This window comes from Nipponia nippon, unplaced genomic scaffold (genome assembly GCF_047370975.1).
Source record: "Nipponia nippon isolate SJK-2023a ecotype South Korea unplaced genomic scaffold, ASM4737097v1 scaffold_7, whole genome shotgun sequence".
Classification (NCBI taxonomy): domain Eukaryota; kingdom Metazoa; phylum Chordata; class Aves; order Pelecaniformes; family Threskiornithidae; genus Nipponia; species Nipponia nippon.
Genome location: NW_028262391.1, coordinates 31,812,146 through 32,922,076, shown reverse-complemented (window position 1 = coordinate 32,922,076; position 1,109,931 = coordinate 31,812,146). Strand labels below are relative to the sequence as shown.

Below are 1,109,931 nucleotides of genomic sequence, written 5' to 3'. Positions count from 1 at the left end.
CCATACCACATCTCTGTGGAGAGAAGGGCCGTGAGGCAGGCTCGGGGCCCGCCGGCCCCCAGCGAGGCCGGCGGAGGCGGCGGGAGGGCCCCGCTCCGAGCAGGCCCCGCGGCGGGGAGGGTACCTGGGAAGGTGGAGAGCGGGCTGGAGTAGGTGGTGGTGCCGTTGCCCACGCGGGGCACCAGGCGGAGGCTGAGGATCTGCTGCAGGAGCCCCCCGCCGCCGCCCGGCTCGCCGCCCTCCATCCCCTCACCGGCCCCGCCGCCGCCATCCGCCGGCTCCTCTTCCGCCCGCCCCCTTCCGCCCGCTCCAGCCAATGGGAAGCGCCGCTCGGTGACAAACAAGCCCCTCCGCCAACCGCCGCCCGCCAGGAAGGGTCCGGCCAGCCGGGCCCCGTCCCCACCCCCCGCGCTGCCATGGGAACGGCTGTCGGCCGCAAAGAATGCCGGGAGTCCCCCTCGCAAGGGAAGCCCCCTCGGGCGCGGGGCGGTGCTATTGGCCGAGGCTGGGGAGGCGCTCTAGCCCGCTGGCTGGCCTCTCGTCGTTGCTCCCCGTGCTTGGGGCCGCCTAGGAGGTGCAGCCGCCTCCCACCCCGATAGGGGGCGCCCCGGGACGGGCAGCGACGCTCTGGGCGGCGGCGGGCGCGCGTGAGGAGGAGGCGGCAGCGGCGGGCGTGAGGCGGCGGCGGCGGCGGCGGCGGCGGCGGCGGCGGCGGCGGCGGGGTTTGGCCGGGGCGGGCCGGCACCATGTCGGGCTCGGAGGAGTACTCCTCCGCCGAGGACGAGGACTACGTGCCCTCGGGTGAGCGGTGGCGGGCCGTGGGGGGGTGGGGGGGGTGGCGGTGGTCCCGGCGCTCACCGGCGCTCACCGGCTGTGCTTGCAGGTGCGGAGTACAGCGAGGACGACGTGAGCGAGCTGGTGCGGGAGGAGGCGGCGGACAGCCCGCGGCCGCCCCGCGGCAGGAGGAGCCCCCGCCGCCCCGCCAGCAGGTAGGGCCGCGGGCGGAGCCGCCCCCGGTTGGGCACAGACGCGGGTTCCCGGGGGGGCGAACCGACGTTGGCTCTGCCCAGCTGGGAGCCGCCTGCGCCGGTGCTCGTTCCGCCGGGCGCAGCGCTGAGGGACGGAGGAACGCTTTTCTTCGTTCGTTAAACAACGTCAGAGGCAGAGATCCTCAGGCTTGACAGACACCGAGCCTGGAAGCCCTCCCCAGGAGCTACTTATTTTCCTTTTGATAAGCCTTTTTAAGTACAGAACGCTTTTCAGTGCCGCATATATACAGTTTATTTAAAATTGGTTCCTGTCTTGGCCAAGTTCTCCTCCTCTCCTGGTTCCTACAACATCCCAGAGCCCATTGTGTACTTACAGATGCACACACGCACGTGCCAGTCTACTTCAGGGGCCTGCCTGCTTCAGTCTCACTGTGTTTTCTGAACAGCATCATCTTTTAATTAAGTAGCTTCATCCCCAAGATTAGGGGAAATCTCCCAGGTAGAATGTCTTAACGAGAATATGAAATATTGTGTTGCTTCACCCATGCTTACAGTTCAGCTCTGGAATAGTGTTGCAGTACCTCAGTATTTTTTTTTTTTTTTTTTGGCATCTGCTTCCAGGAAAAGGAAGAAAGGAGGCCTCTTGCTAGAGGCAGATGAGAAAGAGGAAGAAAAGGCTCAGCAGAATGAAGAGGAGGAAGAGGAAGTGGACAGTGTAGAGCAGGTGGAAAGAAACAGAGAAGAAGAAGAAAAAAGGAAAGAGGATGCTCTTTGGGCCAGTTTCCTTAGTGATGTGGGACAGAAACCCAAAGCAGGGGCTGCCACGCAAGTGACGCAAGCTAAGAAGGTAATAGTGGCCTGGGCCTTCACCCAGGATGTGTGGGAAGGGCCTGAAGCTTTAGAGCATGTGACGTTGGTTCTAGCTGGTACCTAATGTCTGTCAGAGTCGGGAAGAGGCTGGGTTCACCCCTGCCTCGTCTGCTTTGTAAGTCTGGAGCCCCACCATGGGGCAAACTGTAAGCTGCTGGTTTCCTTCTAACTGGGGAGGTCTGTGATCTGATGGTGCTGCTTTCGGAGCTCCTTGTCAGCATCTTGGAGGGTCTCACGGAGCCCTCTTGGCTTCTCTTCCTGGTCCTGGATTCTCCTTGTGATACAGGAGCAGCACAATGAGTTTCGGTCTGAGCTGTGCCCACAAGCACAGCTCTCCCCTGAGGCTTGTGCCTTTCCTGATGCTCAAAAAAAAAAAAGAAAGGGAGACCGTGTGTGTGAGTGGGGAAGCAGAAGAGACCTGTGCTGACATCTCTGCACCTTGCCCTTCGTCCTTGTACAGTGAGGGCATCTGGAAGATGCTGCATGTCGGGATGGACGTTTGTAACAAGAATGAATCTAGCTTTCCCTAGTTTCCTTTATAAGCTCCATTAACATGCTCTTGCTCTCTGTCTGCAGAGGTTTTCTGTAGAGAGAATTCTGTGTGTAATCAGCTATTTAAAAGGATTTGGTTCTTAATACAACCAAATGCATGTATTTGCCTTGCAAAGCGTTTCACACTGAAGGTGGTAGAAGGGAAGAAGGTACCAAAACTGACCCTCTGTTGCTAGAATTGTCTTTTTTTTTTTTTTTTTCTTTTTGAGTGGTCAGCCAAAAAAGTATTTTTTAACAAGAGTCTGGACTCTTGAATCAGCGACGCCTGGCGAGTACAGTTCTCCTCACTGTGTGAAGCTTCTTTCTACAACTGTTGGAAGGCTGCAGAACAAGTGTAGTTGTGTAACCTTTGTTTGTAACTTTTAGAAGAGTCCTTTCATCTGAACCCTCCTGCTTCTCTCCGACTTAGTTGTTACTGGCTGAACAGCTGAGATGGTTACAGGTAGAATTAGAGAGGAGGAGAGAGGAAAAGTTCTCTTCTGAGTGATTCTACTTTTATGGTTAGATTGCTAAAACATGAGCAGTCTTTGAAAGTTCATCAATAGTCTAGAATAATTTATGGAGAGATGCAGTTCTTCTGTTCCCTTTGTGAACTTCTTAATTTGGACTTAAAATGTCTGCTGGAAGATCTCTGCATTGTGTGGTTGATTTAGAGCCAGAATTTTCATTTTTATTTTGATTATTTATAGGGTCTGAGGGTTTTTTTTTATGTATGCTGTTAAAAGCTGTAGTTGTGACTGAGTAAATTAAGAGGCGTTGTTGACAGCTTAATAAAGATATTTCCCTCTCAAATTAAAGAGATGTTATTGACAAATAGCTTAATATCTTCAGGGTTCTTTATGAAGATCAGCCTTGCTTTTTCTGCTGATGGGTTTTGTTATTCTATATTCTTGAGTGAAAATAAACCTATTTCTGTATAATCCACCCTGGCAGCATTACTGCCTGGTGGTGCTTAGTTTGGGAGAACAGAGTCTTCAGGCTTTTGCTTGCTTTCTGAATCACAGCAGTTTATTCTCGCTCCTTCCTGCATTTAATTACAATTTCACTTCTCGTTTTGGGTCTGTTTTGATCCTTGAGCTCCAATGGGAGCCTGGAACAAAAGTGGGGAATTTCCTTCTGGTGGCAGGGGTGTTTGTTTCCTTTTTCTTGTCTGTGGGTGACTTGCTTTGACCAGCCAGCCCAAATCGCAGTGCTACCTGAGGTCTGCGTTGGGTCCTCGGCCCCTTGGAGTGATAATTTGGCTTGGCTCCACAAATGCATTGTTTTGTTTTCTCCTGCCTATGTTTCACAGGCTGAAGAAGAGAAGAGTGGGAAGAAGCTTCAGGAGAAACCAAAAGAGTCTGAGAAGCCAAAAGATTCAGGAAAAGTGACAATCACCAAAGTGTTTGATTTCGCTGGTGAGGAAGTCAGGTAAGCTGGCAGATGTGACGTGTCTACTGCGGGCTCGGAGCAAACTGGGTGCTGCTCTTCTGCTGGCAGGCTGGTGATGTGCTGTGAAGCACAGTGTATCTTCTCCTTTTTCCTTTATGCTTTTTTTAATCATCCTCAGGTGAGGCATGATATCAGACCTCAAGGAAAATGAGGCCAAGGTTTTTCTGCCTGAGGGCTGCGGAGTGTCCTTATATGCAGACCTCAGTCTTTGCTCGACTTCAAAATATGCCTGTAAATTCACTTAGGCTTCCCCATCTGGACAGTGTTAAAATGGTTGGCAGAGCTTCCCGGTGGCACTGCCACTGTGAAGGTTGAGACAGAGAGAACTGTTTATGGCCCCTCAAGGATGACAGTAATGCATTTAATTCCTCCAGTCTAGTCCAAGCCCTGTGCTGGGGGCTGTATATTTGCTGGCCCTTTCCCTGGTGATGTGCACAATCTACTACAACAAAGATCTACAGACAGTAAGAGGTGTTTTGCTGAATGGACTGATAGCGGGGTGCTTTTACCTTTGAAACTGCTGCAACACAGGTGATGGGCTAGGTAAAATCATTCTTTAGGCAGGGTTTGGCTTGCAAGATGCCTCTCGGGATGCGCTGCAAAAAGGGGCAGGTGTTTTATAAATGCATAAGACCAGAACTGAGGGGCCTGGGTGAACCCACTTGAAATCTGAATGCACTGTGACCTTGTGATCATTACCATGGTGTGTTTTTTTTTTTTTCATACCTGCTTTTGTCAGATTAGAATTTCACCTCTATTTTGTGTGACAGCAGAGGGCAGCAGTTCCCAACAATAACACCCACACTGCCTAAATCTGGAGGAGGAAGCAGAGAGCAGGGGCTTCCGCTGCTCTTGCTTTTCATGTCAGCACTGCTGCTGAGCTGTTTGAAAAATCTGAGAGCACCATGAGTCATAGTAGTGACTTCCCTATTTCCCTGCACAATCCAGGCTGTAGGAATACCCTTCATTCACTGATGAAACAGCAAAGAACTGTACCACTGCAGCTTTTCTGAGAGAGAGTATCTGTCATACCCTTTCCACAAAGGAAAGACTAAGGTTTGCCTGTGGACAGATAAAAATCTGTAGCAGAATTACAGACAGAAATTTTGTCATTTGATGCACACTCCTGTCCTCAGCCGCCAGCCTGTTTGTCCCCAATTTTCCTGTTGTTGGTTTTTTTTCTGGTTCAGATGCAATGTCCTACCAGATGAGAATGGATGAAGCTATAGGATCTTAGGGCTGTCATACAAAAGCCGTGTTGGGCTCTGACGTGTCATCAGATGGCATACGGCAGCACTGCGTTCCTGGTGCTTTGGGGTTGCATGAAATCGACGTGCAATCTTATTTGGAGTCTGGACGCGTCCACCTGTGTGTTGTGAGTGTCATGTCCTAACATGAGCATAGAAGTGTATCACTTAAAGGAGGGGGTTGATTTACAGGGAAGCTTGCCTTGTAGGCATACTTCAGAACATGAGTCTTCCACTTGTGGAAAGGAATTTTTTTTGTGTGCGATTTTTTTGTTAGTTAAGACTCGTTAAAGTAGGGAGCTAGTAAAAACGTCTGCCTTGAAGCTTTTTGTTTACGTGTCTCTATGAAAAGAAGCCCCAGATAATTATGATTTAAGCATAGAATTACAAAGGTGTTGGTCTGATTCTGGCATTCTAGATTTTGCGTGGTGGTTACAGATTAGCTTTACCAGTGCTGCTCTTGCTTTTGTTGGTAATATTAGTTGGAGGGGTTGGGGAAACTCTCTGTCCTTCAAAAAGTGGCTTGTCTTATGTGAACAGAATTTGTTCAGGGCTCCTAAGATGCTGAGTTTGTGCTTTTGACATCAGTATCTTATCTGTAGTTATTTTAATAGCTATAGCAAGTAAAGTTTCCAAGTTAGATAAAGGCATATTTTTCTGCACGAGTTGTTTTTCTAGTGTCCTTTGTACTGCTCAGTACTGATTGTTTCCCTTGGGGAACTGCAAAAGAATTAATACAAGTTTCTACTAATTTTTAATGAAATAGGCAAAAGCTGGAGCCTGGATGACAGTGAGACTGTAATCCTGCAAACCACTAAGGCTAGTGTTTTTCATTTACAGCAGCTGTTGTATCAACAGGTTACAGAGCCAGCAACAGAAAGTTTGCAGCGAGGTCTGGAGGACTGTTTTCTGCTCGTGCCAGAGTTATAACATGCTGCTTTCTTTAGCTCTTTGATAACAGCAAAATCCTTCAATGTTTTTTGCCCCCTTGATTTATGTGATAGTCAAAGCTGAAGCTTTTGTGTTGTTTGCTACATCTTGGATCTCTAAATGTTAACCACGCTGTTAGCTGTGGGTAGGATATAAGGAGTTATCACCGCTTACAGCTACTGGTACTTTCCTGTAACGGTGGTAGGTGAGGGCCAGAGGGCTGCTTTTTCTTTAGAAAGCCGGAGGTTGTCTTTGCACGACCCTAAGGTCTGCAAATGCTCTGAATACCAAATGCTGACTTCCTTGCCTGGGGAAGCAGCTGGCGAATTGTTGGTTACAAAGGCCAACACACGGTAGTTGTGTGTGTGCATTTCTAGACTGAAAGAACTGAAATGAGAGAGCTGTCTCTGTTGCTTTCCTTTCTAAATGGTTCGAGGCTACTTCTGAGTGTTGTTCTTTTGAAAGCTTGAGAAGAATGTAGATCAGTATTTAAGCACTGATAGATTCAGGGCACAAATTTCTACAGTCTGCTCACTGAAACTCTTAACAGAAGATCATTTAGCCCTGATCTCATGTTGCAGAACAATTTATTTTCTCCTGTAACAAGACAGTATAATCTCTCTTGCATGGTTGGAGTAGCAGAAGTCTCTTGACAGAAATCTGCAGCTATAGCTACAGGGCTGTAATAGAATAGTGAAAGACCTTCCTCTTTAAGCTGGCAACTCCCCTATAGGTTATTGTTGCACTTAATGTCCATTTTGATTAGTCTGTGCTTGTATCAGTTGCTAATGCTGAACTTTAGGTTCAGGGTATTACAGATTACCAAATAAAGAATTAAATTTGGTGGCTTTTAATTTTATAAAATACATGATTTAGTATTACCTTGTAAAACCAAAGCTGTTGAATCCTGGAACTAGAAACAATCTTTAACTGATTTCTGTGTTTTCCAGTTGTGGCTGTTCTGTCTGCTCTTCCTTCCTCCCTGGTGTTAAATAGATTAGGAGCAGCAGGTGACTGTCACCCAAAGGGCTGTAACTGTGGGCAGTGGGAGCAATTTGCAAAGACAGTTCAGCATCAAAATGGAAGTTCAAGTCATTTCTCACTGGCAGAGGAGATTGAAGCCCCTTTGAAGCTTCTGGTTTATGAACTTGCCTCACGATGCAGGACGTGCGGTTGCATTAATAGGGAATTGCATCCCTGGTGCCAGGGTTTATCTGTTGCAAAATGTAGTTGCTGTATGATGAGGCTTGTTTTCTCTTTGGCAGTCCAGACTACTTTGACCCTTGGCTTTCTTTAAGCTGCTGCTGTGCTCAGTGTATCAAAAATGGTTCTTCTGTGCTCCTTCCATGAAAGTCAACTTTGTGTCCATCTGGGAGTGCAGCAGAATGCAGCTCACGTACATGGAGCTGGCCCAGCCCCGTGTTGTCAATCGCAGTCAGCGTAACAGCGTGTGAGGGAAGAGCGAAGTCGGGTCATTGAATGCTAGCAGGAGTAGGTTCTAGTTTCAAACATCTTCTGTGTACCTTCATTTGGCCTGTGGGAGGCAAAATGAAGTTGAGAGGAGTAATGGTGTCCGGCTTGGGTGCTAATTCAAGAATAGGAGGCCTGTGTTCGACACCCTGCTTTGCTCATACATCACAAATTCCAAGTAAAGGACTCAAAACTAGAAGCTTCGTATTCCTGTGCATATGTGCTTTGTTCGTGTGGCTTAAATCCAGAGCTTTATGCACTCAGGTTATTCTTCTGGTGGGGATGCTTTCCTGGTATCGCAGAGTTGCTGTGCTGTACTGATAGTGTTGTGTTGTGCTGGCAAAACTGTGGCTTGTGCTGCTTCCGTGACCCTTGGCCACTTCCCCGTGTGCGTGAACAAAGCAGCCAAGCCAAAGCAAGGCTGTAGCAGGGCTCCACTCTCCATCTGTCACTGAGGAGAGCCCTGCTCTTTTCCTGAAATCTGGCAAGGCATTCCTGTCACGGTTCCCTTTACTTTCCCACAAGGCTGTCTTCTCCAGGAGTGCCAGTTTTGGGGCTCCAGAACGACTCCCAGCAGGCTGGGCGATGGCCTCAGACCTCTGCACTGTGGTCCCTTCCTGCCCAGTCCTCACCACTGGTAGGTAGCAAATAGCTAACTTCTCGGAGGCTTGGTGGCAAATAGCTAACTTCGTGGAGGCAATTGCTCCTGACCCCTGGAGGACTTGTGGGTTAGAATTTGCGTTAACCCTTGAGCCTTTTTCTTGAGTGTCTTCGCTGTGCTTGCATGCTCTGAACCTGTTTCTTTCAGCACTCTAACATGTTTAGGTTAGGTTAGACATTAGGAAAAACTTGTTCACTGAAAGGGTGGTCAAGCATTGGAACAGGCTGCCCAGGGAAGTGGTTGAGTCTCCATCCCTGGAGGTATTTAAAGAATGGATAGATGTGGTGCTCGAGGACATGGTATAGATGGACTTGGCAGTGATAGGTTAATGGTTGGACTCGATCTTAAGGGTCTTTTCCAACCTTGACGGTTCTATGATTCTATGTCTGGCAGGTGTTCCTGTGATGCGAGTAATTCTTGGCTTCTTGCCACATCTGGGGCCAGAATTGTCATGCAGGCTGCATGGCCACTGGCAGCATAGAATCATTAAGGTTGGAAAAGACCTTTAAAATCATTGAGTCCAACCGTTAACCTAGCACTGCCAAGTCCATCACTAAACCATGTCCCTAAGCACCACATCTACCTGTCTTTTAAATACCTCCAGGGATGGAGACTCAACCACTTCCCTGGGCAGCCTGTTCCAATGCCTGACTACCCTTTCGGTGAAGAACTATTTCCTAATATCCAACCTAAACTTCCCCTGGCGCAGCTTGAGGCGGCCGTATGCAGCTTGAGGCCGCATGCTGGGCCTGGATCCATGTTGAAATGTTTCAAAAGAGGTTTCGAGATCTCCTCTCCATGTCTGCAGTGTGAGCTCTCTTCTGCTGCCTAGATGCTGGGATAAGCGAGTGCAAAGATCCAGCTGGTACTTTCTTGCACGCTGCGTGTCTTTCTCCTGCTGAGCAGCTGATAAGTGCTGAAGGCATCATTCTTACTGCTATGTCAGAAATTGCCAGACCACAGAGCCCTGAACCTGAAGCATTTACAGCCAAGCAGCTGCGGGTTTACTGTGGGACCTTGCCTAACAGGTAAATGTTTGGCCAGTGAACTCTTTGGTTACTTTCATATTTGAAGGCTGAGCAGATGGGTGAGATTTTGCTGAGTTTGACTGAAGGTCATCTTTTCAGGTTGAGCTTGGTAATCTTTATCTGCTTCTGAAGTGCCTGTTTCCTGAGTAATTCAGGCTGCTTCTGAAAGTGTTCTTCAGTGTTTGCCTGATTAAAGCTTACTGTTGCTTTGAAACTCAGTGCTGGAATGCCCGTGTTTGGTGGGGCAGCAAGGCCTTTGCAGTGCTCTCACTGGGAGAGCTCTCAGCTTAAATTCCCAGCCGTGAAAATCATCTGACTTACGGTGGTCTTTTTTTCTTGCTCCAAGGGACAGATGATGACCCAATTCCATGGATATTGTTTGCTTTTTCAGATTGCTTTTAGGTGGATTTTAATAAGGCATTTAGTCCAGAGGTATATAGAAAGGAGCAGAAAGCTCTCTGATGTGTTCGAAGTCCTTGAAGGCTTTACAGATGTAAGAGGGAAAATCCTTAGCTTTCTTACAGAACTTTCTGTCCATGCATCTCAAAGCACTTTTTAAAGAAATGTTGTTATTCCCCATTTGGGAATATGAAAAGTGAGGCATGCTGGAGTTGATGACATCCACTGATTCACCGGGGCTCCTGGATCTCGTGGCTCAGGATCCCCAGGGATCCAAGCTTCACTCGTGCGTTGCATGTACCAGATCAAACTAGGAAGGGCCAGTGCCAAATGTACTGGACAATAAGCAGCGTCATGCTGAGTATGCGACTTGCTGCCGGATATAATGAATACTTAAAAGTTCACATAGTTTTGTAGAAGGAGCTGGGCAAACTCATGTCAGGAAAATTTGTCTGGGCTGTTATATGTGAGACATGAACTCCATCTCTGAATAAGGGGTCCCTGCCATTGACTCTTGTAGGAGACTGGATTTGTGACTTAGAATAGCCTCTGGTCTACCGCAATATGACTGCTTTTATTTGTGTGTCCACCGTGCTGTGAGGAAACAAGTTGTGCTGGCTGTGTGTGCTGAGCAGAGTTGAGAGGCAGCTTGTATTCTAGATTAGGGAAGATGATGGTTCACGGTGCAGCTGTTGCATTTTAAAAGCAAAATACAAAGCTTTAAAGAGGTACATAAAGTATCATCTCATTAATAACCAAATAGTTATAAACTTTAAATCATTGTAGTAATTACTGGGGTTTATACTGGCCGAGGTTGATATTTCATGTGCCACAGTGGAAGTGTGGGGTGAAAGAGAACCTGACTTTCATCTATTAATGTTTGTAAATGGTTATCATCTAGGATGTGCCTGGAAAAAAAACCTCATTACTCATTCCGTGTTGCTGCTTCACGGGTTTTCAGCCTACCTTAAGGATTCAAGAAAAAAAGATTATTCAGAGGAGGTCATTCTTAAGTTGGACCTTAAGTTGGATCAGTGAGTTTTGGTGGTGAAATTCATGACTTTTTGAGCAGGAGAAGCAAAGGTGAAGTGAGGTGTCTGAGGGCAGGTTCTTGTCAGGAGGCTTGGCTGTACTAATAAAAGCCCTTTCTCCGCCAATAGCGCGGATCTCCTTTGCACAAGAATGCCATTGACAGTGGGATTTGTGCGGACAGGGCCACAGGCCGTGTCCAAAGTGGTTTTTTTGGTGTCCCACGGAGTCCTCAAGGTCAACATAGCCTTTAACTTAGGCCTGGTTGAGTGGGGTGGTGAGGTCCGAGCCCAGTCTGTGGTGTTAGCTGGGCTGCTGGACTCCTCATCTTGGTGAGCTACTCAGGAGAGCAGTGCAGCGTGGGTTGAGGACTGATTTATTCCCTTGTGGCAAGGAGAAGTGCTGAGCTGTGCGCAGCAGAGCTGAGGTTATAATTCAGTTCTCTGCAGTTGTATAGTGCTGCTTCTTGGGGATTTCTTGATGGTGCCTCTCATTACTGAAATACTGTTTTTCTTTTTTTTAATCTTGGCTCATCTGTGTGCTTGTTGGATAGAGGAATGGCACCTGTGTGCTAGACTGCTCACTGTTTCTAACACCAGATCTGCAGTCCTCTTCCAGAGCTTCAGCCCCTTGATCCCGACCCTTTTCAGGAGAGGGCAGGTGGAAGTGGCTGCAGGAGAAGCAGATCAGACATCTGAGAAAAGCCCGAGCTTTCCAAAGTCCTTGTCCAGCCTCTGATTTCCTTCTCAGTGGCTGTGATGTCCTCTCTGCTCCTTACATGACAACTGAGACCAACCAAATGTGACAAAGTTAGGAAACAAAGGGGGTGTAAGCCAAGGAGTTTGAGAGACTACCACCTATTTTATTGCTTTGCTGTGAAGACAGTTACGGTAGCTGTCTGAGCAATAGCTGCTGCTTCTGCTTCTTCCTGGCAAGCATTGAGCAGGAGTGGGGAGAACGCTGAGGCCGATAGAGTTAATGTATTTCAAGGGGAAGGGGAAAAAAGAGCAGGGAATTTACTCCCACAAGTCTCAAGATCTAGAGCTGGCACAGAGAGCAATTTTAAAAATGTGTAATTGTCCATCTGTGTTCTTGCTCTGTGGTCTCAGCATGGCTCAGTCAGATGTGTTAGGCTAATTAGCACTGAGAGAACATGTAGTACCATTAACTCTCTCCTTACCGCATGATGCTTTTCAGGAAACTCGGCAGATGAATAATAGCAAGGGGTTGGCAGCACGCTCACACTTCTTGCTGGGTGTGAATCTTGGTCATTTGTTCATGTGCTCATGGCATTTTGCACAATGCCGAGTGAAGGACAGTTGCTTTTAAAATCAGAAGAAAGATCAGTAGTTCAGGTGTGCATCTCTTACTGATGATGTAGGTAGTGTGGTGCATGTCAGATCAAGGCTGATATGTGTGTGACACGTTCCATATGTGGTGTGGTTTTTTTTTTTTTTTTTTTTTTGCAAAAGCCTTTGCTGTATTGCTTATACATGTGAGTGAGAAGGCAGGTGAGCATTACCAGAGTCTGTGTCCCAAAGCCTTATATTTGGAAAGCCCTGCCTTTTTTCCCAGTGGATAGCAAGTGATGCATAGCTTCCACCAGATGAGGTAGACGGGTGTTGTCAGATTAGATATGGAAGGCAATGAGCTGAATGAAGAAGAAACCACTCATTGTATTTTGGTGTGCTTTTTGCAATGGCTTTGACTACAGTAGCAAGGAAGTGTTAGGAAAACTAAGACAAATTAATTTCAGTAGCCTCTTGAAAAGCCACTCCGAAGTCCAGCCTCTCTGAGGACTTTGTTTGTGTTGGTGACCTGTGATGCTAGATGTTCATATGGTTTTATCCTTAGTCCTCCTTGGCTAAGGCATTCTAGAGAAATGTATTCTAGCCACTTTCCAGTGACATATCTCTTCCTCAATGAGGCTTGCGCAGTGCAAAAACCTTGGCTTTTAAGATTTTTCCAGAAATTTAATCTGAGCAGTAGGAACATGGGGATGATGCCTTGGTACCATAAGACAAATCAAACCACCCAGAATTACATGGAATATCAATGTGACCGCTGTTTAGAGGTGGCAGTCTAAAAAGTGACAGGTTGCTTTTCTACAAACAAGCACCAAAATGCTGATCTTGGCATAATGGAGTGTAGGGCAGCAGCCTGTTCCTGTCCTTATGCTGTTGTTATTCTTAGAGGTCAGAGCATGCCTCGGTTATCCACAGCTTATATTGGCTTTTTCCAATTTAAAAAACAGCTATTGATTTTATTTTTTTTTGGAAGCCAGTAAGTGAAAATATGTTACCTTTCAAAAGATGCTTAAGAATGAAAGGGTCTCGGGGGCATGTTTTGATAACCTTTCCTCTGTGTGCATCCATTCCCTGATGCTTCAGAATTTCCTTGGGGAATCCTACCGTTGTACAACGCTGATTGGCACGACGGTGGCCCAGAGGTGAGGTCGTTAAGTGTGAGCAGGAGCTATGTTGTGTGCTGGTTCACTCGCTAGGCATTTGCCTTTCTCAAAGGCAGCTGCAGAAATTAAAACTTCATAAACAGTGTGACAAACCTAGCCAGAACTCTAAGCCAGAGCACTTGCTTCTAAAGTAAATCACGTTATGGTCTGCTTAATGTGCTTTGAGAAGGGGAATGGCCTAGCGAACAGCTCCTATTCAGGATTTTCATTAGTGGATGTGCAGATGAGGCTTCTGCTTAGATGGGGAAACTGAAGCACAGAGGGGCTGCGACTTGCAAAGCGTTACACAGTAGTGCCAGCTTTTTCCAGTGCGTTTTTTTTTTCCATGCTAACTCCTGTCTTCCTTTATGTTACCAGGCTTTTGAAAATCCCAAAGTGACTGAGCAGATGTCCACCTGAAAGTCATCTTATGCTTCTAATATGCCTTGATGCTTTTAAGGAACTAATTGACATGTGCTAGTTTCATTTGTGCATTTTTGCTGGTAATCAGTGTGATGAAAAAGAAGGCTCAGCTGGGATCTCCAAAGGTGGGAGGAGTCTCAAAGCATCTCCAAAATGATGGCTTGACCTCCGGATTAACTTGGGCATTTCTAGGGCTTTCAAACCTGTGGTATCTGGACGCTGCATCAGCTTTGGGAACTGGATGACCAACTGCGTTCTCCCATTTTCAGATTCTTCCAAGTGTTTTCTGCCCGTGTTGTGTGTAGTTAGTGTGGAAATACTTAAGAAAAAATCCCACCCTTCCCCAGTACGTAAGGGAGGAGACGTTGTTTCTGTACCTGGCTCTCAGACAATTTCCTGACTTTTAACAATCTGGAAACAGAAGGTGCTTAGTGACCTATTCAGGTCTCACAGGGGCACTTTTGCTATTAGCAAGAGGATCTTTTGTCCCTCTGTTCATGCCTTCATCGCAGGGGCCTCAGATCCAGTCCCAGCATTTTGCTGCTTGCCATGTTTCCCTTGCCTTCAAGCTGCTGTCTCATTCCTGACAGCTCCAGGCTCAGAAAGGGGCTTTTGATGTTTTGATGTCTGGCGAGATGCTGGCAGAGCCTGCTTTGCAGCCCTTGGGCCTGGGTTTCCCCTGCCGGAAAGTGCAGCTTGAGAGATGGATTTTATTTTTTTTTTTTTTTTTTTTGGTAACTAAGAGATTGTGAAGCAGGAGGGTTTCTGTGTTAGCCTGAAGGGAAGGCAAAGCTGCTCGCTGCCTTACTATCTCATTAACACATTACAAACCGAGTCAAACTTAGTCTGGCCTTTTCCCCATGGGGATGCTTCTGCTTTGTGGTGTGTGTTGGCTCCTGTTGTGATCTGTGTAACCTTTGTGCCCAGTGTTCATAGCTGTAAGTGAATCTTGAACTGCTGGCTCTTGAGACCTACGATACTCCCTTCCTCAGCAAGAGAAGAGATCTGTAATGCTAACACTGCACTGCTTTGCAGGAGTTGTGGGGTTGCGGGGATCTATCTTGCTTTCGGTGTACTTGCAAGTCGTGGTTAACAGGGTCAGAGGACTGTCACAGTCCCATGTACAGCAGCTCTATCTGTTCACCTGGATTGCTCAAATCAGAGGCGTGTTGAATAATTTAAAGTTAATTCTTTGGGGATGTACAAATAAAAGCAAAGGGATGCCTCAAAGACTGAAATGCAAACTGCATGTCGGGATTTTGGGCTGGCCAATGGAACAGTTATCCAAAGAAGCAAGCAGAGACCCGATGCTTGGAGATACCCACCCCAGTTTTAAGTAAGGCTCCAGTCAACAGGGAGGTGAAACCTTGTGCCCTGGCTGTGGGTCAGCTACTCCAGAGAGCCGTGTTTCATGTGCTCTACCTATTACAAGCCCCAGTGGGAGCTTGGTAGCTGGAGTGCCACTTCCCTTTGGATTTAGAGAGCCTCTTGCAGAAGCAGCAAGCAGAAGCCCAAAAGGGGCCTGACAGCCTGGACAGCATCCATGCAGCACTGTCCGTATGTTTTCTTTGTCTGTCACAGGGTCTTTGTCATACAGGAGATGATGGAAAATCAGTTGTTTCCTTCAAGGCTTATGAGGTTAGGATGTGGATGTCAAAGCACTTTTTATGCATTAGTGATGTTAAAATACGTTCATATCTGCTTGTTTTCAGATGAATTGGTTTGAGATGCAGCCTGGGCTGACTGCTTGGATAGCAGCACGCACCTGCTGCGAGGAGCAGCACCAGGCAGGCAGCTTGGCCCTTGCCTGACTCCAGGATAGCTCTGGTCAGATTTGTTTCTTTTTAAAAAACAGCCAGCAGCTTCTGTGCAGATAGGCAGCCCACAGAATTATCAGTCACTCCAGCCTGGTCTTGTCTGTGTTGCTTCAGGGAATAGGCTCAGTTTCCCAGGGAACAGCTTCTCCCACCTGGTTTGAAGAGGAAGGTTTAGAGAATGTTGGGGTTTTTTTCTGAAAGGGAGAAAACTAATGTTTTACTTTGAAATTAGAAGAGTAGTAGGGACCTATTAATTTTAGCTCTTTTTGCTTCACACCAGGTAATCCAGCATAAAATAAATACATACCCAGTGTGCAGGCAAACATGGCCTGGAGGTTCAGTTGTGCGAGGACTTAATCCTCTCCTGGAAGGTGCTGAACATGTGCGCTCCTGCAGCTTCACGATCTTGCAGGCTGGAGCACCTGCCTCTCGTACAGTGCATCTATCTGTGGAAGGCACCTAGAACATGGCAACTCAAGCACAGGAGTCCACCAAAAAATATTCAGACAAAATACTCCTCTTGGCTCAGAAGGGATTAGTTTTTTTACAAACCCTTGTAGATGAGTATTGCTTGCTGCTCAAGTGATCATTCCAGAAGGCTGGAGGACTACTTAATGAGGCTAGACACAGATGGGGAATATTGAAAAAGGATAATTAGCCTCATTTCCCACCCCCTTGGTCTGTGATTCCCCAGAGCGAACAACATTAAGATTGTGTGGAAAGTTTTATAATTGTCAGGCCTAAACTGGGGCAGGTTTCCCAAGTGAGGACAGCGTGTCCTGAGTACAAGTGGCAAAGAGCTGGTGTTTTCCAGAGCTTCCACTCTTGCTCTCCCGTTCTCAGCATGGAGGTCAGGGCAGATGATACCTTTGTGCTGCTGTGATTAGGGATCTTAACTATTTTCTTAGCTCCAAGTCTCCTTATGTCTAAATACCAACGTGTGCTTTCTCAGCCTCATGTGCATCAGGTGTTCTGATTAGGAGAATGCAGTTGTGTTGAGCCACCTGGGGGTAAGTTGGAGGGATTTTGGCACTTGGGATGCATAAGGTTGCTATTACACAGCAGACTATGGACAGATGCCCGCAAGCTGCCTTGATCCAGCTGTTTGTCTTTCCCAGCTTCCCCTATCCTGCCTCTGAGACCCTGCCTCCTTTTCCCCTCCTTGCAAGGATGTGGCTCTGCTGATGTGCTTCTGTAAGGGCTTGCAGGGCACCTTGCTGCTCACTGCTGAGCTGGGCACTTCCCTGACACAGTGTACCCTTGGCATCCCTTGTGCTAGTTCTGTTTCTTGCAAACAGGACTGGATTCAGCTGTGCTACAGTAGAGGCACCTGGCCACTACACTGGGGTGAGTCCTGGGAGGTGGCTGTTGTGCTGTGCCATGGTAGCAGGAGTGGGATGACATGATGGATTGGGACCCTCCTCTTCCCACCTAGTAACTCTGCACCTGGTGTAAAGACTAGAATGCAGGAGAAAAGCTGGTGTATTAGACTTGCTCTGCCACTGAACTGAAGCATGAAAATTTGTTTTTTAAGCCCCTTTTGCAGATTAGCTGGAGCTGTGTGAATGTGGTGCTCATTTTAGCCTGTATTCCTCCTTCCTTTTAGCTGCTTATGTGGCTAAGGGGACTGCTGGGAGCAGATCAAACACTTGTTCTTAAATTAGGATGCTACAGTTCAGTACTGTATATAAGTGCTCTGTGGAACAACTTCTGGGACAGCCCATGACAGCATGTGGGTTGTCTTCATGTGGTTTGGTGCCCAGCATATGTAACTGGGGCCTCTTCCATGCACATAGGTTGCGGCAGTTCAGTTAGTAAGCGTAAAGGGAAGGGTGACAAGTTCTTCAGTGGAAGTTGGAAGTAATGTACCCACAGCTGGGCATCAAAACAGCAGGCTGGGTGGGTATGGGTATGCGTAAATGCTTGGGTACCACTTTGAGCTTGGTTTAGAGATGAAGGGTCCTAAGGAGGACACCTGTAAGTGTTAGAGGCAATCTAGTGATCTAGTTTCTAGCATGTTTTCCATTAATAACTTTGAAATACGGAAGCCCTTTCTGTTTTACAGTTGCACAACTGTAAAAAACAGTCCAAAAAATTAATAACTGTTCTGTGTTTTGGAAGTCTTATTATGCAATTTAATAGCATAGCAGCATAATGAAATCTTTACGGGGAAGTGATGAGAGTGAGTGGTTTTGTATGTGAATTACAGGGTCTGCAAGTGGGCGAGACACTAGCTACTTGTTTTATTGCTGACAATATACTTATTTTCATGTTTATTCCTGGATTACAATGTGTGAATAGCATCCCAGTAAACAGTCAGGCAAATAGTTATTTATCAAGTATTTAAAAGTGAAAGGTCTTGTAATTTTCCTTAGTAATGACTGTGATTTCTTCCAGCTGGATTAATGGCTCCCGTTTCTCCCCATGAAGAACAAGAAGTGTTTTGGTTTCTACATGGAGAGTTATTGTCTCTCATAATAACACAGACCAGAGGATTTTTTTCCTTCCTGGCCTGGGATCTGGGAAAGGTTGAAACGTGCATAACCTGAATTAATACCTTGTAAAGCCCTTTAATATTCTTTCTTTTGTCATTCTTGTTGGGGTGGTGCAGGAGTCGCTGCTGGCATCAGCCCAGCCGCAGCCTGCCTCAGAGCTGCTTTTGTTTCAGTTTGAGGCAATCACTGGGTCTTGTGATGGAATCGCCTTGAAAGGTCACTTTTAATTACGTTTGACACATTCCTCTGTCCCCAGCTGTGCAGTCCTGGTGGAACAGGTTGCCCACAGCTTTGCAGCTCTGTTGCTACAGCAGGCAACTTCAAAAATATACTCTAGAGCAGCTGCTGGCGGGCCAAAGGGGGCAAAAAAAAATCTGAACAAAGTGTTATATCCTGTGCCCAGCCACTGCTGCTGGTACCCTGAGGTGGTGGAGGAAGCAAGTATCAAAGCCTAAGTAATCCCTTGGTAGCAACCTGTCTCGTGCCCCTGGATAGATAGCAAAGCAATTTTTTTGCTGCTGAATGGACCGTCATTGAAGGGCTGTGTCAGACTCTCCCTGTGCATTGTGTTGAGGGGCCTCAGCAGGTGAGGTTTCTCCTTTCTCGCCCTTTCTGGGATTGACCCTCTTCCTGCTCCGAGAGCTGTGACTTGTAGCGCCGGTCCAACCAACGGCATGCTAATTTTGTCAGATGGCAGGTTGGCAAATCCCTGGAGCCATTTTTCATGTGCATCTGAGCTTCATGCCTTCCTTTACCTCGACTGGTGGGATGGACATCAATCGGTTTTTGTCTCTGGGTTGGAGAAGGCTGAAGGTACTCATGAGGTTAAGACCACGGGGCCCTATGTTGAGATCGTAGCTCTGCCACAGGCTTTGAAGACCTGCTCCCCATTGTGCATGTCCAGATCCTGTAAGGTATTTAATTGCTGGATTCCTGTAGGTTCATGGGAGTTGAAGTGAGCTGTCATCTCTTAGCGCAACGAGCAGAGTTAATGGCAAGGCGTGCTTTCTGTGACCTCTGCTTCCTTCCCCAACCCCTGCCTCCTCTTGGTCCTACACTCTTCAAGTCCCAGAAGCGTGCAGGGTTTAACAGTTGGATCTAACCCAGGAGCAGGTCCTGTGGCTGTGCCAAGGCCCCCGCAGAGGTTGGTTGGTTGATTGTTGTTTTTTTTTTTTTCCCAGGGTATGTGGTTACTGTGCTATGCCTCTGAAATTCTTGAGTGCTTGGGGTCTGCCTGAAGCTTCTCACAGCGGCTCGCGTGCTTCCTGCGCACCGGGGGTGGACCCTGCTGGTGCGAGAGTGCAGGGGGTGACGGGAGGAGGGGGACCATGCCGGGAGCTAGTGCCGTAGCGTGCATGAGAAACGGTGCTGCTCCCCAGCTGGGCAGGGGACGGAACCGGCTCTTTGGATGCTGTGTTTAAAAATAAATAGGCTGTGTGATTGTATTTATCTGAACCTGGTGCTTGTGGCTGGGGGGGCTCTGTGGAGAGTTCTGGCCAATTGCTGCGTGAAGACACTGAGTTTATTCTGTCGAAGGAAATTCATGGACGTAGAGTAACCTTTGGCATACGACTGCTGCATGACATGACCGCCGTTGCCAAGGGCTGTGACTGGATGGTGTGTTTGGGATGTCCTAAATTGTGATGATGCTGTAGCAAGGCTTTTGTTCCTTCCTGAACTGCTTTTTCCCTTTTCCCACCCCACCCCTTTTCAATCTAATCAGCAAGCACTTCTAAATATTCATAATATGGGATTTTTACCTATCCGCATGACTGCCACCAGTTTGAAAAGCATGTGACAATGCAGGGGGGGAAACAGAGTTAATCTCCTGTACTGGCAGAACAAGGACGAGCAGGAGGTGTTCAGCACAAGAATTTATTCTTATTTCTGAACATGCCTTTTCCACTGTATTTGCTGTCTGGGGAGATGGAGGAAGAACAGTTTCCCTTCCCTAACCACTTCTTCAGATGCTGATTCACTGTCAGGACAGGGACGTGTGCGCACTGGTTCTGTACAAGTGGGATTTCAGGGCCTTGATGCCTCCGGGCTTAACAAGTAACTCCACAGCGCTTTCCTTGCTGCCACCCCAGCAGCAACCCAGCTGGGTTTGCAGGTCCTTGGGTTTCTCCATGTCCGTCAGCCGGTTTCTACGTGGAAGTTGCAGGGTCAGGTTGGTGGGTAGGAGGCAAGCAGCGATTATCCTGGCTTGTAACCAGGGCAGATCCTCTGACCAACGAGGCTTTCAGCCTCTCGTTGGCACATGCTCTGGACCAGGGATGAGCCTGCCCACCCTTGCTGGCAGCAGATGCAGCCAGAGGCCCAGGCTGCGGGAGGGTGGGATGGAAGACCATGCCTTCTGGGCTGGCCGAGCTGTGGGCCAGGCTGCCTCTGTGCCCACAGAGCTGCAGGGCCCCAGGGAGCAAAATTGTTAGCTTGGCAAACCGGGCCAACCTCATTAAGAGCTACCAAGAGCGTGAAAAGTGTGTTGCTGGAGGCAGGTCATTGTAAATGAGGAGGCTAAAGTAGCTGGGGTTTTCTAACAATTAATTATTGAGGGGTTTTCTAGAGATTCTTTCTCATGTTTGTAATTCATTCCCTGCTGTAGATGCTGTATTGATTTATAATTTTTTGAAGTTCAATATTTTGCACCCTTAGGGCCTCAAACAAAAATTAACTAGAAAATGAGAGCAAATTCTATGTTGTGCCTTGTCAGAGCTTTCTCTCCTGGTCCCCATCCCTGAAGCCAGTTTCCGTGCTCTGGTTTGGGTTGCAGATGTTGCCAAGCCCGTGTGCCGTGGGCTGCGAGATGTGGGTGGCGGAACAGCCGTGGCAGAAGAGCCGCCTCACTGACCAACAAATGAGGAAATCAAGAGCCCAATTAAGAGCCTGGAATTGCCCCCAGTGCCCTGAGCAGAGCATTCAGTAGCTGCTAGCGAGACAGGCCTGTTTGAATGAATAAGCATTCCTGTTCATTTGAAGGAAAAAAAAAAAAAATCCCCTCTTCCCCCAGCTCTAATTAGCTTCTCTTTCCTTTTTTGTGCCATGAATATAGAGGGTTTGTCACTGGAATGAAATCTTAACAAGATGTGTGTTCTTTAGCTTGCAGCCGATGGAGGGGATCTCTGTGCAGGTGGTATGGGGACTCCTGTACCTGTTTTCTGTGTTTCCTTGCCAGATATTTGGTTTTGCTGTTGTGAGTATGGCTCTTCCTTACCCTCTGGTTCATCTTTTTTCCTCCAACAGAGTGACTAAAGAAGTGGACTCAACCTCAAAAGAAGCTAAATCTTTTCTGAAGCAGCAAGAGAAATGGCAGTCAGCAGCTCCAGCTTCCCTCCCGACAGTCTCTGGGTGAGTATGTGGTTTCTCTGGCCAGGTACGGACCCTTAGTGAGAAAGATGGCGCTTGAGCCGATAATATAGGCTCTGTGGTATTTAAGCTACTGGGTATTTGTTTTCTGCAGGATTTCAGTGGGAGCAAGACTAGGCCTGGAAGGTCTGATGATTTGGCGGGGAGGGAAGTGGGGGAAGCAACCCATGAGTCTCAGTGACTCACTTTGTAGGTTTGGGCTCGAATATCTCAATCCTCATAAATCATTCATCCTAGTATGGAAATATTGTTTTGAATGTTTTGAGCAGCCTGATGAAACTGCAGGTAGCTGAGGAACATGCCTGAGATTGGCTGCAGTTCCTTTGAAAGGTGCTTCTCTGGACCAGAAAAAGCCACGAGAGGCTGGGCTGTGACTTCTTATAAACTTTGGGGGAGCATTTGAACGAGAGATGATTCTGCCTCTTTGATGTTCTCTAGTATTTCAGTGTGGATTTGTCACTTTCTGTTCCAGCTCTAGCACCTAATTCTGAGATTATCATAATGCTTGTCAAAGAGACAAAGAGGTCAGGTCCCCTGTGCATCTGACGTGCCGCTCTGTGGTTCTTGATGAGCTTGGGAGATCACCTGCTTCTCAGGAATAGAGGAGATGCTTCTGTGTTCCAACAATGATTTTTATTTAAGTCAGTCATTTGCATTTGTATTTGAAATACATAAGCTGCATATGATTTGGTCACATAGAAACAAGACCCATCAAATAAATACATTGTCCTTCCCATCTGCCGAAGAGCAATTCTCCAGTGTGAGTTAAGGCTGCCTTTCCCGGAGACAGGCTGTTATTCAGTTGCTGCAGCTGGATTGTCACTCATTTTTCCAGCTAAGTGTTGCATAGCTTGTAGTTAGATCAGGGTAGTGAAAGCATAGTATGTGTGCATGTGACTCTTGACAGCTGCTGTTCCCTGAGATGAATGAATGCATAGATGAGCATAGTCTTGTTGCTGTTGTTCACGTCGCACAAGGGCTTGTCCCTGCAGAGCTCATTAGTTGTAACCTAAGTGTTGTGTATGGGATTTTGTGCTGAAAAAACTTGCCTTGAGTTGGATTGGCATTCTGTCTTCAACCTGGCTGGCCACAGAGGTGGTTCAGGTGCCAGCTAGGGCAGCTCCTTGTCATGCACACTCCTGGTGGTCCCATGTCTTCAAACCTGCCTTCCAGTTCCCTCAGCAAACACCCTGCTGCTCTGAGTGCAGGCAGGTTTGGTAGCTCTCTGGGAAAGCACTATGGGCTGCTCACCTTCCTGCTCTGCTGGGATCTAATGTTTCCTCCTCTGTCTTACTGGCCCAGGAGAGGAGGTGGATGGCCAGCGGGCTTGCACAGCCTGGTCATTACCAAGGTGCATGGCTGCTTGTGCTGGAGCTCTAATCACTCAGGAGAAATAGCCAGAGCCCAGTTTGAGTTAACACTGCAGATAGAATCATAGAATTGTTAAGGTTGGAAAAGATCCTTAAGATCATCGAGTCCAACCATTAACCTAGCACTGCCAAGTCCACCACTAAACCATGTCCCTAAGCATATACTTAAGCAGATACTTGAAGTGAAGAATCCACATCAAGTATGGAAAAAATGGAATAAAAATAAATATAAGAAATAACAAGCTCAAGGACTCCTTTAACTTTCTTCCAATGTGATTATTTTGGAAGAAGCTTAATTAGGTCGTTGTTCAGCTTGCTGATCTGTGATGTCCTAATGACAGTTGCTTGCCCAGATATGAGGTGGCCTGGCTGCAGGGAAGGGAGGGGGAAAACCATCCCCGGCTTGTATGTCTTGCCTTCCTTCAGAGCAGCAAGCCTTAATGCAGTGCAGCCCCATGTTCCTTCCCTTTCACAATCATCTGGCGCAGAATATCCTGGTTTTGTGCAGTGATGCTATGGCAGTGGTACTTTGATCAATGTGTGGAACAGCCCAGCGCTCTTGAGGGTTTAGCAGCAGACTGTCTGGGGCAGCCTGGCCAGCGTGTGCCCTCTGGTCTGAGTGCTCCAGGGAGTTTTGTACCTTGGGATAGTGTCTGAGACTGATCCCTGAGACTGTCAGCGAACACGCTTGCCTTTGGGCTTAGGGGGGTGCTTCCAGCTGGGAAGTCAGCCAGGGTATTTTCAGGTGAGAAAATTACTAACAGGTTTGCAATGTTCCTTAAAGCCAGAGGTGAGTCTCTTCATGTTAAGAAAATTACAAAGGTCAAGTTTTAGACTTGGAGCCAAGCTATTGTCCAAGCCCCGCTCCTCTGGAGCGAAGAGCCACAAGCCTCGGTGACATGCCAGAGGAGCGCCTGGGGACCAACGGAGCCTGGCGTAGCCTGATGATTCTTTGCTGGTGCCCTTTAGCTACTTAAAATACAAGTTTTGGGGGAGAGGGTGTATTTCCCCCTTGTGCATTACAGGAGAGCCCCTGTCTGGGTCAGGATCACTAGAAGGCACTGAAAAATGTGTGATTCAGGATCTTAGACGTGCCTGTGGACACCCACTGTGCCGTGAGCTCTCAGCCCTCAGGAGCTTTGTCAGCTATTTTAAAAAAAAAAAAAAAAAGCCTTGCCCTGTGTGCAGGGGATTTGAGCAGCTAAGGGCAGCCTCTCCATCTGGCTTTTCTTTTTTCACCTTGCAAGCGGCTTGCATTATTTCTGGATGCAGCCAGCCTACCCTGCATTTATTTGATTTCCCTTCTCTAAACAGACAGAAGTAATCCAGGAAAGCAGCGGTCACAAAACCAAACATCCGGTTCCACATCTCCCCGCTACAAACTCTTGCAGCCTAACTGGTCCGGGGGAAGGGATGTTTGGGGCTGAAAGTGCATTTCCTGAATGTGTTTAACGTCCATACCGGATGTGCTATAAAAAGCTAGATTTGTGCTTGCGAGGGACACGGGGGTGGTTGGAGGAGAATAACTTAAACACTTGGCTGTAATTAAAGCCAGGAGTACAAAACAACCCACCCAGTTCTCTCGGCAGGCTTTGCTAGAAAGGTCAGAAGCCCTTGGTTCCCAGGGACACGATGGTTTCCCAGCCTTCCCATTATTCCCATCGTGTCCTCCCGTGACACCCAGCTAGGCAGTGGTCTGTTAGCAGTGAGTCTTGGTTTGTTGGAGGGTTTTTGGGTTGGTACTCTGTTCCAGCAGTGTTTCCGTAGCCACCCCTGGAGCTCCAAGAGCTGCTTTCTGCCACCTCCTCAGACCAGGCGGGACCCATGAGCTGGGTCCATCAGCTTCTGCGCTAGTAATCCTATTTTGCAACCACCATTTCATATTCAGAGGATGTTAAAGCAAATGAAATCCTCCATGCAGCTTACTGCAGAATGACTGTGTGCGTGTACTCGTGCACGTGTGACTTGAGACACACGGAGGGGGTTGAGCTACAGGCTGGGAAATACCTGCACAGACCTGAGCTCTTTGGGGTGAGTGGCTGCGATCTGCCCATCGATCCTTGACGCTTGTCAAAGCACAGCAGCGTCGCATAGGGAACAGCGCTGCTGTAGCAGTCCTGAAAATGAAAAAAACGTAGTTGGTGGATCTTATTTGAGATTCTCCTCTAGGCAGCTGTTTCTACAGGGCCTGAACAGGAGCCAGGAAGAAAAAGGGAGGTTTTTCACTGGCTTTGTTCTTGCCTTTGCTTATTACCAAAACCATTTGTAATTAAACGTGGACTTGCTCACTCAGCCCAGCTGTTGCTTTTCTGTTTGATCCTGCCTGAAATTACAGTGGTGGTTGCATGACCTCCTAGGCCTTTTCATGCCTTGTAGGCTGGTATAAACACATGGTAAAATTTGCCTTTGAAGCAAACAGGCACCACTCCCACAGAGTTCAGGAGGTGCGGTGCTTGCCGACCCCCGGGCTGAGTTTGGTCTGTGAGGGTTTGGACCTTGGTGCAAGACCCGTCAGGAAGAGGCACTGCAAGAAAGCTCTGACCCAGAGACACATACCTGCCCTGAACAAAGAAAGTAAGATAAACTCTAGCCTGTTCATAGTGGATGCTCTCCTCCCCTAGTCTACAGCAGAGCCGTTCACATGGACAGACCATTATATGGTGTGAAAAGCTTCAGGCCTTTGCTTTTGAAGTCATTTACTCTGCTGCATGCTAATGTTGGAGTAGAGGGACTTCAGTAGGAAGATATCTGTCCATGGCTTCTCTCCCACCTTCAATGTGCAGGAGGAGGAATATTGACAGTCTTTGTGGGAGGATATGGATGGTGGGAGAACCTGGATGCTGTTTGCAGCATCCTGACCTGTTACTGTGATTTCTAAGCTAACCTTCCCCTCAAGGCTGGTTACTCCTAGGAGCCGCTTCGCATCCAAAGCTTTTTCTTGTGAATAGATGGCCTTTCTGCATGAGTTGGCTGGAGCTAATTGGATCTCTTTGCTGTCATGACCAAAACTGGTTACTTGAGATCTTAAATGGACACTGGTGAGACGGGGACAAGGTCTCAGCTTCCGTAAACCTCAGATGGTCTAGAGCAAGTGTGGCAGCACTCACATGCCTCCAGGGAGCAATTTCATTTCACAGCAATCCCACGGGCTTTTTTCCTTCAGAAAGCAGGACTTTACAGTCCAATTTCAGCTCAGCATCAGCTGCAACCTAAAACTCTTGCGCATTTTGCTTGTATGGGCTGAACAAGGATGCAAATAAAGCAAGTAATCAAGACCTTTGGGGGAGCTGGAGGTGGGGTTTTTTTCAGTAGTCACTTAAGCAACTGAATAGCTCTGTTCTTGCTAGTGATTTCAGGGCTCCTCAGCTTTCTCCTGCACTTCCCTTACTGTGCTCCAGAGAGTGCTGTTCTCCCAGATGGAGAGATCCAGCCCCTTGCACCATAGCCAAATGTCTGGGTGTGAGTAGAACATGACATATTTTTCTGTGCACAGCAAGATGAACCAGCCAGGGGCAATATTCATGTGCCCTAGAGCTAGTTTTACTTACTTCCTATTCACACGCTTTGGTTGTGAAAGATTAAATGTGGTGGTAGCTGTTCCAAGTGAGTAATTTCTCTTCAGGTCTTAGATCCTTTGTTGGTTTTATTTTTGTTTTAATTATTCATTGTTAGTGTCTGTCTGCTGGTTTACGTGTATCCACTCCTTGAATCAACATGGTAATGAGGCTGGGTGATTTTTTTGGAGTATCTTGGTTTTACTTGCTAGGTGGACTGAAATTAATTACCCCATGGGGATCAGTGTGGAAAGGTGGTTGTATGTGCGGGGAAGGGGAGGTTTGTCATTAGGAAAAATGATGGCTGGTTCAGTATTGAAGAGAAGGGTTTCCATTAGCCATAGTAAATAAGATGCTGATTGCTGCACACTTGTAAAGCATGCCAAACAACCTTATCCTCTGAACATCTGCCTCCTCTTTTGAAGTCAGTGTGGACCGAGGCTTCCAGTGTCACATGAAATCAGACCCCTTGCAGAGCCCGCAGCAGTGAGGATGCCGATCTCTGGCTGGCGCACATTCAGCAGCAGCAAGGGCACTGACTTGGGCTTCACAGCCCCGCTGAGAAGCACAGTAAGTCAGGCTGTCCAAGCTGTGAGCCATGGCCACACCGCCATCGGATCCTCTGCTAGGGAGCTGACCACTACCTGCAGACAGGCTTATCCAGGGCTGCAGTCACCTCTGAGGCTTAACTGTGGGTGGGAGAGCTCTGCCATTTTGGGTCTTTGCCCCTTCTCCAAACAGTTCTTGCTCTTGAGCTTATGTTAAGCCTTTTCCGATAAGAAACGGAGCTCCGAGTGTGGGAAGTTTCGTACCCACTCTCCCAGACTCAAAGCAAAACATGCGCTAAACATCCTTCTTTTAAACTAGTCTCTCAGGAACAATCCTTTCTTGTTCTCAGGCTAAATGAGTCAATGCCTTCTACCCCAGCCTCTATTTTGCAATAGAAATGAATGAGATTTTTTAGCTTCATTCTGTGCTTTCCTGCAGCCATGCTAGCAAGCGTGTGGTTGCTTTTGCTTGCGGCAATGGCATCTTATTGGAAAGAAGTTTAGCAGTGCTTGTATGGCTCTGTGCCTTGCTTCAGTCCTCTGTCTTGATGTGGCTAAGCTGGATCCCCAGGCCGGACTAACTGGGATCAGCTGTTTCTTTTTTCTAGTCTGGTTGGAGGTTCAGCAGAATGGAATCTCAACTATTTGAGGACTTATACTCTCTAAAGCATCTGTCTTATAAAATACAAACAACCCCCCACCAGTCTGGGGCCTTTGATAATTCCCCAATGAAAGTTGTGGGGCAGTTTTCCCTTAGGGCAGTACAGGTTTTATGAGGCTTATTTTCATTTGCTTTCATCTCTTAGATCATGAGCATTTCTCTTTCTCCCTCTGTGAAAATTATTGAGGAAATTAACTGCTAATGGGGAACAAAGCCAGCTGTATTTTTATTCCAGACCCCTTGCAAGGTTGCAGAGGCAAACCTCTGTATCTTCCCATGTTAGACTTGGTCTGGTTCAAGTGAGAGGGGCAGCCTTACTTTATTGTTAAAGCCTGGGATTGGAGGTGGATGCTAAGAGCTCCTGTTCCCAGTTGTGCCATGGCTTGGGGGGGTGTTTACCAAGAATATTGTTTCCACTCCTGTCTTATTTTGCTTTTATAGTGCCTCCTTGCATATTAACTGAGCTGCACCATATCCCTTGAGTGTCTCCCCCATACCAGATGGTTGTGTTACATCCTTTTGCTTTCCCACACTCGTGTTCCTCCCTTTTTCTCACGTCAAGGAACAAGTTCAGCTGAATCATTCTTCATAAAATATGAACCAGCTAAATAAGGCTGGAGTGGCAGTCAAAGCAGAGTGATGCTCCATGCTTTCAGGCAGTCTTATTGCCCCAGGCTTTTCACATACTAGTGGCTTCATTCATGGAAAATCACATACTGGTGGCCTCATTCATGGAAAATCAGCACACCAATATTTTCCAGCACATTCGTTAGCCAAAACTTTGATCTGCACACTAGGTTGTCAGCTTCATGCAGGACTAGGCTTAGAAAACGGGCATGCCCAGGCTGGCTGGCTTGATACCAAGATGTGAAGTCAAGCAATTAGGGTTAGTTACTGACTAAAATGCTGGCTTTCTCCCCTCCTGTCTTAAAGGAGATGTTGGTGTCACTCTGAGCTCTTGAAGGGCACATGGTCTCTCTTCAGAGCTCCAACCTCTTTGGCTGGCAGCAGTCTCCGCAACTGCTCTTTTGTTTATTTCCAGAAAAACCCCAAGAGAGGCTGAGCAAGTGTCTGCCCCTGCCATGGGGATTTCCTCTGCCGGTTTCTGGCCATGAGGATGGTTAGCATGGCTGAGGTTCTCTTTGGCTATTGCTGTCCTGGTGTGGAGGTGACAGAGCCCCCCAGTTCTTGCACTCCCCTTACTTACTCCTGCCCAAAACCCTGAGCCTCAAGTGAACTGGTGCATGGGCTGAGCTGAAAGGGCACCTTAAACAAGCTCCAGACTGTCTCAAGCTCTCCAGGGTGCTCTAATCCGGTCTGCCAAGCCATGCAGTACTTTATTTCCCTATCTAAGGAGGTTCAAAGCCTTCCTGATGCGTTGGGTTACAGCCCAGTCGGCTTTGCCCCAGGGCCCTTGCCGTTGCGCTCTTCAGAGCGAGCGCAGTCCTTGGGGCGGTTGCTGTACCGAGGGACCCTCTGCGGAGGCAGATAACTGGTGTCGCGTTGGCAGCAGCCGCGCAGACGTCCCTCCGGGTGTGCGAGGACGTGTGTGAGATGCTCTTGTACCGGCTGAGACAGGGAGTGGAGGGAAGTGATTTATTTGAAGTTTCTGTTGACGACTGCTCGTTTTTCTGGAAAACCCAGGGGAAGATGCATTTTGTGCCCTCTCTTCTCTGTTCTCGTAGCATCTACTGTTAATTATCAGCAAATAATTGTGGATATATGAGTTTGATCCGACCTTGTGCCATAGCTTTTCATACTCTTTCAGGAACTCATACTTCAGCACTGTTGCTATAAGCCTCCAGCAGCCAGTGGACAATACAGACATCTGTTCATCGCCCGATTGCCTGGCTTGAGAACAATGATGGCATTTCTTGAAGTAACAAGTCCTGGGCATGTGCAGGGTTGGATTGTAGCATTATTTTTTTTTCCTTTAAGCTGCAGGCTTGAGAGCAGCAGACTGAGTTGCAGCACCCATGAGTGCAAGCGCAGAGGAAACTTGCACCTTTTGGAAAATACTTGCCAAAAGAAAGCAAATGGCTGTTCTTTAGGTGCTTGCCTGTTTTGCCTCGTGATTGAGTATGCATATGCTACACGTCGCTGGTGTATGTATGCTGTTAGGAGGTCAGTTGAGATGCTTGTTTGGCAGCAAGGAGGGGGTTAAAGCAAACTCGCAAAGGCTGGCTGGTTGCAGCTCGTGGCTTTCATAATGCAAAGCCGGTGGGAATTCAGCCGAAGGCTTCTTCTCCCCCTACCCCCCTTCCACGCTGCTAGAGGCAGGCTAACCTTCCTGACTCGTCAGGAGCTGCGTCCCTGCCAGTATGGCTCACACAAGGAAGCTCTGCAAAAAAACAGCAGAGGCGTAAGCACGTGAAAGATGAGATTATTAAACTTTCTTGGGAGAGCACTGAAGGAGTAATTTCCAGCACGGTCGTGCTGTTTCCTTACATGATGGCTGGTACGCAGCATGCCTGCCTCTTCATCTGTGACCTGCAGATTTCTCATTGCAGGACGGCTGAGGAAGCAGCTGGTATATACGATATCTCTAACTCTCTGGAGACTGGTATGCAGGGACGTCCTTGGCTTTGCCGTAGGCTTTGGATGATGCACAGCAAAGGCCAGAAAAACGCGAAGGTGGTTCAGCAGTGGTTTGCACAGCACCCAGCACACTGACCTGAGCTGCAGCCAGGAATGGTTCCTGCAATATACACCCTGCTACCACGGTCTCCATCTCACCACATAACACATATTTTGCATTAGAGAAGTGCTAAACAGACAGTGCAGCCCAGGGCCTTTTGCTGTGCAGCGTTCACTTTAAGGACAAGCACCATCATGGTATTTTTCCTAATGTGTAAAATCCCTTCTCCCTCCTTGCTGTTTGCAATAACCCTTTGGAAAGCTGGAAGGGCTCTCCGTTTCCTTTCCCACTCACACGCGTGCAGTTGCGAGCCTCGCCAGCACTGTTTGGCTGTTTGCGTTGGGGGGGGATTCTTTTTCTACTTTCCCAAGGCAAAGAAGAGCGTGCGGGATTTGTTTTGGTAACAAAACCACTTCTAGAGAATGACATGGCCTCTGCAAACAGATCAGTACAGAACAGGTCATGTGCTTTAGGCTGGCTCTGAAGACTGTGCAAGATAGCCGTCTCCTTCCTTGCTTTATGGTTTCATGGCCATTGCATTTAACAAGGACTCTTAAGAAACCTTTGAAGGAGTAGCATATCGTCAGCTTTACTAGTCCTACGGGACAGTCAAGATGCTTAGCAGCTTTCCCCTGGTGATTGTGGGATTGGGTTTTTATAGGGGTAGAATATCCATGCTCAGACAAATGGGTAGGGTTTTTCATACTAACTTTTCTTCAAAGCCTTTGGGAGTAAAAGTGTTGGTGAATATTAGTAAGAGGTTGTTGGTCATAGCTGTTGAGGGACACTACAGAGGTGACTGTCTTCAACTTCCTTTGTTACAAAGAAATGTCTCCTGGAAAAAAAATTGCCTTCTGCCTCCTTCCTTTAGCACTTGGCGAGCTGGATGGGAAGTAGGTAGCACTGCTGTTACAAGGAGTGCTTTCCCGTCTCTGTGTGGCACAGGAATCCCTCGGTCAGCTTTGATACCTTCCTGCTCCACGACCTGCCATGCTCATGTTGTGCCAGGTCAGTAGGTGCTCGTGCTGCGTTGTCCTTAGCTGCTGAAGTCGTCTTTAACGAGTATGGGACTCGGTGTCAGGTCTGGGGTAGCTTGGGAGGGACAGCATTGGCACCACAGACACCTGTAAACAAATAAATGAGTGTCGTCTTTGGCCATGGGATTTCTGGCCATGCTCTTCCTTTCGGAAGCAATGAGATCATGTTGACAGGACTGAGAATATGAACCCATGCAGGCTCTGCCACAGGTTGTGGAAAACCTTGAGTTCAGTGTCCTGGGGCTTCAAACCCAGGTGGAAATTGGCACATTCCCTATATATGTTCATCTTTGTGCCAGAGCTTCTGCTTTGCTTGATGTATGACAGGCTGGCAAGGGGAGTGGCTGGATATCAGCCATTGGAATCATGAAGTCTTCATTTTCTGTATCAAACTTACAAACCACGGGAGCCTGGGACGGTCCTGGAAACTCCCAAGTCATTCTCCATCTAAGTTTCCCAAAGCAAACCCTGCAGTTGTCTCTTCTCCCATTTGCAGTGCTTTTCCTCCCTCTTCCACACCTCCTGCGTTGCACTGTAGCATTGATTGCCAGTTAACATCTCCCACTTTGTGCTGCGTGTAACTTCACTACAGGGCACAACCCTGGACCAGAAGCCTGGCAAGGCAAGCTGGGTTGGCTTTCCAGCAATCCCATTCTCAGGGTGGTGGGGAAAGCTTTGAGGGTGCCTCTGCATTTGTTGTTGGTGAATTGGCTTCATGGTTTACAGCTAGGTATAGTACATGGGAGGAAAAAAACCCTTCACAATATGCAGATTTATTGCCACTCCCTGCTCTGTAGGACAGATGGCTTGTGGAAGAAGGTTTGAGCCCCTAGTGCCATTGGAAGCCCCAACAGCTTGGTACCTGGGGATTCAGTAGGGTGAATCCTAAACCCTGTTTATGCTGGGATGGAGACCTTAATCAGCTCATATACTTTTTAGCCAGTAAAAGTGCAAGGTCCCAAGTCACTCTGAAAGATTATTTGGAGTCAGATCCGTGCCTGAAATGAAAGGAGGGCTTTGAGTGCAGTCCAGTTTTGTCCACACTAGCAGACTAAACCATCACAAACTTCTCAGCCTGAAGCAGCTTTGGGCAGTATGTACAGCTGCATCGGGAACACGGCACTTTTACAAGCCCACCCTGGCCTCTTGCTGCTACTGGTTTTTTTTTGGTAGAGCAATGAAAAACTGCAAACCCTCAGTGCCCTTTCTTTGCCCAGAGCTGTGCTTTGCAGGAGAGACTCTAGCCTCAAGCATCATTCTCTAGAGAATTTGAGCCATAATAGTGGGTTTGTGATGTATGCTGAAGGTACCGATACTCTTACTGGAATAGGTGAAAAAGTTTGGGATCAACTGTCCTGTTTGTGTACCCCCCTGGAGATGCCCTTTGCCTGGTCCTCATCGCTGCGGTGTGCTTAAGTCTTCATCCTGACTGTTAAGCGGAGAAGTGAAGGCACCAGCTTGCCTGGGGTTACCCAGGAAGCCTGGCTGATGAAGTTTCCCAGATCTGAGGCTGATCCTAAGCTTCTGGATTGTCTTTCTTGTAGTACTTGCTTTCCACGTAGCCTTCATGTCTGCTGGGTTAAAAGCTGCTGCTTTTAAGTGAAAAGTCTGGTTGTACAAAGAAATAAGTTTTTAATAAAACAAAAAATCAAAAACCTCTGCCTGGATTGGACATGCCTAATGTAGCCGGCCTGCAAAATAGCTCCTTAGTCAACTACTTCCAGCTACAACCTCTGCCTGACTGCTAGAGCCGAAGGCCAGAAATGCTCATGAGTTCATCTGGCCTAAACTCCTGCATGGCACACTTCTCCCCAGCCACCCCTGTGCCAAACCAGCGGCCTTCGTTTCGCCTTTCTGGTAAAGGATTTTAGCTAATCTTGAGTTGAAGACCTCAATAAATGAAGAATCCTCTCCTTTCTCTGAGGCTAATTAACTGCGGCAGCTAATTGTTGAACAAATTGTTTGAAACAGTTACAAATACGCCAGAACTTCCCAGAATACAGCAAATTGCTTGAGCTCTGCTTTTGTGGGTTTTATTTGGATGTCACTAGGACACAGTTGTGTTTATGCCTCTTTAATTCAGAGGAGTCTGCTGCTGCCCCTCTTGCTCTCCAGCTCTCTGTAGGTGCCTGTCTCTGTATTTGAGGATGCACAGTGGCTGATTTATGACACTTACCAGCTTGACCAAGGGCAAAAACTCCAGAGCCGTATAGCTGTGAGTGATTCATCTTTCCTCCTCATACGTGGAGATGAATGTCAGGATGGATGTCAGCTGTCTGGCCGATGCATGAGTGAATCTCGTTTTGTGTGTGCACCTTGAGCCGAGAGGACACGCATGCATTTTTTTACTGTTTGTGATAAACCTGGAAGCACAGATTGTGTTGGAGGAAGAGCGCCTTTTGGTTTTAAATATTGATACCGATATAACAGGGCTGTGGCTGTGACAATCTGGGAGCCTTGAAGCATTAGCTCGGAGATTGTGCTGAATGCCGTGGGGAATTCAGTGTTGTGCAAAATAAAAGAAAGGGCTTTGCAAAGCGATAACATGCTTCAGATGCAGAAATAATGGACGAGGTCCTCTTGGGTCCACAGGCTGTGGACTTGCAGGGCTGAAAATGGGAAAGGAAAGATTCAGACTGAGTCTTAGGAAAAGGCCCCTGACAGAGTTTTTTTATTTACTTTGATTTGTGATGTAACTGAAAAGAAAGCAGCTGCCCAGAAACCCAGGCGCCTACAGATTGATTGCTGTGGAAGAAGAGGTGAAGACCCTGTTCCTTGGAAATGCTGGAGGCATGGCGAGTTGGATGTGGTAGGTCGTCATCATCTCTAGAGCCTCAGTTCAGAGAGTACCAAGTAGTTCTGCTGTGTGGTTCTTCATCAGCTAATCAAGTTGAACAGTCATCCAGAAGGCACGATAAGGGCTGAGAAACTTTTTAAACTAACTTTCAGCATTGTTCTCATTTCTCCGATCCTTTTAGGACTTCGAGCCACATGCAGAGTTAATAAGCAGTCAGAACACACTCGGCTTCTTGCGTGTGCAGTTGCCCCTTCCCCAGCAAGGGACCCATCAAGTGGCTTGTGAATATACTGTAACAGGGGCCCGCGGACCGCTGAGCTGGCTCCATGCAGAGTGTACCTGCTAATTCTTGGAGGGCTTACTAGCAAAGGCATTACTTTGTGCAAGCTGAGCTGTGCTGCTTCCAAATCCGAGTTGGCTTTGTGCCATGCTGTGCCTGGTCTAATAAGCTCTCTCCGAATGGGATTTGCTGGGTAGTGCCTGTCGAGGCACGCAGGCTGGCTGCGTAGCAGCGAGCAGAGGTCTGATGTTTTGTCTGGGCATTGCAGCCCCCCTTCCTCCCCTGCTGCTGTGAAGATGAGGAGCTGACTGTAGGATATTTTCTGCATCTCAACACCAGCTTTAATGTTAACTGGTTGTAATAAGTGTAGTCTACAACATAACCAGTAGTCGATGGTTATTTAATTTTTGCAGGCTGTTCCGGCTCTTGCTGGAAGAAATGTTCAAAATACAGGGGTAGCTGTTGATGAGGGTAGCAGAGAACATCACAGCACAGCTGGGACTCATCTGAGAAAGGTAAAGCTGTGCAGGAGAGGACTCAGCCTTTTGTCCTGTGCCTGCATCAGGTAGCGGCGCGGGAGCATGTTGTCATGAGTTAGTGTATGTGCCAGTTGCATACACTGCCCTGTAGAGTTTGAGCACCTTAGCATGTTTAGTTGGTAAAGGAAAAGCAAGCTTCTAAAACTTTAGGATAACTATCTTCATGTGAAAAAGCAAAGCACACTAAGAGGCTGTGGGGGACAGGGAGGGGGATGGCAACCCAGTCTCTTAATTCAACTGAAGTTCCACTCAGTGTGGAGAGAGTAAATGAGAGGAAGTGATTTTTCTCTGCCAAGTCCTTTATTTAAACATAAAAGCTTTTCCTGGCTATTTGCGAAAGATACTGTTAGCAGAGTGGTCCTGTGCATGACGCTTCATTCAGGCTGAGGCTCCACTGCAGCATCAGCCAGAAGATCTGGCCACTGACTGTTTTGTTGCCACTATTCCTCTCACATCCATGCTTGTTGGATCTTTTTGCTGAGCTATTTTGGTGCACTTAGCTGAAACTAGCCTGACTGCCAGCATCGCATGCTAAAAGAGCTCTGTAACAGCTGAGTGCTGTAGCCAGTGTCAGGGAAGAGGTGGATGGGATTTAAATTGTGGAGGAACTTCAGTCTTAAAGATCTTAATCTTTCCCAAATGAGCTTGTTGTCCTGAGGCAGGGAAGGTGCACCAAGGAAGGATCATTTTACACTTGAACTTTAATCTTTCCTTCCCTGCATGCTCTTGGGCAGTGCTAGAGACAAGGTCCTGGATTAGACACAGCCTTTGGACAACAGATGACTTGCAGTATCTCCTGTTCTGAAAGCTGCTCTATGTGCATGTATGTTAAGGTGACTATTAGGATAACATCATCCTTTGTTGCATAGAGTTGCAAGAAAAAAATATTTCATGTCCCAGCAGAGCATCACTGCAGTCATACGTGCAACTGCTAGTGCCCGGGGTCTTTGCAGTCATTGCTCACTTGGGCCTATGACATGGCGATATAATTTTCTTCAGCTTTTTAATTAAACAGAGGCTTGAATTTCATATATTTCTTTCCACATTTCTTCAAAGCTCTTATGTTCACCCTCTTGCCCCCACTTCAGCTTTCTCTGGTAGATTATAGCCTGGTGGAAAACATAGAGCACATTGTGAAGCCCAAAGCAAAAGCTGACTCAGCGATCCTTCCCATTTAGGCTGCCGCTGTTCATGGAACAGGAGGTTAGCCTTAAAATACTTCTGCCAAAAAATACTGCTGCTGTAATGGAACTGGTGCCCATTTTATTAGCTGTTGCTGTGTCCTTTAACTTAGTTTTTTAAATAATGTAGTCTACTAGTGCCTTAACACTCTGGGAAAGCGAGTTTCCTTTTCATATGCTGGAATAATTGTGATTTTTCTACAAGAAGCATTTGCCATCTCTTCTCCACATCTCTGGAGAAAGGCTCTGTCCTAGGCACAGCTCATGTCACTACTAACAGTGGCCCCTGTCCTTGAAGGATTTCAGCTCATGCAAACTGAAGTCCTGGGAGCTGTTCTATGGAAGTGAATGAGCCTTGCTTATAACATGAATGTCAGCACATGGGTATGTCTTTGCAGGCCCACCTGTGGTCCTATAGATCAGGTGTTTCTCCGTCCCTAGGGACATCTACAGGTTGCGCCCGGATCTGCAAAGAGCCACCTGCTTTCTGCTGGGGACCGTTTCAGCTCCTGGAAGCAGGATTGGTTCTGGAGCTGCCAAACCTAGTCCCTGCTAGGAGCATCCCCCCACCTCTTCCACACTGCATGGAGCTGGAGGGATGCATCGCTGCTCTTCTGTGCGTCCTCTCTTGAGGAGAGGAGGAATGGAGGGGGTGCTGGGTGGGTCCCTTTAGAGCAGGCACAGCGCAATACAGGAATAAAAAGCCTTCCTTATCATTCCCACCATCCTTACTACATGGAGCAGGTCTGTTCGTGACCAGATGGACACGTGAGCAGCTGGGTGTCAAGACCTGATCTGTGTGCATGAGCGTGATCTCGCTAATGTGTATGAAACTGGATGCAAACACGGCAGCAGTGCAGGACTAGCCAGTGTAGCGAGGTGCTGCTATAAAGAGAAAAGTGAATTTCATCAAGTTCCTGTGTTCTTCATAAAGCAATCAGTCACAATTTGGGGTGATATTCCATGGAGAAAGTGGGTTTTGAGGAGGGAGCTGGCCAGAGAGCAGTGCTTTGCATGACAGTGGTGGGAACGGTGGGCGTCTGTCATTCCCGGAAATATACTCAAGTGCCCTTTTTCCACCGGGGAATTAAAAAGTTATGCAGACTCGGCCTAGTTTCATTAATGGATTTAAAACAGGTTTTGGCAGAAGGCAGCCAAGCACATCAGGAATGGAACAGAAAATATTCTTCCCGAGTCCAAGAGCCTGGAAACTGCCTCTCACACCATCTAAAGCAAGTGACAAATACTGTTCTTGTTGTAATCTGACATCTTTCTCTTTTCTCCCTCCCCCACATCCATCGTGTGCGTGAGTGTATAGGCTATTTATTAGCAAATTTAAAGCCACAGGCACAAAACTATTGTGGAGTCACTCTAGGACTCCTGCACTGGAGGAGGAACATGTTGCATTAAAAGGTACTTACCAAAGCAGCTGAATTCAGTCTCTTGATTGCCTTGGCTACAGCTCCAGGTACTTATTCCTGTTTTTTCCTTTTAACCCTTATTCTCCAGTCTGATCTGCATTTTGACAGGCGATTATTATCGCTGAAAATGCTGACAGCTCTGGTAGTCTCAAGTGCCGCAGAAGTCCTGGTGCTAGTTGTAATGCACACAGGTTGTCTTTGAATATTTGGAAAGAAAGGCTGTAGAAAACTTACACGATATAAAGCTTGTCTGTGCTGGTGTGAGCGGGAGTGCTGAGCACTGCTCTGTTGGGGCAGGACCTACCCTGGTCCCACAGCACCCCTGAGACCACAGGGTGTCTTGGACCTCAATGGAGAGGTCCCCATTGAGGGGGACTTCCAGTCGTGAAATCTGGAGCAAAGTAAGGCCAACGACAACTAGACAACTCCTTCTGTAGGTGTTTTCGGCATTTCCCTGGCTCAGTCTTTAGTGCTGTTTTCTAACCCTCCAGGTTTGGGGTGACTGCTTCTCTCAGCTTGTCCTTCTCCCCGCTGGGCTTCCCCTGTGCCAGTGCGCACGCCTGGAGCCGTGACATCAGTGACCCCAGCTTCTGGGTTTGTTTTTCACAGCGGGTGCTTCTTACAAAATTTATCTCATTAGTAGGTAATCTGTGACTTGTCCGAGTCCAAAGGAGAAACTTGTCAGCGCCAGGCCCAAACTCAGGCTGTCAGTGTGCGAATGCCTTCCTCCTATACTGAAAAACTGTAGGGATGCTCAGATCGGTTGCTCAGGATGTCTCAATTAAGCTGTGTTCAAAGCTGGGATAACTCTACTGTACAGACTGCTGCAGTACTTCGAGAGCTGTTGATAGGAAGAAGAATATTCTACCACGATGGACGATGGGAGCCTGGAAGAAAGCCCCACCAAGGTTTGAACAACTCGTAAATACTAGGATTAAATGAATTTCATAAAAGGCCCTATCTTAACACCTTGATATTTGATAGAGACAAAATTCTTTGTGGCTGTAGCTGCAGTTTGGCAGGATCCTATCTCTTGCAACAGGGGTCACTACTTCCATACAATGCTAGAGCTGGTTTATCCTATTTTTACTATGAGTAGATGTAAGCTGCGAAAGTTGTTTTTCTAACGTGCTGTGACTCTGCTTGCTTCCCCAGCCTTAGACTCCATCTGTACACTTCAAAATAGTAGGAGGAAGAGGGCAGAGAAAGAACAAAGGCTTGTAATACGAATGGAAGGAAACTAGGGAAATTCAGGAGGAAATGGACAGTGAGAAATACAAAAAGATCCAGCTGCGCTGAATGCATGGGGCGTGAGTGCACAGGGATGCTTTCTGCTTGGCATTCAGAGCTCAAGACCTGCATTGTGGAACTGAACTTTCCTTTGAGTCAGTGACCTATTCAGACACCTAACAATGTCCATTATGTACAGTCAGCTTGTTTATGCCCAGTGCTGGGGTTTTTTACGTTTTTTTCACGTATAATAAAACAATATCGTACTCGCAAAGTGGCCAGGCCGAGCTAGATTTTGCTGTGTGAGCATTTGACCATCAGCTTTCAGCAAGCATCTTGTTACTTAAAGATTTAAGAACACAAACTATGATGACAAGATGCTGAAGGAGAACATCTGGTGATGAAAACACTGTTCTTGGTTGACTGATAGCAAATGTCTCTTTTCTTTGAAGGATGGGGGCAAAAAAAGAGGTAGCAAGAGGTGGGTCCTTGCCTCTGGAGTTGTAGAGATTAAATTGGCAGCCTGAAGGGGTAAGTCCAGAACAGCGCTGAGGCTTGGTGGCAGCATGGGACCAGCCTGCCAGCGATGCTCATACATCTCTGTGGGGCAAGAGCAGCAGAGAGGCGAAGCCTGGGATACTGGGGGAGAACATCTCCGCTGTGGAGAGGCAAGGGGTGTTGCTGCGGCCTGTGTCCTTGCTGCAGAATACGTGGGGCTGTCAGCCCATGTGAGAGCTCTGCTTAGATTTGTTCTACAGCTGCAGAGAAACCAGCTGTCCCAGGTTTAACGTACGAGGAGATCCCCCGAGAGGCTTTGTATGCTCTCTGCGGAGTTCAGGGCAGCAGCTGCAGAAGTGCCTAAGTGTGTGCCGCAGCAGAGAGATCCTCTGCGACCTTGGGCAGCCGAAGGTTTTAGTTCTGTTACTTGGAAACAGCTCCTACCTCTGCTACAAAATATAACGAGAGTTGTTGTCGGATCACGTGGCGGCTCTGATTAACGTGAGAGCCGAAGTACAGCTTTCGGGTTAGAAAGAATCCTGTACGATATGACTTGACCTTAGCCTGTTGTTTTCTGCACGAGGACGTCATTCTCAGTTGAGGGAGGTGCTCTTTAACCGAGCCCACCGAGAAGCAACTGTAAGCAGTGATTGAAAGAGCTGGAGCTAGAAATAAGGTATACGTTTTGTGGTGAGAGTAATTTGGGCATTGGAGCAAGTCTGTGCAGGCGATGGTGCTTTCTCCTATTTAAAGAGAGAGAGCATGTTGGCAACTTGCTTGTTCCGCCTTATGCCTTTGTTTAACCACCGCTCATTCAGTTAGAGCCACTTAGCAGCTTTTACGATGTTTCTTTAGGGAGAAAAAATGAATTCTATGCATTCAGGGAAACATCTGTCATCATTCGGAGCAGAAACTGTAGTTAATGTGGTCCCTGGAGCGTGTGGGAGAGCTCCAGTTCCTTACTGCCACTATGCAGTCGCTTCTCAGAGAACAGAGCTGGCTGTGAAAGGTGAAGAAGGTGGTTTAGCACCATTGCCCTACATCTAGAGAAATCAAACAGTGCCTCTTTGAAGCCTCAAACGTGTGTGCAGCACATGACGCACGAGGAGCGTTTTTATTCGTGTTTGTTCTAGGGAAATCATGTTGCTTTGTAAGCTGAGCCCTTTCAAGTGTCTTAAGTTTGTCACCCCGAAAGCTGGGCTTTAGCAGGCATTTCTGGAAGATGTCAGCCTGAGCTGTATTTTCCTGACTCGGATCGTTGCAGTAAGAACTGAGGAATGGAGCATTTAAATGAAAAAAAATAGAAGCTACAGTGCAACTAGATAATGTCAATCTTGTCACTGCTTTTAATATTCATTGCCAGGCACAGCAATCAAACTTTGTCAGTTTTAAGTTAAGCAACACTTAGTACTAGTCAGCTTCTGTCTATGTACATGAAAGGGATGACTGAGCCCGCAGCTGCTAAAAGCATCTCTCAATTACTTATATTTCACTAGGTATTTAAAGATTAGGTCGGGGCGTAGAGGATGAAAGGGTTTTTTTCTTTATCTTTTAATAAGAAACTTGTATTTGCAGATATGAAAAAGACCAAAGACTGAAGCGTCTAACATGCTCTTCTTTTCCCCCCTGCTTCCTCCGAGTGGGGTGGGGGTAGGGGAGCGTGCGGAGATCCTATGGGGAATAAAACCATGTGCCTTTTGGTCTGCTGCTTACCACAGCCCTGCCCCGGTTCCCAAAATTGATGGGTAAGGATGTGCCATGCTGGAGTTCTCATGACATAGCATTGCTTGCAATGCAAGAGACCGAGCAACGTACGTGGGAATTACATATGTGGGGCTCTGTACGTTTTAAACATCAACAACAAAGGGGAGGATGATCTCTTCTCTGTGCCTGTAATGCGAGAAGCTTTGAAAGATTCCTGTAGTCACTTGCTTTGGCTGTCTCCACTATCAAGCTCTTTTTGGGGAAAGGATGTCTTCATTAACTGTGTGGTGCTCCAGCCCTTAATCAAAAAATAACTGTCCCCGAGCTCTGCAGAAAATAATCTGGCAAAATCGGGGAGGACCAGATAAACATTGTCCTAAACAAAAAAAAAGGAAAGAAGCAGGGAAGAATAATTTGGAGGAGAGCTTCCAGCTGTTTATATTTTAAAATGTGGGAAGCGGGGAGAAGGGCATGGATCCCAGTGTAAAACAAACCCAGCAGCTCTCATGTCCCCTTTAAGGCAGGCACACATGGCAGCAACAAAGATGCTCCCCTTGCTGTAGCTGCATGATCATAGAAACGAGTAGCGTGCAGACTGCGTTCGCAGCAGCGTGCGTTCAGGAGAAGGGTGTGAACGGTTCCTTCTCAAGAGCAGCCTGAAACAGTATTTAATGTCCCCCTGCCAGCCGTTCGTCTTTATGCCGGTGGGTTGAAACAAGTGATGGAGTTGCTCCAAGGGAATTTGATAGTGAGCTGGTTGTGTCACATAACAGACTTAACTGATGTCTTGGGATGCTTGCTTTGTTAATAGCTTCACTGGACATAGAAAGCTCTGACTTGGTGACCAGTAGGCTTGGGGGTGTGGGGGGAGCTGGCACACCAGACCCAGCACCTTCTCTATCACCAGATGCACGTGGTGTGGGTGAGGAGGGTGTGAGGAGCTTCAGCCCAAACTAAGGCAGCGTGTCTGCAAGTGGAGGGTGGTCGAAGTGCCGAGCAGCCCAGGCACAGCGCTGCTTTGGGGACGCAGAGTCAGTCTGTGCATCCTGCTGCTGGCATGCTCCAAGCCAGCTTTGGGTTTTCCATGTGGCTCTGGGTGCAGCCACCCCGTGAGGGGTGAAGGCCTTGGGGAAACCCTGCAGTTGAAAGTACCCTTTATTATTTGTCTGATTTTTCATTTGGATTGTACACTACCTGTACGTGCGGCTTGGCTGAGAAAGCCTGGCCGTGCTGTGGAAGTGCCAGTAACTCAGCTGCGTGCCTAATCCAGATCAAGGATTTTTGTTACGGTGCCTCGATTCCTTTGCTTTTTTAGCTTATCCAGTTGTAACAGCCCCAGAGCCTGAAGGCAAGAAGTGCAAGGTGAAGAGATGATCCTGGTAGCTGGGTGTAGCTAGGAGCCAGTACACATCAGCTCTCCTCAGCCCTGCCTCCGAGTTAAGCTATGAGACTTGACTTCATCTCTCCGTCCCGCTGTTCTCTCCCCCAGCTCCCAGGGTGTGCCTCATTCACACCCGTGGAGGGCTGAGGGGTTGTGGCTGTCCTCTTCTGGAGTGCAGCGTTGTTCCTTGCAATGGTTTAACCCTGAGATCCAGGTCACCTTTCCTGGTATATACAGTACCACCTGTAACTTTGGTCCTTCTGCTCATGTGTTCGTGCCCCAGCAGTCCTTTGTTCCTCCTGTGTTTGAAAGAAGTGCTTGGTGCTTCACGCCTTCAGCTCAACCAAATGTGCAAGGTCAGGAAGCCAGCAGGGAAATTCTGCCTCAAACTCATACAGCAGAGGAACCAGGTAAAATAAACACTTGTCTTCTGAAGTGGTTATTTGGGATTGTACCGACGCAGACTTTCCCATCTGCTCTGTTCTCCACAGAGTTGAATGTGGCAGGGTCTGCTCAGGTAAGCACCCTGGGAGATGTTTCTGTAGGATTTTGCTATGAGAGAGGAGAAAACTGAAGGGGTTTTTTTGTTCATAAGAATCCCGCTTCTAAGCTGTGCCTTTAGGCATATATTTAAATAGCAAGGGCTGTCAGTTTTTCTTCCGTCAGAATTTATTCTTCGTGTTGCAAGCATTCAAGTGAGGGTATACTGTGAAAAATGATTGTCTCCAGTGCCAGCTTTGCTCCGCAGCCTTTTGCCATTCAGCATTGGCCTTGTTTAGCTCTGCTGCTGAAAAAGGGCGTTTAGGCAGTCTTGCTATGCTTTTGTTACCTCTGTGTGGAGTCCACCTGGCAATGATAAGAGGAGAAAGTAAGCTTTGATTTCTCCTTGCACGTTGTCACCAGGCTGGCTATCAGGCTTTGGGCATCTTTGTGTTCTCCCCACTCTTCAAGGCAGGAAAGTAAATCAGGATCCCCAGGGTAGGTTTCAACCTGCAGAGATGTTTGTGGTAACCCACAAGCTAGGAGGAACCCCAATTTGATGCGCAGACTTTTTCGTATTGCCTCTCTGCTGTGTCCATGAGTTGTTCGCGTTGCATCAGAGGAGTGTTTTCCCGAAATCTTTGGGGTTTCTGTTCTGTCAGTACTGCTGGGCCAGTGCTGACAGCTTTCGTACCCTGCTTTTGCTGCTTCTCAGAGGATTGCACTAGTAACCCTGTTTTTCTGCAGCATGACATTGCACCGCACCTCCTCCAGCACAGAGGATTTTAGAGGGTCGTTCACATGGTCCATGGTCACAACATGGTCCTTCAGAGTCCATGGACACTTTAAGCCTTTAGTCTCGCTGCTGAAACTCTTAGAAAAGGGCCTCAGTGAAGAGCACTGATGTGGTGGCATAAGCTTTTCCATCAGACTCTCCGGGCTGGGTTGTGGACAAGAGCTCTCCTCTACTCTTAACCAGCTAGCACAAGCCTCTTCTTGCAAATCCGGAGTCACACAGTGTCATGTTGGATTGATTGTGGGAGGGAGCGGTGCTAGCTTTGAATGAACCACCAAGTCTTAAAATATTTGGCAAATTTTCCTCCTAATGCTCAAGTCTTGGGGGAAAGCGATCAGGTAAGAACCTCAGCTTTCAAGCAAGGAAAAGAAAGTTTCTGCCTCTAATGGCTGGAAGGAAAGGACAGCCACTCTGGCTGGCTTAACTGAAGGCTTAGAAACTAGGAGGCAAATTAATACTGTTTCTGATTTTCTTATTTTTCTGCAATGTCTAGCAGAAGCTAACCTCGACTGGAGGGGGTGCGGAGGCTGACTCATGGCTTTTCAGCACTGGGGTTGGCGGCTCTAGAGAAGAGCTCCCATGTGCTCTTGGTTACACTGATGTCCATGTGCCTGTGAAATTTGGGTGTGTGCTCTGGTTCACAGCGCTGCTTGTTACCAAAATGTGGCTGGATGTAGGTGGCCTGCCCTCGTCCGTAATTAGGCTGGTGCTAAAACATCAACGCTATGCAAATCTGCCTTTAGTTAGCTGTTTCCTTTTCCCAGATGTGGGGTTTAGGTATTCAGATCCGCAAGGGGAGTCACTGTTGGAGGGCTGTAATTCACCCTGGTTTAATTACATGCTCGGAGACAAAGCTTTGTATTGAAAGAGTTGGGGTTTTTCTTTTGGCTTCTGAGTCCATCCAGTCCCCCTCTAGTCTAAAAAAAAATTGCTTATTATCAAGAATATTACTGTCCTGGTTGGGATAAAACTGCTGTGTGACTTTTAGATGCATCCCAGTCTTGCCAGTTAACTGTGGGCTGAATGAGCAGATCTGCCGGCTTGATTTAATAGCAGAAGCAGAGGAAAGCTGGTGGGGGTGCATATTTTTGTCTGCAGTGATCTGTAGCTCAGAGGAGCCCATGTCTGCTAATTGACTATTAAACGAGATTGCTTGCTGAGGTGCGCTGTCTTGCTGTTTCAATCCCTTAAGGAATAAGTCTCTGATCACCTGCACATAGGGCTCATAAATATAATCTGCCTAATGACTGGAGGGCTTGTATCTTCTGGTATTAAGGCGCCAATGTTTTGGGTTACAAACCAAACCTTTGGGGTGGGGGGTGGTTGGGTGGGGGCTTTTTTTCTGAAATGATAATGTTCCAAACAACAAAGGCTGCTTTTTAATCTTGAAGTGAGACTTGGAAGCAGCACAGAGTCAGTCAGTCTAGAGGTAAGTCTCTTTTAGCTCAAGATTTCTAGGATTGCACACGTGTTACCGCATGCCTGGACCACCGGTTAGACGCCTACCTGGCCACAGATCCTTTGTCCCAGTTGCTGTGCATGCAAATAATGTGTGTTTGCATGTGTTTACCCAGTTTGGAAAAAATCTGAGCCCTGAGGGATTCGAGCTTCCTTTTGTGTTATGAAACAGGCCACGCTGAGAGCCAGCTGAAGCAACGCTCACTGCCTGCTTTGCAGAGGCACTGTGGGCTCCGGGAGGGTTTTGGAGCCGATGTGCTCGGTGTTGGAGGAAGGACAGTTAGTCCAGTTGCTTAGGGAGGATTCCCACTGCCATTTGAAAGAGCATTGCTGACAGACTCCAGAGGGAATCCCAGCCCAGGCCTGAAAGATAGCGGCAGCTTGGGGTCTGAGTCAGAAAGGGCTGGGCGAAAGGAGGGGCTAGCTGTGAACAGAGGCAGGCTTGCTCTTTCCCTCTTGAAATCTTGCTCTGTTTTGTTCGGCTAGGCCAGCCCCTGGCACCGTCCTCCGCAAGTGTGGATGCAGGGGAGGAATGCTCCTTGTCCTGGGAGGCTCAGGGCACCCTCCCTGGGGTGTGGGGAGGGCACAGATTATTTGGATGCTTTCTGGTTCCGTTCTCCCCCACCCCATGATGTATATTAGGATATACATCATCCCAAAGGCTTACTATCGCGTAGCAATTGATGCAGTAGGCTAGAAAAGGGAAGGGGGACAAGACTCACACTTGCTCTGCTGCTTTAGAGTAGATGCTGCAGGAACAGTTGGTATTTCATTGCTGATATGAGCCTGGATGTGGGGAGAGAAGGGAGAACGTGGCTAATGCAGAACACCTGCCTCTGACAAATGCCCAAGCCACCGGAGACCCCACAGTAATTATGGAAATCACAAGCAGGTTTTCAGCCTTCCCAGAAATGTGCACTTCTAAATGCTAACCATCAAATGGCCTAAATTACTGATCCAGCAGATTAATCTATAAATTGAGGTGGGCTTAGAATAGCTGTTGGAGAACAGTGTTCAGTAAATGGCATCTAGTTCAGTGCTCTCCGTCTCTTGTTATTCTGACCTGACGAATAATGCGGCCTCTTGTTCGCGTTACACCAAAATACATTGTAGGAAGGGCACTTAAATGGGGTCTTTCTGACCTGTCACGCAGCATGTATCTCTGGGAGAGAGAGCTTCTGCGTGCAGCAATGCTGCAAACAAAGTAAGTGAGAGACTGTGGGTAATGAGTGGTGCCTAGAGCCTCAAAATCCAGCCTGCCTGGTTTCCCTGCCTATCTCTTCCTTTCTTGCTCCAGACACTTGTAATCAGAGAATATCGAAGGTTTGTTGTATTGCTCATAATAAAACCTCAAAGCAAGGATCAGCCGTGGGAGCAGTATATTCCTGTTGTAACCTGAAGTGCAAGTAACGCCGCTGCATGCTGCGCGTCCCACTGCGATGAGTCAAATTGCCACCTCTTTCTAAGGTGACATTACAGGATGTCTGTCTGCAGACTTGGCCTTTTATTTGGGAGGGGAGAGGAGGGAGGAGGTTTCCTTTGCAGCAGCAAGGGCAAAATAGGCTTTTAATAAAGCTTAAATTCTGCAGCTGCTGGCTAAGTTAAAAAAAGAAGTGCTGGCACTCTGTCCTCCTGGAGATGAGCCTTTTCCAGCTCTCTGCCATGACCCAGGGATGCGAGCCATCCCTTCTGGTCTTTTTTCCTTTGTGCCACTTTCTTGGATGAGAATAATGGGGGAGTTTCTTCCCTTGGCAAGGCTTTACCCTGCTTGGGCTTTTCTGCTCACGGAGATGGTTTAGGTTGGGAATGGAAGGAAGAGAGTCTCAGAAGGAGAAGAGTTGTAGCAGAGACATCCTGGAGGGGGCTGTCACTTTTTATTGGCTATAAATCGACTCTTCAAATCTCTGATTATAGATGCTGAAGAGAACTAGAAAGTCAAAAGCCAAGAGATAAGAAAAGGAGGAACAACTTTGTATATGATATGATAAACCTTTCCACCAAGGTGCACATGTGGATCAGCTGAGCACCGCTAGAGATCTGAGACCAGGCCTGCTGAAATGCCAGATTACAATGCAGATATGGACAAGAACACTTTATCCAAATATTACTGTGATTGAGGCAGATAAGGGAATTTTTTTGCTCCTGCAGAGTTTCCTGTTTTGTGCTGGTCTCCTGGGATGTTCAGCGTGACCTCCTTGCTATTTGCAGAGCCTGGTCCTGATGCTGGAGAGCCCTGTAGCGTGGTTTGCAGTCAGGAGGGTGCACAGCACGTGGCTGGTCCAGCTTCCTGACGAGCACAGGCTGGTTTAGGTGGACTTCAGTAAAGTGAAGTGTTATCCCTGCTTCTCCCCTGTTATCCCTACCTCTCTCCTCCCTTCAAATGTGTTTTTTCTCCCCCTTTGCTAACGGTAGCCTCTAAAATGCATCAGAATTGTTTGCAGGTAGATTCTCCAATGCAAACCACTAGAAACCACCAAATGTTTTGGAGCAGCTTAAGGCATCTGGTTTGACAAGAGAGGACTCTGAATAGACACGTAACTGGGTGCTCAGCATCATTCAGCACGCTGCAGTACGTGTGTCAGGGTATCCCAAGGTAGCTCCTAGGCAGAGCGCGATAGCCTTAACCCTTGGTGCCATTGTCACAGATGAAGTCAAAGAAAAAGAGGGGTTGTGCTTTGGGTGAGACTCGATCTCATCTCTCTCTTGTTGAGGAATGCTCTCCAGGAACCAAGAGTAGGTGGGATGGTGGAGGACCGGTCTCTAGCAGTGTGGGTCGTTGGGTACTGCGTGCTGTGAAGGCTTTCACCAGTCGTCTGGGACTTTCACCAAGAAACTGGTGCTGGGAGAACAGAATCTGAAGCAAAGAGACAGAGAAACTTTCACCAGGAGATCTGATGTGTAATTAAAAAACAACAAACAAACAAACAAAACCAGCTAGAGGGGGTGACAAGGTTTAAAGGATTGTTCAACAGGTCAGACCAAAGGGAATTTAGCTGGCCTGGGGCAGATCACAGAAACAGCTGAAAATTGGGCTGTGCAGAGACACAAAGGGGTAGAGCCAAGAAAAGTCTTGAATTGCCATGGCAAGGTGCAAAGGGCAGGGATTTCATAGGTTTGTAGTTGGAAGGTGAGAAGCGGCTGCTCGGGCACCCGGTCTGAGCTCCTGCCTTCGCTGGGGTCGTGGCGTTTCCCTGAGAGCTCCCTGCAAGCGCTTGCGGTTGAACTACAGCCTGCATTTTTGAAAGAGGCATCCATTCGCAATGGAAAGACTTAGAATTCGGGATCCACCACATCCTTTGGGAAGCTGTTCCCATGGTTAATGCGTTTACCGCGTAACTGTTACAGTTCCCTGAAGGAGTTTGAATCCTCAGCTGGCAGCCTGCCTGCCTTGCTCAGCGCTGCTGCATAGCTCTCTGCCTCCTGAGACAAAAGTCTTGCTACAAAAGGCCTGAATGACCTGCCCCGGGTCACGCAAGCTGTCTGGGAGAGCCAGGGACCTGAACCGGCTCACTCCAACCAAGAGTACAGGAGTGAGTTTTGTGAAGCGCTTGTCTGTTCATTCATCGGCAGCCTGCTGATCTTGTCTCCTCTCTGGATGATGTATGCCTTGCTGTTTTGCCCTCAGCAGCTGGTAGGTCACGCAGGATTTGAGAAAAGGCTCTGGCATCGTACCAAGCAGAGGCTGTGGGACGCTCACCAGTGAATTCCAGAGGCGATGTGTCATGAAAACCCCGGCCCTGCCAGCCCCCTCTGCACGGGAGCCCTGCTGGGTTGCGGTCCCCACGTTCAGTGGGAGCTGTGGCTTCCCAAGCAGCTTTTGGTAGGTGGACGTTAGCTGCAGAATCTGTTTGGGAGCCTGCTGCTTTGCGTGGGCAGAAGGGAAGCCTTGCTGTTACCCCTCTGCCTGCCTCCAGCTGGAAGGTGACAACTGAGCTTGTGGCTGGGAGAAGTCAGCTGTTTCCATGTTCTTCCTCTGGGGATTTGAAATCTATTTCCAGTGAGGTGGGTCTCTGGGAAGAGGAAGGGCAGCTCTTCTAAGTGGCTGCTGCCAAAGCTGGAAGGCACTCGAAGGTAGCCTTGCCAGCCTCAGGCATTCAAAACACTTCAGTCAAGCCCTGGAAAAAAAGCATGGGATAATCTTAGTTTCTCCTCTTACATGCATTTTGGGCTCTCTGCTCTGTCCGCTGGTCTGTTGCTGAGCTGCTTCTGCAGCCACCAGCCTTAGAAAGTTGTAGTTGAGAAGAAAAGCGTGTCCTTTCATCAGTTAACTTTTTATTGCCTGTTTTCTCATGGGTTGGACTTCAGGTTTTATATGGCAAACATCTTTAAAGCTTTTAGGGTATTCCCCTCATTTCCCTACCCCCTGAAATACCCTCTTTGATCTGGATCATTTGACCAGCTCTTAATCTGTGATGGAACAGTTTCATGGAAGGGAAGGTAATTGTGATGGATACCCTGGTGATGTTACCCTTCCCAAAAGCAATTAAATGTGATCAAACCCTCATTCTTGTTTTATGGCTGCTTGTAGCAGTGCCCAAATGTTTATTGTCCCCCACAGTCCCACATGCTGCCAGGCCAGGCTTTCCACTGGAAGATAATATATTAGATTCATGCTATTTATTAACTTGCGTGACACTGCAAAGCAACTGCTCCACTGGGCTCTCATTTGTTGCTCTTTGCAGCAATGCATTTGTGCTAGGGAGCCCTGACGCTCCTTCACCCTGATTTAATTTCCTGGGAACTTTCCCCTGACCTAGGCTGCTGAGCTTTGCAAACATTTGCCAGTGGAAGGCGGTGTATTTGTTTTAATCAGAACTATTCTTAAAGCTGTCAGATTAATTGCTAGGGGAGGAAGGAGGGTCCCTCCCTACTTCTGTCCTGGCTTTCTCTCCTCGTTTTGATCAAAGCCTGGCATTGATCTGATACAGTGGGAAGCTAATCGGGACTAAACGCTGGGGCCGTCTACAAATCACAGGGACCAAGCCAGGGACTCTGCATGGCCACGGGGGGACAGCGGGGGTTGTTTTCGCAAGGCTAGGGTGGCTGGGGTGTTAGATCCTCCTTGCATGGCACACCGCGCAGTAAAGAGTAACCTGGGAGTCGCACCAGCTGCTCTGCCATCCGCACTCATTCACTTTGAAATCCCTTTAGTGCTGGAACAATTCCATTAGCAGTACTTCTTAGGCGTGATTTGGAGTGGTTTCTCTGCCGATTAAAACCAAGGCCGCACACCAGTCTGGAGGGCTCGTCATAACCAAGACATTCCCCGCGTACCTCGGGGCTGCTTGCAACTGAAACCCCAAACAAAAGATCTGCTGTTAGACAAAGGAGGAAGGAGTGAGCCTCTGAGAGAGGAAGAATTTCTCCTCTGTTTGCCAGTAATTTTTTTCTAACTATTCTTTTTTTAAGGATTGGTCACCAATTAATCCGTGTCATTTTGCAGACAAAGCTGTCAACGTTTTTAAGGTTGCACGGTGAAATAACTTTAGTGCTGTTGGTTCTAGCAGCACTGAATGTTCTCAAATGCCTTTTAGGATAAAAATGGTCTGTGCTTGATCCCAGCCCAGAGTTGTGGTCGTTATTGTTTTATTTGAAACGTCTCAACTGAACCCAGTGAAGTCAGTGAAAGCTGCAAGTGTTTGAAAGTCAAGTCACACTTATTTCCATGGCTAAATATGGGCTTAATACAGGGTGTTACTCTAAAATGCTCCAGCGTGTGATCCAAGATGTCGCCCAGCAAGCGTGCTGTATGCCACAGCTACCGACTTGCAGTAGCTTCTGGCAGCTTTCAGGCCATCAGCCTGTTAGACGTGGGTACCAAAAGCATCATGCCTTCTCACTTTCAGTTTCTGCTCTTGCCTGCTGTTGGGGTGTGAGATGCCTCACAGCCACGTAAGAGTGTAAGCTTGCTGGCGGTTTGTGTGTGTGTGCATTTTTGCTGATTTCTGTGCATTGGATCAGAAATGAGAATAGTAGAGGCAGGGCACCTTCCCCCCCACACGCACGTACACAGTGCAGATGGTTACAGCTTTATAAAAGGCATTTCTTGCTACTTCTCAGTGGCAGCACTAAGATACCAAATTAAATGTAGCCCACCACCTTGGAGTGGGGTCAGTGTACTGGTTCTCTGCTGGTGTAGCAAAATCAGTTTGAAACTGGGACATTTATTATCCAAAAATGTTTACAGAACTTAAGAGCAACATAAAATATATATGAAGAGAATGCGTGATATTTTTCAATAAAAAGCATAAATGCAAGCAGTGCTTTGCAGGTTCAAATTAGTCCATGTGGGACCAGTTTTGGGAGTTCTGGTGCATGTACGTGGTCCTTCAGTGGCAGGAGCAGGTCTGTTTTGTATTGTGTGGATGCCTTGGGTGGAGGAGAGCTCATGTGAGGAGCTGCTGCAGCTTCCAGCTGGGAAGCATTTGGCCGCAGCTGCGGTGCTGTGCTGAGTTAACAGGGGTGTAGCTTTGGCTGCAGACCAAGCCCCGAGTTACAGGTCCTTACCCATCAGCCGAGCATCAGACAGGGCTGGTTAGTGCTGGGTTGGAATCGTTAACGTCTTCATAGTATCAAAAGTCATTTGAATGCTACAGCTCTTTCAATTAAGCTCCTGTTGAGCTCCATACGCAGATATTGTAACGTAATTGGCTGGCCCACTGCAAATACATTAGGAGAGTCTGCTACTGAAACAGCCTCTGTCTGTGCTCCGGGCTGGAGAGAAGCCAGAGCGAGCCGTGGTCTCCGCACAATGTCATACTGATTAGGAGGGTGCGAGATTTTGTTTTTGCTCAAATAGTTCTGCCAGTACAGCCCGGAGGGCAGCTGCAGTTACACTGGTACAGAGGGGCCTTATGCCACTCTGAATCGTCCCCAGCGCTCGGGGCAGGCAGTGATGCTGCTGGGAGCACCTTTATCCTGCAGTAACAGCCCGTGCATGGCGTGCGCTGCCCAGCTCCACAAGTGCAACTTTATTTTGTTGACAACCACCCCATAGCAACTCTGTCTCAGAGGCCCAAGGAAAATATTTTGCTTCCTCTGGCTGTTAGGAAGCGGGTTCTCCATGGCAGCAGTCCCTTCACAAAGGGTTCGGTCCTGAGCAGGAAACCCTGGTCCATTCCCTAATGAGCCCTTCCTGCTGATAAGGGGACCTGCAGGTCAGGGGCTCTGCCTCAGCCAGCCAGCTCCCCGAGAGCTGATGTGCTTGATCATCTCTTGATGAGCATGTCCTCCAAAGCCTGTAAAATGAGGCTCCAGCCCATGTTTCTCAACCAGGCCCTCCAGAGAGGTGGTGCAGACCTAGATGCTATGGGATGGGACCTGCTTGAGGAAAGGCCAGCTCCGGCAGAGCTGTGCACCTGTGTTACTGCTGCTGCTCTCCGCCGTTCCTGAGCCAAAGCATTCCATCTCTCCCCTGCTCAGCAAATTTGCCTCTTGGTGCACATGGAGACCCAACTCTGCTTTTATTCTTGGAATAACTATGTTCATGTGTGCACCATTACTGTGTATTTACACCTGGGTTTTTTCCCAGTTTGGGGAACAGACTGGAGAACAAAGGGGTACTACAGCTGTGCAGTCCTGTTTTGGAACAAGGCAGCCCTTAGGTCTGTTTTTCCAGCCCTGCACTTTGGAAAGGCCTATTGCAGCACAATTCATGGTGTGGAAGTGAGCATGAAGTATCTGTATATCTTGGAGAGTGCACCAGAAAAGAAGTCACTAACTGGGATCTCCGCTGGAGCCCCATGGCATGATGCTCTGCAAGCCCCTTCGCCACCTTTCGTGTCGGTTACGCTGTTCATAAGCTGGTACCGTGACGCTTATTTCCCTCCTGAAGGTGAGGTGCACTCTGCCAGAGCAAAGCAGCCTTCGCAACTTGTGAAGTCCCACAGAAACTCACTGTGCTGGATTAATAACAAATCCAGTGATAAAACAGTAGCTGCAATACTGCAGCGTTGCCCTTTGGCGGGCTGTTGCTCACTGCCGCTGGGAGGTGGGAGTGACATGTTTTTTCCCCTGTGACAAATCTCTGTTCCCCCACTGACTATATTTAGACACAAATACATCCAGAATCAGCTGTGCCCGTGGCAAGCTCTGCCACTGCCTGCAGCAGCCCTCACCAAGGCAGCATCACGCGTACATTCAGTCTGTCACATCTGCCCTTGCTTCTCCACGCTGATGGAAACCGCATCATCTCGGCCAGGGCTGCCAGGGTGTAGCAGTCCGGCTGTCCTTGCCTGGCAGTGTGTTTTATCTCCATCTTAAACTCTGTTGCCTGTAGACCCTGGCGGTAGGAAGGCAGGCAGGTGTGCGGGAAGGAGAGCTGTCACTCTTGCTTTTTGAGAGGTTACACCTTCTCTTCCGTATGTGTCTGACAGGTTGCTTATTTTAACAGTAGTTCTGCTTTGTGCTGTGATCCTGGATTACCTCCTCAGGCCAGCAGAGTCGGTGTCAAAGACTTCCTACAAGTGGAAAGAAGCTGTGAGCATCAGTGGTCATGTAGGGGTGTCGTGGTTTAACCCCAGCCAGCAACTGAGCACCACACAGCCTCCTGCTCACTTCCCCGCGGTGGGATGGGGGAGAGAATCAGAAGGGTAAAAGTGAGAAAACTCGTGGGTTGAGATAAAGACAGTTTAATAGGTAAAGCAAAAGCCCCACACGCAAGCAAAGCAAACCAAGGAATTCGTTCACTCCTTCCCATCGGCAGGCACGTCTTCAGCCATCCCCAGGAAAGCAGGGCTCCGTCACGTGTAACGGTTACTTGGGAAGACAAACGCCATCACTCCAAATGTCCCTCCCCCTTCCTTCTTCTTTCCACAGCTTTATATGCTAAGCATGTCGTCATATGGTGCGGGATATCCCTTTGGTCAGTTGGGGTCAGCTGTCCCAGCTGTGCCCCCTCCCAACTTCTTGTGCACCCCCAGCCTCCTCGCTGGTAGGGTGGGGTGAGGAGCAGAAAAGGCCTTGACTCTGTGTAAGCACTGCTCAGCAGTAACTAAAACATCCCTGTCTTATCAAGACTGTTTTCAGCGCAAATCCAAAACATAGCTCCATACTAGCTACTGTGAAGAAAATTAACTCTATCCCAGCCAAAACCAGCACAAGGGGTCTTCACTGTGAGACTGTCCTGGGGTGTTGGGGGACATGGGGTGGCATCAAAAACCAGGAGGGACCTGGGGCTCAGCTTAGCTCTTCAGATTTTGCTAGCTTGCATTGCAACAGCAGTGATGGCAAAGCAGCTTGGGGTTAACTTGGGTTGGCAAGCCTGAACAAAAGCCTGAGAAGAGTTAACTCACGCTGTTGGCTGGAGTTATAACCCACGTTTCCTTGTCGTCACTGTAAGTACTTCAGGCTGGCCCTGCTGCAGTCAGACCAGCCACCTTCTGCGGGGTAATTGTACTCAGGGTATTCTCACCGGGAGCTGCCGACTGCTCCTGTCAGCAAAGCCCTCCACGCAGTAGAAATAAATTTGCCTCAGTCTGTTGGCAGGATCGCAGGCAGGGTAATTGCATTTTGCCAGTGTACTTGAATCTCTTGCTACCTTTGGACGTAGCTGCTTGTGCTGCCTGCTCCGTTGTGCCCCGTGGGACCACCAAATGGGTTTTGCCTCAGTCGTGGCTGCTTTTCCATGGTGGTCTGGTGCACGTGGCTCTTCAGAGTGCAAGAAGCTTTATGATCCTCCCTACAAAGATACGGGTTTATAACCCTGCCTCAAAAATCACTGCTACTCCTAGAGCGTTTCAGGCAGGTTCTTTGGCTCGGTTTATGCGTGCTTTAGGGTATCTGCTACCAGCTCAGCATATGGAGAGGCACCGCTATCTGAGCTGGCAGCGAGCTCCTCGGCCTGCGGTGGGAGTCGGGCAGTCCTCTCCCTGCCAGCCTGCCCCGCGATTGCCCAGGCCTGGGCGCTGCCATCCAAACAGGATCATCACCACCCCGCCAGCGCTCCAGCAGCATCCACCCTGCTTTTATCTTCATTTCCTCCTCGCTTGCTTTTTTTTTTTTTTCCCCACCTGGGATTTAAATGTTTGTTTGTTTGGCATCAGGGAGGCTTTCTTGTTTGTTTTTTTAAATACCTGTTGTGACAGGCAGGGCTGAGAATGAGCTGGGCTGCTCTCCACATCCATCTGAGTGCCAGTTTAGGAAACGATGCCAAGTGGGAAAATAAAAAAAAGAAATGCAGTTGGGTTTGGCCTGGGAGATTTTTCTGTCCCTGGCTGGTTACACAGGGTGAGGAATGGGAAGAGCTGGTCGGTTTTAGGGTCTGAAGAGGAAGACCTGTTATCATTCTGGGGAAGGTTCCTGCAAGCTGGCAATACCAGGCACCGTCCTTCTGCTGCTGCCTGCTCCGTCCAGCCGGGCCACCCTGACCTTGAGGAGCAGATGGCACCACGCTTACCTTCCTGCCGTGTGCCCGTCTTCCTCCCCTCCAGTGTTCTCGTTCCTCTGTCGAGGAAGATGGTCTGGAGAGGCTGGGAGTGAACAGCAGAGCTGGTGCACGGGCCACCAGCCGGGTCTCTGCATACATCCTCCTCGCGCAATGTCTCTTACCCACCCATGCACGCTGTTGTTTGAAGGGAGGGCAGCGGGGCGGGTGGTGCGCTGGGCAGGAATCTTCCACTTCATTATAATGAAAGTATTTACTGGCTGCATCAGTTGCCCAGCTGTGGTTAGTTTGCATGAGAACCATTTCCTGCCGTTAAGGAAACTATTCAGCTTTACGGCAGTTTATGGCAGGAATAGATACTGCTATTTATGAAACCTTGTGCTCTTCCCTTTGCTGAGTGGCAGAGTTTCTCACCTGTGTCCCTGCTATCGAAGCGCTTGGGGTGACAGGAACAGCGCTGCCGTCACTGTGCTCCAAGGAAATATCGCAGGCTCCGGTGGGGAAGGGAGCTGGGAAGGAGAGGGGCTGCAGGAGAGCCAGGGCTTGATGATGAACATGGTACTTTCATGGCTGTGTGGCCTGAGACACCACCTTTCCGCACTCGGGGGCAGTTACTTGCCGGCATCCTATTCTGACAGTGGGATCTGTCGTGCTGCTCTACGTTGCCGGCAGCCAGCAGGGAAGCGGTTTGTGCTAGAGCTTATGTTTGAGTTGGGTTCTTCTGCTTGAAGATTTGCAAAGCTGTTCAGCTGTGCTGAAAGACCTGAGAGCAGATGCCTCCTGCTTGTCCTCTTGTGCCAGACAGCGTAAGGGCCCTTGCCCATTGCAATGGTCTTGTCATCTAACGCACCAAACTATCCATCCTGGTTCTGAACCTTCCTTGAGAGCGTCACCAGCCTTTTACAGGCTACACCTGGAATAGGTGTTAGGTTGTTAACCTGTGTACAGGTTACACCTGTAGGTGTAACCTGCCATTTTTAGTGGTAAATGGTAAAGGTGATTTCTTTGGTAATCTGTGTGCAAAGGCTGGGGCAGGAGATAGGGGTTCTTTCCTGGCCTCGCAAGATTTCCTTCTGATGAAATCATGTCATCTCCGAGAGTCACCAGCTGTTTTGGATGTATGCTGGAAGATGATAGAGTGCCCAGCACCAAATTGTCTCTGCTCTGGGAGGTGCAAAAGCCTGCAATGAGGCCAGAGAAGATGTCCCGCTCTGTTGTCTTGTCTCCTCCACCACGTAGCCACAGGGTGTGCAGGATGCCATGGTAGAATCAGCACCATCTAAAAAAATGTGCTGCTTGGTCCAAGTCTTGCAGCAGCCACTTTATCACAAGATCCTCATTGACAAAACAGGTTATTAGCCACTCTGTTTAGCAGGGGCTCGGGGGGCTGGATTTCATCAAGAGGGGAAAACCAAGCATCCTGCTCATGATTTGTGTACGTCAGTGACTGTCCTCTTAAGTGCGTTTGCTCACACTGTTTACCCAAAACGTGACATAACGAGAAGGGGGGTGGGGGAGTGTTGGGGTGTTAGCTAAGCATCAGTAACATCCTATTTTGTGTTCAGCATTTGCTTCTTATGAATTGAGCCCTTCTTAAAAGTATTGATAGAAGACAGAAGTAGGACCTTCCTGCTACACAAGTTGTTGTTATCCACAACAAGGAGGATGATACAAGGCGGATGGAGAAGCAGCTCAGGGTTTGCGGTCTGCACGCTCCCGCGGAGCCAGCAGAAACACAGCAGCAGAGGGTTTGTGATCCCCAAGGGTGGAGGCCAGGCTGGAGCTGGGGACACTGCTGGCTCCTTGATCAATATGTGAGTAGGTGTCCTTTGGGCACCCTTCGTTCATTGGAGTCAGACGGTATGAACTGTCAGAGCTCCTCCTGCAGTCTGACCCTCCTGGTCCCTGCCTGCTTCTGGCCATCAGCTTGATCTTGTTTGGCCAACTGGTGCTGGTTCAGCTGCTAAATTGTCTCTATTGGTATTTTAGAAAGATGGGAGGTACTTTCCCCAGTGTTACTCTTCAACAGCTGCGGCATGGGTGTTGTGAATAGGAGAGGCTGATTTGCGAAGACATCCGGGATCTGCCGTGTCGAGGGAAACGTGAGGGCAAGCAGGAGAAACAGCACAGAAGGACCAGTGCAAAGCTCTGCCTTCGGGTAGCAGTAATCATCTGCACCAATCGAGGAAGGAAATAACTGGCTTGGCAGCAGCAGAGCAGACAAAAATCTCAGTGAATCACAGGCTGACATGAGTCAACACTGTCACACGGTTGTGAAAAAGGAACACGTCATAGGAGGCCGTGTAAGGATTTGCATGCTTCACAAGGCATCTGAAGTATTCCTCCTGCTCCCGGTGCCGGTAAAGCCGTGGCTGGAGCCCTTTCTTTCCCGTTTTGGATGCTGCATTTCGAGGAAGATGTGGGCCAATAGCAGAGAGTCCGGAGAGAGCAACGGGAGTGGTCAGAGGGCTGGAAACCATGAGGAATGAGAAAAGCTTGAAAGGACCCGGGATTGTTTAGTCTAGGAAAGAGCAAGCTGAGCAGGAGGGGGATATGAAAAGCTTTCAAAGACATAAAAGGCTGCTGTGAAAAGTGAGGGAATGATCTGTTCTTAGTAGCTACTAGGAAGAAGATAACAAGTCATAAGCTGAGCGAGGAAATTTAGTCATTGGGGAAAACTTACATAAGTGAAAGGCTGATGAAGTACCAAAACCTCTAGTGCATGTGGGGTTGGTGTCAGAGGCCTTCAGAGCACCCATCCCTGGGTGGGTGCGGGAGGAACTCACCTTGCTTTGGCTGGCGGGATGCACTACGAGACCTTTGTAGCCCTGTTTTCCTATTGCTTGAAGATTATTTTATAAAGCTTGTGATGAAGTCTGCCTCTTTGGAGGCAGGCACACATTTCCCGGATGCTGCCGACCTTCATGTTACAAGACAGCAGGGATTACATGTGACAGTGCCACTTTATCATTGGTATAGCAGCAATTCTCCAAGCTCCCGGTCGAGCTACAGGCTCACACTGAGATGGGAAGAAGCCTCGTTGTTAAGGATGGGAATGCATGTTCGCCCGTGGTGGGACAGCAAGGGAGCCCTTGGCTTGCTGTTTGTCCCGGTGTGTGACAGTGCCAGGTGATGCCCAGGCATGTCCTTGCCCTGAAGACACCAGATGAGTGCAGGGGACTCCCCCCGCCAAGGCAGAGCTCACCAGCACGCTTATTTGCTGGTTTCTGAGCTGATTTGGGCCATGCTTTTTAATCATGGAAAGTAACAGTGTGTCTTGTCCTAAATAGGCGATTGTCCTGATTCTTGTCCCTGGGATCCATTATGTCTTAGCAAATTACTTTCTCTCTTTTAAATGCCTTGGTGATTAAAGATGCCACAGCAGATACCCTTAATGAGTACAAAAAGGGTAATAATTCCTCTTGTTGGCACTGAATGCAATTAATCAGGCCCCTTTACTTGCTTTTTAAACAGATGAGGCATTTAAGGCCATGCAAGTTTTTAATTGGACTTTAATGTCTCTCATTTACTTCATTTTGGCAGAAGCATAGGAATTCCCACCCCCAGGTTTGCTGTTGGATTTATTCAGGGTGATGAAAGGCTCAGCGCAGAGTGAAGACTCAGCAGCAGACTCGAACATGTCCTTCAGCCCGTGCCTGGCCCAGGCTTGGTCCTGCTGCAAACAGCCCAGAATTGTCCAGGCAGGAGCAGAGCCAGGTCATCCAGCCCAGGGCCTGCCTCCAGCATGGGGCTGACACTGGATATTAGCAGTATTTTTGGAGTAGTCATCAACATGAGGGTGCAACATAGCCTGCCCTCTTTGGTTAGGTTCCCTTGTCTTGAAGGGACCATTGACTTGGGAGTATTCTCGTGACTATCTGGAAGCCCTTGGTGGAGGTCCATGTTCATAACCTAGACTCTGTAGCTTCAAACATGGGGTGAGTTGTGTCTTTTAAGGGATATTCCTGAGATCCATGGCCAAGAGCAGATACAGAGGCCTTGAGCACTTACAGATGGATGTGTGCATGTAGAGGTTGTTAATTTATGCCAGGAATTCCCATGGGAGAAAAGATGTGTGACGAGCGACCTTCGCCTAGCCTGCAGCCCCTGCTCCCTGCTGTGAAGCCGGCACCGCCTCTGCTTCCACCTGGCCACGAATCATCTTGCTGTTGGTTCCCTTCGCTCATGGATATCCGCCACTGTGGTTCAGGGACAGCAGTTGCCTGTCAGCGTGTCCCAGTCTGTGTTTCGTGCAGGGATGTGTGCTGCAGCCCAGCCTGGCTGATTGGCCGCTGTCCTGACTCAGCTCTTCCCCACCGGCAGCTGACAGCCCAAGGTTCAGCCGAAAAGGCATCAGTCTCGACATGTGTGAGCCTGCCTCTGAGCCTGCTTGTCGCTCTGTGGGACAGGCATACTTCTAACACCCAGGAGAGATCCTGAAATGGCTTCAAGTGGGTTTTCCAGGTGCATGCTATGTCTTTTGCAGAGTCAGGCCTGTCTGCAGTACAGCTGTACAGTGGCTGTAAGCTCCCACCCACAGAAGGGCTGGTGGATGCAGGTGAGCTGTGAGTGCCCTTGGACAGGTGAGATGGCTCTTATGCCATTGGGGTTCTTTGCCCCAAAAAACATTTAGGAGACATGTAGGGACAAGGGACAACACCCTCCATTGCTGCCTCCCTGCTTCTCCCACTTCAAAGGTAGGCAGAATTGTAAGCACAAGTGAGTCTGGAACATTAAGCGTATTCAGAGAAATTGAATACCTTGTGTTAATTTAACCATCTTCTGCCTGTCAGGCTGGGGGGAGAGGAGCGTTGCCAGCTGGATCAGCCATAGCACTTCTCTAAGTCTGTCTCAGAGCATCTTTACTTTAAGTCCCTTGCTAAAACCCAAGGCCTCCCAGTGCAGCGTAAGGAACTGCCGTGCTCGAGCACCAGGCTCTGCCTTCCAGGCAGCTGCTCAGCAGGGACTGCCACAGGGGATGCTTGCCCAATATTTTGTTTGTTTTCACCTTCTTACTTGTCATGTCTCCTCTCCTCCCACTCCCTTGCAACCTGAACACGCATCTGATACTGGGTTGGGTGGTTGTGCAAGGCTCTCATGTAGTCCTGGATAGCCAGATGTGGGAACCAAATCTCTCCAGTTTTATCTTGAGCTGAGAACATCTTTGCACGTTTATCCCCCTTGCACCACTTTCCTGCTACTTGCAGATAAGGATACTCGGAGCCATCATGCCTTGAAAAGTAAGGGAGAATGGGAGGCCGAGCGAGAATCAGGGTTGTATTGTGTGATTGTGGTGTGAGAGCTGTAGACATCTTGATGAGACGTTCAGGGATAAAGGTGAATAAAAGAGCATCCAGCTTGCTCTGTGTCTCCGGAGAGTGAAAGTGGGGGCTGTTGGCACGTTCTCTAGCAGTGGGCAGGGACTGAAAGGAATAAGAGGGCCAGGTCCTAGGATATTTCTGCTCCGCTGGCTGGGCAGTATGAGGAGGGGCAGGCAGCTTTGTCCTGTGGCTACAGAGCCTGCCAAGATGCCCTTAATCCAGGGTTTGTAGCCCAAATATATTTGTGTCAGGAAGCTGCAACCCCAAGTGACCATGGCCAGCCATTCTTGCATTGAGAATCTTCTGGCTGAGGCATACAAACATGTCATTTTCTTTGATTTAATTCCATATAAACTGTGGAATTATTTTCCTTTAGAGGCTTGCAAATTATGGAAGCATAAACCATGCTAATGATCCGATAAGGACAGCTTTGGATGTGTTCCCAAGAACGGCTACCCCTGGGCAGGACGTGCTTGGAGAGAACTGACGGAGAGCAGTCTGCCACGCTCACCTGGCTGCCTTCCTTGGGCCCCCCCCTCCCCAAATTCCTCCATCTCTCAGGAACGAGAATCATTTCCTCTCTGGCTTCTTGCAGAGGCAAGGGCCCTGCAGATCTGAAGTTATCTCTGGAATGTGTGTAAACACCAAATTCAATGGGATGCTGTTTGCCCCCCTCTCCTGGGGGGTTAAGAAGGGGTTAACAGGAGTTTGTTTTACGGGTTCCTGGCCCTGAGAATTGTCTTCCTCGGAGGGTGACCCGGCTGACCTGAGTCCCTGTGTGTGCATTTCCCAGCATCAAGGGGAGATTCGGGGGCCCTGCCACGTGGGTGGAATTTTGGTCTTCTAAGAACAAGGCGATGAAAGACCAAGGTGGTCTTCCTGCTAAACAGGGACCTGGGAGATGGTGGAGGGTCGCAGTGCACGTGCACTGGGACTCAACGTGTCGCATGATGGTGTAACTAACAGGATTTAGGCAACCCTTGGACAGAAACAGATTTGAAATCAGGAGAAGGATGGGGGTTACACGCGGTTCTGGTGCCCCCATCTTCAAGGACTATTGAAACGTAAGCAGGGGGACAAAACTTTAGAAATGACGTAAAAGCTGGGACAAAATGCATTTTAATGAGAGGCATAAAGAGCTCCATCTGTTTGTCAAAAAAAAATAATTCAGATGTAAGTTCGTTATGGTGTAGGAGTACGTTACTAATGAGACTCACCTGGGCGCCAAAGTCTCTTCGATTTAGAATAAGCCGCGGCAACCAGAACCTAAAGCTAGACAAAATCAAGTTGAAAACAGGCGTGTTGATACCAAGGAAATGGTTAATTCCTAGATGTGTTGTCAGCACTGGTGACGCACTGAGGCTGGATCCCTTCCAGAAAACAACACTTTAAACAGAAGACAAAGAACTGGGCTTAGCACGGAGGTGATCAGTGGAATGACTTGGCCTGGTATATACAAGGGGTCAAACTAGATGATTTAATGATCTCTCTTGGCCTGAAAGCTTTCTGTTCTCTTAAGAAGATAAATGAAAAAGCCCTTTCACAAAAAGCGAGCACTTGAGATATGTGTGTAATGAACTCTGCTGCTTCCAGGGGAACGGCGGAGCAGGATCTGCAGGAAGCGTGACCTTGCTGCCTGCAGGCTGCCTGAAGTTGGTGGCCATCTGTTTAGTGGCAGTGGCTCACCACCATCAAGGCCACCTCTCTCACACGTGACATTTCTCAGCTCCATTTTTAACTGCTAACTGATGCTGTCTCCCTGCATTTAAGTAACGTTTGCTCCCTTACCTCTGTCAGGGTGAAGAGGCCAAGCGGTATGAGCAGCCTCCTGGGGAAGATTGGCTCCAAAAAGCAGAAGATGAGCACACTGGAGAAATCTAAACTGGACTGGGAGAACTTCAAGGAGGAGGAGGGGATTGTGGAGGAGCTGGCGATCCATAATCGAGGGAAAGATGGGTAAGAGGGACTTTACCTAGCAGTAGTCCAGCATTTCCCACCACTGCCTATACATATAGGAACCCCATCGCTTGCTACAGAGAGTTCAGCAAACCCATGGGATTTCTTAAGGATTTATCCTAGGGATATATAAAGCCAGTAGCTGCTCTAGGTATCACAGGGAGGCAGGTAAGCCTGCAAGCACCTATCGCTCTCCGTTAACAACCTCATGAGTTCTTCAAGTCCAGCTAAAGCAAAGCCTGGCTGTGCTTTATCTTCTCTCCTACTAGTGGCTCAGACGCAGCATGAACCGGTCTAATGCAGCGTGAACCCGTCTAATGCAGTGCTCCCATGAGGAAACACAATTGCCTTTGCACTGTTTTCTTTTTTTTTCTTTTTTTTTAAAAAAGTCTCAAATTGGGAGGTATGTTTTTTGTTCCGTTCTTCAAATGACATGTTGTAGCTGCGTCTGTCCTCCCTCCTCCTGCGTAAAGATGTATGCAAACCCAGAACAGCTGGCAAGGTGCGTTAAAGATTATGGCAGCACTGGGCGTTGATTGTGTGCATCAAGCAATGTTCACTCCAATGAAGTTAATGGAAGTATCGTAAAAGTAAATGGCGATGCTGTAAATAAAACAGAAAGTTAATAACATGCACTGCAGGGAAGGATAATAAGATCAGAAGCGGTATTTCCACTACAAGTGCTTTGCTAAGCTCTGGGAAAACGTAACCGGCTTAGTGGACAGCTCATAAAATGTATTTTTATCGTAAGCTGTTCTTTTACTCTGCGGGAAAAACTCAGAGCTTCTGCATTCCAACAGATTGGATTTTGTATTTCAAATAGGTATTTTATAACTGCTGGGTTTTTTCAGTTTGGTCTTGCACCCTTCCACAGTGCCCCTTCTCCGTCAGAGCTGCCCTGATCTGCTTTGGAACGCTTGCCCTTGAATCATAGAATCATAGAATGCTCTGGGATGGAAGGGACCTTTAAAGGTCATCTAGTCCATCCCCCCTGGAATTGGCAGGGCCATCTTCAACTAGATCAGGTTGCTCAGAGCCCCATCCAGCCTGTAAACAAGTAGAGCAATTCAGTAGGAGTGCTGGAGGGGGGCAGGTGTTCCTCCAAGATCCTTGAAATCCAAGGAGGTGAGTGATTTACATCGCGTACAGGTGTGGCAGAGCACGTGCGCACCAGATGATCGCCGATGCTGTCTGCGGCATGGCGAATGCTACAGCCAGAGTCCTGTATGCAAGGCTCTCCGTTGAAACGGCCCGTGCCAGGAGTCTGGAGACAGAGCCAGGCCATGTACCAGGCTCTGTCTGATGGAGGAAGAAGAGGAAGGTGAGTTTCTCCCATGAAGCCCTGTCAGGAGCTGCAGGCTGCTTTGGGAGAACCCAGCTCCAGGGAAGGGTCCTGTTTCTGTCTGTGGCACCTGGCTGGTTTGTCCTGATGGGATGTGGAGTGAGAATTCACCCTATGCAGATGTCTGAGTGGCTGCCAAGTGTGGTAACAGCTTTGGGCTTTCACTGCTCTGGGCTGGGCTGATGGTGGTAGTATCACCATTAAAATTTTGCCAGACCACCTCCTGCCAATTGCTGGGACACACTGTTTCTTTCCACAGTCAGTGGAATCAGCCTGAATTGGGATCCATCACTCTCAGCTGGACTGTACACACCCCAAACAGGCCAGGCTGCCCTGCATGAGCGTTTTGTGGCATCTCTTGCTTGTTCAAACCTAGTATGTCGACCTTTCTTGGACAGTGCTGTTTCCTACCCCATACAAGCAGGACAGCTCGCTCTTCACGCCTGGCAAACCTTTCAGGGATGCTAACGTAATGGTCCTTGAAGGCTGAAGAAGGAATCAGCACATCGAAAAGATGAGCAAAACAGAGCAATTTTAAGAGCATCTGTAAGCTTGGACAGCTTTCCGTTTTGCTGCCTGTCACATCCCAGAGTAGAAAATCCACTGGGCTATTGGCAAGTGATTTTTGTCATTAAACAAACAAGAAACATGAAGCCATGATAACTTTAGACACTCCTTACCAATCTGTTTGTGCTAGTCAGGCATGTAATGTGAGGGGATCAACCGAGCATCTGCTCACTGTGAATTACATCCACCTTCAAGGTAAAGGAAGGGAGAAGGGAGGAGCTGATGGACGCGCAGCCCACTGCATTTCTGCTTACAGGCCACCTGTAAGCGCCCGTGATGTGAAGCGTGCTGCACCGTTAGGAAGCAGCCAGCCTGCTCGGGGGGCAGATCACGCAGACACAGCTGCTGCCAGCTTCAGGTCGTTTTGCCTGTTGTCCCTTCCGCAGCTGCCTCTTCTCCTTTAATAATGTAGGCTCTGCTCACCCTTCAGCAGGCAATCATTTACACATCGCTATAAAAGTCGTAATGAGCAGTTGTTAACCCTTCAACCCAGGCAGGAGGGAGTGGGGCACTGCCTTTATCCCTGGTGCCGACGTGTGTTAGAAACCTCTGGTCCCTGCGTGTCCTGCTTTGTAATTAAAAACGTCTGCCTGACAAGGAAAGCCACAACTCGCTCCTGGAAGCACCTACCCAACACCACGCGTGCCTGTGCACTACGGAGATGGTCCATGTGTCTCGAGGAAGGCGGGAGGCATTTCTTTTTGCTCAGAAGGGAAGGCAGGCTGTATTTTTCTTTTTCGCAGTAACCTTGCAGAAGTCGCTGTTCACAGCCTGCAGCTCCCCACACCTTGGACCTCCCCGGCCCCTCTCCAGCAGCAACATGTGCTCGGCCAGCACGCTGGTGACCAGCTGAGCAATGGGGCCATGGCATCTTTCTGCTGCTGATGCCAGTTATCAGCCAGCTGCGGCGTGGCCCCAGGATTCCCGAGGCAGAGGGGACACGTGCCGCCCCATGGCTGTGTCCACCCTTGCCTCTGATTTTCTGCCCCTCGTATCACCAGCCCCAGACGGTGATTTGCATTTCCCCAGCAGCAGGATCTGGGCTTGTGCAGTCTGGTTGTGTCAGATCCTGAGGGCCTGTCCTGGATTTGACAGGAGGGGCTGAAGTAAGGAGCGGAGGCAGCTATCCCCTTTGCTGTCGATCTCTCTGATGTGCTTTATAAATGAAAATGTGTAGCGGCCTCTTAATTGGGCCACCTTTGTAGGGCAGGCCCAGTGGGGGAGCAGCCCTGCTCCGGGTGCACTGGGTGACTGATGGTGACTGGCGGAGGGGACAGGCAGCACCAGTGAAACCCTCCCCAGAGCGGTTTGCAGCTTCCCTCGTTAGCAGAGACAGCCTCTTCTCCCAACAAATTTACCTTCCTCTGCTGTGGATCACAGGTGCCCTGTTTCCACGCAGGCTGATAATTTACAGGAAGGTATTGATTCAGGTAGCAAAGGTTATTTAGACAAGCTCGGGACGGGTGTTTGTGCCTCGCTCGTGCACTTTGCACTGCTGTTTGGCAGCACCTTGCTGCTGGCTGCACGGAGCCAGGCTGGGAACGGAGACGGAGCCGCAGCTCAGGCGCAGGGTCCGGGGCACAGTGGGGCAGGGGGGCTTGCACTGACGCTGCAGACCTGCTGCTCCCCTGCTTGCGTCCTCCAGCCTCCGTGTGCAAGCAGTACAAGCCAGCCGGGCTTGTTCCCAGGCTGCCTGCCCCATAAACCCTGGTGCAGGCACAGGCCGTGCCTTGTGGGGTCTGCTCTGGCCCCTGCGGCGCTTTCCTGTGGCTGGCCAAGGACAACGCCAGGGGGTAATGTCACAGTTCCTCCTCCATGCAGAGCCACTGGCTGCGGCCGTGAGACCGCATTCCTGGTTCATGATCCGTATCGATCCCCCAGGAGCCAGTCCCTGCCCGCTGGAGAGGCACAGCAGCCATGGAGGAGGAGGAGGAAGGCACTGACCCCCTGCTGGGGCTGGGAGAAAGGAGTCGCAGAGGGGCTGAAGGAGTTTCAAATGCGGTAGCTTGGGCTGTTGCTGCCCAAGCAGTCGGGGTGTTCCCAGGTTAAACCCTGTCCCTCACCTTCCCGGCTGTGGTTGCGGCTGGTGTTTAGCAGCAGAGGGGGAGGAAAACCACACACCCAGCAATATGACACACTAATATACAACGTGACCCCCCCGACTTCCTTCCCGTGGCCTCTCCCAGCCCGGCCCCAGGAGCCGGTCACCTCCCTGCTTGCTGGGATGAAGGGAAGTGACACTCCCCTGCCCGCCTTTCCTGAGCCGGCGTGGGGAGGGGGCCTCGGTGCACGGCCCTCCTCTGACGGCGAGGGGCAGGGGGCCAGAAAAATACCTCCTCGCAGCCAGCACATCGTCTGCGTTACACCACGCTGGGCCCCTGCCCCTCGCAGCCGGCGGAGATGAGCTGACCCAGTTGTGTCAGCGCGAGATGGGCTCGGGCTGCGATGGGAATGGGGTGGCAGCAGGCATGCACAGGGCTGTTCATCGGCTCGGGGGGAGTCACTCGCTGAAATGAATTTGGATTAATTCATTTCCAATGACTGGGTGGGCAGGAGTGTCAGGGCCATCCCTTGCAGCAAGGGCAAAGGCCCTCTGGTCCTGGGAGCGCATTCAGCCCCGGTTCGACAGCTGTAGCATAAAGCAGAGACCTCATCACCAAAGGCAGCGCAGCCCCTCTGTCCTAGAGGGACCACTGCTGGTGGTGGGAGGGGGCTTCAACCTTCCCGTGCAGTTGGGTCTTCAGGCACCTTCGTGCATGCTGCCAGCCACCCGGGAGCCTGGAAAACCCACAGAGCCGGTGATGCTCATCTTCCCTGCAGCCTTTAGTCTTGCTTTCAAGCAGCAGGCTTCTCTGCTTAGCAGGCACGAGCTGTGGTGCAGGAAAAGCAGTGACCGGCAGAGAGAAGCCGAATGCAGTGGCTCATGCATCTTGCGCCAGTGCAGAGCGTAATGACCTTGTCATGACAGCAGAGTGTTTGCCACCCTGGAACAAATGCAAAACAATTGTGATGATTCAATTACAGCTCCTGTTTTGAATTGCAATTTCACTCCCTCTGTAGGTTAATTAGTAGCACAGCCCCGAGCTATCTGTGGCAAGGGTTTGCAGCAAAGTACATTAAAATTCAGCTGCATGCCATTAATGAGCGACAAGGTGCTTTTCCAGGCGCAGGCGTGCTTGCCTTCTTCCTTGCAGCGCTCAGGTGCCTCGCTGAAAGGGAGAAGTAAATACTCAGAGGTGGTTAGGAGCTGGTCGGTGGCTGGGAAACCCCTGGCCTGAATCCCTGAGCTGCTGCAGGCTTGCTGGGTGATGCTGTTTGCATCCCTGCTGCTCCCTGTGCCTGTTATCAGCTTGTATCTTGGGTCCTGCTGCTGTGGTTGGGTTTGAGATTCTTTGCTGGGGGGGTGCGTGGGCAGGGTCGCCTGGGCAGCCTCAGAGCTGCCTCTCCTGCTGAGGACCTGCCCTGAGCCCCTTCAAGTTGTTCAGGTTCATTTCTCAGCTGTTAGAGAAGAGCTGGAACCAGAAGCAGGTAGCCCATGGCTCCAGCCTACGGGGACCCTTCACCCCTGAGTTCCCCAGGAGACACCCATCAGGCTGAGGAGCAGTTCTGGTGTCTGTAGGAGATGCTCAGTGCAGTGATCAGCTCATGGGAAGAGAGCTTGTCCCTTCTGATCGGCTTTGCCCTGGGCTGGGGGCAGCACTGGCTGCTGCAGGCAGTGCTTACAGCCTCTGCCTCTCTGCCTCCCTGCAGGTACATCGAGAGGAAAGCATTCCTGGAGCGCGTGGATCACAGGCAGTTCGAAATCGAACGCGACATCAGACTGAGCAGGATGAAGCCCTGATGTGCTGGGGTGGCCGCGGGGGATCCTGCTCCCTTCTGTGCCAAGCGCTGGCTGGGGGCTGCCAGCCACCGCCAGACCACCAGGCACGGAAACTGTTCTCTACCCAAGACTCAGCCTGTATGTCTCAACGTACAGGTTTTTCCTTTTACTGTAATAGTTTGGGGAGGGTGTTTGTCAGTGGGCAGGGGGCACTTTGAGGGTTAAATGGTCCAGCAGGTGACAGAAGAGACCAGCATGATTCTGGCAGGCGGCTTTCCAAGGAGAAGAGATGGTAGCACCCATCCTTTGCCAACCTCGGGTGCTTCTGGCAGCAGGAGGAGCCCCCGAGGCTGGGAGGGTGCTGGAGCCTGGGTTAAGGCTCGGCTGGTGTATTTGGTTGAGAGAGGAGCTGCAGGAAGGTTTCGTGGCTGCTGTGCGTGTGCAAGCTGTGGGATTCGGGGCTGGAGCCCTTCTCCCTGCTCTGCCAGCCCCGCAGCGCTCCCTGCCCCTTCGTGCTGCGCTCCTGCCTGGGCAAAGCTGAGCTGTCTGTACTTGTGTGTGGGGTCTGATGATGCTGGGGGGGTTTAAGCAAGGTGATGAAGAAATCCTTCCTTGTTCACGCTGTCAAGAAGATGGGAGCTGCTGCAGCCGGCAGGACGGGCCAGGATCTGAGCGTTCACATGAATAAAGTATTCCATCCCGACACTCTTGCATGCCGACAGCATTGTTTGTGTGGGAAGCAGAGGACAAAGAAATGAAGGGTCACATAATGAGTGTCTGACTGCGATCATGAAAATCCCTGCTCAGAGGTGGCCGGTGTCTGCCTTGATAGCAGCCTGAGGGTCAGGGCAAGTGCTTGGATCGCTTTCCCTCTGCAGTACTGGGGGGTGATGGGGACAGCGTAGTCCTCCTGTAGCAGTGCTACAGGAGTAAGGAAACCCACCCAAGGCCTGGTCATGCAGGGACATTCAGCAAGTGAAGCTGCCTGGGAGGGCAGACTGAGGCGCCTGGGCGTGGAGCAGTAAGCCGGAGCTGGAGGCCAGCAATGCACCGTCATCTCGGCCATCCCTTCTACTCTGGCTGGCTGAGAGCAGCAGCTCCCGATGTTCGGCCTGTGCACTCCCTCGGAGCAGAGGTGCTCACCGGCCTTTCCTCACGGGGTGCTCTGAGCCCGCTCCGTGGGGCGGCCCGTGCCGGCGCTGCACCGGGGGGAAAGCGGCACAAGCCCCGTCCTTCCTGCTAACGGGGCGAGTGATGCCGCCGCTGCCGCTGGCCCCTTGCCTGCAGCTCTGAACATGGTCTCAGCTTTGGGCTCGCGTGTCAGCTGCTGAGTCAGCCCTTGCTCTGCGGCCGCGTTGCAGGATAGACGAGAACAAAACACCACGTGCTCTGGGGGAGCTGCAGCCTTTGGCACCCTGTTAGGTACAGAATCAGCTGTTACGGACCTGCTTAAACAAGCCTGAAATTGGACAGAAACAAAACAACGGGGGTGATGACATGTTTTCATCTCCAAACGCTTCCAAGCCAGTTGCTTTGGTTTTGGTTGCAAAAACAACTGGAGTCCCTGTCCGGGGCACTGTTGCAGGGAGGTTTCAGCTGGGGACTCCTGGCTGACAGCGAGCAGCCTCGGCTGCTGGGCTGGACCTCTGAGGGGGCTGCAGCGTAAGGCAGGTGCTGCTCCAGTAGCTGGGCTGCTGGCCCGCTTAGGGTGGTGCAGGACCATCTCTAGCCCCCTCTCTCCTCCCCATGTGCTGGGCTGGGGAGCCAGCTGCGTCCTGCCCTGCCTGCAGGGTCCCTCCCAGCAGGGACCCCAAGGCAACCCAGGGCTTGTTTTGCAGCAGATCCTCGCTGACGGCGAGATGCACGGGTGGCAGCTCAGCCAGGGCGGCCGCAAGCGGGGCTGGAGGGCTGGGCCCACTGTAAGCACTGAGCAGGCAGCAGGGGAAATGATTTGCCTTTTGCTGTGCTTTGCTCTGCTGGGGCTAAGAAGAGGAGGGGATATTGGGGATCTTCTCTGCCCTGTGTCCCCCCGTGACTGTGGTCCTGGGGCCTCGCACGCAGTGCGGAGGTAGGGAAGGGTCGTGTCACCCCCGCACCAGGCTGGGTCCCCGCAGCATCTGGCTCCCTGGGGGCTGCCAGCTGAAATCCTCGCTGTGGCACAGGCATCCCGGCTGCTGCTGGGTGCTGCCTGCGGTGTTGGGCCTCTGATGCGGCTGCGTTTTGGGGCTCATTCTGCTCCAGCAGCTCAACAGCATCTTGGGGTCTAGAAATGGAAGATAATGCTGTGTGTTGTTATAAGCAAGAGCTGAACAGAGATGCAACAGGGGAACCTTTGGAGATCCCGAAGGCCAGAGGCACCAAACCCAGCCCTGCTCTTAAAAGCCTTAAAGAGCTCCAGGCTGTGTCCACAGAGAGCTCTGCAGCAGCATCGGGCTCGTGGGGGATGGCTTTGGATTTACATGCACGCTAGCAGTGTGGTAGTAGGATCTGGCCAGCACAGCCTCCACTGGCACGCTGGTAAATTGGGAAAATTGGTGACCCCAGTGTAAGGGATCCTGCCTGCCAGCCCAGCACTGCTCTCCAAAAGCGCTCCAGCCTCTCTTCTCTGGGGTTTTTTCCTTCCCTTCAGCTGAGCAAATGTGGAAAATTTTGAAATCTTGGAAGCAACCTGACCTGCTGGAAAAGTGTGGTTTAACGGCAGTGGCCAAGAGCTTCGGCTCCCCTCTCTGCCGGGCTCCCCAGCTCGCGGCAGCATGGCGTGCCCAGCTCGGCTCGGAGGATGCCGGGCTGCGGTGCCAGCTCCCAGCCCGGCAAGCTGGGACGGGCTCGGAGGGACGGCCGGGAGGCAGCCTCCAGCCTGGGGCTGATTCCTGGCTTCCTCCGCACGCGCTCCCAAGTGTCCCGCGTTTTTGCTTGGTTGGATCATGTATTCCTCGCCTTTCTTTCCTGAAGATGAGGAGTGATTTACAGGTCTCCAGAAAACACAGCTTGGCTGCTTAGGAAGGAAAAAAGAAAAAGCCAAAACCTCACTCCACTTGCTATTTCCATCACCGAGCCGCCTTCCCACGAAGGGGGGTGGCCCCAGTACCCTCCAGCCCTCAGCATCCTCGCCGGCCCTGAGCTTTCTGGGGGGAGAAAAGCTCCCAGGAGATGCGGATCCCTCTTTCAAGACATCCCCACCTTGAACCCTCTTCTCTGGGAAGCTCATGTGGGTCAGGACCCACCCAGGGCATTTGCTTGGGATAATTTTGGCCCTGCAAGGAGTCCCTCATGGCCTGAGCATCACCTCACCCTGAGGAGCTCCCCCTTACCCAGCCGCCTGAAGGGGCCCCTTGTGCGGCTGGGCCCCGAACAAGGCAGCGATTGTGTCTGCGTGCCCCGACGGTCGGGGCTTCTGCTGCAGCGGCCGCATTCCGGAGCCGCGGCAAAACCGGCTGCGTCCAACCCGCACCCGTGGGCTTGCCTTCATGGGGCTGTTCGTGGGGTTTGGGGAGGCTGTTACAGGGCCGGGGGAATCACGGACGGGGAGGTAACATCGTGCGTTTAAAGCTGCTCCGGTGATAGGGATGTGGGAATAAACGACCGGCTCTCGACGTGGGAGGAGGTTGAGAGCTGGCTGCCCAGGGGGTGCATCCCGCGGGCCCCCGCTGGGCCATCCCAAGGACCGTGATGGGATTGGGGGCCAGCCAAGCCACCGTGGGGCAAAGTGTGACGCTGTGCCATGCCACAGGCGAGAGAAGGAGGGAGCAGAGCACGGGGCTGGCCCCGGAGCCATCTCCCTGCAGCCGGGGCAGCAGTTCTCCGCAGGGACCGGGGCCACGAGGAGCTGCTGCCCAGGAAGCGATGCTGAGGGCATCGCATCCTCTTCTCCAAGCTGCTGTTTTCAGCCTCTCCCATCTCTTTTCCTCGCAGCAATGTCCTGTCCAGCAGCGCAGCGGGGTTTCTGGCTGCGGTGGGTTCAGGGCTGATGGGGAGTAACGGGGCGGTTGCAGGTCTCCCACCCCATCCGAGTGAGGGTCCCCACCCCAGGTGGGTGCTGGCACTGGCGTTTGAAGTTCAGCTGGACGCGGTGGCACAGCCAGCCCTTCCCACTCCCAGCAGTGAGCCCCGGCCAGGGGCGAGGATCAGCGCCAGCCCTCGCCAGGGGATGAATGGGGAGATGAACAGAGCTGCTACTGTTGGGGCAGCCCGAGGTCTGCGCTCCGCCTCGGCTTTTCTGGAGATGAGGGGGTGCCCCGCCATCCTGCTCTCGGAAAGGCAAGCGGTCTCCCCCACCGTCTCCTCTCCACAGCTAAAAACCGACCCAGCGCCACGGAAAGGCATGGGGATAAATCCTTGTTGTGATCCTGTTGGGTCCCGTGATATTACAAGCCAAAAGAAATGTCCTCATTATTTCCAGAATATTGAAGTCTAATAAATCCCGTCCTGCCTTATAGGATTTATTTCTCCGTTCATTGCTAGGCGACTCAGTCCCGTGTAATCCTATTGCTGCTCCAGGAGGTGGGAGGCAGCTTTCCGAAGCGCGGACCTGGCGGGGCCGTGGGCAGGTGCTGCAGGCAGGAGCAGGCAGCCCCGTCCAGAGCCGCTGGTCCCTGCTGAGGATGGCTGCAGACCCACAAGTGTCGCAGTGCCACCCCCTTTCCCAGGATGTCCCGCTGTCCCGGAGCTGTGCCCCGGCATGGGCTCACCAAAACACATCCCATCTGATGGTTGGGGCACAGCTGAGCCCACAGAGCATTAATCGGCAATTAGCCAATTAACAGAGCATGGCATGGCACGGCACAGCCTGCTCCCCCGGTCCCATGGACACCCACCGTGCTCCCCCGAACCCCCCATTTGGGGCCCTCCAACACCTTCCCATGCCAGGACCCAGCGGGAAAAGCTGGGAAAAGCCGGGCCCAGCACAGATAGTCCCCTGCAGACGTGGCGGCAGCCTGCCCGGTGTGGAGCCGGCCGTGCCTGGCTCGCTGGACGTGGGGGGACTCCCCCGAAGACAATGACGGACACAGAATATGTCTGGAAATTTCACCAATGAAGTGCTTCCCATAGCAACCATTGCTGGGGCAACCTGCATCCTGAGCAGCATCCATCCCAAAACACCCAGTCCTGCATCCGCCAGAGCTGGTGAAGAGCCACGGTGCAGGACCGGTGGGGCCCTCGCCGTACCCCACCGCCAGCAGCACGGGGATGCTCCAGCTGCACCGACCCGGCTCTGAGCATCCCCAGCACCGCAGGGGCCCTGTAACGCTCCACTTTTGATCTTCTTTTTGGCATTTCATTTTCTTAGAGAAGGGAGACCTGTTGGTGCCTGTCGCCCCCCGGGCGCTTGGCTGCGGAAGCAGGGGACGCGGGAGCTGTTGCCAGCTCAGGGCGCTCAGCAGATGCAAGCAGCAATTTTGGCTCCGATGCACCAAAAATGGCCGGGATCGAGTACTGACAGGAGGTGCTTTGATCTCAGCATCGCCATGGGGAGGGGGAAAAATAAAATCCCTGCTGCTCTTAAGTACTGAAGCGGGAAGCTCGCAGCCCCTCGGTGCCCACCCAAAGCCGTGCGGTGGCAGGTTCACCCTGGGGACACCCCAGGGATCCCAGGAGAGACTCTCGCCACCGGCCGCACAGGCCCTCGCCGGGCTCAGGGTCTCCGAAGCAAACACACCGTGGCCTCGTGGGCTCGGCTGCGGTGGCGGGAGTGGGGCTGGGGAGCTCGGAGCCCATCCTGGGAATGCCTGCAGGGCTCAGCCCCTGCACTGTCACCGCTGCCACCGACAAGAGGAAACCGCAGTCTTTTCAGCCGCGCCTGCCAGGGTGGCTGCGGTTTGCGGGTGTGACCACAGTCCCTGCTGCTGGATATCTCCTACCCTCGGCTGTGCCTCAGTTTCCCTGTCCGCCAGCAACGCAGAGGGGAGCCTGCCTCTGAGCAGGGGACGGTGCAGGGAGGTCACTGGTGCCGGGGGTGGTGGCGGTGGGTCTCAGGGAGCCGAACAAACCCTGCTTTTTGGGGAAGGGCACATGTTTGCAACCTGGCCTCGACTCTGCCACCGCACGCTGGCGTGGTCTGAAGGTAGCCCCTGAGGGCGAGAGGAAATGCCGTGGCGGGGGAACGCGGGCCGGGAGGCACGTGCACGGGCAGAGGTGCATTCCTGGCCTGCCTCGGCACGCGCCGCTCGCTCGCCGGCCCCGTGGCTCTCACGCAGGCTCGCTCGCCGCCTGCTCGCGCGGGCGCCCACGTGGCCCTGGGCACGCTTCGTGTGCTGCCTCCACGTGCGTGTGCTTCGCTCGCTGTCTGGGCACCCCTGCCTCCTGTCTGCTCTGTCCACACTCACACACAGCCCCGTGCCCCCGCTGCTGGTGCACACCTGGCTCTTGCACACCACTGCGCCAGGCCATGCTCGCTTGGTGAGCAGCATGCGTGTCTGTGCAACTTGTGCACATCCACGGCTCACACACATCCCTGCCGCTTGCACGTATCCCACAGGCCGTGTGCTTCCATGTAGCTCACCCGTGTCCTGCAGCTCATGCACGCCCACACAGCTTGCGTGCCTGGTAGATCACGCAGGCCCACGCAGCTCACCACATCTTGCAGCTTGTGTGTGCCCGTGCAGCTCATGTGTCCTGCAGCTCATGCATGCCCGTGCAGCTTCCACGTCCCGCAGCTCATACATCTGTGCAACTCGCACACGTGCCTCCCACGAGCTCCCAGCTCGCAGGGAGCCCCGCTGCTGCCCTCCCAGCCTTCTCCCAGCTCCATGCAGATGCCGGCAGCACCGGAGCTGCGGGCGGGAACTGCGGCTCAGCGTGTGGCGGCATCAAGCCCGGGCTCGCCGGCCGTCGAGGTGCCTGCGGGCCACGTGGCCAGGCTGTTGGAACAGGCCGGGCAGGCAGCGTGCCAGCTGCCGTGGTGTGCCGTGCATGCTGGGGTATGCCATGGTGCGCCACGGTGTGCCGTGTGTGCCGTGGTGTGCCACGGCGTGCCATGGCGTGCCGCGGTGTGCCGCCGCCCCGGAGCAGCTCCCGGGCTGGGGCGGGATGTGGCGCCATGGGCAAACCAACGGGAGGGGAGAAGGGTTTAGAGCCGGGGGTCATTTCCGATGCCGCCCCCAGGTGGGACTGGGACCCCCCGCCCAGAACAGCCCCCATTACACACCCGCTGCACGCCTGTTGCACGCTTTCCACACACACCTCCCCCTGCTACACAGCCGTTACACACACACGTCTGTGCCCAAAGCCCATTACACGCCTGTAACGCACGCCCCTGCCTGCTACACCCCTGTAACGCCCCGTGACGCCCCAACACCCCCCTCGCACCCCCTGCCCGTCACACCCCGGTAACGCTCCTGTGTCCCCTGCCCGTTACACACCTACAACACCCCCGGTGCACCCCTGTTCCACACCCATCAGATGCCTGTTTACCCCCGTTATACCCCCAGTGCGCCCCCGTTACACTTTGCACATCCTTTGCACACCCGCTGCACACCTGTTACCCTTTGCATGCCTGTTACGCACCCGTTACACACCCTTTGCCCTTTGCACACCCTTTGAACGCCCACTACACGCCTGTTGCACGCCCAATACCCTTTGCACAGCCATTGCACACCCGTTACGCATCCTTTGCAGACCTGTTACACGCTGTTTATCCTTTGTACACGCGTTGCACACCCGTTATCCTTTGCACACCCTTTCCACACCCGCTGCGCACCCTTGACCCTTTGCACGCCCTTTGCACGCCCGTTGCGCACCCGCTGCCCTTTGCACACCCGTTACACACCCGTTACACGCCCTCCGCACGCCCGTTACACGCAGCGTACTCGTTGCACCCCCGTCGCACGGCCGCTGAACGCCCGTTGCCCTTCGCGCGCCCGCTACACGGCCTTGGCGCGCCCGCCGCGCGCTCTTCACCCCCGCACCCCCCGGCCCCGCTCCCGCTGGTGCCCCTGGCGGCCCCGCCCCCAGCCCCGCCCCGCCACGCCCCCGCCGGGCGGGCGCAGCCAATGGGGGCGGGCGGGGCGGCCGGGCCCGGGCGGGCCCCGCGCTGTGAGGAGCCCTGCGGCGCCGCCGCCGCCGCCACCGAGACCGGGACCGGGACCGCGCCGCCCGCCCGCCCCGCCGCCCCCGGCCCCCGGCCGACCGGCGCTAGGGCCGGAGCAGCCCCGCGGGAAGATGAACTACCTGGTGAGCGGGGGCCGGCCGGGGAGGGAGGGACCGGCGGGGGGCGGGGGGGGGGGAACGGGAACCTCCCGGCGGGGCCCGGGGACACGCGTGGGCCCCCCCAGGCAGGGCCCGGGGCCCCGGGGTGGCGGCCCACGGGGCCCCCCCGGCCTTTGCCCCGGGGTGGAGGAGGGGGAGGAGGAAGGCCGCGGCCCGGCCCCCCGGGCCCGGGCGGGGCCCCCCCCCCCCCCCCCCCCCGCAGGCCGAGCCCCCCGGCGTGACCTTGGCTTAGCCCCACCGAGGCCTCGCCCCGCGGCCCGGCGGCACCCCCGGGGGGACCCCGCCGGGGCCACAGGGCCTCCGCGGGCCGCCGGGCAGGCGGGGCGGGCGCCGGCAGCAGGCAGGGAAGCCCGGCGGCAGCAGGCAGCAGCGGGCGGCCGCAGCCGCCCTGCCCGGCCGCTGCGGGGAGGCGGGAGGGCCGGCGGGTCCGGTCCTGCCGTCCCGGGCGGTGGCGGGAGCCCACGGCAGGCCGCGGCCCGTCCCGCCGCCGCCATGGCACCGGTGAGCCGCGGCGGAGGGTCAGGAGCGGCGGCAGGTGCCCCCGGGCCGCGGCCCGGGCCAGGCGTCGTGGCGCGGCCCCTGCCCGCCACGGGGGCGGCCGGCAGCCCGCGCCGGAAGGGGCCGGGGCCCGGCGGCGGCCGGCGCGGGGATGGCTCCGGCCAGGGCCAGGGCCAGGGCCAGGGCTGACTCACCACCCTGGCACTTCCTCCCCGGTGGCGGCGGGAAGGGGAGGGAAGGGCAGCGGAGGGCCCCCCGAAACCGGGGAGGCGGAAGCGCCCGGCCCCTTCCTAGCACCACCTCCGGGAAGGACGCGTTGAACTCCGGGGGAAGGAAAAGGCGGCTGGAGTGAGGAGATCCCCGCTCGGCAAAGCCCCCGGCCCGCGGGGCTGCGTCCCGGCACCGGGCGCCGTCGTCCGCCGGGATGACTCCCCACCGGCCGGCGGGGCCCGTCTCACCGCCCTGGCGCGGGGCTCTCTTCCAGAACGTGCTGGCCAAGGCGCTGTACGACAACGTGGCCGAGTCCCCGGACGAGCTCTCCTTCCGCAAGGGCGACATCATGACGGTGCTGGAACGCAACACGCAGGGGCTGGATGGCTGGTGGCTCTGCTCGCTCCACGGCCGGCAGGGCATCGTCCCCGGGAACCGCCTCAAGATCCTGGTGGGGATGTACGACAAGAAGCAGCAGCAGCAGCAAGCGCCTGGCCCGGCGCAGGGGCAGGCACCACCGCAGCCGCCGGTGCCCCAGCCGGCTCTGCCTTACCACCACCAAGGGGGTTACACCCCACTGTCGCCCGCCTCGCAGTACACACCCATGCACCCTGCTTATGCCCCCCAAGGGGACAATGTCTACCTGATGCCGGTCCCCAGCAAGGGACAGCAGGGTCTCTACCCGGGCTCGGTGCCCACCGGACAGTTTCCGCCTGCCCCGGCTAAGCAGCCACCCGCCTACCCGAAACAGACGCCTCCTCACGCCTTCCCCAGCCCCGGCCAGGAGATCTACCAGGTGCCCCCCTCCCTGGGCCAAGCGGCAGAGGCATACCCCGGGGGCTCTGCCAGCCCCCCCCAGGACGTCTACCAGGTTCCTCCCTCAGCCGGTCAGGCTCAAGACATCTACCAGGTGCCCCCGTCATTGGACATGAGGAGCTGGGAAGGGCACAAGCCCCAGGGAAAGGTAGGATGGGGGTCCTGGGGGGGTGGCAGCGTGGTTGCGGGGTGCTCTGTGGTCCACGGTGCAAGGGCTGTGGGCTTGGGCTTACCTGCCTGCTGCTGTCTCTTGGAGCAGAAGGTCCTTGTGCTCATCGCGGGGGGTGTGGGGTGTGGACGTCCTTCCCCATGCCACTGGCAGGAGCAGGCACGGTAGGGGGGTCCCTGCGGTGGCTGGGGTGCCCAGGTTGATGTGGGCTACCTACCTCGGGGCACAGCGTTTGGCACTTGGGTCCCCTTGGTCTCTCACATGGGCTCTGCCAGTGTCACTGAGGGCACAGCAGCCGTGCCTGGGGTAGGCACGGGGTGCTGGTAACCCAAGAGCCGCTGAGAGATGCCCCTTGGCCGGACCCTGCAGCTATGGAGGTAGCTGTGGTTCCTGGCGCGGTGCTGAGATGTTTCCTCCCTCCTGGGGGCACAGGCAGGGGCAGGCAGCTGGTGCCAGCGTGCCCTGGCCACGCCAGGGAGCCTGCCAGTGCTTGCCGGTTGGGTTTGCTGGTGAGGCAAGGGTGACCTACCAATCTATCCCCAACATGGGGATCCCAGTGCTGGGCTCCTCCCGGCTCTGCCACTTCCCTGGCACGTCATCCGGGGGAAGAAGAGCGAGGTGCTTTCGGTATCTTGTTTTCCGGGAAGGCTGCTCTGACTCGCACCTCTGGGAAGCAGCCCGTGAGGGGGGGCAGCTGCCAAATCATGGCCAGGGCACGGGGAGCATCCTAAAAAGGAGCACCAGCCTGGCACCTCTGCTGGTTGCTCAGCCCTTCTTGCCCCCTGGTACCGGCTGGGCAGGGTGCCGCAACACTCTGGGTTTGGTTATTTGCCGCTCTTGTGTCACCACGGTATGGCGAGGTGGGCACCGAGCCATGGGCAGGGACCTACCAACGCCCTGTGGGCGTTGGCAGATCCCTGCCCACGGCTTGGTGCCTGAATCGGCTGGTCCGTTCTGCACGCCGCGGCCGTGCCGGCTGGGCTTTGTCTCTCGCCGAGACTCGCCGCTATAAATAACTGGTGATATCATCCCCCGTCGCTGCGAGAAGTGTGCACGCCCGGCCAGGGAGCGCCCTCCCGTGGGCACCGGCTTGCCCGGTGCTGGACAGTCTGGTACAGGATCCGGCACCCATCCTCTCTCTAGCCCCATCGCTGGGTTTTGGGGGGGCTGGCAGGGGGCAGGCTGGGGATGCTCGGCAGTGCCCACCTCTGCCCTTTCCCTCTTGCCAGGTGCTGGTGCCTACCCGCATGGGGCAAGCATACGTCTATGACTCCCCCAAGGGCGAGCAGGATGAGTACGATTTCCCTCGCCACCTCCTCTCCGCGGGCTCCCAGGAGATCTACGACGTGCCACCTGTCCGAGGGGGGGTCCCAAGCCAGTTCAGCCAGGAGGTGAGGCTGGGCAGGGGGCACGGAGGGGGGTCGTTGGCTCCATCCCCCAGTGCGGGAGATGCTCTGGCACAGCCTGGGATCCAAACCTGAGAAAATTATACCCAAAGCTGGGCACGTTATGGGCCTTGGGGCTTCTTCTGGTGCCTTCATCCTTCCCAACTGGTCCCTGGGAGGAGGTGGGTGCCCACGCTATCCCTGACACGCTGTCCTGCGTGTGTGTCCCCTCCAGGTTTACGACACGCCTCCCATGGCAGTGAAGGGTCCCAATGGGCAGGACCTAGGGCAGGAGATCTATGACGTGCCCCCCAGTGTGGAGAAGAACCCGCACCAAACTGTAAGTGCTGCTGGGAAGCTCCCAGCTTCTCCATATAAGACACATCTTGCAGTGGGAACAAACATTCACTGGAACAACCTCCTCAGGGGCATGGTGACGTCCCTGGCACTGGAGGCTTTCAAGATGTAAGGGGCAGGGTGCTAGATCGTCTCATCTAGGGGATGAGCTCAGACCAGATGATCTTTTGAGGTCCCTTCCAACCTGAGCTGCTCTCGGATTTTGTGATTCCTGTCCCAAAAGGGATGCGGGAGGCTGGGGGTGCTGTGGCAGGGCTGTGCCAGCCTCCCTGGGAACAGGGGTGCCCATGGGGTGCATGGCTCTGTCCTGGTGGGCACCCAAGCACTGTCTCGTGCACCCGGGGCTGGCACTTATGTGCGCCACAGCACGGCACAGCCTGCCTGCGTGTCCACACGTGACCCAGGCTGGCTCTCCTGGCGACGCTGACAGTGCCTGCTGTTGCCCTTGCAGGTGTACGACGTCCCCCCCTCAGTGAGCAAGGACGTGCCGGATGGCCCGGCACGGGAGGAGACCTACGACGTGCCCCCCGCCTTCGCCAAGCAGAAAACCTTCGACCCCTCACGCCACCCCCTCATCCTGGCCCAGCAGGAGCCCTACTTGCCAGAGGATGTCTATGACGTGCCACCAACGGCTGGGAAAGGTGCCCCTGAGCCGCCGCTCTCCCACGAGATCTACGACGTACCCCCCAGCCTCAAGAAGCTGGGGGGGTCGGCCTTCCCCTCCCAGGAGGTGTACGACGTGCCCCGGGACCTGCACGCCCTGGGCAAGGGCTCCCTGGACACAGAGGGCGAGTACATCTACGACGTCCCACCGCAAGTGGACCGCGAGGCCAAGGGCGCTGATGGCAAACGCCTCTCGGCCTCCAGCACGGGCAGCACCCGCAGCAACATCTCCACGTCCTCGCTGGATGTGGTGCCCGTGAAGGAGCCGGCCAAGGGAGCCAGCAAGGAGTTCTCCCTGGACTTGGATGCCGCCATGGAGATGCTGGCCAAGCTCCAGCACGGCGTCGGCGGTGCCGTCTCCTACCTCATGTCCTTCATCGGCGCCAACTGGCGCAGCCCTGAGCACATGGAGGCCAATGCCGCCAGCATCCGCGGGGCGGCCGAGGGCGTCCGGACGGCCCTGCGGGACCTGCTGGAGTTTGCCCGGGGGGCGGTGGGCAATGCCGCCCAGGCCTCCGACCGCTCCCTCTACACCAAGCTCAGCAAGCAGCTGCAGAAGATGGAGGAGGTCTACCAGGCCCTGGCACGGCATGGCCAAGCACTGGATGCTTGCCACTGGGCCCCGAGCGCCCTGGCTGGTGGCAAGCCAGGCACGGATGACTTGGAGCACTTCGTCATGCACTCGCGCGGCGTCCCCGATGACACCAAGCAGTTGGCCTCTTTCCTGCACGGCAACGCCTCCCTTCTCTTCAAACGGACAAAGCCGGCGGCGGAGAGCGGTGGCCACGGGCCCCCTCACCCCTCCGACAAGGCCAGCAGCATCCAGTCGCGGCCCCTGCCCTCCCCGCCCAAGCTGCTGGCCCAGGAGTCGCCTGATGGGCCCTACGAGAACAGTGAGAGTGGCTGGATGGAGGATTACGACTATGTCCACCTCCAGGTGGGCACGGGCAGGGGGGCTGCTCCCCACGGGTGGGTTTTGTGCCAGTGACTCTCCGGTACACAGGCATTGGGCAGCTCTGACTGTGGTGGTGCTTCTGCTACCCACATCTTGCTTTTACCCTCCGGCTTGAGGACTGTGGGAACCAGGGGTGTCCCAGGGCAGGCAGGGGCTTGCTCCCAGCAAGGCTGGTGTTGCTGACCCCCATGTCACACCCTTTCCTTCCCTGCAGGGCAAGGAGGAGTTTGAGAAGACCCAGAAGGAGCTGCTGGAGAAAGGCAACATCATCCGGCAGAGCAAGGACCAGCTGGAGCACCAGCAGGTAACGGAGCCAGGGCGGGCAAGCACCGCTGGGCGCAGCTCTTGGGGTGGGCAGGGGGCTTTGGGTCTTGCTCCCCTTGTACCCTCTGCTGCTGGTCTGGACCGCAGCCCCCTCTTGCTTGGTTGTCCCCGTGGTGGGTTCTGGCTTGCCTCCCATGCCAACACTGTGCCAGCAGAGAGCGGTATCGGCACCTTGCTCCTGGAGAGGAGCCTGGCACGGCTGTCCTGGGGCTGGCACTGTCCCTTGCTGTTCTCCCTGGGGCACAGCCATCACCCAGGGCCGGTGGCCATGGCCACCTGTGCTGGTGGCTCCAGGGAGGGGAGCGGGCACTGGCTCGATGGCCATCCTGCCTCACACCCATCCCTCCTGCAGCTGAAGCAGTTTGAGCGGCTGGAGCAGGAGGTGACACGCCCCATCGACAACGACCTGTCCAACTGGAGCCCCCCCCAGCACTACGGCCCAGCGCGGGGCAGCGGGGCCCTGTGTCCTGCCGACCGCCAGCTCCTCCTCTTCTACCTGGAGCAGTGCGAGGCCAACCTCACCACACTCACCAACGCCGTTGACGCCTTCTTCACCGCTGTCAGCACCAACCAACCCCCCAAGATCTTTGTGGCCCACAGCAAGTTCGTCATCCTCAGCGCCCACAAGCTCGTCTTCATCGGGGACACGCTGTCCCGCCAGGCCAAGGCCCAGGACGTCCAGCACAAGGTGATGCACTACAGCAACCTCCTCTGCGAGATGCTCAAAGAGATCGTGGTGACCACCAAGGCAGCTGCCCTCCACTATCCTTCTCCCGCTGCCTCTAAGGACATGGTGGAGCGCGTCAAGGACCTCGCTAACAGCACACAGCAGTTCAGGATGGTGCTGGGCCAGCTGGCGGCTATGTGATGGCCCTGGGCTGCTGTCCCCTCCCCGTGGCCCCCACCCTCTCCCCAGACACGCATCCCCCTCCATGAGACCCCTCTCTGCTCGGTGTAAGCGGACATGTACATAGAGACTCGCACGCTCACCGGGGGCCTGGGGCTCCGCTGGTAGAGGGGTGAGGGGCTGCGGCCATCATCCCCCTTCCCTCCGGCCAGAGGCCAGGATTGGTTTTGGAGCTGTGCCCATGATGGAGGAAAGCTGGGAGGTGAATTTGTGCCTGTGCCCATTCCCTCCGCAGTATCCTCTCTCTACAAAACTGGTGGGCGTTCCGAGCCAGGAGGCAGGATCCCTGTTGAATTGAGACAGGGCTGTGCCTGGCAATTTGGGGTGATGCTGTGGCTGCTCCCCTCTTGGGGGGGCTCCCGAGTGGTCTCCAGCGCATTTCAGTTGTGTGGAAGCTACTCCTCGCAGTAGGGCAGCCCGTGTTGGGGAGCAGCAGGGGAGGGATGGGATGTGCTGTCCCCCTGCACCAGGGGCAGTGGATAAGGGTGCCCAGGGGGGTAAGGGGTGACGGGGGGGCTGGGGGCAGGAAGGGTCTGACGTGTGCGTTCTCACGTCTCGGGTTTTGCTACCGGACCAGCTCTAACGGAAACGCAAACTGAAATTGGTGCCTTTTGAACACAGGGGAAGCTTCTGCTGGTTCCCGGAGCTACGGAGTCGCAGCCCCCCGAAACTCAGCCCCCTGCCCCCCAGCAGCATAAAGATTTACCTAGAAACCCTCCCAGCTCCTGGGTGTTTGCGTGTGCCTGCTGTGGGGAGAGACCCACTGGAGAGTCGCTGAGGTGTCCTGTCACCTCAAAAGACATCACAGCGCAGGGAGGGCGTGGGTGCAAAGGGGGTTGTTGGGGGTCCCTGACCCAAAGGGTCGGTCTGTCACCATGTCGACCTTGGTGTGGGGGGGGCCGTGGCGGTGCTCGGCACGTCCCAGAGGGCTCCCAGCCCTCCAGCACCGGCACTGCGGCTCTGGGGAAGCGGCTAAAGCGGGTCCCCCCCCGGTCCCCCTTCCCTGTGGGTGTCTGTGTGCGCCGCTTGGGACAGGGACGCCCTGGGCAGGGGCTGGGGTGTCCTGTCCCCCCCAAAGACAACGCGGCATGTGGAGGCTGCAGGTGCCAAGGGGTTTATTGGGGGGTTGGGGGAACAGGGCGGGTGGCAGCACAGGGCAGCGGGGCCCCCCCGGCCCTGACTCTGGGGGGCTGCCGTCCCCCTGCCGGCGAGGTGCCGGTGCCCCCCTCAGAGCACCTTGCCGGGGTTCATGAGGTTGTGGGGGTCCAGCGCGGCCTTGATGCGGCGCAGGGTGTCCAGCCCCTCCTGGCCCAGCTCCTCCAGCAGCAGCGCCCGCTTGCCCAGCCCCACGCCATGCTCCCCGGTGCAGGTGCCCCCCGCCGCCAGCGCCCGCCTGTGGGACGGGGGGGTCAGGGGATGGCACAGGGCCATCTGTCCCCCTGTCCTCATCCCCCCGGGGGGTCCCCATCCCCACCTGCCCAGGCGCTGGGTGAAGGCGTGGACGCGCCCGGCCTCGGCCGGGTCCTGGGCGTCGAAGACGAGGAGACAGTGGAAGTTGCCGTCGCCCACGTGTCCCACCATGGGGCCTGCGGGGCCGCGGGTCAGGCGGGGCGTGGCAGGCAGGACGGCAGCCCCCTAACCGCCCCCCGCGGCCCCGCTGACCGGTGAGGCCGGAGTCCTGCAGGTCCCGCTTGGTCTCCACCACCACGTCGGGCAGGCGGGAGATGGGCACGCAGACGTCCGTGGAGTAGCCCTGGGCCGGGCAGGGCAGAGCCGTGGCGGCCACAGCTCCATGGGGCGCTGCCGCCATCATCCCCGTCCCCGTGCCCGTCCTCACCTGGCAGCCGGGCCGCAGGGCCAGGGCGGCGTACCAGGCACTGTGGCGCATGGCCCAGAGCCGCCCGCGCTCCTCCGGCTCCTCCGCCCAGGCCGGGCTGGAGCCGCCGTTCAGCCTCACGATCTCCTCTGCCGGTGGCCGGGAGCCCTGCGATGGGGACGGGACCCGCAGCAGCCCCGGGCACCCGGCCCTTGCCCTGGGACCCCCAGTCCCCATCCTGGGCACCCATCCCTGCTCCCCCTGGCCCTGGGCATCCATCCCCATCCCCGAGCCCCCCCAGACCCTCAGTCCTCCAGTCCCCAGCTCTGGGCACCCATCCCTCGCCCTGCTGACCCCCCAGGTGCCCCACATCCCACTCTTGGGCACCTGTCCTTCACCCCAGGACACCTCCGATCCCCCCGTCCCCTGTCCCTGGGCGCCCATCCCTGGGTGCCCACCATGGCCCCCAGCCCCAGGCGCGCTGTCCCTGACCCCGGTCAGCCCCTCCCGGTGCCGGCGCCGTCCCTACCTGTCTGCTGCTGCTGCTCGGCCAGCCCCCGCCGGGAGCCGTGGAGCTCCAGGAGGAGCGTGGCCGCTGCCGGCAGCTCCAACCCGCTGAAGCGGCCGCAGGCACCCGCCATCACCTCGTCCAGGAACTCTGGGCAGGAGGAGGCCGCACTGAGCCCCGCCGCCGGCCCCCAGCCCCTTGACCCCACTGCCGGCCCCCTGCACCCACCGATGCGGGCCACGGGCACGGCTGCCTGCAGCACCTGGACGGTGCAGGCCACGGCTGCCCGCACGCTTGGGAAGGTGGCGGTGGTGACGGCGGCAGCCTCGGGCAGGGGGTGCAGGCGCAGCGTGGCCTGTGTCAGGAAGCCCAGGGTGCCCTCGGAGCCCACGAAGAGCGAGGTCAGGTCGTAGCCGGCCGCCCGCTTCCTGCGTGTGGCCAGTGAGCACGTGCCCGTGTGGCCCCTGCCCAGCCCAGCCCGGCCCCCCGGCGCCCACCTGGCCTGGCGCCCGGGACCGGCGGTGTGGAGCAGGCGCCCGTCCGGCAGCACCACGCGCAGGTTGAGTACGTTGGGCCGCATGGTGCCGTAGCGCACTGCGTTGGTGCCCGAGGCGCCCGTGGCCGCCATGCCGCACAGCGAGGCGTCCGCCCCGGGGTCTGCGGGCAGGGGACGTGCAGGGGACAGGGATGGGGACGCGACGGGTGGCTGGTGCGGGGACGGGGCCATGGGACGTCCCCATGCCGTGCCCGGACGGCACCCTGGGAGCCCGGCCCCACGGCAGCCCCAGTGCACCCCTGGGACCGTGGGGAGCCCAGAACCCTTGGGACTATGGGCAACCCCGTATCCCTGCGGCCATGGTACCCACTCCCCCATGGACACCCCTGGGACCACGACACTTCAGTGGGGACCCCCAGCACCCTTGGCACCACAGCACACCCGTGGGCATCCCCAGCACCTCTGGGACAACAGCATCCCCAGCCCCACGGGCATCCCAGCACCCCGGGACCATGGCACCCCCAGCCTCATCAGCGCCCCTGCTATACCCCTGGGACCACAGCACCCCTGGCCCCATGGGCACCCCAGCACCCCCAGTGCTCCCAGCACCCCAGCTCCACAGGCGTCCCCGCCACCCCCAGTGCCGCCACCCCCTGCCCTGGGCCCCCCGGCTGCTCCCCGGTGCCCACGGTACCGACGGGGAACCAGAGCCCGGTGCCACGCAGGTGGCTGTTGAGGGCCTTGCGGGTGACGCCGGGCTCCACCGCCACCGAGAAGTCCTCGAGGCTCAGCTCCGTGATGGCGTCCATGCGGCTCAGGTCGAAGCAGACGCCGCCCTGGCACGGGGGCACCGGAGGGGCTGGGCACGGCCGGGCACCGAGAGCCCCGGGCAGGGGCTGGGCACGGGGTGCCGAGGGGCCTGTACCTGCACGGCATTGACGCCACCCTCGAGGCCGGTGCCGGTGCCGAAGGGCACCATGGGGACGCGGCAGCGGTAGCAGAGCGCCGCCAGCTCCTGCACCTGCCCCACCGCCTGGGGCCACACCACGGCGTCCGGGGGAGCGCAGCTGGGGGACAGGGCGGTACCGCTGACCCACGGGCCTCCCCCTCCCCAGGACCCTTCCCCTCCCCACACCCTTTCCCTGCCCAGACCCTTTCCCTCTTCAGTACCTTCCCCCTCCCCAGGACCCTTCCCCTCCCCACACCCTTCCCCTCTCCATTGCGCTTCCCCAAACCAGGACCCTTCCCCAACCCAGTCCCTTCCCCTCCACAGACCCTTCCCCTATTCCATGATCCTTCCCCTCCGCAGACCCTTTCCCTCCCCAGGACCCTTGCCCTCCCCAGACCTTTCCCTTCTCCATTGCTCTTCCCCTCCCCAGGACCCTTCCCCTCCCCACAGCCTTCCCCTCTCCATTGCTCTTCCCCTCCCGGGCCCTGGGCACCCACGTGTGCATGGACTCATCGTGGCCGTGCTGCTCGCGCACCGCCATGGCCGTGGAGACATTGGGGCCCCCGACCACAGCCCTCAGGGCCTCCACGAAGTCGGGGGGCAGCGGGCGCTGTGGAGGGGGCGAGGGCCCCGTCAGGGCTGGGGCGGGAGGGAACCCACAGCCAAGGGCACAGGGCCACGCCGGCACCCCCGGCCCTCTGTGCCCTCCATCCCTCCGTGCCCCACGGGACCCCCGTGTCCCCGGCCAGCCCCACCTTGGAGCAGCAGCTCCGTCGCCCCAGGGCCACCCCCGGCCCCAGTACCCGCCGCAGAGCCATGGTGGGGACGGCCATGGTGGGGACGGCCATGGTGGGGACGGCCACAGCCAGGGCCAGGACGCTGCCCTCCCCGCCCTCCCCGCCCCATGGCCCTTCCCCTCCCCTCCGGCCGGCGGCACCGGCACCTTAAGGTGGCTCCGGCTGACAGGGCCGGGACAAGCGTCCCCTCCCAGCCGGGGGCCCTGTGTCCCCAACCCCCCTGCCGGGGGTCCCCACGCCCAGACCGCTGTCCCCACAGCTCACCCGCTGTCACCATACCTGCCCTTACTCCCCCCGCCTCGGGTCCACCTGGGTGTCCCCACACCTGAGTGGTGTCTCCACACCTGGCCATGGCCCCACACGCCCACCCAGGTGTCCCCACGCCAGGCCACGTGCCCCTGTGCCCGACCAGGTGTCCCCATGGGAGCCCACATGCTCCCACACCTGGCCTCGTGTCCCCACACCTGGTGCACAGCCGGGTGGCCCCGAGCCTGCTCAGGTGGCCCTGCACCTGGACACGTGCCCCTGCCTGGCTCAAGTGTCCCCAGGGGAGGCCGCATGGCCCCAGACCTCCTGCCCTCCTTGGCCACGGGTCCCCACGCCCAGCCAGGTGTCCCCTGCCTGCTCTGGTTCCCTGCGCTCAGCCATGTGTCCCCGCACCTGGCTGGGGTCCCTGCCCTCATGGGAGGCCATGTGTCCCCGTGCCTCCAGCCTTCCCAGCCAGCTGTCCCCATGCCCCCCAGCCTCACGTCCTCATGCCCGGCCACATGTCCCCACCAGCCAGGTGTCCCCATGCCTCCAGCCGTGACAGCCACGTGTCCCCATGCCCGGAGAAGCGTCCCCGCGACCACCGCGTGCCCGGCCGTGTGTCCCCCCACCGTCCGGCTGCCCCGCGCCCCCCTCCCGCCCGTCCCGGTGCCGCAGTGAGGAGGCAGCGCGGTGGGGGTGGGCAGCGCTTTATTGCCGGCCTCAGTTGGCCGCCAGGATGGAGTTGATCCAGTCGCGGAGCATGGTGACGCGGGCGTAGACACCGGGCACGTTGGGGTCGCAGGTGCTGCTGCCCCAGGAGACGATGCCCACCAGGGTCCAGGCGCCGTCCTTCTGGCACACCAGCGGGCCCCCGGAGTCTCCCTGCGGGCAGCGGGTGAGGGCAGGGTCTGGGGGCAAGGGGGGCGGGGGGCAGGGGGGGCCCGGGGGCACCTACCATGCAGGAGGAGGCGCCGTCAGCACCGGCGCACACCATCACGTCGGCGATGCGGTACCCCCAGTACTGCTTGCACTGCGCGTTGGTGAGCAGGGGCAGGGCCACCTGCTGCAGCACCGCCGGCGTGTCCGAGGCTGCGGGCGAGCGGGGCAGCGTCAGCGCCGGGGACGGGGACAGAAATGGGAATGGGGCCAGGGATTGGAAAGGGGATGGGGATTGGGATGTGGACAGGCATGAGGAGGAGGATGAGGACGAGGACTGGGATGGGGTGGAGAGGAGGACAGGAATGGGTCAGGATGGGGGCTGGGGACGTGGATGAGGAAGGGGACGGGGATGATGATGGGGTTGAGGATGGGGATGAGGATGGGTTGGGGACTGGGATGGGGCTGAGGATGAGGACAGGGATGAGGAAGGGGACAGGGATGAGGACAGGGATAGGGATGGGGATGGGGACAGGAAGGTGTGGTACCGTTGGGGTCAGTGAGCCCCCAGCCGGTGGTGACGCAGGTCATGCCCCCTGGGAAGTCGTCGGTGGCCTGGGGCAGGCAGACGGGGGACACGCGAGCCGACAGCCGTGCCGGAGTGGCCAGTTTGAGCAGGGTGATGTCGTCGCGGATGGTCAGCATGTTGAACTTGGGGTTCTTGAAGACCTGGAGCAGGCGGCACCGCTCCCAGTGCCCGCACCCTCGGCCAGGGTGTTAGGCACCGAGGACACCACAGGGACCAATGGCGACCGACGGCAACCAATGGGGACTGACGGGGATCCCGGGCAATGGCCCTGCGCGTCCCGGGCTGACGGGGTCCCTGGGGTGCAGATTCCAGCCCCTGGGGCACAGGGGAGCAGGGCCGCAGCGGGGACTCATGGGGACCCCAGGGAGCAGATGCCAAGTCCTGGGCTGATGGGGGCCCAGGCAGCAAACCCCAGCCCTGGGTGGCAGGGACACCCCAGGGACACCCTAGTGACCAAGGACACCAACAGGGACACCCCAGGGACACCCCAGGGACCAGGGACACCAACAGGGACTTGGAGGGACGCCGGGGGAGGCAAACTCCAAATCCCCATCTGAGGCGCACCCAGGGAGCAGGTGACAACCCCAGGCGCCAATGGGTGCCAGGGAGCAGAGAGCAGACCCCAAACCTCAGGACGACGGGTCCACCAACGAGCCCATGTCCCAGCTGGGGTTGCTGCTGGCCGGGGACCTTGGGGCTGCCCAGGGCCCGCTGTGGGGCAACCCCCAGCCCAGGGGCACTGGGGAGCAGGGACACCCCGGGTCACATCACCCGCAGGAACCGATGGGGACCCTGGCTTCCTGACCCCCATCCCTTGGGGGTCCTGGGGATGGGATCCTGACGCCTGGTGTGAGGGGGAGCAGGGACACCCCAGGGGACCCAAGCCAGGGATGCGGGGCACCATGGACACCCCAGGGGACCTGACCTTGAGGTTAAGGGGACACGGGACCCCCTGCAGACCCGACCCACAGGACAAGGGGGACCTGGAGCCACAGGGCTCCCCGTGGTGGCCGTGGGACCCCGCAGACACACAGCCCCCACACTGGCGGTACCTTCTCAATGGTCAGCCTCTGCTCGTCAGGGGAGGGCGCGTCCTGGTCGTACGCGCCCACCACCACGGTGTCGGTGGTCCTGGGCACAGGCAGGCGCTGAGCACCGGGCACAGGGATGGGGGGCCCTGGGGGCCCCGTGCCCGTGCCCAGCCCCGGGGGGTGGGTGGCAGATCCGGTGCCTACCTGACGCCGCAGTGGGCAGCGGTGACCACCCAGTTCTCGCTGATCAGCGACCCGCCGCAGAAGTGGAAGCCATTGTAGCGCTGGTGGGGAGAGCTGCTGTCAGCAACCGGCACTGCCGGCACCACCGCCGGGGTGCTCTGTGCCCGGCCCCCGCCCCGGCACCCAGCCCAGCACCCAGCCCTGCTGCGGGCACTCACCTGGAGGGACACCTGCCATGGCCAGGACCCTGGCACTGCCGGCTCCCCGTTGACAATGCGGTTGTAGCCGCGGATGACGGGCGTGATGGCGGGCACGCCACAGCCTGTGGGGCACAGGCAGCCGTGGGACGGGGGCTCTGGCCGCCCTGGCCCCATGCCCCCCACTGCCACCACCTCCCCAAGCCCCGAGCCCACCCCTCCGAGCCCCACAGCCCCACGCACTCTCCAGGGAGAGGGTGGCACGGGCAGAGCCCGCCAGCGCCAGGCAGCTCAGCAGCCACAGAAGAGCCATTGCCACTTGTGGAGACAGACCCTGCCTGGGGCTTGGCGCCTCTTATACCCGCTGCTGGGCATGGCTCCACCTCTGGCCTCGCTGCCGCGGCCTTGGGAGATAGCGTGGCACCCAGAACGGTGCCAGGACGGGGCCTGGGAGCACGGCACCTGGAGCCAGTGGCCTTGGCTTTAACATGCTCCTTGGTCCTGTTGCCTGCACTGGACACCAGTACTGAGTTCCCCAGTACATGAGAGACAGGGACATACTGGAGAGAGTCCAGGGAGATATGGAAGCGACAGGAGCATCTCTGATGGCAATAGAGGGAGGGTGCAGTAGGACAGAGGTACGCTCTTTCCACTGGTGACCAGGGCCAGGACCAGAGGCAATGGACCACCTAACAGGCAGGAGGGTTCCTCTGACTATCAGGAGACACATTTTCACTGTGGGGCGATCGAGCACTGGCACAGGTTGCCCATGGCAGCTGTGGAGTCTCCATCCATGGAGATACTCAGAAGCCACCTGGACACGGTCCCTGGCTGGGACCGTGGGACGGCACTGGTGGGGTCTAAGTGCTGGCTTTAATGTGTTCCTTGGCCTGGTGCATGGGTCAGTCTGTCACCGAGTCATGAGGTGGTTGAGGTTGGAAAGCACCTTGGAGCTCACTGGTCCTACCCCAGCAGGGCCACCCAGGGACCGTGTCCAGGTGGCTTCTGAGTATCTCCATGGATGGAGACTCCACAGCTGCCATGGGCAACCTGTGCCAGTGCTCGATCGCCCCACAGTGAAAATGTGTCTCCTGATAGTCAGAGGAACCCTCCTGCCTGTTAGGTGGTCCATTGCCTCTGGTCCTGGCCCTGGTCACCAGTGGAAAGAGCGTACCTCTGTCCTACTGCACCCTCCCTCTATTGCCATCAGAGATGCTCCTGTCGCTTCCATATCTCCCTGGACTCTCTCCAGTATGTCCCTGTCTCTCATGTACTGGGGAACTCAGTACTGGTGTCCAGTGCAGGCAACAGGACCAAGGAGCATGTTAAAGCCAAGGCCACTGGCTCCAGGTGCCGTGCTCCCAGGCCCCGTCCTGGCACCGTTCTGGGTGCCACGCTATCTCCCAAGGCCGCGGCAGCGAGGCCAGAGGTGGAGCCATGCCCAGCAGCGGGTATAAGAGGCGCCAAGCCCCAGGCAGGGTCTGTCTCCACAAGTGGCAATGGCTCTTCTGTGGCTGCTGAGCTGCCTGGCGCTGGCGGGCTCTGCCCGTGCCACCCTCTCCCTGGAGAGTGCGTGGGGCTGTGGGGCTCGGAGGGGTGGGCTCGGGGCTTGGGGAGGTGGTGGCAGTGGGGGGGCATGGGGCCAGGGCGGCCAGAGCCCCCGTCCCACGGCTGCCTGTGCCCCACAGGCTGTGGCGTGCCCGCCATCACGCCCGTCATCCGCGGCTACAACCGCATTGTCAACGGGGAGCCGGCAGTGCCAGGGTCCTGGCCATGGCAGGTGTCCCTCCAGGTGAGTGCCCGCAGCAGGGCTGGGTGCTGGGCTGGGTGCCGGGGCGGGGGCCGGGCACAGAGCACCCCGGCGGTGGTGCCGGCAGTGCCGGTTGCTGACAGCAGCTCTCCCCACCAGCGCTACAATGGCTTCCACTTCTGCGGCGGGTCGCTGATCAGCGAGAACTGGGTGGTCACCGCTGCCCACTGCGGCGTCAGGTAGGCACCGGATCTGCCACCCACCCCCCGGGGCTGGGCACGGGCACGGGGCCCCCAGGGCCCCCCCATCCCTGTGCCCGGTGCTCAGCGCCTGCCTGTGCCCAGGACCACCGACACCGTGGTGGTGGGCGCGTACGACCAGGACGCGCCCTCCCCTGACGAGCAGAGGCTGACCATTGAGAAGGTACCGCCAGTGTGGGGGCTGTGTGTCTGCGGGGTCCCACGGCCACCACGGGGAGCCCTGTGGCTCCAGGTCCCCCTTGTCCTGTGGGTCGGGTCTGCAGGGGGTCCCGTGTCCCCTTAACCTCAAGGTCAGGTCCCCTGGGGTGTCCATGGTGCCCCGCATCCCTGGCTTGGGTCCCCTGGGGTGTCCCTGCTCCCCCTCACACCAGGCGTCAGGATCCCATCCCCAGGACCCCCAAGGGATGGGGGTCAGGAAGCCAGGGTCCCCATCGGTTCCTGCGGGTGATGTGACCCGGGGTGTCCCTGCTCCCCAGTGCCCCTGGGCTGGGGGTTGCCCCACAGCGGGCCCTGGGCAGCCCCAAGGTCCCCGGCCAGCAGCAACCCCAGCTGGGACATGGGCTCGTTGGTGGACCCGTCGTCCTGAGGTTTGGGGTCTGCTCTCTGCTCCCTGGCACCCATTGGCGCCTGGGGTTGTCACCTGCTCCCTGGGTGCGCCTCAGATGGGGATTTGGAGTTTGCCTCCCCCGGCGTCCCTCCAAGTCCCTGTTGGTGTCCCTGGTCCCTGGGGTGTCCCTGGGGTGTCCCTGTTGGTGTCCTTGGTCACTAGGGTGTCCCTGGGGTGTCCCTGCCACCCAGGGCTGGGGTTTGCTGCCTGGGCCCCCATCAGCCCAGGACTTGGCATCTGCTCCCTGGGGTCCCCATGAGTCCCCGCTGCGGCCCTGCTCCCCTGTGCCCCAGGGGCTGGAATCTGCACCCCAGGGACCCCGTCAGCCCGGGACGCGCAGGGCCATTGCCCGGGATCCCCGTCAGTCCCCATTGGTTGCCGTCGGTCGCCATTGGTCCCTGTGGTGTCCTCGGTGCCTAACACCCTGGCCGAGGGTGCGGGCACTGGGAGCGGTGCCGCCTGCTCCAGGTCTTCAAGAACCCCAAGTTCAACATGCTGACCATCCGCGACGACATCACCCTGCTCAAACTGGCCACTCCGGCACGGCTGTCGGCTCGCGTGTCCCCCGTCTGCCTGCCCCAGGCCACCGACGACTTCCCAGGGGGCATGACCTGCGTCACCACCGGCTGGGGGCTCACTGACCCCAACGGTACCACACCTTCCTGTCCCCATCCCCATCCCTATCCCTGTCCTCATCCCTGTCCCCTTCCTCATCCCTGTCCTCATCCTCAGCCCCATCCCAGTCCCCAACCCATCCTCATCCCCATCCTCAACCCCATCATCATCCCCGTCCCCTTCCTCATCCACGTCCCCAGCCCCCATCCTGACCCATTCCTGTCCTCCTCTCCACCCCATCCCAGTCCTCGTCCTCATCCTCCTCCTCATGCCTGTCCACATCCCAATCCCCATCCCCTTTCCAATCCCTGGCCCCATTCCCATTTCTGTCCCCGTCCCCGGCGCTGACGCTGCCCCGCTCGCCCGCAGCCTCGGACACGCCGGCGGTGCTGCAGCAGGTGGCCCTGCCCCTGCTCACCAACGCGCAGTGCAAGCAGTACTGGGGGTACCGCATCGCCGACGTGATGGTGTGCGCCGGTGCTGACGGCGCCTCCTCCTGCATGGTAGGTGCCCCCGGGCCCCCCCTGCCCCCCGCCCCCCTTGCCCCCAGACCCTGCCCTCACCCGCTGCCCGCAGGGAGACTCCGGGGGCCCGCTGGTGTGCCAGAAGGACGGCGCCTGGACCCTGGTGGGCATCGTCTCCTGGGGCAGCAGCACCTGCGACCCCAACGTGCCCGGTGTCTACGCCCGCGTCACCATGCTCCGCGACTGGATCAACTCCATCCTGGCGGCCAACTGAGGCCGGCAATAAAGCGCTGCCCACCCCCACCGCGCTGCCTCCTCACTGCGGCACCGGGACGGGCGGGAGGGGGGCGCGGGGCAGCCGGACGGTGGGGGGACACACGGCCGGGCACGCGGTGGTCGCGGGGACGCTTCTCCGGGCATGGGGACACGTGGCTGTCACGGCTGGAGGCATGGGGACACCTGGCTGGTGGGGACATGTGGCCGGGCATGAGGACGTGAGGCTGGGGGGCATGGGGACAGCTGGCTGGGAAGGCTGGAGGCACGGGGACACATGGCCTCCCATGAGGGCAGGGACCCCAGCCAGGTGCGGGGACACATGGCTGAGCGCAGGGAACCAGAGCAGGCAGGGGACACCTGGCTGGGCGTGGGGACCCGTGGCCAAGGAGGGCAGGAGGTCTGGGGCCATGCGGCCTCCCCTGGGGACACTTGAGCCAGGCAGGGGCACGTGTCCAGGTGCAGGGCCACCTGAGCAGGCTCGGGGCCACCCGGCTGTGCACCAGGTGTGGGGACACGAGGCCAGGTGTGGGAGCATGTGGGCTCCCATGGGGACACCTGGTCGGGCACAGGGGCACGTGGCCTGGCGTGGGGACACCTGGGTGGGCGTGTGGGGCCATGGCCAGGTGTGGAGACACCACTCAGGTGTGGGGACACCCAGGTGGACCCGAGGCGGGGGGGGGAGTAAGGGCAGGTATGGTGACAGCGGGTGAGCTGTGGGGACAGCGGTCTGGGCGTGGGGACCCCCGGCAGGGGGGTTGGGGACACAGGGCCCCCGGCTGGGAGGGGACGCTTGTCCCGGCCCTGTCAGCCGGAGCCACCTTAAGGTGCCGGTGCCGCCGGCCGGAGGGGAGGGGAAGGGCCATGGGGCGGGGAGGGCGGGGAGGGCAGCGTCCTGGCCCTGGCTGTGGCCGTCCCCACCATGGCCGTCCCCACCATGGCCGTCCCCACCATGGCTCTGCGGCGGGTACTGGGGCCGGGGGTGGCCCTGGGGCGACGGAGCTGCTGCTCCAAGGTGGGGCTGGCCGGGGACACGGGGGTCCCGTGGGGCACGGAGGGATGGAGGGCACAGAGGGCCGGGGGTGCCGGCGTGGCCCTGTGCCCTTGGCTGTGGGTTCCCTCCCGCCCCAGCCCTGACGGGGCCCTCGCCCCCTCCACAGCGCCCGCTGCCCCCCGACTTCGTGGAGGCCCTGAGGGCTGTGGTCGGGGGCCCCAATGTCTCCACGGCCATGGCGGTGCGCGAGCAGCACGGCCACGATGAGTCCATGCACACGTGGGTGCCCAGGGCCCGGGAGGGGAAGAGCAATGGAGAGGGGAAGGCTGTGGGGAGGGGAAGGGTCCTGGGGAGGGGAAGAGCAATGGAGAAGGGAAAGGTCTGGGGAGGGCAAGGGTCCTGGGGAGGGAAAGGGTCTGCGGAGGGGAAGGATCATGGAATAGGGGAAGGGTCTGTGGAGGGGAAGGGACTGGGTTGGGGAAGGGTCCTGGTTTGGGGAAGCGCAATGGAGAGGGGAAGGGTGTGGGGAGGGGAAGGGTCCTGGGGAGGGGGAAGGTACTGAAGAGGGAAAGGGTCTGGGCAGGGAAAGGGTGTGGGGAGGGGAAGGGTCCTGGGGAGGGGGAGGCCCGTGGGTCAGCGGTACCGCCCTGTCCCCCAGCTGCGCTCCCCCGGACGCCGTGGTGTGGCCCCAGGCGGTGGGGCAGGTGCAGGAGCTGGCGGCGCTCTGCTACCGCTGCCGCGTCCCCATGGTGCCCTTCGGCACCGGCACCGGCCTCGAGGGTGGCGTCAATGCCGTGCAGGTACAGGCCCCTCGGCACCCCGTGCCCAGCCCCTGCCCGGGGCTCTCGGTGCCCGGCCGTGCCCAGCCCCTCCGGTGCCCCCGTGCCAGGGCGGCGTCTGCTTCGACCTGAGCCGCATGGACGCCATCACGGAGCTGAGCCTCGAGGACTTCTCGGTGGCGGTGGAGCCCGGCGTCACCCGCAAGGCCCTCAACAGCCACCTGCGTGGCACCGGGCTCTGGTTCCCCGTCGGTACCGTGGGCACCGGGGAGCAGCCGGGGGGGCCCAGGGCAGGGGGTGGCGGCACTGGGGGTGGCGGGGACGCCTGTGGAGCTGGGGTGCTGGGAGCACTGGGGGTGCTGGGGTGCCCATGGGGCCAGGGGTGCTGTGGTCCCAGGGGTATAGCAGGGGCGCTGATGAGGCTGGGGGTGCCATGGTCCCGGGGTGCTGGGATGCCCGTGGGGCTGGGGATGCTGTTGTCCCAGAGGTGCTGGGGATGCCCATGGGTGTGCTGTGGTGCCAAGGGTGCTGGGGGTCCCCACTGAAGTGTCGTGGTCCCAGGGGTGTCCATGGGGGAGTGGGTACCATGGCCGCAGGGATACGGGGTTGCCCATAGTCCCAAGGGTTCTGGGCTCCCCACGGTCCCAGGGGTGCACTGGGGCTGCCGTGGGGCCGGGCTCCCAGGGTGCCGTCCGGGCACGGCATGGGGACGTCCCACGGCCCCGTCCCCGCACCAGCCACCCGTCGCGTCCCCATCCCTGTCCCCTGCACGTCCCCTGCCCGCAGACCCCGGGGCGGACGCCTCGCTGTGCGGCATGGCGGCCACGGGCGCCTCGGGCACCAACGCAGTGCGCTACGGCACCATGCGGCCCAACGTACTCAACCTGCGCGTGGTGCTGCCGGACGGGCGCCTGCTCCACACCGCCGGTCCCGGGCGCCAGGCCAGGTGGGCGCCGGGGGCCGGGCTGGGCTGGGCAGGGGCCACACGGGCACGTGCTCACTGGCCACACGCAGGAAGCGGGCGGCCGGCTACGACCTGACCTCGCTCTTCGTGGGCTCCGAGGGCACCCTGGGCTTCCTGACACAGGCCACGCTGCGCCTGCACCCCCTGCCCGAGGCTGCCGCCGTCACCACCGCCACCTTCCCAAGCGTGCGGGCAGCCGTGGCCTGCACCGTCCAGGTGCTGCAGGCAGCCGTGCCCGTGGCCCGCATCGGTGGGTGCAGGGGGCCGGCAGTGGGGTCAAGGGGCTGGGGGCCGGCGGCGGGGCTCAGTGCGGCCTCCTCCTGCCCAGAGTTCCTGGACGAGGTGATGGCGGGTGCCTGCGGCCGCTTCAGCGGGTTGGAGCTGCCGGCAGCGGCCACGCTCCTCCTGGAGCTCCACGGCTCCCGGCGGGGGCTGGCCGAGCAGCAGCAGCAGACAGGTAGGGACGGCGCCGGCACCGGGAGGGGCTGACCGGGGTCAGGGACAGCGCGCCTGGGGCTGGGGGCCATGGTGGGCACCCAGGGATGGGCGCCCAGGGACAGGGGACGGGGGGATCGGAGGTGTCCTGGGGTGAAGGACAGGTGCCCAAGAGTGGGATGTGGGGCACCTGGGGGGTCAGCAGGGCGAGGGATGGGTGCCCAGAGCTGGGGACTGGAGGACTGAGGGTCTGGGGGGGCTCGGGGATGGGGATGGATGCCCAGGGCCAGGGGGAGCAGGGATGGGTGCCCAGGATGGGGACTGGGGGTCCCAGGGCAAGGGCCGGGTGCCCGGGGCTGCTGCGGGTCCCGTCCCCATCGCAGGGCTCCCGGCCACCGGCAGAGGAGATCGTGAGGCTGAACGGCGGCTCCAGCCCGGCCTGGGCGGAGGAGCCGGAGGAGCGCGGGCGGCTCTGGGCCATGCGCCACAGTGCCTGGTACGCCGCCCTGGCCCTGCGGCCCGGCTGCCAGGTGAGGACGGGCACGGGGACGGGGATGATGGCGGCAGCGCCCCATGGAGCTGTGGCCGCCACGGCTCTGCCCTGCCCGGCCCAGGGCTACTCCACGGACGTCTGTGTGCCCATCTCCCGCCTGCCCGACGTGGTGGTGGAGACCAAGCGGGACCTGCAGGACTCCGGCCTCACCGGTCAGCGGGGCCGCGGGGGGCGGTTAGGGGGCTGCCGTCCTGCCTGCCACGCCCCGCCTGACCCGCGGCCCCGCAGGCCCCATGGTGGGACACGTGGGCGACGGCAACTTCCACTGTCTCCTCGTCTTCGACGCCCAGGACCCGGCCGAGGCCGGGCGCGTCCACGCCTTCACCCAGCGCCTGGGCAGGTGGGGATGGGGACCCCCCGGGGGGATGAGGACAGGGGGACAGATGGCCCTGTGCCATCCCCTGACCCCCCCGTCCCACAGGCGGGCGCTGGCGGCGGGGGGCACCTGCACCGGGGAGCATGGCGTGGGGCTGGGCAAGCGGGCGCTGCTGCTGGAGGAGCTGGGCCAGGAGGGGCTGGACACCCTGCGCCGCATCAAGGCCGCGCTGGACCCCCACAACCTCATGAACCCCGGCAAGGTGCTCTGAGGGGGGCACCGGCACCTCGCCGGCAGGGGGACGGCAGCCCCCCAGAGTCAGGGCCGGGGGGGCCCCGCTGCCCTGTGCTGCCACCCGCCCTGTTCCCCCAACCCCCCAATAAACCCCTTGGCACCTGCAGCCTCCACATGCCGCGTTGTCTTTGGGGGGGACAGGACACCCCAGCCCCTGCCCAGGGCGTCCCTGTCCCAAGCGGCGCACACAGACACCCACAGGGCAGGGGGACCGGGGGGGACCCGCTTTAGCCGCTTCCCCAGAGCCGCAGTGCCGGTGCTGGAGGGCTGGGAGCCCTCTGGGACGTGCCGAGCACCGCCACGGCCACCCCCACGCCAAGGTGGATGCTGGGAAGGGGCATCAGTGTGGGCAGGGGGCTCCAGCACCCTGCAGGCATCACCTGCTTCAGCAAGAAAGCCAGTGAAATAAAATAACAGTGAATATTTTATTGAACATTGTTTTAATACCATATCAAAACACCTTGACTAATGAAGGAAGCTCCCCCCAAGCTCTGAATTCTTAGTTTTTTTCCCCCGTTTTTTTTAATATATAAATACAGAAAGGTTTCCCGCAGGGGCACGGCCACCGGCAGGGGAGGTCTCACCAACGAAAACGCGCCCGCCGTGCCGGGAGGGGATGGGGATGGGCTGGGGGGGGGTCACTGCCATGAAACGACTCCATCTTGGCACCTCCAGGAAAGCCACCCCCGTGGCCGGGGGCGTCCAGGAGTCCATTGGGGGTCTTCCCCCAAACCCTCCTCGAAAGGGTTCGACTCAAAGGTGATGGAAAGAAAGGGGGGGGGCAGTTTTGGCAAGAGGAGCCCGGCGGGGGGGCGGCGGGAGGGGGCGGCGGGGATGCTGCAGCTCTCCAGTCTCTGAGTGGTTATAGCTGAGTTAAAGAGTGACCAGTCTGTAAACATCACCGGGGCAGGGAAGCTCAAATCGAAGAACACGCCAGTCAACACGAAGCTTCAGTTGTGGTTGTTTTTTTTTTTTCTTTTTTTTTTGTCGATTTTCTCTTTTTTTTCTTCTTTTTTTTTCCTTTTTTTTTTTCTCGTTGTAAACACTTGAAAGATGGACCCCTGCGGCTCGGCAGGGGGGAGCAGTGGCCCCGCTCCTGGCATGGGGCAGAGTCCCCTTCTCACGCTGCTGGGGCCAGGGTGGAGATCTCCAAAAGGGAGACGGGAGAGAGGAGAAAATTCCCGTTTAGTCAGTGCAAAAACACGGAGCAGAGCCCCCGGGCGAGTCCGGGTGGGAGGTGGGGGGCTTGCCGGTGAGAAATGCCACATGCTCCGTTTGGCCGGCTGTCCCCCGGCAGCTTCCCCCTTCGTTTCGGGGAGAAAAGCCAAACATCATGGCAGGGTTTTGGCCGAGGGCATTCCCGGGGCCTCCCTGGCGGGCAGAGCTCTCCTGGTGACCAGTGGCTGTGGAGGGGAGAGCAGGTCACTCTGCTTTTCTCACACTGTCTTCTCCTGGATGTTCTTTTTTTTTTTTAAATCTTTTAAATTAAAAAAAAAAAAAACCAAAAAAACCCCCAAAACAACAAAACAAATAAAAATAATAAAATAAAATTAAAAAAATTCGCTGTTGTCCCAAGTGGATTCAAGTTTCTGGGTTTTATTTTTGTCTTCTTGAGGAATTTAAAGAAGTCAGCCCAAAACTCCAGGTGGGGTGGGGGGGATGGGGAGAGGAGGTACAGCAGGTATAGCAAGGTGCCCTGCAAAGGCAGAGAGAGACGATCCCAGGTGAGGAGCAGGAGCCACGGCCGCTCCACCCCACCCTCCTGGCCCAGGATTCAAACCCAGCATGAGTAAACTACATTCAAGCAGCCCGCGGCAGGCTCACCTTAGAGAGAAGTCAGCAAGCACGCCTGGCGGGTCAATCAGAAGGATGCTCCGGGCAAGATCTGTTCACTTCAAACCACGAGTCTATACAGCTGGAGAGAGGAGAGCGCATCACCACCATGCCGCTGAGCCTCGAGATGTCCCCGTCTGTCCCCCTGCCACCCGCCTGGCTGCGTCCCCTCACACAGGGCGGTACCTTTTGTGATAAATGCAGAGGCAGGGCAGCCTGGCTATCGTGTCCCCCTGCAGCAGCTCCTCCAGGCAGATCACGCACTCGCCAGCGTCCTTGGTCAGCACGTCATCTGGGAGGGGAGGAGAGGGCAGCGGTGAGACACAGTCCAACGCGGCATCCCCCTTCCCAGGATGGAGGGGAGCCCACAGCCACCTCTGCGGAGGCAGCTGGGATGGGGCAGCCGATCGGCAGCAGCGCCGGCAAATGCTGGCAGCAGGCTCAGGTGGAGGCACAGCGGGGAGATGGGGCTGGGGCGGCTGCAGCAAACACACCCCCTGCCCCTGGCTTCCAAAAACGCACCCCTGAGGAGGGGCGAGCGTCACTCTGTGTGAGTGGTCAGGACAGAGGATGGGAGATGCATGAGCTTGCAGACCAGTGCTCAGCCCAGTAAGCCTCACGGCCAGCGAGGATGGGAGGAAGGCAACGACCCTTCAGAGGGGCAGCCCAGGAGGACACACGTCCCCTGCCCGAGCCAGGCAGGACGCCCGACGAGGACGGCTCCCTCTGGCATGGCACACCGTGGTGAACAACATGGGGAAGGGGCTGTGTTACAAAGGGTCCTGCGGCAAAAGCAGTGGGGTTGAGCCATACTGGAGGAGCGGAGCGGAGCAGGGACCGTGAGTTGCACTGGTCTGCTGGAGCACAGCCCTCCTGGCAAGCCCAGCCGAGCCGCCTGCCCATGCAGCCTGCAGCAAGCGTCTCTCCAGCCTGCCCGGAGCCATCCCAAGCCGGCAGGACGCCGTGTCCCCCGCACAGCTGGCCGCTGGCCCTTACCGTTGTAGGAGAGGCGAGGTTTGCTCAGACACATGATAAAGTGCATTTCCATCTCGTCAGAAGCCACAGATTTGGAGCAAATGGGGCACTTGAAACCTGGAGGGAGAGCAGAGAGATGAGCCCTTAGCGAGGGGAGGAGGAGAAGAGCCCATCCCGCATCCCGGGGAGTCCCCGAGGCCATGGCAGGGCACGGCAGCGGGCAGCCCCTCACCTGCTGCCTGCATGGTGGCACACACCCCACGCAGCACCCGCCGGACACCCACTCATCCTCTGCCGGCCGCCAGCAGTGCTGGTGTGGGGGACAGCCACCGGACAGGGGACAGTCGCCCAAGCCGGTGCAGCGGTCTTCCCGTGCCCGCCGCGCAGAGGGCACAGAGAGTGTGCCAAGGCAGAGCACACGTGGCCATCAGCTGCTGCCAGGCCTTAAAGGGCGAGGAGCAGCCCGGGGCACACAGCTCCCTGCGGCTGGCAACTGCAGGGGCACGTCCCCGTTCCAGGACGGTGCTGTCCCTGCTGCCGTAGCTCAGCCCCACACAGCTGAGCCAGAAAAGCTGCAATGAAGGAGGTTTTTCTGTAGGGCCGCAGCAGAGGACGGGCAGGCTGGAGCCACGAGCCCAAATTGTTGCTTTCTCCAGCTTTTTGCAGGAGTGAGGTGGGTGCTAGCCCCTCCAATGCCAGCCAGCAGCCCCAGGAGCAGGGGGACCCTGCAGGCTGACGTCCCAGCTTGGCCTTGGTCCTGCCTTGCCACCCGGACCTGCCTGGTGACTTGGACTCTTGGATGAAGCTGGCTGTGATGTCCAGATCTGCTCCGCATCCTTGCTTGGGCATGAGGATGAGGCCTGGCTGGTGCCAGGGTATCACACCGGTGCCACCACCTGCTCGAGCCATGCAGACCACCATAGCATCATCCCCAGCGCCACCGAGTGAGGCTGCCCCAAACTCAGGTTTCCAAGCCCCAAACTCCTGGGGATCCAATCCCCAACCAGCCCTGCAGGTCACCCCCCCGGGACTTCCTGCCCTCCCACCACAGCCAGCTCGAGGCCGTGCAGTTTGTCACCGTCCAGCACAGCGGGGCTCAAGCCAATGCAGCCAAACATGTGCGTGCCACCACCACCACCATGGGTTTGCACCAGAATATCTAGCAATTCCCTGCCTGCAGAGAGGGAGAGGGTAATTTAAGGACCTGTCTTCTAAAAGCAGATCAGGTTTGACTGCAGTGCCGCTTAAGAGCTTTCTTCATATATATGCAAAGGCTGCTCAGGAAAGAAGAGAAAAGGAACATACGCAAATTACCTAAGGATGAATCAGGTTCTTGTTTGCCACCACGTGGACGTGGCGAGGGCATTTTTTTTGCTTCTTGGAAGGGAGAAAGTGCGGGTGGCTTTAATGGGAGGCAGCTCAGACCTTTGCCATGCAAACAGCCAGGATAACTGCTCAACACCTGAGCACCCTCTCATTAGCAGCGGTGATAAGTAGAGATTACTTCCCAGCTCCCTGGATGAAAGCATATGACAGGGATGCCCACTCCTGCCCCTCCGGAGGGAGGTTATTTCCCAGGAGGGCACAGCAAGCACAAGCATCATGGATTGCGGGGGATTGGCTCTAAGGGGACATGCTAAAACAAGGAGCCCTTGCGCCCAGGGGCCTCTCCAGCAGAGTGCCAGGCTGGCCCGCAGCGTGCCACCATAGGGACACATCTCTGCCCCAGACGGGCTGTGCTGCGGGGTCTCCGCTGCGAGTCTGGTCCCGTTTGCAGCAAGCCCCAGCTGAAAGGGCAGCGCTGGCAGCCGGAGCCTCGCGGGCAGCAGCACCGATCTGCCTTCTCCTCTCCAGCCTAATTTTACTCCTGACCGATTTATACCTTGTGGCAGCAGTGCCCATTAGCTGAAATAGTTGGGTTTTTTCTCCTCCCAAGTGTTTACCCGCCTGGTGTATTTATAGAGCGGGCTCGGATAGCCTCCCAGCCTGCCTTCTGCAAGACCCAACTAGCCTCCCCTTGCAAGAAACCTTCCCCGTCCCCTGGCTCCCCTGGCAGCCTGCCTGCCCCTGTCCCCAGCTGAACTGATCCTGCTTGAACGTGGACGGTCTGCCAGCACCGCGGGCGCCGGTCCCTACCAGGGAAGCTCTGGGGACCAGTTTCCAGCAGGGAGCCCCTGGCATGGGGCAGTTGCGAAGGGCTCCCTTTGGTAAAGGTGTTTTGGCTGCAAATGTGGTGTCAGGGCAAGCCATTTGCAGAGGTTAAGTACCGTCCTTGGTGCACTGCACGGGAAGACCTTGTCTCCTCTGTTCCCCCCTTTTTCTGTGCCAATGTGTTATTTTAAACAGCTGCCCCAGATCTGCCAGCTCCAGCAGCACCCAAAGGGATCCTATGAGACATGCAACCGGGGCAAAGGGAGAGGGCCCCGGATGAGACCGCCCAGCCCACAGCTGCCGGGGCACGAACGCCGGCTGCCAGCAAAGCAGCAGGAGCCAGAGAAAGAGCAGGGCCCTTTGCAGGCTCCGGTGAGTGGCTGTTGCCATCTCCAGGCCTCTTTGCTAGCTGGGGTAGTTTTAGCACGTTTATAAATAGCCAGCACAAACACTCGTCACACTCCTCAGTGCTCCCTGGGCAGCTGGCTGGGGGACAGGGACCCCCAGTGCTGCCGCAGCCCCGTGGCAAGGACGCGGGGGACGTTGCTCAGACAGAGGCGCCCGGGCTCAAACCCCAGCACGTGCGCGGCGTGCTCCAGCCACAGACGCTGGCTGCCACGCGGGTCCAGGGGCTGAGCCAAGCGCAGAAGCACACACACTTTCCTGGCTCTGCATTTCGCAAGATGGGGGGGGGGGGGGGGGGAACACAAAATTATGAAAATGCAATTGCATAAATTCCTGGGTCTGAGCGGGAGTGAGGAGCCAGCGTGGAAAGGCCCCCGGGGTGCGGGGTCGCCCTGCACCCCAGCTGTCAGCACAAATACTTGGCATTGCAAGAGCAGCTGCTGGCATCCCCCTCCACAGCAGGCACTGGGAGCCGTGGGGAGCCCACCGCCAGCAGGAAAGGGGAGGCAGAGAAGGGGGTCAGGCTCCCTCGTCCCTTCTCCAGGTGACCTTTGGGGGGAGGTGGTGGATGGAAAACCACTGAAGCCAGGGGACAGCCGGCACCCAACAGTGGCAGGCGCCAAGCCCAGTGTCTCGGAGCATCCCTCCGCAGTTCAGGCAGGCGCTGGGGCCCAGAGCCGGTTCCACACATGAAAGGGTCGCTCCCCACGCGGCCGGCCCCCTCCGGGCCATGGTATTTTCCACGTTCCCCGAAATCCCCGTTAATTTATCCTGCCTAAGCTGCCAGCCCGAGCGACACAGGAGATTACATTTTGACAGCTGCTCATGGAAAATTCAGCTCCCTCCCTCCTCCTCGAGCCCTTTCTGCCCTCCTCCCACATGCCTAAAAAAAAAATAATGAGAGAGAGGAAGGGCCCAGCTATTCCTCCTCGCCTGGGCCTCCCACGCCCACGGGGAGGCTCAAGGGATGCTCCGGGGAAAGGCCATGGACCCTTCCTCCCTCCCAAGGCGCCTGGGGCAGCTGGCAATGCTCCTGCCTGCGGTGTGTTAAACCTGAAGCTGCCACCATCTCCACAAGCAGAGATGTGCAGGCAGGCACCAGCTCTTGCCAGGAGCAAGCGAGGAAGAGGAGGGTGCTGTGGGAAGCGGGCTGGCCCAGAAAGGCAGGTTCAGATCCAGACCTGGACTCTTGTATCCTGCAGGAGAGTTTGAGAAAGCCAAGGGTTTTCCAGGGCTGTGAGACACACATTGCCAGGTGATCTCATCTCTCCGATGGCTTGGTCTAGAAACTGGGAGCAAGCAGTGCTGGTGCTCTCCAGGGGCTACTGCCTTCCGAGTATTTTTAGGAAGGTTACATCGTTAATTTTAGACAGCTGGGCAAAGCAGAGCTGGGAACCTCGGAAAGCCTCCACCAGGTCCTATGCTAACTGAAAAAGCTGTTACGGTGCCGAAAACACCACCACACAGGCTGCTGGGGCTTTGGTGGTGGCGGGAGGGTCAAGACATATTTCCAACCCATCTGTAAACATCTCAAATGCAGCTGCTTCTGAAGCTGGGATAGGAAATTCCCATCACTTGTGCCTACAGGTGATGACCACAGCAACCTTAACGGCTTGGGGAAGCCACCGAGCACTACAGTGGGGTCAACCACACCACATCCTGCTCTCCTCGGGGACGGGTGGGACAGCGTCCATGGGAGCCGCGACTCTGTCCCTGGCCGCAGGGGAAGGCACATACCATGTCTGCCTTCACTCGCCAAACCCTCCACTAGCTTGGTGTGCCTCCAGATGGACCACTTACAGGCTACGGTGCCACCAGGAGATGCAGCATTGCCCCAGCAGTAGGAAACCCTGGCTCTATTGCTAGCAGATAGCCGAAACGTGGTGAGCAACAGCTTCACCACTGTGCAGCACCTCCAGCGACAGGAGGAAGATGCTGGTGGGGGATGACGTGCCCTGAAGGCAGGGGGAAGCAGCAGCCCAGGCACAAGCAAGTGAGTGCAACCCCAGCAACCCGCCCCATAGCGAGTAGCATTCATCGAAGGGATCCCCAGCTGCCCAGGACCCTGCTACTGCAGTGGGATAAACCAGGAGCCCTGCGTGCCCGAGTGGCTACACAAACTCCCCAAAACACTCCCACCCCAGCAGGGGTCCCTCCCCTGGTTCCCAGCCACCCCACAGGACACCCTGATCACCAGGGAGCTCAGGGGTAAGCCCCAGGCTGCCTAATGTCCACGGGAGATCTGGAAACCTCAGCTGCACAGCCCATCTCCATGTCTCCAGAGAGCATCCTAGGCCTCCGGCCAAAGGAGCTGGCTTACACCAGGTGAGGATGCAGCCGAGCGCAAGATAAATGCAAGGAATATTTGGTCCAAGCACACAGCTGAAGCAGAGTCCTGGTGCCTCCTCCTTCCTGAGCAAACCCTGAGCATCCCACCTCCCCCCACAGCTTCCCTGACATCGCCAGCTGAACCAGCACCAGGTGGAAGCTGGAAGACATAGATCATCTTTAAAAAACCAAACCACTAGTGATTGAAGTGGAGGGCAAGACAGAAAGATCATGTATATGGGCCCAGTTGGTCAGTCTGAAGCAGAAACACGTGGGGTTGAGTAAGGAGAAAGGACGCCATGTCCTCCACTTCCCTTACCCACCGTGGGCTCCAGCACAGCCCCAGAAGGGAAGGGATCACACAGGAGTTTTCCTCCTTGCCAGCTGAGTGAAGGAAATCTGCAGAGCCAAGATATTCAGACCTTACATCCCCTGGAAAATAAATCCCCTACTGACTTAAAGCAGCCTTGTTGTTGGAAAGCGATGATTGCAGGACAGCACATTGGAGATGGCGTATGGGGTGCACAGAACACATCTCCAGCACTTGGGCATCACAGGGACCTGGTAGCTGAGGACCTCCACGGATGTCCTCTTCCAAGAGCATCACCTACTGTGGAAGCGACGTTCTGCTGGCCTCTGAGTGATGCAGTCAGCGATGCCACCTTGCACCAGGGCCAGGAGGCAGCTCGCAGCTGCACCAAGGACCCGTCCCATCAAGGACCACGCTCCCTCTGCCAGCAACATGCTTGCATTGAGTGCCTGGAGGCCGGGGTGCCCAGCAGGATCAGGCCCAAACCCCCTTCCCCTTGCAGGAGGAAACGGCATCAGCTGCAGGGGCAGATGCAGGAGCTGGAGCCCGACACAGCCCCGCTGCCTGCTACCCGGGCAGGACACAAGGCGCCGGGTGAACGCCGTGACGGTGGTTGGCTATTGTGCAGCACAAGGGCTGACACGAGCGGGGACACGTAGGCAGGAAGGAGTAAAGCACTTAAGCAGCCTCATTTACCGGCTCCAAAAAAGGGCCATATGAAACTCCCTCCTCCTGAGTCAAGGCTGCAGGGAGGTGGGGAAAGGGTGGAAACAAGACATCCCACCTTCCTGGGGGCGGAAGGGAGGCAGGGCTGGGGGACACCAGCAGGCCAGCCCCAGAGGACGAGCCAGGCAGCTGGGATGTGGCTGGGCCGAGATGTCCCTGGATGGCAGCTCTTGGCAAGAAACCCAACGGTGCAGGTTGCTGCCTCAGCAAAGGGACAGTTCTGCTCCATCCCCATCCCCATCCCATCCCACCGTTTCCTTGCTGATCAAGCCCGTTCAGATGGCTGAGCCGGAAGAAAACAAACTCTTGTAACGTGAAGCAGAACCCCAAAAAGAAGCCACTCCTGTGCAATATCTAAGAAAAGCTGTCCCTGGTTCATGGTGGCTCCTGGCAAAGCCCCCACGCCGCAGGTGTTTGCTGTCAGGTTGGCCACACACCAGCCAAGGGGTGGCAGGGACGTGCCACAGACCACAAAGCTGGCCAAGGCCAGCGCTGCTGTAATGCTCAAGGCAGCGGGTTTTGGAGACGCGTCTGCCCACTCCCACCCAACTCAAGCTGTGAAGAGGAGACGCAGCAGCAAGGAAAAGGCATTGGTGCTCCAGATTTGATGTGGGGAAGCCACTAGGGCCAGAGGGATGCAGGAGGGGCTGGGTGGCATCACGTCACAGCAGCCCAGGGCTGGCTTGCTGCAAGCCGGGAGGCAGAGATATTTTTTTTTCTAGCCAGCTGGTTTCTTACGGGGGTGGTGGGGAAGGACAGGAAGAAGCAGAACAGATTGCAATACCGGGTCTGAGGGAAGCTGGAGAGTTGGGAAGGGGCAGGAGACATGAGAGCAGGAACCCCACAAGGACATTTGCTCCAGAGCACCCAAAGCCATCAAGCCTCAGCAGACAGACACACCAAAGCCCTACAAGACACCTCCAGCACAGCCCGCGGACACCGAGAAGCAGGAAGACGAAGATGCCTGGCTATACGGTCACAGGATGTCCAGAGCCACCCTCCTTGCACACATATCCTCAGGGAAGACATGCAAACAGCCTCTGCACCCCAAGCATCCCCCCTGCCTGTTGCTGTTTGAGTATTGCCCTTTTCATGGCTGCAATTGCAATTTTTGAACAAAAATACCTATGCTGCAGGTAAAAAGCATCTCCCTCCTACAGCCCAGGCTATGCTGCAGGACCAGTTCCCCCAGATCTGGATGAGAAAGGCAACCTCCTGGGGTCACCCTACCTTCCAGCTAGTCCTAGTTTACTGCAGAAACACTCCCCCAGCTGCTGGGAACAGTCTTCATAAGGAAGAGCGTGTAGCCCAAAGCTAATTTTAGCATCCCGGAGAACAACAAAGTTAAGCAGAGGGGTCCTGGGTGACAGCCCAGCGAAGGCATTAACACCTTAGACTCCTGCCGTTGGGCTGCAAGGCTTGAATTTACTGAGTTACAAGCTCATTCAGGGCTCCTGCTAGTCGCAAAACCAGCCTGGGGCCATCTCATTGTGCAGAAGAGCTGCAGGGATGCCCCAGAGCTGTCTCCCCACCTCTCAAAGGATGCTTAGGGTTTCAAATTCACTGCCCAGAGAGGAGAGGGATCCTGCAGGCACGCCTGGGAATTTCCAAAGGGTTTGCCTGTGTGCCTGCTTTTTATCTCCCGAATATTTCTGGTGTGAAGGAGGAAGCCCAACCGCAAGCCCTGCTGCAGGCAGCAATCATCCGCAAGATGCACGGAGCCAACAGGGCAACGGAGGGGTCCCAGTGCTGAAATGAAGGAGCGCAGGGGATCCTCCAGCACCACAGCGGGATGCAGTGACTCGGAAATTGGAGCAGAAAGGGAGAGAGTTGGATGTTTCACCTCAGCAGGGGCTGGGAGTGAGCAGCGAGGCAACGTCACGAGGGGACCGGCGGGGTGAGTCACTTCTGACTAAGCCATCCGTTCGGGAGGCACCCACGGAGTCCCCACCGCCGGGCTCCAGCCGCTGCCAAGCTGCCAGAGGAACTCCCGCTTTCGGAAAGGCTTAAGCGCAAAAGCCTGACCTGAGCCACTCCCAAAGGCAACCAGATCTGACCCCGTGGGGTGAAGCAGCAGCTCCCTGGCTACCTCCCTCCTAACCCCCGGGATTTTCCAAAGCAGAAAACTCCTGCCTTGATGCTGCTGAGGCTCCGTCACACCTCAGCTGATCGCGCTGGGACGCTCCAGAGACACACGATGACATGCCCTGGCTTTGCGATGCTGGCAGAGGGAGCAGAGCCCACCACTGATCTCACCCACGTACCCGCTCCTCCCAGGAAGCAATCCCATCCGGCTCCTGGGATGGCTCCTCCCTGGGCATCCCACGGCTGCACCGCACAAACGGAGTGGTGGAGAGTCTCCCATGGCACTTTGTGCCCAGGCTATGGGACACATCATGTAGGTGGCAGGAGTTACTGGGGGTATGAGCCCCCCAGCCCCTGGGGTGTGTGGGAAGGACTGCTTTTCAGGGTAGAGAAAGAGCAATTTTTATGTAGCGGGCAGCAAACAGAGCACGAAAGGCACACGGAGCTACACCCACAGGCAGTGCATGGCTGTGAAATGCTTACGGCCAGTTAGCACTGGCTATTTCTGCAGGAAGAAAGACACTGTTGGAAAAAAACCCTAGGGAGGAGCACACTGCAGAGGAAGCCCTAACCTTACCTGCCCCCAGCTCCTTGCACGGTATGAAGAAATGCATGGCAGAGAGCATCTCCCTGCTCCCCAGGAGGGTCCGCAGCTGCCAAGGGATGCTCGGTGAATGCCCCAGGCTACAAGGACAGCAGGAATGGAAAAAGCGGGGTGCAGACCTGAAGGATGATCACCCACCTCTGCTGTGCATGGTGTGGGAGGGGGGGGATGCTTGACAGCACTGAGCTGCCCAGCCAGTGGCTGGGGATTTGGGAGATACCCCTGTGCTGGGAATGGGGCCACACCACATGACTCGCTCTCGCTCCGGAGCAGTCCTGCCCCATGCACTTCCCGGCTGCCTTTGCAGCATGGAGGTGGCTGGCAGACAGAGCCGGCTTTCTGCAGCTCCAGGAGCTGAACCTCTGAAACACAAAGCACAACGCCTCAGAGGAACAAACCCCTCGGCGAGCAGCAGGGTCTGCCCACGCCGGATCCTGCTAGCGGAGGCAGGAGGGGCTGCACACTGTGCCACAGGCAGGAACAACCCTGCCTGGCTGTCCCACCTTCTCTGCTCCTGCCTCCCCTTCAACACGTGCCACCCTTGAACACAGGAAGAGCCAAGCTGTCTCGTGGCCAGCGACCACTGGGAGCAAGAGGGGGATAGTGGGGCTGCAGATGACAAAAATCCCAGCTGTGGGATTTCAAGCTCTCTCTTCCCCAGGAGAAAGGAAAAACACCAAGGCAACACGCAGAGGAGCACAGCATATCCCCACTTCCGGAGCCTTGGGAAGCAGAGTCCCCCTGTGAAACACTCACCCAGGACACCCCCCAGGACCTGCTGCAGGGTGCTGTCTGCTTCATACCTGCATATGGGGAGCAAAGAAATCAAAGGTGTCTATAACCACCCTCAGATGGGTAAGATCCAGGCAAAGAGCAGACTTTAAGGGCTATGAAATCAACATTGCGATAAATAAGCAGATGGACAATAGCCTCAAAGCAGCAAGATCCAGGTGGGGATAACCTGAAATGCCGAGGCAGCTCAGGCAGGGTGCTCAGCCTCACCCCATCCTGCTCAGCACCAGCTTAACAGAAGGCTGGCCCCAAAACCGACCTCAACCCATACTGACCTGCAGATGGTAATTTAAGCCATCTGGCTAGAGATGAACCCCCCTGCGTTCTCCCCAGCTACAGACGTACAGGCCTTGGACGGACCGATGGATGGATTGAAAGGTGGATCTAATTCCCCTGCAGCACTTCCGACAAAATGCAGCTCCATTGCCTTGTAGGGAGAGCTCCCAAATGAATTACTGCAATTACGCCGGCTGCAGGAGAAACTGCGGGTTTTCCCTTGCTGGCGACAAAGACTTCTCCAAAACACAATCCCCAAAACGCCCACCACACCAAGCTGTAATGCAATCATCTGGGATGCACAGAGGGGAGCCTCCAACACCACCCTCAGGCCGCTGAGCCGTGATCAGAGAAACACACAGCCATGGCGAAAGCCGAGGGGAGAACGAAGCCAGCCGCCTTTCAAGGCAGCAACAGGCGAAGAAGCACGGAGGACATGGAAATGCCTTAATGCCAGCAGCCCCGGCCCAGGAGGAAACAAAATGCTAGGCAGGGATGTGGGACATGGGGAGCATCACTTGGTTCTCCTGCCTGACTGCTGCTTTCCTTCTCTTGCGTTGCAGGCAGCTGGCCTCTAAAAATACTCGCTGTTGTCACGCCGTCCTGCCTGCTAGGGCCAGGAAACAGCTCTGAGCAGCTTTCAGTTCAGTTCTTCATCTGTGTTGCCATGCCTCCCTCGCCTGGGCCTGTCCCAGCCCTGTTTCTGTGCCTGGTAGGCGACAGTCTCTCAGGAACTGTGGCCATAACCTGACACAGCCTCAACGAGCCGAGGGCGCTTGCTGGGAATATACAGCCCTGGGAAATTTCTGCTAGCATTGCTAAAACTAGCAAAAGGGTAAATGTTTCCACTGCATCTCTCCGCTCCTCTACAAAGCACCATAAGACCATTGCACTAGGCACACAGTCTCGTTTCCGCACCGCTGATGGGAGGCCCACAGCTGCACGAGCATGCATGAGTGCAGAGAGCCAGGAATTTCCCGAGCTAATTCAGCCCGCGCCCTCCCGAGCAGCACGACACCGCAGCTGTCCCAAGAGCTGACCTGCTGCCGACACCGGCCAGCGCAGCTCGGCTCCGCGAGGAAGGAGAGGAGAAAGGAGTCAGCTCCACCTCGGAGGTGCGCTGCAGCCTCTCCAATGGCGAGGCACCATCCCTCCTGGCAAAATACAACTTGTACCAAACACCTCCAGCTGCCCATAGACCCGCCACCAGGGCCTAGGGAAGGACGACGCCAGCACTGAGCGATGCATCTGCTCAAGCTCAGCCGGTCGTATGCAGCACAAACCCAGCTGTGCGCAGGCGCGGGGACCATGGTGGGGAGCACCGACGGACCGAGCCCCATGCCGGCAGCACAGAGATCAGCCACGAGGACCTGCCTGCTAGCTCCCCAGCTCTCCCTGCCACCCTCCTCAAACCCGAGGCTGTGCGGGACCCACAGTGGGCTGGAAAGCTAAACCACACCAAGAAAAAAGCAGCCCCAGCCGCAGGCACTCCCCTCCCCTGCCAACAGCCTGGCAGGGCAGGAAACCCGCCGGCAGCCGGGCTCTGCCCACGGGAAACGCTGCGCAGCGGCAGGAGAAGAGGCCCCAGGCCAGCAGGGCTTCCTGCAGCTGCACCTCCCGACAGCCTCCCACCAGAAAGCACCGAGCAAAAGCGTTTCGCCAAGCAGTGCCCGCAAGGGACAGCAGGAGCATCCCTGGGGGCAGACCCAAGCCCCCAGTGGGTTTGCCTGCATTTGAAAGCTGCCCGGTGGGACTGGGACTCTAAGGCCCAACTTTAACCACTCCTGCTGTATCTGAAATAAAAAATGGGTCTCCCTCTACAGAGAGAGGCTTGTTGTACCCCAATGCACAGCCATGCCAGAGCAGGTGGTTAAAACACTCTGCATCAAGGCCCGCTGCTTTACAGCATCACTTGGCTGCTTGTGTAAGTCACTCGCAAGCCCTTGTGGTTTCAACTTTCAAGGGAACGAGGAGAAAGCCAGCTCACATTTACTCAAACCCAAGTATTCGGCACATCTGGGGTTTTGGCATACCAGCACCAGAGGCAACGAGATGCACCTCGTGGTTGCCCACCAACCGGTTGGGGTGCCATGGGACTGGTTCCTGCAGAGGGAATTCATTCAGACAAAGAGCTCTTTGCTGCCTGCCTGATTTGTCACACAGGAGATTACATCGGAGGAAAAAAAAATCTCCCCCCCCCCCCCAAAGTGGGTTTTTCTCCCTCCCTGCATTTCTCTTGAAATTAATTTTCAGCATTTAGCAGCATTTTCCCATGACTCTCCGCGGTTCCCTTGGCTGGGCGCCAGCCCTGGTACCGCTCTTCCACCAAAGATGTCTGCATCTGATTGATCCTCCGGCCAGCGAACGAGAGAGGGAGAGAGGGAGAGAGGGAGAGAGGGAGAGAGGGAGAGAGGGAGAGAGGGAGAGAGGGAGAGAGGGAGAGAGGGAGAGAGGGAGAGAGGGAGAGAGGGAGAGAGGGAGAGAGGGAGAGAGGGAGAGAGGGAGAGAGGGAGAGAGAGGAAAGGAGCCCTAATAGCACATTAATAAATAAGAGAAGTCTTTACGGTTATTCCAGTCACTGGAACAAACATCTCAGCAAAACAAACCAGCATGGGATAAACTTACGTCACGGGCCGGGAAGACAATCCTGGCTGGGAAGTGGGTCAGCCCAGGGAGCACGAGAGCATCCTTCTCAGCATCTCTGGAGCGTACGTGTGCGCGGAGGGGGAGAGGGCGCCCAGCTCCCCTGCGCCCATTTATGCACAGGTTTAGAGAGGTTCGAGCCCAGCCAAGCCGGTTAGCACACACAGCAATTAGTGCCTCGCTCCTGGGCAAGGCGGCCAAGAGACTTCAGAGGGCACTGGAGCAGCAAGGCAGCGCGGTGAAAGCCTGCGCTAGCTCTCACTGTGGAGACTGAAGATAACCACCGCCGCTGGCTTCTCACGCACAACGCCAACGTTGGCACACTTAAACTTCATCTCCAGGCTGTGGGTCTGGTACGCATTAAAGCTGCCTTGAGTCTCCCATCTTCTGGTATTCAGTGCTTCGTTCTTCCAAGGCAGCTGCTGCCTCTTCCCCTGGCCCCGGGCATATGCTGTCCTGTGGCCAGCTCAGAGAAGGCAGAAGTGGAAGAGCAACACCTCCAGACCTGGAGAGGCCAACGGCTGAATCTCTCTGGCCTAGGGGGCCTTCAGGACCATTCCTGCACTGCTTCCCAAACGATATGCAGGCCTGACAATGCTGTGGGTGCCCGACCCAGTTGCCAGGCAGTCACCAGCACCAAACCCACAAAAAGATGGCTTGAGGATGGTCTCCTTTGGAAGTTTCCACTGACAAAAATAGATTCACAATGGCAAATTCCTGCAGACCTTGGGGTGCCCTTCCCCAGGCCTAGCCCCTGTAGAGGGGGGAGGGAAGCACGTATGATGTCTGCGTGTTGAAAAGTTGGTGGCAGGAAAGTCAGGGCTGAAAGTGGACTCCCTCCAGCAGCTCACTGACTAGCCAGCTAGAATTAAGCCTTCTGGTTTTGGTGTAGAGATTGCAATGGCAGGACTAGCTCAGGAGTGAAGATCACCAAGGACCGGCGAGAAAAGGCTCAGGACTCGAAGGTGTCGGAGCACAGCAAGGGTACACCACAGACCTGCCTCCTCCCCCGCTCGGCAGAGACCGGGGCTGCCCGACACAGGGGTTCACTCACACCTTCAGCTCGCCTTCCAACAAGCGATCCCTATTTCACTTCCCTTCCTCCAGAGCCAGATCAAAGAGCGCTTCCAGCTTGTTTCACTCTCTAACGCTGCCTGGAGGAGGACCCAGCCCAGCACCCTGGCTGCCATCTCCACGCCAGACACTCATCTGCCTCAGGCTGGGCCCTCCTGCTCCGGACAAGGCATTGCTGAGAACGAAGCAGCTCACTTGGCAAAGGAGACCTCCCAACCTTGCTGCTGCCAGCATCCAGGACAAACAGCTTGTTTGTCAGCGCACAGAAAGCCTGCAACATTCCTGATGGCTCTGCACAGAAGGATGAGCTAGGCATTTCCTTGGGCTAGCCAGCAGACAGGGAGATATGGATTTATTGGAGCTTCAAACACTCAAGGGCTTTGGGTGATGGGGGGGATTTCTAGATAAACTTTAAGCTACTTATAGCCTCTGCAAACTCCCCAAGATCCTCTGATGAAGACAAATAACACAAGTGATGCTAAGAGAACCACACAAAGCCAGAGACATGCAGCGTTAAACCACACGTCTCCTTTTTCTCCCTTCTTCCCACTAGTCTTGGCTTTGCCGAGAAGACCTAATGGTGACGAAGCTACAGGGACAAGGTCAAGTGCTACAAGCAAACTCCAAAGTTGCAAAAGATGTTTTGTCATCTTCCACCAGCATAGGCCAGGAAGCGGATCTCAGAAACCCTGGGCAGACAGGGAAATCCCAGAGCAGTTTCAGCTGGAGCAGTTATGTTGCTTGTGTGGATGGAGGATACACTTGGGAAAATCCCCCTCAGGAAACGGGATCCACTTACCCAGAGAGATGCTGTCCCCTTGGAGGGAGGGACAAGCTCCACCACAAAGGTCAGAGCCCCCTCGTCCACCCCGTTTGAAAGATGCATTTAGGCTTTGCTATTCATAAGAGCAGCAGCTCTCCTCTCCTGGCCCTGGAAGGGCAAGAGGCCATCAGTACGTAACTGCTCCTGCCATCGCCGCACCCCAGCAGCCATGGCAGAGCCCGGAGGGATTCGGCAGCGGGCTCTTCTTGCCGACCGTCACAACACACAGCACCCTACAGCGATGCTGCAGCGCATGCTGGCCCTGGGGACGACTTCACGACGCTGCAGGACGTACTGGGCCTGGGGACCACTTTGCAACTTCCCTCTGCACAGGTTTCCCAGCGCAGCCCTCCTCTCTCCCTCCCCGGGCACGCCTAGCTCTTCTGTAAGCCTTCAACTGCAGAGAGGTGAAGGAGTGACACCAGCCAGGGAACAGAGCTCAGGCCGCCCCAGCTCACTCCTCGGGATCCCTGCTGACGGGGCAGATGAGCCACAAAACAGCCGGAGAGGCACACAAAAGCAGCAGCATCATAGATAAAGGGAGCAGCGAGGCGCCAAGCCTATCTGCCTGCTCCTGTTATCGCGGACACGCTGCTGCAACGAGAGCGCCTTATCACCGGCATTGAGCCAGGGCTCCTCGCTGTCCCATGAGGTCCCTGCAGAGCACAAGTTGCACTTTGAGGCACCTAGCTCTTCCCCAAAACCCAAATACTCCTGGAAGAGCAAGCCCATGGACACAACCTTCCCCACGTGCCGAGACTGGCGCCATCCACGTCTCCAGCCTGTGCAGAGGCAGGAGGAAAGGGGCAGGCAGGGCAAGGATCCACTCTCCAGACCTGTCAGCCGCAGAGTTTGGGGGGCTCCTCTTCTCGCGGCAGTATAGCAACTCAGGTGGATCCCCAAGACCCCCAAGCACGCATCCTCCCGAGTGGGTTTGGTGCGTAGGCAGGTCCCCTCATCCCCACCCTCAAGTCATCCTGCGCAAGGAGCAGGGACAGTCACACACAGCAATGTCAAGGCTCCTCTCCATTTACCGGAGTGCTGCTGCTTCAGCACTTTCCAGTGGCTAATGGAGTGGCTCAGCGCTGCGAGAGGAGTGGGTCGATGGGGAGGCAGGGGGGAAGAAGCGAGTAGCTCCTGACTGCCCTGCTGTAGGTTCACCAGCTGCAATGGGAGATTAGCACGGAATTTTAGCAGTCTTGAGGTGGCTTACTTCCTCTTCCCCTCGGTCTCCAAATCTTCCATTAACCTCTTACGCTAAGAGGAAGAACACAAAAGTTTAATGAGCTCTGACAAGTTTTCAAAACAGTTTCTAAGCATCCTCCGCTCCTTTTGCTATTAATTAGCGATGAGGAAGAACCACCGCCAGGAGAGGCTTCAGCACGGACTGAATGGCTCTCGCTGCTGCCCGCGCATGCTTCGGCACAGCTCAAACGCTCTCGGAGGGCCGCAAAAGAGGCACCAGAGAAACCCAGTTCTTGCAGCACTTCCCACAGCTCACGCTGCAATCTTCCAAGGGCGCGGGGTTTAACTTCACAGCATTGCGCTAACTTGCATGAGCAGCCGGAAAAAGCTTAACTCCATTTTGCAGCTGGTTTATTTTTATAAACACGTTTTTGCCTCTCAGCATCGCAGTTTGAGAATTATCATTTAATGTAACCGATACTCTCTGACTGACCACCTCTACGTACAGATCAGCTGCGTGGTGTTTCCGTAACAAAACCCTCCTCGCTCCAGCGCCAGCCTCAGCGGAAGGCCCCGTGGCACTCATTCGCACAGAGGCTTGTGGAATACCTGGAAGGATGCTGCACCTTCGTTTCCTTCTGTGTTTAAAAGCCAGAGCAGCAGCACAGTCTGCGCAAGGTCACAGAGCAAGAAAGTTTGGAGAAACGCTCGGTCTCAACTCCGGCGCCACATGCCAGCCAGCCCTCTCCATCTGCTAGGGAGGACTGCAAGTGCCCGACTTATCCAGATCAATAGGAACAGGGCCCGGGGCGTTCTGCCACTGAGAATGCAACGTGAGACATACAGCTTCGATCTAACTGAGAAAAGCAGCCCCCGGAGACTGGGTAAAGGGGAAAAATCCCAAGATGGAAGTAGGAAAATGGGCCTCGCGAGCCTCGTTTTGCACTTTGTTCTTGTCCACTGGTTCAGTTTCAAGCCTTCCTGAAAATGAGGCATTGTCCCAAGGCGTATTATGAAATTCCCAGACCACGTCATGCAAGGAGAACATTTACAGCGTTTGCAAGGGGGCCGGGCGGGAGAGAAATCCCAGACTATTCCAGGAAACCCAAGGAGACATCCCTGAAATGACTTCCCCTCTAGCCAGGAGGGGAAGGGAGGACCTCCCACCTCGCTCCCTGTACCCAGCCAAAACTAGGTCAGTGACACAGCCCTGCTCGCAGCCGGAGCTCCTCTCCAGACACCAGGACACACGGAAGGGTCCAGCCGCAAGGGTTAGGATGGAGGCAACCTTGCCCCCTCCCTCGGCCTGGCAGGTTTCCTGCAAGAGAGCCCAGCCGGCTCCCCAGCCTTACTAAAGAGGCAGGCAGTTCCTCCTCTGCTTCCTCCATAACGGTGCCAGCTGGCTTGAATGAGAAAACCTGCTTCGGCCTCTCCCTGGCCCTTTATCAGACGAAACAAAGGAGAAAAATTCCCACACCTCGCTTTCAAAGGCTTCCTCTGCCCCTTCCCCAGTTTCTAAGGCATGGGAACCACCATACCTGACCGGCAGCCCCCAAACACCTTCAAAAGCAGAGCTCAGCATGGTCTTCAAAACCAAGGTCTGGAGCTACAGCACCCTCAGAACACTTTCCCCCAAGTCGAGGTGGGGGTGCCACATCCACTGCTTCGCAGCCCCGAGCCAAAACACTTCCCTTCTAGAAAGCCTCCTCTCCCCACAGCCCCTTCCTCCCTTGACCTTGACACAGACGCCGGCCCCGGTGCTCCCTCACCCACCCACCCGTCCACGCCGAGGAGGGGACGGGGGTCCTTCCTTCAGGCTTGACACAAGGGGTCTTGACCAGCCGCCCAAGCCGGGGCGACAGCCCCCCCCTGCCGGGTGAAGGGTGCCCACCGCCACCCCCGGGCCCGGGTAACCCGCCCGGGGAGGGGAAGCCGGGGGAAGGCTCCGGGGAGCCGCCACTCACCGCTGTGCGAGCTGAACCACCGCGGTGCGATGTGAAGGGGCAGCGCGTCGGCCAGCGAGGCCCTGGCGCCCAGGTACAGCATCCCGTCTCTATGGTGACCGCCTCCCGTCTCCTGGTAACCGTTGCCATGGGCGTACGTGGAGTCGGAGCCCGGACCGCCGCCGCCGCCGCCCGGGGCCCGCTCGGCCTCCCCCGCCGCCCGCGCCGCCGCCGCGTACAGCCCGAAGGGGACGGCTCCGGCCGCCGCGGGGTCCATGCCCATGCCGGCCACCGAGCTGACGGAGCGGCTGCGCAGCCCCATGGCGCCTCCGCCGCCGCCCGCCCGGTAATGGCCGAAGGGGGGCGGCCCCCCCCCGCCTCCTCCCGGCGGCGGCACGGCGCTGTCATCCGTCGACACCCCCGGGAAGGGGCCCCGCGAACGGGCCGCCGTGCTCTGCTTGCCCCCCATATGGGTACCGCCGGGCCGGAGGGAGCCGAGCGACAGCCCCCCGCGGGGAACGGGGCCGCGCCGCCCCCGCCGCCGCCGCTGGGAGGCGAGAGGGGGCGGAAGGAAGCGGGGGGGCGCGGGGAGCTACGGGCGAAAACCCATCCCCGCCCCAGGCATCCTCCCCCCGCCGGGCCCGCAGGGGCGAGGGCGCCCCGAGTCCGCCGCCGCCGCCGCCGTCACCGTCAGCCCGGGCGGGGGCCGCCGAGGGCCCCGGGGCCGGGGGGGGGGGGGGACGGGACGGCGGGGGAAGGGGGGGGGGGGGGGTGGACGGCGGCCGGGTCGCTCCGCCCGCCTGGCTCCTGCCCGGGGCGCGGCCGGCAGCCGGGCGACGATCAGCTGCGGCCCATGGGGCGGCGGGGGGCGGCGGGGGCGGCGCTGCCCCGCTCCGCTGCGCTGCGCCGGGCACGGCCTCGCTGCCGGCCGCCGCCAGCCGCCTGGTGCTCGGCGCCGCGCCGGAGACAATAGAGGCCGGCAGCACGCATGCTCCCGCCCCCGGCCCGCCGCCCTTAACCCCTGCGCTGCTGCCGGCCGCCGCGGCCCGGGCCTGCGCTCGCCGCCGCGGCCCGCAGGTCGCTGGGACGCCGCTCCCCGGGCGGGCGCTGCCCCGCGGAGCACGGGCCTCGACCCCCCCCTCCACACACACAGCCCGCTCCGCAAGGGCCTGCGGCGGGGCTGTAGCCGCCCGGAGGCCGCCGCAGCGAGCTCCTCCGGGGAGGCCGGGCCGACGCGGGCCCCGCTGCGCCGGGCGGGCCGGGAGGCCCCGCGGGCTCCCCGGGACACTCGGCCCCGGTGGGGCCGGGGGGGGGGCAGGACTACATTTCCCAGCTGCCCCCGCGCGGCGCCCTCCCACTGTGCGCAGGCGTGCGGCCGCCGGCTCCTCCCCTGCCCCGCCGGCGTCGGGGGTTGCTGGGGCGGCCCAAGATGGCGGCGCGCTGGAGCAGCGAGAATGTGGTGGTGGAGTTCCGCGACGCCCAGGTCGGGGGGGTGGGCGAGCTGCCGCCGCTGCTGCCGGGGGGCTGCCGCCCTGACCGGCCCTCGAGGGGGGGGGGGGGCCGCCCCGGGCGGGCCCGGCCGTGCCCGGCCGTGCCCGTGAGGAGCGGGAGGAGGACCTGGCCCGGGCGGGATCGGCGGCCCCGCGGGGCCTTTCGCCGGCTGTGGACGGGGCTGAGCCGGTCTCGGAGCCGTTTGCGCGGAGATAACGCCTCAATTCACGGGGCACTTTATTTATAGTCTTAATTAGAGCTTGGATTTCGCTTTTTGACTATATTAGTAGGCCTAGTAGAAGATACTGCCACTTCCCACGCATCTTTCCTCGTTTTTCCTCCGAGACCATCGTAGCTGCTTTCTCGGCCGCCATACAAATTGTTGAGTATTGTTCGATTAGCAGGAAAAGCGGGTTAGATTTTTTCATAAAGAGCTAAAAGGTCAGCTTTTGTTTTTGAAGTTGCTGGTCACAGTAGAACTCCCCTCAGAGTTTGCGTACGTCCTTTCCTAGAAGCTGTTCTAAGAAACGTGGTTTTTTAAGACGTTGGCAGTTGCTTAACAAAGCTGGATGTGGTGGGTGAACTATGAACCACTTCAGCAGGAAACGCAGAAAGGTTAAAAAAATAGTTCTGGAAACTCTCTCGTCTTCTAGTTTGTCCTCTTGTGCGGGAGCAACGTCAGCTCGGCATTCACCATTGCGAACAGGGGCATTGAATCCTCTGTGCTACGCCCAGCCTGCCCTCTGTAAACTAACAAGGTTTTTTGCCTTTATACCTTAAAAGCTTTGTATCGGTTGCGTTTTCCTCCTGGAAGAAATGTTAAAGCAGCCTTGTCTGCTATTGAAGATTTGTGCTCAGGTAATGAGATATGAAGGTATGTCTTCCTAAATCACAGATTCAAATTGCATCTGGCTCAGGAGATATGTGGCCTCATGATTTGATTGCTTATTCATAATGACTGGTGTGTGGGAACAGAGGGGGGAGAGAACAGGTGTTTCCATCCTCTTCTGCAGCAGTTGGCTTCAATCTCGCTGTTGTGCAGGCGTATACCTTAATAGAGAGGTTAACCACTGGTATTTTGGTCGCTTTGGTTTACTCTGGTGTGATCTTTCTAGAGCCGTTCTGACCTGCTTGCTCTCTCGTATGAAACCAGAGAGCTTCAGTGGCTGGGGCTGCTAGACTGCTGCTTCAGGTTAAACTCATTTATATATTCGTGCTTGAGCTTTTTTTAGGAGTCTGCACGAACATTTTTGCGGATGGGAAACCTGAGCTTGAGAAATTGAAACACCTTGGCTGTAATCATCCCATACCGGGCTTGAGCTCTGCCTGTAGGCCACACTGTCTCCAAAATCCCTACCCTAAAACCAACTGAAATGGAAACAAGAGTCAAAAGGGTGGGCAGCTGTTGCGTTTATAGCCCGTACATGTTTCCAAGCACTGCAGTTGTCTTGTTCACCATGCCAGAGTGTGTCGTGTGAAAACTACAGCACCCGACAATTCATAAAATCTTTGGCTAGTTTGGGGCCAGTATTGCCTACAAACGTCATCTTTCTGTACAAGCTGACAGAGGTGGCAGTCTCTGTACTCTTCTGATTTAGACGTGACCCACAGGCTCTTGTCAGGCTGTCCGTGCTATCAAAAGGAAAGTAAAGCTCACCATGTCCAACAGTGAAATAATACCATTTGTGGCAACTTGGCGTGTAGATGGGAAGTTAGCTATGCAGGGAACTGGTCTTTCTTGCGAAGAGTTTGCAGCCTTTGAAAACCAGTATAGCCTTGGCAAATTGAGTTGGTCCATTGCCTTTCAGGTGGAGAGTATGAAGCTAGATTCAAAACTAATGTAAGTTCAGACATGAAAAGGTGTTTTCCTTGGCTTGCCTAGCAGAAATCAAGTGAAATGCCAAAGTAGACGTTTGAAGTCTGAGAAGATGCTGCCTGGGCTGTGGGCTCAGAGCTGGTTTTCAAATGTGCGATACTCCTACCGTGCTTATTCACATAATTGTTACTCATAAACAGCAATTTTAGCTATCCTCATTGTTATTTTGGGATAAAAACTGCTTTCAGGTTGGCTTGTTCAGGTTCAACTCCCCCCTTCTGGAAGGTTGTGCTGACATATCAGTATACCAAGCACATTAAGTGACAGCTGTCTGGGTTTTTTTCCTGTTGCCTAAATAAGACTGTAGTGTTATAGGGAACTGTTTATTGCCATAAAACGACTTTCTTTGTGACCTACCAGAGCAGCAGCCTGACATGCGAAGCTTTTTACTTCATTCTAATTACTCATTACATTTTATGATGTGCCTGGAAAAACAGTTTACCAATGTTCGTTATTAAAAACAATTTGTAAGGATTTATGAGATCCTGCTGCCAACACCAGAAAAAATAAACTCGTATATGAAATTATCAATCACTTTAAATTGATGGGGTTTTTTCTGCCTTGAGGAAAGATAGCCACAGCTGTATGAAATATGTCGGCTGACTAGCTGTTCATCACATGAAAAAGTTCTGGTTCCAGGAATTGCTTTAGTGATCTCATTTTAATTCCTTGCAAGTGAAATGTGTATCATCTGGGAAAACTTCCTTCTCCTGCTTGCCTTTTTTATAAATTTAGTAACCCACTTTGTTGTTTTGCAAGGTGCTGTGAAATCTACGAAGCTGGAATTATTTCTTTACCATGTAGCGATTTTAAAACTGGCTTCTTATTTACAGTATTAGTTTTAGGACTAGGAAAACCTTGCCAGAAGACTGGATTTGCTACGTAGGAAAAAGCAATGAAAGCAGGTCATTCCTGGAACAGCAAAAGCGGTGGAACTCAGCATGGTTGGGGTATAGATGTAGGCCTGAGGTTTACTGCGGACTCCTGCTGAAACTCTGTTCCTGGCTGTGGTGTTTGTAGCTCTTTCCCATGTGGACTCTTGGTCTCTAGTGAAGAATGAGCCCGTGATGCTGTTTTTCCCTTAGCTGGGGTACATGCAAGCAGGGGGTGGGGCCCTGGTTGAAAAAAATAGGTTTTTGTGATGTTTATTCTCCTGCCAAATCTGATTGAAATGGAGTGGGATTGCCACATTGTCTGTCTGGTTTTAGCGATGCTTATAAGTAGTAGCTGTGGGACATCCTGAAGTCTTGTTACATTCACGCTGAGAGTACTTAGCAGAATCCTGAAGAGCAGCAGAGACATCCTGAGCCTTCAGAGAGGTAGCTTTGAAGATGACAGCAGTTAGTTTGAAGAATATGGGGCATATTCTGATTCTGTACTGTGGACGCTAAAAACTGCATTGAAGTCATATCCATGTTTATGGGCTGAACTGTTCAGCTTTCCAAGTAAAATTTTCCTTTATTCTCTTGGCAATTAAACGAGATGATTGGCCAATTCCATTCCGAACAAAAAGAGGGGAAGGCAATGTTCAAACAGTCCGGGTTTTTTTTTTTTCTTCTTATGGCATTTAAGTTTTCCCTTAGCCTTCTTTACAAGCAGTGCCAAAGTAAATTCTGATGTCTCTTAGCTATCTCTCATTTTTGGAGACCAGCCATACACAAGTGGTTGCACTTCTATCTCCCAGTACATATGTAATTAAATCTGGCCCTGCAATGGAAGAGAGAGAGACTGAGAAAGCTCCTGAGCAGGAGCAGAGGCTGATTAATATGGGTTATTAGAAACTGCTGATTGAAAGGCTGGAGCTGTGATTGCCATAGCAGGGAGAAGGGAGCAAGGTCTCAGTGCTTGTAATGGCGTCTGCCAGGTCTTGTCTTCAGTTTACTCTTAACAAAGATGTTTTCTGTGTGCTATCCTGCACCCCAAAATTAACTGCTGCACCCCGTCACCCATCTGTGGTTCTTTAAGGGGATGTTGCTTCTGCCATCCCTGACAGATATCAGCCTTGACTCTTACCGTAGCAGTCTAAGCCTTGAAGATGAGCTGACAGGTTTTCCTGAACTCCTCCCCAAAGCTGTGTGTTTGACTGAGAAGCTGACCTGAGAGGTATAATTTAATTTTGTTCTCTGTTTCTCTTTAACAGGCGACTGCGATGTCAGTGGATTGCCTGGGACAGCGCGCAGTACTCTCGGGGTGAGTGTGACAGTCCCCATTAGAAATGTTTGACAGTCATTTCCACAAGCCAAATCAGCAGCCTTCAGGCTGACCTCAATTGAAGGGCTGATGCATTGTTTCAGAAAGGTGCAGCTGAGTTCTGTTCAAGGCTTGATGAAGAGGATTCTGGGTCACATTTCCAGTAGGATACAGAGTGGAAAGCCGGCAACAACAGCACAATAAAATATAGGCTTTCCTGATGCACGCTTTCCCAAATCCACTTGTGGGAGGTGGAGCATCATGAAGTACTGTTTGGATTCTGCTTGAAATACAGATTAAATCATTTCCTTAAGACAAAATTTGCCCCAAATATTCCCATGGTGTATTTGGGCAGAGGAGCCAAGCTCTCTCACCTGCTCCTCTGCTGGTTCAGTGCAGAATGATATTCAACAAGAGCAGTAGGTGCCATAGACTCCAAGCTGCCAGAGCTCCCAGGAGGGCTTGGCATTGTGTAGCCACCTCCCCGGCAAGTCTTCAAACAGCTCACCAGTTGCCTGCCCAGCTGCTGCCTTTCAGTACTAACAGCTATTCCTGTCCCACTGTCAGTGACACAATTACCACACCAATTTGGATGTTCACTTGAAATTCAGGATCGTGTGGGTGCAGCTGACCTTTGGTCAGCCTTGGAGGAAACAGGTCCTTTGGTACAACTCAGAGGCCCGCTCGCTTCCATGTAAACCCTTAGTCCAGCAGCCCTGCGCAGGAATAACCAGCTTAGCAGCTGTTTTGGGTCTAGCTTGATGCCTCTTCCTCCTTACACCTGCCCAGTTTCACAGCTTGCTTATTGGGGCCAACAGAGAGCTAGGGACAGCCTGTCGGCAATTCAACATTGGGTCCACGGCCCTCTGCTTTTCAGGCTTTTCCTGCGTGCTCAGCAGCCATTCAGAGTTTGCCTCCTTTCTTTTAAAGCTGTGTCAGAGCCTCAGAGGGCTCAGGATCTTTGCTCTTCAGAGTAGGGTGCCCTGAGGACTTTGGTCTGGAAAGGCAGCAAAGATGTTCTTTGTGTTCCTTCTCTTGGGAAAATTCACAGCGCTCAGAGCAGCTTATGCTTGCTACGCAGCTGACATATGTGATGCTGGTGTGGTTAATTATATATGGTTCAATATGTTTTGGTGCTGGTCTTTCATTAGAGTTCAGCTGGCTCACGATTATTCCTGGGCGGTTTATTGTGCTTGTAAGATGAATCGCGTTGTGGAGGGAATGATACCTTGCCTAGCTTTGTGGGGAGTTGGCCACATCCAGCAGGATGTATAAGCTCAGGTTTAGCATCATGCAAATATAATATTTCTGCAGCATATAGGGTTAGCTCAGGTAAGCAATATAACCAGATCAGTGCAGTGCTGTGTCTACCCACATTAATAAGCTGCTGCAGCTGAGCTAGCTCTGTGCAGGTGTACTTGTACTGTCTGCGGAACCAAGCCCCCCAAACAGCGTGGTGCGGAAACACTCAGCCATGTAGAATCATATTGTGTTTGTCAAGGCTCATTAACTCTTGCTCAGAGCAACCTCTCCAGACTGGTGCTGGCTCCTGTGAAGCTATTGTGTTGCACCCCCAGCCCTGTGCCACCTTGGCTCTGCTGCTGCATTAGGCCAGCAAAGCGTATTTGGATGTGTTTGCACCATTTCCCAGTGCTTCCTTTTGTATCCCAGTTATCTGGGGTTTTCTGTGGCCTGAGCTACCCATTACATTTGCAAATCCTCTCTAATTTCAATGTGTCTTTTCATATATTTTTTTAAATGTAGCCCTTTTTGAAGTATGTGGTCAAATGTAGCGTTCTCAGGAATAGTGTTTTCATCTGTCTTGTCAAATGCTTCTCTTTTGTGGTCTCCTAGTCATAAGGCTGTGAGCTCCATGTGAGCTTGGGGTTTTGAGATCGGTCCTGTGCGATACAGCCTCTTTGTATCTGTGTGTCTTGCAGCCGCCGCTTCCTCTACATAGTCAACCTGGATGCACCAAATGAGGGTCATCGAAAGATCTCCCGACAGAGCAAGTGGGACATCGGGGCAGTGCAGTGGAACCCACACGACAGTTACGCATACTACTTTGCAGCTTCGGTAAGTTCACTCATTTAAAAGCTGTAGCTCATCATCTTCCCTGGTCTTTCACGGGTGGACTTCTGCAGACTTGGAAGGCTGTACGGAGCTGGCACAGGCATGCCCCTGCAAGTCACATTGCAAGATCAAGGCCTAACTCTGATTTACTGCCAGGGAGCTATTTGGCTTGATGGTTTTCAGTTATTGGTCAGTCAGTGTTGAATCTAGTTTTGCTTGCTTATCTTTTATAAAACGCCTTGCCAAATAAATCGGGCATCCATATGGTCCTTTTCTGGAAGAAAGGAGGGATGTGCTCTCTTTCTAACTTCCATTCTGTTATGAGATTTTGCACACTTATTGAATTTCTTGCTCTGTGCTGTTTTGTTTTCATGTCCCTGCCTTCCTGGTGGGATGTGGTGCACCAGGCAGTCTGTAAATAGCACAAGTCAATACTGGCTCACCACTGTAACAATCTAGGTTTGCAGGTGGGCAGGGACCAAGTCAGCAAGGAGTTCTTATTCGGCCTGTGGAGAAGTAAATAGGCTGATCTGAAGAAGCAGTAGTGGCCATCTGAGACTTGAGTGCGGTTTTTAGCTCTGATTTTTACTCGGTCTATCGTGCTCTTGTTCATCCAGAGCCCTGAGATTCTGCTAGCAGCAGTCTTAGCCATCAACCACAGTGCTGCAGCAACCAGCACTAGCTGGGCGCAGACTGTTCTCATGGCGAGGTGCCTTTGCTGCCATGTTGCATCTGCTTTTATAGCCTGAAAGTCCTGGAATAGCTGGGGCTAGAGAGGTTTTATCTAATTTTTTTTTGATAAAACACTTAGCTGAAGGTGGTTTCTGGGGATTTTTCTTCCTTTTGCTTCCTGGACTAGCTGCGATTGAAATTAAAGGCAGTCTTAAAAGTGGATCAGTGTTGTCAGTTAGGAGCCTTCGCCTATTTGCTCTCTGACATTCCCCAGCCTGTCTCCTCCCAGCTCTGGTACGTGACTGACATCTTAAAGGTGCCTTCAGCAGCTGTCCGCTTCTGAGCGGAGAGTTAGTAAGACTTACAAACAGGTGTCCTTCAGCGCCACTTCTGGATACAGTCTGTGAAAATCAAAACCAAATCAGGAAATGTGCTGTGCAGGCCACAAGTAGAGCAAGAAAACTTCTTTTCAAACACACTCTGAAGGCAATATCCAGTGATCAGTTAATGCTGATCTGAGCAGGACTCTGCTGCAAAGGGGAGCTGTGCCCATCTCGTCCGTCTGAGCACTCTTTTGCTGCCCTGAGCGGACACAGGAACCCATCTTGTTCCAGACTGAAACTAGGTGTAGCTGGCGTCAAACCTTGCTGCTCCTGTTTATAAATGAAGATGCTCTGGTGATTTAGACGTAGTTGCTGGCGCACGTCAGGTGAGGAATCCCCAAGATGAGATCAGGCAGCTTTTCCAGTTTGGGTCAGAAACACCTCCTTTCTAGCCATCTCACAGGTGGCTGGCATTTTGGTACTGATGCAGTACAGCCCTGTCCTAGGACTAGAATTTAGGCTGTCTTGTTTAGAAGTGCAAAGCGGATTTACAGCATGTGTCTTTGTGTCCCAGATCAGGTCTGGAAGCAGTGTGGATGTGTTTGAGGGCCATACCTAAGGGGGCAAAGATGCATTGGGAAGGTTAAATCAGCTTGGATTCAGCACTGTAAAGATGTGATTTGCTACTTCTGGACTCAAGCTGGCTGTCAGTCCCCCATGAGTTCGCTGTTGAGGTCATCATATGTTCAGGTATACCACACAAGTGTTGCAGATAGCCCTGAGGGTCTTATCCCTCTGCATCCCTGTGGATGGAAAGAGAGTGTAAAAGGCTACCATCCTGTTTGCCAACAGCTTCACCTGGTTTGCAGTGCTGTGAATTGGAAGTGGTGCAGGCAGAGGGGAAATCTGTCCTTGTGTTTGGATAAGGGCTTCTTATTTTTTTAGCTTCTTTCCAGAAGAGCTGAAACATGTCCTCTTGCTGTGCTTGGCTGTGTCTGCCCTCTGGCTCAAGCACATTTCTGAGGACTTCTAAGCTGTTTTTTCAGAAATGCCATTGTTTTCCATCCTAGATCCTTGTTATTTCTTTTGTGTGGTCACAAATGCTTGAACAAGAGGGTGACGAAATTGTTGGAAGCGTATACTGATACTTATCACAAGAAGCACATTTTTTAGAAGATCGTGCTGGGAGGAGCTGTCATTCTCTCACACCTGGTGCTACAGGCAACACTTTCCATGCGAGATGCCCCACTAAGAGTCTGAGAAACTTCTGGTGGTCCTTATCTTGTAGCCTCCACTCTGGGGTCCTGGACAAACCCCGTTGGGTAATTTCACTCTACCCCCTTAAATCCTTCTGTCAATGAGAAACATGCAAGGAGTTTTCCTTGCCCCGAGCTCTTGTGCAGCCCTGCTGTGAGCTATTAGAGAAATGTCATATATTATTGCTGAGTTGGGAGGAGACCTTCCATTTCAGGGAAGGCTGGAGTGTTTTATCCATCTGCAAGTTCAAATTCATATCAAGCAGCTTTGGGGTAAAAAAGACCAAAAACACCACCACAGAAATCTGTCACAAAAAATGTAAAATAAGTCTTTTCTCTATTATCTTTTCCCTCATCTACCTTGTTTCTCATCTGCCTTTCCATCATCCCTTGTTTGAAAACAAGGGGCTAATGAAGATCAAATTTTGAAGTCACGTTATTTCTGTTTTTGCAAAATCAACATGAATTTCCAGTCATGGCCCAAAACCCACAGTGCTTGGTGCTATATAGGCACCCAAAAAGGCAATTCCTGCCCCAGAAGGATTAGAGTTGGCCTGGGCTGAAGTGAACCTTGATTGAGGCAGAACATGAACTTAAAGCACAATAACTAGTTTCAAGTAACTTTGTGTGCGGCTGCATTTGGGGGAGGATTTATTCCTGGAATGAGTGAAGAAGCCCTAAATAATGTTGTCATTGATTCATCTGTTTTGCTCCTGTGGTTTACAGTTAGTGATAAGCACTTAAGGCTTTTTTTCCTGGGCTGGCAAGGATGGACGTACCCTTGAGGAGGTGACCTTGAAGCCATTAGACTGTATTGTTCGTGTTTGGCAATGGCCCTGATTATCCCAGAAAGGGACTGAGGGAGAGTTGAGGAGGACCAGTGGTGATCCATCATCCTCTTCACTGAAAACTCCACTTGTGCATCTGAACAGACTGGCAGGGTGTTCCTGCAGACAGAATTTGGCTGCCTGTTGCCTGCAGTTACAGCATGTTGTTAGGAAATGTAAGCTCTGAGAACATAATTTCATGGAAACATTTTGCAGTGTGAATTCCCCCCCCCCCCTTCTTGTTTATCTCCATTTTTAAGTGGGTGTAATTAAAGCATAAACTTTTGAGAGTCCTTGCAGCCTGTAGGTTCATCTTGGCTCTCCTGCTTTGGGCAAGGACTTTGCTAACCAGTGTGACTCACTGGTAACTGAGGTTGTTCAAAGAGAGGGGAACCTGGTCCTGACACATGGATTCTTGTCCTACCTTGTTCGCCTGACACTGTCTCCTTCCTTCCATCTAATTTCAGAGCAATCAGCGAGTTGACCTGTATAAGTGGAAGGAAGGTAATGGTGAAGTTTGCACGTCGCTGCAAGGACACACACGTGTGATCAGGTGAGGAGCAAGCGATGCTGTGGACTGCTGGGTGGAAAATAATGGCTTGTTTCATAGAAGGTGAATGTTTCGGTCCTGGCTCTGCTCAGGCTCTGCTCTGAGCCTGTTTTTACTCACTTTTCTGGACTGTACTGTCCGCCCCTCTGTCCTGCCTTTCCATTTGGGAATGACATCAGATGTGAAGCTGTTCACTCTCTCACTGCTCCCCCCACTATATCAACTTAGCCTTTGATGGCTCAAGTGTCATTGCCTTAGACTGCTGTCCTAGTAATGAACAGCAGCCATCATCTGGGAAGCAGATAGCAGCATGTTTGTTAAATTGAATCCCAGCCGTGTTTCTGTGTGATAGCAGCTTAATTAAAGCAGGTAATCCCAAAGATCAGGTTCACAGTGTGTTACAGTGGTACTGGGGAGATTTCTGCCTCCGGTTCTAGGGGTGTATTTTAGTGCTGGGCTGGAAATGCAGGGGAAGGACTGTTTTTACTCCAGCTCCTGACTGTGGAAAGTAATCACAGCCCTTGAAATGGCTGACTGGAGGCTGTTTGTGTCCCAGGTGCACCTGGTGAGCCCAACAGGAAGGCATCCCAGAGTGAGGGGTTGATGCCAAGAATGCGTGGTAACTGGGAACTCGCTGAGACAGTGTCCCTTTTTCTGTGGAGGAAAGAGCACACACACAATAGCTGTGAAGTTCAGGGCTAGGAGGATGCTTCACTGGAATTCACTTAGAAAGATTTCATTGCTTCTTGGAATTTACTTAGAGAAACGATTAAGATCTTACTTTTTACTTTAAAAGTTTCAGTAGATGTCATGGAGTGGTCATGAATTTGTCAGAGAAACGTACTGGGGGCTTGTGAGAAGTTGATGCAAACTGTGTGCGCTTTTCCCTGCTGACCTACTATGTTTTTGCATTTGCAGCGACTTGGACTGGGCGGTGTTTGAGCCAGACCTGCTGGTCACCAGTTCTGTTGACACATACATCTACATCTGGGACATCAAGTAAGAATCAGTATGTTTCTGCACTGCAGGGAAATAGTTGGACTTCGTTCCATAATTAGCAGCTTGCAGGGCAAAGCACGGTGCTGATGGGTGCTGCTCTTCAGCTGTGCTTGCAGGGCCTTCATCTGCTTCCCATAAGCTCAAAGATGACTTCGGTTCCCCTACTTTCAAGCCAGTTCAGAGTCAATGAAGGGCAGTAGAGTGGTACAGTTAAGCCACGGTCGTGGTCCTGATTGGAAAAAATACCAACTTCACTCACTCTTTCCTTGGGAGCTTTTCCTGGAGCCCAAGGGTGTTCCTCAACCTGGTGGGTTTTTTAGCGGAGTGAATGAGCACCATTTCATGATCCTGCAGCCATTTTCCACTAAATTCAGTGATTGCTGCTGGCTCTCCCTCAGTGGTGGGAAGACTGGTATTCAGCAACCTTTTCCTGATCGTGCCTTCCCTTGCTTCCTGATGCTTTCTATCATGAGTAATTTCAGGGTAACGGGTCTTTCCAAACCCGCTAATATTATAACCATGCATTTTATACCTGAGAAGCAAGGAGGTGGCACTGGGACTGCTGGGTTCTCTTGCTGGCTGTACAGCAACTCTTTATGACCCCCGGCAAGTCACTTTGTTCCTCTCTGCCTCCCTTGCTCAGTTATAATAGGAGGATAATTATATAACCCCACTGCACCAGGCTACCCTGAGGCTTGTTTAGCTCCTATGGAGCACTTAGATCCTTGGTTAAATGGTGCTTGAGAATGGCAATATATTATTAATGTGTAATTAAAAGACATAGAGAAACAATAACTGCTGGTTGTGTTTTCCTGTGATACTATCTTAGTGCCAAGCAAAAAATAGATTTCTCTGAAGGTTGTTATCAGAAGCCCTGCTTTAACTCTATTGTGCCCTTCTATCATTTTGTGTCTGCGTGTATCACTTGTCCAGAAATGCTTGCTTAGGCAGCCTCTGACTAGCCTCTGCATCCCACTTGTGCTTGTAAGGTCTCTGCACTTGCTGAGGCAGTGAGGTCCTGGGGCTGCTGGCCTCCAGCAAATGAACATCCTGCTGAAGCACCTGTCTCTAATGACACCCTAGGGAGGTAGCCCTGCGGTAAGGGTAGCTGGAAATTCCCCACTTAATTTTTCATACAAAATCACTTTTTGTTTAGGCAGAAATTCTTAGAAGAAGCGGTGCAGTCTGTTCCAGAAAATGTTCTGCTTTTCAGCAAACTCAAAAAGCTAAAGACAATATTCCTCCTTTTCACTGGCATTTTTCATGAAAGGGCAGGTGAATTCCTGAGGAGCAAGGTCAAAGAGCAAATTATTGCCTTGATCTGTGTCCTGGCTGCTAGGAGTTGTCATGGTGCCACACTGGCTTCTACCACCACAGAATTTGGGCTGTAGAGTCTGCACACAGCTGGGCTTATTTCCTACTAATTTTGTTTTTATATGCTAGACGTGAAGTCTTTGCTCTGAAGTCACTGCCCCATCTGCCTTGAATCAGGGTCTGCAAAGGCTTGACAAACACATCAGTGGCTTTTGTCAAGTTTTTCCACAGCTCTGTTTGTTCCTTTTAATCCTCCTGGGAAAGGCTGTTTTGTTGCTTCCTGCAGCAACACTTTGTGAGCCCAGTGTTTCCTTGCCTGCCCAGTTGCAACATGCCACACTTGGCACATGTTTCTCCTCCCTCTAGTCCCCTTCAGCTCAATCCTGTGTCCTAAACTTGCTGCTGTATGTGGTGGCAAGCTAGAATGGCTGTTGTCCTCCAGCTGGTCACCTCTTTCTTTATTCCATTTAATGTGGTGTATTTTGGTAAGCGGAAGGCATGTTAGCTCCCAAGAGGCAGCAATATAATTAGCCCTGGAATAGCAAGGAGCTCACTGGGGAGGCTGGACCTGCTGGGCTGTGCTGTGGGTACTCACATTAGCCATGCTGTGTTTCAGAGACACCAGGAAGCCTACAGTCTCCCTCTCTGCGGTCGGTAAGTATGACGTGTGTGTGTGATGTAGACATTAAACAAGCCTATTGTTGTATGCCCCTGCTGTTATTCCTCCCTCCCTTTGTGCTCCGAGGCTAAACGTGGCAGAGTGCAGAAATGCCACCACGTGTGATTGTCCTGTGTAGTAGCAGCCTGAGAAGAGGCTCCAGTTCACAGCTCCTTTCAGAGGAGCAGAGTGCAAGAAGGGATGTGGAGCCCTTGGAGGTTCCCAGGCACGGAGGGCAGTGGTGTGCTTGGACTGTCTGTCCTAAAATTGGTGGACAGCCACATGGCATTTGTGCCTTCTAGACATGAGTAGCTTCTTCCCTGCTAAACCACCCTCTTGCACTGCTTGTCCTGTGTTGTCTGTCTGCAATTTCTCCGTGTCCTTTTACGTTTGATTGAATCAGCTGAGAAACTAAATCGCACCCCAGGCAGTGGTGAATGCTGCTGACTGCCAGCCTGCCCCCTTACTTACTGAGGGGCTGGGTACATTAACTGGCTGTATCTGGTTCCCTGGGGTACCTTCAACGTGCAGGCAGCCGCAGCGGTGACATGAAGGTGCTCTCTTTGGGCTGCGCTTGCTCTGGAAAGGCACTTGTCATGGCCGTTGGCAGTGCGACTGTCCAGCCGCCTGTAATACCGCCTGTTGGCAGGTGCTGTATGTCAGTCCTCACCTGCTGCGTGTTGGAACTGGGCGAAGTACAGATGACGAGCAAAATGTCCTTCTCCTGAGTTACTGTCCCCAGTATTACAGCAATCCTCATAACACATAGCTCTTATGCTCTGCTGCTTAGATATCCTTAGGCTACACGTCTGCAGTGGCTCCCCCTTCCCTCCCAGCCAGCAAACGTCTCTATTGCAGCGATGCAAAAACCTTACTGAATCAGAAGCAGCGTTCGTTTCTGGTGCCTGGGGTGAGGTTTCACGGGTCAGCTGAGCCAGCCCAGCAGCTGCCTCCCCAGAAAGCCTCCTTCCTTCCATGCCCGATCCTGTTTAGTGCTGGTCCAGACGTTTGTGTACCCTTCAGTGAGTGGATCCACTCAATCAACTGGCAGCCTGTTTGCAGCTTTTTTTCCCCTGGACTAGCTTTTTGCCACGCTGTCAGGATGAATCTGCTCACCGTGCAGCAGGAGGTGGGTAGTGAAGGTAGGGCATAGCAGCAGGCTGAGATCTGTTTAGCTTTCTCATGGGCCTCACCTTTCTGATAGCTTAAAATGTTTTGAAAATACTGGCAGAATAAGAATGAACAGAACATGTATTTCTCTTGCAATGTCTGATCAATCCACATCAAATGAAGCTGTATTTTGCTTCTTATTAGAAATAATCAACCAACTTCTGATTTTAGGCCCTTGACTGAGTCCCTCGCGATATTGTATAATCATATCTGGACCATCATCCAGTTTCTTTACAATGCTATTGACGTCTGACTTCTGTGGTGTATTTCAACAGCTGGACCTTTTGATCCAGCCAGTGAGTCTACCTCCAGCTGGCTGGACACAAGGTCCACCTGCAGCGCAGCCTTCTCCTACACTTCCGTCTTAATAATAGATCAATAACACTGATTCCCTGTATAGCATAAGGTAGTATAGAGGGTGCTGAAGAGACAAATGAATCGATCCTTGAGCATCTGGAGGTAGCTTGAATGAAAACAGAAGGGATTTGGGAGAGGGGCAATGAACCTGCAGTTCTTGTCTGGAGGAAGTTGCTCCATCTGAGCTAATGGACCTGAGTATTTTACTCAGGTACAACCCGTGGCTAGAAATTGCAATGAAAATCTCTAAGCATGTGACTGGAACACCCTTGCTTTGAGGTCTTCAGGACACAAACACTAAGCTGAGGAATCGTGATTAAGTGATTTTCATGCCATCCTTCATGCTGGCTTCTGAGACATCTTTCCCCTGAACTGCCTTTCCTGTGCTAAGAAGAGCAGCTGTAAGCCCAGGTCAAGGGTCTGCTGTGCCATTTACTTTTTAATTGCTTGTTTTGACCTGCTCTGTTTGTGCTACAGCTGGAGCTTCCCAGGTGAAATGGAACAAGAAAAATGCCAACTGTTTAGCAACAAGCCATGATGGGGATGTCCGAATATGGGACAAAAGGGTGAGTTGAGGCTCTTTTGAGCAGCCCGTGCATATTCCCACTTAGCCAATACAGACAGCCCTCTGGTCACAGATAAATACTGAGAAAAATGTACTAATTTATCCCAAATCTCTCTTGTGGGTTGGTGTAAACTAGAGAGAATTGGGAGCCCGCGTGCCTCAAGAGAGCATGTAGATAGCCGCCTTCCCCAGAAACTGTGCCCATTAACATTTTGCTTTTGATCTAATAGTACTTAACTGGTTTACTGAGTATAAAGCATGGTTCAGGGCTGCACTTGGTGACTGGAATTTGCCACACCTTCCCAGGACCTTTCCTTCCACTGCTTTTGCTGAGGTGTTTGCCTTTCCCCAGCAGGAGGGTGTTCTACCTCTTGCCCTTGTTAAAGTGTTTCTTTTTATGACAAAGAACTAGACCAAATTTTAGGGGTCCTGTGCTCAGAAGGAAAATGTCTCTCCTTGCAGAAACCCAGCACTGCAGTAGAGTACTTGGCAGCTCATCTCTCTAAAATCCACGGTCTGGATTGGCATCCTGACAATGAGTATACGTTGGCCACTTCCAGCCAGGACAACTCTGTCAGGGTAAGTGTTGCTTCTGGGACTCCTGCTTGGGAGACGTCAGGATGGTGGAGCAGATCCCCTTCTACTACTACTGAAGTTTTGGGGAATGCTTACTATTGGCAAGATCTGGATCCTTATTTTTTTGTTTCTGGCAGCCTGTGTGTGTTGAGCCAGGAGCGCACTTACAGAACAGGCAGAGAAGTCATTGCAGGATGGGTGCACATATGTTTGCCACATATCTGTGGTGGTTTGGGCAGTACTGAAGCTGAAAACAACCGCCTCTGCCTGTTGCCAGCCTCAAGCTGATTACAGCAACTTGGGAGGAGACGTACTCCAGTCCCCGGGGTTCCCAAACTCATTTTGAATTGGATTATCAATAAGAGACTGCCTGCAAGCATTACTATGCAGGGCCTTTTACCTGGGGGGAAAGTGTGCTTTGTATGTCAGCCAAATGGAGTTCATTTACATTTAGCTAAGCTCTGAGGCAAATGTGTATTCTAGCAAAGCAAAAGGTTAGATTCTTCATTACAAAATTAGCAGTAACAGCAGGGTGGGCCTGCCTCCAGTCTGGACTGGCACATTGGCTGGGAGCCTGCAGGGTACCTTGTAGCTCTGAAAGCCCAAGCAGGCTGCCTGTCTCCCTGCTCTAATTACTCAAGCTATGATCACTGTGAATATGACCCCAAGTCACTCGTCGTCTAAGGGATGCTGCCAGATGCTGATAGCTTGCTATTTGTCCTTTGGGGCCATCTCTGCTGTTAATGAATGGGATTACTAATGAAGCTGTTGGCACCCTGGCATGTTTTTCGCTCTGTTATATCTGCAAGCCACATGGAAAACTGCAGCCTGAAAGTATAGCCAGCTGACTCCTGCCTTTGCTTGTGTTTTGGGGTTTTTTTTGAAGTTCTGGGATTACCGTCAGCCTCGGAAATACCTCAATATCCTTCCCTGCCAGGTTCCCGTCTGGAAGGCAAGATACACGGTGAGTGAGAAACTCCCACCAGCCCCACTTGTGCTGTGAGAGTGAATGCATAAAGAGACATTAAATAAAGAACAGCTGAAGGGCTTCTCACTAGTTCTACTGCTGGACATGATGAAGTTGATTTTAAAAATCCCTCTTGGTGCTTAAAAGGCCTAGAAAAACAATGTCCGCAATGGGGGCACTTGGGAAAAGGAATGACTAGTAGTGCGAGATCCCAGTCTTTGGCATTGTCCTCCTGGGGGGGAAAACCCCAAGTGCAGGTGGTTGGCTCTAGGAGCAGGAGGCTCAGAGGGTGGCTGCTGCTCTCACTGTCCTGTTTTTCCACTCGGCTCCAGTACTGGTACCTGTTGCACAGAGCAATGCAGCTGTCTTCTGCCCTCCCTCAGTGCCTCCTCTACTCCCAAGGTTTCCAAGTGTGCCACACTGGGCTCTTACAGCATATCAAATCCAAGAACTGTTGCCTTTTATAGAGCAAGCACCCAGCCATGTGAAGCTAAGGCTCTTAACGTCAGTCATACCCATTCTCTTCCCCAGACGTCTGAACATGGCTTGAAGCCAGTGCTGTGCCTTGAGTCTTTGATCCACTTCCCCCGTCCCCATGGTGGGGGGTGTGGGACTGGGTTCCAGTGTTCCTCTGAGCGTCGTGACCGTGAGCAGCTGGGGCTCAGTCCCCAGGCAGCAGTTCTTGCAGCTCCAGGCAAATTGCCATAAGGATCCCATGTGAAAAGTCAAGGGTGAAATCCCTTCGGCCTCACAGCTGAAAAGTGAGGAAGCAGCAGGAAGAAATGATTAATCTTAAGTGAGCTGCATTGAATATCTCAATGTACTACATCTTATCCCTTGTAAGACACTGGTTTTGCACAGCAATTGCCTTGGACCCTCCCAGTTTTAGGCCTGGTTCTGAGCTCCTTTGAAACCCACGCATTCTTGTTGGTGGGAAAAAGGGAGAAATTAGTGTGTGATAAAAGCAGCATGGGAGCATAATTCCCCAAGGCTAACCAGAAGGGCGTTTCTCTCTTAAGCCTTTCAGCAATGGGCTGGTGACAGTGATGGTCCCCCAGCTCCGGCGAGAGAACAGTCTCCTTCTCTGGAATGTCTTTGACTTGAACACGCCTGTCCACACGTTCGTGGGACATGATGATGTGGTGCTGGAGTTTCAGTGGAGGAAGCAGAAAGAAGGTGAGTTCAGGGCTGGATGTGCTCTCTCCCCTGTTCTGCAGCCATTGGTTAACCAGGGCTGTGGAGGCCTGGCTGCAATGCTTATGCTATCGCCGTCAATGCTTATGCTATCGCCGTTTGACTCTTGTCTTTCCTTGGAGTAGCTCCTAGCTGCTTTCCTGCCCGCCGCCCCCCCCCCCCCCCCCCAAGTTACAGCTGTTTTGTACTTGTTTTATGGCGCTGCCCCCAGAAGCATTGCCCTGTTGTTTCCATGCTAACAAAGCAACTCTACCGAACGCTGAGTGGGTCAGTGGTGACTCTAATTGCTTCCACTCTCCTGTGAGTCTATTTTTAAATGGATCTTTCAGAATAAATCGTACAAACTATTAGATGGGTGCGCGAGTGTAGGCACCCTCCCCCTGCTCAGAGCTGCAGGCTAAGCGGTTAACCCCTCACATCACTGCCTAGATCAGCAGCCTCCTGCATATCCCAGACCTCAGACCCAGCGAATCCACCTTATCTGTGTGCTGGCAAAGGCAGGGAAGGAAGAGCGTGGGATAGAGAGGCTGCTGTTAGAGTTCAATCCTGACTAAATTTTCTAGTGTAGGCAGCTAAATATAGGAGATTCCATATTAGAGGTTGGATAACCACACAGAGCACAGCTCTGTTTCCAGCACCTCAGCTGCCATCAAGAGAACAAGCATGTCTGGCTTTGATGTCACTTGTGGTACTGCTTTGCAGTGCTGTGTAAAAGTTCTGGTCCACCCCTCTGCCACCAGCTGCTGGGGCGATTCAGTTAAGTTACCTTCTTCTCTATACCTTGCTTTTCCTCTTTCAAAAAGGGGAGAGCGATGTAGAACTGTGTTAGGATCTGGAGGCGCAGTCTGAGATAGCTTGTGAATGAACAGTCAAGCAGGTTTGAACCATAGTTGTGTTCTTAGCTGAGTTAATAGAGATATATCCGAGGCTGGAAGTCATGCTCGTCTCCAGCAACACAGATCAATCATACAAGCATTCCAAGTCTGCTTCAATGTTGAGGCAACCAAGATAGCGCAAATCTCCTTCCACAGAGTCTGCTGTGCTGTATTTAGACAGCCCCTGTGCCTCAGCAGAGGGGTGTAGGAAGCAGCTGTGCAGCAGCAAATTCTTAAGCATAGCAGCTGTTTGACAAGGGAAACTTAAACTGTATCACAAGGTCTAAACATGGGCATAAATAAGTCTGTGTACCTTTATCTGTTGATAGATAGTATGTGGCTAGATGTATTTCATTACAACCTGAACTTGTCGTGGCATCATCGAAGTCTTTCAGAAGGAAGAAGGGGGAGGGTAGAACCAGCTTCTCTTAGCTTAGAAATGTTTTAGAACAACTGCATCTTGAAACAGATATGATGAACTAAAAGGTATTTTGACTTTACGGTTATCATAAAAATAGCTCTGTTTCTCAACTATATTATTTCTTCTATTTAAACAAGTATTGTACTAGATCTTGTTCATTCCTAGTTAGAAAACTTGCATCACATTCATTATACTTACTTTGTGCTTTTTCACCTGTAAATTATACCCCATTTAGAGGTGTGGTAACCATGGTGCAAGGAGACATAAAGGCTGATGCACCTAGGTCAGTGCAAAGCAGAACAGGTCTCACTCTGCCTTTCAGTTTAGTGCCTTATCCATTGGATCTCCCTGCTGGCTTGCTCAAATCTGTTTACACTAAATGCAGGGCTGAGATAGTCTCTGTTTTCAGCAGGGTCTATAAGTTGTTTCTGCCCTTTTTAGGTTCTAAAGACTACCAGCTGGTTACATGGTCCCGTGATCAGACTCTGCGGATGTGGCGGATTGACTCTCAGCTGCAGAGGGTACGTAAACACTTCTGCTCTTGAACTGGAGACAGTTTTCTTACAGGCTGCATTCACCTCCCTTTCCTTGCACTCCCAGTCACTCCTCTGACATCCTAGAGCTGCAGACACAGCAGCCAGCTGCTGCTTCACCTTCCTCTTCAGCTCCAGCCCAGAAACATCCCCAGGGAGACCTGTGATGAGGCCTCTCTGTGTCTGTGCCTCAAAAGCTTCTGTGGAAGTGCAAGGCTGCTTTGTTGTATAACAGTAAGTGTAGAAGTCGTTTGGGGAAGGTGGAGATCAGTTACTGCTTGCGTTGCCTCTGAAGATGCCACCTCTATGGCTGCAAGACTGTATGACTCTTTCTTGGCATTTCAGGTATCAGGTAAATGTAGGGATTGTGCCCTCCACTTCCTCCCCTTGTTTCCTTTGCCTCTTAGCCTGGTGCAGGCAGTGAGAATCCTGTCGTTCTGCTGTCTGGCAGCAGTTACAAATTGCTGATGCAATTACTAGAACAGCTGTGCTGGGTCAGACCAGAGGTTCATACGGCCATGATGGCCCATATTGCCCTTATCTCATCTTCAGCTGTGGATGTCTTGGAAGAGGATAAGAACAAGGCAAGTATGGAGTGATGCTTCTCTCAGATGCCCTCCCAGCCTCCTGCAGTTTGCAGCTTAGAGGCTCATTGAGTCTGGTGTGTTTGTATTTGACAGAGCTTGATGAGTTTCACTTCCATAGACTTGTTTTGTCTTTTCTTGGACCTGTGTGAATTTTTGTCATCTTAAACATTCTATGAACAAGGAGTTTCATGGCTTTTCTGCATGTTGTGTGGAAAAACAGCTCCATTTCATTCATTTATTTTGCAACCTGCTGGTTTCATTCCATTGAAGATGACATGAGCAGCCATTTTGTCTGTGCTACTCACTCCTCAGCTGCCTCCTTTTTCAAGTCTCAAAAGGTCTTGATTTACTTCATCCCTTGTACGAGAACTTTGATTGTCCTTCTGCCTTTCATGACCCTTTTTCAGTTCTAGTATATACTTTTTGGAATGGGGATCTGAACTTTGTCCTTTCCAAAGAATTCCCAGTACTCGTTTTGTTTTTTAAATTGTTGGGCATGAAAACAGCAGCTTAGTCTGGCCTCTACATCTTGTTCCCTCAGTCAGCTCGAACTTGCCATTTTTCCCCTGTATGCATTGCTTTATATTTATCTGAACTGAAGTTCATCTTTCATTTTAATATAGTTACTCCTGTAAGGTCCTTCTGTGATTGTTTGCAGTCAGCCACTCTTGTTACTACCCTGAATAACTTGGTGGCATCAGCAAACCTGGTCATGTTGCTATTCACCTCCTGTTCCAGGTTTTTAATGAATATGTTCAGAAGCATGTGTTCCCAGCACAGATCCTGCAGGAGTCCTGCAGGTCTGTAACAAACCTTCTCTGTGAAAAATGACCCTTTACTCCTACCTGATATATTTGTGAATATTTTATTTCTTTCCTGTCTTTAAACCAATTGTTCATGTCAGAGCCTTTACTTGTCCTCTGCTGACTCCCACTCTTTTGTCCTTGTCTGTGTCTGGATCAAACTACACACATGACGGCATGTTGCTGGTGACCAATGCTGTAATTTGCTACGTTGCGCCCGCATCCTTTCTCCTCCCTGTGTTTCTTCTCTTCATCTTCCCTGTTTTCTTGTGCTGAACTTAAAATACAAGTTTTCATGGTCTCTTTTTGATACAGGACCTAGAACACTAGGGCCCCTAGTATGTACCTGGGTCTCTAGATCCTACTGGAGTGTAAACATCAAAGGCAGAAAGTGTGTTACTATTATAGCTGATCTAAAAAAAATTAAACCAGTTTTGACAAATTAATTCAAGGAATTAAAGTCATATAAGCTTTAGTTTTGATTAAAGTAAAACCTCTGTTACTTAGACTGGCCCTGTCAATTAAGTGGCTTTGTAAATGAGCAGGAGATTTGGCCAGACTGTCTGAGGTGACAGAGCTGAGGATGCTGGGAAGTGGAAGATCGTCTGTCTCTGTCACAGAAACAATGCTGAGGTCTTAGTTATGACTGTTGCATGGACAGACCTACCTTGCAAATCCAGCTCCCTGGAGAAACGGGTTGTTTAGCGGTGGCTCTTTCCACGGTTTGGTTTCTGTTGTGCAGCATGTGGGTGTGTGTGTTCTTTTCAGCTGTGTGCTAACGATATCCTGGATGGAGTCGAGGACCTCATCGATGGGATTTCTCATCTGCCAGAGCCAGACAAGACCCTTCACCCCCAGGACTCTGAGCCCCAGCATAACTCTGGGCATGGGGATGAGGAAGGTGAGACAAGCGATGGCACTTCAAACACCAGCTCTCTGTGTTGGGAAGAAGATGCATCTTGGCATAAGAAAATAACATCGTAGGCAAAGCACAAACTGGTGCTGTTTCAAAGGTTAATGGATTTCCATCTGGGAGGAGGGAAAACACAGGGGTTTCTCGGGATGGTCCTCCCAAGTTTTATCTCCTCTAACACAATGGTGTCATTCTAGCTGTAAAACGGAGCTCTTCCTTGTCACTAATATCATTTAATTGCATTCTCTTTAGGTCATAGTTGTGGCCTGCTGCCAAAAATAAGGCAATCAGAAAGTCAGTTCTGGCTCTTAAGAAGGTAGCTCAGTTTAAGCTGAGAGATGAGCCCACAGAAGAGGGAAGCATCACTGTGTGAACTGATCTAACATGGGGATGCTTGCTGGCGTCTTCTCCCATCCACCAGAAGTAGTATGGAGAGAGCTCGTGAATTTTTGTTCATGTGTTGATGAGAGGTGGCTGAAGGCTGGCAGACCAGAGGGGGAAGGATGGTATCTCTGACTTCTGAGTACCAGATGGGAGGATGGGAGTGGGTCAGAGGCTTTAACTAAAAGCATTGCTTTGGCTTTATGGAAGAGAAGGCATACAAGAAGGGAATGCGAAGGAGGGCTTGTGTGGTTAAGGCTCTGGCCAGGTTAAACATTCAGGGTGTTAGTGTTTGAAGAGTGTAAGTACCAGAATAGAAAAGATTGCCGCAGCTGAGACCCATGGTGATGATGTGCACGCAAAAAAGCTATCTAAAGAGATTTCTGTGTCTAATATCGAGGGAGAAGAAATGGGTGTTGCCATGCCTTTGTGTCAGCTTGGGTTTAATTTCTCAGTTCCTTTCTGTATTGTAGCAGGGTGCTACGATGGATCCCCATGCGAGAGGCTTACTGGGAAGCAATTTGAGTCTCCCTTTGACTTGCCAACAAACTGGAGTGAAGGGGAGGAAGTGGTCTAATATCTGTCCTCTGAATAAGGGAGGCAGCTGTGAGGTCCCTTAGGGAAGGCATCTCTTTCTAACTGGAAGTTTCCTGCCCAGCAAATCCCAGTGAAGTTCTTCTCTGCTGCCTGTCCTGTGTGGCAGCAGAGCAAGTTTCTAAAAATTGTCAGCACCTCTGTCTACATGAGGGTTTTATAATAAGATAGAAAAAGCCCCGATTACGTGTGCTTACCACGAGCAGTACTGTGTGGGGAAGCACAGCCTCTCTTGCTCCAAATGGGAGCATGAAGTGTTCTCATTCCGGCTGCCTGACCTCTCTTTTTCCACAGGAGAGAGTTAACTCTTTCACTGTCCCTGATGAGGTCACGTTCATACGTCCTGTGTGGTTTCTGTGTGGGTCTGGCTTTGGTTCAGACTGTTGAGGTTTCCCTTGTGGCCACAGGGAATGAAAGTGGCTTTTCTGTAGCAGGGTAGATTTTGCTGCAAATACTGTGACTGCAGGATCAATGCGCAAGCAAGTCCCTGGGTAGGAATTTCGGTTCTTTCTAGCCTAAAAGCTTTGTGGACTGTTGATGTTTCACCCCGGAGGTGGCTGCATTTCAGCTGCAGACAAAGTCTCCATGTTACATTAGTAAAGCACTTTAGGGGATCTTTGAAGAGAACAGCGCTCTGCAGATAAATCAGAAAGCCTACCAGCTGTGTCTTCAGCGTACAGCTCTCCTCACTGGCTGCTGCCTATGAAGGATCTTTAGAAATCTAAACAAATATGTGGGCTTTTGGGGATTAGAAACTAATTGGAAGGGAACGGGAGGAGAAGACAAAGGGAGGGTACTGCCCATATTGGGAACCTCAGAGGTGGCTTTTCAGTAAGCTGTGTGGTGTCTTGAGCTAGAAATAATTATCTTCCCTGAGAGCCACTGATCTTCCTTTAATCCCTTTTTCAGATCCCTTTGTGAAGTATGCCTGAGCACTACAATAAAGTTGCAAACAGGAATGAGTAGCTAAGCGTCCTACCTATGCAAATTCAGCAACCCACTGGGCAGCAGTAACGCCAGATATATTTGTCCCAGCAGCAAAATCAGTAACTTTTAGGCAAATGCCTATAAAAGGACACCTTTTTGCATTTCTTGTCTTCTTTTTTTTTTTTTTTTTTTTTTTTTTTTTTTTTGCTAGGAATAGCCTGTGCAATATGATATTGCAAGCATGAGAATGACAGCTGAATAATCGGGACTTCCCTTGTGTCCTTGGAACCATCATCAAAAAATACATTTGGTCATCTTAGGAAGTGGTGCCACAGTGAAACCCCCTTCAGAAGGAGCTGCTCCTGCCCTAATGGGGGTACATAGCAAGATATGAGGCAAAAGCCAGGCACAACCACAGGCAGAGACCAATTCTTCTGAAACTAAGTCAAGTTTGCTATCTTAACCATAATTCCTTGTGTCCTGCAGCACTTGCCTGGCTGTTTAGATGTATTCTGGCCTTCAGGGGTTATTGTCCTCCTGAAAACTGTTGGAACCAGACAGCTAGACCCAGCATTTAGATGAGTCTTTAAAGACCGTTACAGCACTAAAGTGCTTTGAAACATTAAAGGCAAGTGGCTGCTATGAATTAATTAAGCCTCTACTAGGGCCAGAAATACCCTCTTCTCTCTCCCAAAGTCTTATTCTGCTTTGGAAGCATTCCCTGAAAGCCAAGAGTGGTGGGGTGTGAGTCCCAAAGACCAGAGCTCCTCCTGGAGACTGCTTTGGCAGCAGTTCTTTCCTGCTGAACTGAGAGGCTTCAGTTCAGCTGTTGGTGACTCTGGCAATACTGTTTAGGGAGGAAGGGGTCTCAAATGAGTAGAGACAGACCATTTAGGGCTGTAAGAGTACAGGCAGCTTCTGTAACCTTTCTGGGAAACCTGTGTGCAGACAGGTTTGTTTTTTTGAAGAGCAAGGCTCAGAAGCCTGCCTCTAAACAACAGCTGAGACCCTCCAGCTTGTAGGTCTTTGCCAGGTAAAACTCATACCTCTATGTGTCAGAAGAGCAGAGGAAAGCCTGCTGTCTTGGCTGCCTCCTGGCATCGTGTGCCAAAAGTCTGTCTATTATAGCTTGTCTCAACCTGTTCTCCATCTTTCCTGTCAGCCTTAAAACAAGATTTCCTGAACGACCCCCTGGTGGGAAAGAAAACAGACCAGCTGGGGCTGCCTCAGACACTGCAGCAGGAGTTTTCACTGATCAACGTGCAGATCCGAAATGTCAATGTGGAGGTAAAGAGTTTCCTTTTTCTGGCTTGTTAGGAGGGGATGTGGGCAGGCTGGCTCATCAGAGCTTTTTGAGGGGAACCTTTTTTGCTGCAGTCACTGCTGCCTGTAAACAAGGTTTATTTTGAGCTGTAGAGATCCTCTTGGCCAGGGGTAGTAAGAAAGAGGATAATCCCAGCCACTGTGAGTGAGGGAAGTATTTCGGCACAGTAAGTACACTGGCGCTGGTCCTGAGAAGGCTGGATGGTGTTTTCCTCTCTGCCTAGACTGCAGAGTGGAAAGTGACTTGTTCCACTGCATGCAGCTGATCGCATTTCAGCTGTTTCTGAACCTGATCTGATGAGCCCTCCCTATCCTGCACTCTCTCCCTCAGTTCTGGCATCTCCCTTGCACGCCAAACCGTCTTCTCTGCGTGGTGGAGAGGTGGCTGGAGGCACAGCGCTGTACTGGGACGGGAGGCTTGAGGCAGCTGCCTGTCTCCTTTCCCACCCCTGTGGTTTCACCGCTCATGGCATGATCCTGATGTAGTTTTCTGAGACAAAGCTGTATGATGTTAGATGGTGCCTGTTACTGCTGCACCAGGTCTGGAGCTTTCCATGGTCAGGTGAAGCGGGCTGGGGTGCAGTGGCTGTTGGGAGAAGAGCCTGATTCCTGGCGCAGCCAGGGCTGGCTGTGGTCTCCAGATGCTGGGATGCTGGGCTGGCACGAGCTGGCGCGAGCTGAGTCTGTCCCCATCTGCCTGGGGTTTTTTGCTGTCACTGTGTTCACTGCCCTTGAGAACAGCATGACTTCGTCTTATGGGTGTGCAGAGGAATCAGCCCCTCAGCATGAATTTAAGCCACTATAAGTTTAAAGGTCCTTGGAGATCTAACTACAGAGCAATTGCTTTTCCTTACACAGATGGATGCGGTGAGTCGTAGCTGTACGGTGTCAGTGCACTGTGGCAACCACAGAGTCAGGATGCTGGTGATGTTCCCTGTCCAGTATCCCAATAATGCTGCACCATCCTTCCAGTTCATCAACCCGACCTCAATCACGGCCTCCATGAAGGCAAAGCTGCTGAAGGTGTGTGAGGACTGTATGCTGTCTTTATAAATATACAAATTCTGGATGCTTGATGTCTAGCTTACTGGCACAATAAAACATCTGACCTTGCTGAAGACATAGTCAACAAGTCACGTTGAACTGATACATTGTGGACCTCCTAGGATGAGGTTTTTGTTGGGCTTGGAGCCTAGTATTGGCCTTTCTCCGCTGGTGCTTTTGAATATGTGTTCTTCACTGCTACTGTACTCCTGAGTGATGTGTATTGCCTGAGGATCCCTAACATCCTTCTCCTCATGCAGTTGCCCCCAACCCCAAAATGACCAGCTAAGCATCCAGCTGCAGAAAGATAATATTTTTGAGCTGGGAGGTTGCTTCCTGCTCTCCAGCACAAACTGTTTTAAAAATGAGGAGACTTTTTACACAGGCCCTGCTAATTCCAGACCAGGTGTTTGATCATCTGGTGTAGGAAGTCCTATTGCTGATTAAATCCTTTCCCTGGCAGCAGGTAGATGGATCAATTTGGGTTCCTTCCTGAAAGAAAACTGATTCCATTTGCCACAAACTGGTATGGAACGTATGGGCTACAGTAGTATAGCAGCCCAGATCCTGGCTCAGAGTGTGCCGAATCTAGGTGAACTGTCAGTGCTCTGATCAAAGCTCACAGTCGTTCCTCAAAGCAGACAGCACACCAGTGGGTCACTGTGGCTTCAGTGGATGTCTTTGGCCTGTCTGGATCCTGGCATCTTAGTTGTTCTGCAGACAAAAAAGGATGCAGGGAAGGTGTGGATGTAACCATGATTCAAGTTACATCTTTTATGTATTCCAGATATTGAAAGACACTTCTCTGCAGAAAGTTAAGCGGAACCAGAGCTGCCTGGAGCCCTGCCTGCGTCAGCTGGTCTCCTGGCTGGAGTCTGTTGTGGTATGGAAAACTGCGTGGGCTTTCTGCCCTAGTTTGTTGTCTTCTTCCTGTTCCCAGACTTCTGACTCTGCAGTGAGAGTCTGGCCTCATTAGACGTGTAAATAGACCCCTGTGACTGGCCGTTACATTTGTGTAAGCACTTCTGGTTAATGTTGAAGAAAACTGAGCAGATGATTAGATGTGTTTTGTTACCAAAAATCAGGCCCTGAAGGTTTGCTGCTTTGGGGAACTTTGCATGCTCACTGATAATTCGGGTTAGCAGGAATGACTGGGGGTAGGAGCATCTTAGTGGTGCATGGTAGCTTCCCAGCTTGGAGTATATCTCACTGAGTGCCAGGGCATGGTTATCATCTGTGCAAGAAGATAAGAGGCCTCCAGGAGCTGATGGATTCATTCTTGTCTGAAAGTTAGTGGCAGATGTCTTTACCTCCTCAGTTCTAGTCAAAGATCCTGCTAGTCCTATTCTAGGGTCTTTGTTTTCTTCCCTCATAAAAAGAAACTGTGAAAGTCTGTTTCTTCTGAAGCCTTGTGCTGAGGGAGGTTTTGTAGGGATGATACTGCAGATAAATCCAAGTCACACTCTGCCCGTAGCTGGGAGATCTGTGATACCTACTCAGCATCTCAGTGTCAGGTATTCGGTCTGTGTGTGGGTGAAGTGTACCGGAGTGGGTGTTTTTAGCATTCGGAAAAGATTGGAGAGTCTCCTCAGGTTTCTTTTCCAAGAGGCTTTGTTTATTCATCACAAATAAAGGGCTTTTTTTACATGGAAAGGCTTAATTCTGTTTGGTTTCAGCAGTAATGTTGTAAGAGTGGGAACTTTCTTCATTGTATGGAAATCTGATGACTCAAGCCAGGTGCTGCTGCCTTTAAAGAATTCCTTTAAACCTAAGCTGTAGCAGTCTTTTTCCAAATAAATGCAGATTTCTACCAAAATTCCTATGGATAGGCCTGAGGTCCCCCAGTATTTCACACCACCTACCCTTCCTCACTTCAAGACTCCCAACCTGCATTGGACCCCCCCACAGTTGTGTAGTATTCCTATTTAAGGAGACTTTGTCTCACTTGCATCACTGAGGTGTTGAGAGTCATATCCAGAGTCTGAAGGTCAGATTTCCCCACTGTTTCACCCCAAGTTAAACTCTGTATTTCAACACGGCTGTGGTGGGAGAGAAATCTCTGGACAAGCAGCCAGAGAAGCCCTTTCCTCAAAGGTAAATGTGCTTGCAAGTGCCTTTGCAGCCAGAGCAGTAACCATGCTCTGTGCTTGATCTGCTGTGGCTCAAAGAACAAGAACCTTCCATAAGGCTGCTTGGCACCGCGATGGCCAGTGCTCCAGCTGGGTTTCCTTCCTGTGGCAGCAGGAGTGTGACCTTGGGTAACTTCTGTTTCAGAACCAAGAGGACAGCACGTCCAGCAATCCCTACGCTTTGTCAAACTCCGTAACACCCCCCTTGCCCACGTTCGCCCGGGTCTCCAATGCCTATGGCTCCTACCAGGACTCTAACATCCCATTTCCACGGACCTCTGGAGCCAGGTTCTGTGGTGCAGGTTAGCCGCATCGCTGATATGTTACAACAGCTACCAGGGGAATGGTTCTTCTAATATCTTGGGGAACATTTGCCTCTGAACAAGACAAGGCTTTGGTCACTGCTGTGCAATGAGTAAGAAATGGTATTGAAGTAGAGAAGTTGTGATAAATTTTTAGATAATGAGACTAGTTAGCAACTGTTTGCAGTTGGTGTTGCATGCGGAATTTTAGGATTTGGAAATCCAGGTTGAAGAGATGGCCTTTGGTTTGTGGTATGCCAGAGGCATTGACAGACCTTTTACGGAAGACTGGGAATAGCTGTTTTCCTTGCCTAGTTCTCCCCTACCAGCATCAAACTGCTGGATATATTCTGGCTCTCAGTCTTCACAAAATTATTGTGATTTAGGATTGAACTTACCCCTTGCTGAAGCCACATTCTTGTTACTAACCACTCTTTTCTCATTCTGCACCCTTTCTGTTGTCCAAAATAGCTTTCCCAAGGTCATTGGGAAACTTCTCCTAGATGGGAGATGAGGTACAATCGCATCCAGGTTTCCAGGAGAATGTGTACAGTGCAAAGATCATCCTTAAAAACCAGGTTAAGGTCTGAATAAGAGCTGTTAAGTTTCACTGAGCTGTTTCAGATGCAAGCCTGCCTCCTCCAGACCTGACCGCATCCCGGTTCAAGCATGTTTTGAAAGCTGCTTTTCATATAGGGCTCGCTGAATTCCCAGCAAAAGTAAAACAGAGTAGTATTGCATTGAATAAGCTCAGTGAAACCTGCTAAGCCCTGAAACTCTTGCAAGAGTGGGTGGCTGAAGACACTTGAGATGCTAACAAATGGGGTAAGGCTTGTGAGAGTGTGCTTTGGAGTTGGCTTCAGATGGCTCGGGTTATCCTGTTGAAGAGGAGAGTCATACAAGCTGCAGTGGTTTCTCTGCATAGCCAAACATGACCTCACTTGCCTCTGGAGTATCAGTGCTTGACAAGTTCTGGTGAAGAGTTAAAACATGAGTATGTTTGCTCCTTTTCTTTTACTGTCTTTTCTCTAACATCTGTAAGCCACTTGAGATGGTGCTTTTAAAACAATAATCTCAACAAAACATGCTCTTTAATGGGTTTGCAGGGAGTGGATTTGGGTTGAGAAAATGTGGTTGTCTACTTGTAGTTTAGAAGTGCTCAGGGTAGCAGATAGGCACCCAGCCCCTTGACTCTGATACCTTAAATGACCAGGTTTCCCTGTGTAAACCACCCCTGGGTAATCTACTCCTCGTTGCATGATCTTTATGCCATGTCCTGTCTCTTCAGGGTACCTGGTGTATTTCACGAGACCCATGACCATGCACCGTGCAGTGTCCCCGACAGAGCCCACACCCAGGTGAGCACCCTGCGTCGCATTTGAGATGTGCTGCTGTCATGGGTAGGAAAGCAGGAGAATATCAGACCCTACACTGGAGCTACTGGCCTTCAGAAAGTACTGACCTTTAGTGTTAGCTGTGCCCTCCACACAGAGAGGCTGGTCCCTTATGTCACTCACCCCCAGCAGAGACCCCTTCCTTCAACACACCCGAAACGTTGCTAGCCGCTTGCATTAGTGGAGATGTCAGTGTGAGCCTCCAAGGCAATGTGGTGGGTGAAAGCTCCTGAAAGTGTATTCCCTTGTTTCTAGGTCCCTGTCAGCTTTATCAGCATACCATAGTGGCCTCATTACTCCAATGAAGATCCGCACAGAGACTCCAGGCAATCTGCGTTTATATAGCGGGAGTCCGACACGCAGCGAGAAGGAGCAGGTCTCCATTAGCTCCTTTTACTACAAAGAGAGGGTAAGTACCAGACCAGAAAGCCTTTCCTAACACTTCAGCTTTTGTGACCTGTATTCCTTTCATATAGCTGTGAGCATTGCTGGTAACAGAAGCTTCATATTCCTCTCAAGAAGGCATCCTTTTACAGGCAGCTCTGTAAAAATGTCACATGGATTTATCTCCTATTAGTAACTTCTTTACTGATCCTCTCTAGCATTTGACCTGTTTATTTTGATATCTCTCTACACTGACGATCACAGCTTCCTGTCTCCCTTTGCATTATATGGTGTTAAAATCTTAAACTTAAGAAGTTGTAGTCTCCAGATAAGTACGTATCGGCACCTCTGCTTTTCTCTGCACTCCATCGTGTATGTAACTGCAAAGGGTTGTGGCTCTCTGCAGCTTACTGACACCCTCTCCTAGATTATGGGTTATATTTGGGTTATTTCTATTACAGATGTCTCTTTCAGGGATATATGCCCCTTTGGACTGTTTCAAACAAAAATCATTGCTACATGATTCTCCAAAGATCTTCCAATCCACGTACTTCTGGTTTAGGTGTAGGTCTTGCTGTTGTTGCTGTTTACAAGTAAGGCTTTGGGGGAAAGTGGGATTGTTTCCTTCTGGGATATAGTGGGTGAGGAAGACCCGTTGGTAATTGTAGGGTGGCCATAGGGTAGTTTGGAAGCAGCTGAGGGCCTGGTGTGCCCAGAGCAGATGCTGTGGGAGTAATAAGCCGTGCAGCTTGCTCAGAAACGAACTCTCTGTGCTTCAGCAGGGGGTGAAGTGGCTTGCAAAAAATATGGTAAGCTTCCACCAAGAGCCTGAGAATTCAGGGCATTCAAGTAGTTTGCCCTCTGTCCATGCTGAGGGTGCTCATCTGCTGCAGCAATGGAGAGCTTCCAGGTACCCCAAGGAAAGCCAAGAGCTGTCTGCACTCTCCTGCAGTGGAACTTGGGAACTCCCATCCTGGGAGCAGAGGGAAGTCAGAGCCTTGAGTTCTCATCCTTCCTGGGCACTGAAAGAGGTCTTGATTTTCCAGTAGTGCTGGATGTGACAGCTGACCCCTCTGGGACTGTGTCCTGCTTATGTGATGTGAGTTAGTCATCACACCTACCAGCTGTGGGGCGAGCCTCTCTCCCCATTGCAAGCTTTGCCTCCATACAGACCCCTGAAGACTCTCAGAGTCCCCATTCTGGTTTTTGTCCATGCACAAACTTTTTTGATGAGAAGAGAAAACGGTGCTGCCTGGTACAAGAATTTTACAGCCTGTTCTAGTCTTTGCAGGAGAGTTTATTTAAAGAGCTACCTCTGTTCTCTGCAGCATGCTTGTCTCTGACACGCAGCTCTCTAAGATGACAGACAAGGCTAAAAATAACATGTGGAAGCAGCTTGGTGCAATTTCATGTGACCTGTCTCCCCAGCCCTTGTATTGATGGTGACAAGATTTTTGTCAGGGGGAAGAAAAGTCAAGAGAACAAAGCATGTGTGTAGCCATGTCTGCTGAAATACAGAGAAAATTCCTGTGTTCGCCTTCCCCCTGCCAAGCTATCTCCTCACTTGCTGGGTTGGAAGAAGTGTAAGGGCCCTAGCAGGGAGCTAGCTCAAATGTTCTTGCAGATTAAATAGTTTAAAAAAAGAAAACCAAAAACCTGTATCTCCCTTCAGCAAAGGTTTTCTGATTCTTCAGGAGTTGATATCATGACCTCTATTAGATCAATGCTACATATTTTTATGTCATTTCATTGTGAGGATTTTAAAAAGCCCAGACACTGAGTTTTATCTTAAATACAAATTGAAATTTTGTCTGTTAAACTCTCATGTCATGTAACTTCAGCCCCAAAACTGAATTTGTCAGCGATAACCAGGTATTTAAATCCCATGTAGCAAACACTGGCATCACTACCATTAGCAAACAAATGGAATTTGCCCATTGCTAGACAGGAAATATGTCATGTTCCCAGAAAGGCAGGGGAGCTGCTGAATCCAGCAGAGATCTCCTTAGTAAAGCAAAATGGAACTAAATCTGGCACTGAGCCTTTCTCTGCTCATTTAAATGTGTGTGTATATATACACACACACAGACACACACATATATCTTTCTGACTTTTTGTTCGCACATGCACACTCCTCCTTTCTTCCTCCCTCTTTTTCACTCCTCAGAAAAAACCCAGAATAGTAGTCAGCAGAAAGGAGAAGCTGTATCTATACCGTGGAAATGCCATCAGTGTTTCAAACCTGGATATCTCTTAAAGAAGGTGTCATGGCTGTGTTTTTCTCCCCCCAGTTAGAGGGTCATGCCAGTGGGGACCTGGGGACAGCTGTACACAGGGGTGGTGACAGCAGTGTCCTCATGCTTCCCATTAGGGAGTTTGGCAGGGCTTGGAAACTGCTGCTTCTCAGAACATCCCTGAGGCTTCGCCTGGTGCCCACCTGGTTGCAGACCTCTCAGACTCACAGCACGTGGGAGTGTAGGCTGGCAGCAGCGGCTGCCTACAGGAGAGCAGGACTTTGGGGGGAGACTGAGCTTAGTTTGCTACTTCTCCACTATACTGAATTTCCTTCAACTAACCCTTTTCTCCTTCTCTTGTGAGGCCTGGTGGAAGAACGTGTAGCACAAGGCTGCAGTGTCCTCCTCTCTCTTTCTGCGGGGCCCCGCAGCCAGCCTCACCCCTCAGCTCCCTGACTGCAGGGTTCTCCCAGCAGTGAGATGCAAGGGAAGGTAGAGGCTGAAGGCATGGCTGATGGTCCTGACTGCCTATCATCAGCTGGAAATAAATGTAAAATACATTGCACATGACACAAATTTTTATTGTGTTGACGCTTACTGAACTATAACAGAAAATTTTTTTCAAATGAGTGCACAGTAACGTGCTTTGAGAGATTCCATTTATTGTTGCTATAATACTGCATTGAGTACTTAATGAAATGTCTGCAAGTTTGTAATGAAAGCCTACTTTGGAGCTATTCTGCATAGTCAATCGGTGAATTTAATTGCTCACTCAACCTGAATGAGTTCCTCAACCCATAATGACAATTTCCACATGGCCCTGCCAAGTAGCAGGGTCTCTGCATCCCTTCTAATATCCTGACATGTGGCTTTTATTGTTTAAAATGAAAATGAACAGTTACAGCAGGTTCCAATGAATGAAGTCCTGGAGGATGCTGGATGTTAAAGGGATATCTGAGTAAGCAGGAGTGTTTATTTAGCTTCCTGCTGATTTCTGTGCCATGGCGCTGGACAGCTGTTTTAAAAATGATGCAGTTTGCACTTGGCTGCCTTCCTCTTCAGCCAAGAGGAGTAAAACTGGTTAGAGTAGGAGCCTGACATGTGGGGCGCCAGGGTGTTGTCCTCTGCTCTGCTGTCAGTTCATGGTATGAACAAGGCCACATGAAGTGGTTCAGTGCTTCTTGCAGTAGTACAACTCTGTGCAGAAGACTTTATTCAGATTTCTGGTTGCCGAAGTCTTCCACAGAGGCTGGTGGGGGGCACAGACACAGCAGCCCTTGCTTTGCCAGGGCCGTAGGTAATGTATAGTACAATTGTGTGTGGATGAAAGGGGGGATCGTGGTTTGCAACTGTTCGTTGTGTAACAGAACCATTGGGAACAGTATCTTTTACTCTGCTGGTTCAGGGCACTTTTCATTTCAGTTTATTTACCTTTGTCTTTAATTTTCTTGGTGTCTTTCTTCCCTTTTCTTGGGTATAACGTTTTCACATACAGATGTCTCCTCGCTCTGCCCGGCGACGTTGGTCCATACAAGCAATTAACGACTTCCCGGTACTGTGCGCTGTGCTAATACTGTCCTTGATATAACCCTGTCTTCTGCCTGAGGGCCCAAGAATAAAATGCCACCTGCCTGCCTTTGAGTAACCTGCACAGAGGTGGGGGACTTGCACTCCACACAGGGCCTAGGGCTTCAGTAAGAGTGAATGCACGTGTAAGTGGACAGGAGCAGACGCTGTTTGCAGGGTATAAATACTGACCTACAACATGCCTATGTTACCTGGCCTAGCAGTCAGGAAAGGATGCCGAGGGGTAGTCTGAAGCGTAAGACAAGATCAACCTCTAAGAAACAGAGAGTGCACTGCAGAGGAGCTGAATGATTATTATGCGTCATCAACCAACTGATGAGACTGACATTAGAGCACGTCAGTTTCTGAAAAAGATTAAGCCTTGCTGGAGAGGGAGGATCACTTAAGAGCTGTGGAAGAAACAAACTGGTTGAGTTGCTGACAATGATCTGTCATCTCATTAAAATGAGCTGCCTATTCTCGGTGCAATGCATCATAAAGTCTTATTTCCTGGAACAATAAATAGAACTTCTCCTTAATTTGTGATCTTCTCCCAGCCCCTGGAATCACACCACCCTGCATGCAGTTCGAGTGGTTGCACTTCCAGCCACCCTGGCAGGTACTCCCCCCGTCCCGGCACCTGCCTTTCCGAGACTACTCTGACAGTCGTTTTCCATTAGTCAGGTCCACGTGTCCCTCAGGCCTGAACATCATTCATGTGAACATCTTGATGATATCAGCGTTGCTCAAGCTGTGCTGTAAATTTGGGCAATTACTCTCTCATTGCTCATCTGCCAAGCATAGGCAAAGCTTAGAAAACTCCATTTCAATTTAAAGATGATCTCTTTAGGTCCGTTTTTCTTAATGTCTGTGTGAACAACTGTTTTTTCACAGCTGCTGTCCTTCATGCTGTTAATTCATAAGACACCAGGGAATAAAATAAAGTCCTGTAACACCTAATTTAACTTGGTATAATAAGATCAAGCCTTCCTAATTACAACAGCTCTAAGACTATACTAGCAAATAATAGGTGAAGGAAACCAGAAGTAATTTACTTGACTCCATCAAGGCTTTTTGCAAAGAGCTAATAAAGAGATGTGAGCAGTGGAGGCAAGAAATGAAGTTCTGTCTTGGATCAGGAACAGAGCAAAAGAAAGACAACCAAGCAAGGAACTTGCCAGCTTGTGGTGTGGTAAACTGTGGTGCACAAAGGGCCACGGTTTAATTCCCTTGTCACTGACTGGGAAGGAAGAGCAAGTAGTGATGTGAGAAAGTTATAATTTTGTGTAACATATACTTAAAAATGATACATGGATTAGTCCAAGCCTTGAAGGATTGATTGTATTTGTGGATAACCTTTGGAGGAGGCTAATCACGCTCTCTAAAGTGGGCAGTAGTGCCCAAGACGAAGACGCAGACATGCATGAAGAGAGGTGTGGATTATTTGTGCAGACCAGGTGCCTTCCTTCTGGAAGAAGAGCTCAGCATTGCTCGAGGTGCTCAGGGAAGCAAGATCTTAGCAAGTCTAGAAGAAGGAATTATTCCTCCTCCTTTCTAGCTAGTGACTAGCCTCCGCTTCAGAAATGCCAGTGCTTCAAGGCAGGTGCCAGCTATTAATTGATGGAAGCTATAAGGAAATACTCCTGCTGTGGGCCACTTGATTCAAAAGTGCCTCAGATTGTTTAGCCCCTTTGTGGAAGGTGCCCAGTACTGTGGGAGGTGCTGGAAATAGTAAATGTTGATTATTTTGAAGAGAAAATCCAGGCAGTGCTGCGTGACCTGCATGGGGGAGTTAATCTGTAGGCAGTTGTTCAGAATAAAGGAGCATAGCTTTCTGCAGGGAGGCAGCAATTTTAAAATTTTATGGAAAAAAAAAACGACATGAGAAGCAGCTTGAACCTGACTTTGAACAGGTTTAACTCTTTACTTTGTAAATGCCTTATTGCAGCTTAATCTTTGGCATCGTCTGTTCCCTTCTGTCCGCAACCTTTCCCTTTGCCCTACTAACACCAGTTTACGCCACGAACCCTGAAATTTTGTATATGCTTATGCGAAACAGGCACTTTACATTTTACGATGCTACTTACAGCACTGCCTGCCTCAGCAGGATCCAAAGACACACACACCCAACTGTTCAGCATCCTTTCCGAGCAGGCATGCAGCATTTTGTAACTACTTCTGCTGAGTATGCAGTGATGATGGTGGTTGCTACGAAGCAGTTGGTGGCTTATTCTTGGGCTATCTGTTTCTACATGTAACCCATTTACTGCCATCGTTATCACCTCAGATTGCAGCAAATTACAGCCTTGGGTATGGTAGTGCAGGTGCAGGCTGGCTTTTTTAGTCATTATTCAGTGCTGTTCCCCACTGTCACCTCCAACCCCATGATTTGTCATAAATGCTCTGGTTTCTTTCCTTCTGGTGCTCTGAGGAACTGATGAGTCTTAATTTACTATCACTGTAGCTATTTTCTTTCTTTTCTTCCTCTCCTTAAACTCTCAGGAGCAGCTGGGTAGATGGAGTTCTCCTTGGCATGGATTCTAGGCTGCAGAAAGAGCTAGAAATGTTGGGGGCAGCACAGCCGACCTGTGTCTTTGACCTTCAGCTGTCAATAGTTAGCTTGGTGCATGCATGTTGATTTCTGCTTCAGCTCCAACCGTTATGTACCCTGCTCCCCCTCGTGACCTGTGCTCCAGCCCCTAGGAAGAGACTGATTTTCTCTTCTATCCTAATGCCCGTGAGCCTTGATAACATCATAGTGGGAGCTTCTCCTGGGAGAACAGGTGAAGCAGAAGGGAGAGAGGAACCTTGTGGTGGACCTTGGCCAGACAGACCCAAGCTAGAGCTCTCCTTGCCTCTGGCAATCCCTGTTAAAAGTGCTCAAATACTGCCTGGCGGAGAGCTGCTCCTGTAATTAACGCCAGCAATTATTTGGTTCAAAGTAGAGCTGCTGTCAATGGTGATGAGCTTTACCTCATCCATGATGTTTCCCATACTTCTGATCATAGTTTTTTTCTAACACTTTGCTGCTGTAGCTGAGGCAAACCTGAGCTGCAAAAAACCAGACATTTTTAAAGGTGACTGTACATGTGGCTTTTATGATTTTCTTCTGTCACAGCTGGAGGGGCAGGAAGTAGTGGTCATGGAAGTGTAGTACTGGCGGGGCATATGGCCATCGACTGACTCTACTCCAGGAGCTGCACCAGTATAGCATTAGGGCTTCCCTTTTTGCCAGCAAATAAACAGTGCTAAGAGGAAGAAAACAGGACGATTTTGTTGTGAATCCAAGTTTTCAGGGGGTTCTGCTACATTTAGTGTTTTCATTTGTCTGGTGATATGCTAACAGCAAGCAGTGGGAACCATTCATGGGATCTCTTTTCCATTCTCATCCTCATTTGTTGTCATTCTCCTCCAAAAAAAAAAAAAGTGACTGAATTACCTGTGGAAAATGATACGTGTTGTCCATGTTTCTAGTCTTTGAAATGCCTGTTGGGAGGCTTCTTCAGTCTCTTGCAGAGGGCAGGAGCACGTTGAATCTGTTCCCGGTGACGGGGCAGAGAACCTGCCTCGGTCAGAGGGAACTCTCCTTGGCTGCGAGTCCTGGGGGCAGCTGGTTTACAGGCAGTCAGGAGGTGGCAAGTTGCTCTCCAAATTATCTGCCAAGCTCTAGAAGCCCTTGGTGATAGACCTGCAGAATGCGATTCTGCATCTGCAAGCGTGGGTTCAAATACCTGCTCAGACACAGCACAAATAACAGCTTTTGTTGTGAGAAGCCTGGTAGCCCTTCCAGGACAGTGCCTGAGCTCTTGCCCTGATGGCATGTTGTTGTGCTGGGGCTCCCAAGCTTTGCTCAAATATTGGTTTTGGCAGCATCAGCAGCTCCTCGCTGCACCTAGAAGACAGCATTTGGCTGCCCTGACAAGGAATGAGGTACAGGTGCGACTATTATTTGGGAACCTTGTTGTAATACAGGCCACATCCTTCAGCACGGGAAGGCTAGCTGTGTTTTTAGGTGTTATGAAAAGAGGTATAGTCTGCCCGACAGCAAGAGAACCAGAGCTGATCCAGACAGTGCCTTGATCAGGAGATGATGGACTGAAGAGAGTTTGGTCTCCCACCCGACCATGTTCTAGCCACTTTCCACTGCATAGCGCTTCTCAGCTTCAGAGTGATGCAGTAGATAAATACTGCAGGCAAATTCTGCTTGGATGAATTAGGACTTGAGGGGATGTGGCAGAGAACAGAACCATGCCCCAGTCAGCCAGCTTTTCCATAGGACTGAATGCTGACGGCTCTGTTTCCACCAGCGTTTGGCACCTCTGAATATTGGGCAGCGTGGCCACTCTGTTCTTCTTTGCTCTGGGGAGCGGTGGAAGATCAGGGGAACTGGTGATGCTCTGTCATGTAGGCATCCCTGGAAAAATTCACCTTCACCTCCTTGAAGTCTGAAACGCCACCTTCACTTACTGTCAAGCCTGTGCTTGAGCCTCTGAGCCTTGGTCACCCGGTGTCCAGAGTGACACTCGGGAGCAACATCCTTTTTGCTTCTTGTGGCACGTGCTAGTAGTATGCTCAGCATGGCAAGACCTCCTCAGCACGTTCACCTAAGCTTGGGCCAGGCAGGCAGTGAAGGAAGAATTAATTTCTTAAGGTTATTAGTTGTTTTGTTTTCTTTTTTTTTTTTTTTTTAAGGGCACTTTGTGTCTGTGATAAGCCTGCCCAGGTTCTCACAGGACTGCATGATCATGGTCAAAGGCAGTTTGGCACCCAGCCATCCCAGAGCTGGCCTGATATCCACAGTAGAGGTGACCCTGCTTGCAGGCCAAAGATTTGCTCTTCCTGTAGCCCAGCCCGCTCTTTAGGAGCACTGATGTGTTGCATGTGTGAGTGCTGCCTGCCTTGCAGAGCCATCAGCAAGCAGAGCCATCTTTTGCTGGCCCCTTCAAAGGGGCTGTTCTGCTTCGGATAGGGCGTAGGAAGTCCCACCACAAGTGCCTCAGGACACCCTCCATAACAGTATGACCAGGAGACACTTCTGCGTAGGAGCATGGACTCCGTGTGTCAGGGAGAGAACACGCCACAGGGGAGCAGCATTGCAAAGCGTCCTCCGCTGCACTTAGGAACCCTGCGTAGCAGCCAGTGCTTCTCTCGATAGAGCTCCAGTGCCTTCTGCCTGTCGTGCTGCCGCACAGCCTCCCATCCCTCCTCCTCACCCTCCTAGAGCGAGGAGCTGGAAGAGGCCAGGATACCAGCCAAATACTCTACGATGTTTCGTACAGCCAAGGTAGCTTTATGCAGCTTGGCGTTAAGATGGCCTCTGTGTCTATTACAGGGAGTATTTGGGAATCTTGGCTTCTTGGTTTTGTTCCCTTGTGTTGATTCCTCTCCTTTCTTTCCCCCCCCCCCCCCCCCCCCCTTATGTCCTGAGCCAGCTGTAAGTAGCTGTGAGCATGGTAGCTAAGGATCCTTGCTAGGAAAACTTGGGCCCTGCTTTATCATCTGCCAGTTGTTTGTTTAAAGCTGTTGATAAAGCAGGAGGTGGGAGCCCTGTCCTGGGGCTAAACAGGGGTGTACTCAAACACTGAAAGAAGAGACCAAAAGAGACAGTCTGGAGCTGTCAGCTTGCCCCGAAGCTAAGGGCAAGCAGAGGCTGCCTCCCACATGTCTCTGTGCTGATGTCAGCTGAAGTCAGCGGTGGTCTGTGTGCAGAGGGTTCCCAGACCAGACCTCTAATGAGAATGATAATTGAACCGTCCTCCTGCCAAACCTGCCCAGGTTTGATTGGCATCCCGATGCTGATTTGTTCTCTTATTGGCTTTCACAGGGGAACTCACAAAATACTTTTTGAGTGAGTTTGACCTTGAGCTCGCTGCCTTGACCTGCTTTTCACTTCCTACAGATGGAGATGCTTGTTCTCCTGGGCATGTCATGGATGTTTTCCAGGGTAACACAGAGCCTTCTGAAAGGCAGGTTTGGGTGCTGCTTGCATTATTCCTGACCCTAGTGCTTTGTTCCCTGGCCCGAGAATCTTTCTGTCCTCCTCCCCAGTAACACGTTGTCATTTGTTCTGCAGAAATCAAGGAGGTGGAAAAGCAAACGAGAAGGGACAGATGCCAACAATCGACCCATCAAAGCCGCCGGGAAAGTTATTATCCAAGATATTTCCTGCTTGCTGCCTGTCCACAAGCTGCTAGGAGAGCTCTACATGTGAGTATGGGCTGGCACCTTTTCCCAAATGAAAGCAGCCATCTTTGGCATTGCTGTGCTTTAATCCCGAAATCAGTCAGCAATGATCTCTGAATGCTTCCTTACCTTCTTCCTCTGTTCTTGCCTTGCTGCTTTTTTATGGTATCCCTCTCTGCCTCTGAGAGGGGACTTGTCTCCTATAAATCTGAAAAGTGTGATGGGGTATTGTACACAGAGTTTGAACCCGTGCTCCAGCATCATCACTGCAGGTTCAGGTTTTCGTCGGCTAAAGAGAGAAATTATCAGTACAAATTCTTTTTCAAATCTCATGTTAAACTCCACAATTAAATGCACAGGCTTAAAAATCCCAATAAATGCACATTCTCATACTATAAGACTGTTGTTAGCTCATAAGGCTTTTTAATTTCAGAAGTGTTTGGAGTGACCCATTAACTTGGAGGCTTGGTTGTACATGACAGTGTCAGTACAGCAAGTTCTTCTGCTTTAATGGAAAGGATGGAGAAGTTCTGTTTGGTTTGTTTGTTTTTTTTAAACAAGAAGGTTCTTTTTCCAAACTGTCTAATTCAGATAGTTACAAAATCTCTGTTCCTGAATTTTTGCTTCCTTAGCTTTGGTAATACTATCTGGTCCTTCACAGAATTCCCAGTCTGTGGACATTCAGGGAAGAAGCAGTCTTGCCTTCTTAAAGGAGGGTGAGGAAAAAAAGAGAGAAGAAATCTGCCTTCTCTCTTTTCTATATTATTAAAAAGAATGTTCTTTAAAAAGACCTGTTGGACCTTTCTTCTCTGGATATCTCATGTGTGAACAGCCTGACCCTTTTCCATTTGCTGTAAGATCTTAAGCAATAAAAGTGTCAAGTGTCTCAGGAAGATTTCTGATGATAAGCAGGAATGCCCATGTGGGTTTCCTCAGCCCACCTTGCCAGACTCTCGGAGACTTCCTGGTGGGTGCGTTATCCTACTGGGGAACAGGCTGAAGACCAGTCTGCTTCTCCACGGCGTACCGCTGTCTCCCTCCAGGTCAGTCAGAGCAGACCAACAGGCTGAATGGGAACAAGACCATGTAACTGATGACACCGGCTTCTAGGGACAAGAATGAATCTTGGCTTCGTGCTATCCTGGCACAAGTTTGGTCTGATATCTCCTTGGAAGCACTACATCTTAGGATCAGTCCCAGCTGGTTCGAAGCTGGACTTGATGTGCAGTGTGTTAGGGAAGATGAATAGTGGGAGTTGCCAGAAGGATGGCAGTCATCCCTGAATAACAGGGTAGGAAGGGATGAGATCCTGGCCATGCTTGCAGGCTTGTATTAATGTGGAAGTTCTGGGCTACTCACTGCTGCCAGTACCACTTTCCCCCATCCCTCCCTACCTTCGTAGGTAACGTGCCAACCAGAGCTGAGCTATCTCCTTTCTTTTTAGACTGAACGTGAATAATATCCAGGAGACTTGCCAGAAGAATGCTGCCTCAGCCTTGGCTGTGGGACGGAGGGATCTCGTACAGGTATTATGTTGAAACAGACCTCTTCCTCAGCGTGCTGTGCTACCCTCAAATGGCTTGTGCTGTCACCTTGGTACGCCAACAGCCACCAGGGTTCAGCAGTTGTTCCAGGGAGTCTCTGGTTGGTGAACCAAGGCCCGTGGAACAGCCACAGAGGTGGTCTCTACCTCATTGACTCTTGGCATCGAGAGAGTCCTTCCCAGGGCTGCAGGCAGATTGTGTTATGCCCTTTGCCAAACTGAGGGAAGCACATTTTTCAGGGAATTCCTGCAGGCAAAGCGAGGAATGCAGCCTACTTTTGAGTCAGCAAATGGAGTGACTGTGCACACAGTTGCCTAGCTGCTGTCAGCATTTTGATCGGTGATTTTGTCTTACTTATGTAATCGTTCCCATTGTTTGGTATTCATCTGCACTGGTGCTGGGTGCTAACTGCAGCTAGCTTCTCCCCGAGAGAGTCTGAGCCCTGGGACCCAGCCCTAGAACAGAGCTGGCCCTTACCTTCAGCTAGCAATAGGAGAAAAATGGCTATTTTGGCCCATCCTTTTCCATGTGATTAGTCCGTCGCAAGAGACAGAACATTTGACAGGACTCAGGAGTGCCTGAAAGAGATGGGAGCGGGCTGGCACTGCCAGAGGAGCCTGTGCACCTCTCCTGAGCATTTGGCTCTTCCTAGACCTGGGCAGGGAACATGCATAGGCTTACCTGATCCAAGCAGAAGCAAACTCAAGCTGTTGTCTTGCTTCTTGGTGGGTTCTGCTAGACCAGGAGAGAGAAGGTAGGTCTAGTTCCCCTTTGTCTGTGCTTCATCTTGCTGGCTGGTTTGTCCACATTGGACCAGAGCTTTGGTGGAATAACCTCAGCAGGATTTCTCTGAGATACCTCTGTTTCTTGCTTGTTTTTCCCTGTCCTATGTAACTCTAGCCTGTATTGCAGCTTGCCTTGTTCCTAGCAGACATGGAGGCTTGAGTTGCAGGTTACGTGTAAGATGTGCTCCATAGCAGTGTAGCAAGTGGTGTCTTTCCCATTTCCTTTCTGTGCTCTCTGGTACTCAGCCCTGTCCTTGTTTCAGTTTTTCTCCTGTTTCTTTCTCTCTAATTTCACAGTGAGCAGCTGTGGGACTACTGACAGGTCTGTTAGACTATAGACTGTTCTTCTTCAAAGTTTAACCCAAACTCAAAGCAAGTGAGACAGGGAAAGCTTCGGTTTTGTGTTACTCTATATTATTATTTGTGACACAGAGGCTGAAACTGTTCCCTGCTGCCGGTGGCGGTGGGGGGGTGGGGGGTGGGGAGGCTGGCAAGCTCCATTATTATCTGTCTGTGAGTGAATTTGTGCACACCTATGCCCTGGGAGTCTGGTTATTTCTAATTGTAGCTTTGATGCTTTTCCTTCCTGTTTACCAGGTTTGGTCACTGGCCATGGTAGCCACTGATCTCTGTCTTGGACCGAAGTCTGACCCAGATTTGGAGATACCTTGGGCACAACATCCATTTGGACGCCAATTACTGGAGTCCTTGTAGGTGTCTGAATGCTGGGGAGGGACTGGGGAATGGTTGCTGAAGCAGAGCCCTCTGTAACTATGTATGTTGTAGGGCACCATTTCGGACTTGGAATAGTGCCACGGCTTGCATTTTTTTTTTTCCTCTCTCAAGCCTGAGATGCATCAAGAAGGGAAGCTGCAAGTGTGTTTATGACATGGAGGAGGCAGCATTTGGCCTCCCATCTAGCACCCAAGTCTTCTTTGGCTAACGTTGAGCAATAGGCCAGGTGCAGGTGGAGCTCTGCTTTCCAGTGTGCCCACAATGCCTGACTTGGGATTTTGGTTTTCTGCTCCCCACCTCCTAAATGAGTGTGTTGCTGCAGCTGATTTGTCCACCTTCAGATTCGCTGTTGCCATGTAGCATTACTGGAAAATCATTCCAACTGGTCTCAAAGCCAAGTGTTAGCAACAGCTGTCCTCCTGCCAGTGAATCTGTTCAGGAGGGGACATAATTAGTAATTGATGTTATCTGTTGATATGCCCTATTTGGAGACACAGGATTTGTGTAGTGTACTTTGTATACTATTGCTTGACCTAGCTCTTTCTTGCTATGTGGCAGCAGTGGGAGGGGAGCATAGGTTGTTCTTCGTCGCTCTCAGAGCAATCCAGGAACTTCACGGCCATCCAGAAAACTTGTGTTGAGGTTTTGCCTTGAAATATAGATGCAACATGCTTGCCTGTAGAGGGTTTTGTCAAAAAGACATTGTGGCTGGGGGTGAGTCTAATGGCTCCAGCTTTACATCCAGTTAAAATCAGTTCTGTGGACCTTGTTCCTGAAGCTGCACAAACTCAGGATAATCAGGCCACGAGTACTGCTGGATTCCCAGAGCTCCTATCTTTCTCCCACCTGTTAGGCCACGAGTGTTTTCAGAAGGAGGACTTGGCTCCTCAAAGGTGTGATGGAAAAGACAACCCGGTCCTGCAGAGCGCACATGCCTCCCGTGGGCCGTAATGTCACCCAAACTGATTTATGCAACAAGCTCGAAATTAGTTGCCCTGGAGTCTCAATGCTTTTGCCACTGAAGTCTTCCCAGTCTCATACTGTCTGTCTTTTTCATTTCCCAGGCTGGCTCATTATTCGCAGCTCCACGATGTGCAGACCCTGGCCATGCTGTGCAGCGTGTTTGAAGCCCAATCCAGGCTACAGGGGTGCCCAAACTCCTACGGCCCCTTTCCTCAGCGTGCCTCCAACCTGGCCTCCCACAGCCGATATGTATGACCGCCGTTGCTTTCTTAGTTGTCTTGGATATCTTTGAACATCTCTCATGTAGATGACATGATTTCCTCTCCTTTCCCCCTCAACAGCCGAGCTTTACTTCCTCTGGTTCCTGTTCCAGCATGTCAGATCCTGGACTTGGCACTGGAGGCTGGAGCATAGGTACTGAGACCTGGGTAGTAATCAGAGGAATCTGCCTCCTTTCTGGCCTAGGTTTTGGATGGTGCCTGTGGTGGGGAAAGAAGGGAGTTAGTACAGGCTGTGATTGCAGAGGTGCTCTGCCAGAGCAGCTTTCCAGGGTTTGGCCAACGTGATGTGACCCCATGGCTGGAACTGAGCAGGGCTTGCAGTAACTGTGTCAATGCTCCAGCAGTCCTGCCCCTTCTGACTTCTGTAGCATGCTGCCAACTGGGAAAAACTGTTACAAACGCCCTAGACATACCGAGCTAGGCCCCTGGATCGCAGGTTAACCCAGAGCCAAGAGCTCCCACTGCTACCTTTTCCAGCTGGAGACAAGTAAAGAGAGGGACCAGTTTGTACCATTCTGTTTCCAGCCTGGCTATAGCAAACAGTAGGGGTGGCTGCCTCGATGCTGCCTTGATGCTGTAAGCTTTCCACAGCCCTAGCGCTTTGCACAGTTTGAGGCTGTTGTCCATGCCGACTACTCCTGATAATTTCCTTGTCCTTCGTGTGCCTGGAAATGGCTCCCAGGATTAGCTGCTCCATCACCTGCCCAGGGATCGAGGTGAGGCTGACCAGCCTGCGGTTCCCTGGGTCCTCCTTGTCCTTTTTGAAGACAGGAGTGACATTTGCTTTCCTCCAGTTCTCAGGCACTTCTCCCAATTGCCATGATCGTTCAGCGATTATCGAGAGTGGCCTCGCAGGGTCATCAGCCAGCTAATTCCACAGAGTTCAGGGGAAAAAGCAATGTTGTGCTTTCTCTTCCCACTGGAAAAACAGCAGCGGTTGGGAAGGCTCGGTTCTCGGTGGCATGAATACCCACGGGCCTAAGGACGTTTTCTGCTGACTGTGAAGGTGTCAAAGACAAGTCACTCTTAAGGGCTCCAGTGTCAGAGTTGAAGCTGTTGCCTGATTCCTAGTGATATACGTGGCCTTGGGGCAGCATCAGCCCTGTTAGCACCAAAGCTGTAACTTTTCAGTGCAATATCAAGGCATCTGTGACATGGGGAAGAGTGGAGAATGGGAGTTAATGGAGCTGATGTTGTCTTGTAGCAGTTATTAGCAGTCTTCTCCCTGCCCCCAGGGCAATACCTTACATACAGATGCCCCTTTACGTAACAGCAGCCCTGGTGATGAGAGTCCTCCCTGTCTAGGAAAGAGGAGCCCAGGCCTGCCAGGGATAACATTCCCAAGCAAACTCCGTGGGATTGATTCCCTGGATACTTTTTGTGTAAAGTGGAAGGCAAAAGGGATTCCTCCATGTTAGATTTCTCTGCCTGATGATCCCCATTCCCATCCTGTCACCAGAAGTGCAGTAGGAGCACTGGCAAGTAGAGGTTGGCACTTAGTTTTCTGAGTCAGGGCAGTGTTTGTAGGAATGCAGAAGGTGATACGACCATGTCTTAGAGAGAAAACTGGGGTGTGCGAATGTGTGGTCTTCCATGTCTCCTTCCCCACCCCGGTTTTGACGAGGTCGTGCTCATGAGTGCTGTGCTTTCTGAGGTATGCTCACAACCTTTTGATGCTTGCAGCAAACAAAGACACAGAGCAGGCCTCCACTCCCTGGTGTGAGTCTTCTCCGGATGACTTCCGCTATGGAAACCTAATGTATCCCGATCATCGGGAGCGTGAGAAAGACCAGCATGAGAAAAACAAAAGGTAGGTTATAGCGTGCCTTGGGAGTATTCAGGGATGCGTCACTCTGTGCCCAAGTCATCTGGAACTCTCTAGCCAGGTCTCTGTTGATGCTGTGAGCACTAGAAGGGAAGTAGCACACCTGCTTCTAGACCTTTTCATTCAGACAGTCGTTTGGAGAAGCTTCGTACTGCAGATCGACTCTGCTGGGGTGGCATATGATACATCTGTAAGTGGCCATGGTGGGGGCCCCAGAGGGTAGTCCACCCATTCATCACACCCTTGAGTGTAGAATAAGTGAAGGCCAGACCAGTTAGTGTTCAGCAGTGTTTCAGCAACACAGGGGAAGTAATCTGCTGCTCTTCTAGCAATGTGAGCTGGTTGCATAGCCGTCACTGGGAAGAGGATTGCAACCAGAGTCTCAGAGAGTCAATCAGGTGGATGACACTGCTCTGTGTTCCTCTAGGCTCCTGGATCCTGCCAATACTCAGCAATTTGATGACTTTAAGAAGTGCTATGGAGAAATCCTTTATCGCTGGGGCCTGCGAGAGAAGCGGGCTGAGGTTCTGAAGTTTGTCTCTTGTCCTCCTGATCCCCACAAAGGAATTGGTGAGTCCCTGCTTCGGTCTGCTCCGGCTGCCCAGGCAGACACAGCTCTGCCTCAGGGGCTTCGGAACATGCAGTGGGATGAAAAGCGTCCATTGGATCTGTCCAGAAGTTAGGTCTGCCAGCAAATGGTTTTAGCTTCTTCGCAGCTCTGGGTGGAGATGATGCTTGCAGATGTTGGTTCAAGGGATTTGTAGACTGTAAAGTCTCTCCGGCAAAGCTGGAAACACACATACTGCTACGCGAGCAATGTTCAGCTCTTTATGCTGATGGCTCTTCTTTATTCCCTCTGAATAAGAGCCCAGACATGCACTGTCCTAATCTCTGATTCTGGGCTGAAGTGTTCTTAGCTGCACGCGTAAAATTGCACAATCTCTTAACTGTGGGTGAGCTAGCCAAGAAACGGGCAAATAGAACGTTTCTCCCAAAATATTTTCAGCAGCATAGCTGCCCAGAACTGCCACGTAAGGACAGCTTCCATCTTCTCCCTAGGCCTCTGGGAAAAGATGCACTCTAACCTGGGAGGAGAGAAGCGGGTGAGAGATGCCAGAGAATCAGCGGTTGCTTGCTTAGCTCTTGTTACAGTCTCACCTTGTCACCAGCGTCTCCTCCTGGGGAGTAACTGGAGTGAAAATTGGTGACTCCGACCACTGCCATTGCCCCTCCGTGGATAATAGTCACAACACTGATATAGTACCCATCGAGCGTGCTCTGTGCTCTCTCCCTGATGAGAAACAAAGGCCGTTCTCATTTACTCTTAGCTACACTTCATAGTGATGTGAGGCAGACGAGACCGGCGGGAAGCCTTCACCTCCGCAGCATGTGTCAGCGTGTCCCGAGCTAGGAATCTGACGCATGTTCCCAGCCAACAGCAGTTTAGCTGTCAGGGGAATCGGTGGGCCAGTCTGTGCCCCGGCACGCTGGTTGCCCATGTCTTTGCTCCCATATGGAGACCAAACTAAGACCTCTATAAGTCACCATTCTCCCACCCTGAAGGAGATTTGAGGCAGATCTCTTGGGCATTGGGTTCAGGGGACTCATCTGTCAAACGGAGGGTGCTGTATGCAGGGCTTCTTTGTCCATGATTCTGCCAGCACTAATAGTCTTGCTCTCCGTTTCTTTCCTCCGGCCAGAGTTCGGCGTGTACTGCAGCCACTGCCGCAGCGAGGTGCGCGGCACCCAGTGCGCCATCTGCAAGGGCTTCACCTTCCAGTGCGCTATCTGCCACGTGGCAGTGCGAGGCTCCTCTAATTTCTGCCTGACCTGCGGACACGGAGGCCACACCAGCCATATGATGGAGTGGTTTCGCACCCAGGAGGTGTGTCCCACAGGCTGCGGATGCCACTGCCTGCTCGAGAGCACCTTCTGAGCAGTGGTGACAGCAGGGCACCCGTGAACTGGACTTAATGTTTAATTCCCGAACCATGTTGAATCAGCTCTGCTCCACAGTGTCTGGAGGAGATGCCATGGGGAGCTGAAGCAGGATGTCCTGGCGGTGCGCTGCAGTGATGTTTACAAGTGCTTCCAGTATTCCTACGCTTCCCAAGTTGCTTTCAGACTGATTTGACCAAACTCCCTGTGTCCATTGCTGGCGATGGATGCCAGACCAGAAAAATTGCACACTCCTGCAGAAGGGTGTGTGAATATTGGCTAGTCTCCATTGGGATGAGGAGGTGTTAAAAAGCTCCTTTGGAAAAGGCTCGCCTGGCAGAACCACGCTTGCTCCAGCTACGTAGTGTCTTTCCAGGTGCCTCCTTACAGGGGCTCAAAGTGAGCAAAATAGTTGTCTTTGCACAGTTAAGGCAGAAATAATTTGCAAACAACAGTGAGCTCTAAAGGCAAACTGTAAACTGCACTCGAAGAGCAAATAGTCCATGGGACTGTGACATGAGTTACTTTTGGAAGCCACAGGGTCCTTATCTTGAATGGCTGTTTACATCGTTTAGATTACCCCTTAAACCAAGAGAATGAAACTACGTTTTTCAGGATTACTTCCTAAGTAGCTTCCTACTCACTGGTCAGTACCTGCGGCTGGTGTGAGAAGCCCAGCCGTGTGCCCAAGGTCACTAGGATTAGTTGCTTTCTTCCAGCAGTTTTAGTACCATTATTCTTAAGGTGTCTCCATCTCCTGCTCGGACCGGGTGATAAAATGCACTTTAACTTGCCTGTCCCTGTCTTGTCAGTGACACGTCCTGGTGACTGGGAAAGGCATCTGCCTTTTGGATTTGGGATCCACGCAGTGTTTCCATGGATGGTGGCACCTGAGGGCGTTTCAGAAAGCCTTGGCTTCCTTACTGGGAAAACACAAGGACGCTTGCTCTGTGCAACTCCTTTTGGCTGTTTTCTCCAGGCTCTAGGGGGGGAATCAATGAATAATTTGAGATTTGCTGCCGGTGTGCTTGAGTGATGAGGCTCCTGAGCCGGAGAGGCAGCAATTTCTAGGGGAAAAGGGGTTTTGGAAGGGTGGTGGGATGCACGGAGGCAAAAGGTTTGTGCCTTTTCTCCTTGTGAAGCTTCAACTGGAGAATGTACCGGATCGATCCGTCTGCTTGGGGCTGCGGCTGCTGGGCCCTCCCATCCCGGGGACGCTGCTGGGCCCCTGCCTGCGTGGTCGTGTGCACACCCTGTGCCTCTCCAGAGCAGGCTTCAGCCTGAGCTTTGGTTTGGGGCAAATGTGTGGTCAGGGATGAGCGCGCTGGGGTTACCCCCCACCCCACGCTGGCGCTCATCCCTTCCTCCCACGCTTGCCTGCTCAGCAGGGCCACGTGCCGTGCCCGCTCCCAACCTTTGCGCTAACTCAGGCTGTGGGATCCTGCTGTGGAATAAACAGATGGTGTATCTTAAAACATTAAAACATTAAATTTATTTTTTTAAGTGCTGTTCTGATAGAACTTGGTGTTGCTGTGCTAGTTCTCCCACTGTGGGGAGCCCCTGGCAGCTCTCCCTCCCAGCGTGGCGGTCAGCATGGCACCCCCTGGCCCTCTCCCCGCACTCCAAAGTGGGGGTCCCCCTCCGGATACCTGTGCCCGGTGGCAGCAGAGACCTGCAGTAGCTGGGGGGCTCACCGGCTGCTGCTGGGCCCCCCAACCCTGGCTCTCGCAGCAGCTGCGTTTGTGCAGGGACGATGTGACAGCGTGTGGCACTGTGGTGCCATGCCAGCCTGGCAAGTGCCTGCAGGTCGTGATGCACCTCTTGCGAAAACGCAGCCGGGCGGTGTCTGAGCTGCTGGTGAACCAAACCCCGCATCCTGCAGTTTGGGAAGGCCCCGGGCACCGTCTGTGCCCCTGGCAAGCAGGCAGGCGCACCGGGGTCCTGCCCGGCGCTGCGGCGGGTGCTCCGGTGGGTGCTGCGCTGGCCCTCGGGCGAGGGTGTGCTCAGCCAGGAGCTGTGGGGAGAGGGCTCCCGGCCTCCGCCTTCCTACGTGACGGCCATTCAGCTCGGAAGTATTTTCATTTCCGTGCTTGAGTGCGCATTAGGTTGGAAGGGAAAGGAGACTTGTTATTTAAAGGCGACGGACTGTCAGATTGTGGTATTTATGTGTGTTATTACAGTTCATTACAGTCTATCTCCATAGGATCTGAATACCTCCAAGGTGGAGGGCGGCTGGCGCTTCAGAGGAAGGCGGAAAAGCACTTGCCATGGCTGTTCGTGCAACCCTGCACAGGTAGGTGGAATTTCTTCCCGGACGCTGCGAGCATTTGTCTCACACCCTGCAGCATGTGTGGTGGTTGCTTTGGGAGTGGTCTTGCTCAATGCAGAAGTGACTATTGCAAGGAAACAGGAATGCCTTATTCTCGCCTGCCTGCAGCCTGGCGAGAAGAGAAATGCGTTGCCTTCGCTGTGCTCGGCAGTCCCTGTCTGGAATAAATGATCAGAAATGGGGCGTGCTGCTGCACTGGTGACCCACACCAGCCCCTTCATCTGCTCTGCCCCCCAACTGCTTGTCCTCTTACCTGCCTGCTCTTTGGAATAACTTGGTAAAGTGCCAAAAGTTCCCAAATCTGGCCAAATCTCACTCTGAATTTCAGGCCTTAGAGAAGGGAGCAGGAGGGGGAGAGGAGGCAGACGCTGGTCGGGAAGCAGGTCTCAGCACAGAGTGTGCCAGCGCGCATCGAACCGGCTCCGGGGGCGTAAATCAAATAGAGCATCCAGCTGAAGGGCAGCGCCGTAGGCCACAGTCCGTCTTGTGTGCCGGGGAGGCGGGTGACCCCTTCGTGGTTTCTGCCAGTGCAGGAACTGGGGGGCATCGAACTAAACTGGCCGCTCGGTGCGAGGCAGGAGCGCGTGCTTCGCAGGCCGCGTGGGACGGGTGTGAAACCGCTGTCCTCGAGGCGTCAGTGGTGCCACGGGTTTGCCGGGCCTCCAGGAGCGACCGGGCACTTCCAGGGAGGGAAGATCCATCTCAGACCACCACCGCTGCTGCTGGCCAGAGAGCCCTGCCTGCGCATCCCCAACCGGCAGCGCTCGGCGATGGGGCCACCACACCTCCCGCCTGCTCTGGCACCCTTCTCTGCCCGTCGCTGCAGAGGAGGATGCCGAGCGCGGGGGGCCTTTGGCCCAGCCCCGAGCAGCTGCTTTGGCAAGACTCGCTTCACCTGCCTGCTGAGCGCATCCCCAGGGCTGCGAGCAGTGCATCCACTCTGGCTTTCCCAAGGATGGCTGGAGGAGAAGGTTCCCACGACAGCCCACGCTCTGCCCTCTGGGCCACCGTCAGCTTTTCTAAACCCTTTTTGGGCTCCGCAGAGCTAGCAGGGGTGTAACGAGTGTGGGGTGCCTTCCCCGTCCCCGCTGAGGCTCCTCATATATACAGAGAAGGAAGTTTAATCCCCTGTGATCAGTTTGGCAGAAAAACGAGGCATGATGGTATCGGAGGAGGTGCCAAGGGAAACCTTTCCCTGTGGCTGCGGCTCCTCCAAGTGTCTGTATCGGACCCCTCCTCCTCTGCGGAACAGCCCCATTAACCCTGCGTCCGCCTGTGCCAGCGCTGCAGGGCCTGATCCTGCCCAAAGCCCAGCGGCGCATTCCTGCTGTCTCCCTTGCACCGGCCCCAGCGTCTGTCCGTCTGTCTGGTGGGTAAACCAGTTCAGGAACTGATGAGCCAAAACCATTTGGCTGCTCTTGTTTCGGCCAGGCTGATCATCAGCTGGCTCCGCTCCCTGATGCTGCTCGCCCCGGGGGCCGGCACAGCACGGGGACGGTGGTGGGGACCGGTGGCCATCGGCAAAGCCCTCTGCAGCTGACTTGGTGCTGTTATGGCAGCGTCTGCCGTACAGCTGGGTCCAGCACCATCCCTCTCCCCCTGCCATCAGTGCTCGGTGCATCCCTGCTCCTGGGGGTGACGGGTCCCCCTGCTCCCCCATCTCCATCCTCACGGCAGAGCTGGGGGTCGCCCTGTCCACCCTGGGGACGCCCCTCTCCCTTGCGTGGGGGACAGAGCCCCCACCACGCAGCCCGGGAGCCGTCAGCACCCTGGAATGAGGGCAGGTGGGGTGTCAGCTCACAACAGGCTCGCTGATGTCCCCGAGCCCTGCCGTGGTGGAGCTGGGGACGGCAAACCCCGCGTGCTCGGGAGAGGACAGGAGCAGAGACCCACCGGCGCACCCAGCAGCTTTGCACCCTGTGCCGTGCTGGGGAACCCGGGGCTGGCGAAGGCCAGATCCCTCCCTGCCCTGAGCTGGGACCACGAGCGAGCCCCCAGTGTGGCCCTTTGCAGCGCAGAGTACCCAAGGGACCTGGACACCCCAAAACCCAGGCGTGAGGTGCATCCCCCCAGCTCCTGGGCCATCACCATGGCGCCCAGCCTGCCCTCCCTCACCCTCCTTGCCCGCGAGGGCTGATCGAGGCGTGGGTGGGAAGGGAAGGAAATGCCTTTCCCTGGTTTCGCCAGCCCCTATGGCTGCGGGGAGAGGCCGGGATAGACCGGGAAGCGCTGGGGCCTCTGCTTCCACCACCGCCGTGGCTGCGGGATGCCATGGCAGGGCTGGGCCACGAAGGACATCCTGGACCCACACCACTGGCAGGACCGGCCAAGGCGGCAGGGAGGTGGCACAGCTGGTGGGGACGGCGTGGTGGGGTCATGGCCGGGGGTCCCCTCTGCCTCCCCTAGCCACCCCACCATGGGGTGGTGGCCATTGCGCCCACCCCGGGCACGCTTGAGGTCTGGGGTGCCCACCCGGTTTGGCATGTGGGTGCAGTGGCCCCCGGCTGAACGCCCTGGCTCACCTGGATCCGCCTCTGTCCCCACCTCGCCCAAAAAACCTTAATCCCCACCCGGGAGCCACCCTGCCGCACTGGAGGGCTGAGCTCACCCACTGGGACCGGCGCCACCCCAGGCTGCGGAGGGCGTTGGGAAAGCCCCGCAGGAGAGCGGGGCATCCCACCCCCTGGCACCTCCTTTGGGGTCTCCTGGCAGCCTCTCGGGGCTCCTCCACCCTCCGGCCCCCCCACCTGGCCCCCAAAGGATGCTTTTGACCACCAACCCAAAAACCCCTCCATGGGACCCCTCTGCACCAAGGATGCACCACGGCAGCCCGAGCTGGGGACGTGCCCCCCCAAACCCTGCTGCTCCCATCGGGGTGGAAAATTAACCCATCCCCCCAAAAAAAAGGGACTTTTGCCCCCAAGCTGGTGGCGGGGTGATGCCGGGAGCCAGGTGGGGAGGTGGAGCCGATGCCAGCCACCATGGCGGGTTCGGCATCCGTCTTGATTAAAGGCCTCGCTTAATGCCGTGCCCGCCGGCACCCTGCAGCGCCCCAAAGCCGGGGGACCGGGGTGGGCTCCCCATTCCTGAGCTGGCAAACCCCACCTTAATCACCGGCTGCGGCCTGGCGCGACCGGCGACGCCAAAATTTGCCGGCACGTGGCCTGCCCCTGTGCTCAAAGGTGTCACCCCAAAGCACCCCCCCGCCCAATCCCAGCGTCTGCTTGGAGGGAAGCCTTTCCAAAAAAAATGGGGAGAAAAACTCCTCCTTTCTTCTTATCGCGATTTATTTGCCCGCAACTCACTGAGGGGGAGTTTGGGGCTGCAGTGCCGCCCGCCCAGGGTGATTGCATGTGGGAAATTTAATTAAACAGCGAAATAAATCTGCAAACAGCCGGGGGAGGGGGGACACGGATGGCCCCAGGGTCCCCCGCTCTCCGGGGGCTGGGGCTCCTTGGCCACTGGGGAGGTGCGGGGGGCACCCCCGGGGCTACCACCCTTCCCAGGGTGCCCCCCGCACCTCCCCAATTCCCCCCCAGCGGGGCACCTGAGGCGGGGCGGGGCCTCCCCCCCAAACCCCGCCCCTCCCCCGTCGCGACCCAACGGGCGGCGGGGGGGCGTGGCGTGGCCGGTCGGGATATGCATGTATGCAGATGAGCAGGTGCCGCCAGAGCGCGGCAGAGCGACAGCGGGCCGGGACGGGCCGGGCCGGGACGGGACGGGCAGGGCGGCGGGGCCGGCGGGGGCCATGGCGGCACCGCGCTCCTTCAGCGCGGCGGAGGTGCGGGCGCGCTGCCAGCAGGGCGCCTGCCTGGTCCGCTGCCGCCGCCGCCTCTACGACCTGAGCGGCTTCGTGCGGCTGCACCCGGGCGGGGAGCAGCTGCTGAGGCGGCGGGCCGGCACCGACGTGAGCGCCCAGCTGGACGGGCCGCCCCACCGGCACTCGGCCAACGCCCGCCGCTGGCTGGAGCAGTACTACGTGGGGGAGATGGAGCCCGGCGAGGAGCAGGTACGGCCGGTGCTCTGCGGGATGCCCCGGCTCCGGGCCGTGCGGGGTCTGCGGGGCTGTCCCGGCTCCGGGGTGCACAGAGTCTGTAGGGTGCTCCCGGGCCGGGCTGTGCGGGATCTGAGCAGTGCGGGGTCTGTAGAGCACCCCCAGTCCCGGGTGCGCGGGGTCCGAGCTGCACAAGGTCTCTAGGGCACCCCGGGGCCGGGCTGCGCGGGATCTGAGCCGTACAGGGTCTCTAGGGCACCCCGGGGCCGGGCTGCGCGGGATCTGAGCCGTACAGGGTCTCTAGGGCACCTCGGGTCCGGGCTGTGTGGGATCTGAGCCATACAGGGTCTATAGGGCACCCCGGGGCTGGGCTGTGGGGGATCTGAGCCGTGTACGGTCTATAGGGCACCCCGAGTCCAGACTGCGTGGGATCTGAGCCATACGTGGAGTCTTTGGGGTGCACATAGCGTATAGGTTGTATAGGGCACCCAGGTGCAGGTCTGAGCTGTATGGGACATGGTGTGTGTGTTGGGTTGGAGCTGCACGGGATGCTTGGGGTCCGGGCTGTGGAGCGTCTGGGGTGTATGGGGCATGTGGGGTGTATGGGGCAGAGGGTGTTTGAGGCTCCTGGGGTCCTGCTGGGTGGTGCCTGAGGTGTACAGGGTACAAAGGTCCCGGGTGTATGGGGCACACTGGTTCCGGGAGGTCTGTGGGGCCGTCAGCGTCTGTGGGACTGGGGTCTGTGGGGCCTGAGGTGCAGAGGATCCCGAGGCGCATAGGGTTCAGGCTCCTCAGGGCATGTGACAGAGCATGTCCCGGGAGCACAGAGCCTGGGATCTATGAGGTCCCACCCCATGGTGACATCCCACCCTGGCCGTGTCGGGAGGCAGGGCTCATGGGTGACCCTGGCGTGCCAGCACCGTGTGGAGGTGTTGGGTCTCCAAAGGGGTGTGAGAGGTGGGGACGTGCAGCTCGGTGTTGGCTTGTGGGGCCATGTGGCACGGGGCAGGTGATGGGACAGGGCACCCTTCCTGGTACTGCCAGTGCTCGGCCAGGGACCGGGGTGCTGGGTGCCGGGGCTTGCCAGCAATGAGTGGCCGCCGCTGGGGAGAGGAGCGCGGCCGCCTCCCTAACCGTCTGGGCGCGGGGCAAGGGTGGCCATGACTCAGCGCCGTCCTCGCCGTGCCAGCCCCGCGCTCAGCTGCTGCCCAGGCAGAAGGGAAAACACCCCAGGGAAGCACCGCTGCCAGGTGAACTTCCAGGAGGCAACGTGGCACCGGGCACTGCTGCCCCCGTTGCTGGCCCTCACCGGCGCTGGATGCTGGAGCAGTGGGCCCGGCCCAGCCCCTTTTGCCAGGCCAGTGGCCGCTTTCCCCTTGGGACATCCCAGCAGGGTCAGTGACCGGTCGGTCCCTCCGAGCTGGTTGTTTGCACTTGCTGGTTCTCCTCCCCGCGGCACAGCCTCGGCCCCGATCGGCGGCAGCGCCACAGACGGGGCTTTGTTCGGCCTCGGTGCGATGCCTGCTCTTTCCCCAGATCCCAGCGATGGCACCTCCTCTGTTGGGACACTCGTTGCTGCCGCCTCCTCGCAGGCGTGACGAGCCCGACGGGTTGGGGCGAAGGAAGGTACCGGACAAACGAGTTCTCATACCGCAGCCTGCGCCGAGGGGAATTGCCACCGTCCCAATGCAAATACACGGTGTGATAATGCCGGGGCGCTGGGAGATCAGACGCTACCTGGCACTAGATAAACCATCCCGGGTTGTAGCACAGGGGGAGGGGGGAAAAAGCTGCCTGCTGCACGGTGAGGCTGGCCGTGCTGCGTCCAGCATGCACCTGATGTGTGAGCTGCTCTGCTGGACTTGCTGCCCCCCAAAAATCCCCTTTGGAGGGAGATGGGAGGAGTCGACGCCCTCGGTGGCGCTTGGGTTCTTGCTTTGGCTGCTTTCGGGCAGGCATACCCCAAGCAGCGCTTTGAAGGAGGCATTGCCTGGCCCTGGTCTGGCTCCGGACCCCCACAGCTTTGCCGATGCCTCTCCTTGCCCCTCGGAGGTCCCAGGGCTGCACCATCCCCGTGCTGAGGGACGCAGGAGCCTGTGGTCCTGCGGGCATCCAGCATCCCCCCTGCTTATGCCCAGGGACTTTGAGGATTTTTGAAAGGGGGAAAAAAAATGTGTTAATGCAGGAGGGGTGAAGAGGAAGATGAGAGCCAGCCTTCACCCCCCCGGCACGTCTCTCCGCGCCCCTTCATGCGGCTCTCGGGAGCTCGGCTTGGCTCCATCCATCACCCAGCCCCATTTGGCCAAGGACAAATTAACCCCCAAAACTTTTTATCTATGCAAACAGAATTTATAGGGGAGATCAAAGCAAGAAGCAATAATTACCCAAACTAGACAGTGGATTTTAACAGCTTTGCTAGAGGGAAACTGGATCATCTAATTACCCCTCCAATTTAAGCAATGAGAGACTTTCATCACAGCCTCTTTGGGGTGCGTGATGTGGCCATGAGTCACGGCAAATCCCCTGTCCCTCTCGGGGCTGGTGTCCTCCCCTTCCTCTCGCCCGCATTGCTGCATGTCAGGCTTGTTCTGGCTCTCCGTCCGTCCCAGCCTGAGCTCCCTCGAACATAGGTGCTCGCACGTTATTTGGAGGTGTTGTAACAAGGAGAAGCTATTTTTTATTGTTATCATTAGAACCACTTAAATTCAACCTCCTTTTAATAGTCTTGCTGCACCCAGGGTTTAATGGGCTGAGACGCAGCCTCGTGGGGCTCTGCCAGCTGCTGCCTGGGAACTGTGATGCTGGTGGGATGGTGATGCTGGGAGCATGCCACCGTGGGTAGGGACCTCGCTTGGGCTCCCCGTGCCTTGTGGGGTGTCCTCGTGCTACATGCCTGAGCCCTGCATTGCCAACGCAGCTTGTCCCATGTGGATATCACAAATTTGAGCCAGGGGGAGGTTTCCAGCTCTTCCTCCTTCCTGCGTCCCAGGCACATCAGACCCCACGCCGGACCGTCCCTCCTGTCTGTACCTGCTCCTATCACAGCTGCATTTTGTTTTTCTTTTAACACCATGAGCCTTGATGCCGGGCAGCACCAGGGCGATGTAGCTGGCACAGGAGCGACGCCGAGCTCCCCCCAGCCCTGCCTGACCCATGCAGGGCAGTGGGATGCTCGGAGGCGGATGCCAGGTCACCCGGTCACCGCATTGCGCTGCGCCCTGGTTGTCTGGCCCCGCTGCTTCCCAGCAGGAGAGCCGGCACCTCCCCGGTGTTCCCACTCTCCGGGGCGGCGGTGCGGGAAGGCAGCGCTTTGTAGGCATTAACTTTTCCCTTCTTTACATCAGGCCTCTTGCGCATCTTTGCTGGCAGGACCTGTTTGCCTGGGGACGACTCAGATGCATCAGCATCACCCACGGGTGACGGGCAGAGCCTGGCGCTTGCAAAGACCCTCTCAGCCTCCTTCCAACCCGCCTTTATTTTGAGGAGGAGGACAGGCAGAAGCCTCAGCGCTGATCTGGGTGCTGGTGGGGATCAGTCCCCATGCAGCCCCTGTGCGGTTGGGGCAGGCAGGAGCATGCTACCGCTCTGGGGAGCCAGCCGGGGCACGCAGGCATGGCTCACACCCTGGTTGCGCCATGGCTGCCGGTCCTTTCGGTGCCAGCCCCAGGGTGAAGAAGAGGAGAGCTTTCCTCCTGCTCCCCAGCCGAGGAAGAGGAGGAGGAGGTGACTCAGGCGAGGCTGGGCGCTGGAAGGGAGCTGCCGTAGCACTCGGGGCAATGGTATCTCACTGGTGGCACCCGTCATCTCCAGCCCAGGTGCTGCCGGCGAGGTGGGGTCCGAGCCCCCCCGTACGCCTCCCTGACCTGGGAGGACGAGGAAGCCTCTGGCCACAACGTGGTGCTCGGGCATCCATGGCCAGGGGAGTTGGAGGTGTGTGGACATTTCGGAAAGGGGAGGAGAGGTGCCAGGGTGTTGCGTCAGCCTGCCTTTCTTAAGCATCCTTCCTGCTGCCGGAGAGGCTGCGGTGCAAGCGTTGAGGTAGAGAGCTCAGACTCATTTCTCAGGGGATGGAGAAGCCGCCTCTCTCTTAAAGCCAAATTTTCTTCCAAAGCACCTGCGGGGAAGAGGCAAAACTGTAACTTGACCATCCTCGGCTGGATTTCAAGGCATCCCACCTCCCCCAGGGTTTCAGGATGTCTGGCTGAAGGACGGAGCATACAAAGCTGAAAATAGTGGTGGGGAGCCTTGCAGAGGGAGGTGTGGTGGTCCACAGCGTCAGCTCGCACTGACGCTCTGCCTGCCTTAAAATTGATGCCTGCTCACGTCCAGCCTGGCTGGAAATATCCCCTGCACACTCCACTGGGGCGAGGGGCTGCCTCCGGGCTGGGTAGCGCAGCTCCTGTACCGGTGAGATGAGGCTTGAAACCTAGCTAGCCCGGGAAAGGGGATGCGAGCCCAGCTGGCAAGGAGTGCCCGCTGTCGGCAAACAGCACCCAGGCCCTGCCTCGGCATCACTGGTACAGCACGGAGTAAAGTCCTGCCTGCCCTGGCGAGGTGACTCCAGTCCTCCTGCATCCCAGCTCCTCCTGCGGCTGCTGGCGGGGCGGCGGTTATTCCAACAGGGATGCGATGCCCTCACATCCCGCAAGGGAATCGCATCCCTCTCAGAGCAGCGGAGACAGCATCCGTCGAGGAGCCCCGCTTGTGCCGCGGCTGCCAGGAGAAAACCCTTTCTCGCTGCAAGTGGCACAGCTGGAAACCCCGGCGGGCATTGCTGTGCTGGGGCTGCCAGGCCGTGCCGTACCCTGCTGCCAGGTTAATGGGTAACTCAAGCGGGAGAAAAGGCATGTTTGGCACGTCCTGCCTGGGGAGCTGGCAGGCTGCTGGCACTGCCGCTGAGGGCCATGGCCAGCTCAGGGCTTGCACGGGCACGCTGTGGCCTCGCCAAGCCCCCCGCTGGCGGCAGGGCCAGCTCTGGAGCTGGCAGGGCCACGAGAAGGAGGCCGGTGCTGGCAGCCGGCGATGCATTTGCTTCCAAACATCAGACAAGGCAGGTTCCTCCTGTTTCTCAGCCAAGCCTGGCAGCGGGACCGCAGCCTGGGCTTCATCCTGCCACTGCCGTACCAGCGGGTCCCCTGGGCCTCGGTGTGCCCTTTCTAGCCAAACCAAACCCCCACACCATCTTGCATAGCCTGTGGCGAAGATGCCTGGCCCAGCGCTGCCCTGCAAAGGGCACTTTGCCTTTTTCCCCGGGGCAAGCTCCCGCCTGCTGCATTTTTTCCACCCCGTGCCCAGCTCCCCGGCTCTGGCAGCCCAGCTTCCTTGGGGACTGAAATGCCAAGCTGGGGTTTTGCTGGAGAGCTGTGGGATGGGGAGGAGGGAGCCTGGCGCTGGCGTTGTGAGCACTAACCCAGCGATGCCCCTCGCTTTGCTGGCAGCAGCGCTGGCTCAGGCTGGTGCTTGCCAGGCTGCTGGCCTGCAGGAAGGTGAGCTGTGCTACAGCACTGCCCGTTTGCAAGGGGAAACGCTGGCCAAGGGCCCGGGAGCTTCCGCCTTGCAACGCCCGAGCACCGGCACCCAGTGCCCTCCTGGCAGCACGGTGGGGTGGCCTGAAAAGTGGGCTTGGGGGGAGGTTTCCGAAAAGACCCGAGCGCGCGATGGTCTGTGCATGGTTCAAAGGGCAGCACAGCTCGCCAGCAGCCCCATCCCTCAGGAACCTGCTCTGCAGGAACTGACTGACTTAAATTCATCAGATTTTTTTCCCTTATTTATTTAGCAGGCAGGAGCAAGCTCTGCCCGTGCCCCTGGGTGGCATGGCCACCACCATCCGCAACTGCATCTGCCACCGGTCTTTCACCACAGGGTTTTCCTTTTCTTTTTAGAGCCTCCCTGAGACGGTGGATGAGAAGGCGGTGGATGCTGCAGCCCAGACCTCAACGCGGATGGATCCCCGCTGTAAAACGGTGGACGTAGAGAAGGTAAGAGCCGGGGGTTTCTCCTGCATGGTGTTTGCCAGAGGGCTCCTGGGGGAGACCAGGTCTCCTCTTCCCCGCAGGAGCACTGGCTTTCTGCTGACCCTGGGAAGGGAGGGATGCCGGGAAGGAGCCGGTCCGGCTGCTCCTGCCCTTTCTCCTGGTGCAGACGACATCGCTTGCGCTTTATTGCCCAGGCGTGGCCACGCTGGGAGGCTCCTGCCATGGCAGCGTGGGCAGAGATGGCTTTCTCTGACAGCAGCTGTGCCCTTTGAGCGGGACGTGCTGCCAAGCCGCACCTTGCTTGCTTGGTTTATTTTTTTTTCTTGCTTTATTTATTTTTTTCATTTTTTCTTCTTGACTGAGCACTCATAATGAGCACTGAGGGATCCCCCGGCCCGGGCAGGGCGATCCCCGTGTGCGCTGGGTGCTCCCTGCCCTGCCAGCTCCTCTCCGAGCATGCCATGGGAGCAGGGGTTTGTCCCCAAGGTGCCTTTGGATGTCCCTGCCGTTCGCATCACCATCTGGCCGCCGTGCCTTGCACAGCCCCGGCTAGTCAGTGAGCGTGCTTTTATCTTGCAAAAGGATTTTTTTTTTTTGAGCAAGAGAACAGCTATCACCCACCCCTCTTCATATTTTGCTGCTGACCGCCTTTAAAAGTGAATCTGCCATCCCAAAGTGACCTTTTTACTCTAACTTTTCCCCTACCTCCCCGATGGAGGGTATCTCCATCCCCATCCATGCACCCGCTGTGGGCTGGGGTTGTTTCCCCTCCTGGTTGATCGCATCTGTCCCTGCCTGGAGCAGAGCCCCAGAAATGCCTGTGGCCAGCTTGGCTTCTTGCCCTGAAACGCCCCAAGCTGAGCTGTCGCCCCCCCCCCGCCTCCGCTGCCAAATGACCGCAGGCACAGCCCCGGGCGCTGGGTTGCCGCACCGGCGCCATGCGACAGCCGATGGGGAGCTGCCAAGCCCGGGGCTCAGCCGGGCGAGCACGGTTTCTGTCCCGGGGCAGGGGTGGGACTGAGAAACCACTTTATCTGGCCAGGCCAGCAGAAGACGCGGCCGGGGATGCTGAGCGGCAGCCAAGGCGGTGCTGCCGGTTGGGTCTCTCTATTTTCATCCCATGCAGACATGCGCACCCGCACAGGTCCCTCCTTGCTCTTGCAGCCATCTGAATGCAGCCATGTGCTGGAGCAGCAACGGGCGTTTGCATTCCCATCCTGTATCCCTGCTCCCCATCCCTTTCTGCTTTGCTCCCCGCTGCCAGAGCGCTCAAACGGCCGTGGCCGCCCTGCGTGTCCTCTCCGCAAGGAGAACAGCCCTTGGCCAGGGCAATGCCACGGTGACAGGCTCTGCGTCCTACCGGCGGCTCTCTGGCATGGCTAGCAAGCGGGGAGTATCGCTGCTCGCTATCTAATCTTGGCAGCTCCCAGCGAGGGAAAAGAGCCTCAGTTATCAGGGCCTGATGCTGAGCCAGGTCTGGGTACAGCTGCCTTCACCTTGAACCGCCGGCAGGTAGCCAGTGGCACGGGGGCGAGCTCAGCCCCGTGTTCGTGGGTAGATGGGACTGATGTGTGTCTGGCTCTGCTTGTCTGCCCCGCACTGGTGCTTGTGGGGAGCTCAAGGCTGCTTGGAGCAAGAAGCAGCTGCTTGTGGGGCATGGGAAGGGGTTTGCAGCCCGAAATCCCGCAGCTGCAGCACAGCTTTGTGCCCAGTACCGGGGCGGTGTGTGGGTCCCATGGGGTACAACCGCTGTCTGTTCCCTCAGGACCTGGTGGACTGGCAGAAGCCCTTGCTGTGGCAGGTGGGCTACTTGGGGGAGAAGTACGACGAGTGGGTGCACCAGCCCGTGGATCGGCCCATCCGCCTCTTCCACTCGGATCTCCTTGAGTCCCTCTCCAAGACAGCGTGGTGAGCCCCCGGGGGTCTGCGCCGTGCCCCGGCCGGTGCCTCCACAGGGAGGGGGGGATGGCTCGCCACCCGCGGGACGCTCCCTCAGGCATCTCCTTCTACCCCACAGGTACGTGGTGTTCATGGTGTGGGCCCCCGTGGTGCTCTATCTCAGCTGGGTCAGCTACACCTCCCTCGCCCAGGGCAACACCCGGCTCTTCTCCTCCTTCACCACAGGTACCAGCAGCAGCAAAGCCTTTCGGCTCGGCTCGCTGCCCCCGCTCTGGGTCCAGGGGCAGGACAGCCATGGGTGGGGGGGAGACCTCTGCATCCCTTCCGCATCCCTCCTTCCATGCATGCTCACCATGAGCCACATGCAAGAGCAGCGGGTGAGCCCCTGTCCCCGCGGCCACTGGCATGTCCCCTGCACGAAGCCGCCTGCGCTGCTTTAAAGCCTGAGCTCGCCCACCTCCATCCCCTCCTCTCACCCTCACAATTCGGTCCCCTGGGGGGATCAATGGAGGGAGGGAGCCCGCTGGCCCAGAGTGCAGCCCGCTCCCTCTTGCCTCCTTTCCCTCCATCCCCAAAACCGAGCCCCGCCAGCGCTGCGGCGTGTGCCACCCCCCGCCGACGCCCACCCCGGGTCGCGGCTGGATGCCGGTGCGGCGGGCGAACAAACCCGGCTCTCAGCGCCGCTGGCGTTGCACAGTGCGAGGCTTGTTTGCCCGAAGCGCCTGCCCTTGAATCTCCCACTGTCTGCTCCCCCGGGAATAACAAGCGTGGCCGGGGCAGGCTGTCTTCTTTGTTGTGCCTTTTTTTTTTTTTTTTGCTGGGTTCCCTATTTTTTTTGCAAGGTGCCACCCGGTGCCAGCAGTGCCCGGCCGTGGGGTGGAGCACCCACTGCACCGGCACCCCCCTCCACTCCTTGCAGCGTTCAGCACCTTGCTGCCAAGGGTTTTGTTCTGTTTTGTTTTTTTCTAAAAATGAACAGGTTTGGGGGGGATCGGAATTCTGCTAGCGAGGTCACAGAACTGGCAGCCAGCCCTGAAAGGAGGAGGTGGCTCAAAAATGCTCTGCGGGGGAAAGCGCCCAACAAACCTATTCTTTTTCCCAAAAAATAAAAAAAAAACCCAATGCCAGCAACACTGTTTAACTGTCGTGAGCGCTGCCTGTGCAGACAAGGTCCCTCCTGCCTTGTTCTGGAGGGTGAAGCAGCTTTGGAAGGATAGGGCTGTCCCCGGGGTGCGTGTCCAAGCCCTGATTGGCATCTGGGATGCAGGGGCAGTGAGGAGCTGACTGTTTCCGTAAAGAGTGTAAATTAATGGGAATCAGAGGAAAATGTGGTTTGGAGCGGTGCTTGGGAAGATAGCTCCCTGGGGAAGCTTGGGGAAGGAGGTGGATGAGAGGTGAGAGGGAGGGAGAGCTGAGCTTCACCTGGATGCCGATGGGAGGATGGTGATGGATAAGAGCACCCCTGCATCGCCTGCCCTGCTGACCGCTGCATGTCTCGTTGTGTAGAGTACTCCATCCCCGTCCACAAATACTACTTCCCCTTCATCTTCCTCCTGGGGATGTTCCTGTGGTCCCTGCTAGAGTACCTCATCCATCGCTTTGTCTTCCACATGAAGCCACCCGCTAGTAACTACTATCTCATCACCCTGCATTTCTTGCTGCATGGGCAGCATCACAAGGTGAGTCGCAGCTTACGCCTCCGCCGGCACCCGCCAGGCCGTGGGAACAGTGGCCTTTGCTCAGGCAGAGCCTGTTTGTGCGTGTTCGACGTGACTCGTGGTGTCTTCGCCCCAAGCAGGGCCCTTACCTAATACCAGCAAGGGCTGCAAGACGGGCTCAGAGGAGCTGGAGTTAAGCCTGTGAGCTCCAGTTGGGCAAGAGGAACACCAAAAAAGCCATGGGCTCCCTCTAGCTTCGCTGGAGGAAACGTCCCCGTGGAGCTCGGGGACCTGCCAGCCAAAGCCACTGGCTGCCTGGCCAGCTTGGCATGGGTGCCCGGCTGCTCTCACCACGGGGTACATCCTTTGGGGAGGGTTTCTGGGGGCTGCTTTGGTGTTGGCTTTTCCCAAATGGGCGTCCCCAGTGCTTGGCAGGGATGCGCTGGGGACATGGGGTGAGCTAGGAGCTGCCTGTCCCACTGTCCTTCTCTGCTTCCAGTCTCCCTTTGACAGTTCCCGCCTGGTCTTCCCTCCCGTGCCGGCCTCGCTGGTGATCGGCTTCTTCTACGGCGTCCTGCGGCTCCTGCTGCCCGAGGTGCTGGGGCTCTCGGTGTTCGTCGGGGGGCTCTGCGGCTACGTCATCTACGACATGATGCACTATTACCTCCACTACGGCTCGCCGAAAAAAGGCACCTACCTGTACGGGCTGAAGGCGTATCATGTCAAGCACCACTTTGAACACCAAAAAGCAGGTAGCGCTGCCTTTCCCACGCATGGTGACGGGAATGAGGGCTGTCAAAGCCCAGCCTTGCCTGCACGTGTGCAGCTGATGCTCTGAAACATTTGGCATTTGGGATTTGGGATGGGGAAACCCAAGCACTGCGCCGCTGGGGAAGCGGCGTACGAGGTGCTGCAGCCCCATGAGGCACATTTCTTGGCCCCCAAGTTGAGGATGGCGAGGCGCGGGGGCGAAGGCAGCAGTCCATCTCGCCGGCGGGCACCAGTGCCGCCCGGGGATGCCGGGGCGGAGGCAGAGCCCCCGCGGCGCCAGGATGTGGGTGCCCGTCCCCGCCCGGGGCAGCATCTCCTCCTGCCGGCAGGCGTTGGCGGGCGCAGGGTGAGGCCCCGGGGTTCCCCGGGTCCTCCCCGCACCTTCCCCAGCCTGGCACTTGCTCAACCTGCCCTTTGCCCTGTTTCCTAGGAGAAAACGCCCCATCCTGATAAGCTATCATCCATCGGGCTGTTAGCTGGCCCAGCCAGCTCCTTCTGCTCCCTCTGCTCTTCCTCCTCCCCCTCCCCTTGCCTTCCTCCCTCCCAGAAACATGGGCAATCCTCCCTCACCAGCCTCTCTGGAGGGACCGCCTGGCCCTGGCGCCTGTCGGCCATTGTCACCTTTGCACCCAGCTGGGTGACCTCCCATCCCAGCCACGTGCGCCTCGTGCTGCTGCCCATCTTGGCGACAGTGGCACCAGCTCGGTTAACGCCAAGCAAGCTGCGCCCTGTCCCTGGCGGCATCCCGGTGACAGCGGTGCCGCGGGCTGAGCACTCTCTCCCCTGCCCGCAGGCTTCGGCATCAGCACCCGCTTCTGGGATCACCCCTTCCGGACGCTCATCCCCGAGGAGACCTTCGAGAAAGAGGACTGACAGCCCCAATGCAGTGCCCGGCTGCTGGCTCCATCCCTCCTGGGCTGGGGCTGGCATCTCCCCCAGCCCTCGGCAAGGCTAGCAGGCCCCTGCCCCCTTCCGGGGGCTGCGCCACAGCGGTGGTCCCACACCGGAGCATCCCAGTGGTGCGCTGTGGTCCAGCTGTGGCACTACCAAGGAGGACAGGGGGGAGTGAGGATGCGGGAAAAGGGGAGGAGGAGGTTGAGGGGCTCCCTGGGTGGCTCCTGGCCCTTCCTCGCCGCCCTCCCTCTCCAGGCCACGGATGCATGGGCAGGTCTGCTGCCCGAGAGATGAAGTGCCCGATGCTGCCCTCCCTCCTCCGCCCTGGCACCTCGCCGGAGCCCCCCCAAGCCCCTGGCCCTCCCAGGGTGCCCCCTCCCCGGGGCGCCCAACATGCTGCAGTTAACCCCATCACTTAACTCGTGCCGAGGGGCTTCCGTATCCCGGGTCCTTCTCCTGGCCTCATCCCAGCACAGGGTTTTCTTGGCCTGCAGCCCTTGGGGTGGGGATCCTGCAGGTCTGGATTTTGCCTTTTTCTAACCAGTGAACTCGTGTATCTCTGCCAGATTTATCAAGTTCATGTTTTTTGTAGACATTGGCTACTTGAAACGCAAACTCCAATGAACAGAATTGCTATGAGATGCCTTTTTTTGCTGATCCTGTGATTTTTTTTTTTCTAATGTTTACTGCGGATATTTAAAGGTTTGGAATAAAGTTATATGTAAAACTGTAGACACTACAATTGTAAATAAACTGTATATTTTGAAAAATAAAGCCTTTTAAAAAGGGTCTGGCAAACATATCCATCGGGGCTGCTCCCATGTTTTCCCACCCTCGGTGCATCTCTTCCCAGGTGCCGATGGCCCTCGGTGCCACAGTACCTTGCGGTCACCTTTCTCGGCTCCCCACGCTGACGAAAGCCATACCGTCAACCACGGTGGTGGCAAGGGAGATGCTTTTTGCAGCAGGGAAAACACAGCAAACCCGCATGACCCCGAGATCTTGGTAAGCAGAAGCTGGTCGGGGCTACCGCTCACTTCTCCGAAGTTGGGCAACAGCATCACATGCTGCCCCGCATTTCCCAGCATCAGCCTGGCCCTCTGACGAAGCCAGCCACAAAGCTTCCTGCACTGCCGGCAGAGGTCAGGCACCATTTCCAGCACTTCCTTTGATGCTGGGGGGCTGCAGGGATGGGGAGGGGAGCGGAAGATCCTAAAGGACCAGCATCCTTCATGTGGGACAGGTGCCCGGTGGGGGAAGCTCAGCGGGGCACAGAGCTGATGCCGAGGGTGTTACGGTGCCCTGGGTGAGCCTTGCTGGAGCTGACGGCACAGCAGAAAGGGTTGGGGTGCTCAAAAGAGCAGCAAGTGTCAATATGGGGGGCACAGCACCCCCCAACCCCCTATTTCCTGCAGGCAATTCCTTCTTCCAGCTGGCAAAACCCAGCACGGGGGTGGGGGGGGGTGGGGGGATACAGCCCACCCGGCCACTTCCTCCGCCACTCCAAGCAGCTTTCTTAGAACAGTGAGCCAGGGTGGCCTGGGAAGCTGCGGCGGGTTGCACAATGCCCCTTCCGCTGCCCGCAGGAGCTGCAGCCAGGGAGGGCACCCTATAAACTCTCACTCGTCCTGCCGTGCCGCTCCAGTCTGCAGAGACAGCCGAGGCGGAGGCGAGCAAAGCGGGGCCAGATAAACCCAGCTGATTCTCTTAGCAAGCGGACAAGCTTCTTCCTTGGGGGCCGTGCTGGAGAGAGCCTGAAGAGGAAGAGAGAGTGGCTGCAGCTTGTTTCTGGGTGCGTTTCTGTCTCATTTCCAGCTGGTAGAGCTCGGCACCCCTCTCTCAGTGCTGGCTGCATCAACGGCACGGGTGGCTGCTGCTAGTTTCCCTGCAATTGGGGCAGTTTTCTGTCCCTGCTGCCTGGACGTGGGCTGGGGAACGGGAACCGTCCCTATGCTGAGCACATAGAAAGAGTTTGATTTAAAATCTTAAGCGGGCAATACAGGGCTACAGGGAGAAAGTATGGAGGAGTCGGGGACGCCGGGGCTGTGAAGGTGTGAAAGCTTTTATTAGATGGGTGATAACAGAGAGAGTGACGTTGGCTAGAAATGGAAATGGATCTTTATGGTCAAAAATGTAGGGTCTGAGGGCAGGAGCCTGGGGTGGCGCAGGTCCGGTGCCAGGAAGCACTGCTCTTTGGGTCATTGCTGACCCCGATGGTCTGTGTGTAAGCTCTCTCTGGATATGGCTAACACTAAATTAATTTACATAAATCAAGCCAAAGCACCTCTTGCTAATGCGGAGCGAGATGTGCCAATACTGCCGCTACCGATGTCTCTGTTTGTGAGTGCCCACTCCGGTCTGCACAAGCGGCCACGGGGCCAGGCGAAGCAGAGAAATCAAAGCAGCCAGAGGAGATACAAGGGGCTATAGGAGACCTGGAGAATGGTGTGCGATGTTAAGGCTGTTCCTTAGGGTGGAAGGCGTGGAAGAGCCGCATCCAGCTGATCCCTGAGTGGTGCCCGAGGCTCACCTCCACCAGACGCTGCCAGCCCGTGTCCCCAGCGGCCAAGCCCTTTGCTGCCAGCATGGACATTGTGGAGAAAGTCCTCTCTGTGGCCCAGGCCATCCATGCCCAATTCGAGCAGGTGAAGTGCTGTAAGCACCAGTGCCAGCGCCTCGTGGAGCGCATCCAGATCCTGCTGGAGCCCGTGAGGATCCTCAGGGCTCAGCTGCCGAAGCACATCTCCCACCATGAAGAAGAACTGTTGAGGAAGCTGCTCCGGGCACTGGGGGAAGCCCAGAAGCTGGTGATGAAATACAGCCAGACCAGCTGGATCCAGAAGTTCCTGAGAGCCCACAGTGCTGGCGAGGAGTTCGTCTGGGTGAATGAGAGCCTGGAGGACATTGCCCAGGGGCTCTCGCTGCTGCTGCAGGCAGAGCAGAAGCAGGCTTTCCTGCAGGCTTTCCAGACAAAGACTTGTCGCAGGCAGGATGCTGAGGACCTGAGGGACGACAGGGCTTTCTTGGACCAGGTGATTGCAAGTAAGTGTCTCTCCCTGAGACCGGCGGTTGGCACCTCTCCCCAGCTGCTGCCCAGAAGAGCCAAAGGGACATTTAAACCACGAGAAAAACTAACCGCATCAGTCCTGCACATTCATCCAGTGGCCCCACCCCTGCACATTTCTCTCCCCAGGTACTGAGGAGCCTGAAGACGTAGCCAGGGAGATCTACATCGACAGACAATGTATGGAGAGGAAGGTAGACTGGATGCAAAATGAGCTGAACAAAATCGTGCACGTGATGGACTGTAAGTCGGCGTTGCACCTCTAGGCACCCTGTGCACCGTGTCCTTTCACTCCGAGCCCTACCTAACGTGTCCCTTGTTCCCTCCCCGTGCATGGCGGGAGCAGGCTTGAAGAAGGTCAATGTTGGTAAAAGAGAAGACATCACCGAGATCGAGCGGGACCACCTCACCTTCTACAGACACCTGCAGGACACCGAGAGCTACGACCTCTACGAGGGCGAGTACCTCAAGTACCCCGTTGCCATCAAAACCTTCAAGAGGCCGCTGACCACTGACCCGGTGTGAGTTGTCCTGGGTGGGAGCAACACAGGGCAGCCAGGAGGGCAGGGTGGCACAGCACCATGTCATGCCTTATTCCGAGGATCTCACCATGCTGTCCCTTTCTGCAGGAAGGTGAGAGACATCTTCGAGAAGGAAATTCAGACCCTGAAGAAGTTTGAGTCTCCAAACATCCTGCGCATGTACGGGATCTGCATTGAGGAGAAAGGTAGGAGGTGTCGCATTAATGTCACCCTTTCCCTCCCCGGCCTGTCCCCAATGCTAGCTGGTGGCAGATGGTTTGTCGTGGTCCCCTCCCAAGAGGTGGCACAAGGTGGGATGCTCAAGGTTTTGCCTTGCAGATGGGAGCCCCTGCTTCTCCATTGTCATGGAGTACTGTAAGCACGGGACACTGCGGGACGTGCTGACCAAGCAACGGCACCTCTCCTGGGAGGTCCGCATTCGGATGGCCCTAGGAGCTGCCAGAGGCCTTTACAGGTGAGCTCCTGCCTAAATCAGTAAGTCCACCTGACAATCCACAAGCTGTGCGCAGCTTCCTGGTATCTCTCAGGAAGCAGCGGTATCCTGTTAGACACTGTTTCTACCACCTTGGGACAGCCTCCCGTGGGAGGCTGGTGAAGAGGTAGGCGGTGGATTTGGATGCAGTAGAACCCATCTCCCCTGGTCACTGGCCCCTCCCCTTGCTTCAAGCCTGCAAAGGCCTGGAAGGGAGAAATCCCCTTCCCCGCACCCACAGGGCAGCTTCAGGAGCGCCCTACAGCATGACTAGTTCTCCTTACGGGTCCTGCTTATCGTTATTTTGCCCACTGTGGCTCTTTCAGCAGCTGCTGGAAAGGTTGGCTTTGCAGGGTCAGTCCACCAAGACAGGCAGAGAGCTGCTGGCTTCTCTGGGTGCATGTCAGTCCATCCCCTACACAGCAGGAGGGAGCCCCGAGGTGCGTATGGGTCCATCACCGGCATGTGTTGCCCTTGGTTCTGTCCGGCTGCAGGTTGCACCAGACAGAGGAGAAGTCCCGACTCCATGGCTGCATCTGCAGTAGCAAGTTCCTGGTGGCCGGGGATTACTGTGTGAAGGTAAGGACCACGCTTGGAGAAGCTTTTGGGAGTTTTGCATGTTTTTGTGGATGTCTTCCTCCACCAACACCAAAGGGAATTGTGATGGTCCAGAATAGCACCTGGGGCAGAGTCATCTCTCCTGTCACCTTAGACACTTAGTATCTCTGTTAATCATTATCTCTGTTTTATCATCTGCAAAATGAGTGTTTCCGAGCCATCCACCCTGGGATGAGCTGAAGCTAGGGCAATTCACCTGCCTGCACCTATGGTTTTACTTGCAGAAAGAGCCACGTGCCGGGCAGCACACATGGCTGCATGCCAGCCTTTGCTGCCCAGGGTGCCTCGCTCCATTTTCTCCAGCTCGGGGCAGTCCTCAGCCGTGCCACAGGTTTCTGCAGACTGCATTTCTACCATTTCTCCTTCTCTCTCTCTCACTCTCAATCAGCTGTCGGGATTTGAGCTGTGTGAAACAGAGTCATCCATCAAGAGGAAAGTCACGAAGCACTGGAAACGAGTCGCTATGTTGGCTTATGTCGCCCCTGAGAACCTGAAAGACATCAACTATCCCTACAAGAGGCCCTGTGAAATATACAGGTGTGTTTGTCCCTCACGGGAGAGATGCCCGTAAGCAGGCAGATGTCTGGCATAGCTGTTGAGCTATGGAAGAAGGCCAGGTTTAATCGGACACATAAGCAGCCATTTGTGGTTGGCATAGCCTAAGAGTCCCCTCCATTAGGCAGGAGTAGAAGGTGGTAGGATCAATGCTGACACTCTTGCTTGTCTCCTTCCAGCTTCGGGATCGTGCTGTGGGAGATTGCGACCTCCAAAATCCCGTTTGAAGGTGAGACATCACAGGAGTCTCAACCCCTGCATAAAAGCCGCGTGGCCCGGTGCAGCTGCTTGCTGGCATTGCATGCTCCCTGCTCCTTCCCGGAGCATCCCATGGTGTGCGGGTCCCAGTGGCAGTGCCTGGTGTGCCTGGCTCTGCACGACAGCTTGATGACTTCTCCTGGGACTCCAATACAGTAAAGCATTTCAGTGGCATGCTTAAACCACAAACATGCAAGTAATTTTTGTCTCTATTTGATGTTCCTGTGCATTGAAGCATAAACACATCTCCTTGCTCCACTGGAGCACAATGGTGTCATGCCAAATACGGGGAGGTTCACTGCAGACACAGTTTGGGTGGCTTCTCTGCTGGTTTCTCCATGCCATCGGCTGCAGGAAGGCTCTTGGCATAGCTTCGCACTGCGTTTCCTCCCTAGCACCCTCCTGTGGCAGCAGAGCTCTGTCCTGACACTCCGGTTTGCATGTGTGTTGTCTAGGCTGCACTCCCCAGGAGATCATGGAGAAAATCTGCAACCGCCATTACCGGGACCCTGTTGGGGAAGATTGTCCTGCAGACCTGCGAAAAGTCATTGACCAGTGCCGGGCCTTTGACCCTTCCCAACGCCCTTCTGCTGAGGGTAAGCGTCCAGGACACCTGCTCCCCGCTCCACAGGCCCTTTGTATCCCTCAATCAGCTGCTTTGGGAGTCAGTTTGCCCCTTATTTTCTATATGAATTTGTTTGGCTTTGTGTTTTGGGATCACTCTTTGACCTACCTTCTTATGCTAACGAGTCCCCTAATACTAGACCTCTCTTTCTCCTGTGGTGTGATGGCTCACACAGTTAACATTTATCCATGTCTTGACAATACTCACCAGGCTGTTCATTTGGCATCACATAAGAGTAAGCTTTTTCTCTCAGACAAGTGCTGAACTGGGAGCAGGGGTGTGTGGGTTAATCCCCCCTCAGGTCCTGCAGATCCTGTAAGCTGGAGGAGCAGCCACAACACGGTGCAGGAATATTTCCTGCCTTGGGCTTTGAGCAATAAATTGCAATCTTGGGAATTGCTCCGCAGTGGGGAAGATTTCACTGTCTTTGAAGTTGGTCTGGGCCTGGTCAGATAAATAATCGGTCTCCATTGGAAGATTTAACAGAAACAGCAGGACAAGATAGAGGAACCTTTCTGGTGTGCTTAAAGGCACAGAGATTGTACTCTTCCCTCACTTTACCTCTCCAAGGGGAGAAAGCTTCCTTCAGACTCACCACCCCATCCTATGGAGATGGTTTCCATGCAAGAGATATGGAGACTGTGCTTAAGAAACCACTCAGCTCCTGCTGTGTGCCACGTTCTCTGTGCCTCCATCTCCCACCAGCAGCTCCCGCAGCAGACCCTGCTGCAGGGAATCACCCCGGCTGAAGTGAAAACAGCAAAAAAATAATCAGAAACGTTGGCAAAGCCGCACTGAGGATGCAGCATGTCTTTATTACTCTAAGCCAATGCCCAGCCATGCCTGTGTGGTGCTGAGCTGGAAGGATGTCTTCTCACAGCTGTTGCCAGGCATCTCTCTGTATACATGGCTGCTTTGGGCTGTACTCACCGGTGTCTGCTCGGGGCTGTCCCCCGCTAATGGCTGCCCAGTCGCACCGGCCTGAGGAGAGAGGGGCTTCATGTCCCGGTTGTTATCAGTGAGGGAAAGCTATCTTCTCATCAGGGGAAGAAAAAAAAAAAAGCCTACAACAGCTATTCTGGTTTGATTAATGCCATCCTTGTGTTTTGCAGAGATTGTGGACTTGCTGTCTGACCTGGAGAAAAGCAGAAACCAGGGGAGTTAACTGCAGAAAGCAGGGCTGGGTGACCGAAAGCAGCCAGGTGCCTCGGGAAGCAAACCAAGGGGAAGCAGCGGGCCTTCCTCCCGCAGGCTGAAGCACGCCACTCGCCCCTCTTCCCTGCCTTCGCAGAGACTGATCGTTCAATACACGTGTATTCGTTCCTCTATGCGAGACCTTCATGTCGCCTCTCCAAGGGGCCGTGCCTGGCTTCGTCTCGGAGGCGGCTGGCGGGTGAGGGCACCCTGCCACAGGCTCTGCCCTCGAAAGGCCCTCCCAGGGGACACAAGGGGAGGCCGGCAGCAACCCCGGCGGCTGGGGGGACCGGAGGGAGGCGACACGGCCAGCTTCTCCTCAGCCCCGCCGCTGCCCGCGGGGCGCGGGGGCCGGGCTCCCTCGGCGCTCCCTCAGGGCTCCCTCAGGGCGCGGCGGGCCCCGCCGCCATGGCAACGCCCCGCCCACCTCGACCCCTGTTTGAATCCCCTCGAGCTCCCGCTCATTTCGCCGCAGCGGCGGCTCCCCCAATGGAAACGCGCTCCCCGGCGCTTGCTCCGCCCTCTATGGCCGTCGGCCGTCTCACCGCCCAATCATCCGGGCGCTCCCTACGGCACTGTGACCAATCAGAGCAGGCTCTGCCTCCCCTGCCCTCGCCCCCGTCAACTCCGTTCCCTCGGATAGACGGACGGAGAGACTGTCCAATGAGAAGGCTGGCTGGCTCCGGCTCGCCCAATAGAAGCGGGCGCAGCGGTGGCGGCTGACCAGTAGGGCGGCGGGGGTGGGGCGGCGCGGAGGCCGAGCGGGGCGGTTGGGTCCGCCGGCAGGTGAGCGAGGCGCGGCGGGGACCGTTCCCCCGGCTCGGGTCGGTGCCCCCGGCCCGGCGTCCCCCGAGCACCGCGGGCGCGGCTGGGCCTCCGCGGCCGGCTGCTGGGGAGCGGTGCGGGGTCCTGCCGCGGCCTGGCCTCTCGGGGGAGGCCTGGGTGGTGGCGGGCCGCGGCCTGAGGGGCTGCGAGGCGCCCGCGGGGAGCTCGGGGACGGCGTCCCGAGTGCTTGGGGTGCCTGCGGCTGTCGGAGGAGAAATCTCCCCCCTCCCGCGGCGCTTATGGTTCTTAGTTAAAAATAAGCGAACCCTGTAAAAAGCCAAAAATAAACCCATGCTTGTGGAGCGTGTGCTTAATTTTGGGCGGCGTTTGGGTTTTTTTTTGGTTAACTTTATGTCAAAGCGGGTGCAGCATAATAGCTCCCGGAGGCGTAGAGCAGGGCCTCTGCACCTTACGCTGACGTCTTACATTAACGTCTTTTTTTTTTAAATTAAGATATATGTCGGTTTAGTTAACCCACAATGGTGACTGTATTTTTAAGTCTCAAAGTTGACTTATGGGGAAACTAAAGGGTCTGTTATGCTTATAGGTGGCAATTTTATCATGAAGGTGAGTTTAGTGCTAGAGAAGCTGTACTTGATCATTGAATATTATTACATCTTGACTGTATGACTGTTCTGGTGGGAGGTGGCGCTTTACATCTATTTTTGGCCTAACTTGGGCTGAATTGGTAATTAGGACAAGAATTATAAAGTGATTCATAAGTTGGAACTTCTTAAAAGGTCTATAAAAATATGTCAGCATTAGTACATCCCCCTCTAGTAATTCTTGTATACATTTTCTAGTTATCCTTTGTACTAAAAGCCTTTGTTCTGTTTGCACAGCACCTAGCCTAATAAGTTCTGGTGTGTGCTTTGGGCTCTTAAATAATGCTGAAGGTCTACAATTCCCAAGGCCTTTCAGGTTTATGATTGCCTAAGTATTTTTTGAGAATGTGAATGACCTTCAGCAGCTTGCAGAATTTAATCCGCACCTCCTCCAAAAAAGGACTTTTTTTTTTTTTTGGTGTGCCTATTTATTCAATTAATGAAATAATCTTGAACTTTTTTTGTGTTGTAAGATTGCCTGTAGAACAGGGTGACTAAAGTGTTCTAATTTGGTGGCTGACAGCAGCAAAATAATTAGCCACGCACAGGCTGTTGTCTCCTTCTGGTTTTCTTCCAAACCTCAGGTACTACTTCTATTTAGGAGGTAACCGGAAATCTTTGTCCCAAAGATGTTTGCAGGACAACCATCCTTAAATACTATATGTGAGGTTTTACTGCAAATTTCATGTTTATCTAGTCTCAGGCTGAATACGGATCCACAAGTGCTGATGCTGTAGGTAACTTGCTACCCATGACGTCTCAGTTGTGGGTTCTGCTGTGATACCCTTTCTGGCTTGGCATGGTGTTGGTGAATATAAAGTAACTGAAAGGCCTGTTAAGTGAGCTGTGGGAAAGGGTTGCAGTGATCTGTTACTGTAATGGAATTTTATTTGAAGAAACTTGAAAATAAACCCACCTCCCGAGAGCAATGTGACGGACAAAGGACTGCATTGTAGAGCTTGTTCCTGGCAGTATAAGTGGGTGTTAGTGCAGTGCTGCTCACCATGGAGAATCTCTAGAATATTTCCAAACTCTGTTCTCCAAGATCCACATGAATTTATTGGCCAGTAAATGATGCCAGCAAGAAATCCTTAATGTTCCATGTTCATCTAAAGGCTTACTTAAGATGATTTTGCAGTGTACCTTTGGTGCTAGCTGCTGTTGAGCCAGAGACTTTGAGTCGAGGCCTCTGGGAGGGTGCTGCATGCCATGCCAGCTCACATACTTGTATCAACTTGAGATGGGTTAGCTCTGCTGCGTGTCTAAGGCAAAAGTACAAATTGTCTCTCGAGTCTGAATTCTAAAGGCTTTTGTAGTCACTGACTGCTGCACCTGATTCTTGCCACTGTCAGGCTAGAAGCAGGGTGCAGATTTGCAAATGCTAGTTGTCGTCTTCAACTCTTTGCAGAAATGGCTCAAGAAGAGATGGAAGTTGATCTCCAGTCAGCGGCTGGTTACTCTCTAGAGAACTTCAGGATGCTTCCCGCAGAGCCCTCTGGTCACGCAGCGCTGTCGTCCCGTGCTCCGGTGCGCAGTGAAGGAGGAGGCAGCAGCGTTACAGTTCTTCCTGCTGATGACGCTGTGGTCATACCAAATGCTGGTACAACGAGGGAAGCAGCTGCTGAGCTTGACCCACAGTTGAATCCTGCCTCGGCTCTTGACGGACTGCAGAGGCTACAAGGGGCATTTGATCCGCATCGGGCATTGCCTGTGCCACGGGTCACGCAGCGTCAGCGAGTGAGGAGAGCTCACAGGCAACAGAGAATTGGTGGTTCCCAAAGGACTGTCAGTGCCAGGTAAAGCAGAAATGAAATTGGGTCTGAACTGCACTCTTACCAAGTCTGGCATCAGTTTAAAACTGCCTTGCTTCCTGGCTTATAGAGCCCAGCTTAGTCCAGGTGTGTGGCTGTGGCCAAATTCTGGGCAGCTCACATACCATTTAAGCTCAAAATGGCACAGAGCTTTCCGATCTCTTCTTTGCTCTTGTTAAGTGAATCCCCCCATTAATTATGTTGGCAGTGGTGGTATTGACTTCTGAGCCCTTCTATGCTTTCCATCTTGCTTGCAGAGCCTCTGCTTGCACCGTTCCTGCTGCTCTGCCAGATCCTTGTCGGTGCTCCCTGCAGCAGTGCTGACTCTCGGCAGTTCCAGCCAGCATTTAGCTCAGTGGAGCTTGTGCTCTGTTTTGCATTTTGTGTTTGATTTGGGCATTGCCTGATTAGGTTTTCTGGTGACAATTGCCGCAGAAACTTTCACAAACATGCAGACTAATATTTTTTTGTAGGTTTTTTTTTGTTACCTCCAGGCAAAGAAAGTAAAAATTCTGTGTTTAATACCATTTGTGATGGGTTTAAAGGATGATGAGTGAGGATGCTCCAGCCAGAAAGAAATCCCCATTTGTGCTTTGTTTGGTTTTTGTCTCATCTTTGTAGCTTTTGTAAATGCCAAGGGTGAAATTATAATTAACTAGAGCATTGCCTTTAAATTCAGTGAGACCAAGAACTCCTCTCCTCCCAGATGATTAAACATAACTCTACTGTTTGCCCTTGGATTGCGTGTGAAGGTCGCTATAGTTCTCGGGGCTAGAAGGCAACCTGTCAAACTTCTGCTTCGAATCTGAAGGATAATTGAGATGATAACTGAACTGACGGAGGGAGAGGGGAGGATGTTTCTGTCCAGGGATGACGTTCCAGTAGAAAAGAAGAAGGGAAAGTAGAAAGACTAGGCACAAAGTAGGCAATGGAATGAGCCTCATGCATCTAATATTACCAGTGGCTGGGGGAACCAGGTCTGAGTTAGTATTGGAGGTACCGATTAGGAGTTCCTTAGGCTATTACTGAACAATGCTTCTTTGTTTTTCTTCTCTTCCACCACCACCCCACCCCAAAAGAAGACAATATCATTGTTGTAATGAGAGAGATTTTCTTTGAGCTGAGCAAAATGAATGGTTGCTGTATGATACCGCTGATTGTTCATAAAGTGGGCAATTGTATGGGATTGCCCCCTCTTACCAGAGAAAGTCTGTCTTGATAGCTTTGATACCTTCCTATTGCAGTCAGAGCCTAGGAATTTTGCTGCAAACAAGCATGGAGAAACAGGCTGAGTCTTTAGTTTACCTGAAATAACTGTGGGCTTTATTTCTTGCTTTTCTGGACTCAGGGCAGCATTGGACAGTTACTTTCAACTCAGCAGGACCCAAGAGCCAGCTACGGGACCAGTTCCACGTCTGGAGCGCTCACATATTGCGAGGGACAGCCACGAACACAGCTCAGATGAAACAATAGAAGTGAACGACTCTGACAGCAGCACTTCTGCTGAGGAGGAGGAAGCCGTGGAGGCTGCAGCACCGCTGTTACCGTCAGCCCAGGAGACACCTCCAGCAGCTAGCTCAGGAGGTTTGTGCTATATTTGAGCTGTGTAGAGGCATTTCAGAAACTCATCTTGCTGCTTCAAAACTCAGTGGGGAAATCCTTTTGAGCTTCACAACAGACGGTGCGAAGAGAGCATTATGCCCACAGCTGATGGGAGCAGGTTGCTACCACAAGGCTTTCTGGCAAACAGTTCCTAAGAGCAGTAGCAGCAATGGGTGATTGCTGTTGTAATGTTAAATACAATCTTTTTGCTATTTGCAGGCTGCTGCTTGTAAATAATCCTGGAAATGTTCAGAATAACTTCAAATTTAGAGGTCATTACTTAGCACACTTCTGCTGTTCTATATTATCAAAAGGTATTATTGAAGACATCAAGTCACATCTCTGGAGATCAGCAGTGCTTTCAGTTTTCAGAGGAGGGTCTGATTCAATATTTTTTAATTATTTGCGATTTCAGTCTGCTTCAGCTTAGAGTTTTCTTTTCATTCCTGTAACTTCTTGTGACAGTTATCTGAAGAGGTAGAGATATTTAGGATGGTGGGCTTTTGGCTTGTCTTTTTCTTTACTCTGCTTTTTCTGGCTTGCAATCCATTATCCAAACTCATGTTCACAGGCTACCATGCACTTCAGTGATATTGTTTGTGATGAACATATGCAGTTTATGTAAGAGTGACAAATAGTTAACTTGCTATTCAAGGTTATTGATGCCCAGAGAATGAGAACAATTTTTTTTTTTTTTTTTTTACTTCAGTCTCTAAGGAATGTCCTTATGTGTCACTCTCTGCCCTTAGGTTTGGTTTTGATTGGCCAGCCCACTGTGACACCTTTTTTTGAGGGTATATTTATGAAGTGTCTTCTGAACAGATCCATTCTGCTTGCTCTGAGCTAGTCTTACACGTGACAGGAGCTCAAGCTGTTAAGTGCTGTCTAATATTGTGTGAACATATGCTCTCTGTTGGGTTTTCCGGAATCCCCTTGCCTTTTTTGCTTATATAAGCTGCTGGTTTCTGTTCAGCCCTGAACCATAGAGGCTGAAAACTTTATTGACATGAGCCAGGGTTAGGTGCTACCTCTCCACTGGATCGAGAACATCTGCCTCGAATACTAACCGTGACTAATAACTTTTCTTTTGTCAGGAGATGGGAGGAGACAAGGATTTCTGCTTCTTTTTTACTGTGCTAGTGGTGGTAATCCAAACATAGTGTTTCTGTGTGCCCATGCTTCAACAGAAGGGCTGACAGAGGCCCGCCACAAAAACATATGGCCCAGCAGAATCGATAGTTCAGATAACTACCAGCTGGAAAACTGCTTAAGTTGGGGTGAATGGACAGATAGCATACGGTAAATGCTTTCTTGGCACATGAAATATGCATGCTTAGATCCCTTGGCAAAATAACTGCTGCATATCGGTGTCTGTCTTTCTGCAGGCGTAATGATGCAGGGGTGTAATCTTGCATCAACCTAACTATAGACCTGTGTGCAGATATGCTTGTTTCCAGCAGGTCAGAAAATCCTGACAACAATGGCTGTCTTTAAAAGACCTCTCCTTTTTCACTGAAATTCTACTGCTTTCTATAAAAGAAAACATGAAGTTCTTTAGTGCTACTGTTGATGGCTAGAAGGGCTTACACACAGACTGCCTGAACTTCAGTAACCAGGACACCAATCTGATGTAACCTGTGCCATTGTTGCACTGCTTATCTTATGCCCCGATGATTTCAGATCAAGTCAAGGAGAACTCCTTTTCCCCGTTATGTATCAGTTCATTTAAGCAACGCTTTCTGTAGTTTCCAGTCAGGTCCAAGCAGAGCCACCTCAGGCTTTGTCTCAAGCTTCTGCAGAACATGGAAGTCATGAAGATGAAGAGGCTGAAGTCCAGCAAAAGCAGGTAAGGTGGCCTAAATGCTTTAGGAGACAGATTAAATATGGTAAATGCTGCATTTGTCTAAAAAAAGTTGTGTGGTTTGGGTTTTTTTTGTTTTTTTTTTTTTTTAATTTTTAATCCTAGAGAACTCCGCTGAAGAAACTGGAATCATCAGTTCCTGTTGCACTCCTGGATGAGGAAGAAGGGGATACCTGTGCAATCTGCTTTGAGCAGTGGACCAATGCTGGGGACCACCGTCTCTCGGCATTGCGGTGTGGGCACCTGTTTGGTTACACCTGCATTGAGAGGTGGCTCAAGGGACAGGCAGGGAAGTGCCCCCAGGTAAAATGGACATTTATGTGCACTGCAAAGGACTTGCTATCGCATAACTTCTGCTGCAGGTGTGAGCACCATAATTGTTAAAACTGCTTGCTGCATGAAGAATCCACCTTTGCCTGCTGTTAGAAATAACAAAAATCACCATTATTTTGATGTAACTAGGCCAGGAACAACTAGCACTGCTTTAAAGGGAGGATTCTGACTCGAATTTTTCTCCTGAAGTAGAGCATTTGTGAGTAGCAACTCAGAAGTCTGAGAGTTCCAGTGCTAAACCTGTGATTGGTTTTAGAACGCTGCAGTGTGGTCCTGGATTGTGGGAATGGCAGACAGATTCCTAGAAGCAATTAACTAAGCATAAAGAATACGTTATTGGACAAGAAATCTGAGAACTGTTTTCAGTCGGTTAATCTTCTGTTTTGAACTGTATCTGCTTTTGCAGCCTTTAAGCAGGTCAGGTTGTTTAGGTAGCTTGCAGAGAGTGAACTGAGAAACAAGTTGCATCCTTTAATGTCCATTTGCAAGTGGTAGATCTGCTTTTTAAGGTGCGCTTTTCGGTTTTGTTTCCATGGGTAATATTGATCTCTTTCACTTAGGTCTCCATTTCTCTGTGATGTGCTTCCATTCCTTATTCCTTTTCTCCAGAAAGGAATGTTGACAAAGCATAGGTCAACGAGTACATTTTAAATAGGATTCAGTTCTGCTGCTTTCCAAGAGGGTGGCTGGAAGCCCAGGATTTCCTTGGCTTTGTCATTTTGAGAGCTTCCATGGTCTTGCTTGACTTTGTGCAGGATTCCCCCCTCTCAACAGGAAACTTCATGTTGATGTGCACTGTGATTAAACCTAAAGAATCACTGTTGCCATAGCAAAGGCCCAAACCTTATTTTTCTTATCCCTGTCAATTCTGTGTAAGCTTTTCTTCACGCAGTCCAGGCCCAGACAGAATTCTCAGAGACCTTCCCAGCATCTTTGCTCTTTGGAATTTTGAGACTGCTTTCTTCTTGAACCCTAACAACTTGTAAGGGATGCTTGCTCCTTCTTCCAGTGATGTAATTACTGAAAGCTTCCTGGGAGAACTTCTTGCTCTGGAGAGAACCTTGCAGCTAAATAATCTTCCCTTCATTTTCAGTCGCTGTCCTTTGCAACTGGGCATTCTCTAATTGAATAGCACAGAGTTGCTGTGCGCGGTGCTCTGTGTACTAAGTGGCTTGAGTGCGAGTTGTTGTGAATTGCAGCATTCCTGATCCTGCCAGTGACAGCTGCTGGCTGCCAGGAAAGCCGTCTTAGCCACTTACTGCTCTGCAAGGCAGTGCCTCATGAAGGGAGGGGGGTTGTCTGATCTGAAACTGTTGCCTGTGATATCTTCATGCTACTAAATAATAGAGAAGTCTGCGTTTTAAGTGCACGTAGTAATTTAACATTCAGCAGAGGTTACTTCATCTGAGTATTTACTGCCTCTTTTCTGATCAACAAAGTATATTCGCAAAACAGCGAGCTTGCAGATGCTATAACTTCTTCCAAGTCCCAACTCAGGGAGGTATTATCCCTTCTTTTTAAGGTGAATCTAAAGTACTAAATGGTCACAGCCAGATGCACAAAACTATTGAAATATCTGACTCCCTGTGTATCACTGAAATCAGTGGGATGTCAGTGTTTCATACCGACACTGGAATGCTTTTATGGATTTGGACCTATAGGATTTGATCAAAGGAATATAGTATGTAAATTACAGAGTTGGGAGTATACTCAGGGGTTCCCAAATCCTTGTCTGTTGGCCAAGCAGCCAGTCTTGATGTTTTCAAAATAGAAGTTGGGCTGGTGTCTCGTTTTAGATCTTTTTTCTGCCCCTTTGTCTGATTTCCTGCTCCCCCCACCCCAGAACTTACCTGACCATGCTGCTTTGCTGGTGCTTTAGCAGAACAAATTTAGTGGGAAGCAAGGAGATGCATTATTAAAGGTGCACAGGATACACGACCTAAACTGTTGTAGCCCCAGTTAGAGCTCTGGTGTCTGTATGAGGGAGTGTCTTGCAAACACACTTGTATGTTTGTGGTTTTGTGGACTTGTTTTCAAGTAGACAACCCCTCCCTTCAAAGCTGGAAGGATTTCTCAAAGTAATGCCTAGCAACCTGTAGGGATGCATGGTTTGGATAGTTAAAATCTCGTAGATGAACGGAACTTGTCTTTTATTTCCAGTGCAATAAGAAAGCAAAACGTTCTGACATTGTGATCCTGTATGCTCGTACTTTGAAAGCGCTGGATACCAGTGAACAGGAACGCATGAAAAGGTATGGAGTCTCCATGTAAAGATACGACCTCGCTGACTGCGTGCTTTTGAAAGCTGCTGTCTGGCTTCTATTTCTTGCTTTAATTTCCTGTATTGTCTCAAGCAATTTGTGCATTTCCTTGGGGATTATCGTGAGTATGGCTGGCTTAACAAACCAAGGCCGTGCTGGGTTGCATGTGTCTTACCCGGAAGGAGAATTTTCTTTTGGAACAGAATTCTTGAGTTTGCGCTTTGCGGCACTGAAATAGCAAAAGCTATCTTGTGCTGTATCCTGAAATGTCATCACAGGAGAACGTGCAGAGTCGTTGCCAAAAAGCCATATATTGCTAATTCATCATTAGGTGAGAAAAGTGAAGCATAGTTAGAAATGCAAGGGGGCTGAATAGCTGACCTTTTCTGCATGCATTAAACAGAGCAATCTCTCATATGAATCACTTTCCATCTTGCTTTGTCAAACTCTTCATGTAGCTTTACTTACAAAAGGTCAGTAAGCATTACTATGACTCTACTTCCCCCTCCAACTTAAATGTAGACTTTTTATTGAAAAAGGGAAAAGCAGGTATGAAAATGGGGACTAATTTCTTTTCAATAAGATGCTGTCACAGATACTATTTTGAAATTAAAAGGCCGCAGATATCCGAGTTCTCCTGAATCTTGTAGTGAATAGAATTTAATTGAGGTCTTCTTCACATGTCTGTAACTATACTGCAGTCTTTCAACAGAAACCTCACTATCCTGGTAATTATTAATCAGAAATGATTGAGGAGTAACTGTCATGAAGGGAAAATTGCTCTTCTGTCTAGGTTGCCACTGCCTGATGGTGTTTGAACTGTACCTTTAGAAGGATCACGCTTTTTTCTTTTTTTTTTTTTACTGGATTGACACTGCAAAACAAATGACAAATAAGATTTTTTTTTTTTCTTTCAAAAGCACAGAAGGCATTTGGGTGTTTAAATCTTGTCATCCCTCATGGAGAGGTAGTTGTCTAACTGCTGCTTGTGTCTCAGAATCTTGCTGCAGCCCTTCCCCACTTGCCCTACACCTCCTCTGCCTCCTGGTTTTGTTGGGAGGCAGACAGCGGTGACTGCCTGTCAGTCCAGTTAAGTTGCTGGCAGTGGCTGCTTTGTGGCACACAGCCACGAGTGGAGGACAAATGTAAACACCGATGCGTGCATCGATATTGTTTGCACATAGCCTTGAATTAGGTTTAAGATCATGGGTTTTGTTCTTCACATTCAAAAAAGCCAGCCTTCCGGCTCTGGGTACTTGTGTAAAATTCTGAATGTGTTTGCGATGGTTAAATAAAGCATTTCACCTGTTTCTTCTGCAGCAAAAAAATTGTGTGAAGACACTATAGGGAAATAACAGAATTCTGTGCTTGGTAAACATGCAAGGCTAGGTCTGTATATTTAGAAGGTGCTTAGGCAAGCTAGATCTCCCTGCACCTGAACTACTGAAATAACTGGAATATTGCAGCTTTTGAAGTGCAGAATGCAGTGATCAACATTATAGACCAATTGTGCAGATAACTTTAAGGAATACTGGTGTTTCTTCCCACTCTTTAGCTATTCCTTCATATGTAAAGCATATGTGAAAGAGAAATTGAAGTATGTTATCAAAACTGCTGCTGCTAAATTGTGTGTATGCACTTTTAGGCTCGAGGTGAGGCAGTAAGTACGGCTTCTGTATGGGCATTCACAGAGAATTTGCCCATATCTGTCTATTTCTGATACAGCTGTATTTCCTGAAATACAAAATTAGTTACTAGTAGTAGAAACAAGCTTGAAGATCTTACTGTGTTATAACTTGCTGTATTACTGACATGGTATATTACATGGACATTGATGGTATAGAATTTGCTGAACTGTTTCTGTAGGGAAAAAAAACTTGATTTCTCTTTCACTTTCTTCTCTTAAATTAGCACATTTGGAGAGGGTGAGGAGAAAGGCTGATGCTTCTATGGAACAACACTTAAATGAGTCATTCAGTACAATTGCATAACCAAGAACACCTCGAGGTGAATGTACTGGATGAGTGTGGTACCAGATTTTACTGTCACTTTTGAATTTACCTGAACAGGACTTGTGTTGGGATGAAGTCTGGGGATAGGAGTGGACAGCCCAGAGAAGCATCCTCAGGAATGCCTAGTCGTGAGGATTGCTTTTCTTGCTTTTCTCTTTTTCCTCCAGCTCTTTGGAAAAGGAGCAGTTGTTGCGGAGACAGGCAGAGCTGGAATCTGCACAGAGCCGTCTCCAGTTGCAGGTTTTGACAGACGAATGCAGCAAACTCCGCAAGCAAGTTCAGGTGAGTCTCATGCTACTAATACACAGGGATTCCCTTTCTCTTCAGCCTGTTTTTTGTGTGTTCCCTTAGAGGAGAGAAGACAGTCTTCCAGTTTTAATAAGCAGCAAGATTTCGTAAACTGAACTGGTGAATCATCAGGAGTATCCTAAACATCCCAGGCTGGCATAATCATGTATGCTACATAACACTGACTTTTTTTTTGTGCTTCGAAGACTTGATGGAAATTGCAAGTACAGCTTAGCAGTAGAGTTTTTTGGCTGCTGATGTTGCAGGTTCTTCCTCAGTTTTTGTGGTGCCTGGAAAGGCCTGGTAATACAGCGCAAACTTATTCTCGTCGTCTTTCTCTTAGCTGCATCAAAATAAGCTTTGAAAATTTCTATAGTAAACCTGTAATGGGACCTATTATTACTAGTTAGTCAGGAGCCTTTGAGAAGTAGCTTGTGAAGAGGTACGGCTATTTGCAAAAACAAAAGAAAACAACAAAAAAACACCGGTGTTTTGGTTTTTGTTTGGTTTTTTTGTGTGTGTGTGAAGGTCAGGCAACATTCTACTTAAGCACCTTCTGGTACCATGAGACCTGGCCTGTCAGTAGGGTAGGCTGTATGCATGGGCTGAACAGCTGCTAAGAGGCACCTCTGTCCCCTTAGAATACAAATTACTGAAAATAAATGACTGGTTGCTAAATGACTGCTTCCTTTCTGGCTCATGCAATACCGTGATATTTTGTAACCTATCACAGCTGCTTCTGCAGGAATTTTACAAATTGTGGACTTAACTCACAGTTGGAAGCACCAGTGATCTGGCATGTTCTACCAGTGCTAGGTTTTCCAATAGCCTGTTTCACAGCCAGTTTGCTGCTACTTTTGTTGTGTGAAGTAGATGATATCTAATCTTTCACTGTCTAGTAACTGACTTAATTTTATGCTTTTCTCTACTTCTGGGTTTTCTTATAGCCTTGGCTATTCATGTCTGTACATTAAGCAACATCCTCTTTGCTGAAGTCTTCCTGTGTGACGTAAGATAAGGCTTTATAAATTGCTTGCCTAAATTCTTGCATGAAGCTGTATGCTCATCAGAGCTAATAAGAAAATTGGTCCACTTTAAACTTCAGCTTAAGAAAAATGTGAATAAGATAAAACTGCGTGTCCATAATGTCTTCCTGCAATTCTTTTGGTGTTAAATGATAGAGTATCCAGTCTAAGTGAATTGAAGCCACATGTTATAAAGATTAAGTACCCTGTGTCCTTTAAGCTCTGTTTCAGTATTTATACTGCATTCATCACTGTCCTGTAGTGGTTAATGTGAATGCTGGAAGCAATTTTAAGGTGCTTGTTTATACTATGAACAAAATGAAAGTAAAACAACTTGCTGGGGAGCACAAAATCAGCAGGAAGTCTGGAATAAGTCTTTAAGCTGTTTGGTTATATTTTGAGCATATGCCTAATGAGGTCCTTGTCTTATGAGAGGTCATCTAGTAAAGCAACTGCTTGCATCGAATCGTTTAGGTCGGAAGGGACCTTAGTTGGGTAAGTTCAGCGTTGGGCTGGGTTGCTCAGGGCGCTGTCATGCCAGGTGTTGAGTGTGTGCAAGCAGATTGCACGGCCTCGCTGGACACCTCATTGTTTGACACCTCATTCTTTCACCATCCTCATTGAGAGGTGTTTTTTTTTTTTTTTTTTTTTCCCTTAACATCTAATCTGAATTTGCCTTGTTACATCTTGGGTTTGTTGCCCTGGTCCTTTCAACAAGCAATGTAACTAATGGCACCAGAAAACATGTTTTATTGGCATACAAAGCTGTAAGGCAATATAGAAAACAAAGTGCTGTGGGATTACAAAAGAAATGCATGAAATGCCCATGCACTCAGGGGGACATTTGGTATGGCAAAGTTCAGTTGCATAGAACTTTATTGGAATAGTTATGATGTTTGTTGGTTGCATACAAACCTTGCTGTCTGAAGTCTTACGGAAAGCAAATGCCATCGGTTTCCCCCCCCGCCTCCCCCAAAAGTCATTGTGTGAACCCTTTTTTGTTTCTAATGCGCTTGAGAGCTGTGCCTCATCAGCAGTCATGTCACTAGTTATGACCTTTTTTAGGTTTGTATGCATTTTTCCCTGCTCTTGTCCATTAACAGTCTTGTCCATTGTACTTTGTTATTGAAGTATTTAAGATGAGTGAAGCTAGAAAAGTGATATTTTTTTAAGTCTTTAGCTATATGAAAATATATGAGGAAAGGAACTTGAAGTTGAGGGGAGAGAGGGTAGGTAACTAACTAAAACTCTGGCAGAAAGCTCTCAACAGTGTTTCTGTACGTAACCCTGCAGTGTGTGCTGTGCTGAGCTATATGCTGCATGGCAGGTTCAGACTTGCATTTTGAAAACAGTGCTACTGAAGCCTTACTTTTGCCTGAAGTTTTACCTTTATGAGGACAAAGAACATGGGAATCAGATGTGAGCTACTGCAGTACTCCTCCTGAATCTGCCAAAATCTTCAGTAAAAGCTAACAATAAGAAAACAATTTCTGGCTTCTGGCATTAATACCACTTGATCAACTGGGGTAGGAGATTCATTCTTGCAAGTGGGAAACAGTAGCTCTGTTTGCATATGGAGCAGTAAAGGGAGGACTGGCAGGGAAATGACAGGAGATTGCATGCTGCTGTGGAGAAGAAAGCAAGTGTAACTGTGAGCCTTGCAGAGGTCAATTTATATTGCTCGATGTATAGGGAAAGCTTTTTTTAAATAGGATTTTCAGAGCATCCAAAAAGAATTGGATGGCAAAATACCAATAAAAATTTGTGAACCTAACACCTTTAGAAAAATTCAGGCTAATGGTTTTATTACATAAGTCTTTCATCTTTGTATTCACCTCCAGTTGATGTCTGGGGAAGATCTAGAAGAAATAAGTAAAACCTGATATTTCATTCAGCTGTTACTTATAGTGAAGCCATTTAAAAATGCTCTGTGTCCCTTTGACTGAATCTGAACCACAGGAAGGTGGAAGGCGGAATGCCTGTAGTGCTGCACTGTAGATTGAGGTTGTACAGTCATGTGTTTATTAAATGCAAGGCTAGGGCTGTGTAGGGCAAGACAGCAGACATGACTTCTGTAAGATCTGTGGGAGCACAGCCAGAGGGTGGCAGTCACTCGATAACTGCCTTTGTCTTTAAAGCTTCATATCAGCTCTTAAGACTGTAACCTAATACTCAAAACTGTTCTGAATTTGTTGTAGCTGATGGTTTTCTTTTCCTATTCATTGTGCTTTCCTGCTTCTACTTCTCATGCATACTCCTTAGGAAGACTTCTGTATATCCTCTTCTTTCCCCAACCTGTGTGACTGTGTTTATCACCACAATGGCAAGCTGAAACCTAGGAGGCAGTCATAGCCTGTGCAGAGAGACGGGTGTGCCCTCCAACACCACGCGTCAGGAAAACTCTGCAAACACCTTAAAGGAAGGTACAGGCTTACACTACCAGAAGAGTGTTCTTTTGAGCACAATTTGTGGAATTTGTTCTGCAATGCAACATTTCTATTCACCTTGGTAATGTGTCTCCAGTAAGACTTCCTGATTCTGCTGCGTTTGTCCATTGTGTTTAAATGTAAACATTGTACTAATAGTCCTTGTGGTTTTAATTGCCTGGTTTCCTTTTTAATAACTTGTGTAAAAGTTGAACGTTGAGTGCAGGAGACAAGGAGAGTTTTATAAACTCCTGAGAGCAACAAATAATTTTAATCTCTTCTGACCCTCAGTGGTGGTAGTATCCTCCTGCCTTTCAGAAATAATGAGTTTATTAAATTTTTGATTAAAAGTCACTTTCTTCTAAGTTACCTGTGTTTTCACTGACAGCCGATTCTAAGCCCAAAGCTGTAGCTTCCATCATAAGCATCCCCCACACCTCTTCCTCCCCAGGTTGCTTTGTCTTTGCTTGCTCTAATGGGATCATCTTGAGTCTTCAGCTTTGATTTTTTTTTTTTTTAATTCCCTTGGGGAATTTGCAATCCACTTGATGCAAAACAGATCAGACCTCTGTACAATACCAGAACTGTTCTCCTCTTGAGCAGTTTCCAAAAGTTATAGGTCTTGATGATAACTATTAATGTAGAGCTTGATCTTTGATCTTGCCTCTTTGAGAACTGCTGCCTTTGCGTAGACATGAGTTAAGTGGTAGTGACTGGTTCAATATTGAAGCTAGCTTGCAATCTACTAATATATTCATAATATCACTCTTGTGGCCCTTAATTGTTTAAAAATTACATAGTATTTGAAGCATAATCTATGTCACTCAGACAACAGAAAGCAAGTAGCAATTTTCTTTATATACACTCCCTCTAATATCTCTGGGGTTCTGTACTGTCTGGTTTTGCCCTTGGATTACAAGAAGTTGGTCAACATGCTTTTTTGGGGAGCATTTTTAGTCGACTCACAATATGCCAGTGACTACTCGCATACCCACCTCGCCCCTAATGATCTCTGTGGAAAAAGGGCTTCTTAGAATACCTTGTGGCTGATGGAAGCTGTCCTTGGCTATGTCTCTGCTGAGCGTCCTTGATAATTCATCAGTTGAGGTGGAGGAAGAGGCAGGGAGGAGGTAGCAGAAAACAGGGATGGAGCTCTTGAGAGTTGTGTCGTTCCTGGAATTTGCTGCCCAGGGCTTACAAGAACAGCGTCATCTTCATTAAATAGACTGACTTGTTTCCTGCAACACCTTTTATATTGAAACTTGGGCTTTTATTTTTTTTATGGGGTATTCTGGAAATTCTGGAAAATGGTTCTAATTGACTTTCTCTTGTGGTTTAGCTGCATGTAATACTTGGCAGTTCATTCTTTTCTAAACAGCATTGATCTGGTAATAATTGTTACTGGCTTTTATGTGTTGCCCAAGAGCCCTCTGTCTCACAGGATCTAATACATACAATAACAGACTTTGAGTACATTCTGCCAGAACTTGCATAGCATTTTGAATGCTTTTGTTGCTCACTGTCATAGTCAGCGGACTTGCAAATCCAGCATTTCAGGAACAGCGTGGAAATTGGACCACATTCTCCCTCTTTATCCGAGAACAAGTACAGCTGGAGCATCTGGAACAGATAGCACAGTAGGTTCCATTGCCAGTGATGCATTAAACCTCTTTGGGTCTTTTTCTTTGCAGGAGCTGAAGGCTCTGGTGGCCCAGCACAATGTGAGTGCTTCTCAACAACCTGGCAGCTCCCGCAACTGCCTCCCAGGCAGCCTCCCCTCCAGCCAAAGTCAGCGCAAATACCACTTGGAAAAGGTTTTTGTGGTGTCTCAGACTGGGAACTGCAGAGTAATGGCGTACTGTGACTCGCTGAGTTGTCTTGTGGTATCACAGCCTTCTCCACAGTCTACTTTTATTCCTGGTAATTAAGCAAGTCAAAATTTAGGGGTTCATAGGTGAAAGTTACATGCATGTTCTACTTGTTCCCTGCTCCCCCTTCTCTTGCTTGACCTTCCCATGTGCCTTGTAAACTGGGAATACTCGTAAGACTCCCTGTAGTTCATCTGGCCCCTGCATTGGTAACTTCTGCCTAGTGAGGTGGCTTGTTTCCCCCATCACCTCTACAGCAGAATCCTGGCAGAGGGTCTCTGGCCCTACTGCTGAAGTGCCGCATCCACAAGAAGGTAAAAGGTGTGTCTGGTACTGCTTCCAAAGGTGGCCCTTCTGAAAGAACAAGGGGCCTGAGCACTAGGGCATGCGGAGAAGCTTCCAGTGCTTGAGTGAGAAACATTGCTCCCCAAATTGTAGGTGGATTGATCCACATGCAGCTGATTTGTCAGTACTCTTTAAAAAAAGAAAAGAAAAAACAAAAGCAAGAAACTTTTAATATGAATGATAGGAGCACTGTTTCCCAGTGAGGAAATAGGAAGCCAAGAAGTCATGGGCAGCCCTGTTTCTGTCGCACTGTTATGGCCAGGGGCAAGTGACCTGACATCTGGACCAGGGCCAACTTGCTTTTTCAATGAAATAGATGTAGCATTAGGAGTCTGAGAGAGTTTATTTGCGAAGTACTTCAGTGCTTTCTGAATGATGAAACTTACTTTATTTGGTTAATGGTTCGGAGACTAATATGCCTTACCTAGGCATAACAAAATTGTTTTCTGCATTCAACTGACCTTATTTTTCTGGCTTTTGGAACCAAGGAATGAATCTCTGAATGGAGGCTTTGTGGTGACTCTTGTAGCACACAGGTTAAGTTCACCTGTAAGCATTCTTTGTAGTGGCACTTGTTCTCTTAAATAGCCATGTAATCCTAGTGTGTGTGTTTTTATCTAAGCAAGAAGGTCTTTGAAGAAACTGGCTAAAGAGCAGCAGCCTCTTGTAACAACAATTCTAACACTGATATTGAGTTTGCTCTTGCTGGCTGGGATCATTAGGGATTTAGCCCTGTTGCTGTTTGAACTGAAGAATGATTTGTGGCAGTTCTTACCCAGAACAGCAAATAACTTTTATGTCTTCATCCCACCACAGGCTTCAGTACAGGCAATGTAGTTCTGGCATAGAATTGCTACTTCTACATGTATGCCGCTTCACGATAACCTGCTTTATCCTTCTTCTGTGACAGGTTGCGGTGTTAAGATGATGAGCGTGGCCAACCTGAAGAGCAGTCAGTACATCCCCATCCATAGTAAACAGATTCGGGGACTGGCTTTTGGCAGTCGAGCAGATGGCTTGCTGCTCTCTGCTGCTCTGGACAACACTCTCAAACTTACCAGGTGAGCCCTGCTGGGGAGAGCAACCTGTCCCAGTGGAGTTCTGCTACGTGCAAGAGACTGGATTGGATTTTGTTCTGTCTTGCTAAAATGTCTTGCAGCACTTGCTGTCTGCTTTCCAAAAGATGCTGCTAAGATGAGATCAGGTCTGCATATTCTTCCTGCATGTGGGAACTAACAAGAGGGGAAGACTTGTTCGTGCTTTCGGACCTTCTAGGTGGAGGTGTTACGGAGCTACCTGGCTGTGATTCTTTTCCCATGGAGAACTTGGTGGAAAACAAGTAATTCAGCACAGATTGGCCAAGTTGTGTTGAGAACATAAGTAGTGTAATGTATAGATGTGAAATTCACTGTCCACTTGGTTTTCTGTTACTGCAGGGAAATGTGAAGCATGGGAACTCGTATGGCCTAAAACAGAAACAAGGGGTGTTTAGGCTGGGCACTTTCTTCCCTGCACTAATGTTGGCTTCTCTGACTTTAAACTTCTTGTAGAGCATGGAATTAATCTGGGATGTGAAATGCGTAGATAGCGTTGTTGAGCACGTGCTAGAGGAACATAGGTTCTCTAGAGCTAGCGGAGACTTAAAGCAGCAGGTTGGAGGCTAATTATGCAGAGGCTGAGAGAAAACTGTGTCCAGTCCTGGTAGAATTTACAGCTATGAGTGTATTTTCTTGCTACTCTGCTGCTCTTCAATCTTAAGTGTAAGCTGTCTCAAAACTTTGTTGGCTCATTGATTCTTATTGAGCTATTAACACATTTATGCACGTCTGCCTGTCAGTTAGTATAGGGTTAGGCAGGATACGTGTCTGTTATATGACTGATTAGTCCCAATTCTTTCCCCTGAGTGAAGCAATGAAGAAAACTTAATCCTGCAGCAAAAATTTAAAGAATGTTGCTTTCCTGTTACTTTGAAATGTTTGCTAGACTAGTTAAAAGTAAACAAAACTGTCTCTGATGCTGAAGTCAGTGTGCCAGATTTCTAACCGATGAGGTTGATATTCTTTTCATGGTTTAATCTGGAGAGCAGCTTCTCATCACAGTATCTGCTCAGACACTTGACTCCCGTATCTGCCTCTCACTGCCTGGTTGGCTGCATTGGAACTTGTGATCCTCTTGCCTTTGTGCTTGATCCCAGAATGTCTTGGAGTTAAGTACTTGCTTCTGCAGCATCTTCATACTTCTTTCAGTTTCCCTCTGAAAGAAAAGCTCCCCTTTGGTCATCTTTCTTCTCTATTTACTGATTTCATAGTCATCCTAGCAAAAGAAATTATCTAAGATGTCCTTAAGTCTCCTATTCTGGCTTGCAAGTGTTTAAAACAGCACCATAACTTTGGGTTTTTTCCTGTTGCTTTGAACCAGTCACTGTTCTGATATCAAATTCCCTGTTAGTTTTTCCCCAGCCAGGTTTGTCTTTGTGGTTGTTCCCCTTGTACTTAACCTGGGAGCAATTACTTGCTTCTCTGGAGTTCTGAGCATAATCGCCTTCCCCAGGGAGAAACCCACGTCTTGTAAAGGATATCCAGAGTTACTTTGATACGTGCTGTCTTCTGTCTTCCACTGTTCTCAATGTGCTGAGCCTATGTTGACAACGCCGCCCTTTGGTGTCAGATTAGAATGTATTTGCAACTTCATATGCTATTCTGGGTTGTGCCCCTCTGTGTACTCCCCTCTTCTTCCTTCTACAAATTGAGTTTCTAAAGAACTAATGCTATAAATGGGCTTTTAACTGTCTTTACCCCACTCACTGTCTCACTCTTGCTTAAACTGGATTCTTTTGAGGCATAAGCACTGTTCCTCTCATGTAAAAAGAAGGGAATAATTAATGAGAGATGTAATCTGAAGAGATGAGCCCTGTGGTCTCAGGAATATGCGATATTACGGGATTACGCTAGAGTCACTTCTCCTAATTGTTTCCAGAAAAGTAACTTAGCTTTCTCTTTCCAGTAAGGCAGCCGAGACCCTGCTCTGAGATTTCCTTTCCCAGTCTCCAAAGATCAATCTGGAAAAAGAAGCATTGGCCTAGAAGAATTATAAATCACTTGACGATATTCAAGTGATTATTCTGTCTAGATTTTCCAGATGCATGTCTGGAGTAAAGGAGGAGTTAATTCAGAATTCAGTCTAAAGAGAGATGCTTCTGTCTAAAGACTTTAAAAAGCTAGAATTGCTTACCTTAATTATGCTATTTTCTCATCAGTAGATGCTTGTGCAATGGGCCAACACTTTGCTTTTCTTCTGCAGCTTGGCAACAAATACTGTGGTGCAGACATACAATGCTGGCCGTCCTGTCTGGAGCTGCTGCTGGTGTCTCGATGATACAAACTACATCTACGCCGGGTTGGTCAATGGCTCTATCATGATATATGATTTGAGAGACACAAACTCTCATGTCCAGGAACTAGTCCCTCAGAAGTCCAGGTATGGCATAGGATTTTTCATTCCTCTCAGCTTCACTAACATACAGTAAGCTGAAAATAGCTTCTTCCCTAAATCACACAGCAATTGTAATAGTTTAAATTGTTTTATATGATTCTCTTGTTCAAAAATTCAAATTTAGCACAGTTGTGAGAAGTCTCTCATAACTTAGTACGAGTGCTTGGCACCTGCATCTTTTTAAGGCACACAGTGGTTGGAAATAGACCCACTGGTCAAGCCTAAGCAGGAGAACTGAATTTGTTTTGGAGCTGGGTTTAGTATTTAATTTGGAAAGGACAAATTACAAAGAGGTGTGAGATGCTGGTACTTCCATCTCTTCTACTCAGGGAATCAAATGCTGATTTACATGCATCTGATGTGTGCTGTCTGATGCTTCTTTAAAACATAAAGCTCAGTAGTTAAGTTGAATTTCACTTATCCTTGACAAACCCATTGGGGTTCCTTGCTTGAAGGACCGTTTTGTAGCCTGCTTAGGCCTTTTCTTTGCAATGTGGTTGGAGAGACGGGAGCTCTGAGGCGGTGAGGCAGACTGCCAGCATGGCTGCAGCTGGCAGCACTGCCTCTTGCCAATTACACTTTCAGGTGCCCCATGGTATCGCTGTCCTATCTGCCCCGGATGGCCTCAGCGTCACTGCCTTATGGTGGAATATTAGCTGGGACCTTGGAAGGAGCCTGCTTTTGGGAACAGAAAGCTGGCAACTCCTACCGGCCTCATCACCTGCCACTGGAACCTGGAGGATGCATCGATATTCAAACAGAGATCAGCACACGGCACTGCCTCGCGACATACAGGCCTAGTACGTAACCGCGTGCATCTGCAATGTGCTTTTCATTGCCGTGCTGGCCTGCTGTTTGTTGAGCTCAACAGCAGCTTTGGTGCTGAGGGCACAGCAGAAATGTAATACCTGCCCTAGCCAGAGCAGTGAGCATCTGCACTTAGATAAGAACTGGGTGAGGGCAAAAGGAGGCAGCTGCAGGGTGGTGGTGCTTGTATTCCTACAGTTAAAACTCATCTGCAATTACGTTTTCCAAAGGTTACGTTTTTATTTCTGCCACGCAGGTAAAAATAACCCATGTGTGCGTTGTGTGATGATGGAACTGACTTGCAGCCCGCTGACAGAAGCCTCTGAAGATGTGGTGTGTTCTTCTAATCCGGTTCAGACTTTCAGTGCTGGGCCCACCTGCAAGTTGCTGACCAAGAATGCCATTTTTCAGAGCCCGGAGGAGGATGGCAGCGTCTTTGTGTGTGCTGGTGATGAGGCATCTAATTCTGCCCTGGTATCTCTCGTTCCTTTCAGTGTGGCGGAGGGTTTTATTGCAATTCTTAGGAGAGAAGCCTTGTCAGTCACAGCATCAGTGTGTTTTGGTGGGAACTGTCTTGTCACACACATTACCCTGTTGTACTTGCTATAGCAGGTGTAACTTTCTGATAGCGTGGGACGCTCAATATTAGCCAAGGCCTGTGGTCCACATCCATCAAAAGGAATGCAGGCAGCGAGCCCCTGATGTCCACCAGAGGAATGCAGTTGGGCACACTGGCACAACTGGGCACTGTAACTGGTGTAACGGGGACTTGGTGGGATAGCTAATGTAAGTGCTGTGAGGCATGGACGCAGGCTCTTCAGGAATGACAGGGAAGATGAGGAGAAGGGTTGCCCTTTGTATGAAAAAGCAGCTCAGATGCAGAGGGTGGACAAGAGGCTGCACAAGAGCTCATGAGCCAGGGTCAGAGGAGAGGGCAGTCAGGGTCTGTTAAAGACCATCCAAGCAGTGTGAAAGTAGAGAAGGGGTCCTGTAAGTAACTCAAGGGAAGTCTTTTCTCTAGAGAGAGGAAGCTCTGTTTTGGATGGGAGGGGTGAATCCTGCAGTCTCTGACCTTGTCTATCCCACAGCTATGGGATGCTGGAAGTGGCTCCTTGCTGCAGAAGCTGCAGGCTGACCTGCCTGTGCTGGGTATCTGCCCCTTGGAAGTGAACCAAACTCACCTCCTGGCTACTCTGACTGAGAAGACGGTGAAGATCTACAAGTGGCAGTGAGAGCGGTCCCTATGCCTGCTGCTACAGAGAGGCTTTCCAAATATGCTGCTGATTGACCCTACACAACCGCTCGGTCCCAGGCCCTGCTGTCCTGCCTGTGCTGCTTACAGGAGATGGGAACTGCCACAGCACCTTTCTGGCAGTAGGCAGGAACTGGGATGTGCCGGTGCCTGGAGCAATTCCTTTCTTCCGCCATCTTCCTTTTTAGGTCTGCCCTTATTTCTTCTTTGGTCAATTTTCTTCAGTGAAACTCTGCAAGCTGCCTCAGCACAGCAATAATTCTTGGACTGTCTCCAGCGTGTGTTGCTGCACTTTTTTCCAGTGTGAATACAGCTAGGGACTTGCAAATCTCTTCTATGAATCAACAAAGTAAGAGGAACTTGAAGACTTGAGACTCCCACTGCACTTTCTCGTGGAGTCCTGCTGTGATCACTGGGTGATGAAAAGGTGGCAATACTGGCATCTCGCTAGCGTTGCTGATACTCAGTGTAAAAGCAAGTCACTGCTTTAGGAAACATACTCCCATGTTCTTTTGAAGGTCTAGGGTCAGTTTGCAGTTACTCCCTGATGAGGACAGACCCTGTTTTGTGGCCATGGAGAGAACAGCCTTGGAAGAATCTACAGAGAACCTTTCTTTTGTGTTTTGTTTTGTTGATTTTTTTCATAAGCATATAATTTGCACTGTAATTCCTTAATTCTCTGCCCTCATTTCCTTCCCCTTCTCTCTTCTCTGCTTCACCTGCAAGCAAACTTGGACAGTTTGGTTGTGGAAAATGAAACTAGAGAAGTACAGGTAAAGAGGAGGAGATGATTCTTGTACTGTTGGCTGCTGAAGTCCATGGTGTCCTTCCTTAAAGACAGCAATGTACTGAAACGGGCAGTACCTTGGAAAAGAATACTGGCTGCTTTTCTTAAGTGGCATGGTTTGTTTTTTCTCCCCCCTCCCGTTTGAGGAACTGGTGGAAACTCAGGGATTTCATCAGCTTGCTTTCACTGACCCTTTGCCTTCCTTAAGTCATAGTTGCCGGCTCACCAGCCGGTCACAGCTAGCTTCCAGTTGTATTTGTGTGCAAATGTGCTGCAGACTTGCTGGTTTACGTAAATCTGAGCCCATCGGGTGGGATCAGAGGTCAGGAGATGTGTGCTGGCCAGGCGGGCTCTCAGCACCCTTACCATAAATATCCCGAGGGGTGTGAGAATGTTTATCTCCAGGTCAGATCATGAAAGAGGACTTAGGTTTCATTTTATGTTTAACGAAAGCAAACTCACAAGGATGTAGGAAGCTGCAAGGCAGTTCCCTGTGCTGGAAACTTACCCCTCGGCATGCCTCTGGCTGTGGTCAGCAGCATCCGTCCTGTTCGGATTGAGTGTGCCACCACTTAAACTGCCAGAACAATTTTATTTTCTGAAGTCGGGAGCTTGCACAGTATGATCCTGTTTGTCTTCCCCCTTAAAAATGAGATTAAGATCTCTGCTTAACTTTATATTTTTCTGTATAGTATTTTGTTCCTATATTTTTATATACTGTAAAAATAAAGCGTTTATAGTTATCAAATATAACTGGTGCTGCTGTACTTTAAAAATGTCTCGGTGATATACACTGCATATCTTGTGAACATAAACAAGCATTCCCATGTGCAGGTAAGGTTTCTCGTGCTTTCTATTACTTCTAAGTCATGCTGAGCTTCAGACTGAAATAATGGAGGCTTTTAGTGAATGAAGAGTCCTCACTGAACCGTGCTGCTCTGAGCAGGTGAGGGGAAAGGAAAGGGTTGGGCAAAGTCAGGCCGCGCACCTGCGACTTCCTTTTAAGTGGCAATAAATTAACTGGAAATAAATTCACTGACGTGAGACTTTTTGGCATTTTAACAATGATGAGGGTTAGTAGAAAGAATAACATTGTGAGAAGGCTTCCGGTAACACCAGTTAAAACCAGAAGGAGCAGGCTGCTCTCTGCCAACTTAGTGCAATGAGCTGCTTGTTCTCGGCCGTTTTGAGGCACCATTTATGCTCAGTCAACTCCAACCCCTTCTGCCCGCAAGAAATTTGGAAAAATTTAAACATGCACAGAAAAAGGAATTAAAAGGCCTCTCAGCTTTTGATTTTTTTTTTCTAGGTAGCACTTGTTTTCTACTTTATAGTGCCCTACAGGAATAAGAGGAACTTAAATGCTATTAAAATAATAATGGAAGATGACACTTCCATGTTCTCTCAGTTTTCAAATCCAGAGTTTAAGACAATTTTCAAAGATTTGAGATGTGAAGAACCTGGTAACACTGGTCACAGGTTTGCAGCAGGCTCCAGGAAAGAGCACCTAAATTGTGTGCAGAAAGCCATCAGCATCGAGGACTGAAAAAAGGTCAAATGTGTTAATTAAATATGTGTTCATCTCTCTCTGGAGTCAATGGGGCAGATTCTGGGATGGAAGGAAGGAAAAATCAGTGCCTGCACGATGCAGGGCAGCTGTCGTTAGAGGCTGAGCTGTCTCACTGGTGTTTTAGGCAATAAGCCACTGTGTGGCTATTTCTGCCTCTGTCTCTGGGAAGATCTTGTTATCGTGGAGCAGGGCGGCCCCTCGGCAATTCCTGTAGTAAATCTGATGTGAGGCGATAGGTAAAGCCAGGCAGCGCCGTGGCTCCTGCAGACTGGCCTCGCTCTTAGCAGCGCATAGGCATTTTTAAATTTTTTTTTCTTTCCAGAATGTTGCAGGGGAGCACCTTTCTGAATTTTAATTCTTGTAAAACCAGGCCTGAGGGACAGCACAGCACTGGCCAGACCTGGCTGTGGTGGCAGCTTGGCAGGAAAACCAGTTTGTAGCGACTCAGGGGTGAGATTTCAACAAATATAACAAGAAATGTTGCAGCTGACGAAAGGTAGTGCTAAAGAAGCGTGAGCACAGCTTGGTGTGCGGGCACGCAAGGCAGGACCTGCCAGCGCTTCCCTTGGCTCTGGCTGTGACTGCTGCTTCCCGGAGGGCGGGAAAGCGGCTATTTTATGTGTCCCGAACGAAACTGGATTAAAACCAGGCAATGCAGCAAGTGAAACAAGCAGCTTAATCTGAACCTTGTTACACTGACGTAGCCAGAGCATCCCAGTGGGATTTCATTTCGTTCTCCTTTTGGTTTGCAAGGGGAAGTGGCAAGATTTTCTGCTAATGCAGATTAGCAGATTTTCTACCAAGGCAGTAAAGTCCTTAACAGAGCTGGCTTTCCGCTGCTTTATGAAGGAGGGAGAATATGAGGAAAAGGAGTTCAGGGAGAAGGAACAGGAGAGGGGGGGAAACAAAGGAAGGAGCAAGCAAAAATTCGTTTTCTGTTGGATTTGCTTTGCACTGAATACCAGAACGAGTACATGTGAATGAAAGATTTCACTGCCGAGAGAGGTAGGGAGAAAGGAGCAAGGTGTCCCCTGCTGGGATGCACTTTCTATTAGCAAATCTGCAGTAAAGGCTTTCCCCAGCTCTAATGTGAATTAGTGGAGTGCTCAGACACCCTTTCAGTCTAGCTGCATCCCTAAACGTTGCGGAGTTGCCCGCGAAATTGCGCAGAAGGGCTCGCGGCACCTTGGCAGCGGGGCTGCCCCTCTGCTGAGCTGCTGTCATCCCCTGCGAGCACTCTCAGCCTGCGTGTTGGTGTAAACAGCCTCTGTTGCTTAAGATAATATTTATCATTGTTCGTTTGTGTTTGAGATAGATATTTAGAGATACTTCTGGGAAGGCAGAAATGCCTTGTGCTTGCATCACGTCTATTTGCTAAAGAAGATGGGCTTTGCTCAGATGGCAGCCAGAGCCGTGGGTGCTGCGGGTGGGTACCCATAGGAAACTCGTGCTCTGGTACTGGGGAGATCATTGATAAAGTCTTGGAGCCGTAGCAGCACCTTGAGAACACCAAGGGGACGTGGGACATTGCTCCCGTCCCGTCTCTTGCAAAATAGTGCTTCTAAGTAGCAAAAAAATAGATGAGTTTGGGGAACTATGCCCTAAAATGCTTATCTAATCCTTGGGACAAACTTAGCAGGTAACAGGCCCTGTCCAGCTTGTGCTGGTCAAGAGAAAAAACGCCTTGAACTAATTTTGGTGATTATTCCGCCCCGTGAAGTATAATTAATTTGAGGGTCCAGGGGGTTATCCTCTCATCAAGTCCAATTTGGTGCTTCCGCTAGCGGCAGAGGTCGCAGAAGGGGGAGCGAGCCCCCCGTGCTTCAGACAGCGTCAAGCTGGGAGCAGCACTGAGTTCTTGGGAAGGCAGAAGCAGGGTTGGGAGAGAACTGTGGCAGGCTGGAAGAAGGGTTGGAAAATTGCCCCCTTTTTTTTTTTTTTTTTTTTTTTAAAAAAAGTAGGTGCTAACTGCAACACAGAGCTGCATAAATACGGGGGGAACAACGGGCTCTGCAGTAACGACCCGGGGCTTCCGATGCTTTGTGAAGCAAAGATGTGTGAACAGCATTGCTCTTTTGTGAAAAACACAGATGTCACATCGGGCTGGATGAAGAGTTGTGCGTGAGAGGCACGAAGCTCCCCTTGCGCTTGACACTCCCAGGGTTATAGCTGGAATAGTCTCCTGTTTGTCCACAGCTTCCTCGGAAGCTAAATACTGCCACAGCCATCTGGTTATTTCCTAACGTGGATGAGCAACGGTGCTGCAGGACTCCGACCTACGAGAACAGCTGAAACAAAGCGGGGCTGAACCTGTGCATGTCATGCAAATACAAGACGAAATACCAGGCTAGCGTTGCTGCCTTAGCCATCAAGAAAAAGCGCTGGATGGTAGTGGTCACGAAGAACCTGACTAGGTTCTCTGCAACAGCGTTTGTTGGTGGGGATGATCACCAGTTGGGAAAGGCAGCGCTGAAGTTTTGGGGGACCCGTAGAGTCAGAGGGCGGCAGCTGAGCCAGTCTGCGTGCAAGGGAGAGGGCCTCAGCGCGCTGCGTGGAGGCTGAGCCGAGATTCAGAGCGGTGCCCGTGGCTGCATGGGAGCGAGCGGTCTGTATCCAATTAAAAATTGGAGCAGCTCCTCTGCATGGACCAAGGAAGAGCTTTTCTTCTCCCTGAAGCGGTGAGCTGGTGGGCAAGAACACTGCTGGGAAGGAGCAAGAGGCATCCCAGCAGCTCAGCTCACCCCTGCCTCCGTCTGCAAAGCTGGGGGCTGTATAAATGCGTTTTATTGCTTGCAGTGGTGAGGCTGAAATGTGCTGCCCGCCACAAAAGCAGACGACTGCAAGCACTTAATGCAGCACCCAGAGTCTGAGAGCCTTGCTAGTAAAATGCTTAAAATGTGGCAATAAGGGAATTTCCACCGAGGCTGTGCCGAGGGAGAGGGGCTGCCGTTGCAATGAGCCGCTGGGGTTACTGCGCGGGCAGAGATGTCGCTATGCGCAAAGAAATACCTCTTCCTTGTTTAACTTGCTGCGTGGACGTGGTGAGCATAGGGCTCTTTATGAAATGCTTATTTAATGGCAGATTACGCAGGATGGTAAAATCCAAGGTTGGGAGGTTTCCATTGAGCACAGGATGCTTGGCAGAAGGATGTGGGCTGCTCATCAAAAAATGAGTCTCCGGAGAGCTCCCAAGGGCGTGGGAAGGAGAAGGGAGCCATAACCCGGCTCCGCTGCTCCCCTCCATCCTTGTCCTGCGATGGATGGAGGAGCGGAGCCAGCTCTTGCACTGGGCTAGCTCTTCAAATAACTTCCACTAAGCCAAATGGGCTGCCAAGCACAGGCTGGATTTTGCTGGCTTTTGTTTTTAAGTGTCCCCAGCTGCATGGCTCCTGGGTGCCAGCACAAAGCCGCTTTCCTGAGCGCCGTGTCCCAGCATGACACTCGAACGCAAGAAGTGTGGGGACTTTGCCAGCTGACCCCCCCCTCCCTCTCCTGCCCTCATTTCAACTGGGACGAGGCGGCTGCAGGTTGGTGGCCGTGGTGGGCTCCAGCTTGCTCACAGGGCTCTGGTAGCTCCTGGTGTGGGTAAGACAGCTGGTGGCATCCCCAAAAGAAGGGCTTTGTCCAGGCAGGATGAGGCAGCCTGGGGCAGGATGGGAGCAGCCCTGCAGCTCTGCTTCACCCTGACTCACTGAGCCGGGCAGACCTGTGGAGTGCCCTGGCATCCAGGCAAAAGCTTCGGACTTTGGACCGATGCCAGCTTGTGCTGGGAAAACTGCTCCTGGTGTCAGCCAGGCAGAGGAACTGAGATGGGATCCTCCCCATCCCGTTTCCATCTGCTGTTGGAAGCAAAGCTGAGGTTTTGGGGCAAGCGCATTCCAGGAGGGTGCTGTCAGCTGGCCTGGTGAGATCCTGCTGGTGGGAGACTGGGAGGGCATGTGAAAAGCTGTGGTTGCTGAGCTGGTGGCGGACCTGTGCCCACTGCTGCTGCTGGCCCAACACCCGGACAGATATTTTTTTACTGTGAAATTCAGAGGTCTGGCTGCCGGGGCAGAAGGGGCTGCGGCATTACCAAAATGCTGCTCCAACGGGGGCTGTGCAGTTGCAGACACTGCTTTTAGATGATCCATCACCAAATTCAGCATCCAACTCCCCCCTATTACCCTAGGAGGAACTTGTAGATCCCATCTACAACGGGATCAGCCATTGCAGATCCTGCTTTGGGGACAAGATCTCTCTTACAGGAGTGCCCGTTTCTCGTCATCCTCATGAAGAAAGCCTGGAGCCACGATCGAGCATGACATGTCAAATCCCAGCCCTGAAACAGAGGGCCCTGCACTGAAAGGGCAGGAGGTGAAGCCAGCCCACCAAACCCTAAAACGAGCAGTGCCAAAATGACCCCCAAAATGTGATTTTTCTGCCCTTGCTTGGCTGCCTGCTCCCTAGAGACAGGTCGTGGGATTTATCCTGTCCCCTCCTGCCACCTGGGTGTCCCACCCCACGAGGGGCTGTGGGTGCATCCATGCATGGGCAGATCACCCCAGCCGGTAACTCAGCACCCAGCGTGGGGAAACCCCAGCACGGAGGTTGTCTGTGTCAGTGGGGTTTGCTGCCCATCTCTGGGACTATGCAACCCTTAATTGCATGATCCCATGCTGTTTTGTTAATGTGAGCCCTTGCCCATGCGCATCCTGGCTGGCTGGCAGGCAGTCACTATTCAGTATTTTGTGGTTTTTTCCACTATTTTATTCAAGTTTTTTTTTTTTCTTCAGCAGCTATTCAAAATTTTTTCTTCATTGTTCCATATGTGGCCCCAAGTTTTCTTTACTGTACACTAGTCCAACCCTCCTCTGAGGACCATTTCCTCATGGCCTTTCCTCCATCCTCCATCACCGGGGCAGCCAAGAGCTTCTCAGGCTTTTAATGACTCTCCCCAGCGTCCCTCTGAGGAGAACACTGCTGCGAGCTCCGTTTCACGGGTGGGAACTGAAAGATTTAGGGCAAAAACTTCTGGATGCCTGCTGTGGGAGGTGAGGGGCCGGGCTGTCTGCCCAGAGGCATGAGGGTGCCCGGGGCATGGCTCCTTGCGTCCTCTGCCACCGACGCAGTTTGACAAGTGCCGTCCTGCGTGGCTGACGGGCTGTGGGGGCCACTGTGGGGCTGTGACGGCGGCTGGGGGCCGTGGTGGCCGTTGGAGGCTGTAATGGCGGCCGGGGGCCGTGATGGCGCCTCGACCTCTCGAGGCGACGACGGGCGGGGCGGAGCCACGGGGTGCGCTGAGGGCGGGGCTAGGGAAAACCCCGCCCCTCGCCCGAAAGGGGCGTGGCGCGAGGAGGGGCGCGGCGCGGTGACGTCACCGGCGCGCTGATTTGCATACGGCGTGCGTGCCGCTGGGTGGGCGGGCGGTCGCGCCGGAGGTGGCGGATCCAAGATGGCGCCGTGCGGACGTGTCCGGAGCCGCTGCCCGGGCCCCGCGCTCCTCCTGCTCCTGGCGCTGGCGGCGCGGCCGGCGGCGGGCGGCCCTGCTGCCGCGGGCCCCGGCGGTGGTGCCGGCGGCCTGGCCTTAGCGGGGCAGGCGGTGGGGCCGGGCGCGGCGGGCCCGCGAGGTCCCCGCGGCGGCGGCGGCTCGGGCAGCGGGTGGAAGCTGTCGGAGGAGGCGGTGTGCCGGGAGGACGTGGTGCGGCTCTGCTCCAAGCACAGCTGGGCCAACAACCTCGCCGTCCTCGAGTGCCTGCAGGACGTCCGCGAGGTGAGGGCCGGGCGCCGAGCCGGGCCGGGCCTACCCGCGGCGGCGAACAAAGAGCGGGGCTCCGCGCCGCCCGCCGCCCGCGCCCCTCGGCCCCGCCGCCGCCGCTCCTCAGCGGAGCGAGCGCGGCCCGGGCCGCCCTTCCTTATTTACCTCAGGATTTTTGTCTGAAAAAGCGCCGTTTGCCTGCAGGCCGGCGCCGGCCGCGCTTCCCGCGCTGCTGCTCCTCCGCCGCTGCGGGGCTTCGTGTGAGGGGAGCGGGCCGGCTCGGGGAGCCGCCTGCGGGGCAGGGGCCCGGGAGAGGAGCCTCTCTCCTGCCGGCACCCCGCCTTATTTGTAGCCCTGCCGCCCTAGCAGCGCCCTCCTGGGAGGGAGAGGGCTCGGCGGGACGGCTTTGTTTTGGCTTTGGTGCCTCACAGGGTTGTTCGCTTTCGGAGGTGTGGGGAGAGCCCTGCCCGCCTGGTGCTGAGGAAGGGCGCCCTGCTGGAAGCAGCAGTGACCCGAGAAGGCGCCTTTTTTTTTTTTTTTTTTTTTTTTTTCAGGTTCAGATTCCCACCTTCACGTAGAGCTCAGCTGCAGAGGTGGTTGATTTCCAGTGCTCACTTATGCATGTACGAAACTAGATATATGCAATCTTTAGACCTGGCTTAGTTTATGTGGGGAGGCTGGCTAGGCAATGTTTTGTTCCCAAACATCTGTTGTGAGTGGTTTAAGTCTAACTCAAGAAAAAACTGAGTTGCCACCTCAGAGTCTTTTCTAGCCCCATCTTTTCATTCATTCCTTGGTGGTTCTTGCTCAGTTTGAAGAAGCCTTTGGGGGACGTATCTTTGGTGAGATGATTTGGTGTTGAGGGCTCTTTGGTTCTTGGCTTCTCTGCTGTGAAGTCCAGGAATGTCAGGCTGTGTGAGTTTTAATGGTGTTTTATCAAGTAGAAATGCAGTCGGGAAAAACCTGTGCTCGTTTCTCATCCGTTATTGCAGAGACAGCAGATGGCAGTGACTTAATGGTTACTCTCATCCAGGGGAGTCTTGAACCAGTAACTGTCAGTGATTACTTCCTGGCTTAAAATCCAAAAATAATGTCTATTTTTTTGTCTAACTTCATGTTTTAATTTTGGACAGGTAGTTTAGTAAGACACTCATGGCAGACTTTTTAAATGAGTCCTGATGCAATATCTATCACAGTTATAAAATGCTCTGATATTTACTCTATGAATAACTCGTTCTTTACTGTTTCTTCCACCTGTCTGGGAGCTTTTGGACCCCCTGGTAGGGAGGTACCCTCTCTGAGACAATCTCAGAAGCTGCGCTTACAGCTCGCAAGCTACCAGCCTGCCAAAAAGGCAAGCTCTTGTTGTTCCTTTCTTTACAGTTGTGTGGCCCCTCCCTTCTCTTCTCAGAGTTCCAGTGCTTATTGGTTTTCTGCCATTTTAGTGAGGTGGGCCTTTTTATCGTCTAGTTTATCAGCTTTCTGCTGGAATAGTTCTGTCATTTTACCAAGCTAAACACAGAGGAGGGATGAGGGCAGGGCTAGGGCACAGGGATGTGCAGGGAGAAGCAAAAGACAAAGGGATGCTTTGCATCACACTTTATTTGCAGCAAGTACAAGCCCTTATGTTGGCTCTGCATATCTCATGAGAACTCCACTGTCTTTCGAATGTTATGTCTTGCTTGTGGTTTTCCTTTTCCCCTTTCAAAGCCTGCCTTGATGTTTGCTGGCTGTTGGTCTTGTCTAGCTGTAATGCTGTCTGATATCCAGTGCTGAGGGTGAATTTTTCCTTGAGGTGACATCCCAGGCATCGATAGGACATCTTGGGGTCATTTTGGATTGAGTTTTCTCTCTGAAGGTGCCTGTTTGCAGCTTTGTCCTTATTTGTCTGTCAGCCTGTAAAGAGCACTGGCAGCTGGTCTTAGGCTCAACAGTTCGCCTGCCATAGCACAGATGTGATGGGCTGTATCCTGATGTAAAAATGACTTCCCAGAGTGCTGCTCTGAGAAATTAATTAAAATAACTGACTGCTGTCTATCCCTACTGTTTAACTCTTGATATTTAGACTCTGAGTAAAAGCTGTGAGTTGTAAACATTGGGTGGCACATTGGGTGATAGGGAATGGGGTCAGATGTTGTCTCAGACGTTTCCTTTGCATTGGAGGTGACAGCAGAGGAAATCAGTGACATATTAGCTGTTACCGTTGTTGATGTAACTTTGAATTTTGACCCTAGAGCATCTGACAGCTTGTTTGGACAATACCAGAAAAGTGACAATTAAATTTTAAAATGGGTGGGGAACTAGTCTAAGTCATACAAGCCCATTTCAAAAAAGTCGGGCTATAGTAAATGGAAGATTTGGGGGAGTTGCTGTATGTGTGGTAGCATCAGTGAGGACAGTATTTGGACACTGCTTCACTACAGGTAACAGGTAAGATTTTTAGATGCATTTTTCCATAGGTGTTTAAGATGAGCTTACTTTTCTCATAGAAATGTTCCTCTAGAGTGGAGGAGCTTTCAGTTTGAAACTAGGAGCATTGCTGTTAAGATTATCCATTGATTTTTCTTCTTAGTGTGATGCAGAAAGCTAGGGCACTTTTAAATTTGAATAACCACAGGAAACAACTACTTGAAACCTTCCTTTTGAGTCCATAAAGTATAGAGAAAAGAAAAGATGTGCTTGTTTTGCTAGCCAGTGTGAACGTGATCACATTATTTCAGTATCTGCTGATTTGTTAGTGCGGATGTCTTTAAAGTAAGTCCTCCCTTGCTTTTGCTGGGTAGTTCTCCTGTATCTAAAGAAACAGGAGTGTTGAGTCTGTGGTTGACTGGTACAGGAGCCTAGCTTGTAGGGTGAATGTTGAGAGAAGCTGTTTAACACAAATATTCAGTAAAGAATAGTTTGAAACAAAAGAAAACAGTAAAACAAAAAACCCAAACACAAACCCCAAAATCATAAATTTTAAAGTTTTGGTTTTGAGAGGTTACTTGTAGACTGTCAGTTTAAAGTGTTATCAACACAGATATTTAAGCACTGTATATTTTTAGAACTCTTTAAAAAAAAAAAAAATCAGACCTCTAGACTGATATCAAATACTTTACCACTGATTTTCCAAGTCAATGAAATGCTTAATTGATGTGCTGTAGAGTCGGCTTCTGCAGATGCAGAACTCTTCTGCATTTCAGGTTGTTCAACTGTTTGAAAGATAGAAATCAAGGGACAATTGTGCTTTTCTGCTCTCCTTTCATAGTAGAAGAAAGGGAAGGATGCTCCTTAATTGGAGGAGGTAGTGGTCAGAGCTAGTCAGCTTAAACATCTTTGACTATAATCAGAAAATAAGATCAAACACCTGTTTTGGTGCATTTTCCAGATGAATTAATTTCCTTCTAGTTAAAATTATTTGTGCACTGGATATGTTACTGTTTTGAGTCACTTAAATTTTGTCATCAATGTTTTAATTGTTATCCAAATAACTTTATGCCAAGATATAAAAAGAGTAGAACGGAGTGGTGTATACTTCTGTTTTTCAAAAATGTGTTTTAAAGTGGTTTTTTCTGAAATGATTCTGGTTGCTAGCCTGTTTCTAGAGAGACTTCAGAGCTTGCACTTCACTCAACACGGAGTGCAGCCTTTAAGCCCTTTTTTATGGGCTGCCTATTAAAGTAATTTTCATGGAGTTATAGTATAAATAAACCCACGAAATATTAATATATTTGCTAGGTAAAAAATTTTGCATGATTAATGATGATTTGCATTTAAAGCATGACTGAGCTGTTGAATTTGAGGTAGGAAACTTTAGCAGGTATGAAAATATCTTAACCAGTGTCGCTCTCTTATCTGGCTTATTAGTGGAGCATAATTTTACTGTTAAAACATACCTTAGATCTGATTAATCAGTGAATTATCTTGGTGTCATAATTGTTGAACTTTACTTGCATTGCACTTGTAAAGATTGTGTAATATTTACAGCATTATATCCGGCTATATAACGCTAATGCATTATAGGCTAAATAATTTTTCTGAGATCAAATGGTCGTGACTAAGTTGGGATTAGAGATCAAAGTTTTGGCCTCCTGCTACTTTCTTTATCCTGAATGCTTCCGTTTCTTTGGTAGCACCTTTATTGCAGGGACAGTATAATTGAGCCTGAATGCTCTGTTTTCTGGAAAAAATAAGGCTCTCTTAATGTTGAGGATTGGGTTAAGAACAAAACAAGTTAATCTTAAAGCTCTGTATTTTAAGAATAGTATTTTTCCTGTTATTTCAGGTGCGTAGTCAGTGTAAAAGGCCAGAAAAATCATTTGATGTGAGTTACAGACTAGGAAGCATGTAACATTTGGTGGATTGGGAACTGGCATGTTTCTTCCATATAAATGTTTTATTCCTCACTCTGTATGTACCTCATCTCCTTAAGTGGTCTGATAAAATAGTGCCAGTGAAATTACCTAAGTTTTAAAATTATAGATGGAAAAGGGAAACCAGATGGTAATGCATGCTTGGAGTCTGCATCTCTGGTGGTAATACTTTAGTTGTAGGAAAAGTCGTGTGTGCTCAGTCTGCTTTCTGCTTTCGTGGTAAAGGGATTGGAAATGTGAAGGCTCCCCTGAAGCTTTTTGGTTGCATTGAGGAGGATAAGTGTCATCTGTCATGGTAGCTCCCCTCTCCCCCCCCCCATCTCTGTAATTTATTGAGTTGAAGGGCGAAGGTTTTGTTTTGACTCAACATGCGACATTATCTCATATTTGAGCACTTACTTATGTTATTTCCATCTCTCACAGCTTTCCCATGCACAAGTGGAGGCTGGCATTTAAAGTGCCTTTTTTGAGATGTCTGGGCTGTGGCAGCAAATGACTGTTTACCTGTCCAGAGCTGTAAATAATTGAGGGCTGTGGATTAAACATAGCACGGGGGTGGGCTAGTTTTTAGGAAATGCAAATAGTGAAGACACTGTTTACTGAATTGGCCATCTCCTTTGGTGCTTGTAGTTTGTTTTTGTCCCACAAAACCTCCAGGCATTCTCCCTGGCTTTCAGGTGAGCTGTTTTGAATGGGAACTGCCTGTTTCTCAGGGTGGTAAGTACGTAGTTGTGGGATGGAGGCTGTTCTGGTTCTCTAATCATTACTATTGCAAAGGAGTAGGCAGTTAGTATTCCAATGATGCTCTTACAGTGCCTACAGCATTATCATCTGGTTCAGATATCGACACGCAAAGGGATTTTTTTTTTTAAAGGCAATGATCAGAAACGTGGAAAATGTACCTTAAGCCTTGCCAAGGGCCTTGCTTATGCTCTCCCTTGTTTCTAAGGCATATTGACCTGGTGATGATTCAAAGCCATCTGTACAGGGCACGGGAGTTTAAAAACTCTTACCTCCTTAAGAAAAGAAAAAAATAAAAAAAAAGGAGAATTCTTACCCATAGTTGAAGTTGAGCTAACTTAAGTAAGTGTTGCAATTTTAAGAGATAGAGTTAGTTATTGGGCTGTAACTGGATGCTAGACTCTGTATGAGTTGAAGCCTGTGCATCTCTATTAGAAATTTCCAGGTACCATTCTGTCTCAAACTGAATTTAACGAAGAATTTATAGTGGTTTGTGGCAGATGCAAATTAATTTGAATAGTCAAGCTGGTCCCTCCTGCTTCTAAAATTTATAAAACGGAAGATGGATCTATCAAAGTCAATGAAAGGGAATGGTTGGACCTAGGAGGAAGGGATTGAGATGATTAAGTTTTTTTGAAAAAAACATGAGCAACAACAAAAGAAAATGATGGAGACAAGGCTGGAACACAATCTGAAGCTTTTTTTCCTGAGGCTTGGCTTCTTAACTGAGGTTAGCCACACTTTTGTTCTGAAGTTCTTGTTTTTCCCTGTGTTCAGATAGCGTAAGCCCAATTTCCTCCTGGGTTTTATAGTTAAGTCTTAAAGTAAAATTCTAAATACACTTTAAAAGTCTGATTTGTGTTTGGGTTACTTACTTTGGCATCAGCCTTTGGCTTCATCTCAGGATGCAGCAGTATTTAAAAGTACCCTTTTCATCTTACTAAAGCCGCGTCTGAGCTGACTAGAGGGGAAGGTGGTCTCTCCTGCGAGGCCCTGGACTTCCTGTCCTGTGAACACAGCATTAGGCACAAGTTCTTAGTTCTTCATATCTGTAGTGATCTTAACAGTTGCTGCACTTCTGCTTATCTGAGAGAGTTATTTGTGGGTTTTTTGGGGTGTGGGGGGGTGTTTTTTTTTTTTTTTTTTAGTTTTATGCTGTTCTTGGCAGGCTGATACTTGTGGTAACTGGTTATGCATCAGTTTGGCCTGCGACATTTGGCTTAATAAAAGGGATTATCTTAGAGTCTGCGTCCTCTAGTGAGCTGGCGCTGCTGGCCTGCTGCAGCTCTGAATACCGAGGAGAACAGGAAGGGAAATGCAAGGGGAGAAGTAAAGTTTGATGCAGGCTGCGCAGTCTGAGCTTGGCTCAGGTTGAACTGAGAAAGCTGTGTCATGCAGAGGTCCAGTTGTGGGGAGGTGATTTACTGAGCCAAATAGCCGAATATGTTGAAAAGCAAAGACTCGGCCAGTTGTGACAGTAGACCGGTACAGCTAGATTGTGTTTTCCCTGCTTGCATCCTCTCCTCCCTCATACTGGAGGAAAGGAGATCTCTCTAGCTCTGGTGCTGCTTTGGGTTGTCACAGTTGGAACGGAATGATTCGAGGAAAGATTATTCTAGGCAAATTATGTGCTATCTTTATTTTCTATTATAGAGATAATGGCTAGATGTTCTTTATAGTGTAGCTTTCCTGCATGCGAGCACCACTTTCTCGGTGGACTCTGCTTGCTTTGGTCTTTGGAAACAAGTGTACGCTTACTTTTGAAAAAGCTTTGCAGTTATTCTTCCTAATAATAAACCCCAAAGAACTGGATGAATAAAAGGTCTAGATAATTGCCATTTTATTTGAAATCTTGCCTCAAAATAGTTTTTTTGATCTTCTTACTAATTTAGTTTTAAGGTCTGTGAAGTTGGTTGCTATGGTGCTAAAAAATTCCAGTTCTGTTGATCATTTTTTGTCATCATGGGATATTTTCAGTTTCTGGATGTTCAGTTTATCAGTATCCATAGCAGTGTGTTAGGTGAGGGGCAGAGATCGTCCCTTCCCCAGGTACCAGCTTGTAGTGTAATTGCAACCTCTCTTCATCAAGACAGTATATGAAAACCCATACTGTTCTACTCATGAGCAGAGGTAGCATTCATAAAAGCTGTGTCCTGGCGCGCTGCTGTCTGAACGTCTGCAGCTCCGAGCTGAGGAATTTCATTCAGGAGTTAGACGTGTGTCTGTTTGCCCCATGCTATCTTTTTTGGGGTGTAGTGCCTGAGTTTATTTTTTTTTTTCTTTAGATAAGCGTATCTTGTAGCTCTTAACAGCTTCATGAGCTTAGATTTCATGTGTTTGCATTAGAGTGCATTACTTGGTTGTAATGTCTAAAATTTTGCCTTAAGTCGAACTGTCCATTTGATGTCTTTATTATTGTCAGTGCTGTGGCTTAAGATTAATGGTACACATCCAAGATCTCTTTTGCCAGGTAACAACACAGGGACAAATGAATGTTAATCATGCAGAACAGGAATGTTTATTTGCTGCATTTGTTATTATTTGCGTCTTTGCCTGAAACAATGCATAATAACAGCTGAGGTGACAAAAAGGTAGTATTTAATGTAATAAGTATTCATGATTTCTCTACGTACCTGAAGTATTTTACTCTTTTGCAGTCAGTGGTAGAACTGTGTGCTCTTCTGTGAAAAACTTGTAGTTTCCTTATTTGATTCTCAGGATTTTTGAGTCTCTTCTAGAGAACACAGCTGGTTATGTTGATGTAATTAAGTACTTAGATGTAACAGGGTAGGTTAATAACAAATAGCTATTCCAGTCCTGCTATGCAAAATCATTCAGGCAAATGTGCCGTCTTTTGTTTAAAAAATAATGCCTAGTTTAATCTGGTGGCAAGTTTGCTGTCTAGATCTCTTGAATTTTAATAGGAAGCTCACCAGCCTTCATCATGCTCCTTAGTTTGCTAATTGAGACTTTCTTTTCTAACAGTGTCCTGTTAGTGTAGGGTAAAATACTTTCCACCAAGTGAACTGCAAAACAAACTTGGCGGAGCATGCGTTCTTTTAAATGTTGAAGTAATTGCCCTACAAAAAGTTTTGATAGAATTAAAAAAAAAAAACTACCCACAAAAAACCGCCTCAAAAAAACCCCTGCTTGGCTTGTAGACTTTAACAGTCCAGGCTTGATTTGAGCTGAGTCAACTTTTGTTACACTGTTCTCAGCTGAGTTGAAATAAGATCTGAAGAAGCTTACAGTAAGCTCTTTCATAAGCAAAAAATCAATTTGATAGTGTCAGTGTCTGTGTGGCCTACCTACGTATGCCATAAAATCGGAAAAACTAACCACCTTCAAGTAAAAGCACTGCAACACCACAGTTGTCATAACTGACGACATGAATTGTTCATGAGACTGCAATTCTTCAAGCGTGTTCATGGTGATGTAAACAAATCGATATTAATGTGATCCTCTTACTGTTGAAATCAGACAGGCTAGCCAAAATCTGGTCTCCATTGACAGAAGGTTCTGAGGAAATGCAGGTGGAGAGAACTGTTGACCGTGAGTTTTATTTGTCAAGCAGTTTGTATTGCTACTCTCGTATGACATTGTGTTGACCCTGCTGCTTTTTTTTGATGGTTACTTTTGAACTGGTGCTACGAGCACTGTATTTTCGGTGCTTCAATATTTGAGACATGTGAGGGGTGAGATGCTGGGTCTGTCACTGTAGCACAGCTATTCAAATTCATCTTACCTTACTGAAGTCTGTAGAGTCAATGCTGCGTAAGCAACAAGTATGCTGATGCAGTCTGTCTTGCTGCCAGTCTTCAAACCAAAGGTTCAGTCTGCTTTTCAGTAACGTAAGTATGTTGCAGGTGGCATCATTAAAGAAGTGTGGAAAAGTCTGTGTGTTATGGTTGGCAACCGGAACTGTGTTCTTAATGAGTAGTGTAGAACAACATACAGGAAAATCTTTTTAGTCGGCATGGAAATGGAGAAACTCAAGTGTGCTGCAAAGTGTGGTTTGAATGGGAGATTTCTTGTGGCAACCTTAGTGATCCATTTTTTCTGCTTAAAACAACGAGATGAAGTTTTTGCAAGTCCTGCTGAATCCCTGCCTGAAAAGCAGACATACCAGGTCAATGTTTACTGGAGGGAAGTACAGGTTAGAAAATACTTAACAGTAGTCGCTGCTGGAAAACACGGAGCTGTTTGAGTCACTATCTGCAGAAGAAGTCAAAGATCTTGTGAATGTAGTAACATCACTTACTTTTTTAACTGAAGGCTTCCAGGCAGTGATCAGCAGCTGTCTTCACTTACTTTGTTTCTGATTAGCCATATGAAGCAACTTTATATTTTAAAGCTGAAAAAGAAAAAGCTGAAACACCAGTTTATGGTGTAAGTCTTCCCTGCATTTTTATTAAACTGTATGCTGGAATGGGACTCCCATGGCAAATGCTTGTCCTGTCTCTAGGAATCCCAATGGTAACAGATAACAGCATCATCTGGGAAGGTGTGGTACTAGGGAACATACTTTTCCCTCAACTGAACCAGAGCTCTAAAGGTGTGTGCTCGTTCTAATGTTATTCTTAATAGCCTTAACTAGAAATATATGTACAAAATAGTAGTTGTAGGAGGGATGTGATTCTGCACTTCCCTCACAGAACACAAACAAAGCCTTGCTGTGTTTCATATTTTTGCTTTGTGACCTTTGCTTTAGCAGGCACTGAACATATGGTGAACCGTCACGGATAATACTCTCATCTCTGACTGCAGGCATAGCGGCAGTGTATAGGGCAGACTTACGTGCAATGATGCAGAGCTTGTTCTAGGTCAGGTGCTCGGCAGTGTGGCTTGAGCTTGTCCACATCAAACCCCTTTCACGTGCTTTGGGGCTACATTGGCTTCCTTTCTATGAGCAGCTCACTGGTAAGGCCTACACAAAGGGGAAAAGCATACAATAAGCCACAAACTACAGGGTTTTTTGTTTCCCTCCCCTCCTCCAGGCATTTTTGAACTCTTCCAACCTCCTGTTGTATAAAACCGTAGTCTAAACTTGTTCTGCTAGGGGAAGTACTGATGGAATTTAAATTCTTCTCTTTGTATATCAGCTCTTCGCAAAGTAATTTCCCCAAATACTTTCCTCCCTTGAGACATTCCAGTGAAATCCATCATGACTTTGCGATGCCCTCAAAGATTATTTAATAAATGTTGTCTTCTAATGTCTGTTGTACTCAGTAGGGTTCACAGTATCTTAAATTTAGAATACTGGCAAAAGGCATTTCCTGAGAACTTTCTAAGAATACCGGAGAGCTCAGGTAGGCTGTGTGGTGTTGGGATACAGTTGGGAGGAGTATTGAACTTGGATTTCTCTGTTGTGTAGTTAAAAGAGAAGGTGCTCCAGTCACTTTACCTGTTGATTGTTGGCTTACCACAGATGTATTATGCAGTGTGTTGTCTGAAGTGGCTTAGGGCCAATGGAAATGGGCAAAACCCTTCCTATAACTTAGAGTTGTGCTTCATTTATAACTTTAAATAACATGGCAGCATGTTGTTGCCATCTTAAAGTGATCTTTGGTCTGTTGGTAGATGGAGTTTGATCTCTGACTGTGATCACTTCTGCGTTACCTAGTGGGACCACTAATTTGGAATTGGGATTCTGTTTTGGAGATCAAAGTTTTGGCTTGGGGGGGGGGGGGGAAAGCCCCTCTGTGAACCTAATATTGAGCCATTCAAGTAGAATGGTAAAAAAAGATGTTAAGAGCAAGATAGCAGAGTAGCTTATAGCCGGTTAGATATTAAAATGTTTGAAAACCTCTGTATATCTTAAAAACTCTATTGCCTTAAGTTTAAGGCGGAGTATTATTTCATATACCTTGATTATTCTGATCTTAAATTGGCCCAGAAGAGTCTTTCCCAACTGAACTTTTGTTCTCAGGAACCATTTAAAATAAACTTGTGGAGGCTGGCTGATATTACAGTTCACTGCCTTGGGAACCATGTTGCTGAAAGTACTTCTGAACAGCCCTTTTGGGGTTTGGCATGGTTTTCCTTAAGTTCTTTGTATGTTGCATGCTTTTCATAGCATTAAAAGCTATAAAATGAAGTGAATCAAGAGGCCATCTTTGAAAGGTATCTAAAATAATGCCTCAGAGCTGTCAAAACATTGCAGATGAGTAAAATTTGGGTAGTGCGAGTACAGTGCTGTTTGTTTCCATATTTACAGAGCTCATTGTTTTGCCCTCTCTAAGTTCATCAGTTTGGGTCCTATCCCTTGGTAGCACTATTTTGGGTATGTTTTACTACATGATCAGACATGAATCCAGGACTTCAGTAGTGAGATTCCTTCTGTGTACACTGGTGAGTCTGAAACCGTATGGACAGGTGAGCCTCGTGGGTTGTCAGTAGATCAGCATCTTTATAGGAAGAGACTGGGAAAGATGGAGAGTTGAACAGCACAGCCACTTTCCCAGTCATGAAGCCACCTGGAAACAAAGGGAAGGACGACGACATCAGGGTTATCTTCTCTGCTTCTAGAAGCTGAGAGGATCCAGTCTCAGGCAGGCAGTGCTCTTTGCCACTATTTCCCGGCTGGGACTCTATGGGATACTAGAGCAGTAGGCTTGTGTTGAGCATCTGGGCATGTAGCCATCCTTAATAGTCAAGGCGGACACTCTTCTTGGTGGTGTGTTTTTTTTGTTTGTTTTGGGTTTTTTGTTGTGTTTTTTTAACATGGAATTTTTTATATCCCTTGTTATTCAAATATCAAACGAAAGCTATGCTAGCCAAATCATCTCAATTAAGTCCTTCCAGGGCAAGGTACAGGAACTATTATTCTAGCTTGCTCGTGTGTGGAAAGTACTTATTTTCCTAGAAATAGACTAATATTCCATGATACTGATAAAATCACAGATTTGGTCTGATGACAGCGAATACAGTAGCTGGAAAGAATGTTTGACTTCACAGAGAAGCAAATAAGAGTTTTCTATTAGAATCTCTTCTTGGATCGCATGGCATATTGCTGGGAGTTTGACCATGGAAGTATTTATCTTGAAGTTCCGATGTTTTTGGTTGGATGCGATAACAATAGAAAGATGCTGCCTTTTTCTGGAAGAGGTAGGTACATGATCAGGTGAATCTTCCAGAATAACAGTGACTTGGAAAGGACAGAAATCCTTTCTATCCTGGTGTTCCAGGTAGGGGTAGTTGTTAGTGGCCACCTTAGTAAAGCATATCTCGTGTCTTGTTCTGAGGACTGCTACAGCCCTGGTGCAAGGCGGAAAAGAACTTCTTCCATATCAGTTGCCATTCCTGTCATTACCCCCATGGATATGCCCTTAATTTGCAGCCTTGTCTGTTTTTTTTGTCTTACTGGGTTGCTGACATTTGTTCTTTTCCGTGTCTGGCTGTCCAAGCTGAAAAAGGTACTGTAAATCTGACAGGTATCCTGTAAATCTGAGAGGTATCAGAGGTTGATGACATCTTGGGCTGGACCTGGATGAGAACCCGTGTTATGATCCTGCGTCATTTTGGGAGCTGTGGTTAAAATAACTCTGCTTTGGTTTCCTCAGCTACGGTACTTGGCAACAGTAGAATAGTATACAGCCTGAAAGCGTGGGCAAAACAGTGAGTCTGTCTCGGTGCCTTGAACAGAGGTGAAGTTTGGGGTTTTTTGTTTTGTTTTGTTTTTTTCTTTTCGGCATTACATGTTCCATAACAGTTGAGCTTTGCCTGTATAATCTTGGGAATGAGTAGCATCTCTTAATGGTGAGCAAATGGCATTTTTTTTTTTTAAATTAGTCTCTCACCTGAATGAGAGAGAGCTATGTTTGTCCTTCCTTACAAAAAAAAAAAAAGAACACGTTTAACATTTACCAGCAAGACTTGCTGTATCAAAAGATAACAGTGCACTGGGCATAGATCTGAGTTACTTGGTGTTTCACATCCTTTCTTACTGTCTATTGCCAGCTCTAATCCATGGAAAGTGCTTTGTGAAAAATATGGAAGAGTTTCTTTTGCCTGTAGCATCTCAGTCTTAAAAACATTGTGTGGGATTGAAATGCTGCCTCATCCTTCTTCTGGAGCAAATCTGCGACTTGTTTTAGTCCAAAAGGAATTCTAGGACTACAAGAACAGCAACATGCTATTTCTGTACCAAAATGCCTGAGGCTCTTGACAAAGAGAAGTCTGGTCTGGAGTAGGATATTACTGCCCTGAAGAGCTTATTTGTTCTTAGATTTGATATTCACGTGCCTGGTAAATACTCAGGATTTGATTGCCCTAGGCAGTCATCCCGCATGAAAACTGGAACTCCTCCTTTTAATGCGACACAGACCCTGGGAGCAGCTGTGGAGGCGGGAAGGGCACAGGCGGCTTGTCCTCACATTCTCTAGACTATGTGTCTTGCAAAGTTTCTTGCACATATTTATGAAGTAGCATGTAATCTGCAACAAACTGTGGATCTGCTTGAGAACGTAAGAACCTGGGGTGCGTGTGTGGTGAATATCCTTCAAGACTTCGGGAATATTGCAGCGTTCCATCTTGCCCTTGGCCGTAGGACTGTGGACGCAGTTGGGTAGTTTTATCAATGAAACTTGCCGCTCGCTGTTGAGAAGAAAGTGCTCATTGAGGAAAACGCCAGATAAAAGTTATCAAAGTAACCCTTGCTCCCTGGAGAGCTGCCAGCGGACTGGAGAGGAAGGCCTATTGGTCACACTTGCATTTGAAAAACATGACATAACATACTATGAAGCAGTTTAGGATGAAGGGAGCAGGGCGACTGCACTTCTAGCCCTTCAGGCTTGCTTTGTGTTCAGAGCTTGGTTACTTGCATAGGGTGTGTGGGATCTAAATGTAAAATTAAGCTTAATAGCTTTATATCTTAGCATATGTCAGGCTTGTCCAAGCTTAACTAAATTGAGTGCAGAACTAAAATGATGCACATCTCTTATATGGATGTGTCATAGTTGACTGCTTGTTACCTATGTGATTGGGGCCTAATTTTTTATAAGGTGTGTGAATTTTTACAAAATGTCCTACTGAACCTAAGCTAAAATTTCCTTTCTGAAATGTTTAACAATTTTGAGTAATCTGTTGATTTTTTTTTTTAAAAGACTCCCCAGCTGACTTCATTTAGACTGACCATTTACTTAGTGTTGAGGTACCCATGTCCCAAATGGTGATTTTAGTGAGTGTTTCGAATAGTTTATGCTATAAATTTGGGGCAATGCTATAGCAGATAAGAGAGGCAGTGGCGCTGTCTGTGGAATGGCATGAAGGGGCACATTAGCCCATCTGACCGAGCAGCGAGGTCTACAGCAGGTGGGGAATATATGCTAGAGGTGTGTAAACAGCTACAGCTGAATCACTGTGTGAGGATTCAGGGTTTCCCTTTCCCCATAAGGGGAAACAGCTTTAGCTTGGATTTCTTTATTAGCAGTCTTTTTTCTTCTGTTTATGGCATAAGCTGGCCTGTCTGGTCACTCATTCAGAAATGTTCCAACATAACAGTTTCTGGACGAGGCAGTCAGCTCTCCTCCCCCGGGACTGAATTCTCTAGGTAAAGGGGTGTGTGTTCAGTATAGCTTTCAAGTACTGGATGCAGCTGTTGCACCCTAAGATCTTACTGCAGTGGATTTGCCTCCTTTGTTTCCAAGCTGTTTGGTTACAGAGCTTTTCTCTGTTCTAATGCTTGCTTTTGAAGAAGGGATAGTCTCGGGGATGTACTAGGCTGGTTTAGGGGAGGAGTGGATAGCATGTGTTTCAACTGATAGAAAATTTAGTTTGTTGTCTTTAACATTGCACACCATGGCATTCAATAATGACAGTAATAGTATGGGCTAATTATATGTACATTTATGCTTTTCCTCTCTGAACCAAGCATTTTGTTTATTGTGTGTCAGGGGAGGAGGATTAAAAGGTTCTAATGAACCTTTCCTGGAGTTTTTTTGTGCTTTTACAGATGCCTTGTTTGTAAGGTCAGCATTCCCTGGAGGCTTGCATGCCTCAGCTAACCCTTGATATCTAGCTCTTGTCCCAGTTTTTATACGATCTTTGCGATGTGTTAAAACCTCAGCAGAGTACTTCAAGGGAGAGCATGCTCTGAAAAGCCATGTGTCGCTTTATTCTGTCATGCTTTGTGATACTCCTAGGAAGAGTGTTTTCAGGAGAGGCTGACGGTTTGCTGGCCAGGTAAGGCTGCTTCAGGTGCTCAGTGCTCTGGTTAACAGTCTTGGAGCTGATGGGATAGAGAAAGATGCTCTAAAAGAGCATATTAGCATGAGCATCCATACATAGGGAGGTAAAACTGAGGCATGATATTATGGTTATGCACTGCATATTATTAATGTAAATCATGGTGATGGGTAATAGTTGGAGGTCTAGGCAATTGATGAAGTGAGCACTGATGTGACTCACAGAATAAGTTTCTAACAGTTGTCTGCTTTACTGCTAAAGGCAGTGGTGGCCAGGGAGGCTGAACAAAACATGGAGCAGTTCTTGTACAGGGTAAATGGGAGCTGTTTTCAGCGTGTTTGGCTGTAAATGGTGGTGCTTAGGAGTAGCTTTACGTGTTTCAGTGGTCCCTGCTCCAGATACACTCATCCTTGGAGAGACTTGGACAGTGTCAGCTTATCCAGGTAAAGCCTTGGTGGCTGAAGTTGTAAGTCAAGACCCTTTGGAGGAGCTTGATACTGAAGTCAGGAGAAGAAAATATTTCAGTTCCATGTAATAGAAATAGGGCAAAGACTTGATGAGGCCTTGATGGGAAAAGATGTCCATACTATGGGAAGCTGGGCTTAAGGGGGTTAAAATTGTGCACCTGTGGCACATGGCTGTGTAGATGAATTCAGATTAGATATCTAGGGAGGCTAATGGAAACATGTTTTAATGAACCCTGGCTAATTACTCTGTTAAGTTCTTGATCAGTCCCCAGGAGACCTCAAACTGCTTGCAGATCATTTTTTAAAAACCCTGCTCTCTATATATTTTAAATCTTCTGCATATAATCAAAACAACTGCAGGCACTTGGTTTGTAGAGTTCTCGTTCACCACAGCTTTATATATTTGGAGGCCATCTGTAAATTAAAGCTGAAAACTTAAGCACTTCCAAAAGTATTCATTGTGAATTTTTGATGGGAAGTGCAGATGAATAAATGGGCTTGAGAGAGCAGATAGGAGAGAACATGAGTTTTTAGAATAATCTTTTCTATAAGTGTATTGAAATGTAATGGGACAATTAGTTGTGTTGCTTTAATGTGGTCTGTTTTTTGCTTTGGGGTTGGAACCTGATTCGCATGCTTGGTGTAGCCCAGACAAGGCAGATGTATGTGGTTTTCTAAAAGAGGAAAGAGTTCTTGTAAATACTTGCTGGTGTATATATGTTCTTAGAGTGACCTATATAAGGACCGCCTCTTATGTTTTCTCCAGAATATTGTGTATGAATTTCAGTGGACTCAATATTAAATAAAAATGTTAGGCAGGCAGCCTTACCCTGAAGGGATAAAGTACTGTCTTTAAATTGGTTCATGTTAAGGAAGTTGGAATATGTTTAGTCTTTTCTGATTGAGCTAATAAGCAAAACTATTGCGTGTTCATAGTTCATCACTGTGTGTGTGTGCAAATGGATAATGAATGCAGAACCGAGACTAGGAAAGGTAACCCTTCAGCTGACAGCCTGCAACACCATCTTCTTGAGTTTTGTTTCATGAACTCTTTGCAGTATTCAGCAAGAAATGCCAAGTCTGTCAGACAGATGGCTTTTATTCTTGTGTATATTCAACCCATTGCAGCTTCTGGTCTCCGTTGGTAGCAGCACTGATTGTATCAATGGAAAAGTATCTGTGCAACCTGCTTTGACTTGCATAGCGAGGGAATGATGATGCATGTGAAGGCTTTAGGCAGCCCGTCAGATGCATTAATGCTGTGCCACTTGAAGGCTTGCCCTCTTCCTTTACCTCCATGGCAAAGGGGTATGAGAAGAAGCATGTCTTGTAAAAAGAAAGTTAGGAGCCTAGTGGTCTCATTAAGGGAATCTGAAGTAGAGCATTCTCTGTATAAATGAACATCAGGTGGTGCTAACTTAAAAACTCCCACAAACCCCAAGTTGTAGGTCTTGCCGAAGATTATAAACCCTCACTGACTCCCACTGAAATGATTTAGTGGTTAATGGGCCGACTGAACACTTTGCCCGGGAGCTTTTCAGAATTGAAACTGGGAGGCAGTTAAAGGAGCTGGTTCCCAAGGTATGAGCAGTCTGCTCAAAAGCTTTTTTATTAGACCCCAAAAATTTGTTAACTCTGGTAGAAGCCTTGAGAGGGATGTTGTCACTTGCAGCCAGAGAAACCAGAGCCCAGCTGGGTCTTGAACTTTGTAAGAGAGAAGTCCCTGGAGCAGGCAGTTAGCAAACAGGGTTAAGAGATGACATGGAAATCATGGGACTTTTTGAGGCAGAATCCAGCTCTTTCCTCTCTTACAGAAAACCGAACACACCCTTTCCATAAATTTGAGATCCTCTATCCTGTGCTATCTGAAAGAAGCAGTTGCGTAATGTTGTGTTAGCATACTGTTTCCTTGAAGTTTTCAGAAAGATAACAAGATTGAAAAATAGCCAACAAACTTTCTTCTCCATATTCCTTCAGAAATGAGTGGGAGAGTTGGAATTTTATGCTTTAGTGTAATTGTAGAGTTTGCTTTCCTTGCTTTCTTATCTTCCATTTAATGCTGTTGCTTTTGTGCCTAACTCTTGTCTGCTTTGTTTCATTGTTGATACAGCTCTTGTTTAAAAAAGGAAAAAATCCCTGTTATGTTATCAAGAGATTGTTCAAGCATGACTAGAGATAAAATTAACTAGCAAGTCAGTGCTGTGTGCTCTGAGGAGTGGCTTCAGATGATGGCTCACATTCCCGTACTAAAAATGACCTTAGGCAGTGATCTAAAAAGACAGAGGTGGGCAAGGGATATCAACTGGAGTGGAACTTTTCATCCAGTGGTGGATAGAAAAGGGCAAGATCTAAACAGCAGGTCAGTCGAAGATGGCTTTTTTTATATGCAGAAGTCTAACAAATAATTATTTGACAATTATCACTCTTCAGTGCTTTCCATGCTCATACAAGGCACAGCCGATCTGGCTTGCAGCCTTTACAGAGCCTTTACTGAACAGCGTCAGTAAACGATTGTAATCACAATGATTCTTTCCTGCAATCTTGTAGTTAGTCTCTGGCAAGAAGGTGGGGATCAAATATGGACAGGGTTTCTAACCACTGGGCTTACTGATTTTTTGTTGTTGTTGTTAATACCCTTTTCACCTAGGTTCTTCTGGTGCTGCTAAAGGAAAAGAAACTGCTGTACAGCTGTGGATCATATCAAAGCCTTCAAATATACTGGTAAATCTTTTGAGAATAGGCAAACACATTCTGTAGTTTTACTGCGGTGAATTCCTTGTGCAGATCCCATGTACTGGCTGAAGGATTTTTTCCCCTGTGTAATTTGGTGTCTGCTTGGATTTCCAGTGGCACAGCTGCACTGGTGAAAAATCGTGTGTCTGGTTGATGTCATCCTAAGAAACATGTAGAAAAAGCCATAGCCATTCAGACTCCCTAGGAGCAAAAGTGATGAGTTAACACAGTAATAGTACTGGGTTTTCATCCTTTACTGCTTAATTTTTTTGTAGTTCCCTGGCTAATAACATAATTGAATTTTAAGTTTTCCTCAACCTCTTAGGTACTTAAAACAAACGCTTTTTTTTTTTTTAATGGGTCAGCTACTGGCAATTGTATTCATTGATGTAAGTATTATTAAAGAGGCAACACAGCTGGTGGTCCACAGCTTGGTATATCGATGGTTGTGTTCAGAAATCTGCTTAATTCTGTGTTAAAATCGGATGTCTGGATGTGTTGCTGTACACAGACTCCTTTGTGGGCTGTCTGCAAGTAGTTCAAAAGCTGTTGCTTCTTAAAAATCAAAGAGAACCTTGCAGCCAGCTGAGCTGATATAAAATCCTTTTCTTGATCTCACAGAAGCTTTACATTCTCCTGCAAGGATATCCTGGACCACATCTTTGGAGCTTTAGTTCATTCAACTAGAATGTGTTTACATGAAATGCTTTCTTTGCTGTTGAAGGCTGTGCTATGGCTGGTTTCTGTGTGCTTAGTTATGACAGTTGAGCTGCTTGCAGGACTGAGCTGTGAACTGAATTACTGATTGAGCCGGAGGTCGCAGGGTAGATCCAAACCTTTGGTCAGCCATTAGCTTGAGCAGTGCAGCTCCTCAAACAGTTGCATTTGTGACGGCGTTCAGGGTGCCAGTGTGAACAGAGAGCTGGAGATTGATAGGGGATGTGTAAAGAGTGGAGCAGGGTGGATCCTTAAGCCCAGTTTGAACTGCCATGCTTCAGCTTGTTTGGTCTCCAGGGTGGCAGGCAAGATCTAGCAAGTCCCACAGGCGAAATGGTAAATGTGGGCAAGACTTCTTAAACTAGTCTCGCTCACTTAAGAGCGCCTGTTAAAGCATGAAAGATGTGCATGAAGTTTAACATCTGGAAGTCTTAAATCAAGTCCGTTGCCTATGACTTTGCAATAACAACAGAAAATTGAAAATACAATGTAGTGTTAAACAGAGGTATAGCCTTGTAATAGTATTGCTCTCTGTTTTCAGACCATGCAGTTATTGTCTAATGACTTCAAGTGATCAGTACTGGAGGTTCTGAAGAAAATGCAATGAATTCTCAAAAGTTGAGGTGCCCGTGAGTCCCATGTATGAGAAACAGCAGCAATAATTCAGTTTTATTAGACTTGGCAACATAAGACCCCTAAAACTAAGCTGAAGGGGCATTTGATTTAAGTATAATACTGTAAGTATTAGTGTATAAAAGAAGGTTCAAAGAGAAAGGATGCTACAGAATGCATTTCCAGGTAGTTAAAATGTGCGTAACACCCTCTTTGCCTCCTCCTCTCTTCTTAATCCTTCCATTGCCAGTGAATGTGACCAGCCAGTGCAACTGGATGAGCATGCAAACTTCAGAGCTGCACAAATTTAACCAGTCGCTAAGCTTTCTCTCTGGCATAGTTTACTTGTGCTTTCCTTTCAGACTTAATTCTGTTTAATTTTGTACTGTGGTAAAAGGAGACTTTCAGGTTAGACTCATTTGCCTTTATTTTCTCTACTGTTGCTCAGACTTGCTTATTTGTTTTGCAAGTCTCAAAAGATGTCTGATCTTAAACCAGTTTTAGTGATCTGAGATATGCATGTATTGAAATGGATGCTCTCGGTCAACAAAAGGAGCACCTTGATTTACAGTGAACTTTTGGGTGGCTCACAGACAGATGGAAATGTGCTTAAAAGGGATACAGACTTTATGGAAATGCTTCATTGTCCTTTCTAGTCAATACAGAAAGGTTGTCTGGTGCAATTTTCTGGTGACCTGTTTCTAATTAGCATGCAAATTAACTGCTTGATGCTGGAGATCAGGATTGCAAATACTAAGTGTTAATATGTGTTAGGCTGGGAAATCCCCGGCATCTGTTAAAGCTCCGGCACTGTCTACCTTGCGTTTGCTTCTGCCTGCAGAGTGGTTCCCTCCAGAGGAAGAGAGCTACTGCAACCTGCTATCAAATGGCTCCTTTGTCTCACTTTGAAGAGAACAGTTTTTAATTTTGTGGTGCTGATGCTTGTTGCCCCTCGTAGAGAGTCATTTGAGTGCATTTACAGCCTGGTTCACCAAAACTGGCTGTTGTGAAAATGGGCAAGATGAGCTACTTCAAATATGTCCCCGGAGGAATTTTAGTGTTTCATGAAGTAACTCATTTCTTCATACCAGTGTTACAAATGCCAACTAAATGAAGAAATTAGCATATTTATTAATGCTTGTCATCACTTAAAATTTAGTTTTTCATTAAATGCTGCTGTACAATTTATATTTAAAGTGGCTTTGATCTAACAGGTAGAGATGATTAATTTAGTAAAGGTCTGGTCAGAAAGTGAGGTTGTACCTTTGTCCTTGAGGCGTCTGCTTATTTTGATGTCACAAAACATCTTATCTTTCCTCTTCAGCATTTTTGTGCCAACATTCCCTGTTACCAATGACTGCAACAGCTGACTTAGTAACACATTTTGGTACAAGCTGTATAAGGTACAATAAAACCCCACTTGATTTTTTTGGATCATAGCTTGTTTCTAGTGCTGGCAATTAAGAGAGAGATCTTTTATGCAAACTGAGCAAATTTGAAATGGAAAAAATGAAGCAAATAAGTGCTCAAAAGCCCTTTTCTTCTCCAAACTGCAACTAAGACTTAAGCTTTGTAAGAGTATTATGTTGAAACATCGAACTGTCAACAAAACTGGGTCTATTTTAAAGTGGAGGAAAAATGACTTTTAGTTGTGTAAGTCGGTTCAAAGAGTTAATAACCAAATGGTTTGGTTGCAGACGGAGTCAGCTCTCTGCTCGCTTGGCTTCCCGAAGCACGTTTTCACTGGTCTCCTGCGAGCTGGCTCCAGTGAAGACAGTGGGAGTGTGTGTGGTCAGTCCTAAACTGCTCCCCCCTAAACGGCACTAAACTGGACCAGCAACGGGGGCTGGAAGTGAATTTGCCTGAAATTTTGTGCTAACTATGTTGGGGCAGTTTAGTAACAAAATTAGTTTTGTAAAAAATTTGTAGCTCAAAATAGCATGGAGGCTGTTAATGAGCCTAATTAAAAGGAAAGACCTCTGAAAAACTAGCATGAATGACTTAAATTCAGAGTGTTCTTGCATAGACTGTACTTCATTTTTTTCAGAAAATACTGTACCTATAAGAATTAAAGCATTTCAGCAAACCTGCCTATTGGTACCTTCCGTTACAGCGCTGCTGTGTAAAGCCTGAACGCCGCACACCCTTCTTGGCTCTCCTGTCTTTACAGTGTAAAGCCTCACTCTGCTAATCCTACTTCCACTGGAACTTTAAATAGAAGATGAGGAAGAAGGATCAAGTCTTCTGTTTGAATACTTGGTGGGTGAACTCTGATTTGCTTATCTCGAAGGGCAGTAAGAACTGGCCTCTAGCGATGAGCCCCACCTGCGTTAGTAAGATCTCGCTTGTTCTGACAAGGTTTCCCACTGCGCAGCAGAGCCATTGAAGGAGGCAGTCTTCCAGAAATGTGTGGGAAACTAGCTGGGTGTTTTAGGGGCTGTCTTACTGCAAAAAGTCAGCAAACTTAAGTGCCAAGTCTGTGCAATTGTCTGCTCTGGTTCTGAAGCGATGTGTAGGGAAATTTGCTATTCCAGATGTTTGATAGTTCCATGCAGAATCTCTTCCTCCAGTTCTGAAGTCGAACTGAGCACTCGTGATAACTTGGTGAGCTGAAAATAGCAGAGTTAGTGTTTGTCCCCTTAGACTGGACAAATCGTGTTGCACCCACCTCCCCCTTCCCTAAAAGCAAGCCACAATTAGTCTCTGTTTGCAGAAGCAATTTTTATTTATGTAGCTGCTGAGCTCTCATCCGCCTACTGCTGCGGATGCCATGTTCAGCAGGTTATCCTTGTTTGGCTTTTCTTTAGGAATGGGGAGGCTGGGATCAGTCAAGGACAGTTCACTGGAAAGCACGAGAGAAGAATATATGCTTTAATAATACGTTTTCTTCCCAGTTTTGCAAGAACAAGTGGAACAACTTAGTTTTCTGAAGGCTGTTGTCTTCTTGTGCAGTAACAGTTGGTTACTTGAGGACGTAGGACCGTCGTTGCTGAAAAGGGGTAGCATCACTTGTACTCTGAGAAGCAGCTTTGCAAGTTCAAATGGGCAGAAACCTTACATGTCTTAAATTACTTGCAAATGTGTGAATCTGTGGGAAACTACAGTGCTAGCGCTTGTGGTAACAAGCCTGGGAGCTTAGTCAGAGCAAAACAGCCTTTCTTGCTGCGGTTTGAGTTGGGTTTGGTGTACGGGCTCCCTTGTGGTTGGTTGTTGTATGTCTCTAACAACTTGGTGGTTGCCTGCAAAATGCTAGGTTTGCAAGTCTTGGGCTCTAAAATGCAATCACAAATATAACTGATAAGGATCAAATTAGCTTTTTTGCCTGTGCTTTTTTTTTTTTAGAGAAACATAGTGCATCTAGCACAGGAAGATGTGTGCAGTACGGCGAAGACTTTGGAATAAGTCCTGAGATTTCCTGATATTAATCTATAATTCACTCTCATTTCTCATCCAATTTGCCTGAAGAATTGGCAGCCACTCTGGCACAATGGGAATTTTTTTATTTATAAAAATGACTCCTTTGAGAGTCAGCCAAGCTGTTCTGTCAGCCCGCAAGCATAACTTCATCACAGATTTGTGCCTGCCTTTGGTTTCTTATGGTAAGAGCTGCTCCCAGGACTTCAGATTGATAATCTCATTGGTCCTGTAGAGAAGAGAATATACAGATTTTTTTGCTAGCTTCTGGCCTGCTCTCAGGTTGAGCTGGGCCTTGGGATTGGTTTTGAGGGAGCGGATCCATGATAGCTCTGGTTGACCTAAGTTAATGTTGCACTTATCCTGCGTCTTCCTTCCCCCCCAGCAGCACTGACCCTTGAGGCTGTTGTGAGACGCTTCAACTCAGTGGAAATCAAGAAACTAGCAGAAAACTCCTTACAGAAGTTCGTAAGGAAAAGCAGGGAAGGTGGTTTGAGTTTGTTTGGATTTTTTGGATTTTTTTTTTTTGCTTGCATGGTCAACTGATGCATGTTGTAATTCACCAGCTGTTCATCTGCTTCCTGAGTTGTGATAGACTTCACCTGAAGGACTTTGCTTAAGTACACCTAAAAAGTACCAAAACCCATTTGCTTTGTAATACAGGTACAAGCAAAGCTTGTTATCACTGAGAAGGGTTAGATGGACACTTAATTGTATCGCCCCTCTGTGCATCGTGGTAGTGATCCTTCTGTTGTTCTCTGCTAAACGCAGGTGACAGTGAAATGTCACTGCTTCAGCAGCTTGAGAGGTGTAAAGACGATAGGCTTGTCTAAGTGGGGATTCTTCGCAGTACAGTTACACTGCTGTAGTTACGCGTAATACTTCAGCGTTTTATTTTGGAGTTAATTGGTTTAGCTCATCCTTTTTCCAAGACAAACCGTAAACCAGAAGAAGTCTTCTTGTGCAGAAACAGGTTAAAACTAAAGTTATTCCACAGTATCTTCTCTGCTTGATCTCGGTGTTAAAGCTAGTTTGGTAATTTGCTAGATTATCCATTATAAAAAGATCCTTGTTAATCTGGTTGCCTTGGGTAATCTGGTAGACGCTGTGTTGTAGCTAGAAATGTAAACCTGAATTTACTAAATTCAATTTTGCGGGCTTCAGGAAGCCTGAAAATGTTGCTTTTGGAATGCCTGGCCTGTGATTAAATGAAAATTGTCTGAACATGGCGGTTCTTAATTTGCTCTAAGGCTTTTCTGTCCTTGCTTCTTGTTTTTGAGGGCAATGAGGATGGGGGTAATTGCTCTGCCCTCTAGATTGTCTGGGCAAAAAGCAGTGAACCACTTGTGTTGGTGCCAAGCCTAGCACTCACCGTGAGCTACATATTTTCAAAATGCAGCTGATGACAGCGCACACACCAAAAAGTACCTTGCTCTTGCTGTGTAAAGCCTGAGGTAGTATCAGTTGCTACCGTGCCAGGTATTTGCCTACACCTACCAGGGATGCTCCTGCCTCTCAGAGCATTACTTGGAAATATCTGACTGGTTTCTGGAGATCTGTTTGATGCATCTAATACCTCTGATATTATGGGTTTTATCTTTCACTGGAAACTATCATGGGACAATCAAATCTCCAGCCTATTCTCTACTTTGTATTGTATGGTAATCCTAAAATGCACAGATAAATTATTTGGTAACCTGGTGGGTAAATTTTTAATTTTTCTTTTTGTATGGAGATTGACAAGGTTTTTCACCTAGCAGAGTTAATTCTCACCCTGAGCAAGAACTCTTCAAGGCTAGCCAAAGACATTGTGGGAGACCAAAATAGGTGGTTTTGGTTGCAATGTTGACCTGTGCTTAAGGCATTCAGATCTCACCTTGTTGTTGCAAAAGTTGCACTGCCCCAACTTTTTTTTTTTTTTCTTATCATTCAGATAGAAATCTGCATGCAAGGAATTTAAACACTTGCACTGAGCAGAAAACTGCTTACCTGAGGGTACTGCTGTCAGCTTTTCCCCTAGATGTCCCCAGAAGTATGCCGCTGCCTTTTTGTGGACATGCAAACCACATCGTGTACCTGTGCCACTTGGATAAGAACAGATCAGACTTCTAAAGTCCTGTTCTCAAGTGTTATCTGCTGGGGAGAATAGGTTTGTTCTGCTTAGGGGTCAGGGCAAACCAATCTGCCCATGTTACCAGGTTCTGCAGCAAGGACTGTCTGGGCTTTAGCATACTGGAAGTAATCCTGAAAATGAGGTATTGTCTGTTGTGCATTTCTGTGCCTGCAGAGACCAGAGATTTATAACTTCATGTTTATTTCTTCAGCCACAGCTGGGCTTCAGATGGTAGGAAAACCTTGCTTTAGTGTGTAGCTTCAAATAGGGTAATAGTGCATAACTATATACAGACCACTGCCATTGACCAGAGGCTAGAAGAAAGTGTTTTCTGTCAAGTGGCAATTGTTGCCTATTAAATGCTTAAGCTCTGAAGGTCTCTTTTAGATATAATTGAAAATTCAAGTTATAGCACGGAGGAGGTGTAGTGCTGCCCATGTACTTGCCTGCAGCCCTTCCAGCCTGCCCTGGCTGGTGCAGGTGGCTGGCTTTTAGGTCTGTATTCCTGAGCCTTGTAATTGATTTTACTGTTTGTCAGAAATAATCAGGAGGAATAATAACCAGCTGTTTCTAGAGCAGTTGAATTGTTGATTAAATTCCTGTATTTTGACAGGTGAAAATTGTTCAGCAGTGATATTGGTGGTGGTACTGCACGGAGCGGTGTGCTGTGTGTTGGCACAGAGTTGTCTGCAGCGGAGGTGTAGCGTGGCTTATTGCTTTTCTTCCCTCTCCCTCCCTCCCCCGTTATTTTCTCCGTCGTTATTAGCAGAGGAGCTGTAGGTGTGCTCAGTCTTTAATTGCAGCTTGTCTTTATTCATAGCTTTTTAAGTAGGAGTTATGGAAACAGTCATTGGAAGGATTTGCGGGCAGGTGTCTGGCTCTCCTGCATACCAGTAAGACATCTTTCTACTAACATTGCTTTCCAGAAAGCTCTTCAAGCTCACTTTTAAAATCCAGCATCAAACATGTCTTTTTTTAAAGTTGCTCATCTGTGCAAAACTAGTCAGCTATAATTTCTTCATTTGGCTTAAGGGAAACTGTTACTGATCGGGCTGCTTACCGCGGTATCATTTTAAATCCTCTGAATTACCATTACGGTCAGAATTTTCAAGCAAAATGCTTGGCTTAACGGCTCTATATAGCTATTGAGCTGAGCAGTTCAAGCTGAAAAACCCTAGTGCTTTTTGGAAAGGAGCTCTCAAAAATACAAAATGCATTAAAAGCCAAGCTTCTGTGGCAGAGAAGACCAGTACCTATGGAGTAAGCATGCTGCAGCTCAATGCCCCAGGCTTCTCCTGGGAACAAGGTTAATTTAAACCCGTGTCTAACCTCGTGAGGAAGTGCAGAGTTTAAATAAGAAGATGTATGTACAGTTTTCTTTGTTTTAATCCTTTAATCAGTGTGGTCAACTGAAAAAAGGTACTTGGTTTGGTCCTGTAACAGGGCTTTTGTTTGCATTTTCTGAAGGCAAGCAGAATTTTTATTTGGTAGTTTGTTACTAATCCCATGGAAACCTTGCCTTAGCAGTGACTGTAAAGGCTTATTCATGTTGATTTTTCTGTTGAACAAAATCCAAGTGATTTTATCCAGGGTTAAAATAAACATTAGAGTTTGCTTTTCTTCCAGTTATATAAAGAAAACATTATGATTCATCCAGGTGAAAAGTTCTGTGGCTGTGTACAATACCACACTGGTCCTGTGCTTTTGAAGAAATTATACCCAAGCAAAGGAGGAAAAAAATGCATTTAAATGAGTTTGTGTTTTATATCTAGTCTCTTAAAATGACCCGTGGCTTGCATCTGCCTTTCCCCTGTATTCTGTACACAGATTCCTAAATAGCCCGAGCGCGCTGTGTGCCATGAATCAGGCCTGCCAGTGGGTTGATGACTCATTTCCTTATTGGTGCAGATGTGTATAGTAAATGTTTCTGGATAACTCTTTTCATATGAAATGCAGCTCCCCTGTGAGAAATGAGCAGACAGCAATCACTTTCATTCAGTGCGCACAAAAACTTGGTCTTGAGGAAAAGTTCAAATGGCTTTTCTTGCTGAAGGCCGCATGGTTAGCCTGTAGTGAAGGGTAAGTCTTAGAAACTGCTGTGTGATGGCTGCTTTAGGGTTTTTTGATTTTTTTTTTTTTTATCTTGCTTCTCTGTCAAGCTTAAAAACAAGCTGCCATTTATAGCAGCACAATTCTTTAGGTAAATACTGTAAGCATTTATTTAATCGAGTATGTCATACTTTTCAATAAGACTTCTTTTGAATGGCGTGCTCTACCTTTTGGCCAAGCAGGAATGAAGCACTACTGTATTTTTCACATCTGTAAAGGCATTAACACTGTAGGCTTGCTGAAAATCTGTTTCATACGCTTGCACATATAACATCTAGATGTACGTTGCTGAAGTATAGCAGAGATGAGGTAGTAAAGTAAAATAAAGTGCATTAGCCATGCCGCATCGCATGAGTCTCCAAGAAGAAAAATGGCATTTCTGATTTTGATGCTGGTGCTGAGGTCTGCGACTGAGCACTGCACCTAGCAGCTCCAGCGTGAGTCACTGTGCCCAGCTGCCTTTACTTGCCAAGACATTTATAACTTGGTTTAATGTTGTGATGTATAATCTGCCTGAATGCAGAATGCCTAACGATGTTGTGAATCAGCTGATTTCATCTTGTCTTTCTGGTCTTTTCCTTTTTCTTGGTCATGGCTCTCACGAAAGGAGAACCAGATGCTAGGGAAATCAATTTACCACAGCGATTTGTGTGGCTCCCAGGCAGATTGATTTAAATAAGCAAGAAGCTTAGATTTGAATAATTTCAGTCTTGCTTGAACACTCTAGTAATCTTTCTAGAGCTTTCTAGTCTGGTGATACTATTTTGCAGCTAATTTTAGCTTTTATTACTAAGCTTGGTATGTTTCCTGACTAAATTGATATGATCTGTAATTATTTAAATGCTTGCATCTTAATATTTCTATCTTTTTTTTAATAATGTTTAAAAATGGCAAGACATTATCTACTGAATTACTTTTCCATGCATCAAGTTGCTTTTGGATAGAAATGGAAGCTTAATTAAAATGCAGAAGATGAGTATTGTTAAAGTAGAACTGAAGTACTCAAATGCTGCATCAGAACAGTTGTTTTACATGGAAAAATTGTTAATACATTAGTCTAGCTTTCCTGGTCGTTATGACCTTTGAGACTTGAGAATAAGTGATTTTTTTTTTTCCCCCCTTTTTAATGATTAGGAAAAAAAATGATTTTTTTTTTTTTTCCCCAGTTCCTATTCAATGCCTCAGCTTCAAGATATTGAAGTGAATGCAGTTGTAATTGAGAACCTGTTTTGTCCGCGCGTGCGGAAAAGGCTTGTTTGTCGGAAGTCGGTGATGGGCTCCCAGAGGAGGAAAGGAAGGGTTTGCTGCGGCAGTGTGTTAGCAGGTTCCTGAGCTGTGTCTCGATGGCTTCAAGAGCAGAAGCACCCACCACGGGTCCCCTGTCACACAGCAGTCCTGTGACGTGATTTCACCAGTATCCTTGTGAATTTTGAATTTGGTGCATCTTGCCCAGTCTTGTTGCTTGATGGTACCATCCATCAGACGGACTCAGTGGTTGTTTCGGTGTGTGAGGGGAGGGGACTCGACTTCTGGCTGCTTGCGCTCTCTTGAATTTCTCCAGTTTCTTTATCAGAGGCTGGTGGTTGGTGCGTCTTCATGACTAAGGCTTTGGTTGGCTTATCCTGACCAGTGTTTTTTGGCTGACCCAGATTGCATTTAATCATAACTCATGTTTCTGAGGACAACTGCAAAACAGATAACTAGAGCTGTTTAATTGTGAGTGTAACAGGATGGATGCCCTACCTGGCCACCTTAACGAGAGGTTTGAAACTTGTTGTTGAGTGCCTTCTAAGGACTTTATGTCCTCAAAGTCTAAGGACTTCATTGTCCTTATGCCTAAAGGACATAAAATTGGTGGTAGATTGTAGTTAGCTGTTATTTGGGAAGCACAGCTCAATACTGCCTTCTGAAGCGCAGGGTAGTGTAGGGAGCAGGGGTTATTTTGGATGTGCATCTCATGGGCAGCCCTTCCCGTACGGGAGGGACTCGAAATGGAAGCAGGGTACCATGCTGTTCGTAGGACTCCCTGAACATAGCCTACAGACTTTTCCTGCTGAGTTCAGTGGGTGATGGTGAGAATCCAGCAAAACAGATCTCGTGGGGGAAAACTCATATGGCGCTGGAGCAGTCCTCTGGCCTGCCAAGGCCGTGTCCTAATTCTCTGTTGCAGAGTGATGCTGCTTGCGAGCTGCCGTTGTGGGCTGTGCTGTGGACCTTAATATGCGTTAACACTTTGTGCCTATTTGCATGTATTCCCACTGTGTACAAAGGCAGTGCTGTTCCTTAAGTGAATTTATAATAGCCTCTCTCTGTGACTTTTGCCTCTCTGGTGTAACGGGATGTGCTATTTTGAATAACCAGAAAGTTTTCAACAGAGAAGTTTCTTTGGAAGAATTGGAGAATGAATAATGTAGCAAGTCCAGCTTTTTTTCTGACATAGGCTGATCTCTTAAAGTATTTTAAAATCCAGACTTCTGGCCCTTGTAAGTGGTGTCAAGTCAAGAGCTTGTGTGCAGCACAGCTCTTCTCAGCTCCTGTGTTATGTTTGACATAATGAACGTACGTTGGAACATGTCCTAACAGTGTTTTAATTTCTGTCACCCTAGCACTGGGGAGCCTCAGGTCGCCATCGGGTTTTCCCGGCAGCTGTGCAGTACCTGCAGCTTTTTCACTGAGCTTGTGAGTGTTGTGATAAAGAAAGAGGGGATGGATGCAGCCGAGGAGAGGGTGGTGGCTGGGCATGGTTGTTGAGCATTTGTCATAGGTTTTTTTCATGTTTTGAATAGTACTGTGATAAAATTGACACAGGGAATGATAAAGTTGGTGATTGTGGTTAACGCTGAAATGGTTTATTTTAACAGCAGGGAGTTGCCCGCTCAGGGCTCTCATTCTTCACCTGCCTCTTACTGCAGGGACGAAGCGGGTGATGTGTTGGGGCCCCGCGGATGTTCTGAAGAAAATTCCAGTGTTTTGTTTCAAATCCAGCTGTTAGAAGTGGCTGAACGCTGCCTGTGCTAAGGCTGCTCTTGCTTTTGAGGGAGACTTCCCCATCGGACTTCATCTCTCAGGAAGGCAGCTGGACTGACAGCCGAGGTCTGGGAGACTTTGTGCTTTCAGGAAACCCCTTGCAGGGTCATAGCGCTGCAAAGCTGGCATGCGGGGTCCCGTGGTACATCGTGCCCCCTGCTTTGGCATTGCAAGGTAACAAAGGAGATGCTGAATATTGTGTGGGAATTCAGGAGGGCATAAGCCACGCGGAAAGCTAAAATAGTCCTTTTCTTGTAACAGCGAGGGACTAGTGGTGGTTGTTGTGCAAGACCTCTTGCAGGCCTGTTTATCCACGTGTAATGTCCAGCACTTTTTGAAAGTACTTATGTTAAATGTAATTGTGCCTCCATTGCTCTGATCTGAAGTACTGACAGCTGTGGTAGAGGTAACTCCAGGTTTATTTTGTCTGTATCCTCAAAAAATTGGGGCAGGTGGTGGTGGGGGGGAAGAGTAGAGCTCTCACCACTGTCCTGAAGGAAGGAAGGAAGACTTAAAAATAAAACGATTGTTCTTGTGGTTTGTGGTTAAGACTGAAGCGGCTTCTGTGAGGTATTTGATTTTTATTGCCTCTAAATAGGAGAGCTGGCAGGAGTTAAAAATAGCTGAGTCTGCTTCCCACCTGTTTGGATGCTCGTCTTATTTTGGTTCGGAGGTGGAATGTGTGAATGTAAATCATCAGGATTAAAGCAGCGCTGCTCGTGCCCGCCAAATGATGGGCAGGAGATGCTTATTGCGCCTCGGTGAGGACAGGCGCCTGATGGATGCGACACGTGCGCGGTGTTGAATGCAGAGCGGGAGGAAAATGCTCCTGGGGAAGGATCTTGGGGAGCACGTATGGCTTTCAGTGTGGAAAATTGGAGTCATGAGCCCACACATTGAATAACAAAGACAAACATGAATATCGGCTGGTTGAGCATTTAGAGCATTGTTCTCTGCTTATGCTGAATGAAGCAAGAGCCCTTGGTGGGGGAGCCTGGTAACGATTAGAGCTACTATCCAGCACATGAGCAATGGTAGGGTAATGAAGCTGCCTGCAAGTGGGGAATGTCGGAGCTTGATTGCTTTGCTTTGCAGCATTACACTTCATTAAGTTGTGGGAGCGGGGAGATGAGTAAGCAGTGTTTGCTCGGAAACCTGTGCTTGAGTGCTGCGCTTCTTGTGTGCCTTGGGACGCGGAGCTTTTGGTATGAACTTTTTCCTTAGCTTCTGTACGAAGCTAATTGAGAGAGGATTTCTTTAGTTCCGGGCCGTGTGTGTCCAAAACATTATTCTCTGAGGAGCAAAGCGTGGTTAGGACAGCATGCTCCTCTGGGGACACACAGGCTCTACCACGCCGTGTACAACCACCTTCTTTTGTGTAAAACTGAATCTTGCTTGTGAACTCTTCATGGCTTTTTGGAAGTTTTCTGTAAAGTTAAGCTCAGCCTGGGGTACTATAGAGTACGTACAGTCAAAGGATGCGAGGTCTCTGTATCGAGAATAAGTGATGAAATTTGACTTACTAAGAGATGCTGAACGTATTTGATAAAAGCTTTTTCATTAGCTGTTGCACTGGAATTATTTGTTGGGGCCTCCATTCCTTTCTTCACTCATTTCTCCTCTGTGTCCCCCAGCAGATGCTGTACAGTACTGCCGAAACCCGTGCTGTCAATTTTGCCTCTCTCCTGGAATACTCTCCAGTTATTCTGGGATGTTTCTGGTTGGAGTTAAGGCAGAGAGTCGTCCAGGAAGGTGGTTTGAGAGTTAGGTTGTCTCAGCGTAGCTTAAGTAGATGTATGGGCTGGCTGATGCTGCAGGTGGAGATGCCGCTGTGCTTTCCCAGTAATCTGACTGGTGCTGGTGGGACTCCTCCGTAAGCCCCCTTGTACTAGCCTGGCAGAAAACTGGAAAACGGTGAACAGCTTTTCTGTTGATTTGCTGAGTTTTGGACCCTGCCATGAGCTGGGGTCAGTGGCAGGGGTGAGGAAGACAGCAGACTCCCTGCACCTCAATCGGTGGGGTATCAGGCGGTTAAGCAGTCTGCTGTGGTTTCACCTGGCTCTTTCTAACAGCTCTCCTTCTCCTTTCCTCCTCTCTTGTGACACTACCAGCATCCTTGCATGCCTTTTGGTCTCTTAAGTTCTTTGCCAGCGTTGTGAGAGAGCTTTCCAGGAGCAAATCCTGAAACCTCCTGGCTGGATCTGCAGCTCAGTGTCGGTGCTATGCTTAGTAGCAGAGCTCTGTTGTGGAGGAGTGTTATAGGAAACATTGTATCTGGTAGCAGCGCTGCCAAACTTCTGTGGCAAATGCATAATTTCAGGGTCTGTCTTGCTCCGCAAGGCATCGGGACTGGCTGGAAAAGCCTCCAAGAGGTGGAAGAGAGGGGACTAAGGGAAGAACAAACAGAAACATTTGGGGCAAATTTGCTTTGATCATGCCGAGTGTTAGAACATGCTTTGATGTGTGGATCAGCGTTGAAAGGTCCCTGCTAAAAGGGCCTAAGGGCTTGAGAGTCCCCTGTGCAGGGAGGCAGAAGCAGCAGGGACAAGAATAGCTTGTGCAAGCGGGCTGTTCCGTGCAGAGCGTGGCTCCTCCAGCACCGAGCAGCTGTGCAGCCTCCCAGCACCCGCCTTGCAGCTCTGCACAGGAACAGCCAGCTGGGAGAAAGTGATCTGCTGGTAAGAAATAACCAGCAAAGATATTTGGCTTGTTAGGTGAATGGAATCTGTGCGTTTCCTTTAACTGTACCATGAGCCGTGGTCGCTTTCGGTGCATCAGAAATAAAACTTCAGCGTTTTCTGTTTTACTGCCTATGCATTTGCACAGGGAGGGATCTCTGCTGTAGAGGAAAGGCACGCAGCCTGCCAAAGACTTTGTTTCGTGTCAAGCAAATGTGAAACAAGCAAAACATGACAATTACTAAAATTCTATTGACTTCTTATCAAAGCTACATAGGAAAGGGTAAGACTTGCTGAACTTTCTTGGTGTTCGAAGCAGATACTGAGCACTGGATCTTCCAACTGTGAGTGGACAAGGCCCGCTTCATCCTTGGCTCATATTTCCCTGGCCGCTGGGCCAGAAGGACCCACAACATGTTGTGCCGGGGTTTTTTTGATCTTGCTTTGTGACATCTTTTCTGAATGAGCATACTTGTCTTAATGGTGTCATACCCATGGAAGATATAAAACGTTAGCATAGGTGGAAATGTTTGTGGAATCTAGAACTCAGTCAAAACAGTGAAAAACACAGTTGCAGAATTTGGTGTTTGGGGTGATTTGCTACTTGTGCTTTGTGTGTGTGTGCAGGGTGGCTAAAGAAATTGCTGCTGGTCCTGGTAATTTGACTTTCATAGGCAAAGTTCTGTGTATGTTTTGGAGGTGGTTGTTAGGTATTTGTGTATAACTTGTATTGTTAAGTTTGCGTAAACTAGGAGTGCCTAACTGATGTGGAAATAATTATTCAGTCAAATAAGTTGCAGTGTTGTAGATTTTGGTGCTCTGTTTGTAAGGGGGGGGGGAAATTGTTTATGTGAAATAAGCAAAGTCTATGGAAGCTAGGAGCTTGATAACTTTGGTCATGATACATGCACAGTACCGTGCTTCAAACTGGCTTTTTTCAAAGCATGAATGATAAGTGTAGAGTTTTTTTGCTGACATGACAAGACTGGGCTTGTTTTTAGTACTAACAATTCACTGTCATTAGAGACTATTTCAAGCTCAGCTTAACAAGTTTAACTTTTATTGCTTACTAAATGTGTAATTAAATTACGAAGTCTTCTCATCTGTTTTGAACTTAAATTATCACTCGTTTTAACTTTTTTATCACACATGACTCTTTCAGGATTGCAGGATGTGTGAAAACGGTTTACTGTAGCCATATGCTTGTTGGCACAGAACTCCAGGATGTTGCAGTAGGTTTGAAGCATGGGTGTTTGTGTGATGTGTGGTTTTTCTTCTTTTACAAAAGCTGTGTTGATTCTTGCCTAGACTACTGTATCTGGTCTTGTTTCCACAGACTGTTCTGCAGAATCATTTCTAGTGGCTGCCTTGGGAAGGGATCAGGTTTGCAGGAGGGTGGCTCCCCCAGATCTCTCCTTGATCCCTGCTTTGCTTCTATGCCTGTGCTGTTTTCTGGCGTCGTAAGTCTAACTAGCTTGATACCTGTGGATTGAACTGCCTTATTCCGAGTTTCCTGTCCCAGCTGGGTGTGTTCAGTACGAAGGGGATTGCTGTTATCTCTGGGAAGGACATAGCTAAGAAGAAATTTTCCCTTTATCAGCCTGATAGCCTCCTTGTTAGAAGCTCCTGGGTAAGCAGGCCTGCTCTACCATATCTCTACAGATATTAGTGATAAGTGTGTTTAGGTCAGAGTGGAAAACTTCAACACCGTGGCTAGGAACCATGAGCTGCCTGTACTGCGTATCCATATGCACTGTGCTCTGTAGTGTATCGTAGGTGTGACAGTACAATAAACTGGTGAACACCGCAGTCTGGCTGGACTTCTGCCTACCTTCTCTTTCACGGGAAGCTAGACGCTTTAATTAACATCCTTTCCTAATTGACTTGTTTGATCTTTTCGCAGTCTGTTCCTGAATTTAGGGAGAGAACATCTACTGGGTTCCTCCCATCCACAAGCTAGTTGCCTTTTTATTTTGCTCCATGCTGGTTCTCGGTGGTTTTCACTTGAGTGGGTCCAAGGTCCATTGTCTTCAATGCCTGAAGATTATTCGTAGTTAGTATTTGAGATATGCCTGGTCCTTACTTTTCAGCAAGTGCGCTGCTACTCTTGCCTTAAAAGAATAGTGGAAACATCTGCTGTCATCCCCTGTTCTGTCTAAGGAGACAATCCAGTCTGGGAATAAAGGCACTTGTGCGCTTGACTTCAGACTCTTCTATTTGCATGACATTTGCAAGGAAGCAAAGGAAAGGAAGGTCAAGCAGCTGCTGGTGATTAAAATAATCCCTGCAGAGACTTCTCTCAAGACCTTGAGTTTCATCCACAGTAGTTGATTAGGATTCTTACCTTGCTTTTCAGAATCCAATGGTGTGAATTATTTTTTTTATGATGTGACCAAGTAAGACCAAATCAAGTCTGTTTTATATACACAGCTGAAAGGGACTCTGACTCAAGCTGCGGGGGTGACAGTAATTGCACCCCAGGCAGTCTGCTCTTCACTAGATGGCGATGCATGGCACTGGTTCATGATATAGCTGTGACTAGGTAAGTGTTGCTGGCAACCAGCATGATGATGGGCCGTTTCTGAAGCTAAAACACCAATGCCTTTTGACTCCTTGAGTCTGCGTGGTGGTGGTGGGTTGCTCATTTGCTGTATAGTTTTGACGTAGTTTTACTGCTGCTGAAGCAGAGAGATTTAGAAAGGGATGACTGTTGTGGCTTGTTTCAGTGAGTTGAGATCTGGTGGATGAGAAAAGGCACTTTTAAACACAACGGTGTTGACGACCTCATAGTCTGGTGGTGATATGACTTCATACAAACCTTTGAATTTCTCTGTAGAGTTCACAATACTAACGCAGCATGATTTGTGTCTGTTGTATGTGGTTGAATGGAAGGAAATACTTTTTCAGGTTTTCTTATAGCTGGTACTTGTTCTAAACTCTGCTTTTCCTGGGAGGTAGGAAGTGGTGTTCATACTCTGGAATGTGAGTGTTAGTGCGTGAGGGAGTTGGGAGAGCTTTTTAGAGAACTGCAAAGGGAGGCAACATATTCCCACCGAAGCTGCTAAACAGCAAAAGCTTCTGTGAGCCCAGAGGCATATGTACTTTCTGTAAAGTCTGTTTTTAATTCTTCAATTAGGAGATGTAAGAGGAGTCCTTCTCCCTCGCTAATCAGTGGAACGTCCTGCTTGCCGTCAGCTTCCTCTCCTAAAATGCCTTGACTAGCGTGTGGTGCCAGTCTGGGCTGCTCTCCTCCTTCCCCCTGCCCTGAGGGTCTCTGAGCATCCGTGTTCCTCAAGCTCACCACGTGGGACTGACACAATGCAGCTTTTCTTGCTCCTCAGCTTCTTAGTGGTAATTAGAAACTTACCTTTTTTCATGACTCTTACTACACAAGCATATTGTTCTGAAACTGCTCTTGTTTGGAAGGTTTCTTGGGTGGATGTGGCAGATAGCGGGCCACAGGCTGTCTCCTTAAAAAGGCAGAACTGATGGGGAGATTTTTCTTCCCCTTCCTCAAACTCAGCCCTTCAGTTTGTCAGACACAAGATAAAAAAGATTATTTTTCTCCTTTTGCTTCACTTAAATTGGGAGAAGCAGGTCAGCATTTCCACTGAACCCACATCTCCTACACTTGCAATAGTAAGAGGGAAGAAGGATCACAGCTTTTAGCTAGCAGGTGGTCATCTTGTTCCACATTTAAAGGATTATTGGCTCGATCTTATGCTTTTGCATATTTAAGTACTGAACTGTGAATGTATGCAGTACTAAAGCTTAGTGAAGATCCCATTTAACTTCCATTACTCTTCTTGGAAGAATAAGGCTTGATTTCTCAGAGCTGAGGTTTGCTGCAGAGCGCATGGAAGGCTGGTATTTCAATGTGCAGTATTTTAATGTTGTGTATTTCAAGAAAAGCTTGTTTAAGCTTCGCAAGTCGGTGAGAACCAGTCTGTTATCTTCTTGGGCTTCATCTCCCAGAAAAAATGAGCTTTAATCTTTGGTGGATCTGAAGCAAAGGTTACTAGGTTGGAGGATGCAAAAATGACTGAAGCAAGCAAGAAGGGTTTTGGGAGAGTGCTCTCTGGCCCTTACAAATTCTTCTGCTTGCGGATATGTTAGTAAGTCCTGTCCTCTAGAGGAGAATTACAGTGCTAGCCTATATATTTTTATAAAGAAACTATCCTTGACTAAAGGACTGAGACAGCAACTTCAGTGGAGGGCATTTGGACTCTCAGCTTTTGAAATTAGCTTAGTCTAAAACCTCTGTCTGTTGCTGAGTGATTAGGATGGGTGCAGAAAATTAAGGGAAGACCACCTTGATAGTGTTGGTCTTAGAGGCTACTTTAAAGTAGTGTAATTTGGATGTCATCTTAGTATTCAGTTGTGAGAATCAGTTCTGCAGTCTGAGGGTAACAAGCAGGCATCTGGTAGCCTTTTAAAAAAAGTAGATATCCTAATTTTCAAATTTATGATTGCTTTGGGAGATAACGGTGTTAGACGGTGGCAGTCTGACCAAACTGCAATTAATTACTGCGATCCTGCAGGTACTGTTCTGTTTTTTATGTTTTAAGTGGAGATGTAATTTCTGCCACTTCCTGCTATACAAAATAAAAGTGCTTTAGTTAATAATGGCTGTAATTAAGGACTTGGAAACATTTCCCATGCTCTCTTTTTCCCATAAACTTGTATTCGTGCTCTCCGAAGCAGCCATGGTGAAAGTGTTGGCATAACGTGTTGTGCAGCAGCAAATGCTTGCACTGAAAAACTCTTTGGGATGTAGGCTGCTTGCTTCCAAAACTGATGAAATACTAGTTCTCTTATGTCAAATATCTGAGGTCAAACGTGTTAGTGTCAATGATGTGTTTAAGCTTTGAGTGGTTTTGAGTGTCTGTGACTCTTAGAGCATGTCTGGCATCTTAAGTATCAGTGGAAGCAGAGACTTTGTGAGTCAGGGTGGATTTTTCTGTGGGTATGATGGACAGGTGATTTCCATCCTGCGTTTGTGCAGTTTTGCTATGGAGATGAGATACGGATTTGTATGATTAACTTTATTCCAGGAGTTCTCCATTGTGAGAGCTACTCGGGCTGGAAGGAGGACAGGATGGTTTGCAGCCGGAGCGCTTTCCAGAGCAGCTCCCTGTGGAGTGTGGGTGTTTCTGACGAACGTGCTGGCTGGTCTGGTGGAGGCTGTGCGTTAGGACTTGTCAGCTGGATTGTCATGAGGACATAGCAGTACCTTCATTACTATAAAATAAAGAATATAGTGAATATTTTGAAACGATGTATGAATATTGGATGTTACCAGTTTCTCATGGTTGAAGGCGTAAATCTCAGGGCTGCTTTGAACTGGCCCCTTTATGTACAGCTGAAAGAAAAGACTTTGCTTCTCAAATGGGGAATACGAACACTTCGATCTGGGGGAGCGAAGCGAGCCCTACCTTTCTCCTTCAGTTGTCTGCATGAAACTTATTTTTCTTTAAAACTCTACTACTATATCTTTGTTTTCCCACAGGTGCTTTTTTGCCGCCTTAGTTTGGGCAATTGAGCCAAACACAAGCGCATTCATTATGTTTTTGCAGCATCTACATAAATGCTGCTGCTCTTGTGCCATTTACGTTCTGTAGAGTTAAGACAGCATTGTGTCTGAAGTACCTGTTATTTTGATCTTTTTGGTACTTAGATATCATCGCTCTTTTTATGCAGCTTTTAAAATTTCCTATTGCTTGTGTCAAATTGTGTCTTACAATGAAAATGAGTTGACAGTATGTTAGTTTCTATAAGTTTATACTCTTCTGTGTGTTAAATGCATCACATCAGTGGTGAACTGACACTCCTTTTTTTCTCCTTTCAGCCAGATAATGAAATCTCTTCAGACTGCAATCATGTAAGTATTGCTTTGTTTTATTCAGTCTCTGGCGATGGCATTTACACCTCATATCCCTTATCAACCTTAGGTATTTTGCATAGTTTGGTAGTTTGCAAAAGGCATTAATCAGGACATATTTGGGTTTCTGTACGGGCCTGTGGAGGAAGAACACAAGGCGACTTTTTTAACCCAGTGTGGCCACTGTGGTCTTATTGCAGACTTCAGAGTGGAACATATCTAAGAGCTTTATAAACTGTACTTCTGTATCAGAGGAGGATAGCAGACGTCTTTCCTATTTTATAGTTGGGGGGTGGTTCCCATGAGTTACTGGGAGCAATATGATGTGCTCCTTCTGGGAAAGATGTGAGCAGTACTGAATTTAAACTCTTAATTTCAGCTGTTGAAGCCTTCTGTATTACTTTCACAGCTGCTAAATTCTTAGACTCTCTTGGAAAATGCTGTGGGGGTGTGATATTTAGAGGCAGTTTGAACCACTTGACTGGTTTTAGAACAGATTTCCTCTCAGCACTGTGTTTAACAGTGAGCAAACTGTTAGCCAGTTTTCAGACTGTCAAGCTGACTCTTCAAATCCCGAGACTCTCAAAAAAAAAAAAAAACAAAACCAAAACTCAGAGCTAAGGTTGGTATTAGGTTTCCTTTGGTTTCTCTCATTTGCATTCTGCTGGAACACACCGTATCAAGATCCTTAATTGTTTGGTTAGCCCTGGACACACAGACAGACAAGTGCATGCCTCAATGACGGTCTTGGTTTCAGATGCTTGAGAAGCTGTATTTTGGTTTATTATTGGAAGATACATTCCAGAAATGAAACCCGGCCATGCTGTACAACTAGTAATTTCCAACTGTGTTTATAAATTAACCTTTAGCACTGGCGCTGCCTGACTTCAAGGCAGCTGTAATTCTCTGTTGTGCAGGGTTGGATCAGATGAAGGGCACATCATGTTTCTCTTTAAGTCTCTTTCTTTTTTTTAAAAAACAGAAAACTTCAGTAGTTAAAATATATCTACTTGACATTTAAATGTGCCAACAGAAATTACCTGAATGAAGAAGAGATTGAGAATTCTAGAAACCAAAGTTGGACCTTTCCTCTGCTGGATTAAATGACAGCCTCTCTGCCACAGGGCAGAGGTCAGGCTGCTGTGGATTATAGAAGCAGTTCAGGAATAGGAGGTGTGGGCAAAGTCTCATTTTTCCCAGGCAGAAACTGAAGGGGAGTGATCAAAAGCTAGACCAAAGAGGCGTCTCATGTCCAAATGTTTTCTTTGCCTTTCTCTGCAGTCTTTGGTAGTATGACTGCTGATCATCTCCTGGGAAAATACCGCCTAGCGCTAAAATCTGGCTTTTTTTTTTTTTTTTTTTTTAAGCTGCAGGTTTAACCTTCCTTCTCTCTGTGGGAAGGTTCTTTTGGAGAGCTTCTCATTTCGAGACTCTCCAAAGTTCGAGATTACAAATGCAGAGGTGTATTCTTGTGGTGTTGGACCTCATTCTTGTCCTTCTGATCCTGGCTGGGAGAGGTCTATAGCACTCCTTGCGAGGACAGGTTCCCTGTTCATTCACTTTTATCTATTAAACCTGTATATTTACAACTTCTTAACTCTGTCTGAAATACCATCATCTCCTTTTTTTTTTTTTTTAAACTTTTCAGAACTCCATGATATGAGGTGTGGAAGACAATGCAGCTGTGCTGATTCCATTTTTAGTTCTCTGTGCGTGCTTCCACCCTCTTGGAGAGGATGTAAAACTGCTTTCCTTGTGTACAAGGATGTTTCTGTGTTTTCTTAGCATGTTGTGTGTAATTGAAACTTCAAAATAAAGTTTGACCAAACTGTTTATCTTTTTGATATTAATTTGATTTTGTCACAAAGGCACAGTATTTGAAATGAATTTTTAAAACTATTTAATCTTTATGTTAACACCTATAAAATATTTAAATGCAACTTAAGTTCCTAGATAAAAACAGATGAGCTAATAAAGCTTTTCTCAGGCAACATCTCAGCTATTAATTTGCTGAGGTTTTGCTGTCTTACCCTGTGTTTTTACTTTACGGTGCCTCAGGAGGACATCTGGGATGTATATATATCTGCAGAGTGTGACTTGCCCAAGATTGATTCTTGCACACTGACCAAATGCATCTAGGCTCCTACGTGAGCTAATCTCTGTCTCCTAGAAGAACAGTCATCCTTACCGAGGCGTTTTGCAGTCTCACCTCTAATGTATCATTGTGCCTAGCAAGAGAGAGAACCTTTTATAGGTTTCAAATATACCTGCATCCAAAAAGTTGTCTGGTTGCAGCCTCTCACAGAAGGAAGAGAATAAGGGACCAGCTGCATTGTCCTCCTTCCTTTTTTACTAGGCTTTTATTAGGTTTTCAGCATGAAATCTGCTCATCATTTTTGTTAGATAGTTTACATCAGGCAGACAAGCCATGGCACAGAAAAGTGTGGTGGGCTAAAGATGTTGCTAAATATGCAGCAGGTAGCAAGTTGCAGCTTTCATTGTTTTATCCTTTCAGTTATGAAATTGTCTTCATTAGATATATTTCCTTTTAATGAGTCAGCTCATGACCTTATGGAGAGATTTTTAACAGTCTGAGTTTGTTCAAGGTGAGAAAATTATTGCAGAAAGGAAGAGATAAAATTGTTGTCAAGGACTTTGCATTGATTGTCGCACTATAGAAGGATGATGATACAGATTGGGAATAAAGGATGTTTCATTCTTTTCTGAAGCAAAATATTTGTCATTCTCCATGGGAAGCTTTTAAATCCCCTTTCTACAAATGCTCTCGCTATAGCTCTTGTGGAACTACAAGCTGAACCTGACTACAGATCCGAAGTTTGAATCCGTGGCCAGAGAAGTCTGCAAGTCCACTATTGCAGAGGTAAGCCAAAAGAAAGGCATGGCTGCTATTGGGGCACTAAAGATTTTTTTTCATTTCTTTGTGATAGTGAATTAGTGTACAAATAATGTTTTGGGTTTGGGGAAGTGCTAGTCTTATATGCCAAATTACTAGGTGTAATTAATTTGATCTCCTTGTGGAAGAAGCCAGTTTACTGGTCCCAGGCAAAGGAGCAGGGGAAAGAAATGATAAACTAACAACCCATCAGCTCTTACCTGACCTTCTGTCAGAAATCTGTTGTGGCTTGAATTTGTCCTCTCTTTATCAAGTGTTGGACAATTGTAGCAGTGTTGGTGTAGCAGGGAGTCCACTGAATTTAGCATAAGGCTATTTTTGGATTGTGTCTTGCTAGCAGAGAGGATAAGCACACAGACATCAAATGGTGAATCAACTTTTTTTTTTTCTTCGAGGCTCAAAGTTTGATTACTCCAAGGACTCTGTTAGGAATTTCTTCTTTTTAGGTTGTACTAGGAGTTAGTCCTCTGTATCTCAAGCATCAACACACCTCAGTCCAGCTTCAAAGATTACCTGATTAATCATTTCTTTCCTTGTGCTCATGCTAGAGCTCTTGAGGCTGTGTGCTCAGCCACACAGGAGCTGACTGAGCTGAGCTTTTTTTCCCTTTGGTTGGGGTAGTTGTCAGCTAGGCTTCTGGGGAAGCAGTGGAACCAAGGCTCTTCACAGTGGTACAGGCTTCAGCTGACTTAATTCAATCATTAAACTGTGCTGTGAAAAACATCATTTGTATATCCACCAGAATAACTTCACCTACCTATGAACTTGCTTTTTAAAAACAAATGCGGTTTGCTCTAGATGATGGCCTCTTTGTGGCTTTTAAAGTAGGTTTTCTTGAAAGACAATCAGTCACATTGTCTCTCCAACCCCAGTTTGCGTTGGCAGTTTAATAGGTCTAGCTTTCAGTGGTGCAGACTTGCTTCTTAGACAAAAGGAATATGTCAGTGCTCAGAGCAGGTTTAAGATGAGTGGTTCCCCAAGTCCTCACATTTTGATGGAACCACCTACGTGGTTCCTCATTCTTTACAATGTTTAAATTTGAGAGAAACACACAGAGATCTGGGAAGTTGAGGATGTCAACAGCAGCCTGGCTCCAAAAGTTTGGGAATTAGTAGTGTAGTTGAGGAGTACTCTGCTCCCCTTCGCAGCACTAGCTGAGTTGCGGTAAAAATAATGTTAGGGAGAAAACATTATTTAGTATAAGGAGAGATCAAGAAAATAGTTACTACAAGAATGCTAGAATATTTAACAGTGGAAGGAAAAGCTTGCATCAAAGGGTAACGTTGTGTTTGGAGTTCAGTAACTCCCAAAAGCAAACACTGCAAAATCCGACAAATCTCACTTTTTGCAATCATAGGGAACATTGTATTTTTCTGTTTTTATGTCATAGAGCTGCTGCAGAATTTTTACAACCAAGGCATTCTTGAAAATGCTCTTTTAACAGTCTGTTTAATTACCACTTTTGTACAGTGACAGTCTGGCATTGTTGTAAATGATGCCCTCTAAATCTGGTATACGATGTCTAAAAGCAGTGGGAAGAGCATAGCATTTTAGCTGTACATTAGCCACCAGTGTTCCTCTTGTAATTGTGGTGAATGATAACATGAACTGCTGGTATTTTGCCATTTGGTGAGTGGTTTTTATTTAAAGAAAAAAATTTGAATAAGTAACAATAATCTCATATGTTTGATCTTTTGATACTTAAAAATGAGGCAGGTGCATAAACTATTCCACTAATTTTTAAAAGTATTTCTAAAGCACTCTTTAAAACTAATGTACATAGTGGGAATATACTGCTAACAGACAGTATTAGCCTATTAATATTTTTCTTTAACTCACATTAACAGGTAGGTGTTTTCTTGCTGGTGACTGAGCTCTGATTTTAAATATTGCATTGTATTAAGAACAAAATATAACTAGAAGAATAATTTCTAGTAAAAGTCATTTGGGAATTGGTGACTGTCCCAACCGGGTACATTCTGAAAAGTCCCCCTTTCATTTTATCAGCTAAATATAGATTTAAATATCAACTTTCTTCTCAACTGTTGTGATTTTATAAGTTCTGGCAATAATTTTAATCTAGAATTATAGTTGGCTGCCAGATAATGGTGGTTGTTTCAGAAGTGGCCAGGCAATGACATGATTGCTTGGTCTTTTATGCAGTTCACTGGCTCAGGCCATGGAGCTCTGGGGCTGTTTCCAAAGCCAGGCTCTTCCAAAAACAGCGTGTTGCCATTGTGTGTTGGTTTGGCTTGCGGTACTTGAGCTGAAGTTGGGCCAAACCGAAGATGCAGCTTTCTCGGAGAAAGCTTACTCAACTCTCTCCCTTTCACCCTGCAATGAATCATACGTGTTTTCACTTCAAAACGTATTTTATGCCTTATCTATAACAATTACATTGACCTTAGTAACTATGTTTTTCTAATAGCTATATAGATTAAATACAAAATGTTCTACCAGCCTACGTCTGCTTTCAAATAATGGTATTTAAAATGTTGCATGTTTTATTTGTTATATAGAAAGTAATGGCCTCATAAGCTGAGGCAGAGAGAGATCTGCTTTATTCATCTAGTCTGACCTGTATGAGTCTGTTACAGGATGCCCTGAGTTAATTCTTGTTAGAATTAGAATATATCTTTCTAGAGATGGCTCTCCATTTTTAAGAATTTCCAGTATAAAGCTTCCAACTTGGTATTTGAGAGCTGATAAAATGGTTCCCTGCCTGTTCCCTTAGCGCTGCCCTTGCTTGGTGTCTGAACCTGCCTGGATTATTGATTGCCATGGATCTCCTTTTAGATTGATGAGTCCTTCAGTATTTGTACAGGAACAAATCTTTGATGTAATCAAGTCAATCCATGTATCTATTGCTTGAAAAACTGTCACCACTGAACTTTAGCGTCTGGCTGTCAAGCGTGCTTTCTGCATCATTATGGCTGCAGTTTTCAGCATACTCCTGAACAGGGGACACCAGAACCGGGCAAGTATTTCAACACGGGCTTCCCAGGGTTAAAAAGAGCCTGTGTAATCTCAGTACTCCTTGGAGCAAGGCATTGCACTGCTCGTATCGCAAGATTCCTTGGGGAGTGTCCTTAACTGATAGGTAACCATGTTTTCCACTTCCTTTGGAAAGATGCTGTCAAAACTGCCTGCATCTTTTACTTCCAAAGGTGATGGGTTTGGCCTTACTGTCTGTTTCTGTGAGCAGTGCAGGCTGTGATTTATACTGGGGACCTGTCTGTTCATGTACACTGCTTTTCCAGTCCCTGCACAGCTTTCAGCTTTTGTTAGCCGCGATTTTTATTTTTTTAGACCACTGAGTAAAATGGTTTAGTACCAATAATCAGTTCCTATAAGAGCCTGATAAAAATGAATTTGATGAGGATTTTCCTTTATAGTAATTTTCAGCTTCTAGCAAGTTATAAACAGTTCAATAAATATTGTGTTGACTTTTGAGTCAGTCTCACTTCTGGCCAAAATGTTATATTGTACGAGGTCAGGTGGCTAATGGGGGTCCAAGTATGATTTAGTGATGTTGTAATATGCTCAGTTTTCTAAATAAACGTTTGTCAAACTAGCATTTTTCCTACAAATCCACTTGATTGCAGGGGCTCAATGTGATTTTTATGAAAGATGATTATTAAGCAAGAGGGTTTATAATCCTCAAGGTCGCTGCATATGCTTTCTTCAGATACTGGCACACATGAGGGATTTCTCATTTCTGAAATATTTTCAAGTATTCTGACTTACTGAAAGTCAAACTAAAGCCTAGAGGGTTTTTTTGCCAGCAGATTTTGAAGCTACAGATGCAAGTTTCTTTGAGGATTTTTTTTTTTTAAAAAAGGTTAAATTCGGTAGCTGCAGCCACTATATTTTTATTCTTTTTTTTGTTTTGTTTTAAACAGATCAAGGAGTGTGCAGATGAACCAGTTGGTAAAGGCTTCTTGGTGTCATGTTTGGTGGATCACAGAGGCAACATAACTGAATACCAGTGCCATCAGTACATCACTAAAATGACAGCCATTATCTTCAGCGATTATCGGTTGATCTGTGGCTTCATGGATGACTGCAAGGCTGATATCAATCTCCTGAAATGTGGCAGCATTCGACCTGGAGAAAAGGTATCCAGAGAACATGTAAATTGTCAATAGGCTTGTAAAAGTCATTCAGTTAAGGAAACTTATGTGGAGACTCTGCAATAGTATACTTGCAACTGAGAAAATACATAGCATATCTCATCTGTCTGAAAAGGGTGATGTCCTGATTCTGTATAGTTCCTTTTTAATAAATATGCATTCGTTCCTCTATGAGAGACTGCTATTCAGAGACGACTTTCATTTGTCTTTCCTTACTGCACTACAGGTGATCTGGTAGTTAGTTGTCTTTTTGATCACGCTCTGTCAGGATTGACTCGATACGATGAATCCAAACAATAGATTTAAGCAGACCTATCGCTAGGCTTGTTTCACAGTCTGGTCGGGTCTGATGCAGGAAGGTTATCAAGGTGATGTGGCCTGTGCTTATAACCCTTTCTGCTTTCTCAGGCTGTAGTTGATAGACTGGATCAAGAGCTTTTGTCTGTTCGCTTCCCCTTTCCCCTGCCCACACAAAAATGGTTGAAGGGCACGTGGTACCTAGTGTCACATTTTAGTAGTACAGACTTACTAATACTGATTACAATTAGCAATTACGTAGTGCCGCAGGAATGAATGGCTTCTTTTATGGTAAGTTTTTATGTTTAGGGATAAAGTTAAAATTAGCCTATCAACTTTTTACAGTGCTTTTTAAATTATAGCTCTTACACTTCTAAGAATTAGTCTCTTAAATCAGCTATTAGTGAGGAGATATGTAACAAAAAATATCCACTTTTTTGGTAAAAAAAAAAAAGCTTTCCCAGATGTTTGAATTGTTAGCTGCTGTAAGCAGCTTCACATCCGTAATGTGTTAAATTGAAGTGCTAGTGTATTCCAGAAGACTTAGATGAACAAGAGAAAGCACAAAAATGAGGACTTGCTTTCAAGAATAAAATCAACCATAGAAGTGGGAGGTGCTTGCAGGTACCACAGGTTCAGACTAGTAGCAGTCGAGTAACTTGCTTTCTCCATAAAGTAACGGCTCTCTCTTAATACTGGACTGAAGGACATCATGAAGTGAGAAATTGCTTTTAACAATCAGTATGGAATCAGAAGTGTAATATGGGAGTCCTAGGTGTCAGGTCTGCATAATACCTGTGACTTGACCAAATTAAAATAAATTAAAATACTTATGGTAGCACTGAAGGATATAGTAGAGTGGATTTTGTGAGCATAAGCCACATCTCATCGAGCAGAAGTGAAACCGGTGCTGGCAGGCCTCTGTGCATAACCCACTGTGTTGGCTGCAGAGGTTAAGATAGGTGAAGGGTGAAGATGGCCAGGGTGGCTAACTAACTGTGCAAACTTTGGGTCACCAAGTTTCTGTGGCATAGCAAAGAGAGTCACGAACCAAACTTTTATGGGGCTTAGTGCAGTTTATGCATATTCCTCACTTTCTTGGTACCCAACCCAGAATATTTTGCCTTGGTTTGTGAAGGCATCGCAGCCTGTCATATGATGTCTTTTGTTATGCTGTCATCCTTGGCACTTAGAGCAATTGAAGTATTTTATACTGCTATGGAAACAGCTATAAATGGCTATGCAAGCATTTATTTTGTCGGTGTTCTGTTCCTTTTCTGCTTTGGAGAAGTCTCATCTAATTTACTCCCATCAGATGCTGGTTCAGGTTTTATTTCCATGCTGTAGCTTCTGAGAGTTGCCTGTAGAGAAACAGTCATTACCCTTTTGTGTGACTGAACGTAACTGTGAATTTAATAAATAGGACCCGGACACCTGAGGAGGAAGATGGGGGGGGGGGGAAGAGATTCATCTCTCTCTTTTTTTTTTTTTTTTTAATGGAAATAAGCACTGCTCACTAACTCCATCCACATCAGCCAGCTAGTAGATTGCAGTATGATAGCTTCATCATACTAACTGGGATAATCTGGCATTTTTAACTGTAAAAGGCACTTTAGTAGCTATTCTGGAATTACACAGCCTCTTGAAGCCCCTCTGTTAGCTAACTGCTTTCCTTTTCTATATTTCCTTTTTTTGTTTTAGCTTGCTTTCTACTTCCTAATTGAATTCTGTTCCTGCTGGGTTTGCTTCTGATGTGGTGTCTTCTGTGCTTTCTTTTCCATGTTTCTTGTTGGTTTTCTGCTCTTAAGAGCAATAAAGTTCAGCTTAGAAGTCTCGATCTGACTGTAGACTTCATTTTGCTGAATACAGCAGAAAGGCTGTAGATGTGTCAGTTGAAAGCATTAAGTTTTGTAGTATGCCTGTGTTGTGGAGTTGGTTTGGTTTTGTTTTGGTTTTTTTTCCCCTTCCAGATAATGCAGAAATATTTAATAGTAGTTTCAGTCACCTTTCCAGTCGGCTGTTGTGCTTTATAGCGAATTTGGTCTCCTGGCATTGAAAGCTTGCTTTGACTTCATGCAACAGGGATCTAATTTGAAATTCAAATTGGTAATTGCAATGGAGCTTTTCTTCTTGGGCTGCCTATCAGAATGAGCTGCTTTCCTGATCCCGGCAATGTCTGGGATTGTATCAAACTAGTGGGTAGTTTATAGTTGCCCGGGTGCTGGATTTAGCCATGCTGTCCAAACTGCAGTTGATTATTTGCCATAATGAAGGCTACATAAGTGTCAGTTGCACATCTGTTGCAGTGCTTTACCAGATAATAGTATTTTTCAGATTCCTAAAAAATGATACAGCAGGACCAGGGAGGTGATAGTGCCCCTGTACTCGGTACCGGTGAGGCCGCACCTCGAATACTGTGTTCAGTTTTGGGCCCCTCACTACAAGAAGGACATCGAGGTGCTGGAGCGTGTCCAAAGAAGGGCAACGAAGGTGGCGAAGGGTCTAGAGCACAAGCCCTATGAGGAGCAGCTGAGGGAGTTGGGGTGGTTTAGCCTGGAGAAGAGGAGGCTGAGGGGAGACCTTATTGCTCTCTACAGCTACGTGAAAGGAGGTTGTAGCGAGGTGGGGGTCGGTCTCTTCTCCCTAGTAACAAGCGATAGGATGAGAGGAAACGGCTTCAAGCTGAGCCAGGGGAGGTTTAGGTTGGATATTGGGAAAAACTTCTTCACTGAAAGGGGTTGTCAGGCATTGGAACAGGCTGCCCAGGGAAGTGGTTGAGTCCCCATCCCTGGAGGTATTTAAAAGACGGGTAGACGTGGTGCTTAGGGACATGGTTTAGTGGTGGACTTGGCAGTGTTAGGTTAATGGTTGGACTCGATGACCTCAAGGGTCTTTTCCAACCTTAACGATTCTGTGATTCTATACATTAGGACACTGTTGTTTTCTTGCCTTTTTTCACCCCTAAGTGCTTCGAGCACAGTTGCTCTCGCTCTTTCCCTAGTTTCATAGAAGTACTGGACACAGAGGGGAAATGAGGCTAAATGGGAAGACCTGATAACATTCAGCTCAATCTTTGTTTACTTAGTACGCTGCTATAATACTACACTATCTGCTGAAGTACTGGGAATTAACTGTCCCCATAACCCTGGTGTCCGGGTTAGCTGAGTGGAGTGCCAAACTGCAACTCGCCATAGATCTGGGTGATTTTCCATAGCCTGACTGCTGTGGCTCCAGCAAGTCAGCACGGCCGGTCAGTGCAAGGTGCTGGGCTGATAAGACAGGTTTTACCCTCCTGCCTGCTGCTCCTTTCGACTCTTGACTCTCTTCTGGTCACTTTTCTAGCTTTTCTCTGCAAGTCTGCAGCTAGAACAGTCACGAACTTGAGGTATGTCAGGTTTCAGACAGAATAAAGTCTCTTTTGGGGGAGCTTCTGAAAATGACAAAAAAAATAAACAAGAATTGCAAAGCCTGAACTGTAGTGGGGCGGTGGGGGTGGGAATCTCTGATGGAAAATGAATAGTAAGAACAAGGTTTTTAAAATTCTGTCTTGGCCAAAAGCCACGTGCCTGGAGTTTGCATTTTGGTCATAGGAATTAAAATCTAAAGTGTTGTGCTGAAGGGTGTTTGCTTGGGCATATTTAGAACTTAGTTCCATTTCTCTGTGGCTCAAAGTGCTGTAGGACAGTATTGGAAAGCTGCTTATATCCGTTGTGTATCTAAATGTATCCTTTCATAAAACTACTCAGTTTCAAGGCACTCTTTGCAACTTTCAGTTAAAATTCTCCATTTAAGATTGATAGCAGTGGTGAGGCAACAATTCCAAGAAATGAGTGTGGTTTTTAGATTTAATCTCTTGTATTTCAGTATGTTGCACTGGAGAAATGAGGCCTAGTCTCTGTCAGCCCCTGCAGCAGTTTTGGGAAGTCCGGACTTGTGGAGTGAACTTAGAGGTCTTCAACTCTAAGGTGGAGGTTTTCCGACAACAGGGTGCTGGATAGAGGAAAAGCTGCTTTGGGATTCATTCCACAGCAGCGCTGCAGCAGGCGTTTATACCCTTGTGTGCACTGGGCAGTCAGTGCTGGAGCAGAACTGGGAGAGCTCACACCATGGGATGCCAGCCTTCGGTTTTGGTGCCTCTGAAGCTGAGCTGGCCCCGCAGGACTGGTGGTATGTGGAGTGCAGGTGGGAACAGGCAGCTCTGCATGGCGTAGAGCCACAAAGTGATGCACGTACCACAAATGTGTGTCCAAGCTGTCCTTAGGACAAGCCTGTCAAACTTCTGATTGCCAGCTGCTTTAGAAAAAGATGGTTGAGTGCAGCTGTATGCATGTTTTGTTTCTCCCTCCAGTCTGTACTAAGAGATTGTGCAATCATAGAATCATAGAATCGTTTAGGTTGGAAAAGACCTTTAAGATCATTGAGTCCAACCGTTAACCTAGCACTGCCAAGTCCACCACTAAACCATGTCCCTAAGCACCACGTCTACCCGTCTTTTAAATACCTCCAGGGATGGGGACTCAACCACTTCCCTGGGCAGCCTGTTCCAATGCCTGACAACCCCTTTCGGTGAAGAAGTTTTTCCCAATATCCAACCTAAACCTCCCCTGGCTCAGCTTGAAGCCGTTTCCTCTCATCCTATCGCTTGTTACTAGGGAGAAGAGACCAACCCCCACCTCGCTACAACCTCCTTTCACGTAGTTGTAGAGAGCAATAAGGTCTCCCCTCAGCCTCCTCTTCTCCAGGCTAAACAACCCCAGCTCCCTCAGCTGTTCCTCATAAGACTTGTGCTCTAGACCCTTCACCAGCTTTGTTGCCCTCCTCTGGACACGCTCCAGCACCTCAATGTCCTTCTTGTAGTGAGGGGCCCAAAACTGAACACAGTACTCGAGGTGCGGCCTCACCAGTGCCGAGTACAGGGGGACGATCACTTCCCTGGTCCTGCTGGCCGCACTATTCCTGATGCAAGCCAGGATGCTGTTGGCTTTCTTGGCCACCTGGGCACACTGCTGGCTCATGTTCAGCTGGCTGTCAGCCAGCACCCCCAGGTCCTTTTCTGCTGGGCAGCTCTCCAGCCACTCCTCCCCCAGCCTGTAGCGTTGCATGGGGTTGTTGTGACCCAAGTGCAAGACCCGGCACTGAGCCTTGTTGGACCTCGTACAGTTGGCCCCGGCCCAACGATCCAGCCTGTCCAGATCCCTGTGTAGGGCCTTCCTACCCTCCGGCAGATCAGTACTCCCACCCAACTTGGTGCCATCTGCAAACTTACTGAGGGTGCACTTGATCCCGTCATCCAGATCGTTGATAAAGATATTAAACAGAACTGGCTCCAGTACTGAGCCCTGGGAAACACCAGTTGTGACCGGCCGCGAACTGGATTTAACTCTATTAGCCACAACTCTTTGGGCCCGGCCATCCAGACAGTTTTTAACCCAGCGCAGAGTGCACTTATCCAAGCCATGAGCAGCCAGTTTCTCCAGGCGAATGCTGTGGGAAACGGTGTCAAAGGCTTTACTGATGTCCAGCTAGACAACATCCACAGCCTTTCCCTCATCCACTAAGCGGGTCACCTTGTCATAGAAGGAGATCAGGTTAGTGAAGCAGGACCTCCCTTTCATAAACCCATGCTGCCTGGGCCTGATCCCCTGGTTGTCCCATATGTGCCACATGATGGCACTCGGGATGATCTGCTCCATAATCTTTCCCGGCACCAAGGTCAGGCTGACAGGCCTGTAGTTTCCCGGATCCTCCTTCCAGCCCTTCTTGTAGATGGGTGTCACATTTGCTAACCTCCAGCCGACTGGGACCTCCCCAGTTAGCCAGCACCTCTGCCAACTCCCTCAGTACCCTTGGGTGGATCCCATCCAGCCCCATAGACTTGTGCGTGTCGAAGTGGTGTAGCAGGTCACCATTTCCCCTTGGATTATGAGAGCTTCATTCTGCTCCCTGTCCCTGTCTTCCAGCTCAGGGGGCTGGGTACCCCGAGAACAACTGGTCTTGCTATTAAAGAGTGAGGCAAAGAAGGCGCTAAGTACCTCAGCCTTTTCCTTGTCCTCTGTCACTATGCTTCCCTCCACATCCAGTAAAGGATGAATATTCTCCTTAGCTCTCCTTTTGTTGCTAATGCATTTGTAGAAACATTTTTTGTTGTCTTCTATGGCAGTAGCCAGATTAAGTTCCAGCTGGGCTTTGGCCCTTCTAATCCTCCCCCTGCATAACCTCACGACATCCTTGTAGTCCTCCTGAGTTGCCTGCCCCTGCTTCCAAAGGTTGTAAACTCTGCTTTTATTCCCGAGTTCCAGCCAAAGCTCTCTGTTCAGCCAGGCCGGTCTTCTCTCCCGCCGGCTCGTCTTTTGGCACTTGGGAACAGCCTGCTCCTGTGCCTTTAAGATTTCCTTCTTGAAGAATGTCCAGCCTTCCTGGACTCCTTTGCCCCTCAGGACTGCCTCCCAAGGGACTCTGCCAACCAGGCCCCTAAACAGGCCAAAGTCTGCACCCCAGAAGCCCAAGGTAGCAGTTCTGCTGACCCCCCTCCCTACTTCTCCAAGAATCAAAAACTCTACCATTTTGTGATCGCTGTGCCCAAGACGGCCTCCAACCGTCACATCACCCACCAGGCCTTCTCTGCTCACAAACAAGAGGTCCAGCGGGTTCCTTCCCTAGCTGGCTCCCTCACCAGCTGTGTCAGGCAGTTCTCTTCCACACACTCCAGGAACCTCCTGCACTGTTTCCTCTCTGCTGTACTGTGTTCCCAGCAGGCATCTGGTAAGTTGAAGTCCCCCATGAGAACAAGGGCTAGCGACTGTGAGACTTCTCCCAGCTGCTTATAGAATATTTCGTCTGCCTCTTCATCCTGCTTGGGTGGTGTGTAACAGACTCCCACCATGATATCTGCCTTGTTGGCCTTCCGCCTGATTCTTACCCATAAACACTCAACCCTATCGTCACCATCATTAAGCTCTAGACAATCAAAACAGCCCCTAACATACAGGGCTACCCCACTGCCTCTCCTTCCTTGCCTAGGCCTTCTGAAGAGTTTGTAGCCATCCATTGCAGCACTCCAGTTCTGCGAGTCATCCCACCGTGTTTCTGTGATGGCAACTACGTCATAGTTTTCCTGCTGCACAACAGCTTCCTGCTCCTCCTGTTTGTTGCCTGTGCTGTGTGCATTGGCATAGATGCACTTCAGTTGGGCTATTGATCCTGCCACCTTTCTGGGGGGAGAAGCCCTCTTTCCTACATGAACAGTGTCAGGTGCTTCATAGTTTCTAACACATCCATGGCCCTTGTGTCTTTGCCGCCACGTGGCTCTCCATCCCCTGCCTCCACTGAGATGGCAGACCGAAGGACCTCACTAGCACGCCATCCCTCAAATGTTGGTGTACCACCCCCAGACTTACCGCTAGCAAGCCTGGTTTTACCCCTTTTCCCCCTTCCAATCTAGTTTAAAGCTCTTTCAATGAGCCCTGCCAACTCCTGTGCTAGGATCCTTTTCCCTCTTTGAGACAGGTGTACTCTGTCTGTTGCCAGCAGGCCTGGTGGTGTGTAAACTGACCTGTGATCAAAAAAACCCAAAATCTTGCTGGAGACACCAGGCTTGAAGGCAGGCGTTGATCTGCTGGCTCTTTCTGTGTCTTTCCTCATCATTCCCTGCAACTGGAAGGGTAGAGAAGAACACTACTTGTGCTCCTGATCCCTTAACCAGTCGTCCCAAGGCCCTGAAGTCTCTCTTGATTGCCCTTGGCCTTCTAGTTGCAACTTAAATCTTAAATATAGTAGATGTTAGCCTATAATTAAAGCTTGAAGTGATATTTCTCTAAACGACATTCATAAAGTCCCATCCATACTCTGTTTGGCCAGTAGCATGGCTGCCTTCATGCACTTCTGAAGAAATGAAGAGTTAGGACCTCCTTAAGCTGGCTTAACTGGTCAGCACTAGCACTCAGGGACCTGATCTCCTGAAAATGAACCCCGGATTAGGTCAGCAAATCTCCCAAACAGTGTCAAGTGGGCACAGGAACACTAATGGCACCACAAGAAGGCATGTAAATGCTTAGAGGTAGGAGGAAAGGGCAGGACTGCATCATTCAGGAGCCAGCTGTGTTGATTTGTGCGTGTTTCTATTTCTGTTAAGTCTGATGTATTTTAAAATTGCTCTAATAGAGGGCAGCAGAGTAGCCAGCACTGCAGGATGATCTACCCAAATGTAAAAATTGTGTTTGTGAAGTAATCCAATAAATTAGTCATTTCAAGTTGTGTCCCTGAAATGCAACAGTAAACATTCAGCATCCAGCATATGGAAATCCGCTTTCACTAGACTATTAAAAATAGGCTTACTTTCACATATAGTATGACTCTGGGAATCTAGACCCATGCTGCAAGGAACCAGGAAACTTCTGGTTTTCCTAGCAGGAAAAGCTTGCCTTGTGCTCTCCTTGCTGGCTTGCAAGGGAGGCTGCAGGTGAGTGGGAGTAATCTGGGTCTGCCTTGCCTCCCAGCTGCAGCCTTACCTGGGCTGGAGCAAAAAACTGCCAGAGGAGCTTAAAATGGTTGTTTTCAATCATTTACTCTTGCCAGCTCCTCAGTTGTAATTACTGTTTATGACTGACCACACGGATTTGCAGAACAGTGTTTGTGTTTGGCATGGTTGTGGATAAATGACAATTTTAAGTAATGTGGCGAACGTACTGCTAAGTAGTATTCCTCAGATCTCTTTTGGGTTCAGTCCTAAAGGGACTGTTGCTACATAATTATATTTCTTCAAAGATGCTGGTATCTGGCCAGCATGTGGAGTTGGCCAGTTCCCACTGAAAGAGGAAACCAAAATAAGGAGTTTTGGTGTGTGTGGATTTTGGGATTTTTGCCCCCTTTTTTTTTTTTTTTAAAGGGGAAAACTACCTTTAGCCCTCTTAAACAGATTATACTTCTGGGTTGTGTTTGCAACTTTGTAATTGACCAATTCTGCTTGTGCTCCAAGTGTAGTAGAGTTAAAACAGAAACCAAAGGCTGCCTGCCTGAGGAGACATGTCAGAACAAAAAGATTTTGAAGAGTTGCATAGCTTTGAATAGTCATGGTCATGTTTTATGGAGACTGCTCTCTTGCTCATGCTGCTGCAACAGCAATGGATGAGTCTGCTTGACAGAGCAAGCTGAAGGGATAGCTCCTACATGGTTACTGCAAACGCCAGGTTGAGCGATTCAGATGTATGCAAACATGCGTGCCTCATTGTACACTCCAGATAGTCTGCTACAAGGTTAGTAGTAATATCCTATCACAGCAGAGCAGCATAAATTATGGTGGTTTTCACAGGAAAATCTTGCAGAAGCCTTGAGAGATCTGCTCTGGAAGAATTCTTGTTTGTTAGACAGAGAAGAAATCAGATCTTCTACAGAGGTATAGAGGGGGTATGGTTCCCTTTCTAAACACGTAAAAAGAATGTAGGAAACTAAATGGAGCTTTGGTCAGCTTTGCCCTGCCTCTTCCGAGCTTTCATACAAAGCACAGGCTCTCTGCATTTATTGGCAGTCGCTGGTCATAGTCCAAAGTTGTCTTCAGGCTTGCAGGACAGTGGATGTGGCGTACAGTATTGGGCCAGACCTGCTTTGTCCGAGACTTCATCTGCTCTTGAATGCTTTGAATTTTTTTTAATTCTCTTAATGGAGGAATTAGCATTGAGAAGCCTACACTGGTCAAAGCTCCTTTGTGGCCTTTTTAGCATCACTAATTATCACCACCCAAACTGAAGGCTTGTCTCAGCATGGAGGAACTATGATTTTTCTCTCCTCCAAGTATGTTCTTAATGTGATGCTGTTGCTTGCTGTTGCCATGGTGCCAAGAGAGCTATGTCAGATTAAAGATAATTTGGCTGTTTTGGTAAACTGCTCTGAGCAGTGTGACTAGTGATAATCTCATTAGACACATTAAAACAAACCCAGAGCATTGGAGGAGGGGATTTCATGGTGACCATCAGCAGGATGGTGGTGTATAAGGTGTGTGGATAGTACAGATATTAACTGTTGCCTCCTCTGATTGTAAATGCAGTTTAGGCTGAACTTTTGGAAGTCTATATGTAGACAGTTTGTTGCTTAATTTATGTGGTGCTTATCCAGAATCACAGATCACTTGATGTAAGTGCTTGGTTACAGATGTTGTCTTGTTCTTCTCCTATAGGATGCCCACTCACAAGGAGAGGTGGTGGCATGCCTGGAAAAAGGCCTGGTAAAAGAGGCGGAGGAGACTGATCCTCGAATTCAGGTTTCTGATCAGTGTAAGAAAGCAATTCTTCGTGTAGCTGAACTCTCTTCGGATGACTTCCACTTGGACCGGCATCTCTACTTTGCATGCCGAGATGATAGAGAACGATTTTGTGAAAATGTGAGTAGTTTTCTCTTGCCTTCTCTTCTACAGTAATCCATTAAAAAAACCCAAAACCCCATTGGAAGAAGGAATGGAACAGTAGAGTGAAGCCTGGGTGAGATCGTGTAATACTGAAAACAGACACCTTGTAGCTGTCATTTTGCAATAAATCTGGTATTAAATTCAGTCACCCAACAAACAAGCATTATTTCCAGTGGGTTAACGAACTGAATTGGCATAAATGGTTTTATGGGCATCAGAGCTGGTGTGACAGGGAGTGGAACGACTCGAATGGGGAGGAGGCAGCAAAGGTGAGTGCTTCCTTCTGCAGTAGTAAGCCGTTGCACAAGGTAAGCCTGGTCTGACTCTACTCGCAGCACTCCTTATCTCTGGAGTGATGAACTGGAAAGCTGCATTGTTCAGTCTGAGTTAGCTTGTATCAGCTGAGTGTCTTCTCTCTAAAAGGGTGATGAATATGACCAGATTTTTTTTTAATGCAATAAAATTTAAAATATTTTTATAGTCTAGAAGCTATCACTGACATTTGAAATATTAACTTGAATATATTTCTAGTTTCTATCTCTAGATAAAACTCTAGGTGTAGTTTAGCCTGCTCGTTAAGCATTACAAGTCTTATCTTTAATGGTAAATGTTACTGTTCTGTTTCACAGACTCAGGCTGGGGAAGGCCGAGTCTACAAGTGCCTCTTTAATCACAAGTTTGAAGAATCAATGAGTGAAAAGGTAGGTATCTGTCTTAGTGAGACAAATCCTTAACACAGAAATCATCAGATCATTCATCAATCCAGGCTACGTTATTCTTTTCCAGTGTTGAGGAAAATCCATCATCTATGTGATTGGATAACCGCCTGCTTTAACAGATGCTTTTACTTTGATATGTTTGTGTTTGCAGCTACGTGCTGGTGGCTTGAATTAATTGTACTTAAGTTACAGCCTTTAAAATCAAGGATTTAAATAAATCAGAGCTTTTGGGTGGGTAATTTGGGAAGGTAGATATGGAGCTCAAGTGGTAGCACTGTGATTGAGTGTTTAAAGTAGAAGTTGCACCATGCTGGGGTAAGCCTTGGATAAATGCTGTCATAACATACAGATTAGAAACAAAATGCCCAAATGCCTCAGCACAGGAAGCTGTGTGTGTTTCAGTCTTGTTTTCAAGGCTATGAGTGTCTGACTTTGAAGCAGCAAATTCTGTGGGAAAGATGCACAGTTCAGTTACTGAAGTTTTCCTTATGTTTTTCCTGAAGATGTGGTTTTCAACAGCAACAAAAAAGTTGTTTTGGAAAGCCAGTCCTGAGAAGAGTTTGTATTGGTGTAGGTGTTTTGGGAAGGCAGCAATGCCTTCAGTGATTTTGGAAGCAGCATCATAGTGTTTGGGATTATATGGAATTATATCATCTGTCTGAAAGGATACGAAAATGGGTATCTGGAAAGCCCTCCTTGGAGAAGCTCTGCTGAAGGAGCCTGATTCAGAGGCCTGAAGGGATCAGACTCATTTTTCTTTTCTTTAAATGCGTTAGCTATCTGAAAGCTTGGTTCCAATTAACAAATTCAAAACTGAGAGTGTGATCCCTGAGGGCTTGAAACAAAGCTTCATTTTGTACAAGCGCATCACTGTAATGGACTGCTATTTTTGCTTACCCTGTTTTTGGTTGTACCGGGACAGTGGTGGTTTTTGAGGGATCTTGTCCGTGATCAGCTGTCTAAGATGAATGTAAGATGCTGAGAGGTTAGACAGAGCTGTAGCAGATGACTTGGCAGGGAGAGAGGGGTGGATGCTCTGAGGGCGCAGTTTGCAGGGCAGGAGGAACACAAAATCTCGTTCTCATTCTTGTAGCTGCCAAGGTTGGACCATCTGCAAAGTCACTAGGTTTGCAGAAGCTGTTACCCAGTAAAAAGTCCCTCCTTGCTGATGGCATTGGCTGCTGTGCACACATGTGTAGGCAACAGTAGCTGCCTAGTGGGTGGCTCTCTTTGTCTAATCCAAAACTGCTCGCCAGGCTGGGCTTCTTGGCTGTACCTGAACTTCCCCTGCTTTGGGGGATGAGGTATCTGCGAGCCTGTATCTCCCTGTGTCCAGAGCTTTAAGTCTGTCCAGTCTCAAGGTCCAAGTGGTGGCACAGAGATGGGAGCATGAAGGAGGGGTTGGGAATATCTTGGGGCAGGGCTTTGCAGGTCCTGGACTAGGTATGGAAGGAGGGGGAGAAAAGTCAAAAACCTGATGTAAGGAAGGGGAGAAGGCTATAGGGCTTCTCTGTTCCTTGTGCCGAGATTGCTCCCTCTTCTTCCCACCCTGCACATGCAGTTTTCCTTCCTTTCAAATAGGCTGAGAATGGACAAATTTGCCTGAGCTATTCTGAATTATCTGCTGCTCTTGGATTTAATTTTCATGTAATTTAAACCAAAAGTTACGAAGCGTAGCAGTGTTTTTACAGGTCCTTTTTTGGACGAAATTTAGAGGGTTGTTGTTGCAGCTGCTGGGTTCAGGTTTGGCTACAGTGCGTTCTCATGAACCTCACCAGTTGCGGAAAATGGCTAGAAATTCCCATGGTTGGACTGCTTTATCTACTGTCATCTGTTCGGCGCATTGCAGAACAAATCCAAAGAACACGCTATTCTGTAAATGCAACTGGAAAACATCGTTTCTTGAGGGCATGGGGTGAGTGTGTACCACAGCTGGGATAAATGTCAGCAACTGATCCTAGTTACCAAGAATGAGTCACGGTCTCAGCCATAGCTCTTCACAAAAAGCTGGATGAATGTGCAGTTTTAAAAAGTGCTCTGCAGAGAGCTGCTGCCTTTAAAACCCTTGATCTGTTGACCTCGGTGTGCATTGTTAACTGTGTGGTTTCTATGAGACAAATGAAATTTAACTGCAGTCCAGCTTAAACGCATGAATTTTAAAGCATCAGTCGTCTTTTGAAACGCAACTTGAAAACTTAACAGCAGCAGGTCTAGCTCTCTGCCACTAGTGCGCGGAAGCTCATACAGCCATCCCAATGTGTCTCCCGTAGTGTCGTGATGCGTTGACAACCCGCCAGAAACTGATTGCCCAAGACTACAAAGTCAGTTACTCGCTGGCAAAGTCCTGTAAAAGTGATCTGAAGAAGTACCGCTGTAATGTGGAGAACCTTCCCCGGTCTCGGGAAGCCAGGCTTTCCTATCTGTTGATGTGTTTAGAGTCTGCTGTGCACAGAGGTAAGTGGAGCTGAATCAAGAGATGGGACCTTGATGTTAAGTTTCTCTGGGACCTTCAGGTTCAGCGTGTATTTACAGTCCCCTTCCCCAAGTAACCTTTTCCAGACTTTGGTTCAGAGGCAAATTTCCTCATTGTAATGCTTTCATCACTGTTGTTTTGAAGATCAGAATAGCTGAGTAAAACCTCTGATGCTGACTCCTGTTGCGTAGGCAAGAAGTTTAAAATGCAAAATAGCAAATCCCACTTGGACTGATGATGTGTAATTGCAAATCCTTCTATTCACTGTGAATTCAAGCAGCTTTTTTCCTCCTTTATGTAGTAAGCATTAAATATGCTACTAGGTTAAAACATAGAATAGAGAACGTGTTTATCATCACTCAGGGAAAGCCAGGGATACTCAGTCCTCTGCCTCTTCTAAGTAACGTTCTTCCCTTGCAGTTCAGTAGCTTGGGTAAATGCCTTAATTTCTCTAACTCTAGTTTTTCCTATATAGAAGGAAGATAAGTGTGAGAATATTCTTTTTGTTCCTTTAAGTTAGTGTAAGCTGAAAACGTCATAACACCAGCAGCTGTCCCAAAGGCATTAGAAGGCCTTATGCAGCAGGACCATGCTAAAGGTTCTCTGTGAAATTGCCATAACATATAAAACAACACATTATATCCTCCATATCTGCACTGGAGAATTGTTTGTTTTCCCCTTGGCATGCAGTTGAGTGGTTTCTGATTCAGCAGCAGGGCTGCATGCTGCCGTGCCCCTGGCACGGGAGGGAAAGGCTGCCATAACACCATATGCAATCTGTGCATTTGTGAGTTTGAATAACTCATTGCTTCTGATTGATGTGGAAATGATGTGGGCTGTTTGTGGAAAAGTTGTGGGTTTTTTCCTTTCTCCCTGCAGTAAGGCAGGTGCTTTCCTGAATTACATGCAGAAAAGGTACTGTTCAGTTATTAACTTCCACAGTGGAACAGGTTCCGCAGTGTGTGGCTCATGCACAAAGCACAGCCTGGGAGGAACACTAATTATTCCACACACCTCCACGTGTCTGTATTATAATGCCTGGGAGCCCCTGTTGGGGTATAGGACCTCTGTTGCATGGGGCGTTTTACATATATGAATAGATTGTGATGGGGGCGAAGGGGAGGGTATAGCAAAAAAGACATGTTCCTTTTGATTAAAAAACCGAACAAACTGTCTACATGGGGACTGTAGGAAAGCTTATAGCAGATCTAAGCGTTGATTAAAGTTAGATTTCTGTGCAACTGCAGTTGTTTGGTAGACACTCCGTATATGCTCTTGGTAATATATTCTATTCTGTGTTTTGGTTTCCTGAGCAAGTATGTGCTATTGCTCTAGAAAACCTTTTCCTCAGAAAATGTTTAACTTGCTGTCTGGACAAATTCCTCCCCCAATTACATATCAAGTTGGTAAACTATCAGAGGTGACTTCTGTTTCTACAGTGGAAGAATGAGCCTTTGAGCATACAGGGAAGAGCTGACCTGTACCACAGAACTACACATCCACTGAGCGTTTTCAGCTGTTCTTCAAAACCACCTCCTGTAATGTGAAGTCCAAAATAAGATTCTCCTAATCTTTCAGGAATACCTTTTTTCAAATCCATGTGTTGAATCCATAGACTGGCTATTTTACAGGTTCAATTGAATTGCTGGGAGCTACCATAACAACTGGTTTAATCCGCAGCATGTCTGCTCTAGCACATTTGTTGCAATGTGGTGTTGTCCAGAGTGTGGACATCGTCCCTGTTCTTCCAACGTGATGGTAGCACAGGTCAGGAAGGGCCCTGCTAAGCATTAATACTAAATCACGTTGTCTTCTCTTGGCACAGGTCGACAAGTGAGCAGCGAGTGCCAGGGTGAAATGTTGGATTACCGGCGCATGCTAATGGAAGACTTCTCATTGAGCCCAGAAATCATCCTGAGCTGCCGAGGGGAGATTGAACACCACTGCTCAGGCCTGCATCGGAAGGGTCGCACCCTGCATTGCCTGATGAAAGTAGTACGGGGCGAAAAAGGAAACGTTGGGCTGAATTGTCAGCAGGCAGTAAGATGCTGTTCTATCACTTTGCTTCTGTGTTGGTCAGTTGGTAGAAGCACTGGTTTGTCTGTTAATGTTTTTCCTTGCGATGGAGATTCTTCTGAAGGCAGTCTGGCTCTGCTGGGTACCAGTGAATGCTGGAGGCAGTTGTCTAATTGTCATGGTACGAAGTGTAACTTGGTATCTAGCAGCACATTAGTAATGTTTTTTTTCCTCAAAAAACATATTTTGGATTGTTTTGCTTTGGATTTTGTATTGGATCTCCAGTAGTTCTTCTCCAGCAGCTCTCAAGTCATGGAATTCTCTCCTGGGTGCAAGATGTAGGGAAACTTGCTTTTTTATAAGTGTTAAAACATTCCCTCTCCTTCCCTTTTCCCCCTGTGCCCTGTCCTTGGAAATGCACTACATCTTCTCAAAGCACCTTTCCACTCAGTTTTATTTTTGCTATTTCATTCAGCTTAAACGATGGAAATGAAACTTCAGGGACAGGTAGGTACAACATACTGCTGCACGTCGTTGTAGTTGCAGCCACTGAAGGAAATGTCGTTCTTCTCCAAAATACCTCTTTAAAATGGGATGATTCTTTTGTGTTTTTTAAACTCCATTTTGACCCAGATGCATCCTGTTTGTAGTCTCTTTAAATTGAAAACAGTTTAATATTTGTTCAACTCATTAGTGCTTTTTAATGTAATACATTTTTGTACTTAATAACTGCTTTTAATGACCCATGAGCCTGGAAAAGTGACATCAATGCTACAAATGGCTAGGGAGTGTTAGTGCTGATGTAGGAATTTGGGGAGATGTACGCTCTTGACCTCCTGCAATATATGGAACCACTGTAGTCCATTTTCTGTGTAAATGTAGCTTAAAGCCTGAGCCCCAAATGTTGCCAGTTTGTGTACATTATCAAAGATAAATGAATATCTGTTAAATTTTTGTAAGGGATAGGATGCTTTTGTGATGAAGCTTATTTCTGCGTAAATACCAGGTGTACTGGTGCAGCAGCTGTACAGTTTGAGTCATTTCTGCGGTAAGCTGTAGTGCATGACTTATGCTTTGCAACATTAGTGTGAAAAACTTAATACTTGTTTCTGTTTAAATATGAAATTGAACTTGCTGCCTCAAACTTTATTATTTACAAGTTGTCGGAAGATCAGTTCATCTTGGGAATAACTTCCAGATCATGAAGTGCATGTTCAGAACAAGTCATAAGTTAAGGCAGGGGACCCCCAAAAGTGATATGAGATTTCAGACTTTTGGGGACAAAGAATGCCTGTAGAAATCTGTAGGGTTTTTTTCAGTTATTTTATACTTAAGCTTCTGCTTTATTTTTGTACAGTAAGTTGATGCAATGGCAGGGCTTGTCCGTGACTCCCCTTCAAGCTGAATGACCTGTGTTCTGTTCTCTGTGCAAAAGACAGCAGGAGCAAATTCAGTGTTGTTTTTATAAAATATGATTAGTTTGTCCATATTTTTATGGGCAAGAGGAAATAGATGATTGCAAGAACAGGATAAACATTCTAATGCTCTGGGTACCTGAGGACTGGCATGGTGCTATTACATAGCTGCCTATGACTTCTGAGGTACTAAATAATTTGTTGTTGATATTCTTGTATGTGAATGGTAATGGTTGTCTCAGCTGTCACTGGTTTTGTTCTGTTTTGATTTACTGTGTTAGAATGAGCTTCTTGCTTTTACCTTCTATGGTAAGTAAATTATCTTTGTAAGGAAGAAAATATTGCCTGAAACCCTTCCAGAAATTGTGCAGCTTGTGCAAGAGACTCAAACTCGCCTGTTGTATGAGATTGGCCCATATGACAGGCCGTGAAGAAGGCAAGTTAGAGGTCCAGCCCTTCATAGTAGCTGGAGCTACTTCATTTCCTTTTGGATACCTAGAGAGCACCTTTGACGTATGCTTCTGCTAAGCCACTGATGCTTTTCTGAAGCTGATTTCTCAGCTTCTTCATTGCCATGTGTCAGTATAGTTTGGTCTTTGAGACATGTGGATGGTCTCAAAGTGCTGCTTCAGTAAACTCATTCATGGGCGAAAGATTGACCTGTGTTGGAGTTTCCAAAAACTAGTAAGCAGACTGCATCAAAGAGCATGCCATGTTTTGTTTTGTTTTGTTTTTTTTGCCTACAATGTAATGTTGGTGAGATGTCCTATCACTTTGTACCTCCAGTAGCTCCTCATCTGCAGATAGGATGGCTGCTTCAGCCATCTCCTGCTTGCTTGCTTCCTGGCTACTGCTTGGTCCACATGGCTTCAGCCCAAGTCCAGCTAGACCAAAGCTGACTGTTGGTCCTTGCTTTCTGATGTTCTTGGGCAATTCTTATTTCAGGAACATGGTGCTGATGCTCTCAGATTGAACTTTGATGTGGCTATTGATGGTGAAACTACTGGTCTGTGGCATCTCCACCTTATCACCTGTGGAAACAGAGGAAAACAACATGGTTGATTTGGGGTTGTCCAAGCAGAGCTGGCTGCAGAGCTTTGGGCCCATTTCCAGACACTGTCTTTTCTATATGGAGTCAAAAACTTGTGCCCCCATGCTTTTAGTAGTGTCAGTAGCTAACACTGATACAGCACTTCAAGTTCTTGGCTAGCTCAAAGCAGTAGGACTAGTCCTGAAATTTTTCAGATGCAATTGCCTAGACAGTTTGCTTGAGGAAATTGGAACGGGAAGCATCTAATTTGGATCTGTTTTTACTTACTGTCCTGTCTGTCAAGGTTTGCTCTGATTCTGCTTGCCTTATGAAAGGAAGATGTTTGCCCATCTGCCAAAAACAACACAGAGAATCCCAAAACAACAAAACATAACCGAAGAACCTCCATGATTTTATTTTCCTGCAGGAGCATCTGCTCATACCCTTTCCTGCAGGAAGAATACGAGTGATTCTTTGTATTTAAAACTGTCAATGAAATGCATTCTCAAACCTTCTCAAACCCCGATTTCTTGATCTGAACGGTTTCATTTCTAGTGAGACACCTCAACCAGAATGATCTTGCATACGAGAGTCTGTGCTCATGATGAACCGTGCTGTTGTGCAAGAGGCATGCCCAGACCCAAACGTCTAAGAGCTGTGTGGTTTTTTTGTCTCTGTTTTGATCAGTGAACTTGCCAAAATGCCCAAGTTCTGTGAATGGTAGAGGAACAGTGGCTTTCTGTGTAATGTAAATCGTTCAGCCTAACTTCAAAAAAACTCCTGGGTGTTTGGTCAGCCTCATCTTGCCTAACTGTAGGCTTAAGTACTTTCCTCACCCCAGCATATCAGAGGTACGCTCTGGCAATGTGCCCTCTTAAGTGCTGTTTGTAGTTTGGCTTTGCTGTCTCAGAGCCCTCTGCCTGTTCTGAAGCAAAGGATAGGGCTCCTGTTATTTATACTATTGATGTATTTCTATAGGGGCATGCATTTTATTAAGGAAAAAAAACCACATCAGAATGAGATACTGTGTCAGGAGCCTGTCTTCCCATGTAAAACAAGCTGCTCTTTGCTTTGGGGAAGCATATACAGCTTGGATACATGCCAGTCATTAAATGGTCTTCTGCAAATATCATTGTTATGTTATTCGTCAAAGACGGAGATCCTCCATGTAGGGTCTGCGATGCTGTAGGTCATCAGACAGCAGATATACATGTCCCTTAATTGTGAGCATCGGCCCTTAAAACATCTCCAGCTGTACTGGCAGTGTCTAGCACCTATGGTGTTACTCAGTGGAAGGAATATTTTGTACTAGAGCTGCTGGGAAACTGTTTCTCAAATATGTGACTTTTATGTTGCTCTGGTCTCATCTTTGTTTTTTTCTGTTCAGTCCCTTGAGCAGGTAAAACTATAATCCTTGCTGAAAGGGCAGATGTTTCTGCTTTCAATTTCTAATACAACTAATAACTCGATAGTTAATTGTTAATTTAGTTCCACATCAGGATAAAAGTTCAGAGGATTACAAAGGTTATCCAGCTGCTTTTCAGCTGCAAGGGTTTGTTTTGGGAGTGAGGAAAATGCTATAAAACCTTCACTTTTATTACTGGTGCTAAATTACTCCCTCGCCTCTGCAGTCAGGGCAGCTGGCTCACCGCTGCATATCTTGCACGTGGTTGAGCATGGGGACTGGGAGTCCTGCAGTAGTGCCCAAAACAGGGCAGAGAATCTAGGAGGCGATCTGCTGCTTCTGAGCTGTCGTACCCAGGGCACTTTGGCCTCTTCCACTTGATAGCAACACAAATACCACTTAAACCGAGACCTAAGGAAGAAGCCTGCCTATATAATACCCTGGCCAGTTTATTTAATCTGTGGGTGTAAGGAAGTGTCAGGTTTGAGCTTTTATTCACCCATTTCTCCTTGAGGGAGTAGTTCCAGTAATCATATTTGATCCCTTTTTATACGTAAACATCTGACATGAAGCGAGCCCAGCACTTTATGTGCAGAGCATTGCCTGTCCATGCAGGCTGTATGTGTGCGTGCATGCCAGCAGAACGACCATATTCTTCGCCTTCTTGCATTGTCTTAAGAAGTTTGTAAAGGACTTGTCACTTCTGGCTTCTCCTGCTGATTACGGTTCAGCTCCATGTTATGAGCTGGATCCTGTACTGGCTTCTGTTTGGCCACTGTCAGTCGCATAAAATGTTTCTTTTTTTATTATAATTTTTTAGTGAAAACATCCCAAGAATTTTTGAATCAACACCTTGTGTCTGCTAGGTAGCGTTCTGAGCTGCCTGCAGCCCTTAGAAACTGAGGCTGGGCCTAATTAACTTTGACCAAGAGCGAGTTGCAGGAAATCCTGTGTTCCTCCCAGTGGTCTGTCCTCTTGGTTACAAGTTTCCTATTGGATAAATAGCGCTAGCTTCTATTTTCTCTAGTTCTCTGATGTTTTTTTCTTCTCTGTGTTTTGTGATGTTAGGGCTTTGCCCCTGAAAGTTTCCTGGATGGTGTTTAGGTGCAGACTTTGAAAGATGGAGGATAAGATTGTAACTGTGCTTTTGATTTAGTTGGGCTGGGGGACCAGTAATAAAAATCACTAGGTGTCAAGATGTTAGCAGTGTAGACCATTTGATGTTGGTGTGCAGTTGCCTTCTAAGCAAGCTCTCTTTTTTTTTTTTTTTCCCCTACAAATTTGTCAGCTAAAAATGTTTGCCTGTTGAGTGATGATACCAGTCTGCCCTATGTCAGTCTTTGGGAATTCACAGCTTGGTGGGAAATGCCATGGGGCCTGGGGGTCCTGGGCCGAGTTATGGCCCAGAAAGCTGCCCTTCTCCCCAAAACTATAGATTAAGTGAGACTCAGATTTACCCAAATTGTGGGGCTGTGAATGCTGGTCTTACAGTATACTGGGAACCCCAACAGCTTTCACTCCTGGCATCTTTGGTGTGGGAGAAATCGCTAGATGTTCACAATTTCCGAGCTGGACTCTGGCTGTAATGAGCAGGGTGGGGAGAGAGACTGTAAGGAACTTGGGGAGGCTATATATATATATCTATATATATATGAAAGGAAAAACAATACAATACAAATAATAAATTGTGTACTGTAGACCAAATTGTGGTTACCCTGGCTTCCAAAAGCTTGAGCAGGCTTACTTGAGGAAATGATACTTCGTGGGCCAGCAGAACAGGACGCTTTATCCTGTATTTCAGTGAAACTTTTGTGTCCTCTCCAGGCAATTAAAAAAATGTTTTTAAGGTTTCTTTGTAGTTAAGCAACTGGTCTTTAAACATTGATTTGGTTTTCAGTTCAGAACAGTAGATAGTCTTCATGGAAATGTGACAAATTTGTGCATTTGGTATCATCAGCCTTATGGGATGAGGATGGATCAAAAATACAATATTCAAATTTTACCATTTCTGTTTTGTAAATCAGTATATAACTGGTCCAGGTTTACAGTTGACTTTCAGTGTGCGACTGGCCTCACCCAATGTTACTGGGCTGCTTCATAAGGATATTTAGGGTTCAGCAGCACTGGACTCCCATGTCTGGTAATTGGGTTGGCAGCACAAGCACTTAAAATAAGTAACTGTAGAGCAGAGGTTGTACCTGGTAGTGTTGTTATTGACGTAGAATTGCCATGCTGAGCAGTTGCAAGCGCTCTCGTTTTGATCATTATAATTTGTTTTCTTGTCCACAATTTCTTTCTTCCAGCTTCAAACACTGATTCAAGAAACTGACCCTGGTGCAGATTACCGCATTGACCGAGCATTGAATGAGGCCTGTGAATCAGTGATACAGACTGCCTGCAAGCACATACGGTCTGGAGACCCAATGTAGGTGGCTCGCAATTACAACTGATTTTTGGTTTTGTTGGGCGTTCATGAAGGTTGTGTGGCTGACCAGTATAGATACTAAAACCTGTCCAGAAATGACAGACTCCAAACTAGCAATTCATACAGGGTTGGAGGTGTGAACCGAGCTCTGTCTTCATTCTTGCCATATAAGCAGGCTAGTATTTTTATAATAGGGCTGGTTTAGTGCTCGTGAAGGATGTAGCTATCTCGGTTGCTCAGATTAAATGTGTAATATTTGATGTGCTAATTTCTCTTACTACATAAGGCTTTAGCAATATCAGAAAGAAAAGTAACAAGCCTTGAAAGGCCAGTTAAGCAAACCCATACTGCAGAAACAAATGTCTCCTTTATCTTCAGGTCTGGTATATATTGTCTCCCGAGCCAGATTTTATATAAAATATTCCTTATGATTTTGTCGTATATTAGACTTGCTGGGGTAACTGAACCAATGGAATTTAAGAGGGTACAAATGTGGTATACAGTTGTTTTAGATGTAATCTTTTTGAAGGAAGAGAAAGATCTTCACTGTGTTTGAATGTCTTCTCTACGGTTCACTGGAAAGACTGATTTGGCAACACCAACTGTTACAAGGAAGCTCAGCATGATTATAACAGGCTGTTGCCTAACTTTTTTCTTCTGTTTGCAGGATTCTGTCTTGCCTGATGGAGCACTTGTATACTGAGAAGATGGTAGAGGACTGTGAACACAGGCTCCTAGAGCTCCAGTATTTTATATCTCGCGATTGGAAGTGAGTACTGTAAAACAAGATTTATCCTCACTTGATGCTTGTATTTAGTGTTTGTATGCATTAGCTGTTCCTTGTAAAACAGTATAGCTTATGCTTGTTCAAATGAGGACTTTTAAGCATGCCAGGTCTGTAAGGCATTAATGCCTGTCTAGAACAGTAGAAGCAAAAGCTGCTTAGAAAAATTAAGTGTGACGCCCACTTAAATCAGGTACTGACTTAGAAATGATGCAGCCCTAAAAGGCCTCTCAAGTTTGAGCTCTGAAATTCAATTAATCTTTAATTAAAAGAAGTCTCTCTGGCCATATTGAAGTCGGAGGTCACTTTCTGTGCAGGTGGCAGCCAGTTTTATCTGCTCCGAGTGCTACAATATGGGAGTTAAGAAAACCAAGCTACTAAGTATAACAAAGAGACACTGTGTGAGGGGCTCCCCGCTTCCATTTCTGCCTTTTTTCAAGTTCTCTAGGTGTGATTACAGCCTATAGAGCAGGTGTAATTCCCTTTGGAGCACTGCTTTTCCAACTTTCTCATCCAAAGATGGCAGTACTTTGTTTTAAATATATACAGAGCTGCTGTGTCTGTGTGGGTTAAGATGACGAGAGTATAAAATTGATAAACGTGACGAGTGAGGAAAGAATAAGTGTTTGGCTTCTCTTCTGGAGAAGATTGAGAGGTGAGGAAGTAGAGTGCATCAAATGGTGTTCCTTTAATAAGTGGAATAATTGTTCTCAGTGACCACAAGGAGTGTAAGGCAAGAAGTCATGGGCTTCAATTACTGCAAAGGGTATTCAAATCAAACATTAAGCAAATCTGACTATAGCTGTATCTATGGGCAGCATTGCAGGTAGTTAAGAGCTGACATGCTCTGTGAACCTTCTGCTTTTAAAATACAGGGGGCTTCATGGACCAGAGATATTCAGGCTTTGTGACTGTTTATTTAGTCATCTCGATAGCTGTCTCCATAGGTAGACAAGAATACTTTTAATTTTTTTCCTCCTCTTCCTGTTTCCCTTCATTGCTTGTTCTCCTGCCTGTGCCATGTTTCCAGCAGGTAATTTATTACTTGAGCCAAACTTAGGTGATTGGAGGAAGCAAGACTGAGTATTTGCATTTTGCTAGGAGTAAAGATAATTCTAATTAATATTGCAGGCTTGGCAACATTAGCTCGTCTTTCTTGTTTAACCACTGTTTCCTAAAACTGGCTTATAAAAACTGTTGTATTAACTGTGCACCTAGCATAGATGCACGGAGTAGAAATGGTTTTCTTACTACTTTTATCGTTATCTGTATAATTGTGTCCACTGATACCACTTGATGTTTGCCTTCTAAAGTGTTGTAGAAATCTGAAGTTTCCATTTTGGAAAGTTGGCAATATCTCACTTAGCTTTAATGTAATTAGATGTCATCTTAAGATATCTGCACTTGCAGTTTTCTTGTATGCAAAAGCAATGGATGCTGAGTCTTCAGTTAGCTGAAACCCAGAGCAGACAATAATTAATCTAACTCAGATTTTTATGAAACTGGTATTTCAAAATGGCAACAATACAAAGTACACATACTATACAAGCAAAACATGGCATGTACCTGCCTTTCTGCTGCTCAAGGACATCAAGGAGATGATTTCTCATGTGTCAGCATTTGGCTGGCATGTTGCAGAAGAGAACGGGAGGCGCTTCAAGAAGCGTTGAAGATTTAATCTGTAATTAAAGATCTTAGTGTATTTTTGCAACATTAGGGAGTTGATTCCAAATTGAGTGACAGGCATTTTGCTGCCTATTGGTTCCGTTGGTTAGACACTGCTGCTAAATCATGTGGTGGTGTATGGAACTTGAAGTAAAATTTTCTGCCTCAAAAACATTTCAGAATATGGAAAAACGTTAAAGGTTTGAATAAAGTGCTAGTGATAACTTTTCTGTTTGCAGACTGGATACAGTCCTTTACCGCAAGTGTCAGGGAGATGCCTCCCGTCTCTGCCATACACATGGCTGGAATGAGACTAGTGAGCTGATGCCTCCAGGGGCTGTTTTCTCTTGCTTGTACAGGCATGCATACCGCACAGAGGAGCAAGGAAGGAGGGTAAGTGCTAGAGTGCGACTACTGCTCTTTGATCTGTGATAGAAGGGTTGTACGTACGTTTGGAAGTTGGACACACGGTGTGAAAACTGTAAGAACTCACAAAAGCTACTTAAAAGCATTTACTGTAGGTGGTACTTGCACTGCTTCAGATGCCCAGCTCCTCCTCAAGTTGTGCCTTGAAAGGTCTATGTTGTTGTTCTGGTAAGGCAAACGTCAAGATGTGATAGTTGCCTGCAGGGGGAACTGTGTGCTGACAACAACTTATGTATATCTGTTTAGACACAGTGCAAGTCCTCCCCCCTGTCTTTCCAAAGAGGAATGTGATTCCTTGGAGATAGCTAGCATAGCTGCAAAATTGGTTTTATGCAAAAAGGGAGTTCCAAGCCCAGCTTTCCTAGGCTGTTTCTAATTAAGTTTTGATTTGAGTACAACTTCAGATTATACCCCATTAAATTCTTCCTATTGATATAAAGCATCCTTTCAGTTCTTTGGAGCATACCGTACTGGTAAACGTGCTTATGCTGTCTTTAAAGAAGACAGTAGGGATCTGACTTGCTGCCCTGCAATCTGGACATTCACCATAATCACATTTGTTTGGTTCAGAGCTACTCTTTTCAAGTTTGCTGCCCTCTTGTGCCAGTATCCAGACACTCCCTTGAAAGCAGCTGGGTAGTACTCGGTTCTGTTTCTTTTGGCACTGCAGTGTACATGGCCCCTAGGAGTTGGTGGGTCTACACAATGGCCTGGCTTAGAAATTAATTTCTACAGCTTGATTTAAAAGGCCTTTTGTGGCAGAGGTCAAGTATTGATTGAAAGCATCTCTCTTTTAGGAATAATTTTTTAAAATGCGGTTTCTTAGTCTGCTGAGTTGAGACTTTTTAATTCCATTTTATATTAGTGCTGACCGAAGAAATCAATAGCCAGCCTGCAAATAATCTATCAGAGAGAGAACAGGCTTTTAAATGTATTTTTCTTGTGGAAAGTAGGCTAAGGGACCAGCTGCCATCTTGAAATTTAGTATTTGAAAGCAAACTTATCAGAGGTTAGATCTGCACTTTTTTCCAGTGCTGTCCACAAATTGCTAGGTAACTTCCAGTGGTTTGGATTTTTAAATGTATGAAGTTTTGAGCTTTGACCGGTGCATTTTAGGTCTGACAAGCACCATGCCAGTATCCCTTGATTTTTCTACAGTTTGCTTCTTCCTCAGTCTTCGCAAATGCTGGCTCTAATGTGCTGCAGTGGAGATTGCTGGGAAGAAATTACAGCTGGACTATACTGCTTCATCCTGGGCTTCCCTCTTGGTGTTGAGGGCATGAGCTATTTTGACTTTCTTCTCCAGAAGCAGTCTGTAGCTTTGAATGAAGGGGGCAGTGCAGCAGATAATCTAGGGACCTGCTTTGACATCTCATTTCAAAAGCAAAGTGAAGGTTTAAGAGTATAAGATTCATTTCAGTGGAATGAAAGGAGCCTTCCTCCAAAATAAATGACAAAACTCTAAACTCTTTTGGAGCTTGGATTGCTTGTGGGGGCCCGAGCAGGCGCATGCTAAGCAGTACAGGACTTCTGTACTTTCTGGGATTGCTGATGGCATTTGTGGTCACTCTCAGTATGTCACCTGTCAGTATCTTGTTTGCGTTCTATGGATTTAGAGATCCCACATGCTAAATGCTCTTTACCCTCTTTGCAGCTATCGCGAGAGTGCAGAGCAGAGGTCCAGAGAATCCTCCATCAGCGTGCCATGGATGTGAAGCTGGACCCAGCCCTCCAGGACAAGTGCATGATTGACTTAGGGAAGTGGTGCAGTGAAAAAACGGAGACAGGGCAGGTACTGTACACAGTAACACCACTACGTCATTTGCAAAACTGAAGGGGTAGGAAGGGCAGAAAGGGGATAAAGGGACATCTTGTTAGCTGTCTCTTTATAGCTGAGGATATATTAAAAATGCATGCAGTTTGAAACATAATCTACACTAGGCTGAGAGATGGAGGGGGATATGAAGAAGCTTTGCACCTACTGCATGGCTTCAGTAGGTTCAAATGCGTAGTGGAATGAGAAGGTGGAAGGGGATACTTAACAAGAAGGACTTCAATGAAGCAACCACACCTCACCCTGAGTCTTATTTGTAATATTCTATTACAAGCTTGACATTTCCCACATAAACTTTATCCCATTTCCATTTGGCAAATACTGACATGCTTCCCGTGTTTATACAGAACTGGACTAACATCTGCTGCTACTTAACAAAGTTTCAACAAATACTTTCATGTTAAATTGCTGTGCCCTAGCACAGCTGTAGGGGAGGAGCCATTCTACAGCAGATGCAGTAGAGCATACACCGCTGTCTTTTTGAAGTGTCTATCATAGGTTGTAGATTGTGTAATTAACCTCTCATTAAGGTTATGCGAAGGACAAATTAAATGCGATATTCCAGAAGTGAAAGCACATCATACAGCTTTTGAGAACAAGCAGTAACATTCTAGACCAATGTTCTCAACCACTACTATGTATATGTGTTCTGGGAGTGCCAGCAGAGGGGTGGGATTAAATGAGACTTAAGACTTTACAAGGAGGAGGCCAGTTTTACATGTGGTGCAATATTTCAGGCCCAAATTTTCAACTTGGGTTCTTGGATCACACACTAAAATGTCTGTTTTTATAGGAGCTGGAATGCCTTCAGGACCATCTTGATGACTTGGTGTCTGATTGCAGAGACATAGTGGGAAACCTCACTGAGCTGGAGTCAGAGGTGAGCGGTTTTCAGCCTGGGATAAAGGGAAGAGTTGAGCCTGTCTAGTTAAGCTTGTCACTTTGACAGCGATGAAAAAAGGAGGTTAGAGTAGCTGCAGAAATGCAGCTCTGGCATCAAGCAGAGACCATCCATTTTACCCTGTACAATGTAAGTTTTCATGTGGGGTTCTCAAGGAAGAGAACTGAATAATGGTTCAAGATTTTAGGCTAGTGATGACATTTCTCCTGCTTAAAAAAAATTGTGGTACTGAAGCTAAGATTTCTTGAACAGTACCTTTAGTACAAGTCAGGATATGTCACGGGACTTCATTTTTTGGTCTTGCTTGCAAGTAGTTTTGAGTACTGTATTGCAACTTCCTTCCCACTGTCCCAAAATTTTTGCAAGAAATAACTGCCAGGTACATCATTAGAGGTTTTCAGTGATGTCAGCAGCTTTACTTATTTTATGAAACTGTGTATTTGACTGTCTTGCCCCAAATGGTTCCCTGTATCTCTTAAAATTTACATTGTGCCCTAGGGAAAGCTTCCTTCCAGTGGTTACAAAATGGTTTGCTCAGAACTATCATTAATCTTTAACTCCTGCCTAGGTGTAAGGTGATTTCTAGTGCTGGAGCATCCAGTTTGGAGGAGATTGGCTGAATTACCCAGGCAATGAGTTTCTGTGGAGACCAGGCTCTTCCCTTAAGCTGGAAGTCTTGTCTTGCATTTGCCACGTTGTTGGCAAGAGCGAACCCTGGGATTTCCAGAACTGAAGGGCAAAGCTGTCTAGATTGCATCTTTCAAAACCCTGTGAACTGGGTTGAGTTTAACTTGTAATCACAGAGTTTTTTCAGAGCCTTTTTTCTTGTCCATTCACTGTGAAAATGAAATATTACATGTTTTCTGCAGGACATTCAAATTGAAGCCTTGCTGATGAGAGCATGTGAGCCCATTATCCAGACATTCTGTCATGTGAGTACTCTGTAGTAGCATGAATATCTTTGGGGAAAAAACACTGTGTAGGAAAGGTTAGAGGTTTTTAGTATTAGTTCTTGGTGTACTTGGTACGCTTCAAAAGTAAATTTAGATGTAAGCAGTTACAAAAGTCTTTAATTAAAATTCTTAGTTCCATCTTAGTTCCATCTCGTTTGGGTGTTGTCAGAGCCCTACCATAAAAGCTAGAGTTTGAAGATGAAAATTGCCCTGTAACTGGAAAAAAATCACTCCTTACAGTGAGTTAAAAACTAAACTTTTTCCTTCCCCCTTGCCTGCAAGCAGTGTGTCTAGCCACTCTACTCTGTGCAGCTGCTCAGCATTGCTGAAATAACTTCTTACATTGCTCTTAGATTGAGTAGTTAAATAGCAATGAAGGCACCTAAGCTGTAATACTTCATGTAAGCATTGAGTCTCTGCAGTATGTTCTCCTGAGTCTAAAGTGTGCCTGAGATGATTCTTTTCTGAACTGTATCTATAAATACTTGTGTGGTACAAATCTCAGGTGGTCAGTTAATGGTGAGTGTAAGCTCACAATACAGTGTGGCACTGCAAGTTCCATTATTTCCCAGTCACAGTGGGCTAAAGGAGCATAAAAATCATGACTTGTAAGAGTAGCTCATTTTTAAGCCTTTCATCTGTTATTTCAGGAGGTTGCAGATAACCAGATTGATTCTGGGGACCTGATGGAGTGTCTAATACAGAACAAACACCAGAAGGAAATGAATGAAAAATGTGCAATCGGAGTTACTCATTTCCAGCTGGTAAGCAGTGCTTTTCTCTGCTATCAATGGAAGCTTGTTCTGTTTGTTGAGGGTGTTGACAGGAATTAGGTAATTATGAAACCCCTCCTTCTTTGAGATTGATTTCCCACTGTATTTCAAGTGCTCTTGTGAATTCAGACAGTTGTACTTGCATGCCTGGTCATAAATGGTCACTTCTGGAGATGATTTATTATCAGACCCTCCTCCCTTCCTGGCGTGTGGTAGATAGGGTCCCAAGTTCTTCAGCAGTGCAGTGTCCCCCTTGCTTCCACATTAGTAAGTTGTGGACAAAAGCATTTGCTGATTGTATGATTCAACAAGTGTTCTTTTGGGCAGCACTTTTCATTTTTTCCTCCAGGTGACCAAAGTTGTTTTTTTTTCTTATTTCTCTCTTGCAGGTTCAAATGAAAGATTTTAGGTTCTCATACAAGTTTAAAATGGCTTGCAAGGAGGATGTGCTGAAACTTTGCCCCAACATCAAAAAAAAGTATGTAGCACCTGACTAAACAGCAATCTGATTGTATAAATATGTAATAAAATTACAGGATATTTCATGATAGCACAGAAAATGCTGTACTTCATTTAACGGCTGATTGTTTTGTGTTTTTCCTTAGTGACTGCATTCTGCAGATGCTTAAGGTAGAGGCATTGCAGGCCTCTCTAAAATTTCTTCTGCTTTATTCTTGCATACAAGCCTGTCCTCTTTATTTTTCTTGCTCTGAAAATAGCTAATGATCACAATTAGTGGACTGCATGTCCCAAGATGTTTTATATCCTTGCTAGATTCATCGTCTTCTAAGATGCAGGCTACTGTTGTTCCAGTTGCTGATCTGGGAAAGGAAAATATCCCACTTGTTTTAGTTGGTTTGTTCGTTTCAGTATAAGGGTTTTTTAATGGCCTACTGCAATGATGTAAGGCTAAATTACACACAAGGTGAATCCTGTTTGTGGATAGCAAGACTATTTGCATTTTATGATATAAATGCCCTTCCCATAATGCAAAAGGATTGTTTGCAATGCCATGTGGGTATTTCACCGGCATCTATTTCTGAGATTAAGTAAGGCTTTTCTAAAGTGCTCACATAACTGAAGAGCAGAGGTCTTGCTGGGCAGGGGTGTGGTGGGATTTTGAATATCTTCCTGCCTGCTGATCTAGACTCTAGATAGCATCAGATTTGGGTTTTAATTGTGATCCAGTTACTCTACATAGAGCTGTACCCAGGCTACAAGTAAGCGTAGGTGCACACAGACTTCATGTTGTGTTTGGATTCTTGGGGTTAATTTCTCTGATGTGGTGATCCAACACCAATCTTGGCTGGTCTAAGCGAAGGGCATATGAGTAAAAAGCTGTTTTCTTTTCTGCAGGGTGGATGTAGTGATCTGTCTGAGCACAACTGTGCGCAATGATACTTTGCAGGACGCCAAGGAGCACAGGGTCTCTCTGAAGTGCCGCAAACAGCTGCGTGTTGAGGAGCTAGAGATGGTAAACATACATGAAACTCTTGATCTTCCTGCTCTTCTAGTAATGTCCTTGAATTAAAGCTTCCTGGTTTGTCCACCCTGGAAAAAAGGAAGCTCATTTGTAAGATGTATCTAATTTATTTTTTCTGCTGTTCTTACAACAAAAGGCTTAATTGCCCTTCACAGTGAAAGTAATGAATGTCTACTTTAACGCCTTAAATATAGTCCCGTGAAGGCTAAGGCAAGCTAAATGGTCACTGGAATTTCGGCTAGAATTGCTTATGTTTAGTGTTAGATAGCAATGTGCTACACATGCTGATATCCTTAAAGTCCTCTAGGAGGGAATAAAAGCTTCATTTACAGACTGAGGAAACAAGCCCAGATGAAGCAACTCAACTCCAGCTGCTCTAAGTTGCTCAGTGGATAAACAAGAGTAGTATTTGTTCTGGTAGGCAAGGCTGCCTTTCAACTTCCTGCTGCAGTGCTTGCAGCAATAAATTCATGAGGTCTTTGTCCAGTAGGTATTGTTTGAGTGTTAAAGCTTCACCTTAAGTAGGCTCATATCAGAAGATGCAGCACTCTTGCCTTTGTATGGCAGAATTCAAATGCTGGGCATCGCTAAAAGCAGGAAACTTCATTCACATCCTCCAGATCACCCAATATATGAGTGGTTATTAATATGTCCTTTTGCTTTCACATGAAAACATTTTGGCTGTCTTGGACATTTGTGTTGATGCCCTTATAGGAGGAGCAGTGGAAACAACTTGCCAGCTCTAAAATTCGGTTTAAACCCTTTCTTCAGTGTAAAAAGCCAGCTGATCCACTGCATGGATTTGCAAAGTTGATTTCCCACTAACACCACTTCTCACACCCAGGACCCTTAAATTCAAAGAAACTGACCTGCCTGTTGTGAGAGTTGCTTGCTTTTTGTGAGTAGAGGGCTCTAGTTAATAGATTAACAAAGTAAAATAGTCTTTAGAGTCCTACATAAAAGTTCATATTGTAATTTATCCTGCAGACCGAGGATATCAGACTTGAACCAGAACTGTATGAGGCTTGTAAAAGTGACATCAAGAATTACTGCCAAAACGTGCCCTATGGCAATGCTCAGGTAATGGATTTTATTAATAATTTACAATTTAATTCGTACTTTCATTTCAGAAAACATGAGTGCAGCGTTAGATTTTCATTTTGATACTACTGAAATATTTCGTTAGTATTTTGAGCATTTTTTTTTCCCCTATTGGTTCACAAGCATTAATATTGGGTAAATGCAATGATGTGAGCAGTTCATTCCTCACCTAATGCTAGTTTTAAGCTATTAGCAGCTGGCTCCTGCAAATGTTGCTAAAGATTTCTTAGGTGTAACGTCTGCAAGATGAGGTTTGGGGTTTTGGAGTAAGTCCAGGGGGCCCTCTTCATCTCATTAAATCTTTGTGAGAAGAGATGAGCTTAAAGCAAGTCCTGGAAATCAGCATTGGTAATGACTTTTCCCAATGCCTAGGTTTTATGAACTTAACTGCATAAATCAGGTGAAGAGAGCCATTAGGGGAACACATAGATGTGCATTTTGAGCAGCATATGACAGGATCGTATCAACAATGTCTCTGTTATAGTTGTAATACTGTGTTGTAGATTATTGAATGCCTGAAAGAAATCAAGAAGCAGTTGAGTACCCGGTGCCACCAGAAGGTGTTTAAACTGCAGGAGACAGAGATGATGGATCCAGAACTGGACTACACGCTCATGAGAGTTTGCAAGCAGATGATCAAGGTAATGGTAGTGTGCTGATTTAAGAGGGTGAGGTTGGGATATAAGAGCTCTGTTGGTTTTGAGCTTCCCATAAAAGCTTGTTTACAAGACTGCTGTGTTGTTTCAAAAGTATGATTGCTTTTTTTCAAAATAATCAGTTTCTTAACTCTGAATCAGGCTGAGATTTCTTCAGGGCTCTTCTCTTCCAAATATCTGATCAAAGCCTGTGCACTAATAAATTTCTTCCTAACTGCCAGCAGAATTGAGGAGGAAGTCTGTGCTGAGGCTTCTAATACAGTTTTCATCTAGTTGTTTTGGATTTGGATTGGCTTTTAGCAAAGGTGAAGAAATTATGATTACAGAGAGTAGTAACATCTTCAGTTCACTGCTGACCTGGTGCACACAGACTTTCATCAAACTGATAAAGCAGGCAAAGTCATGCAAAACTTAAAATTAGAAATGCTGGCTTAAAGTGGTACCACATGGAAAGCAGCAGTGAATGTTAATACAAGACACTCTTGCACAGTAGCCAGAATTGCAAGCCCTGAAACACTAGTATGTGTGGTCTGGATGCAGTGACCTGACTCCATATTGTGGCTGAAGCAGAACATCTTGAGAATTTATTGCTCTCCAGTACAGACTCATGCTTTTAAAAAAAGACCTGTAATCTCACCAAAATGGTGAGGATTAGAAGATGCAACAGCCTTACCTAACACCCACAGAATTAGTTTTAACAAAATAAATTAGTACCTTGGTCTGAATTTTGGGTAAGCTGTTTCACTTTTGACTGTCTAATTCAGGGCAGGAATGGGCAAATTAGTATCAGTGAACTGTTCTCTGCTTTCTTGTTCTGTACAGTCTTACTTTGTACTGACTGTTACTAGCGAAGTCTTTACCAGTTGCTTTGTCCAGCCAGCATTTATGCAGAACAGCAGTATGTGTAAAGATTCCCTTTCTAGTTTCTAAAATAAAGGAGAGCGAAAGTAGTTGGGTGTGAGACCTAATTTGGTGTGTATTTCTTGCAAAGCGTGCTGTAACTTAAGAATAGAAAATAAAGGCAAATTACTTTTGATACTGCCAACTCAAGCTGATGCCTAGAAGCCAGTCAAGACTGTACAGCTTAATGCTCACTCCATAAGCAGAGGTATTCGTGCCCATAATCAATTTAGAGAGTCGCACTGTTCTTTTTAATAGGAGGTGTTGGGGCTAGGGAGTGTGTCTGAATACCTCTGGGTTGGGCAGGTGGTTATTCTTTTCCATGAATATAGTTGGTTTTATTTTTTCAAGTGCTTAGTGATGGACCTTGGGGTTTGGGGTTTGTTTTTTCTTTTTGTAGCGGTTTTGTCCAGAGGCAGACTCAAAAAATATGTTGCAGTGTTTGAAACAAAACAAGAACAGTGAAGTGATGGATCCTAAATGCAAGCAAATGATTACCAAGCGTCAGATTACACAGAACACAGGTATCCTCTTCTGAAAAAAACTTAACTTGCCTGCCTGAGCTGTTGAGTGGTCTCCATGGTTGAAAGAATATTTGCTTTGTTTTATTCTCCTTCATGGTTGTCAGCGCACAGACTGACTTTATTCAGTCAGGTTATTGAGAGTCAGCATGCTTTATGGGATCCACTTTATCCTGAAGCTCTTACCTCACAAGTTAAAATTCTGTTGTCAAAAAATACTGGTTTTCCCCAAAATTAAATTTGTTGATGGTACAATGTCATCCAGGATATTTTTATCAAATTTCTTTTGGAGTGTTACATTCTGTAATCTGAAGAGATGCGTACTCTAGTGAAGTTCTGTCATCTTTCCTGGTTAGATTACCGCTTAAATCCAGTGCTCAGGAAGGCATGCAAAGCAGACATACCGAAATTCTGCCAAAATATCCTGAATAGGGCCAAGGATGATACAGAGTTGGAAGGACAAGTCATCTCATGCCTGAAGTTGAAATATGCAGACCAGGTGAGTAGAGCTGGTGCATGCAAATGAGAAACTGTGCAGGATTGTGCTGAGCAACAGTCACTGAATAACAAATGAAACTTGGGCCTGTGGTGTGTTCAATGTGTGTAACAGGCTGTACATAAACGAGTTTTTACGCTTCTATACAAGTATTACGGAATACACAGGTTGAAATTCAAGGTGATTGACTTACGAAAATAAAGGTCATTGAGTGGGTTAATGACTTTCTCCGCTTAATAGCGTCTCTCTCCAGACTGTGAGGACCAAATTCGAGTGATAATCCAGGAATCGGCTCTTGATTATCGGCTGGATCCCCAACTTCAGATGCACTGTTCTGAAGAGGTAGGGGAAGTCGCTCAGCGGCTACTTTTTCAGGATGAAAACTCCCTTCATGAAACAGATTTTGTTTCTTAAAACATGAACTATCCTGCTAATTAAACAAAAGCCCTCTTTGAACTGCTGCTAGCTAGTCAGGTTCTCTGCTTATGATTTTTGTCTGGTGTGCAAGAATTGCAGTTTCCTGTGCAGTGCTAACACAAAGTTAATTTTTTCATCTGGGATCTCATCAGTACTCGTGACTATGGAAAAATACTGCTTTCCTGTTGTAAAAAAATGTGTGCTGGTTCTCTGGTCTTGTCAGCTTTAACTGGCATACAGTCAGATTTGAGCTTTTAGTTTTGATAGCCGAATCAGCCTTGTCTCAAGTATTGCTTATTTCGTATCTTAACGTTATTTCTATGCTGTTCTCCTCCCTGCTTTCCTCTCAATACAGTACTATTGACTTCTTGCTGTTGGGTTTCAAAGGGTATGCATATTGCATGAGCCAGGTTGCATTTGGCTGTGGGGATTCGTGGTGGGGGGAAGTATCTTATTGTGTGTTCTCTAGCTGCACCCTGTGATGAACTAATATATTGAAATACAGATGTGCTAAAAGGCAGAATAATTGTTGTGAACTACTTATGTTAAAATACCTTTTTAAAAATAGATTTCCAGCTTGTGTGCGGAAGAAGCAGCAGCTCAGGAGCAGACTGGGCAGGTGGAAGAGTGTCTGAAAGTGAATCTGCTGAAAATAAAAACTGAAATGTGCAAGAAGGTAAAGGAAATAAGTTGAATGTGCTCTAAAAGGCATCCTGTCCCTGCAGAAGTCGGTTCTTTTTCCAGATCACAGCCCAGGCCATATTCTAGCTAGTATGAAGCCAGAGCTCTGCAAATTTCCTTACACATCTCAGTTCTGGCCTGCAGGGATTCAATTCAATTTCAATTTGCCAGTGAAAATTGTGCCGACAATGCCTCCTTTGGAATTCCAGGCTTCAATCCTTCCTTGCCAAAGTTTCTTGTTACTAATCTGTTTTCTGTTGCTGTCTCTGTTGCAGCCTGCCTGTGTGCTGGGTATGGCCTAGGCACTGGCTATGATCAAGGGCTGTATGAGTTGCCCCCGTGGCTATGGCACCTTATTTCAGTTCTAACTGAGTAACCCTGGCATATTGACTTTGTATTTTAGATTAATATGGGTATTTTATTGACCCTAACTGTGGTAATCCTTATAAAACAGGACATTTAATCCAGCCTAAGCCAGCATTCATAGCCTCATCCAGGGACAATGGTGTTTTTTCTCATGATCCTGGATTTAAAAAGATGGTGCACCTTTCAGAAACATTGAGCAGTATGAGTTTTGTTCTCTCTCGTTTTTTTGAGATGTACTTGTACTTTCTGCCTCCCCAGGAAGTGCTCAACATGCTGAAAGAAAGCAAAGCAGATATATTTGTTGACCCAGTGCTCCACACAGCCTGTGCCCTAGACATCAAACACCACTGTGCTGCCATTCCACCAGGAAGAGGACGCCGTAAGTGCTCATGCTTTACTCATATAACCTCAGTCCTGGGGGCCTTAATGCTGGTAAGAGAATGCAGCTTATCTTAAGGACCAGATCTTTCCACCAGTCCTTTACAGGTAATGAAGTGGAATGACTGCAGAGGTGGTAGATAACACTAGAAGATGGCTACCAAGAATCATAGAATCATTAAGGTTGGAAAGGACCTCTGAGTTCAAGTCCAACTGTTAACCTAACTGCCCGGTGCACCTCTAAACCATGTCCCTAAGCACCACATCCACACGTTTTTTGAATACTTCCAGGGACTGTGATTGCACCACTTCCCTGGGCAGTCTGTTCCAATGCCTAACCACTCTCTCTGGGAAGAAATTTTTCCTAGTATCTAATCTAAATCTCCCCTGACACAACTTGAGGCCATAACAAGTCCTTCCTTGTGTCCGAGGTGGGACCAGTTCTTCAATCCTGATATAATATCCTTGCAGCCTTATCTGCAATTTTAATAAGTATATTTTATATTCCATCATTCATATGATTACTGACAATAGTGTGTGATTCTGGATCCGTAACCCTTCTGCGATATCCCTCCTCAGTTAAATCCTGTTGAAAACGAGCTCTTAATACACATGGACTCATTTTTGCAGTGAGGTTTATCTCCCACCCTGTATCAGCTTCACGCAGGATACAGCTCCCAAGCTTACTTATGACAGTGTTATATCAGACTGCATCAAAAGCTTCCCTGGAACTAAACTGCTTCTGTTACAGAAGCAAATCAATTTGGTTTCACAAGATTCATTCTTAGCTAATCCCCTTGGTCCTTCTTTCTTTATGTCAGTCTTTGTCCAGGCTTCTTTGTTTTAGTATTTTTGACAGACAAAATTAAACTGAAGTCCTTTGGTCCTCTTTTTTCTTCTCTGCTTAAATATACCAGTTTTTCTTTTCCAATATTACAGAGGGTAGGTAATCTTCACTACATTTTCTAAGTTCACATAGCAGCTAAAGGCTTTGAGACTTCATCAACTGTTCCAAGTCCCCTAAGACTGAGTTCATCAAGTTCAGACCACTTGAAACATCATTTAAGTATTTCCTAACCCATACTTTTCCTGTTTGAGGTCAAGCTTTTGCACTTTGTTACTGCTGTTACGTTAGCTAGCTGGATAGTACATATGGCTGTTTAAGGAAAGCTAGTGGGGGGAAAAAGTTCTGAACTTTCCCATCTTTCTGAGTTTATCTGGCATTAAAAATAGCAGCCAAGTATTTTCCTGATCATTATCTTTTGTGCTGGTTACTGAATGCCTTTCTGAAATTCTGGATATCCTTTATTCCTGTTTTGTCATAATTCTTTTGATGTGTGTTCTGACATGTTTGCACTGAAGGTATGCAGAAATCTGTAGTTTAGAGAGGGATGTGCCTCTGAGTGTTTGAAATGACAATTGTGTTTAAAAAGTCTGGAGTCAGTTTAAAGTTTGTGGCCTGTTTGCTATGAACAAAATAACTCTTCAGTGCAAAGCAGAAAGCATCCAATTAGGGATTATTCAAGTAAGGCAGTACAAAGTATAAAATACAAAATTTTATGTCCGTGTCTTGTATGAGCATATAAAAGAGCTTATGAATTAGCCAAGGCACTCCATAGGCACCCAGAACATTGTGATCCCATTTCCTTTGCACAGGACTGTGCAAAAGCTCAGGAAGTTAAACCTTTCCAAAACATTTTGTTGATCAAAAGAAACTCCTAACAAGCCTAAGGAGATATACTGTGTTTTTTCCTGAGCTGAATTTGATCTTAGTTCTCTCTAAAGCATAGTGGCACAGAATTTAGAATACAGCTCACTGAAGGTGCAAATTTATAAGACTTATGAAATCTCATGTAAATCACATGAATTACATCTTGGATACGTACTGTAATTTCTTTTTGGAAGTCAAAATTCCTTGTACCTCAAATGTAATATTAATCATCAATCTTGGTGAAATTGCTAGCTTCAAGGGTACAACAGGGCTTTGTATACAGTCTGTCACGCTGGCTAGTCTGTTTAGAAAGCCGTGTAACTGTCAGCCTTTAGTAGAATTAGTGTCCCTTTTCAGCAGTCTTTCCATAGCATGTTGTTGAAGCCACTGTTTCTATTTTGTAACACCATCTTCTCCGCATTACAGAAATGTCATGCTTAATGGAAGCTCTGGAAGACAAGCGTGTGAGGTTGCAACCTGAATGCAAGAAACGCCTTAATGATCGTATTGAAATGTGGAGCTATGCTGCAAAGGTGAATATGTAAAGGATTTGAGTAAACTACTTCCTTTTTGTGCATTGGATCTTTCTGTTGCAAGCTATTCATGAAAAACTTCAACTGTAATGAAATTCTTGTCTCTGAAGTTTAACATTTTGATTTTGGTCCAGAAAAATTGAAATCGGGTCTCCTTTTTTGAACTTGTATATCTTATGCTCTCAGTGTCTGGGGTGCATCCTCAACAGTGCAGTATTAAACTGTCTTCTGTGCACACAGGACCTGGTCTCCTGTAGAGAAGGTCTGGGACAATGAAATAGGGTCAGCAGAACTTCCTGTTACAAAGCTGTCTCCTGAGCAGCAGTTCCTTCAGATGAATCATTGCAGGCCTGCTTGTTTGTGGTGCAGGCCAAGTCTGATGATGACAGGAGGCAATAGCAGTACCAGAGACTAAACCTGATAAATGCCGAGGCGGAGGGTCACATGGAAAGTACAGCTTGGCTCATTTATTCCCTTCTGACCTCCAGGTTGCCCCAGCGGAAGGCTTTTCTGACCTTGCCATGCAAGTTATGACCTCTCCGTCCAAGAACTACATACTGTCTGTGATCACGGTTGGCATCTGTGTACTCTTCCTGATCGGCCTGATGTGTGGACGCATCACCAAGCGGGTGACAAGAGAGCTCAAGGACAGGTAGAGCCTGGATTGCCTGCTGAAGAAAAGCCTGCCCAGTGCCCAGTTTTGTACAGCCCTCCTCTGTATAGTCTACCCACCCCCTCTTGTGAGAGGAGAATAAAAAAAAAAAAAAAAATTAGAACAGCAGCAGGTGTTGGCTCAGTTTTCCCATCCTGGATCTCATCCACAGCATCTTCATCCTATGAAAGTTTGTGTGCAACATTGGCAGCCCAGCCAGCAGCTTTTGTTACCCCTTTGTTAGCAGACTCTCGTTTACCTGCCTGTAGACAAGTCTCTATTGTACTGTTGGAACTGCCTTCACTCTCCAAATCAGACTGATATGACCTGCAGCTCAAGCCGTTTTTAAGTAAATTTTTAAAGAAAGACATACCGACTATATGATTTAGGTAATGGTTCATACTGAAATCTAGTCATCCTCTGTGGCTGGGTGAAATTGGGGCAGGAAATTAAAGGGTACATTGCATCTTACACCACAGTTGGCCTTGTTTTGGACATCTTGCTCATCTTATGTAAAGCATCTTCAGAGCATAGTCTTGGACATCCTAAGGACACCAGTCACTGGTGTCATCTTCTAGTGAATATCCTGCTTTTGTTACTGTGGATTTTTTTGGCTGAAAAGATGTCCTTTCTTCCTCTGCCACTCGCAAGATAGAATAAAATACTGACCAGGATCAAATAATCACGTGAGCTGTACAACTTGTATTTCAGTACATTAAAGACACGGTGTAGACGCAAGGCATATAGAGCCTGTCAGTAGTGTACAGCGCTGCTGTCAGCGGGCATTAAGTGCCCTGATCAGTTATGCGGTCAACTTTTTTAGTAGCGATGATGCAGTAAAATTCTAACACTCCTTTTGTTTTACCTTGCTGCTGCTAAGCTATTACCCTTCCAAATTAACTATCTACAGATGGTATTGACATGCTGGCAATATGGTGCTTTGTCAGCGATGCAGAAGGCGACTGAACACTCAACATGCTCTATCTGTAAAAGAGTTACTTGTGGGCTAGTGTAGTGGTTTGTGACTGGCCTGTCTGGGTCTTAATGGATTGAGTGGTAGCACTGAAGAGTGTTTTTCATTTCCACAACTACAATTGATAAGGGATAGCAACTGGCATTTTCTGGGATGTAGGACACAGGTGCTGGTCCAGAAGGCCAACCAGGAGTGGATGGGAGGATGATAGTGTTGTATGAAAGGCAGAAACATCTGGATCATTAAGGGAAGTAGCTTTCGTGTTGTTGCCATCAGCGTGTGTACTCACGCTGTATATAGTTGCACTCCCAGAATGCGATACTCATACCCGAGAGCCCAAAGAAGGTGTTTTAGAAAAGTTGCGCCAGTAGTTGTGGCCTCTTCTTACCATCACCTTTGTTCCTCAAGTACGAGGAGGCGTGGAGGTCATAAGCCACGTGCTTTGGCTGAAACATTGAGTGTGTTGGTGAAATCTAAAAGTGACTGCACAAGAGTCCATGTGTACAGTAGGGTATACTTTATTCGCCTTTTAGATGTGCTCACCTGCATGTGCTACAGTAAAAATCATGTGCCTGAAACTGCCCAACTTAGGCTGATGATGCTTGAACCATAACTTGGTTTTCCCACTTAGTGCACTGCTAGGTAAGACCTGACGCTTCCAGTTCTCCGCGTTGTTCTCTAGAAGAACAGCAGAGGTGGTTTTGAGACACTTCGGAGTGTGTACCAGCTGATTCCGATGATGCTGCGTGTATAGAATGGTGTATACAAAATACTGTGAGCTTTTGCTGCAACTGGAGCTTTTTGCAAACATACCTTCATCCCACTCTGAGGATGGACGGCAAACTATTAGTGATTTGGTTGTAGACTTACTATGCCAGTGAGTCTTTCACAAATGCTTCTGGTTTTATATCAAAGTATTATGAACACAAGACAAGCAGTAGAGAAGGTCTGAGCAATGAAGGTTCAGTGGAGAATTAGTGCATGGTAGGATTCCAGTTCAGTGGTTAGGCAGAACAGAAATTAAGCCTGAATTCTTTCTCTCATCCCTCTTCCCTGGTGCTAATGGAGCTTAACTGGCTCTCTGTCAATGTGAAGTGAAGCAGAAGAGGAACAGTTGATTGCGTCTCTTGAGGTAGCGCAGGTGTGTAACACCACAAATGTTATTTTGGAAATTATAAGTGTATATTGTTTCACTTGACAGAGTGCTGAAATTACTGCTGTAGAGATGGGTGTGTTCGCAGAGCTGCCGGCAAGGGAAGTGGGATCTTTGTGCAGCCTTGCTTGCTTGGCACCAGTCCTGCTTCTCAACATGTCTATCAGGCATAATTAAATTGCTATTGGAGGGCTTTTTTTAAACTGTTGTGACTTTTTTGAGAAGGCATTTTGTAACCTGATGAGCTTGAAAAGCCTAATTAGATGGTTTATTGTCTAGAAATAGCATCTTCCACTAAATTCCAAAAGACATTGCAGTGAAAATTGTAGGTTTGTAGCCATAGTTCTGAATGTAAACCCTGTTCAGCTCTGAAGGTGACTTTCTTTACTTTCAGATATAAGGCTTTCTGGGTTTCTTGCTTTTTAATTTAGAGAAGGTTAAGATGAGGGTGCCTGGAGTGCTGTGTTAGGAGTCTGTAGTCTATGGTGGTGTTAGTCTGTGGTCGGTGGTGTTTCTGACAGTGGTAGCAGGCTCACCTGGGAATTCGGTTTCAGTGCGAGTGCTCTGGGTTGGTGTTATAGGTATGTGTCTGGAGGCCCTCTGAAGCAAAGGTAGGATACTAAATAAGTTTCTGCATGATTCCCTCAGATGCCCTTTTTCACTGTAAGGACGCAGACCCACCTTTTAAAGGTATGACACTGGCAAAGGATCTAGGCCATTTTATCATTGAGCATCCTTATCTCTTAATGTTCTAAAATGGGGCCTCCTGCCACTGCTAGTGACGAAATTTCCTTTTTTCATGACTAAAAATCTACCAGTCCCAGTCTTGAAACATCCTCCTCCTTTTCATGTATACCTAGAAATCTAGAGGTCTCAAAAGCACAGAAGCCCACACAAGTACTCTTCCAAAAATAACCTGCTCGTGCTGTTGCCAACACAACCTCTTGCCTGCAGGTAACCATTTTCCCTTGCGGGGAAAGAAAGAAATTGTTGTAAGAAATACTGCTGTTGCCTTGAACTTGAGGAAGCCTTTGTAACTTCTCTGATCTAATTGAGGGTGCTAGGAATAGCTGCGATCAGCCAAGAGTGTTGGTGTGGCAAAACCTGGGGTAACCCTTCCTCTTCATGACCCTCGCCTCTTGGTGGAGAAGGCTGCCTTCCACAGAATGCGGTTCAGGAGGTGTTTTATTTGTTGTTTTTGGTGGTGTTTTGTTTTTTTTTTCCTTGTCATCACAAAACCTTCTCTTGGAGAGCTTATTCTAGACATGGTGATGCTGAGCTCCTGGGGTGTATGGCAGGGCTGGATGACCGGGACCTAGCAAGGCATGCAGCTCTCCATTTCCCTCCTGCTGCTGCAAGGGTTAACAGGTTATGTTTCCTAAATGATGGCACCTGTTTAGATGACAAGGGGAAGGGGGACTGTGCATGATGTGCACCTTGTTACTTCACTCCTGCTAGCCTGTTCATTCTTGTTGACCTTAATAAGCTTATTTATTGTTTACCTAGTGAGTCTATCAAGTCCTTTTGCTAAGTTTCAACTTGGGACTCTCCTGCCTCGCCTCTGTCATTCAGGCTGCTGGAGGAGCTCATCTGGGTAGGAGCAAACTTCCTGGCACTTCAGGTACCGTCCAGCGAGCTGATTGCCTGTATGTCTGTCACTGCAAAGGGCTGGAAAAGCCCTATTGAAGTTCAAATAATTCTGTAACAAAATTTAAGCATTTCACCCAGAATCTGACACTTAAAAATCCATGCAAATAGAATCAGTCTTGTTCTGAAAGAATCCACAGTAAGTGCATTGTATGAAAAATAATGGAGAGGAGCGAAATATCTCTTACGAACAGAATCTAACTGTGGGTAGGTACAGAGGGAAGAAATGTGACAAGCCAGAGGGATCACTCAAATCCCGTAATGTTGTAGAGGAATTGTGTTCAAGTTGGATGGTGACTTTCGTTAAAACACAACTTTATTATTTAGTTGAAAGAAGATTGTAGTACTTTTTTTTTTTTTTACTTTATCAGGTTTGGTTTTTTTTTTTTTTTTTAAAAAAAGGTAGTTTTGAGGTGTGTGTGAGTGCATAAGTGTGGTATAAAACCGGAACATTTCATCTAGCACTTCTGTCCCTATTTAAAATATAGCTCTGTGGACTCAAACAGCTGTAGTGTCGGTTTGTATAAAAGTACATTCTTAATTATGGGGCTTAAAATCTTCAAGGCAGCTCCCAGGTACTGATCTTTGTGCAGTCTCCCTGCTTGGAGGCCAAACCTGCCGGCTCACTTCCACTGGTGAATCGTGGTTAGAGGGGACCCAAATCATGCGCGTACGGGAAAGAATTTGGCTGGTGCCGCTCTTTGTCCTATACAGGTGGAGTCCTGCATTGTACCCACTCTGCCGAGTTCCCAAATGCTGCCTCTACGGGACAGGGGGGAGTAATAACATATTGCCTGCCACTCACTGGCCGAAGGCAGATTCCTGGTTTCTCCTTCCACAACACCCGAATTTCATTCCATAGCCGATGGAAAGCAAGTAGATCCCTTCCTGCGATCCCACCCCACCGCCCCCCTGTATTTACTGAGTAGCAGCGCTTGCGTAGCCCCCGGCTTGGGAAATACTGAACGTGGGGCAAAGGGGAAGGCGCGGCTGTCGCCCGCGGGCCCTGGTGCCGAGCGGAGGGGCGCGGGAGCCGTGGCCGGTGCCTGCGTCGGGCCGGGACACGCGCCGCAGAGACGGAGCGGGTTTTTCGGGGAGGCGAGGGGCTGCGTCCCCCTCGGGGTGGCCCTGCAGGCCTCCCCCCGCAGTGTACAAAACAGACCCAGCGGATTCCTGTTGTACAGCAGAAGCTGTTTGAACTTAGTCTCTTTTTTTTTTATTATTATTATTTTAAATGTGACATTAACGAGACTTTTTTTGTAAATTGTTTTCCCTTTCTGTGTATAAATCCTGGCCAGTCCTTGTTTTGGGTTTATTTTGTTACATGTTCATGCTGTGTAATTTTGAGATGTTACTGAGATTCTGAACATAATAATGTGCATTTTTTCTGTACAGATGAAATGGGAGAATTTAATAAAAAGAGTCTGCAGGTTTTCACTTGTTGTAGTTCATTCCCCCTGGGGGCGGGGACAGGGGCGGGGCATCGCTCGGCCGCCGCGCTGGGGATTGGCCGACGGGGCGGGTGACGCAGCGCGCAGGGGCGGCTGTCGCGCCGCGGCTGGCGGCCGTAAAGCGCGGAAGGTCAGTCAGGCCTCCCCCTGCCCCAGGTGAGCCGCCGCCGCCCCGCCGGCCCCGCCGCCCCGGCCCGCTCCCCCGGCCCGCTCCCTGCCCTCACCTCCCCTCCCAGCGGCCCCCAGCGCTCGGCCGCGGGCCTGCCCCGCTCCCCGGGCTCGGGGGCTCCGGGGGAGGCGAGCAGGCCACGGCGGCGGCTCCCCTGCCAGCCCGCCCCGACACCCTTCCCGTCAGGTTCGGCCGTGCCGCCTTCTCGATGCGGACCTGCGGCGTGTGGCAGACCGCGGCCAAGGGAAGCCACAAGCCCACAGCAGTAACCTGGGCACTGAATTCCCTCCTGGGCCAGCGGGCTGAGCTGCGGTATGGCGCTGCCGCAGCCGGGCGTCCCGTAGCGGTAACACTGACCTTCTCGGAGAGCCTGTCTCTAGTTCCTTGTGCTGGTTACTCTCATCACAGACTTTGTTTCCTTCCTCAGGTGAAGGCCTGACAACGTTGATGATCAAGCTTCTTTGCGCCCTATTAACCTTCGCCTTTATGAAAGATTTCAGAGCACGTTCTGTGCCTGCCGGCTTTCTCTAGTCCACCTGCTGTTGGTGCGAGAGCGTTCTCGCCGTTCTTTTCCAGCTTTCGTCTGGTTCTTTGCTTGTCGTCAGGTTACGCTGCCGGCAAAAACGAAGATGTAATGCTCTGTACCCATTGTACGATCTAAATTTAAATCTTAATAGCGAGACTGTTGTTTCAGGACTGAATCACTGCTCTCCTGTTTGTTTACTCATCAGCTTTCCCATGTCCACTTATACCCGGCGCACCATGGGATGTTTGCCGCTGCCAGCCTTGTATATAGTAAGATAAGTGGTAACATGATTCTCGTCTTTTCCTTCCTAGAAGGAGTGGTACTGAGTTAACGTCTGAATACATCTAGGTGGTGCTTTAAAGAAAACTGACAAATAGCTGCCGGGATGTTTCTCCGATTACTGTCAGATGTCCGGTGGCGGGCAGCTAACCCAAAATGGAGAAGGATGACCTGCTCCCGGCGAAGTACCTCAAGTACAGCAGAGCCTCACCCGGTTGCCTTGCCAGCACAGGCGCAGGTTGTCATCTGTGGTGGTGGAATCATGGGCACCTCCGTGGCGTATCACCTTTCCAAGATGGGTTGGAAGGATATAGTCTTACTTGAGCAGGGCAGGTAAGGATTTCTGGTAACAAAACCAAAGAAACAGGACTTATCTGTGTAGCAGCATCTGCTGTAATGTGTTATTTCTACCTCTTCACCTGGACTTGGACCCATGGAATGAGCTTATACTGAACATTAGTAACAACACTTAGGACTTCTTTCCAAGCACAGGGCAGACCTGCGAGGTGAAGGATATTCCTTGTGTGATTGCGATGGGTTAGCCTTGGTTAAGGGCCAAAGTCCCACACAGGCACTCGCTTTCCCTCCTCAGCAAGACAGGGAGATAGTAGGCTGAGAAAGATCAAGATAAAGACATGGAGATTGCTTACCAGTTACTGCCGTGGGCAAAACAGGCTTGCCTTAGGGAGAGTTAATTAAAATAATTAAAGAATTACTTTATTTCATGCCAGTTAGAATAGATTCAGGTAGTGAGAAACAAAAACCAAACATTAAAATACCACCTTTCCTTTCCCATGCTCGACTTTCCTCCTGTACTCCTGTACCCCCGCTCTGCCCCAAGAAGCGCAGGGGGTGAGTGGTGGGGGGATGATCAGTACTGGGCTCCGGCATGGGTTTTCCACGGGCTGCAGTTCCTGTCAGGAGAACTCTGCCCTGGCGTGGGTTTTCCACGGACCACAGTTCTTTCGGGAGATATACATCTGCTCTGGTGTAATCACAGGTAATCGTGTAAAACATAATGCAGCTGGCAAAGATGGACCATTTTAAGAGAACTAAAAATCTGTGTTAAGTCATCCAGTCCCTATTGACCATCTCTAGAAGTAGGATGTGATATGCATATGAAGTATTACACCACTAGCAAAGCTCAAAAGAGATTGCAGGAGATGCGGAGGTTATAAGCAGACATCACTAAAACATCACCCTGTAAGCTGGTTAAAGGCTCGGATTACCTAGTTTGTCTGTTGCAGGATTTAGCGCCTATCTGTAAAAAGGCCAAGGCCGTTACTGTTTGGCTGAATACAAGTCTTTGTGCGCTCCTCGGTGAGTTGGATCTGCTGTCCGTGGCAGAGTGCGTAGATCCTGTTGAAGATGGGCTGTGCGGCCCTTACCTGTTTAGATTTCTGTTTCGGAGGTGGATTCGTGGTGTTTTCGTTGAGCAATTCGGGGACCTTGGGCATGAGACAGTGCTAAGACTTTGGGGGTTTGAAGAGGTGTTTATCGCAGCAGCTTCTAACACTAAATAGGTGCTGGACTGAGAATATTTACCATCTAGCTTAGAGCTTCCCACTTGATGCTGCCTTCGAGAATAGTTAGCTGTGACTCCTTGACTTTGCATGGCTGGGAAGCAGGTAGCGTCAAGTTCTTTATAGTCGCAAAGAGAGGAAATTGGGTAGTCTCATCTGAGACCTTGTGAGTGGTGGCCTTCCGAGGGAGGTGAGCTGCTAGGCTTCATTTGTTCAGGAAACGTAATCTGTACTAGCCTGGAGTGGGGTATGAATACTCCGCTACAGATCTTCACTGAGGTAGGTGCTGTACAAGCTCAGTCCGTGTGTGTGCTCAAGGAAAAAGAAGAACATTGCATTAGCAGAAACATCTAATGTGAAGCACAGCATGGTGAGATCGTGCTTCAGCTGTTTCGGTTGTGATTGCGCAGAGGTGTAGCAAAAAGAATACTTTACTCAACTGATTCTTAGGTTGAATTTCTGAGAGAATATGGACACGCTAGGCCAAAAGCAGTCTTGTCAAAGGCTGGCATAGGCAAGTGGAAAAATGCAGGATTGCTTTAGCAGTGGGAGAGATGACTTAGAAGTATTGTGGAAGCAGGCTGTGAGAGAGATGCTGAAATCTAATTGTCTTGTCTTCACCTGTCTATGCCGCAGGGAGTTTTTAATAGGTTTCTGTCTCTACAGCAGCCCTTCACCAAATGGCTAGATGGACAGTGGTTTAAGGGCGGTTTAAAAAGGAACAAGAAATACGTGTACCTATCTATGGCAGTTGCTGCACAGTAAGAGGGACTTGTTCTTACTGTGAACTGCAAAGATGCAAGACTCAAATCCAAGTTAATTTTCATTTGAGGGAAATCTTGCTTTGGAGAAAGAAAGAATCAGGTAGGCAGGTCGACTTAAGCATAAGGTAATTTTTTTTTGAAGTGCTTTCTTTGAAAAATTTCAGTGTTCAGGACTAATTAAAGAGAAGTGGTTTTGGAATACAATGCGTTTTCAAAACTGAGCTAAAGGAGAAGCATTCTAGAGGTTGCATTATCCCTGCATCATCCAACTTACAGCTTTTGGTCTGCTGTGTCTGGGGGAGAGGTTGCTGTCTGGTTTGTGCTGTCAGCAGAACTGCTGGAGCAGCTGGACGGGGGCCGCTTGCCTCTCCACCTGTCAGCTAGATGCGGCCTTCTTTGCAACTTCTCCTGCAGGTTGGCCGCTGGTACCACTCGCTTCTGTGCTGGCATCGTGAGCACAGCCAGGCACGTGTCCATAGAGCTGAAGATGGCAGACTATTCAAACAAGCTCTACCAGCAGCTGGAACAAGAGACGGGAGTAAAAACAGGTACTAAAAATGTAATCATTGGGTAATCTGTGGGAAACTGAATCAAAGTAATGACACTGAAACTTGAATGTAATTTTACAGTGTCTTAAGAGTTGATGGTTCCTGTTCAAAAATGGTACATTTGGACTGCATCAGATGCAAAGGAATGTTAGTAATGTAACCAGAAGAGTGGGAAGAAGGGTGTCAGATGGGCAAACTGAAGGCAGACTACCTGCAAACTGTGATCGTTTTTTACGTTGTCTGTAATTTGGGCAAACATAGGTGAATTTTCACAAGGACACTAAAAAGTATATTGTACTGACTGGAGCAAATGGCCCATTTTCTGCACCGATTCACTTCTCAAAAAGAGAAGATTAACAGAAGCACTAAAGCATAGGCAAAGCAAGATATCTTACTCTAGTCTCACCCTGGAAATAACAAGAAAACCTGGTGTTGAAATTCTCTCCCTCCCTCCAAAATGCTCAGTCATGTACCTGATGGAAAGAACTTGGTCACTGAAAGTTTTCTGCTGACAAGGACTTGTGATGTATATCAGACTCAGCAGAGGTTAATAACTGTGCTTGTAATTAAGATTAGTATTGATCTATTGCAGGTAGCAGAGTCACAAAATATCTGCATTTAGTTGTTGAGGTTTTATTCTTCTGAGTAGCTATTAAATCACTTTTTTGCCAGTAACCTCTCTCTCTTTTAATAGGTACCATTTGTGAAGTGGAATATTTTTATAAACTTGAGTAAATGTAGTAGAAAGAGTTAGAATGCAAGTCAGATTGCGTTGACTAATGCAGTTTTTAATTACTAGCTGTTAAGTGTTTAAAGTTATTTGGGGATCTGGGATTTCCAGGGTCCTGAGTAGTGGAAGGAACAGGTCTGCAATTATATTAAAGCAATGGGTCTGAGATTAAAAGGAATTCAAGATCCTGTCCAAATCTGACTTGACTTTGGTCGTTGTCATAGGGTACGTGAAGACAGGCTCTGTTTCACTGGCTCAGACTCAGGATCGACTAATCTCCCTGAAACGCATTGCTTCATCACTGAAGTACGTATAAGCAGGAAATACAACTGATCCTAAGTTTGCACCAGCTCTCCTGCAAGACGAGTGATGGCATTTTTCTTATGTTCTGTGGCAGTGTAATGGGGATACCTTGTGAAATTATCACCCCGAAGCAAGTGGCACAGCTCCACCCACTGATCAACATCCATGACCTTGTGGGGGCCATGTATGTGCCAGAAGATGCACTCGTGTCATCCGCCAATGTGAGTCTGGCTCTGGCAACCGCTGCCTCACGGAATGGTATGAGGTTTTTTTATCTATAGAGTGCTCTCCTGCATGATAGTTACCTTCTTTCCAAAAAAGAAAATTATGTTCTGCATCTCTTTTGGTATTCTAACTGAGCACTGAAGACCAAAACTTGGGTTATTTCTATAAGGTTCGGATTCTTTAATATCTACTTTTCCTCAAAAAACAGGCTGAATTTTTTTTAACATACTGAGTCTTTACGGATCTGCTGTGATAGTTCAAGCACCAGTTTGTTGTCCTTACTGATAATATATTTCTCTGAATAAGCACACACTCTTTTATCATAAAAACAATCCTTCGTAGGACCTGACTCAAAATTACGTATCTAAAGAGTTTTAATTGCCTACAAATGAAAAGGTGTGATTCAGTCCTTGTGGAATATTTCATTGGGCCCATATGCTTTGGAAATGGGTTTGGAAGTGCAGTAATAAATGCTGTTTGCCCAGCACTTTGGCAAATTTGGAGTGGTCTAAACGTGGGAGAAAGGTTAGATACGATAACAGAGATGAAGCTCATTAAGGATAAAAGTCCCTCAGATTGGAAGAAGCTACTTGGGAAGATACCTCTCTTAGTTTCTTTTAGTCCAGCTTTTTTTGCATACTATTAATTGATTTTTTCACAAAATGACGGATTTCCCATAAAAGAACCAGTCTTGCCATCTGAAACTACAGACTTTGTTGCATAAAGGAATTGTAATGGAAAGAAATCCATAGCTGAGACTCTTTTTTTTTCATGTTGTTGATACTAGGGTCTATTTATCACCCAGATTGTCACATGGGAAAAAGTACTGTAACTCTTCACAGTCTCAGCCTTTAAATTATGCACAAATTGTATGCAGGACATTTTAGAAATAACAGGGTTTCACTTAAAAATTACTGGGTCAAGAATAGAAATTTTGTCTTAAAGAGAAAATAAGCATTTAGTTTGAGTTTAAGGGTTTAATGTTAGCAGCCTGACACATTAGAAAGAAAGTTTGTGGTATACTGACTTTCTTACGTCCTCTTCAGGTGTCCAGATTCATGAACGGACAAGTGTCAGTCATGTCTCAGTCCAGAAGGGTCGTGTGACTGGAGTCGAGACCGACAGAGGACAGATTCAATGCCAGTACTTTGTCAACTGTGCTGGCCAGGTTGAATTATTAAATTTTTTTCCTTCTTTTTTCCTTTGGTTAAGAACATGTGCACTTCCCTCAGGTTTTTTTTCTGTTTTCCGGGGGGGGGGCGGGTTGCCCTTTTTTTTTTTTTTTTACTGTTTGTGCTTTGGCTTAGTTTACTGGAGTAGATCAAAGTCATGTTATTCAGCTTCTCAGACCACCAGGGGTGTGAAGGAGGAAAGCAGTGCTTGCTGTTTGCTTGGCACCAAAGACTGGATGTTAACCTGCTGAGGAGCACCCTGCAGCTTGTTGGTACAGCTCTGCACATGATCTCTGTCCTGGGGGGTGCACCCTTCTGACAGGAAGAATTTTGCTTTGGCTCTTAGTGAGGCCGTTAAGTCTCTCTCTACCCTTCTCTCCCTCTCTCACACACACACTGAAAGTTCCTTTTTTGGTTGTTTTTCTTAGTGTCATGTCTTCTCCAGTCTGAAAATACATCTGACAATTGCTGTTTCTCAACTTGCAGCTGGCTGTCTTGTTAGTATGGAGTCTTAGCAGTACAGGCACCTAAATCCTGACTGTTCTGCTTCTAGAGGCTAAGCCTCGTGTTGACTTTGGTGTCCAAAAGCAAAATAAGCTTTTGTATTGCAAGTTGATTCTTCTTAGTCTTGAATCAAGGCCCCACTTTTCTAAATCTTATGTGAGGAACAGAAAAACAGTCTTTGTCCTAAACAGTTCAAATTCTAAGCAAAGAGAAAAAAATGTGTGTCTGTTTAAGATTTAGGGGACTGAACCAAATCTTATTTGGCCTTTTATGAAGCAAACCCACAGAGAGGACCTGTGCTTTTGTCCTGCCCTTTTTTTTCCCTTGGAGTTAGTTTTCTTCTTTTGCATTCTAACATGCACTTTTTTATTTCAGTGGGCCTATGAGTTGGGCCACTCTGGGGAGGAGCCAGTCAATATCCCACTCCATGCCTGCGAACACTTCTACCTCCTGACACATCCTTTGAAGGAACCTCTGGCAAGCAACTTACCAAGTAAGGATTTTTCAGCTTTATCTCACTTTTCTTGGTGAATTATATCTGCTATTCCAAGGCGATGCATAGTTTATGACATAAAGGCCAACTAAGGGCTATCAGTTCTCAGCTTATTTGGGATCGTGAAGTACCTTCTAGCTGAATTGCTCTGAATATCCTCTTTCAGTGGTAGAATCTCTTTTCTTACTCTCGGGAAAGCTTTCGCTGCAGAAATTGATTTTCAGAGTCGGTCATAGCAGGAGAATGATGTTGACTCTAGCTTGACTAGTAGGTGTGTCTGAGACTTGGATTTTGTTGCATTTGTGAGCTGGAGAGGGTGCTAGCCTCGGCACTATGTTTTCCTTGCAGGCTGCTGTCCCCAAATGGCCCATCTATTCCTTTCCTCCAACTGAAGCTAAGGCTTTACAATGGCATTTACATGTCTATGAGCTGTAGGGGCAACCAAAGCACTTGAGGTAATTGCTCCTCCCCCATGTTCTGGCTTTTGGATCTCTTAAAGAAAAGCCCTTGTGTTTGAAAACTGTGGTTGGGAAGTAGAAAGCTTTGCTTATTTACTCTTAGTCTTTACCAAGAGTTGCTGCTCCTAGTGAGTAATGTCTGTACTCTCCAGGGAATCCGGAGTCCCTGAGTGCTTTGCTTTTACTTGACTCAGTTTGTGTGTCGGGGTGTGTGTGTGTGTGTGTGCACGCGAGTGTGTATATATATTCACAGCTTTTCTGTACATGGGAAGAATTGCCATGGAACATGTCAGGTGGAGTATCATAAATGCTTCAAGTTGACACTACCACTGGAAGAAGCAATCCAGACCTGACTGCTTGTCCTCACCCCAGTGCTGCCCACCTTCTTTGTGCTGGTGGCCTGCAACAAACTGAATCAGTGGTGCATCCCCATTAAAATTAACTGTTCTTAATATAGGAAGAGAAAGAGGGGGAGGGCAGAACATCTCTTGGCGGAAGCTCTGGTCTTGGGTGCAGTTCCAGTGGAACTAAGCCAGTATAATAGCTTATTGGTGCCAGAAGGGATCAGACTCCCTCTTGTGTCCTCCCACTCCTGGTAACACTGCGCTGCTCTTGGCTTGGGTGCTCTTCAGGTTCAATTCAGTTGACTGTGCTGCCCAAAAGTTAACGTGCGTGGTTGTGGTGGGAGTTAATGCTGGCTTAGTAATCTAAACTGGCCCGCCAAGGCGTCACGTGAGAACCAGAATGGTGTGAAAGTGTGGGGCTGGGGGACCGAGACTGTCTCTTCTCAGGTCAGGGGGCCGCTAGCTTGGCCCAGCCTGTCACCAGACCCCATCGTTGGCGTTTGTGGAACAACGGCCTGAGATAGCTATCCCTTCTCTCAATTCCCTTCCCACCTCTTTTCTTTCCTCTGCAGCTATTGTAGACCCAGATGGCAGGATCTACATACGCAACTGGCAAGGTGGCATCCTCTCAGGAGGCTTTGAGAAAAACCCCAAACCTCTCTTCACGGAGGGACGGAACCAGCTGGAGATTCAGAACCTTCAAGAAGACTGGGATCATTTTGGTATGTTAAGGAGGAAAGATTCCCACAGCAATGTGGCTTCAGCAGAAGGCAGAGTTAGCAACAATGCAGGCTGTTGTTGACCAGCTAGCGTGTGTCTGCCTTTACCTGAAAGGTGTGGGAAAGATGAACGTTCTCTCAAATTCATTCTTCTCTTCATTTGTCAGTAATTTGCGTAAAACCCCTTTAGCAAGGACTACATTGATATCTGTGTAGTGTTTAAAAACACCCGCTAACCCTCAGTGTATATGAATGTCCTGTAGTGCAGCAAGGTACTACATAAACTTTCCAACGCTGCTCTTCCATTTAATTTGATTTTTGACTGTCAGTGCCACATGCTGCTCCTCTTGTGTCGCTGTAGATCAACACTGTTGACCTGCCATGTAGCTGTGGTATTTTGTTTCTGCAGCTCTCTTCAGTGGTGACTGCCAAGTGCATTTCCATCAGTGGCAGTTGCTTTGTGGACAGAACTTGGTATTGTTGCTTCCCTGACTTCATCCCACCATTGACAGTGGTGGTTTATTATATTCCAAATGTTCTGTCTTTCTCTTCCCATTTTATTTGATTCTATTTTTATATTCTCTATGTACTTTTACATGGAGGGCTCTTTCTGTAGGGAAGAACATAGCATGGTCTATGCGTTGCTTTCTTTTTTTTTTTTCCCCCCCCTCTTTTATGCCTGGTAAGTTTGTGTGTGCCCTCTCATCTTCAAATTTGCCTTTTTTTCAGGGATCCAGTTTTCCCTTGTGTCAGAGCTCTTTGCATCCCTTGTGAATGCACATGCCTCTGTCTGTGACTCTAGGCATGGATGGATTTTCACTGATTTCTTTCTGCAGTGGTAGTATGTTCTTCCAGCTGCTTCCCAGGTTAAACTGATTCATTTTACTTTCATTTCTGTGAGATACTGTATTGCTATCATAAAAGTTTAAACTCCAGGGAGTGGAGCAAGGATGGGGTGCAGTTTTGTGGTGGCACATGCTAAAGGTTTTTAGAGCTATAGATGCCTACAGACTTGCTTGAAGATCTTAGCTTCACTAATGAGTTGCTCGAGCTCTGCACCCACTTCCTTTTTGGTTTTCTAGGTACTGCTGAAATGAAAAGGCACTGCTTGCTGGCACCCACAAATTGCCCAAATTTTGGAGGAAACTGCATACTATGTTCCAGTATTACGCTTTTATCAGTTCAAACATACCAAACGGTTGAGCAGAGTCCGAGCTTACTCAGCCAATATTTGATCCTTTTCTAGGGCTGCAGTTGCTGTGGCTTGAGCTCTTGCATTACTGCTTTGATCTCTTTCGTTGGAACACCTTTTGGTTTTAAAATAGCCTGTACAGTTGCTTAAATGTTGGGCTGGATAAGCGAACAAATCTAACATGGATCCCTCTTTTTATCAATAAGAAAAAAAAACATCTGTACCTACAGGCTCTGACTCTGGAATTCTAATGCATGAGAGAGGGAAGAAAAGGCGCAGGTCAGAAAGACTTTCTGTTTGTAACTTCTTAGGTAATGTGAAATCTTATTATTTTACTGCTTGTGTGTAAAGCTGAGGAGTGTTATTAGTGCTGAATCTTGAGGGCTTTTATCTGGAGTGCTATGTAGAGGTAACTTCTGGGCAAGAAAAACAAAGTAGATAGCTTATCCCTTTATTAACACTCTCAAATGTCAGACTGTGAAGAATTGCCGAAGGACCTTTCCAGCGTGACTGGGCAATGAAGTGGCAAGGAAATTCAATGAGGATAAATGTGAAGTGACGCAAGTGCATGAGGCTGTGCGGGGATGGTCTTATTTTCACCATACAAAATGATGGGCTTTGAACTGACCTTGGGGTTGTTTTAGTTCTGTGAAGATATCAGCTCAGTAGCAGTCAAAGCAGAAGACAAGTTAGGAATTATTAGGAAAGGAGCAGAAAACACAATCATTATGCAACACTAAATTCTTGGTTTGCCAGATAGTGGTTGTTGTTCTAGGCTCCCTATCTCCAGAGGGTATCATATGACTGGAGAAGGCCTGGTGAAAGAGCAGCAAGAGGCTGATCAAAGCTTGGAACAATTTCCAAGCGAGGAATGACTGAGTGGGCTGGGAAAGAGATGACAGAAGGGAAATAAACAGAGGTCTATGAAATCTTGAATGAGATGGGCAGCATAGATGGGAATCTCCTGTTCACTGTCTTTTCTATTATGCCAACTGGGAGGCATCAAAAAAAGTTAATTGAGTGTGAATTTCGAAACAAAAGGAGGTGATTCCTCATACAACAAATACTAAATATGTGGAACTCCTTGTCAGCGCTTGTAGGATGTTTTCATGAGTTTGGGGACGACTGGTCAAGTACTTGGAAGAGAGGTTGATTTAGGAGCTACTAAATAGGGAAAACATATCAGGTTTTTAGGAAATCCTCTGAGCTGATGGTAAGTGGAGGCTGGCATAGTGTGTGGGACAAGTGTTATATAAATTTGCTTGTTCTTATTCCTCACTAGGTATCTATTTGATGTCTGTTCCTATTGTTTTCCGTAACAAAGCTGAACGCGCTCTTGCTCTGTTGAGAACAATAGTGGGCTCTTGATCTGGATCAGTATGGCTGCTTTTATGGTATGCTATGTGATCCATTTCGAGTAGTTTGATTCCAGCAGGTAAACGGTTTATCCTGCGACTGTATTGAAACACGGAAGCAGTTTCCATGTGTTCAGATAACAGCATGCCTCTGTCGTGCTGTCCAGTTTGAAGGTGAAGTAGCTGAAATGTGTCGAGACTGAAGGCTGTGACTTTTTGTCTTTTTCTGTTTGTCTCGGGTCCTAGAGCCGCTTCTGAGTGCCCTTCTGCGCAGGATGCCAGATTTGGAGGCTCTGCAGATCATGCAGTTAGTGAATTGCCCAGAGTCCTTCACACCAGATATGCGCTGCATCATGGGAGAGTCACCCACCGTGCGGGGCTACTTCGTTCTGGCTGGCATGAACTCAGCTGGTATCTCATATGGTGGGGGAGCAGGCAAGTAAGTGGTTTATCACTGTTATGTGTAAGTAAGGTTTTAACCAAGAAAAGAGACTGCTCAGGTGATCCTTCTGTGTAGAATGTTCTGGTCAGTATTTGTCACCTCCTCTCTGACAAAGACTCCTCTTTTGTTTCCAACTTGAGCGAAGGCGAGGAGCAGTTGCCATGTTCTGATTATGTTCTCCTGTGTGTATTCCAAACCTGTGTTGGACTCTCCTCCTGTCTGGCACACCTCTCCTCAGGCATCACATCTCAGTGATCCCTGCTGGGGATCAAGTAAGCTTCCTTAGAGCTAACTGGTCCGATTTTTTTATCTACCAGGAAGAGATAAAAGCTTAGCAAAGCATATATTCCCTCATCTTCTGTACTCCATGATCCCCTTTAATTTATTATTTGACTGAAGCCCTTAGGTCATTCGAGTTGACACAACAGTTAATTTCTCTGAACGCAGAATGAATCTGATGCAGATGAAGCACCACATATGTGATGCCAGCGCTGCCAGTACTGGTAAAAACTGTCCTCTGCTAGTGAGCTAGGGATGTAATTTGTTTCCCAGTAAAATCCAGTTCCTGTGTTAATGCAAATACTTTGACAGGCATATAAGTGTGATCCCAGCAGCAAGGTTGCTTGCATAATGATCATCACTCCCTCTGATTGCCATTTGGTTTTGGCAGCCCAGCATTCCTTCTGCCATACAGCCTTCTTAACAAGCTGCTCATTTTTCGTGGCAGGTGTTAGTATCTGCGTTTGTCTCCACTCCACTAGTTTCTGTCCATTGTCTAATAATTTAACTCACCAGCGAAGCAACTCATGATTTTTTTTCTTTGTCATATAAAATACAGAGAATCTTTGCAGTGAGGTTCTCTAAGAATCAAAATAGTTTCTGAAGGTAAAAGCACTATTTGTCCATTTGTTGCTACAGCCTCAAGATAAGCAGCTTAGCTTGCCAATGTAACTTTGAATGATCAGTCTCAAACCCCTTTGTTTTTCTGTTTACTGACTGTGAACAGATCCTTCTGCTCTGCTTTGGTCTGAGCTGCCTTTGTCCTTTAGCTCTGGAGCATGCCTTCCTCCTTCACTGCTAGAAGTGTAGCTAAACATAACTTGACTGGCACCTCGTGCTGAAATGAATGCTGTCACTGATGGTTTGTGGCTGAGCCTACACCAGGTACTGAAAAATGACAAAGCAATCAGCCTCCTAACTCCAACCTAAATGTACTCGGCACCTCCTTTTGTAGCGTAGCCCAAGGACTTGACACAGTGTCAGCCAGGCTACCTCTCCAGGCTCTGGCTTCATTTACCACCTGTCCTTAACTTCCTGCTACCCTGTGTGTTTCATCCTAGTGGGAAATCAGTAATTTGGAAATCTGGTGGATGGGTTTTATAAAGGGAAACCTTCCAGATTCTGCTAGTATTTAGAATACCATGTTAGCTCTCTTCTCTGTCCCTACTGCAAGAAATTCTCATGTCCAAATTGCCTTGCTTCTGACTTCAAAGCTAGACTCTTTCCCTTAAGACATTGGCCGATATCTCAGTCTTTCTTTACTTTTTCCATCAGGTACCTGGCAGAGTGGATGGTAAACGGGTATCCATCAGAAAACGTCTGGCCTCTGGATTTGAAGCGTTTTGGTGCCCTTCAGAGCAGTCGCACTTTCCTCCGTCACCGTGTGATGGAAGTAATGCGTAAGTGAGGTCTCTGCATTCAGTGCTGGTCAGGATGTCCAAGATTTTCCTCTTTGCTCTTTGCTGCACTCTCTCTCCTCTGTCATCCCTCTGAGAACCATTTTCCTTCTTCCTGGCCTCCTTTGTGGCAATACAGCCTCTTCCCAGAAGAAAAGAAAGAGGGTGGGGTTTTTTTGTGTTAGCAGTGTTCTTACTGACTTTTCTTAAAGGAATGCTGTTGGTGCCGTGCTCTCTCCTATTTCTGTGCTTTGCCTCTGGTATGGGGAAATTAGTGCATATCTTTGTAGGATTCCAGCCTAATAAAACAATACCAAGGTCTTAACTGGGAATATTACGCTGTCTCAAACATTGATATTCTTTGCACATCATTACAGTGTAGAAATACCGTCACTTCCAACTTAGGATTATGTGATCCAGTTATCTCGCATCATTCAGGAAGTCTTCATAGACACATTCTGCTTTCTCCTGTCAAAGTTTGCGATAAATACCTTGCAGAACAGATTTGAGATGTCATTGTTCCTGTGTAAAGCCATACTTAATTTCCTCCTATTGTCTGATTATCTGTCCTAAGACAATGTGGACAACTTCTTTACAAGTTTCAAACAGAAGCATGAAGTGTTCCACAAGTTGCAAAACAGGAACGATTATTTGAATACCAAGTCTAAACTAAAAACGTGTTTGGGTGAAAGCAGAGAAGTTGGGTAAACCTCTTAGCCCTGCTATATCCAGGAAATAAAAACCTTATGTTTTGACCTTCCTCCCAGAAAAATCACTTTATACTCTTTCTAGTACAAATCTTGATTCTGATAGCTACAGAATGGTTTTTACAAGATAAGTACTGTATTCAATTTCTGTGGTGTTATGTTCCCATTCTAATCTATTCTTCCCTCTACCCACTCTTGCAGGACTACCAGTACCTGATAATGGCAATAAAATCATTAAATCATTAGCTATGAGGCAAAACCAGTAGAAGTATTTAGTAAGAAGTATTCAGCTTATCTTTAATTTTAAGCAGTTTATGACCTACATAGAAGCTTAACATTTATAAAGAAGTATTTAAGCATCCTTGAGTTATTACTTCCGACTGGTAACCAGGGAGGATGCTAAACATTTATTAGGGTGACTTGTTCTCTAAATGAGAATATACTGTATTGGCTGAAAAGGTATAGGAGCCATTTGGAAAAGCTTCAATAATTAGAAAAGGCTGAGCTGCCAATATTTAAGAAGGTGAACTAGATGATCCTTGGTAGCTGTGGGCTGCCTACCCCAGCATTAGTATTGTCAAAACGATAAGTGTCTGATGTAGTGCACTGTCAGGGAAGAATCAGCTGTAACTAATGCTAGTCAACATGACTTCATGAAAAATAGAGAGTTCTTGTTATCTTGACAGTATCGTCATGAGACCATAAGTATCTATAAATATAGGCATTCTGTGCAAATATTGTTACTCTGATTTTGAGTAGATACCAATGGATCCAAACAGATTTGCCAATTTCCAAAAACGGAAAGGGAAGGTCAGAACTGTTTTGAGGGAATTTCATTAATGGTTCAGATATTAGTAAGTATGTTTATTGATAATCTGGAAGAAAATATTAGATAAAAATAATCACTTTGCCTAATAATGGATCTTTGTGACCATTGCAGCCCTCCTGTGTGATCTGAAGGTTCCCCGTTGGGACTTCCAGACTGGCAGGCAGCTGCGTACTTCACCACTGTATGACCGTCTGGATGCACAGGGAGCTAGATGGATGGAGAAGCACGGATTTGAGAGAGTCAAGTATTTTGTCCCACCTGGGAAAGGTGAGATCATATTTTCCTCTGCCTAGTGCATCCCTATTGGTCTATGTAAGATCTTAGTTCATCCAGTTTACGAATTGTCCCTTTGATTCTTCTTTGCATTAGATCTGCTGGATTTGGATCAGAGCAAAACCTTTTACAAACCAGACTGGTTTGATATTGTGGGTTCCGAAGTCAAGTGCTGTAAGGAAGCGGTTTGTGTCATTGACATGTCATCTTTTACCAAGTTTGAAATAAGCGTAAGTACCTAGGAAGTGACAAAGCATCAGCCTGGTAAACGTGGCCTTTAGTTTATTATTGACTGCTTTTGCAAAATTCAGTGTGTCCTATTGAGGATAGATAGAGGAAGTCAAGCTGCATGACCAAATTCAGGTCGTACCACAATATTTAGCATAGATTGCTTTTTGTCTGTTGAAGGTCCAGTTTATAGAAATACCAGCCTAGTCTATAAATAGAATTTGACCTCTGGCACTATGTCACCATTGTATCCTATTACGCTCGAGACATCAGTGTCACTATCATTACGAATTGAAAGAATTTGGGCCAGGATGTTGATGCGATCTTAAACTGCCCCAGCGGATTTGTACTGCTCAGGCAGCTTGTCTGACTTTTCTCTCCCTTTCAATTCGTGTAGTCCACAGGAGACCAGGCCCTGGAGAGTCTGCAGTACCTCTTCTCAAATGACCTGGATGTGCCAGTTGGGCATGTTGTGCATACAGGCATGCTTAATGAGAAAGGAGGTTATGAGAATGACTGCAGCATAGCACGATTGAGCAAACGCAGGTGGGTATGCAGACAGCATCTTTATCCATCCCCCTTTGGGTCTTAGCGCCTTTAAGAACCTCTTAATGGAGATGATAAACTTTTTCCACCCCTCTGTAAAGAAAAAAGTCAAGTCTTGGTTCTCCACTTATGTTCCTAATTCAGTAACCCAAATGAGAGGGAGCTCCTGAATTTACCAATATTGGGGAAAATATGCTTTTTCTGGGACTACAGATGAACACAGATTTCTACAAAACATTAGGCCTTCAGATGTTTAATTTCTCAATTGAAAGACAAATTGTTTTCAGCACTTTATTAGAGTTTATTAATTTAGGTAATCATTCAAAGTGCAAGCCAAACGGTTCCTCATTGGCTCCTGGCCAATCTCCTCATTGGAATTACATGCTGAAAATACTACTTTTTGATTATTTCAGCTTTCTTTGCAGTATGGGTACTGTAATTCTCAGCTCCGCAGTCTCTCATGGTTCTTTTTTGTGCTTTCTGGCGCAAACTGACATGATCACAGGTTCTCATCCTTAGACTCAACAGTTTGGACTCTCTTTGGCATTTAATAAAAAAGTCTTCTCATTTTTAAAAACTTCTTCATGGGCATGTCCCAGCTGAATGTTGGTTTTATTTCCCTGGACCGTTTTCTATGCGTGCTTTCACTGTATTGGTGTGAAAGCATTCTTTGCTGCTCTTTCAATTAGAAACAGCTTTTCTTTCTCTTCCTATTCTGTCTGCATTCATGTATTGCTTAGAAGTATTGTCCTTCTCTGTGTGAAACCAGTAGCTTTCCTCCTTGCCTAGTCATTTTTGCAGATGTTATCTCTGTCAATAATGTACTTTAACTCACAGTTTGTATGAAAGAGACTTACACAACAAGTAGCTCATTTTCACGTATCAAGTGGAGTTCTGTTTTTGGAAACTGTTAATAATAACCACCATTGTGTGTGAAAAGACTTTTGCTGAAACAAGAAATTGCTGTGTGAACCAAACACTCTTCTGATTGTCAGAGTAGACAGAATCACTGGTGGTGAAGAGCCGCGAATACCCTCTGCAAAATGATTGTGACTTTTGAGATACCCTGTGAACTTTCTGTGGAACTGCCTGTGTTCCCCTTCTAGTCACTTCTTGTCACCAGACTACTGCTAACGCTGGAAGGCTGGGATTTCTTGTCATGACAGATGTGATGGCGTTGATCCAGAGACTTTAGCTGTGGTTTTCGCAAACCAGCTTGTTTTGGTCTCCTGTTAGCTTGGAAGCTGCTGAATGGCTGCAGTAGTTCATGGACAAAGAATGAACTGAATCGTCTTGTGGCTGTCCATTCATTGTTTCTTGGTTTCAATTTTTCTGTTCCAGCTTCTTCATGATTTCCCCTACTGACCAACAAGTCCATTGCTGGGCCTGGCTGAAGAACCGCCTGCCCGATGACAGCAACCTGACCATGGAAGACGTGACCTGGAAGTACACCGGTAAGAAATCACTGAAAGCAGATTTCCTTATACAGCCTGAAATCACAAACGGTGTCTTGTGCTGCATGCCAGTTAATTGTTTAAGTGGTGGCTGGGTCTCCTTTCCAAACAGTTGCATGAAAACGGCAATTCAGAGACTTTCTTCTAGCAAGCCGTGAGCTGGCAGAAGCTTTCCTTTCCTGTGGACTGTCGGGAGAGGGAGTTTAATGATTCTTCCTCCGTTCTTAAGTGTAAATGTACCTATTAGTTCAATAAACACTAGACTTTAGAAATTGGGGCATGCGTATACATTAGTTAGACACTGGGCAAGACCTCTCCAGTCTCATCCTAATACTGTTATCTTCCCCTCTTTAGCTCTCAATTTGATCGGCCCCCGTGCTGTGGATGTCTTGTCAGAGTTGTCTTATGCCCCGATAACTCCAGAACACTTTCCCTCTCTCTTTTGCAAGGTGAGTGACTGTGCTTCCTTCGTCCTCACCCTGATAGGTTTTTCAAAGCATGTGTGGAAGGAGGGGAAGAATTATGTTTTGGGTAGTTAGAGGGGAATTTAGATTTACATACAGATTTACTACCATTACTGAGCTAGGTTGGTAATGTACTCACTAGGCTCACTTTAACTATTTCTCTTTGGGTTCTGCTTGCTAAATATATAGGTGAATACGGATTTGTTTTCAATATTCCACTCACTGTAGGCTTGGTGCTGTTTGATATCTTGGCATATTTCATATAATCAATTATGAAGCTGTCAGTCAGAGGGGCAGCTGGGATCGGTAACTCGGGAGTCATTGTCTCCTGTCACGTTAAAAGGCTGAGCAGATAGCTGCCGTTCAGCTTCTGTCTTGTATCTAGAATACAAGCCTTTCCTCACCTAGTTCCAAGGCTTATTGCCAAGTGTCATGAAATGATTAAGAAGTCTGGATAATGTGGATATACTATTTGAATTTTTAAATTTAAATTCTTCACAAGTATGTGCCGGTGGTGAACTGCAGTGAGGAAGGGGAGAAGGCTGGGCAGTGTGGTTTGCGTTATGCATTGTGCTCCTTCTGGATCTCTGTGCTGTGTTCCAGTTTGGATGATTTCACCCCCTCTGATTCTGCAGGAGATGAGCGTGGGCTATGCTAATGGCATCCGTGTCATGAGTATCACTCACACAGGAGAACCTGGATTCATGCTTTATATCCCCATAGAGGTAAGAGTACACTGTAGCCTTAGCTAATTAAAAGAGCTGGTTGCATGCATAATTGGAAACACTTTCCAAGTTGACTCAGGGTAATGAAATGTCTGGTCGGTACCATGGGAAAGCTGCCTGCAGGCACCAGGGGGAGTTTTGCTGCTTTGTATAGCATTCCAGTTGGGAAGACGTCGTGCTCTGGAGGCAGGGCACAGTAACATCCATGGTGGTGTGTCAGATGCTGTTGCTCTCTCCTGGTGTTTTTCTGCAGCTCTGTGTTTCACACTTCCTTTGCAGTATGCCCTTCACGTGTACAATGAGGTGATGAACATGGGACAGAAGTACGGGATTCGGAACGCCGGTTATTACGCGCTCCGCAGCCTGCGCATTGAGAAGTTCTTTGCATTCTGGGGCCAGGATCTGGATGCCTTTACCACTCCTATGGAGTGTGGACGCGAGTTCCAGGTCAAGCTGGAAAAGGTGCAGTGGAAAACTGAAATCACCTCCTGCAGCGGGATCTGCTATTGCCACAGGGGTGGGTGGGAGAGCAGTACTGAACGGAAAAGACTGCCATCCAAGTGGGTAGATATATCGGTTTTTTGATGGAGCTGTGTGCAGTGCGTAACGATAACCTATATTCTTGTACTTCATAAAGGTGCTAAAAATATCTAAAATATTCTGTCTTCCTCCTTCCTGGGCAGCATTCCTAGTGATCTGTGTAGTATCCTGCGTTGCTCATGTGTGCAGTGCTCAATATAGTGAGGGTGCTGTGTACCTTACAGGTGCTCAGAGTTCATGTTTCTCCCAGCTGTCTTCCCAGTCTGATGAAGCAAAAAGCCAGACTGTGCCCCAAGTGGCATTTAATGAAGTTAAATATGAGGATAGGTGCCAAGAAGAGGTGTTCTCTATTTTCACTAAAACAGGGGAGTTCTTCATTTTTATTGAAACATAGAACAGCATAGAGTTGTATCCTGCTTGTTGTGGTGGCAGGTGCCATCTCTGTCACTTGCTTGTTGCCTTCTTTCTCACATCTTTGCACAAGCCAAAAGAAATGCTTGTATCAAATAATTCAGAGAAGGGAATGTAGTGATTAGGGACAAAAATTTCATATGTTGTTACTGTTTCCCTCTGGTTTATAAAACATGGTAGACTTCTGGAACCAGAAAAATGGCAAAAACTAGAATGGTGGCATGTTTTCACTACAGTTAAAATTAGAATGAATTTTTTAAAGGCCCACCTCACAAATATTTTTGTGTCTTTTAACATCTGGAACAACAAACGTGACAGGAAAGCTTCTGTCTGAGCTGGGCTTCTTGCCTATAGAAGCAGCCTGTCTTGATAGGGCATGAGTTCCAAGCGCAAATTCACCTTGTGTCAGTAAGCGTGTCTGCTGAAACTCACTGCAGCTGCTACAGTTCATGTTCCTTTCACCATCTGATGCTTCCTTTTCTCCGCAGGGAATGCAGTTTGTTGGCCAGGAGGCACTGTTGGAACAGAAGCAGAACGGTGTGTACAAGCGCTTTATCATGTTCATTCTTGAGGACCATGACACAGATATGGACCTCTGGCCCTGGTGGGGGGAGCCCATTTTCCGCAATGGCCGCTACGTGGGCAAGACCACCAGCAGTGCCTACAGCTACACTCTGGAGCGCCACGTCTGCCTCGGCTTCGTGCAGCACTTTGATGAGAAGACGGGAGAAGAGCTGGTGGTAACAACTGACTTCATCAACCAGGGCGAGTATGAGATCGACATTGCTGGGCAGCGCTTCCAGGCCAAAGCCAAGCTCTACCCCTTCAGCTCCCTCTTCACGCACCGTCGCCGTAAGGATGAGGTGGAACTGAGTGGCTACCAAAGGGAGTAGTGCTGACTAGACCTGACCTGCTCCTTTTCCCAAGCTGGAGTCTTCTTCCACCATCTACCAGTCCTTTCTCCCCACCCCATATATTTCTTTCTTTTCCTTTCTTGTCTTGCAACTTTTAAACTTTTTCCAGTGTGTTACATTTTGTATATTTTAAAACTTTAATTCTCAAGCTTTCTCATCCTGTCTGTCTCCCTCCTTCAACCCTTTGCTCGCCAGGCTCCCCTGTGCCCCAGTGGATGAAGCACAGTCCTGATCATGCATCCCGACGTCCGTGGGAAGCCTGCATATAGGAGCGAACCCCACCAGAGGCCCTAGCCTTATGGTGATGGGAAGGGTTCGGGTGAACCCCTGAGGACTATGCCCTTCCCCTCTCCTCCAGCATAAGGCGTGGGACAGCAGGTATTTGCTGCCTGTAGTTCAGATGAACGCTGTGACTTCACCCTGCTTTCCGCGTATCACGTTGTAGAGGGGCCGGTGCGTCGATGCACACAGCAATAGAACGATCAGCTACCTCACTGGCACGAGACATAGCGTTGTGTGAGCAGCAGCCAAGAGACAGGTTTTGGTATAGTCCAGCCTGTCACTGCCCTCCTTTGTCCACCATTATTTTTCCCTAACAGGGAGTCAAGTAGATTTAATCATCAGATCATTGAGATGACAGTAGTGCTGGTAAGTTGGTTGTTGCTGGGACTGGATTTTTTGCGTGGGGTCACTAAAACTAAATGGCCTTCTGTATATATAATTGCAGATCAACATGTGTGTTTCACTTCTATAAAGGAATGGGATTTGTTTTTTTTATTAGCAAAAATACTGATTTCTAACAAGGACAGATGTTAGTGTTTAATGTTAATAGCAGTGTTGAAATGCTGTTTCAGCTGCACAGTATACAATCTGGAGATTTTCTTTCACTTCTGTTTGATTATGTGACTCAGGCTTGTCTGGCAAGGTTCATGCAGTGAACACAAGTTTCATGTAAAACTTGGGTTGGTTTGGGGAACTTGAGCAGCAGGAGGGGACAACATCTTGTGTTTTTAGCTGCCCCTGGTTATTTTGAAATTAGAGGAAAAGACTCAGCATTTGTCTCACCTGTGGTGCTGGCAGTATTGCAAGAAACACTGGGTTTTCTTCTGGTGGTAAGGAAGCATCTCGGCAGCTCCTGCCGGACTCAAGAAGTTGTCTTCTGTTTTTCTCCTCAAATCTGTTGCACTTTTTACTTCTCTGTCTTGGCAGTACCTCAGCTGAAGGGATTGAATAGAGGGAGCGTAGGGAGTGTGGCAGTGGGATTACAAATTGCTTTCCTTCAGCAAAGCTCTGCCATCATGCTCCTCATACAGATGCTTCAGACAGTGCAGCCGGGATTCACCCCTTCTTCAAGTGTCAAGATGCGCTGAATCAAACACTGATGGTAAACGGTAAAGAAGCGGGGGGGGGGATGCTGAATTGGATTGCACACATTTACATCTTCTTTTTCTTCTTCCCATTGTGAGCACAATCAAAAGCAAAGATTCTCGTTATTTACTTGAAAAAGATCTGTTAAACGTTTTCTCTGTTTTCCCTGCCTCTCCCACCCGCGTACTCCTCACGGTCTTTCTCCTCCAGCCTCGTTCTGTCTGGAGCTCAAACACAACCTTGCACTGATGTCTGCCCTGTCAGCCATCATGAACATTTTCTCTATGATACAGAACCTTTTTTGGGCACTTTCTTTTCCAGTTAAATGGCAAGCATCAGTAGTGTAAATATGAGCTCAAAACCTTGCCTGGTTCTTTTTTTAAGTTTGCTTTCTGCTGTTTTAGTTGCTTCAGGTCATGCCTTCGGTTGAGTCTTCGGTCTGCCAGTTCACGATCCAGATGTTCTCAGCATGCAAAAGTAGTTAGATGGCCCTAAGGCAGCGAAGATGAAAGTCCAAAACCTTTACACCTCAAAGCAGGTTGTCAGAGCAAGCTCCCCCATCCAGGGTGATACAGAAGCTGTGAAACCTAGGAGAGTCAGGAAAGGGTTGTAAGAGAATTAAGGATTTGAGCATGTGGTGTAGTAGGTTGAACGTAGATGTCACTTCTTTGAGCATGCTCTCCTTTGTGAGTGGTGAATTCCTTTGTAGTGTGTGACCTCTTCAGGGATTTCAAACTTACTTTCAAATTGACATGCAAAAATTCCCCAGTCTCTGAAACGTAGTGACCATAGTACGACAGCTTTTCGGGATCTCTCAGCTGAGATTACCCTGCATGGCTGTTGAAGGCGGAGATAGTCATTTATTCCAAATTCCCCTATTATTGCTCTGTGAATGAAAATTTTGCCTGATGTATCAGGATTAATTGTTTAAATGAAAGGTTCATAAGGCATCTAATAGCAGGTCGCTTCTTGCATCTCTTTCCCACATAGAGGGTTACTGCAATCCCACTATTCCCGTGCTGGATGTGCGTACCAAGGAGGACCTCTGCTCTACCAGCCTGCCACCTGGGAATACTGCACCAGGTCGCTCAAAAATATTTCTCCATCCTGTTGTCCCTCCATTGGTTTTATGGGATGTTGCTCTGCCTTCCTTAGCCAGGGAAACAGGCATTCGACCAAACAAAGTGTTTTATACGTGATCCTCAGGATGTATCTTAGAATAGCCCTTCCGATTAGAGTTTGTTGGCCATTTGTCATCACCGGTGAGGCATAATACTTCTTCAGGAGAAAACAAAGTATACAGCTGAGGTGAGCTAAAGTACTTAATCCAACTCCTGAAGAGAAATTTTAGCTCGAACCATTCAGTTTGTTCTCTGCAGAGTTAGAACTAGTTAAGACCAAACTGGAAAGTTAGCAGCATGCTGTCCTCTACCAACCACTCATTCCTGAAGTATCATTTAAGTTGCAGCCAGATTATATTCCTCCTTGTGATTATTTTTTCTTTTCCCTAATTTATAGGTGCCTGTTAGTTCCTCTGACAACTTTTGATACGGGCGTCTCTTCCCACAGCAGTTCTGACAATAAAATTGTGTTTTATGAGCTACTTTTGTCATTATGTCTGCTCAGGTTTACTTTATGTCTAGATCTATTGACTTTTCAGTACCAAAAATAGAGAGTGGAAATAATTTTCCATCATGCCAATAGACATAGCAACATTTTCTGTAATGTTACGTTTGCTGTTTGAGACTTAGAGATAGGTGGTCTGATAATTGTCAGTCTTGCAGCTCATTAACGCCTACTCTGGCTTTCCCTGCTATGAATTCTGATTCTTGTTTCATATCCAAACCTGTAGTCTTTGGCTGCTGTTCAAGCTTAGTCGATTTAATTTCTGGCACCTATTTTTAACCTTATAATGTTCAAGAATAGTTTGCCTTCACCAGCTTGAGTACCCGTCAAGGGGACAATTGGATAGCATGTTTTAAAATAGTGCTAGATACCGAGACCGAGGAAGGTCCTTCTAGTGTCATGTTTTCTTCCAGAGGTATTAAACGGTGATGTAAGACTCTAATCACTTTATCTGATGACTAAAAGTAGAGTGCCTAATAAAAGAACAAAATCAGTTCAGGAGTTACCACCTTCAGTACAACTTCAAATTAGAAAATTAGAAATTGGATCTTGGAAGCTGCTATGCCACAGTCAGCATCTAAGGTGTTAAATAACGTGAACTGTAAAATTATACATCACGATTCTCATCCTTAAAAATGCCTTAAAATGCTGTCTGCTGAGAAAGGCCGTTTGTTCTCATTCTGCGTGGTAAGACTATGAACGTTGGATGGGAAATACTGAAACAGCATCCCGCTCCTCTGCAGCGAGAGGGGTAACGGCCTCGTTCTGTGCCGAAGCAGCAGCAGCAGGTCTGCCCCGTGCACCTCATGCGTAGCAGTTGCAAGGGTGTTATCAGTTCTCTGAGTCTTGCTGTCCAGAATGGGAACAGTCCTGTAGATTTTGTTCATGCAGGCACCTTTGCAAGAGAAACACTTGAAGGGAAGCTAACTGGAATTTAGTATGAGAAAATAATTTCTCTTTTTGGATAAAATATTATAGGTTGAGCATAACCCATTTTAGAATAAACGTATTACCCATCAGTGACAAATGTTAAGGAGAGCGTGGCCCGTGGGGGATACGCCACTGTGGGTGGCGTGCACTTGGCACGTGTAGGCTTGTTTTTTCTTACCCCAGAAGACAAAATCTGAGTGGGTTTGCTAGCGTGGCAGTGGTGAATTCATCTGCATGTACAGCATTCCTGTACGCTGGAAGAGCTTGCTTGCCCCAGTGTTGTCTGTAGTGTAGGGAACCCATGTGGCAGCCTCTTCCATTAAATGATTTCTCCAGAGGTATTTACGTTGTCTTACCCTTGTTGCGTCCTTTCCTAACTTCTCGTGTTTTGTTAGTCCTTGAGTGAGTACTGAAAGGCTTGAGTAAAATTGGTGTTAGAGAAGAGGGACTTTATTGTTCATATTTAATGATCTGAGGATAAAATTAAATCAGTCTATTTAAGAATGATGTTTTCTGTTTCAGGAGGGTGTGTTATAGTGATTTTCACATCTGTCTTTGCCAGACTTAGTTTCTTCTTGTTTTCTCTGTGCTGACTTCAGTGTCCAGATTTGATGTGCCTTGTTGGACAGTTTCTTCTTATTTTGTGGCAAGGAGGGGAAGCTATGTGAAACTTGCACTGCATCTCCAAGTCTTGTTGTAAGCCCGGATTCCTCCTTTCTGCTGTTGCGTTCAAGGTGCCACCAGTTTTGTTCCTTTTCCTGCAACACCTCCAGCCTGTGCTGCTGTAGGACCTCTTGTGCGCAAGGTTCCTCTCCTGGCTCCACCATGTGCTTCATCATCTGGGCCAGGTTGGCTCTACATCTGTCTCTCTCCATTGATTTAAGCTCCTCAGCTTTCAGTTGGTGCAGATACCAACATCCGAAGCCTCAGGCGGGTTTGTGGCCGCTGTATATTGTATCGTTTAACTCTCCCTCTCCCTGTGCCAGGGTTTTCCCTCTCTCCTTAGTACTTCTCAATCTCTTTCCTCAGGCAGCTGAGCGCATTAGTTCCCTTTGCCCATCAGAGAGCGAGGCACGGCGAAATAAAAACAGGCAAGGGGATGGCAGAGCAGCTGAGCTGAGGTGGAAGGAAAGGTGTGATAGCGGTTTGATCCTTTGCCCGTTACTCAACCACTTAAGCCCAGCCTTGGAGAAATGATCAGCCCTGATTCCCAGCTCAGGGAGCATCTTCCTCTGCAGCCTCAGTGCTGGACACGTGCTGAGCCATAGCGATGGCTCTGGACAGAATCGGGACAGAGTTATTGAGGAAGCGAGAGCAGAGGTGGCACTCGCTTTCCAACACAGGTTTCCCTCTATCATTTCTTGTTCTGATGAAGGAAACCGTGCTGCACGGAAGAGGTGGGGAGCGTGTGCACCAGGTTGCTCCAAACACTTGTCTCTCTCTGGCACCTGCTTGCAAGCGGTGTCTAACTGCAAAGGTACAGCACTGACATCGGCGTGCTCGGGCTAACCTTGTCCTTCCAGCACACTGCAACCAAAATGGTTACATTTTGGGAAGAAATCTATAGAAACAAGGTAGATTCCATGTTTCGAGGGGGGGGGGGGAAGTTGCTTTCAAGGGCAGAAGTCATTCTGATTTCAAACAGAACGCTTAGCTGCTGATAACGTCCAGCAAAATGTTCACAACTTTCAGATTTGTCTTCCCAAATGATTTTATTATAATACTTGGTCAGGTTAATTTCTGCCCATTTGGGGATGCTTTTCTGTTTTAAACTACCTTTTCCTTAACTGATTGTTTGGGTTTTTATTAAAAACCAACCATTCAGTCAGGGAACAGGGCTTGGGGAAGGAGGGGTTAATGTCATCAGGTGACTTCATGCTGTCTCTAAAAAACATTTGAAAATTTTCTTTGCACTTTAAACTTTCCTTAAGCGTTATGATTGTAGCATGCTTCTAGCCCTCGGCAAGAGCAGTCTTTGCATTTGAGGGAGGAAAAACTTTAAATATTTGTAAATGCCTTAAAGCTTTAGATGAGGTGTTTGGGCACTGATTGTGCCTGCCATTTGATTTTCTTCCTGGAGAGCTGTGTGCCGAGTGTACAGAGCAGCCACAGAGGTCGGCAGATATTTTTGAGCAAGCACTGGGGATGGTGGACACTGCTGTTGCGGTATGCTGCTGGTCTGAGGCTGGAATTTGTATCGAGCTAAACTAAATGAGCTGGGAGCCCCCGTGCCTGTACAGCTGTCTGTGCTGATACCTTCCCTTTGTTTTCCCCAGAAATGAATTTATTCGGTATATCACTCATGCTATAATGGATTTTATTCTTTCTTTAAAGAAAGAAGCCTGGGCTGCTGCAGAGTACTTTGTGAGTGTCTCGTTGCATTAAAAGAAACAAAATTCTCTGCTTGAACGCTTCCCGGCTGTACCGGCTGACGTTTGCAGGCAGGAGTCAGGAGAAGCGGGAGCGGAGGGGATCTTCTGCTGCCCGTAATGTTTGTTGAGATGGCTCTGAGACTTCTCATCTCCCATTTGTCTCAAAGTTGTGCTGCTAGATTCCCAATGTCAGGCTGGCTTCTGAGTTACAGCACAAAACAAAGCGCTGCTTTGCAGGTGTGGCACGCTATGCTGATTTACTTAGTTAAGAGGTATCGCCTGTTTGGAATAAGGTATCTCCGTGAAGAGGATTGGTAAATTATAATGAAAGAGGCACTGGAGAAAGGTGTTCACATTAATATTTACTGTTGTCAATGCTGGTAACAGCTGATCTTCCCTCAGGGATGCTCGACACCTGCTACAAGCAGAGCAGATACTTGGGAGTTGTCAGCCATCCCAACTAGGGCATGATCCATTCTGTAGGCACGGAGAAAAATCCCGCGATCTTGCCTTTCACCGTGGCACCACTGAGATTTCTTCCACGCTACAAATAATTTTCCCTACTTTTCCCGTAGTGGGACAGGTTTCGCTTACACCTTTCTTCCAGTATAACTGGAGGCAGGTTGATGTCCCTGAAGTTGCTGGCGGGTTCTCCTGCACCTCATGGTCAGGCCTGCGGCAGGGCACATCCCTGCTTGATAGGTGCTTCTGCCAGAGAAGCGACCCAGCCTGCGCTTGGGGGGAAGGAGTATGCCTGTGCTGGGAGCGCAGTTGTTTCCAGACCGCCTGCCAGGCAGCTGACTGATAGTAAAGTTTCCTGCATCTTCGGGAAAAGCTGGGGAAAACCCTTTTTGGCCCAGATCAGCTCGGTGCTGCTGCTCCTCCTGAGACAACGTGCTTGCTTTCTGCCACTTTCTGCTCTGTTCCCAGCTGTGCACGCGTGACGGCTCCCGCCGTTGCCGGTTTTACGGGAGACCCGAGCTCTGTGGGAGAAGGGCTCCTCGCTTCTTGGACAGGTACCCAGTGCAGGTGTCCCGAGCAGAGACTGCCATCTTGTGAACTGCACCAGTACGTCCCTTCTCCACCATTGCTCCTGGTTATCAGGTGCACCAGTTTACTTGTTCAAAGCCCCGTCATGCTTTTATCAATCTCCCGAGACCAGATTTTAAAGGGCTGGGAGGACTTCTGAAGTGTGCTACTGCCAAAATTTTAAGAACAACTGAAGTTTGAACCCATAAAAACATTTTTCTAGTGCCTTATGCTCGTGAATGTTGTGCAGTGGATGTAGGTGGGGTGGGACAGAGCAAGGAGCAACCTCAGTAGCGTGGTTTCCCATCCACTACAGCCATCGCCCTCTCCCCTCGCAGGGTCTCGGCAAGCAGACGCCAACAGATCATCTCTGCAGCGCAGGGGGATTAAAAAATCCCTTTGAGATCTGGGGTTGTAGAAATGTTAAACTGTAAAACCTTGCACCGGGTGGTCTGCCTTGGAGAGGAGCAGTGGTCTCGCCTCTGCCGGTTTCGGATTCAAAGGGGTTTAGGAGAGACAAAGCTGCTCTGATTGCTAGACCGCGTGGCGGAGGACACAGACAGTTGTTCCCAAGCGCACAAGTTGGGGTGAGTTTGCTGCTCTCCGCTGAGGCCATGTTGTTATGTATGCTGTATTTATATCGTGCTTTATTTCATTTAATGTATTGGTTGGCTTCAATGTTGCTAGGTTTGTATATTAATAAAGAGGCGTTTTAACTACTCCCGAATTTGATGATTTGTTATGCAAGAGCCTTGTGTGTCTTTCAGGATCCAGACCCCGTGGTCATCTGGATGGATCCTGCAGGGATGCCGGGGCTGTTGCAGGGTCCAGCCTTTGGCGCTGGGAGCTGGAGCACGCCCTGGCTCTGCTGGGTCACCCCAGGGAAAGTCGCTTCCCCTGCCTGCGCCTCCTTTCAGAATTACATCCTCCAAGAGTTTGTCTGTCTCGTTCCCTGCGCCCGTGCAGGGGCTCAGGGCCATGGGCCGTGTGGGACCCGAGGATGGTCAGGAGGGCTGTATCAGACACGGACGCGGGGTCTGGGTGAGCAGAGCCATCACCTAACGGCAGGCCCTGGCCGGGGGGGCTGTGTCAGGGCTCTGCTGCTGGGCACCCAGGCCAGCGCGGGGCCGCGCTCAGCTCCTGCTCCAGTGGACGGGTGTCAATCGCAGCTGGCCCAGCTGTAGCCCAATGGAGAGCAGAGGAAACGGAGGAGGAGAGGGAGAGGATCAGGATCCTCCCTGGCCCCACAAACCCTCCCGCTCCCTTTCCTGACCCCACCGACACCTGGGCTTGGGTGCCGGCGCAGGCATAGCGGGCAGGGCTACCTGAAGGAAAACACAGAGCAGATCCGATGCATGGTTTTTATTGACTTTTTTTTAAAAAAAAAAAGTTGTTTTAAGACAGTTGTGTGCAGAAGTACCCATGTACACAGAGGCTACGGGCGAAGCTACCCGCCTGCTCCTAGCCCTAGGTCAGAGCACTGGCCTCTCCCTCTCCCGGCGGGGCGGGAGGCGATGGGTGCTCCATCAGGCACCGCGTGATGAAGACTACCTCTGCCGGGTGGGCAAGCCTGGGCACCTCCTCCCTGCCTGTCCCCTGCCCGTAGCCTCTGCCTACATCTCCTCTATGTACAGTACAGTGGTGCTCGTCGGCGCCGCGACCGCGGCCCCCTCCCCGCCGGACGTGCAGCGTGCTCCTCGTGCCTGTGGCCGGCAGCCGCTCTGCCAGAGAAACAGAAGTGGTCGCGAGTCCTAGCGGGACAGCTTTAAATAAAAAATAATAATAATAATAGTAATAATAATAATTAAAAAAAAAAGGCAGGGGGGAAGTTAGCCAAAAAAATACTGTCAGGGCAGCAAGGAGACGTGAGCGCGCCCTTTGCCGGATGCTGGCGCTGTGCTGCCGGTGGGTTTGGTACCGGGGTTTGGTACCTGGCGTCTCTGCTCGCCCCGTGATTGTCTGGCCTGGCCCTGCTCAGCTGGGACAGGAGCGGGTCCAGCCTCATCACGCTGGACTGGGCCTCCCCAGCCACCAGCGTGGTGGCCTGGCTGCATCCCTGTCTCCCCCAGCAGCACTTCCCAGCTGAGATCCAGCCCGGCGCCAGGAGGGAAGCAGGTGCGACTGCCAGATAAATCGGCCGAGCCCCTACCGCCGGTGCGGGAGCAGGCACAGCCCGGCATAGCCGACAGGAGATAGTCAAGGCACTCGTTGTTGTTCATGGTTTTTTGTTTGTTTTTTAAATTGTCTTCCCCTAAGAAAAAACCAACCTAGGAAGGTGGAGACCAGGGTTCCCTATAACCTGCCTCCGTGTCCCAGGGAGAGGAGCGGGGTTCAGGGCTGGCCCTGGCAGTCGCGGGTGGGTGGGCTGTTCTCACCGGGGCGGCACTGCTTCTACCAGAACGTGCCACAAAACGTGGTTTTAAAGCCCTGCGGACAGAAAAGACGAAGGTCCCAGCGCAGGGGGATGTTCAGTGCCTGCTCCAGGCAACCTGAACCCTCACGTTTCACGATTGCAGAGATAAACCTCACACAAAAAAAAAAAAAAAAAAAAAAAAAAAAAAAAAGAGAAGAAAACCCTGAAAAACAACCAAACTGAAGCAGAGAAACAGGTAAGAGGCTGCTACAGAAAAGCCAGATACAAAAGGGTAAAAAAAACCCCAAACTCAAAGCGCCAAAAAACCCTATGGTGATTGTTCCTCAAATAACTATTGCAACCAGGTGGTGCAGGCAGGGCTTCCCCGCACTGGGCTCCAGCCCCACAGCCCCTGCCCCAGTCTCACACCATGGGGCTTTGCCATCGGGCTGGGCACCCGCCGCCATCGCTGGCTGTGCAGACGGAGGGCCCCTCTCTGGGGGACCTTTTCCGTGATTGCCTTTTTCTTGAGCTTTCCAGCATCTCCTAAAAAAAAAAAACCCACCCGCCTGATTGACCCGAAGAAAGTGGTTTTAATTACACCTCTGGGGAGGCAGTTTCCTTCCCCATCCTGTGCCCGGGGCAGCCTGTCCAGCCCGAAAAGCCCCGGGTATCCCGAGGGCACCGGCTGTACCAGACTGATGTAAACCAAGCCCCACCCTCACAAACGGAGCAAAGACTTTGGGATTTCAGCTTCTCACCAGAGCTGTCTGTTTATAGCAACACAAAAGGCAAAGCACGGTTCATTCACCCACTAAAGCTATCTCTAATCTGTTTTTTCCCAGCCCAAAAGCGAAGGGAAATCTCATCTCCTTCCCTCCGGTGGGGCCGGACCTGCTGCCGCATCCCGCATCCCTTGAGGATCCTGCGAGGGAGCCCGGCTGGAGGGACCAGGCTGCCGCTCCTGCGGGTTTCTTAGCTGCCTTTTGCCCAGTCACCCCCGAAATCTGTCATACCCTTCCTCAATCTTCGGGTAGCGGAGTGGGGATGCCCGGCCCCCAAGCCAGGGTTCCTCTCCATCTCCCAGCCTGGCTGTGCCGGCAGCCGCCAGCCTGCAGCGGAGCATCGGCAATGGGCGGCTTCCCCCGGGGTTGCCGGCTCCCCACGATGGGTCCATGTGCTTGCGGCTGTGCCGAGACCTGCCTGTGTGCCGGGAGCCTTCCCCGGGGAAGTGACGGTGGCGGCTGCCCCAGGCAGGTAAAAAAAAAAAATACCAAAATAAAGGAAGAAAGAAGCAGCTGGTTCCACTGGCGAGGTTGCTCGGCCGCCATGTCTCCCTCAGCCTGGACGCGATGCTCGGGCGCTCCCCAAAGTCACCCGGCTTCGGGATTTGTATGTTTTTTTTTTTTTTTTTCTTGTCTTGTTTTAAAAAGAGCAGCATTTGGTTTGACTGTAAAGAGATGGGAGGCGGATGCCCCTGCCGCCCAGTCAGTTGCTGATTGTGTTTACAAATCCTTTCTCAGCTGGGTTTCTTAATAATAATAATAATAATAATAATAATAATAATAATAATAATAATAAAAAAGCAAAAAGTCTCCTTTAGCTCTGAACCTGATTGGCTGCTGGAGGCACCAAATATTGCCGGGGGCAGCTCCATCAGTGGCCCGGGGCCGTGCTGCCCACCCGGCGCTCATCGCCCGAAGCTGCCAGGGAGGCCCTCGCCCTCTGCCCCCGCGGGCAGCCGGGACCCAGCCGGCGCAGGGGAGCCGGAGGAGGCGCAGCCCTCAGTTCCCCCGGTAAACCTCGATCTTGCTGGTTTTGGCCAGCATGTCGATGATGTGCGCCTCGAAGTCAGCATCGTGCACCCCCGTCTTCCTGAACTCCCCAGCATAGCGGTTGTTCTCCCAGTAGTGGTGCCAGTTGCCCCGGCTGTCGGCGCCGAAGCCGAAGACGTTCACCTGCGGTGGGGAAGAGGGGGGTGAGCCAGCCCTGACCTCCCCGCCGGGCTGGGGACCCCCTCGGCCAAGCAATCGCCATGCTGCCAGGGGGATTTGGCACTGTGCCGAAGGTGTACATCCCCCTGCACAGCCTTTCTACTGTTCACGGGTGCCCATCACCGTGGTGTTAGGCAATGGGAGCAAGTGAAACTGCTGCAGTTGGACCCAAGGAAGCCACCTCCTTCCTTAACCCTGCAAAGTTTGGGATCCCAGCAAACCCATCCCATGCCAGCCAGGACCCCACAGCCCATCTGGGACCCCACAGCTCATCCAGGACCCAACAGCCCAGAGGAGGACCCTGAGGAGCCATCACCCACCTCGTCGCAGACATGGAGGGCGAAGAAGAGCACCAGCATGCCGGTGGAGGGGTAGCGCCCGTGGTGCTCTGTCCAGCGGTCGTGGATATACTTGAAGAAGGCAGGGTTGTAGATCTGCACCTGGGAGGACGGGCTGGGGTCAGCACCAGAGCCCTGGCCACGCTCCCTTTGGCTTCAGCACCCCGGGAAGATGGGGTGACGGGGGCCATGGCCAAACGGGTGCTCATTGCAGCGACTGGGACAACCCCCCCCCCCCCCCCTTACCTTTTCTTTGTCCACCCGCAGAAAAGGCTTCACGGGCGCGTATGTGCTGGGGAAAAAAAGCAGAGAAGCAGGTGAGCTCCCGGGGGTCCTGCACCCCCCAACCCCAGCCTGAGCTGCCAAGGGACCAGCACCGGGGGACGCTCCGGCAGGGAGGAACCGATGAATCCCCACTGCTCCCAGGGAAGCTGCCCCCGCAGCAGGCGAGCAGCCAGCCCGGTGCCACCAGTGCCTGCCGGGTACTTACAACCTGATCTGGCCGGTGGAGAGGGCACTGGCGATCCAGAGCAAGTCCAGGGTTTTGAAGGGCACCAGCACGAAGCTGACGTTGGCGGGCAGGTTCTTGGCACTCTCGGGGTACATGAAGTGGTGCGTGGTCCGACCGCCCACGTCACCCTCGAAACCCACCGTGGGGGCCTGGTTCATCCTGGGGAGAGAGCAGGGAAGGTGGCACTCCCTCTCCCAGCCACCCTGTCCCTTGCAGACAACACGGGCATCCCCCACCAGCTGTTGAATGGCACCGTGGAGCCGTTTCCCAGACTGCTGATGCTCAGGGTGCTGGGATGAGGTGAGGGTCCCCCCAGCCAGGCCTGGGGAGGCGGCAGGGCTGGACCTGCTCCCACCCATCCCAGGACCTGGCGGGGCCCACGATGGGCTCCTTGACTGAGCAACTGGGACCAGGCTGCGGCTGTGGCTGTGGCGTATGGCACAGGGATAACCCGCCTGGCATCTCCCGACTCACAGCAGACCCCCAAGAGATGCCGCTGTGGTGCACAGTGGGAGCTCAGCACCCACTGGTGCTGCCAGCATTGCCCCACGCCTCTGTGCTTGCCCATGGCAGGCAGCACCCCTGGCAGCGGTCCCCTGCCCTCACCGCATGACAAAGTCGTGCCCGTCTATCTCCGGCCCGTAACCAGAGCCACGCAGGTTGCCCGAGTTGCCGACCACGGCGCAGCGGCGGCAGTGGTGCGGGTCGCGGGAGCGGTAGGGATCCTCGCCCGGCACGATTTGGAAGAGCTTGCTCAGGACCTCATGGGTGTTGTGGGACTTGAACTGGGGCTGCAGCATCTGCAGGGTGGGAGAAGGAGGGTGGGGAGCATCAGCCAGCGGCCCCCTCCTCACGGGTGGAGGAGAAAGCTCTGTCCTCCCTGCCAGAGCATGCTGCTGGGGGACACATGGTGGGGGAGACCCATCCCCTCGCTCACCATCCACCACCTCTGGACGTCGGGTGGCAGGTCCATGTTCTCCTTGGTCCACACCGGGGAGATGGTGCCGTCGTAGCGCCCATCAAACCAGTTGGCAGCCCCGGCCTCCTCGGCCGGGCAGCGGCGGCAGGCGCAGCCCCGGGGGTACGGCCCCCCCTTGCTGAGCCGCTGCATGCCGGCGTAGCCGGGTACCAGCTTCACCCGGTGGATGCCGGCCAGCCCGCCAGGGTCCAGGTAGGCGATGCTGTGGTGGGAGTAGGTGAAGAGGAGGGACATGACGAAGATGAGCAGGAAGGCGGTCGAGAGGAAGCAGAAGCGCAACGAGCACTTCATGGTCAGCGGGCGGCTGAGCCGGGGAGGGCGCCCGCTCCGGCATAGGGCTCGGGCATAGGGCGCAGGATGGCGTCAGCCGGCCAGCGAGGCTCCCTGCGGGACCAAGAGCTTTAAATCACTGCCATGGTGGCGGGGGGACACAGAGCCCCTCCATGAGCCTCCACGTTCGGCTCCTACCTGCCGGGCTGCAGCTTTCCATCCGCGTGGTCCAGCCGTGGCGAGGGCCCCCGGCGACTCCACGGGCCGGGCAGAGAGCATCCGCTGCTGACCGCAGCGGCACAGGGGTCCGGCACAGCTCGGCACACCGACCTCAACCGCAGCACCGCGCCTCAGCGGCTCCTCCAGGTCCCGGCCCCGGCTGGCTCTTGGTTGCAATGGTGCTCATCGTCCCTGGGCTTTAGCTGATCTGCTGGCATGCTGCCCTCCACCGCTGGCTCAGGAACACGGCCATGACGATACCGGCCTGGAGTGGGAAGGAGGGCACAGCGGGTTAAGGGACGGCAATGCACAGGGCAGAGCTGTGGGCCTGCATCGAGCAGGAGGAGGGTGCTGGAGGGGGGGGAGAGCGAGGAGTTTGTTTATTCCCTGTTGAGCTTTGCAAAATGCCACCCAGCTCATCCCCAGCACGAGGCTGCGAGGCACAAGCCGTCCCCAAAGGGGACAAGCAGGCGTGGGGTGCAAAGACAGCCGAGATGCTGGCATCGCCTGTCCGTGCCCGCTCCTCACGAGTGGTGCCGGGGGAGCTCCCAGCAGCTCCCAGGCTGTGCCCTCCCTATCTCTGCCAGACAAAGGCTCAGCCATGAACTCGCCTCCAGAGCTGAACAAGCGGCTCCTTTCTGTAAGCTCAATCCTCCTTCTCTATCAAGCCACAAGCAGCCCCTCCAAAACCCTCTTCACCGGCTGCCACCGCCGCCAAGACAGCCGGGAAACAGCCGTTTTGCAGCCCGATGGGCGCCCCTGGTACTGACGCTGGCGGCTGTCCCCTCCCCGCGTGGCAGCGTCCCTCGGGGAAGGTCACCCGCTGGCTCGTGATCCCGGCGGGTAAAAATAGCCGGGGCAGAGGTGCTGGCGCCTGCGCCCGGGGAGGGACGGGAGGAGTGGCCAAGCCCCCCAAGCTGGGGGGAAACAAAGCCAGACCCCAGTCATCAGCCAAAAAAAAAAAAAAAAAAAAAAAAAGGCTGAAAATCCCCTTTTAACAGAGCCACTGAGCTGGGGCAGGATCCATCACCCTGGGGCTTTTTGGGGAGGGGGATGCCGGGGCAGGACCCCCCCTAAGGCCAAACCCTGCAGCGGCATCATCTCTGCTGCTCAGCCCTGGCCCCAATTAGGCCAGCGCCGAGGCCGGCAGTGCTAATTAGGAGCTGGCAGGCACTGGGATTCCTCTTTCCTACAAAAAAACATCCTCCAGAAAACACCGGCTTTCCTACTGCAGATGGAGGCTGCCAAGCCCCCCAAAAAGTTCCTTGCTGGGATGGGGGAGACCTAAGCATGGACCAAAAAATGCCCCCCCAGCCCATCACGCTGCCAGGCATGGCTGGCTCCTGCCCAAATCATTAACCCGCTGTCAAATATTTGTCTAAGCGGCAACAGCTTTTAAAGGAAAGAGCCAGAAAATGGGTGCACACCCCAGGCATGATCGTTGTCCAAGTCTTTTCCGCGGCTCAGGGGGGTTTTAATACGCCTACGCGGCACATGCACGGATGGCGAGCAACTGCAATGAGTTTCTTGGGTTGCTGCCAGCGGAAAAAAGCAGGGGTGGTTGTTAAAGGGAGGGTTTGCATCTAAGGGAGTTTGGGATAAACCCACTAAGAAGCCATAACCCCCCCAGATGCACAACACTGGAAGGTTTTGGAAGTAAAAGGCAATTTTGGACTCTTTTTAGCTGCAACGTGGCGGGGACGCCAAGCAGGATGGGCTGATCCCCCTTCCCCTGCTCCCGCCGCGCTCCGTCCCACGGGGCTTTTGAAAGGCTAAAGGAAATCGGCTATCACGTGCTCGTGGTATTTTTGTTCCCGGTGAAAGCGGGGAAAATCCCTTTCCGGCTCCCCAGCCCAGCCTGGGTCCTGCCTGCCTCATCCCGGCCCCACCGGCATCTGGAGCGCGTTTTGTAGGGCCCCATCCCAGGGCCTCCCAAAGCTGCCCCCGACCGCAGGCGGGGAAAAAAACATCCTCCAGCCCAGCTCACACGCGTTAAAGCATCCTTAAATACCAGTGGCTTATTTGAGTCATTGCTTTCCTAGCAGGGGCTGGCGGCTATTTCCATCTGTGCTGGTCCTTATAGACCCCAGCATCCATAGTATCCCAGCATTAACCATTCCCTCCCTGCTGGCTCCCGAAGTCAAAACCAACCTGCCTCCACCAAATAAAACCCCGCCGGCCAGGGGCATTGCAGGGGCTCTTTGCACCAGGTTTTGATGTTTCCTTCTTAAAATAACAGAGGATTTCAGGATTTCTTCCATGGTGAGAAAGCCCGGCTACTCAGCGATACCATTAAATACCCTCTGGTTCCCAGATTCATCTCCTGGTCTCCTTAATTGTCTCCTGAAGACCATGTCCTCATAGAATCAGAATCACAGAATCGTTTAGGTTGGAAAAGACCTTTAAGATCGTCAAGCCCAACTGTTAACCTGGTGCTGCCAAGTCCACCGCTAAACCATGTCCCTAAGCACCACATCTATATGTCTTTTAACTACTCATCAAACATGAGTTTCTCTTTGACTGCAAGAGATAATGAAGGAAGGCTATTAAAAGGTCCCGGCAAATCACTTTGCTGCTTTTACAGTTGGATGATTTCTCCGATCATATAATCTTTAATTTCAGGATGTATAATCTTTAATTTCAGGATGCAATGTGACAGCCCTGGGGCCTGGAGGATGCCTCCCCCTTCCCCATCGGCCATAATGCTTCCAGGCACATCCCTGCCTGGCTTTTTTACATCTTGTCGGCTTTGTTTGCTCAGTTCTAAGATATCCTGAGGTTGTTGACACCAATTTCCTTGCTGGTAAATGACAGGGTGGGCGTGGGAAGGAGCCGTCACCGGGAGATGGGATGTCACCCTGCTTGGGGCAGGGAGAGAAGGGGAGCAGAGGCTGCTCCTCCTGGGGATGCTGGGGCTGAAAATTCCCCCGGGAGTCCCCAGCAAACGCACCCCTGGGTGTCCGGGTGCCACCCGTCCCACGGCCCCCGTGCAGGGACACCACCTCTGCCACCGCCAAACCATTGACCAGGTGCCGGAGCAGCACCCGGCAGAAAGAAATGCCGTTCGGTGATTTGCCTTACCCAGCGGTGTCAGGCTAGGGTTCAGCGAGTGGGATTACTACAAAAATTCATAAAACTGCTCAGATTTGCTTTTTTCCATGGCCCAAGTGGCTGCCCAAGGTTGCGGCCCCCCCCAGGCGCTGCTTTAGCTGGGGAGCGTGCCGAAGAGCGCGCCCGCTCGCCTCCGCCGGGGCCGTCACCTCGAGTTAGCTCGCTGCTCCGCGGGGAACAGCGAGTGGGAATCTGCCAGGGGCAGCGCAGGAGGGAACGATGCTCCCGTCCTTCTGCATTACTTGGCTTCCAAAGCCAAACCGAGACCCGGCGAGAAAAGCACGGTTAATTAAAAAGGTCCATTCCTGCGTCGCCCATCCAGAGGGATCATATTTTCCCCTTGATTTTTTTTCCCCTCCCTGGAAGCGGGATGGGAGAGGGAACAAGGAGTGAATTCAGTGTTGGTGTAAGGATGCTTCTCCTTGCCATTAACCGATGCCATGAAGGATTGACAACCGGCAGTTGTCCAGGCACCAGGTATTAACAGCAGAAGCCAATTTCATGGGTTAAGCCATCGCCGCACCCTGACAGCAGCGAGGACCCGGTAACTTATTCTTCATCCTTTTAATTAATCATATTCTTATCAGCCAGCTCAATCAGCTAATGGAGCCAAGTTAATTGGGTTTCCCATGCTTTAAACCCTCCTCGCACCCCTGGCTGGTAACAGCAGCAATTTCAGCATTTCCTCGGGCCCAGCATCCGGAGGGGTTATTTCAGGCTCATCCCTCAGCACTGGGACAGGGCCAGGAAAGAGTGCGGGAGGCCAAATCCCCAGCGTGGAGCTGAGATGGAGCCAGTCACCACCGAGGCCATTTCCTATGGGATTTGGGAGTGCAGGACAGGTCCCAGCAGTGGGAAAGCTCAGAAAGGGATGCTCCCACCCTTGCCAGTGGATGGGGCTTGCAGAGACCGGTCCAGCAGCATCCCAAGCCCCTCGGCTCGACCGCAGCACAGCAGGGACCCCGTGGGCACCTGCCCCAGCCCGAACACCCTGCGCTGCCCGATGGGGCAATGCTGGGTGTGGGGGCTTTGGCTGCAGAGCCCATCTGGCCATCCTCCCCCCGCCAAAACACACAGTGGCAGAAGCAGCCGAGGTAGCCGTCCGCCCCCGCAGCTCACATGCACAGACTCATTGGGACAGGCGAGCCATGTGCACCAGCCCACACGGCTGATGCCCCCGTCCCCAAGAAGGGATGCTGCTCGGCCATCTGCCAGCGCCGCTTCCCCCGACTCTCCCAGCCCCCCGCAGCCCCCCAGCTCTCCCCAGGCTGCTGCAGGGAAAAAGGGACCCCCAGCCCCTGCGCCTGCGCTCCAGGGGTTTGATAAGCCCAAGGCCACGCTCGCTGCATGGCCTCGTTACACCCAGCTCCCTGTGCCGGGAGCAGCAGCCTCATCCCCAAGGCAGGACAGTAGAGGAGGGGAGGGGGACTCGCTGCTCAGCCTGATACAGAGGGGAGCCTGAACTCCTGCAGAGCTGGTCAGAGCCGAGGGGCAGACCCAGCCGTGCTGCCCTGCACCCCCAGGCACCCGTCCCAAAGCCCCCAGTTTGTACCAACTGCCCCACCTGCTAGGTACCACCGAGCTGGGTACCATCAAGCCACCAGATCGGGTACCACCAGGTCAGGTACCACTTGGGTTGGGTACCACCAAGCCACTGGGTTAGGTGCCAGTGGGTAGGGTACCACCGAACCACTGGGTCACGAACCACCAGGTAAAGTACCACCGAACCACCGAGTCGCATACCACCAAGTTGGGTACCACCGAGCCAATGGGTTGGGTGTGACCAGGTCAGGTACCACCGCATCAGGTACCACTGAGCTGGCTCCCATCAAGTGGCCACGCTTGAGGCCGGCTAGCAGGTGGGGTGCTGGCGAGCCTCTGGCGGAGCAGAAGATGCAGAGCCTGGGGCTCACCACCCCCTGCTGCCTCCTCCTCTCCCCCATCCTCCCCCCAGCTCCCCGTGCAAAGCCCCCGGGCCCTGCGGGGAGCCGGCCACCCGCTGCCAGCCACGTTTCCATCTCGTCCTCCCACGGCCGCAGGCTGGGGTCAGCGGGGTCTGCCTGGTCCGTGCCCCCCTCCCTCCCTTCCACAGCATGGCTGCACCCCATGAATACCCCCAAATTGGTCTCCCCCTGTCCTCAGCTGCCTGCAAGGACATGACCACACCGCAGGCAGCCATGCTCCCCGGCAAGGGCAGGGCCCCCGCTCACCCTCCATCACCGGCACGCAGCAAGCCGCTGGCAGCACCCGGAGCCTCCCCGCCGGTGGCTGCAGCTACCAGGAGAGAACCGCTTCCCCTCCACCACTGCGGCTCGTTTTACCAGCCCGCGCCCGTTAAGTTCACGCTCAATGCCTCACCGGGAAAATATGTGCAGGAGCACAGGACGGGTGGACGCCGCGCCGGGGAGGCGCCGCCGCCGCTGCTGGCCGTGGCCTTTTGCCCGGAGAAGGCAAGCAGGGGCCCAGGGCCCCCTGTGCCTTGCTGTCCCCCTCCCTGGGGCTCAGCAGCTCTGGGGATGGGAGGCAGTGGAAACCCAAAGGCTTTTGAGGGCTGGTTGATGGGTGCTGCGACCCAAAGCCCTCCCCTCTCTCCCCCAGGACACAGCTGAGCAGAGACCTGCAAACTCAGGGCATGCTGTGGGGCAGCCCAGTAAAACCGCTCTGCTTGTGGGCAGTGCTGAGAGGCCATTGAACTCGTTAAGAAAATTTTACCTACGGGATTTCATCACAGGGATGTTACAAAAGGCTCCCCAGCTGAAGGCTGTCGATCCCAGCACGGCTCAGTTACTGCCAGGGACTCCCATTAAAGATAAAACTAGAGCAGCTCCACTGGTGAGGGAACCCGACTTCTCTCCGCTAGCTGGGTCTCTGCTCAGACACTCAGGGAGAAGGGGGAGCATTTGCATTTCCTAATTATCCCAATTACCACTGCAGATCAAAAGTCCCTTGCCGGGGACATGGTGGCACCCGGAGCAAAGTGACTGCAGCTTGCTCTGGTTTCCCGAGAGCGACTGTTACAGGGGCTATTTTAGAGCCCCCATGCTGAACAATTCATCCAGTAAAAAAAAAAATAAAGATCCACATATCACACATGCATATATATATATATATATATATATATATATAAAATTCATTATATATATTCACCATTCATCCATGTGCATTTTTGGGATATCTCTGGGAACTTCACTGCAGACTTGGGACTCAAATCTCTTGTAGTCTCCGAAAAAGCTTTCAGGAGATGCCGACAGCAAAGAGTGATGCAGAGCCGAGAGATCCCCCGGAGCCCGACGCGGAGCCCAGCAGGGCAGGGAAAGGAGGTTCCCAGCCCCTCCTGCCGCATCCCAAGCTCCCGGGGACTGGCGGGCTCCAATAAATCACAGCTCATTGAGAAGCACCGAAGCCGGCCGAGCCGCTGGAGAGCAATTAGCAGTTTGCACTCTTGCAAGAATTAAATGCAACGGGAGGAGATGAAAGACATTAAGTTGCCGGGTCCTCGGCACGGGCCAAGAGCCGGCGGGGAAACCATTGCGCCCTCGGTGCCACCAGAGCCTTTTGCCAAAAAGCGGCAGTTTGGAGCTTGTTTGGGCATGAAAATTCAAGCCCGAGTCAGTTCCCCCAGCATGCGGCTGCCGAGGCTCTCCCTGCCTGCTCTCCCTGCCTGCCTGCCTCCCTCTCTGCCTGCCTGCCTGCCTCCAGTGCCGGCGAGGCGTGGGCGGGCGAGCGGAGCGCGTCTTGCCATTCCGGAGACCCGCCATGAGCTCCTCGGAGGAGAGGGAAATGCTTTTGACAGGCAGCTGCCGCACACAAACGGCAGCGGGGCCGCTGCTCGCTGCCAGATGGGGACAGACAGACAGACAGATAGGCACGCGCACAGCAGGGGGGGAAGGCAGCCAAGGCAGCCCACCCCAAGCTTCACCACTGCGGACATGACATCTGGCTCCAATAAAAGGGGAAGAAAAAGAAAAACCAGGCCCAAAGCTCTGAGCAACTTCCCGTCCCCGCTCACCGCCCTGGCCAGGATGTGGCCGGCGCTGCTGCTCAGGACGGCGCTGGATACAGGGGAGCCCCTGGCCCCGGTGGGGGACCCCCGGATCACGGGGGGCAAAACTGCCTCCACCAGCTCGGAGCCCACCCATCTTCCCGGAGGGAAGCTCAGCAAGTTTTTGGGGGTTGATGTTATTTGGTTTCACCCAGCCATGGTTTTTGCTCGCTCGCAGCCAGAGGGGACATGGCCTTTCCTCCAGTCTCTCACCCGCTGCCTGAGTGCCATCCTCCCCCCATGAAATCTTCCTGCTGGGATGGGGAGCCCTCGCTCCAGGGAAATACTCGGGAGCTTTGCAATAAATGCTCCGGCTTTGCGGCTGGAGCCTGAGCAAAATCTCACCTTGCCCCTGTGCCGGCAGCACCCAAGCCCCTGGCGTGCGCGGGGACCCTGCGCATCTCCAGTCCCTAAAAGCCGGGCTCCAGCACCGACACTGCTCCGGCAGCTGTGCCTTGGCCAGGGAAACACGCCACAACACCGGGACAGGCACACACACCAGTGGGTTGGATGCCAATCGGATCCCACGCCAACGCCTGTGCTGGCACCCCACTCACACAGATGCAGGCAAGGGACGTTTCCCTGCTCGGTGACAGTTTCCTACCCTGTCCCCAGGGATGCTCGTGCTGTGTTTGTGAAATCTTGGCTGCCACTACCCAGGCAAGGGACGCTGTGTGTCACACGGCTACATGTCACACCACTGCTGAGGGACCTTACACGCACACTGGCACCGGCGTGTGGCACTCCCGCTGGCACCCACGCCCCTGGGCACCCGCAGCCAGTGCTCCTGCCACGGTCCCTCTCTGGGGCCACCCCAGCTCCATCTCCAGCATCCCCCCGGGTCTGGGCCCCCCGGTAGCACCCCGAGGGCCATGGCTGGAGATGGGCAGCTCCCCCGGGCTGCGGGGTGCAGCCCCAGCCCCGGCACCCCTGCCAGGGGCCAGCGCATCCTCCCCGGGCAGCACCCTGGGGCTGCACCCCCGGGCGGTGGCTGCTGCATCCTCCCTGGGGCCAGCACCGCGGGCCAGCGCATTCTCCCTGGGACCAGCACCCCCGGACCGGGGCCAGCACCCGGGGCCAGCGCATCGTCCCGGGACCAGCACCCCGGGGCTGAATCCAATGCAGCCCGAGTGCACGCTCCCCGAGGCCAGCACCCAGCGCCGGGGCAGCTCCCGGCCAGCCTCCCCCGGCCGCAGCCCGCGATCCCCCCGCCCCGGGCCCGACCCCCCGAGCCGGGCCGTAGCCCCATGCCCGCCCCGGGCCCGCTCCCCGCCGCGGTACCTGGCTCGGCTCCGGCACGGCCCCGCCGCCGGGCGCACCCGGGCCCCGCCGCCGCCGCCGCCCCCCGCGCCGCGCCGCGCCCTCCGCGCCGTGCGGGGCCGTGCCGTGCCGTGCGGGGCGGGGGGCCGGGCCCGGCAGCCTGGGAGATGTAGTCCTCGGCCGCCCGGCCGGGGCTTGTGGGACTTGTAGGAGGCGAGCGGGGCCGCGCCGCGCCCACCCGGCGCACCGGCATCCCCGGCATCTCCCCCGGCACCCAGCCCGGCACCCACCCCGGGACATCGGCGTCCCCGGTGCCCACCGCGGGACCCACCCTGGCACATCGGCGCCCCCCGGTACCCACCGCGGGACCCACCCCGGCGCATCCCCGGTGCCCACCCCGGTACCCACCCCGGCGCACCGGCATCCCCGGTGCCCAACCCCGGTACCTACCCCGGTGCCCAACCCCGGTACCCAGCCCGGCGCATCGGCATCCCCGGTGCCCAACCCCGGTACCCAGCCCGACGCATCGGCATCCCCGATGCCCAGCCCCGGTACCCAGCCCAGCGCACCGGCATCCCCGTTACCCACCTCCGTACCCACCCTGGTACCCAATCCGGTACCCACCGCGGCACCCACCCCGGCACACCGGCACCCCGGCACGCCCCGGTACCCACCCCGATACCTTCCCTCCCTCGTAACCCCTTTACTGGTACCCAGCCGGTAGCCTCCCTCCTTGGTACCCCCCTCGCCGGTGCCCACCCGGTGCCCACCCCGGCACGCCGGCATGCCCGGTACCCACCCGGTCCCGCACCCCAGTGCCCATCCCGGTGCACCGGCATCCCCGGTACCCACCCCAGCCCTCACACCGGCGCACCGGCACCCCCCGGTGTCCACCCCGATACCCATCCCGGCACCTACGGGGCACCCACCAGCCGCCCGCCCCGGCGCCCACCCCAGCACCCACCGGGCGCCCACCCCAGCACCCACTGCCCGCACCCGGGCACCCCCACCCCGCTGCAGAGGCCCCTGCGAGGAGTCGGGCTGAGTCCGGGCGAGCTCGTGACAGGGATGGCCCGGGGCACTTAGGGGCGCCCGCCGTCGCCGGGACCATTTTGGGGCAGAGAAACGTCAACCCCCCCCCCATTCCGCCTTTGCAAGCCCCCCGGGGAGGGGGTGTGTGTATGTGCCTTTAAGCCGGCCGGGCCCGCCCGGCCGCGCAGTGCACGCTGGGAGATGCAGTCCCCCGCCGAGGAGCCTCCCGCAGCGCGTGCCGGGACGCTGGCGGCGGCTGGACTACATCTCCCGGCAGGCGCCGCGGCCGTCAGGCAGGGGAGGGGCGGGAGGGTCCGGCGGGACGATGGCGGCGGAGTGGAGCGTCCTCCTCCTCACTTGCCAGCGCGGCGGCTGCGTCTCCGCCTTCCAGCGAGGCAAGCGGCGGGGCTGGCGCTCCCCCTCTCCCCGCGGCGGGGCGGGGGGTGCCAGCCCTCAGCGCCGCCGGCCTCTCGCTTGGCAGAGCTGGAGGCCCGCCGGCTGAGGGGCGGCCTGGGCCCGCGCCCCCCCCCGCTGCTCCTGGCCGTGGAGGACCCCTGGGCCCGCCTGGGCAGCGGCGGCGCCACCCTCAACGCCTTGCTGGTGGCGGCCGAGCACCTCAGCGCCCGGGCGGGATGCACGGTGAGGGGCCTTCCGCTGGCTGGGGAGGGGGGAGCGGGGGGCAGCCTGTGGTGGGCCCGGGGGGGCTGCGCTCTCCCTGCTGAGTGTCCCCTGCTCCGCCCTCCCAGGTGGTGACCTCCGACGTCCTGCGGGAAGCCCGGATCCTCATCCTGCACATGGTGAGAGCCCACCTGCAGCCCAGCTTGTGACCCCTCCCTTGCACCGGAGCCGCCTCGCACCCCCTCCCTCCCTGTGACCCCCCGGCGTTCCCTGTCCCGCCAGGGCCGCGACTTCTCCTTCGACGACTGCGGCCGGGCCTTCACCTGCCTGCCCGCGGAGGAGCCCAGCGCCCCGGCCGAAGCACTGGTCTGCAACCTGGACAGTCTGCTGGGGACCATGACGCACCGGGTCTGTGTGGCCTCTGGGACAGTGCCCTGGGCTTGTGCCATGCAATGTGGGGTACCCTGGCATGGGGGTGGATTTGGCTCCTCCTGAAGCCTTTGGGGTGCCTTCAGCAGGCTCCCAGTAGGGCAGGAAGAGTGCTGAGTGCCCTACAAGGGCTGGGCCCCTCCCGTGCCATCCCTGGGCATGTGGCCCTTCTCTCAGCAGCTCTGCGTGGGCTCCCCGCCTGGCGTGTGGGTCTGCAGCACCGACATGCTCCTCACCGTGCCCTCGGCGCCAGGTGAGTGGGTGCCAGCCTCGCCTCCAGCACCTGCTTCAGCTTGGGACAGGGGTCGGAGCTTGCAGTAGCACAGACGGTTCAGCCTGTGCCGTGCCCCCACGAGGGTGTGGATTCTCGGGTGTTGCTGACCCTTCTGTGGTTGGGAGCATCCATTGTGCCTGCAGCAAGATGACTGAGGCTGGACACTGCTGTTACCACCTCTGCCGTGGGCCCAGTTTTCAGGCAGTTGTGCCCAGTGCAGGTATGTTCAGTGCCCCAGCGGGCACTGGTCTCTGTCCTTCTCCCCAGGGATTGACTGGGATGGTTTCCAGGGTGTCAGAGTGATTGCGGTGCCCGGGAGCCAAGCGTATGCCAGGAATCATGGGGTCTACCTTGCCGATGAACAGGTCAGGAGCAGCTCCCCCTTCAAGGGGCATCCCTTGGAGGTGCAGGGGTCCCCACCCCTTCGGTCTCTTGGGTGCCAGGGTCCCAGCCCTGCCACGGCTGTGTGGCTTGGGGTGCCCTGAAGAGCTCGTTGGGGTTGTCTCGCTCCCAGGGGCTAGTGCGCAACATCATCTACAAAGGCACAGAGGCCCAGATCCAGCAGTGTGCGGGGCCCGACGGCACCGTCCCACTGGTATGGCACAACTCAGGCGTCGGTGGCCCTGCCAGCCCCATTCCTCATGTCACCGTGGCCGTGGCCTCAGCCCCGCTGTGCTCTGGCAGGTCTGCGGGGTGGTTTTCTTCTCCTCAGATGCCGCCGAGCAGCTTCTGGCCACCCATGTTATTCCTCCTCTGGACGCCTGCACCTACATGGGGCTGGACTCGGGGGCACCACCCATCCAGGTGACAGCCCCTCTGTGGTGGACGGGACCCCTTGCCCCACGGGTGCCACTGTTGGGCATCTCTGTAGGGCCTGTTTGCCCCCGTGCTGCCAGGGCAGGAGATGTGGCAGGAGGGGAGCACCCAGCAGCAGGGTGGGGGTCAGGGTGGCTGCACTGGCCAGCCTGGCTGCACCCAACTGGTCCCTTCTTTCCCCAGCTCTCCCTCTTCTTCGACATCGTGCTGTCCATGGCAGGGGGGGTGACGAAGGAGGATTTTGTGAAGGGTGGCGGTGATGCCAGCGTGAGGAGCGCCCGCTCCATGCTGTGGACAGCTCTCCGTGCCTTCCCTCTTAGCATGGGTGAGTGATGCTGCAGTGGGTGCATGTGACAACCCAGCCCTGAGCCCTCTTCCCCTGTGTGGGGATTGATGGGGTGGTCAGGGCCTGGCACCTGGCTGTTTCTCCCCACAGCTGTGGGTCCCCAGGTCTTCTCTCCCTACCCCTTTGACTGGGGATGTTCAGCCTGGCTGCCCTTGGCTTACACGGGTGTCAGGTACACCCACATTTGTCGTCTGTGTGCTGACAGCTCTCCTGCTCCCCCACAGCCTGCATCCCCGATGCGTCCTATGACTACATGACCACCTCTGCAAGCGACCACATCCGCAGCCTGACACTCCTGCCTGGCTCTGCCAGCCACCTCCGCTTCTGCAAAACAGCCCATTCCCATGTGGACGTACGTCTTTCCATCCCCAGCCTTGCTCACACACAGTTTTTGGGGTTTGCTCTGGGCTGCGTGGCCGGACCCCGGTCCCACGTGCCTCTGTGTCCCCGGCAGCAGCCCTGTCTCCTGGAGGACGGCTCTTCAGTCACCAACTGCCTGCTGGAAGGAGCCGTGCGGCTGGCAGCTGGCAGTGTCATCCAGCACTGTCACCTCCAGGTACGTGGCAAGGGTGGGGGTAACCCCGAGTTCTCAGTGTACTGAATGGGCAGCAGGATGAGGTGGCCCTGGCTGGGATGGGGGACCCACAGCTGTGAGATCTGGGGTGTCCTTCCTCTTCCTGGCTGCCTTTTGGCTGGTGCTGGGGACCCTGGTGGCTGTCACCCTCCCTAGGAAAGGGGTGGAAGCTGTCCCTGCTGGGCTGTCCCTTCCTGGGGACCAGGGCAGACCCTCTCCTTGGGGGCTGTGTCATGGCTGTGAGTCCCGGAGGCTGTCACCTGGCCTGAATTGCTGCAGTGCATGTCCCTGCAGCCCCATGACAAAGCAAAGTGTGTCCCTCTGCCACCTGGCTCCTGCTGGCCCCAGCTTGTCTCCCGGGGTTGTTGTCCCCTTCCAAGGCTGGGGTCTGGCTGTGGTTTGGGGGCTGCTCTGGAGCTGGCAGTGCCACTGAGGGCCCCACTGCCTCTTCCGCAGGGTCCCCTGGAGATTGGTCCCGGCTGCCTTCTCTCAGGCCTCACCACGGGCTCCTCGCTGGCCCTGCAGGGCTGTCCCCTGCATGACGTCGTCCTGCAAGGCCACCACATCCGGCTGCGTGACCTGCCCTGCCGTGTGTTCACGCTCACCGGCCGCCTTGACAACTGGCAGGTACAGGGGCAGTGAGGCAGTGCAAGGCTCCCCGTGGAGCTGGGGCATAACCAGCCCCTCCATCTCCCTGCAGAGCCCTGCCGAAGAGGCCACCTACTTGAATGTGCCCTGGGCTGAGTTTTTCCATCGGACAGGCATACGGTAGGTGCCACGTGCCAGGATGGGACAGGAGACCCGGCTCCCCTGGGCGTGGCTGCAGTGGGAGGTGCCACCCCAACCCATCCTATGTCCCGCCTCCCCTCCTGGAAGGTGTCCTCAAGCCCTGGGGCGGTGCTGATGCGCTCTTCCTCCATCAGGGAAGGGGACCTTTGGGACGCTGAGATGCCGCGGAGGAGCCGCTGCTTGCTCAGTGCCCGGCTCTTCCCAGTGCTGCATGCCTGTGAGGCGCTGGGGCTGGAGGACGTGCTGTGGCTGCTGGACCCGGCGGCGCCGGCTGGCGAGCGGCTGGTGCGCTGGCGGGCAGCCTGGCGCATGTCCTGGCAGGAGCTGCTGCCCTGCCTGGACAAGGCAGCCGAGCTGGGTGCCCGCCGGGCCCTCTTCTTCCTGCAGGGCCAGCGCAAGGTGCGGCAGGTGCTGCTGGGGCGGCAGGACAGCAGCCTCCTGCCGCTCGCCCGCAGCGCCGTCCACGAGGGCTACCACGAGGCCGTGCTGGGCACGCTGGATGAGGGTGAGCTGGACTTGCACAAGCTCTGTCTCGTGCCTCTGGGTATTGGGGCTGTTTGGTGCTCCCCAGCCCCTCCGATAACCCCCCATTGCAAGAACCCATGGGGTGCACCCCCAGGGCATCCAGCAAGCCAGGGTGGGTGCAAGCCATGCGAGTCCCTCTCCCCTGGAGCTGGCTTATTGCAGAAGTGGGGCTGGTTTGGGGTGACCCGCAGCCTGGCTATGGCTTTGCAACCTCCTTTTGTTTTCTAGTTGCCTCCACGGCTGGCGACGCTGGCATCGCAGCCCGGGCACTCGCCTGCATTGCTGACGTCCTGGGCTGCATGGCACGAGGGGAAGGGGGCTTGCGGAGCGGGCCCGCTGCCAACAGGGAGTGGGCCTTGGCTTTCAGACGCCTGGAGAGCGGGGACATCGCCGGTGGTGTCCGGGAGCTGGCTGCTGAGCGGCAGAAGTGGATGAGCAGGTGAGGCTGGGGCTGGTGAGCAGCTGCTGCCCTGTCCCAGGCATTGGCACTCGTGGAACTGCAGCAGCGGGCTCAGCATCGCTCTTTTCCCAGTCCAGCTCTGCTGGTGAGAGCGGCTCGGCATTACGAGGGGGCCGAGCAGATCCTCCTCCGGCAGGCGGTGATGTCCTCGTGCCAGTTTGTCACCGTAGGGCAGGCGGAGCTGCCACCCTTGGGGCACTGGGTGCAGGTGGCATGTCCGGCTCGCCTGGACCTCTCTGGTGAGTGCAACCCCCAGCCAAACGATCCACGTCTCACCCCTGTGACACTGGGGGAAGAGAAGTCGGGGTGCCACGGGGAGCTGATGGTGAGCCTTGGCAGGCGGCTGGAGCGACACCCCCCCCATCACGTACGAGCACGGGGGGGCCGTGGTGGATGTGGCGGTGCTGGTGGATGGGTGCCGGCCCATCGGCGCCCGGGTGCGGCGCATTGGCGAGCCGGAGCTGCGCCTCATCAGCCTTGGCGGGACACTGCAGAGCGAAGTGGCGGTGGAGCTGGTGTGCCGGGAGCTGGAGCACTTGCAGGATTACTGCCAGCCACACGCGCCAGGTGAGGTGCCACCAGCCGCACGGCCTGGCTCCGTACCCCTGATGTCCCCTTGGTGTCCTGACCCCATGGTGGCAGGGTGACCCTTTTTGGGGATGATGGGGTGAGGGAGCAGGTAGCGCAGCAGGCACCAGCTTTGCTTTCTCCTCGTGTTTCCAGGAGCCTTGCTCAAAGCTGCCTTCATCTGCACCCAGGTTGTGCAGTTCCCTTCGCAGAAGCCCTTGCGGGCCCAGCTGATGGAGAGCTTTGGGGGTGGGTTTGAGGTGCACACCTGGTCCAAGCTGCCCCACGGGTCTGGCCTTGGTAAGTCTGCAGGGAAAGGGCTGGCTTGCTGCCAGCACCGGGAACGGGCATCCCCCTCGCCGCCCTGTAGCCGGGAGCCCCGGCTCTCACAGGCATGTGTGGTGCCTCGCTGCCCTGGCCCCGCCTGTGCTCCCTGCAGGCACCAGCAGCATCCTGGCAGGAGCAGTGATGGCATCGCTGTACCGGGCAACCGGGAAGGCTACCAGCACCGACTCCCTCATCCACGCCGTGCTGCACCTGGAGCAGAGGCTCACGACAGGTAGCGGCCGGGGGGAGCAGCCAGCCTGCGGGGTGGGGGGCCCGGCAGTGGCTGAGGACCCTCTGCCCTGCAGGCGGCGGCTGGCAGGACCAGGTGGGCGGGCTCGTGCCCGGCATCAAAATCGGGCGGTCGAAGGCCCAGCTGCCGCTCAGGGTGGAGGTGGAGAAGATCCCAGTGCCCGACGGTTTTACCCAGACCCTCAACAATCACTTGCTGCTGGTGTACACAGGGAAGACTCGCCTGGCCCGCAACCTGCTCCAGGTAATGCCTGGGTGCCGCAGGGTCTGGCCTCTGCTCCCTCCGCGGCCTTTGGTGCCTGTCCCCTTCACTGGCGCAGAGCTTTGCCACCCAGATGGGATCTGGCAGTGAAGGCTGTGGGTGCAGCGCTGCCTCCCCGGGTGCTGCTGGGTCCGGCTGGGTGGTGACAGGGACATTCTGGCCTCTTGCAGGATGTGGTGAGGAACTGGTACGCCAGGCTGCCCTCCGCTGTGCAGAATGCCGACGCGCTGGTGAGCAACGCCGAGGAGTGTGCCCAGGCCTTGAGGCAAGGTGTGAGCCCCCTTCCCTGGGCCAGGCCAGCCCTTTTAACTGCTGAAGAAACACAAACATCCCCGGGGAGTCTGTGCAGTCCTGGGGGGCAAAAGCTGGGGGGTTGCAGGCTCTTGCAGCTGCAGAAGCCTCAAATCCTCCTCCCATGCCTGGCATATTACTGGTAATGCCTGAAAATTGGCATATTACAGGCAGTGCCCCAAAATTCAGGCTTGAACAAAGACTTTGAGGAAGGGGGGATTAGACACGCCTAGTCTGGTTGATTATTTTCCAAGAGCCATCCGTGATGGGGCTGGGGGCCGTGCCTAGCCTGTGCAGTGGATTCGTTAGGCCTTTGGCTGCTGGGATGCTGCGGAGGGGAAGCCAGAGCATTAAAGCAAGCAAATTCTCCCCCTGTAGAGGATTAAAAATAAACAGCAACGTGACAGGGCTGGGTTTGCTTGCTCGGCAGGCAGGGCTGGGAGGAACTGGGTAGATGAGAAGGCAGAATTTAGCTTGGGCTGAGCAGGAGAGGCAGGGACAGGTTTCTGCCCCTTGGGCAAGAAATAGAGGCAAATAATTTCAGTATCCTCTCTCCTGCAGGTAACCTGCTGCTCATTGGCAAGTGTCTGGACCGCTACTGGCAGCAGAAGAAATGCATGGCCCCTGGGTGTGAGCCGCTGGCCGTCAGGCACATGATGGATGCTCTTCGGCCCTACGTCTACGGGCAGTGCTTGGCTGGGGCTGGCGGTGGCGGCTTCCTTTACATCTTAACCAAAGGCCCTCGGCAGAAAGAGGCTTTGTACCAAGTTCTAGCAAAAACCGAGGTGAGATCTGAGCTCCCAGGTGGTTCGCTGTTGCGGCGGCTTGCAGAAGCTCACTTTATATAGCACAAGCACTAGGAGTATCTTGCCCACCACGAGGGGGATGAGATTGCTTCTTGTCCCCTTAGCCCTCCCCGGGACCCTGGAAGTGAGAACAGGTCCCTTGCTGGCTCCTGCCCCAATCCTTTTTTTTTTTTTTTTTTTTTTTTCCCCCCTAGGGACTGGGCAACTTCAGCATCCACAGCATTGAAGTGGACATGGGTGGGTTTGCTGTGGAGGTCGTGGGATGTGATCCGAAGGACGGTGCTTGCCCCGGAGAGGACATGGCTGTGTGAAAGCCTTCAGCCCTGACCTGTTCCTGGCAGATATGCAGGGCAGGGGAGGGAGCAGCCAGCTGCCTTCCAACACAGGGAAATCCCCGCTGCTTTAGAGGCAGCTCCTTCAGCCAGCTCCAGCAGGTGCCTTAGGTTTTGATGTGGCCTTTTTGTGCTGCTACTTGCCCCAGAAGCTACGGAGGCTGGAGAAGCTGTGACAAGCTGGGCAGGCAAAACCATCCCCGGAGGGCGGCCTTGCTGGAAGGACAGTTTGCTAGGGCCTGCAGGCTGATTTGGGGTTTTCACAGTTCTCCAAAAGGAAAAGAATAGCATTTGTGATGCTGCTTCTAGCAGGAACCTTCCTGCTCTTCCAGCAGCAGGGGTCTGCGCTACCCCTTCGGCATGCAATGCTCCTGCACCAAGCATGCACCTGGGTGTAGAATCAAGTCCCTCTCCTGTGCTGAGAGACTATTCCTGCAGTGAGTTACTAGTCCCTGTGCTCTCTTTGAATAAAAAAGCTTGTTCCCAGCATGTGTTTATGCCCCTCTGTCCCCAGCAGGGCTCCTCCCTCCCTGCGGGACAGCAAGGGCCTGGCACTGCAGGGGCAAAGCTCTCCTGGGGCGGGCATGGCAGAACCTGTGCGCAGAGGCTGGACATCGCCCTCCACGGCCCTGGCTGACGGGGACAGCAGGGGAGCGCTGCCACAGGAGCGGGGTTTTGTCTTCGGGGTACTCGCGACGTGCCAATGCCAGCTGCGGGGGGCAAGAAGATCCTCTTGGTGCCGGCACAGGGTAGAAGAGGAGAAATGGTGCCTAGCTCTTCTCCCGCATCTCTCCAGCTTCCTCCGGGCCCACAGACACACGCCCCACCCGAGGGTGCTGCTCAGTCAGGCGAGGTTTATTTACAGAGTAGCTGTACAGGGCACAGCAAGCCAGCAGGGACACAGCCCCGCTTCCCACAGCGGCTTTCTAGGGATTTTCCAAACACCCTCCCCACAAGGAAATCACTCCTTTTCCCTTCTACAGAACGCTCCCCACCGCCACCAGGGCTCAGGATGTGTAGGACTCCAGTAGCTGACCCTTAAATTGGTGGCACAGAAGGAACACAACTGCGGCCAGCAGCACGGGCAGAGCGCACTCTGCAGACCCGTATTTGAACCACACTGTAACAGCCCCCAAATTCCCTGACCTGCAGCCTGCCACAGGGCAGCAGAATGAAGGGAGTCGGGAGCCAGTGCAAGCTTGTCCCTCAGACTAGCACCTGTTTTCAGAAATAGTGTCATGCTGCTCTCAAAATGAGAGATCCCTCTGCTGCCTTGTTTCTGCTCCCACAAAAGAATGGCGGCTCTTCTTCCCAAGCCGAGGAAAGCCCTTTGCTCCAAGGAACATGAGCAGAAGGGCAGACATCACCCCATCCCCACACCGTCTAACAGCCAGCCCCACGGCAGGACCTGGGCAGGCTCCAGAGCTGTGGCCTTCCTGCCGTTACCTCCTGCGCGGTGCTGACCCGAGCACCGACCAACTACAGGCGCAGCCGCTTGATATCCTCACTGCGGAAGTCAATTCGGAGAGCCAGCACCTGCCGGACCTCGGCGGGAGTAAGGCGCCAGGTGAGCGGGCCTGAGTTCGGGCCCCAGTAATCCAGGATCTCTGTCACCTGGAGAAAGAGGAGAGCTGCAGGAGACAAGTTGGCACCAACTGCTCTCGCATGGGAGTTCAAACTCCGGCTGTCGTCACGGTATTTCCTGCCATGAACCCCTGCAGGCAAATGCCCATCAGGCATGGGGCAACTTTTCCAGCTTCTCCATATCGCTTTCTACAACTGCCTGAAAGGAGGTTATAGTGAGGTGGAGATCGGTCTCTCCTCCCAAGTAACAAGCGATAGGACAAGAGGAAACAGCCTCAAGTTGGAGGTTTAGATTGGATATTAGGAAAAATTACTTCCCTGAAAGAGTAGTCAGGCGTTGGAACAGGCTGCCCAGGGAATTGGTTAAGTCCCCGTCCCTGGAGGTATTGAAAAGACGGGTAGATGTGGTGCTTAGGGACATGGTTTAGTGGTGGACTTGGCAGCGCTAGGTTAACAGTTGGACTTGATCTTAAAGGTCTTTTCCAACATGAACGATTCTATGATTCTATACCCCATAGGTGTGACAAGGTCTGGATGAGCCCAGTAAATCCATGTGCAGTCCAGCTGGGGCTCCCGCAATCCCCCAGTAAAAGCAGACAAAAAGTGTAGCTTACCCTTTCCAGATTGAGGATGGTGGCCATTTGGGAAAGACGGGCAAACTTGTCACGGATAGTCCAGGTGGTGACCGTGGTGAGATAGGCTATGAGAGACCTCAGCTCCTTGTCAAACTGCAGACCGCCAAGCTGTGGGGACGGCGGGAGCCCTGTTAACTCCCCAAGCAGGCCCAGGGGTTGTGCCAAACACACAATTAACAAAAGTCACAGGGGAGCAGGGGGAGATCTCTGAGCAGGAGGGTCCCAGTTAGACCATTTATTGCAGGTTAAACTGGCTTATGTTTAGACCCACCTTAAAGTCGTTCCCCCCCCCTTATTGATGCAAGCCCCTCCCAGCCCCATCACAAAATACACTTTCACGCTGTGTGTGCTAAGGCGAGGTCTCCCTGAGCTGGCCACCAGTGGTGGCAGAGCTTCTTTGAGGGCAATGTTTGCCTCTGCCCCATCCCTTAACTGAGGGTTTCCTGGTGGAAGGTTTGCAGTCAAGCCAGACTACAGGGTAGAGGACAGTGTTTTGCTTACCCTGCTGAAGGTGGATTTGAGCAGCACTTTCTCCAGTTCAATGGCTATGAGACTGGTCATAAGACCAGTGAGGGTATCGTAAATCACTGGAGAAAGTCCGGCCTGGAAGCAGAAACCTGTGTCATTCTTGTCAGGAACAACTGAGCAGAGGCCCACAAAACCCAAGCCTATGAGAGCTTTCACGTAAAGACCCATTACTTGCAGGCTCAGTGACTGGAGAGCACCACAGAAGTGAGCCAGGTCCATGGGGCTTGCAAGCAGGCTTTGAGAATTGCGGGAGAAGGGGGTGACTGGGTCTCTGAGCCCTGCAAGGCACCGGAGGACATCTCTGTCCACCATTCCCCTGAGCAGGGAAAGAGTTGGGAGATGCCACGTGGAGGTCTGGCCAAAGCCTGGCAGGCTGCCACATCCCTCTCTCTCTCACCTTGAACTCTGTCATCTGCTGTTCCAGATTGACGATGAACTGCTGGACCCAGGGATCGTTAGCTTCATAGTCACTGAACTCCTCCTGACATTGAAATACAAAAAAGGTTGTTTATGTGGCCTGCCGCGAACAGCACCAAATGGCCCAGAGGACAGGAAGGGAGGTCACTCCTGGAGCAGCACTGCACCCCTTGTTTCCTCAGGCTCCTCTCTAGCAAAATGCCCCTTTCCAGGCTGGCAGGCAGAGCAAGTTCTGGGTATTTTGCTGTTGCTCTGTGCCAAAGAAACAGTGGACAACTGAGGGGAACGAGACAGCAGTTGCTCTGACTGTGCTGCTGTGCAGAGGACGGAGAGTGCAGAAGTATGGCTGGAAGCAGAGAGCGCTGAGCCTTACCTCCTCGATGTTGTGGGAGACAGAGAGGAATAGGTTGATCCAGGGCTTCACCTGGGGTTTGATGGCTGTGCTGTTCAGCTCATTGAGACCTTCCTGAGGGGGACAGGAAGAAGAGAGGAGAGTGACTGAGCACAGCTAATGTCCAACGGCACACAGCCTTTACAGCCAGGCTGCCTTGATGCTGCCTCCCACCCTCATTGAAAGCAGGGGAAACCGACCCACAGATGTGCCCAAGAAACTGAACCCCAAAGTCCCAGATCCCACACTCTTCCAATGCTGGAGGGCTCTGAGGACACAATGACAAGAAGAGGAAGGACGTTGGCCCAGAAGCTGCCGTTGTGCTGACTTGCAGCCTGGTCTGAAGGGCTCGTGCTTCCCTCACCCCTGCCCAGACAGCTACAGAGGTTTCCTGGCAGGAGAGAGGCGTTCAGTTCACATCTCACCAGGGTAGGAAAGGACACAAACACCAGCCTTTCCACTCAGCACCATCCAGGAGGACACTGTGATTGGACTCAACTGATGCCTCCCGCCTCCAGTGCAGTTTAGCTCAGTAGGAGAAGCTAAAAGGAGGATAAAAGCTGGAACCACAGTTAGTTCCCTGAATTAATCATAACCCCAGCACACGCCATCTCCCCTGAAAAGCAGGTTGTCAGCAAAGGCTGTTCTATCCGCTTCGATGCTAGAGAGCTCTCTGCAAGCCCTCTCCTGCCAACCACCCCCATTTGGCTCAGCAAGATGTTAAGAAAGCTCACCCAGCGTGAAACTGTTCAGGTACCAATACTGCTTGGCATTTGATGGAAGTTTTTAACTAAAACTGGCATTTCTGAGTGGGCCCTGCTGACAATTGTCCTTTTCCAAGGCAAATTCAATGTGCGTGTGACTCAGGCAGTACAGGAGCTTGCTGCTCAGCCTCTTGATTGCTTTGCAGCCAGTTTTAATACTGCACTAGAGCTATACTGGAGAGTTTTACTCCTTACTGATGAGCTCTTTCGTTTCAATACTGACCACAAGCCTCAAGAGGGTTCGCTGGCAATTACTGGTCTGAAGGCATCTGGCTGCAATGAACTGCAAAGCCAAATGAAAAATAGTCTGGCCCCTCTGTGAAGTACAAAGCTGATGGCAAACCTGGTTCAAAATATTCTCTTTTGCTTGGTTTCGGTTTCTTTCCACAGGAGGTATTAGGTCTTCCTGCTCCTCTCCCTGCCAGAGACCACTGTGAAATTTTAGGGCAACAGGCCCCAGCATGCCACACAAGACAGTGGATTTAGCCAGAGCACCTTCTACCCCATGGTGGGGAGTATTTCCATTTGGGAAAAGAGAAACCTGAGAGAAGAGCAGCTCTTCTCTACCAAGAGCCCATCTTCAGTGTTACCTAGTGAGGCTCCGGACAACTTGACAACATGCTGTGCCACGAGGGAGAACGGAGGAGATGGAAAGGCTATTAATATTTCTTCTCCTGAAAATGCTGAACCAACTACAACTCTGTGCTGAGTGAAGACAAATGGAGCAACATTCCTTCTGGCTCTGCAGCTGCTTGCAGTGCGTTTTACGCAGCCGCCAGCTGGTGCGGCTGTGCAGACAGGCTCGATCTGTTGCCATGCCTCAGATTTACTCCCTCCTGCACCCCTACCCAGCACTCCCGAGTCAGACATGCTCCAGGCCTTGGGCTGAAATGATTCCTGCCTGAGCTCTCCCTGAAGACACCGGCCAGCCAGTGTTGGAGGCCAGCAGTAACTCAGCAAGACACTCACCTGCAGCAAGTCACGAAATTTGTTGGAGACAGCAGCCATGTCAGAGAGGCAGCTGTCAATCTTGGCCTGTGCTTGCTCACCCCCGAAGCCTTGGCTAAGCAGTTTGCTGCAGTCACTCTGCAGGGAAGAGATCCACGAGCAAGTTGCAAATTAATAACCCGGACAGTTTCTATCCCTTCATGTTGCTGAGCTCTGGCTGCCCAGCAGCACGCTTGCAGGCTAGGACAGGCGCCAAACTCTTGCTCCTGTGAAGGCACAGGCTGCTGGCTCCAGCTGGGGAGAGGAGAGCAAGAAAGGAAGCCAGGGGCTATCTAGCCCAGCACCAGAGAACCACAGCCTCTCAATGATGCTCGTTTTATTCCACTGGCTCCCGGCCTGTGCCAGGCTGGTCAAGCTGGAGGAACTGGTATTTCCAGCTGTAGCAGCTGGAGATTGCTCTGCCAGCTCAAAATTGCTTTCCTAAGGCTGGAGGGCAAAGACCTCAGGAATTTGGGCATAGCAAAGTCCAGATGGTTTACTTGACCCCCCCCCAAGGGAGGATATTACAAATTTGATTAAGGAAGAAACAGTAAAGAATCCAGACCGCACCTCCAAAGTCTTCTTTAGGGTCATGATGTTTTCGCTGCAGACTTCCACGTTGTTTAAGGTCACCTGGAAAAAAACAACAAAACAAACCAAAGTAGAATTCATTGGACTTTCCCAGCACCAAGTCCATATGTTTACTCCATGCCCTGTTCACAGTACAGGCTGAAATGCAAATATTGAAGGGACAGAGTTCCTACCGTGTGATCAAAGCATTGCAGATTCACAGAGCTGCATGAAGCTGAACTACAGTAACCGAGCATGTGTGCTGAACCTGCAGCTAGTACAAAGTTTGAGATAGTTTAATCCACTCCTTTTCCTCATCATTCTGTCCACGATGTTGCAGCAAAGCCCCACGTGTGGCTGACTGGCAGAAGACGCTGTACCCCTGACTTTCTGTGACAGTGTCACGAAGAACAACAGACCAGGAGTGGCTGGAGGTGATGGTTTATACGCTGTGTACGGAGAAGCACGGGAGGCAGGAAGGCATTCGTATCTAGGCAGGAGGAATCAGCACCCCTCCTGCCAGATAAGTATCTGTTCTTCACCAAACAGACTGTTCTCTACCTGCTGAAGCTGAACTAAATGTCAGTATAAGGCTGGGGTTTGTGCAGACAGGGAAATGAGGCAAGCTGACAGGTGAATGAGGAATTCCAGTGGGAGAACTGACATTTTAAGCACTTTGCTTCAAGAAACCTGTAACCAATAATTTAATGAAATGGAAGAGTTCAGTTCCTCCTGCTCCCTTTGTTGCCTTCTCCCCTTCTACAGTGAATGTCCCAAGGAGCCTCTTCAGCACTGGGTGCTCACAGCAACTTACAGAGAGGGAGACAAGTCAGGGTGAGCCAGCCCCTCTCCAGCGCTCTCAGGGTCTCTGCCCACAGGTCTGCTCAAACAGCAGGGCTGGCTGAGAGGAGAGAGCAAATCCAGAGTTGCTCTCCCAGTGAGGTGTTTTCCACAGTGCAAGCTCTATAGAGCATCCCACCATGGGGAAGAATGCATTACGCTGCAGAAGACGATGCAGTGGCCCTTCAAATGCTCTCCAAGGGGTCTCTAATGCTCACTGCCATGTTTGGCCTGCTCAGGCATGCAGAGAGTTACAGTGCTGCTGTGAGGAGAAGGCACCAGGAGGATCTTGCAGGCCAAGCAGAGCAGACAACCCTGCTCTAATGGAAACTCTCTGATCTGATAAGCAAGAATGAAGGAGCCCTGAGCTTGGGCCAGGAAAGTTTCTCATCTAGAGGAAGGTGTCGATGAGACACTCTCCCACCACCTTTCTGCAGAGCCTGTGAAGAACAGGACTGAGGGATGCCTCAAAAGAGCACAGACTCTTCCCCAGCCTGGAGGGAATCATCATTGCAACAGCCTAAGAGGCAGTCACAGGATCATACTTGGACAGGCCTGGGTGGAAGCCCTACAAACATGAGGCGAGGTAGAAGCATCTACCAGACATCCAAAGTCAGGCCAGCCACCACGCCTGAGCAGGTTTTCCGGTTCTCTGAACGTCTGATAGTCGCACCAATCTTGTTCCCAAGAGCTCTCCATTGTCTTTCCCCTCACCCCAACTCATTCTACATCAGAACAGCCACCAAACCCACCAGAAAGGACTGCTTGGCCTCGTCGGTGCTTTCAATGCCTTTGGTATCGAACTTGCCCTGCTGCAGGCTGCTGTGCATGATGTTCACGGCACTGGTCACCCCTCTCTGGAAGTCCTGGAAGGTTGTGGCTGGAAAGCCCTGCTTCAGCTTGTTGTACAGAACCTCCCTATGGGGCAAGCAGAATATACCAGGGCTTAGAGCAAATACTGCAAGCCACAGCAGAGTTGTGCTCTGTGACAGGGGACAGCACTCTGGCTGAGCTGTGACCTGAACAAGGTAAGTGGAACTTCACAGGGACAAAAGAGGGCAGGCAAATATCTCCTGAGAGCATCTAAAGGACACAAGGCTGAAAGAAAAACACAACCACCCGATTTCTGAGCTTTCCCAAAAATCTTGCCTGCAGCTGTCTGCTGTCTTCAGTCACAGTTCCCCACTCCCATGCTGGGATGAAAAACAGGAGCAGGACAATTTCTGCAGGCTCACCCCAAGTTCAAGTTACAAAGGAATCTCACAAGCAACCCAGAGAACAATTAGGGGTGACCGTGTACCATCAAGCAGGGTAGCACTCCAATGCTACGTGGTGACTCGGTCTCATAGGGGTTTTGGGCCATGAGGTCCCTTTTTCTGTTTGCCCTACAGGTGACCATCACTACTGTGAGAAAAGTCTGCCCAGCTCCAGCTTCCCACACCACACCTGACGCTGCTTCCTATGAACATCTTCCATGGGAGTGACAAACTTGAGGTTCAAAGGCAAAGAACACAAGGAAGACCATCTGACAGCAAACACTGTTTGCAGAACGTGAGGTGGAAGTAAGTTACAATGAACCTGGTGTATTTTCATTACCTGAAGTCAGACTCCAGCTCAGTGGTGGAGTGGTTGATCATGGCACAGAGACAGTCTATGCTGGAGCTGGACAGAGCACGCCCAATGCACTTCTTCACTATATAGAACACGTCATCCACCATGCTGGAGGTGAGCTGGCCCTTCTCGTAGCTGTCCATGGCAACAGCCTGCAAAGAAAGCTGTCTCAGTGCCCTGAGCTCAGCGAGCGAAGGTGCCCTCTCAGAGCAGTGCCATGAGCCCAAACTGCCAGCCTGCCCATTTCACCCTGAGCTGAACTGTACCATGTGTGGGCTGGCACCACACTTCCTAGTTTTCAGTAGCCCATAGACCTGGAAGATCTGGCTCTGGAAGATACTCAGGGGTATGTTTGGAGTCACAGTTCAGAAACAACCACTTGCTTTTCAAAGCCAAGGGAAACAAAAGATCTTCCCAACAGCTGCAGACCTGCCGCATACTCATCTCCCTCCCCAGGGATGCTCAGCAGAGGACTGTGGAGCACACGCAGAGGTCTCGGTTGCTAGCAGAGAGCACAGGCTATTCAAGCAGCGGTCTGAGCCCTACCTTGTTGACAGTCTCCCTCATGAAGTATTCCTCCATGGTGATGTAGTAGCCAATGAGCTCTTGCATGGTGCAGCTCAACAGACTGTTGTTGAGGAGCTTGTCCAGGTATTTTTGATGCTCTACAGAACACAAAAGAGAACCATCAGCAGGGACCAAGTGTCAGAAAGCAGTTCCACCTAATCCCCTTGCTGCCTATCTCATGGGCACCCAACGGACACACACCTGCAAAGCCCAACCCGGAGTAAATCACAGGCCTCAACTGTGGAGCTGAAATTGCTGAGCTGAATTTTGCAGGTGACAAAAGTGACTTCCAGAGATCCATGGAATACCAAAACCCTGAGCCTGTTTTCCCTGTGGCCTCCACCTTTAGGATCTGTGTCTGCAGTGACCAAAGGGCTCTCCCTCTCTTTGGGGACCTTGTTTATTGTGCTCCGCAGTCATTCCTAATGTTGGTTTCCCTGTTAGAGGGAACAACCAGTGCTGAAAACAGGTTTGGGGAGGCCAGGCTACACAATCCTCTTCCACAGAGTGCTCCCAAAGTGTCTTTGCAGATCCTGTGTTACTCTGCTCTGCCACTAACTCAGATATATCTCCACTTCTGGCTGCAAGGAGCGGAGAGTCTGCAAGTATTGGTATTCAAGGTGTTACCTTGCTTTACCTCCTCTGAGGCCATAGAGTCTCCCACCTCAAAATCAGATATTACTCGTCTCTTGATGAACCTCAAGTAGAGCTCACTGCGGGCATTCATCAGAGTGACTTCTGTTAAAATAGGGTCAAGTTCCCTGGAAGGAACACAGCAAGAATCAAGGCAGCAAGACTACAAAAGGAGAAGCACTAATTTAACTCAGTTAAGTAGTATGTTCTCTGTTCTCTTACTATGAGATCAATACTGCCCCTTTGCATCTGTGCTGTCAAGTGGCAGAGCTCAGCAGAATGACAGGTACGTGCAAAGAATGCACATACAGTCAAAATATCCTGAAAAAATCATTACAGAGAAGCTTCTTTTTTCTTCATGGGTTGAGAACAACCACATTAAAATCACAGCAGTAAGGACTGCAAGACTCTAAGCAACCTGATATAACTTCAAAATTAGCCCTGTTTTGAGTGGGAGGTTGGACTAGAGGCCTTCGGCAGTCCTTTCCTACCTCAGTTTTGCTATGATTCTGTGAGCCCTACACGGCCAGTGTCAGAAATGCCTGGTCCCTGCCATGTCCATAATATGTGCTTTTGTGCACAGATTCATGTGTTTCTCTGAAAATGATGAAGAATCTGTTTAAGCTCAACAACTCAGGAAACATGAGACCAAAAAAGCATGTGACAATGCAGAACACGGTGTTCAGATCGGTGATGACTATGAAAAAAAAGACTGTCACATCAGCAGCTTTGTCATCAGTGTGCACAAAAGAACTTTACAAATCCTGCTCAAAGCCTCACAACATGCAAGTGGGACAAGGAACCAGTATCTTTATTTTACAGATGAAAAAGCAAAAGGTCAGAAAACTCGGGATGCATGCGCAGTTACTCAGAGCAAATAGTAAGTGGATCTCTATATTAACGCTGAAATAATCAGTCATGCAGACTCACAGACAGATCTCACTTGAGACACGTAATTTTTTTTTTCAAGGCATGTTTAGAAGTTATGCAATGCCAAAAGGTCTGGGTGCACTTTCAAATGGCCTTACTTAAGGGCTATGCAAATACTTAAAAAGGAGGGAAATTGAAAGGAGGGAAATTGAAATATTCATTAGCAAGAAATGTTCCAGAGTTGCTGCAGCAGCAGTACAGATTAAATAACACCCAAAGATTTATTCCTGATTCTGTCACAAGTTATCTGCCCAGAGAGTTGCTCCATTTCATGAGCTCCGAGGACCATACTCTGACCACCAAAAGGTAGTGGGCACAGGCAATTAAAGTCTCAGTCCTTTGTGTGCAGTGATATTGCCAGCCCTCCAGCAATGTTTAGGGCCAAGGCTTAAAAGTAACGAGTAAGCAAAATAAAGCACCACCACAGAAGCTGCCTTTATAAAAGGGCAGTGAAGGGCACCTACCAATTGGATTTTATGCTTTAGTAGCCACAAAGCCTCTGGAAGACTGGGAGAGTTATCTAAATGCTAAGTAGTGTTAATAACAGCTGAAGAGTGGAAGGTTAGAGAGCAAAAGAAGGTTTTGTTTGTACCTTGGTTCAATCTTCTCTGCAGAAGAACTTCTCATCATGCTATTCTGAACTTGCTGGAACTACAATCACAAAAAAAGGGAGAGTCATCAAAGTCTTTGCTGATGACTTGGAGTTAACAGCCGCTTCTCCTGCTGTAGCCTAAGGAGGTGCTTAGTCAGGGGGGTGATAGGAATGCTTTGCAGGCAGCACTGCCAGCGAAGGGAACCGCATCAGTTCACCTCCTCCTCCAAGACAGAGCTCAGCCTGCCAGGAAGGGCGGTGGGATGGGAGCTCCAACAGAGGCAGCAAGGTATGTGATCATGAGACAGTTACAGCAGCCCTGCATCTAGCAGACAGAAGCAGGAACAAGACAGTGGGGAAGGTGTACTGAAAGCGCCCTACAGACCTGCAGAGCAAAGAATCCTGTGCCCTGGGTCCATTTAGCATGCTCCCAATGAATCCTTCTCTGCAACAGAAGGGATAGCTACAGGCTGGACCCCTCCAGCCATCAGTGCAAATAGGGAGTAAAGCAAGGTTTCTCTCAATACACAAGGTCAGACGTTGCCACCTCTATGGCAGCTGGAGCCCCACTGAGCTACATGGAGGCCGCAGCTGGCTGCGTCAGGCAGCATCACACCCCTCTTACCTGCCTGTGATAGTCCCTCTCTTTGATGAACTTGTCCACCACTTTCTCCACCTGCCGGTCGCACTCCACTTGCAGGTGCTTGATGAGGGTGTACAGCCTCCCTGGCCCGTAGTAGGTCTCCACAATGGGTTGGTGGGTCTCCACAATGCGAGCAATCCCTGCAGAGAGAGGGGAAGCACAAGAGAGAGACTCAAGCATGAGTTCCCAACCAGTCTGGACCCAGAGCAGAGCTACACAGGTCCACAGACAGGACCTAACAAGGGATCATTCTCTCCCCCGATAGGCAGTTTAGACTGTCCAGCCACTCTCTAGTGCCTCACTGGAGGCCTGCCATTACCACCCCTCATTCCATGGCATCTTTTCTCTGCATGACACATTCCATCTTCTCTGCTGTTTATTGCAAGGCTGCAGTGCAAATCTCCTGGAGCAGAAGCCATCTCTCTTCCTAACGAGAACTCCTGCCATGCGACGTGTGTCAGCTGCCCCCCTACCCAGCAAGATACAAGGTATGAAGCTTCCACGGGAGAAAGCTGCACGAGGTAAACCTGGCAGGGGACATAACTGCCATCCAAATCCAGCCTCAGCTTTCAGCATCTACCAGGTTACAGGAGAAGAGCAGTGCAATGAAAATCAGCCTAGGGAAAGCTCTGCTCTTATCTGTCAGGCAGATGCCCAAGAGAGCAAGTGTTAGTGAAGGCTGGACCTCCTTGGAGAAAAAGCTCATCTCCAAGGACATATCTATGCAAGATTGCTTTCTTCTCACAAATTCTCTACTCCAAGAGTTAGCAACGCTCCCCCTCTTTTGAGGCTACTGCCAGGAAAGTCTCGGCAGCTCTAAGGACCTTCAATAGCAGCAAGGATGTCAGACGGGGAGAGTGACTTGGCAGTGGTGCAGCCTGGAATTACAGCAGACTTAATAGAGAAGGCAGTTAATCACCATGGGATCACAATTACTGTCTTTGGCACCATTCCCACAGAGCATTTATATTCCCTTCTCTCCCTTCCCTCTCTGCTTTCAAACTCCTATGGTCCTCCTTGAAGATCCAGGCTTGGAGGCATCAACAGCTGCTCAGTCTTAAGGGATCCGATTAGTTTGTCTGGAGAGCTGCATGTCTGAAGAAACCTTCAGGGAATACCCATTTATTCTAAGGATGCAGAGAACAGGAAGAGCCTGATTCCTGGAGGAACCCAACAAATCCTTTGCAAATCCACTTTGTGCCTGCTCAAGCTGTACGTAGGAAAGCTTGCTTATTGTAATGTCCTCTCCTGGCTGGGAAAAACTTTATTAGTTGTGTCCCTGTCCCTCTAGCCTGACACTCCCATAGCTCAAAGGGGAAGGAAGCATTTTGTGATCTCCTGGAGCTAAAATTAAAAGCATTTAAATTGATGGACAATCTCATCATGGACTTTTTTCAATCCATCAGAAAAGAGGAAAGAAAGATTACCTTCGAAGAGAAGTGTCAGGGTGTCCGCAAAGATGACAGCAGCTCGGCGGTCACTCATGTCTGTCCCCATCACCAGCTGCAGGTTCTCTTCTGCTTTGTTGGCCACCTGCACGACAACAGGACTGGTCAGCTGGTAACACTCAAAGATATTCTTCGTCCCATAGGGTGGTCCTCTGTCCCCTGCCCTATAGAGCTTTTGCTGGCCTTCCCATTGCAGGAGCTACTGCTTTTGTTCCTCCTTTGAACACGGATTCTCTCCCCTCCTGTGGAAAACTCAAGGATCAAGGAGAGGCAGAAACTTGTTCTTCTCTTTCCAGGCTCCCTTGTATGAGCTTTAAGCAAGGACAAAGAGCAAGATACAGGAGAAGCCAGCCAGCCTGTGGGATCTGTATTCAGACACCAGAAAACCCATCCCAGGATGCAAAATGCAGGGAGAGAGATGAACTAAGGCCAGTGCTGGTTTCTAAGATTAATAAGCCAGAGCCAAGATCTCCTTCCACAACATCTGTTGACAGAGACTGGGTTTTGCTTTCCCCTAGGAGACCAGACAGGTCATGGTGTGTTTCACAGAACCTGTTACCTGCTTGCAGAGGTACTCCGAGAACTTGCTCAGCCCCTCCTCATGTAAGCGAAGCAGAGGAAAGATCTTGAAGAACCGTTCCACCTGGGGCAAATCTCCCTGCTTCATAGCTGTGTCAAATTTCTCTGTGACAATTGTCTTCAGGCGCTGTTCTGCTTCCTGCAGCAGCTTCAGGTTGGCATCAATTATGCCCCCTGATCAAAAGGACAGAAAAGAAAGGGAAAAGTGACAGCACAATGTTAGTATGGTATCAAGGGCTACTTTTTTCCCCAGGAGATCAACACTGTGCAGCCCTAGGGTGAGAAGGCAGAAGACACATTGGAATTCCCCTACAGGCAAAGAAAGATAGGTACATGTGTGAAGTACACAGAGCTAACGCTGTGGTCTTGCACGGAGGATGCGAACACATCAACCGGAACATTTCTTTTAGGGATCAGGCAATTTACTCCTTCGTTTCCAGTTGCTCTGCTTGGTAGCACACCGTAACACTGCAGCAGTTTTCCCTGACAGAGCCTTCTCCCGCACTTCTTTTGTCCTGCACGTTTTGTCCTTCACCTAGTCGGCACATGAAATGCCATTAAAGTCATGTGCCAGGAACTCTCCTTTCAATTAATGATAATTCAAACCTAATAACACTTCAAAAACGTTCATCTCTATGTTACTCTATAACATACTAAGATCTTTGGCTAGCATTAGATCTTCCATTTTGTCTATTGAGCTGAGTCTGTCTGCCATGGGAAATTGTGCAGCCTCTAGTTATCTACTGGAAAGGTGACTTATCAGCTTCTCCTCATGAACAGTACTTACCTTCCTTGCCCTGACGACTGAGCTCAATCACTGATTTGTCCAGAGACAGGTAGCGATGGATGTGAGCTGCTGCTTGTTCGTAATCTTCATTTCGCAGGGCTGTTTGAACTCCATCCATGCAGAACTTCAGGTCAAGGATGTCGTCAGCTCTCTGAATGGCCTGATAGAGCCGATTCTGCAAGAAAGGCAACCAGTAAGGCTTCCTGCTGAGGGCTAGACCAGGGAAAGAGAATTATGGAGACAGGAAGAAACAGACTGAAGCAATACTTCTCTACATGATAAACAACTATGTAAGCAGAAACCCAAACTACTTAAAAAGTCATAAGACCAATGACTCCAAAAGATGAGCAGTATTTACCTGTCAAAACTCAGACAGAACTCAGAGGCCATACTCCACTTTAATAAACAGGCAGAGACCAGAGACACAAATACACATCATCCATTTTGATTTAAGCAGTTGTGCTGGGCGCTGGGACTTGACATCTCTTAGCCTACCTCTGTACAAAGAATATGACAGCCCAGATTCCTGACTGCTCTTGGGTGACAATGACCATCTCCACTGTCCCCAGCGCTGCAACAGTTGACAAAACAGTGCTAACAAAGACTAACCGCAGCTTATTCACCATATTCTACCAGGAGCTGCATGGACAGAAGGGGATGCTGGAGAACCAGCTGCTATATGGAAAATCATACGCATTATTTACTCTTGTACCCTGCAATATCCAGGAGCCCAGCAAGATACCATTACTTAACAACACTAGAAAATGCTAAAAGAACAAAGCTGTTTCCAGCCCACCTGCCCACTGAAGAAAAGAGCACATTTCTCTGTTGTGCTGTGAGCACACGAGCAGACAGAATAAGGCCTGGCGGTGACAAGTCCCAAACACTTCCTCAGTCCAGTTACCTTGGCAAGGTCAAGCTGGCGGACCTTACTGCTGACGTTTTCGGCCAGGTTACAGGTGAAGGTGATCATCCCTGCTAACTGCTGGGCATCCCCCTCGATGAGCTGCAAATTAGGGCTGGAAACACAAGCGAATTGAACATAAGATGCAAATATTAAGTAGTCGGATGGTCTGCAACAGCAGGATGGTTCTCCCTCCAAACCCAAATGCTCCTGTCAGCAACGGTATCTCTCATCTCATGCCCCTCCTCCTTACAGGAGCAAAGCATCAAAATCAAACAGACTGCTTTGTAAGAGGCTGTGCAGACAAACGACTGTCTCGCTACCAGACAGGGCATGAATGAGCCACTGAGGCTTTATGATACTCTCCACTTCTGAAGCAGAAGGTGAAGTGCGTAAACTTGTGCTCCAAGCTTTGACCAGATGTGAGGCCGTGTTGGCTAACTTTCCAGACTGCCTGCACAAGCTCACCACGAAGAGGCAGTAATATTTGTCCACACCTGTAAACAGCCTGACACAGGACATCTGATCCAAGTATTGATGCTGAAACCTGACAATCTCTGGGGTGAGACCTTCAAAGAACTGCTCAGCCTATGCCAAAATGGATTGGTCTTGTCAGGGCACAGCAGTTCCCCCTGTTAGTGCTGCGGAGAAGAACCGGGTGCCTGGGGGTGAGGATCCAACTACTGTTCCCTACCACAAACTGATTTAAAGTCTGACATTTTCTGAGAATGAATGTCCTTCCTTTGCAACACTGAAACGAATTTTCACATCATGCAGTAAGCAGGGAGGTACTGAACAGCGCGCAGAAGCAGAAAGAAGGGGAGAGGGCAGGGATCGCTAACCCCATGCGATGAAGTGCAACCATCTTGTTCTCTATGGTGCTTTGCTGCTCCAGGAGGCCATCCAGCTCTTCCTGCACGACTTTCTGGAAGAAAAGGACAAAGGAAGTTTTGTGCGAATTCAGATCTCCTCTGGGCCAGCAACTTATCACAGACCCTACATCCAAGTCAAGGACATGCAGCTAGCAAGGCGTTAGTGCTTCCAAGAGCCCATATGACAATTAAACCCTTCCTAATCTCTCATTTTAATCCTGTAAATACTTACATCCACGCCATTTCGAAGCATCAGTTTTGCCAACCTCATCGCACAACTTTTAAGTCAGGTAACCCACAAACTCCTCCCCTGGCCGTGCTTTCAACGCCCGAGGACCCTGAATCCGCAGGCTGCTCACGATTCAGGGGCGCCAGTTCCGCGGAGGAGGCACCGTCCCCCCGCCGGGCCCGGGGGACGGCTGAGCCCCTATTTATTAACTCCGAAAAGGCTCCGCACGACTACGGGAGCCGTGACAGCGACGCACCCGCTCTCCTTGTCGCCACAGCAGCGCGCCGGAGGGGGGCTGGAGCAGCGAACACCTCCGGGGTGCCGCGTCCCGCGCCCCCCGGCCCGCCCCGCCGTAGCCGATCGCCCCACCGCCTGACGGGCCCGCCCCCCACACACCTCCTCCTCACACAGCCGGCTGTAGGCGGCCTCCAGGTCCGCCAGGTCGGTGAGCGACTGAATCCGCTCCATGGAGAGGGCGGAGGCGGCCGCGCCACCGCCCTCCCCCGCCGGCGTCCTCGGGCCCGGCGCCGTGGCCGCCGCCATCTTTGGGGTGCAGCTGACGCGGCCGATACAGCCGTGAGGCCCGTCGGGGCCGCCGATGGCGCTGCCTGAACGTTTGCGGCCGCTCGGCTCCGCCTGGCAGCGCGGGAGGCTCACGCTCCCCCGGCGCTCTACGCTAAAAGGTGGCTGTTTTTTTTTTTTTTTTTCCGGAGGCGCTTGGTAGGGGGAGCGGCTGCCATCGCCCCGTGATCATTCAGGCGCTGCTAAGGGCAGCCTCCCTCGCCACAGGGCGCGCGCGCGCCTGGCCTGGCAGAAAGCCCCTGCGAGGAGGCGCGGGAGGGTAGTACGCAGGCGCGGGGCTCATGGCGGAGCGGGCCGGAGGCGCGCCCGCCTAGGCAGGAGCAGCATCCGCCGCCATCCGCCTTCATCCGCACGGTAAGGGCAGCCCCGCCGCGCCGAGCCCGCCCAGTGGCGGCCCCTCGGCTGGGGGGCCGTGGCATGGGCCGCCATTTTCGCGGGGGGAGCGGCCACAGGCCCGAGCGCCGCGGGCTCCTCGGGGCCTGGGCCTGTGGGGGATGGCCGGGCTGGGCCTTGATCCGTGGCCCGTTCCCGGAGCCTGCGGCCATGCTCCCCGCAGGGCGTGGGGAGCCCGTCCGGGATGTGGGGCGGTGCTGGGCTGCGGGCCCTGGGAGGGCCTCGGCAAAGCTCGGAGCGCCTGAGGGCCGGTTCCCCCGGCCTGCGGCCTGCAGCACCCGTCGGAAGGAGTGCGGCGGCCTGTGCGCAGCTGGGGTTCTCTCCCGCGTTAGCCCCGGGGAAAGGAATCCGCTCTGGTGCTCGCTCCAGGGTGGTGTGGGTAGCTCGGCTCGTGTGAAATGAAGCGGCGAGAGCAGTGAGGTGCAACGGTGTTGCTGACTTCGGTTGGTTTCTGAACAACTAAAACCGTAAGAGGAGTAATTAGCTGGAAGTCCTGGTCAGTCATGCGGCAGTAAGGAGCTCAGCTGATGCTCGGCAGCCTGGTTATCTTTGGGAGAGCCTTTTGCTTCCTGGTATTCATAAATACGAAATAACGTGAGCTGGGTGGCAGTCAGTGCCTCGGGCGACAAAACACTTGGGCAAAAGGGTGATGGTTAGGTAGGGTGTGATAGTATGGAGGGACGGAAGGGGCTTGGAGTCATGACGTGTTATCTAAATTCCTGCTGAAAGACGTTAAGCACTGGTCTTTACCGAGGTGGATGGGCCACCTTTATTTAACCTGGAAAAGGATCATGTGTAATTTTGTATATGTTCAATAAATAAAGTGATATATGCAGACAAACAAGAGGGCAGCGGTTCTCTCTCTGTGCTGTATGGAAGACTTTGCTTTTACAAAGTATATATTTTTGTTCTACTTGTTGCAGATTCAGTGGAGCTACTATAAGGTGAAACGAACGTGTTGCCAGCATGTTTCTCTACAACCTGACATTGCAGCGTGCCACTGGCATTAGCTATGCTATCCATGGCAATTTCTCAGGTAATCGTCCCCTCCCTTAGTGCATCTTGGCTTGAGCTCTCTCGGATAGTAGAGGAAAAAAGGTGTTTGTTCTTTGTTTGGTTTGGTTGCTGGAGCTAGTCTGCTTCAGTATATTATTTTTTCTCTGGTATATTATTGTTTGCTCTTGTGTGTTATCTAAGCTATTGTAACTTGTGGAAAGATCAAGAGAAGTTTGGCTTGATTATGTGTAGATTTAACTTAGTATTTTGTTCACTTTCCTGGTCTGTTAAAAGATGCTCAAACAGTAGTGGCACCCAACGTGGTGAATAAGTTGCTTTGAATTCTTCTGTAGTAATCATAAAACTCTTTGGCATTTAGTAGTTGTGAAGTTTTATTTTCTTTCTTATGGTGCTTCTTGAAATTGCATGTTGTTGCTGACTCTTCTTCATGTTTTGGGTTCTTCAGGAACCAAACAACAAGAAATTGTTGTTTCCCGGGGCAAGATCCTGGAGTTACTCCGCCCCGATCCCAACACAGGGAAGGTTCACACCCTGCTGACTGTGGAAGTGTTCGGAGTCATTCGCTCCCTCATGGCCTTTAGGCTGACAGGTGGGACCAAAGACTATATCGTCGTGGGAAGCGATTCAGGGCGCATTGTTATTCTGGAGTACCAGCCCTCAAAGAATGTGTTTGAGAAGATTCATCAGGAAACCTTTGGCAAGAGTGGATGTCGCAGAATTGTTCCAGGCCAGTATTTGGCTGTAGACCCAAAGGGCCGTGCCGTCATGATCAGTAAGTCAGTCTGTCGGCTTGTTTTCTCCTTATTTTTTTTCTCCTGTCTCGGGGATATTTGTTTTGGAGTGAGTTTCTGCCAGGTATAATTGGAAGTATTTCTTCTCAGGCAGTTTGTTAGGCTATGAGACATGTCAAGGAGAATGCAGGCATTCAGAATAGTTCCTTGACACTGATGGAATTGCACAAATTAATTCTAACAGTGGGCCAAAACAATTTGGAAAGAGGCCAGCGTGCTTAGTGGTGCGCAGAGCCCTGAAGCGTGATATCTGGGAGAGAAGTTGGGATTGCAAGTGTCGGCGCTACAGCGTGCTCAGTCAGCTCCCATAGCCTGAAATGATGTTATGAATTCATGTCTCTTCTCTGAGATGTACTGTGGAGACAGCTAGATGCATTTCTGATCGGGCTTCGCAGGTAGAAAGACACTTGGATAATTTTTTTATAAGATTTACCATGAGGTGTCTTAGTTACTTGGGACATGAACTTTCTCGGTTTGCCGTAGCCAGCTTTGTGCGATGCTTTCTTGCATGCTGAGAGCGGGGACTTGCAATGATGGTGGTTTGACAGTGCCCCTTTGTCGTGGTTTAACCCCAGCTGGCAGCTAAGCCCCACGCAGCTGCTCGCTTACTCCCCCCCCGGTGGGATGGGAGAGAGATTCAGAAGAGTAAAAGTGAGAAAACTTGTGGGTTGAGGTAAAGATGTTTTGATAGGTAAAGCAAAAGCCGTGCACGCAAGCAAAGGAAAACAAGGAATTGATTCACTCCTTCCCATCAGCAGGCAGGTGTTCAGCCGTCTCCAGGAAAGCAGGGCTCTGTCATGTGTAACAGTTACTTGGGAAGACAAACGCCATCACTCCAAATGTCCCCCCCTTCCTTCTTCTTCCCTCAGCTTATATACTGGGCATGATGTCATGTGGTATGGCATAGCCCTTTGGCCAGTCTGGGTCAGCCGTCCTGGCTGTGCTCCCTCCCAGCCTCTTGTGCACCTGGCAGAGCATGGGAAGCTGAGAAGTCCCTGACTAGTGTAAGCACTACTTAGCAACAGCTAAAACATCAGTGTGTTATCAGCATTATTCTCATCCTAAATCCAAAACACAGCACTATATCAGCTACTAAGAAGAAAATTAACTCTATGCGTTCTGAAAGCAGGACACTCTTTATATTGGGAATACAATAAATGATATTGTCTCCTTTCTAACAAGTCTTGTTTTCGTGGGTGAGAAAGTAGCACAGTCACAGTTGTGCCATTCACATTGATAGTTAAGGGTGATAAGTGTTTGTTATGTTGGGGATGCTGTGTATCAGGCAAGAATACATTTTTTTAGTTAAAATATTTTTGAGGAAAGGTCTCTGCCAAATTGCTTTAAATGATGGAACATCTGGCTGTTTTTTTTTTTAATTTGTTTTTGCTTCCCTGCAGTCTGTCACCTCTCCTGTGGTGGAATGAGTGAGTAGAGCTGCCTGTAGCCGTTGTAGATTCAATGTTGGGCTGGATGGATGTAGCCTGAAGGGTCAGTCTTTGGCTTTAAAGAGCTGGAGTTGTCATTTGTGCTTGCGGCCTGAAACATTAAACATGAGACATTCGAAGTGAAATGGCGGCACAGAGATAAATACCAGTGGTGAACCTCAGCGGAAGTAACACTGACATGCTCTTGCAAAGTCTTACATTGATGCTGGACTGCAGGTGTGATCAGATTTGATCACAGGGTGATGTGCTTCAGGTGCTGTTGTCCTTTTCTTGCAGGTGCGATTGAAAAGCAGAAGCTGGTGTATATCTTGAACAGAGATGCTGCTGCTCGTCTCACCATTTCCTCCCCACTGGAAGCCCACAAGGCCAATACCTTGGTCTACCATGTGGTGGGAGTCGATGTGGGATTTGAAAACCCAATGTTTGCTTGTCTGGAAATGGATTACGAGGTGAGAAGAACTTGATCTCCCTTTGCTGTCTTTTGAGCTTTGTTGTTCCTCTTCTGTTCTTAATCTGTCTGTGGAGGTGGGGAATGTTGGCTGCTTCTGTCTTGGTAGTTCTTAAATTCTTGCTGTTCAAGTACAAAAGTGTGTATTTTCTTCCTCTGAACTTTATGTGCATCTTCCAGCAAGTCTTCTTTTGGACTTTCATTCTGATGTCATTCAAAGCTGTTTCCTGATGCATCATCATTGTTCTCCCCCTTTAATACCTTTCTTGAAAGACACCCTCACATGTTCTGTTTTTAGGAAGCAGACAATGATCCCACAGGCGAAGCAGCAGCCAACACACAACAGACATTGACATTTTATGAACTGGACTTGGGTTTGAACCACGTTGTTAGGAAATACAGTGAGCCCTTGGAAGAGCACGGCAACTTCCTTATAACAGGTACTGCCCACCTGGCCACAAATTAATTTTCCTGTGGATCTACTTGATTCCCATTCCCCAGGGAAACAGAATCAATACGCTTTACGTCTTAGGAGTTGTTTTGATGGTAGTCTGAGCCATTAGTGTAAATTAATTGACTTTGGAGTCAGGTGGTGAGTGGTGGTTCACACATGGAAATATGCCAGAATTCATAGAAAGAGCTGCGGTTTGGAGGTGCTCCTCATGTCTCTTCTTCTAGATGTATTCTGGGTATTGTCTGGATTCCGAAGCTGGGATATTAACTGAAATTAGCTGGTAGCAGATGCAAGAGCATATACTTTAGGTAATGCATAGGTGCTGTTGTACACTCTTGCACGGGATTCCAGCAGCTAATATGCATTCAAAAGGCAGTAGATGAATCCATGGGCTAAAAGCCCACTTGCAGGAATTGGATGCAAAGCTAACCTAACACCTTTGACCTGGGAAACCGCCGAAACGCTGCAGATTCTTCTCCAAGCCCAAAGGAAGCTAAGCTAGGAGAGCATCCTTGTACGCTTGCCCTGCTGTTGCATCTTCATAGGCAGCTGGCAGACAGCCAATATTGGGCTGGATCTGACCGCTACTACTATTTTGATTATATCTTTTGTTATGCTGGGATTTCAGTAGAAGCATTTTAAAAAACATAATCTAAAAATGAAAGGTATGTCAGAAAACCATCTGGAAGATTTTTTTTTTTTTTTTTTTTTTTTGATGGCAAGCAAACATGCGAGTAACCCAAGGGTTGTGTTTAACTGACAAGTTGCTAGTGTGGTATTTTGGGCATGTCATGGCTTTCTAGACAAGAATAAGCCATCAAGGATAAAACATAAGCAGTTTGTCTGAAGCTGCATCCTTCCTTTTTTTCCTTCCTGGCCCCCCAGTTCCATTTGCCCTGTTCTTACACCGATCTGGGAAGCTGTACTCAGTGTTTTGTCTTTCCCTTCAATATGAGTGGATTCATATATGCAGGGTGATACAGAGCAATGGAAACTATGTTGCTTTGAAGAAAACCAAAATAAATGTTCTGCTGGGAGGCAGATCTGTGATAAGGACTTTTCTCATAATGTTTCTTTTTTGTTTTTCAGTTCCTGGTGGTTCTGATGGACCTAGTGGGGTGCTGATCTGTTCTGAAAACTATATTACTTATAAAAACTTCGGTGACCAGCCTGACATCAGATGCCCAATTCCCAGGAGACGGGTGAGAATTTTGGGATTCCTGCCCTTTTTTTTTTTTTTTTTTAAGATTATCTTTGTCAGTGCTGAGTGAATGCTTGTCCAGAGGAGGGCCATAAAAATGATCAGAGGGATGGAACACCTCTGCTATGAGGAAAGGCTGAAAGAGCTGGGGCTGTTCAGGCTGGAGAAGAGAAGGCTGCAGGGAAACCTTATTGCAACCTTTCAGTACTTAAAGGGGGCTTATAAGAAAGATGGGGACAGACTTTCTGGCAGGGCCAGTAGCGATAGGACAAGGGGTAATGGTTTGAAACTAAAAGAGGGTAGATTCAGACTAGATATAAGGAAGAAATTCTTTACGATGAGGGTGGTGAAACACTGGAACGGGTTTCCCAGAGAGGTGGTAGACGCCCCATCCTTGGAAACATTGAAGGACAGGCTGGATGGGGCTCTGAGCAACCTGATCTAGTTGTAGATGTCCCTGCCAATTGTAGGGGGGTTGGACTAGATGACCTTTAAAGGTGCCTTCCATCCCAAAGCATTCTGTGATTCTATGATATTTGCCTTTCAAGGTTAAAGGCATAAGGGAGGTTTTAAAGTAAGAAAAAAGGAGTTAAAAGTGTGTTGGCTTATCGTCTGCCTTCCTGACTGCATGCTACCTGTGAGGGAAGATGGGGGTGGGCATAGCCTGAAGTGATGAGCTTGGTTCATGTCTCTTCTCTGAGATTTATGCTGGAGATACTCCAAAGACTCTGATCAGGCACCACAGTGGCAGTGCTGTCAACGTAAGATAGGATTACTTGAGATGTTGAGTCATGGTTGCTGTCGTGTACGCAGGTGAATTTGACAGCTGCTCTGTTGCATCTAAGGCTGCTTCCTCCTCCTTTGGTATTGCAAATCGCTGTGTGCTTTGACAGTGCTTTGAACACCTGCCAAGGTTCAGGTGCTCAAAACCAGCTGTGTGTGGGTTGCAAAACCAGCTGTGTGTGGGTTGCAGCCCTTGCCTCTGTGTTTGGCTTTGATGTGCGAGAGAGTTGTCTGGGGAGGAGGGCAAAAGAGATAGGAAGGGGGCATGCTTAGGCACAATGTCTTAAAAATTTATTTCCTTCTGTGGCAGAGATGTACTAAGGGTAACTATGGGTGTAACGGAGGGGATGTGCTTCATGTTAAAAGCCTCCTCACATACTGTCAGCTCTTAAGACACCTGTGAAATGGAAATACTTCAGTCAGTGAAATCGCATCTGCACTTGCCAGGTAATTCCACCAATGACCTCCACTTTCTTTCTTGACAGAATGACTTGGATGACCCAGAGAGAGGTATGATTTTTGTCTGCTCTGCTACACATAAGACCAAGTCCATGTTCTTCTTCCTGGCCCAGACAGAGCAGGGAGACATCTTCAAAATTACTCTGGAGACTGATGAAGACATGGTAAGCATCACGTGAAGAACAACAAAAGCATTCCTTGAGAAGAGCCCTTATGATTTTCTAAAGTGATAAATACGTAATATTGTGGGTTTAGCTGTGTAATGGCACGTGGTTTACGTGATTTGTAATGCAGTTATACCCGCAGTTTTAACTGGTGTTTACTCATGTAGAGACACAGCGCAAGGTTTGCAAAATCCCGAGAGAATTATGCTGCAGGGTCACTTGGGCATATTTAAAATGTTCTGCAGGCAGTCCTTTCTTCAAAAGCTGTATTTGAAGTGTGGTCCATGAACCTGCTAGAGGGTATTCCAGAAACTAATTCTGGGGAACTTCGTTTCTCTTGATCACAGTAGGTGCTGTCTATTTCATCTCTTAATTGAATATTTACATGCTGCAATCAGTCTTTTTGCAAATTGAGGTAGCTAGCTCGTTACACCTCTTCCATGAGTTGAAATAACAGGCTTGAAGTGGCTTGCTGCTGCTTGTCCTAGTATTTTGCAATGAAAAGATCTCAGTGAGTTGCAGTGAGTCAGTTGGGGTTTTTGAGTAAATGTTGAATGTTAGTTCCTTTTTCATCTACGCATGTCCAGCTTGGTACAAGGAATGATTGTATAGCATCTTTAAGTCTCAAGATTGCTCTTGGATGTTTCACCAGGAGCTATTGTGACCATATCAAATATAGAAATTTGCTCAGGACAGTTAATTGTTCACATATCGGGGAATGGCTGGTGTTCAGTGAAGCAAATTTCTTCTTTTTTCTAGACAGCTTGCTATTTTTGCAGCTCTTTTTTTCCAAACTGGCTCAGTGTTACCAAAACCAGAAAGTCTTAGAAGAAAACAGGCCGCCTGACTTGTGTGTTCAAAATAGTCTGCTGGATTTATAACCTGCTCTCCCAAACTACTGATGTGGTTGTGCCTGGCCTGCTCACTTGCTTCCTTTCTTTGGAGAGGATAGCTAGGCAGCCTTTTTTTTTTTTTTTTTTTTTTTTTTTTTTAATTAAATCACACATGTACAGCTCTAGTACTGTGCTAGCACAGTCACGTCTTCCTCTGCTTTCAGGTAACAGAGATTCGACTGAAGTACTTTGACACTGTTCCTGTTGCTGCTGCCATGTGTGTGCTGAAAACGGGGTTTCTCTTCGTGGCATCTGAATTTGGAAACCAGTGAGTAAACAATTTTATGTCAGCATTTTTCCCCTGAAACAGACTGTTTCTGTTCAGGACTGCAAACTGACCCTTGAACTTACTGAACATACAAAGACAACACCTCTGTTTTAACAGGTAAATTAATGCTTTGTTCGCATGGCTTGAGCAGAACAATTGGTTTAGACTATGACTGAATGGGGGAATTTTCTTGTTGTTTGAACCCTGATTAAATATTATCGTGCAGAGAACAAAAGATTACATGCTGTTGCAGTAGAATTTGGAAGAATTGAGCACTTGCAGTTCATATAGGGTCTATTATATATCCAGATGAATTATCTTTTAATTAGTTTGATAATTTTCATTGAACTTTTGTGTGTTAAGGCCCACTCAGAAGTAGATAGGGTTTGTTAACTGTGATCCTTTCCTTAATAGATGTGTACTTGAGGGCTTTCTCAATTCATGTTTGGCATTCTAGAATATTCTAAAGACTCAGAGAAGACTGCACACCTTTGAAGATGGCTTAACAGTGTCTAAGTGGGGGATTCACAGGAATGGAGATTTACACTTTTTTTTTCTGACTACATCTGCAGTCAGCCACCTGAGGGAGCTTCAGCCAGTTTACTAGAGTGAATCTGAATTGGATTCTGTAAACCAAGCTCTTGAGGAAGCCATATTCATTTGAGCTTTATTAAAACCAGGAAGTAAATCAATCTGTCTTTCTGGTTTTATATTCTTTCCTCTGAAGTTTAACTTGATTGTTGTGATATTTAGGCTCATAGAATGGAATAGGGAATGTGGTTAGAAATAGTGAGGTGAGAGTATTCCAATAAAGTGGATAACTGCGGAGTTGCAGCCTTAGCCATTGGCCTTGCTCCTGGCCTCAGCTGTCAGTTGGTGCTTTGGCTCTAACACAAGAATATCTGAAAGGCTCAAGGGTAAACAGAGAAAACACTGAAACTCTGGGATACCTTGCTGGTGACAGCTACAAACGAGAAGGTTTGGAGGAGGGAGGTTGTGGTGGATTTTTTTGTTTGTGGGTTTTTTTGTTTGGGTTGTTTTTGGTTTTTTTCCAGGCCTCTGGTTGTCTTTAAACATTTTGTCACCAAGAAGACAATCCTTAAGGCTGAATTCGAATAGCTGTATAATGTAGGGAAGGATTTCTCTCCTCCCTGCTGCTTGAGTATCTGGCAAAGCCTTACCTAGAGAAGGCTGCATGAGCTTTGCACTGAACATGCTCTTGCTTTCTGTCTCAAGTTACCTATACCAGATAGCTCACCTGGGTGACGATGATGAGGAGCCAGAGTTCTCTTCCGCCATGCCTCTTGAGGAAGGAGATACATTCTTTTTTCAGCCACGACCTCTCAAGAACCTGGTGCTGGTGGATGAGTTGGACAGTTTGTCTCCTATTCTGTGTTGTCAGGTACGTTGCCATCAGCAAGCTCCTATTCACCACATAAGTAAGTCTTTCTTATTTACAGAGGAATTGATCATAGATGCATGATTTTTTGTTTGCTTTTCTGTGGAGTATTTGTGTGTAAGCAGAGTCACCAAAGCTACATGATCCTAGGTTTCCAGAAATACTGTTGTATACTAAATGCCGATAGAAGAGAAAGTCTGCTGAATTCTCAGACAGCTGCCTAAGACCGGTACCTGGCCTGGCAGCCTTTGATTTCTGTGGTGACAAATATGTATCTGGACCCAGGGTGTCAGCCAGCAGTCCTGTGCTGCTCCTCTGTTGACCATCAGACCAGTTCTCTGCTCTGCAGTGAGTTTGGTTAAAATTTGACATTATTTCAGGGCAGCAGATGGTACACCCTATGGCATCTTCACTGTTTTCAGTGTCAGGAAAAAAAACATTCTTAAAACAGCTACATACGCCACACTACTGCTTTATTTTCTCTTCCTGTGGATATTGTTTGACACTATTTCTCCATGCAGATAGCTGATCTGGCCAATGAAGACACACCCCAGTTGTATGTGGCTTGTGGTCGGGGGCCCCGGTCGTCTCTGAGGGTTCTAAGACATGGACTTGAGGTAAGACTTCCAGCACTTCAGAAGAACAGCTTGAGAGGCAAGGACACTGGGAGAAAATCCTTGAAATAAGGGTGCTGAAATGAAGGGATTCTCCTTTTGATGTAGTCTGGAGAGCAACTTTCTCTAGGCTGGCTTCTTGGAAATAGAAGGGTTGTGCTGTTTGCTCTTACAGTCTCAAAGGCTTTTTCTTCAGTTGACTTCAACCACCTGCATTTTGTCTCTTATAATATTTGAGTGTATTGAGCTGGAACATTCCCGCTGTGTCTGCCAGCTGCTGATCTCTTTGCTGGGGGCGGGTGGCCTCGTTTTAACGCTGATCGTCCAGAGCTCTAATGTTGCCATATCGTTGCTGCATGTGTTCTACCCTGTAGCACATCTGGCACGGGGAGAGAGCATCAGAACAGGGAATTCATTAGCTTTCCTGCCCAGTTGTGGGAAAGCTTAAAAATTGCTGGTGGTTTGATGACGTACTGTAGTAAGTCTCAACATCTGTTTGCAAAAGAACCTTGTTCCTGTTTACTCCTAGGTATCTGAAATGGCTGTCTCGGAGCTGCCTGGTAACCCCAATGCTGTATGGACCGTGAGGAGACATGTTGAAGGTATGCAGTACTTTCCTAAAATGCAGGGAGGTGATGATGTTTTTTGATGTGTTTTGTTTGCTGTGTTTTTTCTCGTTTTGCTGTCCAAGGAAATAGGAAAGGTGCTGCATGATGGTTGTGTGCCATCCTCAAAAGTTATGTTTTGAATCAGCAACCACCTGTTTGTACTTAGAAGCCACCCTCTGGTCCCCTAGAGTTGTCACGTTTCCCTTTGACAAAGAAGCACCTGACTGCAGCTGCATCCATCACACGATATGCTGCATCAGCTGTACATTTGCAGCCTGAAGCTGCTGAACTTCTTATCCTTTCCCACTTCCCATAAGTTCTTGCTCCAAAATCAGCAGGCAATGATTATGCTTTTTGTTGGGAGCATACTCGCTATTCTTTATATGCGTGTTGACAGCTCCAGTAATCAGCTCTTTGTGAGAAAGTGGAATACAAATTATGGAACAAAGAAGATAAATCGGCAACAGTGTCTGTATTTTATTACTTCCCTCTATGCGTATCTGCAAAGAAAACAGTCTATTTGGGCTAGGACATGCTCCCTATTGAAAAACCCAGCAGAGTATAGAACACTGCTGATTCCAGGAAGATCAAGATTTGAAATTGGCAGAATATACTGGACTGTGGGTTTGGTTTGGTGTTTTTGTTTGTTTTTTTTTTCCTGATCTGAAATAATGTGTTTGCCTTATTAAAGTACAAAAGGAAATGCCCTTCCCTTGAGGGCAAGAACCGAGTTCCTCAGAAGCACTGAAAAAGCCTGAAATGAATCTGTTCTGGGTACTGACAGTCTCAGTGATTATTTCCAAGGCAGTGCTTTGTATAAATCTTGCAAAGACTTCCTGTAGGTTTATGCACTGGATATAGAAATGCCAATTGTTGCAGTGGAGACCTTAGCCTGCTCTGGTGATATGGTATCTTGTTTTTAAGTAATCATAGAGTAGCGTGTCTTCTGGGGAGCCAGTAACCCTGTGGGAATTTCAGACCTTGCTGTGAGATTTACCTTGCCCTCTGAGACCTGTCGTCAATTCCTGTGCTCATGTTCTGAGACTCCTGTACTGCCTAAGCAGCATGGAAGCAACTTTGAGCATGAAGTGCCTTCGTGTTCCCCAGAAATAAAAGGGTCAGAAGGAAAGTATTTCCACAGTTCATAGCAAAAATGTGCTTTTCTTAAAAGAGGCATTCCAGTTTGTTAGAGACAAACCTTTGCGCCTGCCTTCTGGAAAAGCAGTTGGTAACATTTGCTCCCTCTGAGAGATGGAGGCTTCTGACATTACCTTACAGTTTTAAAACCTTTTCTCTTGGGGTTCCAGAGGATGACTGACTTAATCAGGAGATGGAGGACCATTGCTAACCTACATGAAACAGACCAGTCTCACTGCCTCTTTTTTCCTCCTTCCAAATTCTCCAGGTTCCAGCATGAGGATCTTCTCGATGATTTCAGAAAGTCTGGAATCTGTAGCTGTTGTGAACCATGCGACTTCTTGAATACAGTTAAAAGCTATGTGAAACTGATCCCCAAGTTACAACTCTCTGAATTCAGAAACAGTTTTAGTGGGTTTTAATCAGAAAGACTGCAGAACCTTTTCAAACATGTATCTGATCTTGAAACTGCCCAAGTGCTGGTTTTTGAGTGTTCAGTTTGCAGTGTTGGGCTGCCTGGCTCTGCCTCGACGCCACAGCGTGCGCGTGCTGCAAGGCCTCTGTAAGACATGTACAGGTTTGCAGCCTTCAAAGCAATTACTAACCTTGGCTGGTACGTGGTGATACACACTACCAATACCAAGCCTCTTTTTTTCTTCCACAGGTGGCTGGTGGTGGAGGTGCTGATCACCACAGGTGTGTACCTACTGCTAGGGGCTACTGTACCATCCCACAGGTTAACCACAGAGAATCCCAAAATCATGGGGCAACTTTTATGCTAAGCTTTTCAGTAAATCAATTCTAGAAGCTGTTGTGTAGCTGGAGATTGTTGCCTTTGTAGTTCAGTCGCTGAGGAGTAGAAAGAACTCCCATTCCATCTTACAGTCTTTGAGGAACAAAATCATTGACTGTGTCTCTGCAGGATGGTCCATTCTCACTAAAATCAGAGGTGTGCGTTTCAGGGGCGTTTTCAGCTGCCTTCTAGACTGAGGGTTGGCTCCCAGCTGCTTTGTACAGACCTCCAAGAGAAAATGATTGAGTGTGCTTGAAGCACTTGTAGGTATTGCTGGCATGGGAATGCCCTGTGGTTATGGGATGCGTCTGCCCATCAGACAGAAGTGGATGGGATTTGGACCAAACCTTCTGTTGCGGTTAAATATCGAGGTCTGGGGAGCTAGATGGCTGTGTGCTTTGCTGTGGAGATAGACGTGAGCTGAGAGCTAACGGTCTTCATTCCCTACCTGGCACTCTTGTGTGAAAAGCAATGTGCAATGAGTCACAGCTGCGGAGTCTCCATGCAGTAGTAAACAGAAGCCCAGGAAAATGTGCTGTCATCCCATCAGTATCGTTTAAGTGAGAATAATCCTGAATTTTGTCACTGCTCATGTGTGTGTTCACCGAACTCTTCGGAGCTAGTGGTGACTACATTTGTATCGGTGCAAATTCAGATGTTGCGGAGCGTCAGAAAACTGTATCAGGCGTGGACTGGCATATAGGAATGGAATTCTCATGGACTAACTCAGACCGAATCCATGACAAATAACGAAAAGGACAGTAGTGTCGAGTTCGTGAACTGAAATGTGATGTTTTCATAACTGGTGGTGACGTGTGCAGGAAGCTGCAGAAAACTTGTAATGAAGGCACAGGAGAGTGAGTCCAGCTGTGGTTCTTCAGAGTCATTAAAATGTCTCTATTACTTGCTGAAAGGAGCTAACGGGAGCACTTAGCACAGTAATAAGCATCTCTAAAGTCTTGTGTCTGCGTACAAAATAATGTCTTATCTGTTCAAAACTCCGGGCAGCCTGATATTATGCTTGGGATTGTGCAGAGCTAAGTAGGTACCTTTTCATACTAAAATCTATAGACCTCTTCTTTTTCTAACTGAGAATGCTTCTCAGTGTGCCCCAGGGATTTAGTCCTCTTAATTTCAACTAGGCTGCTATATTTTCTAAACCAAGATTGTATTGTTTGAATCTAGATGAATGCGTCTTATTCACTGGCTTCATTCTGGTAAATCAAACCCTTTATTTCAGAAGCTCCAGCAGAGAGGCATTAAGCAACACTACTGGACTTCAAGCAAAAATGCACTTGTCACTATTATTGACACAGACCTAAAGGCACGCTCTAATATAACTGTAAGCCAGTGAAAAGAAAGAGCTAAAAAAGTATTAAGAGGTAGGAATGAGTTTTCGTTTAGAGTAGGACTAAAGGAATCTGTTTCACTTTCAAATGGGAGTTCTTTGTCCTGCTCCAAATCACATGGTTAAGCCTCCAGCTGGGACACAGTGGTTTATCATGAGAATGACATCCCCCAGGGAGGAAGGCAGCAGCTCTCAAGAAGTTTGGAAAGCAACGATGGTCTTTGAAATGGAATTTTTAGAACATCCTGTCTACAGGATATTTATGAATTAAATGCTTAGCCTGGGAACTGCTAGAATCTCCGTTTAAAGCAATCGAGGAATTCTTGTAGACTTCTGGTGTTTAAAAATTCATGCAAGTTTGTAGGAGAAGCTGCTATTTAGTGTAGAAAATAACCAGCATGTAACGGCGTATGTCTTACCGAACTCTTACCATCTGCTGTTAACGTTAGAGAAATTCTCCTGTTCAGCCAAGTGTTTAAATAGTTGGCGTTACTGATCGGTTTCTGTGTGCAGGTTCAGTTCTTGTTTTTTCACTTCCTCAAGTGGATCTGCTCCTGTTTGTGGGGTTCGGGAGCATGTTGGAGGTTATAGGCTGTGACCACATAATAGAGTAGTAATGGAGTTTATGCCACAGACCAGTGTTCAAATTGCTTTAATTATACAAAGCTTTTCAGTTTGGTCAGAGCTGTGGTCTGTATGCCAGATGTTGGAGAGAAGGATGTTTTTTTTTCACTTGCATATTTTCAGCTGTATGTAAGAACTTTTGTTATAAACGTGACACAGCAGGTTTGGCAATACCTCCCTCTGAACAGGGTGGATAAGAAAAGGATCAGTTCCCGAAGCATTTGTTTCAGTTAACCCCGTTCAGTTTCTTTAAGCTGCTGCGTGGTATTTGCTGGCATCCTGTATTCATCCCAGCGAGAATTCTCTATTTTCTTTTTCTACTTGGAGAGTCATTAGCCACTTCTCCATGTCTCTCACGTTTGCAAATTATGGAGAAACTCCACTCAAGGGCCAAAACTGTGACAGCTTTCTTAGACCCTCACCTCTGCTAATTGTCTTGTGCTGTGGTCTGTAAGTTTGAGCTTTGGGTTGAGTTGGGTTAAAATGGGGAATTTTTTCTTTTTCTTAAAAAGCACTTGCATGACAACAGCAGCAGAAGTGGAGTTGCGTCTCTGAGGCAATCTTATTTCTCCAAGGAGGCTCCTGGCTCCATTTCCCAACAGACTTCATTGTTTCTGTTGCTTTTGTTATTCTGTTTTAATGAGACTCTCTTCTGCCCCTCTTTAATGCCTACGACTTTCTGCAGAATGAAAATGGACAGCAGTAAAGTGGGGCATTCCTTTTAACCCAGTCCTACTACCCTTGTTTCCCACAAAGCTTCCCTATTTCCAAATGAGCTTTTAAGACTGTTTTGATTAGTGTAGCTCTTCTACATCCTAGCTACTGGACTCTCCCAAGCTGTCCCCTTTGGGAGAAGCCAGTACTGGAGATAATAGTTGCAATACTATCACTTATTCCAGTAGAAGTAAAGGTCAGTGTTTGTTTTGTTTTAAAAACGTAATTGTTTCTCATCTCAGGAGACTGTACGGGTGGCTAGTTGAGCTTCTGGCTGAGGGTAGAGCAGGCTAACCCTGAGGTCCTCTGCTGCAATGCACCCCGATGCAATGCACGCTTGACCAATGCACCTCTGCAGCCCTTTATTATGTGGACACTAGATAGAGATGTGATCCTGCAGCCTCCTGTTTGCAGCATCCATGGTGTGGTTTCTGCAGATGGGTTCCATGTGTTCGGGTTATTGGAGTAGAGCATTTGTTTTGACTTCATCTTGTGTTAAATCTGGATTCAGCTCCTTGTGTAGAGGTGGAGCAAGTGTCTTAAAGGCTTCTAGACCTTGTGCTGTCTTTGAAAAAAGGAGGCAGGAGTCTTGCTTGCCAGAATCCAGAGTATCGTGAATTGACTCTGTATCTGGATCATCATTTGATCCTTGGCTCCGTCTTGCATTGTTTGGAGTCTAGCCGTGGCTGGCTTTTGGGCAGTGTGTCCTAGAATGAACTTGCACAATACTGCTAGCAGATGTAATTATCACAGGAGTTCTGCTGAAAAGTAACTACTAGACATCTGTCAGTCTGCTAATTTTGCTGGGAAGCCTTGCATTTATTTAATCAGCACCCCTTTTTTCCCTGTCTCCCCTGACCAGATGAATTTGATGCCTATATCATTGTGTCCTTCGTAAATGCCACACTGGTGCTGTCTATCGGAGAGACTGTAGAAGAAGTGACTGACTCTGGATTCCTGGGCACTACACCCACCTTGTCCTGCTCTCTTCTTGGTGATGATGCTTTGGTACAGGTAATGGAAAGCTGCTTCTGACATGTCTGCTTATGTCTGCCACTCTCTGCTTGCTCCACGGCTGTGGTTTCTACAGTAGTGCAATATATATCATGTCTAAAGTTGTGGATTAGCAGAGAATGATGCTTGTTCAGCCTTCCCCTTTTTATGTCCTGCTAAGTGAAACTGGACCAGCTGAAGATGGTCCTAATCTCCTTCAGTGTGTGCTCAGTAGTTCCTTGCTGTGGTTCAAAGATGCAGTGCTTCCAGCTGGCGAGTGGCTTCGTGCTAGTTCAGCCTGTTGCATAGCTAGTAGATCACTGCTGCCAGGAGCGTTGCTTGCCTTTGGCTTTTTCTGTGTCAGAATCACCAGTGAGATGGGAGTTGTGAAGGGATGGTAAATACAGAATTAATATGACCTTTTTTCCTTCAGGTTTATCCAGATGGGATCCGGCACATCCGAGCAGATAAGAGGGTAAACGAATGGAAGACACCAGGGAAGAAAACAATTGTAAAATGTGCTGTGAACCAGAGACAAGTAGTGATAGCACTGACTGGAGGAGAACTGGTTTACTTTGAGATGGACCCGGTATGTGTGTTAATGTTGTGAATGAGTTTGGATGAGCAAGGCAGAGTATGGGGCATGCCAGAAATTGATCCTTGATCAGACCTGCAGCAAAGGATTCTGTAGTGAAGTGTCCTTTTAGAACGGATAGATTAGAGCCCTGCATATCTGGGCTGTGTCTGTCTGAGATGATTTAATGGCTAATTAAAGTCTCTGAAGCTCATAACTGAGGCTGGAAATTGTGTACTTACCCTACTCCTATTCTGGTTCTTGAAACTGTAGCTGAAATAAGGCTGTAAAGAAATGGTTAAAAAAAAAAACAAACAAAACACACAACCCAAATCACTGTCTTTTAAAAAAAAAAAAAAAAAGTGAGGGGGGGAGGTGTGAAGGGATGTTTCGGTGCTGATTTGTCCTGTTGGCTAGTTAATAAGTCTGTTGTGTTTTTCTTGCTCAGTCAGGTCAGCTGAATGAGTACACGGAGAGAAAGGAGATGTCGGCCGATGTAGTTTGCATGAGTCTGGCCAATGTTCCCCCTGGGGAGCAGCGCTCCCGGTTCCTTGCTGTTGGGCTGGTGGACAACACTGTCAGAATTATTTCCCTTGACCCTTCGGTGAGTAGCTGTTCTGTTTCTGCCTCTTCCCTTGGCTTGAAATGTTCAGAAGGGTACTCCAGAGGTGGGCTGTGTCTGTCCAAGCTGTCTTTCCGTACTCAGGTGGATGACCAGGAGCTTGCATGGCTTCTCTCCACTGGTTGGGAGGAAGCTAACCTGTAACCTTGATCCTAACCTGTAACAGATTCCCTTGTTTTATATAGGTTCACCCATGCCTGGAGGTTCAGCTAATGAGATATGAAAGCATTTTCTTCTTCCCCCTGCCCCATCTCACTGTTTATATCTGTACTAACAGTAGACTCATTCTGCAGGCAGGTCAGCAGCAAACCAGCACTATCATTCCTGCAACAGATGAGTTTTCAAAGGATGACTGAAGTAACATAAACTTTGCTCAGGTCTCTCCTTGCTAAATAACTGCAAACCGTGCGAGAACAGTTTGGAAGGATCGTTTATCTTTTCCAAACCGCAGGGCTGCTACCACTCCTGCTTGCCAAAATCCCCAGAGCCAGCATCTATTGTGACTTTTTTCTTTTTTTCTGTGCTGAATACTTCTTTATGGAGATTTAAAAGGACATCTTTAAGCTCCTTAGATGGAGCTTGAATCCTCTCTTGCAATGCCAAGCCTTGCTGACTGGTGTGGTACCTCTTTTCTGCCTCCCACAGGATTGCTTACAGCCGCTGAGTATGCAGGCCCTTCCTGCACAGCCCGAGTCGCTGTGCATTGTGGAGATGGGTGGCACAGAGAAGCAGGACGAGCTGGGGGAGAGGGGCTCCATTGGCTTTCTGTACCTGAACATTGGACTGCAGGTGAGAGGTGCCTGCCTGCTTCTGACAGGCATTTCTTGGTGAGCCTTCACTTGAAAGGTGGATTGCTAAAACAGCCTTGTCATCATGCAGTGCAACAACACAAAGCCTGACTGTTCCCTCTTTGTTACAACATGCTTAACAACTGTGACTGGGGAATTCACTGTGTGACTTAGTAGAGGTGCAAGTTTCTCTATACATTCCTAGGCTTGAGACTAGTCAAAAGACAGCGTGTTGTCCAAGACTTCCTGTAGGACAAATTGTGCTTTTCCCCTTCCAGAAAGAGGGCGCATGCTAAAAAAAAATTCTGGGTAAAATGTTAGGCAGTTCTTTAGAAAGTGCCTGTAGGCCAGAGTATCAAAGAAGTAACTGCCCACAACCACAGGCTCTGCTCTAATAACTCTGCTGTTGCACAGCTTTTTGTTGCATCCAGTACTGACTCTGTGATCTTTGACCAAAAAATGTTGTTTTGACAATTCAACATGTGGTAAAAATAACCAGAGCTGACTAGGTTCTTTTGCGTGCCTCGAGTTTGATGTCAGAATGCAAGCTCTTTTTAAACAGCATGAGTTTTTGGGTAAATGCTTTGTACCAAGAGGGATTAGGATCTGGAATCAGCCCTTGGGTTTTTCATGGCTTATGTAATGTACCAAACTTCTTGGTCTGTTTTTTGGCTTTTTTTGTTTGTTTGTGGGGGAAGGTTGGTTGGTTTGTTTGTTTTACAGTAATTCCTTTCTGCCCTGCAGGAGTGTGCAGGAGCTATGCTTTTTTTTATTAAGAGCCAATTTAGATACAGTGTGGTTGTAGAAGGCAGTTGTAAACAAGCACCTAATTCTTCAGAAATTGCCTCTCTGTTTCAAATAATGGCTCTAGCTAGTTATTTCTTATCTGTAATGTTGATCTAACTTTTTGGTTTGCTAATGTCAAGAACGGTGTGCTGCTGCGAACTGTCCTGGATCCTGTTACTGGCGATCTTTCTGATACCAGGACCAGATATCTTGGCTCACGGCCTGTGAAACTCTTCCGAGTCCGAATGCAAGGCCAAGAGGCGGTAAGTGAGGCGAGCTCTCAGAGGGGTGCAGATCCAGTCCCCAGGTGCAGCATTCCGGTTTTCCATATCGGTGGATAGGGTGGGGAAGCATCCTTGCAGCACAGCAGGACCCTCTGGGTAAGGGTGGGAAGTAGAATGACTTCATTATGGAGCTGCCTGGCTCGCAGCTTGCTCTTTCACAAACAGTCTTGTTCTTGTTGGTATTCCCCTTACTTCTTACGAAGTAATGTGTGGTGCTGCCCTGCGTTCTTTGAACTAGGACTCATCTGACCCATAGGCTGTTTGCAGTGTATGCAGAAAACTCTGAGCAGATTCTTGGGCTTAGAGTCACTGAAAAACCTCGTCTTGCCTGCCTCTGTGCACAGAGACAGAAAGAGCCCCGTGCAGAAATCTTACCACTTGACCGCTTGATGCGGTGGGTGGTTGTCTCCTGTGCATGTTGAGGATGGCTCAGCCGGGGGCTGGACGGCTGCCATGCATGGTTCAAGGAAAATATTTGCAGGGTTTGGCATAGAGGGAAGAATGTGTTTCATCAGAAGTGCCATTTCCAGGCCTTCTGATGTGGCACTGGGGAGATCAGCCACCCCCTGCTTGACTCATTTTTGGATAACACCTTCGGAGTTGAGAAATATTGCTGGTCAGCGTAGGGGGCTGGATCTGGGAATCTGAGCTCTGCTTTATGGTACACTGGGTGAATCTCTTCAACTTGCTTCTGCCAGCTGTAACATGGAGATGGGGTGCTTTGCAGCTCTAGCAGAGAATGCTTACAGAATAGTTGAGTGCTTTTCTACTTTGAGACCAGTCTTGGTTCCTTGTCTCACGATATGGGGAGAAAAAACATACTGCTTATGGCCAGTCAGTGATGGGCTTGGAGGAGCCTGTCAGTGTTTCAATGTAATTCCAGTTTTTGTTGCTCAGGCAGAAAGTAAGGTTGCACTGAAATGGATTTAGCCAAATGTATAAAGCTGAAGAGTTTAGAAGTCCATTTGCTTCCTTTGTTTCCCTTATTTTGATTGAAAATAGGCTACTGACTATTTTAAGTAAATTTCACTTCGAGTGCTACAGCATTTAGATTGTGACAAAGCAGGAAATATTTATTTTAAAAGGCCTGTTCCCTTTAGAACAGCCTATTGTTAAAAAAAAAAAAAGAGATATGAAAGTATTTGCTGATCTTGGCTTTTACAGACAACAGGTTTTATTACACCTCAGTTTGAGTGTTCATTGTCTTGATAGTGGTTGAAAGTTCCTTTTCCTGCCATACGCAATTTCTAGATAAAAGTGTCTCTTGAAAGCAAGCAGTATCTCTGAAGGTATGCTGTGAGCTGGGTGGAGTCCACCCACAAGAATGCAGTAGTTCTAGTGGGTAAGAGTCCAGCACTGTCCATCCATTCATATTGCAAGGAGTGAGCTTGCCTCCATCCCCACACCTAATAAATTTGTTGTCTGTCTTTCCTAGGTGCTGGCTATGTCAAGCCGTTCCTGGCTCAGTTATTCCTATCAGTCACGCTTCCACCTGACTCCCCTGTCTTATGAGACACTGGAGTTTGCATCTGGTTTTGCTTCCGAGCAGTGCCCAGAGGGCATTGTAGCCATCTCCACAAACACATTGAGGTAAGAACTGATGGAGGGAAAATGAATACTTCTGGGCCAGGATGCCAGGCAGAGGGAGGGGTGGTGAATTCTCACTAGACATTCAAAAAGAAAGAGCTAAAGTGTCTAACCTTAAGATTTAAGGGGTTTTTGAGGTTATTTGATTATGGATAATGATTTGATAGAAACACTTGGATGGATTTCAGAAAACAAGTACAATACAAGGATAGTTATGCTGTCAAAAAGAAATAGGGTGCACTTCTCTGATTTGTGTTTTCCAACTTTTTAAATAACAAATGTAATTCAAGTTATCCTTAAATTCTCTGATCCTTAGAGAGGAGGGAAGCTTTTAATAAATGTGAACCTGTTGTGTATTAGGATCTTGTGGTTTGTGATCTGAATTGGCTACTTTGCAGAAAATAAGGCACGTGATTGAAGAAACCAGAGGCATGACAGGGGTGTATTTGTTGCCTTTTTAAAGTTCAGCTTAAATATTAAAAAGATAAATGAAAATAATAGGGGAACACAAATTCAGGAGCTCTGCTTTATGCACTTGAACAGACGCTTTTTTCATATCTGTCCTCACTGAAATATTACAGCATTCACTGCTTTTAAAGGAGTCATTCTTTCTGGAGAGACTTGTGGTTTTCAGTCACCAAATGCCAGAAGAACTGGCATTTCAGCTGGCAAGTCGCAGGAAGAAAGACTTGGCATTGCATTTTTCATACTCTTTTAACTAAAGTGCCTCTGAGGAGCATTTGATTATGTGTCAAAGTCTGTGTCGCGTTTAGGTTCAGATGATGTGTTCCCCAAATGTGCGCTTTCCCTCTTCCCTGTGCTCTTTGTTCCTCTCGCGATAGACTTGCTTCAGCACCGCAGAAGCCTGTCCAAAGGGGACAGGCACTCGGAACACACCCTGGGTCAGTGAGAGCCCTCGAGTCAAGGAACATGCGCTGCAGAGGACGCCTGTCCCACAGCATAAGCACCCGTTTAGGATGCTAGTTTTGCCCTCCTCTCTGGAGCTGTTTGCTCTCTGGCCCGAGAAAGGTGCTGCTGGTCTCCAGCACTAGCCAGTTTCACAAACATAAAGCTCAACTCCAGTCGTGTTCTCTTGGACAGTTGCTTTCGGACCTTGTTTGACGCATATCACATCTTTGTCCCCCAGGATTTTGGCACTAGAGAAGCTGGGGGCAGTCTTCAACCAGGTTGCCTTCCCATTGCAGTACACACCCCGAAAATTTGTCATTCACCCAGAGAGCAACAATCTGATCATCATTGAGACAGACCACAACGCTTACACTGAGGCCACCAAGGCACAGAGGAAGCAGCAAATGGCCGAGGTAATTGGGGTGGGGGACAGGTACGCACATCCATTCCCCAGAGGTGACTTCTGCAGCTGGAAGTCCTCCCTGCTCACTAGTTTCCACCTGCCGTTGCCTGCAAGTTTTTGTGCCCTGTGTGAATGCAGGGACTGAAGGGAGCAAAGATATGCCTTGAAACACAAATTTCAGCAGAATACACTACTTCCCACTGCTCCTTTCTGTGCGTGTTGTTATGGCAGGTTTTAAGAACCGCGTACTGGAGGACAATACTGCTTGTGTAAGACCATTCTCTGGGTTTTCTGTAGCTGTTTGAGGAGCTCAGGGCAGGTGGAAGCTTTAGGATTCAGTGGCTTTCATGTCTTCACAGGCAGTACCTTGCCCTGGAATAACCTGGACTTAAGGGAAGGGGGGGGGGGGGGGGCTATATTTTATGCAGACCATCAGCATGTCTGGAAAGGACATCCACTGAGCTGTTCTTTTCTCCTGTCCTTTAATGTGCCTTAGGAAATGGTGGAGGCTGCGGGTGAAGATGAGAGGGAGTTGGCTGCAGAGATGGCTGCAGCCTTTCTGAATGAGAATCTTCCCGAGTCCATCTTTGGTGCTCCCAAGGCAGGGAATGGACAGTGGGCCTCTGTTATCAGGGTGATGAACCCCATCCAGGGAAATACGTTAGATCTGGTCCAGCTAGAGCAGAATGAAGCTGCCTTCAGGTAAGAAGCATTGCCAGATGCAGCAAGAATCTCTGCTTGTGATGAGTCTTATGTGTTTTTTTCCTTCTTTTGCTCAGCTGTTGCTGAGTTGAAATCCAGATGCAGCACGTTATCAAGAGACTGGCTTGAAATTCCAGAAGTGATTGCCATATGCTTAAAGCTTTTGTCTTGCCTTTCCGTCCCTTCCCACCCTGATCTGTCTGCATGTGACACTAAGAGCTGGTGCTCCAGATGTGCTTGCTGGACCCCAGTGCTTAAAGAACAACACGGGGATGTAAATGACAGATAAGAGCCGGGAACAAGAGAATGTGCTGCTATCTCTCACTTCCCCTTCTCATCCAGATAAACCGAGCATAGATTAAATGGACAGGAAGTGTTAGAGGGACTGGAGGGGAAGACCAACACAATAACCATGAAGAGCAAGTGCTTCAGCAGGTGAAGTGGAGTTAGGTCATGCTAAGTCCAAAAGGCTGGCTCTGTCCTGTTTTGTCCAGGATTCCCAACCTGGCTCAGCTAGGCACTGGGCAGGAAATAACACTGGAAGATGAGGAAAGCTATATGTACATGTCCAAACTGGAACAGCCTTTGAAAAACAGCTTCTAGTGGAGCTTTGCACATTGCTAGGCAGTGTCCAGCCTGTGAAAGCATAAAATTAGTGCTTTGGGCATCTGTGACGGCTAGAGCGCAACTCCCCCCACACTGGGGAGTGTGGAAGAATGGAGGAATCTGTGTTAAACTTTTCTGCAGGGAGGAAAAATGACCTCTGAAAATGTCAGTGTTGGAAGGGTGGGCTCCCAGATCTCTGCCTGGCTAGGTGCAAGTTGTGCTGTCAGGGAATCCAGTCCGTATGTGCAGCATTGGTTTGTGTCGTGATCATGCTGATCTCCTGGCACGTCTTGTCATCCCCAGCGTGGCTGTGTGCCGGTTCTCCAATACTGGCGATGAGTGGTATGTGCTAGTGGGAGTTGCCAAGGACCTGATTCTGAACCCACGCTCGGTTGCTGGGGGATTTGTCTACACGTACAAGCTGGTGAATAGTGGTGAGAAGCTGGAGTTTCTGCACAAGGTGAGAGGGATGAAAAGGCCTGTTTGGGTGACTGGGTCATTTACAGGCAGTATTGGAATAGCTGTTATTTCACTATATAGCTAATGCTATAGCAGTACTGCAGTACTCAATGAATCCTGGGCAAAATCATCACGCTGATATTACATGCTGGAAGCAGCCTCAGAGAAAATAAGTTGCCTCCTCCAAAATCACTTGGGACATCTTTTGCAGAGCTGAGAATTGAACACAGATCTCCCGAGAGTCCCAGTCCTTTGCCTTAGCTGTAGTCTAATTGGGTAAATGGGAAAGGAGCAGTGTTTTTCATGCACCCGTTAGGGAGGAGAGAGAAACAGCTCTCTTTTTTTCTTTTTGGAATATGAACTCGGAGAGCTGCTCTGAGCACTTGTTTACAAAGTGAATTCATACTTGGGTCACTTGAGCCCCGGTGCTAAGGCTCTCAGTCCTTGGCTGGCCACATGAAGCTGGTGTGAGCTGTCATCTTTCCTCTGATGCTGTTTTGGTTGTGTGTAGAAATGATTAGTCGCCTAGTGACCAGCTTGCTGGACAGGTCTCTGGGGCTTTAGCAAAGGTTTCAGGAGAACTCCGTTAAAACAAAATTCTGTTCTTCAAAACAAAATTCTGTTCTTCTTCCCACGTGCTTCCAGCATGGCCGAGATTTGAGCAGATGAGCACATGGAAAGGAATGGTGTGGCTTATTCACTTCCTACGGTCCTGATGCTATGAGTAGGTTCTGTCCTGGACCTTTTGTGGTGCCACTGCACACCCACTGGGAAGTTGACAGAGCTGATGATGTGAAATAACTTCTCTTAGCCAGTACAACCAAGCTGGTAACGCTGTAACTGGAAGCTCTCTACATGTTCGCATTCTCTGTTGTGGCTGATCCTTTTGGATTGATTAGTAGTGGGAGATTTTTCAGCCCTGCCTGAGTTACTGGAATTGTGGGCACACTGTAGTTGTTCAGATTGTAACGCTTCTTCAGTGGCAGCTTCAGAGCATCTATGGCAGATGGCCGAATTAGATTCATGCCTTTGTTTTAAAAACAGACAATCTGGATGGATTTTAGGCAAAGCACAAAATCTTGCTGTTGGGGATAAAGCAAAACTAAGAACCAAGGCAACGAGATCCTTGCCTCCCTTTGCTGCCTGCCCAGCATGGGGTTCTTACAGCAGTCCTACGCTTCAGTTAAGGCGCACTGCCAGCAGTGCGTTGTCTGTGTAGTGCCCAGAGCTCTGTTAGCACCACCTGTGGTGTGTGCTGCTGTCAAAAGGCCTACAGAGGACTGACCTTTACCCCCTCCTGTAGAAAAAGATTGTGATTAGCCTTTTGCGTTGAAAGCCTTGGCACAGGCCAACGAGCTTCAACCGAACCATTAGCTGAATCCATTCTGAAACTTGGTGTAAGGTTAGCTCTGTTAATGGGGGTCTCACAGTCATCATCTTCCCTCTCTAGACCCCTGTGGAGGAGGTTCCTGCAGCCATTGCTCCATTCCAAGGTAGAGTCTTAATTGGAGTTGGAAAGCTCTTGCGCGTTTATGACCTGGGCAAGAAGAAACTGCTTCGGAAGTGCGAGAATAAGGTACTGGCTTTTGTTCTTGACCAGGGCTGTTAACTTGCAGCGAGTGATGGTTTGCAGCTGCCACTCCAGCCCAAGTGTGTCTGTGCACTTGGACTTCAGAGCTGTGTCTGTGCCTTACTGGTGTGCATCTGGAGCAGTGTGGGCAGCTCTGGCTGGCCTGGGCTGTTGTGCTGCCCCTCTGCATCCCGAGCACGCATCTCTTTCCCGTTGCCGTGCACATAGTAGTGTTGCAGATTCCTTTTTGTACCAGCTCAACGCAGGCTGTTAAGGGATGTGTGCAGGAGTTTCACAGGCCTGTACAGACGGTGCCTTTGGCCATCTGCTGCAAATATGAAAGGTCTTACCCAGATACAAAACAACTGCTGGAAATGTTTCCTTAGGTTAACTGATCAGCAGGCTGGGGACGGAAGTTGGAGGATGCGTATGAGCACTGCTTCAGATCCCCAGAATCTTGAAAAGCGGTTTTTCTGCTTGAAGTAGATGATCCTTCTTGCTCAGCATCTCTGGTACTTCAGGAAAAGAAATTGCAGAGCATGGTTTTCTAACTCTTAATTGCCTGCTCCTCCCTCTCTCATGCAAGCTGCAGAACCTGTGCCAGTTGCTCATTACTGCACAAAGGAACTCCAGCAAGCTCACAGGCAGACTGGGAACTTGTAGGGGAACATTTTTTTTTGTGTTGGGTGTTTTTTGTTTTGATTTTGTTTTTTCCTAAAATGAGACTCGCATGAAGAATTGAAGCTTTCCTCCTTGGGTCTTTCATGGCCCCAGTAGTGAGGGGACACTGAAGCAATGCCTGCTTGCAGGAGTGTCCCTGCCATCTCAGTTCATAGGCTCACCAGCAGTGCTTGTTCTCTGGACATTACTCGTATTCAGCAGGCTGAGAATGATGCGTGGTGGCTGTTAGGTTGCAAGGACAGTGCATTTAGATTGGGGCTGTAGCATGCCAGAAATTAGAGGTAGTTTGGGAGGGTATGATGGGAAATGGGGAGCGAGCCATAGCTGACAGGGGGAAATAGTATTTCAGCTGGAGTAGGGTAGAGTTAATGGGATACACTTCCCTGTTTGAAACACTCAGGTTTGTCCTTTCTCTCTCAAAAGCACATTGCCAACTACATTTGTGGGATCCAAACCATTGGGCACAGAGTAATTGTTTCGGACGTTCAGGAGAGTTTCATCTGGGTGCGCTACAAAAGGAATGAGAACCAGCTGATCATCTTTGCTGATGACACTTATCCCCGGTGGGTCACTACAGCAACTCTCCTGGATTATGACACTGTGGCTGGAGCAGACAAGTTTGGCAACATCTGCGTGGTGAGTGTGCCTCGGAGAAGTTGGGGCTTTTTGGACACGACATATTTTTTTCCTTAAAACATCCATGATTTGTTTTGAAAGAATGAGAATCTGTGCTTAGCTGGAGACAACGCCCTGTACCATTCACTTGTTTTTACGGGGTGACTAGCTGTCGTCATAGCGGACGGCTGCAGCCTATCGGTTTAATTAAAGCAAACAAGTTAAAACGTCAGCAGGTCAAAAAACATATTTCTGAAGTATTCAATAACTTGTGTTGAAATTGCCTCAAAACTTGCCGTGAATAAGCCTTGAAATGAAGCTTCTGACTGTCGGAGGGCCCATGAGAGCTTGCATCAGGGTTATCACTCTTACTTTCCCTGACTAAACCTTGTTGCTGGCATTTAGCTTTCTCTGTCACTTCCTCTCGAAAGTTGGCTTTGTCGGTGCTGACACTTCCCCACTTGGCTGGATTTCAGCAGGGGAGGAGGAAAGAATAGATGATCTTTCTGCCAGAGCTTTGATCTCTTTCTGAAGCGTGCTTGGGTGCTTAGGAGTCCAGAGTTCAGCAAGTGTCAGACTCTGCGCCTGCAGGATTTGGCCAACGCACACAAATCAGTCCTCTTCGGTTTTCCTGCCCTGCATCCATCAAACTGTTTCCTTAGCAGGAACCACCTTCAAACCATTTTCACCATACCTCCCAGGGTGATCTGCAAGTGCTGGGCCAGGCAGAGGCCAGTCACGATGGTCCTGCCCATGTTTTTGAGTGAGAGGCCATCGGTCTTGCTGACCCGGTTGTCATTTAACTCTAAAGGCCTTGTTGGAGGGGCAAATGGATGGTTTTGCTGTAAGTGTGCAGTGATTCTTGTAGAGTCCACGAAAGCAGCCTTTCGAAGACCACAGGGATTCTCTGGAGATAATGTGCTGCTTCTCTGCAGCTTGTTGACTCTTTCTTCCTCTTTCAACACAGGTGAGATTGCCTCCCAACACCAATGATGAGGTAGATGAGGATCCCACAGGCAACAAAGCTCTCTGGGACAGGGGGCTTCTTAATGGAGCATCCCAGAAGGTAATGCTTCATGGGAAGCACGGGGTTATTGTGGGAAAAGAATACGCTGCTTTTCTGCGAAGTTCTCTGCGGTGTTGTCCCGGAGATGTATTGGCAGTTCTGCTCCTACACATCTACCGCGCTGTGGCTGATCGGTTTTCACTGTCACTGGGAGCCAAATTCAGTTTCTGAAATCACAGCCGGTGCCTGTTCACTGATGTTTGATTGAAGCAGCACACTCATTTTCTTTTCCTGCTTTCCCTCATTACTTGCATCCGTTTGTCCAGCTCAAGAGGGTAATTCAGCGGCATGCTGAGTTTTGCCATCTGGTCACAGGTGGAAGGCACTTCCTCTTTAGAGAGGTGTTTCAGAACTTAGCAGGTGGCTGAATTTATTCTGCTTTCCTCTCTCAAGCCTTTTGATGTTTTTATATAAGCTAAAGAAAAAAACTGCTTCTGTGGTTGACTTCCAGGCTGAAGTGATTATGAATTATCACGTGGGAGAGACGGTGCTTTCCTTACAGAAGACCACGCTGATCCCAGGAGGCTCTGAATCTCTTGTCTATACCACCTTATCCGGGGGGATAGGAATCTTGGTCCCTTTTACTTCCCACGAGGTAAGCAAGCCCCATGACTATGCTGCAGAGTCGCTGCTTTTCTGTGCGTTCATCCCCAGCCAGTATATGAACATGCTGCATCCCTTGGGGGTAACTCTAGGGCTTTGCAGTGCGTGAAATCCTGGGCTGCAGGAAAGCCTGCGGCTGTGGGACAGGCTCTGATGCAAAGGGGAAGAGAAGGAGCTTGTTAACTCCTCCTCCTACATTGAGAGCTTTTCTTGTTGCACTGCTGTTCTAAATCTGTCCATGCTCCAGAGGAGCTCTTGGGTGATTTAGTGTCTATGAGGAGAGGGATCCTTTGGCATGCGATCAGGCACTGATGCTTCAAGTCCTGAAGATGGTGTTCTCCTCTGTTTGCTGTGGCCTCCTGGAGCAGCAGATGCCGAGCCATTCGCTCTTTGAGCTAATGGCAGTGTTTCAGCCAGCGCAGGAGCACCTGGCTGATGGGTGTCGTCTTGCCTTGGCAAGTGGCATTGATGTGTAGCAAACTGTTCTCTTGTCGATTCTTAATCTCCCCAGGATCACGACTTCTTCCAGCATGTGGAAATGCACTTAAGGTCTGAGCACCCTCCTCTCTGTGGACGAGACCATCTCAGTTTCCGCTCCTACTACTTCCCGGTGAAGGTAGGTCTGAGTATTTAGGATCAGCTGGTCGTGGGGGTGTGGAGACTTGCTCTGGGACACAGAACTGCTTCGAGGCCTGGCAGAAGCAAGTCACGGTTGCCTTTCAGTGGGGAAGGCTGGGGCAATGTAAACCATAGCTGGTGTAGGGACTGTGGCAGGAACTGAAGCGCTCTTGAATAGCACTCTGTAAGGAGAGAGCAGTACTTGGCACTTAATACCGTGCCTGTTTTGGTTTCTCAACCCTTGTAATGAGCCTTCTGAGGGTTGGTCTTGAGACCCAAGCCCAGAAGTGATGTTGCTGCGCTTCTCTACTTGCCGCAGCATCTCCTTTTTCCATCAGGAGAAGCAGCGTTACGTAGCTGTTCGCGTGGCTAGGTCAAACTGGGTGTTGCCCGGGGGATATATTTTTTCCGCCACCATTGAAAAGGGAAATCTCATAAGAAACGGCTGTTCCTGCCTATTTCTGCTTTTGAGGAATTGTGTTTGAAGCTGTCGACTGCTAAATGCTGTGACCAGAAGGGTCCAGAGTAACTATGTGGTAACTACTACCGGAGTCACGCATGTAGTGTGCCGGAAAACTGTCCCAGCAGCTGAAGCTGTCCAAGCGCAGAGGGTGTTCTTGCTCCTCATGAGCTTGGGGCTGATTTGCAGCATGCACAGTCTCAGAGATGTTTCGCATCTGACTGAAGATGCCCTTCAGTCATCTTCTGCAGGCTTCCCAGCACAGTGCTTGGACCCAAGTCAGATCTGTCTTCCCTTCCCTTGTGTGATTCTTCAGCTGCACCCAGGCTTTTTGGGTTTCTCCTTTGTTAATCAAGCTGGCCAGTAATTAATTTGATGCGAACCGCTGCTATTCAGCAGATGAGGTCACCAAGCATGGTCTTGTTTCCAGGACAGGATTAAGAAGCTCCTGGGAACAAACTGTTTGTTGCCATTTTCCCCTGTTTAAGCAGGGTTCAGTGCCTCTGTGTTGTGTCGATTCAATGCTGCTCTTCTTGCCCCTCCAGAATGTGATCGATGGGGACCTGTGTGAGCAGTTCAACTCCATGGAGCCTAACAAACAGAAGAATGTGGCCGAAGAGCTGGACCGGACCCCACCTGAGGTGTCCAAGAAGCTGGAAGACATCCGCACGCGCTACGCTTTCTGAGCGGCAGCTCGCGGGAGCAGAGCTTCTCGCTGGGCTCCTATGGACGCTCTTCCAAGCACAGTCGGGAGGAGGAATGTGTGCGCTTTTTCCCTTTTTAAATATTGGTTTGCTCCCCTTGGTTTTTGTTTCAAAGTAATGTGACTCCAGTAAATGCAGTATCAGATATTAGGTCTCCCAACACATCCCGCTGCTTACACGAAGGCTCCTGACATTCTGGCGTCCAGCCAGAGAGATTTCCTCTGGGGAAGTGCCCGAGGGCAGGCGCAGCTGGCCCTCAGCCCCGACTCCTTGGCCCGCTTCTCCCTTTAGGCTGAGGGAGCCTGAGGGTGTCTTCTGCTGGCCTTGCAGAAAGCCCCGTAGGGCAGATCCAGCTGGGAGCCTTTGTAGGATCAAGTGGGTTTTGCAATTTCCCAGCTTTTTGGTAAAGAAAGCGGCTGTGGCGTGACTCGGGATTACCTGGCTCCTTCTGGTAGTTGGTGGCGAGGAGCTCTGGGCTTGTACCAGCCCTGGGAGCAGCCTGGCTGTGTGGAGGGCGTAGCTGTCACACTTGTCTTGAACGTTTTCTTCTGAATTGCAAGGGGTTTTTGGACTCACCATTTCTGACTGTTTTCCCTGTAAATAGAGTTTTGTACAATGTTGACTCTCTTGGGGGTGGGGAAGAGTGAGGCCTGAGTCTGGGACTTGATTTGTTTCATAATAACTTTGGCAAGAGCCGTGTCTCCAAGCTGTGACTGTGAGCAGCACATGAAGAATAAAAGCCTGGTTTTTTTTAACTAGCCTGACTCTGGGGCTCCTCTCCTTCGCAGCAGCTGTTGCTGACCTGGCGGGAGGAGTACAGAACGTGCACGCCCTTGACCCCGCGCCCTGCGTGGATGCCGGAGCTGTGCTGCGGCCCTGCAGGTGTTGGCCAGGATGCCAAGCCCCTCTCCGTCCCCCTTCCCTGCCTCCTCTGCCTGGAGCTGGCCCCGAGCCCGGCAGCGTGTCCTGCAGCCAGAGCTGCCGCTCTCCAGCGCTGGGACACACGCAAAGCGGGGTATGTGGAGAAAGGGTGGGAGGGAAGGGTCTCTTCCCCCAGCTACTGTTTCTCCAGCCCTTCCAGGGCATGGCTGCGGCTCAAGGCTCCTTCTCTTGCCCTGCGAAGCAGCTGCAGCTCCGGGAGGAGCAGCCGGCGTGGCAGGGGGAAGGTGTGGCTGCCCGCTCCCTGCCTGCGAAGGCCGGCGGCCGGAGTTCACCACGCAGCAGGTGCTTCCCTGGCTTACTCCTGTGAGTAGGTCTGCCTGCGCAGCCCAAGAGCTCCCTCGATGCGTGCATCCCCTGAAGGGGCCTGGCCTCCCCGCAGCCAGCGCTGCTCCCCGCCCGGGGCTGGGAAAAGCGGGTGGCCCCTGGCCCGCTGACGTGCTCGCATCAAGCGGCCTCCGACTTCCTCCTCTGGCGCGGGTGCGTGCGGGGTGAGGGTGAGCGCACGCCCTCCCCCCCCCGTCCTTTGCACCCTCCTCTCCGCTCTCCCGCTTCGCCTTGTTCTGAGCCTGCACCCTTTGGCTCCGATGTGGCACCCAGCCACCGCTGCTCGCCCCGCCCGTCCTCCGCCCGGAGGTGAAGGGCTTTGTGCTCCCTTCCCGCACCGTCCCAGGCACGGCTGCGTCTGGGGAGCGGTAAATACACGAGCCGAAGGCGGTGGGGTCGAGCCCGGGGCTTGTCTGGAGGAGCAGGTGGGCTGCCCTGGGAGCTGGCTGAGCCCCCAGGCCCCTTTTGCCTGTGGGGCTCCAAACTGGGGTCCCACCAGCCTCCCTGGGGAGAGGGGGGTTTCTCCCAACCCTGGCCCCCTGCAGCCGCAGGGTGCTGGGCTCCTGCTGACGCCTGGGAGCAAAGCTCCCGGGGCTGCGGGCTGTTTGCCTTGGGCTCGCACCAGTGGTGATTTCCAGCCCGGCGCAGCCAAGGCGGGCAAACAGCCTCCAGCACCCTGCTGCGCAGCTCCGCACTTTCCCTTCTCTTTCCTCGCCCCATCCCGGCTGCCAAGCTGATGACTACGTGGGCAGGGAATGCTATTAAATGGCTTCCTCTGATGCCTGCAGCAGATGCGGGCAAAATCCCTGCGGACACCTAGGTGAGGAGCTGGACCAGCTCCTTCCCCCGCTCGGAGCTGAGCATCTTGCGCCCAGCCCGGAGCCGGGAGGGCGGCGAGGGCTGTGCCCAGGAGCTGGCCGGGGCCGGGGGCAGCTTGGCAGGAGAGCGGCCCGGGCCCTGACTCCCTGCCAGGGGAATCCCAGCAGCTCTCCCCGCATGCAGAAGCGCATTCCTTCCCACGCGTTTCCCTGGGAGCGCTGACCCGCTCTTTGATAGCTGGTTTCTCTCACTGACCCCTTGGACACCCGGCAGCCCCGGGCGCAGAAGCAGCAGCTCTCCCAAGCGGCTTTTTTGGGGTGGCGGGGGGGAGGACAGTGTCCTGTCCCCACCGTCCCCTGCTGCTGGCAGGGGCTCAGCCCCAAAGCATCCTGAGAAACCAGCGTGGGCTTGGGCCAGAGGGAGCGGAGTCCTGCTGGCCCGGGGACAGCCAGGGATCCCCCAGCCCCCCTGCGACGGCTCTGGGCAGCCTCCCCTGCCCGCAGCGTGTGCCGGAAAACGCCGGGCTGACACTGCCCGTGGGTGCCCAGCCCAGCGAGCGCCCTGGGACACCCGCCCGTGGGTGCCCAGCGCCCTGGGGGTGCCGGTGCTGGGGGAGCTGAGCGCCCTGGGGAGCCTGTGGCTGGGCAGCGTGGTGAGCTGAGCACCCCGGGGTGGGTGTGGGCACCCAGCTGGGTGGGGTGAGCACCCCGGGGGCATGCTGCGGGGCGGGCCCAGCACCCTGAGGGGCAGGGGGCACGCAGCGTGGTGGGGTGAGCACCCCGGGGGCACCCAGCTGGGTTAGCTGGGCACCCAAGGGACACCCGGCTGGGCTATCTGCGTACCCTGTGGACACCCACCTGGGCTAGCTGGGCACCCTGGGGACACCCAGCTGGGGCAGTCGAGCACCCTGGGGCCACCCAGCCCAGGTAAGCTGAGCACCCTGGGGACACCCACCCAGGCTAGCTGAACACCCTGGGGACACCCGACGGGGTTAACTGAGCACCCCAGGGACACCGGGGCAGCCGAGCACCTCGGAGGCACCCAGCTGGGCTAGCTGAGCACCCTGGGGACACCTGACTGGGCTAGCTGAGCACCCTGGCGACGCCCAGCTGGGCTAGCTGAGCACCCCAGGGGCTCCCCTCTGGGGCAGCCGAGCACCCCAAAGAGCAAGGAGGGATCCAGGAGGGCTAGCCGGCACCGTGGGGACACCCGGCCGGGGCAGCCGAGCGCCCTGGGAACACCCACCTGGGTCAGCTGCGCACCCCGGGGCCACCCGGCCGGGGCAGCCGAGCACCCGCGGCGGGGCCGGGCCGGGCCGGGCCGGGCCGGGCCGTGCGGGGCGGTCGCTCGGTCCCCGCTCCCCGCCCGGCCCCGGCGGCCGCCCCGCCCGCTCCCCGCGCCGCCGCCCCCCGCCCGCCTCCCGGGGAAGCGCGGGCCCGGCCCCGCCGCCGCCGCCGCCACCCGCGGGGAGACGCGTCCCGCGCCCGGCGGCCCCGCGCGCCGCGCCAGGTGGGTCCGCGGGCGCCTCGCGCGTGGGGGCGCCTGGGGGCGGGTCCGCGCGTGGGCGGGGGGGGGCGCGGGGGCTGGTCACCCGCGGCCCCGCGTGGGGACACGGGGCGGGCCCCCCCCCCCACGCGTGGGGACACGGCACGGCTGCCTTCCCCTGGGACGCGGCGTGGGGGCACGGCGTGGCCCCCTTCACGCGGGGTGTGGGGACGCGGGAGGGGCCCCTTCTGTGCAGGGACGTGGGACAGGCCCTTCTGCGTGTGCCACGCCGTGCGGGGACGCAACACGCACCCCCCCCCCCCCCACGCGAAGTGGGGACGTGCTGTGGAGGGGACAGCACAGGGGCGCGCTGTGGTCCCCTTCCCGTGGGGTGATGGTATGGGGACGTGGCACGGCCCCCTTCGCATGGCCGTGGGGACACGACCCGACCCCCTCTGCATGGGGACCCCGCGTGGGGTGGCCTGGCCACTTCGCCAGCCCTGTCCCCCCACGCTCCTTGGCTGAGCTCCTGCTGAGGCCGGACAAACTCATTGCTGGGATAACAGTGCCGGGCCGGGACCCCACCCTGGAAATCCCCTGGGGGCAGCGTCAGGGGCAGCAGGGCAGAGGCACCCATGGCTCCACGGTCACCCACAGCCTTCCGGGTCCAGCCAGGGCTCCCGTGGGGCCGTCACTGTCCCCCAGCCCCCGGGGTGCGGAGCGGGTGCCCTCCCTGGGGGCTGCAGCCCGGGTGCCCGCCTGCCCTGGGGCTGCAGCCGGGGCTCTCTCCCCCCAGATCCCCTCTTGCAGTGCAGGGGGGGGCCCGCACCCCCCTGGAGCGCACCCGTACCGGCGCCCCGTGATGGCCCCGGGACCTGCTGCCTCCCCGCAGCCAGCTGGAGAGGAGAAGCCAGTGGGGACGGCTGGGGAGGGGGACTGACCCCCCATCCATGGCAGGGGGCAACCGTCCGGGGCTACCGGAGAGCAGCCCAGCGCCCGGGGCCTGCGCCCGTCCCTTGTCCCCCCGCCGCACGTGCCGCTGCCCAGGAGGCTCCCGGTGAGCTCTGGCCATGTAGGTGCAGCCTGGGGCCAACAGCCGCCATCAACATGCAGCCGGGCTACGCAGCCGTCCTGTGTGAGTACAGCTTGGGGACACGGGGGGATGGCCTCAGGGGTCACCCCAGTGGGTGTCCCCAGCGGGGGCTGACACCACTGGCTTTCGGCTGCTCAGGCGTCCTGGCCGTGCTGGGGCTGGAGGCCGCTGCGCCGGGCGAATGCGAGCTCACCCGCCTGCTCCAGGACAAGCTGCAGTACGAGATGCGCCTGCGGTACATGGTAACCCCCAGTTTTGGGGGGTGGGGGGGGACACGTGGCATTGCAGGGCCTGGGTTTGCTGCAGGGGGGGACACAGGAGGGCAGCACCCACAGTGACCGGGCGCTGGGAGGGGGGGGGTTTACAGGGGGCAACTTGTGCCAAACGGTGCCCAGAGCTGCTTCTGCTGGTGCATCTTTGGGGGTTGACCTTGTCAAAGGGCTTTTCCACTGGTTCCCTGGTGTCACGCCGAGGCTGGCAGGGATGTCCCTCTCACTTCGCTGCCAGTCCCTGTGCTCTTCTCCACCTTTCCAGAAACACTACTTCCCTATCGACTACATGGTCCAGGTCCAGTATGAAGAGGTGCTGAGGCCGTCCAACATCACCCGCCTGGTAAGACGGCGGCAGGGGATGGCCCCGTGACGGGGACGCTCTGGGGACCCGTGGGGACTGTGTGGGACTCACCCGGGGCACCCTCTCGCCCACAGCGCAACAGGACGGTGTCGGAGGCAGCACTGCGGTACCTTTGGTTCCACGTCAGCTCCCAGGCCGTGCTGCGGATCCGCGAGGTGCTGCCGGAGAAGCACCCGTCCTGGAAGTATACCCAGGAGCTGTGCCAGCTCTTTGACGCCCTGGGCAAGGAGTACAGCAAGTACCGGCAGGTGGGGAGATCCCGGGGCGCCCCTGGCACCCCAGCCCGTCCGCACGCTTGCACGCAGCCGTGCACACCCCTTGCAGGGATGCTGCGTGCACACGCAGCATGCAAGGACCCGGTACCTGTGTACACAGATATGCGTGTTGCGCGCTCACATGGCACACGCGCAGATGTGGGGGTGCACGAGCGGTACTTGCACCCCTGTGGTGTGCTGACATGCTATGAGGACACACACCCACGGGCATGCACAGCCCCCCTGTGTGTGGGTCTTGGGAGGGGTGGCATGGGCAGGGTGCTGGGGGCCAGAGGTTGGCACCTGGGTGTGGGGCCGTGGGGCAGCGCCAGGGGTTGCCCCACATCTGGCATTGGTGGTTCAGTGGTAGAATTCTCGCCTGCCACGCGGGAGGCCCGGGTTCGATTCCCGGCCAATGCAGCAGCTGCAGCTTTTGCACCCTGCTGTCATGGGGGGACCTTGGGGGCTGCCGAGGGGAGCCCAGAGGCCCTCCCTTGGGCACCGCCTGGCACCTGCATGGACCCCCGGGCTGGCATCGCGAGGGGAGCCCAGAGGCCCTCCCTTGGGCACCGCCTGGCACCTGCATGGACCCCCGGGCTGGCATCGCTGGTGGGCAGAGCAGAGCCAGGACCCTTTGGTGATGCCCGAGGGTCTGTGGTGGAGAGGTGCTGGGGGGCTTGGTGGCAGTGAGGGGGGCACTGGGTCGGTGGCCGTGAGTGCCCCTGGCTCAGGGGCAGTGGACGATATGGGGTCGGTGGCAGTGAGGGTCCCTGGCTCGGTTGTAACAGGGGCTGCTTGGGAGTGCGGGGTGCTGCTGCGCCCCGGAGACAGCTTCATCTGGGTGGCCTGTCACAGCTGGGTCTCCAGGGTGAGCCCAAAGTGTGGCTGGGTTGTTCTTTTGCTGTGGGGCAGTTTCTGCAGCCCCTCTGAGGAGAGCGTGAGCTTTGCTGTGTCTTCTCATCAGCGTGTTAACGCTGAAGGCTAATGACAACCCCCCCCTTGCTGGAGGTGATGACTGAGGAGCTCCCATGGCCTGATGCCCGTCATCAGAGCTGTCTGTCGGGGTCCCCTCACTTGGGGGGGTTCCCAGCCGGCAGTGCCTGTCCCTGTTTCTTCCCCCACACTGGGTGCGGGGCCGTGGGGGAGGGCTGGGGGCCACCCCACATCTGGCATTGGTGGTTCAGTGGTAGAATTCTCGCCTGCCACGCGGGAGGCCCGGGTTCGATTCCCGGCCAATGCAGCAGCTGCAGCTTTTTGCACCCCGGTGTCCCTGGGAGGACCTAGGGGGCTGCTGTGGTGCCCTTGGTGAGGGGGCCAGAGTTGCCTCCTTGGGCACCCCTGCACCGCTGTGTGCTGTGGCCCCTGTGTGGGTGCATGGACCCCCGGGCTGGCATTGCTGGTGGGCAGAGCAGAGCCAGGGCCCCTTGGTGATGCCCGAGGGTCTGTGGTGGGGAGGTGCTGGGGGGGCGTGGTGGCAGTGAGGGGGGCACTGGGTTGGTGGCAGTGAGTGCTCCTGGCTCAGGGCTGGTGATTGTCCATGGCTTGGTGGCCGTGAGTGTCCCTGGCTCAGTGGCAGTAAGTCACCCTGGCTTTCAGTGGCAGCGAGGGTCCCCGGCCCAGGGCAGTGGGGGGTGCTCGGGGCTGGGAGGTGCTGCTGCACCCCGGAGGCAGCTGCATTTGGGTGGTGGGTGGGGGTGGCCTGTCTCAGCTGGTCTCCAGGGTGAGCCCAAAGTGCGGCTGGGCTGTCCTGTGCTGTGGGATAGGTTCTACAGCCCCTTTGAGGCGAGTGTGAGCTTTGCTGTGTCTTCTCATCAGCGTGTTAACTCTGAAGGCTAATGACAACACCCCCCCCTTGCTGGAGGTGATGACTGAGGCACTCCCATGGCCTGATGCCCGTCATCAGAGCTGTCTGTCGGGGTCCCCTCACTTGGGGGGGTTCCCAGCCGGCAGTGCCTGTCCCTGTTTCTTCCCCCACACTGGGTGCGGGGCCGTGGGGGAGGGCTGGGGGCCACCCCACATCTGGCATTGGTGGTTCAGTGGTAGAATTCTCGCCTGCCACGCGGGAGGCCCGGGTTCGATTCCCGGCCAATGCAGCAGCCGCAGCTTTTGCACCCCGGTGTTCCCCCAGACGGACGTGGAGGCAGTGGTGGCCGACCTGGTGAAGCTGGTCCACAGCGGCAGTGTGGAGAAGCGGAGGAAGGCCGTGCGCCCCAAGGCACTGCTCGACAACTGCCTCAAGGTCATGAGGATGCTCTATGGCGTTCCCTGTGAGTGGGGACTGGGTCAGGACCTTAAGGGACAGAGGTGCCATGTGTGGGTGTCCTGTCCCACCCAATGACACCTGGCCCCTCTGCCCAGGTCGGTGGGAGTCCACCTAATGCCGCAGAAGACCCTTCGCTCGACGCCTTCTCCTTGCCCTGGGGCCCAGGATGCTGCCTCTGCTGTGCCTGCCCCCCCCAGCAGAGGCCCTTGGGGGTCCCCAAGGTGCAAAGGAGGACAAATGCCACCCCCTCCAGGACCAAACGCCACCCACTCCAGGACCCTGGGACTGTGCATGGTCCCATCTGAAATGGGCACCTTCTGCAGGGGTGTGGGCAGGGGGGCTCAGACGCAGCTCCCCATGGGCAGGCAGCTGCCGGCTGCCTGGGGGGGGGGGACGCTGCCCTGCCCTGCCCTGCCCGCAGCAGGGGTGAGGGTATTGCCCGGTTCCTCTCGGTTTGTATTTTTTCCTCAGCTTTCATTAAACACCAGGTAATTCTCTAGTGCTCAGCATTGCAGCTCAGCTTCCAACCAGGTCCCGGGAGCCTCCAACCTTTCCCGAAATAAAGGACCAGCAGAGAGAACCCCAGCTGCCTCCACTGCCTCCTCATTTGGGGTGTCACTCCCCTCCCTTGGCTTTGCAGGGAGATATTCGCCCCGATACAGGGACCCCCAGAGCTTGCCAAGCCACCTCTGTCAGCCCCGGCCACTTCCCCGGCAAGAAAACATCTGGATTTGTTTGTTGTGCTTGGCGACGCGGTGTGGGCGGCGTGCCGGAGGGGCCGGGTGCTGGCCGCCTGCCTCCCCACTTCCTGGCTTAGTTAATTATCTTAATCAGCTATTATAGCCCTTAATGGGTGTATGCCTTGCTGCGGGCTGCTTAGGATTACAAGTCTATGAGAGTGTGCAGGTAAGGCTATGGGCACTGCAGCATGAATGGATTAAATGTCTTCTTCCTCCTCCTCCTCCTCCTCTTCCTCCTCGTCCCCCTTTCATGCCTAGTGACGATTCATGTTTATATAAAGCCCACGCAGAACTCATATAAAGCCAACCAACTATGATCTGCCGCTCGATAAAGGGCTTTAATTCGAGGGCCCCCTCGCCCATCCCTGCTGGCTTTAACAAACAGCCCCCGGGTGGTCCAGGGCCCCACCTGGGGCTGCCCGAGCCCCTGGCACTGAGCTTCCACCTCCCGCTCCCTCACGTCAGGCGTGGGAACAGTCCCCCCTGTGCTCCTCCACCGTGGGAAAACTGAAGCTACCCTAGTAAAAATGACCCCGGCCGGGCTTCTCGGAGCATGCCCGTGGCAAACAGCTGGGCTCGAGGCGTGCCCAAGCCCTGCATTTCCAGCCCAAGTGCCACTTGAGATGTTGTGATATTTTTTTTTTTCTGGTCCTCTTTTGAGGGATGGCTTCAAAAGTGTCAACTGAGAGTGGCCACAGAAACACACTCACGTGATGAGGAATTGGACCCTGTTTGCAATATCTCGTGATATACTATGAGATGGGACAGATGGAGGGAGGGTCAGCCGAGGGCGAGGTGCTGAGGTCCCAAAAGCCATCCCCAGGGACACACTAGGGCTTGGGAGATGCTCCTGCTGTGAAACCCCCAGCTGCTGGAAAAGGAAGAGCCTTTGCTGGCCTTGAACCAGCAGAAAAAAAAAAAAATCCCATCGGCATCCTCAGGACAGGCATGGAAAGGCTGACTGCTTTCAGGGAGCCAGGTTCAGTGGGGTGAGAGCTGGGATCCGGTAAGGATGCCCCATGCCTGCAGTTTTGGGATGTCTGGGATCCCCCCAGGCCACCAGCCAGCATGGCTTATGGCCACAGAGTGGGGCCATATCCAGCCCTGCCCCTTGGGCAGTGTGAGGATGCCCGGGGGGATCCGTCAGTCCCAGAGGATGCCCTGGCAGGCCCTGGCACCAGGATACAGGACCACTCTTGGAGCATCCTTCCCTCTGCCACCCCGGCCCAACTTGGCGTCCCGGGGAGGGGGGCAGCACCGCCAGCTCTCACCCCCCAACCAGGGGGTCCCTGTTCTCACCCCACAGAACCAGAGTGAGCCTGGAAATGGCAATTAATTAACTTTACTGAGCTCAGCAGCTGCCATGGCCCGTCACTGCTCTCACCAGGGCAGGCTCTGCCCTCTCCAGTCCCAGAAGGTGCCATTGCTGGTGGCTGAGAGCTGGGCCAGCAGCTGCAGGACGCCCCGCACACTCTCCTCCATCGTCACCGGGCCCTGCCAGACTCAAGGACATGGGGAAAAAAAATTAGCCAAAACCCCTTCCTGGCACACCGAGCCCCAGCCCTGGGTGTGGTGGGATACCAGCTCTGGCTGGGGCAGGTTGGGAGAAGCTGGAGGTGCTCTAGCAGCCAAGGACTGCAGCTTTGCACAAATTAATTGTCCCTAATTTGGGTGCTATAGGGCTGGAGGTTAATTTTACAGTTCCTAATAAAAAGTGATTCATTTGTTTGCTCTGCAGGGTAAGCCCTGCCAGGCGATGCTGCAAGAGGCTGTCTCCAGCCTTGCCTGCCTCCCCTTGGCACATTCAGCGAAGACAACTTTGGGGCGCTGATGGCCTTGGGGTGTGTGGGGTACTGGGGAGGCTGTACCCGGGGTGCAGTCCTCTGCTGGTGCTGAGCATGGAGCCGGGGTGCCCTCTGCTGACATGGGATTGGGATGGGAAATGCAATAAAAAATAGGGAGGAAATTAGATGTTTTTGGGGGAGAGCCCAGAATTGGTCCTTTGCTGCAGTGACACAGAGCCCCTGAGACCAAAGGGCTGCATGGGGGCCTGAGGGTGCCCCCAGGAGGGGCTGCACCCAGGGATGGATGCCCCTGGGAAGGGATGTGCATGGGATGGGATGCCTGGGGCAAGGGATGCCCACAGGAAGGGATATCCCTGTGAATGGATGCCCCAGGAAGGGATGCCAGTGGGAAGGGATGCCCCCAGGTAAGGATGCCCTGGGAAGGGATGCCCATGGGACTTTGCCGAGCCAGGGTGGCTGTACACCTCCCGTCACTCACCGTCCCCTGTTCCAAGGGGGGTGTCACAAAGCCAGGGTCCACAGACACACAGAGGATCCCACTGCCCCCGTACTCCAGGGCCAGGCATTTGGTGAGCATGTTCAGAGCAGCCTGGGGGCACAACCACCACTGTCACAGGGTGGCACTGCCACAGCTTGAGATGGGGGTCCCCCAGAAGGTGACCTCCCCAAATGCGTCCCCATTCTCCTGGCATGGTACCTTGCTGCAGCGGTAGCAGACGTCCTGCCTCTCTCCCCAAGCCTCCACTGCCTCGATGGAGCCCAGGATGCTGGAGATGTTGACAATGGCGGCTCTGCTGCAGCTCATCCCACGCTGCCCTTCAGCCTCAGCTGCCTCCTTCAGCAGGGGCAGGAACGCCTGCAGGGGACAGGTGCTCAGGCATCGCCATCCTCCTCCCCCCCCCCCCCCCCCCCCCGCCCCAGCATTTGGGGCAGGAGGGGTGCATGTGGCCTCACCTGGCTTGTCTGCAGGGGCCCGATGGTGTTAGTGGTGTAGACGAGGGACATGTTCTCTGCCGTCTCGGTGTCCAGTGTGCTGCGGCGCATGGTGCCAGTGTTGTTGATCAGGAGGTTGAGGCCGGCGCTTCCCACCTCCTCCCGCACCTTCCCAACCGCTGCCTTAATGCTGTTGGGGTCTGTCACATCTGCAAGGGGACAGAAGGGCTTGGGGACAGGCTGGGGGGCCATGTTCCAGGCAAGATGCTCTAGGACATGATGGGAGGCAGTTCCCGGCCACTGAGCATCTTCCTGGTCCCAGCAGTGACCTGGTTGGGCTGAGCCAAACCGAGGGACCTGCCTGCTTCTGTGGCATTTCTCAGAGCCAGCCATGGGCACCATTAAATCCCGAGAAGCTTCATCCCCTTCCCACCCTGGCACCTACCTAGAGGCAGGACCACGACGTTGGGGCAGCCCAAAGCCACCTCGTTGACAGCCTACACAGAGAAAGGGGGGGTCAGGTGGAGGGGCTTGGCAGGGGGGTGGCCCTGTGCCATGCCGGGATGGGAACCAGGCTGTCCTGCATGCCATGGCTGACAGGTTTCGACAAGCCCCGATGGGAGAGATTCAGGGCGAGTCACTGCTTCTCTGCACCCGGCTGAGCCCTCAGCAGCTTCAAAGACCCTGGCAGCGATGCCTCCGGTGTGGGACCTCTGGCAACCTGCCCCCGGCACCCCCTGCCAGGCACTTATCATCTATGCCAAGACTAGCAAAAAAAATATATATATAAACATATGTATTTTTCCATGCCCATTCACAGTGAGGGATGCTGTCACTCAACCCCCCCCCCCCCCCGCCAAGCCAGGTGGGGATGGTGGCACCCCCAGGCTCTGCGTTTCCCAGCCCGTCCCGGGGCTGACCCTGCTGTCCCCCGCCCTGGCATCCTCCCTACCTTCCCCTGGGGGTCCAGGCAAGCGGCGAAGAGGTGCCGGGGCGGGCTGGGCTGCTCCAGCAAGCCCTTCAGCAGCCCCAGCCCGAGCCCCTCATCGCAGCCGGTCAGCAAGACGCTCCCCACGGCGAACCCCTCCATTCCCACTGCCTGCTGCAGCTGGTTGTGCTGCCCTGGCAAGGTTTGGCAATCCTGCTGATAATTCAGGAGGCGGCACCGCGGGTGCTGCCGGGATGGGTGGAGGTGTTGGGGGGGACACTGCCTGCACCCCCTTTCCTGGAGGGGATGGGGCAGAGGAATGCTCTTCTGCATCCTGGGGGTCACCCATCACCTTGGCAATGGGGATGTCTCCCCCCTCCCTGCATCCCACAGAACCCCCCCCCCCCCCAGCCATGGGCACCCCAAAGGGGTGATGGGGACCTTCCCACTTGTCCCCCATTATTGGGGTGACCCCAGGGTACCAGCACATCCATAGGACTGCAGGCGAGGCTATTAATTACAGTACAACCTTTATTAATACTGGAATCTTCACAGTGCATTCGTTACTTGTAGCAGTGACTATGAAAATTGGGGGGGAGGTGGGAAAGAGGGGAATTACCATAAAAAAAAAAATTTAAAAGAAAGAAGGGAATGAAAGAAAGAGAAAGAAACCTGGTGGAGGGGCGGGAAGGGGGGAAGCGGCGGCAGAGGCGGGAGCACGGAGGGGAAATAAATTAAAAAAAAAAAAAAAAAGGACCAAGTTAACAACAGCACCAGAAAAGTTACTTCAGTTGAAAGACAGGTTGTTTTTTTTTTTTTTCTTTTCCAAGGAATTTTTGTTTTCTGTACAAAATAAGAGAACCCCCCCCCCCCCCAAACCCAAACATTTGTCACTTGGCATCAGCGGTTCTGGGCAGGAGAAGGGGTGTTGGGGGGAACTAAATGGTTATTCCTAAGGGGAGGAAGGGGGGGCTGCGATGCGACAGACAGCGGGGCGGCAGGGGGGCTATGTACAGCGGGGGGGCCGGGGGGGGTTGTGCTTTCCTCCAGCCACTGGCAGAAATCAGCTGCTTCACTTTGCGGGGGGTCTGGGTGAAACCCCCCGTCGCCCAGACCCCCCCCCAGCAGAACCCGGCGCAGGGCCTGCAGGTACGGAGGGAGAGGGAGGGGGTTTGGGGGGGTTGGGGGGGTCCCCAGTGACCCCCAGGGGGGTCAAAGAGGAGGTTTGGCATCCTCAGCCACTACGTCCCTGTGTCCCCCCAAATTGGAGGGGGCTGTGCTGTCCCCCCGCTGTCCCCCCGCCATCCCCCCACCCTCTCACACATCCCCCCCGCAGCCCCTTCCCCGCTGCTCCTGACCCCCGAAATGGGGCTGAGCCGTGCTGGCCCCAAGCAGGCAGCTGGGGGGGGGCCGGGGAGTCCCCGCTCCTGATGCTGCTCCTGGCGTGGCCCTGCTGGCACCGTCCCCTCCTGCTGGGACTGGGGCCACCCGCCTGCGCCCGGGGAGGCAGAGGGGGAGAGAAGAGAGAGAGCAAAGAGAAACAGAGAGAGAAGAGGACAAGAGAAGGGGGGGAAGGAGAAGGAAAGGAAAAGAGAGGGAAAAAGGAAAGGAGAAAAAAGGAAAAAAGAAAGGAGGACAGAAAAGAGGAAAGGAAGAGAAAAAAAGAGGGAAAAGAAGAGAAGAAAAATAGAAGAATACGGGAAGAAAAAGGGAAGAAAAAGGAAAAGAACAGAAGAAAATAGAAGAAAAAGAGGAAAACAAGAGGAAAAGAAGAGAAGAAAAAGAGACGAATAAGAAAAGAATAAGAGAGGAATAAGAGAAAAGGAGAAAAAGAGAAAAAAGAAAAAAAGAAAAGGAGAAAAAGAGCAGAGAGAGAGCCAAAGAGAGAACAAGTGAAGGAAAGCTGTAAGGAAAGGGCCAGGAGGGGACGGAAGGAGGAGACAGAGGAACAGAAAGCGGGGGGCAGCGGGGAGGGGCGGGGGCAGCAGGTGCTGGCGGGTGGGGGCTCCCAGGGAGGCGCAGCGGCTGCCCCTGGGGCTCCGTTGGCCGCGGTGGGCGCGTCCCTGCTGGCGGGGCGTCATCACGATATCCGCGGGGCCGACCTGTCGTTGGTGACGGTCCTGCGCAGGCGCACTCCGCGCCGGATGGCCACCAGCATGTCTTCGGCCGGGGGGTCCATGGAGGCTGCCGGGGGGGGTGCGGGGGTCTCCTCGCTGGGGCCGGACCCCGCGAGGGCAGTGGGGAAGGGGAACTGGCCTTCCCCCAGGGCGTGGGCGCCAGCCACCAGCTCGCCAATCTTCTCCACCAAGCTGTGCCGGTTGGCGGCCAACTGTTGGTCCTCCTCTTCCTCGGCGGAGAGGTGCTGGCCAGCCCCGGGGTAGACGGAGATCTCCATGGCACCGCCGCCCCAGGCAGTGTTGGGAAGGCTCAGCCGCTTGGGCGAAGCTTTGGCAAAATCCAGGGGGTTCGGTGAGGTGTCGTCGGCGTAGAAGACGCACTCTTCGCTGCCCACCCGCGTGGGGCCGGTGTAGCCTGGGGAGTCGGGCACCGTGGGGGTCTTCACAGGGACGATGGGGGGTCGGATGGGGATGGGGCCGGCATTGGAGAGGGTACGGCGGACCGAGGGTTTGGTAGAGGGTGTGCGGCGGATGGTGGCTACCCCTGGGGTGGTGCCAGCCGGTAGGTTGGTGCCAGTGGGCAGCCCAGCGGTGGAGGCGGGACGCTTGGTCTGGATCATCCGCCGGTAGTTCTGGGCGATGTTGCTGTTGCGCGGGATGGTGGAGGACTTGTCAAAGTCGCTCTGGGGGTCACACTCCACGTCGCCATTCACTGAGTAGCAGTCGTAGTCGGAGCCTGGGGAGGGTGCAGCACCAGTCAGCGTGGATGGGTGGGCAGTGGGTGGCACAGCTGGCACTGCCAAGCCCAACCACCACCTTCACAATGCAGTCGCAGCCAGCCCCAACAACTGCTGTCACAGCGCGACCACAACCAAACGCAACCACTGTTGTCATTGCAACTCAGTCCCAACTGGCCCCAACCACTGTTGGCACAACATGCTCACCATCAAGCCCAACCATCATCAGAAGGCAACTACAAGCAAACGCAACCATCACATTGAGATCGCAGCCAAACCCAGCTGTCACCATTGCAATGTGATCACAACCAGCCCCTGCCATGACCATCACAACTGGCCTCAACCGTCACCACCACACGGTCATAGTCAAACCCAACCATCACTATCACAGCCACCCCAACCACTGCTGTCACAGCGTGATCACAGCCAAGCTCCATCACCATCATGTGCTCACAACTGGCTCAGCCATCACAACCCCAGCGCAACATGACTGTCCCTGTGGTTACTCAATCTCCAACCACCACCTCTGCTGCCATCACCCACCGTCTCCACCTGTACTCAACTGCTGTGCCCAAACACGTCACCACAAACCATCACCAACCACACCCTGCCGTGATGCTACCTGTTATTGCACTGCCTGGCACAACTGTAGCCATCAAGACCCAACTAACACTCAACTAACGCCCCAATAACCAGGAAGCCCCATGGTTACCGCGTGGCATGATGCTTGTGCTGCACACCAACCCCCCAACACACATCAAATCTTCACCCCACCAGCCCCTATGTGATGTGACCACAGCCTGACACTACAACACCTGGCACACACAGACATGCCCCAGGACCACCAAAGCCTCTGCTGTCCCCTTCCCCCCTCCGGGTGCCATTTTGGGTGGCCCCAGGTGCCTCTCGCTGCTGTGGGGGGGTACCTTGGGAAGGGATGGTGTCCTCAGAGCAGGAGGGGGTGGTGGTCTGTGTGCTGTAGCCGCTGGAGTACTGCAGCGAGTCCCGGCTGCTCTTCTGGTGCTCCAGGCTCAGCCCCCGCGTCAAGACCATGGCCAGGTCACTGGCGGCAGGGGACACCTCCTCCCCGTGCTGCAGGGATAAGGGGGCACCATCAGCACCCCAGCTCCTCTCCTCAGAGCCCCTCAAAAGCCCACCACCTCTGTGTTCTTCCCATCGGAGCTGGTACCTTGGCGGCAATTGTAGCCGGTGACATCCGGGGCCTGGGAGCATCCTCGCCACCGATGCCCGGGTACCCGCCAGCGGGTGAGCCCATCTCGGCTTCCCGCAGGTGCTCCACGCGGTCCTTGCGCCGCTGCAGGGTGGGGACCACTGGCTGGTCGTAGGGGCTGGCCTTGGACCAGTCCTGCAACAGGCAAGGCACAGGGTGATGCCGGGGACACCAGGGCCAGGAGCCAAAAGCGGGGCAGGGCAGGAGGGGACATGCACTGATGTTCCCTGAGCCATGGATGCTGCCCAGGATGCTCTGCCCCATGGGGAGCTGGGATGGGGGGATCTGGGGGCTGAATCCCATGAGGTGTGGGGGGGCCCATGTGTGAAACGCAGCCCTGGTGGGATGGGGGACAGCGCCAGGGTGGGGAGGAGAGGAAGAGGAGAGTGCTGCTGATGAAGGCTTCACATTTCTGCCACCTGCCCATGCCCCGGCGGCAGAGCAAGAACTAACCGAGGTGGGGGAGCTGCACTCGCTAACCGACTGGCAGGTTTCGGAGGCCTCCGAGGATGCCGAGCTGGAGGACTTCTGCCGTGCCGTGAGGCCAAGCCAGGAGCCAGAGCGGGAGAGAAGAGGTGGTTAGGAAGCACAGCCAGAGCCACAGCCCCAGGTTAGAGCAGCACCCACAGCTTCCCCCAACCCAGGCCCCCAGCGTGCCTCCCCCACGGTGGCCAATGCGGGAAGGCAAGCAGGATCCGACCCGGCAGCGGGGGCCACAGAGCTGGGGAGGCACCGGCCGGGTGAAGCTGGGATGCTCAGCCCCAACCTTTCCCCCTGCTCACCCCAAGCCCTGCAGAGCCAACAGTCATTTTGGGGAGCGGGGACAGTTCCCACAGCCACGGCGCTGGGATCCCCAGGGGCTCCCACCGGGTTGGTGATGCCAGGTTAGCGTGGGCAGGCAGTGCTGGCAGTGCCAGGCACCCGGCGGCACAGCCAGTGCGAGGGATCAGCAGCTCCTTGGGGGTGCTGGGGGGTCCCAGAGCATCCTCGGCACTGGGGAGGATGCAGGGTGAAGGGGAAGCCTTGCTCCATGCTGCCTGGTGGGCGACTGGCACAAACTGGATATTATGGGGCTGGGGTGATTGGGAAATACCCTGTTCCCCTGGCATGGGGCAGGGGAATACCTGTGCCACATTCCTGGGGAATGTCACAGATGGGGTTTCTCTGCCGTGTGGCCTATGGCGCAGGGCAGGCATCCCCCAATATTCCCAATATTTATCTCCGGTAATGCCAACACAGCTGGAAACACACCTAGGGCGGGGTCCCATCACCTCCGCACGGGACCCTTGTGTTGCATCCAGCAGTACCCACCCTTTCTACAGAAGGGGAAACTGAGGCACAGGGGTGAGTGGCGCTGACACTCCCCACCTCGTACCTGGCTGGTGATGTCCGAGGGCATGGGGGAAGGTGGTTTGGAGTAAGCGGCATCCTGGGAGATGAAGCCGGAGTCATGGGAGGAGACGCTGGAGAGGCGGGTGGCGGTGGCGGGGGGCTGTGCCAGGCTGCGGTAGCGATAGGTGGAACTGGGTGAGCAGGTCTGAGCCCCGCCGGGCCACGCCATGCCACCCTTGGCACTGCTAACGCTGCTGGGGGGGCGCCGGGGGGGACGGGGACACACCGGCGGGGAGGACAAAGGAAGGAAAAGAGAGTTTAAGATGGAGGTTCGGAGGCGGCAGGGTCCCTGGGCAGAAAGCCCAGCACCCTGCCCCACACCCCAGCCTGGGGAAACTGAGGCATGCAGTCCCTTCAGGGCACCCCTTTCCCTTCTGGTGTCCCCCAGTGGCAGGGGACAGCCTGGGGCACATGGCAAAGGTGACATGTTTGCCCCCAGCCCCCCCTGCACAGCTCACATCATCCCCGAAACCTGGAGGACGGGGCACGTGCTAGGCAATCATCCTGCCCCAATGGTCCCTCAGCCCCGACCCTGCACCCAAGACCAGGTCCTCTGCATTACCTGGGACCAGCTGGCTGTAAGGACACGTGGAGGTGGACATGCACCTTGTGAGCATCCCCAAGGGCCGTAAGCATCATTAGCCCCCCCGATGTTAATGAAGCAGGAGGGATTTCCCTCCCGGCAGTGGTCAGGCGTGGAGCCCACCCCACCATACCTGCACATGCTGGACTTGCGGGAGCTGGAGCTGCTGGGTGAGGATGGGGGGGTCTGGTAGGACCAGCTGTAGTCAGAGCCCTTCAGGTCCTTGATCACCTGCAGGAAGGATGGGGTTTAAGCCCCCCCGAAGAAGCTTGCCCCTTTCCCTGTCCCCCCCCGGTCCCTCCACTGACCTGCTCGCTGGCAGGGGGCAGCTTGTGGGGCTCTGCAGTGAGCACCACCAGGTCCTCGATGATGCCTTGCAGGTGGGTGATCTCTCCCAGCATGGTGAGTTCCCCGTTCTGTGGCCAGACAAGGGGGAGCATCAGCACCCATTGGGCAGCAGCAACCCCCCTACACCCCCTCCCCGGCCCCCCAGCACTCACCACCACGGGCTGCAGGAAGGTGATGAAGGTGCAGAAGCGACCCCGCTCCTCGATGAGGGCTTTGCGGACCGCCTGCTTCTCCGTCTCCTCCAGCAGCAGGTACATGTCGTTGACGTCCTGCAATGCGTTGTCCAGCTGGGGCTGCAGGTCCCCCTTCCCTGTGAGATGGGGTACCATCAGCACTGGGCTCCCCCGACATCCCCCCCCCCCCCCCCTCCAATCTGCAGGGGGACCCATGGCCAAGCCCAGGCCACCTCCAGGCTCTGGAGACATCACCCCATCTTCATGTCCCACGGGTGCCACAGGGTCCCCCCCATGCCCATATCCCAGGAGGGTCCAGGAGCACCCTTATCCAATGGCAGCCCCAGGGGTGGGGGGGCTCCTCGGCCACCCCATCCCTGGCACTTGGGACCAGGGGACCCACTGGGGTGCCACTGTGGTGGGGCTGGCATTGCCCCAGGATGAGGGGTGCAAGCTAAGCTAAGCTAAAAGCAGGGGTGAGGGGGGCACAGGGAGCGGATGGACAGACGGACAGACAGATGGAGGCGGCCCCGGCCCTGGGGAGACCGGGAAGGGGGAGCAGATGAGGAAGCAGAGAGGGGGCTGGGGGGGGGGGGCAGCGGTTCACTTACCAAGTAGCTCTACAGGAAGGATGTGGAGGGGAGGGAAGAGAGAAGGAGACAGAGAAAACGTGTGAAAAGAGGCTGAGGGCCGGGGCGCGCGCCCCTGCCTCTCACCACCCCCCCGGGCCAGCACCCCGACTTCTGCGGGGGGCAGCGGGACCCCCCTGGTGCCCACCATCCCTGTAGGCAGCCAGGGTGCCCCATCTGGGATGCCCCCCCCGCCAGGGGGTGCTGCGGAGGGGCTGGCAGGGGTACCCCCCCTCCCCAGGAGACCCCCCCCTCACCTTTGCGAGCCTTTTTCTGGAGTTTGAGGGTGTCAGAGGATTTTTTCTTGATCTCGTGGCGGGCTCGCTTGTACTCTGGGGGCACAGAAGTGCTGTCAGACGGGACCCCCCCCGCCGACTGGCACAGCCCCCCGGCACGGATCTGGCGCATCCCACCCGTACCTTTCGCGTGGTCCTTGTCGAGCTGGTTGGCAGTTTTCTTCCAGTCCTCAATCCTGTCCTGCAAAGGGTTTATCAGGCTCTCCATGAGGGCGCTGGAGCAGGGAGAGAGAGGCAGAGAGCATGGGAGAGCGCCGGAACCAGGGAGAGGGAGCTGAGCCCCCTACCCCAGGCCCAGCCAACATCCAGCTGAGGGCTGAGCCTGGCCAACTCGTGTCACCGATGCCCCAGGCCTGCTTACTTGGTGAACTGCCGGAGCTTAGCCTCAATGCTGCGGTGCCGCATGCACATGCGCGTCAGTGCGGAGCCGATGTCCCTCGTGGCACCTGGTGGGGAGTGAAACACTGGCAGGGGACACTCCTAGACCAGTCCCAGCCCAGTGTGTATACTGGGACCAGGCTGGCTTGTGGCGGGGACGACCAGTGGTGGGATGCTCTGGGCTTTGGGGACACTTTGGCTTGGGGGTGGCTCACTTTTTCCCCTGATAAACCCACTAAATAAATAAATCAACATCCACTAGCTGATACATAAAGCACTAAATATCCCTTCCCATGGCTTCAAAATGAAAACTTGCTTCTGTTTTTTTCCTGGTTTGTCTCAAATCCTGGCCCAGGGAAGGGGGGGGCGAGGTACCGTGCAGCTGGCCAGGCACGGACCGCGAAACTGGCCAGCCGAGAGCGAACGGCTTGGGGACCAGCTTCCCTCCCTGGCTCCATGCCAGGCAGCCGGCTGTGTCCCTCACCTCCAGGCATGATCCCCAGCGTATAAAAAGGGATTCAGAGCTCCCTGGGGGGGGCATATTGGCCAGCAACAGAAAGCAGGAGCGTCCCTTTTTGGTAAAACAGCTGTTAACTCTGAAGCCTAAGGATGGCCACATGGTGGCAGTGCTGCTGGCAAATCCCAGGAAAAGCAGCAATCCAAAATCCTTGGGAGCAAGCTAGGGAGTGATATTCTGCCTTTCTCTCCCCAAAAGAAGCCTCCAGAGACACCTCCCACCCTTTGCAGGAGTTTTGGGCACCCCACTGTTGCTACAGAAATGGGGGAGCCTGCAGGCCAAGGGCCTTCTCCTCCTGCGCTACGGTATTCTCCTAATCCTGCTCCTAATGCTCTTATCCCAGCTCCTGCTGCTCCTAATCCGATTCCCCCGCGTGCTCACGCGCTGCGTGCGAGGCTGCCAGCCAGCCCCCACCCAGTGCCCTGCCTCAGTTTCCCCACACCGCCACTCTGCCTCCCCACCCCCAGAAAAAAGCAGGAGTGTCCAGGGGTGTCCCCAAGATGCCACCACCCGGCGCAGCACTACAGGGTGGCCCCTGTGATGCTGACTCCTGTGGTGCCGGTCGCCTGCTGTCCCCAGCATCCCCCCCATGTCCCCTCCCTCGCTTTTGGTGCTGGAGGGGTGCTGAGGGAGCCCTAATCCTCCCGGTGTGGTGGGCTAGTGGGTTTGGAGGCAAAGCTGATCCCGGCTCAAGCTGCTGCTGCCTCCTCCTCCTCTTCCTCCTCCTCCTCCTCCTCCTCCCTACGCAGCTCCAGATGGCCTGGATGCCGCCAGTCTGCAAACCAGCCCAGGACCATCTGCTTGGCAGAAGCCAAGTGGTGGGAAGTGGCTCCTCACACCACCGAGCACCTGGAGAGGGTCTGGGGGTCCAGTCCCCCACCCCATAGCAGCATGGGCGCACCCCACCTGCAGCATCACCTCGCCGGCAGGTCGGGGTTCATCCCTGAAGCAGTCGAGTGTGGGCTCCTGCATCTCCCTCCATCTAATTCTCCTCCCCGGAGCCCCCTGGAGCAGCCAGGACCCCCCAGGCACCTCCCAGGTGGGTGCAGGGGACAAGGGGCACTGGGAGGGCAGCTCAGCCCCACATCTGGGTGCCTCCCAGGGGGCAGAAATGGGTGCAAGGGGACCACAGCACTGGGCTCCATCACCCCAAATCTCCCCACAAGCAAACTAGCCCCACCAGAAGATGCTGGCTAAGCACTCATGAGTGGTGAGGCGCAGCACCCACATGGGTGCCCACCCCACCCATTCCCCAGCCTCAGGCTGCACCCCATCTTTCCAACCCTGCTTCCCAGGGGATGCTCCAGCTCAGGGTGGACACATCTCCATGGATGGTGGAGTTTCTGCTTGAAGCCCACCCCAGCCACGTGGGCAGAGGACACCGCACAGGGGACACTCGCCAGCCATCCCCCTGCCCGGCCAAGCGCGGGGATGCCCTCCCCTGGGTGGGGAGGACCCTACCTCGGGTGTTGGTGGCCATGTCGGCCACTTTCTGGAAGGCATCCAGGAAGGCAACTGCGGCCAGCACTGTGGTCCTGGGGTGGAGAGAGTGAGGGGGGAGCTCAGTGGGCGCTGGGCACCCCAGGATGTGCCCGCGGGGAGGGGGGGTCCCTCGTTTCCCCCCCCAGCCACTCACCTGAGCTGGGAGTGCAGCTTCGTGGCCTTCGAGTTGAAATCCTCCCAGATGGGGTAGGAGCTCTGCAAGGAGGGAAGGTGACAGTGAGAGCCGGATCCCCTCACCCCACTGCGTCCCCTCCCTGGGCAGGGCAAATCCCCCCTTCACAGAGAGATGGGGCAGCTCAGTGGCTGAGCCTGGCTAGGTGTGGCTTCTCTGATGGCTAATAAAGGCTGAGCACAACCCCTTTCCTCTCCTGGGTTTTTCCCCTTCCAGTCTGGCCATGCAACCTTGTAGACCATAGAGACCCTGGGATTTTGGGTGATCGCTTCCTCTTCCTCAAAGGGGTGAAGGCAGCTTATGGGTTTGGAAATTTGAGGGGAGAAAAGAAGCTGGTGCACAGGCAAGCTTTGAGACCCTGGTCAGCAGCAGAGCGGAGCTTTCCAGCACCTATGGCCTCCCCCAAAGCAGCGATGGCCAAAACCACCACCATGGAGGGCTCCAGCCCTGCAGCAGGTAGCCCCAGTCCCCGGTTCCCTGGAGCCCACAAGGACCAATGGGGCAGGAGGGGAGCTCTGGGGTCCCCCGAGCCCTGAATGGGGTGGTCATGCGGGGACACAGACAGGTCACAGGTGCTGGGGAGGCCACCCTGGTGCCATCTCAGTAAGGCCACCCTGGTGCTATCCTGGCCAGGCCATCCTGATGCCATCTTGGTGAGGCCATCCCATCAAGACCAGTCCCAGTGCCCTCATGGTGAGGCCATCCCAGTGCTGTCTCAGTGTCACCGTCCCAATGAGGCCATCCCAGCTCTGTCCCAGCGAGGCCAGTCCCAGCAAGACCAGTCCCAGTGGTGCCTTGGAGAGGCCAGTCCCAGTAAGACCATCCTGGTGCCGTCCCAGCGAGGCCAGTCCCAGTAATGCCAGCTCCAGTGCCATCCCAGTAAGGCCGGTCCTGGTGCCATGCCAGCAAGGCTAATCCTGGTGCCACCATACGGTGGGGCCATCCCAGTGTCACCATCCCAGTGAGACCAGTCACAGTGTTGTCCTGGTGAGGTTAATCCTGGTGCCGTCTCAGCGAGGCCATCCCAGTGCCAGCCTGGCACGGCCAGTCCCAGTGCCACCGTCCCGGTGAGGCTATCCAGGTGCCACCATCCCGGTGAGGCCATCCTGGTGCCATCCCAGCAAGGCTGGTCCCAGTGCCACCATCCCAGCAAAGCTATCCCAGCGAGGCCAGTCCTGGTGCCACTATCCCAGCGAGGCCATGCTGGTGCTGCCATCCTGGCGAGGTCAGTCCCAGTGCTGTCGTCTCAGTCACACCATCCTGGTGCCATCCCGGTGCCACCATCTGATGGCAGTGCCGGAGGTCTGCAACCCCCCCTGGGGTGGCCACCAGGCTGGGACACGGGCACCAGAGCCAGCTTTGCAGGACATGGGTCACCGCACATCCCCATGAGCCCAGCTTGGTGGTACCTCTGGGGACAGGGTTTGCACCGAGGGGGCATGGGACCAGCCCAGTGTTGTTTTTCGGGGACCATGAAAGCCTCAATTTCCTCATGAGTCAGCAAAGAAGGGCTTTGAGGATGCCACTTCATGTGCCACTTGTGGCAGCGCCCTGGCTCACAGCTGTGAGTCCCCGGAGAATGCCATTGCTGGAGGGCAGGGCCACGTCCCAGCGCCACCTTCCCTCAGCCACCCCAGGCAGGGCGAGCGGAGGGTCCCCGCTAACGAGGGGGCAGGTTGTGATGCCCTCAGCCCCCCGCGATGCCAGGCAGGAGGAGGATGGGGACGAGGACAACGGGGACAAGGACATGCCAAGGTCACCCAGGGACGCCGAGCACACTGGAAGAGAGGCAACAGGAATGAAGCTAGCTTGGGGACGCCGCCAGCTTGGGGACTGCCACCAGGCTTCACTGTCCGAATCCTTCCCAAGGGAGGCCAAGGGGTGCCAAAAAGCCACCTGCCACCAAAATAAGGTCCCTTTGCACCTGTGCTCAGCACAAGGGTCCCGGCCATGGGACCCTGAGCACATCGCTGCCATTGAACGCTGTCACCTCTTTGGGCAGGGGATTATTTTTCCCAGTCCCCCAGTGCCCGTGCCAGGACACCCACGTGGCTGGGAGACGGGGACAGGGACAGGGATGATGCACCCTTAGGGGCCACCGGTGCTGGGCCGGGGCTGTGCAGGGTACGACCTGAGCATGGTGGGTTTTTTTTCTTCTTTTTTATTATTTTTTTCTCATCTTTCCCACCTATAAATGGCACAAAAATGAATCCAGCCCAGTTTCCTCAGACACACCGGCGTGCGACGCCACGGTGAGGGGCTCCTGGCCCAACCTTGTCCCGATGGGGCTGGGCACGCCACTGTGTGGCCGCGCTGACAGCAGCCAGGGAGATGATGGCTCCGGGCTGGCTCATCCCCTCCACAGCCTCAGTGGGGCAATGGGGAAACTGAGGCACGGGCTGCCCCCACCTCTATCTACCCTGGGGACGCGGGGCTCAGCCAGGCTGCCAGGAGGGGGTGGCTGGGGTGAAGGTGTTTGGGCACCCTTCCCCACCAGCCCTGGCCACCACCACCCTGGGGCTGGCATCTGGGGAAAGCGTGATTTTCTCCCCTGAGGGCTTTTCTCCCAGCCCCGAGCCAGAGTCCAGCCCCGCGGAGCCACCACCACCCCTCGAAGGGGTTAATCTCCTTCTCAGCAAGGCTTTTATTTTTTTTTTTATCCCCCCCTCTCCTGCTTTGGCAATGACAGCATTGTCTGGACTGGGCTGCAGCAAGAAGAGAGGAAGAGGAGGAGGAGGAGGAGGAGGAAGAGAGCTTTTGCCTCCCGAAAATGACTGGGGCTAAACCTGAACATCTAAACCTGAACACCAGGGACCAGCAGTGGGAATTTTGGCCCCCCGAGATGAAGAAACCTGTCTCGTCCCCTCCTCCCCGCTCAGCCCCCAGGCAAAAATGCACCCCAGCGTTTTTTTTTGTTTTGTTTTTTTTTTTAAATGAAAACAAACAAACATAAAAGGCTTTTTTTTTAAACATGGCCCCATCCTGCTCCCAGGGAGGGTGGAGGCAATGTCCCCTCCCCGGGCTGGGAAATGGGATCAAGGAGCCGGGGGAACCTTTTTGTTCCATTGGTGCAAACCCAAGCGGGTCCAGCAGAAATCCAAGCTGGGGAGCGGATGGTGGCGGGGGCAATGCCATGCCCCAAACGGGCGGCGATGCCCAATGCGGGGCCAGCGGTACCCGATGTGGGGCAGAGATGCCTGATCTGTGACACCCGACATGGGGCTCCGATACCCGGTGATGGACATGGGGCTGATATGGGGCTCCAATACGCAACGTGGGGCTCCGATACTCGGTGACGGGTACGGGGCTGATATGGGGCTCCAATACCGGGTGACGGATACGGGGCTGATATGGGGCTGTGATACCCAGCATGGGGTCCAATGCCCAAAGCAGGCCCCCGATGCCCAATATGGGGTTGACGTGGGGCTCTGGCACCCAGTGCCGGGCTCCGACACCCGATGTGGGGCTCTGACACCCGATGTGGGGCTGATGTGGGGCTCCACTACCCGACACGGGGCCGCGATACCCAGCTCGGGGCTGGACAGCGGAGCCCAGGTACCCGCCGCGGGGCTGATGCGGGAGCCCCGGTACCCGCCGCGGGGCCCGACGCCGGCCGGTCCGTGCCCGCAGCAGCGGGGGGAGCGCTGTCACGGCAGCGGAACGGCGTGGGGGGGTGTCCCTACCTTCATGTCGTTGATGATGGCTTGGAAGAGGCCACCGAGGGCTCCGCACTCCTTCTCCGCCGTCTCCATCGCGGCGCTGCGGCAGCCCGGGGCGGGCGGCGCCGCCGGGGGAGGCCGCGGCGGCGGCGGGCCAGGCTCAGCGGCGGCGGGGGGCGGGCGGCGCCCGGGCGGCGGCGGCGGCGGCTGCGGGGCGGCGGAGCGGCGGGGGGGCCGGGCGGGGCGCGGCGCGGTGCATCGCCCCCCCGCGGTCCCCGGGGGCTGAGCGGACCCGCCGCCCCCCTGGGCCGCCCCCCTGGGGTGGCGGAGCGGAGCGGGGAGCACGGAGCGGGGCGCGGAGCGGGGAGCGCGGAGTGGGGCGGCGGGGGCGGAGCGGGGCGGGGGCTGCGCGGCACATGCGCCGCCCGCCGCGGGGCCGGGGGGGGGGAGCCGGGGCTGGGGAGGGGGGGTGCTCGGGTGCCGGGGCCGGCGGCGGTCGGGGAGGCGCCGGGAGGTGCCGGGGAGCCGGTCCGGGCGCCCCAGGGCTGCGGCGGAGGGAGCCCCGGGGGATGGCTGGGGGGGCTGGGACTGGGGGGGCAGCGGCGGGGTTTGCTGCCAGGGCGGCGGAGGAACCCCGAGGGCTGCTTTTGGGGTGGTGGGTGGGGAGCCCCGGGATGCGGGGCCTGGGGGCCGTGCGCCCTGCTGCCCTGCGCTCAGGGATGCTGGGCCTGGGGTCAGCAGCGGGACTGCTCAGGGGCGGCCCCCGGGTCGCCGGAGGCGCTGGGGGGATGCACCTCCAGGCCAGGCTCTGTTCAGCCTCTCTCCAAGGGCTGTCTGACCCCCACTGTCTTCCTCACCTGGGGAAGGCGCGTGCCTAGGTGTGCTGCGGGCACCCACCTTGGCACAGGTTTTAAGTTTAACGCCCTCCGGGGTGATTATATGGCAGCTCTGAAACATCTTATGGCCATCCATGTCTGGAGAGCCATGGGAAACGCATGGCCTACCAGCAGATGAGCTGGCCCCATAGCCATCCCGAGGCCCCATCTCCAGCCTCCCGGGCTCTGGGGGGCTGGGCTGAGCCCCGACACACCAAGCTGCACCGAGCGGTGAAACGATGCTCAGCCGGGGTGAGGGGCTCATCCTGAGCCACCTATTCCCCCTCCTGCCAGAAAAGCAGCCCCAATCCCCCACCGGTGCTGCCCCGGCAGCACCATGCTGCTCTGGCCGGCACTGGTCAAGAGCCACCCATAAGGAAACGATTATGGCTCGACACTCCGGCAGCCAGCTGGAATTTCTCCCCATAAACCCCATCCCTCAGTGTGGAAAGAGGCTGCTCAGCGGCAGTGAGCCTGGCAAGAGCAACAGGCAGAGCCCTGGGACTGGCAGCAGCTCTGGCCCACGCCGGCCATGTCCTGGCAGGGTTTGGGGACAGGCAATAGGGACCCTCCCCAGCACCCCAAGCGGTTGGTGGGCTGGGGAAGCCACCGCTCACCCATCCTAAAGGGTTGGCTGTTAAAATTAACCCGCCATGACCGGGTTTGGAAAGCCCTTTCCCGGGAATGACAGGAATGTCTTTATCCTGGCCAAAGCAGCACTGGTGCGGGGCTGTTCGGGGAACCCGCTGCCAGAGCCCGGCTCTGCTGTAAACAGGCCAGGAGCCATAAAAACTCCATGAATTCCTCCAGCTCCTCTTTCGCCGGGATCAGGTGAGGGCCTGAAACGCGCCAGGGATGCAACGGTGACCCCCCGAACCGCAGCAGCCTGGCATGTGCCGGCGGTGATGGTCTCTTGGTGCTGCAGGACGGGGTGAAGGCAGTGCCGGCGGCTGCTCAGGGCCAGGAAAATGCCTGTCACCATGCTGTGGTTTCATGACCGTGGCCTGGAAGAATTTCGGCGGTGTGTTTTTTTTTTCCTGCTGCGAAGAGGAGCAGGCGGAGAAGCCCTGCTTGCTGGCGAGCCAACGTGGCAGGACTGGGCCAGCTCGGGGCACAGCGTTGAGCAAGATGCTCCATGCCATCCCGTGCCCTCACTAGGATTTTGGATCCACGAGGATGGGGAGCCCAGCTACCAGGAACGGCCTGCTCTGCATTGCTCGTTTATTTTACCGTGGGGAGCTTAACGTAGGAACAAAGAATTGAGTCTGGGGCTGGCTGCGATGGGGGTCTCCGCCACCCCTCGTGCCCCTGGTGCTGGCTGGGAGTTAAGGCTGTGCCGCCGTCCGTGCCAAGAGCTGGGGGCTCGGGGAGGGTGCGTCGACGCAGGGAGGGGACCGAGTGCCACGCACAGGAGTGTGAGTTCCCAGGCGAGATGCTGCCGGCAGCCTCCGGCGCGGCCTTGGATCTGGAGGGTGGAAGCCAGGGTGGCGAAAGGCAGCCGGCAGCCTCGCGTGCTTGTTTTCCAGGGCGGGAGGCCAGGGGTTGCTCCTGTCTTCCCTTCCCCTCCGGTCTTGCTGGCAGGAGGCTGGGTGCTCAGCTGACAGTCACGGGGAAGGCATTAGCAAAGCAAAGGGGAGTTTCCTTGCCCTACTGCAAGAGAAGATGAGGTGCTTTTCCCTGGCCCTCTCCTCCTACATCCCTTCCCCATGTCATCACATCACCCATGGGAGAAGCTGGGCACAGCCTGGGGGTCCCCCACCATCCGCACATACAGCAGGGAGGAAATCCAGCCCCGCGCCAAGCACTCGCCCATCTCCCTCTGCCATTAAACCCACCGCGTCCTCCGGCGGCCAGCAATCGGTGTCCCTGTCCCCTGGTCCGTGTCCCCTGGTCCCTGCCCCAGCAACCGTGCACACCCGTGGCTGCCACGGGGATGCTCAGAGGACCACCCGCCGGTCCAGCTGCTCTGCCCGCCCGGCTCGTTGGTGCCGCGCTTCCAGGTGCTTGTTTTGGACCTTCTCAAAGTGCTGGAGCAGCTCTGTGTAGTCGATGTTGGAGGCTGTCGTCCTCTTGAAGCTGGCGCTTGGTTTGGTGCTGTCCCTGCGGGGAGGGAGCAGAGAGTGAGGGCAGGAAGGGGCAGGAAATGCCTGTACGCTGGGCATCCATCGCAGGCAGCACCAAGGGCTTGTCCTGAAGAAGCTGAGCCCAGCACACCCTAGAGATGCTGGTGCCCCATTAAACACCCCCAAAACCCCTGTTTCCTTCCCCTAAAGGCATGAGACGGAGCCCAAGAAGTCCTGGCACAGGAGAGAGGGGACAAGGGACATCTGCCTCAGCACCCTGGCCCCACAGGGGAGGTTTAACCCCTCCAACATGGATGCTTCCCCCCCGTCCCAACCCATTCCGGCCAAAAGATGCAAGACTGGCCGGAAAGGATGCTGGTGCCACGTGCCTCAGTTTCCCTGCTTGGTTTTAGGAACAAGCAAAAAATATCTGGGTGCTTCGGTGTGGAGAAGGACTGGTGGCAGCGGAGACAGCCCCGGGGGATGAGCACCCATGGCTGGAGCCCTGGGTGCTCATCCCTCAGAGCTGTCCCCGCGCAATGGGAGGGGGACACCAGCCCATCAGGGGACATGGGGGAGCCCACAGGAGGATGGCAGGCGGCTCTTGCGTCCCTGGCGTCCCCCCAGGGAGGGGGCAGCTGGGGCTGGCCTGTTACGAAAGCCGGCTTCGGTGTTTGAAGGAATGTAGGTCAGAGTTAATCAGATGCTCACGCCGTCTGACAGCTCTGGTTGCTCGAAAAAAAACCCGCTGCCGGGGCCAAGGGAGGGGATAAAAGGGGGGAAGGAAGCACATACAGCCCCCCCATCTGCCCCCCCAACTAAAATCAGTGCCGGGTTGTGGGTATGAGCTCAGCGCTGGAGGCCACGAGGGATAAAAGCCAGCCCAGGGAAGCTGTTAAAAGCCAAGGAGTGGTGGCGGTGGGGGGTTAATTCAGAAACCTGCTCATCCTGGGAGCTCTTCTTTTTGTTCTCAGGGCTTTGCAAAGGACGACCCAGCTTTAACATCAACCCTCCCTGCTCGTTAGCTGAGGGCTGGAGAGGAAATCCCACCACCGGCATCTAACGAGCCAGGTGGGCTGCATCCCTGGGCAGGGAGCACGAGGATTTTGGCTGATCCCCAGGGAGAGGCCACCCTTGCACATCGCTGCTCATGGCTCCCTGAAGGCCAGGCATGGGGACGGAGAAGCAAGCCCCCCAGGCATGCACGGGTGACACAGGCTCCTTTCGGGTGCAAGGCTTGGGGGGGATGCTTTGGGAGCACCCCCGGCTGCCGGCATCTCTCTCTGTAAACCTCCTTTCCGGCTCTGCTTGTTTCCATAGCGACCCCACAAGTGAAATTTTCCATCCCGGATGCCAAATGCCTGTGGATGAGGCACAGCCCTCCCAGGGTTACCAAATATAGACACAAAACCCCCCCCGAGCCAATGTTCTCGGCCACGGGGCAAGGAGCAGCCGCGGCCGCAAAGGAACCGCAGGGCGAAAGAAGAGCACGGGGCTGAGCCTGGGATTGTGGGGATGCTCGGCTGCGGTGGGGACGGCTGGCCCAGCCCCGATGCTGGGGGTCTGTCCCCGTGGCACTTACGCTGTCTGCATGAGCTCAGGGTTGGGCACGCACTGCAGGCGGTGGGAGAGGAGCTGGAAGGCACTGCTCTGGGGCAGCAGCATCAGCAGGCCATAGAGAGCCTTGATCAGGTAGGGGTTGTTCTTCACATCCAGCAGCTGCAGGCGGAGATCTGGAAAAGGGGAGGAAGAAGATGGGGAGGTGGGTAAAATGCATTTTGCCTCCAGCCCCAATAGCAGGTTCCTCCCAACCCAGCTGATGGTCCTGGGGAGGCTGTAAGCCTCTGCCAGCCAACCTGAGGGGCACCTGCATGGCACCAGCAGCCTCTCCCGTTGCATTAACTCATCCATCTTCGTGTCCCACACATGCCAGAAGCACCTCTCCTCACCACAGCCCCCCGCTGCCAGCTAGGGAAGGGGGCAGACGGCTCCCCAGTCTCCCATCCCTGCTGCTGCTCATCCTCGAGCCTGTCCATGCTGTCTGCCTGAGGACACATGTGCAACATGAAATTGCTTCTCAGCTTCTGAGGGATTAGCAGAATTACCCGCCTTGGGGCATCACATGTCAGAAGGGCTGGGTGACACCCTCCTGGGGACTCTCTGGAGCAGAAGGGATCCTCTCCACTCGGCCCTGATGGTTACGTGTGCTGGGCCATGGCGTTGCTTGGCAGAGGGGAAACCACCTTCTTGCTCCATCCCTCGTGGTGTTCAGGGGTAGAAGGGCCTTCTGAAGCCCTACAGACACCTGAGGTCCCACCTGGGGCAGCCCAGGGGATGGGGCGAGAGGTCCCTGCCCCAGCAGCTCACCTCCTGGTTGGCACTAGCACCTCTGGTGTCTCTCTGCGAAAGGACTCATGCCCAGGGATGCTGCTCCATGGGGGGGGGCATGTCTGTCCCCCACGCCAAGACTTGGAGATTAAGGTGAGTGGGATCGGGAACCCTCAAGGAATCGTTCCCACCTTGCATGGTGCGAAGGAAAGTCATCCTCGGGATGAAGCACAGGGCACCACGGGAGGAAGCGTGACCACGGGCCAGCCCACATCTCCATTGCCTAGCTGCTCTAACCCTCTTCCCTCAAATATATGCCTCCAAATATTCCCCCAGGTATTCCCTGAAATAGCCCTGGACCTATACAGTCCCCTCCCGAAGTCCTTTTTGGGACATTTCCCAATGCCCCCAACGCCCAGCTCCATCTCCAGGGAGAAGGAACCCAGGGGCAGCTGAACACCATCACAAGAAACCCCCCCATGGTCACAGGTCACCCCGCCACATCCCCCCCTCCCCATCCCGGCTCCCACCGCCATGGCCCTGAGCCCCCAGCCAGGCCCTGGCTGCGTTACCCAATGCGGGGGACACATTCCTGGGGCTGGGGGGCCAGATCTGGAGAGAGAAGCATCTCTGGTTTTATGGGCTTATGCTCCTTTTCCAGAAAAAAACCCCACGTTTTTTCTTGCTAAGGGCCCCAGCAGCACCTGCGACACCATCCCGCATCTCCAAGGGTGGCACATGCGGCTCCCCGCAGCCGATACCCTACCCGTGCCCTGCCCGTGGCGATGCTCAGCATGGTCCAGGCCCACCCCATCCTTCCCCCATCCCTTTGTTTGGTGCCAGGTCCGCTCGCTCCCTTAACCTATATCTGGGGGGCGAGCAGCCCCCCCCCGGTGCTGCCAGTGCGCCTGGCCCTGGCGGGCAGCTCCAGCACTCGGCAAACCTCCCGGCAAGAAGTCTCATAACTTCTGCTCTATTTATTCGTGTGGCAGCTGCCGCTTGCGATGAAGGAGCAGGGAGGGGGACACGCTTGGGGTGGGGGAGCACCGCGCGCCGCCCCTGCCCCACACGGGGTTTCCTCCTTACATGTGAATATGGGGCACTCGATGAGCTGCACCAGCTTGTCCACCTCGGTGAGGAAATCCACGGTGACCTCCAGATCCCCACTGGATGCGGCCGTTAAGGACGTTCCCTTGGAAAAGGGTGGCCTGGCAGCAGCAGATGGCTCAGCCGGGTGATGCTCGGCGTGGACTGTGGCTCTGCCAAACCCTCCCTGCACCAGCAGCTCCCGCGGGAAGCAAGCAGGCAGGGAACGGGCAGGGCTGATACACAGGCAGGGCTGAAAGGTCTGCAGGGTGGCCAAGGGACGATGGAAGGAAACAGGATGAACAGGCAGGGATGGGGGAAAAGGCAGGCTGCCCAAAAAGCTGTCAGCTTGCCTAGCCAGAGAGCAGGCAGGTAGATGGTGCAAAGGAGGACGCTTGCTTTTACCCCCCTGGCCCACCAGGATGGCACGGAGGCGATGCCGAGCACTCTTGTCCCCCAGGAGAAATGCCGGCATGCACCGGGAAGAGAACCCGAGCGCGTTATTAAGCTTCTTCATATGGAAAGCTACTCAGGGAGGCTCGGGGTTTGCCAGCATATGAAAATAATCATTCTGCTCCAGGCAGACGGTGAGCTCACTGGGAACCGCACCGCACCGGGCGCTGCCTGCTCCTCATCAGGCCAGGAGGCCAAAGCCTTCACCTTCCTGGGAGGAAGAGGATGCTGAGGAGCTTCCCCTTGTGGGCAGGGTAAGGTCAGGTCTCAGCCGGTGCACGCTATTCTCTTTTTATGCCACAAAAAATAAGGATGACACAAGGGGAAGGGAGCTGGCGTGCGCCCAGCACAGGCTGCCCTGCCCTCTCATCGCAGGGACGCCGCCCTGGTAATGATGGGCTGCAGCCAGGAGGTTAGGCTGGCCCGCAGGGTGACCTTGGTGGCCACAGAGGGGCCAGGGGCCAGCCTGGGGAACTGGCCTCACAGAAAACTCCCAAAGGATACAATTTCTGGATGAGGTCGTAGGCATGCTTGTAGTTCTGGGTAAGGAAGCAGAGGGACACGGTTGTCACAGGGTTGTGACACCAGGACCGGTACAGGCAGCAGAAGAGGTTACGGCTTTCCTGGGGAAAGAGGAAGCCATTGGGGTCAGGTCACCAGTGGGATCAAGGATGTGGCACGGAGACCCCCACGTCCCCGACACGAACCCACCGGGCTGGCAAGTGCCACCCAGACACAAAGGGACATTTCTGGACCCACCAAGTCCACCTGGCACTGGCATGAGCCCAGCAGCCTCGGGAGATGGAGACCAGGTGGGTTTTGGGGTGGCAGTGTGACGGGGTGGCCCTTGGGGGTGCTGTGTCCACTGAGGGACAAGGGGCTGGAGGACGGTGGCTGTTGCGCCCAAGGTGACACCACTGCATAGCTGGCCTTCAGCATAAGGAGGAGGAGAAGACAGGAGATGTCACTGGTGCTGGTGGCAGCTGCTCGGCAAACCCCACAGACGCGTTCCTGGCAGGGACAGCTGAGGGACTGGGGGGCTCTGCTCCCGCTGTCACCTGTCCCCTGGCCCGTGTCGGGGCGGAGGGAGGGAGGGAGGCGGCAGCTGCTCGAGGGCTCGGGGAGCCTGTTCCCATCCCGGGGGAGAAAAGCAAGAGTTGGGCACGTGCTCCAAGCCCCCCTCAACTCCTGAAGAGAGGATGAATGAAGGGGCTGCCCCGGGCACCTGAGCTCCAGCCCTGGGACTTGCCAGGAGGAGACCGAGCAGCAAGACATGTCCCCAGGTCCCTGCTGATGCCATTATGTCCTCCTAAGCCTGCTCCCGCTGCCCATACCGGGGTCTTCAGGTCCTTCAGTTGGTTCCTCAGCTGGAAGAGCTCGGAGGAGGTCAGCAGGATGGTGTTTAGGGTATGGACCATGGTAGAGGCGAACTTGAGGTCCTCTTCCCGAAGCAGTATGTCTGCCATGGAGTGGAAGATGTTTTCTGCATTCAGAAGTAGACAAAGCTGCCTGCGTATCACAGAGGAGAGAAAGGATGGTTAACGAGCACAGCAGAGACCCTGACCTGAGCCTGTGCATCACCCTCTTCCTGCAGAGAGGACCAGGGATGACAGATACGGGCACACCAGAGGCTGGGCGAGTGTGGTGGCACCGGAGTGGAGCTGCTGCAGGGTAATACCAGGCTCTGCATTTGGAGGGTGCACCTATTCACACCACGGCAAGGCCAAAAAAAATAGCTGGGCTAAGACACATCCCTGGTCGTGCTGCTCTGGGACCTCGCCAGCACCCACCACTGTGGCTTGTTGCCACCTCAAGCCTCCCAGTGGCCTCCCTCGAGAGGTTTCAGCATAACTTTCCACCCTGACAACTGCAGGGAGCATGCAGCAGCGTGGTTACAGATGGCATGTGATGGTCCAGTCAGACCAGTATCCACCCAACACCAGGGAACTGGTAGGGAGCGAGCATGGCCACTGGGACAAACCACTCCCTCCTGGCACTGTACAACTTGGGAGCCCTGGAGCCTTTCCATCTACAGCCCCCCTTTCTTCCAGTAACCTGCCCTGTTGCTCTTTGAACTCCTCCACGCTCTGGCTCCCATAAGATCTGGTGCCGAGGGGCTCCGGAGCTCCAGCTGGTGAAGCTGGAAGATGCCTCTGCTCCGCCGTACACCCCACCGACAGCGCTCTCCCCAAAACACAGTGTAGCTGGCGCCGCGGCCCACGCCGATGTGCCTGGCCGGGCCCGGCGGGTCACGGCAGGAATGTCCTGCTTAACAAACCTTGAGGCATTCCCAAGGTTTTCAACATTTTAGACCAGAAACCAAAAACCAGATTTTTTTTTCTTTTTTTTTTCTTCTGCATTTGTTTGGATTTGGGGATTTCCTGTTTTTTCTCCAGCCTCCTGTGTTCTTGGGTCTTTGTCTGAGGAGACCTGAAACACTGCCCAGCACTGGCTCAGCTCTGTGGTGCCTGTATCGGGGAGACCTGGGGGAGCCCACCCAGCTCCCCAGCTTCTCCTGAAACTGGGATGCTCTCTGGGTCCCTGCATCTCTGCCATGGGCTGGTGGGGAACCTCGGCACCAGGGGAGATGCTGGCATCCCCCAGAGCATCTCTGCTTTCCCCCAACTCCTACCAAGCACTGTTCCCCACCAGATAATCTCAGCTGGCAACCAAATCCCCCTGGAGGCATCTCAGAAGGGTTTAGGAGGCAAAACAAGGAGCACCGACTTCAGTGGCTGGGCGAGAGGCATTTGCTAGCTGCTCAGTGCATCTCAGTTTGGCTGGGAGGTGGGAGGCACACCTGAACCCCCCCAGGGTCACATCTTCACCTCCTGGGGTGAGGAAGAGGAAGGAGGCAAGTTTCCAGATGTCCCTGCAGGGAAGGACTGGTGGAAGACTATATGGCTACAGAGAGACACCAAAGACCATAGCCTGGTGTGTTAAGGATGCAGGAGGTGGACGGGCAATGAAGAAATGGATTTTCCCTGCCAACACATGGAGGAAGAAACCCCCCATCTTCCTCCCAGTTCTGCCAAGCAACCCATCCCCTCCTCGCCCAGCCCCGGCTCCTCTCCATCGTCAGCTCCCGCATCCCGCATGGCCGCTGCCGGACAATGAGATGCTCTGTGTGGGCTTTTACATAACCCAACCCGGCGATTGCTCTGGACCCCATTAAAATGGAACGGGCCGCGATAAATAAGCTCATTTATCCCAATTATTCTTACGTAACCAGCTGCATTCATGGGGATGAAAACGCTTCCCCGATTTCTCGCCGCTTGGACGCGGGCTGGCTGGAGGAGGGAGAGCAATGGGAAAGCGAAGCATCAAGGGAGGGAAGGGGAAGGCAGAGGCTTTTAGTCCAGCCTGATGGAGCCAAAAGCAAATCAATAGCTCAGCATTGCAGGCAGGATCCGGTCATTGCCAGCTGCAGCAAAGCAAACCCAGCCTGGCTCCATCCTACCCTTCTCCAGTAAAAGGGGATAACTGGATGCCCCATCCATGGCGAGCTTCTTCCAGCAGTTGTGCCGGAGCAGGCACTGGCTACTTGGACCATGAAGCAGGATGATTTACTGTGCCCAAAGAGGGGATGGGTCCTCCAGGGAGAAACACCGGGACAGTTTCACCCCCAGTTGCAAGGTGCCCCTGGTGTGCTGGTACAGCTGGGGACTGGCTCTTCTGCACTGCTGCCAGCTGCTCGGGGCCAGCAAGGAGCCAGTGTTTTACACCTTCCAGGCAAAAAGGCTACAAAAAGAGCTCAAACAAGCTCAGCCAAACCAAAAACGGTGCCGGCAAGTGTCGAGGGCAATTCAGTAACCTCCGGAGCTGCCCTTGTCTGCCCACAGTAAGGATGCCAGTCGGGTCCCTTCTCCGACGCTCCTCTGTGGAAAAGGAGGCTCTTGCTTTCCATAAATAGGAGCTCTGACATTTGGCTGGCTAACGCTGCGCTCCCAGCAAGCGGGGGGCTGAACGCGAGCCGCTTTCTAATTTCAGGCCTGGTTTTGATTAGCAGGAAAGGGTTGGGTTTGTTCCCCCTCCTTTCGGTGGCACTGGGAAACTGGAAACCTTCAGGGTGTTAAAGGAGCAGCCGTGCAGATTCCATCCCCCTGAGCAGAAGCCATGTCACCCCCTGCCCCACCTGGGCACCGTACCCTCCAGCTGCCCCCAGGCAGGGGCTCTCCAGGAACCACCAGCAGAACGAGTTTGCCAGTGCTCAGCAGCCTCCCCCAATACAGCCAGAGACCCCAGACTCCCCCCTGAAGCCCCTTGGTTGGCAGATCCCAAAAGTGGTCCCCAAAGGAGGGGACAACTGGCCAACCATGCAGCTGCCAGCCTCCGTGACAGCAGCCAGCAGCTGAGCCCAACTGCCAGTGCCGGGCGGCCGCGGGTGGGACGGGAGGGGTCCCCCGGAGCCGATCCCTTGGGAGGCTTCAATGGCACGAGGGGAACGCGAGGCTGGCTGGGAGGAGGGAGGGGACAGGGCCGTACAGGGGACAGGTGGCTCCAAACGTTAGTTGGAGCAGCCGAGATGCAGTTGCGGAAGGGGACAGGGCAGAAAGGACAGCAAGCGGGAGCCATACCCCAGATACGTACACCCCAGACATATACACCCCATAAATATATATATATATACACACACAGCCCAGCTGCATGACTTAAAACCCCAGTTACTAATAGGGCTGGCTGTGGCTCACCCATCCATCCACCTGCACGCGCTTTGATGTGACAATGGAAGGAGCTGGCTAATCCCCCCCAAAGTGAGACGCCTCTCCCCAGGGCTCTCCCTACATCCTCGTGGGTGACGTACATCCCCTTGCCCATCCCCTTGCCCACAGGGACCCAGCGAGTCCCCAGGGACCTCCTGGTGGGGGAGAGGAGGGGAAGAAGAAGCGTCCCTGGGGAAACAGCAGCCACAGAGCATCACTGCACCGCATCGCCGAGACGTTAGGCAGCCGTCAGCGCAGGCACATGGCGGCAATAATGAAGTGCGGTATTTAGGCCATTAAAATTTAACTCCTTAAATTAAAAGGGTTATTCAAGCCTTTCCAACGGAGCCAAGGAATGTGGCTGTGGGCAGATGGGAGGCAGCGCCTGCCTGCAGCATGGCAATGGGGGACACCCCCTCTTGCCCATTGCCTCGGATGGGGCCAAGCCGCAGTGGGGGACCCAGGGGGTCACCTCCAGCCCCTGCCGTGGGGACGGGACAGCGCTCTGCCCTTCCCCTCACCTAAAGAACCCCTCGGCAAGCCGATGCTGACCAAGGGAAGAGCCAAGGAGGTCATCACCAGCTTTGCATCACCATGCCACCCTGGGGTCCCCCCCGCGTCCCTGAGCTGCACCCCAGCTGCACCCCATTAAGCACCACAGCCCACCCCGATACGGCGACCACTGAGCAATGTCAATCGCAAGAAATTCCCATCACAGTAATGACTGGTGGGGCGGGATGGGATGGCCTCTTACGAGGACAAGCCAAAAGCCCCAGGGCAGGGAGCTGCAGCGGGGCCGTGCGCCGGAGCCCAGGGGACGTCAGAGCAATGGGGCAGCTTCAGAGCCACATCTCCAATTAAGGGCAAGCCCTGGCGGCCCTCACAGCCCTCTTGCTTTGACAGCACGATGCCTGGAAACCCGGCTAATCTAAACATCATCGTCTCAGGGAGCTGTCGGAGCTCCCATCCCACCCGCTCGCCCCTTTAACCGCTTCAGCCCCATCCCCTGCCCAGATCCACCATGCAGGAACGGGGTGGAAAAGGGTCAGGGCAGCCCGATGCTTGCTCAAAGGAGGTAAAAGTCTGGTTTTCCATAAAATTACAAAAAAAAAAAAGATGAAATCCAGCCCCACTGTGGATGGAGACACTGTCTCCTCTGCTGGGACCTGCAGGGAGCCTCGGAGGGGGAGCGCTGCTGGCCCCCTTCCGTCACCCGGCCATGCTGAGCACTGTCCCACTGCGTTCAATTAAGCAGGTGCTTCTTCATTAAGCACCAGTGATTCGTTTTATTAGCCCTGGGCAGACACAGGGCCCCAGCAGGGAGAGGATTGTGTCTCGTTCCACTTCCAGCAACTGGGACAGAGCCGGAGTCAGGGAAGGAGCCAGGCGAGGCGGGGGGGAGCGATGCTCCAAGGGGCTCTGCCCCACTTTTCGGCTCACGGGGCCAGACCACTGCCTCTCCCATGGCTGCGAGGAGGGCAGAGCCCCTCCATCCTTCCTCCCCACCCTCCTGTTCCTCTGCTCCCTTCCCCTCTCCTCCCCAAGGCTTTCTGCCACCCTTCCTCCCCATGAGCTGCCCTGGCTTGACCCGCCTGCCTGGGGGACCTGCAGCCCCTGTGATGCCTGTGCCAGTACCCCTGAAATCTTCCTGCCGGGAAAAGCAGCATCCCTGGCCCGGCCCAGCAGCTGGAATCCTTTAGGAATTTGCAGAGGAAGCACAGATAAAATTAGGACGGAGGGGAGAGGGAAGAGAGAGAGCGGGAAGGCAGGAGGGTGCCGTTCACCCGTCCTTCCCCACCACGGCAGTGAAGTAAATCCCAGTCCTCCATTTTTCTCCCTGCCTTTGCTGAATCCAGGCTCCAGCTCCTCTGGGCAAGGGAAACCATGGCAACCCCAGCAGCTCCTGCTTTCGAAATTCATTTAATGTAAGGGACTGCGAAGGGTTTGGGAAGTTTAGGAGCAGTGGGGCTCCTTCTGCAGGAGGCGGGTCTGAGGAGAAGAGGGACCCTCTGCCTGCTCAATCTCCTCTCTCCCAGCCACCCGTTCCCATCTCAAAGCAAGCCTCTGCCAGCACATTTCCCTAATGAGCTCAGGTCCTCATCAACAGGCAAAGAGGACCCAGTGGAGTCTGTCTCCTGGTGATGGGCTTGCAGGCACCGAGATGGAGCAAGATACATGGTGGAGCATCAGCATCTGCTGGACGTGGGAAGCCATGAAGTACAACCTGGCCAAGTAGAGCCCAGAAGAGCATAGACAAGTCCTTGGGAAGGGCAACTCTGGAGCTGGGAGCCGTCATGGCTCACCCCAGGTGAGCAAAGAGCCAGCTCCAGCCAAGAAGACAACATGAGCAAAAGCTGGACTCACACCTCCTTCTTCATGTGGCTTTTGGACTCTTCGCGATGTCCTGATGTTCAGGTCCTGCTCTTTGAGACGTCAGGTCAACCAGGAAGGGGAGCGGGAAGGGTGGGGGCGTTTGGGGGAGACCTAGTTTAATGTGCAACAAAGCCTGAATTTTCTTTTCAACCTTGCCAGCCCCGGTTTCTCGGGATGGTTATCAAGTTCCCCCAGGAAACTTGGTGAAAGCCATGAACCAGAGATGTGCAGAACCTGGGAGAAGCCATGCGGACCTCAGGAAGCCAGAGACAAGCCCTATAATGCCTTTGCTTGAAAAGGGAAAGGTGCAGAGTGTTTCACTGCAAACAAGAAAACCCTCCCACAGAGCGTCTGCTCAGCAGAAGCCATCAGCGTGACAACTGCTGAAGGAGCCGTGGTGCCAGCTTGGCACTGGGCCGGGGCCGTCTCCTCCATAACGTGCTCCCCAGGGACCCTCAGCAGCCCCGGAGCAAGCAAGGGGAATCCCCGAGAGGAGCACGGTGCTGCTGTAAGCGCTCATCTCTGCTCCCCTCTGCAAACCAGAGCCCCTTTCCACAGGTGGGACAAGCAACGCCCAGCCAGGGGAAAGCCAGCAGCTCCCCGGACCCAACACTGCCAGGCTTTTGGAGACAGCAGCCAGGGCAAAAAGCCAACTCAGGGACATCGTGGGCCACCCATGCATGGGGACTTCCCAAGAGGTTCTTCCCACTGGATGGAAAATTTAGGACTGCCAAGTTGAAACCCAGGGGTCTCTATACAAGTCTGGTGAGCTCACAGAAACCAAACCTCTTGCATACTTATGCTGCCAGGCTCGATTCTAACAGCCAGGAGATGCTCACAGGATGGGGAAAGATGAAGAATCCCAGGGTGTGATTGCACGATCCCAATTTCCCGGGGAAAGCAGCCCAAATCCAGATGCCCTGAACACTCTCTGTACTTGGAGCCACTTGTTGCCCCAGGGGTGGCTTGGCGATGCTGTGCTGGGCACAGACGATGTACCAGTGGTTTGAGAACTGCCATGGACATGAGCAGAGCCATGCTCAAACCTTCTGCCCTTCAGTTGGTGAAACAGCATCTCAGTCCTGCAGAGCCTCAGCCCTTGGCTTCTGCTCCTCCTGATGCTCCCCTTGGACACGGGGACCGCCGGGAGGTCCCTGTCCCAGCTGGCAGGATGGCTTCCACACTGCCCACCCACCTACCAAAGCTGCAAGTCACCTCCTGGGCATGTCCACCTTGACTCGTGGTGAACCCAGCCTTGTCCCCACCCTGGACGTTGACTGCCTGGAAAACAGCGCCCTTCGAAGAGGTCACCTTCAGTTTATAAAGCAGATATCCAACACCTCCGGGCACTTACATGATCGGTGAAATACCCACAGCTCCATACTGAACAGGACCGAACAGGGAAACAGGACTGTACCAAGGAGAAGGAAGAGTTTCTTCAGACTTCTTCAGTTTCTTCTGATCATCTTCAGCACAGAAGATGATCAACCACTAATATCCTCTGGGATGGGCTAGAAGCTAAAAGATAACTAGATTTGGAAACTTAATGGTCCACTCAGCCCAAGGCATTGCCCAACTCTTACGCGTAACACAGATGAATGCGACAACTTCTCCAAGGGGAAGCCTGCATCCAGCACCAACCTCCAGCTGCCCAAGTTAGTGTGTCCCAGGAGCTTCCTTGAGGAAACCTTACAGTGACCTATGGATAAAGCTATCCTGCCCACAAGCATGCAGTCATCGAGGACCTGCAAAGCTTACAAGATGCTGTAGGAACATCTGAGCATCTACAGGAGGCTCACCTGGAAAACAGGCAGCTTTTCCCCTCTGAATCCTCCAGAAAAGCAAAAAAATATAACCCCCAAGACATTTCTTCTCCAACTTTTAAACCTGCTGACGACTCGACGGCAAAATGGACGGCAAATACAAGCCTCGCTCTGGACTCCTGGGGCTTCCAGCCCAGGCAGGAGGCACAGGCAGCAGCGTTACAGCATGGGCCTGGCAGGGCTGAAACCCTGGCTCCAGCCCACCTCCCCAGCTGAGGGGAACGACTCCCATTCAACCGAGCCCTCCAGAGACTGACCCCAGAGGGGAACTTACACCGCGCAGTGACATTTTCAGGCAAGCATCCTCTATTTTGAAGGGGAGGAAGGGTAGGGGCTGGCTGGGGAGGGGGGGGAGATGTGTAAAGCAGCAGCAGATCCTTCCTTTGAGACGTACACTTCCCTTTCAGGCTGACAGCTGTGGCCTAATTTTCAAGAAAACTGACAAGCGCCTTATTTCTCCCCCTATAATTTCTCTTTGCTGCAAATAAAATAGGTTAAAGGAGCGGGCGCAAAGCTGTGACAACAGGAGCCGGGAGAGGCTGATCCGGTTCAGGGTGCGCACAGCTTGCAGAGAGACGGGAGCCGTGGTCCCTGCGCTCGCCCTTCCCCTTTCTTCCCCATTGCTTTGCTTTAAGATGAAGAAGTAAAAGTGCTTTTGCACCTAGAAGCATGGCTGAGGAGCAGGTTGCTGTCCTAGAAGTGGATGAGCCTTTGTGTCCTCCCCATAGGGAAGGCAAATTTGGGAGAAGATGGTCCCGCTGGGCATCCCTAGACCTCTGAAAGCAGAGGGACAGGCTGGGAGGTGGAGTATGGCATGAATACGTTGTGGGTTTGAGGGTGAAGCTTTCCAGAAGGAAAGAAAAAAGGGACTGGAAAGGGGTGGCAGCATCTCATGGGTGGCAGCAGGCGGGGATCTGCCAGCTCGGCTCAGGGACGAGCGTGCCCCAGGGTGGGAGGTGAAGCTGCCTCGCCTCTTCTGCCAACATCTCAACTCGGACCCGCCACTGACTTTTCCCTCACTTTGCTTAAGCAAACTGGCTGTATTTTGCTCAACTGGCTCAAATCCGCATGCAGATGCACCCGAGGCAGTGCTAATTAATCCTCGTGTGACTTTGGGGAGAAGGGAGAGAAGGAGCAGGAGGAGTGGGGACACTTGAGCACAGCCTAGAGCTCAGGAAAGGAGGTCCCTGTGAGTAACTTGGCGATCTTGGCTGCACTCTGGACTCAAGACTGTCAGATAAAAAAATACCCCCCCTTATGCTGTGGTTTAGACGTCCCAGCTGCTATTTTGGCTTTACTGCTGGGCTTGCCTCTGTGTCTTGCTGCCTCTTGCTGCCTTTCAGCATTGTGGGGTGGATCCTGATGCCTGCCCTGCCTTTGGAGCTGGAATCCCTGGAGGGATCCCAAAGGGGGATGCAGCCTGAGGAGCCTTGCTCGCCCTAACCCTGCAAGGCCTGCAGATGTGCGAGAGGAGAGCAGCTGGATGCTCCCTGCAGTGCCAGCACCCCAAGAGCACCCGATGCTACAAGGGGATCCACTCCAGGCGCAGCCGAGCACCGAGAGCAGCTCACGTACCGAAGGGAAGGAGCACCAAAGGGAAGGAGCTCCAACCAGAGTGGATTTTGCATGGCTTCACGCTTTCAGCAGGGAGTTTAAAATGTCCCATCCCAGGACATCCCATCCCGGGATGTCCCATTCTGGGTGCAGAGCGCCTGGCTGGACCCACCAATGGGAGCTATGGAGCCTGCAGCTGGGGTGAGCGCTTCCTGGGGCAGCATCCAGCCTCGAGCATCTGCCTTTGATGGAAACCTGCAGCAAAGCGTGACTGTGGGAAGTGCTGGAGCATCCTCGCCCGCCTGCCTGCAATCGGTGGGTGGCGCGTGAGGAGGGAGGGCTGCGTGCCCGTCACCGGCGGAGAGCAATGTGCTGTGAGATGCTCGAAAGCAGCCAGGAATGGAAAAATCCCTTGATGAGAGCAGCAGGAGGCAAAACACTCAGCCCTGCCTTGAGGTTTTTAACTGAGTGTGCCCTGTGCCTTGGGGATAATCCCAGGCAAGATCCCCTGTAAGAGAGACAGGGGGAAAATTCTGTTATTCAACCTCTCCCAGACTCCCTGTCCTGGCTTTTGCCTCCATGGAGATGAATAAACTGAGATGACACATTTGCAGAGCAGGAGAAGGAAACACCATCAGAAGCCCCAAGCCCTGACCGATGGGATCAGATGGGTTAATTTAGCAGCTAACAGCCAAAATCACCCCCCTGGCCCGCACCAACCATCACCTCCTCACGCTGAAGGTTCTCATCCCATTGGGCACGCAAGGGAAATTTGGGAGACACCTTGGAAGCTGCTTGTGCTGAAGCCCTGCTCCAGGGAATGTGATTGTTAGCAAACATGGGAGCTGCGGGCTCCTCTCCCCGCCGCCCAGCCTACCTCTTCCCGGCTCTCCCCTTCCCCAGCCTGCTTTTCTGGCCCCGGTGATGTGCTCCTGCTGGGATGCCAGGGAAAGGGCTGGGACGGAGCAAATATCCCACCCTGGGGACCTGCCCTTTGAAGGAACTTGGCCATTTTGGGAGGATTTTCCTCCCCACGCACACTTCCCCTTCCTCCCCTCCACCCTCTCGCTGACCCGAATTAGTCCCAGCCCACTCCGGCGCTGCTGCTCGCATGTGGTTCCCATTTTTCTACAGGAAAACCCATCAAATCCTTCCAGGCAGCTCTGAGTATGGCTGGTCCTGGAGCAGCTTCAGCAGGTAGGAGAGCAAGCTCATTCCCAGGGGCTGGTCCCTCCCTCCAGCTCCTTCAGCCCCCATGGCTCAGTGGAGGCATCTCCTGTCCTTCCCTGGGGGGGTCCAGCCCCAGGAGGGGGCTGACAGGGGCTGGTCCAGCTCCTGCTATCCTAGCAGGCACATCCTTAGGCAGAGCAACCAGGCTTCTCCATCGCAAAGGTCACACCACTGATGGCTCCCAGTGCACTGCAACCCTAGATGCAACCTCTAGCATGGGGTTACGGAGGATATCAGAGAGCCCAGCATGATACCCCATAGCCTTGGTGAATTAAAACCTCATTAAGCACACACTCTCTTGGGCTTGTGGAGCCCACTGCATGATGTAAAATAGGCAATTTGAGAGCTGGGGCTTTTCGGAGGTACAGTGGGGTTGCCGGCTCCCACCCCAAATTCACATCAATGCCCAAGAGGAGCCTGTGCTCGGCTAGGGCAGTGGGAGACACATAAAAGCAGAGCCTGGATGTCCCCACACCACTAAAGCACCACTCTGGATCTCTGGCCATGGGGTTTCCCATGATCGGGTGGAGGCAGAACCAGGGAGAGGAGACTTTGGGGAGCGGGCAGGGGATAAAGGGAGGCACAGAGGAACGAGCTGGAGATTAGCAAGGAGAAGCCCGCAGACCTCAGTGCAGAGCCAGGAATGCTCACCACCCTTCTCCATCACCCTGTGCCTGGCCGGGGGCTTGGGCGGGTGGGAGCCCCACTTTCTGCTTTGCAAACGGGTGGAAAAAAATAAATAAAAAGCTTTCTCCAGTTCCTCCTTTCTGCAAGGCGCGAGGGGGGGATGGAGAGCGCACAGTTCATTAAAGCAGAAGGGCAGGCGGCCAGCGAGCATCCTGGCAGGCAGAGCAGTGTATTTTCGCAGGCTCACTGCCTCCTGACACAGAAGCTTCCCTTGTAGCACTCACAGCTGTTTGGATTTTACCCGAGTTCATATCACAGTTTATCAAAGGGGCTGCATTTTTTTTTCCTTCTTTTTTTTTTTTTTTTTTTTTTCACTTTGCTGAGTACAAGCCGAACGGTTCCCGCGAAAACAAACGCAGGTTTTGTTCTGCAATGCAGTGGCACAGAGGGTGGGAGAGAAGAAGAGGCGACACACGCTTCCCCCCCGGCCCCGAATCACTTGCTGGTGGAGGAATTTTTGGGGCACAGGTTTGGTGCTGAGAGCTGGAGGGGGCACGGTGGCATCAGCGCACCTGAATGAAGGAGGAGCAGTAGGGGATCCCACATCCCAGCCCTGGGAGCATCCAGCTCATTGGGAGGTATCGAGATGTTTGGCCAAGCAAACCTCGTGTCCAGGGGAGCCTGAGAACATCCAGGCCTGGGAGAAAAGGAGGATTTTGGTTAGCCCCAGCTCTTGAGCATCGCCTGGCAAGGGGCGGGTGATGGGCTGGGAGGTGGGACAGGCAAGCAGGAGGAAAGGATGAGGTTAAGGATGGGGTGGAGGGGCCAGGATGGGGCCAAGGGACAGCGAATCACTGCAGGATGGTGGCATCCTGGGGCTTCGGCATCCTCTTACCACCAAAGGAGACACACACCAGCTCCGTACAGGATCCTCAGCGTATCCCTCATTCTCTGAGCCTGCGGCTAACCCCCCCATCTCACTCCCTCCCCAGAGCCCTCCCCACTGGGATGCTGGCAGGCCGCCTTTCCCTTCCCAGCCCCCCCCAGACAGAGAGCATGGCCCTAGGAATGCTAGGCAGGCCAAGCAAAAAGCAATTTAACATGCTCCTCACTGCCTGCCTGCCAAGAGCATCGGATGTTTGTGCTCCGCAGGACATGCCGGCCTTCTGCGCTCCCCCGCTCTCTGATTCCCCATCCCAGTTAGCAGGTTCAAACCCACTTTGCTTCCCCTACTTTTTGGGGAGAAAGGGGTATCGCATGGTCAGCCCCAGCCTCTCTCAGAGGCAGAAAAGTCCCCTACCTGCCCCAAAAGAGGGGACTGGCCACCCCAGCCCCACTCTGAGGGCATCACCGTAAAGCCCTTCATGCACCCAATGTGACGTGCTGGTGTTTGTCCCCAGCTCTGCCCTCTTCACTATCCAGCTCTCCACTGGCCTGATCCTGGCAGGACTTTGAGACTTCAAGGAAAAAGCAGGATTTCCAGCCAGGTGAACTTTTCCCATCTGCAGGAGCCATAAACCTATGGCCCCATCACGAGACTCGGGATTTTCCAGCTCCCCAGCTCATGCCATAAATTGTCTGAATAACCTTATCTGCTCTAGCCTGCCTCTTCCAGAATGGATGGAGAATGAGCCCACCTTCCTGGCCACCCCCCACAGGGTTCAAGCATCCCCCAAAAAGCCAAGGACAATCCCCGGTCAAACGACCAAGCCCCACTGCATGCATCCCATGGGGTGTGGCTGAAAAGTCGCCCCAGGGCCCCTTCCACGCAGCTTAACCTCAGAAAATGCCCTGTGAGAAGGTGCTAGGCAGCGGGGAGTTTTATTTAACGGCTCTATAAAACAAGCTGAGACAAGCCTTGCACACAGGCCCCTGCCTGGGGAGCAAAGCGCTGACTCAGGCATCCTCTCGCGCCCCAGGGTGCCACTGCTCGGAGAGAAAATGCCTTCTCTGGGCTTAAAAGTTAAGCCCTGCACTTCAAAGCATCTGCACACAATGCGCATGAGGATGTCTCCAGCCACTCAATCATATCCTGTAGCCCAGAGGGTTCATTTGCCATCCTGGCAAGGTACATCAGCCATGAATGCCTGAGCTGCTCCATCTCAGAAAGTAGCAAAAAGCCAGCTGCTTTAGTGCTAGGCTCGGCTTAGTGAGCTAAACTAGCTCCTGGAGCTCAGACAGACCCCGGGGACAGCATGGGGGCTGCACAACCAGCCCTGGGGAGGGACAAGGTGGGAGAAGATGGCTCCTTCCCAGGGCAGCAAGCTGCTGGGGCAGCTAGCCCTATTCTCAAACCATGCTCTGAGCAGCAATGCTGATGCCCATGGGGTAGGGCTTAGCCTTTCACTTAATCCCCCCATCCCATAGCACTGGTACCAACAAGCAAGTGTTATATCCAGCCTGCAAACCTCGGTGCGGGCTGAAATGCTTGGTGCTGCTCCGCTGCCTGCCTCCTGACCAGCCGAGCCGCTTTCCCTCCGCAGGGTCCTTGCCCAGAGGATGGCTGCACCGCTCCAAGGAGCCATGTGATGCTTTGGAAGCTCCTCTGCATTTTTCTGCTGCTCCAAGCCATCGTTGGGAGGCCAGCAGCTGAATGTGGATATTTGCTTCTTGCTTAAGGGCTCAGTTGAGTCCAGGATGGCCACATGCCAGCTAGGGCAGATAGCTCCCAATTAGCGAGAAGGCTGGAAGGTCTCGGGTCTGCTCATCAAGGTGAGAGGTAACACTGAGCGACGGCTGACGCTCCTGCCTCCGACAACCTTCAGGAGCAACCTTTGAGCACAAACATGCCTGGCTCAAATGGAAAAGGCAGTGCCTTGAATTCTGAGTTTCGAAGGCGGAATAACTTTACTGGCTTCTAGCCTAAAAATGTCACAAATGACAGTGAGAGAGACTGACCCCCAAAGGAAACCCTTGTCTGCTGCAATGCAGGAAACTCATGCCAAGCCAAAAAAAAAATCCTTGGAAGAGACCACGGGAGCAGGTTTGTCACCTCTCCAGTTCCTCAGTGGGAGAGGAGTGGAAAGCGTGAGATGGCTTTTTTCCCCAGGAGACAGCAATGGGCAGGTGACCATCCTGGTTTGCTCCAGAGGACTCTGGGTGATTCATACCACTGGAGCCGCCTTGGCACATCCCTTCACAAGGAGGGTCCCTCTTCCAGGCACTCATGAGGCAACTCAGCAGCTTTGAAGAGCCTTTTCCTGGATGCTTCCCTTCCCTTCTCCTCCTGCCAGGGCTCAGCCTGGTGCGCGAGCTCCACCGCGGCCATAGGCTCTCTGACCTTGAGGCACCCTTGGGTGGTGGCACAGACGAGGCATCACACCATGGTTTGATCTGGTGATGCCATGCTGGATCCCACTGGGGAAGGCGGCAGATCAAGAAGGGCACCCCCAAGGGTGCTTCCTGGATGCACCAGCAGCACTGGCAGATGGACCATGTGCCAGTGCTGGGTTATCCCCCAGCCCGGTGGTCCCAGGCAAGGGAGAGGAAATGACCTGGGTCCTTCCGTATGAACGACAGAAGCTTTTGGAGCTGTTTGCCTGTTATTTTAAAGGCAGTTTGTGTTTCCATTTAGCTCCACCTTGTCTTCTCTGGCAAATCATCCGGAGATACCCAGGTTGGGACCGGGGTCACTGATGGTGAGACCACCCATCACAGCCCCCACCTCTGCGCGGGAGGGCTGTGGGTGCTTCTCCCACCCATCTCCCAATGGCGGGCAGGCACCGGAGCAGCTCTGCACATCTAGGGGACCACACGTCCCTACAGAGCAAGAGACCTTCCCACCTCCACGGGCTCCTGCAGAGATCTCTGCTCAAACTGTGCTCCCGCCCTCAAGCACACAATGTACCATAACCTCTGCTTCTGGAACTTCGAGGACGTGTCAGGAGAGAGACTAAAGTCCTTTCAGAGTCAGCAACTGGGCATGAACAAGCCTGAGCTGGGTTACAAAACAAACTACCTTTAACCGTAGACCCTCTGCCTGACCGCACGGACCTTTAAACTTGCCCACTGGCAATGTGGTGGTGAAAATTGCTGCGCTGTGCTTTAATAAAAAACCCTGTCCCCCATTTGCCTTTCCCCTGAGCACTCATTCTTTGACAGGAGATAATTGCCTAAACTTAACAGGTCTATTTTCCTTCCCTGCTTTGCCATTCCTGGGCCGGCCGGCAGCAGAAAGGGCAGCAGTGGTCCCAGAGGGGAGGGGAAGATGATGGATACAACGGGAGTAAAGGGCCTGTGCCAGCGGTGGGGGAGGACCACGCTTTAACACACACCATCCTGGTCTCTCAAGCATCCCCCTTGTGCTCTCCAGCCCAGGAGGAAACATCACCAGCATCTCCCAAGTCAAACATGAAGCTGGCTTCTCACCCCACTGTGTGAAGCAGCTGAGCTGGCTTGCGGACAGGGGAGGGATGTAACGTGGGAATACGCATACGGCTTCAATTGGAAAAGTGGCTAAAAATAGCACCACGGGGCTCCCACGTTCACTGGGTCTCTCCGGCAAAAGATCAATCTTTTCCGGAGAGTCCTGTAAAACTTTTCTGCTCCATTCCCATCCTGCTTTTTCTGGAGGCAGCAGAGATGTAGTTACCAGCACTTCAGCTGCCATCAGTAGGTTTCAGAGTTAATCACTAGTACCTGAAGGCATGGCTCACCCCTCCCAGAACCACTGCTTTGGCTCCAGACCTGCATCTACCCCACATGAGCCACAACGTGACTTGACAAAGGACAATCGTATTTTTTTTTGCTTTACCGGATTTTTTGGGGCATGAGTCACCGTAAAAGGCCCTGAGCTGCCGTGAGCCGGTCCCACTGTACCGCTGGCTGGCTGCTGGGAAAGCCAGCTCCGCCAGCTAAGGCTCATCCTGCCAGAGCCGGAGGGAAAAATTTGAGATGGCCACAATACCGGAGAGCTTTTAAATGGGACCCTGCCCAGGCTCGCTACTGCTCTAATTGCCCTGCTCCCTTAACGAGGAATAAGGCTGCTTCCCCTGCCAAGGGCTGCTTGAACCTGGGGCTGTGCAGACCAGGGAGAAGAGAGGGGACGCTATGAGTCGGGTATTTTCTCTGTCTTATTCTTAGATCCCCATACGATTAAACCCAGGATTTCCAGACTCCTATCAGAAGCAAGGAAACATATGCTTAGCTAGACTTTTTTTTTAGGGAAATGAAATGTATTACATTAAAATTTAATACAAGTGGAGGGAAACCTCCGAAATCCTTGCGCTGCAGCCCAAACACTGGCTGCAACCCTGCCCTGCTCACGTTTCATCTCATTTTTGCAACCTGCCATGCTTCATCTCGATGTTCATCGCTCACGGGATGAATCCAGCGGCAACTTTTCAGTGCACTCTCAGGCTGCCTGAAGACTTGGGCACAAACTGCTGCCCAAGCGGGTCAACTCAACACCCAGCTCGGCTTAGCAGATTTTGAGAGCTCTGCATGCTTTATTTTCCAGTCACAGTGATGGGACCTCCCCATCAGTACCTCATGCACCCCTCCACCTTCGGAGAGGCAGCTCTCTTCTCCCACGGGAGCATGGCTTGCATTTCATGCTCTTCCCATGTTAATTTTGATGTCAGCTCCCTGAAAGCAAGGGAGAAAAACCCAGGGTCCTGTCCCCTCCTCCCACCAACCTCCTCACCGATTTCTCCACCTCGCCTCAACCGTTAAGCTCATTATTTCCCAGCGAGCCGAGGAATTGGTGTCCCTTGCCCCAGATTTCATTGCATTAAAGATGATGCCCTGCCAGCTGCCACGACGCTTGGTTTTCCAGCCTCCGCTGCAGCTCCTTAAAAAGCCGAAACAAAAGCTACCAACTCTGAGCATTGAAACACACAGCTTTGGAGGACGAGGCTTTTGCTGGGCGAGCATCATGCTAAGCCAGGTGGAGGGATTCACTCGACTTGGCACCCTGAGCCCAAGCCTGTCTTCATGCTCTGGCTGGTCTAGTTGTTTCTTAACAAAACGGGTTCTGACAATGCTATTTAATAAGGAGCTACTTTGCCTCTGGGGATGGGAGCAAGAAATATGGTGCCTTGACATGTGAAAGGCAAGTCCCGTTTGCTCTAAAACCGTCTGCCAGCGAGCAAGGGAAGCTTGTAGAAATGGTTTTGGCTCCGAGGGAGCTTGGTGCTTGGGCTGCTCGACCCTGTCATCCCCAGCCCACCCTGCCCGGGGTTGCTCGGGGGCTTCGGTGAGGCTGGTAGGGTGCTCTGACCTGATGATGAAGGCTCCTCTGGTCTCCAGGAGTTTCCGTTCGCTGCTGAAGCGCTTGAGCAGATTGATCATGAACTTGTAGAAGTAGGAGTTCATGGTGGGGGTGGAGGGTGAGCACTCCAAGCTTTTCATACCTGGGGAGGCAGGGGAAGGGGAGAGCAAATTAGAGCTCTTGCCAAAGCAGTCTCGATTAGAGAGCAGACACCCAAAATATGGTCCCAGCACTTGGCAGAGGAGTGTTGGGGCATGAAAAGAAGATTTCCAAGCCTCATATAACTGCATCTGCTAAGTCCAAGCAGAGTCAGCCCTGCTGCAGCTCTCTCCATCCCAGAGGAAAGCGTCTTGTGATGGTCCCAGCCCCTGAAGCAGCACGTGGGGATGAAATGGGCTTTTTGGGAGATTGTCCCAGAGCCGTTCAGCTTCAGTAGCTGATAGTCGAAGGGTGCCCGAGGCTCTAGATTAATAGGCAATCCTGTCTCCGCAGATACGGCATGTACACTCATCCCAAAAACCAGATTGCTGGTGAGCTGAAGAGCCTTTAATCCAGCCCCACATGCCACAGATGCCCCGAGCCCAGCGTGCGCGTAGCGGCAGACACACACGTTCAGCCCTGGCTCACGGCATGGCCACCTGTTTACGCTCAGTGGCTGCAACAACAAGGGCTCTCCCTGCTGCAAGGCACCCACTTGGTAAGATGTGCTAACTCGGTCCGAGACTATTTGCAGAGTGGGTAGCCAGGGCAAAGGGGCCTCTCCCAGCTCAGGGTACGCAGAGAGCATTAGAAAAAATAACCCTTCAAACCCACAAGCTGGCAGGTAAAGATTGCTTTTCCCACAGTGAAGCTACAAGGGAGATGGTTTATTTAGCAGGACAGCAGTCAAAACAAATGTCTGGAGAGAGGGTTTTAAAGATGAGTTTGCAACAAGGGGAGTTCTCTCCCTTAATTTCTCCTATGGAAAGACTGTGTCTAAGGAGGGAAGCCGGCACACATGAGCGCCCCAAAGGTTATTCCCCCCATCCCAAGAACAGTCAGTATTTCCATCAGATCACTGAAGGAAACCTGAAGAGTTTGATTTATGTATGTTGTCTGCTTCTACCGAGACTCAGCAGAGCATGGAGCGGCCAATTAAAGACACAATCAAGCTGCCAAACCCCAGGAAAGCTGATGGAAAAGCCACTGGACTGTTTTCCACCCTGCCTGTCCTGGTGATATGCACAGATGCAGACATGGGCTCAGCCAGGGCAGGTTCCTTGGGCTTGAATTTAGCATCCAAGAGAACATACACAGCCAAAGAAAAAGGAAAATAAAATACGAGGTCATCTGGACCAGAACCTGGTGTCTCCTTCCTGCTGGAGCCATGTGTTCACCCTGCCTTGGTGCATCCGAAACCCCAAACCAGGCTTTGAAGCAGGCATCTCCCAGAGCACAAGTGTTCGCTGTAGCATCGTGTTTCCCCTCAGCTGCGGGGAAGATGATCTGGGCAAAAAAAATAGGATCTAGCTGAGCCTGACGCACTCCAAAACAAAGGTGCGTTTGTTCGAAGGCAGGGAGTACCCAGTGTGAAAATACAGCCGTGCCTCATGCATTGTCACTACAGCTGCTCAGCACTGCTCAAAAGTGGGTTGAAAAGAGACACGGTCCAGACAAAGCAACATGGAGCAGCTCTGCCTTCCCACCATGCTTGCCTGCAGCTCAGCCTCGCATTCCCCAGCCTGTAGGGCAGGCAGAGCCTCAAAAGCGAGCACTGGTTTTCTTTGTGGTGCCGAGGGTGGGAAGGGGAGGTGAAGAGCAGAAGAAAACCATCTTTCAAAGCTGCAAAAGTGATACTTTTTTGTCCGTTTTGTCAGCAGTCCCAAGACATACAAACCAGAGCTGCGCTGCAGCCCAAGAGCCAGCAGCAGGCAGGACATCACACCTTCATCCTTCACCAGCTAGTAACGCCCCAGCGCTGCAGCTTGTCCAGGGGAAGGTCTGACCTTGGAGTTTCTCCCTTCTCAAGACCCCAAAAACTGTCTCGCTGACCCCCACGGCGTCAAGGATGGCACTGCTGCCAGGGCTGGTCTCTCTCGGCAGGAGCGCAGGCAGCAACTCTTGCCCAGTGCCTGCAATGGCTCTGCTGTTCCTCCCTCCTCACGGCCAAACCAGCTTTGTACCCTACCACCGCCTCGCATGCCTTCCAGTGACAGCCCAAACCGTTACGCATCCTAAAACACAGCCCAAGGGAAAAACAGGAGGAGGCAGCAACTTTTCTGCTCCCTGAAAGGTCCAGCGCTCCTGTTGCTGGGGTGTCAGGAGCCATGTGGTTGGGAACGCTGGTGCAAGACAGACCAGCCAGAAGCACCCTCAGATCTCTGCTCCCGGGGTGGTGCAGCATTTCCCGCATCTCAGAGTGGAGACTTGTCCGGACCCGCTGGGTCAGCTGGGTGTCCAAAAGCCAGAATTGCCTCAGAGATCAGATCCCAGCTGCAATCTGCAGGATGATCAGCCTCCAGCCTCTGGTCCTGCCGTTTTCTTCCTTCAACTCGTTCCTGAACCTCTGACCCTCCTGCCCAGCCCGGAGGAAGCCAGGCAGTGGGTCAGGGAGCTGGGAGCAAGGAGGGGCCAGGACACAGACAGCAAAACAAGTCTTAGCCCTGGTTTTTTTAGGAGAGGAAAGCATGATGTGAGGGTCTGCATGCCCCAGGGAACAACTTCATCATCCTTTGCCTCTGGGAGCATCAAGACCGAACTCAAAAGGGATCATTTCTCCATCCCTTGCCCACCCAGTGCCCAGCAGCTATGCCTGTGTATCCCTAAGGAAAGTTTCCACCACGCTGTGCTGGAGCAGCCTTGCCAGTGCTCTCCAGGGATAACACCAGGGGTGAGAAACTAGCGTGTAGGAGTCTCCCAGGCTGCAAAAGGCTCAACCAAATTTCAGCTGGAGTTTAAAAGGGCAATACTTCTTCCAAGCAGGCAAAACATCTCTCTTGCAAAACCTCCCAGTCCTCCAAACTTCCTGTTTGCTCTGCGTTTACAGGATGTCTAGGAAGCGGCTGGCACCTCGTTTGCCATCGTCTAACCCTTCCCGGCATAGCCCGGTACTCAGCTCGTCGCCCCATGGGTTACGGCTCAGCTCAGCGGCATCCCCAGCTCGACAGAACCGTAGGAGCAGCTTGTCAAGTGTTTCTATGAAGCATGAGAGACAAGCAGAGAGAAGTGTTATGAAAACTGCGGCTTAATTAATTGAAGCTTGCACCTCTCCCCCTTCCCCCGAAGCGAGACTTTGCAGATCCGTAACCTGCCAGATCGGCTGTTAACGTACCCGGAGCGGGGCTGGTAGCACGTCACAGCTCTGCTGCCTTGGTTTTTTTTTTTATCTGGCATGGAGGAGGGAGCTGGAAGAAGAAAGATCCCTGCTCAGAGGAATGACGAAACTCAGCCCAGATATCAGCTATAATAGGAACAAATGGGAATTTGGGGCCCATGGGAACATCAGAGCAGTGAAACAAGTTGGTAGAAACAGCCTGCAAAAGGCAGGTGGGAATTGCAGCTCTGTGGCCGAAATGAGTCCGCACCAGCCAGCCAGCCTGAACTCTTCTCAATGACTCCTGCATGCTGGGATGCTGGGCTAACAAATCCTTTTCTGAGGCAAGCTTCACAGCCTGGGGTAGAGCCAAGGACATGAGTGGGCTTCCTGCACCACCTAAGCCGGCGCCAGCATCTGTATCCCGTTCCCCCCCCCGCCGCCATGGGTGCTAGCTCAAGTGGAGTGCGGCAAACGCCTGCCGAAACCCCAAGCACTCACCGGTGGTTCATGCCATTCCCATCACTCCCATGGCCACACTATAAATCAACTGAGACAGGCAATTAGGGATCTATATTAAGGCCCTTATAAATATATATTGTATAGCAGCCTGGAACATTCTGGCTGTCTGGCTGCTTGATCGGCTGAGCTGTCTCGAGACCTTCAGTGGCCAAGGTGTCCCAAGATTGCTCTGGGGGGGGCCTGGCAGACTCCGACACGAACTTGGCTTTTCCTACCTTGGCTGCAAAGTGCCAAACTTCACCCTGGCATAAATGCAACTTCCACTAATTTACCATAATTGGTTTCAAACTGGTCTTAATTAAAACCGGTGCAGACTTGCTTAACTCCATTTAAACCAAATTTAAATAAGATTGTACCAGAATTGATTCCTTTCCGAAGCAAGCTAAAGCTGGGTAAGCTGTTTAAAGAGTATCCACAAGGGCATTTGCGGCAGTTCAGCTAAAATGATTTACCGCAATCCCTAATTGAAGCAATTTCAGTTCGGATATAGGGAGGGCAAGCTAAGAGCTGGTGGGGCCGAGCATCCCTCGCACCCGAGCGCCTTCTCTGGGGCATCACATTTCCAGCTCAGCACAGAGAAAGATGCCCCTTGGCTCCTCTGGGAGCAGCCGGGATAAACCCGGCGGCAGCCGGAGCTGGTCCGTGAGCCTTCAACCGGGGCTTGGCTCAAGTGCCGGTGGCGTGGGAGTCGGCGCTGCCAGATGGTCCTCGGCGAAACCCCGGGCGGCGACGTGGGAATCTGCGCGGCCTCTCCCTCCGGCAGCCTTCCCCAGGATGTTTTGAATTTTAGCTTTTGCAAACATGGGGCAGTGAAGCCTCGTGGAGCAGGATAAAAATAGAGCCGTAAAAAAGGCAAATCCTCCCCCCGCCTCCAAAAAACCCGGCACAGGGCGTAGCTGGAAACAGATGCGAATGTGTCGGCAGCTCAGCTGGGCTCTGCAAAACCTCCGCTCTCCCCTCTCCAGAGCGCAGGATGCTGCTGAGGAAATAAAACCACCGAAATTATGGATTGCACAGCCACGGGCTGTGCTCAGCCTGCTTTTGCAGGGCTGCCCGGGCAGACGGATGCTTCTCCCTTGCCTACCTGGCTAAAGAGCTGTGGGTTTGCAATTCCTGAGACTTCAGCATCTCGCCAGAAAGGTGTCCCCAGACGGGTCAGGGTACGTATTTTGATGCCAAATGAGGCTTTTGCTGCACTGATCCTCTGGATCCCCCCACTCCCACACAACGTCTGTGCTTGTGCCTGCCTTGGAGGAAGGCAGCAGGCAACGAGACTGCCGACGGGTTTCCTAGGAAGGATGGGAGTCCACTACTAGCTTGTTTTTCTTTGTTAAGGTAAATCAATAAGCAAAAATTCAGCAGGGGTATAGCTCAGACAATGCAAAGGAGAAGAAAATACCCAGCAGAGCTGCAAAAATGGGAGCAGTTAAGCTTGCTGGTGAGTTTACAGCAGGCTGAGGCAACTGCAAGAGAAGGTGAAGTATACGGAAGATAACCTGCAAGCAGGAATGAGCAGCAGTGGGCTTTGCCAGGCCATTTCTGCACCAATATTCCTTGCAACATCTTGGGGAAACCGAGGCAGCCCAGTACAGTAACTACACAGGGGGTGTTTGGCTAGGAGTGATCTTACCTACACCACTGACTTCTCCTGCATCAGCCCCTACAGACCAGTAATCCTGGCTTTTGTTTGGGAATCCCCAACCTTTCCGGCCAGCCATGTGCTGTAACCGTCTCAGGAGGGATCTAAACCTGAAGGTATGCCAGGTGAGTTACGGCTATGGTCTGGATGGTCTCTCCTAGGGTTTTCCACAGCATCCCAGCACCACTGTTGCAGAGCATCCAGGAAAAAATTGAAATCACCCTTTTCTTCTAATTCCCCGCCTCTCCAAGAGGCAGAATAGCGTTTTTGAAAGTCAGCCCTCTTGCACAACTGGGAGTTCCTACTGCCTGTAGGGAAGGAGATGGCAGAGCCACCAACCATCAGGAACCAGAGCGCTGAGCTCGGAGCACTCAGGAGCAACAGGTCTCTCCTCTCTTGCTTGCTTGGCTCCTCTGCTCCCTGCTTTTGCACTCCTGATCCTGTGAAAGCTGTTGGAAACTGGCTCCTTCAAGAGCAAGCAGTCTGTTGTGCAACATCAGCTGTCTCCTTGCCTTCTGTGGAGAGGATGAGTATGGAGGGGTTTCCCTTTAATCCTTGCCAGTTTAGCAAATCTGAGCCATCTGACAACAGCCCAGCTTTTCTTTCCTACCTTTCATGGCCCCCCTGCACCCTACAGACTCTCGCCTGGTGCTTTCAGAGGCTGCCCTAACATTTTCCAGACCATTTGGAGGTGGGACCTTGTCCTACACTGCCATCTCTGCAGACCTATGATTACACAAATGAAGCGACAGACAACGTAAAGGGAGTAGTTTGGCTCACTGAGAACAAAATCCTTCAAAGAGTTGTCAATAGGAAACCCCTATCACAGGACATCACAAGTTCGGTCCAGGCTCTGGAGCACTGCATGTTCTCCAGTGGGGATACAGCAGGTCTGAACTCAAGACTATGTTTTCCAGGGACTTTTAGCAGCCTCCTCTGGAGTAATCTACTGACTCCTGGGATATCCAGACTGCTGGTGGAAACCAATGACCCGGGGTGTGTTAGCGCACCCATGTATGGAGTTAGCCTCCTGGTAAACATCCTATAGCATGAGGTGCTCAGAAGGTACGCCACCATCCCCGTGACCTCCGGCAGGAAGCCAGGCAGGAGAGACCAGACTGAGTCGGAGAGGAAAGTGCCTCCTGTGAAACAAAGGGTCGTAACCGCTTCTCCTTACAAAGCTGCAGAGAAAGGAAGGAAGAGATGTGTGCAAGAGCTACCCTGTATGAGGTGGCAGATGGCATCGGCATCCTTTTGGAGGGAGCTTTCCCCTCCCATGCAGAGCAGAGCTGGAGACTAGGCCGGAGGGCTTGCACCTATGCTATTATAGAATAGTTTGGGTTGGAAGGGACTTTTAAAGGTCATCTAGTCCAATCCCCCTGCAATGAGCAGGGACATCTTCATCTAGATCAGGTTGCTCAGAGCCTCGTCCAACCTGACCTTGAACGTTTCCAGGGATGGGGCCACCTCTCTGGGCAACTTGTGCCAGTGTTTTACCACCCTCATTGTAAAACATTTCTTCCTTATACCTAGTCTGAATCTGCCCTCTTTTAGTTTAAAACCATTACCCCTTATCCTGTTGCTACAGGCTCTATTAAAAAGTCTGTCCCCATCTTTCTCAAGTACTGAAAGGCTGCAATAAGGTCTCCCCAGAGCCTTCTCTTCTCAAGGCTGACCAACCCCAGTTCTCTCAGCCTTTCCTCACAGGAGAGGTGTTCCATCCCTCTGATCATCTTCGTTGCTCTCCTCTGGACCTGCTCCAACAGGTCCATGTTTTTTCTGTGCTGAGGACCCCAGAGCTGGACGCAGTACTGCAGATGGGGTCTCACCAGAGTGGAGTAGAGGGGCAGAGTCACCTCCCTCAACCTGCCGGCCTTGGTGACAACCACTCTTGGGTCATCTGCTACTTGTCCCAACTTCTACACAGTTGGCAAAACACTCTCAAAGCAAAGCAAGCAGATGGATTCCCATCGTACAAACCTGGTGGGTGCTTGCACCATCACCCCAAGGATCAGGGAGCTCTTGGGCACAGCCCTGCAGACCTTGTCCCTGAAAAGTGGGCAGAAGATAACCAAGGAGAGACTCACGGAGGTCAGCACCCAGCCACCCTCTCCCAGGGCAGCCGGAGCAGGTAGGGAGGAGAGATGTCGGGTCTCCCAGCCAGCACTGGGCTGGGCTGGCCCCGACTCATTGTGTTTGGAGAAGGCGTCGAGGGCAGCTGACCTTACGTAACTAGAGAACAAAGCAGCTAAATAAAAACTGGAGCTGGGAACGGGCTGCGGAAGTGGGACATGGCTTTCCTGACTAATCAACCAGCATCTGAAGGAAACCGAACTCAATGGCAGGGAAACAACTGCATAAACACATCCCGAGGGAAGAAAGGGAGTGAGAGGAAGCGGGGGGAAGACCATGGGGGCACTGGCCCCTTCCACCTCCCCTCCTGCCCTCGCCACTCAGGTGGCAAAGCCTGGAGGACAGGGATGGAGAGCACAGCATAGAAACCTGCTGCGAGCTCAAGGGTTTTAAGGGTGCCCATGCTCGTTTACCTGCAAAGCCACCAACTGCATGCTCAGACAGGCCTCAGAGGTAGGAGAGGAGCGGACCTGGGATGGCTCAGCCAGCGCAGCTCTCCTCCCACTGCCAGCTCTGATGGCGTCTCGGTCTAAAGAGTGATGAAGGGAATGGAGCGATTTAACCCCGGGGAGAAGCGCTGGTACCCTGCAGCCATCCCTCCAATGGTGCAATAGCATCCTACCACTGAGAAAGCGCTGTCCAAACCAGGGTGCGGTAGCCAGGGAGGTGTGCTTGGGGAACGCTCCCATACATCCCAGTACAAAACCAGTGACCCCAGAAGGGGTACACCCTCTCTTCAGTGCCAGCACCTCATGATTTTTGCCTGGGAAGGGCTGTACTCATAAATGCATCAGCCTGCAGGGCAGAGTTTGGGTTCACTCGCTCTCACTGTGCATCACTACCCTGGGACCACTCAGACATAGGGATTTCTACTAGCCACCCTCCCACTCCAAAAAAAAGTCCCGCCAAAACAACCCTCCAACGAAGAGTCTTTTCCAAGAGCCTCCGCTTTTCCAGGCGTAATCCAGGAGGGTCCTGGCCCACCTGTGACCCCTCATTCCCCAGGGAGCTGGAGCCCAGCAGCCGATCCACTCTCAGCCCTGGGTGGTCAGAGCCAGACAGGACTGGGGCCACGACCCTCCACGCTAAACGTCCGAGGCCAATGAATTGGCCTCTTTTCCCCTCCCCAAAAACCTCTGCCTTTGGGTGAAAGCCAACGACCCTGCAAAGCTCAGCCCCAAATAAATCTCCAAAGCAACAATTTTCTGGTGCATTACAAGGAAGAGGAAAGTAGGTGAGGAAGCCAGAGCCCGTTAGGACCTGTGTGGGGGCAAGTTGCCCCACACTGGGGCAACAGGAGCTCTGGCTCCAGCAGATCTGCTCAACGTGGGGAGAGCCAGACTCTTTTCAAACGTTACACTTGAATAAGCGAAGCCAAGTTGCTCTTCCAGATAGCTAACAGGGGCCACGGCAGCCGTTAGGATCCACGCCATCCAGCCTGCTATTTTTAGATCACCCACAAGGAAGGAAACCTCAGACAACCATCAGCGCGAGCTGAACTGCAGCTCCTCAGCTGCTTGGCCAGCACCACAAGAGCTGCTCCACCCAGGCAGTCTCGCTTCTGACACCAGGAGGATGGATGAGACTTGCAGAGGGCTGGGGGAGGTCGCCAGCATTGCAGCCCCCACCCCTCCATCGCAGAGCCTGGCTCCCGCTGCCAGTGTAAAACAGATAGATCTGCAAAAAAAACCCCACTCAAACAACCCAAAACCTGAGCTGGTTGCTGGTGCGGACCTTTCTAAGCCTGGGGAGCGGCGAGTGATCTGGGATCTTCAGAGAAAACAAAGCCCGGGGAGTGGAAAGCAAAGCCTCTCTCTCCGGCGGTGATTTTGCAAGGCCCCTGGCTGCATCCTGCGCAGGGAGAGGCAGCCTTGGCTCCATGTTCGGGTTGCAATCCAAAGCTGCTGTGAAACGTGCTTTTGGCTGGGACGACCTGGCCTGGGGAGTACAACAGGCAGGCCCTTAAATAGCAGCAGCGGAAGAGAAGGGGCAGCCAAGCAACTGCAAAGGGTGAGCTGCAGACAAGGGAAGGTGGAAAAAACTTCCTGATGTGCGAGGATGATTAATGAAAGGCTTTTTTTTTAATCCCCCAAGCCCCCAGAAAATAGGATTGTCCCTATTCATCTCTCTTCTGAGGTCCTACCTGACACTCAGAGCACCGTAGCAGTTCATAGTCAATGTGGGCAGCCTTCAGCAGGCAACATGGGCACAGACTGAACCCTCTGCAGATCCATCTGTGTTTTGGACACCCCGGCTTGCAGCCAGCATCCCATCCCTGAGCTGCTTTTAGAGGCTCTGAGAACTTTTACAAGGAGAGAAGAAGCTGGAACCCAAGGTCCCATAAAAAATCAGACAATAATGACCTCCCTCCACACTGGCCTCTGCAGCATCTTGCTGCTTAACAGTGTCCTAAATCCCCAAAACACAAGCTAGAGAAAAGCAATAAAAAAAAGACAGTCCCCTGGTCTGTGCCATGGCAGACTCAATCCCCAAGTGATGCCGGGTAGGGATGAATATATTGATTTATTACTGTGAGAGATGCTTCTCCTTCTGCCCGAGCAAAGCTGACTGGTGCCACTGAGCATCAGGGAGCCGGGAGTCGTGGAGCTGTGGCACTCACCGGAGGAGCTCAGCTGGCTGGCTCTGGCCGGGACGTGAAGCTCCACCGGGCCAGGTCGCACATCGGAGCTGTCGGAGGGACCATGACCCTCTGTCTGTCCTGCCGGAGAAGAAGCGATCTCGGCCAGCACTTCCAGGTCCTTCAGGATAACCTGCGGAGAGAGGGACGGCATGGGGTGAGCATGCACAGGGGCAGAGGCAGCTGGTGGGGTGAGCTTTCCTTTCCAAACCCATGGCCAGAGAGGGTCAGATGGGAAGCAAACACCAAATCCCAGCACATCAAGAACAGGGTAGGGAAAAGAGGGCTACCTATGAAGTTCGAAGTAGAAATTTCACATGATTGCAGAGGAGATGGGGCAGGAAAAAGAAAAGGGGAGAAAAAAAACAGTTTCTGCTCTGCGAGTCCCAAGGGAGCATGTGAAATTAAATCTCATTTATGCAACCAGGAGCAGGGCTTGCTTCTCCCTCTTCCCACTTTGGGGAGGTCTGGGTTTTGCTTCCCAACTCCCCTTCCTAACTGCAGATTTGGGACAACCCCAGCAAGAGCATGGGGATGCTCCTGGGCGCAAACATCAGTCTGCCTGCCTGGCCCCCTGTGTCCCCAGCTCGCCTCATTCAGGGTAGCATCTGAGAGCAGGCTACCTGCAGTCAGGACGACAAAGCAGAGCTGCCATTCGGATTTCATAGCTCTTGCCTTCCAGAAGTTGCCGAATTACTCTATATATAGCATTTCTGGAGAAGTTATTACAGGGTGGGTTTTTTTTCGTCCTCAACCCTTCTCATGTCTCAGGCTATTTTAGGTCCCCCTTCATTCAAATGTCCTTGGGTCTAGATGTTTCGTCAGCCGTCCTTGATGCTCCGAGTGTAGCAGGGCTGAGCGGAGCAGAAAAGCTGCCAAAAAGGGCCGATTGCCACGTCTAACCCATCAGCATCCAGCATAGCACATCCCCAATCACCCCTTGCCCACCAGTATAGCATCCCAGGCTTTCCATGTGTTCTCACAAGGCATCTTTTTGAGGAGCTACAGTTATATGGGAGTTTTAGCTTCTGAGCTACCAAAAAAAAATTAGAAAGAAATAAAAGCCAATTATGTCCTTTTTTGATCATGCAGAACTTGAAAATACGACCACTGAAAATCAGAAAGAGGAACCCCTGGGTTTCTCTGTATCTTGAGCTGGTTTTGGTTTTTTGGTTTGTTTTTTTGTTTTTTTTTTTTTTATTTTTGTAATTAGGGCTGATTTTTAAGCCCCCAGCAGTCTTTGAGCGGGCAGCGAGGTGTCCAGGCTTTGGTGCAGAGCTGGCTGTGGGGAAGCAGCCTGCCACGGGCACCATGAGGCCCCAGCACATTTGGGAGGACCCTGTGCCTATAAACATGATTAAGTCCCAGCCTGCGGCTCCCCTGGGTATGAAAAACCGTAACAACAACTTGTGCAATGAGGAGCTATGATGCTGCTGTCCCCGAAGAATATGGCACCTCCGTGATGCTGTCAAGGATGGGACCTCGTTGCCATCATGGGACATCACTGCCATCGCCAGCTTTCATCCTTTTCCAGGGAAGTGATGCTACGGTCCTTGGCAGAGGAAGAAGGTTCCTCCCTCTCTGCTGGTTTTGCAGGGCTTTTGAGCATCGGTGGCTCAGATAAAGCAATGTTGATGGTGTTTTGTTTCAAGTGGAGGATGCCCCTGAGCAGAGCTCACGACTCCTGGTCTCCTGAAGCCCTATGTAGATTCTCTGTTGGCTAATCACGCAGCTCAGCTTCACTTGCAGCCTTCGAGAAGGGAAAGGAACTAATTTGGGTCTCAAGCTCTCACAGCTGGGGAAACAACACCCACGGAGGTTTCCACATCTCATTGTCTTTGGCTAAAACTGGCAAAGAGATGCAGGGCTTGGCTACTGCGGCCGGCAGGCGGGTGAGAGACAGGACTCTTCTTCATGCTACTGATTTTGCTGAACCCAGCACACATGCTAACACAACCAGGATGACGTATCCTACCATGCCAAGGCCATATCAACACATAGCTGATGTACTGCATGAACCAGTCACCTGTGACTGCCACCCTGCTGCATTTACTGCTGCCACGATCCCCCCTAGAGCCCACACATCTAGCCGAACGCTTGGGCTATCATCCAGCGTAGACTTCACCAGCAGCTCCTGCAGCATCAGGAAACAGAACCAAGACCCTAGGCTGGGCAAAAATCATCCCTGCTGCCTCCCAAAGCATTTAGAGCCATGTCTTATCCTGTGAGGTTGGATCCTTGATCCATCCTCCCAGAGCTGTGTACTGAGCCCCATCTCTGAGATGTTGCTTGGGCTCGGGATGCTCCAGCCAGGCTCAGACCGATCAGAGCAGCAATTGGCACCACCGAGGGCATGGCTGGACCTCAAACTTTGGAGAGGTTAAGGGGTGTCACCCCAAGCCAGCTGTGTAGGTCACAGGCAGGAGGTGGAAAAAGGAGCGTAGGCTAGATTTTGCAATTGGAAAACATGGAGGAAATAAGAAGCAGGAGGGACGGCTGCAGAGCACCTGCAGGAAGAGGAGGAGTAGGCGGCTGCGAAGACCCGGGGTTCTCCAGCCGTGGGAAAGAGGCAGGGAGCTCTGGCTCCTGCTGCTTCTTCCCCGCATGCTCCGGAGTGGGTTCCCAGCCGGGGACGGAGGAAAGCCAGAAGTACTTGGTATGCGCTGCACATCCCTGCACTAAGCAAAGCTGGAGCCGTTGGCTGGCTTTGTGCAAGCGAGGAGGCTGTAAGAAAGCAATATCCTGCCATTGCCATGGCAACGGGCCGGCTGCGCCAGGAGCAAGCCGGTCCCATCCGTCAGGAGCCGAGCGACCATCAGACCCAACAGCGCTGGAACACAGGGACTGGAGCCATTCCCAGTTGCTGGGCGAGGGCACGATCCTGATGGCCAGCCTTGGAGGAGCAGCCACCGAGGACATTTTCCTGGCCCATAAGGGATTTCCATTAAGGTTTCCCAGTGGTGATGAGCTGTAGGGCAGTGTGCCCCTGCTCCAGGTGAACATGGGGCTGCTTAGCATGAACTGGAAGGAGCAGGGAAAGAAGCATCGTGATGGATGGGGAGACCCGACGAATGTTGCAAGCTGTTCCCAGCACGGGGATGAAGAGCAGGACGGAGGAGGTCGAGCTCTTTGCACAGCACAGCGATGAGGAGCAGGTTATCAGACAGTTATAAATAAGCTGTTATAAATAAATAAGCAGCTAATTCTCCTCCCTGGGAATAGGCAAGATTTCTCCCTGTATTGCCTCCAGAGCATGGACTTTGAGGGTACACAAAACTGTCGGTCTCTCTAGCTTCTCCAGATCTAGGTCAGGTTAATTTGCCTCTTGTTCTGGTTGAACAGAGGCGAGGCCAGCTCTGCTGTCGGTGGCGCGGGGAAAACCAGGGGAAAAGCAGCCCCCGAATGGCGCGTGGTGGATGGACGCTCCTCCTGCGTGCAAAGCATCACCTTGATGCTCCTGGGGAGGACTTTGCCTCTGGCCAAAGTGCTGGGCTGGCCCTGGCCCGTTGCACAGGAAGGAGAGGTAAGCCCAAATCCGCTGCAGACCCCTGGGGAGCGAGACTTAGCACCCTGCAGCACATGCTGACTACTAGGACACCAGGGCAGGCTGCAGCAACAGCTCCAGGGGTATACACGATGGCAAGGATAGGGACTGAGCTCCTGAAGATGCTGTCCTTGCTGGTATTTATGGAAAAGTTTTTAAAAAAAAAAAAAAGAAGTGCAAAGATTAAAATGCCTGCGCACAGCAGGGAGGTGCTCACGGGTGACCTCGGATGTCCCAGGGCAATGAAACGGGGCACGCGACACCAGGGACAAGGTTATTCTCACCAAGGAGAAGATGGGAATCCAGCTGAAGCAAGATGCCACCAAGACGGAGAACAGGAAGGTCAAGGGCTGCAAAGCACTTCTTCAAAAGGGACCAAGATCAGGGTGGCTGTGGAAAACCCCACAGCACTACCAGGATCAGCAAGGCAGTGGGGCGGAGGAGTGACCCGGTGGGGACCAGGAAAGCTGAGGATGCTGCTGTGTGCTTCCTCCTGCTCCACCACTCCAAAGCCGCCCCTCACTGCCACAGCGTGCACTGAGGCTTCCCCAGAGGCCTTCATTTATTTTATTTTTTTTTTCTCCCTCCAAACCTTTTAGCTGTAGCCAGGGAAGGGGAGGTGAGCATAGGAAGGCAGTCCCGGAGCTAAGAGCGGCCAGCAGCGAGGCTGGCCGAGCCCCAGACACACATAGTGTGAAAAGCAAACTTGCGTCCCCCCTGCCTCCACTAGCTTTAAAGACAAAAAGAAAAGAAAAACCACCATTAATCTTCCCACACCAATTTAACTGGACCTCTTTTCAGGTCCCCGGCACAGCAACTTTTATCCTCTGATCTTGCCAAGACCTTTTTTCTCCCCTTTATAGTCACCGGATTTCAGCCTGTGGCCGGGAGAGGATGGGGAGCAGAGGGAAGGCAGTGGGGCGGAGGGCTTCTCCTCTCCTCCCCAGGGTGAATCCTGCGAGGTCATACTAACACATTCTCGTGGCATGAGCAAATACAGCAGGCAGTGGAGGGGTCACTTGGTAATACGGCCATAACCACCTGAAACCAAGCTGCAACCTGAAAACTCCCTGTCCTCCCTCCTGCATTTGCAAATCCCCCATTCATCCCTGCTGTGGGCATGCGAGGGCCAGGCCTGCAGCACCCCGAGTGGCAGGAGCACAAGCACTGTCACAGCTCAGAGCCCCTCTTTAAATGTGTTTAATTAGCGTACAGGGAGCTTAACCCGCACACCACCTGATGCCAGTCACAGGGCAGGATGCCAATGAGGTATTTCTTCATGCATTAGAGGGAAGGGAAGGAGGCAGGACAGGTCCAGCCAGTGGGACCGGACTGGAGAAAGCTGGAGCTGCCCCGGAGCATCCCTGCAGGCCATGCTGCAGTGGGCTGAATACTTGCAACCCCTTCAAATTCAGCACCCAGAGTCCCAGCACTTATGACAGCCAAAGGGTTTGCTTTTATTTGCTACCCTGTCTCCCATCCAGCACCTCCCTCTGCACCCCAGGGAGCCAGGCACCCAAAGCCAAGTTCACCAAATCCTGCATCCTACACCTTCATCCCACCCTGGACCCACCCCGAACCAGCTCCCTGGGACAGGGATTGCCCGCACCTCCACAGCAAACAGGTTTTCTACGGTTTTAGTCTGCTCCGTGATTTCACCCCTGGTTTAACCCAGAAATGCTGCAAGCGCCTTCTGGAAACCGCCTTGAACCCAGACTGCCAGTTTACCACTGGCAGTATATGTTCAGTATACGTATAAACTGTATATGCATATATATATGCCAGCCATGCAATTATGGTCTGGAACTGGTGCTGAGCCAAGAAGCTCTCTGTGGATCATGCTCCCCCCAAGAAAACTTCCTATTCCTGCACAATGAAGTGCACAGATTATCTTTCAACCCAGTGCCCTTGCAATGCCTCGAGTCCTTGGAGAAAGCATCACCCCACCCTGCTTTAAGAGTTTTGCTTAGGGGCTGCTTCCACATATGGCAAGCTGGGCTGACCACATTTTCCACCATCCAACTGAAATTATATACCTCTCTCTATAACCCACCATATTAGTCCTAAGCTCATCCTCAGTGTAACTTCCCTCTTGAAAACTTACAGCCTCCCTGCCTCAGTACCTTGTAGCTTTGAGTCTCTCTCCAGAGAAGCTTTACCACAAAAAAAAAGAAAATAAAAGCCAGGCACACATACATTAGAATTCTCCTCTTCGCAGTCTTTAGTTTACACCCTCTGCTTTGCATGGGGTCACAATATTTTGGCGGTGGTGAATTAAAGGCTGGGAGCTGGAGCACAATGGCTCTAAAACCAACAGAGCAAAGCTCCAAACCAAACCACGCTAAGACAGCTATTCGCTTTGGCACAAGCCTTTGTTCAGGTTCATTGTACTGGGAATCGGGCGTGATGGGAGAAGTTTGCCAGGATTTAGCATGACAGCACAGCTCAGAGAGCAGGGCAGAGACCTGGGCTTCGAAACCCTGCGGTGCTGCAGCAGGACACGCAGGTGGGGTGTAGGAGTTAACAATAAAGGAGACAGATGAATATCAGTATACCACCATACCTGGGGTTCCTCTTCTCCTAGCTTAGTACTGGAAACCCAAGAGAGGGGCAAAATGTTTCAGCTTGTCATGGAGAAGTTGGCTTGAAGGTCACGCAGACATTCAAGTCCATCACTACCTCCACAGGCAGTGGTAGCCCAGGCTGAGCTAACCCTCTCTAGGGAAGGGTACCAACTCTTGTCCAGTGCTAGGAGGAGAATTCTAAGGATGCTCTAGGAGATACAGCTGCAAACAGCAAGCTAAGAAACCATTTGCATCTTCTTGCTGTATTCAAAGCCTTGCCTGGCCACTGCATAAACACAGGTAGGTTTTCACATTAGCAGAGTTGAGAGGAAGCTGGAGTCTATCCTGCTTCACATCAGACACCAGCTCCACCTCATGCGTCATTCCTGCATGAGTCAGACAAAAGTCCCAGCACAACTTCCAACCCCCAGCAAGATTGAGAGGAGCAGATAAGGAAACAGGAACACGTTTAGTCGTAAAGAAACAACTGCATTTTGGAGCTGGAGAAAGGAAAACAAAGCAAAGAAAGAAACCCAGCAGCATCACTGCTTCATGGTTTTCTGAGGTGCCCTCACTGCCTGTTGTGTCCAAATTAACTCAGCACCTGTGTCCAGCCGGGAAGGACCCAGGGAACCAAACAGCTACATCAGAAGCTGCCTTTGCACCACAAGCCTGCAGAGGGAGATGACCTGAAGAGCAGCTCTTCCTTTCAGCAGTGCCTTCCAGCAGCGGTGCTTTTAACCTGCGGGTGGAAAGGTCCAACCCACTGCTCCCAAAGGGCACTTGGGCTTTGACTTTTCACCTTTTCTAACACCAATTCTTCACCAGGTGTCAGGGCCGCAAGACTTGCACCAACAAAAGGAGCAGCTTGTGCAGAAAAACCCATTCCCAGCAGGATCCTGTTAGTCTTGGAGCTGTAACAAAGTTTTTAAGCACATCAAATTTTAACCAGGGCTTTTAAAGATTGCCTTCAAAACCAGGTCTCAAATGCGGGACGGAGCATCTCCCTGCCGGGGAAGCACGGGAACCGGCATGAGGCGACGCAGTGCAGCAGTACAGCATCTGACAGCCAGGAATCCTTGTATCCCAACTTGTCTACATATCAAAGGGAACTGCTTGCTTCAGCTTCACTCCAACTTCTCCGCACTGCCTTTGTGAATCTTAACGAGGTCTCTTGACCATTTCTTTACTGGTGCAGGAGAACTGGGTAGGAAGGGGAACAGGAGAGAAGGCAGAGATGACTCAGGACACCGTGGATGCAACATGAGATACTGGCCCCTGTTCAGCACGGTGGTGGTGCAACACCTTGTGCTACTTGAAGGATAAAAACGGGTGTGACAACTTAAAGGGCACAGATCTGGCTCCATCCAGCACGAGTCTCTCCTTGCTTTGGGCTTGTTTATTTATAGCAAGTGCAAAGAGAGACTCGGAGCAGCTCAGCAAGACCACACCTTAAAAATAAGGTGCCTGAGCACGGTCTTTCAGTCTGATGCAAAGCCCTGACTAGCACTAACCCTCCAAAGCCAGATTCTCCTTGGGTGATGAGCAAGCAAGAAACAACTGCTCCAGGACAGCTTCAGGGCACAACAGGAGAGCGACAGCTAGCCTCCAAACTGTGCATGGGGGCCAGGGGATCCGCAGGCACTGCAAAAGGATGTTCAGCCTTGCTGGGAAGAAAGATGGTACTGGCACTGCTGCCCAGTCAGGTTCCCTTGGGGAGGGCAGCATCACAGGATGAAGACAGCAAAAGAAACCCCTGAAGATGTGTGTACACCTTGTGCTACACCATACAACGTGTAGAGCCCTACCTGTAAAGGAAAGGGAGATGCTTTCTCATCAGAAAGCTGATGGGTTAGCTCACACAGGACCCCACACTAACCTGGTGATCCCCAGCCCATCAGCCAAGAGTTCCTGGGGATGCCAATCTACTCTAGGACAACACAAATGTGCATACAAATACTGTACTGAGCAGGGAGTAATGGCTAAGAGAGCACCTCATGTCCTCTCTTCTAATAGGCATTGACATTGCAGGTTAGCTAGCTCAATCTGACCTCATCATTCCCAAAAATGCCCAGCTCAAAAACCCCCTACTGTGTCGGTCATTTCTATTTCCTCTGCAGAGAGCAGCAAATCTGGTTGGGTGCCAGCTGATCAGTGGTGTTTAATGGATTGACTCGCCTATGGATTTCCTTAAAAAAAACCCTAAAACTCCAAACATTTAAATAAATAGAAGACAGGATTAAATAAATCAGCTTAAAATTACTTTTGAGCCATTCCCAGTTATGTCACATGGAGGAAATGCATCACCAGGGTCCTTTCTTCACTGCTTTTTTCAAATATTAATAAGCAGTGTAATTGCAACATGACTCACTGCAATCTCCTGCCAAGCTGGAGAGACTATCTGCAAGATGCAGGCTTTCTAGAGCGTTGCAAAGGCAGATGTGTGCTTGGGGACTCTTTTGGAAAGGTTTGCATTGTAAGCAGCAGGGTATGGAAAATGGCCAGGCAGTCGCTTGCCTTTGCAAGCGCAAGTCATTCCCTTGCTTGCTTATTCCCTTCTCTCCTCTCTTAACAACCCCCTCACACATGGGAGTTATTGCGGGATTGGGGTTTGATGCCCTGAGTGTCTAAGGCAAAGCAGATAGCGTGTGATTTTTATTCCACGAGGAAGGTCTGGCCCAAAAAACCAGCCAGGATCATTCGCAGCTCTGGGCAAGAGGTATCCAGCTGATGGTAGAAGTGCTACCAGTGCCTGGGCCAGCTGTGTGCTGAAGCTGCCAGCCTCCCACCCAAGCACTAGAAATGCTCCAGGGTGCAACGGAGAGGGGGAGAAGACGACAAAGATGCCAAAATTGAGATGACTGGAACTGGAGAAGAGGGGTGAGGAAGAAAGACAAGGAAATGGGAAAATGGTGGAGCACCTCAGGAAGGGAGCAGCCTTGGAAATGAAGAGCACTGCACTGGGAGGGCAAGATGCAGGCAGGAGAACGAAGGCAGAGCAAGCTGGCTAACATATTGCTGCCTGATTTTCTTTGCCCACTTCAAAGCTGAGTGGTTCCCCGCCAACCTGATGCCACTGGGCATCTACTGCAGCCCCACCAGGCAATGCTGGGTACTGCTTAACCACCTCACAACTTGGATTTTGCAGTGCCAGCTGGACACAATCCCCCTTGCATCTCTACAGAGCTGTTGCAAGGCACCCAAATTCCCACTCACCGAGGATCTGACCATGACCCAGACCCGTGGGAAAGAGATCAGCTCTGGGACCTGAGGCCCCAGCTGTCTTCCCAGGCAGGCAAAAAGGATTTTTAGGAGTTGACTTTGAAGGATCAACTCTCAGAGATGGAGAGTTTATGGTTTATACAGGCAGATGGTCCCAAACACACCAGCCTAACTGAGACAGCAGGGCTTTCAGCTGGGCAGCCACCTGCAGGCTCTGCATTGGGTCTTCTTCAGTTTAGCCAACAGGGTTAAACTCTTCAGTGCCAACACTGGCCAAGCCTCAGAAAATCATAGAATCGTCCACATCCCTAAGCACCATATCTACCCATCTTTTAAATATGTCCAGGGATGGGGTCTCAACCACTTCCTTAGGCAGCCTGTTCCAATGTTTGACTACCCTTTCGGTGGAGGAATTTTTCCTAATATCCAACCTATACTTCCCCGGTGCAACTTGAGGCCATTTCCTCTTGTCCTATTGCTTGTTACTTGGGAGAAGAGACTGACCTCCACCTCACTACAACCTCCTTTCAGGTAGTTATAGAGAGCAATAAGGTCTCCCCTCAGCCTCCTCTTCTCCAGACTAAACCACCCCAGCTCCCTCAGCTGCTCCTCATCAGACTTGTTCTCTAGATCCTTCACCAGCTTTGTTGCCCTTCTCTGGACACGCTCCAGCACATCGATGTCCTTCTTGTAGTGAGGGGCCCAAAACTGAACACAGTATTCAAGGTGAGGCCTCACCAGTGCCGAGTACAGGGGTACGATCACTTCCCCAGTCCTGCTGTCCACACTGTTTCTGATACAAGCCATGATGCTATTGGCCCTCTTGGCCACCCGGGCACACTGCTGGCTCATATTCAGCTGTCTGTCAACCAACACCTCCACGTCCTTTTCCACCAGACAGCTCTCCAGCCACTCTTCCCCAAGCCTGTAGCGTTGCATGGGGTTGTCATGACCCAAGTGCAGGACCTGGCACATCTGCAGCAGCTGCAGCACTTACCTCATCCGACTCATCTGAGAGGGTCCGCAGCAAGATGGGGAAGAGGCTGTCGGTGTGTCGGAACATCTAGAACCAGAAAGATGAACGGCATCAGTCCTACAGGCCCCTGCCAGAGGACCCCTCACCCCGGGGGAGGCTGCTGAAAGCTTCACAAGTGCTTGCCATCTGAGCTGGAGAGCTCTTCTTCCTTAAGCTACTGGGTATCCAGCAGCTAAAGCCTTCTCAGAAAAGGCAGGTGGATGCTTGGTTGCAAAGCTACTAAGATAATTACAGCCAATTCAAAGGCAAGGAGCAGGCTGGGAACAGACAAGCTCAGTCCCACGGAGGAAGCAGTAGGCTCACATGCCGAGTCCCTGACCTACCTTACGAGGAGTCTTGATGTACAAGTGGTAGAGCCATTTCAGGACTGCAATTCTGGTCATCATCCCAATGGATGTGTCATGAAGGTGGCAGTCCAGCACCTGCACTATTCCATCCAGGTTCAGGGTCACCTGGATCCTCTCTGAGCTGCATGGAAAGGAGAGAGGCTGGTTCAGTGCTGTAACGTCCAGCTCACTCCTCCCACAGTGGGGAGGTCTGCAATGCACCAGAGGCTGCATCAAACATCTTAGCTCAAACCTTAAGAAACCTCAACTATCCCCTTGGCCTGCTCCTGCCCCACTCAGCCTGGTCATCCACATTTCTTATTCTGTGCATCCAGATCTGCTCGTGGCAAACCCAAGAACTGTGCTCAAGTCTTCAAGAGTTATGACAACCAGGAAGCAAGCTCCAGGCTTGCAAGCCTGTGGGGTCACGGCAGGGCATGGCCAGGTTTGCCCATGTGGCATAGGTAGCTTCTGACTGGTGTTATGAGATGGGGAAGCACAATGAGAGATACAGCAGCACACCAAAAACTTGCTTTGGAAACAACAGAAATCTTCCAGGCTTCAAGGTCTACCACTTCCTCAAAACAGCTGGTATCTACACATGACAAGACACCACGCTAGATGAATCCAGTACCATGGCTGGGTTGAGAAACTGTTGTTATATTGCAGTCACCAGGTTTGGGGTTCAAAGACTAGAGACCCATAAAACGCATTCAGCCTCCAATTCAAGTTTTACTAGTTCAAACATCTCCAGAGAACATCAACCCACGTGTCTTCAAACTCCACTAGTTGGGGCCACCCAACCAGGTAAGGACATCCAGTTTCCGCTAATCCCAGCAGACTTGTGCTGAGGACTGCAGATGGTGCCCTGGCTGGCAGTGTTTTTGGGATGCAGCTCTCTGCTAAAAGGCTGCCTTGAGAACATCATCTTGTTTCCCAAAAGCCATCCCAAAAGACGAGGATAATTCTTGGTCATCAACCAGGGATGAAAGCAAATAACTCCCTTAGTTCACCAGGACATTGCTTCTTTATAACACTGACAGCCTGCAGACCCCTAGGTCTTACTATGGTGAAAAACTCCCCAGTTTTTCCCCAAATAGTTGAGACCTGCACTGGGACAGGAGACCTCAACGCAGAAGAGGTCATTTTACAGCATTTTTTTGTCCTGTTTGTGATCCTGAAGTCTACCTGATGACTTCCTATCTCCTCAACAGTAAGGACATGGGAAGTACCTGTCGCAGGAGACTAGGTTAAGGAGAGATGGTTGGAGCTGAGATGGTTGAAGCAGACCTCCAAAAGGTAGCTGCATTAAGGAGCTAAGTCACTCCTGTCCTACCCAAGCTACTGAATTATTGAAGGCTGGACCAGACTCTTGCCGATTTTTCTAACATGCACAGAGCTGCTCTGCATCTAGTTTAATAAGAAATCCTAAGGGGCAGATTTCTCATGGTATAATTTGCAAGTAGATCTGCGGCTTAATAGGATTTGATCTTCCCCAGGACACATGTCGTAAGGGCGAGACAAGGAGGCTGCGGCCCCTCACAGCCCTGCATATATCTGACTGCTTGATCTGCCTCACATAACAGATGCTGGGGTCTGCAAATTGCATTTCAAGTTGGACTAAGTTTCGCTTTGATGTTGCAAACAACCACCAAGGGCCAAATGCTCAGATGTGCAGAATCAAGGGGAAGGAGGGACCCAGAGCATGGGGAGTTTGGGAGAGGGGATGTTCAAGGGAACAGCATCCCAGGCGATGTAAGCCAGCCTGAACAGCCTGGAATCTGGTTTTCCTGCAAAACCAGCTCCCGCTGCAGCAGTGCAGCCTGCCACCCACCCGGCATGGGCCTCCCGATGGAAGAGGAGCATGAATCCTCAACCCGGTTACACTTCCATGCCAAAATACGCATCACCTGCGCAGGACAGGGTAAAAACCTCAGGATATTGCATGTTGTCAGAGGGAAGCAGCTGAAAGGATGGCACAGAGAAGCGGTGTATGAAGCCGGCTGGTTTGGAGGTGGCCTCGATGCTGTCACATCCACCAGCTCTGTGCTGCTGCGAGGCAGGCGGGGAGGACACAGGGTGATATCGTTAGAGGAGGACACTGGACTGCTGCCAGCAGAGCAACAAGCCATTTCCAGTCCGGCTTGTGCCAAAGTTGCTTGTGGAAACCTCTTCCCCAGTGATGCAGCACCCGCACGGGAGTGGGCTGTGAGCAGAGCCTGGGTGGCTCAAGTCAAAATCCACCGGAGCTGACCGCAGGAGGTGGCTGGCAGCGCTGGGCTCACCTCAAGCCAGCCAGACCCCAGCCATGCCATGTATCACTGCCCCATGGCTCCGCCAGGCTCAGCTCCTTCTAAAAGAGATGGTGGCTGGGCAAAGCTCCTTGCCAGCTATCCTCTCCCCACATCTGCTGAGATAAACCTTTTAGGGGAGTTGCCAGCGGAGAAGCAGCTTGTTTACTCAGCACAAAACTAGGGTACCATCCTGAAAGGCAAGAGGTTTGATGAACATGTGAAATTGGGCTAAAAATCTCCCACCAACCATGCTCCTCTGCCTCCAGTATGGAGCGGCACCACATTCCCGTGGCCTGCCGCCTTTCCAGGGTGGAAGGCAGCAGCCAAGCATGGCGACCGCTGCTGTGGCTGCAGCTCCGAAGCGGGCTCGCAGCTTGCCCTGGCTCTCCTTAATCCCCAGGCAGTGCAGAGCGGGAGCAGCGGTAATGGCATTGCGTTAATGCGATCCTCTGGGCCTGCCACGCCGGCTCCCAGCACCAGCATCTGCAGCAGGGCAGATGTCAGATGCAATCGCTTCCATCTAACCCACTACCCCAGATTCTCCTCCGGAGGATGAACGCAGCCCTGGCACCGCCTCTGTGGTTTGCCTGTAATGGCAAGAACATGTTTTTAGGGTGAATTGAGCAACGATGGGTGCTGTACCAGGCTCTCACCTCTGGATACTGGCACCCTTAGCTCAAGCTGAGTGGTGGGGCAGGTGACCCACCCCCCAGCATGTCCCCCCATCTCAGAAAGCATCCTCCAGCATGGGAACAGAACTCACTTTCCCACCGTGTTCAACCCACAGCAATGTTTTTCACCCCGTGTCCCTTATCAACTCATTTTCTCATTTCTCCTCTTTCTTCAAGGGCTTCTACCATCTCTTTCCTCAGCAGTCGCCTTTTCTCTGCCAATGCCTGAGCTGTCATCTCCCTCCTGGCCTCCTGCCTGGCCCAGCTGCTTTCCTGACCCCATTTTCAGACAAGGTTAAGGTCTAGGCCAGGCTCTAGCCTTTAAGTGGCCTTGCCAAGGGTGGAAATATCCAGGTTCTTTCATTGTGGTCCAAGTCACAAGGGCAGCTCCCATACGGGCTGGCAGCTGTGCTGCTCAATGGGCTCGAGCCAGCGGCCAGGAGGTAAATAGCTCCTCTCTGCTATTGGTCCCACAAGCTGTCGCTTTCTCATCCTCCATCACTCTCATTTCAGCGCTCTTGGCTTCCTTCTGCTTACTGTGGTTTCCAAGTACTGGAAGTGCCTGCAGCACCAGCACAAGCTCATCTCCCAGGAAAGCGATGAAGCTAAGGTCTAGGCAGAGGCATCCAGTCTAACAAGCTGTAGATCACTGCGACAAGGGCTGGGGCAGCATGCCCGAGGTCCCCCTCCTGCTCATCCACCCAACAGCGCAGTGGGAGCAGTGAAGGGAACCCATCTCCTTGCTCCAGGCTGGAGAGGAGGGCCAGGAGGAGCCTCCCCAAGAGGACACCCTGGACTTGAAAGCTGCAGCAAGGCAGACTCCACCAGACAAGCTGCTGGAGAATGGGACTCCAAGGCAAGCTTGGTGCTTGAGCTCAAAACAAGCCATCACGTTGCCTTCAGCCAACCATCCCCTGGGTGCTGCGGGGCACCCAGCACCATCCCTACCCTCCATCCAAGCGTTCACCACCTTGATGAGGTCCTCAGCTCACTGGCTGCACCCCCAAGGCATGTCGGGCTCTGGGCATGGCGTTACAGCAACTTCCAGCATGAGACAAGCAGCAGCAATTTTAGCTTTGTACTAAGCCCTAACTACCACCTTTAAAAGTCCAATTTAAATGCAGCCTTGGGCAGTTTAGCCACGTGGCAGCAAATTGCAGAGCAACAAGCAGCTTTACGTGTCCATGTACTGCTGAACACCACCCAAAACAAGAAGCCTTCTTTGCATCAGGAAGGACCACAAAAGCTCTTCTGGAGCCCCCGTGTCCCTTACCTAGTTTGGTGAGGGACTGTGGTCCCATCACCCTTGTCCAACTGCCATGCACCTAACCCAGGCAGCCCCGCTGACTGCTTGCTAGCCGTGCCTGACCATCCACCTGGCAGTATGGTTAGGAAGTTGTCTCAAACCGTCCAGGTCTTGTATTGAAACCCCGATGCAGTTACACGAGCCTAAAAGGCAGTCTCCAGTTGTTTTAGTCCAGCGATGCAGGACAGATGTCTGCATCTTCTCCTGCAGCAGCTCCGACTGATGGAAGGAAGCCCAGGCTCTGCTCCAGCTGCCACACTTCCACCTCCCCTTCCTGAGCTGTGCTCACACCAGCGATCGCAGCATCGGCGGGGTCAGCTAGGCCACAGGAAGGCTCCAGCGCCTCTGAAACACGGTTCTGGTCCACTTCCAATGACAGTTTTTGCAGAAGCTGGAAGCAGGGACCCCCACCTGCACGGGGAGCCCTGCAGTCCCTCCAGCCCTGCACAGCCAGGCTCTCCCGGGAGCCAGTTTCTGTCTCGGCACAGACACGGTCCCCATTTCCTAACAAATGCCACTAGGAAGCTGGCAATTACCCTGGAAGCATTTTGGATTGCCAACAGCACGTTTTAGGAGTGGGGGTGTATGCATGTCAGTTTGTGGCCATAGGAACGTGCCCAGCATCCGTCTATCGAGCATTCAGACCTCGTCATCTTCTTGGATGGCAACTTTATGGAAGACATCCCCTCTGCAGATGCCAGGCTGTGAGCTCCTCCACCCCTGCTGACCGAGGTCCTCCTCCTTTCGCCACTGCTGCAGTGCTATCCCTCTGCAGACGTCTGCGCGGGGAGGGCAGGAGAAGGGGGCGTGAGAGCTGGACGCCTGGCGCTGGGCCATGCTCCATCACTCGCTCGCCGGGGAAGACTGGGGGAAGCGGGGGGAGAACGAACAAAAACACAAGCAAAGAGTGACTTCATCTTAAAAGGCAGCTGCAACTTCCTCTGTTTGCAGGCTTTCCAGCTTTTCAAAGCAATGCAACAGTTTCCTGCGGTCTTGTCTTGACACCCAGTGGGCATTCAGCATGCAGGCAGCTGCCTGCTCCCTGGTGTGAATTACGGCTGCAACTGGCTACAGGTGCCAGCTCTCGCCTTCCTCCGGCTCCAGGGCTGAGCCAGACAGCCTGAGCAATAGGCGGAGCACCAGGCAGATGTCCAGGGCTCCTGTCTGCCACGTACAGCCCCCCAACCCCATGCCAGTCCCCCCCGACTGGTGCCATGGCAAAAATCTTTCAGGTCCCAACGCTGGGGTAGCAGAGAGGTCAAATAGGACGAGGAAACGGGCTTCGGGGCAGGTAAACCCCAGGATATACATCTCCTGATGTATAACCAGATAAACATCTGGTGTTTAACCCCCAGATAAACATCTCCTGTTAAAAGGGCTTAGGAGGGCTCGAGAACAAGTACCTCTGTAAAACCAGATCTCTTAGAGATGCGAAGGGTCTTGCCTGCTGTCCCAGATTGTTTTCCCAAGAACCTGGGGATCTGGCAGACCGCTTCAGCTTGAGCAGCTGTTCTCCTCCTGCCTTTCGGTGACACTGTGACCAAGTCATTCCAGCTCTCCCTGCTTCTGTCCCCCTTCAGTCTTCACTCCCCCTCTCCCCCAGGTACAAGCTCTTCAGCACAGAGATGCAGTTATCACTTGTCCTCCTGGACTTGGCACCTCTCCATTTCTGTTCCCTTCCCAATTTCAAGCCCTACGCACACCCACTTCTGCGACTGCTAAACTTCAAGGGCTGAGCACAGCCAGGATGCAGCAATCACAGGAAAGCCGGGGAAAACATTTTAACAGCCATAAAACAAAATCTAGGCACAAATGAAAAGAGCTGTACTTTCAAGAGAGGAAAAAATTAAGGGCATCATTAAGACCAGGGAGTAGCTGGGCTTTGCAGGAGTGCAAAAAAGGAATGGCAGGTACAGACCATCAGCCTGAAAAGCTGATGCTTGCGTTGCTCTGGGATGTGTTATGATGGGCATCACACATCAGCCTCGCTGGTAGGATGCATCCTATTTTAGGGACCACAACAACAAATAAATATATGCATCAGCACAATAAAAATGTTGGAAATCATGACCTCTGAGGAAAGGAACTGCAGGCAGCAGGAGGAAAGGAAAGATGCGTTATAAGAGCAGATGGATTTGTCCCCAAACTCACCGACAGCTGGATGGGAAGAGGCGTATTTGCAGGAGAGATGATTTAGATGAGATATTGGGAGAGATTGTGCCGGGCACGGAGCTGCTCTCTGCAGGTGTGGGGCTGACTAATGCCAGGCAAGGCTGGCAGGGGGACAGGCTGGCAGCAGGCGCTCGCCTCTCCGGCAGCTGGAGCTGGACGGCGCAGCCCCAGGTACAGCCTCACAGCACCGTACCGTGGTGGGCTGCCAGGACTGCAGATCAGAGGGCTGTGGTGCCCAGAAGCCAGGGTCAGCGCTCTCCAAGCTCTTCTGCCAGCCCCAGACGGTTCATGTACCACCTTCTCATGAGGTCTCTGCACCTCTGGCAGACCAGCACACCACTGTTTCGCTACCACCATTCCTCTACAAAGGCAGGAGGGAACCAAATGCCTCCTATTTTAGCCAAGCTAGAAGAGCCATAACCAAGCCAACCATCCATCTTCACCCTATCATTCAGCCAGAGTGCCCAACCATGGGTGCTTGAAGACAGGTGAGATGCAGAACTCCAAGTGCACAGACACTCACTGCCTCACCAGACCTCCCTGCGTGGCTTTGCAACGTCTCCTGGGGACGCAAAGACCTCAGTTTACCATAAAGTCAAGGTGTTTTGGTGCAAATGCATCAGAGTCAGGCAGTCAACTCCTAGAGCATCCCCAGTCATCCACCCCACTGTGGCTCAGGAGACCCCAACTGCTTTCCAGCCCAGACCATCCTTCCCTGAAGTTTTGTCAGCATCTGTCAGTCATTGTCTGTACCCCGAGAAGCCTTCCCTTCTTCTCAAGCCCCTCTGAAGCAACAAACAGACCGTACCTGGTTACTGTGAAGACACTGCTGTTGCTGAAGTTGGAGTCACCGGACGCATCCAGAGAGCCTGGGGACAGATAAAAAGGAGCTGCAGTTAGCGGGACAGCAGGAAAGGCACAGAGCAGGACTGAGAGGCTGGAGAGCTGCATGACCTTCTGCAAAGACATCACCAGCCATTGTTTGAGGGTCCGGGGACCCTGAGGATTCCTTCTGCCTGCAGTGAGCTTTCTACACTCCTTGTCAAGCTCTTCTCCACTGCCAGAGGTACTGGATGAAGCTGGTACAGGACTGCACTTACCCAGCAAAATGCAGGCTGCACAGCTTCAGACCTCTGCCCCAAACTGGGTCTCCCCCTCTGTAATGGAGATGCAGACACATCCTTCTGATGGTTTCAACCATTCCCAAAGAAGGAGCTCAGAACTTCAGAGCTGCCTTCCATCATCCAGATTTCAATGCCTAGAGATACCACACAAGCACAGGAAAGGCTGAATCCAACCCAGGACATCTCCACCCAGCCAGCTCTCCCACAGCATGACTCCATGTGGAAGCCAAGTGACCCAAACAGCTTTCCAACCTCTGCTCTGTGCTAAAATTGGGTCTTACAAGCACGGTGACAAAGCATGACAGGATGAACTTGACTCTTCATGCCCCCTGGTGCCAACTGCCTCTACTCACACACGCAGTGGCACCGCCACATCAGCACAACCAGGGAGCAGAGCTGAGAGTTTGTGATGCAAAAGCATCGCAGGTTTATCTGATCCTGCCTGCTTCAAGGTGCAATCCAACCCCAGAGGGGTAGGGATTAAAGCAATTAAACTTTCTGTTGATGTTTTAAAGCTCTTCTGCAATAGATTTTAATAAAAGGAGGTATTTTGGGGATAAATAAGAAATAAAAAAGAACATGTTTCGCTGCTGTGCTACAGCAGTACGTTTTTCCCCTCCAAAAAATGCTACTGCATTGGCCGGGAATCGAACCCGGGCCTCCCGCGTGGCAGGCGAGAATTCTACCACTGAACCACCAATGCTGCTCTATTTGTGGCCTGCACGCCCTGCCTGCCCACTCCTGCCCATCTCACAGGCTGCCACTCGCCTACTGCCCCACGCAGCTCCCTGCCTCCTCATCTTCGACCCGGCTGCTGTTGTACAATAAAACCCTTCAGCCTTTTAATTCTCACCTTCTCGCTCCCTCTCACGGCAGGATTTTCCAAAAGTCGCTTGCTAATGTGTTGCAGAAGAGCATTGGGCTGAACATGCAGCCCCAGAAGAATAAAATGGATTAGCCTATGTGATTTAAAAGTTACATGTATTTCACATGCCTGGACAACAAATATGTGCCAGAAGCAGCATCTAGTCATTCCAGGACAACAGCATCAAAGGGATGCTGGAAGGCTAAAGCCGCTGTTTTCAGGCATCAGTCTGCCAGGACCCTCTCTGTTTAGTTTCTGCTCACTTGAACACTCTTCCAGGCCTCCCATCACGCTTGCAACCTTTTGCCTTTTCTCTTCCGGAAATTTTAGGATGGGGACAATACCCGTTTGATGGTCTCAAGAGCACCATGAGTTTGGATAGGACCCAAAATTCTTCTCCTTTCTGTTCGCTACCCTTCCCCAACACAGACATCCTCCAAGCATGTGTTGATGCCCTCTGGGACTAAAACAGCTCTCTGAGCTCTCCTTTAGGTGATGGTATCTCCTCCCAAACCAGCCCCTGCAGGACAAGTGCGCTATTCCCTTCCTATGTTATGCAGCAGACACTAAACGTTTAACTATAAATTATGTTTTTCAGGTCAACTTAATGACTAAGTGAGGGGATGGGGATGCTCACCAGGGAACGCAGCACTACAGCATTGCTTGGGCTCCAGGCCGGATCAGTGACCACACTACACAGACAGTGCCGCTCTGTCTCAGCAGAGGATCATCTGTGAAACAGGACTCCAAGGCCCAAAGAAAGCACAGAGGTCCCATGTGCCCCGAGCTGCCCCAGGACACCAAACTAACTCAAGAACTTCTCTTGAGGACCTTGCCTTGACCCTCCTCACATCTCTAATGGCTCAAACCAATGGGGACTCACCGCTGGATGCTGCCTCTGGCTTGGAGAGGGACTCCTCTGAGGCAGGCTCTGCCAGTAGGGTCATTGACTGCTTGGCCTCATCCATTTCATCGTCCTCTGGGATGACCAGCTTCATCAGGCTCTGGTTGCACACATTCGCCACCTCCTTGATGTCTGAGTGGAGGCACTGTAAGGAACACGCAGTCCCACACGCGGCTAGGTGCCACATCTCACCAGCCACGGAGAAGCCACCGCAGCCCCACCAGGACTGCCCCAGACCAGCTATTGCAACCCCCCTCATGTCCAAAGGGCTGGTGTGGGTTTTAGCACGTGGTGGGAGGACTTCTCCTGGCCCTCTCCAGCTGTGCAGCTGGCCCTGTGCCCCAGGGGCAGGAAACAGGCGCTTCCCTCCGGGTTGCTGTAGCAGGAATGGGAGCAGCTCCAAGTTACAAGGATACTCTTCTTGCGATCATCATAGGAGAGACACGGCAGGACAGCGGTCAGGATCCCTGAGGAGTAAGGCAGCATCACCCGGCCAGCCAGCTGGATGAACTCCCTCATCCAGCACATGGCTGTCAGCTGGATCAGGTCATCTGGAAGACATGGGACAAGCAAAGGTGAGGGAAAGGACAGCACTGGCAGCCAAGCAAACTCCACAGGCTAAGGACTACCTGCAAGCAGAGAGCTGCCTCTGCTCCATCCAGACTCACAAGTCCAGAGAGACCCTAGTCTGGGACAGTTTAGTCCCAGAGGAGACAGATAAGACCTGAATCTGCAGTGAGGCTGAGATTAAACACAACCATTAGGTTTCGGAGTTAACCCAGTTCAACCCATAATCCAGGTTTCCTCATTTACAAGTCTTATGAAGAGCGGCTGAGGGAGCTGAGGTTGTTTAGCCTGGAGAAGAGAAGGCTGAGGGGAGACCTTATTGCTCTCTACAACTACCTGAAAGGAGGTTGTAGCGAGGTGGGGCTCGGTCTCTTCTCCCTAGTAACGAGTGACAGGACGAGAGGAAACGGCCTCAAGCTGCGCCAGGGGAGGTTTAGGTTAGACATTACGAAAAACTTCTTCACCAAAAGGGTGGTCAAGCATTGGAACAGGCTACCCAGGGAAGTGGTTGAGTCTCCATCCCTGGAGGTATTTAAAGAACGGATAGATGTGGTGCTCGAGGACATGGTAGAGATGGACGTGGCAGTGATAGGTTAACGGTTGGACTCGATCTTAAGGGTCTTTTCCAACCTTGACGATTCTATGATTCTATCCTGTCAAGCCTCCCAATGCATGTGTCCAAAGAAGGGCAACGAAGCTGGTGAAGGGTCTAGAGAACAAGTCTTACGAGGAGCGGCTGAGGGAGCTGGGGTTGTTTAGTCTGGAGAAGAGAAGGCTGAGGGGAGACCTTATCGCTCTCTACAACTACCTGAAAGGAGGTTGTAGCGAGGTGGGGGTCGGCCTCTTCTCTCAAGTAACAAGTGATAGGACGAGAGAAAACGGCCTCAAGCTGCACCAGGGGAAGTTTAGGTTGGATATTAGGAAGAAAAACTTCTTCACCGAAAGGGCAGTCAGGCAATGGAACAAGCTGCCCAGGGAAGTGGTTGAGTCTCCATCCCTGGAGGTATTTAAAAGGGTAGACGTGGTGCTCGAGGACATGGTTTCGTGGTGGACTTGGCAGTAATAGGTTAACGGTTGGACTTGATGATCTTAAGGGTCTTTTCCAACCTTAACGATTCTATGATTCTATACGGATATTTCCTCTGTCACACCCGTAGCAGCTGTGTGTCTGGGTCAAACATCACTCCTAGAGCTGGGGTTTTATTAACCTCCCCAAGTTCTGAAAAAGGAAGCACTGCTGAGGCAGTCAGCCAATGACAGGCCAGATTTTAGGCTTAAACAGTGTAAATTCATTGGGCATCCGTTTAATCAAGAGCAAGCAGTCTCAATCCATTTCTATTTTTCTGTCACACAAGAAACCCACTCCCATTCAGCAACGTTCAAAGAGAAGTTTAAGCTCGATGAGCACAGCTCAGGGACAAGATCCTTCTCAGGAAACACATCCAACTGCAGCTGTAACCCTCTGCCACTGCCTACGTGGCAGACCCGCAGGAGCTACAGTGCAGCGCTAACACAAAGCACCAGGCACATCATGTTTAACCGTCCTGCTGATGCAGCTAGTGCCATCAGAGGTTAAAATAAGTCCCTAAGGAGATCCTTCTAGATATGCTGGATATCCACAGGTGCCTTCCAGAGCCAGGTATTTTACCTTCAGGCGCCTCCACTTTGACAGGTTGCCAGACCTGTATTTGAGGCTGGGGGATCAGCAGTACAAGAGCAGTAGTTTCAACCATGGGACAGCTGCCTGTCCCTCACTTTCAGCAGGGTTTGCATACAAAATGGCAAAGAAAGGGCAAATGGGCAAGCTGGTGAACAGCCCACTGGAAAATTCCTGGCCTGAACCTATGGCTGGCACCGCAGACCCAGAGGTGGATGCTACAGCTCGGTCCTGCACACTCACCCGCTGCCTGGCAGTGGATCACCAGGATATTGGCCATTTCTGCAAACTTGACGCTGGAGGGGTTCTTCTTGATCTCCTTGAGGAACTCCCCGAGAGCCACCTCACACCTGCAGAGAGGCAGAGCAGCTGGTTAGCGCTCAGTTGCCTTGGACAGAGAAGTTACGGAGAAGTTATGGAGACCAGCCTCCTACATGCATGCATAGAAAGGATGCGGGTGGCATGGCACGCATGCCTCCGCGCAGGGGCAAGGCCAGGAAGGACGAGGCTGACAGGCTCGTCCTGCTCCAAGGCAGAGACCACACACAGCAGTGAGGATGGAGCCGATGGCTGCCCAGAGCCCCCTGCACCTTTCCACAACTCCCCTAACAGCCACACAGGCTCTGTTGAGATCGACGTGAGCCTGGGATGAGGAGCAGAGAGGGGAGCAGAGGGGCAGATGATACTTAAAGCTTTCAGTGCTTGTTCCGTGACATGTAGACACTGGGAAACAAAGAAGCAGGGAGGATCCAGTAGGGCTGGGCAGCGGGATAGACACAGGCCAGTTTCACCACTGACTTGTGCCCTACAAAACAGGTCCGGTAACTCTCTCCCAGAGTAAGGAGCCAGGATCGTCTGACCTTCCTGAGAACACCCAGCCACTCCTCTGCTTCAAAATGCCTCTCAGTCTTGAGACCAGCAATGGATCTGAAAAGCAAGCTCATGATGCCCACTCCTCTTCTGCACCCAGGAGATGCTGGGTTGGTGCTGTACCTTGCTGAGAGAGGCTCGGAAGCTGCAAAGCCTGTACACAGGGCTCATACCCCATCCCAGAAGCACACGTGAGCCTCTGCAGCTCTGATACTGGGCACAAGGGCTGAACCAAACCAGAACAGTTTGTGCCACAGCACAGACCACAGTGTCCTCCATGGCCACTCCAGCCACAACTTCCCCAAGCCGGGGAAGGGAGGCCCTTACCAAGGACACTTCAATCTGCTGACTGAGCCAGCCAGATTGCTCCATATCCCACCACGCACACGGGGTTTCACTGTAGTTATACAGAAGAGTTGCAAGCAAATGAAGATGGTGAGCAAGACACAGCCCTCGCACCCGGCCAGCCTCCACACTCACATTTTCCGTATCTCTTTGCTGTTGTCTCCCAGGATCTGGAAGAGCCCATCCAGGATTTCTGGCAGGTAATCCAAGAGGTTGATGTCAGGCACAGACTCTAAGACCAGGATCTAGCTCAGGGGAAGAAGAAGAAAGAAGAGAGCTGAGTTTTAGAGAAACTAACTAACATCACCAGCACAAATCTGGTGCGACACTGAGGAATTCAGAGCTGAGCTGTGTGGGATGGGGGGGAAGGACGAGAGGACAGCATGGAGTTGCACGTCTTGGAAAGAAGCTGGGCTAGCACAGGAGGCAAGCAATCAGCCTGCAGCATTGCTACATTTCCAATCACAGCTCCGTAACACAGAGCAGGGATCAGGAACGACTGCCAAGATGCATACAGGCAGACCTGGGATGGGAAACAGTATGGCTGAAAGAAAGGGCGCAGAGCCATGCATCTCTCCCCAGACCCCAGCCAAGCACTGAGAGCTCCTGCCTTGCACAGAAAGGAGAAAGCAAGTAGAGATACCTTGCCTCCTGGAGAGCAACATCCCTCCATCACCGCTGGGTGATGGAAAGCAGTCTAGCACTGTCCCCTGGGAGACTGTAACCTCTATACCATAGTGTATCTATTTATACAAGCAACACTTTGACCATATTTTCTGACTTGGTGTGCAAAGTACTGAACCAGGCTGGCAGAAAGTGCAGTATGATGTCCCTGTGACTGCAACAGTGAGGAGACAGGGAGCTGGCATTTTAAAGAAGCAGGTGAAAAACTCTGCTGGCTTAAAAAACCTGCCCAAGAAAATTCAAGTGCCTGAGTTCACACATTGCTGTGAACATCTGCTGTTTGCCCATGCACGGGATGCTGACGGATCATGGTATTTTGGAGTTAGGAAGGGCAGGCATGCGTGGGGCCATGTGTACCTACCCAGGATATGATGAACTGGCGGGCATACTGGTTGTTGGAGTAAATCCTCTCGCGCAGCAGTGGGATGAAGCCTACCAAGTCAAACTGGTTGCTCTCTGTCACGATGTCCTGCAGAGCCCAAGCAGAGGGTGTTAGGAGGGATGGCCGCCATCCCATGCCCGCGCAGCCACTCCTACCCGGCCTTTTTTAAAGCACATGACAGGAAAAATATGACAAGCAGTTGATGCATGGGTCTGCGGGTCAGGAGACCAGGGGAGAAGGAATCATGAGGTTTGTTTGGGCAATGAGCCAGTAATCCCCCTCAGGACTAATGCTGAGCAGAACCCAGAGAGGGAGGCTCCTGCCTGCTGTGTGCCGGCCTGGCTGAACAGGAGAAGGGTGGGAGCATCTCCAGTTCATGCCTCACGTGGTGTGTTGCACATGAGCAAGCACCTTTGATGTAATCACACGTGTCAGGGGTGGGAGAGTCCCCTGGCTTTCCTTTAAAGCTCTTCCTACATGCTTCGTGGATTTTGCTGCATGGCTAAGTCTCTTGCACCAGCGCAGCGGAGCAGATCTCCCAGCAGGAAGGTCTGCAGCAGGCGATGCAGAGATTGCATTAACTGCTCTGCTAATGAGGAGGAGCAGCGGGGCAGGACCTCGCAGGGAGCCACTTACCTCCAAGTAGCAAAAAAGGAACTGGGAGGTCTGCGTGAACAAAAGCCCGTTGGCAGGCAGAACAGGAACAGGAACCAAGCCCCCCACCCAAAGCAGCAGCCCTGCTTCTTGCAGAGCAGCTCCACTCACTGCTCTTTGCTAATTGCTTAGGCAAGAGAGGAAAAGCAGAGGAACAGCCCTTCTGCTGCCTGGGACGGGGCTGCAACCCTACTTGGACTAAAACCTTCCCTAGACACCCGACTCCCAAGACCTGTACACGCACGGCACTGTGATAACTACCAGCCCCTCAACCCAGCTGCCTGAGATCGCCACCTCAATCTAAGAGGCTACAGTCGGTGAGAGAAAGAAATGTTTTGACGGTAGCCACAGGACTGAGCTGGGATGGTTTTAGCAGCTGCAGCCTCAGCGACCAACACGTCCCCAGCCAGGACATGCCTGCAGCCTGCACCAAGCATTCCCCCTCAGCTGGAGGGTGAAAAATACCTTCAGAAGCCGATCGAGGAGCTCAGAGCCACTTTTGACGTTCGGGTCAGGATCAGCAGCCAGCTGCGAACAACAGAAACAAGAGCCATTGCAGCAGCAGGTCCCAGGTCTGCTCCCTGCTCTGCAGTGGAGCTCCCATCAGGCTCCCAGGACTGCTGCTCTCCTTTGGCATTACAGGGACAGACACAAAGAAGTCCCTTTACTCCTCATTAAGCTCCAACTAATTCTCCTGAGAGACTTCCTAAGGGGGATATCAAGCACCCATCGCTTCCCCAGCTATGCAGGTTTTCATGGGCCAGCAGCCACATTCTCAAGTAGCAGAGAAACACAAGTTTCCAGTGATAAGCTGCAAAGACAGGCATATGTAGACATGGTTTTGACCCTACAGACCCCACAAAGCCGTAGTGCTGCAGAGCCACCTTTGCCTGCAGCAGTTCTGTCAGCCTTATTTCCTAATACCACTCAACAAGGAACAGGAAAATACACTCTGGAGGTGAGGACAGAGAACAAGTGATAGTCAGTGGCCACTGTACTGCTGCAGAAACTGCTCATTCAGTCAGACCTGCCTGGGTCAAAACAAACCAGTTTACTTGGAAAGAAGACCTTGGACAACCTAGTTTGACCCAGAAAAGACAAGGACTAGAAAACAAGTCTTACCTCTTCAGTGTGGGAAATAAAAACAGGTGAGGGTTGATAGGAAGCTTCTTACCTTGCTGAGGCCGTCAAAGAGCACGTTGAAGTGTGGGAGGACGGAGCCCCTGGCCACCTTGACAATGTTATAGAGAGCCTCGCAAGCGTAGTACCGCAGCCGACTATCGGCATCATTGAAACACGTCAGCACCGGCTCAATCAGCTCCTTCAGGTAGAGCCCAGAGTCCTGGTGGACAGGAGGAGACTGTTTAGTTGAGGACCATACCACAGGGAGAGGGAAGAGACGGCGCTGCCCTAGAACATACTGCAAAAATTCAGGCCCATGATGGCTTAGTGCACCTATGCTAGACAGGACTTATTAATGAATTTTGAATTTTATTATTGAAATGATTGAATGTTATTATTCAGGTACAGTGACAGCCAACTGAGCAAGTTGAGAAATTGTTTCAAAGGAGTCTACACCAGCAACTGAAGCAATTAGTGCAGCTGTACTCGGCTGGTTTCGATTCCCAGGGACGTGAAAGAAGTTTGGGCAGCTATTCAAGTGCCCAAGTGCCTTTCCAAGCAAGAGGGTCTGTTTCTCACTGCATGCTGCTCATCTCTGCTGGAGACTGGCCCACAGAGAAATCCATCCCTGCCTCCCTTTGCCCTGCAGGCAGGAGTTGAGGCAGATCCCCAGCAAAGCCAGCAGTCACCAGCTCTTGCAGCAGTCAGCCATTGGCCAGGATTTATCCCCCTCTGCCAGCTGGTCTCTGCACAAACCCATCGAGGTTTCCAGGACCAGGGAGAACGTCCCAGACAGCGACAGACCAAGCCTACCTGCCGCTTCAGTTAAGCAAAGAAGCCCTTGGCCAGTTGAGCTACTCTTTGTAATGTCAGGAGTTGGGGACCACGGAGGAGATGGTGATACAGGCTTCACAAAAAGACAGACATTCAGCAGTCCCAAAAGTGCCTTCCTGCCCTCTTGTCTCCAGAAGCACCAACTCAACTGTGGTCTCAATTACCAGAAGAGGAGCAGCTTCAGCCTGTGCAGCTGCTTATGGGCAAGGAACTACCACAGCTGGTGAAGTTAAGCTGGACACACCTATTAGATGAAGTGATTGCAGGGCTCTGATTCCCAGGTGAGATTCATTTTACATGCTGAAGTTTGTCCTCCTGCACCATAGAAGAGCCATGCTAGGCTGGCTGTGACTCTGCCCACAAGCAAATATAGTCATTAATGAGGCTGCTCCCCAGCCCAAAAGATCAAGGATTCACCAGCACAGTAGGAGCTTCAGACAAACCCAGAGACAGAGGCAGGAGGCTGGCTTATTTTGAAGTTAAAAGCCCCTACTTTGGGGAAACAGGCCGGCATTTCCCAAGCGTCTAGCAAAGGAGATGGTAAGAAAATCAACAACATGCGAACTAGCAGATTAAGGAGTCGAACTCTGAGATTTATCAGTGCCCCTCAAGGCCATCTAAAGCAATTCTTCCATCCCCCAGAGCCAGCTGCACCAGCAGCTCTGGCAGCACAGAGCACCTGCCCCCACACTGTGCAGGAGGAGAAGGTGGGTTACGTGCCTGGGCCGAGGGCAGAGCAGAGCATTGTTCATCCTGGGGAGGAGGGTTTTGCAAAGAGATTCTGCATTTTAACAAGAGAACGAAGACAAGAGCGCTGCTCAGAAGCCCTTGGCCACCAGCGTAAAGGCAGTTAATGTAAAAGCCATCAGGCTTCAAAGCATCCGCTAAGACTGATTGTGACTCTCGTTAGAAGAGGAATAAATGAATTAAAATCCACCTTGTAGCTCTTCCAAAAAGCACAGCCTGCTCTTTCCAAGTCCTCTGCTTTCCTTGACGTACATCTTACTACGGACAAAAACAACTCCTTCCATTGCAGGCACTTTCAAAAACCAGCTGCATGGTTTGACTCAAAAGCCTGATGGAGCTGTGAGCCTGTAGAGTCCATGCTCCCCTCCATGGGGACCTGGATGCTTTAGCATAGCCCTGGGGGCAACTTACCGAGTTTGTTCTTGTTAACGAGAGGAAAGTTATAAAGACCTTAACTGGGACAGAAATCGGCCAACTTCCCATGCAAGGGGCATCAGCATAACACCTCCAGCACTGGACTGACTGACCCATGCATTCAGCAAGTAAAACTTCTGCCAATCCCAAAAGACAGCTGCTAGCTCAGGCTACCGCAGCTTGACACCTTATGCCACTTATTTACTTTGACTACGACTCTGCCACTGTTTGGCCTGTACCTTAGTCCTGCTTTCGAAAGGCCCTGCACACGCTGCTGGAGCCAGTTGAGCTAGGGGTAGGAGATGGAAGAGCTTCACCTCTTCTTGGCTCTGTTAACACAAACTAGTACTTGACCTGCTGAGTCTAGTCCAGCTGCTGGAGACAGAGGATGGACAGATGCACTTAAACCATGCCCAGGGAGCTGCCAAGATGCAACCCAGGCCAGAAAGTGCTCCCATGCCCAAGGGATGTGGCTGGATGCGATGGGAAGACTCAAACACAACCCAGCTGTATGCTGCAATGCAGGGAGGGAGCCGGGGAGCTGCGGGGCCACCAGCCCGAGTCTCCGCATCACGCTGACCCAGGAGGAGCTGCTGTTCTCCCACTGCAACCCACACAAGCCAAAATAAACCCACCTGCACCTACCTTGCCCAGGGCGATGGAGCAAGCAGCCAGACCAATGAGTCCCCCTTTCCGGCTGTGGGGGTGCTGGGAGAGCGCAAACTCCTGCGACAGGATCTGGATCACGTGTTTGATTTGAGATGTGTTGTTCTGAGCCACAAACTCTCGCACCAGCCTGGGGAGAGAAGAGGAAAGCACCCAAGAAGCTTTAGGTTCTGCCTGATACAAACGCTTGGGAGCTCGGCTCCCCACGGCCATCAGAAACAGGGATTTTTCAGCCATGACAAACGCCAAAGAAAGCAGTACCGAAACAAGGGACGCTCAAGGAACCCACAAGTGAAAGCAGAGCTCTCCCCTCCTCCCTGCTCACATGCAACAGCAGCTCGCTGCCCTCCTGTTGCTCCCAGCCTGCAGCCTCCTACACCATCCATGAACTCTCAGCCCAGGATGGACTCTCAAGGGCCACCTCACTAGGGCTGCATGTGTGCAGAGAAGTCACCGGGTCTTCAGACAAACACCCGCTCCAGCAAGACAGGTTACAAGGATCATTTACCCCGACACAGCACAAGAAGGCAGCAGAGAACTGCTCAGCACACACCAGGAGCGCTAGTGGCTCGGTAGGGAATTGTTGCCCACCAGACTCACGCCCAGCACCAGGATTTTGGACCTTTCCAGCCACCCATGCATTGCTTCAGCTGATATTCCATGTATCATATGTACTCTTATACAGCACAAACCTTAATAAAAAGCAGACGAGTTTTCCGTGCGCAATACCTGCTCCTCCTCAGAAACTTACAGCTCTTTACCCAGAGATATTTAACACATCAGCCGCACTTAAATGAAGAGACCTGTAACCCCGCTCCAGCCTATGCAACTACTTCAAGGTCCCAGGTCGCCCAACCAGCCCTTCAGCCCCAGCTCTCCCTGTGGCAGAGCCACTGGCCAGCCAGGGAGGCTGAGGCAGCTGTGCAGGCAGCTGTGCAGGCAGCTGCGCACGCAGATGTGCAAGCAGCTGGAGCATTGGTGGTTCAGTGGTAGAATTCTCGCCTGCCACGCGGGAGGCCCGGGTTCGATTCCCGGCCAATGCAGCACCCTTTTTTTGACTTCTATTCATAATGTGGACCTACGCATCTCAAGACCTCAGCCTGAAGAAGGACCTTTACCTTAATCTTCGATGAAGGTACAAAAGCTTCCACTGCGTAACTCCATACAGGTTTTTTTTTTTTTGGCACTATTTCCAATCTCGCGCTGCCCTCCCTAGACAGGTGCTGCCAGCCAGTCACCCGCTTTATAATCCAGGAAAATCATTATAGAAGATGTTTATGAACTTCTTCCCCCAAAAATAATTTATGCCAGCTTTGTTGTCACTCTGCTCTGAACAATGCAGTTGTCCCCTTTCTCCCTGGGGGCATCACACAGCCCCCCCTCGCTCTCCCTGCTCAGGAGACGAGTTCTCCAATAGCTACAGCCCAACCTGCTCTCACAAATGGCTGATTTAGAGCAAACAGCTCCAGTCCCACCCCAGCAGCAGGCTCCAGCAGGAGGAACACACCGAGCTCGAGCAGCACAGACCGACGGTGTGACCCTTTTACTGCCTGGATTTATTGAATGGAGCTTTGTTTGAACAGGAATAACTTTACAGACTTCCTCCAAGAGTTTAAAGGGCTCAAGATTTAACTAACGTGGCAAAAGGCACCCAACAGCAACTTGCAGCATCAGAGTCTGCAGGCAGCAGGAGCTGCTCCCACACCAGCAGCCAGAGGACAAGGAGGTACCTGAGCTGAGAGGCAGCAAGTCCCTCCTCGCTCGATGCCATAGACACAGGAGAGACAGCGCCGGTGCCATTCCGTGATGGCTTTAAGCTGATCTAAATCCGTGCCTCTGCAGAAAGGGGTGGCCCTTGCCTTTCTCCTCCTTATACCCTTCCCAAATTGGGTTTCCAGCTTGATCAGCTGAACTGGCTGATCCCAAATCAGACTTTGGTTGGCATAAGCCAAGCACAAAATCCTAATCCTGGGGCAGAGTGAGTCAGAGCAGAGCTGCTTAGATAAGGAGTATCATCCTGCACAGCAGCAAAGGGACAGTTACTAAAGCATCCCCATGGCTAGAGTTGTGAGGACAATGCAGCGCATCTGCCACAACCCACCCTTAAGAAACTGCTCCTGTGAAGAAAAGAGAAAATAAGCAAAAGATAAAGAGGTTGAACAGAAGAAGGGGCTCGATGCATCGGCTTTGTACCCGAGTAAACACTCACCCCAGCCCAAGAATCAGTTTTCCCTGCTGCCCAGGTACACCCTCCACATTTGAGGCACATGGTTCCCACCCTGCGTCCCTCCCGTGTACTCTGCTGAAGCCTGAGCAGAGCAGCTCCATCCCCATGTCACCAGCTGCCACTAGCGGCTGGCTGCTCCCCTTGTGGGCTCACCACAGCCACATCTCCCACCTGAAATTCACCCTCCAGCTTGGATCATCACTCCCAGCCCTGAGCTGGGCTGTCCTCTGAGGGGATGCTTCAGATCTCCTCCATGAGCTGAGCCCTCAGACAGTGCTTGGTGAGGACAGAGCCCTTTCCAGGCAGTGCTTGGCAAGGACACAGCCCTTCCCAGGCAAAGCCATGGACCAGAGCAGCACAAAGCACCCAGACCAATGCAGCCAGTGAGACGATGCACAGGGAACGTGTACAGGCAACACTAGAGGGGGCACAGCCATGCCAGCAGACACCCGCAGACCTTCGCCTGGGATGCTCTGAAAGGAAGGCCTGAGCTCTGCCGAAACAGCAGCGACAGAGGAAGAAGTAAAGGCAACACCCAAAGGCCAAGGGCAACAGCAGGTGCTTCCTACCTCTGCAGCCAGGATAAAGCATGGGACAAGCTCGGGTGAGACCTCAGGGGAGAGGTGGGACGGCACCACAAGGTGATGAACCCAGGCTGACGTGAGACAGGCCCTGGACGATGGGCACGGCCACCCCGGTGCCAACCTGCTGCCCAGCAAGATCCTCACGTCCCCCAGCCACGGTCAGGGCTGGGCACAGAGCTGGCTACCTCCACGAGCGTCGCAGAAGAGCAAGTGCTGCGCTTCTGACGAGTTTCTAAAGTTACGCTACTCACGTGTTTGTTTCATGCGGTGCTGCGCCATGGCACTGGGGACCCGCTGCCAGACCAGGCTTTCTGCGAGGGCCTCGCCAGCACGACTGCTGCCCCGGGACACACGCCCTGAACTACTGGGTCCCTGCTTATGCCCAGAAGCTGATGGGCTCGGGGATGAACCTCAGTGACCGGTGGTACGGGGATGGGAGACACGTAGCAGCTCCAGGGGAAAGCCCCTCCTGCCTGGGCACTGCCCAGGGCACTGTCCCCTGACAGGGTCATCATCCCGCCTCAGTCCCCTCCCGGGGCTCCCGGGCCTGCAGCCCTCCGGTGCCTCGGACCCCCGGGGCTGACCCCTTCCCCCGGACCCTCCGGGTGCCCCCGGGGATGATCCCCTCCCCCGAAGCCCCCAGCTCCCACCGGGCAGCCGTGCCAGTCCCCCCCCGCGGCCGGTTCCCCATCCGCCCCCCAGCATCCCGCGCCGGGTCCCGCCACCCCAGGGCCACAGGTGCCCCCAGAACCGCCCCCAGCCCTCCCCGGGGTACCGCGCCGGCCTCCACCCCCTCAGCCCCACTGCGCTGGGGTAGCCCGGAGCGGCACCGCCCCCGTTCCCCGGCAACCCCCGCCCCTCCCGCTGCTCACTTCTCGATCTCGAGGGCCGCCACCTTCCTCTTCTCGTACAGCTTGTCGTTCAGCGCCCGCACCACGCTGGGCGCCAGCGGCGCCAGGTCCCGCTCGGCGTTCATGGCCCCGCCGCTGCCCCGGACCCGCCGCCGCCGGCGGCCACGTGACCCGGCCCGGCCGGCCCGCCCACGTGACCCCTGGGCCACCCTCCGCAGCGCCCCCCCGCGGCGCGGAGGCCACCGGCTCGTTTATTCCAAGCAGAGGCTCAGACCTCTCCACCTTTAATTACCCCCTGAGTTAATTAACGAACGCCCACTGGGAGAAGCAGCTTCGTCCAGGGTGCCCCACAGGTCACTTGTGAGGGGGCAGACCCCTGAGGTAGTACACCCAGGAGACCCCCGCCCCGCTGCCACCGGCAGCCCGCGGGCAGGAGACCACCATCTTGCTGGTGACTGGGGCCGGGCCGCCCTCGAAGGAGACGGTGATGAAGGTGGTCTTCTTGGAGCGCAAGCTCTCAGGGCCCCTGACAGCGAAGGCCGGGTGCTCCACCGTGTACTGGAAGGCCGTGGGCTGCAGGAAGACGTTTTTGAAGGGTATGGAGGTGGTGCCGCCGGCCTTGATGGGGAAGGGGCCCTGGGGCTTGGGTGGGAGGGCGAGGCCAAAGAGGGGGATGCTGTACTCCCCGCCAAGCGGGGAGGAGAGCTGCAGCATGGCCCTGGCTTCGCCCAGCTGGCAGGGCTCATAGGTCACCTCCACGCTCATCTCCGAGCCCCTCAGGCTGCTGGCGGGGGCCACGCTGATGGTCTTCTCTGTCTGGAAGTCAGCAGAGTTTGTCTGCACAGGGGAAAGAAGAGACCATGGAGCGGGGGCTGGTCACAAAAGCAGAGCCAGTACCTCAGGAAGAAACCGATGGTTCCCTGTCATCATGCTGGCTGGGGTCCCTTTCCCTTGCCTGTCACTGCACCTGTCCCACCCAACATCATACCCCTGGTGAGTGCCCATGATGAATGGCCATAAGGACTGTCCAAACGTGCCAAGCAGGGACAACCCTGCACCCAAACCCCAAGAGACCTTACTGCCAGAGCTGGGGTTTAAGGTGGAAGTCCAGGCACCACGGAACCTGCAAAAGCAGCTCCAACAAGGGCAGCAGAGAGGGATCTGCAAGTGAGGACAGTCCAGCTGGGGATAAGCCCAGCGTTGATGGGAAGACCCCCAGGCCCACATGGCCACCCTGGCTATGCCAGGCCAAGCTAGAGGGGCAAGATCCCTTGACGGAGAGGGCTGATGCTGGCCAGATGAGCTGCCTCCCAGCAAGAGCCCAGGGCAGACTGGGGTCACCTGGAGGAGATACTCTGTCTTCTGCCGGGTGTAATTCATGATTTTGGTGGTGATGGTCTGACTAGAGCCCAGTGTGGTGCAGAAGTAGAGGGGCTTCTCCGGCCTGCTCGTGGTGGCTTTCAGGTCCAGGTTGTAGTAGAAAGAGCCCAAGTCACTGCTCTGGAGCACCAGGCGCCCAGTGCTCTCACCCATTTTCAGGGGCTGGTACTCAAAGACAAGATCGGCCTGGGAGGAATGAAAGGAAAAACCACTGGGTCAGGCAGAGAGGAGGAAGGCAGGGCCCAGGATGGGGGAAATTGGTCCCTGGTGTGCTCACGCAGTGCTGGAAGGCAGCCCAGCACCCTCCCTCACTTCAACTCCTCTCTGGGGTCAGAGCCCTGCTGCATGTGGGGGACAGTTCACCTGCGGGACCGTCCCCAGCAGCTGAGAGCCCTCCAGCACTATCCCAGAAGCTTCCCACCCTACAATGCCCCTACACTCCCTCAGGCCACACACCACCTCCTATCAATCCAGGCTGCAAACACCCTGCCAGTGGGGTGAGGCATGCCCTGCAGCCACTCTAAACTGAAAATACCCACATTAAATAAGGAGCATGTGGCACGAGGACCTGCCACGCAAGGCCTGATGGGAGCATATCAGAAGGGGTAGCATGGCAGACCACCAGCACAGGGTGATTCTCACTAGGAATATTCTCACACACTGCTTCCCCTCCAGATTATTAGCAGGTGGGAGCTGTCACCCTTGGAAAGCAGCCCCAGATGGTTCATGTAGGGCATCACCCTCACCTGCTCCCAGAAAGACTGCAGGGAGAGGAGAGCGTACTGGACGAGCTTTGCTCCTACCTCCGACTGTGCAGGAACAGTGAAATGTGGGGGAACATTGACGTCGGGCACTTTGCAATCTATGGCAAACGTCACTGGGACAGGCAGAGGGTTGTCCACCGTGACGGTGGAAGACATTCTCTGCCGAACAGCGGTGGTCATTTCAACAGTGCTGATGGGTCCCGAAGCAGTGGCCTTGAAAGTCACGATGTAGAACAAGTACTCCTTAGTCACCTCATTGAGGAAGGTCACCTGAATCAGAGAAAAAGGGAAGCGCTGGTCATTCTGCACATAAAAATATACCAGCTCTGCTAAGCCAGCCCAAAGAGTGCCCCAAGCTCAGCACCCTACTTCCAAGAACAGCTGTAAGCAGCTGCCTAGGAAGAGTGCAAGACTGGGGAAAGCATGTGTGGTATTTCCACTTCGTAGTCTCCTGATTGCCCATTGCTTCCAGCTCACCAATGTCCTGACCCACCTGTCCTTAGCAGCCCCCAGTGGGACCCTCACAGAGAGACCGACACATGAGTGGGGTGTGTGGAGAGGTGCCTGCTGTCCAGTACCCACCTAGGACACCTACAGTCCCACCGGTGGGCACGTGGAGGTATGTAAACAGGTGCGTAGCTTCTCAGTGAGCAAACGGCAACTTGAAGGGCCCTGCAGCCTGGTGTCCACACTTACCATTGTGCTAAAGACTCCTTCCTTGTAGGAGAGGAACGTGAGCTTGTAGTCCTTCTTGGCAGAGCCTGGCACATCAATGTATTCCAGACCCTGCAGCACAGAACTGCTTTCCACGTTTTCTGGTTTGAGTATGTCCACTACCACAAGGAACCTGTGGGTGAAGAGGATGCAGTGAAGGTCAACGGGAAGGACTCCCACAGGATACCCATCGTGTGGGGGTACATACAGCCTCTCTCATCCTCAATGCCTCAGGCAGAGGGAGCCAGCTCTCATCCATTTGGAGGAAAGCCCTCCGGGATGGGTCTGCATAGGCAGAACGTAGGTAGCGTGATCCCAGACACCTACAGCCAGAAATGGCCAAGGAGAGGAAAAAGCATGCAGGAAAGAGCTTCCAGGCAGTGGGAAGCCCTTCCTTGTGCTGCTGCAGGGATTGCTGATGAGACGAGACTTCCTGGGCCAGACTTACCTCTGTGGTCTGTTCAGCCAGTTGGAGACAGGGATGAGCTCAGTGTAGGAAGTCCTACACGGTACCTGCCGGAAAATGGTCCCTGAACACTTTGGGGCCTCAGCAGTCCCTTGCAGGAGGTAGTACAAGCCTGTTCCATCTGGCAGTGGGAAGAAGATGGAGCCCTAGAAGACAAGTAATAGGATAAGTGAGCTCTCCTGCTCTCTGTCTGGACTAGTTACTGGCTCTCGAGCACACCTGGACAGTCCCATGTCTCAGGCTGTCACCTGAGCAGCTTTGAGCAGGTTCAGCTAGCAATGCTGTGACCGCAGCCCTGTGTCCTGTGCAGGTGGATATGGCAATGTCATAGCCGCTCGGGCTGGCACAGCCACAGGACACAGAGGCAGCATGTCTGGGCAAAGCAAGGAAACACCAGCCCTACAGCAGAGCTGGTCTGACCATCCTAACACCCCTTTACTTGCCTTACTAACTTGGGCACATCAGCTGCCAGCCCTGTGCTCATGCAGGCACATCCATGGTAAGGGGGTGGCAGTCCCTGCTAAGCTCAATTGCCCCGGCAGTGCTGGAGCAGTGCCCCAGCATTATTGCTAAGAGAGCAGCCTGTAAGCTAACACGTCAGGGTCCCACCAGCCAGGGTGGGCCATGAAAAGCTCATACCCAGTACTCATTTCAGCTGCCAGTGGGTCACAGCCACCTGCCTGTGGCATCTCCTCTGCCTCCAGAGCAGCTGAAAACTGCAGGACTCTTCATGTAAGGCTGTACATTAAGGAGATACTGAACATATGCAACCCTACAGGGCACAGATCTGCTCTGCACCCTGGAGACTGAGCCCAGAAGTCTCTGGCTTCCACTCTTGCTCTGGCCTAAATTCTGGCGTGGTGTAAGATCAGCTGGAGAGGGACAAGGGGCAGGTGTCTGACGTCCACCTCCAGCACCCCAGAACTGTTCTGAACTGATCCCCGTGATTTAAGAGCTTGTCCCTGGTGTGTCTCAGAAATAGTCCCCATGGAAACAGAGGGGCCAGTCACCCCACCTGCCCAGCCTGAGACCTGCAGAAAGGGCTCTTTCCAAAGCTCCTACATTACTGAAGGTGATGTCAAGAGAGATCTTTGTGTCGTTTCCCACCTGACTGCTTGTGGCCAGGGGGGCAAGTGAGAAATGGCATGGCAGCTTCGCCCCTCTTGTTCCCTGCACACTGCAGAAGGACCCCAGCAGGGCAGTGCTCGCAGAAGTGGTGGTGTCCAGGGCTTGGGGAGCCTGTGCAGCCCATGGGGCTGAGCACAGGGGTCTCTGAGCCCCTCTGGGTTGCACAGGCAGGGACCAGGAGCTAGAGAGAACAAATTTCATTTCCCGGATGTTCGGACAACCTGGCTTTTTAGGTTAGCTGCTCCAATATGTTTAGTGGTCAGTCCAGACTTCCCACCTGAACTTTCCTTACACCTGGCTTCTAGCCACCAAGAAATCCCGCTTCCAACATGGGATCACAGGATAATTTCAGTTCATAGGGGACCTCTGAAGGTCATGTCATCCAACCTCCTGCCCAAAGCTGAGTAAGCTGTGAGGATCATGCTAGGAGAGTCAGCATGCTGGCACAGCTCACGTACCTGATGCTTCTTGTTCTCCAAACTCATGGTTAGGGGTTTGTAAGTGATCTTGTAGGGCTTGTTTTGTTGATTGGCCTCTAGATGGAAAAATTCAGGCCCTTTCCAGTGTTCCCCCTCAATGACAGGTTGCACAGTCCAGGCCTCATTGCTTGGGTTGGACAGGAGGATGGTCTGGCTGTGCTTCTCACGCACGTCGCATGCAAAAGTCAGTGTCTGCAACAGAGGAGCACAGAGGCTGCTTGGTCATACCAAGGAACCCTTTCCACTCTCACAGACTCGGACTAGCTCTATGCCAGACCCTGGGAGTAGCTTTTCCTTGTCATATGCAAAATTTCCATTTAAGCCATAGCTTTTGGAGTAAATCATGTTGTTCTTAGAGAAATGAGAAGAACAAGTCTTTTGCATGCTGGGTGAAGGGGGCTGCCACCTCCCAAGGAGGGGAGAAAGAAAATGGGGAGTACTGGAAGGAAATCTCTCCTGGGCAAGGACAAGACGTGCAGCCGCACAGCCCCTTTGTGGGCAGGCTGAAGAGCAGCTCCAGGCTCTCTTTTGGGAGCAAGAGCCAACACCCCCCCAGCTGCACCCTCCTGCAATGCCCATGAGGGCCAGGAGTCCTCCATGCTGCATCCCTGTGCCCCAGGAGCTGGATGCAGATGCCTTGTCCACTCCTAGTGCTGAATGTCCTCCCCTGCCCCAACAGGGAGGAAAAGTGTGGCTGTGGGTGCAAGACTGTGGGTATAGCTGGGTGGCTCTGTGGGAAGGGTCTCAGAAGAGCCCTGCAGGGTGTCCCCATGGCAAGGGTGTTGCAATGCAGAGCCAGGACAGCTGAGGTGCTCGCTGGAAGAGCAGCACCTTTAACAGGGGGAGGAAGGCAATTACAGGGCTCAGAAATTTTGGGAATCCTGCCCAGCAGTTTTCTTAGCTCTCTGGGATACCCAGGCAGGATGATAAGCAGGAGTGAGTCGATGCACGTAAATATCCTCCAGTCCCTGCCCTGGGAGAGATGTGGTGCAAATGGTGGGGTAAGAGGGGGACCCATCCTGCCTCTGCTCCGGTTACCTCTTTGGTCACAGGGGTCTCCATGCAGCATCCTGCCAGCGTAAGCCGGAGTGGCTCACTGCCCTGGATGAAGCACTGCAGGCCCTCGTACTGGATGACATGGCTCAGCTTAGAGGGGCGGAAGGTCACAACAAAGGCGACATCCATTCCTGGGGAGATGTAACCCTTTGTAGGGCTGATGGAGAAATCTGGCTTGAAGCTCTCAATGTCCCACTTAAACCTTGCGAAGGAAAGCACAAGGACAGGAAGAAAGGATTAGCAACAGCAAGGCTGCAAATGCAGTGTGCTGTTTCTAAGCCTCTTGTGGGCTTTTCCGCAGGATCTCAGGCATGATGCTGAGCCACCTGGCAATAAGGCTTCAGGTTGGGCAGGACTCAGCTGCACCCATCTATAAACAAGCTTTTGGTTGTATCCCCTGCTAACTTCCAGGGCCTGACTGCACAGCCTTGGCTGCACAACTCTCCACTGGGATGGAAAAGCAGAGGGGAACTATCTAGGCAAGATACAGCTCCATCCAACCCTCATCCAAGCTCTCAGCCCTCAGAGAGGACAGGGTTTTGCATTACTTGACTCCTATGTCGCCCATGTTCTGCATGATGATGCGCTGGGATGTGTAGCTCTGCTGCACCACTGCTCCAAAGCTGAGGTGTTCCTGGTCCAAGCTCACATGGATGCCCTGGCAGGAGCCCCGCACCATGAAGAGGGAGAGCACCAGGCCATTGCACTCCAACATCACTTCTTCGGTGAATGGCTGGATGCGGCACTTTGGGGAGAAGGTCACCTCCACTTTACAGCTATCTCCTTTGGGCTTCAGACTTAGTTCATTGGTGGGGTTCAAGCAGAGAACCTGCCCAAAGAAATGAGTGGAGACTACTTCATCTGGCAACTGAGCTGTGAATCCTCCATAGAGTCTTCCAGTTCTTGTTCTGTCCCCATCAACATTGCCCTAATCCTACTCATTCCCTGGTATGCATCCCTAGGTACCAAAGATATTTTCTTGTGATGTGTCCATTTGGCCATGGTGAGCTGGACTACATCTTCCCAAGTAATTTCACGTGAGCTCCAAGAGAGCTGTAACTCTTGGTCTTTAAAGATTACCTTTCCATATCTAATATATGTGGCCGCATCCTAACATATGTGTCTAAAACAGGTGAGAGGAATTGTACCTTCTCACATCTGGCTATTAAGGGAGTCCTGACACCTAGCTCAGATGAGGAATTCACGTTGCAAGTATCTGCTGGTGGAGCAGTCCCAGCACGGAGGACAGGACAGCATACAACTGTAATTAGCTACTACCTCCCACCCAGAGCAGCTCATAACTACTTGCAGGCATCCCTGTAGGCACACCAAAGTGCTCTCCAGTGAAGGAAGGGGTCTTACCCCAGCTTCTTGCAGCTCTGGTGTGGTTGACGTGAGACTGAGCTTAAAAGTGAGAGGGGCAGCACTGTTGTTTGCTATGGTGACAATCTTCTTCACCGTCTGTCCGATGGAGAGGGCTCCCAGCTTCACCACCTTTCCTTGTGGTTCCACAACATCAACCTGAGGCAGGAGGGATTAATATAAAGTGAAAGGAAAGAAGGAGAACAGGTTTTCTGCCACTCTTGTGGCAGAAAACTAAAATATGGTAGGCTGGGGAAGAGATGAGGAAAATGAGAGAGAAAGCCATGTTGGCTGTCTGCCACCTGGGTTTTTTTAGGATTTGGATTTCATCTCACCTTCATTTCCGTGCCTCTTCCTCGGACCTCAACAGTCTGCTGGTAAAGGCCATTGATTTCAAAAGGGATGAGCTCGTTGTAAGACGCAACCTCTCTGGGATAGAAAGTGATGGGCACCTCCACTGTCCCTCCTGGGCATAGGATGTACCCTGGGAAGTCCACCTCCAGGTGCGCGGTGCTGGTGAACAAGCAGTTCAAGCTGGCAGAAAGCACAGCAAAAGGGAGCAGAGGTGTCACAAGGCTGTCTGTGCTCAGACGACAACATCAGGGCTACTTAGGGCTCTCCTGTCTCCTCTCCCTGCATCCTCAGGATTTCACCCACAGGGGTCATGAGGACATGGAGCAGGCACGTGCTAAGCAAGGACCAAAGGAGTGTGTGGAGCAGGCCTACCTTATATCCTTGTCTGCCTTGTTTGTGATGACAAGGGTCTGACGGGCAGGTGGCATCCCAGCGTGGTAGATGAAGCAGGCTCCAAAGTTGAGTCTGGTAGTGGAGAAGTGGACAGTGGGCACTACCACGGTGGCAAGAAATACACAGGTAAATGTGGGACCCTTGCTGATCTGGTGAGGAGAAAGACAGTATGAGCCAGCTGAAGAGATGGGAACTACAACTGCAAACACCAGGGATGGCTGAGGAAGAGGATGGGGGACAGCTGGCTGCAGCAAGAATAAGGAAAAGTGGGTGCCAAAGGACCCCAGAATGGAAACAGAAGGTGGAAGGCTTGGGCTGAGAGGGAAAGGGTTTTTGGAGAGTGATGGCCCTGCTTTGTGCAGCCGAGTGCCAAGCAGTGTGGGCACATGCTGACAGGACCTTTCTGAGCTGTGGGACCTGACTCAGCAGGGGCCTGGCAAGGAGAAACAGCTCCATCTCCATGCACATCTAGGACCGCCCCCAAATTAGGGGCAGAAAGGGCCTGGGGGATATGTCCTGCCACAAAAGCGCTTCCCAAAGTGGTCCTGGATAAGCACTCATTAAAATATTCCATTCAGAAGCTGTCAGGCTCTTTATTTCAGCAGCAGGAGCCTCTTTGCCTCGTTCAGGCTCTTTAGTGATGGAGCTCACCCCTAGCTCTGGGCTCCTGCTGCCAAGCTGCTGCATAGGGAAGGCGAATGTCCCATATTAAACACTGGTGCCTCACCTGCAGTATAAGCTCTACGTCCTTTAAAGAGCACATCTTCTGTGGGTGAAAAGCCAGCTGGGTCTCTGCTTTCCCCTCTGCCCGCACAGCGCCCGTCTGAGGGGTGATGGTAAGGACCTGCTTACAGGCTGCGGGGCCACTCAGTTCCCACGAGAAGGTGAAGCTGAACTTGCTGTTATTGTGGATGCTGAAGATGCGCTTGATGTTCTCGTTTAGCTGTACCTGCGGGGAGAAGGTGGCGAGGACTAGGGGTTGGAGCACATGCAAAGCATCAGCTGGCCCAGCAAGTGCTCCTTCCTAATGTGCTCCTGCATCTATCACATTCAGCTAATGACCTGTGTGAAAGATCAATCTCCCTCCCTCTAGAGACCCATAAATGAAGAAAAATATTCCCTCTTGTTCAAATGTATCTGCAAAGCTCCTGGTTAAGGCCCAATCTTGCAGGGCTTTGTGGGGCAAATGGTTCAGGGAACCAGTGCTGCTCACCTCCTTGAAATCAATGACGTTGATCTCTCGTGCACTGAGCTCAGTGACACGGCCATCGCTGTCTTCACACCTGACAGAAACGTTCATGCTGTAGCCGGTGGCCTTGATATTCAAGGAGAGGGGCTGGGTCTTCCTCTTGACATCGCACTTGAGGTTGAAGACCACCTCTCCTTCTAGTGTTGGTGTGAAGAAGACTGTAACGGGAAGCCTGAGAAGAGAAGATCCTTTTTGCTCCGTTCACTGTCTCTTAGCTTTCTTGGCCCTACATTGCCTGCTCTACGGGAGCAATGGCTGTGGTGAGACCCCAGGCCTGGGAGAAACCAGGAGCAGCACCCTACCCTTCCAGGGTCTTCCACTGTGGAGCAAGCCCTGGTGAGAACTGTTTAGTGTATGATGAACCCACGCAATGAAATGGCAGAGGATACAACAACAAGGCAGCAAACCCTGAGCTAACGCTGACCTTACTGCCTTGCCCGTGTGCTACAGGGCAGCATTGGGTTGAGTCTCCACTTCTGTCCCAAACACAGAGGAGGACACTCATAGAGACCCCCAGTCTCTCCGATCTATATGACAAGGCTAACATCCTCTTTGCAAAAGGAATCATCCAGCTCCTGTGACAGCAGTACAACGTGGGTGCCACCAAACTGCCTTTTTGTAATTTTTGTGGGTAATTCCTGGGTAAGAGATTAAACACAACCAAACTACAGAGATTTAAGGAATTACCACTTCTCAGGTGAGCCACAGTAACTGATACAGGATGTTGTCTTATCTTGCACCCCATGGCAAGCCAAAATTCAGCATCTTACAAGCCACAGCAAAGCTGCCTGGAGCTAACGTGTTCTCCTGACACCCAGGCAGGCTATGAGTGGGCACAGGGACATCCTTGGTGGATCAGCAGATGAGCTAGTGACCTGTTACAGTGCTTGAACTCATGATCATGTCTGATTGCAAGTTATGGCTGCAGTTTACAAGAAAAGAGCATCCATTTTCTGGCAGGTGATCCTGCAAAACACAGCTAGTTGTGCAAGCCTGTTGCTGTCCTCCGTGATGGGATTAAATGCTGCCTGCAGTGCTGCTTGTGTGCTTTGCTGCTCTTGGTGGCTTCGCACAGACCATGTGTGGTGGGCTCCGTCACTAAAGGAACACAGGGAAGAGAGGAGACCTTGCATACTTAAGGCTGCTGGCTCAGGGGATCACAGGGTTAAAACCCCCAAATATGCTCTTATCATTAAAACTAGAAGATCCAAAGCCTGAATCTCTCCAGGAAGGGGGCCTAGGAGACTGGGGTAACCCCAACACAGCCACTTTATGGAGAAACCTGCAGTTTCGTGGTGTCCCCATTGGGAATGAATGAAAAAAGGCAGATGTATGCTATTGCTGAGAGTTACCTGCTGACTGTGGAGGGAAGAAAGCCTCAAAAGCAAAATGACAGTGCAACATTTGGCACGCAGGAGAGGGAACCTGGCCTGTGAGCCCTGTTACCTTGAAAGAGGAGCGACGGAGCCTTCCAGGGGCTCTATTTTCACGGAAGTGTTGTATCCCTCTGAGAAGAAAGAGCTTTCTCTGAAAGTAAAGCTGAAGGCTTCCTTCTCACTGTTGATCATATAGATAGTCTGGTGTACCTCATGCCCTGGGGAGAGGACGAAGCAGCCACTGAAAACCTTTTGTTCCTCTGGCCACCTGGCCACCACTGCCCATTGCACTCCTGCCTGCTGGCTGAGCCCAGCAGACAATTTGCAGCGAGGATCATTGCCTGCAGCGTGGCATGCTCAGAATGCCAACATGGAAACATGCTTCTGGCCCTCTGGGCTCCCCTGCATCACCCCCAAATCCCCTCTTGGAAACAGCCCCAACTACATGCCATGTCCCTGACACATGCCTTCCTCCCTTCCCCTTCCTCTCCCTCATACACTTGGATGCCAGGAGCTGGATGCTCTGCTCACAAGAGCCCATTCTCATTTCCAGCTTCCTCGTTGGAGCCTGCTGGAACAACAGGACTGCTGGACCTCTGGAGCAGTCCACATCTGAGCATGTAAGGTATAACCACGGTGCTCACCGATTAACAGCAAGTGGAAGTTCAGGTGGGATCTGTCCAGAGTCACTAGTGGGTCGGTGGTGTTGCCCACTAACAGGAACGGGACTGAAATGCTCTGCTCAGGGATTGTAAAGACCCAAAATGATTCTGTGATGTCCAGGTGCCGGGGGATGAATTCAAACTTCATCTGGGGGACAAAGAGGCAAATGAAGGAAAGTTGCTGCCCTCGGCAGGGTAAGGGGAGGGGAATGCAGGCTGTACCACCGACAAACCCCAGGAAGCTCCATCTTATATTGCTGCCAGCTCAGAGAGAGGCTGCTACGCTACTTACTTACAGCCCACCCAAAAGCATGGCGGACGTGGGTACAGTGTGAGAACAGGTTCATCTGCCAGTACATTTACACTGTAGTCAAATGTTTTCATCGTCTTGGCTAAAGCTCACAGTGAGATGGGACACCCAGCAAGTGTAGGCATAGCCGGTGTCAAATTGGCATACACGCATACTGGACCCACCTTCTTCATTTTCTGCACCCACCTCTGTTTTCTTCCCTGGCTGGATCTGACCTCTCTCTGTGAGGCAGAAGAAAGCCACCTGTTCTGGTGGGAATTCAGGGTCTTGGCAAGTCCACTGGAAGGAATACGCAGAACCAGTTGGGTTCATAACCACAAAGGTCCTGGGCACACAAAGCAAAAAGGACTACTAAGGTGGCGTTGGGACATTAATGACTCTGTCCTGTAGCAGACATCAGGCACTGCCAGTCCTGGACACCATCTGGAAGGAGTTGTTTGGTATACAGGAACAACGCTGGGAGCACAAACGTTTCACCTGCTTTCTAAGGGCCCCATTTGTTTCCCAGGTGGCTACAGACTAACAGCTATCGACAAAGAAATTAGCAAGGATATAGCCAAACTCTTGCATGCTAAAACGGTAAGATAAGTGAAAATGGTCAAGTCCAGTAAGAGTCCTTTGGAAGATGGTACTCTGCTGTGGTTGCAGCCTTCACCGACCATGTCTGACTGGTATCTCAAAGGAGCGAGAATGTCCCAAAGATGCTCTTCAAAGGGACAAAGGTTATACTGGCCACATTGCACAGGCCGGGGATACATAGTCCTCTCAGACTGACCCATACCTTACTGAAGAAAGGGACAAAGAACAGAAAATTGGCCAGCTGGTCTTCAGTGACCAGCTTGTTCCAGCCCCAAAAGAGACTGGTGGCCAAGTGTCAGGAGATCAGAGACAAGGTACAGATGTGCCTTGGGGCTTGGAAGAGTAGCTGGAGAGGTCTCTGGTTAAGGGGAGTGACCAGCAGACCATCAGCAGGAGAAGCCATGCCCACACCTACCTGCTGTTCCTGCTGTATACTCCAGTTGCCGCAAACTCAATCACTCTCGTGTTGAGATCTAACGTTGCCCCCTTTGGTCCCTGCAACTCTGGGTTGCGCCTTTTTGCAGTGATGTAGTCAGAGTCTTCCAGTTCAAAGTGGCAGTTCGGCATCAGGCTTCTCCCCCTCACAACCACCTCCGGGCCCTTCTGATTTGCCTTCAGGTTAGGAATACTAGGAAGAAAGGGACTGGTATTAGCCAGACTAATGTTTCCAGACAGCCAGCTGCTTGCCTGTCTTCTTGTACAGCACAGTGTTGCATCCTCTCTCCATACAAGCATTGAGCAGCAAATGAAACAGAATTGCACTCCCTGCCATGGAGGCAGCGGACGTAAAATGGCAGAAACATGACCAGTTATGTGTCTAGAAACCAACGGCAGCACACAGGTTTCTATGTAGATAAGGAGGCCGTGCTTGTCTGATATCCTTATAGCATGAGCTAGGGACTGGCTGGCCCCTTGACAGCCTTTCTGGATCTCTCGTTCCAGATTTTGCAGCCCTCCAGGAGCTTAATATTTCGTACAATGTATTTTCCCAGTGTCTCCATACCTCCTTCTACCAAGGCTGGATGATCATCTTTCTTTGCTCCTGTATGTTCATTGTTTCTGCTGCCTCTGCATGGCTGGCTGTCCCCAGGTCCGCGCTCCCACCCACCCCAATCAGAGGTATTACCACAACTATCCATCCGTAGCATGAGTTGAAAAGTGCCTGGACGTTTCCTACCTGCAGACCATACGGCTCTCAAAGTCCCCCACATACACCGGAGAGAACTTCATCTGGAAGAGCTGCTCCTGGCCGGCAGGGATGGTGCCGCTGCAGGGCTCGACAGCGAACAGCGAGGTGGCACTGACAGTGTTCAGAGATGATCTTAGGGAGGAAGAGACGTGCTCCAGAGCACGGCCCAGCTGGCTCGAACAACGGCTAGACTGCAGCTTCACGGAGGCACCAGAAGTGGAGGAGAGGAAATCCCCTGTGGTAAGGAAGAGGTTATCAGGACATCTTCTTTCAAGAAGGAAATACTCGGCTCCCAGCACCTCTGCCTCCTGCTGCAGGTGGACAGAAGGGGGCTGGGATGCACTTGGAGCATCCCTGGCCAAGTGCTTTCAGCAGAACTTCCCCCTGATGAGGAACAGGGAGGAGCGGTCAGGTTGCTTTTTGCTTCTGTGTTACTGCTTGCTAAACCGTAATCCCAGAAAGTCCTGGGGACAGGTGTGAAAGAGGGAGAAGTGAGGGTGGGGAACAGCAAATACAGTGAAAAAGCCCGGTGGAGACCCAGAGAACTGCTTGAATCAAAGCACACCACTGAACTTCACTGTACAAAATGCTCAGGGTGACAGCCAGGAAGGCTATGTCTGTTAGCAAATTAAATGGGCCCAGGACTGAAGCCAGCCACTTCACTCAATGCTCCTAAACTCTCCATCTCCATGACTGGGTAGCTTAGATACAAACTTCTTCTGCAAAACGGTTTCTGGCCAGCATTCATTCCCAAACAAAGTCCAGGAACTAACAGTAGAGATGACTTTTACAGCATCTGGGAACAATTCTGGGTGCTGTTTCACGTCCCAGTACAGCCAGCCTCAGCACTTAGCATTAAGGAGTATTAAGTCCTGCTCCCCTGTTGCCTACAGAACTGAATTTTTATTGTTGTGCCCGGTAGAGAGAAGGCTTTGGGAAACAGCGCTGCTCTGTCCTCCACACACTTTCTTTCCTTCCTTCCTTTTTGTCAGGCTTTCATAACCGATGACCAGATAGCTAACGGCACAGCCCAGCAGACTGGCTTCAGCACAAGTGAGCCCTGTGCCGGGGAAGAGCCAACACCAGGACCCACAGGGGAGGCAGTTAAACACATTCAGAGCATCAGGGACTTTGCTTGAGGTCTCCCATCTTGACCATCAGGCAAGCTGCCTGTGCTAGAAAATGCAAGGGTTGACAGCTCTCCTCACTCCTGTTCCTGATGAGACATACAGCCCTGTTTCCTTGCAGAACCACGCTGCTCCCAAGGAGACCATGCGCTCAGACAAACACATTACTGCAGGTCAATGAGTCACTGCCCCGCTGTTGAGCTTCGACAGCTGCTGTGAGCAGGGTTTCCACCTGCAGCAAACGCTCCTGTGCCTGAGCTAGGAGGGTTAATTTTAGACAATGACTTCGCATGTGCCCTGGATGGGGGAACTGCAGACAGTGACCGCAGGTCAGCTAACTCATTACAGCATCAATTTTCCCAGTCTCAGAGACTTCCCAAAGAGGTGCCCTGATGTCCCCCTTCCCAGTCCTGACCCACAACATGGCTCTCCCCTGATCCAGGCTCAGCTCCCGCGCAAAGCACAAATGTCAGAGCAAGCATAGGAGGGTACGAAAGGCAGAGAGGGGGCAAGGAGAAAGTCTCCAGCTGCAGCTGGGAAGATGCTGATGAAAGTGGACGACTGGACAGGGATGAAAAAGCAATTCATGTTTCGGGGTGAAGTGGCATGGTCTCCCCAGGCCCTCAGCTACCAACTGAAACATCCCGGGCACCCCCAGCTGCCACAGACAGCTAGTGCCTTACCATCCAGACTGGGCGGGAGCAGCTCCCCAGTACAGCTCACTGCCCTTTTGTCCTCCACAGCCGCCATCCAGGTGTATTCCAGGGCCACATTCCCTGTATTGGACAGCTGGAAACTGAAAAGTAAGGAGGAGGAATAAAAAGTACAATAAATACAAAACAAGTAAAGAAGTAACACTGTACAGTGCGCTCCTGGCACCCCTTTATGCTGAGTAGCATCTTCTTCCCCAGACAACTCTGCCATGTTTAAATCACTGCCCTAGGCTGCCCCAAGACAAAGTATTTCAAAGTTTGGAAGTTAAAGAGGGAGACTTAATCCAAGGGTCTTATTCTGGTCTTTATGTCTCAGTTTGACATTATTTTGGCTGCTGACTTGTCCACGAGCAGATGAGGACAGGCAACCTGCAATGAGAGCAAAACCATGGCCATTCTCAGAAGAAAGGCATGGCAGAATTGAAGCTCTTCTGGCACATCTTGGCAGGATGGCAGCCACCATCTCCTGCCTGGCTTTGTGTGCAGATATATGGGCCCCAGCACCCAGCCAGGGCTTCGAAAGGATGAAACAATAAACAATTTGTTTAAAGGGATGAACAGCAGGTGAGACTGAATGCGAAGCCCTAGAAGGGGCTCAGGTTCACATGTGGGAGATCTCCAGGTCCCGGCATGTGCCAGATTATGTGTGGAAGCTGAAACCTCAGACCCAGCAGGCAGCAGCATTCCCCTCCAAGGCTCATCAGCCTGTTAGAAATTAGAAGAAGTTTATTAAGTGGCTGAGCAATCAGCATGTCAGTGTAACCTCTGCTGGCACAGGACCATGAGTAGAAGGAAAAGCAGAGGCCACCGGAGAGCACAGCACAGCTCTGGGGAAGCAGACAGTGGGTCAGCCCTGGGCAAAGTCAGCTCCCACTTGCAGGTCCCTGCCTGGCCTCCAGCACTCACCTGAATGTCCTCGTCTGGAAGAGCAAGGTCTCCTTGAACTGAATCATGTCCGTATCCAGCTTGAACTCAGCATAGTCAACGACAGCACTGAGGCGAAGCTCCACCTCGCGGCTGCTCTTCTCCAGGACAGTGTGAGCTGGTTCTGGGTCCGTCTCGATCACCTCCAAACAGGAGAGGGAAGAATCACTGAGTAGAGCCCAGAAAGCCACACTGAGCACGGAGTCATTCAGCCTCCAAAATCAGCCATATTATAGGGGCTAGGAAGGACCATTCCCATTTATTTCCCTGGAAAGATGACAAAATTCGACCCTTCCACTATAGTATTTCTTTCTCCCTACTGATCAAAGCAATCACCACCACGACTGTGAATACACCCATGGGGACCATGGAGGGGTATCAGTCGCTGTGTTTCAATCCTGTAGAGTGTCTGTCCTTTTTCCTGGCCCCCTATAAATCCAGCAGGCCTCTAAATTAGGATTAAGTTCCCCTGCTGGAGCTCTGTGGAGGGAGAACCCCAAGAATGAACAAACCTAGAAAGCACCCTTTCCTTCTTATCTTAGGAAAAAGTGCTTTCCAGATGTGTGGGGCAACAGCCACGCTGGTGGGGGCTGGGGGTGGGCATTTTGGCACAGGAACAAACTCTTGGTTTACAGGTCTTACAATGGTTCAGAAACTAGGGAAGAACCATCACCCAAGATAAGTGTGTTTGGCAATAATGATACTAAAAGCAAGAGTTTCTGGAGATGATACTTGTCTGGACTCCTGCATGACTGCCATACAGTGCCTGGGCTACCCCATAATGAGATATCCTACATGATATAGAGACTACAACCAAAATCTCTGGTGTCAGTGTGGACAGAGCTCACCCACAACATGCTGGTGGGTAGCCAGCATACATAGAAGAGCGCTAGTGTTGCTCTCCACTTCAAAACAAGAGACAGAGTGCAGTGGATTTAACTCCTTGTTGGTGAAAAGGCACTGAATCAGATGAAGAGATTTTAACACCATAAAATGTGTTATCATAAAATGTGACCTCCCATTCAACACAGGCTGTAACACTTCAGCTTTTGGCAGAGAGCAATAGTTGCATGCGGCTAAATGTCTCTCGTCAAAAAGACTTCCCCATCCTATGTGAGCGTATCAGGTCATTGTGCATCCACCTCTCCCCTAAAATGCACTGCTGGTTAACCTCATGGATGCATTAAATGTCAGGAGGGAGCAGGAGCTGCTTAGCTAGCAGAAATGGCGGTCTGCTGCCATCGGCAGCTCACTTTGTGGAAGCTAGGTTAGCTTTTGCTACTGTGCTTCTTACCTTCTTCTTGACAGGCCACGTGGCTGCTGGGCCCCTCGTGGCATCCACCCACTTGACAGTGCGCAGGCGGTCATCCCAGTCGGTAACCTGCTCTGGTGGCAGCTGGAAGGCAATCCTAGCCACCTTACACTTCACAGGGTGCATTTTGAAGGCGACTGCGATGTCTGATTTCAAGGTCACTGTGATGTCCTTAGCACAGCCAGCATGGAGGTGTCCCACCTAGGGAGAACCAGAGAGCCAAGACCAAACTGGAATCACTGGCAAGGGCAGGACTGACAGCAAAGGGATCGATGCGGTGAGCAGCTGTGCCAGGAATCTGCATCTTGCTGCGTATTTATCTGAGGTTTGATAGAAAAAAGTACAAACAAAAGATGCCACCTCCCATAAACACGAAGCCTTTTCTGCAGGGCTGACAGCCCTGCCCCAGCAAAGCCAGAGATTGCATCTCCTACGTGGCACTGGAATGGGCTCTCACCAGTACATGGTGACTCCCTGCTAGCTTCCAGGAAACCGCTGGGCAGGGCTCGAACAGTGGGGAAAGGCAGAACTGTCCAAGCTCACCTGGGGGGAGAAGTGAAACGGGGTGCCTGCCAGCCACTCAAACCGCATCACCTCCACCCTGCTGCGATTGGTGATTGTGAAGGTCACGGGGTAGGGTGTCCCGACGTGACAGTCCCCAAACTGGATGTGATCCACTCTGGCAGCTGTTAATAATGAGAGCAAGTGATCTCAGTGTGTGGCGAGGTCCATCCGCCCCCTCACATGCACAGACACATGCATGTCCAACTCCCTCCCTCACTCCAAGCCTTCCTCCCTCTGGGAGACACAATTCCCCACCCTACCACTTTCAGAGATACACCCTGACACGTCCCTAAACACATGACTGTGTCTGTGCAGAATGACACCCAGCGCAGCATGCACTGCCTCTGTGCATACGGCAGCCATGCTCACAGACCACCAGGTCTGGTGGGTGACAGCACAGGGCTGGTTATACAGAGGACACAAATTATCATACATAGTCTTCATCTCCATAGTATCCCATGGGCTGGCAGACCTCCTTTTAGAGATACCCAGCTGAACGCTGGTATCTCTGACCCTTCCTTGCTAGCCTGCAAGCTTCTCCCTTGACAGAGGATCCCTTGTGTTCTCAAGCGTGGCTGCTCTGCAGGCTACAAAAGGCAACAGGCTAAGTCTGGACTACACCTGCGCTGGCACAGCATGAGCAGAAATGTGTCTTTTCCTGTTCCTTGCTCCATCTTGGCAGCCTCTCCTCTCTTACCCTCAATTATGTCTTCCTCCAGATTGCCCTCAGTGTTCTCACTGTCTGCCACTAGTCCACGGATGTTATCTAGCGTGAAGTCATCCTCGTAGCCTTCACCCACCAGCTGAATGTTGGTCTCTTCATAGGGGTTGTCCACCACTGACAGATGGATCTTCCCTTCCATGTGTTGGGCCAGGGTGGGTTTGAAAAGCACATCAAACTCTGCTAATTCCCCATGATGCAGGACCAGGGAAGCGGTGTGGGGCTTCCTCTCTGCACAGCAATGGAAATCAGAGGTAAGTGATACAGCCGTACAGAGGACATATTTCCATGGGGTATAAGAGGAATAAGAAGTTGAAACCCAGCTGTCTCTTCTTCCACCACTGGTTCCAGACCCTCCTCCTATATTCACAAGACTATGACACCAACATGCATATCACTGCTTAAGTGTCTTAACCTCAGGTTAACCCCCAGCTCTCACTCAAACTGCATCCAGCCAGCTCCTGCCATATGTAAAGCTGAGTCAAAGAGTGGTTTTGGCTTTTGTTGGCTGGCTGTGGGCTCAAGGGCTGCCTCCGTTCAGGCTGGTAACTCCCCACATGCAGCAGAGACCTCAGATGGTCCATTCAAGTGCTGATAGTTCCCCACAACTCAACCCACCAGGTCCAGAAGAACAGAAAAACTTCCTACAACTTGCTAGGAGGAAACTCTGCAAAGAGTCCACATGAAAAACTAGGGGTACAGAGAGCCCTAGGAAAGAAACTATGTCTAACATCTGGCTGCTGCTTGGCCAAGCCAAGAGCAGGGCACACATTTTCCCTCTGTGGATGACCACACTTGATGGTTAATGAATTTACCTTCTCCAGGAGAGTCCTCCTTCACGCCTGCAGCTTGGTAGATGCAGTGTGTGGTGGGCCTGGCTTTCAAGAAGAAAACTCCCCTTTCATCCAACAGGTCTATCATCAACTGAGAAAAGGGAACACAAAGCATGACCACACTGGTGTGGGTACAGGATGGCACGTGGATCGACACCATACTGCTGCTGGTCCAGCATGGGGAACCCAGCACACCCCCGCTTCAAACACAGCTCTTAGCACAAAGTTTAAGTGAAATCAGACAGAAAAAATAGTGTTCAGAGGCACTGGGATACAATTAAAATATAACCAAACAGGACAGAAAGAACTAAAAGTAATGAGCAGAATGTAATACAACTGAATTTAATTAAAATATAGTAAAATGTGATCAAATACAATCTAATGTAACTAGGACATCACACACCACATGAGAACCAAAGCGAGACAGGGGGAAAAATACCCCGCCAACTTTCTTGTGTTGTGTTGAACTTGAAAAGGATAGACTGGTCAGAAAATCACATTTCCAAGAGGAACACCCTTCCTGGAAAGTAGAAGTCAGTCATTTGCTTAAAAGGAATTTCTGAAACCCATTCCCATGCAGTTCACTGAGGCACAGAGTGGAAAGAGTAACCTGCACAAAACCCAAGGGTGGGTCAAGACTAGCGAAGACAGCAGCAGTGGTTGCAAAGGAGACAAAGGTGAAGGGCTGTTGGAACTTTCCTAGAGGGATCTGGCTGAGAAACCAGACTCTTCCCACTGGTTTGCCAAAGCGTCTTCCAGAAAGTCAGAGGGGATTATTCTCCTGCGAAGGAGTGGCTCTGAGCACAAGGAAAGGGTTTCATTTGGAATTCAATTGCACATGTAGAGTAGCAGTGCACCTGTGCATCTCTACCGTGTTTTCTGGCACTTTCCCTCCATGGCACAAGGACTTGTTCCCAGACCAGAGCATTCCCTGAGCAGGTCCTCACCTGGACAGGTACGATGCCACCGTTATGAAGGACCAGAGGGAGTTTTTCTGAATCACCCAGCAACAGCTTCTTGAAGAGGAGCAGAGGGTTCCCTCTCTTATTGTGAAGGACTGGGCGCAGGACTGTCACCCGAGGCAGATTCCCATCTCCACTGATATCGAAGGTCAGGCTTTGTGCTTTAATTGCTGCAGGGCTGCAGGAGAGGCAGAAGAGAAATCATTACGGCTGGCACTAACCCATTTCCCACTTGCCACGCAATGAAGTGAGTGCCACCCGCTGCGTTTTCCCTGGCTGGTGCTCCTGTACCCCATGACACAGCTCCCCCTCGCCCCTCTCCTCCCAGTCAGATCAGGGCCATTCATGAGAGGAATCCGCTCTGAAGAGCCAGAGCCTTCCAGAATAACAGTTAAAAATCATTTCACTTAATTGAATCATGCAGTACAGCAGGTAAATAATGAGGCAACAGATGAGACATGGCAAATTCACTGGCTGCAGTGATATGAGACATATGCGAAAAGCACAAGCACAGCATGAAAATAGTATAAAAGCAAGAAGGGAGAAGTAAATAATTAACACCGTCAGTAAAGATTATTTCCAAGGACATTAAACCAGGAATTGCTTATTAGGGCAGGAAGCTGACTTATCTTGTCCCAATTCAGTGACTAAAGGGTTGGGTAAGAGATCCAATCGCTCCTTAACATAAAATATCTTAATATACCCCAGGTAATCACATAGGATCATCTCATTTTAACATAAACAAGGAGGAAATAATGCATGCTGACTTGGTGGCACAGAAACCTCTTCATCTAGCCCTTTGTCCTTGGAAAGCCCCAGCTCAGCTGTTGCATATCTCCATTTCTTTCTGACTCAATAACTTCCAGTTGGCTACCTAATGCTGCACTGTCTTCATAGTCACTCATATAGGCTGAACTATGACCCTTATTTTTCTGCTCTGCTATATCTAGGAGTTACTGCCTCCTATATTATCTAATGCTAAGTACTCTGCCTAAGGATACTGAAAGCATTAGGGTTAGCAAGGGGTCTACATCCTCCCAGAGGAGAGGCAGCTATCGGAAAGATCCCCCCACCAAGATTTCACAGGGTGAGTTACCTCGCCTGGACATCAAGGGAAGCCTGAAAAGTGCACTGGTAGTTCTGCATTGTTTGCGGAGTGAAGGTCACCGTAGCAAAGGCGTGGGAGCAGCTGGGCACGCACATCCGAATGGGATCCACCTCGAAAATGTCGCTAATGTGGCTGTTAAGCTTGGGGGAACCCACAAAGTGGTGTTAGGAGAAAACATCCTTCAATATAATGCAGTCTTATTCATATATGCATCACGGGGAACAGCCCCAGGCAGCGTTTTCCTTCCTGCTTCCCTGGACAGGCTCCTTCCATCTCAGGGGGTGACTCCAAAGTGGTGCTGACCTTGCAAAGGGAGCTGCCATAAAGCCCAGGAGTGCAAAACCTTGCTCTGAGGGCTAGGCAGCCACCCCAGCATACATGGGAGGTAGGGACCGCATGGAAAACCCTGCAAATAATCTAGAACTGGCCTTTAAAGAGAAGGAAAAGACCAGGGAGCCTGAGGAAATGGTCTGCTTCAGTCCTGGCACATCAGTCCACTAAAAGGCCCCCTCTGAGTGTGCTTCCAACAGATATTCAGAAGGGTTCAGGTCTCCTACCAAAGACCCAGAGGGGTGAGCCAAAACCTGGCTTGAGACACGCTGAATTCAACCCAACTGTCACCCCAGCATTGCTGCTCTCCCCTGTAGTTTGACCTGCACTGAGCTGGACTAGTCCAGGCACGAGGAAGCAATGAATCTGGAGAACAAGGCAGGCTACCACACAGCCTTTACAGAGCAACAGTCACCTTGGCCTCTTGTTCTTACCTTACCAGGGATGGGTTTGATGGAGAGGACCATGTCACAGGGGACTTTGCCCACATTGCGGATCTTGAAGCGAGCTGTGGCCCGGTGCCCAACCAGAACATTCGTGAAGATGAACTTGTTCTCATCTGTGATGAACACGCCCTTGTCTTGCACTGTCTGTAGGATATGGCAGAGGTTGATGTTGCTGCAGATTCGATGTTCCTCGAAGATGGACTCTATGTCGTCAGCCACAAACGCTGAGAACAGACAAGAGGCAGGGCTGAGGATGGAGAAGCCTTCCTGCTGAATTTATCTGGACTCTGTTGGCCTCTCAGAAGGCTCGATAAGCCCCTTCTGCCCAGGTCACTGCAAAACCCAAGCTGGGTGGGGGAGTTGGCTGTGAACATGGAGCTCAGTCACCCTCAGTCTTAAAGGGTATTGCTTTCCTTTTGTTCCTCCCTGCATCCCTCCCAGGCTCTCCTCACTGGTGGACTTGAAAAGGACTGGAACCTCTGAGGATTTTCAGATGGGACTTTAGGGTCAGGGTGTCTCTCTGTCCCAGCAGTAAGTCTGGGTGCTGATCAGCAGCAGGTCTGGCCATGGGAACCTGTGGACGGGGCATACCTGGGAGGCAGGACTCAGCAAAGAGAGTATAGGGGATGCCAAGGGGGTTGTCCTTGGGGTCTCTGTCGCTGATATCGATGGACAGGTACTCCTTGCATGTCCCCAGTGGCTCTGCGTAGCAATCCACCGTGATCATCTGCTGGCCCCCAGGAGGGATGGAGCCAAAGCCAGGGTACACTGTGAACATGCCTAGAGTGAAGCGAGCCTGCAGAAAGAGTCCCGGGAGAAGCTGACGTCTAACAGCCTTACCTTGCGCATCCCCAGCAAGGAGTATGCCACTCCTTGGCCTCCAGCCAGGCCCAAGCCCCCAGTCCCAGGGCAGGGAGGGATGACTCTATGGCCCCAAGGCAGCCCCAGGATGACAGGAACAAGCTGAGAGGAGGTGTAGGCTTGTCCTGAGCGGCACAGAGAAAGGAGCTTGGGTGTAAAGGGTGAAGGTGGTAGCTGGGATCCTTTAACCTCCAGGGGTAAAACAGGAGAGCAGAAACAACTGTGAGAAGTGAGAGGAGAGGGGGCTGGGAAGACGAAAAAGCAAAGTCATCTGATATCTATGGACTGGGAGTTCAAACAAGGACGTTCTGCATCTGTGGTATTCATAGACCTATTTTGGCTAGCAGCTATTGAACACAGGACCTGCTCCCCTCTCTCGACCCCACAACTCCAGGTCTGAGCCAGAGCATGGCACTGTCAGTGGGACCAAGCAGCTCCTGCCTCTGCTTGTGGCTGGGAGGTGATGAACCTCCATCACGCAGACCACATCCCATCCCATGGTGATAAGCCCCCAGCCTGGGCACAGCAGTGTCCTCCCACACCACCTGCAGTGGCATGTGTTGGGGAGCAGGAGCCACCCACCTGCACAAAGGGGTTTGCATCCTTTTGCAGTGAGTGCTTGCTTTGCTTGACGGAGGGAGTCATTTTGCTTAAGTTTTCACTGTCGTGGGAGCGGGCAGATTTCACGTGATGTGCACTGAGAGGAGAAAGCAAAAAAACATCCATCATGCTGAGCTCCACCACCTTTCTCCGAGGCCAAAGCTGGCCTTCCTCCCCATGGACCTTCCTGCTCCTGATGGCTCCCAGAGGGCTGCCTGCAGCTCCTATTGCTCTAGCTTATAGATAGATCGGCTATATCACCAGCTTTGTCCTACACATGGGGATACTGAGGCATTTTTCTGCTCCCTGTTCACAAGCCAGTAACGCAAATGGACAATAACCCGTCACATACCAGCCATGCTGTGCTGCCTCCTCAGGCAGGAAGGGTGGTGTAGGTCTTCTCTCACCTTTTCCTTGGCAATACAGGTGCATCCTGGTCTGCTCGGTAGATGAAGAATTTAAAGTCGAGGATGCCTTTGTTCTCCAGTGTGAAGGTGCAGGTTTTCCTAGTGCCGTTCATCATGGCACCAAAGCTGATGAGCGAGGCAGGGTAAATGCTGTACTTGCTGAACACAGCTTTCGCTGACACCCTCACTGGGATGATGGCAATGGTCTCGCCTCCTTCACAGATGCTGGGCTCAATCACCTGCAACCGGAGGAGGGGCCAACCTCTATCTCTGTCCCCTGACCCCATCAGCCCACCCTCCCTGTTTAAACGCCTCCTTCAGAGCCAGATTTTCAGCTCCGCTTAGGAAGCATCACAAATGGTTTCTGAAAGACTTTGTTGTATATGTACGAGAGAGAATTCCCCAGCTAAAGCCTTCCTTCCAGAAGACGTGTCCTGTTTACGCTCCCAAGACGTGGTGTGCTAACACCGCCTGGTCCAGCAGCTCACCTGGCAGTGCAGGATGGGTTTGTCCTCAATATGCATTTCCATCTTGGGGTGGAAGAGCAGCTGGACCTGCACAGGGCGCTCGGAGACAGCCAGCATGCCCTTCTGTGGCTGGATGGTGAAGTGGGATGCCAAGTCGCGTATGTTGGTATCTGCAGTTTCCAGCTTGAAACTGGGGAGAAAGGGAAGGAACGAAGACCTCTGCAGTTAAAAGTACAGATGCCACCAGCACAGCCAGGACTTTGCATAAGACCATAAAAAAAATAAAAGGGAAAAGAGTCCAGCTCTGCTTGGGGAATCCCAGATCTTGACACAGAGTGCAGACAATCATGAGTGTTGCAAGCTAACCTTGACACTGATTTTTTTCATTCCCTCCTTTAAAGATTCTCATAAAGAGAAATGAGCTGACCCTCAAAGGAAGACAATTAATCTCAACAGTCCTCCTTCTGGTTCCTGCTGAGCTGTGAAGAACTGCTGGTGTGTGGCTGGATTCTCTATTAAAATATTTGAGATTGGAGAGCCCAGGTTTTGTATTTACCCAGACCATGAGGTAGTCAGCATGGGAACAGCTTCTAGCCATAGGCAGAAGGAGAATGCAGGCCTGGGCAGATGGTGGCACCATGCATTCACAGACCAGGCAGCTGGACCCACCTGTATGCAATCTCGTACTTCCCTTTGTTCTTCAGAGTCAGTACTTGCTTTGCATCATCCAGGACCTTAAGGATTCCAAAATCCACGCTGCCATCTGTACCTGCAGAAAACGCACAGAGTGAGGTAAGAGATGGTGAATATTTGTGAGCTGCTGCAGACTACACCAAGTGACAAGATACATATTTGGAGTTCTCGGGCGGCACAAACCCCTTGTCAGTAAGTGCCTGTTCTTGTAAGTTTTCTCTAGCTACTTTGCTGCCCTTTCTCTTCTTACTCAGAGAATATCTGCAGGGTTTAGCAGCTAAGGAGCTTGGTTTCCATTTCCTTGCTTCCAAACACAGATCCAACAATTTTATGTGATGAACCTTCAGGTTCACTCCTGAGCCTTCAGGAGTTTCCAACTGCTTGTTCACATCACGTTGTTTCAAAGCCCCCAGATCAATCTGCACATGAAGTGGCACACTTCAAAGTTCAGACGTGAGAAACTCAAGGCTGTCTGTGCCCTGACAGCGCTTCACTCCACGCAGTTTGCAGGATAGGTGCTTTATGTATCCATGCCACGCTTGCATGGTATCCCATCTTGTCCCAAGTGCTTTGGTTGCCTACTGCCAAGGCAATGCAATACACCCGGACTACTTTGTTTTGGAGGCATCCACTGACCTTTAGAAATGCTGATGCTCAGAGCAACATCATAGGCCTCCGCAAGGATTTGGATATTTTCAACCTGAACAATCCCCAGGACGTTTTCTGCATCTGAAACCTGAGGCAGCAAGAAACAAACACTGCTTAGACCATTCTCCTAAATTCTTTTGGTAGACTACATGAGAGTCCTTGTCTCTGCCAGCTGCTTCCACCACGGCCTCCCCTGCTTGACAAGCATTTGTGGACTCCCAAGCTTTCCTAACCTGTTCATCTCACAGGCTGACCCAGCGGGATTCTGCTGCAGTAAGAAACCCTGTCAGCGCAACTCTCCACTCCTACAGCAGCGAATGCTGCTGCTAAAGCACTCTGGGAGGCACAGTGATGTAAAAACAACCACAAGAAGTGTGAGGTGTCCCAGAGCAGGTGGCATTGACAATCAACCCTCTCCTCTTCAATCACCCAGCATCCTCACTGAAATTCAGCCCCTAAACCATGGGGAACAAAATCCCAGGGCAACAGCTTGCTGCTCTACGTTAAGAGCTCCAGATGGACTCCAGGATGGGTGCAGGGAGCACGCTGAAGTCTGGACAATCAAACAACAGCATTCAACCATGCACAGCAGCAAGGTGGTTGTAATATGGGCTCAGGACGCAGCCTCATAACCCAGGTGTAAGCCCCGCAGAGGCAACGGCTGGTTATCTGGGGTGATGTGGATGCTCAGGGATGCACCACGTGTTCTGTTGAACCCAGTTTGAGGCAGCAGAAGTTGGGGTCATCGCACCCTTATGTCCATCAGGCACATCTCTTCCTGACTTCACAATGTACTTGCCTCATGAAGCTCAGCTACAAGAGCACCCTAGTAGTCACTTAGGTTCCAAAACATTATCCTTCAGTGAGAGTTCCTTGCTGCTAAGGGCTTGCCCCCCGGCAATGCAGGTAGAAAGGAATCTCATGAAGGCTCATCCTTTTGTCCTCTTTGCAGGGTATTCTTTCAAGCACAGACTCCATCCCTAAAAGCACAGGGCTGATCACTCTGCCTTGCTCTGCCAGGGAGGGCACTGTCCCCCTCACCTCTAGTCGGATCATCTTCTTAATGCTTAGAGCCTTTGTGGCCTTGAAATACAGATGCACGCCAAACTCTGTGCAGGGACCAATGGTGCCCTTGTCTTGCGACACGGAGAAGTCCTCGCCAAGGTTTTCCAGCCCACTGAGCCTCCAGGCCACGGGCAGTGGGGTGCTGTTTCGCAGGACCAGGGTCTTGGTGTCCCTCCTGCAGAGACAGGAGGAGACTCAGCACCAGTTGCTCGACAGTCATGCTAGCCTTGCAATTGAATGCAACTTGGAGCAGCCCTATCCATGCATATGGAGCAGCCCTATCCATGCATATGAAACCATATTTAAATGTTTTCTCTATGTCACAAGCATGAGAGGTGAGGTCCTTGGGGCAGAGCTTGGTGTTAGAAGTGTATCCAACAGAAGGGAGATATGGAGGAGCAACCGGACTGTTCTCTGAACGAGCAGACAAGGTACAAATACATCAAAATGCCCATTGCTCAGCATTGCTGGAGGGCTATGGAGCTTGTGGCTGTTATAGGATAGCAAAGCCAGTGAGGAATGGCGAGCAAGAGACTGGGAGTTGCTGGAACAAAGAGGGATGCTAGCCCAGCCTCCAATCTGAGTGGTCGCACAGCCAGCAAGAGAAGCTGAAGGGCAACTTGCTGACAGCCTTCGTCCCTGGCAGAGCAGCTGTGGGACGACTGACCTGTGCAGAAGCAGCTTGTTGAAATGCACCTGCTTGGGGCTGACCCCCAGCTCCACCTGCACCCCCTGGCAGCACAGGCGGAAGACCACCGGCTCTGGGTTCTCCTGAATGCAGCAGACGAGGTTGTCTTCCACGAGGCCAGATGAAGTGGGGTACGCCCAAATGCTCAGCTCCTACCGCCGGCCCAGCAAAAAGAAATACAGAAGAGCATTCAGTGAGCAGGAGGAATGGCTCCTGGGCACTTCTACTGGCACCTGCCCTACCTGCTTGTCTCCTACCTGCTTCTCGTTAGGTTTCAGCCTCATGCTGGGAGGGTCTAAAAGGAATGTGTCCGCTTTGAGATCACGCTCGAAAAAGAAATGCACTTCTGCTTCCAAGGGGGTGACATTGAGGATGGTTATCTTCTCGCAGTTGCTGGGATAGTGCAGCGCCTTGTACCTGTCCACAAAAGGGGAAAAGGCTGCAGAGGAGAACCCAGGACCGTTGTCTTTATCACAGCACTGTGCCCTGGCAGTGGGAGGCTGCACTGGAAGACCACGGTCTAACAAGCAGGCTAAGAAAAACGATCACTTTCAGGGGCACATTGCATGATATGTGTGTTCATCCTTGCATTACTTTGATGTCTGCCCCTATACCTGGTGCCTCCATCCCAGAAGCGTGACGATGCACAGGCCGCTTAAATAGCGAGCGTTTTACAAAATATAAATTCAGAGGTGCCTGGAAAAATAAAAGTGCGCCAGGCACGTGGGTTCTTCCCCCTTCTTTGTTGGGTTTCCTTCCCTGCAGGGTATAAAGAAATGCTTTTGAAAAGAGGTTTTAAAAATAGTTTAACTTATCTTTGTCCAAAAAGTCATGAGATTGCCTTGTATTTCAGGGGTTAGCTCCAAGCCTCAGGGAGGGAAATAGAAAGGATTAATTCTGAAGAGGAATGCTAAATTTAACCAATGTGCGTCTCTCAGGAATGGAACAGAATTTGGAGTTAAAGGGTTAATAAAGCAAACAGAAGCCTGAGACCATTCATCAGCCTGGCTAAAGATCCTCTTTTGTTTTTTAAACTCTTTTGATTTAATTTCCTTGGGTTGTCAAAATACCACTAGGAAGACAAGAACTTAATTTCTAATATTAAAAAAAAAAAAAAAAAAAAGAGCAATGTTAGAAATATGCCAGCAGCCACAACGACAACTTTTTTAGGCAGACTTTATCCAGCAGTGAGGATCAGGAAAACATAAATCCCATTTTTATTCCTCTGCAGGTTCCCCCAGCGCACACACTGGCAGGTCAAATCATAAAGTCTTACTAATATTACAGATTAATGAATGGTTTACAAAACCATCAGCAGAATAATTGCTCATTCAGACTACCCATAGAGCTCAAAGCACTTTAAAAAAGCACCTTAAAGTTCATTTCATAGGTGGTGAAGCTGAGATGTGGAGGGGGGACACAAGTTGCCCCAAGTCACCTTCAGGCTGGAAGCAGCATGTGGCTCTGGCCACCAAGGCAGCCACCGGGTAGGAAGATCATCTCTATGTCTCCCCACCTCCTCCAAGACTCATGTGCCTGTTATCTGCTCAGGTTCACACATCTGTGGCCCTTCAGCCCTGTGTATCTGCCAGGTCTCTGCCTGGGCCTGCCCTGAATTGTGCCACTGGGACAGCATGTCTCCAAGCATGTCCATCAGAGCACAAGACCCTGGAGATCCCATCCCAACATCTCACTCGGAGCAGGCAGCACATCAGGATGCTCACTCGGGGCAGGGAGCACATACCAGTCTCTTGACTTCCCACACAGCAGCGGTCCAAAGTGGAATACACCTGTGTTCATGACATACTGCTTGAAGATGATGTCATCATCTGCCTTGCTCTTCCTCCAGTGAGGAAACACCAGCCTGGGGAGAGAAAACGGGGAATGAGGAGCTGTGAGATGCTCTGCATAGAAAACCTGGTCAGAAACCCATAACCATTATTGGTGGCTGAGGTACCAGTACTGGTTCCCAGCTCCAAGCATGGGAAAAGATGCTGGGCTGCTCAGGCAGCCCGCTCTGCCCAAGCCAGAAGGTCACAGGGTACAAGGGACAGCCCTGGCTTTCAGTTTAGGGGGAGGCAGTGTGGGACGCTCCCCAGCCTTACCGTGGGTCCTGGCTGATGGTGGGATACAGGCAGGTGCCCCTGCAGTGCAGCTGGTACAGACGGTTTGTCCCCAGGACCTCAAAATGCAGCGTTTGATCAAACTGGCCCACCACCGTGGAGCTGAAGTGGACTTTCAGTTCCACCTCGCCGTGGGCAGGTACTATCCACCGGCAGCTGCTCAGCCTGACAATTAAAGAAGAGGCTTCAGACATTGCTAACAAGCAAATGAGACAAGGAGGAGGGTCAAGGACTCGCCATCCCATGGAGGCACCAGCAGAGGGTCCCTGAGGAGCTGGGGATGATGGACCTCGTTTGGCGAGATGGCTGTGAAGAAGAGGGATCACCTCCTCCCTCACAGCTTACCTGACGGATCTCCCTGGGAATGGGTCCGTGTCCATGCCACTTTGGTCCACCCTGGGGGGCCATGGGGATGATCCTGTGCCTGGCTCCTGGAGACGTCTCCTGCCCCGGCCAGAGCCCCGCTTCTCCTTCACAGCCTCCCGGCTGCCCACAGCTTTCTCCTTCCTCGACCGGCCCCTGGTTGGGGTGACCTGCTGCTCTGACATCTTCACACCAAGGGGAGAGAGGAAAGAGAGAGAGGTGAGCCCTGTCCTAAGACATCCCTATCCTGGAAAGCAAGCTGTGGGTCTGTTAACAAACAGGAGGGAGAATAAATAAGTAACCAGCATCTACTGGTTTCATATCTGCCCAGGGAGTTGGTCTTCCTGGACTTTGTTTTGCCTACGACACCTCTCCTTGCCCAGGACCTTCTCCTTGCCCAGGACCCTCTCTTCAAGGGAAGTTGAAGGCCTTAGGTGATTTTCTTTCTCTCGTCTTACAGAACCACCCTATGTCTCAAGCAGAGCTGTCTCTTTTGGACAGACAAGAGAGATACCTGCAGACACAGGACCCTGTCATGTCTTCACTGCCCTTCCACAGTGACCCTTTTCCATCCTCCCCCGCCCCCATGCTCCCATCCAGCCTGGCCCCTGCCCTGGCACCTTCACTGTGGCCACAATGGGGGCATCCACAAGACTTTCGGTATCCTTCTTTTCATCTTCTGTAGTGGCACCTTCTGGCACAACAAAGACGAAGTGCTTGAGGGCTTCTCCTGCTTCAGGGGCCATCCGCTTCTCCGGGTAGTGGATCACAGAGTAAAAAGTGGTAGGGGGAACGGGAGGCCCTGAGGGACCCAGTCCTAGGCCATCCAGGATCTAAAGCATAAGAAAAAACCCTGTTTATAATCCCATCACCTTCATCCTCGCACTCCTTCCTTAAAGGCACTGAGCTTTTGGCAATGGTTTGTTTTTTTATTTATTTATATGGAGTTCAGTGCTTTTTTATGCCCAGTGGGGTGGGCAGGCTCCAGAGCAGTGCCAGGACCTACAAGTGGGACCTAGAGAGAAACCTCTCACTTGAGCAACTCAGCTGAAGGAAACAATGACCATGACCTGCCCTGCCCTGGGACCATTTTTAATGATTTACAGACTGGGAAACTCTCTGAACAGACAGGATGCTTGAACAGAGAGCATTCCCTCTTTCCACCCATCTAAGGGATGCTGAGAACCTCCCCAGCCACATGGCTGCTGCAGAGCCATTGTGGAACATCATCAGTGGCCTGGACAAGGCTCTGTGCCCTTGTCACCTGGCAGGACACAATGCACCAGGGCCCAGACTGTGGCACGCTCAGCATCTGAGCCTCGCAGGGCTTTACCTGCTCTGCTGATGGCAGCTTGCTGCTCTCCAAGATCTTCCTAGTCACATCATCTGAGCTCAGCACCTGGATGTCCAAGCAGGGCACTCCAACATCCTGGCCCCTGGCTGACCCTTCTTCTGCACCTTCCCCTTCCAGCTGAGATAACTTGGAGTCCTCAAGAGCCTTCAGTTTTTCTAGCTGCTCCTTCTCCAGGTGCTCTTTCTCTGCGCGCTCCTTCTCCAGCCTTTCCTGACGCTCCTTCTCTCGGTCCTTCCGGCTCCTGCGGCTGGGTAAATGCTGGCGCTGGTCTTCTGCTTGGTGCCACACCTCCTCTTGGTTCAGAGGGGACAGGAGGATACCCTGAACCCTGTCCCAGTATGACAAAATATGTGTGACATCCTTCTGCGATGCCTCGTAGATCTTAAACCTCAGGGCCAAGTCCTTCTCGCTGTCACTCAGGACCTCATTTTTGGCTTCCCCCTGTTCTGGGTCTGTGGGTTGCACAACCACCGCCGGGCAGGCTTCCGTCAGGGGAACCTTGCTTTGCTTTTTCTTATCTTCCTTATCACCTGCAACAGAGTCTGGGTGCTCCTTTACAGATCCCTTCTTGTCTACCCCTTCGGTGACATCTGACCGGTTGCTGATGGATGCATTGGTGTTGCTGTTGGATGTGTTCATATTCTGAGCAGGAGAAGCGGGGGAAAAAGCAGTGAGCATTTCAAAGCACCGACTCAAATGCTGTAAGACAGCGATGATCTTTGCAATAGCACCCCGAGCCTTGGCCGAGACCTGTGCTAGGTGCTCTACAAATCCCAACTCAGAATGCAGCTGGTACCCAGTTTAGCTCAACTGAAACCAAACTCCCTGGTGCCAGACTGATGAGGAGCCCTGTAAACCAGCTGAGAAACAGAACAGCTTCCCAAACCAAACAGGGAACTTAGGACACCTCCTTACTTCTGTGCAGTCCTCTGGGCTCATTTCTGGTGTGCTGAGCATCCCTGTGGCTGGCTGACTCTTTGGGAAGTCTAGTTGCTAATGAATACCTAAGGCCTAGCGATATCTCCTGCCAGACATGTAGGAAAAGACACCACAGCCCAGATGGATCATGTCTCAGAGGTGTAAGTCACATGGAGAGTGGGGAGAAACGCTGGACTAAAACTACCTAGGGCTTCACAGTGAATATATGGAGTTGCATGAAGCCATGACTCAAAGGCAGCACGATCCTGGAAGAGCAGTTCTCCTACAAACCCATGGGAAGACACCTCTGGTGAAGCAGCAGCATGATCCAACACCAGCTTCTGTTTCCCAGCACAGCCCTGCATGTTACTCATGGCCAGGTACTCATCCCCAGCACTGCATGTGGCTGCTGGCTTCTTGGGGAATGCCACAACTCAGCGGGAAGGTCCCCGGGCCTTTTACTCATCTCTATAAACACAACCACTCACCTGCCTGACTCCAGGCTGGCTTTTCTTCCCTGAAGCATTATCTTTGTCTTTTCCAAGCTCTCTCTTCCCCCGCTTCAACTTCTTCTTCAGCTCTTCTTCCTCCTTCAAGCGTTCTAGCTCCCGCTGGTGCTTTTCCTCAAGCTCTCGAGCCAGCTGCTCCATCTCCCTTCAGCAAGCCAAACAGAAAACATCCCTGAGAGTCACTACCAGAAGTTTGGGCTCGCTGCAATCCCAGCTGGTCCTGCACTTCATTCATTGACCCTGAGGCCAGGTAGAACCATTAGACCATCTCCATGGACTTCTCTCAACCTGGGGAGGCTGAGAATATCCAAACTAAGGAAAGGTGGGCAGGGACCTCCAGGGCCAGCCAAATCTAGGCTTTGCTGTCATAAGGTCTAAATTATGCTACTTCTCCAATAAGGTCCACCTGGGCACCTTCAGCACACTGCTGAAGACTGATCCACCATCTCTCTGCACTGAAGCCCTCTCTTGATTTCCCAGTGTAAACAAGCTTGCAAATCACTAACACCTACTTATCCCTGCACCAATACTTACTTGGCTTATCCAGCCCTTCTTCTCCCAGCTCCCTGCAGCCAGCATCTAAGCTGGAGGGCTCACCGCTAAAATGGAGAGATGATGTTCTCATCTCACCAGAGGAAAGTCCTTCCTCTGTTGGGAACCAGGGAGGTGGAACTGGCCATCTTTGTCCCGCTTGTAATAGACACTTTGGTCTTTGCTCTGTAACCCCTCTGAGCTGAACCAAGGTCTATGGAGCAGGGAAACCTTTCAGGGACACTATCCTGGGGAGTTACCCATGGAAGGCTTACAGACCTCTTCTTCCTCTCACGCTGGACTTGTCGTATATTGTTATTAAACTGAGTTTTCTGCTCCTCAGTGAGGGCATCATACTCATCCTCATCCATCTCCCAGAGACGTGCTTTCTCCCTCCTGGCAGCTTCTTCCCGCTCCCGTCCTTCAGCACAGACCAGAGGAGAAACCATTAGTGACTGCAAGCAGAGCTAACTGCTAACTAACAGGGTGAGCTGTGAGGATCCACAACTCTGTCCCAACCCAGCCTATCATCCTGCCAGGATATACTGGGGAGCTCAGATCCCTGCTCCAAAATTCAGATAATCCCCCAAACTATCACCAGTCAGCGAGTTCCCATGCCTTGGCTGGCTCACGTGCACCAGCATTGTGGACAGTTGGACGGTGGTTAGTTATTTAGCCACAGCAGTTTGCATTTGTGCCCAAGCTTTAATGTTAGAGACTACGGTAAGTCTTATAGCCTCAGCTCTGCTGTATTTTAAGCAACCATGAGCTGAGTGCTGGCTACACTGAGGCAGAAGGTAGAAGGATTAATAAAAACATTTCTTACAAGCTCTGCTGGTGATACAGATACACATGGATAAGGTTGAGGGCTTGAGAGAGAAGATTTGAGAGGTACCAAGATGAAGAGTCTTACCTTCCTGCTCTTTTGCAGCTGTCTCCCTGGCTTTCAAAGAAGCATAATCCTGGAACAGGTTCACAAAATAGATATGAGGCCGATATCTGACAGCTTTGAGCAGGCAGAGGAGAGCAGATGCAATGTTGCATGCAAAGAGGGTCTCCAGGCCATCAAACACCACTCCCTGGTAGCAGTCACTCAACTGCGAATCAAGTCAAAAAGGAAGAGAAAGTCAGCTATCGCATGCATTGGGCTCTCAGCTAGCCAGTAAACCCAAATGTCAAAGGACACCAGCCATCGTTGTTCCAAGTGCATCAGCTCAGACAAGCTCTGATGTTTCCCTGCGCCCTGCCAACTTATGGCACCTGCAGCTTCACCCGAGGATCCCTGCACGCAGCCCAGGACTCCTCCAACAGCAGATATAGACCTCCTCCTCTCCAAATCGTACCTCGTTGCCTGTCTCTCTGTAGCAGGAACATATCATTTGCCCCCACCAAACGTACCTGCAGCCTTTCAGAGAGGATGGCCACCAACAAGTCCTCAGGCAGCACGCAGCTCATAAAGCCCAGCTCTCCCGCTGTGCTGCCACTGATGCTCAGCCATCGCTGCGCAGGAACGCAGGGAAGGGGAGAGAGGAGATAAGAACTGGATGAGCCCTGCAATGTTGAACACGACAAGAAAAATAAACCATATTGGAAACCCCCAGACAATTCCAACAGCTGGACTTGGAGCTGGGGTTTCTCACTAGTGGGAGACTAGAACAAAACTCCAGCTCCTGGGCACATCCCTTGGCCAGCAGAGACCCAAGCTTGCAAGCCCCCAGTGCAGCATCCCACAGCTTTGCCCACTGCCTGCAGCCACGTTAGCCAGGACTGCACTTTGCCAACAAACCATTAAGACCCAGTAGTTCTGCCAGAGCACTGGGTTTTGTTCCCACCCCGAGTCACGCCCAGCCGGCTCTCTGCACCAGGCTGCGGGTGACACGGAGCCACCACTGTAAGCAGCCCCTTCACTTCTCAAAGGCAACAGAAAGGTCCCAAGCATTTAACCAGTGCAGATCATGCTTCACCTGGGAGCCTGTCAGATGCTGTTTCTGGGATTGGGATGCACGGCCATCTGTCTTCCTCTTGCCCACTGCGGCGCTCGCTCGGCCTCGGGAACTGATGGACTGCAGGCTGACTTTGTCCCCAGAGCTGGACTGGCTCACATCTGGGCTGCACTTGGCCTCGGCACTGAACTGCAGGCTGAGGGAGACATCTGCGTTTTGACCTGTGGAGGGGACAGATGGCTCAGCAGGGCTGGCGATGGGCACTGTGGGGAGCAAGCAGGCACCTTCCAGCCTAATAGGTACAGCCCTGCGCCCTGGTAGGGACACAGCACTCGTCCCCCAGCCTGCCGGGCACTAGCAGCACTGCTCTCCAGAAGCAGCTCCTTCCCTGCTTCTCTTATTAGCATGATAAAGCACGCCATCTGATACTGGATTTTAAAGCCAGAGAGTTTTTAATGCACAGCCCTGTGTCCCTCCTAACAAATGTGCACGCAGATAATACTGTTTGCATAGTAGCTCCCCTATGGATCAAGCCAAAGATGTGTCCTCCAGGACCATCGTTTCCATACCTTGCACCCATTTTGCCTTCTCACATGGAGACTGTAACACACAGCCCTGCCCCAGCTGCATCACCTATCTCCACTGGAGCTAAAGCCTCCACATGGGATAACCCCACCTGGGACCCAGGCCCCTCTTCCCTCCACCAGCCCCCAACCCAACCACGTTCAAAGCTGAGTGATGCAAAACTTCCCCACCAGAGCCAGGGTCTGGCCTCACCCTGCAGAGCTCAGGGCACCAGCTGCCCAATAAAGTTTCCTAAAAGTCTCCGGTCTCAGGTGGAGAACAGAACAACATGCACGAGCTGCATGACCTGACAGCGTGTATAGGAAAATCTCTGGAGAAAAGAGCTCATCTGCAGCATGTCTCTCATCTGAAACTCCCCTGGGAGGTTATTCTTCCCTTCCTCTCATGTTTGTGAAGCCACACTCAAAGTCAGTCTTCTAGTGCTTAATGAGCCACTTCAGAGGGCTTTTTCCTTGTTAAAATGGGCAGCAGTTCTGCCTAATGGCCATGAGGAGCAAGCTGGATTCAGCTTTGAGGAAACACATAAAGCTCTGAGAAAGATTACAGGTGTTCTTCACTGCTCCTAGGAAAAGGAAAATGTGCCGAGAAGCCCAGGGGCAGTAGAAGTGCCCCTGTCTGAGCCCTTAAAAGAGATATTTTATTTTTTTTTAATAACCAGAGATGCTTTATGAAATGGCTTTGCATTTCTACATGCCCGAGGGCTGTCAAACTTCTCTGGAGCAAGCAGAAGTGGATGGTCACGGTGGGCTTCTGAAGCGCAGCTCTGGGTTCAGCATTTCTCCTTACCAGCATCCTCTGTCTCCTTGTGGCTCTGCTCGATGGCAGCCCTGATGCACAGTTCCCGGGCGCGGAGCCCTGCTGAGCTGCTCCTGTCCGAGATGGCTTCTGTCACCATGGCATCAATGGACAAGCAGGCAGCACCGTAGTGTTTGGACAGGGCGACCGCTGCCGACGTCTTGCCTTGAGAGGGAGAAAGACTGCTTGGTGACACTTGCACATGAGGCATTTTCAGGGACAGGGTCTGGAAAGCCCCCAAACAGGATTTCAAAATTTCAAGGACAGTCGGAAAGCAAAGTGCTGCTTTAGGGAAAAGCACGAAGGGGGAGCTTGAGCATGGTTAGAAGCATTGTCCTCTAGAGCCAGGTGGATCATCTCCACCTCGTGTTCAGCTGAGGACTTCAGCCCCTGTAGTGACCTCAACCCTGGGCCAGGATTTTGAGCCCTGTCCCACCACCATTCAGACTGTTTGCTAGCTTGTGCTGGTCAGTGCTGTCTCAGGCAATGGCTGGGCACGGTCTGGGGGTCAGTATGGGATAGGGACTGCTCCCACAAGGCAACATGGACAAGAGGCAATGTGGTCCCATGAGGCAACGGGGACATGGCCACTCTGTTTGGGAGAATGAGAGCCTAGCTGTATGGATACAAGATCAGCCACGCCACTTGCACCAGCTAGGTGAAGGCCTGGGACTGTTTCATGTACCGGCAGAGCTGTAGCTTCCCTTGCTTCGCTTCAACTGATCAACAAAGCACCATGGTCCACCAGGATATCTCTCTTCTGCTTTCCCTGCCTCTTTGCAGCCAAGGACTGCGGCTCATGTACCTGTCAGGGGTGCCCCATGGACGATGATGACAATCCCTCTGCGATTTCGGGCTGCATGTCCTTCTGCAGAGATATCGATGCCAAGGTGGCGGGCGATGGCTCTATAGACAGGGCTGTCGTCCAGTTCTCCTGCAGCCTCCTTGCTGCTGCTGGTGCTTTGCCGATGCTCTGCTGTGCAGAACAGGATATAAAAGTCGGCCTCCTGCCTATCTGTGATCCTGGTCATCCTCCCCATCCCCTCAGATCCTGGGAGATGAGACTCTGCTGAAAGCAATGTCATGCCTGGGGTCTCCCCATGCCCTTCCTTCAGGCTTGTGCAGATCAGGATCTGCCCTAGACACTGGTAAAGGTTCCTGCTCAGATTACAGTAAATGGGGTGGCAGAAAGAGGAAAGAACGAGCGTCCAGCAATACCTAAAAGGACTGGGCCAAGTCTCCTTCCATGAACTGTCAACATGGTCCTCGGTCCTGCTGAGTAAGTCAGGGACATGCAGAACTGGGCATTTTACACAGTCCCAAGGGAGAGGCTCCATTTGGGGGCCAAGTGATTATCCAAAAGCTGGATGCTTTAGGAATATTACACCAGGAGATCTGCTGGGCTCTGAATTCACCATAACAGCATTTACAAAGAGCTCCCACCTTTGCCCTTAGAAGGTCACTGAAAGCCATCTTGGCTTGCAATGTCACATAGGACAGAGAGCACACTGCCCTGCCTAGGAAAGGGAACACCACCATCCTGATCCCAGCAGCTCCTGAGAGCAAAGGTGCTCATTTGGCAAAGCTGGGGAAAACCTCCCTGGCCTCTCACTTGTCCCTGCCCCAGACCCTTCTCAGGATCCTACAGACTTCATATCCAAGAGTGGATTCAGGGTCCACAGGAGCGAAGATGGCACCTGGCTACAGTGAAGTGATGGGTCTCCACTGAGGCCCTTTTGCCACAACAGACATAAAACAGGTGAAGAGCTTAGGGTTATTACCCATCCCGTGTCTTTTCTCAGCACTTTCCTCCTCCTCTTCTCCACATTCAGATTTAGAGTCCACCTTGTTGGACTGGCTTTCATCAAAAATGGAGGAGGGAACGATTGAGCTATAGGATGAGGTGGTGTGAACAATCCCAGCAGAGTGCTTTCCTCCTTGATCTGACAGAGACTGGACATCTTCAAAGTTTGCTGAGGAGGAAGGACAGGGGGAGGGAAGAAGAGGGTGAACATGGCCAGGCAATCTGCTCTTTGCCATTTGCCACTTTGCCTGGCCACATGCAAAAGACGGAAAATTTCCCAAGGACGGAAACTCCCAAGGCACTGAGAAGCCTGTCTAGGCTGTCTCTGCCCTCAGGGGAATTTTGAGCTTATGCTTTTGTTGCTGGGAAATAGCAAACATAAAATAGGTAGTGATATTAGACCTAGTTCTACTGGCTGAAGAACTCATCCAGTCTTACTCTTTGTGGTTGAGGGACACAAGGGGATATCCTGATTATTTCCCCGGTCCGTGGCAGGCAGATAGGAGCTTGCTTTGGCTGCACTCAGGGCTGCTGGAGGATGCGTGTTTACAAGCCACAGGTTTTCACCCTGGAATTCTTCCACCAAGCTGGGGAATGGGTGCCTACTAAAAGCATGGGCTTTTCATGGAGAATGAGGTCATGGAGAGTTCAGGGTAGGTGGGCTGGACTCCCTCCTGTGTCCACGCTCACGACAGCCAATGCCAAACCCTCACCGTTGTCCTGGCCTGCTGATTCCCCAGTCTTGGACTTTGCCTGCTCATCCTGCAGCCTTCTCTGCTCCTGACAGTACTCCAGCACCTCTGGGGGCAGCTTCTCACCCGGGGCACGTGGAGGCAGCAACAAGGTATTGTGGCAATCGTAGTCCTTTAGCATCCGTAGGATCTGTGCACATAGGGAAGAGAAGCCATATACAGGATGCGTTTCTTGACCTCCATCACATGAACAGACTCCCCAGCCAACGTATCTTCTCTCTCTTTCCTTCCTCCCAACAACACAGACTATCCAAGCCCCTCCACAGCCTGCCAGCAGAGCTGGCTAACCCTGACATGCCACCAGGCTTTGCCCTGGGGACTGCCTCCATCTCCCTGGCACATGCCTGGAAACGCTGGAGCACTGTGAAGCTACGGGAGCATGGACTAGACCTTCCCTCTCACCTGCTCTTCAGCAAGGTACTGCTGGTCAAACTCCAGTGAGTAAAACTCGATGGGGAACTCGCATGGGTTCTTCACCACCACTGTCCCCTCCACCCCACGGCTGTATGGCAGCAATGGTCCCAGCGCGAGCACTGAGGGGTTGAACTCCAGCTGTGGCTCCAGCCCATGCCCCAAGACCTGCAGTTGGAGGTGCTGGCTGCTCTGGCAAATGTTAATCTTCAGCTCATTTCTGTAGGACTTCTAAAAAGAGAGAAGTGCAGAAAGCTCCTCCATGAAGTCCCAGGTGACAAGGCCTCAAATTCAACCCTTGCCCCAAGGTCAGGGATGTTACCAGTACCTCTAAGGTGAATGGAAAACAGATATTAACTTATAGAAGGGGCTACAGCACATGCATGCTGGCTCTGAGTAACTGGGATGAATCCTGGTGTGAAGCATAACTGGATATTTGGGTATCCAATGGATCTAAAATGGACTAGCAAATGTTTTCACCAAGTCATGAGGGAGCTCATAAGAAAGGTCCTCATGGGTGGACTCAGCTCCCACAGGACTCAGGGGCTGCTTCACCTCCTTCTTCAGGGTTATGTTGCCCAGACACAGTCCTGCCACTGTTGTGTCAGGCAAACATCAGCTATATGAAAGAGGCAGATGAGCTCTCACTGATTAGAAATAAGGGTCTCCCTCTCCGCTCAGTGCTTGGCTCTGGTCAAAGCCAGAGACTAGACAGTTACATCTCTACTAGCAATTAAAATATCCCTGGGACCGTTCCTAGGCATGGAAGCACTTGTGTCCGTACAGTTACACACTGCCAGTTTCCAAGCCACGGTGGCCACATGCCTTTGGGAATGCTCCGTTGTTTATGCTGACTCCTGAACTGCTGGGAACGTGCAGGCAGGCTGGGCCAGAGCCACAGGGACCGCCGGCAGCACACCATTACAGGTGACCGTCCCTGCCGTGCCCAGGAAGGTGTCTGGTGGCTGTTTTGTCTGCTGGTAACAGCAGCAGGATTAGCCTAGACCAGCCCTTCCAGGGTTATCCCCTGTGAGCGTGACAGCTGCTCTGCACAAGGGTGTTGCAGCCTGCAAATACGCCCACACAGGGGGAAAGACGAGGGGAAACAGGCAGATTTCCCTCTACGTGCCGTGATGGAGCCACACCACAGTGCCCTGATGCTCTCCATGCAAGCTCCCCACTGGGATTTCAAAGCACCTCTCAGAAGAGTGTGCTGCAGGGGAAACTGAGGCACAGCAGGTACAGGGCTTGCAGAAAGCTCCATGTGGAGGTAGACCTCATCTCCTGCTCCCTGCACTGGGCTCTCATTACCACACTGCCCTGCCAGACCTCCTGGGTATGACACCTGCCAATCTCACCTCTTCCATGGGTGAAAACCTGACTCGCACATTGCATCGCTGTCCTGGAGCGAGGACTCCAGCCGAGGGCAGTGCCTCAAAGACACAGGGCTTGGCTTTCAACTCCTGAAGCAACTTCCGACGCATGCGCGCTGGCAAATGTTTGTCCACCTGAGCACAGAAACCAATCTTGTGAGGTCTCCTTGGTCTGTGAGGACAGACCCTCGGTTCCTGCAGTGCTCTGCAATACTGTCACAGTGCTGAGAGCACCCACATCCAAACCAGCCGTGGCCACCACTGGCCTGGAACTGAAGGGAAGACATATAGGCAGGGCAGGCAGATGGGGAGGCACTGTTCTCGGAGGAGGAGGAATGGCGTGAAGATGGCAGAGAAGTGAAGCATCAGCTAGTGAACAGGTTCAGGTGAAGCAGCCTTGCTTTGTACCCTCAAAAGCTTCCTCACACGAGCTGTAGCCCAAGTGCTCAGGCAGCCATAGGGCCAGAAAAGGAAAGAGGGGCAAAGAAAACCCAAACAAGAAGTCACGTGTTACACGTTGTCTGTGCTTTACCTTCTTAACAGGCTCATTCATGGTGATGAACCATTTACAGGGGACCTGGAGCTGATTGTGGAGCTGGACAGTTTCCTCCTGGCACTGCCCACACTGGACTGCAGAGAACTCCAGTCTGTCCCTGGAGAGGCAGAGGGACGGCACAGTCACGTTGGCACGGAGGCGGATGTGAAACGTGGGGCCTCCTGCTACCTAATGAAGGACAGAGCATTCAGCTGAGAGCCCAAGTGACATCTGCTGCTGTCCCCAACCTGCCACCTGCCCCAAAAGGTGGTGTGGGCAACAGGGAGGTGAAGGACCATGAGGTACCTTGATGGGCAGAAGCACATCCACCTCTCCCAGCGGCAGGTTGGCACTTTGTGGGTCAAAGCGCACTTCGAACGTCTCTGTCTCACAGTAGGGCAGGTGCTTCACGCGGTCCAGCTCCATGCTGAAACCTTGCACAGATGAAAATAAAGCAGCTGAGACACTCAAATGACATGAGATGTGTCACAAGCATGTTAAGGCCATAGCGGTGCCCTGGCTGGCAGCTCTGTGAAGGACCCCTTTGCATCTCCAGAGAAGCCTGCCACTCTTTCTCCCTTGTCACCACACAAGGAGAAAGTTTTCACTGCCAGAATCCAAGACCCATATGGTAAAAAGGAAACAGGTCAGCTGAGGAGCTCCAGCAATTACTTCATTAGGCATCCCAGGGAAGGATGCACAGGCCTCTCCAAAGAAGAATTTCCCACTATGATTCCCCCAAGCTGTGCTGTTTCCTGGAAAACAACTTAGAGGAGACACCTGATCCCTCCTTAGACACAGCAAGTCACCGTTTGATGGCACTGCAGCCTTACCTCAAGGCCTGTTTTGGAAGCCTATTTTGATACAACAGAGGACCTCACAGGCTGTTTTCTCAATAAAGGCTGAACAGAAGCTAAACAAAGCACCTCCAAACCAGAGGGTCCATCTGTTTGCAACACAAGCCCACAGGGTGCACAAAGAAACTCCGATAATGCTCATGGTACCCAAAAGCAGAAGATGCTGAGAGGTGACCAAGGTGATCAGCCCATCTAGCCCCTGCAGTGAAGTGTCAGGGCAGTCACAGGCAGGCCAGGTCTCTGGGCACTGCTGGCCAGGAGAACTCAGGCTCTAAAGCACCGAGCAGGGTGTACTAAGGAGGAAAAAGCTATACAAACAAGCACTCAGAAAAACTCCCCATGTCCAGTGGCTTAAGATAATCTGTCAGAGACAGCTCCTTCAAGCCCATGTGAAGTCTCTCCAGCACTGGTTACCTGTGTCACACAGGACCCGTCCATCGGTGTGGAAGGACACAGGGAACCGCCCAGTATTGGTGATCTTCACGATGTGTGTGTGGATGTTACCGAGAATGACGTAGCCAAAGTCCAGGACATATTCAGGCAGCTCAGCTCTGAAAGGAGGAGTAAGGAGAGTCCTTAAACCACAGCCTGGCTACGTTTCCAAGTGGATGGAAGATGTGAATAAAGTGGATATTTCTGTATTCGCTGCTGTAAAAACTCAATTCTAGCCAGTGAAACCCAAGGTCTGACCACCTACCTGGTAATAAGTCTTCGGTAAATCACAGGGAGTGTAGGTCCTAGGTTTTATTAGCTACCAATGGGACCTTAACATAAAATTAGTTTGCACTGCTCTGCAACCAGATCTGTCCCCAAAGGAGCACCAGTAATGCAGTAATCAACACCTACAAGATTCATGGGAAGGTTCTTTTCCAGAGCAATCCCACTCGGGAAAACACATGAATGATCTGTTTTGCAGAGCATCTTCTTCCTGAATCAGAGCCTACGGTGCCCATGCCTCATCATGAAGGAGCAAAAGGAAGGACCAAGTTACCTAGGTGAGCCCTGCAGTCCCACCAGCATCCAAGCCACTCCGTTTAGGGTTTCTCAAGCTAATACCTATGCAACTCCCTGCTCTTTTTGCTTAGCATGATCTGTTCGTTGGAAAAAAGACAACAGCTTTGAGTTGCCTCTTTCAGAGCTGGTCAGCAGGGATGGTATCCATGCTGTCTGGACGGGCTTGGTGGTCTGCACCGGACCCCCTCAGCTTTAAGAACAGCACCCATCATCTGTGGGGAGTTGAGCACCTCCAAAGCTCAGGGCGGCACTGTGGAGGTGAGGACACTCAACCGCTCACAGGGAGCATGTCAAAGCTATCAGGATCAGACCCCTTCTGAAGTCCCCAGCTATTCCCAGCTCTGCAGACACGAGGAGCTCTCAGGAGCATGGGTGCACCGCTGGGTGCTACCCTTGGGGTGCCTGGAGATAGGGTACGGGAGTCCCCACTAACTTGAGAAGCCTCCGACGAGCACGCTGGTCAAAGGCAGTGTCCTCTGGGGGACTGGAGGCGAGAGCTTTCTGCTGCTCCAGGGCGTGTTCCTCTATCAGCATCTGCTCCATCTGCATCTGCAGCCGAGTGTTGAACTGAGGAAAGCGAAGATGGTGGCTGGTTAGCAAAGGTCCTTCCCAAGGGCGAGGCTTGCCTCTGAAAGAGGATCCCACCCTGCTCTTGTTGAGAGGGGTGATGGGGTCCTCCTGCCTCGCTGCTCAGTGTCTGTGATAACTCCTGTTGTCTTAGCCAGGACCTTATTTGAAGGGAGATGAACTCCAGCATCTTCGCCTGCCCAGTCGCTGTTATAAAAGCTGATATGGCTGGACAAACAGATAGACAAGCCAGGAACCTTCCAGTGCTCTAAGTATTTGCCTGCCCCCAGCCACTGCCAAAGCGGCTTGGATAAAAGCTCTCTCCAAAAGGGAACCACGATAAAGTTGGTGCCTCTTAGAAATGACCACTGCCAGCACGGTCCCAGGGCACAGTCAGGCTGCTGCTAAACCTGGGAGGGCTTGGGCTGTGAGCAACAAACACCCCAGCAATGACCTGCATCTCCTTCAAAGAACCATAAATTCAATCACTTGAGCATGGCCTTCAGGATCTCTCCCTGGGGTTGTCAGAAAGCTGGTGCATCTCTGGAGGGACAACTACCAGAGGTAGGCAGCCCCTGGGTCAACGCTGAGCTGACACATTATCATGGCCAGGTATGGACAGGGAGGTCCCAAGTGCCAGCAGGGCACTAGGAAGCCTGCTGTGGGGTGCAAAGGGCTCAAGTGACACAGGGGGAGGGTGGCATGTGCCACACGGGACAGTAGCTGTTCTCACCATAGTGTCCAAGTCATCCGTGGGTGGCTCTGCAGCTGCAGCCTCCCCCAGAACAACTCCTTCATCTCTCTGGCTGTCTTCTTCCATGTTTTCTTTTGCCTCTTTGAGGATCTTCTCATATTTTTCATTCCCTGAAGGAAGAAAACATGCACAAATAGAAGCATGGGTGCAGTGCCATTCCCATTCAAGCTGGGAAGTCCCACTCCCCTGGCATTGGCCTCTCCCAGAAACAAACTCCTTGAGCAATCTATGGAAAGTGGATGTTGCTGCTCCTCTCTGAATCCTGATGTTCACTCCCACCCATCTTCCTCCCCACATAGAAGCATCTCATCCTCTGCAATGTGATGCAAATCCAACCCTGCCAAGATCCCTGCCAGCCTGCACTACAGCTTTCCCAAGCTTTTCTGTCTAGCCATCATCTTTCCAGGCCTCCAACAGATGTGCTGGCAAGCTCTGCAGGATGGTTCCTGGGACAAAACCCATATGGGGTCATCTGCTAGAGACTCAGGAAGCAACCAGAGGGTTGAGTGTCAGTCTGACAGCCCTGAAACCTGCAGGCTTGGTGGAGGTGGGTGTGAACTGCTCTATGGGCATATGACATGGGGGAAAAACCAGGGGACCTTCCTGGGGAGCAGACAGGCAGTGCTCACCTTTGATGTTCCTGGGCAGGTCCAAGTAGATTCTGGGAAAGCTCCCCTCTCCTTTCAGTGAGATTTCTTCTGGTTCCAGGTGACCCACTTGGATCTGGAAAGTCCTGCAGAAGACTCCAGGCACTCCTGGCAGGTAATAGACTTTCAGCACTTGCTCCTTGCCAGGCCCAATGTAACCCTGCAGAGCACAGGAGAGGAGGGAGGGAATGCAACCAAAGAGGGTTTGGTGGAGGGATGGCTCACAAGCTAGACACGCTGAGAAGATAAGGCAGGTTCTCAAAGATGAAAAAGATCAGACAACATCGCCTTCTAGCTTTCTTGTATCGAAAAGCTCAAGTCTCCTACACCAGGGTGCAGTATGTCCTTCAGAGGGCTTGTAGGGATGCACTCCCACAGCACAGACTGCCCTTTACTCAGCATGAGCACAGTTCTTCTGCTAACGTGAGCATGAGCCAGACTGAATAAATAAAAGCTCTTTTGCTAGCACTACGGAAGATGAGTGAAGTGCCCATGCTCTCAGCAGGGCCAGGAGCTCCCATCACAGCGCGTCAGTGGTTCCCAGGCTGGCGTCAAGGGGCCTGACCCCTTATTAATGACCCCAATCAAACATCTCCTGCCTGCGTGGTTACACCGAGGGCACACAAACCTATCCAGACTCATGGTGACCTGCAAACATACGTCTCTGGAAATGCTGGAGCACAGACTAGGACAAGATCCAGGGAAGCAGGTGTTGCTGGGAAGGGCATCTCCTCTCTGGGTTTCCAGAAGGGCTGTCCAAGCCCTGGGCCAGGCTCACGCCAGCCAGGTTGAGAGCAAATACAAGCAGACAGCAACAGGGCTCTGGGTGACAGAACACAGTAGCTCTTCTCAGCTCACCCTCTGCATGCTGGGCTGGACCCTTGACTCCCTGCTCCCCTCCACGCTGCAGGGAGAAGCTGCTGAGCAGGGACAGATCCTGCCACTTGGTCCCCTCAGCCCTTACTGCAGTGCACAACACAGCTGCAGCGAAAGCAAGCCCTGCCAAGCTGCCAGCAGCGATGATGCTGTTACAGCAACCAACTGTGTGGGTCCAAGCAGAGCTGTGTCTTCGGAAGCTCGCAGGAAGAGGGCATCAGTGTGTCATCCCTTGTAGGAGACAGGCATGAGGAAACGTGAAAGCCACTTGGCTTCCTCTTCCCATTGCAAAAAGGGACAAAGATAGAATGCTGCTTCAGCTCAAAGACATCCATGCAGGACTGAGAAGCTGGGATAGTGGGATGCTGCAAACTCCTCTTCTTGCTATTCCATCCCTGCTCCTCCCTGGCCCTCCTCACTGCCCCACAAAGCTGCTGCAGAGCAGCAAAGCTGGAGAAGCGAGGGACAGGTACGGGGGCTGCTACCATTTCTGGCAAAGGAGCTTCATGCCCAAGCAAGAGAGTATTTTAAGTCTCACCTGGTTAGTGCTGGCAGGCGGCAGGCAGGATTTGTTATGGGCAGAGACGAGGAGTAAATCCCGTCCGAACACGCAGCCTGGGTAAGGCGACCCTCAGGAGAGCTTGCACCGTCCAGCACCAGCACAACCAGAAAGCTCAGAAGCTGTGGTCCAGAGAGCTACCAAAGCGCTCGTGCCTCCCGCCGGTGGTTGCTAAATGATAGCAGAGCCACGCACCGGCAAAGGAGCCTATTAGGACTGCGCTTGCTTGACCTTCTCTGCCTCCCAGCAGCAATTGCTTACAGCCCTGTCTCTCCTGGCTGCTTTTGTGGGTTTTTTTTCTTGTCTTGTTTTGAAAACTTGTTTGTTTGTTTTTGTTTTTCCCCCGATAGCCCTCCTCTGGGCAGTCTGACACAGGGCCAGGGTTAATCACTTGTGCCATCTCTGTACTCACCGTGCTGGGCACAACCAGGGGCACGCCGGGCAGAGGGCTGTCTGCAGTGGCCACGCTGGGGCTTAGCACCACGTAGGTGAATCCCAGCTTCCCGCTGTTCTGCAGGGTGACCTCTGCTTCGGTGACTTCGTTAAACAGCTGAAGAGAAGACAGAGGAGCGGGAAGTTACAGACACAGGTCTGCTGGGAATCTTCTTCCTCTTTCATTGCTTTGAAAGCAAATGAACACAATGCAGAAGCAGGGACCGCAGAGGAGTACAGGCACTTGACTCTCCTGGGTTAACCTGGGGAACCCACAGCCACAGGGTACCTCTAGCCCTATGTAGGAACAGATATTTATGGCAGCACGCAGAGGTGCAATAACAACAACGTAAAAATCAGTAATAAATAAACCAGGGCATACAAGCCCTCTGCACTTTAAGGTGTCATCTAACAGCTAAATGAAACAAAGGAGGAAGCATCAAGACATTGCAGAAGAAAAGGCATCTGCATACAAGTATTTGCAGAGCTTGTGGTGACAGTAAGAGGGGAGGGAGACAGTGCAATGCATACAGGGCCAACAGCTGGAAATATCTGTGGGGTTTTTAACTGAAAAGAAGTAAAGCAGGGATCATTCTGGGACATTCTTTCCAGCTACAGTGACTGGAAGCCCAAGTTAACTTCATCCCTGGTTTATTCTGTTGATTAATCAAGAGCATTAAAAGGCAGCATATCTCTTTGGACCTCAGGCTTTAGGAGCAGATCAGTGGATGGATGGATCAGGGCATGTCCCTCTGGACATGATGGCTGGGATCCTGCCTGCCCCAGGAGGCAGCGTTAGTTACCTTGAAGAGAAGGAATTCCCAACTTTGCTGGGGGTGGAGATGGCCATTAAAAACCAGCTTGGATGCAGGACGTACCACTCAAAGGTTGTACTTCCAAGCCATACAGCCAACAAAGTAGCTGGGAAGGGGAGAGATCCCTAGACCTAGGTGGGCAGCAATGCACCAGTGATAGTTTCAAGGACCTCTGCCAAGAGGAGTGCGCAGTACCTGCAGCCCACAGTCAATCTCTCTGACGTCTAGGAGGTAGTTGATGAGCGAAGCCTCCCCACTCAGCGCGATCTCATAGGTCGGGCCTCCCTCCACCCTGCACAGTGCCATGACACGGGCAACGATGTTTGCATGGCCAAAGAAGGTGAATGTGACCCGCTGGCTCTCGCCTGGCTGCAGCACACCGTACAGCGGCAGGACATCAAAAACCTGGAGATAGGGGAGGAGAGATCAAGATGTCGAGCATCAAAATTGATGCAGAAGAGCCATGGCTTGGAGCAAAGAACAGACACGGCTGGAAGGCCTCTTCCTCAAACAGAGGCAAACTCATCCTAATCTCATCATGCAGCCATTACAGTTTCCAGTGGAGGAATCATGGGAAAAATCTTCTCCCATACTCACTAATTAACGCATTAATTAATACACTACATTAAAGTAATTTGGGAGGTCTCCTGGCAGCAAAAAATTCTCTCTGCTGCAGAACTTGATTTTAAAAACACCTTTTACTGCCTTTAGAAAAACACAAGACTCAGAGGTGAGAGCCCTTGGAGCTGGGGGGAGGGCTCCAGCCCAGCTCATCTGACTCCTGATGCTTTTTGCTCTCTCTCTGATTTACATGCTGCTCTCTCTCAAGATCCTCCAGCAAAAGCTACTGCAGAAACTTCCTATCGACCACTTCATTCGTAACAAGATGAATAATACCCTCCATAAGTGCTGCACAGGTAGTATCCTTGGTCAGCCCTACAACACGTCCCGCATGGCCTCTCCAATGACCAGTTGCTTCAGCAGTGCTGTGTAATGTGCTTGGAGGGGTGAGGCTGCTCTGTGAACAGCACTGAGGGCCACCAGTGCAAGTGAGGGCTACACTGGAAATGCAGAAGCAAGACAGATTCCCACTTACCTCCTCCACTCCCAAGGTGAGGGCCTCTGCCTCCATGAACTGCCTCCATTCCTTGATCCTCACCAGGCTCTGAGTCTCTGCAGCACCTTCCAGCTCCGCAGCAGTGGATGGTAGTGGCTGGAAAACAAGCACCATGGGCTGCAGTAAGCAGCTGGCTGGTCTGGGTGAGACCACTCTGCTGCAGGCTCCACCACCTCAAGCCAGGAGCAGCTGAGATGGGACCTGAGCGCAAATCAAGTAGGGGTACATCCATGCCATCAGCTGAGTGTGGGTCCAAGCCCATCCGTAGATGAGACACGGGCTCCATCTGCACTTCCTACGCGCAAGCTTGCATGAGGAAACTGGGTGCACCCAGCACTCAGTCCTGGCAGAGACCTCAAGGCATTTTGCACCCTCGTGACAGCCCGGCTTCACTCACTCCTGCCCAAGGAACACGCTGAGAACCCTGTGCCTGGACAGATTAGATTTTCTGTGACAAAAATAGGAATGTAGCTGCAAGTGAAACATATTAAAAACAGGAAAATAAGGACTTAGAAAATGCTCAGCACAACTGTCCTGTTTCAGATGGTGCTTAGGTTTTATCTTGTGCACTCATCAGTGCTGGAGACCTGAGGATCTTCACCAGGCTGTTCTTCTCCAATGGCACCTTCCTAAAGAAGGCAGCTGAAATGTTTTTCTGCCTGCAGCAGCTGAGAGCTGGTGTTTAACCTCAGAGGTGCCATCTTTCAAAAGGAACCTCGTTCCTGGGCTTCTGACCCCTATTTATAAACAAGGGCTTTGTGATTACTCTTGAAATTTAAGAATACCTGCTTCTTCACTAATATGAAGAAGTGTTTTGTGCTGTGGCCTTGACTTTAGCAGAATCTGCAAGAATATTTACAGGACATCCTTAGACCTAATCAGAGGCTACATCTCCCCAGTAGATAAAGCACTGGGGAAGAAAGAGTTTTCTCACATTTTGATGCTCTTTCTGTTGTCTCCACATTTTCAAACCTAGCAAAGCTTTGCCAAGCATATATTCCCAAAGATGCTAACACACATCTTTCCTAGACCTATGGTCTCCCACCTCCCTAGGGAGGTTATATGGATATTGCCTTGATACGGTGACATAAGCGGAAGATGAAACTGCAATCCAGATGTATCCTTTGAAGCAACTCTGGATCCTACTTGTATTTCCCTGGTTTATTTGTGCAAACATAGTAACAAAGCAGGAAACAAAGATGATTTCATGCTTCTATCCAAAAACGTTCAGCCACGCTATTCTTTATGTCTACAGGCTATCATCTCTCCTGATTCAGAAAAAAAGATGTAGAGTTATAATGTTAAAAATGCCGATATTTGGATGCCAGGAGGTACAATGCCTCTCCTTGAACTTAATGCCAACACTGGCACTTTCAGAACCCCTTGAGCTCTCTTACGTCCTTTTTTATTGCCCCAGGAGCAGCCTCTGTCCCACATGATGCAGAACAAGTTGCCAGCTCCCACTAGGATCAAGGTCAAGCTCCAAAGCAACGAGGTTCACCAGAAAGGTCAGCAGCTTAAAGGCCATTTTCAAAGCCAGGAGGAAAAGACAGTGCCTTTGTCTGCAAAGCTTTGTTTTATAAAAGACAGCTCTGTGGCCGTCACTGCAATACCAGGCCTCGGGGGAAGGCAGAGGTGTGAAAATGGGTGGCTCTAGCTGGGGTTGAGAAGATGGTACATGAAGATGAGTACTTGGCACAGCCTGATACAGGAAGAAAACTGGAAGCATTCACTTCATGATGCAGATAAAAGCCCCATTTGATGATGTAAAACAAACAAACAAACAAACAAAAAAATCCCAAACCCAACATAGGTCAGGAGAATCTGAGTGGGCTTCTCCAAGCAAAACTATCCTATTTCTCCCTCCCCAGAAGCCCAGTGCCCAGCCTACTCTCAGAGCACATGACAGCAGGGCAGCAAAAAGGGAGGCTGGCACGAGCATGGCTTTTCGGTGGCAAGCTGGGGAAGGCAGCGCAAGTGCTAGGTGTACAAGAAAATCTACCTTTGCTTCCAGGGAGTCACATGCATCTGCTGGCTCTTGGGCAGGATCCCCCGCTGATCCCAGGGCTTCAGCTGACTCCTCCACACCTCCATCGCTGGAGCTGCTCTCTGCAGATGCTGAGCCCTCCAGCCAGGCTCCCTCCTCCTTCGACAGTTGGGGTTTGATGAAAAATTTAGGTGCTGGAGGGCTGAACCTGGAAAATAATATAACTTTGATCACGGACCTGCAGTGGGAGGGAGGGAAGCCTGCACAAGCAGCTCCTCAGCAGGATGCGACCCGTGGCTGGGCACTGGTGGTATGAGCTCAGTGATGGGTCTGACCCAGCAGCTCTTGAACCAGGATGGAGCAGGTCAATGCTTGGGGCTGCCCAGGGACAACACGCCTTACTACTGTTATAGCAGCGGTGCAGGCAGCTGGCAACTGGTTGCAGAGATGAACGCCTTGTGGGGAGGCAAAAAGCACAGCAGGAAAGGAAAAGGCGGACAAATCATGCAAAAAGGTGAGACTGAGATGCAAAGGGGCAGATCCAAACAGCGATGAGCCAGGAGAGACCCACTAGTGCCCTCCTGAAAGCACCCACCACTGCGGACCGTGCCTTCCCCATCCAGAGGGCCAAAGTGAGAAATTTTGTAGCTCTACTAGATATTTATCCTGAATATTTCCCCTGACAATTACCCACAACCATAGGTCAGTATAAGCAAGCAGCGATGCTGGTGGCTTTCTCTAAGCGCGATCAGGCAGGATGGAGCCCGCAGCCTGCTGTGCCCTGACCGGACAGAGCCCAGCACGGCACAGGGGCACCCACGGAGCCCATCAGCCTCGCACACACAAGGCCACTAGCAACACGGAAAGACACGTCAAACAATTCCAGGCAGAGACTCACAGTTAAACAGCCCATTGATCCCTGATGAGCGCCAAAGCAGCAGCGATTAGTACTTCGGGGAGGGAAGTTTTGGTCATTTTTAATGAATATACAGCAAACATTGATGACGAGATTCAGCTCCCTGCTGTGCCGCAGGTATTCCCCGGTTGCAAAACAACAGCTCTAACTGCACCTCACTCTAAAAGGGCAGCAGCTCTGCTGAAACAAGGTTATAACCAAAGTGGTACTTACTGACGGCATCATTACCTCCCCAGCAGTTTCTAAACACAAACCATTTGAGGACCAATTTGGCAAATGATTCAGCAAAGCAGTTCAATAGTTTGACCAACATCTGTCAGTAAAAAGTATATGGTTTAACATTTTCAAACACCCCCAGGTGATTCAGATTATGCTCCCTGTTTTAAATCACAGCAGGTGCTCACAGTAACTCTGCTCGTATTTCTAACGCCCCATGGAGGGACACACGCAAACCATGCCTGCCTGTTGCCATGTCTATTTGCAAGTGCTCCCCATAGTCAAACAAGGCAGATTTTTTACAGCACACTGGATGCTTCATTCCCTGCTGGGAATTCTGTGCCTTTAATGATATGTTCCCAGATGAGTATTTAGCTTCATAGCTTATTATCTAAGGCTGGTTCTGGATTAGAGGCTCTACTCTTCATAACCCCCAAGAGACCCCACCTGACATGTCCTTCCTACAACCATATGCAAGAACAAGGCTTGGCCGAGGTGAGCTCCTCCGCAGTCCTCCCTCTGCCTGCTGCTGGGACCCCGAGCAAGACCTTAGCACTGTCCACATGGAAGAACAAACCAGGACTGGAGGGGATGAAGGCGTTCGCTTGTCCCTGCAGAGCATTGCCCATCTCCAGTCCGATCTGTGTGACCTCTGCTCCTCTCAGCCGAGGCACCTTAATATGTGTTGGGGTGCACCGATGGGTGACCGAACTGCTCAACACCTCCAGCAGCCGCTAACTTGGGCATCTGCATAAAGATGAAATAAATTGAGCTCAGCTGTGACAACGGTGCCTCTGGGCAGCCTGCAACTGAACACTGCTTCTCCAGGGTGATAAGGGAGATGCCTGCAGCATAGGGGTACAAATACCCAGTGCCAGGAGCATGCTGAAGCCCTCCAGCTATGCACCAGTCCATGCACCAGTTCAGCGCATGAGTCTGGCCATCATCACGGCGGCTGTCCCAAAACTGCTAGCTGCCATCCATCCCAGCAAGGAAATGAAAGCACGGCTCTTAGAGTTGCTTGTGATAAATACTGCGGGTTAATAACAACTCCTGAGAAGAAGTAAACCCCTGAGATGGAAAATCCATAATCATTTATTAAATTACCTTTAGTTTTATAGAATGGTTTGAGGCAACTTCACAGGACCGCGGTGCCTAGACAACAACAATATTTTTCACTCTAAAGTAGAAGCCCTCTGGGACCCGGTGCTGGGAGATGATGTGATTAGTGAGTCCTGCTGCAGAGAAGCACAAAGCACAGCGAGGGACTTTTTCCAGTGGGGCAAAGTCAAAATGAATAACAAGTGTAACGTGGAAAGGAAGGGAGTGAGGAACCCAAGGTGTCAATAGAAAGCTGGCCCCTGGGACAAGAAATCTTCCTGGCGCTGAAGGAAAGGGGTTTGTCTTAGAAAAGGAGAAAGAAGGGGAAGATAAGATGTTCAGTATCAGCCCAGGCTTCAGGCAGCTCTTTCTCTGATGTGAATCGGGACTTTCTGGGCATCTTCTAGCACCTTGAGGCCAAGGCTGTGAATGCAGGGAGTGAAGCCAAAGAGCAGAAAGCAGTTCCTCCACCTGCAGAGAGGACCCATCCCAAACCAGAGGGGCCAAAGGGCTGTAGAATTGCCTCCACCAGCACCATGGAGCTGACAGAAGGAGCCTCCTGACATAAGCAGGTCAGCCAGGAGTTGGAGGGGCTGAAAGCAAGGTGTTAACCCCTCTGGGTCTGTCCCACCCAACCCGGCCGCCCCTCAGATGAGGCAAAATGCATCCAGGAATTAACAGTGAGGATTTAATGGGAGCACAGGCAGATTGACATCAGGGAGAAAAGAGTCCTTCCTGCTAGGGCCGGGACAACCTTGTGCCAACCACCGTCCCCAACCTCTGAGACATTAGAAAAAAATACCTCAGCCTGCCTCCTGGTTTTTGAGCCTGCTAGGGACACAGCTTCACACCGCTTCCCACACCCGCCTCCCAAAATAGAGGAGCTAGAAATCACACCGCTTATGCAAACTACATGTGAAGATTCACACGGAGTGATGTGACCCCGCCGGCTCAGGCTATGCAAGAGCCAGCAACATCAGGATACTCACCCCAAAACTGTAACGGGAATGTCCAAGGTCCCTGCAGCCCCTGCCAGCATCAAGGACGTACCAGAAGCCACCACCCCTTCACATTAAATGCAAGAGTTTTAACAGTGCTGAGACTGCTTCCCTAGTGCATGGTACCCACACGCTACAGGCTTGGGGAAGAGTGGCTGGAGAGCTGCCCAGCAGAAAAGGACCTGGGGGTGTCGGTCGACAGCCAGATAAATATGAGCCAGCAGTGTGCCCAGGTGGCCAAGAAGGCCAATAGCATCCTGGCTTGTATCAGAAATAGTGTGGCCAGCAGGACTAGGGCAGCGATCATCCCCCTGTACTTGGCACTGGTGAGGCCGCATTTCGAATACTGTGTTCAGTTTTGGGTCCCTCACTACAAGAAGGACATCAAGGTGCTGGAGTGCGTCCAGAGAAGGGCAACAAAGCTGGTGAAGGGTCTAGAGAACAAGTCTGATGAGGAGCAGCTGAGGGAGTTGGGGTGGTTTAGTCTGGAGAAGAGGAGGCTGAGGGGAGACCTTACTGCTCTCTACAACTACCTGAAAGGAGGTTGTAGTGAGGTGGAGGTCAGTCTCTTCTCCCAAGTAACAAGCAATAGGACAAGAAGAAATGGGCTCAAGCTGCACCAGAGGAGGTTTATGTTGGATATTAGGAAAAATTTCTCCACCGATAGGGTTGTCAGGCACTGGAACAGGCTGCCCAGGGAAGTAGTTGAGTCCCCATCCCTGGAGGCATTTAAAAGACGGGCAGATGTGGTGCTTAGGGACATGGTTTAGTGGTGGACTTGGCAGTGCCAGGTTAAAAGTTGGACTTGATGATCTTAAAGGTCTTTTCAAACCTAAACAATTCTATGATTCTATTCTATGGTTCTATGCTGAGCACCCTTGCCCAGGCCTGCAAGGATGACCCACAGGTGTGCCCGTTAGGCACAGCCACAGCACCAGGTGAAAACAAGATTCCCAACAAACACAAGCTTTTTTCAGGTTATCACAGGGCAAAGCACCACAATGTGCCAATGAGGCATCTAAACAGGCTTAAAGGCCCCTACGATGCACTTTTATTTCTCTCTTAGGCCATCAGATACATATTAAACGGGCACCTTGGAGCAAGCCACAGACAGCTCAAGGATGTTTGCAATTGAAAGCAAAATAATATAATACAGGAGTAAACTGAAAACCTTCCCAGTGTACCATGTGGGGACACTGGGCTTGAGCTGGGCCACCTGGCCAGCAGCTGAGGAAGGCAGTGGTGATGGTTTGCCCTCATCAATAGTGACTATTAAACTGCATTTTGTCCAAATAGCCTGTTTCTTTGCTAGATGAATTCTTCTGCAAATCTAAGGTTTCTGTATTTACTGAACCACCCATTGAAATTCAGACCAGGCAGTGGGGACACAGAGAAGAGAAGCAACATGGCTGCAGTGAGACCCAACACCTCCAACTTCTGTCTCGCACACGCTGGAAATTATTAAGCTGGATTTGGTGTTCATCTGAATGCAGCGAGCGGTCCTGGGGACGTCCCACTGTGACCGAGTATTAATTAACTTGCAGTTAATATGCAGTTTTAACAGCCACTTACTTATATGAGTCAAAACAATGTCAGTTTTGGGAGATAAAGGAGAGTTTTGATTTCTTGTTTGAAAGTAGAAATTGTATAAGAATGGATGCAGGGATGCTACTACTGAAAAGAAATTAAGTATCCCATGTTCCTGGGGCAGCAACCAAAACTCTTCAGCATCTTCCAAGCAGGAGCCACAGGATTTGATTTTGGGGTGCACCGAGAGTCCTCGGCTCCTGCTGAAGCCCACAGACCTCAACTGTACCATCACTTTTGACAAGAAGAGTCAGAGGAGGGTCGGAGGCCCCTCAGGCTCCTTCTGACATCCCTCATGTCTCTCGCTGAGTATTTTCCACAGGGTATGGCTGGGCCGGTTTGGCAGGGTGCAGGTGCTGAAGTTCCTCAGCCACTCTGGTCCAACTTAAGCTGGATCAGGGTCAGCCACCACTGGCACTGCAGGCACAGTGGGTCTTCGTGGAGATCACCCTTCGGCAGCAGTACTTGCTTCTCTTAACAAGTTATAGCCCTGGAAGAAGTCTCCACTGACTTTACTGGAGTTATTCTGACTTGCACTGATTTTACAGACAGCAAAACATTACTCATTAAGTCCTCTCCTTCCTCATGCTTTGCACATCAGCCAGGTGATTTATAAGCATCAGGTGAGGCGGTAGGAAGCTCCCAATTCTCTATCAGACAGAGAAATGCTTCTCATTCAGACTCTGGCCAAAGGTCCCTCTGAACAAATCAGTAGCTCTAACGATAAATACAATTTATAGTCTTTGTTCAAAATTAAACAAGCCCCGACAGCTGTAATTTGGAGATGCTGTTTAAAGTAATCAGCACCAACTACAATCTTACCAGCGACTTCAAAAATTGGCTCTGCAAACAGATGACTGTATTCATTCCTGTAACTGATAGCAGGGGAGGTGAGACATGCTCCAGCCGTCTTTGTGGCAGGGATCTGGCCGTTCACCATTTTAAGGTGTCTTCATGGGGGCAAGTCTGAGAGCTTGGCAAACCACGAAGGGTACAGCTGCAAGGGTTAAAAATATTAGGAAGCAGTGGGGAGCTAAAGAACTGGTTGAGCATAACCAGCTGAGAGCAGCAGGCTGGTCCTGGGCATGTTAGGCAAGCAGAAGGCTCCCAGACATGGGAAGAGAGATATTCCCGATCCATTCTCTCCTTAGGGTGAAGGCTGCAGGAGACCAAAGCTGGATCTCAACAAGTTTGTGAAAGGGATGAACATGACACAGCCCAAGATGGTAGAGACCAGGCTCGGTGGGCTTGGCAGGCCAGCTTCACCCTACAAAAAGCAGCTCAAGCCTGAGCTGAGGCATCCTGGGGGTTGAGAACCAGTGTGTACCTGGGCTCCTCTGCCCACCAGCTAGCATCACTGTCCCCCCGCAGTGCCAAGAGCAGAGCGAGGAAAAGGAGGGAGATGAAATGATGGAGCACACCCTGAAGTCCTCACCTAGAAGGAAATGTCCCTGCTCATCTCGGTTGCTTCTGCTGAACCCCAGAAGGTGTCTCCACCAGTCCACACTGATGCAGGCTGCCTGGCACGTTCTGGGCAGGCAGCGATGCCACAGCCTGGCGAGCCCTCCCAGCAGGACTCTGCAGCAGATCACCGTGGGGAAAGGCAGGAGAAGGTAAAGCAGCAACGATAACGAACATAGAAGAAAAAACAAGCCAAAAAAAGCTTCCATTTAATATACCTCCTAGGGTCACATCCCAAAATAAATCAGACAGATGCTGAAGCTCCACTCAGCTGAGTACGTTGGCATCGCCATCCATCCCGTCTAGAAAGAGCAGGGCTCCTCACACAAGCAGAAATCACAGATTTAAGGCTGCGCATGGCTTTTACCCTATGTAAAAGGCTAGTTAACATTGCTGCTGAGTTATTATTAAAGGTCAGTCACATAGTACAACATAATTACCCCCTGCTTTACCAAGCACAAGACAGACATACTCCCAGGAACATGCTCACAGTCCGATGGCCCCACTGAGCTCCTGGGAATGGGGCAAGGGATGACCAGACAGAATTGGCCTGGTCCAGGCGACACTGGGGACAGCTGAGGACAAGTGTGAGGTGACAGAGGCAAGTGGGCAAGGGAGAGGGGACAGTTACCACCAAAGAGGAAACAAGCAAAGCAAGCTCACAGTTGGAAAGGTTTCCCGCAGAGGAGAAAGATGACTCTCCTGAGGGCAAAGCAGCTGAAAAGGCGGCATTAATTGAGTTAGGCGCTCTCAAAAATGCATGGCACGCCAGCTGGCCCAGAAGGACCCTTGGGGTTCCTGAAACCCCAGGGACTCCTGCCTCCCTCTGCTACGCAAAGCGGATGGTGGGGAATAAATAAATCCTTCTCGCACCATCTCACACCACTAATGCTGGGGTGGGCATTTCATTGCACTGCCCTGCTCTGTGCAGAGCCCCATTGCATCACCCTGTGAGCTGAAGTCCTCTCCAAGCTGCTGTGTCGTAGAGAGCTAAAGGTTTCCCCTCTCTTTGCCCCTGGCTGCCTCCCTCTCTGAGTCAGGAGATGTAGATTTATGGTGATACATCCTCAACATCCCTAAGTCCTCACCTGGGCTGTTTGAACACAGGGTCCATACTCTCTTAACCCAGTTGCTACTTGTTCTCTGAGTTGGCAAAGGCAATCCACCTGCTGCTGCGAGCAGCACAACCATCAATGCTCCTGCACAGCTACAAAGGCAGCAGTAACAGCAGTTCTTCACACTGTGGCTGTTTTCAGGGTTGAAGAGTTGGGCCAGCTGAGTGAGAGATGATTTTTTTTTTTTTTTTTTTTTTTAACAGAGTCTATCACAGCACAGGGCAGCTCCTCACCTACAGCACATGGGGCTGGTGGCCGTGGCAGTGCTCCCCTCCCAGCGCAGGGGGGGATCTCAGCACAGGCAGGCAGAGCTCTTGCACAAGGTGCCCTGTAAGAATCACTGGCAAAGAAACCATTGGGGGACCAAAAAATTGGCTTTGGCCCCTTGGCTTTTAGAAGAACAGCAGGCATTGCTTCTGCTCTGGGACAATCTCCTGCATCCTCTGCGATACAACAGGAAAACAGAGCCCTGGCACATGCCGAGCATATCCCACCCTTTCTGAAAAAGAAATATATTACGATGTCTTGGGAAATGATCTCCCTGACTGGTACCCTCCTTGTTTGCCTTAAACCAGCCAGTAAGCAGCAAAGGATCTGAAACCCACCCAAAACCCATGCTGTACATCCACCATCCCAATATCAGCCTCTTGAGGGGAAAGAGTGGCTGTACAGAAGGATGAGCACCAGTTTCACTGTCTTGTGAGAGTCCAGCCTCACAGAGGACAAAATCCCCATTCTCTGGAAGGGTTTTTGCTGCGAATCCCTGTCTCGGCAGCAACCAGCTCAGGGCTGAAGATGGGACCAGCAGGAGCACTGGGCTCTCCAACACCTCTGTACTAGGAAGTGCCTTGGACTAGAAGGAATCAGCACAAAAATCCCCAGTGCAGATTTATACCTGAAAACATGTGAAGATTTGACACATGGATTCAAATTTGGCTTGAGCCCCTGCTCCTAAATGTTTAAAGATTTCTCAGCTATGCTGTGAAGACAGGGATGCACCAGCAAAAAGCAGAGTGATACTAGAAGCGACACTCTTGGGCAGAGCGATGCCAGTGGGTTCAGATAGATTTTTCCCTTAAGGAAAGCTGTTTGATGGACAGCTTGCAAGAAGCAGGAAAAGAGTGAAAGGTAAGAAACAGCTAGAGAAATTAAGAGAAACAAGGTCTGGAAAATTATGTCACCTTACTCATCATTGCCACATGCAGTGACAGCAGGTCAGCAAATAAACAGGAGTAAATAGCCTATCCTGCCACCCAGATTTCATCTGACGGCTTCCCTACTCAGTGCTCTGCCAGAGAGACGAAGTGGAAGCGACAGCAGCGGTTCCCAAATCGATGCTTTCGCTCTGCCTCAGCCAGGCTATGATAGCGAGCTGTTCCCATGAACAAAAAAACAAAACAAAACAAAAAAATCAACATTTTGTTTCATAAACAGTAAAGCTCTGCGGAGACGAGCCTTGAGCAGCAGACCAGAGGGAATTAAAGCATGAGCCACCCAGGCAGCACAGGTGTAATGGCATTTATAGGGAGAAGGATGCTGTTTGCAATGCAAACATACCTCGGGTTCCCACTGTGTGCCTTGGGTAATGAAGATGTTCAGAAAGCAAAGAAAGAAGTCGGCTGCTCCCCAGGTTCACTAGCCGAATGTTGCTGGCAGAGCAAGATGTCACCTTCCAGCCAGTGTTTGCCGACCGGCTATAAAACCAGAAGGCAACCCCCATCCAACCGCAGCCTGGTCAGGGTGTGATGACACACGGACATCTCCCACGCTTTGTCCTGAGGGCACGGGACAAAGCCATGGAGACAGCTGCCTGACAGCACCTTGGGTGGGATGTGCAGTGCTTTTCACCCACACAACACTTTCTCCTTCGCCTCCCCTGCCCTCAATCCACTCCAACACCCTGGGGCTGCTCCCCAGTCCACCAAGGAGAATGAAAGCTGTCAGGTTCTGTCACCCTTGTGCAAAGGGGGAGGCTGAGCCTCAGAAAACCCAAGTGTAATAGTTAAAGTGATTTCCACGCAGCTGTTCTGGGCTCCAACCTCCATTGCGATGGCCCAGGTAAGAGTCCCCCAGATGTTCAACAGCGTAACCATTGGTCAGAAGCCCCAGGGCAGCAGAAGCTGTCTCAAACCTGCAGCTCCTCAGCAGGTGAGCTAGGAAAAAACAGTGTCTTGCCGGAAGGCAGAGAAGTGGAGGGTACATGGTGAGGGTCGCCATGCTGAAGGTGAAGGTAGAGAAGAGAAGCTTACAGACATGCTGCAAATGGGAAATCATCACCCCCCAACCTTCGTCCTGATAAAGCGTTGCCAACCCATACACAATATCCAGGTTTATGTCTCTAACAGACTTGGTAACAACATATGCTCACTTACTCCTGGCTCCAAACCCCTCCTTGGCACTGACTGTATTTACTTCTCATTCTGTCTGGGTGGAACAGGTAGCAGATTTCCCAATGTCTCCCTGGCTTCAGCTCCCCAGTGTGTCTGTCTGCGAGTACAGAGCCTCTCCGTAAGCTGTTCACGGCAGCCAGACTGCCACCCCAGAGGTGAAGCCTGGCCGGCACCCAGCCCTTACTCCAAGAGACTCCATCTCCGAGAAATAAGAGACCAAACTGCTTCTCTGCTGCTGCCAAACCACACGCACCCGAAGGACGCATTCAGTGGCACATTTCCATCACAACTCAGCCCTCCTTTTCTAAGTCACCTATGGCATTTAAGCAGAAAAAGTAGCACCCATGGGGCTACCAAAGCCCAAAATGTACTGCCCCAAGGAGCTGATAGCACTGGGGGGGTGAGGAAGGGGTATGCTCTACCGTCACTCATCTGAGACTCCCCAACGTCAGGGGCACGGTGGACGTACGCATTTCTAATGTATATTCTCACTACTGATGTTGCTACCTCTCCTCTCTGGTGGCTGACAGAGCACTGCTGTCACATTTTTGCCTTACACTGTTTTTCACTGTCTGCGTTTTCCATTTCTTCCTTGTTATAAAAACAACAAAGCAAAAAACCCATCAAACACAACACAGAATTGTTTTGTGGGTTTTTTTTTTGTCAGTAACAAGGCTGGGATCTGGCTTGCAGGGTCCCTGCAGTGCAGCCTGCCAGGGGACATGGAAGGAGAGAGGGCAGAGGCATGAGAAATTACTAATGCTATAGGAAGACCCATTTGGGAGGAGAAAGGCTCCTGGTTTGTTCAAAACAAATTGGATGGAAAGGAAAGAGACATTTTCTACATGTTTAGCTCAACAAACCCTTTCCCCAAAGAATCTATTGGCAATTCATTACTCTGGATTTGTAGCCAAGAAGGTCTCACTCTCCGGAGACGCCAGATCGACACATGCAGGGGGTTTGACATGTGCCATGGAGGTGCAGAGCTCCCTGCTGATCCATCCTGGCACACGGACTGCTCAGCATGTGTTAGCTCTATCCCAGGGAGGGAACACGTCTCGCATGAAGGGGACAAAGGGGTGATGCAGGAACAGCAATGCTCAAAGTAAATGACAAGGCAGGGATCCTTAATAAAGGACGAAAACTCTAGAGAACAGCTAAGTTTGGGGATGAGCCTTTGGTTGCCTTTGCCACAGGTCTCTAAGGAAATCCTTGTATATCCTTTGGTTTTAATGTCTTCCTTTTGACGGGAATCCCAAACAAAGCTGAGGAGCTGGATACTGCCCATAGAAAGGAGGACAAACCAATCCTTGCAGAAGAAACCTTTAAGGTAAGAAACATGATGAAATGTTTGAATTTGGCTTCATATCTACTATCTCCTGCTGGGTGATTCTGGAGATCCATTCCAACGCCACAGAAAACATCTTGGTACAAAGGCTTAACTCAGCTTTGAGCATCCAAGGGGTGAGAAGAGACTATTCTCAGTCTGTCTCTAACCACATAGGTCTAGAAGAGGAATATCCATGAGAGATTTATGGCTCAGCAGTGTCAGAGAAGGGGCATGGGTTGGCTTGCATTGGGCATGTCCAACCACACAGCAACGGTTGGACTGTGTTGCTTATATGATTGCTCTGCTCAAAGTAGCAGCAGTGACTAAAGACTAAGGAGGAAAAAATGGGTTGAACAATTAGAAGAAAAAAGATCTAAGCACACAGAGCATTGTCCAGGCAAAGAAACAACATTTTTCTTTCCTGGCCGAAATAAATGTGTGTGTCTGATTGATGCTGGGAGTCTCTGATGATGGGCTCCAGCAAGGCTAGATGTATGGATGGTTAAATTCTATTGATCTCACCTTCATGAGACCTGATGTTTGATTCCCTCGATGTCAGACTGAGTTAGTTTGATCTGATAATTTAGAATACCAACAGTGCTTAATGTGGACCAGAAATAATATCTGACATGCTGCCCTTCTGCCAGGCTCTTAATGAGCAATTTGAGGTGTTAATAGCTTGGAGACCATCTTCATTTCCAGCTCTGCCACAGAGGATCACATGCTGTCTGCTGAGGGACCCGGAGAGTACATTACTGCTTAATTAACATGCAGAGCAGAAAAGGGAGCTGTCGTAACGTCCACAGCGTTAACGAGCCAGCAAAGGGGCCATGCCAAACCCTTTGGAGCAGAGGCTGCTATCTCCTGCCAGATGCTCAGGACCCTCAACTGCTACCGACTCAGCAGAGCTGGGTGACTCAGCATCCGCTGGAAGAATGAGCACCTGTAGGGTCAGGTCCAGCAAAGCCAATTTAGGTGGAGATGGGGTAATTAAAAGCTGAAAACTGATTCAGCATTCATATTGCCAAAAACCTAAAAGAGTAAAGATAAACAGGCAACTGGCCAACAAGTGGCCCCAGGGGAAATTAATTCCACACAGGCTTCGCTGTAATGTGCTTGTTTCTCTGTTATTATAAAATATATGCATTGTTCTATCATCAAAATTAGATTTTCCCTTTAGCCTGTAATTAAACCCTAATCTAATTTACCAGGAGACGACAGGGGCCTCCAAGCAGAGCTTACAGCCCTGCCCACCTCCCTTCACCTGCTTTTACAGACCTTCCTCTGCATCTTAGGGTCTGTTCCAAAGGTGCCATGCATCAAGAAGGGCCCGCACTGAAGACTTTTACTTTTTACTTGGTAAGACCCAGCTGTGAATGGGCTACCTCAGTGCCCAGGTCTTCTCCCCCAAGCCCTCCTCATCACCATAGCTAATTTCCAGTTCCCAATAGGTTGTCTCCCCTGAGCCAGATCCCAATTCTCTAAACAAAACTGTTTATTGATAGTATCCATTATTTGTAATAGGAGCGCTTCAATGCACAGTGGTTAACTTTGCTTCGTTTCCTACGGCATTATGGAAAAACCATTTGCTACTGTAATTAAAACTGCCCAGACTAGATTATTGTACTATGCAAAGAGGCCACAGAGGGAGGAACTGCTAGAAATGTGTTTATAGATGTGCTCCAGCATGACTGCAAGATCGCTCTTGGGCTTGGAAACCACAGACCAGTGCTGGATGGCTCTGCTCCCCAGGGATGTTCAGACAAGTCCTCCCACCAACATCTACAGCTGGACCCAAAGCCACAGAAGAACCTGCAGTTTCACTGTAAAACACTAAATAGCTGTTTCGTGAATGTGACGTGCAGTTTAACAGATAAAAACTCACTTCACCAAGGTGGTGTTTACCTCAGGTCACTAAGGTCTGAGAAAGCAGCTTTCCACGCCAGCTCTCCTTCCCAGGGGAACTGGTACGAGAGCTATAGCGAAGCAGCAGCAAGAGACTGGCACAGCGGCACATCGTTCTGGTGGCAGTGCCTGTGTAGGTTCTTCGTATGAGATGACAACGAACAGGGTCGGCAGGGAAGGAAAAGAGGTCAGGTTATGTATCTGCTTGTCCAAGTGCCTAAGCATGGCTTTGTAGCTCCAGAGATAAAGCAGGATTCTAGGTTACAGGCTATGCAAAAAAGCGTCAGTAGTGTCTTTCAGTCCCAGCTTGGCTGGAGAACGTTGCCTCCTCCCCAGCATCAAACTGGGGAGATCACCTATTCCCTGAGCATCTAGCCTGACCATGGCTGGTAGGTGTAAGTTCCACAAGGGAAAGTTGAAAGCAGTTTGTCAGATCCCAGGCAAACACAGCCTTTGTCTTTGCAAAGTATAAACAGGACACCAGGAAGGAGAAGAGCTTTAAGCAGAGGGAAAAGGTGCATGTACCTTATCTGGCGCATGCGGCTGTCTGTCAGGAACGACCAGTGGTACTGTACAATAAGCGGGCTGCAGTTGGTCATCTCAATGTAACGCACATCTTCAGTGTCATTCAAGATGCAGCCAAAGTCCAGGGCCGTGGTCTGGATACAGAGATTTGGAAAGTAGACTTCTCCGCGAATGGTGACCTGCTCCTCATGAGGGTGCTCGAGAAACTGTATCTTCAGAGCCTTCTCTGCTACCCAGATATTCAAATCCTCTTCATAAGCAGGGTTAAATCTGACGGAGAGATGAAGTTCCTCTCCTATCTCCAGCTTCATGGGCTGCAAGGAGATGAAGAGTATTAATCACCAGTGTGATGAAATCCCAAGGTCTGATGGCATGAAAGGTGTAAATATTCAAAGTGTGACCCCGACGTGGCCTTCTCAGTTCTTCCTTCATTTTCTTTACAGCGTGCACTTGACTGGAAGCACCACAACACTCTTGTCCGAGACTATCATGTCTCTGTGCTCTGGCATCAATACAAGAGGGAAATAAATACTGTTCTACTGAATTTTGGACCCACAAAAGCTATATGCTAAATACATAACCAAATCAGCACTCTGGCAAGTCACGGCCTTTTGCCCTGACTCTAGAGGAACTCCTTTATCATCACAGCACAAGTGCAATGGCGTTGCAGCCTCACCCTTGCAGGTGCTAGTCACTGGCACGGCACAGAAATGGTGGCCATGCCTACAACACCACGTTTAGCAAAGTCCATGTCCAACACCTTCCACTGACAATGGGGCAGGTGCCAGGCAGCGGCTGGAGGAGCATCCTCAGCCTTCCCAAAAGCAGGGCTGCCCTTGCAGGGAGCAAGCTGCTCTTGAGGTTATCTGAGGATGGCTACTTAAGAGCTGGGATGGTTTCCAGAAGACACCTTTACTACATGGCTTGCCCAGACCTAGTTGCCTGCTCCCCTCTCCTCGTGTCTTAGAGCCAGGACGTATTTCCCCAATTCAGATGATATTTCGTTTCCTTCAGCAACTTTGTTTCGAATATGATTTAGTTCAGGCCAGTCTACTGCTGACTCTAAAGAATAAACTTCTCTACTAGAGGACCTCCCAACAGAAACACACCACCACACTCCTCCCTCTTCAAACCCCACAGCAGGACGGTCCATGACTGCTCACCTGAACATCTGCGGGGAGGGGCTGCCGGTCTGCATCGCAGATTAAGAATGGTTGCTCTAAGGCCAGGACAATGTTGAGGGGCAGGGAGGAGATGTTTTTTAAAGAAAGAGGCTTGTACTGAAGAGTTAGGACATCAGTGGGTTGCTACAGAAACAGGAGACAAGATAAAAAAACAACCTGAAGTGGCATGGACCTCCTTCCCCTTCTGATGCATTTCAAATTTTTTCAACCCCAAAAGTTTATACATCTCTATTTACTATTTTTATTAGTAAAAATATTATTAATATTAGTATTTATTTATTTTTATTACCCTTCTAGAAGGTTTTTCTCTAAGTATATGTGATGCTTTTCATGTTTAGAAACCACAGCATCCCCCGAGGATAGGGGAACAGTCTCGTGTACAGATGAGGGAATAGGACCCCAAGAGGAGGCAGCTGCTTGAACAAGATCAAAACCAGAAAGTGAACCCAAACCATTTGTCTCCAGTTTTGTATCCTCTCTTGGGCAGAATAGCACAACATGATTTTCACTCATATACAGTAATTTCTTACAACCTTATTGGCTCTAGTAGCCTCATAAAAGCAGTGACGCTAGTCAGAGGAGAAAAGCAAGCAGGATTTGGCCCATAGCAGAGAGCCTGCAGTAGCCTAAGGTTAGCTTTGAACATTTACACACACATACAGCCAGCTAGAAACCTCAACAGTCCGGTTGCAATAGGTCTCCTGCTGCCCCTGCTACAGTGACAAGGTGTCTGTAGCCTCAAAGCTAAGCTCAGCCTAAGCTATTTCTTCCTGTTTATGCATTGCTCTGGGCCTCCTGCATGGTTTATATAAACTAGACAGTGTTTGGGAAACTAGGTCTGGGCGTATTGATATCAAACAGCTGCAGTGTCATAGCACTCGATAAACTGGAGTGCGTGGCATCAAGCAGACGACAGACATACATGAGGGATAGCTGAAAAGCTTCTAATTAAATCCGAACTGCCTGCTCACAGGATTTTTGATTCTCTGGATGCCTGTGAACCAGAGGAGAGACCTGAAAACACAGAAACTAAATAATGAAATATATTCTCTTTTTCAGACACCTCGAGGGAGAGGGAAAAAATGATGCAGGAGTCAGGATCCAGAGACTAAAGGGCACCTGCTTTGCATTGGTGTTATCATCACTGCAGCTGAAGGACGTCTGCAGGTCCTTTGAAGGAGGTGAGGCTTGGGGAAATGCAAAGAGCTAGCATCCATACCAACAGCAGAGAAGGCAAAGAGAGACAAGAGATGATGGTTTTTCTTCATCAACTGAGCAATCTCAGTTTTTCTCAGCTTCCCTACAGGATCAGTGTTCAGACTTCACCATGCCTTGGAGGATCCTCAAAAACCTCCCTTTATACTGAGTACAGAAACTGGTGTCTCTCTAGAAGTGGCTGTGATTCCCCTCGGCGGAGCAGCTGTAATCTCAATTTTACTTCGGTGAAGTTAAAAAAACAGTCCCATCTCTAAAAACATCCTCTCTTACTTTACAACGCGCCTCAGGAAGGGTAAGCAGGGGGTTTAGCATCGCTCAGCTGCAGCGATCTACTCTCCCACCTGCAGCCCCAGCACACACGGTGGCTGCGCAAAGCCCACGCTGTTCTTGTGGGTCCCACGCATCCCACCCTGTGCCCTTGGCTCAGCAGCTCAATTCTGTCTCCACATCAAGAAGGGCAGAATAGAGCTGGTGAGACCATCCCCAACCTCAGAGGAGCAAAATAATGATCTCTGTGTTAATGGCAAAAGCTTGGTCCTGCTCTAATCAATAGCCAAAGCCCCATGGACTTGGAGAAGCTGTTTAATTTCCTCCTTTGAACACAAGCACACACACCCCACAGGCTTTCAGTCATCAGCCATGCTATTAAATGCCAGGATGCAATCCAGAGACTTACCTTCTCCACCCGGAAAGTGATTTCTCTGGAGGACATTTGCAGAACGGGAGCAACGAACTCGCACGTGACATCCACTTGCATTATCTGTGCCTTCCCTGCCTTGCTCCCCACGATGGCGTGACACAGCAGCCGCTCCTTCACCACCTGCATGCAAGAGTCACACGTCACCCAGCGGGTGCGAGCAGGACATCCAGAAAACACACTGCGTTTGCTAGCCACCCAACCGTGGACTGTATTACTGCCATAAAGTTACAGTCATTGGTCTCCTTAATAGCCCCCTTTTCTTTTTATGCTGCCTCCTATTTATTCTGCACTGAAATGTCCGTCATGCTACACCCTGATATCCACAAAAGGCACTCGTGAATCATGTGCTGCCTATAACTGTAATAATCCCCGCCCCAAATGATTATTGTTTTGATTTGTCCCATTGCCAAGCATAACACTTACAGAAAGCTGTAAGAACTGATAAAAAAAAAAATATATATATATACCTATATTAAGGGAAACAGGTGATAGAAGGGCCAATGCCAGCAAAACCTCCCTTGGAAGCTTGGTGAAAAAGATCCATAGGAAAAACCCAAATAGCCAGCCTGCCTTCAGGTAAAGAAGGGATCATTCATTCCTAGGATGTACTGTGCCCTCCTAGAGCTGGTTTTAAAAGAAACCTCCCCAGGAAAGAGATGCCTTACACTTCACACGAAAACCCTCTGCTTAAGCTGGACTCTCTGATACTCAAGACTTTTTCCTGATTTCTCATGGTTTCACTTCCCCAAATCCCCCCCTTCATTTCTCACTCCTCTTTCTGATAAAACACCACAACCCAACTCCTCCTCAGAGCCTACAGACTTCAAAATCATGTGTTGCACGTGCAACGCAGGGAGCTGGGCTTCTGGCCAACCTGAAGCGTATCAAGTTCTCAAGACCCAAGGAAGGTGGAAAGCCCACTAGCAGGGTCTTGGCTTTGACTGCAGGAGCCAGGTAGCCATAGCTGAGCTCACAGATCCCCTTTCGGCTCTCCAGGCAAGACACCCTCACCAGTGCCCTGATCAGTTTATTTCCTTTCTGGTAACTTTTTCCCTCTTCAGCAAAACCTTTGGGCTCAGAACTGCACAGGGACAGTCCCATTGCAGTCAGCTAGGTGAGTAATCAGGTCTTCCTCAAGCTACCACTAAGAAAACTCTTTAAAACACCTTTCAAAACACTAGTATCATCAGGAGCTTAATGCAGATTTATTCCACGTTCGCTTAAACATCTGTGCCCAGTGGTCCTGGAGACAGGGAATGCACATCAGGGTTAGCTGGCAGTTGGATTTCCCCTGGGAAGAAGAGAGGAGGTCTCTCCAGGGAGGAGAACAGGCAGTGACCCTGCTGAAGTCTGCCCCTCTGAGCTGCCATCCAAGGGTGCTGCAAGACCTGGCTGCCCTTGGGACACCGGGGCTGGCTGACAGCCTGGGGCGAGCTGTTATGGAAATACTGACAAACGTCAAGCTGTCAATTATAATGATCCCTGGGAACAGTTTCTCACATGGAGAACGTCACTCCAATCATTAGATCTGACACACTGTGTTCATTTTTGCTCCTCCAGGACTCAGTGCTAGACAAGCCCTCTGCCCATGTTTGTCTACAGAGGAAAAATGATGCTGCTCCCAGACACTCCCTCCCTTCACAGGTGTTTTGTTTTACTCCCTGCTTCCCCAAGATATATTACTTTGCATTTTTTTAATTTACTTTCCGCCTGTGCTCCTAGTCTAAGTGTAACTTATTTTCTCTGCCCCTCCTTTCTGCCTCAGCACAGAACACCTTGTAACCTGCCGTTTGCCCCTGAAGTAGCAACACTTCCTTCAGCCTGTATTTTGGTATCAGCAAGTTGGGTTTATGGTAGCTATGGAAACACAAAAAAGCCTTAGCAACTGATGGTGGCCAGCAAGGAAAGCAACTAGTGCTGCCATGGTAACTTGTGGCGTTAAAAACAGTTTCTTGAAAGCACTTGCTCATCTTCTCAGGCAAATGTCAAGGGGCTGCAGAAGAAATCCCAGTGGAGATGATCTGATGGGGAAGGCTCAGCACTCATGGGGGACCTCACCTGGGGAGTGCTGGAGGAGCCTTCCAGCATCATCTCCATAGTCTTGCCCGGCATCAGCTCCATCCTCAACGGTCGAAGCTTAAACACAGGACAGGCAGGTTTGTGGCTCTGGGAGGAATCTTTGCCCTTGGTGTTACTGATGGCAGGGAGACGATCACGCTGGTGAAACGGGGAGAAACCTTCCGTTGTCCAATAGAGCTGATGGGTGCGTCGTCCTTTGTTTGTTATCTTGAACCGGTAACAGCAGGGATCCAGGCTAGAAGAGAAGTAGAGATGGGAAATGGCAGCTCCATGAAGCAGTCACCCAGCTTCAGTGCTCCGATGGCCTTATCTGACTGCACACTCAGCAATAAAGCCACCTCTGAAAAGGCTGACCTAGCTCAAAGCTACAGCAAGAGCTGGTTGTCCCTAAGTTTATCACCATCCAGCAGCTAGTCTGTTTGCATGCAGCAAGGAAAAGCTTCATGAAGAACTTCATCTCAGTTGCTACGGACAGAGCGTCACCAGCCTTTGGTGCTTAATACTCAGTGTTTTTCCGAGATGCTTCCTGCAGGTCTTGCTGCATCAGATGCTAAGCTGGCCTATCCTTGCTGCAAGCGGATGGAAAAACAGGTCCACTGCCATTTCACCTTCCCCTTGGGAGCTGCTGCCTCAGATGGCTTCCTCTGAAGATGCTATTGGGGAACTGCAGGGCATATAGACTCATGTGGTGATCTGGGCACCGCTTGCCTCATTGGTGGGGACCCTGCCCTGGCACCCATGTTATCCCCCTCAGCCCCCCATCCCTTAGGGAGCATCCAGCTCTCATCGCCCCCCAGCCTTTGCCTGAAGAGTGCAGCTGGTTTTGTGTTTTAGGAAGACCGATGCACTGTGAGAACACAGGATCAACAGAAGTTTCCCCGATACGAACACAGCAGCAAGACCAGGTCTAGCTGCTGAGGGAATGGAGCGACAACAAGAGATGAATAACTAGAGCTAGATATAAAGGCAAATGAATATTCAATGGAAATTGATTCCTTCATGTAAAGAAACAACTGCAAGCTAGTCTGGAGTAATTATTTTACCCTCTATAAATCTGAGCATGACCAGGAAATGAATTGTTCCTGGAACAGTTACTGCCTTTTTGAGAGGTACAGAATATGTGCTTACAAAACGCATGTCTGCTGCACGCAGCTAAATACAAACACAAAAGTGACAGTATAGAACAAACTTTGAAACAGACTGTTAAAAATGCTGTGTACAAGCTTAGTATGAAATGGTTTATGTTGCGGACAGCAACAGATCAAAGCTTGGAGCTCTGGGTAGATGCAGAATTTGTAGCTCCGGGAAAGCCCAACTCATCCACGATGGTACCTGGGTCCCACCTCAGCTCACCTGGTGGCAGCTCTGCAGCCGACAGCAATGGCAACAAGTCCAAACAGAGCCTGCAGATGAAGATGTGAAGGGGGGGCAGAGGACGATGACATGAATCACGCTAATGTTGTCCCCTGCGTTGTATTGCCAATTTGTGGCTGCACAGATCATAGGACATGCTGGACAAGCACCAACCTCCCTGCAACATCCCTGCTGATGTGGATGGCTTGTGGGTGCATATTTAAACTGCTAAGATCTATCCTAAATGCTTAAGGTAGGATTAACCTGATCTTTTTAACAAAAAGTTTATGAATCAGAACACTGTGGACCCTCTTTGTAGCCAGGGAAAGGAACAGGCACCTCGAGAAGATGATTCCTCTTGCCCCAAGAGGTCTCCAACACAAGGCGAGCAGCACTTTGAAAAGGAAAAGGCTGTTTTCCTGCCCTATTTACAAGGACATGCCTGATTTCAGACACACACATTAGGATCAACAAATCCACTCCTCCGAGCTAAGCTCTTTCAATTAACACTCTCAACTTATCCCACCCAACCTCAGTGGACTTCTGCTCCTCTGCCTTTCAGAGCTCATCCTGCAGCCACCCTCACTTGCCCGTGCCTTGGGCTGCCTCTGCGGTGTTGACAGAGGAGACAGCAAGGAAACAGGCAGGAGAAACAAGGAAAGAGTAAGTACATCTAATAAAAAGCAGCCTGGCAGGGGAGCCAGGGAAGACAAGTGAACTGAGGGACGATACATGCACGACATCCTTGTCTCTAAATTGGAGAGACATGGATTTGACAGATGGAGCACTCGGTGGGTAAGCAATTGGCTGGATGGTCACAGTCAAAGAGTTGCGGTCAATGGCTCGATGTCCAAGTGGAGACCAGTGATGAGTGGCATTCCTCAGGGGTCAGTAGTGGGACCAGCACTGTGTAACATCTTTGTTGGCGACATGGACAGTGGAATCAAGTGCACCCTCAGCAAGTTTGCCAACAACACCAAGCTGTGTGGTGCGGTCAACATGCTGGAGGGAAGGGATGCCATCCCAAGGGACCTGGACAGGCTTGAAAGGTGGTCCCGTGTGAACCTCAGGAAGTTCAACAAGGCCAGGTGAAAGGTCCTGCACATGGGTCAGGGCAATCCTAAGCACAAATACAGGCTGGGCAGAGAATGGATTGAGAGCAGCCCTGAGGAGAAGGAGGTGTTGGGGGTGTTGGTTGATGAGAAACTCAACATGACCCGGCAATGTTCGCTTGCAGCCCAGAAGGCCAACCATATCCTGGGCTGCATCAAAAGAAGCATAAGCAGCAGGTCGAGGGAGGCGATTCTGCCCCTCTACTCCACTCTCGTGAGACCCCACCTAGAGTACTGCATCCAGCTCTGGGGCCCCCAACATAAGAAGGACACGGACCTGTTGGAGCAAGTCCAGAGGAGGGCCATGAAAATGATCAGAAGGCTGGAGCACCTCTCCTATGAAGGCAGGCTGGAGAGTTGGGGTTGTTCAGCCTGGAGAAGAGAATGCTCTGGGGAGACCTTATAGCAGCCTTCCAGAACCTGAAGGGGGCCTACAAGAAAGCTGGAGAGGAACTTTTTACAAGGGCAGGTAGTGATAGGACAAGGGGTAATGGCTTTAAACTGAAAAAGGGTAGATTTAGATTAGATATAAGGAATAAATACTTCACTGTGAGGATGGTGAGGCACTGGAACAGGTGGCCCAGAGGAGTTGTGGATGCCCCATCCCTGGAAGTGTTCAAGGCCAGGTTGGATGGGGCTTTGAGCAACCTGGTCCAGTGGAAGGTGTCCCTGCCCATGGCAGGGGGGTTGGAACCAGATGATCTTTAAAGTCCCTTCCAACCCAAACCATTCTATGATTCTATGAAAGACAAATTCTGCTGCTCCTCCAGGACTCCTGGGCAGATAGGAAATAAAACAGCACCATTAATTTAGTCGAGAGCTTGCTAACAAGCTGCTTCCAAGGTTTTCCACTGTTGTGAGATGATACTCTGTAGTGAATGGAAAAGCAAGCAACATTATTGCAGAGGGAAATATGTTTATACTTGTAATGTAGCATTTTTCAGCTGTAGGCTTCCGGGACCTGCTGTTTTTCTCCAAATCTTTATTTGATAAAGTGAGGAAATAAATGTATTATAACTAAGGGCAACTCAGTGACAATTTAGCAACTGGTTTCCATTTTGGTGGCTTTTGAGGGTATTTAACAACTTTAAAATGGCCTCAAAATGTTTCCAAAGGAATTCCTGTGTCTTCAGTGCAACAGAACCAGGACCTTGAGCACCGTAGGAGAACTAGCCTGAAGGACTACAGCAAAAGTCCTCCTTGCCGAGCCCACGGCAGAAGTGGGAGCTGAGAGATACCCTACCTGAAGTGGGGTCCCAAGTTGAGCTCCGGAGCAAAGGGTTTGTCAGTGACAATTGTAGTGCCGATGCCAACAGCCTGGACAGGGATGACACAGGTATGGCTGTTCTCTATGAATAGGTTCACCTCATCCTTGAATTTCTCAGTGTCATCCAAGTTTGCTATGACAGTCACAGTCACCTCGGTCTCTGAGGGGATCACTCCTTTACTGGGTTCAATCCTCCAGCGTGAGCATTTGCCAGCCTGCAAGACAAGCCAAACACTAACTTAGGATGGAAACCATGGACTCTGGTCTCTTGTGGGGTGCAGGAAAAGGAAGGACTAAAGACATGAGGGTAAAAAACACAAAGGCTTAATTTCCCTAAATCTAAGCTACAGTGTCTGGAAAGAACAACTATGCAGGAGCTTACACAACCTGTATTTTACCCTCCTTTCACAGACTCACTTCATTAACCCAGTTCTGCCCAACCCAAGGGATGCTCATCCTCAGGAGAAGACTATTCCCCCTCGCGTCTCTCTTCTGGAGTGCACACCAAGGGAAGCTACTTTATCTCTCCTGGCTTCCCGACAACAGTGGCCAGGTTTGCATAAAGGCTCAAGGCCAGATGAAGCCAGGACTGCTCAAATCCCACTGCAGCAGCCACACAGCTTGGGGGTACTGCTGAGAGCCTGAAGAATAACTCTGCAAAACCGGCTTATCAAAACCCCAACACCAAAGTCTTCTTTCCCAAGAGTTAGGCAGTGCTTCTCAACAGCCCCTGAAGGACTGAAGCACTCAGTTCCCACTGATCATCAGCTGCAGCGAGGTGCCCCACTGTCCTCAACTCTGGGAAATTCAGCTATAAATGTTTAGAATAGGGCAGTAAGAAAATAAGCAGAAAGAAAACTGCAAGACTTGCCCTGTGAACATTGCCCAGGCTTCCCAAGCACTCTCTTCCTCTGGTTTCTCATGGACCTCCCTCTACGGATGGGGCAATAAGGGTGCTGGACTCTCGGTCCATCTAAAACCATATTCACAGGGAGCAGGCTTGCAGCAGAGAGAGAAATGCACGCAATGCTCCACAGCAAGCACAAAATGCTCTGGGATGTAGATGTACGGCTTCAAAGCGTCCATCACAGGGTTAGTGGTATATGCATCACAGTTCAGTGCTGTGTTTGGGACGACAGGCACTACTCACCCAAAACACCACAATATTGTAAGAGGAGAGGTTTTTTCCTTTTTTAATAGAAAGCAACGATGTGCTTGGAGGCCTGACAGGATCCAAGCAAGTGCCTGATTAAGGTGAAGTTAGCTTGTGTTTCCATCCGTCAGGCTGGCGGCACTGAGCAGTAACAGGACACCAGCCAGCCCAAGGGAGAACATCAGAAAACCAAGCAGCACTTCAAAGTCATGGAAAGCATTTTAAATAACCCCCCAAAACGACCTCTGCTAATGAGGGTGAGACTAGCTGGAGGCCAGGGAAGCAATAACTTGCTGAGCATTCGGGTCCCAGCAGCATGTGTAGGTGCCCCAGCTATGATAACTCCTTAGGCTGACTGCGCCCTGCATGGAGAGCAGGAGAGGTCTGCACGCCTGCGTCCCAGGATGGAGCATGCCAAAGGCATCAAAATTATTCCAGGCACTGGCAAAATTAATAAAATCAGCTCCATTTAATTTGTCCTCTACAGCTGCAAGAGAAAGTCTTAAAAAAAGCAAGGTGAGAACAGGATGGAAGGTAGTCAGCACAGGCTAAACACTGGGGCTCTGCTTCTCCATGAGGACCCAGCTAGGCTTTTTTCACTCCTACATCTTCCACATTCGTTATTACCTGAAACCTACTCTCCATTCTTCTGGTTTGGGACTTCATACTCTGTTAGGGAATAGTCTTATATTCCCTTTGAGGTGTGGCTAATTATCATTTTGTTTTCTGCGCCCCTGACACTCCTTGGTTGCAGTACTGAGGAGCAGTACTCGAAAACCAGGCTGAACTCGGGGCATCTAGCTAGACTGGAAGATGGCAAACAAAGCAAAACCTGTCAGCAGAGCTCTACCTGCTTACCCAGAGATACTACAGTCATTGAGCCTCCTAAAACCATCAAAAAAGTCAGCACCAAACTCATTTTCATCTCAAAGGCCAGTGATGCACACAACCCCAGGCAGGTAAACAAGAGAAGACTGACCTCACTGACCATATAGGATCCCACCAACCCTATTCTGTTGTCCCTGCATCCCATGCATAGCTGATCACTAGCCTCAGAGGCATCCACTGAGCTGCCATCAGCCAAGGGCTACCCAGCCAACACGTTCATACCGAGCCAGTGGGTGTTAGGTTTTCATTGACGTTAATGTACAACTTTTCCTCTGATTCATGCTGACACAGGGTAGCTCACTTGAAAAGGAGACCTGATAGCTCTGCTCCAGAGGTGAATCTGCAAGTCTGCTATCTGACAAAGCTCATTTATCAAAGCTTGGCAACAAGCCGGGCAGTAAATTGTACCAAGAAACTATTACTGAGGAATAATGATAGGTTGTCTCGATGGAGCCAGACTTTGAATTTCCCAGGGTGACCCAACGCAGACCCACTGTGCCCTGCCAGGCCAACAGCCCACTCCAGAGGAGCATGATTTGCATCGTGTCCCCATTCCTTCAGTTAGCATTTGGTGTGGGTCCAAGGGGCAGCACAGTGCATCACTGAACAGGAGACCTGCCAGGACCAAAAGGCTCTACCGGGCCAGATTCACTCAGGTTTCTAGGTCAGCTTCTGCCTACACCCATCCAGGCTGTGTCCCAGAGACAAGAAATCTCTTGGAGCCCTGCTAAAAAACTCCATCACTTTAGAGACCAAGATCTAACTTCTGATAACATCCCTGCTACTTGCTTATCCCTGAATGCTCTGAAAAACAATGCAATAGCTGTATGCACTGGATAGACAAATATGGTGGCTATTTTTGGCCCTGTAGGAGCTTGCGCTATTGGACATCAGAGTCCCCGCGTACTAGGCAAGGGTAGGGATCAATCACTTAATCAAGAAGTTCAATGCTGAGATCATTAGCTTCTCCCAGGACAGATGTCCATTGTGAATAACAGCTGCCAAAATTTGGTTATAATGGACATCAGCATGCAACTGAGAGATGGATGGATGGATGCCCTCAGGGACAACTGAGGAGCCACGACACTTAGTTCTCTTGAAGCTGCTTAAAGCTAGTTAAAGTGATCTGGTCATTCTGGCTTCGCACGTGCAGAAGAGGAAGCAGAACTCCATATTAAAAATGCAGCTGTACTTTACCAAGCCATAGCTCTAGTGAGAGAGCATTCACACCTCGTCAGGCTGACCCAGTGCTCCTCGTGGAGGTTGCACATGAAGGGGAAATAAAACCCCGTCCTACATCAGTTGCGCACAGAGCCTTGTCCCAGGTGTTTTAGCAGTCTCGAGGTCGGGGACCCTGCATTCTTCTTTCAAAGCTACTCTTTATCTGCGCAAACTGCCAGTGGCAGAAAACAGCCCAAAAGCACCCTGAGCCACAGCAGGAGGTGGAGATCAGAGCATGGGGCCGGCTAGATGCTCCCACCACCCACCAGCCTCCTCCTGGCACCTCAGCATCAGCGACTGCTCAGCAAAAGCATGGGGACCCCCCAAGTTAATCAGTTAGCCTCTGCTCCAGAGCACCATCAAGGGGATGTTTTATGAAATCAAGAGGCAGAGCCACTAAAGCCAGTGAAGAAAATAAAAATTAAAGTATGGCACTCACTGCAACTGACAATGGAGCCTAATTTGTCACGCTTGGTTCAGCGAGTATCAGACTGCTGAGCGAGCTAATGAAGCTTGTCTCCATCTGTGTCCCCTGTCTACAGCTCACCCCTCCAGATCCCATCTACCCTCCTCGCTGGGCTGGGGAGACCAGTGCCACCGTTCCACGCATCGGGTTTCGCCAGCCAGGGCACGGGGACGGCTTGGCTGGTTGCTTCCAAGCACAACATTTAATAACCAAATTCCTCCTGCTTTTCCTTTGGAAAAAGCACTCCACTGAGTCACTCTTGCTTGTAGGAACATAATTGCCTTGAAGACTTCTACCCTTCTTTAAAACAGTTGGCCAATGGGTGCAGCACAATACGATGAGCTTAGTTTCCCTAGACAAGCAGAATAACAATTTCTTCGATTACTGAAATACAGCAATTTTGAAAGGGCATGACCTCATATAAGATACCTGACATGATAAAAAAACCAGAAGTCTTCTCTGTGGCCAGGTTTCAGGTACCTTTTCCAAGGTCTCCTCCAAACCTCTGCTCCCCTTTTTAAGAGCCAGATGCCCTGGACCTAAGTCTGTGCAACACTGGGAGGGACACAGCCTTCCACCTTCCTCTGGTTTTCATACAGCTGGTCGCCAGCACAAGACTGGGTGCTCCTGGCCCTGACCCCTGTTCATGACTGATGCCATGAGTTTCCAGGCATGGTCCAGCTCTGGCAAGACCAAACTGTGTGGAAATCAGCAAATTGGTACTGCAGTGTAAAAACAAAAAACCAATGGTTTAAGTCAAAAGGTGAGCTTTCAGGGCACCATGAGGCTCTGGTGGGACAGCTCTGGAAAGAGTTAAGCCTATGCATCTTCAAAAGCTCTGCTCACCTTGGAAGAGACCACATATTCAGGGCCAATGCTGCCCATACCCTGGAAAGTTAATTTAACATTCATTTCTAAATAGCATTGCAGATATTTGAAGGGCATGGCACTGTCTGCCCATGTCTTGCTATGAGCAAACACTGATGGGCTGGCTAATTATTCAGATGCTTAGGAAAAAAAAATGTAATTTACAGTAGATTTAAAAACCACCCTCTTGCCAATTCAAGTCTGCGCCGACTTCAGTGAGAGCAGTTGGAGAGAGCTATGAACAATGCCAACACGCTCTTCAAAGCCTTCCCTCCCCGCAGCCTGCACAATTCGCTCAGATAGCAACAAAATCGCCCATCAGACAGAACAAGAAAGAATCACTAAAGCACCATCCCTTTATCGGCACTGTTTTTAAGTTTATCTCCATGTTTTGCTGTCTCTCCATATGGCCATTTCTTTAAGAAAGGGAATGTCGTCAAAAGCTTGAGATAATAAGCAATGAAATTAGTAAATGAAACAAATCCCACACTAATGAGGAGAGAAGTAAGTATGGGAATGGGAACTGCGTGTTCTTTCCCTGCTTACACCAAGTTTGACCAAGAGCCTTTATATGCTGCCTGAAAATCAGGTAATTTTTCTCCAGTGAATCCCAGTGAGAAGATAAAGTTACAGCTTTTTTTTTTTTTTTTAAATAAACAAAACTTGTCTCTTCTGCAATGTCAGCTCCAGTTGAATCTGACGACAGCTTATCCCTGGGAACATGGGAGGGGATCTGCTCGCCAGGCATTCTCCTGAAGATGACAACACATCTGGCTGTACAACCGCTGCTGGAAACCAGGCGGCAGCGAGCTCCATCGGGAACACAGGGCTCTGGAGTAGGGAGGTCAAGCATCAGGTCAAAGGAGACAGGACCCCCAATTAGGAAACAGAGCACCATCACTAGAAGAGGAAGGCCCAAGAAAGGTTTTCTTTCTCCTCCCTCATTACAAGGCACCAGGAAACCACTGTTTGCCTCCCAGCAGTAGCACATAACAGACCCAGCATGGTGGTTATGCGGGCAGAAGAAAGCTGCCACTGATTAAGAAAAATTATACCCGAGGCCTGTCTTTTCTTTCCTGATCACACAAGCATGAGGTGCTGCTGCCTTCCATGATGCTGAGAGATGTCATTCTTAGTAGCCAACTAAAAGATCCCTGAGAAGACAGAGTGACAAAGAACAAGTAGGAAATGATCAAAGAAAAATGCTTTTTCCTCTCTGCTTTTCTACAGGGAGAGAAAACACTTCCATTAATCAACACAACTCCTTTGCACTTGTCAATATGGCAAAAGTCAGACACCTAGGAAAACAAGAAAAGAAGACGAGAGCAGCAGCAAGGAGGAGAAACAGCCACCTTTTTCAGCAGGTCGCATCAGCCCCCAGCTAAGCTGCAGCAGCTCCTTCATGTTGACCTATTCCTCCAGTCTTTTCTACCACGAAAAAGGCAAACCCTCCCCCCCTGCTGGATCCAGAGGATGCTCTAACAGGGCTGCCTGGCAGCTGGGAAAACAATCTGACAAGGAAAAGTACATCAGACAGGCAGGATTCAGTGGATGAGCATGGTGTGACACAGTGGTCCCAAGGGTCACAGACCTGCAGATACCCCAGCAAGTAGGGATAAGCCAACAGAGGACTAGGGTATGAAGTCCCTACACTCTTCTTCAAACCCAAAAAGCCCCATCTCAATGCAAAACTTTGGAGGTTTTTTATTTATCTCCTTCTGGTGGCAGAGATGCTCAGTGTTGCTCCCCGCAACTTATCCAACAGAGAGAAGAGAAGAGGGGTACAGGGAAGCCTGTGCACAAGGGCTACTCCAGGTAATTCCTTAAGTCACTATCCCAAAGTGAAGTTATCCACAAAAAAGCATCTCGGCTTGCTCAGATAATGCTCTTTTCTCCCACAAAGCTAGAAGAAAAGCTTGACTAGACAGGAACAGCCATTTGCATGTGATGGTTAAGAACACCACCAAGGTGGCAGCATGGCCATCTGTATTACGGTATTTTCCTTTTCTGTTTTGAACAAGACACCAGCCTTTTACTTGCCCTGTTGCTGCCCCTTAATTTAATCTCATTCAGTTTGTTGAGCTGCCAGTCAGCATGCTGTAACATTGCTGATCCAACGCCGCTGTGAAAATTTCAATCAATAGCTCTTTCTTTCAAGTGGGGACCGTGATCCATAAGCCTAACTGCAAACAGACACGGTTTCAAGATTAGCCATCAAATGGGAGACAGGGAGATCACAGCTCACCATCCTGCAGCAATCTCCAAGCAGGATATCAAAGCAGCAGCTTTGACATCTTAGAGAACACAAGACTTGGTTGGAGGGGCACAAGTGAATGAAGGATGCCCAAGTTGCCCACCAGCTAGGCTAAGGGACAGCCGGAGCTAGTTCTGCTCTCAGATGTACATGTGCAGTTCACCCTGACACCCGAACGCATCTCAAATTTTATCTCCAAAATGATTCAGTCCTCTCTTCTTCCTGTCAATAAACTGCCGGGCAGCCTAAGGCAGCAGCGAAGGGCAAAACTTCAACTGAGGCAGCAAAACAGCGCCAAAGTAGGCAGCTGCTGAGGGCAAGGGAGTAGGTTGAGCACATCTCGCCCGCCACAGTGCTGCTCCCATCAGACAGGCTCAGCATCACAGTGTTGAAGAGTCTGAAGAGCCCTTGTTGAAACGGCTGCTCAAGCAGGTTCCCAGGACCTGCCTCCTTGAACATCTCCATGATACCAGCAGCTATCCTGAGAAGCTGAGATGCTCACGGTGGGGTAACTCAACGCTGTGAAGTCAGCAGGGGGGACTACAGAGCAGCAGAGTCCATCTTTACTGCCGGAAAAGAAACCATCCCTGAACCACCTCATATTATTCTTCTGTTTATTGATTAGCCACAATATTTGCAGAGATTGCAGTGAAGCAGGATAGGATTTATTGCACAATCCCATAAATTAGGGCACTGAGGAAAAGGAGAGGCAGATCTACCCCTGCAAGCCCCTTGGCTACACTGCAAGCTGCCCAGGGGAGGGAGGGAAGGCATTACACTGGGACAACAGTACCTAAATACAGCCCTGCAGGTCAGTCATGCAGGGTACAAGCATGCAAAACCCATCATTTATATGACAGTACCACCCATTTGAGGTGGCTTGCTCTCTGCAGAGATGGAAAGTAGATTTTCATTGTGGAGTCAAAGCAAGCTGCCCTGGGAATCCCCCACTTCAAGGTTACATTTATCCTCCTGGGCACAGAAACTGGAGTGAAACAGCTGGAAAAGTAGCAAGAGAGAAATTCAGCCTGGGCTAACCAACCCACCCAGCACGGGGAAGCACAAACCTCCTCCAAAACCCTGTTTTCCTGCCCCGATCTCCCCCGCAGTGGGGAGCACATCCCACCCAGCCTAGCATGCAAGCCCTTCCCAGCTGCACCATCCCTGCTCCCCCTGCCAGGGAAGCAGCCAAGCTCTCCTTCTGCTATGCAGCTTGTCGCACTATGCAGCCTCCAGGAATCAAATAGCTTTTTTCTGCAGCTAGTCTCCAGAGAGGCTCTGCAATGCTGCGGAGTCCACAGACTCTGTAGGTACACGACCCTTACAAGTATATTTTTGTGCAACAACCCAGCTGGTTTGACCCCCAGCAGATGTGAAACTCACCTCACCACGAGCAGTTTGAGGACAGACCTCACACCCTAGTCTCTAGTGTCAACAGGAGTTTGAGGCAAAGCAGATGCAGATGTAACAGGAAAACCACAGGGAAACCCATGCTTTTTCAGGAGCAAAGGGCCACAAGGTTCTCTTGATCTCAGAGCTCCAAAAACATGACTCAGAGCTAAATACCTTCCACAAAATAAAGGGAGAACTTGTAAAAATGATCCAGACTCATTTCTGCTCAAACTTCCATGCAAATTCTCTATTTTACTGAGGGGTCCCCCAGCTAAAAACTGCCCCCAGACCCAGGCTCCTCTTGCTGCATTGTGATGGAATATCTTACTTTCTCTCTCAGATAGCAATGTGGAAATATTGCATATAAAAATCAAATCACAGGGTGCTATGGACCAGTCATTTTTCTTGGAAAATAGCCCCACAGATACTTACCATCTCTGCCCGGAAGGATGCAGGGATGACAGCCTGATTGGAGAGGTGGAGAGTTCGGGAAGCATCCTGTAGAACTTGGATACTGCCAAAATTTATCTTACTCGGATGCACGTAGACAACTGGTCCTTCTCCAATGCTCACTAAATGGATTTTCTGCTCCAGGAAGCAAGTAGGAAAGATCAAAAAAAAAGACCAAAAAAACCCAAAGCCAGAGAAAGTTTAAAAAGATTGGACAGCTCTAAGGGGACTTCTAGACTGGGGGATAATTATGGCTGTTTGAAGTTTTCAGTGCTGTAACACTGATGCAGAAGGCCTGGAGCAAGTGTGGGACCTAGAGTGATCCCGTCTCAAAGCCACCAGGTCCCATTATCCAGGGATAAAGAAAGCCAGTTTCCCATGCTTGCTTTTTCACACCTCCTCCACACCGTTAACTCTCCTTCCTCTACCCTGTGCCTGCTCCCACTCCTTTTACTGCTCAATTTTGCCCCAAACCACCCTCCCTGACTTCTGCTGCTGCACAGCCACACTTGGACAGTAACTTCTTTAACATTCCCAAAACTACACCTGTGAAAACCAGCACAAGTCAGCAAAGCAGCTTCTTCAGAGTAGAGATCATGGTTGATCAGAGTTGCCTCTGATTTGTGCTTATGTGTATTCTTGGTATTATATGAATAACAGACATTAATTATTAATTACATCATTCAAGCAGTATTTTGTTCTTTTGACAGCCTGAGACCCAAAAGTTTTGTTCTTGCAGAACTGGCACAGACTATTGGAGGAGGAATGTGGATCCCTTTGCTAAACCACCTTCTCACATCATTAAAAACAATGAGAATTTATCCAGTCTGGCTGGATTTCACTAGTTCTAAACACCCCAACTCTTAAACAGGATCTGAATGCATAAAACTCCCAACACTGACAAGCTGCTGTATGATTCACTGGAGGGCACGGAGTATGATTTAACCACAAAAGAAACCAGCCTCCATGATGTAAAACCTTTAATGATGTCTGACTCAAGGAAATGGCATTGACAGCTGTCAGAATCACTAGTCCAACTCAGCCAGAAGGAGCAACGTCCAGAAACGCTCATCCCTTGACAGGACACTACTGCGTGCAAGTAAGAGCCAAAAATCATGTACCAAGGCTGCTACCTCAAAAATAAGGAACTGAAGCCATACATGATGATGGATCTTTTATCCCTCTGGGAGAAGGCAGGCATGGAGAGCTGCAGTCTGGGTGATGCTGCTCAAAGGTCCTGGGAAGAAGGGGCTGGAGGGAAGAGCTGTGCCTCACCAGCTGGCTTTGCCTCCAGGTGACAGCGGTGTGGAAGCAGCAAAGGCAGGGCAGAACCCTTTGGAGATGGGCAGAATAACATCTGGAGGATGCCCAGGCTAGCTGGCTTCAATTAGAGTGTGTACTAACACAATATATCCTCACCAAGGAAAGGGTTTATTAAAAAAACAAACAAACAAACTAACAAACAAAAAAACCCTAACAAAACATCCTTCATCTACAGTCTTCTTAAAAGGGACAAGAAAAACCCCGTTCAACAGCATTACAGGCAATGTGACACATGGGGAAAGGCAGTAAAAGGAGATGGCAACTTTGCCATCAGTAATATTGCCATGCATACACACACCCCCAGCAGCACTGCTGGCTTTGTTGATGGGTATGGAATGTCACATTTGATCATTTAGGAAAGAACAGCATCTGGCCCTGGCAGACAGCTGTGGTTTAAGTGACGGCTTATTCTGATAGCAGCCAGCTGCCAAATCCCCTGCCCATGGCACATGAGGCTGTCTTGCCACCGGTAACCCCAGGGTTGGGTTTTACCAGCTCCTTAATGCAGGAGATTACATGAACTAAATTGAAGCTGGCATGCAGTCATCGGCAAACAAAATACCAGGCAACAGACCCATGGAGGGACCCTACGCAACCTGGATGAAAGATCTGTATGATATTTCACCTAACTCTGTAAAGACTTGGTATCAATACCAGACAGCATAACCTAACGCAACAAGAGCAAGCTTATATTTTGCTTTATTGGAATACATTGCAGCAAGGTCAGATTTGCATCATATGATCCATCTGGGTAGGATCTGCCACCAGTGCAGGATGTGTAACAAGATTGTTAGCTGTTCTGCTAGCCCAGAAAGCTCTGGACCAGGGAACAACTGAAACACCCCCTAAACTATAGGGTGGTCCTATAGAAAATGCAAAGAATCTCGCCTGACAGCCAGAAACTCTCATCTGTGCTGTCAATATACCCAGTGAGGTTTCTAACAGCACTTGCTGGGTGCTAGCAGCAACCGAGCGTAAACACTACATGTTAAAGATCAACTTAATGGGTGTACACACTCGCTCAATCTCATGCTAGTCATTTCTTTAGGGACAGCTAGGATTCTCCAGCTGAAATGCTCACCCCTTTGGGCGAAAAATTGACATATTCATCTCCAAATAAAAAAGATTAAGTTTGAAACTATAAATTGTTAGCCCAAGGGTTAAAGCTTTGTAAGATCACTGTAGTTAAACAAGCTAACAGTTAAACAGCTAGGTTTAAAAGGACATTTTCTCCCCTCTAGAATAAGGGAAGTGTGCCTTATATTTATGAGCAACTGTTTTGTCAAACCTCAGACTTCCCTGCAAAGCCTGCACTGCCTGGCCTTCCTGTTGACTGGTTTACACGCACATCCACAAAGGCCTGGGTTGAGATGTTCAGTGGCATCTAGGGGATTTGGCAGCATCGCTTCCATTCGTTTTAATGAAAGTTTAAATCCCTTAGACTGCTTTCAAAATGTCAGCCTTCCTTTCTGTTACAGAAAGCTTAAGGTTCCCAGCAATCCTCTGACATCTTCTTTCATGCTCAGGGAGATGACAAGACATTTTAAAACAGCTGCTTCAAAAGTTAATATCATTTTATATTAAAGTTTAATTAACTAAATTTGTTCTAGATTTCAGCTAGATGAAGCCAGGACACTACATACAATGTTCTCTTGCCTGCATTTTGTTGTCTTTGCTGCTGTTTCGTATGCCCAAATGCAAACATTTTAGGAGGCTCTAGTCCAGGAATGCTTTGCCTCTTCTATTTCCAAGCTTGGTAGAAAAAAAAGTCTCTGTGCTCCAGATGCAAGTGGTGTGGAGACTGGGGTGTCTTTGGTTGGAGCTTTCCGCAAAGAGACGCGATGGATGTTTCTCAGACATGATGGGCCTGACTTTCAGTGTGGTTTCTTACATAGCGCTTGCTTGAGCAGGATTCGAGGATGTCCCTGTGCGCTCCTGAACAAGAGTCCTAACAAAGCAGCAGTTGCTGTTCATCTAATAACCCAGCAGAGGATGAGAACCAGGGATTGTGCTGGGTTTCAGACTGGGCTTGTTATCCCGTCTCACATATCTGTAATTAAGCGCTGTGTGAGACATTTCACCTAAGAGGATACCATCCTTCTTCTCTAGGCATTCGCTGTTGCTCATGCCATGAATCTCTTCTTTCCTTGTCCACATCAGCTATATATTACAAGTTCTTGTTTTCCAAGGAAGAATCCCTGTACACGTTATGCCCCACCAAGATCAGTCACACAAGGACACACATGCTCTAGCACTCACCAGTGAGGATCCTTCGCTCCCAAACACCACAACATGAGCAACAGTGTCCTGCTCTCCCATCACCTGGACTTCCAGTGTAAACAGGACCTCCACCGAGCTGCGTGGCTGGATGATCCCACATGGCATGGGGCTGGAGTACCACACAGCAGCATTCTCCTTGTGTTCCTGTAAGGGACAGAATCAAACCCAACTTCAGAGTGACCTTTGAGGAAACTTTAAACTCCTTGACATCTACCACAACAACAATTCACACACATTTTTAAAAATCCCTAGGATAAAGCAGAAAGGCACAAAACCAGATGCAAGACTTACATGGGCTTAGCAACCTCAGAGGGTCCAAAAGCTGCTGCATCCACAAACACCCACTCCTGTGCTAGCAGCCTCCTCGCAGCAGTTTGTGTGACCCTCTATGTTCTCCTGCATGAAAGCATCCCAAAAACTAGAATATAAACTGCTTCCTAAAGTTTATATTCAGGTAAGTTCTTATTCTCAGCAAACCTTCAGGTGAGAATAGGAACCTACCTGAATATTAACCAGCAAGGTCTTATCCAAACCCCTTTTTTTTTTTTCCTAATAAACCCCTTGATAACATTTGAGGGCAGGAGGCAGATGCAATGCCAAACCTGAGGAAGAACCCCGTAGCAGCCTGGAAGATCGCTGTCGTTCACAAGGGTCAGCATCTGCTGATAGGGGAATTTCAGAAAGCACCGTCCAAATGTCATGATGGGGTTGAGCACTCGCAGTGGAGGAACTATGCATCTAGGCAAAAAGATGAGCAAAAGGGAATTAGAGATACTAAGAGAATGTAGAATTTGTTTACTCCTCGAATAGCGTGAAATGGAGCATAACACATTTGTCACTGTCAAGTAGACATTTAATGCCCCTACAGCGATAAATCGCCTTTAACTTCTTTTTATTCACTTTTATTCAACAGCCTTGTGTAAAGGAGGGCAAACCCTGAGTCTCAGCGTCACAGAGGCTGCCAAGTGCCCAGGCAGAACACGGTGCCCTGTCCCACAGCTGTCTGATGGGCACCTTTGCCCCAGGAGGCTTGCAAGGACCCTCCCAATAGCCCCAGCAAGACGTGAGCTCTGGGGGAGCCTTCCCACCGAGGATCAGTGCTCACCAAGGCTCAGGGAACACAAGACTTCAGTGTCTCAGTAAAAAGGGCTCCCTCCTCTCCCATAACACTCTTGCCCTGCCTATAAACTCAGCCACTTGTCCCAGCAGTGGAGGGCACAAGCCACCACCTGCCTTACGCAGTGGGTGATCACCCCTTCCCCATTTCTGTAGCTACCTTGGTCCTTCACCCCCATGGGTCCATACACTGTCTGTTCCCATTTGCACTTATTTTACAAAATTGCAGCCCAGGCACTGACTGGACAACTCTGCCTGGGAGAAGGAAACAGCATCTCTCTTGTAATTAAACTGACACCCACCACAGCACAACAGGATTGCATCTGGCTCCAGCGAGAACAACTTTTGGCTTAAGTCTGAGAACATTAACCCTCAAAAGAACCAGAGGAAAGCAGAGAAACCTGAGCTCACCTTCCACATCAAGGACTATTTTTCCCTTCGTAAGATCTTGCCTTCATTTTTCCCTCACCAGTCCTGCCATAAGCCCCATCCCCATTTGCACGTGCTTTCGTTAGCTGAACCAGACACCAGCTTTCAGCAGGCTGCTTGCTGCGTCCCAAACGAATGTTGCATTTTGGTCACAACCCAGCACAAGTCCACCATTTGCAGGAAGGAGAGGCGTCCCTTTGGAAATTTGTTACACTTCAAGCACCAAAAAAAAGGCCAATAATGAATATAATTACTGTTCCCTTTACCAAAAGGCTCAGGGCTGTGCCTGTCCGTTGAGCACAGGTGCTTCTCAACATGGGCTGCTTTCAAAGCACTGCTGTTCTCATATCTAGCTGGGCAGAACTAGCTCATTAAGCAAAGATTCTCGTTTGGAGCTGGAGCCAGCAAACTGCATGCAAGGCAGCGTGCTGGTGGTGGATGCATGAAGAGAGATGATGAGCTGCAAGGAAAGCGCTAATACCTGGCTGTAAGAGGCAATGCCAACACCTCCTTGCCAACACCATCCACGTCCACCACCAGCGCCAGCTCGTATCTCTTCACAGTGTTGGAACACAGGGTGACCTGGTGGAAGAGAAGAGCATCAAATACTTCATCACTCCCAAAAGCCATCATCCATGTGTGGTGTCCTCCAGTTCTTGTTCCACAGTAAGGAGAAGGAGGATTTTGCCTTAATTCGTCTGCTGGTCCATATGTAGAGCAGTCTCTGGGAGTAATAAAACTGTTCTGACATTATCTGCTTTGTTAAATACACCATGCAGTTATCAGGGCATATGTAAACCAAATTAAAGCACAATTAGACTAATGGTCTACTCACCACTGTATTAAAATTAAGGGACCAATTTTTAATCTTGACTACTATTGCATAAATCCAGAGGAAATCTGTTGAACAGAATGAGTTCAGCTTTACAGTGATTTTACTGGAGATTGCTGCAGTGAATACAGCTCCTTCTGCTCAACAGGAGAGGAGAAATAAGACCAGGAAGAAAAACAAACTGCTTTATACAATGACATCTCTTTTTAACGGTCACCTTCTATCCTCATCCTTCCTCTGCCCACTTTCAATCAAAGAAATCACTCCAAGCAGCTCTCAAAAACACATGAATAGCTTCTGTACTTGACTATATGGTACAAGACCTTCAGCTTATGATTTTAGAAACAAAATGGTGCTCCTCCCAGAGTAACCCAGCCAACAAAAGCCTAACACTAATGCATATATCCTACTCGCCTTATGCTAGCAGCACTAAAGCCCTCTCATGCATCAGTGAAGCTTCAGCTCCACCAGCTGAAGCACGTATGACCAGACTCTTCCCACACCTGGATATCCAGGAGTCCCTGGGAGCGGATGGTTCCTCTGCAGGGCATTACGGTAAATTCAGTTGGCTTGACACGACCTTGAGCTCCCTTTCTCCAGGATGGGCGAGTGATGTCTGACATCTGAACAAAACTGGTAACACTGGGCTCTCCTGAGCCGTCCCCAGGAATGCGAAGGTTGAAAGTCATGGGCACCAAGGAGGTGTTAGTGAGGCGACACGACAAGGTGCGAGGAAAGCCTAGGAAAATGACACAAATATGAATTTAGGCACCAATTAACCTCTGATTCCCAGTGTAAATATCCTGTTATGATAAAACTGTGCTTGGAGTTTAGCTCTTTTCAATCTGAATTACAGCTAATTGAGAAGCTAAGCAAGGAATTAATCGCCGCTTCAGTTCCCTTTTATGCTGATCACAGAGATTGCTTCCTTGGCAATGCCCACTCTTAGCGATGCCAAATACCAGACATTTTTCTCTCTAACTGAGGAGCTCTCTCACATGCCCCCAAACTAGCACAGATTATTTCTCACTCATGAGTGTGCATCCAGACAGACCATTTATCCTGAAAATTCAATCCATAAAATTCCCTATTAACTCCATGAACATTCCCACAGTTTTCAGTATATAAAAGTAGTGTATTGGCATCAAGGAGAAGCTACAGTAAAAGGATGGATGAAACTGGGAACTATAGCATGATGCAAAGTGCTCTAATACAGTTTCTCTCTCTAGGCAGGATCCTTAAGGCGTCTCCTGTTTTGGGGCAACGAGACTGAGCACGTGACAATTTGCAGCCCACTTCACAGGAGGCAAGCCTGATGCTTAGACATTAGCAGGAACCTTGTCTCACCTTACCTAACAAATGGGGACATCACATCCACACTGCACACTGGCTTTGATTACTGCCCTCAAAGTTTTACACCACTTTAGCTTTGATGCTAGCTTTCCATTATGCACCAGTGGTACAACCACACCTGATGGCAATGTTCTGCAGGACATCAGCCCACAACCTGCTTCTGGAGTGGACATCTGGCTTGGCTAGCCAGCTCTGCAAGAGTGAGACATCTCCCATCGCCTGCTTACCAAGCGTTATTTGACTACAGATGGGGAGGAAAACCAACTGCAGACACAGCAGGTAGTTTCTCCATGCCCATCAACACTGCCCACTGCCGACCTCCAGCAATTACTCCAGCAGGGAGGCAGGAGGCGCACAAAAAGGACAAACACAGACTTCATAATCCCAAACGAGACTGAAGTCTCCAGATGCAGACAACAGTTAGCAGCATAGCTAAAAGAAGCAAAAATACAATAGCTGCCTTCAGCTGAAAAGGCCTTATTAATGAAATCAGATTAAGTAGGATGAATCTCCTATTACATAACCATATTTCTGCCTGGTGCATTTCTTGTTGTTTTATTTATTCAAAAGGAAACAAAGAAGTGGCAGAGGGGTGATGCAGGGAGAGGAGGAAGCAGCTCAGGAAAGGTAATGAGTTTTCTTAAAAAGTCTATGAACAGCATGAAAACACAGAGGCATCCTGGGCACAGAATGATAATGGCCCTTCAATCAATCCACAATTGATTTCACATTTAAACTTTTGATCATCTCAGTAAAAAGCCTTTTGTGAGAGGGGGAGAGAGAACCAGAATCTGCATTTCAATGGAGATGCTCTGGATGCTCAGCCACAGTCTCTGTCAGCAGAGCTGGGCTTTGGCAGGGAAGGAGCCCGCATCTCTGAGGACATAAGTGCCTGATGCAGCACTATTGCTTGGGCATATTACCTGGTAGGTGATAACGAGGTGCCCTCACAGCACTAATTAACATCTCACACTAAAGGTCAGGTGGGTAACTGGTGTCTTTGCCTTGCAACAGGAACATTGACCGAGAGCAGCTACAGGCTAGTACATGGGTTAAATTCCCTTCTCCTGCAGTCCTGTCCCCTGGGCCCTTCTGGGACAAGGACTTTCACAGTCATTCTGCTGCCAAGAATTGGGAGGTTGGAGCTGAACAGACTATGAGAGACACCAGAAAATACTAACTTTCTATTCCTTTGGTCCTATTTGATCTCATGATGGCGAAATACTGCCAAAGTAACCATCAGCCCTGGTTTTAACACCCTGAAGGCTGCTATGGAGGAACACAAACGACAGATGCTCTTACGTTCAAGTGCTCCATTTTGGTAATGCACAGACCTCTCAACCTGTGGTCCAAGCCCAGGGCACACTCACCAAAGGAGACGTCACCGAAGCGGAGGGAAGGTACATTGAAATGAAAAGTCGGTCCGATGACACAGCCCCTGTGAGGACAAAGACAGGCAGAGGAGGCATTGGCGTGGTTAAAGAGAATTGCAAAGTGTTCAGCTTTCGTTACTGCTTGGATGGATAAAAGCTGCTCTCAGAACCACAGTGTGTTTCAAATCAACCCATCACCCTTGTGCTCAGCACAGCAGCCATGTAGACAGGAGGCAGCCAAAGCAAAGTGGTCAGCAGCTGATAGCTGCTGATGTGGCCATGTAGGCAGGGTATGCCCCCAAATTGCTGCTGGCCCAATAAAGGACCCTGAACAAGTGATGGCTCCATGCCTCAGTTTCCCCATCTGTAACGCGATGGACACAGAGGTGTCCACACAAAAGTGGACTCATTGTAACTAGCCTTCCCACACAGATTCTCTGCTTTGGTATTTCTTAGCTGGAACTGGTGTTTCCACGGAGCATATGAACACGTTTTCCTCAGAAGATCTTGATCCATGTAATCATTAGGTATGCAGGATTTTGAGGCATGAATCCAGGGGAGACCCAAACATCCATTGAGAAGAGCCGCAACAGTTTGATGCGGTAGACAGTTGAATCTTGGAGGAAAGTACCAGCTTGTCACCAATGCACCAGCTGACACATCCAAGAGCAACACACGTCTTAAACCACTGCACGTGGGTGTCCTGAACCCACCACACCACCTTGCCCATCCTTAAATTCAGCAGACAGGCTCCAAACTTCAAAACTCACCAACATCCACTGAAATCAGCACTTGAAGCTGCACAACATTCATTAATTTATTTCATGGTTGATGCCAATCAATGCCAGCTCTGCCTCTTAGTTAAAAATCACGAACCACAGTGAACAGTGCCTTCTACTTTTATTCACAGGACTGCCACTGGGTCTGTTCTGCACATGAACAGACCCCAGCATCCTGCAGGAGGGACCTGTGTTCATCTGTGGTGTCCTGCTTCCAGCATCCCTTTCTAAATACCAAAGAAACAAGCACTCAGGATCTTCTAAGGTTGGTTTCCAAGTAAAGAATAATCACCTATGATTTGGGCATCTTCTGATTGCACAGTCAAAAAGCACTCAAAAACTGACTTTCAGAAATTTCAATCCAACGCTAATTCTCAATTCTTGGAGCTGAATCAGTTCCTGAGAATAAGACAGGTAGCAAATCTCTGCTGCTGCTGAAGTTCCCTCTCCAAGGACCTCGCGTAATCAGACCTAACCTCCCAAGCCCTAACAGCTTACTTTGGACGGAACAAAGGGAGCAGACATGCTTTCCGTCACAGCACTTGCCAGGAGACGATAGAAAACTACCTCCAAACCAACCACAACTGGGGATCACACTGGGAAACTGCCAAGGATGAGCCTTGCCAGGCAGGTGGAGAAATGACTGCCATTTCTGCTGAGTGCACCGTATCTGTGCTCAAGTAAGTTAAACCTGAATGACTGCCCAGAAGGCTCAGGCAAAGAGCCAGCCCAGAGCTCTGTGCACCACAGCTGATAACAGTACAGCTTGCAAGAAAATGGAGGAAAAGGCAGTGTTTTTGGCAACAACTGTGTTTTACAGTAGCATTAAATAATGCATTTCTGAAGAGAGATCAGGGTCCTTGCAGAGCAGGAAGGATAACACAAGGTGGGAGAGGAACCACTTGAACTTTCATCCCCGTTCCTTCCTTTGCAGCCCAGTGTCCCACCAGCCAGCTCACCTCCATTCAAGAAGAACAGGGAGGTTTTCTCCATGGAGATCTAAATCCAGTGCTCAAAGCCTCCTGAAGAGGGAGGCTCAGCTTCACCTGGTGGGTGGACATCTCAAAGGCATTTAAAAACAAACAGCTTGAGTTGTGGGGCTGGAGAATGAGAGCTAAGGGCTGGATAGGGATTCTTGAAAAAGGCAAGACAGAAATCAAAGAGGCAGATGCCATCTCAGGGAGGAGTGGACTCCTCCAGGAAGGAAGAGTACACGGATGGGGAAGAAATAAATAAAAAAGGGCCAGCAATCCTCTTTCACTGAGATATAAGGTCTGCACTGAGCCCAGGGTGATGCTGGCAGAACAGGGCAGAGTGGCCCCAGAGAAGGGGAGGATGTGCTGGGCACTGGGAGCCAGGGCATCAGTGGGGAAAAAAGGACCACTTCATTTGGTTGCGGGGAAGCCAAAGGACAACTATCCCACTGACAGCTGTTTCCTTCCCCAGCAGTGAGGCCATTGCGGGGCAGAGGCCGCGGGCACTATCCAAGCAATACTGTATTCTACCTGTGATAAGTGCAACTAGCAAGACCTGCCCTTGCTCAAGGAGAAACCTGCTTATGCAATAACATCCCGTGACCAATCTGGGGGAGGGACAGAGGAGAATAAATTATTTGATTGTGAAATGTTCCCTCTTGATTTCCAAAAAAAGCAGCACTTTCCCTCCAAATACAAAGCCAACATAATTGTTTCTCTACTGAGGTCAACAGACCTACTCACCACTCTTCTCTTGCAAAGTAATAACCTTGTTGTTCTTTTTTATCAATTTCTCTTATCTTGTTGGTAAAATTGACTGCAGATTCCTTTCATTTCTTTACTACCTTGATCTAGTGCCTCCTAACAGCAGCAGCCAAGGAGGCACAGCCAGCCGCAAAGCTCCAGAGCACCCAGCATCAGCTTTCCTGCCTACACCACGTTATCCCACCAGCCCATGGTTAAGACTAGCTGGAACAAGTTTGCATGCTGCTGTGGTCCTGAGAAGTGAGCTTTGCCTCGCCTATCATCAGCTTTTTTTTTTTTTTCCCCCTTCCCCTTCTCCCCTTTGCTCAGTGAGGATTATCTGTTGCAACGGCACCAGCCCATGGGATGATGCCCAAGTCCTTGTGACAGGACTTGCTGCAGAGCTCCCCATCCCCCACATCAGCACTTTTCTGGCTGCAGAAAGGAGATACCGTAGCACTCACTGTACAAGAACCAGGAGGACAGCTTGTCCCAACACATTAGCGTGAGAGACGATGTTGAGGCTGCTGCTACCCATTTTGTATGGATTACTAACAGAGGATTTTAAAAACACTGCTTCTGGCTGCAGAATCACCCAGGCTGGCCCATCTCCAAAGCCTTGCTGGCCTTGCTGTGTGTTCAGGTGGGATGTCCCAGACCATCTACTGCCCAAAGCTGATACTATCACACTGTCTGCCATGGCCCAAGGAGGAATGAGCTACCTGTAAGCAGGAGTCACTCCAGCTCCTGGGTACCCAGACTGGGCAGCAGGCATCTCACACACCTTTCCTGTACAGCCTCCAGTCAAACTTTTTTCCAGCATGAGTAGTCACTTAAAGCCCTGGGGTCCTCGCACAGAGAGGTCAAAGGGTCACAAAAAGAACCTGCTGCTGCCAAATTCTGTGCAAACAGTCACAGCTCTGGAAAGTCACAGAGCCACGCTGGCTCAACCACGAAGGCAAAGCTGCTTCCCAGAAGAACCCAAAACTTTGAAAGTTAAACTGGGTATTGAAAGCATAGCAGGCATGGTCATAGGTGGCCAGCAGGTCGAGGGAGGTGATTCTGCCCGTCTACTCTGCTCTGGTGAGGCCCCACCTGCAGTACTGCATCCAGCTCTGGGGCCCCCAGCACAGGAAAGAGATGGACCTGTTGGAGCAGGTCCAGAGGAGGGTCATGAAGATGATCAGAGGGCTGGAGCACCTCTCCTATGAAGAAAGGCTGAGAGAGTTGGCATCGTTCAGCCTGGAGAAGAGAAGGCTCTGGGGAGACCTTATTGCAGCCTTCCAGTACTTAAAGGGGGCTTATAAGAAAGATGGGGACAAACTTTAGCAGGGCCTGTAGCAATAGGACAAGGGGTAATGGTTTTAAACTAGAAGATAGTAGATTCAGATCAGATAGAAGGAAAAAATTTTTTACAATGAAGCTGGTGAGGCACTGGAACGCGTTGCCCAGAGAGGTGGCAGATGCCCCATCCCTGAAAACATTCAAGGTCAGGTTGGACAGGGCTCTGAGTAACCTGATCTAGTTGAAGATGTCCATGCTCATTGCAGAGGGGTAGGACTAGATGACCTTTAAGGGTCCCTTCCAACCCAAACCATTCTATGATTTCCTCTCGCAGACAATTACACTTCATTTGCTGCTGCAATTGCAAGGTTCAAACTGGAGTCAAGGTTAAAAAGCCTTGGCTCTTAGTGTGGGGATGCTAGAATCAGAGCCAAAACTAAGACCTTAGACAACACCTTTTTTCTCTGCTCCATCGTAAAATGAGGTAGGTGGGAGATGATTATCCAGAGATAACTACAGATGTACCCACCAGGGTCCTATAACCCTCCTTACCTGATAGTCAAGGTCACAGGCTCAGCGGATCCATTCACACTGAACCTGAATTCTTCTGTGAACTGGCCCAGGATGGTGGAACTGAAGGAGATCTGGATGACTTGGAGCCCATCCGGCAAAATGATGCCCTTCTCGGGGAGAAAGGTAAAGCAAGAGCCCAGAGCTGTATCTGGAGGGACCAAGTTGAAGAGAGCATCGATGACTCCTTTGTTAAACAGGATCACCTGCAGCAGCAAAAAAGTGAAATGGAAATACATAAGGAATCTTCTTTTCTTACAGAAGGCTGATTTGTTTTCTGATTAAACAATTAACATCTGTAAAAGACAGAAGATGCTGTGTGCTGCTGCTTGGCAGAAGCCAAAGAAAATACAACAGGGTAAGTTCTGCCTTCGGGTTTTTTCATGCAAAGCAGTGATAACTTCATATAAACAGAGTCACTCTGGGTTTATTCCACTGACACAGAGCAGTCCACTTCAGCTTGCAGTGCAGAGGACCTGCTCAGCATCACCAACTTGATTCAGACCTGTCCCTATGAGCAACGAAGGGTGGTTGCAGCATTACTAGTGAATCATCACACAACTGCTTCGGCTCCAGGCGAGTCCGATCCTGCCAAGGGCAGAACACGTTCAGCTTCCATTGCAGCCAATGAGTTTATTGCATGCAGAAGACACCTCAGGACAGCACTATAACCAACTTCAGAAGCACCCCCCAACTCTGCTACAGTATATAATTTAGCTTTCTTTTAATTTTTTCTTTAACATGATAGTTTATTAGTCTTTGCTTAAACAGACATGGCAGGAAAGGATGAGCATGAGGTGCATAGCAGCTCCACCTATTCCAAAGTATTTTTCTTTCCTGAATATTCACAGCCACCATCTAAGATTTTATCGTTATTAGAATAAGCTGCAAATTTAGAACCAAGCCGAATTTTGTTGAACACTCGAGAGACCTACTGCCTCGAACAAGTGACACAATCCCACAGCATTTGTTGAGATTCAGCTCTTTTCGTGTTGGGCGAGAAATGCCCACATCTGCCCGTGAGTACCAGCATGCTGTCAGTCACCAACAAACCTACCCCAAAGCAAATGTGTAAAGTTTCTGATTGCTGCAGGGTGAGATCCTACCATTTCCATGGACTTACTATCTGCTTTGGATTTCTTTTCCCTAATTTTTGTCTTTGCAAAACCTGTCAGAAAAATTGAGACAGCAGCAGAGAGATGTGCCTTACTTTTTAATTTTGCAGCTGCTGTTGAAAATATTAATGTATTCAAACTCTGCAATGGTAACTTGAAAACTATTCTCTCCTCTCATGTGTTTTACACCTTAGTTACAAATTGCACTTAGGGATCCTATGCTGAGCTGAGGTTTACCTCCAGTCTAGCTGCTTAGGACAGCACTAACAGCATCATCTACTTATTCACATTTTCTCAAGTAATGAATATAATAAATTGATATAGAGAGAATCAAAGTATCAGCATTAAAAAAGCATAGAGCACACAATGTTTTGGTAAGAAAACACCTTAATGTGTCCTTCCCCGCCACAGTCAAGCTTTCGAAAGTGTCTGGCATGATATATTGCCTCATTTTCTACCTTTTTCACTTGCTCTATCTTATTTTTTTGCAGAAGACTTGACACCATTGGGGGGAAGAATATATATAGAAAGTTCCTTTGTTTCATTTCAAGAAATGCTTTGCTCTTTATAGAACCAGAGATGCACCAACTCTGAAGTGTGGCGAGAGACTGGTCAGCATGTGGAAGCACTCCCAATTTCTTTGCAAGGGGCAGCTCTGAGCCAGGAGGCTGGTTGGCTTTCCTCTGACTCCCAGGAATTGGTAGGATACACTTAACTGAAAACCGTTTGCAATGGACTTGAGTTCAAACATGGTAAATTTGTTCCAGCTGCTGTTTAACAGCCAGAGTACAAAGGTGCATTGCATCTAGGGCTGAAACAAAAGCCTCTGAATACTTATCTTTTTGACCCAGTGTTGCTGTCATGTGTCAAGGGTTTGGGGTTTTTTTTGGAATGTTTTTTTTTGTTGTTGTTTGGGTTTTTTTGTTTGTTTTTGGTTTTGGTTTTTGTTTGGTTGTTTTTTGGTTTTTTTTTTTGCATGATGCCTCCCAGCTGATCTCAAAGGGAGATTGCCAAAAAGCAGGGATTAGGGTTTCATAAACAACATATACACCTTTCAGACCCCATCAAAAGTATCCAGATTCTGTGACAACCCCCAAATTTTACTATTATTTCAAATATGCCCTGCCCACAACTGCTTGAGTTGCCAGAAATCCCACTGGTCCACGAGGCTCACTGCTGCCATCAGGATCCAGCCCAAACCCTGAGAACCCCTACTGCTCACCTCATAGCTGTGGGCTGATCCAACAAAAACCTTCCCGATGTCCAGCTGGTCAAAGCTGAAGCGGAGCCGGGGCCCTATGCCTTCCCCTTTGATGCGCAGAGGCAGCCTGGTCTCTCGGCCTGGGGAGAAATTTCCATTTCAGTACAATAATTCCCTCTGTTGCCCTGGATTTTCCAGGCTGCCTCAATGCTAGTCCCTGACTCCAGGCTGGATGGGACCAGCTTTAGATGCTCCAGAAGAAGATACAGGACCCTCCTCTTCCCTTGGGATGCTCCAAGAGAAGATACAGGACCCTTCTCTTCCCTCAGGATAAATGCCCTTGAGCTGGTTTCTAGTTTCTAACCAACCACTTGGGCTCGTTTCTAGTTTAGCCATCACTTTGCACCCTGGAAAAGTGATGCTGACTTTAAAACATGATCTCTGAATTTCTTCAAAAGCACTTAGATGAGCTTTGAAATCCATCCAGTGAAGGCACAAAGCTCATGAAACAGAGCTGAAGATAAAAATCCTCTGTCTGTTCTGATGCAATCAGAGATGACAGCACAGGAGCCGAGAAGTACGAGCTCAAGCAAGGCGAAGCTCCCTGCTAATGGCGATACACACGTCTGAGTGCCGCCTAGAGCAGGCAGAGCATCTCAGGCACTGCCTGCACCTAACATACAGCTCCATACCTGGGTGCTCCAAGGCTCACCTCCTGCAGCAGTGCCTAAATAACACAGGGTTTTATGATCTCCAGAGAGGAGAAGCACTCACCTATTCCCACCGTGATACCAAGAGCTCAGCTTTGTAAAGACACCTCACCTGAAGCATGCTGAGCAGTTACGGAAAGCCAGCCTCCTCACTACTGAGATCAGATAAGCCACAAATATACTGCTAATACACACATCCCTTGATGCAAAGGTAACTGAGACTGCAAGGCTTATAGCTAAACTCTAAGATGCTAATTTTCTTCCGTAAGTCTGCCAAGATGACGTAGTGCAGGGTCTTTCAGTCTGAAGGCTGTTCTGAACCACTGGAGCAGGCCAAAGTGCCTGAATCCTAGCTCGAATTTCAGCTTGGGTCTCCCTGCCATCCCATTCTACTCTGCATGGAAAGAGAGTAGCACAAGAAGGAAAAGAGAGCCCCAAAAGTTGTACATAACCCTCATTGTAGCTTTTGTGCAAAAATATTCCTCTTTTCTTCAAGCTCCGTTTGTGCAATGCTCACCCTTTATTAAAAATTAGGGAATGAAGGTTGCTTTTAAAAAAAGTCTTCTGCATAGTTATTCCAGACTGTCCAAAATTACTTTTTATTGCAAAGAGAGGCCCAGGTGTGACAAGACAGTGACTAGATCACAACTTGAAAAAACTCTCCTGGAACAGCCTTTTCAATGATTACTGACTTTTTGATCTTGCAACCATGGGATGAGGTTGTTTGATGATGTCCAAAGCCAGAAAGGAAGAGCTATGGAGCTTCTGTTGAATTCAACATTTTTAAAGTGGATCCAGCCAAAGCCCAGCTGATAGCAGAGATGAGAGTTATGTTTCACAGCTCGGGCATTAATTGGAGGGCTGTGTATTTCTATTTCAGAAATATTATAAAAGAGGAAGTATTGGGTGCTCACTGTCAAAAGATTTCTCCATCTTGCATCATGTGTGGCTTAATTTTCATTAAAAACTCTAGGTCTAAGCCATCAAAGCTCTTAGGAAATGGCAAAAATTTCCAAGTGACAAGCTTTTGTCCATGATCATGCTGAGACATGTCCCATGGCTACTGTGATCGAAAAAATCAGTGGCAGTTCTTCCCCTTCCCTGTAGGTCCTCATCCTCTCCTGAAGGTCCATGGAAATCATCCTTTCTTCTACCTCTCCATTGAACTTGAAACTTTAGGAAATTCCAGAAATTTTGCTCTTTCTCCTTCCAGGTGAACCTCAGAGTGGCTTCTTCCCAAAGGAGGAGGAGCAGACTAAACTACAGGCAGCATTCAGGAGAGCTGAGAGGAAAAAAAAGAGTATGTCCTCCTCTTTGCTAGGAGCTGGGGCTTTCAGGAGCATCCCACCTTTGCTCAAGAGCTATGGCCCTGTGATGCTCCCACCATAACATGTCCTGAAGCACACAGACCAAGGGCATGGAGGGGCTACAGCCTCCTTGTCCTCATTCCCAAATCCACACCTGGGACTGTGGAGTGAGAATTTGGATCTTAAGTGGGAATAATACCTTGGCACATCACGCAGGGTGTACAATTTGGCATTGCTGCCTTGCTTTCAACTCAACAGGGCTGTAGGTGGCCCAACAGCACAGGCCTTTGTTGCCAACGTCCTTAACTTCTGCTTTCTGACACTCAGTTTCTTGTTCACAGAATGTCCCCACATTTTGTGACTGTTTTTGAACGCGATTCTCATCTGACCACATCAATAAAGAGTTTTATTTGATGCAGGACAGTTCTGTCACAAGGCAAGGGAGTGATCATCATTTGGGATTTTGCTTCTCCCTACAAGAGTGGCTTAGAAAAGGGTTTTGCAAGGTGTAACCCAATACAGTTCTGTGTGCACACAAACCTAAAAATGAATTTTAGGTGTCTGAGCCCCCCACCGTGTGCTCCCTTCCAGCACTCAAGAGCCATGGCTTTATTTACATGGATAACTAAGAAAGTTCATTTTGAGCTTAAATATTTGCCAAGAGCAAATTTCAAACCACTTCTTAACTGCCAGCTTTGCAAGTTGTCCAGTGCTGATTAGTTCTGTAAATCACCTGATCCAGAAGCATCTGCTAAGCAATTTATGGAGGCACCTGCAAAAAAAGTGGAAGCCAGCAAAGCCTCTTTTCCAGTGGGGCATGAGATCCAGCTGCACAATTCAGTGCTGCACTGGGACAAAGCTTCCAAATATTCCCAGCAAGGGGCAGGCATGCCACCTGCACATCACACTCCAAAGGGATTTGTCACTGGCATGCAAATGCACAAGGAAGGCAGCCACACTTCTTAGAGGAACCAAGAAGCAAAATTAATTGACTCCCTAGTTAAAGGTCGTTGTTTTATTCTAAAGAAGAAACTCATTTTGCACCCAGAGACCGTGACTCTGGGACAGTTTCCATCCTGACAATACAGTGGATCAGGTGTATTTTGTAAGGGCTGAGGGGTAGGTGCATCATTTAAATGACCTCCTAGAGGTCCTCTTCCAAGGAGCCAGTGGAAGAGCTAAGCTCTCCTGAAGGCCCATCAAGTAGTTCAAGAGCAGTCTCCTCTGTCTAAACACAGATCATTTGCCCAGCTCCGTTTCCTATAACTCCCAGACCAGCTCAAGGGTTGCATGCAAGCAGTTTTCCTATTTCTCTGCAGTGAAAAAGCTCTCCTGGCACAGCCCCTGGAGATCCCTGCAGCAAACTGATGGACGCCTCCACCACCAGAGCAAGAATCCCAGAGCCAGGAGCACAGCATTGAGCGAGGAATCCCTTGGGAGCAACTTTTTAAATCAATCCTTTCCTTCCACAGCTCTAATAACTGCAGCTGGTGGGCAGGAAGACAGTTTGTTAACACAAGCCCTGTGTAATTACTGTAGGTGGCATTTGCCAAGTAAACCCTGCGCAATTACTGTATAAATAAAAAGCTGTTTCATGACATTTGTGTCTGTCAGCTTGGAGCAGCAAGGAAAGCAGCAAAGCAGCTGCGCTGGTGATTTCAGCACCCTCTAGAATGGGAGCCTGGCTGCTGGAGGACCACAGGTCTTGCACCACTTCCCCTTAGATGGGGAAAGCCATAATGTTCCCTGGATGGAAATCTGACAGCTCTCTCGCGCTCTTGAAAAACACCTTAAGCAGCACCATACAGAGACGCAGAGGAAGGACAAGGTAACCCAAACCACGCAGCTTGCTGCAAGCATTCCCTGGCCCATGCTAGCACAGCAAAGCAATCACCTCTGTAAGGGCAAAGATGGTATAACTTGGGTGGGTCAACGATAACCGCTCCCAGAAAAAGACTTGACAGCACTTCCGTAAGACAGGATGAGCATAAAGCTTGTCTAGCAGACTGCTCGGACTCCGATCTCCAGGAAGGGTGTTCACCCTGCTGAGTACAGCAAGCCCTGTGCAATGCTACCCGTACGCACCATAGACTAGGAGCCCCAAGGTGACAATGCCCACACAAGGAGAGAAGCACATGCTGGCCAGAGGTTGTCCTTTTGCAGACACCTGCACTCAGCAGGGCTCAGCCACCTAAGGTCTGGCAGCGTCTGGGTAGCGAGGGGTGATCCAGGGTCTGGGAGACCATGTAATAGACTCATCTTGGAGGTAAATGCTCTATAGGGCCTTAGTGCTTGTCCATTAAAGCTGCTCTGCTGTGTAGCTCTTTGGCTTTTACAGACACCTCGCAGCAGAGCAAATGCTGGCAAACTCATGGCATGAAAACTTATCCCTTCACTGCCGTGGCTGTTCTGGGATCAGTGATCCAAGCTTGTAGCCAGGCATCCTGAGGGCTGGCCTTGCACAGGAGACCACCTGGAAACCGCAGGGACAGCGGGCATGTGCCAGCACCGCCCTGCTGACCACTGACCCTTCGTAGCAATTACAGGAGAACTGAGTGGGCTGGTTCTATTCGTGCCTTGCCTTCACCGTGGGTTACAGAAGCAAGAGAAAAGCTGTACCTGAGATGTCACAGTAGACCGTTTGTTGATAGACTCTGGCTTCTTGGGGTTTAAAGATCACATTAATTTCTGCTGAAGAATTTGGCCAGACATCTCCCTCCTAAAACATAAGCAGACAGCAAACCATTTATCTTCAAACGTTACATTTCTTGTTTTCAAACACAGCTCTGTAGCCTATATTTAGAGCATCGATGAAGAGCAAGGAGCAAATAACACTTATCAACAAAATTTATAAGAGTTTGGAAGCAGCTGCAAAAAAAAACTTCCTAAGTCCCTTACCAGCACCTGGTAGAGGCATTCTGTTAAATTAGGTCTATAAAGAAGCAAACAAGCCAGCTCACACTCCAGCAAATCAAGCAGGATTTCTTCAGAGGTACCAGCCGCTCGAAGGAAAAGGTACCTCTCTCCTGCAAACCTTCCCATATATCCCTGTATCACTATGGCTACGTGAACACCTCTGCTGAGATCAGAAGTGATTTAGAGAATCAAATGGATTTTTCCATTTTTAGTTACAAAGGTGCTGCCTCTTATACCCTTCACCTGTACATGTATTTAAGTATATAACGTACTCTGGTGAGTCTGGGGCAGTCAGCACCTAGCAGAACAAGCCCTCCTGCCTGGGGATTAATGAAGAACAGACTCCTTGTTGATGGCTGCTTCTGCCCCACGCCACGAGCAGTCAGCCAGCATGTAGGTTACAAAAGATTTGAAGTTGAGAGTTGGATGTGTCCTGTTTATCTCTGCAAGGTGCATACACTCCTGTTTCCCTGAACACAGGCTCAAACAAGAAGAGACAGGATTTGCTTACATCTCCACACCTCTTTCAACCAAAAATGAAGTAAAATAGCTCTTTTCCTTGTCATGCTCAGAGATTGAAGTCTGGGCCGCGCTACCAGTGCTTCTGCAACTGTCTGCTGCTTCCACAGGGTCTTCTCTCTCTGCTTCTGTCCCCAAGAGTCCTGGCACTAGCACTCAGTCCCAGGGAGCTCTCTCATTTTTGGAGGCATCCCTGGTTTATAAAGGCTCTCACTCACTTCTTGTAACTGGTTTAAAAAAAGGCACCACTTACATCCCCTCAACCCCTACCATTACAAATGTCTCTTTGTGCATTTGTTGACATAAATATATGCATGTCTGACAACTGTAATAATACTCTACAAGGAATGAAAAATTTAGCTTATAGAAGGAGATGAAAAGAACAGAGTTATTTTTCTATCAACGAAGTGAGGCTTTGATTCTGCTTGCTGCTGGGTATCCTCAGTACTTTGTCCAGAAGAGTCTTGAACTGACTGGAGCCTCCGGCACTCCTGCAGCATAAATATTAAATAACTCTAATACTTCCTATCGACTTAGCGCTTATATAGCTCAAAGGACAGCCCCCACAAAAATTAAAGAGCTATGACACGGTGAGTTATTGGGCTGCAGCTGCAAATAATTCCCTAATGCACAGGCGGCTCAGAGTCAACAGAACAGAGGGAAGAACAGGCAGAAAAAACTGTTTCGAACCCCAACAAACCATCACCACCACAACAATAAGGAAAGGGAAGTCTGAAAGCATAAAGTCACTTGGATTCCTCTCAAAACCTAGAGCAAACACATTTGCCAGATCAAATGTACTTCGTGTTTCTATCCAGCAAGCAACTAGATGAAGACGAAGCCTTATTATATGACAGCACGCTCGCTAGAGGAAGCAAACTGGGGACATCAGTCTGCAACTCACAGTCAGCATGCTAGATATCAGAGCCTTTGGGTCCCATAGGGGTGCTGCACGGACTGAGCATCCACAGAGTTCTCTTAGATTTGCAGGAATAAAAGCATTCAGGGTGCTCTGAACAACATAAGCTCTGCTATGACACCCGGAGCTTGCCTAAGCCAAGCCACTGAGAAAAAACACTCGGATGATAGATCTCCCTGGCTCGGCTAATTAGAGTCTAATAACTCACCAGTGCTCATTGCCCAGCTGCTTGGTGTGTGTTTAACAGACTGAATTCAGTGGTCTCACCCTGGACAGACCATCCCTGGGGAGGGGGGGGATGCACTAGGCAGCTGCTTGCATTTGCTTCAAGCCCAATGGCTGTAGCTGAACACGCATCTCAGCTCACCAGTGTTCTGCGCCTCTCCTTAAAGGGTGCTGCATGGGATGAGCTGCCCAGCGGTACCATTTGATCCTCCAGCTGCTGTGATCCTCTGCCCAGAGAGCTGCAGAGACCCCTCATTCAGTTCCTTGCCAGCACCATCAGCTACACACTCACCGCTGCTATGCTGAGAGTGCTGGCGATGCTTGATGTCTTCATCTTATGGAGGGGCACAAAGCAGGGGAGGATAGCGCATCCTCAGCCTTAAAACCAAAACACAGAGGTGCAGTAAAAGGGAGGGGAGTTCAGCAACGAGTGGGAGTGAAAAGAGCCCAATTTCAGAATGGCCACTGAGATCACTCCAAGGAAAAGTCTCCATTTGCTCTGTAGAGTCCTGCATGCCAGAGAGCAAACTGGGGAGAAGGTATTGGAATGAGACAGGGCAGGACCAGCAAGGCTGAGGGTGAAAACTGATGCCAGGATTTGACTGTAGTTCTGCAATCAGGCTTACGAGAGCTGTGCACAGCCAGATTACCAGGGGCATGCAGCTTAGAGTTTGTGCTGGCTGTCAGACAGACGACGCCTACCATAAACTGAGCATCTGATTTGCTGGGACTGTGTTATTTCTTGCAAAACCATGGGATCTATCTGAAAAAGCAGAGTGAGATTTTTAGACAATGTCATCATTCAACGCAACACTGGCTGCTCTAAAGCAGGGTTCATATGAACAAGAATGAGGACTCATAGAGCCAAATCATTCCTGGGAAACTCAGAGAGCATCCCTCCTTCCACCGAGGCCAGAAAACAAACTTCGAGCCTAATACAGCAGTATCAGTCTTTCAGGTCACCTATCTAACAAAGAACTGTTTTGCTGCTCGCTTCTGCTGGATTGCAGGCTGATGGTACTCACTGGTCTATTTTATGTGCCGCAATCAGATATATTGGCCCCGTGGACACTTCGGGGCAGTTTGGTTATTACTCAGAGGCTGTCGGAGGCAATACATCTCCTGTTAATGGAAGCAAGCGTAATACAATTCATAAGCAAAAATGAAACTAAGCAGGAAAGGAAGAAAGTTAAAAAGAACCATTGGCCTGATGAATATGTATCTGCTAACAACAGTGCACTTTTCTAGCTGAGCGAGTTTAGCTGACTTTGGGATTTGATGAAGGCCAGTACATCTGTGACAGAAATATAACCGACACGGTGATCTTACCCCACTGTTTTGGAGCACAGTAACAGCAGTATATCACAGAGGCAGGGATAGGGACAGACTTAACAGGGCAGGGAACCCAGGAAGGTGGTGCAGAGCCAGGAGGCTGGGACAAGAGTGGGAGATGGTTCAGAAACAGCGCGTGCTTGATGCTCATGACAGCTCTGTCTTGCTACGAGCTGCACCCACATCAACTGTTCTGATCTGGTCACTGCCGATTGAGCTGTGGGTGAACAGGACTAGGACGGCAAACTTACCTGTTCCCCCACTAAGCTCTAGCAGTCAGACAGACTGATACTCTGCGTGCCTGAGCCCCTAACGTGACTGGCACAGCAACAATCCCAATTGCAGCGATGAATATGCACAGGGAGACGTTGTGACTACAGCAGGGAGGAGATAATAGAAAGAGAACTTCATTAAAAAAAAATATTTCAGTAAATTCCACTTCCCCATTTTACAGCATACAGAAACAGAGGCACAGCAAGGCCTTCAGCCACTACAGAGTCCATCCAGGGTACTGCAGTACTTCCAATGCTCCTCTCAGGACAGCGAAAACCTCCCAGGAGTTCCTCTGGCAGGGCAGCACCATTAGCCCCAGTTTCTCCAAGGAGGTCCCAATGTACAGAAACAATAAGGGCTGAAATTTCAAGGCCTGAATGCCCTCAAGCATTCAGGAGAGATGTGGGAGTATTCACACTATATAAACTTTAAATATCTAACTTGGATCATCTACAGGGAGCCTTGGGCTACAAAGCCTACATCCCCTTGAATGCAGAAGCTGAACTGCTCAGGTTCTCCACCAACTTGGGACACCTGAGTTTTGTGTCAAAGGCAGGCAATGAGGATACCCCTCCTCCCCAGAGTAACGTAAAACCCTTTGATAGTCCTCACACCATGCCAGTGGTGTACCAGCCCCAGGAGCACATGGCTACATGCTATCTCATAGTCCAGAGAGCAGTGTCTGTACATGCTCTGGGCTCTCCGCAGACACTGAGCTCGATACCAAGAGCTGCCCCTCAGAGGCATCCCTTCTGGTCTTTGCAGCTTTGGATTAACCTGGTTTGGGATAACAATGCCCACAGTCATCCTGTTCTCAGGGGATGCTGCCTCTTGCCACGAAACTGCCTTGTACAATATCAAGTCTGCTTCAATATCCTTTCTCTCTCTCCACCATGGGACCTGTCCCCATTCAACTCTTGTCCCCACCTAACCCCTGCCCCCAGTAGACCATACACATCTGTAATAGGCACCAACCAGCTGGACCCTGGCAGAGCCAGCAGCAATACCCTGCATCCCACTGGGTGCCAGGGCTTGCAGCCAGAAGGACATCTCAGATCAGCTCCTGGAGAGAAAACCATGCCTGCCTTCATCTTTGCAGGAAAAATTTGGAAACCAGCTCACAAATGAAGGCAAGGCCCTGTCAGAGAGCTGGCTACCCCAGCTGGGACTCACTGTCCTCTGCTTATGGACAAGGGGGCACAAAAGGCAGGAGAGCAATATCAGGGCTTTGCAATCTGCTCTGGCTGCCTGCTGGTCTCCACATGGGACATGAGACATTGCTCCTGACACAGAAAGCCCTAGTTGTCCTGGTCTCATCCCATTCCTGCATCACCATTGCTGTCAGAAGGGGAACCAGAGCTGGGTCAGTGACTGCATGGCATTTGTCTGACGCTAGAATTTGATCCCAGCCCAAGATAACCCGAACTGAACACCAAAATGGTGAACTTCTACTGCACCAGAAAAATACAGCTTCAGCAAGAACCTGGGAGAATACTGCAAGTGTACATCTCCAAACAGCGAGGGAGTCGAAACGAGTCCCTGCAGGTGTTATTCAGAGTGGCTGAGTCCCTGGTGGGATGATTTGCTCAATACCCCCAAGATCACAGTGATTGCTGCAATGTTGCTAGGATCTCTCTGTACACTGTATAAGTAACGAGTGCAGGAGGGAGCCTAGACCTTTGGGCCGATGTCATTTCTTCTTTTACGACTTAAACAGATGAGGGTGCAGCACACAAACCCCCTTGCCAGGGATGATGTCTTGCATGCTCCAGGAAACCACTCAGTGATGCACCAAGATCCTGACAAGGGAGATATCTCCCTGCATCTGAGGAGCTGCTGGATCTCAAGGCACAGTCAGATGAGACTCCTCTAAGGCACCAGAGGAAACAAGCCTACGGACTAGCAATAAAACCCATCCTTTAATATGCATCAGCACAGCCCTCTGGAACAATCCTAATACAGCATTATTACTGGAGCCTTGCACTCATATCCTCACTTCCAAGAAAACCTGCATCAGCAGTTAATAGACTCAGTCTCTTGAGCTCCTGATATGAAATCACTATTCTGCAGGATTCAATGTATTTGGTCGGAAACTTTTGGCAGTGCATCCACAGATAGCTTCCCTGTATTGTCAGTGAAGCTATAAGCCAGACCGTTTGACTCCAAAAGTGGAGGGCAAGAAGAAATAATCAGTTACACTTTATTCTACTATTCCATGGCTAAAACAAATTCTTTAAAGAAATAACTATTCTGGGAAATTTCTGTCATTTCTCCCTTCATTACTGCTGTATGTCAGACTATAAAACTAGAAAAAATGGTGAGTTATTTCTCCTGGGAAATTAAAATAGGCTGTTGAAGAGGATCCTCACATTCCTGCTACCCCATGGGGAAAACAGAACTGCTGCTTAAAAGGATATGGTTCATTACCCACCCTTGCAGGCTACTGCTACATGCGTGTCAGCCTCAGGACACCTCAGGAGCCAGCGGTCTGCCTGGGCTAACATGTTCTCTATAGGATGGCAGTTGAGTCAGAGCATGGAAAACTACCGAGGATGCTAACCGGGACAGAAATAAAACTGTGCAGTGCTGTGAACATGATATTGCAACACTTCTGGCTTAATGTCAGCCTCGGACAGGCTGCAACTGGCAGGTGGCATAAAATACAGACGGTGGATGTATGATGATACAGCACAGAAACTCCAGCTGTTGTACCCTGGCTTTGCTACAGCATAAAGCAACGGGATGCAGGAGGGGATGGCACACCATGACTCACAGCTACAGAAGTGACCTCTATGCAGGAGCCCAACTGTAAATACATGCAGATCCTATTTTCCCTCCCTCTGCCCCTAAATAATGAGAATCTGCTAGATCTCCACCAGCCTGAATAAGAAAAAGCCAGTCTTGAAGAGCTGGGCACCACCAACTGTTGGCCAAATCCACTACTTTGTTTTGCAGAGGGGGAAGCCGATCCACGGAAAGGAAATCACTGCTCAAAGCAGACAAAGCCAAAGACAGAGCTGGCAACAGAAGTATTGAAATGACATCCAAAGTGCATCCTGCTAGTTCAGGGCACTTAGGAGAAAGGCAGTGCCAAAGCTAACATCTTCCTCTTTCCATAAATAACTGAACCCACAGTGAGCTGTGGGACAGACCACAGCTCCCACTGGAGATGGTGCCTCCTGCCAAAAACTGAAGTGCTCCGCAGTAACCTCTCATTTGGACGGGGACCAGCTTGGTTCCCCAGCTGAGATAGAGATTTGCAGGAACAAACAACGCTGTTACCTCCTGGCCTAACCTCTAGATCAACAACAGCAGCAGTTTCATAACCTGGATATCTTGAAGACCACCTCCATCGGCTCAGAGTTAACACATGGCACTGCAGAGTCACTACCAGGCAATGACAGGACAGGGATGACTTGTCAAGGGCAGTGCAATGGTAACAAATCCCTGTCCTCCCTTTCCTCTGGTTTCCATTTCCAAGGAGTCAGCTCCCACGTGTCTGCAATGTGACTTACAGCTAAGCTGTGGTGGGAAGGATGCAGCAAAAAGCAAGGACTTTGTCCTTTGGTAGCCACCTGGGCTTCTATCACAGCTGCTTCTGCTGACATATCATGTGTGTTTGCAAAAATAAATTAAACCAAATTTGAGATGCACTCAGAAAGTCAGAGTTGCATAACAGCTTGTTTCCCACAGGCTTGGACGGCTGCTCAAAATGTTCATGGTCACATGGTCATTCCAAAATCACTGCCTCCTCTTTTTTGTTATTATTTTCATCAGAGAGTTAACCCTATACAGACTGAAGTGACCTGCTGCAGCTTCTACAGATAGCAACACCTGAAAAAAAAGCAGCTAATGGTCCACTTACACAGCAAAGCTTCTGCACAAACCCTGCACAGCCACCCTGTCCAGAAAGTGCTTCCAAGACTACTATCCTTCATCAGCTTCCTAACCTCCGGAAGCAATTGCTTCCACCAGTCACTTGTTACAAGGGTTTGATTATTTCTATAGGTGCTCTCGGACATCACGGGTGATAGGTAGGAAGAAAGCAGCCGCTTTTGGCCAGAAGGTCTGCAAAGCAGCAAGGTCCCAGCTTTGGGGGGCCTCTCCAGCAGATTTACATGGCAGTGCAAGAAGGTCTCTGTCACAGCTAAAGGTTACGGCGGCATCATTGGAGAGAAGAATATGGAAGTCAGTGGCAGTCGATTTTTAGATTATACGTTTGATAAAGAGGAGGAAAATTCTTACTATCATTTCAGGTCAAGACACCCATATGTCAGAGGGAGAAGACAGACATGAGCAAAACTCTGAATGTGAAACTGATTGTTCCATAAATAATGGAATTTATGCAAATCAAAAGATTAATAATGCTGGCCAAGACAGATGGGGAGAGACTCATGTAGTAGCCCAGTTATATTCAGTCCTGGAGCAAACTGTGTAACATTAACATAGCCATTTAGGAAGAGTTTCCACTCAAGACTTGAGGCCAGGCTACGGTTCATGTCCGTACATCGCTACATGGAGTACCAGGACTCAGTACTGTGAGCAGCCAGACTTCTGCACCTCACCTTAACGTACTTCAGGAGCACAAGGGTGGGATATGCTAGTTGTGGAGACATAGTCCGACTGTGACAAAGCAGGAGCCCTGGGACGCACTCCAAAATCAGCTCTAATGCACTGCAGGATGCTCTTAATGCTCAGCTGATCAGCTCCCACTCTACAATATTCCTACTGCTCTGACAGAATCTCTTGGTCACACCATGCTGCTACAGTGGTGTGAAACTGCAGTTGTGCTGACATTGGTGGCTCTCAGCCTTATACGGGCTATAGGAATAACCAAGAAGAGAACATGATCCCCTCCCTTGAAAAAAAAAAAAAAAATTAGTTCACCTATTTAAAAAAAAAAAAGAAAAGGTTGGGTTTATTCTAGGGTTTACTCCAAGATGAGAAGGGATTTTGCACTGCTCAGACAGCAGGTATTCTTCGTCTCAGACTATGCAAATACTCAGAATCAGAGCTCTGGTTTACTGAAGGACATGGGGTTTTGCTTGCATAAACAGAAAAGAAAAAATTTCTGTACCTATGTGCAGTACAACTCAAAAAGCCCATTTAAACCTGCCAGTCTTGTGTCCGGGCTTACAGATGACACTGGCAGGGAGATTCGGACATGGTGTAAGTCCAGGTTATGTGAAGGGATTGGTATTTCCATGATTAAACTTGGGCTGAGTTTGGCCTCCTTTCCACAGAGGACCATTTCATTCTTCAGGCCAATATGTGAACTGACAGCGCTCTAATATCCTTTGTTAATCCCCATACAGTATGTGTAAAGTGTGCCCTTACATATAATAATCGACACCTCTGACCACTGTAAGGACACTTACTTATAGCCCTTGCAGTAGGCTCAGCTTTAGGCAGGCTCTTGCTGCCTGTCAGGAGCCACAGTTCAGAAATGCTTTTTGCAACAAGCTCTCCCATCCTCACTAGAAACCTGATGTTTTCTCTCTTTACACATCAAGCCAGCTGATGCAGGGATCTGCCAAGTGACCTCAATTCAGGGAGGAGGAGGAAGGGAGGTTCTCAGCTACTGCTTACCACCGGCTCAAAGGTGAAGATATCATCGGAAAAAAGCATGGAGTCTCCTTGCACCTTTGCCCTCTGGTTCTGGAAGGTGCGGGAGAGAAGGGAAAGGCGTTCTCGGAGAGTGGGGTCCACTGCGCACTCCTTGAGAAAATAATCCGTCTCATCCTCTTCCTGCCTCTGCAGCCTGCGACACAGCCTGCAGCCATGGGAGAGACAAACCAAGCAGATAATTTAATAAGCAACATATTTGCAGAGACTGTCATGTAAGTGCAGGGGCAGCAACGCACTTGGGGAGGAACAGCAGCAGCAGCAGCCCAGCAAGGGGCTGACCCCGAGCCATGGGGTCCCAAATGGATCAGATGATCACTTGTTCACTGGCGTGGCAGGTAGCTTTACCCCACGCTTATGAGCTAAGAAAAGGTTTTTTTGAAAGCTAGCAGCCCTCAAGAGAGTGACTTGGCTCAAAGCCACTGCCACAATTGATGGAGAATCCAACAACCTCAACTGGCTTTTCCTACCATAGAGCTGCTTGTGGGAGGCAGATAATGAAGACGAAGGAGCACCCACTGCAGTGCTTCACTACGAAGGGAAGAAGCAGATGGGTTTCAGCTGCAGATTACTAGCATCACTCTTTTTTCTTCACTTTTGGATAAGCGAACAATGTTCCCTCTCTGCTCCCCACACTGCCTTCCACCAGAGGATCCCAGAGCACTTTAAAAGCAAACTAATGAATTCAGGCATCATATCACCTCAGTGTAATTAATGGGTTTATATGCATGAAAACAGAGGCCCTGAGAAAGGAAGGAACTCTGCCTAGCATCACCCAATAAAGAAGTCAGGACCAGCACCTCTAAGTCCAAACCCTTAAGTCTAACCTTGAACCACCTTATCTTTTTCCTTTTTGGCCTTCTCTGCAGAGCTTTGACACAGTTAATCTTTCCCTTACTTGGTAGTTGTAGCAGAAATCATTCTAGTGTTTAAAGATCACAACCAAGAGATGAGAAGGGAACACTGCCACGGAGAAGTTGCTTCCTAGCTGGCATATTGCTGTCCCCCCTTCACGCTCCAGTCCCCTGGCCATGAAGAACCAGCAGGTGACAACTCTGGGGGGATGAGTGGAAGGCTCCATACACAGCAAATCGAGGCAATACAGTATAAACAGGATAGCGGTCATCACCCAGCTAAATTCAAATACAATTGGAAAGGAAATATAGTCATGGATGTTACTAGCTGCACACAGACAGAGCCTCGGGCAAATGCCGTCACCAGCGCCAAAAATACTTGCTTTGGCTAGCTCCCCGTAGAGTGCAATAGGAAATGTTTCTCCACGGCTGACCTAGAATGCTGTGCATTAGGGGGGCTTCCAGCCACTGAGATGAGCAACCCTCAACTCAACCTCCGTCAACAGATGACAATTCCACCATTACAACCCAGAAAGTCCTGCAGGAGGGAGACAGGGCAAACACCTGGATAGACCTTCTAACAATCCAGGTCTTTTTGGGTCGCATCCCAGTGTGGGGTCCTGCACTGCCTTCTCCCATGAAAAAGTCCTCCCTGCTCCAAGACCTCAAAAGCTTCTCTGACAGCAGGACAGTGGCCTTGGAGCTATGACCATCCCTAAGATTGCAAGTAAGGAAGAACAAAACATCCTGGTCAGTGACTTCGTGTCCACAAACTGGCACAAGATCAAATGTAACTGGAAAAAAATCAGGTTGAAGTGTATTGTGGGGAAACCTTGTTGCTTCTGGGGGGAAAGAGGATCACCCCGGGTCCAGTCTGAGAAAGGCAGGTGGGAAGAGATGGTAGAGGAATGGTCCAGGGAAGTACCAAGAGAAGGTCATGAGATTTTCTTTTAACACACTGAGCTTGCAGAGAAGTCACGTGCTGTGTAATTAAAAATAGAGAACAGTGGAAAACTAGTTTTGACCTTCAAGGCATTTCTGACCTAATTATGTTGAACTTTATTTGCTCATAAGCCCTTAAAAAGTGCTCCAGTTTAAGGCAGTTTCCTGATCAGCTATGGGTTCAGACTAACTCCTATATACCTACATCCATCCAAGTCTGAAAAGTCACACAAGGATTACCCAAGCTCTTAAGTGTAATTTCCAATTCACCCGCCCTGGGCTGTAAGTGTTTCTCTGCTGCCTGAAATGGGTATTTCAAAGCTTCACCAAAGACAGCCTTGAAGATCCTGACCCATCTCTCACCACCATGAAGACACGGGTTGCTGAAGCCCAAATGCACTTCCAGGTCTTGTGCTGCCCTACCTTCCCTGCAGAACCCTCCACCTCCAAACTCTCCCCAGCCTCAAAGGAAGGGCAGAAATACCTCGTTGTGCTGGAAACCAGGACAGTGCAAGGCAATTCAACACCCTACAGCAGGGTGGCCTCAACTTTCTGGGCCAATGAAGCACTCTACCAGCACATTGCTGGAAAAGGAGCCTACCACCTTATCAAAGCTGGAGTGGAAGAAACTGCAGTGACTATTGTAATAGCTATATTACCTGCAGCTACATTAAGTCCCAGGTAACAAGTGCTGACACGTTCCTCAGCTTCACGGACCTGCTGTAGCTCAGGAATCTCTGGACCTCAGTGGTTTGTGCTCCCACAAAACACGAATTTGCTATCCAGTCATTGCAACGAACCTTTCCTCCCCAAAACATCATCCTCAGCTGGAGTACGGGTGGAACTGGAATGGGAAGTGCTGAGCTCCATTACTCTGAAGCTCAGTGACACATACCCTGACACTGTGGATGGTTTACTTGCCCTAAACCACTCAAAAGCACCAACACCCTTCTGAGATCACGCGTTAGTTTTACCCTTCAGCAGTGTAACTTACTGAAATGAATCTTTCAAACAAACCTCAGCTTCTGCTGATCCTCCTCTTCCTGAGTAACAAAAGCCTTCCACTGGAAGTGGGCTATGATTTCACTCCGATTGTGGATGACCACGGATCTGTGGTTTGACAGTGTGAGGTAAGTCTTCTCAACTGTCAAGGAGTTCCTGTCTAGCCTGATGTTGACATCTACAGCTGCTCCATAAAGGCTCGTGTGAATATCTTCACCTGGAACAAAATAAAGGGGAGTCTTTGCTCATCTCGCTTGCTGATGGAAGTACAAGGAACAGAGCAAACCACAGGTAACAGAAGAAAGTGTTACAGCTTTTAGCCATATTAGCAGTTCCATGGATCAGTACATTTATCACATCCTGATAGTCGCATGCATACAGCATGAGGATGTCCTGGACGCCACCTTAAGCACCTTATTTCTGGGTGTGTTTGTAGAGATTTATCCCCAGGGTGACAGTATTTACAGTGAGTTTTTTTCAGATGTACCCAGGTGGCCTTTGGGTTGCCATCCCACTCAGGTCACAGGGAATCCTGCACTGAAGTCGTTCAGGTGACTCTGAGAAGTCCCACCTCAGTCACGGCTTGCCCAGGGTCTCCTGCAGGCACACCACCAGTGTTGTCTCTCTCCTGATCCCTTGTTGCTGACAACCAAAGATGCCTGGGGGCATGCAGGCAGAAAAGGGAGGTTCAGAGGAACAAGTGAAGTGACAGCCCATGGCAGGATGGGATGCAGAAGAGAACTTCACTGTGTCGTAGAAGCAGTGCCCTCACTTGCTGTGGGTTTACGAAAATACATCAAAACGAGACTGGTGGGGCATGGCCCACACCAACCTGCCCATTACAGTCCTGCAAGCCCATTTTTTCAGCCTGGATCCTGTTGCTTACACCTGAGTATGCAAGTCTACACTGCATATTCCCAAGCTATTCCATGACCAGAGCAAGGACATCTTTGCTTTCCACCTCAGACCGAGCTAAAGAGGAGAGAACCCCTGGCTGTGCACATCAACTGATTAATGAGTACCTGCCAGAATTTCACCCTCCAGAACAGACTCCCACCAAAGGCTCCCTCATTTCCAGAGCTTTCAGACCTTTGTTCTTCCTAACCAAGTAACTCCTGGGAGTCAGCTCAGCTCAAACTTCAGTACCAAGCTCACTCTTCCAGTTGTGGGTGAGTGTTTTCCAGATGAGATGCAAACAGCAAACATCAGACATATTCTCTAGAAATGGCATTTCTATGGAGTGGTGCTTAAAGCCTCAGAGCCAGCCCCAACTGACAAGTGCAGCAACTCAGCCATATCCTAGGGAGCATCCAACTGCAAAGGCAGAGCCTTCTCCTCACTGCACAGGTTACAGCAAGGCAGCCAGTGGATGGACCTGCCTTTAAAAGGCAACAAGACAAGAGAGCTGGAAGTGTGCTGGATGGACTCCTTAAATCCTAAGCCAGACAACACAACAGAACCACGTTTGTTCTGGAAGGGGGGCTGGGGAATGAAGCAAGACTCACCCTTAAAATAGTAGATCTCTACAGTCATTCATTCATCTCCACACATAGAGAATTCAGCCTTCATGCCTCTATAACCCTCAATTTCTTTGCTCTTAAGGGAGTCCGGAGTGGTAGGGATTTGAGGCCAGAGATGACTTACATTGTGAGAAAACCAGCAATGTTTCCAATGACTGGACAATCTGCTTCCTATAATGGACAATTTAGCATATAAAAATAACTGAAGTTCAGGAGAGTTCCAGAGACAGGTACGCTTTACAAGCATTACCATTCCCCTCCACAGAATCCTCAGCATACATTGGCAAGCAGAGGAGCCAGAACCCAAGAAATGGGAGACATGCACAGTGCTTCGAGCATGCACAACTCAGGTTTATGGAAACAAGAGCTAATGCTCTACAACGATCAAGACGACAAACAACTACAAAATAAACACTATGACAACTATCCTTATCATCTCACTGTCTAAACCCATGGCCACGTAGGTCTTGAAATATTAGGTGTAGTTCTGATCTCAAAAAACAAGTTAAAGCATTTGAAATTAAATAGAAAAGGGCACAAAGTACAATTAAAAGTATGGAGCAGCTTCTATATGAAGACTGAATAGGATTCATCAACCGAGAAATCATATGGGAGATAGATGGAAGAGGTTTGTAAAAGCATGGCCTGGGAAATGTGAATAAGGAAAAATTTGTCATGATTTGTCATAAAACAGGAACCCAAGGGCCTGAAATAATGTTATTAGCCACAAATTACACAAAAGCAGTAGTACTTTTCCAGGCAATATTCCTTCCTTTGGAACATACTGCCATAGAAGGCTGCAGGGGCTAACATCTATAAATTCAGAAAGCAACTGGACAAATTCTTGGAAGATAAAACCATCAGAAGCTATTAAACAAAGATAAGAATAAAGCCTCCAGCACAGAAAAATGCTAACTCCAGAGACCACAGAGAAAAAGCATATGTACTGCCAGTTTCTACACGCTTTGCTAAACATCCCCTGTTGCTGCTCGCCTGGACAGGAGCTGGGGATGCAGCCACCCTTATGCTCCTGGCTGCAGGCACTGATGACTCTTTTGAAAGCTAGAGGGTTTGCCAGAGCACCTTTTACCACAAAGAGTAGTATTTGGCATCATGCTGAATATATAAACCCAGAAATCGCTCAGTACAGTAGAGCATGCACTGATGCCAGTGAGTCAGGAGGAAGCCGTGGATCTGTCTGCCAGGCAGATGAACTGACACAGACAGTGGAGCTGTCAGGGTTGGCCGAGGGCAGCTGCAGGCTTCATGTCTTGGGTGCCAAATTATATGTGACATTTCATTTAAGACTCTTGGTTTTTTAATATATAAATTTAAAAAAAAAAAATCTCTGTAGAGTAACAGTGATGTAGCACTATGCATTGCACTTGACAGGGTAATGTCCATGGTGTGTAGTTTAGGATGCTTTGCTGCCATGAAAGCACATTTACTGAATCTAGATGTATCTGCCCTATCATTATTTACACAACATGATCTTATTACAGGCTGTCAATTCTCTCATTCTTACATGCTTTTGATACATTTCCCACAGATGGCAGGACACAGCTCTCACTCTGCAACTCGAACGAAGCAATGCCTGAACTTGAAATTAAAAGCTAGACTTTTTATACAGCAGTAGAGCAGATGCTCTGGGTTGTGCACTCCTGAATGATGCTCTTTGACACAGCAGAAACACCACTGTGTTTTATTCCAGCATCCACCTGCATGGCTATGGACACAGGTATCTTGGCACATCAGGATAACTTTTCACTATCTTGAAGTATGAAGTCTAGCACTGGGTCATCCTCTGTGGGGCCTGCTGTGCAGGAAAAAAAGAAAAAGAGGGAATTTACAGAAGAGCTAAAACATCTTTCTGAATTCTTCTAACACTATATGATCATCCTGGTAAAAGAGGGAATAGTTTTCAGAGCCATACAAATTGTTCTTAAATAGAAAGACACATTTTCTTTAGCTTGAAAGTACAGCTCAATGAGTAGATAAGCAAACCCTTGAACAAGATTTCAAAACAAATTTCAGGTTTTATGAAGAACACTTTCATAGTATTCATCAGCTAGTACTTTCCTTCATTGATTACTGCTCTAAATATTAGGAAGCTGGTAGCCAGATTGATTAGACTGAATAGAAACAAAACAGCACCCTGCTGCATCTTGTCTTCACTGAGACATATTCTTCCTTTATCCCTGTCACTCCCTCTTTGCTGAATTTGGATCTTATATCTTTTTAGGCGTGCATGGCAGTCACATTTGGAATATTTGGGTAGCCTGGAAAGCAAGTTTAATTTCATTTGCCTAGTTTGTCAGAAGACTGTGCCTCGCTCTCATCTCTTCTATGAACACAGCTGAAGAGAGACAGGTCCTGCTGCTTTTCCACTGAAAATACAAGCAAGCAATGAAAGCAGAGCTCTTCACTCAAAAGGGTGTTATTGTACCTCCATATCGATCTGCGGTAAGTAATTCTTTTGCTCTTGCTACTATCACACCCAACTGCCTCACCACTGCCAGCATATACTTGTTTTTCAAAAGGCATGCAAAGTACTGCTATTACAACTTCACCACCAGAGAAGCGAGTCACTTCACCAGGCTAACTGATCTCCGGAAAGCTAGAGGAGTCACCTACAGCTGGATCCAGCACACCCCCCACACCCCCCCCATATGCTTTTTGCTGCATCTCCTGCAGAGCTACCACTAGATCAGAGTCAGGAGCATTGCTCTGAGCTGTTTGGCTGTCATCGAGGTGTGCTGGTCTCTGCCGGCCTGAGAAAGGCCGTCGGTCAGCCCCCACGCTTGTATTTCCAGCACTAGAGCAAAACGCAGAGCAGTGACAGTCATTTTTATGTGCTTCTCCAAGGCGGTGTTCACAAGCTACTTTCAGACACTGTTAAATCACCATGTTGTTTACTCCAGCCCTAAAAGCAGCTTGTTTATAAACCTCACCACTAAATAACTGCTACTGCTAACACGGGTGTTTCTAGAGAATCATTCCTAGGCTACAACAAAGCTCAGAAGAGGGCCTCTACCTCAAAGACATTGCAAGGAACCATAAGACAACGGATGGGGATGAACAGGGAGATGGAAAGCAATGACCAGCCAGCAGTGGTCTAGAGGATAGGTTGCAGGCTCTTCAGACAGCTCTCTTGCACACTAAAAGTCATCCCATTTGACAATCAAATAGGCTCCTCGTTGCGCATCCATCTGTAATGGAGCACCCAAAGCACCCCCCGCTACCTTCTTTGCACCATGCTTAGGAAGATCTGTTTGCCTTGTTATAGGATGAAATACTCCAGCACAGGAGTACCTGGGAGCCAGCACGGAGGCTTTGTTCTGCCCAGCGTGAAGGAGCCTCACAGAATGTATTGAAAAGGACAATGAAACCATCGGATGATGAAAGACAGTGCTGCCGCATATCCAGGATGCCGCAGGCTATTTTTAATCATTATTGCTACTACAGTAATGATACGCTGGGGTACCTGACTGGCTGAAACATTGCTTTTGGCCCACGGGGAAAATAGTGCAGGAACTTTCATTCTGATTGCCTGACAAAGACATGCCCAACATACCACTTAATAAATCAATCACCCTTCAAGCTGCTCTTCTGCTTCTCAGCAGATGCTGATTGATCCACAAGGAAAGGAGGCTAATGAATGGTCAAGTTCTGCCCTGAAACGCATCCAGAGTTAATGACACTTTAGTGATTTCCGCTGATGATAGAGTAGACAACCTGTGGTCAAGGATGACCTAGAAAGAGATGAAAACCATATTCCTCCAGAAATCTTTCATGTACTAAAAATGGGATGTGCGGTGTCACATGGAAGTCTGTTCCTGTGCATACCTGGGGATGAACAAAACAGCCAAAAGGAGATTTTTGACTTCCAAATGACCCTCCTAGTACACACACCCCCGTCCATGCTCATGTAGTCAACTCCATGGGTTGCTTTAGCAGGTTTTTGTCAGGAGGGGTGTTATGTAGTTGTGGAGCTATGAAGCTGTACAAAAAACCCTGAGGCATAAATGAAGCACAAACTTAATTCCCCTTCATCTACCTGCAAAGTGATGGACCATCTGTCTTGAAACACAAGGCCCTGGAGAGGGGGCAAAGTCCATACTCTGTTTGCAAGAAGAAGAACAACCTTATCTAAAAGAGTATAAAAAAAATCATTATTGCAAGCAGTTCTAGAAAAGGGAAACAAAGACAGGAAACAGTTGTTACCTATTAGCTATTTTGACATAAATGAACACTTTGGAGACCAATTAGACTCACCATCAATCTAATTGATTTGGACTATAAAAGCATATAACCAATCAGTTGTATAAAGTATTAGTTACCAATCCTTGGTCTGTTGCAGCGCTGCTACTGTTAAGATGCAAAGTCAACATATAATTGCACAAACTCTTATTTACACCTTTTTTTGCCTACAATATATGCCTCCCTCCACTCATCTAGTTCCCAGTCACTTTGAAGAACATAAAAGTCACTCGGAAACCAGCCACACTACTGGGAATTCTCATAAGCAAAGGAAGAAAAGCACAACCTGCACTTACCACCTGCAACACACAGAAAGAAAAATCCCTTTGCAAAGTTTTTAAATGCCTGATAGTCCAAGGAAAGGCTAGAGAAGCCTCTTGTAATAGCTACAGCATCAGAGTCAGGCTTACACCTTAGGATAACACAGGAAACAAGATCTTCTTTATAACCTCACAGAATAAAATAAGTTTCTAAACATCTGCCAGCACTAAACAAACTAAAAAAACTGCGTCAGTGCACTACAGCAAAGCTTCAGAGTCAAAAGAGGCTGCTGCTTAGGAAGCAGAAGATTTCTCCAAGTCTTAGCACTTGTAAGAAGCTACTATAAATCTGTCTGCCACTGAAGGAATGGAGAATTGCATGAAGATGAATGACTACAGAGGTGAATAGCAATGGCACACAGTGGTGGCAATCAGAAGCTCAGGGTCTGTTGCCATGAATTTAGCTCAATAGTAACTTAACGCTACTCACAGCAACATCAGAGCCCCTGTAAACACTCGCACAAGACTAAGATTAAAACCAGAAAATAGTTTTGGTATTCCCACCCTGGTATCCTGCACAACACAGGGACAACTCAGATAAATACCTAACGAAGCAGTGAGTTTGCTCAGGCAAGTATTGAGCCTCCTCCGTTCTGGCTGAAGTCAGTAAAAATTGAGAGCACTCAACAGCTTGTTTGAGTGATCTCAGGAATGCAAAATGCAACACAACAAGGGCTGAACCTCAGTTAAACCCTGCTGCCTATCCACATCCATCAGTGGATTTACAAAGAAGAAAAAAGAGAAAGGAAAAGGCTTGATCTAGAGACTAAATCAATACGATTTTCATTTCGTTTTCAAACAAGTTCCTGGAAGCCGCTGATTGCAATGCCAGCCTTGCAAGACAGATGACAAGACCCTTAGTAGAAAGAGGGTTCTTAAAGGAAAGAGAACAGAGATATGCAAAGGTGGTTGTGTTCTCCAAAGCCTACAGAAACACACAGATGAATATCACAGCAAGACAGTGCTTTTCTCAGATGCTTTATCCTTGCGGGTAGCTGAGATGTTCAGACGTGCTGGCACATCATGCTACAGTCACATGTTCAGCCTCAAACAGCAACAAACAACCAGGGCTGGGATTTAATGACTTTCCTGCATGCGCACAGTGATCACTAGCACACTGCCAAGCCCTTGCATGGGTGGCCTCATTTACTGAAGTAAGCCGATTCAGATAAAACCAGCATCAATTTTACCTGAAGAAAGGGATTCAGCATCCCAACACATTTACATACCCAGCTGGCAACCCCATGCTGATCCACGCAGGAGCTGAACAGTCACTAACACAGCTGACAATTCCCCTTGGCCCATTTGCAATGCGCTGTAGCCTCTGCTACAGTTTATCATCACTGCAGCCAAGATACACAGGCATTGCTTCTGCTGCCAGTCAAGCACGCCCAGTCCTGTAGCTACCCATCATCTTCACCAAACCCAAATGGCTCTAATACATCACGTCAAACTCGCTGTCATTCCATGGGTGACTAAAGAGCTCCGCGTCAGCTCCCTAATTAGTCGGTTTTAAATATGCCTTAATTTTTCCAGTGATCTCATGCCTCATTTTCCCCATTTGAGATTAAATGTCAGTGTTTTCTTAAGCTGGCAGTTACCACTCACAGCTCCAGAGGCTTCTGCTGCTGCAGACCAAGAAGGACAGAGGCATCTCAGGGCATCCTATGTAGGGCAGAAGACCTAGATCTGCCTCTGATACCCCCCGTAACCCTGAGCATTGCTGCCACACTAAGAGCAAGTCCCATTCAGTTCTTTGAAATCTACCCAGGAATTTTTTTATTGTTATTTTTGGTTTTTACATTGCCCCAAGGAAATCACATCTATCCTACAAGCATTCATGCTGGCTCAAAGGAAAGGGAAGATCACACATCTACTAGCCCCTTGCTCCAGACACCGATATGGCTAGCAGCCATAGAGGCTGTTTACACAGACAGATACTGGTCAACCCAAAACACACATCATGGTAGCTCTCCAGTGTTCCTAGCATGCTGCACTGGAGAAACACATTTAGCTGCTCTCTTCTCCTGTGCAGGAATAACTGGAATTTGGCAGAGAGCAAGTTTTGCTCCCCAGGGCTCAGGAGGGGAGTCATTACTTCATCTACTTCCTATGGGCACAGTAACTAACCCAGTTCAAGAAAGCTCAATCTGATTGACAGCTATGGAGCCAGAGGCAGATGCTGCCCGCATCTTCTACCTGCCCTGGAAGTAATTAATCAAGGAGCTAAGGCCAAGCTCTCCCTCCATTGCCCTGGGTGTGCAGAGCCACAAAGGATGCTCTGAGCCTGGGTCTGTGATCCACAGCAAACAAGCTGATATTTGCTGTAGGAGAGCTCCTGCTCAGGAACTGTCAGCCCTCCTGTAACTTGTGTAGGAAGTCGAGGGAAAACAGGGTATTAATCTGCCAAATAACCAGATGGTTCCTCAACAGGTTTTTAGCATGAAGCTGGAGGCTTCCAGCAGGACTAAACCCACTGAGAACTATTCCTGAGCTACATGTTACTTCTTCTGAGGAAGCTGCTTTCTGGGGCTCTGCACCAAGGGGAGACAGGACAGTAATGGAGAGCTTGAGGGCTGGCACTTCTTGGATATGCTGTCTCCTAAAATTCGCATATGAATATTGGCTCTGATCTCTCCCCTCGAAGAGGGTGAAATCCTACCCCCAGGCTTTTGCTTCTGTGTTACAGTCTCACAGAGGCACCGAAGGAAAACAATCTGCATAATTACTCTTATTACTGACAGCAATAAAGGCATCTCAATACGTAGTGTCTGTCAGCCACGCGCAAGCTCAGGGAGGCTTTGCTAATTACTGAAGTTTCCTGTGCTGACAAAGGGATCCCAAGGGATGCAGTGACTGATGGGGAAAAAAAACCTGTACAGAGGACTTTCAGCACCACACAACAGATCTCCTAGACTAGAAGCACGTTGTAGCACCTTGTCACAGGGTCCCAGGGGCACTGCAGGCACCTACATACAAGCGCAGAATCTGGTCTTACACCTTGAAGACCACCGATCATACCATAGTAGGTACTTCTTGGAGACGGGAGTCTAATGCAAGTCAGGATTTAGGGAGCTCTGAGCAGAGAAGTGATTCTCCTTCCACAATTCCCAGCACCCCCTGTCTCTCGTAGCCTCCTTTACTTGCATGGAGCATCTGCCATTGATGTTATTGATCCTGGGTACTACGGGACTGGTGAGTTTGTTTTGCACCTCCAGCACAGCTCTGGGAAGCTGTCACACATCTCCTTAACCATGTGTCCCTGAGCAAAGCTCACCCTCCCACGCCAAGCTTGTGCTATACTGTCAGGTTGCAATGAATGTTATGACTGCAGCAAACTGGGTTTGATGTACGAACAGCAGTACTCAGGACAACCAGCTTGGGCATCTCACTTGAGAACTGCTTGAGAGCTAAAAGAATATCTAAGCTGTATGAATACTGACTTGGTTGAGACTAGACTTAACTCCATAAACTTATTCTCCCACATCCACATGGAGTGGGCTAAAAGTCACCCGGGAAGAGCCAAGCCACCAACCAGACCTTCAAGTGGTCCTGAGTGCAGAACCCTTTCCAAACCAGGATATGTGCTTGGCATGCAGGCTTCAGAAACCCCTTCCGATACCATCATCTGATGTTAAGGTGATGAATAGGGATGTGCTGTAGCCCAGAACATCCCAAGTCACCTTCATTTCAGGATGGGCCGAGATGTTTTCACACCCAGACACATGTGCCTGGGGAAAACGGAGGAGTCTGGACATGTATAACACTGAAGGTCAAGTTTTCATTGTAAATCATTATGCTTTTAGCAGCAAAGACATTTTCTTCACACTCATCTGTAAAGTTTGTAGCAACAGGACTACCATCACATGTACAGTCTATCCAGGGGACAGCATCTGTATTCCTAACCAGGACAGTCTAAAGGATGCACAATTTAAATCAATTAATAGGCAAAGGGAAAATTGCGATTTATTCACGTGGAAGACCTCTGTGTTTGCTTAAGCAATGCTAGGGACAGATTTGACCCAACTTCAGCAAAAATTAAACCAATGTAACATGCACCTGATCCTGTGTAAGTCACACTAACAACAGCACGATTCATTGAGAACTACTGCCACTTGTGAGCTGAGCAAGTCAGTACAGACACACAGTAAAGCAAGGAAAATGCTGCCCAACTTCCTAAACTGCTGTTTTGCTCTTAGCGCTTCTGTTTTGTAACAAGCAGTCTGTTGGTGGCTCTGAAAGAGCAACGCAGCTGCTTTTTGTATGCAAGTCACAGGGAGTCTGACTTAGTGCAGGACAAATTAGTCAGGGCTTGCCAGGCGAGGTTGGGTAATATTGTCTGGTGCTCTGCACTACACCTGCAATAAGCAGCTTTTAAGACTGATTGATTAAATGTTTCGGTTTCACTTTAGCAATTAATCTCAGCAGCCTTTTACTTATTTGTATGCTTCAAAGTTAGAGAGATAATCCCTTAATTAGTCCCTTGCTCTCCTTCTCAATTTGTGGTTTGTTTAAAAATAACTGCAACGTTGTACTGACAGGCAAGAACGAATCCCGGGTTCATCTCCCAGGTAGCTGCACACGTTCCTGGGAGGTCACCTATCTCGGAGCCAGTAGATAGTTTGATCTCCATGGCCTATCCATGCAAATCGCTTCTGCAAAGATTAACCATGGAGGGACCAGGTGCTTCAGTAAGAACAAGACTCAGGTTTTCAAAGCAAGCCATGAAGATCCTGGCCCTAATTACTCACTCAGTCTTTTCAGTCACAAAGTATAAACCCTACAGCCCTAATCTCTAGTGTTACTACTGATTTACCCTTATTTACCCCAGAGAAAGATCTAGCCCTCTGCATTTTATCCTATAGATTCTCTATATGCAGAGAAATGAGGCACTTTTTGTGCTTCTCCACCTGAAATTTCAGTAGTTCTTTCAAGAAAGTGTTATCCAAACCAATGAGCTTCTCTGAGTGAGCATGAACCATTCTCCATGAATATGTCATTAACTGCCGAATATTAAACAAAGCTGTGATAACTCGCAAGGCTACAAAGAGCACTTGGAAGATATAGGTGCATTTTTACAACTTCTGCAAACTCAGGACAACTAAGGTGTTCATTGCTGGGCTAAAGCATCACAGTAGCACCTAGATTAGGATGCCATGCTTCCTAGGACCGAAGTGCAGGAATAGGGACAAAATAAACCTCTCCTTCAGGCAAGAGAAAATGCACACCAAATGCATCCACACAACTGCAAAAGCGTCTCGTTCAGCATCACAAGATACCTCTGCTGAACCAAGGCTGACAGAAGCATTTTAACATCACACCTTTTTCTTGAGTTTTCCCCACTTACTCTTAAAGTGACTTATAAAGCTGACAGTATTTCTGTGGCCTGACCTTGGTTTCTCATACCCTACTATAAATTTTACACCTATCTTGGGAGGCAGTGAGCACTTCCTGCCAAATCCCAAGAGCCCTCAAGTCCTGGCTACTTGAGTCCTGACGTTGTGAAGTGTGGGATGTAGATAGGTAGAGGACAACATAGAAAAAAGGGTCTGTGTCAAGACAACGGAGAAGCACATATGGGACAGAGGTGTGTAAGAGAGAGCGGGCATTGGAGAAAGTCTGATAGAGACGTGCATTTCCCATGTCACACTTCAAACATAGCATTCTCTAGGAATAAAACTTCACAGACGCATACACATACTGCAATGGAGAATCAATATTTCTCCTTCTTCCACTCAGCAACTCCCAGCAAAACAGGATTCCAAAATCTCATTCCTCTTTGATGGGATCTACTTACCAATCGCCTAATCACCAACTATTTTTCCCTTTTAATTGAGGTAAAGCTGGGGCAGGGAAGGTACACCTGGAGAGGGGATTAAGGTGGCTGGGACAACGGGGAATGATGGTAGATGACTGTCACAGGGGGGTGCTGGGTGGAGAACACCTTGTTGACACCAGCGTCCCCCAGGGATGGACCAGCACACAGCGACACAGGACGCATAGAACAACGACAGACTCGGCCTTTGCTCCTTATCTGCTCACTTCTAAGCACTGAAACATCCAGAGGTTTTGAAAGAAAAGGTTTTAGAAGTTGTTTGCAAGGCAAGCTTAAGATTATTCTGCTTAGAAAGGGCTCCGTTTTGAAGGATGCAGAGAGCGTGCACGATGCAGTGCCCAGCACTTACCTGTGTCATAGTGAACTATCAGGGACCTGGAATGATCCCCAGTTTTCAGCGGGTGAAACTCCACTGTTACTTGCATGGTGTCACCAATCCCAAGAGTCCCGATGGAGGCATCGACAGAGAAAGGGCTGCAACACAAAGATATCAGGACTATTGTGGGAGATTTGGGGACCATATTCCTTTGGCAGTCTAGTTCACTTCAGCTCACTTGTGCAAGCAAGGAGCAAATGAACCACAGTCAGTAGAAGAAAAACACAACATACAGGATGAGAAACAACTACTGACTCTCACTTCTGAAGAGATCCAGTCCCTCAGAAGACCCTATGGTATAAAATGACCTCATCTCCCCCGTACGCTGCATCCAGTTCTCTGCAGTAAGGCTCAAGAGTCCAACTGCTAGCAATACAACCAGAGAACGGTTTTTGAAGAGCACAGAGATGGTAAGAGCTATTTGCATGCACAACTTGACACTGACTTCCTCAGGAATCTGTCTTTTCCTGCCACCTATAAACCTTACCTCAAGAGATGGAAATGTCAAGGCAATACCTGTTCCAATGAGATTACAGCCTAGAAATCAGACAGGAAGAGTAAAAGTCGCTTGAAGACCAGAGAATTATTAGGGTTTAATTTGCAGAATTCATTTTTTACCTTGAAAACATCCTGGTTTAGTCTAAGAAAGGGCACGTTTTATCAGCATTTCAATGAAAGCTGCTCTAAGAAGAAAAGGAACAATCAGAAAAATTTGAATGAGTGCAAATGCAGATTAGAGTGATACCATGACATGGAAACAAGACACAAAAGGAGTATCCCATTTACAACCTGAACGATTAAATTCCTAGCTAAATGAAGCGCCATTAACAGGAGCATATCAAGGCGAATTTAACAGAAGGTTTTCCATGTATTCACAAGCAATGCAGTCTGGGACTCTGGGTTTTAATCCAAGCTTGGTAACTGTTTGCTTGGCCCACCAAAGTCTGTGCAATGTGTTGGAAATAATTATGAAAATATGTTGGTGTACTTTGGATTTAATGTGAGCAATTATGATTTGCCAGCAGGTAAACAGCTCTTGGCTGACAGACACAAAACTCGATGCTTTAATGCTGAGGGACAAGTCAGACGAAACAATGCTTCTGCACAATGGCAGCTGGCCTTCGTGGCTCTTGTACAGCCCCACTTAGAAAACAAAAGTTATTGGTTTTAGTGCTTTGCTGGTGGTCAATTTGTCACCTTAAAAACACGTTCTGGAGAGTTTTACCGTGATTAGAGAACGCGACACGCACACAAAAATAATGAGAACAACTGGAGCCGTGCGCAAGCTGAACTTTGTTCACGTAAGCAGTGACAGCTGGTGAAGTTGCTGGAGTTTCTGCTCATTAAGGAGATATTGCTGCAATTAGGGGCCTGACCTGTTCCCATTACAACTAGTGAGAACATTGCTGCTGACTGTAATGGAGAAGCATTGGGCCTGCAATGCTTACGTGCTGGACTGGAGACTTTTGAGAGAGAGGAAGAAAGACCACCAGCCTCAGAACTGGATTGCTCTACGTGGTCCTGCATCTGCACTGATGGTTATGCCAGGACTGCTGCAGGTCCCTGCTGGTGCTTGGGTGGGATCGTGGCCTGCTGTGGGAAAGGCACAGATTTTGGTTTTTTCTCCCTCTTTTTTTTTTTTTTTTTTTCTCTTTTCTTTTTGCTAGAAATGTTGCCAGAACAGAAAAGCTGCTAGTTAAGGAAGGGGATTCCTGGCAATACTTCAGCACTACCTCCCATCCCATCATCTTCCTACTCCTTCCTCATGTCTACATACTCCTGCCCTCCAATGGCTGGGATGGGAATAACACTCCTGGGGGTGACTTCAGAGGACGCCTGAGAAAGAAGTTATCTTCATATTTCAAATTATCAGAAGAGAATCCAACCCAGTTCAGGACTCAGTTCTCAGGACTGAGAAACCAAGCACAAATCAGACACTGCATCTCCTACATCCCACCCCATGCTGTACCCATAAGACAACTTTGTTACTCCTGTAGCAGGGGATCATTATCCCTCACGTAGACCTGGTTCTCCAAGACCCAAAGATGCAAGCTCCATGGTTAAACTTAACTCCTCTGAATTTCAGTCAACATCACTAAGCTGTTCCCTGCAGCCTACAGATAAGAAGAGATGCTACAGAGACATTCCTGACACGTTTTAATAGCCAAATGAAAAGCACTGCCAAGAGATGAAGCTGGCAGGCTAAACTTTAGGCTTTTATCCATTAATTGTGAGCTGTTCTTTAAGATAATTCTGGTTCTGTTAGATCTATCCTTTTAATGAATCACCACTGCTCCTGAGAGACAGAAAAGATAAGGTTTGGATTTTTTTTAATAGCTTGTTTTCTTCTGACATGCTTTTTAACTATGTCCATTTGGATATTTGCTTTGTTGTACAACATCCAAACTTTCACAAGTCCAGATCTCCCAATGGTACCTTGCAATCCCCAGCTTGTATAAACTCATCCAGCCACACCAATTTAGGAGAAGACTTCCCACCAGTACCTGGTGAGATCTTGCCTATTATTGCCCTTCAGAAAGAACGCAACACTAGATTTGTAAGCAATTTCATAATGATGTATTTTGGCATTTACATCTTGCTTACTTTCACCAGGCATCAGCTCCGCATCTTGAGAGAGCTGGACAAAAGTTATGTCCCGTGAGGATACCAAGGGCCAAATAGTCCTGACATAATTTAGAAACACAACTAAGTGAACAAAGCTGGCAATTCTGTGACTCAGGCTCCCTAACCACCATGCCGCCTTTTCTCCTGCAACCATACATTTAGCAAATGCAGTGTGCAAGGAGGCTACAACACCCTTCCTCAAGTCCCATAGTATGTTCACCTTCTACGACCAAACTTTCTTTGGTCTACTTGCGCCTTAATTCACATTATAAAATCATTTGAGTTTGAGAGAATCGATTTCATTAAAACCTATCTCCAACTCCAAAGAAGGCAGTAAAAGCTACTGGTGATTGAATTGCCTCATCTTTCCATTAAGACCTACTGCAGAAAAGAACCCAAAGATCATTCAATCTCAGCATATATTACTTTTTAGTAATGGTATAGCAGCCAAAGTCAAGCAGCACAACTATTCCAATAAACCCAGTCTGTTGGGTCAAAGCATCCAAGGCTCCATCTCTGTGCTGAAAAATCTTCTGTAGAGTCAGCATCTCACAGCTCGCTCTCTCCCTCTTTCACTGCACCTAGGCTCTCTTTTCATATTCTTGGATGGTGTTTGTACCCTATGATGTCTCCCATCCCATGCCTCCATATAGTATATGGGTACTACAGAGAGGGATGCAAGGGGGCTCCAAGCACTGTGCCTTATAGGATAGTCTTCTGAGCTTTCAGAGCTTCATGGGGACATTCCTAAACAGAGGCGCTTATCTCAGACTGATCCTCTCTAGCCCTGTAGCATGGCATAGCACAATGTCTGTAATTTCAGGAAAAGGCAGTGCTGCACTGAGATCTGCTTCCAGACACCATTTTCCACTCAAATGTACTGGAATGACATTTATCTCCCTGAATGTCACGGAGAAGAAACTCATTATCCCGCCTTAACAATGAGAACGACAGGAAGAGTCTTTCTATATTTATACTATTATTATTCTTTAGTACCAAGCTATGCAGTTAAGAGCTGGGTATGGACATGCAGAGGCACAACGCCACACTGCATAATGGGGAGTGCTTTGGTGTTTTTTTCCTTTATGAATAAGTGGTCAAAATGTGGCTGTGTTTTCTGGTAGATACCATGGCAAGGGAGAGCTCTGAACAGGGAACAGCAGAAGGACGCTGAACTGGCCCCATGGATTCACTTAAGAGCTCTTCCCTGGAGTGAAATGCACAGCAGAAAACATCAAAGTCCTTAGATAAATGAGTAATAGGCAGGGAATGCCATCATGAACTGACCAGATGCAAGAGCTGAGCTCTCAGTACCGACTGAGAGGAAAGGTTAGGACTGGAGATAGGCTGAAAAATGCACCGAAGGTGAAAGCAGGTAGGTTACACTTGATGCCATAGAGAAGGGAATCCAGAGAAAGGAGGCAAAGAAAAGTGGTATAAGCAGTGCATTGGACTAGGAAATGGTGGCATCTGCAGCTGACTTGCAAATAGGCAAGAGCCTGAATTTGCTCAGGCCAGAAAACAAAATTTGCAGCAACTAAGACAGAAGTTTCAGTTGTGCAGATAGGCAATAAAGGACAGAGGGCAGCTGATGGGTCTATAAACTTGGACAGTTCTCTCATTCCCTTCTACTCCACCAGTCCTCCTCCCTCTCTCATATGCATGCGTGTGTGCTTGTACATAGCACGCAAAGCTATTACGTGATATTAAGATTGGCTTTAACACAACACCGCATCCTTACTCAGCAAAAGTTAAGCACACATTCAACTTAAGCTGCTTAAATTCTCCACTAAATAAGAATAGACTGAAATGGTCCTGAAATTCAGTTTGTAAGGCTGGCACTCCTTTCCCCTAGCACCTATGCCATAACTCTTGATTACCGCACCTCATATTTACACTTTAAGCTCTCCAGGACAGGAAACATAACTCATTCATTTCCAAAGCACGGTTTTAAATGTTCTGTGATAATAATTAATCATCAAGTTATTATGGAAGTCATTCAAAAGAATTAGTGACTTTAAATTAAATCTTCACTACCTCTGTTGTTAATAACTATGCAGCCTTTATTACAGCCTCTACAACAGGGAAATTAATCCCCTAACATTAGTAGGAAAATGGCCACTGTTGTGAAAGCCTCTGTAAATATGTCTGTTCAAAGACAATTGCCAGCTCATGATCTACTAGCCTCTGGAGCACTGCATTGGTCTGATTCTCAAGCCAACTTGTCATGCCAGCTGGGAGGCCAACTCTTTTCTGCTGGGTTGCTAGAACGACAGGGCTCACCTGGGAGCTCAGCAGTAGGTATCTGAGCAACTTCTCATAGCACAACAAGCAAGGAACCAACCATTGATCGCTGCTATCAAGAGACTCAGTCATTAATGTGAGAGTTGGCACATATGGTAGAGGGTCCAGAGGCACCCAGACAGCAAGAAAAGAGTTGGTGCAATGCAGCGATGATATCTCCCACAGTATGGTCCCCAGCACTGGCTGGAATAACCACTCCTGGCACACCATGGCCTCATCACATAGGGGAGAACATGGTTGTTCAGGTCTTGGGATGCAAGGGGATATCTTGACCTGATCAACGGGAGGGAACACTCAAAATTTGGTGGATGATACCAGACTGGAGGGAGTAGTCACACTGGAGGGCTGGGCTGCTATTCAGAGGGACCACAACAGGCTGGAGAAATTGGCTGATGTGAACTTCATGCAGTTCAGGAATAGAAAATGCAAAATCCTGTATTTGGGATGGAATAACCCCTGGCGTTACAGGCTGGGCATTGATGGGATAGAAAGCATTTCTACAGAAGAGGACCTTAGGGGCTGGAGCACAGGACATGCAGGGAGATGCTGAAATAAATGGGTTTGTACAGCCTTGAGAAGGAAAGATGAAGAGTGATCTTAGTGCTATCTACAACTATGTAAAGGGAAGGTGTAGAGAAGATGGGGCCAGGCTCTTCTTTGAGATGTACAGTAATAGGATAAGGGAAAATGAACACAAGTTGCAGTAACGGAAAATCTGAGTAGATATTAAGAAAAAAATTGTCACCACGAGGGTGGTTGAACACTACATCAGGGACCCAGAGAAGCAAGGCAACCTTGAAGACATTCAAAGCTCAACACAAAAAGGCCCAGAGTAGCAAGCTGTGTTATTTGCAAACCTGATCAAACTTTGACACTGGTCTTGATTTGATTAGTATGTTTGCTCAGATGATCTCCAGAGGCCCCTTCCAAGCAAAGTTATTCTATGATTTTATCTTCTTAATCAGCCCAATTCCATTTCACATATTCCCCAAATTTCTCCTATTTCTTATACATCTGTGCATATACGTATAGGCAGATGGTAGACAGACAGGCATTAGAGGAACTCAACCTTTAAGAAAGTGAAGATGAATTATGACAGAAGATGAATTATGAAGAATTCATTATAACATTTTGCTGAACACTTAAAGCAAAAAAAAAAGAGAGCAGAAACACAGGAACTTCAGAGAGCAGAAACACAGGAACTTCAGAGCATTTAAAAAGAAATCTGAATGCAAGTGGGGGCAACTTAATTAGAATAAAATGCTGCTTATATTCAAAGATTTAAATCATCTGTCTGAAATTTCAAACTGGCTTTCAAAAGTTCATAATGAAATGGAAGACATGACTGAGGCCCTCAGCTGACAGGGGAAATCGTATCAGCTTTTGATGTCCATACACACGCAATCCAGTTATTCAGAATTCTGCTTTTTTATGTCTTTTGAAATAAAACTTTTGTAATGCTTCCCATTTCTTTATTGCAAATCAGGACTGAAATATTTAATTGCTGAAGTTCAGAAACTCTTAAAACCTGTATCAAGCAGGATTCAACGTACACTGTATCACTCAATAGAACAGTTGGCAAGTACATTGCAAAAAGATGCTAGACTTTACTGGGTATTTATTTTGGTGGTGACAACAAGATCTGGAAATCCCAGAGGAAAACTCTACAGTGATTTACAAGTTCCTGCCTACGTGTTTTCCACAGTGAAAAGCAGCAGCTTGCTTAAATAGCATCCTAGAAGCCTGCTTAAATAGCTTTGCCAGGCTTTGGTGGAAGCTCCTCTTGGACCCTCACATTTCACAGGAGAAAAGTAAAAAGTCCTTTGAGTCCTGTTTTCCTGGGGAAGAAACTGAGGCAACTCAGGTGCACCAATTCAGCAGGGCTTTGCTGCATTCTCGACCTCAGCTCCTACACGGAGACCTCTGGGACCAAGCAACTCTCAACTAATTACCAGCCAACTGAACCGGTTTCTGGGCAGATGTGGTGTCAAAAAGGTGTTACCCTCTCCAATTCAGCAAACTGGAAAACCAGTGACTGTCTTCTGAGACCAAAAGGAGCAGTACAGGCTGTCCACAACACAATTCACATCAGTACCACCAAAATGCCATGTGCTTGTGGCCCCCCAGAGAATGGGTGTATTTGGCTGATAGTAGTATCTAACCATTTCAGAAGGTTATCATCAGGAGGTTGCAAGGTAGCTACTAACATTCTAGCACTCACCAGGAAATCTGGAAGAGATAAAGCTCTAGAAGAAAATGCCACCAACCTGTGCACCAGATATTTGCTGCATCTTTTGCCTGTGCCCTCGTTAACATTCTGGTTTGGGGCTGTAGTGCAGTTTTGAAGTCAGTGTCTGCTCATCTCCACTTAAGAGCTCATTCTACTTAAGAATATTTGGTCCCAGGGACCAGACCAAACCTACTGCAAAACAAAGTTCCTGGACCACGCAGTGTTATTGTCAGGGCCTCAATACCAATTGCTTTGATCTACAATCTCCAATTGCACTTGCTAATATAGACACAGCTGCTGATAAATTCTGAAATCCCTCTTTCACCAGCTCATAGCTGGCCATTCCTAACACTGCATTTGGTCTACCTGAACTGAGCTCCTAGAGCTGTCATCTGCCATGCGGTATCCTATACAGCCCAAGGGCAGTCAAGTTGCCTTCCTATATTTGTTCTTTCAAACTAACAGAATTGGTCTGGCAAGATACTGCGTTGGAGACACGACTGCAGTATAAAACTTTGCTGCAGCTTGCAGAGTTTTATCAAAGGTTGCATCATGCTTAAAACACTGTAAGCAACTGCAAAACCCACATGTCCTGCCCATTTCCAGCTATGGCTGCAATATAGCAGCTCGGATGCTCTGGTTCCTTTTTGTTACTGGTTACTAACTATATTATCACGCAACAGTGTTTTGCACAAAAAAGATGAGCTGCTTTACCTCTGAGTGCTGATGCAGTAGCGGGCCTCCCGATTACCAATGTTGCGAACCAGCAGAGTTTTCTGGGTGCTGTACTTGACTGGACAGACGGAAAAGTTCAGCTGGTCAGGGAAGTCCAGGATAGCTCGGGCACCTATAGCTCGGATTGGCACAATAAACTTTTCCCTTTCTGTGATGCAGATGAGCTGGTGGAAGTAATCCTGAGGGGAAAGAAACAATCTCAGCACAGTGCATTTAGTACCGTCCCCATGTCAGAAAAAAAACCTGCTGTTTTCTATGACTCTAACAGTAGCATTCAATAATGTAGTAGTACTTTTTACCTTAATGACCTTTCATTCCAGTAGCATGACTTGGACAGGGCTGTTAACTTGCAAAGAAGAAACAACCTCATTGATTCACCTGCTTTTGCAGCAAGCTGGCAGAACCAGACAAAATTCTCTGATACCTTGATTCTGAGGCATCAAAATAGAGTAATTTCATGTAAGGGATTACAGCAGTAACAAGAACCTGCTTCGATCGCCACTGCAGGCTATTAAAGGCACCACTAAGAACCCGGTTGTGCCACAGCACTAACTCAAATCCCAGCAATGCAATGACCTCATTGAAGCTTGGCAAGGGATGCTCAGGTATATTTTCAAAGGACTTCACCACATGCACAATCAACAGTCAGTCTTTGGTGAAATACTTAACAAGCCAGACACAATAATTGTTTTAATGTCAGGTGAGCGTAGGGTACGTGTGTATTTCCCACAGCATTATAGGGACAAGGCTGGGGACACACACCCCCTTAAAAAGCTATCTGATCCATCTCCCCACCCCAGAACTGGCTCAGCTCTATACCCAAACTATTTTTGGGAGATGTTTGACAAGCACTTAAAAGCACTAACAATTCCACCCCTGCCCTCAGCAGCCTGTTCCAGCTCTACCCTAGACTTAAAGAGAGTTCTTCCTGTGTCTAATCTCAAATTTCCCTTTACATCACATCCTAGCCTCAGGGGATGCAGGCAATAGCTTTGCTTTCTCTCTGCTGCATATTCTGCCATGGTTGATGCCTTAATCACGTCTCTCTTGTAAGGTCTCTCGAATAAGTGACTTGGTGCCTTGTTAGCATGCCTACCTCAGGCAGGTGGTATCAGGAGCTGCAAACATGAGACACTCTGACATCCCTACCACAGCAAACTCAACTGTGCTATTCCCAATCATTGGCTTGTTCAGAAATGAGCCAGACAGTCCCCCCCAGCTGTCTGGCATTTAGCAGTAGGAAGGCAAATCAAGCCACCAAAATCACTTTACTGTAGCGTTGAGCAGATCGATCTCCAGATGTACGGTGTGGCATCGCTGTGCTGGAAGTATTGCCTTGCCCCTGCTGAAATCAGTGGTAAAACTGTTGCAGTAGGGCCAGGAGCCATTACCTCCAGCAGCTCTCTTATTGACAAGTTGATAAAAGCTCTGCTTCTTATCACTCACTTGCTGTCATGGTCTTTGCTTCCTCGGTGCTTTTAACTCATTTGATATTTTTATAATTGTTGAAGCAGCCAGCAGACAATTTGATTTAGGAATTGCACACAGTGGCAAACTCCCTTAACCAGAACAGATTTGGATTCCTCTGCACTTGGTATTTCCTGCTCCCATGCCCATCCTCTCCAAGCCTGGAAGGGACCGAAGGCGGCCAGATGAGGCACAGACACATAGCTATTGCTTTAACACAACAACTAACACCCAGTGCCTACCAACCACCTGCTCAGCTGGGGTTTAACGTTGCAGTAACAGATGCTGTCACATCCAAGATGTAAAAAGAATAAAGATGGATCTTTTTTTCTAGACATCTGCAATTTCCAGTGTGAATATTTGAGAAGGGCTTTTGCTTCTCATATTTGGAAGGTAAAATACCAGGAAGGGAACTGCAGCAAGCGACCTACAGAATTGAATATCACATTTCAGAAGAGTGTTTCATCTTCAGCAAGTCTTTCCGAATTAGCAATTTTGTACTCAATCTTGCAGCATAAGCCCTCTAAAATAAAAGCTATGGGCAGCCCATGTGAATTTAAAGCACCTATTGTCTGGGTACTTCGTGTCCTGGACTGTTTAGATCCTCAGAAACTGCATTAGCAAATGAAGAATGCTATTTACCTTTTTTTTTTTTTTGTTATTTTGGCCACACTACTGTAACAAAGGCATTGTAAATCCAATTGAAAGCTGCATGCCTTATTAAGTCTTGGCATGCCATATTTACTTATCTCTCCTTTCCAGATGCCAGGTAGACAGAGGAGGATGCGAGGAGTTCAGATCAGCAGGGGGATAAAGAAAAAAAAGAAACTTCACCAATTGGAGGTATTTGATGGAAGTAAAAGGAAATAATTTTCAAGTCATTGTCATTGCTAAGGAGTGAGTGGATCAACAGCAATGTAAATAAGAGCCCGAGGAAGAAATTCCCCCCAAAAGCAAGCACAGGCAGCCTTCCCAGCTCTGTTGCCGGTGAGGGGCACTGGGACTGCCTGCATAGCAATGCATGGGGGAAGGGACTTCTCCAGGTATGCAAAGGCAAGGCTAAAGCAACAAGGATTTGGCCTCACAGAGACAACCACGACCTTTGAGAGAGAAAGCTGCCTCTTGCCATTCGTGCACACGCACATTGTGTGCTGAGCCCCTTCTCCAGGGATGCCCTGGGACATTGCATCGTGTACAAGGCTTGACTCAAAGCACTTCAGCGCATGCTGACCCTTCAACCATGCTCTAGGACCCCAAAGCGGGACCTTGCATCAAAGCTGAATGCCGTGTCAGGCCAAGCAGGGGGAAACCCAAGGAAAACGGGGTGCTAGGCAGAAGCTGACTGCTCATGCTGCTGCAAACCCATGGTCCCTTAAGCTTTAGAAAGCTGAATCGCCCTCCCCTGGGAGAAGATAAAGGCTGCAATTCTCCACTGCAGCACTACCCTGTGTTAGCAACTCTGCTATGCGCTTACTCACAAACAACTTCACAGTTGAAACCAGTTTAAAATCTTGTTTTACTTTGCAACTGCGAACCCTTAGCAGGCTGTTTAAAACCGGGTTTCTAAAGAAGCATGCCTGGGTGAGAGGGGCGTTGCATCACTTCTATGCTTTAAAGATTGTTGTGTTTAGATGCAGCTTTAGGCTATAGATTTTCATGAAAATAGAACTTTATCCTTCATACAACTCTGCTCTCAATTTTAGGGAAAATACAGTTCATTGTACGATGGTTCCTCTTTTCTTATTCCCCTTTGATAAGCAGTAAGTTACAAGCTCTGTCCTGCAAAGCATCACCACTGGCATTTGAATTAGCACCCACTGAAATTAAAGCAACTTCTTGCATCAAAGGTGTCATTTCAGGCTCTTTGCAAACTCAGGCTAACATTAAACTACTGTCACAGTGATATCAACCTTAACGACCCAGTATGCCAGTGAACTCGGATGTCAGTTTTTCTGTATAACCGATCCTAAATAGTTCCCCTGAATTCCTTGCAGCAGGCAACCACAAAGAAAAGATCCTTGTAGCATGACCTAATGTAGTAAGTTAAACAGGGAAAGCTCCCTGCTGAAACCATGATACCATAAAGGCTGGAAAATAAGGGCCATTAAAAAAGAGGAGGGAGGCTGGAGGATGAAGACAGCTTCACATGAGAAGGGGTACCCCTTCTCCTGCCTCCCTCAGCTACCAATTCACAGGATGCTTTGAAATCAGTCCCTTTGCTCCAGGTTCATTTTCCCCAGGGCCATTTGCCTTGATCTTCTGCCTCTTTCCTCCTCCCAGTAGCCTTCTTAAAAGTGTACTTGGAATAGATGTTTTGTAGCACACAGAAGCTAACAGGCTGGACTGAATTTTAAAGGAGTTAATTTGAGTAATGCAATAACTCATTGTCCTGTCATATTTCATATTAATCAATGAGCATTAATTCAGTCTCCACTGAGCATCAGTAATGAATTTTGCAAACCTTACAGACTGAACTTGTATTGCCTGAAAATATTGTATTGCTTCAGTGAAAAGAGCAAGAGGACAAAACAGAATAAGCCGTGCCATGTTTTTATATGCTTCTTGCTCCCTTCTTCCTTTAAGATAAGCTATTAATAAGCCCAAAGGGCACATAAATGTAAGTATTTCTGCCTGTTGTTTGTTTGCCAGTCAGTTCCACAATGGTTTCCAATTAGGCAGAGACTGTCAGACCATAATGCAAGTACACCAGGGAACACAGGGTGGCACGAGAACACCCACACTGTACAACCGGAGGCATAAAACAGAAATGTGTATATCAGAAGCAGCAAGAGTAACTAATTGGAAATGTTGCCCAGCAGAAAAATTAGCATTTCGTATTTATAATGCAAGTGCCAATAAACAGAGACACCTCAGGTATTTATTTACTTTCTGACAGTCCAATCACGTGGCACATTCCCAAACGACCACGAGACAATAGGAAACTGCTCATTTTTCAAGAAAGGGCTACGTGGCACGTGGCATAGCAGCCACTAAGAGCTCACATGATCCTTTTATTTAGGGCTTAGCCGCAGTTTTACTCCCTTGAATCAGGAGTGACTTTGCTGAAGTCAGACTTACCCCAGGGAAGAACAGATTCAAAGCAAGAGAATTACATAAACCAACTCCACATCAGGAGGACTCTCCAAGCCTGACAGGGATTAGTACCTGCATCCCAGTTCACTGGGTTATCCACAATGCCTGTGGATCACAGAGAAACAGAGGCTGTTCAAAGGTAGCACTCGTAAGCCTGCCACAACTAAAAGGCATGCATTGTGCACACAAGCCACTGCAAGCCCAACACAGGTGGCTTTACAGAACGATTTCCCAAAGCCTGCCTTTTTGCTAAGGGGTTTTCAAGGTGCTGCGCACCTCCTGACCGCGCTATTGATGCATTTCTAGCTGAGCTACAGCACTCTGGTACTTCGCTGACTCACGCTCCATCACATACAAGACAAAGTGTTCGATTTGTACAAAATTCTGATTCTGCTGCATAAATCCCCACGTGCTCCTCACGGAGTGGCATGCATCCCTCTCCTGATGCCCTGCACAACCCCTGCAAGGAGCACAAAACCCAGTTCAGCAGAAACTGCCGGGGTGTCGCTGAAGCTGTGCAGAGGATCTCTCGCTGGCAGAGCTCACCAGTTCAAGGGCAAGACAAGGGACAAAGTATCAGACATTAGAGTTCTCAGGGTTATCTCACCCTGCTTCTATTTGTGGTGATATTCATGTGTTGCTCTGCTGCCTCTCTAAATTTGAAGAGCAGCACTTTGCCTTTCATGGGCACCAATTTACCTCTTCTACCCCAAAAACGAACACTAATTGACACCAATAAATCACATTTTAAAGGCACCAGTGTACTTTGCAAAGCCTAACTCAGTGAGATTAAGCTCTTGTGTCACTTTGGTAGTTTGGAGAACTGCCCTAGGCCAACATAATTTTTACCCTAAATATTAATGATGTTAAATAATTTCTCAGTCCCTCCAGAGGAACAGATTATTCCACAAGCATGGGGAACTAGGGACCACAGGGCATTTCCTCTTTGGTTTTCTGTATCCATGTTGTTTGAGGATAGGACAAAGAGTTAAACTAAATCTAAGCAGCAAATGAAAGACAGAAAATACCTATGCCCAAAGACATCTTGCACCTCTGGCCTGGTGCAGAAACATCTGCTGGCTCAAAGCTGTTCCCTAACCTTGCCTCTCCAACAAAGTCATGCTAAGAGGTAGCAGGATGCTGGTGGAAAGTCAGCCTGCCTGTCTTTGTTTCCCTGCAATGCTTTCTCCCTTCCATGCCACGTACTAAATCCTTCTGTATTAAGCCTCCAGATAACAGCATCAACCCTTCAGATCACAGCACTGAGAATCAGACTTGCCAAGGCCACAGCACTGATATTCTAAGCAAAAGCATCGCCTACTTGGCATGGAATAGGTGCCAGTTGAGAGAGCAACCACAGCAACATGCATGAAGACACAACCACGCCAGTATTACTGCCCACAGGCTCTGGGGTAATGTGTCTGCCTGCAGATTGTACCTGACCGTTTATTCCTATACATGCTCTTCCAGGCAGGTGTCTCAGTCACCTGCAGCACACCGACCTCCTGCTGAGTTAAGGACATTAGAGCTCAGTGCGTCTGTGCCAGGCTGGCTCCCTGCCACATGCACAGCACTCCCTCTCCCCTAGACTCGCAGCTGGATCACAGGCAGGCAAGTATCCTCAGGGACAGCACAGCTGCAAGGCTTGAAAACAGAGAGTATGAAAAAGCATCGTCTTTGCTCCAGTCCAGGGTGAGGCAGGGAAGTGGCTGCCAGATGGGAAAGAAGAGTGCTCTCTGGATCTCTTTGTTCCTCTAGTATTTTCCATAATAATTAAACCCCTACCATTGAGCAGAGAGGTGACTAAACATCTTATTAACACTCCTCCCTGTCATTTTCATACTGTTCCCCATGTGCATCTTCCCTCGTGACCACTCAAGAAAGCGCAGGGAGGGAAAGCACAGCCCGTCAGTCCCTGCTGCAGCAGCTAAGGGCACCATGCAATGCTAAGAGGTGACTAGCTGCAGACTGCCTCATCACAGCCTGGAGCAGACCTCACAGCCGAGTGTGGGCTACAACCAGTGTGCAAAAAAATTGACAGCTTTAGAGATAACGTTCTGCTGTCTCACTAGTGTGTACAACATGATATACATTAAGGCGACTCCAGTTTTCAAAGGTGGTGGTCCTCACTCTGATCAGGCTCACTTTGGGTCCTTGTCCTGGTTTCAGCTGGGAGAGAGTTAATTTTCGTCTTGGTAGCCGGTATGGGGCTGTGTTTTGGGTTTAGGATGAGAACAATGTCGATGATACACTGATGCTTTGGTTCTTGCTAAGTAGTGCTAAGCCTTTGCTAAATAGGTGCTAAGTGGCGCTCACACTGGTCAAAGACTTTTCAGCTTCCCCTGCTCTGCCGTGTGCACAAGAAGCTGGGAGGGGGCACAGCAGGGGGGGGGAGGGGCGGTGCTGACCCAGACTGGCCCAAGGGCTATTCCATACCATGTGACGTCATGCTCAGTATACAAGCTGGGGGAAGAAGAAGGGGGGGGGACGGGGGGGACGGACACTGGGTATGATGGTGTTTGTCTTCCCAAGTAACCGTTACGTGTGATGGAGCCCTGCTTTCCTGGGGATGGCTGAACACCTGCCTGCCCATGGGAAGCAGTGAATGAATTCCTTGCTTTGCTTTGTTTGCGTGCACGGTTTTTGCTTTGCCTATGTAACTATTTATTTTACTTCAATTATTAAACTCTTCTTATCTCAACCCATGAGTTTTCTCCCTTTTACCCTTCTGATTCTCTCCCCGATCCCACTGGCGGGGAGTGAGCGAGCGGCTGCGTGGTGCTTAGTTGCTGGCTGGGGTTAAACCACGACAGTCCTCCAAATAACAGACCACTTTTAAACAGACTTTTGTATTTATAATTAGTGGAGCAAACCCATAATTACACAGCAATGGCCAGATACGAGAAACCAACACCTTGAGAGGCCACCCCACCACAGACAGTAGACTCTCTCATCCCTGAAGCCAACAGACATGACATTAAGTGTTTCAGCACTGAAGGATAAAAACAGTCTGAAACATCTAAGAGCCTCCAGCCTACGAAAGCATAGTCTTCACCATTGGAAAAAGAGCTTCCCCCAGTTCTAGATCCAATGCTACCTCACTGAAACCAGGACAGTTCCTCAAAATCCACACCAGATGCCCTGTTCTGAATCCAGTCCTGCATGTTCACCTTCCACTTGAAGGCACCAACCTCTTGGGACTTCCAGTCTCACCTTGTTCTCCTCAGGGGTGAAAAGGATGCGAAAAGTTGAAGGCATGCCAGGTGCTACCTTACGGCACACAGCATTGGGGCTGATCAACTTGAAATAAGGTGAGCTCTCCAAGACAACCTTCACCAGCCGAGGAACCTGCAGGAAAGACATGAAACTATGATTTTGCCACTTGTGAAAACATGAGAAGAGATTTGGCCATGCCCTGGTGACATCCTTCCTTAACCACCTTTCCAAAGCTCTGGAGGAACATGCACATAATACACAAGGGTGGACTTGAATTCGTTCTGCCTGGGCAAAATAGTGCCAGGCCAGAGGCAGCAGGGAAATGCCCTGCTGTGAAGCAATCGCCAAGCAGGTAAGACACCAGCAGTATGCAGATATAATACCTGAATCAAGTCATCCCCATATTCAACAAGCCCAAAGAACCTGCTTGCTTCTGCCTGCACACGTCCGTGCAGTCATACCTCTAGAGGGGTATGTATTATCTGAAGGCAAAACAGTATGTGTTACACTTGGGGAAGAAAGAAATTCACTTCTAACATACTTGGTTTGACTGGGGCAGCCAAGCTGCAGTGCTAGAGTCACACAGGCAGACCAGCGAGAAAAGGAGACCACAGACATTGTGGCCTTACTGGGAATAAAAGCAAACCTGAAGAGCAAAAGGAGGAACATAGGAAGACAAAGAAACAACCCCAGACACAAAAAGTAGATGGCTAAGAGAATTTAAAGGGGGCTGTAAAGAAGCAAGGGAGAAGCCCGACACTCCACAAGGAAAGGGTGATGCAGAAGATGAAAGCAGTCAACTTGCCAAAATGATGGAAAGCCAGACGACCCCCCAGGCTGTGCCTATCAATTAAGGGCTTCAAAGGCATTTTCTGCCTTGAGATACATGACCAGCACTGACTCACAGTGTGATTTCTTTATTAAAAGCCAATCTCAGCTCTCTAGAGGCTCTTGCTGCCTGGTGATTGTAGCCAGGCAGCTGCCAGTGCAGGCAAGGCAGATTTCTGGGTATTCTTCCCCACACCCAGGAGTCTCTGCATGCACCCTGCTGCAAGTTTCTGCCCTCTGGGATACCACAAACACAGAGAGAGCAACCAGGTGTTTTCTAGCACACAGACATCGACCCCTGAGCACCAAATCTCATCTCAGAAAGTCTAGAACAGGCAATTTTGACTGACAGGCAGCTTCACTGATAAACATCAAACCCACACGAGGCTTGGGTAAAATGAAGATGCATTCTGCACCACCCACCCAAGCCTGATAACCCATGGCCAAGGCAGTCCTGAACTCTCCAAAAACCCTTTGCTTCCAGCAACACTCTGGGGCAAGTTCCAGGAGCCAATTTCACACTGCAGACAAACGTTTTGGTCACCAAGACCCTTGGTAGATGAGCACATGTGGCTAAGACCTTCAGGAAAAGCCACCCAGCACATCTCTGAGGATGGTGAGGAGCAGTCTGAAGACAGAAAAGCAATTTTACAACACACAGGTAAAAGCAGTAAGTATACAGCGAAGCACTTCTGTATCTGAATGATTACAGAGCCTCTATTTGGAATACACTTTGCTGTTTGGAACCTCAGGCTACCGTCCAGTATAAGTCAGTGTGGTAGGGAGGATGCTGGGAAACTGGTGAGAAAGCTTTGAGACAGAACACAACGTTGCTTTTCTCCAGGACATTACTGAAAGCCAACAAAATTAGAATATAATAACCTCTCTTGGGATTATCATCTCTACCTTTGTGTATTTAAATATGCCAAGGATTTTCCTTAGAGCCAGTCTTACTTTTATACCAGTGTTGTCCAATGGTTAAGGTCTTACTAGCTTCAAAACTGATTTACTTTGGAAAAAAAAAAAAAAAAAAAAAATCAACAGTTCACACACTGCCTCCCCCTTGTAGGGCATACAAATCCCAAGGTGCAGCTGTACAAGTTTATTATTTTTTACTGGGAATGGCAGAAATGTTGATGCAGATGTTCTTTTCCACTTGAGGAAGCATGAATAGAGCAAATTAACTGTTTGCCTGTTGGCTGGTACTTGGCAAAGACAAACATTTTGAAGTGCCACATGAATAATGGAGCAGCTGAAGCCAAAAGACTTACTGGGAACGAAGCAGAGCAGTAGGAAAAGAGAAACTGAGGCACATTTTAAATCAGGAAAGAGGATACCTACAGCAAAGAGTGTCCAAGATAAGTGTGGACCACACAAATGGTATCCCTTGGGCATGGGCATCCATGCTGCATCTTTCCAATATTCCCAAGCTAATTCCAGACCAGGAATGGCACAGTACTCTCCAGGAATAACTGAGGGACCACACCTGCATCCTTCCTTGCCAAAGGGTCTTCCATTTTCAACCATGTCCCTGTCAAAACCTGTTACCTCAGAATATACTTTGACTTCTCTTGCTGTTCCTCCACCTGCAATATGCCCTGACAGCTTTTTTTTGTCTGCTTGTTTCCCCCAACAGGTAGATTTGGAGAGGGGGTTAATTCACCTGCTCTCGTGTACACTTCTACCTTCCCATCCTGCCTTCCTCTCACATACACATCTTACTCTTCATTACAGAACAGTATCTTTAATGACACCTTTTTTTTTCCTGACCTTTCTCTGCTTCCAGTACACTTACTGTTACGTGTCAAGAGAAACCATTGTGTGTACACCAGAGCACTTTCTAACTCAGCTCCTTTCCTCCCTCCTGTCTTTTCCCACCAGCTTGCTCCTGGCACCTGCCTCATTCGAACAAATGTTTCCCCTGCTGAAACTCAGAAAGGTCTCAATTTTCCTCTTTACAGTGGAACAAAATTGTTGACATTTTTCAACTTTCCCCTTCTCAACTTTCTTGGGAAATCTCAAAACAATCACAATTTTTTCAAGTAAAGGTGGAGACCGTCAAGTGCACATTACTCTGGATGTGCTGTGGTTCTCCAAAGGGAAAGCAGAGAGCCACATTGTCTTAGAAAAACCTGAGCAGAACTGAATTAAGCTTAGTAGGGCCCTAAAGTGACACCTAAAGGCCTCCCACTGCTTCTGCTAAATCAGTCCGTTTCCACTGCTGTTTCAAAACACCTTTCCTGGAGTGCTAATGCCACTAATTATAACTTATTCCAGCATAAAGTAGAGAAAACTCAAGCTCTGTGCTTTGACAGTCAGCTGCACAGGGGCAGCTAAACAGGCTGTGAGAGGCTGAGATGCCCTGCCAGAAACCAAAATTAACCAAGGAGCCACCAGGACATGATGTGCACTCAAGGTAAAGCATGAGAGCGGATAAGAACTGTACAGCCCTCAACATTCCCATCAATCCAGGGCTTTCAAGGGGAAGGATGCCGATTAGGAAAGCTCCTTTGGGTTAGATACCGCCAATGCATGGCCAAAATCAGGGGGAGAATCTCCACCATGGGAAGGTTTCCACCATCTTGCAAAATAAAGGTGGTGAGACATTTTATTCTGGATGTGTTGTGCTGCAGCAGGTAACTTGCTATGCTGTATACTATGTGAATTACACTGCTCTCCTCTTCCAGCACAGTGTTAAATCTCCGCGTCCCAGTACTTACTTTGTCGTTGTTCCTCAGAATCAGTGGCACTTCGTAGACCTCGCAGGGGACATAGTTCTGAAATACAACCTCTGATGGGAAAGGCTGAAACAAGCTCTGTTCCAGGTCAACTGCTGAGAACTGGAGATGCAAGACAGAGCAAGCAGTGAGAGGTTCAGCTGCTGGGAGAAAGATTCATGAATGAGAACCCTACATTGATCTCCAGCGAAGCACAATCTCTTGGCGAGTACGTCTGCCCAGCTTACGTTAGGTAAACAGTGGCTCACCCACCTGTGTTCTGAGCTGATCAAGTTTCCAGACCACATTGAGCAGGCTCAGGCTAAGAAGCTCTTTTGGTAGGTGTTTCTCCAGGTTTCCTTCTCCAAAATGCAGGGCAGCACTTACCTCCAGCAGATCCCTGTGCTAATGTGGTCACACAGCTCCAGAGCACTTACTGAAAGAGCCATGAGCACTCATGGAGCAAGTGAAACCCAAGAATTTACATGAGACTCCATGGGAAACAATTTTGGGATGATCTTTACTCTGAGACAGAGACACCAAGTCCCACATGTCCTCAAATATCTTTTTTGATATAGAGCCTAGAAACCAGTAAGAAGAGACCAGTACCAGAGGAGGTAAGGCCAAAAAGAAAGTAACAGTAGTTAGGAAAGAGACAAACGAGGTGAATGCTGGATGGTGATAAGGTTCAGCTCTTTTCTCAGCATTACTGGGCAACTTGAGTAAGACTGGACTTGGTATCTCCTTTTTCCATGAGCTTTAAATGTATGCTTTATTGTATTCTATTATTTCTGTTTTATTTAATACCACTGCAGAAGCATGTCTGAAAATATAGACAAACAGCAAATTCTTACAGAGCAGAGGCATCACTTTTTGAGAAAATTCCTCCCTGCTTTGTCTCCCCTCTTCCAGCTGCACAGTTCCCACTCAAAAGACACAGGCAGGTCTCCTGCTTCTCCACTGAAGTCACAGTCACGCTGAAGCTAGTAGCTGCAGCACGCTGCCAGTTATTTGTGCACTCATCTGATGCATTCCCAACCTCCTGTGCTGCCTAGGGCAATCCTTAACCAATTTGTTACAGGTCTCTTGCTGGCAATTTTTTGCTCAACAGCCTACCTCAGTAATCTACCCATTTGGACTGTGTGCTATACTGAACAGTCCTGTAAGAAAAGTGGCTTTAAACATCCATCTAAGTAGGCACTGATCCAGATAAAGCACATCCACTCCCCTCTGCCCAGGGCGATTCCCCTGTATATCTGGCAGCCTGCAAAATCTTACACCCCATAAGGGTCCCACATGTTGTTCCAATCCAAAGCATTAATGCAATTGGTTTTGTTAAATCTTGAGTAATTACCATAGGGCCTACAGCCTTCAAAGGCCAGTGCTGCCACCATTGAGGGAGTCTGATGACCCCAAGCATTTGACAGTGACTACACCAAAGCAAGAGGTGGCCATTTTGGCAAGAGGATGGAAAATGGCAAGCTCGTGACCTTGTGTCCTGCCCCAGCCTTCCCCCAGCATTATGCTTTAGGCACGGTAGCTAAACTCCAGCAAAACCCACCAACTTCAGCAGAGGTTCCTTATATTGACTTAGCACAGATCAGGACTTCAACATCTCACCGGGGAAGAATCTTTTACCTTTCCCCCAGCAGAAGGCAGAAGGAACTACACCACCACCAGCAGTTTGAAAGGACAACAGGACCTAGTCACCAAGGTATTTAGATAAGCTGGAGGCAAGCCTGTCACAAGCACTCACCCTCTTCAAATGTCACATCAAACAGCAAGGAAAAGGACAGGAAAAGGCTACCTTTTGATGGGAGGTTTCACTCATGTCTAGAAGCTGGATAATCTGGGGCCGCCTCATCTCCCGAGTGCTGGCCAGCCTCTGCTCGGTGGTAAGAGACATCTCCTTCAGGAAGGCAGAGGGAGTCAGCTGAAATGCAAAACACTAGCAAGAGCTACAGAAATGCCTTTGTTCAGAAAGGCTTTTCTTGTTCAAGTGCCACTGATGAATAATTTGTGTTCACAGCAACTAGGATAGTCCTGGAAGTCCCGTAAGTTACCTGCTGAAATATTTAACATCAGTAAATTAATGATATAGAGCGGAATACATGTGCTCTAACCAAGTGGCTCCATCCCATTAGCTTCTCCTTCATGATTTGATGTGACATGTTTGGGGATTTCTGCTCTTCAGGCATTTGTCTCCTCTTTAGTTTTGCTGGATTGAGCCAGTGACCTTTGAAGAGAGTGGGGAGGAGTTATCAGAAATCCCTTGCACAACACTCACAACCAACATACATGTGGAGATGTCACTGCTTGCAAGTCACAGGAAAGCAGAAAAGCAGCGTTGTGCCAAGGCTGCGGTGGAGAGGAATGGGTCCAAGTTTTAGTTACCTTTTTTTAATTAGCACCTGTTTTCTCTCTGTTCTGGCCTCACAGACCCTTCCACAGAAGTATACAGAGATACCTCCTTGGTGGAGCCTGAGCACTATGTCACCTCCAGTCAGGTGAGCTCCAGTCAGCAAAGGGGACATTTGGGGATGGGAAGGAGGAATTGCCCTGATGCCATTGCTGTTTGCAGGGCTGGATCTGTGCTCCTCATAGGATATGAGATACGATAAAATAACTGTTTTGGAACCTATTCTATCTGGGACCAGCCATGTCTCTCAAGTCTTCAGGCAGAGTTTGAGCAGCCCACCACACGCCCAGCTGCCTAGAGGTATGGTCAGGGCAGCACTGGCAAGTATGCCTACATGACAGATGATGTTACTGTCCACATAGCAAAAAGGATAGAAAGAAGCACATGTTCATGCTTCAGCTATTCCAGTGCACTGCTGAGTACGTGCATTTGTTTAACTCTGCTCCAGCGGCACATCCAGGCAAGACCCTAGATTTTCCCTGAAGCAGCACACAGTCCATCCGCCCACTGCACCATGAGAGCCACCTCTAACAGAAGCATGGCAGCAAAGAGATGGGGAGGTGGTGTCTAGCTTCACAGTGCTGCTAGACAGCAGGAGGGGAAGGCAGAGGTACACAGGAGGAGTTTCCAGCCTTAACACAGCTTCTACCTGGCCCACAGCAGGTACTTACAGTTACACACTCCTCTGCCTCTCTGATTAGCTTCGGATTACGAGGTGCTACCACTTTGCTCTGGAATCCATCAGCCATTTTGGAGGACTCCATGGACCAATGGATCTTGCCAGTGGCCATGTCTCAGCTCACCTGGAAGGAGCAACAATGGGACTTTGAAAATCCAGAATCCCATTCATGGCAGACCCAAAGGATACACCTGTGTCTCCAGGCTGTGGCATCCTTCATAAGTGGAGAACATAAGGCCTCCCCACCCTGTTTCATGATTAGACCATATTTAAGTGGTGGAGTTAAGATTCATAGAAGTAAAACCCCAGAACATTCCCTGAGCCAAAACAGCCTTTTGCTGTGGGTGCAGTCCCACAAGTCACAGACACACACCAGGGCCTGCTGGCATTTCTCACCTTCCCCCCCGCCCCACTCCATTACTTTTGGAACCCCATTTACTGGAATTATTACCCAAATCTCTATTAATATCCAAACTGTCCTTTATTACTCTTTGAAAGTTTTTTGGGGGGAACAGAAGGAAGGTAAATGTCACCTAGCTGCTTCATTTTGCAAGAGCAGCTGACCTGATGTGACTTTGTGCCTGACCCTACTAAGTTCTCACAGTATTATGAACAACCTTAAACCCAGGGATCGCTGCTGCCCCAAGAATTAACAAAATCAGACCACTTTCCTGCTTTGCAAACCTACTGTCCACCCTTTGTGCAAGGAGCCGGGTGATGTTTCTAACTAATGGAGCATTGAGTTCAATACTCTGATGAAGAACTATAGTTTCTCAAGGCTAATTTGGTTGTTTTAAGTTACAAAAATTATCCAGCAAATATGACTCCTTCCAGGCATGAAATTACCACAGTGCCCAAGAGTATTTCTCCATGGAGAATGAGGGCCCTAATTTTCACTTATTAACACCCAAACTCAAGGCTTCCTACAGGCATTAGAGGCTGTAACAGCAGAAATAAAAGCATGAAACCATTAAAGGAACATGAGCAATTAGCTCAAATATAAATGCAACATATGTGAAAGCAGGGCCACTTAAGACTTTATCCTAGTGGCAGTTCTTCTCCAGCATCCTTATCCTACAAGTAGCATGGGTTAACAGGTCCATGGGCCATTCTTCTTCCAATCACCAGCCTGCCAACCACCTCTCTTCATCTGTCACACGAAGTGGGTGTGCAAGAAAGGGCAAGAAGAGAAGACAACCCCAGAAAGTGGGTCTCAAGCACAGACAAAAATCAAAGATAAACATGTACAGTATTTGCTAAGCACTACTTTGGACTAGAAATAATTTCCCCTCCCCTTCTGGCTACCTGGACCAAGGAACAGATGGATTTGCCCACTTCTTATTTTCTGGGACTTGAAAGACCAGTGCTTTCAAACCCAGCTCTACCCTAAAAATTTTTTTCATCCTGACATTAAGTAAAATCATAGATCATATTCCCTCCCACTTCCTTCTGTTCCACATCATCTTTTTTGTGTGGACTTGCTGTATACAGCAAGACATCGTCTATACAAAGATGACCATTCCCTTCCCCTCAAGTTTTACCCACATCCTGTAAGCAAGGCAATAACTTCATTCCTTTACTCCCCAAACAGCTACAGTATTATACACGTTCGTGATACTGGGCCCTTTACAGTGTTAGGAAACTACAAGGTTGCTGTTTCCTTTTGTTCTTGCAAGAAACATGAGCACAGCACTGTCCTACGGACACGAGGAAATGCTGCAGCAAGAGCTAGGATTTAAAGCTGGAAATAACTATTTTTCAAGAGAAATCTAATGGGGATGATACAACATTAATCTGGATTTCAATGTTTTATTATTGGGTCTTGAGAATAACTGGATTATTTGTTCCAATTTTCTACCTGTAATTTCACTTCACTTGAAATTAATCCTGTTCATCATGCCCACAATGCTTGTTTCCAGAGGGCTTCCAACCTCCACACCCCCATTGCAGTCTTACAGCTTCCCCCACCCTCCAGCCCTGCAGTGAGGCACTTCCACAGCCCCACGGCTCCACTTCCCTAGAGCCTGCGGCGATCAGCCTCCTGGATTCGAAGGAAAAGAGCAGAACTAAGAAATCGGCCACATCTCCATGTAGAGGCAGGACAAAACAGCAACCACAACACAGCACGCTTCCAGCCCACCACCCCATCTGGTGGAGAAAGATCTCTATCTTCCCCACCTCAGACAGCCCTCTACCCACCCCAGAAACGTAAGAAAGGATTGCAATTCCCCCTCTGCTTCAAGCTCAGGGCTCAGACAGCTCTGGCACCTCAGCTTTAGGTTCACAGAACAAAAGCCCTGAGCCTGGGCAGAGGAACCAGCTGTGCCAGGACACAACAGCTAAGACAACCTAGACAAGTGATGAAGAAATATGCCCAGGGCTGAGGTGGAAATTCCTGACTTGTCTAAGGAAACCAAGATGTATCAGAGCAGGGTGCCAAGCTGAAGATCAACCAAGGACATCCAAGCTTCAGCCTCTTCCCCGAGGCTCCCTTTAGTCCAGTATCTACAGCTAAGCCAGAAGTCTCTACCATCACTGCAAGTTACACAGCAACTTTAGAACCCATTAAAAACCCTTCTACCTCCCCAGACTTGCTCTTAGACCAGGTGTATAGTTAAATCCTGCTGAGTATCACATAGCCACTGCATCCCTGCTGTTGGCCCTCCTGCCAACAAAACTGCTTCCTTCCTGCCTGGTGGCCAGACACTACCTTAGGACAGGTAATTCACTTTGAGTAGCACCCAGCCTTGCTTCCTGAATCACCGTGGGCTATTTGGTGGCTGTGGACAGCCTGAAGGGACAGGAGCCGGCCAGGGAACCGTTGATGTGACGGTGCTCCCACCAGCACAGCAATAACTGTCACTGGGCTGGTGGCTTCCGAGTGCCCAGTGGAACCTGGAAGGCAACTGACAGGACTTGGAAATTGGGCTGCCCAGCATCTCCTCAACTGTTACAGCCTTGCCAGGCAGAGCAGGAGGATTTTACCAGGACCCCAAGGAAGGAGAGAGTTCAGAGCTTGACATTAGCTAAAGCCTGCTCGTTTCTCTGCTGCTGAGCTCCTCCTGCTCTAACGTGGGGAGATACTGCACTGCCCAGGCTCAGGGTGCTGTGTGCTGTGTTTTCAAAACAGCAGCATCTCATCTGTAAGCAGCATGATAGGAAAGGTCCACTAACCCAGTAAAGAGTGGGGGGTTACCCCCTTAACCAGTTCCACACCAAGGGAAGAGATGCATGTTCAAGCATTTGTGGCTTTGGGATTTCTTCAGCTCTAGGCTGGAGTGGAGACTACGCTTTCTGCCTTGAACTTTCTCAGTATCGTAATTGGTCCACTTGGTCTCTGCTCTGGTGGTTTACAATGTCACTGAAATGCCTTGATAAAGTTATAGCCTTGCAAATCACTGTAGCCCATTTATTTCTTAAACATCTCACTCTGCAGTGAATGATTGCAGCAGTATTAGAAAGCCTTAGAGTAGCATTTGTTAATGTTCCACGAGCTTCAGATAAATTAATTTAGACACTGCAGACAAGCTAATCATTTCTTTGTTTAAGGAGTAAAGAAAAGTTTTCATGCTGACTTACAAAGCAAGAATTTAATTTCTATTTTGCTCGCCCAGGGAGGACCCCAATCACATCAATGCAAAAGAGAGCAGGCAAATCACCATGTTGCTGCAGCTCCAACAATGCCTTTGGGGGTGTCCTCTGTTGTTGCACCTGGTGAATACCCATCTGATGAGCTTGTTCTAATTAACCGTGCACACATACACAAACACACCAGCCAAGGACACCCAACTTATAAGAGTATCTCAGCTGCCAGGGAGCTTCACGCATTTTCAGCACAGCATATGCTATAAACAAAAGCTTCTCATGAGACTCTTGGCCACAAGCAAACCAAATCATCACATCTGCTTGGCAGGGAACAAGGAACCCTCAGTTTGTAACCCCCCAAATAATGAATGTTGGTTTTCAGTCCAGTCAGGGAGGATCTGAGCCCTGAAAACTAACTGGCTCTCCAGCCAGTTAGCCTGTGGAAACGTGCTCCAAAACATCTCCCACATGGTGTCCAGCCACAAATCTGAGTGGAAACTGGAGAGCTCAAGCAAAGAAACCTCGATGTGACACCCTTTTGCACTCCAGGCACCAAGTCAGAAGTGCTACAAGGAAAGGAACCTGGATGGTGGGTGATGCTTCCTGTCTCAGAAGGCAGAACTTGAAGACACATGTCAAGGTGAGACCCATCAAGTCTTTCATGCTTGGCCTGAGGTACACTCACAGGGCTGCCACATTGTGCTCCTTCCCAAAAGCTCCAGCACTTTACAAGCAATGTTAGAGCCTCGCCTGCTCAGCACAGAAGTGACTCCTGCCTGCTGCGGGCAAATAGCATACCTGGAGCCAGGTTTCACACTCAGAGGATGTGCCAGAGAAGCCTCAGGTGCTTAGCAAGGGAAACTGCTGGCCACAAAGTACCTTCACAGCACTTCATTGTAGAAGTGACACAAAACCCATACAAGGCCTGCAAGGACTCCAGCACCCCAATGCCAAACCTGATGCTGGTACCTCGCTTTGCTCTCACCAACCTCAACAACCCTGCTCCCATGCTTGGCTGTGTTCCTGCTATTCAACTCACCATCTATTTTTTCCAGCCCAAACCTTCCTGCCCTCCTACGCAGATGGAGGGGGCCAAAGCCATTCCTTAGTCCTGCTTGTCAGCCCAGACAAGGTCACTTCCACATCTCCTAGCACTGCTGCATGGAGAAATCAAGTGAGAAAAAGCCTGATCTGCAGGCTAGCAGCTATGATGCTTGAGAGCTAAGGAAAAGTCTTGGCTGGGGGGCTCTGCTCCCTGGATTGCAGTGTCTTTCAGCTAATGACTATTTAACATGCAACGCATAAGCAGTCTCCAGAGGAAAAAAACATCAGAGACCAGGATCATCTTCAAAGTGAAGGAAAAAGATTTGTTTCATGATGCAGGCTCACAGCTACTACAGACTCCTTGCTTTCAGGTTAGGCAGAAAAGAAGGGTTTGCACAGGATCGCTCTGCTCCCAGGTAAGTATTTTTGGCCATGAGCTACAGTAGGGGTAAAGAGAAGCACCTTCACCTCTTCTCCTTAGGGCAGTAATATTAACCTCTGAACACTACCTGGCTCGTGATATGGGCTAGGGTCATACGGCCAAAGTATCTGTAGGCACAAGGCAGGGCTTCACACAAGCTCAGTAGTGCCAGGACCTGGAAAATTCAGAAGGCTCAACAGCACAAATACAGGCACAGAGGGGCCCTTCGGGGCCCGTGAGCTTGGCAAAAGCTGCACTGAGGAAAAAGTTGATGTGAGCACTTTGATATGGCCCTAAAGCATCCAAATCCCTTTGTGCATATGTCCAACAGCTTCCCTCTGTAAAATAAAACTGAACAGCTCTCTGATGATACTGTGCTGAAAAAGACAGGAAATTAAGAATAAACAGCAAGTTTCTTAATGGACATTAAGAAAAAAAAGGGAAGTTTCATGTAAAGGCACAGCTTCGTGTCTATACAGATCCTGTGGCTGTCACTATGCCACATGCCAGTGCTCTTATTTCAAGGGACCCCATGTCACTTGTGCTGAAGCAACAGCACCAACCTCAGAGCTGGTCTGATACCAACTGATGGCCCTCCAAACTTAAAGGCTGGGAATATATTGGTCCACTCTGCACTACAGTATACAATACCCAGCTTTTCTTGTAGGAACACAGACTGGTGGCTGAATTTTGCTTCAATATACACAATAAATTCTGTTTCTTCTTCCTTCCGCAAAGATAAACCATCTCTCTCTGGAGTAACTGGTTAATTTGCCTTTCTATTACACTTTGCAGAAGATCTGTTAAAAGTGAGAATCAAGATGCTATTGAACAATTTTGTTCAGCTAAATCACCTTGCCCTGTCCAGGCTTAAGTAGCAAGATCACATTTCTTGCCTAGAAATCACCTGCTTAGCTATAATTACCATATAAACAGCATCTCAAGGAAGCCAGGAAAGGAGAAGCAGAATTTCCAGGACTAATCTCTTGCCCCTCCAGCCCACTGCTAAGTGGCTGAGTGCTTTCTAAATCAAGTTTTGCTACCTAGGAAGCCTCACCTGTCACCCTTATATTCCAGTTCCTCTGTATTTTATCACTTTGGTACCGTCATCCTGCAATTTGTAACAAAAGCTCTACCATAGCTGAGATAATTAATAGTAGCCTAGTGCTATACCTTCCCATTATTTCTTTTAATAAACTTCAACTCTGAGCTGACAGCGAAGTGGACCAAGCTCCCTTCCAAGGGTCTGCTGGAGATTCCACAGCTCCACATGCTATAATTTACAACTGTGGCTCCTGCCTTAAGTATTTACAGTACTATTTTCCCTTTCCCAGCTGCCTCTCCCAGCATCTGATCTCTGCTATCCTGGCTTTGCCACTTGCATCAGCTCTCCCTTTTTATTTATTCTTTTTTCTGGCATCTGGACCACATTTCATGTTAGTTTGCAATGCATCAGAGCTTCCATGCAGCTAGCGACTTCAGAGTGGAAAAGCAGAAACTAAAGGACTATTAATGGATCCCCAGGTCACGAGCAAGAGGCCATACATGGAGTCAGAGCTGACTCTGCAACGCTGAATCCAGAGTAGCAGGTTAGCAAGGCAGCACCACTCTTCAGTAGCTACTGTCAAGACCTCATCCAAAGTTCATGGAAATCACAGGAAGACTACTAGGGATATCAGGTTGTTTCCACACGTGATATCTTACTCCACAGCAAATGCTTGGACATGCCGCTTACACTAGCCTGCAAAGGGGAGCTAAGATGAACAATTCTGTACTCCCTGGGGGGTTAAAGCATACGAACCTCTGCTCTGCTGACGCGCAATGATTTGTTAATCTACGATTTAACTGCACACCCACGCTGCAACAAGGGGCACAGCCAGCATCCCCAAAAACCATCCTCTCTCCCTTTCTGAACCATCTCTTAGCTGCTGCAGCATCAGTTCATGGTGCACAGCACAGGCTGCACAATGCTCGCATCCTGACCAGCTGCCTTCACCAGCCAGCACCCTGAGATGGCAGGCATCACCCAAGCTGTCTGACATGCTCCTATGAACCTCAATCCAAGCCTAGCTGTTTTAATCTCAATCTTCAAAACCTTCTCAGTGAAGGTTATGTGCATTCACGCCCAGTTCTCACAAAGGACTTTCAGACTCTGGAAGAACATAAACATAAACTGAATTCAAAGATGCCAAACCGGAGACAGGTAAATGACCAAAAGCAGAGGCAGGAATACCACTCCCCAACCTCACCTTGGCTGGCTCCAGCCTCGTACCCAATTATCCAGCACACACACACTACTGGCTGCCAGAACAGTAAATATTCCATATTTACTGGATTACTACTGTAATACTACAGCACTGGCTGTAACCCTGAGGTGTTACAGGGCAAATTTTGGCTTCACCGAGTTATTTCCCATCCTTCAGTCAAGGGGCAAGGCTGGACAGCCTGTTACGAGCAATCTGCACCCTCCTGGAGTAGTCCAGCCTTTGTATTTTCACTAGATGTATACAGAAATTGCTTCTCAGAAAATCAACTATGGATTTAAAATGCAAGGAAAGGACGGTTAGAGTGAGTTAGCTTTGTAGTCACTACCTAGGCCATCTGTTGCATTTTTCATCATAAACCTTCACAGCATTTTATAGACAGAACAAGAATAAATAATCTCATCCCTCATTTACAGACTGGGCAACACAAAGATTTAAGACCAAAACATCCAAAAGCCCATGTGCAAGACGAAGAGGGCAAGACCAGCAGCAGCGAGGCAGGCAGCCTCTGTCCCCTCCACATTTAACCCACAGCCTGGATGCAGTCACACCTGCATTCCATGGGAAGAAAGGAAGAAATTTAGGAAGTTTCTCTTTTGCGGAGGAAAGCTTGCTCCCCGTCCAGCTCCAGGGAGAGGGAGAAAGACCTCCAACTCCCAGTCCCCGACATGGAAAGTGCTGCAGCCTCCAGGTGCCTCTCACCCAGCACGAGAGCCCCCACTTTGCTCCACAGGCAACCTCACCCCTAAAATCCTCTCCCCAAAAGTCACTTCCTTGCAGGGAAACAGATCCCACAGGAGGATGAGTGCAACCTACTGCCACGAGATGTTTGGCAGGACCGAGATCGCCCTGCCCCACAAGCACCCCTGCCTCCCTCCTCCCCGTGGGGCATGCTGTGTGGGGCAGGGGCTGTCACCCCTCCTCGAGCTCCCTCGCAGCCCCGGGTCTTTGCTCAGCCCCGCTCCCGAGCCCCCCATCCTGAGGCTGAGCAGCCTGGGCACACCGGCACCCAAAAACTGCCCTCCGTATCTCAGCCAGGGAGGGGACACAGCCACCGTCACCCCAGCATGGGCGTGGTCAACAGCATCCCCCACCTTTCCCATTCCTCGGACGCAGGGGCACACTCACACACCAGGTCCCCGCTGCCAGCCAGGCTGTTGCCCTCGTTTCCAAAGCAACGGGGCCTCCCGGCCAGCCCCAACACCACCATGGCAACAGCGGGGACGCCGAGAGGGGAGGCGACAGCTTCGGGGTGTGATGGCGGACACACGGAGGCAGAGGGGACAGGGGTGCTCAGCACCCACCCAGTCCCCGCAGAGGAGCAGTGGCTGCCTGCGGTGCCCCTGCTCCAGTGCAGCATCTGCCGGCTCTGCGGAGGGGAGACCCAGAAAGCATCACAAGAGCCCAGGCCAGCCAAACTGCTTCAAAAGCTCACACAGCTTCAGCAAGGAGCTTCTACCCACCTACTCCTGCCCCAGGATAACAGAAACCAGCTGCACTCCCCTCATTTGATGGGGCACAGACACTAGAGACGCCTGGCTAGCAGTGCCTTGTCTCAAAGCAGTAACAGCAGCTGAGGGAAAGCATACAATGGCCACAGCAAGCATGCAGTGAAATTGCCTCCAACACACCCTCCCAGCTTCAGCACAGCCACATCCCTGCGTGTGTTATCCTGAAACACAGCAGCAAGTAGAGAAATTCAAGGAAGAATCCAAAGTGTTTCTCCCAGGTCTATCACCTGTGCCAGGTCTAAGATAAAGCAAGCTAGCATGCAGAACTGATCATGAAGAAAGCCACACACCACCTGGAAACACCCAGTATATCAAAATATTCTAAAACCAGTTGTGTGTTGTCACACACAACCCACAGAGGTGCCAGCACTGCCCTCAAAAGGGACTACATGCTCTTCTCTCCCGCACACTTTGTCATAACTTGCACCCCAGTTCAACCAGTTCACCTGCTTTGCTGGCATCTTGCACCTCCCAGCCTGCCCACGGCAGGGTTCCCAGCACAGGCTGACACCGATGCACAAACCAGCACAGCCAACCTTGTCATTTCTCAGGGAAGTGCTGTAATAAATAAAGCCCGATAAGCACAGCCTAACAGACACAGCTCTAAACTCTTTACTGAACCCAGGCTTCCCCTTACTCCCCCACTGAGGAGCTCCAGGTGGCCTCTGAGCTCCATCCACCTGTGGTCCACTCAAACAGATGCATTTCACCTGAGTGCCTCTGCCCTGTGCTCCTGTGCAGGGTCTGACACAAGGCTGAACGGAGGTCAGTGCTTGCTGAGTTTTGCTCAAATCCTTCGTGTTCATTTCAAGGCCAGAGATGCTTCCGCAACTAAGAAAAAAGAACTGGTTGTTTCCACCACAGTGGAAAACTGAAGTTGCATAAGATGGCAAACAAGAGCACTTCCCAATCAGATATCTGGAGATTAATTCCTGCTTCATAGTGAGCATCACCGGTATTTCATTAAGAATCAGTCCAGGACACCTCAAACTCCGAGCCTTGGGCAAATGCCATGGCACTGCAAAGTGTCAAATAATTACCTAAAAGAACACATCATCTATTCATCTTCCTCACACTTTCTCTCAAACAAAAAGGCTCCTGCCTAAATAACTAGACCTGAGAAGACCCAGGCATTAATGGACTTCACCTGGAAGCATGGGCATTGTGTTCCTGGGTAACAGCAAGCTTTCAGGCAAGGCTCACCCTGTGCCACAGGAAAGGAATGTCTGATTCTCATTTTACAGTCTCTTCCAAGGACTGAGTGACAAAATACAAATGCATGCAGTAAAGTATGGTATGCAGCACATCCCCCTCTGGTGCCTTCAGCATGAGCACAACGTGGCCTCATCCTCCTCCCACCATACTTTGACCTTGGAGTTACATGCTATGGGTAGATTCATTTTTTCCTTATGCTCCCAAGGCTGCTACACGGATGAGCCAGTCATTAACTGACAGAGGGAAATGCAGGGCTCCGAGGTCAGGTAAGCAGGAGATGATGTGACCTGCAGTTCTTCCCAGCCACTGCTTTCCTTCCATCAGCCTCAGATCAGACAAAGGTCAGCTTATTCACCCCCATTTTACCAGCCTCAGATCAGACAAAGGTCAGCTTATTCACCCCCATTTTACCAGCTGGACATTGTGACATGGATACCATGGCCTGGCTATTTCAATGCATTTTCTCATATAGATTAAGACCCATCAAGATCTTACAGATGTTGCACAAAGTTTAGGCAGGATTTTTTTTTCCTAGACAAGTTCAATCCAAAGTAGAGTTCACGCAGTACAAGAGAAGCCTGGGACAGGGGAGCTCAAACATGCTGGACAGGGAGAAACATATGCCGAATTTTTTTTATGCACATGCCTTGACTCCAAAGTCTTTTTCTCCTTGGCTCCTCTTCCCACATGCCAACTCCCATACATAACTCCGTTATTTCAACTCCAGACAAATCTCCATCTGCTATTGCCAGACCCTGGGCTAGACATACTCAAGCCCATCAACTGGAGGGCAACTACACCAGCACACCCAGCAATATGGTTTATCACTATGGAAATTCCAAATGATAGCACTGAAGAGGTCACCACTTAGTAAGAGCACACCAAGACAGTCTGCAGGAGCTAATTTCAGCCACCCAGGCTAGAGAAGCACAGCACACAGAGGGCCCCAGCTCAGGCAGGCTCCTCAGCTTCCCTGCAGTGCCCATCGCTAGAGGGAGAGCCTGGGTAGGCCTTACAAAACCTGCTCCCAGCCCGGAGGTAGGCAAACTCCCTTTGCCAGGGCCTTAAACACCCAGACAAAATCCTGGCAGGCAGCAGGGAATAGCTGATGCAGCCCCATGAAAGGGGAGCTGCAGAGACCCTGGTGATCAAGCAGAAGCAGATGGGTGGTCTCTGCAAAAAGCAGCTTTATTTGATTCTCTCAGCTCTTGCACACAAAGCCCTGGGGGGGTTCCAGTGTTTTGAAAAACACACACGTTCTGCCAAAGCTGCTTAATTTCTGATGGCAGGGAAGATGAACACTGCAGATTATTACTTTTTCTAGCTAACAGGGACTCTGAGGGACAGGAATACACTGCATTCCCAGAGAGCACAGTGGGGAGATGTCACTGCAGGTGTACACTACCGGCCAGACCTCCCTCCACTGCTGCCAGCTGAGCAAAGGGAGGCCGCAGCCAGCTTGTCCTGTAGCTTCTTCACCATAACCGTAGCTCTCAATGGCTACAGACAGCAGGCAACCCTGCCAAGCTGCCATTTTTGAACAGCAACGGAACCGAAATTAAAATCAATATGGGTGTACATACTTTGCAAGCCTACACACACAGACACCCTGCAGGATGCAGAAGACTGCAGCCACCACTTTTGACCCAGTCCTGGGCTTCAACATACTTGGAGCCGGAAAAGTCATAAGACAGTCCACCCCTCACAGAGCTTGCTGCCCAGATACACAGGCGTAGCTGAGACAGGGAAGTGGAAGGAAGACCAAGACTTTTCCAGGCTTCTTCGTCAGGACAGGGCTTATCAGTTCAAAGGCGGCTTGCAAGCTAGCCACAAAATGAAGCATCAGCCATCTCCCCCACACTTTCAAAAAGAGAGCCCAGAAGCTGAAATTCACACCACCACGGATGCTCAGGATCACGGACTCAGAGGAGGTACAGGGTTTACATCACTGCTCCCTCTCCTTTCCTGGGGTTGTACATAGCCATCTCTGCTCCCACAGGGACCAACAAGCCCCTCTTCCCTTGCCAAAACCCTCTCTGCCCCATGAGCTCACCTCTGTTTTCCTTCACAATATCCAATTGTCACCATTAAGTTCAGCTTGGAGCCATTATTCCTGATTCACACTTGGTTCTCAGTTGGCTGCCTGCGTTTCTGACTCAAAGAAGGACACATTTCAAGCAGCGCAGACTGCAGCTAGTCCCAAGGAAGCGGAGAGGGAATCACACTTGTACACAGTCCAGCACAGAAGCAAGCCAGCCACCTCAGCACTTCAGACAAGCCACCCTTCTCCATCCTAGTGGGGTCTGACCAAACCAGGCTGTTGGCCCTGGTCTCTTTACAGGCACAGGTAACTAAGTCCATGCAGGGAGCTGCGCTACAGGGCTGAAAATCCTTCCCCCCATCCCCTGGGAAATGCTGTTTACATAGCTCTTATCCTCCTGCAGAAACAAATGAGCATACAGCCAAGGGCAACAGGGAGGCATGTTACATTATTAACCTCTCCTTTGCTGCAGCGCTAGAAGGACACAGAGCACTATCAGCCAGCATCCCCCAAAAGCCCTGCTGCAGGCTCTGAGATGAGACCTGACAGCACAGGCACTGTCTAGCTTCTGAACACCAAAACCACAGTCCCTGGCAGGGTTTGGAACAGGCACATCAGAAACACGTCTTTCCTGTCATCATTGCTGCACTTACCAGATCAAACCCACAGAGTAACCGGACACATTTGGTGTCTTGCAGAGGACACAGAGCCACAGCAAAGGCAAAGACAAGAAAAGGGCTGCAATGAGATCCAGGGAGAGGAGGGAAGTGCTGGCACAGACAGCTTACGGGATTGCAGGGATGAAGATGGGAGCATTCATTACTCCCATTTTAACCCATGAAGGAAGAACTCCAGCGCTCAGTTAAAGGAAGGACTGACTGCAACACTCAATCATTTTAGACGCTATCAAAACATTTCCTACCGAAAAACTGCAGTGAGATCACTTACCTAACTGCAACCTTGTGAAGTCCCAATCACGAAATCCCAAATAGGCAGCCCATAATCCTCCTTAGTCCAAGCAGGGTTCATGTATGTTTTCTTTTGAGAAAGAAGGAAAATAAAGTTGGCTCCTTTCAGCCATGTTTCCCCTGCCTTCCTCTGTGCAATGCAATCCCAAATTGCAGGGGAGAACATGGATTTTTTTCGGTAGCACAGACCGCAATGCACAGCCCTGGGTTTGCTTTCTCCCTTTTTTATTCCCATGTTAGGAATCAGTTTTGTTTCCTCACTTTTTGCTTAGTTTACATCTCACTTCCAAACCCTGAACTGCTTCTCTGCTGCTTTTCTAAATCAAGACAATATTTCAAATGCCTACATTTTGGAGACCCTGACATTAGCTATGCAGCCATGAAATCTGAAAAGAGTAAATTGTTTTTTCCCCATTGCTTTTTAAAACAAGGCAAAGTCCTTGGCCCCAACAATTTTAATGCCTCCTAGGTTTTCTGTTTTCCTTAATACTATGAAACTATTTAATCCAGCCAGCTGTTTTTGTGTAAATGCAGAAGAAAATTTACAAGCCTCAAGAAGTTAATCACAGTTCAAGGGGAATCTCCAACATGGAGGTTAGCAAGGCATTAACTGAGGCTGTGATTACCAGGAGACGATGCCACAGGAAGGTGGGTAGATTTCAGGTGGAGGTTCAGGCCTGACTCAGCAAGGTACTGCCACACCATCTCAGATTAAACAACAAAGTGGACAGATGTCAAGGGCACTGTTCACCTATGCAGTTACAGGATGGTTTGATAGTTGTTCCTGGGGCTGACACTACCTTAATCCTTAGTCTTGGCCTCATGTTTCCTCTGGCAGCTAAAAACCATCTAAGTTCCCATGACACTGAGGGCAGAAACATGATGCAGTACCACCACACTGTAGGACCAGGGCTTAGTGGTCTTTCACGGTCACAGAGGCAGAGTGGGGGGTCAGTCTCTCCTCCCTCACACCCAGCTCTTCTCCTCAGCTGGCAGGGTCCTGCCAGGGCACTCTCCATCCCACCGAGTGCCAGGGGGCAGCACAGACTGGGGAGTACCAGGTCCTCCTCTCTTCCACCCGAGATACAGGAACTCCTTCAGAGCCTTAAGCACATAGCAGCTCTCTACTACTTGGCATCACACACATTTAAAACCATGGCAATACCTGAGCACCCATGGCAAAATCCTCCCATGGTCAGCTCCAATGACCACACTAAATGCTGCAAGCAGTCTTTCCCTCCAGCTTCTCCAGACCAAGAAAAATCATCCTGTCCATAAACAGCTTGCTCAGCATTTGCAGCTTCTGGCATCACTTGGCAGCTCCATTTGCAGTAGGACTAGTCTCCTTGGCTCCTGGCTTCACAGCAAGTCGGTCATCCGCAGCCCCAGCAGGTCTAGTACATCTCCTGCAGGGTACTTTCAAACACCAACATCTGGTTCTGTGATTTGAAGCAAGGGAGAGAAAGATGAGAAAACACAGCAGTTGTAAGTGGGACACAGGGAAGGGACAAACCCAGCCTGTGACATTCATTTCGACCTGACCCCATAGGAGCACCTCGCGCAATCACAGCAGCTACAAAGCACCATAGGTTGTTCAGAAGCAGTAGCTTGTTTTATTTATCACTTGTAAAGCACTGAAGTGACGAGCTGGTCTCCTTGCCGCTGCCAGGCCAGCTGGTGCACCTCCCTGCAGCACACAAGGCTGCGCTAAAAGGTGCTGGGGCAGTCTGCAGGTACCAGCTCTGCTGTGCAAGGAAGTTACAAACTGAGGCAGGCACTGAGAGCAAAAAAAACCAAAGCTGAATGTGGCTTTACCTGCTCTGGGCAGTTGTCTTCACAGGCCCAATACAACAGCCACAACTGCTGAGTTTAAACTCAAGCAAAATCCCAAAGCAATTGCTGGTTTGCTTAAGAAGGGACTACTGGATTACCTTTTGCTTAGTCAAATATTTGACTGCATTTGTATCCAAAAGTCTTTTGCCAAAATGACTGGGAGTATTTTTTAAAGAACAGCCACAAAGAGGCTGTCCTGGGCTAGAATCTGAGCTACGGCTTTCTGATTCTTAAAAAGAGCACCTAGTGCATCCCTAAAAAGAGCCTCTGCTCTCTGCCATGGAGGTACTGTCAGACTCGACAGCTTTTATGTGATCGAGGTCTCCATGCTGACTCCGAGCACATCACATTTTGGCAGCGGGAGCAGAGGGGCAGGTTTTCATTTTCCACATAGAGATTGTCCAAGCCGAGTTGTTAAACAAGCTACTCAGGTTCTTCCTTTGAACCTCTTCCCATTCTCCACACGTCCCAAGAACCACCATGAAATCAAAAAGCCAACAACAGAAACAGCCCCAAATATCTCCTGCAGCTTCTCCTTGAGAGAAACCTTCCCGTCCATGAAAGACCAGCTTCGTAATAAACATACGGCCTCAAAAGCAGAGGGGAAAACCCTTCAAAACACAAAGCAGGAGTGGAGCCACTCATGAAATTAGAGTGGTTGATCAGAAAAGATGACAGGTCTGTATAGGGAGCACCAAAGGCCTGAAAGAATGAACCTGTTAAGTCACTGATATCATTTGAAACAGCTGGGATTTTAGAAGACAAAACAGTAGCCACATTAAAAAAAAAAAACAAAATGAGGATAAAAAAATTAAAAGATAGGCACCCCAGTGGGTCCAGGAACACCCAGGTTTGCATCTCTGTGACCATCAGCACAAGCATCTCTGAGCTGCAAGGCTGAGAGCTGCAGGACAGACCCACCTGATCCAGAGCCATCAGCCTCACTGCAGAGTTGAACAGCTCAAGGGGGTGCAGGTTTGATTTGAGCAGCCTCTCTCTGCCAAAGACGAAAACAAGGACCTGAGTACCCCATTTGTGACTTCCTCTCACATTGAAAAGTCTTCCCAGTGCACTCTGGCACCTGATCTCATTAAAAGGGAAGAGAGGGAACAGATGGAGACATAAAAAGAAGCTGTCAGCTGCCAACCACTGACCCCATCCTGACTCCATCCCTCTTCCCCACTGCGGCAGGAGCACAACTGGCTGCTCTTGGAAAGACAACAAGGCCAGCAGGAGTTGAGGATTTCAGGTGGACAATAAACAGCAGGAATAGATGAAATCCTGGTAAATAAGAACTTCTTTTGTCAGGAAGAAATTCATCTGCAGTCAGGAAAGACAACACATGAGGACTGGGCATGTCTGGGAACCCTCCTGTCCCTGCAAACAGGGAGGAGTGGCGTGCTGGCTGAAACAGCCATGATGTCCAGAGCCTTTCCAGCGTGCCTCAGCCTCCAGGCACCAGCAAATCCAGGAGCAAAGTCCCAGTATGCAAGCTGGGATCCTAGCAGGGTCTGCAGGATTATCACACTCCTACCTCACAGCCTGTTGTTCAGGTATTCAAGCATTCTAGGAAGCCTCAGCAGACCCAGGTGATGTCCTATAACCAAGAGCGTAAGAGAAGGTACATATATCCACCACCCTTCCTTTTAACGTTTGCTTCATTCCTGTCCCCAGACCATCCCCCTTGGGCTCCACCACAGAGAGCCCTGCAACTTTCCCTTACAAAGCAGCACAGGGACTCCCAGGGCAACCGGGCCACAGAGAAGAAGCCTTCCCCATTTCCTTAACCAACCCAAAACCTTTTCCTCTTCCCTACAGATAGAAAAAAAATCCCTCCGATGCCAGAGGCAGCACATAAGATGGACCAAGGATGACATTGAGGGTCACAAATTTGCACTCATCTAATTACATCTCTGCCAAGGACCAGGTAAGGTGTTTGATCTCACAGGGACTCAACTTTCCTGCCTGCGAGGCAAGCCCAGCAACACTTATTTGGGAAAGGGCAAAGTCACAAGGGCTAACAAACAACTCATATTCAACACAGTGCTGTGAATGCTACAGAGGCACTTATCTAGCCTCTCTCTGTAATTAGCCCCTCTCTCTAACATCTGAACAGCCCAGTGCTTTTAGCAACATATAGAATAAGCTTTCTTAGTAGAAAATTATATCTTTTACCAGTCTAACTTGATGGGAACAAAAAGTATTACTGACAAACCTTATCTTATCCGTATCCTTACAGCATGCTGGCTAGATCAACCTATCTTTAAAACATGCACCTGCAGCAGTCCTGAAAAGCAGGGGAAAAAAGCATCGCAGCTTTGTGGATAGAACTGTGATGCAGATGATACTGCACAGGAAAATTAAGGGATAAGTTTATCATGCATCAGCCGTTCTCCAGCGACTACCTACAAGCAGGGTCTTGTCCCATAGAAGATGCAAGGTGTCATACTCCACATTTGCTGTGGGGTTAGGTGCCCAGCACATCTGCAGTCAGGTTACAGCTGCCTGCCTCCTGCCTTGGTCACCCACCTAAAAACCTTGAAGAGGGAAATGGAGGGCACTGAGCATCCAGCTGGTGCTTTCAGCCCTCAGCATCCTCTATCTCTAAAGAAAAACAGAACAGGGCAAGTAAAATTATGCCCAAGAACCATGACCTTCTAGAGGCATCCATCAGCTGAACTGAGAAACAAATATCTACAGTTTCTCTTTAGCACAGCCTCTGGGCAGATACCTTCTTTTAACCCTCCCTGGCTGCTGCTTCCACCTTTTTAATTAGGAACTGGATGCTAATTTCTCCCAGCCAAGTTCACAATAACTTGCTAGGCTGAATACAGAAAGATGGCTTTGGTTTGATTTTCCTGCAACTAGAAGACAGATGTTTCCAAACCTGCTTGGAAACTACTTTTTTTTCCTGGCTGCTCTCACCAGCACTGAGAACTCCTTTTACAAATGATATCTCATTAAAGATACATCTGGGATTAACTAAGCTAGCTACATCAAACCTTCACAAGGAATAGCTGGGCTGCAAGGGGAGCTGATGAATCTCCTTATGGAGCAGATCTGGGCAATTAGCCCAGCAATGAGACTGGTCAGGAAGCCAGCCTGTGAATAACACTTCTTCTCCGTGAGCAGAAGCAGTGACAGCTTTTCAGGCTGACTCTGGAAGGCTCCAGCTGCTAACAAAGCGCAGCTCTCTCCTCCACTGGTTTGCAAGCCCTCCCTCCCCAGGCAGAGGCAGCAGATTTGATAGCAAACCTCCCTTCAGACAGGACATTTGAGTCTATAATGGCAGCTTCGGTCCCTGGACTTAGCTTTGCTCCTCTCCACAGCTCAGAAGGCTTTTCTGTGTCGTTGGACACACTGGTCCCTCCCTGCCCTGAACTTGAGAGGGGGCCCTGGGGAGGTGAGACCAGCCCTTCCATGCTTTCAAGCTTGTTGGGCTGTATCTCTGTGCAATCCACAGTCCCTGCACATAAGGCTGCCCTTCTTTTAGTCTCACTAGCAAAGTGAGCTGAAAAGCAGACAGGGAGGAGCATCCACTTGGGAGGGCAGGATTTCTCCTTCCCAGCAAGCAGCATTTGCAGGGCAGCAGACAAACTGGCTGACATTTGCAGAGAGCTCTGAAGGCACATAACCCTCTAGAAATGCCCATCATTAGTCCTGCTATTCTTGGCCCACAAAAGCTACAAGAAAGCACAACTCTTGCACACATCCTGTCTCCCTGGGAACTAATCCTACGCTTGTCCTCCTTGACTTAACTGTCCATTTGAGCCCACAGCAAAATTTCAAGGCCTAGAAACACCTGGCATGAAACAAAAACAAAGGTCAGATATCAAGTGCAACCTCTCCTGGGGATGTATGCCAACAAGAACCCTCTCTCATTATGGTCATAATCCAGGTAAGCCTGAAACAGCTGCTCTTGAAGAGAGAAGCAATACAAGGAACTCCCCAGCACATCCCTCCCAAAGCCCTGCTCAGTGCCCTGGCAGGGTAGGGGCTGCTGTCAGCATGGGCTCCCTGCCTTCCCAAATTTCCCCCTTGACATTCCCACTTGCCTCAAGTCTATGTACAGGTCCATCTGGCAACTTCACAGGAACAGCAGTTGTCTTTCCAGTAAAATAAATTCATCTAGGAGAGAAAAGGCAGCTAGCATCTGCTGCCCAGCAGAGCTTGCAGCAGACAGGAATATTGCTGCATTTCTACATGTTTTATAATGCTTTTTTCCTCTTTCTTTCAATCCTCATAAAGCAGACTGCAGGGTCATCAGCAGGATCAGCCACAGAACCATGGAAAAATTTAGGTGGAAGGGACTTTTGGATGTCTCTGGTCCAATCCCCCTGCACAAAAGCACAATTTCAAAGTTACATCAGATTGTGCAGGGATGCGTCCAGCAGTGTTAAATATCTCCCAGGATGGAGATTCCCCACCTCCCTGGGTCACATAAGCCTTTGCCTGCCTTTAAAGTTACCAGGCACACACGTTTGCCCTCAACTACAGCACAGGCTCCAAAAGATTCTGTTGTGATCCTGCAGCCCTTGTTCTGGAAGTTAACCTCAGCACACGCCTTCAAAGTCCTTGGCTCCTTGAAAAGAAGAAAAAGTCTCCTGTTTTGGGTGGGTTTTGTTTTTAAGCAGCCATCTGTTGAACTATTGTCTGAGACCAAAACGCCAGCTGCTTCATACCAAAGAGGAAAGCCAGCGTAGAGCAGAAAGGCATTGCAGCTATCTGCCTTGTTCATATGACTGCCAGAAGATGCGCAACAGACCAATAATTCCATGGAAATAAAAGCAACCTTTATTAGCAGTCTTTATCTTTGGTCCTGCAAATATAGTAAGATACCTACCTCTTCGTCATGGTCTCTTGCAATCCAGCAGCACCAAGGCCAGTCATCAAGGCCATGGCATAAACACTAGCACAGTCCTCTGTACACAGGGTGCTGCCAGGGAATGGTGGGCAGAGAAGCCCCTGGTAAGAGACCTGTCAGAGACACTGAGTGTCAAGATGGAAGAATCATCAAGGCTCTCAAAACTAAGAACAACATATAGTTGGTAAAAGAATAGTAACTGCTGCTGTTTTAAGGAACTGCTAGATCTTTAACTAGCAGCAGGAGACATAGAATGGGCTGGATTATCCAACATACTCTCATGACAAGCCTTTGCACCTTCCTCTGAAAAAGCTGGTTGCATCCAGCACATGGGTTAAGCAAAGCTTTACCCCTGTCCAGACTAGCAACTCTATGCTCCTCGGGGTGGGGAGACAGATGATGGTGGCACAAGGGTCATCACTGGGGCCAATGCTATCTATATACACAGGGAGTGAGCACGTATACCATACCCTAAAGCCTGATACCAACAATAATTTTTGAAAGGCTACTTAATTCAGCCCTGTTGCTACAAGGTGAACAGGTACCACTCGCCTTTAAAAATGGGCGATTGCAACAAACTGGTGCAGACTTATATCTGCTCCAAGTAGGTAAGGTACTCCTAAGTGCTAATGTCTGCCCTGGGACCTTTTCAGTAAGAAGTACATGAAGACACAGGCTTCCAGACTTGTGCCAGTGAGAAGAGGAAGGGTCAGCATGTCAGCGATTCTTGCTGAACAGGCTCTTGTAACAAAGTCGGGAGGAAGAGTTTGATTTTTTTTTTTTTTCTTTTTTTTTGGTACGTGGTGCTACATCTCTTTCCCGGAAAAACTAACGGTGATTGTTGGAATAGTGACACAGAAAGGGCACATCCCAGACTCAATCATGGCTACCTCCATTATAGGAATGCTAAGTTCTGGTCTCCCAAAGCCACCCAGAGCTCCCTGCAGTGGAGGAGGGGGTTAATTGTGAAGCACTGATGTCTGTCCCACTTCCTGGTCTATCAGCTGAATAGAAACATAGCAAATCAGAGATGGACATCCAGACAGACAATTGCTTATACAAACCAAAGGGTTTCAGCCAGAAAATAGTACAGAGAGGCCAGAGTCCCAAATAACCTGATAGAGCATGCAGTAAATGGGCTGATGAAACAGAAGGAGGGAAAAGGGTTCCCAAAGCACCCAAGCCCCACAAGGGAGGACAAGTCAGAAAGCAGGTAACATTCCTGAGAGTCAGGTCAGCCGTAAGTGAACCCAGGTCATGGGCTCAGAAAAGCAGAGCCGTAACACGTGCCGAGCACCAAGATGTACTCAGCCGAACAGTCAATAAAACAGCAGCTTTATTTTTTTCCCACTGGATGAATAATCTTTTCTATCAGGATGTAACCAGGATCCCAGCTCCAAAATGGCTGGGATAGCCTTTCCTCTGATTAGGAACCTGGAAATCTCAGCTCAGCCACTCATAAGTTTCTTGCGTGCAGGGAGATTGCTTATAACAGCCCAGCAGACTAAATACAAGCATTCACTGCAAAAATCAAGGCAAAACCAGACCTGCTGCTTGCCTATTCATACAGCTGCAGAGCATTTTAGTTGAGGATCATTCTTTCATTGTTCCCTTAAAATTAGAAGTATGCGACTGCTTTCCATCACTCATTTCCAACCAAATTTAAAAGATTGAAGGTGTTCATTTCTTTCTGGAGTCAGGTCAAAATAATGGGGATCTGTCACCTCCACAGGTCTGCACTTTAGGACTTGTCCACACATGACTTACACAACCACTGCAATAACATAGCACAAAACCAAAAGTCTATCCTAACACTTGATAACCAAGCCTAGCAGGGTACAGCTCATGAAACAGCAGGGCCAAAACCTGAAACAAAGATCTGCCCAGGACATGGAGAAGAACAGTGAAGAAGATGCAATGCTGGAAGCAGTGGGTTCCTGAAGCCACTAGCGGCATGGATGCAATCTAGACAAAAAGTTCAACATGTTGCATTCCCATTCAGTAATTAGTGGGCAGTTTAGCTTTGTATATTTTTAAGGTTGTCCTGTACCCTGCTAGAATACGGCTTGCTAGAGGGGTGTGTCTCCTACAGATCTGCAGTAGAGGAGGTCTTAATTCACTCAGCCTTGGCAAAACTAAGCTGTATCGTAATGACAAAAAGCAGACCTGAGGTGAAAGATGGGATCACTGTGAAAGCCACTGTCTGAAGTCCAGGACAGAAAAGCAGAGGTCTCAGGTCTCCATCAAAAGGGGCTACTTCCAAAGTGCCTCCTACCTCTGGTGAGTAAGGCAGTAACCTGCAGACCAACCACATCTTTGAGAAAGTCTGAAACCTCCACTGTGAACACCAGACAAGCCCCAGATGTCTTCAGCACAGGGCTGGCTGAATTATTCACAGCCAGGGAATTAGCTAAATGCAGTTTAACTGATTTGCCTGCTTAATCTAGAGCACTTTTAAATCCCCATATATTGATCCAAATTGCCAGAGGTATTTTAACCCTTGAGACCCCAAGATGCTACACACTGGTTAAGAAAGCAATTTTAAATATACAAATCTAATTTCCTTCAGTGTTTAAGTGACTGTGAACGAACTGCTCATCCATCCTTGCTACCAGCTCTTGCTGGAAGGAGGATTCATTCAGCTCCATCTTGCATGTGAGGCGTGCTTAAAATACTGAGCTGAATCAGCAGATTCTGTCCTGGAGGAACAGGTAACCCTGCTCTGAACCTCTGTGTATCATGCAGCCTTAATTTGTCTCTGCAAATTAAGGGCCAGAAGCAGGACAGAAACTGAACAAGCTGGCATAAACTGCTGGATTTTGAGGCCTGGTATCCCCCTCCCAAAAGACAAGTCCAAAGACACCCAGGCTAAAGGATTGTTCCTTCAAGTACAAGAATATAGTAAACCCTCTGTTTTTGTCCTGGACTTGGTCACCAGAGAGCTGTCCATCAGCCCCTGGCCAGAACAGCACACATCCTAATTAAAGGCAACATGTAAAAGCCCAAAGCAACAAAAAGATTCATTGGTGGCATTTGGCAAGTGACAAAAATACAGAAGCTTTTGGTAACAATTCTTTGAAGTGAGGAGTCCTCTCAGACTGGTGAGGTCAGCACTCCCAGGTTTCCAGAGTCCAGCTTTCTGGGAGCTGCACGCAGCCCGTTTCAGGGGAGAAAAAAAAAGATTAAGACATTCCTTAACTCCATCAGGAGACTTCCAGGAATTCTCCCACCTCAGGGAAAAGGAAATGAAAGGAACATTTTTGTTCAGTTGTTCTGAAGCAAAATAAAACCAACCACTGCAGCAATGAGACAGCTATCACTGGAGTAGAGACTTTCAAAGTCCTTAAATAAATAGCCTTGCCTCTAGCTTCCAGGTGCATGGGATTCCTTTATACCACCTCACACAAAACCCAAAATAAAATACCTCCTACAAGTTATCAAAGAAACAGCATTAAGGTCGTCCATAGGATTAGGCATTGGTTTCTAAACCCCCCATTCTTTGGTACCTTCAGCAAACTTCCAGGTCTGATTCAGCCCTAGGTTGGTTTTCTGAAATGGTAACGAAAGCAGCTTCAGTGAGATCAGAGTTAGACCACAAAACCTTCCTTCCTTTACAGATCATCCCCTGCTGTCTCTGACCGGCTTGAGTCCCACAACAGCCACTTGACCTGCAGTAACTGAAGAGATCCAGGGTCCGACCAGGGGATGAGGCAAAGCCTGGGGAAGAAAGCCAGTTGTGAAACAGTCTGACAAAGAAGGAGGAAGAGGGAAAATATGGGGCAATATACCTTCCAAAGGAGATGAAAAGAATCAAGGCTTCATGAAACCAATCCATGATCTACACATTTTTATATCTGTACAGATGTTACTGTACTTGGAATGGCATAACACTAAAATCCATTGCTCAGGGAGAACAGAAAAGCTTTGGAGATGAGCACGAAGTACAGCGCTGCAAACTCTTTAAAAGCCAGCGGAGCACACCTCCTCCCGGGGGTGGCCAGCTCTAATTGCCACATTGCTTCCCAGTAATGATAGGGGGAAGAGAGTCAGGACAGCTGCAAAAAGTAAATGAGACTTCTCAAAGGGGAAAAAAAGGAAAGAGAAAATAACCAAGGTCTTTTTACCATGCTATTTGTGACAAGAGCCATCGAAACATGAGAGTCGGTGATGGACAGTTGGGGAGAACAGTCAGGATTCAACAAAACAGTTCAGACGGCATGAAATCGGAGTGAAAATTAACATTTGTCAAAAAAATTACTTAGTATTTTGCTTTGCCCTAGAGGTACCTCTGTGTCACACGGTAAATATCCCATTCTGCTGCCCAGACACAGACCAAGACCACTCCTTTCCCAAAGGCAACTGCCACAGCTCCAAGGCAGGGTGAGGAAGGGGCACCATCTCTCTTCCAGCTGGTGACCCTGGGGAAGATGAGCTCCCTCCCGATCCGACACGCTCACTTTGATAGGTGTTAGAATGGGCCGTGCTGCTCATGGTCGTGTATGGTAGCATGGGCAATTGCTCATGGGCTTGTCAGAGCCACAGCAGAAGCTAAATCCAAAGCTCAGTCAACACTAACCTTCGTCTTCTGCTCTGGTTTCACAGAGGTAACCTAAGTTTTGAAAATAACTCCACACGACTCACCTTTTGTGCCACTGATCTCATCTTCATTAGGGTTTGCCCTTAAGGAAAAAGAAAAGGGCAGGGGGGAGACTGAGCAAACTGTTTCCTGTCCATGGGGAGCATTTGCTCAGCCCTCTAGCACCGGGAGGAAAATTATCTTTTGGTGCAAGGGCACAGAGTTCAGCACAGTTCTGCTAGCAAAGAGTTTGGCCCAGGTCTCCCTTCTTGATTCCTGCTTCTAACAAGCATCCCATTGCTGAGCCAGGATTAAAAAAAAAAAAAGAAAAGGGGGAGCACCCATACAGCTGAGGAGACCCAGGCTCCCACTCCCTCCTCCACAGCAGACCTAACACCCAGGAAAAATAAGATCTGGGAGTCATCAGACGTAACATCTCATTTATTCCTTACAGCTGCCCCTGTTCTTTCCCCCATATCATTATGGTCAAAATACATGGCAATTACAGTCCCCCCTGCGGGTACATTCTCCACAAGGTTTTGAAGTGCAGCTCTGAAGCAGAGCTCCATCTATATAGAGCCAGATTTGAGCTCTGCATCCCAAAGTTCAGTGGGAAGCAGGCAAGTCAAGTCCTTGACAAAACGTCAGTCTTCCCCAACAAGCCCCCTAGGACACAGATATCCGTGCCCTCCACCCTGTGCTCTAGCAATTCCCTTTGTCACATCAAAGGCCTGCAATGTCTGACAGTGCAATCCAACAAATTGCTCCCTCTTGTTGCTTTACAGCGCTCCTGTTGTCACAGTATTGCCTCCAAAGCTTCCCATTTCCCCTACAGAACAAGGTTGCCCAGTATTTAAACATCAGACAAGAGTTTCACCTGACACTTTACAGCCAGCTAAGGTACAGACCAAGCCCTGCACAGTTTATGGTGCTACTGGAAGCTGGTAGCTACAGTTCAGGTAGCTGTACATTTAGACAAACCCTTTCTCCAGGCACAGCCCCATCCCACCTGCCATAGCCCCTCACACTCAGTTCCCTGATCCTGAAGGCACATTTTTCATTGCCCCTCTGAGTCCCAAACTCCAGAAGTTCCCAATCTCCCCTTTCTCCAGACCTCCATGTGCCCAGGCATTTCACAGCTCCAAGCATTTGAAACTATCATTATCCACTCAAATCCCTGCGTTACTGCCTGGACTGTGCTCCATCGCACTGATTCAAAGGGACACAGCACTCCCCTTCTTTTACTGCTTAAGCATCCCCAAATAACCAACCAGCACTGGGCTCACACCTGTTTTAGAGAGCCCTCTCCTTCACCCCAGCTTGCTATAGCCACTTTTCTAGCTCCCCTAGAGAACAGAGTTCAGCCAAAAGCATGCAGCTTTGCTCTTTTTTTTTTTTTTTTTTTTAAAGAAGTTGCATCCCAGATCCAGGGGTGATCCCACACCTCACACAAGGTCTGCTGTGCTGTGACAGTCCAGAACTAGATGTCTGTACCACACTAACACAGTGGTTATCTAATCCCCAGCTAGTACCCCTGGCACACAGTAGTAAGAAACAATTCTCAAGTAAGTAGAGATTTCCCATTTCTTTTTAGCAAGGAGGGGTGTGTTTTTATACAACAGCTTTCCAGCCAGCTCACTACAGCAGATCAGTGGCTTACACTTAAGTCACTTCCCAATACTTGCTGCCAGATCACGCTGGGAACAGGTTTCCTGGGTCAGAAATATCAGATTAGAAAAAAATCAGGTAAAGATCAAGTAAGATTCATCTGCTTTTAATGTTCTGCCTCAATAACTCCTTGTGTGAGGACTGCATGATTAAAACTGATTCCAGGTTTATGGTACAGGATGTCCCACTTGGCCTCACAGATGGGTAAGCAGCAGAGGGTATCACCAATTTCCAGAGCTGTGGTTGCCCTGACCAGGTACCAGACTCTGCAACAAGCACCGTAATAGCATAAAGCAGATAATACCTGGCCCAGAATAGCCATGAACTATGTTATCAGCATGAACTCAGATGACGACATCTAGTTTTTGCCATGAACTACTTTATCATTAAGGAGCACAAAAATTGAGCAGACCAACTTCAGACAAAAGGCCAAGACTAGAAAGGAACACCCTAAGGACACGGTCAGAGCGACCCTGGCTGTAGCGAGGGAATAAAAAAGTAAGATAGAAGCATAACACCTTTTCCATTTCGTTTCCAGAAATCCTTAACAACAGAGAATTATTCCACTAACCAAGTGCTTTCCTACACACTAACTTCTGCAGCTTGGGACAATGCAGCCAGGCATTTGAGTATACACACACTCGGTGTGTACAGGCTTGTAGTTGAAAGTTTTGCATCCTTCTCTCTTCATTGCTGTTGAAACATTTTGACTTCCCAACCCTAAACTCTGGTTCTGCAATAATTCCCTATACAATCAAACTACAGTTTCAGGCATATCCCATTACCTGCTGAGGATGCGATCCTGAAAGTGCGGCTCTTCGCGATTCAATTTTTCCCCATAAGAAACAATGGGATAGAGTGGAATGTGTGCAGACACTTCAGAAATGCATACAACTTAAATACACAAGGACTGAATACATGACATGGAAGATGGACGTGGTGTTCGAGGACATGGTATAGTGATGGACTTGGCAGTGACAGGTTAACAGTTGGACTTGATGATCTTAAGGGTCTTTTCCAACCTTAACGATTCTATGATTCTACGGAGAGACAGAAGCAAGACCACTGGGGTTGTCAGCTGCCAATTCAACACCTGGTAATGACAAAAGTAGCAAAGGAGATTCTAACTGCTTTTAAAATACCAAGAAATAACTACCTACTTGCCTGAAGTTTAGATTGGAAAATCCCTTTATAACACAAAATTAAACTTCATGATGTCCCGGTGACCCTGTCTGACCCATCTTCAAACAGATCACCATCTGAAAGATCTCAGCCGCTTCACCTGCGAGACTGAACACCTGACAAATCTCTCACTGCCAGTGGTCCTGCTGCCTCTTCCGATCCATTACATTTTCATCATCACCTTCAGATGCCTGCTGCTCACCAAGGTCAATTAAGGATGAAGGATGAAGGAAAACAGGACAATGACAACAGTAACCAGAGTAGGGTATTAAATAACTGACAGGAGAGCTCTGAAACAGAAGTGACAGATAATGAGGCGTTACTGTACACAAGCTTTCACAATCCAAACACAGTATAGACAGGCTAATAACCTCCCCGGGTCTGGAAAACCTAATCCCCTCAGCAGCAGCACTACTCACACCTGCAAGCTTCCTTCTGTAAGTTTTAAGGACAGAGGAGCTTCACCTTGACCCAGATCCAGCCCACCTCTGAGTGGTACTGCCATTTTGAGGCGTTCCCTCTGCTATGGAGCATTCTCAGTATCAAGGCACAACAACCGAGACCATGATATACGCATGCAAGGTTGGGTGCAAGGCATGCAGCCATACTATTCCAAACAAAACTGCAGAGCAAGAAAGTCTGTCTTATCCTCAGAGAGCTTGCAATAAGCATTAACAATACTTGTGCTACCACTTTTCCTACTTAAAGGAGTCTTTCCCATCCTGACTGTCCGGTTCACTAAGTAGAAAATACCAGCTCTGGATAAACTCCTCCTTATTGTCTTCCTTCTCCAGCACTGCCAGTTCCAGGTTGGACATCATTGCTCTCCAGTCATGATTTGTTTTAAAAGTGTCGTTTCGTTTTGTTTTGCTTTTACATTCTATATTTGCTGTGGTACTCTGCTTTTAGGCTTGTGTTTTCAAATTCTTCTTAGCAGTTACAGGCACTAACCAAAAAAACAAAACAAAAAGCTCTCCTAATTGTAACACGAATAGCCAGGGATTTCATGAAAAGTCTGATACAGAAAGAAAGTGAGGAAGATTTGAAAGACTGTTCTTCTGCAGTTCAAGCAGAGTCCTCAAAAATAGCACAGCAGAACTACGCAGGGTCCCATCAAAACATGCAGAGCCCTAATTCATGCCTTGCTTTTTTTTTTAACCCTCAGCTTCACATGAAGATCAGAGTCCCTACCCATGCCTGCCACACCTCCTCAACAGAAGCTTTCAGATCTATGTACCTCTTCTGCTTGGTTTGCCAGTGAGGCCCATCATGGCACCCTGCCCTGCTTAGGGAGCCAAAAATGAGCATATTGATTTGTCTATGCTTATCACCCAAGACTGTATTGCAGAGGCCTGGGAGGGCTTCTTGGTATAGAGACAGCTCCTCTGAAATTAATGCATCTTGCACTGAGAGAGGCTAGGCCTTAATATTTCAGTAGGAGCCAAGATTTCATGTGTTGGCCCTATTCCTAAAACTTATTCTTCTTACATCATATGCACTATAATCAAACAAAGCATTACAGTTTAGTTAATTTTTTCTGCTCCATATATCTCCACAGGCAAAAGAAACAGGCTTCTGAATTTGAAATGGAGTCTCTGAAGTTTCTGCAGAGCTTCTCTTCACAAAAAGCAAATATTACATCCACTAGCACCAGCTGCCTCTTTTCTCTTCTCCTCCATTTCATTTCCGGATGCATTGTTGGTGCATCTGCTCTATTAATTAAAACTGATTTACACAAGACAAAATTGAACCCTTAATACAACCTTTCAATGAAAATGAGTGACATCTAAAATTGCACTTACGTCTTCCTAAATTCCCATGTCCCGTTTTCTTACCTTTGCTGCTTGAAAAGTGTTTTGCTCTGTTCAAGTCCATCGGGCATTCCTATAGCTGAAAACAAAAAAATAATTCAGCCTAACCTGACTCTCCTGACTTGCTCCTAGCTCCTGCCATCAATGATTAACATGGCGGGAGCTGAGGAGAAGGCAGGTGTTGTCTGGCTGTTTGTTTTCATGAGCTGACCGTTTTTCAGGCTCATCTTTAGGAGACAAAGGAGTGGTGATGTAGTTTGGCTTCTGACCTGAGCTGACCTTCCAGTGCTCAGCAAGGCATAAAACAGCACATGACGGGTAAAGCAAAGCAATACAACAGCTCTGCGGAGCCAGCAGCTTTGCCAGTGTGCATCACCGCCGCTACAGGTGTCCTTCTTCCTCAGAAAAGAGTTATTGGCCTCTGACTCTGGGGTTTGCCTGTTGTTAGTAATCCAGTGGTAACTTCAGGTCAGGAGGGCTACTTCGCAATCCTTGCCTTTCATTATCACAGTATCTGTACGAACTTGACATCTTCCAGACATGGCTCAGAAGGACTTGAGGTGGGAAGGGGAAGAGAAGAACATACAGGCAGACCAGTCTCGATTTGTACTCCCTCTGGAAACAAGACGAAACTCTGCAAACTACAGAGGAGGCTCCGTCCATGTTTCTCCCAGTTCCTCCTATATCTGAACACTTTTCTGAGACCCTGCTGCCTATTTTAACAGAACTTTGCCCTCTGCATGATACATCAACCACAAAGGCCATCTCAGTCCCCATATCTTAATCCTGGCTTCAATTTAATCCCTGCTGTGAAAAGCCACAGAAGTGGAGTCCTTAAAACCTCATCTACCTTCAGGGGGAAAAAATAAATACACAAGTTGGCTCTAAGAGCAGATGGTATCTAAAGGAAATTATGATAATTAAGCTTCAGAGTTGTAGATTTCCAAGGGGCTACTTCACTCCAGCACCAGACCTCTAGGCCAGTGCAGCAGTTATTAAAATTATAAGCTTCACCACATTTTATTAATTGCTAATTACTGCTTCATTACTTCCACTCATGCTCCTGAGACTGCTGGTGTCACCATTTCCTTCAGGAAGCAGTTCAGGTCGCTTCAGAAGTGCAGAGAGTGATGTGGTGAGTAAAGTCAGTTATTGAAACCTAAGTAGGGTATGCTCTCAGCCACTGCATGTGCTTAGACCCAAACCTCTTCTGAGGTCTGTTACACATGCTAAACACACTTTTTATCAGGATCACACTAGAGGACTCAGAAGAGGCCTGTAACTTCTGTGCCAGCTACAGCAAACCCCACTGTCCCAGCATCCAGCCTAAGGGGCAATGGCTGTCCTGTTCCCTCTGAAACCCACTGAGAAACTAGTCAGACTGAATTTCACACTTAAGCCTAATCGTCTTCCTACTCAAACTCCTGCTCCAGATGTTTGATCAAGCACTGTTAGAATCTGGTCTCTGTTTTCTCACACAGAGCAGTGATACTCAGTCCATGTGGAAGGTGCAGGAACTGAAAGCTGGACAATATCCAGAGCTTTGAACAGGTTTCCAAGTCTGAAAATGTATTTAAGTACAGAACTTCCACAAAACTAGTCGCATAATTAAGAGCCAAACCACGTATATGAATATAAATTTATGGGCTTACACTACCCTGTTTCATAATGCAAACAAAGCCAATTTAGGTTTTATTCAGTGCCAGTGCTATTAACTGTACATCTTAGGCATAACTGTACTTCTCTATAAATCTAAATTTCATTAACACCCTAAAATCAATTACTTCGTGATTTATAGTTAAGGCCATAGTACTGACAGTTATTAAACACCCAGCCTACTCTGGTATTCCACGCAAAGTGCAAGCTCACCCTAGTTGAGGACTAGCCCCTCCAGTGCTCCCACAGAGTGGAGGTAGGTTTTTGAACTAGCTCTCCTCTCTCAATACATTAGCTGGATCCAGGCCTCTTTCAGTTCGTGCTAACGCTCAATGCCAGTTCCAAGAGATGTATGGCTGCTGTGTTTTTCAGGTGCAACAGCAAGCCTCCACTGCTGAACACCACCATTTCTACCAGCCAGGAATCCTGTATCCATCCCAGGACTAGATGCACTAATCCCCAACACACCCTGTGCTATTGATCTGTTCCATGCAGAGCTCGATGTACTGTCTACGTGGCTTGCAGCGTGGTTTACTCAAGCTACATAGCTGGGTACCTTCTACCAGCGTTGCTGCAGTAATGAAGGCAGGGAACTCAGCAGCTCAGATGGCTCCCATCACTCAGATGTCCCTAGCAGCAGCAGCAGTCCTGCCCCAGACCCGCACTCCTCCACTGAATATCCGTCTGTCAGAGAGCATCATTATTTGAGGGAATGTGTAGCTATTCAGCAGGCACCTTGGAGGTGAGTTTAATTGTGACCCCAAGACAGATTTCATTACATTTCAACTCAACGGCGTTGAGTTGTGCTCTGTCATCAACCTGAGGCAGTCAACTCATTATAAAGCAAGTATTTAATTACCTTAACTCTCTAGAGACTTAAATTAAGGCATTTCACCACCACAGTTTATTCATTCCTTAGTCTAATTGAAGTTTCATTACCGACTGGCTACTGGGTCATTGTTTTGAGGCACAGGTACCTGACAGCTTAGGACCTAGGGGTACCTCTGCATGAGCTTTCATTTATATCAGGCAGCATTCATCCATTCATCTCTTAGCTATACAGATAATAATCTCTGGCTTCAGCAACAAATAAGATTTGAATATTGATCCACTTCTCTCTGCTATCCCCCAATTTAGATAAATCAATTTGCCGACAAGTGACAGTCACTTTTCTATGCTATCCCCCAATTTAGATAAATCAATTCTTTAACAAGCAACAGTCATCCTCATTTAGTAAAGCACTACGAAGATGCACTGTAACAGATGTGTTCAAGTTCCCTATGGAGGACAAAATATTGTTTTAATAAAAGGGACTGCTAACTGTGGTGCAGTAGTTCAAGTATGAGTTGTATTACAGGTAAAATTTCATCTCCCCAGTCTTGCTGCAGGACACTGAGGATCTGACACAACACAGTAAAAGAGAATTTGCTAAATATCTGTTCAGTCAGGGAAAGAGCTGATTTGCTTTGGGCTCAGTGATTTGGCTTAGCTTTCAACACCAACTATTTAAACTCAAAAACTGGCAGGCACGCTAGCATATTAAGATCTATCAAAATTCAGATAAGATTTCTAATCAACATAATGTAGCCTATAAATAGACTTTAAGGACTGAAGAAGTCACATATGCAGTTTTTAAGGTCTGTAGCAGCAAAATGAAGACATCCACATTTTCCCTTTACTTTCTAATCTGCCATTTCATATGTTTTTAGGCACTGGTTTTATATTGTTATATTGGGAATGCAAATATTTCATATATCTGTTTATGAGCTTGAAAACAATTCTGAGCATTTGTATTTCCCTGTAATTCAGTAAAACCACATTAAACAATATTTCCACCAAAATCAACCTGACAATCCTTCTAACGGGCTCTTCCAACCCAGCCCCCATTTCAAAGACCACTCACTTCCAAACTCCTCACATCCCCTGAAGTATGTTTTGACATTAACAACCAAGGCTTACAAGTGAGACAAGCTGTCCTGCATTTCAGCATACATTCAACACCACTTCCAGTTTAAAGATCTCCCCAAATACCTACTAGCTGTAAGGAAATTAAGGTATCAGAACGGTATGCATTTCTTGTGTCATCTCATGCCTCTGGAACACAGAACGGTTTTTCCCCAGCTCCCTAATCTGGAGTTCACTTCCAAAGCAGAAAGCAATAAAAAAACAAAAACAAAAAACAAAAACATTAGCATTAATAATTGTAGTCAAAATTAGTTAGCAAGCAGTCTCAAGACAAATCAAATAGCCAAGCCAAAGACAATCAGCTGGAACCCTTGTCAGTACAGCAGAGCCAGCCCTGAGGAATAAGGCACACAAGTTTCTTAAGTAATACCATTCAGTGAAGGCTAGCACTTAGAATGAAAACATTTGGATAAGGATTAATAATAGACTTTGCAGACAGAAGTACAGTGTATAACAGCCTTGTCTTACCAAAGTGGCTGTCATAGCCAGGAGAAACCAAAGATCCTTAAGACAAAATCCTTGCTGTTAAAGTAGGTTACATCAACCACACAAGGGGAGATAGATTGTAAAGCTCGGTGACAAGGCCAAGGGAGCTGTGTGCAGGCCTCCTACACACTGCTTTGACCATACTTGCAACTGAAGTCTCTCTTTGAACCAGTAAACAGCAAAGGTAAAGACAGTTAAAGAAAGTGAAAACCAAACACCACCCCCACTGAACAGGCTGCTCCAATGCCCCCATATCCTTCACTCATTAAGGATGGATCCAAACAGCAGGATGAGGGAACTGTGGCTCAAAAAAATGAAATATTAAACCTCCCCAGACTTCTCCCTACTATGATTCATTGTTTTGTTCCACGTTTGGTAAAGAAACACATAAATAGAAACATTTAAAACCTAAAATACTTTATTTTCTCCAAATAACATTTCTTTTCCTGTCCTTTTTTAAAAAAAGGTCTTTTAACACTCATTTGCAGACCAAATGAAAATATGCAATAGCCATGTAAACCAACATCCCTTCATCTACTTAGAAAAATATATACATCCTTCAAAACAAAAGCACACGTGGATTAGTTACAAAGCAAAAGCTTCATAGCTGTACAGTCCTGGGGGTTTCCACGCATGCAACCATGAACATAACCGTGTGTACAAGAAAGGCAGCACACAACTGGTGAATTGTTTGTTCAGGTGATTATGCCTCAAAGCTTTTTTTTAAGAATGTTTAGCAAGGAAAGGCTAGCAAATCCCATCAGCTGCATGTTATATTAGCCTCTCCTGGCTGGTGGAAAAGTTTGCTGCATTTAAATGTCTCCTAAAGGTTCTGCTTGTTATAAGCATAAGTGTCTACAGCCACTGGCTAATTCTTTTAGCAAATTTCATTCTTAAGACTTGAAATCAGCTCTGGACCCATAAGGAGTCACAAGAGGGCTCGATGGCAATCCAAATTATTGCCTAAAGAGTAAGCAATGAACAGCCACAGGCTGAGCACTTTTCTGGCATAAACACCGCCATTTGATCTTTCTGTCAAGTGACTTAAGTGCACAAAGAACTGGAACTAAGGATATCAGCACGGCATTCATGAAAATAGTTGCACAAATGAGACGGAAAAACCATTACCAGACTTTGGCAAGGAAATTTCAATCTTAGTCCTCACTCACTAAAGTACTAAAAAAAAATAAGAGACTGATATTCAAAGGCTACAAGGTGAAATTTAGAGACTCTTGTTTAAAAGTGGGAAATGGGGGCAAATGCTGATAAACAAACCCATTTCATACCACCCAAAATGGTAAGACAAGTTACACAGGATTTCCCCCACTTCACCATTAAGAACTAATGCTGAAAATCAACCATAAGTTAAAGAGATGTCAAAAGTCAATTTTTAGGGATGGTAACAGGAGGCTATAAGGCTCTGAGGCTTCAGCTTACTCGTCAACCCTTGCTTCCAGTGAATCAAGGACCTGATGTTATTCTGCATCCTAAAGCATCCAGCTCAGTGGCCAGAAATCAAGGTGTGTTTTTCTTTTCTCCTACTTTCTACATAGGCAATATTAATCCCTTCCCGTTAAGTCCCAAGTTGTTTTTCTAATAGAATACAATTCTGCTACATATTCTACTTTTACAACCAGTAATTTGACAGATCCAGCTTAAATGAAGATTAATAGACACCAATTAGTACCATTTTAATAGACCACTGGATTTCATACTATAAATCTCATTATGTTTTGTAGAAATTAAATTGGAAAGCCAGTGGCAAGAACACATACAATCTGTGCACATCCAAATGAATCTAAATACAATACAAAATTAGTAAAAATAAGTAGCAATTCTCTTAACTTTAATGGAACTCAACTTAAAAAAAAAAAATAAAAAATCAGCATTTTCACTTAGTGGAGTACCCAGTTCATTCAACCCTCATGCAACTGATTTCAAAATATTATGCTGGCTTAAAACAAAAGATCCAAAACATTTCAGAAAAATAACGTAGCTCATAGCTAATCATTGGGCCTAGATATTGGTCCTTCATTGGAAACCTGCAACAGCAGGGCTGCAAAACTAAATTTACCTCAAGTTTGCATGAATCTCGATCCCATCATAACCAACTTAGTCTCTCCATCTCCTTTATTTTCCCCTGTGTGAAACCTTAAGCTCCTAATTATGAAAAACAATACCCAGTTCATCTTCAAACAGATAAAAAAAACAACTTAAAAGCTGCCAGGGTACTGAGACACTTCATCAGGTGTCACCCAAAATCAAATCAAATTGGCCGAAAACTGACAGCCTCGAGGAAGGCAGGAGTCATCAGACCCTTTCCACAAAGGTTAATACATTCTTCCCATGCATTCTTACATATTCCAAAAGTCACAACAGAAATTAAGTGTCACTTCCCTCAAAGAAATCTTTGGTCTAAAGACAGCTAGGACAACGCAGGAGTCTCACAATTAAAAGGACAAGCGTCATTCCTAACTTTGAAACTCCTGCCATTAAAACAACAATAAAAAAACCTCTCCAAACCGTATCCTTTCTTTTTAACAGGAATAGCTGCTGTCAAAGCATTTCTCCTGTCATCTCCCCATGTCTGCCAACAAACAAAAATGCTCCAGAGCAAATCGGGCATCAGGATCCACAAGACATTGGATTTCCTTTGGGTTAGAGATCTGGCTTTCCACAGGAGAGCTTGCACACATTTTTTTGGGGGAGTACTTCCAAACAGATGGATTATGTTTCCCCACCACCTCCGTTTAGTGTACCTTGAAGTACACAGTCCTAACTCGCCCGAAGCTTTGTGGCCATCTAAAATGCTTTCTTCTAAAAATAAAGGAAAAAAGGGAGATTGATGAGATGGGAACGGTGGGATAGGAGGAATCTCAGGTAAGTCTGCACAGTTCATCAGATGTACAGAACAGAGCAAGGAAAACTTGAAAAAATAAATGCATTTTCTCTCACAGTCTGTCAGTCACCTCAGGATTTTACTTTACCTACAAAATAATAATTTAAAAATATTAGACTAATGTTAGTAAGAAGAAACCCAAGTTATTTAAGTACCTATTAGATGAGATGCTTCTGGCTACTCATGCCTCCATGGCAGAACATCACAGTGTAAGCACTCCCATGCACTTGAAGTATCTCGTTTACCCCTGCTTTAAAAGACATCTTTTCAAATGCTTCAGCTCAGTGGGAGTTTCAGAAGCATTAATGACTACTGAAACAGTGGCAGAGACATCGGGGTGTCTTTGGTGGACAATACCTTTATCCTGCTTTTTGTTTCAGATAAAGATGACTTTTACTGGTGATCTTTGATACTGTCTCATCATCCGTTCTTCTACAATATTTCTTCTCTCCTTCTTTAATCTGGTTTTCAGTATTTCTTTTTTATTCCTCAATGAAATTAATCTGTGTCCCTGCTTGCACTGTTGGTTTAGAGATTCAAAAAGTGATTTACAGGGGAAGCTATTACTGCATGTATCTCCCAATCTATAGCCTCTTTTCCCTTCCTTCCTGGTCTGAGAGAGGAAGCATGACTCAGCTCACAGCAAAAAGAGCATGTTCATTTAAATAAATTAAATGGGCAATGACCAATCCCAGAAGCTTTTGTTTAGGCAGCTTCTATTTACGTGCAACTGTAAAAAGCAAGATTTTTTTTAGAAAATGTTATGAATTAGTCAGACGTGAGCCACCAACTCACTCACCTATCAAGTTCTTAAATAAAAAAAATGAACTGTTAGATATATTAAACTCTGCCCCGATCAACGTGGCAAGAAAGACTATTAAATGTGCAGCACCTCCAGACAAAACAGTTTTTCAGCAGTTCTTTTAATCCCTTACCAGTAATCAATTATCCTTCAAGCTCCCACATTATATAACTAGAAGTGCTTCCAGAAGGTGACTGGTAATTCATCAGGAGACTATATTTTCCTTCTAACTCCACTCTTTTCGACCTTTTCCTACAAGATCTTGCACATAACAGCAGCAAAGCCATTCTTCCTTTAAACATCATTTCTCCCTCTGAGGAGATTTTTCCACATATACTACAAACTTAAAACTAAATGTTAATATACACAAGTTAAGCCTCAAAATTTAGCTCTCAAAGGAGCAATATGGAAAATAAAATTTGACTCCCTTAAAAGAACAGTCAGTTACCAATTTCATCATTTTTATCCTTAAGGGGAACCAACTGAAATCTTAACCATACTTTCCCAAAGACAGTTATCGCATATTTCTTCAGCTTAATGCTCCTCTGATGGTACCCAAAGCATTTCTTGATACACAAATCTGCGCACAATCATGTTTTTAGCCTGAAAAACATTTGCAGTTCCACGTTAACAGCTGCTGCCATAGACAGATGTCTATGCAAGTGTAAAGTCTTCACTTCCACTCAGGAGTCTCAAATTATTTTAAGGAGGACCCATAAGCCACATAAAAATAACATTATAACAGCCCGTTCATTGATGGGGAAACACAGCCACAAAATAACCTGTCAAAAAACATAACACAGACTGCTGCTCTTTGCATAAACAAAATTAAAAACAAAGAGCATCTTTCCCTGGACACCTCTGCTACTGCTTACAGGCAGTCATTTTTAACCCAGCCTTTGTGGGACAGCTGCCTGCTCACAAGACACTCATCCCTCACGTCTTACATTGGGCTTGCACACCACTGAGCGTTCTGGCCCAAACCTCAGGTTTCAGCTTCTACAAACCCTGGAAAAGCAGGCAGATGTGTCAAGACTCCCAGAGTTTGCTCCGCAGAAGAGGGCTACTGTCACACAACAGGGTCTCCCGTTGTCTGGCCTGATGCAACAGGTATACATCACCTCTCATCATGAAGGTCGCAGTTCTGACCTAGGTGCCACACAAAGAAATTTGCTCAGGGAGAGCTGTGACAGAAGAGAAACAGTTTCTCCACTTCAATCACTGTCCCTCCCAAGTCTGCCATGCCTGAGCCTCAGGTTTCTGTAGGACAGGCCAATAGGGTGCAAGTGGGATTGACAGCTCAAAACATCCTCCCAACATTAACAATGTCACACCAAGGTTTTACAGTAACATTACTTTCACATTAACAATGTTTTTAACACCTTCTACCTGCCTGTGAAACAAGGTCTAGCAGCAGCAACTTGCTCAATTCTAGAATTATTCTAAAGTGAAATATTGCTAGTGATTTGCTGCTGCTTAGCTTGTACGATCAAGTGGAGTTGTCTCTTTGCAATGGCTGTGTTCAAATCCCACAAGAACTCCAACAGTTTGCCCTGGAGGAGAACCTCCATAGGCACAAACTGCAAAACTTGCTGGGGAGAGTCTGTGTCTAGTAAAGAGCTCATTAGTTTATTCAGACGCCGTAGATATTCAATAACTGGGTTTGGGAGGCCTCGGTAGCCAACGCAGAGCAAAGCGGCACTAGTCCTTAGAGGCTCATGGGAGGTCGGACAAGTGAATGTGATGCATCTGAAACAGCAATGCAGTATAAAGACCAGGCCAGCTGTGAAGCGTGTAAAACAAGAGAGGATGGGCAAAATCAATGCATCTCCCATTGTAAGCTGATTCAACGAATGCAGAACGCACTCCAAAAGCTGCTGCTGGTACTTTGGTTCTCCATCATAAAGCAAGGAGAAGCTGAAAGTCAGCAGTGTGGCTGAGTCCAGGAGCTTTATTTCCATACTAGGTTGGCTTTCAGTATCACAGAGGGATGGAAAGTCCACCACAAGGCACTTGAGTTGGTCACTACATTTTTCATTTAGGACTTCCTGATGACACCTGGAAAGATCAGACACTTCTGCCAATATCAGTTCCCCAGGAAGAACTTCACATGAGTGACAAGGCTCCAGCAGTTGACTGCTTTTCAGCCTCCCCCCCAGCAATTCTTTCATAGCTTCATTAAGATTTTCCAAGACTTGACCATCACAAAACGGAGAACATTTTACCACAGGTAGTCTTTTTCCTTCCAAAATGTACCACAAGCTACACTCGAGGTTAGAAGATGATCCTTCCAAGATGCACATTTTACCAGCATTATTTAAACTATGTTCTTCAGCCCAGTGATTAAAATAGCCCTTTGCCACTTTATCATTCCACGTAAGGGTTTCCAGCATCTTCCTTTCATTGTATGTACTAAAATATTTGTTTCTTTGCCCAAACCATTTTGCATTCATGCTGCAACCGGTCTGAGACTTCCTGACAAGCCAGTTATTTCTGGCAATGGGTTTCATATGAAGTCTTTGCATGAAGAACTCTACTGCACAGTCTCTTAACTTGTTCAGTTTTGTCTGCTCTTCTTCTTCCATACGCTCAAAGAGATGGATGTTCTCAGAGATTGTCTCTACCTGGCACTTGTGGAAGAATATGCAACACTCTTCATGTATTTTAAGAAAAGATTCTGGTAGCATATGCTGGGGAAAAAGCGCTTTGTTGACCATTTCTGTTCCAAAGTTCTGTATCATCTTCGAAAGCAGCCGATGAATGCTTTCTCTGCCCATATAACGAAGACAAATCACATAGGCCTCCGAGTTTCCAGCTTTGCTAGTGGCTGGCTTAAAGACATGGACCTCCTCAAAAGAACAGTTTAGCAGGAAGAGCAGATTGGTAGAACAGTGTTCAAACAGCGTGAACATCTTCAAAACAAAGGATCCCCCAGTGCCCAGGATCATTAAAGCAGTGACTGCTTCACAGTAATGAAGGGGTGAGACAAGAGCCTCTTGTTCACCTGGATTTCCCTGGCAATCAAAGCTGCCATCAGCAGTTACCAAGTGAACTGTGGCCATATTACTTACAAACTTCTGAAGTCCTGTTAGATGTTTCAGTGTCATCACATCACCGGTGTTATCTGGGCCGAAGTACCACCAAGGCAACGTATTTGCGATAAGACGGTCATCCATGATCATCGTAAGGGTGTCATTTGCTTCATGATAAGGGTTTAGAGTATTAGCTACCCAATTCCAGTCGCAAGGGACATGGTGGGATTTCAAGTAGTGATTGAGGCTGGCTATAAAAGCTCCAGGTGCTTCACAGAGGTGGACAGAATTCAGTTCTCCATCCTGAAGAGCTTCTTCAGGGAGAAGAGGAAAACTGCACAGAATCTCATGAAACTTGCACCAGGCCTGGGTGCACAGCTCAGCATTCACAGATTTCTTCACATGAGGAATTATTTTCCCTGCTTTATTGGTAAATGAGGTGTGCTGATGCCATTCAACCAGGTTCTTATCACTCAGTTGATTCTTCACTTCATTCATCGAGTCCTTTAGAGCCAGGAGTGAGCTGAATTCCTTGTGATCGCACGTGAAAGCATCACTGGGATCTGGTAGCTGCCATTCATTATTTACTGGCTTAGCGTAAGTAAACTTCTTTGCAAAGAGCTTCTCAATTTCAGAAAGAATTTCAGGACTGAACTTTTCAAGATTTGTAGTCTGGTCAACATAAGGCTTCTTACATTTATTCATTCTTGGATTTATTCACAACCTGGAGAACAGCAGGGGAAGAGAAACAATGTCACTCCAATCCCAAGTGTATATAAATAAGCAAAGCGGTTTCTTAAAAAAAATAGAAGTTTCTCCTGCTTAACCTCTGTATTCTAGAATGAGAGAAATGCTTCACAGAATCACATACCAATGAGGAAAATAAAGGAGGGCTATCCTGAATAAGGCTATTTAGAAATCAGGAGGTTCACAGGTTCAACCACCCTTCATGCTATTTACATAGGAAGTGAAGAAAATTCAGCTGCTGCTTCGGCTCTTTACCGACCTCTGAATACTCTGCTCACTATATGGGTCTAAACACTTAAATACAAATATCTCTCTCAGGCACAAAAGAGAACACACCACAAGCTATACAAATCAAACAAGTGTCCCAGAAATCTTGTCATCTGATTACGGCAGTATTTATCCATCTCCCTCACAGTATAGAGAGTGGGGAGCCACAAGCAAAGCCAGCTTTGAGAGGGAGCGCAGCTGATCCTTCTGTTTTCCCCTAACTCCCAACAGCTAACCCTCACACGTCTTCCACCAAACCCCGTGTGACGCTGGGAGAGCCCCCTCACTGGCACCCTCGATAACAGCCCTCTAGCTGAAGAGACCCTCAGGAGAGGTATAATACCAGCCTGCAAGTAAAACCCCTTTTCTGTGCTCAGCATTACAGCTCTCTGCCAGGCCACTGCAAATCCTTAAGCCTAGCCTTCCCTACTGAAAAAACAGTGACAAATCTGATGTGGGAAGAGACTTTCTTGCATCTGTGGTCAACGTTAACTCGTGCTTGATGTTGAAGAAGAAAGTAGTGCGAAGTGTTGTGCTTTGTGTGGATAAAGGCAGACTAACTCAAGCGTACTCAGCACAAAGCTAACGAGTCTGCTGCCATCTGCTCCAGTGCACAGCACAAAGCACACGAGGCAGAAGTTAGGTTCACTAACCAGAAATCAACCGGCTAGCAATCTATTTAAAACCAAGATGTTCACTTAAGCAAAATAATTTAACCAAAATTACCACAGGAGACATGAAATCCCTCAGCATATCGTTTTAACCATCCCCCAAACCATCCCATTACCTCAGAATCAAAATATGATGATCTTAAATGTTACAAAACAGTTTAATGTGAAAAAATAATGGATTAAAATTGAAAGAGTTGAGAAACTTTGGAAGCAAACAGGACAAAATATGGCCAGCCTAAACACTTTACTCTTCCCCTTGAATCCGTGTTAGCATCTCAGGCCACAGCTCCACAACTGTCTCCTTTCATGACCACTGGCCCTCTGAGGGGAAGCACAGGGTTAAGTACATACAGGTGAAGTTTCATTTCCCCAACTCGATTGCCTTTCGGTAAGCATATTTAGTTTCACTTTCCTTTATGCAGATGTATTTTGGCTTTAGTCTAGTCCTTTCTCACTACGGGTTCTGGGGAGAAGGGGAAAACTGAGGGAAACACAGGAGAGCACTGTGCCCTAAACTAGTTTTACTTCACTTTTAAATACCAACTGTAAGCATGGCCTTTTAATTACAGCTCACACCAGCAGACCCCTGAACAAAGCATGATAAAGAAATAGGCAGGCAGTCACTTGCCTTTTCTTTTTTGTAATTATTTCCAGTCCCCATCGGCCTGGACTCCGTTCAAGCCTGCTTAAGGGCTCTAGGCTCCTCCCCACCCCGCGGCTCCTGACACATCCCACCGCCGGGGGAAGGCCCGCGCCCCGCACACCGGATCGCTCTCGGATCGGCCGTACCCAGCAGCCAGCCCCGGCACCCGCTGGGGGCTCACAGCGCCCCGGGGAAACCCGCTCTCCCCTTCCTGCCCGCCACCGTGGTACAACCCGCCACCCGCCGCCAGAGCGCGGCCCGGACGCCTCCCTCCACCCCGGCCCCTCGTAGAGCCGCGCCCGGCCGAGGCGTCTCCCCGCGCCGCCCGCTCGCTACGCGAGGCCGCGGCTCCCGCGCGGCCTAGAGGAGCCCCCGCTCTTACCCGGCGGGCTGCGGCGGCGCGGCGGGAAGCGAGGCAGGCCCGGCCCCTTCGCTCCACGGCCCGGCCCCGCAGCCTCGCCCCGGCCGCTGCCCGCCGCCCTACCCTCTCCTCAGCGGGGCGCCGCAGGCACCTCCCTCCGTGCCAGGTGGGCTTTTATTTATTTATTTTTTAAATAAATATGGAGGTTTTTTTTTTTTTTTTTTAGCAGGGTAAGGCCTGGAGTCCACCCATGGCTGTTAGTACTGGGAGAGGAACAACGAGTGCCCGCGTTCCCCAAGCGAAGGCTGCTCGGGCAGGAGGCAGGTCGCCCGCTCGAGGCCACACAGTTGCCTTCACAGGAGGTGAAAGCAGGCTGCTTTTCACCAGAAAACCCTGCTCACTTCAGCTGGCTTCAAGGGGGGGGGAGCAGAGGAGCCACCTCCCAGCAGTACCACAGCCCAAAAGAAATAAGAAACACCTATAGAAGTTATTCAACTAGCGCTTACCATGTGATAATACTTACAGGTTTTCTGGAGAAAAACGGAGGAAAGCTTTGTGGCAAACTGCTAGTATCCCATTGGAGAGGAAGGGCTGGGGCTCAGTGCCCTGCATCTTTCTGTATGAAGACCTGGGATGTCTGCCCTGCAGACCCAGACATAGCTGACCAAGGAACCAGAGCAAAGCACCATCATCTCCCAGCCCTGCAGACGCCACATCTCAGCACACACTCTCCAGGACAGCCTCCATCTTTGGAGTCAGCAGCAGTGCTCCTCAGGAGTTCGCTTTGGCCTCTCTAACCCACAAGCAGATACTTAAGACGACTGTTGCACACGATAACCCACTTTGCTGCCCTTTCTAAATACCCAGGAGACTCGTTACACCCAACTTGGGTTAGCAGGAGGCAAGAGCCTTGAAATATTAACAGAGCAATAAAGAGCAGAATCAAACATCCATTGCAGCATCCCTGGAAACACACATACACCTTCTAGACAGCAAAATAGCATCTAATCTGCAAGTAGAGGCAGAAAGGTCAAAACAGATTAATTACTACAGCAGACAGAGGGTGCAAGCTGCTCTCGAGGTTTTAAGCATTGTGAGGATTTTCCTATACGCCGGTTAGGGAATGAGGCACTTGCCAGCCCATTTAGAACAAACATCCAACGACATAGCATGAGTTAGCAGAAATCCTTTTGCTTTAACGCCAGGTTTGCTGCTATTGACTTTTGCACTCTCACATATTTCTCCTTGATGAAGTGTGATCCAGCCCTAAGCCAGAATTAGTTCTAGCACAGAAATTAAATGCTGTGAGTACAGGGGACTCCAGAACTAATACAACTACGGAAAATTTTGCTAGAAACCAGGTCATCGGTAAAAAAACTTGGTATATCCATCTTAAAGATGTAATAATGATACATAGGTAAATTATCTTTTCTTCTGCTCTGGGTACATTAGACAACTTACATATTAAAGTTATACCTAAATACATAAATCTATAAAAGGACAACCTCCCTCCCCCCACCCCAAACTCTATTTGTTTCCTAAATTGAATGAACATTGCTATAAAATAGGCGGAACCTTAAGTACAGAAAAAACCCTGTGCTACCTGCAAACAGGAATACAGGACTAAAACTTATTCTTTAAATCCCTTGAAAAAATAGAATGTCTTTTTAAAGCTAAAAGCACCATATGCACCTCTGATAAACAGTATAACAAAAAGATACTAGTTACTTCATCAGAAAGAAGCTTTACCTAATGAGAAAGAGCTTAGGTGTGGATGGAAGTTTTATATGTATATCTGCAATGCCTCTTTACCATTTGATTAGCTTGTTTGAAAATCACTTTCCAATCAATCAACATCTTTGGCTACTTAAAGGTGTGGGGGGGGAAAGCTGGGGTAAATGAATTAAAGCAGATAAGCAGCTAGTGAGGTAGGTAGCTAAGGATGTTGTGGGTTCTCCAGCATCTGTTGTGGTCTCTATTTAAATTTGATCGTATAGAGCATATAGTAATGTCGTTAAGTTTTTCTTATCCTTTGCTTAGACAAACTTAAAGCTAGTGGGAATGTAAGAGGTGTGTTATAGTCTGAATGGTTTTCTTCTTGTCTTTGTAATAAAAAACTAAACATATCATTCACTTAGTTTTGGCTTGCTTTCTGATATCTCCAGTAGTGCTGTGATGTTTCTGATACTTCCCTTTTGTTATTCCTGCATGCTCACACACAAGCCACAAGGCTTACACTGATTTGAGTTCTGTGGAGAACAGGTTATTATTTAAATCATTGAGTTTAAGAGTTGATTCTTTTTAATCTTTTCTTAAATACTTAAATCACCTTTTCACACGCTCTTAGGTTCTTAAGTGTTTGGATAATATCAGCAAGAGGACAACTACAATTCAGCAGATGGGGGAAAGCGGTATGTAGGACTTACTTACCTTTTCAGTCCTACCCTGGCAGGCTTTTACTATAGCTTGTAGCTTCTCAGAGTCACGGTCTTCTGGACTACTGAAGATAAGGCTCTCCCAAAATACAGGGGAGAACAATTCATCACTGAGCGTGCAACAATACAAGATTCTTAGCTAAAAGAAATGCAGTTGAATAGTATGCTTAAGAAAAATATGATGCTTTTTCTGAAATTAAACCTTTAACTCAGCTTGTGATCTTCAGTTTCCTCTTATGTTTTCCTAAATGTCTTCAAGTTAAAGCAGAAGTTCAAGTAGATACTTCTGTCTTATGCTAAATAATCTTTTTTCTGTCCATGTGAGACACTCAAAATGGGAGCATAGCACTTTTGTCTTGGATTAGTCCTGCTTTTGTGGAACTAATATTCTATCAGCTGATAGATAGCTGATCTTCTCCCTATCAGATCACAAGATGCGTGCAGAGCTGCGGCACCAAAAGCCCCAAACAGAAGCGTCTGTCTTTAAAGGAACATTGGGCAGTTAAACATCGGAAGTTAAACATCTAATTAAGAACAAATTAGTCTTGTTTATGCTTCTGATTTTTTTTTTTAGCTAAAATAGCAAAATGCACATATAGTATGCGCATGCCATGTGATGGAGCTGAGGAGTGTTGCTGGATTTTTTGGGAGCATTTTAATCATGTCGGGTATGCAGGAAGGCTGCTGGCATGACTATGCTGAGCCCTGGAAGAAACTTCATAGATTCTACAGGACACCTGGTACTTCTCACCCTGCTTCTAAAGATCAGCCCCAAAGACATGTAATTTTGCATCAAGTCTCACCATGTTTTTAGCTATCACTGTGCAGGATGCAAGATGGTCATAAGCTGGGGAGATAGCATTGGTCTCTTAAAAACAGGCAGGTAACAGCCTTTTTTTATTTTTTTGTAGAAGTTCAGATCAAATACCAAAGGTGAAGGAAAGACTTACAGGGACACTTTTAGCTAATAGTTTCCCCACAGGGATTTGCAAAGGCCCATCAGTTGCACAAATCCCACCTAGTTTCGGGCTTCTTGAGATCCCTAGAGGATCTTGTCGTGTGCTTACCTGTAGGTCTGGCTATGCCACTGTGTTTTTTAAAGCTCACTGTAGGCAATTCTAGAGGCATACTTTGGATTAAAACTGAAAGGACACCATGGGGATTCTGAAGGGCTCAGCTATGACTTCCATGCTGGGGTTATGTTATGATCTGGGTGACCTGAGTCCATGCCAGGAGGAGGCAGCCATCCAAATGGGACTGCGAGGTTAATGCTGGTGATTTGCCTAGAACCAGTTGCACGTGTAGCGGAACCCTCTCCTGCAGTGGAGAAATGGGACTACTAAGGAGCTGTTGCTATCTTGTACCCTTTGAGCCCCACTGGGGCTGTCTCACATTTTGCATGTCTTGTGGGTGCCAGACATATCAAGAAATGGGTATGTGGTGTACGAGGTGGGGAAGGTTGGTTGCACTTAATGCAGTGGCTTGGCATGACCTTGGGGACCAGTCTGTAAGGGCTCTTGTTCTGCTTCTGGCTTGCAGTCAGGCAGGTTTACCTTTCTCTTTCCTTGCTGGAGGAATTGCAACCACAGTCTGCTATAGTGAAGGTGAGTTGTGAGACTTCAGTAAACAATGTCTAACGTAGACAATTAGTAAAATGATATATGGTTGTCTAACCTTTGCTTCTTCACACAAAAATCACTGAAATGGAAATTAAAAGGAAAAACCTATAGACTATTCAATATTGTGGTATTATTGCACTGCAAATGAGATAATGAGAAAGCATTGATCCTGTTGGGACAGCATAAATACATCCTGATGGACCACGGGGGATACAAGGGATAGTACGTTCACTTGCTGACCTCCAGAAAGCAGTGTTTTCCGAAGAGGGGCTTTGGGGAAACAGGAGCGTGGTCCTGGAGACTGGTGAAAGGTCTGGCCTCGAGCTCCACTGTGTGAAAGTCTTATTGATTACTGAGAGAAAACCAGATCACAGAACAGAATAAACTTTGGTCCTGTGTGGTCTCGATATGGGTAAGTGTCCTTATTCTTCCCATGGAGAAGTCTTCCTACGGAGAAGCATACTCAGAGCTCCAGGCCAGCGGTTGGCTGTGATGCCAAGATAAGAACTGTATTCACCTGTGTCAAATAGGGGAATATATCTATTTTCAAGAATCAGTGGTGATACGTATAGCAGTGTAGTGCCATTTAACTATTTGAGAATTGTTTTCTTCTGTGACAGGGCTGAAAACATTTCTTTCTTCTTCCTTACGATTTTTAGTTCTTTTTTCAAGTTACTTGTATTTATTGTAGGCCAGAGGGGTATCTGGCCTTCTGTAGTCTCTAGTCCACCAGGTGCCATAGTTTCTTTGCCCCTTATCCTCACCAAAGTGGTGTTGCAGCTCTCCACTACGTTTTCCCCGAGCTCTCCTATTTTTCTGCCTGCCTCAGAGCACTTTCACAGCACACAGCCCATCCATTCATCTCAAGCCTGACGTACTGCTGATCCCTGGTTGTGCTGTTTCTATCCCTTCAGAAAGTACAACTCCCTTCCCTCAAACCCCCAAATGAACCTTTTTTGTACCCTGTCTCTACTGAGTTCCTTGACACAAGTGCTTTCATTTCCACAAGCTCCTGTAGCCACAACCCCAGTCTTATCCTTTAGCCTTTGACACCTCTCCTAGAGCTGGAAGGTGGAGATATTGACTGGTCTTAGGACATCTCTGCTCTTTTCCTAATTTCTGTGGTATCATTTGTTCACGAATTTGGTCAAGTTGCTTTCTCTTTTTGCCTGAGTCTTGTAAAGCTGGTGAGTTTTTACAGAGCTGGCATACGATTCATGAATGCTGTGTCTGCTTTCCTACTAGTGAACATCATGCAACCCTTTACATTAACTGATCTCCACCCTAAAAGCCTTTTCCCCACTGCCCTTATAGGAGGGCTATTCAGGACTGCACATTTTGGGTAGCTAGAAGCTTTTTTCTGATGTCTAGCCTAACTGGACACGCATCTCCCCAGCTCCCTGGTGCCTGTCTTGAGTTTCTGTATCTCTCCTGCCTCTATGGCAGCATTTTCAGGCTGTCATTGGAGATTGCTTAGTTTTCATTTTGCTCAGCTAACCATGACAAGCTTTTTGAATGTCTGGCTTTCTGTTCCCCTGGTAATCCCTTTTCTGTGTTCACTATGGTCAGAGGTATCTTTCCTGAAGATGTACGACGAGCAGCACAGACATCACTTCAGGCAGATCTTCCTAGAGATTTCTATTAAAATGATCTGTAGGGGAAAAATACATCTGGCATATAATTTGATTTTATTTACCTTCCTTGTGGCTAGTAACACTCCTGTGGCTGTCTAGGATAGCCAGTGTACAAACAAATGATGAGTTTTCAATTGCTGCAAAAATCCTGATTAGTTCTTAGGGTATGTTTAGTAATTTTTAAATCAAATGTGGAACAACCCGTGCTTTAGGCAATCAGCAGAAAAGCAAAATCTTTCCAGGCTTTATCCATTTCACTTTCTTCCAAAACACTGAGGCAGAAACCTGACTTTTCTAAGCATGAGAGAATCAGGAAAAAATGTCCCCCAGACAGAGATAAAGGTGAGCGCTACACCTGTGAGGGCATGGTAATGCCTGTAGGACTTTGCTGGGGGGATGCTTTCTCCTGGACAAGGCTGACTTAAGTTGTCTCCGCTGTGCAGACACTCTGTTCATCTTTCTGCAGCTCAGTGTTCTTTCCCAAAAGGGTGATGCGCAGTACATGTGAGAAGACAAGATAATTCAATGCTGTAATAACATGAGCACACGGGGAAGCGGGAGACTTACGCGAAAGCATTAATTAAATGTTTTGATGAAATGCTTGCAAAATACTTCACAACACTTCTTTAGATAGAAATTGCTGTAGGAATGTAAAGCATTGTCATAAAATTATTTCAGGTGATTGTATCTGCATCCTGTAGCAGTTGAAGTTCTAGCTACAGAAGCAGGACTTAAATGACACCCAAGTCAATAAGATCGGGATTATAGATATAATTTGCTGCAGACATTTACGTACAGAAAGAGATGACAGATTCTTTCAGGACAGATGACTGTCACTACTCTTTCTTAAGGATTATGAAATCTATTCAATAACTTATTTTTTTAGATAGATCTGCTTCAGAGCACTTGTACAGGAGCTGAAGCTTAATTAGTTTTTTTCTCTTCCTCTCTACGGTGTTATTGACGTGAATGCCCTCAATGCTCAAAATTAATTTTTTCTAGTAGGGTGAACCTTTATCTAGTACTTGTCCAGCCAATGCAGCATTACAGGTTAAAACTCAAGTAATTTTTGTTGCTGTTAAATAACAGACACTGCAGAAAGATAGATAAAATGGTCCCTTTTCGATAATCCTGTTTTCCATGTAAATCCAAACTAGGGAGGAGATTGTCTTAGATGAGAATAAATTGGGAAGAGCTCTCAGGCTGTCTGATCTCTCTTGTCTGCTTTGCAAAAAAGAATCAGATTAATGAATGTAATCAGATTAAGGCTAAACAAGGGAACATATCTGGGGGGCATCAGAACTCTGCTGATACCAAAGAACTGTATGGAAAATCAACGTTAAGGGCCTAATGTTGCTCTATCATTTAATTTAATGGGAGCACATAATGGCTTTCAAAGAAGTCCTGAGTGCTGGCAAGCAGAGCATGGATTTCCAGAGGGCAAAAAGACTTGAGGGAGCTGGGATGTGGCTCTGAGACCCTGGCTTTAGGCAGACGTTGCTTGGGGTGACAGCGACTTGCAGAGTCCTTTGGCACATTGGCTTGTGTAGGAAGGCAAGCAGTGTGGGGCTTTTTAGACACAGGGTTTGATGCATTTAAATCATCTCTGCTATCAGCTTACTGTTTTGTACGGAAAAACAATGCTGAAGGGAAAGAAGAATATACACCAAAGAGGCAGAGATAGAGGTGGCTAAGGTTCAGAAAGACAAGAATGAGAGAGAATGACAAACAGGAGGTATATCTGAAAAAGGAGAGGGAAGATGGTAAAAACAGAATGAGAAAGACGGGACAGAAGGGAAGATGATAGAGCAATATTAGGTCCTTAATGCTGATGTTCCATTGCCCCTAGCAAACTGAGAGCAGGGTGCACCATGCCAGTGCAGCAATGTACCGCTGATTCGTGAAGTGGCAGCACGCACACCCACTGATCTTTGTAGAAGAGGCATTTTAAGTTTTCTAAGAGAAAGTAAATAAGAAGTGAAAGTGTGAACATGAGAAAGAAAGGGAGAAGGTCAAGAACTTGAGGGGAAAGGGCACTTATGATTTCTGTTCAGATCCATTTTCTGTTCTTCAGTGCCAATTGTATCTCAACAAATACCTGTTATCAACAGAACTTGCTGCTACACGTGATGCCTAAATCCTGCTGGTTGTTACGGACTCACAGCCTGTGCTAGAATTGAGGGGAACGCTGTGGCTTTCCAATATGAAGCATCTCTCTCTAAAAATACCCAGGTTTTTCTGGCGGCATTTATTACCTTGTTTGACTTTGAAGTTCTCTGAGAGAGTTTCCTGGAGGAACCAAGGAGATGTTTGATGTGGAGTCTTCAAGACCAACAAGCAAACATGAATAATAATAAATACTATTAATAAGAAAACAAGTAATAAATAATATTGAGACCTGAAACTGGAGTAGCCCAATTTTCTAAGTTGCTTTTTTGTCTGGCTGATTTGTCTAGGAAGCAACAAGCTCTGATTAAGGTTTTCTCCCTTCTTGGGATATTTATAAGTTCTTTTCCCATGTGGCCTTTCTGGATCTGGTAAGCTATGAGTGCCTATTGTAGCTGTAGCCTTCCACCTGGGGCGTGTGAAGTCTCTAATTATCACCAATTTTCATATTTTTGGCATTCGATTGTCTTGGAAACATCTATGGCTCTGTTAAATGTGGTTCACATCAGTTGTTGGGATCAGATACTGTTGCACAGACAGACACATATGACAAGGTTGTTTTAAGCTTTATTTCCACATGAAACAAAGCTGAAATTAGAGGGGCGGATGGTGGGGCCCCTGATTTTTTTCCTGTGTCTTCCATAATGTAATCAGCTGAAGAGAGGTTTAGCATATCTGAAGACAGTATTTCCTTTTGAGATGGGGGACGCAATTAAATGTGAGCAAAAACACCTGGGAGGAGCTAATGGGACATCGCCCCTGTCTGCGTGGGAAGAGAATAATGTGAAAGTCTTGTGAAATATAATGATGTAAAAGTCTGGGAAAGTCTTGTTGGTTTTTGCAGTCGTAGGTGGTGCAGGTTATCTTGCAGAGTTTGCATGCTCCCAGCGAGCTCATGCCACGCTCCCAGGGGTTTGAATTGCAAAGGAGCAGGTGACTCCAGCTGCTAGCTGGTTCCCAGTTGACGCAAGAGCGTGCAAATCTATGCAGATCCATTGTCAGCTGCTCCTCTCTGGGAGGCTGCTGAAAGGTTGTGTGTGTGCGTGTGAACTTTCTAGGCTTAATCTGCATTATAAAGTGTGTGTGCATGCGTGTAAGCTTTCTGCAGAGCTCTAGAGCATATGTGTCATGGGGGGTGAGACCAGAAAAGCAGGTGTCCTGAACACGCCCCTCCTACTCGGGGATTAGAGATGCTCTGGGGAAAGCAGAGAGAAGCTGGGACACACCTCCCTGACTCACTGCCAGAGACAGCAGCAGCTTCTGCAGGTTCAGTGGGCCTCTGCTCTTTGGTCAAATAAACCCCTGCAGCTCCATTTCCAGCAACCATCCCCTTCTTTTGGTTAAGCAGAGAGGAGGAGGATGGCCTATGCTGAGGAAGACAGGTAAGGTGCTGTGAAATAGGGGATGCACAGACATCCAAGCTGGAAGGGGCTAGCAAAATTGCATTGCTTTTCCTCGCCTTGTTTCCTCTTCTTCCTACTGGGCGCTCAATAATGTCAGACAAGTGCTGTTCAGAAGTAAACATCTTATTATTGAAGAGGAATCTAGCCATCTGCCTGTGTCAGGTGCTGGCATTATGAAATATGGCAGGTGACCTTGGGCAAGGTTATGGGCCAGAAGAGGCAAATATTGTGGTATGGAGAGGCACACACTGCAAATATGTATGGCGGTATGCCCCTCTCTGAAATGTAATGCCTTATTTGTATTGGGATATGTCTGCTTTTTACATGGATTTGCTTTTAGCCAACCTAGAAGCGCAATGAGGGTGGGGGTTTTTTCATGCCATAAAAGATCTGTCGTTGGTGACAGTCCTGTGTTTTGCAACAGATGTGTTTCTTCAGTGGCTGACAGCAATCACAATAAAGGGGATTGTGTTTTCAGCTGATCCTGTGATTTAATCCAAAGCGACACTACCAAGCACTATTATTAGGTGCGCGTTGTTGGAGATGGAGTAGCTATAGGGGGCTTTGTGCTACATGTATTAATTCAGGCTGTCAAAAAGCTTGCACAGGCCTTGGGGTCATGCAGTTCCAGGCTAAATGTTGCATTTGGTGACCCACAGGTCAAACTCCCCCTCCACCCCTGCTGAGCAGGTATCTCCTTCATATTCAGAAATCACCTGTGCCTGCCGGTCCCCTTTGATGCTGTGCATCTGGAAGATTTCTGAAAACTAAATACTGCAAGCAGGGTACAGCAGATTAATTTTGGCATTGCCATGCTCTCAGCACTGGGGACAGCTCTGGTGTGTCCAAAGCCTTTGGGATGGAGAGGGCTCTGCAAGGCCCCTGCGCGCGTGCTGAAGCTCCTCTCGGGCAAGGAGAGTTACGCAGCACTGGAGTTTTACTTCTTTGGATAAAATATATTTTAACATCTTCTGTTTGGAAGGAAAACAATTGCCTCAAACTCAACACAGCTCAGTCAATCCCTATGTCTTCAGCAGACATGGAATCAGATTCATCCCACACTCCTAAATTTTCTGGGAATATGGGAATAATATCAATTTTTAAATTTATTTTGCAAGGGTTTATGTATCTTTTTTAAAAGAATAGCCAAAAAAAGGGGGATTAGTGGTCAAGTGGAAGAGCAGATCCTGATGACCTCGTTCTTTTCTCATGCCTGCCACAGGTACAACAAAAGCTTGGGTATTACATTTAAATTCTCTTGGTTCCCTCTAGTTTCTAAAGAAGGATTACAGTTATTCAACAGAGAAATTCGGGGGGAATCATTCATTAATGTATGTAAAGCACTTTTAAAGCTTTTCTCTGGGAGCAAAGGATAATATAGTCAGTCAAGTGTAGGCTTCATTAATGTCATTTTCATAGCTTTTGCTTATTTCAAGAGCTCATGGTACACTTGGAAAATTCAGCAATATGTTATGGTAAATAAACTTTCTCATTTCCAGACTTTTCCTTTGAAAAGTATTTCAGCTAAGTATGACTCTTCATTTTAATTCATACATATGGAAGTTATTTCTTCCCATTGGATCGCAGGTTTATGACATACTTGAGTTTTTTTGACAACACAGTTTGTAACTAAAACGTGTTTAATGCATCAGATGTTGGACAGGACTTACAGCAGGAGCTGGACAGCTAGGAGATGAAAAACCTCAAAAGATATCCATGCAAAAACTACCTACCTTGTCAGTATAAAGGAGTGAAAAGCATTATAGAATTGAGATCCTGCATTTGAATATCTGATACTCCAGTTTAGATGAACCAGGGGTACAGTGACAGCCAAATCCTCTTCATCAATGGTCTGAGACCTTCTGGAGTGTGGAGCACCACTTTGAAAGCTTTTCTGTATGTCCTCTAAGGCTGCAGACAGCAGAATCACAACATGACTAAGGTTTACACCTCTGGAAACAAGAGACTTGATTTAAAAAAAAAAAAAATCATGAAGCAGATGGTGACTGCTTATCAGCATCTCCAGTCAATTTTTCATCACCTTTAACCATGCAATATCTGATTCTCTCACCCCTTAATGAGCAAATTAGCTTTTCATATAGAGAACCTGCTGCCCCTACCTGTGTTGGTTCACTCTGTGACCTGGTGCTCTACGTTATACGGTCATTAATTCCACTCATCAATGGTAACAATTGAGTCGCTATCAAGAAATGCTACCAGTACCCTTGCTTTTGAAGAGAGTTTCCAATCAACTGTGATATTGACTTTCAGAAGATATCTGCGTTGTCCTATTGGAAACAGGAATATAGGATTATTCTGCTATTGCTTGTGTTTCAAAACTGTGATTAATGCATCTGATGAATACTGGAATGACAGGCTTAAAAATTGAAGTCCTCTCTCTTCCCGTGAGACACATATACAACAGGCAGCTTCTATCCCACCTTCTAGCAATGTGCCTCAGTGCTGGATAAGGCAAATTTTTTGCCAAGGTATTTGAGCAGCCCCCCTCTTAAATCAGACAGCATAAGCCCAGGAGCCCAACTTCCTGGGTTTAATTTCTGTTTTGATGTAGACTGATGGCATTGGGCCTCTTGCCTAGGACTAGACTGCAGGTGTGACCCACTGTCCACCCTTTGGGAGAGGAGAGGGTGAATGAAATCTCCATGTTTAGCCTCCTGTACTAAAACCACAAAGTATCGAGAAGGTGCATGTTTGAGATGCATTACCAGCCCCAGAAGGAAGCACTGGTAGTTGATGGCACTCAACACTTATGAAGATTGGGTTCTCTATCTCTGTAGATGATGCTTGCCCCACGTCCCAGCAGTCTACCTGTTGCAGAGGACAGTGTCTACTCCTTCATCAGCACAGCATCCCAGCCGTGCTGTACAGGTGCCCTTGGACTTCCGTCCTCTTGTATTTCCCCATCACAGGTTGGACATCCCCATGCACACACATATAGGCTGCCATTTCTCAGTTTAACTGTGCTTTTGCATTCCTTCTGTAACTCAGGGGAGACCGGAGCCTACCAGAAGCAGGAGTGGTTATGCCTAGTGACGTTTCTGTGATCTAAGTATCATTAGCCATTCTTCCATTGTAGAATGAAACCAGTAAAGAGGATTCAAATGATTTGCCTCTGGCCAGGACTAAAATATGAGAGATTAAAAGTGAAACATCTTCAATAATAGCAGTGAAGCTCCTGTTATTTTAGTCTTAATGATTTTTTTTTCCTTTGCACCTTTTCAGGACTTTTATCCTTTGAAGCTTGTTCTTTGAATGGGTTGGTAGCCTCACTGACCTGTTCTTTTGCAGAAATAGCTACGAGGTGTATAAGGAAACAGCAGATTGGTTATGCACCCATACCGTCCAGCGTCCAAAGACTGCCATCATCTGTGGATCTGGACTGGGAGGTCTGGCCGATGCATTGGATAACAAGACAGTGTTTCTATATGAGGACATCCCTCATTTCCCACGGAGCACAGGTTAGTGCGACCCAGGGCATCAGCAATGCATCCATCGGCAGCCTGCAACAGCCTTACAGTGAGATAACTCAAGTGAACGTGCACCACTTGGCATTGGTTGGCAAACCAGTCTCTCAGTGGTGAAATGTGTGTTCACAGTAAAAAAACCCTACGTATTTCTGCACTATGGTATTTATTTAACTTTCAGCTCCTGATTTCACAGTGCTTGGCCCCACTGTAATGCGTAATCATCAACTGACAATTCTCTCTAAAGTCAAAGACCTCAAGACGTGAATAAAATGACACTCTAATTTCCAGTTGCAGGGCACGTTGGCAGATTGGTGTTTGGGGAGCTGAACGGACAGCCCTGCGTGTGTATGCAGGGACGCTTCCACTGTTATGAAGGATACTCTGTCAGCACAGTGAGTTCTCCTTAAGGAAATCATTCACATAGGAGGAGATATGTTGTAAAAGATGCAAAAGTGACTGCTTGCTTTGATATCTAGCTGCAGGAGGTTAGCTCTTGCAAGGAACTTACATTGCTCTTGCAATAAATCTTGCTTAGATTGTAGATTTCTCCCCAAAAACCAAAATTGGGAGTTCAAACCGAGAGGTAGTCAGCTTCTGCTAGGTGAAGCTGGTGCTGCGCAGCCACACAAAGTGGCTAGCCCTGCTATACTTGCAGGGCAAAATAGTGTATCATACAAGGCAGATTAATTTACATGCTTTAACTCAGTTATTTTAATCTTGATTGAAATCAGCAACTAGGAAACTTTGAGTGATATTTTAATCTTCTTTTGCATTTGTATAGTTTACAGCTTTTTTTCCCCCCCCCCCCTAGAAAAACCTCCCTGGCTAGCATAACTTGGTACACTCTCCCAGTTAACATATAGAAGTATGTGAATATTTGTGTTTATATTACCTAACATGTGTTTCTAACATGCTAGAAAACACCAATAATATTTATTTACTGGCTGATAGTTTTGTGTGTTCTTTTTTATTCGGATAGCTTTGAGATTTTACTTGTGGCTGAGGTCAGTTTACATTTGGATATAAACTGCAATACTTGGCACCACACAACTTTTTATAGAATAAAACTATTTTAAATGCACTTGTTACAAAACCAGGTTTATCAAAACATGTTTGTCTATTAAAATTAACTCATTTCTTAAAGAAGTGATGGCCATAGTTAGGAAAATTTCTGCTCACAGCTTCTTTAGCACTTTAGAGGTATCAGATATCATCCTGATTCCTTCCTGACTGCTCAAAATCAAACTTCGGGTTTTCTTCTTTTTTTCCAGTTCCCAATTGTTCCTTAACTTTGGATAAGCAGGTCACTGAAATGAACTAACGTGAATAAAATGAAATTAATAAAATAATCTCTATGCTTCTGTGAAATGCATCATTGCTGTAAAAAGCTGGTTTATCAATTACACTCCAAGTCCATGTGCAGAAGTAGTTACTTCAATCAGCACAGTGGTTTGATCTCTGCAAGACCTTGGCAGTGAGGAAAAATTATCTGCATATTCTTTTTGTACCGCATTTATTTGACCTTAGTGCAACTGTAGGAAATATGGGCTTGAATTTTCATGGTATTCATTTCAAGAATATTTTTTAATATGTTTAAAAAAACATTAAAATTCTTTCAATTTAGATTAGAGAAAAACTTAAAATTGGAGAAAAATTTGTTTTGTCTCCTTGTAGCCTCATATGGACCCTTCTCTGCATCGTGTAAGCTGTCCACAAATTGCGATACTACAAATGTAGTAGTAGTAACTGTCTACGAATTGCAATACCCATTGCGTATATGCCTTTGGTTCTTGCAGGTCACCTTTCCCATCAGGGTCTTCTTTCTCCTGGGGGTGGAGGTCTTGATTGTCACAAACGCTGCTGGGGGACTGAATCCCCACTTCCAAGTGGGGGACATCATGTTCATAAGAGATCACATCAGCATGTTTGGCTTAGGAGGGCAGAATCCGCTGCGTGGACCAAACGATGAGAGGTAAGAAGGCATCGGCCCCATGTCACCAATTAATCCTTTCTTCCTCCAGCCACAGGCTAGGACTGCCAGTTGCCCCTGCTGGCAAATATTTACTGAGAGGTAGAGTTTGGCTCCAGGTACCCACGAGGGAAAAGTTAAAGCAATAGCTGTGTGTGCTGTGTCACCTGCCCTGCCTTCCCCAAGCACCTTTCCTTGGTTGGTGCTTACTCTTGTAAGCCTATAAGGAGTTTATACACAAACCTCCAGAAGGTTGTGTTTTATAAAAGTAGGCTTCTGATCCTTTTCCTGACGTGGCCAGCTGTACCGTCTGCTAAAGAGACCTGCTGCTGTCTCTTCTTGTCAGTCCCTCTCTCTGCTAGTTCGTCTTAATTGAGCAGTCTGGTGAACTCCAGCGTCTTCAGCCTGCATTTATCAACAGACGTTTCTGGTGTGATGGAACGGATATGATGGAGGCCAGGCAGTAAGCTGATAGCAGAGCAAAGAGAAAACCTCAGAATCTCCTGATAACTAACCTTGTATCCAAGTCATTAAACTGGGGTGTCTTTGTTAACATCACTTATTCACTGAAGGCATCAGTCTGTTGAGACGTGATTGTCTTTGCAGCCTCTTGAGAGACCTCTAGATCTACAAGAGTGACCTGCTGCTGGTTGAGCTGGGAAATCAGGTTTCCTGTACTAGCTGTGTAGCAGGATCCTTAACCTGTGGATGGTGCACAGAGGTGCTTGTAACACATCTTCACCCCTGGACTGCAGTTGCCACCAGACATAGAGTTGCTTTGAACAGGAGGTTGGACTAGATGACCTCTTGAGGTCCCTTCCAACTTGAACTAATCTATGATCCTAAAACCCTTCCAAGGCACCATCAGACCAGGAGGGTGGAAGGCAACCGGCACCAGCAAGGTCATAGCACTGAGAGGAGACATGCCGGATGGGCCAGTGTTTACAAAAGGAAGCCCTTTGGCTCTCAAATGGGGCTAAAAAGAGCGTGAGGACACATCCACTGGAGATTCAGGCTGTGCGAAGGAGAGCACATCAGGCCTCAGGAAAGTCAACATGGAAGCAGTAAAGATCCAGGGCTGTCAAGAGTCTTATGGCAGGAAAGAAAGAGGCTGGATTGTGATAAGGAGATAACAGTAGCAAGAATTATTTCGTAACCAAGCTGGCAGGAGAGAAGCCAGATGAAAGCCAGGTGTGTGAAGCCAGAGGACAAACAACAGAGGTGGTGAAGTAGGTGGTAGTTTATGAGCAAAGAATGAGTTTAGATAATGAGGTGGTTAAATGCATTGTTGGGTTGGTAACTTCATCTTGAAAAAAGGACATGTTTGCAGGGCAGGGAACTGGACTGTCCTGGGATCTTTCCAAAAAGAAAGTTCTGGCTGAGAATAAGGTGGTCTGCCTGGCTTCCAGTTAAAGTTAGTTCCTTCCTGATGTAATGCCAGACCTGGCTCCTGCTTCTGAAGAAATCTGAAGGGTGCTAGCAACTACCTCGGGAGAAATAAACGCTGTTCTGCGATTCAAATGGCAAAAGGACAGTACCCATCTGAAGCAGAACATCTTTACATCTTCGTAGGTATTGGTGTGGGTTGGAGGAAAGAATGATCAAAAGCACAGAAGCCACATGGAGGAGCGTTTAAAGCTCTCTGGACTTGCATAATCGCTCAGGAACAGGAGGAGAAACACCAACCAAACAATAACTGCATCTGGACAACATTCAAAGGCAGCATAGCTGTCTCATTGCCTCCCAAGAGCAGCTTCCCGATGAAGACTGCAGTGCTCTGGGAGGTGACTTTTGTACTGCTGACCAAGGCATCAAAATGGGCAAAAGGTCTTTATGAATCAGCTTTCAAAGTATTGCAGAGCTTTAGCTGAGCAAACTCCTAAAATCCAGTCCAGCTCAGCCACCAGGAAGGATTTATCTAAGCAAAACAGACTAAAACTGGAGACAATGAAGTGATGTGGAAAGGGAATATACTGCAAGAATCTGAGGACTGAATTTAATATATTAGAGATTGGCTTCTGCATTGCTGGCCATCCTTCAGAAAAGAGAAGCAATTTTCATGGTAATGAATACTTATTACCTTAGACCAGATGGGAAAGTTTGTTTTTATTTATATAACATTTTAGTGTTTATAAACATAAAATAAGCTATCTACTACCCTAAATGTTCAGCTGGAAGAACATGTAAACAAGCAGGAACTTTAGTAGCCTAGGTGAGGGACCTGGTCCACTTTTACTGAACTGAGTTGGTGAACATGGCTGGGAGTTTATTTTCCGGATTTCCTCAGCAGCAACACATCAGTCTTTGCCATCTGCTTCTGGTCTCCTTGAGTCAGTAGTAGGATTTGCTCAGTCAGAAGCAGGACTGAGCTGTTATCTTAAGACCCAAAGCAAGTAAGAGACCCAGCCTTGAAGCACAGGATGAAGGCTACCTAAAATATGGCCTTGGAACTCCAACATGTGCTGCTCTCCCCATTTCCCTGCAAGGGAGGACACCTAGAATGGCATGCAGTTGCCTAAATGTGTAGACATCTAATGCCATCTGACACTCTGCTCAGTATCCAGTACCCATTCTGTGGGGCTGACAGGTGCCATATAAGACCTACAGGATGCGTGCATGCTCTGGAGAGGCAGCTGAGGGGCAGGCAGAACCTACTAAGGCATCTCAACTGGGCAATTGGATCGCACTTCTGTCCTAGAAGAGTCTCTAAGCTTGTACTTCGTGTGATCTTGCTGTGCCAGGAACCAAATACAGAACTGGATGCTCTTTCCTGGGATGTATTTTCTGACTAGCAAGCTTTGTTCATCTGCCTTCCAAAGAAAGTCATTCCTTGAGGGCCTTCAAACTAGACAGTAAAGGGGAAAGACTCAAATCTCATGTGATTTGTCCAGTGCATCCAACTCTGTTTCTGTTTCAAGCAGGTAGGTATTAATGTGGTGACTGGACAGCCCTTGCTGTTGTGGTACAGGGCGTTCCTCTTCGTGAGCCTCGTTTAGTTGCTGTCTGCTGTGATGAGCCTTAAATGTAGTGACCGATGCTCCATCAGGCCCTGCTCAAACCTCCTCACTGGGATGACCTTTGGGACTCAGTACCACAAGGAGCCTGTCTGCAAGCTGTTGTGCAGGAGAAGCAAAGGGCAGCAGCTGTCCCATGGGCAACGTTTAAAAGTCTCCATGGGCAGTTATTGGGGAGAAAGAAAATTGACCATCAGTGCTCTCTGGAGACAGGATTCCTTGGAAGGACCGTTCCTGAAGGGTTTGCGTGGTAGGAGCATGGTGCCAGACCTTCCAACAGCCATGACCTCTGCATGCTGAGGGTCTCAGGCAATTACGTCTAGCAGGAATGTCTTGATGGCAGAAGTATCTGATGATGAGGGTGGGATGAGAAAGATTGCATCTGTGGCAGGTCTGCCCTTAACATTTCCCTTTTCTCCCAAGGGTGAGCATCACTGAACTGATGGAAGGAAGGTAGCACTAGCAATATCAACATGGCTCTGCCCTTTACTGCCTTGCAGGTTTGGAGTGAGGTTTCCCTGCATGTCAGATGCTTATGAACAAGATCTGCTCGGCCTGGCGATGGAGAGTGCACAGGAGCTGGGCTTTCTGAGCTTCATCCGAGAAGGAGTGTACTGTCTACTGGCCGGTCCCTGCTATGAAACCATTGCTGAGTGCCGCATGCTGCAGGCGCTGGGAGCAGATGCCGTAGGTAAGCTGCCTGGGCTGGTAGGGTTGGTTGGGCACATGGATTAAACAGTTAATTCTGCTCAAGGATGACTTTCTTCAGTCTTTGACTCTCTAAGTCTCCTGGGCCTAGAGAAATGAGCTCTGTGTATTTCTGCTTAGTTCTGCAGTGGCTTAGTGCAGCTCCTAGGATGGATCTGCAGAGAGTCTGTGTGCTTATGGCTGCCCAGGAGAGGGATCCCGGCACGATGCTGTGTTTATTTCCCAAACACAAATCTCCCACGCTCAGATGGCTCAACTTCAGCAGGACTGAGTGGGGCCCAATCAGAAATAAAGTCCTTTTTTCTACTATTTTTTTAAATTCTGACACTGTAAGGATTTTCACTGTGCCTCTTCCCTACAAAGCAGCCCTCAGTAAGAGTCTTGGTTGTTTAGGGATGGTAATCATGGAAATCTGCCTAACTGCATATGAAGAAGGTAAGCATTATCATCCATATCATTCCTCCAGCTTGACCCCTGCATCATTGAAGCAGCTCATGGAAGTGTGTTCATTAATATCTGCAGATTCATTGTGTGAGAAAAGGAGCTCAGCTTCCCACAAAGCCATTTTTTTTTTGCAATAGCTTTTTTAGCTGAGGAAGAGAAGAGCCAAATGACACAGCACATCAGTACTTCTCTTAGCAAGGCTGCAAGCAGTCTGACACGTCTTGGGGAGAGAGACGTAGCGCACAGGAATCAAATGTGGGTGGTTTATTGTGCTGAGCAGGGTTGTAACTGTAGCACTACAACTATTACAGCCTTACAAGTATCGCAGCCTTTAACTATTATATAGCTCAGAAACAGAGAGCTGTGGGGGAAGGAGACAAGGGCATGTGCTGAAGGTAAGATTGTGGTTTGCAGCCTTGGAGAGATCTTGTTTTGGTGTAAATCCTGACTCATCCTGGTCCTTTCCTCTCCTACCGTAGGCATGAGCACTGTCCCAGAAGTAATTGTAGCCCGGCATTGTGGCCTCCGAGTCCTTGGGATCTCCCTCATCACCAACAAAGTGGTGATGAGCTACAACAGCCAAGAGAAAGCCAACCACGAGGAAGTGCTGCGCATCTCGGTGGTCCGGGCTGAAGCCCTGCAGAAATTGGTCACGCATCTCCTTGGCAAGCTGGGGGAAAGCACAAACTCTCCGTGACCTCCAGCCATTTATCATTCATATCGGAAGGTGTGAACGCTAGCAAGTGCTGGGGGACAGCTGTTGGTGAGACTGTCCCCTTCTGCTGTCCTGATTTTGAATAGACCTTTTGATCTTTGTCCCTGTGCTTTAGCTGGTCAGGTGCAGAGGTTTGCTTTGAATTTTGCCAGAATGATCCCCTTGTTAGTAGCCAGTGACCAAAACAGCTTTCTGGCACTTACACAAACAGGGTCTGACCTCTGGCAGATTCCCAAACCCATATGTCAGCGATGAGCCCCCTGGTACCATGAGCTCCAGCTCCCGCTCGTTCTGCTGCAGAGAGTTTGATGTTTCTTGCCCATGATGCTGCCTCTCTCAGTGCAGCACCCTCCTGCCCTGAGTCTCCACTCCCCTGTTACACCGAGCCCCTATGCTGTGAGCCAGGCTGAGAGCTGGTCGCAGGGCTTGGTGCCTGCTGGGCATGCTCTGGTAGGACCTGATCTGAAGCCGGTGGAAGTCCACAAAAAGACTCTGTGTTTTGGATGGGGACCTGGATATGTAAAATGGGCTAGGCTAAAGATGAGGTCTGTCTGGAACAAGCCATGCTGCAGAGCAGACAGATTGCAGTTGATTTTACAGCTTTGAAAACCACTGCACCCCCATGCATGGGGTTGTGTTCCCATACCACCGCTGAAGGTCTCACCAGAAAGCCCTCTCTTTTTTGCTCACTTCTTGGCTCTTCATGACCAGCCGCCGAGTTCAGTAGATGTTTGCTACAATGCAGCATGCCCCCAACACCCCCTCACACCTCTCTGCTCTGTTTCCAGCCTTGAATCACTATCACCCTGCTTTACAGGGGGCAAGAGTGCAGCTCAGATACAAGAAGTGACTTGTCCATGCGCAGTGTAAAAGTGGCCGAGCTGGAAACAAGATTCAGGTCCAGCTCTGCCTGGTTTTGTTCCTTCTGTTTCTGGCTGTTTTGGAGATCAGCAGCTTGAGCCACTTGCCCTGGAGACTGGTTACCTTTTGGTGTCCCAAGACAGAGAGATCAGTTTGACCCAGTGTTTCACCCTAGCTTTGCTCTGCTGCAGTCCCTGCAGCAGACGTTGCAGCACCAATGGTTTGTGGAGTTTAGTGATGTGAAATTACAGTGGAAATTATTTTGGAACAGGTATGATACTTTTCTGACTTTCCTGTACCTCTTACGTGAAGAAATGGAGCCTAGCAGTGAGTAAAGGACAAACAGGAGAGGCCACCATGCTCTCTTTTACCAGTGTGCCAATGGTCTATCAAGGAAGGGTGACTATTCACCAGAACGGTGCATTATTCATTGTTCCCCAAAGGTCAAGCTGAGCTGTGGATGCAGCTGGATGTGAAACAGTGACTGTAATTATTAGGTAACCTTTTTCCCTTCATTTATCTTGGAGTTCTCTATAAAGCCCATCACTGTCATAGCTAAATGTTTTCAGTTGACACTGTGGTCTGAACTGAAGACACCCAACTGGTCATGGAGAGCTCCCAAATCTGCCTTCCTAAATTTAGCTGATCAATTGTTTACCATTGACGCTCGCCCTCGGTTGCAGCCTTCAGCCTTCCATGACATTTCTTCAGCTCTGGGTGCAAAAGGACATTGTGACCTGGTGAGTTTTTTCTGGATGAGTATTTGCTTGAAGCCCTTCGTGCTGCAATTACTGGTGTCAGCAGCTATATTACTAATGGTGCAGATGTTGCCACCAGGAGGAACAGAGTTGTGCTGCGCATGTCCTCTATGAAAAGGTAGCACTTCAGGCATAGGAGAGATCTTGGGGTGGCCACCCTGTCCCCTTCTCTTCCCCTGGGCAGGATTACCTGTGGTCAGTCCTGACAAACATCTGCCCAGCCTGGTCTTGAGGAGTTCTGGAGGTGGAGGATTTGTTGCCTGTGCTGAACAAGTCACTTGTTCAGCAGCTCCTGGCACTTGGAGGAGCCCTCTGAGACAGCAGCTCTTTCCATTTGGTGGGTCTGACTATCAAGACAGTGTCAGAGACCAGCTTTGGTGGTAATATGCAAAGGGAGAGACTCCAGCTCCTTCTTCCTCAAGGCTGTTGCCTTTTCAGGTCTAGCAGGAGTGAATTGCTTGTCAATGGTGGCAGCAAAAGCAGTGAAATATGAAAAGTGGCAGATGTGCAGAGCGAGAAGGAGCCACTTTTACCTGCTCCCTTTTCAGACGTGTCCCAATATGGGCTTGTTACAGGGCAGAGAGAGAGCAGATAATTTCCCCTGCCTAGAAACTGGTGCTTCACATTCATCTAATTAATACTTGGTAAATACAAAGTCTCTCAAGTGCGGGTGGAAGACAGCTGTGTAGCTAGAGAGCAGCCAGAGTAGCTAAGGCTGGGATTTCAGCAAACTCCATTAATTAATTGGAGTCAGGCTGGACTGCAATGTGAAGGGAAGCATCCAAAAAACCTGCTGTTGTGCTGGTACTTCTCAAGCCAGGCTTGAGATGAGGAGGAGCTTGGCAGCAGCACCTGCTTTCAGTAGGCTGGGCGTGCTCCTCTCTCCAGCTGTACCGGAGGCAGAGTGAGAGACCCACACCATGCACTTGTATCTGAATGCAACTTAAATATAACTTAATCTGAAAATCACCACGCAACTAAATCTTTGGCAAATTATGCCTGTTTTTAAAGAAATAGTTTCTAAATAACATTTGAGCCCTCTAACAGTTGGGGGCTCTTCTTTCTGCTGTCTAAGGTTGACTTGGATGGCTCAAACTCTGCATGAACATCCTGATTTTTGTCCCTGTAAATGATGAGAGGGGAAAATGCCTTGGACACTTTGGAACGGATCTTGCTCGTGCTTTGGGAAAGAGGGGGAAAACAATTACAAGTGGATTTGTCTGGTTTTGGAGACTCTTTTAATCCAATTCTTTTTTTTCTGCTGAGTTTCAAAAGGCTGAAATACAATGACGCAACTGGGGGAAGGCATGTGGGGAAGAAACTGGGAGGAAATAAAACCTGCTGTGATCCTGAAAACAGTGTTTTTGTTTGCTGTGCCAGTACCACTGGTTGGAAAGGAAGGAGTTGCTTAGCTCTGCCCCCTGCATCCAGCCCCCAGGCAGGAGAACAGCCCCGGGGGACCAGAGCACCGGCGCTCAAAGCTCAGGATAATCAGGACCACCATTTGACCAGCACTTTGCACAGGTATTTCTTACTGAGCCCACTGGGCTGAGGAACTCAGATGAAAAAATACCAAGAACCAAAGGACCTCAACTGACTTTTGAGCAGCTGAAAGCTATGATGGGCTGCAGTGGTATCAGCACAGCAAGTCATCTGCACCAGAAGCAGGACGTGGTTTCCTTGATGCTGCTCACCAGGCATCCTGTGGGAGATGGCGCTATGGAATCCTTCTGTTGCTGAATCCTGTGCCTTTTATTTTGTGCTCTTTGTGCTTTCTGGCAATGTCTATGGCTGAAATGAGTAGATCATAACACAACCTTGGCTTCCTTTCACTCCTGTATTCTATCCCACTTACCTACTTCTGAAATTTAGGCTATTATGGTTATAAGGATAAGGTAAAAAATGCATGAAAAATGAAAAAAAAAAAACCTAGCAAGTAGAAAAAGAGAACCCCAAGTTGCATGACTGATCCTGGCTTTTTCAGTGCTATGGTTAACAATGAGCTCAGGTGCTGCCTGGGAAGTGAATGCCAGCAGCACAGGCGCTCCCATGCTGCAGTGTCCGTGGCAGGGGGACCCCTGGAAGAGCTGTGTTAGTGTGGGGCAGAGCTGGCACAGCTCCTCCTTTACTCTTGCAGCCATGGTTTCATGAGCCGGTCTGGCCCATCCTTTGTGCCAGCCCTTTTCTTTTCCTTGCTCATCAGTCCAGAGAAAACTTTTCAGGTCCTGGGGTCCTGCTGCTTCCAGTACTCTGGAGAAGATGGAGATGTTATATTGATGCCCTCATGTGTGGTTCACATAAAAATGTGATGTCAAGAGGAGAAATCTCTGCTACAACCCTTGGCTGGACCATATCATGAGTTTTAAAGTAGAGATCTCCGCTGTTATCTGAGAAACAGCCCTGCAACCTCCCCCCAAAAAATCGGATTGTGTGATCCATTCCGTTTCCTTTGCAAGGCTCCATTTCCCAGACTTTTTCTTTTATGTGAGATTTTGCTGTTTGCACTCTTTTCTACATAAAAGTAAACCAAAAAGCTTTTAAAAAAATGTGCTATCTGTCTCAGCTCGGCAGCTGAACATATGCTTTTCCTTCAAGTTATCAAAATTCCCTTAGACGTTTCTCTTTAATGAAAACCTGCCATTGAATTAAGGGGTTTCTGCTATGGTGGGGTTATTTTTTTTCCCAAAAGCTTTAGGTCTTCACTGCAAGTATTTCATATGCTGGAAAGAATTAAACTCTTCCCTGCCAGGCTGGGAGTGGAGCAAGAGGGAGCGATGCGGTGCAGGTCATGGCAGTTGGCTGATCTCAGTTCATTGCTTTAAGCCTGACTCTGTAAGCAGTGTGATGGTCTGTTATTTCCAAAATCTCACGGCACTTTCAGAGAGGAGCTGGTTTAAGAGCCAGAACGTTGGTGAAGGCTGGGGGGGACGATCCAGCCTTTTCTCCTGAGGAGGGGACATCCTCTCCTGCCATACCCGGAGCCTGGACACCCATGCTGGGAGGTGGCTTTAAACAGAAGAACAACCACCACTTGCTTTCCTCGCCTGAAACTTCACAGCCTGCTCTCTAAAACTCTTTTTCTCAATCTTAGCAAACTCCTTCCTGGAGCAATGAGCCCTTCTTGCCCTGCCGGGTGCTTCGCAGAGGCGGCTTGAGGATTCGTTTCCCCAGGCATGGCAGGGAGCCGGTTCAGGGCACAGCCAGAGCCCAAATTTTGCTCCCAGGTGCCAACTTGGAGCAACCTTGGGTCTTCATCAGCAGAGAGGTGGGTGTCATGGAGCAGCGTGACAGTGGTGGGCTGTTGACCCAGAGCCATCACCGCCGTGGGCTGGGGCTCTGCTCCCCACAGAGCGGATGATGGACCAGTGCTGGGGACTGATGTTCCCCTGTGCCCCTTCTCACCCCAGCCTGGGCACACCTGGGGACACATCCCTAAAGCCAGTCCTGCGGAGGCAGCGAGCGTCCGCTCTCAGCCCCCAGGAAAACTTGGCTCTGCGGGGAGGGGGACAGAAAAGTAATGGGCTCTGCTGGACAAAATTATGCTCCAATAATGGGAAAAAGAAGCTTTTTTGGGACTCATCTCCATGCCAGACCCCAGGAAATATGAACTGAATTCTTGGGACGCGCTTCAGTGTCACTCGAAGGCTGCGTTGTGCAGCAGGGAGGAGGGGAAGGCCATCCTGCTGCTCTGTGTCCCAGCATGGCTCTCCTTATGGGATGCTGACACAGCATCTTCCTTCCCACACCCGGAGTCCAGCGTCTTGCCCTGCCCCAGTTTCCCACGGCGTTAAAGCCAGGCTTGGGGCCATCTCCATTGCACTGAGCTCCTCCAGTCCCCAGGCCTGCTCCCCCTGTGATTTGGGGGGAGCACCTCACACCCCCTTTTCTCCCAGCCAAGAGACAAAAACAAGAGGCACCAGCACCCGGCAGGATGGGCAGTCCCCCGATAACTCCCTGCAGCTGCCTGCTGCCAATTACATCCCTGCTCTGCACACGTCTGAACTTTCCTGCCGCCTTCTCATCTTTAATTAAGCACTTCTATCGCCGAGCCTTCTCGCTGGATCGGAATTCTAATTTTTTCCTCTGTAGCCATGGCAACGCTTCCCCTGGGCAGGCTGCTCTGGAGCCGGTGACAAACCCCACGTGTGGCTGTTTGTTTTGGCCTGGAAATTTCCCTGCTGTTTGGGAAAACTTGGGAAAAGAAAATTCCCCAATGAGCCGGCAGGCGGCAAGGGGAGCTGGGGTGAGAAGCGTCACTGTTTGGGGTAAGCATTGCTCCCATCCCACCAAGGAGACCTCCTCCAGCAGGGATGGCAAAGCCTTGATCCGAGGGTTCCTTGGGTTTTCCTCCAAAAGATGGGCACAGTGTCCAGGTTTTGTGTCCTCACCCCAGTCACGGGTGATGGCCCCGCTGCAGCCATCACATGGCGCCTCGGCGGTGGTGGCACTGGGGCTGCCTCAGTCCTGCTCCTCCTGCCGGGACCAGCAAACCGTGAGCCGTGAAGCTGCCATCAGCAGCCCAGTGAAGCAGGGGGCAGCGACAAGGCGCACAGATGCGGGGACACAGGGCAGGGATGTGGTGACAGGGGTAGGGCTGGGTGATGTGGGCAGGGCTGGGTGTCACAGGAAGGGATGGAGTGACAGGCAGGAGGAATTGGCAGGCCAGGGCAGGGTGACAAAGCAGGGCTAGGTGTCAGGACAGGGGTAGGTGACATGAGGCAGGGCAGGTGACATAGGGCAGGGATAGGTGACAAGGCAGGGAGAAGTGGCAGGACTCAGGCTGTCCCCCACGGCGCCCAGTGCTGCCCCCGCCGGTCCCGGTGTGCCGGTGTCCCGGTCCCCCCCGGTCCCGTGTCGCGGTGTCCCGGCGTCCCCGTGTCCCGGTGTCCCGGTCCCCCCCGGTCCCGTGTCCCGCTGCCCCCCCGTGCCGGGTCCGTGTCCCGGGGCAGCGGCGCCCCCTGGCGGCGGCGGGCGGCTCCGGTGCCGGCGGGTATAAAAGGCGGCGGCGGGCGGGCGGCGGCGGCAGCGGCGGCGGCGGCGGCAGCGGGAGATGGCCGGCCCGCAGCAGGCCCCGCACCTCCACCTGGCCGAGCTCACCGCCTCCCAGTTCCTCGACGTCTGGCGACACTTCGACGCAGACGGTCAGTCCCGGGACGCGGGGGACCCGCCGTCACCCCCCCACACACCCACCCCCCAAAACCGGCGGGGAGGGCACTGGGCTGAGCATCCCCGGGAGAGCGGGGCAGGGGGGGACGATGGAGAGTCCCGGAGCAGCCCGTCGGGGGTGCCCGGAGGAGGAGGTAGAGGCTCCGCCACCGCAGCCCGGGGAAACGGGGAGCCCCCGGGGCGCAGCCCTGTCGCGGAGAGCTCCGGCGTCAGGGAGACGATCGCTCCCCCAGGACCTCTCCATCGGGAAAGGCTGGGGACCCCAGCACCGGACCCCGCCAGGAGCCCCCAGCCCGTGGGATGTTGAGCCTTAGGGTGCCCCGGGTCTCCTTTGCACGTCCCCCAGGTGCCAGGTCCCCCGAGAGCTGGGGCTCGCTCAGGGCTGGTGTCACCTCTGGGTGCTTGCCGGGGCGTCCTGCCCTTGCCGGGGTGCCTCCTCCCAGGAAACCCTTGCCCTCCCTCTGTCCCCTCCATCCCCTCTGCTTCTGCCGTGCCCCATCCTTGGCACCTGGGCTGCCTGGAGGTGTGGGGGACAGTGCGACCACCAGCCTGGCCCCAGGGCCACCTTCTTGCCCTGGAGACAGAGTGGGGGGTGACAGAGAGGGTGTCTGTTGCCTGGTGTGTGGGTAAGAAATGGCCCCTGCTTGGCTGGAGCTCTCGGTCCCTCCCCGCCTGCTCCCCAGCCCTGCAAATCCTCTCCCCAGGGATGGTGTGGCAGCAGCCATGTCCCCAGCAGGGATGTCACCTCCCCACCGAGTCGTAGCTGGGCATGCCACTCCCGGTCCCCATCGCTGCCAGACCCAAAAAGGGGGGCTGGGGGGGAAGTGCAAGAAGCAGCATCATTTTGGTGGGAAAATAGTTTGTTTCAGCACTGTGGTGCAGTGAAGGAGGCTTAGCCCGCTGGGAAGAGCAGCCCAAGGGAAAGCTCTTGCCCTTCCCGGGGTCTCCCGTCCCTGGGGGGAGGTTTGGGGACCAAAACCCTCCTGGGAACTGCGTAACGCAGCGTCCCCGGCTGCGCTGCTGGAGCCGGAGCTCATCCTGTGCTGGGTGCCCTCCTGGCCGCACCGTCAGGGCCCCTCCTGCAGCCCCCGCAGCACTGGGGGACACAGGCATGGCTGTCCCTGTCACCGCTGGAGCTGACACTGGAGCAGCTGAGGGGTTGGGGAAGGTGCGAGGGTTGCATCCCAGCAGGAGTGGGCAGCTCCTGGTGTGGGTGTCCAGCTGCCTTCTTGCAGCACATCCCGCTGCACCCTTGGATGTGCTCCGTCATTTCCAAAACACAGGGGCAGGCACAGATCCAGTGTGGCCCGTGGCCCCTGGGCAGGGCAAGGCTGTCGGGCTGTGGCACGGTGGGTGCCCAGGCGAGGATGGACTCGGGTGGCAGGGGAGATGGTGGCCTTGGCAAGGACGATGCTCGGCCGCATGGGGTGGGAGCTCCAACAGCCCCGGCCAATTCCCTCTGCCAATGGGCATGGGGTGATGGAGCGACCCAGGGTTCACCCCCCTGCAGATGGGTCTGTCTCACCCAAGCTCTTCCCTGCACTTAAACACCTCTCATGAGGACTCTACCTGTTTCCTCATGCCCCGGAGATGTCCCTTTGAGTGTCTTTGACGTTCTCGCTTTGCCAGCCACGGCTGTCCCATGGCTCCGCAGCACGGGGAGGCTCCAGGGATGCTGGTGCAGCTGCACGGGCCGGCTGTGGCTCTCCGGAGGGGATTTTACTTGCCGCTCCACACACTGCCACTCTGCGGACACAGATCAGACCTGTCCAAGCTGCTGCTTGGGGGAAACCAAGCTACCAACCATGGCTTTTCTTGGCGTTATTCTTTTTCCTGGCTCTAAACTCTTGCTGATTTTTTTTTTCCAACTGAATTCAAAGGAGCTTGGGGCTCTCCACCCACAAAAACAAAGCCCCTGGGAAAGTCAGTGGAAAGCCAAGCCCCTCTGCAACTCACACCGGCACCCCAACACTGCCTGAGCTCCTCGTCCCCTCCTGGGAGGGATGCTGCTCATCCGTCAGGATGCAGCTGTCAGCAAGGAAGGTGCCCTGGGACTTTCCCAGGCGCTTGCAGCCAGGATGTGGATGGGTTATTCTCAGCCTCTGCGTTGCAGTGGGAAGGAGATGCTGCCGGGGAGCGCACCAGTGACAATGCCGGAGGTGGCACAGAGCAGGGCGCTGCGGTCCAAGCCTCCAGAGGCTGAAATGGGGAGGGTTTTTTGGGGGGGATGCCCACGAGGAAAAGCCCTGGCTATCCCTCAGTCAGGCACTTCAGAGGAAGGGGCAGCATCCCCCAGATGTGCCCAGATGTTGGTGGGAGGGAGGATTTCTGGCAGCACCACAGAGCCAGTGTCCTTGCTGCCATCCCCCGGCTGTGGCATGACCCTGCTGCTTCGGGGCGCACTGGTCACCCCCTCGGAGTCACTGAGAGCCACTGCTGAGGCAGCAATGCATGGTTGGGTCCTGACTGAGCTGTCCTGCTGCCGAGCATCCCGTGGGCAGGGAAGGGCTGTGGATACCCCGGGTTCCGTAGGAACCACATCTCAGCACAGATATTGGCAGCGAGGGGTGGGGGGTAGACTGGAGAGGGACCTTTCTGAGCCCCCGGCCACCTCAGAGACTGGCACTGGGCTCCCTGCCCTGCGGGCTGACCCCATCCCCGGGGCTGATCCTGCACCTGGGGGGTGATGCTGTGTTGGGTGCCTTGTCTCTGCTCCCCTCGCTGGCCCCCGCAGTGGGTCAAGAGGAGACAGTCCTAGTTGGGGGGTACTCAGGAAGGAGAGGTTTAATTAAGCCACCCAATTAAAGCATCAGATGCAGAAAATGCAGCAAACGCTGGGATGGTGACAAAGCCCCCTGTGCCCTACAAGGGGGTGCAGGGACAAGTCCGGGGCTATGGTTCCCCCTGGGCTACAACATGGGGGGCTCCAGCTCTCTGCAAATTCAGGCATTGCTGGGTTTGTATAACACTCGCCGTCAGCCTGCGTTTCTTTGCTGCTGCAGTCACCTCGAGCCGTGTCCCCGTGTGGAGGGGGACAAGCACTGCGTCCCCCAGGAGCATCCCTCCCTTGCTTCCTGCCCTCTGACACCAGGGGGGTCTTATTGCATTTTTTTCCTTCCCTAGGAAATGGCTACATCGAAGGCAAAGAGCTGGAAAACTTCTTCCAGGAGCTGGAAAGTGCAAGGAAGGGGGCGGGTGTGGTAAGGGCCTCTCGTGGATTTGCTGCCTCCTTCCCCCTTTCCCTCCTGCCCAAGGGTTCAGGCTCACGTCAGCCTCATCTCCTTTGGGAATGGCACTGACGAGCAACTGGGGCACCTCTGGGAGGTAAGGGGAGAACGCTGGCACAGGGAGGGATAAACACCCCCATCCCCTCTCCTTGGGGCAGGATTCCAAGAACGACAACTTGGGTGACAAGATGAAGGAGTTCATGCACAAGTACGACAAAAATGCGGACGGCAAAATTGAGATGGCGGAGGTGAGTGGTGCTGATCCTGCAGACCCCTGGGATGCTCGCAGTCCTTCCCCGATGCTCATGTTCCCCCCTGATGCTCGTGCTCCCTGCAGCTGGCCCAGATCCTGCCCACGGAGGAGAATTTCCTGCTGTGTTTCCGCCAGCACGTGGGCTCCAGCTCGGAGTTCATGGAGGTGAGTGGGGCGGGCTGTGCCGGGGCTCCCCACAGGATTTGGTCCCCAGTGCCCAGCTCCACCACAGAGGAATGGTCGGGAGCTGGCATTGCCCAAACTCCCCTGGTCTCCCCCAAACTGTTGGCTTTCACTCAGCATCGGGAGGCAGGGTGGGGCATCCTAGTGTGGATGGTGCTGGGTTTGGGGGGAGAGCAGGAGTGTGATGAGTTTTCCCAGTCCTCAGCACTCCTTGGGCACCTCTCAGGGCAGCCGGGCACCTTGTCCTGGTCTCCAGGCAAGGTGAGCTGTGGGGATTCGGAGCTGTTTCTGTAAATTCCCCCTCTGAGTGGCCAGTTCTTAGTGCCTGAGGGATGTGCCGAAGCAGAAAATGCTGCTGGATGTGGTTCCGAGCCACCCCAAAACCTCGCCGTGCCCAGGCACGGGGTGAAGCCCATCTGTGGGGTTGGAGAGAAATTGCTGATGGGGACCGAAACGGTCCACCACCCACGGCTGGGGGTGGAGGGGGATGTGCAGCATCCAGAGGGGGGGGAGAGCTTGGGCTTGGAAAATAAAGCCAAGGTGGAGGCGATGGCTGAAAGAGGAGCACCCCGTTGCACAAGGAGGGGTAAGGAGAGGCTGTTGTTTAATTGGGGGATGCCATCAAATATTAAAGCCTTGCCTCGCATGCTGGGGCAAGAATAATAGCGCTTGAAATCTTGGCATAGGGCTGAACAAAAGGAGGGCTTGCAGAGCATCCAGCCCCGGGGGAGGGCACGTGGCACTGGTGAGGTCACCACGAGCCAAGACCGGAGCCGTGACATGACCCCATCTCTGCTAGGGTGGCAGGGGATGCTGTGAGTGGGGGGTTATGGGGGTACACACATGTCGGTGGGGGGAAATGTGGGGTGCAAGCCCACGCTAACGTTCACAGTGGCCGCTTCGCAGGCTTGGCGGAGGTACGACACGGACCGCAGCGGCTACATCGAAGCCAACGAGCTTAAGGTGAGCTGCAGGATGGGCTGGGATGGGTCCCCACCAGCGGGGCATCCCCGCCAGGACAGCCAGGGACGGGGACAGCCAGCAAAGCCATCTCCTTCCAGGGCTTCTTGTCGGACCTGCTGAAGAAGGCAAACCGGCCCTATGATGAGCCCAAGCTGCAGGAGTACACGCAGACCATTGTAAGTGGGACCTCCGGGCTGGTCCCAGGGGACCACAGCTCTCCCGGGGCAGGGCAGTCCCCTGCCGGGGGTCTCGCCACCCCACAGTGGGTGGGAGGAAGAGGAGGAGGAGGCGATGGGTGACTGGGTGCTGCTTGTGTCCTGGCAGCTGCGGATGTTCGACATGAATGGCGATGGGAAGCTTGGCCTCTCGGAGATGTCCCGGTAAGGTCACAGGCAGTGAGAAGGAAGCGGTGGGGAGGGAAAGACCCTGAAACACTCGCATCTAGGAAGAGTCTGCTCCTCCTTCCGAGGAAAACAGTTCTCCTCTTTAATTTGCTTATGTTTCTGAGTGAAAAGTAATTTTGGTTTAAAAAAGTGTCTTTTCCTGGCTGCTTCCTGCTCATCCCTGCCCCTCTTCTTTTTCAGACTTTTGCCTGTGCAAGAAAACTTCCTTCTGAAGTTTCAGGTAAAATAAAAATAATAAATAAAAACATTCCGATTCCCTGCTTGTGCCTCCATCCTCTCCCTCATGCCCCGCTGTCCCTTGCTGCTGCCCAGGGCATGAAGCTGTCCTCGGAGGAGTTCAACGCCATCTTCACTTTCTATGACAAGGTAGGGAAACTGCCCCAAATAAATGTAACAACTCAGAAAAAAGAAAAAAAGAAAAACCCAAAAAACGCCATGTGTTTTCAGTTGGGTCAATTCCCTGCTCTGATTTGGGGTGTGAGTGCTGGGTTTACTCCTGGCTGTGCTGGGGAAGGGTCTGGGGGTAAGGGTCTCATGTCCTTACCCCTGCCGATGTCCCTCCCTCGTTACTCAGGACGGGAGCGGCTTCATTGACGAAAATGAGCTGGATGCACTTTTGAAAGATCTGTATGAGAAGAATAAGAAGGTAAGTGGGGAAGAGTAAGTGGGGGACAGAGCCTGGGTGCCCCCCCAGATCCCCCGTGTGCCTCCTTCCCTCTCCAGCAGCGTCTTCCACCCGCTGTGTCCCTGCTCCCTGGGGACCAGGAGAGATGCTGGTCCAGATGCCAACCCTGTGTGCCCACGGGAGGCTGTGCTGGAGCTCCGGGGGCATTGTCCCAGTCTGGGGGTGCCCCCCGGGGAGAAATGGGGTACCCAGCCCCTCATCACCCCCCCCCCCCCTGTTCCTTGCAGGAGATGAACATCCAGCAGCTCACCAACTACAGAAAGAGCATCATGAACCTCTCCGACGGGGGCAAACTCTACCGCAAGGAACTGGAGATCGTGCTCTGCAACGAGCCCCCCATGTAGGAACCCCACCACCACCACCCCACGCTCCTCCTCCCTGAAAAACGAGCACAACGGGGGAGCACCCACCACCGCGGCGCTGGTGGGGGGGCACGGGGGGGACGGTGGGCGCTGAGCCCCCGGCCGGGGGCTCAGCGCCCACCGTCTCCCCCGTGCCTCCCCAGCAGCTCTTGGGTTCGTTAAAATCCCACTTTGTGTGGAAAACTCTTCATTTTTTTTTTTACCCCATCCGCTTGGTTGGTTTAATTATATTTTTTTTGGGGGGGTGAGGGTCGTTTTCGTTCATTTGGTCTCTTCTTGAGTTTTTATCGTTTACCAAAGAACAGTTTACAAATAAATTCAAGTACTGCTAGAGCGGAGCCCCTCTTTCCCCATCCCCACGGTGGGCTGGGGGGCGGCAGGAAGAGGTGGGACCCCCACCCGGGATGTGGCTACTGGGTGGGGGCGAGAGCCGGAGCTTTTCAGAAAGCCCCTATAGAATGAGGGTGTTGGAAAATCCCTGGGGAGCAGAGTGCAGGCAGGCTGGGGACACTGATGTCCCCAGCTTGGTGACCTCCGGGACAGCACACTTCCCAGTAACTCCCAGTTACCCCTCCCAAAGCCTCAGGCACATCCCGAGGGTTGTGCCCCCGCCTTCCCCAGTTTAGGAAACCAGTCCCGGGGTGGCGATGCTGGTGGAGTCGCGGTGCCACCTTTCCCACCAGTGGCAGGGGACACCCCGGTGTGTGTCCCCCACCCAGTGGCCTGGCAGCAGGGTGGGTGCTGGGGGCGGCTGTGCGTGAGGGTCCCCTGCACACCCCCACGGGTGTCAGCGGGAGCGGGGCGCAGGCGTGGGTGGGGGCCATGGCGCTGGGGTGAGTGTGGTGCTGGGGGCGAGTGTGGGGGGCAGCCCCTGTACTGCCCACTATGGCCCAGTTCAGCCCTGTATAGCCCAGTATGGTGCAGTGTAGTCCTATACGGCCAAGTACAGCCCATTATGGCCCAGTACAACCCTATACAGCCCAGAATGGTGCCATATAGTCCTCTATGGCCTAGTACAGTCCTGTACAGCCCAGTACGGTGCAGTGCAGCCCAGTATGGTGCAGTGCAGTCCTATATGGCCATGTACAGCCCAGTATAACCCTGTACAGCCCAGTACAACCCTATACAGCCCAGTATGGTGCAGTACAGCCCAGTATGATGCAGTACAGTCCTGTATGGCCCAGTATGACCCAGTACAGCTGTGTACAGACCTGTATGGTGCAGTGCAGTCCTATACAGCCCAGTACAGCCCCATACAGCCCAGTATGGCCCAATACAGCCCTGTACAGCTCCATATGGTCCAGTACAGCACTGTACAGCTCAGTATGGCTCAGTATAGCTCAGTATGGTGCAGTGCGGTCCTATACAGCCAAGTACAGCCCCACACAGCCCGGTATGGCCCAGTACAGCCCTGTATGGCTCCATATGGCCCAGTACAGCCCTGTGCAGCCCAGTATGATGCAGTATAGTCCTGTATGGCTCAGTACAGCCCAGTATGACCCAATACCACCCTGTACAGACCTGTATGGCCCCATATGGTGCTGTACAGTCCTCTGTGGCTAAGCACAGCCCAGTACAGCGCTGTACAGCCTCGTATGGTGCAGTACAGTCCTTTGTGTCCCAGTACGGCCCAGTACAGCCCGGTACGAGATGGCCCAGTACAGCCGAGTACGGCCCAGTACAGCGCAGGAGCGGGCGGGCGGCGCGGCTGCAGCCAGACCTCCCGGCCGCCAGGGGGCGGGTGTCGGCGCGGTCCTGGCGCGGGGCGGTGCATGCGCGGGGTGGGGCGCGAGACCGGTGGCCGCCGTGTGAGGTGTCCGCTCGCCAGCCCGCTCGCCGCCGCCGCCATGGCTCTCCTGCACACCCGCCGGCTCCTCGCCGCCCCGCGCCTCGCCGCCGCCCGCGCCAGGTGAGGGCTGAGGGGCGGCTCAGACCCCCGGGGCCGCCCTCCGGTGCCGGCGGAGGGGCTTTCGCGCCGCCGAGCGCCGGGCCCGGTGCCCCTGTGAGGCGAGGCGAGGCGAGGCGGGTCGGGTCGGGGGGCTGCGGGCCCTTCGCGGGGAGGAAGCGTGTCCCTCCGTGGAGCCCGTAGGCGCCGCCGGTGACGTCGCGGTGGGGAAGAGGGGGTTGCCGGGGGGACGGCGCGCCGATTGGCTGGGGAAGGCGGCGAGTCGGGGGGCGCGCGGCGCCTCTTCGCCTTCTGATTGGCTGCGGCTGGGCCCGGCGCCCCCAGCCTGCCCTTGAGGAACCGCCGTGGAGGGCGCGTGGGCACGCGGGGTGGCGCGCGCACGGGCAGCGTGCACCGCGCACCGGGGCCGGGGGGACCCTGTGCGCCGAGAAATGGGGCTGGGGTGCTGCTGCTGCTGGTGTGCACCCGGTCCGGGGGCATCCTGTGCACCGTGCAATGGGGCTGGAGTGCTCCTGGTGGTGGTGTGCAGCAGGGCCAGGGTGGGGGATCCTGTGCACCGAGAAACGGGACTGGGGTGCTGCTGGTGGTGTGCACTGTGCAAGAGGGCACAAAGGACCCCGTGTGCTATGAAATGGGGCTGGGGTCCTGCTGCCTGCCACGCACCACGTAGCAGGACCAAAGGGACCCCATGCACCATGAAATGGGGCTGGGGTGGCACTGCCAGTGTGCAGCGCTGCCTGTGCTAGAGCCGTGCCTTCAGGTGTGCACAGCCTGGCGTGAGCGGGATGGGAGCGAGGGTGTTTCTCTGAGGGCCTGTTCTGCGCTGGTAGCTCTGGACTCTGCTGTCTCTGAAGCCAGGGTGCAACTGGAGACCTGTGAAGAACCCAGAATGGCTCCACAAAGTCCAGCTGACCTGAGAGCCACAGGGCGCTGGCTGGGAACACCACCGTGACCAGGTGGCCAAGAAGCAGAGCGTGCAGAGGGATCTGGGCAAGGACTTGCAGCTCTCCAAAGCCCTTTGACTCCTGGCCCACACTGGTTTGGGAAGCTTTAAGGACCAGCTCCCTGCCCTTATCAGTGAAGAAAAGCAGTGGGTTTTTTTTTTATTTCCCCATTCCAGCAGATAAATAAGGCTATTAGGTATTGATTAACCCTGTTCTGTCCAGCATAGCCCCTTGCTGCCTTGTGAGACGAATGCTCCAAGCCCCTGCTTCTCCTGAGGCAGCCTCCTGGCTCTTCTCAGCAGGTACGGAGGAGCAGGTATCTAGAACTTGTGTTTTCTACCTGTGAAAGGTACGCAAGCCCACTGGCAATAGCTTTGCTTTTCTCAAGTTTGTTACACTGCAAACTATAAATTACCAAACTGAATTGAGGTCACCTAAAAGGGGCGCAGACCATGCCTTTTGTAAGTAAAGAAAGAGCCTTTGTGCACAGCCCTCAGTTGTTACCAAAGAGTTATCCTGCGATAGGGGATGCCAAGCAGTGATTGGCAGTGTTCTCTTTCCTTATCTTCAGCAACTTCATGTGATGCTGGGAGTTGTTACAGTTGTTCTGTGCTGGGAAAGGTCTTTCTGAAATCAGGACAGAGGTGAAGAGATGCGAAGTGGTTAAAATGGCTCCCTTGACACACAAATGCTAATTAAGGTGATAACTCAGTCTGCTGCTCTGATGTATCACCAGACAGCTATTTTAAATGCTTTTCTTGGTGGGGAGCTTACCGCAGCTGACTGGGGCAATTAACTGTTAGGCTTGAAAGGACTGTAGTAGCCTGTTGGCATTGTTCTTGTGTAAATATTTGCTTTAGCTGTGGTATCCGGCCAGCAAAGCCTGTCGCCTTTGGCCCCTCTGCTCTGCTCTGGCTTGCAGAACTGCTGTAGGGGCTTTGGCAGAGGTTTTGAAATCCAGTATCTTACGTGGCTGTACCTCAGGGAACGTGGATTGGCCTCTTCACAATGGAAACCTTCACTGGACTTGCAAATGCTTGCTTACCTAGAGGAAAACTTGCTTTCTGGGCTTGGCTTGAGTCCATAAGCACGCTCTTAGGTCTCTGCAGCTCGGGCTGTAAGTTCCACATATATTTTTGAAGGGTGTTGCTGGTTTATGCAGTTCCTGGTGCATTTTCCCAACTTCTCTCTGTCCCATCTTTCACACTGCGCTTGCAGCTGTGTATTAAACCAGCCTGGAAGACCAGCCTGGCTGGAGAATATGGAGACTACTTGAATACCAGGTCTGCTCAGCATCTGAACTCTTGACTCAGCCACCTGTGTTCAGGTCCCGTAGCTGGAAAACATGCTTTCTTTGGCTTACATTGGGTATCCCTCAGGTAGTTCAACCCCAGCTAGAACTTGCCTTCGTTTAGTTTTCAGCACTGAAATTCCTCCAGCCTGGCAGAGAAGATGTGCAGTTTATAACTTTGACCTTTATTCGAGACCAATGCTCTTTTAATTGCTCAAAATAAAATATAACACAGTGCAGAGACAACAATGTTACAGTAACATAGGGGCAGCGGTGCGTTAGGACTTACGGCCTCAGATCCCTAGTAGATGTCTTCTCCCAAACTCCTGTCTAGAAAGCTTTGCCTCTGTGATCTCTTGGATATCCTCATGGGTCTAGACAACTCAACCTGGACTTTTCTCCTGTCTCCCTGCAAGCTCACCTCCATGGAAGCAGCAGAAGAGTCTTTCTTTGGCCTTCAGGCTGAGAACGGGAAAATCAGTCCTAAACCTACCCTTCGCTGCCTTAAGCCGATAGAAAGGCCGGCTCAGAAGGAAAGTACTTAACTCTCTGGAGTGCTGCAGCTTAGGTAAATGCCCGCAGGATCAGCATTAATTGCAGCAGTGGTATATTAGAGCCCAGTGACCTGCTTAAGTGTTTGCAAGATCAGGACCTAAATACCCCAAACACTGTAAGCCGCTTGGTGAAAAGCCCAGCAGAAAGAAGGTGCCATCACCATCCCCAAAGATGTAAAATATCTGCAAAATAGATGGCCGGGCTCCTGCAGCCCTTGATACCAAAATAATTGTAGACCAGGTAAACTGCAGAGGGACATGCTCCTGTGCCGAGTGTGTTTCTCTGCACCTTCCATTGCCAGGAAGGCATCGGGAGAGGTTTTCCAAAGCAGCATTGCATGCTGCCTGAACCTGCAGTAGGTTTTTGCCCTGGCAGCCCTCTCGGTGTGTCCTGCTCAGGTTGGCTGCCCAGGCTGCTCCCTCCCTGCTGGCTGCAGCCCGTGTCCCTCTCTGGAAGGTGTGTGTTGCTGGCATGACTGACTCATCCTCCTTTCTAAGTTGATCCTGTACTTAACCAGAGAGGTAATTAACACTTGTTAGTGGTCTAGAGAACGCTAAGCACATCTTCCATTTTAAACTACCTGAGGTGGCTCTGCCTCGTATGTGTTTGTTGCCCTTTTTTCCACAGAGCCTGTCAAAAGGAAGAGACAGGCTTTTTTTGGAAATACTGTACTGATGGGAAGAGCAGTTAAGTCCGAAGAGAGCAAATGATGTTTGGGGCTCCATGAGATGCAATCTACATACACATGCTAGTGCAAACTGCATTTATGTAGTGAGTAAACTGGGTCTAAATGGACCCAAAACAGGGACAGAGTGGAGGGGGAAGATGATTTTGTGAGTTCTGCTGATCACTAGTGCTAGAGCTTCCTTAACCCACCTGGCCCTTCTGCCTTCAGAGGTGCTGTATCTGTCACCACACCGAGCACTCAGCAGGAGATCTGGCTGGCCCAGGGGTGGCTCCAGGCTGCCTGCGTTGCCTGGGGCAAAACCCAGCCCGGGGGTGGAGGGGAACGGGACCCACGGGACGACAGACACGACAGGACAGGACACAGCATTCCTGTGTTGGGAAAGCTTGTTATCTTCATGTGAGGCAGCCTTCCCGGGGCTGCAAAGCTTTGTAAAACTGATACCTGGCAGCATTAGTGGTGGGAGCTGTCTCACTGTGTGTTTTGCCTTTAGCAATCAAGACTGAATCCTGCCCTGGAAGAGATAAACCCAATCTACCACCTGCGTGATGCTGTGAGTCAGGATGCTCAGAGCTGTGTGGAGTCTTCTGTTGTCTTTAGTACTCCTGTCTTCAGGAGGGGGCTGTTACAGCTGCAGCCCTGTGTCAGGCAGGTTAAAAACCTCTTCTCTTGCGCTATCTACAAGCCTGCAAAGCCTGGATGTGGGACTGGGCAGAGGCTGTGGCCAAAGGAAGAATAACAGGTTTCTTTTTATAGCATGGTCTGGTCTGCCCTTGACATTAAGAAAGGCTCTCCATCTTCAGGATGTCCTGCCAACAGGGCAGAGGCAGGTGGTTTGTAGAATGGCTGCTGAGCAGCGGGGTGCAAAGCTCTTCCTGACAAAGGGAGCTTTCGTGCTTGATAGAAAGGGAAGGGGGCTTCACATCAGAGCTTGTCACTGGCCACACTGGGAAGAAAGTGTCCTGTGTGATTTCCAGGAAAACAGCATTTGGCTATGACATCCCTCTTCAAGCAAGGCAGAGTTTGTAGGGTAGGGAAAGGAAATAGCTTCATTAGGTCAGCCAACGTTATGGGAAAAGCAGATTAGTTTTCATGCACAAGAGCCCTTCCAGGAGTTTGGAAGAGGCTCCGTATTTGTGCTTTATGCAATTGCCTGGATTTGGCCAAGGTTCCCTGGAGGGGACTAACCTACGTGATCCTGCCTGTAGGCTGTGAAGAGATGGCACTTGGCCAGAGCGTAAGAGTTTAAGGCTTGTTTCCTGGGGCCTTCCTGGTGTCAGCACATAAAGCAAGCAGGGCATTTCTACATGTTAATGACTTGGAGGGGGTCAGTCGTCTTCAGCCACAGTGAACTGAGGCTCTTTGCCCACTCTGCAACATAAAACGCAGTGCCAGATCGTGGAGCATAAAGGAGTTGTTTTGTTTTTTTTTTTCCCCTGGGTAATTCTCTTAGCCCTGCTTGTGCCTTTTCCAGTGGTTTAAAGACAAGATTTCTCTTGAGGTTTTCTCTCTGGCCATGTTGGTGCGTGTCCTTGCCCAGTTCTCAAGCCTAATTCTTAGCTTCTTTTTTTCCCTTCAGCTCGTGGTGGTCCCATGTGGAGATGGGTCCCCCCGACCCTATCCTGGGGGTGACAGAAGCTTTCAAGCGCGACACCAACTCCAAGAAGATGAACCTGGGTGTGGGGGCGTACCGGGATGACAACGGGAAGCCGTACGTCCTGAACTGTGTTCGCAAGGTGAGCCTGGTGCTGGCTGCTGGACAGGGCCGGATCCAGGTGTCGGGGATCATGGAGGGGGGAAGGCCTCTAGGCAAGGTTTGCCTGTTGGTCCTTAGAATAAGCTTTGTCTCTAACAGAGCAGGACAGTGTTCCTGGATGTCTTCCTTAGCAGTACTAATGCTTTTGAGACACAACAGAGCTGGTTGTTAAGTAGTAGGGGATAAAATGGGAAATACGTGTCCTATTCCCATCTGGGTAAATCTAATTCGTTGCTGACTTCCATGAGCCCTCCAACCCAGCTGTCCTCTGAAGGTCAAGGTGTTTCTTGAATAGGCTGATGTTCCCTGGGCCAGCCCACATGGGAGGAAAGAGCTGACATTGTCCCGTTGATGGATTAGTCTTAGAAATTCTGCTGAGCCGTTGTTACCAGTTTCTCCATAAGCCAGTCTAAAACTCAAGCCCAGGGAGCTGGATGTGGACACTGCCCTTGAGGGGATTATGGAGCCTCTCAGGGCTGTAAGTGTAGAAATAGGCCATTAAATAGCTGGCAGCTGACACACATATTGACTGGCTGGCCTCCTTGGCACAGGGAGGAGGCACTGTCCATATTTCTCATCAATGTGGGGTTTAAAGCCATCCCTTGCCCTCGCTTCCCCTGTGTTAGCACGTATTGCAGCTGGGTCACAACCAGGGAGCCTGGGTGGTGTCACAGGAATGGTTTTCTGGTGGCATGTGAATGCTGCCAGGGTCTGTCCTGCCGCTCTGGGAGCATGGATAGGGTTCCCAGAGCACTCTAGGTGTCTCCATCACTGCATTTTTCCTGAGCATGGCTCCTTGTCTGCTGTTCTGGCTTCCACTCTCTGATCCTGTGTTAGGTAGAGACTTGGACTGGTTTCTGATGCAGGATCTGCTTGAAAGAAGTAGAGATTAGCAAAGCTGGGGGGAGCCATGTTTAAGGGTTGGGTGAGCTACCTTTCAGACAGGCTGCTTTCAAAACTGGCTGGGATTTTTTTTTTTTTTTAACCTGCTCCATCTAGTTCAATAACACTCCCAGCATGACGAGGCCTTACAAAGGGCTTGCTACCTACCCTACCTGGTTTTGGGATGTCTCCCTGTGTAGAGACAATCTCTGCCTTTCAGTAACAGTCAAGTCTTGCCTTCCTGCAGGGCAACTCCTGCTTGGGTGAAGAAACATGTGTCCTTGTGCAGCAGTGCTGACTTGTAACAGGCTGGAAGCAGTGCTCTCCTCTGGCGCCGGGTTTTCTGGCTCTGCTATACTGACACTGGCACCCACTGAGGGCACTGGTGGCCGCTGGGCACCTTGCCCCGTGGTAAAAGCAGACTGTCACCTGAAATGTTTACTGCTGCCCTGGCTTTGAATGAGCCCTGATCTCTGAAGGGAAACTCCTGTAAACCAACCTTTGCCCCTCTTGAGCAAGCAAATGTGAAAAGAAGCAACCTTGAGCTGTCCACCATCCTCTCCACAGTGATGCCTTCCTTGCTGAATGTGTGTCCTCCTTCCCAGGCGGAGGCCATGATAGCATCCAAGAAGATGGACAAGGAGTACTTGCCCATCGGGGGGCTCGCAGATTTCACCCGGGCATCCGCAGAACTGGCTCTGGGTGAAAACAGTGAGGCTTTCAAGAGCGGACGGGTAAGGAGCGAGCTGGGAAGCAGGGGGTGGGCAGCACTCTGATGGACGGTTGGTATGTGGGTGCCCAGCAAAAGTGGAAGGACTGGCAGGTACTCATGCCTCTGAGTTGCAAGCTGGCCAGACCCAAGGATAACTGTTTCCCCTGAAGGCTGGGGTGCAATAGCCCTTCCCAAGGAGGGGATTTGACCTTGCCAGGGGTCCCAACTCCTTGCCCTGCAACTGGAGTTGCTGACCCATGCGGTTCCCTTCAGCCCCATGTCCCTGTTTGAGGGAGCTGTCACAGAGGTGCGCTTCTGCCAATGCTGACATAGTGACTGGGCTTTCCCTGTATCGTACCGTGGCTGCTCAGATGCATGTATTTGTTTCTTCCCTTGCAGTATGTCACTGTGCAGGGTATTTCTGGGACTGGATCTCTGCGAATTGGAGCCAATTTTTTGGTGAGTCCCAGGCTGGTGAGGGAAGGAAAGGACATCTTTAGACCAGAGCTGAATCTTTGGGGTTTTCTAACTGCTTGAGTCTGTTCAACCTGTTTGAACACTGTCTTTCTCTTGATCAGCAACGGTTCTTCAAGGCTAGCCGTGATGTGTATCTACCCAAACCGTCTTGGGGCAATCACACACCCATTTTCCGTGATGCTGGCCTGCAACTTCAGGCTTACCGCTACTATGACCCCAAGACATGCAGCCTTGACTTCTCTGGAGCCATGGATGACATTTCCGTGAGTTGTCTTTCATGCCTGGAAGCAGGGAGGTGATGTGGAGAGATGGGTGATCATCTTGCTTTAGCCTAAATGTAATAGAATCATAGAATAGTTTTGGTTGGAAGGGACCTTTAAAGGTCATCTAGTCCAACCTCCTCTGCAATGGGCAGGGACATCTACAACTAGATCAGGTTGCTCAGAGCCCCGTCCAACCTGACCTTGAACGTTTCCAGGGATGGGGCATCTACCACCTCTCTGGGCAACCTGTTCCAGTGCCTCACTACCCTCATTGTAAAAAATTTCTTCCTTCTATCTAGCCTGAATCTGCCCTCTTTGAATTTAAACCATTACCCCTTGTCCTATTGCGACAGGCCCTGCTAAAAAGTCTGTCCCCATTTTTCTGGTAAGCCCCCTTTAAGTACTGAAAGGCTGCTATAAGGTTTCCCTGGAGCCTTCTCTTCTCCAGGCTGACCAACCCCAACTCTCTCAGCCTTTGTTCATAGGAGAGGTGTTCCATCCCTTTCACCGTTTTTGAATATGATGCCTGAAGGCACCAAATGAAGGCTAGAAGCCTTGCAGAGCTTGTCTAAGCTATCTAGGGCAAGAGTCCCATCTCAGCTGCTGAGGAGAGTGCTCAGATGTCATCAATAATTCATTCTCTGTAACATCTTCCTTAGAAAATTCCAGAGAAGAGCATCATCCTCTTGCATGCTTGTGCTCACAACCCCACCGGGGTGGATCCCCGGCAGGAGCAATGGAAGGAGTTGGCGGCTGTGGTGAAGGTGAGCAGTAGAGCGTCCCAGGGGTACTGTGCTGTTCCTGGGAAAAACACATCTCTGGGCTTTCATGGGTGGTATCTGGCCTTCACTGCGCTAAAGGTTACTCCATTCCCTGAAGCCAGGATGGGTGTCATGTTCCTGTACTGAAGACAGGAGCCAGACAAGTGCACCCATAAAGCGTCTAGCTGACCGTCAGACTTTCTGGTGGCACCTTCCCAGGAAGCTGGGGTAGGGAGACCTGAAAGGAGAGCAGCAGGGTTGAAAAAGTGAGCTGTGATAGCTGGAGAGGGTCTCCCAGTGCTGGTGTATTAAAAATGCTGGAAGATCTTTCACATGCCTGGTTTCTCTTTGCAAGTTTCAGCTGGAAACAGATAGGGGCAGGTTCTTCCTTCATCCTTGTCGTCTTCCTCCCTGCCGCTCTCCCAACCTGTAGCCTGTGAAATTTGGCTTGGGGATGCCTGGCCTTAGTAATGTTCTGAGCATTGGTAGATATCAAAGTGACCTCTGGGGCCTACAGATGGCTGCGGGTCTCCTGACTGAGGGGCAGTGCGTCTGGGTTATCTGCCTGGAGGCATTGGAAGGGCTGGCACCTGCCCAGAGGGTTCCCAGGTGGTTTTCCTGGAAACTGATAATACAGGAGACACTGAAATGGAATAATTTGTTACTGCTGAATCCACTTCTGCCTTCTGGGCCAGACTGCATGTCTCATAAATGCACTGGGAGGGTCTTGACTTGCTGTTTTGATGTATGGTGGGTACCTGTGGTTTTGGGGCTGCCTTCTCCGTTGCAAACGAAGGGGAATGGCTCCACTTCAGGAGGTCCACAGTTGCAGTTGAGCAGCGCGCTGCCTGCATAGCTCTCTTCAGCCTGCTGCCCTGCTTGCTGGAGCGGTGTTCAGCTCCTGTGACACTCTCTCCCCTCTTTGCTGGCAGAAAAGGAACCTTCTCGTGTACTTTGACATGGCCTACCAGGGCTTTGCCAGTGGGGACATCAACCGGGATGCATGGGCTGTGCGATATTTCATCGAGCAGGGCATCAACATCGTCTTGGCACAGTCCTACGCCAAGAACATGGGGCTGTACGGTGAGTAGGGCAGGTGGCGCGGAGGCAGTTTCATCCAGGCTGCTGGAGGGACCCCACTGCCTCTGGGGTTTAGCAGCCAGTGTCCTTCTGCTGCCTGTGTTCATCCTACAGTTCTGATCGGGGTGCAGGAGATAACCCACTGGGAGCTGGTGGAGACCCTTCTAGAGAACAGGGTTCCGCTAAAGCTGTGTGGCATTTGGATAGATCCTGCCCCAGCCCTGCGTATCCAAGGGCAGCGGCTGGGACCTGACTGCCCCTCTTTCAGGAGAGCGTGCGGGTGCCTTCACGGTGATCTGCAGTGATGCAGAGGAAGCCAAGAGGGTCGAATCACAGCTGAAGATCCTCATCCGCCCCATGTACTCCAACCCACCCCTGAACGGAGCCCGCATTGCCTCTATCATCCTGAACACCCCTGACCTTCGGAAGGAGTGGTAAGAGGGAACCCCTAATGCTCACGCCATCGAGATGTGGGGTTTCTCTGTGGCAGCCCTGTGCTGTGCTTACTGCCTGCTGCTGTCGTGGGCAGCTCATAGCTTCAGGGGTACAGTCAGAACCACGTGTCACTCCTTTCCTCTGGAGAAATCCCTGCTCGTGTCCTCGCACCAGCTGGTATTGGTCCAGCCTGACACAAACGGGTTTCTCTTGTGTTACCAAGGCAGAAAACACTGTAAAGGAGGAGCTAAAGCTCCCCTAGGATTGAGGACTGCAGGAGCTGCCTGTCCAAGGGGTGGAAAAGGCTGACTGAGGTGTTGTAGCCACGTAGTATGTCTCACACATGGGAAGTGGAAGCGTAAGCCCCCTGGGAATAAGACCCAGGAATGTAACCCTCATGCTCTGAGCCTGCTTCCTGGCATCAGCCTGTGCTGCTCTCCCAGCCCCTCAATGTCGAGTCCCTGCCGGCAGCTGGCCTGGCAGAACAAAGGCTGACTGTGTGTTGTGGCCTCGCTGGAAGCCGTGTTCCTTTGGCAGGCTGACGCTTACACCTGATCCAGGGCCCAGCAGAGACGTCTCCTAGCTGTGCTGCCTTGGAGCAGGGATGTCTGCCTGCACTGGGAGGTACCCCCACAACTCTTCGTTTATCTGCAGATATTATTTTATCTGGGTTTGGGCAGTGCTGCCATGAGGCCTCCTGCTCACCTGTGGCTTTCCGAAGTGAGAAATGCTGATACTCTGGTAGTAGCATCCAACAGCTGTGGAATAAATAAATAGCAGTCACCGTCAGGTACCAGGAGAAAGAGGCAGCTCCCCAGCTGGAGCTACAGGTTCACGCTCTCTGGTCTTTGCTCATCTGCATCCCCCACATTTTTGGGGTATGAGGCCCTTCCAGATGGGAGAGGGTTGATTCCTGGTAGTTGGGGGGTGGAGCAGTGTTGGCGCATCCCAGCCCTGCTCTGAGCAGTTCCTGGGTTGGCTTCTCAGGCTCGTGGAGGTGAAGGGCATGGCCGACCGGATCATCAGCATGCGGACTCAGCTGGTGTCCAACCTCAAGAAAGAGGGATCCTCCCACAACTGGCAGCACATCACTGACCAGATCGGCATGTTCTGTTTCACGGGACTGAAGCCTGAGCAGGTAAACGTAGTTCCTGTGGTCTCAAGGTGTCGTTTGTGGTCCTTGTCAGGAAGATCTTGACTGCAGGTGCCAAAATGAGGCCTCGTGGGCAGTTCTTCCTCCAGGAGGAACATCCTCCAAGCCTGTAGCACTGGAGCATCATGGGGACCCCTGTCTTCCTCTGCTCCCTGCTCTGCTTGTGGAGGTTGAAAGCAGATGTAGCTTGCTTATCTGTCAAAGGAAGCAGTCACTTGGTGCCGCTCTGAGGTGACCTTAAAGGTCAGCTGAAGTGAGGTGACTCTCCTGGCTGAATGTCTGCAGCATTTATGCGTTCTGAAGTGAGGTGACTCTCCTGGCTGAATGTCTGCAGCATTTATGCGTTGCCCGAGAGCCAAGCAGCATCTCTTGATTGTTACAGAGTGCACTGCTGGCTCTGCAGGCAGTGGGATGCCATGTCTGCTGGCTCCCAGTTTGCTTTCAGTTCTGGCAAGCTGGGTAAATTTGCACTCTGCTAAGAGCGTAGAGGTTGGCCTGTGGTTTGAACTCTGCTCTTTCACCCCAGGTGGAGCGGCTGATCAAGGAGTTCTCCATCTATATGACAAAGGACGGACGAATCTCTGTGGCAGGAGTTACATCAGGCAATGTAGGTTACCTGGCTCATGCCATCCATCAAGTCACAAAGTAAAGAGAAAGGTGTGCTCTGGAGCCGGTGGCCTTCCCTTCCCCACTGGTTGAAGATGGGGAGGGAAGGGAAACAAGCAGAATACTTCCAACCACAGCACTTGACACCGCTGCTGAATGTATCTTGTAGATGAGTTGTAGAAGCCTAGTCAAAACCACCCTGCGTTATGGAGCAGGGACATCATTGTTGCCTCCCGCTCATCACAGCCGTTCTCCCCTGCTATCCATCCTCTGTCCATCAGCCCCAGCACCCATCTGCACTGGAGGAAGCAAATGCTTAGCACTGCCATCCTACCGGCATAGGCACCAAAGGCTTCCCCATGCTCGTTTCTCCATGACAAGGCTTTGTGAGGCTGTTGGCCGCTGGCCCAAGCGGCAGTGGGCAGGGAGCTGGGTGGGCTGAGTGGGAGAGCTGCTCAGGTGCGACCCTGCCACCCCCTCAGCGGTCCCTGCTGCCAGCATGCTCCATCCTCCTTCATCCTCCTAGCCTGGGGCTGGGCAGCACCAAAGCTGCCCTCCGCCAACCAGCTCTGAGGACTTCTCCCTACTAAAATCTGCTCCATCGTTGGCTTCGCTCTTTCCATCTGGGAATCTCCTTTCAGGCGTAATTCACAGTGGCATTGGTGTGTGGGGCAGACCTGTGTCCCTCCTCTAAACCTGCCTGGCTCTCCTGACTTCACTCCTGTGCCCTGAGGTGAAGCAATTTCTCATCCCCCACCCCCACTAAGAACCCCCTCTGGAAACTGTTCTCCGTTGGTCTCTGCTTTTCCCCGTTCCTGTACCAACCCCAGCAGCCCTCCCTGCAAAGCAGAGTCTTTGTGCGTGTCCCACAGCCATGAGCCAAGAGGTGAGCCCTGCCATGTCCACCCGCACGTGGGGGTGCAGGGTGTCCCTCTCATCTGCTCTGTTCAGCCAGATTTCAGGAGGGAAAGATCCCGAGGGAAGTCTGAGAGCTGACGACTCAAAAAACATTCTATCCTTTTAAACTGAGTGTCCCTGAAACTCTGATTTTTAATCCAAATAAACTGGCACATGGCTGCATCGAGCTGGGGACTTCCTTCTGTCATTGCACAGCTGGAACCTGTCCCTGCTGTGCACCAAATATTCCCTGTCGGGGATGTGCCAGCGCAGGGGTTCTTGTATGGCCAGTGAAACCCTAATCCCGACAATCCCCCGCAGAGAGAGGGCAGTTCCCACCTGTGTGCCCCCAGAGCACCTGGGGGGTGTGGGTTGAGGCTGCCCCAGGTGGGAGCTGGCGTCGCAGAGCTGAAATTGAAGCCTACAGGTTTGAACGCAGCTGTCGCTGGGGAGAGCGTGAGCTCCCAAAGGCCATCTGCCCCGTGCCCAGCCATTGGGTCACAGCGGAGTTTCTCCTTGCAGCAAGCAAACCTGCCTCCCTAGGTGGACCTGGAGGGGTGACCTCTGAGCCTGCGTGAGCTTTCTCCATCCACTAGCACCTTTCCCCTTTGCAGCCGTGCCAGGACATTTAGCAGAGCGGTCCTCATTCCTCGTTCCAGCCCAGCGCAGCCGTGTTCTCCTGGGAGCCAGGACAGGCCAGTCTAGCGCACGCCGTCACGGCGCTTGTTGGCGTAGGAGGAGCTGCTTGCACAGGCCAAGGAGAGCTGGAGCCTGCTGCTGGTCCTGGACAGAGGGTTTGCACCATGATGATTGTTTATGTGGCCCGATGCCCGCGGCCGCCGCTTGCTGCCATTTGTGTAATAAGCCACTTTCCGTGCTGCTGGTGCTGCCCCAGGGCGCTGTGGGTTCTCGTGCTGTGGTCCCCGGTTCTGCGTGGCTCTGGAGCTGCCGCTCCCGGTTGCAGAGAGCCCTTTTACCTGGCGTTAGGCCTTTCTGCTGCCCGTTCCCTGTTACAATAAATGCAGAGCTGGAGCAGAGCCCTGTCTTCTCCCTGTCCTTGCCTGCGGGTCCCTGCGGGTCCGGCTGCAGGGCGGTGGGGATGGATGGGCTTCCCGAAGGGGGAGCCCGCTCGCCGCCGCTCCCCGGGGATGGGCGCTGCTTCCCGGCCGGGCTGCGGGAGCCCAGGGGCGGGCCGGGGGCGGACTACAACCCCCGGCGTGCAGCGGGCAGGGCGGTGCCGCCGCTGCGCCGCCGCCGAGCCCAGCCGGGGCCGGAGCGGAGCGGGCTCCCACCGGTGAGCGGGGCCGGGACGCGGGGGGGCGCGGGGCGGGGGAACGCGGGGAGCCCAGCCACCCGCTGGGGCCGCGTCGCGTCCCCGAGGGCAGCCCCTGCAGAGGCGGGGTGACCGCCACCGGCTGCGGGCCTGGCTTCGAGCGGAGCGGGGCGGGCGTGGGGCGCCGCCGGGGCCCACGCGGGTCCGTGGGTTTGTCGAGTCACCCTCGGAGAAGCGCCTGCTCTCAGGGTCTCTGGTTGTCACCGGTACGGTGGCTTTGCCTGGGGCGAAGGGACAGCCGGGCACCCTGCAGCATCCTCCTCCTGCCGTGGGAGAAGTATCGGCCCCTTCCTCGTCCGGGCGGGGGCTTCAGCCAAAGCGGACCCACGCGTGCCAGCGGACCCACCGGCCTGGGGACCTGCGACCTGTCCCCTCTGCGCTCCTACCCCCGGGGGACAGGGAGGGCTGCCTTTCTTCCCCCGCACAGAGCCGGCGGGGTTTTCCCCTTCCCCAGAAACCTTTGAAGAGGATTTGTAGCACAAGCGTGGGGCTTCAGTAGCCTAGAAGCAAAGGGTGGGGTGGCCAGGAAGAGTCCTTGGAGATGTTGTCTAGGAAAAAAAGAGATTTCCCTTGGCTGTGAAGGTCCCTGCGAAGCCCTGCACCGTTGTGAGGGTTGATCTCCTACAGTTCAGCGAGGCACTGGGGTGAGATCTGGGCTGTCCAGCCCCTGAGGGCTGCAGTGCTGGAAACACCAGGTCTTCAGGTCCAAAAGCTTCTGAGACACCTGGTGCTGATGGTCACCCCGGGGGTGCGTTGGGAGCGGCTGGTCCTGCCTGTCCTGGTGACACAGTGTTTCTGCTGCACGCGCGGGTCGTTCCAGTTGAGCCCAGCCTTGACCTTTACCCGGGAGCACATGCACAGCAGCTCTTGCAGAGCTTGCAGGAATCGGGGCTGGAAATTGGGAAGCGAGCCGTGACACTGAGTCTCGTGCTTGCAGAAAGGCGAGTCCTACCGTGAGGCTGCAGCTCCCCAGCCCTGCGGCCAGGGCTCAGTCCCCCGTCCGACGGCAGTGGTGTCCTCGCCCTGAATTTGGGGGACGAGAGGTGAGTTCTCCTGCTGTATCTCTGCTGGCATGAGGACACCTGTGTGCTGTGACCCCCAAGCTGAGACCCAGGGAACTCATTTCCTCTGTGCCGCCCATCTGATGCCCAGGTTGTCCCTTGTTAACATACGTTAATTAACATTTACTGTGTCCTTCTTCATCCCGTTCTAGGAGCAGTGAAGTGCCTGACCCCCGCGCTGCCGCAGTCCCAGCCTGCCTGTTTGCTGCCCTCCCGGCCTGATGGAGCCAGCGCTGGCAGAGGACCCTCCTCAAGGCGGCTGGCTGAGCCCGGTGCAGGAGCACTAGTGGGACGTGGACGGTGGTGTGTGCCACCCTAGCAGGGACAATGGCTCAGAGCACCGGGAGCATCAACAGTGACTACAAGGACTGGGAGTGGAGCGCTGACGCCGGGGAACGGGCCAGGCTTCTGCAGAGCCCCAGTGTGGAGACAGTGCCAAAGAGCGGAGAGAGCCAAGGAAATGGTCTGGGGGCCACGTCGGCTCTGGGAGCCGTCTTCATCGTGGTCAACGCTGCCCTCGGGGCTGGGCTGCTCAACTTTCCCGCCGCCTTCAGCATGGCCGGTGGTGTGGCCGCGGGCATCGCACTGCAGATGGTGAGAGGGAGGGGAGGGGACGTGGCGGGGGCGTGTGGAGCCCCAGAAGGGGCTCAGGGAGGACGTGGCTCCTGGGAGGAAGCCCTGTTGGGTGAGGGACCCCGGAGATGCTCTGTGTGTACGAGGGTGGTTGCCTGAGGTGGCTTTGGGGACCTCATCACACCGTTGCCTCACCGTCCCCTCCCTGCCTCTTTCCCCACCCCAGTGCATGCTGATCTTCATCATCGGAGGCTTGGTCATCCTGGCGTACTGCTCGCAGGCCAGCAACGAGCGGACCTACCAGGAGGTTGTGTGGGCCGTCTGTGGGAAGGTGCCTGGCGTGCTGTGTGAGGTGGCCATCGCCGTCTACACCTTTGGCACCTGCATTGCTTTCCTCATCATCATCGGAGACCAGGAGGACAAGAGTAAGTGTGTCCCACGGGGGAAAAAAATAACCAGTTGCTGTCCCTTCGGCTGGAAGGGGACAACCTGACCGCCCCGGTTGCCCCCACAGTCATTGCTGCTCTGGTGACGGAGCCCGAGGAAGCTGGGAGCAGCCACTGGTACACGGACCGCAAGTTCACCATCAGCATCACTGCCTTCCTCCTCATCCTGCCCCTCTCCATCCCCAAGGAGATCGGCTTCCAAAAATATGCCAGGTGGGTGGAGAGAGATCTCTGGGCTGGGAGCTGGCATGGGCCAGCCCGCACCCACCTAAGCACGGTCCCAGGGGACAGGGAGTGGAAACACCGTGGTTCTAGCGCCGTATCTGCCCGCTTCCCCCTGAGGGGTTGGACATCTTCTCCTCTGCCTTCCCATGCCTCGATTTCCCCATCTGGGAAGCAGAGGAGCTACTGAGCACCATGCAGCCGCAGTGTCATATTCTGGGGCTTGTGTCCCTCCCTTCTGCTCGCTGGAGGAAGCGGGGAGAGCTGCTTTCAACTGTGTTGTCCCCTGTCTTTGGAGTTGGCCATCCAGCAGGAAGGAGAGCCAGTAAGGATCCCTAGGCCGGGTGGTCTGCAGGCCAGGCCTGCTCCACCAAGCACCTTGGTGCCACCTGGCTGCTGGAGCTGGACCAGGCCTACCGAGGAGTGTCATTTCTTTAACGCTCGCCTCTTTCTCCTGCCCCAAACCCAGTCCATTCCCTTGCTGGCAGGTCTGCTAATCACAAGCCCCTGAGCACAGCGGCATTGTGTTGGCATCTGCACTGGGGACAGTGGGTGACAGTGCCTGGCATATTCCCATGGGAAAGGAGAGTCCTGATGGGAAGGATTGGGGTGGCCTGGGCTGTGCAGGGAGGAAGATGGGGCTGGAGAGGCTGGGAGGAGACCCTCCGCAGAGCAGGGAGGCAGCACGCTGACGGTCTCTTGTCCCCTCTTGCAGCTCCCTAAGTGTGATTGGCACATGGTACGTCACAGCAGTCATTATCATCAAGTACATCTGGCCTGACAAGGAGCTCATGCCTGTGGAGATCCCCACCAGGTGAGTGCAAGAGACCTGATGCTCATTGTGGCCATCACAGCACTGCAGAGCCAAGCAGGGGTTTGGGAGCGAGGGCTGCAAAGGCTGGGGACAAATCCTTCATGAGTCCCATCCCTGGGCCCAGGGACACTGCGCGTTGCTGCCAGAAGCTCCCAAGTGGCTGCATCTCTGCATATCTCAGAGGAGGAGGTGGTGAAGGAGAGGAAAAAGACCTCTTGGAGGTCCCCATGGCTCCATCGCAGGTTTTGGGGAGAGCTGATTGACTTTTACCTCCAATACAGCCAGGCCCACAGTTCCCCCTGCAGTGCTTGTGCTCACCCAGCAACCAGGGCTGTGTCTATTTTAGGATGATTTTGGTTATTTCCTTGGCCACACAGCCCCTGTGGCTTGTCCCCTCCCTCACGGTTTGGGGACATTTATGGGCCCAGTGCAGCCAGTGGGAATTTTAGGGCAGAGCAAAGATTAGACTGGTTTTCGGCACTGCCCAAGTAGATTTCTTATTTTTTTACTGATACTTTTATTTTTGTATGATGTCCTCAATTTTGGCTGGTTCTGTCTCAGTGAAGGCCCTGGTCTTCAGGAAGTGCCAGGTCCCAGGAAAACCTCACTCCATGCAAAGGCATCATCCTGGGTGGGGGGACACAGTGACTGCAGCGCGGGCAGGTCAGCAGAGGAGCGAGTCCATTGCTGAGCACCCCCAGCTCATCCTCCCCCAGGGCGCTGGGTGGGGGGCGTGGGGGGCCCTGGTCTGACCAGTGGGTGTTTCTTTCCCGCCAGCCCCTCCACCTGGACTGCCGTCTTCAATGCCATGCCCACCATCTGCTTTGGGTTCCAGGTAAGGCCACAAGCCTGGCGCTCCCCTTCTCACCTGTGGCCGCCTGGGTGGGGGACCAGCGTGGTCCAGGGATGCTCCCCTGGGTGATCGGCCAAAACGCTCCCGGTATGCTCACTGCACAGCTTTGTGAGGGGGCTGAAGCCAGTTTAACATCTCACCGCATCCTGGATGGAGATGCATCAATTTTACCCCAGATGGAAAGGCCGGGGCAGCCTGTCCCCTGCTTTTCTTCTCCAGCGACAAACCTGGGGGGATCATGATATCACAACAAACCTGGGGATATCACATGTGGGATCCTGTGTGCTTGGGCTCAGCCCATCGTGTGTCCCTGCTCTCTCTCTGTGTCCCTGGCAGTGCCATGTGAGCAGTGTGCCCGTCTTTAACAGCATGAAGCAGCCAGAGGTGAAGACCTGGGGAGTGGTGGTGACAGCGGCCATGGTGATCGCTCTCTTCGTCTACACGGGCACTGGTGAGCAAGAGGATGCCGTGTGAGTGTGGCACGGTCCTTGGAAGAGGCTGTGAGCTTCTGGAGGGTATGGACCCTCTGGTCAGCAGAGGGACAGAGCGGGAAGGGAGGGGAGTCCACCCAACCCCCCTTGCAATGTTCCCTGTGCTATATCCATCCAAGTCTGGTCCCTCAAACACACGTGCAGGAGGCTTGTCCCTGTCCCCTGCTGACTGCTCCCTTCCCGGCAGGCGTCTGCGGCTTCCTGACCTTTGGAGCCAGTGTGGAGCAGGACGTCTTGCTGTCCTACCCCTCCAACGACATTCCTGTTGCCCTCGCCCGGGCCTTCATCATCCTCTGTGTGCTGACGTCTTACCCCATCCTGCACTTCTGTGGCCGGTGAGTGCTGGGAGGAGGCAGGGGCTGGTGTGGGCAGGAGGGGTAGTGCGGGGAAACCGGTTTATATTGTCCCCTTGGTCTTTGCCCACAGGGCTGTCTTGGAGGGTCTCTGGCTCCGCTACACCGGGGTGACAGTGGAAGAGGATGTGGTTCGGGAGCGGAGGAGGCGCCTGCTTCAGACCATCAGCTGGTTCCTCCTGACCCTCCTCCTGGCACTCTTCATCCCCGACATCGGCAAAGTCATCTCTGTCATCGGGGGCTTGGCTGCCTGCTTCATCTTCGTCTTCCCAGGTAGGGCATCCTGGGATGCTCAGGGGCCAGTGGAGGTCTCTTAGCCTTGTGTCTTGAAGACGGAGGGAGCAGGATGGAGATGCAGGAACCAGGAGGTCTTTAGAGAAGGACGAAAGTGTGGCATGAAGTCAGGTGGCAGCCCAACTGGACTCTCTGCTCCGTAACGGGGAGTGCAGCTCCATGGCTTGTGGGGTGTCTGCTCAGTCCTCGTCTGGGTTTAATTTGCCTCCTTTCCCTTTCAGGGCTCTGCCTGATTCAAGCGAAGCTCTCAGAGATCCAAGAAACCAGGGCAATCAGGTAACCGAAACACGTTTCCCCTCTCCCCGCTTCCCCTGGGGATGTTGGCATGAAGGTCCCCTCTAAACATGCCCTGTCCTCCTGTATCTGCAGCTGGTGGGCCCAGGTCAGCTACGGGGTGTTCATGGTCACCCTCGGAGCCTTCATCTTTGGACAGACCACTGCCAACGCCATCTTCGTGGATCTCACAGCCTGATTCCTCCTCCAGGCTGGACCGCACTGCTGCTGTGGGGATGCAGATTTCCCCTAGGACCAAAGGGAAGCAGGGAGAAAACACGTTGGAGTGTTAGGAAGATCCAAGAGGAGCATTGTGATCTGGGACTCGGTTGAAAAAGCCCTGCGGTGGTGGTCTGTATCTCGTCGTCTTAACGCACCAGGCAGTCAGGCTTGTCCTCTCAGCCCTGACTCCCTGGTGAAGCCAGAGCATCACTACAAGGGGACCTGTAGTCCAGGTCAAGCCCTTTCTGCCCCTCCGGGGTAGACATCACTACCTTAGACATCACTAAGGGGTCGCAGTTGGGGTTTGCGAACGCATGCCGCTCTCACCCGTGTACCCCTGTGCTGGTAGAGCTCTCCACAGCTTAAACTCCTCCTTCTCCCAACGTTGGAGGAAGACAGCGTGACTTGCATAAAGGGAACTAGTAATCATGTTTATCAGACAGGGTGACATCCCCGTTGTCGTCTTCTGTGTCAGTGTTTGGTTTGGTTTGAACTCTGCTTTCCCGTGGCTCATCTTGCCGGTCTCCTGCCTTTACTCTTTCATCTCCCTCTGCCTGGGCTGCACTTTCTGTTACAAAGTGGGACCATCACCTTCAGCCTGATTTTTTTTGGAGGATCAGGACAATCCCAGGGTAGGGACACACAGGTGCAATGTTTCCCCTGCCAGGGGTTGCTGGCCCACTAGAGAAGGTGCTGTGGCTGCATTGACCTACTGGAGATACTACGCTAGAGCAAAGCTCTTCTCCAGATTTCCAATCCTGTTGTTCCAGGAGGTGTCCAGGGAATGCGACTGGGTCAGGTGTAGGTTTTAAGGGATGCTTTGGGGATAAAGCAGTCAGTATTAATCCGTTTTATATTGTTCCCTTGGTCGTTTACACTCTCTGTGGCTGGTGTTGCTCTGGGGTGTCCCTATGTTGCCTGTCTGGATAATAGTTTCACTTCTGCTTTCACTGGGTTGAGCAGTTCTCCAGCTGCAGAATCAGTTGGGGGAGTTAAACCTCAACCGCAAACTGCTCTTGTTCACTCTTGGAGCTTCCTTGTTCCTTGTTTGGCCTCTAAAACCCTGGGGGAGGTAGGAATTCATGTGTATCTATTGCTGCTTCTGTGATGAGGGTCCAGCCCAGCTTCGTGCAGCACCTGATTTTGCTCCTTCTGCATCTTCTGGAAGCAGCCCAGGCTGTCGTGGTGGGAGGGTGAACCATGGCGTGCTTCTGTACTTCTCACTGTGGTTCTCTCCCTCTGCAACCAGTGGCGGTGGGTGGAAGGACAGCACGTGGCCACTTCCCCACGTGGAAACATTTGGTCTTTCCCTACCAACGCTTGCTGTGGGTAAATGTGGACCTCCGCACTGCTTCTTGGGATGAGACGGGGAGACGCAGATGGAGGAGGAGGAAGCCCCGAGCACAGCATGAATGTTTGAGGGGATCCTGTAAAGGCATGTGTCCCTCCTGCCTCCCCCAAGGTACCTCCAACTTCTGTGCCCTCAATTTTTGACAAAACCAGGCTCCAGCAGACCCCCCGTTTGTATGGCACCGGCTGCCTCCTGAGCGCCTTCACCCGGCTCCTGCCTGAGAGCCAGCGCTGGGGCTTGGAGGACCCCTTGGCATAAAGAAGATATAAAGGAGGACCCCTTGCCCACCCTGACACCACCCAGCCCTGCAGACCGCTCCTCCTGGGTGTGGGGAGCACAGAGCCACCTCCTGTGGTGCCCAGCGGGGACCGGGATGCTCAAGGCTCAGCAGATGCCAATGCCAAGATGCCTTTCAGTACCCGCCCCCCATCAAGATGGAGAGGGGTTTGGTACCTGGTGGCTTTTGTGGTTCAGGCTTTCCCAAAGGTGAGGTCCCACGGCCCAAGCGGAGGCAGACATGGAGTCCCAAGTCTTTGGTTGTCACCCAGGGAGCCGCTGGGCTCCCTTGATCGCCCCGGGGGGGGGTTGAGAGCAGAGGGGGTATGGAGGTGCTGTGGCCGTTTCTCTGTTTGCCTTACCGCTCCCCTGACTGTTTACAAACACCGGCCTTTTTAAAATGTATTTTCTACGTGCAGAAAGCGGAGGGACCTCGACTCAATAAAAGTGACGTTGTGGTGCGCGCGCTGGGCAGGCATGAGGTGGTTTCTGTGGGGCCGGGGGTGCTCGCGCCATGGGATGCGGGGGATGAAGCCGTGGGATGCGGGGGATGAAGCCGTGTCCCGGAACGCCAGCCCAGCTCTCTGAGCGCTGGGGTGGACAGCGTGGGGCCGGGGGTGGGTTTGGGTGCTGACCCCATGGCGGCTGGCTCCCCTGCCAGAGGTGAGGCCCCATCGCCGGCCTCAGGCCCTCGTACCCCAGGGTGCCCTCCTGGGGGTCCCCATCCCAGCGTTGCTGCCCCGGGGGGCTGGAAGGCGGGCGTGGGGTGCCTGAGGCGGGCGGGAAGGAGCCGTCCCGGGGCGCGGGGTGGTGGCCCTGAGGGGCTGAAGAGCTTCCTCCCCGGGCCCGAGGCCGGCGAGCTGGGGTAAATGGAATTTCGGGGCAAAATGGCTCCTGCAGCGGCGCGGGGACGCGCCCGGCCCCGCGCCCCCATGTTGAGGGGATGCAGGGCCTGGAGCCGTACCACCGCCCTGCGCGGGGGGGAGGTGCCTGGGGCCGTACCACCGCCCGGGGGGGGAGGCGGGGCGGACCGCACCACTCGGGGAGGGGCGCCCCCGCCCCCCCCCATGACTTCGCGCGCCCTTTGGCGCTCCCCGCCACTTCCCCTTCCCGCCCCGCCCCAGCGCAGCGCCCCGCCCCGCGCTCATTGGTCGGCCTTGCCAGCCCGGGGTTGGCCGCTGGTGCGCATGCGTGGATCAAGAGGCCTGCCAGCGCTGATTGGCCAAAGCGGTAGGAAGGACTCCGGCCGCTCTCGCCCAATGGGTGCGCGGCGCTTGCTCCGCGCGGAGGGCCGGGGGGGAGGACGGCAGGACGTCCCCCCCCAGAGGTCGCGCCGCGCTGATTGGGCATATCGCGGGCGGCCCTGCGTTCTGATTGGTGGAGCGCTAAGCCAGGGGGGCGGGAGGCTCGGCGGGCGCCCCGCCCACCCGCGCCCCCGCTGCCCCCCCCCGCTGGCGTGCCGCGAGGGGACGGGGGAGGGGAAAGGCCGCGACGTGAGCGCGCGACCCCGTCCGCCATTTTGTAGCGAAACGGCGGAGGCGAGAGGATAAAAGCGCCAGCGGCCCCAGCCCGCCGCCCCGCTCCGGCCTCCTACGCCCCCCGAGGTAAGCGTCGTGCGTGGCCCCGGACGCCCTGCGGGTGGGCTGCCTGTGGGGGGTGTGGGACTGGAGCCTCCGGGGCGGCGGGGGTCGTGGCCGCGGGGGTGGCGGGCGACGGTGTAGGCCGCGGCGGGGCCGGGCGGGAGGTGGCGGGGCCGGTAGAGGGAGCCCGCCCGGCCCGCCGTTTCCGGGGTGCGTGTGGAGCAGCCTGCGGGGGCCCCCACGGTCTGGCTCGACCCGGCCTGCGCCGCTCCCCGCCCCGGCCCTCGCCTCTTCGCCGCCGCCTGTTTCTTCAGCCGGCGTCCGATCGACAGGAGGAGCCGCCGAGCAAACTTTGACGGGCTTTGCCTCGGCCCGGGCTGGTCGTGGCTCGGGGCGGGAGAGTCGAGTGTTTTCAGGTCCGTGGGTTGCCGGCTGCGGTTCTCGGTGCAGGAAGGAAGGCTCCGGCGGCGGCAGCTGCACGGCGATCGTGTGGAGGTGGCACGGAAGCCTTTGGCTTTTGAGCTGTGTTCATTTCTCTTTCCCTGTCCGCTTTTGTAGCCTTGGTCGTGACAGGTGGAGCTGGGAGAGACTGAGAAAGCGGCCGGTGCTGGGCCTACCCCTGAGCTGTGCTCGGCGGCCTCTTTAGAAGATCGGCATTGTTGTGACTTACCCAAAGAAAACAAGTAACCTGTAAGCAGTGAGCTATAGTAAATAATCCGGTGACATAACCTTCCTGCAGACCACATGGAAGAAATGCTTCTCAACGCTGTCCTCCAGTTAAGAACATGCTGCCCAGTAAAATGGACTTGCTTATTTCAAAACTAGAAATAGCAGCAGTTGGCTGTTTTGACAGATGCTGTATTGTTAGAAATAGCTGCTTTGCAATAGTTCTCTAACTTGGAGTAGTACCGTGTTCTCTTTATAGAATGACTAGTGAGCAGTCATAGTTTAATTTCAACAAACCACAAACAATTTGGATTGTATTTACAACAGAAGTGAGATAATACTAAAAAATACACCATTTAGTCTGTTGATATGTCATGAGCTTAGACTGTCTTTTTCTGAATCCTACTTGTTGGAAGGAAGCATGGCATCTGTTCTCAGTGGAACGTTTTTTTTAAGCAGGTAACAAAACAGGTATGACACCTGACAAATCATTCTTAGTGCATGCAACTGAAGTATTTCCTGTTTCTACGGTAACTACATTGGCATTGACTAAAATTATAGGCAGGATGGGTCTGAGTGACGTGACTGCCTTATAAACAGGAAGCAAACTTAGTTGGTAGTAGACTTGTTTCTCCTTTCTAGGCTTGTTATTGTCTTGTTTTTTTCTGTCCTTATACTTTTAAGTTTGCTGTTAACTGTTGATCCTCTTGGCCTGGTGTCTCTAAACCAAACTCATAGCAAGCTTGCTATCTACCTCTCTCTCCTCTTTAGAGAAACACCTGATCCTGTTTATCTTTCTAGCATAGGGTTCCTAGATATTCAGTTTGTTTTTAACTGATGCTAAAGTGGTTACTGTTGATGTTCAATTGAATAAGTGGAAGAGAAACTGCAAACATAACTTAGGAAAAGTGGACAGTGATGTTTTGTGATCCTGTGATGGGTCATTGCTAAATAGTGTCAGGAATTCTTATCACAGAGAATCATGGCTGAGGACACCACTCTTTTAGCCAGATTTTTTTTTTTGTTGTTGTTCTATAACCATCCCTACTATTATGAATACTGCAGTTCTCCTTTACCTTTTGAAATAGTATTTAACTGTTCTAAAACACTTTTTGGACTGGAAAATAGCACAAAGCCTTTGAGAATGGGTCTCTAAATTTCCTTCACTTCCTTCCAACAGAAACTTTATCCTGCAGTGTTTGAAGGGGAAGTGGGAAGTGAGAGTTTCTTGGGGGGGGGAGGGTGGTTGTAAACAATCCTAGCTGAGATATGAAAATGCCTGAAGTGGCCATGTCACAATTGATGCATGCCTGATGTATTTGAGGTAGGTTCCAAACCTGAAAGTTAACTGGCCTTGGCATATGAGAACAAACATACGTGCTTGGTTCAGCCACTCTGTGTAAACTAAAGTTACTGTGTCTAATCAGCATCGTGGCTTCAGGTTGACGGAATTGTGTGCAGTTTTCTAGTATGTGGAATGTTCAGGTGGCTTTTCTATGTGTAAACACGTAAATTTGAAACAGTCAAATTAACCAGTAGCTTATTTTGCTGTTAATGTGACTTACAGGGTAAGGTTTTTATCTCTGTAAATTTCAAAATGATAGACATCCTGAAATCTAATTTAACTATGGTATCATTCAAAATCCCCTTCGCCCCTTGGAGTGCTTCTCAGAGGTATGCTGCTCTGCCATATGTTCTGTTTGTGCATGGGTTTGAGAAGTCGGTAAGAGACAGTGTTCTGAAGACAGGTTTAGCAGTGGCACTTTTAGCATGTTTTATGTGATGTTTTTTACAGGAGTTTAGAACCTAATCAGTGAACATGTTGCTTTTTCTGTAACTTGAGCTTTTTATCTTCCAAATGCTGTACACATGGCCTAAAATCTTTACAGCTCTTGAAACCCGGTGGAAGTAGTTACTTACCTCTGCAAAATACTAAAAAAAAAAAAAAATCCTAAGTTCAGCTTAAAGTAATTTTGAAATGACTTTCTTTGTAAGGCTCTTACTGAATTTGTGGAAGACTTCAGGCTTGTCATCTTCAGCAGCAAGGCTTAGTTACTGCTAGTGATCTGCTTCAGGTTAGTAGAGAGTGTTTTTGTCAAACCTGATTGCTGGTTACATATTGGCCCTCTGTATTTTGTGATTTTTTGGATTCTTGCCTAAAATTTTATTGTATTTATGTTTTAATAACCCAACAGAACTCTGCTGTTGAAAAGAATCACTGAAATAGATGCCAAATGTTTTGCTGGTGGCCTGTTGATTTCCTTAGGAAGTGTTGAGGCTATGTAATACTGTAAGTTTCGGTAAATATTTTCTACCTTTTAAAAATCAGTGGTGTTGCACAATATAAAATGGTAATCTTTTAAGAGCTCCTGGGTCCTGTGTCTGCTAGCTTAATCCATTACTGTATCACAGGAACTGTAATTGAAAGTAGCTAATTTTGTCAGCAAATTTAAGGGGTTTTTTGGTAAACTCTTTCTGTCCGAGGCCTGAATTTTCTCAGCCTGTAAAGATGGTGGGTTTGCCCCATGGACTGAAAGCTTCTTGAATTGTTGAGGCCAGTGTAGGGAGATTCATTCCCACTAAGAATATAGGCATCTAAAAATAGTCTGCTTTGCATAGCATTCATAGCTTTCTTAATCAGTGCTGTAGAAATTGAATTTTAGCCTTGCATTGAATAACCAGAGAGGTACCTGTGCACTTCTGCTTTCTGGGTAGGGCTCCCTTAATTACTCTGATTTTTATATACTACTGTAAGTTAGGTTGCACCATTTGAAACTCTGAAATGCTGTGGTGCTTCTGAGAGCTGTCAGGTTTTTTCTGTGTATCAGGACACATACTGTGCAAACCATATATTTAGAACATAAATAGGAAGCTGCTTCCTTCAGCTATTGTGTTCTGTCCTTGAGTCGCAGTGTCTGCTCAGGCTCTTGTTCCCTTCCTTGAAAGGGAAAATCCCATTTTGACTCCAGCTTTGGTTCTTAGTGGCACTGCCAGATTTTACAGTTAGAAAGCGGCAAAGCTTGTTGTGCTTCCGTGCAGTTAAAAGCATGTTGAGATGGTAGTCTCTGCTTTTCTGGGAGAAAAACAGCGATACAAATAGGGCAGTGGGATGGTCAGTGTCAGTGCTCTGCAGGATGTTGTGTGGCAGCAGGGAGGATCAGATTTACGACTGATCCCAACTCAAGAGTTCCAGTACCTAAAAGCTTGATTTTTGGGTGGAGTAGGTGTGATCGCTGTGCTGTTTGTATTGATCTGAGGAACAATACCCAGAGAAATGTGGTCTTTCTTCCTAGGGGCCTGAAAGGCAAACTCAAACTTCTGTTATTGCTTTAAAAATGACCAAGTTGGAGTTTTGATTTGTGTCCCGTTCTTGAGTCCTCAGTTCAACCAGCCCTTGAGTTCTTCAGGCTGCTTGCTGAAATCTGGTGCTGTAATAGCTGCTTGCGGTGGCTTTTGTAGGTGTAAATACTGTGGCTTGGTGGTCTGTCTGCTTGATTTTTAACAAATGTTTTTCAGAAGATTTATGTTGGTCCCATATGTTATACCTGGTCAGTAAGACTGTCTTGGAAAGTGTGTACTTGCCATGCCTAGTGACACTTTCTCACTTTCTGGATTATTCCAAAAGAGGAATAGAGTTATTTAAAAAAAAAAAAAATCAGGTACTGTGCTACTGAAAAATCTTTAACTTTTGTGCCTATTCCTCTTCCTACAAAGCTGTTTCACAGTCAGCGGGCTTTCAAACCTGTAAATAAAGGTAATGAATTATAGCTTGTCAGATGTACAAAAAAGAAAAATTGGAAGTTTTCTGTAATTCTTCTTGCTGCAGTTTTAAACATGCTCTGAAATTCCTTCATAGCACAACTGCCTTGTCATTGAAGAATGTTTTCAATATTTCCACTTGAAAATTTCCTTTTCACAAGATGCAAGGTTTTTTTTTTTTTGTTTAAGTAGGATCTTGCATAGCTTCTAGAAGTACACAGGGTTTTCTGTGGCATAACGAAAGTCTGGAAGTCGGTTGATGATTTGACTTTCCTTACAAATAGTTTACCCACGTTTTTATTTAATGTAATAAACTTTTCCCAAAGAGCAGAATGACCTTCATCCCTTGTGATAGGATTTGTTGCTCCTGATGCTTTTGGTGGCTGTAGAGAACGAAGAGGAGAGTAAGTTTCCCTCCAGATGTTGCATGTAAACTTGCTGGTCCTTCCAAGAGGTGTCTTGCTGCCTCTATGGCTGAGGTTATCACCTGTGTAGATTCTTTCCTGTATGGTGGGAGAAAACGTTTTAAAGTGTAGGCAGATGTTAAATAAGCTGTAGTTCTAAGTGTGAGTGAAAATCTTTGTATAAAGGGAGAGGGGGAAAGATTTTTCTAGTTCTACCCAGCACAGCCTTTTCAGCTTGCCTCTGTACTGTTCCCGTTTAATTCTTGCAGAAGGATGGCCAGTGTGTCAAGCCATGCTGCTGCAGGGGTTGCTTTCTGAACTGATTTGCCCTAGGCCTCATGAGTGCCAAGTTAACATATCACCTGTGCGATCCATCTCAATGATGAGGCAGAAATCCTGTACTGGTGGTTTTGGCCATATATCTGAGACAGTAAAGCAGTAGTTTTTATTCTGAAAAAGGCATCTTCAGACTCTTGGCACGAAGCCTAGTGACCTTTGTGTTTTGATCAAGTAGAGCTTCAAAACAGTGACTCTCCAGCTTGATTCCACCTCTGATAAATTACAGTGCTGCTTCTGGGAGCAGCTTATGGCTTCCTTTGAGACTCCTCAGACTGTTGGTTATGCAGGACTTGCTTTGGGATGCAATTTTGTCACATTGGCAATCTGTAATTTAACAGATGAGGTGTCAAGTGCCAAGTTTTGTGTTGTCATAGAAATTTATTAAGCTGGCAAGCTCTGCTGTTGTAGCTCACTGGAAAGCTGTTTTAGTATAAGCCAAATGTTAGGGTTAGTTTATTGCAGTTCTTTGTGTGTGTTGCTCATTCACAATTGCTTGTTTTGGTGTGTACGATTGGGTGCAATACTACTTTGATGGTAGTGAGGCAAAATATTGCGGAGATGGTTAAAAAGCACAATTTTTTGTATAAACTTGTGATTGATGCTTTGAGTGATTCTGACCTCTGATTGTTGCTGTGTGGTATCTAATTCATTATGCATCTCGTTTTCTTCTTTTCTTACAGTGCTGAAAGGGTAGTCATTCTTCTGACTGAGCTGTTTGGTAGCTCTTTCAGACTGGCAAAATGCAGAAATGAATAAATGTGGTCAGGTAGTGTGAAAGCAACTAAGCTTGTGTTGTGAAAACTTAATAGTACTTCTTCCTTGTGGACATAGTTGTGTTAAATGGTTTATGCAAGTTAAGCTGTCAAACATGTCTGTATTATCAATTTCTTTGTTGAACTTTATTTTTCTTGTTTGCCCATCTAGCTTGTAGCAAAAATATAAAAGAAAAAGCTCCAAGGCATAATGGTGAATTCTTTTAGGATTTAACTTTCTACCCTGTAGTGTTCCGGTGGAAGCAGAAAATACAGAGAAACCACTAACCACTTTTAACACCATACAAACAGCTTAAAGATATATTTTTTTTAAAATTTAAAAAAACCCAACCTAAAAAGCTTATTTTAAATTGATGGGTTCCATAACAAGATAATAGCAGTGCCTAGAACGTAGCTCTGAAGTTGCTACAGAACTTAAATCTAATGCAATATTGTCTTTCAGGTGCCATGTTTCAGAACAGAGGAAGACAACTGAGAAAGAAGAGCTGAAGAAAGTAACACAGAACCAAATACAGGCTAATTGGGGGAAAAAAAAATTAACCTGTCTCTGAGGTGACTAAAGGGGAATAATGGTGATTTTGCGCCGGGCTCGGCCGCCTGCTTCCGCCCCAACCAGCAATGAATCTTGACTCGCTCTCGCTGGCCTTGTCTCAAATCAGCTACCTGGTGGACAATTTAACCAAGAAAAACTACCGAGCCAGCCAGCAGGAAATACAGCATGTAAGTAAACTAATGATGCTACAAAAGAAATTTTGGAAAGAAAAAACGGGAGTGTCAAATGGAGTTTCTCTTCCCATTTGAATTGTACTCCACAGTGCTCTCGTGTGCGTCACTGTGTACTGTTTCTGTGGTGGTGAGAATTGCAGCTTGCATCTCTGATGTTCCTATTGGTTTCATCTGTCAGGTCATGGAATACAGCAGCTCAGAGCTGAGACCAGTATTAACTTTGTAGTGGAATATTAGGATTAACTGCTGCTCTTGGAGTGTGGTATGCAAAGCTTTCCTAACTCCTTCAGGTTAAGTCTTTCAACTTTTGGAAATTCCATAGGACATTATTGGTTGGGGGAGGGAGGAGAACATAGACATTTACTGTTCAGAGTTGTTGCACTGAAAGCATGAGTACATGGTTACTTATATCTGAATGCTGTCACTTACCTTGGATGGAAGGTTTTTGCTGCTCTTTTGATGAAGTACAGCTTGGTGGTGAAGCCAGGCTGACTTTCTTGGGTTTTCAGAAGGCAGGCAGAGTAACTGTGGTCTGAAACCCAAATATCTAAGATCTGGGCAAGAATTCTAGTTTAACTGACCCTTTTAAAAATAGCTCTGACTAGCAGGATGGACTGCATTATCCACAGAGGAGTGCTTAGGAAGAAGTGAATGCTACTGAGCCAGTTTTAGAAACTGGTTTAGTTCAGTTCCCAGCAGACAGCTGGGACAGTTAACTTTTTTTCTTACACTAGTGCAGTTCTGCAGTGATTTCAATCAGATTAGGAGGCCAGAGGGCTTAAGCACAGTGAGTTTCTGGTAACAGCTGACTTCTTTACTTATCTTGAGATGAGAGGGGGTGATTTCATCAGTATTCACTGCTTAAAATGATCTTGTAAACCATGGAGATGGAATACATCTCTTGTAACTTTACAAAAGTTCCCATGTTTTTTGCAAGTTCAGTAGTTGCAGGGGCCTCATCCGAGATCGTGCTGTCCTTTCAATCAGTATTGGTTTCAACAGATGATTTTTGCAGCAAGGTGTGACTGAGGCATGACTTGCAGATCTGTCATGAACACTTACGTAAAGGATAATAAGCGTTTCTTTGATTTTTGGAGAAGATATGGTTGATCTGCCACTCAGTTGGAATATAGATCTCAAAAGCGGGGACAGATTGTTCCTTACCCTTCACAGCAGGCCTCTTAGACTCACTGTGTTGAGAGACTGGAAACTGGTCTGTGGAAGTGGCTGTTTTGTGTATGTTTGCTTATAAGACAGATCTAGGATTTCAAGTCTGAATTCCTAAAATCTCCATGTTCCCTTGCCTCTTTTTTTTTTTTAAACTTCCTGATATTACTTTACTTTGTGATTGCTAGTACAATTTTTCCTTAGATAGCTGAAGAGATTATATGTGCATGCTCTAACTTTGTCTCACAATGTGCTTCTTGGTGTAAATTTTTGGCATAATGCATTCAATTTTACAAAGCTTATATCTAAGCATACGGAGTATGTGGAAAACCATACTTGGAGTTGTTCTTGTCACAACTGACCAAAATGATACTCGCATTTAGATATATCACTCAGAAGCATAACGGTGGCAAAGCTTGAGGAACTAATTTCTGCTTAAACATACTTTCAGTAGTCATTTATCATAGGTGATGCTTTAAGACTGCTTTGAAAAATAGAATGGATATTAAAAAAAAACCACCAATGTTTTATGCATTTGTCAGAGAGACAAATTCTAAAGAATGGCTTCCTCTGAAATGAGTTTTTGTGGTCTCCCTTTCCTGAATTAGTAGTAAAGAGAGCCTGGTTGGGGAGGAGGGAAGGGCTTTGTGGACAGATTCATCTAAGAAAGCAAAACTTTCCGAATCTAGAAAAGCTGAGTTATTTTTTGATCTAACCCTGTGTTTGCCTAAACAAAATCCAACTTGTCTCTGTATGATAACTGCAAATATGGGTGGGTCAAACTTTATCCTGCATCACAGACTGGTTGAGGTTGGAAGGGACCTCTGGAGGGCATCTGGTCCAACCTCCTGCTCAGAGTCACCTGGAGCTGGTTACCCAGGAATATGTCCAGACAGCTTTGGAGTACCTCCGTGGATGGAGACTCCACAACCTGTCTGGGCAGCCTGTGCCAGTGCTTGGTCACCCTCATGGTTAAAAAAAAAGTCAGTCTTTACAGACTGTTTTATAATTGGGTACACTGTCTTGTGAATGTGTATGAAGGCTGCCAATATGAAGGTTTCTTTCAGCTCTTTCTACAGGAAAACTGGCAGTTCTCATTCCCTGTTTCCTGGAAAAGCTTTTATGTGAATGTAGTTAGAGCTGAACAATGCTGCACTGAACTTCTATCCTTCTCTTCCCCTCCTCCCCATATGTTAAATTTTTAAATTATTAACCTCGTGAAGTTACTTTTATGCAAGGAAGCAATCTAATTCTGATGCAGAGAGGTTGTATTGATGGTTTAGTATGTACAGTTTTCTTCTGTATCCATCTGCTTTGATGAATTCATCTTGGTCACAGCACCAGATAGCTCCCTAGGAGTTTGATCCAGCTTCATTCCAGTTTTGTTATCACATCTAAATCTACATATTTAATTGGGATTGCCTAAATGAATTGCCTGTTTTGCGAAGCCCGAGCTAACTAGTGGAACTTGCTGTCAATTCAGTTTTGTTACCTTTTGCACCAATCTGAGCATCTTGCTACCTAATCATGGGGGGTGGCTGCCTTCAAAGACAGCGCTGTCAACATAACTGAAGTGGGCTATTTACTCTGGACTGACATCTCATAAGCGCATATACTCTAGCCTCTGGTCAAGAAGCAGAGCTATATTGGACTTGGATGTTTCTTTCCAGCTAGAACAAAACTTGGCAGCCACTGGAATAAGCAGGCTGTGAGGGAAAGGGAAGCATAGTGTCAGATAATGGTAGAAGAATTGAGATGAGAACAATCAGAAACAGCAGAGCTGGAGCAGACACAGCCTAAAGCAATGCTGTTTGTCTTTTTGCACAAAGAAGCTACCGGCAAACAAGGATATTTATGACTGGGTGAAGCTGTGGGATGGTGGAGCCAGTTGGAGCATGGGCAGAGCTGCTGGTTTGCACTGGCACACATTGTGTCTGTCCTGCAGCTAGAAAGGGTGAAACAATGGCAAATTTTTTGCCAATAGATGAAGGTTGGATTTGATGTTAGCTGCTACTATTTGGACAAAAGAAGCAAGCTAGTGGTAATTAAGTGACTTCAAACTTCTGCCAGGATGAATTTCATTAAAACCAAGTAATGCTGTCCAGTTAGATGAGGTTCAAAGAAATGAATAAACACTGAAACAACTTGAAGGTACTTCAAACAACAAGCTGATGAGCTGGTCTGTAGCCAGGAGCTAAAATTAAGGTAAATGATGGGGGATACTAACAAAAATGTAATAGTGTTGTTAAGATTTAGTAATGAGTGATAGGTGTTGCAAATTAACAAATGCAGATCATCTACTTATGACTGAGGTACAGAATTCAGTTGAATGAGCTCTAATGACAGGGGAAAGACTTGGTAAAAGGTCTCAGCTGCAGGTGTTCAGCATGTGGTATTTGATTTTAAAGCTTGCTAATGAGCAAGTTTGAGATGAACTTGTTTCTTTAGATGGCAGGAAACACTTCTTGTATAGTATTGCCTTTATGTCTTAAAAGACTGTGGAGTAATGGCAGCCAAGTCAGTCATGACCAGGAGACAACATAGAAGCTGCCTGCAAGATCAGTGGAGATGCTGTATGGTTGCTTATCTCTGGGATAAATGCCTGCTACATAGGCATAGCACAGAGGTGCACGCTGTCCCAAGGCTGTACTCTTGTGGAGTTAAGTACCATAGCTGTGGGAAGAAATGGGGAAAAGTGAGGCCATGACACTGTGGATTTTGGGTTACTTTGGCAGAGAAGCTTGAAATCATCCTTTAGGTGACTTGAAAACCCATTTTTACTTAGCTTTTTAAGAATACTACCCATTAAATGCATGGCTTCCGTGTCAATGACTTGTGTCTAGATTCTTTGTCTCTTAGTTTATACTTTTCATTTGCAGATAGGGTTCATGACTTTGTTTCTACATTACTGATTAAAAAGGAACATTCTTAGCAGTTTTGTTGAAACTGTAGATGACTTAACCGCTAGAAGTACTGCTGTATCCACAGTACTAGACCCAGATTTTGCTCTGTAATGACTGTTTGCTACCAAGTTGGTTTCTGGATTTTTTTTCAGATTGTGAATAGGCACGGTCCCGAGGCAGACAGGCATTTACTACGCTGTCTATTCTCGCACGTGGATTTCAGTGGCGATGGTAAAAGCAGTGGCAAAGATTTCCATCAGGTAAAGTTTGCACTGAGGCATCTGCTTATTAGTTTTGGTTGTTAAAAATCTGCAATAGGATTTGATCCATTCTAAGCACAAAGGCAGGTTAGAGGTAGTAGCTTCAAGCAAACTTTTCTGGTATACAGCCTTTCAATTGCAAGCACTTTTTGCCAGTCCTCAAGTCAGAAGACAGCAAATTGTTGATATCTGACTCTTAACGGTCCCTTGATCTGGAAAAACAGATAGCTTCAGTACAGTTGCTCTTTCTGCCACATGCAGTGCTCTATTTCATAGAATCATAGAATTTGAAAGCCTTTTGTCTTTTAAAACTTAACCCAAATCCACTAACTGGCACTTCTGGTGCTGGCTATGTCTGTTCTCGGGAGTGTTTTCATCCTTAAGCAAGGCATCCTTTGCCGCAGACTCTAGCTCATAAACAGCAATCAAATATTCTTAAATTGTCTATTGCAATGTGTGAGGATGCTTACAGAAAATGAAATGCTGCACACATGATGGGGAATGTTTGATTGCTTTCTCAGTCTTAAAAACCAAACTAAACCTAAAGAAAACTTGAATGAAAAGAAGCTAGTTAATGTAAGTGCCCAAATTTTTATTAACAAGACTTAAGCACCTTATCTTTGTTTAGTTTTACTGCACACAGTGAGCAGTAGAAGTTTTGTTTTATTGTCCTGTTACAAAAAAATACGAGTGTTCAAGTTATCTTGGTCTTTTCAGACTCAATTTCTGATCCAGGAGTGTGCGTCGCTGATTACAAAACCAAACTTCATCTCGACGCTGTCCTACGCCATTGACAATCCATTGCACTATCAGAAGGTTTGTATGCTTCTTGAAGGGGATCCTCTCATCAAACTGCAGTGAACTGGTCTGTAGGAAACCAGCTGGTTTTCTCTTGTCTTTTTTCTGGTTTTTTTTTTTTTATGGCTAAGATTTGTTGTACTAAAGTCTTCAAACATGGAGCTTGCCCAGAAGTTGGGGATTTTTTGTTAAACTGAGCAAGTTATTCAATCACTCAGAATGATTGCAAACTAATTTTAAAGCTTAATCTAATGTTAGTACTTTATGGCTTGTTTGTGGCAGCCAGAACCAAAATAAATCATCAGCATTCCTGTTTCTTTCAATATGGAAGCCATGATGCGGGTTTAATAGTGAGAGTGGGATATGTGGAAGAAACTTTTAGTTTAGATGTATCCAAAAATAGTTCCAAAGATGCTTTGTTTAGCCATATAAGCTTTGTGTTAACCTACAGCAGAATAGTTACTAATATTCCAGACCTGCAAATGGACTCTAGATAGCCTGCCACGTTACAAATGAGACTAATCATATAATAACTTACATTTAACTCTTCTTGCCTGTTTCAGAGTCTAAAGCCTTCACCCCATTTATTTGCCCAATTGAGTAAAGTCATCAAATTAAGTAAAGTTCAAGAGGTAGGTGAATATTTAGTTAAAAAATATTTTAATGTTTTTTTGACTAAGCTTGTTAGAAAGGATGATGTCCCCTTACTATGATCTTTGTTCTTGTTTGTAGGTGATTTTTGGTCTCGCTTTACTGAACTCTTTCAGCTCAGATCTACGAGGTTTTGGTAAGTGAAGCTTCCAAAGTACTGCAGCAGGGACACTGTTTTTCTTTTTAAGCAGTGGGCTTTCTAGATGGATGGATGTGTGCCTGTGTGACCTGAGTAATGCAAGACCTTGCAATCAGTAGCGCTGTTGAAGTCTAACACTATTTTGAGAGGGGCAATAGATAGCACAGTCATCTTGTCTTACATGAAGTTGGGGGTCCCTTCCAGGAATGACTTGCTAGATAATGAATCAAATTGAGGTACTGTGGTATCTTGCCTTTTAGTTGTTCGTTAATATTTGAGTTCTGGGGTATGGATTATGAGACTTTTATTTAAATCTGAACTGTTGTGGCTTGTGGTAAACAAACTCAGATTAAGAGAACAAGACCTAGCTAAAAAAAGTCTTCATATTAAAGAGAAATTTCAGGTTTTGACTCTAGCCTCTTTTGTTTTCAAAAGCTGCCCAGTTTATCAAACAGAAACTCCCGGATCTTTTGCGCTCTTACATTGACGCGGACGTCAGTGGAAATCAAGAAGGTGGCTTCCAAGATATTGCAATAGAGGTCCTGCACCTTCTCCTCTCCCATCTCCTTTTTGGGCAGAAGGGAGCCTTTGGGGTAGGACAGGAACAGATTGACGCTTTCCTTAAAACATTACGTAGAGGTAAGTGTGGTGATGTTCTGGAAGCCTGACTAAATGCAAACTTTGAAATGGATTTTTGTAACTTACTGTCAGTGCAGACTGCTGCTGAAATGGTGGGGAGCTTGGTGAGGTAGAACTCAGTAAATTTTTGTAACTCTAAACTGACAAAAATACCACTCTTCTGGCATTGGGCCATAATGTACTGTTTTTCTTTCAAAGAGCAGCAATGTGGCCTCAGTTGGGGTTTTTTCTAATTGTGATAAATAAGCATTAAGTAAGGGGTATTCAAGTCTGTGTTTGCTTGCTTGTGTGGGATGGTATTTGTGGATTTAACTAAAGCAACTCAGTGCACTGCAGTTGAAAAACTTGAACTCCTTACAGTGTAAGGAACATACGTTGCCATTTCAGATAGGTGGATCTTAAGCACTGGGTTGCTTTTATATATATATATTGGGTGCAGGTCTATGAGGAAACACTAAAACTCTAGTTCATTTTCTGGAAGCTACCATGGTTCTTGTATGATGGCAGGGGATGTTATCATTAGGCTGTGAACTGTTAGTCTCTTCCTTTCTGAAACAACAATGTTTGCTGTAAACCCATCAGAATAAGGAGGATTTGGACTCAAAGCTAACTGAATTTAACTCAGCCCACTCCTTGGTTCTGCACAGACCTAGAGGAAGGCACCCTTTATAGAAGAGCAAAATGTTTGTTTTATTTAAGTGTAACTTCTTATTTCATGCTTCCTTTAATGAAGATAAGTGTATTAGCTTCTGCAATTCCTCTCGCTTTGCTGTGGGAAATGGGGCATTCTTCTCTGAATGGCCTCAAAGGGTATGGAGGCATTATGCATCATGTTAAAGATAATGCTGTCTCGGGAAGGCCCATCCCTAAGGTGTCTTTGCTGCTTTCCACTGTGAGCAAAATGCCCACCAACACATCTGATCCTCTCATTACTGTGTGTCCCTTAAACTTTGCTTCCCTGGAAGGAAGCATGCTCTCTTTCCATGCCCAAGTGCCTGGTTTAGATTTGCTAGACTTCTTAGGCTCAATAGCAGCTCCTTTGTTTCCTAATACTTCCTGATTTGGAGGAGAGGCTTTTGCTTTACTGCTGTATTGTTTCCTGCTCTGTGCTTTTTTTGGATGACTGCTGTTAGTGACAATCTAGTTCTAAACTTACCACCAGCGCAGCTGCTAGCCCTTTGGGCAGCTGCAGTGAACCTGTATGAACCTGGACTATTCTACATTCTTGTTCTCTAGGAATATCCAAGTGCCAGTAGAGAACTGGGAGGTAGGAATGCTGCGTAACTGCCCCCTTGATTTCTGCAGCAGCAGGGAAGCTCTAGCACAGCAGTCAAGTTACTTTGAATAGTCACTTGCATGCAACTGGTGTTCTGTGGTTTCTGACACTTTTTTGTTACTCTTGCCTTTAGATTTTCCCCAGGAGCGTTGCCCTGTGGTGCTTGCACCACTTCTATACCCTGAAAAACGGGACATTCTAATGGACAGGATCCTGCCTGATTCTGGAGGGATAGCCAAAACCATGATGGAGAGTTCTCTGGCAGATTTCATGCAAGAAGTTGGCTATGGCTTTTGTACAAGGTTTGTAGGAAAATGTAATTTTCAAGCATCTTGGGTGGCGGTGGTTTTCTTTCTTGTTTTTTTGAGGCAAAAGGAGCACTTAAAATACTAAAATAACTAGAACCTCATTAAGTATTATGAGGTCATTTGTTTTGATTCCTGTTTTATATTTTGCTTCTAATGCGTATAGCATGTCTGTTGAGATTGGGTAGGATTTTGTGATGGTAAGAAGTGCTAGGTAAAGGTATTCAAATCCCTTGTGAGGGTTTTATAAGAATTTGACCATCACCCTTTTTGTAAGTAAACCCAAAGTGGCTACGTAGGCATAAATTCTATCTGTCTTAAACTTGCCCTGGGTTTGTGTGTGTGTTCGTAGACATGCATTACCCACCTCTTCAGTAGTGTTCTGTATTCTTGCTCTCTGTTCCCAGCCTGAAATGTTAGATGGGCAGCTCTGTTGACTTGCAGGAGCTCTGTGGAAGGGGCTGTCATCCATAGAGCTGTGTGGGTTTGCAGGAGTGGTGTGAGCAGGACTAAGATCTTTGCTTATCGTGCCTAGCACAAGTACTGCCTTACGTGGGCTGTTTGTTTATAGACATGTGTGAATTGGAATAGTTACTAGAAAAGTGGAAGGAGAAGAAGCTGTCTATTGAAGAGTAAATTTGAATATATTAAAGGTTTATTTCCTGCTGTATATCTGCTATCTGCACAAACACAGCTCAATTTTTGAATGTGGTTTTTAAGGATTTAGGGTAGTGATCTAATGCTGGTAGTGATAACAGGAGCCTGCAAGTGTGTGGCTGGTTTTGAAGGGGGCCTTAGTCTTAGCCCTCAGTAGGAACCTAATGTGTTTGGTTTTTTTTTTTCCCAAGGAAGAGTCACTTACAAAGCATAAGCTAAGAGAAGTAAATGATTCTGTATTTTGAAAGAAAGACTATTGATTACTTTGGGGAGGTGATCAAATCTCAAAGATACTAACATAAGTTTCTGTTTAAATAGTGAAGTAAGGAAACACAATGTAAATGTGTTGGAAGATACTGAAAATCATTTCCTTTGCTAACGTATGCCTGTTAATAAGCATTTTTTTGATCTACAGTGATGCTGTGTAAATCTTGTTGGCCCAACTGTGAAGTGTTCCCAAAGTGAAACAAAAATTGAAAAAAAAGCCTTCAGTTCTAAAATTTGAACTTAAGCATCTGCTCATTGTTTGTTCTTTTGGCTCCTTGAAGGTTTTTGCTAGTGACCTCTGAGCAGAAATGCCATCGCTTGCATCAGGCTAAAAGGCATACCTTCACAGCTTACCTTTTGAACACTGCATGTCATTTTGAAACGTGCATTCTCAGAGCCTTTATTTAACTTTTAGCTAGCAGAAAACTTCAGCCTTTGAAGCTCTGTCACAGGTCAATACATGGAAGTGCTCTTAACAGAAAACCCTGTGCTTTCACTTTGACAGAGCATATGCTGTGAAACATCCCTCACTGTCACTTAAGTAAACCTAGCTTTGAACTGAATACATGGCACAGTATGTTTCATGGAAATAATTGCAAGGACTTTCTACTGAATTTCTTTTCTTGCTTGTCCTGGAATTTTGTTATGTTGGATCATTTGACTAACATAACTGAAGTTGAGTGAATGGTCATATTTTACAGTCTGCAGTTAGTTTCTCCCAACAATCTGTGTGCTGTCCCAACTGTATTCACAGGTCTTGTTTTGGTCTGTCTTAAGTTGTGCCACAGTGAAACCTGCTTTCGTGTTAAGATATCTCTGTTTTATTGCATCTTAGTGTTGAAGAATGTCGCAACATAATCATGCAGTTTGGTGTTCGGGAAGTCACGGCTGCCCAGGTTGCCAGGGTTTTGGGGATGATGGCTCGAACTCATTCAGGGTTGACGGATGGTATTCCATTACAAGTGAGTGGCCTACTGGGGTGGGGATTGTATGTATTTTAATCAGCAGAAAATGAGAAGTTAAAATGCTAGCCTCTAGTAATTTAAGAATTGCTTTTATTATTCAACACTTGTACTTCTAACTGTTCTGCTGTAAATGTCTATAATGTATTCTTTAATGAAAGATTCTCAGAAGTGTGCAACTGGTGTCATTACTGGTCTGAACTTCTGCTTACCTTCATAGTGCAGGGAGTTCTGTAGCTAGTGGCTTTTCAGACTGCTTTATTTTGAACTAGTATTTGATTGAGTGTATTTAACTTGCAGTCTATTTCGGCTCCTGGCAGTGGGATTTGGAGTGACGGGAAAGATAAAAGTGATGGAGCACAAGCCCATACCTGGAATGTGGAGGTCTTAATTGATGTTCTTAAAGAGCTGGTAAGTTTTGTGAGCATCTTGGTCTTTTGTGCACAATATCTGAAAGAAGGTCATGTCTCAGTGTGAATATAAAGCTTTTTAAGCTCCTAGCAGCCTGAATGGCTTTGAATCTTATTAATGTAATTGCACTGCTGTACTTAAATGATTGGTGTTTTTTTCTTCGTGAACAAGAATATTTTGAGGAGTTGTGGGAAATAAAAGCTGCCTGAATTGCTAACTTGGGTGCAACTTGAGATTTATTCCACACTGCTCCCACATACTCCAGCATGTGTTCTCTGAGGGTTTTTGTGTTTGAACTTATTTCTGACAGTGGAAAGTTTTGTGCTTCAGGCACCTTGTTTAGAAAAGCTTCTCACTGTAGGCATTAGTGATGAAAATGAAACAAAATATTTTTGTAGCTACTCATTCCAAAACTCTAAATGCTTCTTGTGTATGATGACGCTTCAGAAATAAGAAAACTTTTCCACCACTTTATAAGCACCAATTCTTGTAATTAACTCAGTGTAACATGAGTACCATTTCCTTTGCCTGCCTTTATATTGGGTGATTTTTTTTTCCTGTATGTTCCCTCTAATCTATACAGGAGTCACTGTTCCATTTTTCTAAACCTTGGAATTAGCTTTGTCTTTGGTGCTCACCTATTTCTGAAATGAATGGTCTGCCTTCCACAACAGCCATAGTTCCCTCCAAGCTCCCTCATCCTTATGGTTTCACACTATGGCTGAAAATCTAATAGGTGCTTTGCAAGTACTTGCAGCATACATTCTTCAAAAGGAAAAGCAAGTTCTTCTTGCCAGCGGGTCAGACCCTTCTGCCTTTTATTGGAGGGCATATGGAAGCCTACAAAAAGAATGAGTTAGCATGCTAAGAAAGCAGCTATGTGTTTGCGTGTGTTTTTGGGTTTTTTTTTGAAGACTTGTTAATGAAACATTTGGAAGAATAGACAGCTACTGCCTGTAGTACTGGGGCAAGTGCGGTCTCACAGGCTAGTTTCAAACATTAACTTATATCAAGTTCTCACAGCTCTCCAAATCTTGGTTTTTAAAACAAAAACCATGCCTTCAACTAAAAGTCAGGTGGATGTTAAGCTGGATAAAACACTGATGAAGAGTGCTTCTTACAACACAGTACTGAAGATTGTAATGTTCAAGGCTGACTACTCTTGTTTTTCTGGTTGCAGAATCCTAGCCTGGACTTCAAAGTAGTAACCTATGAATTGGACCATCCAGGATTTCAGATTCGTGACAGCAAGGGCCTGCATATTGTAGTGTTTGGCATCCAGAGAGGGCTGGGCATCGAAGTTTTTCCAGTTAATGCCATATACAGACCTTGGAAGCACGCGGAGGGCCAGGTAGGTTTACCAACGTTTCTGCTGTATCTGTACAACACTTGAGAAGTTCCTGGATTTCTTGAATGGCAAATGTGGATTGGTAATGTGAATTTTTAGACAAGCCACATTTGAAAACTTGGCCTGTAAGGCATAGGCCTCAGGTATGTTACTGAAGTACAGTCTGGTAATTGAACAGTGTCTGCATTGTTTGGGAGATGGTCACTTGCTATACATGTGTGACAACACCTTTGGTTTTAGCAGAGTTCTGATGTGTAATGCAGCTGAGTGTGGAACTGTTGCTGCATGGCTGTGCTTTGAGGTTTTTACCTGGTTACACGAAAAGGCTACAGCTTTGTGCAAACAAGTACCCTCAGCACACCTGTATCTGCCACTTTCAGAAATCCTGGGAGGAGAAGTGTGAGGTTCAGTCTTATGTGAAAAGCGTTGATGATAAATCTTGGCTCATCTCTACTGCTTTGTTGGTTTGCATTGTTCTCAGAAATGTGGCAGTTGATAAAGTGGAAGGAACCTGAAACTCTAAATATCTAAACTATTTTTGATGTCTTTTATTCCAGCTCTCCTTCATTCAACATTCCCTCATAAACCCTGACATCTTCTGTTTTGCTGACTACCCTTGTCATACTGTTGCCACAGACATCCTGAAAGCACCACCAGAGGATGACAATCGAGAAATTGCTACATGGTAAACCTGCTCTCAACTGCTTTTTTTACCTAGATTTAGAGTGAGGTTACTTGTCTGGTCAAATGTGGCTTTATTTTCATGCAACCAGATTTATTTGTAGCTGTGTGTACATCCCAATAGATCAGCCATTAGTATTTGTTCCATGTTTGGTTGGTGAAAGTTCTCATATCAGAACTTCCTATGTAATTCCATAATATCTGAAAATGTACTGCCAGTTCTTGCTTTTATTGGAGTCTTCTGGTTGTCTGGAGAATTTCTGCTGATGTATTTTGGCAGATACTGTGAGCTGAGAGGAGGGGATAGAGGAGGTATGAACTTAAATCTGTCTTTCCCAGGATGACATTAGAGAAACTTGCTCTACTTATATGAAAAGTCCTGGGATTTAAATAGTAAATTCATAGCGCTATTCCTGAGTTACTGCATAAAGCTGACTAGTGTGACTTTCTGAGCTGACCTTTACACCCCTTCTTTTGATATACCTGTGTAGCTGATTTCAGTGAAGGTATTTGCTTCTATTTCCATTGTATGGCCCAAAATGGGGAATTGGAGGATGGGGAATATGGCTAAACTGGGGAAGGTGGCAATGATTACTTGTCTGTAAAGCAGACAAAACAAGTAGAATATCTTCACTAAGTTTCACAGACAGGGACTCGGAGGTGTTTAAAAAAGTATATTCCATTTCTGGAAGTATGTTTCAAGTTAAATTATCCAAGTGAATTTTTTCAACATCAGCTTCCAATTCTCCCTCTTACCTAACAGAATCAGAAGCTCTTAAGCTCTTTAATTGGTTTGTTAAAAAAAAAGGGGGGGGGGGAGGGAGGGAGTTGTTTTTCATGGTTAATAATGGTCTTGTAGGCTTAATTGTGTGTGATAAGAGCTGCAATATGAGGTTGTTTGCAGTGGGCATTGCTTTATATCGTCTTACAGTTGTTGCTACAAAATGCTTGAATCCAGGACCCTGTAAGCTAACTACTTTGTAACTTTTGGGGGGGTATCTATTTGTTTTTCTTCTGTTAGGAAGAGCCTGGATTTGATTGAATCTCTGTTACGATTGGCAGAAGTGGGACAGTATGAGCAGGTTAAGCAGCTCTTCAGTTTTCCTATCAAGCATTGCCCAGATATGTTGGTATTGGCCTTATTGCAGATCAACACGTCCTGGCATACCTTGCGCCATGAACTCATCTCCACACTCATGCCAATTTTCCTTGGCAACCATCCCAACTCTGCCATCATTTTGCACTATGCATGGCATGGACAGGTAAGTATTTTCACTGGAGTGTGCCTGTAGTCCGTTCATGTAACGGAAAGCTTGTTAAATGAGTTGAACAGTTAGAACAGCAATGCTTGTATTGGTTTATGAACTGGGTAATTTAAAATTCAAGAGGTCAATTATCAGTGGTTTATGCAAAGTAATACAAGTTGTCTCCTCCCTGTCTTGAAGCAAACTGTTTTGATTTGATTTTCTTTGGGGAAATATATTCAGAACAAAGAAATCATGTCCACTGAGAAAATATTCTTGGAAAAGTAGAGAGACCAAAGTTAAGTTTGACTTTTTTTTTTAACTCTTCAGTTAACCAAAGTTGACCAAAGTTTGATTTTTAAAAAAACAAAAGAACACCAAAAACCTTACAACAGCAACAACCCCCCCACCAAACGCTCAGCCTCACACATTGAAAGTGTAGAAACTTGAAGCAGTAAGAGGTAGGGAGGTTTAAACCAAAATAATCTCCATTCTACTTGCTAAAAGATGGAGGCTATTCTAGGTATAAAGAAACTACTTATACTGTAAGTTTTAAGGGTCTAGGATGTTTTCTGAAAGCTTAGGACTGAATGCTGACCTCTTTCAAGGAGAGCTTCTATGTAGAGACAGGGTAACTGTGTATGCAAATCCCATGCTTTTAAGGGGCAAACAAATAGGCTTTTATGGATTTGCCTTTTGGTATGGCCTTCATCATTGTGTCCACTGGTAGCTAAACAAATAGGAGCCATGAGAAAAACCTTAAGGCAGAGGAAGCCTCTGGGGTGGGAGGGAACCTGCATTAGGAAACATCTTGCCCTGTTCAAGTAAAGTAGAGTTAATGATAAGAAGCTTGACCTCTGAGGTCTTGGTCCACATTCACTGCAAAATTATGGCTATTTGCTAGCTGAAGTGCTGTGAATGTTTTATTTTTCTTGATAAGTCTTTAAATTGAAGAATGGGGGGTAGCATAGAAGTGATGTGCTTTTTGCGTAAGGCTTTGAAATGGCAGAATATGCAATTTTTCCGCAGGGTAGGCTTCAGAATAAAGTTCAAAATGATGGCTGCTGTGTGACATAGTGCCATTCCACAACTTGAGGATGTTTCACTGCCCCAGATGAGGGAACCCTTAAGCACAAAACTCTTGCTGCCGTCAAAATCTTAGTTGTGTAGTAGTTTAAGATTGCCCCTGTGTAAGCAAAGAGCTAGATACTGTGTTTTCCATGTTAAGGCGTGATGTTGCAATTCTCACTTCAGGACATCATGTCAGGCATAATGTTTTATAAATGATTTGCATATTCCGAAAGCAATTTCTCTACAATGGAGAGGAATTAGACCTGTACAGTGGTGGGAAGGAGATGGGGATATACATACTTAGCATTCATGGTCATGTTACATCCTTTAGTTGTAGCTCCTGGATAGTTCATTATTGCACAAAAAGAGCCCAACTCAGAAGCTAAGTTCTGAAGCTAAAGAGCAAATATGTTTGCATGTTAAGCTTTAGAGGTAGAATATCCTAGTAGTTCATGTAGTTGATCCTTTTCCTAGAGGCATGAAGTACAGTCCTAATTTAATTCTCCTTAGGGTCAGTCTCCTTCGATTCGTCAGCTTATCATGCATGCAATGGCAGAATGGTACATGAGAGGGGAGCAGTATGACCAGGCAAAATTGTCACGTATTCTTGATGTGGCGCAAGACTTGAAGGTGAGTTTTGCAAAACACTGCCATTATTTTCTGTCTGGTGTCTTATGCAGACTTGCTCATCTTTTAACAAAGCCTAAGCTTAACTTAGATGTGACTAATTTAGTAAGGATTACTTTGTTTAAGCATGTCTGAGTTCAGTTGTTGCTGCTGTACCTCATCTTAAAAAAAAAAAAGAAAAACCAACCAAAAAAAACCCAAACAAAACCAAAACCCAGCCTATGTTTCTGTAGCTTTAAGTGTTCTTCAGCTGAGTTGTGGTATCTGACTACAGATGCTTTCTAGCCTGCCTAGTTGTGAACCCAAGACATTTTACTTGGTGTTTGCAGTAGAGTTAGTTATCATGACTTAGCTGAAAAGTAACTTGGGAAGCAGTGTAATAGAACTGCTTGCTATGTGAACGTACTGTAAATGCAGAAAGAGCTTTGACTGTTTTAACCTTGAATACCATTGAAATGGGAATGTAGAAAATATCCTTCAGATATTTGTGTGAAGGTGGCACTGCTAAGCTTAATGGAATGGAGATTTCCTAAGAATACTACTTTTCAGTTGTTTACACATTCAGAAGAGAGACTGGAAGTTGTGACTGACTTCTTTGAGGCCTTTATGGCTTCCTAAAGGTATATGCAAAATAATTGCGTGTCTCAAAGTGCAAGAGCACCAGCTGCTGCCTGAAGTCAGTTTTGTAGCAGTTACTGTGTTCAAAGATGAACATTTTGAGCAGATATATTCAAAGTGGCTCTGAAAGGGTGGTGGTCTGTTTGCAGGGAGATGCTAGACTCTTCTGATTAATTCTGTTGTAATATCACCTTGGTAGCTCTCAGCCACTTGCTGGTGGATTTTCATATAGAGGAATTTAAAACTGTCAGCACAAGGTCGCTTCAAAGAAGGTAGGGTCATGATTTCAAACGAGAGCTCTTGCTTATTTGTCTCATGAGTGAGCTATAAGTAAGTGAAGCTGATAGTACCAGTCTTTTTGTTGACAAAGAAAGCATAGCAGCATGTGATCGCAAGACTTCTTTGCTAAAAAGTATATGGGGATTAGAAAGAAAAGAAAGGAGAAAGGGTATCCTTGTGTCTTCACTAGTAGTCTTCTGATTTTTTTTCTTTAGGCCTTGTCAATGCTGCTAAATGGTACTCCATTTGCCTTTGTTATTGACCTTGCTGCACTTGCCTCTCGACGGGAATACCTCAAACTTGACAAATGGCTCACAGATAAAATTCGGGAGCATGGGGTAAAGCAGGATTTTTCTTTTTATTTCTGCACTCTATCAGTGACTAACTTAAGTCACTTTAACAATTTTATAAGTAGCTTTAAAGTTGTGGAAAGTGTCCATGGTCTGATAGTTCAACGTTTTCACTGAACTATAATAGCTTAGTGCAATTCTTTCCACGGTGCAATTGCCAAGTTTGAAATAGGGGCTTGGATGCAGTTTGGGAGATTAAGATAACATTTTTTCCTCAGGAGCCCTTCATCCAGGCCTGTATGACTTTCTTAAAGAGAAGATGTCCATCTATCCTGGGTGGCCTTGCTCCAGAAAAAGATCAGCCCAAAAGTGCTCAGCTTCCTCCAGAAACCTTGGCGACTATGTTGGCATGTCTGCAAGCTTGTGCTGGGTAAGGATTGTATTGCTTACATTGAATGTTTAATCTGTTTGCAGCTTGTTTGCTGGCACATGGTCACAGCTGATTTGGAATTTCACACGGAGAATGGTGTTAATGAGTGTATATAAGCTTTCAGGGATAGATTCAGTAGTATGTTTAATTTTCCACTGAAACTTCAGTTGTAGGCTAGGTCACAAGAGCTTGAAAGAGTGTTCTTGTCTTTATACTCCAACAGATGAGGTGATCTTGGTAACTGGGGGATGACTGGTTAGTCAGATCCTGGGTTGTTAATGGCTAGATACAGGGCTGTAATTTGGACAAAAAGGAATACAGGCCATAACTACAGAATGGGACAGCATCTTGGAAAACAGTGACTGCATAAAGGATTTTGTGATTGCATGAAGCAAATGGCTCTGTGTGTGGTTACTACCCTAGCAGAAAAGGCTAATGCAGTCCTTGTGTGTAGGAGACGTGGTAAGTGGTGATGGTCATGTAATTGAGACTGAAACTAGATGTGTAGCTTCTGTTGTCTTTGAGACAGTCTCAAAGTAGTCAAAGGAAGAAAAATCTAAGATCTTTTTGCAGATCAGATTGTTTAGCTGAAGTCCAGAAGAAAAAAGTGTGGGTCCTAGAGAGCTGTTGTATCTGCTAGAGGGAGGGGTAGACTACAGAAAGGCTAATGGAAACTGAAATTGGACAAATCAGTTTTTAAATACTGTGTTCACATTTAGTAAAAATGACTTGTAAAATATTTGTGATGTCACTTCTTAATGCTGTCAGATCAAGATGGTATTTAACTGCAGCAATATTTCAAAGATAACTGCATGTAGCATAGTGTGACATATGAGCCAGAGAGGCTGAAAGCTGGAGATGGTGCTAGTTTTGGTGTTAAATTTTGACACCAAAAGAGGATGGCATGTCCGAATGCATGTTACCTGATCTAAGGCTTATATTGTCACTTGGCTTAGCCAGTGTTGTTTTGAAACATAGAAGAAACATCTTTAAAGGTACCCAGGATGATTCCTGGCTCTCATGTAGATGCTAGGAAATGAGTATCAACACAGAATTGTCACGATGGGTATTTGAACTGGAAGGCTACCTGTAAGGGTACCTCTGAGGTACCTGTAAGATTTTTAGGAGAAAGAATTCTCCTGATTTCTACTGGTACCTGTGCAATTAAACTTCAAAATGCTGTTGAAATATTGTTTCTGAAATATAATGGTCTAGTACACCTCTTGCACTTCAAGTTGAAAAATAACAGCCATCTTTTCAGTCCATCTTCTGAGGCTATAGTTCACAAATTAACTTACACTTATTATTTTCCATGCTACCGTGTCCAGATTTCAGAGATTTAATAGTTAACTATAGGCTTGACTTGCATCTAATGTTACTGTGTTCTGAATCTCAATGTGTTACCAAGTTTTATTTATTCAATTAATTCCAAAAGCCACTAGTTCTCTACTAGCACAATTCTCTCAGCTTTTGGTTTCTTTTTATAGCTACTTGTATTCCCTTTTGTGCAAGAATGTGACCTACTTGCAGTCATTTTCCATTAGTTATTCTCTTTGAGCTTTAAAAAGAAAATGCTTGGATTTCTTTCATGAAGGAATCGCTTTGATTAGCTTAGGTTTCAGTCACGAATGGAAGCAGGCGTTGTAAAGAGTAGAAGAATAAAATTGCTGTAAATATTAAATACGTCTGGGAGGGTAGTTCCACTTCACTAGCTGAAGTCTACCATCTCCTAAATCTGTTGATTTAGGAGCCTGCTCTTTAATTAGGCTGTAGCTATTTCTTGTCCTGTTTTGTGTCCAGGGAGACACTTTTCTTAGCCAGCAGGACCGTGCATGTTCTGAGACTCTTTATTTTTGGTGCAACTTGTTTATCGCTGGTGAGCACTGTAGTTGTGGCATCATGTAGCAGTGAGGCTTCAAAAAGAGATAAGTGTTCCTTTTATTACTGAGTGTTTTAAAAATTAAGTCAGGGTGATTGCAGGCACCACAGGCTGACCAAGCATGTGATTTGTTAACAAACTGCTTATGAGGAGTCCTCCCCTCAAGGAGCTGCAGTGAGTTGAGAGGGGCAGCAGTGCCTCTTCCATGCAGTTTCGTCCAGCACAGTCCATGTGTGTCAGCATGGGGAGCGGTCATTCCTTCTCAGTCCCTACCTTAAGAAGAGAGGAGGCTTCTGGCTACCTGTTCCTAGGGGAATTAAGAGCCCTTTCCTTGCTTTGTAAAAATGGGTTTAAAAAAAAGGCAAGAGAGGTGAACTTGTTATTCTAGCAAGCTGAAGCGTCTCTTAAGCTGACAGTTTTGTTCCTCTAGAGCTGGCTGACTGTGGTCCCTGGCTCTCGTCCTTACTCATGTTTCAAAGTTCTCCTTTCTGCAGCTTTCCCCGAGTTATCTTCTGGGAATGGTACCGATTAGGTTAGATGCCTGAATATATTTTTACACAGAACTTGAAAAATATGAACGTTTTCTTTAAGATCTAGTTATCAAATTATGCTCACCTACTTCTTCACATCGTTTACCTCAAATGCAGGTTGGTTTTTTTTGTGAAAACCTGCAGTTTTGCACTATCTAAAAATATTGTGATGTTTGCATCTTGATACAGCAGTGTGTCTTTTGATATGATAAAATGTTAACCTTCATTGTGTCTGGATGGCAAGACATAATGTTAGTTGTTTGCTCCAAAGCAAGAATGGCCTAACTGGTCACTGTAAGTATCAAACTCTAGGATTGTAAGCGTGTCTTAGTCTTCACTGTGGGCTGCCATATTATCTATCTACAGCAGATTGGAATTTGTTTTACTCAAGTGTGCTGTAGTATTTAAGCATAAAGACTGCAAATTTAACTGCTACAAAAAAAGGGGAAGGCAAAAGATTGAGGGTGGTAACCATGTGTGAACTCAGCTCTTCAGTCTCCAGTCCTGTTCCCTGGTTAGCTGCAGTGCTGCGTGAGCTTGGAATGCCTCCTGCATCAGAAAAAACTGTGCTGCTGGTTAATTGGTCATACATACATTTAAATGTTGAGATTTCTGAGACTGTGGCATTGGGGTGTAGGCAAATACATATTGCAGATACTGAGCCTACCATGTGCCGTGCTTAAAGCTCTGTCTTCAGGTATGGTTGCACTTTCTCAAAACAGAAATCCCTTTGGTTTGGTTTTTTTTTTGAAGGTAGGTTTCCGATTGCTTTTTGATACACACTCCTCAAGCCCCTTCCCTTTAAAGTCTTTGACACTAGGCCCTGGTGGGAATATGTTAAAGCATTTAAAGAGATCAGCTTGTGAAACAGTTGATAGTGTTTGCTGCCCTGCTCACCCATGGTATCTCCCCAGATTCCCCTGTCTGTCTTGGGTGAGCTTTTACCCACACTTCATAGTGGATCTTGGCTTTGGAGAACAACTGGAAGCCCTTAACTCTGTGTAGCCTGTAATGGGATACTTGCCAAAGCTGAAGGCTGATGTGCACTTTGTTTTCCTGCCTTAATTGTCAGGATGGTTCCTCCTTTCTTTTTCCCCTCATCCCAAAAGCTGTGCAGTTGTAAAAATTGAGTTAAAATGAGGAACCTCCAGACAAAGTTAACAAAGCAAAAAAGCTGTGTTGGTGTGGTTGCACCATTACAGGAAGCAATCTGCTGCTTTAGCTGTCCTCACCAAAAAGGTAGAACTAAAGTTCAGGAAAGCTGTAAATAATTGGCTGTATTTTCCAAAAGGAGAATGTTGGTGTTGTGTTGGTATGTGTGTGGTTAGGTATGTCAGCAGCAGAGCTGGCTTTCCTTCCAGTTTGGGAACGTGGCAGTCAGACATGGAATACTTTGGAAAGAGGTACTGACTGCTCTCAGTTGTGCAATGACTTCATGCTAAGTTTGAGTTTTCTGTTGGCTTTTGATTATAATTTCCTTGAATAGTTAGGCTTCCTGTCTCTGTTTTGTTTTAATGTTAGTGCGTGAAGCATGTCTTTTAGTTTACAGACAGATGAATTTTAGTGAAGCAGGTGGTGGTATTTACTTCTCATCCTTTTTTGTCTTTGAGTGTGTAGCCCAAGCTTTAGTCATGTTGTATCTCCTCTTTTGGAGAGACCTTGTGTGTAATGAGATTCAGAATGGGAATAATCATGAATGGTGAAGTCTGGTGACAGAAAGGAGCCTTCAGGAGCAGATTTGAACAAAGGATCATAGTATCACAGTTAGTGTGTTACAATTCATGAGGCAGAGCTGTATATAGCCCATAATGTGGACAACAACAGACAAAGACTGTTATAGATAGTCTGTTCTTCCAAGGACTGTTGGAGCCATGTAGGTACAGAACCCAGCTTTCTGTAAGTCAATACCTGCTGGGGTAACTGTAAAACAGTATTTGAATTATTGAAAGCAAAGGAATATTTGGAGATGAATTTTTAAAACTACAGTTTAAAATTTTCTATCAAAATATAGTCGTTTCTCTTGGGACTTGCTCTAATGCAAGATTCGCAAATAACAAAATGTAGCTTCTGCTGGGATTGCTTTGCAACTTCTATTAGTGTAATGTGGCCCCAGTTTCTGTAGGAAAACCAAATTAATTAGGGGTCTTAGTTTCATGAATGTTACATGGCTCACTATCCTACTTCTCTGTTCTAGAAGTGTTTCTCAGGAGCTGTCAGAGACGATCCTCACCATGGTAGCTAACTGCAGTAATGTCATGAACAAGGCCAGACAGCCACCACCTGGAGTCATGCCAAAAGGACGCCCACCCAGTGCTAGCAGCTTGGATGCCATCTCTCCTGTACAGGTAGACAAATAATGTGCTGCATTTTTAGAAGGTGGTGTTGATTTAGCATTAGTTCCACTGCACTATTTGAGCTCTTTCAGCAGGACTAAGTAAAACATCATCTGGCTCCCTTAGTTTTTATGTTTGCATGTCTAGATAACTTATAACTACAGAATAATGCCTGAGAGTTATAGTTCAGAACTGTCTTTCACTTCACAAATGTCTGTAAGAAGTAACTGAGGCATAGCAGAATGGGAGCACTGAAGAGGGATAGAGACTTGGTTTATTTAAAATAACTGAGGGTTTCTTTTAAAGTGCTAAAATTTACTAAGACTTTTGAGAATTAAGCACTGCCTTTGAACCTGATGTGTCTTGTTTGTAGCTTCACGGGCCAAGCAACAGTGCTAGAGCGTAAGGACTTGTTATAACTGGGGCTCTTCAGCTCTCAACTGAACTGCTCTTTTAAAAACAAGGTACATTTAAGTTACTCCCTGCCACTCATCATCCCTTCCTCCTCTGGGAGCGACACATTACAGACAGGTTTTGCTTCTAGCAATTACATTCAATGGCAGATTTTAAAATGGTAAAAACTTTGCCACAAGAAGTAGTGACAATTCAGCATCTAAGAATGTCTGAAGCATTGGTAGATTACGTAAACTAAATACAGAGAGCAGTTTCCTTGTAAATTGTTACTGTATTGAAGTTGCTCATCAAATGTACCAAATATCTTGGCAACCTGCTGCAGATAAGTGATGTGAACAAATAGAGCAGCAGGTGTTAGTCTGTAGCCATGCTATCTTTTGGGTAGATAACATGGTTTTCTGCTGTTCCTAGTCAGGAGCTCTTAATTTATTGCTTTGTCAACTGGTATAGTGCCTTCCCTCCTACTCATCACCTAGGTCTTAATGCTTTTTGTTGGAAGACTGCATTCAGGTATTTAGCTGTGAAAAGTAGACTTAATGGGATCCTTCAGACAGTCAAAAATACTCTGTAAGCTAGATATGAAATAGCCTTTGTAAGTCTTGGGATGAGTCTGAGGTCGCAAACAGCAGAGCGTAAACTGCTCTAGTATAAAAATCTACACACCACTTATTATAAGCATTTCCTGTTGCATTGCACTTAACTAGAGACTATTGAACAATCAACCTTTCTGTAAAACCTCTGATAGAATAGGCTTTTATGGGATTATAGAAGAAAAAGTGAAATCTCATTTTGTAGACAAACTGATCTTTTGGGGTGATCTGGATTACTTCAGAAGTTAAAGTAACCATGGAAAAAAACTCTTTTTAGGAATGTTTTTATATGTAGCTGCCTTTATACAAAACCTGCCAAAAGTCAGCTTGATTGCAGTTTATGGATGTCTGTGTATAATCTTCCTTTCTTCATTCAGATCGACTCACTTGCAGGAATGGCATCTCTTAGTTTAGGCGGCTCAGCTGCTCCTCATACCCAGAGCATGCAAGGCTTCCCTCCAAACTTGGGCTCTGCATTCAGTACTCCTCAGTCACCAGCAAAAGCATTCCCCCCGCTTTCAACCCAAAACCAGACAACAGGTTTCAGTGGCATTGGAGGACTCTCTTCACAGCTTCCAGGTACTGCTATCTGGGTGGAGCGGTTTGTATTTTTGACGTATCAGAGCTAAGGCACTGTTATTGCTATGCTTGGAAATACTGGACAAACAGCTGTGTTCTGTGGGAGGGAATTTACACAGTCCTCGCTCCTAGGTCACTGCTGAAACAGCACTTCAGACTGTTGCAGCTGCAATAGGTAAAAAAATTTGAGAGTCAAGAAGGTGAGTGTTTTGACAGATTTTTAGCAGCGTTCTTTTAGATTGGGACAGAATTGAGGAACTGCTTGAGATAAACCTGCTTGATATTGGATAGTTAAGAAGCTCTATAGCTCTGAGTTCTTGGAAATGGCAAGTGCTGGGAGTGATAAGTGCATACTGTGAAGGGTGTGACTGAGATGACCAGTTGTTTGCTTTTCAGTAGGTGGTCTTACTACGGGTAGCCTGACTGGCATAGGAACTGGAGCCCTGGGCCTTCCTGCGGTGAACAATGACCCATTCGTGCAAAGGAAGCTGAGCACATCTGGACTGAACCAGCCTACATTCCAGCAGAGTAAGATGAAACCTTGTAAGTGGTAGTGTTGTCTGTGGCTGTGAAGTGTGACTGTGGTCTGCAGTTAATCTGCGTTTCCTTCAGGGGAGGCTTGGATCTGTAGGTGGTAAATGTTAAAAATGTGGCTCTTGTATTATGCCATTAGTCTGAAAAAGGTGCTTCTAAACTTCTATACTAAAAGCTTGCCAAGTGGCCCGGAGGGGGCGGGATTAAAAAAAGCTGTTAGTGTAAAAATAGAACGTGTTACAGATTTGCATGAACAGTGTGTTTCTGTGTCCCTTTTTGTCACGCTGTGTTTTGAACAAAAGTGTTGTCCTGCTCTTCACAGAGAATTGTATGCATCTGGTAAGAGGGTGTTTTTTGTTTTGTTTGTAACAAGGTTAAACAAAGCTACCTGGGTAAGGTCCTGTTGCAGCAGAGAACTTGACAGGTGAAGCAGTGAATTAGACTGCAACATTGGAAAGAAATAAGACTAACATAAGTTGGTGGGAGTGTGGTTTTTGGAAGGAATAATTTAGTCCCTAACACTGAGCCATTATCCTTAACTCATTTATGCCTCTGAAGTATGCTCACAATGACATGTTTAAGCAATCAAATGTTGCCTTTAGGAAGCATAGCCATATGCTAAACCTTCAGCATTGCTGTTACTACGTATCTCAGTCTGCTTTGATAGCTCCTCCATAAAAGGAAAGTTACTGATCTCTACATATGTACGGTAGAGGTGGCTGTAGTGACCACTGGTTTATATTTTTGGGCTTGAGCATTCAGTATAAACTTGGTTGAAGCTCACTGGCTGGCCTGAAAGTTTGTGTGAAAGTTTGTCTGCATGTTAGTGTTGTGTAGCATGCTTTATTCTAGTCTGTTTTGCATTCATTTAGTTCAGGCGTCAGTTAGCTTGGGATGCAATGGGTTCTAGGAATATGACAGTATGAGGTTAATTCTATCTTAGGATTCAGTTCTTTTGCATAAATATAACATTGAAAACACATTTTTAAATAACAGTTCCTGTCTACTAGAGACATTAAATACCCTGCTTTTCAGGAGAACTAGCAGATTTTGTATGGGTTGGTGGAAGAGTTGAAAAGGACTAGATGAAATCCTGATTGCCTGAAGTTGTTCTGAGCATGATACCTCTTCCCTTTTTTTAACAGCTGACTTATCTCAGGTGTGGCCAGAGGCTAATCAGCACTTTAGCAAAGAAATAGATGATGAGGCAAACAGCTACTTCCAGCGTATTTACAACCATCCACCACATCCAACCATGTCTGTAGATGAGGTGAGTTCCCTTCTGTAGCAGTTGCATCACCTGTCCAAAGACTTGCTATAAAGTTGATAGTAGTTATTCCTTCATGTATTAGTTTTAGTGGAAGATAATAAAGGGCTAGTGGTAGATGCTTGCAGCATTGCTTTTTTGCTTGGTTGAAATTGTATATTTCTAAGGCTGCATGCCTTCAGAGTAATCTTGCAGCTGATCATTACTTTCAGCTTTGACTTCTGTGGACTGCAGACTTTAGATGTCTAATTAATGCTCCTAAAATGATGCTAGGTAGAAAGAGTTCAATGTGGAGTGGAAGCTTGTGTGTTCAAAAAAAATGCTAAAGTGTGCCTTTAAACAGTCTGTATAACTTACACTTATCTCGAATATATTTGTTTTTAAAGTGTCTAAAAATGACTACGACTTCTAAATATATAAAGGTGTCCTAAGTTCTACCTTCTGAGCATCGATAATTATTTTGATTAGTCTCTATGAGAGTAATTATCAGCCTGATATACTTGCTCCTTGAAGTACTTCAAATTTACTTTAATATACTTGTGTGGTTATAAATTATGGAAGACACTGAACATTAATTTTCATTTTTCTAATTTTGAAGCAATGGAGTAGGCAGTCACAAAAAAGTTTTATGTGAAGACAGTTACTTAAAGGGGAGAAAACTAAAGTCTGAAGAGGAAGCTCATTGTAGTGATGGAGTGTTTACTGGCTAAAATGAGATTTTCTTGCAGCAGTTATTTTGCGCTCTAGCTTGTGGTAGTGCAATTTACCTTAGGAGGTGCAAGCGCTCTTGAAACCTGAAGATGCAGAAGGGCTGAAATAAAGCAAATCTGTTGGTAACAATTTCCAATTTCTTTGCAGGTCTTGGAAATGCTGCAGAGGTTTAAGGACTCCAACATTAAACGGGAACGAGAAGTGTTTAACTGTATGCTGAGGAACTTGTTTGAGGAATACCGTTTCTTTCCCCAGTACCCAGATAAAGAGCTGCACATAACAGCCTGCCTCTTTGGTGGAATAATAGAGAAAGGACTGGTTACTTATATGGCATTGGGGCTGGCCCTGCGCTATGTTCTTGAAGCCTTACGAAAGCCTTTTGCATCCAAAATGTACTATTTTGGTATTGCTGCACTAGATAGATTTAAAAATAGGTGAGTGTGGTTTTTTGTAATACTTGTAACAGTACATGTAATGTCTTGTTAACCTTGAGCCTGCTCTAATTATGCAGTACAAGATTGCTTATATGTGTTAGAAATTTACGCTTCTCAACTTCAGGATTACTTTAGAGATATGTTGAGGTGAAGCAAAATGTGCTAATGTGCTAGTTAAAGGGTGACTTTTTTAAAATCAAAATGTTCAGTGCGGTACCTGTATAAATGTGGGACAAACTGAGATGCTGAAACTACTTAGCGGACTTTTTAGAAAAATAATTCAGTGAAGTGTTGACTGACACGAAGTTGTCAGCTTGTTAGAAATGGGGTGAATGTAATTACTCTTTAACAGGTGCATTCTAATGGAGTGCTATTTGTACTATTCATTACTGAAAGACTGGCTAGGAACTAAGCTAAGGCTTTGGTTTTACACAGAAATCTCAAGTATGGCAAAATATCTCAAAAAAAAAAAAAAGCTTTCTCAAAGCTTTTAATGGATTGCAGATGGAGGAAGCTCTCAAGGCAGGCTGCAATAGTAGGCAGGATTGTACACCCATGGGAAAAATCTCCATTTTGGAAGAAGATACTAGAACCTGAAAAGTATTAGAAGGCTTCCTGGAATTATTTAATGACCAGAAATGTTTGGACTTGAAGTGTGGACTCATAAGCAAGGAGCACGTAATCTTCTGTCCTTATTCTCCTTTTATAGTTCATCTGCCCTGCAGTATTTCATCTGTAATAAAAGGTGTTGCTTGCAGCATTCATAGTTGGATAATGTGTTGTGGAGTTAGCTGAACAGAATGAAGACACTTAAGGCTGACAAACTTGAGACTTAGCCACCATCTTACTCCTTCTGTTAAGAACCATTTTAAGCAGAACCTAAAGATTTTACTCTCACTGAGTATTAACAGCATCTGGCATTCCTAAGTAGCACTATAATAATCGGTGTGTGTAGGTGAAGCTTCTGTCTTGGGTGTTAGGGGCAGTCTGTGCTGTTTAAAATACACTGAGCCAGACTACAAATTACTTATCCAATAATCTTATTGCAAATGCTAAATATAAATGCAATTGTGTGCTCAGTCAGAAGTATCGAGATGTAGGATAAGATGAGTTGCTGTGAGTAAACCTTGTGTTTTGCTGTAAATGAGTTCATTTCAAATGGGTTTAGCAACAGAAAATGCTTTGTTTATAGCACAGCTGCTGTAAGCAGCCCAGAAGTAATTCTGTGATGCCATGTGGGAATGACACACCAGTGTTATATTCGTATTTCTCTGTAATACTGTTTTTGATCTGCGCTTATGCTTCTGACTAATGCGTATTTTGTCTGACAGATTGAAGGACTATCCCCAGTATTGTCAGCACTTGGCTTCTATTAGTCACTTTATACAGTTCCCGCATCATTTACAGGAGGTGAGTGTGTTTGTATTGGCACACTAGCTTTCTATGATTCTAAATTCTTTTGAGCAAATTCCTGTTTTCCTTTGGAAAAATAGTCTTACCTGTTACAATTTTGGACAATGTACTTCCACAGAATCAAATGCCTTTTCTTAAAAGTTTTGCTGTGGGATGGGGTGGGCAGGTGAAGGTGGTTATCTGCTACCTCTTCTGTTTCCGTAAATCTGTTTGGGTTGCTTACGTTGAAATAGCTGCCTGAATATAACTGCATGATCCACAAGTGCACATGGTCATGCACAAAGCTTTTAAAGTGTTTCAGTGAATTCATATTCCAGTCCCTTAATGATTTGGAGTTTTCCTCTAAAATAGAGGGCATTCAGCTGGGTTTGTACAGTTTCATTCTCCAACCTGCTAAATTAATCCAGATAAAGGTGAGAAAAATTTCATTCCTGAATGTCTGATCAGAGTAATGGAAATCACCTGTAGTCCAAGGAGTAAAAGTGGTGTTAATCATCTGGTGTCTGCCTTGAAGTTTTCATTGGTAGAAATACAGAAAAGCTAATCCCAGAGGTAGAGCTTGAGAGCATAATCTAAATAAGGAAAAATGTTCAGCTCTAACATTAAGGCAGAGAGGCCATCTACCCAAAGTTGCCAAGTCCAATAGCAGTCTGTTTCGTTAACAGGTTTCAGACCGTATCCCTTAAATGACTGTGTTGTCTGTTACAAATTTCTGGGTAAATGTATTGCAGTGGGGAAGATACTAATTTTCTACTGTGGAGCTACTTTAGAGGACGTAAAATCTTAAAGTTGGACATCTCAGAACTGTGTTTTTGCTTATTAATTGTGAACTTCAGACTTTACCATTTCTATGTAGCTATAGGAGTCCTTGGGGAAGATTTTTTTACATGCTTTGTAGCCAGTTTCCTGATACTTGCACATTTCTCTCAGGCTCTCTCCCCTCTTTTGCTCTGCTGTCCCAGGCCTTCAGGGATGGGGGTTTCTGGGTAGTGCTCTGTAAAATTTTAAGGATGTAGAGTCTCTCGACACTTGGCATCAACCTGTTGAGGTCAGAGGTAGAGCTTGAGGCTTGTCTCCAGTAAGAAAGTAAGTAGTGACAAGATGTGCTTTATAAGGGTATTCAGCTGCAGCTGGCAGATTCCCTTAATGGCATTAGTGTCAAGTATCTTAAAGATTGTTGGCAAACCTTTATACTGCTCATGCTAAAACTCAGCCCATAGTTCTGTTGCAGGGTGTGAACTTTTGTATGTGCTTGTTTATCCTGTTTTAGTACATAGAATATGGACAGCAATCCAGAGATCCTCCTGTGAAGATGCAGGGTTCAATCACCACCCCTGGAAGTATTGCACTTGCCCAGGCTCAGGCCCAGGCCCAAGTTCCAGCAAAAGCTCCTCTTGCTGGCCAAGTCAGCACTATAGTAACCACCTCAACCACCACCACTGTTGCAAAAACCATTACAATCACCCGACCAACTGGAGTCAGCTTCAAGAAGGATGTGCCGGTAAGCATTCTGTGACTCTGGTGGGCTTACTGGAGAAGCAAAGGAGTTAAGTTGCTGATCTGTGTTGAGTACATGGAGGGAAAATCAAATTTGATTTCTTTACCACAAGTTTTCAAACTGTGATCCCTATTTTATATCTGAAGCATGTAACCTTTTCAAATATGATCAACATATTTGTCAAGAAGGCATTTTTGATCATGAAACTATAGAATTACTATGGTGTCAAGTAGAAATATGTTTATTGAGGCTTTAATTATCAGGACAAATAGTCGTTTCTGCTAATGCCTTACAGTAGGACTCTTGAACTGCTTGGGGCTTGAGAATACTTACTGCACACTGAATCACATTTGCCCTAGCAGTTTTGACTGCATTAGATTTTTCAAATCTTTAGTCACTTACATAAACACGACTCTGAACTGCTAGCCAGAGTTATTGCAGGCTTGGCAGATTGATAGTATTGGCTATTCCACAGAAAGCATTGGGGCACACTTGGTCCCATGTGTATGCTGAGGATGCGTAGAGCTGTTACTGTATGATAACTGGTGCACTGTAAAGTGAAGCCTGTCTTGCTTCCTGGTACTGTCTTTGTATTGTTCTCTTAAAAGAAGCTCCTCAAATTAAAGGAGGTGAAAGCCAAAGGTAGCTGAAAGTTGCGAGCAACTCTTTAGGGACTGTTCATAGTGTAGCTATCAATGTCTTTCACACCTGATTGTCATGTAGATAGGTAGTTGTTATTTTGAGGTGTTTATATTACCCAATTTTAAACTCAAGTCATGACTGATATTTAAAACTGTATCTCCTCTCCCCTTAGTTGCAGCATTCCAGGTGCTAAAGCCCTTGGGTTTAGACCTGCAGCTGTAGGGACATGGGTCACATTCTGTTGACTTAGAGTTGGCATGCTTTCTCAGAAATGAAGCTCTGGGATTTCTCCTTCCCAGTTCAGCACTGAAGTGCTCCTGGAGACTCACTACCATACTAAGTACTGCTCTCTACTGTACTATGATTTTCTCCAGGCTAACTGTATGCAGGCTGTTAGCCTAATGGGTGCCATTGCAGTGGCACCTATTATATATGAATGTAAATGCTAGAAGTTTTTTGTACAGCAGCGTTCTTCTGCTGAGTATTGATCATTGCTTGCAGAGTAAAAAAAAAAATATCACTTGGCTTCATTAAAGTGCTACTGAAAACGAATCTGAGAGAGTAGATGTCACCTGACAAATTCTTTTTTCGCTTGACAAAATAGAGCAGAAGTTTCTTTTGATGTTGCCTCTAGGTATCGTATGTTGTTAACTTGTTGTTCTCCCTCCAGCCTTCCATTAATACTACCAACATCGATACATTGTTAGTAGCAACAGATCAAACTGAGAGAATTGTGGAACCTCCAGAGAATGTCCAGGAAAAAATTGCTTTCATCTTTAATAATCTATCTCAGTCAAATATGACACAGAAGGCAAGTATGGAAGAACACTAGTAAAATGCCTTTTTTATATATACTTCTGGAAATCCATTCTAAAGTGGTGGGTGGTGATTTTTCTGCAGAAATTCCAACTTGCAAAAAATTAGGGGGGAGCACACTTTGAAGAAATAGTAGTTTTCAACACATTCTACTTGAACCCCTTTGAAGATACAATTTTTCAGGGAAAGGAGAGGCAGGTGAAAGAAAGCTATTCTTAATCTTGCTTTCTTCTACAAGTTTCCTTGTTTCCCTGTAGCCAGATCCTTTGTACTATGGTATTATAGGTCTGTAATGCTTTGTTTTCAGGACAGCACTTCTAGCAGATGCCTGGAATAACTGCTGGATAGTCCTTTCTGATGTTTTTGTCATTTGAAAGGACTGAAAAATACTAATGCAAGTTTCGGAAAAAACATTAATACAAGTTTGAACAAACATTCACATCATAAATGGGCTGGGTACCATTTGATATTGCAAGGTTAAGCTGATGGGCTCTTGTATTTCAAGCTGAAATTCAGGGACTTTTTTCTGAACTAGTAGAAATCTGCACTACTGCTGCCAACTGAGATGGCTTTAACATAAGGTGCCAACACTTTAATTTGCTGTTATCTGGTAAAAAACTGAGAACTGGGCAAGAGGTAAACCATTGTGCCTCGCTCACTTTTTGATTAAGTCCTTACTGGTTGACTAGATCTTTGGATAATGAGACACTGACTTCAAAGCTATTATTTTAAAAAAAACAAAACAAAACAAAAAAAACCAACAACAAACCTTAGCGTTAAAAAAAAAAAAACCAAACCTTAGCATTAAAAGCAATTGACTGAATATGGTTGAATCTGTGTTGGTCAGAGCTGACACCAGAAGTTTGTGGTCATCTCATATCTTCTGTGGTGTGCTTTTTCCTCCTGTATGGAGACAGGTTGAAGAATTGAAGGAAACAGTGAAAGAAGAGTTCATGCCTTGGGTATCACAGTATCTTGTGATGAAGAGAGTCAGTATTGAGCCTAATTTTCACAGCTTATATTCAAACTTCCTTGACACACTTAAGAATCCGGAGTTTAATAAAATGGTTCTGAATGAAACCTACAGAAATATCAAGGTGAGTAGTCCAAGTTTTCTAATACTTAGGTAGATTTAAAGATTTAAGTGTGCTGTTCTCAGGCTGTTTGCTTACTGTGTTGCTGATCTTCAAATATGGAATTACCATTCAAAAATCTACTTGCTGGCTTACAATTGAACTAGCAGGTTACCTCTATGAATACTAGGACTTTACTGTTTTCAGTCAGGAATATACCAAAGACTTAATTCAAATTGAATAATCAAAGGGCAAATGTGCATTTGAATTCATTTATGTAGGTAGACTCTAAATTTGTGTGAGGCTTGCAAATTATAACCTAGGGGTAAATGGTTTATGGTCTAGTTCTTTTGTGTGGGGAAAGCATAAAGATAAGAAAACCACACTCTGCCGTTTTGGTCAAAGAAGAATAAAGGGGAAGGGAAGGGTTCAGAAAGTGGGGTGTAACAACCAAAATTCACTAGAGGCCTAAGATAATGTGAAGGGGAGGAGGAGGAGGGAGAAGTGGTAGCCCAGAAGAGATGAGCAGATGAAACCGGTTTGTCAAGCAAAGCACTATTTTTAAACCTGTTGGTGGAATTTCCTGACCACCATGGGTTACGCTGTAGTGCAAAAGAATCCCCTGGCTCTTTAGAGCATAGCTGACCTTGCTCTGTTCAGCTGATGCTACTCAGAAGCTAAGGAACATATCTAACAGCAGAATGCTGTGACATGATTTAAGTCTTGAAATAAGAATTAAATGGTTTCCCAAGAAGTGCAAATTGTAGCCTTCAGGTCTGTGATGAAGCATTAAGTGGAAGCATTGCCTTCACAAATTGTACTTTACTAAGTGAGTAGTTGTAACAGTCTTGACAGAGTAACTGGTAAGGTCTGGAAAAGTGTAATCCTCTTTTTGATCCTCTTGAAATAAAGGAATTTTGAAATCATTACAGGGCAGATTTATGGGATGCTGCCTTGAAGTGAAGGCTGTTCTTGAGTATCTCTGTAATGTGACTGAAGCTCAGAATTTAATGTTCTAAAATTTTGTGTCTTAAGTCAGATCAGCTGTTGGATTTGGTTTTGAGTCTGTGATTATGTTCCAATTGTTGCTCAATTTGCTTTTTTTTCATTAGGTGCTACTGACATCAGATAAAGCTGCAGCCAACTTCTCAGACCGTTCCTTGTTAAAGAACCTCGGTCACTGGCTGGGAATGATTACGCTGGCTAAAAATAAGCCCATCTTGCACACGGTGAGCTTCTGTCTTTACAGATTTGCTTGGCATGAATTGGTATGCTGTTATGCAGTAGCGTAGGCTATTTGGGAAATTTTATCATCTTCCTGGTGCCTTTCTTGTGTACCAAGTACAAAGTATGATTCCAGAGTTAGTAATTTAAGACTTCTAAATATTGTTTATCAGAACAATCCCATATGAAAAATGTATATTTGCAAATGTTTGTTCAAAAAGTAACTGCTGCTTAGCAGTCTGTAAAATTCAAGGACAGTCTTGACTCAGCTTTGCCAATATGTCCTATAAGGAAATAACATGTAAATGGAATGTTCGCAGTGTGCTTGCCATTTTCTCTACCCTCTTCCCCTTTTCAATTGTTGATGGTATTTTTCAGGATTTGGATGTGAAATCGCTACTGCTGGAAGCGTACGTTAAGGGACAGCAGGAATTGCTTTATGTCGTGCCATTTGTTGCCAAAGTCTTAGAATCCAGTGTTAGGAGTGTGGTAAGTGACTTTGTGCTGACAGGGTTATTGCTCAAGTGGCAAAATAAGTCTTGCAGAAAGTAATTAGCTTTTTCACAAAGTGAAAATTTATTTAATTTCATGGAGAAAAAGAAAAGGGATGTCAGGGCTCAAAGTGAAGTTGTTCTGTTTTGAGGGAAAGTATGTGGTCTGTGCATTTTTGCAGTCTAAAGTGGTGTTAGCTGAACTGTACTGTGGTATCTCTGGACAGAACTCTATTGAGAAATGGAAGGATGCCATTGAAGAGGTTTTAAGATCTATTTGTTGTTTGATTTTATTTTTTTAATCCCCCCCTTGACCCTGATCAGCCCTTGTCAGTTCTGCTTGACATAGAACTGATCTCTCAGAAGGACCAAGTCATTGTTTTTCCAGTTTAATGTTCAACTAGCATCCTAATCTAGTTCCAGTCAAACAGAATACTAAATTCAACCCTAACTGCAGCTGTACAAACTTTTCCATGGCTGTATGCACACGTAACTGTTCATGTTTCAAAAATTTTCAGTCATAAGTTATCCAAATGATTAAAGAAGTTAGTGTAATACTGCTCTCCTTTCTCTTGTAGGTCTTCAGGCCTCCAAACCCGTGGACAATGGCCATTATGAATGTTTTAGCTGAGCTACATCAAGAACATGATCTAAAAGTAAACTTCTGTTTTTCTTTTCTATACCTACTGAGTGTGAGGTTTTCTTGACGTACCAGTCAAGAAGGATGTTGTGAAGGACCAAATTTCACTTCTCGCTTCTTTAGCGTGGGGAGAATTGGGCATTGCTTAATTTGGTAGAACTTGGATGGAACTCTTCTCCTATGAGGTCAGCATGCAAGATATTTGTCTAATCCTCAGTCACTATCAAAGTCTCTAAAAGGCATGGGGTTAGAATGGGAAGCGTGGGAGTCGAGTGGCCCAGTAACCGTTTCGGGTATTTGCCTTGTGACATAACCTAAACTAGAATTGTTGTGCAGTTGAATCTGAAGTTTGAAATTGAGGTGCTCTGCAAGAATCTTGCACTAGACATCAATGAGCTGAAACCTGGAAGTCTCCTGAAAGATAAGGATCGTCTGAAAAATCTGGATGAGCAGCTGTCTGCTCCAAAGAAGGATGTGAAGCAGCCAGAAGAGCTACCACCCATCACAACAACTAGTAAGTACATTTCAGACAGAACCCAGAACCATACTGTACAAGTTTTAATAAAACAGGTTATGCTATTGCAAAGAATGGGAAGCTACATACCCTATTGTAACATTGCTGAATGTTTGGGAGCACTGGAATAGTTTCATAATAGAAGTAGGTGTACAGAGTTTGGAGACAGGAAGGGAATGGAAGCTGTCCTGAGGACTAATTCTACATGTGCTGTGTGTAGCTACTCCTTAGAAGGGAGTGAAGCAGGATGATGTATTAACAAGACATCAAGGTTTAAACTGCGTCATAACAAACAACTCTGCTAAAATCTGGTGAAGCTAGTTTGGTACTAATCCTTGGGAAAATGGAGAATAAAAATTGCTTGGTAAGCTTAGGAGGCTTCATGATCAAACTGCCAAACTTTTGTTTCTTGGTCACTTGCTTGTTTAAATGAGAAGCATGTACTTTCATTATAAGCACTTACTTTTCATAATGGTTCAATACAAACGTTCTTGTATTCTATAGCTGCTTCTACAACTCCAGCTACCAGCACCACTTGTACAGCCACGGTTCCTCCGCAGCCCCAGTACAGTTATCATGACATCAACGTCTATTCTTTAGGAGGGCTGGCTCCACATATTACCTTAAATCCGACGGTAAGTTTTTAGAGCTGATTTGGTTTGCTAAAAGAATTGTTGCCACCAGTGTTGCCACAGACCTCAGCTGGTGGGAGCAGCATTTTGTAAGTTGAAATTACTGGAGAGTCACTTCTCAAAGGTAATGGGGAGGGTGAATGCTAACAAGTAATCAAATGGAGGACTTTAGGTGGTTAGTAGTTGTATTAACAATCTTAGATGGTCAAGCATGCTTTCACTGTGATGTTAGTATCCAATTTATTTCTGGCAATAAGTGTCAGTTGGGATAGTAGCTATCAGGACTTCAGCTTAAAAGAAGTTTCTGTGCTCCTTTTGACCAGTCAGCGCCTTAGCTCTTAAGTTAGTCTTTGCATTGCGCTCAGCTGTGACTTTGGAAGAAAAATGGTCATATGTCCCAGTTTCAGAGTTATCAAACATTGTAATAGCTGCATGTGGAACACGGGAATGCTATGCTATAGGCAAGCTGTGACAGTAAACTTAAACATTGTTCAGAAAATGTGAATGTCTAGGGTAGATGGGATTCTAGTTTACTTTATTCTCACTTAACTTTCCAAATCCTCCTCCAGATTCCTCTGTTTCAAGCCCACCCACAGCTGAAGCAGTGTGTGCGGCAGGCGATAGAGCGAGCAGTGCAAGAGCTTGTCCATCCGGTGGTTGATCGGTCCATTAAGATTGCCATGACTACTTGTGAGCAGATAGTCAGGAAGGACTTCGCACTGGATTCAGAGGAGTCACGAATGCGTGTGGCTGCACACCATATGATGAGGAACCTGACTGCTGGGATGGCCATGATTACCTGCAGGGAACCTTTGCTGATGAGCATAGCTACCAACTTGAAAAATAGTTTTGCTACTGCACTGAGGGTAAGAGTTGCATCATCTTAAGCCTATTTCCAACTTACAGGTCTGTAGATATCGAGCATTAGCAAATCAGTTCTCCACACTGTAGACTTATTGATTAATTACATGGCTTAACTAGTGTGGAGATGAATTTAGTGGACAAGTGTCTCATGACTCTTGTGAAATTACAGTGAAAAATCTGTGCTGAGGTTTCAGCTCATGTCAAACACTCTTAAGCCTGTAAGGTGGATCTTACTATGTTGCACACAGACTTCCTGACTACGTTTTTGTTTTGCCCCAGTGTTCTCTCCAATTTGATCACATCACGGAAGCCTTGGAATGCTTATCTTTCCGTGGGTTTTCAGGTAGAAAAGATAGAGTGGGGAGGACTGAATTGATTGTGGGACTTCCTGGTGATGTCTTGGATTGTTTCAGCATGCATACTTCAGGCAGATATTATTTATCTGTGCCGTTAGATATGTAGTTAAGACTGTTCTGCACAGCTTGTGAATTCATTGGGTTTTCTAGAGGCTATTTTCAGGTCTCTTAATGAACAAAGTTTGAGCTGAAGTGGTTCTTCCATTCCCTTCTTGACTAAATGGAACAGTTCACGAAACTGCTGGCCAGAACAGCAGCTGCTACCCAGAATTCTTGCTGTGCTTACCATCAGTGTCAGCAACAGATGCAAGAGCGTAAGGATCTTGGAAAGATCAAGACATAGCTATCCCTTCAGGGATTAAAAAAAAGTTAAAGGACTGCCTGCCTCTTGCTTAAGGGCGTGTTACTATTTCCCATCTGTCAGGGAGTGACAGTGCAAAGGCCCTTTTGCAATGGGGTTGCTCTCTTGCATGGTAACTGGCTCAAGAGGACAGGACTTAATGGTCTGAAGGGAGCACAAAATGTTATGGATAGTCTGTGGCTTAACTCCAGGCGTCAAACACTGTTGACCCTTCATATACAGAACTTCAAGTAGCTTGATTGCTGAGATGAAGAGCAGGAAAAGCATACAAATGAATCTTGTTCCATCCATCTTAAACACAAGGACGGGAGTAAACAGTTTTTGTATTGCTTTGTTAACCTGTGAGCTGAGCCAGTGACCGCTGTGAGCAGCTGTGCTAACAGAGCTTGGGTGTCAAGCTAGTAACTGTAAGAAAGCACTGTTCTGTGCACCTCTGGGTAAGAGGGGCACAAATATTTCTCTGGTGTGCAGTCTTGTGTTTCATCAGATGTGACTACAGTTCAGATAGGGAGGCAATTGGAGAAGCGCAGATTATCTTTTGGGTGGTATGAGAAGGTAGAGATGCAATATTCAAGTTGGGGAGGCAGGGTGAACACAGACCGGTGTTAGAGCTGTGCATATTTATCAGGCATGATGTGCCAAGGCAGAAGTAATTCAAGTTTTATGGAAGACTTAGTGCTAGTATATCGTGGTGTTTGTAAAAATGTCATGAATGGTATGAAAACATAGCAACATGTCAAGTTGGTTTTTTATCTCTGAAGGTGTATGAAATTGATACAGGGCCAGTTGTAATCAAGGAGGTTCTCTTAAGGGGTAATTATACAAAACATTGTGTAGCGGAAGAAAATGCTGTACAAGACATCAAAAAAAAATCACATCTGCTTATTGTATGAAGTGGGTTAATAAGCAAGAATTTCTTTTATTTGAAAGAAGCAGTGTAGTTTTTGGGAATTAATGAAATAGGGGTAGATCTTAATGGAAAAGGAAACCCAAGTAGATTGGAGTTTTGTGTTTATATGTGTATTCCATTTCCAGTGGGAGTTGCTGCTTTGCACCCTGGAAAATAAGTCCATCTGTTCAGGGTTGTCTTAAAGTAGACTCCCAGAAGGAAGGAACAAAATCTGTATCAGAAAGGGAACTACTGTTTTGTATTCTTAGTGATGCACCTTTATAATCTTCTGATTACAACCTAGGAAGCAGAAAAACTTTTAGGCTGTTAAGTGAGACTTGCTTTTCCTGCATTAGCATCTGTTGTATGTGCATCAGTCTAAAGCAGGGCTTTATTTCTATGCCCTGGAGATAGGTTGGTGGAGAAGATGGAGAACCTCCTGCTGTTTTGTTCCTTGTTAAAAGTCTTTACTGTCGTCTTGCCTACATGTTTTATTCAAAGCTATGCAAAATTAAATTTATTATTGTATATTCCATGCAAAGAGAGTGCATTCCAAAGAGTATTCCTTTTTATTGCTGGTGTTCTTTATAGGCAGTGGTGCAGATTTTAAGGCTAATAACATACAGGGAAAATTTACAGCCTTCACTGATTATTGTGGTTTTCAATAGGCAGCCTCCCCACAACAGAGGGACATGATGGAGCAGGCGGCTGCCCAGTTAGCACAGGATAACTGTGAGCTAGCATGCTGCTTTATCCAGAAGACAGCTGTGGAAAAGGCAGGCCCTGAGATGGACAAGAGGCTTGCAACTGTAAGTATGGGACTGCTGTCTTTTAAAAGTATTGTATGTGCTCGTATACATCCAGGCTCAGTGTCTAAAATTCAATGTGGTGTTTTTTTTTTTTTTTCCTCAGGAATTTGAGCTCAGAAAACATGCTAGACAAGAGGGTCGTCGGTACTGTGATCCTGTTGTGTTAACTTACCAGGCTGAGCGAATGCCAGAACAGATCAGGTTAAAGGTGAGGATATTAACTGAGCTATGTTCTGATGCTGCTCTTCTTCCCCCCGATAATGAAAAGCGGGTGGCGCAGCTTCAGCTGAGCAATCCTGTATATTGTTAGTCTTGTCTAACAGTGCAGCTGCTATTAGCTTGATTAGTAATGGAAGCCCATGAATACATTGTTCCAAAATGAGTGTTCTTATTTTCCTCAATTTCTTGAGGACATGAAGAGTCCTGTCTCTTGTTCTGTGCTCTTCCTTTCACTGAAAGATGACTTGTCTGTTTCATTGTCTTGTCTCATTTGTTTACTTCCCTTAAAGGACATGCCACATGCTCTTAGCCAAACATTTCTCTTGTGCATCAGACGTGTGAAGCCACTATTCAGTTCTTCCTGTTTCTGGGAATGTGAGCTGCAGTTGTAGAGCAAAAGCCTTCTGTTAGGAGGCATGGCAGGAGAGATACGACCTCAGTGCAGAGCAGCTGAATCCTAATTCTTGATGTCTAGGCCACTCTTAAGAATGTGACTGTGTAGTTGCCTGTTACACAAACTGCCCTCATTTCTTACTGCCACAGTGCTTAACAATGAGGTTAATGCCTGTTCTTTTCATTGCAAAGGTTGGAGGTGTGGACCCAAAACAGCTGGCTGTTTATGAAGAGTTTGCACGCAATGTCCCTGGCTTCTTGCCTACCAATGACTTAACTCAGCCTACGGGATTCTTGGCTCAGCCTATGAAGGTAAAGATTTCTGAATTCATTGGCTTGAGAGGACTATAGCCCTCTTGGTTAATGTTGCAGAACTTGTGTCCTTTGCTAGAAGACTAGTAAGAATCAGGTATTTGTATTGCTTGGGAATAGTGGTTGAAAGATGTGTTAGTTTTAAAGTCAAACTAATGGCAACATAAAACTTATATCCAGTGTTAGGGCTTTCTAACCCAACTTGCAGATCTTGTCCCAGTTTATGATTACTACATGTAGTTTTAGTAGCAGTGAAATATTTTATTCAAATTGCAGGTTACTTTTGGAGAAGGTCACAGATGGCAAGTATGGATTTTGTGATAATGAACAGGTTTTTGCATGCATACTTGGTCTTAAGGACTACTAGAATTGTTTGCTAGTTATTTCTGCAGCTTAATTTGCTCATATTTATTTCAAATGCCAGCATAGCTAACCACAATACTGCAGAGGTCTAAATTTTGGATGCTATAATTTCCAAAGCAGAAGAGCCAATGAGTATTTGAGTTTTGCAAACACAGCCCTTGAAAAAAATCATTCACTCCCACTTTCTCTTAAGCAGCAAGCTTGGGCTACAGATGACGTAGCACAAATCTATGACAAATGTATGACAGAACTGGAGCAGCACCTGCAGTCCATTCCACACACCCTGGCCATGAATCCTCAAGCTCAAGCATTGCGCAGCCTCTTGGAGGCTGTGGTAGTGGCTCGTAACTCCCGTGATGCTATTGCTGCACTTGGACTACTGCAGAAGGTGAGTGTTAACAGCTCACATAGTGAGCCACATCTGGCTTGTGGATTGTCTTGCTGATGACTGTATATCTTCATGCATCCTGTGGAACTTGCTTGGTGAACAATACTGAACAACTGCTGTCTTTGGAAATTCAGTAAATAAAATTGGAAGAGGGCCATGGTGTTCACTTGGTGTATTGTACACGCAGTGGCCAGGCTACTGTGGGAAGAAGCAGGTACAGAATCCTGGGACTTAGGGGAGTTTTGTTCAGATGTGGCGAGTAGAGAGGTGTTGCACTCCAGAGTAGTCTTTGATTTCAGGATGACTTGGAGGCTAAGACGATGTGTGAACTGCCCGTGTAGGTGGATAGTATTGAGTGTAGTACTGGATTTATAGTGGCACGCTTGTGTATTGTATTTTGCAGTAACTGAGAAGGGAGTATGTGGGGTGTGTTGACCTTGGCCAACAGCCAAGCATCCATGCAGCTGCTTGCTCACTCCCCTCCCCTGCAGGATAGGAAGAAAATAGAGGGAAGGCGAGATGACTTGTTCATTGAGATTATGACAGTTTAGTAGGGAAAGCAAAAGCTGTGTGCACAAAGAAAAAAAAAAAACACTACTTCCCATCAGCAGGCAGATGTCTAGCCACTCCTCGGAAAGCAGGGCTTCCACATGTGTAACATTTGCTTGGGAAGGCAAACATCATAACCATGAATGCTCCCCTTCATTCTCCTTTCCCTGAGCTTTTATTGCTGAGCATGATGTCATATGGAATGGAATAATCCCTTTATTCAATTTGGATCAGCTGTCCTGGCTGTGTTGCTTCCCAGCCTCTTGCCTATCCCCAGCCTACTCGCTGGTGGGGGAGGCAGAGTGGGAAAGAGAAAGCCTTGATGCTGTGTAAGTGCTGTTCAGCAATTGGCAAAACAGTGGTGCGTTGTCAAGACTGTTTCAGCACAAATCCAAAGCACAGCACCATATGGGCTGCTATGAAGAAAATTAACTCCATCCCAGACAGAAGCAGTAGACTGTACCAGGTGGGGAGTGTTGCAGTGAGCTCTGCGAGCTGAGCTGGCATCAGTGCCTGTGTAATAGTGCAGAGCATAGTGACAGATGTGGAGAAGAATCCATTTTGAGTACAGTGGAAGGATACTGAGCTGTCTGCACGAGGATCCAAGAACAGTGGCAAAACAAAAGTAACTGGAAGCTGGAGGGAGGCTCTTTGTTCTTGACTGATATTGCTCATACCTACTAAAGGGTCTAGTCCTCACTAGGACTTGACCAGGTAAATTGTGCTGCCACTGTAAAAGACTTATCTTCTATTTGCTGTAGACTAGCACAGATGCATCTCTGAGTGTTACAGCTGTTTGTCTCAAGAACCTGATAGCTGACCTCTGGCAGGTTCTGTAAATTTTCTGTCATGTAGTTTTTCACGAGCCGTAAGCAGAATTGCTTGTGAGGAGGCATTGACTTTCAGAAGCTGCAGCACAAACTAATGTGGTCTTCCATACTACTTGGTGCATATATAAAGCCAATGGGATATAGTGAGACCATAGGCCTGTTGGTGGTAGTCCAGCTGTGTACAGTGAATGTGTAGAAAAAGGTGTTAAAATCTCTCACATAGCCTTATCAAGGGGTCAGCACAATAGGTAAATTGGTTTTTTGCATGTCTGCTGAGTCTTTTGGTGATAACTCTTGGTGATCTCATTTGCAGAAGACTTGGAAGAGGACTTGTTTTTTCCTCTGCTAACAGGTTGCATCTGTTCTAGGCTGTAGAGGGCTTACTGGATGCCACCAGTGGGGCAGATGCTGACCTTCTGCTTCGCTATCGTGAGTGTCATCTGCTTGTGCTGAAGGCTCTGCAGGACGGCCGTGCATATGGATCTCCGTGGTGTAATAAACAAATTACTAGGTCAGTTATGAGACAACAGGAACACTGACGTAGCTTTCATCATCTTTTGGGAGTTACTGTGTTATTCTGAATCACTTGGCTGTTAATATTTTGCATTGCTGACATTTGGACAGACAAAATAACTAGCTTTTTTGTGAAAAGTAACTAGATCTTCTGATAATGCTGCTTCATCCTGGAACATGATAGGAGTCTTTAATGGAATTAAGCATTAGAGATGCTCTGGGGTTTTTTTTCCTCATTTTATAGAGAATGTCTCTATATGCTGCCCCAAATTACGTGATGTGGCATATGCCTGCAGCAGAAGCACTAGTGCTTCAGCTAGGCAAATGTGCCACTTTGTTCTCAGAAGAGAGGCTGAATAAATGGAAGCTCTTGAAGGGCTGTTGTGACCAGTTGTGCAGGGCAACAAACGCTTGAGGCTGATTGTTCTGAACTCAAACATTACCTTAGAGAATGCTCTAGAAAAGGCTTCTTTTGGAGCTGAGTAATGAATCACAGTGAATGGTACCGTTTCTGAAGTATTAGATTTGAGTTGCTTTGCTTAAACTGTGTTATTTAAGTATGCTTTTTAAAAGAAGTCCAATTCTTCAGGTGCCTGATTGAATGCAGAGATGAGTACAAGTACAACGTGGAAGCTGTGGAACTGTTAATCCGCAATCACCTCGTTAACATGCAGCAGTATGACCTTCACTTGGCTCAGGTAAAGGGAACCTGCTCTTTTGGAGGAGAAAAGTTATGGTTAGTCCACTGTAAGATTTGTGGCTGAACTTTAATTGCCTTTTTCATGTTGACAGTCAATGGAGAATGGCTTGAACTACATGGCTGTGGCCTTTGCCATGCAGCTGGTAAAGATCCTGTTGGTAGATGAGAGAAGTGTCGCCCACATAACAGAGGCAGATCTGTTTCACACAATTGAGACACTCATGAGGATTAATGCTCATTCCAGAGGAAACGCCCCGGAAGGGTGAGACTGAAATACTGTGCAATATATTACTTCTCTTGTGCTCATTTATGATTTGAATGTTATATAGGCAATGTCTCATATCATTCAGTCATACAGCTTTAAACTTTCTCTAGGGCTGCAGTCCTATGTTAGTTCAAACTGTCACGCTAATGTAATTGTGCTGATTTTACATCAAAATAGAGGCAGCTGCAGGATCATGTGAAACTGAATGCTTGAGCAGGAAAGTCTGTCTGTGCGCTGTGCTCCAAAATACCATGGTACTGTGAGAAACTTGCTTGAATTCCTGCTTTATCTCAAATTTAGGCAATATTATTAACTGTTTAAATCTTAAATATCTAGGTGGTAATATGTTAATTTGTTAATCACAAGCAATTCATCAAATTAGACAATCCTTTCCGTTTTCTTTAGACAATTTTGTTCAGAGTCTACAAAGCAATCATCCACCAGTCTCACATGGCTTGTGTATCCACCAGCAGATAATTGGGCAGCAAATGTTGCCACAGCATCTGGAAATACCTGTGGGACTTGTAGGCCTCCTGTTACTAAGGTGGAAGCAATTGCTGCTGGGTTTGAGAAAGACAGGGATTGGATTGTGGAGAACTTTGGATTGCTGCGAGAGCAGCCAGCAGCTGGCTGGTGGTGGTGGTAGTAGCTGCCACTACCAACACAACTGCTAGTGGGAGGTCCCAAAACAAAAATCCTTTGGTCAGCAGTTGGTGTGGGTCGACTGTCCTCCGCTGTATGACTTGACTTTCACTGCAGCCAAACTTAGTGCCGTAGTCAGGCTGTTTAGCACTGGCATCTCGCTATCTCAGAGCATTTTAGGGCTTCCAAAGCCTGCAAAAGTGAAGCTGTTTCTAGTACTTGTGGTGCTTTGCAGCACAGTGCTGTATGAATTGGAGTGGAACTTCAAAGCTGTATAACTCAAGCGTTCCTTCTTTCAGCATAAACGTATCTGCTTTCATGGCTTATTTCTGCTATTCCAGTGAGGACTGGAAGATACAAAGGTTTAGTGTAAGAAATAACTTGCTTTCTTTCAACTATATTTGACTGAGCTTCCAGTTCCCACACCTTCTGGGGGAGGAGGAATTCTAACCCAGCTCTTGTTCTGATCTGTTGTGTTAGATTACCCCAGCTGATGGAAGTGGTCCGATCAAACTATGAAGCAATGATTGACCGTGCTCATGGAGGTCCCAATTTCATGATGCATTCAGGAATTTCCCAAGCCTCTGAGTATGATGATCCGCCAGGTCTGAGGGAGAAGGCAGAATACCTGCTTAGGGAGTGGGTGAATCTCTACCATTCAGCTGCAGCAGGCCGTGACAGTACCAAAGCGTTCTCTGCGTTTGTTGGACAGGTAGAGCTTTTGGAAAGAAAGGTGCTTTTTATTCAACATAAGTAGGGTGTGATGCCCTCCATTTTAAAGCAGTGTTATAACCCATGTTAGGCATCCTTTTGAAACTTTCAGGTGTCTGGCAGTTGACTATCAAAATTTTGACTGTTTTTGATGGTAAAGTTCTGTAGGAACCCCTAGCAAATCATGTTCTTCAGATACTGTAGCAACAAGCTGTCAGTTCAGACCATGAGTTCTGGGATAAGTCTGGTGGGAAAAGAACTGCAGCTGAGGTAGCTTTTGGGAATACTTCTGACGCGCTCTATGTAATGAAGCTTGACTAGTGTTGCTCCTTATGGGTAACAGTAAAAGCTCTGACAGCCTACAGAAGGAAATTGCTAATAGATAGAGATGCAGGTGAATTGTTTCAGACCATGTGAACAAGGGAATCATTTTTCTAACTGGAATCATGAGTGAGGAAGAACTTGAAACTTCATTAGCTAAAGTGGTGCCTACATTTAAACAGCCTCCAGCATTTCACTGAAGGGCACCTTAACAGGTGTGAGGAACAGCACACATCTGCCTTCCAGGTGTGACTGAGAAGGGAGATGCCCTCAGTAGCCCAGCATGTGTGGTAACAAACTCCCTATATATCTGCAGTCATCTTCCTAAAATTGTGTTCCTGGCAGCTCCTTGACTGCAGCTACAAGGAAGCCCCTGACTTAGTCTAGTTGCATTGTGTTCTCTTTAAATTTCTGTATGACCTCACTCTTCTTATACCTTAAAGTATGCTTATAAAGCATACTTCAGTATAGTGTACTCATAATACTCAATGCACTTTTGTCCCACTTCACTCTTATCACACTTGTTTGCTTACCTTTTGTATGTATTTGATCAGATTTGAAATAGCAATTGAAATATATCGAAGTGCAGTGTTTATGTACAATTTCTTCCTTACAGGCTTCAGCTATGGGTTTTAAAGGAGTATTTTGTAATAACTGCATTACACAAGGTTTTATTACTGAATTTAAATGACCATAATTTTGGCTGCTTAAATTGTATTGGTTCCTTTCCACTAGTCTTTAGGACAAGAAGGAACATAGAAATTTGAAGGCAAATACATGAATTCCTTTTAAAAAAAAAAAAATTTCTCCAGAAATACTAGAAGCTCTCCAAGAGTTAGCGATTATGCTGTTTATATAACTTCATGTCTGTGCAGTAGGAGTTTAGAAGTAAGATGTTTTTTCAAAACACAGAGGTTTCCTGCAGTGTAATTTGTTTAATTTTGATGGCTTTAATACTGTGGGTAACAAAAGGAGGTCTCTTTTTTATATATATATATGTTATTAAAAACAACCCCTTAGTGCAAAACAAACAAAGCCCACCCAGTCTTATCTCTGCATGCAATGTTCCTGTAAGGAAAATTCACTCTCCAAATGCAGTTTGCTTCTACAGAATGTTGTTGCAAAGTGGTGATGGTTCCTGAGCTAGTAGCTGAGGTCTGGCCTTGTACACCCTGTGTGGGCTCCTAAAGGCCTGACAGGCTGAACTGCTGCTGCCTCTTGTCCTTCATGTGAAGTTGAGTACTGGTGGCAGAACTGACACTGAAACGGGCTCCTCAGCTGGGCTGATGGTTGAAAGAATTGGGATCAAAGAGACTCTAGGAGTAAATGTCAATGCTAAAATTGTGTTGCCAACCTCAAGTTGCCTTGAAAATATTCATCTTGCGGAAAAGTAGCAGAGAGCTTGCTACCCATCTCTCTTGAGAGTGTGGTAAAAATTAATTATGCCAGGCAAGGTGGATGCTTTGTAAAGTGCGTGTTGTTTGAAATAAGTTGTAAAACGAACCTTCTGTGGTTACAGTTCTGAGGGTTTTTTTTTCCTTTCTCGGATAGATGCACCAGCAAGGAATCCTGAAAACAGATGACCTGATCACCCGCTTTTTCCGTCTTTGCACTGAAATGTGTGTTGAAATCAGCTATCGTGCTCAGGCTGAGCAACAGCATAATCCTGCTGCCAACCCCACTATGATTCGAGCCAAGTGCTACCACAATCTGGATGCCTTTGTGCGACTTATTGCACTGCTAGTGAAGCACTCTGGGGAGGCAACCAACACAGTTACAAAGATCAACCTCCTGAATAAGGTTGGGAACCCTTTTTGTACTCATTGCATTTAAAGTGCATAATCGGGTGTACCTTTGCTGATAAATGTGAAATGTAGACCTTAATGCAGGCTACTGCTGAAGTATCAGATGAGGACTTTAATGGCTTGGTCACTGAAACGATAAACTGTTGAGTGGAGCATCAGGATGCCAAGTGGCTTTCTCGTTCACAAAGATTTCATATCAAACAAACCTGAAACTTACCTTTGTGCCTTGAAATGAAAAAGTCAACTGCTGTTTTAAGGCATTAGAAAGTGTGGTTGAAGGTTGGTGATTCCTGGGTGTCTGCCTTGGTTTCATGAGGGCCTTGCCTGTACTCGTACACTACTTGGTTTATGGCTAGGTGGTCTTAGGTAGTTAAGACCTTCCAACACTGCCCAGTCAGTCATTGTGACTGTGATCCATGGGGCAGGGAGAGCAAAGTATGGTTGGGAGTTGCTGATACAGATTATAATAGTAATTTACGTAATGCTTCCAATAACTAGAATTTTTGGTTCTTGTTAGAATCTGTTGATATTTTTCTTTACTGATGGTTAAAGTATTATCTGTAGACTGACTTGCAAAGTAATTCTTGCTGTCACCACTGAAATGTCTTGATCTCTCCAGGTTCTCGGTATTGTAGTGGGAGTTCTTCTGCAAGACCATGATGTTCGGCAGAGTGAGTTTCAGCAACTTCCTTACCATCGCATTTTCATCATGTTGCTGTTGGAATTAAATGCTCCTGAGCATGTGCTGGAGACCATCAACTTCCAGACACTCACAGCTTTCTGGTATGTATTTGAGATTGGCCACATTCCTGGTAGGATCAAGATCTTTCATCTAAAGGCTATCTGACTGTTCCTTTGTGGTGGCTTAATCACATTTGGAATAACTGGTTCTCCTATAGACTGTCCACTTGCTTGTTTTAAGGAAGATGACTGGTAAAACCCAAGATGCTAAAACGCCTTGCTTTTAGGGCTGTGTATGTTTTCCCTCAATGTTATGAAAAGCAATCTTATTGCTGTGCACTTCTAACCTGCTCTAACTTTTCTTTCAGTAACACATTTCACATCCTGAGGCCTACAAAAGCTCCAGGTTTTGTTTATGCCTGGCTGGAACTGATCTCCCACCGGATATTTATTGCAAGAATGCTGGCACATACACCACAGCAGAAGGTGTGGCTGCAGTTTATCTCTTCTGAATTAAAAAGCTCACACAGATGCTTATCTGGTGTGGTGCTATTTCACATCTCGAAGTGCACTAGTAGCATGGCTGTTGTTCTGTTTTTGTTGTCTTCCATATTCACAGTAACCTAACTGCATGGAGGAGAGTCTTTGTGTCAATAAACTGATGAATATAGGGTGAATTGAATTTAATAAACATGCCTTTGTCAAAGTCTGGAAGAGCTGTAGTGTGGACCAAATACTGTCAACTCAGTATGGCATGTTGAGTGTTCTGGAAACACCCATAGTATGTATACGATGTGCAGCGAAGGCCCTTGAAATGGGCTGTGCTGCAGTCACTGCTAGAGCTAGCCATAGGACATAACTTTTGATCCAGGTTTATATGAAGACCAATCTAATTATAGTTTTGAACTTAAGATAACTGCTCTTTACTGCGTATTTACCACCTGCTGTTTTTTGTTTCTTGACAGGGTTGGCCTATGTATGCCCAGTTACTGATTGATCTTTTCAAGTACTTGGCTCCTTTCCTTAGAAATGTGGAACTCACCAAACCTATGCAAATTCTTTACAAGGTAAAAAAAAGTCAGCTAATAGATGCTACTTACAACCAAAGTTGTCTGAAAGTAGAGGTGTTCTGGTAGCAAAATAGGATTTATAGTTTATTTCTTAAACACAAATCTGGTGTGGGACAGAAACAGGCTACCTTCCCAGATTAACTTCTTCCTGTTAATGTTAACCACATGACATAGAAGAATGGCTCTGCAAGCTCTTGGGCAGTTTCAACAGTTACACACCTCTTCTATATTATATTTTATTTCACAGGGCACTCTGCGTGTGTTGCTAGTCTTGTTGCATGATTTCCCAGAATTTCTTTGTGACTACCACTATGGGTTCTGTGATGTGATCCCACCTAACTGTATTCAGCTAAGGAATCTGATCCTGAGTGCCTTCCCACGGAACATGAGGCTTCCAGACCCTTTCACCCCCAATCTAAAGGTAGGACTTACTTTCATGATAATGGGAAGCTTTTATGCTCCAAATACTCTTTATCCAGCTTTTTGGTGGAGGTTGTGAAATTTTGGGAACAATTTAACTAATAATTAATGCAATCATTCAAAAGTTAACAGGTAATTTGAAATGTAAGTGACATAGTCATAGTCTGCAGCTAGCAGAACAGCATTTTTAAAGCATGTAGGTTTCAATTATGTTTGTAATGGTCAGTGTTTGACAGTTTCCATACAGAGTGGGATGCAGTCCTTGTCCTGTATGAAATCTGTGGCAGCTGGAAGCATAACGCTTGACTCCGGTCTGTGTGGCTTCATTGGCACCCGTAGATACTTAGCTTGCTTGCAAGGTCTGTGCAGGTTCAACCTGAAAGGACGGGCTGTTGAGACTTGAGAACTGCATTCAGAACCCAGCTTTTGCATGGAAAGCCAGAGGGCTTTTTTCTTTCTAAAGGGAGACTGACTTGATGGTGTTCCTAGATCTGACTGGCACACAGTGGTGGGGCAAGGGTATCTTTATCATTTTACTGTCTCATTTGCCACTGAAAAACAGACTACTTAAGCAGTCTTTGTGGCTTTGCTAAAGCAAACCTGTTTGAAAGTTTAGCCAACAATTCTTGTCTCAGTTTTGTGCAGCTCATGCTGGATTATATAGTTTGTGCTCCGCAGGATGCGTGGGGATTGGAGTTCAGTTAACTCATTGTTGAAGAGCTGGTGTCCGAGCACTATGTAATTGTAAATACTTTTTGATGAGAAACACGGACACCATCTTATCTTGAAAATAATGAGATAAACCCCTATTCTGAAGCAAGACACTTGCATAATGGGGAGAGACTTTGAGAAGTGTTAATGTTACCTAATTAAATTTTTGGGCATGTGCCAGTTTCCTGGGGGGGGATGGGACATGGTGATTAGGCGCAAGCTTTCACATGCTGCTAAAGCATTGTCCTGTTATTCTTCATTGCCTAAGCTATGCAGTGATGGGAGTGAAGCTGCAACACTCATTCAGTTAGTACTTCTTGAGACTGAAGAAGGCTGTTCTTGACTTATGTGGTTGTTTTGTACTCTTTTAAATTACCAACTGTCTTGAGTGTAGATAGGGAGATTTCAAAGGCGGTGACTGAATTCCCCTACAGCCTTCACCCTTGAATTCTTTTATCCTCTACTCTCAATTCTTAGAGACAGTCATCTAATAAGTTTGTACATTAGAGACCAAGTTTCTTCTGAAATCTGCAAAAGCCTAGCGTTTCCTTTTCATTGCTAGTAGGAAAAAGCAATCAACAGCAGTAGTTGATGTAATATCACTTACAGATCTGGTTTTGCAATTTATTCCTTTAGAGATTGCTTATGGTTTAGCTGACTGGGATTTCTCTCAACAGGTGGACATGTTAAGTGAGATTAACATTGCTCCACGAATACTCACGAATTTCACTGGAGTGATGCCACCTCAGTTCAAGAAAGACTTGGATTCCTATCTCAAAACCCGTTCTCCGGTCACCTTTTTGTCTGACTTGCGCAGCAACCTACAAGTGAGTGGCTAGTTTCCGAGGATGCTGAATTTAAATAGTGTGGGATAAATGATCTCGTTGGCTGAGTCACCCTCCTTTCTTGCAGGAGTTTTGTTGGTGTGTAGCAAGCATGTGTTCCAGGCAGTAGAAAAGCCTCTGAAAATGCACACTTCTCTGAATATTTCCTTTACCACTCCCTAGCAGGATGTTTAAGTCTGTGTTAAGTAGTTTCAGCCAGGTGGAATTTAAGGAAAGAGTGAATGTTGACTTTAACAACCCTAAAATGATCTAATTTAAAAGCAGATGGTTTTATCTTCATGAGCTGCCAAATGCTCATGTAAGTGAAAAATGCAAGGTTATCTAAAACTTCGACTCTTCCGCTTGTGTGTTTCTAGCGCACAACCTTGCAAATCTTTAGTGAGGAATGTAGTCAGAGCTGATTGCATCAAGCTTGCTTTTTTTTGTCCTTGACCATTGGGTGATGAAGTCTTGTGGCTTCCCTCACAGACTCCAGCACTGTTTATCCAGGCATTGTCTGAGATTCAGTGGGTTTTACTGAACTTGATTGCGTTTTTTTAGAATCTGATTAAATTGTCACTCCAAATGGATTCATTGTTGCTAGTTACTGAAATCTATGGATCTGCATGCTAATGCTTTAGCCAAAAAAAAAGGCAAATTAGCTGAAGCCCAGTTCAGAGCTTTTTTAGCCAACTGCATGCATTTAACACATCACGTGGTTTGGCTTGTGACAGATTTCAGGACTGAAGTTGGACTTTCTCAGCAAATTGCTCAGACTGAAGCATTCACACAGGTGGTGCGCATTTCAGCCAGCCTCTGGCACTGCTGGTGAATTTGGATTGCCTTTACCTGATTTTTTTTTTCTTTTAGGTAGGGAGTACAAAAATTCTGTTGGGTCTGTCAACACTTTGCTGATGCTTTTGAATATATATATATATATATGTGTGTGTGTGTATAGATATACACACACACACACACATATATATATATATAAAATTGCTATGTTACAAAAAGGTAAATGCCAAATTGAATTTGTGGATGTCTAAGTGTGGTGTTGTCTGTATAATCAAGAAGATACTTGGATGCTGTTGTTGTATATGCTGTACCTTCAATTGCTGAAGGAGTACAGAATGTTAATGCCTTTCATATCTTTGCTATTAGGTATCAAATGAACCTGGCAACCGCTACAACATCCAGCTGATTAATGCACTGGTGCTCTACGTAGGTACTCAAGCTATTGCGCACATTCACAACAAAGGCAGCACACCCTCTATGAGCACCATTACCCACTCAGCTCACATGGACATTTTCCAGAATTTGGCAGTAGACCTGGACACTGAAGGTGAGCTGGAAACACTTCTAGTTCATGCGATGTCGAATTTAACAGCAGATTGTTTGAGCTATGAGAAATACAGAAGATCATTTCATGTAGCTGCTAGTGAATTCACAGTAAGTAATGCTACGTTAGAATATTAAACTCTGAATACAGGAGCAATATTAAAACCAAATGTTCAAGATATTCAAGGGAATAAGTTTAATGAAGAGGAGTTCTTACTGCCCCATCAGCTTGGGTTGATAAGGCTTTTTCATATCTCCAGTTGTCTTTGTTTCTTGTACCTTCGTAAGGCAGGTTCACAAACCTTAGTTGCTGCTTTATTCCTTTTTGTGTGTGTGTGTAAGGAAAACCATATGTACTCACTGTTCCTCTTCTGCAGGCCGGTACCTTTTCTTGAATGCAATTGCCAATCAGCTGCGATATCCCAACAGTCACACCCACTACTTCAGTTGCACCATGCTGTACCTGTTTGCAGAGGCCAACACTGAGGCTATCCAGGAGCAGATCACTAGGTGAGAGGGAAGGCATTTAACTTGCCAGCATTCAGCTTTTCACTTTCCTTCCATGTGTATTTTGGATCTTTGAGCTCTAACTGTTTTTTCCTTTTGGATTTCAGGGTTCTCTTGGAACGACTGATTGTAAATAGGCCTCATCCCTGGGGTCTCCTTATTACTTTCATTGAGCTGATAAAAAATCCAGCATTTAAGTTCTGGAACCATGAGTTTGTTCACTGCGCTCCCGAAATTGAGAAGTGAGTATATATCTGAAGCAGGGGCTGAGATGCACCTTGAGTTTTTGGTGCTTCATTGTGGAAGCACCATTTGCTGCCATAAATGCCCCTAACACTGTGTTGCTTCTACGTTCAGATTGTTCCAGTCAGTTGCACAGTGCTGCATGGGGCAGAAGCAGGCCCAGCAAGTAATGGAAGGGACTGGTGCCAGTTAGATGAGCTGCATCTTGTGTTGTAAGCGTGCCAGCCTGGAGGTCTCCGTCCCATCGACTGACAGAAGACTCTGTAAGGCTCCTCCTGACCTTCCCGGCCCCCTTGATTGGGTAGACGCAACAGACCCTGGGTGAAAGTCTATGTGGGCACGTTCCAAAGTTTGAAACAAATTTTTGACTTTTGGCCAAAATTCAGAAGATGCTGTGAATATCATTTTGAGCTAGTGTAAATACAAGGAACAGAAACATTTGTCTGGACTTTTGGGTTTGTGCAAATTGTGTAAAAGGCAGGTGGGTAACTGGTGCCTGTCCAGCTTGTAATAAAGGGGCAGCTGCTGATGCCAAGCACTTGTCTGGGGCAGACCTCCTTGTCCTGACATTCCCAGACTCCCAAAGAATATTGGAAAGCCAGTTATAATATTATGTAACTTATTTTTCTTTATGTGGATGGGGGACCTTTAAATCACTAAGTTGTTTTACAAAAAAAAAAAAAGGTGAATGTGTTTGGAATGTGGGAATACTATGGAGTAGGGGAGGGGTTAAGGTTCAGCATTGCTTTCCCGCCACCCTCATCCAATACTGACAGACAGCAAGTGGAGTGGCAGTCAGAGAATGCCTCCTTTCTGTTGGAGAAGACACACCTCAGGCCCTTTGGGAGAGGGTCAGCTGTTTTTAGTAAAGAAACCAGAGACCAGGCCTATAGCTTTTTTTTTTTTTGACACTTGTAAATTTTGGAAAGGGGGGGTTAAATCTAGACCTTTTCCCACCTCCCACCCTGTGACCACACAGTATAAGTTTGTAAAAAAAACCAAAAAAAAACCAAAAGAAAAAAAAAGCAAACAAAACAAAAAACCCAAAGGACCAATACAGCCCATTTTGTAAGGATTTCGAACGTTTTGTAAAGTATTGGTCCATGTGTTGTATTTTGTAGTTCTTTCTAGTTCTTGGGCTTTAGTTCTCCCACTTCTTGTATGTATGCATACTGTAGTAACACATTAAAGTCATGACATGCAGCACGTGCCACTGTGCTTATTCTCTCCAGTTCCATCCTACCTGGCCAGTTGATGTCTTTCCAAGTCTGTTTCACCTATTTAAAACCTCCAGTTTTCCAGTGTGTTTTGGCCACTGCCTATTGAGAGCAAGTGAGCTTGTTTTCTGCCTTGAGGTCAGAGGGGAGAATTGCTATGGGCCTTGCTTTGAGGTGCAAAAGGAAAGGACACAGTTGTGTGGAAATAGAAATATCTTAGTTGCAAGTTCAGGAGCAGAATTTGTCTCCAGTGAAGTTGTGCTGGAAAGGAGACTGCTTGCAGTGGAGGGGTGCAGAGCACAGACAGCAGACCAGCTGCATTTCTCATGACTTGTGCCCTGCTATCATAGTTCCCTTCAGCAAGGATCTGTGCAAGGTTGCTAGTTACCTGCAATAAGGATAGGTGGCTTCAGTATTGCTAACAGTACAAACTCCTTTAGCCTATGCCTTGCAACCTAGCAGATACTAGGAAATAGAGCTTCACTGCCTTTTTTTTTTTTTTTTAGATAGCATTACTAGTTTGTTAAAGCTAGTTGACTGCTATTGTATGGGTGGAGAGGTCAGGATTTCCTGCTCATGTTTAAGAGATTGCATACCTGGCTGTGCTTTTGCTGCACAGAGCAAAAACTAGATCCAACTAGAGCCAAAAACTAGAGCCAAGTGTGCCAGTTGACTTCAGCTCAGGGGGAAATATGTGACCTGCTTCTAGGCAGTGTTTTTTCCAGTTACCTATGTGTAAAGGAGTAGTTTCTTGCCAGATCCTACAATTCCCTGGCATTTGTTTGGCAGGCCAGCAGTTGTACTGAAATTGAGCCTTTTGAAGTTGGAATTTTTTTTGGTTCTGGTGTTGCAACTCCAGTTTACTCTTCCTCCTGTATTGGGTTAGGATATGGAGAATTACCAGCAACCAGTTTTTCTTCATCTAGTCCAGATGCCATGTTTTTTTTCTGCCATTTAACTCTAGCAAACCATATGCAGAGCTTACTGACTCGTCCTAATGACTGAAAGCTCAAAGGTCTCTCTGGTTCTGTACTAATGCTGCTGTACATGGCTGGTTCCCTTAAGGCTTTAAGAACTGTTAGGCTGGTATAAAGGGGGGGGGGGGGATGGACAGGACTGAGCCAAGATCCCAGTAACACAAGCTGGGATGGTAGGATGGAGGCCACTGCACTTCATATCCTCTCTTAGCAGGTAAGGAACCTGCAGCTGGTACTGTCAAAGTAAATAGTGCTGATGTCAGCTCCCCAAGGATTACCAGTGTCCTTGCCAGCAGAGGGCCTGGGTAGAATCACAGAATCGTTAAGGTTGGAAAAGACCCTTAAGATCATCAAGTCCAACCGTTAACCTAACACTGCCAAGTCCACCGCTAAACCATGGTCCCTAAGCACCATGTCTGCCCATGTTTTAAATACCTCCAGGGATGAGGACTCAACCACTTCCCTGGGCAGCCTGTTCCAATGCCTGACAATCCTTTTGGTGAAGAATTTTTTCCTAATATCCAACCTAAATCTGCCCTGGTGCAACTTGAGGCTGTTTCCCCTTGTCCTATCACTTCTTACTTGGGAGAAGAGACCAACCCCTGCCTCACTACGACCTCCTTCATTTAAGAAATGAAGACTAACCTTTCGATCCACTGTGTCCCTAGTTTGAAATCTAGTCTGCTGTAGGAAGAGGAAGAGCCAAGATGGCAGACTGGACTCTATTATGGCATTACACCAGTGTAAAAGGGGAGAAAAGTATCCTAGATAATATTAAACCACCCTAGCCCCCAGCAGTGCAGCTAGGGCTGTAGCTGACCTTTATCTACATGAGTACATGGGGTTTGCTTGTTTGCAAGACTTCTAACTGCAGCAGCAGCAAAGATCCCCCCCTTTTAGATGGGGCTTTGCACCCTGTTGAAGTAGACAGCAGTGGCTGGATAAGAAGTGTCATCTTTATTAAATATAGCTTGGCCTGCAAACCTCCAGTGTTTTGTCATGCAAAAACTGCTGAGGGAAAATATTAATATAGCTAAACATGATGCAGAGCAATGCCCGAGTTCAGGGAAGAACTGTATCAACTGGAGGGTGTATACCAAATGCTTAGCCTACAGCAGCTGCAGAACTGTGACAGTGCTCCTTTATAGAGTAGTCTCAAGCCCATACAGAAATGCCTTTTATAGAGGTAAAAGGAAATATCTTGCTATAATGAGCCAACATGAAAAACAGACAGGTGGGCTTGTACTTTTTAAAATGCTCAATATTAATAAAATGTAGGTGAAGAGTTTAGTTCGTCAGCATCTCCACCTGCCAGATATTTACTCTGAACCTCTGTAAGGTAAGAGCTACCAGCTGGATTTTGGCCCTCTTCATCTGGACAAGGAGCAGTTCTTGCCTTAAATTTCTGATGCTAAATGAGGGAACCCACTTGTTATTCTGACAGAGTATGTCTGTCTTCCTAAAGGAGCCATTAGGAGATCTGGGTGTTCTTAAGTCCTCTAGAAGGAGGTGGTAGCTGTGCTTCCAGAGCTCTCCTTGTAAGATAAGGCTACCCAAAACCACTTCTGTGCTGTGGAAGATTTTTTTGTTTATGTAGAGGTAGCTAAAAAGCCACATGCCACTTGAGGGACTAGTGGACCCCTATTTAATCTTGCCATCTGTTCTTGCTGCTGTAGAAGAGACGGCCAAAGGCTGACCTTCCCTTCCTGAGCACAGTTCCAGGCAGGTCATTACCAGAGGCAGCGAGGTTTCTAGCGTACGAGCTCTAGCAGCTGATGCAAGATCCTTTTCTGTCCGTAGCGCACATGCAAAGCTTGCTGCTCCCTTCGACTCAGTTTCTCATAAGCCTCTTTGTTATTTAGCAGGTCCTGCTCCGCTTTCAAGTCTGACCCATAGGACTCCAGGGTCAGCAGCACACTGTCGTAAAGGAGCTGCTTGCATGGGGTTTTAAGTCTGGAGAGAGCCTCGTTAGAAAGGGTAGAGTTTTCCTCTTCCTCGCTGTTGTCTTCCCAGCCATCTTGTTCTTTATACTCCTTGAATTCTTCTTCTGACATGCACAGCACCTGTAATGACCCAGGCAAAGAGACAAGTCACTGGCTATGTGAGTACATCAGGCTTTCTTCTTTACATAAGTGTGGTCTTAGAGCCACATGGAGCAGGTGAATTATTCCTCAGCTGCACAAAAGGTGAAAGAGTAAAACTGGCTTGGATACCTCATCGCAAGTAAATTGTGGGTTAGAAGAACATTCAAACAGCAAACCTGGGTGCTGGGAACAGTCTTAAAGGACATCCCGGCTGCTACCTAGAAAGGTGCAAAGTTCTCTGGAGCAGCAGTAGCCCAGAGCTGTTCAAGACCAGTTCCTAAGTACACATGGGTGGTTAATTCAGGAGAGGAAGAAGACAGTAACAGTACCTGAAGCCTGGGGAAATGGGGAACTGCATCCCCTACCACTTCTCACAGAGGAGTGTTAGTACCAAAATGCCTTTACAAGCTTGCCCCCCTTCAGTGAACCATTTTTGCATGCTGGTTTGCACAGCTGCAGTATGCTTAGTCTGTGCTCTTCCTTGTGTAGCTCTTCCACCACTTGACAGTGCTTACCTTCAGGGTTGTGGACAGCTCTTCCTCTGTCAGCACCTCATCCCAGCCAAGCACAAAGGCACCTTCCTCCCCCACCATCTCCAGCTGGCACAAGAAGTCCCACTGCTCTGAGACCAGCTGCTGCTGTGCTTCGCTTTTGGCACCTGTTTTGAAGACAGCAAGAGCTGCAAACCCAACTTGGGTTGCAGTGGAGGGGGTGGTGGTGAATGGAGAAGGGGAAACAGGAGGCAGAAAACCAAGGCGTAGCCCCAGCACCTGAAATGCTGTGAAACAGGCTTATTTTTCAGATCACCCTTGATCCCTGTTTCATTACATCACCATTGAAGAGATCCCTGCCCCATCCTTTCCCAAAGTGGCTATGGGTACCACTCACGCTGCAGTGCTGCTTTGCGTACTGTCACCATCTGGATGTCAGCTGTGTCGTTGGTGTTGCCAGGGTACGGCTCTGCGAAGCCATACATGTGTAGGAGCTGCCAGTTGGCCATCTGCCCGTACGTGTTGAAGATCTCTTGTCCTTTGCTGATAGGCTGTGTTGTAACCATTCGTAAACATTGCTGCAAGCAGGGAGAGAAGAGGTGCTCAGAGCTGCGGTGATCCTGCTGCTCAGAAACAAGGTGTTTTGGAGAGGCTCAGGTGACACTAAGCTCTTCCTAGCTAAAGCCAGGCATGCAGCAGGGGAGTATGTTGAGCAAAACAGCTTCATATTAATGAGATCCAGGCCAGACTCGCTTGCTACCCTGGGTTCAGAGAGCCAGCCTTGCTGTGCAGCCAGCCCCAAAGGCCTTGCAGTGATAAGGAACCAGACTGATGATGCCTGGCAGAGCAGCTTTGCACTCACGGGAGAGTATTCCAGGTTGGCATTGTGGTTGGCCACATGATTCAAAATATCTGCTACAGGCACCATCATTGGAGGATTGGGCCCCTTCTCATCTTCATCTTCCTCCTCCAAAGGCTCCTGAAAGCTAAGACAAGGGAGATGAAGACAAGCCAGTTTTACACCTTGCTTCACCTTATACTTACGTTCTTGTGCAACTGCAACCTTTTAAATAACACAGCCTATAATCTCTCCTGTGATCCTATTCTTTGCCCTTGCTCCTTGTTGGAGCAAAGCCCTCACTTCTCACCTATAAGCCATGACAAACGCCACCAGCTGCTTGTACAACTCCAGTGTGTGCAGCTTGGGGTCAAAGACGTTGGGGTGGGACTCCATGAAAGGCAGGACGATGGAGCTGTACTCCAGGTGGATGTTAGCCAGGTCCTTTTCCACTGCGTCTGGAATGCCTGTGCCCTGCAGGAGCCTTGTTCGCTCTTCTTCAGGCCTGTTGCAAGATGAACAGCAGGTTTATCTATCTCCATCTTCCCCAGGGAGAAGGGTCTGTAAACTCCTTTCTCCTTCAAAATCTCAGCTTCCTGGGTGCTCTCCAGATTCTTCTTTTCTGGTTATACCTGTCACTAGCTCCAGCCCCAGGTAGGGGGGTCCGTCAGGCTATGGCCATTGAGAGCACAGGGCTGAAGTCATACAGTAGGACCACATCCAACCCCAAGAGGCCTGGTCAGCAGCTGCTGTATCCAGCCATCAAATGAACAGCCCCACTTGCTTTCACCTTACCAGAACATGGGGTGATCCAGGCTCTTGAAGTCCTGCCAGAGGGAGAAATAAGGCTTCCAGTGGGAATTGCTCGCTGTGTATTCGTGTAGCAGGGCCAGCAGGAGAGGCACCCAGCCGGACTGGCTCTGCAGGGATTCCTGGGCTAAGGACCCAGAGACGATAGAGAAAATGTAAGTTGATTTGAGGTTTTGGCCCCTTCCTTCGAGAACAAGTCTTCCAAGAAACAAAGCTTGATCCTAATAAACCTCCTCGCCTGTCTTCAGCCTGGGCTGGGGAGTTCTGCTTTTATTCTGTAAGATCTCTCTGGGCTTGGGTTTCTTCTGAGCTGAAGCAGAACCAGAAGCTGCTGCTCTGGATGAGCCAGAACCACCCCCCGCTGCTTTGCTATCCTCACCCTGAGGCTCTGGGTGCCTTCAGCAAGAAAGGAACCCTTCTTTTTTCTAGCAGCATCTGGCCTGGGCCTCAAGGAAAGCACCATCATATGGGTGGTTGCCACTTAAAGATCGGAGATAGTGCCATAATAGGCTTTTCTCATTGCCAGGTAACACTGGCTCCCTTAAGAAGGCGATGGGTTTCCTACCAGGTGGCTAACAGTCCTGCAGCCCCCTGCTCTGGCATCCTGCGTGAAGCAGGAATGCTCCCTAGGCTTTATCCTAGACCCTTTTTTAAAAGGAAAAGGGGGAAGAGCCAGGTGCAGGCCCGGCAGCCCTCCCGCCTGACCCGAGGAGGACGAGGCAGCCTCTCCTGGCGCTCACCTTCCTGCAGGAGGGCGTGGATGGAGCTGGTGTGCTGGGACAGCAGCGCCCTGCGAGGGACGGTGACCAGGACCTCGCCCGCCTCCAGCTCCTGGGCCGCCAGCATCCCGTACCCCGCTACCGCCCCCGCCCTGCTCAGCCGGACCTTGGGCGAGAGGGGCAAGCGACCGGTCAGGGGAGCGCGGGGTGGCCACGGGGAGGCCCGGCCCGGCCCGGCCCGCGCCGCCTCACCTTGGGGCTGAGCTCCACCCCGGCCCGCCCGCACCAGGCCAGGAAGGCGGGGAGGGGATCGGCGCTGCCGGCGGCCGCCTGCGGATGAAAACACGGGGAGGGGAGCGGGGGGGAGCCGTGGGGCCTCTCCCGGAGCCCCCCGAGCGGCGGGGAGTCCCCGGGGCCGGCCCGTGTCCTCTCCCCGCCCCCGGTACCTTCGGCCTCTTGGGCGCCGACGCCATGGCGCTGCGAACGCGTGGTCCCCGGGCCGACGGCGGCCGCGGAGGGCCAGAAAGGGCGGGGGGGAGGGGGGAGCGGCGGCGGAAACGCGCCGGGCGGCCCCGCCCTGCAGCCGCCTCTCTGAGGGGGCGGGGGGTCACTGAGGGGGCTGGGGGCCCCGGGGGCTTCTCTGAGGGAACTGGCGGCCTCACAGGGCCTTTCTGAGGGATTGGGGGGCCTGGGGGACCCATAGGGCCCCTCTGAGGGAACCGGGAGCACCTCAGGGGTCTGCAGTGCTGCCGCTGGGCCGTGTCTCAGCGCTGTGCTCCATGAGCAGGCACCAGCGGGCTCATGCCACCGGACGTGGGTTAAAAGCAGCAGGCTCTAATTAATCAGGGTAATTAGGCTCATGGACTTATTCAATCAACACCCCCCCAGCCGTAGGTGCCAAGCTCTGATCTCCCCGCTAAGGCTTGCCCCTCCGTTCCCCTGGATAATTAATCCTGTCCCCAGTCCCATCAGAAGGGAGGGTAGATGCCCTCACTGGTTGCTCTTAATGAAGCTAATTAGTGCACACGAAGTGTTTGAAGAGGCCCCACGAGGCGCTCTGCAGGACCAGGCTCTCCCCCAACTCCGTGAGTGTTTGGGGTTGGCTTTAATCTTCTGCAGCTCCATCTGAGCCAGGCTGGCCTGGGCTGGCAGGGTGGGTTCCCCGTCGCGCAGAACTGGGAGGAAGGGCAGGAGCAAAGGAAGGGCGGCCTCTGGGAGCCCCTCAGAGCTTGTGGCCCCCTCCTCGGGCACGGCGTCTCTGCAAACCAACCTCCTTGCAGCCGCCTCCCTTGCATCTGCAGCCCGGCCTTCCCGAGCACCAGGCTGTTGGCAAAAGCGTTGCTGTGACTCGGATTCGAACCGAGGTTGCTGCGGCCACAACGCAGAGTACTGACCACTATACGATCACAGCCGCCGAGCGGGGGGCCCCACGCTGCCGCTCCTCTCCTCCGGCCGGATCCCCCCTGCCTCCCTCGGGGAGCGGTGCGGGGGCAGCGGAGGTTTTACAGCCGCCTCTACGGCACCCTGCTCGCCCTCCTGCGGGCGCATCCCTACGGCACTGGCGCTTTCCGAGGGCACATCCCTGCGTCAGGATCAGTCCCCTGGTGGGATGCCGGTCCAGCCCATGCCCAGAAGCTGGGTGCTGAGCCCAGTGTGTGCAGGCAGCGTGGCTGAGTGGGCTGAGGAGCTGGTGCTGGGTGCTGGTCTCTGGAAAAGCAAGTTCAAAGCCCACTGCTGCTGGGTTATTATTTTCCCAGGCTGCTGGGATTGGCACCCACAGCCCTGTCTGGGCTCTCCTTCTCCTCTGCCTCGTCACTCTGGCTTTTGCCTGCCCCGAGAGGATAAACCTGGTGTTTATGCCTGCCAGGGCAGGGTAGAGGTCCTGGTGGTGCTCCTCCTCATGGGAGGTCGCCCTCCACTGTGGTGGCCTTGTTGGGGCACTGCGGGGCTGGAAGAGGTCAAAGCAAGTCCCCATGTTGTCCCTTCAGTGATGCAGTGAAATGGGGTCCTCACTGCCTGTCTTGAACATCCCCCAAAACCCCAAATGTGAGCCTGGATAGCTCAGTTGGGAGAGCATCAGACTTTTAATCTGAGGGTCCAGGGTTCAAGCCCCTGTTCAGGCGAAGGCTTTATCCTTTAGGAGCCCCTGGGCAGCTGTGGCACTTCTCCCTGCTGCCAGGGCCTGCAGGCTCCGGAGGGCCTGTTTTGCTTCTTTTCCCACCATCACCTCCCTAAGGATCTTTCCAGGGCCAGCTCCATCCTATCTGATACCTGCACAGCACCACTTGCTTTTTCCAGCCACCCAGTACCCCAGAGAGAAGGATCCCATGTCGGACAACAGGGAGAGGTAAGGGTGTTATCTGAGGGGGTATGCATGCAGGGATACATGGAAGGAGGGAGAAATAGGATGGAGGGAAGAGGGAGAGACACAGCAGAGCTGGAGGGAAGGAAGCCAGGCCTAGAGACAAAAACTGGGTGGGAACTGGGGGCACCTTGCCAGAGGCATGTGGTACCATCTGCCTGCCCTTTGGCACGCCTCAGGGTCTCCTTGCACCTTTGGGTGTTCCCCATCCCTGGCCTTATTCCTGTCTGCGCCCCCTTCCAGGCCCCATCCAGGCACAGGCTGAAGCCCCACTTTGCCTTGAGGGCCAGCTGCAGACACCCCACACTCCCCCAAACCTTGCTCCCCCAGAAGGGGCTGTGGTGGCAGCTGCTTCCCTCCCTCTGCAGGGACCGGGTCGCGGCAGTGCCAAAACAGCGCTGGGCAGGGAAAGCCAGCACCCACTGCACCCATTGCGCAGCCCCCAAACCAGCCCACCTTGGCGCAGAGGGACCCAGCTGGGTCAGACGCTCCTGGGCAGCCATCCCTGGTGCCCTGGCCTTTGCAGGGCTGGAGGACAGTGGGGTTTGGGTTTTGTTTTTTTTTGCAACAAGACATGGCAACTGCATCAACCCAGGAGCTTATTTTATTGGCCCGATGAACTTTGCTTCCCAGCGGCTCCGATCCCTCCTGTGCGCACGCTGCACAGCTCAGGGCACAGCTCGGGCTGAGCTCCGGCCCACGCCTCAGTCGTCATTCATTTCTTGCCAGCAAGAAAACAAAGAGATAATAAATAGGAAGCTTATTTGCGGGGGAAGGCCCAGGGGAGGGCCTCGGGTCACGCGCGGCTGCGGGCAGGGCTGCGCCTGGCCCCGGCCGGGGGGGGGGGATGGACGGCGGGGGGGCTGCAGGCAGAGAAGCGATTGCCCCACGGCCACCGTGGGCAGGAGAGCCTGACGCACGCTGCGGGGCTGGGGGCGAGCTGCCGTCCCAGGGGGCGGGTTGGAGGGGATATAGCAATCTCTATTTAATTACATTAAAATAGACTATTTAAAAAAATTATTTCTAGTAGTTAAAAAAAATGTGTCATGGTCCATCCACCCCCAGCGGGGCCACGGAGCTGCCCCAGCAGCCCCGGGGGCTTGGGGACATGCCAGCCCATCTGGGGACAGACCCCAGCCCGCCTCACCCCCCTGGTCAGTCCCATCCTGGGGGTCTGTCCCAGCCCAGCCCCCAGGCACCGCAGCAGGTGCCTGGGGTGGGTGCTAGCAGGGTGGCCACCACGGGTGACAAAACAGGGGCACCGTGGCCCCTGCCAGCCCCACTGCCACCGCTCCGTGGGGCACAGGTGGGACCAAAGGCAGGGGACGGGTACCCTCCCAGACGCCGTGGAGGGGCTGGACCCTCACCCCGGGGGGGGCTTAAATGACGTGGCAGCAGTTAAACTGCCCCAGCGAGAGGAGGCTCTCCTTGGAGCCTGGCCGGATTTTGAAGGCCAGGGCTTTCTCGCAGAGCGGGAACTGCAGGAGCCTGTCCCGCAGGCTGCCCCCCTTGCTCTTGCCCGGGTCCAGCTTGATCACACTCTCCGCGCCCCCCTCGGTGCCCCCTGGGGCCGGGCTGGCAGGTGACCGGGGCCCTGGGGACTTGTCCATGGGGCCCGGGAGGGCAGTGGGGGCCATCCCTGGCCCCAGCACCTGGGGGACCCCAGCAGAGCTGCTCTGGGGTGATGGGGTGGCTCCCCTTTCCCCAGGGGGCTTTTCCAAGGAGCCCCCGAGCTCCACGCCCTCCTCCCTCCTGGGGGGTTCAGCTCTGTCCCCCTGCATCGCCAGGGGACCCCTGCCCTCACTCACTCCCTTCCCAGCCCAGGCTGCCCCAGGGCGCCCGCCCCGGCCCCCCAGCTCAGCCCCCACCCCCCACACTTCTCCACGGCCGGGTGGGCGGCGGGTGCACAGGAAGGCTCGCATCTGCTCCTGGTTCAGTGAGCTGCTCTTCCTCTCCATGGCACTGGGCCTCCCCTCCTCTTCCTCCTCCTCCTCCTCTTCCTCCTCACAGATCTGCTGCAGGGCCGGGGTGCTCTTAGTGATGGTGGTGTCAACAGCGGGGACCTTCAGCAGGGTCCCGGGGGGCTGCCGGCCACCGATGTCCCCTCCAGTGGTCAGGGGGGGCAGCCGGGAGCCCACAGTGAGGCCGCCTGGCACCTCTGTGAAGGGCAAGAGGCCACTGGGGCTGCCCACAGGACCGAATGCATCTGATAAGTTGGTCCTGAGAAAGGGGAGAGATGGAGGTGTCAGTACCCAGCTGGGCATCGCAAGGGCTGTGGCGAAGAAGGGGATGGGGCGCCAGTGAGGAACCTGCGCTGGGGACCTGGGGTGGCGTGGGGGGGACATGGGACAGCAGGGGGGCTCACCTGCTCTGCACCTCCTTGGCCAGGTTGTAGACGAGGCTGAGGCGATGGCCCTGCTTCTCCTGCTTCTCCCGCAGCATCCTCTCCGCCAGCAGGAAATACGTGGCCGTGATGTGGTTGTAGCGGTCGGCCTCCAGTGCCCTGTGCACGACCAAGGGACCCACGTCAGTGTGCGAGGGACGCGCTCGGAGGGACCCTCCCCAGCGCCCTTCGCAGGGGCGCCCACCTCAGCATCCCACCCCGTCACTCACTCCTGGATGGTGTCCCGATCGGCGATGTTCCCGCACGTCATGGCCTGGAGGATGATTTCGTGCTCCTCCTCGGACACGCGCTTGTGGGAGGTGAGGGGCAGCAGGCAGCGGCTGGCGGGGGACGGGTCCACCCCCTGCAGCCACGCGTGGCCCTCGATCTGCTCCAGGGAGGCTCGCTGCTTCGGGTCCCGCTGCAGCATCCTGGAGATGAGACTGCGGGGGCACAGGGTGATGCTGCAATCCCGCAGCAGCATGCGAGCCCCAGACACGGCAGCTTTCCCCCTGCTTTCCCAGCCCAGCTCCCAGGCATCCCCCAGGGACAGGGCACCCACCCCCAGGGGCAGCAGGTTGGGGTCCAGAGGGATCTGGGTCGGGGAGAGGTGCTTACTCAGTGCACTGTGCCGAGACGTGCGGGGGGACGGTGTAGCGGCAGTCCATGATCATGGTGAGGGTCTCGCTGTCGTTGGCCTCCTGGAAAGGGGGGTGGCCGCACACCAGCATGTAGAGGATGACCCCCAGGCTCCAGATATCTGCAAGAAGCAGCAGCAGTTCAGGTTGCACCCACCATGGCCCAGAAGAGCGTCCAGACCTCAAGGACCCCGAGGGAGACCACCCCGCCAGCCCCCAGTGCTGATCCAGCAGAGACCAGTGCTCACTGGGATGCTCCTTGGGGGAAATGGCTCCCAGGTCCTGCCCCACGGACAGGGGGACCACAGCCCCACCAAGGCAGGGAAGGACCTTTCCCATCCCCACATCCAAGCAGGTCTCAAGGGGCTTCACCAAAGCAGTTGAAGTCTTATCCCCTTTCCCAGGTGGGGACAGGGAAGCCAGCCCCATGCTCTGTCCCTGCCGGTCACCCACCCACAGCACCATTTCATGTCATTACTCAGTTTCCCAGTTCCCAAACAGACCCCACCACGACCATCCCGGCACTGGGCTGTGCCAGAGGGGACACCACGGTGATGGGACAGGGATACAGCACCCATTGGGGCTCTCCAGCTGTTTACAGCCACGTGGGCACCACCTGGAGTGGGATCGCTGCCCTGCCCTGGGGACAGGGACTGAGCCAGCGGCATCTTCACCTGCTCCTCCTGATGAGTAGGTAAACTCTCCAAAAAAGTGCTTTTTTAGGATGCTGAGCATGCCCCAGGGCTCTCCATTAACACCTTCGGCTTTTTAAGTCAAGTGCCTGCATTTGAAAATTTCTCATCTGCGCCACTTTTCTCCCTTCATTTCCCTTTGCAGAGCCACCAGCTTATTTTTCTCCCATCTCCACAAGCCATCCCTGTTTTCAACTCCAGAGTCGCCTTTTCCCCGAGCCGACGCTGGGCTTTTTCCTTTAAGGGCTCTTGTTTCGTTTTGCTAAATCTTCCTGCCCCAAATTCCAGTGGAGCTGGCTCAGGTCCCACTTCCCTCCCACATCCCCTCTGCCCCAGCAGAGCCTCTCAGTGCCCCCAGCCCGGCTCCCTGCACCCCGGGACGGTCTCCCCGGCCACCCTGCACCCTGGCCAGGGGAGGAAGGGTGCTGGCAGCCACGGAGAGGAAGCGGTTTTCAGGGTGGGGATGGAGCAAAGGAAACTTTCAGAGCTCCTCCACCCAAACACCAGCATCCCAAGCAGGTTTCCTTCCGGCATCATCCCCCCCCAAGTAAGCACTAGTGCCGGCTTGCCGGCGGCTGCACCCTCACACTGCTCCTCCTGGGCCCTGGCAGATGCCACGCCAGGCTCGCTGCGTGCTTGGGCTTTTTCCCCTCCCTGGCACAAACCGTCACTCCGCAGGATCTCAGTGAGTGCGGGGACGGTCTCCGCGGGGAAGACCACCCTGTGCCGCAGCAGGGCTGAGCAGTCGAGCACCCAAGGGACGGGATTCCTGCCTGCAGGGACGGCAGTGCCACCGGGGCACGGGTGCTCCCAGCGTAAGGGGCCAAAAGCAAGGCGGTACCCAGCCGGCAGGACCACGATCCGGGCAAGGGACAGGCGGGAGGCACGTCTCCAGGGCGAGTGCCAGCCGCGGCTGCGCCCCACTGCCCTTACCGACAGCCGGGGCATCGTACTCATCCCCGAGCAGGATCTCGGGCGCCGAGTAGGCCAGCGAGCCGCAGCTGGTGGTAAGCATCTTGCCGGGTTGGAAGCGGTTGCTGAAGCCGAAGTCAGTGAGCTTGACCACCCCCTGCTCCTGGAAGAAGACCACGTTCTCGGGCTTGAGGTCGCGGTGCACCACGTGCAGCTTGTGGCAGTAGGAGATGGCATGGACGATCTGGGCAAAGTAGTGTTTGGCCCGCGCCTCGGTCAACCCGCCCTCGTGCCGCATGATGTGGTCGAACATGTCCCCGCCGTCACCCAGCTCCAGGATGAGGTAGAGCTTGGCGTGGGTGTCGATGACCTCGTAGAGGCGCACCACGTTGGGGTGCTGGACCAGCTTCATGCAGCGCACCTCTTGCAGGAGCTGCCCCGCCGCCTCCCCCGCCAGCTTGCTCTTGTCAATCACCTTGACGGCCACCCGCTGCCCAGTGAAGACGTGCCGCGCCAGCTTCACCACTGCAAAGTGGCCCTTGCCCAGCGTGCGCTCCAGGTCATACAGCCCCGCGATCTTCCCCTCGCCGCAGCCCTGCGCCCCGGCCATGGTGGTGGCGTCAGGCGGGGACAGGCATCGGGCACTGTTGGAGGGGGAGCTGCTGAGCAATGGGGGACAGGGCACCCTGGATCCCCAGGACATCAGAGTCCCCAGCACCCTGGGCACCCCCAACACCCCACCTCCAGGTCCCCAGCACCCTGAGCACCCCAATACTCTCACCTTCAGTCCCCAGCACCCTGGACACCCCTATACCCCCACCTCCACTCCCCAGCATCCCAAGGCATCCTGATACCCCCACCTCCAAGTGTCCAGCACCACAGCACCCTGGGCACCCCAGTACCTCTACCTCCAGGTCTCCAGCACCCTGGGTACCCCAATACCCTCACCTCCGCTCCCCAGCATCTTGGGCACCCCAATACCCCACCTCCAGGTCCCCAGCACCTTGCGCACCTCAATACTCCACCTCCAACCCCCATCACGCTGGGCTCCCCCATACCCCACCTCCAGATCCCCGTGACCCCAGCACCCTGGTCACCCCCATATTGCCAACCTCCACTCCCCAGCACCCTGGGCACCCCAATACCCACCCCCGGCCCCCCGGACACCCCAGGCCCCGGACGCCCCCGGCCCCCCTCACTCACCGGGCGGCGGAGCTGGGGCCGCCGGGGCTGCGGCTGCCCGGGAGCGCCCGCCCCGCTGACGTCAGGGCGGCTCCCGGGCTCGCGCCTTAAAGGGCCCCGTCTGCCGCCCGCCGGGGCTGAGGCCGGGGCGATGCTCATCGCACCTCCCCAAGCAGAGGCTCAGGACAGCACTGCCCCCGGCTGACGGCAGCCCCCGAGCGGGGCCCTCGGCCTGGCTCATTAGTGCCCGTTTGGGGTGGTGGGGACTGGGTTGGCATTAGCGGTAACGAGGGCCGGTAACGAGCTAAATGAGCCACCCACCAGGCCACTTCCAGGAAGAGAGGAAGAGCCCTCGGCCCGGGCTTGTCTCCCGAGGGTCCCGCTGTGGGGTGGGCTGCCCTCCTGCCTGGGCACCCGCTCACGCGCATTGCTGCCGTGCTGCCGACTCGCTCCATCGCCCGCTCCCACCCTCGCTTAGGGCCAGGAGCACCAAGCCAGGGCTGGGGGCACAGCCCCGGCTCCCCGTTCCCTCCTGCCATCAGCCCTCTTTTCCTGGAAGCGACCCGGCGAGCAGCCGGCCGCCTCATTTAGCTCGTTACTGGCCGTGGGGACATACACAAAGCAGATGTTGCTCCTGCAGATTAAAAAGCTCTCAGCGCGGCTGCTCTTGTTACCACTAATGCCTTCCCAGAAGTCCTCCGCCTGCGGCTTCGCAGGCTGCAAACAGGCCCTAATGAGCGGGGCTGAGGGCCCTGCTTGGGGGCTGCCGTCAGCTGGGAGCCGGGGGCAGCGCGGACCGGAGTCCTGATCCTCCTGGGGCTGGGGATAGAGGAGCCAGGAGGACCAAGCTGCCCAGCAGCTCCTGCCACAGGAATGGGGCTGGATGAGGCACTCGGCACCCGACCAGGCTTTGGGAATGGGAATGGGACTGGAATGGGAAGAAGCTGCCTCTGACCCAGGATGAGCCTTCATCCAGGCATGCGGGGTGCAGGAGGCAGCTGGGTGCTGTGCAGGGGGGTCCTGGCTGGGTGCTGTGCGCTGGGGTCCCAGCCAGGTGCTGAGTGTTTCCAGCAGCCGCCTGCAGCTGGAAACTGAACCCCTCTCACGTTGTATCCCCCCATTTCCTTGCAGGCCTGAAGCCACCCAAGGACACGGGTGTTTCCAAAAGGAGCCTGGCCGAGGCGCTACCCTGGGAGCGGGCAGTCTGGAGGGTGGTGGGGGGCGATCCTGGCAGGGAAGCAGAGGAGGTGGCAGGCCCTGGGACGCTGGGAGCCTGGGCAATGAGCCACCCTGTGTGTGCATCTGAGGATTCGAATGGAAAGGTGATTCCTTTCTGGCTTCTGGCACTGGGGTTTCTAGCAAACAGCTCTCAGATCTGCTGCTGTCAGTACAGGAGGGGACTGTGGAGGGTCTGTGAGCAGCATCTCCCACCACTTTTGGCTGACCCTCTGTACCTGGTTCCTCTCCACTAGTGAAAGGGCTGTGTGTGTCAGGGTTGGGTCCTTCTCCTGATGGGGTGCTGGGCGCTGCACCCGAGCTGCAGGTCCGTATCCTTTTGCACAATTGCCTGTTGTACACCATGCCAATGCTGCTTTGAAGCCCTCAGTTGAAAAAAGCAAGAACAAGCACGTGGTGCACTGGGATGCTGAATCCATAACGCACGTCCCCTGCAGCCCTGGCCGGCAAGAAGCTGCAGAGATGCCCCCTCTGTCGGTGTCTGGCCCCGTGACTGAGGCTGCACCAGGCTGGCTGCAGCTCCCTTTGGGTTTTGGAGTGGCCCTCGAAGGTCTCTGCACTGAGAAGCTCAAGGAGCCATGCATGATGGCTGTGAAAGGCAGCATCGGGGCTGGGGGGAACCGAGCAGCCAGTTCCCTCCTTCCCATGGTGGAGTCAAGCTCAGGATGTGCAAGGGAGCTCCTCTGAGAGTGCCTGGCTCTGGGGAGCTGCGGGTTTTCCAAAGGGTATGTGGATGAGAGATGCAGTTAGCACAGCTGGGAGCCTGAAGAATCTGCACATGGCAAGTGGTCAGGAGTTGGAGGACTTTTGGAGGCTCTGGACTATGGCTGGGTGCCTGCCAGCAGCTATGGGTGGGCAATAGTCCTTTTGAAAACCGGTAGAGAGCTCGGTGTGTCTTTGGCGAGGAGCCTGTAGCCCTGGTATTTTTCTAGCTGGGAACTAGGAATACCCTCAGGCTGCAGCCTTGGTGCTGCTCAGGCACGGCTGGAAAGGGAAGCGGCCTGGAAGGGCAGTGGGGATCACTCCCATGAAACTTGGGAGTTTGGGGCCAGTGGGGATCTGTTCCTCCCCGCAGCCGTGCGGGGCACAGAGAAGGAGTCCTCCCTCCCACGCATCGCCCTGCCGGCTGCCTCTCCATCCAGACAAAGCCCGGTTTCCAGAGAAGCCCACCTACCTGGTAGTTAGCAGAGTCATGTGGCTGCAGCACTTAATTAATAAAAAGCCAATATAAATTCCAGTAAGCATGTGGGGAGGAGGACATCGAGGCAGAGAGCGGTAGCGGCACTCCCAGCGAGCTCGGTGGAGCAGCGAGTGGCAAGCCGCCTCTCCGCTCGGGAGGTCAGTGCTTACAACGGGAAGGGTCTGGGGGCATGTGGGGCACGATACCCACGGGCATGGGCTCCCCACGGCACAGAGGGGTCTCTCCCGGGAAAGAGCTGTGCGGTTTTGCGGGGATGGGGAGGTGAGGAGCGGCCAGCGCAGCTCTGGGCTGCACAGAAGCTGTGCAGCCGTGTCAGCAGGTTTTTCAGATAACTGGGTGGCACTGAGGGGCTGGAGCCCCCTGCGAGGGTCTTGGCCGTGACCTCCAGCCCATCGCTGCAGTCCTTAAGCAAAACTGCATCCGTGCCTGCTCTCTCTGCCAGCCTCCACATTACGTTGTATCTTCTCAAAGCCCCGCGTTTGTTTATTATGCCCAAACTGTGTGGTTCAGTTGCAAAAAGGAGCGGTAACAAAGCAGTTTGTCGTTTCCCAGGGACTTTTGGGGAAGACTTCTGTTGCAGCTGCTCCAGCTGCAATGTGCAGGAGGTCTCTCGCGTTTCAATGACGCAATGTGGCTCCTGCCTGTTCCCTGGGCTCCTGCCCGCCGCGTTGCAAACCTGCCCGTAAGGCTGGGTGCAGAAACATGGCTCAAGGGCTGGCGGCTGGAGAGCGGGGGGAAAAAGCGGGACTGGGAGAGGGAGGCGTTAGAGAGGAGCTGGGCAAGAAACGGGGAGGTGCCGGGCCCTGAGTCTGCACTGCCGTGGAAAAGGGCACAGGATGGAGCTGCTGGTGGGTGCACGGCTGCCTCCGTGGTGGTGCTTGGGGACCTCGTGAGATCCCAGTGCTGGCTGTTGTCTGCAAGGTTCTGGCCGCATGCCTAAGCCCAGATGCAGACCAGGCTGTAAATATTAGCTTCTGGTCTTTAAAACTAGAAGCATTTCCACACTCTGTGAGCGCAAGTGCCCGGCAGGAGCCATGTCGGATGTTTCGGCCACATCCCGTTGTGGTGATACATTCCCCCTCCTCCTCTGGACCGCTTTACAATCACGGCGTCTCCTGTCAAGGCTTGGCCTTTGAGCAATGAGTCCGGCGGCCGAGCGCCCCTTGACCGCAGCAGGCACTCTTGCGTGGCCGAGGTGGGGAACAAGGGTGCCTTGACTGCACCTGGCATCATCACTCACCCCCTGACAGCCTTGGAACACATCATTGTGGATCGTAACTCGGGCGGATCGGTACAGAAGGGTCGTGCCCGTCTGGCTGGAATTTATGAGAACTCAGCAATCGCTGACCTGAATTGTGGCCAGAATGGAAATTCACTGATGCCTAAAGTCAATCACCTCACAACCCTATAAACAGCGGTACCAAGGAAGACCCTCCAAGCTCTCCTGGACTGTGGCAGGCAGCGCCGTTGCCTCCCTCCGAGCAGGACGCCTCTCAGAGCTGCGAACTCTTAAGTTTGCACGTAGAGGCCTGGCAACGGGACCCGGGCTGATCTCCGGCGCCTTTCACTCCATCAGCTCGACCTTCGCCCGTTGAGACGCTCATCTGAAGTGAGTATTTCACTGAACTCGAGGGGAATCGTTACCAGGTACCTTTATATATGCATATTGCGTGTATTCCACTGAACTCGAGGGGAATCTTCACTAGGCGTGTTGTGTGTGAGTGTGAATCGATTCAAATATTGTAGTAAACCCTATTTAATCAATTTGTAAATGCTAAATTAACCAATGATTAAATTAAATTCTGGTGATTCTCTCTTAACTGTGAACAAACCCTAAACTGCTGTGAGACAGATGTAATCCTTCGACATAAACCGTTGACCAAGTCTGAGACTAGGACTGGATCCAGCCGCACCTAGGCTCCTCTCCGAGGAGTCCCGGACGCAAGGGGGTCCTTTCTGAACCTCGTGACTCAATGGGAGGGCCCCCTCTTCCCCCTTGTATTTTCTTCTACCTCAATTTTCTCTCTCTTTATGTGTATATTCCATTCATTTTATAAGTAATAGAGTGAACCTTGCCATCGAACTTTGTTAAATCACACTTTCATAAATTTCTATTAAAATCACTTTTGCAAATGTCTTTGATGGTGATTCTTTAAGTGACCTAACCACTCATTAACGACAAATTGGCGTAGTCGGCAGGATGGCAAGTAGTATCACTGATTACTTACAAAAAAATGGAATAAGTCCACTTCCCAAATTCTCGGATGAATGGGCTCGTGGTAACTGGCATGACTGGGAGGCTGGGGAAAAACAATGACAGGTGGCCAGGGCTCATGTAAAAGAGGGTAAAGGAAAAGGAATTATTTGCAAAATGCAAATACCTGCTTAGAAGCTACCTGTCAGGATAGGAAAAAATTTTATAGAGAAACACAATCTGAGACAAGAAGTAAAAGGCAGAAAGAAAGCTGAGTTATTACCATCCCTGCAAATTGAACAGCTATGAAAACAGGTACAGCAGGAAAGGGAAGAAAAGCGAAGGACGGCAGAGGGTTGAAATGATGCTAATGCGGGCTTCCATTATGGGAGTGATCGGCTCCCATCATGGGAGTGAGTGCACGGCACCGCGGTGGTCTGGCAGCTGCCGAAGGCCGCGCGTGGGGCAGGGAGATGCCAAACCGCTGCAAAAAAAATCAAGTCTCAGTCCATCCTCTGCTGCTCCCCCCTCTCCGCAGTGAGATCATGAACGTGCCCATGTGTGGGGTGCCCCACGGCACCACGGCACGTGCGTTAGCCTGGAGGGTCCACATGAAGCTCCCAGGCGTGTGGTGGCCTGAGAAAGGCTCTCAAGTTCAAGAGAGCAAACAGCCTGGCGCGGTGGCTGTGCTGGCAGAGGCTGCCCCTCGCCGACGCGGCGCTGCGCAGGGGGTGACGGCGGCGGGGGCCAGGCCAGGCTGCCAGCGGGCGAGCTGACGCTGGCCTGGACCCCTCTGCGCAGGTTGTCCCCCAGGACCATGCTGAACGTGGTGCTGCTGTGCTGTGGGCTGCTGCAGGGGATCCAGGCCGTCCTCGCCGCCGACCTCAGCCACGGCCACCTGCAGAAGGTGAGTGGTGGGCTGGAGGGGGCGGACAGAGACCACTACTCCAGCCTGCTGCAGAAAGTCAAGGAGGTGTCTGCGGAGCCAGCGGGTGAGTCCTCCCACTGTCCCCCACCAGCCACGCGCTGGCATGCCCGGGGCCCCCAGAACAGAAGTGGGGACCCCACACCCAGGGTCAGATGAAGGGGATCCCCTTAAAGCAGCACAGCTTCTCCTGTCACTGTGAGAGCAGCCTCCTCCCTCCCGCTGCCCTGGCGTCCTCCAGGGAGTGGGGGACTTTTTTTGGGGGGGGCACACAACCACGGGGAGCAGAATCACAGCAGACCCCCAGCAGCCTCCTTGTCCAGCCTCTCTGTATCTCGCAGGAGCTCTCCCCAGGCTGGGGTCTGAGCACACGACCCTGGGGGTCCAAGAAGCTGATGGTGACCTTGTGCAGAGAGGCAGCATGCTGGAACCGCAGGTAACACTCCCTGAGCTTTCTTACAGACGCCTCAAAGAGCGGGGCAGCCTTGGGCCACACCAGCCTTCTCTGCGCCCCTGGGGCCAGGGGTGGTTTGGAACCCAACACGGTGCTGCCAGGGAAGCGAGTATTTGTTTGTCGCCTGCTGGGGAGCAGCCAGGGCTGGGACAAGCTGAGGCTGCCCAGGCTGCAAGAGGCTCCAGCACTCGAAGGAGGGTGGTCCAAGCCTGCACTCCTGCAATCCGTTTAATTAACCTCAAGCACAGCCCAGGAAGCCTCTGCAGAACCGGAGCTCACCGGGCAGTGCTGTGTCTTGCCGGGTTCAGACCCTGGTGCCTCTGTTCGGGCAGAAGGCATGGCGCCCTTCACTAAAGTCAAGGCTGCACTTCAAAATAAATGTGTGCATAAAGGCCTTGAGACATGGTGGACGAGGCAGTGATTGCCTGCAGGGAGCCCATGAGGCTCAGCACTGATTTCCAACAGCCTGAGCCCAGGGTTGAGCATGACAGAGCTCTGCTGGTGGCAGAGGCAGGTTTCAACAGCCACTCTTGGCTCTCTCCCACGCAGTTCTTTATTGCTGGCACAGTGGTTCGGCACCAACTCTTTCCCTCCTTTTCCTCTTCTCTCTCCGGCAGGCATCATCCACAGAACTGCAAGCTGCGGACCGAGAAGAACGCTCCCCCCGCCGCTGCGTCCGCCTCCTGGAGTCCTGCCTTGGGCATCAGATCCCCTGCTGTGACCCCTGCGCCACCTGCTACTGCCGCTTCTTCAATGCTGTTTGCTACTGCAGGAAAATCAGCAGCAGTTCCCCCTGCGGCAAGAACTAGTTCCCGTGCCGCAGGGCTTACTGCTCCTTGCCCAGGCGTGCCACCTCCTCCTCTGCAGCTCTAATAAACCAGCCGTTAGCAAAAGCCACTGCTGAGTGGGAATGGTTCAATGCATCCGTTTGCGATCTCAGGGGAGAGGGGTAGCAGCAAGGTGCTGGTACCCGCACCCAGGTGGGCATCGTGTCCACAAAGCCAAGAGTCCAGGGCACCTCCATGTAAAACAAAATGAGATTTTTTGTTCCAGAACAGCTCCTGCAGGGCCCTTCCTGGTTAGATGAGTGATCTCTCAGCAGGAGGGGTGTCCCAGGAGGTGTCATTTCAGCTGCGCTGGGAGCTTTACTTGTGTTCTTTTCCTGCCAGTATTGCTCATAGCAGCCCAGAGTGCTTTACACCCAGGGACCCTGCAAGCTGTCAGCCCCAAGGAATCACTGACCTGCAGTACAGACACAGCCAGCACAGAGCATCACCTCCTCCACCACTAACCCATAAGCCGCAAGGCACACTCAAGGGGTAAAAAGCATCCGTGGAGGCTGTGCAAAGCCCTAAAAACCCACAGCCGGGCTTTCAGGGATGTCGGACGTGAACCTAGCACCGGGTTGAGGGGGGGGTTTCAACCTGCTTCCTGCGGATGGAGGAGGCCTCACAGGGAACGGCGGCGCTGGGAGGGACGGCAGCCGCGGGGACGGCGGTCCCGGGGCCACGCAGGGGGAGTAGCGGCCGCCATCGCGGCCGCTACTCCCCCTGCGTGGCCCCGGGACCGCCGTCCCCGCGAATGCTGAGCCGCCGCCATCCCGCTCCCAACCGCCATCCCCTCAGGCACTTCCCGCCCTCGCACTGCCCGCCGGGAAAAAGGCGGGGGCAGGCGCGCGCGCGCAGCCGCGTCACGTGAGCGCCGAGCGGGTCACGTGAGGCGCTGGGAGAGTTCAGCCGTCTTGTCGTTCGCCGCCATGTCGTGTTTTCCCGAGCTGTATTTTAACGTGGATAACGGTTACCTGGAAGGGTTGGTACGCGGTTTTAAGGCGGGGGTGCTCCGGCAAGGTGACTACGTGAACCTGGTGCAGTGTGAGAGCCTGGAGGGTGAGTGGTGGCGGGGCTCCGAGGCGGGCAGGGATCCCCCCCCCCCCTCCCCCGCCACACAGACACATACTGAGGGGAGAGGCCCGGCCGGCGGGCTGAGAGGGAAGCTCGGTTACTGTGAGGGTGGGGAGGGGCTGCGTGGCAGTGGGGAAAAGAGCCGACAGCGGCGCTTTTGAGGCGCTGTCCTCTCTTCACACCCCTTGGCTGAGCAGGCGCTTGGTCCTCCCCGCTCCCGGCTGCTCTCTCCGAGCTCAGATGACTCAGTTTCCCGGTCAGCCTGGCCGTGTGATTGCAACAGCTGATACGGCGGTTTAGGGAAGCGTATGAGCTCCCAGTGCTTTCTTGAGGTGGCCGTATAGCTGTGGTGCACGTCCTGTGGTTGTTGGGAGCCTGGCAGGTTTGTCAGGCTTTGCTGATGAGCCTTGCTTTGTGCTTTTGCTTCCTAAATGGCAGGCAGCGCAGGAAACCTTTTTAAGGCCAGAGGTAAGATTATTGGGGTAATTTAACTTAATCCCTGATACCCATGATCAGTTTTTGAGGAGATCGGGTTGTCTAGGAAAGTACCTGCTGTTATTGAAGGATTGCTAGTGGAAAAAAATCCAGTGCAGATCTTAGTAAATTCACTGGTGAATTACGCTTCGCCTGTAATCTTGAGTCCTCTTTCGAGGCTAATTCCAATTTTTAGCCATTGTCTCTTTTCTAGATCAGTGTGTACAAACCTGGAGAGCTGTGAAGGTTTTGCTCCATGATACGCATTACCTGTGGTCAGCTCATCATCTTATATTAATCAGTGCTAAACTGTTCCTCTATATCTGTGACCTGCTTAACAGTTTTCACTCATTGGTGTCCAGAACCTGGATTGCAAATCACGAAGATCAAAACCACATCTCTATTGAAATAGACTAAAAACATACATATCCAGAGATGTTGATTGTTTTGGTCAATGGGACTATAATTATCAAATTGCTCTTTTTTCTAAAAATACTAGTTAAGCATCAGCTTTATCTTGATGATCATTACTGAGTGATTGAAATTAATATTGACTATCTAGAGGGATCCTTGGCCAGCTGCACTCTGGATGCAGGTTACCTGGAGTTGCTCAGGCAAACATTAAAACAACAGAAAGGGAACAGAGTGCTGTGATGTGCCTCAGTCTCTACCTTAAAAAGACCCAGGATATTTTTACTTAGGATGGAAGCCTCTTTTCAGCCAGACTTTTTTGCAGCTCTTTGCTTGCAGCAGTCTCTATCGTTCTTGCTATGGAGCCCAGGGCCTGAAAGAGGGCAGTGGCAGGTATTCCTGCTCTTGTTCATCAGAAGTCTCAGCATGCCCTAAACTGTCACTTTATGACCTTCCCTGCAGATAACTTCCTCTTTGGAATCTTTCTGTATTTATAGCTTCTCTTTTTTTCTCCCCTCCTTGCCTTCTGAACCAAGTTGCGTAAACTTCGCTCTCCCTTTGAGCAGTGTTTTCTGCATTTGGAATGAGTCAGTCTGGAGTTCCGGTATGTTTGTCTTGGTATTGTCCCTGTCCCGTTCCTGACAGCTCTCTGGTGGCGGCTGCTGCTGCTGTGCTCTTTGGCAAGCTTCATTCAGAGCTTGAAGGCTGTTCCAAGTTCACTGCCAGTCTCATTCCTTCTCCACTTGGCTTTCTGTGCCCCTGTCTAGTGTCCTCTTGTAGGAGGATTTTCCTTCACAGGAGCGTTGCTCTTGATCACTTATATAGGTTTGTGGTCAGACAGTTTCTTTCCTCTGTCCCTTTAGTTCTGATTTTCCTATTTGAATACCTGTTTTCTGTGTTCCGCAGACTTTTATCGTGTGTTCTTTCTCTCTCAGGTGCTTGTCTGCACTAAATCCAGGCAGTGGCTGGCTTATAAGCAGCCAAAGTTAAGTACTTACGCATAAAATAATCGTACATTCTTCTCTACCGTTCCTGTTTTGTCTTCACTGTTGCTACTTCTGTGTGAGTCTGGCTTTGCAGTTAGTCCTAGTCCTGGAGCAAATGATCACCTTGGCCGTGGAGAAATCCTGAAGGATCAAGGCTGTTCTGGGGCTGGCCCTGGGAATTGGGTATCTGGCTGGTCACTGGTATTGACATTGCTTGGAGGATGTTGTGCTTCCACGTCTGAAATGCTGCTCCCTCCTGTGTGTTTGGATCGGTCTGGAAGGAATTGAATTCTCTGCTTCAGGACTTGAGCTGACAGTTTAGTGCTGCCAGAAGGAGGAGATCATGCTGTTCTGTGTGATCCTCTGTCATCTCTGCTTGTCTGATCACAAAGTAAGCCAATTCGAGCTCTTGCTTCTTGATGAGTCAGAAATAGAGAGCCAAATAGGCTCTCTGTGATCAAGCAGGCTCCTGAGCTGGCTTTAAGAAGGGGCAGGAAAACATAACCAGGATTGAGGGGTGGGCGTGACAGCTGTCTTGGCTTAGGCTTTCTCTTGAAACCCTCGGCAATAATATGTTTAATCCCTTCTTTCAGCTCCAAAAGTCCTGGTGCTTTGGTTGTTTCTCAGCCAGAGGTCCTTGTGTGCTCTTCACCTGTGCTGGATATCGCTTGGAACCTCTCTGTTGTAGCCAATTCCTGCTTCTGACACAAGGTGTCAGTGAAGGACTTGGAGCTGCTTTCTTCTGCTTCGGTGGTGTGAGCATGGATCTGTTCTTGAGTGGAATCTGTCTTGGAGAACCAAACTTATGAGTCACCCAGATTTCTACTGTCAAAAGGATGGTGAGCCGTCTCCAGCTCCTAAAAGCCATGGTAGCCTGTTGGAGGTCTGGTATCATCTCTGGAGAATAAAAAGCTGTTGATGCAGTTGGACAGCGGTGCCGCTTTTAAGAAGCAGTGTTCAGTCTGGGACTGGAATGTAGGTTATCGGCAGGCTTTAGTGTTGGTCTGCAATGCTCCAGACTGCAAAAAGTATATGGAGCCTGGGAAGTGTACAAAAGCATCTTCTTTAGAAATAGGACTTTCTTTACCTTCAATTCAGTGTTCACGAGCCTCCTACTGCTAATATTCCTCTTGCTTCCACAGGAATAGTGAAGGAAATGGATTTCTTTCTGACCTGCCAATGTGATAAAGGTGACTGGTACGGTGAAATCCTGCAGCAGGGCATGTCGCCTTCTAGCTGGGTAATGAGGCTGTGAAATAGCCAGCTGAGAAGCGTCAGGTAGTTGGCTCAAGCTCGTTAGCATGGGCCTCTGTTGGGAGAGGCTTTGCAGAGGCTGCATGCCACCTCTCTATGGGTGCTAGTGCTTCTGTCCGTGCAGTCGGCTCAGCTGGGGACTTGCATGCCTTACGGAAACAGTGGTGTGCACGTGGAGGGATGAGATCTGTCCTGTCTTCGGCTTAAGCTGTGTGTGGAACTAGTCTCATGCCCCCGCAGGGGTCTGTCATGCTTTATTTGTGCATCTCAACCTGCAATTTATCAGCCTGCTATGGACTTGTCCCATGGAAGCTCTTGGTTTTTCAGTCCTTGTAACCCCAAGGTGGTGGTGGTGTGTCACATCAGATTGAGGAAGAGCAGAGTAACCATCTGAGCCCCAACAATGTATTTGGGAGGTGAAGGATGGCTAGGAGAAGCAAGTACCTGTGATTCTTTTAGAAAGAAAGGATTTCCAAGACTGTGGTTCTCTCTCTTCTCCTCACTTTGGTCCACAGACCTCCATTTCTAGGATGCATGTGAATCAACAGTGAAATCGGAGAGCTTGAAGCAAGTAGGTCACACTTGTCCTAGACTCTGGCTCTGCGCCAGCTGGAGGGCACAGTAGTCTGCCTGAATGGTACCCTCACACATGCCAGAGCCTTGTTTTCTGTGAAATTAATCTGTAGCAATACATAGCGAGCGCTAAAGTCTTGATACAGGGCTGGATGGTGTCCAACAACTGGACAGGTTGGTTGGTTGTTTTTAAGTCTTGAAGAGTATTTCCAGGGTTGCTCTGCGTAGCCCTTGCTGTCCAGAAGGCCAGTGCTGCTTTTGGTCAACTCAGGAGTGGATTGCTAAAGCCTTGCTATCCTAAGTGCCTCTTCAGTGTAAAGACATCCACTTCTCTCCTGCTCTTTCCTCTTCCCTCTTTCTCCATGCAGAGGAGAGATGATAAAATACTGAAGTGCACTGAGCACGCAGTTGAGCCGCTGTGGGGTGAAGTATGTCTGCCTTCCCGTTGTGTAATGGGACGTTGTGTGCAGGATGGCTAGACGCACCGAAGCAAAGACCTTCCTGAGCAGAGCTGTGGGCTCTTGCCTCCAACAAATGAATGTTGGGGAATGTGTCCTCTGTGCACCAGGCTTGTGCCAAGTGCAGTGTGTGCTTTTGTTTTCATAGTCTCAAGGATCTTTTTTTCTCCCCTGGAGCCTGCCTTTGCTTTATGGTGTTACATGCTGAGTGTTTGCCATATCTCCTTTTGCTGAGAGAAGAGCAGGAGAGGTGCTTCTCCCTTCCACTTTATCACTGTGGTCCTGGAATTTGAGCCCCAAAAGGCTGGAGCTGGGCTTCTCTTTCAGCTTAACCGCGTGGGCAGCGTGTCCTCTCTTGTATAGAGAAGTTGCATTGCTACCAGAGTTGCAGACTACCTCCAAGAGTGCTTTTGGCACGTCAGTCCGTGGTGGAGCTTATGGTGTTCTCCTGGGTGTGGGGGGAATGGGGTAGATCTTTTCCTATGCAGCTCCTTTGCTGTACAACCAGGCAAGGAGAGGCCACTTGATGGTCCTGAAGTGTGGCTGTGCTTAGATCCATCTTGAACTCCGAGAGTGGCTCAGTCTGAACCCCAAACTTGGTGGGTGTAGAAGCCAAGCCATAATGTGGTAGGGACCTTTTGAAAGCACAGTGATGATGCTCTCTGCCTCCTGACAGAGAGGAGCCCTTTGTGAAAAGCTGACCCTTGCTTGCTGGACTGTGCAGGAGGACCGGCCCTGTCCCCAAGAGCTTTCATCTGCCAGATGAGGTAGAGCATATGGCAATGGTGAGACCTGAGTATAGACTGTTCCTGTCCTGTGAACGCTGGCTGCTCAAGAGCAGTAGCCACAAGGCTGGCCTGCTAATCTCAGTGCTTTGTCCTGCGTCCTCCAGTGTAACCACTCACTGTGGCTGGTTAATCAGCTGTTCTGTTAAAATAAGCTCAAGGAAAACATTATTTATTGGAAGAAAGATGGCACTTCCATGGCCTGCTAAATCATGGTGGCAAACAAACACTGTGGTCTCTGGCTTCCTGCAGGGTTCAGCAGAGGCTCTTTGCTGTTTGTTCTGGCCTCCTTCACTGGGCAGAGACCTGCTTCACAGCTTCTCTTAGCTAAACTTCAAGCAGCAGCTGAGGTCAGCTTCTCAGCACTAGTGTAGCTTCAGCCCTTGTTTGGGTCCTGCCCCTCATTAGAAGATGATGGTGTCTGGGTTTCCTGGCAAGTATTACCACTCGGCAGCCTGTTGGTGCTTTTGTCTTGTTGTTTTTTCTCTGCTGTTGGCTCCTGCAGTGTGAGACTTTCTACCCTCTTTCTCTTAGCTTCTGAATGATGCCAGGCTGATGTCCTGTTAGTGTACTGGACCTTCAAGGTTACAGCCATGACTTAATGCGGTCTGCTTTTAGAGAGGGGGAAAAAAGGATACGTAGGGGTGAAGCTTACTGGAGATGCAGGCAGATTAGGAGGTGTTACCTCACCTTTTGGAAGGATCAGGAGAGGGCTATCTGGTTGAGGGGCTCCAAAGGAAACAAGACCTGGCCATGCTGGGTTTGAAGTTCTGAGGGGGGTGAGTTCAACCCCAGGAAGAGCTGGGCCAGAAACACAGGCTGCTGTTTGGTGCTGAGGACATCTCAAACAGAGAGGTGAAGAGCTAGAGCTGAGACACTGATGAGGAAAAGGGCCAAAGAAGACACTTCTCTGTGTCCAGCTGTGGCCCAGAGGAATTTGCTGCCTGACAGCAGAGGAGAGGTGGCACATCACTGCTGGTGGTGTGCAACCACAGAAAAGGTCTTAAATTCTGCGGAGAATGAAGGGTCTCTGGGTGCTTCTCAGGTGAGATTTCAGAGAAGCAGCTTCAGGAATGCCTGAGGCGGCCATAAATAGACCAAACGGACAGCAACAAGCCAAATGGTAATGACTGGAGTCTTCTGATGCAAGTTGTGGGTGATGTAGCTGATCTGCAGACTGCTGTGTAATCCTTCAGCTGCTTCACTGCCTCAGGCCTGGGAGATGGCAAATGATATTTTAATTTTTATATATGCAGTGATGTCCCCGGGTCCTTTGGAGTGAGATGTCGGGGTTACAGCAGATAATTGTGTGAAAACATCAGTTCAGCTCGGAAGTTGCAAAAGCTAATTCCGTGCCTGTGCGTGAGAAGATAAATCAGCCCTTGCCTGGAAGTGCTTGAGCCCTTAACTGCATTGCAGAGCTCTGAATCAAGTTACGGGGGAATGCTGAAGAAGGAAGGGGGGGAAGTATGAGCTGGTGGAGCCGTGGGTCACTCTGTCTGAGTAGGGCTTACGGGACAGGCTTTGACTGACAAATGTCTGAAAGACTGAGTAGTGGCTTGATTCCTTGTTATTGCAAAGCAAACTTGCAGGAGAGGATGGTAGTATTACTGTGGATCTGAAGTCTCTCAAGAAAATGTCATCTGAAATGTCGAGGTGAGGTGTTGGCACAGCGGTGTGTTGAATTAAGCTTCAGTTGTGTTTATGCCTCAGGTACAGCCAGCTGCATCGAAACCAGAGGGCCTGATCTGAGAGCTGAAAGGAGGTTGCTGTAAGTACATGTCATGGTAATCTTGAGCACTACCCTACTTGAATACTCAGCAGAAAAAGGCTGTCATTCTGACAAGCTGTTGTGTTCTTGCACGAGGCAGCTTTCTGGGAACTGTGACCTGGCCATAATTTACCAGCTTTTGCGGGGGAGGAGAGAGAACAAAAGCATTGTGGTAATTCAAGCACTCCCTTGCCAAATGCTGGCTCAGTCTGTTTCTTAAAGTGTGTGAACCGCTTGGAAAAATGCCGAAACAGGCAAACGTACCTCTCAAAAGCAATGGCTGGGTTGAGGCCGCGTGCTGCTGTTAGTCAGCATCTGGAGGAGCTCAGCAGGAGCAGCTGGGCTCTAGGTGCAGGTCTCTCTCCCTTTCGGCACGCAGCTGGGGAAGAGGCACGGCGGAAGACTTGCAGCCGACGTCTCGTCGACATGCAGCGTGTGGGATCTCTGGCAGCCGCCCCTGCCGAGGTGCTGCAGTTGCTGCCAGAGGCCGACTCCAACTTGGTTTGAACTTGTGTTAGGAAATAGGCACTTGAACTTTTGGGGAGTGTGGGGCTTGCTCAGCAGTGGGTCCACTTATTAGTCACCGCGCTATGGGGACAGCTCTTCTGGCAGGGGATTTGTGAAACCACAGGATTAGTTCATTCTTAACTGAGAAGCCTGACGTGTGAATAGTCTTATTAAAAACTCTCAGCCCCCCCAGGCTGAGGCTCAGTGACCAGCCCAGCGGCTGGAGGAGGACAGGCTCGTGTAAGGCGCTAGTACGCCGTGGGACACATTGAGTCAGGGTTTATAAATCCAGTCCAATTTTTGGAAAATATGTTCTGTTCTGTCTGCTTGGATGCTAAGAGATTCAGAAGAGTTTAGTTCCTGCAGTTTGTGGCTGGCCTTCCCTGTAAAAATTAATTCCAAGTGTTATATAAACATGGCCCTTATTCCAGTTGCAACATAATGTTGTGCTGGCTCTTGTGCTGTGGAGTTGGGGGGGGCAACCCCCTCGTTGAGCAGGACAAAATGCTCAGGCCAAGCGGCTCATGGGGGCTTCCTCAGAGCTGTTGAGGGAGAGGCTGCAAGGCACAGCGTGCAGCTTGTGTGGCTCTGGTCTAAATGCGATGCAGCTCCGACCTCCTGGAAGTGGATGGTACAGCAGACTCTACTTTTTGTGTTACTGGGTCTCTAGCATCAAAAGACCTAATAGCAAGGTGGCTTCTTGCAGCCTCAAAAGTAAGAGCAGAGTTGCAGGTCATGGTGATACCAAAAGAAACCGATGGTTTTGCTGTGGCAGAGTTGGAGTTGAGGAAACAAGATGAAGGCTTTGGAAGCTTCCCTACTGAAGTAAGACATGGTAGGATATGCAATAGCTGCTTCCTCTCCAAGGTCCTGTATAGCTGCAATACAACATCACATGCCTTTTTGGGCTTAGTTTTCATTAGAGCTCTGCACAATTACAGAGAACTGAAAGTAGGAGGTATATGAATGTAGCTACTGCAGTCCCCTCTGCCTTCCCTTGTAGTCTGATTTTATGGGTGCAATACTCTTACCAGGACCCTTTCTCTGATATTCTTTGAGCAACTGCTGAATTTTGCTCCATGCTTTCTCCAGCCTCCGCTAAAAGCAAACTAGTAAAGCCCTGATCTGACAGTGGAACTTAATTTTCACGTGGATTCCAAAGCTCATCATCCAAGAGCTTTCAGAAGAGGGACTGAAACTCATTAAGATGTAATTCTGGTAGATTTCCCCTCTGTAACTATACCTTAGCTTTTAAAAATCAAGCAATTGTGAAACGGATGAGAACTCTTTGCATGCAGGGTGCTGCCTGTGAGCTGGGCTTTTTGCAGGGTTTAGGAAGTGATTATCATCAATAACAATCCTATGCAGGCTGCGTGGAGGCGAGGGGCATTCTGAGTTTTGGCATGATCCGATGTTTGACTTTGACAAGGGTCATGTTGAAACTCAAGACAGTGGAGTTTATCTGGACTGTGTTTTCCCACCTCAAAAGTGTGAGCATTAGTTAATGTTTTGTTAGAATAAAACACAGCTGTTTAGCTGCAGCATAGTCTGGGGAGCAGAGATCTACGTTAAGTTTCTGCTTTGCGTCAGCCATGATGCATGTTGTCAGGCAAGTAGCTCTCTTTGCTGCATCCAGGACTCCTTACTAAAAGTAAGAGTACCACCAAATTCTCATGTAAACTGCTGAGGAACTTGACAGCAGCTGAGCGCTATTTAAGTCTCTGGCCTTTTTTTTCCTCCCTCTATAATCACCATCTGTTTCCTGTGAGACTTAGCAGTGGTAATGTCTTTAACTAAGAAGTGCTGGGTGAAAAACATCTTTGCTAGACCCCCTTGGAAATACCCAGAAGAGTTAAAGTCAGCTTGAAAGCAGTTTGACCCTTCCACCCCTTGGGCTGAGGACAGTATCGCACTGTACAGTACAAGCCTAGTTTGGAGCCCAGTGTGGAGGATGCTCTCCAGCTCATGCCTGGAGCTGGGTGTAATGTCAAAAGATCAAACTCCTCAAGCTAGGCTGAGTCCTTGCTCTGACCTCGGTGCTGTGGATGCTTGTGCCGTAATGCTGAGGACTCGTACGGTTCAGTGGAAGGGAAAGGCAGCCTCAGTGCTCCTGCTTCAAAGAATCCAGGGAGAAATGTCTGTCTCTTTTTTTTTTTTTTTTTTTTTTTTTGTTTTCTCTGGATGGTGTGTTCACATCTGTTTTGACTAAACTCTTCCAGCTACTTTCCTTTCCCCATAAAGGTCTTGAATCCCTAGGAGGGTGCTTGCCTAACTGTCCCTCTGAGGTGAAGCTGAAGGGAGATGAACATTATGTACTAGTGCAACTAGTAGAGCTTTGAGGACTAGGATTATATGACGTTCCTCAGTTCTGGATTCAGTTTTTCCATAGAGACACTTAAATGCTTTTGGCTCAAATAGGGCTTTTATCTTGACAGAGCTCAGCATGTTGTGGTTGCTTCTTGGCCAGGACCGCAGCTTGGTTGGGCACCTGACCTGCAGCGAGGGTAACAGAGGAAACAAAGGTTTCCTCTGCTGGAAACTGGAGGAGGGGAAGGCTTCTGAGCATGTTCCTCCATCCTGGGCAGGGGTTGCCTACCATACGAGATGGATTTAAATGGCCTTCCTCTTCACCAGCCCTTCTCTACCTCTTAATGCCTGAGTTTTCTTTACCAGTGCAATTAGTTCGACTGACTTGATGATGTAATACCTAGCTGCTTTATAATTTCAAGGTTGCTGTTTGTGTCTTTTTGGCTTTGAAAGCTTTTCAGATGCTTCCACATCACTAGTATCTGAGGAAGCTTGCTTGTGGGTGCAGGTAGGTTCTTGGTCATGATTGCTTCAGAGAAGCCTGCAACCAGAGCCCTTTTGGCTAGAGAAAGTGCTTAAGTTGTTTCTTTTTTTTTTTTTTCTAGATTTCTAGCAAATACTTCCTAGAAAATCAGTAGCCTTCCACCTTGATCAAGCACAGTGGACAGCTGGAACAGGTGTGCGCTCAGTTACGCAGATAGTGTCACAGTTTCCTCTTTAAGATGGGGCAAGGCTGGTATGGTGAAACACTGATCTTTTCCTGCATTTGGGTTGTCCATAATAAAACTGAGCAGAAATATAAGTGTATTACTTAACACATGGGTTTTGTCTAGGTGGTCTTTCCGGGAAGAGAATACCTAGAGAAGTGCTGAGCAACAGCTGTCTTAGGTATGCTCAAAAAAACCCCCAAACCCAACACAAACCCTGTAGAGTGGAATTATTTTTTCTTTTTCAGACTTGAAACTGCACCTCCAGAGCACAGACTATGGGAACTTCCTGGCCAACGAAGCCTCCCCGCTCACCGTCTCCGTCATAGATGACAAGCTGAAGGAGAAGATGGTGGTGGAGTTTCGTCACATGAGGAACCATGCATATGAGCCCCTAGCGAGTTTTCTGGACTTCATCACGTGAGTACCAGCTGTTCATGAACAGCATTTGAAATGTTGGTGGTGTTCTTGAGGGCTTTCAGACCAGCTTTGCACACTCAGCCCTCCCTGCAGCTGCTATGTCTTCTGCAGCTTCTTGAATGAAACTGATTTGGTTGTATCTGGAGGTCTCAAACCAGCAGCACGGTATCACTATGTTGTTAAGGGGTTCTGGCTCCCAGGATGTGCGTGCTTCATTGGCACAGCTCCTTAGCTGCCTTCCATTGCAGAACTGGTTCAGTCTCTATTAGAGCTGTTATTTACCCTTGTGTTAAATGTTCCTGGCATTTTTAAAATGTGATCCTGCTGCAAAACATATGCATGCCATGCATGTGCATGACAGCAATTGCTTGCTAGTTCTGACCCACCAAGGTTGATCAGCCTTCGTCAGGGCTGCTGTGATCCTGTCATCCCACCCCAGGGGCCGTAGGCCTTCCTCTGACCCCGTCACACACTGGTTCAGGGAGTTGAGCTGGCCAAAAATCGAACAACTTTTCCCTTTTGGGATTAACCTTTGACTGATCTGTTTTACTCAGCCAGCTCAGTGGGATCCAGCGAACAGCAGCACTAGGGGAAGGGAGGGCGTAGAGTATGCAGCAGGGAAAGATGGAGCTGCAGCAGCCTCATTATGTCTCTGTCAGTGCATGAAAAGACATGGGGCGTGTGCACTTCCACAGCAGGTTCAGCTGATGTGAAAAGCTTGAAATAGCACAGCGTTCATGCAAGTGTCTTCTCCTAGCGGTTTTGCACACTGCTCTGCTTCCCTGCATGCTGCTCTTGTTTTAATCAGTAGTAAAATGAAATTGCTAGCCTTGGTGAGATACCAGTTGTGCTAGTTTGCATCTGAAACACGGAAGTAAAGTTGCCTTTTTTCCTTTCATTAGTCTTATGTTCCTGTAAGCTCTAGTTTGACTTGAAAACTGCATAGCCAGTGGATTTCTTTAACCAGTAAGGAGATACGTCATGGACAAAAGTGAATTTCTGGTTCAGTAGAACATTACTTTAACTTGCATCTCTGAGAAGAAGATTGTACTCTGTTCTCAAGTCAGATAGCTGGTACATCAGCATTCATTTATTTAATAGTGAGCTTTGGGCTCCTCACAGGCACTCTGGCAATTGGTGTTTAATCTTGCATTTTTGTCAGTTGTGTGTGCGTTATCTTGCTTGTCACCTAGAGGTTTTTGAATGGTGCAGGCTGATGTGGAAAGGCCTTTGTGGTCTATTGAAAGACTTTAAATTTTGGCCTATCTGTGGCATCTCCTGCGTGTGCAAATATTGATTAAAGACCTGTCTCTCTGCTGTATTCCTTCCTGTTCTGTCCTTTCTATATCTGGACAGTAACACTATCTCATTTTTCTAACCCAGTGGTTAATATCTGTTATTTTCTGGGTCACTGTGCTAAAGCTGCCTGTCTTTTAAGCCTTTCCTGTTTTCTAAGAAATAGTTTTTTCTTATATGCCTGTCACTAAAAATCATTGAGTTTGGTATCTCGCTACAGATGTGGAGCAAGACATCAGCAAGACATTACCAAGCCCTTGTTTTGCAGCAGTGTTTGCAATGGATGAAGCGGTTTCTAGTTCATTGTCTTAGTTGTATGGAACAATCTCTTCTATTCTCTCAAACTTAAAATAATTAAGTTAACTTTCAAAATACCTTTTTTTCCCATCTATAATTTGCTGTAAAGACATCAGTACTGTTTGAGCCTGACAATATTAGGTAGTTTGTCCTCCACTGATGCTTTCCCTTTGCTTCCCTACAGGTTTATGGAAATGTCTAGTCTCTATGGATAGTAATCACTAATGGTCTCTTCTTTTAGCTTCTGTCATTTTTTTTAAAGGCAATAGTCTGGGCAGGACACACGAGTATCTTGCAGACTTTAAAACTTTGCTGTTCCCTAACAGTCTCACTTTGAAATCCGGTGTGTGGAAAAGATGAACTGAAAGGTCTCAGACCATGCCTGCCCTGATTACACACTGCATGACTTGGTAGGAGGGCCGTGAATGGCTGTGGAAATACAGTTTCCTGTTACACCAGTCCTGCTGACCTTTATCCAGTGTCTACATCCAGCTCAAGTTGTGCAGGAGACCTTAAACATCTCATGTAATCTGATAGGCCGGTTCTCACAGCTGTTTGAATGACTTAACTTTAAAACTGGTGTTTTGCCCTCAACTGGATTTAACTTTGATCTTGTTCTGCTTCTGTCTCTCTGATTTTGATGAGTTCTCTATAACAAAACAGTTCTGTGCAGATATCTGTATCTCTTGTCTACTGCGTAATCTCTTCTGGAATGTATTGGTCTCATTCCGCACAGGATGTTTTTCCCTTGAGTTGTCTTCACTCTCATCTCTTCTTTTCCTTTTTACCCACAAGATTTGCTTTAATGCCACTGTCTGCAGTGCTGCCTAGAGGGAGGAAGGCAAAAGGTAAAGCAGGAGAAAAGCTGGTTTTGTACATGAAGTTTCTCCGCTCTCTTGCGGAGCCTTTTCCGCAAGGAGGTCTTAAGTGTTCAGTTGTGTTTTGGCGTGGTTCTGCTGCACCACTGATGGAGGGGTCTCCTCTGGGTCTGCACTTACCACACCAATGGAGTATTGATGAAAAGAGAAGGTGTCATCAGCTTCAACTGGTCCAAGGTGGTAGTCACTATTAGTGTATTAGAAGCTCCAATAACTTCTAATGACACTACAGACAAGTTAAAACAGAAGAATGAGGACAGTGAAACACAAGGAGTTTGGAGAGGGTGCTGGTTTTGCCCAGTAGGTCTTAATATCTTCTGTTGATAATCCTAATATGTTTAGTGACAGGGCTAGTAGAAAAGAGGGTAGACTAGATACAACTTTTCAGGCTGCCTTTTAGGCCGTGTTTTGTTCCCTGAAATTGTCCTGTGGATTGTAGTTGGTCTTGGTTTGGGGCAGGGGGCAAAAGTTTCAGCGATTATTGTCTTGCTGACAGTGTGAAGTTTCCCATGAACGTCCCAAATAGCTGGAGTGGAGAACAGCTCTGTTTGGAGGCTGGCAGCGCATACTTGTGCCAGTAGCCTTCATCTAACCCAGGCTTGTGCGTGGGCAGCGTCACAGAGATGTTTGGCCAAAGGATGTTGGCGGTGCTGGGGACGTTGTGCCTGTGCAAGCGGCAGAGGTACTGTGTCATCCCGCCTACCCTGGGTGACACTGGGACAAGCCTGTGCCACTTGATCTTCCACTCTGGCTGGGCACACAGATAGGTGTGATGGGGTGATTTGTCTTTGCCTTTTAAACATGACTATTTCCCACCCCTTTCTTTTAGGGTAGTTAATGAAACTTGAGCAGGAAACGGTAAAGACTGCTCCTGGTAGACAGCTCAGGGCCAGCGAGGCACCAGGTGGTCAGAAGAAGAAATTATACTCAACTGAATGTGTCCATGTGCTAAAACTGTACAGGCTGCATTGAAATAGAAAATGGTAGAAAGATACGGAAAGTTTTGAGCAGGGCTGGCTTCTGCAGGAGGAAAACTTGAGTTCACTCAGACTCTCTTGAGAGAGAGGCATTGGGCTGTAAACAGAGACTTTGAAAACAGAGTGGGATTGTAGGAGGTGTGTCTGGCTTAAAATGGAAGGAGATGTTTTGTAGCATGTCCAGTTCAGCTCTGAAACTCACTGCTGCTGGATGCCTTTGTATGTACTTACATTTTTTGCTTTCTTAGAGATGTTGGATAACCTCGCACAAGACAGGCCCATCAAGGCCTGTTAAACACTTGGGTACCATCTCACTGAGAGTGGCCAGGGTGTAGATGGCTGGTGCCAGGAGGTGGATCAAGCATTTAAAAAACAGTCCAGCTTTCTCCTTCATGAATGTCCTCTGGACCTCTGGGGTGGTTTTGAGTTGATCAACAGGTGACTGTTGTGCTTGGTTTTTTTATAAAGTGCTCAGATCTTGACCCAGGGCACATTGCTGAGAAGATCTGGGGAGCTGTCTGATCATAGGAGCAACTGTAGTCCTTGTCCCCTCTGCTCCAGAGCCAACCTGCCAAAAGCCACGTTGTTCGTCCCTGCATGGGATTATGCCATGTCATTTCTCTTGCCTCTTCTGGTCCATGAACTAGGTGAGGACATGGGAAGGAGAAGCAGCAAGAGGGATGGCGTGGGGGCTCTGGAGCAGCAGGAGGCTGTGTGCTCGCCTTGCCCAGCTCCAAGGAGATGAGGCAGCGCTGCCTGCTGCTTGCCGGAAGGTGGCACTCCAGCCCCACGGCTGCCTGTCCCCAGGTGCGCGTCCTGCCGTAGGTAACGATGGGCACCTACGGAGGCGGGCGGGAGCTAACTTGTCTCCTGAGCTTAGGGGTAAGGACTGTGTTTAAAAGCACACGAACAAAACTGACCCAAGAACTCAGTGAGGCGGCAACCCCAAAGCAAGGTCTTCATTCCCCAAGTGACTTTCTGCCGCTGATTTTTGTCCTGTTGTGCTCCTCTCCTGGAACCGTACTGACTCTTTCCTGGCTCCGATCCTCTCCAGGAACTCTTCTGTGGCAAATGTTGCGTTGTTAGTACCAAAATAATTGAGGAAGTTGGCTGATTTCCCTTTTGTTTTTTCAAGTGGTGGCTGTAGCTGGCCTCCTCTGCCACTGCATATCGTGGCAAGGGAAAGCTCAACTTGTTGAGCCTGCCATGGTCTCTATAAAACACCTGCTAGCTCTGCGTCTTGCCATGCAGCTCCTCGCTGGAAGACTGCTGATGCTTCCCTGTGTTTTTTCAGTAGGTTCTGACTGATAGGCACAAGTTGGCTGTTAACATCTCTGCTCCAACACAAACAATTGACTGTTTGGCTGAGGGAATGCAGTGATGTTCTGTAGGGCAGCAGCAAACAGGTATTAAGTGTACTTGAAACAGCAAAACCCACTTCCTGAATTCGACAAGCACACATTGACTTGTGGGATGGAAGTGGGTTTTAGGTTCTTCTTGGTGTTGTGCTGCCCTGCCTTTCTGTAAAGGCTTTGTTCTTTGTGTTAGCCTGACACGGTGCCATGTCCTGTCTCTCCTTCCTTCCAGTGTTCCTCTATATGGTTTAGATAGAATTCTTTATCTGTGGTTCATGGTGTCACTCCTGACTCTAGCCTGCCGTAGCCTGATTGGATTGTCAGCTTTAGTATTTTTCCAAGGGGGGAAAAAGGGGGGGGTGGGGTGTTTTTGCCCTTCCTTCAGCACAGTCTCTTCCCTGCTCTGGAAAGTCTGGTTTCACAGCAGCCTGATGTGAGGGCTCTGGCAGCCGTTGGGCCCCTTGAGCCCTTGCAGCAAGCTGATGGGCAGAGAAGGGTTCGATCGCGTGTTCAGGTGGGGGAGCTGCTGGTAACTGTGCGGAAACTGAGTCCACTGTAGGAGTGAGATCTGGGGAGGGAGCTGGGTCTAAACACATTTTCCAAATCCATGATCGAGCCTGTCGTCAGAGGACAAACTAGGTCATCTTTTGTCTTTACCTTACCAGTCTGCTAGGGCTGGGAACCGGGTTCTTTGTTGCCCTGAGGATGCAGCTGGGAACTTGGCTTTCAGTATGTTTTTGTGGTCACAAGACGTGTTTTTGATGAGGCTGCATGTACCTTTCCCCTTGCGCATGCCTTTTCTTAGCTGACACTTCCCTCTATTACCTTCTCCCTGACCCAGTCCTGCTCTGCCTCTCCCCTGCACTGGAAAGATCTAGTTTCTGCTGCATGACTTTGAGTTCAAACTTAATCTTGCAGCAGTGGTTTTTCTGGAGCCAAATTGTTTCAATTGCTACTTGAGCTGAAAAGCAATAATCCTCTTCTCTGGAGTGGGAAGTTGCCTGTCTTTATTCTAAATATACTGGAGTGTGCATCCTGGCATAACTGTGGAGGTTACAAAATATGACTACACGCTTTTGAAGTCTTTTCTTGCAGAAGAAAAAAAACTTCAAATGCTTTATGTTACAGATGCTTGCAGTTTATTTGGGCGAATGCAACACTCTGAAGGATCTTTCCTAATGCTGCCGTGGTTAAAACTGCACTATACTATTTTCAATTAGTTGTTGACTCCTTGGTGGCGGTGGGATCGGGAAGCAAAAATTACCATAGTGGCCGGGGATCCTGCAATAAAAGGTTAATGAGCCTTTTTTGGCAGAGAAGCACAGGTTTCTGACAAACAGCTTCCCTGTTTGCAGGGAGTGCAAAGTTGAACTGATAAGCCAAGTTCTTGGAGGGATTATGCAATATTCAAAATAAGAGGGCATGTAACTAATGGTCTGGAAATGATCACAGACTTGGCGTCCTCTGGATGGTAGCATTGGAACCGCATCTGTTCTCCTGCACACCCAAAGGATACAGATCTCGTACCAGTTTCCCAGAACCAATGTCTGAAAATGAACTGGGTTGCATGCCGAAGTGGTGTCTGTGGAAGTCATCTTTCAAAATGGTGTGACTGTGGATGTCCTCACTGGAAAAGAACTCTTTGAAAGGTGGATTTCACTGTGTACTATGTTGAGGGGATGATTTTTTTCCCCAAACCTCTAGTGCCTGGAGAACACTTCATTTGGCAAGTGGATTTGAACTGGAACAGCATGACCCTCCTCCTACTGACCAGTGCTGTTCTTCGCTTGGAAGGTGTTAGCATGGTGCCTAGCAAACATGGTGAGCCATGGTAATGATCGGAAGAGCTAGCAAAATGTTATCAGTGGCAGTAAAGATACAGCAAAATGCTACTGATGAGCTCCAGATGTAGGCCTGTGTTTCACTAAGATAGAGAAATTTTTAATGAAACTCTGCAGCCCTGAGGAGGGGCTCTAACATGCAAGCTGTGGGTGATTAGGTGAGAACACATCGTCGCTGAATAACATCCCCGTCCAAGCTGATGCTGTTTCATCCAGAGGCAGTGTGTGGGCTTAACTATCTTCTTAGGCTTTGTTTAAAGCTGAATCCCTCTGGTGATTTTGCAGCTCGCAGGAACAGTCCTTCCATTTCCCTCGTGTTCCTTTGTGCAGTCTTTCACTCTACAGGCTGAACAGCATGTCTGTTAGAGTCATAAAACAGGGAGGGAAGGAGCATGTTAGGAGGTTATCAATGCTTCTCTGATCAGTTTATGTGTGGCTGCAACTTTTCCAGAGGACAACCTGCGTACGGTGCCTTCAGTTGGATGAATGTTCACTGAGCGCTTCTGTCCACAGGTAACTTGCTTCACTCCTTGATTGAAACTGTTCTCAAGGTCTTCTGGTGCTGGACCTTAGCAGCCTTCATTTTCCTTTTACCTTTCCATCAATTTGCCTCACCTGGTGCTTTAGGCTGGCAAGTTCAGCCCAGAGAAGGCCTGGAGGCCAAGGGCACTGCTTCTGAAGACTTCTTGAGGGCATCTTGGGTCCTAGCCCACTTTTCCAGATTCATTCTGTATGCTAGTTCGAAGTCTAGCAAGTACTTCCATAGAGCTTTGTATAAATACTGCAAAGTACTGCAATATTTAGAGGCCAGGCAAAATCTTATGTCTACCACACATGGTTTACTGCATGTCAAGTGGGATGATGATTTTTCTTGTCTTCTGCTGGCAGCAGGTCTGTATGCACAGTAATGTTCTGCATGTTATCTAAGCCCAGACCACACAGTCACTGAGAATTGGGTGAGGGTGTTTAGGCCATTAAGCTCACTCAGCTTTCTTAGCTACTTCAGGCAGTTTTGAGGGCAATGTGAGTTTGCACAGTGCACCCTTTAATCTTCTTTTATATCCTCGGAATGTTTGGGGTTTTTTGGGGTTTTTTTTGTTTGTTCTGTTTTTTTAGGAAGGAAGGTAAGAAAACAGTATATGTAAGTTTTGGTCTATGTGAAACCAGCATGATTAGATGTTTCTGGTCAATATTTAAAATGTAATTAGTGCTGAAGTCTGCTCAGCATAGCGCAGAGTGCCAGAACTCAACCTTGCATACCAGCCTAGTGTTTCTCACGTTCTGAGGTCAGTCTTCGAGGCATCAGGTTTAAGCAACCAGAGACTCTTGCACGAGCCTGAAAGGTGCTCAAAACATTCCCTGGCATTTCAAGGGGTTTGTATGCATCTAGAACACAACACCATATTCATAAAGCCTCAAAATTAAAAGTACTTCATCTAGCTTTTTTTCTCGTTAGCCTTTAACACAGCTGACACTGTATGACTGCTTATAAGTTACCAGATGATACCACTGGAAAACTGAGGTCAGTATCCCAAGAGACCTAGACTCACTAGAAGATGGTAAAAATCATGTGGAGATGCAGCTAAATATAGATTAATGCTGAGAACATTCCTGGATACTTGGATTTGAAAGGCTGCCACAGCCTCTGTAGTACTGTGAAGTTATAACTCTTTGCTGTGAAATGGTCTCGTTGATCTAAGTTTAGCAGGGCACCCGCTTATTGGCTGAGTGCCCTTGGTTTGTGGTGGCAACCATGAAATTCTCAGCTTTCTCTTTGGCAGGTTCACGAACCTACCACTTAGGTGTGGTTTTTATTGGTGTGACTCTAGGAAAGACAGTGTGCGAAGACAGGAAGAGATCGGCTCACTTTGAGGGGAGACCATCACATGCTGCATTGACCCTTGCTGTTCCCTGGACTGCCTGAGCTTTGGCTGCAGATGAGGGGTAAAACTGCTCCTGGCCAGAAGCTGCTGGTCTGACTTGTTCTAGTCTGAGCTGAAAAACTGATTTAAGGATTTGACTCAGTTCATCTACTGTCTGTTACTCAAATAAGCCTCAGTGGGGCACTGAGGTCTTCCTGATGCGCAACATCCCTCTCCGTTCCAGTGCAGGACAGCTGTACAGTTATCTAGTAATGATCTTAAAACGACACTCCAGATACAAGCATCTCAGCTGCTGGCACTATTCTTAGTGTCAGCTACTGTTCGTCTGTGCATTACTTTCCCCCATGACTGCTTACATTCAGAGCCCGAGAGAGGTGTGACCTGTGGCTCTGCATACCAGCACCTTTGCTCAGGTCTCGAACCCAGTGGGTCTGAGTACTTGTGCACAAACCCAAGGAAGCAGTGGTACAACCAACCTGAAACTTTTTCATTAGGTTACTTCCCCCCCCAGCCCCTGAGTACATAAACTGGATGAGCTGCAAGAAGGATGCTAAAGTGACTATAGTCAAAACAACTTCATCATCATTTAAAGCTGTCTCTAGAATTCATGCTGAGTTCAGAGCACTGCTCTGATCCCACTAGAGATTTCCCTTTTTCATCCCAAAATAAACACATGCTTCTACAGTAATCTGAGTAACTGCCCAACGCAATCACATAGTGACTTTTGCCTTGCTAGCATGAGTCTATGTTAAAGTCTAACGCTGGTTTTGGAAAGCATTAAAGTTGCCTGAGCAATGCAATACCTTAACCCATCCTGGCAAAACCCCCGAGCCGCAGCCCGGTTCTTCCGTGCTATGCACTTCTGCATCAGCCCGCTGCTCTCTGCATTTGCTGTTGACACTGAGGGCTGTCCTCATGACCCCTTGCAGAGCAGCTGTTAAGCTACAGTTTGGCAAGGCTTTCAGAGGATCCCTGAGAAACGCAGGTCATGCAATGTTCCGTCATTAGTCATGCTTTGTGACCACTTGCAGTATTGTTTATGGTTTCTTTAGTATCCTGGAGCAGAAAGCAATAAAAAACCAACCTATCTGCTGTAGGACAATGACTCTTTATGATTAGATTAGATTAGTAAGTGGGGGAGGGAGAAGCCCTAACTGTCTTGGGGTCACTGCCTTGCAGGGCTATGCCTGAGTGCCTTCAGGCCAAGTTGTAAATGCCCCATGTGATGAGCTTTCATGAATTTTATGTGGTCTCCTGCTAAAAAGCCTTTCCCAATATTCAGCAGGCCATTGCAATCTTTCTTGCATGTCTCGTTTATCTGTGGCTGTACTTACGTAACTCCAAAACGAAGACATACATTGTCAAAGTGCCTGTACATGGCTTTTGCATGTGTGCTGTCCTCCCTGATTCTGCTTGATAGCTATCCATGGATGACTCTCCCAGAAATTAGCTTCTGGGGCCTGGCTCTCCCCTGTTTCCTCAGGGGGGTTTCTACTGTGCCTGTCTGAGACCATGCCTCCCAGAACCAGCAGTGAGAATGATCTTTCTGACCTGCTGCTGCTGGAAGGAACATCCCCCCCCCCCTTTTGGCTTTTCTAGGCTTATCCTAATAGCCTGGCTTTGTTCTCTTTATGTGAGTGTTGCCCAGTGCATATTGTGCTGAACTGGGTGTCGCTGGAGGAGCAAAGATACTGGCCCTGGTTGTCTCGGACTTCAGAAAGCCATAAGCCAACATCTCTCTCCTGCTGTGGATGATATTTCTATGCTTGCTGACACTTTCCTGTCCTTTAATAAGAAATTCTCCTCTTCTGTGAGACATTACTGATGCTTCTCAGTATCAGTTAAAATCGTATTTCTGTGAATGTGAATTTCTGGAATATACCACACCTCAATTCAATGGGTGACAGGAAGAGCGAGGCAGGGCGTAACTGTGCATGTGAAACTCTGACTGAACATCCACTCTTCTTGTGTCCATCTCCCTGTGTGGGCAGAGAGCAGCTCAAAGCAGGAGTGTAAAACGCATTCTTGCCCAAGAGCGTTTTGCTACGGTCTTTGTGGAGGCAAGGTTGGGGGCTTGAGGTAAGGTACCATTTTACCACTTAATTAAAGCCCTGCCACCCTGTGACACTGGCTGTAGCTTATGTAGAGCCTCCATGTAGTGCTTTCTCTTCTGAACTCCTACTGAGTGCTCCCAGTGAGCCAGTGCAGAGGCTTATCCTCACCAAGGAGCTTGTCGGTCCTTGTACCTGTCTTTAGTCTCCCACCAGGCTATGTCCTAATCTCTTTTCCATGCCAAGCAGGCTGTGGTAAGACTTCATGGTGTTGCAAGTGACCAACTACTCCTGTTTTCCAATGTGTCCCATAGTCTGGTCCTCTTATTAGCTGCACTGAGGGCTAGTGAAGGTTAAAATGCTCTCGGAGGGGTCTGAGCATGCATTAACCATGAAAGCTGAAACATTTGAAGCTGGTCAGAACCTAATAGGAGACAGGGAGGATGGTGACAAAAGCCACTCTATTAAACAAGTAGTTGGAAGTTCCTAGGAAAACTGCTGCCACCGTAATAAATCTAATCCTTTGGGGCTGGGAGGAAATGCCAGTGTAGCCAGGACCTCTGCTATGGTCTTAGTACAGCTGTGCTAATGGAGGCAGATGCGTTCTTGTTGGGACCTGGCACAGGAAAGCAAGCATTGCCCCTTCCACAGATGAGAAGAGGCTTTTCCAGCTGCCCTGGCACTAGAAGACTTGCCTTGTTGTCATGATTGACTGAGCTGTGGCTGTTTTTACTGGAGTGAAGCAGGGACTGAATGTGAATAAGCGTGGTCTGGGCTTGCTTGAAGGAAATGGGAGCTATCAGGAAGGATTATGTAGTGGTGCTGGTGTCTGCCTGGCCTCGGCAGGCATGAGAAGACCTTTGTCCTGCTGCAGCTCTCTGTTATCGTAAAGGTTTGAAATGCTGTCACAGTGGAAATTTGAATGAGAAATGTCCCCTCTATCTTGCACACAGTAACACCTTTTCCTGCAGGGATAAATCCTTCTTTGACAGCAAGATTTAAGTAGTCTCGATAAGTAAAGTACTCCTTCACAAAGTTGCTGGGCCTCCTTAGAGGCCTTGGTATTTGGTCTATAGACTCTGCATTTCCACAGACTTCCCCGAAGGATGATGAGGAAACAAGCAAGTTAAGAGGTATAAATCAAATGGGGAGAGCCACGCTTTGCACTCTGGCAGTGGAAACCAGCTGGCTTGTCTTTCCTGGGACCATCAGTCTGAAAGCAGGAGCTTCTCACGTTGAAGAGGGTCAGACTTGGGCTGCTCTCCCCAAACCTGGCTGTGGCTTTCATGCTGAGCTGGCCTGGGAGGGCATGGATGAGCTTGAGGAGACTCCAGTAAGCCAGGAGCTAAGCTGCTCTGAAGACCTGCGAACAGATAGGGCTCCAGGCACCTTCCCTCAGTTGCTTGTGTATGGCTGACTTTAGGCCAGGCTCCTTGAAAGGTGCAAATATCTTTCAGAGAGCAAGATCCGTGGTGAGCTGGGAATAGGAAAGAGGTGTGCTAGCATACTGTGCAATGACCATATATCCTGGCCTGTTCTTTCATTGCAGGCTCAGTTGAAGAAGGGAGTTTGGTTTGGTCCTACGTTGTTGTCTTGCTTTGGTGAGAGTAATCCTGTGTATGGTCTTTCCTGAAAGCTACTGTGCTGCACTGAGCAAACTTGCATGTGTCTGAGGGCAGATGGTGGAGCTGGGAAATGATCTGCTGTATCCTTGGTCTTGCATACCTCATGGAGATGCATCTGTGTGAGGATGCAGATGCTTGTATTTACCAGGAACCAGCTGCTTACTGCAAGGGACTTACCCTCAGTTCTCATAAACAGGCCCTTCTTGCTGTCCTGGAGATTGCAGTCATCTCCATGGTGAGAGGTGCACAAACAGAAGGGAGGATAATGACCCTGCAGATTAAAGGGCAAAAGGAGGCTTCCTAGTACATGAAGCTTGTGCTGATTGTCCTGGTTCTAGATTCAATGTCCCTGGAAAGGCAGGCTGCAAACGCAGAAAGGCACTCTCCAAAAATGGTTGGGCCAGGAGGTGCGTTACCCAGCCCCACAGTGTGGAGAAGAAAGCAGCACCTGTTTGAGGAGCTAAGGTGTGGATTTGTTCATGGATGTGCCCTTTGAGTATATTTGAGAGGCAGTAAGCCCATCTAATAAAAAAAACTACCGAAATCTGCCTTTAACTGGCTCTGCTTACCTGCCTTTGATGTGGTTCAAAGGGAGACAGGGCTGCACTATGTCCTCCTTGTTAGCTTGGCAAGATAAAGACCAGAAGCATCCTAACAAACGTGTGCGCAGCCTTGCTGTCTCTGCCCTTGCCCCAGTCCTGGTGTGCTGGCCTTAAGCTCCCTTTCTTCAGTACCTAAGTACACGTGGGAAGCCTGAACCTTAACAGAGCTCCAAATCCAGATGTGCACAACTCCTGCTGTTCTAGTTCAGGCATGATCCCGTTTGTTTTGGAGCAGCTCCTGCCAAGGAGCTTCTTCAGGTTTTTTCCATCATCTAACTTTTTAGAGTTAGAGCTCTAGCAGTAAGAGCAAGGGAGTGTAAAATCCCAAATACCCTGCTCTTCCAGCATCTGTGCCCCTTCCCTGTGCTGTTGAGGGACGTTTGCAAAGGCATCTTCCTCTGACTGAAAAAAAAAAACAACAACCAAACCTCATCTTGCTTGATGTTTTTCAGGTTCTCAGCTTGGTTGGCTTATGGCTCAGCTGGTGGTAAAGGTGCCTAGAGCACCACTCCTGTTCTTGCTGGGGACACGTTTCCTCTCAGCTCCTTGTATTTACATGATGCCTTGATCCCTTACTTGGACCTTCTACTTGGAGAAGGCCACCAGCCTTTCTTGTGTTTCCAGTCTTCAGGCCAGTTGTGTCTCCCTTCTCTGGCTGGATGGGGAGATCTGGGAGGTGATCTTTCCCCTCTACTTAGCACTGGTGGAGGCATCACCTGGAGTGCCGTGCCCAGTTCTCGGCTCTTCAGTGCAAGAGAAACATGGACATCCTGGAGAGAAGGGCCACAAAGGGCTTGTGTTGGTGGAACTTGTGCTGAGTGCCATGGTTCCAGACTGAATGTCCCATTACTGCAGTGCTGAAGACTGAATCTGCTAATACTGTGTAACGTAAGCAGAGAACTTGGTTAGGGTTGTCATAGTATGTGCTAATGCAAAAGAGCGTGTAGCTTTTGATGGCAGAAGTGTGAAAAAGCTCGTGTGTAGCTTTGTGAGGGTGTGAATGAAGGCTGCGCCAAAGCTGCCAGCCCTGTTGTTTTTGGAAGGGAGCGGGGCTGCAGAAACGTGACCCTTTCTCCATAGTCTTGGCAAGATGGAGCATTGCTGCTGGCAATGAAGCTGAGCTCGAGTCAGGCTATCTGCAGATTCCCCTTTGCTGGTGTCCTACCATGCACGCTTCTGCATGTGCTCTCTACAGAGCATGGCAATGCAAGGAGAGCAGTGGGAATGCTGGAAAGACAACTGTTCCCAGCTACCTTGTGGGAGGGTGTGGGGAAGCTGGAGCCAGGCTCCTCTTGGAGGTATGTGAGGTTAGGATGAGAGACTGTAGGCAAATGGCCACGAGGGAAATTCTGAATAGCTGTTGGGAAAAGGCTTTGTTGTGAATGTGGTCAGACACTGGAGCAGAGCCCCAGGGAGGTTGTGAGATATACATTCTTGCAAATAATTCAAAGTTCAGCTGGACAAAGCCCTGAGCAGCTGGAGCTGGCCATGCTTGGAGCAGGACATTGGGCCAGAGACCTCTGGAAGTCCCTTCCAACCTAATACTCTTCAATGGTAGGTAGGAGATGCCCAGATAGTGTGGTTCACCCGTAGCATAAATCACAGCCTGGGACTATGCTTGACTCCCTTTTCCTAGGCTGGCATGATAAGGATACATTAACGAGGCGCCTTACTAGTTCTTCGTGGGAAGGATGCATCTTTCTGGAGACGTTCACAGGGACTGAAGATGTGTGTCTGTCTGATGCCAGGTGCTGGTTTTTGTAGTGTTTGTATTGTGACAGGCTGCTTCTTGCATTCCTCCAGGTACAGCTACATGATTGACAATGTCATTCTGCTGATCACTGGGACCCTGCACCAGCGTTCAATCTCTGAACTGGTGCCCAAGTGCCATCCTCTGGGAAGTTTCGAGCAGATGGAAGCCGTGAACATTGCTCAGACGCCTGCGGAACTCTACAATGCAATCCTGGTGGACACTCCCCTGGGTGAGCGGAGCCTTTCAAAATACCTCTCAGCTGTGTGTGGAGCAGATGTCCCTTTCTCCCCCAATCTAACTAGGTCCAACTAAGTCCAAGTTGTGCTCCAGGAAGACAAAGCGGTGGGTAATGCACAGATGTGGCTGTACTCCCTGTGGTGACTGGGCTTGAGTTCCCTGTGGTGACTGGGCTTGAGTTCCCTGTGGTGGCTGGGCTTGAGTTCAGGTTTATGCGTGTCCTGTGCCAGTTTTTCCTATGGAGGCCCTCTGTATGCTTCAACAAATGTCCAAACCAGCACACTGGTAGTGCAGATTGCTGGGGAATTTGGTTTGTGTGAGCCAGGCCTTGAGCTGTCATGGCAGCGCAGGTGTAGCTGGATCTGATCTGCTAGATATGTCCATTTACCAGCTGTTCTGGGAACCGTCACTTGAAATTAGGGAGGAAGGAAGAAGTTTGAGAGGTCTTAGACAATGCGATCTTTTTAATAATTGTGATGGGACACATGGTACACGTGCTTCCTTAGTGAAGGGCTGTCGGGTCCTCTGCTGGAATGAGTCACTTAATTTTCAGCACTTTTAGTTGGACCATTGGGCAATTTCTTGTAGGCAATTTTTGTAGTTAATTATAGAGATCTGCACATGCCCAGTCTTGTTCTGAGACTGATAAAATTAGCTCTAGATCAAGGAAGGCTCTTTACATACCAGAAAACCCCAACCAACAGCAAAAAAAAAAAAAAAATTAAAAAAAGAAAAGGAAATCTCCAGAAGCCTTTTTAAGCTCATTGTGTAGCAGGATCCTGCACTGAGGTATACTCTCTCAGGGCTGCAAGCCTTGACCAGGAAGTGCATGATACTAAAACCAAGTGCGTTATGAACAGTCAAACAAATATGTTCTTTAAAGATAAAAAATGTAGGAAGTGGTTCTGGAGAAAATACGGAAGTCTTTTTGCAGTAGTAGGAGAGGTAGTCACAAGAGACTTTCTAGGTTAGGATCTGTGGGCAAAAAAGTAATGAGGTATGCCTGAGTCAGTGATTAATCATTCTTTTGGGGTTGCTAGAAAGAACAAAACACTTTAAATCATCATATTGTCTTTGATAGAAATAGTTGTTTTTGGACCTGAAAGTGCTTTTGCAAATGCTCTGTGTAATAATGAGGCAAATGAAGTAGTTGTCATGGAAAAATGATTTGCCAGATAGAACCCAGCAAAGGAGGGAAAACACATCTCGAGATCTGGGTTGCAAGGTAGGGCGACAACGCAGCAGGAGAACTGAGGCTCTGCATACAGCTGAGTTGAGCCCGCTGTAGGGATGATGTGTGGGAAGAAAATCCTCCTCACAAGTAAGCAGGAACCTTCCCATTTTGGCAATAAGATGGAACCAAGTATTTCAGAGGTATTAGTTCTTAGAGATCTTAAAACTTCTAGCTGTGTACGGAGTGAAAATGCCCCGTTACACTGGCGAAGCGGTTCTGGAGAATGCGGCTGGCAGTTGAGGGTCTTTGCCTCTTGCATTCATGCCCTTGTGCATGTGTGAGCTTTGCCTGCTTCTGCCCTCGCTAGGCTGAGATCTTCAGACCTTTGCCCTGGCCATGCCCTTGAAGCTGTGTACCATCTAGTATGGCATTTCTTCAGCAGGAGAACATGGGGAGTAGCTGTGTTGCCTAAACAAGCAAGCATGCAGGCTCCAGTTGTTTAACTTGCACTCTTTCCAGTGACCACACGCAAAGAAACAGCAGCTCTATCTCCTAAAAGTACTTGAGTAGCTACGTGGCTTGGTAGGAATGCCTAACCCCAAATGGCTTTCATAGGTTAGCAGGGCAAAATAAGACTTGCTGTTAGCCTAATTTGGGATATTGTAGGGCCAAGAACTGAAATAGCTGTGTTCTCATTCCTCTGCTACTCTGAAGTAGCCACTGCTTAGCTATCTAGGCTAGCCAGCGAGTCCTGCAGTGAAAACCAGTCCTGGCATACTCTGTTTTCATTTTTGCCAGCCTTAGGGAGCAGTCTTCCTCCAGCTACGTGGCATTGATCTCTGATGCTGTTGCAAAGAAACCTCTGGGGGGGTTAACCCTGTTCAGGACTCTCTAGACCCACGGTGCGGCTGCTGTCCCTGCCTGGGAGCTCATGCTATAAAAGTAGTGCATGCTGGAGGTGTGAGCCTGCATTGTACCTGGTTTGTCGCACAAAGTAGAGCACCAGTCAGTTCTCAGCGTGAGTGCAGTGTCCTTTACCCACAGCTGGACTGCGTAAGCTGAGAAAGATCATATTTCTCTCTGTAGCAAATTCAGCAAAATTGGTTGCTGAGTGAGAGTTGAAGAAGTCGTAAAAGTCCTGTCAATGGGTTTTATTGTGCTTTGCTAACAAGTGAGTGGTACAACGGCCTTATGTTATGCTAGCTGTACAAGACTTATCTTTATCTACAGCTTGCAGTACCCTGTGTTAGGTCTGAAGTCTGTGTTCTTTTGGTGGCAACAACTTCTCAGACTCCCTCCCAGAGATAGTCTGGCAAAGTACCTAAGGCCAAGCTTCCTACCAAAATACACTATTTCATCCTGTCTCCTGTTGCTTACCTCCAGCTGGAGAAATAAAAGGCCTTGAAAGAAGTGGAAAACGGGACTGATAGACCCGACCAGGGGAAACAGCTCCTGACTCCAACCATGGAGCGTCATGGGCTGTAGGAGCTGTGGCATCCCCATGCCTCCTTAATCCAACTAAGATATTGGAGGATAAGGGAGAAGCACAGCACCAGCTTCCTCAGGACTCACTAGCTGCTGTCTCGCAGATGCTGTAGCAGGCAATTCAGAAGCTGTCTTGTCACCTCTGAGTGCCTGCATCTGGGAACAGTTTGGGTTTTGCTTATTTTTAAATACAGGGTGCTCTGGCACTGGTGCTGGGGGTTAGAGCTGAGAATTTCTGCTGAGAATAGGCTGGTGTGAGAGCCCCAAAAATGATTGTGGCCTGGGGAACCATGGTGGAGCCTGAGGTTTTGAGTCATGGCAATTTGGTGGCTGCTGAAGATAAGGGCCAGGCCTAGGAGGGACAAGCTCAACATAGGGTGTGCTTCTGCCTGGTATTGTTGAGGACTCTGGAAAGTGCTGGGCATGGGTCTGGTTAGGCCAATGCTAACTCTGTCTGTGGCTCTGTTTCAGCTGCTTTCTTCCAAGACTGCATATCTGAACAGGACCTGGATGAAATGAACATTGAAATAATTCGAAACACACTGTATAAGGTAAATGAGTCTCTGGGAAGGGAAAGAGATGTTAACTTCCCTATTTATTTCTAGCATGACTACAGCTCTGTCTTGGGTCAGGAGCTCCAACTTAGGCTGGCTTTCTTCAACCAAAGGGGAGAGGGTATTTTCCTCTTGGAACAGATTTTAAAATAAATTTGCTTTCTCTCTGTTTTCTTCCCTGGAGTGGTGATAGAGTGAACGTGACCAAGAACTAGTTGCCTCTGCTGGAAAGTAAAGATAGTGCTCTTGGAGGGGCCTGAAGTCCAGTCACCTGGCTCTGCAGGGTCAGGGCACCAGAGCTAGGCGGAGTGACTTTTTTTTTGAGCTGTCAGGCTGTCAAGAGTCTGTGCAAGAGATTTTTTTTTTTTTTGAGGTCCTGTGTTTGAATGAATTTCCTCAGGCCCCAGGCAGGCAGGAAAAGGCTGCTTCTTAACCACACGAGTTTAGATGTGTAGTTAACTGCATTCAGAGGGCTAAAGTGGCTTGATCTTAAACTTGGCTGAAGGACTTCCATGGACTTGGCTCTCTGTCTTGAGCTCTTTCAGAAGAGCCTCCAACAGTCTGCTCAAGCCTTCAGTGGCTGTGGCTGGGGCTAGATGCTCTTGGTAGAGCAGTGTAAAAGGTGCAGCTGGGGTGGAGGAGTCCTGCAGGCTGGGAAAGTATTGACACAGGGATGTGGAGGGGCTAAGGATCTCCTTGTCCTGAGCCTGCACGGGGAGCTGTCATCTCCTCTGCAGGCCCTATCTGGTTTTAGCTGGCGGTATCAAAGCCTGTGTTTATGTGCAGGCTGTGGCTATCGCTCCATCTCGACTCTCTGGATTAAGGGTGGGATGCAGATTGTATCTGCCAACCTTGTTTTGGCTGGTCACAGCCAGCCTGCAGTCAATGTGACCTCTGCTTCCCAAGGAAGCTGTGGCCTTTTTGGAGAGGCAGAGAACAGATCAGGCATGAAGGGAAGAAGGCAAAGGGAGGGGAGGAGCTGCGTGTTGGTAATGGTGCAGAGCTACCTGTGGCCCCTGGCATGTACTGGTCTTTTGCTGTAACAGGAGGAGGTATGCCTGTATGCATAAATACCTGCACCTTGGCAGGGTGCAGACCTCTGTGTCAAGATGAGGCAGGTGGGGGAAGGCAGGGAGCAGAGTGAGCACAGGGCCAACAGGCTGGGGGGGTGTATGTGTGTTTCCTTGGGTCCCAGCTGCCACATCCTTTCCCATCTCCTTTTTGAGGCTTGATACTTCTTTGCATTCTGCTCTTCCTACCCCCAGATTGAAGTGTAGATACCTGGTATCCCTTGGCGTGTGCTGGGACTGGTTCTTGCTAAAGAGCAGCCCCCGGGGAACACAGGGGCTCCGACACTAACAAATCATGGTGACACAAGGGTGAAAGAGGTAACTGCTACTTACAGACTCTCCCTTGAAGCCACCTCTCTCCCCAGGGACTGGAAAATGTATAATACAATGCAAATGGTCTTTATAGGCAAATGAGGGAAAAAAAATCAGGTCTGAAATCTGCTCAGAGCTGCTCTGAGGAACAGAGCAGGCAGGTGCCTGGGATGGATGCCTGCATCTGGGAGGAGTTTGGATGGGAAGGGGAAGTGCTACCTCCCAGACCTACTGGAGGTTTTTTGAAGGAATCTGCGAGCATGTAGACAGAAGGTTTGAGCAGGATTCATAGGAGGAGAGCAATTACAAAGGTTTCTTGTTAGCAAGCACAAGTGAGAAGGTTCTTGAACGGAAGTACGGTTAAGATGGGGAGCAGAGGTTAAAAGTAAGCAGTCAGCTCTTAGTGTAGAGGGCGGTCAGCAGTGGAGTCATGCAGCAGAGGCATGCCAGCATTGCTATCTTCAGTGCTTACTCCCATTTTTCCACATCTTTAATGGATATGTTGAAGTGAAGCTGGCTGACTGTTGGCCTTTGCTGGTGACCTTCTTGTAGGAACCAGCTGAAAGAGCTTTGTGACTGAACAATAAAACAAAGCAGGCAAATCAATGTAGATAAATGTGGAGTGATGTATGGGAGAGGCAAGGAGGTAATCCTAACTCTGCTTGTACAGTGAGGGTCTCCTTGTTCCTTTCTACTACTAAATGACATCTTGGGTTATGATTGACCTAAGCAAGTGTCTCTCTACAAGGCAATCTGTTCCTAACAGTAGAAGAGAACTGCATGAATATCACTGTGCTGCTGCATACATCTGTAGTGCATTTGTCCTGAACACTGTCTCGTTCCTCTCCTCTCTCATCTCCGAATATGAACAGCAGAACAGGAAAAGTTGCTAAGGAGGACACATTTAAAGGTTTGGGTACAATGACTTCTGTATGGGAAACTACAAAAAATGTTTGGGATTCCTCACCTGGAAGAGGAGCAAATCAGAGCTGTGGTGGTAACTGCAGATAGTGTTATAAAAATCAACATGGATGGACAGGCCACAGATCTCCCTTCAGGCTGGAGGTGACAGACCAATGAGGCTATCAGGAGGCAGAGGGTAAATGAGTGGGTTTGTGGAAGTCAGAGTTCATTAAGGATTATTAAATGCAAAGAGACTACCATTTCTGGGGTAAGGGATTCAGGACACTGGAGAGTTTCTGTAAATTGCTGTTATCTGTGGAGGGGTCCATAGGGGAGCATACCCACTGTGGCTGTTTTACAGTCTGTGTTTCCATAGTGTCTGTGATACTGGATCCTCATTGAGTGCTGGATATTTGAGTTCACCTATTTTTGCTTCTAAAGCCTTAAGTTTGTGCGTGAACTCTGAGAAGGGCAGAGGTAGCGACTGAACCTCTTACCCAGGTTCCCTCTTCTGTCAGCCTCAAACAAAGTCTGTTATCTGTGTTCTTGTTCCTGTGGTAGCTCTGCGGACTGATGCTCTGTGCTCTCCTGCACTTGAGCAGTGGCAAGTGCTGGAGACGATATTTCTTTGATGTGTGATGCTCACCCAGCAGTGTCCTCTCGCACTGTGTGGTAACAAATATTTACAGAACACAGTAATCCAGGTGCTTTCCTAGTGCAGAGGCTGAGGGTGTCCAAAACGTGCATTCTTGGTCCATCTTCAGTCCTGGAGTAGTTGTGACAAAGCAGAGATTTGTGATGTCTCAGCATCATTTTATTCCATCCCTTTTAAGTGATTCTGGTTGCAAGCTCTCTGTCCAGAGAGGCATTTTATCACATGATGGCTTCTTCTGAGAAAGTTTTTGCTGAACAGCACTTTTAGGCATGCACTGCCTTCATGGGCTCCCCCTGGGAGATACAGTCATCTTCCAGCTGGATTACGGTACATCTCCACAAAGGATTACGTTTCCTGGAGGCAGCGTAGCTGTGCCTAGCCTTGTATGTTTTCTGCAGTGCTCCAGTTGGGATGGAGACCAAGCGGCTGCAGTGTGAAAAGAGAATTGCAGAGAATGGCTAGTTTCCTTCACAGATGTCCTGTCTCATCTCTTGACTCTGCTTACACAGCGGTACTTTCTGAGTGTAGGTCTTACCGCTATAGTTGTGTGGCTTGGCATGTTTGTGGAGGCCAAAACGGGGTCAGGAAACCACGTGAGACTTCAGTAAATGCTTTGGAGTCAGACGACTCAAAGGAGCAAAATAGTCTTTACCCTTGTTGTCTGGGGATCCGCCTGCAGTAAGCTCATGCAGTCACTTGAACAAACCCAACCACAACCCTTCATGTCTCCAGCTCCTGGGGGAAGCACTGACCCTTGTGTGGGCATGCCATCCAAGTTCACATGGGGTGACAGTGCCCGTGCTGTGTTATAAAGTGTCTGGGAACATCCCTGCTTGCTGTTTGTCCCCTGCTGAATGGCCCTATGGGGCAGTAGATGAAGCTGTGTAGAAGAGTGCTCATCTGCTCTCTCTCTTCCAGGCTTACCTGGAGTCCTTCTACAAGTTCTGCAAGGTGCTAGGAGGTACCACAGCAGATGCCATGTGCCCGATCCTGGAGGTAGGTCTGGAAACCCTCGTAGCTGGACGGTATTGCCGTGATATTCATTGCTCTGTGCTCAGCTGCAGCTTGCCTGCCAGCATTAAGGATGCTAAAGATATTCTTCAGCATCCCCATGCACACTCTGCCTGCTCACTGGGAGACCTAGGAAAAGACTGCCTGCACGTGACTTTGGACAGGTTCGGTTCCCCAGTCCTGATCTTGCCAGGTGCTGACACATCTGTTGCCTTCATGGCAACATCTTCATCCTCACACATGGATAACGAGCTGGAGAATAACCAGAGCTGTTCAGTGTACGGCCCGTCTCCATGCCAAGGCTAGCTGTGGGATGTGCAGGGCTCAGGGGCAGTAGGTGAGAAAGACTCCTTGACCTGGGCAGGGTTCTGCTTAGTGATTTGGCTTGTGCCTGGGGTGGGAATTTCCTCACCTGACTGCTCCCCAGGCATCAGCTATTGGGCATACTGGGAGCCTGCACATGTAACCTGCCCTGGCTGAGCACCAGATAGCTGTGTGTGTCCCAGGCAGCTTGCTCATGCTGCCCTCTGATGTGGCTCTGTTCAGAGCAGTGCCGGTATTTGCTGGCCTCTGGCAAAGATGCTTCATCCCAAGGTGAACCACTGTTTTCCCGCAGTTTGAAGCTGACCGGAGGGCCTTCATTATCACTATTAACTCATTTGGTACTGAGCTGTCCAAGGAGGACCGAGCAAAGCTGTTCCCACACTGTGGCAAGCTCTACCCTGAGGGCCTGGCTCAGCTGGCCAGAGCAGATGACTACGAACAAGTCAAAAATGTTGCTGACTACTACCCTGTGAGTGCTTTGGGGTGAGGGCTGTGGGGACTGGTGCAAGGACCTGCTCTGGATCAGAGCTTCTCGGGGATCTGGGGGAGTGTGGGGAGGGGAGTGCCTGTCTTCTGCTCTTACTGTTGGTTCTGTGCTCTGCTTGGCCAAGATGGAGTTGGTTTGCCTGGGATGCCATTGGCTTGTTAGTTGTGGCTGCCATAGCAGTGGGAGACTAGGTGTGCCCTATGAGCCCCGTCCCAGGGTGTGGGGACTGCCCTCACCACCGAACCCTTGAGGTATCGGTGTGGCAGCAATGACAGTCTCTCTTTGGCTGTTTGGGGGTGGAAACCTGTCTTCAGGTGGTGTGCCACATCTGCAGCCCTAGTGGGTTGCTCTGAGCTCTGGTTCAGTCAGAGGGGAGAGGCTGACCTGGGAGGACATGCTTGGATGTGTCTTGGTTCCTTAAGCTGCTCTTGTGCGTGGTTTGGAGTCAGAGAGCTCAGTGTCCCCTTGCTTGAAGCAGCCAGGGCACGTGCCAGTGTTTGTGGGCACAGGGGCCTGGCCCACACACTCTGGTCTGTACATGGAGGGGTCTGTACCTGGTGCATCCTCCCTGCAGACTCAAAGTGGTGATATGGCTTTCAGCACTGCACGTTTCAGAGAAGGGGCAGGATCTCTGGCTGGGCAAGCTCACAGATTAAATAAAGGCTTTCTCTGCCTTACGAAGGGGATTGCCTTCAGCCAGTGTGTGTGCAGTGCAGCCCCGGCAGCATTCCCTTGCCAATCCTCATGTGTGCACAGGGCAGGCTCTTGGCTTCTGTGTCCTCTGCTGACCTGGCGTGGTGGCTGGGGTGCCTGTTTGACGTACAGGGCCCAGGAACGCTGCTGAGCTTGGAGGGCTTTGGGGTTTGGGTATATCGTCTTGTAATGTCTTCCTGCAGGAGTACAAGCTGCTATTTGAAGGGGCTGGCAGCAACCCTGGAGACAAGACCCTTGAAGACAGGTTCTTTGAGCATGAGGTGAGTGAGCCCCGAGACACTTTTCAGCCTGCAGGTCCATAATCCAGTACCAGAGGGCTATTCCAGATCAGCTATTTGTCTTTTTAAAGCACAGCAGCTAAAGCGGCCTTCTCTAATAGGGAAATTGAGCATGATTGAGGTCCTAAAATATGCAGCACAGAACACGGGGTGAAGAAGATGTATTTTTGAATGTTCTTAGTGACTACTGAGTGCTAAAATCCCTGCTTTTCTTTTCTTGAAGTCCCTAGGTGTGGTGTTATTAAAGTCCTTGTCACATATGAGTTATTAAATGTTTATAGGGACATGGTTTAGTGGTCGACTTGGCAGCGTTAGGTTTACAGTTGGACTCAACGATCTTAAAGGTCTTTTCCAACCTAAATGATTCTATGTGCCTATGGTGCAAAGCTCAGGGTAGCAGCAAGCTTGTCTGCTGCCCTGTCAGCAGTGCTGTGCATGAACAGAGTTTTGGGGGAGGAAAAGGATGCTAGCCCTCTGCTCCAGCAAGGGAATGGGGGCCCAGCATGGTGCTCAGTCCATGTTCTCACCCAGACAGATTACAGCAGTGTGGGAGGCAAGTTTGGGGCTGCTGGTGGAGATCTGGTCCATTGATAGCAAAACCAGTGTGTAATTATGTGGGAAAGAAGGATTTTCAAATATCAGAGCCTGTCCTGAGCCATGTGCTGTAGGTTAGAGCTGCCCTGAGGACCTAGAGAGGTGCAGAGCAGGATACCTGTGCTGAGCCCCCCAGCCTGCTGGGGAAGTCGTGGGACCTCCCAAGCTGCTCCACACTTGCCTTGACCAGCTCCTCCCATCTGAGGTGGACAAGTGACATGTCCTCCTCTGGGCTTTCCCCAGGTGAAGCTGAACAAGCTAGCCTTCCTCAACCAATTCCACTTTGGAGTCTTCTACGCCTTCGTGAAGCTGAAGGAGCAGGAGTGCCGCAACATTGTGTGGATCGCAGAGTGCATCGCCCAGCGGCACAGGACCAAGATCGACAACTACATTCCCATCTTCTAACCCTGCTCTGCTGTCCAGCCCTCCTGCCCCTGGAGTCCAGAGGAACCCCTGTCTAACTCCCTGAGTTGTCCCTTGCCTAGACTCCAGGGATGTGCCATCTGTGGAACTGTCTCAGATGAGGAAGCTGTACAATTGCTAGTTAAATTATTCACAAGCTGAAGTTTGAGTTGTATGTGCTGTGAGGGGTCCGGAGGGACCAGTGGCACAGGCTTGGCCCTGTGTAGCAGGAGGGGCACCTCCTGTTGTGTATCTAATAGTCTCTGTGTTACTGTACTAATCTGCTGTATGCGCTTATGCTCATAGAGCAAGCACCAGCCGGGGGTTGCTGCCTCCAAGGGGTTCCCACCACCACAGAGGAACGCATCAGGTCTGCCATGGCCAGGGGTCCTCTCTGTCAGTGCTCTGCACACCTCCTAGTCAGTGTTGTTCCTGTGAGATTTAGTTTGAGTGTGATTTGTAGCATGGCCCATGCTGCTGTGCAATCCCTGCATCCCCCTGTAGCTAACCCTGACCTGGGAGAGACCGAGCAGCCCTGGCCAGGACTGGGACAGAGCATGTGGGAACACGAGGGCAGAGCCAGAGCTTGTGGAGCACACTCGTCCCCACTCCAGCAGCATTTGCACTAGTGCAGCCTTGCCATGTCCTCAGAAGCATCTCTAATCAGTCTTCCTCCTGCCCTGCAGCTTGAAAGGGCTCCATAAGCTGGCTGAGCTCCTTCCTCCCCTGAAGACCCACGGCTTGGAGTTCACTGTCGCAACCATGCAAGAGTCAGGGCTCCTTTTGGTTCTGCAGATAGTGCTGGACCCCTGCACCACCCCAGGGCAGACATTGAGGCTGGCACAGCCTCCTCCCCTCCGCAGGGCGTCTGGGCTGGCACTGCTGTGGAGCCATACGGGCACAGCTGGCCATTGGGCAGAGCGGCCCTGGGGTCTGGCTCTACTTGGTTGTTCTGATGAATGCCGAGGGCAGCTGTTGGCAGAGATGCCCCATACCCTGTCCAGGCCCTGCCCGTCTGTGGTTAAGGGGTGGGAGCCAAGCCATGGCATGGCAGCCCTGCTCCTTGCTGCTCTGTGTCCTGGCTTGCTCCCACTTGCGCTTGAGGTCTGGGAGATGCCCCGTGGTGGTGCGGCAGCAGAGAAATCTCGCTGGTGGGAAACGCGTGCTCGGTGCTGCTGCTGGGAGGGATCGATGGAGAGCAGCTCTGTCTCAGCTTCTGCTGTGGTCACCTCTGCAGTGTTTGTTATCGCATTTTCCCCTCCTCTCTACACCAATAAATGACTGCCTACTGCACTGTGCTCTCCCCGCTTACTTGGGTGCCTGCTCCCACATCCCCAAGAGGAGCCTGTGTCAGCCACAGGGCATCTTACCCAGGGAATTTGGTATGCCCGCTGGGGCCCTGGCCCTTCCCACTCCAGCCCAAGCTGCGTGTGATGCCTGGTCTGCGGGTGTGGCTGGGTGCTGAGCTGGTGGGTGCCCAGGAGATGTAGCCCTCGCTGCTCGTGCAGCCGTGTGAGAGCGCCATGCGGTTAGGGAGCTGCGTGGCACATCCCCTGGCTTTGCTAAGCTTGCCCCCTCATGCCTGGGCTTCCTGCGTGGGGCTGCATGTGGCACCGTCGCCCCTTCCATCCTTGTCCCAGCTGGGCCACAGAGTTGGAGCAAAGCAAAACGAAGCCTTGGGGGTAGGGGTGGGGAGTAAGGGGGAGTGGGTGCAAGCTCTTCCTGGCAGGCTGAGCCTTTTTCTGGGGCTGCCTGTGGCACCTGCTGCCCCACGCAAGGCTCCCGCCACGGTGCTTGGTGCGGTGCCAGCTGTGACCCAGCTCAGCTCTGCCTGCAGGCAGGGCATCCCTGACCAGGCATCGCAGCGCTGCACCGCGGAAGGAGACTGCCAGAGCCCAGTGGCATATCAAGAACAGATTTATTTAAAAAGTGACAATCCTGTAGTTCATCTCACGAAGAGCTCTGCAGCCCAGCCTCAGCCCCTGTGCTCGCCAGGAGCATGTGGAGTGTGTAACGAACGGCAGGGAGGCAGGGGCTGGCACAGCAGTGGCCAGAGAGTCCCAGGCCTGACCCAGCCCAGAGGTGACAGAGACAAGTGCTTGCAGCTCTGACAGCAGTGAGGAAGATGTCGGGTAGCTGAGAAACACCCGCAGTACATCCCAGCCCATGGTGCGGAGCCGCAGAGACAGGCAGGGCTGGCCCCCTTGGAGGATGCACGGTTAGAAAAAATACAAAAACAAAGTCTCTAGAAAACGTTGATTCTCGCACAATAGAAAATAGATCTGCCTGATTTTGGAAAGCAATTTGGTTTTTAACGTCTAGTGCTGATTGTTCCCTCGCAGTGCAGGAGGGCGTTGCCAGCGGCTGTGCACATGCTTGGGGGCTGGTGTGCCTGGAAATCCCAGGAGAAGACTCGCTCCTGCCCCGCGACTGCCTGTGGGCCGAGGTCAGGCCTTCTTTGTGTCGTTGTGGTGCTCTCGCCGCAGCGCTCGGGGCAGCTTGGGGTTGATGAAGAATCCTTTCAAGAACAAGTCTCGGACGAAATAGGGCAGGTAGCGGTGTATGAAATACATGAGCCCAAGGCCCTGCCCTGGGTAGTAGCGCACAGCTGGGTTGGCAGCCAGGAGCCCGTCCGTGATGCTGTTTACCACCGCGCTGAGGTCCTCCACCGCCACCTTCATGAACTGGATGAACTGGCGGTTGATCTCCTCCACGTAGTCCTCGCCGTAGGCCTGCAGCAGCTCCCGGGGCAGGCTGGCCACCAGCTGCTGCTTCTGCAGGTTCCAGAAGGCAGGGTCGCACGTCGTCCCTGCAAGGACGCGGCCCCCCTGTGAGCTGCGTGGCCCCCCTCCTCTAGCCACCCCGCCATGCGTGCCAGCAGCCCCCAGTCCCCTCCCAGCCTCCCAGGAAGGTCCTGTGGAAGCCCTGGCAGAGATCTGCCATGGGGGAGGCGCAGTGAGAGGACCATGGTGGCTCTTCATAGCCCAGGACTGGACCAGGGGGCTCGGACCTGCCTGCAATGGGGACAGTGCTACCATAAATGTGGCTGAGCTGGTTTGGCCAGCCCTGGTGGCAGAGTATCTGCCGGCAGGGCTTGATCCTGACCCTACCTCTCACCAACCGGAGCCCAAAGGCCACAGGATGGCCACCATCCCCAGGGAGGTGTCCAGGGATGCTCAGAAGCTGCATCCTGACTGCCGGCTGCTCCTGCCATTGCTCCATCACTGTCTCTTCTGCCTCCCCAGGGTACCTGCCCTTTGCCTGTGGGTGCAGGGAGCAAGCGGGTGCCGACGCTCTTACCTGTTTTGTAGTAGCCAGGCAGGACGAGGCTGACTTTGACGCCCCAGGGCTGGAGCTCACTGCGGAAGGTGTCCATGAGCAGGCTGAGGGCTGCCTTTGAGGCCCCGTAGGCTGCCAGGCAGGGGAAGGGCAGGTCACCTTGCAGGAGAGAAAGGACGAGCGAGCGGGCTCTCAGGCAGCTGCCTGCGTGGCCAGGGGCAGGCAGGGACCGGGAGGGCTTGCACAGGGCTGCGCTCCCGGCCACTGCACAAGGGAAGGGCTTAGGGTGGCAGCCTGATGCGGCTGGCTGGGGAAGCGGAGGTGCCCAGTGAGGTGGGAGCCACGCCACGTGGGGTTGCTCGACCCACACCCAAGCTTGGGGTGCCAGGGGTCTGGCGGGCCATGTTGAAGGCAGGCTGCTCACCCGCAGGGCTGCTCACGGTGACGATGCGGCCACCGGCAGAGCGGAGCAGGGGCAGCAGCCCCTTGGTGAGCTCCAGCGAACCGAAGAAGTTCACCTCCATGCAGGCGCGAAACTTGCCCAGCGGCGAGAGCTCGGCGTCGGCGATGGTGTCGTTGAAGCCGGCATTGTTCACCAGGCCCCAGAGTCCTGTGGGATGGGATGCTTGAAGAGGTGACCCGAATGCGGAACCCCCACCCTGGCAATCCCAGCTGCTCCCTAGCTCATGGGGGTCCTGCAGGGGAATTGTGGGGTGCCCTGGGACAAGCCCTGTTAGCAGAGGCTGTCGGCGCAGGTGCCCGCAGGGATACAGCTCACAGTGGGGGGGCACATGGAGGCTTGGCACTGCCACGCTGGCTGCAGGCTGAGGTCCCGGGGAGCTGCGTGGGGACCCAGGGGGTGCCAAGGGCTCCTACCTGTGCTGTTAGTGTGGGCCTGGATGTGCTGCAGGACGCGCTGGATGTCCTCAGGCTTGGTCAGGTCCATCTGCAGCAGTGTCAGCCTTGGCGAGCAGCTCCTGCGCAGCTCCTGGGCACCGGGACCCTGCGGGTCCAGCACGCTGGCAAACACCCGAAAGCCCATGGCATCCAAGTGCCTTGCTGTTGCCTGCCCAAAGCCTGAGTCACAGCCTGCAAGAGCCAAGAGAAGCCCTGCAGTGGCCAGCAACAGCCGCAGGCCAGCTGTCCCCAGCCCCCAGAGACCCCCCAGCTCTGCCTCTCCATCCCCAGGGACAAAACCCCCCAGCACCAGTCCTCTGCTCGGGGCTTGCTGCCCTACTCCGGCTCCGGAACCGCCGGGGATGTGACCTTGCCCTGGGGCATTCGCAGGTCAAGGAGCTTCTGTTTTCTCTTGTATCGCACACGGGAGGAAGAAAACATTCCCTTATCTGCAACCTCATCGCCCCAAGTGCCACTCTGATGCAAGGTGCAGGTAAAAGTGTGGGTATGGTGTGGTGAGGCACCGGAATGGCCCAGAGCCCAGCAGTGATGCGGGGTGGGAGCCATCACCCCCTGAAACGTCCTCCAAAAGCTCCATCGGGCACCTCTGGGAGCTGGCACAAGGCTCCATGAGAGATGCTGCCTTTCCCTGAATTCTTTTCACCTCCCAAAAATGGTGGCCAAGAGGCACAGCACTCCCTCACCTGTCTGGGGTGCCAAGAGGATTAAAAAGGGGAGAAAAAGAGGGATCCTGGTCTGCTCCTGCCACCCCATATCCTTCAAGGGAGCATCCGATGGGGATGTCCCACACGGGGGAGCACTGGGTGCTGCCATGCCCGGTCCCAGCCTCATCTCTATTTCAGCTCGAGCAGGGGCACTGCAGGTGACACTGTCACCCACAAAGCCACCGTCGGGGTGGCTGGGGGGCAGCCTGGGCGGGAGCTGGGTGTTGCGGGGCAGCGGCAGGCCTGTGAGGCCGGTGGCCTGGGCAAAGTGGCTGGGATGCAAACAAACAGCGGCAGCAAGGTACATTGGCCCCTGTTCCTGGGGCCGATGGCAGCGCTGATAGCTTGGGGGGAGCCCATGCCGCTGCCCAGCCACATTAACCATTAACAAGGCAGCACTGCAAGGGCAGCCCCTTGGCCCCTGCCTGGCACCCTTGGGTGCTCCTTAGGACATCCCTGAGAAAGGGCCCTATCCGGTGCCTGGAGCCACCCAGGGATGGATGCAATGGTGGCCTCGGGCACTACTACTCGCTCCATGGGCCCCCAGAAGACCCCAGATCCCTCCCAGCAGCCTTCCTGCCAGCCCTGGGTTGGGCATGGGGACCAGCTTCTCCCTCGGCTCCCCGCTCCCACACCCCCAGGCTGGGATGGGGGCACTGCCGGCTCCAGTTCTCGGGGTGCCAGATAAGCCGTCCTCGCCTCAGCATCTGTGGGCCAGTCCCCAGCTCAGCTTTACTTTATTGCTGCATGAGAAATCTATAATAAAATCCCTGGCCAGAGGCCAGAGTGATAGCACACCCTGGAGGTGCTCAGCTGGCAAGAAGGGGTTGCAGGGACCCCCCCCTTTCCCAGCGGAGCCACACAGCACCCACCATAGGTGTATGCCAGGCTGGCTCAGCATCACCCCCAGCATCGCCCCTGGTGCCATCCCCGGTGCTGCAGGGGATGCTGAAGGTGCCACGGGCTGCAGGTGTGGCACATCTGCCTCACCCCTCCCCGGGAACAGGCCGTGCTGCCAGCAGCCGGCCAGATAAGGTGCATTTTGCCTTTCCCAACAAGGCAGGAGAAAACTGCAATAAAGATAAGGTTTAAAAATAAAAGTGCTCGTGGCTGCTGCCGGGACACGGTTACCTGAGCTGCTCCCGCCCCAGCCAGCAAGAAAAGCTTCCAGGCCAAACACGAAACTCCCCATCACCTCCCAAGCCTCAAAACACTGGGAAACATCCCAAAAACCTGAGAGCGCCAGGCTTGATGGCTTGTTTCAGGCAAGCCTGGCAAGGATGGAGCAAACACGGCCGCGTGCAGTCCAAGCCAGCTAGGGTTTGTTTTGCATTAGAGGAGTGGGGCGGGTGGAGAGTTTCTTTCGGAAGTTTTAATTTATTCACACACACAAAAAAACAAAACAAAACAAAAAAAACAACCCAAAAAAACCCGCTGCTGGGAGGCTGGCAGGAGGCCCAGGGCTAGAAGGGTGAGGATGCTCTAGTGTTATTTAAGGTCTCTGGAGTTGCTTGGCTTCCCGGCCGCCATGCTCAGACATGGCCAAGAGCACAGGGAGGGAGAATTAAACCCCTTGGGACCATAACACGCTGCCCCAAAGCATGGCAGCTCGCCCAGGGCCATGCTTGCTCCCCGTGGCTACCGGCGCACGAGCCACCGGCCACACTGGGGCTGGTGCGGGAGCTGCCGCCACTGGCTCAGCCCCGCTGGGAGTGCCGGAGCCGGCCAGTCTGCGCAGCCCCGGCGAGGCTGGCGCTGGGCACGCCGCCCTCCAAGGATGCTGCATCACGAGGAGGTGCTGGAGCCAGCTCCCCCCGCCCCAGCTCCCAGCTTGCCAACCAGTTTTGCATCCGTGCTGGTGGGAGGGACCATGGTTGGACTGAGCACATGAGAAGCACAGCATAGGGAGTGCGGCAGAGGAGGGCAGGCGGCTCAAAGCCCCCATCATAACCCACCACGGGCCCCGAGCCAGGAGCCAGAGAGAGGCTTTTGCTGCAGCAGAAGCAGAGCCTGAGCCCAGGTTGCAAAATCCGGCAGAGCTCCGCAGGCTCAGCCAGCGGAGGCAAAAGCCGGCCCCAGGGGCCAGCTGGCCGCCTGCTGGAGCAGCGGGTCGGCAGCAATTCCCTGGGGACTTTGCAGATGCTCCAGCCACTGCAGCAGCAGTGTAGGCCATGCTGGCCTCCGCTGTTGGGATTTTGGCACGAGGAGCCCTGTCTTTACCCGTCTCAACCAAGCAAAAAAGGCTTGGCCTCCAGCATCGCTGTTGGTTTGCCCTCCTGCCTGCTCAGGGAGGGTGAAGAGGACCAACCACGTGGCATGGCGTGCCCACTGCCCAGAGAGAACCCTCACCAGCGAAACCAGAGACACCAGAGGGGCTGAGCTGTGCTAGCATAAGATGAAGCAACCCAGCAGCTCCCGGCCAGCCTGCTCGCAGCCTCTGCTGCCCGGCTGTGGCAGGGAGTGGTCACCACTCATGCTTCCTCGTTGCTGGGCCAGGCTGCGGCACAGGCTCATGGGCCACCAGCTGAAGCCGCAGTCCCAGTTTGGTACAGGCATATTTCTTCCAGGTGAGGCAGGCGCGGCACGGTGCTGGCTTTTTGCCGTCTCAGGTATTCGCACTGCTCCTGCAGCCAGCAACAAAGCCGCCATGCATGGACACGTGCTCAAAATCAACACTGCAGTTTGCTGAGTGGAGCTGAGACAGGCAATAACATGGCTACCACATGGCAGCTGCCAAACCACAACTGCCTCCCTCCGCCCCTGTGCCCACCGCCAGCACAATACGTGATGGAGGGCTGGTGGCACGGGCCTGCAGTGCTCACCCCGATGCAACGCAGGAGTGGCTTCACCACCTGAGCCATGAGCTGTACATCCTCACCCTCAACCATGAGCTGTGCATCCTCATCCCTGAGCTGCAAGCCATGCATCCTGATCCCTGAGCCACACATGATGGGAGAGGACCAGCACGGACCTGCAAAACCTCAGCGGTCAGAAGTGCAGCTTGGCTGAAGAAGCCCTATGTGGCTGCAAAGCTGCCCAGAGCCCAGTGGGTGCCTGGGCACAGCGGCAGCTCCCCAGGAGCTGCTCCCTCCACAGCCAACCCAGCCTGGGATCCCAGGTGCGGAAGCTGGAGAGGGGTTGCCCCAGGACTGAGCACCCCTCTGATGGACCAGCTCCCCCAGGGCTGGCCCTGGCAGCCCCAGGGGCACCCGGGTACCTGGTGAGGATGGGCTGTGGGGCATCCTTTGGGGACAATCCATCTCTCACCAAGCCTGGAGGCAGATGGGTGCCTGTCAACTGGATCAGACACCCGGAGCAGCACTGTCCCCTTCCCAGCTCTGCAGGCCATTGCCTGGGTGCCCCGTGTGCAGCCCTGTCACCTCTCCCCAAATCCCAGGATATCAATCCCACTTCCTGCACAGAGCTTTTGGGCTGTATGTCCCACCATGCTGCCTGAGACGCCTCACCAAGAAGGTGCTGTCACCACTGTCACCAGCCTCCCAGCCCTGGGATGGCACTGGGCTCAAGGACACTGTCAGCTGGAGGGGAGCTGGGGCACCAAGGCCGAGCGGATTAACACGCTGAGCTGCTTGTTTCCATAGGCTCAAGCTCAAATCCTGCCTGGGATGCCAAGCTAAACACGGCTGACATTTTGCTTGGAGGTGTTGCCTTCTGGCCCCGGCAGGATTCACTGCCACTGCCTCAGATCCAGCTCTTCCAGGTGCGGGACACGGTTGAGCCTGGCCACACCGCAGGGAGGCTCAGCCGGGTGCCCAAGTGGACGCAGCAGGGACTGATCCTGGCTTGGCTGCTTGGGGCGGTCATCCTGGCTCCATCATGGGAGCACCATGGGGACCCTGTGGGTGAGGAAGCCCAGGGTGAGGTGGCACCGAGCAGGGTGGCTGGAGCAGGATGCAGCGGGGACAATGCCACCGGAGGGGATGGGACACCCCAAAAGAGGTTTGGGGAGGAGGGGTCGCTGCATGGGGCAGGACGAATTGCCCAGCAAAAGCCCTCATGGGCAGGGCAGGGCCCTGCGGCCAACACCTCCCAGATGCCACGCACTTCTGGAGTGAGGAGCAATAAAGGGGTGATGTCAGCCCCGGGCAAGAGGGAACAAATTCTTGGCAGGGTGCTGGGGAGGGAGGGGACGGCAGGAGCACCTGTGCCTGTGGCAGCTGAGCCACCCTGGCCGCCTGCCAGCTCCTTCCCCCCGGCCAGCCATCGCCCACTGCCTGCCCGCACCCGAGGTCCTGCTGGGGGAGCGGGGCCGGGCAGGGGCACCGGCAGCCCCCACCCCACCCCACTACAGCTGGTGGCATCACTGTCAACAGGAAACCGCACCCCAGCCGGCAGCTTGCGCGTCAGCGTGCTGTGCCGGCAGCGGGGTGTCCCCGCTTCCCACGGAGCCCCCCCAGGAGCAGCCCCCGTGTCCGGGTGCTGGTGGATGGGGCCAAGGTGGCAAAAGGTGGCAGCATCCCTAGTGATGCTGCTGCTGGTCCTCAGCACCCGGTGTCGGGAAGCCATGAGCCTAATGAAATTAAATTAAACCCAGGAAGATGCCTTCAGGGATGACCCAAATCCCATCCTCAAATCCCCAGCGATGGGACAACGCACAAGCCCCCCAAGCAGCTTGGGTGGGCGTCCCTGCAAAGCCTCAGCCTCCTTTGCCAGGCAGGACCTCAGCCAAGGGGGACACACGCTGCTCCTCCGGGGACCCCCCACGCAGCACAGCCAGCACGGGCAGCTGCAGGGAGATTACCAGCCAGGGTGCTGACAGCTCCCGCAGCCCAGGGTGAAGTGCCTCATCCACATCCCTCCAGCGGGTCCTATGGAGTGGGGCGGGGGCCAGGCAGACCCCCAGTCCCCCAGGGAGGCCTGTGGACCACGGCAGAAGGCAGAGCCGGGGATGCCTGTCACTGCAGGGGGTACATGGGTGACCCGACCCCCTCCCCGTGCCGGGGACAATGGCCAGATGGTATGAATTACAACGGATTAGCCAAGCGTTTCTGAAGCCTCACATGCCGTCACCTCCACCCGGAAAGATATGTTTATCTTAACCATAGAGACCAAACCAAAGAAAAGGGGGAAAATCTGATTTTCTGCCTAGACAACTCGAAGCAGCCGGGCAGAGGTGATGAAGAACCTTCAGGCTGGCACAGATAGACCCACAGCTCCTGCATTAAAGCCCATTTCTCAGGAGCAGGCACCAGCTCCGGTGCATCAGTACTGGGGACCCAATGGCACAGGAACAGCCGCGAGATAAATCAGCGTGCGGAGCAGCAGCCCTCCCCGTTACTGTCACTAAAAGTGAGGCACCAGATGCCTCATCCCCCCTGCCAAAGCTGGGCAGCAGATGCTGCTTACAACTGGTAGAGCTAACAAAGCCAGGAGCTCGTTACGTTGCACATGGCCCTGATGCAGCTAGGACAGAAATGAGCCCAGCCACCTTCCCCTGCACAAGACCAGTGCCTGGTGAGATGCTCGAGGAGGCCAGGATCTGCCCACAAGCTTGCAGCCAGCCTCGGCGCAGGCTTTAAGCTCTTGGAAGGGCAGCTTGGCACCCAGATCTGCTAAGCTCAGCCTAACAGCTTGCACCAGCAGGGTCAGCAGATGCAAAAGCACCAGAGTCTTCCTCAGATACAGGAGGAACGGGCATAGGACAGCTCGGGAGATAGCCCAGCCTTGGCACAGCAGTGCTGCTGCTGCTGACGAGGACCAGCCCAGGGCTTGCAAACAGGTGGGGCGGAGGAAGTGCCTCTCCTCCCAGCAACACCGTGACGCTTCGGGGTTTCGCAGAAAAAAGGGCACAGGGAATTTCCTAGAAGCAGCCACTCGCCACATCTCAGGGTTGGACGGGATGTTCCAGAAGATGCCATCTCCGCCGAGGAGAAATCGACTCCCTGAAAGGAGCAGCCAGACTCTCGCGGTCAAGGATTTGAGCTTCTCATGGGCAGGGATGAGTGGGAGAAGATGGCAGCACGGATGTTGCCGGGGAAAGGGCACAGCCCATACATCAGAGCTAATCTGGGATGGATGGATGGATGGATGTCTCCTGGAGAAGAGGAAGTTGTGAAGAGCTGCAGCGATAACTGGGTTAATAATCACCTTCAGAGGGAACACGGTGAACTGGGAACACGGCAAACTGGGAACACGGCGCTGGCGAGCCGCGAAAGCCATCCATCAGCAAGAGCTGTCGCTAGGAAGGACACCCATGGCCCAGGGACGGCTCGACTGGTAACATGTCTGCCTGGGCTCTTGGAAAGGGAGAGGCTGGGTGGGAGCCAGGCTGGGAAGCCGGGAAGCTCCACCAGCCACGGCCGGGATGCAACACTGAAGATGCTCCCGGGGAACAAGAAGGTGGTGGCAAAGCCATGGCTGGGGCACCTGCTGGGGACCATCCCTGGGTCGCGAAAGGCCTCCCCAGGGATTCCCAGCAGGCTGGAGAAACACCAACCAAGCCCCATATCCCTCTCTCACATGTGATAGCACATCAGGCCCCAGGAGCCAGGAAGGAGAGGCAGAAGGTCATGCCTAAGGTCTGCTATGGGCAGGGCTAAGCCATCCACAAGCAGCAGAAGGGAAGACCAGCTCTTCTACATGGACGACCATGAGCCATCACCACCCCAGGACATCTCAGGGAAGGTATTTCTAGCCAGGACAGCAAAGCACCACAGCCACTGCAGGACCAGGAGAACCTCTGGCCACTTGGTGGGTCAGGTCAGCCGTGGAAGAGCCCTGAACTGCCACGCAGGACAGGGTGCTGCTCCACCCACTGCACTGTGGAGGTGGTCAAGTCACAGGGGGCTGGGCGACACAGTGCCAGAAGGGAGGAAGCCAGGCTAGGGCAGTGCCGACCAAAGCAGTTGCTCCAGAGCAAGCCCAGGGGATCATCATGTTAAGCAGCTCAGAGTTTGTAGCACCAGAATAAAGCTACAGCAGTTTCAATAGAGTTGTAGCAGCTGAGGGGTATTTTGGTGATGAAATTCTGCTTTGCTCATAAAGTGCCATCTCATCACTCCCCTTGTCACAAGAATAAGCTCCCACTACATGTCACAAGCCCAGGCAAGCAGAAAAATAGGTGCAAGCCCTGCCCATTCCCACATCACAGTGGGCACCGCAGTTACACCATTTTCTCTTGCAGATCCCTGTGGGGCTCAGATTTTTTTGGTAGTGGGTTTTTGTAGGGGGTTTTTTTGGGTGGGTTTTGTTTGTTTGTTTTTAAGAAACTGAGCAAAACACTTGAGTGAGCACCAGTTGAGCTTCAGCCAAGACAGCTTTTGCAATACATGGAGCTGTTTAGACCTCCGGGCTAAGAGCTATACCCCCATGGCCACCTTAAGCCACACTAGCCCTTTCTGTACCTGATTTAAGTTGTCCCCTCCTCACTCTCCACCTGCAGCTCTTCAGAGTCAGAGTATCACAAGACTATTTTGGTGCATTTTCCTAAAACACATGAAGGTGGCCCTCCAGGCTGATGTGCTTGGACATAGTCATGCTGAACCAGGCTGAAGGGCGATGCACAGGGCAGCACCCACACGTGCCCTGGGACAGTGCAGGCACAGCCCAGCACACCAGCTGAAGGGGGGGAAAGAGGTCACCACAGGATGGCTGCGCAGCCCAGATTATAGAGCTTGTCCCCACCTGGTAATTGGGACCCTGGAGAGGAGCAAGCATTGGTCATGGTGTCTTTGGACAGGTGAAGCAGATGTGCATGGCATGATGTTTATGCCAAACTGGAGTATGACCATCAGAGTGGAGAAACAGGGTAGGGAGGGATCACAAATCTGCTCAAGGGTATGTCTGAGAGACCTGGCACAAGAAGATCACCACCACCAGAAGAAACAGAGAAAGGCTTAGGAGAGGCCAGACATTCAAAGCCTCTGCAGAAGACATGAGGGCAGGTACTTCCTCCAGGACCTCAGCTCACCAGCCCATCCCTCCTCTTCATCCCCAGCCTGCCTGGGGAGCACCCACCATCTGGCTCCCCAGGGTCAGCTGCCCAGCAAGAGGCTGCGCCACTGCAAAGCCTGTAAAGCTGAGAACTGCTTTTCAAGATTACAGCCTTAAGAGCCAGCAAATCCCGGGACAGCACCATGTGCAACAGGGAAGCCAGCTCCCAACAGGAAAGTTGATAAAGCTCAGGGGCTGGCAGCTCTCCCAGGGAGAGGAAAGCAGAAGTGATACGTTGCACGTGGAAGCACACACAGGCTGGGACAGAAGAACGGGGACTGGGGATGGTGGATATACCCTAGCAGCCAGGGGGAACTGGAGAAGGAGGTAATGCGCATATGCTGGGCAAGGTTAAAAAAAAAGTCCCAAATATACCTATAGCAACACACTGACAGCATGACAGCAATGGTCTTGGGCATTTTCCACCTTGAGGGCTCCACAGGAGTATCTCAGATCTGAGATTGCAGGGGGGACATCAGGAGGTGAAGAGGTATGAACGCCCTGCAGCCTTTCCTCCTGCCCAGGTCAGCTGGGCAAGCAGAGGTCCCCCAGCTGGGGTTTTGGACCAGCACTGAAAGATGACTATGGGGTGAAGATAAATGCTTGCCCAGGCTTGGTGGAGGCATCTTGAAGACCTCCCCACCCCATCCCTGCTCAAGCCAAACCCTGGCTGGCCAAGTCCACCACCCCTCTGCTACCAGTAGTAAAGCAGCATGGCTCTTCCGTAAGCAGATCCTGGCTTGAGGGGAGCTAGCCTCAACAGTGGGTAACACAATCCCAGACCTCATTAAAGATACACTGCTCATTGGACTAGAGGGCAGCAACTGCCTACACTTCTCCTTCCGAAGCATCCGTTCCCATCTGACAATCTCATTTCTGCAGGGAAGTCTCTGCTTTGTTGCTCTCATGTCCCTGTGTAACCCCAAGCACAAATCAAGCCAGCTTGGGTTTCTCTACCAACTCTATTCTCCCACAGTGTGCAACTTCTATGCACTTTTCCTCCTAATCAGCTGTGCTCATCATTTTTGGTTAACGGTGCTAAAAAAACCACCCCAACAGGTCTGTGTCATTAGCAGGCTTTGAAAGTGCTTATTTAATAGATAAGTGAGAAAAAGCTGAGTGTATATATCTAAACATCTACAGTGAGCAGGGGTAGGTATCTATTTCTGAAGAAGCCTAGTGAGGGGAAGAACCCCCTAAAACTGCAGAGGGCTGCTGACAAAGTGGGGGGTGGGGGGGGAGAGCTTCAGCCCTGCAAAGAGGCAGAGAAAGCAGGTTTTCTGCTCTGCTCCCAGAAACCAGCAGCAAAACCCATAACTAGAGAGTTAAATGTTGCATTTATTTTTTCTTTAAATATGCAAGGGATTGCTTGTACACCAGAGCTGGAGTTTGGGTGTTTGGTTTTGCTCCTGTCCCCGCCTCAGCTTGGAGGAGGGGTTGTCTCCACTGTTAATTTTTAATAGATCCTGGAAAACCAGAGCAGTTCCAGGGAACGAGCCAATTTTCAGCCTGCACTTAGCCTGGGCAAGACCTCGGGTATCTCTGAGCTGTCTCACTGGCTCCAGAAGCAGAGCAGATGTTGCCTATGGAGAGCTATAGTGTCACTGCATGAAGCTTTACTCATCATGAGGCTGTTGATAGGCTCAGCACCAAATACAGGCTGCGAGCGTGTCGTGCCAGTGCTCCAGCCATGTCCTGGAGCAGAGGTGCCCATCTCCGAGCCAGCATGCATTACTCAACAGCCCCAAAGCCTGGACCCCCAACATCTCCCAGTCACCCAGTTTAGCTAGAAAATGAATCTAAAATACAGCATCAAAGTCCAGACAGGAGTGATGCTGTTCTCTTACCAAGGAAAGTGATTTACCTTCGCGGCAGAACAGCGAGAATCCCAACATCTGGATTGAATCACTCCGTCCTGCCGCAGTCACCAGATGCTTCAACATCTGTTGAGTCCATGGGAAACGTTGAAGCTCCACTTGACTACAATAAAGTTGCAAAACCTCTGTTAACCTTGAGCACGACCTGAAGCTCTGACCCATTTCAGATTGTTAATGGGGCATGCGATTGTAACAAGAGAGCCTCACCAGGAAAACCGAGTTTCCCCTGCAGCAAGGAAGGAGGCAAAGAGAGAAGATCACGGCAGGTTTGGGTCTGGAGCAGCCTGACCTGCCAACTGGTTTTGTTCACAAAGATGATTTGTTGGGGGACAGACCGGTCTGCAGGTGCCTCCTGCCTTTGTAGGCTGCACCGAGGAGGAGCAAGGATGCAAGGAACCCAAGTCACCTCCCCCAGGCAGCAGTCCTATGGCTTTGGGTTCTTTCAGAGCTGTGTAATTCAGGTGCAACCTTTACAGAGAGCAATGATTCACTGTTTTCAACTTATCATCCAAGCTGAAGTGCAAGAATCAATACCTTGCTACACAACTCACGTCTTCCCTCTGCTCTGGCAAAACCCTGCAGGCAGGCAGGGTCTACGAGCTGGTTTGCATTCAGTCCTTTTCAAGGATCTGCAGTAAATTGGGCAATTGGCTACTGTCCGAAAAACCACCCCAAGCAGTTGCACACAGCAGAGCTACACAACAGCAAGGGACTCGCGACTGCTCCAGCTGCACAGCAGAGCCCCGGGATGCTCACAGCCATCCCTCCACCACCTCCAAACCCTAAACCCAGTTGTGTTGGGTGGTTTCCATGGAATCACCAAATCTCACAGGCATCCACTAAGAAGAGAGGGACGAAAGGATGATCTAGGCTCAAGTCTAAACTGACCCAGGTCAAAACCAAACCTTGTATGAAGTGCTGTCAACCTGGATCTGGAGAAGCCAAGCAATGGAAGCTCATCACCTCCCTCCACGGCTGCTCTTGCAGACCATCACCCTTGCACAGGCTTCAGAGGCTGGAGCACTTTTTATATTGATTCCCGATAAGAAGGAGATAGGGGATACAAGCAACACCCCTCCTCTTCCCTCACACAGCTCAGAGGACTCCAGCACACCCAAGGACACCCAATAGTGGCATTTTCAGATTCGGGAAGGGGCATGCAGACACAGAAACAAGCCCTTTCATGCTGGGAGCAAGGCTGCTCCCAGCAAACTGCCGGCACATGCCTGCACTGCTGGCCCGTGCATCAATGCCCCACAGTGCCCTGACCACACACTGGCAGCGAGGGATGCCAGGTATTGGCTACCCCGCAGCTTGCTGGTGACAGATCAGCCTCAAGCCAGGCAGCTGCCTGTATCCAGCCTGCCCACACCACAGGTGTGCCAGGGTCCCTGCAGCTTCCCATGCTTGGCCAAAGCCTGTGCCAGACCATGGGCTCATCTTCAGGCAGGTTTGGACTCATGGGCAGGCTCAGGACAACACACCAAGGGCAGCACGGAGATGGCTGCTGTCTCCCTCCCAGCCCTGGGCCAGCACAGCTGATCTCCACTCCCCTCCTCATCCTGCCTGTCCTCCCAGGGCTGACCTCTCCCAGCCCAGGCTGCACAGGAGGGCATTCTCCTCCTCACTGCAAACAGCTGTGACCTCCCCTAGGAAGGCAGGATTAACACTTTCCTCACCCCCTGCCCCCAGCCAGGCTGCATACACCAGAGCCGCACTACTGGAGAAGCCAGACCATCAAGATGCAGAGCAAGAGCCCCAAGGTCACAGCCAGATAAACACAGCACTGCAGGGACTAGTGGCCACCTACTTTGCTAGTCCAGGGGATGCACCATGGGAGACAGCAGCATTCCTTGCTCCCCTCTGGCAGCTGCCCATCCTTGCTCCAGCCAAACCCCAGCCCTATGTGCAACACCAGAAACGCAAACCTGCAACAGATGGGAAACACCACAACTTTCTAGTGCCTGCTGCTACCGCAGGGTCAGCAGCTTTGCTCTGCAGCAGCTCCACATCTGCTCAGCTACTTTCCCACTGAGCTGCACAGTTAGTTTGCCTTCAACCCCTTTCATAAACTAAGTTTTGATTAGCCAACAATGTCCAGACTAGCACATGGGGCTGGAGCATCACATGCAGAGCTCAGCTTGGGGTTGCTCCCAGGGGATCTGGGAGAGTAGGCAGCTGGAAGAGCTGGGACACCTTGACCAGGAGATACAACAGCACCACAGCCACATTCCCTTGCTCCAGGTAAGCACCACTGAACCCATGCAACTCCCTGTTGCAGGATTAAGCCAGCAGCCAAGAAGTATATAAAAGAGAAAAATGATGCCCAAAGTTTTTTGGGCTGGGACCTGCGCTGCTCCACGGCAGGCGTGAGGAGAGGACTTTGTTGCATTTCTCAATTGACCTGCAGGGTCCAGCATGACATCCAGCGTGGCAGAAGCCCTGTCCCTGATCTCACCCACCTTCACTGATGCCCAGCATCCCCAGGCACCCAAATCCACACTTCTCCCTCTGCCGTGTTTTGCTTCTCACAGGCAAGACGAGGAAGGCCGGGCTGCCTTTCTCCAAGAGAAGGTTGCTCCTGCACTGATCCTCCCTGGCTGCTCCCTCAGGAGACACTGGAGACACTCAATACCCAGTTGCCAGGAGGTGTCCAGAATTAATCTGCAAAAGAATCAGGCTAATTACTATGCAAATACTCAAGCAAGGGATGCTGTCCCAGGCAGAGCAGCCCTCGCATCTACCTCTTGGCAGGCACCTGCTGGAACAGCAGTAAGGAAACACCAATCCCGCACCGCAGGCAGTGCTTCAAACCTGTAAAACCACAAAGTATTTACAGCCGAGAGCAAACACACCAGAGCTGCAGAGGTATCACCTCAATGTACCAGGGCAAGAACACCTTGTTCCAGCCACTGACTAACTAATTATACAGGCAATGCCACAGAGCCAGGCCTGGCTCGACCTGGCGTGCCACAAGGCACCTGCAAGCATGTGGCTGTCAAACATGTCCTCCCCAGGTAGCTCTGCCCCACCACGGCTTTGACCTTCACTCGGTTGAATCATTCATTCATCTGCTGCCTTGCTCCTCCAAGCTTCCTCCTTCGGAGAGGCTTCCCACCAGTGCTGTGGAGCCCTTTGAGCTGGACAGGGGACCCGGCTCTCACCTCTCCTTCTCAAAGCAACTCTCCATCACAAGACCCAATTTTGTAGGAAACACACAAACCCCCTTTGCCAACCTGGCAGGGGTCTCCAAGCCCAGCCCAGACATTCCCACCAGGATGCAGGTTCCCATCCCTGTTATGCCCACAGGTTTCCCTCCCCTCTGCATCCATGCAGAGCCAGCAGCACCCTCCTGGCACACCTGCAGTAACAACCACCCTGGCTCCAGCGCTTCCTCCTCACCCTGGGTCTGCCACCATCATCTCACAGCAAAGCACCTGCTGACCCCCAACTACCATCATCATCCTCCAGACCCACTGCCAGGAGGAAGGAGAAGGGAAAGCACTTGTATACCAAGATATCCTAAAGAGATTCAGCCACCAAGCCTGGGCAGGGAGCACAGCACACCCCCTGCAGAGCCACCTTCCCCACCGAGGAGCTCTATGCCAGGCAGCCCAAAGAGGAGCTGGGCAGCAGCTGAGCAGCACTTCCCAAGGATGCCCCTGCAAAGAGGGGGAACAGCCTCATTTGCCCCCAGCAGCTCCCAGGAAAGAGCTCTGGATGAAGCAGTGGTGCTTCAGCCCCAGGTAGGCAGCTCTGTTGTAGCCTCTAGAGAGGCCACAAGAAGCTTTCTAAGAACAAACATGGCTCCAGAGGGGTGGAGAAGACAGCCCTCGGGGCCAGCCGAGATGCTCCCAAACCAGTGATCCGGCTCTGCGCCAGCCACACCATGTGTCCCATCCAATCTCCCAGCTTTCAGGAGAAGCAGCTCCCAGCATGACACCACAACTGGTGGTCAATGCTCAAGTCAAGGAGCTGCTTGCAGGGGCCAACACAACTCCCTAAAGACTCCTCACTTCAGGGCAAGGGCAACAGCACGTACAGCCCAGCCATTTCTGCTTGGATGTGGAGGAGGAGGGATGAGCAGGTATGCCGGTGGCCGTGCCGCTGCACTACCCCAGGCACGGGCTGGCAGCCGGGCAGGACCCCGCTTGCAGCACCAGACCGGTGGCCGCGGGACGCCCCGCTCACCCGCCGCCCCCGAGCCCACGCCGGGGCCGTCGGGGCGTCGAGGCCGCTGTCCCCGCACTCACCTGTGACGAGGACGGCTCTGCCCGCCACCGGCAGCAGCCTGCGGGGCGACGCCCGCCACAGCAGCAGGCAGGCGGCGGCGGCGGCCAGGGCGAGCCCCAGGGGCAGCGGCAGGCAGGCTCGGCACAGGCTCTGCAGCCCGGCCAGCAGCGCCAGGGGCAGCACCAGCCCCCGGCCCGGCCCCAGGGCCCGCCGGGCCGCCCGCAGCGCCAGGCTGCCGGCCAGCGCCGCCCACAGCGCGCCGTACGCCCAGCGCTCCAGCCCCGGCTCCATCCCGGGCCCCGGCCCCGCCGCTGCCGCCGCGCCCGGGCCCCGCCGCGCCCGTTTATAACCGCCCAGGCGGTGGGAAAGGGGCGGGGCCGCTCCCCGCCCCGCCAATGGGAGACGATCGGGACCGCGCCGGGACACCGGGCACCGCCGGGATCGGCCCGGCACCCGCCGGCACCCACCGGCACCCACCGGCACGGAGCCCGGCGGGACACCGCGACGCCTACGGCTCGGCTCGGCACGGCTCGGGACGTTGTGCCGCCTAGGTAGGCACGGCTCAGCTTGGCTCGGTTCAGCACAGCTTGGGGCATCACGCTGCCTAGGTAGTCACAGCTCAGCTCAGCTCAGCTCGGTTCAACTCAGCTCAGCTCAGTTTAGCACAGCTCGACATGGCACAGCTCAGCTCGGCTTGTTTCAGCCCGGCACAGCTTGGCTCGGTGCCCGTGCTGGGCAGAGCTTCCCCGCAGGAAGCAGCAGTGCATTCAGCCCTGCTCGGACGGAGGGCACGTCCCCTGCCCACTGCCAGAGCCAGAGCCAGTGCCACCAGCGCCCACGTCCAGCTGCGAGAGGGGGAGCACAGGGCACAGCCTCCCCCCAGGGCCACCCTTCCATCGGCGTCTCCCCTCGCAGGGTGATGCCCCCAAGACCTGCTCATCTGCTGGGGGAGCACCATATGGGCACTGGGCCGTGTGCCACCCAGGTCCCGGTGCCTTGGCCAGCCATGCTTGGGTTTCTCCTGGTGCCCGGAGCAGGCAGGTAAGGTGTGAATCCCTTCCCAGCTGCTCCCTGCGACGTGGGACTAATGACCCCTGGGTGATCCCAAACTATTTCTCAGCACCCCACTGTTTGTTCGCCACCCGGAGCAGGCAGCACCCTGCCACTCGGCTACCCAGCGTTATTCTGGGGCTGTGGCATGGTGAGCCATGCTGGAAGGTCGGCTCCTGGCTTGCCCGGCTGGTGCTGTGAGGCTCAAGGGAAGCCCTGCCGTGCAGTGCCGGGAGCCAGGTCCGTGCCACCTCTGGCAAGTGCTGGCAGGAGCTCCCTGCACCGCCCCAGCCAGGGGGACAAAGTCCTCTCTTTCCAGGTTTATTACACAGGGTAATTGCTGCCGCTGGGCTTGCTTTATTAAGCACCTGCTTTAATATTTCACTAAGCCTCTTTACTTGGTGATCCTTCGTGCGTCCCTGCCGTGGGCCTGACCCCCAGTGCCCTCTGCATGGAGGGTGAGAGGCTTTCACGTGCCAGCATCAACACTGGTCTCCGATCCCGGAGGAGCCCGGCTCTGCCAGCTGGGCTGCTGTCGGTGCAGCCCGCGAGCCCTGGCATGGTGGTGGCAATGGCAGCGGATGCCTCTACCATCCTTCTTGGAAACAACCTTCCTGGTACCAGCGGAAAAACACATTTCATCAGTGGCAATGGTGGCGGCAGCACTGCAGAAGTGCAGTGTCAAACAGGCTGGGGTGGTTTTGCTGGGGTGTGGTGGTGGGACCCAACTGGATTCGCAGCCCTGCTCTTCCAGGCAGGGGAATGCCGGGAATGCTGGCGAGGTAGAGGAGCAGGAGGGACGTTCTCAACAGCATGGCCGTGGGCTCTCCTGCAGGAATCCGCTTACTTGTGGCACTGGGTTACTGAACTTGGTGAAAACTATAGAGGTGGCCACAAGGTAGAGCCTCGGGGAACTTGGGCTCTGAAGAGGACCCTGTTAAACATCCCCACCCATCACTTCACCAGGGCTTGAAAAATCCTGTCGGAGAAAGGTTATTTTCCAAAGACATGGTCTCCAGAGAGAGCATCCCTCACCACACCAGCCGAGCCAGAGCTGCTGGGGCATGCAAGGGAGCGGAGTCAGGGATACGGTGCTTTACAGAGACAGCCAGAACATTGAGTCTGTGCTGATGACAGTGTTTCAGCAAGGGCAGATGTGGCCGTTCCCAAATTGCAACGTGAATTCACACATCTCCTTCAGAACTGGGTTGGGTGTCCATTCATCCTTCCCTTCCAGAGCTCCTCATGCATGGTCTCGGGATGCCCTTGTTGTGGGACACCTCAAGATGGGTTGTAGATAGCCATGGTGTGCTTTGTTGGCCACAGTCAGGGCTTTCCGTGGATGGTCTCACCAAGAGGTTTGGTGGAGCTGGACCAGTAGCACTCTTTGCCAGCCTTGGCCGTTCCCCAGCTCACCCCAAAAAGGCCGGCGTGCGGTTAGGGTGACCTTGGTGGCTATTCCCTTGAAGACAGTGCCTGGCCTTGTTCATCTTGCCATTGCTCAACACTGAAGGGTGCCTCCCAGCCGCGCTGTGCTGTTAGGAAACGCTGGAGATAGCCCCATTACCTTTTGACCTACTTGAGCTCTTTTGTACCTGTTCTGCTAATTACAGCTCACCTTTTTCAGGGGAAGCAGGGTTCGTTGGACAACAGCCACCTCCCACACCCTTCCTGGGGCTGCCCACACAGGTCCCGGGGGGGGGGGGGGGGGGCACACACACACACACACTCCCCCCACATCTTCCTAGTGTTCCCCTTGCCCTAGGCTGTTCCTCCAGCTTGGTGGAGCCTCCCGTGACTAACAGGTTTTGAGATAATTGTTCCACTCCCTAATCTCATCTGCAGAAGATTCATGACATTGTTTTCGAAGTGCCATGAGCCATTTCCAGGGGCTCTAAGCCCATGAGGGATGTGATTCATCCATGCTGCTCCCACAGGTACTTAATCTCCAAAACAGCAAGTCCTTCTTCCATGGCTATTATCTCCTTAGGAAATACCACCCAGTCGAGCGCCTAACAGGGCACTTTTGTCTGTTCAGCACTGATGGAGACTTGTGCTGGCCCTTGCTTCCTTGCACAGGCCATGGGGTATAGTCCTTCCCTGGGAGCAGATGTCTCGGGAGAGGGGACGACCATGGGGCTGGGACCCCCTTGGATGTCACTTGTGGGCTGGCTACCTACCATGGACCATCAAGCCCACCAGGAAGGGGATGCTGGAAATGTCCCTCGCTAACTAAAGCACATGGGGCTCCTTCTCTCCCACACCATGTCCTCAAAGAGCCCTTGGGATGGACGTGGGTCTATCCTTCATTATGGTGAAGATGTGGGACACTGGAGCCCGTTGGCATCTGGGGCCGGAGACAGTTCAGGGGTGACAAAGGCCATTGCACTGTCTGGAATTAACTCTCATTTTGGCCCAAAGCATCTTGCAGAAGACAGTGATTAATTACTCCCAGCATCAAATATTTGTGTCCTACCACTGAACTTGTGCTGTTCAACTGGTTCTGGTTGGACTTCGCTGCCAGAGTGGGAGATCTCTGTTATTGCAGCTTTCTTCTCCAGGGAGGGCAGATCCTCGGGTAACTGTGATTCAGCTAAGCCTTGCTCAGCTCCAGGAAACCTTTCCTGCACCCAACACTTTAGTGTCCCCGTGATCCTTCCCCAAGCCCAGGACATGAAAAACTGGGTCTACCAAAGTCCAGCCTGGAGGCACTTCCTGTGGCATGGCCAACCTGAGCCACAGCTGCCCAAGGAGCCATTTTAACTCCTTGTGCTGGGATCTTCTCCCTCTTCTCCCCTCAGGACTTTCCATCTATTGTTTCCAACTTACTTCGGGCCATGATCGAGGACTTTTTTTTGGGCTTTCCTTATGTGTTGCTGCTGTAAAACACAGGCAACCGTTTGTGCCCATCATCCCGTGCATCTGATGCCATGTTGGTGGGATCAGCCTGAGTCCCAGGCTTTGATCCTCCATTTGCGGGGGGTTTCCACACACCTTGGCTGGATTGTGGGCACAGGCCAAACCTTTCCCCAGTTCCTGGAAGGACCTGTCTGCTCTCAGGGTGCTGTGGCTGGAGCAGCTGGTTCAGGGATTACCAGGGCTGCTCCCCAGGGCAGTGTTGCTGGCAGCAAGGAGCATCCAGCCAAGCACTGACCCCGGATCTGGCTCTTTGAAAATCCCCTCGTCTTCAGCAAATTCCTGCCTCCAACTTGTTTTTTTTTCAGGTTGCACAGGATCCCCAGGTATTTACAAAACACGGCTCTGCTTCCAGCCGCATTCATGGCTTTGGGAGAGGTTTCACCTTCTGGGAAGCCACTCCCCAGCCTGACCTCGAGCTTTTCTGCCCCGGTAAGGACCCCATGTTGCTGTGCCCGCTTGCCCACGCAGCTTTGGCAGCCCCTTTTCCAGCTGGGCTTTCGGCACCACAGTTCTCCAAACAAGAGCTGCTTTTGGACTGCAGGGACCTTACTCATTCAGTGTGGCTGGGGAGCATTGGTGACACTCCTAAGTGCTCCCAGATCCACTAATGCCTGGTACTCTGCATCCCCCATCTCCCTGGGCATGCGTGGTACACGTGCCAGGCTTGCTTTGCCAGCCTAGCATCACCCTCCCATCTCCTGTCTCTCCCATGCACATCACAGGGCATCTACCTTGATATTAGGGTGACAGGGACAGAGCACATGTGGCTCCCCCTTGGCCACAAGACAGTTCCCAGGGGAATCTGGCTGGCCCACACTCCAGGTGTCATCCTGCTGCCTCTGCCCCCAGGGAGAGGGCAGTAAGTCACGGCACCTGTGACCTTGTTCCTGTCCCACACCTCTGTCCTGGTGGGGAAGGTGGTTGCAGAATGGAGCGTGTTGCCAGCCTGGGGTTGCTTAAGAGGGCTGGGGCCAGGAGGTAGAGGAGTAGTCCTCCAGCTGAGAGAGTAGGAGGAATTTGGGGGGTGGGGTGGGGGGGTGGCAGATGATCCTGATGCTCCTGGAAGGTGGCCCGGGTGCACTGGCGCTTGCAAGAAGCACTCTGGATGGCTCCAACCCATGAACAAAGGTGAGGTTGTGCTGCTCCTGATAGGAATGGTGCTTCTTGTGCGAGGCGGTGGGGCTTTGTGGCAGCCACGAGCCCAGGACTGCAGGTGGTGTGTCCCCCACCAAGCTTGAGGAAGGCAGCAGGGATGTGCTCGTGTGGCACAAGGCTGGAACCAACCTCAGAGTTTGGCAGCAGAGGACCCTGCGCTTGGACAGTCCTGTGGAAAGGGCTGGCAGGGTGTGATGGAGGAAGCAGGGGACATCTTCCAGCACAGGTTCTGTAAGGGGTGGGAGTGGGTCTCTGCTGACAAACTGCTACCAAAGAGGCTAAATACGACAGCAAGTGCAGCCAGGCTTGTCCCCGCTGTCCCCTGCTCCTCCCCACTGCCTGGAAGGGGGCCAGGGTGAGATGGGGCCAGGGACAAGCTGGAGAGATGGCTGAGCACAGGGGGACAGGAGCCTGGCCCCGCCAGCCAGACAAATGGCTGGGACCAAGGACGTGGCTGTCATTCCACCAGGGACACAGAAGCGGCAGGATGCCTCGCCGGGGGTGGGGAGCAGGGTGCAGCCCCCCTGGGTGCCAGGGACGGGGAGAACAGAAAACTGAAGGCCGGCGGGCAAGCGCCCCGAAGAGTGGTGGGACACGAAGCGAAGCGTCGTTTCGGGTGGCCTTGCCGTGTGCGTGGCCGCCGTGCCCCCTCGTGGCAGTAGGACACAGCTGGTGGCCCTGGGCTGGCAGGGCAGGAGCCACGCAGGGGCTGAGCCCGGGTGCAGGCAGGGATGGAGGCAGGGATGGAAGCAGGGATGGAGGTGCCAGGTGCCATGAGGTGCCCCAGCAGGGTCACCTCAACCCACCCGGATTATCCTCCTGGGGGTGCAGCACCCCAACCCCAGCTCTGCTGATGCTGCTCGAGGCCACATGTGCCCCGGGTCCCCACCAAACCTCATACAGCAGCCTATGAACCTGCCTCCACTCGCAAAGGAGTCTCTGGCATCCTGCCACCCCCTCTCCTTCCCGGGGGGCCATGTCTGCCTGGTGTTTTTTTGGCATAAGCTGCTTGCACCACAGCCAAGCCAAGCACTTCAGGCGCCGCTCAAGGGCAGCGTGTGCCCGGGGCCGGGCCGGGCATCCTGGAAATATCACCAAGGCTGCAAAAAAACCCAACTAGGAAAAAAAACAGATTGGTGGAAGCCTGAGTTGAGGACACGGCTGCCCTGAGTGCCACCAAACCACTCAGGGCGGGGGGGCATTCACCAGCACCCTGCCTCAGTTTCCCCCAGTGAACCCTTGGGAGTGACAGTCCTGGGGTTGTCACGTGTATAATGTCACTTTGAGTACCTGGGGCAGGTGCAGGGGATCAAGCAAATGCTTTTCTACCCCTTTCTCCTTCCTGCTGTGCATCTGAGCAGCTCAATGTTGCCTTTTTTGGCCTCTTCATCCTCTCTCTGGGGACCCAAGCCAAGCACCCGGAGGGGAGGAGAGCCTGACCACATCTTGGGGCACCTTTGGGACACTTGCAGCTCTTCGCATGGCATCCCACTGTCCCCAAAGCCACCTGAGACCATCACAGGCACCTCGCAAGCTGGGATGGGCTGGCACTGCCCGGCTGCTCCGAGATCAGCGGTGCATCCAGCCTCGTGGGAGAGGGACAACCCTGGGCAGAGGTTAGCTCGGAGGAAGAAGCTGCCCTGCCCAGTGGAGTTTTTCTTCATTCCTTGACAGCTGCAGAGACCTGCTGCACGGGATTCAGCTGGAGGCAGCACTGGGGCAGCGCCGAGGTGGAGCTGCCGTGATGGATGACGTGACATCGTTCCCAAATGCCTCTGCCATGGGTGACAGTGCCTAAAGCACTGCAGCTGGCAGAGGGCGATGCTCAGTGGTACCCACCCACCATGTAGCACCTGCAGGGAGCATCTCGGCCAGCATCCAGCCTGGGTTTTAATCCATGCCCAGAACGGCACGAGCCATTGGGGACAGGCAGATACTGCCCTGGCTGCAGTTACATCATGAGGCAGCCCATCTCTGCCAAGCACAGGGAGATGTTTCCGAGGCTTGCAGTTTTGCCAGGGCCAGGCTTACAGGGGGCAACGTGGCTGCTGTGCCCTGGACCCACTCTGTGAGGGGAACAACCGTACCTTGGACCCAGGTCCTGGTCTGGCTAAAATCCCCCAGGAGAGGCTTGTAAGGGAGAGGTGAGGTTTGAGACGGCGCATGTACTCTGGATTTTACTGTGCTGTGGCCTTGTGCTCAAGCCACCGCTCCTGCCCTTGAGCATGCAGCCTTGAGCCTGGCAGCAGTCCTCAGTCCTTCTGGCAGGGTCCTCCCGGGTGTCCCAGTACAGAGGGGATCACACTGTCCCTGGGAGGGACGATGGTGCTTGCAAGCCACAGGGCTGGCTGCTGCGGGCCGAGTGCTTGCCCAGGGCAGCAGGGCTGGGCATGCAGCAGGAGGGATGCTGGCTTGACCCAGGGGGAATAACACATCACCCTGGCCTCTCGGGGCTCTGCAGGGGATGGGGACACCAAGCTCCCCAGACAGGGCCAACCCTGTGACATCACCCAGGTCCCGTTTAGGACCATGGCAATGGCTTCCCCAGGGGTCATAGAGGGAGCATCACCCCTTGCCTCCTGCCCCTGCCCTCAGCACTGCCTGCTTCAGCCCATGGCATCAAGAGCCTCCAGCATCCCAGCCCAGCAGCGGGGTGACCAAGGGCAGGGACAAGTGACACCAGCAGCATGTCAGATCACTTTATTGCCACAGGGGCCATGGGCCAGACCCAGTTCCCAGAGAGGGTCTGGGTCCAGCCCCTTGACCCCTCTGTTGAGAAGATGAACCCCGAGCCTCCACACCCATGCATGGGTGCTGAGCATCCTCCATCCCGGCCGCCATGGAGCAGCTCTGGGGCATCACTGCCTGCACCTCCAGGAGCTGGAAGCCAGCAGGGAAAACAGAGGCGAGACCAAGGGTGCAGAGCGTGCCAGTCCTGGAGCAGCAGGGGCTGCCACGACGTCCTGCCCTGGGCGCTGCCGGTGGTGGAGAGCAGCACGAGCCCCCTCGGCCCCCTCAAACCTCCATACCAGGTGCCCGCCCCAGGCCCAGCGCCTGCACCAGGTCATCGCTGAGCCCGCTCTTCAGTGTCCGTCTCACTGCAGGAAGAGGAGAATGTGGCAGGGTCCCCACACACTGGGTGCCTGCCCAGACATGGTGGCCCTGGCATGCTGGGGAGGGGAGGGAGTGCAGTGGCATGGTCTGGTCTCAGGGTACCTCCTGTTGTGGCCTGGTGGGCTCAACATGGGAGGTCAGGGGTAGCCAGTGGGGAAGGAGCCAGGCAGGGCATGGAGACAAGGACACAGATGGGACAAGGCATGGGGACAGAGTACAGGAACGGAGACAGAGATGGGACATGACATGGGGACAGGGACACAAAGATGAGACAGGGACACAAAGATGGGAAAGAACATCTAGGCAGGGACACAGGACAGAGTACAGAGATAGGACCACAGAGGTGGGACAGAGTTTGGGGACTGGGCAGAGCATGGGAAGAGACACACAGAGATGGGACAGGGCACAGGGACACAGGGGTGGGACAGACACACAGAGATGGGATAGGGCAAGGGGACAGGGACACAAAGATGGGAAAAAGCATCTGGACACAGAGATGGGACAGAGTACAGGGATAGAGGCAGAGCATGGGGACAGAGATGGGACAGGGCACAGGGACAGGGATAGGACTTACAGGACTTCCTATTGCCACGGGACCTCCTGCGCTCCTTGTTGGCGCAAGGCCGGGGGTTGGCGTTGTGAGTCACTGATTTCACCAGCCGATCCATGATTTCATCTGAAGCATCGTCTGGGGAGCTGGGAACGTCCTCCTGGGCTGGAGAGCCCTGGGCTGGGATGGCGTGCCCCGTCCCTGCACAGGACAATGGGGATGCTGGCATCAGCCGTGCCTAGCCAGCCAGACGTGCCTTGAGTGCCTCTGCCACCCCACTCCTACCCTGGCTGGCCCGGCTGCGGCGCACAGGGGCATCTGTGGGGGAGGTCAGCACGTTCTTCATGCTCTCGTGACCTGCTTCCATCTGCTCCTCGGGGCCACTGGACACCACGGCGGGTGGCGAAGTGGCCTCGGTGATGCCAGAGAACTTCTCAGTCTGCAGCGGGAGAAGTGGGTGTTGGGGATCTGGGGGGGCATCACCTCGTGGTGGCGGCCAGCCAAGTGTCCCTGTACCTCAGTGATGAGTCGTCCCCGGGTCTTGTTGCGCTCGCGGTGGGCAGCCCGCTTCTTCTGCTGCTGCAGGACACGCTCCCGGCAGGTGCGGTACTCTAGGGCGAACTCCCGCAGCAGCTTGCAGATGGGCGTCACCTTCACATCCCGTGCTGCACTCGCTGGGTACCCCAGGTACAGCAGGAAGGAGTGAAACCTGTGGGGACATCAGTCACAGCGGGCCACCAATGGGACTGTAGGGTTCCCACTGCATCCCCAGGACCTTGAGCCACTGACCTGTTGAGGACACGCCTGTGCACCACCTTCAAGACAACAATCCGCTGGGTGCTGTCCTTGAGGAAGTCCGTCAGCTTGCTCTTCAGCACTGGCTTGGTCTCATGCTTGGCAATCACCTTCAGGTTGTCCCAGGAGGCCCTGCACCTCCGCTCCAGCTGCACCAGGCTGTTTGCCAGCTCATCAAAGTCAACCTGGAAGAGCAAGATGTCAGCCATGCTGGTGGAGCTGGGCAGCCATGGGACCCACATCCTTGCCTTGCCCGGGTGTCATCTGCCTTGCCTCACCTTGGCAGAGTGGGTGATGGAAGCAATCTCCGAGTAGAGGTCAGTGGTTTCTGGGAACTTCTCTACCACCATCTGGCAGAGATGGTGGAGCAGGGACTGCCGGTGCACTGTGTCCTTCACTTCTGAGACCTTCTCCAGGTAGCCCAGCTCAAAGCCTCTGCTCTGAAACCCCAATGGACTTAGAAGGGCCTCTCCATCCCTCCTCCAGCAGACTCTCCAGTCTGCAGACCCACTGGGCCCCCACCAGCACCACACAGCCTCAGGTGCTGTCCCAGGCTTCCCATGGTCCATCTTGGGTACCCATGCACCATGGCTGGTCCTGTCCTTGCAGCACTCAAGAGAGGCCACATCCCTCTGCACCCTGCTCCTCACCTGGGAGCCGTTCAAGAAGTTGCCCATGGCCAGCAGCGTGGCCAGGATGCACTTGAAGGTGTGATTTCTGGCCAGCTGCTCCATGCCCACCTTCAGATCAAAGAGTGGCTCTGCAATCTCCTGGATGAGGAGAGAGGCAGGTGAGACCCCTTGGCCACCCTCTCCCTTGGGAGCTTCAGTATTCGCCCTTGCCCATGAGGACAACTACCTCACGGTCAATCCAAGCCCATGTTTGCCTTGGGGACCTGTCCCCAGCCAGGATGGCACCTCCTGTACTTGGGCATGGCTGGTCCCCACCAGGAACACGCTTGGCTCAGCGCTCAGCACTGCTGGGGGGTGGAGGGCAGATGGGGTACATGGCTCTGTACCTGCTCCAGGCTCTCGTAGTCCAGCTTGAAGGCCCAGAGCTGGAGCCTCGCTGTGAGGTCACTGATGGAAGACAGGGCGAGCAGGAACTGCTCCGCAGAGCCCAAGGGCACATCAGGGCTGGCCAACTGGGCCTCCTGGATCTTCTGCTTCTCCTCCTCGGTCGGGACCATGGTCAGGATTTTCTAGAGCAGGCAAAGAGGGATGTGTCAGACTCCAGACATGTCACCATGGGATGTGTCACCCCAGGGTTGGCAGCGTAGACATGGAGGCCTCCTGGCCAGGGGAAACCACCCACATGAGGGGCCAAGCTTCTCTCGTGCTCACCTCAATCCCTTCCTTATTGACTGCAAACTCGTCAAAGTTGAGCACGGCCGTCTTGATGATGTGCACGGGTGGCAGCACCGTGAGGCCAATGTTGATGGCATTGCTCCTCTTCGGGTCCAGCACCACCACGACCTTCTTCCCATCGATGGCCTTCTGCAAAGAGAACAGGATGGATGGAGACAGCCAGGCAAAGGGCTCACCTTCATGAAAACACCATGGACACGGGGAGCCGATCAGGCACCTGGTGGTGAGCCAAACCTGCACACTGCCCATCACCATCCCCACCGAGCCTCTGGGCTGTGGATACCTACCCTCAGCGTAGGGTAGGGGTGACAGTGCATGCCTAGGGTCCCCACAGGAACTAACAGCCTTCCTCCCACCCCACGAGTCCCCTTGGCTAATAGGTGCCAGCCCGCTGGTACCTTTGAAGTTGGCACTTCCTTTGACCGCGACTCAAAGAGATGCTCCAGTTTGGCAGCATTGACCTCGACGTTCTGTAGGGATGCCCACAGTGTCGCCTGGCCAAACCTGCCCAGCCCCACAGTGCCATCCAGCTGCTTCAGCTCCTTCCAGAAGAGCTTCACTGTCCTCTTCTTCTTGGCCTGGGAGGGGCCATCCATTGCTGAGGGGCCTGGCAGCCCTGGGGGGGGCGGGCAGCCAGGGATGGCAGGAGGTGGAGGTGGTGGGCAGCCAGGGATGGCAGGAGGTGGAGGTGGAGGTGGTGGGCAGCCAGGGATGGCAGGAGGTGGAGGGGGAGGTGGTGGGCAGCCAGGGATGGCAGGAGGTGGAGGGGGAGGTGGTGGGCAGCCAGGGATGGCAGGAGGTGGAGGGGGAACCGTGAGAGTTCCAGCGCTCGTTGCTTCAATGCCAGGAGGGTGGAAGGAGTCATTGGCCATGGGGCCTGTGTCCAGGATGTCAAAGTCGTCTTCTTCTCCCAAATCAGTGAAGTCCAAGTCCTTGATCTTCAGCTGCACAGGGCTGGCCTCCAGGCGCTCCCATGTCAGCTCCACGTCCTTCTTGATGGGTATCATCCCGGTGTTCTCCAGCTTCTGCGTATGGGTCTCAGCATCTATGCTGGACATGGCACGTGCCAGCTTGGCGTGGGCACTGGCCACTGGCCCATCTGGAGCCCTGCCACGGAGCCAGGTGCCCTCCTGCTCCCGGCTGCCACCTCCCATGGCGTCCATCTCCACCTCACCCTGGACCAGGGGGCATGATGGGACCTCAGGGAAGACCTTCTCTCTCCCCAGCTCAGAGGAGCCCTTGGCATAGAGCATGTCCAGCATAAACCTGGTGTCAGAGGAGATGGTGCTGCAGGAGTCAGTGGTGTCCGGCTGAGCCAGGCGAGACCCTGCAGGGAGAGGGGGAGAGGCTGGGACAGCCTGCTTGGAGTGAGCAGGTGCTGCTGGGCTGCACATAGAGTTGGGCTCCTGCTCCCCGGTGGGGTGTGCTCGGATGCCGGCGTTCAGAGTGGGATGGGGAGGCACCACCCAGGTCCTCCATGTCTCTGGGTATCACAGGCATGGGCTGGGGGCAGAGGGGCCACTAATGCCCACCCTAGGGACCCCGATGAGCCCAGAGGTGGGAACACACACCCCGGCAGCACCTACTTATGCTGGGTGGCTCCATCCCATGCTCAGGGGTGCTGCTGTCCCTGTCCCACGTGAGAGCGGTGGGATGCTCCAATGCAGCATTGCCGTGGACATCAAGCCATCCCTTGGCCATGGAAGAGATCTTCTCCTTCTGGGCTGCAGCCAGGTTCTCCAAGAAGCGAGCTCTGTGAGACAGGGGTGGATGTTGGCAGGGAGCAAGGCAGGGATGGGGACAATGGAGACGATAGGCAAACCACACCATGCCACACTGCGCAGCCAGCCCCACAGCACAGAAACCCCCTGCACTGGCCACACTGCATCAGGGACCTGGAGGATTCAACCTCCTCTGAGCCCTGCAGAGTGACAGGTGATGCCACCACGCCTTGGGGACAGGGATGCCGCTGCCCCATGGGAGCCGAAGGCTCATGCTGTCAGGGTGCCACTGTCACCCGTTGGTCCCAATGGACCTGGTGCTCACTGTGACCCTCGTCCAAAAGCTGCAAAACCCAGGAGGGTGCCTGGGCAGAGACTCGTGGCGACCCTCCTGCTCCTCGTGCCCTGCATGGCCAGAGCCTGGACACCTCCAGTTGCGCGCTGGCCTGAGGAAGTGCATGCCTGGAGACACACGCATGCCTCTACTTACTCAAACTTCCTCAAAATAGGCTTGTCCCCATGCAAGGAGGGGGCATCCTCCCGCCTGAGGGAAAACAGGGGTTAGTCCCCACTGCCAGCAGCTCCCCGGGGCTCATGCCTCCTGCACGCACCCGCCTGGCAACCCTCCAGCATGGGACTTTTGCTCCGCCGTCACCCCATGGCCCTGGGGTTCACAGGGAGCTGGGAGAGCCCTAGGGAGTCCCCTCCTGCCTGGGCACTGCATGGCATTGGGTGCTGGCGAGATGGTGCACCATGCCCCCCACTAGAGCCACCCAGTTTGCCACCAGGACGGTGATGCCAGCCCCCTGCCAGCCCCGGGGTGGGCTGTGCCACCCCCAGCAGGGACACCTCACCCCAGAAGGGGGGGATCAGAGGGTGCCATCACCCTGTTGGGGATGCTGACGATGGGGGGAGCGGGCTGGGGTCCCGCAGGCAAGGCTCAGAGGGGAGAGGTAAGGGATGGGGGCAGCAAGGTGGATGTGAGGGGCAGCGAGTGGGGCAGGGCAGTGCCCGCTCCTGCCAGAGCATCACGCCGGGAGGGAGCACACGCTTGCAGAGCCCGGGCACTTACCAGACAGGGGCAGTTTGGTGCAGCCTGCAAAAGGAAAGATAGAAAGAGTAGGCAGAGGAGAGGACAAGCGTGGGCAGAGAGGAGCAGCAAGGAGGAGCTGGAGCAGAGCTGTGCGCGCTTGAAGGATACCCTGGAGCCCCTGGCCGGACCCTCTCAGATGCCCACTCCCCTGTCACGGTTCTCTCCAGCCCCAGTGCCTGCCCAGACCCTGTTTCTCCCTGGGAGCTCCCTCACAGCCCCAGGGGGACCCCTGTGCACCCAGACCCTCCCAGCTGCTTACTTGTAAACGCTGCGCTCGCCCGGGCCCAGGGGCTGCTCCTTCTCGGCTGATGGGGAGGCCAGGGCCAGCCGCACGCTGGACGCATTCTTGTAGATGCTGCCGGGACAGGGTCTGGAAGAAGAGGGGACAGGGACTGAGAGCAGGTCTTGCAGGGCTGCCCTCCACCCTGGCAGCAGGAATGGACTCAAGTGCTGCTCATGCTGCATCCCAGCATCTTCACCATCCCAGGAGCATCCTCGCCACAGTAAGCTGTACTTACTCTGCTGGGCTGCTCGGCATGGAGACGGATGGGGTGTCCTCGGTGGGGGGCTCCTTTGGGGTGCCAGGGGACCCCAGGAGCGGCTGGGCATCGGGGCCAGGCTCCGGGCAGCTGCCTTGGGATCGCCACCCACGCCGGCCCTCCTCCGTCCTCCTCCGCTCCTTGCGTCCCCCTGAGGGCGGCTCTTCCACACCATCCTCCAGCTTGAGAGCACTCTGCAGAGAGGCCGGGGGGGCATGGCACCGGGCACAGCGCCCCTGCCACCCCACACACCTGCCCTCCCCACTGCCACGGGACATGGCACATGGCCAGGTCCTGCGGGAGCCCCACTCACTTCATAGAGCGTGAACTGCTGCTTCAAGTCGAGGTCGGTGCCCTTGCTGCCCAGGTACTGCTGCACCACCCGCTCCATGCCCTGCTGCTCGAGACAGTCCGTCACGTCGTAGAAGGTGTCCTGGTCTGGGAGGGCTGCCAGTGTCTGAGCAGGACAAGAGGGATGCTGCTGGGACCGGTGTGACCCATGCCGAGCCCCACCAGCTTGGCATCGCAGGGATGCCCTGCCACCCCCCTGGACCTTGTTGATCAGTGTCATGGCGAACACAAGCAGCTCCGTGTCAGCCCCGTTGCGTTGCTCCAGGATAGCCATCAGGTTGGACCATGGGCACGTGCCTGAGAAAAGCAACACGCGAAGGCGACAAGTGAGCCGTGGGGGGGACACCGTCCCCCGGCAGGGACCGCGCAGGCAGCTGGGTCTGCACCCACCTCTCGCCTGGTCGATGGTGTTGACGGCACGGATGAGGAGCAGGGCATTGGGCTCTGTGTACTCCACGAACACCAGCAGCAGCTTCAGCGCCATCTTCACCACCAGGCGAAACTGGGACAAGGGACGGTGGCTGGGACGGTGACATGGGGCTGCCAGTGCAATGCCAGGGTACTGCGGGGTGGCTGTGCCCATGCCCCAGGGCTGGGGGGCTTTGCCATGGGGCCAGGGACCAGCCTGTGATGCTGATGGCCAAGGGGCACCGGGAAGGGACACAGAGTGGGACCCTCTCTTACTCAAGCTCTGTGTCCAGGAGCACGGTCACATCAGGACGGGGAGCTCTGGGGACGCTGCGTGACTTTCAGATGGGTGGGAGCAGGACCCAACATACTCAAGGGTACCCAGGGCACTGAGCCCAAAGGCAGCGTGGGGTAAATCCCCTGAGGGACAGTGCAAGGGGACAGCCATAGGTGGGGAAGTGGGGTGCAGCAGGGGGCACAGGCAGCCCCCCAAGGGCAGCAGGGGCTTACCGGGCTTCCCGACAGCGTGTACAGCCACTGGACGGTTTCGTTGTGGTTGATGACACCCTGCATCCCGTCCACGAAGAGCATGATCTGGCTCAAGGCTGCAAGGCAGAGAGCGGGCAGGGTCACAGCACGGTGGGCAGGGCTGCAGCAGGCAGGGGTAGGGCTTCCCCAGCCCCATGCAGCATCACTTAGACATGGGCAAGCTCTGGCAGCTGCTTGCAAGGCAGCCCAGGCAAACTTGCTTGCTCGCCCCTCTGAGTGCCAGCCTTCCTCCCAGGGGATCAGAGGTGCCTTGCACCCCAATACCAACCCCGGAGGATGTAATTCTGGTAGTTCTGGTCGGCCTCTGTCCCCACTTTAATCAGGCACGTCAACCCATCCAGGTTCACAAACTCCGGCACCAGGTCCTTGTCCTCCTGCAGGGCGAAGGCCAGGGGTTACCACAGCGTGGGGAGGCAGAGGCCAGCAGCCAGCCCTGGGGGAGCCCCCCCCGAACCCCCCACCACGCCAGCATCACTGTACCTGAAAGAGCTGCTTGAGGGAGAAGAGGGATCGCCGCAGCTCAGGCCCCTGCGAATTGTACAGCTTCTCTGGAAGGAAAGGAAAGACATGGTGTGATGTCCTGACCCGCAGTGGCTTGCTGCTGAACCGGGGCTCCAAAATGCTGCCAGCTGCCTGGGAAAGCCCTGCACCCCGGCTCAACCCCTGTGCTGTCACCCTAGGATGCCGGCACTGCCTGGCTGCTGGACACGCAGGGTGGAAGCAGCTGCAGCTCCACAACTACTTATTTCGGCCCTGCCACCTCCCTGTTTCCTTTTTCTTTCTTTTTTTCTGCCCAGCAATGACATAAATATCCCCTCTGGTTTCCTGTGCAGAACCGAAACAGGAACACAGGCAGGAGGCAGAGCTACTTTTAGCCATCCCACCCTGGGCACAGCCCTGGCATGGTCCCGGAGCCCCCAGCAGCCCCACAGCTTGGGAAGAGCTGCAGGATGGGGACAGGAAAGATGGTCACCAGGCTGGAGGCTTCATGGAGACTACATGCTCATGGTGATGGTGCCTGTGGGCAGGAGCCAGCATGGAGCCTCCAGGACAATGGGAAGCCAGAAAGCCCCACTTAAACTAGCGGAGACCAAAGGCATTGGGAGCCAGTGCTTCCCGCATCCAAAAACTGAGCTATCCAAGCATCCTGAATTATTTGGGTCAGCTTTAGAATTGTAACAAGCCAAAAGCAAGCTGTCCAAGGAGTCCTCCAGACATGCCGATGAGGGCTCTGTAAAACACAAGGTCCCAGCAGCCTCCTCCACTCGCTTATCAGCTTGTCAGAGCAGCAGAGAGGGAAAGCAGAGCAGCCCGGGGCTCAGCCAGAGCCTGGGAACCGCCAGCAAAGAGCATGACCCCGACCCCGGCCTTCCTGCAGGGAGAGGGCTCCATGCTGTGCCCCTTCCCACACCGCTCGGGAAGCTGATGCCCGACCGGCATTGCTCTGGCCCAGCGCTTGTTTTCCCCCCCTGCTAAGGAGATAAAAGGCTTGAGACTCCCGAATATTTTGCAGGACCTCTGAGTGGGCTGCTGAAAGCCATGGCTGTGCTTTCTGCTGCGCTCAAGCTATTTGTTTGTATCCTGCAAAGCTATATTTAGAGCTCGCCTGAATGACCCAGAATATCTGCAGCGGGCGATGGACTCCCAGCCGAAGAGGCAAACGTCTCGATTTCTGAGGATGGAGGGGATTAACCCAGTGGGTTCCCATGAGCCTCATGGGGACCATGTGCCCTGCACCTTTTGGGGGGGGGGGGTGGTTATGGGGCAGGAGCAGCCCTGGGCTGTATCGCTTCCTCTCTCCATCACAAAAATCCCAGCCAAAACTCACTGTGGATACCAAACCCTCACTGTCCGGTGGGGCCGAGCTGCCAGAACCATGCCAGCCCAGAGGAAGGAGCATCCCCAACTCACCGATGATGGCATGGACTCGGACGGAGAGCTGTGTGCGCAGGATCAGGGTTGGCCGTCTCCCCTTCCTAGGGTGGGGGGAAACACTGTGTGAGCACCTGCAGCAGGACCACTGCGGACCCCAGCTCCCTGCCTGCAGCCCCCGGCACTCACACGCACGTGGGGTCCCCATGTCCCATCCCCGGAGGGCTTGGGCACCCCGCGTGCCTCACCTGACCTCCTCATAGAAACCCTCCAGATCATCCTTCTGCTCCAGCAGGGACAAGTCGAGGTCCAGGTAGTGTCCGGAGGGAGAGACCTGCAGCGTGCAGTCCTCCAGCTGGGGATGCAGACAGCCCAGCTGAGCCCCTGTGCCCACCACAGCCCTCCCGGCCCCTGGAGGTTGCAGTATCCCCATGTCACCCTCCTGCCTGCACCAAATCCACCAGGCAGCTGCACCCGGGAGCGGGGTGGCAGGTCCCACCCTGTCCCCAAGCGCTGGCCCTGCGCACCCTCCGCCCCAGCCTGGTGGCAGACTGGGGAGAAACATGGAGCCCCAGGCTAGGAAAAGGCAGAGTGAGGGTGGCCCCACCGCCGCTGGGCTCCTTGGCAATCCCTTGGGCGGGAGCCACGGCAAGAGGCTGATCCACTCCCTGGGGCGGCTCCCTTAGTCAGCCAGAGCGTGACTGGGGCAGGATCAGTCTCCTCCCTGGGCTGGTGCCTTCACCTGGGCTGATGAATTGCCTCCACCTGCAGAGACTGGCTCTGCGGGAACTGCCAAGGCACCTGGCCCGGCCAGGGACACCCAAAAATGGGGCAAATCCCACAGGGATGTCCCCCAGCTGACGCAGCCTCTGGCTCAGACCATGGCTGCATGGCATCTTCCAGCGGGACAGAGAAAAGCACAGCCTGACGCAAGGCTGGGGCAAGGGCATCTCCCCCAAAAGACTGTGCGCAGCACCCACAGCACCCAGATGTGCTCCAGGCATGGCACCTTCAAAGCCCCTGAGCCACCTGGGACCCAGCAGCACCCAGGCAGGGCTCCTGGGTGAGCTCCCCATGGGCCAGGGCAGTTTGCCTTCCAGGCGTGAGCAAAGGCAGAGGGAAGGCAGTGCCCACCTGGCCTTGCCAGCACCCCTGCCACCCCTGCGCACCTGGTCCTGGTTTTGCAGCCCCCCCTCTCCTAGCTTACCCCACCTCCAAGGAACTGATGCTCCTTTCCAAATCTGCACAGCAGTGCTGTGTAACCACCTGGGGAGCTGAGGACCGGGGATAAAAACCTTATTATTGCTGCCCTGGCCACCCTCAGGCAGGCTAGTGACCCACAGCAATGCTGGGTATGGCTCCTGCATCTCACTGGGGTTGCTTTCCATGAAAGTACCATCTCCAAGTCACAAAATTGTGCAAGAGCTCACATGTATGACTTCACTGTGAGTGTGATGTTAAAACCAGAGGGCAAAGAAAAAATGTCACATGCATTAAAATAATTAATGACCCAGACTAAGCCTCAGGATAACAGGCAATTTGGCAGGGCGCTGCCGTTGGGTTGGCCACAGTTGTTATGTTGTTAGTGTCCCACTCTGCCTCCCGTGGTTGCTGGCCACGCCAGCCAGCCATGGCAACATGCACCAAACACAGGCTGCCGGCACCGGGCAAGCACTCCTGGCTGCTGGCTCTGTGGCGGGTATTGCTAACGCTGACCCCACGCAGGGTTTGCTTGCTGGAGAAAGCTTCCTGGGAATCCCTGCATCCTCCTGGGCATAGGAGACCCCTCCTGCATCCCCTCAGGCACCCCTGCGTCCTCCCGGGCATCCCCACATCCTCCCACAGGCATGGGAGACCCCTCCTGCATCCTCTCAGGCATCCCTGTATCCTCCTGGGCACTTAAACACAGTGAAGAGCAACTCATAGCTCCAGCACAAAAGCTTTGCCTTCTCTGGGCTGCCAGAGCCCCGGCGAGCTGGAGTTAACATCCCCAGCTCCTACCAGGGGGCCAGTGACATGTCCCAGCTGGCGGGAGAGGCCAAGCCCCTGGGACAAGACCCTGTGTGTTTCCCATATGAGCTTGGCAGCGCTCCCCACAAGGGATGCTCTGAGCGCTGGGCCCGGGTTTGGCTGTGACCCCCCTGGCGAGCGCCAGCCCCCGGGGATAGAGCTGGGCTATCCCAGGCTCATGCTACCCTGCCAAAAATCCTGGGACAGCACTTCCGTGCCAGGGAGCACCGACTGCCCCAGGGCCGGGGTTACTCCCGCGCCCTCGGATGAGGTTTTGAACCATGCAGGATCTGAGCCAAGACCTCAGAGCCACACTGCTGGGGACGGCACGTTGGGGCCATGGGGTACTGACAGCTCCCGGTGCATGGTGGCTGTGATCCATCCATCTCCTGCCTGTAAAACCATTTTATAATGAGCTGGTCTTTGAGGGTCATGGGGACTTGCAGGCAAAGCAGAGCTGGGAGGAGAGCATCCCACGCTCGCACCTCCAGCCCATGGCTCCTGGGAGCCCCAGCTGCCCCGCAACAGCACTGATGTCCTCCATCCACCCTGTTGCCTCAAATCTGAGACATGGGAAAGGTGGAAACACACGGATGTCCCTGATCCTACCAACACCCAGCAGCTGTGGCCAGCTTTGCAGCTCAGCAAGGACACACATGCCAGGCAAGGAAGTCCCCTGGGAAAACCAGCTCCCCCCAGAGCGGGACTGCCCCCGTGAACCACGGGGATGTGACGGAGACATCTCCACCTCCGAGATGGAGACATCCTCCACCCACAGCTGCACTCACGCCACCCACCACGGCATCACATCTTCCTGCTCACCCCTATCACGGCATCCCCAGGCAGGAAGATGCTCCAAGGCCAGGCAGTGAATATCCTCTTTATCTGCCAGCAGAGGAAACACTTTCTTCCCCCCTCTAACACTTTCTTTTTGCAGTAACCACAATTTCCCAACATCACTGTGGCTCTTCTAAGAAGGCTTCAGGGGAAATTACAGAAATATGCATTATTTGCTCCAGCTGAGGCAGCACTCAAGCTCAAGGCAGCAGTTAAACACAAAGCACTGGCGGGTCAGAAACGCCTGGCATCACAAGCCTCTGCCCACCCTCCCAAAATACATGGGGACTGATGGTTTATAGAGCTACGCTGCAGGAGCAACCCCAGCTGGCAACCAAAGGCAGTCACCGCGATTCAGTTTCAGGGCTAAAAGGGGTGTTTATTGCCAGGGTACTCAGTTGCTGCCTCCTGCCTGATGGATGGCAGCAAGTGGATGGGAGCACTGCCATTGCCTTATCACAGGGAGGAAAAAAAAATACTCAGGCCAGGAGGGATCTCTGGAGGTCACCCAGAGTTGGCCCAGAACTGCACACTCGCTCGCGCGCATCCCTCTCAAAGCTCCTCCAGCCAGGCTTGTTGCTCATTAACAGATTCCTCATTTCTCATCACCAGTGGGAGGGCCCCAGTACTGGCAAGCAGCTGATGTCCTGGTAAAGCTATGGCACAAATGCCTGGCCGCAACTCCCGTCCCAGGATTCAGGTGAGGACCATGCTGGGAGCCAGGGAGTGCTGGAGGCTGCTGAGCACCAGAAAGAAGCAGATGGCACAGTTTCAAAGCCTGCCGACGACCCCGTCTCACCGCTTTTGTGCCTGCCAGAGGTTAAGAGGGGCAAAAACCCTCAGTGAAGCCCCCCTCGAGCTGGTTAGGAAACAGAGGACAAGCAGAGCTGGTGGGACGGGGCTTGCATGTTGCATGCATCAAGGTCGCCCCAGCGGCTCTCCTCTGTCAAGCCCGAGAGCTCGCAGCGAGTGGAAGGGCGAGCTTATGGCACTGAGGCTGGCGAGCTGTTTGCTCTTCCCCAGGTTTCCAGGGGAGGAAGGGTAAAGCAAAGCTCCAGCCCATTGGGTTTTGCAATTGTTTGGAAAAATCCCTAGATTCAGAGGTGAGATAGTGCCGGGGGCAAGGGAGCGCAGTGGCCTTTAGGGACCAAAGGGACAGCCAAAAAAATCTGCCCTGCCAAAACCTGCCTGCAGAGGTTCAGAAAACCCCCACACCCAGCACAAGCATCACCCGAGAGTACTAGAAAAATGCTGGAAAGCAGGAGAAGATAGTATCGGCCTGGAGCAGAACAATACAGAGGCACAAACAAAGCTGGAAGGTATTTTCAAGCACAAACACACTTTCCGGAGAGCATGAAAAAGTCATCAGCGGCGGGTTGCACTCGGGGAGAGGAAGCACCAAGGGTGTCACAGGGCAGGACAAGCTGTTCAAAGCAGCAATGTCAGCACGAGAAACCTTCTGCTCATCATTTCTAGGCTGTTCCTAGCTCAGGGAGCAGCTCTTCTGTGCCCAGGGAGGGCAGGACCTTGCTGGTCCCCCATGGCAGCTCATCCCCTGGTTGCCTGTGGTTCAGTCCTCCTCCGACGATGCGGGGACCCCCAGCCCAGCTCCCTCTCAGCCATTGCATCCTCCTCCCGGTGCTTTGCAGCTGCGGGCATGCTGCCCAGCAGGACAAGCCTGGCACTGGGCACCTCCAGCTGAATTTTTTTACAGCCAGTTCCTTGGGAAAAATCCGACTGTTCATTTACTAATTTTAGGGCAGCGAGTAATGGAGCCAAGCACTACCTGGCACAAAGGGCACCAAGGGAGGTTTCAGCTGGTCATGCCAGGGTGCCGACGTCTGCACGGCTCTGGGGTGCCAGCTCCAAATTTGGACTTGAAGCGGGTGGTTCGGGAGACAGACCTAGCTCCGCAGGGTGTAAATCCTGCTGCAGGAGGCTCCTGATGAAGACATCAGCTCATGCAAACCCCAGCCAGCATCCCAGCTTGTCAGGCTGGGATGTAGCACAGCCCTTGCTGGCTCAGAAAGCTCCGTGTAATAAAGGCAGCATGGTTTATAACCTATATAACCTATATAAACCAGGAATCTGGATTATAAGCCCAGAGCAGGGTCCTAGCTGCTCGCCTGCAATTTTGCCAAGGGTCATGGGGTGATGCAGGGAAACTACAGAAAAAAACATCCAGAGTTTGGCTTAGGCAGAGAACAGAGCCTGAAATCCCAGGATCAACATGCCTCTGCCGGGCACAGGACCTCCTTGCAACACTCCTGCCCTCGGGAACGTGGCGTCCAGCCCCGCCATGCCACCTCGGCAGCACCCCGGGCTGGCGATCCTGTTACAGCCAGCTCCTGCCCAGGGAGGAGAGCACATGCCTGAAATTTGAGTTTGCTCCATTCGTCATGTCTTGGGGCTGTTTGTTCCCAAACAAACTCCGTTTAGTCACCGCCTAAAAATCCCATGACGGCGACGACATGAGATGCTGCTGCTTTGCTCCAAGAAAAATGAAAAGGGGGATAAAAGGGAGGTTTTTTGGTGCAGGCAGAGGTCTCACAGCGATCCCCTCTTCCCCAACAGGCCAGCAAGCTTGGTGCCAGGCACACTGAGCCCATTTCCCCCTCCTGCCACCCTTGGCTCTCTCGTCTGGCTCCAGGCAGGGTATGCTTCCCTTGCCTGCCTGGGTCCCTGCCTCCCTTGCCTGCACTCCTGCAAGACAGAGATGCTCAGCCATCATCAAAGCGCTTCTGGGTCCTGTATTCGTAAAGAGGAAAACAAGCCTGTCCCCCATCCTGTAAAGGATGCTCTGAAAGCATCACGCCAACAGAAGATACCCAGGAGGGAGGGTCCCCTGTCTCCTCTGCTCCCCAGCCCCTCTTTCCCAGCCTGGATCAGGCCTGACGGCACACAAGCAAGACGCGACACCTTGCTTCAGCCTCCTGCCTTCCTCCCGGCCAGCCCCTGCTCCTCCCTGCAGCACAACGAGGGGTGCATGCAGGGCGCAGGCCCTCCGCTCGCCCACCCCGGCCAGAGGAAATCGCTCAGCACGAATTTCCGCGCCGCTCTTTGGTGGCAATGCTGCCGCCGAACCAGAGGGACGAGGGGCTGGTGGCTCTCCGGCTCCACCGTCACCTCCCCAAGGTCCATGTGCTGCAGCGAGTGGGGACGCCGGCCGGGTCCCCGGTGTTAGGGAGCTGGCGTGCTCCCATGGAGGCTCAGCTCCGCTCCCGGTAGCCGGTGTGGAAGGGGGATGCTGGGGTGGGAGCACGCTGCCTGGCTCAGCCCCGACGCCATGGGGATGGACGCCTGCCCTCATCCTGCTTCCCCCTGCCCGGGTTCCTGCCCGCTCTGAGCAAGCACATCCTCTTCCTCCCCGCCGACTCATCCGGGGCCGGCCGAGAACTGACATCTCCCGCAGGGGCTCACGGATTCCACCGTGACTCACACCGGGAGCGCTGCCCGGGCTCCGGCGGCGGGACACCCCGCATCCCTCGCCTCCCCGCTCCTTCCAGCCGACAGTCCCCAACCCGCCCCTGCCCGGTGCCGGCCCGGTGCCTTCCCCCGCTCCCCCTTACCGGCAGCGGGGCCGCGAGCAGGCGGTGCAGGGCGGGCAGCTGCGCTCCCAGGGCCAACGCCTCCGCCACGGCGTAAACCGGAGCCCGCCGGGGCTCCGGGAAGCTGCCGCAGGCGAAGGGATCTGCGTCCTCCAGGTACTGCACCCGGCACGGCACCGCCGCCTCCGCCATGGCAGCGCCGCCGCCGCCTCGCTCGCCGCCGCTGACGGTGCCTGGTGAGGCCCCGCCCCTCCCGGCCCCGCCCCGTCCCGGTAGCGGCCGGTCGCAGCTCGGCGCGCCCTCCCACGGGCGTCCCAGCGGCAAAGCGGGGGCTGCCCGCCCGCAGCTGCATCCCGCCCCGCAGGGATGCTCCGGGCCGCGGGGATGCCCCGGGTGGCCGGGGGGTCGGATGGGGCCGCTGGCCCCGGGTGAACTGCAGCACGGGTGGGCAGCTGGGCTGAACCTCCCCATTCTGGGGTAGGGGGGAAAGCAGCGGAGGGATGAACCGCCCTGCCCCCGGAGCCAGGGGTGCAGCGGTACCACCCCGGTACCGGTGTTGATGCTTACGAGGGCGTTCCTCATCCAAGGTGTTGATGTTAACAAGGGTGTCCAAGATGGATCGTGTAGTGTGCATCACTGTAGCTAAGGTGGGCTTGGAAAAAAGTACGCAAAGAAGAGCTAGGACCACCAGGAGGACCTGGGGGGAGCGCGGCTGCACCGGGGATGGGACTGGGGACACAGAAGGTCTCATTGCTCTTGAACACAAAGCATCGCTGGGCATGCTGAGCACAACCCAGCAAGGCAAAGGCAATTTTACTTTCTTTTTGAGTGATTGCCCGGGCTGTGACGATGGCCCGACACAATGGAGCAGTGGGCAGGGAGCCTTCCCTTCACTCCTGGCTCCAGCCCGGGCTCCCAGTTGGAGAGAAGTGTGAGCAGACTGGGAGGACCTCAGCAGAGACACCAAGGCAGCGGCACAGGCCAGGTCCACCAGGCTGGGGTGACAGGCCATGACCAGCCTGGGGGAGGCAAAGCAAAGAGAGGATTTTAATTACACCTTTGACAACTTAAAAGGGGAGTGGGAGGCAGCCTCTTCTCAGCGGCAGCCCTTTGCGAAGCCATTCCTACACTGCCTTTCCTGGCAGGAGCCGGCTGGCAGGGGGTGGCAGCAGCAGGCTGCTTTCCCCAGCCATTATCTTCCGCTGCCAAACGTTTGCAGCACATTTGTGTCAGGTCAGAGAGAGATGGGAAGAGGCGACACTGCCGAGGCTGCCGGGGAGGTGTCCTGCAGCCCATTCCCCTCCGGCCAGTGGGCTCTGCCTGGTGCTCGGCATCTGAGGGTGCGCATGCTGTAAGCACTTCCAGCCAGACGGCTCAGCCTGGCCAAAGTGTCCTTCTGTCCTGGCTTTGGGGACACATGGACACAGCTCAGAGCTGGCTCTCCATGAAGCACTCTGCCAGTGTCCCTTCTTGCCCCCTGCCAGGTGGCATCCCTGCTCCCTGGGCTGCCTGGGCATCCCTTGCTGCCCACCCAGGACACGGGGCCCTGGATCTGGGAGCCACAGGGATGGGATGTGGGAGACGGGGCACCCCCTGGGGCAGGGGGGATGGCCCAGGGTTGGTGGGCAAGTGGGAGCTTTTAGGGGTGTCTGAGAGGGGCTGGGGAGGTGAGGGGGACCACAGGGTCCCCCCTGGGGTGCTCCCAGGCTGGTGCTCAGGCAGCAGCTGGGGCAGGGATGGGTGCTCTCAGCTGGCAAGCAGAAGGGGCTGGGCTGGGAGGGGGACTGGGTGGGGTGGGGAGACTGGGAATCTGATGGGTGCAGGAGGACTGTGCCAGGGTGAGGGGACTCAGGCAGAGCAGGGGGCACCAGGGGAGGGCACGGGGGACCAGGGTAGTGCAGGGGGCACCGGGCAGGAGCCAGGGGATTGGCGTGGGGCAGGGGGCACCAGGGTAGAGGCAGGGGGGCTGCTGTGGGGCAGGGGGCACCGTGGCAGATGCAGGGAGGACCATGGCAAGTGCAGGGGTCTGGCATGGGGCAGGGGGCACCAGGGTAGAGGCAGGGGGGCTGTTGTGGGTCAGGGGGCACTGCAGCAGGTGCAGGGGGCACCAGGGGAGCAGCAGGGGGACTGGCATGGGGCAGGGGGCACTGGAGCAGGTGCAGAGGGCACCAGGAGAGGGGCAGGGGGGGCTGGCATGGGGCACCGAGGCAGGTGCAGGGGCACAGGGTGATGCAGGCGCCCGGGGCAAGTGCAGGGGGGCACCGGTGTGGGGCAGGGGGCACCGGGGCAGGTGCGGATGCGCTGGAGTGGAGGGGGATGCAGTGGGAGCAGGGCGCTGCCGGGCCCCGGGGCAGCACCGGGGGGACCGGGGCATTACCGGGGCGCCGGGGCAGCACCGGGGGGACCGGGGGCAGTACCGGGGCGCCGGGGCAGCACCGGGGGGACCGGGGCGGGCCCGGCCCGGGCGGGGCGAGAAGCGGCGGGCGGAGCCGGTGGCGCGGGGCGTGGGGGGGCCGGCCCGGTGCGGCCCCACGTGCGCGTGACGCGGGCGGGGGCCGGGATCGCGGCGGAGCGGCGGGGAGCGGCGGGGAGCGGCGAGGGGCCATGCAGCCCCCGGCGGCCTCCCCCGGCCCCGCCGCCCCGGAGGGCGCCGAGCTGCTGCGGTGGCAGTGGCGGGAGGTGCAGGCGCCCTGCCTGGTGGCCGCCTGGATCCTGGTGGCCAGCCTGGCCAAGATCGGTGAGTGCCCCCCCGACCCTCCACCCACCCTTCCGCGGTCCTCCGGGGCTCCGGGAGCAGCTGTGGCCACCCCCGGGGCGGGCAGGGTGGGATGCGGCATCCCCGGGGGGCACGGGGGGTATCCGGGGCGAGGGGTGCCACTGCATAGCAGGACGCAGGGCATAGGGACAAATGGCCAGAGCTTGGCTGGTTGCCGTCCTCATCTGGGCTGTGGTGGCCTGGCACAACCCCGCGCCCTGTCCTCCATCCCCTTCCCTGGGATGGCAAGTGGTGACGAGGTGAAGGTACAGCCCAAGGGATAACGCGGGGGCCTGGTCCCCTTTTTTCCATCAGGGACGGATGGGTGGGCACAGAGGAAGAGAGGAGCTGAGCAGAGATGTCCAGTAAGGATGTCCCATGCCCCAGAGGCTGGCACAGCATGTGCCGCTGGCAGGGTTGGAAGGAAGGGCTCGGTGGTGCCAGTGTTGGCAAGATGTGTCCCCGGCAGCCTGGGGCTGGGTCCATGTCTGTGGTCCCCTCCAGTGGGTCACTCCAGATCTGCATCGCCTCGGGCTCTCGTGTTCCCCAGCACAGGACCAGGCAGCCGGGGGAAGCTCTGCCACAAGAGGCTGCGTGGGAAGGTGCAAGGAGAATGTGTGTGAGCTGCTGCAGGGCTGTGCCCCCCGGAGCACCCTGGCTGCTGGCGAGGGGACGCCCTTGTGTGGGTGCCAAGCAGGTTCCCCAGGGGCTGGTCCCCCATGGTGCCCTTGCCTGCTGTGCTGGGCCCAGGGGACGAGACCGTGACCTTGAGGCAGGTTTCCTTCTCTGGGGCCCTGCTGTGGGCACGGCCCCCGTGGCGGGGGCGCGGGCACCCTCTTAGTTTGGAGCTGGCTCAAGAAGTGTGGGTTTGGAGTTAAGGCAGGGGAGTCTCCGAGCAGCTGGGGCCCAGCAGCAGCTCCAAGTACCCAGGGGACAGCTACAGCTGTGACCACAGCTGGCCTCTGCTGGTCCCAAGCATCATCAAAACTGCTGCTGTGGACCTCGCACTCCTCTCCTTCCTTGGCCTTCTCGCAAGGGAGACCTAAAGCATCACGAGGAACGAATTAAAGGGCGTCGTGAGCTTAAAAATACAACCCTCTGTCTGCAGCTGTGCCACCTCCAGCTGCCAAGCGTGTCCCTCCTACCTGCAGAAGATTAGAGAGACTATCCTTTTCCCTGGCTCTTATTTTCTTCTCTTAAACATCTCTCCGGAGCTGCTCCCTGTGCAGGTTTCCCTTGATGCACTCCCCTTTGCCTGGCAGTACCAGTAGGGGTGGGGGGGCCTGAGCCAGGGTCATTCCCAATCCCCCAGCCCCGTCATGCTCTTCTAGGCCTGAGGCGAGCTGATGGCCACTCTCCCTCTCCATCTGGGAGACACAACCCTGATGGTGAGTAGCTCTGGGCTGCCTGGCTCAGCGCATCCTATGGGTCCAATGGATACTCACAGCCCGGAGCAAGGAGTGACACCCCGGAGGTGGCACACAACCCCATGCACCCACAGTCCCCAGGGCTCATGGGGGCCCACGGAGGAGATGGAGCCGGGGGTGGAGGATGTCGGGGAGCAGAGGGGGCCGTAGACGCCGGGCGTAGGCTGGCGCAGAGGAGCCATTGCGGTTGCAGCGCTGGGCTGCCAGCTCACAGCCCTGTGACTGCAGGGAAGGAAGTGGCCTCGCTCCTGGGTGATGGTGAAATGACACTGCGGGCTCTGTTCTCAGAGGCAGTCACGATGCCGGGGTACCCTGAGCCAGCAAGCACCCGGGGCGGGGAAAAACTGGCTGGGGTGTTGCCTTCCTGCACAGTGAGGCATAATCCAGGCTTTGCTGCCTTTTCTGTACTTCGTCAGAGCACAGATCTTCCTGAACGGGGTGAGGGGAAGAGGGAAATTAAGGACCAGTAAGGCGGATTGCCCCAAACCTGCTCCTCACCCACAGCTGCTCCATGGGCAGGGGTTTGCCACCAGACGGATGTTTTCCTACCCAGCAGCATTCCCATGGGTTGCAACCCTCTCTCCTTGCACCATCACCTCTTCACGTGTTTTGCCATTTCCCAAGCACCGGAGGAGTGGAGCAGGTTTTGGCCCCAAGCCCTTCCAATGGTAAATCCTGTATTATGGATGCCTGAGCGTGGATTATGGCTCTGAAGTTAATTCACATGTGGCTAAGTTACCGTTGCTGTGGGAACCTTTAATGCTGAAATTCTTGACTAGCGCGTGTAAAATTAGAGCTCTTTCCATTCGTCCCCGCTGGCTGTTCCCCATGGCGCAGAGGAGCTTGTGTGCTGCAATTTTCTTGGGAGGGTGGCAGCATCTCCCCTCAGCCAGAGGATTTTTGGACAAGCAGGGTCTTTCCCATTGATGCTGCTTCCTTCTTTGCCCAAGTTTTTGGCTTGGGGAAAAAGAATGATGGATGACAGCCAGGAGCCATGTCCCCATGTCCCCACATCATCTCTGTGGGCCCTCCTGGGTCTCTCCAGCCAGCCAGGGCATATCTCCACAGCATGGGGAGTGCAGATGGGTTGCCGGAGCGGGGAGCAGGGATCTTGGCAATGCTCCTGAGCGTGCAGAAAGGGGCTGGACGCCTTGTTCCCTTCTTGAAAACTTCAGAGCTTTGTTCCCGTGGGTGGGAAGCGGTTTCGCAGCCTGCTGCAGGCGCTGAGCGAGCGCTGTTCGCCCACTGGCACTGCCTTCACCGGGCTCGCGTGGGGTGAACAGGGCTCTGCCGCAGCTTGTGTGGTCATTTAGCAGGAATTTGGCTGGGCTGGAGATCAGCCAGCCCTTCTCTGGGCTGTGGATTTGCTTGGCGGGCTGTAGTGTCCATATTGCCACTGCCTCCGTGGCTGAATCAGCCCCTGGCAGCGAGCAGAGGCGGCTGTGGGCAAGGGTGTATGCCCCAGGCTGGAGGTATGGCAGAGGTTTGGCCCTGCGTGCTCTGCAGCTCTTTCCCCTTCAGGTGGTTGCTGATGGAGCTGCAGATCATGCCACCCCAGTGCTCGCCGCTCTGCCCTTGCTGGCTGTGGCAGTGTTCCTGGGGTGTTATAGCAGGGGAGCAGTGCCAGGGCTCACCAGGACGGCACAGACAGGGCTTACCATGCCAAGGAGCAGTGCAGGTCGCTGTGAAGGTCTCAATGAGAGGAAAAGCGGCCCTTAGCCTGCATGTTTGGTGATGGGCTCACAGATCATAGAATCATAGAATGTCCTGAGTTGGAAGGAACCCACAAGGATCATTGAGTCCAACTCCTGTCCCTGCACAGGACAACGCCAAAATTCACACCATATGTCTGAGGGCATTGTCCAAATGCTTCTTGAATATTGTTAGGCTTGGCGCCGTGACTACCTCCTGGGGGAGCTTGTTCCAGTGCACCACCACCCTCTGGGTGAAGAGCCTTTTCCTAATGTCCAACCTAAACCTCCCCTGGCATATCCTCCTGCCATTCTCTTGGGTTCTATCATTGGTCATCAGGGAGAAGAGATCAGCACCTGCCCCTCCTCCTCTCTTGTGAGGAAGCTGTAGACCATGATGAGGTCTCCCCCCAGTCTCCTCTTCTCCAGGCTGAACAGACCAAGTGACTTCAGCCGCTCCTTGTACGGCTTCCCCTCTAAACCCTTCACCATCTTCATGGCTCTCCTCTGGACACTCTCCAGGAGCTTCGTATCCTTTTTATACTGTGGCGCCCAAAACTGCACACAGTACTCAAGATGAGGCTGCACCAGTGCAGAGTAGACCGGGACAACCATCTCCCTCGACCGGCTAGCAACACAGTGCTTGATGCACCCCAGGACACGGTTGGCCCTTCTGGCTGCCAGGGCACACTGTTGGCTCATGTTCAACTTGCCATTGACCAGAACCCCCAGATCCCGCTCCACAGGGCTGCTCTCCAGCCTCTCGTTCCCCAGTCTGTTTGTACATCCAGGGTTGCCGTGTCCCAGGTGCAAAATCTGGCACTTGCCCTTGCTAAACTTCATATGGTTGGTGATTGTCCAGCTCTCTAATTTGTCTAGATCTCTCTGCAGGGCCTCTCTGCCCTCGAGAGTGTCAACAGCTCCTCCCAATTTTGTGTCAGTGGCAAACTTAGATAGTAGTCCTTCGAGTCCCGCATCCAAGTCATTTATGAAGACATTAAAGAGCACTGGCCCTAAGATGGATCCCTGCGGAACCCCGCTAGTGACTGGTCGCCAGCCCAATGTAACCTCATTTACTATAACCCTTTGAGCCTGACCCATCAGGCAATTGTGTTTATCCAGCTGTATGCTGGACATTTTGTCCAGGAGAATACTGTGAGAGACAGTATCGAAAGCTTTACTGAAAGCTTTATCTCTGCTTAGGAACCAGATCTTTGACATTGAGTTATCTCCTCTAATTCAGTGCTCAGCTGCAGTGAAGGAAAGAAAATCGACTAAGAGGTATTAGGAAAGGAGAAAGAAAGAACATCAGGAGGCCACAACCTCAGTGCCCAGGGTGTCCGCATCTCAGGGACACTGGGACCCATCCCAGAAAGGATAGAGCAGGACTGGGACAGATTCAGAGGAGAATGACAAGGGCATAGAGATGCGGAAACCTACTGATGAAGCACTGCCTGTTCCTGGGCTCTTCTCTAGGTCTATGCCACTGGAGATAGGACTCTGGGCTAGGCAGACATTATGGTCTGTCCATGGGAATTCCCAAGGAGGGAAGAAACCTAGGGTCTGCATGTGATCACAGCAGAGCTTTCCTTCTGGTGGGATGACTTGGCACAAGCAATGGGCACCTTTAATCCAGCTAAAGGGCTTCAGGGACTGGGTTTTGGGTTGGCAGCAGAGCTGGGCTTGCAGCTAAGTGACAGCTCAGAGGCTGCTCTGATGTCCCTTGTACCTGAGGGTGCTCAAGGACAGAGGTGGCTCTGGAAGTGCCTGGAGGAACCTGCTCCCCAGGAGAAGGTTTCTTCATCTGATGGCCAAGTCATGCTACAGAGCTGGGCTGGATGTCACAAATGATGGCAGAATGATGAGAGGGCAAAACTGCTGTGACCCCCGACAGCCTTTCCCCAAGCACTGACCTTTGGGGGGATAGCAAAATACAGCACCCTGCACTAGGGAGGAGAAATCCTCAGGGATAGGAGGTTGCCCACCTGGAAACTGGAACAATTTGCAATTACACAGGATGCCCTGGCCTTGGGGACAAGGCTGTCTGGAGGAGTGAGTCCCTTGTGCTGGCTGGCGTGACGTCCTGCCGGCTTGTGGCTGACCTGCAGGCTCATTGCCTCATTGCTGATGGATGGATACCAGGATGAATACTCTGCTTGCTTTAAAAAAATATATCCTGTTCCACAGCAGTTTAAGATTTAACCTCGCATGGAATAAACTTATTATTCAAAGCATCTCTAAATCTGCCACTCCTGTGCGCCTGTTTTTCGCATGCAGGTAGTTTAGCCGGTGCTGAGGAAGGCTGTGCTCTGGCACAGAGAGCGGCCGACTGGCTTGTGCTGCAGTGGTTTGCATGCTGCTCCGTCTGCTTGCTCAGACGACTGCAAACAAGGTCACCCCGTCACCAGGGCTGAGCATCCTTGTCTCTGAGTGGGGTAATGTGTCCCAGTGAACCCGGATGTCTTTGCTCGAACAGCAGCCGGCATTGCTTGTGACACTGTGAACGTGGTCACTGCCTGCTTTTATCCTTTAAGTGCAGATACCAGAGGCCAAGAAAAGCAAAGTGCCCAGCTGCTTGGCTTATTAGACAGTGCCTGAGGAGAAGAGGAAGATCTCAAAGGGTCAGGGACCTGAAATCCTGACTGGGAGCTAGCTGGAAGGTCTTCTGTGCACACAAGGCCATGAAGCAGCCTTAGGTGCCCCCTTGTCCTCCCCTCCACAGCCAACCGTTTTGTGGAGCTTGTGGATCTGGGATGCTCTGTCCGTGTGCCTGTTTGGCTGATGCTCTCATTCTTCCTTTCCTTCTAGTTTTCCACCTGTCAAGGAAAGTGACATCCATCGTCCCGGAGAGCTGCCTCCTCATCCTGCTGGGGCTGGGCCTGGGGGGCATCGTGTTGGCCGTGGCGAAGAAAGCCGAGTACCAGCTGGAGCCCAACATGTTCTTCCTCTTCCTTCTGCCCCCCATTGTCCTAGACTCGGGCTACTTCATGCCCAGCCGGCTGTTCTTTGACAACATTGGCGCCATCCTCACCTACGCGGTGGTGGGCACGCTCTGGAACTCCTTCACCACCGGTGCTGCGCTCTGGGGGCTGCACCGGGCTGGACTCATGGGTGGGTGCACAGAGCTGCCCAGCTTGGACCACATCCCCAAAAGATGGGCTGGAGGGTGCAAAGCACCCCCAAGTTCAGAGCCCACTGCCCAGCCTGCCGTGGATTCCCAGGAAGTATTGCAGGAGCAGAGTCCTGGCATCCTGGAAATGGTGCTGTGGCAGAACTGTCAAACATGCAGGACAAATGAGCCCTCCTTGGCACTGAGCTGACTCATGTCTTTGCTATTTTTGTTGCCGACCTTGGCTAGCTTTGCTGGCTTGCTGCCGTGTTCCCTGTCCTTGGCTGTAGCCACTGGCCCTGGCTGGCCTGGGCTGTGTTTTTAGTCTCCTGAGCCCCAAGGAACCGCTTGATACCTGGACCTGAGGTGGGGCTGCTGAGCCTCCTTTGGTGCATATCTGCCGGATGGGCAGGGATGCACCTGGGTGCCAGGGGGGATGTCCAAGCCCTGTCCCTTCATGCTGCAGCAAGGATGTGCTGAACCCTGCTTCACCTGGGGGACCCTGGAGGTCTGGGAGCACTCCCTGGCTCAGCCTGCTACACTCCAAGTTGGGATGCGGCAGCTAAGTCACAGGGACAAGCTTGTTTCAGCCTGGTGAAAGGGGCTCTGGGGCAGATGGTCTGCCTGATCTTGGTCCTTCTGTCCTAGCAGATCCGGGCGTTGAAGCTGGGCTGATGGATTTCCTGCTCTTCGGCAGCCTGATCTCAGCCGTGGACCCTGTGGCAGTGCTGGCCGTCTTCGAAGAGGTCCATGTAAACGAGACCCTCTTCATCATCGTGTTCGGCGAGTCTCTCCTGAACGATGCTGTCACCGTGGTGAGTTGGAGCTTGGGCGACCCAAAAGTGGAGCCCAACATGGGCCAGGGCACTGGAGTCCTCCAGGATGGGCAGAGGATGCAGGTGACATCCCCAAGCCAGGGGCAGACCCATGCCATGCTCTCTGGGTCTCTCTTCTCTCCTGGCCCTGGGGAACTTTCCCTGCCGAGATGGGCTGTGTTGCCTGGCAGATTTGGGGCAGGCGATGCCTATTCCGCAGGGTCCATCCTGCCTGCAGGTGCTGCCCCTCTCAAGGCAGGGCAATACCCTGCTTCCCCCAAGGGATTTGCCTTGCCTGCAGGTGCTGTACAAGGTCTTCAACTCTTTTGTGGAGCTGGGCCCAGCACACATCCATGCCACGGACTATGTGAAGGGGGTAGGTGAGTATGTGCCCCGCCAGCCCCTCTGACTGTTCCTCCGGGGTGGAAGTGGCGGGGGCAAGCACAGGTGCTATTGTACTGTGGGGTGGGCACTGAGCACCACAGCTCTGTCATCTCCATCCCAGTGGTCACACACCAGCTGTCATCATGGGATGCTTTGGTGGGGAACCAGGTGGGAACGTGGGGCTTGGCCAGCCCAGCATGGCATGGCCATGGGGCACAGGAGCTGGGCTCACTTGCTTATGGTGCAAATGAGTCTTCTTGCCCCCACCAGCCTCCTTCTTCCTGGTGAGCCTGGGGGGCACAGCCGTGGGGCTGCTCTTCGCCTTCCTCCTGGCCCTGATCACGCGGTTCACGAAACGCGTGCGCATCATCGAGCCGCTCTTCGTCTTCCTCCTGGCCTACGTTGCGTACCTTGCTGCTGAGATGGTCTCACTCTCCTCCATCCTGGCGTGAGTACTGGGGGGTGGTCCAGGAAATCAGGGGTGCAGTGCTAAGCTGCAAGAGGTGGTGAGCAGACCCATTTCTCATCCCACCATAGGGTCATGCTGGCTCCTTCTGTCCCTCTGCAGAGTCACCTTCTGTGGGATCTGCTGCAAGAAGTACGTGGAAGCCAACATCTCCCAGAAATCCCGCACCACAGTCAAGTACACCATGAAGACACTGGCCAGCAGCTCAGAGACCATCATCTTCATGTTTCTGGGCATCTCAGCTGTGGACACCTCCAAGTGGGCATGGGACACAGCGCTGGTGCTGGGCACCCTGTTCTTCATCCTGCTTTTCAGAGCTGTGGGTCAGTCTGCTCCACTGTGCTTCTGACACAGCCCTTTTCATGCCAAAAAGTGGTAGCCCCCAAGAAAGGCTGGGGCATGGGACCAGCCACAGCTCCTGGCCTGGGCTCTGTCCCGTCTCCAGGAGTAGGCAAGGCTCTGCCAGCATCCCAGGCTCTCCTTCTCCTTTTTCCCTAGGCGTTGTCCTCCAGACCTGCGTGCTCAACCGCTTCCGCCTCATCCCCCTGGACAGGATCGACCAGGTGGTCATGTCATATGGTGGCCTCCGCGGAGCCGTGGCCTTCGCCCTAGTCATCCTGCTGGACAGGGCAAAGGTGAAAGCCAAGGACTACTTTGTGGCAACGACCATCGTGGTGGTGTTCTTCACTGTCATTGTGCAGGTGAGGATGGGCACCGTGCCCTCCTTCAGTGCTGCCCTCTTGCCCAGAGCTGTCCTGGGGGGTCAGGCGAGCACTTAGGGACATGTGCTTGGCGCAAGTACCTCTTTTCAAGTCACCTTTGGTCCTAGGTGCCTCCTGGCACCCCATCCATCACTAGGCTGGTGTGCAGGACCACCCTGGCAGCTGTTTCGATGGTGGGAACATGGCCCTCATTGTTTCCCCATTGGCCTCTTGTTCCGGGACTCACTCCAAGAGCAGCAACTGCATATGCCTGGCCAGGCTGTTCTTTTACAAAGTTGCTGATGGCCCATGGCTCTGGGGTTCCTGCGCCCCAGGAAGGGGAGCCACACGGTGGATGGATGCGAGCCTAGGGGAAGGGGGACTGGGGGGGTACGACATGGTCGCTGCCTGCTGGGACACAGGACCATCGCCCAGGTCCCAGGCGCTGGGGATTAGGTTGGTAGGGGCATGCACAGCTGGCACTGCTGCTGTCCCTGGTCACTTTGTGCTGCTTCTGCTCCCCGTGCCCCAGCCATGCACCTTCTCACCCTCCCAGTCTTTCCCTTGCCTTCTCCTGTTGTTCCAGGGCCTCACCATCAAACCCTTGGTGACATGGCTGAAGGTGAAGCGCAGTGACCACCACAAGCCCACACTGAACGAGGAGCTGCATGAGCACGTAGGTGCTGGCGCCGGAGGCTGCCCTGCTCCCCACACTGCAGGGGCTGGGCGAGGGTGATGCACAGCCTCGGCACTCCTGGGGCACCTGCAGCCTTGCCACCACTCTCACGCTCTTCTCCTCGCTCAAGGCCTTTGACCACATCTTGGCAGCAGTGGAGGACATCGTGGGGCACCACGGCTACCATTACTGGCGGGACAAGTGAGTGTCTTAGCCAGGATCCTCCATCAGCCATCAAGTGGATGGTGGATGCATGCCAGCCATGGGGACATTGCAGGGTCCCCTCTGCAGGACACCCCTGCTATAGGCAGGGCAGCAGGACCAGGAAGGCTGTATGTCTGTCCATCAGTCCATCTGGAAGGGGACTGTCTGGCTGCTCTTGTGCAGCAGACCAAGCTCCCAAAAGCATCCTAGAGAGAGGTCGGGCAGGCGTGGCTGGGGATGCTGTGAGAGCTGGCATTGCTTGCCTGTGCTGGAGCTGCTGGGGGACCATGGGATGTCCGTGATGATGATGATGGCCCTATGCCTCCCCACGGATGGAGCTGTGCTGGGGATGGAGCTGTGCTGGGCGCTGAGGAGGGAACAGCCCTGTTTGTTAAAGCCTAGGCACTGTTTATCTGCAGCACAGTGACAGGAAAAGGATGTGAAAAGCCTGTTTCCTGGAGGGGAAGCGCTCCAGCGGGGCAGTCGCGCCGGCCCCAGTCCCATTCCCATCGCCTCCCGCACACCCGCTGGTCTTCGTCTTCCCCTTGGGCAGGGACAAAGGCTCAGCATGTCCCCTTCCCCTTCTGCCCTCCCTGGCAGCGTGTCCCTGGGCACAGCCTGGTCCTGCGTGCCCAGCCTGCTTTCACCATGCTTTGGACACTCTCAGCCTTGCATGGGCAGGGGGTCCATGGCTGTGGTACCCTGTGGGAGCTAAACTGCCCATGTCTTCATCTTGTGGCAGGTGGGAACAGTTTGACAAGAAGTACCTGAGCCAGCTCCTGATGCGGAAATCTGCCTACAGGCTGCGGGACGAGATCTGGGATGTTTACTACAAGCTGAACATCCGTGATGCTATCAGCTTCGTCGACCAGGTGGGTGCATGCAGTGGAGGCCTGGCAATGGGATGGCCCTGACAGGAGCTGGCTGGCCTGGGGTGGTGGTCCACCCCGTGCATAGCCATGCATGTCCCCTCGGGCCAGGCAGTGGGGACTCCCCCAGCCTGGCTGGGTCCCCACTGCTCCGATGCCAGCCTTGCCCTCCCACCTCCCAGGGTGGCCACGTGCTCTCGGCTGCGAAGCTGGCTCTGCCCTCCATGCCCAGCCGCACGTCCATGTCGGAGTCATCAGTCACAAACCTCCTGTGAGTACAAGCATCCCTCCGAGTCCCTGGGCAGACCTCGCTGGACCCCTGCAGCTGCCCCCTTCCCCAGGGGTGGGCTGTGCCAGGGCTGGCAGGGGGCTGGCAGGATGCAGGCATGGAGCCCAGCATCTCCATCTCCATCCCCATCTCCTCCCCAGGAGAGAGAGCGGGAGTGGCGCATGCCTGGACCTGCAGGTGATCGACACAGTGCGGAGCCGCCGGGACAAGGAGGATGCTGCCATGCACCACGTGCTGCGAGGGAGCCTCTACAAGCCCCGCCGGCGGGTGAGTGCTCCCTGGCCGTGGCATGCGGCTCACCCTGAGGGTAGCAGCACCCACAAGAGGAGCAGGGATGGAGGATGCTCCATGGGGCCAGCTGCTCACCCTGTGTCTCTTTGCCTCTTCCTCGGCCAGTACAAGGCCAGCTACAGCCGTCACTTCATCTCTCCAGATAAACAAGAGCGCCAAGATAAAGAAATCTTCCGGCAGAACATGAAGAGGCGCCTGGAGACCTTCAAGTCCACAAGGCACAACGTCTGCTCCTCCAAGAGCAAGGCCAGGCTGAAGGAAAAGGGCAGGAAAAAGGCAAGCGCTCCCCAACCTCCTGCTCCATTACTAGCTCTGAGATTTGGCCTCCCCCAGGCTTCAGACAGTGAGGTCCTTTGGGGGTTAGTTGAGGTGCTGCAGGGCATTGGCAGCTCCAGGGCCAGTGCGGAGAGTGGCTCACCTCATCTCAGTCCTGCATATGCTGTGTGTGAGCACATGGGTCTTGCATGTCCACGTGTCCCCACTATGCCAGCGCTGCCATGGGGTGGCTCTTCCCTGGGCAAAGTGGTCCTGAGCCCTGGAGGAGCCCCACGTTTGTTTTCCAAGAGCACTCAGCATAAAGTAGCCTGAACGTCAGTGCAGATCCAGGCTTAGAAGTGTGGCACTGAGCCTTAAACTGGGCCTTAGGTGTCTTCTCTCATTTGGAGGCTCTTGAAGCCATTGCAGCTGAGCTGTTTGTTGTAGGGCCATAAAGACGCAACACCTAAGGACTAGGAACCACTGACTGCCAGCTGCCATCTAGCCAGGGTGGGAAACCTGTGTCCCTGGGGTTACCCTGGCTTTCAGGGCCGCCTGGGTCAGGGTTAGCGGTCTGCATAGGGCAGGTCCCAGCTGGTCCCTCTTCCTTTGCAGAAGAACATCTCTCTGACCAGTGACGCACCCAATGGGAAGACGCACAGAAACGTCCCCTGGCAGGAGGCAGGTAAGGCCAGTGGCAGGCGAGGTTTGCAGGTCCTGGCTGGCAAGGGGACCTGTTGGGGTGGGATGGGAGCAGCCCACTGTGCCTGCCCACTGCCAGCTTGGTGGCACAACAGCACTCGGGGTTGTGCTAGCACCAAGTCCTTCTCCCATGGGTGCAGTCCTTCCTCACAGGGTGCCCCATCCTCCAAACCAACTCCCTCCATCTGGCTGCAGCTCCTGTCCTGGTGATGGTCAGCTCAGAGGAGGAGGAGAGCGATAGCTCGGAGACAGAGAGAGAGGACGATGAAGGCATTGTATTCATCGCTCGAGCCACTGATGAGGTCCTGCAGGGAAAGACAACTCCTGGTAGGCACCAATGCTCCCACGCTAGGGCAGCTGCCGTTGGGTAGCTTGTCCTTCCTCCACCTGAGGAGCAAAGTTGCCTTGGCCTGGGCAAAAGCAAGGTCAGCAGAGCATGAATGGGAGAATCACTCTTCTCTGTGGCTCTGGAGGTATGGCAGAGCCTCCCTAGTGGCTCCTGCATCCCTGGGCCAGCTGGTCATTTGGTAGTGGTTGGTTCTGCAATGTTTGCAGGGTCCAGGGAGAAAACAAGAGCTGTGCAAGATCCCTCTCACTGTCCCTCCTTCTGCATCCCCAGGCAGCCTGGATGTCTGCCCCAGCCCCTGCATCATCCCGCCATCGCCCACCTTGGCAGAGAAGGAGCTGCCATGGAAAGGAGACCAGGCTGATCTGGCTGTTTACGTCTCCTCGGAGACCACCAAAATTGTGCCAGTGGATATGCAGAAGGCGTGGAACCAAAGCATCTCCTCCCTGGAGAGCATCGCTTCCCCTCCAGGCATTGAGAGCGGACCTCAGCATAGGAGATTCGCCTGCCCTGTGCTGGAGGAGCAACCCCAGTCTGCAAGCCAGGTGATGCCGGAGCAGAGCTCCTGCTTCCAGTTCCCCAGCCATGTCTCTAAGAGCAGCCGGTCACAGAGTGACAGCAGCCCGGATGGCACTGAGCAGCAGGAGCTGCAGCCTTTGATGGCCACGGAGGAGCAGGGCAGGATGCTGCCCGCCTCGGAGCCCAGATGGCTGATGTTCAACAGAGCGAGCCACCTCTGAGGCAGACTGCAGATGGGGAAGGGGCTGGGAGCTGCAGACGGGCTGTGACCCGCTGACCGCTCTGCTGTCTTGCATTGTAAAGCTTGTGTGTGTCTCCATAAACTCCAGGAGTGGCAGGAGAGCCCAGTACTCCTCCTGGAGCTGAACTCCAAAGTGGGCTTTGCCCATGCACCTACTGATGCAAAACTGGTCAATAACTGGGCTTCGTGCTGCAACAGCAGGTACCAGCCTCTGTCCAGCCAGGGAGGCACAGACCCCAAACCTTTTCTTCCTCTCTGGTCCCTACACATCTTCGCAGCGCTGGGAGGCCAGAGAAGCTCCTCCCAGGGCTGGGATCCCAGTCGGACTCGATCCTGTCGTGGCTGTGCTGCCCTGAGGTGTAGGGGTGCTGGCTTATGGGCCATGGCTGCTCGTGGGTGTGGGAGCACGAGCTGATCTCCAGCCTGGCTGTGAGCAGGAGACCTCCACAGAGAGGGCTGGAAGTGGCGGCACAAGGGTCCATCCACACCCAGCGACTGAGCCATTGACTTCAAGGTGGCTGCAGTGCTGGTTCCTCACAGCATGCATGGAGCTCAGCCAGGAGACCAGAGATGGGCTCCTTGCCACGGCACCTCTGCGTTCCCTGGGTTATGGAGGTACTGCAGAGGCAAGGCCATGATCTTCTCAGGACTGGGAGCAGCGCTCCTGAGGTTTGGCTCCACCAGGAGCCAGATTAGTGAACCTGTACGCACAGGGACTCCTCCAGCACCCAACTTGCTGTGCCAGCCTCATGCCTGTTGTCTGGATGTGTTCCCAATAGCTGCAGTGTTCAGCGTTCTGGCTTTGCTAGGAGGCAGCTGCCCTGCACAGCATCCTTTGCATTCATCCTGCCCACATCCCAGTCCCTCCAGTTGCCTGGGGCCCATCAGCTGGGAGGACTGGTCATGGTGTGAGGAGTTGAGTGAGCAGCAGTATGAATGTACATCAGGAACAGGGCTGATGGGCGAAAGCTGAGTGCATCTTCCGAGGTCTGTCCTCACCACCAGCCTCCCAGCCACCTCTGGTCCCTCCTGAGAGGATGGTGGGACCCAGTGGCAATGGCCCACACAGTGAATTATTTCTGGTGTGACCCCAAGGGCCAAGAATTGCTCAGCATGCAAAAGCTCAGCATGGCAACTGGGCACCAGCAATGTGGGAGGGTTGGGGATGCTCCTCTTAGGGAAGAATGGGGACTTGGGCTCTTAATGCCCCAAAGCAGATAAATAACTGCCTGTTCCAGCTACGCGGGCATGCTGAGACAGCAGGTGTCAAGAAGACATGTAGATGCACTGGGTGAGTGAGCCCAGCATGGGCCAAGCAAGCTGGCAGTACCTCCCGGTACTGTGAGCAAGGGTCAGCAGAGGCCGTTCTGCTCTGTACCTGTCCCACCAGATCAGCATGAGGTTTTTAAAAGGTTTTTATATAGTTTTGCATTTCTGGTATGCCTTATTCTGGTTTTGATTTCTGATATTGGGCCATACTAAATCTCTAGCTGGGTCAGTGTTTTCTGTAGCCATGGGCACCACAAATGACTCAAGACTTAATATCTTATTTGCAAGAATATTGTTTTAATGTGAAAATATATGCAGAGTATTTTGTAATGTTCAATAAATTGGAGTTGGAGCAGGCGGCATGGTCTGGTCTTTGCTGTCTGGGAACCTCTGCACATCCTGGTTCCTGCAGCCCCTGGTCGGTTCTCCCTCGCAGGCATCGCGTCCCTGTGCCTCTCTGCTCTTCTCCACCCAAGGCCACAGCCCCCCTCTCAGACTCAATGTGCCTAACGGGATTTCCTAGTTTCGATAATGTTTGTGGAAAATGTTAAATTCTTTCCGAACAGAAGCTTGCCTGCAGCCGTCATTAGGCCATGCCTTGGGGAGCAGCCAGCGAGAGGCCAGCAGGCAGCTGGGCCCTTGCTGCCCAGTGTCATGGCTGCCTGCACAGCAGCAGAGTGCTGGAAGCCCAGATCTTCCCATGTCCATGCTTCCTCTCTGCCAAAAATATGGTTCAAATGGGTCTGTTTCAGGGTGTTCTGGATCACAGGAACCTCCCTGCATCGGTGTGTGCCGGCTCTCTTCTTCCCTCAATCTGCTGGCTCCACCTCTAAAGGAGGGTAAATGTGGTTTACTTGATTCACAAGATCAATGTTTGGCTTGTATTCAACCTGGCATCTACCGTCACCCCTAGGTCCTTTTTGGCAGGGTCACTATACAGCTCCTAGCCCCAAGAGCTTTGTACTGGTCCCTCTGGAAGCTCTTGCTCCTCCTGATGTTTCCCATCCGCCTCGCTTCCTACCGACCAGAGGTGCTGGCTGAGCCACGCTCTGCATGCTGGACCTCAGTGCCAGCGTTTCCTGCAGACACGGTTGCCTTGGCAGTGCACCAGGTTGTGCAGGCCAGGTCGTTTTCCTGGAAGCAGTGGGTCTGTGGCATTCAGGTCCTCAGAGGAGGAAAAGCAGACATCTTGGCTTTGGGAAACACTGGAGCTGGTTGCTGCTGTCTTGCACGGTTATCTGAGCCTAGCAGCTAATGTGTGTGCAGGCTCTCCATGCCACCAGCCAGCAGCTGGTGAGCCCGGAGCCTCCTCTTCCCACCCTTGACACCACCCATGTTGTGACCAGGGATGGTGGCTCCTACTACACCCTTCCCCACAGGGTTTTATCAGTTTTTATTCTCGTACTCCACTCTTTGTATTTCACTTTACAGGGAGAGATAGCAGGCAGTGTCCTTCCTGCACAGTACTGCTCCGATCCTTCCAGCACAGCACAGAGCTGTCTCTTCCAGCCTAAAAATACTAAAGTGCTTCAGTGGAAAAACACAAGAACCGGGCCAAACCATGAACACATGTGCCCAAACCTCTGCTTCTCCAGAAGAGAGTAAGGCATAACCAAAGGAGCTGCTTGTCAGACTGTAACCCAGAACGTACAACCCTCTGACTGTTATTATAAGCAACCCCATCCCAGAGCTGCCTGACTATCGCAGACCCGTCATTTTGCAGGCAGGCTTCTCCTTAGAGCCTGCTATTAGATCTGCACATTTTTTCCACAGTGATTTACTTTCTCCAATGCTCAGCTCCTCCAGTTTCTCCATGGTACCAGAACTTGTGAAGTCAGCAGGGGATGTAAGGCAGCTCTGGTAACCGGGGCATCAGCTGGATGGAAAAGGCAAGCTGTGGGCGATGGATTGGTGTTGGCCATCTCCCAAGTCAGTTAAGCAGCAGTGTTGTGCAGTCGTCTTAAAATCACCACCTCGACATTGCACAATGTGTGTTGGAGCGTCAGGTCAAGTTTAGGCTGGAAGGGGCTGGGGAGGTCTGTGGTCCAACCCTGGCTCTATGCAGGGCTGGTGGCAAAGCTACAGCAGGTAGCTCAGAGCCTTGTCTAGTTGGGCTTGGAAAGTCCCTGAGGATGGAGCTGTCACCCTGTCCCAGAGCCACACCACAGCTGCACCACTCTTGTACAGAAAAATTTTCTCCTTATGCCCAGCAAGAATTTTCCCTGGCACAGCTTGTCCCTGTTGCCTCTTGTCCTTCCAGGTGTGTCTCTGAGAAGAGCTGGGCTCTGGTTTCTCTGTGCTGCCCTGTAGGTTACTCCCCTCTTTGCCTTGTCTTCCTAAAGCTGGTTCTCTCTGCTCTCTCTCTCTCTCTCTCTCTGTCTTTTTCTGGGGAGCCCCAAATTGGAGCTAGTACCCAGTTGTGTCTCACAGGTAACAAGTCAAGAGGAATAATAATTTCCTTAAACCTGCCAGCTTCATGTTCTCCATTGCAGCAAGAGCACTGTTGACTCACGGGCAACCTTGCATGATTTTTCATTCTGCTCTATTTCTGGAGCACTTCTGACGCCCTCGTGTGATGTTTTCACGATGGCCTATATAGGCATAAGCGGTGGGAAGCTAGTGAATGGGAGCCCAGCTTCTCACCTCCCACTTGGTCCCAGCAAGCACAAAGCGTGGCAGAGGCTTTGGCCATGCTCACGTTCTCACAGAGAACAGCGGGAAGGCAAATGCAGGAGAATTCAGGAGTTCAGTCTGATTGTATCTGGGTACACGCATTTTGGAGATACATCAGTCCACTCTTTGCTCCTTCCTGCTCCTGTCCATCTGTCCAGGCATTCATCTCACCTGGATACGATCAGACTGAACACCTCTGCTGAATTCTCCTGTGTTTGCCTTCCTGTTCTTTGCATGTGAAGCAGCCATCCTTGCTCCCTGCTCTTGCTGGAAGCCTCCTCTGCCTGTTGATGGAGGGACCTCCAGGGGGGTGGATGCCAGCCCTGGTCCTGGTCTGCCCCGCTGTGCTGGCTGGTGAAGTCGTGCAGAAGTTGGTAGGCTGATGGGATGCGAGCTGGCCAGGGCCGTGCAGCGAGTGGCTGGTGACGGAGTCGGGATCAGTCGGCAGCCGGGGCGGATAATGAGGAACAGATTTGCGCTGGGCAGCGGTTCCCATGCTGCGTTCCAGGGCAAAGCGGCCAGGATGGGAGAGCCTTTGTGCTTCGCGCTGCACCTCTCCGCTGTGTCTCGAGCCAGCCCCTCGTCTCGCCCGTGTCTCCTCGCCGTCTACAGGCAGTGAGCGTCCCCAGGCTCCCCACGGAGCTGGGGACCCTCTCCAGCAGCTGTGCCACCCACCAAGCTGCAGGGCTGGCCAGGAGGCTTTCCCCGCACCCCGGCTGTGCAGGGGGACAAGCTGCAGTGTGGACTGGCTGAGAACAGACAAGATCAGTGGGATCTTTAGGTCAGCAGGAGCTGGGTGGGGTGATCCACACTCCACTTCGTGGTTCAGATTTCCCTGCTTTTGCCTGGAGGAGCAAACGTGGCTGTGGGACTCCCTGCCCTGGAGGACTGTGTGGCCAGGCTGCTGCTCCCGGGGACGCTTGCAGAACAGCCAGGATGGATGTTGACATGCTGGGGGCTTTGATTTTACAAGTACCCCAGATCCTAGAGTTGTGATCCTCCCCGCAGCTGGACAGAGCTGTTCCGTGCAGCCGCAGAAAAGGCAAAGATCCCTGAAGAAACCACCTGGGCTCCTCTTGCCTCACCTTCTCCTGGCATCCAGTGCCACGCAGCCAGGCTGCCCTGAAGGTAAATGAAACCTGTGGTGGGTTAGTTGTAGAGGGAGGGTGCTGAGGACGCTCTGGGGAGGTGGCCACCAGCCCAGTTGGTCTGGTCTACATCAGACCACAGGCTGTCCTGAGCCTGTGGGCAGCCCATGAAGAAGGACTTGGAAAGGCCTTGGGGTACTGGTAGAGACCAGACTCTGCAGAAAGTCTGCTGTATTTGTGCTTTTCTCTCTTGCAGTAATGTGGAGCAATCCCTGCCTGTGCACAAGCTTTGCCTGCCAGTAGCCCAGCTAAGCCCATGGTGTTAAAGTCAGAGAGCCAGTTAAAGCTTTGCTTTGGCTCCTTGGCTGGCTGGGGGGAAGCTGGCTTCTGGGCTCTGCATGCACCTGCGGCCTCACCATGTGTGGGTCCCCGGCGGTTTTGGGGCTCTGAGGCTCTCACAGGCAGCCAGACAATGCGTGGGCTCAGAGCTGCCCCGAGAACTCTCCTCTAGGCACAGCTGGTGCTGGGACTATGCGAGCGTCACTCATACAGGGGTCACCCCCTCCAGATTTCTCCTGGACACTCAGGGTCCTGCCTGCTTTCTCGGAAAGCCTCACCTCTGAGGGCCAGGATATTCTCTTATCTACCACCTACGTGCATGTAGATATGCGTATTTTCAGTAGACATCCCTGCCCTCTCCTATTTATGGAGAAAGCTGGCAAAAGCTTTGCAAAGGTACCCTAGAAAGATGGAAAAAAAAAAAAAGAAAACAACTATGAAGGCCCAGAACTATTATGTTTTCCCATGGCGTGGTGCAGGGCTGGCTGATGGGAGCCGGCCGGTGAAGGAGCATGGGCTTTTCTTTGCCGGGACTGCAGGGCTGTTGAGCGAGCAGGTTAGCCAGGCTGCTGCTGGATAGTTAACCCGTCACCCCTGCTAGGCTCGCTCCGATCTTTGTTTTCTCCTGCTAGGGAACAGACAGAATTGTTATAAATGTTTGATTTTTTTTTCCCCCCCTAGCAAAAATAGCTTTTGAAGCAAACAGGAAGTTACAGAGACTAAAGAGTGCAATAAAGTGAAGAAAGTCTAGCAGCTACCTCGCCGTGCTTGGATTTGTCTATAAATCCAGCTCCACGTGGGGTGTCGCTTGACCAAAGGCAACCAGACTGTCCTGAAACTGGTAGAAATGGGGGGACCCGCGCCCCCCTCGACCCTGGGCAGCCAAAGGCCTGCTGCCTCGGAGGTGCGAGGGGAGCACCGCCCCCCGATGAGGCTGGCACACCGAGGGTTTATGAGGTGGAAGAGGGGCCCGGCGCTGGCTGTGCCCCTGCGGGGCCGGGGCCCGGCCGTGCTGGAGGAGCCCCCGCCGCAGGGAGCTCGCTACGGCCGCCCCGGGCGCCTGAGGGAGCGGGGAGGCCGCACCCGCCCTGCCCAGCGCGGCCGGCAGGTGTCGCCCCGCGCCGAGGCCTCGCCTGGCCCCGGCCTCGCCTCGCCCCGGCCCCGGCCCGCCCGCCGCCCGCCGGCGGCCGCGCTCCCCACACGGGCCTCCCGCGCCGCCCCGGGGAGGACTGGCGCGGCTGAGCTCGGCGAGGAGTGCCAAAGGCCCCGCCTTGCCACCAGCCGTAGGCTTAAGGGGAAAAATATGAAATATGTGGTAGTTGCAGGTCCCTCGGTGTGCCTGGGGATCAGCCCTGCGCGGGGCGAGCTGCCTTCAGCATCCCGCTGCCCTCCGGATGGCTGCTTGTGCGGTGCGGGCAGCTGCCTGCCCCTGCCTGCTGGGAGACCCCCGTCTGCTCTGAGCCCACCGCGCAGTTGCGGGTGGCCGGTGCCCTCTGTGAGCTTGCGCTCTTCCTTGGACACCTTCATCTCCCCCAGCGGCAAACGCGGGCAGGGGCTGCCTTGTCATGGGCAAAGCACGACCCCAAACCAAAGGAATAGGGTACCTGGAGAGGACATTCCAGGGATGGCTGGAATATCAATCCCACCTGCTTGTCCTGCTTACTGCTGGGCTCCTCTGGAGGCACGCGGCCGGAGCGTAACAATGGGGCCAGCACAGATCCTATATGAATGCTAGAGAGGTCTAAGCCTCCTGGTCCCCTCCCATGCTTGCTCCGTAGCTGGCCTCACCCCATCTTGCTCTCACAGCGGTGATGGAAGAAGGGCAAGCGAGCAGAAAGCAGGAGAGACCGATGGCAGGAGGCACAAGCCCTCTGCATTCACCTGTCTGAAGAGGAAGCTGCTCATCTCCTTTAGGAGACACATTGCTATTGCTGCTGACGGAGTCAAATCCCACTATTTCCTGCTGGTGCTCTCCAGCTTTGGTGCCATGCCCAGCCCAGCTGGCACCACACTTACAACATGCTTGTCACATACTTGTGCCCAGCACAGGGTCCTCTTCCTCAGACCCACACTGTGAGTGAATGGTCCCATGATCTCCATCACATCACCTCCTCCAGGAACCCACTGTGCCCCGCGTCCCACCCGCTCTGCCTTCCTGCCTGACATCCCTGGTGCAGGCATTCCCCAAGGCTCACTCCTCTAATTGCCAGATATGGATGTTCCATGGCAGACTGCTCCTATTCCTGTCAAACCAGCCCTTCCCAGTGGCATCTGAGGAGCCTTACCATCACCTCCTGTGCTCTGGATCTGCAGTCAGCAGACTTGGCTCCAGACTCCCCTGGGGAGAAGACCCTGACCCCAAACTGCTGTTTGCCCACTGCAGAGCAACTCGAACCTCAGCCTGGAGCCTTGCGGAGCTGTTCTGTTGAGACTGAGATGGTGCATCCAGATCTTTCCCCTTCACTACCAGCTGGGCAAGGCTGGACAGGAGCAAAGCACACATCTGCACCAGGGGAGACCATCGCTCAGCTCTGAGCAGGTTGCCATTCCCCTGCTGGAAATACCAGCAGGATTAAAAGTACTTTGAGAAGCACCTGGAGAACCCACAGTGGGACTGCCTGAGTTCAATGGGCAGCACAGCCTAGCTGCTATGGGCAACATGAGAGCTGGTCCCAGGGAACGCCCATGTGGCTCTATAAAGCACTGATTGCATGCCCACAGCTGGAGCTGTACCTTGAGGCTATTGCTCTGCCCCAGTGAGTGCTGAGCTAACCCAGCTCTGCCTGCCTGATCTGGAGGAACAAACTACAGGCAGGTGAGAGCTTTCCTTCTCTCTGGAGAGACTCTGCCATGGGAGAATGGTTTGCAGGATCTGCTGGGATCTGCTGGGCACAAGCTCTGCAAGTGCTGGCTGTAAGTGTGGGGTTTGCGAGGGGCTGGGGGGGCTGGATGGGGGCTTAGCAGAGTGTGCACCCAGGGGGAGCAGCAGTCCTGGGGGTCAGAGCTTCTGGAGCAGAGTGAAGGAAGTGCTGCAGTCCTTGGCTGCCACCCCAGGTAGGACCTGAGTGCTGGCCCTGGCTTTGTGAACTGTGGGGCAGGGACTGCAGCCAGTGGTCAGAGGGGGTCCCCGCTCCCCTGGAGCGGGGTGGTTAAAAGCTGGCAGCCCTCCCTTCTAGCAGGGCATAGTTGGATTTAGGTTGCTTTCGGGAAGAGAAGGGATGGGCCTTCAGCTCAGAAGTGTGTCCCAGCCCTTGTCTGGTAATGGTTGGTGCTTAGTACCTACTTGGGGCATCCACTGAGGCCTCTATCTGCCTCTCTTGGTGTGGGCTGGGCAGGTATCTCGTGGGTGCTGGTTGCTCAGGTGTGAGCTGGGCACAGAGCTGGGACACAAGAGGGGGGCTCCTGGTGATGCAGAGGCATGAAGGGAGGCCGTCTGTTTGTCCTTGCAACCCTTGCTCTGTCAAGCAGACCTGGAAAGAGGAGTAGGCCCTGGCAGCTGTGACTGAGGACAGCATTTGCAGTAGCTGTGAGACCCTGTGTTCCACATCCCCTGTGTCTGTGGGAGAGGGGCCGGGGAGGTGGCTGCTGGGCTGGGGCAGGAAGGGCGTAGGTGCCCGCTGGCATGTCTAGCTCGGAGGTGAGCGTGCTGTCTCGGAGAGTACCGTAAACATGTGCTGCAGGGACTAAATAGCATGCAGCATCACTGCCAGCAGGGAAGGTAAACAGATGACTGTCTTATGCCATTAAATATGTGGGATCTGGAGAGAGACAGGTCAATTTTAGGCTGCTCTTCAGAGAAAGCCAATCTGTTCTTATCTAACCAGAGATGGTGGTGAGTTTTGAAGCAGCAGTCCTGAAACCACAGGTGGATTTCTAAGCCAAGAGCACTTTGTCCTCAGGAAAGGGAGGCAGTGCCTGAACTTCAGGGAGACAAACAAGCAGCTCCTCTTAAAGGATTTAAGCTCTTCTAACTGGGTCTGCATCCACAGAAGTGCGCCCCTGCCAGGCTCTGCATCCTACAGATTTCCGTTCCAGGCTCTCGGGAGTGGGGGGGGGGGCTGGGCTGGGGTCTTTTCTCCAGGGTGGTCGCATTCTGCCAACTAGTGCACTTGCCTAGTGGTCAGAGCACCGGGATGCTGAGACCCAGCACCCAAGCAAGGGAGCCCACCGCTGTGGGGAAACATCTCAGTGTGTTTGTGCTGTAGAGAAAATGTGCCTGTTGGGAAGGTGCCTGGTTTCCATCCAGGCCTTGCTCCTACCCACACCGGATGCATTCATGACTTTCACATAAGGAGGAGTCTCTGGAGGACGCTGTTTAGAGGTGTTAACCCAAGAGCAGTGTGCAGCATGGCCACTTCACAAGGCCTGGGGGGCACCTGCGTCGCCCCACAAGAACAGCTCAAAGTTAAAGAAGCCCAAAGCTGCTCAGCTTGACAGCTGTCTTGGGTGTATGCAGAAGCAGGACTTTGTCCTCTGGGCTCTGGCAGTGATTGATGCTAGCACTGGGCTGTTGCTGAGCCAAGACCCTGGGCACTTGGGGATGCCTGGAGCAGCGTTAGACTAGCAAGTGATCTGCCTGTATTGAGTCCAACTGGCTTGTCTGGGAAGACACTGTGTGTCATCAAGGTGTGCCTTCCTATCTGTGTGGGGAGGCTTTGAGGCTGGTATTCCCCTGCTTGGATTGCTTCCTTGTGGGATTGCACACTATGAGCTTGTACATGTGCTGCAGCAGGCCTGATGTGTGATATATATATTTTTTTTAATTTTATTTACCCCCACCCTGCAGCCCACATGGGTATTTGAGAGCCCTAAGTGGGATCTTCCTGACTTGCGTACCTATAAAACATCTCCTGCAAAGTCTCCTGATGGTTAACTGCACACCAGGTTTGCACGTGGCACTGAACAACATCTTGAAGATGGAGACCTAGTAATTGAGTTGCTCCTGTTCCTTCAAATGGTGAGCATGACCAGCTGTTGTTATGTAGTCTCTCCTCCGGTCCTTCTGGGAAATCACACCACGATTATATTTCTGGCTTAAGAAATTTTTTCCCTAATCAGACTGGGCCTCACAAAGAGGTTGCCACTTAGTGGTAATTACTTGCTTTAGAAGCTGAATGTCTCCTGAGGATTGCAAATAGGGGATTATCAAATTAATTAGTTAAACCAAGATGTGCTTTTGTGAAGCTGAGGCCTGCTTTACTTGTGATCTGAAATAAATGTTTAAATATTATTAAACTGAGTACAACCCGCTCTTCTCTCCCCAATGGGGAGAGATTTAGTTCTTTCCTGAAACGTTGTTGTTGGTACAAAGGGCTGCTTGCAGCCTTACTTGCTGCAGCACTTGTTGCTTTTATTTGACAAAACCTGTCTCAAGCAAACATCTACCACTGGTCTTAAAGCACCTGCTTGTGCTGAGTGGGGTCTAACGCTGCTTCTTGGTGGCTTCCCATGTTTTTATAGGCTGCCAAGTGGAAGGGGAATAGGGTTCACAGTGGGTAGCTTGGTAGGATTGTAATACACCTTTCTTGAACCTCTGCTTTCAGGGCACAGCTTAATCCATGGGACATCTGCATAGCCATGTGTGTGGACATGGGAGCTGGCGGAGAGCCCTAGTCCAGAGATGAGGAGATGCCTGGAAGTAGATTCAGAGGCATCCACTGTATCAGTGGGTTAGCAGGGGCCATAGGTCCTGGAGTACTGCTCTGCCATAGCCTGCTCCCGGGCTCTCCTTTCCCTCGGAAGCCCCTCTGGACATAGGAAGTTCCCTATGCTGTGCTGAAGGCTACACCAGTGATCATGCTAAGCTAACGTGGAGCGCGTGGGGGTGTTTTCCTAAGAGTTGTTGGTCACTGTAGTGCAGTCGCCTAGCTAGCATGCATATTGCACAACTTCCTCTAGGTCAGAAGATGTCCTTATCTGGCATTTAAAACATCTGTCCTGTGTTTCTTCCAGCGCAGCTGAGTTCTAGTTGTAAAAGCATAGAGCTTTCCCTGATTTGCACAACTGAAAATAAGCATAACTCTGCTAGTGGTGACTCAAAGGCAGAGGTCCCTTGCCTGCCTCCTACCTCTGCCTGTGCTCTCTCCCAGCTCTTAGGGCACTCTAGGTTGTGGTACTGCTTCAGCAGGCACTTGAGAAATACTGCAGCTCCAGAAACCAGGTCCAACAAAGGGGAAGGGGGTGGGGGGAGAAGAGGCATGGGCCTGAAGTTACGACCCCTGAAGTTTCAGAACAGTTGGTGTACTGACCCCTCTCCCGCCCCATCCTCTTTCAACTCTGGGGAGGCCCCACAGCCTTCAAAGTGTGGCTCCCCATCCTTTCTGATGTCAGTGTTTGCTGCGTTTTGCCGTATTTCACCTCTGGGATGGGTTGTGCTTAGCAGTACTCAGCGCGGCAGATACTGAAGTGGTTCCCTGAGGGTAAAATTGCCCATTGGTCCACACAAAGGACCTGGGTCTGCTGGATGGGAAGCTGGAGTTCCTCTATCTCTGCTGGCAGAGCTGGATGACAGCAGCCTTTCGCACTGGCTTCAGCAATTAAACCAACCCTGAGGAAAGCGCAGGCCTCGCGCAAAAGCGAGGAGCTGCTCCTGCAAGGAGACAATGCAAGACTGTGTTGGGGAACAAGCACGGCATTGTTGTCAGCCTCAGTCAAGAGGGGCTTTTTAACACCCACTGGAGTGCTGGCTGCAGCTGTCTCCCATGTGCTTGTGCGGGAAATGGATCTACAATGCAGGAGAGGAGGGAAAAGCCACTTTGTAATTAAAAAAAAAAAAAGGCTATATTAGGATCCAGCCATGAGTAAACAGCAGTGCGATGTTCCCCTTAGCGCAGTGCCACGGCACAGGAAATCACGTCACTGCCTCCGACTGGGATGGGGGTGAGCTGAACTCAGGCTCTTCAGCCTGGAAGTCCTTGATGGGGGAAGGAAGGCGCTCCTGAGCTTTGAGCGCAGTGTAGAAAAGGGAGGAGGCGCAAGGTTGGGCTCTAAGCTGCTCTTGTGTTAGACAACCCATTCCCCCTCTGCTTCTACAAATGTGTACCTACAGCCGTCGACTTCCCTGCATCGTCCTGTGTGGTGTTGGCTTGGGAACTTGCGGAGAGCTTTCAGTTGTCATCTCCACAACTGAGCTGGCCGCTGTACCGCAAAAAGCGTGTGCTAATGGTTATATAGTTTGAGTAGGACCTGGATAGCGAGTGTTGGCTCTATGGTCTGGGGAGCACCTGGCTCTGTCTCTGGTCACAGAGGTGGAAAATGGGATGGGAACCAGATACAGTCTCTGCGTGCTTACATGGTGTCCTCCTCATCTGTTTATGGGGATGCTGCAAACTCCTACACCAGCCCCTGAAAGTGCCGCTTTTCTCTTTCTGGCCCTCAAAGAGCTGGAATTAGGTGACTTGACAGTGTCTTACCTGCTAACTCAGAACTAATGGGAAGACAACCTTGTGCTCCCAGGCCTGTGCAAGCCACCCGAAGGGCAGAGAAAAGCCAAAAGCTGATGTCGGAGGTCTGGGTGCAGGAGACCTGACTGGTTCAGTAACAGCGTGGGAGCAGGTTCTCTGCTCCGTCCCCTTCATCCCCATGGGCTCTCAGAATGTCCCAGCCTCACCTGGGTCTGCATTGCCCTTCGTGTCTGGGGAGCACACCTTTCTGTTTCAAAAGGTGAGGTAGCTCTTGGCTTGTGCAATAGCCCTTCTGCAGTAGTCCTCTGGCAGGAGCCTGTGGGGCTCCTTTCAGCCCCACAGCAGGTTTTCAAACAGGCTGTACTCAACTGGTTGGGGCTTTTGCCCACTGCTGGAGTAGCCCTGAAGAGCCCAGTCTTGGTACTCAGGCTGCTGGCAGCCAGGCTGCTTGGAGGCTTCAGATCTCTGCTCAGAGGCTGGTCACCTGCAGATGCTAGGGTAATTGCAGAGAACTGTTTGCTGGATAAAAATAGTTGTGTGCAAAGGGCTGGGTTTGCCCTGGGCAGCTGTGGCATCCTGAAAGGAAACCTGCATATATTGCTGCAGTTGAAGAACAGCAAGGAAATTGCCATAAAACATCTGGGCATGAGAGGCATGGTGGATCTCTTCTACCTCCTTTTACTCTGCGGCTAGGGCTGTGCCTTCGACAGAAATAGCTCAGCACTGCTGATAGCATGAGGTTTGTCACGGCCAGCTGCGTGCCATGCGCGCGCTGGAGGGACGCTGCTGCTTGCCCTCCCTTTCTCGGAGGGGGAGCAGTCCGCAGGGAGACTGCCAGCACTCGCAGGAGGATGTTGCGAAGGTATAGTCACATTTGTGGGCTGGGTCGTGTGTTTGGGGAACAGATGAAGGGCAAAGCTACTTTGTAAACATAGCCTTGTGCAGAAGGTAAAATCTGTGGTCAGAGGCTTTGCTGGGGAAGTATGCCAGGTTCCTCATCCTCCTGCTATGAATGTGAGGGGGGAAAGAAAGGCTCTCCTGCATCCACAGCCAAGATCACAACTTCCTTTAGTCGTTGTGGATGACAACAACTAGGTAGTGCCTGTGCTGTGTTGTTAGTACCCTTTCCATTGGCAGGGATGCTCCCCTTCACCCAGCTTGGGATTATCAACTGATCTCACCTGCACGGGCTGGAGGTTCACACTGCTACGGCGCACTGCAGGCAGGGCCCAGCTGCTGTAGGGAGGAGGTGACTAGCTCTCAAAGGCCATGGGGAAGCCCCTGCAAGCAAGGACTGTTTGAAAGACAAGTGCTGAAGAGTGAGGCAGCTGCTCAGCTCTGGTCCACTGTCAGTGTTGCATCTCCTTTTAGGAGGACAGCTCTTTCTGCTTAAGGAAAGCAAGGGACTGCAGGGACTGTCATCCATCCTTGCTGTCCGTAGGAAACTCAACAGTACATCAAGCAGCTGGTGTATTGAGTGGTTGGCTTTGGGACTGCTCGAAGCCTTGGTTGCTGGTTACGTCTGAAAATATGCCATGAAGCCATCATGTGCAATGGGTTTTAGGGCCAACTGTTGGCAGTCCTTCCTGGGAGAGAAGTATCTGAAGGTGTTCTTGAGCTGGACCAGCCTGTGTGGGCTCTGCTGCTGGCCTTGTGGAGTAGGGCTTGGGGCAGGCTGCAGGGGCCTGCCCCTTGAGCCAAGGCAGCAGAGGTGTTTGGTAGCAGTCGCTCCAGCTTCAGCAGGCAAGTACCCTGTGCTCCTCTGTTGAGCTTGTCCATGTGGGGGATGTCTTCCCTCCTGCTGTAGGTCCTCAAGTCCTGCCTGAGTCACCCTTCCTCTTGGAATGGGTTGGTTTGTGTGACATCTCCCAGAGGCAGGGACAGCCAGGTACCAGCACTGTGGCCCCCCTGATGGAGAGTCAGTCCCCACCGTGGCTGGTGAGACCACATGCTGCTTGGCCAAGGCTGGGGGGGCAGCTCCCAGTCCAAAGTCCTTCTTCCAGGCCCTGCGCCTCATGTCCAGGGCTCCGGGGCTTCGCCTGTATGTCACTTCCCGTCCCACTTCCCATTACACAAAGCCTTTGTGTGTCAGCAGATCCTGGGATGCCCAGCGGCACCTGCCTCTCCCCTCCCTCTCCACCTCTGTGGCTCTACCCTTTCCCGTCGTCACTTCTGTAGGCTGCTGTCTGCCTGTTTGGTGACCTTCCCCACTGCTCCCACTGCTCGGGCAGTATTTTGGCCCCTGGCCATCTTAAACAATTAATGGAGGGGTGGAGAAACTTGCCATGTTAAATTACTTCCTCCTTTGGGAGGGGGTGAGGTCTCCACATCTCTTGCCTGATACCAATGCAGTTTGTCGCTGTTGCCTGAAGCGGTCACTGCCTCTCTGTTTCCCTTCTAGAAGTTAGAAAAAAATATTTCAGAGCACTCTTTTTGTATTTCTCGGCATTTTGCTTAACCTGCAGCGCTGCCTCAGGATCTTGCGGAGCAGGGAAACTTCTCTAGACTTAGAGAAAACCAAGCCAAAAGGAGGCGGGGGGAGGATTTTGCTGGAAACCTCTTTGGGAAGCTGGAGACCTTCTCGGGATGCCTGCCGTGGGCTTGTTCTCCTCTCGCAGCTATTCAGATCTTCATGGGTGAAGGCAGCTCCCTGCCACAGAGCATCTGCATTAAGCAGGTCTGTGCGGAGGGCCAGGCGCACTCTGAGGGACGCAGATAGCAGCGATGCCGTAACAAGCAGCCTGCGAGTGTTGTTGGCTCTGCCTGTGTCCATAAGGTCTCTGCAGGGCTGGGGAACGCGGCACCCTGCACTCGCTATGCCCCTCCGCTGTCTAGCGCTGGAGTTGGCTGTCAGAGAAACCTTCGAGGTCCCCTGCTCAGCGCCGGTAGTGTCATGAGTTAGATTAGTTGGAGCTGTGCTGGGGGCGGTGAGGGCTTGGATTACAGTCCAGAACTCAAAGTGCTTTGGTGGTTCACGTCGGAGGGGAGAGGAGACGCCCCGTCGCACACATGGAGGAAAAAGAGAAAAAACGCTGCCTTTGGAAGTGAGAGGGAATAAAGGAGGCCAGGAGCATGGTAAGGAAATCTCTGCAAAGGGCTCTCGCCCTGGGCACGAGCAGGGCTGTGTGGCGGGATGGAGCTGCTATCAGGGCAGCCTGCCTGGAGCCAGTGCACGGCACTAACGCCAGGAGTGGGAAACCACTCTTCTGGAACTTCCCGTTACTCATATGGCACGCTGTGCCCTGGGGTGCCAGCCCTGGACGGTGGCTGTAGGGACACAGGGCTCTTGTTGGCACTGGTCCCCTGTGGGGTCTCTAGTGGGGGCACAGCCCTGGAGCAAGGGGCTGGGACAGGGCAGGTCAGGCAGGGCCCTGTCTTTCGCGCTACTCGGATGCTGGGCTCTCCTCCTGCCCTCGCTCTTTGCCGGTCCTGCTCCGTGGCTGTGGGCACTGTCCCCTTGCAAAGCCCGGGGAAGGGGAGAACATCAGCTTATTTTGTCTTGCCCAGGGTGGGCATCCAGGGATTCAGAGAAATCCCCAGAGCTGTGTGAGGATCTCCCCCTTTCAGTGTCAAGTTCTGCACGTGGGGATCTTTGTTTGGGGAGTGGAGAGACTGGCGAGCCCAGCCGGGCAGCAGAGCACCCTGTCTCCCTGGGAGTGGCTGCAGTGCAGTTCCCTGCCCAGCCCCACTGGCACTGCCCTGCAAACCGAGGTGCCCAGCCCTGGGGTGGCAGAGGCTAGAGGGATTGCTAGCCCTGTGGTGAGATCCCACTGAGCACCAGTCTGGCTTCTGATGGTTTGTTCCTGGGCTCAGGCTGGCATCCGTGTGCTCAGCAGCCCTAAATCTCCTGGATGTGTCCTGCTGTGTCATGGGCTGCTTCTCCATAGCAGACAGAACAAAGTCCGTGAGGGGGACAAGCAGCTTGCTTTGCTGCTATGCCTGGCAGTGACTTGCTCTTTCTTAGAAGTTCAGCTTCTGGGCTTGGAGAAGCTTGGCTTTCATTGAAGGAAGAGTCGCCCAACTTCTGGCTTCTGTAACCTGAGCTAAGCTCAGACCAATGTCTATTCCCTTTGCCACCTTCCAGCTCCTCTGCTGAGGACGCTGTGGCTCTCTGTACCCTCACATGCCTATATCAGAGCTGTGGTGTGCTCCCCTCTCCCATCCTGCTGTGGAGGCCTGCAGGCATCTCACTTCTTCCACTTCCCTGCCCCAGTCAGGAGAGCTCTTTCCCTCACCCCATGCCTAGCGTGTTCCCAGCAATTTTTGGTCTATGTGGATTATTGTATGAAGTTGAAATCAAAGGAGAGCGCTGCTTGGGGCTGTGCAGGGTGGGTGCCATCCCTTGCAGTCCCATGGGCTGCATTTTGCCATGGGGGCTGGAGCAGTGCTTGTGAAGCTCTGCTCTGAGAGACCTAGGGCAAAGACTGTCTGCTGCTACTCTGCTCCTGCAGGCTGGAGGTGACTTTCTGATTCCCAAGTGCTTCATCACCAGTTTAGGTTCTTCACCTTGTTTTATTGTGTGATGCAAAAGCTGTCTGAAGCAGTAGCCTTTGTGTGGAGCAGTGTCAGGGCAAGCCCAGGTGCCACGGTTGGGTTGTGGGTGTGCAAGGACCATGCATCACTGCTGAGGAGGGATCATGTGCCTCTCAGGTGCTGAGGTCAGGCTAGGCAGTTGCAAGGAGCAGGAACCAGGTGCCAAGCTGCCACAGACCCAGCAATGGGCACTGGCCACACCATGGTTACCTGCGGTCCATGGCAGGTGTCAGTTCTCAATGTCATGGTAGACCAGTCCGCATTTCAGGAGGTGTGATCTGTGAGTGGCCGAGTTGTGACTGTAGCTCCAAGCTGTTCTGTTTGACTTGAGTTTTTGGTGTCCTGGTGAATCAACCAAACGCTGCAGGCAAAAGATTTGGATCTAAGTAAATACGGGTCAGTCTGTTCGCCTGCATGAGACTTCCCCGTGGCCTCTGGCAGTCTGCAGGACTCAGAGGCTTGGCTCCTGATGGGAGTCTGGCATGGTGCAACTGCTGGCTGCCCTGTTCTGCGTGAAGCAGGTGATTCCTCTTCACAGGGTGTCAGTCATGTTTCAGTGTTATGGATGATGTTGTATGTGTATGGGTACATAGGGTTGTTGCAGCTGGAGGATGCCTAAAGCACCCAATGTGTAAGGTACCTTAGGCCAAAGTAGCCCACTTCCACTAGAACTGACTTTTGCAGCTGTGAAAACCCCATGGTGTGAGCAAGGCAGGAGCCTGGCTGGGCTCTGTCTACCCTCCTCATCCCATCATGGCTTTCATGGCTGGGGATCTGCCCTTCTTCCCTGGTAGGGATTTCTCCTCTGTGGCAGAGGGAGTGGGCTTCACCTCACCTGGTGCCTGCTGCTGGATGGGGCACAGGAGATGGTCAAGGTGTACAGCCAGACCACAGTCCGCCCACTTAAGGAATAGTTTTCATCCAAGCAGGTGCAAAACCCTGTGCTCTTGGGTGGGTTGGCTGGAGGCAAAGCGAGCAATAGCCCTGCTCCTCCACTGCACTGTGCGGGGGTCTGGTTCCTGGCCTCTGTCCCCAGGCTGTGAGGGATAGCTTCCTCTCCGGGAAGTTGCTCAAGCTGCAGCAGGTGGCCAGGGAGCCCAGGACTGCTTTTGCATCCTTACTAGGGTGGTTGCTGCTGCTTTTCAATGGTAACTGGGGCACCGTGGACCCAGCACATGAGTTCAGCGAGGCTCCTGTAACTGTGAATCTTGGACTTGCCTGGGCTGTTCCTCTCATATGGTGGCATGCTTCAAGTCTCCAGTGATCATGCAAATGTGTAGAGCAGGGCCTGTGTGTATCACGAGATGTGCAAACGCTGGTGTCTTCCTGCAGAGAAGTTCAGGTGGCACTTCTATGCTGGCAGGAGAGAGGATGGATTTCAGCAGAAAAGATAGTCTTTCTTTTATCCTCTGGTTATGTCTTCTCCTGGGGTGGGAAGGAAATGAGTCTGGGAATCACAAGGAGCTTTAAGCATTGGGGATCTTCTTTCTTTATTTCTGTGCCAAAGCCATGAGCAAAACGTTGGAACACAGACAAAGCCCAGAGACGTAATCCTGAGCACATGGAAGTGGTTTGAAAGCATCTTCTCTGGGGTAACAAGGGTGACAACTTGTGCTTAATGCCCAGCTTCTTTCCAAAAACGCTGGGCAGCTGAATGTGCTGTTCATTGTAACAACTAAAATGATGGCTAAATGCAGGTGGCAGGCCAGCTGCATCCATGCATCTCTGCTCAGCATTCACCAAATGTGTTCTAGTACCAGGTGAGAATGAAAACAAGTGTTTATAGTGAGATGCTGCGGGTGTCCAAGGAGGACTGTATGCTCAGTGCTGGCACTTATTTTCTGAAAATCGGCATCCCCCAGCATAACCACCTCTGGCTATGCTGCTGGCCATCTACCCCCATGTGCAGTTAGCCCTGAGGGCACACCTTGCTCAGTGCACCCTGCTCCTTGGTGGGAAGTTAGCAGAAGAGATCACAGCATGAGAGCCTCGTGAGCATCTTGCTGCTGGTCGCTTCAGAAAAGATAGCCAGCCAGCATGTCTGCCTCTAAACACTAGAGCAGAGTCACGGCTTCTCAGCTCCCAGAGCCTAATTTTCTAGCTTCACCTCAAACAGGGTTATCCCTGTCTGCGACTGAGCTGTGCAAAACTGAACCATCCGATACACTTGTGAGCGCAGCTTAAAACCAAGCATCGGTGCCGAGTGTGGGTGGAAGTTGCAGACACAGGGGCTACAGTCCCCTTTAGTAACAAAGAGCTGAAAAATCTCTATTAAAACAGTCAAGGTGTCTTCTGCAGAAGCTATAAACAACCTACCTGTGGACACTCAATGTCAGAGCACCTTTTGTTCCTATTCCTGTCTCTCTACCCATGCGGGACTCCCCAGTTCCTGTCCCGCAGAGCTGAATGTAGCCAAGGTCTGAAAAAGCAACTAGTAGTACCAGGATCAGATGTGTTGCTAACTGAAGAGCAATAAAAAGCAAGGATAGCCTGCTAGGGTAAGCTGCCCACCTCTGGTGGTGGGATGCACTGTGCCATGCTTTCTACACCACTCGTGATACCTGGCTTGCAACTCAGAGAAGTGAATGGACATGCCCTTGTTGACTTTGAGGGTTTGACCGTGCTAATACCTCTCTGCTGCACAGAGTGCCTCATCTCTGTTGTCTGGCCTAGTCTTTCATTTAAAAAAAGGACAAAAAACCGGGGCCTTTCTTGTGGTAAGTGCTCCTGGCTAGTTTCATACATATCCCATTTTTTGCATTGCTGGACACCAAGTTGAAACTTCCAAGATCAAAGCAGCACAGAATGAATCTGAAAGTCTGTCTGCCTGCTCAAATTTCCCATCCTGCCATCAGTCTGGGATGTCCAGGATGAACCCTTGCTCCAGCTGGTGCAACCAGCCATTGATTTGAATGGAATCAAATGGCTCAGCTGAAGACCAATGGGGACCAGCCAAAGGCTTGCATGTGCTCCTCCTGGACATGAGTGGATGTGGTAGAGGGAAAGCTCCATGGGGCCTTATGGTCACCCCCAATGGGACGCGATGCGATGCGATGCTGTGGCTGGATGGTGGTTTGCATGGTGCAGGGAGGAGAAGCTGCAGGAGTTCTGATGATCTGAGCTAGGTGTCTGCCTTGAGCTTTGCAGACTGCGTTAGGTGTGGCAGTGTTTGCAGCAGACTGAGTTGCGAGGCTTCCCGAGCAGGTTCCATCAGGAGGATACCTTCCCTGAGGCTGCCTGTCAAATCTCAGTGACTCCCAACAAAAACCTAGCGCTGCTGAGTCTCCAGCACGGTTAAAGGATGTAGATTATTTGCTGTCTGTTGTCATCTTTCTGAATACATTTACCTTTTGAACAAGGTCCTTCTCATATGCTCAGGAGGCTGGTATGCAGACCCGTTAATGGATCAAGGGGGAAAATGCCTGTGGATGTATTCTCCTTTGTGTTTGGGCTTATAACCACCCACGTTTTGGCATACATCCCTTCTGTGCACAAAGATGTCTTTTAGAAATCGCTAGTTAAATCTCCACCCTCCTTTGATATGTATGGAAATAATGGGACACGTGAGACTGTTTTCTGTTTCAAAAAAAAGCTATAAAGGGAATAGCTTTAAAAGCCTGTGTCTACTCCTTTCTAACTCAGGAGTTTAGTAAAAGCAGTGCCCTGAATTTATGATTGATTTACTTAGCTTTCCAGGAGGCATGCATTTAGCACTGTATCCGAATATAGGGGAAATGTTTTCATCTGACTGCAAGTCTCAGGCTTGGCTGCTCAGGGGCGGGAGAGCTTGAGCACACGTGTGTCTGTTCCCCAGCGAGCTCGGAGAGTCTTGGAGCAAATCTGGGTCCCTCTGACCAGGAGCACTTCCCCCTGCGGGACACAGACTGATGCTTCTTGCAGTGGCCCAGGGCTGAGCAGCATAGCCATAGCCATCTCGAGGCTGCCTGATCTGTCCTTCTGGCTCATCCTTCCTCACAGCCTCTTCCTCAGAGGTAGCATCTGATAGCTGTTGCCAGCTGCTTTCTCATATCAAAGGCGTGCAGGGATGTGCTGCTTCAAGGAAGGGTCCTTGTGCACTTACTGTTTTCTCATGCGATCAGCCAGCCCCTCCTGGAATTGCCGCTTGGCTTCAGAGCGGTTCCTGTTCCCTGTTGACGTAGCAGGACCTGTATTTCATGAGCATATGGTAATACAGAGTGTTTAAGGCCAAAAGGAACTACGGCTCATCTGTTATGGGATACTGGGACCTTAGAGCGTTACCTAGCTCCCACATTGAGTCTGGGAGCTCCCTTTTAACTAAAACACAATCTTTGAGTGATGTCCATGCTCAGATATGGAGGTTGCAAGAGATGGAGAATCCAGCAGTCCCCACAGGAGTCTGTCCAGCAGTTTCTGCACCTTGCAGAGGAAGTGGTGGGATCTGAATGTGATCCAGCCTCGGCCTTGAGCTCAGAACGCATACCATGCTGGCCCATAAGCAATAATCTAAATGCTGACCCTGTGAAGCTCATTTCTGGCACTTGTCAGCTGTCCTGCTGAAGGATTATCATTTTTCCTTTGAGCACAGGAGGCTGCCCATCTGTTATAAGATGCCCCCAGATGGGTGTCTGAACACAAAGTGTTGGCTATGGCCTAATGCCTCTGACTAAAAGGTGTTAAAATGAGCTGACCTGTTTGGCTAAGAACTTACCCAGGGTATTTTATAGCTGGCTGGTATAAACAAATCTTTCATCTGCCTAGAGTGCCCTGTTATTTGGTCGGCGTTAGGCACAAACAGTAAGGGGTACCAGATGCTACGGCTCAGGTTGGTTTGTGAGATGGATGCCAATGCCTGAAGTTGAGAGTGGAGCAAATACTGTAGCTAATAGTAAGATGAATGAGCTCAGGCAATTTCTTCTGTTGGATATTGAAGAGAAAGATTTTTAGTGCATTTGCAAGAAGAGCCTTGTAAAGAAAGGGAGCCTGTTGTAATGTCCCAGGACTTGTCTTGTGTAGAAGTGGCTTGGGAAATTCTTGGCTCTGTCTGTGATATCTAACAGGATTTAGCAAGCCTTGTCCGAGCCTGTTGTAGGAACATGATGCTTTGAACATATAGATCCCTGGCTGGACCATGGCATATGGTGCCATGGCCAGAGTGTTGGTGCCTAAGCCACGGCAGCCCATGCAGTCTGGTGGTGGGAGCGAAGAGGGACACAATTCTGCCCTGGGGAGATCTCTAGGAGGTGGGGAGGCATATGTGGCTAATGCTGGGCAATGAAACCACAGCTGCCACGTGCTTATGCTCTTCCAGCACGAGTCTGTTGCTGTGAAGGGTGTTTTAAAAGTACCCAAAGCTTTGCATCACACTAAGTACAGCTTTGTTAATTAATTGCATGGTTAGATCTATGCCAATGATATTTTTAAAAAATCTGTGCTTAGACAGTTATTTCAGATTAAGGGCTTAATCCCTTGATTAAACTAAACAAAAATAAGCTGGTCTCCAGCTGTAGGATGGTATTTTATACACAGCTCTTCTCATCCACTTGCAGGCCCTCGTTTCAGCTGGAAGATGTCTGATTAAGGACAGGGCTTTGGTTTGTTCTCTCACATGCCCTTTAAAAACCTATATCATCTCCCTGATCTGTTGCTAATAGAAAGTAACAGACCTTTGGGAACAGGGGCTCATTCCTTGCTCTGGATAATACCTACCTTCTGCTCAGTTCATTGAGAGCGCAGTTATGAGCGGGACACGTCCCTGTGAGGAAAGGCTTATCTCCGTTTCCCAGTTCTGCTCCTCTCTGACTATAAGAGGACTTTCTTGGATTGTGGGTCAGTGTTTCATCCCCAGTTTGGCCTCTCTAATCTGTTCAGCAGTTGTCAGCAGCTTTTCTGATGTGCTGGGTGTTGCACTGGCAAGGGAGAAAGCCACAGGCCCTGCTCCAGAGAACTTGGAGTATGAAAACCTAAAGGAAAGGGTAGAGAGGACTAACGTGAATATAGAGCTCTGCTGAGAATAGGTGCCGGACTGCTGTGTCTGAATGCACATGATGCCATTTTCTTTGGGGAGCAGTGTTTGGTCAGGCTGGCTCCCCAGCCGCGTCTGGAGATGGTCAAACAGCAGAGAGCTTGCTGTGCAAGCCACTGCATGTGTCCAGCTTCCCTTGGGGACATGGGTAAGTGAAGGGCTGGGGAAGGCCCTGCTTCTCCTGGTGCACAGGCTTTCCTTCCCGAAGGGCTGCACTGGGATACGTCTTTTGGCGAGGATGAATATTGGGGTTTGGGTACGTTAAGAGCAGGTTTGTTTCTTGTGTTGCTGTATCAGACCCATGTAAACATCCTGCTGAGCTGTAGGGCTCTTGGGCAGGGGAGCAGGCCCAGGTGACATGTTGCTGTATGCCAACATTTGCGTTTGGCCACCTGAAGCGTGGTGCAGACATGGATGTGGCTGCCTGTACCAGGTTGCCTCTACCCTCTACTACTGCCTGCATTTTGCCCTGCCATGAGGACAGCGTTGATGTAGCTGTGCACTAGCTCCAAAGCTCGACGCTCACAGGAGGTCATGCTTTGCTTTCAAAGCAATCTGGGATGTCCCCCTTGAGTGAAAACAAACCAGCCCTGGGCTGGCGGGGGCATCACCCAGCTTTAGGGCTGCCTCTCACCGGCTAAGCATGCCCAGACCTACAGCACGCACAGAAGCGGGACCTCAGAGCTGAAAAGCAAATACATCATTTTTCCCTTTGTTTAATTACATGAGAGATCATGAGTTAATCGCTTCCAAGCGCTTGTTTTCCTGCAGTGCCTGGAATGATAATCCTGTGCGCTACCCAGTAGGAACTGCTTTGGCTGCCACGGCCGCATCAACCCGGAGAAGGGCCGAGGGAACAGAGGGAGGCATCTGGAAATGATTCTCTGAGCTCCATCTGCGGAGCACCACTCCCTGCGAGGCTGTAGGAGCTGGTTTATCCACAGGCTGTGGAGCCGTCCTGCCTGCCCCAGCAGCAGGGGAGCTGAGCTGGACTACAGCTGGGCCCTGTGCAAAGGATCCCACAGTGGCGTGCAGAAGGCAGCTCACTTTCAGAGGTACAGCCTGCGAGCAAAGCTGGCCTGGGTGAGCCTGCAAACACTTTGCTCCCAAGTGGAACTGGGTGCTGTGCTTTTCTCCCTGAAAAGCCTGAAACAATAGCCCAAAGAGCAGGTAAAGCCATTCCTGGTTATCTCACAGGAAGGTGGTGTAATAACAGCAGTGTGAATGCCCTACCTTTATATCTGCATCACTTAATAGTACATTATTTTAGCAAAAACATCCAGAGGCAGGCAGGGTGCCGAAGGCAGGCGCCCTCCTCCCAGCCTCCCCCTGAGCCTCAGAGCGAGCAGCAGAGGGGGGAGCTGGCACTTGCTCTGGGAAGATTTTTCTCTCTTGAACTCATGGCTGCTGTGATTTGAGCAGCTCAGGAAACGGAGCTGGGAGGGTTCTCCTCCCTGCAGAAATGGAGTGGGAAATCTCAAATTTTGTCAGAAAAACAACCCTTGTTTTTAGCCAAGGACCTTTTTGAACGGAGAAATGTCTCGTTTTTAAAGGCAAAGCGGCCTGGCTTTAGCTTTGTGTCAGAAAGTGGAAAGGCTTCATGGAAAACCCAGAGGTCTGTTTTTACTGGAAATGAGGTTTCTTACGTCAGCTGAGAGCTGAGCAGCCCCAGCCAAGCGGCGCAGCACGGCAGCCTTTACTGGCAGAGGGACCAGCTAACCCAGCCCTGCTCAGCGCCTGCTGTGTGCTCCTTTTCCTCCAGTCCCAAAGCTGGCTGGGGGCCGCAGGCAGGCGCTGTGCTGCTTGGAGCTCTGCCTCTTCCCAGTTTCTCTGTTATTTCTACTTTCCAGTTCTGGGGTGTGGGAGGGTTGGATCATCTCTCCCCCTCACCTCTGCAGACTCTGGTCTCCTCTGTCCCGCCTTCACGCTGTCTTGTCAGTACCTGGGCAAGAGGGGAGAAAATGGGTGCATGCAGGACGTGGCCAGGCTCCGGGCAGCCATCAGAAGGAGGGGAAAGTTGTGAGAGCTCCTGGCAAGGCCTCCCTGCTGAGCAGGAGCTGAGACACTCGGTGACTCAGAGCTGGGCATACCACAGGCACTGCTCGCTGTGCTTGCAGCCTCTCCGGGCTCTGCTCCACTGCCCAGCTATGCCCCTTGCTCTGTCAAGCCACAGCAAGCGCTGGATTTAACTGGGGCACGTTGGGATATGTAGTTTTGTACTTTGGAGGTCTAGGTTTCTCAGAGCAGAGCTGCAGATCCTTTAGCTAAATTCCTGCTGCAAGATGAATCCTCAGTGTGTTACATGGGCCAGTCCAGCCCACTAGAAAGGACTGTTGTCTGCCATAAGTCATGGGTAAGTCAAACAGTTAGTCTGGCATCACCATGCTGATGGTCTTCAGGAGTCTTCAAACAGCATCTGGGCTGTCAGCAGGGAAGATCTGTCCCTCTTCTTCATGTTCTCCTTGACTGAGACTCAGCTTTTTGTAGAAAAAATTCTTTTGAGCAAGACACTGACTTCTCAGCAAGGTGCTTGGGTGAGTTGTAGAGAAAATGATGCCGAGGCTTTGTGGGCCTGTGTGGGTCCAGCAACATTGCAGCCCTTCCCTGCACTGACTTGTGTTGTCCTGAGCCACTTGAGTTGCTGTCCCAGGCGCTTGCTGGGAGAGCGCAGGTATTCTGATGCTGCGCAAGGTGTGTAGCCCTGGGGATCTTCTCTCTGCTCCCTAGGCAGGCTGACTTGTTTTCCAAACCTGTAGGAGGCTCTCCAGGGTTCAATCTTAATTGGTGAGCAGCATGTCCCAAAGAGGAAGAAGTTTAGTCTTGAGTCAGAAAGAAATGTAGCATGGCAGGAGTTCCCAGTGGCTGGAGCTGCTATGTAGCGCTCTCTGTGCCCACAAAGGTAGGGGGAAAATTCAATCAGTGCACCTAGAAAAGCCCAAGAAGCTCCTGATTACTCCAGATGCCTCTTGGCAGGCTCCTCTACCATCCTGCAGTGGCTGCTTGCACCGGGAGAGGTAGACATGTCCGCTGAGCAGGGTTGTAACTGATCTGGGCTCCTCTTCCTGCTGCCTGCTTGTTAGTCCTGGCTTTGGGCTTCTGCCCAGGTGCTCGTAACCTCATCTCTCCCTGACTCCTGGTTCTTGCTGCACTTTGTGATGGGGAGAAGGGCTCTTAGAGCTGAGCAGCAGAGCTTTGCCACAGCAATCTTTATCCCTCTATTCATTTCACAGCACCTGTGGCTCCCATTATATTGGGGGTGGGGGTGGGGAATGATGACACACACCCTGCTCATTTCTGCCCCCACTCAGACCCAAGCCCTCTGCCAGCTGTGAAGCTCTCCTGGGCTCTCCTTGCTCCCCTGCCCTCCCAGGTGGGACCATGCTGGGTTGTTTCCATTACAGGGCTCTGCCCATGGAACCCATACCATCCCCACATGCTGCTTTCCTCTTCCCTTGCTGTGCTCCAGGCCCTGCACCGGCAGCTGGCTCCCAGCTGAGGAGCAGTGAAAGCCAGTGTGGCCGGACGTGACCTTAACCTGGGTTTTATTTAGCGCCTTGATTTATAGAGGAGTTATTTTAAAAGCGCATTTCTCTTTTGGGAGGTGTGGTGAGTGTGTGGTGGAGTGGTGGCAGTGAGCTGGAGTTCATAGGTCCTCCCGTGCTGTTGACAAAGAAGCATTTGAGCCCCAAGACACATTTTGCTTGGGGAGATGCTCTCTGGCTTGGTTGGAAAGCACTCCTGTTTGCCTTTGTGCTGGGTGGCTCAAAAGCAGCAAGTGTCCAGGACCTTTCCCGTGAGGGGGATGTGGCAATACTGTTGGAGGCAGGGAAGCCTGAAATTTTCAGTCCCTGGAGGAGGCTGCTTTCTCCAGGACGCTCCTGTGCTGGGCTCCCCCAGCTCTTGGGGGCTGCTGTGGGCTGGCTGAAGTGGAAGAGTGCTGGGGCAGGAGTGCCCTCTCCTTGGATCCTTGTTGGTTTAGCTTGTTCTCCTCTCTGGGCACTGTCCCCTCATCCTGGGTCGCAGAGGTTTCTCCTCATGCCTGCTGGGGGTTGCATCACCTGCTTGAGATAAGGGATGTGGTTTGTAGGTAGGATGGGCTCTAGACTTTGGGTTTATCAGCCTCTGGAATGCAGGATGCTGTCCCCTTCTCTTGCTGTCTTGAGCTGGTTCGTATGAGTTCCCTGTGCCTCCAAACCATGGCTCCTCCACGTGTGTGGCAGCAGGCACTGCCCGCAGGCTAGATGTGTGAGGCTGTCTGTCTGTACTCCAGCATTGAACAGCAGGACCATGTGGCCTCTTGTAGCCCTTGCTGAGGCCCTTTCCTCAGGCCACTGCAATCTGAGAAACTTAATTAGTACAAATAAGCAGCCCCATCCCTAGGGCTGTGAGTTGGTTTAATGAGTCCATGATCGGAGGCAAATCTACTGCTGTTGCAGGCTCCAAGCTCCACCATGTTTCACCCTCTGTGTTTCAAGGTGACTTCTAAGGCTCTGCTGTGTTTCACCCTCCACCTGGGCAGGACCTATCCCTGGGAGACCACCCTGGGTGGGCGGGAGCACCGAAAAGCAGTGTTGCCTCCACGTTCATCTGTGGCACAGGGAGGCTGCTTCCAATCTTGTTCTGTAGCTGTCCGAGGATGCTGGTGCCACAATCATGAGCAGCACGATCGGATATGGGAATTTGCTCCCCTGTTTGGGGCTTTTCATGTGGAATTAGCAGAGACTGGTGAAAACATCTCCTCTTTCTACCAAGTGGTAGGGGTTGAAAGCTTTTCTCTGTTCCTTCAAAGCCTGCAGAGCTGTCGTGGCTCCATGGTATAGTCTAGCCAGAGAGAGATAAAGCCTCTGTGCTACGGAGTGCAATGTTAGCACTGAGCTCTGCAATGGCTACAGGCTATGGTTATTCTGTATTCTACTAAAGGAAGGATAATATACGACTTGGTTTATTTTAACCATATAAAGGATTTTTGATTCAGTGCCAATGTTAATAATTGTCTTGTGAAGGCTTTGCTAAGGCAGCAGGAATGGTGTGAGAACCTTAGAGCAATGCACTGACTCATGTGCAAATATTGACTTCTTTGTTTTATTTGCAATAGTAAATGTAACAAATTTCATTGGGGGGGATTGATATCTGAAAGAATTTTGCTCAAGCAGAGGAAGAGGTATGGGGGCAGAAGACAGCACAGAACCCCTGCCAGCTGGTTTTGACTGAGATTTTGAACCTGTGGAGGGTCAGAGGGAAATTGTGGTCAAATGCTACCAGCAGTAACACTACTGTGATAGTGTGTCCAAGCACTTGGCTGGGCTCTCTGTGGTGGCTGGTGCCGGGTGGGAGAGCACCTGTGTGAAGGCCAGTTTTATTTGACAAGGGCACAGACGCTTGCTGGGGCAGGTTGGTGTCAACAGAGGTTACTGGAGCTGCACTCGCCTTCAGCTGGCTGCGCTTGGCCTCTCTGTCATTTCACAAGAGCACCGGAGAGGAACGATGTGTAATGTTCAGCGTGTTATAGCAATATTTAGCAATATCATTAATATGTCCAATTGTGAGAGGCTTCTTGTTGGGCTTGCCTGCCCTACAGCCCTCTCCATGCCTTTTTCAGCAAGTCCAGGATACCATGTAAAGGGAAGACTTCTTATTTAGGCTGTCCTTTTGGGTCTGTACAACTCATCCCACAGTTTCTATTGGTCTGCTTTCTCTTCTTGTATTTCCTGAACTCAGCTGAGCCTTCGCCTCACACCCTGCGTGGGGGTGGTCTTGACCAGAACTGTGCAGAATGCTGCAAGCTGTCAGCTCTCAGCAGTTTTCTCTTGACCTCTACAATCTGGAAGTTTTCCTCTGAAGACCTGTTCTTGCAGAGAAGGAAGTGCCTGGGAATTTCCAGGCTTTCCATTTCAATTAATGGAATAAAAGTTGGCGGTTTATATCATTCTTTTCTGGGTGGAAAGAAGCTTGTTTAAAACAGCCCATTTAGGATTAGGGTTAAATGCTTGGTTCTGGCATTCAGCACTTGCAAGTGTGCACATAGGCCTCCTGCTTTTTGAGTCCTTGGGTCAAGAATATGAAAAATAGCTCCTTAACCTCTGTTTATCTGGTTGCATTGACTTTGAGGGGTATTGCAGGAGGCAGCTGGTCTCTCAGAAGAGTTGCAAACACTTGAGGAGCCTGCTGCCATTTAGCCTTGCTTGTTGCTGACATCAGGAGAAACAGCAGAAAAAGTAATGAAGCAGTGCCAGGCCATGGGCAGTGTGTGGTTTGCCGGTCACCTGTGTTCTCCCAGCTCAGTGTAGGCAGGGATTGTGGAGGCATTGCCTGGGCATCCTCATCTCTCCTGTGCAATCCCGCAGGCTGTCCTAGAAGACAGCTTTACAACAGAGCAGGGAGTTTATATTGTGCTAAAAACACCTGACCCTCTACAGGAGGAATTTAAAGATCATTCAGCTGGGTAGCTGCGAGAGATGGAACGGCTTGCGTGAGGAGCATAATCTCTGCTCTGGCTGCAGGTTGGTTTAGGCTTCCTCTGAGACTGTTGCATTTTCTCAAGCCAGTGGAGGTATCTGGAGCAATGAACGTCCGCTCCCTCGGAGCGGAAGCAGCGAGACGGTTTGCTTCCTCCTGATCCCTTCATCCTACTGGTCCCCCGTGGCAGTGTAAGCTGTTGTGGCACTGCTTTGTTTAACTTTCTCTCCCAATCTTGCTGTGGGACTGAGGTATGTTTTCAGGCATGTCCATGCAGCTGTTCCTGTTCTGCAGGAGGCTGTAGGGCTTCTGGGCCAGCGGCTGAAATGTTTTCCTTGTCTCTAGTGAAGGGAGGTGGATTTAGATCAGATGAGGATCTGGCCAGACACCTGAGTAAACTTTCATTTGGTTTTGTAGCAAAACTCACTCCCACTGGCTGTAAGTTAGCCAGAGGGGTCCCCTCTAAAATAGAAAGGAAAGGAGGGACCCTGGTCCTCTCCCCAGATGCGTACAGATTTTTTTTTATTATTATTTTTTGGCAAGCTCTCTTGATTTACACCCATGCAATAGATCAGACTTTGGCCTCTAGCACTGGAATTGGTCCTGACACTGTGGGCAGGCTCTGGCTGGCAGGCTCTTCTGAATGACGGTGGAAACAGGGAAACCATCGCCTCCAATCCCCGGGCAGGAAACGGGCATCTTGCGTATCGATGTGCGGGCTCAGGCACCAAAGGCAACCCTGCTCACATGCAGTCTGTGGATCCTGTTGTGAGGCATCTCACTGCAGAAAATTCCTGGCTCCCAGAGTGAGCCTTTCATGAGAGGCAAACAGCTTTGAATAATGAGGAATTGCACTGGTGAGCAGCTTTCCCCAGTACCAAACAACTCTGGCAGCTTATTCTGTGCAGGGACTTCAGAGCGCAGCAGGCCGAGGAGCTTCAGCCCAACTGTTGCCCCTGCAACTCCCCTTAGCCCATGGAGGAGCGTAACACTGGGCTTTAATGTACCCGAATGCTGGCTGGCATCTCCAGCCCTGGGTATCCGAAACATGAGGCCTGCCAAGCTGTCCACCCCATGATACTCTCGCTCGCTCGCACGCACTCACGTGCTGCGGTAATGGTTTAATAGCAGCCCCACCCAGCGCAGTCAGGAGAAGGACTTGCTGCGTAAGCAAAAGCTGGGAAATCTCGCCGCTGTGCACAGCATTCTGCGAGCGCTCCACTCGCGTTTTGGGAGAGCTTTTTTTTGGTTTACCTGGAATCATCAGTGCCAAAAGAAACTAGAAAGGACAGCAGTTTGCTCCTTTGATCTTCTCTTCTGCATTTGGAGATGGCTGCGCTCCTGGGTGTAGGGCTCGTCAGGGCACCGGGGCGTATTGTGCCGTGGTACCGCTAACACTTTCTCTCTTGGCAGGACTCAGAGTCGCTGGACGGTTGCATTCAGAGTACGTTATCAGCACTCTACCCTCCGTTTGAGGCTACCGCAGCCACTGTTCTGTGCCAAGTTTTTGATGTGGTGGAGAAGACGTACCGTGGGGATGGACTGCGCTACCTCATAGACTTCCTGATTCCAGCCAAGCACATCCTGCAGTGCATTCAGCAGGATGCCTGTGTGAGTACATCATGCTCTCTAAGGCCTGCGAAGGCTTTCTTGGAGAGCTTTCTTTCTACTCTTGTATGTAAAACAGCTGGCAAAAAGTGCCGTGTGTACAGCAGCCTAGGTGGGAGGGCAGGCAGACAATTAGGAAACAGTTGAGAAATTGTTATTGAAGCTTAACTGTGCAGAGATCAGATGTGGAGCGGTGCCCTCACCTTCCATAACCAGGAACACCGAACAGAAGGGTTAAGAGATTCAGAGGAAGAGATTTAGCAAAGCGTTTGCTGGATATGGCTGACTCGGGTGGCTTCTAACCCTAGCCGTTCCCTGGCCCTGTGTTTGAAGCTGTCGTGCTCCTGCCGCTGGCAGGAGGATGTGCGGGGCGAAATGCTGCCAGTCGGTGTTTTTCCCAGAGCTCCGGCTCCCCTTTGATGGTTGCTGGAACCGTCGCAAGGCTCAGTAGCCCCGAGGAGTCACGTTATATTTACTGCCAGAACGAGTCCAAGATTAACGTGCTTTACTGTTGGGAGTCTAAAATGTTAGAAACGATGAGTCAAATGCCTCCATCACAAACTTGGCTCAAAGTTTGCAAGACGGAAAGAAAAAAAAAAAAAAACAACCAACCCCAACAACCTAAAACTAGGGTTCGTTCTAGCCTTTTTGTTTCTAAACTTAGAGGGTGTGTGCGGCCAGGCTTTTGATAGAAGTCCTCATGGTGGAGGGCAAAGGACTTCTGGGAGGAGGAAAGATATTAAATAGAAGCTGAAATAGTCAGTTACTCGTTTGTCTCAAGGAGGTGAAATGCTCAGGGGAAACACGCATAACATGCGATGGATCCACATAACAACCCCTGGAAGCTGGTCATCTTGAAAGTGTTTGTCCTGCTGCATTGTCACCTGCCTCCAGCTTGGTGCCAGCCATGTCTTTGTGAATCCGTACAGGAAGATCCAAGGTTGTGCGTAAGGATTTTGGGAAGCTGCTCTCTCTCACCCTGAACACTCAAATAGGAATTATTAATAGGCTTATCTAGCTGCAGTTTCTAATGCAATGGTGCATAGCGTGGTTTTCCCCTTTAAAGAAACAAAAGGTTTTTAATTTGTATGAACTGGTAATTATTACAAGACTTGCAAGGCTTTCCCCAAACCACCTCCCTCACCGAAGGAGGCGAGGAAGCAATTTCCCCACTCCCTGAGATCTCAGCAGCTTCCAAGCGCCCGGCGGTGCCCTGGGCAGGTGAGGTGCTGGAGGGGAGGGAAGGAAAGCAGCCTGGATTGCGAGCGGAGCCTGCTGTTCCGCATAGCCCTCTGCCCCCCGTGGCTCACGGGGAGCTGGGCCCACAGTGCTGCTCTCCCAAAGGGGACGTGTTCAGGGCAGTGATGGGGTGACCTGCAGGAATGGTGCCAGCGAGGGGGTCTGCTGGGTAGTGAGGGGGGCTGTTCCTCCCTGGGCAGCAAGGCAGGGGCTGGTGAGGCCATGGCTGCCCTCAGGGCCAAGGCCCCTGTGGGATAGGGGTGTGGTGGTGGGGAGGGCCTTCTGCTGCCTGGCAGCCAATGGGAGGGACAGTTGAGGCTGCAGCAGCCAATAGGAGCATGGGACTGCCTTGATGGGCATGGTGGTCTTGGCTGAGCTGGGGCTGTCAGAGCAGGAGGTGCTGAGGCGGGGGGCCCTGAGGCAGGAGGTGGTGAGGGTGGTGGGCCCTGGGGGGCTCTGAGGCGGGAGAGGTGAGGGTGGTGGGCCCTGAAGGGGCTCAGGGGCTGCCTGGAGCATGGGGCCAGGGGACATGGAGGCAAGGGGGTTGGTGCTGGCTGAGGTGTCCTGTTGGAGGGGGAAACCAGTATGGTGGGGCTGTCCTACGCATGCAGCGCTGTTTGGGGAGGTGGTGCGGGGCAGGAGCCGTGCTTGGAGCCGCCCTCCTGTCACAGGCTCAGAAACAGGGAGAGGGCTCAGGGCCTGCCTGGCACTCCCTGGCCTGCCCAGGAGCCACAAGGTGCAGGGCTGGTGAGGTCTGTGGGGCAGCTACCTCCAGCGAGGGGCTGCCCAGGGCTCAGCATTAGGTATTGGGGGCTTTTGTTGAGGTGTGCAATGTCTGCGAGAGTGGGCAGCAAGAGGCAGAGTGCAGGCACAGGCCTCTCAAAGAGCACAGCTGGATGCCTTGAGCCTTTCCTCCTTGCTTGTGACCCTTTGCGGCCTTGACTCGTGATCTTGTGCTTTCAGAAGGGCAATACAGGGAGGTCAAGGGAAGCTCTAGGTACCTTTTACTATCTTTATAGGTGGGCCCAGGTTATTCCATATTTCCTTTAGAAGGCTGCTCATTTGAATTTTTATTGCTGGAAGTTCTTTCTTTCATTTCTTGTGGACTCTTTCTCTTCCTCAAACCTCCATTGAGTGCCCCTTCTTTTGTCTTCACTGTCTGAAATCACAGGGCTATTTCTTGTTACTTGTTCTTTAAAAGTTTTGTCTGCTTTTTAGAGAGTCTAAACAAAAGCAATGTTTCCTCCCTAGTTTGTAGTTCAGCTGGTCCATGTGAGCTTTTCCTAAACACACTAAAAGGAAAAGAAGTAGCTGCTGTCTGAATGGCTACTGTAGGAAATCTTGAGACCTAGATTTTTTTTTTTTTTTTTCCTTCAGCCACTGCAATGACAAAAGTGTAAGTGTCTTCATGAACCATTAGACAAGGTCATAGGCTTCAGCTTGGTGTATTAAAATCAATAGCCTGTAAGTGATCCCCAGGGGCTGGAGGAGGGTGCATAGAGGGGTGTGCCAAGGGGTCTGTCTCTGCTCAGCACAGAGTAAGAAACCAGATTTTGCCCCAGGCTTCTGATGACATCCTGAGCTAAATGGACTGTTGGTCCGTTCCAGCCCAGCCATCCTCGTAGCTCTAAGAGCTACCACCGTTGTGCCATCTTTGTCATTGGTGCCCAGCTCTTTTCCTCAGAGGCAGCTTTATTCCTGTCTGCAACTGCCAGGTGTAGAGTCTGTTCCTGGCACTCCTCTGATGAGCCTGGTTTGGCTTGGTAGTGATTGGACATGAGAAAAGCAAATACTTGAGCCTCAAAGTGAAATGTTAAAACAACTGAAATAAGCCTCTTCACATAATCTTCCCTTTCAAGGTGTTTTTTGGAGCAGGAGTGGCATGAGGATGCTCCACTTCTAAAGTTCTAAAACTCTAAAATGTTTAGGCTATTGAAGGACTTACATTCCTGCTTGGACATTACGCTAGCTCTTGCTGCAGTTTAGACTGTGGCTTTGTAAGGTTTTCCAGGGACTTCAATGCATTCTGCATTTTGGTTTTGGTGATTTTATTGCTGAGTTTTCTTCCACTTGTCAGATCATCTAAGCAGTGAGGTTGGGTTTTGGATTTCTTAATGTACAAATAGCCCCCAAATGGGTTACTCTGCATCTAGTCTAACAGAAACTCTGTTAGGTAGGTGCAGATAGAATTCAGCTTTGTTTATGCTGCGGCTGCTGGTGTCTCTCACTTTTCAGTCATATAAACTATCTGTAGTATTTTGGGAACTGGTCTTTTTTTTTGGTCTGCCTCTTCTTTCCCCCAAAGGCCCTAGGTATAGATGGCCTTAATGTACCTACTAGGGAATATTCTAATGGCAGAAGAAGGGTTGATGTGGTCTGGTGTAGGATGCAGTTGTATAGTGTCTTCTGGAAGATAGCACATTGTTTAAAACCTTGTGTACAAAATATTTGGCTTGGGCACTTACTGTAAGAGATATAAGCTGTATTGACCGAGGTGCTGGGTGAGTCTTGAGCCTGATGGAAAGGTCAGTAAAGTACATATGGCCCGAGACTTGCTGAAGTCAGTAACAACTTCTGCAACCCGTGTGCTGTAAGAGGAGGTCTTGGTTTGCTTAATTCAGCCATGCTGCGCAAGAAAGGGAATAGCTGGTGTAGAGGCATCTGTGTCTTAGAGATCGGAAAGCATGAGAACATAAGACTGTAAAGCTTAGCTCCTTGTGCCTTTAAGGGAAGTACAGGCAACTCTGTGTTAGATTTTAGGCCTTTTTAATTCTAAATTATTAAAGAAAGAAAGGGAGGGGGCAGTTGCCTGAGTTCAAGGTTAGAATATAAGGTAATATTAATATGATCCTTCAAACAAATGACAGCTACAGTGAGATTCAGTTTAGTAGTGATACAGCGTGTAGGTACAGCAGTAAGGCAGTTGCACTGAGTGAACAGAAATAAAACTGCTGGGACTGAAATAGATATGGAATTGATTGTGTCAAAGAAAAGGGACTGGCTGGTCTCCATCCTGGAATATGGAAAAAGCTACCATGTAATGCTCCATGTCTGATAACAGGGATTTTTATTGACTCTGTTAAATCAGGGCTAGTAACAAAATGGAGAGAACAAGCTGAGCGTACAACAACATGCACTGAGAAAGGACTGAATTAACTGACCCATTAAAAACTGGATAACATCTTTTCATGTGGTTTACTCCATGACAGGTAGTGTAAGACTAGCCTTTTTCATAAAACAGCGCGCTCTAGAGAGAAAAGTTTCGTTGTCTGATCTTTTCTGTAAAGGATTTATTATGGAGTCATGTGGAAAATTAATTACTGTGTCAAAGGGATGGAGGTTTATGCAAGTATTGCAAGACGGGTAACAAACTGGTGAAAGGGTGGGTGTTTGTACTGCAGTGAAAACTGAGTTGGAGACAGGAGTCATAAGACACACATTACTTCTCATCCATGACCTTGGCATAAAAAGTAAGAGTATGCATATAACAGATATTTGTGATGAAACCAGTCTGGGAGACATGAGCAATAACATGGAGGAGGAGGGTGATAAGTGTATTACATAAGATGAGCTCTAAAACTTTGTACTTAATTTTTCATAGATGGTTGATTCAGAGGGCAAGTGTGTGCCTCAACAAAGTAATAGGCAGAATTTCTGTTGTGAACTGGGGTTCATCAGTTTGAAAAGAAGAACTAGCAGGTGACTGGGTTACTGCAGGGGCATGACTGGAAGACAAGTGTGAGCTTTGAGATGCTTCTAGCACAGTTTGGAAGTGTTGGTGCCATTATACGCAGTGTTTTGCAATGCTTTGCACAATTAAAAAGTGGAACAAAAAATGTGTTTGCTTTTTTAACACAAACAAACAAAAAAAACCCCAACATTGCCAAGGAGGTGCTTCAGGCAGGCCTAAGAGATGATCAAGGAAGCTGTGTTAAGATGATGTGACATGGCTTAATAGTTTTAAGCAATGGGAACACATCCAGAGAATGAGCTCCAGCGTTGAGGAGGAGGAATTATTGAATCTGAAGGATGATTTGGGCTTTCAAGCCTCTGAGTAACTTTGCATCAGGTACAGTGGAGATAAGAAACCTGGCTGGGCTGAAGGTAAAGCTTGATGAACATAGGAAAGAAATTATTTAATGCCATTACCTGTTGTTTCAAGGTGTGTAAGAATCCAGGTGGTTCCTTCCAGTTCTGTGGGTTTTCTGCTATATGGCAAAATATTTGAATTAAAGTTGTTTTGCTTTGTTTTTTATCTGTCTGGCCTGCAGAATACAGCATTTTTATAAATTGCCTTCTCTGTCAAGACTTCCATGTGATCATGTAAGAGAAACAAGATAAAATGTCTGAAGTCTAATGCTGCCAATACTAGTCTTTGGGCTTCCAGGTGACAGTTTTCTAATTTAAGTATTGCATCCGATACAGGTGAATCCTATCTAAACCCTTGTTGTGACAGAAAGGTTAAATTAATCTTGAAACTGATAGCTTATGTCATGGCTTGGTTTAAATCTTACTTTACCCAGACAGAATCAAGTTCAAAGCAGTGATTTTATTTTTTGAAGTTGTGATAAAGCTGTAAATAATTGAGTCAAGTCAGTTCAGCTATGAAACTTCAGTTCTTCTACTTTATTGGGATTTGTCTGAGACTTGTCCTGAGTGCTGCTACGTTTTGGGACCAAGGAGATCCCTGTTGCGCTAAGTGTAGTTCCTCACAGCTTGCTGATGGGACTTGCTGCCTTCTTTCTCTGTGGTCCTGCCATACTTTCCTCATTTGCTGCCTCCTTTCTCCTGCTTTGACTTAGCAGTATCTTCTTCCGTTCACTGGTAGGTTGCAGCCATCCCTTGCTGCTGCATCCAATGTAACATCTCCACCTGTCTTGTATAGGCTCTTGGTAGCACCAGATGAGTGTTGCTTTTTACCTGGCTCCATGCTCTTCAATTTGGCTTAACCAAAATTAGATGGGACATGCTGCATACTCCAGCAGAGCACATTAGGGAATAAAAATGAGTCCTCGGACAGACCTTGGCATTTTATTCTGCCTTCCCTCGTCAACAAAGCTCTTCATTACCTCCCTTCCAGCAGACCTCAGTCTAAAGACCCAACACTGCTTCACCAGACAAAAGACATTTTGTGGTGCCAGGCTGACTAGCGACATCCTGTGCAATGAGGTTTCTGCATCTACAACTTCCTTCTGGCAGTTTGGTATCAAGTGTACCTGGTACGACCTAGAGCTCACTGTGGATGCTCTGGAAATGATGTGCAGTATTTGGCCAACTTCTCTGTTAAGGCTGTGGATGGTCTTTAGTTGAGGACAGTGGGTTTTGTCTGTGTGTTGTAAGCAGACTGCTGTCTGCCTGCGTTTCTCTAATGGCACTTGGTTAGGGATGCTGTTTGGTCTGAATTTTCACTTTCTTAGTCAGTCCAGTTGGTTCTAATGAGTCAGAAATGAGGTAGAGACAGGGCCTCCCGGCTTGGGCACTGGGAGGTGAGAACTCCTGATTTCTCTGCCCTGGGGTTCTGGGGCTTAGACCTCTGCCTGTGCTGACCCAGCTTTAAAACAGGGCTGACACTTCTGGCGGCTGGTTGGCTCATATTCAGATCCTGAGATGCTGGTGATTTGTATTGGTAGCTTTTCTTGTTTCTGCTTTTTAAAGAGAAGACTTTGGAATGGCAAACTTCCCTACACTAATAACCAAAGACCCTAAATTCAACTGTTCTATTGGTACAGCTGTGAAAGAGAAGCATGGATCTCTCCTGTCCAAACACTTGAGCTGAGATCTGTTCCTGATGCTGAAAACACTTTCTCTTTTCTTCATAGGTTCAGTACTGTGGCTTGCTGTTTCGCCATGAGGGCTGGCCCCTGTGTATTCACGAGAAGATTGTAGTCCAGCTGGCTTCCATTGACTGGCGAATCTTGAAGCCTGGTGACTTCTACCTGCAAGTGGTCCCCTATCTCAAGAAGTCTCCACGAATTGTACTGAAATGTTTGGCAAAAGACAAGCATAATGTAGAGGAAGTTGTGATTCCAGAAGTTTCCTATACCTCTATTTTTACTCTGGAATGGTTGAGTACTATCAATGGAGAGCGGATGGGTATAGCACTGGAAAATTGTTTACTAACCACTGATGATAAAATATTTCGTGTCCCCTGGGATAAAGTGGTTAATCCCGAATTTATAAATAAACCAAAAATAACTGAAAACGATATCATCTCACCAGAAATAACAGAGGAACCATCAGTTTTGTGCCTCCCTGTGGACCATGCTGAGTGCAGTTCACCAGACCTAGCATCTCAGTATCTACAGGAACAAAGTCCCAATCGAGACAATCTGGTCATTAGTAGCACAGCTCCACAGCTGAGTGAAGTTCTTGTCAATGGTGTGTGTACAAGTCCTGTGCCTCAAGAGAACTTGAAAAGTGACCTTGAAGGGGAGTACGTTGAGCTGACAGAAGTTTCACTGCCCAGATTTGGGCCACAAACAGGCTCTTTAACCCAGTCGCTAGCTTTAAGTTATCTAACTCAGCCTAGAACACGAGTGAATGCGTCTAAAGGCAAGCACAGGTTTATTGTCATTCAAGACAGTACCTACTCCAAGAACTTGATTCAGTCAGCACTTATGCAGAAGGAGCACTGTCAAATGGACACTCTGAGGACTTCTTCTACAGAAGTTCTCAAAAATGTAATTCCGCTGGAAAGCAACAAAACGATGTCACATGGAGAACTGTCTCTAGAAAGTCAGCTGATATCAGGTGGTCCTGGAAACATGGGGAATAGCTTTCCTGTGGTGGAGTCTCCTGCCTGCAGTGCAGAAGATTCATCTGCAGAGCAGGAGACCTGTAGCGACCACTCAATCGACTGGCGATATGCACTGTGCAGCTACAGTGACGTGTGTGATGGTGTCAACTGCAAAGGACAAATGCCTGGTGCTCCTGGAAATGTGGAAGGAGAAAGTGATGGTCCTAGCACAGATCCTGGTGTTGAAACATCAGAGCAGAGCCCAGAAACAATTCTAGATGCTGCTACTGTGCCTGCTAAACAGGAGGTGGTACTGAGAGGACATGGAGAACCACTGACTGAGGGTCGAAATGAGGTGACACAGATGGATCCCTCTCCTGTGTCTGTCTTGGGACCTTCGGGACCACATTGCACACTGAAGGAAGGTTCTGATGTTTCTTGCCAGAGTGTCAGTGAAAGTGTTGTGCCCGTCCAGGCCACTACATTGCTTATCACATCTGAGAGTTCAGATGTAGGTGTGGAGAGAGGTTCTTCTTCAGGGAACGTGGCAAATGTAGGAGCAGTCAGTGCTTGCTGCAGTGATCAGGAGGCAAATCCTAGTTCTCCATTAAATCCTCTGGAACAGAACCAAGGAGAAGTAGATGAATTTGAGCTGGGAAAAAAGGTCAGCTCTGAGAAAATCAAAGAGATTGAACAAATATGGACTGTAAATGAGAATCAGACTAGTCACAGTCACTGTTCTGTCAAAGCTCCTACAGATGGACTCTTGCCAGATGGTGAAGAGCAAGAGGTCTCTGCATGTCAACATAAGAAAGCTGAAGAAGCCATACTACTCCAAACTGCTCTGTCAGTGGAGGGTGATCAGATGGCAGAACAATTAAATAACAGTGATTCTTTGATGGGCCCTGATGCACAAGCAGAAGGCTCAAGTCAATTCAGAACCCAGAGGTTTGGAGAGGGGTGTGAGGAACCACAAAGACAGGCAGAAAACCACGGCTGTAGAAGTGAAGATAACTCTGTGCCGAACCCAGAGTGTGTTGCAGTACAGGACTTGCAGGGAGGGGAAGAGAACCAGGGAAGTTTTTCTTATGGGGAAAAGTCGAAGACTATAGCCTTAAAAACACTGGAATCCATTGAAGAGGAACTGGAGGTTGGACCACTGTCCTCAGGACCTGCTGAGGGGCATACAGAGCCCACCGCTCTGCAGTCCCACCAAGAGGCAGCTTCTGGGGCATCATCTCCTAAAGGTACAGCAATTGGATGTTTGTGTGTTTATCTGTTTGATAACATAGATCGAAAGCAAAGCCCTCCAGAGGTACTGCTGACAAGTACGTCTGCTGGGAGGCTTTGGGGTAATAGCACAAACTACAAGAAAGTGATTAAGTTGCCATTTTTGTGGCTTGAAATTAGCTTTCTTTTCACAGGTGGGTTTATTGTAGGTGTTTTGTTTAATAGTTCTTTGCAAATTTACAGCTGTACAGAACAAAGTTCCAGTGTAAGAGACTTTTAATTTCATTTAATCTGATTGCTGGTGACCTCCACCCGTTACATTCATCATGTGCACATTATAGATGCATGCAACAGGAATACGTGAGGAGAGAATGTCTAACTGTACAAGTCTTTCATAGTTGAAAATTGGCTTTAGGAAGATAGTTGTGGCAAGAGGAAGCAGCAGTGGATGCCACAGTAAAATACTGGCTATATAACATGACCTGAAGATCAGTAAATGTGCGTGCTGGTAACTGATTTAAGAAGCAAACTGCAGAGTTGAGGGATTCCCCCTGCTCTTCCCTCCCTTCCCCTCTGGCGTGCTTTCTTTGGCTTGCTTGTTTCAAGTAGAAGCTGTTTAATTTGAGTGGGAGAGCACAAAGAAATTAAGCATCTAACTTCAACTCAAACGATATGTTCAAGCAAGTATTGCCCAGACTTCTTGATGCCTGGGTTCCTGTGCTGGAGCTGTGCTCCCTCAGAAGGAATTAAACAGGCAATCCAAGTCTCTCTGCCTTTTGCAGCAGACTATAGGCAGCCAGTGTGTAACTGCATGGACATGGTGTTGGCTTTGCCTAGCTCTTCTGAGCCTGAAAAACTGTAGCTAGATATGCAGATCACATCAAGAAGCACGTGTGTGGCGGGGGTGGGTGAAACATGCCATTCCAGTTCAACAGCTCTCATTCCCTGAGACCCCTGGCTAGGAAAATTACCTGGCTTGAAAGATTAGAGTGAGGACTCTTGAAAGGGTCAAAAATACAGACCCACATTGCGAGAGCATGTCTGACCCTGTGGAGGAACAGATCGAGAGCTGGTTGTCTTGGGATGGGCTGCCAGTGTAATGCTTGCACTGGTCCTGAATTGTGTGGCTAAGCACCTGCGTCACTGCTGCAGCACTACTCCATTTGGCTGCAAACACAGCTACTTTCTCAAGTGTCCAAGAGTCACATTTTACCTGATGCCTTAGTGTGACCTCCTAATGGAGCTAAAGTGTCCATTGATTAAAATGAAATTTCCTTAATACCTGCACCAAAATATTTTAATTCCATAATTAGGCAAGCCCCCAGTTGCCAGGCATTTCTGATACTTTTGGAGTGACAAGCATTTCTCTTCTGTGAAATGGAGGGCTCAGCTCAGAAGTTTCTGTTTCTGAAGTGTGCATGTCTCTGAGCATCTACCACTATGAGCAGGAAAAAAAGAGGTCACCTTCTGCCTTTCTGTAGCTCTTGGGGGATGTATGCTGGTAAATAACCATGTGGTGGGTATCCATTCCCTTGACAAAGCTAAACCTGGCTTGACTTCATGTTTGCACAGGACCAGACCTCAGAAAACCTAGGCTGTGAGTGCTGGGTGTACGCTTTCCTCGTGACTCTAGTGGCTGCTTGTTCCGTGTTCCCATCTCTTCTGTCTAAAATTAGCCAGGTCTAGCTCGTGTATGAGGAGTATGATGTTCTCGCTAGTCCACAGGACAAGTCTTGGCCACTGCTGCAGATGTCAGCAATGACAGACCCCTCTGGGTTTTAATGAAAGACAATTTAAATGTTTCTGGGGATTTGGCTGAAATAAGTGACATATTCATGGCCAAATTCTGATGATGTTAAACTTTGGCATTGCAGTTAAAAAAAAACAAAACAAAACCAAAAAAACCACCAAAACAACAACAAAAAACCACCACCCCAACTGTTATCTCAGAGTTTGTAAAGTAAAAGAAACAACCTAAATCACCAGAACCCCCACCCCAAACTGACAAACTAAACTCTTTAAGGCAGAGGACAGCTTAAATATCTGTTAATGCCAGGAGTATTTCTTAAACACTATAGCTGGAACTGTGATAAGCTTAATCCATTCAATTACATGTGATTGCTTTGAGATCCAAACAAGCCGTCCCCTTATCTAGCCCCATTAAATCCTCAGAGATATAATAATAAGATAACTCAGAGATAAAATTACAAAGTGAAGCAAATGTCCTAATCTCAGTCCTACAAATGGGCTTTTCCCTTCCAGCCAGTCAGTCTGTAGGCAAGTTAAATTCTCTGTAACTGTCTCTTGTTGGGGTCATTTTGCTACTATGATTGGAAACTGTGGGTATCTTGCCTAAACTATAAATAACGACAAAACTTAAGCTTTACTGGGCCAATTCAGATCTACAGTTCACACCTCGATATTAGTGGGCAGACACACGATTTGCTCTATGTGAGGTGGAGGAGCCGTCTTGTTGCGGCAGACATTGTAGGTTATATCAAAATACACATTCAGAACTGGGGCATCTGAGTTTGCTGTGTCTGCGGGGTTTTCCTTGTCCTTTAACTCTCTCCCCTTCCTCCCACTCCCAGTCACAAACTGAGCTTATTTTCTGCACAAATATGATCTAACTTAGAAGATTTTGAGTCAAATGTGAGCTGTTTTGAGTTGGTGGCTTAAAACTTACACTGTTCCATTCACAGAAAATCTGACTGCTGTTTTTCCCTAATGACTAACTTTAAGTGAAAGTTAATTTTGAAACTTTGCAGCTCTGGAAAGAATTCCTATATTTTGGGGGTGCAAAATATCTTGATATTCAAGAAATTGGCTAAAAAACCACACTGGGGCATATTCAGCGGCACCTGTTAGGGCATTCCATTCCCACTCCCTATTACTACATGGTGTTAGCATAGATGATACTGGTGCAGGGGCAGTTTGCAGGAAAAATGCTAATGTCTCTTTGAAATGCACACAAGCAAATCGTTCTCTACCACTTCCTTAACCTTGGGGAAAGGTGGAACCTGCAAACATGGCAAATTCAGATGTCCCAGTTCTGAATTTGCTTTTTGATGTAATCCTCCGCATTCTACAATTTCCGCTTTAGTAAATGCCTCCACCCCAGATTGCAAATAACAAACAGTGTGCTTGGGCCTGTTTGGAGAGAGGTGGGGTCTGCAGATCTGAACTGAGCCCGAGAAGCTTAGGGAAGAGGTTTGTTTGGGTAAGATGTACGTAGGCTGGAGGCTGCACAACTCCAGTGAGGTTTCCTCGGGACTGAAAAGCCCCAGTACCAGGACCATGTCTGGTGGGCTGAGCAAAGTGCTTCTGTCTTCTAGCTTTCGGGACCTGTTACCTCATTTCTAAGAGATATCCAAGGCAGGGCTGCCGTGTACATTTATGTCTTTCTCTTGCCCTGGTATGGTACCTTCAAGATAGCTATGCTCCCTTTCTTGCCTTTTTTAAATGCCACCTTTTGGTCCTCTTTGCAGACTTTCTTCATTTAATGCAGATTCATTTCCCTACAAACTGTGTGGTTCTGCTTATTGCCAGGCCTTACAGCTCCTCGAGAAGATGATTCTGTGTTCTCCTAGAAAGTCTATCAGCCCTTAAGTCGTGCCCCAAAGCTTTCACGTTATGTGACTCTGATCTTCAAGATACCCTATCTACAGGAGATCAGTGCCCCTCTAAAATGCTGCTTCAGGAAGATCTAGCAGAATTGGCCGAAGTGAATGACCTCTTGCATCACTGGAAAGCGGAGACTGAGGTAGTACTCGGAACAGAACTGAGCTCTGATGCATTCCAGAACTGTGCAGAGCCCTGAAGCCATCACAGCAGCTTACGTGGTCAAATGCAGCAAATGCCAAGCTGGGTCCCAGGGATGATCACTCAAGAGGGGTGTTACCAAAGAGTAATGAGCGGCTACTCCATCATGGCCTTGATGGTGCAGACCTCTGGAGCCCCTCCTAGTTTCCCCTCGCTGTCTGATAATTTTGTGCAGTGAGCCATGCCGCTTAGGGCATTTCTCTCACCTACTTTAGCAACTTTGAAAGCAGTTTGGGCTGAGCCTCAACCTGTAAATCTCCTTCACTGCTAAAACTTGTATTGAAAGCCACTTCAAGGACTGCTTTGTTCCTGGTCCTGCTCTTTAATGAAGTATTGGAATCTGTTAGTAAATAAACTGAGTCAAGTGTCAGCATTGTTGATGCAGCAGGAAGGTAGGATGGCTGAAGTCAATTTTAAATAGCAATTAAAACGTCTGACTTCATAGCAAGTGAATAAATACTCCTCTGTCTTATTTTCCTAAAGAGAGGTTGATTTTTTTTTTGTTGGTAGATACTGAAGTATCAGGATTTGCAGCGAAGTATAGCCTTTTCTTTGGTATATCTTTCTGCCAAACAGTGGGGTAGCCTAGTTGTGTACTTAGGATGCCAAAGATGTATTGTTGAAGACGTATTGTTGGCTTCTAATTCTTATAATGTTGGGAAATGGGAAATAATACCTCTTACACAGTAGGTATATTTCTTTTTTCTTCTCTCCAGCTACTTTTACATGAAAATTGAAACTTGATAAAACTAGCATTAGTTTCCATGTAGTAGCGAAGATATTTTAATTTTAGAATTAACTGATTCTGATAACTTGTACTTCAGAGCTGAGGTGTCAGGCAAAGGAAGCATCTTCTTCAGTTCTCAAACAGAGCTGATTGGTGTGATCATCCTGTTCTTCAGGGTTTTAAAATAGGTTTCTGACTTTCACATTAACTGTTAATTAAAAAAGTCTGGACGAGCAGAACAAGGTCTGTTTGGCTAATTTCCAGCTGATTTGTCAGCCTTGAGTTGACTTCATATTTTCAGGAACTAATCTGAAAGTGGTGTTGGGGGAGTAATTCTGCTCTGATGGAGCAGCTCTCCCTGTCAGAAGCTGGTTTATCACTTCAGCATGCTCAAGCTGCTGGAGCTTAGCCAGGGACTTGCACCGCGCCAGACTTTTGGGCTGTGAGCAGACATGTACTGCTTGATATGTTACCTTTTGAAAACGACTCTGACTACAGTAATCCTGATCCGAATTGAGTTTTTGTAACTTGCAAACTTCACAATGAACTGGTTTATTTTCCTAGAATTACAGCAATATTAATATTATAACCAGTTTTGGAACATGCATGCTACTGGCACAAGGACTGGAAGAGCTGCAGGGTGCTGGGGCTGGGGGCACATCCCTCCCTGGTCTGGGACTTACCTGGGACCTTTTGGGTGGAGCTCTGCTCTAGCTTCTGACTGCTCCTTGTCTTACAGGGACGGTGTCAGAAGGGGCAGAGACAAGAAAAGAAGCAACTGGCACAGATGTGTTGAAACCAGTGAGTAAAGTCAGTACCCTGGAGGAAACCTCAACACCTATTGCTCCCCTGATGCCCCCAGCTTCTGGGACTGCCTGGGGTGGTCGGTCTGCACCTACCATAGTCAAGGATGTGAACCCAGAAGTGCTCAGGAGTGGTGTTGCCTGCCTGCCTGGTGAGTAGTTGAGCCAGAATGTGTCTGGGAAGCATGGTTTGTAGGAGGGCAAGGGAGATGAGCTTCTGTTTGCAGTGCTGCAGACTGGTGCCAAGTCTATTTCTTTCACCCCAAACCTCTCCAGAAGCAACACTTCTGAATCCTCTAAAGTTTCTGAATGGGAAGGACAGGAAGTAGAACTTCCCTCTCATAAAAGCAATGTTAACTTGTTCCCAGGAGTCTCAAAATGTTAACCAAGCGCGTATGAGTCAGAAATGCCAAATCTGTGGGCTCATACCAGTAGTTCAAAAAGAGCGAGGATGCAGGTAATGATGGGCTGGTGGGCCTGACATCAGACCTGGTTGAAACAATAGGAACTTGATTCACTTGGTAGATAATTAAAGGATAGGAGTGTAGGAGATGCTATTTGACAGTGCTCTTGTAAAACCAGCTATTTGACAGTGCTCTTGTAAAACCAGTTTTAAGTTTTATTCTGGGTAATTAGAAGTTTGGTTGATTAAATGTACCTGCCTAAATATAATAGATTTTTAGAAAACATTTGATTTCATGACACATAGTGTTTCATGACACATAGTGTTGAAAGGAATATCCCAATGAAGTGTGGATGAGCAACGTGTGGGATGAACGATAGCGTAGCTAAATAGCAGATGACAAAACTAGCTATCAAGGGAGGACTTCCCAGAATTGTTCTGCCGAGATCAGTTGTAGGTCAAACGTTACTCAGTATTTGCATCTGATATGGCAGCAAGTATCAAATTGCTGCAGATAAAACTTCTGCATGGGACAAATATTGGCAGAGTGGTAAACAAAGCTTAAGCTGTTGGACAGAGCAGCCAGGATCGCTTGGTGTACAGGGCGCACACAAGAGGTCTTTGTGTTTAACCAAATATGAAGTGAAGTGGAGGAAGTGAGATCTACCTTGCCAGGGCAAAACAGCCGTTTGGCAGCGTCTGTGTAAGCAGCCCCTGTGGGCTTGCTTCCTTCCACAGCCAGTGAGAGGGTTGTCCAGTGCAGGGCAGGAAGATAGCTACATTCGATCAGCTCAGGAGCCACGTATGAGTTGAAAATTGTCCACAGAGTAGAGAAGAGGTCAGGCAGAGCTGTGCAGTGTGGAAAAATTGGGAAGGAGAGCAGAAAGGCAGCACAGTGATTTCCCACTCAGTGTTGGGGCTGCAAGACCAGTTTTGACCTCAGATGTGTAAAGAAGAGGGGAGGACTAGCCAGGTTAAGAAAGTCATTTTTACCTCTGTGTACTTGTTGGTGATGCCTCTCAAATAGTTTGGGATGTTCTGATGCCTTTGTTCTAAAGGAAATGGTGAATATTGGAGGTAGTGCAGAAAAGGGTGACAGCCCTTTCTTGTAACTGAATTGGATGTCTTATGGTAAGAGAAAGGAAGGTTGTTTATCTCATAAGATGATTGAGAATGAGGTGAAAACACCTTTGTGCAGGGAGGGAGGAAAGGGAAATAAGACCCTTCCAGTCTTGTGGAAGAAGGTGAAATGAGAAACCAAGTGCAGGGCAGAGTTCTGGTACATTCAAACATACTTTGCATTGGTAGGTAAACTGTTAAGAACAAATTCCAAGGGAAGATTTCTAATCATCTGATCTGCTGATCAGGTTGCATGTTTTAGGGTATGTACTACAGCCAAAAAATTACAGGGTTCGAGAGAGGGGTCTTTAAGAGAACCTCATAGTCCATGCTATTGTAGAAGTCTGACTGTGTGATCTAATGCTCTAGTTGTTTCCTTTGTCACAGACTCCTATCATAATGTACAAGTGTTAAACGAGGCAAATGCATTTGAATATGGGATAAAGGGATATGCCCTTGAAATGCATTGAAGAAACAAGTTTTGGATTTGATACCACTTCCAAGGGAGGATATCACGTTTTCTGTAGAAGCAGTATCAGATTTGACTGACATCTCTTCTCATGTGTCTCCTTTTGGATTTCAGTGGGCAATCCTCACACCTGAGGAAATGCTCTCACTGCCCAGTTAAATGCTTTATGTTAGACATTGGTAGTGATATAATGATTACGTTAGAAAGGATAACTTTTATAATGAATAGTCAATAATAGCTAATTAGTAAACTAGTAGCTGATGGAGTTAGGAAGAAATTTTCCTTTCAGGAGAGTTTCAATTCTGTATTCTTCTCTTGAATCATCTGGTTATGCCACTGTTAGCGACTGGTGGCTGCAGTTGCTTTTTTGACCTGGTCAGGCAATTCCCAGGCTCCTATATGGAAATTCAAGCTGTAATCAAGTTCTGGTGATGCCAGTCTCCCTGATGGACAAAAGATGTTTCAGAGTGTAAAAGTGTTGTGGTTTTTGTTTTTTTTTTTTAACTGAGCCTGGTTATCAAGCTGTTTTTCCAGTAATTGAGTGCTTCGCTTTTTTTATTTTCTGATGATCCCCTTAGCTTATGAAACAAGGTATATTAATAAGCTTTTCCTAATTTCTCTCCAGCTCTTTGATTATACAGTGTCCAGAATACTGTATTTCAGGAATAATAAAACTCCTCCTGAATGACACAGACAATGAAAGATTTTGTCCCTGCTGTTAGCAGGAGAAAGCCTGTGTCACAGTTCTGGTCCCTGGGAGGGAGAAAGCCCTGCTTCTAAATGATGCCCATCTGTGTCTGTGGCCTTCACTCAAGTCATGTCCTAATGACAGATTGAGATCACACCAGGGCAGTTTTCTGTGCTTGGGGCTGTCCATCTGTATCTCTTTTTTACCTGTCAACTCATATGCTTGTCCCTGGGATGGGGAGAGAGGTGGTCCAGGACAGTATCTCCTCTGGTAGCAATAAAGTTCAGAAGAGACAGACATAGCTTTCTCTAAGCTTCTGGTTTTGTCTTATGCCTGGGATTTTTTTTCCCCTCATACAATTTGTATGACAGGAAATGGCTCCTGTTCTTGTGAATTACTTTTCACACAATAGAGGTGTAGTCCCTACTGTTCTCCAAATCGCTCACCTTCCTGGTGACGTGCGTGAGTGCAGAGCGTTGGTTGCTTGAGCAGGCTCTCACTCCACAGGCACTGCCTACTTTTGAATGGCAGCTCTGGGTCTCTGAAGTGGTGTGTCTGCCCGCTCTTTACCTCTCCTTTGCATCTGGAGAAGAGGCTGGATGTAATTCCAGAAATGGCACTGTTATGTCCTTCTCTTCATAGTTCTGTGTGCATGTTGTGGCTAAAGCCCAAAGCCACACTATCATTAAGTTTTGGGAGCTGATAGAGCAGGCTCAGTTCCTGTGATAAGCTGTGTCTTTGGACTTTTGGAAAGCAGGGGGCAGAGAACTGTTGTCATGGCTAGCTGAAGCAGAGGGGTTTCTCCTTCCTCAACATATCACAACTCAGCTGTGTTGCCTATACTATGCCTTATCTATTCCCTAGGCACTGAGCCAGCCCTGAAACTAGTGAAAGCCTGGCACTGACTCTGCCCTTGTCAGAGCTGCAGGCAGGCAACAGTGTGCTCCTGGGCTGTCCGCTCTGCAACCTCTGAGGAGGAGCTCCAGGCTCCTGCTCCAGGGCTTTGCTCCCAGGAGGAGATGTTTGGCTAAGTGCTAAGCTCAATGCGTGTGCCCACTCTCATTGGGTAGCACATTTTGTTCTGCAAACCTGTCTGCATTGTCTCATCTGACAGCAACGTGAACATTGTAATAGAAGTAGAGGTGAGATTATTTATCTTGAGTTTGAGATTCTTGCTTTTCTCACAGGTTGGCTTATCATTAGCCAACTTCAGCAATATTTTATGAAGAATGTGTGTTTGGGTAGAAGTCAGCAGTCCAGATTTAAAACTACCATGAGAGAAAGATGAGCAGAGCTCAGCTACTTCACTCTGGGGCAGCTTTGGGTACTTTGGAAGTGTGTTTATAGCCTACTGCAATCTGCAACATACACTATATCGAGTTCTGTGGAGCATTTCCAGGAAGGTGATGGGGTGGTAGTAGGGGAATATGAGGCATACACACCTGGAACCAGGCTCTGACTTCCTTGTGTGACTTTTTTCCCTACCTCACCTCTTTTTACAGGTACCAGAGATAAATCAGGACGTGCAGTGGCCATAATAACAACAAGGAACACAGCCTGGTTAAACCCCCACTGCAACACCACTGAGCTTGTACGCCTTCTTCTGTACTTGCATAGCATCCCAAGGTTTGTGGCACTCTTGGGCTGACAGGACAGACAGCTGCTGCCATGTCCACTTTGCCTTTCAGGGAGGTGGAAGCTGAGGCAATGAGTGGAACGGGTTGACTTTATTGGCCTAGGAACCTGGTCCAGACAGTCACAATACTGTACAGATGGGGATATCCTGCTAGGGTGAACTGGCTGGTGCTCAGTAAGCACTTTGGCTATTCTGTATGTGCCTTGTGCACATGCTGTGATAGAATTAGGTATGTACTGAATGTTTTCATGCACTGCCGTGAATCCAAGCCGGTCTTGCTATCCTTCATTAGCTCAGAAAATGGGATTTGGGACCTATGATGGGGCAGTCATGCAGCAGCTCCCTGATACAGTGTTATGACATGATATTTTTAGGGCCAGGCCTCCAAGCTGAGAGGGAGGGAGGATCTGCAAGGGTTGAAAAACATCTGCCGTCATGTGTGGCTGACAATTGTTTTTTGGAGACTGCAGACTGGAGTTTGCTGCAGCTACTCTTCCTTTCACTAAGACAGACTCTCCCCTCGAGCTCATCTCAGGCTCTACTGAAACTTTGTTTCACTTTTAGATCATTAAACTAATAAGAGGTAAAGCTAACTTTCTGTTAGTGATTTTTTTTTCTTTTTTTTTCTTTTAAGCCTTTAAACCATTGATAAGGGGAGCAGGCTTAACCCATGAGAAAGCTTCTGCTATTCATGCTTTGTGTCTTATGCTTCTCCCTTCAAATCTGGTTCTGGGCAAGATAGGCTTTGGGTCTGATCCAGAATGGCTGTTCTTGTGAAGCAGTGTGGTTAAGGGCAAGCTTGTCCCTGAATACAATTAGGAAGGACTGGTTTTCCTGTGTGGATTACCTAGAGCGAGTATCAGCACCTTTGCCATCAGTGAGAGGTATCATAGGAATTGGAGAAATGAGAGGTTCAGGTGGAAATAGCAAAGATAAAAACTAAGCATGTATATATTTTGATTAGGAGAGGGTGGCCAGTTAGTTCCCTGTCCTTACAAAGCCATAACGTACTGGTTTTTTTCACCCTGTCATGACTATGGGTTCTGTTTCCATAGTCTTGTTGATTTTCATTGATAACAAATATGACCTCTTTTTCTCTGTCCTTGCAGACCAGAATGTCAGGCTTTGGGTCTAACTGTTCTTGTGGATGCTCGTCGCTGTTCACCGGTTCCTGCTCTCTTCAAGGCGTTCAGCATATTGCAGGTGAGCCTTGAGCTTGGGCAAAGGAACACTAGTTGGCTTACCATCTTGGTTGGATGTTACATCTCCATCTGCTGCTTATGTCTCCATCTGCCACCTGGCTTTCAGTTGGCTTTGGGAGGTGGAGTTATGCACCCAGCCCTGTTTTAGAAGAATGACCTGCACTTGCCAGACTGCAGACAAAGCAGAAAACCTGAGCAAATCTGAGTTGGGGGAGAACACCCCTCCCCATGCCGCCAAATTTGTTTCTGTCTCTGTGCTGAGAACAGCCTGTACCCAAGTCGAAAATCTGTCATGAATTATCATGCTTGGAGATGCTGTCCCCTGCACAGAGAGGCTGTGTGAAATATGCAGGGATTTTTGCCCACCACAGAGAAGGGAGGAAGAGAGGCCTCTGCCTGCTGTGGAGGGAAGGGAAGGACACTGCTTGTCATGCCAGGTGGAAGAGCGCATGCAGCTGTTGATGTGGCTGTCGGTGAATGATTGGAATTGGACATGCTGTAACTCTATATTGCTTCAGGTCAAAGGCTTTCATATCAGTCACTTGGAAAGCAAGTGTTGCCCCCCCTCCCAGATAGAAGCTATCTGCTGCTGTTAGAAAGGCAAAGGAGATACTGGGTTTTAGTTATGACTAACCTTGTTTAAGCAGGTGTTCCTTTTAAATCAGAGCTTAGGTCTCTTAGGACTCAACCTCTGCAAACTGGAACAGGGCTATGTTTTAATGAACCTGGTTTCTCTGTGGTTTATGTGCTTCAGTGCCACATCTGAGAGTTGGGGCTGAGTCAGAGGTCTGTCCTCCTGCTGGGTGGAGCTGTGAGCTCTATCAGCATGCTCATTCTCTGTGGTGAAGGAGTAATCTGGTGCCCTGCTCAGTTCTGCAGAGGTGACAAGCAAGTTATCTTCTCTTTTATGCTGTGCCCACATGGCAGTGGGCTTGCTAAAACTTTTGAGTGTTCCGTTGCCCATGGTTGCATGGTCCTGTCTTAGTGAGATGATTTGAAAATTGGCAACACGTTGAGACACGATGTGCTTTTTGGGTCCCCAGTCTCATACAAGCATGGCATGAATAAAGCCATTCAAACCTTAAGTTTCCTACCCTCTGAAAAGAGGAGGGGTAGGAAAGCTTTTTGCAGTGCTTCTGTAATATCCTGCTGTGATGGCTGTTTGGCTCTGAGCAACTCGTTATCAGGGTGGTGCAACAGTTAGTTAACAGGGATTAATGTGCTGCAAGACAGATTGCTGGAGCTGAGTGTGTGCTCCAGGTAACAGTCACTGACAGAGGCTGATTACTCTGCTTGTGGTTTTTTTGGTCCTTACCCTGGCTGTTCTGCAGACTCTGTAAACAAGACCTGTTCAGCTAGCTCGTCATCTGGCTATGGCACAGGAATAATCCCCTGGCTCCTCTGGGCCTTTTGGTGATCCTTGGCATTTACCTTTGTGATCCCACAGCAGCACTTTCATCTGCTCTGAAACAGGGATAGAGAAATACAGAAAACTGACTATAACTACAGTGAGGCAAGCTAGGCTTTCTAGAGTGCAGCACGGTTTGCTGGCCGGTGGATACAGAAGCACAGACTGTATGTTGTGCCTGTAAGGTCACAAAACAGATCATCTCCTTGGGGTCCTTTCTGAAATCCCTGACGCATCTCCCAGTCTCTCTTATCTCTGGCAGACTGTCTCTGGAGCTCATTTCTCTGCTGTTCTGCTCTCCACTTCAACCGAACTTTATTTACATGGCTTTTGTGAAGCCTACTATGATAGTGTGGGTGGAATCTGTTAAACATTGAGATCAAGTGTTGCTTGTTCAATGTTGAAGGGATGTTTTCCTCTTGAGCAGTGAGGAGCACTGCTTCACAGTGGGTAAGCACGGGTCGGATGACCTAATGCAGAGTCCCTGCCTGCTGCAGTGCTTGGATCTGTTAACCCTAGAGAACCTCACTGGGGAGGGAAGACTTTGATCCCACAGGTTTCTGGGTCAAGATCTGTCAGTCTGAGGAAATACTTACTCCACTCTTCCATCTTTCTGGAATAATTGCATGAATAGACTTTTTAAGTGCTAATAGAAAACTTTTGGTGCTTGCAGGTAGCTTTCCCTACAGTGCTGGGAGACTGTCAGTTGCTCTGTCTTGAGTTGCCTAGTAAATGGTGAAAGCTTCTCATCCTCTCTGCCTTCAGGGTGGGGGGAGATGTGTTCTGCAAGACTTTCTTCCCCTTTCCTTTTTAGAATATGGGTGGCTGGGAAATCCTTCTGTTCCAGACGGCGCTGGGAGCAGGGGCAGAATAAAGTGCTGCAGCAGAGCTAACTCAGGAAGGAGCAAGGAGGAACTCTGGCAGCTCTGTATGGAGGTGAAGGGAAATGTGCAGTGCGTACGTGCTGCAAGAATAGATCATGCTTGTTCCTGTGGGGAGCTGCATAATGATGCTTTGGAGCAAGGATTTTTGCAGAGGTAAATGCTGCTGTGATATTTGGTCACAGGTTGTCACCAGTAAGTTTTGTGCTGGGAGGCCTGTTCAGAGGAACTTTGCCACTCAGTAGTGCTGGGCCGATCCCTTGGTCAGCGAGCAGGCATGGCATGGACAGGGGAATGTGTGCACTGGCCTTCAGTGAACAGACATCTGTGGGATTTCCCTCTGCCTTAGTCTTTATAAAGTAAGATTCTTTTGAATTTTGCATATCAGTGTGAACGCTTAATCCTGTAATCTGCTGCAACTATGTGTTGGATTGGGAAGGGAAGAGTCAGTTTATGAAGACAGATACAGTAACAGTTCAAAGCAGAAAACTTCTGTGCAAACCTTTCTGTTCAAGGGGTATATTTACATACCCTGTTACTGCAGAAGTACAGAGGACCTTGGTCTGACGTTAAAGACTAGGGACCTACTACTACTCTGTAGAAGTGGTCACTTTGAGGTTCAACATGGTATTTGGGGACTGTCCCATCTGCACAGACATTCCTGGCAGCCTGTGCTTCAAACCATGCCAGTGATGTTAAGTCTGGCCATGGGCTTCCATTTGGGCCAGGAAGCCAGAAGACTGTTTGAAACTTCAGTCTGAGAAAGATGGAAGAAAGTACCTAATCCTCTTTTTAAAGAATAATTTATTATTATTCTTGGGATGGATGTTTACCCTGGTGCTTTCTGAGCTCCTGTTGATGCCACTCTATTCTATGCTGTCCACACTGTGCCTGTTTTGGGAGGTGAGGAGTTCACTTACATGTGTGGGACTCTTTCTTTGCTTCCAGATAGCTAGTTTTGTTAGCAAAGGTGGTAAAAGATTGTGCAGAAAGCTGCAGGAAAGCTTCCTCAGGTAGCATCCTGCTGCTTCCAGCTCTGCCTTGTCTCCCAAGGCGCTCCTGTAAACTGTTTTAGTTCATTTGGATTGCTCCATCAGTGCTGGATGAGACTGACTTATCTTCAGCTCTTTAAAGAAAAAAATACGGTGAAAAATACTTTTCTTTGGAAATACGACTACTTCTTGGATTTGAAAACCCTGAACTTCTCTTCTGACAGCTTTATTTGTGAATGGTTTTTCAATCTCTATTTTCAGCAGTAACAAACAAGCGAGTGTTTTGGCTGTTGTAGCCTCGTGTTACACCATCACTACCTTTATCCCTCACTCAGATTGCACATCTCATGACTGTTGGAGCAGAAGAGGGGTTGTGAAAGAATAAATTTATTTAGTGCCATGAACTGTCTTGAAAGTGTGGCTGGTCTTTATCCTCCAGTACTTTCTGGCAGACAAATTCAGAGCTGCTGATGCAGCTGTAATACCTCCCCATCCTCTCTTCAGATGAGCTTTAGGGTTTACCTAATACAGCCTAATTATGCAATAAATTCTTTTTGGCCTTTTGATCAGTTTTCAAGTAACAGTGAAAGTGTGAATAATTTGCTTTGGAGAAAGGGTTTGAGGAGACTGAGAAACCTCTCACTGTTTTGGGAGGCATTTCAGTTGGGATTTTTTTCCTGCCAATTCAAAAGGATCCTGTTTTAGGACTAGATGAGAGAAAGGTCTTTTCGTCTTTGCTGCTGCTTTCACTTGCGGAATTGGGTCTCCTTGTGTTGGCATTGTTTATTAATTTCTGTAGTGGGCCCAGTGTCAGGTGGCTCAGTCTCTGCTGGTGCACTAGCTTCTCTACTCTGGCTCTGCTGCTCATGTTGGATATTTAACCTTAAACACTGCTGGAGTAATTCATTTAAACAGGGTTCCCTTGCTGTCATGGCCTGCTCTGTGGCATGTTCCTTGCAGCTCAAGCAATACAGGAAAGGATTTGTTGCTTGACAGTTTCCAGGATATTCGCAGAGGCAAAGACCATCTAGGAGGCATCTAGATGGGATGGCTCTTACTTAACCATGTGGAATGACAGCTCAAATGGCTGTTCTCCTTGCTATCCAGATCCAGGCATCGTGTATTTTGTGGGCCCTGTCTCCATAATCTGGATCTTTCTACTACATTTCCCTCTTCTTGCTGTCGCTCTCTGTGCCTGTTTCTCACTTCCCTGTAGAATGCTTCTGTAATTGGAGTGCTGCTCCTGGATCACAGAGTTTGAACTACAGCTGCTAGATGTCCCTTGTATTTGGAATTTCTGTTGGTTTAACAGTAGCAACAGGATGTAAGTCCTTGATTGTGAGTTGGCAGTAAGTAAAGACAAGACAACGTTTTTTGGCACTGTGGGGAAAAAATACTTCCTTTCAGTTAGGAGTGACCAGGAAGGTTTATCACAAAAAACCTTGGACATTGAATATGGTTCTTTTTTTTTTTTTCCCCCTGACACATTTCTCTGTGTAGAAGGCAGAGGTTTTTTTTAGTACAGCCAAGACCTGACCTCTTTCATTGCTTCCTTAAATACTGCAGGACTAGTTGATCTGAAGCAAACTACCTTAACGACATAGCCTTGGTGCTCTGTAGAATGGCCTTCCCTATTACTTCCAGGCTTCGTAAATGCCTTTGAAGGATAAATTGCAATCTCTTGTGCAGACTTGGTATGGTACATTTCCCTTAGCATCCCAGACAGAAAGGTAATGGATTTGGACTCTGTTCTGTTGTAGGACATGGATCCTCATTGTATTCATGGAGTACTGCTTCTGGTTGAAAGAGATCTGACTTTTCGGATGGACAAGCCACCAGCAGGACAGGTAATGGGGTTGCTGGGGAGCTCTTGATATCCTTTATTTAACTGTCTGAACAGCGAATTCTCTGTCTGCTGATGTATGTTTATTCTCACGTGAAATCTTTGTAGTTGTTCTCTGTATTTTATGGTTGTGGTCTCTTATGGGTGTGGTATTTACAGGGTTGTAAAGTTTATGTGAGCTGAACATATCTCTGTCATGCTGTGTTTATTGTCAAGTCCATTGGTGACATTTGTACCATAATTATGTCAGTCTGCTGGGGCCCTCAAGACACGGGGGGTTTGTTGGGAACATGGATAGCTGTGTGGAGGAGCCCTGCACAATTAATAGTAATAGAGATGCTTTTCATGTTCTCCTGTTAACAAGGGGGGAAAGTTCTTGGTCAGGAAGAGATCACATTAGGCTAAATTCTGAACTCCATCCTTTGGAGGTACTTGTTGCCTTCCTGGCTTTTGCATATCTCATGTTTCCTCTCCTCATATCTGCTGCTGTCAGCGGCTAAGACTTCTGCAAGAGGGGAAAGAGGAGATGTTTATGTGTGTGAGGTTCCCTTTGCAGCTGAAATGTCTGGGAAGACTAACAGGAGGTGCTAATGGAGGAAGGAAAATCATCACAACATCACTGAACACCCCCAGTAGAAGGAAATCTGCTTTGGCATTCCATAGCTTGTTGAGTCTCCATCCCTAGAGGTATTTAAAGAATGGATAGAGGTGGTGCTCGAGGACATGGTAGAGATGGACATGGTATAGATGGACTTGGCAGTGATAGGTTAACGGTTGGACTTGATGATCTTAAGGGTCTTTTCCAACCTTAATGATTCTATGATAGCTGTATAAGAAATGTAGGCTCTCAGCTACTCTCTGTCTGTGGTGAGTGAACAGAGCATCAGACTGCATCTTAGTCATCTCTGCTCTAAGACTGTTACAAGCTACAAGAGCGGACTGAAATTCTGTGCCTGTCAAAACCTTGTAGACTTCAGAGTAGGCCAGGACCTCCCTTTTGGCTCCTGTGGATGAAGATACTGTGAATAGCATCAGTTTTGCTGTGTGTGTGGTGTGCTGCCCTGAAAGGCTAAAGAATAACAAATGCTATTAGTCCATTTCCTCATTGCCCTCATGTGGAGGAATTTGAAGTGAGAAAGGGGGCTGCAGATGTGTGCATGCAGGGAGAGCTACAGAAGACACTAAACGCATTGAACAAATCCGAAATGTGTAGGAGGGAACAGAGCAAAGTGTAATAGACACGGGCATGCGGGAGGAATTGGAAGAATCATCACTATTTTGTAAGGAGGTGGAAGCTTTCACGGGGGGGGGGGGGGGGGGGGCGGGGTTAAATGTCTGCACCTGAGTTCCTGGTGTCTGGGCTGGCCTCCATGTACCTGCAGGAGCACTTGTCTATTTCTCTGGTGAGTATAAAAATGCTCTGAGGTCCTACAGACTCACAGAAGGCAAGTTATCTGTGTCAAGATCCACTTGGAGCAAATAGCTGCTGTGATGAGTGGAGAGTTGAGGGTAGGGCAGAAGCTGCTCTGTTAAACTGTTTTTCCAGGAAGTGAGATGGGGAAGCTGGGGGCTGGATTTAACCTCTCAGACTCTCCAAACAAATGCAAATCGCAGCACAACACACGTGGGAACATATGAGGGAGTTGCTATGCTTATACTAGGAGGTACTGGCTCTGGAGAAGGCTGGCTGCTGCCAGAATTCCATCACAGATGTTCTGCTTGGTGAAACAGCATGTTGTGGCCTGCATTCCCTCAAGGTTCGCCCACTAAGCTGTACAGCAAGCTGCTGTAAGATTGAATTGATTTTTTTCCTTCATACTGTAGGTCTGTTGCAGAGATATGCTGTGTACCTGGTTTCTATGCAAGATAAAGAAATAAAGGATGCTGTCTTTCGTTAACCTTCCCCCTCCTCCTCCTCCAATACTCACACTCTAATGCAAATGTGCTTTTATTTCTTCTATTCCTGTGCAGTTTGAACTTCTCACCTCCATGAAATCCCTCCATAAGCACATAGACAGCTCACAGCTGCCTCTAGAACTGGATGGGACCTTCCCTTATTGCCACCGGGACTGGTTAAGCTTCCGCATGGTGAGTAGGATGTCTTGTGTTCTTTGGTATCTGAGAGAAGAAATGGTATGGTAATGGAGCTGAAGCAAGATGAGCTTGTCAACAGCTAAATCTACAAGCATTAAAAGACAGTGGTTCCTGTAATAGCTATGTATGCAAACGAATCTCTGTTATCAAAAGAATACTAATACTGTCTTCATAAAATGGATGCACACTGCAACCTATTGGCATGACTGCAGGAACTAAAATTTTAGTTTTTAACTCATCTGCTTGAACTGCATTAATTCAGATTTGACCATATTTTGAAGGGAAGGAAGAAACAGAACTCTGTTTTGTTGTGACAGACAGTGGCACTTTGGTTATACTCTGAGGCTTGAGGGCAAACACTTCTTGTGCTAATCTCAGGAGAAGGTGTTAGTATCACGTTGCCTTTGAACTCACAATCAAGAACTCGAGCATAATAGAAACAGTTAGATCCTGTTGGTTTTGGAGCAAGTTCCCCAGACCAGGCTAAGAGCTCCTTAGTAAAAACTGCAATCCTGGCAGGAGTAAAACTTGGAAGTTCCTGATAATCAGTTCAGATCCTTCTAGGAACATTTTTCCTCTTTTAGATATAATTCACTTAGCAAAGTTGTCATCAAATTTGAACTTTATAGAAAGCATCTAAACTAAAAGTACAGTGAAGTTTCGGCCCAGAGGAGCATTGTATTCCTCTTTGAGAGCTGGCCACGTCAGGAGATAAAACAAAAGAGACATGCAGATTCAATTCAGTGAGTCTTAGGACCAAGATAATAGTAGGAGGCAGTACCAGCAATCCATTCCTTCTCCCTGTTGTTTGGCTGCTTTGAGTATGCCTCCATACTGTGATCCTGTTTGACTTTGCGCTGTTCTCCAAAAGAGTCTGTCCTGGTTTCAGCTGGGATAGAGTTAATTTTCTTCTTAGTAGCTGGTATAGTGCTGTGTTTTGGATTTAGTATGAGAATAATGTTGATAACACACTGATGTTTTAGTTGTTGCTAAGTAGTGGTTACACCAGTCAAGGACTTTTCAGCTTCCCATGCTCTGCATGGCGTACAAGAAGCTGGGAGGGGGCACAGCCAGGGGGCCTGACCCACATTGGCCACAGGGCTATTCCACACCATATGACGTCATGCTCAGTATATAACTGGGGCGAGTTGGCCGGGGGGGAAGGGATTGCTGCTCGGGAACAGGCTGGGCATCAGTCAGGGGGTGGTGAGCAATTGTGTCGTATATCACTTGCTTGGTACATTATTATTGTATTATATTATTATTATTATTATTATTATTATTATTATTATTATTACTACCACTACTACTATCATTCTATTTTATTTTACTTCAATTATTAAACTGTTCTTATCTCAACCCAGGAGTTGTCTGACTTTCACTCTTCCAATTCTCTCCCCCACCCCATTGGGGGGGAGTGAGTGAGCGGCTGTGTGGTTCATAGTTGCTGGCTGGGGTTAAACCACGACAGAGTCGTGGATCCACAGTGGACTGTACCCAGGTGCGGATCAGAGCCAGCCGAAGATGTAGGGAGGCTGACCACCCTGTGGAAATGTTTGAGCTGACCCAGGTTAAGCCTCAGAGATAGAAGGGCTGAAACTGCAGCACCTAGACACACCTTCTAAAGAAGGTAGCCCTGGCAAAGGGTGCTGCAGGCACTGATAAGGAGTGCTGCAGCCACCAGTGCAGCACACACTGTGGCAGGACTGCAGGTGTTGCTGGCCATGCAGCAGGGTATGTGCAGACTCCCAGAAGTCTGCAAAACTAGCATCTGTGGCACCAATACCTAGCTCTGTGTACACTCATGCTGTGGAGGGAGCGTAGGTCCTGGGGATCATGTGCTTGCTGAATCTTTAAAAGCTGTATTGAGAAATATTTGGCATGCTGAGACTAGACAGGATTAAATCTCTGTAAATCTGCAGACAAATTGGCTGTCTTCACATTGAGTTTGATTTGCTCACCCTGGTGGATGACAGAACCATCGCTTCTGCTTCCAAAAGGTTCAGTGGTCTTTCGGCTCTGACCTTGCTGCCCAGAGTGCTCTGTGGCACACTGCCAGCATTTGAAGCAGGTTAAGATATCATTCATAATACCACGGTGTTGCTGGTGGCAAGCTTCAGCAGTTAGGCTTAGTGCATGCCAAATGTTAACTTATTTTTTCCAACTTATTTTAGAACCCATTTTTTTAAAATTGCATCTAAAAGTACTAGTACAAACCTGTGCTGATGCAGTAGAGGTACAGAAACTTAATCTTGGTGCCTAGGATCGAATTTGAGAATTTGAGGTTTATTTGGCAGTGAGGAAGCAGAGAAGCTTTGCCAGAGGCTATGGATTAGTTTTCTGGATAGAGTTGAGAAAAGCTTGAGAGCTGAGGTGCTCTGTCTGTGCAGAAGGATAATTCTTGAGGGAAGGAACATGATATCAGACTACTTCTTGTTTGTGTCTTGCATCTTAACGTGCAAAACGTTACCAAAGGGAGTTAGTGTAGGCAACAATCTGTATGGGTTGCCTATTTATACGATGTACTCTGTGTGATAATGACCCATATGCTTAACCCCTTTAGATCTGCAGCTATGTGGCAAACAGCGTTTATTTCCTGTCTCAGTGATCTCACCTGCATCCTGCCTGCTAATTTGTCACTGCTGGGGCTGTTCCAGCACTCCAGGGAGAAGGGAGTTCAATTCAGTAAATATTCAAACAGCTGCTTTTTTGTTTTGTTTTGAGCGTGGTTGTTTTGGAATAGCTGTTTCTCCCTTCTCTGATTTCAGTGGCTAGAGGGTGGCATCTGACAGTATTTAGGGTTTATATCACTGACCTTTCTAAAAAGTACTGTCTCATAAAGCCTTGTGAAATGTTTGGGGGTTCCCCCCCACCCTGAAGAGAGGAGGGATTTCAGATTTGGCAGTAGTTCAAGGTGCTTAATTGTGGATGCTTTCCAGTTTCCTAATCTTAAATTTACACTACTTTTAATATTAAGAGAAATGATTTAGAGAAATTCCAAGTACTCATTCTATCTTTTGTTCCTCCAAAATTCATGCATAGTGATTCATCTTAGTGGGAAGTTACAAGAAACACTAATAGTAGAAGAATGTGGGACACAAGTGGACTGATTTTTCTTTTCTGTAAAGCATGACCCATACAAGCCAAGAGTATGCAAGTTTATAAGGTCTGCATAGAGGCCTTGGTATAGCATGATGCATCTGAAGCCTCCGATGGGCCTCTCTTCGCTGATGCAGCCTCACTGAATGGTATAATTGAACCCTTGGGTTAATGTGTTTGATTTCTTTACTTTTAACCTTCTGCAAGCTGAAAAGACAGCATTCCTGTCAGCTGTGAGACAATAATCTCTGCCTTGGCCCTTTCTTCTTGTAGAAGCTGGAACATTTGCTACAAGGATGCCAAGGTGCTTGTGCCTTCCTCCAGGGAGCTATTCATAAAGTGGAACCTGGAAAATTGCCAGAAAGAGCTGAGGTAAGCATGTCCCTGACCTCATATCAGAGATGGGCCTGAGACAGAAGAGAGCAGGAGGCTGAATAGCTGCAGAAAAGCTGTAGCTTTGAATCTGAAAGCTGTAGTAGCAGGGTATTCTGAGTGCCGTGTATCACTGTGGAGCTGTCAGGACAGCAGGACTAGTAGAAACTAATCCAAATGAAGTGATAGAGGCTCCACTGGGTGTAGAAGCTGGTTCTGTGATCCCTCAGCATCACCCAGGAGATCTCTTCAGCTGTGCTTGTTGCTGATGGGTGCTTGCTCCAGCATTGGAGTGCATTCTTAGCAGCTCCACAGCTCCATGGCTGGTACTAGCTTTGGTGTCTCTAGTACTGCACAGCTGCCTCAGGCTGTGCCACACCAGCTTGGCTTGAATGGCCTGGAATAAAGTTAGGTGACAACATAGTGTTCACCAGGCCAAGGCTGTGCTGTGGTTCTAGCTTTGCTGCCTCCAGAACAGAAGTTTGGAAGTGTGCAAGAGGAGGAGGGTACAAAGACGGAGCCTGTGTTGTTGCAAACGTTCCATTCCCCCACTCTTGAGAAACTGCTGTACCCCTGACATGGTAGGAAGTTGCTGCCAGCTCTGCACTAGGGGTCCCGACAGTAAAGCAATAGAAGATATCATAGTGGCCTCTCTGGGCCTTCCTGCATGCATGTGTATATCCACAAACCCTTCATGTCCATCTTGTCCCACAGCTTGGAGCTGTGCAGGTCCAGGCTCTAAGAACAGTGGGAGCTAGCTGTGAGTGGAAATAGAGGCTGGAAAGCTTATTCTTTCTATGCCCAGCAAATAGAGTATGGATAATGACAGGAACTGGGTTTCAATTTTAGCCTGGTGGGGAAAGTACTGAGAGCATAAGGAGTGCTGTTTATCACTGGATTTGGCAGGCTTGAGAGAAACAGCTGTGGGAACCAACCTCCCTCTTTCCTAGGGTGGGCCAAGGTGAGATGTGGTTTGTGTGTGTTTTGGGTTGGGTGCTGGTTTTTGCCTGTTCCCTCATTGCCTGTAGGTTGCAGTAACTGCTCATCTCACTCTTGCAATCCCTCCAGGAGGCAGCTGTGCTGCTGAGGAATTACAGGCAGCTGATGAAGAATGTTCTTGAAGATACACGGCTGGTCAGGCTGCAGCTGGAAGGTGGAGCGCTCCTGGCCAGACTGAGGAAGGAGGAGTCTTGTGTCACCCTCACCCACGACTACAGGTGAGGCCCAAGGGTGGGAGAAGAGGAGATTGAGATGAGCAGAAAGCAGGCACTGGGAGTATCTCTGAGATGACCTATTGTTGGTGCACACTAGAGAGCAGCTTCGTGTAGCGAGGAGAAAACAGCAAAGGTGAAAAGCGTAATGAATTTTACTCTTATCCTGACTACTTCTTCCCCAGTCCAAAAACTTGTATAGATGGATTCACTTAGATGGTTAAAGTTCCTTTTCCAAGCCAAATCAGACTTATCTTCTGTAGTGGAGAGAGAGCTGGATATTTTGTGCAACTCTAAAATGATGATGCCAGTGATGAATGTTTAGGTCCAAGGCATTATCGCTGTGTGATTTACCAAGGCACTCCTTATGCAGGGGGATTTCCAAGGATCTCAACTGCGAGGAATGCTTTCTGGCTGAAGCAAGCTCTCATCTCCTCACACATTGGTACGGTTTGCACAAACAAATATTCACTGCCTGTTTGCAGAGTTGGTATGAGAAGTGGGGACTGAGAGAGGCCAGCTGTTTGAAATCCCCAGGGCATTGCACAACTCCTGTTTGCACTGTTAAAACACCTGAAGCCTATCAGTGTGTGAAGGCCTCTGTGATATGTGCTGTGCAAACAGTAAGGTAGAAAGGCAGCCCTTGCACCCAGCAGCTTCCAGCTTGAGTGTGAGATAAATGCTGGTGTGCGGGTACAGATGGGGGTGTAGCGGAAGGCAGGGCGGCGTGGAATGGCTCCGTTCATCTGCAGCCTTGCTCTGGTTAAACTCTGTTGCCATCACAAGCTGGGAGGTTTTAAGGGGAGGAATGGAGACAAGATAACAAAATAGCTTGCAGAGAATCTCACCCAAACACTAGGAAAAGAACAACATTTCTCTTTGAAAATTCAGCAAGGGGATGATGGTGCAAGTTGCTACCTGTCACTGGGAGATGGGGATCGGCATTTTGGTGCTGAGTGAGAGGGGAGCATGGGGACAGGTGTAACCATTTCTTTTCCCTGTTTGCTGTGCCTCCTGTCAGCAGCTCTGGCAGCCTGTGCAGACACAACTTTTTTGCTGAACTGGTGAAGTACTCATGGTGCAATTTTGGATAGAATTAGTGCAGTATAGCCTTTCCATTCTGACATGATGTGAGAAGCACAGATAATGCAGGTTGTTGTTTTGGTTTTGTATTGATTTTTTATTTTATTTTAAGCAACACACAGCAACTTTAGGGTCTTAAGAGAATGGGGAGAATGTGCATGGTTTTTATGTTTGGTTTTGGGTTTAAGCTAAGCCTGTGTTCTTGTGCAGGGAAATGATCAACTTTGAAACCAGACACAGAGGCCCCAAGGATAACTTACTGCTTTGATTACCTTAGCAAGGGCAGCGGTGAGGGATACACACATAATTCTTTGATTGCACAGTGAGTGCATGCTGAGGCTGTGTAGCATGTTCTCTGTTTAATTCAGGTTATAGTCATTGCCTGCTGGTATGAATGGAGAATGTATACTATGGATCAAATATATGTGGCTCTCTCCAGCCTGAGGAGCATAAATGAAAGTAGTGGGAGAAAGTTGGTCCTCTTCTAGCCTGCGGAGCAGTCGCAGAAACTAAAATCCATGCAGCATTTTAATTGAGGAAATGCCTGCTTGTCATGTAACTCAGGGCAAAGGACTAAAGAAGTCTGCTCTTCCCTGTTCCATGATCCTTTTAAATGGGGGAAAAGGCTCTATCACTTGGCCAGAGATCTCTGTATAAGGCACTACTGGTTTTATATCTTCTATGGCTCTGCACTTTCTCCTTCTCTCCAAGCTGGTGTGCAGATATTAAAGGTTCTGTGCTTTGCTAACCCTGTAAAGGCTCCTATGGTTATGATTTTCAAAGGCTTCTTTAACAGATAGGGTCAAAGCAGGGTAGGGACAAGATATTGTAGTTGGCCTACTAAGCTAGCATGGAGTGGCTATTGATGTATTTGGGTCCGATACTAGATTTTTTTTGGTTGGTAACATGTAAAAATGGAACAGGACTGGTTGTGACTGTGCATGCAGCAGCGCCTGTTGTACTGCTTTTCTGAACTTTGAATTGTAACATCTTGATCAATGCTTAACAGTCTCTAATTCCACACTCACTCCCCCAATACCTGAAATCAAATTATTTACAAAAGCAAGTCAAATGGCTTTACCCTTCTGAGCCACCTTTTGGCTCTTGTGTTAGTCACATGTCCCATTTTTTTTTTTTTTTTCTTCTCTCTTGTGCAAAAGCCTGATCAAGCAGAGAGTCATGACTGGCAAGACTTCTTAGTCAGAAGTTGAGGCCAGCTGTGTAACTGTCAAAATGTGCAAGAAATGCATATAAATAGAGCAAAAAAATTTAAGAGCAGTTTTCTGGACTTTTAGTTCCACTTAATTAAAATATGCCAACCAAAAGTGCAGAACTAAAGGTAAAAAACGTGATTTTTCTTAAGAGGCACAAAGAAGACAAGCCCAGCTGCACTGTTACCTTGGGATTAAACAAGCAAGAGATTGACTTGCCCTTTTTTTGCAAGGGATATGTTTTGCCAGCTCTCACAGCTGTCTTTCTTGCTAGTTTGTGGCTTCATGTAGCAAAAAGAATACCAGGAGGTGGTAAGAATAGAGATGGACAAACGTGTCTGAAAATGCTTGACTGCAGGTTAGAGATAGTATGCTAAAATAGGCAAGGAAGCAGGCTTGTGCTCTGTGCACTCAGATGTTATCTGCCAAATACCTTTTGGGGACCACACAGCAAACGGGACTTGCTTTAGCCTTTCTTTAGTAATGAAACTCTTCCCTTGGGGCGGGTTTTGGCATGTTTCCCTGCTCTGCCCTCCTGGAGAGCCAAGATGCCCTTTGGAGTGTTTCATGACACAGAGCAGTGAGCTCTCATTGCAGCTGAGGTCTGACCCAGGCTTTGCAAGGATTTGCTAAGCCAGTGACACAGCTCCTTTCCTCCAGAAACTGAACTCATCCCATCAGAGATGTGGTCATGCAGGAGAGATGCATTGTGGTGCATCCATTTGTTTCTCTGACAGATACTTTAAGAGCCTTCAGGAGTTCCTCCTGGATGGTCCCATCCTGAGATGCTGTAACACCACAGCAGTGGCTTTGACCAGAAACTCTACTCACTCTCTGTTCCCAGTGTGAGCTGGCCGAGGGTCTCCATACTCCTTTCTCCACCAGGTACCTCTGTAAAAGATACCCTTACCTATCCAGCTGCTTATCCATAAAGGTAAAGAAAGACTTCTCCAAGCAGTCTTTCTGGATCTCAGCCTTTTCCCGGCATAGAAAGGAGGAGCTCTGTTACCAGAATACGCATCCTGCAGGCAGCCCATCACAGGGAGCTGGCTAAGGCGATGTGGTGTGCTCAGCTGGTCCCACACCGTTCTCCCACCTCCGGGAAGACCAAGCTGAATTTGGCCTAGAGTTGGCATGGGTGTGGTACTGCCGAGCCAGTGTCTTTGTGGTGGCTCTTTAAGTGCTGTAATGATCGCTTCAGCACAGGCTGGCCACCCAAAGGTGCAGGTGGACTGCTGAAGGCGGCATTGCCACTTTTTCATTGTTGGAGGAGCTGGCTGCATTTAAAGCCAGCACATTTGCCTTCACACCATCTGCTGCTCTGAAGGCTCAGTGCTTCTCCAGGTCTGTTAGCTGAAAGTTTCCAGGTTTCGCTGTCCCAGTCTTTCTGGGGATTGAAATGCAGAGCTGTTAGCCTAGCTGAAGTTCCTGTTGGTAAGTGTGGACAAATGCCACAGGGACACCCATCACTTTAATGTTACTAATACTTATTTTTGCACTTTTGGACAGGAAATCTTCTTAATAAACATGGTCTTTTTAATAAGTTACATAGAGTTGGCTAGCAGGTGTATCTCTGGCTTCTGGATATCTAGTGTATTGATCAACCAGCCTGTGGCTTGTAAGCAACTCACTAAGCCAGTTGTGGAAGGTGGATAAAGCATTGCTTATTTTGTGCTGGATTTCGAAGACTTCCCTGACACTTCCATCATAAGCCTGGAGAATTTGCCAGGAGCCAGGCAACAGCAGTGGAAGCTCTTAGTACAGTGACCCAGTTGCGTGGGGCTGGACAGAAAGACAGGGAGACTTAACCTGGTCTTTAGCCCGACATTTTCCACTGTTGTTCTCATTATTGCTGCTCTTCCAGCATAGCCGAGAGCTGGGAACGTTTGCCTAGACAAGGTGTCCAGTGATCCCTTTTGTCTTCTAGATACGCTATGAGTCAGAAGTGGAGTAAAGAAGATATGAACATTTTATATTAATATAAAGGTGCCTTATACTAGTTGAACCAGAATACACCTGGCACATGCCTGGCTCTACCAGCAAACCTGCGTTCTCAGCGTGACATGGGAGTGGGATTGCATCATGCTCTGCATGTTGGTAGTCAAGATAGCCACAAGACTTGATGTGAGAGCTGAAAGAAAAAGAAAAACCTCGGATGATGAAGGAGTGACCAAGCTGGGTGCTGGGCTCTGTGCGATATGGAACCAGAAAAAGCATAATCTCTTCCCCCAAGCTCCTAATCTGAAAAGAATTTGTGCTTGCAAGCTGTGAATAAGCAGCTTATAAATAGATGGAGGAGTGAATTCTGCTTTTGTTTGCAGAAGGCAGTATAGTTAGTCTCTGTACTTTGAGGGTGGAGTGGCTAGAGCCAAGAGCTGGTTTTGTGAGCTGGCTATTTTTAGTGTGGCTTGGTGATCTGGTTGGAAGCCCTGGGTGGGGACCTGAGCAGAGCAGAGGTAATGGGCAGTGCGGAGCAGACTTCCTGAGCAGCAGCTGCGAGGTTCCTGATGCTGGACCTGACTCAACTACAGCAACAAAGAGGGTGATCTGACAGCTAACAGCCTCTGCAGCTCTTAAGCCTGACTTCCACATGCAGTATTGAGGCACTAGGTCTGCTTGAAGCTGTGGCCAGTTAATGTAGGGATCTCTGCTGTTGGTGAAGAACTAGGTTATATCTGTGTGGTGCTGTAGGAGCTCATATTTGTGGGTCTGAAGCAAGACTCCTGTTAGTAGGAACTCCTGGGATGCTGCAAGGCAGGCATATGCCACTCTGCAAAGTGGTGTATGAGCTCCTTTTGGCAGAAGTAAACTTGGATAATATACAAGATCTGGGGGGATCCAGGAGGGCCTGCTGAGGGACTGCACAAGCACCATCTGAATCTCCATCTGCCTGGGGTCTAGGCAGAGAGACTAACCTGGTCTTCCAAAACATGGGACAAGTTGGGGGCAAGGGTAGAGGGGAGACAGGTGTCTGGTGTGGAAGTACCAGTCTGGGGAGACTGGGATGGCTGACCTTCTTGGTTTGGAAGGTAAAAGGTGTGCGCCTGCAAGCTGACAGCTGCTGCCATATGCTGGTGGTCATGGCCAGGCAGCCTACATGGGGAGTCCTTCCTGAAGGTATTACTGTCTTCTGCCATCCCCTTTCTGCTTTAGGGATGTGTTTGTTTCTGTCTGTGCTGTGGCCAGTTTGGTCGCTACTCTGTGCATTTGCATGTGCTTCAAAAGACGGCAGTGCTTGTGTCCCTTTCGTTGATGCCATTTTCCTGGTTTGCTTAGCTAGCACTTGCTCGTCTTCCTGCCTCTCTGGGAGCTTTGGGAACCTCTTATGCCACCACTTCCCATAATGCACGCTCCTGACTTGGTCTGCAAGATGCACCTTCCCTAAATAGGTGTCCTTTGCATGTTTCTCCTGGGGACCTAATCCTAAAACCTTCATCTCTTCGTTAGGACAATCTCTCAGTGCACCTTGAAATAAGATGAAAAACTGTGCTTAAATCCTGGCCTCAAAGATTTCTACTGTGAGACACCTCTGTGCTGTTGCTGGTGACACACAAGACTATGACGAACACTAAACCTTTGGCCTTCAGCGGTGCCTGGGTGGCAGTGCTCTTCCACGGTCTTATTTGTCTGTCAGGTGGAGGGAGGAGCGCACAGCGACATTTCTATCCAAACACATACCATGCTGCTTGGTATTCGTTTTTGTTAGTCTAACCTGTTCCTTCTGTTTGTGTGGTGGTTTTAACCTGGTAAAAAGCACTTATGCTTGCATTAAACAAACCTAGTTGCTCTGCACATAAAGGAGTGTGAAGTCGTCATTCTGAGTGCATGGATTGCTGTGTGGAGCCAGTTGTGGCATCTGCAGAGAGGTGAAAGATTGCAGAGCTCTGGCTAGGTAAGTTTTCGTTGTTCTTTTAGGCTTTTCGTGAGATGATCCCACTCACTCCCTTTCTGCTATTTATTTTCTACTGTCTTATGTCCTAAATCTTCCTGGATTCAGTGGGAATTTACCCAGAAGACTCTGGGTTTGCTTGTTCTTGTTTGCAATGTTTGTCATGCCAACAGGGCATTAGGTAATTAATGACACACTGTGTGTTTTATCTGTTTAAAAATATTACGGAAAAAACTGCAAAAAGTTTCCAGTATAGGATGTTAGCTGAACCGCCTGAAGTTCCTGGCTCAGCCCAGACCATCCCACAAGCACCATTTTTTATATGGCTGAGTTGGGGTAGATGTTTCTATTGCTGGGGTAGTTAATAGCACAGTCACTGCTATTATATGCATCATAAACACTGGGAGTGCGCAAAAGGAGGACGTATTAGGGAAATAGGTATGTGGCTTTAAATGACAGGGGGTATATATTTGAGCAGGGCATCCTGAAACCCTGGTGGTCCTAACTCCAACACTAGCTCAGTGAATCTAGATAACAAATATAAGCATAAATAGGTTAATGTACATGGAACGAGGTTTGGAGGTAGGAGCCTTTTACAGCTGGTAGAAAACCACAGCTTGATGCTTGGGGTTCCCAGAACAATGTTTCCACATCCTATCTCAGGCTCCACTGTGGGGTGAGTTTTCCCCATAAGTAGGCTACTTGTTGGTTTGGGATTTCTTATAATGTTGGGGTTTTTTCCAGTCAGTTTTATGGGTCTTACTGGGATTTAAAATCAACCAGAGTCTGAACGCAGTTTTATTGTAACTGAATGCAAGCCAGACTGGGGAAAGAATCAAAGGTTGCAGCTTGGGACTGCACTTGGACACTTGTTTAACTGTATGCATCAATCCCTTTGCTTTTAAAGGGACTTTAGAGTATATTTCTGCTAAAAACATGTCTAAATGAATTGTGCTCCAGAAGAGAATTCTCTCAGCAATTATGGTCTGTGGTGTGTTGTATTAATTGGATGGGTTGCTCCCAGTGCGTGTGCTTGTCAGGAAACATAGTGAGGAGGGATTCAGTCAGGTCTGTGATCTCAGCTAGATCCACTGTTCCTATCATGAATGGCAGGAATCCCAAAGGCAGCCCCAAACTTGGTGTTTGACCTCTGTGCCTTCCTAAGGACACTTTGGGGTTCTAAAAACCGTACCCATTTCCTGAAATACTTTTATTAGGTAATTAAAACCACTGTGGCTATTTGTGTGCTGCACAGAATAATTACAGTTTATTTAGCAATATCTGCATTAGGTTCACCATGGCCAGTTTGAATTTTAACCTAAGTTGCATGTCAAGGTTTCAGCTTGAAGAGCAGGAGTGTGCATTTGAGGTTGACCTCCTTTTACGCAACCATTACAAATATGGCAGTCGGGTAGGTTGCTACCAAAATGCATTAATGACCAAGAAAGGCTCTATTGCATTTCTCTTCCTGTGAAACAGCCCTTAGGCACACAGGACTTTCCCTGCAAAGCTGGAAGGATTTCTTCTGAAGCATTGCTCAGGATGTGTAAATCATTTGTAGCCAAGGTATCAGCACAAAATGATCTAGGTGATGTCCTTGGACGAAGCCATCCTTTAAATCTCTTAGTTGTCAGATCCTGTTCCTTTTCTGCCAGAACCTGTAGAGACATCCATAAGGGGAAGTTCAGCACCAGGAGTGGACGACTAGATGAGGCTAATGTTCTAACATCTGGCTATGTTTCTTCTAAATTACAGAATGATCAGGGATATCTGATTTACCAGGGCAAGTTAGCTAGAATATACTTCCCTAAAAACCATCAAATACACTAGCAAAATGCAGTGTGTCTCATGTTCCTTCCATCCACTAATTTTTGCCATTTTAAAATTGACCCAGGTTAGTCAGAGGATGAGCTCTGCTTTTAGCTTTGACTTTAGCTGTTCCTCTTGATGTTGACTAGAGCAGTTTTTTGGCAGGCATGCCTCATGCAGCACCTGCTTTTGCAAGCCTGCTGGATGCCTCCTCTGTGGCCATCTATTTTTGGAAACAAATCAGGTATTTTGCTTTGAAAACTAAAGTGTAACTCTCCAAGGCTAGCTTTTTTGAAGGATGGATTCAGACAGAAATGGTCTTTCTAAATTATAGGTTTAAAATTACCCTACCATTATACAACTGCTTGGCACTTCTCCAGAAAACTGAAGACGTTTGGAGTTTTTTCCACTGAAATGATAATTGCCCAATGAAAACAGGATTTAGGAAAACACAAACTGACATCAAGCTATTCCTTTTTGCTATAAATTATATTGACTCTGCACTATTGCAAAATTACTTTGGATGATTTGACCATGGAAGAATGTAGTGAAAGACTCTTATTACCACACTCACATGTGCAGGGAAATTGCAATGCATCCAAACAAATCTAAGCTTAGACAAGACTTTCCACTGACTTCAAACAACTCTCTGCTTTTCTTCCTCAGAGTTGCTCAGGCCTCTATTAAAATATCTTTAAGGTGCTTAACAAGCAGGTGTTGCCCATTGTGTGGCAGGATGGAAGTCACCTTTTCTTCCTCAACCAAATTTTCAATATTTGAATTGTTTACTCCAAGCTGCCTTGAAAGCAATGAAGAACAGGAATGAAAAACTCCCAATTCTGACTCTGAAAAAGAAATAGTTGTTTATGCAAGGTATTATTTTCCCATGAAACTCCCTGTTGCAGGATATCGTTGAGCTTGCTAGTATACTAGAAATGATTTAGGAAGAGGTTTTTAAGATGTGTATCAGCAAATGGATGGATGTGTGTAGATAGGCACACAGATGTACAGAGATTTGGGAGAATGCACTTAATGCCCAATGGATACTTTCTGTAAGCACTGGAAGTGCTGAAGTGAATCGAAAAAACGAACTTTCCCATGGACTGTGAGTGATTTCTTTGTTTGGCTCAGTTTGCCTATCTACTTTATACTACAGGGTGGAAAGGGTTATATTTTCCTCTGTAAGAGTAAAAGATGGATGTTAGTCAGAGAGCCTGTTGGGCTAGTAAAAGTGAACTGTCAAGAGCTGACAACATATGAATGGAGTTACCTTGGAGATGCAATGGAAGACCAACAACTAGATGTTGAGGTTTTAATGAGTGTCTGCCAAGGGTGGGGGAATGTGTGAAAACGGCGTGGCTGGACCTTGAAACTAAGGACTGAGGTGCTGGGATGCTGGAGGAACTTGGCTGAGGAAGAGGAGGAGGGATGGTGTACGGCCACGCCTGAAGTCCCTTTGGGGCTCTGAGCCCAGAAGAGCCATTTGGAAACTTTTTTTTTTTCTCTGGGTGGCTTGTCTGCAGTCACTCAGCAAACCATTGGCAGGGCCAAGAGAAGGGGCAGCCTTAGGGTGTTGGGTTGTGCCCTGATAAGTGTATCGATCACCTGCTGCAAGCATTCACAGAAAACAAAATGACTTAAATGATAAGAGTAAGGGATCTTAGGTAATGATATATGCTCTAAACAGCCCAACTTAAAATGAAAACAAGAGCTAATTTCCAGACCTCTTACTTGAAATGAATTCTCTGTCCAGTCCCTGCTCATAGTATAAACTCCAAAATGCATCCTAGACTGACTCTAGGGAAGTTTGAGATGCCTGTGGATCAGTAACACAAAGGTTTTCCACGTATGCGTTCAGTAACAGGATGTTACTTTTAGTACCATTGAATCAGCTGAGACATAGAGGGAAGATGACTGAGTATCTGTAGATGTGTGTAGCTGCTGCATTATTTGCCAGGACGTGGATTGCATCCGATGGTGCAGAGGGCTGGGGGCTCTAGCTTGCTTTTCCCCCTACCACTTTCTGCAAATGCAATGAAGGTTTGGTCTTATTGAGATCTTCAGAATCTGGTTCTTTATTTTTCTAGTATTGCCAATAATCTGGGATAATTCCTTCTGTGGAAGGAGCATGTGTGGGGCCAGAAGAGCACTGTTTGGGGTGGATTTTTTTCAGTCCTTCAGCTCAGCAGCAAGCAGTTCACCTGAGCCCCCTCTCTTTTCCTGAAGTGGGCTCCTCAGAGCTCGGTGGGTTGGGTCAGCAGGAGTATTTTATTACTGCATTTTTGAACCTTACTTTCCCTGGAGTGGTTTGCTGGTCATAAGGCCAATACTGGTCTCAAGTATGCTCCAAGAGACTGGTCTCGTCCACAGTGGCATGGTGAATTCACACAGTGAGTTTGTGATAGGCCTATTTTTGTTTGTAAAAAAAAAAAAAAAAAAAAAAAAAACCAAACCAAAAAACCCCCAAAAAACCCTTAAAACACATTTGTTTTGTAATCGCTTCCTATCCCTCTACCTTAAGGGTGATTTTTTTTTTTCCCATAGTTGCAGCGTTGTCTTCAGGAGAGCCTATGTTTTGTGACTTTTGGAAATGTGCTGTCTGCTATGTGGGAATCTTTTAGTATTTAGAGCCTTGCAGCCCAGGTTGTGACTGACTCCTGTCAAGGAAAACTACTCAGATTTGAGACAACTGGAGTCCTGTTTCCTCCATCAGGTATGGAAAGGAGTGGAGCGGGACTCCCTGACTCCCTTTCCCTATATGAGATCACACTCCATGCTAGGTAAGCCAATGCAAGAGCTGGAACTCGTTTCGAGTTGCTATACCATAAGGTTACCATCTTGTGATATCTTGTTAAGCATTGAAACCATGCATACTTTATCACAGGCTTGGGTGGACATAAGGTCTCCCATTACAGAAAGGTCTAGCAGGTCAATCTAGCTTGTTGATGAGTGCCATCAGAGAAATTGCATCAACACCAAAGTGATTTCCATGGAAGCTCGGAGAAATTTTGGAAGAATATTTTGCCTCATGAGAGGATAATTGCAAATGCTTGCATATTGCAAATGCTTGCATATAGCAGCCTGTAATGTCTAAAGTTATAGGCGCTTGTTTGTCTGTGCTGGTGGGAGGAAGAGCATTTGCTGTTATCGATGTGCTTTCCTGAGTGGATGAGAGCATTCATGCCAGTAGGGACTTCAAAGGTGGGGGAGTAAGACCGAAGGGTGTCTGCCTGTCTGGCCATCAGTATGCTGGAGCCTTTTTCAGAAACTAGGACCTGACAGATATGCTCTGCTGCACAAAACCAAACAGCATTAATGTTGTTGCCAAATATAACTTCCAGTGATCTTGCGAACTGTTTCTCATTAGCTGTCCTAGCTGTGTCACTGCTGCTGACGGGAACTGGCCTTTACAACCTGCTCTGTAAACACGCTTTCCAGAGCTCAGCTTGGACAGTGGTTATGGCTCTGCTGCTGCAAGTCTCCTGGGTTAGATCTGGGTGCGTCCCTGGGAAAGGATTACAAAACAGAAGGGTCATATCATCACTGTTTGTTTATGGTGGTTTTGGGAGACGCAGGAGCAGTGTTACCACTCGGATCTTTCCATTGAAGCTTGCAGATTCTCTGTAGAGAACCTGTCTCCTCTGCACTGCAGTAGCACTGATCTTAGTCCAGAAATAATTCGGGTTTTTTTGGCTGCACTTTGGGGAAACTCATTCAGTCTAATGGCATTTTGAAGAGGAAAAACAAAAGTATCTAAGAGCCTGGGGTTTGAGAAGTTGGCTGTTGTACACTGGGTGGAATTCTGAATGGAAAAATCCTGTGGATTTCTGCTATGCAGAGCTAGTTGTCCAGACCTATTGTACTACCTCATGTCAATTAAGTACTATCTAAAAACTACAGGATGGTTGCCACTAAATGCTCGTTTCCAGTTGCATTTCATAGGTTCAAGATGCCTATAACCTAAGATAGAAATAAATGTGAATGCGGAATTGCTTCTAAGAATTTCCATTAGCAAAGCTTTCAGAGTTTATTATTCACAAGTGCTTTGGATGGTTTTAATAATATGATAAAAAAGCCATGCTCTCATAAGCCAGAAGATTGTAAGACAATTGCAAAATGAAAGCTGGTTTAGGGTGAGTACAGGGGATGCTCAGGCAGCTGAACATGCTGGTGTAGAGCGCAGCTGAAGAAGGCTGTAGTATTTTTGTTGAAGGAGTCTGTCGAGTCCATACTTGTAAAAGGAGGGGAAATCTAGAAGCAGAATATGAGAAGTTCAGGGACACAAAGACAGAATACGCTTGAATGATATTCTGGATCCTGGCTCTTATTTGGTCAGACCTGTGCTGGAGAGGTGCTGCACGCATCTGAAAGGAACCTGCTAATATTCATCATCGTGCCAGGATTAAATGGTGTGCTCATTCCCTGGCTCCAGCACTGAAGGGCACTGAGCTCCAGCCTGAACCCCTCTATCCCTGCCTGTGCACGGAGGACGTTAACTTCTGCTGTGGCCAGGCTGGCAGGGAGAGTGCTGCCTGGTGTTGCCTGTTGCGCTTTGGTTAGCACAGCTGCCTGTGGAAGATGAGGAGCTCTGTCTTTGAATCTTTCCAGCACAACATTGTAAAATTCAATTTCTCTTGGCGCTGGGGTGCTGTACACTTTGCATATTTGTTTGGCTGGTGGAAATTCCTGAGAGTGAGTGGGGCATCAAGTGCTTTATATTGTTGTTATTTAGGAGAGATTTGCTTCCTAGTGATTGCTTATAGTAAATAAAATTAAAAATCAAATTAAAATGGTGGTTTTAGACACTGAGACTGCCTGAGCCTGTGTTTTGTGAAAGCCCATTGATGCAATAATCCGTGTTTATGAAAAGCTGAGTATCCTATCCGAAAGTGTGGCAAGTGCACTAAGTTCTGCAAGGAGCCTGGCTGGGAGGAGATGCTCTTGTCCTTCCTGCCAGGTCGTCTGCATTGAGATCAGAGTGGTGAATCACAGGAACGTGCAGGGAGCAGCACTATTCTCCTTCTGTTCTCCATATGGAAATGGCCATTACGGGTCCCACGGGGAGGATGACTGAAGCGCTGCTGTTAGCCAGGTCATGTTTGCATGAAGTGCTGGGGGAAGAACCTAATGCAAAACCCCTGACCAGACTTGTGTCCTCTTCCAGAGACGCACTTGATGCTGCCAGCGTACTTTATAATCGAGTTGATGAGGGCGTCCACCGACTGGTGATGCTGTCGAACAAACGCATCCAGGAACTGGAGCTGGTGATGGAGTTCGAGAAAGTAGAAGAATGTTTTAAGGAGGTAAGGCCTGTTTGTCAGTTCCAGTGACTGCCTGCTGCCACCCTCTGACTGTGCATCCTACAGCAGGTACTGGGCCTGTTGATCTCTAGTGTGAAGGTGTAGAATGATGCCTGTAGACCCTTAAAAAGAACACCTGAACAACTGAACATTAGAACTTGGGATACATTTTCAGATATGCTGAGAACTAAGCCGTTGTTTGCCTGGTATCTCTTGATGCCAAGTAAAAGTCTCCTGGCTGCTCTGTAGGTATGGATCAGTCAAACCCCATAAACATCTGTGATGTTTTTCCATACTTAAAGACCACAGCATAGTGGCTTGTTGGTTGGCAGTACCCTTGGAGGTGGGCTGTCTTTTCACAGTGGTCAGCAAAAGTACCCTCCCAGCAAGACTGTTGAGGAGCCATTCTTCATGTTCCACCTTGACCAGCAGCAGAGTGTTGGCAACAAGCTGATGATGAGTCTGTGTGTCACCTCTGGGCTGTAGGTCCTTCAGGGTTTGCTTATATCCTGCTGCTGAACGAGTCACGCATCGCGTACCCCATGCTAGCTGCCCATCCCTGCTGTGCACTCTGTTTAGTGTTCAGGTCCCTGCTATCTGATAAGCCTCAGGCACCCTCCTTCCCCTCTGGGTGCAGCCCCAGGCACACTCCTTTTGCCTCTGGGTGCAGCCCTGTATGCAGTCTCCAGGTGGGGGAACAGCCTCTTGTCCTTAGGCCAAGAGCCATGCTCAATCCCCCCACCCCTGCACTTCTGTGGGAGCTTAAAATTCCCCTTCATGTGGTGCTCATTGAAACTCTTTACAGCCGTGGGATAATTGAAGCAAACAGGCACTAGTTTTCAGAAAGACCTTTGAAACCTGTAGCTGTGTAGATAGAGAACCTTAAAAAGTCATAAAGTAGCTCAGGCTGTCTGAGCATCCTACAAGATCTGATCAGTTCTTTCAGTGTTGCAGATCCCAGGTGTGCTCCTTAAGGCTGAACACTAACTCAAGATTATGGAGTCGCATAGTCTCCTTTGCTGTAACTCGTCACCAATGAGAAGGTTTTTTTTATATCACTTATTACCCTGTGTGTGTGAAGGGTTGTATGCTGTTTAGAGCTCACTTTAGGCACCTGCATCCTTAAGATCAGTGCTAGGACCAGTTTCACCAGTGCTCTTCTAGGATTCTGGGCTCTTCTCTGGAGAGAACTGGATTTGCAGAGGCGGCTGTAGCCTACCTGTTGTTTTCACAGGGCAAGGTGGATCCAAGAGTTTTAATGATTTCCCATTTGGAGGTAGACACTCGGGTGCCATGCACTATGTGTTCAGGAGAAGTGTGACGCAAGAACCTAGTAAAAACTCCCTTAAATGTAGAGGTTCTTAATACTACACAGAAATTTAAAAAGGCACAAAGGCAGGATCTGCAACCTGTCCCTGCTTTAAGCTGCACTTTTTTGATTGAATTGAGCAAAACTGACTGTTCCCAGCTTACTTTGCTTGCAGATCACCAATGATGGCAGCATTGCTGGCAGCAGCTGCTCCTGCTTTTAAGCCTGCCTAGGCGCTCTAGGCAGCAGCAGTGTACCCCTTTGCAGTATGGGTCACAATCTGTGAACCCACCCCATCTCCACCTCTTGCCAGTGGGTTTGTTCCATGGGCACGGACCCTCTCTCAGTCCAGAAGACGAGGAGTTTGTCCTTGACTGAGAGGTTGAGTTGGGATGATGCAGGAAAACAGGATGTGTGGGCATTAGGAAACGTTTAGTCTGTCCCTTCCCACAGGTGCAGTTATGCCTGAAGCATTGCAGACAAGTTTACTAGCCTGTTTTTAAAACCTACTGTTGATGGAGATGCTGTGTTATCCTGCCTGGCCTCCTGTGTATGCTTTGCTTTTAGAACACTCTCGTTAGTTCTCTACCCATGTTTGAGGATATAGGTTTGTAACTGCGGCAGTGGCTGGGCTCTCTCAAGTAACCTGCAGTTACTGCACAGCTTTGTGGCAAGCTGCCTTCAGAAAACCAGTAGCTGAGAGTCCCAGAGAACCATGAAACGTTGCAGATAGGGAGAATCTGTCAGTATGTTCACACTGACGTAGTTCATGTCCTGCCAGTCAGAAAAGGGAAGTGGTGTAGGAAACCTGGCAGCAGGGAGATTTTATCCCACTTGGGGGTAACAATAATAGGAATATCAGGCCAGGCTGCAGGTTGCAGGGCTTGCATTAGACCATGGCTCACCTGAAACAGAGCCCAAGCAGCTACTTGCCCTGTTTATGCCTAAGGCTAGTGAGCAATAGCAGAGCTTTGCAATTACTCAGTAACCTGAAGCGGAAAAACTCCTAGCAGGAGTCTCAGGCTGAAATGCCAGGATGGAGGGGGGAAGTGGACATGCACATTCTTTCCAGTAATGAAATGACCAGCGTTATGAGAGCAATTCCTTGCTCTTTCCACATAAAGGCCTACCCTCATGAGTAGCACGGAGTGACTAATAGTGGAGCTTTTCCCTTTTCTCCTAGGTCAGCAGTTGGATCGAGAATGTTGGCAGAAAACAGCTAAAGGAAACAATCAACCTGGATGATTCTTTGGAGATGCTGCTTCAAGCACAAAAGCGGTTCAGGGAGTTTGATCTTATTGCCAGTGTAAGTGTTGTCTGATTGGAAAAACATATTCTCTAGAGTCTGAGCTGGCAGCATACGTGCCTTGTACATGCTCAGCCAAACCCATGATGCTAAGATGGCATTGGTAAGAGGATTCATCACCAAAGTGTGTGTCATTCCTTTACACTACTTGGCTTTCCTGCTGTCCTTTTGTAGCAAAGCCACCAGCTCAGCCCCTCAGTAGGTGGCATTTGCCAGTCTTGAGGAAAATAACTACTGTGATGGAAGATGGATTTTTTTTTTTTGTTAATTCCTTAATGTGCTTGTAATACTGTCTTTTTTGATCGTAATTGACCTGTGGCTTTATTGCGTAGGCATTTACAAGCTACTGTGTGGCTCATGTAAATCATAACAGAGGTCAGGACTCTTCAGAATTCTGCTGTAAACAAGTACACCCCTGCTCATGTGATTTGAACCTTAAAAAACAGTCTAATTAGTCCTAGCTGTTAATGACCTTGAAGATTATCTCCTGTCTATGTCAGGTCTCTATCCTTATATGCAATTGCATTTTGCTTTCAGGAATATTGCAGAAGGGGGCAGGAAGCACTAAAGAAGATGGATCGATGGGAAGACTTTTCCTCTGTGGATGTACATTCTTACAGGGTAAAGCTGCAGACCTACAAAGATCAACTGGAAGATTTCTGCACTCAACTGGATGAAAACAGGCATCGAATCTGTGAGACAGTTAGGCTGTATGAATTCTTTGACAAGGTAAGAAAGGCATCTGCTGCACGGAGGAGGGTGTAAAAAGCCTGCTCGGACTCAGTCCAGAGCTTGGTTGTTTATGAAAGATGTGAAATGTAGTGTGTGCACCAACGAGGAGCTGGATCTATGACCTGCAAAAGCCCCTTCATGCTCATGTGTCTGCAGTGTTTTTTTTCAAGTCAGTATGTGGAAGAAGGGGTGGGTGTGTATTCAAGAAAATGTCCTCATCTCTTAAGAATAGAGGTCTTCTGCTGTCTGAGCTGTAGCTCGTAGGCCCCTCTCATGGCCGCAGTGGACAGAAGAATTATGGCAGTGCTGGCTTGGACACTAAGCCAAAAGACTGGCTGCTTGTGTCCAGTCTTGGCCACCAGGCCAGGGTAGGCTGCCTGCATTTTCTTCATATGGTATCCTTACATGCTGGTAAAGTCATCCTGTTGACACATCAGGAGTAGCAGCTCCCTGCTACTCAGCACTAAATATAGCCCAGCCCCTCTCTTGTGGAGGCCGGTGTGAGGAAATGGAGCACCAGAACAGGGTACTGGGCAATGTGGCTGAGGGACCCAAGGGGACTGGGTTGGCCCAGGCATCTGGGAAGCAGGAGGAGAGGATGCTGGTGGTGACTGTGCTGAGTGCCTGGCCTTCTCACCTGTTTGGTTTAATGCATATGCACCTATTCAGCAGACCTGCAGTTGGATTTGGTGCCCTTTAATTTCTAAAGTTGCAGATGAATAAACAGTAAGATTTTCTAAGTGCATTATAAAATACAGCTTTGGCAAGCACAGAAGGCCAGGGAGCCTGTGCTCTGTTTATTCCACACTTGTACAAACATTGGGCATTGAAGTTCTCAAATTCCAGAAAGAATAGACACTAGAAGTTAAGCTGTACCAGATGTAGGTGCCACTTAGTTGCTGTCTCTGAGCTGCCTTGGCTCATATATATATATATATATATATATATAGATATAGATATATATTGGTCCCTGAACACCTGTTGCCATCATGGGGGATCCTGGCAAGGATCCTGGTAAGGATGGTTGTTGTCATTTTTCTTCTGATAAACTGAGGCACACAAAGGTTCCAGGTCTTGCTCGGCATCTTGGCAAGTCTATGGCCAAGCCAAACGTCGGTCCTGTATGAACCTGCCCAGCCAAAGTTAGACATCTCTGAAGCACGGATGTGGACTGTGGCACATGGCAGCTGTTCCGTTCAGGCATGGGAAATACATCGCGGTAGTAGCTCTTGGGCTGCCCGGGTAGTCGGGCATGACTCGACAACAATGGGTGTTCTTCCACAGCTTCAAAGCCTGGGCCGTTCCCAGGGGCACAAATGTTACACAGACCCCAAAGATGGAACATTTCTTTTCCTAGGGCTTCATAGCCCTGCTCATACAGCTTCTTTTTGGTGGGTGACAACTGGGGGATGCAGTCCTTGGCGACAGCAGCAGCATCCCTCTTGGTTGTGCCTTTCAATGCTCCACAGCCCCAGTGAAAACTGAATGATAGCAGTGTGTTTGTGCACTGCTTTGGTGTGAAGGAGAGGTATCTTGCTTAGTGAGGGAGGAGGATTTTGATCCTACCGGTTTCAGTAGAACTATAAACAATGCTGGTGTTATAAATACAACACATGTGTGTTGTGAACCGGTGGCCAACCGAAACCAGGGGTGTGGAGGGGATACATCCTGCAGCTGTAGGATGAGTACAGAAATTAGTGCGCAGCATGAAAGTTCTTTCAGTGCTGGTTATTTTGATCTTGATTTCCAGAATGCTGTCTGCCTTCCCAAAGCAAAGTCAGTGGTGTGGTCTGGGAGGTGGGGGGAAAGCAGATTTTATCTAAACTGATTTCACTCTCTTCTGATGCTGAGCTGCTTTGACCTTACTGTGGTGATGTTGTCAGTGCCTGCCTAACCCCCTTCTCTCTTCCCTAATATCTGAGGGAATATCAGTAGCAGGAGTCTAAACTAAGCAATGTCCTTGATTTTCTTTCTTGTAAAGAGCCTGCAGTGTGCCAGACCCCAAGATTTGGGGAAGGAGCCTGAGGATGCGTAAGCAATGTACACTATGGTAATGAGCTGGCAAGCTCAGATCTCTCCAAAGATCTCAGCATGCTCCAAGGGAGTGGAGCGCCCACCACAGGGATCATGGTATTCATCCCTCACGCACCTCGCTGCCTACTAGGAATGGGAGGCTCTGTTCTGCTGGGCCTCCTTCTGCGTGTGGTGGACAAGTCAGAGCAAGCCACTGACTGTGGCTGCTGGACAGGCCATGGGACAGGACAGCGTGACCCCATATGGTCCATCAAGATGCCATACTGTTTTTTTCACTGCTTGGCAGTTCCTGATGGTCTGTCAGACTCCCTGTGATGAAGCAGGCTGAGCTGGGCCAGACCACATGGAGCCTGCACATGGGCTGGCAGGGTTCCCTCCCCAAAGCCATGACTGGTGCCAAGCTGGATGTTTCCATTTGTCCCTGCTTCCTTTGTGGCAGGAGCTCTCTGTGCCTGACAAGGGCTGGATGATGGCTGGGCTGAGGCAGGAGGAGCGGTGAAGGAAGCTGCCTTCCCCATCTCTGACTGCAGGCAGAGGATTGTTTTTCAGTACCACAGACTCAGTGCGGGCATACTCGGGGACCTGCCATCTTCCTGTGGCTTCAAGCCTGGTCTGGCCGTTGTCCCTTGTTTACTCAGTTCCAGGATTCTGTTGGGATCTGGCACCACACAGTGCTTTGGGGAAGAACTGGGAAGCTGAGCAAGCAAGGGTGTGCATGTTATACCAAAAGCACTGATGTCTGCTTTGTTCTGGGGTGCCTGCAAGGGCAGTCCCCAGTAGCCTTCGCTCTCACTGCCTGTCCTGGCTTCACAGTAACACTGCCATAGGTACATTACCAGGAGGAGCTAGAGCAAGTCTCCCTCTCCTTGCTTCCCTTGTTAGCCTTCACATTTTTTCCTTTCTCAAGCTTTCTTTGGGTGAAATTATTTCCCAGGTCACTCTTCTATCCCCAGCTCTCTGCATGCTCTTGACTTTACCATGAGCAAAATGCCCAGCTGCCTGTGTCCACAGGCTTGAAATGGCCCATGTGAGAGCTGTGTGCCCTGTCAGGACCACAGCTACCTAACTCTCAGAGGCACGTCTAATGAGCCAGAGCACACAGCATGGTCTCTGCCAGCCCTGGGATGACAACCAGTCCTGCAGAAGGTCGGTAGCGAAGGCGCATGATACTTGCTGGCAAAAGTCACTGTGTTGGAAGAAAGCGCTGACCCAGCGGGAAGGGGCAGAGTCCCGTCACACTGGCTCAGCACCTGCATACCCTGCAGCTGTGCAGTGGTGTGGTGCCCAGAGCCTCACAGCTGAACTGCCCGTATCATTACCGGGGGGCCTGAGGCAGCCCCAGGGGCTCCTTCCTGCTTGTCAGGATGTTGTGCAAGATGCTGCCTCTTTTGGCGCTCAGGGAAAGTGTGGGCATTGCTCTGCCATGGCCTGGGAGCTTGTTGCAGCTTGGGCCCTTGCCTTGCATTTGCTTTCTGAGGGAAGCCATTTGGAGGCCCAGTGCTCAGGATTGTTGGGATGAGGATGGTTGAGAAATGGTAGCATTTCCCTGGTTCGGATTTCTTTGGGCTCTGCTCCATGAGCTGTTCCTTCAGTGGCATTCTCTGGCTGCCACCCCTTGGACCCCTTCTCTGAAAGGACCCCTGGCTGTCAGCCTGTGCTGATTCTGGTTTCTCGGTAGTGATCTGCAGCCATCCCTGGCTTCTTTCTGCTGCTTCTGAGCTCTGCTTGGAGTGGGCAGAGTGTTGCCAAACCCCTCTCCATCTGTGTTCACAACTCTTGTGGAGTGGGTTACCTATGCTCACGTGTGGATCTGCCCCCACAGTGAGTTCTCCTCTGCTCTCCTCCTTCTCTGGCCCTCCTCCTCAGCCACTTTGTTCTTTGTGGCTTAGAAAACAAAGCCTTTGGCAAGTGAAGGAGGTGCCTGCCCTTCCTGGGGGAGGGCCAGCTGGCCTGCATTTGATTATGGCAGCGCCTCCTCATCCCTCCCCATTGTCCTTGCTGCTGTAGGAATGCCAGCCTTTTTGCGCTCCATCCCCTGAACAAGTGTTGCTGCCTCTGGGGCCCAAAGAGGGGCTGGGGCCCTTCTTCCCATCCGTCCAGGCCCCGCTGTCAGGAGAGCCTCTCTGCACATCTCCATGCACCTTCCCTCTGAGTCGAACACATCCCTTCTTGACTCCGGCAGCAGACAGACACAGCAAACCCTCTTGTAAGTACCAAGTGTCCGGCACCCCGGCTGACGTGTGAGTTGTATTGAGATTGTTTGGAAACAATGTAGAGAAGGCTTTTCACTCAGTTGCTTGTGCGCGTCTGTATTCATCCAGCACGAATCAGAGTGCTTTGTGTGAGGCTTTTGTGCGCTCAGACAGAGCCCTGTGGGCTGTGTGCATCTTTGCATGGTCCCTGCGAATCCCAGGGTTGCGCTGTCTGTTATACAGCAGTGCCTGTCCCTCTTTCTCTTTATTAGAGGTTATTGCATGATCATTTCAGTGGGCATAATTTAACTGTAGCTAGAAGTTGTTGCTGGGATTGCATGCCTCCAGCCTAGCTGGATGTACACACAGGGCAGGTGGTATCTTTTGATCTGCCTGGGCTTCTGTTAGAGGTTGTGGACAGCACAAGACGGGGCTGCTCTCTTAGACTGGTCCAAGGTTTGCTGGGCTCCTGTCCTGTGAGTGACTGAGACCTGCTGGCACAGTGCTCCCAGCTCTGAGAGACAGATCTGATCTTAGATGTGACAGCAGAAATCCAGAGCATGATAAGGTAGCTGACTTCCACAGATGTCATTACCTCGCACTTCTCCCCAAAAGATTCAGAACAGTGACCTGCTGATATCTTGTTTTCTGCTTGTTCCCCCCGCCCCCCGCCCCCCCCCCCCCCCATCTCAGGCTGTTTGGCCTAGGTTGAGAGTTTATTTTACTAAAAGGGCAGCATGATTCCCTGCTCTGGGAATGTGCTTGGAGGAGATGTGGAGACTAGAACTTAGCACCAAAGTGGAAAAAGAGGCATTTGATGTGTCCTTACTGTAGCGTACCTGTTATGAACAGAGATGCAGGTTGCCATGCTGCGATGCTTGTCTCTTGCTAGCAGTCCTGTGCAGGTCAGAACACAGCTTTGCCCCCCAGCACCTCTGAGCAAATGAGGCTTTTGCTGTGGCTTATGAAGTCTCTGGGAGAGGCTTAGCACACACTTCTCTGCTTCTGCTCAGAGATTGGCTTTACTTTTCTGGGGACGAGCTGCATGAAATTTCCAAAAAACAGCTTTCATCTGGTTACTGGTGCAAGTACTGAAGATGGTGAAGGAAGATTTGAGTAGCACAACAGAGGAATATATACCATGCCTTCCTGATGCCGTGACCCTGTTTTAGGGGAAGCCACTGTTGTCTCACTTCAGCATTGTCTGACAGCAGCTGTCTCATCTCTCTCTCTTCTCTCTCTCTCCTTCCTCAGTTACACTTGTAAAGTCGTGCCCCTAGACAGACATCTAGTCTGATTTGCTCTCCCATTTCAGGGGTGTCCTTTTTCATGTGCAGCCTGAAGCAGTTGGGGAAATGAGCCTAGAGGTTGGAAAATCGATCTTCTGGCAGAGTTCGTGCAAGGTTAATGCATGAAATCTCTCTCTTCTCCTTCCTAACAGGTTTTTGCTGGAGAAGTCATCTTGCAAGGTTAATGAGCCTCTAATGTTGACTTTCCCATCAATGGCTATTCATGTATCAGAAAGTTTCTGCTTTGCCTTGGAATTTGAGATAGCCCTCTTGCACAGACAAGAAGTCTTGACCGTTTAAATCTGATCTGCTACAGCTCCCCCGTATTTTTCTGTCTTACAAAATTAGTTATTTGGAAACTGTTCTGTTTTATGACTTCTGCAGTAACTCACTGCTGGTGCCCAGGCTATTTTCTCTTGTGTTTCATCAATGACTCTATTGCCAAATTGACATCACAGCAGTGCCCCTAGCTCCCAGCAAGCTCTGTGACAGTACGTGAATGCTAAATGGTACCTTTCTGGTTGCACAACGCAGGTGTGAGACCGGTGCATAAGTTTGTCTCTCAGTGTTACAGGGCAGCAGTGAATTAATTAGGGTTTTTCATGTGCTAAATTCAAGCACAATTCACAGTTGAAGGTGAGAGGTTCTTGGGTTGAGGTGCTTTTGAGCACCTTCCCCAGTACCTCAGGCTCTGCTTTAGTGCAGGTCTGTGTGATGTGTGTGTGGCATGTGCCAGGGGACAAAGCCTTGATCTGTCTGTTTGGGGTCAGTCTCCTTCCCACTGTGCTGGCTGAATCCTCCCCCTCACTGGAGGGCATGGCAGGAATAAGAGGCTGGGGGATACTATACCAGGCCAGCACATGGCATCTTTTGGGGATGTAGGCTGCTCACCCCTCACCTGCCTTCCCCGATCCCAGGAGTGCACACATGTTCTGACGCTGCTATTTTTGCAGGCGGGCAATGCTTGACATGTTGAAAGCATCTGCTGCCTTCATCCTTGATCACCAGAGCACCTCTGAGTAAATATTCCTCTGTGCCCTTGGCTGCCCATGAGCATAAACTGACAGTTGTCTGAAAGTCTGGGGCTCCCCTTCTCTGAGTCAGGTGGGATCAAATCTCCTGCAGGGTCACAACACTGGTAGCCAGTCACTAATGGCAGGGAAGCAGCACTTCCTCCCAGCAGATTTAGGGATTTCCCAGCTCATGTTGCAGCTGCATTGTACTTCACATGTAAGATCTGATGGTAGCAGAGGTCTTCTCTCAGCTGATCCCAGCCTTGCGCGTGTGTGTGAAATGTTGTGTTTGGGTGCTTTTTTTTCACCCTGAACTTAGGATAGGAGCTGCGCAAGGTGACAGATTTTCTGAATGTTTGTGTGCTGGCATCCATCTGGATGCTCGGATCCTCCTGGAGGCTGGAATTCCCTTTAGTCACGGGAGTTAAATAGATCTGTTCAAGCAATCTGGACATGAAGCTCCCCTCGGCGTACAGATGGGGCTGAAGCTCACAATGGCTCCCATCTGCATATCAAAGCCTTGGACATATGGACAGGGTTCTCGCGAGCACCCGCTGCCTCTGACCAGGCTCCTTTGGCTGCTCCGCAGGGGCTCACATTCTGTTGAGTACATCTTAATGTGCTCTTAAACCAGGGACTTATTTCTAGCCTTGTCAGCCACCCTGAAAAACGGAGGCCCAACAAACGCATGGGGTGTCTGGGTTCAGTTTCAGCTCCACATCTCCCAAGGCACAAGCACCCACAGTGCAGTGCAGAGAGATCCCAGCACATCATTGAGTAATTAAGCAGAGTTTTGCTGAGCTTGTCACAGGGGAAAGGATGTGAATTGAGGACTACAGAGAAAGCACCCAGGCTTCCCCACCCAGGCCCATGGGCATACTGGAGGTTTCACAATCTCCAGCTGGGCATGGAGGACCTCATTAGAAGAGAGCCAGTGCAGAGCAGATGGGAGACACCTACCACGGTCCAGTCTGTCCTCACTGGCCTGCAGTGTACTATTACAGCAGGGTATTTGTACAGCATAATAATGGGGCTGTCGGGACAGATGTAAAAGTGAAGCACGCAAAAAAACCTCTGGAGGTGTCATCAGTCTCTGAAGAGTGATTTGTTGCTGTTATGCAAGTCGCCAGCTTTGGCGACTCATGCATCTCGCTGTGGCTTGATCTTGAATCTGGCTGGTAACGTGAGGCTCTTGGTGCTCTCCGAAGAGGGGAGTTCTCCCCTTCACTAAAAGAAGCTTGAAAACATGCTGCCCTTTTCCTCCTCCTCCTCCAGGCAGTGGTCGTACATCCACAAATACACACGCTCACTCCTTCATGCCTTCTGCTTTCTCAGTCATCAGTGAGTTACGCACAACATGTGTAACTTCTTTCAAGTCAGTCTTTAGGTTGTTTCATCACTGGTGTAGGCTGTAGCCCAATGAAGGACCAGCCACCAGATCCCGGTTGTTAGTGGCAGCTGGAGAGAGGGACAGTGGCCAAAGCAGATTTCAGCATGCAGTTTGGGTTTATAACTGATGAAGCATCAGAAAGGAGAGAGGGTAATATTTGCTGAGGCAGAGAAACAGCATTTGCTCTTATTCTGGTAAGAAGGGGCTGTGAGCAGAATTTCATTGACAAACAAAGCTTTGCAATGAGTGCACAAAGCAGATGAAAAGATGGGCAGTGCCTCAAACGTGAAAAGGCTGGTTTGCAGCAAAGGCAAACATTAAAGGTTCTGATTTTACTGTGAGGAAACTCATCCTGAGTCCTCAGGAGCTTTTAAATGTTGAGAAAATCCCTTTGGTTGGACAGAAAAATAGTGGGAGAAAAATCAGTGCAGAATCTACCTAAGGATGCAAATTCATGAGCGACTGTGGAGCAAAAAGGAAAAACTGAGGGGAAAACTGCACATCACTGGCTGTTGGGAGGTTTTCTGCAGCTGCAGAACAGTGGAAGCTGTGGGGAGGGCAAATCTAAGACACTTGCTGCCCAGCTTCCTAGGGAGTCATTTCATACATACACATATAAATATATACATGTGTGTTATATATACATACATGTGTGTCTGTATATAGATACACAGTGAAACTGGCACAGGCTGCTCTGTGGAAGCTCTGAATTGCACCAAAGCAGGGATTATTGTGGCTTGTTGTGATTCATCAGTTGAGTCAGCCTGTTCCTAATGGAGCTACCCTAGGTGTTGCTTGGCAGTTGCAGCAGTTAGAGAAGAGAAGGGCAAGCACGCGTCCTGCACGCCAGCTCCAGCACAACGAGCCACATTTGCCCTTTGGGTCCTCGTGCTGTCGTCAAGTGAGCAGAAATCATGTGCAGTCCTATTTTATCCAATTATATTCTCCTGTAATTAGACTCTCCTGGACTTGTCAAGCCTGGCTGCCCAGAGGCAAAACAAAGGGATTTTTGAGCTCTGTTTGTGTTCACCCAGAGTGCTGCTGCGAAAGGATTTCCAAGCACATTGCTCTAACGAGCACCCTTTGATGGTGCTTGGGCTGCGGCGAGCCAAGGCCAACCCTCACCAGTGTTCCTTCCCTTGCCCCTTGTTCTTCTTTCCTGCCCAGCTGTGGGTATTTACCTGTTTTCCTGTCTTATACTTAAATCCAAGGAGATTGTAGTCTGCACTTGCTTCGCATCTGTTGCCCTCCTGCAGTGTTTGTACAGCATCTAGCACTTGGTAACAGGCAGAAAGGCAAATAGGAGTTAAAGTTTGTTTTCCTTAGCAGCTAGTTTTAGGCAAACTGGTGATTTTAGTGGTCTCTCCTCCCATGGAGAGAGGAGGGGAGGCACTGTGAGCTACACAGCAACTCAGAAATGGTTTAGCTTTTTGTTTCAAGAGGGCAAGTCCTTGCCTTGCTGTTTAAAGCTGAGCTTTTACTAGCTACATCCCTTGTAGGACACGGTTTTGATTATTTGGTTTCTGCTCCTACTGAATCCCTGGCAGGGCTTCAAATGCAGTTTGGAAAAGTCGAGTGCTACAGGGTGGGGAAGAGAGTAACAGTGAACCTCTGCGTAGAGTGGAGATTACTTCTAACTTGGTGGCTTTGCTGAAATGCTTATGCTCTGAAATGACATGGTTTCTTGTACCTCCAAGTGCAGCTGCCTGCTTGCAGAGCTGCAAATCTTGCTAGCAGTGAGCAGGGGCTTTGGCTTTTAGAGGTGTGGAAAAAGCATCGCAGTGTCTAGAAGGGATCGCTGTTTTCTCCAAAGCTTTTGTGTGTTGGGTGGCAGCTTGCTTTGGATTTTGCTTGAATTTGGGGTTGGTTGGGACGTTCTCTCCCTGTTTTTTTTTCACTGTGGAAGAAAGGGGATCTGGCCTGCGCCCAGTCCTGGTGTTCTCCACACACTTCAGTAGTTCTCGTGTGAAGCTCGGCCCCTTCCCCCTCTGCCTTGTCTCTGGTTACCAGGGCTCCTCAGTCTGGTATTTAGGCTAGCAGCATTTGCTTGTGAATAGCCGGAGCCGAGGAGATGATGCACTGAAGCGGTGGCCCTGCCTCAGTCTGGCCATAGGGGATGGTAATGTACAGCACAGAGCTGGGTGCAGCCAGGATATGGACCCCCTCTGTACAGATGGGAAGGTAGGATGAGGTCTATTTTTTAACGGATTAATTGACTTGCCAGGGGGATATCTGCAGGTCCTGAAGTCTTGCTGTCCCCCAGCCCCTTCCTTCGAGCGTGCTGTTGGTATTGGTGGGTGGGAGTGTGAGGAAAGCCCAAAGCAGATCCAAGCAAGTGGTGAGGTGACCACTTTCTGCTATAGCTACTTGGTCTCTGAGTTAGCAGAGAAACAGGCTTGTCACTGTTTGCCAGATGACAGCTCTTGTGACAGTAAGGTTTTAGCCTGGATAATTTTGTTTTTAATATATTTTGATGTAAAATAGCTTTTTAATTGTGGTCCTTCTGAACTGTCAGCATACAAGGCAGTCTCCAACCATAGGTCCCTGGTAACAGTGTGCGTGCAGCAGCCTGTGTCAAGGGGCACATCGGTGTTGAGTCAGTTCTCAAAGCAGCCTAAAGCCATGTTGGACTTTAGAGGGAATAAGCCCAAATGAGGATCTGTAATGAGAGGAGCACACCTGGGAGCAGGCATTTTTGTGAAACAGAGCAGCATTTACTTTGGACTTGTGTTCTGGTAAGTGCCTTGTCACTCTTTACTCTTGTGCTGTGAGTGCTGTGACTGGTGTCTCAGCTTTGCAGGGTTCAGTGCCAAGACCTTGGGCTGCCGACAGAGCAGGGCAGCTGCGGGAGTCAGTGCCTACGTGGCACCATGTATAGCTGTTGGGAAGTGCTTGGCTCGGTTTACTTCCCAACAGCACCTGTGATGCTTTGACCCTTTCTGGCTGCACCAGTTCTGTCTCCTTTGCTGCAAGCCAACCTCATCTTGCTCTCCAAACCCACCGCTGAAGTTAAGGACACTTAGAGTGAACATAGTGGTGGTGAGAAGGAGGTCTTGTTAAATGGGGAGTTGTGCAGTTTTTTTCTTGCCACAAAGATATGTGATTAGTTGTGTCTTGCTAACAAACAGCAGAGTGGAGCACAGCTTGCATACAGGAGCTGCACGCAAGCTGGATCAGGGCTTGTCTGATTACGTTGGTTTCTTTTTTGCTGTCCTTGGCAATGTTCCCAGCTGTTTTGCTGCTTCCCTCTCTCTGTGTTGTAGAAAGCAAGGGAGTGGGGGGCTTGCAGTCCTGGGACATCGCCGCAGAAGGATGGGGAACTTGGTCTGTCTTGCTGCTGTGCTTCAGTCATCATACCCACAGCTGTATTGCGTCCCTGCCTGTACTGTTGCTCCCATCAGGATCAGTCTCGGCTTATCATCACCCCTATCTCTGCTCCCCTATGCAGTCACTTTGGATTCAGAAGGAAACCTTCTCGCAGCAGAGTTAGTCACCCACCTAGGTGCATTGTTCTTCTCCAGGAAGTTGGAGGGTTTGTGATCTGCCTGCTCCACCTACCTCTGCCTATTCAGACAGCCAGTTTCCTATGTGACAAGAAAAATACAGTTACAATCATTGTCTTCCCACAGGAAGAGATGAAAGAGAAGGTTTGGACAAAGGCAGGCCCCCTTGAAATTGCCCCTTCTGGCATATGTCTGCAGTGTCTGTCTTCTGTCTTGGATATCCAGAAGGTGTCTTAGAGATCATTGGACCTTGAGTATGAGAGGAATCTGGTGGGTTTGTGATAGGTTTGGGTTGGGGAGGTGTAATATCTGAGTGGTGGCTCAGGTGAGGATCTGGGACCCCTGGAAAGCTTTCTGTGCAGCGCTAGCAATGTGCCCTGAGCCAGGGCCAAGCAGGTTCTCTTGGCCTGTATTTGCAGGTGGCACTTCAGTGGTGCCAAAGACAACAGGCTCTAGGAGCTTCTGTGCTCGAATCGTTGCAAGCTTTGCCCATCGTGAAATGAGCAGGGACCAACACAGGTGATGGGCTTGAGGGTTGCACCGATGCTCCAGTCAAGTCCCTGGCTCTTCCTTATGGCACAGCAGGTCCCTGAGAGCCCCTGCCTCCCCTGGGCAGCCTGGCAGGACCAACCTGTTACTGACTCCTCACGCAGCTACTGGATAGGTCAGCCCTGTGTATGCAGGAAGCACATTTGTCTTTAATCCTGTAATTGAGAGTTTCGGTAACAACTTGTCTGTAAAGATCAAAAGCTGAGGTACAGGCTCCTTCGTGCCTGGTTCCAGACATGGTTGGGAAGATTCAGCTTCCCTGCACACATGTGCCTCCTCTTATATACAAGCAGCTCTTGCAGAGAAGCTGTAGGGCTCCCTGCTCCCCAAAAGCCCCGCAGCTGGAGGGCAGTATCCTGGCTTGGCTGAGCGTGGCTTGTAACCTTACTGGGACACAGATGACAGCAATACCCTTGCCTGCATGAGGATGTTCCCTCATGGGTGCCAGGGCACACTTGGTCCCTGAAGAGGGCTGCCATTTCGTGTGCTAAAAGGGGCAGTTGAAGCAGATGATGTGACTGGAGAAAGCCTTGGTGGCCACTTAGCATGTTACCAAGCAAGCTGCAGGGTGTGGAGGGCTGTTCCCATTGTGCAGGGAACAAAGCTGAGCTATTCACTGGCCTGCGACAGGCACTGGGGATGGAAGACATGCCATTGAGAGTTAGAGTCATTTCTGTGCAGCCCTTGGAGTCCTCGCCAAGAACAGACAGATACCATATGAAGATGAGAGGTGGCGGGGCTGCCTCCCTGGGTGGTTTGCAGCCCTGATTCCTCCTCGCTGTGGCCCCATGCAGATCTGTGGAGTTTCCTAGAAATAAAAGAAGCCTCTCTTGTTTCTCTCCCATCTGTGAGTGAGGTCCCCAGTCTCAGAGGAGGCCTTCACAGGGCAGCTGCCTTCCTGACTGGCTGCTGTAAAGGCTAGGCTGGCCTGCTGGGCTGTGCCTCTCGTGCACATTGCTCTCAGCACCCTCTTTCAGAGCCCCATGTGCCTCTTGGGCTCAGCTTTTCCCATCAGTGAGTGAAAGAGTGCCAGCATGCAGTCTTTGGTCATGATCACCCATTGACCTCCACAACCAGAGAGGTGAGACAGTGAGATGTGCCCTTAGCCCACACTGATGGCCAGCCCTTGCTCAGGGCAGAGCTGGAAGGGGCTGGTGTTGGTTTGCGTACAGCTGGAGGGAGCAGCTCAAAAAACCACAGCAAAATAGGCCATCTGTCACTGCCGTGCGGATCTGATGGGCTCTGCTGCACTCAGCGCTTCACCTCACCTTGATGAGCTTCTGCCTCCAAGGAATAAAAGACCCTCTGCCTCACCGATAAATGCAGACTCTCACCAGGGTGTCACCTGGCATGTCCTCTGCCTCTGCACGCTCCTCCTGGCCCCCAAGAGTGGGCAAGTCTAGAGCACAAAGCCTGGATCAAGAGAGAAGCAGGTCAGGGGCCTGTTGCTGTACTAGGCAGGGTGATGGGAGGAGAGGGGGCTGCTGCTCTTTTGATTGTCCCGTGCTGTGGTTGCATGGGGCTGTTTGAGAAGCATTTTCCCCGAGCAGCTGCTGGTGTTTCTGAAGCAGCTCCTTGCTCCACATGAGTAATGGGGCTGGCTGCACGCACACCGTGCAGCTGCAGCTCAAAAGAGCAATGCGGACGGCTGTGGGAGCTCCTGTGGCATCCGTCCCTGGAGTGACTCCGCTCAGTCTGCAGGCTACGCCTCATGTGCTGGCATTCAGCTCTTGTACGAACAGCAGCGCTTGGCTCTCATTGCTGTCCCCATCTAGGGGGTAGGCACCACGTGAATGAAGCACCTCCTGCCCTGCCTACCTCTGTCACCAACAGAGAGTGAGCCTGGCACCTGATCTGTTTGACCACCACGTCCCTGATTGGGATGAAGTGTCTGCTCCATGTCTGCATAAAGCTTGGGTGCATTTTCTTGGTGTCTAAGGCTCTATTCTGCATAAAAATAAGTGCTTTAAGCTCTCCAAGTGAAGGCTGTCATAGTAAGGCTGTTCGGCAGGTGGAAAATGGTCTAAGGCTGGTCACTTTGTTCCTGGCACTAAGCATGAGTGTTGCTTCGCTGCAGAAATGCAGCAGGTATGCAGGGCCTGACAGGTCAAGTGCTAGAGATGGTCTGGCTCATGGTGGTGTTTCTGCACATCCGCTGGTCTTGGGCAGTTGGTGGAAGGTGCCAGGCAGGCCTGTCCTGGATGTTTTCCCTGCCTTGTGCATCTGATTTTAACAAATAACTCTGTGTTTTTGCTGATGAGCAGTAAAAGTTCCCTGGCCAGGCCTGTGGCAGCTGATCACATCTCATTGACTCCTAGTTAAACCTCGTCATTATCCCTGCTTTATAGAGAAAGTAGTGGCTTATGAGCCTGACTAATTCAGATGTGTCTTTCCTCTCATTTGTATCGATGACGGGCAGGTCTTAGTGCACAGTGCTTCATTAGCCCCGTTCCTGCGATGGTGGTAAGGCACTCTTACCTTGCGTCTGTCACATTGGAACACATTTTGTCCTGCTCCTCTTGTTTGACTGATGTGGCAGAGCTGTTTTAGCAAGGCCAGCACATGCACCACTGCTAGAGTTAAGTCCCATGAAACTGCTTCCAGCATTTCTGGAGCATTAGGAATAAACTGCTGAGCTTGATATTTAACTAACCAGCACAAACATGTAATGCAGTAGCGAGCAGAGCCAGGCAGGTAAGCAGGGCACGGCACACCACATGGGTGCCAACAGGCATGGAAAATGCACAAGCTGCATCTGGGCTTGCACCGTCTCAGATTCCTGCTTGCTGCAAGGATGGGTCAGAGCACTCAGGGTGATCCACAGAGCCGCACTCTGATCGAGCCCCAGGCCTCTGCGTGCTGTCAGCTACGGGGAAATGGCATGGGGAGCAGCAGTCCCATTCCCTGCAGCTTACTGATGCCCCCTTGACCTCATCCTGTGTGGTAGTGGTGAGAATGGCTGGGCAAAGGAGGAGAGTGAGTTCCAGGTTTTACACCTCAGCGTGGCCCTGCTCGGTATGAATTCCTGCAGTCTTGGCAACAGCTTCCCCTGGGCCCCCCTGCCCAGAGAGGACAAACGTGCCCAGCAGCGTGGGTGCCCAGCGTCACAGGGACCTGGTGGGGAGGTGGAGCTGTGGCAGAGCAGCCAGCACAGCTGAAGCCCTCTGCATAAGGAGCTGTTTGTTTTGCTGAATTGTTAAGCCCCATTGACAATAGCAGCCCCCCCTCCTCTCACACTCGAGGAACTGTGGTGGCCACACACTGATCCTTTCTCTTGTCTTGCGCTTTAGGCACCGAATTAGGGTTATTCTTCCCTGAATCCCTCTGACTGGCTGTTGCCTTTTGTTCTCTCTCTCTGCAGGCATACGAGTGGGCCTTGGAAGGGATGCGACACCTTGCTTGCATCAGCATGGAGGACTGCAGCTCTGCTGAACACTGTGCAGGTGTGATCAAGTGCCTGGAGAGTTACAAGGGGCAGCACCCGGACATCAGCGATGCCCGGTTCCAGGAGATGAAGGAGCTGGCCTGTGAGCTGAAGAGTGACAAGGGACTAAAGCAGTGGAAATTTGCATGGTCCAAATGCCAGGAGACCAAGCTGGTTTTTGAAAAGAAACTCGAAGCAGCCTTGAGAACAAGAAGGTCTCTGCTGTCAGACCGCAAACCAGCTGTGGGGGAGCAGCCCCAGGCTGGCAGCGAAGCTGGCAGTCTGTCCCACCGGAGGCACTCTGAGGGGGCCACCTCTGGGTCCCACTGGGACAGGACTTCCAGCACATCCCACTGCTGCAACAGGCCCAACCGCTCTTCGGGGTGGACTAAGGAGAAGGCTCCCTCACCCTCCCTGAGCTGCCCTGGTGATGTCAGTGCTGGGGAAGAATTTGCCTGCCAAGCTACTCTCAGCCCTGGTCCTCACTCGAGCAGAGTCTCTTTTGCCAGCGGTGCCTCCAAGTCTCCAAAGCTGCCTGAAGAAAAGCCAAACCTGGAGAGCATATTAGAAACCCTGGAGGTGAAGCCATCCTGCACCTCCACTCCAGCCTCTGGGAAGCCACCTCCCAGGAGGATGCTCCGGAAGGCCCAAAGCTTTGACCTCCCCTGCGGTGAGAGCTTGTGGTCAGGCTGCCAGAGGACGCTGAGCGAGCCGGCCAGATACGGCAACACTGGCGTCTTTATTAAGGGGCTGGAGGTGAGCAGCACTGAGCTGGTAGACAGGACTTTCGCGCTGCGGCAGCACGCCACTCACAGCTGGGCTGCAGACTGCCTGCTGGAGGGACAGAGAGGCTGCCTCTCCGTGTCAGAAGCCAAGAGCTGGGGCAGGTAAGTGACTGTGACATTCAGTGCTTCGGTCCTCAGGGTGGTGAAAAGGCAGCCAGCAAAGATGTGACGAGCTCTGCAGTGACAGTTACTTTGGCAATGGGTATGGGGCAGGTAGATGGAGATGTAGCTCCAGCTTCCCTGCACACGCGTGTGTGGCACTGAGCGGGCCCACAGGGATGTCCCCGTGTACCCTGGCACCTGCTTCTGGGGGGAGGCAGGGAAATGTGATCTGTTGCTCTTCCCCCACAGCATGGTTCCTCCCTAAGAGGGGAAAGAGCAGTTCCCAGGCAGGAAAGGGAGTCTCTGAACATTGCTGGCATTGGAGGACGAGGGTTTGCAGAAACATAGTGTTTGGGGACCTAGCAAACCAGTGGTACAGGTGCAGTAGGAGAGCAGAAGCATAGTGCATCATCCTGCATGCTTTTGGGGGGTGCTGTACCCAGACCGGTAGGGAGGCACTTCCAGTACCCTGTGACAGCAGCTTCACGTGTTTGTATTTGCCCTTTGGGGCTGAGGGCTCTGTTTGGGTGACCAACAGCTGGCTTTTGTTCTTTTCTTTCTCTGTCCTTGAGGATCTCGACTTTGTTGTCATACTGCAACATGCCTAAGCTATGGAGGGCCCAGGGATGTGAGCTGTTCTTGAAAGGGGGTCACCAGGCAGGTCTTTCAGCTGCTCTTGCTGGAAATGATTAAAAAAAACCCAAACAAACAAACAACAAAAAACCCAAACAAACAAACAAAAAAACCAACCAACCAAACAAAAACAAAACAAAAAAAACCAACAAAAAACCACAACTGGTGGCAGAGATGAAAAACAAGTGCTGGATGTGGGGAGACCACAGAGCTCCTCCACTGTTTCTGCTCTGGATAGGATGGCTGGGGACAGTGAAATCTTCTGGAAGGGGCCTCTGATATCCTAGCATGTGTCAGGAAAGTTTATGGCAGGGGATGAACACCAGGAGGTAGGAGGCTAACTGCTTTGCTTCTCAAGGGAGTGGTGCAGCAGTCCTCCTGTCCGTGGGTGCTGAAGCAGTCCTGCTCTCTTTGGTCTTCTGAACAGCCAGAGGAGTTGGCTTAGGGGAACGCTGAGAGGCAGGGAAGGCAGGCACGTGTTGGAGTAGTTACGTTTGGTGCTGCACTGCCTCGCAGTGGAAACCTTGAGTACCTGAGAACGATCCTTTCAGAGACATGCGGAGCTACCCGTGCTAGGAACTGTTGTTTGCTGATGAAGTGATAGGAGGTTTGTTTCCCACTCTCGTTTTTACTGGGACAGGGCCAACAACACCTGGGTCCAGAGCTCCTGTTCTTCCAGGGTTAACATTGCATCTCACAGCATCCAGTCATCAGTCCAACTCCTCCTCACAGAAGTTATCGTGACTTCTGCTGTCCCTGTTGTTTCAGGAGCACAGCAGTTTGTGGAGCAGCCTGTTGTCCAGAGCAGGGGCTGGGCGGACCCAGGGGTGTGTGTCCTGCTGAGGCTGGGTCAGGACCACAGCCAACCTGGGGCTCACCTTTCCTGAACAGAGAAGTTGACAGAGTTCCTTGGATCAGCCACGAGCTTTGTCAGTGCTCAGGATCAGAGCTATCTCAGGTAGTTCTGAATCTGAGCTTGGATGGGGCTAAGGAATCATCTCATCTCTGTGTTGGGTCTTAGGGAGAGCTTCTCTAGGGATGGCCCAGTGTTTTGCAGGCACTCTTAGACTGCTGCTGCCCCGCTGCAGTCTGGGTCCCTTCAAGGCTGAGTGCTTCCTATTGCAGCAAGCTGCGGCACATCATTGATGAGATGGTAACCACGGAGCGGGAATATGTGAGGTCGCTTTGCTACATCATCGATAGCTACTTCCCTGAGATGGAGCGCCTCGACCTCCCCCAGGACCTGCGTGGGAAGCGCAGTGTCATTTTTGGGAACCTGGAGAAACTCTACGACTTCCACAGCCAGTACTTCCTGCGAGAGCTTGAGAGCTGCTGCAACCACCCACTGCGGGTCAGCCACTGCTTCCTCCGACACGTAAGGCATCAGCACCTTCCCCCTGGAGTCGGGCTCCTCCGGACACGTGCTTGGCTCCTATGCCCAGCAGTGCCTGCATGTTTGGCTGCTCACCTGCGTGTTAGCGGGCTGTGGCTCTTTGGGAGTGGGAGGACTACCCTGTGCTGGGTTGGTTTGTCCCCTGCCAGCTCAAATGCTAGATTGGACTGGGATGGCTCTGTGAAGCTGAGCCCAGGCAGCAGCAGATGCCCTTTGCCTTGCTTGTTGTTCTTTGCTACCAAGAGACGCTGCCAGGGAAGCAAAATGTCTGCTCCTTAAAACCTACCTGTTTCTGCAGGTCCATCCCTTACCCTGTCTTCTGTCTGTAGTGTCAGTGCAGAAGGACTTCAGTGAGTGGAGGGGTACAGACCTGCTGCTCTTGTTGAAAAAGAGCTGCTAGGGAGAAACATGGGGCATCAGTCTTAAGCTCAGCTGCCCTGTGCACGTTTGCTGCTACCAGGGAAATGGTATCTGTTGGGGTATGTAAGGGGCAACAGGACAATGGATTAAAAAGTAATGGCTACTGTAGGAGTAGGAAGACAAGAACATTCCCTGGCTCTTAATGAACTTAAAGCAAAGTCATTCCTGATGCCATAGGAGGCTCTGGTGCAGCCTTGGAGAAGCAGAAGTACTAGAGTAACCAACCCAGGGCATGGCTGTCACTGTGTCCTGGGTGTGTGTTGGTCTCACGCAGGGATCTCTTTTTTGCAGAAAGACCAGTTTGGGATGTATGCATTGTATAGCAAGAACAAGCCAAAGTCGGACTCGCTGCTGGCCAGCCACGGGAATACCTTCTTTAAGGTAAATTCCACTGCCTACATTACGATTGCTCTTGGTATTTGGGTCACTGATCTGTTTAAACAAGCCCAGCTTTCCTGCTTGAGGCATGCTCAGCACTACCTCTGCTTTCCTGGTGTAGCTCTCTGCACAAGTGTATGTGGGGGGACAGGGGCAGAGATGGGGCAAGTGCTTTGGAAAGGAGCCCAGTACAGCAGCATTGGTCCTGTGGCCTTGCGTTTCCCTGCAGAGTGAACAGAGTACCCCAGTCAGGAAAGCTGTGGGTGTCAGTGCCTGCCTGGGGGCATGGGGCTCTCCACAGGAAGCCGCTGCCTTCACTCTCTGCTGCGTTTCTCAGTTCAAGCAGGTGCAGCTTGGGGATAAGATGGACCTGGCCTCCTACCTGCTGAAACCCATCCAGCGGATGAGCAAATACGCTCTGCTCCTGAAGGACCTGATCAAGGAGTGCAGTGAGGCACAAGAGCAGGAGCTGGGCTACCTCCGTGCGGCTGAGGAGATGGTGAAGTTTCAACTCCGACATGGAAATGACCTGCTGGCCATGGATGCCATCCGTGACTGTGACGTACGTTCCAGTGTCCTCCCCTGTCCAGGGGGGCAGAGCCACACTTCTTCCCCTTCTCTAGACTTGGGGTCTTTGGATTGTATGGTGAGCCTCCCCTCAAATTCCCACAGTGATCAGGGTGCCGTCTGCCAGTCCAGCATAGCAGGACCACTGAGGTACAGGGCAGGGGAACAGCAGGGCTTGGAGGTCTCCTTGATCCACTAGGACAGACAGCCTGGATGCTGTTACTTGAGCTGGGTGAGCTGCTTGTCACAAACATGCTCCCAGGTGTTTACTGGTGAGGTGAGGCAGCCTGGCAGCCCTTGCAGATGGCGTCCTGCAGGCTGCCTTGGGCCCTTCTGCCTCTTTTGAGCTGGTGATAAGAGGGTCGGGCAGTTTCCAAGAAGGAATTCAAACTGATGCTGATGCCAGGGGTAGGCCAAAATCAGCTAGGTGGGACTTGGAGAGGCATGCGAAGTGCAGCACTGGAGGAGGAGAAACCACAGGGCTCAGGGTAGAGGAAGATGGATCTGGGACAGGAAGCACTGAGGGACTGGCCTTCTGACCCAGATGTGCTCCTGGCAGTTTGACGGGACTCCTTTCCTCTTCAGCTCTCTTCTTCCCCCTAAGATAATGCTCTGGCTGCTGCTTCCAGTTGTCACCCCAGAGGTTTGTCACAGATCTGCACAAGGTGACAGCAGAGGGTCATCTGTGTGCCAGGCCTAGGAGAGATGTGCAGCTCTCCCCTGAGCTCTGCGCCAGTTGTTTCAGCCTCATGTGGCTTCTAGCAGTGCCACGCAGCCCTACCTCTTTAAGAGTCCTCCTACCATGACAGGTAGCTGCCACTTCTTCACCACCTGGGCCACAGCCCTATGGGCAGCCACCCTGCTCTCCATGTCCAAGGCCTGTGGTTGTGTAGAGCTGATCCTGCTGGGGTCTTAACCAGGATGTTCCCTGTGTCCAGGTGAACCTGAAGGAGCAGGGGCAGCTGGTGCGGCAGGATGAGTTCACCATCTGGCTGGGACGTAGGAAGTGCCAGCGACACGTCTTCCTCTTTGAGGACCTGATCCTGTTCAGCAAGCCCAAGAGGATCGAGGGTGGCTTTGATGTGTATATCTACAAGCGCTCCTTCAAGGTAAGGGCAGCCCTGCAGCTCCCTCTTGTGCAGGAGATGTCCCTGGCTGGTTTTACCATGGACACATGGATCTGAAACGGGGAGCAGGAGTATGTTCAGCAGAAGAGCTGCTCCCACCACTGCTAAGCCTTCTCCAAGCCATGCAGTGAAGCCAGAAGGGAATACTTCACACATTAATGCCTGGGCCCCCTCTGTGCTGTGAGATGTGGGGCCAAGGTCTTCTGAGGGATGCAGAATGTGAGGGAAGGGCAGTGTGTGTGTGGCAGGGAGGTAGTGCTGACTCTGGATGAAGCACTGGGAATTGCCTGGCCTGTCTCTGCTCAGCTGTGTCCGTATTGTACCTGCTCCTGTCTGGACCCTCAGGCTCCTTCTCATTGGGTCTGCTAAGCTAGGGGTAGCTCTGGCACAGAGTACAGGCAGAATTTACCTTTTCTGCTCTTGGTGGAGCCCCAGTTGATGCTTTGCTCTTCCTTTTTCTGGCAGACTGCAGACATCGGTCTGACGGAGAACTCTGGAGACAGCGGCCTGCGCTTTGAGATCTGGTTCCGAAGGCGAAAGTCCAGTGACACCTACATCCTCCAGGCCAGCTCAGCTGAGACTAAGCAGGCCTGGACCAGTGACATTGCCAAGATCCTGTGGCAGCAGGCAGCCCGCAATAAAGGTGTGATTCCTTCCCAGGGCGTCTGTGCCGCAAAAGGTGCGGGAGCCCTGTTCAGCTCGTGCTGTCCTGAGTAGGTTTGGAGCCTGTTACGAGGCAGCTCTGTGCAGTGAGCAGCTGTGTGCCAGCATGCAGCCTCAGGAGCATGTGCTGGGCTTGGCTGAGCGTGTCCCTTCCTGGGGATGAGGGGCAGGGGAACTTGATCCGTTCAAGCTCTCTGTGACAGTAAACACCCACCTGGACTCCATGAGAGAAACGGGAGATGCTAGCACAGGGTTCCCTGCCCTGTGAGTGTGGGCTGTGCTCCTGAAAGGCTCACTGCTCTCCCCATGATCTAGGCCACTACTGGAGTGGCAACTGTCTGGCTGAGTCCCTCCTCTCCACCCCACAGGCTTCCCGCTTGGCAGGACTCTTGTAGGTGGCATGGCACTGAGCTGCTTGGCCAGAGCAGGGAATGATTGCTTGTCTGTGGAGACTCCTCAGGACTGGGGAGCAAGGAGAGAACAGATGTAATCTCAGTAGTTTAGAAGCAGCCTGGCCCAGGAGTGCTCTGGCCTGGGGCTGCCTAGCACCTGTGGGGCAGGTTGGAGCAACCTCACAATATGGCTGCGGGTCTCTTCCCCTCCAGAAATCCGTATGCAGGAGATGGTCTCCATGGGCGTGGGCAACAAGCCGTTCCTGGATATCAAACCCAGCGAGGCAGCTATCAATGACCGTGCTATCGATTACATCATGAAAGGCAGAGGTGAGTGCCAGTTGTGCCTGCCCCCTTGCTCCGTGTGAGCTAGACAGAACTGGTGCTCAGGGCTTTTTTGGTGTGTTTTTTGGCAGGCGCCAGGACCAGAGCATCAATTGCGGTGTCTCTGTTTGACCATTCCAACCCGTACAAGAGGACACAGGCGCAGCTCTCCGCTGGCAGCACTCCCACTGCATACAGCCCTTCCTCCTCCTCCCTGCTGGGGCCCCTCAACCTCCACATGTACATGGACCAGGCTCTGCTGCCAGGCGTCCTGGCCCCCAGCCGCCCCTTTGACATCGGCACCTGCATCGAGGAAGATGAGCTGGAGCATGAGACGAGCAGCCAGCCATCACTGAGTACGTACGAGCCCGCTGCTCTGCAACACGCCCCGGGATGTGCGGGCTTGTCCCCACACCTTGCTCTGCGCTGTGCGGTCAGACCAGGCTCACTGGGGTCATGGCGGTCCCTGCCCCACAGCCAGACTGGGGCAAGGAGGGCCCTGCCCTTCCACACCAGCTCTGTCTCAGCTTTCATGGGGGGAGTTAGCTCAGACGCAGGGATTAGTGAAGAGCTCGCCGATCTGCAGCTATCCCAGTGGAGGGCTTGATGCCGCATACTGGGGCTGCTGTGGCCTTGGAGACCAGTGCTCATGTCTCTGCCTGCCTGCCCCTCTGCTACGAGGCACTCTGTCCCTTGCTCTTGGCAGCCTGGTCCAGTGACCCCTTGGCTTCCCCTGTGTGAACTTCCCTGGCCAGTCTATACCAGTCTCCAGCATCATTTGCTATGCTTCCTTGGGTTATTTTGTTGCCTATGGCTTTAAGGAGGCCCAGACAGGAGCGTGGCTTATCTGTGGGCTTGAGTGGCCAATGCCTCTGCAAACAGATACATTATCATGTGTATGTGGCACAGGTCACGTAGGCCAAATTCACAGTCATCAGAGTGACCTTCCTCTCTTCCCCCAGCAACAGAGAGCTCAGAGTCATCGCACTGCATGTCAGGCAGCGGCTCCAGCGGCTCCGACAGCGGCTGCGTCTCCAGCGTCCCACAAGAAAGCTTCTGTGAAGACGTGGGCTCACCCCCCTACATGCCCCTAGGCTCGCAACATAGCTCTGCAATGGAGGAGAAACCCAGGTTCACAAACAGCCAGTACATTTCTGCAGTAAGTGCAAGCAGCCAAAATACTCTCTTCACTTTGCCTGTTCCTGCAACTGCCTCCCCGGTTCAAGCCACTGCCCCTTGTGGGGGGACTGAAGATGCTGCTTTTGGGCTAGGAGTCACTGTGGGGAAGTGACCTTTCCTCTTGCAGAGACTTGCCTCCTCTGGGGCAGGTGAAAGCCCCTCTATTGTCAGAGCGTCCCCTGTGGTGGCCAAGATCCCTGAGGAGATGCACTGGGGAGGACCTGCAGTGCTGGAGGCTACACCAGGAGGGGATGCTGCCCACACAGGAGCTTTAATGCTGTCATGGGCTGGGGTACATACGTAACCTCCTGGGATGGATGGAGCTCTGCTGCAGATCCTGCTTAGCTCCTTTCCTGGGAGGTTTGGGCCTTTTTCGGGGAGCGATGAGATGGAGGAGCAGGAGCCTATCACTCCAAGATGTCAGTGTGTCTCCTCTTGTGTTCCTGAGAGTTCTCAGCTGCTTCCCTTCCCACTAGATCGTGTCCTGATGCTGTTGTCCTCTAACCCTGTACTAATGCTGGCTTCTCTCCTCTGCAGAAAGCAGGCCAGGTCACCATAAGTCCCTCGACAATAGTGTGAGCCCCTCTGCACACGTATACCGCCTAAGGAAGTGGAGTTGTTGTAAGTAGCCCCTGAAGGGGATTTTCCAACAGCTCTGAGTGCTGGTCAGGTTTGTCAGTAGCTCTGAGTCAGGAGAACCTCACCCTTTGCTTCTCGATGAGAAGTTTTCACACACATTCCTGACTGGTCTCTGAGGCTCTGATTCATCTGGTTAGAGAAAACCGGTTCCCACAGAGATGGCTCCCATAGAGCCATCGCCTTAAACAGCCAGTCTGATGCCTCCTGGGTTTGAAGGAGCAGAAGCAAAACATGCAAAATTATTTTCAGGTAGTAGAGGCTTGAGCACCACCTAGTCATCAGTGTTCAGATGAACTTCTTTCCTCTGAATGCTGCCCAGCTGTCTAACCACTAATCTGTTTCTTTGGCTGTTTGCCGAAATCCTGCTCTTCGTTAGTCCCTCTAAACTGCCTTGGGGAATCCACGGTATTCTCCCCAAGCTGGATTTATCCCACGGTTTCCTTTGAACCTCAGAAGGAAACTGCACGTCACCAGGCAAAGGAACCTGCTAGGTTATGGTCAAGATGTCCTGAGGGAGCTGCTAGATGTTGCTCCTGTACTTACTGATTTCTGGAGCATGCCTTGTCTGCGAGGAAATCGCTGTTGATCTGAGGAGGGATGAACCCTGGCAAGACATGCAGCCAAACAGGGCTTCCTACGTGTGGGTGGCAGCCCTTGGAAAATCTTGTCAGGCCCCACTCAAACTAGCCTGCTTCTGGCTCAGCTTTTTCCTCTCTGTCCTTAGGACTGAGCCTCCCTTTTCACAGGGAGCAGAAGGGTGTGAACACAAGAGAGGCAGGCTTAGGGCTTCAGTGGTCACGGCACAGGGTGGTAGGTGGCTCGTACGTTTGGCACTGTGGGGGTGTTACAAGCACGCAGGCCCACGGCTTGTGATCTGCAGGTGCAGGAGTTCATAACCAGCTAAACAGAACCAGCCAAGGTTAGGATTTAAGATCCAGAGCCCCTTCTGGGGGGGGTCACAGACAGGACCTTTGAAGTGGCCACAAAAGCAGTGGGGTTTGCTGGCCCACTGCCGCTGGGATAGCAGCACGTAGCCTTTAGGTGAGTCCTGAGGTGCAGAGGCAGCCGCGCTTCTGCGAGGCTCTTCCAGTAAAACATTCTTTCCCCACCAAAGTGCAGCTCTGACAAACAGTGGTTTTCAAGCATTTTGCAAAATCAGTGCTGGCTGGGACAGAGGGACCTGTGGGATCCTGCCGTGTCACGGGCGTGCAGCCAGTCTAACCCATTGCACGGTGCTGTGTTCCAGGTTTGATTTGCCATTTCAAACTCACTGAAGACCCCAGGCCTCTGACCAGCAGAAGGAGACAGTCTTCACCTATGAAGATACATATATATATATATATATATATATATATATATATTTTTTTTATACATAATCAGGCTCTTTCAAACAGTCCAAAATCTGACCTCTGGCTGGGGGGAAGCCCCAAGAAGGTTTCTGTCAACTACACGTAATAGCTTTGGTGTGGATGGGACCTTGGGCATTCAAAACTTGTTAGCCCTATATTTATGAGTAATAAGTAACATAGTAGTTTGGAGAAAAAAAAAAGTATTATTTTTAAAGCTATGAGCTGTACAGATTTTTGTTACAAGTGACTCTGTTACTATTTGTTCTGTAAGCTGCACATTTTATAAAGTTTTTGGAAGGGCGTGAAGAGAAACCGAGGTATTTAAGAAAAGTAGTGTAACTTTCTGTTTCAGGGTTATATTGACCTGGAGCTCAAGATTTAACGTCCTTCCTTATGTTCTAAATATGTCTATCATAGCAATAATTTATTTTCTTGGCTTAACACTTCTGTTTTAATAAAAGCAATTTCATTGTTACAGTGAATTGTTTCTTCGGATGATTCTTCCAGTGCCTCAGTGCTGAGCTTATCTCTGTCTTAACCATCTGTCAGCTCTTCCAGTCTCCCTGTGCAATTTCTGCTCTAACCAACTGCCAGCTGAACCGTGTAAAACCTGAGCGTGTTCCCCAGGAGAGGGGTAGGATCCCAGGCGGCAGCATGTGGAGACTTCCCTGATGCCGGTGGGAAGGCCGAGGCAGAGCAGGGAGGTCAGAGCAGCCAGCGGACGTCGCTAGGCGTGATGACGAGGGAGCTGTCTGGCGGAGGTCTGAAGGCACAAAGACCCTGTCCCAGCAGCAAGTCTCTCTCACCCCGCTGGGCTAGGTCCTGGTCGCGCAAGGTGCGAATGGCAAAGGTCAAACTCCTTGTCCCGGGCGTTGGGGCGAGGGGGAGTGGCTGCTTGCTCTGCCTCTGCCTCAGCCCCTCTCCGGGTACCTCAGTCCCACCCCGGTGGCTTGTCTGAGGAGCTTTGGGCGGTGGTGGCATCTGAGACCCACAGGTTTTGAGCATAATGGGCTGATGATAATGCTGAACCTTAAATGTGCGTTGTTTGAAGTAGCACAACGTGACCAGAGGACAAACGTGCCCTGTGCTCCAAGGCTGCCTGTTCGTGAGCAACATCAAAGCTCACTCCGTGGCTGTGACACACTCTCCCTGCTCTTAGAGGAAATGAAAATTAGCATTTTTGGAAACCGTAGTTACTTGCTGCCAAGCTCCTGTTTACTCCTGGTTTATGGAGTGCTATAACTCAGGCTCCCCCAGATGGGAGAGCAGTGGTGTCACGTTTAGCCTGAGGAAGAAGATGGAGCAGTAATTTATTTAACTGCAGTTTTCTCCCCGTAGCTGCTGGGATGGGGGAGCTGCCTGGCCCTTGGCAGTGCCGTGCTGTGGTCTCAGATGTTAAACCTCAGCCACCTGAGTTACCCTCAGTGTAGAGACCGTGCTCCTTCAAGTCTGGAAGTTCCTGTACTGTACATAAAACACTTGTTTGTTTTTAATAAGCTGGATGTTTTTTAAACCTTGTTCTTTTTTTAGACAGCAAAGAGAACACAGTTTGACACCTTTGTACAAAATTGTGTGGAAAACGGTTGCAGAGGGAAGATTTTAGAAGTTACTATTTTAAAATAATCGCTAAGTTAATGCAAGATTTTTGGGCTGTCAAGACAGCAATAGCTCATGGCACAAGAGGGAGAGAATTTACTAATGCAACAAGAGGAACATGAAACTTCCTGAATTTCTCTGTTTCAAAGGTTTCTGCATTGCTGGAAAAACCTTTAGTAATGTTTACCTGACACTGTTTTTTCAGGGTTTGATTGATTTGTCTAATAAAGGTTATTTTCTTTATATGAATTGTTTGCATTGTATCTTGATTTCAGCATGGGAACTGGGGCTGTAGAAGAGGAAACAGGCGTGCATGGAGAAGAGTGATTTTCCCTGGGGCATCTACATACTCTCTCAAAATACAGGTTTTGAAACAAAAAAAAAAATCATGTTTTTTTAACCGGGGTGTTAGGATGAAAGTGAGGGTGACTCGCTCGAGTTCACACGATGAGAAGTTTCAGCTCTCCTCCCTAGGGCTGCAGAGGTTTTAAAACAGGAATAGCAAAGTGCCACATCTGCACAACGTGCTTAAAATAAACCATGAAGTAACTGCTCTAGACCTCTGATTGTTATTCTGATTTTATTGGGCAAATAATATTAACAAATGCCTTAGCAGAAAGAGGGGATTCCGTTGTTCATTTTGGATAAATAAGGCCCCAGGGAGGGGACCAGCTTTTGCCCAGCTGCTGGCCCAGCCTTTTCTAATTCAGGGTGCTGGGGAGTCACCCGAGTGCGACAGCAAGTCTGCAGCCCCGGTCAGGAGTGAGCTGAACGCTGGGTCGTGGGCGGAAACGCGGCGTAGCTGCCCAGGCAGACGGTGAGGGACAGCAGCCCTACGGGTGCCCGGGGGCCGGAGCTGCGGTCTTGTCTTGTGACAGCATCATCTTCTGTTAAATAAACCCCAGGTGTCACTAATGCAGAGATAAGGCAGCTCCTCCTTCGTTACCGACAGCAGAAGGCTGCTACAAACATTCCTGACTGAACAAAGTCACTGTTCAACGTTAAAAGAAGGCTGAGCAAAAAGGCTTTCTCTCACCCAGGCAGGTGAGGTGTGTACCCTCCCCTCACCTGCCACAAGAAAATAAAAAAAAAGTTTCAAAAAGTGGCTGGGTCAAATTTTTATTAATGTTCTGTGAACTTACATTGCCAAGGCAAAGTAGGAGACCGATCTAGCAAACCCTCTCCGGATCAGCAAGTCGAGGCGGCGGCTGTACTTCCACGCGAATGGCAGGGTAAACTGAAAAAGCACAAAACGGAGGCCACCATTAAATCACGGAACTGCAGACCAGCAGGATCGCCAACTCCGTTCATTTCTTAACAACCCTGGAAGTCCTCTGCCATCTTTTTTTTTTTTTTTGGTGGGCAACCTAAACTAGCAGCACAATTTCAAAATTCTGTTAAGACTGTACAGGACATTAGTCAATTTGCGCTGTAAAACGCCCCACCACCACCACTTAACTCACTCTGCAAACAAAACTGGGAACAGTGAACAAGTTTAAACAGAAAGCCAACAGCATTTAGAAGAAAAAAAGGCTCGGCCGTACAGCATCACCTGGTGGCAAACGCTACTTACTTCCACCCACTGAAGTAGCTCTTCATGAACATTTCTGTCCCCTTTAAAATACTCTGTGTTCAGTAAATCAGCAACAAACTCCCTGGGTGTGATCTGCTGAGTCTAAAACACAGAACACGACACGGCCATATCAACAGGCGGGTGCGCTCGCAAGTGCCCAGCTTCTGCCAGTGAGCGACGCCCCGTGTTAGTGAAATTACCCCTTGGATGGTGACGTTCCCAGCCCGGCCTCAGCCAGAGTTTATTATTAGTAAGATTAAAAACGATTGGTGTGAGGGAGCAGGGCTGGAATCAGTCGCACACGCACACTAGCGGAGGAAAAGGCAAGGGCAAACTCTCCCACGCGGCTCATCCGGGCTGTCAGGAGCTCGTACCCACCCAAAGCCTGCTCACGAGGGTCCCCACTCTGGCTGTGATTTCTTTGGGATCCTTCTGCCTCACTGAGTCCAGGATGACATCGGTCAGGAAAAAGTGGCACTTCCTGGTGTAGAATATCTCCTCATGTGAGAGAGCAAAGCTAACAAAAACTATATCTACAAGGAACAGTTGAACGAACACAAATGCATTAGGAAAAAAAAAAAAAGGCTGTGGTTTCAGCATTCACCATTTCAGGTATCCAGCCTTTGGCTTCTTTAATGCCTTTCCTGCCAACGTTTTACTGCAACTAACGGCCAGCGTTCAAACCTGAGCTCTGCGTAAGAGTTTGCCTGAATAAAAACTGAACATAGTTTTCAGATCATTGCTTCTTTCCTGATGCATTAGAGCTCCACTAGTAAATATTCAAGGCACTGCGAGGTTAGGCAGCTGCTGCCCAGCTCTTTTAAAGAATTAAATGTAAGCGGCGGTTCGGCTGCGATACCCTTAAGCTACTCGGCTGGTCAGAACTGACAACAAACCATGGCAGAGGGAATGGCTTTCATACTTAAAAACTCTGCAGCGAGATCCTAGCTCTATTTACAGTTCCTCACCTTTGGACAGCGCTTGCGCGTTTGGAGTCTCCAGCTGGGTGCCACCCAGCAGAGCGCTATAAACAATGCTCTCTTCGTTGCTGGTACAAAAGCCATCACTGCCCAAAACCGGGGGATGCTCAACTTTAAGAATCAACCCTACATTTCTGTCGTCTGCCACAGCAACGCCGGGTTGTTTGCTGTCCCTTGTTTCTGTGAATGAATACAAGTTGAGTTTTACCGCAAACCTGGGTCAGTAGTAACGGGCTAAACGCATTTGTAAATACGCCCACAATATTGTCATCTTCTCTTTAAAATTATGCCTTGTTCTGTCTTTATTCTGTCGTGATGCTTTGCCAGGTAAGGTGATACATCACTAGACAGTAAATGACAACCTTTACACCAAATAATTTGCAATCTTAGGTATAACATTACGGGTCTTCTCTACTTCCCCCTTTCGCACGGAAAATTCAGACAGAGTAACTGTTACGCGCTGCTTGACGGCACCCAAGCATAATTCAGTCTGGGATTCTTTCATGGAACATGAAAGAGGTTTTTTTTCCATGAAAATAATAATCATCTGGCTTGCACTGCTATAGTAACAAAAATATCCACAATCATGATTAATACATTTTGCTCTGCCAACAATTCTGTGAAAACCTGCCGTGTTACCCGCAGTGGAAGTGGTGCAGGGCAAATCACACCCTTCTCAGGGTGTCAGAACTAGTCTTGGATTGAGACTTTCCACTGAGGTTTCTTGAGTTTGCATTTAATATCTTGGCTCATCAGGCAAATCTTTTTAACAACTCCTACATGTGCCTGTGGAAACTTCTGGGTTTAGCATAAAAATCTTTCAGTCTTTATGCTAAATTACAGATTTCTGTAACTAACCAGATAACTTAAGCACATCAAACCAGGTTCACTGTTCCTTGCACAGCTCTAAAGGCAGAGGAACATGGGGACAGTGAAAGAACAATGCATTAATGACAGTGAATCTAAAAGCAGCTCCACCTTTTGGCAAACACACTTTTAGTATTAAACTCTGCATAGAGAAGCAGTAAAATCCAGCCCTTGCTTAGCAGCTGGCAATCAACTCACTGTCTTTTAGATAGATGATTTTCATTTGCAAGGTCTTGTCTCTTCCTTCACTGGGAAAACTTTCTATGAGCAGAAGAACAAGAAAAAGGTTGAGACTGTCACTGAAATTCATCAGCATGATCGAAGTATCTTATTTATACAAGTCATTTAGTTAATTACTCCCATCACTTTTGAAAACAACAATCACAAAGCAGTCATTTACCTTCTGTTTGCTCCCTGTTTATATACTCTGCATCGGTTCCTACTGAGGGAGCAGTTTTTATGGTGCTGAATTGATACGTTCCAGCACTTGGAGTAACTGGCAAACTCTGTGTGAACATGTATTGCTCCGGCTGCTCTGCTTCAGCCCCAACCTCGTATTGGGTAATGTGATTGTTTCCTTGAACTGCAAAGCTTATTTTCCCAGGAGAAGAGGCAATAGGAGCTTTGACACCCCTGTCCTTTTCAGGAGTGTTGCACGGAGATAGAGTTTCCATGCTACAATTATCAGACCTTCTCATGCACTGAAAATCACACCTCTTGGAGCTCACCGCATCCCATTCCTTTACCAGGGAAATTAATTTCTGGATGTGACTTGCTGAGTCTTTACTTTCTACTTTCTTTGTTAAACTGCTTCTCATTCCTCTCTTCCTTGTCGGGCTTACCAAATGTTTGTAATAGCTGGAGTTTAGCAGGCTGCCCGAGGACGTGTCGTATCCTCCAAGTGTATTCCTCCGCTTTGTCCCTCTCACCTGTGAAATCATTCTGGAATACTTTGTCTTCTCCACACTGGTATCTTGCTTTCCCTTCAGATCTTTTATATTACTCCATGTATTAATATAGCATTTACTGGAATCCACGGCTGTACATGAGTACACCTAAAAATACAATGAAATGTTGTTATTTCTAATTGATATGGAAGAAGGTGTAAGTTTTGCCTTTCCTAATAACTGATATATTTTACTCATTATAATACAAGCATTTAAGGATTGAGTTCTTAATCTTGGAAACTGCATTCTCACTTCTGGGGGGGATACAGTGCCTTAAGGCTCTCCAAACCCTGCTCTGATAACTCAGCACTGATGTTACGCTGTCCTGAATCACCTCAGTTCCTGTGCCTGAATATTGCTAAACCTGAAGATAGACACTGGAGCGGCCAAAGCACAGAGGCAGCACATCAACATCCCTGCTACCTCTACAACTAAGATAATGTTGATTATCTGAACTGACAGAGGCACATTCTGTACAGGAATGATCGTCAGGCAAGTTAAAGCAAGCTGTGCGACCACTCTACTGCGTTAACATCAGCGTTAAGCTACAGGGAGGAGCAGTTTGATATCAGCATGTAAATGCTACAGAGGCAGCCCCTGCATTTCACCTTTCTCTAGTAGACTGAAGGCAACTTTCAGTTGCTGGTGTCCAATCAAGGACTAAAAGTATTCAAAGACTTAAGCAGAAAGTCCTTTTCCTCGTTCCACTGACTTCAAAGACTATAAAGTTTCTGCAGGATGCTATCTTGCCTCTGCACTGCTTAAGCTTGCTGCTCCCATCTTTACCACCTAAGAACCAGGACATCTGGCTTCTAGGTCCTCCTTGCCCAGAGGGGCAGAACCCGTACCTCCTGTGGCCCAGCAAAGTGCCCCGGTTTCCAAGCCACACTGAAATCTGCATGAAAACACTTCCCACCACTGGGGACAGGGACTAAGTAACCAGGAATGTGAATCGCGAGACCGAAAGGAGAATCTGAAAGAGTGTAGGCTTGTGGGGTTTAGACCAAGCTAACACAGACCAGAGGATCTTGACCTTCACCTTGACATTTATGACTTCACAGCATACAGTCATCAGATAAAAACAGAAATAAAAGCCCAGCACTCAGGACACTCCTTACTTCTTTTGGGTCTTTGCTGAACTCAAGGTCCTTATTCCAAGACACAATACTTAATCTTCTACATGGAAAATAAACTTCATTGCACAATTCATTGTTCTGGATCCATAATCTAGAAAATTATTATTTACAATTATTATACAACTTTTTCCAGGAATGACACCCAGTCAACCTGTAAAAGGAGCTGCCAGGACTTCCAGTCACCATCGGATCTATGTATATCACATTCATTATTATTACGAGTTACTTTTAAACTATGGGGGAATGGAAGGAGTTCACAGTTATCACTAGTACACAATACAGGGGTAGCAAAGGACCAGGTGTTTTCATTGGTTGCCCGTGATGAGAATTTCTGAAATGCGATGCTGCAGATACGCAGGAGACAAAAATGATTTCTTCCAGCATCTACAAAACCTTCACCAGTGGATTTATGTAAGCCATGTCTACCTGACATCAGATTTGGAGTTTTTCTCTCTTTTTTTGTGAAGAGGTTCTGGACACTTTGGGGAGCAAGCTAGTCAGACTCAGGTCAACCATCTACATTCATGGTTTCAAAACTGAATTTTGAGTCTGCTTAAGACACTCAGCTCCTGACAGTGACTGCCTGAGCTGCACAGCAGTTTCTGAAAAGGTGAAACAACTCTGGAAGCATGGAGTAGCAGCTGCTCTCTGTCTCCTACAGACATATTTGATAAGATTGCCTGTGGAGCTGACCAATGATCTGTTAAAGAACTCTAGGGATGAATCCCCAATTGTTTTACTTTGTTAGAGGCCTTTGGTGTGCATGATAGAGAGGCTGGCACCTTCCCTGATGGGAAAGCACCAAAGAGCAGTGGAAGATTCGATGTTAGAGTAGCACTAGTCCTTAGCTAAAACCTCCTAGGGAATGAAAATTCTGTCATTTACATGCAGAGTGCTTCAGAGTTCCTCTGACATCTTCCTCTTGCTCTACGGGTATAGGAACGTGAGGTTAGGCTCCTGCACTGGGATGAGGACGTGGGGGAACAACATTTAGGATTTTTTCTTCATAGAGATCTACAATAAAATCTAGGAACTGCTGTCACCACTGGTGGGATACTGGTAGCTACCACTGGTGTGTCCTACTACTGCTCGTGGCAATAAAATGAGGTTGGAAATCCTGATGCAAACAGCCCATGGCATCAGAACCTGCTGCAGTGACTCATGATCTTCTGGAAGGATTTTAATGGATATATTTTGACTTTAAAACAGCTAAATGGCCTGTGAGCAGCCTAAGTAAGAATTCACTAACTTCTAGAGCTCTCTTAGAAAAATACTGAAGAGAAGTGCCATGCTAGGTCATCTTCTGAAGTACTCTGCATTCAGGAGTTGAAAGATCTCCGTTCTGTGGACTTTCCAAAAGGCCTACATTTTAACGTTTTGTCCGTCCCTCTAATGAACACAGTGGAGAAGAAAACACTAGTGTTTGCAGATTCACAGATTTTATAAGGCCAGAGAAGACCACTGTGGTTATGAGGCCTGGTCTCCAGTAACACCGAATGCTAATTCCTGTTTTAATTGCAAAATAGCTTTTAGAAAAACAACGAATCTTATTTTTAAAGCTGTCAGCAATGGAGAAATAAGTCTCTGAGAAAATGGTCAATGATGAATTAATATACAAAAAGTTATGGCTTATTTTCAACATTAATTTGTCTAGATTTAAATTCCAGCTGGTCTCAATCCTTTTCTGCATCAGAGATATGACATTCTACACTCTGCAGTGCTGGCGAATCCTCCAGTGGGTCTGCAGAAACCAGCTGGGGCTTGGCAAAGCCAGGGCTGAGCCAAAGCTAATAAATCAGAATATCTCTGCTCAGTCTGGTGTCTCTGTACAATGGTTTCCAGCGTGCATTGCAATATTCTCAATATCTGGACTTAGGGAGGTATCTCAGTTGCCTTTTTTCCTTGGTCACTGGAGAGCTGACTGAGGACTATTCTGTTACTGTTCCAGTACCCAAATAACTGATGGGGAAAAAATGCGGCCCAAAACATAGAGGAACTTCTCATCCTCCAGTGGCTGTGTTTCAGAAGGAAATGAGAAAATTGCGCTCCTTTCAAAGGACAAACACTGCTAGGTCAGATGAAAGGACATTATATGACAGAAAATAAAAAGAAAAAATTGTTATCTACCTATATGCATCAGAGTGATAAAGTGCCTCTAAAAGAGAAGGGATCTGGTACTCCTCTGCTTCTTGACAAAAGAGAGGCCATTCTCTGTAAGTTGTGAAGAAACTGAACTGTAAAATCACTATGAAAATCTTAACACATTATCTTTTCCAAATATATATGAATTTTGGAAGCTCAGGCAGTCACTACACTAAATGAAAGATGCATTCACACAAGTGATTTTTCTTTTAACAGATGGACAAATAGCTATCATTTTAAATACTGAAAAGTATACAAACGAATTTTTTTGTTGTTGTTCCACACCTGGCATCCAAACAATGAGGAAGAAAACAAAAAAATCTGTTTTCATTGAAATCAACAGAAATCTTTCCATTGACTACCATTGACTTCCACGGAGTCTGAATTTTATGTCAGGAATCTCAAAACAGATGGCACGCTTTTGAAAAGGTGCAACCAAAACAAAGGAGCTCCTAAACCAGAGGTGTTCAGCAGCACCCCTTGAATCTTTGTGAAACTTATTTCCAATACTTCTTCCAGCTATTGCCCTTCTACTAGTTAAGTGAAAACCTCTGTCCTCTCTTTTTTTTCCTTTTTTCTTTAATTAACCATGGGTATTGATGATAAAACCCAATTCTGAGAAGCAGAAATCCTACTCTGCTCTGTGACACTCATGAAACTTTTGTCATGTGGAAAATTCATCATGGCATTTTCCGTAGGGAATCCCATAAAGAGGGTTCATGGGTTCGATGAGCTACTAGGAAGTCCACCATTCCCAGAAATACTCTTCGCCCTAGAACATGATTTTCTCTGCCAGGAAGCTATTAGCATTGTGCTTGGTCCTACTCAATTTACACTCTTTCCAACAATTCCCAGGCATGGTTTGTCCATTCAGATGTTCTTGGAACTGTTTGCAGTGGACAGGAGGAGTGAAGCCACTATCTCCAGGAGGTTAAAGCAGATCACTAGCAGAAAGGCAGCTGGCCTCAGTGACCAGAAACATTCCCAGACATACTTAGTTTGCTTGTATAGATATAACTGTAGTGTCTGACATCTGGCTGCCTGCCTTTCGTGTCAGACGTGAAAGCAACCAGTGGTTATCATATCAAAGAAGCCACTGGTGTAATATTTCTATTGACTTTGGGGAAAAGAATGAAAACACATACTCCTCTTGAAAACAGCTAAATGTGCTAAAAATTACCACATCAGCTGGTGACCTGTAGTGGATATTCTGCCTACTAGAAATGATCCAACAAATAAGGGCTTCAAGAACTGAAGAGACCAAAAGCTCTTCCGGTGCCAGGCAGACCTTCATTGCCGAATGCAAAAAAATTGTAGTATATAATGGTGGCAGAAGCAAGGAAGCTGCTGCAAGAAGCCAAAGGGTCAGTTCTGAGCAATCTCAGGGGCAAGTGAAACACGTTGAAGGAATATCCTTAGGAGACTGGTGTTTTAAGCCATCTCAATTTCTGACGATTGATAAAATTTAGACATCTAATAGATTGATAGGCATATGGAGGGAGAGCGCCCTCTCCTCTTTAGGCACCCCATGTTCCTCTATTCCTGTACCACTGCAGTTTTGGAAGATGTATTTTTCAGCATTAGAAGAGAGATACCAGTAGAGGGGGCAGATGGAGTATTTTTCAGCTGGCCTAGCCAGACTTTGCTGTCCCTGCCACATAAAAAGACAAAAGTCTGAAGAGGGATGCAACGATCTCATCAATAAACACATTTTGCTTTTTGCTAAAAGTGCACACAATGCACCGATCTGTGATATACCCTGCAGTACAAGTGTCTGGCATACTGATCATTAAAATAAAGGCATACACACTGAAACAAAAACATATCTCACAATCTCTAAATCCCAATAATTTATGTTTAGATAGAATAGTTTACTTCAGGACTAAAAAGGAAAGTCTTTTGGATAATATATCTACGAAAATCAGAAGACAAATCCCCATGCTTGCTTCCCCTACAGCCATCTAATAATATAAAAGCAGCACATGAATTCACTCTTCTTACTTAAATTCAGCTGGCAAAAACAATTTCCCAAGTCTTAGGAAGTTGAGAACGTGCCTAAACATTTGCCCATCTCCATGGGTTAGAAGACTTTGACCATCCGTGATCCAACAGACTTTCTTGTCATTTGACAGCAGCTCTGGGTACTACAGAAATAAAAATACGTTAAGACCAGATTTTTGGTGTTAGTCACAGAGAGAAAGAAATCCAAACAGGATTTTTCCTTTCTTGGTAAAAGAATTAAAGCGGTTCCATCAAGGCTATTTATATTATTAGTCAAGATACTCATATTATTAGCTCAGAAAGTACTTTCTTGGGAAGTCCAAAATTTATTTCCCTCAGGTACTTGAACATACTTCCCTTAGTATAAAATGCCCAGTCTACATGTGATGCTCTGATCATTCCAAGTTTTCAGGTCAAAATAATTCTAATAGTTCTTATTACTAAAAATACAGATTCTAGTCTGTAGAATTATAAATTCTGTCTAGGAAAGTTCATGTGAAGGCAATGCTAGGACATTTAATTACCCATACCTTCAATAAAGTCTGTAAGTAAGTTTCATACCAGTTACTTCCTACATAAACTTTCACAATCTGATGGAGTGAGTATACAGATACTTCTGCTGTCCAGTCTGCATCTAGAGATGGGGTAACAATTGGAAAGGTGACACCTAAAATAACTGCAAGTAGCAATTATGTTGTTATAGATACCAAGTTAATATGATATGGGATTTCACATCAAAATATTGCAAATAATAATTCTTTGAAATAGTGAAGTAATAGAGTGTACTCTGTGCACACAGAGCTGGAACTCTCATGTTTTGTTTAGGGGTCATACACAACTGTAAGCAAAAGGCAAGTCAGGATGCACTGTCACAGTAGCAGGCAGCTTGGTCCGTCCCTGCTGCAGCCAAACCACCTCTCCTCAATAGGTTAAAAAATAGTAATAGCAAGAAGGCTATATGCATTAGCATAGCGATGTTCACTCTACCGAGCAGGCACATTTTTCTCACCTAAGGTAGGTGAATTTAAGTATACTGTTACATTGCCACAGAAAGAAATAATTTACTCCTGAACTATTGGAAATAAGGGGGAAATCTGAAAGGTCTTTGGAAGTGAAGCCAGCTTGTCAGGAAATGTAAAGCTAGTGGAATTCCAGGGCAACCTGGAATAGAGCTACTGCACCATTTTCCATCCTCACAAGGAGCCCTGCTTGGTTATTTCCTTTGAAAATGACAGTATCAGGGCAGGTACAAGCCTCAAAGAGCAATTATGCACAGAGAGCAGATATAATGTAACAACTTAGGGTATATTTTAGTCTGGGTTCAGGCGACATCTTACCTTAGTGTGGCAACAAAAATCTGGGGCAGTTTCTGTTGAAATAATTAACAATATAGTTCACTTTCCTATTTATAGTAAGTCAGACCTGGGACACCATTTTAGGAAAATCAAAATGCATTTGCATTCAAAAGAAATTGTTAAAAAAACCCCCTAACTTTGAAAAGGGCGCCAACATGGACAATTTTGGTTTTTACGATAGCAGAGGCCTTTACAGAAGATACAGGCAAGCCATGCTCTTAAAGAAATTATTTATAGGGCTATGGATAATTATATAAATAGATTCTATTATCTCTAAACAATGAACAAACTAGCATATGCTTGTCAGATGTAGCATCTATAATGGGACTAGCCATCTTCCATAACATATGTACAATTGAAGCATCATTTACTGCTAAGATCTTTGTGTCACAGAGTCAGTTTTTTCTAGCATGGGTTATCCAACGGGCTACACAATAATGACACAGAATTCCGTAACTGCTGTTTCAATTTAAGATCAAACCTCTTTCTTAAGGATTATAATTCCATCTAAGAATTGATAAGATTCACTCCTTTCTACATACACACCTACTGCACAGTGGGGCAGGCAAGAATACTTCAGACATAAGCCATTTCACCTTATTCTGGTGAAAGATGCTCAAAAATGGAAGGGTAAGCATCCCCTAGAGAAAGACTCAGAGGACCTTGAGGGTGGAGTAAACTGGAAGTAAGGTCACAACTAGAAAATAAGAAGTCAGACTTGCAAATAAACAATAGGAAATACAGTTAGGATCCTACAAGCTGAAGTTTGACCCAGGAAGCTTGTGCTTGGATGGGGCAAAGGGATGTCTGCACTCACTGATCACAAAAAGATTGTTTGCCACCAACGGAACAGGGAACTGCAAATGATACTGTAGGATGTACTGAGGAAGCTAACTCCAGCAGAATTAGTAGTAGCATGGTCTAAAATATTGGAGAGGTTTCAACTGGATTACCTTGTACAAAGTGTGATTAGGTTTATCTTTCCCGGAGCACATGGCATAACAGAAAAAGTGGAAAGAACTGGCTGTGTTCAGCCTTAGGAAGAAGAGGTTAGAGGAGGATCTTATCACTGTCTACATCTAATGGGAAAGTGTAGGGAAGACAGAGCCAGATTCTTCTTGGAGGTACAAAGTGCTAGGCCAAGAGGCAACGGAAAAGAGTTGGAACACAGGAAATGACATGTATGACTTTATTTGGCACAAGAGTAGTTAACTACTGGAACAGGAGCCCAGAAAGGCTGCAGGATCTCCATCCTTGGAGCTTTTCCTGGCAGGGTCCTGAGCAACCAAACCTACTTGACCATGCTCTGAGCAGAGTGTTGGACTAAATGACCTCCAGAGATCTCTTCTGACCTCAATTCTATGAATATGGGGAAACTAGGATAGGTGAAAAGAAAAATCCTTAGGTTAATCAGGGAATCGTATTAACTCTTGTTAAAAAGCTACAATAAGCACTGACAGAAAACGTCATGATTTCCTATAAATGCATTAGAGTAGATGTGGAAACAGCATTTAAGTTAAAGGTCAGTTTTAGCAAGAGCAAAATGTGGCTATGACTGCACTTAGTCTGGAAGTTAGAAATAGATTCCCTGGTGTAATAGCAGGAGTTGTAAGAACATTCCCACATCAGAAAAGTGGAAGCAAATGAAACCTTGCTATCTTTCAGGTAGAACATGTTCAGATGAGAGTAACTTGGACTGTTTAAGCTTGAAGGAACTGCGTTCAGCAAATTAGTTTAGTCATGAATAAAACTGGCAAGTTTAGCAAGTAAAATTGTCCCCAAAACATGAATAGTACTACATAAATCCAGTGTTAACTTGCTCTCTATTTCACCTAGAACCTAATGTTACTACTCTAGTGTTCACTGATTAGCAACAGCCAGTTAATAAAGCAACAGGGTAGCAGTAGATCTTTGGAAAACAAACACTGTCAGTCAGTGAGACCTTCAGGTTATTTTTGTACTGTAACAATCCCTCAAAAGTAGATGTAAGTCACTGACTGATTAACTGTATTCAGGCAACACTGCTCATTCTACTTTAAAATGGAAGAGTTCTTGAGAAATCTTGACTTACTATAATCTCTGCTCTCTGCTGGCATCTGTTGTTTCAGATAGCACTTTAAAGCATCCTTCATTGGCTCATATGTGGTGTCCCTTTTGTCTAAATAGGCACAGAGCTCTTGGATTTCAGAAATACTTCCAGTGAGAGGAAGTCGGCAAGTTCCCAGCCAATTCCTATCCAAAAGAAGAGGAAATCACTAAACCTCTTATCCTTGCTTTATATTTTTACTGCTTATTTTTAATGAGTACAAGTCAGGAAATAAGATTTCTCCTAAAAATGTTTTTTGCACTGACTGAGATTTACTTGTAACTTTCCACATCATTTTTATATTGAGAACAATAGTACATCGACAAATAAAGCTATTGCAATGGAGCCATCAAATAATGATCTGCAATAGTTTTGAATAAAGCTTTTAACGTGGTATTTCTCCTACACTGGATCATTCACTAGTGCCAACAGCAAGTGCAGACAAGATGCGAGGAGCAGAGATGAGCTGACTGTATGTTTGACCTTCCTGTTGCCTTTCTGTTGCCCTTTACAGACTGAGTATTATCTGTTTGTCGTAAATTTAAAGTTGGTTAAAGGTGCAGGAAGTTTTCCAATCTGTGGTTGATAGAAATACACACGGCTGAGCATCTAATTGTGTGGCAGGCTTGAAACACAACCGATTCATTGTGATTTCTTTTGGTTTTCTTTTCTTAATTCAAATCACAACAAGCAGGTGAAAGAAAATAGTAGACAGTTTTTAATAGGGAGTATTAAAATGTGTGATTTAATGGCTAGCTTTATGACTCACCTAGTGAGGATCTGCATTTAAAAAAAGATCCCTCTCTCACAGCAAAGATGTCTGACCTCTACATTTATGTTTTCACCAATTTCAGGAAAGCAGTGCTAATGATTCACTTAGGAGCCATTTTCCTATACAATAGGGATTTTATAAAACCAGTACACTGGTATGGTAAGTCCGAGCAATAATGCTAACAATATGGAGAAGTATGTCTCAAAGGACCAAGTTCAAACACGGTATTCAGAGTCTGCTTTCTTTGTTGGACTAGACATAGCAGTATGACTTTTCTATGGCTTCAGAAAAGCCGGTACCCATAGGCATTTAGATGATTTTGAAAATCCCAACGTTTTCTGAATGAATGGTAAATCTTAAGTTTTAAGAACACCTGATCATTAAAAAGTTTACATATACTACTTTGGAATTTTAGCCTTACTAGCCTACAACAGAAGAACGCCAGCTCCTGTAATTATAGTTATCTGCAAGTTTAGCTGAAAATGAATACTACAAATACTGAATGACAGGCTGCTGCGAACAGGACTCCTTTTCAACCACAAAAGCCACGAGACAGCCTTTTGAAAGAACGTTATGTTATGTTGATATTGCCTATATGAAGGCAGGGTGGGTACCTGGCATGCTGGAAGAGGACGCTGTCGCCGGAGAGGTGCAGGCGGCTCCTGCCCAGGTTGCTGCCCACGCGGAGCTGTCCCAGAGCCGAATCTGGGTAGTTGGCCAGCAGCCCCAGCGCCATGGTGTAGAGCGGGGACCGTGGCAGGGACCCCCCTGCCATCGCGCCCTGCCATTGCCCAGCCCCCGCTGTGGAGGGGGACACCATGGAGCAGCTGCCTGCAAGGAAAGGAGGTTGAGACCACGCCCCAAGAACGTCAGCGGTTAATAATCACTGCTGTATTTTCCACTATTTTCAACATTTTATGGAAATGACCTGCTAACTCACCTCAGTGTTGATCATATTAATATAATTTCCATTCCAAACACCCAATTTCACAATAAACTCAATGCATATAAGGAAGAAAATATATACCTATGTACATTATATTACCTCTATACATCTTCACAGCATCTATTAGCTCAGGAATTCCCAGAATTAAAACTTCTTCCTCCAACGCATCTATGTTGGAGAAGTCATGAGGCAACAACATCTTCTCTGAGCGAAGAAAATTAACTTGAAAATAAAAATAAAGCATAGGGAGTGTGTGTTGACATCTTCTGTCCACTGCTCAGATCTAGCAAAAACAGGTTCTTATTATTTTCTTCAGTATTACTATTCACATACGCACATGTCCACAGCAGATAGATGGACAGCCCGGAACGCTGTCTTTGAAAACAAAATCCTAAAGACAAAGTTTAAGGTAGAGGAGACCAGACAGAGTATAAACTAGGGGAAGCACAGAATTAGGTTTGTTTTATTTCTCACAGCAGCCTGAGAGATTCATGTAAGAGGTTTCCTGTTTGTTTGCCTGTTTTTTTTCTCCTAGGCACAGTCCCATCTCACTGTGCATTTAAACGTGTTTTCCCCTATGCTAACATCAAAGGACTGGCAGGGCAAAACTGCAGTAATTTCTTACCTATCTCATCTGAACTGAGTTCACAGAGGATGAAATACTATGCTGATGGAGGAGCTATGTGATTCTGCCATACTTTTGAGAAGTATTTGCCTTTTTTTGAAGCTGGAAGATTATTTAATGAACAAAACGTGATTTTTTTACTACTGAAAAGATACAACATCAAGTAGAGATTTAGAGCTACCATTTTCTGCCCTAGTTACTGACTGTTAACAGCAGTTCTTGTACCTGATGGCATTTTAGTTCAGAAAACAGCTGGATTAATAAAACCCAAATAAGTAGAGCCATAACTGAGTAAATTTAGGTACATGTACTCTGAAAGGCACCCCGTAGAGGCTTTGTTTCTTGATTGATAAACAGGGCAGTAAAACTGGCAAACAGCAAAACCAAACCAAAACTGAAAGATTACAAGATTCTGATCTCTAAAGAAGCGTTACTGAAGATAGACAGAAACGGTTTAATATAAAAACTATTTAGACATGTCAGAATAATAATAAAAAAGAACAGTTACCTATGAAGCAGAACTCACTGCACTCGCACTCGATCAGGGCTGCATTCTCAAGCAGCCACAGCAAATTGTCATCCTTAACTAGTACAGGATATTTAGCCACCAAATCTAGTGGTAAAAAACAGTAATTCACCTCATCTTCCGTATCTAATAAAGGTGTATCCACTAGCCCTAGGGGAGCTCTTTCATGTAACCCTAGGCAAAGAAAATCAGAGAAAAATCAAGACATAAGTAAAGAAAAATGGAACTCGGATATACACTTTGGAGATCTGACTAGTACAGAAAAGCCAATAAAAGTGCATTAATCTTGTGCAACATTTAATGTTCATCAAAGGATAGTCTTATAGTCCAGCACAAATGAATAAACATTTGCATGAGGTTTCCTATTTTTTAAAAAAAGATGACTAATTAAAAATAAAGAAATAAATACTTTGCAAGACTCTAAAACATTCCTGGCTTGCAACAACTGACAACAGCCCATGGGCATTCCAAAGGATGCAAAAGAATTTATCAATCTGGGACACTGACCTATGAATACTGGACTGTTAGGAGGAATCTCTGATGGCTTGCTGGTACATTTTCGTGTTCTCCAGTAATTCAGAGATGTTCTTTCAGCTACTGGTGTATCCGCATGCTGGACATGTAAATTATATTTCTCCTCCTTCAAATTATCTAAAATCTGTCAAGATACGTAAAGTTTTTCTATTTACTACTTCAATTCAAATAATTAATCCACAAATCACAAGCAGCCATGGGAAAGAGTCTAACTCATGCCATGCTGTACTTCACATCTACTAAAATACTCCATGGCATATTGTATACAGACAAGAACAAATACATTCCTAAGCTTTAGATACCTAAAGCTAAATTGAATGAACTTCTAGAGAACGTTTATAAGAACTTGCAATATAATTAGAGCCATGCATATATTCCAAAAAAGCCAACTATTTTTCAACATTCAAGTTTTAATGACACTTCCTTGTGTTCTTGTAGCCAAGAACCCAAAACAAAGCCTGAAAGGCCTTTTGGGCTCTTTTTAATAATGTCTTTAAGATAAGCTGTAGGAATTCAATGATTAGAAAGGGGAATAGATGTTTGGCTCAGTGATAGGAATGTTTAACAAGTCTGTATTTACTGAATGATAAACAAATTATTTTAAACTTGGAACAAATGGTTACATACTGTTGTAGGATATTAAGTATAAATTAACTTTAGAGCCACAGTTATGACTTCTAAAGCACATGCGTAAAATACCTTCATGAATTATTAAGGTTACACTGACAAGCACTTCGAAGCCAGAAAATGCAAGAATTCTGGTTCAGTGGAGTGTGTTCCTGGCAATACCACAATAGGTCGATGACAAACATGTGATCATGTACGGTTTGTTAATACAATAGACTACTGAGGTTTGGTGGTCTTCCTCTCCCAACCTATTTGGCGATGTTATGTCTTTAAACACAGTCCTAAAAGAAAATCCAAAAGTGTTCACGTTAAACCCAAAACATTAATATTTTGGGCTAAAAATATCAAATATAATAGCATCTTTGAGACAATTCCACAGAACAGTATTAGAAACCAAAATAAATGCAGAGTTTAGACTAAACTTAGAGGAAATCCAAATATTAATGTATGAAAATACACATTTCATCCAGCCAGGAAGTATGGACTCAGCCTTCACTGGCACAATGCAAAACTACACTGCAATTGCAATAAAAAATACTTGTAGCTAAATAATAAATTAAATATTCTTTACAGCCATCCACTTAATATTTCTGTTTATGCAGCTACAGAATAGGAGGAGAGGAAGAATCATCATTTCCCTATTTGACAGGATAGTGAATTCAGTGGTGTCCCAGTGGGATGAATTTGGTTTTGGGCAGACTCGCCTTCTTCACATTCAAACATTCATATTCAGGAAGATCAATCAGTGTAATTGTCATAAGGCACAACAGCCGGCAGATAAAAGTCTCGGCTTCCTTTACATTTAGTAAAAAAACAAGTAATGACTGTTGAATGAGCTCTTACAGAAAGGTCAAGCGTTAAATTTGTAACATTTTCTGTACTCACCAACAGAGGCAGATAAGTTGAATGTGGCAATTATTTGTTTCGATACCTATCGCAAGCATTGATAAAGTGATGTACGCAAACGCCTTGACATCCTTCTACAGACAATATTATCTATGAATGAAAAAATTCTAGAAAAGCCACATAGAATATCCCACTTTACCTGTAATAAAGGTGTCAGCTGCAAAATTAATGCTTGCTCATACAGTAAGTTCAATTCAGCACAGCTGAAAAAAGATAATTTTGAAGTCTGCCTGTAATAATGAAGGTGCCTAAATATAAAACCATCTTGGTCAATAAATAATCTTGGATTTTCAGACTGATCTTGTACAGAAGCTTCTTTCCACAACAGAGATTCAGGAAACTGAGCGACTTTACTTTTGGGAATAGAGAAATACCAGCCACCAACATTAAAATTAATTAACTTTTCTTCTGCAGACTCCATAATGCTCTCCGGTACCTTCAAACAAAAGAGGAAAACATATCAAGAGGCAAGAATGAACCTGTAAACTATGAAACAATGTGACCTTTTATTTTAAAACTCCATTGGGCTTCTCATTTTGTTTTCCATTCCATGGTAGCTTGACAAAAAATAAAGCATGGGGCAAATGACCAGAGCATTACCTTCCCATTCACTCGCGCATGCACATTCCTTGGTTAATATATGTTTATGGTCATGGGTCATGACAACTCAGCAAATTGCAAGGTTTTACATAATGTAATACTTACGGTTAAACCTTAGAAAAAGCTGGTCTACATGTACACTGAGTTTGTTACATAGAACAGCAAGTGCAATATGACGAACGTTGTCCTTAAATATTCAAATAAAAGTAATAAAATGCAAATAAATATCGTATACCCTCCCACACAACCTGTGTGCTTATGGAAACACCTTTCTATACAGTTAGTTACTATTTTAAGATGCAGTTATTTATTATTATGTAGGTCACAATCCTCTTGACAAGACAGGAAAGAAAATCATTGTCCACGGTGAAAGAATGAAAGCACATAGGTGACTGTCAGCTAAGCAGAGAAAAAATTCACCTAAAGCGGGACAAGAACACACAGTTAAGGCCTGTAGCCAATTTTTTCATGTTATGGCATCACACTGAGATCTGAATTAGTCTACTAAAATGGACGAAAAAGTCAATTCAAGGCTGAAAACAAAACAAAAAGCCTGCCTGCCTTTCCCACGGCAGCTAGCCTCCAAAGCCAAGGAGACAGAGTTTGTATTGACAATGGAGAACAACATTATTGCAGCAGAAAAAAAACATGGTAGAAGACGATACCTGATCTCTCCAATGTTTTTATGCTATTTCTCATACAAGTGGCTGCAGAAAAGGGAGTCAAAAGGAAATCTGGAAAAGGATGGGAAAAAAACCCACCACTCTTAATAACGCAAGAATTGAACTTTGTAGCTTCTAGAGAGAGCTCATAATCAAAACTAACATGATGAAGGTGCTGCTGGTCCCTCTTGACAAAGCTGGAGAACCACAATTACATTGCCCTCAAAGCATGCTTAACTGAGACGTTTTCATAGACGTTCTCATCACCACCTTCTTCACACCGATACTACCTGGCAATTTCAAAACAAATTAAATGTTTGAATACAAGACATGAAAAAAACCCAGCCCTATTCAAGCAAGATGAAAATTTTTAAAAGAAAAACAACAGGATACTAAAATCTTGATATTTCTAAGGCTTATTTCCAATTTTGGGGGACAGAGGAAGACAGCCAGCACCACCAAAACCCATTCATCAGTACCATTGCTCCATGAAAACTACTTCCAGGCATGCTTAAGGCAATTCACTCAGCTCAGGCTGCCATTTTATGGGCATCAGTACGAAGCTCACAGCCCACTGCTGTGCAAAAGGGGCTTACCCCCTTCTCCCATCCCCTGCTCCCAGCCATGTCTCGTGCCTCTCCATCACATCATGCCTTGTGCTGATCTAACTCTCTTAAAACAGCAAGAAATGGTCTGGTTTGGGGGAGGCTGCCATAGCTTTTTTTTTTTGCAATTTTCATGAGGCCGGCTTTCCTTGGGGAGAGAGGGCAGCTTCTTCCAGGCAGCCCACAATGGGTGCCTGGGCCCGGGGGAGCCTCCTGCTCCCCTCAGCAGGCCACAGGCCCCCAGGCCGGTCCTAACATGGCGGCATTGCTAGGCAATGGGTCAGTGGCCCAGGGAGGACCCCCAGGTGTGATGAGAGTGACAGGGCTGGGGGACAAAGCAGGGCAGTGGGTGACAGGAGCCCGGTAATTGGGGTAGGGGGTTGTGGGCAGCTGAGGGGCTTGGGGTGTCAGGGGGCACATGAGCAGGCCAAGGTTACCTGTCCCCACAGAGCCAGGTTTAAAGCCAGAGCGGAGGCTGTGCGCGCACCCCAAGGATGCTGCGACAGCGTGATTAACGAATTGTAACTACAACCTTTTCCCGGCAGCGCCTACCTGCTGTGGGAAGGCCCCTGTCTCCCGATGGGGCAGTCGTTAGCTGCGTTCGTTTGCAGGGTCGAGATGCCCACCTTGGCAGTTGAGACCGGAGAAGGCGAATTCCTCCCAGTTCTCACAGTTAAACTCACAGTTTAAGCTTCATAAACTTCCCATCATTAGGACATAGATTAATTGAGCCAGCAAGTCAACAAAAAAATGCTGGTAATCCTGTAGTTACCACTACTGAACGACTCACCATAAAATACAAGCGTGTGCCATCGCTGAGAGTATTTACTCAAAGAACTCAACTCCTACTACAAACCACAATAAAAATCCACAAAAAAAAACCCAAAACACCAAAGGGATTCTTTTTTTTTTTTACTATCTCAGTGGTTTCTGATCAAACACAAGTTACAGCTATGAAGATTAGTTAAAATATGTACCAGGATTGGTTGCCACTGTAGCTCTCTGATCTGCTGCCATTCTGCAGAAGCAGCAGCAGCAAAAGGGATAACTTGTTATTTGACTCGGTAAATGAGACAGACGAACACAAAACTCAACAGGACAATTCTGTGAAACATAAAGAAGGGATCTTGAGGGAGCTGCACCTTGGTTTGGCTTTTCATTTCTTCTGTTATTGCTGAAAATAGTGATTCAAACATCAGTGTTTTTTCTGGTGGCTTTATAATTAAGCCTTACCTCCTGAGCTTATTGCTTTGCAGTTTGGTCCTGTGGGCATGATGGAAGGTAAAAGCGGGTTACAACTTCTCATCGTGCTTGGCTTTGCAAGTTGATGCCATGAATTGGGTGTATGGACAAGCATGGCTGGTTTTGGCTCGCCTTCCCATCCTGGATGCTGGGCTGGGTGAGCACCCACAGGCAGGAGGATGAACACATACCTAGAGCTGTGTGCGGTGACCAAGGTAAACTTCAGGGCTCTTTTGAAAAACAAAAAACAAGCATGTTCCAGTTTCAGAAGTGATTCAGGAGCAAAGATGCTCAATTTTATACTAGTCAGTGAAAACGTAGCACGTGAAGTTGTTTGTACACCTGGTGATCAGACCCCATTTAAATTCAGTGCTTTAGTTATAAACAGCATACTGCTGCTCTTTTAATACAAAGCTGACAGTGCTGTGGAGAGGCTCAGTTTTAAAATCCTTCACCATGAGGTACTTTGGTGTCTATTTTACCTGCACTTGAGGGTTTTGTGACCTCCATGACAACCCCAGGGCCAGGGAGCCCCCAAATGAGAATCCCTACGAGGCAAAACACCATCATACTGCAGGGACAGAACCCTTCAAAGCCCCAGAGGAAGAGGCAGGGCCACATTTTATCTTAGAAGTCAATTAACACAATGGTAACATGACAGACTTTGTTATTTAGATGATGTTTGTGTCCTTTCTTTTAGATAAAACAGGAAACAGGTGAGAAGCAAGACCCAAGGAATAAACAAAGCCCAGGAAATCTGGACTATGACAGCTCATTACTTGACTAATCATTGTTAGCATGCAGGACTTTTAGTTTTTAACAAAAAAAAATTAAGAAGGGCTTTAGATAAAGATATACGAGTGCTCATCAATATTTTTATGCTTTCTCTGAGGACAAGATTTGCATTAAAAAAAAAAGAGCATCAATATGAATGCAGACTAACTCCACACATTAATATATAAATTATATATATATATATTAATAATTTATATATTAAATGTTAATATATAAATAAATGTGTAAACTAATAACTGCATCCTGGGACTGTGTCACGGCTCACCAATGGGATTATATGTCTTTAGAATGTACTCAGGTTCACCCATTATCAGCTCTGTGTGTTATTACTGGAAGTCTCAACGGGCATGAAGACAACTTTATTTAATTGCTTTATTAATAATCTCCCCAGGCAGCAATTTGGAGGTTGCTACTGAGACAGGTTTTTGATTTCGGAGTTGCCAGTTTCTCTGACATCCTCTCCTGGTAGGCAAAACAATTCACAACAATATTGCAGCACTGTTGGGTGTTTTTAGATGACAGATCTATTAGGGAGGGTGTAGGAAGGGCTGCCAGATTATATTTCGGCATAAGGGGGAAAAGGGGAGAGTTTGTTTTCTGAAAAATAAAATATAAAATAAGGATAATTGTATTATATAATCAATAAATAAATACTTTATAAACAAATAGCTGGTCATTGTTGTCCTCTCCAGCCTGTGCAGCGTTAACCCATTGACAGTCCAAAAGCTTTGCTGTCAGACAGGTCCCATCTTTAAACGGTGCCTATCTAGATTCAGTTAAGTGTTTCACATTGAAATCCCCCACCACCCATCCATGCTGGCCGGCAGCTGCCGCGCAGAGGAGCTGTTCAGCTGTCAGCTGGCCTCTCCTGGTTCCCGGGAAAACAAGAAAACAGCAAACACTCATCTGCCGGCCTCCGCTGTCCTGTTCATGCTGATTTTGTCTCATGTCCAACCCTGGAAAGACCTGAGTCCGTCCACTCCATAACAAGATTTCTAGCAACAATTGTCATCCTCTGGATGATCTTCAGGGCCATCTTCAGGGCCAAGTGCTATAGTTGCTCAAATTTCTGCATTTCCCAGATGTTGCACATGCGTTTTGGCTGCGGTTTTATGTTTTACTTGATATGATCACACTGCAGCCTGTCACAGGCCCTGGTCCCCTACGCTGCCTCCAGCTGTGCTCCTGTTCCCTTCCTCAGCTTAGATTTTGGGGTACTTCACATCAAATCAGACTCTTGATCCAGTGGAAAACTGGTCATCTTTTTCTCGGTGGATCTTACTCGCTCTAACACACTGAGTCAGGAAATGAGGTGTCTGAGCTGAGTGAGATACCCATCCTGACAGGAGTTCAAAATCTACACGGTCCACCTAGAGAAGAGCCCAAGCTCATCCAGTTGTGATGTTAACCCACCCTGAGCTCCTCACTCTTCTCAAAGCTCTGTCTCAGTGGAGCAAGAAATGCTGGATTTATGAGGGCAGAAAGGCAGAGATCAATGGATAGGGGTCTCTTGATTTCGTAATTTGTCTTGAAGTCTACTGGGTAAAAACCCCAGGAGATTCAGGTGTGATGACTTTCCCAAGACCACTGGCTAAACCCGTGGCAATAATGTGAGCAGGAGGATGCTGGCTTTTTCCCTCCTCTGCTCAACAGCCTCATACTCGTGCTTCTTGAGACTAAAATGCATAATGTAGGGATAGCATTGCAGATGCTGCAGGGAAATGTTTAAATCCAAAGTTAAAATGTGTTTCCAATTAGGTCTCAAAAAAAAAAAAAAAAAATCCATAGAAACATTTCTGTTTAGATTTGTTTTCTGACATCACCTAAACTTCCTGCCAAAATTCTTGAATATTTTTTTGTGTTTCAGATTTTACCGTTTGTTTAGGTTATTTTTTTGCACACCTATGCAGGAATGCTTTCAAAATGTCTTTTTTCTTTAGAAGTGTGTTTCAAACAAATACTTCAAAGCAGTGACATAAGAGTTTGCTTAAAATCACAGTTACACTCATTGTCATTTATCACTCTTCAGAGGGCTCACCAGCATCGTTGGAAAGGCTCCTAGGGACTTACCAGGCACTTGCAAAACTATAGAAAAGTGATTCATTTTTCTTAACATTTGTGACCCTTTGTGATTTTGGGGATTTTTATTTTGTTTTCTTTTGTCTTGTCTCATCACAAATGGATTATCTGACGCAGCAGCTGAGTGAAGGGCTGGAGAAGAGCCATGTATCAGTTTCCACGTTACAAGAGATGGATCAGGCTGCTGCTTCTAGTTATTGCATCTCAAGAAACCAAACACCCACATACAGTAGGGCAAAACAGAAGGATTCCTTTACAGCATCTGGAGATTTTTTGTTGAACATAACCTCCAGCCAGTGGATCCCACAGTCCCCTTTTGTCTCTCACAACAGCCCTGCCGGTTAGAAAGATGCTTGGTACGGCAGTATTTGTAAGCTGAACCTTCTCCCTGTGTTTCCTTTAGGTGAGTTGCTTTGGAAAAATGATCGGCTGAGTTCCCCGGTGGAATTTCTAAGACTGGAAGTGAAACAACTTACCAGACTTCAGGAGACTGGGGCTTTTCTGCAGGACAGCCAGCGGTATGGGCCAGTCTCAGGTAGGGCACACAGCTTGCCTGTCACGACAGGAGGTGGTACTCTGTCCCCCACCTAAATCGTGTATATCTCTTGTAATAATACCCCTGCACTGGTGGCAAATGGATGAATTCAGGGCTTTAACACATGAGCGAGCTATTTTGGTGATCATTAGCGCACATTGTACGCTTGGGGAGGCTGGAACTGGTTACAGACTTTCAAGCCAAGATATGAAAATGCCAGTTCGGTGAGCGGAAAGTCAGGAATATTCTGGGTCTGATGAAACTGCTTTTTTTAGAAAAAGTATCTCAGGTCAAAATGAGAGAGAGGAGACTTGCCTTTTGCAATCATAGCACTCCACTTATGTGCTTCCAGCTGTCTTAGCACATGCTATCAATCTCTTTGAATGGTTTCTATCACTTATTAACCATTGTAAGCCAGCTATGCATGAAATCTTAAAATGAATCATAGCTGTAGTTGTAGTCATCTTGAAATACGGAGCTCTAAGCTATAAACTTAGAGCTCTAAGCACAAATGTTTTAAAATGTGATTTTGAATAAATGGAAATTAGTGTATCAGTTTTGGAAAAAATCTTTATAGCAGGTTCACTCTCCTGAATGCATGCTCACTGTTGAATTTTTTTTTCTGCAAAAATCTTGCCCAGGACTTTAGTGTCCACAAACCATCCTGCTGCAGCAGCTGACTAAAGAAAGCAGCCACACTGTTCACCAAGCACCTCTTCCAGCTGAGACACGCACCAGTCATGAGACATCATCCCCACCAGGAAGAACTGCATCGGTACTATCAGCACGCGGCTCTGGTCAGTACTGCAGTTCAGAGCAATTATGCAATTGTCCTCTGTGCAGTGAACAAAATAGACATTAAATATGGATTGTGTCCCGTTTTGTCTTGTATGAAATCTCATGTTGTATTTAAAGCTGGTGAACGTAGTCCTTTTTTTTTTTATTATTTCACTGCATCTTCCTGCTTCTATCTTCCCTTGTGTTCTTACACTTCTGCTGCAGTTATTACATTAACAAAGAGTGGGGATGACTCCTGTATAATAACATTTTATCTGAAACCACACCATGCTGGGAAGATGGTAATTTAGTTAATTGAATTCCCTCTAAAATGGTACTGAATCAATATTCCAGCACAGCGCTGGCAACACATAGCTGGCAATGAACTATTGCATCTAACATTCACAGTCAAACCAATATCTCAGGGCACTGACTGCAAGGATTTGAAATTCTAGTCCCAGGTTTAGATGTAAACCTCTGAGAAAGTGCCTGACCCACCTGGATACAAGCTGCTCTCTGAATCTCATCTGAACACAATTTACAGCCTAGTCTGTGTATTTTGGAAAACATTGGCCATCAGACTAGCAATGAAATGGGAAAGTACTGAGGGAGGCAGCACAGGTACAATGTGAATGTTTTGTCTGGCGTGAGACCAAGAATCTGCACTGTACCAGCACAACACACTCTGCAGAGGGATGCTTGCTGAAGGCACAGTTTTTTGGAACAACAGCATCTGTAAGCACTGCCTGGTGCTCCTACACAGGGACAGAAAGGGTAAGACCTTGCTGGGTTTACTGGCGTCCGCTGTCTTGCTCTTCTAGGAATGAATCTACATCCTTGAGGAACAGACTGATCAGTCCTCATCAGTATCTCTGGTCAAACCACTCATCCCAGAGAAAAATGACCTCTCAGAGGAGCCAGATCCCTCGTCCCAGGCACACAACTTGCTGTCAAAATGTGAAGCACATCAGACATGACCCCAGATTATTTTAGATCCTCTCTAGGGAAGTGACCTTGGGGGCAGAGAACACATTTTATAGCTAAATTCATCATAACAACTTAGCTGAGCCTTCTGGGCTGCGCATCTCACTGGCAAGCTGGGACATCAGCTTGTAAGAGGGTCTGGGTTTGTCCAAAATGGTGGAGCAGGTGAGTGTTTGTGGTGGCAGGGTCCGGCGTGAGATCTGGCGTGCCCCTCCGCTGCAGGAGTGGGGCCAGAGAGTGGCCAAGGGGAAGAAAGAAATGGGAAGGAGAAAAAAGCTTCATGTCTGGGGCTTGGATCAATGCAAACAACATAAATACTGGCTGAGACACCTTCCGCCTGCTGGCTCCTCCACTGTGAGAGAATTACATGCTGGCTGCAACATGTCTTTTCTTCAGCTGGTGTGGAGCCAACCTCAGAGCAAATGCTTGGCCAGAGCAAATTCATTAGCACAGGGGAAATTGCTGTAAGCCCTTTTCTTTTGGGCTGTGTCACTTTTCACCACAGAAAGTAGTTCTGCAACTAATATTTAAGGTCTCTGCTGTCTCAGCAGCCTGTGGCACCACTTCAGGCTTCACTGGGAAAACAGCCGGAGCTGCTGGTCCTGTGGAAGTTCCTTCAGGTTATGGACTTCTCGAGGGCTGAGCACCCCAACTTGGCCTCTCCTCGTCCGGCCTGTGCTCCAGTGCCAACTGCCCTGGGGACCTCTGCTTTCCTGCCCACATTAGTCACGAAGACTGATGTTTAAAGGCCATTATTCCTTGCACTTACCTCCCCGCAAGGCCATGTCTCCACCTGGCTTCGACCATGAATAGGGGCTGCGTGATGTATCTGTAAAGCAGATCACAGCCACAGTACTTCAGGTGCTTTTTCTAAAGGGCCTTCACACCCTCCTGCAAGGATGAAAGGGGCGAATCTTGTACACACATACACAGCCAGCAGCTCCCCAGGAGATCACTACACTGGTATTTAGAAAGTTTTCCATTTTTGGTGAAGACGCAAACCAACGTCTTGTTGCTCACAGGAAGCTGTTCCCATCACTTCAGGGGAAGACAGACTTCTTTTCAGGTTGATCTTAGGTACTTTGCAGCCATTAGACCTTGTTGGGTCTTTGCCAGCACTAATTCTTCTGGAGCTGGTTTGGCAGGACTGAGATACCAGGCAAGGTGGTGCCAACCAGCCTGGCCAGAGTGGTCTGGCCATTGCTACCCTCATCACCCAGCCCTGTCCCCATGCAGGAAACTGCATGCGCTGGAGCTGCCTCCTTGGGAACAAGGAGAAGGTCGGAGGGGGAAAGTCCCATGTAAGTTGTGGAGTGAGTGGTGGAGAAGAAGAGGAGCTGGAGCAGGTAAGGAGCACCTTTAGGCTGGGTGGTTTGGCAGTGCATGGGAACTGCGAGCCACTGCGTGACCTCTGCCATGGCTTCAGAGGCTGCAAAGAAGCTGCTTCTGTTCAGGATGCAGAGCAGAGTGCAACAGACTGATGGTAAGGCTCGGCCGAGCTGACTGTCCAGGAGGAGGTCCCACAGTCCCTGCCCTGGCTGCTCCATCACCTGGCCAGCAGCAGTTCATCTTCCCTTGCTTCTAGATGAACTTATGGAGGTAACTCCAAGTGAGAACCCATCCACCCTCCTTGCTGGCTCACAAACCGTGGGCATCCAGCAGCTGCTAGGTGGACAGCTGAGTTGCTGAGGTCCCCAGCCTCAGAGGCAGAGGTGGGATGAGCAGCTGGGGGAGGAATGACTGCTCTTCCCGAATGCCGTGCTCTGCTGCTGGACACCCTTCACAAAATGTTCTTCCTTCACAAGGCCTCCAGGTCTGCGCACAAGGATGGGGCTGTGGATGGCACCTCCACGGACCACGAGGCAATGCAGGACAGCCTCGCCTTGGGAATTTTGCACCTCATTTTTGCAACTTGGGCAATGGAGTCAGGAAAGGGTTAAAGCCCCCCTCAGCAACAAATTTTCGAAGGAGGAACATTGGATCTCGGAAAGAGCATTTAGGGGCACAGCCAGCCACGAACTCGCTCTGACCTGCTCAAAGGAGGGCTAATATCCCCCCAGCCCTCACCCCCAGCCTGCCACTGGTAGACCCTTACTGGTAGACCCTCACTGGTAGACCCTCACTGAGGGTGAGGCTGAAATCAGCCCAGAAGATGACAACCTCTTCCTTCTCCTGTGTTTTCTAAAGCAGGTGACAAGGATGCAGAAGGTGCGGGGCTGTGCAATGGCAGGGAGCAAGCCCACCCAAGCCACATGCGTGTCCCCAGCACGTCCCTTGTGGTGTGGGCAGCGCCAATGCCACAGCTGAGGCACCTGTGAAATAACCCCTGTGGGTTATTTAGGGAGCCTGGCTCCAAAGAGATGACCACAGCAGTGGGTATCTAGCTGGAAAGCCTGGCACTGCCACCCAGGCAGCAGTGCAGCAGGCTCTGCTCATACCTGAGATCGGGGTGGCACCACCTGCACCCAGCGTTGTGCACCCAAGCACCCACAGCAGCAGCCACCCCATCCTGGAGCCGCTGTCCCATCCCCGAGCTGCCATCCCATCCCAGAGCCCAGCCTGTTCCCAGGGATCGTTACCAGGAGCTCATGTGTTTGGTTGCAAACAGAGCAGGAGCAGGAGCCAGGCGCTCGTGTTTGTATGCCTGCAGTTGCTCAGGCAACTCAGAGCCAGCCAGGAGCTGCCAAAACCGCTGGCGGCCAGGGCTGAGCCCACAGCACGGCTGCCCTGGGCCGGCACGGCCAGCTGAGCCTCCCACCACCGAGGTGGATGAGCGGCTCTCACTGCTTGGTCCCGTTGAACACAACCAGACCAGGGGCATCAGTGCGGACGGGGTTTTATTGCAGAGCCGGGTTACAGCACGGGTCTGCAGCATCCTTTGGTTTGGGCTTCACAAAGGCAGCGGGAGGCCACGGGGCTTCAGGTCAGAGACCTTTGCCAATGGCCAGGCAACACCAAGCTCTCCCAGGGTGCGTCCCGGGGCCAGGCTGGGAGCATCCCGGCAGCACCAGCACTAATGGCACCACAGGGTCTCAGCCTCCTGCGGTGCCAGGCAAGTGGCAAAGCCGGGCAGCCCCGTAGCGAGGGCATCGCACAGGCAGGCACCAGTGGGGAAGGAAGGAGGTGGCTGTGGTGTAACTGGTGTGGGGTTAAGGCGGGTCCCTGGGAGGTCTGCAGGGAAGGCAGGTTGCGGTCCCTGGTGGGACTGGCAGGGAAGGTGCCCCGAAAGCTGGGGCTGAGGTAGGGAAGGTCTGGGTGCCAGCGGGGCAGGGGAGCCCTGAGGAGCACTGCTGTTAGTACGGCAGGTGCTGCCGGCAGCGGGGGGCTAGGGGTGACAGCACAGGGGGACAGGAGAGGCTGAGGGGGTCACAGCATGGAGGGGGGGACAGACAGGACGCTGGGGCAGAGCATGCAGCCCAGCAACTTCCCAATCACATCAGCGCTGGGCAGCCAACATCCCACCAGCCTGGGGCTGGCCCCAGCACAGCCTCCCAGGCCCCACGTCACGCAGGCATGTCCCAAGGCTGACGTGAATGCCGGCCCCATGGCCAACGTGCAGGGACCGGGGCAGTGGGTGCCACGGGCACCCATCCCTACTTTTTCACTTTGGCATCATAGGTGCCCGCGTTCTTGTAGGCACTGACGTAGCCGCTGGTGTCCACGATGTTCTCCCGTCCGCTCTTGCCCTTGCCCTTGCCACTCTCATCAAAGCGCTCCTTGTGGGAGCCCGTGTACTTGGAGGTGTCTGTCAGCCTCTCCACGGCCCCCACTGTCTTGGCTTTCTGCAGGGGGGAGATAGGCAATGCAAGTCAAGAACATGCCCCATCCCCTTCACCCCTTGCCCCACGCAAGCCCCTGACACCCACTGAGGACCATGCCTTGCCCCATGTGCCCACTGGACCTGTGCGATTGCCAGCCCATTCAGGGCCATGGGGTCCCCTGGAAAGTGTCTCTGCTCTGCTGCAGGCAGAGCTCCATCCTTCCCTCCCGACAAGCCCGCCTGCTCCCAGGGGCTCTTCACTCACCGTGACACCCACGTTAATGGGCTCCTTCCCTGCCACCAGCTGGCAGATGGCTTCGTACGCCTCCTCTTTGCTCTTGTCCTTAAATCTTTTGGGGGCCAGCTCCTCCAGCGCCTTCTTGAACTCCTCGTAGTTGATGACACGGGCTGTCTTCCCTCTGCAAGCACAAAACCCAGGCTGCCATAAGCACGTCTTCAGGTTGCGCCTCCTGCATTGGAGGATGAGCTGCATCAGGGAGACCCCAGCTTTGTCCTCCACCAGCCTCGGGTCCCTTGCCCGCCTCCAAAATGCAGCTACAGCCAGGGCAATCCCGGCTGAATGGGTTGGGTTGGGCACAGCTGGTGCTGACCTCCAGGAGCTTTTCAGCCACACGCTGTTAAAGTCCTTGATGCTAAAAACCTCACCCCTGCATGGAAGTGCCCTGGGACTTGGGTGCTGGTGGCAACAGGGGACACGCATCCATTCCCACTGCTCCCAGCCTGCATGGGATGCCCAGCACCCTCTCTCCCCTGGCAGGTATCAGTCCTTCTCTGGTCAAATTCAGTAGTATGTGCACAGAGCATCTGTCCCACGAGCGCCCGTTCCTTGTTGCTGGAGCAGCACAGCAACCCACCCTCTTACGCACTGAAAGCCTCACAGTGCTCAGACCGTCCTGGCCTCACCAGGGAACAAGGGGCTGCCCGGACAGAAGGTGCGGAGGGAGCAGGTTCTCCACCCATCCTTGCTTGGGGACCCTGGTGCAGAGCGTCGGGTGTCAGCGTGTCCTCGGGGACCCCGAAAGCAGCCCCAAGTGCCTTCAGCTCTTCAGCTGCCCCTGTGACCTCTGAGGAGCAAAGACCAGAGTCCTTGCCAAGCTCAGGTGTGGGCTAGCCAGGCCCAGGGACGGGCTGTGCCGCGTCACACAGGACACCCTTGAGCACCCTCCTCTGCTCCCTGAAGCACCTTCTTGCTAGATGGGAACTTGACAGAACCGGCCAGGCCCACCTCGATGCCTGGAGGCGGGAGCAGGGGCACAGCCTCTGCACCAAAATCGGAGCCTCCCACCCTCCAAATATGGATTAATTTATTATCAGGTCTTGCAAAAGCAGCCACTCAGACTTCCTGAGCACCCACTGCTCCATGCCGGGTGCAACATGGGCATGGAGGGCCTGGGCATGTAGCCGGGGTACCACACCTCCCCGGGGACCACCTCACCCGGGCACCACCACCCTGCCCGCACCGCAAGGGCATCCCCAGCCTCCGAGTGGTTGGAGGCCCCGAAAAGCCAAGTCACTTACTTCACCTTGGAGAAGACAATGTCCACGTCGGTGCTGGTGACGCTTTTGCCATCGGTGACTTTGCAGTCTTTGCACAGCTTGGCCCAGTTCTTCCCGTTCATTTCTTGCCCGGTAGCCTTGGTATCGCCGTAGATGGCGAATTTGCGGAAGCTCTCTTCCAGGGATGCCATCTCAGTGCTCCCGGCCATGGGGCTGCAGGACGTGGGGCAGAGGGGCCTGTTACTGCCCAGGCTCTGGCTGGCAGCACCGGCAGAGCTCAGCAGGCTCTGCTCTCGGGTTCGCGAGGGCAGGAGAAGGAGGGCTGGTAAGGGCGGAGGGACTGCAGCAGGAGCAGGGCGTTGGCAAAGCCTGCACGCATGGGGTGAGGGCTGGTGGCAGCCTCTGACAAACCCCGAGATGTGTCTTGGGGGATGGAGGCTCCCGATTGAGAGCTGTCAGCAGCGAGGCTGTCAGCTCCAGGGGCTGGCGAGGAGTGAGCGCATCAGCCTGTCCCCTCGGGAGCACTCTCTGGGAATGACGCAATGCAGCCGCCTTCCTCCTGCTCGCCGATCATGAGAAACGGCACCGCTGCCTGCCTGCAGCCCACCTCTCCCCTGCCTGCTGGCTCTGCCAACAGCAACATCCTCCTGTGTTGAGCTGGCAGCACCCCAGCTCTGTGACCTGCCCCCCAGGGCTGCGCCAAACATGGTGCCCCACAGCCAGCGGCACTGGGGTGCCAAGTTGCAGACGGGCCTCTGCGCTGTGGCCGCTGCCCCATCCTGGCTCCCCGCCTGCCGTCGCCTTGCCAGCCTCGCCCTGCCAGCTCAGCATCCCTTGCCGCGTGCTGAGCACCCACAGCATCTCAGCCAGGACCGGGCGGGCAGTACCCAGGTGTGGCTCCAGCCTCCCAAGGTGCAGAGCGGGGACCTCGCCCGGTGCCCGGGCAGGGGGGGACCGGGATGGGCCCCCCCGGGGCCTTGGCGAGAGCCGGAGAGCGGGCACGAAGGAGCAGCGGGCTCGGCTGCTGCGCCGCCTGGCGACCGTCGCTAAGGAGGAGCGGCGTTGCCTGGCGACCGTCGCTAGGGAGGAGGGGCGTTGCCTGGCGACCGTCGCTCGGGAGGAGCGGGGCAGCCGCTGGTCCCCGCCTGTCCCCGGGCTCCCGCGGGGCGCCCGCCGCCCCGGGCCCCGCCCCGCCCCGACCGCAGCCCGGAGCCGGGACCCTCCCCGCCCGGGGGTCGCCGCCGACGGCTGGGGGGGAGCCGGGGCAGCGGCCGCCCCCGCCCCGCGGAGCCGCTCAGTCCCCCCCGCGCACCGGCCCCGGGACCGGCAGCGGCCGGAGCCGGGGGGCCCGGGGGATCTCGCTGCCGCCGCGCCCCGGGGCGGGGGGGTCCCGGCTCCGCCGCGGCCGCACTCACCCGCTCGGTCACTCAGCTCCCGGCGCCGCGCTCTGAGGCGGGGGGGGGCGGCCGCCGCCGCCTGTTTAAGGCACCGCCATGGAGACGGGAGGGGCCGCGGGCCGCCCCCTCCCGCCTCCCCCGGGCCGCGGCACGGCCGGGGAGCGCCCTCGGGGCGGGGAGACGGAGCCCGGGGCAGCCGCCACGGGCTGCCTCTGGGACAGCCTCCGCCACCCCGCGAAGCCCCTCCATCACCACATGCAGCCCCTCCACAACCCCACGAAGCCCTACCGGCACCCCACGAAGCCGCTCCACCACCCCATAAGGTCTTTCCGCCACCCCACAAGGCCCCTCCATCACCCCACGAGGTTCCTCCACCACCTGGCTGCCGCAGGCTTCCCCCTGGCAGCCGCCCCCGTGCTCTGCCCCACAGCCCTGTCCCCTGAGCCACACGGCCAGCGTGCCCCTCCACCAGGGAGGGCACCAGGGACCAAAGGCCACTTGCCCAGGCTGTGGGGGCGAATGCCAACCATCCTGGCACGCTGGGCATTGCGGCGAGCGCCTGTCCCGTCTGCGCATCCCAGTAGGACACCAGTGGAGCGACCTTGGGGGCAGCCAGCCACATGCCAGTGCTGCCCATCATGGCTGCTGGCTTCCCACACCTGGAGCCTGACCACACGTGGGGCTCCCGGCAGATGCTGCGGGCTGAAGCAGCACCCAAATATTGTCGTTGCCATGGAGTCCTGACACAACCCACATCACTTACTCACGGCCCCACCTCAGCTGTTCACCCAGAGCCCGCTCTGACCTTGGCGCTCCCCTGGCACTCCTTGGCCTCGCTCCGGGTGCACGGCCAGCTGCAGCATCACCAGGAGTTGTTCGCACCGAGGGGACGCAGCGTGCGTTTTGCTGCTGCCATGTAGGGTCCTCCAAGTAAATCAGCAGTTTGGGGACCTGGGCAGCAGCTCCAACAACACAGGCAGCCTTTGGCACCCTGTGGCCTCTGTCTGTCCTGGTCCCTGCGCAGAGGAGCTGCAGGGCAAGGACAAACATGGGTGTTCCCATGGCTGAGCTGCCCCAGGGGTATCAGTTCTGCTCTTGCGCCCAGAGCTTTGGGGCACGGCCCCTGTGACAATCTCCCCCTCTTGGCTGAGGGGCACGTCTTCTCTGCTGGGACCTTGCTGCCAGCTCTTGACTGGACAAAACCCTGAGCAACCCCCTCATACTGGTCCTGGCTTGGAGCAGGGTCTGGAGACCTCCAGAGGTGACCACCAGCCAACTCTGCAAGGCTGTGATTTGGGATCACTAACGAGGAGACCTCCTGCCTCGGAGGTCAGGGGATGCAGCCATGCCACAGCACTTAGCCGCTTTGGGTAGCCCCAGATGGTCACAGCCACACGAAGGACCACGCTTTGTCATGTCCCCCTACCAGCCTTGTGACCCCTCCATTGGCAGGAGCTGCTGTGTCACAGCCCAGCCAGAGGCAGGGTGTCAACCCATGGCTGCCAGGTGGCAAGAACATCCCGGAGGGGACAGTCAAGGGTGAGCAGGAGAGGTGTGGAGGCTCATCTAATAGGGCTGGACCAGCCTGATGCCAGAGTCCGGGCAGACCTCACCAACGAGCGTTTCTTCTCTGTCTGGCTTGTCCTGGTAGAGCTCAGATACGGCCAGAGAGCCTGGGCACTGCACGGAGGAGGTGGCACCAGGAGGACTCTGTCCTGAACACGCATGCTTCCAGCTCTTCATCAAATATAAAAGCAGGTCCCAAAGTGCAGAGGCTCAGAGGTTACAGTGGCTGGCTGTGAAGTGGGAATTTAAACCAGCCTCCACCCAGGCCTGCAAGCACCTAGGGCTGTCATCCCACCCCACAGAAAGTGAGGAAGAGCTGCTCGCCTGCTCTCTGCTTTACGGAGGGAGCAATAATTGGGGCTGCCATATTGAGGAGGGTGGTCAAGTCTTGCTGAAGGTTCAGCCTTGTCCTTAGCTTGCCCTGCAACTCCCCACCAAAGCAGGTGTCTTTGGCTCTGCTTCCAGCTGACAGCTCCAGAAGAGGAGCCCAGGTAATGCCGGCTGGAGCATCCAGCCTGCAGCAGCTCTGGCAGGGCTTGGCAGCAGCAGGCAGCACAAGGGCCCAGATTCACCAAGCTGGCAGCAGGCAGGAGCTCCAGCCGGGGCTGGGCACGTCCACAGCTCTTCTGCCAGAGCTCCAGCCGGCCCCGGGGGCTGCAGAGCCAAGGGGTGGCACATGGGGAGAGTGAGGTGAACAGGGGGCACCAAGCCAGGGCTGGCGAGTTGCCCCACGGGGTCAGGTTGAGCAGGTCAGGTTTCGGTTCCTAAGGGCTGGGGTTTGTTGTGCATTTGTGGTCACCATGACAGCCCTGTTGGGACGGAGCACGGTCCTTGGCCGGCTCCCGCTGTTCCTCATGCAGCCCGGAAAAGGAAGCCCAGGAGGAGGCTGTGACTTGGTCCGGAGCCCGTGGCGCGGGCAGGAGCTGAGGAGGAGGTTGCACAGGTCTTGTGATGTGGTGGAGGAACACGGACACGGCTCAGCGCTCAGCTCCCCAGGGACCTTTCCCTTCTTGTGATTTCCAGTGAAGGTCAGGATGTTCCCAGGCTGTCTCCTGCCCTGGGGAGCTTAATGAGCCGCATAACTCCAGCGCCTACCCAAGACACACCGAAGCTCACAGCTCAGAGTCACTGAGACATGGCTTCAGATGCCGGGCTTGTCCCTGCTAGGACCATGCCTGTCTCCCTACCTTCACTGAGTCCTGGAGTGCTGTGACTGCTCCAGGGTGCAGCTCAGAGCTTGCACAAGAGCACAAGCATAACCTCGGAGCACCCTCTGCGCTCACCCTCCGTCCTCTTTGCCTCTCGCCTCCCTCGGGACCGGGCACTGCAGGCTCCCCAGAGTCATCTTGTTTCAGGAATGAGTCACTGGCTCGGCTGCATCTGGGGTGGGATGAGGTTATGCGGGAACGCTGCTTCTCTAGCGCAAGTTGCTACAAAACAGAGGGAAGTGTTTCGGAGGTTGTGCAATATGTATACGGTAACCCCAGCAACAGCATGTCCACAAGGCATTAACAGGGCTTAGCTGCGGCTGATGAGCGGTGTGATCGCAGCGTGTGTGTGTGCGTGCCAGGTGTGCCAGCAGCATGCAGAGCTGAGGCGGGTCTGCTGCTCGAGCTGCGGTCCGGGCTGCGATGCACAGCACAGGGCAGAGAGGAGGGGAAAAATGCACCCTCCTCTGGCAGGAGCTTCCTTCTCCCCCCTGCAATTCAAGATAGCCCCTTGAGATGCTCTCAGGATGTGGCAAAAACAGAGCCCAGGAACAGACACCAAAAATCATTTCCCAAAGGAAGGTCCCCTTGACTTCAAAGAGAAAACTAAGAAACTTGAGTCACGCCCGAAGATGAAAGCAAGCAGGGCATATGTCCCACGCCAATGCTGAGAGGAACGTGCTGTGAGGCCTGGCACAGCTGCTGGCAAGTGGCCAGGGACCGGTATTTATGACTTTAGAGGACTCCAGAAAGCTGTCACCATTCTGCAAACGCATTGCTTGCTCCTGATGAAAAGCCGAAGCGGCTCATGGTGGGAACGGCCAGTCCAGGGTGCTGCCTCCTGCTGATGGGCGACTTCGTGCCCTGGCAAAAAAACCTTTTATTTAGTGCTGGAGAAGGTACTCAGGGACACCAGACCTCAATGTTTCTGCAGCGATGGGGAGCTGAAGGCATCAGGAGTTCTAGCTGTCACCTTACCCAGCTCTCTGATGGCCTTGGGCTGTAGCAAAGGCTTAGCTCGCAGTCACTGCAATCCCCTGGTGTGGTGGCCAGGACCGCTCTGCCTGCACGCTGGCCTCTGCAGCGGTGCCCTAATGTGACTCCTTCCTTTTGGTTGCCGCCACAGGTCTGCTATGGAGCTTCCTCACCCAGCACAGCAGCTGTGATCCTTGCCTGGGCAGCAGAAATGCCCTCGGCCCCTGAACCCGCAAGTATCAGCATTAGGGTTCCAAAAGGACAGAAACGAGGTGGGGAAGGGGCAAGCCTGGGCTGTGCCTGCTGCTGCTGTGACCATCCTGGAAAGGTGCCAGCTCCCTGCCACGGAAAACTTTCATGACTTTGTGGGAAACCACACACGGCACCCAAAGCCAGGGTCCTGAGGGTACATGTATATCGCAAAGCGGCATCTGCAAAAGGCCCTCCCAGCATGAAGCAGCTCAGCTGAGATGTTCAACTGCACTTGCAAAGGTTCATCCTTGCTGGGAACTGATCTGGGGCAGAGATCAGTGCTTCCAGGAGCTAAAACCATCTCAGTCTCACCATTTTCACTCTTAGGTACCCAATATGTATCTTCAACAGTCCTCCTTTAATATGGTTGTGGTGAAAAGACAAAACCCAGCCAAAATCAAATGCCATGCAGCACATACAATCCTGCCTGCCACCCATGAGGTTCAGGAGATCAGAGTCCAACACTGGCAGTGCTGGGAGCCCGTCCTGCTGGGGCTTGGCTCTTTGCTCAGCATCCAGCTGCCCCAATGCATTGCACATTTTGCAGCCTTGATTTATTCTGCCTCCTCCAGCACTTGATGTAGTGGAGAAAATGTTCCATGTCTCAGCTGAAGGCAGCAGAAGGATGTCTTCCCTACCTCCCAGATCCCCAGGGCATCCTGTTGCCCTCCAATAAAAAGCATGGGCTCCTGCTCCTTGCAGGGAAGCCTGCAGGGTAGGACAGAACCAGTACAGCCCAGCAGCATGTGGGGCTCTGCACTGGTTGTCAGGGACTCTGGACGTAGAAACCCTTCTCAGGTGGGTGTCTGTGTGCATGGCAGGGGAATTTGGGGCTTACGGGCCGTTCTCAGTAGGACAACAGGCAGGTGAGCACAGCCTGGGAAGGGGAGGACAAGTAAATGGTGAACCTGAGGGTGAGCCCCGTGCTCCTGGAGAGGGTCATGTCCCAGCAAACTGCTAGCAGTGTAGGACATCCCTTTCCTTCCACCTTGGGACATGCCAGACCTTTCTTTCCCTGGACGTATGACAGACCAGGAGACCCAGCTCCACTCACCGCAAAGGGCGCAGCAGCCTTCCTGCAGCATGGTGCCCAGCCGGACTGGCCTCCTCCCTGCGGTGCTCACCCTGCTGCAGCACAGAAACCAGGCTGGAGTTACGTACCTCCTGGAGAAGGTGGTCTACCCCCTACCCTCAAGGAAGGCAGTCCATAGAGATCTACGGAGAGGGGACCGCTGTCACCCACACACAGGTTAAGGTGCTAAGCCCAGCTGGGACATCAGAAGCGCAGGGAAAAGTTGCGGGGCCATCAGCCGGGCAGATAAATGAATGACTGCAAAAAAGGAGGAAACTATTTAGCAAAGGGCATAGAAAATTTTATTGTGGACAGAGCTACTAAAGAGCTCCATACATGACTTTGGGACAGGTTCTGCATGGACAAAGGGTCAGAAAACACATGAGGTCTGCTCAGGGGCACCTGCTGGTGAGAAATTACCAATGCTTTCTGGGTGGAGGGACAGCTGGCCTTTGAAAACCCTGAGCCCAGCATTACTGCAGAGTGTAGTTCTCTTGGATGATAGCAGACATGAGAAGAAACAACTGGAAGGACTTTAGCCAGGATCCATCAGTGAGCAGATGCCCTGGTCTCTGCAGACCAGCAGTGCCATGCCTGCTGCTCCACAAGGGTTGGTCCCACACACACCTGGTTTTCCAAAGGGTCACACTGCCAGCGGGCACCACTGGCCACAGCAGCAAGGGAAGCTGCAAGGAGCATGACCACAGACCAACCCTTCCTGCAAATTTAGACATAGTGACTTCAACAGCTACATGAGACTTCACTTCTGCTGATCAATGGCTCACATAATTCGATGAAGAGTCAAGGCTCCTCATTCCAGCTCTTTCAGGAGTCAAAAATCAGACAATAGAGAAGGATGGTAAGACAGCCCTTTAAAGAAGCCTGGGGTCACTGATCGTGTCTACGCTGCCTTGCCAGTTTCCCAAGGACTGTCCCAGGGAGTGCTCGGCCTGGATGGCCCTGTCTGAGCCACACTTACCCCATAAACCCTTCAGCAAAGGGAGGACTCCCCTACTCCAGCTTCAGCACTCAAGGATCATGTTTCCAGCAGCAGCTGCAGCACTTTGCCTTCTCCTTGAAGGCAAGCACTACTTGAAATGTCCACTGCATGAGCACCACACAGCATGGTGTTGGCCAGGTGATAGTGCTGGGGTGCTTCCCAAGGGAACTGGGCCAGCTGCTGGCATCCAGGGGTGCTACTGGAATGGGCAGAGGCTTTCAACATACAGCAGGTGCCTTCCTGCCTCTCCCTGATGAATGGAGCTCTCCAGAAGGAAAACTGCCTGAGCCTAAAGCTCCAGGGGAAGTGGACTGTGTGCACCTCAGAGCAGCACAGAAGCCAACGTGAGCACTGGGATGATGGGCAACAGCTGGGCTGGGAAGTGCATACATCAAAGCTGGGAGTCCAGCCTGCCTGTCCTGTGTTGGCTGTGCCCAAAGAGCATTTGTCCCCAGATATCCTGTCCTGCTCTGAACCATTTCTGATGAATGCTTGCAGCCTGAGCTAGGCAAGGGGAGGAACAGCTTAGCTTGACTCACATAGGACCATGCTTTGTCTTGTCCTTCCCTAACCTGCACCCCCTGTAGTCTGGAGAAAGGGTTGTTTGTGGTTCCCATGCATCAAAACATTTGGTATGGTGATAAAGACTTCCCAGGCTTCCTCTTCTCTGCTGGTGCACCTATGTGTTCACGCATGCCAGCAGCGTGCTCTGCCAGGGGCCTCTCCAGGAACGGTGCAACTGGCCAAGCCAGCTGCTCAGGGAGCCGGCTGTGCCAGGGAGGCAGGGGCTGTGCAGGTGCCGCGGCTGTCAAATGACAAATCGTGTCAGGCACATCCATGCCAGTGGCAAGGCCCATCGGGATGTGTGTGTAGCTGCTGTCCTGGGCTCTGAGGCTAGCTGGCTGCTGGGCAGATCTGGGCTTGCTGGCAGCCCTGGGCTCAGTGCTCAGCCAGGAATTTGAAACGGGACATGCTGCCTGGGAAAGCCAAGAGGGCAGGAAAAGCCGAGGCACTGTAGCTCGGCAGCCCAGACAGCTCTCTGCTTCTCACCACCAGCACAGGGTGCTGTGACTTGAGGCACTGGCTACATGCCCCAGTGTCTGGTGCAGGATTTTTCGGCGATACAGAGAATCCAGGCTTGGCTGTGAACTAATGTGGATCTCGCAGCCCAGGAAATGGAAAGGTTTCAGGACCTGCTGTTTCCTGGAGCTTCTGATGAGAAAGCTGCACTGTGGGGCACCCCAGGCTGCTGGGAAGGTGGAGCAGGTCAAACTATGCTGCCTTACAGAATACATGGTGGTGAACTTGGCTTCAGCGTGCACAGTGGAAAGCAGTATAGGGACAGGACAATCCTGAGGTTACTCCCTGACCCTGCGCATGATTCAAAGACTGACAGGGTGTAGGCAGATGGGAAATTTAGTTTTCAGGGCGCAGGGAACAGTAGAGATGCAGCCTTATTCTTCTCCACGCACTCTCCCAGAAAGTTACTGCAGTACTAATGTGTGGAGGGCCAGGAGGGTACAGCCCCTTCCTATGGAAAGCACTCTAGTTCTCTCTAGCAACATGCCTACCTCAGGTTTGCCACCTTATTGCCTCTTGCCTTTGGTCACGCACGAGAAATGTCTCACTGCAGTCTGAGGGCAAGCACACAGACCAGGGGTGAGTCCCTCAGCACCCTACAGAGTACTAACGCTGCAGTCCTTAACCAGTGGCAGCGCTGGACACATCCCTATCAGGGGAAACTGTTCCCCATTGACAAAGAGAGTGGAACTGGGCTCGGGGGCACTCCTGGCTTAGGAAGAGGCAGCAGCCAGAAACAATGATGCAGCATGGTTTTTACTGCCTCTTAGCTAGTTGTGCTGGAAGATGGACAGCAATAAAGGGATGCTGCTACCTCCACGGAAAAAGATGAGTCACTGGAGTCAAGATCTTTGAACAGCAACGTACAAATAAAAAGAGAACCTCTTGCCTTGTCCCCAGAGGCTATGGCTTTGGAAAGCTGATCACTAGGCCGCTGTGGTGTTTGTCCTTATGTCCTTAAAGCATGGATCATGTCTGCCCACATGCTGCTTGCCGGTGCATTTTCTGTGGTGTGGCTCGGATGTGCTCTCACTGGGCTGAGAGACATGAGGTTCTCCACTGCTCTTACTTACAAACACAGCAGGAATCTTAGAGAAAAGTTCCAGGTCTTGTTCCATGTGTCTGTCTTGCTGGCAGCTTTTTCTTTTTACCTTGTGCCCAGAATACAGATTCTTCTTCCTGTCACCTCTGGGATTGTCTGTGGACAAGGGATAGTCTTGAGAGCTGCTTGAGCTATTCTTAGGAGGCCTATGAAGGGCCGTGCTCCCAAGGCGAGTCTGAGCCACAGGAATCTCATCCATGGACTCAGCAGACTCTGAGTGATAGTCAGCTGGGGGTCCCGCTGCCTGGATGAGGCCGATGCTGCTGGGGGGCACAGCAGCTCTCAGAGGAAAAGCTGGCACTAAGAGGCGAAGGCCGTGGGAAGATGAGGTGGCAGCAGCTGTGGCTGGGAACTCTGCAGATGGAAAGAAAAGGAGAAGAAAGCTTAAGAAGAGAGAGAGAGAGATCCCTCAGCCCCACAAAGATGTCAACAAGGAACGCTGACGTGGCTGATCCACTAGTGCTAAATATTTACGCAAAATTGGATACGAAAATGTACAGAATTCTACACCCATCAGTGTACCCAAGTCTGATCATTTTAGAGTATCTCCAAGCACTTAGAAGCACCGGCAAGTTAACTTTCTGCCAGTGCTGGGTTTTCATGACACACTTCATTTCTGTGTGCCAGCAACCAGAAATCCAGAAGCAGAGAAGCTGACTGGGGCACTCTCACCTGACTGGGGATCTGGGAAAGAGGGCCAAGGTCTAGTGTGTGTTTTAGATCTGCTGTCTGTTGCTGAGGAAGAAGCTTTATGTGTGTTCTTTCTTCTTTTTTTCTGCCGCTGTGAAAGCAAGAGGTCCAAGAGAAAGGAAGTCACTTCATCAGCCCAAAGTAATGAGACACTAATTTTTTTTATTTCTACCTCTTTTTAATTCTTCCTATTTTTAATAATGAGCTAGGTATGACAAAAGACCGAGAATATTTTATAGTTTGAGACCGAGTTCCTACAAAGCAATGATAGAGAACAGGTATTTAACGAACACACACATTATCTGCATACAGCGATTCTCTGTGTGTAGGCTCCTTTAAGCTGTTGTCTCATACAGCTGGAGGATGTATCAGAGACTGGTGGACAAATGCATTTCTAGAGTCAACCTAGAAGAAGGGACCAAAAGTCACATAGCACAGGACACCCCAAGAGAGAGATAGCTCTTGTCTAAAATACAAATATAGTTGAAAAGGATTTTTTCTAATCATCTACATGACAAGACCTTGATTAATAAGCCTGGAGGAAAAGGGAAGAGCACCATCACCTGGCATTTGAGCAAGGGGGGAGCACATCTGGACATAGGTACATGAATGTCAAGAGTGCAGCAAACTTGACTTTGGACAGCTGTTTCATACGCTCAAGCTTCATATCCACACACACCATCTTTTCCTGGGCAGATGCTTTAACTTCCATATTTGAACATATAAACTGTTGGATTTTGCTCTACAGAAACATGCACAGCTTGTTATATCAACGAAGTAGTAAAGATACAGTCACTGAACTGCACTGGAGCAGCAAGACATTGTATTACAGCTGTATTACAGCTGAGCTGCGAGCTTATGAGGGAACTGCAGAATATATCTGATTACATGTACAAGCTGAGACAGGAGAGTATCACTTGGATGTAGTGACTGCAGGGCACAGCCACACCTGCACATACATGCTGAGGACAGGGAGAACACGTGTACGAAGGAGGTAACCACCGTCTGCACTCAAGTGAGCACACACCCATGCAACTTGGTGAATTGTCAGCGGCAGAGGTTATGGTATGTAACAAGTCTCCTGCTTACCTGAGAAGGGACCGCAAAGTGAAGAGACGGGAGGTCAGGAGAGGAGCTCTGCTCGGGGTCAGCTTCATCATTGTGGACATAGAACTTTGAAAAGCTAAAACACACGGCAGATATACAAGATGCTTCCCTTAGACATGACTTAACTCTGATGCCCACTTTGCTTGCACATGCACATCAGCCTGACCGAGGCATCCCCTGCCTTGCACAGCATCTCCAGCAAGACTGCAGGGTAACTTTTCCTGCACAACTGTGCAAAGGTTTCTTCTCCCTTCCCCAGGGACATGAGTTAATAGGCAAGGATTAATTAAGAAACAAGGATGCTGTTTTCCCATGAGTGCTTCCCTGTGCTATAAACTTTGCTGGTGTGATTCATCTCTCGCCAACCTGAAGTCGCATAACTATAGTGAGCTCAATATAGGAATTACAGGACAAATCAGGCAGCTTTGAAGTAATTTTAATATAAAACAGCCTAAACAGAGTATTCTAGGAAAGATATTTTCCTAGGGGAGGGGAGGCAAATACTCCTGTAGGTATTTACCCTCCTGAAACTCAAAGATTTCACCATGCCTTGGTCAAAACATTGGTGCTCCCTATCCTCCTAAGTATTTTTGTCTTAGGGTCCACCAGTAACTTCAGTGACAATCTCCCATTCACCATACCTGCTGCTGGGAGACTCCTATCTACAACTTCACTCACCCTTTTCCTGAAGTTACTGTTGAGAATTCCTCTACTTGAATATCAGGGTCTGTATAGCCAGGGTTACCTGAAAAAAAGTCTGCTTCCTAAAAAAAAAAAAAAAAAGAATTAACATTTTCAGACCAATATGGACACAGAGTGGAGAAGAGGGATTTTTCACTACAGAGATGTCTTCTTCCTCCTTCCTCAGCCACATGCCAGGCATTTTCTGTCCTTACAGCTAGCACAGCCGAAACTGAGCAGGAGTCTGCTGCTTAAGAAGATGGAAAGCCAAGATTGAGACAATTAGAAGTCCCTGATTCATTCATTTAGTCCAGCCAGTATTTCATGTGACTCAAAACCAAATCACAATTACAGAGACCAGCTTAATCATTTCTTGGGACCACATTCAAAATATCACTTAAAACCTCCATTAGTTATACAGTTCAATCATAAGAGCCAAGCAGTGAATGCAAAAAATTTCTTTTAAATTCAAAATGGAGGTAAGGAAAATGAAAGTATGCAACATACAGCAAAAGCATTAAATACTTTCTATTTCTTGTGTGAATCTTGTATGGCTAATAACTACTGTTTTTTAAAAAAGAATGTGATATATTGCTCATTTGCCTCAGGTATAGATGAATTCAAAGTAATGCCATCCTGAACTTTGAAATTGCATACTTTCATAAACATATAAGAAGACTCAACGAATAAGCCTCCTAAATCCAAGTGTCTGCATTACAGAAAAGGGCTCCCAGTTCTGCCTCACAAGGGTACAGTTAAGATGGTCAGAGTACCAAGTGGTGCGGGGTATGAAGCTCCATTATCAAAAAGGATAAACCGTGCTCAGGAGAACCTTGACAGTACTTTTCTGCTGCTCTTAAACTTGAATAATTAGCAAGACAACTTCCTCTTAAACATTTTAGTGCACAATGACTATAAAGACACACATGCATTTTAAGGCAACTTTTAGGTAAAGACGGAGGGATTTTAAATGAGATAAGCATTAGCTTCCAAAAAAGCTTAAACAAGCTCATGAAGACCTATTTGTCTGAACAGCCTGATCAGCAAACTTGAGAAAATGAAGTCAAAGTTGGACGTCCCACAAATGGGTTCCTGAGAGACCCAGGGCCTCTGCACTTCAACAAATTCATAAACAATCGACAAAAGAGCGGAACAGTGAGATGAAGTCTGGTGATGATACTCCCTTATGTAAGGCAATAAAAATGAAAACCAACCGCAAGAGTTGCAGAAGATTCTTCCAGTATTGAATTACGGGGTGATAAAATGGCACATGAAAATCAAGACTGCTAGTTGTAAAGACGTAAAGTGATGCACGTGGGAAAAGTAGTGTAAACTTAACATCCAAAGCAATGGTCCCTGAATTAGAAATTAATTCATGAAGCTGCACATTCAGTGGCAGCCAAGAAATCATTTCAGATGACAGGACTGAAAAGGAAATGCATTAAAAATAAAAAGGAAAATAGTTTCATGTTACTGAATAAATTCATCGGCAGCCTGGACACTGGATTCTCTATAGTGTTGCAGCATCTTCCCCCACAGAAGACCTGGAAGAAGGTATAGAGAAGAGTGACAGGACCAATGAAAGGTATGGAGCAGTTTCTGTACAAGAAACAGCTAATGGGCCAGGGCTCTTCATTCAGGAGAGGAAATACTCAGGGCAGATATGAATGAAGAAAGCAAATGGGGAATAATTGCTTACCATCTCTCTAACACAACATTTAGGGAGCATCAAATGAAAAAAATCAGGTAGCAGTTTCAAAAGAAACAGAAGAAAAGCTGCATTTTTGACACAACATGGAAATAAGCTGTAGCACTCACAGTCATAGGCTGCTGCAGGTGCTAAATGTTACATGGATTCAAGAAGAAATGAGAAAAGTTTGTGTGAGAAACCAGCAAATACAAAGCCATTCGAAGCTCTGTGCTCCAAAAGCCCCTAACACATATTGCCAAGTGCTGGGAGAGGGTACTGGGGACTACAGCTCCTGCACTCTTTCTCAGTATCCACGACTGGCCCTTGTCAGAGCCAGCACACTGGTCTGATCAACTTTGGCCAGCCTTCTTTACACACCAGAAGAGATACTTCCAAAATTACTAGTTGCTTTTGAACATCTTGGCATCAATGTCTGGAGTCTCCGTACTCAGTACTGTGATTGTTAGATAAGAGAGTTGCCAAACTGGAAAGACTTCAGGCCCGTTGCCTTTTGCGGGGGGGTCAGCAAAACCACTACCCTGGACTTTAGAAAGGCAGACTTTGGCCTGTTTAGGAGTCTGGTTGACAGAGTCCCTTGGGAGGCAGTCCTGAAGGGCAAAGGAGTCCAGGAAGGCTGGATGTTATTCAAGAAGGAAATCTTAAAGACGCAGAAGCAGGCTGTCCGCACGTGCCGAAAGATGAGCCAGCAGGGAAGAAGACTGGCCTGGCTGAACAGAGAACTTAGGCTGGAACTCAGGAAAAAAAGGAGAGTTTACCATCTTTGGAAGAAGGGGCAAGCAACTCAGGAAGACTACAAGGATATTGTTAGGTTATGCAGGGAGAAAATTAGAAAAGCAAAGGCTCAGCTAGAACTTAAACTGGCTGCTGCAGTGAAGGATAACAAAAAATGTTTTTACAAATATATCAGCGACAAAAGGAGGGCCAAGGAGAATCTCCATCCTTTGTTGGATGCAGAGGGAAACATTGCCACAAAGGACGAGGAGAAGGCTGAGGTACTTAATGCCTTCTTTGCCTCAGTCTTTAATAGTCAGACTGGTCATCCTCAGGGTATTCAGGCCCCTGAGCTGGGAGATGGAGATAGGATGCAGAATAAAGCCCCAATAATTGAAAAGGTAACAGTCAGCAACCTGTTCCTCCACCTGGATGCCCACAAGTCTATGGGGCCAGATAGGATCCACCTGAGGATACTGAGGGAGCTGGCGGAGGAGCTTGCCAAGCCATTTTCCATCATTTACCAGCAGTCCTGGTCAACCGGGGAGGTCCCAGCTGACTGGAAGCTAGCAAATGTGACACCCATCTACAAGAAGGGTTGGAAGGAGGATCCAGGGAACTACAGGCCTGTCAGCCTGACCTCGGTGCCGGGGAAGGTCATGGAACAGATCGTCTTGAGCGCCATTACGTGGCACGTGTGGGACAACCACACGTTGTCCCAGGCCCAGCCAGCATGGGTTCATGAAGGGAAGATACTGCTTGACCAACCTGATCTCCTTCTATGACAAGGTGACCTGCTTAGTGGATGAGGGAAAGGCTGTGGATGTTGTCTACTTGGACTTTAGTAAGGCCTTTGACACTGTCTCCCACAGCATTCTCCTGAAGAAACTGACTGCTCATGGCTTGGATAAGTGCACTCTCTGCTGGGTAAAAAACTGGCTAAATGGCCGAGCCCAGAGAGTGGTGGTGAACGGAGTCAAATCCAGTTGGCGGCCGGTCACGAGTGGTGTTCCCCAGGGCTCAGTATTGGGGCCGGTCCTGTTCAGCATCTTCATTGATGGTCTGGATGAGGGGATTGAGTGCACCCTCAGTAAGTTTGCAGATGACACCAAGTTGGGTGGGAGTGTTGATCTGCTGGAGGGTAGGAAGGCCCTACAGAGGGATCTGGACAGGCTGGATCATTGGGCCGGGGCCAACTGTATGAGGTTCAACATGGCTAAATGACGGGTCCTGCACTTGGGTCACAACAACCCCATGCAACGCTACAGGCTTGGGGAAGAGTGGCTGGAGAGCTGCCTGGCGGAAAAGGACCTGGGGGTGTTGGCTGACAGCCGCCTGAACATGAGCCAGCAGTATGCTCAGGTGGCCAAGAGGGCCAATGGCATCCTGGCTTGTATCAGGAATAGTGTGTCCAGCAGGACCAGGGAGGTGATAGTGCCCCTGTACTCGGCACTGATGAGGCTGTACCTCGAGTACTGTGTTCAGTTTTGGGTTCCTCACTACAATAAGGACGTTGAGATGCTGGAGTGCGTCCAAAGAAGGGCAATGAAGCTGGTGAAGGGTCTAGAGCACAAGTCTTATGAGGAGCGGCTGAGGGAGCTGGGGTTGTTTAGTCTGGAGAAGAGGAGGCTGAGGGGAGACCTTATTGCTCTCTACAACTACCTGAAAGGAGGTTGTAGCGAGGTGGGGCTCGGTCTCTTCTCCCTAGTAACAAGTGATAGGACAAGAGGAAATGGCCTCAAGCTGCGCCAGGGGAAGTTTAGGTTGGATATTAGGAAAAACTTCTTCACTGAAAGAGTAGTCAGGCATTGGAACAGGCTGCCCAGGGAAGTGGTTGAGTCCCCATCCCTGGAGGTATTTAAAAGATGGGTAGACATGGTGCTTAGGGACATGGTTTAGTGGTGGATTTGGCAGTGTTAGGTTAACAGCTGGACTTGATGATCTTAAGGGTCTTTTCCAACTTTAACGATTCTATGATTCTATGAATTTGAAGGGAATTGTTTTAGCAATCTGAAACATTAGAACTTTCTGATTTGAGAACTATGCTATTTGGGGCTATTATAGGCAGGGTTTATCCAAATGCAGGATTAATAATCTGCAGAAATTGACCACATGTATTTCAAACAGAACTTGTAACTCAAGTCAGAACATTGTTCATCATCAACTGAACATCACGTGTACATAAATATTTCCTCAGATCTCCTTGGGGACCAAATTCTTAACATCTACATTCAAGCCTCATGCACCTGAGTCACAAATGAAGGGGACCAGACACAATCTCCTGTCACTGTAAGTGTGCAGGCGGGGAGATGCAGGTCTTTTCAGAGGAAAGCACACTGTGGCTGAAATGAGCTGCAGCAGATGTCCTTGTAAGACTGTGCAGAGTAACTTAAAATGATCAGGACTCAATGTCCACAGCATACAAACAGGACTGCAGGACTGGCATTTCAAAGGAGATTCATGAAGGATACATTCTGAGAATGTCACGAACAACGCTTTCCAAGCAGGGAATGAAAGAGCTTTTTAAATCCATTTTGTTCATTTCAGCCTTCTATAAATTATGTATAACCAAAGCAGCCACATAAAAGAACCATTAGAGCTGACTAGCAGAAACAAATGGAAGAAGACTCCATCAGTAGAAAATACAATGTTCTCTCAGTGTGACAAAAACTACAACCATAGCACAGAGTCCCAGCCTCCCTCCGCTCCCACAGCCCTTAGCAGGACAGCCAGCATCTGCAACAGTAAGATGAAGCCACCCTTTACAATTGGGTTGTTAGGATTCAGCTCTTCCTCTTGCTGAAAACAGACTGACTGCTCAATCGACAAACCACCCAAGTTCATTGCCACCTTGCAAATCCTGGTCATGCTCAGACCTCCTCTAGAGGCTGAATACCAGCTGTGTTCACCCCAAGTTTCATGGTTACAACTTCAGGATTAATTCAGCTCCCTTGCCTGCTGCAGCTGCTCTTACCATCCACTTCAGTGACAGCCAGTGGCCTGAAATGTTGTCTGGCTGGAGGGGAGGCAGAACTGAACAGGAAAAAATGGTTCTTGTCCCAGGGAAAGTGGGTCTGTTGCAAGTGTCAAGGCTGAGAGTGAAGACTAGGTTCATCTTAACCAGACATTGGAAGAGAGAAGCAATATCGAAAATGTGAGGGAAGCTGAGTAAAATCCATGTTTATTATTTAAAATCAAACCTCACCAACCGGAATCAGTGTCCAAAGCAAGTTCAAAGCTTTAGGAATGTGAAAAAAATCACATCCCAGCTGGTCTCACTATGAAAGCCAGCTCCCTGGTATGAATGCAATTATGCATTAAAGCATTGTTTTTTGTTTTAGTTCGTATTTCTTTGGACTGCTATGCAACTGCCTACAGAAAAAACTGTTACTTGCACAGGCTACTTTGGGTATAGTAATAGAGGCGAAGGCTGTATATATCCAACTTTTGCATTTTTTCTGACATCTGAACCACTCAAGTGTGCAAAATTAGGGCTTTTACTTTGTGCATGTTCTCAGAAGGATTCTACAAGCACATAAGAATCCTTTAACCTGAACAAGAATCCTTTAATCTGAACATAGCTGAAGACTTAACCACAGACAAACATGGAAAACTGAAGCCAAAACCAACACCCAAGCTTGAATAAGGCTCAAAACCAAGGATTAAATGGGGAATGCATGTTTCTTCTTACTCCCTAAAATGAATGAACAGTTAAGACAAAAGTGGGAAGAGGATGATTTCCATTTTATGCTTACAGCATCTTGGATCAATTACAAAGGATTTCTGTGTTCAAGCTAAAGGCGGCTGTAGTCAACACAGCTTCCAAAAGGCAAGTCACTTGGTGTACTCCTACTCCAATCTATTTGTTTGTGTTTATCTCTGGTTGCTATGTAAGAAACAAGGAAAATCTGGCGGGTTAACATTTTTCTTAACAATGTTACTGGGCATCATCCAGTCTTTCTTGTTCCCCAAGGTACTAACTGCAGTCCTGAAACACAGCACTCCTTTTCACCCTGCTTCTTCCAGGCTTGCTGCTTCAAATTAATCATATTCACACATATCTAGATAAGCACCAGCGCAGAAGGAGAACATCATTGAATGGCTACATCCCAAATGTGCACACACACAGAGTCCACCCCCGTTCAAATGTATTTTCAGTCTCAATCAAAATTCAGTAACTAGGAAATTATTAGAGCTAATGCTTTATTATTGTTTTAATTTTCACGGTAAGCAAAGCTCTATGAGACAAAGCGCCAAATATTTTTGTTGTTATGGAAACCTCTGTTTAAACTGAAAGTTCAACTTTTCCAAGGCAGCAAAAAAATACATACAAAAAGCTGGGGTCTCAATATTATACGAAAGGGAATTAGCTCACTTTCCCCTTTGCTTTGACAGGGAAAAACCATGAATGAGTACAGAGAGATCCCAGTATCTCTACACAGAACACTTGGATGAAGCTTGAATTTAATTATTTTCTTATGAAATATAAAACTGGTTGTATAGTAGGTAACTTACTTGCATAAAGCCAGATAGAGTTACACGGGCTCACAGAATCCCAGAATAATTCAGACTAGGAAGAATTTCTAGAAGTTTCTAGTCCAACCCCCCATCAAAGCCAGGGCAAAATTTGTCCAGTCAAATTTTGAGTAACTCCAGGGATAGAGGTGCCTTGCAGCAAAATGAATTACACTGAACCTCTCAATTCATAGCAGAATATATATGCCACTGCAGAGTGTAATAGCATTAAATAGCTTGTAGAACTCTTTCTCCAGAGATACAGATCAACATCACAGTAATCACAAGGACCCTTATTACTATGTAGACTCAATTCAAAGAAAAGCAGATATCTGGGTCATTTCTGAACACGATTGGTGGCCTTTTCCTTTTCAAGATGGTTAAACTATTTGGTATTATTAGCTGCTCGATGATTAGCCCCAGTTTCTCCAGCCTTCAAGCCTGTCTCACTTTCAGTCATGACCTGCGGTACCGCTCACATAAGCCAGCAAGATGTGCGCTGCCACCCAAACAGATGGTCCTGTCCTTTCCAGTGACAGGACCCTTCCCACTCTTCAGTCATCCCCATTCGTGCTGACACAGGCATTTATGTGACTGCTTGGTGAACCAAATAGGAGGGAGCTGGGCCAGCTAAACATGAGCTCAATTATTTTTTTAATAAAGTTTATTCTTACCCAGATGAGATCCCCCACCCTGTTCGCTGCATGACTGTAACAAACAGCTGCGCTGGCAGAAGAGAATAGATGGTGCAGGGCCCAAAACAAGTGGTGGAGGAAAAGAGTGGGTGGGATTGATTCCTTTGAAAGCAGTACTTGCTTATGCCTAAAGTGTTCATCAGATTACAGGCCTTACACTCTCTCACATCCTACTCAACTTTGCACCAAAGTACCTCTGAAGTCTTATCTTTAGCAACTGCCTCTAAAATTTGGAGCTCACAAAAGTGAAGCAAACTTTACACTGTGGACAAGCGACGCTGTTTTTGAGAAATGGACTGAAAATACGAGTACCTGACTGTGTCTCACTTGGGGGGGACAAGACTCCAGTTGCTTGTCTCCCTCTTTCGCCTCTTGCTGGGGACGCTGCTGCAGGATGTACTCGTACGTAGTCAATTTGTTCCACACTGGGAAGAAAGAAAGAGACCTGTCAGTGCAGGAAAGGCCACTCCCTGATGACACTTATACAAACAGTCTGAATAACTATACAATCAAATAGTAACTATAAACATGAAAAGACTGATACTCTGAGCCAAAAGCACCTTTGCACTGTATATCTTACTGTATCCGTTACTGTCATTATCACACTTTCTCATAGTCCCACTATTCTTCTAAAGCCTCATTCATATACATGATACAGCCTTCTATAGTGTAGTAATTTGTTCATCTCATTTCAGAGCAAATCCATTAGGTAAGATCTGTAGCATACAGAAAGCTCAGTGAGTAGTCAGAAGGTATGTGATGCTAAATGGAGAAAAGAAATTCAGCAGGTTACTGTGTCCCATAGAGGAGATTGAGACACTTAATGTCCAAACCAGTGAGCATTAAATGCCCAACCTGTCTGGTGCCAAATAGACGTGTTCAGAGTTTTTATGTGCCTGAGTTTATGTGCTCTTAAGGGGCCCCCCCAAACACATCTGCTTCCATGAATGAGCAAAAGCACATGACATTTCTGAGCAGTTTGGTTTCTTCATGAGACCCAAAACGTTATGAGGATCCAAAACTCAGACATTCCTCCTATAATGACCCTGTTACAGTAAGTATTTTTAGAGCATAAAACCCAGAAATGGATGCTGAAGGTTTTTAGTGCACAGCCTGGTAGTCATTCTTCCTTTTTACAGAAGTATAGTAGTTAAAGCAGATGCCTACGTTGTGGGACATCCAGACTAAAATCCTTCCTCTGCCTGAAGACCTTTGTATCAGCAATATCTTACCTCTCAAAGCCATGCCCTAAACACAGGACTACTTCTCAGGGAAGTGGGGGAGAGCAGAGAAGAAGGCACCTCTCCTGTTAAAGCAATGACCTTATGGAGAAATAAGAACTCAAGAAGGAAGACAGAGCATAAAAATGAATGCGAGTCTGCAGCCAAGTGATTAGTGGATGCACTTAACAGGGACAGTGCAGGGTGCTCGCAAATGCTCCTAGAATGGTACTGTATGCTTTATTTGAGAAAGAGAATATTGCTTCCTAAGCAAAGGGCTATAAACCATTTTTAATTTAGAGTTTGTTGGTTTCTGAGTACTTAACAGTGTAACTTTTAAAATATTTTAATAAAGCTATTTAGTTAAAAAATACTGCGTTTGTCTGGCCAGATAACACTACAGCCCATACTGTGCAATATATAATCATAGCCTGTGAAGAGTCCCATATCCTTTCCTATATTCCCTACTACTGTTTTCTTTTTATTCTACTTACTATTGGCCTCTCAGTATTGAAGAAAGAAAAAAATATCCTCCCTCCAGACTTCTGAAGTGTCACGCTTCACTGAATGCCTCTAGAACTCTCTATCAATCAAGATTAGTAATTTTGAATACATGGACTGACTATTTTGAGAATAACCTACTTCCTTCCTTATGAGTGATAGCAGTGAGTAATTAAAATCAGGACAGTAATTCTGAAAATTTCACTGTGCTTGTAACAAAACTAGATTCTAAAATTTTCATAGTCATACCTGACTTAAGCCAGGTGTTTTTATGTGAAGCTTAAAGGCAATAACACTCACAGGGGTGCTATTTTCTTTCTGTAATTTAATTATTTTTAGAAAAGGTTTATGAAGAAATATTCATGAACAGGAATTACATTTTAATTGGTAAACTGTATTTCTAGTCCCAAATGAGGTTAGACAGTTCACTCCAACGCTATTTACCTTAAAGCATTCAGATGAGACTATTGATAATTACAGGTGTGAATAAGAGGAATTTAAACCAAACATACTTTGTCTATCTCCCTGAATCCCAGTTGTAAGTGTAATACATACTCATATGTAACATACAATATAGGCTTCAGTACAGCAACATTGCTTTTTTTAAGCAAAGACTTACACACTGCACTTCTGCACAGCTGGAACCAGTTTCAATAGGGTAGCAGCTTTTGATGTAATAAAATGTTAACAAAAATTAACAATAATTGCATTCTGTTTCCATGTAAGTCGTAAAGATTTAAAATTGGGCCAGAAATAAAAGTTAATTTGGCTCAAAATTTATTCTGAAAGAGGAAAAAAATCAGCCCAAGATAACAGCAACAAAAAATCCCCCAAACTCAGCGTAGAACTAGTTTAACACATGCACGTTTCTGTTTGACAAGAGAAAGCACGTCTTTATCCCAAGGAGGGAGCACCCTCTTGTGGAAGTTGTACACAAAGACAGGAAAAATACTGCTCAGTACTAAACCGAATAATCCTTTCTTTTTCATCCAAAAGAAATCTTCCTGGAGCGGCCCCAGCTTTGTTATGCTTTTAGTCTTTCTACAGTGCTAGATCGACCTTTGAAATCTCCAGGCATCGCCATTAACCCAGCAAAGTCAACTTTCAATTCCATCACGAAAGCAAAATCGCAGCATGACCACATTTAAGCTCAAAGAGGCTGCAAGAAGAAAACAACAAAGACCTCAATGACTGTAACATTAATGCCAGCTGAGAAACACTCACCCATCAAATGCTACACTTCAGCAGTGCAACTATTTTGCTTCTGGAGCTGCACTGGTTTGTGCTGACCTAGTTTATGTTGGCATCTGCATTGCTGTTAACTGACAACCTAAAAATCCACCCAAGGATCCTCTGTAATTGCCATCCTCATTTCTCTTCCATCACATCTCTTCTTCCCTAGTTTTGGCACCACCGACTACTGCAAGTGTAAGATCTTTTCTCATCATGACTTACATCAGGCAGCCAAATAGCATTGGCTTCATCTTAGACAATGGCTGAAAAAAGCTTTTTGATGCCCATCTGTACTTAAACAAAAGTAAATATCCCTTCTCGACAGAGCAACAACTAGGAGATCTAATGAGGAGCCTTTCTGAAAACCTCTTCCTCTGAATTCCACAAGTCATTTTGTGTCAATACGGTACAACTCCTGTAAAGGGACCATGACCTGGATGTCAGGCCTCCTATTAGAAATTTAGACCAATACCATCCACATTTCCCTGTGGTCACGGAGAAACAGGCTCTCTCACACAACAGAAGTACTGGGGAGCACTGTGAAGAGACTCACAAAAGCCCACATGCGGAGCCAATCTGACCTGCCATCCCTGGCACTGAGCTGGAATTAACCAGTTCATCCCACCTGGCCTCTCTACTACTCTCCCATGTGCCAGGGTACCATAGCTTAGACACATGAATGCACAGGCCCACCGCAAGCCCTATATTGCACGTGCACTGATAAGCCTACCTGGTACTGGGGGAAAATCAGAAGTATAATTTTAAACCCACATTTTCTACCTTTTCAATGGCAATCTTGCACAATGCATGTATATTCGTGACACAGGTGAACACACAGTGAATGCAGAACGAGCATAAGAAGCTAAGTGAAAATGAAATGGGGATGCAGATGACAGGAACATAATACCTACTAAGATAGATGTGAAAGGTCAAGAGGTGGCCTAGCAGGATCACGGTCATTAGGCTCAGAAGAATAAAAATCCCAGCCGTGACCAAAATGGCAGATGCCCAAGTCTCAACAGGAGCTGCAGGAAGAAACACAAACCAGCGGTCTGTGTGGTTCTTTAGAGCTGTAAAACAAAAAGAGTTGGAGGTAAGTAGATAGTCCAGGTATTAAATATCTCTAACTAAACTTTATAGCTGGAAATATTGTTAACTCAAAAGTAGCTGCAGACCCATTATGCACTGGAGGTCTAAGAAATCTTGTGTCTGCAAGGCCTTTAGGAAGAGCAGTTAGTCAGCTCTGGACGAAAACACATTCCGTCCAGCTGAGCAGAGACATTCTTGCAGAAACAGAAAATTGAAGGAGTAAGGAATGGAGTTCCTCCTCAGTGGGAGAGCCCACAGAATCCAATCCCATATTGAGATATGCTAGCTGATTCACAGGATGCTCAACTGAAGCACTGCTAGTACCATCAAAGTGCTGGTCGGAGCGAAGCATCATGGGGTCAATGAAGAACTCCACAAAGATGTAGCAAGCGACGAGCAGCAGAAGCCCAAGGCCCAGAATGGCAGACAGCACGCTATTCAAAAAGAGCCTGCCAAGAAGGTGAGAAGTCTGATTGGCTTCAATAACATCACATATACAATTCAAAATCCCAATCTCTAATAAAGATGGAGATATAGACAGCTATCCCAAATTACTGTGACACTTTCTTACACTTACGATAGATAGTGGTTAACAGTCTTGCTTCTGATTTGTTACCCTGAGGGACTAAACTGTGACCCGTTAGAGCAACTGTGGGTACAAAACAGCCAAGTACATCTAGGAGAGACAAAGAGCTCCCTGCACAAAATCTGAAGGCAGTGTAACATGGCACCCAGCAGCACAACTCTTTGCTTTCCATGTGGTTTTAGTGCAGGAAAGTAAACTGAGAAGGAATAATCAGTGATAGCCTCCTTATTCTTTATCTTAAACCTGGCACAGATTACAGGTGCCTATATGCTGCTGTAACTCCTGCCAAGTGGCAAGTCTCGTAGGGAAAGCATGCAATCTGCATGCAGGTTGTTTCAGAGACGGGAACAGCACAATCATGGTTCTATTCCCACTCCAGCTCTCAGAAGCATTAAGGACACCAATTAACATCCCAATTAGCTTTTCCTAATACCAAATAATAAGATTATGTTCTCTGTTTCTACTTGTAGATGTTCAGCTACAAAATTCTAAGTGTAGGAGTTTTATCCCTGGTTATTTGAATGTCATAATCATGCTTGCATTTTCCATCTAGTTTTCTCATGACTGATTTTATTCAGCTGGGTTCTGAAAGAAAAGTGGTTCTGTGTGGCTGAGTACAGACTGGAGGAGAATCTTGAGAAGAGAAGGGGCGACATTATTGATGCAGTATTGTACTCCTGTCACAATGCCAGGCTCTTACCAGTAATTCCTCTCTCCCACACAGTTGTTGAGCCATTTGCAGTGGTGATCAAAGCCACACACACACTTGTTGCAAGTTCCACAGTGCTTTGACTTGGCACTCCTGCCAAAGAAAGGGTGGCATTAGCATGGCAGCACCAGCACATTACCATGACTTTCCAGTGACGCAAATACAGGGGGATACAGCAGTAGACGGTAGTAGTGAGAAAACCACCCAAACATATCAGCCATTGTTGGACCACAATCCCAAACACTGCAAAATTTGCCTTTCAACGCACTGCATGATTTCTAATTTGGAGATCATTGATTTCTTATTTGAAACCCCTTAGCGGTTCTACAAAGCTTGATCTTAATGTCTGCCCTCCAAACATTTCCTGCTACCGTATTAGCATCTAGCCAGATACAAGCACACATGCACAAGTTACACGTTGTTAGGTCAAACACCAACATCCAGATAACTCAAAACAGTACAGTCCTCTCCGCTCAACATGTGAGCAATTAAATAAAACACAGAACCATGTGCACATTTGACAGCGGCACCTACCCAACTAACTGAACAGGATGAAGTTTAATCAACGCTATAGAGCTTCATGGGCTCAATTTCAATCTCATAGTCTAATACTAATGGTGAAGTGTAACAGTGAAGAAGACAGAGTAGTAGAAGGAAAAGAGAAGATACTTACACATCTACATCACAGACATGGCAATGATGGTTTTCAATGACATGTGCATGTTGATTACGATTGAAGGTGGCCAGAGGCCCTAGATAGTTTTTTTCTCGCACATTTGCATCCGCAGGATCAATGGAGACTGCAGTAAGATGAACAACTAAATGGTAGATAAAACACACTCCTGGACACTGAAGTACACAGTTAAGGATTGTATGAGTGATTTAATGCATACATTTTTATCCTTAATATACAAAGCCCACACAGATGAGAAACATATGGCTTAGAATTAGAAATCACTATATAACTGATTGCAGCACATTAATCTGAGCTTTTTTAACAGAGACATTTGCGCTGTAATAAACACCCTCTGGAAAAAGATAACTAAATCTACAGGAACAACCCTCCTTATTATGTAGTACTCTGCCTCACAGGAATGTCCTTCCTAGCACAGGAGTTTTTAAAAATTACCTTTACTTACCAGAATCTGAACCCACATGCAGACTGTTGACATAGGTCCACGTTTCTCAGTCCATACCGACTCCTTGGAAAGGAACAGTCAGTTAAGGCCGTGGACACGCACCTTCACAAGACCAAACTTCCAAGAAAGAAAAAAAAAAAGTCACATCAAGGAACTAGTACTGATCACCTTGCTTTCCTTTTCCTTAGTCAGAATCCCAAGGAAGAGGATCACCCCTTTAAAGTAGGCTCCTGCACAATTTACAGACAGACAGTATCCAGGATTTGTCATTGTTTCTTGAAATATTACCTGTTTGGATTCTTACTTCTAAACACAGTAGCAAGTCAGAGCAAATACGCTTTAGCAGTACTTTTGATTAGACACCTGAAGTAACTGCCGATATTTGGAAAGAACATACAAATATGTAAGAATATACAAATACAAAGCAGCAAGCCTGTATGCCAGGACTACCACCGTGCTTGAGAGTTTGCTTCACAATATACTGCAACTAAATGAGCATGCGTGCAAAAATTAACCTTCTGGTTTATTTGTTATACACCCAGATGTGCACATCATTGATCATACTAAGGCCTATAGAAAATAGAGCAGCATAGTAGAGGAGGTCTTTGAGAGGTCTAGCTGACTGGAGCTCTGATAACTGGTGTATCAGAATGGGAAGGGATTTGCCTTTGACACAAAAGAGACATTAGTGCTTTATTAACTGGTAGTAAAACTTTGGGATACATTAATATGTTGAATTAGAGTGACTTCAGATTGAGTTATGAAGATATTTGGTAGACAAATTCATGAGGTTTGAACCACGATAATACCAAGGATTTGGGTAAGATAAGTAGACGTAAGACCACTGTGAGCTAATGATATTAATGCCTAAATCATGCAGGTGTAACTAAAACAATGATAAGCAAAAGCATCCCAAATATATCAAAGGCTCCATGGACATACATAAATCAGATGTATAAATGATGTAATTGCATATCTCATCTCTTCAGAACGTTTCCCAAGATTCTCTCTATAGTATTTCTTGGTTATCTGGTTCTGCTAAGAAAGCATTAAGGGTGCTGAGCCACTTAGTAATTTTTATTTTCACCAGGAAGATGTTACCAAAGAGATGACAAAAGCAAACACTTGCTCACAAATTATAAACCCCTCACCAGCTTATTAAGTACTAAGTTCAAATCTCAGGATACTCTCTTCCACTCTGCCACTCCCCAGACAACCTAGTCCACCAGGAGCCAGGGCCTGGCCTTGAGGAAGTTCCTTCCCTGGGCGCAGGTGACAGTACAAGGTGGCACTGGGAGCATTGGGATTGCTCCCCAGCACACTCCATCTCCAGTCCCTCTCTTTCCCTGTAGCAGGAGCAGCAAGCGTGCACAGCTCTAGGGAGGTGGGTTGAGGACAGGAGGTGGAAAACACATTGGGCTGGGCTGAGTTAGGCTTTGCTACAAGACAAGATGCCTTCACAGTATAAGCACCTCATCTTCTGATACTGCCCACATTTAGAGGACAGCTAGACATATATTAAGCTGCTGCTCAAGACTGTCCCATGACGGACCTCTCCTCTGAGGTTCACACTACACCACCTCATCTTTCACTCACGTTTTCTACAGAGGACAGGGGAGGGCCCTGGGAGAAGATCAACTACCAGCTATCACAAGCAACCACACTGTATAATCACAAACCTATAAAGCCGCCTTTCAAGACTCATTCAGTCAGCACAGGGAGGTGTGGCTGCCCATCGCAGCAAGGATGTTTCAGGAGGGGCTTTTTTAGCATGACTTCCCTCAAACCCTGCAGCACACCTGTAGAAGAATACTATAAAGCCAAGGAGACACATAGGCAGAAGTAGGCAGCAGAAGAGCCTCGGAGGCAAAGATAGTAACCTTAACAGAGAGTGATGAAGGAGACAAGCAGAACATTAGTGACCTACCTAAAGTTGAAGGGCAGAGAGGATCTCAAAATAACTGTTTTTTATAGACAGAAGATCAAGATTATGGTGATAGTTCAGAAGAAGATTCTGGCTCAGCTGCTTTCTCCTATGCTTTCTATGCTACCTGATAACTACTTTTAAAAAATCCCACTGACAGTTTATTACAGTCCATGTTCTCCTCTTGACCAAAGGATACGATATAGCCAGCGGGCAGCCAGTGGCGGGGCAGGAGAGGGACCAGGATTCCAAAGCCAACCAGCGCAAAGAAGAAGTACAGCAACCAGGCAATAATCTGGAAAAGGTGCAGAGGCCAGCTCCAGCCATTCCTTCGAGCGCGTTGGACCTGCACCTCAGGAACAGCTTCGCCAAAATTCTCTGGGGCTGTCTTATTAGGAGGTTTATTGCAGATATTCATCTACAGAAATCAAAAATGGAAAACAAAAAATATGTGATACAAAAATATTGTGACTCAGCCTCAGTCCTGGAGATATGCTCCCAGGTGTACAGAAAGTTGGAGAGACTAAAATGACGACACATCTGAGGAGAGACTTCTCTCTGCACAGGGGATTTGTGATCGATAGTAACAAAAGGGAAAACAACAATTACACGCTCTAAAAGCAAGTGCTGATGTTTGCGTGAAACAACAATACCCCAAACTTCCAGCTAAGAGAAACTTGCAGGTCTTGCCAGTCTTTGAATGGGTCTAGACCTAAATTGAGTAAAAAGAACAAAGAGGGTATTATGGTGGCAGTCCAGAGATGGAGTATGATATGCTGTGGTTTGGGGATGTGTTTATATCAGAACGCTGTTATGGATGACGGCAGAACAAATGCTTTCACCTGTCTCAGATATGCGATGTTTTCCTTCCAGCTAGTGCGGAGAAGTGTAGTGAGAGCGGGTGGCCCCACTGGAGCTTGTGGTCTGGAACTGCAATTTAGCACTACAGAGCATCCAAGAAAACAGAGACTCCTTTGTCAGCAACAAAGGAAGTGGAAAGACTAGAAACTGAAAAAGTGAACTGATAATTTAAAGAAAAAAAGGGGAAAAGAAGCAGGAGTTACTCCACAACACAAATATAAAGCAGACTGTTGCTAAAGGAACAGAACAGGAAGTTACGTATGCAGGACATCCATGCAGGAAGCAGCTTGATTATTCAGCTGTCCTACAATGTCTGGACTCCTGGCAGGAGAAAGCAAGATTTAACTGCAAAGATGAGTTAGGAACCATAACCTGGGAAGTTCCTGATGTTTATGATTCCTGTTTGCAAAACAGCTATGAGGTCAGAAGCGATTTCTCCTTTTTTCAATTTGTGTTGGATTATTAGTTGTTGCTTTTCGCTTGCCACAGAGCCAGGATGAGCTTTTAACAACAGAGAGTTGGGCTGCTCTGCTTCACAGAAAACTCGGGTGCAACAGATACTACGGAGTACAGTACAGGGTAACATTGCAAAACCAGCACTAAGAAGCTCTGCTGGACCTGAGCTGACAGCAGGTACCTCTACACCATGTGCACTGTTCCTTAGTAACTAAAGAGGATGTTAAATTAACATCTAACAGGGATAAGCAACTTCAATTAGTTCGATTAACTTGCACACAAGCATGAAGAAAGAAAAGGAGGAGGTCTCTAGCTCACTTGAGGTATTTTTGATAATGGTTCCAGTACCAGAAAAATGCCAAAGTGCTGGAAGACAGGAAGCGTGCCAACATGCTGAAAGAGTGAGAAGAATGATTCAGATCTTGGTACACCAACAGTCCTGCATCAGTCCCAAGCAAAGGGCTGGAAATGTCTTTTTGGGTCAACTGGTAGAGAAGTAGTGGGTAAGAATACAAAAGAATGTAATTTATGCTCATCAGCACAGTCTTATCAATAAGCAGGCTGGAAAAAAAATTCCTAACTTCAGTCTTTGAAGAAATTAGCAGTATCTGCCTGCACATTCATAGTTTAAAATGCTACATGGCAACTGGCTCATCAATCATGAGAAATAGTTACTAATCATGTGACACTTTTTTCATTAGCATGTTGAAAACTTGCTTGTGCATCACTTTGAGCTACCTATTACAAAAACCGCTCAGATTATTTGAAGAACTCCCCAGGTTTCTCCTGTTTCCCAATCAGACCCTGACCAGGAGAGCCAGGCCCATCCAGACCCTGGAATCCCTCTTTTGCTGCAAGACTTTGCTGTTTTGTAACACCACATGGTTTTAACATTATGTTATTTAATGTCAAAAGCTGTGGTACAATTTGACAGTTTTTTACATGGTGAACTGCAACTAAAGCTAGCATAAGCTATGTCCTGGCTACACTATTCCTGAGGCTGCAGTCATCCCACAGCAGTGCCAGCCTGGCAACAGACTCTCAGGAAGGAAGCAAGCCACGTGTAACGCTTCATCTGTCCCATTTCAGAAGCGAAGTTCGTCTTGCCTTTCCCTTACAACTCGATGGCTTCTCTTGTAGCTGATGCACTGATTATCCACCGGTACTGATGAAAAACAAAGCTATATGTGAAGAGACTTGAGGATACAGCATCTCCCGTTCCCGGCAGGGTGCCCTATGCTGCGACTATGCCCGGCGCTCCTTTCTACCCAACAACAGAAAACACTGAATATAAAAAACAGGGCATGAAGTCACTATCAGGGCTTACTCGGTCACCATAGACAGAGGAGAGATAACTGAGTTGACGGTGGTTGTTAACTATACTAGTTAACTATAAGTCAGCCGGGAGTTGAAAGGTTCACCCCTCTGGATGCTCAGCCACCGGACAGCCAAGCGCTGGGCAGCGGGAAGGAGCATGCAACCAGCCGCGCTGGGGCACCGGCACCTCCCGGGGACGTACGGGCAGGCACCGGGGACCGGGCCAGGCGAGCGGGGTCCCGGGCTCTTGGGAGGACCGGGTAAACCCCTCCCGCGGCTCCGGCACCGCTCATTCCTCACCTTCTCCCCGCAGAGGCGGTTGAGAGCGGCCCCGTACCCGCTTCATGCCCAGGCGGGTAGCGGGGCCCCCAGCCGAGGCCGGTACAGCAGCTGCCGGCGCCTCCAGCGGGTTTAGGCCGCTAGGCCCGTCGCCATGGCAACGGACGGGGCTACGGCGGGGCGCAGGGGACAAAAAATGGCGGGCGCGATCCGGCCGGAGGAGGTGGGAAAGGAGTGAGGCTTCGCTCTACATCAGCCCGGGTGTGGGGCCCTCGCTGGGCCCGCAGGCCCCGGACCCGGGGCCTGCGGGCCCAGCGAGGGCCCCACACCCGGGGAATGCAGGCCCAGCGAGGGCTTTATGCCCAAAAGCCCAGCTGCTGCACGCCCCAGACTTCTGTGGGGAGGCCCTTCTCCCCCCAGCCCTTCAGCACCCACCCTTGTGTCGCATCGTTTGAGGTGCAGGCAGGGGTTTTGCAAGCTAAGGGCTTTACGACTGGTGGCACTGGGTAATTGGGATTGGAAAGACCTACACCATCCCTCCATCCTGGCTTTTCATCGCTAAGGGAGGTGGTGAATCCCCCCGGGAATGGGGAAAGCCAGGAAAGTCATGATCCTTCAAAAAGCTTCCTTGGGGAGGAGCAGTGGGTGCCTGTGTTTCCCTTTGTCCCCTCAAAGACAGCTGTGAAGTTTTGCTGGTAACGCTGGCTGTGTTTTTATGAAAACACCCAAGATTTTAGAGGTGGCCGGGGCCGGAGAGGCTCTGGGAGCAGGCGGTGGAAGGATGGTTGTAAGCTGGAGCCAGCCATCCCGCTCCCCAGACACTGTTAGGAAAATTCCCTTCCCTAACTATTATATCAACCCGTCTTTATAATACGAAAATGTATTAACTTTGTTAATATATATATTAGTTCAGATTATACACTGCGATGTAACGGGGTAGTGGAATTTTACTGGAGACTTTGGTATTATTCGTGCTTAAGTAAAACAAACTAAAGGACAGCCCAACCCTGGAAATAAGGACTTTGCTTCATGGAAGCTTAGAGCTGTCCGTGAAGGATAAAGGATACCCCTGGGCAACCAAGATAATGCCAGCATCCCAGCCCCTCTGACATGGCTTTGAAACCCTCCCAGCGTCGTCTGGTGTCAGAGATCAGTAACTCTAGCAAGACTGATTCCAGGGACATCTGCATCAATGGACGAGCAGCAAAAATCCTGGAAAAATATTGTTGCTTTTCAAAGTTTTACTATTATTAGTAATCAGTAATGTGGGTGTTAGTGATTAGTCAAGTTGTGTTGTACCTGAAGGTTTGAAGGAAACCTGTGCAAAACCCCATTTGGGGTGCCCCATTTGGCTGGGACATCTCATGTGCAGGAATAAATATTTACCCTTCTAATCCTCTACTTTGCATCCCAGCCTCTCTCCTCAGTTGGCACATCCAGCTGCGGATTTTTGTGACGCAGCGCAGCCAGCCCCGCCAGCCCAGCCCGCAGCGCTGCTGCCCCGGGGGAGGCTTTCCTCCTCCTCCAGCAAATCAGCCGTGCCGAGCCCCGGGAGCTGGCGAGCAGAGCTGGTGGCAGTGCCGGCCACGGGTGCATAAGGAGGTCTTTATGAGACGCCTGTGGTCTGTGCACAGCGGCTGCTTTGTGCGAGGGGCACTAGCACGGGCCGGCCGGACGCTCACCTAAGAAGGCTTCTGTGTGTGGAGGGAAGGGTGTCCCGGGGGCAGCATGTCCTTCGCTTGCTGTCCCCAAAGGCCCTCGTCACCTTTTCAACCTCCAGCTGCCAGCGGCTCTCCCTGTGCAGGGGTCTGGCTGTGCTGGTGGTAGCAGTGGGTGCCCAAGGAGCGTGGGGGGCTGCACCTCTTTTGTCCTGGCTGCCCAGCCTCCTCAAGTCGGGAGCAGGGGAACAGCTCAAGTGTTTGGTGAGCTGTGGAGCTGCAGCTTTGACCGCCCGTGCGGTCAGCTCCTGTCAGAGCTGTTGCAGAGGCAAGTCTCCTGGCTGCAAGGAAGCACAGCCCCAGTCACCATCCCCTGCTCACCTGGTGCCAGGGAGCCCCACTGCACTTTCCTGGCACCTGCGAAAGGGGCTGGGGATGAGCCTTGGCTGTGCAGGGCAGCATATTCAGCCCATCTCCCACTCCTGCACTGGGGGGCTCTTCAGTGTGGCCCCCAGGAACAGTGGTGCTGGGAGGGACGCAGACACTGCATGATCCCAGGTGGTCTTGACTGGCACTCCGAGCTCTGCAAGGGGACCCTGCTGTGACCACAGCCCCCAGCTCGTCCCAGGATCCTTGCCCCAGGAGCCTTGCCCCAGGAGCACGGGGCCGCTCCCACACAGCAGGCGCAGAGCAAGGAGGACACCCTTCCTACAGCCACTTTTCTTTTATTTAGAGGTTACAAGATACAAGGAGCCGGACCTGCACGCCACGTGCCATCAGCTCGCTCTGCCATGCCCCTCCATGTGCTGTGTGGGTGGAGAGGAGGGGGGTTGGCAGAGGCAAGCACCTCCAGGCTGGTCCCCCCATTGCCTGCAGGGTTTTCCTTGCAGCCTTTGAGATGGGCACTGTTTCTGCTGCGGTGGCTTTGCCCTACCAGCCGTGAGCAAGCATTATGGGAGAGGGATGTCTCCAATGGGACAAGAACTGGGACCACTGAGCTGAACCTGTTCCATCACTTGCCAGGAGAGACCCTGGCTTGGCCCTACACCCGCCTCCAAAGGGGATCAAAACTCGTATGGGGACACAAAGGCTGTGACCTTGAAGATGTGCTTGCCCAGGAGGACCTTGCGGGAGAACTCGCTCATCTCCAGCTCCACCTCCAGCGTGGCTGGCCCTGCCACAGGGCTGGTGAGCACCAGCTCTCCTGTCTGCCGGTCAGAGCGCCGCACAGCGAAGACACCCTGGCCCCGGCTGCCCATGATGGCAAAGCGCAGGCTGTCGCCCACGAAGCGGGTGGTGGACATCTTGAAGAGGACGTGGGGCACAGTGCGGTTGGCCTGGAGTGGCAGGTAGTGAAAGGAGATGGAGGTGGCGGCCAGGCGGCAGGCTCGGCTCTCCATGGGGCAGGGGTTCCTCTCGCACTGGCTGCCAGGAGAGAAGGGGTACCACCGCTCAGTGCCATGGTTTGGCTCTCAGGGAGCTGCCTGCATCCTTACGAACAAGGATGTTCTGTGCCACAGGTAGCATCTCCAGCCCCACTGCCAGTCCTGCAGCAGAGCAACCCAAGACAGCCACCTCTGAGTGTACCCAGCATCGGATCTCTGTCCCACCCCTGCCTCTGCCAGGCAAACGCCATGCTTCACAGTGACGCATCTCTGGGTCACACTCTGAGGCTGGGACCGGGGGTACCGCAGTCCCATCTGGAGGCCAGGGATGAAGCCAGGCTCAGATGTACCTCCCGAAGAGGAACTTGTCTGGAGCAGGGATGCTCCTACACTTGGGTGGCTTGTGCTCAGCCACAAAGCAGTTTAGCCTCAAGAGCAGAACCAGGGGGGTTTTGCCTGCTGGATGGCAGCCAATGGCACTGCATGGATGTGCAGCGGAGGGGAAACGGCATTGGTCACCCCAGGCTGGGGCTCTGGGGGACTGGGGTCCCGGATAAAGCCACCCTGTATCGGGGTGCTCCCACCCGTACCCCCAGCCACCAGCATCCCGAGACCATCGGGGAGCGTGCCAAACACACCCGGGCACCCCCCGTGGCAATTTGCTACCAGCGGTGGCTGGCACTCTCCCTGCTGCCCCTGGGTGACGTGGTATGGTCCCCAGGGCACTGTAGGACCCATCATCTGGGGGAGAGAGCATGACACAGCCCGAGCCACGCGCAGTACTCACAAGGCAGAGGTCTTGACGTAGCTGGTGTTGTGGCGTGGTGGGGGGCACTTGGGGCGCACGCAGTGGTGGCCCCCGAAGGTGTTGATGCAGAGGTCGCCCTGGGTGCAGTTGTGCTGCTTCCCAGCACACTCGTTGACATCTGCAGTGGTGACACAGGGTGAGCAGGGCTGTCTCTGCTGCTCCCCGCTGCACCCCTGGTCCTGCAGGATGCTCTCTGCCCTGCACCTGCTGCTCTTACCCTCGCAGGCATTGCGGTCGGCGTGGAGCAGGTAGCCAGGGGGGCAGAGGCAGCGGTAGGAGCCAGGGAGGTTGAGGCAGTCGTGGAGGCAAAGCTGGGTCTGGGGGCTGGACTGGAAGAGCTGGCACTCATCCACATCTGGGGGGACAAAGCGGGGACGGTTGGGGCTCCCATCAATGCCAAGCCTCAGTTTCCCCCCCCCATCCTCACCCCCTTTTTACCGTGACACACACCACCAGCTTGCATCCGGAAGCCAGCGTCGCAGCTGCAGCGCCGGGAGCCCAGGCGGCCCTCAGCACAGCGGGGCTGGCGGCTGAAGGAGGCATTGTTCAGTGTCACCCAGTCTGTGGGGGGGAGCGGGTGTCACTGCTGGGGTGGGGGGCGCGGGGAGATGGGTGGGGGCTGAGGTCCCAGGGGGCTGCCAGGGAAGGGGGAGATGGGTGCAGGATGGCCAGGCGCTGTCCCCATGAGCATCCGTGTCCTCTGCAGCCCAAACCCAGGCACGTACAGGCATAGATGGGGCTGTGGCAGCTGGGGCCTGACCAGCCCCGGGGGCAGAGGCACGTGTAGCCCTGGTTGCCATCCACGCAGGTCCCACCGTTGGCACACGGGTTGCTGGAGCAGTCATCAATACCTAGGAAGAAGGAGCTCATGAACACCAGCTGGAGAAGCTCATCCTCACCCCATCCTGCTGCCCAGCCTCGGTGCCCATTGCTGCAGCCTCTGGGCTGCTCTCCCTGCAGCCAGGGGAGCAGAGTGATGGGACCCTGCAGCTCGGGGTGACAGAGGAGCCCCCGGGCAGGGCTGAGCCCATGGCACCCGGCCCCACTCCACTTCACTTCTGCAGAAAGGCTGGGTGCCGCTCCATGTGCGGTTGTGCCGGCAGGTGCGTGTCTGCGAGCCCACCAGCCGGAAGCCGGCATCACAGACGAAGTGAACGTCGTGGCCCACCCGCATGCTCTGGCCCAGTATCCGTCCATTCAGGAGCACCACCGGCTGCGGACAGGTCTCTGCGGACAGACAGATATGGGTGAGGATGGACATCGCCAGGCTGGAGCCGACACCAACCCCAGCAAGAAGCTGGGGGTCCCTTGCCCAGGCTGCTCGCCGAGGGACAAGGGGTCTGAGCTGGCCCTGTGGGGATGTCACCCCCATGACGGTGAGCTGGCCGGGGTTACCGTTTCGTTTGGTGGCCTGTCTCTGGAGGTGGCTCTGGAGGACAGAGAGCTGCTGCCGGAGACCACGCGTGCCCCGCAGGTGAGCAGCCTCCTGCGCCGCCAGCAGCTTCTGCATCTGCCGCACTGCACTGAGTGCCTGCTGCTGGCTCAGGCACTCCTGGGGGGATGCAAGGACATCCCCGTCAGCCGCTGGGCTCCCCTGCCACCCTGCCACAGCCCAGGGGGATCCTCCCAGGCAGGCAGCATCTTTGGGGTTGGTTTGGATACCCTGCCCTGGGCAGAGCCCCTTCCTCGCAATCCCAGTGCAGGGTCTACCCCTGCCTCCATATCTGCTCCAGCCTCAGCCCCTCTGCCCAGTCCTGCCCTGGCACCTGGGTGCTGAGGAGCAGCTCAGATGCCCTTGGTGGATCATCTTGCTGCTGCAGAGGAAAAGCCCCACGACCATACCCCCTGGCCCTGGACAGCCCTGTGAGCGCTGTGGCCGTGCCATACCCCCCACCCTGGGATGGTGATGAGATGCTGGGGGCTGGGAGATGGGTGCTGAAAAGCCCCCAGTGGAGGGGTCTGCAAAGGGGCTGGAGGGGGGGGCACAAGGGTCCTTACCCGGGCGCTGCCGAGGGGCAGCTGCAGGATGCCCAAGGCCAGCCAGGCTGGCAGCGGGATGAGGAGCATCACGCCGGGGCTGGCTCAGGCTGCGCAGGCTGCAGGGACGAGATGCCGGTGCTCTGGTTCTGCCCTGCTTGCTTGCAGCTGGGCTCCTGTGCTCGCTGGGATTTATCCACGGCGCGTGCCCGTGTGTTTGTTGGTTTTTCCCCTGGCTGAAGCCAAGCCATAGGAAAGTTTCCCCTTGGCATGGGCGCCAGCCTCTCCCTTCCCTTCCCTTTCCACACATCAGAGGCTTTGGGGCCTTTCATGTCACAGGGCCAGCAGGTTCTGGGGCCAAGTGGTGGCTGTCACGGCAATTGCTGCGGTACCGCCGGTGCCAGGCTCCCCCCGCGGCCAGACACGGCTCCGGGGCTCCCCGGCACGCGGGGGTGCAGGATGAGGCTAATCCCGTGTGTGTTTGCTAAGCGTGGGAAAGTCTCCTGGGAGAAGGGATGGCTTTGGGTTCAGCATCAGGGTCCGGCTCTCCGGTGGGGCTGGGGCTGCCGAGGAGGGCAGCTCAGCAGTGCCATGGACTCGCCAGCCTCGGCACGGCTTTGCTGGGGTGAGCTCAGCCATGGCTGGAGCTTAGAGGGGGACCCCAGGGCTCCAGTGCAGCCTAGAGTTGGGGTACAGGTTGGCATTAAGGTTGGCATTAACCTTAGAGTCAGGGTTAATGTTAGGGTCAGCATTAGGGTTAGGGCTGGGGTTAGCATTAGGGTTAGGGTTGGGGTTGGGGTTAGCATTAGACTCATGGTTAGGGCTAAGGTCAGGTTTTGTATTAGGGTTCGGGTTAAGGTTAGTGTTAGGACCGGTGCCAAGGGTTAAGGTCCATACAAACAGGAAGGTTTAGATGAGGGTTGGGGTTGGCATTAGCATTAGGGCTGGGGTTCAGGCCAGGGTAAGGTTAGTCTCAGAGCCACGGAACTGAAAGCGTTCAGAGCTGGATTTCTGCTGATATCCAGCTCAGCCCCGATAGCTGGCGGGTGGGATGCTCTTGGTCCCTCCTGCCCGTGACAGCCCAGAGGAAGGGGCATGGTAGCATGTGGCTGTCCCCCAGC

The 1,109,931-nt window shown here is 50.3% G+C and overlaps 40 protein-coding genes, 1 long non-coding RNA gene and 11 other non-coding genes across 116 annotated transcripts in view; 32 read left to right on the top strand and 20 right to left on the bottom strand.

Annotated features, from left to right (window-relative positions):
- The window catches only part of TMEM170A (transmembrane protein 170A), a 1,326-nt gene extending 1,044 nt beyond the window's left edge, over window positions 1-282 (bottom strand). Inside the window, exons 1-2 of the mRNA XM_087739321.1 lie at window positions 125-282; window positions 1-13 (exon numbers count right to left, since the gene is read on the bottom strand). The exon at window positions 1-13 is cut by the window's left edge and continues 158 nt beyond it. Of these exons, the coding sequence (XP_087595447.1) occupies window positions 1-13; window positions 125-245 (134 nt within the window). The 5' untranslated portion in view covers window positions 246-282. The remainder of the gene's footprint in view (window positions 14-124) is intronic.
- A 282-nt stretch (window positions 283-564) lies between these two features.
- Window positions 565-68,824, top strand: CFDP1 (chromatin remodeling protein CFDP1). Its single transcript, XM_087740431.1, has 7 exons — window positions 565-801; window positions 884-989; window positions 1,611-1,836; window positions 3,703-3,821; window positions 21,034-21,138; window positions 62,232-62,390; window positions 68,050-68,824. Exons 1-7 carry the CDS (start codon window positions 747-749, stop codon window positions 68,138-68,140), a joined length of 861 nt encoding a protein of 286 aa, XP_087596557.1. The 5' UTR covers window positions 565-746; the 3' UTR covers window positions 68,141-68,824.
- A 7,404-nt stretch (window positions 68,825-76,228) lies between these two features.
- On the top strand, window positions 76,229-83,324 carry BCAR1 (BCAR1 scaffold protein, Cas family member). Of its 3 annotated transcripts, XM_087740579.1 has the most exons (7): window positions 76,229-76,288; window positions 77,307-77,996; window positions 79,247-79,408; window positions 79,638-79,742; window positions 80,211-81,359; window positions 81,592-81,681; window positions 82,054-83,324. In XM_087740579.1, exons 1-7 carry the CDS (start codon window positions 76,277-76,279, stop codon window positions 82,567-82,569), a joined length of 2,724 nt encoding a protein of 907 aa, XP_087596705.1. In that variant the 5' UTR covers window positions 76,229-76,276; the 3' UTR covers window positions 82,570-83,324. The 3 variants fall into 3 exon arrangements, with proteins under 3 accessions (XP_087596705.1, XP_087596706.1, XP_009467521.1); XM_009469246.2 differs by lacking the exon at window positions 76,229-76,288 and having other exon boundaries at window positions 77,135-77,996; XM_087740580.1 differs by lacking the exons at window positions 76,229-76,288; window positions 79,638-79,742 and having other exon boundaries at window positions 77,133-77,996.
- A 375-nt stretch (window positions 83,325-83,699) lies between these two features.
- On the bottom strand, window positions 83,700-87,218 carry LDHD (lactate dehydrogenase D). 3 transcript variants are annotated; one of them, XM_087739885.1, is made up of 11 exons: window positions 87,133-87,218; window positions 86,875-86,987; window positions 86,354-86,495; window positions 86,123-86,264; window positions 85,430-85,589; window positions 85,161-85,360; window positions 84,954-85,082; window positions 84,446-84,573; window positions 84,271-84,361; window positions 84,083-84,194; window positions 83,700-84,001 (listed from the first exon to the last, which is right to left on the bottom strand). In XM_087739885.1, the coding sequence occupies exons 1-11, from the start codon at window positions 87,208-87,210 to the stop codon at window positions 83,836-83,838; spliced, it is 1,461 nt and encodes a 486-aa protein (XP_087596011.1). In that variant the 5' UTR covers window positions 87,211-87,218; the 3' UTR covers window positions 83,700-83,835. The 3 variants fall into 3 exon arrangements, with proteins under 3 accessions (XP_087596011.1, XP_087596012.1, XP_087596010.1); XM_087739886.1 differs by having other exon boundaries at window positions 84,446-84,549; window positions 85,047-85,082; XM_087739884.1 differs by having other exon boundaries at window positions 85,161-85,589.
- Window positions 87,219-88,114: 896 nt separating this feature from the next.
- Window positions 88,115-90,612, bottom strand: LOC148050985 (chymotrypsinogen 2-like). Its single transcript, XM_087739875.1, has 7 exons — window positions 90,543-90,612; window positions 90,321-90,424; window positions 90,124-90,203; window positions 89,941-90,019; window positions 88,848-89,028; window positions 88,379-88,512; window positions 88,115-88,305 (listed from the first exon to the last, which is right to left on the bottom strand). The coding sequence occupies exons 1-7, from the start codon at window positions 90,610-90,612 to the stop codon at window positions 88,144-88,146; spliced, it is 810 nt and encodes a 269-aa protein (XP_087596001.1). The 3' UTR covers window positions 88,115-88,143.
- Window positions 90,613-91,798: 1,186 nt separating this feature from the next.
- Window positions 91,799-94,298, top strand: LOC104016383 (chymotrypsinogen 2). Its single transcript, XM_009469247.2, has 7 exons — window positions 91,799-91,868; window positions 91,988-92,091; window positions 92,209-92,288; window positions 92,394-92,472; window positions 93,385-93,565; window positions 93,901-94,034; window positions 94,108-94,298. The coding sequence occupies exons 1-7, from the start codon at window positions 91,799-91,801 to the stop codon at window positions 94,267-94,269; spliced, it is 810 nt and encodes a 269-aa protein (XP_009467522.1). The 3' UTR covers window positions 94,270-94,298.
- Window positions 94,299-95,197: 899 nt separating this feature from the next.
- LOC104016476 (D-lactate dehydrogenase, mitochondrial) lies at window positions 95,198-98,957 on the top strand. Of its 3 annotated transcripts, none has more exons than XM_087741020.1 (11): window positions 95,198-95,283; window positions 95,429-95,541; window positions 95,921-96,062; window positions 96,152-96,293; window positions 96,828-96,987; window positions 97,056-97,255; window positions 97,334-97,462; window positions 97,824-97,970; window positions 98,055-98,145; window positions 98,222-98,333; window positions 98,415-98,957. In XM_087741020.1, exons 1-11 carry the CDS (start codon window positions 95,206-95,208, stop codon window positions 98,832-98,834), a joined length of 1,734 nt encoding a protein of 577 aa, XP_087597146.1. In that variant the 5' UTR covers window positions 95,198-95,205; the 3' UTR covers window positions 98,835-98,957. The 3 variants fall into 3 exon arrangements, with proteins under 3 accessions (XP_087597146.1, XP_087597149.1, XP_087597148.1); XM_087741023.1 differs by having other exon boundaries at window positions 97,334-97,372; window positions 97,870-97,970; window positions 98,415-98,716; XM_087741022.1 differs by having other exon boundaries at window positions 97,843-97,970; window positions 98,415-98,716.
- A 52-nt stretch (window positions 98,958-99,009) lies between these two features.
- Window positions 99,010-119,466, bottom strand: ZNRF1 (zinc and ring finger 1). Of its 2 annotated transcripts, none has more exons than XM_087741025.1 (5): window positions 118,778-119,466; window positions 101,433-101,528; window positions 100,623-100,728; window positions 100,428-100,518; window positions 99,010-100,299 (listed from the first exon to the last, which is right to left on the bottom strand). In XM_087741025.1, the coding sequence occupies exons 1-4, from the start codon at window positions 119,223-119,225 to the stop codon at window positions 100,461-100,463; spliced, it is 708 nt and encodes a 235-aa protein (XP_087597151.1). In that variant the 5' UTR covers window positions 119,226-119,466; the 3' UTR covers window positions 99,010-100,299; window positions 100,428-100,460. The 2 variants fall into 2 exon arrangements, with proteins under 2 accessions (XP_087597151.1, XP_087597152.1); XM_087741026.1 differs by having other exon boundaries at window positions 99,010-100,006.
- A 578-nt stretch (window positions 119,467-120,044) lies between these two features.
- Window positions 120,045-169,985, top strand: WDR59 (WD repeat domain 59). 4 transcript variants are annotated; one of them, XM_087741017.1, is made up of 27 exons: window positions 120,045-120,239; window positions 124,264-124,313; window positions 126,254-126,389; window positions 129,932-130,017; window positions 130,933-131,013; window positions 132,944-132,981; window positions 134,990-135,078; window positions 135,540-135,656; window positions 136,540-136,617; window positions 137,640-137,796; window positions 139,552-139,631; window positions 141,802-141,934; window positions 145,011-145,135; window positions 146,030-146,194; window positions 147,003-147,098; window positions 148,490-148,646; window positions 149,935-150,004; window positions 150,296-150,449; window positions 154,154-154,210; window positions 160,298-160,431; window positions 161,852-161,933; window positions 163,334-163,446; window positions 164,536-164,683; window positions 164,776-164,848; window positions 166,399-166,525; window positions 166,968-167,110; window positions 168,241-169,985. In XM_087741017.1, the coding sequence occupies exons 1-27, from the start codon at window positions 120,186-120,188 to the stop codon at window positions 168,474-168,476; spliced, it is 2,979 nt and encodes a 992-aa protein (XP_087597143.1). In that variant the 5' UTR covers window positions 120,045-120,185; the 3' UTR covers window positions 168,477-169,985. The 4 variants fall into 4 exon arrangements, with proteins under 4 accessions (XP_087597143.1, XP_087597145.1, XP_087597142.1 ...); XM_087741018.1 differs by lacking the exon at window positions 120,045-120,239 and adding an exon at window positions 120,398-121,105; XM_087741019.1 differs by lacking the exon at window positions 154,154-154,210.
- A 4,540-nt stretch (window positions 169,986-174,525) lies between these two features.
- On the top strand, window positions 174,526-186,741 carry FA2H (fatty acid 2-hydroxylase). 2 transcript variants are annotated; one of them, XM_087741024.1, is made up of 7 exons: window positions 174,526-174,816; window positions 180,684-180,779; window positions 182,542-182,684; window positions 182,773-182,900; window positions 184,182-184,354; window positions 184,833-185,085; window positions 185,898-186,741. In XM_087741024.1, the coding sequence occupies exons 1-7, from the start codon at window positions 174,556-174,558 to the stop codon at window positions 185,975-185,977; spliced, it is 1,134 nt and encodes a 377-aa protein (XP_087597150.1). In that variant the 5' UTR covers window positions 174,526-174,555; the 3' UTR covers window positions 185,978-186,741. The 2 variants fall into 2 exon arrangements, with proteins under 2 accessions (XP_087597150.1, XP_009468806.2); XM_009470531.2 differs by having other exon boundaries at window positions 182,794-182,900; window positions 185,898-186,739.
- Window positions 186,742-187,653: 912 nt separating this feature from the next.
- On the top strand, window positions 187,654-193,821 carry MLKL (mixed lineage kinase domain like pseudokinase). Its single transcript, XM_009470530.2, has 11 exons — window positions 187,654-187,790; window positions 188,471-189,040; window positions 189,192-189,305; window positions 189,409-189,583; window positions 189,692-189,789; window positions 189,923-190,058; window positions 190,571-190,655; window positions 191,083-191,231; window positions 191,429-191,478; window positions 191,963-192,103; window positions 193,245-193,821. Exons 2-11 carry the CDS (start codon window positions 188,584-188,586, stop codon window positions 193,295-193,297), a joined length of 1,458 nt encoding a protein of 485 aa, XP_009468805.1. The 5' UTR covers window positions 187,654-187,790; window positions 188,471-188,583; the 3' UTR covers window positions 193,298-193,821.
- A 227-nt stretch (window positions 193,822-194,048) lies between these two features.
- RFWD3 (ring finger and WD repeat domain 3) lies at window positions 194,049-217,673 on the top strand. Of its 2 annotated transcripts, none has more exons than XM_009470482.2 (13): window positions 194,049-194,112; window positions 196,165-196,552; window positions 197,916-198,151; window positions 199,915-200,015; window positions 200,136-200,333; window positions 202,524-202,615; window positions 204,804-204,918; window positions 210,067-210,295; window positions 211,499-211,649; window positions 213,889-214,065; window positions 214,666-214,880; window positions 215,144-215,361; window positions 215,976-217,673. In XM_009470482.2, the coding sequence occupies exons 2-13, from the start codon at window positions 196,167-196,169 to the stop codon at window positions 216,117-216,119; spliced, it is 2,262 nt and encodes a 753-aa protein (XP_009468757.2). In that variant the 5' UTR covers window positions 194,049-194,112; window positions 196,165-196,166; the 3' UTR covers window positions 216,120-217,673. The 2 variants fall into 2 exon arrangements, with proteins under 2 accessions (XP_009468757.2, XP_087596521.1); XM_087740395.1 differs by lacking the exon at window positions 194,049-194,112 and adding an exon at window positions 194,620-194,718.
- Window positions 217,674-223,898: 6,225 nt separating this feature from the next.
- GLG1 (golgi glycoprotein 1) lies at window positions 223,899-314,926 on the top strand. Its single transcript, XM_087739794.1, has 26 exons — window positions 223,899-224,245; window positions 263,230-263,262; window positions 266,057-266,143; window positions 270,079-270,294; window positions 280,775-280,978; window positions 281,632-281,703; window positions 283,992-284,175; window positions 286,020-286,234; window positions 292,364-292,485; window positions 293,153-293,254; window positions 295,174-295,327; window positions 297,015-297,152; window positions 297,988-298,074; window positions 298,965-299,027; window positions 299,699-299,812; window positions 300,211-300,299; window positions 301,178-301,295; window positions 302,292-302,384; window positions 302,909-303,046; window positions 304,362-304,485; window positions 304,839-304,981; window positions 305,219-305,320; window positions 305,964-306,071; window positions 306,701-306,821; window positions 308,958-309,064; window positions 309,553-314,926. Exons 1-26 carry the CDS (start codon window positions 223,928-223,930, stop codon window positions 309,718-309,720), a joined length of 3,420 nt encoding a protein of 1,139 aa, XP_087595920.1. The 5' UTR covers window positions 223,899-223,927; the 3' UTR covers window positions 309,721-314,926.
- A 111-nt stretch (window positions 314,927-315,037) lies between these two features.
- PDPR (pyruvate dehydrogenase phosphatase regulatory subunit) lies at window positions 315,038-343,497 on the top strand. Of its 4 annotated transcripts, none has more exons than XM_087739030.1 (18): window positions 315,038-315,096; window positions 315,950-316,247; window positions 318,616-318,749; window positions 319,704-319,785; window positions 319,877-320,040; window positions 321,054-321,175; window positions 322,059-322,176; window positions 323,551-323,700; window positions 326,491-326,683; window positions 328,241-328,365; window positions 330,010-330,165; window positions 330,268-330,401; window positions 330,797-330,945; window positions 332,287-332,399; window positions 332,754-332,848; window positions 333,499-333,588; window positions 333,868-334,050; window positions 335,028-343,497. In XM_087739030.1, the coding sequence occupies exons 2-18, from the start codon at window positions 316,021-316,023 to the stop codon at window positions 335,430-335,432; spliced, it is 2,640 nt and encodes an 879-aa protein (XP_087595156.1). In that variant the 5' UTR covers window positions 315,038-315,096; window positions 315,950-316,020; the 3' UTR covers window positions 335,433-343,497. The 4 variants fall into 4 exon arrangements, with proteins under 4 accessions (XP_087595156.1, XP_087595155.1, XP_087595159.1 ...); XM_087739029.1 differs by having other exon boundaries at window positions 315,051-315,096; window positions 315,947-316,247; XM_087739033.1 differs by lacking the exon at window positions 315,038-315,096 and adding an exon at window positions 315,135-315,449.
- A 683-nt stretch (window positions 343,498-344,180) lies between these two features.
- On the bottom strand, window positions 344,181-357,950 carry ST3GAL2 (ST3 beta-galactoside alpha-2,3-sialyltransferase 2). Of its 4 annotated transcripts, none has more exons than XM_087739034.1 (8): window positions 357,877-357,950; window positions 349,422-349,707; window positions 348,912-349,337; window positions 348,581-348,774; window positions 347,954-348,133; window positions 347,710-347,755; window positions 347,446-347,565; window positions 344,181-347,089 (listed from the first exon to the last, which is right to left on the bottom strand). In XM_087739034.1, exons 3-8 carry the CDS (start codon window positions 349,242-349,244, stop codon window positions 346,916-346,918), a joined length of 1,047 nt encoding a protein of 348 aa, XP_087595160.1. In that variant the 5' UTR covers window positions 349,245-349,337; window positions 349,422-349,707; window positions 357,877-357,950; the 3' UTR covers window positions 344,181-346,915. The 4 variants fall into 4 exon arrangements, with proteins under 4 accessions (XP_087595160.1, XP_087595162.1, XP_087595163.1 ...); XM_087739036.1 differs by lacking the exon at window positions 357,877-357,950 and adding an exon at window positions 355,701-356,111; XM_087739037.1 differs by lacking the exon at window positions 357,877-357,950 and adding an exon at window positions 354,764-354,824.
- A 1,247-nt stretch (window positions 357,951-359,197) lies between these two features.
- On the top strand, window positions 359,198-367,041 carry FCSK (fucose kinase). 5 transcript variants are annotated; one of them, XM_087740312.1, is made up of 23 exons: window positions 359,198-359,282; window positions 359,369-359,526; window positions 359,634-359,684; window positions 359,788-359,913; window positions 360,115-360,187; window positions 360,476-360,573; window positions 360,723-360,803; window positions 360,893-361,012; window positions 361,208-361,349; window positions 361,595-361,722; window positions 361,828-361,926; window positions 362,401-362,571; window positions 362,645-362,712; window positions 362,868-363,238; window positions 363,487-363,697; window positions 363,791-363,957; window positions 364,058-364,285; window positions 364,442-364,585; window positions 364,725-364,844; window positions 364,918-365,105; window positions 365,294-365,393; window positions 365,976-366,199; window positions 366,415-367,041. In XM_087740312.1, exons 1-23 carry the CDS (start codon window positions 359,213-359,215, stop codon window positions 366,529-366,531), a joined length of 3,255 nt encoding a protein of 1,084 aa, XP_087596438.1. In that variant the 5' UTR covers window positions 359,198-359,212; the 3' UTR covers window positions 366,532-367,041. The 5 variants fall into 5 exon arrangements, with proteins under 5 accessions (XP_087596438.1, XP_087596437.1, XP_087596439.1 ...); XM_087740311.1 differs by having other exon boundaries at window positions 361,825-361,926; XM_087740313.1 differs by lacking the exon at window positions 360,115-360,187 and having other exon boundaries at window positions 360,499-360,573; window positions 361,825-361,926.
- A 124-nt stretch (window positions 367,042-367,165) lies between these two features.
- Window positions 367,166-383,714, bottom strand: COG4 (component of oligomeric golgi complex 4). 7 transcript variants are annotated; one of them, XM_087740316.1, is made up of 19 exons: window positions 383,460-383,699; window positions 382,805-382,887; window positions 381,855-382,077; window positions 381,059-381,233; window positions 380,252-380,445; window positions 379,672-379,777; window positions 378,227-378,384; window positions 377,602-377,660; window positions 376,074-376,207; window positions 375,426-375,544; window positions 374,865-375,031; window positions 374,021-374,186; window positions 372,429-372,491; window positions 371,841-371,957; window positions 370,090-370,182; window positions 369,697-369,780; window positions 369,273-369,374; window positions 368,751-368,879; window positions 367,166-368,166 (listed from the first exon to the last, which is right to left on the bottom strand). In XM_087740316.1, the coding sequence occupies exons 1-19, from the start codon at window positions 383,604-383,606 to the stop codon at window positions 368,032-368,034; spliced, it is 2,454 nt and encodes an 817-aa protein (XP_087596442.1). In that variant the 5' UTR covers window positions 383,607-383,699; the 3' UTR covers window positions 367,166-368,031. The 7 variants fall into 7 exon arrangements, 5 of the variants coding, with proteins under 5 accessions (XP_087596442.1, XP_087596443.1, XP_087596444.1 ...); XM_087740317.1 differs by having other exon boundaries at window positions 381,963-382,077; window positions 383,460-383,687; XM_087740318.1 differs by lacking the exon at window positions 383,460-383,699 and adding an exon at window positions 383,067-383,420.
- Window positions 376,214-379,665, top strand: LOC148050984 (uncharacterized). The gene is made up of 3 exons (XR_015700671.1): window positions 376,214-376,959; window positions 378,631-378,732; window positions 379,268-379,665. It is a non-coding gene; the product is annotated as an uncharacterized LOC148050984 (long non-coding RNA).
- Window positions 383,715-383,855: 141 nt separating the features above from the next.
- SF3B3 (splicing factor 3b subunit 3) lies at window positions 383,856-414,989 on the top strand. 3 transcript variants are annotated; one of them, XM_087740308.1, is made up of 27 exons: window positions 383,856-383,999; window positions 384,962-385,074; window positions 385,501-385,827; window positions 387,247-387,273; window positions 387,571-387,743; window positions 388,041-388,182; window positions 389,286-389,398; window positions 390,666-390,803; window positions 391,861-391,964; window positions 393,201-393,366; window positions 393,885-393,980; window positions 394,507-394,579; window positions 400,064-400,215; window positions 400,628-400,783; window positions 401,217-401,372; window positions 402,036-402,179; window positions 403,105-403,227; window positions 404,684-404,838; window positions 405,983-406,157; window positions 406,644-406,849; window positions 407,759-407,915; window positions 409,365-409,490; window positions 410,589-410,801; window positions 411,748-411,846; window positions 412,298-412,441; window positions 412,961-413,065; window positions 414,073-414,989. In XM_087740308.1, the coding sequence occupies exons 2-27, from the start codon at window positions 385,005-385,007 to the stop codon at window positions 414,211-414,213; spliced, it is 3,681 nt and encodes a 1,226-aa protein (XP_087596434.1). In that variant the 5' UTR covers window positions 383,856-383,999; window positions 384,962-385,004; the 3' UTR covers window positions 414,214-414,989. The 3 variants fall into 3 exon arrangements, with proteins under 3 accessions (XP_087596434.1, XP_087596435.1, XP_087596436.1); XM_087740309.1 differs by lacking the exon at window positions 387,247-387,273; XM_087740310.1 differs by lacking the exon at window positions 409,365-409,490.
- On the top strand, window positions 386,155-386,236 carry LOC148050983 (small nucleolar RNA SNORD111). Its single transcript, XR_015700834.1, has one exon. It is a non-coding gene; the product is annotated as a small nucleolar RNA SNORD111 (small nucleolar RNA).
- LOC148050982 (small nucleolar RNA SNORD111) lies at window positions 390,058-390,137 on the top strand. The gene has a single exon (XR_015700835.1). It is a non-coding gene; the product is annotated as a small nucleolar RNA SNORD111 (small nucleolar RNA).
- Window positions 414,990-417,447: 2,458 nt separating the features above from the next.
- Window positions 417,448-422,629, top strand: IL34 (interleukin 34). Of its 3 annotated transcripts, none has more exons than XM_087740322.1 (7): window positions 417,448-417,825; window positions 418,694-418,936; window positions 419,033-419,136; window positions 419,429-419,506; window positions 419,602-419,775; window positions 421,910-422,048; window positions 422,140-422,629. In XM_087740322.1, exons 2-7 carry the CDS (start codon window positions 418,909-418,911, stop codon window positions 422,157-422,159), a joined length of 543 nt encoding a protein of 180 aa, XP_087596448.1. In that variant the 5' UTR covers window positions 417,448-417,825; window positions 418,694-418,908; the 3' UTR covers window positions 422,160-422,629. The 3 variants fall into 3 exon arrangements, with proteins under 3 accessions (XP_087596448.1, XP_087596447.1, XP_087596449.1); XM_087740321.1 differs by having other exon boundaries at window positions 418,598-418,936; XM_087740323.1 differs by having other exon boundaries at window positions 417,525-417,825; window positions 418,759-418,936.
- TRNAG-GCC (transfer RNA glycine (anticodon GCC)) lies at window positions 420,131-420,201 on the top strand. The gene has a single exon. It is a non-coding gene; the product is annotated as a tRNA-Gly (tRNA).
- Window positions 420,951-421,021, top strand: TRNAG-GCC (transfer RNA glycine (anticodon GCC)). The gene has a single exon. It is a non-coding gene; the product is annotated as a tRNA-Gly (tRNA).
- TRNAG-GCC (transfer RNA glycine (anticodon GCC)) lies at window positions 421,804-421,874 on the top strand. Its single transcript has one exon. It is a non-coding gene; the product is annotated as a tRNA-Gly (tRNA).
- Window positions 422,630-426,963: 4,334 nt separating the features above from the next.
- On the bottom strand, window positions 426,964-440,401 carry MTSS2 (MTSS I-BAR domain containing 2). Of its 5 annotated transcripts, none has more exons than XM_087740963.1 (14): window positions 440,210-440,401; window positions 436,488-436,549; window positions 436,313-436,386; window positions 434,318-434,402; window positions 434,080-434,171; window positions 433,918-433,992; window positions 433,011-433,168; window positions 432,819-432,926; window positions 432,644-432,741; window positions 431,911-432,121; window positions 430,989-431,063; window positions 430,494-430,670; window positions 430,231-430,396; window positions 426,964-429,303 (listed from the first exon to the last, which is right to left on the bottom strand). In XM_087740963.1, exons 1-14 carry the CDS (start codon window positions 440,276-440,278, stop codon window positions 428,531-428,533), a joined length of 2,223 nt encoding a protein of 740 aa, XP_087597089.1. In that variant the 5' UTR covers window positions 440,279-440,401; the 3' UTR covers window positions 426,964-428,530. The 5 variants fall into 5 exon arrangements, with proteins under 5 accessions (XP_087597089.1, XP_087597090.1, XP_087597093.1 ...); XM_087740964.1 differs by having other exon boundaries at window positions 431,911-432,118; XM_087740967.1 differs by having other exon boundaries at window positions 431,911-432,037.
- A 187-nt stretch (window positions 440,402-440,588) lies between these two features.
- Window positions 440,589-508,558, bottom strand: VAC14 (VAC14 component of PIKFYVE complex). 4 transcript variants are annotated; one of them, XR_015700809.1, is made up of 20 exons: window positions 508,389-508,553; window positions 504,685-504,835; window positions 502,097-502,264; window positions 501,388-501,450; window positions 500,248-500,355; window positions 499,338-499,447; window positions 498,231-498,337; window positions 496,180-496,314; window positions 495,743-495,895; window positions 493,679-493,739; window positions 486,425-486,569; window positions 486,063-486,128; window positions 475,718-475,868; window positions 465,521-465,653; window positions 448,325-448,499; window positions 447,495-447,613; window positions 446,538-446,617; window positions 444,706-444,856; window positions 442,896-443,160; window positions 440,589-442,710 (listed from the first exon to the last, which is right to left on the bottom strand). XR_015700809.1 is itself a non-coding variant. In XM_087740959.1 (19 exons), the coding sequence occupies exons 1-19, from the start codon at window positions 508,490-508,492 to the stop codon at window positions 442,998-443,000; spliced, it is 2,343 nt and encodes a 780-aa protein (XP_087597085.1). In that variant the 5' UTR covers window positions 508,493-508,553; the 3' UTR covers window positions 440,589-442,997. The 4 variants fall into 4 exon arrangements, 3 of the variants coding, with proteins under 3 accessions (XP_087597085.1, XP_087597088.1, XP_087597086.1); XM_087740959.1 differs by having other exon boundaries at window positions 440,589-443,160; XM_087740962.1 differs by lacking the exons at window positions 440,589-442,710; window positions 442,896-443,160; window positions 444,706-444,856; ... (2 more) ...; window positions 448,325-448,499; window positions 465,521-465,653 and adding exons at window positions 470,181-470,301; window positions 470,410-470,614; window positions 472,945-473,013; window positions 473,511-473,626 and having other exon boundaries at window positions 508,389-508,558.
- Window positions 494,627-494,697, bottom strand: TRNAG-GCC (transfer RNA glycine (anticodon GCC)). The gene has a single exon. It is a non-coding gene; the product is annotated as a tRNA-Gly (tRNA).
- TRNAG-GCC (transfer RNA glycine (anticodon GCC)) lies at window positions 505,678-505,748 on the top strand. The gene has a single exon. It is a non-coding gene; the product is annotated as a tRNA-Gly (tRNA).
- Window positions 508,559-508,626: 68 nt separating the features above from the next.
- Window positions 508,627-667,087, bottom strand: HYDIN (HYDIN axonemal central pair apparatus protein). Its single transcript, XM_087740958.1, has 85 exons — window positions 666,960-667,087; window positions 657,681-657,812; window positions 656,398-656,523; window positions 654,594-654,713; window positions 651,043-651,177; window positions 643,249-643,448; window positions 635,349-635,473; window positions 623,079-623,280; window positions 620,230-620,413; window positions 611,076-611,175; window positions 606,461-606,579; window positions 604,106-604,329; window positions 599,770-599,837; window positions 597,550-597,785; window positions 596,696-596,796; window positions 595,272-595,407; window positions 594,649-594,813; window positions 591,049-591,201; window positions 582,352-582,590; window positions 578,623-578,878; window positions 576,541-576,684; window positions 574,626-574,769; window positions 573,463-573,776; window positions 559,934-560,126; window positions 557,911-558,027; window positions 557,010-557,219; window positions 555,980-556,117; window positions 554,115-554,292; window positions 553,465-553,595; window positions 552,598-552,731; window positions 551,565-551,701; window positions 550,600-550,727; window positions 550,291-550,482; window positions 549,744-549,893; window positions 548,377-548,616; window positions 547,936-548,104; window positions 547,200-547,391; window positions 546,224-546,394; window positions 545,410-545,583; window positions 544,060-544,259; window positions 543,494-543,646; window positions 543,009-543,192; window positions 542,375-542,516; window positions 541,544-541,709; window positions 540,117-540,779; window positions 539,404-539,616; window positions 538,766-538,968; window positions 538,403-538,585; window positions 538,042-538,161; window positions 536,555-536,714; window positions 536,277-536,449; window positions 535,586-535,784; window positions 534,533-534,632; window positions 533,873-533,972; window positions 533,225-533,393; window positions 532,737-532,975; window positions 532,312-532,426; window positions 531,460-531,664; window positions 530,857-531,092; window positions 530,081-530,232; window positions 528,970-529,162; window positions 528,005-528,113; window positions 527,166-527,420; window positions 526,448-526,590; window positions 525,887-526,105; window positions 524,575-524,735; window positions 523,639-523,751; window positions 521,817-522,063; window positions 521,055-521,267; window positions 520,247-520,385; window positions 519,733-519,898; window positions 519,159-519,306; window positions 517,677-517,884; window positions 517,191-517,412; window positions 516,443-516,612; window positions 516,052-516,250; window positions 515,717-515,875; window positions 514,903-515,183; window positions 514,337-514,556; window positions 513,278-513,490; window positions 511,674-511,837; window positions 511,208-511,358; window positions 510,551-510,781; window positions 509,709-509,933; window positions 508,627-509,204 (listed from the first exon to the last, which is right to left on the bottom strand). The coding sequence occupies exons 2-85, from the start codon at window positions 657,798-657,800 to the stop codon at window positions 508,722-508,724; spliced, it is 15,372 nt and encodes a 5,123-aa protein (XP_087597084.1). The 5' UTR covers window positions 657,801-657,812; window positions 666,960-667,087; the 3' UTR covers window positions 508,627-508,721.
- A 5,031-nt stretch (window positions 667,088-672,118) lies between these two features.
- CMTR2 (cap methyltransferase 2) lies at window positions 672,119-700,853 on the bottom strand. Of its 3 annotated transcripts, XR_015700737.1 has the most exons (3): window positions 700,222-700,265; window positions 695,487-698,235; window positions 672,119-672,176 (listed from the first exon to the last, which is right to left on the bottom strand). XR_015700737.1 is itself a non-coding variant. In XM_087740575.1 (2 exons), exon 2 carries the CDS (start codon window positions 698,214-698,216, stop codon window positions 695,922-695,924), a length of 2,295 nt encoding a protein of 764 aa, XP_087596701.1. In that variant the 5' UTR covers window positions 698,217-698,235; window positions 700,724-700,853; the 3' UTR covers window positions 691,210-695,921. The 3 variants fall into 3 exon arrangements, 2 of the variants coding, with proteins under 2 accessions (XP_087596701.1, XP_087596699.1); XM_087740575.1 differs by lacking the exons at window positions 672,119-672,176; window positions 700,222-700,265 and adding an exon at window positions 700,724-700,853 and having other exon boundaries at window positions 691,210-698,235; XM_087740573.1 differs by lacking the exon at window positions 672,119-672,176 and having other exon boundaries at window positions 691,210-698,235.
- Window positions 700,854-709,265: 8,412 nt separating this feature from the next.
- On the top strand, window positions 709,266-723,084 carry LOC104017492 (purine nucleoside phosphorylase). Its single transcript, XM_009470522.2, has 6 exons — window positions 709,266-709,436; window positions 712,767-712,936; window positions 713,234-713,337; window positions 714,742-714,917; window positions 718,429-718,619; window positions 719,560-723,084. Exons 1-6 carry the CDS (start codon window positions 709,414-709,416, stop codon window positions 719,775-719,777), a joined length of 882 nt encoding a protein of 293 aa, XP_009468797.1. The 5' UTR covers window positions 709,266-709,413; the 3' UTR covers window positions 719,778-723,084.
- Window positions 723,085-726,423: 3,339 nt separating this feature from the next.
- CALB2 (calbindin 2) lies at window positions 726,424-732,706 on the top strand. Its single transcript, XM_087739648.1, has 11 exons — window positions 726,424-726,555; window positions 729,704-729,780; window positions 729,966-730,055; window positions 730,145-730,225; window positions 731,150-731,206; window positions 731,305-731,382; window positions 731,531-731,586; window positions 731,791-731,830; window positions 731,923-731,976; window positions 732,185-732,256; window positions 732,523-732,706. The coding sequence occupies exons 1-11, from the start codon at window positions 726,465-726,467 to the stop codon at window positions 732,637-732,639; spliced, it is 813 nt and encodes a 270-aa protein (XP_087595774.1). The 5' UTR covers window positions 726,424-726,464; the 3' UTR covers window positions 732,640-732,706.
- Window positions 732,707-734,423: 1,717 nt separating this feature from the next.
- GOT2 (glutamic-oxaloacetic transaminase 2) lies at window positions 734,424-747,247 on the top strand. Its single transcript, XM_087739894.1, has 10 exons — window positions 734,424-734,566; window positions 739,618-739,774; window positions 741,282-741,410; window positions 741,788-741,847; window positions 741,967-742,128; window positions 742,788-742,892; window positions 743,822-743,972; window positions 744,238-744,403; window positions 745,392-745,542; window positions 746,084-747,247. Exons 1-10 carry the CDS (start codon window positions 734,430-734,432, stop codon window positions 746,204-746,206), a joined length of 1,341 nt encoding a protein of 446 aa, XP_087596020.1. The 5' UTR covers window positions 734,424-734,429; the 3' UTR covers window positions 746,207-747,247.
- A 152-nt stretch (window positions 747,248-747,399) lies between these two features.
- On the top strand, window positions 747,400-756,090 carry SLC38A7 (solute carrier family 38 member 7). Of its 3 annotated transcripts, XM_087739893.1 has the most exons (12): window positions 748,340-748,354; window positions 749,331-749,436; window positions 749,607-750,048; window positions 750,254-750,452; window positions 750,542-750,686; window positions 751,411-751,509; window positions 752,287-752,344; window positions 752,699-752,813; window positions 753,041-753,188; window positions 753,280-753,479; window positions 753,722-753,776; window positions 753,870-756,090. In XM_087739893.1, exons 3-12 carry the CDS (start codon window positions 749,782-749,784, stop codon window positions 753,970-753,972), a joined length of 1,389 nt encoding a protein of 462 aa, XP_087596019.1. In that variant the 5' UTR covers window positions 748,340-748,354; window positions 749,331-749,436; window positions 749,607-749,781; the 3' UTR covers window positions 753,973-756,090. The 3 variants fall into 3 exon arrangements, with proteins under 3 accessions (XP_087596017.1, XP_087596019.1, XP_087596018.1); XM_087739891.1 differs by lacking the exon at window positions 749,331-749,436 and having other exon boundaries at window positions 747,400-748,354; XM_087739892.1 differs by lacking the exon at window positions 748,340-748,354 and having other exon boundaries at window positions 748,425-749,436.
- An 898-nt stretch (window positions 756,091-756,988) lies between these two features.
- On the top strand, window positions 756,989-817,396 carry CNOT1 (CCR4-NOT transcription complex subunit 1). Of its 12 annotated transcripts, XM_087739148.1 has the most exons (50): window positions 756,991-757,226; window positions 757,761-757,892; window positions 763,586-763,863; window positions 768,092-768,199; window positions 768,917-769,015; window positions 769,561-769,629; window positions 769,730-769,784; window positions 770,223-770,426; window positions 771,836-772,004; window positions 773,767-773,893; window positions 774,194-774,304; window positions 775,485-775,655; window positions 776,210-776,337; window positions 777,355-777,595; window positions 779,159-779,278; window positions 780,388-780,510; window positions 780,741-780,892; window positions 785,496-785,646; window positions 787,016-787,217; window positions 787,614-787,760; window positions 788,897-789,021; window positions 789,877-790,163; window positions 791,495-791,573; window positions 792,847-793,077; window positions 794,387-794,527; window positions 795,450-795,629; window positions 796,718-796,834; window positions 797,208-797,318; window positions 797,899-797,976; window positions 798,297-798,474; window positions 798,979-799,109; window positions 799,676-799,972; window positions 802,245-802,385; window positions 802,489-802,593; window positions 803,190-803,309; window positions 803,866-804,060; window positions 805,808-805,950; window positions 806,542-806,650; window positions 806,745-806,914; window positions 808,040-808,292; window positions 810,143-810,391; window positions 811,016-811,179; window positions 811,446-811,563; window positions 812,043-812,144; window positions 812,395-812,568; window positions 813,956-814,105; window positions 815,264-815,444; window positions 815,818-815,950; window positions 816,055-816,189; window positions 816,305-817,396. In XM_087739148.1, the coding sequence occupies exons 3-50, from the start codon at window positions 763,762-763,764 to the stop codon at window positions 816,381-816,383; spliced, it is 7,155 nt and encodes a 2,384-aa protein (XP_087595274.1). In that variant the 5' UTR covers window positions 756,991-757,226; window positions 757,761-757,892; window positions 763,586-763,761; the 3' UTR covers window positions 816,384-817,396. The 12 variants fall into 12 exon arrangements, with proteins under 12 accessions (XP_087595279.1, XP_087595278.1, XP_087595280.1 ...); XM_087739153.1 differs by lacking the exon at window positions 757,761-757,892 and having other exon boundaries at window positions 756,989-757,226; window positions 785,499-785,646; XM_087739152.1 differs by lacking the exon at window positions 757,761-757,892 and having other exon boundaries at window positions 756,990-757,226; window positions 787,617-787,760.
- LOC148050976 (small nucleolar RNA SNORA50) lies at window positions 785,971-786,106 on the top strand. Its single transcript, XR_015700825.1, has one exon. It is a non-coding gene; the product is annotated as a small nucleolar RNA SNORA50 (small nucleolar RNA).
- Window positions 796,157-796,295, top strand: LOC148050975 (small nucleolar RNA SNORA46). Its single transcript, XR_015700824.1, has one exon. It is a non-coding gene; the product is annotated as a small nucleolar RNA SNORA46 (small nucleolar RNA).
- A 1,128-nt stretch (window positions 817,397-818,524) lies between the features above and the next one.
- On the bottom strand, window positions 818,525-823,840 carry SETD6 (SET domain containing 6, protein lysine methyltransferase). Of its 3 annotated transcripts, none has more exons than XM_087740689.1 (9): window positions 823,773-823,840; window positions 823,579-823,656; window positions 823,348-823,492; window positions 822,593-822,734; window positions 822,108-822,302; window positions 821,822-821,945; window positions 821,357-821,537; window positions 820,984-821,126; window positions 818,525-820,447 (listed from the first exon to the last, which is right to left on the bottom strand). In XM_087740689.1, the coding sequence occupies exons 1-9, from the start codon at window positions 823,797-823,799 to the stop codon at window positions 820,136-820,138; spliced, it is 1,347 nt and encodes a 448-aa protein (XP_087596815.1). In that variant the 5' UTR covers window positions 823,800-823,840; the 3' UTR covers window positions 818,525-820,135. The 3 variants fall into 3 exon arrangements, with proteins under 3 accessions (XP_087596815.1, XP_087596817.1, XP_087596816.1); XM_087740691.1 differs by having other exon boundaries at window positions 823,348-823,508; window positions 823,547-823,656; window positions 823,773-823,814; XM_087740690.1 differs by lacking the exon at window positions 822,108-822,302.
- An 825-nt stretch (window positions 823,841-824,665) lies between these two features.
- On the bottom strand, window positions 824,666-824,737 carry TRNAH-GUG (transfer RNA histidin (anticodon GUG)). The gene has a single exon. It is a non-coding gene; the product is annotated as a tRNA-His (tRNA).
- Window positions 824,738-825,376: 639 nt separating this feature from the next.
- Window positions 825,377-825,449, top strand: TRNAK-UUU (transfer RNA lysine (anticodon UUU)). The gene has a single exon. It is a non-coding gene; the product is annotated as a tRNA-Lys (tRNA).
- An 825-nt stretch (window positions 825,450-826,274) lies between these two features.
- Window positions 826,275-831,734, bottom strand: LOC104017488 (SNF-related serine/threonine-protein kinase-like). Its single transcript, XM_087740332.1, has 6 exons — window positions 831,517-831,734; window positions 830,335-830,957; window positions 828,690-828,831; window positions 828,302-828,514; window positions 828,054-828,191; window positions 826,275-827,908 (listed from the first exon to the last, which is right to left on the bottom strand). Exons 2-6 carry the CDS (start codon window positions 830,921-830,923, stop codon window positions 827,068-827,070), a joined length of 1,923 nt encoding a protein of 640 aa, XP_087596458.1. The 5' UTR covers window positions 830,924-830,957; window positions 831,517-831,734; the 3' UTR covers window positions 826,275-827,067.
- A 3,819-nt stretch (window positions 831,735-835,553) lies between these two features.
- Window positions 835,554-838,683, top strand: AGRP (agouti related neuropeptide). Its single transcript, XM_009470471.2, has 4 exons — window positions 835,554-835,579; window positions 836,928-837,118; window positions 837,393-837,487; window positions 838,123-838,683. The coding sequence occupies exons 2-4, from the start codon at window positions 836,944-836,946 to the stop codon at window positions 838,312-838,314; spliced, it is 462 nt and encodes a 153-aa protein (XP_009468746.1). The 5' UTR covers window positions 835,554-835,579; window positions 836,928-836,943; the 3' UTR covers window positions 838,315-838,683.
- A 520-nt stretch (window positions 838,684-839,203) lies between these two features.
- On the top strand, window positions 839,204-876,110 carry ATP6V0D1 (ATPase H+ transporting V0 subunit d1). The gene is made up of 8 exons (XM_087738986.1): window positions 839,204-839,391; window positions 849,888-850,059; window positions 864,668-864,846; window positions 867,985-868,064; window positions 871,926-872,003; window positions 872,635-872,811; window positions 873,726-873,803; window positions 874,659-876,110. Exons 1-8 carry the CDS (start codon window positions 839,262-839,264, stop codon window positions 874,818-874,820), a joined length of 1,056 nt encoding a protein of 351 aa, XP_087595112.1. The 5' UTR covers window positions 839,204-839,261; the 3' UTR covers window positions 874,821-876,110.
- A 606-nt stretch (window positions 876,111-876,716) lies between these two features.
- Window positions 876,717-894,084, bottom strand: HSD11B2 (hydroxysteroid 11-beta dehydrogenase 2). 3 transcript variants are annotated; one of them, XM_087738983.1, is made up of 5 exons: window positions 893,802-894,084; window positions 878,973-879,185; window positions 878,521-878,706; window positions 878,118-878,255; window positions 876,717-877,591 (listed from the first exon to the last, which is right to left on the bottom strand). In XM_087738983.1, exons 1-5 carry the CDS (start codon window positions 894,070-894,072, stop codon window positions 876,768-876,770), a joined length of 1,632 nt encoding a protein of 543 aa, XP_087595109.1. In that variant the 5' UTR covers window positions 894,073-894,084; the 3' UTR covers window positions 876,717-876,767. The 3 variants fall into 3 exon arrangements, with proteins under 3 accessions (XP_087595109.1, XP_087595110.1, XP_087595111.1); XM_087738984.1 differs by lacking the exon at window positions 893,802-894,084 and adding an exon at window positions 892,011-892,375; XM_087738985.1 differs by having other exon boundaries at window positions 877,121-877,626.
- A 7,506-nt stretch (window positions 894,085-901,590) lies between these two features.
- Window positions 901,591-917,901, bottom strand: FHOD1 (formin homology 2 domain containing 1). Its single transcript, XM_087739105.1, has 22 exons — window positions 917,681-917,901; window positions 911,513-911,619; window positions 911,304-911,368; window positions 909,873-909,940; window positions 909,661-909,766; window positions 909,354-909,448; window positions 908,826-908,937; window positions 908,638-908,732; window positions 908,398-908,541; window positions 908,064-908,278; window positions 907,805-907,915; window positions 906,318-906,484; window positions 905,130-906,058; window positions 904,708-904,860; window positions 904,383-904,565; window positions 904,015-904,134; window positions 903,643-903,804; window positions 903,359-903,549; window positions 903,086-903,278; window positions 902,855-903,008; window positions 902,594-902,770; window positions 901,591-902,003 (listed from the first exon to the last, which is right to left on the bottom strand). Exons 1-22 carry the CDS (start codon window positions 917,849-917,851, stop codon window positions 901,921-901,923), a joined length of 3,801 nt encoding a protein of 1,266 aa, XP_087595231.1. The 5' UTR covers window positions 917,852-917,901; the 3' UTR covers window positions 901,591-901,920.
- A 2,301-nt stretch (window positions 917,902-920,202) lies between these two features.
- Window positions 920,203-935,026, top strand: SLC9A5 (solute carrier family 9 member A5). Of its 3 annotated transcripts, none has more exons than XR_015700414.1 (16): window positions 920,203-920,396; window positions 926,341-926,643; window positions 927,293-927,456; window positions 927,677-927,836; window positions 928,111-928,288; window positions 928,409-928,629; window positions 928,805-929,007; window positions 929,594-929,683; window positions 929,814-929,884; window positions 930,630-930,759; window positions 930,939-931,027; window positions 931,186-931,312; window positions 931,442-931,612; window positions 932,207-932,276; window positions 932,434-932,620; window positions 932,913-933,051. XR_015700414.1 is itself a non-coding variant. In XM_087739108.1 (16 exons), exons 1-16 carry the CDS (start codon window positions 920,264-920,266, stop codon window positions 933,377-933,379), a joined length of 2,628 nt encoding a protein of 875 aa, XP_087595234.1. In that variant the 5' UTR covers window positions 920,203-920,263; the 3' UTR covers window positions 933,380-935,026. The 3 variants fall into 3 exon arrangements, 2 of the variants coding, with proteins under 2 accessions (XP_087595234.1, XP_087595233.1); XM_087739108.1 differs by having other exon boundaries at window positions 927,758-927,836; window positions 932,489-932,620; window positions 932,913-935,026; XM_087739107.1 differs by having other exon boundaries at window positions 932,489-932,620; window positions 932,913-935,026.
- A 13,600-nt stretch (window positions 935,027-948,626) lies between these two features.
- On the top strand, window positions 948,627-1,040,575 carry PLEKHG4 (pleckstrin homology and RhoGEF domain containing G4). Of its 5 annotated transcripts, XM_087740172.1 has the most exons (24): window positions 948,627-949,246; window positions 964,578-964,775; window positions 971,831-973,994; window positions 979,266-979,481; window positions 983,511-983,634; window positions 984,754-984,847; window positions 989,888-989,974; window positions 991,942-992,058; window positions 995,437-995,535; window positions 996,604-996,752; window positions 1,009,903-1,010,041; window positions 1,012,531-1,012,653; window positions 1,013,191-1,013,382; window positions 1,028,717-1,029,666; window positions 1,031,425-1,031,674; window positions 1,032,404-1,032,493; window positions 1,032,828-1,033,052; window positions 1,033,996-1,034,166; window positions 1,034,650-1,034,827; window positions 1,035,453-1,035,569; window positions 1,035,656-1,035,919; window positions 1,036,526-1,036,722; window positions 1,037,280-1,037,363; window positions 1,038,628-1,040,575. In XM_087740172.1, the coding sequence occupies exons 1-23, from the start codon at window positions 949,244-949,246 to the stop codon at window positions 1,037,319-1,037,321; spliced, it is 6,189 nt and encodes a 2,062-aa protein (XP_087596298.1). In that variant the 5' UTR covers window positions 948,627-949,243; the 3' UTR covers window positions 1,037,322-1,037,363; window positions 1,038,628-1,040,575. The 5 variants fall into 5 exon arrangements, with proteins under 5 accessions (XP_087596298.1, XP_087596299.1, XP_087596297.1 ...); XM_087740173.1 differs by lacking the exon at window positions 1,037,280-1,037,363; XM_087740171.1 differs by having other exon boundaries at window positions 1,037,280-1,040,575.
- A 390-nt stretch (window positions 1,040,576-1,040,965) lies between these two features.
- On the bottom strand, window positions 1,040,966-1,058,785 carry KCTD19 (potassium channel tetramerization domain containing 19). Its single transcript, XM_087739853.1, has 15 exons — window positions 1,058,489-1,058,785; window positions 1,056,790-1,056,940; window positions 1,056,265-1,056,456; window positions 1,055,213-1,055,353; window positions 1,054,800-1,055,016; window positions 1,053,399-1,053,559; window positions 1,050,503-1,050,606; window positions 1,049,973-1,050,115; window positions 1,047,957-1,048,040; window positions 1,044,437-1,044,583; window positions 1,042,868-1,043,094; window positions 1,042,278-1,042,432; window positions 1,041,900-1,042,001; window positions 1,041,469-1,041,563; window positions 1,040,966-1,041,213 (listed from the first exon to the last, which is right to left on the bottom strand). The coding sequence occupies exons 1-15, from the start codon at window positions 1,058,768-1,058,770 to the stop codon at window positions 1,041,207-1,041,209; spliced, it is 2,208 nt and encodes a 735-aa protein (XP_087595979.1). The 5' UTR covers window positions 1,058,771-1,058,785; the 3' UTR covers window positions 1,040,966-1,041,206.
- Window positions 1,058,786-1,069,448: 10,663 nt separating this feature from the next.
- On the bottom strand, window positions 1,069,449-1,073,455 carry TPPP3 (tubulin polymerization promoting protein family member 3). The gene is made up of 4 exons (XM_087739813.1): window positions 1,073,322-1,073,455; window positions 1,071,928-1,072,119; window positions 1,070,654-1,070,807; window positions 1,069,449-1,070,410 (listed from the first exon to the last, which is right to left on the bottom strand). Exons 2-4 carry the CDS (start codon window positions 1,072,113-1,072,115, stop codon window positions 1,070,222-1,070,224), a joined length of 531 nt encoding a protein of 176 aa, XP_087595939.1. The 5' UTR covers window positions 1,072,116-1,072,119; window positions 1,073,322-1,073,455; the 3' UTR covers window positions 1,069,449-1,070,221.
- A 5,226-nt stretch (window positions 1,073,456-1,078,681) lies between these two features.
- ZDHHC1 (zDHHC palmitoyltransferase 1) lies at window positions 1,078,682-1,103,136 on the bottom strand. Its single transcript, XM_087739559.1, has 11 exons — window positions 1,103,004-1,103,136; window positions 1,100,269-1,100,487; window positions 1,097,680-1,097,855; window positions 1,096,998-1,097,099; window positions 1,096,036-1,096,160; window positions 1,095,534-1,095,692; window positions 1,091,981-1,092,093; window positions 1,084,034-1,084,119; window positions 1,083,338-1,083,431; window positions 1,082,231-1,082,339; window positions 1,078,682-1,081,912 (listed from the first exon to the last, which is right to left on the bottom strand). Exons 2-11 carry the CDS (start codon window positions 1,100,485-1,100,487, stop codon window positions 1,081,383-1,081,385), a joined length of 1,713 nt encoding a protein of 570 aa, XP_087595685.1. The 5' UTR covers window positions 1,103,004-1,103,136; the 3' UTR covers window positions 1,078,682-1,081,382.
- A 2,419-nt stretch (window positions 1,103,137-1,105,555) lies between these two features.
- On the bottom strand, window positions 1,105,556-1,108,900 carry LOC104017483 (fibulin-7). Its single transcript, XM_087740325.1, has 8 exons — window positions 1,108,832-1,108,900; window positions 1,108,229-1,108,385; window positions 1,107,890-1,108,060; window positions 1,107,559-1,107,684; window positions 1,107,272-1,107,394; window positions 1,107,051-1,107,188; window positions 1,106,813-1,106,951; window positions 1,105,556-1,106,065 (listed from the first exon to the last, which is right to left on the bottom strand). The coding sequence occupies exons 1-8, from the start codon at window positions 1,108,898-1,108,900 to the stop codon at window positions 1,105,705-1,105,707; spliced, it is 1,284 nt and encodes a 427-aa protein (XP_087596451.1). The 3' UTR covers window positions 1,105,556-1,105,704.
- Window positions 1,108,901-1,109,931: the final 1,031 nt, after the last annotated feature.

Coding starts and splice junctions, on each gene's coding strand:
- SLC9A5 (XM_087739107.1), top strand. CDS start 920,264: ATGCAGCCCCCGGCGGCCTCCCCCGGCCCCGCCGCCCCGGAGGGCGCC. Junction 920,397..926,340: donor GGCCAGCCTGGCCAAGATCG/GTGAGTGCCCCC, acceptor CTTTCCTTCTAG/TTTTCCACCTGTCAAGGAAA. Junction 932,277..932,488: donor CGTCCCCTGGCAGGAGGCAG/GTAAGGCCAGTG, acceptor ATCTGGCTGCAG/CTCCTGTCCTGGTGATGGTC.
- LOC148050985 (XM_087739875.1), bottom strand. CDS start 90,612: ATGGCTCTTCTGTGGCTGCTGAGCTGCCTGGCGCTGGCGGGCTCTGCC. Junction 90,020..90,123: donor GCTGCCCACTGCGGCGTCAG/GTAGGCACCGGA, acceptor GCCTGTGCCCAG/GACCACCGACACCGTGGTGG. Junction 88,306..88,378: donor ACGGCGCCTCCTCCTGCATG/GTAGGTGCCCCC, acceptor CGCTGCCCGCAG/GGAGACTCCGGGGGCCCGCT.
- MTSS2 (XM_087740963.1), bottom strand. CDS start 440,278: ATGGAGACGGCGGAGAAGGAGTGCGGAGCCCTCGGTGGCCTCTTCCAA. Junction 433,169..433,917: donor CCAGAAAAAGGCTCGCAAAG/GTGAGGGGGGGG, acceptor CCCATCTCACAG/GGAAGGGGGACCTGCAGCCC. Junction 430,671..430,988: donor AGTGCAGCTCCCCCACCTCG/GTTAGTTCTTGC, acceptor TGCCTGTTGCAG/GACTGGTCCAAGGCCAGCCC.
- HSD11B2 (XM_087738983.1), bottom strand. CDS start 894,072: ATGGAGCCGGGGCTGGAGCGCTGGGCGTACGGCGCGCTGTGGGCGGCG. Junction 879,186..893,801: donor CAGAGCCGTCCTCGTCACAG/GTGAGTGCGGGG, acceptor TGGCTCTTGCAG/GCTGTGACTCAGGCTTTGGG. Junction 877,592..878,117: donor GCCTGGCTACTACAAAACAG/GTAAGAGCGTCG, acceptor TGGAACCTGCAG/AAGCAGCAGCTGGTGGCCAG.
- SLC38A7 (XM_087739891.1), top strand. CDS start 749,782: ATGGCTCAGAGCACCGGGAGCATCAACAGTGACTACAAGGACTGGGAG. Junction 752,814..753,040: donor CTTCGTCTACACGGGCACTG/GTGAGCAAGAGG, acceptor CCTTCCCGGCAG/GCGTCTGCGGCTTCCTGACC. Junction 753,480..753,721: donor CTTCATCTTCGTCTTCCCAG/GTAGGGCATCCT, acceptor TTTCCCTTTCAG/GGCTCTGCCTGATTCAAGCG.
- KCTD19 (XM_087739853.1), bottom strand. CDS start 1,058,770: ATGGAGTCTGCAGAAGAAAAGTTAATTAATTTTAATGTTGGTGGCTGG. Junction 1,056,457..1,056,789: donor TAACAGTCCAGTATTCATAG/GTCAGTGTCCCA, acceptor TTCTTTGCCTAG/GGTTACATGAAAGAGCTCCC. Junction 1,043,095..1,044,436: donor GATTTTCAGTGCATGAGAAG/GTCTGATAATTG, acceptor CTACTGACCCAG/GTTTGCGGTAAAACTCAACT.
- LOC104016383 (XM_009469247.2), top strand. CDS start 91,799: ATGGCTCTTCTGTGGCTGCTGAGCTGCCTGGCGCTGGCGGGCTCTGCC. Junction 92,289..92,393: donor GCTGCCCACTGCGGCGTCAG/GTAGGCACCGGA, acceptor GCCTGTGCCCAG/GACCACCGACACCGTGGTGG. Junction 94,035..94,107: donor ACGGCGCCTCCTCCTGCATG/GTAGGTGCCCCC, acceptor CGCTGCCCGCAG/GGAGACTCCGGGGGCCCGCT.
- PDPR (XM_087739030.1), top strand. CDS start 316,021: ATGTTTCTCCGATTACTGTCAGATGTCCGGTGGCGGGCAGCTAACCCA. Junction 323,701..326,490: donor AGAAGACTGGGATCATTTTG/GTATGTTAAGGA, acceptor CTCGGGTCCTAG/AGCCGCTTCTGAGTGCCCTT. Junction 334,051..335,027: donor TCCAGGTCAAGCTGGAAAAG/GTGCAGTGGAAA, acceptor TTTTCTCCGCAG/GGAATGCAGTTTGTTGGCCA.
- VAC14 (XM_087740959.1), bottom strand. CDS start 508,492: ATGAACGCCGAGCGGGACCTGGCGCCGCTGGCGCCCAGCGTGGTGCGG. Junction 502,265..504,684: donor GCTCCATCGCCCTGGGCAAG/GTAGGTGCAGGT, acceptor CCTGTCCACCAG/GACTCTGGGCTCTACCTGAA. Junction 486,129..486,424: donor ACATCAAGACTCCTCGTAAG/GTAGGTCAGGGA, acceptor TTCTGGTTCTAG/ATGTTCCGACACACCGACAG.
- CMTR2 (XM_087740575.1), bottom strand. CDS start 698,216: ATGAATAAATGTAAGAAGCCTTATGTTGACCAGACTACAAATCTTGAA.
- LOC104017488 (XM_087740332.1), bottom strand. CDS start 830,923: ATGGCCGGGGCGCAGGGCTGCGGCGAGGGGAAGATCGCGGGGCTGTAT. Junction 828,192..828,301: donor GATCGGGACACCATCCAGGA/GTGAGTGACGGG, acceptor GGTCGTGCACAG/GGCACTGGAGGCCGACCGCT. Junction 827,909..828,053: donor GCCAAGGAGGTGCAGAGCAG/GTGAGCCCCCCT, acceptor CCCCTTTCTCAG/GACCAACTTATCAGATGCAT.
- HYDIN (XM_087740958.1), bottom strand. CDS start 657,800: ATGGCCACTGGCAAGATCCATTGGTCCATGGAGTCCTCCAAAATGGCT. Junction 595,408..596,695: donor GCATTGCCTCTTACAGCCAG/GTATTAGCGCTT, acceptor CTTTTTGCCTAG/ATGCATAGTTCCTCCACTGC. Junction 515,876..516,051: donor GAAGAGGCACGGAAATGAAG/GTGAGATGAAAT, acceptor CTCCTGCCTCAG/GTTGATGTTGTGGAACCACA.
- LOC104017492 (XM_009470522.2), top strand. CDS start 709,414: ATGGCCTATGCTGAGGAAGACAG. Junction 709,437..712,766: donor GCCTATGCTGAGGAAGACAG/GTAAGGTGCTGT, acceptor GTTCTTTTGCAG/AAATAGCTACGAGGTGTATA. Junction 713,338..714,741: donor AAGGATACTCTGTCAGCACA/GTGAGTTCTCCT, acceptor TGGTTCTTGCAG/GTCACCTTTCCCATCAGGGT.
- GOT2 (XM_087739894.1), top strand. CDS start 734,430: ATGCGCGGGGTGGGGCGCGAGACCGGTGGCCGCCGTGTGAGGTGTCCG. Junction 741,411..741,787: donor AGGCTTTCAAGAGCGGACGG/GTAAGGAGCGAG, acceptor CTTCCCTTGCAG/TATGTCACTGTGCAGGGTAT. Junction 741,848..741,966: donor GAATTGGAGCCAATTTTTTG/GTGAGTCCCAGG, acceptor TCTCTTGATCAG/CAACGGTTCTTCAAGGCTAG.
- GLG1 (XM_087739794.1), top strand. CDS start 223,928: ATGGCGCCGTGCGGACGTGTCCGGAGCCGCTGCCCGGGCCCCGCGCTC. Junction 281,704..283,991: donor AAGAATCAATGAGTGAAAAG/GTAGGTATCTGT, acceptor TGTCTCCCGTAG/TGTCGTGATGCGTTGACAAC. Junction 302,385..302,908: donor TGCCCTATGGCAATGCTCAG/GTAATGGATTTT, acceptor ACTGTGTTGTAG/ATTATTGAATGCCTGAAAGA.
- LOC104016476 (XM_087741020.1), top strand. CDS start 95,206: ATGGCCGTCCCCACCATGGCTCTGCGGCGGGTACTGGGGCCGGGGGTG. Junction 95,284..95,428: donor GACGGAGCTGCTGCTCCAAG/GTGGGGCTGGCC, acceptor CCCCCTCCACAG/CGCCCGCTGCCCCCCGACTT. Junction 96,063..96,151: donor GTGGCGTCAATGCCGTGCAG/GTACAGGCCCCT, acceptor CCCCCGTGCCAG/GGCGGCGTCTGCTTCGACCT.
- MLKL (XM_009470530.2), top strand. CDS start 188,584: ATGGACATTGTGGAGAAAGTCCTCTCTGTGGCCCAGGCCATCCATGCC. Junction 189,306..189,408: donor AATCGTGCACGTGATGGACT/GTAAGTCGGCGT, acceptor TGGCGGGAGCAG/GCTTGAAGAAGGTCAATGTT. Junction 191,232..191,428: donor AGGCCCTGTGAAATATACAG/GTGTGTTTGTCC, acceptor GTCTCCTTCCAG/CTTCGGGATCGTGCTGTGGG.
- CNOT1 (XM_087739147.1), top strand. CDS start 763,762: ATGAATCTTGACTCGCTCTCGCTGGCCTTGTCTCAAATCAGCTACCTG. Junction 793,078..794,386: donor GCTTCAAGAAGGATGTGCCG/GTAAGCATTCTG, acceptor TTCTCCCTCCAG/CCTTCCATTAATACTACCAA. Junction 802,386..802,488: donor TGGACAAGAGGCTTGCAACT/GTAAGTATGGGA, acceptor TTTTTTCCTCAG/GAATTTGAGCTCAGAAAACA.
- PLEKHG4 (XM_087740170.1), top strand. Junction 1,034,167..1,034,649: donor TCTACAAGCGCTCCTTCAAG/GTAAGGGCAGCC, acceptor TTTTTCTGGCAG/ACTGCAGACATCGGTCTGAC. Junction 1,034,828..1,035,452: donor GCAGGCAGCCCGCAATAAAG/GTGTGATTCCTT, acceptor CTTCCCCTCCAG/AAATCCGTATGCAGGAGATG.
- SETD6 (XM_087740691.1), bottom strand. CDS start 823,799: ATGGCGTCGGCGCCCAAGAGGCCGAAG. Junction 823,657..823,772: donor CGGCGCCCAAGAGGCCGAAG/GTACCGGGGGCG, acceptor TTTCATCCGCAG/GCGGCCGCCGGCAGCGCCGA. Junction 822,303..822,592: donor CTGGATCACCCCATGTTCTG/GTAAGGTGAAAG, acceptor ATCTTGCAACAG/GCCTGAAGAAGAGCGAACAA.
- ST3GAL2 (XM_087739034.1), bottom strand. CDS start 349,244: ATGAAGTGCTCGTTGCGCTTCTGCTTCCTCTCGACCGCCTTCCTGCTC. Junction 348,775..348,911: donor ACGTCCAGAGGTGGTGGATG/GTGAGCGAGGGG, acceptor CCCACCCTGCAG/ATGCTGCAGCCCCAGTTCAA. Junction 347,756..347,953: donor TCCACCGGCCAGATCAGGTT/GTAAGTACCCGG, acceptor TTTTTTCCCCAG/CACATACGCGCCCGTGAAGC.
- CALB2 (XM_087739648.1), top strand. CDS start 726,465: ATGGCCGGCCCGCAGCAGGCCCCGCACCTCCACCTGGCCGAGCTCACC. Junction 730,056..730,144: donor GCAAAATTGAGATGGCGGAG/GTGAGTGGTGCT, acceptor TGCTCCCTGCAG/CTGGCCCAGATCCTGCCCAC. Junction 732,257..732,522: donor TGTATGAGAAGAATAAGAAG/GTAAGTGGGGAA, acceptor TGTTCCTTGCAG/GAGATGAACATCCAGCAGCT.
- IL34 (XM_087740322.1), top strand. CDS start 418,909: ATGCAGCCGGGCTACGCAGCCGTCCTGT. Junction 418,937..419,032: donor GGGCTACGCAGCCGTCCTGT/GTGAGTACAGCT, acceptor TCGGCTGCTCAG/GCGTCCTGGCCGTGCTGGGG. Junction 422,049..422,139: donor GATGCTCTATGGCGTTCCCT/GTGAGTGGGGAC, acceptor CCCTCTGCCCAG/GTCGGTGGGAGTCCACCTAA.
- TPPP3 (XM_087739813.1), bottom strand. CDS start 1,072,115: ATGGCCGGGAGCACTGAGATGGCATCCCTGGAAGAGAGCTTCCGCAAA. Junction 1,070,808..1,071,927: donor ATTGTCTTCTCCAAGGTGAA/GTAAGTGACTTG, acceptor TTGTGCTTGCAG/AGGGAAGACAGCCCGTGTCA. Junction 1,070,411..1,070,653: donor CCATTAACGTGGGTGTCACG/GTGAGTGAAGAG, acceptor TCCCCCCTGCAG/AAAGCCAAGACAGTGGGGGC.
- WDR59 (XM_087741017.1), top strand. CDS start 120,186: ATGGCGGCGCGCTGGAGCAGCGAGAATGTGGTGGTGGAGTTCCGCGAC. Junction 160,432..161,851: donor CTGCTAGGAGAGCTCTACAT/GTGAGTATGGGC, acceptor CTTTCTTTTTAG/ACTGAACGTGAATAATATCC. Junction 164,684..164,775: donor TGGCCTCCCACAGCCGATAT/GTATGACCGCCG, acceptor CCCCCTCAACAG/CCGAGCTTTACTTCCTCTGG.
- SF3B3 (XM_087740308.1), top strand. CDS start 385,005: ATGTTTCTCTACAACCTGACATTGCAGCGTGCCACTGGCATTAGCTAT. Junction 387,274..387,570: donor CCTCTCCTGTGGTGGAATGA/GTGAGTAGAGCT, acceptor CTTTTCTTGCAG/GTGCGATTGAAAAGCAGAAG. Junction 387,744..388,040: donor GTCTGGAAATGGATTACGAG/GTGAGAAGAACT, acceptor TTCTGTTTTTAG/GAAGCAGACAATGATCCCAC.
- AGRP (XM_009470471.2), top strand. CDS start 836,944: ATGCTGAACGTGGTGCTGCTGTGCTGTGGGCTGCTGCAGGGGATCCAG. Junction 837,119..837,392: donor GGTGTCTGCGGAGCCAGCGG/GTGAGTCCTCCC, acceptor TGTATCTCGCAG/GAGCTCTCCCCAGGCTGGGG. Junction 837,488..838,122: donor GCAGCATGCTGGAACCGCAG/GTAACACTCCCT, acceptor TCTCTCCGGCAG/GCATCATCCACAGAACTGCA.
- FA2H (XM_087741024.1), top strand. CDS start 174,556: ATGGCGGCACCGCGCTCCTTCAGCGCGGCGGAGGTGCGGGCGCGCTGC. Junction 184,355..184,832: donor TGCATGGGCAGCATCACAAG/GTGAGTCGCAGC, acceptor CTCTGCTTCCAG/TCTCCCTTTGACAGTTCCCG. Junction 185,086..185,897: donor CTTTGAACACCAAAAAGCAG/GTAGCGCTGCCT, acceptor CCCTGCCCGCAG/GCTTCGGCATCAGCACCCGC.
- CFDP1 (XM_087740431.1), top strand. CDS start 747: ATGTCGGGCTCGGAGGAGTACTCCTCCGCCGAGGACGAGGACTACGTG. Junction 802..883: donor CGAGGACTACGTGCCCTCGG/GTGAGCGGTGGC, acceptor CTGTGCTTGCAG/GTGCGGAGTACAGCGAGGAC. Junction 62,391..68,049: donor CATAATCGAGGGAAAGATGG/GTAAGAGGGACT, acceptor GCCTCCCTGCAG/GTACATCGAGAGGAAAGCAT.
- RFWD3 (XM_009470482.2), top strand. CDS start 196,167: ATGGCTCAAGAAGAGATGGAAGTTGATCTCCAGTCAGCGGCTGGTTAC. Junction 200,016..200,135: donor CTGAAGTCCAGCAAAAGCAG/GTAAGGTGGCCT, acceptor TTTTAATCCTAG/AGAACTCCGCTGAAGAAACT. Junction 200,334..202,523: donor AGGCAGGGAAGTGCCCCCAG/GTAAAATGGACA, acceptor TTTTATTTCCAG/TGCAATAAGAAAGCAAAACG.
- FCSK (XM_087740311.1), top strand. CDS start 359,213: ATGGCGGCGGAGTGGAGCGTCCTCCTCCTCACTTGCCAGCGCGGCGGC. Junction 360,804..360,892: donor CCGACGGCACCGTCCCACTG/GTATGGCACAAC, acceptor GTGCTCTGGCAG/GTCTGCGGGGTGGTTTTCTT. Junction 362,572..362,644: donor GCCGCCTTGACAACTGGCAG/GTACAGGGGCAG, acceptor ATCTCCCTGCAG/AGCCCTGCCGAAGAGGCCAC.
- FHOD1 (XM_087739105.1), bottom strand. CDS start 917,851: ATGGCGGAGGCGGCGGTGCCGTGCCGGGTGCAGTACCTGGAGGACGCA. Junction 903,805..904,014: donor ACTTCTTGAACGGCTCCCAG/GTGAGGAGCAGG, acceptor TTGGGGTTTCAG/AGCAGAGGCTTTGAGCTGGG. Junction 902,771..902,854: donor CCGCAGCCGGGCCAGCCAGG/GTAGGAGTGGGG, acceptor TGTCCTGTGCAG/GGACGGGGCACGCCATCCCA.
- ZNRF1 (XM_087741025.1), bottom strand. CDS start 119,225: ATGGGGGGCAAGCAGAGCACGGCGGCCCGTTCGCGGGGCCCCTTCCCG. Junction 100,729..101,432: donor ACCTCGCCTCTCCTACAACG/GTAAGGGCCAGC, acceptor CTCCCCTCCCAG/ATGACGTGCTGACCAAGGAC. Junction 100,519..100,622: donor CTCTGCATTTATCACAAAAG/GTACCGCCCTGT, acceptor TCCTCTCTCCAG/CTGTATAGACTCGTGGTTTG.
- LOC104017483 (XM_087740325.1), bottom strand. CDS start 1,108,900: ATGCTCCTCATCCCGCTGCCAGCCTGGCTGGCCTTGGGCATCCTGCAG. Junction 1,107,395..1,107,558: donor CCACAGCCCCATCTATGCCT/GTACGTGCCTGG, acceptor TCCCCCCCACAG/ACTGGGTGACACTGAACAAT. Junction 1,107,189..1,107,271: donor AGCTGGTGGTGTGTGTCACG/GTAAAAAGGGGG, acceptor TTGTCCCCCCAG/ATGTGGATGAGTGCCAGCTC.
- LDHD (XM_087739884.1), bottom strand. CDS start 87,210: ATGGCCGTCCCCACCATGGCTCTGCGGCGGGTACTGGGGCCGGGGGTG. Junction 86,988..87,132: donor GACGGAGCTGCTGCTCCAAG/GTGGGGCTGGCC, acceptor CCCCCTCCACAG/CGCCCGCTGCCCCCCGACTT. Junction 84,362..84,445: donor CCCTGCGGCCCGGCTGCCAG/GTGAGGACGGGC, acceptor TGCCCGGCCCAG/GGCTACTCCACGGACGTCTG.
- ATP6V0D1 (XM_087738986.1), top strand. CDS start 839,262: ATGTCGTGTTTTCCCGAGCTGTATTTTAACGTGGATAACGGTTACCTG. Junction 868,065..871,925: donor TTCGAAACACACTGTATAAG/GTAAATGAGTCT, acceptor TCTCTCTTCCAG/GCTTACCTGGAGTCCTTCTA. Junction 872,812..873,725: donor ATGTTGCTGACTACTACCCT/GTGAGTGCTTTG, acceptor GTCTTCCTGCAG/GAGTACAAGCTGCTATTTGA.
- ZDHHC1 (XM_087739559.1), bottom strand. CDS start 1,100,487: ATGAATATCTGCAATAAACCTCCTAATAAGACAGCCCCAGAGAATTTT. Junction 1,095,693..1,096,035: donor CTCCGACCAGCACTTTGATG/GTACTAGCAGTG, acceptor TTTGTTTTACAG/CTCTAAAGAACCACACAGAC. Junction 1,081,913..1,082,230: donor TTTCCCAGATCCCCAGTCAG/GTGAGAGTGCCC, acceptor TTCCATCTGCAG/AGTTCCCAGCCACAGCTGCT.
- COG4 (XM_087740316.1), bottom strand. CDS start 383,606: ATGGCGGCGGCCACGGCGCCGGGCCCGAGGACGCCGGCGGGGGAGGGC. Junction 370,183..371,840: donor AATTTCGTGACTTGCTGCAG/GTGAGTGTCTTG, acceptor TGTCCCCCTCAG/GAAGGTCTCAATGAGCTGAA. Junction 369,375..369,696: donor AGCAGATGACAGAGTTCAAG/GTGAGAGAGAGA, acceptor TTCTGCTTCCAG/GCCGGACTTTCTCCAGTGAT.
- BCAR1 (XM_009469246.2), top strand. CDS start 77,247: ATGACTCCCCACCGGCCGGCGGGGCCCGTCTCACCGCCCTGGCGCGGG. Junction 79,743..80,210: donor AGAAGAACCCGCACCAAACT/GTAAGTGCTGCT, acceptor TTGCCCTTGCAG/GTGTACGACGTCCCCCCCTC. Junction 81,360..81,591: donor ACGACTATGTCCACCTCCAG/GTGGGCACGGGC, acceptor CCTTCCCTGCAG/GGCAAGGAGGAGTTTGAGAA.